Genomic DNA, 1,153,433 nt, shown 5'->3' with positions numbered 1-1,153,433 from the left:
AGATCCCTCTCAGCCTCCTCTATTACTCTCTTTAAATTCCCTCCACCCTGTCCAGTGCTCCATTCCCCCCTTGTTACTCTGCTCCCTCCAATGCTCTCTCATTCTCCTTTGCACTATAAAGACTCAGCAATCCTGAGGGCTTAAATGGGACTTAGCAGATCACAAGCCTTGGGATTCCCTGCACGGGATGAATTTCACCCTTCTTGCATGAAATATGTTTACATGCAGCTGTATATTATTCAGCCATTTGATGTCTGTGCTTTATATCATTCCAAATGATATGGTGCTCCCTAGTAAACAAGGCAGTCGAAACTAGAACTCAAGATGTGGGTGTGACAGTTCTCAGGGTACAAAGGACTGTGAGTCACCCTGTTATCCTCTGCCTCGGCATGAGGGACTTGCTTGTGCTGCACTAGGTGTCAACTCTCTGACACCATCAGCCTGTGAACCACCCAAGCATTCTCATTTTGGGCTCAGCCAGCCCTTACTTTGCCCTGCAGTTTAATATTAGTTGCAGCCCAATCCTTGAATCCCCTTGAAGTGTTCCCTTGTAGTGTCCAGCCCCTTGTCCACTGAACATTTACAGATATACCAGGTCAGTTGTCCCCAAGGGAACAGTGCACACACCAGCTTGTATGATTCAATTCAGGTTCAGCACCTTGCTTATTACCACAGCTCTGAGATACAGTTATAGTGAAAAAAACAGTAAGTTCTATTATCAAAGATTCAAGAGATAGCTAGTAAGGATAATGAAAACCTCCCGTCTAAAAAATTCCCCAAAGTCCCCAAAGCTCATTGTGATCCCTTTTTCATGAATATAAATGCACTTCCTGCTTACTTCCTAGGTGCAATATAACAGGGTGTCTTCATTGCCCTCTCTTTATATCCCAAGCATTCATTGTCTGTACTCATAGACAGTACAGCCCCATCGCTTGTTTTTCCTGAGTGCTATTCCCTGTTGACCTCATAAATCTCTGTTGACTTTGTATGTAAATATGCATCCATTGTGTTAGCTTACAATGCTTAATTTACATGCTGACAGAGGGACAAGTGAATAAACATCTTTTGTTTGCCAAAAAACCTATTTCTCCACCTCTGCTATGACACAGAAGCTAAGAACATATTTGTGTCACTATCTCAGTGGGTCACACAGCTGAGGATGCCAAATTCAGGACAAACTGCCAAGAAATAGGATAGACACCCCACCAAACTGGTGGCTAGTCTATCGTAAAATATACCGAGCTAATAACAGCTAAAGTGTTACTCAGTCTTAGTTTGTGAAAAATTACAGGTACATGAGCCAGGGTCACATGAGCCAGTCACATGCCCTTGCATGCTTTGATGACTCAGAGGAGTAGCCATTACCAATATTCTGGCTAAATCATGCACAGGAAGGCTCACCAGGCAGGGATAAGCTTCTTCTATAGCCCATTGTGTTCATTAATGGGCTATCAACTTGAATGGTCCATTCACAATGTGCTTGCTAGACTGGATATAAACTACTTTGTGGATTTTACCCCAGGAGCAAACACATTTGAAATAGTGATACATAGTCAATATTCCTAACATTAGATTGTGATGGAGTAGGGGCTGTCTGCATGGGGGATGGGAGAGCAGGGGAGGATTTTAGGGGATGGACTAGCCCTGAGCCTGTAACCTGAGCTAGGCAAGGGGGGTGGGAGGTCAACACTTTTGCCCGGGAAGCTAGACAAAGGAAGGGGCTGGCTGGAGGGAATTTGTTTCAGTTTCATTTTGGGGCTGTGTGGGTGGAATTTCAGGGTATCCTAAGCTGGGATCCAAGCACCCTGAAACCACAGAAGGACTCGATTGAGGGGTCCTGACTGTGCCTGCAAGCTCTGCTGTAACCTGCGTTCCTGTTGTCCAATAAACCTTCTGTTTTACTGGCTGGCTGAGAGTCTCTGAGAGTCCCAGGAAGAGGGGTGTCGGACCGGACTCTCCCACACTCCGTGACAACTAGATACAAAGATGATGCATGCATACAAACAGGATAATCATATTTTATCTATTGTAACTTTTCCATTGATACCTTACATGACATACTTTCTACAAGATTTGTTGCAATTGTCTAACAGTGGCAATATTAATGGTCATATTTCAATCATACAGCATCACAAGATGCACAACTCTTTAAATATGTACACACATTTCAAAACAATAACAACGATAGTGTGACCATGATGTTCATTTAAGACCTCATGTGACAATCCTTGGTGAGCCACAGTTATATACCAGAATTAGGATATTCTTGTAACGTCTTTGCCAGTTGGGATTGACAGGTTCTCAGGTCATAGTTGAGAAGCTGGTTTGTTTGTGTCTGTTGATGCAGCTGTTTTCTTTAACAATTGCCTCCTGTTTAAGATGGTCTGTGATCCCATATATGATGACAAAATTCTATCAGCTCTTTTAGCCTGTCCTAGTTGGCCTCCAATAGTTTCTGTTGACTGGGGTGGAAAGAACCATCAAAGAGGAGTGTGATGGTAATTTTATGTGCCTAAAATAATGTACCAAGTCACTCCACCTTTCTGCTTCTGTCCACCCTCCCACCCTTTGTTTAGATGGCCACAGCTCTCCAGGGAAGGCATCTTCTGTTACCACGCATGTGTTCAGTGCTTTTGTTAATGACTTCAGAGGATACAAATAATAAATAATACCAATAAATGATCACCAATCACTTGGAGATCGAGTCCTCTGTTTCTAAATCAGTTTGAAATTGGTTTTCTCTTGGTGTGAATAATTTGGTGGCAATTTTTACATGCAGTCTTGATTGTTTAATTCCTTTCCCCCTCCCAGTAATGAAAATACACTTTATCAGCATTCCAAAATATGATTAACGCGTGACCTTTAAAAAGTTCCATGCTATGCAGCTGATGGCACTTCTGTGTTCTGAGGAATCAAACTGAAAGGTATTTCTAGGCACAATAAATCAGGGGCTGTTTAATCAATTGGAGTTGGTAGAAAACATCAATGTGTTTATGAATTTCCTTGCTTTCTTTTCTAAAGTTGGAATAAAAACTCTATTAGTTCATTACAGTGGGTCAGAGATCATTTTTAGCTCCCTTTAGCCAACACCTGTGCTATCAAGAACATTAATAACTGAGATCAATCAAAATTAAATTTGATGTCTGACTTCAGCTGTATCTGAAAAGGCACTCAGAAGCATGAAAGGAATACGTGCTGCAAAAACATGACGAGAATACATGCTGCACAGACCAGAAAAGATAATACAGAGGGTCCTGTTTCCAACTCGAGTGCTGAGATACAAATCTGGGTGCTTTACTCTGGCCTGTGGGCCTCACCTTGTACCCATTCAAATCAATGGCAAAACTTCCATTGACTTTAGTGGAGTAGCATCCTGTCCTTAGGCACCTGTCTTTATGCCAGCCTGAGCACTCAAATACAGAATCGCTCACCTTAACATTGACGCATGAGTTTGAAAACAGGGCCCATTTGGTGAAATTCACCTTTGCAGATGCCTAGCACAAGGCCTGTGCTCCACCAGGTACCCAGATCTCATACTGTTCCCTTCGCAAAGGCTGAATATCACCCACTTTGATTAACATAAATGATTGATACTAAAACATGATTAACAATGAGACATTAAATTGAGGCCTTGGCCACTTGGGCTCATCAAAGTTCCCAGGCATTTCCAGTGCAAACAGCTTTGATTCCAGCGGCCTAAAGAAGTTACAGTTGGGGTAACTGGCCCACTGGTGGAAAGACTCAGATTGACCCCACTGGCCCTGGACTTGGCCCTGGGCCCTTGCATTCCCTTTGCACTCCCATTCTGGAGCCACCTGCAGTTTGGCCCTAACATTAGAATCAGGTGTTTGATTGTAAAGTCAGTTAGAGAGAGAGCCTCATCGCTTAGTGAAAGGGGCGGGAAAGCATAGGTATAGATAGTCAGAGGACAATCCATTCAACTCACTTTTCTCCCCCTTTCTGCTCTGCTCTTCCTCATCCTCCTCTCCCTCCTTCCTCCCTGCTACCTGTGCTGGTGCAATAAGAAAAAACGAAAAGTCATTCTCCATAAATATTTTTATTCCCATGAGAATGTGTTGTGAGCTTTAAAACTCATATATAAAGTGAGGAAGGTATTTGGCTATAACAGCTCAGTGTAAAATCCTATCCCATAAAGAGTTGTTTAAATAAAGTGAGCATCTCCCTTTATGGCGACAAGGCTGTTTTTCCTATTAGGCCAAAAATATGGTGATTGCATGTAAGGGAAGAGTTATGTCTTCATAGATAGGGCCCTACCAAATTCACAGCCATTAAAAATGCATCACGGACCATGAAATCTGGCCTTTTGTGCGCTTTTACCCAGGACCATACAGATTTCATGGAGGAGACCAGCTTTTCTGAAATTGGGGGTCCTGAGCCAAAAAGGGAGTTGCAGGGGAGGTCACGAGGTTATTTTAGGCAGGTCATGGTATTACCACCCTTACTTCTGCACTGCCTTCAGAGCTGGATCGACCAGCAGATCGAAGGATATGATCATTCCCCTCTATTCGACTTTGGTGTACTGTGTCCAGTTTTGGGCCCCACACTACAAGAAGGATGTGGAAAAATTGGAAAGAGTCCAGCGGAGGGCAACAAAAATCATTAGGGGGCTGGAGCACATGACTTATGAGGAGAAGCTGAGGGAACTGGGATTGTTTAGTCAGCAGAAGAAAAGAATGAGGGGGTATTTGATAACTGCTTTCAACTACCTGAAGGGGGGTTCCAAAGAGGATGGATCTAGACTGTTCTCAGTGGTAGCAGATGACAGAACAAGGAGTAATGGTCTCGAGTTGCAGAGGGGGAGGTTTAGGTTGGATATTAGGAAAAACTTTTTCACTAGGAGGGTGGTGAAGCACTGGAAGGGTGACTTAGGGAGGTGGTGGAATCTCCTTCCTTAGAGGTTTTTAAGGTCAGGCTTGACAAAGTCCTGGCTGGGATGTTTTAGTTGGGGATTGGTCCTGCTTTGAGCAGAGGGTTGGTCTCACTAGATGACCTCCTGAGGTCCCTTCCAACCCTGATAGTCTATGATTCTATGAGAGGGGCATATGTTAGCCGGGTGCCCAGCTCCGAAGGCTGCACCCAGCCAGCAGCAGTACAGAAGTAAGTATGGCAATACTATACCATGCCATCCTTTCTTCTGTGCTGCTGCTTTCAAAGCTGGGCAGCTGGAGAGCAGTGTCTGTTGGCTGGGTGCCAAGCTCTGAAGGCTGCACCCTGCCAGCAGCAGCGCAGAAGTAGAGGTGGCAATACCATACCAGGCCACCCTTACTTCTGCACTGCTGCCTTCAGAGCTGGGCAGCCAGAGATGGACGGATGCTGACTGAGGGCCCAGCTCTGCAGGCAGCAGCACAGAAGGATGGCAATATCATACCATGCCATCCTTACTTGTGTGCTGCTGCTAGTGGTCACTCTGCCTTCAAACCTGGGCTCCCGGCCAGCAGCAGCTGCACTCCAGCTGCCCAGTTCTGAAGGCAGCGCCACCAATAGGAGCAGTACAGAAGTAAGGGTAGCAGTACTGCAGCCTCTCAAACAATAACCTTGTGACCCTCCCACAACTTCTTTTTGGGTCAGGATCCCTACAATTACAACACCGTGAAATTTCAGATTGAAATAGCTGAAATTATGAAATGTATGATTCTTAAAATCCTATAACCATGAAATTGACCAAAATGGACGAAGAATTTGGTAAGGCCCTATTTATAGAACAATAACGCTTTCCCTTTCTATAGTATCTTGCATCCAAGAACCTTAAAACTTAAACAGTAATGGCCAATCCAGGTTCCACTGAAGTCAAAGTGAGTTTTGCCATTGATTTAAATAAAAAAAGGATTGAGCCTCACCTCCTTAGGCCTCACAACATTTGTGAGGTAGATAAGGGATATGCTGCCTAAATGAACTTAGAGCAAGCGTTATACAGCCCTCACCTCTGGGGTGGAGCACATCAGCTGTTTAATAGTACCCAGCAGGGTAAAGGGAGTGTGGAAGATTACCGTATCCATTTGAGACTGCAGGTGGAATCGAGGGTGGTAGAATGTAATTACTTAAGTTGGAAATTGGCCAGGACAGCAGAGTTAATACCTCTGCTCCTGCAAAGTATGCTAAGGGATCTATTGCCACAAGAGATAGGAATCCGGTATATTTTGATCTCATCTGTGAGATGGCATCTCTTGTACCATAGCACCCAGAACACCATGCAGGCGAGTGCCACCGACTGAAGCGTCGGCACCACCTTCTGCAGTACGCTGGATAGCTTTTGGCAGGCTGTGATCTATGTACTGACTCATCCTGTCGCTATGCAGTTAGCAAGAACTGAAAGGATCACAGCAGAGGGTGATATGACTGCAGGCTCACAAAGCATTTTTAAGAGTGACTCCTATTCTGTTTATCTATTTCTTCAGTGCAAGGAGCCATAGGCAAAATTCTTCTCTGGAACCCGTGCAGCTGAGTGCAGAATAAAAACTCTGTATTATATCTCAACCCCAACAATCCCCCCTATTTTGCTGAAAGCGAGACATTGTCGCTGAGACAGCTCCTTGGCGGCCCATGTGAAATGAGTTGGTGGAACTTACTCCAGCAATTAAAAGCAGCAAAGAATCCTGTGGCACCTTATAGACTAACAGACGTTTTGGAGCACAAACTTTCGTGGGTGAATACCCACTTCGTCAGATGCATGTCCAGCAACTAGTGCTCCCTACTTTTTGACAATTTCAGCAGAAAAGCCAAGGACTGAATGAATTGTCAGCAGTTCTTAAACCACGGTCCCTGAGGCATGTGGGCAGGCAGTTGGTTGCAAGCAGCATAGTCCCAACCACTGACGAGCTTTAAAAGATGGTACAAATACATTGAATTCTTTTATCACTCTTCTATGTAGGTATTTGCTTTTGTCACCTAAAGAATGTTACAGGATTGCAAAGGGCACTGCACAATTGGGAATGGGAGATGAGGTTTCAAAGTAAAAAACTAAAATTAAGAGGGTTAACACCTAGAATTGATGCATTAACACATGGAGCTGCCCAAAAACAGTTAACTGCAGCAAAAAAGGGCACTCCTACTATCCATTTGGCATGCACACAAAAGCAACAGACACTGGGGGAACAAATTCAGGTTTTACAACAGCAGGTAACTGCCCCCAATCTCCTCTCAGAGCCAGGATAAAAACCAGGGGCGCAATCCCCAACTGTGCAGGTTCCCAATTGCTTTGACCCATGGAACCACACTCCGCGCTCATATCTGAAAATAGAACCTTCTTTCTCATATATTTTTACATACCAGTTAAGTTTTGTCCTTTATATGTTTTCTCAGTTTGCTAAACTTGCTGCTGCTGCTGCCTGTACTTTCAAATGCCTTAATATAGTTAATCTCTCTTGGCTCAGGTCTCGCTACCTATCTAGGTTGCTCTTCACCCCCCCCCCTTTTCCCCCCAAGAAACAAAAAGAAAACAAGGTAAAAACTTTAAATCCAGTAAATTAATTATTTTAACCCTTCAGGAATGCAACAGCTGAAATTATTCCTAACTTTCTTGAAGATATGGTTGCCAAGCAACAAAAATGCACTCTCTGCTTCTAATCCTAACCACTAACTAATATTTAAAACATGGGCTTTTCTTATTCCATACAGCAGAGTTTTAAAATAATGTTAAATATAAAGTAATGCAAAATTCCTTGTTACCAAATTAATACAATACATTTGGCAAATATTAATATATTTTTTATCAAATTCATGCTACAAGTTTTAAATAAGGTAATAACTTGTTTATTCAAATGTTTAACCCTTTTTAATTTTTATTTTTGGTGGTGTTATTTTGTATAGTTATGAATACAATTCTGGCGCCATTTGTTTTTAATTGTAAGTTTGTCCTGTATGTCCTGTGTGTGTGTCTTGTGTCTATGTTGTGTGTGTCACGTGACTACTTTTTTAAAAAAAATTAAATTTATTTTTGTTTTTTTTGTTGCAACAAAAGTCAACTTTATACCCTTTTAAAAAATATATGAGATGTGGTACCACACTATTTTAAAATCACGGTTGGGGTATAATCATAGTATTATTAACACCAATTTTTTGTGCAAAGTTCAAAAAGGTTTCAGTTACAAATATATGTACATATATTTCTGTCTCAACAAATAATGCAATTGCAAACAAAAACAATTCTCTTTTATCAATCACAGTTTTGTTTTTTAAGTTATTTTTTAATTGTTATTCAAATAAAAAATGTAAGGGGAAACCTCAATATTATGGTAAAGATAATATTAATAAAATGTCAATTTCTTGTTTGGGCTTTTTATAAATTTGTTTGCACTGTTAAATATAGTTATAAGACTGTCATAACCAATATGTTTTAAAATAACAATTTATGCATAGAGCTAACCAAACATCTTTAACAGGTTTCCACCTTTGGCTCCCAAACATGGCAAAGCATTTTAAAAGTATACCCTCAAATACCCTCAAAGTATTTGCATGTATCTGTATTTAACATTTATTTTGGTTTAATGTTATAGTTGATTTAATTTTATATGCTTTTCTTTTGTTTTGTTATGTTAATGGGAAGCAATGGTTGTTAAAGTTTGTGCTTCTAAACAGAGTAAAATTGGTATCACAAGCAAATTAACTCTAACTCTAAAAAGCTTGTTGAAGTTATGTTACTAAACCAAAGTGTTCAGCAAGGGAAAGCAATAACCCTTCTCATAAAAGATTGTGAGCATTTATTTTAGCCATTAAGCATTACATTGAGTATAAAATATTTGTAATGCACCCCAAATTAAAATAAATGTCTATACAACAATTGCAAAAGTATAGCTTATGTTATAAAAGGCTCAGTCCCTATTACATTGTTCTTATTACACTGTAAACAAAGTTAAAACTGTGTATTAAGTTTGGGTTACTAAAAACAAACAAACAAACAAACAAACAAAAAAACTTTACTATGTTAACTAACAAAAGTTGTTTAAGTTGTATCCCACAGACCAAAGATGCCAAAAAATATCACACCCTGAAGACACCATATAATAACTATATACAGTGAAAAAACCTCCAAGCATCAAGAAAAGAAAAATGCTTTATAAATAAGACACTGTTCAAATACACTTCTACCTACCATATATGGACAATTTAACTTAACAATCAGACAAAAACCACTAGCTGAACCACAAAAACTGTTATTTAATTTCAGCTTGGTTACTGTGTAAAAATAACTGTATTCTTGCTGTACTATGGTATTACCATTGTACTGCTGTATTATTGCTGTATTGTATTATTGCTGTACAATATGTACAATGTGTATAACCTTGCTAAACTGTTTAACCAACCCACAGGTAAAAATCAACAAACGAATGGCAGCAAACACCATGAAGGCAAGGAAAAAACAAATTGATAAAAAAATTAAGTTACATAGTAACTACAAATTGGGTAAACAAATTGCCTGTTAGTACCAGTTATAATTTGGGTCAGTGACACTGCATCCTAACTGAGGCACATGTTAGTCAAAACAATCTTGTTTAGTATCTGGGTACCAATATTAAATTCTGACACAGCAATATTTGATAAATTGGTTACTGTCCATTCAGTAGGTTATCTGAAAGACAGCATCCATAAGAAACAACTGGATCTACACCAACTACTGGTGTATCACAGAGCAGTTCAACCAATGGAACAAAGAAGCTACCCACTTCTGTTTCCTGCCCAGTAAAGCTGACCAGATGGTGACAACCAGCCTTAAGGATAACCTATAATATGAATGGACAGTACTGTGTAGTAACTAATTACAATATATTTATATATATAAAGGCCTCACTGGTAGTGTCACTACTCCAAATTTCTGTTTTACTTCTCATATACATAGCACTGTGGAACACACTATCACAATCCTATCCCAGTATTTTAAAACACTTAGCCTACTACTAATGATTAGACACATAATAACTGGAATTGCCCTAATGGAAGTGTGTTTCTATCTGTGTCACCAAAGTAAAAGGGCCAGAGTACACCAGCAGCCTGGAAAAACATGGTTACACTTGGATATAAGTTGGTGTCATATGTACACACACATACTATACATATATGCCCATACACACTACAAATATATGCCATATCCAAATAATTCATATATATTAATTATTTGGAAGTGCCTCTAAGGATCAATCATAATATTACATTCCTCAGTCATGGTCCCGGGCCTAACATTCCCAGGCCCATCATAAGGGACTAAAAAATAATTGGATAATAAAATCTGTCTCTCAGTCGTACGAGGGAATGTGCAGACTAAACAGACAGATGGGGCATGAGTGTATGGATGGTAAAATAAGGTAACCACATAACAGTGTTTAGCCCACTGGGTAATCTTTAGTCCGTGCATTATGCTTTTCCGGGACGATGGGTAAACATCCTCCCCATAAAAAGACAAAAAGTGGGGGAATGTAGTAAGTGAAGGCCCTGATAAAGGCCCAGTATGAGGCCTGAGGCCTGAACTAAAATAATGGCCAAGACTTTGCTAACATAAAGCAAAGTGAAGCTCTGAGCCAGAGACAGGCCCTGCTCACAGAAGCTGGCACGGAAAGGGCTGATGCTGCAAGAAGATACGTACCTAAAAGGTACTGAACACTAAAGCTCAGAACATTCACATACTTGCACATTCCACACAGATAACAAGGAACAGACTGACCCATCCCAATGACAGGGGCAAAAGGGTAATATGATGGATAGAGTTGTTTTGATCGAACCAACATGTACAAGGTGAGAGGCGGCACCTTACTACGTAGAGGGGTTGTACTTTACTACGTAGAGGGGTTGTACCTTACTGCGTAGAGGGCTGCACCTCAATACGTCAGGAGTGATGTGTAACTTGTTTGTACCTGTGTATAAAAATGTATCCCTGGGGCGATGTCTTTGTCCAGCCGAGGGGGCAGTGGAAAGTCCCGCCACTGACTGAGCTGAGTCCATTGCCAAGAGGCACTTTCTCGTAGTATGCTCTGAATTAGGCTCAGAAACCTACAGGGAACTGCAATTGTGTCTGAGCGCAATAAACCTGGCCGACGTGCCTTCGTACCTTACTAGACTCTGTGGTCATTGGGGGTTCTCGTCGTGTCTGCTGTGTCAGCTATCTGCGCAGAGCTGGGGCAGCACACAGAGGGAACACACGCACGCAGCCGAGTGATACCAACAAGGAGAGAGCAGAGCAGAGCACCACATCAGTAGCACCTCTGACAACACCTCTGACAACACACCTCTGACAACACTCCCCTTTTGCCTTGATGGTTCTAATGACCTTTTAAGTAAAATGCATTCCCATTGTTCCTTAATGTACCTTGGAAATACCTTCAAGGTGGCAGAACCCCACATTCCTTTGTTTAGCTCTGGGTAACCTCAATCTTGAGTGGCAGACACACTTTTAGAACATAATTCCCAATATGTTTGTGATTTTGAATTTTTCAGTAATATTAATGATCAGTACGTTATTAGCTTTCTATTGACATCTTACATCGACACCTTTTTCATACAGGCTATAACATTAGTGAGTTGGGGTATGCTCAACTGGTCAGGCCAGCTGAAACTCACTACCAGATGCCAGTGAGTTTCTTGCCACTTTGCATAGGGATGCTATTAGGTCCACAATCTGAGACTCTCAAAGCAACAGACAAAGGTAGGGAAATATTATTAATCCCATTAATAGACCGTTAGTGTACGTACAAAGCCCCCCACCTCTCAGGTCTGTGTGAAAGGCTCTAGACCAGGCCTGCACAACTTGTAAAGCAGCGAGGGCCATATTACTCCAAAGAAAACAGCTGAGGGCCGAAACCCCCCGGACCCCCCAACCCCCTTCCCAGCACCACCCAGCCCTGTGGAAACAAACCCTCCTTCCCCAGCACCGCCCTGCCAAAACAGCTATGGGCCGATAAGGAAGGTGTGGGGGGGAGGGTGATTCTTTATTAAGAATTTTTCAATTAAAGCAAACAATATATTTTTTAATTATTTTATATTTTTTTATGAATCATTCTCCCATGAAATAAGGGGAGGGGAAAAGGGGTCAGTTTGAAGGCATTTTCTGGGGCTATGAACTAAGGGGAGGGGAAAGGGGGGCTGTGTGAAGGGATTGGATGTGACTGTCCAACACACAAACACAGGGCCACAGGGAGCCTGAGGGACGGGGGTGGGGGGGGCAGTGTGATAGAGGCAGGGGAGGGGGAAGGTCCCTGGACCCGGGAAGGGGCAGCAGTCGGGGCAGGGCAGGTGCAACACACACACACACACACGTCTCCCCCTGGGATTTCCTGGCTGCCCACAGACTGTTCAACCCCCATCTCCCATCACTACAGAGGCCACCCTGGGACCAAGCAGCACAGTAGTGGCCCCACCCCCAACTGAAGGGGAGGGTTGGGGGGGTCTCGGCCCAGTCCCTCTCCCCCTCCGAGCTGCGTCTCGAACCCAGGTCAGGTACCTCTCCCCTCGCTCGGCACTTACTGGCTTTGCCTCGTGCCCAGTGCTTCCCGCCTCAGTGGTCCCCAGAAGTGACACACCTGCTGTACGCCAGGCGAGGGGAGTGGGAGATGGAGACAAGTGCGATTCTGGCCATTAGGGTGTTTGGAGTGCAGCACGTGGGGCTGTGAGGCGGGCCCCACCCTTGGGCAGAGGGCGAACCCAGCAACCCCACCCCGCTGCTTGCCTGTGGACTGCACAGTGAGCCCACGTGGGCCGCATGCGGCCCGGGGGGCACATGTTTTGCAGGACTGCTCTAGACACACACCCTGTGGAAGGTGAGGATTAAACCCTGAAGCTCTGACTCCTTGACCCACTCCTCTAATCACTGGACCGTGCTGCCATCCTGCCTGATTCACTCCTTGATGTGGTAATCTAGCATTAAGTTACCTGCATCACACAAGGATTCATCAGTTAATGTTTGTAAAGCTCTTTAAGATCCAGGGATCAGAGGCACTATAGAACCGCAAGTATTATTATATTTTATTTATATTATTACTTGCAAACAATTCAGGTCACTTATCTCCACTCATATCCTTGGACCCACTCACATTATTTGCAGTAGGGATGTCTCAGGCCATTAGTGACTAATGCGCTGAATAATTAGGCTGTGAAAATCTAACTGCAGGGATTTTTTTATTAGCAATTTTCTGTTCTGTTGTATTAATTCCATTTGGTATCGGTCTGTTTTCTTAGTGAACAATAATCACTAATACAAAATCATTTCCATGCAAAATGCTTTTCATCATCTGATTTAACAGACCATAAAATGTCTTAAGTTTATTTTATTTTACATTTTCAACCTAGTGTTGATGTTTCAATGACTTTAATTCCTTGCTTTCACCTCTCACGGAGCATTTATTTTAAACTCTCACTCACCCTTCTGTTCTCTCTGTTTTCTTTCATTTTTCTATTTTTTCCTCTCTCTCTCTGCATAACAAATTATTTCTTTTTTGCCCAGTGTTGGAAACTTGACCCTTGTTCTCATTATCTCCGAGACAGCCACACACCTGCATGCTCCAGTGCATGGGACACTTCTGCTATTATGGAATGCAGGGGGAGGAGGGCCCACCTGGGACGTTGCGTTTTCTGCACAGATAACACTATTCCCTCCAACAACTCTGCTTTGCGGCTCTATATGCCACTTAGTACTGGGGAGCATATGCACGCTCTCTGTCTCAATCTTTCTTTCCTGCTCTGGCCATGGTGCTGAATGCTAATTAACCAGGACCCATTACAGCCTCTGCAGTTATTTTCATCCCAACGGAGTGCACTTTTGAACAATAGCATTCATTCTACAAAGCCAACTAGAATTCCTGTAAGCAAAGAGGCTGGGTATACACAATCTTCCTACTGGCTCTGGTCCAGCAAAGCACTTAAGCACGCACTTAATTTTAAGCATGTGAGCAGTCCAGTTGATTTCCATGATCAGGTCTACAGACTGTATCTGAAGTGACCAGCGAGAGGGAAGTTCAGTCTTCATGAGTTTATTCAGCCCTTGGTCCCTCTGCTGAGACTCTAAAAAGGGCTATTAGCTGGACTCAAGGAGCCTTTCGTGCTGTGTCTCAGTTTATGACAGAGGACCTCCAACTCATTTCACATGGGAATAGGTTTTCCTAATCAAAGAGTAAGTTTTTGTTTTGCAGGGTGCTCTGGCATGTTTAACCTATTGCATGACACTGAAGAGGAGTACAATCGAATGAATACAATTGTTTCCGGTATTTGGCTTTATTATAATGCCTGAAGGAAGAGCACCATCTATTGAATTACCATCACCACTTCCTGTGAGGTCCTGCCTATTTGTCAGCAACTCCTATACAATAACTGACTAGGCCTTACTCTGTTTAAGTTGGGAGACCACCTGGGAGGCCAGCCGTGGCCTCCTCAAATCACTCAGTGATTAAAACACTAGGCATTTTTCAATCTTTTGGCAGTGATGATATATAACTCTTCTCTTCCTCTGCCCTTCATCCATCCTCTTTCCTCCATCTTATTATTCTTAATTATTTGTATTACAGCATCATTGCACTAGGCCCTGTACATATACAACAGGACAGTCCCTGAGAGAGTACAGTCTAAATATTCATTATTATCATTTAATTATTACAATGTATATTGTGGTAGCACCTTTCATGAACTCAGAATCCATTGTGCTAGGCACTGAATAAACACAGAACAAAATGTCCTCAAAAGTCCCTACCCTAAAGAGTTTATAATCTAGGTATAAGACAAGAGGTGAATACAGAAGAACAGATGGAGGAGAACAAGGAAACAATATTGGTCAACATGATGGGCAGGGGTCTTGGCACACCCACTGGCTAACCATTGCTAGCATGGAAGAAAGCGCAAAGGAAAATAGTCCAGACGAAAGTAGAAACAGAGTCAGTGCCTAAGGTCACTGACAGAGCTGGAATTAGAACCCAAGTCTCTGGACTACTTCTTTTGTATTTCATTCACTAAACCAGGCTGCTATCTGCTTTTGTGCTGTTCCTTACATCTCACTCTTTTTTCCTCCACTCTGTGTGTATCTCTCTCCATCTCCCAATTCCAAACCAAAGCTTTTTTGACTAATGTCAAAGCATGTGAAAAACAAATTTGCTTTAAGCCTCTCTAACGTAACTTTAAAAATGGTCTTCTGCGTGTGCCATTCCCCTCACAAATCAGTGACTCTTCAATGCCTTCTGCATTCCCTGCACTCCAGTAAACTCTACTCATTTATCTGAAACTGTCTAAAAAATCATTTTTCCCCACAACAAAATGCTGTTGTCAAAAACTTCAAATCATCCCATCCATCAAGTGCATTTGTGTGTGTGTGTGTGTGTGTGTGCGCGCGCGCGGGTGGGAGGGTGCATGTGAAATACATACAGCTGACACATTCGTTCTGTCACTGAACTGACACCACATCTTGTTGGAATCTGTGGGTTTAACAGGCACAACAGCATTATATATATACACATATATATACACATCTATATATATACACACACACACACACATATACACACACACACACACATATATATATATTGACAGATCCAGGCCAGTGAGGTACAGGAGTCTGGCAGAGGGCAAATATACTGGTCACTGGATGAGTAGTTTTCTGTTCCCTGAGTGACCAGAGCAAGGGCTGCACTAGAGTAATCAGGAACTTGCTAGAACCAATTAAGGCAGACAGGCTAATTAGAACACCTGCAGCCAATCAAGGCAGGCTAATCAGGGCACCTGAGTTTAGAAAGGAGCTCACTCCAGTCAGGCTGGGAGGAGCCAGAGGAGAGGAAGTGCGGTGTGAGGAGCTGGGAGCAAGAGGCACAAGGAGCTGAGAGTGAGAGGCTGTGCTGCTGGAGGACTAAGGAGTACAAGCGTTATCAGACACCAAGAGGAAGGTCCTGTGGTGAGGATAAAGAAGGTGTTTGGAGGAGTCCATGGGGAACCTCCCAACTCCTGATCAGACACAGGAGGAGTCAATCCAGACTGTGGGTAAGATCACTGAGGTGAGAAAATCTGCCAATAAGCAGGACCCACCAAGGTAGAGGTGGAACTTTGTGACAATATATTCACACACACACACATACACACACACGCACACCCTGAATTATTGGTCAAACACTCCTTGTGGGCTAAATTAAATACACCAGAGAAATGCTCTTTGTGGAAGGTGCTGTAATGTTTGCAGGGAAAATAAACATCCCATTAAAACCATTGCCTGCAGCAAGCTTGTAATTCTCTATAGGATTTGTAAAGAAAATGGCTTATTGCTAACAAACCTATAGCTATGTCACTGCTGACTCCTCAGCCCATTCGTTATACCAATTTGCTCCTTCTAGAAAGGGGGTCGGAAACGTAATTTCTTCTTTTCTCCTGTGGTGCGCTTTGTGCTTTTCTCGTATAGTTGGTGACTGAAATCATTGCCTATTGGAGGCTCAAGTCCAAAGAAGTGCCAGTAGGTAGCACTGCAGTGAATGATCAGAGATGAGTTTAAGTGCTGTGCTAGGAGCATGGGTTTATACTGGCGCTGAAATTAGGGAATGGAAGAGTCTGTATTTTTACAAATACCATCTTGGGTTAAAACCTTGGGGAGTGAATTCTACCTGGGGCACAAGGGGCCTTGCTTATGCTGGAAGTTATCAGTCACCTTGGTTTGTTCCTTGGTGGCTGCCATGCAAGTGAGAGTTAAAACTCCCACAGTACCTTATGATATACCCTGTTTCTTGGCTGAGGCTCCCTTTGTCATCAGTTAAGCAGAGTCTAACATCCCACAAAATTGGGGGATACTGCAGAGCACTCAGACCTTGATCCATTTGGCTGAATGGTCCCAACTGTGCTGCCAGCTAACTCACGGCTCTGTCAATCTCTCCAGGGTGTCTTGAGTATCCAAAACACCCCATATACAGCCAAATGCTAATCTGAGCTTTCAGCTGCCTCTCTGGGTTTGCCTCCTGTCCTACTGGCGAATGGCTCTGTGCAGAGTTTCACTTAGAGAGGCTGGAGAAGGACAGAGTTGATTCAGCTGCTGTTTGCCCTGGTGAGTCATGCTCATGCTTGGCAAGGAAGACTAGTTCTGTGGATTAAGGCTGAAAGGACTGGGAGCCGGCAGAGCCCAAGTCACGTGCTCACACACAAGCCGTGTAGGCAGATTCTGTGTCCTTGGTTGTTTTTCCCCATCTGCGCCTTCAGCTGTGGCCTGAAGGAGTTGGAAGGAACCTAACCTCAGAGCTGCTTCTCTCCTCCGGAAGAACAGAGCTTGCCTCCCAAGTCCTGACAGCTTGAAATATTAACCCTACAAAAGCATTTCTAAGTGGAAGCATACAAAGGTTTCCCTGTTTGCAGAAATCTGAGTTCTTGATAGAGCATTTGGTGATTATATATGTATATTAATAACGGTCCGTGTTAATGAACATTAAGGTGGCCTGGTTAAACACTCAAAAGTTAGGACATGCCAGAATTGTATTTGCTCTTGTACCTCCTGGTGCAGATGCACTCGGATTCAGCCTTTAATTCTATGGTCAGATATTTCACATTTCCTAGGTTATTAACACAATATAAAATCAAAGGTAACCTAATTTAACTTCAAATTTAGATGAACTAAATATGCCAGACAGTTTTCACTCTAATTTTGTGTTATACATAATGGGTAGCATGCTTTTTAAGGATACTTTGCTCTTTTCATAGGATGGGATTCTGTAATTAAAACGATCATAATGAATATATAATAGGGCAGGCTGGAAAACAAGAATTGAATTTCTCAAAAACATTCTGAGATTTTGAAATTTGTTTTTTATTCTGACGTGGAAAGAGAACAAGACCTTTCGAGATTTTTCATGATAAAACATAAGAAAGAAAATGCCAGCCCAGCATGGTCAATAACTAAGGTGCTCATCTCATATGTGGGAGATATAGTTTCAAGACCATATCCTGAAGCTCTACTCCACAGCCCAGGTGAGTGCCCTAACTACTGGGCTATAGAATCAGTCAACCTGGCATAGTGAGTGTTTAATCACTTATTTAAAGTGGAACACTGTCAACAGGAGAGATTGATTCTATAACCGATGGTTAGTGCACTCAGCTAGATGTGAGTGACTTGCGTGCAAGAGCCTGTTTTGAATCAAGCAGAGAAGGACTTGAGTCTCTCACATCCCATCAGAGCTCTGAGATGACACCCTCCAGGCTAACTGCGGGTGAATTTCAGAGCAGCCAAATGATGTCCTCCCTCCCCAATGCTGATTTGGCACCCCTGGAAATTGAAGCTCTTAAGGTCGGCCCTGCTCTCTCTTTCTGACCAGGAAGTCCATCCTCGACCTGAGAAACCTTCCTGATGAAATTTTTGTTGAAATTGATATGCTTCTAGGAAAAAAATTGGTTTTAATGAATTGGCGTTTTCCAGCTAAAACCATTTCATTGAAAAATCCCCAACCAGCTCTAGTATGTAACCATCTTTGGTTGGGCCATCAGCAGGGCTTGAACTTAGGCTATATAGAGCTAGATGCTTTATTGCTTGAGCATCAAGGACTGAATGCATTAGCTACAAGCAGGATCAGACTGAGAAGTGGACCAACCACTAAAGCAAAGTCCTGAATTTGCTTAGGGCATGTCCACATGGCAGCTGGGAGTGTGCTTCCCAACTTGGGTACACATACACACACTAGTTCTGCTAGAGTTAGCATGCCAAAAATAGCAGTATAGCTAAGGGTGGCTCAGACTACTGGTGTGAATATAAGCCCACCTGGACCCCCTGTGTACATACTTAGGTGGAGCTGCTACCCCTGGCCACGCTTCTGTTTTTACTGTGATCCCAGCTGCAGTGTAGACATACCCTTAGCATGGGCTAGGCACATACAAGGTGACAGAGTTCAGGTGGTGCAGGCAATCTTAACACTTCCATTTCCTGACTTCTGAGTACTTGTCTGTGCAGCTTTCATGTCAGAAGATATTTGGCCAATGTCTTATCTTTTCATTCCCTGGGGACAGGCACAGTTGGTGCCTCTGTATAATAAATAATTTTCAGTGGCTCATATCTTGGCCAAATCAAAGCCAAATATATATATAATTTTTCTCAAAAATGGCTAATTGGATTTGCTCTAATTTCCCCAAAATATTAACTTTTAGGTTGGCTAAGCCTGGAAAATTTTAGCCCACTAGTTGAAAGTTACAGAAGGTAATATATAACTGAAAGCAGGAGTTTAGGATTGAAATGCTTAAATAACCTTAACTACAGCGCTCATGAGCACTACAGTGCTAAACTTATTTGTAGGCCTGAACAGGAGTGTTAGCTTTGAGAACCTGCCCAAATTCTCATTTGGGTAACTGCCAGGGCTATGAGACTTTGCGAACAAAAGAAAGTCACAGAATGTTTTACCAATGTGTCCACAATTTTGTTTTGGGCAGTTTAGTGCCTATGATGTTCATACAATATTGTGAAATGGGGCTTTTTTGCATGGGAAAATGTGCAAAACATATCACATTTTCACCTGTTTCTGTTGCAAATTCACATCTGCCTGGAAATGGGCTGAGTCTTGCTCAAATTTTTGCTCTTTTTTGTGCAAAATTTTTTGCCATTTTCAGCTCAAAATTTCCACCCAAAATGGCCTCATTTCCTTGTGCACATTTGCAAAAATAAGGCAGTTTTCAGTTTCACAACAAAATGTGAAACCTTCCTCACATTTCAAGGGTTATTAGTTTTACTGTAGAAATTTCACAGCTCTAGTAACACCATTGCCTACATTTCCTCTATAGCTCCTGCTCCATGGGGCCGCTGTCAAACACAGCTTTCCTTCTGTTGCCTGGGCCCCTTAATTTCCCTCTTCCTTGGCTATTAATTATTGTCAACGGGCTCAGTGAAGTCAATGCAAAGATTCCAATTGATTTCAATGGGCTTTGGAGCAAGACTTCACTCTGTAAAATGTTTTGGGAGACAGCTTGCATGAATGACACTATTAAATAAAGGTCCAGTCCTAAAATCATTACTCAGATGAGTGCTGCTCACACAAATAATGGCTTCTTCTGTGAGAAAAGGCTTGCAGGATCAGACCCAGGAGTTGTTTTGTTTTGTATTAAATGGCTGATAGGGAAGGGAGAAGTGGGTGCCCTACAGAACCATGTGGTTCATTAGAAATGTTGGCAGCTAGCAGTCTCTGCTTTGGTTGATTCCCCTCCCAGCTGTTTAAGATCTGAATTGCTACAGTCCCTGATGATTGTATTTGCAAAGCTGTACTTGCTGTGTTGCTGCAAGTCTCTCCAACTGGGGAATTTTACATCATCAAGATAACAGATTAATCACTGCAAAGTTGCTGTGATTTATTGCAGTGTCTTCTCTCCTTGATAAGTTGGAATCTTTGCAAAACAGCTATTTGGTACACAGGAGCTGTCCCTGTGTTTGAGCTTCTCCAGAGATCCCAGCAGCCAGCACTGCTGTGAGCTGCAGCATTCCTGGTGAGTCATGAGGGTATTGGCATTTTGGGGTGGTTCTCCATCACAATACTATCCAAAGTAGCATGCTACCAACACTGGCAAAGTGCTACATCTCTGTGCAAAGAAGAGTCTTGTGTCCTTGGGGGGAATGGCTGTGTACATCTTATTAAAGATTTCGTCCCCACAGCCACGTGCCTCATCACCACATGTGTGTCTAGAAACAGAGCCAGCTGTGGATTTTGAATCATGGCTTGCACTGCAGGGAGCATAGAGGAGTGGTGCTGCAGCAGGAGCTCCTGTGAACAATCCTGGCTGAGCCAACCGGAATTCCCCTGAGGAATGCATTCAGCTGCAGTAGTGCCATCACCCTTTAACCGGGTGTAGCATCCTCTGCCCTCCAGCATCATGGCTTCACCCCTACCCTATTCCTCCCATTCCAGATAAGCATCCTCCCCCAAGAGCTCTTTGCCCAGCTCCCACTGTTCTCCAGTCCAAGCTGGTTAATCCCAGATTTCTGCAATCTCTTGGCATATGTAATTCCCACGCAGACCTCTAACTATCTTCACTGTCCTTCTATGGACCTGTTCAATTTCCACTATATCCTTCTCAATGTGAGGTCACCGAAGTGGGACATAGCACTTCAGACGAGGCCATGCCATCGTTTTATATTATGCCGGTGCTGTATTTAGATAGGGAGCTGATATGCCTTTATTTTCTGTATACTGTCCCTTTAAGGACTCTGCTGTCTGCAAGGACAGACACGTGTTCAGTTCAATGCAGAGGAGGCAGTCATGCCGTGAACTCTCTGTCATGGAAGCTTAATTGATCAGTTAATCTAAAATCTTTGTGTTTGTGCACCAGGTTGGTCTATTGTGTGAGTTTCTGTCTCGCCCTGGTGGTTAGTCCCAATACCTGTAACAGCATGCTACTTTCCCCAGACTAACGAAGCTCTCCCTTAACAATGGAGAGTGAGTTCTGCTTTTTTTGGTGTTGAAGGTGAAGGGTTTGAAACCTACCAACCACCAGGGCCACCCGGAGGATTCAGGGGGGCTGGGCAAAGCGAGGGAGCTGTGGCGCTTGTACTCACATCTTTGGCAGCACTGAAGGGCCCCCCGCCGCCGAAATGCTGCGAAGACCCAGACCACTGCCAGGCCAGGAATCTCGGGGCCCCTGTGGGGTCCAGGGCCTGGGGCAAATTATCCCACTCCTCACCTCACCCCAGGCAGCCCTGCCAACAACTGTGGTATCTTTTCATGTGCAGCCACAATTTGTTACATTTGGAAGAACATACGGAGAATTCTGGCCACAAAGATGAGACACTGAAACAACAAATTGTTCAGAGGAAGTTAGGAGGCTTCCTGCTTAAAAAGAAAGTGAGAAAAGGTACAGTGGTCACTGATGGGAATATGGGGGGTGTCCAGTTTTGTGAAAAAGAGGAACAATTTCAAATATATGTACAAAGGCATAAGAGGGACGTAGCCACTGTAAATACACCACCATTCCTTCATCATATTCTCTGTATTATTCCCTATCTCATTTTTAGAGCTGATCCAACTCCCATTAAAGTTAATGGAAAACCTCCCATTGACTTCCATGCGATTGGGCTTGGATCCTTAACACATGAAAGCATCTGATTTGTTTATTTTTCACTCCTGCTCCATACAGGGCAGACACCTTTCTTAAACTGACTTCTTCATGATCATTCAGATGCCAGAGCCTTTTTCCTATAGATTCACCACCCAGCAATCTGCATAAAATGTTTAGACTATTTTTGCCAGTGTGCGTTTGCTTTATACATGTGCATGCTGTACTGCGTCGGCCATCCTGCTGCTCACCCACTCTGCATTTAAAATCTTTCTGAAGCTTCCTCCAGTCCCCCATAACTTTGCTAACCAAAACAGCCTGGTATCATCCACAACTGCTCTAACTCACTGTCTGCCTCCTCCATATAACTGTGAAATACATTAAATAGCAGGGTGCCAAGTTAGGGATGATTGAATTATTCATTGCGAAGGGACAAATGTGGCCCTTTTTTTTCTGTCTGTGAACTGATCCTGATCTTAGTGAATGCATTTGTTATTCATAAGCATTCTCCAGATAATTTGGATGAACGTAATTCAAGCCTCCCAGCTGTTTCTAAATTGTTCACTACTACTATCCACTTTTGTTTTTCTGTGGTGGGTGTTTGTCTGCATAAGTCACATGATATTGTGTCTGAACGGGCGACTGAAACTTCAGAAAGAGGAGAATAATGAAAGATGAACAGCAAATGAGAAATAGTGAATGCAGTGTTTGGGCATGGATTTCCTTATTCCTATGCACGTGAATATCCTGATGAGGATCAGGCACCCCCCAAACACTAATGTGAGCAAAAATCCCTTTGTGTGAAAGTTAATTAGTAGCACACAGCAAGTGGCATGGGCACTGTCAAACAGAATAGCTGTTTAGAATTCAGACAAATGTCCATAAATGCTGCTTGTCCCAGCACAAACTCTTAAGGTTCCGTGCTATCAATCTCCAGCTATTAATCTTGTTCCACTCTAAAGAGTAGCCATGCCATTCACTATGGTCTGGTCCACACTCAACATTAAGCTTGATGGAGCTACAGCGCTCAGGGGTAGCTACGCTCCCTGATATAGATCAATGGAAGAATGCTTCCTTCAACCTAGCTGTGGCTGGAGGAGGTGGTGTTCCTACAGCAATGATGTCCTTTCCATTGTTTAGGATCAGTCTACACTATGGGGTTATGCTGACATAGCTACAAAGCCATAGCAATGCCACTATAGTCCCTGTAGCGTAGACATGATTTTTTGTTTCCTGTTTATGCATATTTTGGCTAGAGGTGGACCTGAGTAACCAAGTTCAGACTTGGATCTAGGTCTGAACTTTTTCAGGCTGGAGGTGTCTGGATCCAGGGTATTTTTTCAGCCCATGTGGAGATAGGACTAAGTTCATTTAGAGAAAAGGGCCAATGATTGGGATTTATGTCATATAACATATCTAGAATTTTGTTTCTGACCCAGATCTAATTTTAACTACAAGACTTACCCTACTCCTTACCCTGATTTCCTGAATAGGAGCCTTGACAAAGGCCTATGGAAAATCCAGGTAAATTATGTTGCTTGAGCTGCCCTTATCGGCTAGTTTATTAATGTTTCCAGAGATTTCTAGCAGATTACAGGAACGTGACTTGTTTTTGCAGAAGCCATCTTGGTTTAATCCCCTCAAATGTTGTACAAATGTGGCACAGGGACCTCAGGGTTTCCCACAAAGTTTTCACAGTGAAATGCAAGGACAACAAACAGTTGCCCTGTATATGTTTGTCACTCTCCACACTAAAGGGTTTGTATACATGGAGCAAATCAGACTTGGGGAGACGGGAAGGTGTGTCTGCCCCTGTTTCCTTGAATCCCACCTTCACTTGTTTGATGCTTCCAGAAAACTATACTACTCAGTCTTGTGGAAACCCCGTTTACAAATGATTAGTAAGGCTCCAAGGAGTATGGAAATAGGATTGACTAATTATTTTAAAGTAATCAGTGAAGTACATTTATCAGAGCTGGCAATGGAACGCAGGACAAAACCTGGAGTCAGGACTGGATTTAGAGGCAGGCGACCCAGGCAACTGCCTGTGGTGCCGGGCTTAGGGAGCTACTGGCTCGGGGTTCTGTGTATGAATAAATACAGATTTACAGATCCTAGCGTGCAAATGTATCATCTTATATGATAGGTATAAATCATGCATGCAAATCGTGCATCATAGTTGTGAAATGGGCTATAAAGGCAATAAAAACAAGGTATTCAAAAGTATAACAAGTGGAGGGGGGAGGGTGCCGAAGACTCTCCTTGCCTGGAGTGCTATAAAGGAGCCTCACTCGAACACTGAAAGCAAAACAGCATCGCAGAACTCAACCAAAGCCACTGATCACCATGGAAGATTTTTAAGAATTTCTACACCAGGGAACGGATGAGCCAGAGGCTCAGGCACAGATCTGTCTGTCAATAGATCTGGGATCTATTCTTCTTTCGCCAGCAAATGATCTTCTTGACTCTGCTCCTGGTAGGCTGCAAAATCTGTACAGCTGTGCAGGAGCGAGCTGGATTCTACATGATCTCCTCATGCGTCACCTTCCAAATTGCCAGTATCTTGATCACTGATGGATGATTCTCAATGCAGTCAGAGCACAGCTGGATTTTTCAGATGCCAGGTGTTACTTGCAGCACAGATGAGAAAAGATAAAAACCCGTCTTTTGCCTTGCAAATTGAGCAGATCTGATTTGGAAGTCGTAGAGAGAGAATAAATGTGGCGCTCTACAGTGTCATTTCCACAGACTCACTTTTTTTAGATTATAGCCATTAACTTAGAAACAGTTCTCATTCTTCCATCTGCATAACTGATAACGGACTCAGAGCCAGAAAAGACTACCTGTGGTGTTTTGTGTTACATTTTCTGTAGCACAAAGAAGGCTAAATGCTGGTAAACACAACTGTACTTGTTAAGATGTAGTATTACCACAGGAATAATAGTCCAATTTCTGGTTCAGGAGTCCCTGCTAGTTCATCCCTCTTAGAGGATGCATGTCCAAAAACTCTTAACCATTGACTGAATGTTCCCATATATGATATAGACCAATGTGCTTGCAGGAATACCAACCAAGCTGGCAGATTGTACAGTGATGAGAGAGGGCTGACATGCTCTGGATCTCAACTCACAGGGTTTATCTGCGCTGCAGCTGGGAGTTGTAATTCCCAGCTTGGGTAGATGTACATACGCTAGCTTTGATTGAGCAAGTGCAAGAAAAATAGTGCCTGGGCAATGGCTCGGCTAGCCATCCGAATATATATCAAGGTGTCATAACATTTCTTCCCAGATCTGGACCTTAGCGTCCAAAATATGGGTGTTAGCATGAAAACCTCCAAGCTTAGTTACCAGCTTGGACCTGGTATCGCTGCCACCAGCTAGGGATTATACAGTGCCTAGCTCACTGTGGTCTCCCCAAAACCTTCCCTGGGGGACCCCAAGACTCAGATTCCTTGAGTCTCACAACAAAGGGGAATAAACCATTTCCCTTCCCCCTCCTCCCCCCAGGTGTTCCCTCCCTGGGTTCCTGGAGAGATATACAGAAGCAAGCTCCGTGAATCTAAACAGAGGGACTCCACCCTCCCCATTTCAAGTCCTGGAAACACAAGTACCGAGAGAGCTAATCTCTCTTCCCCCTCACCCAGAGGGTATGCAAAGTCAGGCTTAGTAAATCTAACACAAAGAGATTTTCCCCCTGACTTCTTCCTCCCACCAATTCCCTGGTGACCTGCAGACTCAATTCCCTGGAGTCCCCACTAAAGAAAAACTCCAACAGGTCTTAAAAAGAAAGCTCTATATAAAAAGAATGAAAAAGGACATAAAATATAGTCTCTGTATTAAGGTGACAATATACAGGGTCAATTGCTTAAAGGAAAAAAAATGAATAAACAGCCTTATCCAAAAAGAATACAATTTAACACATTCCAGCAGCTACACACATGTAAATACAAAAAAAAAAAATATAAACCTATTGTCTTACTATCCTTGTACTTACAACTTGGAAACAGAAGATTAGAAAACCTGGAGATAGAAAAATCACTCTCAGAGCCGAGAGGGCACAGACCCAAGACAAAGAACAAAGAACTCACACCCAAAACTTCCCTCCACCCAGATTTGAAAAAGTCTTGTTTCCTGATTGGTCCTCTGGTCAGGTGTTTGGTTCCCTGTGTTAACCCTTTACAGGTAAAAGAACATTAACCCTTAGCTATCTGTTTATGACACAAGGATCTTGGATGGAATTGTACTCAGGTGGCTAGCCCATACTGCTGCCTGTGCCCCCATGACTACGTTCTTATTTCAAAGCTCCATCTACCTGCACTAGGATTTACACCTTCCAGCACCTGTGCAGATGTACCCACAGCTACGTTAAATCTGCAAGGCCCTGAAGGAATGTAATAGTGACAGGGTGGTATGGCATTTATGTCAGTGAGACACTTATGACCTGGTACCATGTCATTGTGATGCACTGACCAAACACTACACTTTGATGACCACAATGGCGCACACTGAGGAGTCCCTACTCTACACATCAGCAGCAGCGTGGGAGAGCTGGCCGTGCCCTTGGAGCTCTGAATGGGCAGAAAGGAGAAGCAGGTCTCTTCACCACCCCAGATCCTCAGATGGCTACCGACTAGAGCTGGTAGGAAACACCCCCCCTACTTCCTACTGCCAGCTCTCCTTCTGATTGGAGCAATGCCATTTGAGAAAGGATTGCACGGACTGAGAGTGGGGCTGGGGAACAGGCCCAGGGAGGCGCCTGAGTGCAGAATCCCTGTGTACCTGCACTACACGTAAGAACTGGCCACTGCCCAATGGGAAGGAGGTGCCTTATCCAGATCTAGGGGCTGAGACTGGAGGGGCCATCAAGACTGTCTGTGACTGATGGAGGTAGAGTTCCTTTTAGGCACCCGGGATTTACGTTATACGCCCACTGACTGACTGCTCTTCTCAGTAACTCTGGGGTTCAGTCCATCCTGCTACAGGCACTGGGACAGATCTGGTGCAATTCCTGGGTGAATTCCTGCCTGCTCAAAGATTGCAGGAGTTTTGAACAACATAGCAGGGAAGGGAGACGCCACTGCAGTGGAAGCCCGATCCACACTCTGTCTGTAACCATCACTCCCCACAGCGGTGGCCAGTTAGATGAGCACCTCTCTGCAGAAGAGCTCTCCCACTTCATGGTGCCACCCCAGCTGAGAGATCACATGACAGAAGCACGGTTCTGTAAGGACAGAAATGTTATAGCCTCAGAACGCAGCTGGTGTGAAATCCTAGTGGCAGCTGCTCTAAGCTTTTCTAATGCCACCTTCAGAGCCAAGTGCAAATCCTCAGCTGGGTCACAAAACTGAAAATTGGTTTTGTTTCACCTTAGGCCCTCAGGTGCCTTAAATACCTCACAGTTTGGCATGCTGGACACTTTGTTTAACAGAGACCTGCGGATCAGAACTGAGGTGTACTGGCTGAGCTGAGAGAGCCCAGCACTGGAAGACGAGGGGTGACATCGGACAGGACTAAGGTGCATTAGCAGACTTGGGGGGACTGCAGGGGTAATATAGGCCAGGACTGGAGTACATAGATTTGTGTGACCCCAGAACTGGAACAGTCAGGGGTAATGCTAGCCCTGGTTGAGGTGCTTGGGCAAAACAGGTAGTGGGGGGAGCATGTACAATCCCTGCTCTCTCTTTGCCCGAGTCCAGTAAATGCTCTCAGCCCCTCATGCTCAGAGGCAGATCTAAATTCACTCACAGTGAGAGACAGGGGAAAGAAAAGGACAAAGTCAGCTACTTTATAGAAAGAAAAACTACTGCCCAGCATGAACATCCCGGGGATTCTGCTTCCAACATGAGTCCCAAACTGAGCCCTTGCTAGGAACACGGTCTGCTCAGTCAGGCTTCACACAAAGGGTCTCTCTCTCTCCTCATATCTCTTTATTCCTAGCTCCACTTCTTTTCTCTCCTCGTTTATTTCCTCTTATTTAACTTTAACATCCGGATGTGTTTTGTGACTCTGTTTTTTTCCCCTTTTTGGTGTACTTGGGCACAAAGATTTGGAACTAGAAAGACCAGCAGCCTTCAACCTTTGTATCATCCGTACAGTCAAAATAATAGGAAAACAATCACAGTTCAGAAACAGCTTGCCTCTCTCCCCAACTCCCCAGATCTGCCCTTGCACTCAAATCCTAACCTGAAGCACCCACTGCTGTTCCAGGATTAGACCTCCTCCCACCCCTGCCAATGCACCACAGTCCTCCTATTCCACATGCATCTCAATCTTGATGTCAGTCAGAATCAGCTTGCCTGAGGTTCTGCCACACAACCCTCTTTATTGTCATCTGTGGGGTCAGGACCTTTTGTCCGCCTTCCCACCCACCCTTAAGGATTTGTATAAATAATGTAAATCACTGGTTTAGTGTTACATGCATGTACTTGATTGCCTGGACCCTCAGCAAGTGCAAATCATCTGAGCTCCATTCACTTCAACAAAGCTTGGCCGATTTACAATGGTCAACAATCCATCCCACACCTTACTCAAATCAACACTGGAGATCAGACTCACACAGACAGAGTTTGCACTGCAGCCCTTGGCAGATGCTGTTATCTTATAAACCCCATTGAAATCGATGGGCCACTAAATGTAGGCACTCAAGCTCTTGGATCAAATTCATGCTTAGCCCAAGCCTGTGAAACTGCATTGCCAGATCTGAATTTGGCCCAATGTTTAAGAGAAAGGGTTGTTAATACTTGAATTCAGGTGGGCTTCTTTTTTGTTTTGCATATTAGCCAATTCATTTTTTTCTTTGATAATTGGAGATATACTCATCTCTGAGAAATGGAAGGGACCTTGAAAGGTCATCAAGTCCAGCACCTTGCCTTTACTAGCAGCACTGATTTTTGCCCCAGATCCCTAAGTGGCCCCCTCAAGGACTGAACTCACAACCCTAGGTTTAGCAGGCTACTGCTCAAACCACTGAGCTATCCCACCCTCTGACTCTTCCCCACTGCCTTAAACTCCTCCTTTGCAGCTCATTTAAGAACCAGTATTAACCCTTTTCACTGGTTTCCAGAGGCAAGGCAGAGCAAAACATTCACATCTGCAGCTTAAAAGTGACACAACAAAACCAAATGGGCTGTAGCAACAAAAAGCCGCAGGGGATCTTCCTGCTGCTTTCTTAGGGGATCTTTATTCACATTTTATTACTGAGGTTTAAAACCTGGAAGCAATGGGCTTCATTCTCAGATCCTTGGCTCCTGCCCTTGTGGCAGAGATGGATAGAGATGGTGCAAAAATGGCTTTCAGCAACCATTGCACCCCTGCTCTTGTGGGGCCATGAAGATGCCTTCCCAGCTATCAGTGTAAATCAGCAGTGCAGGGCAGCGCCAAAATGCAGGAAGCAAAGAGTATGTGTAGTATATGGTGCTCTGGCTGCATCCCTAATCCACCCCTTACATCCTACCAGGAGCTGGGATCAGGATCGGTGCAGAGCACTTACACCATCTTTACTCCAGCCAGGGAATCCTTCTGCACAGAAGAGATTCTCAGGGCACCTTTTATGCCCATTTTAAATGCCCCTTTACACTGTCAGAGCAGCATAAAAGGGCACAGGGCCGTCCTTACCCATACGCAAAGTACACAGCTGCGTGCTGCTCCAGCCCCTGCTCTGGCTTTTCCTCAGGGCCCACACCCCTGCTCCGCCCTGCCTCACCTCTTCCCTGGTCTACCCCACCCCCATGAATGCCTGGGGTGGGGCCCCAAATAGCCCCCCAGCAGGGGGGTTGCTTAGGGCACCAAAATAGCTAGGGACGGCCCTGAAAGGGCCTTAACCTATTTGAGAATCAGCCCTCTCTCTCTCTCTCTCCCTCTCTCTGACACACACACACACACACACACACATACACTTAAGTCCTATTTCTTGAACAAATGAGCAGGAAGATATCATTAATAAAACAAAAAAGAGAGAAATTTTTCAAGCTCGTCCACTTTGTACCATAAGGCGGTGATAAGATGCAGCTAAAGTGGCAGCCTGTACTTTGTTCGCAATGAAGTATTATTCTGATAAGATGGAGGCAAGAGATCTTCATTGGGGTAAGGGAAAAAATAACGGTTTAAGGTTATTAAGCAGGAAGCGCTCTGCTGCACGAAATCTATAGGAAATTGCATAGTCTGTCACATTTACTTATTGAATCCCAATTTCATCGTAGCAAAAGAAAAAAATACATCAACCTCCCTTGCAGCTCTTATTAGATTTCACAACCTTTCAATATTAAAATGTCAGTGGCTGGTAGCAGAGTTTCTCTCTCCTTTTTTCTCCCTACATCACTGCAGTATTGTAGGTGTGGTAAGGAAACCCTAGCACAGAAATACTTCCTCTTTGAACCTAAATGCCATATACAGAGATAGAAATACCAGCCCCATTCATTTGGACCTTTCCTATTGTCCTGGGAGGATTTATTTTTACAGGGTAGGGGACAATCATCATAGCTTTCTAAACTTATCAGTTCCCTGGATCAGTAACTTCCCAGCCCAGCAATGGATCCCAATCGCCCCCTGCTCCCTTCAGCTTATAGGTCAAATTTGCCCTCCCTCACAGCAGTGTAAATCTGTTGGACCACCAATGAGCCCAGTTTATGCTGATTTAGCTGAGAGCAGAATTTGGCTCTGTGGTTTGCATGAATATATTATGATACTCCATTTAACTTCACCCACACTGCTATGATCCTTCCCCCCACCCCAAGATTTTCCCAAATAAATTCACCTGGTTCTTCTCCCTCTATCTCTAGAGAAACGAATAACAAGGTAACCTTCCACCCCAGCTAAAATCAAAGGCACTTCTCTGATGGCCCCAGCCTTATAAATCTTCTCTTGTTATGTGGAAGCTGCCGGGGAGACTGGCTCTGGAGCGAGCAGGCGTTTAGTATTTCAGAGATGGACTAGGAGGGCCATGCCATTAAGCTGTCAATCCTCTTCAAATGTGCAGTGCATCGTAGCTGCTTCAGGGCAAAGCATACCGTTCCCTATGTTCTTAAAAATTCTCATCACCATGTAAACAGATCAGTGAAAACAAATGGTTTCCCTCAGTTAAATCTGAAGGCTAGGTTTTCAAAGGAGAGTTCAGGGTTTGGATTTCATATGAGTTGCCGGGAAAAGAAAAAGTACATGAGTTCGGAAGAAATGAATTCTCAGCGTCTGCAGAGTGGGCCTTGTGAATCCAATCTTAATAGCCTCCAGGAATGGCTTTTAATTCTGGCCCAGTTAGGGTAGATATCCTTGTGTGATCTGAATTTATAATAGGCCTCAGGAAACATAAATTCTGTACCTAGGTAATAGGGACAGTGATGGGGGAACTTCCAAAGGGCCAAAGGTTTAGTCTGGATAAACACTGTAGCTAATTAGCTGAATCTCACACATACTGCCCAGACCTCCTGAGTCTGCAAAACTGGGCTAGAAACCTCAAGAGACCAGCCTCTCATATAATGTTTCAGCATCTCTACTTCTAGCCCTGCTCCCAATCAGAAAGTGCAGAGCTTATTTCTTATCCCTTTCACTGAGAATAGCTTTGAGGTTCAGTTCTACGGTGAACATAGCTGCAAAACTCAGCTCCTTTAGCTTTCTGTGTATGGTACCTTTATATTTCTAAGAGTTCTGCCTGTCTGCTAAGCCTAGAGGCAAAGAAGCCATCATTCTATCCCTCCTTATCCACTTAACCCCTACTCCTACCTCCTTCCTTTTCACAGATCAACACCAGACTCAAATGCTCGGGTGCAGCAAGCTGGGGTTGAAACGTAACTGTTCGTCCGGACCCTGCAGTCACACATGGAAGGTTCCCTGTGTGTATTTGTCCATTCTGCTTTGAAATGGGAGGAGATAAGGAATGTTTAGTATGCAGTTGCAGTGTCCAGACGGCCAGTTCACGCACAGCACGCTAGCGTGCTGTAACTTTACACCCTAGTACCTGTTGGTCTAGCCATGTCACTAACTGTTGGTCTAGACAAGGTCTCAGTTACAACAAAGCCTGTTGCCAACTCTGTCCACATATCTATTCAAGGGACACAATCATAGGACCTAATCACACCAGTCACGCCATCAGAGGCTCGTTCACCTGCACATCTACCAATGTGATATATGCCATCATGTGCCAGCAATGCCCCTCTGCCATGTAAATTGGCCAAACTGGACAGTCTCTATACAAAAGAATAAATGGACACAAATCAGACATCAAGAATTATAACATTCAAAAACCAGTCGGAGAACACTTCAACCACCCTGGTCACTCAATTACAGACCTGAAAGTGGCAATACTCCAACAAAAAAACTTAAAGAACAGACTCCAATGAGAAACTGCTGAGTTGGAATTAATTTGCAAACTTGACACCATTAAATTAGGCTTGAATAAAGACTGGGAGTGGATGGGTCATTACACAAAGTAAAACTATTTCCCCATGCTAATTTTTCCCCCTACTGTTACTCACACCTTCTTGTCAGCTGTTGGAAATGGGCCATCCTGATTATCACTACAAAAGTTCTTTTTCTCCCGCTGATAATAGTCCACCTTAATTGATTAGTCTCATTAGAGTTGGTATGGCAACACCCATTTTTTCATGTTCTCTGTGTATATATCTCTTCCTACTGTATTTTCCACTGCATGCATCCAATGAAGTGGGTTTTAGCCCACGAAAGCTTATGCCCAAATAAATTTGTTAGTCTCTAAGGTGCCACAAGTACTCCTCATTCTTTTTGCTGATAGAGACTAACACGGCTACCCACTCTGAAACCAGTTATATCTCTGTGACCTTCTTGGATTGAATTGATTTGCACTGTGGTAACTGACTAGAATTTAGTGAGCAACTTTGGAAGAAGCACTTAGGTACCATGATGGAGGGTGTAGTTTTAGAATAGATGGAATAGGACAGCATATCATGACCTTAGCTGTGTTGGCTCTGCAGAGTTAATGGGAGTTGTGATGCTGGTAAACCACCCTGCCAGCTCTGGCCAAGGCGGTGGGTGTTAGCTGAGAACTGTCAGCCTCATAGCTGGAAACCAAACCGGCTCACCTGTATGTTAGTTTTGTTCAAAAGAGGTATTAGTCTTATAAAAATGCATTTAGTGTTTAGGCTCTATGAAATGCTTGTAAATTGCAACATGCATTAATTTCACTCGTAATGTCTGTATTCCGTGCTACAAGGTAAAATAAAAGTTTGTTTTATGACTCTGAAAATGCCTGCTCTGAGCTTGTGAACTCAGACGGAAAGATTGGCACCCCCGACCCATCTAGGAGGACTATCAAAAATTAAGTGGGCCATCACAGGACAAAAGCTTTGTTAAGTGCCCCATCCACCCATGGAGAAGTACATACAGAAGGCCTCTATCCGTTTGAATGCTGGAAGAGGGAGATAAAAATAGCTAACATGAAGATTTCTCATCTCTTTGCTGTTTGGACTGTCACAAGGGCTGGAGCTAAGAAACAAAAAGCAGAGATCCCTAGGGTCGCTCTGGGTTAAGCCCTAAAAAGACATTCAGTGCAGACAGATTACTACATATCTGTCACATTTTGTGTCATGGACTGAAACTCATTTGTGTATATATGCTTGCTTGCTTTAACCTGTAAATAACTCTCCTACTTTTCCCCTAGTTAATAATATACCTTTAGTTAGTTTATTACAGGATTACAAGGGCTACTAGGATGATCTGAGGAATGGAAAACCTATCTTATGAAAGGTTTCAGAGTAGCAGCCGTGTTAGTCTGTATCTGCAAAAAGAAGAGGAGTACTTGTGGCACCTTAGAGACTAACAAATTTATTTCAGCATGAGCTTTCGTGAGCTACAGCTCACTTCCATTCTATGCACCCGAAGAAGTGAGCTGTAGCTCACGAAAGCTCATGCTGAAATAAATTTGTTAGTCTCTAAGGTGCCACAAGTACTCCTCTTCTTTTTGTCTTATGAAAGGAGACTGAAAGAACTTGGCTTGTTTAGCCTAACCAAAGGAAGGCTGAGGGGAGATATGATTGCTCTTTATAAATATATCAGAGGGCTAAATATCAGGGAGGTAGAGGAATTATTTAAGCTTAGTACCAATGTGGACACAAGAACAAATGGATATAAACAGGACACTAGGAAGTTTAGACTTGAAATTAGATGAAGGTTTCTAACCATTAGAGGAATGAAGTTCTGGAACAGCCTTCCAAGGGGAGTAGTGGGGGCAAAAGACATATGTGGCTTCAAGACTAAGCTTGATAAGTTTATGGAGGGGATGGTATGATGGGATAGTCCAATCATAGCAATTAATTCATCTTTGATTATTAGCAGGTAAATATTCCCAATGGTCTGTGATGGGATGTTCGATGGGGTGGGATCTGAGTAGCTACAGAGAATTCTTTCCTGGGTGCTGGCTGGGGAGTCTTGCCCACATGCTCAGGGTTTAGCTGATCGCCATATTTGGGGTCGGGAAGGAATTTTCCTCCAAGGCAGATTTGCAGAGGCCCTGGAGGTTTTTCGCCTTCCTCTGCAGCATGGGGCACGGATCACTTGCCGGAGGATTATCTGTACCTTGAGGTCTTCAAACCACGATTTGAGGACTTCAGTAACTCAAACATAGGTTAGGGGTTTGTTACAGGAGTGAATGGGTGAGATTCTGTGGCCTGCCTTGTGCAGGAGGTCAGACTAGATGACCATAATGGTCCTATCTGACCTTAAGTCTATGAATCTATGAATCTAGTCTATGATTGGCTACAGGTATTCTCTTTGGTGTGAGATCTAAGGTGCAAATTGATCTGCAGTAAGTGACTGGTCTCTTGGGACTGGAAGTAACTTGCATATTTTGTGATTTTAGGTGCACGTGTCCATTTATCATTAAGTCTAGCTTGCCTGGGTGGCAAGATAGAAGAGCCTAAGGGGACTGTCTGTGATTCCATGGTCAGACTGTTACAGTGATCTAAGAGTTCACATTTGTTACTGGGTTGGTGAGTTCTAATTATAGAACACAGCACCATTTTGGGGTGTCTGCCCTCCTTTGACAGTCTGCCTTAGGTTGGCAATCTTGGTCATGAGCCACTTCAGATAGTGTGACAGGAGTAAAAAGGGCTAAAAGCTTATTTTAGGAGCACTAGCTCTGAATAACAATAATAATTATTAATATTTGGCTATGGCACTTTCCATCCACAGATCTCAAAGTACTTTACAAAATAAGGTGCGTATTATTATGCCTATTTTATGGATGGGGAGACAAAGATACACATGGGGAGCAAATATGTTGGCCAAGATGGTGCCAGTTTTCACATTGCATAGCACAGCTTCTCTTTACAAATAAAAACATCAGGCCAGATCCTCCACTGGTGTAAATGGGCCCAATGATTTCAAAGGAACATCCCCCATTTACACCAGTTGAGGATCATGCTGATTGTCTGAATATAAGGACGTCTTATTCGTTTGAAAAGAGATGCGCAAAATTACATTATTCCCAGGGGCCAGAGTCAAATCTTGAGTGTCTTTCCTAATTTTTTACTCAGTCCTTAGTCAAGAAAACGCCCTCTGAAATCAATAGGAACTTTAAAAGCAGCAAAGAGTCCTGTGGCACCTTATAGACTAACAGACGTTTTGGAGCATGAGCTTTCGTGGGTGAATACCCACTTCATCGGATGCATAGGAACTTTGTCGCGGTAAGGACTGAGTAAAATCTAAGACCTTGGGCTTTGGCCCTCTAACAGTGCTTCTTTACTATTGTTTATAGCTAGGCCATCTCTGTTATTAGTTGTCTGTATTCCTAAGGGATATTCATAGTCAGCAGGGCCAGAAAAGCTCAGTTACCTCCTGCCATCCTTATATATGCCTGGACTGTGCCATTCTCACTAATATCTCAGCCATTCCTGTCCACCTCATATGTCTCACATGCTTCTCCTGAAAGTCTATTTCATCACCCAGTTTTGCAAAAACTTTTGTGTACCCTGGACTTTTCCTTCCTTAGCTACAGGCCATTTCTCCTTGCCTGCTGCCTTCTCAGACTAATTCCCTTCCATGACTTATATTATTACGTTGAAGGTTTTTATAGGTTGGGACCACATCCGTCCTGAGCCTTCCCTTTTCTAGTCTGTAAACACTGCTCTCCCTCGCCCTCAGTCTCATCCCACAGAGTGTATCTTTCCCTCCATTTCATATTGCATTCCAAAAATATTTTCCTCTGCGTTAGCCAGACCTTTCCTCCATTGTGGGGATTAGCAGTACTATGGGCTCATAGTGATGGGGGCAGCAGGGAGATGAATAGCTCTGGGATAAGAAAGGCGTCGGCAGCACAAGCCAGCAGTTCATTGTAGCTCTCCTCACCATCTGCTCAGATGGAGGTTCTTTGTTAAGATAGTGCTGGGATGACAGCGCTGATGAGTGAGGGTCAGAGCCACAGCCGGTGTAAACGGGTGTAACGCTGTTGACTGCAGTGAAGGTTTCTAATATGGAGGGTGTCTGAGTGACTTCATTGGCAGTAAGCCAGCTTACTTCAGTTATGGTGCTGGACATGAGCTCTTCTCTTTACCCACAGGACAGAAGCATCAACCCAGAGCTGCTGGGGCCTCCTGCAGGGTGAAAGAGCCATTTAGGGTCCATTGCCCACTCAGTCAGTGGCTTCTATGCTCACACTACCAGCAGTGAGTGTTCGGACACTTATATGCTAGAAAAATTGATTGAGATGCACAAAGTTGAAGGTTGGGGACCAATGTTCCCTCTAATTTTTTCCATCCATGTGAGGGATGAATTTTGTTATGTGCACCAATATTGAGGTGATGTGCGCCACCAGTGGAAACAAAATCCTAGGTATAATATATATATTTTTAAAAGTTGCTGTAGGGATAATTGTTCCAGCCAGGACAGGTTAGGCATTTTAGAACTTACTACTGAAAGAATTAAATTTAAGCATAAGAGAGAAATAAAGATTATGAAATGCATAGCCCAGTCAAAAAAGTAAAATAACAGCACTTTGAAAGAATAAAATTACAGAGAATATATGCAAAAATAACAGGAGTACTTGTGGCACCTTAGGGACTAACAAATGTATTCGAGCATAAGCTTTTGTGGGCTACAGCCCACTTCATCGGATAGCCCACAAAAGCTTATGCTCAAATAAATATGTTAGTCTCTAAGATGCCACAAGTACTGTTCTTTTTGTGGATACAGACTAACACGGCTGCTACTCTGAAACCAGAGAATATATGTGCATTGAAGGAAGTATCAAGAAGTAACAACTACAATAATACAAGTATGTGTTGGGAGGTGAGTGTGAAAGACAGTGTGTAGAGGGTATGTGTGTGAGAGACAGAGACAGAGACAGAGACCGTGTGTGTGAGAGAGACAGACAGTGTGTGTGTGTGAGAGAGACATGCTATGTGTGTGTGAGAGACTCTGTGTGTGTGTGTGTGTGTGTGTGTGTGTGTGTGTGTGTGTGTGTGTGAGAGAGAGAGAGAGAGAGAGAGACATGCTGTCCCTTTAAGTAGATCAGCACTCACCAGTCTGAAGTCTGTTTGTTCAGACACAGAAGCAGACACCAGCAAGCTCCGTCCCACATCCCACTCCTGAGCCCTGTCATGTCCCCCGCCCCAGCTCTGCGGAGATGGGGTACAGGGGCAGGAGGGTAGGGGGACAGGAGCGACCCCCTTCCCCGCCACTCTGCACAGCAAGCAAGAGGCTCCTGGGAGCCGCTGGCCAGGGGCTCCAAAGCAGGAGGAGGGAGAGGCACCTGAAGCGCGCGGCACTTGACAGAGTGCTGGGCGACTGCGCAGCTTAGAAGGAACTTAGTTGGGGACAGAGGTTCACTTCTCTGCTCCACCATAGACTTCCTGGGTAAGACTTCTTGGGCAAGTCACTTCGCCTCTCTGTGCCTCAGTTCCTGTCAGTAAAAGGGTGATAACAGCACTGCCTTACCTCACAGGCCGTGTGTGTGGCTAAATCTATTAAAGATTCTGAAGTGCTCAGATACTACAGTGCCATTTAAGTACCCTATCTAGCACTCATTTCATACAGGTCATGGAACAGTCACTGGACGGTAACAGCGTTCGATTCCTGCCAAGCTGGGCTGGAGCTGAACCTGTGAATTGGAGGTGAAAAATCTGTATTTAAAACACACGCCCCTGAATTACCCAACACATCCAGCTAACGGAGAGTCTAGCAGCTGTTTCATGCTTGCTGTAATAACAGGCCAAGGCCATCTATACAATTGATGGAGAACCCACAAATCCACCTCCAATTGCTTTGTCCTGTAAATTTGCAAGATCTATCCTGGAGGGCCCGATTCTGGTCACACTCACGCTGGTTTACACAGGCATCCCTTCACTGAATTCATTAGAGTTACTCCTGATTTATACCAGTGTAAGTGGGATCAGAATGAGGCCCTCCTGAATGCCTCCCCTTCACCTCAGATTCTGTTAATGGTTGTAAGTGGTGACCTGTAACCCTTCTGCCTGGTAATTTTGCCAGGGAATCAACAATTTTTCTAAGCAGAAAGGTGGCCGATAACAACATTGCAAGCATTACTAGGTCCATTTTGCTGAAATATGAGGCCAGTCACACTGAGTAAAGGGTTTTATTTAGCTTTTGTGTTTGGCATTAATGTTCCTCCAGGATGTCTGAATGATGAAACTGTGTATATGTGCAAAATGATGATTTCCTGTTGTGTTAATTCCTTCTGAAGCAGCTGGCATTGGCCACTGTTGGAAGACAGGAAATTGGAATAGATGGATCTTTGGTCTGACCTAGTGTGGCTGTTTTTATATTCTTATGTTCAATGTTAACCTGTCAGATGACCCCTCTTGAAATACTTCATCAGGTTGATATTGGGGAAGATTTGGATACACTGTGAATACTCTGTGTATTGATGTCATCAAAATCAGTGGCTGCTTTTGTCAAGGCAGTCCTTAATAAATGACATACTGAGAAATCCAGGTTTAAATCCCTAGCTTGTAGACCACATGCAAATAGGGTTGCCAGCCCCCCAGGATTGTCCTGGAGTCTCCAGGAATTAAAGATTAAACTTTAATTAAAGAAATGTCATGTGATGAAACCTCCAGGAATTCAGCCAACCAAAACTGGCAACCCTTCATGCAAAAGACCTGATCCTCATTTCTTATGCGCTGAGAAGACCTATTATGTAGCACTTTCCCTACTCCTTTCGGAGGCAATCAGCCTGAGGCCATGTCTACATCTAAAATTTTGCAGCGCTGGTTGTTACAGCTGTATTAGTACAGCTGTATAGGGCCAGCGCTGCAGAGTGGCCACACTTACAGCAACCAGCGCTGCAAGTGGTGTTAGATGTGGCCACACTGCAGCGCTGTTGGGCGGCTTCAAGGGAGGTTCGGGGAACGCGAGAGCAAACCGCGGCGAAGCTGGTCTCCTTTCCCGGTTTGCTCTCTCGTTCCCCGAACCCCCAAACAAGCAGGTCTCCTTCCCTGCGGTTTGCTGGGTGGTTCGGGGAACGCGAGAGCAAACCCGGGAAAGGAGACCAGCTTCGCCGCGGTTTGCTCTCGCGTTCCCCGAACAAGCAGGTCTCCTTCCCTGCGGTTTGCAGGGTGGTTCCGGGAAACGCGAGAGCAAACCGCGGCGAAGCTGGTCTCCTTTCCCGGTTTGCTCTCTCGTTCCCCGAACCCCCGAACAAGCAGGTCTCCTTCCCTGCGGTTTGCTGGGTGGTTCGGGGAACGCGAGAGCAAACCGCGGCGAAGCTGGTCTCCTTTCCCGGTTTGCTCTCGCGTTCCCGGAACCACCCAGCAAACCTCAGGGAAGGAGACCTGCTTGCTCGGGGTTCGGGGAACGCGAGAGCAAACCACGGCGAAGCTGGTCTCCTTTCCTGGTTTGCTCTCGCGTTCCCGGAACCACCCAGCAAACCTCAGGGAAGGAGACCTGCTTGCTCGGGGTTCGGGGAACGCGAGAGCAAACCGGGGAAGGAGACCAGCTTGATTACCAGAGGCTTCCTCAGGTATGCTGGGATACCTGCTTATTCCACGGAGGTCAAGAAAAGCGCTGGTAAGTGTCTATATTTGATTACCAGCGCTGGATCACCAGCGCTGGATCCTCTACACCCGAGACAAAACGGGAGTACGGCCAGCGCTGCAAACAGGGAGTTGCAGCGCTGGTGGTGCCCTGCAGATGTGTACACCTCCTAAGTTGCAGCGCTGTAACTCCCTCACCAGCGCTGCAACTTTCTGATGTAGACAAGCCCTGAGTTGAAGTGAATTGATAGGCAAGTTATTCCTTAACTGCCTTCCTAGGGCTTCTTGCAACTTCCCCTGACGTAGCTGGTACTAGCCACTGTCATGGAGAGGGTACTGAACTACAGGGATCAGTGGTCTGACCCCTAGGGCTATTCCTATATTCCTATCATCAGATTGCCAGAACAGAAGCTTCCCTTTGATTCTTAAGTTTTGGTCATTTTTAATATGCATAAGACACTTGTATCATTTTATTTTAATGATTTAGACCCTGAGCTTGCAGATTCGTACCCGTGCTTAATCTGAAACAAGAGTTGTTTCACCTGACATCAGTGGGACTACCAGTCTGCTTGAAGCTAAGATAACTTTTAGCCTAGTGGTTAGAGCACTCACCTGGGGTGTGGACGATCTGGGTACAATTCCTTCCTCTGCCTGATGAGGAGGAGGGGTTTGAACGAGGGTCTACCCCCATTTCCGATGGTGGGGCTCCCTCAATCTCTCCTGGTGAAGCAGTTCCACTTTGGATAAATACCTACAGAGGCACTGGGCCAGAGAGTGAGCCCCAGACAGAGAAAATAACTCTGTAGCCTAGGGGTTAGGGTACCCAGCTGTGAGGTGGGGGACCCAAGATACAGTCCCCATGCTCCAATGACTCTTTAATTAGTTATACACAGTGGGACAACTTCAACAGGAGACACTGAAGGAGCTCTGCATCAGATTATTCCGTAAGCTCAGCGGTTAGCATAGGCTCATTAAAGCTGTGAGTAACCCCTGTTCAAATCCTTTCTCCCACTCAGGCATAGGGAGGAATTGAACCTTTATCTCCTACCACCCAGGAAATTCTCTAATCACTAGCCTAAAAGTTATAAAGTATATTCCTCTTCTAGCCAGATTTTGAATGGAGCCTGATTGGGTAGGCAGCCTCTGAGCACTCCAGCTGGATCAGGTCCCATGAGTGAGATGGGGTTTCTCTGCCTATTTCCCCCACAGTTTGTGGATTGTTTTTGGGCTTTGGCAGGTGATAGGCATCCAGACACCTAGGAGGCAGCAGTTCATAGCCTCAGAGACAGAAACAGAGGCATCTGAGGCCTGGTCTACATTACGCGTTTAAACCGAATTTAGCAGCGTTAAACCGAATTAATCCTGCACCAGTCCACACAACGAAGCCCTTTATATCGATATAAAGGGCTCTTAAAATCGATTTCTGTACTCCTCCCCGACGACGGGAGTAGCGCTGAAATCGGTATTGCCACGTCGGATTATGGTTAGTGTGGCCGCAAATCGACAGTATTGTCGTCCAGGCGGTATCCTACAGTGCACCATTGTGACCGCTCTGGAAAGCAATCTGAACTCGGATGCACTGGCCAGGTAGACAACAAAAGCCCTGCGAACTTTTGAATTTCATTTCCTGTTTGCCCAGCGTGGAGGTTTGATCAGCACGGGTGGCCAAATCCCAAATCCCAAAAGAGTTCCAGCATGGACCGTACGGGAGATACTGGATCTGATCGCTGTATGGGGAGACAAAATCTGTTCTATCAGAGCTCCGTTACGGAAGATGAAATGCCAAAGCATTTGAAAAAATCTCCAGGCTATGATAGACAGAGGCCACAGTAAGGACTCAGCACAGCGCTGCGTGACAAGTGTAATGGAAAGCCAAAGAATCAAATGGACGCTCATGGAGGGAGCGAGGGGGGACTGAGGACTCCAGCTATCCCACAGTCCCCGCAATCTTCGAAAAGCATTTGCATTCTTGGCTGAACTCCCAATGCCTGAAGGGTGAAAAACATTTTCCCGGGTGTTTCAGGGTATATGTCATCAGTTTATCCCCTCCCCCCCTCCCCCGAAAGAAACGGGAAAAAAATTGTTTCTCGCCTTTTTTCAATGTCACCCTATGTCTACTGCATGCTGCTGGTAGATGGGGTGCTGCAGCGCCGAACAGCAGCATCCCCTCCCCTCCCCAGTGGCAGGCGATGCAAAATGACTGATATCCGTCCTCAGCATCATCCCATGAGTGCTCCTGGCTGGCCTTGGTGAGGTCAGCCAGGGGCGCCTGGGCGAAAATGGGAATGACTCCCTGTTATTCCCGGCAGATGGTACAGAAGGATTGAAAACCATCCTCATCATAGCAACTGGAGGCTGAGCACCTCCCCCCGCCTTTCATGTCTAATGAAGATTCTGCACTGCCTGGACTATCATAGCAGCGGGAGTCTGCCTCCCCCTCATTTTATCTCACTAAAAAGTCAGTGTTTCTTATTCCTGCATTCTTTATAACTTCATCACACAAATGGGGGGATAACTGCCACGGTAGCTCAAGAGGGGTGTGGGAGGAAGGAAGCATTGGGTGGGGTTGTTGCAGGTGCACCCCCTAGAATGGCATGCAGCTCATCATTACTGCGGGATATCTGGGGCTCTGACCCGGAGCGGCTGTGTTCTCTGGTTCTTTAGTAGACTTGCCCCATATTCTAGGCAGGACTGACTCTATTTTTAGACAAAACATAAAGAAGGGAATGACCTGCGGAGTCATTCCCAGTTTTGTCCATGCGCCCCCAGCTGACCTCAGCGAGGCCAGCCAGGAGCACCCATGACAGCAGCAGACGGTACAAAAGGATTGATAACCGTCATCACCAATTTTCAATTGCAGATGATGATATAGAGCTGGTAACTGTCTCTGCTACCTTGCAAAGGTGAATGAATGCTGCTGTGTAGCACTGCAGTACTGCCTCTGTCAGCAGCATCCAGTATACATATGGTGACAGTGACAAAAGGGTAAATGGGCTCCATGGTTGCCATGCTATGGCATCTGCCAGGGCAATCCAGGGAAAAAGGATGCGAAATAATTGTCTGCCGTTGCTTTCACGGAGGAAGGATTGAGTGACAACATTTACCCAGAATCACCCATGACACTGTTTTTGCCCCATCATGCATTGGAATCTCAAACCAGAATTCCAATGGGCGGAGAAGACTGCGGGAACTATGGGATAGCTATGGGATAGCTACCCACAGTCCAAAGCTCCGGAAATCGACGCTAGCCTCGGTACATGGACACACACCACCAAATTAATGTGCTTAGTGTGGCCATGTGCACTAGACTTTATACAATCTGTTTTAAAAAAACAGTTTCTGTAACATCGGAATAATCTCGTAGTGTAGACATACCCTGAGGAACTTGTACCAAGTGAGCTTAGGCACGTACAGGGTTAGGTAGCAGGTGAGTGGGTATTTTGTCGATCACAGTAGAGCTTAAACTGAGATTTAGGTGTCTATGTGCCTTTGTGGCTCTGGGCCTATGTCCACAGCTTGGATAACAGGGGTTCAAAAGTGCTGAGTCAGACCCCTTCAAAAATCATGACTGGCTTAAAAATCATGAGATTAAAAATACAAACCCATAAACTGGATTGGTTTATGGTCTGCCATCTGAGTTTTGAGCCTTAAGTGGATTTCCCCTGTCACCAAAACATGTGTGATTTCTTAAGTTTGTAGTGAATTCCTCTGTCCTCCATCTCTGCTGTCAGCCTTCCTCTCTGCCCTCCTACAGTCATACGGAGTGTGCAGGGGCAGCCATGTTCACTGAGGTCAACCTGGCTTCAGTCCCATTGAAAACAGTGGGAGTGGGTGGTCATTTTGAATTAGGGCAACAGTTCACAAGATTATTGCAAGAGAGCATAAGAATCTTTAAAAAAACCAAACATCTTATATTGTGAACCAGCCAATATCTATATTGATATTTCTCTTGGGCAGAAGCCACGAAGTTAAGATCCAAATTTCCCCTGAATTTGGGTAGTGGTTGCATCTGGGATTTTGGTTTGACTCATGATAGGTGGACAAGCTAGATGGAAAGTTTGGATCCAGCTTCTTCAAAGTTTGAACCAACGGTCTGGCTAGGTCCCATCTCTAATGGTTTTATACAGTGTTAGCCTTGGCTGACTAGGAGAGTTACACACTTGAGCTATGCTTGTTTACCCAGGTGAATTGGTATTCAATGCCCTGAAGAATTAACTTTGAAGACTGGAAGTCATGCCCTGTGTATTCTGTGAAGAAAGCAACTGCAGTAGCCATCAGTTGTGGCATTGATCCTGAGGAGAAATGAACTAGCTGAACTCAGGCGTGCTGTGGAATCAGTGATGCTCAGCAGTTGCTAACTTCATTTGCAATTCACCAGTGTTAATACATTTAAAGCATCGATCCTTCCTAATGTGTTTGCAGCTCAGGCTCCTTTCTGGCATAGCTAACACAACGTTCAGCTCTTTCCAAAGCTGGGATGAGCAAGCAGAACCTTTCACCCCCTAAGACAAACTCATTATTCAAAATGCTTATAGGCTCACTGCTGCAATTGAATTTGGCAAAAAAGGACCGTGGCAGATAAAATCAGATTATTTCAGAGCATGGAAAAAGAACAGGCAGAGGAAACATCCTACTTGTGGTCTGGGGAAAAAGCTCCGGTGCTTGCCTTATTACTATTCAAGTTTTTATATGTACATATCATGAGAGATTGCAAAGAAATGCAGAATTATCTGGATATAATGGGAACAGCAGGTAGCAAGTGTATCCATTGCCTTGCAGTCATTGGAAACAGGTGGTTTGCCAGTCAAGCCTGTTAGGACATGTATAGATACAGGGCACACATTTGGAATTACACTTCCCATTTTATTTAATTTAGAGGGTTCCTGGAGGAAAAGCCTGACACCCCATTCATCGTTCCTATAAAATAGTTTGATGTTCTTTCATGACACGAACTGTGTCTAAATTTTTTCAGGATAAATCAAAACTGAAACCTGGGAGTGCAGTTTCCAGTTTCGTCCTCCTCCTGTCTATCAGCATCTCACACAGTTATCTATATGCTTTCTTCTATGTGGCCCCCTACGTATGTATGACCTCTCTGAGCTCATCCACAGGGCTCCTACCCTCTCCATATTCAAGTGCCTCTTAAAGACACCCCCCGCATCATGCTGCTTAAATATATCATATTATTGTCTACATTCCCTGTTGTTGGTCCCCTTTCCCTCACCTCCGCCTACTTGTCTGTCTTTAGACTGCAAGCTCCTCAGAGCAGGGACCACCACCCTTCAGAAGTGTTTGGAAAGCACCCGGCACATAGCGGGTGCTACTGCTAATGATAATTAATACGTACACTAGACAGGCAGGCAGCACCAAGTCCATTATTGCTGGTGACTTCCATTTTTACTGATTAGGAGCAGACTTGTGGGCAGTGGATCAACTGAATGGGATGGACCCTTGGCCACAAACTCAGACCAGGTACTTCAGTCAGCCGGATCTAATAACGATGCACGTAGAATCGAGAACAGGACTCACAAAGACATTATTATTTGGGGCTCAGAAGTGATTCTTCCCTGGTTCTCAATGAGCTGTAACTTTGCACACCAAAGCTAACAGGAAAGTGACATTTTCAAGCATGATGAATGGGCCTATGATGTCATCTTCCTTTACATTCTTATGTCTGTACAAAAGTCTGATCCTCTTTCTTTAACTTCTGTTATTTTCCTTGTACCACCTGGTATTCTCTGATCCTGTCTGTACCATCTGGTACTTTTTGAGAGTCTCTGTATGGTCTGGTGCTTTCTAATACTAACTCTGGTAGTCCCCCTTTACTATCTTGCCCTGATACTCTCTCTATACTACCTGGTACTTTCAAGTTGCTTCTCTCACAGCACTATCCTTATCTTCTATTCTATTCTGGTTCTTATACAGCCTCCTCACCATAATATCACACCTCTCTCTGACAGATCCTCCCTCTACTTTCTGGTATTCCTACCTACGCTCCTTAGGCCTGGTCTACACTAGGGCGGGGGGGGGAAGGGGAATAGATCTAAGATACGCAACTTCAGCTACGAGAATAGCATAGTTGAAGTCAATGTATCTTAGATCGACTTAGAATCACTTACTTCGCATCCTCACGGTGCAGGATCGACGGCCACCACTCCCCTGTCGACTTTGCTTCCACCTCTCGCTGAGCTGGAGTTCAACAGTCGATGGGAGAGCGATCGGGGATTGATTTATCGCATCTACACTACATGTGATAAATTGATCCCCAATAGACTGATCACTACCCGCTGATCCGGCGGGTAGTGTAGATGTACTCCTAGTATTCACTCTCCCTGAGATGTGTGTGACCTTTCGGGGACATAGCAGCTATTTCAGCTCCAGCAAATGTGCAATACATTTCCAAACAGGAGTAAAATAACCTTAACAAAATGCACGCTCTGTGTGTGCGTGCGTGCGCGCGTGTGCTTTAGGTAGCAAGAGAGCTGGTGTTTACTATGAACCAGAAGTTAGCTTTACGATTTCATAATTAGGGAGGATGCTAATATTGCATGATTAGAAAATGTCACCCTGCACAACTAATTTGCCAGCAAGGCCTAATTGAAGTTCAGCATCATCTCCAGCTCTTCTAACAATAACTTTTTCAGTAGGTGCTGCAGCAGCAGCAACACAGAGAAGTAATTTAGGAGAGAGCAATTTATTACCCTGTTTCATGGCAAATAGGAAGAGTCTGGCATGAGCTGGATGGGAAGTGGAAATGTTCCATACCAGAGCTTAGCATAGAAGGGCTGGTGAAACAAAGGGTTTTATATATAACTGCAAATGACAGGGTTAATTATCCTGTGGCTGTTGGAGGGAGCAGAGAACATCTTTAGGCATTCTCTCCTGCAGAGCACAAGAAGACAAGTGGATTGGGCACGTCATCGTATCACAATGCAATGTCACCATGATACAGATGGGTCTGTTCTTATCTAAAGTACATTCGGAATTGCTTTGTATCCTGCGTACAAGGGAGGCAGTGCTATCTCATGATTAGAGCACAGGGCTCCTGGTTTCTAATTTCAGCTCTGCCACTTTGTGTGGTCTTGGGTAAAGCCCAGATCCTGCTCTCATTTAGACTATGTAAATCCATAGGAGCTCCCTTGATGTCTGTGGCATTATTCCACATTTACACTAACGTGAATTAGATCAGAATCTAGTCCTTACAGTGCTGTGTGCTACAAAAAAACCTAGACAGATAGAAACTAGATAGAGATGCACCATGCCTAGGTTTCCCCATCTGTAACATGGGGATGACATTTATTATTTATAACTTGGGAGGGGCCTGAACTACAATGTTAGGGATCAGGAGACAGCCTCCCCAAAAGCTCTGATGTGGTGGTTATGGGAGCTGGGTTTGGCCTGTTAGGGAGAAGTAGAAGGTGTGATATGGAGATGGGACATTTGGATCCAGATCCTATCCCAATGTTTGTAGATGTCTGAACCTGAGGTTTTAAGTTGGGCCCATCTTCATCTAATTGAGTGACTCAGAGCAACAGCAAAATGAGGAGCTTTCCTCCTGCGAAAAAGAAATGGCAAGGAGCTGCTTCTCAGTCTGCCTGCATCTGCAGGATGCAGCACTGGCTCCCATCCACAGTGCAAGAGATAAAGGATGCAGCATCTCTTGCGGGAGTAGGGGTTAGGTGAGGAGGACTTCGGTATTCACTGATGGGGAAAAGACCCAAAGCACCTTTTTCAAGTGGGAGGAGGGATGGGGGCAGCTATAATATTATGGTTCAGATCTGAGATAGGCAGTGCAGGAGGGAGGTGGGAAAGCAGGAGAGTAAGGGCACGTCAGAGCTGGGAAGAAAAGCACCTTTCTGTGTAGACAAGAATGCAGAGGCACTCTTGTAGTGCAGTGGAGAAAGAGGCTGTAGTGAGCAGGGCCGGCTCCAGCTTTTTTGCCGCCCCAAGCAGCGGAAAAAAAAAAGATAAAGGTGTGACCAGCGGCACTTCGGCGGCAGCTCTACCGCGCCACTTCAATCTTCGGCGGCCGGTCCTTCCCTCTGGACGTGCCACCCCTTCCTGTTGGCCGTCTCAAGCACCTGCTTCCTGCGCTGATGCCTAGAGCCAGCCCTGGTAGAGAGCCACTCAAACCGCACTGGCAGAGATGGGGGACAGGTGTAGCGGCTGGCAGATTTTTTGCCATTTCTGATTTCTATTAATATTTCATCAGTGGCTGGCATCTCCGGTTCAGCATCTAGTTCATGTTCCTGGCCAATCTATCAGTGTCATTTTATGCTGGCAGCCTAGCTGGATCTGCAAGTTCCCACACAATTTAGTGGTTTATTCCAGCCTATAATTTTGGCACAATTTGCTGTTACACTTGACAGTGCCTTCTCTCCATCCTCTGCTCCCTCTCCACCTGCCAAAATTGAGACTGGCCTAGCTGTGTTACTGACTTTGCATGACACCCAGGTCACATTGAAGCCTGTAGGAGTTTTCTGTTGACTTAAATGGGCTCAGGATTTGATCCTTTAGATATGGGCTCACGGAGAGAGGTCTAGTGCTAGTGGTAATTGATGAAAGGCCTCAGGCATTGCCATTGGCTGACAGAAGCCACCAATCAATGCCTGCCATGTCAAAGAAGGCCTACCTGAGACCCATTTGGAGCATTTTTGCTGGTTATGTAGCTTCTTTCCGCCCTCTCTGGCTACAAGGTAGCTTGGACTGGGATGCATATAAAGCATAGAAATTTGGCAGGATGGAGGGAATGGGGTGCAATCTCCTGGAGCTCTCTTGACTTGGGCTTCATGCTGTTCTTGTCACATTCTGGAATGACTTGGAGAACCATGCCAAAGAGTTTGACGTGGTTGACTTCACAACTCATGGGAAAGGCTGAAGCAGAAAGACTTTGGCTACAATCCAGCATCCTTTCCACTGAGCCAAGCCTTGGGGGTTGAGAGTGATTGTTGGCTGGGTCTCCCACCCCTCCCCCATTTAATTAATTAATAGGAGAGAGAGAGAGACAAAAGACGTCTGAATCTGGCAGATGGAAACCCTCAATCCCCATGCTCAACAGCTTGTTCAGCTCTGGCAACTAGAAGAGCTGATGTGCTGGGTGGAAAAAAGCACCTTCCCCTGAATCACTCGTGAGCCCTCACTGCAGTCTGATCCTCTGGTTCACAAGGACTGTAGGTGCCAGGTAGATTTTAAAGCTGAAATCTAACAAGCTGGATTTGGCAGTTTGATGAGTGTTATAGCCAATGTTAGAATGGAATCTAATAGGATAACCCCATTTCACTGAGTCCAGGGAGCATCAGCTTTCTAATTTAACGCTAGGCATTTTTCATGTCAACTTTTAACGTGTACAGTATTTCTCAAATCAGGACACTTGGTTATTCTTAACCAATGAGCAATTTATTAATTCACTCAGACCCACATCAGTATCCACAGCTACCACTCAAGTGTAGAGACTACTAATGGTCTAGGTATGTACTACACATACCAATGCAGTTTTGCAAGCAATTGGACTAAGGCTCAGCAGTTATACCAAGTAATAACGCACATGATCAGGTTGTCTTATTTACTAACCACTAGTAGTTTGTTAGTAGCTAACACATCTATCGCATTTCCAGTTTTCTCCGAGGAGTAAGTATGCATGTATCTTTAAGGCACTTTGAGAGCGTGATCCCTGCTATTTGAATGGATTAATCCAAAAGAGACAAATGTAGAATATCAAAAGCAATTGCTTGATGTTATGGTTCAAATCTCTCTTAGATAAATTTGCTTGGACTTATAAAGGAAAGCATGCAGTTAGCACTAGTTAAAATCTAAAATATGGTTACTTGAGGTCTCATTAGAGAGTGTTGAGTAATTTATATTAAACAATAGAAGGAGAAATACTGTCTTTGAAATGAAATCTCACCACTTCTTATGATCCTGTTAACCATGGTATATGGGGAGAATCCTTTCCACAAGGCTAGTCCATGCGTTCATCACAAGGGGGAGAATTCTGCAGCCTCTTTGTGTGTTCAGTCAACTCTAGGGTCCCTCCACATGGTGGTGACCTCAGTTTTATATATCTTGATTGCAGGGCCTGTTGGAGGAGGCCACCCTCCGATTTCTGTTGGGCATTTGATTACCGAATGCGCAGATGTCTTCTTCTGTTTCACTGCTGTTTCCATTGGTATCCAGCAGAGGGCGATGGTGTGTAACATAGTTCTTCAATCCTTTTCTCATCGGAGGCATTTTATGTTTGATTCATATCAAGGATTGAATTATTTACTGGATTTTCTCAACTTTTTAGCAATTTTTTAAAATAGTTCAGAGTTATACTATGGTTAGGTGATCATATGTTTCAACTTTCGTTTTTGTGCTATACAATGCCTATTGCTTCTGGAGTGCAACAATCATTTACTCAGAAAACAAACATCCATTATAGTATTCTAAATTTGGTGGATATGCCCCATGCATTCTTTTATTGCATATAAGCATTTCACATTATTTAGGGTTTATGACAGAACAAGAAATATTTCCTACATATATAAGAGAGAGTTTATCCCATGCACAGAGGAGACAAATGTGCAGCTTCCAATTTGAGGTGAAAGACGTATTAACAGGACAAAGCAGACTATCCTTGGTATATTTAATTTATAAGGCAAGCAAATATATAGTTTATAATTTGGGGGTGAAAACATGTGGTTTGGATTTCTTGGAGTAACAGCCTGTTTGCCCTATTTGATCTTCAGTCACAGGGCTAGTTATTTCTAGTTTGGTTAACTCACACTTCGCCGCCGATTTTTTGATCCACTCAGGCCTTGTCTACACTATAGAGTTTTATTGACAAAAGGCAGCTTTTGTCAACAAAACAGTGAATGCTTACACACTGCAATATGACTTTTGGTGGCAAAAATGCCCTGTTTGGCGGACAAAATAAAACCACCCCAACGAGAGACATAAGAGTTTTTGCACAAAATTTTTGTCCAAAAAGTGCCCATGTAGACACCACACTTGATTTTATCACTTTAATTGGCCTCCAGGAGGTGTCCCACAATGCTCATCCTGACTGTTCTGGTCAGAAGTTTGAACTCCACTGCCTTGCAGCCAGGTAAACAATCATTGGCCCATCCCCCTTAGAAGCCCTGGGAATTTTTGAAATTCCATTTCCTGTTGGATCCGTGTAGAGAGGTCTCATTACATTTTCTCAGGTGACCATGGCAGCTTATCCCAGCAAACGCTCTCCTGCTTGGACCACTGCTGAGCTGCTGGATCTGCTCAGTATATGGGGAGAGGAAGCTGCGCAGTCCCAGCTGCTCTTCAGCTGTAAGAATTTTGTTACCTATGGGCAGATTTCGCGAGGCTTGTGTGAAAAGGGCTATGATCAGGACATGCTGCAGTGCAGAGCGAAGATAAAGGAGCTGAGGCAGGTGTACCATAAGGCAAGGGAGGCAAACTGGCGCTTTGGTGCTGCACCTAACACCGGTTGGTTCTATGAGGAGCTGGACGCTATCCTTGGTGGTGACCCCACCTCCACCACCAAGAGCCCCATGGATACTTTGGCAGGCCTGGAGGCAGCAGAAAGAGGACCTAACCCGGAGGACAAAGTCATTGATGAAGAGTTGGAGTTAGATGAGGATGTGGAGCTCCCAGCGGGGTCGCCTGGTGAGGCAGGCAGCCAGGAACAGTTTTCCACTCTGGAGGTGTCTAGCCAGTCTCAGCAGTTGCTCTCTGGTGAGCAAGAAGTAGGAAAGGAGATGCCTAGTAAGTGGCTGTGGCTTGTGTAGTGTGGAGGTGGGTTCAGGGTATAAAAATGTACAAGGCTGGCTGTGTTTATGTGAGCTGGACATTTCCCTGTGAAGCTAATCAGTACAGCGGAACAGGGGTTGATGCATGCCACGATCTCACGGGAATCCTCCAGAGAGATCTCTAGGAAAGTTTCCTATAGGTACTTGGTAATCCTCTGCCACAGGTTCCTTGGCAGAGCAACTTTGTTCCTTCCCCCATTGTAGGAAACTTTCCCGCGCCATTCAGCAGTCACTTGTGCAGGGACTAAAGCAGCAAGTGAGCAGCATAGGGACCAGGGCAGAGCGACAAGTGTGCAGTAGATGTACCCTTGCTTCCCTGTTTACCCTCAGCAGCGAGATATCTGCTACAATGAGCCCCACCCGTGGAAAAGGATGGGAGCATTTTAGAATTTTTTCCATAGTCGGCTTCCCCATGTAGAGCACCCTCCCCCATCCAACACTCACCATGCTTTGAGTGTTCTCCGAGATGTATGCTTGCCAAGGGTCAGTGAGAAAATGATTATTATGTTACCAGAGGTGTATTTCACTGAAATGTTTCAATACTGTGGGTGAACTTAACAATCATGCTTGTGTGCATTGTTCCTTCTGCTTCGGCACATATGGCCATAAGGAACACCACACACACACACCAGCCAAGTGTCTCCGCCAGATAAGAAAGCACTGAAGATGGAGCAAAGTGTCTACACTGGAGTGCTACAGCCCTGCAGCTGTGCTGCTGTAGCATTTCAAGTGTAGACAAGCCTGTAACATCTGTTACACATGTACTCAGAGACATATTGTTACACACACAGACACATAGAGCTTTAATATCTTACACACACATACACACAAGTAGAGATTTAATGTCCCATGAGCACCCAAAGGGGAATTACACCAGTTCTATAGACTCCCCTACACTACATTACACAAGAGCTAATTCACTAGGGGAAGCTGTAATCTGATTTCAGCTTTACAAGTCAGCATTATTATTCTGTTCCTTTCTATTCTTTCATGTTTAAACTGATCTGCTTTCATTCTTTGTCTCTCTCCACCTCCCTCCCATATCACTTTTAGCGCAGCCTGTCTCCATGTTATTTTCCACCTCCTAATATTTAATTTCATTTTAAAGACATCCCATTCCCAGCTGTGCAAATCCTCCCATGACACAGCTTTCCTCTCTGTGATTTCTACCCCCTCTCTTTATTATCAGCATGTCAGATTAGGATCTGACAAGAAAGTAGAATCGACTGTTCGACCGGAGCTTTAAAGCCTAAGAAGGATTATTTATCCTGATATAAAAGACATTTTCATTTTCTTTAACCGGAAAATATCTAAAGATTCACAGCATCTAAGTGAACCTTTGGGCCTATGGGCTTCTTGCAATAGGGAATGGACAATCCATCAGACATCACTCCCCCCACCCTTGTGCTCTCTGGTCTACTTTAAGCAGGCTAAAGGTAAGCCGCGTCTTGGATGGGAGACCTCCAAGGAAAACTGAGATGACCGAGTTCAAAGGTGGGGTACTTGAAGATGCAAGTTATAAAGATTGAATTGATTTTAAGGCCAGAAGGGATCTATTATGACTACTTAGTCTCATCTCCTGCAACAATTATGTGCTGTCTGAAAAGACATTTCCTTTCTACCCTTTGCCACCTTTCAGTTTCATTGAGTGCCCGCTTACTCTTGTGTTACGAGAAGTTCCCAATCCAGCTTCGTTATTTTGTATACATCATCATGCCCTCTCTGACTCATCTCCTTTCTAATGTAGATACTCTCTATTTCTTAACCTCTCTTTCTAGGACAGCTTTTCCATGCAGCTAGTCATTCTCATTGCTGTTCTCTGAACCCTTTCTAATTCTGCAATGTCCTTTAGAGGTAGAGTAAACAGTAATGTACACACTGTTCCAGATGATGTAATGCCATTGATTTGTATAAAGCACTAAAATATTCTCTATATTATTCAGCATCTCATTCCTTATGCAACCTAACGTCTTGTTTGTTTTGACATCTGCATATTGAGCAGAGGTCTTCGTTTAGCTGTCTACAATGATGCTCAGTTCCTTTCTCAAGTTGATACAGTTCATTTAGAACCATGCAAAGTGTGTAAATGGTCTAATTTTTTCTCTCCACTTTGCATTTCTTTTAATTTATCAGCACTGAGTTTTAGCTACCATCATGTTGCTCATTAATGTAGCTTATGTAGGTCTCTCTGAAGCTCTCACAGTTTTCTCTGGACTTGACTAACCTAAATAACTTTGGGTCATTTGACAATTTTGTTATGTTACCATTCACTCCCCTTTCCAGATCATTAATAAATAACATCAGAGGACCTAGTACTGGTGATTGCTACATCCCTACTCTTCCACACACAACTTGCACGTACATAGAACTGGACTGAGACTGCAAAAAAAAAATCTGTGGACATTGATCTGAATCAAAACCAAGAATTTACTTTAACAATCCTCTCAATGTGTTCTCTCAGAGTGTTCATGTAGCCTGCATTAACTCAATGAGGATCTTTGACGCACTTCCAGAGGTCTGACCACATTAGGGGGTTTATGAGCCTATCACTGCATTTATGCGCCAGTCCATTGGCTCAAGTGGGAAGGCTGTGGCTTTAGCTCATGGGGTGTCTGGTTCAATCTCTGTGGGTAACTCGGCCAAGGTTGTCATTATGCTCAGCTAAGAGATTTTTACATCTCATGAATACAAATGTGAAAGTCTGCGTGGTCATCTTGAAATCTCTTTGATCATTCCTCCCTACTATTTATAAAAGTTTTATCATACAAGGAGACAGAAGACAAAGATGATGGAAATTGGCCATTGAATCCTACTCTTTGTTTTCTGTCTCCTAGCTAATTTTTAATCCATGACACACTTTTCTTCTTGCTTCCTGACTACTGAGTTTCATGGTATAACTGACCCCAGAATTTAGTCCATCCATCTTGGCAAGGTACAAACCCCCAAATCCTGCCTATTTGTAGCCATTCTAAGTCTGCATGGCACTTAATGTTTTGCAAGAATTAGGAATGTTAAACCACTGTGCCATGGGCGAATTCTAATTTGGATAACTGTCCTCTACCTCCCAAAAATGCACACCCCATCCTGCTGTTTCTATCTAATTGTGGGATTCTTTTTCATCTCCAGTCCTAAACTGTTGTGAAGCATTCCTCTGTGTTGGTAAACAGCTGTTGCTTCCCCACCTCCCCACCAGAAGTGGCTGCACTTAAATGATGAGTGAAGTGATTCCTCTTATAAAATGCTGCGAGATGAAAGATGCAATCTCTGGGTAAGCTTTCATTATAACCAGTGGTTCCCAAACTTTAACAGCCTGTGAACCCCTTTCAATAAAATGTCAAGTCTCGCAAACCCCCTCCTAAAAATGAATATTTCCAGGGATGTGCTCCTTTACCTGCATATAAATTATAAAAGCAGTGATCTTGGAAATATAACATTGGTTTTTATGACATAATTATTACACACTATTCATTATTAATTATTATTTATCATTACAGTATTTTTTTTCATTATGAAAACGGCAACACTTTCCCAAGATCTCACTTTCGTAACTTGCATCACTTTGACTAAGCCGGTTATAAAACAAGGCTCCTATGTTTCATCAAGGAGTATCAGATGTGAAACAGCATGAAGGTATATAAGAAGCCAACTCAGAGAGTTCCTCCTACACAAGCATTCAGGTCTTGAGCAGTCCAAGCAAACAACATACATTACAACAAAGCTTAAAGTTGTTCTTCATAATAATTTAAAAAACAATATTAGCTGCCTATTTCATTTTAAAAACAGCAAAAAGTATCCACCTCCCTTTCTATTTCTTATCCGGAGTCTTGAAGTTTAAATCTCCTCAGTGTGATAGATATGTTTGCTTTGATCTGCTTAGCTCTTGGAAGTCCAGGGGCTCTGGGCTGCTGGTCCTGTGCTGCCCGGGGTCCCTAGGGAAAGCTCTGTCCGCCATTAGGGAATTTTTTCCTGAGAACCCCCGTAACATTTCACGAACCCCCAGGAGTTTGTGAACCCCAGTTTGGGAACCACTGCATTATAACAATGACTAATGCCTACTGGCACAGGATGAGACATACCCTAAACTTCTTTGGTTAAGTGTATGTGTGTGTGGTGGGGGGAGGGAACATATGAGGAGGTAAAATTGAGTAGAAATTAACTTCTAAGTGAGACTAGCTCAGTGTGGCTTCTACTAGCTCAACACTAGAGGGGAAGCTCATCCAAGACAGCTTCTGTCTACTTAGGGGCCCTCATTCCAGTCAGTTTCACACACACACTCATAGCAAATCCAGTTTCGTAATGTGTGCTCTTGTGTCTGACTGCCTGTTAGCAAACCCCCCAGCAGACTGCAGGCTCTGGGGAAGATACAAGAGAACCTCTCCCAGGCAAAATCATAATAGAAAATCCATAAAGAGTTCCCAGTTTACTCATTGCAGAGGGGCACAGGAATTAGCTGTGGACTAGGGACACTGGGAATCTGTGTGCTTCTCTTCTACCTACAGTGTTTACATGCCATTGCAAACCATCGGCATTAGATTGGTCCTTGTCCTGATGGTTGCTGTTTGCTTCTTCCACTCGCTTGACAGGGAAGAAGAAAAATGCCTTCTGCAGTCATGACCATATGAGTGAATAAACATAAAGTAGTGCACTTCTCCATGGCCACTGGAAACCTGCCCCAAGCACTGGGCTGTGAAAGTGGGAAAGCGAGAGCAGGAAGTAAAAAGGAGAGACAGGGAAGAGAAATGAAAGGACAGAGAGAGGCAGAAAAGAGATGTCTGTGCGAGAGAGAACAATGAGGAGAGAGAAAAGAAACAGAGGGAGGGATAACATGAACCATATAACATGCCCAAAGGCATTATCAAAATCTGTACATAAAAGGATACAAAGAAGTGACGAACACCTCAATCAGGCATCACGCATGGGTGACTAATGTTATCTCCAATGCCAATTCGCCTAAAACATTATTAATGCACCATATCAACTGAAATGTGTTCAAATGATCCAGTAGCTTGTAGAAGGGATAATCATTTGGCAGCCTGGCCACAATCAGCATGTGGGAGACACCCCCCCACACCCACTTTTCTTTATGGAATTTTTCAGAGGAATTGATTTGGCTGAGCTGGTAAAACAAGAAACAGGCCATGACGGGATACTGTACTGAGAGAATGGGGCAGAGACAGAAAGAGAGAGAGAGAGGTCCTCAGAGGGTAGCTGTTCCCTCTGAAGGGTCAGGGGCCCAGGTTACCTCTGACAGGTTCCACCAGGGGGAATACATCAGCTGAGGTCCATGTAGAAGGAGTTAATTTCTTTGTAAAGAGGAAGCAGATATTATGCAGGGATGCACCTGAGCATGATGAAAGGTTAAGAACCTCACTTAGAGGGGGAAGCTGTAGAGGAGACAGATGATAGCCGGAGAGACAGAGGCCTTGTAGAGACAGGATCCCTCTAACAGACTGGTGAGACGTGGTTAGACAATATCAGTGCTCGAATGTGGGAAAAACAGGGCAGGAGGCTGGGGGAGACTACAGAGATGGGAAGTAGCTCAGGGAATAGTGAAGGACTGGTTCTGGCTGCCTTAATCTAAACAAGGGCCCTGAGCTGGAATTCAGTAGAGTGGGTGGGTCTAGGTTTCCCTATGTACCCCAAGCAGGGACTTTTAGAGAAGGAGATCCTAACCTCAGGAGATGTAAGGCTGATTAGCCCCCTGTAGAGTCACACTCAGCCTCAAGGGGACACTCCGGAGGTGATGATGCCCCTTCTGCCCAGGGAAAGAAAGAAAGAGGGAAGTGAGAATGAAAGGAAAAGAAGGGGGTACAGAGAGGAGAAGAATAAAAAAATGAGAACAGAAAAGACAGCGAGAAAGAAAACTGAGAGTGCAAGGCTAACATGGGAAGATGAATCCTGTGGGAGTGGGTGTTATTTTTCACGTTACTCTCTCCTAATCTGTCTGAAGAAACGATAAGTGGAGGAATATTTTCCTTCCGTTGCATAAAACTCCCACTTTGAAAACTCATTTTCTGTCTGAAGCCATTCATTTTAATATTAATACCCCCACCTCTTGCCACTGCACCTGGGGACTCACTCTCCTCTCGGCAAGACCTGGCTGTTCTCACCATAAGCTCCCTACTTCTTTAAGGATCATCCTCTGTGATAGGCTTTAGCGTGACACAGGAGCCAGCCTCCAGTTCAGTCTATGCACCTCAGCTGCTGCTACGAACCCCAGTCTGGCCTGTTCTGAGCTTAGGAACACCAGCCCAAGTTATATGCTAGGTAGGGTAGATACATACAGCTGAATGGGGGGTGAGCAGCAGGATCCAGTGCTGGGTCTAAGATTAGGAAAGGGCTGAACTAGTTCTACACATTTGGTGTTTTGGGTGAGAGATTTGCCCCAGCTTAAATCCCTGATAGTTCTCTCTTTCTTGCTCCTCCTCTCTTTGGCCATTTGGCACTGACTTCTCTGATCCTTCACAAAATCCAGCCACTGGTGGGATGACAGCCTACTTCTCTGCAGCTCCTGCTCTCTGGAACAGCCTCCCCATCTCAATCCATCTCATTGACTCTCCATTGTACCCTTTTAAGATGTGGGTCATTTCTGAACCAGATAAGTATGGCATAGATTGGTTAGCTAGAGAGCCATCATCCCACGTCTCCATGAATTAGGTGTGTTAGTCCTTGGTTGCTGGCCAGTTTGGGTAACTGCATTCTACTTTCCTGCAGTATCTACTGAATACAGAATTCTTGTCATGGACTCTTTTAAATTATTATCTTTTGTGTTACAGAAGCACTTGGTGGCCCAACTGAGATTAGGGCCCAATTGTGTTAGGCGCTGTACACATGCATAATAAAAGCCAGTCACTGCCTCCAAGTACTCACAGTGTCAAGAAACAAGACTGACAACAGGTGTGTGGGAGGGAAAGTGAATTGCCCTAAACCACACCAGAGCTCAGTGGCAGAGTGAGAAACAGAACCCACATCTCCAGATTCCGAGACCTGTGCCTGAGACACTAGCCATCATCACCAGCACTAACTTCAGGCCTTTTAAACTGCTGTGAAGTGTTCCTGCTTAATTATAAAATGGTCTTGATGATTCCTCCCCAGATCTGGAAACAAATCTAAAATCACTGCTAATAAAATTTGTGAATGACATCAAGATTGGCGGAAGGGTAAATAATGAGGAGGACAGGCCAGTGACACTGAGCAATATGTCTCACTCAGTAAGCTGGGCCCATTCAAGCAAAATGTGTTTTACTGTAGCCAAATGTGACATTTCACATCTAGGAACAGAGAACATAGGCCATCTCTACAAATTGGGGGACTATAACTTGGAAAGAGTGACAGAGACCCAGAGAACAAGCAACTTATCACGATCTCCCAGTGCAATGCTACGGCAAAAAGAGCTAATGAGATTCTTGGATGTAGCAATGGGAGAATAGAGGTGGGGAGGTGATTTTACCTTTGTATACGGTACTGGCAAGACCGTTACTGAAGTACTATGTACAGTTCTGGTGTCCACATTTTAAAAAGGATGTTGAAAAATTGGAGAGGATGCAGAAAAGAACTACAAAAAAATTGCTGGCTGGAGAAAATGCCTTACAGTGAGAGACTTAAAGACCTCAATCTGACGGAGAGGTGACTTGAATACAGTGTGTAAAATACCTTCACAGCAAGAAAATACTAGATACTAAAGGACTCTTTAATTTAGCAGAGAAAGATATAACAAGATCCAATGGCTGGAAGCTAAAGCCAAACAAATTCAACTGAGAAATAAGGCACACATGATTAACAATTGGAACAAACTACCAAAGGAAGTGATGGATTCTTTATCTCTTGATGCTTTCAGATCAAGACTGGATGCCTTTCTGGAAGAGACACTTTAGCCAAAACACAAGTTATGCTTTAATCATAAGTGATTGGGCTCAACACAGGGGTAACTGGGTGAAATTAATGTTATACACTAATATTATACAGGAGGTCAAACTAAATAATTTAATGTTCCCTTCTGGCCTCAAACTCTACAAATCTATAAATGTGCCCATATTTAAATGATGGGTGAAGAGAATCCTGGTAGTCTGTAATGTGCTTTGGGAGTCGGTGTTTCAGGATGGGTTCCTAATCTCTCTGATCCTCAGTTCCCCATCTATAAAATAGGAAGGAACATCTCTCCTGATTTTCTCAATTTCAAAATTTTGCTGACATTTCCAATGATAGTATAGCTGGTCAAAATAGGTAGCGGGGAATTAATACAAACTTAGTTGTTTTTTTTAACATATTTCTTTTTAATATTGACATTTTACCAAATTCTACCAGCTCCTGTGGTGCTGCTAAATTCATATGTTCATAAAGAGGTTCTTTATTGAAAGTAATTATTATTGAGTCTCCAGATACAATGGAGGACCACAGACGTGTGTAAGGAAGTAAAGTAATTATGACATATAATTTTGGGATTCAGAATCTACAGGCAGCTGGACTTGACTTCTGACTCTTCAGAAGATGAAAGTCAGATCATATAATACTGGAAAGGAAGCTTTCCTAAAGCCTTACAATAAGGTTTTGGAAGCTACCTGTGTACTCGCTGTCATGAGAATTCAAGCGTTCTTAATGACTGTACACACTTCTTCAGGCAGGTGCCATGCATAGTGAAATATTCATTTAGTATTTCCACATGGAGGATGGATGGCCCTGTGGATATGTAACAATTGCTATGTAGTTCATATGACTTGGATTCTGTTCCTGCTTCTATTTCAGTTCTCCTGTGTGTCCCAAAGCCTTGTTTACAAGTCTCTTACTCCTGCCAATGACCAGATATTGGAGAGAGAGAGAGAAGCTTTTGGGCCACACAGAGCTAAACAATCTGTTCCTCCTTGCATGTTGTTGTGACACTGGGAGTAGCTTTCCCAGACCCAAAGAAGAGCTCTGTGTAGCTTGAAAGCTTCTCTCTCTCACCAACAGAAGTTGGTCTCTCTAACACCCTGGGAGGGACTGACACAGCTACAACTCCACTGCACACAATGATCAGATACTCAGATAAGTGTCAGAGGTGTAGCCAGCCGTGTTAGTCTGGATCTGTAAAAGCAGTAAAGAGCCCTGTGGCACCTTATAGACTAACAGATGTATTGGAGCATGAGCTTTCATGGATGAATACCCACTTCGTCAGATAAGTAGACCTTTTAAAGACATACACTTAATATTGCCATTGATGTAAATGGGATTTCTAGCTGTATCTCCTCACCACTGAGGGTAAGGGAGTCACAATCTGGCCCTTCATCTCTCTAGGTTAAATTCTGTCCCACTGAGGTAAGGGGAGTTTTGCCATTGACTTCAACAGGAAGAGGATTTCACCCCATACATCCCAGTACCCAGCAGAAGACTTGCATGTTCTCATCCTTTTTTCCATATTTTGTCTCTTTCGTCTTTTTAGAATATAAGCTCTTTGGACAGGGACTGTTTTATACAATATATTTGTACTGTACCTGATGTAATCCTGATGTTGGTGGGGGTGACTTTAATACAAATAAATGAAATCTCCTACCCACCTTGGGGCTGTGACGTGGCCTTCCACTAAGAACAGAATTCCCCTTTGAAAATTCACCTCAGCCTTTGTTTCTGTGGTATCCAAGCACCTCACAATCTTTAATGGATTTATCTTCACAACATCCCTGTGGGGCAGGGTGGGGCTGTTCTCCACATGGTACACAGATGGAATAGAGGCGCACAGAGGCTAAGCGATTTGCCTAAAGTCCCATAGGAAGTGTGGGGCAGAGCAGGAAGTTGAAGTCAGGTTTCTCAAGATCTTAACCACCGGATAAACTCTCTCACTTACTATAAAAAGGGAAAAATGCTCTGCACCATTTCAGTAAGTTTGCTCCATGGGCTCTGGAAGCTCAGTTTCATTACAAACTGCTTACCACAGCTGTGCAAGGATAGGAGCAATTTGGATAATGCTTGATTGGCCTGACACATGCACTTAAGGGCAAGACACTCCAGGAGTGTCTGAAGTGGTGATGAGATGGAGCCAGGCCTATTTAAAGCAGTGCTTTAAATTTAATTTCCTAGTTCGCGGGTAGTGGGGGAAGGCAACAGCTGTCTTATTATCCCTCTGAAGGTTCCCTTAAGTGAAAATGGAATAGATTAGTCATGGAGAAAATTAAGACAAGGTCTTTAAGTCATCAGTAGTCCCCTATATGAATGCGGGGAGGGGGAGGGAAGGGAGTCAGATGGTGAGGTGGTGGAATTTTTTCAGTCCAGCATGATGGGGCTTTTATTTTATTTTTAGGTATGTTTTGGAGCTGGAAGTGGATGATCACTTTTAAAATCTGGCCAAAATCTTCTTCCCAGTGATGAGTGAACCCCATAGGTCTGACCCGTCCTCCCCATATCAACCATGGCTCAATGCTGCTCAGGGAAATGGAGTTACTCTGTTGGCATAATGGAGAGCTTACATGAGTGGGAGACAAACTGAAATGTGGACACATACACAACCAGATTGACTCAAGACAGCTTATGGCGACTTAACTTTGTTGTGTAGACCAGGCTTTCATCTCTCTGTGCATCGGTTTAAAGTGCAGATGACAGCACTTCTTTACTCACCCAGACTTTCCAGTACTGCTGGGAACAGTGTGAGCCTGTCCCTGGGGTTGTGACCTCGCAGGCACAATGTGCACGAGGTCATGCCGCACAAGAGGTGCCATTTTGAAGAGCAGGCCACATCCCCCGGCCAGTGTCACCTTGTACACACAACGTGTGTGGAGTCATGCCGGCAGGGGCAGAGCAGTGTGCACTCCATTATGGCATCCCCCATCTGATACCAGAAAAAATGGGGGGGCAAACATTGCCAAAGCAGGATTGTCCGGTTTAAAACAGGATAAGTGGCCTGCCTACTCACAGGAAGGGGTGTCGGGAGGATAAATACATTAAAGACTGGGAGGTGCTCTGATACTGGGGTAATGGGAGCCAGACCTGAAATAGATGGGGTTCTGCAGATATGATGCCCCCTGCTGGGAAGGGGCTACTGTCCCCCCCATCCCTCCCACAGTTCAGCTGCTATTCTCTGACAGCAAGGGAGCTTGTAGGGCTCCAAACTAGCTATCTTGATTTAAAATCCTAGTGCAGACAGGGCATAGCTACATGAGGGAAACCCCAGGTGTGGGGATAAAGTTGACATTGGCTGCATACATTAAGTTAAAAACTATCTGTGCCTTGTCTCCTATAATGAAAGAGCTATCTTAATGTAAAACACATATCTTTTTTGCAATGAAGACAAAGACTCACTTTTTCTGCTTGACTGTAAAGTTTCTGTCCAGACCTTCCCCAGCCCCTCTGCCTGTCTGCTAGTTGCTACAGATCTAAAGAAACAGTGCACATCCTTATGCCTCTGCTCTTTATCCTAAACTGGACACTTCTGTCAATTCGTGCATAATGGATAACAAGTGAAACTTCTGATGGAAAGGAATCGTATCTTATATATTTCGCAAAACCTAGAATCTGCACTGCATGAAAAATTTCTACACATGCACGAAATCCCCAGAATTAAAAAATCACTATTACCAAACCAATGATGCACATTTCTCCAGAGTTGGCTTGATTTTTAAGTCTCTCCAAAATCTGAAAACAAGCTAAATTTGATATTTCCATCCTATTTGATGAAGTTTCTCCACAATAACCAAAGTGACATTTTTAACATCTCTTCATTTCATCTTCCTTTCCAAATGTTCTCTTCTTCTTTTTTCCTTCTGTACATGCTTTTTCTGCCACCCAGCACTTTTCTGCTTCTCCTTATTGCCATAGGCACTGTACAAACACATAGAAAGAGACAGTTCCCGCCCCAAAGAATTTACTATTAAATAAACAGACAGACAGAGTGGGAAGGGAAACAGAAGCACAGAGACATGAATTGACTTTGCAATGCTTCCCGGCAACTGTTTGGCAGGGCCAGGAATGGCACACAGGTCTCCCAAGTTTCAAGCCAATGCCCTAAAACTGACTAGACTACACTGATTCACATTAGTCAGTACCTGGAAAAGCATATTGTAACATATGCATGGCCACCTAGGACTTCACAGATGTTACTAGGGAGCACACTACAGCCGCCTAGACATTCTTTCTTAGTAGCAAAGGAAATAGAACATTGACCCACCAGCTCTGAAAGTCCAGATCCCTGTCTACAGAGCTAAAGGACAATCTCTGTCACTTGTTGGACGCATAGGGTCTATGACATGCAGCCGAACAGTTGTGATTCTATCCAGGAGAGAGTAATGATGTGAATGCACCTGCTAACCAGCTCAGCGGAATATTTTTGGACCAGGTATCTGTTTCTGAGCACTATACTGCATCACCGACAAGGGCTTGTCTCTTGAAAATGAACCCAGAGCTATATCGCGGACAGTGAACATGCCACATTTGTGGCATGTCCAGGGTACAGTTTAATGCAGAACCATGTATTTGTTTCTATCCAATTGAGTGGGCAATGTACACTTAGAGCATTTATCCTTGCTCACCGAATCCTTGGGTGAGCATATTCCAAATGTCAATACAGCTAAAGATCCATGCTTTGTTGAAGCAAAGGCTGCATCTCTGATGCAAACCAGCCACAGGGTTTCTGATAGGTCTTTGCAACTAAGCTACAGAATTGATTAGTGAATTGCATCCCCATTGTACAAGCTGGTTCAAGAAACCTATATCGAGGATCTTATCCTCTCAAATTCTGTAGGGATTTAGAGTAATTTCCATAGAACCTTGTCATATATCTATTGAATCCTATGGGCTTATCTTTAAAAAAATATATAGAACTTTTCTATATACTATCATAGAAATGTAGCTCTGGAAGGGACCTCAGGAGGTCATCTCTGAGGCAGGATTAAGTATACCTAGACCATCCCTGACAGGTGTTTGTCTAATCTGTTCTTAAAAACCTTCAAGGACAGGGGCTGCTACAACCTGTTCCAGTGCTTAAGTAGTATGTAGCTAGAAAGCTGTTTTTGGAGGGAAGGAATAGTTCAGTGGTTTGCACCTTTGGCCTATTAAACGCAGGGTTGTGACTTCAATCCTGGAGGGGGCCATCTAGAGAACTGGGGTTAAAGAAAACTAACAAAACTAGAGATTTGTCCTGCTTTGAGCAGGGGGTTGGACTAGATGATCTCTTGTGGTCTCTTCCAAACCTGGTATTCTAATATCTAACTTGAATGCCACTTGTTTCAAATTAAGCCAATTACTTCTTGTTCTACCTTTGGAGAACACTTGAACAAATGTGTGTTTGCGTATAGATATGCATATCGGGGGTGGGAGGCCCTCAATATTTCCTGGTCTTCAGAGGCAACTACATTGGCTAGCACTGAATTCCTGTAAAACAATGTCACTCCTTTCCTGCAGGGCAGGTGGCACCAGGATGGTGGTGAAAGCACTTGCTATGAACATCCCACACAAAACCCACCCCTGGTAAAGGAGACTCAAGTCCAATAAATGACAGAAAACAATATTGCCCTACCCAGTTGTTCCCACTATTCCTTGCCCAGTAAAGCTACTGAATGGATTCTTGTTGCTGCAGCAAATCTGCTGACCACTTTTTGTGGCATTTGTCTTAATGCTGGAATAAATCCTCCAGAATTTATTTCAAATTTGCTTTAAAACTGCATCTGCCTGATTGTAGTAATAAAATGACATCATATGCAGATGTCGTGCTACTTTTTAAAAACCCAATTTCTGTTAAATGAACATTTGATTCAGTCTTTGTATTGGGATTGTGTATGAGTGTGTGGAGGGGCTGACCAAATAATTAAGCCTCATATCATCTGTGTGAGGAAGATGAATAATACCATCCTCATTTTACAGATGGGGAAACTGAGGCACAGAGCCACTAAGTGATCTACCAAGAACACAGAGTAGAGCAATGGCAGAGCAAGCAACCAAACATTAGAGTGATGCAATGGGTTCTTAGTGTGACTGAGAATCATGCCCATTGGTTCTGATTCTATTATCTCACACCAGTGTAAATCCAGAGACACTCTGCTGAAATCCTTACAGTTATACTGATGTGAAGTCTGTATGAGTCAGATCAGGATCAGACCCATTGTATTCAGACAAGACCCTAGAGAACCCTTGACAGTCTGTGGTGAAGGCAAATTATTAGCAACCTTAATGAGAGAGCTTGTGGCTAAACCTTGGTGCTGCTGCTCTGACATGTGGCTGACATTTCCAGGCTCAATTTCCTACTCAAGCCTTTGGCAACTTTTAGCTGAGTTGAATCATAAGTAAATGAGTTGTGGCGTGTATCATAACCTTAGTCCCAGATTTGGACCTTAGCGTCCAAAATATGGGGGTTAGTATGAAAACCTCCAAGCTTAGTTACCAGCTTGGACCTGGTACTTGCTGCCACCACCCAAAAAATTAGAGTGTTTTGGGGCACTCTGGTCCCCCTGAAAAACCTTCCCTGGGGACCCCAAGACCCAAATCCCTTGAGTCTCACAACAAAGGGAAATAATCCTTTTTCCCTTCCCCCCTCCAGGTGCTCCTGGAGAGATACACAGACACAAGCTCTGTGAAACTACACAGAGTGACTCCCCCTCTCTGTTCCCCGTCCTGGAAACAAAAAGTACTTTCCTATTCCCCCAGAGGGAATGCAAAATCAGGCTAGCAATCCAACACACAGATCTCCCCTTGATTTCTTCCTCCCACCAATTCCCTGGTGAGTACAGACTCAATTTCCCTGAAGTAAAGAAAAACTCCAACAGGTCTTAGAAGAAAGCTTTATATAAAAAAAAGAAAGAAAAATACATACCAATGGTCTCTCTGTATTAAGATGATACAATACAGGGTCAATTGCTTAAAAGAATATTGAATAAACAGCCTTATTCAAAAAGAATACAAATCAAAGCACTCCAGCACTTATATTCATGCAAATACCAAAGAAAAGAAACCATAGAACTTACTATCTGATCTCTTTGTCCTTACACTTAGAAACAGAAGACTAGAAAGTAGAAACTACTTCTCCAAAGCTCAGAGAAAGCAGGAAGACAGACAAAAGACTCAGACACACAATTCCCTCCACCCAGAGTTGAAAAAATCCGGTTTCCTGATTGGTCCTCTGGTCAGGTGCTTCAGGTGAAAGAGACATTAACCCTTAGCTATCTGTTTATGACAGCGTGCATCTGGAATTTTAGAAGAATGCTGCAAATAATGCCCACAACTTGCTCAGGATTGCAAGTTGCCTAAATGAAATTGTTTTGTTAAGTCATTTAGTGCCAGCGAAAGGTATCACACTGACAACTCTGGAGAAGGAAGTCCTCCCTTTATTCCCAGAGCAATCACTACACAGGCAAGCTTCCCACAACACTGCCCTGACTAATATGCCTCAACAAGGCTCCCTAGAGCCCATTTAATCCTTGGTCTCTTCTGAGACTGCCAAGAAAGGTGTTAGTTCATACCAGCTGCAGTGCAGGTGTGGTGTGGACATCAGGGTAACAGGAATTGGTCTGAGAACAAATACTCATTTCATAGGACATCAAATAACCACTGTCTCTTTTTTAACTCATACCCATTCTACTATGCCCCATCCCCTGACTTCACATACACACACGCACGCACACAGGCACCCAACCGCCAGAGGGCATAAATTAACCCATGCTAAACAGTGTAGCTCTTTGTCCCCCTCCAATGACTGCTGTATATAAGAGGATAAGAGCCTGCTATTGCTGTAAACTAGGGGAGTTGCTTCTTTAGGCATTCTGCTTTTAGTGCTGCAGGTCCTAAGCTCAAGTTCAGTCCCTACTGATGACTCCTGCTGGGGAAGTCTTGGCTGTTGCTTGGATAAACCTGTGTGAATGACTTCTGCAGTCACTGCTTGAATTCATGTAATTTCTAGATGTGCAGCCTGCCCCACCCATTCAATGCCAAGTTCCCGGTATAAAGCAGCAGGACTATAAGGGTTACCATGCACGTCGATAATGAATCACTGAGTTATTTCGCACAAAGGAAGAATCACTGGATGAAATTTTGCAGTCTGTTATGTGACAGTTCAGAATAAAAGAACACAATAGTTCGCATTAGCCTTAAAATCTGTGACAGTTTTTAATATGGGGAGATACAGTGAATAGGGATTCATCTACAAAAGCACAGCAGCCCATTTGAGCTAAAACTGTCTGTTTGCAGTACTGGGTTTATGACACATGGCACAGCAGAGATCAGCAATATACATACACACTAGCCAGTTCATCACACTGCAGTTCAGACTAGAAGATGGTTTTGCAGGATTTATATTTTTAACATAGGCGTTAGGCCTCTCCTGAGTTTGGCATATTAAAATTCAGAGGCTCTCTCATGCTCTTGCCCAGTTCTGTAGTGTTTGGATTGCAAATACCAAAGGGAAATTTTAAATCCAATTCCCCATCTCCTCCTTTAAAATCCCTATGGAAAAAACAAATACCAAGAGAAGATTTTAAATATTTAAAGCAAGAGAGCTGTGGGTTGCAATAGTAATATCTTGTTCAGCTGAAATATTTTGAACTACCATAAGCCTCCATGTATTCATATCCATTAACTATTATTGAGGGAGAAAATATTTTTTTTCTGAAAGAACTAAACCACTGCTAATAGATTGTTAAGAAATCCTTTAGGTGTTTTCCAAGCCTAGTGTGACAGCTGAACCACTAAGTGGATAATACTTAGGAGTTTAGGACGTGGAGTAGGTTATTTTTTATGCAAAGGAAACAAAATTATTGGGGACTGGAAATATGGAAAACATGGGCATCTCATTCTGCAGAGCTGTAGGCCAGGATTTTCAAAAGCAGCTAGTGATTTGGAGTGCCCATTTTGAGTTGCCTTAACAGGGCCTGACTTTCAGAAAGCACTGTGCACCCATACTCTGTAGATCAGGTCCCTTTAAGGTGTCTTATGCTGAGCACCCCCCAAAAAGGAGGCATTGTAAATCACTAGTTACTTTTGATACTTCTAGACAGAAGTCTCAATTATTGCATCAACTTAATTGCAAAGAAACACTTCGTGTTAGCGTGACAGGTATCTTGATGCTCGCAGCAGGAGCTGAAGACAGAACTTTCAGTGCCAAAAGCATGAACTGCTACACCCAGAGCTAAAGATGCTCTCTCCTGTATGTCTATCAGTCTCATATCCTTTGTGGGCACAGAATGAGCCCTCTGCTCACCCCTGGGTTATATTAGCAGTCTCCAGCTTGAGCATTTGTGGGGATGGTGATACACCATGCACTATAGCTGCCAAAAGCAAAAGAGACAGCAATTTGGAACAGCTGCATAGCTCAGGTTAAACATCCAATTTTGGGGAGTTCCCTTCCAGATCCCTGAACTGTGTGATATAGAAGTGCCTTGTCTTTTGTATGGTTCATATACATTAATAAAAGATAGTGATCAGACGCTTGGTTCCCCAAGGTTGCCCAGTCATGCATGGAGTCATTTAGGTGGTACACTGGTCTCATCACCATTGAGAAATGGGTGAACTGAAACTGAAGACTAAATAATCAGCAAACACTTCCTCACGGGGGGATACTCTGGGCTGTGGAATAGCCATAGGGACATGATAAAAGCCGCAATCCTGCACCAGCCAGGGAGGGTCATGGGACTGAAAACCTCATAGAATATACCCATCTCTAGTTTCTATGATAAGCTGGTTGTAATGGGATTACCCAGAGGAAGGCAGGGCCTAATACAGACCTGCTCCTGGTGCCTTCTTCCACCATCCAGTGAATGGGGCGGTGCAGCTGTTATCCATTTACAGAGTATTTGTGAGAGATTGAACAGGATCTTCCACTGGAGACAGCAGCTGGTGTCCATGCTGCCCTAAGAACGAGATACCATTTATCCTGCTAATTGTCCAGATCTAGTTGTTGCAAGGAACAGAGAGAGATTCTGAATTTAAAGAAATTTCCCACCCTGCCTTCAGAGGAGGTCTGGGTCCTTTCCACACCACTACCTGATAGAGATAAGGGGACTGCTGCCCCAGCCCTGCCTCCAGTCCTATCACATTAGTCCTGCTGTATCCAGTCCTGCATGCCCCAGGAAGAAGGGAGGGCAGGTCATTAAACCCAGATAGATCTAGCTCAGTTTCCTGCACAAAACAACTTGCTTTTAGCACCTTTTCTGTAGTACAAGGTCATCTTGTCTTCTAGTGATTCCTTGGCCAAGGTCAGTTGATTATTATTTCTTTGGATTATAGTTACAACTGTCAAAAATGCCAATTATTTTTTGTGGGAAATGAATATATTTATGTATATTTTAAAAATCGCATGAACAGCTTTTGAGTTTCTGATGAAAAACTCAAACCAGAAGAATGTTCAGTTTCCAGTAACCAAAAAATGTGTATCGAAAATGGGACATTTTACTAAAAAATGTTTGGCTTCTGGTTTTTGGTGACAATTTGTGTTTTGGGTTGAAAATCCACTTTTTGTAGGGGGGAAATGAGCAGTTTCTACCAGCTCTAATTACAGTAGCGCGCAGAGACCCCAAATGAGATCAAGGCCTCATTATGCTAGGCATAGTACATATACATAGTATGACACAGTTCCTGCCTAGAGAGTTTATCATCTAAACAGAAAAAAAGGGCAGATAGGAAGTAATCTCTCCATTTTACAGACAGGGAACTGAGGCACAAGGGATGTAGTAATTTGCCTGTGGGTTATCAGCCAGTGCCATAGCTAGTCGACCCCCTTTCTTTAGCTAAATTGCATACTGCCAGCCTCAGCTCACCTCTGATTTTATTTTACTTCTTTTTAAGCACTGGACTGGCATTTCCTTTTCAAAGCTAACAGTGGTGACACTCTGCCTATCCAAACTCATGGTACTAACTCTGAAAGCAGAGGTGCTGGGATCCCTGTGTTTTGAATTTGTCTTCCACCATTAAAATTATGCACCACATTTCATTCATTGTCTTTATCTTCCTCTTTCCTTTGTGTTTTAGTTCCAGGCATCCTTTGTTCCACTTGATTTCTAATATGATTCCTTTCCTCCTCTCTCTGTGAATGTTGACACCAAACCTCCTTGCTGGAGGAATGCATTTACAAACCAATATATATTGTAATTACAACCTAGAGTTTATTATACAGGTTTCCTAGATGATATCTTTACCCAGGGTTTGTGGTGGTGGAAAATAATGAACAAAGGAGGTGAGCTAGAATATCTCTCACCAGAAGTTGTGTGTCTTGGTAAAAGCAAAGTAGTCTTCAGCTGGCGGTCTTGGAAGCAACCATTTTAAAGAAGTATCAGTAGGGGAAAGTGATGGAAAGATTCATATTCTATGTGGGAGAGAGTCCCCATGATGTCTTGCATTCCTCTGCCTCTCTAGAGGGATATCTAACCTCTCTTTCAAAGGAGAGGAGATTACTGAAGAGAAGAGGGACACTGCATAAAGTTTGCAATCTACATTTCATAGAGAATTTTTAACAGTTGGAACAGGATGCTTATATTTGCAAGTTTTACCTAGTGGCTAGAGCACACAATTGTGAGTCAAGAGTTGTGAGTTTAAATCTTGGGTCTGCCATCAACTTGCTGTGTGAACCTGGGCAACTCACATAGTCTCTCTGTGCTTTAGTTTCCGCAAGGACAAACCCAGTTTTCATAGTTCTGTTCCTTTTTGTCCTGCAATCTGGCAACATAGTTAGAATTGCCCCCAAATGTATTTTGTATATTGAGACATCAAAACTTCACAGCACAGCATGGAATGGCATTGTTTCGTGATGATGCCTTATGACCCGTTGTTGCAAATGTGGCAACTTCATGGAGAGACATGCAAGGCAGCTTCTGTGCAAGACTAATGTATATAGATGGAATGGTTGATGCCTCATTGCCTAGTTAGAGTCTCTGGATAATTCTGTCACGTGGCTGGATCTGGGGAATTGACATGCAATAGTCTTCTCTGTTGGATTCTGGAGGTCCACAATCCAGTACGTGATTTCTACATCTCACTTTAGCTAGATGACTGCAACTGCATCTGTGAGGTGGACCATGCCACAGCTGTCCAGGTCTTTGTGGCTTCCTGACTGGATGACCATGATATGCCTTGAAGACCACTCAGATACTTCAGTCAGTGCACCTGTTTATTCAGCAGCAACCACCATATAGTGCATGTAACAGCTATTTTCCAGAGTCTACACTAGCTCTATATTTGCTCCCAGGTGCAATGCAAGGAGCTTGTTAATATCAATCTTTAATGCTATAATTCACATGCTAGGTAGAGCCAGGTGGATAACTTGTGACTTATGATAATTAATTGGACAAAGGTGACCTCTTTACACAATATCTGTAAGAAGATTTCAACTACCTTGAATTTGAAATTATCCCACTTGGTTATTTTAGCTCTGTGTATATTGATTGTGAATGGATCACTGAAATTGTCTCATATTCAATATTCAAGCTGCGCTGCTTAGTTGGATATTCTTGTTCCCTGATTGGCTGAATGCACAAAACTTCTGGTATTAATATTCATAGACTCACAGAGTTTAACACTAGAAGGGACCATTAGTCTGACCTCCTATGTATCACAGGCCCTTACATTTCACCCAGTTACTTCTGTGGGCACCGGTAAGTTGTGTTATGGCTAAAGGACATCTTTCAGAAAAGCATCCAGTCTCAATCTGAAGACATCAAGAGATGGACAATCCGCTTTTACTTTGATAGTGTGTTGCAAGGGTTAATCACCCTCTGTTAAAAGTTTGTGCTTTACTTCTAATTTAAATTTGTGAAGCTTTAGTTTCCAACCATTGGTTCTTGTTCTGACTTTCTCCGCTAAATCGAAGATCCCATTAGTCCCTAGTGTTTTTTCCCCATGACAGTATTTATATATGATAATTGAGTCACCTTGAAATCTTCCTTTTGATAAGTTAAACAAATCGAGCTCTTAAAAATACCTTATGGTGAGAGATGTAGAATCATTTTTGTGGTTCTTTTCTACACCCTCTGGATACCAGAAATATATACAGTATTCCAGGATCTGTCTCACCAATGCCATATACAGTTAAAATTGTCTCTCTGCTCCTAGTCACTATTCCCCTGTTTCTACATCCAAGGATCGCATTAGCCCTTTTCTGACACAGCATTGCACTGTGAGTTTATGTAGAGTTGCTTGTCCGTTGTGATCCCTAAATCCTTTTCAGAGTCACTTCTTTGCACGATACAGACACCCATTCTGTAGATATGGCCTGCATCCCTTGTTCCTCGAGGTAGAACTTAGCGTTTGCCTCTGTTTGTTTGAATGGGCCCAGCTTGCCAAGTGTTCTAGTGAGCTCTGTATGACTGCCCTGCCCTCCTCATTATTTATCAGTCTGCCCAGCTTTGTGTCATCTGCAAATTTTATTAGCAGTGATTTTATATTTACTTCCAGGTCAGTGATGAAAATGTTGAATAGAAAACCCACCCCTATTCAATGCTGATTCTCCTTTGACAACTATTTTCTGAGATCTGTCACGTAAGAGATGATAGTCCATTTAACAGATGTTGATCCAATACAAGATATAACCTCTCTTCCTCTGTCTCTCTGGAATTTCCCTGGCATTCCAAGATTTAATTTGTGTGTGTGTGTGTTTTTCTGTGCATCTATGCACCCTGGATCCCCTTCATATAATCTATTAGTAACAGCAATAGTGTTGGCTACAGATTTGTATTATTTCTCCAAAATATCAGAAGAGGGTTGTTTTGGAGGGGGACCCTTTTTAATCTTTGCTTTGACCTTAAAGGACCTGCCAGTGTTATTCCATGAAATCAGCTTAACCATTCCTCATCCCTTCACTTCTGGTTTACAAAAATAATTTCCCCATTGGTTTCAATTTCTCCTTCACATCTGCAATTTCCTTTTTTAAAAATCCCCCATCCCTATCCCCAGCAGTTTTGTTTGTGTCTCTGGTCCCTGCAGAGAAATTACTGATTGCGCTAATAATTAGTTGGTAGTGTTATCTGCTTCTGTCCTTCTAATAGTGATCAGAATAAAGCTGTCACCCAGAGCTGACTGACTCGTATGATCAGAATAATGTAAAAATAACCTTCCCAAGAGGCGGCGATAGTTTTCTTGTTTTATTTCCTTAATTGTGCTTGTTAATCAGAAAACACGATTAATTTTCACATTGCCTCTTGTGCCTTCATTTTTTCCCAGAGATAAGTTTAAGACTATCTATTCTGTGCCTATCTGTCTATTTATTTTCCATTGCTTTCCTTCCTCCCCGTTCAGGGGTTGACAGACCCAGGGTCCTGGGCTGGGACTCGGTGGAGAGGGAGGGCCAAGGTCCCCCATACCCCACCCCTAGCCTGAAAGACTGAGGCTCCTGAATCAAACAGGGGGCTGATAGCCCCACACGTTCTAACCAGTAGGCTGCCTGGTGCTCCAAGCCACCTGTTACAATGCCTTATATGATATACTCAAGGAGCTTGATCTATTTAGCTTAAAAAAAATGACGGTTAAGGGGAGACTTAATTACAGTCTATAAGTACCTACATGGGGAACAAAAATAAACAGACAAAAGTGTAACAAGAGCCACTGGCTGGAAGCTGTAGCTAGATAAATTCAGACTTGAAATAAGATGCACAACAGTGTGGGCAATTAACCACAGGAGACAACTTACCAAGGTTTCTATCACAGGAAATTTTCAAATCAAGATTGGATATTTTTCTCAAATATATACTTCAATTCAGCCACAGCTATTGGATTTAAAGCAGGAATCACTTGAGGGAATTTCTGTGGCCTGTGTTATGTAGAAGGTCAGACTACATGATCGCAGTGGTCTCCTCTGGCCTTAAAATCTATTAATCCTCAATGTGGACTGGCATGAGAGGGGGATGCTTTGCCAGCGTATTTCACAGATATTTGCTAAAATCTGAGGAATGGAGAGACTTGGGAATTTTGAGTTCAATTCCAGACTCTGGAGGGGAGAGTTCTCTAGCAGGCACAGATCCTTCTGCCAGTTTCCCCAAAGCTAGTCCCATTCGGCCCTATCCTCCTCCACACTGCCCAGGCACCAAAGAGGTATCATTGAGAGCACAGATGAGACAGTCTCATCACCTGGCCCCAATCTAGCCCAAGACAGGACTCTATGGGAAGCAAGCTGCCCAGCAGACTGGACTACAGGGGCAACGCCCTGAACAGACTGGTAGGACGTAGCCCAGGGCAGTGGATTTTGACTCCCCGCAGGCAGCTCTTTCTCCTCCCTAGTGTAATTTCTTAGTTTCACTTAATCTTCATTTTTGCTTTTGCAGGTTACTGGCTTTGTTGTTGACAAAGATTTCCAGCAATTTAGGTGGGAGGACAATGTTTTTAAAATGGACCTAGTGGTTGGGGCGGTGGCCTGAGAATCAGGACTCCTGGATTCCATTCCCAACGCTATCACTGATTATCAATGTGACCTTTCGCAAGTCACTTACTCATTCCATGCTGAGAGTTCCTTATTTGATGAGAGCTTTTTGATTGGTCATGTGGTATCATTTCTAGTCCCTGATTGGAGGAGCATTAACTCTTCAAATCAAGGGATTGAATCCTTCTGATTGTGGGTGGGATTTTCAGAAGCACATTGATTTCAGTGGGAACACATAGAATCATAGAATATCAGGGTTGGTCATCTCAGGAGGTCATCTAGTCCAACCCCCCGCTCAAAGCAGGACCAATCCGTGTCATAACATTTCTTCCCAGATCTGGACGTTAGCGTCCAAAATGTGGGTGTTGAAAACCATGAAAACCTCCAAGCTTAGTTACCAGCTTGGACCCGGTACCGCTGCCACCAGCTAAGAATTATACAGTGCCTAGCTCACTGTGGTCTCCCCAAAACCTTCCCTGGGGGACCCCCAGACTCAGATGCCTTGAGTCTTACAACAAAGGGAAATAACTCCCTCCTCTTGTTTCCTTGTTACTTCCTCCCAGGCTCCCCTCCCTGGACGACCCTAGGAGATTCCCTGCTTCCAGTCCTGGAAACACAAGTACCGAGAGATCTAATCTCTCCCCCTCACCCAGAGGGGATGCAAAGTCAGGCTTAGTAAATCTAACACAAAGAGATTTCCCTCCTGACTTCTTCCTCCCACCAATTCCCTGGTGAGCTGCAGACTCAATTCCATGGAGTCTCCACTAAAGAAAAACTCCAACAGGTCTTAAAAAGAAAGCTTTATATAAAAAGAAAGAAAAAAAGACATTAAAAATAGGCTCTGTATCAAGTTGACAATATACAGGGTCAATTGCTTAAAAGAAAAATGAATAAACAGCCTTATCCAAAAAGCATACAATCTAAAACATTCCAGCAACTACACACATGTAAATACAAAAGAAAACAATATAAACCTATTGTCTTACTATCCTTGTACTTACAACTTGGAAACAGCAGATTAGAAAGCCTGGAGATAGAAAAATCACTCTCAGAGCCGAGAAGGCACAGACACAAGACAAAGAACAAAGAACTCACACCCAAACTTCCCTCCACCCAGATTTGAAAAAGTCTTGTTTCCTGATTGGTCCTCTGGTCAGGTGTTTCAGGTTACTGGTGTTACCCCTTTACAGCTAAAAGAACATTAACCCTTAGCTATCTGTTTATGACAATCCCCAATTAAATCATCCCAGCCACGGCTTTGTCAAGTCTGACCTTAAAAACCTCTAAGGAGCCTGACCTTAAAAACCATCTCCCTAGGTAACCCATTCCAGTGCTTCATCACCCTCCTAGTGAAAAAGTTTTTCCTGATATCCAACCTAAACCTCCCCCACTGCAACTTGAAACCATTACTCCTTGTTCTGTCATCTGGTACCACTGAGAACAGTCTAGATCCATCCTCTCTGGAACTCCCTTCAGATAGCTGAAAGCAGCTATCAAATCCCCCCTCATTCTTCTCTTCTGCAGACTAAAAAATCCCAGTTCCCTCAGTCTCTCCTCATAAGTCATGTGTCCCAGCCACCTAATCATTTTCGTTGCCCTCTGCTGGACTCTTTCCAGTTTTTCCACATCCTTCTTGTAGTGTGAGGCCCAAAACTGGACACAGCACTCCACATGAGGCCTCACCAATTTCGAATAGAGGGGGAATGATCATGTCCCTTGATCTGCTGGCAATGCCCCTACTTATACAGCCCAAAATGCCATCAGCCTTCTTGGCCACAAGGGCACCCTGTCGACTCATATCCAGTTTCTCGTCCACTGTAACCCTCAGGTCTTTTCTGCAGAACTGCTACCTAGCCATTCGGTCCCTAGTCTGTAGCAGTGCATGGGATTCTCCCATCCTAAGTGCAGGACTCTGCAACTCGTCCTTGTTGAACCTCATCAGACTGGCTAGTTATAAGCACTTTGGAAAATCCCATCCCATGAGTTCAAAATGTGCTTCCTGGGACTATTTGTGTAATGCACGCTGTTCCCATGAATGTTCCTGCCAGGAAACTCATTCGCTGGAGTATTCGCAGAAAGCAATCACAGAAGGGCCCAAGTGTACCTGATTTTTCTATGTGAACAAATGTTGACTTGAGGTATTCATTTAGTGCTAGTCTTTAACTGGATCCCACTCCCCTTCATTCAAGGAAAGGTCTACTTGACTACAGGACCAGTTTGGCTCCCATGGAAGTCATTGGGAGTTTCATGTGAGTGAAAGTGACTGGATTTGGCTTACGTGAAGATGTATTTCCTTTGTAATTTGTTGGCTATTAACTTCATGAACTGAGCCCTAGCCTATTATGGGGAAGGAGAGACTTTTTACTTTATAAACAGCAATACCTCAGACCACATACCTGCACAGCAGGCAAATATTATTTCATCATCCTTGTTTTTGAAATGAGGAAAACAACACACAGGAGGACACTTACCCCAGGCTACACCACAGATCTATCACATAGCTGGGCAGAGAACCCACTTGTTTTGAGTCTAAGGCCCGTGTTTTAACCCCTAGACCACCCTTCCCTTCATAAACAGTAAACCAACAATAACAGGTCCTATAATCAGCACCTAATAGACTGGTAGATAAGGTCCCATGGGCAGAAAATCTAAGGGAAAAAGGAGTTCAGGAGATCTAGACAACAGCAAACTATCCTAACACAAAGGAAAGATAGGAAGAATAGTAAAGGGACTGTAGCTGAAGGGAGAATCAGGCCCTATGTTCATTTTATTGATCCTGAATAATAAAACAAGACTGGGATGAAGTCCCAGCATGGTTAACTATCTCTGCCAGCTAGCTGGGGACACAGGTAAAGGGTATTTAGCCTCATGCCAGGTTGGCGTCCCCAATGCCTCACCCAGCCCAATACACCTTATTTTCTTCTTTTTTTTTTCAATTTGCATTTTTCATTCAATTACATGTGATGCTTATCTTCCCTTAATCTCCAGTTCCTCCGTATGCATGTGGGGTGGAGGGTGGAGGAGGAATGAATTCCATTTGTTTTTGTTCCACTCTGTCAGACACAGCAGTTATAAGATTAAATGATAACAGTGGACCTAATAATAAAAAGACAATATAATGTAATGAAAGTAATGTAGATCTAATCCTCTATTTTATTGCATCCTGAGTGCCTTTGGTCCTATTATTTTTTCCTGTGCCTTCTGCCTTTGACTTTGTCGCATCTTTTCAAGGAAGCAAAGGGATTTGTAAAGATTATAGTATTATTCTGCACAGCACAGACTTGCTGTGGGGCATCTTTAATTACAAAACCCTATCACTGGCTATGGGGGGGATATGTTTGTGCATGTGTCCTGGAATACCCCAAAGCGCTAAAACCAGCTCATCTTGTAAAGATTTAAATGTGTTGATTGCTCTTACTATGGCATCTGCTACTTGGTATCTCAGTTCACGTTGGGTAAGACTTGTTGAGAAGACTTCTTTTCTTTTTCTCTTTTTTTAATCATCATCCACATTTTGGAACATACACATTGAGCCGGAAGGCTCACAGGAAAGGGCTGCAGCTGTCTCTGAATTCAGCAGCAACCCTCTCACTGATTTCAATGGGAGTGGATGCTGATATCAGGCTATATTAGTGGGAATTATCTACGCTAGGGAGATCTAGAGTGGGTGAGAATAGATGCTCCAATTGTTGTTTTCTGGACTTACGATTGACACTTCTCTGAGCATGCAGGGAATAATGCATTGAACTCCAGGACTATCTTTTATCTCAAAGTGCTTTAAAAACACGAGATTAGCCTGAAAGAGTAAAATCATTTTATGGATGCTCAGCTGTGGTCCAGAGAGGGGAAGTAGTGTGCCCAAGGTCACAAATGAGGCCTGTGGCAGTTGGGAACAGAACCCAAGCTCTCAGTCCTAGAGTGTAACTGCTAGCACACAAGGCCTTCACAGCAGGCTACTGGCAGGAAATTTGACCAGTTTCTTGTAGGCAAAATACAGTCATTGACATAATCATAGAAATCATAGACTCATAGGACTGGAAGGGACCTCGAGAGGTCATCTAGTCCAGTACCCTGCACTCATGGCAGGACTAAGTATTATCTAGAACAATCCCTGACAAGTGTTTGTCCAACCTGCTCTTAAAAATCTCCAATGACAGAGATTCCACAACCTCCCTAGACAATTTATTCCAGGGCTTAACCACTCTGACAGTTAGGAAGTTTTTCCTAATGTCCAACCTAAACCGCCCTTGCTGCAATTTAAGCCCATTGCTTCTTGTCCTATCCTCAGAGGTTAAGAACAATTTTTCTCCTTGTAACAACTTTTTATGTACTTTAAAACAGTTATCAGGTGTCCCTCCCCACACAAGTTTTCTCTTTTCCAGACTAAACAAACCCAACTTTTTCAAACTTCCCTCATAGGTTATGTTTTCTTTAATGCTGACCTTTAATACTTTTTGTTGCTCTTCTCTGGACTTTCTCCAATTTGTCCACATCTTTCCTGAAATGTGGCACCCAGAACTGGACACAACACTCCAGCTGAGGCCTAATCAGTGCTGAGTAGAGTGGAAGAATTACTTCTCATGTCTTGCTTACAACACTCCTGCTAATACATCCCAGAATGATGTTTGCTTTTTTTGCAACAGCGTTACAATGTTGACTAATATTTAGCTCATATGTAGCTCATATAATGCTTGCTTGTGCTGATGGCCCGCACAGGGAAGTGTGGAGCTCCATGCCTGTGTTACTTTACTGATATTTGGGTAGCACCCCAGCCGAAATATAAACAGGACTGAGAGACCCAAAATGAAATTGGTGCTTGAATGGATCCATAGGGGATAAGAGAAAACTCATCACTTCGAATTTGTGGGTTGAGCAGCCACAGCTTCCTAGCCCCATAGGGTGTATGACTGCCACTCGTCCCCTTTGGAAGCCAGCATTTCCTCTACTAATTAGCATTTCAGGGCAGCAGGGCCTAGGAGCCCACATTTTGGCACAAATTTTCCTCACAAGAAGAATTTGTCCTGTAAGGTGCAAAAATTGGAGCTGGAAAAGACTATTAAGCCAGGAAGGGCCTGATTCAATGATCTCTGAAGTCAACTGAAAGACTCCAACATGCTGAGTCCATTTTGCAAACCTGGCCCTTCTCTGTGCCTCATCTCAATTCCCCATCTGGGAAAGTGGGAAGATAATCCTTCTGTTGTCCGTCTTGTCTAGTCAGACTGTCCTCTGTCTCGGGGAAGGGTCTGTCTCTTACTATGTGTTTGTACAGCGCCTAGCACCACGGGGAACCTCATTTTGTTGATATGATTCAACCCGATCAGATGACCATGCTCTTGCATATTCCAGGAGTCAGTGCTGCTTTTCTTTCTTTTTTGCCATAGTGAAAACAAAAAATAAAATGTGTATTCCTTTTTTCCTCTTCTGAGTTTGCTTGAGCTTGGAAGGGCTCCGAACGTCCCTGGGGAGGCTAGCTCTGCCATCTGAGAAGCTTTCATTACAAAGCACATGGTATCTTTGTTATTTTTTCCCAAAATGTTATAAAACCTGTCATTGGTTGTATGAGACATTCTACCAATTGTGACATGAAAGCGCAACCCTCACTCTGAACTACAATTACCAGCATATGTTCCAAATTTCTAGCCTCGTGTCTGCCAGCCAGCACTCAGGTGCTATTTATTCACTGATTAGACAACTTTCTGAGGTGCTTATGACTGCGGTATGTGGGTAGAGTAGAGCAGAGGTAAACAAATAGCAGTGCAACAGCAGGTAGCACGGCTCCCAGTGCGTATGACAAATCCTGGCTACATATTCACTTGTATTGTGGTCCTCAATGGGAACCGAACCTTCTGCATCCACACTGCCATTTGAACAGAAGTGCTCTGCTAGATGTAAGTAGCAGACCATTATAGTTGCTGGGGCCAGCCACTAGAAGGATACACGATCCCACGGATTTAACCAGAGTATTCCATTCCTTCTAGTCCTGGATATTACTGCAGTGAAGAGTCGCACCAGAACTCATGTGGTGTGTAGGCAGCAGCTCTACAAAGTGACCCCAAAGGGAGCATCATCTGGCTGAGCTGTGCTGAGTTTGTCTAGCTGGAAGTGGCTCTTCGCATATACTGTCCTCCTCCTGCTCTCCCCATCAGCCTTTCTCTGTCTGCTGCATCTGCAGACTGGTGGCCAAAGGTTAAAGGGGCACTTAATCAAACAGTGGAGTCTCCATCAAAAGAGGCTGAATGTGCCTGTACCAAAAAGTCCGTTGCTTCTTCACTGGTTACAAGGTGACCCCCAAAAGCAGCCTCTCCAGTCAGTGAGAGTGGCGGTGCTGTGTCAGCAAGAAGCCATTCTTTGCATGCTGTGCCCTACAACTGTTGAAATGGGAATGGAATGAGAAACGATAATACCTGAGAATGCAACCTTTCACCTAGCAGCTGTACAATCACTCGCAAGACCCCCGACATCAGAAGCAGGAAGCCTGCCAAACAATCCACGGGCCACTGGGTGATCGAGGTGCTAAAGGGGCATTCAAGGAAGACAAGGCTGTTGTGGAGAAGCTAAATGAATTCTTTGCATCAATCTTTACTGCAGAGGACCTGAGGGAGATTCCCACACCTTAGCCATTCTTTGAAGGTGATCAGTCTGAGGAACTGTCCCAGACTAAGGTGTCAGCTGAGGAGATTTTGGAACAGATCAATAAAGTAAACAGTAATAAGTCACCAGGACCAAACATGAAATTGCAGAATTACTAGCTGTGGTATGTAACTTATCGCTTAAATCAGCCTCTGTACCAGATGACTGGAGGATAGCTAATGTAATGTTGAGTCTTAAAAAAAGGATCCACAGGCAATCCTGGCAATTACAGGCCAGTAAACCTAACTTCTATACCAGATAAATTGGTTGGAACTATTAGTAAAGACTAGAATTATAGACACACAGAGGAACATGGTATGTTGGGAGAAAGCCAGCATGGCTTTTGTAAAGAGAAATGTCTCACTAATCTATTAGAATTCTTTGAGGGGGACAGTAAACTTGCACAAGGGGGATTCAGTGCATATAGTGTACTTGGACTTTCAGAAAGCCTTTGACAAAGTCCCTCACCAAAGGCTTTTAATCAAAATAGGCTCACCTAGGATAAGAGAGAGGTCCTCTCATGGATCAGTCACTGGTTAAAAGATAGGAAACAAAGTATAGGAATAAATGGTCAGTTTTCACATTGGAGAAAGGTAAATAGCGGCATCTCCCAAAGATCTGTACTGGGACCAGTGCTGTTCAACGTATTCATAAATGATCGGAGAAAAGGGGTAAATAGTGAGGTGGCAAAGTTTGCAGATGATACAAAATTACTCAAAATAATTAAGTCCAAAGCTGACTGTGAAGAGTTACAAAGGGATTGCACAAAACTGGGTGACTGGGCAACAAAATGGCAGATGAAATTCAGTATCGGTAAATGCAAAGTAATGCACATTGGAAAATAGAACCTCAACTATATGTACAAAATGGTTGGGTCTAAATTAGCTGTTACCACTCAAGAAAGAGACCCTGGAGTCATCATGAGTAGTTCTCTGCTCAACATGCAGTAGCAGTCCAAAAACCAAACAGAATGTTGGGAACCATTAGGAAAGGGATAGACAATAAGACAGAAAATATAATGCCACATCTTGAATGCTGTGTGCAGTTCTGGCCATTCCATTTAAAAATATATATATTAGAATTGGAAAAAGTACAGAGAAGGGCAACAAAAATGATTGGGGGTATGGGAGAGCTCCTATATGAGGAGAGATTAAAAAGACTGGGAGTGGGACTTAGAAAAGAGATGACTAAGGGGGGATATGATAGAGGTCTGTAAAAACATGGCTGGTGTGGAGAAAGTGAATAGGGAAGTGTTATTTACCCCTATACATAACACAAAAACCAGAGAAACCAATGAAATTAATAGGCAGTAGGTTTAAAAAACACTAAGGAAGTACTTCTTTATACAATGCAAAGTCAGCCTGTGGAATTTGTTGCCAGGGGATGTTGTGAAGGCCACAAGTCTAGCTGGGTTCAAAGAAGAAATAGCTACGTTCATGGAGGATAGGTCCAAGATGGTCAGGGAGGCAACCTCATTCTCTGTGTGTGTCTACACCTCTGACTGCCAGAAACTGGGAGTGGATGACGGGATGGACCACTCAATAATTGCCCTGTTCTGTTCATTTCCTCTGAAGCATCTGGCACTTGCCACTATTGGAAGGCAGGATACTGGGCTAGATGGACCGTTGGTCAGATCCACCATGGCTGTTCTTATGAGATAAGCGGTATTATCCCTATTTCACAGATGGGGAGACTGAGGCATGGGCAGGTTGACATTTGCTTAAGGTATTACAGAAATGCAATGCCAAAGCTGGGATGAGAAATGCCGGTTCCTGCTCCTGCACTCTACCCACTAGACCATGACAAAACCCACTACACACTCCAACAGCCATTGTAGTTCCTGATCTTGACAGCATTTCCTATTCTTTTCAGCCAGCTTGGGCACAATGTTCAATTGCTTCCTGCAGGTGTGTTGTGTTCGGGCATTGAAGCCACCTGAGCCTGAAAGGCTAGAAGCTGCTGAGCTGATCATTTCAGTTATGCAATTTCCTTACAACCCCCCACTCCCCAAACCTCAAAACCAAATCACCTGATAAACCGGTCGTGTGGCTCTTAAACACACAGATGATTTTCTGGCTGCGACATCCCAAGTGATTTACTTATCACTCACACACTTCAAGCCCAGTGACACTTGTACTGATCTGTGTCGTTCTGTCCCACAGTCTGCAATCAAAGTGTAAGAAGCCACTGAGGCAGAAGGCGTGTGATTCCGGATCTCTGTAATTGTTACCTGCACAAAGTTAGATGTCAGCTTTCATAACCCTTCATCGCGGCTGAAGCCTTACTGTGCAGTTATCTCCTTACACTGGGAAATATTACATGTTGTAGAGACGAGTTTTCAATCTGCCTGTTGCAGTAAGGGTGCTGTCTCGAGGTTTTCTGAGAATGTCTCCTTTCTCTGTGAAGTCTAAGAAACACACAGAGCTGTTGCTGACTTGTGCCTCATCCTAAATTAATCATATTTTACATAAATGCGGCATCTTTCCTTTCAAAGAACTTTACAAACAATGTCCATCCTGTACCTTTGAAATACATCCACCTCTGGGGAGGAAAGTCTTGGTCATCCCACTGTGTAAGAGCAGAGAGAGAGTAAAGTGTAACAATTTCATTAAAAAAAATCACAAAATTGCTCCGGTTTCCGGGAAGTTTTCAAGACCTCACAAATGGGCAAATTTTGTTGATAAATCTTCAGTGGCAAGCATTTCTACCAGCTCTGACTCATGCCTTCCTCATGACAGTGCAGTGATGCTGAATTTGTCATTGACAGACACTTTAAGATTCTTGGACATGAGGCGCTAAAGAAATCAGGAGAACTGCATGTAGAGCTGCTTCCAAATGAGAACGAGTAAATAAGCTTAATGAAAGGCCATTTAAATGTGAAGGCAGCATGGTCTAGTGGCTGGAACACACAAGTTGGCATTAGGAGCCATGAGTTCTATTCCCAAATCTGCCATTGATGTGCTGCAATTTCTCCTTCCTATGAGGTATGATCTCCTTCCCTCACAAACTGAGTATGGAGGGAGTCTGTAAGCACAGATCTGTGATTCTTTCTTTGGCAAAGACTGGTAGCAAAGCTTGTGCTATCAAGGACTTCCAGGAGAGGGGCAGACATAGCAGCTAGTGGTAAATCCACACAGAAGGTAATAAATCCTCAGGCCGCGATACCTTTTGGGAAAACTTCTCTTCCTCCCTATCATGGAGCTGTTTCACTGGCAGTGGCTGGTGGGGAGTCCCTGCTCCAACTTAGATATCCTAAGTGCCATGTGTCCAGGAGTTTGAATCTCCTTCTCATTCCACTAGGCTTTCCCACAAGAGAGACTGAATCCTATCTGAGGTTCATTGACGAGATTTTCCAAACTAAATTTCACCCTGCTCTTCGAGTCTTGGTAGCTGTCATTACAGATGCAGAAAGTCATGTCTTCTCAGGGCTGCCAGGCATAAGTGCTTAAAGCCCCAAGGGTTGTACCTGCAAGGCATACAGATGGACTGGAAGCTCAACTCCACACATCCCTCTCTAGTCTGCAGACCTCATTAGAGATTCTCCCTGATCTTGCCAGGTCAGCACTGAAGCCTTTCTCTCTCTGCTGTTATTAATGTAGATGCTCTCACCTCCAGTGTGCAATGTTGGAAACCTGCATTTTCTCTGCCATTCAGACTCGACAAAGGTCAAAGGAACAGAGAAACCTTTAGCCCTAAAGCTTCACCAGCTGATCTCCTTGGCAACATGAACTGGCAAAAGATGGAGCTGTAAACAATTTTCTGTCCAACAGGAACATTTTCTGTTGGAATAAGAGGCAGACATAAAACCTAAGCAAATACCATCGGCAACAAATGATGTCAAGCCTGCAAAGTTCAGAGCCCAGCATGGAAAGAAATCAAGAGTTGAGATTTGTGTCCATCAGCAAACCTGTCTCATTTCTGCCAGCCTGCAGCATGTTTCTAGAGAGCTTGCTTCCTAGCAAGTGAATTGGGCCTTTCCTTGTACCCTGCAGTAACACCTGGGGTGGGGATAAGCCACATGGTCCTGCTTTCAAGATGGGAGCACATTTTCTCTCTGATGAATTATACAGAACTTTGCCAAGCAAGGACCTCAGAGTGCTGTACAAATGCCATTCGTGCCACATATCCATCTCCAGAGGCAGCAAAGCATCCACGGGGCTCCACGCAGAATGCACTGAATGTGGCCTCTGTCTCATTCCGGCACATGTCATTAATATGATTACAGGAGGGTCAAGAGGCTCAAGTCAGGGGTCAGGCCTTCCTTGCACTATGCACTCTACATAGATGTGAAAAAACACTCAAGGCACGATCCACAAAGAACCTGTTAGGCATCTAAAATATCACAGGAACAAGCCTGTGATTGACAAAGCCTGGGCTGGGTGCCCAGGGTCCCTATACAATGAATGGGGAGAGACAGGAACCTTGGGTATGTCTACACAGCAGTTAGACACCCGTGGCTGGCCTATGTGAGCTGACTCATGCTTGTGGGGCTTGGGCTAAGGGGCTGTTTAATTGCAGGGTAGACATTTGGGCTTCAGCTGGAGCCTGGACTTTAGGACACTGCGAGGTGGGAGGGTCCCAGAGCTTGGGCTGCAGCCTGAGCCTGGAAGTCTACACTGCAATGAACCAGCCCTGCAGTTTGAGCTCCAGGAGCCTGAGTCAGCTGGCCCAGGCCAGCTATGGTTTTTTCTTTGCAGTGTAGACATACAATCCACAAAAGCCAGCGCACTAGGCATGGAGCCAGCTACAATAGCCAATGGCAGGTGCTGACGAGGAATGTCTGGGCCAAGCCTCACCCCTCTCACAGAGGGAAGTACCTAAGTCTGGGCTGCAGGGAGGTGCCTAGCTTTGCTCAGTCTCAGCTGCCAGGAGCCACGTGGCTTAGGCACCTAAGGGACTTCTTGCAGGAATGAGCTAGGCACTTGCCTCGCACCACACAAAACAGGAGGAGGAGATGGTGCCTAGTGGTTAGAGCATTTGCCTGGGAGGTGGGAGACCCAGGTTAGTTCCCCCTTTTCTGCCAGAGGGGGAGAAAGGATTTGAAGAGGGGTCTTCTACCTCTCAGGAAAGTTCTCTGACCACTGGGCTACAAATTATAAGGTGAGCATACCCCTCCTCCAGCCCTTCCACCTCCTCCTTTGGCTGGACTTTGAATGGGACCTGCTCTGGGAGGTGACCCTGCATGCGAGTGAGGTGGCCAAATGCCTATCTTCCCCTGGTCTGTGAATTGCTCTGGGGCTTAGGCAGGAGACAGGCATTCAGATGCCTAAATTTTACCCTGAAAACTTAGCCGAGTCTAGGTGCCAACAGGATCTTCTGAGAGTTTTGTGGATTGCAGTGGATCCTAACACTTGGACTTAGGTGCCTAAACCCCAAACGTAGGTTCCCAAGTCCGGTATTTAGGTGCCTACGTAACTGTGGATCCCACTTCAGTGCCCCAAAGAGCTTCCCGTCCTGGTGAGTGGCAATGCACAACAGACATATGGCGCAAACTGATGGAACAGGTGACAGTGACAGGAGCAGCTGCCCCGCCTTGTCGTGCCTCACAAGATGTTCAGCCCGTGAAGCCAGGAACCCTGCAGAACCCTCACCTCACTCTGAGCACACATTCACCCACAGGCACACGTGTTGCCTGGACTTCCTTAGGTACATTCTTTCAGCTTGATCCAACGCCCACTGTAGTCAGTGGGAGTCTTCCCATTGACTTTGGTGGGCTTTGGACCAAGCCCTTTATGGACATAGTGAGAAAACCCTTTGCAAAATATAATATGCATGGGGAGAGTGAGAGATCATAACTTTTAAACTCAAAGGCAGTCCCCCACCAGAACACTTAAAGGCACTTGTTCTTTAATGGGGATTATACCAAATTTCAACAGCCCATCCTGCTGTGTGAGAGCTGCTCAAAAAATATTGATTTGTTTTAAATCATGGGGTGTTTCCGTGTTTCCCCGCCCCCCCCCCAACTCTGTTCTCCAAAATGGCAATGCTGAGTTTTGCTGAAGCTTTCTAAAAGAATTGCTCAGTCACCTTCCGGCCAAGTCCAGACTTGTAACACTTCAGCCCCAAAGTTTTAAGGTTTGCAAAGTTATATGTGATTGTAAAGAGGGGGCAAGAAAGGAAATATTTAGCAAACCTTAACTGCCATGCTTTCTGTGGCTCCTACGATGCCTTCCATGCAGCCGCCTGTGGGGTGAAACGCAGCAGCTGCTAAACAGGGCACAGCAGCCACTTGGAAGAGAATGTGAAGAAAATCATGTCCAAATGAAACGACAGATTGTGAATTTCATAGGCGGAATGTACTGGTGACATTAAAGAAAGAGCAGCTTCATGCATGCCGGATATCTGCGATTGTGACGGGTTGTGGAGGGGGAAGTGGGAAGAAATGAAGTACTTGTAAGAAATCTATAAACTGCAAAGACCAGTCCCAGTTACTAAAGGAATCAGCCCCACGCCTGCAGACCTGCTTCTTTGCTCCCAGATCCTAAGCTCCAGTACAGTGCTGATGGAGAGCTCCCTTAGCAGTTATTAGTCCTCTGTCCTTTATCCTTGGGCCAGCAGGAAGCACAGGCCACATAGGTGGCTGCCTGGAATGCTGATTCTCTACTGGTGGAGACCCTTCACCCCCAGCTAGGAGACATACCAGCACAGTTACAGCCCTCATTTCTGCTGGGAGCTCCTCACCAGCAGGGCTTCAGCCCAGCTCTCCCTCCAGCATTGTTTTTGGAGTATGTGGGGGGAGGCTGCCCTTTCTAGCAGCCCTTCCCCATCTTCCTGGGACTCACTGGGCTCAAGATCTGAGGCATCTGGCCATCTCCAACAGAACTAGGGCATTGTGGAATGCTTAGAATGCTAGCTCCTGTTTATCATCTTCTCCCTGAGTTGTTTTCGTATTGTCTGTATAAGACACAATTATGCCTCCTATTATACCCAGCTGTGGTGTCTTTATGCTGTGTTGTGTCTCTGTGCCTTGACCTTTACATTTTTTTATTTTAAAATCTCCCTAAACTCCATGCACCCTAAGACAGAGAAACCCCTTCAATAAAGGCTTTACTGAAGATATTTCTATATTACAAGCAAAGCAACATGGACATTGTGGCGTAATGCAATTAGTGACATTAAATTTGGCTGGGAGCCGGTGGTAACCCCTCCCATGCAACCCCTGCTCTGATGCAAAGTGCTATGGGATCTTTAATGACCTCAAAGTAGTCAGGGCCTCCCTCTTACATCTCATTTGAAAGGCCATCTTACCCAATTAGCAACCTATTACTGGGGGCTAATAGACATCTAAAGGAGCCCAGGATTACAGTTAGAACTAAAAGTCAATTACCAGGCTCCTAGCTTTGCTCCCGTCCAGTGTTAATGGGAGGGAGCAGTGATCTCCCTAATGAGAGACTGATTTATTCCAGTTCCCAAAGCCATTACTGACTGATAACCCCCAAACAATATCAATCATCGTGACTGACACTCACTGGTCATTTAGTGCCTGATCCTGGATTCCTGATTCTGAGTGAACTCCCATTGACTTCCAAGGGAGTTTTTCCTCATTAAAGAGTCAGGAATGGGGATTTTTACTGCAGTTTCAACAAGGACAAAGGATTGAACAGGCCATCAAGACTGATGGGTTTTTCCAAGGGACTTAAGGCAGTTAGGCACTCCAACAGTGTTGACTTGCAGTGGAGAAATCCCAGCATTCAGTCCTTCACCCCCAGAGGTATGCAGGGTGGGACTGAGGCCTGTTGGCAGGGCTGCCTGGGGGCAGCTGGCAGTCCAAGTGCAGTGCAACCTCTGGGTAAACAGAGGAATTTGGCACCTTTCACCAGCACTAAATTATAGACATTCAGATTAGCCAACAGAGATGGGGAACCGCTGTTGCCTTATCTGGCATCTTAATTCAGAGAGAGACACACCTCCAGAAAGAGCAACACAGCAACCTGAGGCTGGGGATGTGCCCTGTAACCCCCTAGGGCTCAGCAAGCCTGCAGCACACCTTTGCGCTGCCATTTCATTTGACTTGTGCTTATACAACAAGAAAACGCTGATAATAATTAACAGACCAGTCCAGAGCGAGGAAGAAGTTTCACTTGCAGAAGGAACAATCCAATAACCTAACACTGATTAAGAAAACTCCAAGAAGTTCTAGTGGACCTTAGGAACTGGATCCTGTGTCCCTTAAACAGGCGAGTCATCCTTGCTCAGGCCATAATGAATCCATGTGCATGTGCTGCAGACAATAGATACAAGTACTAGATGTATCTTGTACACAGTTATGGAGCCAGGACCCTGTTCCTTGAACTCCTCAGACCACCATATAAAGATGACCTGTGTAGCAGTGGGTGTCTGCAAATTCAGCCACTTAAGGACAACAAGAGGCACCCCCTCCGAATCAGTACCTTACTGTGAAGTTGGCCTAGTGACTTATGGATCCACAGTAGCTACTCACAGGAGTAAGAATGACAGATATAAACCACGGTTGCAGACTCAGCTCCTCAGATTGCCACTTGCGCCTAACATTATAGAATGAGTTGGATTTCACGGGGGCAAGTTTAAGTTCTGGCAGGTCCACTGAAATGTGGTTTGCAATACCTGAATCTACAGGAGGGATCATTAGACCACCTCATCTGACCTGCATAACACACACCATCGAATTTCCCTCAGTTACCACTGTACTGAGCCCAATAACTAAAGCATACCTTCCAAAAAGGAAATCAGGCTTCATTTGATCTTCTTTTTCATAAGCTAAACAGATTGAGCTCCTTAAGTCTCTCACTCTAAGGCATTTTCTCCAGTCCTTGAATTATTTTTGTCTCTTTTCTCTGCACCTTCTCCAGTTTTTCACCATCCTTTTTAAAATGTGGTCACCAGAACTGAACATAGTATTTCAGTCTCAGTCTCACCAACGCCATATGAAGAGGTAAAATCACTTCCCTATTCCTACTCACTACTCCCCTGTTTATGCGTCACAGAATGCCACAGCTTTGTGCCACAGGTTTTCACTGGGAGCTCATCTTGAGTTGCTTGTCTGTTATGATCTCTAGTCTAGAGCCTTTTCAGAGTCACTTCTTTCTAGGAGACTGTCTCCTATTCTGTGGGACTGACCTGTCACACAAGAATACATTGCATCAGAACATCAGTTCCTTTTCCTATGACAAGATACCCCCTTTTTTTTTTTGAGATCAACACAATGCAACATGTGGTGAAGAGGTTTGGTTGTAACATCAAGATGTGAAGAATGTGTTCGCTCAAGGCAGATTGGAAAAGGTGTCGCTTTAGGTTCTCCAAGATCCCTCTGCCCAGAGTTATACAGTATTTCATGCATGTAGAATCCTTCCTGCTTAGTCTCCTTGTCACAAAGAGGAAGCAGATTGGACTCATAGGGTTTTCTGCAAAGGTAAATGGAGGTGAACAAATCAATAAACAATGGCAGCTGGTGAGCTGCCTTCACACAGGAGATGCTGTTGTTATGTCTGTCTGCCTACTGCCTTAAAAAAACCAAACCAAGCCAGAGTCTCTGGGCTGTATCTTTTCCACTGGGGAAACCACCATTCAAATTGATGCAGTTTTAAATTTTACTTATTGCGGATGAGGAAAAATTTTAAATGGAATCAATTTGTCCCCTTGCTCTGAAAGACAGTCTCAGTTCAGTAAACAACCTCCCTGGCTGAGGATAAAGATAAAAGTCAAGGAAGATGGGTCTAGCTTTGAATGAGAGCCAAGAAAGAGCCATGACTTCTGACCACAGTTTTTGGACAATCGAGATACTGGGATTCTATTCCCAGCTATACCCGGCCAGGCCAGGATTAGATGCTGAGATGAACATGCTATAAAACCTTTGTGTAGACAGATGGATAACACACACATCTCAAGGGTCAGGCATGGAATACGCCAGTGTCCTTAACGAGGCATGACTTTAGCATGTCCTTTGCTCTTGTCTTATACTTAGATTGTGAGTTTGTTGTGGCAGGGGCTTTCTTTGGTTTTGTGTTTGTACAGCACAGTGAGGTCCTGGGCCATGAATGGGACTTCTAGGTGCTATAGTAATGCACATAAATACATGAATAATAAACCTTTATTAGTTGATCATCTCCTTTGTCTAACATCAAGGTTTGGTAGGACCAAGGCTATGAGCAGATTCCATCCACTGTCTGTTTTGAGGCACCATTTGAGCATGTTGGGGGTGTTGGCTGCATTGTTTTACATACTGTGTTATACCACTATCTCCTTGGATGTGCATGGCCTCTCTCTCTGTCACTCTTCCGTAGCTGCAAGTTTTAGGCAATTGGTACATTCCAGCAATAATGGCCAAACCATTGTCATTGATGCCTTTTGATGATTGTAGTCAGACACCTCATTTTCTAGCTTCTGTGGATATTTTTATATCTTAGTCTATCTAGATTTGTCATGGCTAGGACACAGAGCAGACATTTCATTTCAAATGTGTGCAGCATTTGTTCCAGATGCTTTGTCAGTACTCATGTTGCACAACCAGAAAGTAATGTGGGTAAACAGAGCACTGTATACAATCTGGTTTTAGCTGTCATGGCCACTGTTTTAAAGTTCCAAAAATTTTTATTCAGGCACATGAATGTTCTGCTGGCAGCAGTTATCTGCTTGTCCCTGTCATCTTCATAGTGGTTGTCATACCTTATGATGGAACCCAAGCAGCAGAAACTGTCTACTTGTTCAAAGTTTACACCATGAATGACAAGTTTAACCTGTTTGTTGATTTTTGATATTACTATTAGTTCAGTCTTTTGTTCATTAAGTTTTAATCCCCATTCTCTGGCTGTTCGATACCGGTTAGTTGTAGCTTCTTGGCTGTATTCTTCCACAGAGGGGATAGAGATAAAAAGTGGATAGAGAATAAGACTGAGAATATATTATTGCCCTTATATAAATCGATGTTATGCCCACATCTCGAATACTGCATACAGACGTGGTCTCCTCATCTCAGAAAAGATATACTGGCACTAAAAAAGGTTCAGAAAAGGGCAACTAAAATGATTAGGATTTTGGAATGGGTCCCATAAGAGGAGACATTAAAGAGGCTAGGACTCTTCAGCTTGGAAAAGAGGAGACTAAGGGGGGATATGATAAAGGTATATAAAATCATGAGTGGTATGGAGAAAGTGGTTAAGGAAAAGTTGTTTACTTATTCCCATCATACAAGAACTAGGAGTCACCAAATGAAATTAATGGGCAGCAGGTTTAAAACAAATACAAGGAAGTTCATCTTCACGCAGCCACAGTCAACTTGTGGAACTCCTTGCCTGAGGAGGTTGTGAAGGTTAGGACTGTAACAGCGTTTACAAGAGAACTGGATAAATTCATGGCTGGGTAAGAAATGGTGTCGCTAGCCTCTGTTTGTCAGAGGATGGAGATGGATGGCAGGAGAGAGATCACTTGATCATTGCCTGTTAGGTTCACTCCCTCTGGGACACCTGGCATTGGCCACTGTTGGTAGACAGGATACTGGGCTAGATGGACTTTTGGTCTGACCCGGTATGGCCGTTCTTATGTTCTTATAGGCATTATCATTACATTATTGCCAGCAAAGTCAAGGTGATGGATAATGTGCCTCAATGTCCTACAGCCTTCACCAGTGTTACCAGGGGAGCTAGACAAGAAGCTTTTAGGTATAGAGCAAAAAGTATTAGATGCATCCCTCTTTGACTCCAGTTTTCACTTCAAAGCACTCTGTCAGCTCACTGCTGACTCATACTGCAAGCTCTGCAATATTTGAATCAACTTGCTACTAAAACTGTACCATGTGAGAGCCCTCCATAGAGCCTCTCAGTTACCAGAGTCGAATGTTCTATTAAAATCAAAGAATGTACAACGCAGGTGTTTGCTGAACTCTGTGTGTCTCCCTAAGATTGGACGAAAAAGTAAATATCTGATCGAGGTCGAAGTGTCCAGGTCTAAAACCAGCTTGTGACTCAGAAAGGATTTCCTCTGCTCTTTGCTTCATTTGACCAAGAATCACTCTACAGAATTCCTTGCTAGGAATACTTGTAAGATTTATTCCTCAGCAGTTATCGCAATCTTTCAGCTCACATTTCTTAAAGAATGGTACAACGTCTGAGCAGTGACAGTCTTCAAGGATTAACCCTTCATCCAAATGAGATTAACTAGTTTGCAAAGGAGCATGGCCATGCTTCTGCCGCTATGTCTTGAGCACTTCAGGCTTTATAGTAGCTTGACCAGCTGCACTATTGTTTTCCAGGGACCTGGTGGCATCTTCAATTGCTGCTTCCAATAGAAGTTCTTAATCTTTACATGTTTACTGGGATGTGTATCTCTGAAGGGCCTGCATAGATGTGAGAGCAGAATCTGATGCAGGATCCAAAATATCTTATAGTGGCTCTTTATATGTCACTTCATTTTTCTGTTAGAAGAAATTAGAATGCAATAAGCATCATTAATAATTGGTAGTAGTCGTAATTGAATTATTAATATTACCTTTCATTCAGAAGACTCGCAAAACATTTTAAAAGCATGTGGGCCAAATTCTGCTCTGGCTTTCACTGGCATAACCTCACTGCATCCAGCATAACCTCACTGACTTTGTGGTGAGTTACACAGTGTAAAGGAGAGCAGAATTTGGCTCTGCATTGGGGAAGCATTAGCAGTGACACTATGGTGAAGGCTACTTTCAGGATTTCAGTTGAAAGGGGGTTTACGTCTCTTTCTTTTTTTAATTCAGTGGTTTAGGAGTCCAAAAGTAGTTCAACATGACTCCTTTTCAAGCCACTGAACTCAATAGAGCAACTCTGGATTTACACCATTGTAAGTGTAAGCAGAATTTGGCCCATGGTAGACCAAATAGAGCAAATTCTGCTAGCAATTACAGCTGCGTAAGTCAGGAGTAACTCAACTGAAGCCGTGAAGACAGCTGATGGCAGGAGAGGAAGGATGGTCCAATGGGTAGGATGCTAGCTGGCAACTTGGGTCAACTCACTGGCTGTGCCACAGACTCTTTCTGTGACTTTGGGCAAGTTGCTTAGGCCCAGTTCTTCAAAGGTATTTAGGAGCCTAACTACTATTGAGTTAGGCACCTAAACACCTTTGAGGGCCTGAGCCTTAGCCTCTCTGTAGCTCAGTTCCCCATCTATAACATGGGAATAATAGCAATTCCCTACCTCACCTGTTCTCTACCTTCACCTGTACCTCACCTGCAGTAGCACCAACAGGGGTGTGGTGAGGATAAATACATTAAACACTGTGGTGTGTTCAGATACTATGCTTATGGGAGGTTGCTGAATTACCTAAGGCCACGTCCAGACTACGGTTTTAAAATCGATTTTAGATACGCAACTTCAGCTACGTGAATAACGTAGCTGAAGTCGAATTTCTAAAATCGAGGTACTCACCTGTCTGGACGGCGCGGCATCGATGTCCGCGGCTCTCCCTGTCGATTCCGGAACTCCGTTCGGGTTGATGGAGTTCCGGAATCGATGTAAGCGCGCTCGGGGATCGATACATCGCGTCCAGACTAGACGCGATATATCGATCCCCGAGCAATCGATTTTAACCCGCCGATGCCGCGGGTTAGTCTGGACGTGGGCTAAGAGACAGAGATGGTGGTTCTGGGTTTGCACTAGTGTAACAAATCACAATCTGTCCTGTGTTTATAAAGCACATCGGGATCCTTCAGGATTAAAGGAGCCATTTAAATAAGAAATATTCTTAAACCTCACCATCCCTCCCACCTTTGGCCTGCCCAATAACCCTTTGCAGTGACAGTCATGGGCACAGAATGCAAGATCCGAGATCCAACTGTGGCCTTCCCATTCTCTGCTCTGTCCTGCCCTCATTGCTCAAGATGGTCACTTAATCCTGACATGGGTTCTCAGTGAATTATCTCATCATTACTAATAATCCTATTTGCTGGATGGGGCTGCCTCTTGAATAGCCCCCCAGGGTATGGTTTCCTTTGATCCATCCCCTAAACGTATCCTGTCCTAATGACAAGCACTCCATTTGTTGCTCGCTCTCATCAGGCTGATTGATGTGGGGCATGAATTGATTGCCAGCTGGGGTCAAGACCGTCCTTCCTTCTCTCTTCCCCACATCTCATTGCAGAGTATTGCACAATTAACCAGATGCGCTATGGGGTGCTTGGCTTTCCTCTGAAACACCATGTACAGGCCATCACCCAAGGAAGGTTATTGGACTGAGATGGATGGTTGGTGTAGTTTGACATGGCAGCCTCTGCATGTCCCTTGGCTGCATTCCATAAGTTCTTATGCTGCTGTCTGAGATCAGCATGGGTCTCCTAGCTACGGCAGTCATTTGCCTTGCTTACCATCTTGGGCCAGATCCACAGCTGGTGTAAATCAAGTAAGTGGAGCTATTCTGATTTACTCCAGCTGGGAATTTGGCCACTTGGCTTCAGACTCTGAAAAAACAGCAGCTGCAATAGGCATGTAGACCATGCAGATAATAGCTTCCAGCTGAGACAAGCTCTTACCAGATTAGGAAAAGCAGGCTAGTTCTTCTGGTTCACCTGGTAAAAACTTCTTTGTGTGTCCTAAAGTGATCTTGTCTAAACAGCAAGTTTACAAAGAAGGGATTTTGCCAGTCGATTGTTCAGTCTAATGTCTTCATGATTCAAAGTAGGAGACTCATCCTGTAATAATATAATATAATATAATATAATATAATATAAAGTCATCCTAAATATATGCTGAATATCCTGGCTGCAACCTTTATTATGATTATGACTGAGCCATGTTTATGACTTTGTTACACAGGTGTTACTTCATCCATCTGTGAAATTCAGCCACCTCAGTGTGGAACGTGGCAATTCTTAACAGCTCACAGAAATGCTACATTACTCTGCATAGAGAAGAGGTTGTCAAACTTGGTTCGCGGCTCATTCAGGGTAAGCCCCTGGTGGGCTGTGAGACGCTTTGTTTACCCGAGCATCCGCAGGTTTGGCCACTCACAGCTCCCAGTGGCCATGGTTCGCCGTTCTCAGCCAATGGGAGCTGCAAGTGGCCGTAGCTGCAGACACTCAAGTAAACAAAGCATCTTGTGGCCCGCCAGGGGCTTATTCTGAACAAGCCACAAACCAAGTTTGGGGGCATAGAGAATCCCCATATACAGTATTTCTAATTGGTGCTGTAGTTAACAAGCCATCTGCATTTCAGCTCTACCACATGCTTTTCCAGTATTAATAATTTGCCCATTTTAAGTTACAGCCAGGTAGAACTTGCTGTTTGTTAAACTCTGCAAGCCATTTGCAGTACGAGGGCAATAACCATTGAACCTATACATTTATGAACAATGCACTATATAATCTTATAAACCAGCAGATGGTGCTCTTTGGATTTGCTATCTACAGGTATACAGGTCTAGCTGTCTTCCACGTATAAACTCTCCAACATTATCCACATCTAGAATGGTGAGAAACTTTTGTAATATGCGAGATTTACAGTCTGAGAAACCAGCGTTGAATGTTGAGGGAAGCAGGGGCGATTTATGCAGTTGCATCAAACCATGACTGCTTTGCTTGAATTTTATTTTAAGTTTTTGGGGTCACGGGAACCTAATGCTCGGAATGAAATCCAAGAGACACAGACACACACAGGTCAAAGCAGAAGCCAAAGGTTCCCATGCAGCCCCTGAGACCTTGAACAGTCAAGTTGTGCTTAGTCTGGATATAGAGTTGGAGGGTTGTGTCTTATTTAGATTGACCTTGGTTTCATTTTTAAATAGAGAAGAAACAGACAAACATAAATCAGGCGTGCCCATGTTTAAGTTACAGTCCCAGGCTGCAGTGGCGCGGAGGGGGATGGGGGTGGAATTCATTGCATCCTTGCTGACTGGGCTGTTTAATCTGACAAAGTGTATTGGCACCCTTCCATCTCAACCCCCACCCCCCTTCATCTCGAAAGCATCTTCCTCAATGTTGTATCTTTGATGCTTTTATAATGTAAAGCACTTGCACACCTGTAGGTGGGTTAAACTTGGAGTTCACTCTTTCCTCCCTGGAAAACAAAGAAGGCCTCTGAACTGTTACAAGGCCACCCTGGCTGACCATTCAGCCCTGTGCTGGTTTCCTATCCTCTTGTTTATTTCTTTTATATTACAGTAGCATCTAGAGACCCCACCTGTTAGTGACACTGGGGATTGTGCTAGGCACTGTACAAACATAGTGAGAGAATCCTGGTTTGGAAAATTTTGTAATCTAAACAAAGAAGCCAGACAATAAGGGGGAGGAGATACATAGTAACAGGCAGGTGAAATGACTTGCCCAAAGTCACACGGAAGGTCATTAATAGAATCCAGAATAGAATGTAGGTTTCCCGAGTCATAGTGACTACCTTAGGCCTTGTCTACACGGGACGGGTGTCAATGTAAGATAAGCAACTTCAGCTATGGGAATAGCATAGCTGAAGTTGACATATCTTATTTTGACGTACCTCCTGTCCTCATGGCATGGGATCAATGTCCTGGCTCCCCCATCGACTCCGCTTCCGCCTCTCGCCCTGGTGGAGTTCCGGAATTGATGGGAGTGCGTTCAGGGATCGATTTATCGTGTCTAGACGAGACACGATATATCAATCCCCGATAGATCAATTGCTACCTGCCAATCCGGTGGGTAGTGTGGACGTACCCTTACTCGCGAAACCATGCTGTCTCCCCGATTGGGTCTTTATCTGACCTGCTCTTGGAAATGTTCAGTGACAATGTCGCTCACCTCATTACAAGGACCATAGGTCACTTAGATCCAAATGTGTGTCTATCAAGAATGGACCTGATACTATTTCTGTGAATCACTAACACCTCAATTAAAAATGCAGCAGTATCTTGAAATTACTAGGTCCAGTGTTTCGGATATTTATGTTATTTTCTTTAGAAATGCCTTATCCACATCCTTTTCCTGATTTAGTGGTTTATGGTAGCCCTTTTATCTTTACCCAGAGACATTCAACTGGGCTGCCTCTCACTTCCTTCTGGATCTTGGAACAAGTATATAATGCAGCCCCTCCTCCCTTTTTTCCAATGTCTTTCCTTTCTGAACAAGCTATACCCCTGTAGACCAGTGGTTTTCAAACTGGGCTACTCGAGCTTTTGTCAGGAGGTATCTGAGAAAAAGTCTGTAATGGCGGACAATGCACTTTGCCAAGTCTCACTAAATAATCTAATCATAGATATATTAAGACCCTATCTCAGACAGGGGTATTATTTGGAAACAGGTACACAGCCTAAAAAGTTTGAAAGCTATTGCTCTATACCAATATTCTAGTCATTAGACTTATCCCCCAGGACTTTGTGATGCCAATTAAATCATAATTTATCTTATATACTAATATTTCCAGTTCTTCCTGTTTATTCCCCATACTCCTTGGATTTGTATACAGACATTGAAGATGTTCATCTGATTTCCCCAGTGATTTCCATCTTGTTGCTCCTATGACCCTATTGTAAATTTCCATGTCCCCTTCCCAAACATCTAACCCTTAGTTACCATCAGTTTATTTATATTTGCCTGTGGGCTTTTGTCACCTGCCCCCGTTGAACCTAGTTTAAAGCTCTCCTCGCTAGGCTGGTGAGTCAGTTAATAAAGATGCTGTTCCCCTTCTTGGTCAGGTGGACCCCATCTCTTCACAGTAGACCTTCGTCTCGGAACAGCATCCCATGGTCGAAGAAGCCAAACCCCTCCCATCAACACCATCTGCGTAGCCATGTATTCATCTTCAGGATGCACATGTCCCTGCCTGGGCCCTTACCCTGATCTAACATCCCAACTTTAAATCCTAGTCTAGACCAGGCTTTGAAGAGTAATACAAGAGTTACTACTCCACTGCCTAATTGCTCTTTACCATGAAGACATTTTTGTCACAATTACTACTCTGATGCCTTTTGGTGGACTACACCTTTAACCTGCTAAGAAATCTGCCCAGATTGGGAAAACAGCTGCCATTTTGTTCTCAGAGTAGGTGCAGCCTGTTACAGCGCAGACATGCACACATAGTGCTCTCTCCCCAAGGAGACTTTGCTCTTGTTCTTTCTTTCTGATGGTTTCCTTAATGTACTATTGAGGGCATTTTAGATTGAAAGTCTGTCTCGCTATCTGTTTGCAAATCTCACAGTAAGGACTGCAGCATCTGCGTATCCTGCCTTGGTTTTCACTCCTGATGCAACACACGAAAGCTGCTCTGCTAATGTGGGTTTTGAAATGCATAGCATCACCTCTATTATTTGATAAGGGTGCAGGGAATCTAATTTACCATTCATTTTTATCCAGGGCTCTTATTTCCCCATTTTTTCTGCCCTTGACCCCCTTCCTTTGACAGCCTCTCTCTCTCCTCAGTTGCTAGCTTTGCTCTGTTGCTGTCCAAAGAGGGCATGCTGCCAGGACTCCTCTCGCTCCCTCTCCATGACTGAATAATAAATATGAGCTAAGTGGTGGACTGATGCCAGAGCATGCTTCTCACAAATATTCCCCCTAGATCCAAGATCAATAACACTTAGCTGTTCTTCTACACTTGAAGACAGGTGAAAAACCACATCATCTTCCCATGAGCACCGGAGGAGCCCACAAAGAAATCCATTTGCTTCCACCAGGCACCAACATGTGCTTTGAGGAACAGACCCCCGGCGTGTGCTTATGCTGTTAAATGCTCAGCGTTAGCATCATCATATTCTGTCCAGAGAACTGGGTGGGAGAAGGAAAATAACTGTGAACAGCACTGGGGATTTTCTCTTTCCATGGGGGAGGAGATGTGTTCCAAATGTATTGTGGCACATACTATGCAGGTACAGATGCAGTCAGGATACCTGGCAGTGAATTTGGCAAGTGAGTATTTTGGATGTGCCTAACACTTTAAGCCTAGATTTGGAGCTCATTTACACTGCTATAAATCCAGAGTAACCTCATCAATTTCAGCGGAGTTAAGACTGGATGTAAACTGTTGTCACGGAGATCAGAATTTGGTCCTTAGTACTTTGGCAATGCTCTATATTCATGCTCCACTACTGATGTGGGTTCTTAAACAGTATCTCTATCTCTAGATACATCTCATTTAGTTAGTTACAAACGCTTTTCAATTCAGCTTCCGGGAAGGTTGCCTTTTCTATCCTCCCTGGGCACCTTCACTCTGCCATAAGTTAGAGTCCTCTCTGGTGCCCCCTGGATTTCCCAGACTCGGATCTATTGATTCTCCTCATTGTTCTACATTAAAAGGCAAAGCTCACATCACTCACCCACTTGACATTGAGTTACAATTTAGCATGCTGAACATACCACTGAGCCCATCTGATTTTTGAATGACTTAAGCGCTGGAAAATAATTCATTGTTCTTGACGGGTTAATTGGAAATATCCGTGTTTCTGAGTTTGCACGGGTGTTAGATACTGTCAAAGAGAGAGTGAAAGGAAGACCAAATTACAGAGCTTTAGAACTCTGTGTCAAAAATAACACATTTTTGTCTCAAGAGTGGGAGTATTCTCCCTCCATTCCTGTCTTGGATACTTGAGAAACCTACTCCTCCATCAAAGCGCCAATGGGCCCCTGCTATGCAAGCCACAGAGGAGAGGAGTTGTGAGAGCTGCCAATTGCAGAGAGTTGGCTCTTCAGCTCAAGCTATAGTAGCTTGTACTTTTAGCTCTTGAGGTCCCCTGGTTCAGTCCCTGGTGAGCTGGCCAGAAGGGTGGCTATCATGCTGGTACTTAGCTTTATTGCATTTTTGTGTTGTCTAAAATTGCATCATGGCAACATGCTTGAAGTCACTCTCAGCAGATGTAAGTGGGAGCTGAGGATGCTTAGCAGCAAATCTCAGCAAGAGTCTGATGGAATTTTAGTAGGGATGAGGTTTACGGGCTTCCATAGAAACGTAACAGGGTTCTACAGAAATCAACATGCTAACCTAATGTAAACCCCCTATTATTTATATTGCAGTAGAAGCCCCAGTTATAGACCACGCCCACATTGTGCTAGGTGCTGCACAAAGACAACAAAAAGTGCTAACGATCTGAAGTGTAGAATCTAATAGCATAGGTGAACCTTTATATGTTTAAAAAAAACTCTAACAACAATCCTATAGAGCAGTGGTTCTCAAACTAGGGCCACCACTTGTTCAGGGGAAGCCCCTGGTGGGCCGGACCAGTTTGTTTACCTGCCATGTCCACAGGTTCATCTGATCGCGGCTCCCACTGGCTGCCAATCCAGGCCAATGGGGGCTGCAGGAAGGGTGGCCAGCACGTCCCCCGGCCCATGCCACTTCCTGCAGCTCCCACTGGCCTGGAGCGGTGAACTGCAGCCAGTGGGAGCCATGATCAGCCAAACCTGTGGATGCGGCAGGTAAACAAACTGGCCCCGCCCGCCAGGGGCTTTCTCTGAACAAGTGGAGGCCTAGTTTGAAAACCACTGCTAAAGAGTTCCATCACCAGGGAAACAACTTTATATTACACAATATAGGATTTTTCTATCAGGGCCGGGTATTCTGATATATTCTGCTATTGCTCTCAAATCATGCCACTTTCTACTCCAATGATGTAATGAACTGGCCAGGGTATATTTGCACCACTGCCCTTTACTGGATGAAAAGAAAACTGCTCAACTGTGCGTCAGAAGCAGAGCTGTGCGAATGATGGATTTTTCAGTTCTTTTGACCTACAGCAACCTGTTTTGTTTAGTTTTCTGGGGTTTGTAGGGTTTTATAAAAGATTTTAAAATAAAACGGAGGGAAATTGCAAAATGAATAATCTTTCCAAAACAAAACGTCAAAACACTGTTTCAGTATTTCTGAAACAAACCTTTTTGACATTTCCAATTTTTTTCATTTTTTCCCAATTTGCCAAAATTAACCAGAATTCACAAATTGTTTTTGTTAACCCAAATCTGTATTTTTTGATGAAAAAGTAGTTACATAAAAAATTTCCTCCAGCTTGAATCAGAAATTTGAAATGAAAAGCGATACTCTTTAGCTCCAGTGGCATAAGCCTATGCTTTAGGACAGTGGTTCTCAAACTGGGGCTGCCGCTTGTTCAGTGAAAGCCACTGGCAGGCCAGGCCAGGCCAGTTTGTTTACCTGCAACATCCGCAGGTGCGATCCATTGCAGCTCCCACTGGCTGTGGTTCACCACTCCAGGCCAATGGCGGCTGCAGGAAGGGCGGCCAGCACGTCTGTCAGCCCACGCTGCTTCCTGCAGCCCCCATTGGCCTGGAGCGGTGAACTGCTGCCAGTGGGAGCTGCGATCAGCTGAATCTGCGGATGCAGCAGGTAAACAAACCAGCCCGGCCCGCCAGTTTGAGAACCACTGCTTTAGGGAAGTGTGACTTCAACACAAGTTGCTACTGGGAAATTCTGAGCATGCATGCTGTGTGTAGCATTGTAACCTCTGCAAAATTTGAGGTGGCAGTGGTTTTGCTGAAATACGTTTCCTTTGGTTTCTACTAACGGTTTTTGTTAATGAGGCACCTCTCTGTTCCCAAGGAATTTTCCGATCCCTATATCTACTGTTCAGCTCCACTGAAATAATTGCAGCCCTGGCTGGGGTGGTGGCCAACTTCCAACTTGCACATGGCACAACAGTAAAGGAAACTCCAGTTGTGGCAAGAGCAAACGCCCAATCTTATGACAAGTGCCTTGGAGTCTTGTGGGATCACCGCATGGAGCAGTTGCAGAAAGTCGCATCCGAAAACACTCCAAAACACCAAAAGTCGCACTCCAAAACAGTGACCTTAATGGACCTTAATTTGTCTCCTATGGAAAGATGAAGGATTAATTTGGCCCCATGGCTGCAGGAAATCTAGTTGTTTCCAATCTGATGCATTTCCTACTAGCCCATGCCTTCCAGGTGTTTTATAGGAATATTTCAACTATTCTTCTCTTTCTTATGAGGGAAGTATGATTCATATAGGTAAGGGAGTGCTAATATACAGACACCAGATTCTCCAAAGACCAGGTGAGTGTGTATCTCAGGGTACTTAGAACCAATAATTAATTACACGAAAACTCCCAGTAAAGGAAAAGAGCTAACAACTATCCTGAATATGTCCAGTTTGGCCTGATGTTTGCATAATACAGACCTAAATTTTCTGTCCTGACATGCACTGCTTCTTGTGAAAAATACAGCTTGGAGTGTTTGTTTGGAACCTATCTGTCCTTTGGTTGACCCAAAGTCCTGGGCAAGGGCACGAAGGGGAATTTTTCCCAGACATTACATTGTGGTGGCGTGTTAATCTGTAACATAGATAAATTCATGGAGGATAGATCCATCAATGGCTATTAGACAGGACGGGCAGGGATGGTGTTCCTAACCTCTGTTTGCCAGAAGCTGGGAATGTGCTCCAGGGAATGGATGACTTGATGATTACCTGTTCTGTTCATCCCTCTGGGGCACCTGGCATTGGCCACTGTCTGAAGACAGGATACTGGGCTAGATGGACCTTTGGCCTGATGCAGTATGGCCGTTCTTATGTTTGTCATAAACAGATAGCTAAGGGTTAATGTTCTTTTACCTGTAAAGGGTTAACACAGGGAATCAAACACCTGACCAGAGGACCAATCAGGAAACAAGACTTTTTCAAATCTGGGTGGAGGGAAGTTGTGGGTGTGGGTTCGTTGTTCTTTGTCTTGTGTCTGTGCCCTCTCGGCTCTGAGAGTGATTTTTCTATCTCCAGGCTTCCTAATCTTCTGTTTCCAAGTTGTAAGTACAAGGATAGTAAGACAATAGGTTTATATTGTTTTTTTGTATTTACATGTGTGTAGTGCTGGAATGTGTTAAATTGTATTCTTTTTGGATAAGGCTGTTTATTCATTTTTTTTTCCTTTAAGCAATTGACCCTGTATATTGTCACCTTAATACAGAGCCTATTTTTAATGTCTTTTTCTTTCTTTTTATATAAAGCTTTCTTTTTAAGACCTGTTGGAGTTTTTCTTTAGTGGGGACTCCAGGGAATTGAGTCTGCAGCTCACCAGGGAATTGGTGGGAGGAAGAAGTCAGGGGGAAAATCTCTTTGTGTTAGATTTACTAAGCCTGACTTTGCATACCCTCTGGGTGAGGGGGAAGAGAGATTAGATCTCTCGGTACTTGTGTTTCCAGGACTGGAAGCAGGGAATCTCCTAGGGTCGTCCAGGGAGGGGAGCCTGGGAGGAAGTAACAAGCAAACAAGGGGAGGGGGTTATTTCCCTTTGTTGTAAGACTCAAGGCATCTGAGTCTGGGGGTCCCCCAGGGAAGGTTTTGGGGAGACCACAGTGAGCTAGGCACTGTATAATTCCTAGCTGGTGGCAGTGATACCAGGTCCAAGCTGGTAACTAAGCTTGGAGGTTTTCATGCTAACACCCATATTTTGGACGCTAAGGTCCAAATCTGGGAAGAAATGTTATGACAATGTTGGAGCATGGGAACTCCTGAACATTTTCTCTTCAGCTACAGCAACCTAGGAAGGGAATTTGGGGGCTAGTGATGGAGACAGGAGAGATTTAAGGAGAAAGATCTAGAGAAGTATCTAGCAAGTGACGACTAAGTGCTCGTATATACTAATGGCCTACAGAGGTCTGAAGCACACAAACCCCATCTGGGAGAGAGGAATTGTTTAGGATGGAACATGGGGGCAAAATATAAAAGTTCAGACCAGTTCTTATTTCATCTGAAATGGATCAGTGGTACCTATTTCTGACCCAACAAGATGTATTTGTGTCAATATATTCTGCTCAGTTGGGGATTGTTCCTGCTTCCATTGACATCAATGGCAAAACCCTCACTTCAGTAGCACTTAAACCAGGCCTTCAGGGATGCTTTTAAAATATTTTCCCTGAAACAAGCAGCTGCTGCTGTTTCCCTGTCTGCAGGGTCCTCCACACCACACTCTTGCAGCATGGGGGCGGGGGGGATGAGGGTGCAGCCTCCTGTCATGTTGCTTACAAGGGATTTTTCATCTTGTCCCGAGGCCATGGAGACCACGTTGAAATGCTGAAGCTAGATCCACTAAGCCCCCCAAAACCCTCTTATTAATTATTTCCATCTGTGTGTCCTGCCTGTGAGCTGTCACATCCGTGCCTGAGTCTCCCCAGACAACGCCGCTGATGTGGCACAAGGAGGCATTGGGGAGACTAGACAACATGAGCTGTATTTAACATGCAGAGGGAAGGACAGGGATTACAAGGGTTTAAGATGCAACAAAAGGTGAGCGCTAAATTGACATTTTGATTGACTTACAATAGGAGTTGTTAGAGATGGATTAGCACAATTAATTCCTTAGTCGTGGAACTTCAGGCTGGAGGCTGGCATTTTCCTGGCACTGAATGGAGGGTGTGTATCTGACAGAGTGTCAGAGAGTCTGTGCCTGTATATAGCATCATAGAATATCAGGGTTGGAAGAGACTTCTGGAGGTCATCTAGTCCAACCTCCTGCCCAAAGCAGGACCAACCCCAACTAAATCATCCCAGCCAGAGCTTTGTCAAGCTGGGCCATAAAAACCTCTAAGGATGGCGATTCCACCACCTCTCTAGGGAACCCATTCCAGTGCTTCACCACCCTCCTAGTGAAATAGTGTTTCCTAATATCCAACCTAGACCTCTCCCATTGCAACTTGAGACATTGCTCCTTGTTCTGTCATCTGCCACCATTGAGAACAGCTGAGCTCCATCCTCTTTGGAACTCCCCTTCAGGTAGCTGAAATTTGCAATCAAATCCCCCCTCATTCTTCTCTTCTGCAGACTAAATAAGCCTAGTTTCCTCAGCTTCTCCTCATAAGTTATGTGCTCCAGCCCCCTAATCATTTTTGTTGCCCTCTGCTGGACTCTTTCCATTTGTCCACATCCTTTCTGTAGTGGGGGGCCCAAAACTGGATGCAATACTCCAGTTGTGGCCTCCCCAGTGCAGAATAGAGGGGAATAATCACTTCCCTCAATCTGCTGGCAATGCTCCTACTAATGCAGCCCAATATGCCATTAGCTTTCTTGGCAACAAGGGCACACTGCTGACTCATATCCAGCTTCTCATCCACTGTAATCCCCAGGTCTTTTTCTGCAGAACTGCTGCTCAGCCAATCAGTCCCCAGCCTGTAGCAGTGCATGGGATTCTTCCTTCCTTTCTGTCCTTGTTGAACCTCATCAGATTTCTTTTGGCCCAATCCTCCAATTGGTCTAGGTCACTCTGGACCCTATCCCTACACCCCCCTCATATCTACCTCTCACTCAGCTTAGTGTCATCCATGAATTTGCTGAGGGTACAGCCTATCCCATCCTCCAGACCATTAATGAAGATATTGAACAAAACTGTCCATAGGATTGACTCCTGGGGCACTCCATGTGATACCAGCTGCCAACTAGATGTCGAGCCTCTGATCACTACCTGATGAGCCCGACAATCTAGCCAGCTTTCTATCCACCTTATAGTCCATTCATCCAATCCATGCTGTTTTAACTTGCTGGCAAGAATACTGTGGGAGACCATATCAGAAGCTTTGCTAAAGTCAAGATATATCAAGTCCACCACTTTCCCCATATCCACAGAGCAAGTTATCTCATCATAGAAGGCAATCAGGTTGGTCAGGCATGACTTGCCCTTGGTGAATCCATGTTGACTCTTTCTGATCACCTTCCTCTCCTCCAAGTGCTTCAAAATGGATTCCTTGAGGACCTGTTCCATGATTTTTCCGGGAACTGAGGTGAGCTGAGGTGAGTACAGGCAGGACTTGGCCATAGTGACTGTACAGGATGCTTTTATTGAGACTACTGGACACAGACACTTTGTGTAGCTCTACATAGCTAATAAACAGACTGACTACCAGCCTGGCCTCTCAAACATCATGGTAACAACTAAGCACCGTGGAGTTGAACCTGGGGCCTTCCGTACAAAAACACAGGCCTTTACTTGAGCTAAAGAAGTAGCTCTGCTACCAGTAGTAGGCTATTACCCTTTAGTATGGCATGGAAAAGAATCTCTTAAATTCTGGCCTGATCTAAGCAGTCATGGAGGAGGCTGCTGAATACACTACACCCACATAGTCAAACTGCCTTACTTGCATTAGGGATTTTAATATACAAATATAGTCCCATGCATCAAAACCTAGTGATTTATTACTATCTAGTGTTCCATCTATCGATCGGTCAATAATATTTATCTGGGGCATCTCTCTGTTGTCAGCCTGTCAAGATAAGCTGTACACCGTCTGCAACATAACACTGAAAAAAACAATTGGTTTATTTCCCTCTGTCCACAGCCTGGGCTCCGTTTGACTAAACATTAACAACACACAGTAATCAGCAAAGTTAATTCCACCTTCCCTCCCCTCTGCCTTCCCACTGCCACAGCCAAACTGAAGTTTGACTCACTCCCTCTGAGTTGCTTTCCTTTTTTCTAGTGTGGCTCAGCATGCACAAAACCAGCCTCCAGTTACAGCACGATTTGAAGGTTAACTCAGCGACCTTCATCTGGCTCCTAGGAGGGATAATGATCTTGTGCTCTAATCAACAATGCAGGCTCCTTTTGATACCAAAATAGCAACTGTTAAGTAAAGCCACTTTTTGTCATTTCTTTCTTTTCTCCTTTCCCCTTTTCCTTAGTCCGCGAGCAGAAGCTTGGAAAGCAATGGGAAATCATGCAAACTTGAAATGGACAGGAGAGAGTCTTCAATTAGCCTGCTGATCAAACTCCAGTTCAATTAGTTAGGTGCCAGTGTTATGTTAGTTATGGAGAGGGTCCTGGGGAGGAAAGGTGGCAACCCTGTTAAAAGGATGCAGCTCCTCGCGGCAGCTGGACGTGTAGGACTGAGATAATGGCATTGCAGAGCATGCTCTTGTTTTAGTTTCCATTTATGGCAGGGCCATGGAAGTTTTGCCCTCCCATTCCTCTCCAGCACTGAGATCCAGAGGTAATTACATCCAGCTGCTCTTCAGAAATCTTATATACAGTTCCCGTTGCATAATCCGGAGAGCAGGCTGCTTGTTGTTTTTTTCAAAGGCAGTTAAGTCATTGCTGTTTCAGTCTCCAACACAATGAGAGTTATTATCATTAGAGCTGGACTCTAACTGGAATCAATGAAGGACTAACAGAATTTTTTGGTTCAAGCCCATATCCAGCCTGAAGCTCAAATCATCTTTAATACTTCACATCCTGGAGGAGCTTCCTGTGCACTGCAGACGTTAATGCACCCCTGTGAGAGAGTCATTATTATTATCCCTGTTTTACAGATTGGGAAACTGAGGCACAAAGGGCTAGGGGAAGACATTTTCCAATGCTTGTAGCTCACTGCATGCTTCAGCTAGGACACAGAACGTGGTTGGGTGCCCAAGGAATTTCCACCATGAGTTTGCAGTCGTTCTCTCCACCCCAGAGAGCACCGGGCAAGTGGGCCACAAGGATGGTGTCAGAATATGTATTAGGAACTGAGCAATCCGTCTTCAGTGGACCCCACCTGCTCAGTCAAGTGCTGCTGACTATGGGCCTGTCTGGACTAGGATATGAGATGAATCTTTAAAATGTGTTAGCAAAGACTTTCGAAGTAACCTGTTTCAAGATGCTATTGCAGACAGGGCAAGTTGTATCTGAACATGCATTAGCTGCTGGAGAGAAGCTCTCCGGCTCACTTTACTGAGTAAATGCTACACACTCACTTGCACCATAGAGCCCTGCTGAAACTAGCAAATTTCTGGTGAATCCAAGTGGCCAGTAGATCTCTCGGCACAGCCAGAGAGCTCTTCTTTGCCTGCCCTGCTGAAGCTAGCACTCAGCTGAGTCTGCTGGCACCTCTCTTTGAAAAGCTCAAGAGCAAGGTTGGCAGGTGATTCATCGCGCAGGGTGTATGGTTGACCTCTTGTGGGCAAAGAAATGCTAATGAGCGTTCTCTCCAGGTGGAATCTCTGGTTTCCATGGCCTGGTCTCCATGTCTCTGCACCCCAGCCCTTTATACACTGAGAACATCCACCTCCGTCCCATATCTCAGCTGCAGATCCCACAGCTGAGCTCTCCTTGCTGTGACAGTGGAGTTCGCTCCTCTGCTGTGCTGTAGGCTGAGGATATTTGTGGATGTGGTTTTCCATCATCACATAAATATATCTTTTTGGAGTGCAGAAGCCCCTTCCCTTTCATGCAACAGCTTTTCCAGGCCTCAGGTGAGCAGCTTGACAACCACCATCTTGACCTACAACAGAGATTGGTGCTAAAGAGCCATTTTTTCAAGGTAACAAACTCACACTCTCTGTGGATTGGTTATAGAGGGGGGTGCATAGCACACACTGACCCCCACTACATGGCCCTCACTCATACTTACTCTCCCTACCCTTCAGTGGGAGTTTTGCCTGAGTAATGGCTGACTAAATACAGAGTATAGACCTCAGAATCTGACCTATTCTTTTGTATTACTGTACAGCACTTCTACTGTCTGTACAACAGCATGCACTCTAAGCGTGCAGTGAAATAATAATTAGAAATAAATAATATATTCCCGGTTAACAGATGGCTAAATGGAGACACAGAGAACCACTGGCAAAAGGAGGCAGAACTGTAGCTGTTAGAATGGGCATATGCTTTGTATACGAGAACTGAATGTACAGGGAGAGGCATGTGAAATGTCTGTTAGATCCTGTTTTCTCATTGTTAGCAGTGTAAATAACATCTCACTGTTCATCGGTAGATTGCAAAGTGCTTTAAAAAGGAGAGTAATGTCCTGATCTCCATATTATGAGTACGGAAACTGAGATCCAGAGGGAGGAAGTGGCTTGCTCAATGTCTCCAGCAAGCTAGTGGGAGAGCCAGGAACAGAATCTATGTTTTCTGCTTCCCAGCTTAGTGCACTATCAATTAGGCTAAACTGCTTCCTCGAATAACTTCCTTGACATCAATGGAGTCACTTCAGATTTACAGCATACTAACTGAGATCAGTTGGCCAGAACCTCAGCTCATGTAGCTCCATTTAAGTCCGTTACATCAGCTGAAGATCTGGCTCTGGGTGTGCGTCTTTGTGTATACGTGGTATAGCGGTGCCTCTGTGTAGATGTGAGGGGTGGTTGGATGCTGGCGCTTACAAGCATGGGGAGGGAGTGTGAGGCTACGCAGCTGCGTGTGTGTGAGTATTTCTTGGTCATCATCAGATAAGGGCTGAATGATAGATGGAGGTTTTATTGATTTAATAGTCCCTCTTTGTGCCAAGCCTTCTACATTTGGATAAAAGGAGCTATAAATCACTCCAGATGGAACGCTACTCTGCTCTATCTTTCTCTCCTTTCTTACCCCCTTTTAGTGCGATCTTACTCAAAAATACAGCAGAGGAAATGAGGATGAATCATAACATCTGTGGCGCAGTCCAGATATGCCACAATTTGCATTTTCATGTGATAATTTGCCACTCTCAATGTTTTCAGAATACCTTTAGTACCACATTAATTCTGTTCCCATAAACTCCAGCATGGCGAGACAGTAACCAGGAGAATGGCAATTCAAGTGACAGATTTAATTTTCTTCACCAGGTCCTGAATGGCACCGAATGTATAGCAGGCTGGTACCTGAGTATGAATTTCACCTTTTGGAGACCATCTCACACAGCCTTTATTAATGTTGTTGTAAATTCTGTGGTCCCAAACAATATGCCACCCAAGATTTGTTCAGCCTGCTGTGGGACAGACCCCCAGGGCCTATAATATTCTCCTGCCCTGTGATTTATATACTACTTAAGGACACTAGAACAGAGCTGGCATCAGTGGAGGAATTGTATAATTAAGGTCAATAAACATGAGAGACAAAAGGATTGGTTTTGGGAAAACCTACTGCAGTGTCTCTTGCTATGGTTATTGGAATAATTACCTGTTATGGTTTATTTTTTAGCTCTAGTTCTACAGAAGGGAGGTGGCTTGACAGCCCTAGAAAATGATGCCCTCTCTCTGCAAAACTAGTTCCCCATTCTTTCTGCTATCCCAGCAATACACTGTAACCCTCCCTGGGAGCCACTTCATGGGGAAAACCCCTTCTAACTTTAGCCGAGTCTCCATGCAGCATTCTACAGCTGTGATAGAAAGACTCATGTTGGACAACCCTCAGCTGGACAGGTTCTGTTGGGATAAGCACCAGCGGTGGGGGAGCCTGATGCTCTTTGAGTTTGGGTTCTGATCGCTAAATTCACCCCATCTGACCTATCACTGAATTCTGTTGCAACAACAGGATGTCTGTCTAAAGTTGTGCAGAAGTCCTCCTACATCAACTTCTTTTTAATGAGTACAATCTAGGCAGGATTTTAAGGTCAGATGGGACTGTTCTAATAATCAGTCTGACCTCCTGCATAACATGAGCCAAATGTTTCCACTCATGATTCCCGCATCAAGCCCAGTAACTTGTGGTTGAACATTATAGGCAGGCTGCTTCAGGAAATAAATAGCTCCAAAAAAATATTCACCAAACATTTTCCTACTTCAAAAATCCCATCCCAGCCAGGGTCATCTTTCCCCCAGAACAATACATTAACAACATGGGTCCACTAATTATACAAACTGGTCACTCTTGTCTATTTTAAGTGGCTATAACTCATATGACTGTTGATTAAGGGTCTGATCTGAGGCCATTGAAGTCCAGTGCAAATATCCCCATTGATTGCAATAGCCCAGGATCAGGCCCTAAAGTAACATCTTTCTAAAACATGTTCTCTGTGGATGGCAATCCTGTGTGATAGTGAACACTTCTGGAGAGGTGCTGAGTGCTCTCGGCGCCCACTGACCCTCATAACATATATATGAAATCAGACATGAGACAATCTTCATTACAAGCCAGATTTTGACACTTACCCCCTCTACCTTTCAAAGAAAAAACTCACTTTGGCACAAAATTTCGCCTCTAGGGGATCTGTGCTGGGCATTTTTTTGTTTTTGTTTTTAGGATAATTAGTATGGAGTAGTGCAATCTTGTGCACATTTGTGCACAAGAGGAAGTAGGCTAGCGAGACATTGAGACAGACAGAGTTTCCCTGAGTGAGAAATGAAATCCACTTTCTTCATCCGTTATGTTCTTGATGTAATAATTTAATACAATTTCCCTCAAAGACTTGAGATGCCCAGCCTCCTTCAGAGCACTGCAACTGGAAAGGCTGTTCACGGGACTCTGATAAGTGATGGCTTTTCATTTCCATGACAATTGTGCTGAAATGTATTTATCCACTCCCCTTGCCCCAAGCCCAGCAACTTCCCATCAGTATAAAGCACCATCCTTCGTATATACCCCAGTCCTTAATGAGGGCTAGTGCATAGGGCTGTGTTTAGTCAGTTGGAAAGCATTTTTTTTAGTTATTGGAGATGCTCACAATACATGAGATGCAGGGTGGTTGAGTGGACCACCCTGGACTGGAAGTCAGAAAGGCTATTCTTCCCTTTGCCACTGTCCAGCTGCTTGACTTTTGGGGTAAATCTGTGGGCCTCAGCTCTGCTGTCTCTCAAATGGAGATAACAATACTTACCCACTCTTGTCAAGCTCTTTGAGATCTACAGTTAGGAGAAAAGTAAAGGGTGGTTATGTGCTGCAACTTCTTGTGAGAGGGCAGGTGACAGTTACAGACTTGTGACCATCCAGCTGCCTCTATAAGTAATGGTTTGGGTTTGGTTTCTCCCTTTGAGGTTCAGTTTTTTTTCCTATTTGGGGCTTTGCTATTTTGTGTGGTGAGAGGGGATGTGAGATGAAGGCTGTGTGGAAGGCAGCATGTTTTTCTTTTGTTTTCTTTTCTCTCTCTCTCTCTCTGCTTCTAACCTTCCCTGCAAAAGTCAGAAAAGGGCAAATATAGATGCCTCTCCAGATTACGCAAATCCGATTTACGCAAATCTGCACTTACAGAAAAAGTTCTGTAAACTAGAAATAGGAGCTGGGTTTTTTTTTGTTTGTTTGGGGTTTTTTTTGCGTAATTGTCAGGTATACATTTCCGACTTATGCAAAATTCGAGTTACTCAAGGCTTTCCGGAACAGAACGCTTGCGTAAGTCAGGGAGTGTCTGTATGCAAATACCTTTGTGTGACAGCTACCAGTGGGGCTTGCTGAGCTACTGATGACTGGACAAGCCAGATTAGCCAAACTCTGCTGGAGGCACAGTGCAGCAGCCTAACAAATAGGAATCAGATGCACAAGCACCTGGATCCACAAAGGGGACTTAGATGTTGCAATGCTGAGCATCACAACGCCTAGACTTTAGGCATCTCAAAGATCACAGGAACACACTGTGACCCACAAAACCTGGGTTAGGTGCTCAGGCTCCCTAATTAATAATGGGGAAAGACCGGGGCCTTAGAATGGGATCCACAAAGCCAGCAAAGGCAGGCGTGAGCCATCTAAGCTGGGTGTGCTTAGAGCTGTCATCTTCACGCAAAACAGCTTGGGGGACAGAGACAGAATTAGAATGGCTTTATAGCCCAGTGGTTAGGGCACTCACCTGAGAGGTGACCGTGTCATGTTCAAATCCCTTCTTCTCAGCAGGCAAAGGGGGGACTTGAACCTGTCTACATTCAGTGTGACTACCCTAATCGCTGGGCTAAAGGTTATAAGGAAAACAGACTCATCTCACGCCCAGCTGTCCTGCGATTTCAGAAAGCCTCTGAGCACACCTACTGGCTCAGGACCTGCACTCAACATAGGCATCTTTCCTCTGGTTTGTGGCTCGCTTGGGGCTTAGGTGGGAGGTAGGTGTCCGGACACCTAGGGGGAGCAGCAATGTGCATACTCAGAGGCAGAGACTTAGGCACCTAGGGAACTTTGACTGCACAAACATAGGTGCTGAGTGAGTTCAAACACCTAACAGGGGAGGCAGCCGCTGAGCTGGACTTTTATGGATCACAGTGGTGCCTACAAACGGGACCCAGGTGCTTAAGTATCTTTGTGGATCCCATCTAGGATGTTTGAGGGAAGTTCTCTGGCCTGTATTATACAGGAGGTTGGGCTAGATGATCAGTGGGGCCCCTTTGGCCTTTCATCCTATAAGAAACAGGAGGAAGATGGCAGGCTGGGAAGCTGTGGGTGAGAGCTGGTGAATGAGCCTCTTGCTATTATAAGCCATGACCCTGTTATTGGTGATGCTGTGATTTATTATAGTCTTTCTTGAGTACATTTTGGTTCTGGGCCTTCCCTTCCCCCAAAGGCCAGTGAATTCAGCGATTTTTATCGTTTGCCCCATCTGGACTGGAGACCCTGCTTTCATAGAATCATAGAATCATAGACTTTAAGGTCAGAGGGGACCATTCTGATCATCTAGTCTGACTTTCTGCACAATGCAGGCCACAGAATCTCACCCACCCACTCCTGTATCAAACCTGTGTCTGAGCCATTGAAGTCTTCAAATCATAGTTTAAAGACTTCAAGGTGCAGACAATCATCCAGCAAGTGACCCGTGCCCCACGCTGCAGAGGAAGACGAAAACCCCCCAGGGCTTCTGCTAATGTGCCCTGGAGGAAAATTCCTTCCTGACTCCAAATATGGCAATCAGTTAAACCCTGAGCATGTGGGTGAGACTCACCAGCCAGACACCCAGGAAAGAATTATACAGCTGACTTGGGCTTCAAGGCCAAGTCACTGCTGCATCTAATCCAAGATAAGATGAGTCTTCTAGTCCTTCTCAGTGTGAAGACAGCCTTCTTAGCATGGAAGGGAGTCTCAGTAGACACTGTTTCCATTGCACTGTACCATGTAACCATTACCCTGTCACGGAAGCAAAAATGCCATTGTGTTATTACCCTGTCACCACCTAACACAATGGAGGTGAAAACTGACCGCCACTGTTCAGCCATTTCATCTTGGGAAGGGGTTGATTCAAACAAGCTGGTATTCCCTGTAAAGCCGTTCTGTTGGGTCCGGACAACTGCAAGGCCTAGGATGCATTGTGTGACCTCCACCATCCCTGATGTGGCATGAGGAGGGAGGGGTCTCAAAAAAGTGAGAGCAGAAGTAGGAGCTATTTGTGTGCCTCTGTAGCCTCAGTCAGTGTAGTATCTAGACAGGAAGGATTGTCTAGTGGTTAGGGCACTTGCCTTGGGTTCAGGAGACCTATTCAATTCCCTGCTTTGTGATAGACTCCCTATGTGACCATGGGCAAGTCACTAAGCCTGGGTCAGTGTTTCCAAGCCTGTACCTGAACATCCACGCTGCATGGTAAATCTGGGTTTACAGTTGCTGGAGCTGGGTCTCATAGCCACGTGATCACATCCCTACTGCACTATGCTGACTTTCTGACTCAGGTCTGCCGCTTGACCTGTGTCCACACTGCAAAATGACAGGGCTTGGGCCCCAGTCACTGTGGGACTCAAGCTCTGGCCCAGCCTCCTAGCAGGCTCTCATGACTCAGGTCCTGAGTGCTTGCTTGACTCAGACTGATTTGTCTGTGGATGGAAGGGGCTCTTGGGCTCAATCCTGAGTCAGAACCCAGGGTTAGTGTACAGTGTAGATGTAGCTTTAGTCTCTTTGTGCCTCAGCTCCCCATCTGTAACATGAGGATTCTAGTCATGCTCTACTTCACCAGGTTTGAATACCCAGGTGGTGGGAGCCTTAAAAGTACCTGAGAGATCTAGATAGAGTACAGAGACCAGTACTCAAAATGACTAGAGGTATGGAAAGAGTGGGCCTATTTAGAGACTCAAAGAAGACATGATAGAGGCATGTAAAGTAAAGGATGATAAAAGGGTAAATGTGGGTGCTTCTCTTTATCTTTTTCTTATGACATAAGGACAAGACCCTATGAAAATAAAGCCAACCAAATTAACACTGTCCTTATACACTGCCCTGCCAACCTGTGGAGCTCCCTGCCACAAGATATCAATGAGGCCAAGAGTTTGGGGTTTGAAGAAGGATTAGACATTTATCTGATTGTGGAGCTGGAGAACATCCACAATTGCTTTAGAGAGGATAAAAGCATTCTACGATATACAAACCTTCATGCTTCAGGGCATAAGTCTACCTCTAACTGGGGAGCAGGGGGTAGGAAGAAATATCCTCTATTTGCAGGTTATTATAGTATGGCATTTCTTGCACCTTCTTCTGAAGTATCTGGAACTAGCTGCTGTTGCAGACAGGATGCTGCACTACATGGGCCTAATCCAGTCTGGCCTTTCCTGCGTTCCTGAAATATTCCTAAGAGCGGTTGCTTTCAAGGGTGAGTGAGAGAATGAAGCACATTCACAAATGGATTTCAAATCCTGCAGAACTAGCAGAAGGGTAAAGGGAAGTTACTATAGCAACCACCACCTCCACTGCCACGGACTGCAGCATGTGAAAAACAGAAAAAGGAAATAGCTTGAAAAAAATAATAGTGGGGGGCTTGTCTACAGGGGGGAATTGTCCCAAGTAACTATTGCTGAATAAACTGTTCTGCAATTGCTATTCTGGAATAACTGCTTGTGTGTCCCCATGTGGACACGCCATTCTGAAATAAAAGTTGTTTTACTGCAGAATGATTAGCATGCTCACAAGTGCACGAATTCATTTGGACTAGAATGCCCACAGGAGGAGCTATTCTGCAATAGATATTCTTGTCAATCTGCCCTCGTAGACAATCCCAAAGTGTCTAAAGCACCACACTGGCAGTCAGGACTCCTGGATTCTATCCCTGACTCTGCCACTTATTTCCTCTATGACTTTGAGCAATTCACGTCCCTTCTTTGTGCCTCAGTTTCCCCCTCTATATTTGGAGATAATGATACTGCCCAACCCCACAGCAGTGGTGGGTGGCTATTTGAAAACTATGTTTACAAAATGACTTGAGATCCTTGGAAGAGTGCAAAGTGTTATTTGTATATCGTGCATATGAACTCTCTCTCTCTCTCTCTCTCTCTCTCTCTAACAGGATACCACATGGTTAAAGGTTTTATCAGTATGAATTTGGGATGCAGGAGAGGAAAACTATAATTGGTACAATTTAGAAACCACTAAAATGCTCTAAAATAACTATTTAATCCATAATAATATGAGACGTTGCTACTCTGGGTTTGTACAGGACCCAGCACAATGGGGTCCCCTTCTCAATCGGTCCCTAGGCACAACTATAATAAACATGAATAATAATACTACATAATAAAGGTATGATATCTTGGGACTCTCACAGCTAGAACTGCTGTGTACTCACTTGGAAATCTGGGAATTCCACCCCTCCCACATAATGGTGTATGTCTCTGTTTGTAGTGATGGATAGTAAGATATTAGATCTTAACTCTGTCACTGCTGCAAGCCTGATCATTGCCAGTTCTGAGCTTCAGACTGGCATCATTTGGAGAGGTGAGGAAGGTAGTTGAGAAAAATCCCGCATTTGCAGGCAGGAGGAGGAATGGTGACGATGGTGTTGATTTTGTTCTAATGGGCTGCTCTGTGATGCCACTCGGGGGATTGAATATTAGAAGTAGGCCGTGCAGAAATGGATGAGTGGGCAGAGTGAAGATGATGTGAACAAAGTGTCATGATACGGTAAATTCTGACTTTGGTGGCACTGTGTGTGAAGTAAGGTACCACTCAGTGGGAGCCAAGGTATCAGAATCTGGCTCTGTGTGCAGCACTGGTATGAAAACGGCTGCAAACCCAACCCATCTGCTTGGACTTTGTGATTCAGGTCTAGTGGGGACGTACTCCAGCACAACCCTTCGTTTGCATTTAAAAATGTGATGGGGTATTTGGCAAAATCTAATCCACTCCTATTTTCCTCCCTCACTTATACACTTCTGTCTAATCTGTTTGAGCCATCAATCCATCCACCTATTGTCCTTCCACTACCAATCCTGGAGGGTGAAGTCCATTGAATAGCACTGCATTGCTGTCAATAAAATCAAGCCCAAACTCTCCCGTCCTACAGGACAGGTGGATTTTTAACTCCCCAAGACTGTAGCTTGCTGTCTTTCTGCCTGCCGATTACAAACCTTTACCAGGCCGGAGGGTAATAGAAGTAAAATATTGTCTGAGGGGGAAAAAAACCCAGCTCCTTAGATCCTGGTATTCTCTATGGCAGTGGTCCCCAAACTTTTTCTGTCACAACCCCCCGAACTGTAATGGAATCTGCCCACGCCCTGCTAGGGAACCAGAGGCTGGGGCTGGAGCTGGAGCCGGAGCTAGGACTGGGGGCAGAGCAGGGCTGGTTGGCGCTCCCTTCCTGCCCCCTGTGGGGGCTGGCCCAGGCCCTGCTGCACCCCAGGAACATTCCTTGGCACCCCTAGGGGGCGCACCCCACACTATGGCCTTCATTCCATCCCCTTTCTCATCCCAGCGGGAGCAGGCTTTGAAGACAGGGTTGACTGTGGGACACTCTGAATGCAATTAGTCCTCCAAAAAATGATGGTCTCGTGGTCACAGTCTAGGGCTCAGCAGGTGTGGGTTCAAATCCCTACTCCTCTACGGACTCCATGTGAACTGAGGCAAGTCACTTAGGGCAAGATTTTCAAAAGTGGTGAGAGATGTTTGGTGCTCAACTTGAGATACCTGGAAGAGTCTTGATTTTGGGAAAGCACTGAGCCATCTGCCCTCTGAAAACCTGGCCTCTTTCAGATGTCTCAGCCGAGCAACTAAAATTCAAGACACCCCAGATCACTAGCTACTTTTGAAAATCTTAGGCTCAATCTTTTAGTGCCATTGTTCCCCATCTGTAAAGTGGGGATAATAATACTTGCTCTCGCCCACCCTTTGCCTGTGTTGTATATATAAAATATAACCTCTTTGTAGCAGAGACTGTCCCTTACTCTGTGTCTGTACAGCACACAGCAGATTGGGGCCCCAATCTCATTTGGAGCTGGTAGCAATGCTGATTCCTGCTACCAGCATCAGCTCCTTGGAACAGATATATTGCCCTTCAATGCCCGTACCAGACATCAGTGAAAAGATCTGGCGTTAAACTTGGGAAGCTACTGCCAAATATATAATTTTGGTCCCTCAACTAAGCATTAAGCAAGGAGATTTTAATCAAAATAAATCCCTAGGGTTAATAAATGCATAGGAGTATCTGCAGGGACAAACTAAATCATTTTCTTTATATTGTTTGACTGTCATTGTTTTATTGCCATATAAACACATATATTAAAGAAAAAAATTTAGCAGCTGTAAGTAATACATAAAGGTTTGTTGTATAAAAATGAATTATGCAAATATGATCTCTCTTCTTGTGAATGTAATAATAAAAATGTAAAATAAATCTTAATAACATGTCTCTAACTTAAAATGCTAGGGGGCAAAGAAGGGGGTAGGGGGATCAATTCAGATGTTTATTATTGAATTCAGCGCTGACTCCAACATGCCTAATGTTCTTGGAGAAATTGAAACATCTAATGTCAAATAAGATCTCCATGGTCTAATTCTTCATTCAGAGCCCTGGGGGATAATGTATCCAACGTGACAATCCAATAAGCTTTCACATCTTCATCCATTTGTTACCAGGGAAGCCCCCACACCTCTGCTTAGAAATAAAAAAAATACCTTTAAAACATCATTATTTCTTCCACTGTAATACATTTCACTGAAGCAACGGGTGTAATTTAAAAAAGGGATGGGGAAAGGAGGAACAGCTTATGAATTGTCTAGAATAGTATCTATCTATCTCCAATGGGTGTTGTAAAATTTCATCTTTACTTATCAACATTTTCCTTATGGCTCATTGGCTTCCATAAAGCTTTGGACAGTTCTAGTGGGGGACTAATAGTGACTGAAAAGGTCAGATGAGATAAGACAGCATCCTATGATAAGAATAATTGAATCTCAGGCTCCCATGCACAATCAGGAACAGATTCCACTCCTAGGTGTATAGCAATGCCTGACTGGCCAGATGCATTGTGGGTGCATCCTCTGCCTTTGAAGCTTCAGGTAGTGGCCAATACCTGAGGCAGGATGCCATGCTAGATGGACCATTGATCTGATCCAGTCAATGGAGACAGACACTGCATTAGATGAACAAGTCACCTGATCCATTATGGCAGGATGACAGCTATCAGAATAGATCATCCACTGATCTGATCTGCTATGGGAGGGAATGAGGTACTAAAACAGATGGACCAAGAGTTGGGTGCAATATGATGGAAAGCAGGATATCAATATAGATGGGCCAGTGCTTTAAACTGGTATTGCAGGAATCAGAAAACTGACCTAGATCAGTGGCCCTGAACCTTTCCAGACTACTGTATCCCTTTCAGGAGTCTGATTTGTCCTGCCTACCCGCAAGTTACACCTCACTCAAAAGCTACTTGCTTACGAACTCAGACATAAAAATACGAAAGTGTCACAGCACACTCTCTTACTGAAAAAATGGCTCACTGTCTCATTTTTACCATATAATTATAAAATAAATCAATTGGAATATAAATATTGTACTTTCATTTCAGTGTATACAGAAGTATAAACAAGTCACTGTCTGTATGAAGTTTTAGTTTGTGCTGACTTTACTAGTGCTTTTTATGTAGCCTGTTGTAAAACTAGGCAAATAGCTAGATCAGAGTTGAAGTATTCCCTGGAAGATCTCTGTGTACCCCCAGGGGTACACGTTCCTCCAACTGAGAACCACTGACCTAGATGAATGGGTGGTATGACCAGGGCTGGTGCAAGGATATTTTGCGCCCTAAGCGAAACTTCCATCTTGCGCACCCCCCGCAAAAAAAAATCACATACATTATAGACAATACACGGTCACAGAGTAACATGTTATAATTTAGAATTTATGTTTCCGCGCTTTAAGTTTAGCAAATTTAGAAACAAGTTCCTCCAAGTCAATGCTGTGAGCAATGTCATGTTCTAGTGACAAGGTAAATAGCCCAACAAGTCTTTGTTGCAACATTGATGTTCGGATGTATGTTTTTATCAACTTGAGCTTTGAGAAGCTTCGCTCACCACTGGCCACAGAAACTGGGAGAGTCAAGAGGATGCGAAGAGCAATAACTGTGTTAGGGACACTATCTGTCAGCTGGGGGTCAGGGCTCTGGGGAGGATGGGGTCAGGGGGTTTCCAGCTCAGAGAGACTGGGCTTGAAGCTTGGGGTCAGGGCTGTGGGGGGGATGGGGTGAAGGGGTTTCCAGCTCAGAAGGACTAGGCTCGGAGCTGGGGGTCAGGGCTGTGGGGAGGATGGGGTCAGGGGGTTTCCAGCTCAGAGGGGCTGGGCTCGGAGCTGGGGGTCAGGGCTGTGGGGAGGATGGGGTCAGGGGGTTTCCAGCTCAGAGGGACTAGGCTCAGAGCTGGGGGTCAGGGCTGTGGGGGGGATGAGGTCAGGTGGATGCCTGGGGGCACTGGGGCAGCTCAGCTCTGCAGGCTGCTGTTCTCTCCAGCCATCCAGGCACAAGGGGAGCAGCAGCAGGGACCAGCCAAGGACCAAGGGGGCAGGAGCACAGGCACCTGAGGCCAAGCTGTGGGGAAGCACTTGCTTACCTTGCCCAACGCATGAGCATCGCGGTCCTCTTTCTTCCTCCACTCCACCAGACCACTGCTGAGGCTCTTTTCTTCTCCGTGCCCCTCGCTGGGGCTGACGTGGAGGCTGAGCCAGGGGGCAGCCCCTGCTTTCCTCCAGATGCCCTGGTGTCGCGCTGCCCTCGCAGGGCTCCTGCCACGTGCCCTAAGCAGAGCTGCGCAGCTCTGCCCAGCCGCCGGCGCCCCTGCCGGCAACGAGAAAAATGGCATAGGCTGGAGCCCCTGCTCTGGGAGGGAGAGGGATTCTGAGCCTCTCCCTGCGGCCCAGGGATTCCCCTGGGTCAGCTCAGCTGCCGGCAGCCCGAACCTCTGGGCTGCCACGGCGGCGCCCTGACCCAGAGGGGGTCCTGGGCTGCCAGCTGTTGCGGTGGCTCCCTGACCCAGAGGGGCCCTGAGCTGCCGGCTGCTGCGGCGGCGCCCTGACCCAGGGGACACCCTGGGCTGCCGGCAGCCACTGCCGCTGGCAGCTCAGACTCCCTCTCTGTCTCAACAGCAGTGGCTGCTCAACCATTTAAAAAAAAATTGGGGGACGCCGCTTTTTGGCGCCCCCAAATCTTGGTGCCCTAGGCAACCACCTAGTCTGCCTAAATGGTTGCACCGGCCCTGGGTATGACCTTATATGTGTCAGTGGGCTGGATCATAGGCAGTCAGGCCTAGTGGTCAGAGTGGGAGTCAGGCCGAGGGGTCAGAGGCCAAATGCCAGAGCCAAGGGTTGAGGCAGAGTCGGGGTCAGGAGTCAGAGCTGAGGGTTGGAACTGGATTACTAGGAGTCAGGGAAGGTAGGAACAAGGCTGGAACTGGATGGGAACAAGGCTGGGTGCAGGGAAGGATCTGAGCTGGAGCGGTGGAGGGGCAAAGCAGGAGCAGGGCTTGGAGAGACGAGTATCGGAAAGCAGAGAGTCTATGGAGGTGTGCGTTGAGCAGTCAGCAAGTTGCTGCTGCTGCTAGATTTAAGAACTGGCCTGCTGGCTTCCTCAGGCAGGGCCGTCCATCAGGCAGCTTAGCTGGCTTAGGACATCAGAAATACGGAGCAGCACAGCTGAGGGCCTTACCCCTGAGACTACAGCATGAATTAGGATACCAGGATATGTGGACCACTATTCTGATCCAGTCTAATTAATGCAGCATTTCTCAGACTGGGGGTCCTGAGCTAAAAGAAGGTCACAAGACTATTGTAGCGATTTGTGTGAGCGGTGGCTGCTGGCTGGTCACCCAGCTCTGAAGGCAATGCAGATGTCAGAGTGGCATGGTATGGGGCAGGACGTGTGTGTGTCACAGCCTGAAATATTTTCAACGGGGTTCCCAGCAAAAAAAGTTTGAGAACCCTTTATGTCTTTGGAGATGAATGGAAGCTTGATTAGCTTCCCAGAAAGGACAGTGTTAGATGTTTGGTCGTGTGGAACTACTGGTGATAGGTGGGACTCCGTGGGAGCTGCCTGCTGTGTTTTGGAACCCAAGTGAGCACGTGCATGAAAGATGGGCAAACGCTGCCGAGTTCTGAATTGGGTCTGAACTTCCCAAAGCTGGGATACTTTTGTTTCAGCCCATGAGAGAGAGGCCAGTGGTGGTGGTCCAACTTGGACTTTATAGTTTTTGTCACTGATGCTTGCAGTATCTGCTAGGTGGGAATCAGAACTTGGGATTCTAACACTGGCATGTGCTGCTGCTCGTGCTCCTGGGAGAGGTATGAAATCAGAAAAGGAAAGACACGCTAGTGCTCCTGCTGAGATATAAAGCTAACAATACACTGTGCTATCACAGTTGCCCACACATTAGCACATCCACATCAAGGTAAACAGCAGTCATTAGTTGCCTTTGGCCAACATGCAGATCAATCTGTCCCCTGGCACATTAAGGAAGTGTTAATCAGTTCTTTTCAGATGAGTTTTCCTGACAGGTGGAGGAGTAATCCTGACACCAGCTTGAATCCTAGGCTTGCGGCCTTCAATCAGAATGTAAAGAGGCTGTGAAATACTAAAGCAGTGTGATGCTTTCGTTTTGAAACCCCAAAGCCATGCAAAGCTTTCCGGGTGCGGGAACTTTTAGCAAACAGCAAAACTTGGACTCGGCTTACTGGCAAGTATGCTAACAGCTGAGAACTTTTGAATGAACTCGGGGCCTGGTTTTGAGCAAGTCTGGCCCAGAGTTTCAAAAAGAGGCTTTGGTCAAGTTCTAAGTGAACCTTGGGCCTAGTCTTGAGCCAGTCTGGGGCAAAGTTATATGGAAAGACCAGGGCCAATTTCTGAATCAATCTAAGGCCTAGTCATCAATGAGTCTCAGGTGAAGTTACTGTGAGAGACAAAGAGCAAGTACTGGGAGATCCTGAGGCCTAGCCTGTGGCTAGGGTTCAAATGAGTCTGAGTTTTGGGGTGAACCTTGGGATGGAGTTTCACAGAGACTAAGGCCAAGTTCTGAGAGAGTCAGGGGCAGAATTTCAAAGGGGTCCAGGGCCTAGTTTCCACTGAGGTCCATGTAACATACTGGCTTTGTGTGTGAGAGAGTATGGAGGTGGTTTCTAGTGGTTGCCTGGAGAGAAGATAAGGAATCTACTACTCTGGGACATGAATGTATCCCCATGAACTGTGTGTGGATTCCCCTGCCCAGGTTAGCTGCTTCCATGATAATGCTCCTGCTTTCCTCAGTAGCCCACAGGACACTTTCAGCAGTTCCAGGTGGATTCACTGATGAGGAAGGGGGTTGGAGATTGATGGGACTAGGGTAAGAGTGGGTGGGCTGAGGCTGATGCTAGGAGAGAATGTGCATGGTCTCCCTACTCCATGTGGAGACTTATCCAGGGAGATAAGACCATCCCAGACTGCCTCATCTTCCTGAAGCCAACCATCCCCTCCAAGAGGTATGTCTGGGACAGCTGTCAGCTGCAGAAGCCCTGCTAGTGAAGCCCCTTAAAAACAGTGGGAGGAGAAGGTAACCAAGGACAGTGATCCAGTATGGAGGGAGAGGATTCTGGCCTCCACTGATCTCCCAGGATTCAGGGCATTTGTGGCCTATTTCACAGTAGCGGTGGGGCACAGGGAAATTCCTGGATCCCCCAGTGGAACAAATGGGCTGAAAGTCTATGAAGAATTGAGATTTCCTCCACAATAGTCCCCAAATTATTCGTTATAGAATTTATTACTTGTGAGCAATCCAGAATGTAAGCAAGTAAAGACATGGCCACCTGCCACAAAGAGCTTACAGTCTAAATGCAGTTCTCATTCAGTTCAAATGCTATGCACCTGCGTTCCTGGAGCTTGACAGGACAGGTTCATAGCTCCTGCTTTGCAGTGTCCATGCAGTTTATATCCTGAGTATGTTGTCTGCAGTGAATGGATCATAGAATCATAGAATATCAGGGTTGGAAGGACCCTCAGGAGGTCATCTAGTCCACCCCCTGCTCAGAACAGGACCAATTCCCAACTAAATCATCCCAGCCAGGGCTTTGTCAAGCCAGGCCTTAAAAACCTCTAAGGAAGGAGATTCCACCACCTCCCTAGGGAACCCATTCCAGTGCTTTGCCACCCTCCTAGTGAAAAAGTTTTTCCTAATATCCAACCTAAACCTCCCCCACAGCAACTTGAGACCATTAATCCTTGTTCTGTCATCTGCTACCACTGAGAACAGCCTAGATCCATTGTCTTTGGAACCCCCTTTCAGGTAGTTGAAAGCAGCTATCAAATCCCTCCTCGTTCTTCTCTTCTGCAGACTAAACAATCCCAGTTCCCTCAGCCTCTCCTCATAAGTCATGTGCTCCAGCCCCCTAATCATTTTGGTTGCCCTCCGCTGGACTCTTTCCAATTTTTCCACATCCTTCTTCTAATGTGGGGCCCAAAACTGGACACAGTACCCCCTTGCACCAAGAGTGATTTTCAAGCTAGGCCAGACCAGTTTATGGTTTGGCACTGATAATTGTGTTGAAACGTGGCCAGTTGAAATGAGTGTTGTTGTGGGGTTGATTCTGAACCTGAAACTCAAGGCGAGAGATGATGAAGTGGGCAGGGAGCACCCATGTTGGCTGACAAAAAATGACTCACACAGACTAGAATGATTGAGCTTCACACATCTAACCCACTGAATGGGGCAGTGGCTCTTTAATTATTTCTGCTGCTAACTTGTCCTCTTTCTCCTGTCCCACCCAGGTTATTATATTATTATTATTATTATTATTATTATTTATATTACCATAGTGCGTAGGAACCCTAGTCCAGGACCAGGACTCCATGGTGCTGGGTCTTGTTGGTGGCTAGTGAGATACAGGAAGTCAGACTATATTATCTGGTGGTCACCTCCAGCTTGAAATTCTATGGATGGTTCTAAACCCAGAACAAAAGATTTTTGGCCTCTCTCCCAAACCGCTTACAAAGTCAGTTAAAGACAAGTGCCAATGGATGGATACAGATGGAGGAGGACAAGGAAACAATGAGACAATATTGCTCAGCATGTCAGGCAGCAGTCTTGGCCCACCAGTGGCCGAACTGATGTCTATTCATTCATCTGTTGCGTATAGTCTAAATCCTAAACTGTGAGCTCTTCTGGGCATGTGCTTATTTGCTTGTACAGTACCTAGTATAATGGAGCCCCTTGGCTCTATACCAGTAATACTAATAAATAATTATAGTGCCATGGAGCCTGTTTAGAGTCCTTTTGTGCTATTGCAATAGAAATAATAAACGCCTGTGAATTGTAGTGCCTTGGTAAATTCCCAGTGCCCCACTGAATAAGGAGGATAGGACTTTTCAGCTTGGAAAAGAGGAGACTAAAGGGGGATATGATAGAGATATATAAAATCATAAGTGATATGGAGAAAGTAGATAAGGAAAAGTTATTTACTTGTTCCCATAATACAAGAACTAGGGGCCACCAAATGAAATTAATAGGCAGCAGGTTTAAAACAAATAAAAGGAAGTTCTTCTTCACGCAGCCCACAGTCAACTTGTGGAACTCCTTGCCTGAGGAGGTTGTGAAGGTAGGACTATAACAGCGTTTAAAGGAGAACTAGATAAATTCATGGAGGTTAAGTCCATTAATGGCTATTAGCCAGGATGGGTAAGGAATGATGTCATTAGCCTCAGTTTGTCAAAGGGTGGAGATGGATGGCAAGAGAGAGACACTTGATCATTCCCTGTTAGGTTCACTCCCTCTGGGGCACCGGGCATTGGTCACTGTAGGTAGACAGGATACTGGGCTAGATGGACTTTTGGTCTAACCGAGTATAGCCGTTCTTATGTTCTTATGTTCTTAAATTGTTCTCTGATCCAAGCAGCTTGAGGTGGGTGGTGGAAGAAGGGAACCTTCCCCTTACAATGCAATCCTCAGAATGGAAAAAAAAAGCAGAAAATCACTGACACAGCAATAATTGGCAGGCTGTGCAATCATTTCACATCAGGCTCATATTCATGCCGCACCTTAATATATATGTACAGACTTCCATCATTTGCACCTAATTTAGTAAAACCAGGACCGAAATCCATGGAAAGGCTTGATCAAGCAGCAGAGCCATAATTTGCCTCTGAACTGCAGGTGAATAGTTATTTGCTCAAGAAAATATTTTTTTAAACATCTCATTAATGCTAATGTAAGCACGGCTCTATAAATATGGGAAGATAGGGCAGTAGCGGGCTAGTGAATTTATTTTGTGAGAGTAATATCTTTGGTCTGCGTAAATGATGTTCATTCTGAGAGGGCAGCTGCATAAAATGAACAACTCTGGGCTCCATGAACCAAAAAAGAAAAGAGAGAGGCAGGGATGGTTGTGGGGCTTGGACGGGCTTCTGGCTTTGCGGAGGGGAAGCAGGCAGATCTCAGGGTAACAAAATTGGCAGTGGGGTGAAATAGTGAATTGAAGAGTGGTGGAGACTGCTGAGCAGCATGAGGGGTGGGAAAGGTGGTGGTGGTGGGCACTCCAGGCAAAGAATACAGCTCTGTTCCTTTTTGTTTTCTTATTACCCCATCCTCCTACCCACCCATGAGCTTGTTGCATCTGTCACTGTTCTGGGCTAGCTGCACCTCTGACCCCTTCTCCAGTCTCTCTGAGTGCACATCCACAGGAACCCCCCCCCCCAGGTGTCAAGCCTCGTGTCTTTTCCTCCCCTGGGTGGAACCCTGTGATTCTCCCACTCTTAGCCTTGGTCCCTGGCTACCGTATTCTGTGACTCAGATGGTCTGACTGGGTTTAGTATCTGTGGTTCTTCCCTTTGGGAGCGTGTGACCAGTGGATGACAGTGACTCAAAACAACCTTCTTAGAAATATTGTTTAATTCACCCTAAGAACCATAGGCGCCAACTTTTATTTTTCCCAGGGGTGCTCCATCCTCTGCCCCGAGGCCCCGTACAGGCTTTGGAGCTTTGGAGGCCAGGGTGGTGGAACTGGAGGAGCTGCGAGGCAGAGAGGTATGTTGATGAGGCTTTCTGGGACACTGTAGAATTGTCCCACCTCTGGTCAGACAGTCCCTGCGCTGTTGAGGAGGATGAAAGGCCCAGGGAAGCAGAGCACTCAAAGGGAGCGGAGGGAAATCTTCCCATAGTTGGGACCCTCCTTCCAGATGATGTTGGGGTATCCTCTCACACTGAGGTTACCTCTCCAGGGAAGGGAACTCCAGTTATTAGGAAAAGGCAGGTGTTGGTAATGGGAGATTCTATCACTAGAGACATAGATAGCTGGGTTTGTGATGACTGGGAGAACTATATGGTGACTTGCCTGCCTGGTGCGAAGGTTGTGGATCTCTCAAAGCATCTAGATAGACTTATATGTAGTGCTGGAGAGGAGCTGATGATCGTGGTACATATAAGTACCAATGACATAGGGAAGGGTAGGTGAGACATCCTGGAGGCCAAATTTAGGCTGCTAGGGAGGACACTGAAATCCAGGACCTTTATGGTGGCATTCTCAGAAATGCTTCCAGCTCCACGCGCAGGGCCAGGTAGGCAGGCAGAGCTTCAGAGTCTCAATGCGTGGATGAGACGATGGTGTAGAGAGAAGGGGTTTAGATTTATTAGGAACTGGGGAAACTTTTGGAATGAGGGAGCCTATTCAGGAAGGATGGGCTCCACTGAAACCAAAGTGGATCCAGACTGCTGGCACTTAACATGAAAAAGGTTGCAGAGCAGTTTTTAAGCTAAGAGATGGGGGAAAGCACATTGCTGCAGAGGAGCATGTGCATCGGATAGAGATTTTTCTTAGAGGAAACTCTATTGATAGAGATTCTCTAGGTTGTAGTCAGGAGGAGAAGATGGAAGAGGATAAAGTATGGGCCAGACCAGACAAGAAACATTCACATAAAAAGGAATCTGACACATTAGAAAAGGGCAGACATATATACAGTGACAAGTTTTAAAAGTGTTTGTACACAAACGCTAGAAGTCTAAATAATAAGATGGGTGAATAGAGTTAGGGTGACCAAATAGCAAATGTGAAAAATCAGGACGGGGTGGGGGGAAATAGATGCCTATGTAAGAAAAAGCTTCAAAAATCGGGACTGTCACTATAAAATCAGGACATCTGGTCACCCTAACTAGAGTGCCTCATGTTAAAGGAGAATATTGATATAATAGGCATCACAGAAACCTGGTGGAGTGGGGACAATTAATGGGACACAATCATTCCAGGGTACAAAATATATCGGAAGGACAGAACAGATCGGGGACGGGGAAGAGTGGCACTGTATGTGAAAGAAAATGTAGAATCAAATGAAGTAAAAATCTTAAATGAATCCACATGTTCCATAGAATCTCTATGGATAGTAATTTCATGCTCTAATAAGAATATAACAGTAGGGATCTATTACAGACCACCTGACCAGGACAGTGATAGTGACGATGAAATGCTAAGGGAGATTAGAGAGGCTATCAAAATAAAGAACTCAATAATAGTGGGGGATTTCAATTATCCCTATATTGACTGGGTACATATCACCTCGGGACGAAATGCAGAGACAAAACTTCTCAATACTTTAAATAACTGCTTCTTAGGGCAGCTGGTACGGGAACCCACAAGGGGAGAGGCAACTCTCAATTTAGTCCTGAGTGGAGCACAGGATCTGGTCCAAGAGGTAACTATAACAGGACCACTTGGAAATAGTGACCATAATATAATAACATTTAACATTCCTGTGGTGGGAAGAACATCTCAACAGTCCAACACTGTGGCATTGAACTTCAGAAAGGGTAGCTATGCAAAAATGAGGGGGTTAGTTAAACAGAAATTAAAAGGTACAGTGACTAAAGTGAAATCCTTGCAAGCTGCACGGATGCTTTTTAAAGACACCATAATAGAGGCTCAACTTAAGTGTATACCCCAAATTAAAAAAACACAGTAAAAGAACTAAAAAAGAGCCACTATGGCTTAACAACCATGTAAAAGAAGCAGTGAGAGATAAAAAGGCATCTTTTAAAAAGTGGAAGTCAAATCCTGGTGAGGTAAATAGAAAGGAGCATAAACACTGCCAAATTAAGTGTAAAAATGTAATAAGAAAAGCCAAAGAGGAGTTTGAAGAACAGCTAGCCAAAAACTCCAAAGCTAATAACAAAATGTGTTTTTAAGTACATCAGAAGCAGGAAGCCTGCTAAACAACCAGTGGGGCCCATGGATGTTCAAGGTACAAAAGGAGTGCTTAAAGATGATAAAGTCATTGGGGAGAATCTAAATGAATTCTTTGCTTTAGTCTTCATGGCTGAGGATGCAGGGAGATTCTCAAACCTGAGCTGTCCTTTGTAGGTGACAAATCTGAGGAACTGTCACAGATTTAAGTGTCACTAGAGGAGGTTTTGGAATTAATTGATAAACTTAACAGTAACAAGTCACTGGGACCAGATGGCATTCACCCAAGAGTTCCGAAATAACTCAAATATAAAATTGCGGAACTATTAACTATGGTTTGTAACCTGTCCCTTAAATCAGCTTCTGCACCAAATGACTGGAAGATAGCTAATGTAACACCAATCTTTTAAAAGGGCTCTAGAGGTGATTCCAACAATTACAGACCGGTAAATCTAACATCAGTACCAGGCAAGTTAGTTGAAACAATAGTAAAGAATAAAATTGTCAGACACATAGAAGAACATAAATTATTGGGTAAAAGGCAACATGGTTTCTGTAAAGGAAAATGGTGTCTTACTAATCTATTAGAGTTCTTTGAAGAGGTCAACAAACATGTGGACAAGGGGGATCCAGTGGACATAGTATACTTAGATTTCCAGAAAGCCTTTGACAAAGTCCTGCACGAAAGGCTCTTATGTAAATTAAGTTGTCATGGGATTAAAAAGGAAGGTCCTTTCCTGGATTGAGAACTGGTTGAAAGATAGAGAACAAAGGGTAGGAATAAATGGTAAATTTTCAGAACAGAGAGGGGTAACTAGTGGTGTTCCCCAAGGGTCAGTCCTAGGACCAAACCTATTCAACTTATTCATAAATGATCTGGAGAAAGGGGTAAACCATGAGGTGGAAAAGTTTGCAGATGATACTAAACTGCTCAAGATAGTTAAGACCAAAGCAGACTGTGAAGAACTTCAAAAAGATCTCACAAAACTAAGTGATTGGGTAACAAAATGGCAAATGAAATTTAATGTGGATAAATGTAAAGTAATGCACATTGGAAAAAATAACCCAAACTATACATACAATATGATGGGGGCTAATTTAGCTACAACTAATCAGGAAAGAGATTTTGGAGTCATCGTGGATAGTTCTTGAAGACGTCCACATTGTGTGCAGCAGCAGTCAAAAAAGCAAACAGGATGTTAGGAATCATTATAAAAGGTATAGAGAATAAGATGGAGAATATCTTATTGCCCTTATATAAATCCATGGTACACCCACATCTTGAATACTGTGTATAGATGTGGTCTCCTCACCTCAAAAAAGATATATTGGCATTAGAAAAGGTTCAGAGAAAGCAACTAAAATTATTAGGGGTTTGGAACAGGTCCCATTTGAGGAGAGATTAAAGAGGCTAGGACTTTTCAGCTTGGCAAAGAGGGATATGATATAGGTATATAAAATCATGAGTGATGTGGAGAAAGTGAATAAGGACAAATTATTTACTTGTTCCCACAATATAAGAACTAGGGATCACGAAATGAAATTAATGGGCAGCATTATAAAAGGAAGTTCTTCTTTACACAGTGCACAGTCAACCTGTGGAACTGCTTGCCTGAGGAGGTTGTGAAGGGTAGGACTATAACAGCGTTTAAAAGAGAACTAGATAAATTAATGGAGGTTAAGTCCATTAATGGCTATTAGCCAGGATGGGTAAGGAATGGTGTCCCTAGCCTCTGTTTGTCAGAGGGTGGAGATGGATGCCAGGAGAGAGATCACTTGATCATTGCCTGTTAGGTTCACTCCCTCTGGGACACCTGGCATTGGCCACTGTCAGTAGACAGGATACTGGGCTGGGTAAACCTTTGGTCTGACCCAGTATGGCCATTCTTATGTTATGCCCTTACCCAGCCTCTTTCTCTCTCCACTCCTCCCCCTCCTTGAGGCCCCCATCCACTGCTTGCTGCTTTCCGCCCTCCCTGAAAGCCCTTCCCCAGCTGTCAAACAGCTGATCCGCAGCACCCTGCTGAAGAGCTGTGGCTGGTGGGTGCTGAGCACCCATAATTTTTTTCTGTGGGTGCTCTAGCCCTGGAGCACTGGAGCCATGGAGCACTCACAGAGTCAGTGCCTATCCTAGGAACAAAGCATAGCGTAAGAGAAAAAGGATTTTAAAGCAATGAAAGATCTCTATGCATGTCTATTTTAACTAGCTACCTAAGCAGGCCTGTCTTACCCCCCATTCAGCCCTAGCCTCTGGGGGCTAGGTCTGCTCCCCTTAGCTCTCTTCTCCCCGTCCTTGAGGGACTGTGTCGAAATCCAGCCAAAGTTCTTTGCTGTCTCTGCTCACAAGCTTGGATCATCTGCCCATGGTGAGCTGCCCGGGGGGTCAAGTCAGAGCATCAAGGAAAATGGCTCTTGCATTGTCTCCCAAGGAGCTGCTGTGAAGTATATGTTAGGAAACTTCCTTCATACTGGGTACATTTCTTGACTTTCCTATTACTAAATTAACTTTATACGAGAGCTGGGCAAATAATGGATTTCTCAGGTGCTTTGCAGTTCTGAAAAATTGAAAAAAAAATTGGTCCAACCTGCACCAGATATGCTTCTTTTGAGCTGAAATGAACCATTTCATGTCTGGGCTCTATTTCACATTACAGCAAAGGAAATAAAGTGCTGGGAGAGGAAGGGCCAAAGACCACCCTGCACCTTTTAGTCCAGTGGTTAGAGCAATCACTTGGGATATAGCTAGGGTGACTGGAAAGCAACTGTGAAAAAAATGGGGTGGGGGTGGGGAGTAAGAGGTGCCTATATAAGTAAAAGTCCTAAAAAAACAGACCCTATCCCTATAAAAATGGGACATCTGGTCACCCTAGATATAGCAAACCCAGGTTCGGTTCCCCCTCTACCTGAAATGGAGCAAGGGTTTGAACTTGGGTTTTCCATACTGCATGTGAGGGACCGAACCACTCGGCTAAAAGTTATGAGGTGGGCTCCTCCCCCACCCATCTCCACATTGTGCAAGTGGCATCTAAGTCCCTCAACTTGTTTTTGGCCGAGTCTATTTGGTGAATAAGTGTCAAATTCACAACTAGTTTTGGGTCGACTGAAACTGTATTTTTCAGCAAATTAAACTATTTGTCTGAAAAAATTCAGCAGCTCCACCCTGGGGTCATAGGGCTAGAAGGGATCACCAGGGTCTAACCCTATGCCAGGGTGTGGGATTGACCCTCCGAAGACTGTCTAGTTTATTCCCCGTGCTGGGGCAGGATAGAGAATACCTAGGCCATCCTGACAGGTGTACATTAATTCAAGGCACTAGGCTACAAGTAAATTATCTCTTCATTTTCCTAATGGGTATTTAAGTGTCCCACTTGGTAACTTATACCAACTGATCCCCATTCAGTAACCTAGTCACTTCTCATCCCCAGAAGCTGCCATCCTTGCTGTGTCCTTACAATACAGAATTGCCACATCAGGGCTCCTCTCCCACTCTTCCTCTCCTTTCCCTTCATCATCATCCTCAGATACAGCGGCACTGGCCTCTTCCTCTGCTTGCAACAAATCCCACCCTTCGTTTCCTTTTCCCAGGGAAACCAGTTCCCATTCTCTGTAACAGAAGGAGAAGAAATGAAAGGTAACAATTATCTCTTCCAATCTGTGTGCACATAAATGGTCTCTAATAATAATAGTATTTAGCACTCTTCATCTTCAAAGTGCTGTACAGGCATTAACTAATTAAGCCGCACAGCACCCCGGCATGTAGCGAGGTAAGGATTGGAACGATTCCATGCCCACCTAGGACTCCACAGCTGTCAGCAAGCTGAAAATTTGAGCCCTAGAGACAATAAGAGGAGCAGAACCCAGGTCTTCCTGCTCTGCGTGCACAGTCCCATCTTGCTTGTGCTCTTCATTTGTGCTCTTTTAATATGGTTTTTACATATGCATTCCCAGAGCTTTCCCCCTTTTTAAAAAAAGAAAAACAACCCCCCTCCAACAATATTCCATTATGTGCAACCATGCCCGGGACAGCAATAGAGCAGTAGAGCTGACTGGCGCAGTATGTGGGATCAATGCATTCTGTATTCATCTATCTATCCCAGGGTCTTAAACTGCCACCCAACACTGTGCTATCTGAGCACCTTACACTCACAAGCAATAGCAATAGCAACATAGGCGGCCGGTGAACCGGCCACTGGGGGAGGCTAGCCCCTGGCCTCTCCCCTTCTGCTTGAGGCCCTGCCTTTCCCCTTCCCCTTCTTCCCCCCCCACCACAAGAGGAGCCAAGAGCACTCCCACTGTGGTCCCCAGCCCTAGGCCACCTGAGCACCCTCAGCCCTGGGGAGCCAGGTGGCACGGTCCCAGCATCCCCAGCCCCGGAGCACCGGGCGGCACGGACCCAGCGTCCCCAGCCCCGGAGCACCGGGCGGCATGGTCCCAGTGTCCCCAGCCCCGGAGAGCTGGTAAAAAAATGTTTGTTTTTTAATATCAGTTTGAGAAAATTTTCAAGATATTTATTTATTTATTTATTTATTTTTGGTCCCAATTTGTGACAGGAAAAAATGCTGACAACTCAAAAACTCCCAAGGGAAGGGAAAGCTGTTTCCCATACAGCTCTAAGTTCAGTGTCATATATAGGTGGAGCTTGAGTTGTGGGTGGGCCTTAGGAGAATACCAACACTTATTTTGTCCAGTCTGACCCCCAGTTAATAAACCCCATCCAGACTGACTGGTAGCCATGCTGCTTACCAGTCATAAGCCGGAATTATTTTTGGAAAGTTCTATGGCCTGTGTTATATAAGAGTCAAACTACATGATCACAGTGGACCCTTCTGGCCACAGAATCTATGAATGTATGAATAAACCCAATTGCTGAAAATACTTTCAGACCATGATCGATTTCCCAAAGCACACCTAGACTTAAAGGGACAAAGACCAGGAGATAAGACTAGTGCCTTAACAATTTTTGTTGCAACTTTGAGAGAGAGAAAGAAAGAATGTCCTTAATTACTAAAGAATAATTCTTGAACTGAAGGATGCTGCGAAAGAGTTAGAACAGTTAAAGGTATAAGATCTACTGCTTGAAGCAAAAATATTTTTGAAAAGAAGGAAAGAGGCAAGATGCAAATTCTCCAAAGTGATGCTATTGTTCATCAATTCAATGCTGTAGTCTCTTCGCTCCCAGTGCAAAGTGTGGCTGCTAATTAAACCAAAGCAGGTGCTGACAGGGTCCTCTCTACTTCTTGGAGGAGTCAGGGAGGATTTGGGCATGCAGCCAATGTTTGTGTCTTTGTAACAGTCACTTTACTGAGTGAAAGGCAAGGGGAAAAGGAACCAAATACCTAAAAGCAAAGGAAAAGAGGAAAATACAGCTTCTCGGCTGAAGATGATGAAGCCGGGAAGTGATAAAGCCTTTAAAACGGCCTTTCGTTCACAGTGTAATTGGATTGCATGTGTTGGCGGCAAGCAATGATTATTCTCCCTCAAATAAAACACTTTCACATAAGTGATGACGGCATAGAATTACCGAGGCTAAGGATTTTAATGATGAAGATGCTTTGCACAACTCTAGCATCTTTCATCCAAGGATCCAAAAGTGCTTTACGCACAGTAATTAGCCGTGTTTCCTGACACCCTTCTGAGGACACCCCTCTGCCTGTTTTGCACAAAGGGAGACTGGCCCCTTTCCACTGGATTCTGTCACTGTAATGCACCCTGAGTGAAATCCTGGCCCCAGTGAAGTCAATGGAGAAACTCCTAGCCAGGATTCACCCCTTGTGTCCCCAAAGAAAAGTGCTTCTAACAATATATCGGTGGTGGTTGGGTTTAGACGTGTTTCAGGCAAGACTAACCATGATGTCCTTCACCATTCTAGTTTCCATCTGAGCCATGCCTCTGTGAATGAGGACTGCTGATCTGATAGCCCCAGTGGTGCAAATACTTCTCCCACTGCCGTCCCAAAGTTCTCTGGTCACTGCTTAAGTGGTCTGCCAGGTCTGCTCTCTGCTCTCCATTCCCCCGCGGTCATGCTGAGTGGAAGCCGCTTGCCTGTGCAACCAGCGCTGTGCACACCATGGAGCAGAACGGCTTGGTCTTTTCACAGTGCTCGACTCTTCCTCCTTCAGCTTTCACATCATCTGATTCTATTGCAAGCCTGTCGCAGAAGAATTCATCCCATGAACATGCTGCCCGCTGGCCTGAAGCCACTGTACAGGAACTGCTGGATCTTTGGGGCAACAAGGAGATCCAGGGCTAGTGGACGCATACTTTAGTATAGGATCAGTGACTGGCCAAGGTGGTCATTGCTCAGAACTGTGAGATAAAGGGACTGACAGCTGCATCTGCTGTCTCAGGATCCAGGACAATAACGGCAGGTCTGTCTTGTGGCTGAAAACATGCCCTTTTTACAATGAATTGGGTGGAATCCTTGGAACTCCAACCATGAAGCCAGAACTGCTTCTGGACATCCCTGAAACACCACATGGTGCCTTGGTGAGGAGGCTGAGGAGGGGAACACCAGTTCTCTGGACCTGGCGGGTGCCAGTCTGGGAGGTGCCAGGCATATTGCTGGGATCTCAGCATGTTTGTTGAGACCCAGGGTTCAGGGACAACAGCAGAGTCAGTAGGAAGGGGCCTATTTTACAGGCTGGAGAGCTGAGGGAAGAGTTTTCTGCATTCTTATGTGAAAGTAGATATAGCCCACATGACGGTGGAAATGCCCACCTTTCCCTCACCATCACTGCCTACCTGATTTGGTTCTCCGTTAAGCTCAGCCTCCCTCTTGGTAAGCTCCCCTTTGGGCCTGCATGGGCCACAGAGCCTAATCAGGGCAGAAGTGCCTGGTGCAGTATCCATACCAACAGGCTAAACCATGTCACATGGTGACAAAGATATCAAATCAGGACAATTTGATGTCTAAAACTGGAGGATTTAGTTGCACGGAATGACACATTGGAGGCCATGGTCAATGCACCGCCATCACTATGTATCTATTGGCCTGTGCTCCTCTGCAGCGCCCATCTCTGTGGTACAGCATGGCAACAGCTTAACAGTGCCCGTCAGTGCCCCATAATAGCTCAGAAGGGGAAATCAATCAATAGATTGATATATATACACATTACGGAGGGAGGGATAGCTCAGTGGTTTGCATATTGGCCTGCTAAATGCAGGGTTATGAGTTCAATCCAGAAGGGAACAATTTGGGGATTGGTCCTGCTTTAAGCAGAGGGTTGGATTAGAAGACCTTCTGAGGTCCCTTCCAACCCTAATAATCTATGATAATATAGAGGATTCAAATACAACAGCAATGGGCGTCAGTATCAGACAAATAACCTGAATACTGCTTTTCATGTTCAAAGTGCTCTGTAAATGCCTCTTTGTTAAAGAAGAGCCTAATAATTGAAACTGCAGGGACAAATGAAGGAAGCCGAATGCAAGTTACCCTGGATGAACACACTTCCAAATTACCTTTGTGAAAATGTACCAGAAGATCTTTACATTCAGCTAAATCTGCAGAGAGAGAGAGAGAGAGAGAGATTAGGGCTTGGGAGACCTGGGTTGTCTCTGCTCTTAAGGGGCTGCCATGCTCCGCCCCAGAGGAGGGTGAAGTGATTTCTCTGTTTGTAAAGCTGTTTTGGAATTAAGGTGACCAGATGTCCCGATTTTATAGGGACAGTCCCAATATTTGTGTGTGGGGGGGTGGGGGGGGGTATATGGGCTCCTATTACCTCCCCCACCCCATCCCAATTTTTCACACTTGCTGTCTGGTCACCATATTTGGAGTTGAGGTGCTCAGCACCCTTCTGGAGGAGGCCTTTATCTGTAACATCTGAAACGACTGCCCTCCCGCCCCCGATCATTGTAAGTGTCAACACTGACTGGAGAGGAAATTTGCCCAGTTCTTAAAGTCCCTTGGAGGGAGAGAGATTTTCATTCAGTGTGAGGGCTGTGAATGTGGAGGATGGGGGAGGAGCTGTGACAGAGGCAGAAAGCTGCAGAGTGCTGCTGCAGGAGACTCTGTCAGAATGAATTCTCCCATGGGTCCTTCAGTGAATCAAGACAGAAACTACCAGAGAGAGCATGAAACTTTGGGGAAGGGTTCTCTGAGCCTAGATCCTCCTCTCAGGGCTGCAGCTTTCACTGACCTGCTCTCTGTCAGCACCAGCGGACACTGAGCGGGAGAAGACCTCCTTGTCCTGGCGTGATACTGTCAGTCCTAAGATCTTGAACAGAATGGAACCTTTTAATAGGCTTTTTGGAGCTCCCGAAAATGAACCTTTGAAAGCTGAAAAAGTTGGGTCAGCTGCTTTTCCATTATCCATTTGTACTAGAGGAGCAGCTAGAGACCTCAACTAAGCTGATGCTGCCGTTCTAGCCAATGTACAGACACGCAGTAAGAAGCAGTCCATGCACAAGGAGCTTGGAATCTCAGTAGACAAGACAGAGAAAGAAAGTGTCTGTGTCTCCATTTTACAGATTAGGAAGTGAGGCAGAGAGAGAGAGAGAGAGAGACATGATATGTAAGTGTCTTACCCAGGGTCAAACAAAGATTCTGTGGCAGAGGTTGCATTGAATCTGAGTTTCCCGAGTCCCAGTTTAGTGCCTCCACCCCCAGTCCACCCTTCCTCTCCTTTCCCCCTTGCTCCCCATTGTTTGTCTTTGAGGAGGTTGCCTCTGCACTGTCACATCAGCACTCTGTAGATGGCTGTGCTCATTGGCCACACAGCCCAGGTGTGCAGAGCTGAATGTGGAGTCGGGTGTGAGCCAAAATCCTTGATACAAATGTCGCTGGCTGTCTACTCCCTGCCCCACCTCTCCAGACTCTGGAAACTTTCAGATCTGGAATCAAACCCCATAGTTTGCCTCTCTTCCTGAAACAGGCTGTATCAAAGCCCCAGCTCTGAACTCCCTCGCACTTTGGGGTGTTTTGAAATCTGAATCAGAATTTTACAGTTGGGGACCATCTCTACTCATAAGCCTCACCTAATTCAGAAAAGCAGACAAAGTCTAGGGTGCCTCACTGACCCAAACAAAAAAATTAAAGGTAGCTTATATACAAGTGATCATGACTCAATCACATTTATAATATGCAAACAGAATAAAATCCAAACCAGTTAAATAAATATATATATATATATATATATATACACTTCATGCTTCAAAAGGGCAAGTTTACAAAGCTGAAAGCAGTTATGATCCATTTCAGATGGAAGGAAGAATTTAATCAGAAAAATGTGAATGATAATTGGGAATTGTGTAAGAACACTTTACTAAATATTCCAAAAGTCACAATCCCATAAACAAGAAAGAAGGCTGCACTGCTTTAAAAACTGACCTGGTTTAGAGGGGGAAGAGAAAGCAGCTAGAAAAAATCATACATATAAAACAACTGGAAGAAAGAGGAAGCTGATAATAAAGACTATAAATAGGAAGTTAGGAATTGTAGAAAACTGATAAGGGAGGCAAAGGGGCACAAGGCAAAATCTATGTACAGCAGAGTTAAGGACATCAAGAAGGCTTTTTAAAATTATATTATGAACAAAAAGAATCCTAACAATAGTATTGGCCCGTTACTAGCTAGAAACGGTAGAACTATCAATAATAATGCAGAAAAGTTCAATAAAGCTATTCTGTATTTGGGGGGAAAACCGATGATGTGGTCATATCATATTATAATGAAGACATTCTTTCTATGCCACTAGTATCTCAGGAGGATGTTAAACAGTTGGTATTAAAGTTGGACATTTTGAAATTAGCACATCTAGAAAATTTTCATCTAAGAGTTTTAAAAGAGTTGGCTGATGAGATAATTGGACTGTTAATGTTGATTTTTCAGTAAGTCTTGGAATACTGGGAAGTTCCAGAAGACAGAAAAAAGGATAATGTTGTGCCAATATTTAAAAAGAGCAAAGAGGATGACCCAGGTAATTTTAGGCCTGCCAGTTTGACATCAGCCCCAGACAAGATAATGAAGCAACTGATTTGGGACTAGATAAATAAAGAACTAAAGGACAGTAATATAATTAATGCCAGTCAACATTAGTTTATGGAAAATAGATCCCATCAAACTAATGTGCAATTTTTTTCATGAGATTACAAGTTTGGTTGAAAAAGGTAATAGTCTTGATGTAATAGACTTCTATAAGCCATGTGATTTGGTACCACATAACATTCTGATTAAAAGACTAGTATGATAGAAAATTAATATGGATTTAAACAGATCAAATCCATGGATTTAAATCAATTAAAAACTGACTAACTGATAGGTCTCAAAATGTAATTGTAAGTGAGGAATCATTATGGAGCATGTCTTTCTAGTAGGGTCATGCAAGGACTGGTTCTTGGCTTTATGCTATTTAACATTTTCATCAATGACCTGGAAGAAAACACAGAATTGTTACTGATAAAATTTGCAGACAACACAAATTGGCGGAGTGGTAAATAATGAAGAGGTCAAGTCACTGATACATAGTAACCTGGATCGCTTGGTAAGCTGTGTACGGGCAAACAATGTAGTCTCAGCTAAATATAGATGTATACATCTAAGAACAAAAAATATAGGCCATACGTACATGATGGGGGATGCTATCATAGGAAACAGTGACTCTGAAAAAGATTTGGGGGTTGTGGTGGCTAATCAGCTGAACATGAGCTCCCAGTGTCACGCTGTGGCCAAAAAGGCTAATGTGATCCAGAGACATGGGAATTTTGAGTAGAAGTAGAGAGGTTATTTTATCTTTGTATTTGGCACTGGTGTGTCTGCTGTTGGAATCCTGTGTCCAGTTCAGGTGTCCGCAATTCAAGAAGGATGTTGATAAGTTGGAGAGGGTTCAGAGAAGAGCCATGAGAGTGATTAAAGGGTTAGAAAACCTGCCTTACAGTGATAGACTCAATGAGCTCACTCTGTTTAGCTTAACAAAGAGAAAGTTTAAAGATCACATGATTACAGTCTATAAGTACCTACATTGGGAGCAGATATTTGATAATGGGCTCTTCAGTCTAGCAGGGAAAGGGATAACAAAATCCAATGGCTAGAAGTTGTAGTTCGTGACATCCCAGGTCTTGAGCCCAGACAGATGCTGCATCCCAGCCTCCACCCAATGTCTGCTGGTGGGCCGAGAAGCTAGCAGGACTAAAACATTAGCCATGGCACCACCCACCATCTATGGGAGCCCTGATTGGAGGATAGCCCATCACACTATTTAAACCAGAAGGAGACACAGGACGTCTGTCTGAGCAACAAGGTGATTCCCTGTGGGGGCTGCATTGGAGACCTTGCTTGTGCCTGCCTCCTGCACCCAACCCTGTTCCTGATTCCTGCCCTGCTCCTGTCTCACCCTTGCCTTCATGCCTGTTCTCAATGCTTGATCCTTGCCTCTCCTCCAGTTCCTGCCTTTACACCTCGTCTCCAACCATCAGTTCTCAGTCCTGGCTCTGATGTTGACTGCGGCTTGACCCTTGACTCTGGCATCTGGTATCTGACCTCTGCTCTGACCTTCAGCTTTGATTCATGGTTCTGACTCTGTCTTGCCCCCTGGCTCTGGACAGTTAACTCTGGTGCTGACCCTTGGCTGTGTTCCTCAACATGGACAGCTGCTCTGCCCATTAGACCTGACTCCTGCTCTGACTAGTAGGCCAGGCTGCCTACATCCCAGTCCATAACAAGTTCAAAGTGGAAATTTTAACAGTAAGAGTAATTAACCATTGGAACAATTTACCAAGGGTCATGGTGGATTCTCCATCACTGGCAACTTTTAAAGCAAGTCTGGATGTTTTTTAAAAGAGCTGCTCTAGGAATGATTTGGGGGAAGTTCTCTGGCCCATGGTACACAGGAGGGCAGACTAGATGATCACAGTGATCTCTTCTGGCTTTGGAATCTCTGGGCCTTCAAAGGCCTGGTCTTGTCCCTGATCTCAGGAACAACACCCTTTCCCAATAAGGATCCAGCCCCACTGCCAGCCTGGTTCTCTCTCCTGTGGTGCTGATTGTCAAAAGGTGCCCACCCAACAGGAAAGTATCCAAGGCCAGGCCATGAGTGACTCATTGCCGGGGTCACTGGAGCCCTGCCACCTTGGTGTTGTTCACGTGTGTCTGCTTCCTCCCCCCTTAGGAAAGTGCAATGTCCTTCAACTCCTGCTCACCAGCTCCACCACAGTCCTGCCCCTGCCCCATTCCTTCCCGAGCCTGTCATAAACAGATAACTAAGGGTTAACGTCTCTTTCACCTGGAAAGAAGTAATCTGAAACACCTGACCAGAGGACCAATCAGGAAACAAGACTTTTTCAAATCGGGGTGGAGGGAAGTTTGTGTGTGAGTCCTTTGTTCTTTGTCTTCTGCCTGTCTCTCTCTCTCGGCTATGGGAGAATTTCTGTTTCCTGCTTTCTAATCTTCTGTTTCCAAGTTGTGAGTACAGAGATCATAATACAATAGGAGTTATTGTTTTTTTCTTTTGTATTTACATGGTATAGTTGCTGGAATGTTTTGAATTGTATTCTTTTTGAATAAGGCTGTTTATTCATATTTCTTTTAAGCAATTGACCCTGTATTTGTCACCTTAATACAGAGAGACCATTTTTATGTACTTTTTCTTTCTTTTTATATAAAGCTTTCTTTTTAAGACCTGTTGGAGTTTTCTTTAGTGGGGAACTCCAGGGAATTGAGTCTGTGCTCACCAGGGAATTGGTGGGAGGAAGAAGTCAGGGGAAAATCTGTGTGTGTTAGATTTACTAGCCTGACTTTGCATTCCCTCTGGGTGAGGGGGGAAGAGAGATTAGCTCTCGGTACTTCTGTTTTCCAAGGCTGGAAACGGGGAGGGTGGAATCCCTCTGTTTAGATTCACGGAGCTTGCTTTTGTGTATCTCTCCAGGAACACCTGGAGGTGGGAAGGGAAAAGGTTTATTGCCCTTTGTTGTGAGACTCAAGGGATTTGGGTCTTGGGGTCCCCAGGGAAGGTTTGGGGGGACCAGAGTGCCCCAAAACACTCTAATTTTTTGGGTGGTGGCAGCTTTACCAGGTCCAAGCTGGTAACTAAGCTTGGAGGTTTTCATGCTAACCCCCATATTTTGGACGCTAAGTTCCAAATCTGGGACTAGGTTATGATATGAGTGGCAGCGGTTGTGGGAAAGAGAGGTTTTCATGCTAACCCCCATATTTTGGACGCTAAGGTCCAAATCTGGGACTAGGTTATGATATGGTGGTAGCGGTGGGAAAATTTGAGAGTGGGCGGAAAGAAGGTTACTGCGTGGAGAGACACAGGGGCACAAGTGTCAGCTATCCACCAGTCCTTCGTAGACCCCAAATTCATCAACCCAAAGGCCCAAGTGACAATTTACCCCTTCATGTCACAAGCTGTAGACTTGCCTACAGCTGAACTGCCTGTCCAGTACAAAGGCTGGTCAGGAATGTGGACTTTTGCAGTCTATGACAACTATCCTATCCCCATGCTACTGGGGGAAGACTTGGCCAACCAGGTGAAGTGGGCCAAGCAAGTGGGAATGGTTACACGTAGCCAAACCAGGCAAGCTTCCAGACCCATTCCTGTTCCTGAGCCGTCCACAGACGCCCCGTCTGTGTTACCAGAGACCCAGACAGAGGTAGTGGACCCAGATACCATGCCAACCACTGAAACAGCCACAGCACCTCCAGTCCCAGACCCGGAACTGGAACAGCAACCAGCACCAGCAATTGCAACCACATCACAGAGCCATATGAGGGAGCTAACGCCCCAGAGGTTGGTAACAGGCAGCCCTCCTATGCTCATGAGAGCTCAGAGATCGTAGTTGTCTCTGGCCAAGAGCCCCTACCACCTCTTACTCCTCTCTGCATTTGTGCACGCGCTGGCCAACATTCTCTTTGTGTCAGCAAGGTCCTGACTCTCTAACCTCATTCGCAGCTATTACAGTCTGTACCCAGACAGGGACGATTTACATGGGAAAGCTATTTCTCTGCAATGTGGATTACAATGCAGAGGTTTAGAATAGCCCTGGCTCCTGGTCCCTATGACTTTATCCTCTCCAAAGCCCAAATCAATTAACCTGAGATACCAGGCAAAGAGCCCTGCGGGAGAAGCCCACACTATTAAACAGTTGCAAGTCTCCTGGAGTTTAGACCAGGAGGACTTAGAAGAAGATGACAGCCTGAGCAAATCATGTAAGTAGAGTAGCTATCAGACAAGTGAACCAGCCATGCATAGAGCTGATAAATCTGGGTATGGGGACAATGTGTTTGCAGTAGGATTCAGAGCCCAAGTCTCCTGGCTCTTTTGGGTGGGTGCTCAGCCTATGAGTTACAGAAGTGGCAGTGTTGGTTTAACCACTTCAGTGCTGGTTATCCAACCCAGCATCTGTGCAGCAGCATGCTGCTGTTGTTCCATTGCAGGCTCGATGGCTTGGGACTGGGCTCCACAGGCTTTTAATATGATTCATATCATAGTCATTCACAGAGGCGCCAGATGAGATTGGGGCCTCAGTGTGCTGGGTGCTGTACGTTTACAATAAGAGCTAGGCCATGCCCCCAAAGAGCTTATGATCAAAACAGACAAGACAGAAAGGGAATATTATTATCCTCACTTTACAGATGGGGAACTGAGGCACAGGCAGGCAGATGGTATGTCTGCGCTGCCCGTGCCTGCTGGTATGGTGCTTTGTCTCCGTCTAGTGGCACCTACACCAGCTGGAGATTGATGAATCTGCTACAGTCTTGGCTATGAGCCAACTGACTTTTATCTCATGTAGTAGAGGCTCATGTATTTAGCTCCAGAGGTCCCAGGTTCAAGCCTGTCCACCGCCGACCGGGGTCTGTTGGCGTTGTCTTTGCAGCATGTATACACACCTGAGCCAGTTTGATCTAGCTGGCACTAGCACCTCTAGCAGTGAAGCCGCAGCAGTAAGTGCTAGCCTCTCAAGTAAGTGCCTAGGGCCCCAGGCAGGCTGAGCAGCTACAGCTTCACTGCTATTGGTACTTGCACTAGTTAGATCAAAGCTAGCTTGGGAATGTCTAAATGTGCTGTAATCACACGTCTGATTGCAGTGCAGACATACCCTCAATGACCTGCCCCACTCACACCCAGATCTCCTGCGTCCTGGAGCAGTGGGTGAAGCGCACCCTTCTCAGTGGTTTCCCCAGGAATTGAAATTAGGGGGGTGTTCGAATTTATGGGGGGGGTGTCAGGTCCAATGAGATATATAAAAGAGATATGAATAAAGTAAATGTTTTGTTAGGATTATGCAAATTTAACATAAGGAAAAAGCAAGTTACACCAAACACATACCAGACCTAGATTTCTAAAAAAAAAAAAAAAAATTAAAAAAAGTGTAATTTAATTTAAATTAACTCTTGAAAAGTAAGCCATCATGGGATAAGAAGGCAGTCCTCTCATGGATCAGTAACTGGTTAAAAGATGGGAAACAAAGGGTAGGAATAAATTATCAGTTTTCAGAATGGAGAGAGATAAATAGTGGTATCCTTGAGGGGTCAGTACTGGGACCAGTACTGTTCAACATATTCATCTGGAAAAATGGGTAAACAGTGAGGTGGCAAAATTTGCAGATGGTACAAAACTATTCAAGATAGTTAAGTCCCAGGCAGACTGCGAAGAGCTACAAAGGGATCTCACAAAACTGGATGACTGGGCAACAAAATAGCAAATGAAATTCAATGTTGATAAATGCAAAGTAATGCACATGGGAAAGCAATCTCAACTATACATACAAAATGATGGCATCTGAATTAGCTGTTAACACTCATGAAAGAGATCTTGGAGTCATTGTGGATAGTTCTCTGAAAACATCCACTCAGTGTGCAGCAGCAGTCACGAAAGCAAACAATGTTGGGAATCATTAAGAAAGGGATAGATAATAAGACAGAAAATATCACATTGCCTCTATATAAATCCATGGTATGACCACACCATGAATAGTGTGCGCAGATCTGGTCACCCATCCTAAAAAATATATATTGGAATTGGAAAAGGTACAGAGATGGGCAACTGAAATGATTAAGGGTATGAAACAGGAGGAGAGATTAAAATGACTGGGTATTTTCAGCTTAGAAAAGAGATGACTAATGGGGATATGATAGAGGTCTACAAAATCTTGACTGGTGCGAAGAAAGTGAATAAGGAAATTTTATTTAATCCTTCACATAACGGAAGAACTAGCAGTCACCCAATGAAATTAATAGGCAGCCGGTTTTAAAAAAAACAAAAGGAAGTACTTCTTCACACAATATAAAGTCAACCCAGGGAACTCTTTGCCAGGGGATGCTGTGAAGACCAAAACTATAACAGGATTATAAAAAGAATTAGATACATTCCTGGAGAACAGGTCCATCTGTGGCTATTAGCCAGAATGGGGAGGGATGCAATACCATGCTCTGAGTGTCCCTAGCCTGTTTGCCAGAAGCTGGGAATGGGCAACAGGGGATGGTCACTTGATGATTACCTGTTCTATTCATTCCCTCTGAAGCACCTGGCCTTGACCACTGTTGTAAGACAGAGTAGTGAGCTATATGGACCATTGGTCTGACCTAGTATGACCATTCTTATGTAAAAATTAATTATAATAATAAAAATGTTTAGTACAGAAACTCCCCAATATAGTGACTTCCCAAGATAGCAACAATGTGAGATAACAACCTTGGCAAATAATGCATTTTAAAAATCTTGGCCTACTAGGAAACATATTTATATAAGTTTCCGTTCCCAGTCACAAACCTAGCATTCTAGAGCAAACTGACTAAGATATAGTCCAACAAACAAATGTTTATTTAACATGCCCCTCACTTTTCCCTCCACTGCACTCCACTCACCGGTGTTGTCCTTGGTCAGTGGAGACTCAGAGTTCAGAGATGCTTTCACGTGAGTACACCTGCCAGGTGGAGGACAAGAAGGCACTTTGCTTGTTTCTCCAGCTGCTCACTGTTCGCTCTGGCCACGTCTGTTCGTTGTGCCACTGTTCACTCCACCGCTCTGTTGCCAATGGCCCTGCGCAGTCGCCTTCGGCTGCCACCTGCCACTGTGACCTCTGCGAGTTGGTCTCTTGAGATTCCACCAGCTCTCAGTGATTTCAGCTGAGCTCTCAGTGGGGGAACCTCATTGCTAGTGCAGTCTGGGCTGTCTCTTACACAAAAACACTGTCCCACAGGAGCACTGTCCCCACAACAGGACTAAGCACTTAGACCTGATTGTCAGTGATTTCAGCTGCAGTGGTCCCTTAAGAGAACAAAAGACTCTCTGTGGAGCCTAATCAGCTCTGTCTTTAAACAGTGGAGAGGGACAGGTCCCCCCCCCCCTCTCTTGATGTCTTCAAATCATCACAGGCTACAGTTCTACTGCCCTTTACTCATACAATAAAAACAACATTTCATCCCCTGCCCCCCCCCCCACATTCAAGTGGTTTGTAACCCAACCCCAGGCAAAATCTATCACTTGGACAGCACAGCTCTGTTTGCTGGATACCTAGGTAGATTAGGTGTGAATGTAAATATAATCTGGCCCTGAAGCCTTTTCCTGCAGCCGCAGCTCATCACTAGCTGTCAGGGAGAGCTCATTTAGACTTTGCTTACAAATCATCATTTGAAATTATTAGGTTGGCCAACATCACCGAAATGAATGCACTAGCATCAGAAAAAACAGCTGTCTAAGGAAGCAAGGAAGCTAGTCTATGTTCATACTTTTCAAATTTATTATACTTTTCAGATACACATATTTTATCATACACTGTATAAGCTTTTAAAGTGTGCATTAATGTTTCAGTTTAAATTCAGATTTCCAAACAGTCACTGAATTGATATGTAACTAGCTCACAAAACTGGGAAGGGGGGAAGTTGGGGAAATTCAGGGGGGGTGTAGGGAAATCACTGACCCTTCTTTCTTTAGGACAGCTGGTCTTTGCTAGCTGTGTGGTCTCCGCTTACACCAAAAACTCCGCCCCAAACCTGCTTTGTGATTTGCAGGAGTGGAAATAGCTGCTGTCTCATAAGCTGATGGGAAATGTAGGCCAGGTCTACACTACCAACTTATATCAGTATTATAGCTACGTCGCTCAAAGGTCTGAAAAGTTCACACCTCTGAGCAATGTCATTATACTATCCCTTCAGCCCCGTGTGGACAGCACTATGTTGACAGGAGATCATCTCCCGCTGCTATAGCTACTGCCTCTCAGGGCGGTGGATTAACTACGCCGACCAATGAAGCTCTCCCATCAGCGTAGGAAGCAGGGCTGGCTCTAGCCATTTCGCCACCTCAAGCATGGTGGCAAGCCGCTGGGGGCGCTCTGCCGCTCGCTGGTCCCGCGGCTCCGGTGGACCTCCCGCAGACGTGCCTGCGGATGCTCCACCGGAGCTGCGGGACCAGTGGACCCTCCACAGGCACGCCTGCGGGAGGTCCACCGGAGCCACCTGCCGCCCTCCCGGCGACCGGCAGAGCGCCCCCCGCGGCATGCCGCCCCAAGCACGCGCTTGGCGTGCTGGGGCCTGGAGCTGGCCCTGGTAGGAAGATCTTCCTTAAAGTGTTACACCAGGACAGCTGCGCCCCTGTATGTGAAAACAAGCCCTTAGACACCCAGGATTGCATTATGTCACTGGATGCATTTTTAAAAATCATGCCAAGCTGTCTGGCTTTGTAAAATTCTATGTTTCTTTAATAAGAACAATACTTTGCATGTCTGTAGTACTTGTTTGAATGTTAATGTTGCAGATCACTTTGCAAACAGCCAATTAGGTGTCAACACCCCTCTGAGGAAGGTGAATGACTTATATGAATCAATTCCCGAACTAGCAAAAAGCGGCCACCTCTGGGGTGAGATTCATCAGCTGCTAACAGCTGCCAGTAACGCCACACAAAAGTGTAAGCCAGGAAATGAAGAATGCAGCTTGGGCACCAGGAATGGGCCATGGCCATATCCCTGGGCACCAATCCATTTAAGAACAGTTGAATGAACACTTTAACAGAGGAGAAAGATGGTCCTGTGACTCAGGAGGAATGTGTTCAATCCCTGACTCTACCTCAGGCTTCTCCTGTGATCCTAAACAAGTCGCTCTGTGCCTTAGTTAGTTCCCACTTCCTTTCTGCTAGTTACTTAGACTGTAAGTTCTTTGGGGCAGAGAATGTTTCCCCCGACACATTTGCACAGACAGAGAGACAACACCTGACAGGGCCGGCTCCAGGCGCCAGCTTATCAAGCAGGTGCCTGGGGCGGCAACTCCAGAGCCAGGCGGCACTTTCAGGTATGCAGCGGCAATTCAGCAGAGGGTCCCTCACTCCTGCTTGGAGCGAAGGACCTCCCGCTGAATTGCCACAGATCACGATCACGGCTTTTTTGGGGGGGAGGGGGAGGGGGCTGCTTGGGGCGGCAAAACCCCTGGAGTCGGCCCTGACACCTGAGACAGAAATGTGGCCTTTAGTGCCACACTTAGGCTTTGATTACTCACTACTGATTCAAAGGGAAGAGCACCACCTCTTGGCTGGTGGCCATCCAAATACTGTGCCAGGTCTACCCTCATTAGACTGAGACCTCCCAGGATCACAATCCAAGGTGGCCTGGTGACGTACAGTTTACCACGTATTTTCCATATATGTGCAGCACATTTTGTCTAACAAGCACATGGGGAAAATACACCATCTATAAGACATTACACAAGGTTCACTGGGTCATGGAGCTCTGCTTCTGGATCTTGTCTATTCCCACAACACAGTGGAAGAAAGTCAGACCTCTGTACATTAACCCTGTGTGTTGGAACAATGGGGAGAGAAAATGCCTTCCTCCAGGTCTGTCTGATTGTTAAACAGGCAGATACTGGCATTAGTTTTAAGTACAACATGTAATAGACCTTTGGAACTCATTGCCGCAGGACATTATATTATACACTAAAATAATGATACTTTATTTCCTTTGCAAAGTGCTTTGAGGGCTGTGGAGGAAAAACAGTGTAGAAGAGCTTCTTGTTGTTGCAATAGCTAAGTGAGTTTTCACAGATTCATAGTTTTTAAGACCAGAAAGGACCAGTAGCTCATCAGTCTGACCTCCTGCATATCACAGGCTATTGAAATTCACTCAGTTACCTCTGTATTAGGCCAGTAACTCGCCTAGGCTAGCATGTTAAGAACGAATGAGACAATTACAAGGTAAGAACAGATTCAGCAGTTACACCAGCTATAACTTTCAATCCTCGTGCTCCATGGTGCTCACCATCATCTGGAGTCTGGAAGGAGTTTCTCCACATGGAAGCGTATTGCACTGTGAGGTACATTATGGGAAGTTGTATACCTGCTCCTCAAGCATCTAGCCTTGGCCACTGCCAGAGGCATGACACTGGGCTCCCCTCCATCGAGCTCCTGCAAATTGCATCTTCTGCCTGCCAGTGTCAATGTCTCTCGCACAGACACCCCTCACTGAGTCCCTGGCGCGTTCTACGATCTGCCTCTTCCTCACCTTCCTGGGTCAGGTGGAGTCCTGCAAATGGAAGGTAACTGCTGCATAAAGGTCTCCCCCACCCTCCAGTTGCTAAGCAATGGCTGTGCTCTCCAAAGTCACTGACACAGACCCTTGGCTGCGGCATTTCATTATTTCATTTGCAATTTAAATTCTCTGATAGGCAGAAGCAACCAAGCTGTTCACTTAAGATTGCACAAAGTTGGATTGAAATACAGGGACTATCCAGTGCCTCGGGCCCTTCAGACATTTCTCTTTGATAGTAATGGAGAGTTGGGAAGAGAGAGGGAAGAGGTGGGAGGAAAGAAAGAGACAGAAAGAAAGAGAGATATATGTGTCAAAGGGATGGGAGGAGGCCTGAAGGGAGAGTAAGAGAGAGGGGGAAAGGAAGGAAAGGAGCCAAGAGAGAAAAGATGAGTGAGAATTATTACAACTGGGAAGTTTCCAGTCTGTTTTTGTTTGGTCATTGCATTCTCTGTCTACCAGGGCCTCTCTGCCTGGTACTGAATCAACTGCACAGTCCAGCTGCCCTATGTAAATGGCCTGATTTCAACATACCTGTCCTGCTAGCGGACGTCTGCGTAGGGCTGTTCTCTTGTTCCCCAGTAAAGGTGTGTGGCATCCCTGTATGTGCTGCCCCATTATGGTTTCCTGTTGTCCCTGTGCGCTTACCCCAGCAGGATGGCTTCCCCAACTCATCCCCGGAGTGCAGCCATGTCTGGTTAATTACTTACTGTGGTCATGTCTCCCTCCAGTGGTCAGACTCAGCATCTGTAATAGCCCACTACTCATAGCTAAGAGAGCTCTTTACATCAGCTGGCAGTGGCCTGCGACTGATGCCAAATGTCCTGGGTTTGATCCTGGCACAGATACAGCCATAGTTTGTTCTGTCTCCATTGACTTCTCTTGTGCCTGCCAGTGCAGCTGCACCACTATAGCACTTGTGGTGGTGACTCTCTAAGCCGACAGGAGAGAGCTCTCCTGTCGGCTTACTGATTCCTGCCTCTGTGAGGGGCAGTAGCGATGTGAGTGGTAGAAGCTGTCCCGCTGACATAGCACTGTCCACACCAGCACTTAGGTAGGTGTAACTGATGTCGCTCAGGGGGGTGGATTATTCATACCCCCTGAGTGACGTTATACCAAAGTAACCTGTAGTGTAGACAAGGTCAAGCTTTTGAGATACACAGAGCTTTTCTTCAAGTCTGGGAAACATATTCAGAATGTCACCAGCTTTTTTAACGTAAGTAGTTAATGCATATCTCAAGGGACCGTTGGAGATGAAGTGGCCAGTTAACTCCAGTCACATGGAGGAAAGGAGAGGAGGGAGAAGGCAGCTGCGGTGTGTGTGTGTTTGTGGGTTATCAGTTGTTGTAATAAGCCATAAACCCATGTCTCTGTTCAGTCCATGATTTTTAGAGTCCAGCAAAGTTATAAATTTAAGCTCCCAGGCTCGGATTTTGAAAGTGTTGTGCAGGTTTCCTTGGAGGATGAGGACTAAGAGGTCAGACACAGAGTCATCGCTTTGTGAGAAGTGTTCACCCACAGGTGATAGGGTGGTTTTGTCTTTTACCATTTTCCTGTGGGAGTTTATTCAAGAGCATAGTTATTGTCTGGTTTCACCAACATAGTTGTTATTGGGGCATTGTGTGCACCGGATGAGGTACACCACAGGTTGTGAAAGGCATGTGTAGGATCAATGAATCTTGAAAGGTATGTTGCGATGGGTGTTTGATCATTGTGGCACTGGTGGTATGTCTGTAGGTTTTGCACCTGTTGTTCTGGCAGGGTCTGGTGCCACTTTGATTTGGTGTGTCCTGATCTGCAGGGAGTTTGCTTCTGATGATGAATTTGGAGAGGTTGGGGGCTGTTTGAAGCCCAGAAGAGGAGGTTCAGGAAAGATTTTTCAGGAGGGGGTCCCCATTGAGTATGAGTTGTAGTTGTTTGATGATACTCTGTATAAGTTGCAGTGTGGGGTGGTAGGTGACAACTAGGGATGTGTAGTCGGAGGGAGTTTTATTTCTACTGGAGCAGGCTCTCTTGGGGTATTTGGGTGGCTCGTTCCATGATGTGATCTGCTTCTCTGGTGGAATGTCCTTGTTTGGTAAAGATGGTTGTGAGTATGTTTAGGTGTATATCTTGGACATTTTCCCCGGGCATATTCTGTGGTATCTGAGTGCCTGTCTGTAAATAACAGATTTCTGGGTGTGTTTGGGGTGGTTACTGGATCTCTGAAGGTAAGTGTGGTGATCTGTGGGATTTTTGTATATGATTGTCTGTAGGGTTCCTTTGTTGAAGCTGATCATGGTGTCCAGGAAGTGGATGCTAGTGTGGAAGTGTTTCTGAGAGAGTTTAATGGCTGGATGGTGGTTATCAAAGTTGTGGTGGAAATCTGTGAGGGAGTTTAAGTTGTCTGTCCAGAGGATGAAAATATAAACACTGTATCTCAGGTATATCATTGATTTTGTGGTGCATTTGTCCAGAAATTCTTCTTCTAGGTGGCCCATGATGAGGTTGGCATATTGGACAGCCATCTTAGTATCTGTGGTTGGACAAAGTGTTTGTTGTTGAATGTGAAATTTTGATGGGCTAGGATGAAATGGATGAGTTTGGAGCTGCGTTTGGGGTGGGTATCTCAGGATCATCCATTTCTTTCCCCTTGCCAAGGCAAGCAGGAGCTCTGCTAAGCTAGGCTCAGGTGGGCAGGAGCTGTCTGTGACTCACAGGTCCCTGTCATCTCAGCTCATTTATCCATGCAGTTACCCAGAGAACAAGGCTAAGGCTCACACTCTCCATAGAGGCAGAGAAGGAGCCGTTCCCACAAACCCTCCCATTTTGGTTCTTTCCTCTGATTCTGGAGTCAACCAACCAACCAATCCAGAGCTGCTTTTCTGCAACGAAACTAGGCACTAAATAACAGAGCCAAGGCACCGAAGCCATCACATTTCTGGCCAGTAGAGGGAACCCTCCACCACAGTTAGATTGCATTGCAAGAAAAACAAGGCAGGCAGTTGCAAGCAGCACCTCGCTGAACGAAATCTGGGGGTTTCATTCAGAGCAAGGCCTCCGGCTGCTTTCCATGCAGGCTGGTGCGAAACATTAACTCCTACAGAAAAAACTCATTAACCATTAGGAGACTGCAGTGCCTCGTATGCACTAGGGTTGCACAGCGCCTCATCCTGCTCTCACTTTGCTGGGTGCAAATCAGGAGTGACTCCGGTGACACCAGTGGAACTGCACTGGGGTGAGTGAGAGCAGAATGGCTTATTGGCTCTGAACAATACTTCCCGCATCTGGTGTCACTAGCGGTGCTTAATTTGTGCCAGGGCTAAGCCTGGCACCTCTATGCTTGGCAGTTCGTAGCCCCAGCACATCTGGACTTGGCAGTTCATAGCCCCAGCACATCTGGACTTGGCAGTTCATAGCCCTGGCACATCTGGGCTTGCTGCATCACTTATGAATGGAAACAAATTGCTTGAGCCCCAGCCCCTAATTGTTTGAGCCTTGGCGCCTCCTTCATTGCAAATCACCAGCCGCGATTGCTTTGGTGTCGGCGGCAGTTCTGTGGCACAGGCTGCATGCCGCAAGTGGGGAAAGTCCTCATGAGGCTGTAGTTCCCAGAAACACCCACACAGACTCACACACCAGACACACACACACACTCTGAAAATCCCACATGTCCTGCACCTGTCAGGGCACCTAGTTCAAGTGAAAATTACTCAGAAGAACATGCCTGCGCTGTGTTTTCTCCCAGCAGCCAGAGATACACCTCTCCAAACCACAATGCATTCTGGGATATGTTCTGAAATCAATGTAGCGGGAGAGTGACTATAACATCCCGATTCCCTTCCTCTCCTGCTGTGGCCAGTTCATTAGGGGAGACCTGTTGTTCTTTGTACAAGTGCAGTCAATATGAAACAATTACACTGGAGTGATAGACAATGGTCTAGGGGCATATGGAAGATGGTCATCTTTCCTCTCTTCCCTAAGTTCTCCGCATTGCAAAGAGAGGATCTTCCCTCCCCTCCCCACCCACACTGCATTGCACCTGGCATCACTTTCTACCAGGCAAGTTCTGACCAGCAGAGCCATAGGTCTAGTGGGTCAGGCACTGGGCTGGGACTCTGGAGACCTGTATTCAGTTCATGACTTAGACACCCTCTGTGACTTTGGGCAAATCACTTAATCTGCATCAGTTTCCTGGCTATAAAGTGGACATTCTACCTCCCAGGGCTGCTGGGGGGCTAAAATCCATCCATGATCACGTGGGGCTCAGATACTGCGGTGATGGGGGCTGTATAAGTGCAAAGATGGTGAGGGAAGGAAGCAGGCTGGTCCCAGATTTTGTGTTGTGCTTGCTCCAATAGAGGAGAGACTGACACCATACCTGCTTGTCAGGCTCCAATAAGAGTAATTGCATGGCCAAGTGGGACCCAGCGCTGCAGAAGGAGGTTTGTACTGGGGCAATCTGTCAGACTTCTAGATGTGCCCACTCGATCTTACCAGGGTGTTTCCTGTGTGCTATGCTCTCTGCTTTCTTCGGGACACAATTTTTGTGTGAACGGATTCCAGCCCTGTCAGCCCCGGGAATTCACCTGATTCCAACTGTCAGTGCAGCTGCTACAGTGCATGCCTCTAGTGCAGACAGGCAAAGCTGCTATAGCATGGCACATGCACTCCTGCTTGAAACCAGCGTGAACCGCACCTGTTCACATTGAGCTTTCAGTGGCTTTGCCTGTCTATGCAAGGGGGTTGGCCCTGATGCATCTGAAATCTACAGTGGAGGCCAGGCCTTAACATGGGCAAAAGCTGCCCGATTTACAGCCCTGGAGCTTGAATCCCTCAGTTCACCTACATCACAGCCTTATTCCCCCCACCCTCAACTGCCCCAATTCTAACCTGCAAGGGCCCTCTCGGGGGATGGCCCGGACGGGTGACTTCTAGTGACATCACAATCTCATTCAGTCATTGTCCTGTCTCCGCGGACAACCTACAAAGGAGCCAGTGAGCGCTAGTCGATTTTGCAACCAGCTGGCCAGAGATCCACTCCCAAACTCTTTCCACACAGGTCAGCTGCTTGTAGCAGCTTTCAGACACTGGGTTGGATCTGTGCCAGAAGCCTAGAGTTGCGAGGCTTCTATATCTTATTACCCAGCCCTGGCTGTGTGTTGTAGCTGACAGCAGGACCTGACCTCTTCTCTGTATTCTCAGCTTTCCTATGAAAATAAACCGGCATCTGAGGTGCAGCGAATTGATTCTCAGCGCTGTAACTGAGTTACAAACCTGAAATGTTACCTCTCCCTCTTTCATCTTCCCTCTCTTCCCTAAGTTCTCCGCATTGCAAAGAGAGGATCTTCCCTCCCCTCCCCACCCGCACTGCATTGCACCTGGCATCACTTTCTACCAGGCAAGTTCTGACCAGCAGAGCCATAGGCCGCACTGCATGTTGTTAAGTGAGCTGCAATTATACATCTGCCTTGGCAACTTAACAGCAGTGCCCATTGAATGAGCAGTAAGGATGGCGTCCCATTCCAGTGCTTTACGCTTCCTCCCCTGGCAGTTCAATCTAAAGGTAATTAAAGTAACTTTTATTGGGCAGGGAGCATGAGAGGAATCAGGGCAGGGTGGTGGCTTGGATATTTTGGAGGAGGAACATGCTAGGTGGCCTGCTACAGCTGACTCAAGAGGAACATGCCAGCATCTGAGCGACTGCCTTTCTTCCCGTGACTCACTGCAATGGCTGCAGAGATGTGCGAAGCCCAAGGTGAAAGGCAGGAGCAGCGGGTTGAGTGGATGCGGGATGAGACCAAGGCTCCCATCTTGTAGGGGATGATGCAAATGTGGATTGAGTCACACAGGCCTCCCAGCCACAAAGATTGCTCCACTCTTAGGGGAGCAGAGACAACCGATATGGTGTTCTTCCTTGGACAAGGAAAAGGCAAGATCAGGGGAGGGATGAAGGCAAGGTCCTCTGGAAAGAATGCTGCTCTCTGAATTGTGCATATGGCATCGACACTCCAAGTGGGGTTAGGTAGATATGGGCATGTACCAGAGACCACTTGGGTGGGGCAGGACAGGGGGTGCACCGGACCTGCCTAACAAGGGATGCTGCAGGATTGGACTGAGCTGCACCGGCAGCTGCCTGCAAACAGCCACAAGTGGTCAGGGCCTGCACTCAGTGAGTGCCAGCACCAGGACCTCTGTAATGAGGGGGTTCCCTGCTGAGCCCTCAGTGCCGGTCCCCACTGCACCGTGCTCCTGTCCAAGTACTTGCCAGGCTCTGATTAATTTGTGAGGTCTGTTGGCACCACAGCCCCAGGCTGGCCTACCGTGGTTTACAGCAGAAGGTAGCTCTCTGATCTAAGTGTTTGACATTCAGCAGCAGACAATGAGAGCCAGAGGTTGAATATCTGGAGGACCAGCAGGGTACGGGGCATCAGTATTTGGGTTCCGCTGTGAAGGAGTGAGCTGCACCATCAACAGTCACAGTGGTGAACTTCAGGCTTAGCTGGAGTCCTAGATCATTAACCTGGTGTAGAGCATTTTAGGCGGAACACTGGGGGCAGGCCCTGGGATCTCCAGAGGAGAGGCAGGTCGGCTATTCCAGTCTCCAGCGCTAGAACCGAGTAATGTTCCCGATGAGTCTGAGCCAGAGCCCAGTGACTTCAGCTTGCTTTGGATTGGGTCTTATAATCACAGCGGTGTGGTGGGCACTTTTCACTCCAGCTCAGCTCCTCAAAGGTGTGTAGGCACCTAATTACCTTTGAACATCTTGGCCTCAGTGCTTAAGGAGCTCACAAGACCTGCTTTCTTCTGTATAGAGTCCAAATGATTACATGAGTCGCTCACCCCTTAAACGCACAGTCCCAAATACCAGAGGTTCAGCCATGGTGGAATTCCACTGAAGGTAAAGAGGTTACACAAGAGATGAATGTGACCCTTCCCACCTTGTGTCCCTTTGACTCTGTGGAACGTACCTGTTCCTGCATAACTACGGACTTTGCTGTCACCAGCAGAGATGGGACCTGGGACCTTCAGCATCAAAAGCACAAATCTGCTGCTGAAGAAACTAACTGCATGCCTGCCAGCCCACACAATAGTCTCTGCTCTGCCGTCTCAGTGCCTCCATGCAGCATCTCACACAGCTCTGCCTTTCTCCTCAGCCCTGATCTGCAGAATGCACCCCCAGTCTGCACCTGCACCCAGTCACACCAGGTCTGTATCTGGCCCTGGCTGGGAGAGAGCAGCAAACTCAGTTTCACTTGACCCTGTCGGAGTGTTTACACCAGCTCTGCATTTGGCCCTGCTGTAGGGCACTGATCCTGTTGGCTGGGCTCACGGGGAGGATAAGGGACCTATTTGTAGCATCCCCTAGTCGTCATTCCCTTTACCTCATGGCAGAGACGCTGCTTGTTGGAGCTGCAAGGGCTAATCACAGGGCCGCAGGTGTTTTTGCGACTCATATACCGGGTATGCCGGTGCATGCAGCTCCCAGCCTCAGACACTAATACATATACATGCACCTCACACCAAAGTCTCCAGCCCCCCTGCAACGTTCCCTCCATGCAGCAACTATGTCTCTTAAGGTGTCTCAAGTAAATTAGGGGCCAAATTGACCTGATCCCCTTGTCTAATGGGATACAGCCATTTAAGGCTCAGCTCCTGTAAGTGAATGATAAATGGGCTCTGCTTAAAATAAATAAATAAATCAAGAGGCACCGTAGGGGATCAAGCTACCTAGGTTCTTCCTGCATTACTCAGTCATCTCAAGGAGAGAGCCGCTATCTGCCGCCAGCTGGCTGAATCATCAGCTTCCTAACGCTGCTTGGAATGAATACAGATGCTTTGGAATTGCCTCGTGCCCGCCACAATAAAGGCAGTGAAAGCGGCTTTGCTATCTCCAGAATGGTGACTGACAAATTCAATCTAAAAAGCAACCCCAAAAGCAAAGTATGGCAAAGTGTGAAAGGGGAATTGGGGTGGCAAGAACCACTGGGCCACCACTATCACTCTCTCTGGGAAAGGGATGGCTGTGCCCAGACTGGCTCGCAGGCTTTGTTCCTTTAACAAGCGTTAATTCATCTCAGCCGGTTGTTTGGTGATTTGTTGATCTGGTTTCTCTCGGAGCCAGTGTAGCCTGGGGAAAGGAGACGCATATGGCGTGGGCCATGGAGTAATGGTGCTCTCCATCTGGGGATGGGCCTAGCGCAAGGGGCTCACAGGTTTTTAAACCATCCCAGGTTGAGAGTGTGGGGTGTGATGGATTTGTCAGCCAGTCTTGCTCCTCTTTGGGACACAGTGGGGGCAGTAGATCCAGCGTTGGGGGGTCCCATAATGTGTGTTCGCGTGTGTGGGAGACGGATCACACAGCCGTTTAGAGCCACGTGTTTGAGGGGGCCAGAATTTCAAATGAGCACATCTGCCATGTAGGCACACAAAAGAAATGGCCAAATTTTCCCCATCAGTTGCTGAGCAGTTCTGAAGCTCCAGCCATGAGTATCACAGAAGGAGATGAGTGCTTTCGAAAATGTGGTGCCTCCTGGCTGAGCTGCAGAGAGGTGACAAAATCTTTTGCAAGCGCTGATACAACCCCTGGTCAGTGTGTGTTACAGCTCCCCCTCTGTGCTCACTACGATGAGGACAGAAGTCTGTTCCCACCCACAACTCAGGGGGCTTGGCAGCCTTGTAGCAACTCATCCATCTTAGCTCTGGTGGCCATCACAAAGGTCTTCGTTGGTTCAAGTCTCTGAGAACTGTGGTTTTGGAGCTTGACAGTCTAGGGTTCTAGTCTTACCTCCCCAAGCATCTTTGTGTGTGATTGAATTCATAATTGGGCCTGTAGTCTGCAGCATGTGGATTTTGTTACCCAACTAGGATAATTCTTATTCTTAGTTTCTTCCTACCCACCCAACCCAACCCGCCCACTCAGTCTCTCCTCTCCTCTCCCTCCATCCCCTTCCCTACACCTGCTCTCTTTCCCCCTCACAGAAGAGGTAGGGCAGATCATATCTCAGACTCCCTTCTATCCCTGCTCCTTGTGGTGATAAGGAGGTGGTGACTGACCCCAGCGGTGGCCAGCATGGTGTCCACACTGATCTTTGCTCTTCCAGCTCTGCCTTAAATCACAGCAGTAGTGGCAGACCAAACAGTTCTGTGTTAGTTTTAGGAACGTCTCGCAGACGGGTGGCTGATTTGATGGTTCCCAGAAGCCTCCTATAGGCAGAAGACATTAAGTATAGGCAGAAGCTTATTGGATGCGTAGTGACAGCGTGGTGGTTCCGTGGATCAGTGACACACAGATTTCACATTATTCAGCCCTGCAGCTCTGGCTTCAGTGGAATGGCTAATGCATTCCTGGGCCGCTGTCCTCTGCTGTATGGAATCAGAACTGTGCAATGGTCCCTAGATTGCTAACGGCTCATGGAGATCCTCCTCTCTCCTGAGGAGGTAAGGACTGAGCTTTTAGAGCAAGAGGATCTAGGTTTCATCCTCACGGCGGCTGGGAAGTTCTGATGGCAGCAGCATGAGGCGTCGTGACAACAGCGATGTCCTAGCTGGCCGGGGATTTGTTACAATATGGTGGAAAGTCATGTTTGTCCCCAGCACCAGAACAAACAGGACCTCCGTTCTGCGGTAGCAGATGCTTTGGGTGGGAGGGAGCCCAAGAGTTTGGCAGTTAGGAGAGTTCTGAGCACTTGCCGTAGGCTGAGAGGGGGGTGTGAAGGGGAAGGTTTGGCAGCAAACAGGAGCGTGAGCAGCCTCTGTTCACTGGATGGGAAAGAGGAGCTAGCATCTCATTGCTAGGCGATGGGTTTCTAGGCGGCAGAAATCACTCTGATCTGCACAAATAAACAGCACTTGCTAAGAGCTAAGGCCCTGCCCTGGCCCTTTAAGGATGGGCAGGAGCTGTTGCCTAGCAACGAGATGCTACTTCTCCTCCCTCATCTCTGCACCAAGAGGCTCTCCTGGTGGTTCAGCATCTGGCCTGACTGTGCCAGGTTCAGCTGAATATCCGAGTCCACCCTGGGACTAGGGAAACTGGAGGCCGGTGCCAGCATGCCCCTGCTGCCCAGGCCCTGCAGGGTATGCTCTTCTGCCATCCCTGTCAGGGTAAGGGGGGGCTCCCTCTCCCACTCACACACTCAGAGGTCAGGGGAAGGGGTCAGGGATTTAATGGCCAAGCAATGTTACTCTTCAGTGTTGTTCCCTGTTATCAGTGTCGTGCATGGAGCTCCCAGAGCCCTCGAGTGACTCAGCCATTCCAGATCCATGGGAAGAGAGGAGCGCGGAGTTGGGAGAAGGGGCAGAGCAGGCAGGGCCGTCTGTAGGCACCAGTAATACCCAGATATTGGGGTGGCTCTTTTCAAGGGGCGGCATTCCGACCCTTTGGAGGCGGCACTTTTCAAGGGGTAGCACTCCTTTTTTTTTTTGGCTTTGGCGGCAGCACTCCAGCTTTTTTTTGCTTGGGGAGGCAAAAAACCTGGAGCCAGCCCTGGGGGCAGGGGAGGAAATCTCACCCAGAAATTCCTCAATATTTGGGTATTACTTTAGGGCTGGCGAAGATCCCAAGAAAACCCCAGGTCCAAATATCACCAGATTCTGAGAGCATTCGGATTCTGATCGAAATCTCCTGGCCTGGAGGTGGGACAGAAGGCTGGAGCCGATCACCTCTGAGTTTTGGGGCAGTCAGGATCCAGATCTGAATGTTGTTATTAACTATGTATATGTTGTGGTAGCGCCCAGGCTTGCTTGTCTGTCTATCTTCCCACCAAATCTAAACCCTTTTTCTACCCAGCGTCCTGATTTGACACCATTGAAATCACCGGGAGTTTTGCCATTAGCTTCTATGGCCACGAGTTCACCAGAGCCAGCCTGCCCCAGTGACGGCGTTTGCACCCTACCCCAAACAGACAGGGCTTGAATTCCACCCATCTCACTGACTCTGACTGTCAGAAAAATCTCTCCCCTCCGAGCTCAATCACGCTGTACAAGTTTTGCATTAATATAGAGCTAATTGTCAGGTAATGAATCCGATTTGGCTTACCATATTGAAATCCCTTATGTTTCCAGCTGAACACTAGTAAATCATTTGCATCACAAATCTCCTGCACTCTGGATCCTCCACTCGCAGAGCTGTTGCTCATATCAGCGCTGGTGCCTCCATTCTCTAGAGTGCCAAATACATGACGAGAAAATCTCCTTCCCGTTAAAGGGAGATCGTCGAGATAAACCCTCCTGTATGAACATGGGCACAGAGAGACAGACGGAGAGTTGAATATCCCACCTGTGCTACCTGCAAACCCTTAGGGTAGATTATTGAGACAGACAGGATTTCTATAATCTAGGCCAGGGGTGGCCAACCTGAGCCTGAGAAGGAGCCAGAATTTACCAATGTACATTGCCAAAGAGCCACAGTAATACGTCAACAGCCCCCCAGCAGCTCCCCAGCCCGCTCCCAGCATCTCCCACCCACCGGCAAGTCAGTGCCTCTCCCTCCCTCCCCTCAGCTGTTTCATCATGGGAGGAGGAGGAGCGAGGGCATGGCAGGGGAAGGGGCGAGAAGGGGTGGAGTGGGGGCAGGGCCTGTGGCAGAGCCAGGGGTTGGGCAGTGAGCACCCCCCGGCACAGTGGAAAGTTGGCGCCTGTAGCTCCAGCCCTGAAGTTGGTGCCTATACAAGGAGCCGCATATTAACTTCTGAGGAGCCGCATGTGGCTCCGGAGCCCCAGGTTGGCCACCCCTGTCCTAGGCCAATGTTAACAGAAAGGGCAGCTGGTGCAAAGGTGAAGGCACCTTTAACCCAAGGACTTGGGTTAAATTCCCTCCTCTGCCCCAGACATCCTATGCGATCTAGGGCAAATCACGTAGGTCTAGCTTCACAAAGGCATTTAGGCTCCTAACCTGCATTGATTTCAATAAGCTAGGAACCTAACTACCTTTGTGAATCTGGGCCCTAGTCTGTCTGTGCCTCAGTGCTCCATCTGAAAAATGGGGATAACAGCACTTCCCTATGTTGCTGGGGTACTGCGAGGATAAATGTATTAAAGACTGTGAGGCTTTCAGATACTAAGGGGTTGCGGGCCATTGCCTTAGGTAGATAAAGGCTAGTGCTCTTTGGTTAATTCATGTTAAAGGGGCTTGATCTTTAGAGGGCAGATGTTCAGCACTTTCTGAGAACCAGCACCTTAAGTTGGCCCCCCAAAATCACTGGTTGCTTTTGAAGGTCTTTGCCCCAGTTCTTACACCACAACACTGATGCTGTTTGTTGACTGTGTGTATGAGACACGTGGCGCACCATGGACAGTGACACCAGACTGGTATGTTTCACTTTCTTCTCATAGCATTTTCTAGGCACTCTTCCCAGGTGTTTGTGGTTGGAATCCCAATACTGCTGCTAGCTGTCTAAACTAGAAACAAGCCAACAGAAATCAAAACGTCATTTTTTTTTAAATGATGAAAATATTTATTTTAGAAATGGATGAAATTTTCTGAACAAAACTTTTTTTCACTAAAAAATAAAAATTCTGGTCACCAAAACATTTAGCAAATTTATGTCAATTTTCCCAAATTGTTTTGGTCACGAAAAAAAAAAATCTGAAAAAGTTGAAACTTTTTTTTTCAATATTTTCTAAATGAAACGTTTTGATGTTTTTCATTTGAAGTGACTTTTTGTTTCAAATTTTACAGCAATTTTATTTTAATTTTGTTAAATGTTTTTTAAAAGCTCAAAAGCAACTGGATTTTTTTTTCAACTTTTTGGTCTCCGCAAAATGTTTGCTGCACATCAACCTGAAACAATTTTTTTCCTGATTTTTCAGAACTTTCAGTGAACTTTAAAGTCAGTTATTTGCCTAGCTTCAATTTATATTTCTAAGAGTTTTCATAAAACTTTCCATTTCTTCAAAAAGCCCCTAAATGTAAGGACTAGAATTGCATATCAGTGTCACTTTAAATAGGTCCCATTTTTGTAAGCTACCTCAGCACAGACTGGGATGTGTAATGTGGAGTAGTGGAAGCCAACAGGCAGAGTTAGGCACATCATTCATTTCAAACAGAACTAACGGTAGCTCACAGGACAGCTTGTTTGTGTTCAGGTAGTGTGAGTTAACTCGTCGGTGTGTGTAGCAGTGACTGCTTATACAGGGGATGCAAAGTGTGGAGGCTGTGATGGGTTTGGCAAGGGGAGGTGGAGTTGATTTGAGGGATGTTGGGCTGGCTTTTTTCTTTCCTCATTTGGATGTACAGCGACAACTAGTTTTACAGGGCTCTATGTGAGCAGGAATAGCTGGGCATTGCTTTCTGTTGCTCTTCTTGCTTCAGCATCCAGGGGCTTTAATTGCAGAAAATAAAAAGAGATGAACATGAAACAAAATAAGCAGCTGTGCCCAGGTGAGAGCTTCCTGTGCAGATCCTTCTACTTGGGACATATGCACCCTTCTTCTAAAGTTGAGGCCACCCACCCAGCTTTGTGCCTTGTTCTAAATACTCGGCTCCATCAGAGCTGTGCTGTAATGAATGTGAATTCTGCAAACAAGCAATTGTAGCCTGGTTTTCGTAGGTACTGAGTACCCATAAATCCCACTGAAGTGAACTGGCACCTTTGGAAATCAGACCATTTCCATATACATCAAACACATCCTATTTGTGGGGAACCAGGATTAGAATGCTGGTCCTTCAGCTTCAAAGTGACTGGATGCTCCCTCATGAACTAATGGAGAAATTCCCATAGTAGATTTCTTAGACTCTTTGGGGGCCAACCCAGGCACTTTTTCAAACCAGGGTACTACAGTGCAGACAGCTGCATTGGTGACGGCTTTCTGGAGGGTTCTGAGTGGGCACACACATCTCAAGAGCATGGATATGCCCAGACAATATACTAGGAGAACTCCAGCTACAGGTGAGTGGCCTTCTTTGCAAGTTACTGGACATGGGCTCTGACATGCTGCCAAGGGGTGTGAATTCCAAAGGCACGCACTGTCGGCTGAGAAATTGCCACTAGGGATATGTCAACCCTACAATTAAAAATGCACCACTCTTCCAGCTGAGTCAGGCACCCGGGGTGCAGACTAAGTGGCTGTTTAATTGTGGTGTAGATGTTTGGGCTTGAGCTGCAGCCTGGGCCCTAAGACCTTGTGAGGTGGGAGGGTTCCAGAACTCAGGCTGCAGCCTGAGCGCTAATGTCTACACTGCCATTAAACAGCCCCTTATCCCAAGCCCCGTGAACCCAAGTCAGCTGGCACCGGCCAGTTGCAATGTAGAGCAAACCAATGGCACAAACTGCCATCAGAGGGGACTGGGTGCATGGAAGGATCTCCAATTGCCAAGTCCAAGCCCAAGGGTGTCTCACTCATTCTGAGGGGAAGAGACCAAGTGACCTCACCACCTATGGGTTGTAGGACCACAGGGATGGTGGGACTCCTCATCTGCTTGGGATTTCTGCAAATATTTGACTGCCACAGGACTGTCCAACATGGCAGCATCCAGGGTCAGAGCCCGAAAGGAAGATGGAAAGAGAGGGCTAGAGGGTGACAAGGGAAGGGGAACAGAAGAGAGAGAGAGAGGGAGCAGAAAAATGTTTCTCTGACAATGACCTATTAGAAGAGCCATTCTTGGTTGACTGTGGGTAAGAAGCGGAGGTAAAGATGAGGGGAGTGGGCCAGCTGAGCTAGGGTATCTTCGCCCTGACATTTTGCCCCTTCACTAACCCCTCTCTCCAGTGCAGCATGGCCAATATCCTGCTGCTTAATGCAGGAGAGCAGATGTTTGTTTTACAACTGCAAACAAGCTTATGCAGCCATTGGCTCCCTTTCCCCTTCAGCAGTTTAGCCGGAAACAATCAATTAGGCTTCACTGAATGGATCCGATGTTTCTCAGGTGCAGATTTGTGCCCCAGGCCTGTATGCCATAAACGCCAACATCCATTCACCCTGTCATTTGTGTACCGTTCCCAGCTAGCGAGATGCCAGCCAGTGACAAGGGGTTGCTTTAAAAGGAAAAGCCAGTCACTGGGGCCAGTTCTGCTCTTTCCAAAGACGTTTGGCTCAGCGCGGTGAGCATCAGTGATGCCTGAGCAGAGAGACAGCGCTGTATCTGGCATGAAACATGCACAGTTAGCGGATGGGCCTGAGGATTAATTCAGCGTCAAGTGTAACTCTGCTCGCCACTGTAGTGCCATGTGGGATGCACCTATGCATGGAGTTATCCCTGATTCGCTGCCCTCGATTAGCTCCATGTGTGGACACTCTTATTCCAGAATAAGAATGCCTTGTCCCTTTAGTTTACCCCACTTTCTTCCTCTCACTCTTTGCTGAATCAATACACCCGTGCACTGGGGCATTATGCTGCTGTTTTTCAAGTGTAATGTAAGACCCAGATCCTGCCTAGCAGCGGTCACTGCAGATCTCTGGTGTGAGGGCAAAATTCCCATTGACGTTCCAACCTCCCAGCCTCCCACAGTGGTTTCAGTTTGGATGTAGCACCCTTCTTCTAGCCTCACCTTGCAGCCGCTAAAGGCCAGGGGAGTCTTTCCTTTGATGTCAACAGGAGCAGGAGCAGTGCCGTATGCTGCTGTGTGTTGTTAAACAGCTGTCTCCTTCCCCCTGCAAAAGTGACTGCATTGCAACCATGAGGACCTCTACTTACAATGGGCCAAACCCACTGCCATTATACAGGGCTCGTAGGAGGGATGTTGAGAACCCCCTGAGAGGTGTTGAGTGTCTTCAGCGCTCATTGTTTTCAGCATTTCAATGGTCGTGTTGCCTGAGCAAGTCCCTAACGGCCAAATCATCTCTGGTCTGACTCTTCCATTGACTTCAATGGTGTTACACTGGGGCTGAATTTTGTACTCGGTGTATCCTTCAAACAGAGAGGAGATTTAGATGTTATTGGTAATAATAAATAATCTGTTCCAACAGCTCTTTTCCTGATCAGTCCCATATTCCATCCCGCGGCCAGAGGGGAAGTCGGCTCACCCTTTTGATGAGAACACATGGAAATGATCACAACACCAGGCCTTTGGCATCCAGGGGGCTTTATGATCTATGAAAGGATAGAGCTGAGCATGTGGTCGGGGGAGACAATGGCTTCTTCCAGATGGGCTGTCCTGAGAAAGACAGACTTTTGTTTTCTCTCTCCTGATGTGTCGCTTCAATCTGCATGACCTGGGTGTCTTCAGAAATGGAGCAGATTCTGCTTCCAGTTACTCTGGTGTGAATCTGCAGCTGCTCTATTGAGATCATGGCCTAAGACTGCTTGGCTTGGCTTAGCTTGAATTTGACCTGGTAAGAAGTGGCCTCGCTGCTGCTAATTAGTGTTTCTCTAGCGCTGCTTTATCTGACAGCATTAGGTAACTGATTTGCACCACGCCTCTTGTGAGCTAGGGGAGTAGGGCAAACTGAGGCCCACCTACGTGCTCAAGGCTATAGAGGGCATCAGCGCCAAAGCTGGGATTAGCATTTGAGAATTCCTGGCTCCCACTGCTGGGCTCAGACTATATCACTCCTGCTACTAATAAATGAATGAGCCCCACTCAGGCACTGTCTACCTTTAGCTTACCCTAAGATCTCAAACTATTATCCTGTAGGCCTAAGAGTCTCCAGACAGACGCGCAACATTCTTGCTACTGATGCAGCTGCATTTCATGAAGAAAAACATTATAGCTGGGATCATTTTAATGGACTAGCTAAGTGTTTGAGTGCTAGTAACATTTGCAGCTATGCAGGCTCAGATTCTGTTATGGAGGTGTTACAACATCACACTTCGGGGCATTAGAGGTGCCAAGAAGGAACCCCATCTCCCTTCTTACTTGTACAGGGTTACCCCAGGTGCAGCATGGTGCCCAGCCTAAAACTCAGGCAGTGTTGCATGTCTGTGCGGGGCTATTCTGAAGACATGCAAAGCCTTTTTAGGCGTTTGCTCCCTGATTATTAAAGAACACATCCTGAAATTCCCAATGCTGCTGCCATAAACCAGCAGGACTTCATTTCTGGATAGGCACAGTGAGATTTAAGGAATTGCTATGGAAGGTGGGGGCTTCACCTCCTCCAAAGCATCAAGTACAGGTTGCTGCTGGTGATAACGTATGGGCCTGGGTGGGCCAATGATCTGCTCTGAATTAACTTGGGAACCCTGAGACAATCTTCAATGTAGAGAGTTAGCCAGGATATCTGGATGGTTGAAAGACCTCCTCCATCAGCTTACTCAGATGGCAAAAAGAGGAAGTGCCTAGAGGAACATCTCCTCTAGATTTCTGTCCCTACCTAGATTGGGTGGACCAGGTCCCTTATAAACTACACATAGGAGGAAGCGTTTCTGATGGTCTGAACAAAGGATTCAAAGTCAGAGCTCTTGTATTCTTGCTTTCAGCCCTGGCATGGCCTTGGACAAAATTCTTAACCTATCTGTGCCTCAGTTTACCCATATGTAAAATGATTAAACAAGCTGAGCTGCCTCAGCCAGGATGGTGGTGAGAAGTAATCAATGCTTCCAGTGCCTGGCTGAAGGTTTCCATTGTAATGAAAGTGAAGAGTATTCTGAGTATTTCAGATGGATGTCAAATCATGAAAAAGTCACCAGGACACAAATAGCGTTTTTGGCTGGATCTTTAATTTAAAATCAAAAGACAAGATTCTACAGCTATGGTGAGCTGAATGGGGCTGGACCAGACCTAGAGGATAAGGGATATTTGTGTGAGATATTAGAATGATCACAATATTAGAAATATGTGATTTGATTTGACAGAGGTGGCCGGATTCAACAACAAAGATGGAACGCCTCAGAATGTGGAGCAAGAACATAAGAGCAGCCATACTGGGTCATATCAAAGGTCCGTCTAGCCCAGTATCCTGTTTTCTGACAGTGGCCAATGTCAGATGCTTCAGCGACAATGAACAGAACAAGGCAATTTTGAGAGATCCATCCTCTGTCATCCAGTCCCAGCTTCTGGCAGTTGGAGATTTAGGGACACCAAAACATGGGGTTGATGGACCTCCTCCATGAAATTATCTAATTCTTTTTTGAACCCAGTTATACTTGTGGCCTTCACAACATCCCCAGGCAACAAGTTCCATATATTGACTTTGCATTGTGTGAAGAAATACTTCCTTATGTTTGTTTTAAACCTGCTGCCTATTCATTTCATTGGATGACCCATGGTTTTTATGTTCTGTGAAGGGATAAATAACATTTCCCTATTCACTTTCTCCACACCATTCATGATTTTATAGACCTCTATCATATCTCCCCTTAGTCATCTCTTTTCTAAGATAAGTAGCCCCAGTATTTTTAATCTCTCTTTGTATGGGAGCTGTTCCATACCCGTAATTATTTTTGTTGCCCTTCTCTATAATTTTTCCAATTCCAGTCTATCTTTTTTGAGATGGGGTGACCAGACCTGCATGCTACATTCAAGGTGTGAGTGTACCATGGATTTATAGAGTGACATTATTATATTTTCTGTCTGATTAACTGTCCCTTTCCTAATGGTTCCTAGCATTCGGTTAGCTTTGTAACTGCTGCTGCAGATTGAGCGGATGTTTTCAGAGAACTAGCCACGATGATTTCAAGACCCCATCGTTCTGTAGGTAAAGTTGGGAGTATGTTTTCCAATGTGCATTACTTTGCACATATCAACATCAAATTTCATCTGCCATTTTGTCACCCCGCCACCCCGTTTGGTGAGCTCCCTTTGTAGCTCTTCGCAGGCAGCTTGAGACTTACCTATCCTGAGTTGTTTTGTATAGTCTGCCAATTTTACCACCTCACTGTTCACCTCCTTTTCCAGATCATTTATGAATATGTTGAACAGCTCTGGTCCCAGTACAGATCCATGGGGAACCCTGCTATTTACCACTCTCCATTGTGAAAACTGACCATTTATTCCTCTCCTTCATTTCCTCCCTTTTAACCTGTACCCTTATTCCCGTGTCCCGTGGCTTTTCCTCATTCCACCAGGGAGTCGTGAGTTATTCCAGCGAATGTAGCTTCATGCCATTTTTGTGCCCTACATATTCTGGGCTGCTCTAGTTTATGGCAGTCTGGCCAAGGTTGCTTATGGGCAGCTGAGCAGCCCAGAAACCCTGTAGCACCATGTGCCAGGGGCCTGACCCTCTGCCCCGTCTGCCAAGGCTTACAAACAGGACAGTGCAGGCGTCCTGACAGAGCCACTTTGCAGAACTCTCCCTCAACCTCTCAAAGCAGTTTAATAGCCCCTATGCACTGCTGGAGTGGTGTATAGGGGGCAGGAGCAGGGCACATGCCCTGTCCCTGGGTATTACAGGAGAAGGAGGGACTTGGGCTAACTCCTGGTTTGAGTTCTCCAGTGCTGGGTGTAGGTCTTTTCCCAATACAAACATCTCCAGCCCCAACATAACAAAATAAAGCCTCTGAGTCCAGCGGCAGTGTGAAACAACTCCTCATCTGCTTCTGAATCTGCAGTTGTCTTTAGAGAGAGAGAACCTCACTCTTCTCCTTCTGCTGAAAGCGTATGCAGTCCTAGATGTCAGCGGTGGATACTACCAGGGTTATCTTGCACCCCCACCCCTGCAATGTCCTCTCTCTGTGTGCTACCCATCAATCTTGGTGGCTCTGCCATCTGCTGATGGGTGCACAGGCCTCTTAGCACAAGCCCTGCAGATAAACGTCCATCTAATGGATACACTAGCAATGAGCACTGGGCGCACATGCCCATGCTATCAGAGAGACAGGTTGCAGCTTGCATTTGTGTGGGGATGGTTTTCTGGACTCATTCTTCTCCTTTGCTGGGACTGTGGAATGGGGCGGAGGGGCTCCAGTGCTCATGATGACAGGGGAAATTAAGGAGACAGCACAATGCAGTGGATGGCAGAGTTGCCTAGTGGATAACACAGTGGACTAGGACCCAGTAGACTTGTGTTTTAGTCCCAGTTCTGCTGCTGGGTAACTGTGGGTGAGTCCCTGCGCCTCAGTTTTCTCTTCTGCAAAGTGGGGATACCTTCCTTTGTAAAGCGCTTTGTTGTGCACTGATGAAAAAGTTAGGCACTATTACTAGTGGGGAGCGGGCCGGGCTGGGTTAACATGCAGACCTGGTACTCAAGAGAGCTGAGCTCTTTTCCTTCTGCCAGAACTCACGGTGTGATCTTAGGCTAGGGTGACCAGACAGCAAAGTGAAAAATCAGGACGAAGGTGGGGGGTAATAGGAATCTATATAAGAGAAAGACCCAAAAATCGGGACTGTCCCTATAAAATCGGGACATCTGGTCACCCTATCTTAGGCGAGAAGGCAAAGGACAAAGCACCTCGGTGCCGAGGTGGTACCTGCTATACCCCATGTACATAGCCAGTATTTTCATGTGACTCACGCCCAGGAGCTCCTGAGTTCTCCGCTTCCCATTTGCTCTGCTGGTTCTGTTTGGGGAAGAGGAGTTTGAACTCTGGTCGGAGCATACTACTGAAATGCTGCGGGAGTGGGCCGTACCCGATGTAGAAAAGCGACGATGTCTAATAGAGAGCCTTAGTGGCCCAGCATTAGATGTAATTCGCACCCTGAAGCTCATTGACCCTGAGGTCAGTGTGAAGGACTGCCTAGAGGCCCTTGATAATACCTCTGGGAGCGTAGAGGGCCCTGAGGACAGCTACTGTAAATTCATTAATTCCCGACAGCAAAGGGGTGAGAAAATTTCAGCCTATATACAGAGGCTGGAGAGACTACTTCAGAGAGCTGTTATGAGGGGAGCAGTGACTGCTGAGCAGATGGATCAGACCAGACTGGCTCAAGTTGTAAGAGGGACTCAGTATCGGAACCCAATCCTACTTCATCTCCGACTAAGAGAACGGCAGGAACATCCCCCAAGTTACTCCCAGCTGATAAAGGAGGTCAGGGAAGAAGAAGAAAGGCAGGCAGCCAGTGAGTGTTGGGAAGCCCAAACATTGGAACCAGCCAGCACGACGCCATCGCCAATGGCCAGTGTACTGATGGTGAGCACCGCAGAGGAACTTGCCTAACAAATGCAGGTCCTGACAGAACGGACAGCTGAGCTGCAAAGCATCATTGACCGAGCTAAGATTTCCAGGAATAAGGAGCTCAGACTGTGATGATAGAGAAGTCAGTATCTAGAGTCACCGTCCCACCTCGCCGAATGGGGAAAGGACAATTCTTTTGCTACCGGTGTGGTCAGGATGGGCACAGTGCTGCTAACTGCCATAAGGAAGAGAACCCCTCCTTAGTGTATGAAAAGCTGAGGATTAGTTGGAAGAGATCCAGTAGCTGCCAGAAGGTCCGGGGACAGAGACCACCTAGGCCTAGAGGATTTGAAGATTCCCCCAGAAGAGACCATCCAGCTGGGATCCCTGCAGGACTGATAGGGCCTCGAGCAGAGGTCATGGTGAGGATTGAAGGGGCAGAGTGTAAAGCCGTGCTTGACACTGGATCTCAAGTGACTATTATATTTCAGTCATTCTACCAACAGATGCTTAGACACCTGCCCATACAGCCACTGACTGGCATTGGTCTGTGTGGCCTCAGCATGGATGAATACCCCTATCAAGGATATGTTATAGTGCACCTGGAATTCCCAGAGGAGGTTGCTGGGGTAAAGCAAGAGGTAGACACCGCTGCCTTAATATGCCCTGACCCGAAAGGGACCTCTGATGTGTCTGTGCTGATAGGGACCAACTCCAGCCTCTTCAAGGTGCTCGCAGATTACTGCAGACAACGGGCTGGGGACCAGTACCTGAGTACCCTGATGATCCATATGCTTTGTGCTGAAGCCTATAGGAAAATTGAGAGCGCTAAAAAGGAGACATCTGAGCTACCGATTGGGGCACTGAAGTACATGGGTACAACCCCCTTAGTAGTGCCTGCAAGGACGGAGCAAGAAGTACTAGTCATGAGTACCAGGCTGAAAGGCAGTAAAGGGGCATTAGCAATGATAGAGCAGCCGGCTGAAGGAGAGCTCCCAGAAGGAGTGCTGGTCCCCAGTGGAGTCATAGCCCTACCTGCTGAAGCCCAAGAAAAGGTGACTATACTGATTACTAATGAAACAAGTAGAGATGTTGTTGTGAGGCAAGGACAAAAGATAGCAGACCTCTTTGAGCCTGAATCAATTGTAAAACCCCAGTGTGAGACTCAAGTGCCAACAATAGACCCAGCAAAGTTTGACTTTGGAGATTCACCATTGTCCGAGGAGTGGAAAGATCGCCTAAGAAGGAAAGTTTGTGAAAGATCCAAGGTGTTCTCATTGCATGAGTGGGATGTGGGATGTGCAAAAGGAGTAGAGCACAACATCAGACTACATGACTCTCGACCTTTCAGAGAGAGATCTAGGAGGCTTGCTCTCTCCGAGATGGAAGATGTGCGACAACATCTTCAAGAGCTGGCTGCAAATGGCATCATTACAGAGTCCCGCAGCTCATACGCCTCATCCATTGTGGTGGTCCGTAAAAAGAATGGGAAAATCCGGATGTGTATTGACTACCGCACCTTAAACCGCCGTACTGTGGTTGACCAATACACAATGCCTCGAGTTCAAGATGCCTTAGACTGTTTGCTGGGAAGCCAGTGGTTCTCTGTGTTGGATCTTCGGAGTGGATACTACCAGATCCCTCTGGGTGAAGAAGATAAGGAGAAGACAGCCTTCATCTGCCCATTAGGGTTTTATCAGTTCAAACGCATGCTCCAAGGGATTTCTGGAGCACCTGCCACATTTCAACGTCTTATGGAGAAAGTTGTGGGAGACATGAATTTACTGCAAGTGTTAGTTTATTTGGATGACCTGATTGTGTTTGGAAGAACTTTGGAAGAGCATGAAGAAAGACTTCTTAAAGTGCTTGATAGGCTGGAGGATTATGGTTTGAAGCTTTCAATTGACAAATGCCAGTTCTGCAGGACCTCGGTGAAGTATGTGGGGCACATCGTGTCCCAAGAGGGTGTGAGTACTGATCCTGATAAAATAGAAGCACTCACTACATGGCCACGTCCAAGCAACTACAGAGAACTCAAGACCTTCCTTGGGTTTAGTGGTTATTACCGCAGATTTGTGAAAAACTATGCTACAATTGTAAAACCCCTCAATGATCTTACCAGGGGATATCAGCCCAGCAAGGACAAATCTAAGACCAAGAATAAAGGGCCTTCCGTGCAGAGACACTATGGCCCCTTCGAACCCTTTGGGCCACGGTGGGATGAGAGATGTGAAAGGGCTTTTTGAGAAATCATTACTTGCCTAACTCATGCCCCAGTCCTAGTATTTGCTGACCCAAGCAAGCCATTTATCCTGCATACTGATGCCAGTTTGGAGGGTCTGGGGGCAGTACTGTACCAGGAGGTGGAACGCAAGCGTAAACCTGTAGCCTTTGCCAGCCGAGAACTGTCTGATAGTGAAACCCGCTATCCCACCCACAAGCTGGAGTTCTTGGCCTTGAAATGGGCCATCACTGAGAAATTTCGAGACTACTTGTATGGGGCTCAGTTCCAGGTGTGGACAGACAACAACCCACTGACTTATGTGTTAACAAGTGCTAAACTGGATGCTACAGGGCAAAGATGGGTGGCCGCTTTGGCTAGCTATGACTTCAGCATTCAATACCGATCAGGGAGAAGCAATGTAGATGCAGATGCATTGTCCAGGCGTCCGCAGGCACCGCGACTTGCTGTGATACCCACGGATGTAGTGAGAGCTATTTGCAGTGTGAGTCGCCGAGAGCCGGAGGACCATGAGAGCCTTCAGGGATGTGTTGCTGAAACTTTGGGCCTACCCCCTGAATGCGTGCCTTCTGCCTCAGTAAACTATATTGCTTTGGACCAATCTCCCTTGCCCATGCTCAATACGGCTGACTGGCAGGAGGCCCAGCTGCAAGATATTGACATTCGTGATACACTACTTCCCAAAAGAGAGGGGCGAGGCCCAGCTGAGGTTGTCCCACCTACCCCAGAGGGCAAACTACTATTGAGAGAATGGACCAAACTAAAACTGATTCAGGGAGTGCTACACTGCACGACCACAGACCCTCTACAAAAGCAACGGAATCAACTAGTGCTGCCAAAAGATTACAGAGCCCTGGCCATGAGGGCCCTGCATGATGACTTTGGACATTTAGGGATGGAGAGGACCCTGGAACTTATCCGCAGCAGATTCTATTGGCCACGGATGGCTGAAGATGTTCGCAGGAAATGTGAGACCTGCGCGCGATGTGTTCAAAGGAAAACTCTGCCCACGAGGGCTGCATATCTGAAGAACATCACCAGCAACAAACCTCTGGAGCTGGTTTGCATTGATTTCTTGTCTTTAGAAGTGGACAAGAGGAATATTGGGAACATCCTAGTAGTGACCAACCATTACATGCGATATGCGCAGGCATATCCCACATGTGATCAGAGGGCCACCACCGTCGCTCGAGTACTGTGGGAAAAATATTTCTCAGTTTATGGATTCCCAGCCCGGATACACTCGGATCAGGGACTAGACTTTGAGAGTCACCTTCTGAAGGAGGTGCTGAGGATAGCAGGAATTAAAAAGTCAAGGACAACGCCTTATCACGCACAGGGTGATCCTCAGCCAGAGAGGTTCAACCGAACCCTGTTAGATATGTTAGGGACTTTGCAGCCAGAGCAGAAGGCAACCTGGAGCCAACATGTCGCATTTCTAGTGCACGCCTACAACGCCACAAAGAACGACGCTACGGGAGTCACCCCATATCTCTTAATGTTTGGGAGAGAACCAAGATTACCCATAGACCTGTGCTTTGGTGTATCCGAGGATGGAGATAGCTATGAAACTCACCAGCAATATCTATCCTGATTACGAGAAAAGCTGCGGAATACTTATCACTTAGCTACATCTGCAGCTCAGAAGAATGCAGGCCGCAACAAACATCGATATGATGCTAGGGTACGTCTGCAAGAGCTCCAGCCAGGGGACAAAGTCCTGCTGCGAAATTTGGGTATTGCTGGCAAACACAAGATAGCTGACAGGTGGAAGGCAATACCTTACCTAGTGATGGAAAAGCTAGGAGACCTGCCGGTTTATAAGATCAAACCTGAAGAGGGTACAGGGCAGACAAAGACCATGCACAGAAACCTTTTGCTCCCTGTGGGGGAATTGGTAGGCAGCCCTTATGAGATTGGCCACAACCGGGCAACTGGGCAGAACTAAGGTGCTGTGCCAAAGCCGCCTTCCAACGTGGACAGCCGGCTCCCTGCAGCTAACCTACCCCTACTCAGCACATCTGAGAGTGAGTCTGAGGAGGAAGACACAACCATGGTGTATCCTGGGACGAAGACAAGATTTCAGTCTCGATCTGCTGAATCAGAAGAGAGCACATCCTCTTCCGCCCTAAACCCAATGGCAGAAGTATTTAGGCCCATTCCTGACATCCCTGAGCCACTGGTGGGACCCCCGTGTAATGACTTACACAGGCTGTTGGACAGTGGTGACATACAGATGGAGGATGTCCAGAGCACCTGCGACCCTCCACTGTTAGAACTAGAAATGCAGGGGCCTATGCCAGTATCTGAGGGAAACTCACAGGAAACCTCCCCATCTGTCACTCAAGAGGATGTCCCCCTACCATAGCAACAGAGATTCTCAATAGGCGAGACAGGGTAATAAGACCAGTGAAACGGTTAACTTACGATGCACCAGGGGTGATTAGTGAGGAGCCTATACATTTAGCACACAGGTTTGTGAAAGCTAAAGAGGGCTATCTAATGCCTTTTGGAGGGGACCAATAAGTTGGAATAGTAGGGAATGTGATTTGTCGGGACGACAAATTCTTGGCTGGGGGGAGGATGTAAGCAGAGTCAGGATAAGCTCTACCCTGACATCTGGTGGAAAGAATTTCAGAGAGTGTATTTGCATAGGCACGCCTACCCTATCCCAGACTGCCGAGCTGTGGGACTGCTTGGTGACAAATGACTCACCCTCAGTTGGGTGGTACTTGCTAGACAAGGGACATGGGTTCCAAAACCCAGTGAATTGAGAGAGGGTGGGGACAGGTATCTGTGCCTGGTGGTGCAGGCTCCTTGTGGAGCCAGAAGCACCAGTTCTATTCTCTCCACTGTAGAATGTCAGAGTTGATTTTTTTTTATTCCCTCAAGAATCTAAATACAGGTTACTGAGCTGAACTCACTTTGGGCTAATGGTGCACTAGCACTGGGGCTCCCCCACTAAGAGTTGAAATCACTAAAGAGCTGAAATTACTGAGCTGAGAGCACTGAGTACTGTGCTAACTAGTGGGGGAGCCTGAAGCTATACTGTGGAACAGAGCAGCTGGCGAAGTGGAGCAGTTGTGGGGACGGCTGGAGCAGATCACGGGACAGCTGGTGGCAGCGGAGTGGCTGGCAGAGCGGAGTAGCTGTGGGACGGGTGAAGCGGCCCACAGAGCGAGCGGAGCCGAGCAGTTTGCAGAGAGAACTGGAGCAGCTCATGGAGCAGAGCAGCTGGTGGAGCAGAGCAGTTTCTGAGGACGGCTGGAGGAACAGCGTGGAGCGGCTGGTAAAGCGGAGCAGTTCGTGGAGAAGGCGGAAGCAGAACCCATGGAGAGGCAGGGCAGTTGGCCCCAGACCACGTAAGGTGCCCCTTTCTACCCAGGCTGTGGGGAGGGACCTCTACAAATAAACTCTCGAACTCTGGGGTGGCATTAACCAGAGACTTTTGGGTTGTTGGACTTTGGGGTGATTGGACTTAAAACCCCAAGGGGAAAAAGGACAGTGCCAAATGTACTTGGAGGTGGGTTTTTGTTTATGGTTTGTGTTATAACCCTGTTTGTGGTGTTTCTCCAATGGGATGCCGCATTGATTCCTTCCTTTATTAAAAAGATTTTGCTACACTCAGACTCCGTGCTTGCGAGAGGGGAAGTATTGCCTCCTAGAGGCTCCCAGGGGGGAGTGGTATGTGAGTGTCCCATGTCACTGGGTGGGGGCTCGAGCCGGTTATGCATTGTGTTACTGAAACGGAACCCCTGGATACTGAACCCGGTCCTTGTTGCTGCCAACTCAGAGGGGCAGAACGGTTACAGTTGGATTACAGCAGCAGCTAGGGCCCCCGCTGAGATCAGTGGCCCATTGTGCTTGGTGCTGTAGACACACAGTCCCTGCCTGAAGAGTTTGCAACCCGAACCGGGTCACTATCCCCATTTACAGCCGGGAAACTGAGGCACAGAGAGAGTGGGTGATGCTGAAAGCCTGGGGCAATCACACACGGCTCTCCTGAGTCCCACTCTAACCCATTCACCTCCTTCCCGGAAACCTGGATTATCAGCACTGCAGATAACGAGGCCCGAAGTGGGACGAGCTGGGACTGCGAAAGCATCAGCCACTTCTCCAAATGCTGGCTTTAACCTTCCTTGGCCTCTTGTTCCCCAGCTGTAGATGTGGAACAATCAGCCAGCCCTGTCTCAGCGCAGCCGTGCGAGGAGAAATGAGCGACAGTTTGGTATGGTACTTTGAAGGTGTAAAGTCTTATTAAACCCGCACTAACGGCCTGACCCACTCAGCCCTGGCTCCAGGGCCCAAACAAAGTGCCCAGCAGGATGATCACCTGTTCCCTGTTTGCCTGCAGGGCAAAATAACCATGCTGTAGTGGTGCTTAGTGACATGAGGGTCTCTGTGCCAGGGTGCTGTGTAACCTACTGGCCAGTGTGCCATCTGCGTCCTGATCTGTGCCTGATTCCCAGAGGAGATGAGTCTGCTACAGTGCTCAACTAGAGTGGCTGGCTTGATAGCTTGAGTAACGGCGACTTCTGTTCTCTTACCGCTGGTGGTCCCTGTTCAGTCCCCAGTGTCAGCCCATTGGGAGGCTGACAGAATCACGACTCTGTGTGATGATGTTGGGCTGCGACCCCATGTCAACAGGCCCTGTCGTGACATGGTTGCATAAAGATGCAAAAGGGAGAGAGTGTGGTGTCGGGAATGAAGCCACTACTGCTTAATTACCCTGGGCTTACGGGGCTGGGGAGCGAGCTGCAGAAATCGGGACTCTCTCATTGATTTGCAGATGAGGGGATTACTCAGCCAAGCTGCTCGCGACTGGGATAGAAGCAAGGAGCGAAGAGTGAATTCCCTAGGTGTCATCTAGGATGAACACGTCAGGCTGCCGTTCCTGTTAGGCTCAGGGGAGCCGATGACTTTGAAGCTCAAAGCATACAAGGCGTGAAGTCTGGGATGAAAAGATGAGGAAGCTGAGCACATTTCTCGCTCACATTTGAAATGAAGCCTGATGTCAGTGGCCTACTGCCCAGCAACAGGGGATTTAAATGCAGGGCAACTTGTGCAATGGTTAGAGCGGGGACTAGAGACTCAGAATGCCCAGGTTCTATTTCCAACTCTGCCCATGAATTGCTGCGTCACCTTGGGCAAATCACTTATCTTCTCCTTATGTCACGTAGGCTACCTGTGGCCTGTCTCCAAAGGGTGTCATAAGGCTAAATCCGTGAAGGTTTGTTACCCCCGTGGCTATCTTCCAAGGTACTAGAGATGTGTACGTATCAGTTTATTCTTCATACTCATCCCACATGGCAGTTCTATGAACATGTTATATAATAATACACTGCAACCAGGGCCTGAGCCAATCCCTATTGAAGTCTTCTTACTGATTTCAGTGGGCTTTAGGATCAGCCCCTTATTGTAAAAAGAACAGGAGTACTTGTGGCACCTTAGAGACTAACAAATTTATTTGAGCATAAGCTTTCGTGGGCTAAAACCCACTTCATCGGATGCATGCAGTGGAAAATACAGTAGGAAGAGATATATACACAGAGAACATGAAAAAATGGGTGTCGGCTTACCGACGCTAACAAGACTAATCAATTAAGTTGAACCATTATCAGCAGGAGAAAAAAACCTTTTGTAGTGATAATCAGGATGGCCCATTTCCAACAGTTGACAAGAAGGTGTGAATAACAGTTGGGGGAAAAATTAGCATGAGGAAATAGTTTTTACTTTGTGTAATGACCCAAAAGCTTATGCCCAAATGAATTTGTTAGTCTCCAAGGTGCCACAAGGACTCCTCATTCTTTTTGCTGATACAAACTAACAGGGCTATCATGCTGACCCCTACTGTATGGGTTAAACATATATTAATGAATTAGGCTTTGTCTCACCTCTGTGTGCAGGTACGAGGAGCCCCATTTCACAGATGGAATAAACGAGACATAGATGCATCCCTGATGTAATACTGTGGTATCTGTGGCATCACACCAGGGAGGACTCTGGCCCAGAGAGAGGCTATTAGCTTAAAGGACCAGGTGGTCTAGTGGGTAAATAACAGCATTAAGCATGACTAGCTCTGTGTTCTAATCCTGCCATGTACACTGCCTGGCTCTGTAATCAGGAGCAAGTCTCACCACCTCTATGAGCCAGTGTAGTTATACTTCTAGGGCCTGATCCAGAATCCACCCAAGTCAATGGGTTTTTTCCCCTGACTGCTGTAGGCTTTGGGGCTGTCCTTATTTACAGCTTGTTAGATACTCGGAGTCATAAGCATCTTGGCTGAGATTTTCAAAGCCATCTGGGGGATTTAGACACATCTTCCATTAACTTTAAAGAAATATGTCTCTAAACCCCCTAGACCTCTTTAAAAATCGCAACCCTCATTAACAACAATTGTTGCTAGCAGTCCTGTGGAGGCTGTGAACATCAGAGGCTGGGGCATGCATTCCGAGGTATTAACCTCTTTAAAGCTCAGCATGTCTCCCTCCAGGGGATCCTGTCTTTTGCAGCTCCCAATTAGACACCGTGTTTTCTTTTGTTAGGGATTTTGTTTGTTTATATGGGAGAAAATTGTTACCCAGAAATAAATTTCTTTCCCCCACCCATAATGGTAAACAGAAGTGCTTTTTACACAGCCAGCCTAGAACTGTATTTGTGCAATGACTCACTCACAGGTTGACAGAACATTTAAAGAAAGGCCCCAGGCTTGGATTCTACCTTTGCTTATTTCTGTGCTCTTCGACATAGCCGTAAATAGACATAATCTGCTGTTGTCACTCAGGAGCAGGGAGTGGTGTGAGAAACTGGGTGAAAATTACAGAGAATTTTCTCATTTTACATGCTGTGTAATTGATTTTCCATTAGGATGTAATATATGCCCTTCCAACCCCTTTAAATGTATTGGCATATTGTAAGACATGCAGCAGGGGGGGATTGGATGGTTGGCATGTGGGGGTTAATGGGATACAGAGCCATTTGCCACCACACCATCATGATGATGACAGTGCAGGCTGGGAGCACCTGGAGAGATGTCATGCGAGGCACAGAGTTCTAATCCAGACTGGGATTTCAGTACTTCTAACAGTCAGTGGAGACCGGTCCATTATAAAGATATTTCAGACCTGGAACTGGGTTCTGAATGCTCCAAGGTTCAGGGAGTTTGGGGATGGGCCTGAACCAAACACTGGATCCTGAGATTAGATCCAGAGCCACATTTGGACCAGGACTCAGCTTTGCACTTGGCCCTCCTCTCAAGCCCCAGCACACTCAGACTGAGGGAAATTTGGGTTAAAATCCCATCCTGGATCCAAACCCCATGATTTGTTCTATTTTGGGTCAAAAGCCTCATGAAAATGGGATCTCTGCAGAATGTGATGCAAACTTGTAACAAGCTGAGGTTTGGCTGGCAGCTTGGTTCAGGTTGCATCCAAATGGAAATGAACTTTAGCAAGCTTTTAGAGGAGGGTGATTTGAGTCTGCAGTGAAAACCCGCAAACAAGGAGTGACTGGCATGGTTTGGAATTAATCCCTGTGTACCAGGCCTTCATGGCTGTTGCTATGCTGCACACAATGGGCATTTGGAAATTCAGTGATAGGATGCGGTACCTCCTGCTCCAAAAACACTGTCCTCTGCCACTTCAGCTGAAGGAGAATTGCCTCTGATTCTTTCAAATAGAGGGTCCATCTGGCCACAGCTGGGCAGTTCTGATTCCATCCAATAGGGGGCAGTGATGCAAACACATTCCAATAGATTAACCAGTTCATTACAGTGCATTTTAGCAAGAGAAAAAGAATGATGTGTCTTTTAAGGCTTTTGGTTTTTCCCTTTCAGATCGATCATGTCTGTGGTTGCTGTGCTTGGCAATAGAAGAGGCTGTCTTGCATGGCAGTGCACAGTAGCTCATGTCTGTGAAGGTGTTCTAAGCAATCCACTACACACACTGAATGGCAGGGACCTTCCCTTGATTTGGGCTTCCTTCATTCGTGAGTCCTGATCTGAATTTTGGCTGTATGTGTAGGTGTGCAGGGGAAGGAGGTTGCCTGAGCAGATGATGCATTCCCTTCCTCCTCTATAGCATCTCAGGCCATGTGAAGCAGGAGGTGATTATTAAGGAAAACAGCGAGAACTATGGACACAAACAGGCTTCCACACAACTTGAGTTCTAGCTTTGTCTCCTTTGTTTACCAGGGATCCCACTCTCTCTGGAACTGTATTACACAGAGATATATATAGTGGCTAACTAACATAAATGCAAGCACATACCAGAGAACTCCCCAAGGGCTGATCATGTTGTGCTCCCATCTCCCATGAGCCCGAGGGAACCAATTCTCTGCACCCACATGGAGGTCACTTTAACCGGTAATTTAACCACACATTTCTCACAGAGGCTGCTGCAGCTTCTTTCACTATCCTGATTCTTGAGATGGGCCTAAGCCACAAAACTTGGGTCCAGGTCTGAATTCTGAATCTCTTCAAAAGCTGAGGTTGTCAAAGGTTTTAGCTTGGGCTGGAATAAAGACAGGGGCCATTTACACAGTTTGCATATGGATTTCAGCCACTCCTGAGGACTGAAGCCCTGTGTATCTGGTGTCTCCATTCAGGAGGCCTATGTGACGTTTTGGGGACTGCCCAGACCGGTAAGGGGTTCTCGCCACCACCAGCCCCGTAGGCTTGGGTACCTTTATGCTGTGGGGCTTTTGTTCGGACTCCTGACACCAGTGGCCAGCCCACCAGCACATCATCACACCCTGGCTCCCAGCTGCCTAGTTACACCATGCAGGGTGACACCACCAGCCCTTCCAGTCCCGAATCTCCCCAAATCCGGCCTCCCTGAGCTCTTAACTACCAGACATGGGATCGTTTCCCCTCCAGTTGGTCACATCGAAGGCACAAAACCAACCCCCCAGGAAGCAGCTTCCTTTGGTGTGCACACTCCACACGGCCTCACGGCCTGCACACCAGAGACCTGCTTGAGGTAAAAACACACAAGTGTATTTAACAGAAAAATCACCGATTCAAAGCAGCAGCGGTAAGGAAAAGCAAACACAGACCGGTTACACAGAAAATAAAATAAACATCACCCTGGAACCTCAGGCTTTACATTTTCAAATGAGATAAAATCCCTGATCTAGTACAAGTTACCGATTTCTAAGCCCCTTTGTTTTCAGTTTAAACTGATTTCTACTGAAAAATTCCCGGGTTTTACAAAAAGTATTTTTCACTTTTTTCCCGACTTTCACCCTACTTTTGTATCATTCAAATATATAAAAACTAACCTGTTTTATTAGGAAAATACAATACATTGCATGAGATCTATGTATTACGATAATACGTTAGTCTGTGTGTATATGCAAAGCTGCCTGCTGAAGTCAGGCTATGTATTAGTCTAGAAGATACATACAATAAACAAACAGGCCCGCCCGCAAGCTCTGAAGTGTGTGCGCATCTGAACATGATGGTGAATCTCAGTCCCTTCACGTACACACTTCAAGCTGTTAGTAGGTAACGGTTTAAAGATCTGACACTAAAATGGGAAGAAAATGAAAAGCTGTATCAGACTATGTTTCAGAACACAATGAAGTATATAAAAGTTTAAAAAAAAACGGGAAAAGGATGAAGTTGAGTGTACGTGCTGCAAATCGTGTGGCCCAATTATTAAATGTAAATATTTATAGGCTAATAGTTCTAAGTCTACAACAGTAAACTATTTATTTAACTGACCATTTTATTTGGGGATTAGAGATGTACTGTTTTCTTAAACTCAGAAGTGGTGTTGTGTTTTGAGTTCTGTTTTAGTCTGCAGCAAACCCCACTGATGACCGGAGTTCAGAGCATTAATCTACTAAATACATTTTCCTCCGTCTTTACGTCCACCAAAATAAACCCCGATATTTACCCAGAAAAATGATTAATTGTTTTTTTGCACTGATTTTCACCTGTTTTAGTTGTTGTGGTAACAAACACCGACAAATTCCCAGGAAAATTTAAATAAATTAAAAACTGAAAATGAATGGCCCTACCTATTGCTTCTGAATGGTTTCCCAGCACACCCTGGGTTTCACAGAGAGCACGCACCAAGTGACTGCCCCTCAGTTTCTGGATAAAAACTTCAGTTTTAAGCCTCCTTTTTAAAGGCATTTGTTCCCCTTTCCCCCACCTGATCCTGGCATGGTAACTCATGGTTATTCAGAGCAGGGGGAAAATCCCAGTTGTTCTTTCCATTGACTTTAACAGTCCTTTCTAGGGATGGACAAGGGATGAGCACTTGAAGCTGGTTTTATGAAAACAACTAGCTTTGTCAGGTGCCGCTCCTCGCCTGACTGCTTCCTTCCCTGCTGTGAAGTGGAGCAGACATTTATGAGCGTGGTCATCTATATACAAAAATACATCAATTCATAACCATGGACTGTATACATATCCCATAATGCCTTGCAACTTCAGAACATTACAGGCTGTCATAAAAGACCTTATATGACACAGGGCCACCCGGGGAGGGGGCAAGAGAGGCAATTTGCCCCAGGCCCCGGGCCCTGCAGAGGCCCCCATGAGAGTTTTTCGGTGCCCCTGGAGTGGGGTCCTTCACTCACTCCAGGGGTCCTGGAAAACTCTTGCGGGGCCCAGGCCCCCGGAGCTTCTTCCACTCTCGGTCTTTGCCGGTGGGGGGTCCTTCCGCTCCGTGGCGGAAAGACCCCCAGCCGGTGAATTACCGCCAAAGTGGGACCCGCCGCTGAAATGCAGCCGGGTCTTCAGTGGTAATTCAGCAGCAGAGGGTCCTTCCATTCCAGGACCCGCCGCTGAAGTGCCCCGAAGACCCGAGGTGGGGGCTCCCTGCCACCAAATTACCGCCGAAGAGCTGGCTGCACTTTGGCGGCGGGCTCTGCTTCGGAGGCAATTCGGCGGCAGGGGGTCCCCGCCGCAGGTCTTTGGGGCACTTTGGCGGCGGGTCCTGAAATGGAAGGACCCCTTACTGCCGAATTACTACCGAAGCAGGGCCCCCCACCGCAGAAGACCCCAGACTCCCGGAATCCTCTGGGTAGCCCTGATTTGACATATTTGTACAACACAATGACATAATATTCACTCACTCAGTTTAACTGTTTCTTTTGGGGGTTCCGCTCTCCCCTTGGGGTGTCTGGAGCCTGATTGTCACATGCCTCTGATAGAATCAGCTCGTTCAGAATGAATGGCTGGACAGAACCTCCTCCGGGATCAACCGCCCCATCCACGGAAAGGGCCTTCCCCGAGAGTTACCACCAAACCTTCAATTTGATCTGTGGCCTCTCAGCGTTTACCTATGACCTTGAACATACAGACCCAGCCTCCTGATGGACTGGTAGGAGTATTAGGTTGCATAATATGCCACTGAAAAGGCAGTTCCCCTTCACCTACAATAAAGCCTGGGTTCATCTGTGAATTCAATGCTGAATGCAACTGCACATTCTTAACCTACATACAATGCACCGGTTTCTCAGGAGCGGTGGTTGATGCCTTCTGAACTGCCATTTGTTTTCCTATCAGAAAATGGACTTTTTTGAAAACAGAGAAGTGTCTTGTCATTTTTGTTGGGAAGGAGGGACGGACCCACCACCCAAAACCATTCAATTCCAAACCATGCCAAACAGAAACAACTTCAACATTTTGAACAGAACTTAACAATTTTTTTCAACCTTCTCTCTCCATCTGGTCATTCTGATCCCATCAACGTCCAGTAGAGGGCAGACGAGCAGAGCTACCATTCAACCATAATACACACATGCCAGTTCCTTACTGTATTTACATGTAAAGGGATACATCTTATCTCGGAAAGGAAATCTTGGGCCTTGTCCACTCGCCTGCTTCCCAGCGTAATCGTGACTTTGTGTGACAACAGGCCTGGAACAGGTTGATGGCAGTTTCTCCAAGTGGCCTTTGGTGCACTGTGAAATAGCCCCTCTGTGCAAATGCCCTAATGCCTCTGCTGAAACTTGGCTTCTGAATAGTCTCCTCTTTCCTGGCGCATGTTCATTGTTCTCTTCTTTTTGCGTCTGTGGTTTATTTATTTGCTTCACATTACAGCAGGTTTGGGACTGTCGTGGGCTGCAGCCGTCAATGTCTTGTGTTTAATCAGAAGTGGAGGGTGGTCCCAGGAGGAATTTGCGCACGAGGGCTCAGCCACAAGTGGAGAACACAAAAGAATAAGGGGAACTTGGCTGTGACCCCTGCATGGGGCTGGAAGATATTTATTCTGGCACAGGACGTACGCAAACATTATAAAGAACCAGCCCATTAAACTGTCAAACAGCATTTCTGTGAGCCTGGATAATATAAAACATTTCAGAGTGGCCTGGGATTTGAACAGCAGTTTACAGAAAGAAACGTTTGACTTGCTGGACTGGCTTTGTGAGTTGGACCCTGGCTTGCTCTGCAAAGTGTGTGTGTGTGTACTGAGAACCCCCACAAAGGAAGATCTCAATGGAACTTGCGTCTCAGTCACAGCGTTGCCTCCTCAAGGCCTGCTCCCTGCTCCCATGGCAGCCAGTGGGAGTTCCGCTAATGATTTCAATGGAGAGGGGCCAGGCCCCAAGATAACCAGCCACTCGGTGCCCAGCAATGGACGAACAGTTCCAGACTGGGGGAAGAGGGACTCTAGCAAGAGACTCCTACAGTGACAGCAGCAGATCCCCCAAGCTAATGATAAGTGTCCTGTGGGACAGTGATCAGCTTTGCACTATAACAACAATGTAGGAAGCATGGACGAGTGGCTCCTTTGTGGCAATGATATAGTCTCATGATGAAGGCACTGGCAGGGACTAAGGTGATCTAGGGTCAATTTGCAGCTTTGCCACAGACTCCCTGTGTAGCCTTAGGCAAGTCACTAAATCGTTGTGCGCCTCAGTTTCTCCATCTGTAAAATGGGGATAAATCTTCCCTTGTCTGTCTTGCCTGTTTAGACTGTAAGGTCCAGCCTTTCAAAGGTATTTAGGTGCTATTAATTTCAATGGGAGTTAGGCACCTAAATACCTTTGAACCTAGGCTCTTGGGGGCTGGGACTCTGTGTCTGTACAGCACCTGGCACAATGGGATCCCAATCTGAGCTAGGGTGCTACTGTAGTCTAGATAATTAATAACAATAGTGGATTAAAAAACACGCAACCTGAATGATATCTGGAATACCAGCTACAGAGCAAAGAAAGAAGATTAACGAGGGAGGGGGATCTGGCAGCAAATTACTCAGTTTAGTACATTTCAAACCCAATAATTATTTCTTTAAAAATAGAATTTGCTAAAACAACTTCCAGCTTTTCATTTTTTTTTTTTTGCTGCATAATAAAGTAATTAGTAATTTGTGTCACTCCTGTAATTTTTCTGCTCGGTATAATCACAAGTGGTGACACAGTTCCACAGCACACATGCCGAAAAAAAATAAAGAGAGGGAAGATTCAGAGCTGGCATTTGAACCCCTTCAAAATAAGTAATAAGCATTTTGGTTGTTCCAAGTGATGATTGTGTCAATCACAGTAATGGATTAATTACAGAAACCCTGGATGATGGAGCAGCAGCGGGGGGAAATTACTGGGGGACTGGGACAGGTTCTGAGCTTGTCTCTGCCCACGTAAATCCCACAGTCATTGCAGAGAAGCTGACTCTACATTGTCACCACTATAGGGGCTGCAAGGGTCTATGGACGGAGTTACAGTACCATACTTAGGCAAGCTCTCCCAGAGATCAGAGCCCCATTGTGATAGGGGCTAATCCAGCCGCTGCCCAGAAGGACTTACACTCCAAACAGACACAGGAAGGATTGACAAGGAACTGAGAAGACCTTCCTCACCTACATTCCTACAGGGAGTTGGTGGCAGCGGTAGGAACTGAACCTAGGTCAACTGGCTCCCACTCTAATGCCTTAAACTCAAGGCGAGACCTGTAGCTGAAAAAGGTTTAACTAACACTGCTGATGTCTTGCCTTTATAAAACAGAGCTAGCCCAAGCCACAGAATCACAACCTTCTCTCTGCCCAATATACCTCAGCTCTGGAGGCCCACTTCTAGGGAGGAAGGGATGGCTCACTGCCTGCATTAGCTGAGGTAGGATCTGTTACACTCCTCCATTCACCAAGAGAAAATATGTGTCCAGAGTTTCTGTTTACATGGAGAGACCAACTAAATGAGAAAGAATAAAAATCAAGTCTCCGTGAAAGAGCACAGTGGGCATGTCTCCTCTGTAACTGTCAGATCTGAACACAAAATGGCCAGCAGACGCTGCAGGGAGCAGGGTCTGCCAGGTTGACAGGTATGTTGTGCAGAAACTGGAAGGCTGATTACACCACTGTCTTGGAATTTAGGAGATCTGGGTTCAAGGCATATGGGAACTTTTGCAAGTCACTTCCCCTGTCTCCCTCTTTCTCTGTGTGCCTTAGTTTCCCTAACTAGACAATGGGTATAATGATTCTTACCTGCCTTTGGGAAGTGCCTAAAGAGCTGCACCTGAAAATCTGCTAATAAGATGGTTTGGGGGCACATGTACACTTCCCTGTGTGCCCTGAGCACTTTAAACCTGGCAAAGGATACATGATTAAGAGCCAGCCTATGACCAGCAGGAAGCCATATAAGGCTTCCTGCCTCTCAGACAGAGCCAGGAGACTCAAGGTCAGAAGAGTCCTGCTCTGGCCCTTCCTGAGTAGCCATGAAAGGCTACTAAAAGGGAAGGGTAAGTCCTCTCTGCTCCCAGCTGGAAAGCCTAAGGTGGCTATTACACAGGGGTTTGATTTGTTTGGGTTTTGGAAATAAAGCAAATCCTGCAGAAAGAGATTTGAAGAGACCTGTAGCTGGGCCAGTATTTTTCCATTGCCCTCCAGTTAATCTTCCCTGCTCTATTGTCCTAAGTATTACTAGAGGAGGGGATACCAGGCTAAATTCCTTAACAGCTGGACAGTACCATGAGGTAGGCCATAGAATACAAGCATAGAACTGCAAGTGCCTCCTGCATCACTGGGAGGGAGGGATAGCTCGGTGGTTTGAGTATTGGCTTGCTAGACCTAGAGTTGTGAGTTCAATCCTCAAGGGGGCACTTAGGGACTTAGATCAAAATCAGTGCTTGGTCCTGCTAGTGAAGGCAGGAGGCTGGACTCAAGGACTCCTCAGGGTCCTTTCCAGTTCTAAGAGATGGGTATACCTCCATTATCATTACTGAGTCCAGTCCCCTGCTAACACAGCCAGCCCCATCCCATTTGTAAACTTATCAAGAACCATCTTAAAACAAGTTACATAGTTTGCCTGCACTCTTTCCTACTGAGATGCTGGTCCAGAACCTGGCTCCTCTAATGATGAGAAACCCTCTTCTAATTTTTAATTTATTCCTGGCCAGTTTATACCCAAATAACCTAGAGAGAAACAGACATGACAGTTAAATAGCAATATGCAGCCCTGGCAAGAAGGGTGTCATCTGTGGGAGTGACCATCTGGAGATGGGGACAATCTCTCATACCTAATGAGAACCAGGCTGAGATCACCACCCACTCATCTCACGCAGGACACTGAACAGAAATCACATTGAAATGGGAGTCACTTTCAGTGGCTGCCTGGAGGGCTCAAACTAGGGAAATGAGCTGCTGGTATGTCAGAGAGTAACATTGAGGGCTTGTCTTCACTGCAGAGTTAGTCTGGGCTCTGAGTGGGGTGTTGCTCTTAACCCTCCTCCTGCTCACTCGTGAAACCCCCTCACCAAGCTAGCTCTGCATGAGCTCTTGTCCCCATACTGTGCTGTGAGCATGCAGGCTAAACCACTCAAGTGCTGATAGTCCTTCCATCCCTTCCCACAATCCCCTTTGTGGGCCCAGAAGGACAGACACGTTCTCCCACAACTCACTGGGAAGGAATCATAAAGCAGCTCAGGTTACTGCAGCACAAAAGACCATGGGACATGCCCCATCAGTCCTAGTGCATAAATGGGGGAACACAGCACCAGTGAGGGCATGGTAGCTCAGGCTGGACTATGCAATGTGGCTGCCTGCACCTGGGCTAGGCTAACCCAGGCACTGATCACTCAAGTTAACGCTGCATTAAGGACGTACCCTGAGTGGTGTGAGAATATTACAGAGAGGGAAGGAGGGCTAGGCACAGGGCTGGGAGTTAGGGGATTTGGGCTGTATTTCTAACTCTGCCACAAGAGGCACAGACAGCCTCCACACCCCCCTCTAAATAACAGAGCAGGACCAGTCCAGAATAGAGTAGGAAAGGAGCTGGATTACTACCCTGGCCCATAAGACGAAGCCCTCAGCCAGCTAATGCCTGTGCTGCTGTTTGTGATTGTCACGGAGTGTGGGGGAGTTTAGCCCTGCACCCCTCTTTCTGGGACCCACAGTGACTTTTAGCCAGCCAGTAAAACAGAAGGTTTATTGGACAACAGGAACACAGGTTACAGCAGAGCTTGCAGGCACAGTCAGGACCCCTCCACCGAGTCCATCTGGGCTTTCAGGGTGCTTGGATCCTAGCTAGGATACCCTGAATTCCGCCCACACAGCCCCAAGCCCAAACTCAAACTGCTTTCCTTTTGCCTCTCCCTTCCTTTGTCCCCTTCCCGGGCAAAGGTGTTGACCTTTCCCCTCCCTTACCTAGCTCAGGTTACAGGCCCTGGCATAGTCCATTCCCTAAAGTCCTCCCCTGCTCTCCCACTCCCCACACAGACAGTCCCTACTGCATCACATCTCTCCCCCCTTCGAGACTGAACTGAGCAGGGTCACTCTGTCCAGTGACCTGGGGAAGTTCAGGGTCCCCTCTCCGGGACAAGGCATCCGCTGTTAGGTTGGCACTTTCCTTCACATGGACCACGTCCGTGTCATAGTTCTGCAGGAGCAGGCTTCACCTCAGGAGCTTGGCGTTGGCTCCTTTTATCTGGTGCAGCCAGGGTAGGGGAGAGTGGTCGGTGTACACGGTGAAGTGTTGCCCAAAGAGATATGGCTTTAGCTTTTTAAGGGCCCATACCATGGCCAGGCATTTTTTTTTGATGGCCGCGTAGCTTTGTTTCTGGGGTAGCAGCTTTTTACTTAGGTACACGATGCGGTGTTTTTTCCCCTTTTTATTCTCCTGCATTAAGACCGCCCCCAGTTCCATGTCTGAGGCATCGGTGAACACCATAAAGGGTTCGTCAAAATCTGGGTTTGCCAGAACTGGGCTGCTAACCAGAGCCTTTTTTAGCGCCCGGAAAGCCTTTTGGCACTGCTTAGTTCAGATTACCTTGTTTGGCTTTCCCTTTTTGCACAGTTTAGTGATGGGGCCGGCTATGGCACTAAAGTGGGGCACGAACCTTTGATAGTACCCCGCCATTCCAATAAAGACCTGGACCTGCTTTTTGGTTTGGGGAGCAGGCCAGTTTTTGATTACCTTCACCTTGGCTGATTTCGGCTTCAGGCAGCCACTCCCCACCCGATGGCCCAGGTAAGATACTTTAGCCATCCCCACCTTGCACTTTTTAGCCTTTACTGTTAACCCAGCCTTTCGGAGTTGGTTCAGGACTTGTTTAACCTGGGACATGTGGTCCTCCCAGGTCTGGCTGAAGACATAGATGTCGTCAATATACGCCACGGCAAAACTCTCCATCCCCCTCAGTAGCTGATCCACCAGGCGCTGGAAGGTGGCCGGTGCTCCCTTGAGGCCGAAGGGCAGGGTCAGAAACTCATAGAGCCCCAGAGGGGTGATAAAGGCCGATTTCAGCCTGGCATCTGCGTCCAGCGGCACTTGCCAGTAGCCTTTGGTAAGATTCATAGTGGTGAGGTACCGAGCACCTCCCAGCTTGTCTAGGAGCTCCTTAGGCCTGGACATAGGGTAGGCATTAGATACGGTGATGGCACTGAGCTTTCGATAGTCCACACAGAACTGAATTGACCCATCCTTCTTGGGGACCAGCACCACTGGCGAGGCCCAAGGGCTGGACTGGATTACCCCCAAAGCCAGCATGTTCCTGACCTCTTTTTTAAGATTCTGGGCAGTTTTACCAGTGACCCGAAAATGGGAGCATCTTATAGGGGGATGTGACCCGGTCTTCACCCGGTGGACAGTCAAATTAGTGCGTCCAGGCTGGTTGGAAAACAGCTGTCGGTATAGATGCAGCACCCCCCTGATCTTAGCGTGCTGGCCCGGGGTCAGTTGATCAGAGAGGGGAATTGCCTCCAGGGGGGAACCAGCTTTTGTCCCAGGGAATAGATTTACTAAGGGGTCATCTCCCTGCCCCTCCCAATGTCCACACATGGCCAACACCACATTTTCCCTGTCATAGTATGGTTTTATCATGTTTACATGGTACACCCGACGGTGATGTGCCCGGTTTGACAGCTCCACCACATAGTTTACCTCATTCAGTTGCTTGATAACCTTGAAGGGCCCTTCCCAGGTGGCCTGGAGTTTGTTTTTCCTCACGGAGATGAGAACCATTACCTGATCCCCGGTGGCGAAGGCACGGGCCCGTGCCGTGCGGTCATACCAGACCTTCTGCCTCCTCTGGGCTCGGGCCAGATTTTTCCTGGCCAGGCCCATGAGCTCGGCCAGTCTTTCCCAGAATGTTAGGACATACTCCACCACTGACTCTCCCTCGGGAGCGGCCTTCCCCTCCCATTTGTCCCTCTTCAGGTCTAGGGGCCCCCTTACCCGCCTTTCATACAACAGTTCGAAAGGTGAAATCCCGGTAGATTCCTGGGGTACCTCCCTGTACGTGAACAGCAGGTGAGGTAAGTACTTGTTCCAATTCTGTGGGTGCTGGTTCATAAATGTTTTTAGCATCATCTTCAGCATCCCATTGAACCTTTCTACCAGCCCGTTGGACTGAGGGTGATACGCTGAGGCCCAGTTGTACTGGACCCCACATTTCTGCCATAAGGACCAGAGCAGGGCCGACATGAAGTTGGACCCCTGGTCCGTTAAGACCTCCTTGGGGAACCCCACCCGGCTGAAAATTGTCAGCAGCACATCTGCCACTGTGTCTGCTTCGATAGAGGACAAGGCCACCGCCTCGGGATAGCGAGTGGCAAAATTCACCACCACCAGGATGTATTTTTTTTCTGACCGGGTCGTCTTGCTGAGGGGTCCCACTATGTCCATGGCCACCTTCTGGAAAGGTTCTTCTATGATGGGTAAAGGCCTTAAAGCCACTTTCCCCTTGTCCCGGGCCTTCCCCACCCTCTGGCAGGGGTCACAGGATTGGCAGTACTGTCGGACCTGGGTAAAGACCCCAGGCCAGTAAAAGTTTTGTAGCAGCCTCTGCCTGGTGCGCCGGATTCCCTGGTGCCCTGCGAGAGGGATGTCATGGGCCAGGTACAGCAGCTTGTGACGAAACTTTTGGGGAACCACCAGCTGCTTCCTGATCCCCCATGACTCTACTTCCTTTGGGGGAGCCCATTTTTGGTACAGGAACCCCTTCTCCCACAGGAACCTCTTCTTGCAACCTCTCCTTATGGTCTGTACCGCACTAAGGTCAGCACGGTCCCTGTGCTTCCGCAAGGAGGGATCTTTCTGCAACTCAGCCTGGAACTTAGCAGCTGGGACAGGGATGGGGACCGGCTCTTTCTTGCTGGCTGGGTTTGAGGCCGCAGCCTCTCTGAACCGTGCCCCTGGGCGTTTCCCGCTTCCTGGGTTAGGGTCCTGCACCTCGAGTCGAGTACCTTTCCCGTTGTCGGGGTGCAGTGCCCTTTGCCGACTCTGACTACGAGTCACGACCAGGGCACTCTGGGTGTTACTAGGCCAGTCCTTGAGGTCCCCTCCCATTAACACGTCAGTGGGCAAATATCGGTGTATCCCCACATCCTCGGGGCCCTCCTTGGCCCCCCATTTCAGGTGTACCCTTGCCACGGGCACCTTGAATGGGGTCCCGCCCACGCCCATTAGGGTCAGGTAGGTGTTGGGCACCATCCGATCTGAGGCCACCACCTTGGGCCGGGCCAGCATCACCTCTGCGCCCGTGTCCCAGTACCCAGTGACCTTCCTCCCATCTACCTCCAGGGAAACAATGCACTCTTTCCGGAGGGGCAGCCCCGCGCCCACCCGGTAAACCAAAAACCCGGAGCCTGGAGCATCCACAGGTGGTATGTTGCCAGCCCCCCTTTCCTGGGAATGTAGCCCCTCCTCCGATTGGGTTTTTACCCAGTCCACCCTCTGCGGGTTGGGTCTGTTTGGTCTGTCCCTGAGCTTGGGGCACTGGGCCCGTATGTGACCTCGTTGGCCACAGCAATAGCAGCCCATGTCTCGTGGGTCCTCTTGAGTGGTTCGGAGGGACCTGCCGCTGGATGTTCCCCTTTTGGGGGGGTTCTTCATAGGCCCCCTTTGGGAGGTCCCATGATGACTCTCTCTCTGCGTTGAGGCAGGCTTGCTCCTTTGAGACTTTTTCCTGCCATCCCCTGCCCGACTGTCCACAAACTGGTCAGCCAGCTGGCCTGCGTGCTGTGGGTTCTCCGGCTTTTGGTTCATCAACCACAGCCTCAAGTTGGACGGGCACTGCTTGTACAAGTGCTCCAGTATGAATAGGTCAAGGAGGTCCTCTTTAGTTCGGGCCCCAGCTGTCCACTTGCAGGCATACCCCTGCGCCCGGTTGACCAGTTGTAGGTATGTGACCTCACGGGTTTTACGCTGGCTTCGGAACTTTTTTCGGTACATCTCAGGAGTCAGCCCAAACTCGCGGAGCAGGGCCTGTTTGAACAGTTCGTAGTCCCCTGCCTCCGCCCCTTTCAGTCGGCTGTACACCTCCACGGCTGTGGAGTCCAGTAAGGGGGTGAGAACTGCGATCCTGTCTGCAGGGTCAACCCTGTGCAGCTCGCAGGCATTCTCAAAGGCCGTCAGGAAGGTATCTATGTCCTCCCCCTCCTTACGCCGGGGCAGCAAGTGCTTATCAAAGCTCTTTGTAGGCTTGGGTCCCCCCTCACTCACCGCAGCCGGGGCCTCAGTGCTCCTCAGCCGGGCCAGGTCCAGCTCATGTTTACGCTGTTTCTCCTTCTCCTCCCACTCTCGCTGGCGCTGGTTCTCCTCATGTTTACGCTGTTTCGCCTTCTCCTCCAGCTCTTGCCTCTTTAACTCGAGCTCCTCCCGTCTCAGCTCCCTTTCATATTCCAGCCGCATCCGCTCCACGGATGCCGAGCGTTGCCGGGAGGATCCCCTGCTGGGGGGTGAGCTTCGCTGGGAGGATCCCCTGCTGGCCGGGGGTGTCACGGTGCCCTCGGTATACACTGGGCTCCTCCCCGCCCTTCCCCTAGGCCTAGGAAGGGGGTGTCTTGGGAAGCCCTCGTCCGCCTGCTGACCACTCCCAGCGGGGACAGACACTGGTGCCTGCGCTGCATCTGCCCGGCTGCTTCCCTCAGAGACAGGGCTCCGTTCATTCATGCGGTCTCCCTGCTCCAGCTGGGCAATCAGCTGGTCCTTGCTGAGCCTCCCTGGGTGCAGCCCCCTCTGCTTGCACAGCTCCAGCAGATCACACTTGCGCCGCTTGGCATACATCTTCCTGCTGGGCACTCACAGGCCGGGGTGCTCGCCGCTCCCCACGGTTTCCAGGGGGACCCCTAGTGCACCAGCCCTTCGTGAGGTCACCACCTCTCTGCCAGGGTTGAGCTGCAGACTCCTCCGCCCCTGGGACCGCTCTCTGCAATCCCCCAGGGGACCCTGTTACTGCAAAGTCCTTCTCACTGGGCACACACTCCCAGGGGTTAATTACCCCTTCATTTTACTGCTCCCCAGTCACTTACTGCAGGAAGCGCCGTCCACGGGGTGCAGTATATCCCAGCGCTGCCACCAGTTGGCACGGAGTGTGGGGGAGTTTAGCCCTGCACCCCTCTTTCTGGGACCCACAGTGACTTTTAGCCAGCCAGTAAAACAGAAGGTTTATTGGACAACAGGAACATAGGTTACAGCAGGGCTTGCAGGCACAGTCAGGACCCCTCCACCGAGTCCATCTGGGCTTTCAGGGTGCTTGGATCCTAGCTAGGATACCCTGAATTCCGCCCACACAGCCCCAAGCCCAAACTCAAACTGCTTTCCTTTTGCCACTCCCTTCCTTTGTCCCCTTCCCGGGCAAAGGTGTTGACCTTTCCCCTCCCTTACCTAGCTCAGGTTACAGGCCCTGGCATCGTCCATACCCTAAAGTCCTCCCCTGCTCTCCCACTCCCCACACAGACAGTCCCTACTGCATTACAGTGACACACTGATCCTTTTTGGAGCAGCAGTAAAGTGGATCTCACAGCACACGGCCCTGGATGACACAACCTTTGCAGCTGAGGAGAAACCATGCAGCATCCCTGCTCTCCTTCCATTGCTGAGGACAGTCAGAGCTTTGCCTAAGATCACACAGTGATTGAGTAGCAAGAATGGAACCCAGGAGTCCTGAGTCTTGGTTCCTTATGCTGACCACTCGATTGAGCTCTGAAGCTAGACTGAACTTTGCACTAAAATTATACGTGTAACATGAAGTGAAATGATATAGCCTTGATTGACTGGCAACATTTGTTAGGTTTCGCAGGGGGACTGGAAACACAGAAGGGAAGATGAGAGCAGCACACACAGAACTGTGCAAGTAAAGGAATGCACATAGGGGGCCTGATCCTGCCTCCACTGAAATCAATAAACATTTTGCAACTGATTCCAGCAGCAGTGGGATCGGGCTGGAACACTGCCTATACCCAGACATGGCAACCTTTTGCAAGGTACTGTATCTGCTCCCTGGAGACAAGAGCCATCAGTCCTGCAGCATGTTCCACTGCTGTTCTCTAGGCACAGCAAAAGTATGGTATGTACCTACAGGCACATCAGGGGCCAGTTTTTTAGCTGCCATGGATAAGTCATCTGTGATGTGGAGTCACGGATCCTTCAAGAAAGCAGGTCCAAGAGCAAACCTGGTCTGCTGATGGAAGGCTTTGTACTGGATGTATTACAATTAGTGAGATCAGGGTCCTAGTGTGCTAGACAATGCACATACACAGAGTGAGACACAATCTCTGCCCTAAGGAGTCTACAGTTTAAGTAGACAAAGGATGGGAGAGAAAATAGTAGCCGAGGGAGGTGAAATGATTTGTTCACGGTCACGGAGCAGGTCAGTGGCAGGTCTTTTGAATCTCAGGCTGCTGGACCATGCTATCTCATTAATGTCATTTTTCAAAGCCCTGAACTGGTTCATTTGGAAAGTTGTTTTTTATTGAGGGCTCAATGGCATATATTGAAATTTGCATATAAGATATATTTAAAAAGAAATGCATGTAAGAAATATTCCCATCTATTTGTATGAGTCAGGCTAATGCTTAGCTGGAAGATGTTGTCTCTCTCTTTATGGCACTTAATCTGCCACTAGGCCAAAAAAATCCCCAAAGCTCAGAATTTTCTGGGGATAGAAACTCCATTTTGCAACCAGATCCAATGCTGAGCACTTACAGATCTGACCATCCACGCATGCCTCAGGTCCATTTGAGATGGACATTGGCCCAGGTCATGCCTACCTGGGAAACTTGCACTGGTTTAACTCAAGGTATGTTTTTTAAACCAGTGCAGAAGCCTGCACGTATGATCTTATTTGGGTTTCAGCCATACTGATTTCATCTTAGCTGAAGCCTATTCAGAATCGGTTTACACTAAACCACTCTTAAAATGAAATCAGATTGTTACACAGGGGGTTGCACTGGTTTAACTAAAGAAGGTTAGAAACAGAACTGGTGCAACTTTTTCATGTAGACAAAACTTTGGCATGAAATCCAGGCCCAGTTTGCATCGGTGATCAATTTTGCCATCGGGTTCAATGGAGGGAGGAGTCAATCTTTAGTACCAGCCTGTCATGCCTTTCCCACCTCCCACAATAGTTTCAGAGAACTGGAAAGAGGTACCGAGATGACACCAACAGCTCTCCTGAGAGGCAGCATTTTCTCCCAGGCTAACATCGCTCTAACAGCTTTGCCCAAACATCAGTCAATCATGGTAGAGCAGAGCCCTCTGTTTACAGAGCTCCAACCACATCCATATTAATGCCATCTCTAATCCTTCTAAGTTGCTTTGGAGGCCCTAATAAGGAACTCCGATATCTTCAAGCTGAAGGATTGCCCCTTTCCCCTTGTTTATGGCTAAAAAGCAGCCCAGCTCAAAGGCTGCTCCAGGCTCCCTCAGAGGACGGCATCTGGGAGCAGCTGATAAACAAAACCGGGCTGATACTTGGGGGACTGGAAACCGCACCAAGTTTAAATGTCTTAGAAACTTGGCATGAAGCACACATCTAGAAAGGGAAAGACAAGAGAGAGGCCCATGTACAATGTAACACTGATAAATTGGATTGGAGACAACTGGAAGCAGTCAGGAGCCATTTGAAGCTGAGTGAAACTTATGCACGCCAGCAGGTGACCTGTGAATCATTCCCTTCAGTTGTTTTCAGTTCCATTCCCATGGCGAGGCTGGTGCTTTTCCCCTCTCTTTTTAAAGTGCTTTTCTATTTCCAAACAACATTACAGATGTCAAAATATCTCCACTAAATGGGATTTTTAATCTAACTCAGCGGCTGGCCAGGGGAGAGGAGTTTTTTTAATCCATCTGGGCTGTGATGTCACTGCTGGCCCCTGTGAATTCTGGACTTCATGTTCATTTGACTGTTACTTTGTCCTCCACCTTTGCCCCCTACCCTGTTTGTTTCACCCACCTATTGTAACCTAGACCCCATATCCTGCAACTGACCCTGCGTGGGAGGATTCCTGTATTGAAGTCAATGGCACTCACTCACATGGAGCTAATAGCAGGCTTGTGGTGTTAGATTGTAAGCTCTTTGAGGTAGTGGCTGGCTTTTTAAATGATTCTTTGTACAGCACCTAGCCCAGTAGGGTCCTGATCTCCATTGGAGCCCCTTAGGCTCAACCGAAAATACTGGTAAATTTAAAGGGACACAACTCAAATTCTAGCCAATGGAAAAGGAATGAGTTAAAAGTGACAGCTGCCAAAGTTCCCCTGCAAAGTTGTGTAGCTTTACTACCATGTTGTCTGGTTAGACCGATTTTAAGAACTTTTTTCCCTCCCCTGTTGCTGTATGAAAGACCCAAACACACTGCAGAGAAATGACTGCTTAGGGGAGCAGCGACCTGGGCACCACACCAAGCACTGACAAAGGCACTAATACGCTGGAAAAATAGAAAACATCCCCCCACCCCGCAAACCAGAAGACACACACAGCTGCCTTGGAGAGATCTAAATTAGATTAGAAAGAAGTTCCAGAGGAAAACATACACAAACAGGGACCAAAAAACATGTGTTGGGAAAAATAATTTGCTTTCCAGCAAAAACTTTGATTGTTTTGTTGAAAAGCTGAAAGCCCCCAAACCAAGTGAAGAGTGATGGATTTGGATTCTAAAATGCTGCCTCATGGGAGTTGTAATTCAAGTGCCTCTCCTTTATGGGCTCACCCTGTAACACACTGCTGGGGATACCCAGAGCTGTGACCTACTGTACTGTGTTACCTCTTTGCCTCAGCAAGCATGAGTTTTGCTGGCGATCAGATCTCCCTGCCACACCCGGCTGTCTTCCTCACCAGCAAACTGTCCCGGCCCAAACCTCACCTAGCAGGTAACAGTCAGTGACTTCCAGCCCCTGAGCTCCTCAGAGATGTTTCTCCGCAATGCACAGCCGTTACCACTGTGCATTGACAGACAATATTAAATTTGCTGCACTGTTAAAGAATCAGTACCTTGCAGCTTGTTAATGTACCAGGGATAAATACACCCTGCCCTTCAAACACAATACTGAGTTGGTTTATAGTAAAACGTTCTGAGGCAACAAAAGAGCATGGATCCAGTGATACCAAGTAAAAGAGATAAAGGCAGAGATGGTTATATGGAAATAAGAGTGGAAACCCATCGAAAAATCTAAAACTTAATTTGGCAAGACAGTCTTTGTTCAAGATGGTTTCTCTCACCTCCATTCCTCTGTCTCCTTCCCAGCTTTTTACTGACTAGCCTGCCCAGGACCCATCACAGAGCTCAAATGGCTTGGTTTCTTTGTCTCCTATAAGGAGAAGGATAACTAAAAATGGAGCCTCTCACAGTTCCTTATAGCCCCAAAGAGATGTCTTTGTCATACAAGTCAGTAAAGCCTTCTAGGGATTCAGTCTTCTATGTCTCTGGGGTGCAGAAGCCATGATAGTTCTCTGTGTCTAAGTTCAGGCTCAGGATAACCCCTGCTGGTTTAGCTAGATAGCTTTGCTTATGGCTAATAGGTACATTGAGGTAATTCCATTTTCTTTTGTCTAGGACAGACAGTTTGTCACCTGTACCTGGGCTAGGCTGTTCTAGTAACATCATACAGAGGGAATTCGTAACTTCATATCTAACATTAACACATGCATTTTACAATGATATTAATAACCAACATGTAATTAGCTTTCATACGATACCTCACAAGGCATATTTTGTACAGATACCATTGCAATAGCGTATAGGGTATGAATACAGGGGTGCCTAGTAATCACAGGCTCTCAAGCTGGATTTTATCTCCCATAATGCACCACAGTCATGCTACCACCACCTCCTTTCACCGAGAGGAAGACCCTGGTGCCTCATGGGAGACACAGTCTGACTAGGAAGCCTGCCCTATAAAGGAGAAGAAAGCATGAGCTACCAGAATGACAATTCCCATGAGGCACTGGGAATTGAAATATGTCGGCTTTTGGCTGAAACATTTCAGACGTTGATTTTTTGCCGAAATCTCAACCTTTTCTGGGTGGGAAAAAAAATGTACTTTCCAACCAGCTCCGTACAGAATCTGCAAAAGCAACCGTAGAAACTTCTCGCTGAGCCCTGTGACTGGCCATAGTTTCCTGTGACTCTAGCTACAGCTTCCTGGCAGAGATCAACAAGCTGGCAATGTGGCTGCCTCCTGCACCATCATTTCCCTTTTTCACAGATAGGCCATTAACACATCCGTGTTCGCGATCTGCAGTGCAATGGGGCAAACCTTCACTCGTGTTTAGTACGGCAAGCAATCCCAGAGACGTCAGTGAGAGCAAATGGTTGTAGAGCTGGCCTGGACTCTCGATTTGCACTGGATCGAGGGATTAGAATGTATTATTCATTATTATTAGGGACTGTCCGTAAAATACGTAAGGCATTAAGGGGTGGGTGGGTCCTTAATTTTTGCACATTTGTTTCAGTGTTATGAAGTTGCAGGAGGGATGGATGGGTCTTAAAAATCACCAAAAAATGTGTTAGGTAATTAACAGATGGCCCCTTATTTCTCCATTTCAACCTGGCTGCCTTCAGCTCCCAGATACCACAGTGTATGAGCTGTGCTCTTAGACCCCTGCTGCCACCCTGCACCCCATATACAGTCTCCTTTGCATGCCAACCCACAGAGAAAGAACAAAGGGAAATTAAAATAATCATATGGCTTGTATCCAGTAATATCAGAGCCCCGTGGTGCTAGGTGCTGTACAGACAGTGTGAGAGCTGGTCTCTACCCAAAACATTTAAAGAGGTAAGACAGACAGAGGAAATCAATTCAAAGTGACTTGTTTGAATTCAAGCAGATAAGGAACAGAATCCAGGTCTCCTGCCTCCTACTTTAATGCCCAGGCTGCATCAGCTTACCCCAAAGAGAACATGGCAGAATTGAGGTGAGTGCAGTGTTGCCTCTCTGAGGCTGATGGCCAATCTATACTCCTTCCAGGTCCCTGCTCATCCCCTTCCCATCTGTACTGCCTAGCCCTGTGGTTTCCCTCCCACCCATGGATGGACAAAGCTCTGCAGGCAGCACTCCTGGGAAAACGAGTTTCTCCTTCCCCCTCTGCTCTTGTTCTGTTAATACCAATATACCAGTATTGGGGTTTCTCCAGTCGCCTGTGGGACTCCCGCCTCCGTCCAATCACCCCTCCCACACACGCACTGCAAAGGCAAGTGAGCGATTCCCCGTCATCAGCTCCACACATGGGATGGGGACAGGAAGGATGAGAAATTAAGCTGCAGAGTCAAATCCAATACAATGTTATGGGGAAATAGAAAAGCTGACGCCCTTCTGTGAGTGCATCTTTTATCCGCAGCTGCTTTAATTAATATTCATTGGATTAGATGCGTGTCCCCCTCATCCACATTAGTCAATGCGCAATTCCTCCTCTCATGTGTGTGCCACCAGAGGCAGAACGTAAAGTCCTTAGCTTGCACTTTCTAATACATCAAGATGCTATTCAACTGCCTTTTGCAGCTGAGCTTATAAATGAGACAAAGATCTAATCTTATTGCCTCCGGTGGACTGTGGGTGGAGGGGGAGGGAACAAGGAATTGGTACCCTGGGAACATGCTAGTGGCACGGGCTGGTTTGTCAGCATGAGACTTGTTTCTGGTTATTGGTAGCAGCCTGCTCAGTGCTGGGGTTTATTGGAAGGAAGCCTGATTACCAGCAGGGTCCCCCAGGAAAGTGGAGCTGTTCCTCTGCGGGGATGGAAGATGTGGTTTTCCTGTTGGGAGGCTGTACTGCTAAACCTACCCCACCCCCTTGTTCCCTGCAGAGCAGGGAGCTTCACAGACGCCAGGGAAGGGGGCACGACTGATTCTTCTCAGCCAAAATTACAGAATATCTCTAGCAAAGACAAGGAGCAGAGCCTAGTGGGTAAGACAGCGAGCTAGGTCTGAGAGGATCTGGATTCATTTCTTGACTCTGCCACAGACTTCTGGTGTGATCTTGGGAAGTCACTCACTCTCTGTTCCCCACCTCTGAACCATGGCTAATTCCCCTTTCTCCCCTCCCTCAAAACAGCACACAGAGCAGGGCCTGTAACAGCCTTGGAGTAACCTATTTTCTCTCTTTCCCTCTTCTAGCTGTAAGGCCCACCCAGAGCTATATATAGGGGCCTTAGCCCCACCCCCAGGGAGGGTTTATTCCATAAATTGCCTGTCCTCCATTTTGAATGTCTTTGTTCTCCAAACACACTCAACTCTTGGTGCACAGAGCAGTGAGGCGCTGAAGAGCTTTACAAACCTGTGAAAGACAGAGGGCAGGGATAAGGGGAAATGCTGGGATAGAGCCTGTGCTGTCTGGTCATGCTGCTTCCTCTGAGATTGCAGAGTGAAGGGGAGGACTGGAGTCAGCCCTACACATGGTGACTGTGGGCATGTGGGTCCTACTTGTCTCAGTGAGAGGAATTCTTTACCACCCCTTTCAGTGTGCACTCTGAAGCATTAGACATGGGAGCGTGCTGCGTTCATGGCGCTTTACTCATGGCTCTGTAGCGGGGCAGAATGCTCTCTCCAAGACAGCCTGCCATATTGTCTATTGGTAGTGTCAGACTCTGTCCACCGTCATGGGGGTATTTCTTTTGCTCTTTAGTGCTTTGAGCTCAGCCACAACCAGGCAATGGTGCTGCCAATGGGCAGAGCGTCAGATTGAAATGTTTCACAGTGAGAGTTATTAACCACTGGACCAATTTACCAAGGGTCATGGTAGATTTTCCATCATTGGCAAATTTTAAATCAAGCTTGGAAGGCTTTTTTTAAAAGACATCCTCTTTGAACCAGAGGAGATATTTCAGGGACATTCTGTGGCCTGTATTATATGTGAGGTCAAACCCCATGATCACAATGGTCACTTCTGGCCTTATAATCTAGGTAACTATGACCTCTCTGTGCATATTCCCATATCTTCAGGAGAAACTCCTGGTACCTTCTAATTGCCATGGTCCATTTTAGAATGAGTCACTGGGAAAATGATGCTGTGTTTCCTGAGCTGTATGCAGGTTTCCCCCTCACCGCTAATGCCGAACCCTGGAGAAGACAGGTCTGGGACAGAGCCATGTTACATATCCTCCATTGTTATGTCTTCAGCGATGGCTGATGCTAGACACACCTGAGGAGTATTTAAACCACACCATAGTAAACCACAAGAGACTTTTCCCTGATCCCAGTTGGTGAGCAGCTTGTGGTTTGAATTGTATTGCTCTAGCTCATTACATGTGGGCATGTCCTCTTTTAGCAGCTAGCACTGATGACTTCTCACTCATAGGCAGAGGTGTTCTATTTTAGCTCGTGGGGGACAGGTATGTGCTGTTGATCCCAAAGTCCATGGGCCAAGTCTTGTCTGTGTGCAGCCTCTGCTTCAGGACAAAAATATACAGCAACGTGACACGAGCAAACCTATCCTGTGTATTTAAGGTAGGCAGCAGAGAGGAAGGATGGTCCAGTGGTTAGGGGGTAGGAGTGACTTGGGAGGCCAGGGTTCATTCCCCTGCTCTGCCACACACTCCTGGGCATGCCTCTTAGCTTCTGTGTGCCTCAGTTCTCCCTCTGTAAACGAGGGATAACCACACTCATGGGGGTTTTGTGAGGGTAAATACATCTGAGATTTTGAGGTGCTCAGATACTATAATAATGATGGCCGTAGAAGTGCCTAGGAGATAGAACAGAATCCTCCCAGTTATAACCTGGTGGTAGATGGGCTCTGACACCTCTTATAATAAGTGCCAGGGGATCTTTAATACCTAGGCCCTCAGTGTTATGTCTGCTCTGGAAGGCAGATTTATATGGGATCCAAAAGGCAGCCACTTTCTCCTGACCCTCTGCGATCCCGGCAGCAGGGGAATTGCTGAGGCTGCCTGCCACCGGCTGCATGGGCATTAGCATTTCATTTCAGAGGCTGCTCTTCGCGCGCTGGGCACTGCCATTCATATGCAGATCGGATAATAATCCAATGCCTGTAGGCTCGTTCTGAGTAGCAAGGATTATTCCAAAACCAGCCTAGTGGAAAATGGTATCACAGAGGGGTGAGGGAGGGAGTGCAGGGGACAGTACTGCAGGATAATGGGTTGGGTGTTTTTAAGAGTGGGAAACAGCTGTAGGCAATTGGCTTTGTCCTTCCCCTAGAGCTGTCACTGCCAGCCCCCCTGGGGCAAGAGAGGATCTTAGATCAGGGAGGCAGCAAAAGGTTTGTCACCATCTCCAATGGCTTTGGTCAGCTCTCCCCTTTGAAAGAAGGAGAAAGGGAGAGGTTTTAGTGGCTCATTGTCAATTCTTCAAGTGTCAGCAGGGAGGGCCTGGACTGGCAGCCCTGCCTGCAACCACAGTGAAGCCTCAAGGAGCTAGCAGACTGCTCCTGTCTGCGGAATAAGAATCTGGGTATGACTACACTGCATGATAAGCCTAGGATCTGAGTCAGGGTTGAGCCCACAACCCTACTTCCGTCCACACACAAATCAGTCTGCCTTGGGTCAGCAAGAACTCAGGACCTGGCTCTTAGGATCCTGCTAGAGAGGTGGGTCAGAGCCTGACTCCCTCTGTGACTTGGGTCCAATCCCTGTCATTGTGCTGTGTAGACGCAGCTCAAGCTGCAGACTTGAGTCAGAAGGCCTGCATAGTGCAGCACGGATGTGTTAATGTGGCTGTGAGGCCTGGGTCCAGCAATTGTAAACCCAGCTTTGCAATCACAGGGGAGACGTGGGGCGGGAGGGGCACAAAAGGTCACATGCCCCTCCCCAAACGCTTGTGTGGGGCAAGGAGCCAGAGCCGGAAGGGAAGAGGCGTGGCCAGAGGCTCTCCTCTTCTGGCCACACTGCCTGGAACGCTGCCCGTTGCGGCGTAGTGACTGCATGCTCCCAGGTAGCTGCTGGGTGGCACCGGGCAGCATCTGGGAGTGGCTCCTCATGCCATGGGGAGCTGGTGCAGCGGGAAGGCAAAGCCTGCACCCCAGGTAACATGGAATGGTGAGGGGACAGGGACCATGTGGAGGCCCCCAGCCTGGGGGCAGGGAGGACTAAAACGGGGGGGGTCATGTGCTACCCCTTAGCTGATGTCCCCCTTTGCGTCCCTCCAACATGTGGCCTCAAGCATGGGCTTGGACCCACCGAGTCCACAAGCCAAGATCCGACAAACCAGGGCTGCGTGTGCTGTGTAAATGTACGTGAGAGAGCTCTGCTGGCTTTGCCATAAGGGTGCGACTGGCACTGCTCAGTCACTGGTGTGTGGCACGTGCCACAGAGCTGCCTGAAGGCTCAGGCTCTGTTTCTGCTCTCACTTATACCCATTGTACACCATTGACTTCAGTGGGGAGTCTCCTGATTCAAACCATCAAAACTGACAGCAGAATCAAGCTTTCAGATCCCAGCCAGCTCTAGGTGTTTGGCCACTGCCCTGTGCACAGTGACAGCTCTCTGCCCCGACCAGCTTGCAATCACTCACAGTGAGACCATTTCAGCTCCTCTGAAATCCAGAGCTCGATGAATTTGTCCCAGGATACTTACTGAGAGCTCGAGCAATCCTGGCTTGTGAGAATTTTTGAGCTTTAGAGAAGATTTCCCCCAAATTCTGCAAACCGACAAACCAAATTTCTTTTTCCAAATGGTTTCTATTTTTATTTCTTCTAACTTTTTATTAGTATAAATTAAATTCAGAATGGAAGTTCGTTTCAAACCAAACAACTAAAACTTTTTTGTTTCCAAAATGTTAGAAAAAGGGACATTTTGGCAATTTAGAAACTTATTTTTCCACATTTTTTTCCCGAATCCAGTAATTTGTCAAAGGTGACCCTGTCCCACAGTTTCCTTTTGGACAACTGGCATTTTTCTGGTGAAAAAACATTTTGCCTAAAAATTCCCAACCAGCTGTAATGTAAATGAAGGCACACAGCAGCAACCAATCAGGCCCTTTTGTGCAACACTCTTTGGGACACCCTTCCATTGAGTAAGACTGTACCCCTGGTGCAATCTCCTGGGTGTCCCTGGAACTACTCACCCAGGAAGGTACTACTTGTGGTGAGTAAGCATGGGTGAATCTGGCTCTTCGAGATCACAGAGGATGAACAGAGCTAGATGGAAGGTCCCACTATTAGCACCTATATTATCTAACGCGCCAACCAATCAGCATTCGGTAAAAGGAACCCACTTGCAACCCCTCCTACATTAACTCATTGTCTCAAAAGTGAAGTGAGGAGTCAGACTTTTTTGGCCCTGTGTCTTCTAGCCAATGCAGGAATTCGCAACATATTTCCAATTCAATTCAGGGCAGCATAAGAAGCCATTTCAAACAGAATACTTTCTCCCTGCAAGCCTCATTGCCAACAGGTTACCATGGGAACCCAGCCCACTCTCCAACCAATTCTATGAATGAACTGTTACTGTTTTTTAAAACATTGACACCCCCCCCCGCTCTCTATGATTAAATTGAATTGTACTGCAATGACCTTGCCCATGCACCTGCATGCCACTGCCCTCTAGTGAATGGCATCAGAACTGCTCAGTTGAGTATCAAAGGTCCTTTACTGCTATTAGAGATTCCCATTCATTCAAGTTAGCCGGAAGATTCAACGTCTGTCCCTGCTGTTGCTGTTAGGTCCTGAATACCCAGGCCATGCAGCAGGGTAAGGACCATGAAGTCGTCGTGTTGTAGCGTGATATAGGATTTGACACCTGAGTCAGAGCGGGTTACAACCCAAAGAGGAAGAGAAAAACAACAGCATCAAGCCACTCTTCTGGTGTACGTGAGTGCGCATGGGCCTGCGAACATTAACACACTGCCAATGAGCCTGCATTGACGTACAGTAGCTCGTGCTCTGTACAGAGTTGTTCCTCAAGAGGTAATAAATTGAACACACCATAAATAATCGCCTGAGAAGCAGAGCACTTTGGAATTGGCCATCAGGACGTCTGCCCTACCTGTCATTAGCAGATGAGTCTTGAGTGGAGCCAGACGGCTCCATTATATCTGTGGGTCCAGCATGAACTAAACCCAGACAGACGCAGGTGCGTACGCCTGGGGGAAAGTCATCCAAACTGGGCCAAAGGGTGAGAAGCTAGCGGGCCGCTTGCAGTGTGATATAACAGCAAAATAAAAGCTATGGCCCTGGGGGTCTGCATGCTGTACGTATGCTGAGGCACCACATTAGGGAACAGGGGGAGGTGGAGTCTCTGGACCCCTGGCTGTCTCTGTAGTTATGCTGGTGCTCCTGCTTCTCTATGTATGGGGCTGGAGTAGCAGGAGATCCATCTAATCCAGTCTGAGGTTAAAGTAGAGGAATAATGGCACTTGTTAAGGGAGAGCTATCATGCCCCTGCTCAGCAGTTAAGGAGGAAGGCTGGGGTCCCCCAAGCTGAAGGGGTGACCTACTCCATCCTGCATCCTCTAGAAGGGCAGTTAGGGCTGCCACTGCTGCCCTCCCTTGGAGGTAACTGCTAGGTAGGGGCAGCTTTAAATCACATCTGTGACGGGTGGGAATGCCCATGCTGGAGATTGCCACGGGAAGGCTTTGAATGAACCTATTCCTCTTGTGCTCTAACCAGGCCACTTTTTGGACCTCCAGTGAAGGGGAGGTTGTGGCCAAGTTCCCGTGCTGCAGCCCACGTCTCAACTGACCATGTGCTCTCAGCGGGAGAGACTTGGGTAAAATCTGGTATAGACCCAGGAATGAATCTGGGCCAGTCTTCCCTAAGACACTCAAACCCCACCCACAACAGGATATTAAGTGACAATGCACTCAACCCATGAAGCATGAGAAAGAGGCGTTAGGCCTGCAGGACAATTCTCATTGGCAGATAAGTTATGCTGAGGGAGGAACACTGTCGCTATGCCCCACACACTGAATGTGCATTGATTGGCAGAACAGTGACCAGGGGAGGTAGCAGGTGATGTAACTGACTTTGTCTAGGAGGGAGAGCAAGTGATGCCGCTCTCGAGTGGCCGAGCCCTAGGACAACACAAGGGAGCTGCTTCTACTACTTGTATCAGCTAAGAGTTTTCTTTTATCTCAAGCATTAGAGGCCTGGTGTTTGGAGCTGGATTTTCAGGGTTCTAGTCTCAGCTCCCTGGGTATGCGTGAGCTGTGTCTGTTGTCTATGTCTCATGGATGCCTTACAAGGGGGGAATAATAATAGTTGGCAAATAGAAACACCAAGCAAGGAGCAGAGTTGCTTGAGGTGGGACAACTTGGAATCAAGCTCTTCAAATTTACATTGATTTGTTTCCAAGTAGGTGCCTTTTCCATCCTGATGATAGATTAGCAGAGTGGAAGGGCTATATTTATGGCCTTGAGGTGCAGAGCAAAAGGAGAAACATTATGCTAACTGTCCTTACTAGCGCCAGGTAGAGAGAAGGTGGTTCTTTTAGTTATTACAGCTATAGAGCCCTCCGCTATTGTATGGGTTAAGGGTGCAAGAGCTGCTTTCTTGTGCTATGCCATGAAGGATGGGGACTGTTTTCAGCGTGCAGCAGAGAAATGATGAGGCGCTTGTCTGGCATTAGTTGATACCACTGCTTGCAACCCGTCCTAAATGTCATTGTCACTATGGCAATTGAAATAACACCACCCGGGGAAGGCATCCTGCTGCTTTGCTGGAGCCTTTTCGAGCAAAGTCCTGGATTCTCTGAAAGTACACGCTAGGGGGTAAGTCGACTGACAGTTAGACCCATTGAGGAGGTCACCTTTCGGATTATTGTGAGCATTGCATAGCCTCAAAAATCAGCTTTTGGTTCCGATGCTTGGTAAATTTCATAGGAACCTCAGGTGTGACGTATTGGATTGTACCAGTGGGGCATCAGATCTGGCATCCTGACCAGAGGTACCGCATGTCCAGACATGCAAGGAACACATTAGGGCCTAATTCTCCCTCTGCGGTGATCCCAGGAGACCATCCACAATCAACAGGTGAGACTGCCAGGAGATGCGGGCAAGAGCTTCTGAGCAAAGCAAACCCAACTATAGAGCTCCCAGGAGGAATCCATCTCTTGTTTCTTTCCAAGCTCACCTTCTCTAAAAGTGACAGCAACATACCAGACAATGAGTGCTTTATCTCCACTAGATTTCTTACTTCCAAAGAAGACAAGTGGGGCATGGTCTAAGGTCCCCTGAAGTCAGTGGGAGCCTTTTGGGTCAGGGCCATGGAGTGTAGCTTCTCTGATTGATGAAGCAGAGGATTTGGTCAGGCTGGTACAATGCTGAATCGTTTAACTCTTGTATTTGGAGCCTAGCTACCATGGTGTTTGGGCATACCTAGACACAGTAGGTAGGTAGGTAGAAGGTGGGTTAGATCCATCTAGCTAATTGAAGAATGCTATACCTGGCTGGGAATGAAGGGGGACTCCTTCCTAACCACCATGCTTTTCACCCTGAAGCATGAGATTTAATTCCCAGATTTTCTTTATGCAGTGCACATAAAAGTTCTGGGAAGTTTAGTTTATCTTTCTGCCAATGTTAATCTTGAATATCTTGATCCTTTTAATGCAGTTTAGCAGGTGGAAACAGAATAGACAGCACTGTTTTCACCCAGCTTTCTGCAGCCCTCCAGCCAATGCTCAGTTGACCTCTGGTGACCCAGAGGCCATTGTACAGGAGTCACTGATTTAAAGAAATACACTGTGAATGTTATCAAGCTTGTCCATTTGGTCCCGTAATCGCCAAATAATCTCTTCATTAGATGCCATCTGAACTGAAGACACAATTCATTTGTTCTCCACATGTGTAGAGTTGTCCTTCCAGTGATGTAAAATGATTCCTGAGATCATCTGTGATTAAAATAACTCTCATTCAAATGCCTTTCCCCAAAAAGGTAATTTTTTTAACACCAGAAATGTCATCTTTCTAGAGAAACTGCCAGGCGTTGTTAGAATATGCAAACCCTGAATATATTCTAACCGCCAGGTCTCCACCTTTCTAAATCCAGCCACAGTCTCTTCCTCTGTGCACCTATGGGAATGTGAAATTCAGCACTGATCCTCAGGAGAGGCAGAGGAGTACTCTAGAATGTGAATTGAGAAACTTGACTTATGTTGAATACATGCATAGATTTACTGTGATGAACTAGCCTGACCTCCTGCATAACCCAGGGCAGGGAACTGCCCCCAAATAATTCCTAGAGCAAATCTATTAGAAAAAAACATCCAATCTTGATTTGAATATTGTCAGCGATGGAGAATCCACCACAACCCTTGGTAAAATATGCAGGGCCAGCTTTAAGGCGATTCCTCCAATTCCCGGGAATCGGACCCCGCACCTAAAAGGGCCCCGCACCCTCTGCTGAAGTGCCAGTGGAAACAGCGGCAACAGATTGAGCTGCCGCCGAGTTGTCGTCATCTTCAGCAGCATTTTGGTGGCAGCTCTTTCAAATGGGGCCCCGCATGTCCTAAAGCCAGCTCTGTAAATATGTTCCAGTGACTAATTACTTTCCCCATTAAAGTGACCTGTGATCTGCTGTGTAGGGCAAGCCACTTCACCTCTTTGTGCCTCATTTTCTCTGTGTGCAGAATCCTTCCTGGGGAAAAAAATGCTTCTCCCCCTCACAAGCACCAAAGCTCTTTTAATGACAAGGCAGCTATTATCGATGAATACCTAATGCGTAGCTTTTCATCACGATGTTGAGATACACAAATATTTGGCCAGCTCTACTGACTCCCCTGTTGTGACCTCAGGACTAGATAAGTGTGTGTTGTACCTAGGGCTGCAGCTTACAAGCATTCAGAAAGCTACAATTGGTGCAGAATATTGACTGCTTGCAAAGCAGTGCCTGGTGCAGGGGAGAACATTACACTGCTGCTCCAGAGACTCCTCTGACCTGTGGGTGGAACTGGAGTTGGGGGTGTTGAACTATAATGCACTAAAAGGGTTGGGCTCAGAGCCTCACAGGTGTTTAGGTGCCTAATTCCCATTGATTTCAATGGGAGTTAGGCACCTAAATACCTTTGAGGATCTGGACCTTGGCCCCTAAGTACTTTTGAGATGTCTTTGTCCCTGTTTGATACATTGGTTGTCATCAGAGATCTTCCATCTAGTACTCTCTTATTAGAAGCAGAAGGAGCTGCTGATAGGGCATTTTCCCTGTGCAAGTCTGGAACTCACTACTCTCCCCTTTGCTCCCCAGAACCCCCATACATTGACTTGCAGAGCACACTGAGAGGCTGGACTCTTTTTCTCAAGGGGGCTATGTGGAGGGACCTGAGGCACTCGGAGGTGGGGCATTAGTTTCAATATCTGTGACCAGGTTGTGGCACTCTGTACCTCGGGGAAACACCCAGCACCCCCATGTTCATCTTTATAAAATGATTGTCTGGTATCCAAGGCAAAGTTTGTCATGTTAGGTGTCTTCGGAAGGCTCGTGATACACTGAGTATGGTTGTTATAGGGATGTTATAGTAATTTTTACAGTGATGTTATAGGTTATAATTTCACATATATAATTATGAGGCTGAAAATGTATCCTCATGGCTTAAAGCAAGCCCAGGAAAAACTCTTCAGAAGCAGAGGGGCAGTTCATACCTTATCAGGGCAGGTATGGGACAAACCCATCCCATCCTCACAGGAACAAAGGGCTGTGGCCTAGGCAGCAACAAAAGAATCTGTTGGATTTCAAGTGAGTCACCCACCGTGCTTTGGCCAGTTTGGGACTGCGATGAGGTAATGCTCACCTGACTCTGAAGCGGGAAGGGGAGGGACAAAGCCAGGAGGGAAGAAAGATCACTATAAAAGGGAGAGACATTTGCCGTGCTCTTCCTCTCTCTTCCACCTCCATCTACAGACACCACCACACCAAGCAACTGAAGCGCTGATCAAAGGGGAGAGCCTGGCTGAAGAGCACCCAGCCAGCCTGTAGTGAGAAGCATCTAAGTTTGTAAGGGATTGAAAGTGTTACGATCAGCTTAGAATGCATTTTGCTTTTATTTCATTTGAGTAAATCTGACTCATCATGTTTTGACTTAAAATCACTTAAAATTTATCATTGTGGTTAATAAATCTGTTTGTTTATTCTACCTGAAACAGTGCGTCTAGTTTGAAGCATGACAGAAAGCCCCCTTGGGATAACAAGCCTGGCATATATCAATTTCTTTGTTAAATTGAAGAACTTATATAAGCTGCCAGCATCCAGCGGGCATAATTGGACACTGCAAGATGAAGGTTCCTAGGGTTGTGTCTGAGGCCAGAGTTATTGGCTAGTGTCATTCAGTTGCAATAGTTGAGAGCAGCTTACATGCCAGAAGCTATGTGTGAACAGGCCAGGAGTGGGGGTTCTCACAGCAGAGCAGTGTAAGGCTGGCTCCCAAAGCCAAGGATTGGAGTGACCTAGCAGATCACAGTCCAGACAACACCAGAGGGGAATGTCACACAGGTCCTCATGTGTTATCCAAGCCTTGGGAAGCATCCCTGGACATCAGAATCAGTTCATATGAAGTTAAATTCGTTTTTAATATCAGGGTTGAAGGGACCTCAGGAGGTCATCTAGTCCAACCCCCTCCTTAAAGCAGGGCCAGTCCCCAGACAGATTTTTGTTCTACATTCCTAAGTGGCCCCCTCAAGGATTGAACTCACAACCGTGGGTTTAGCAGGCCAACACTTAAACCACTAAGCTATCCCTCCCTTGATCATAATTTCTAATATTTGTACATGGGCTTAGGTCCTTTTCTAAGCCAGCAGAACAGCCTGCCACAATATATCACTGAAGACTTAGCAGGATTCAGAAGAGGATTTGGTATTCATAAAGATTACAAGTACACCCAGAGTTACATTAGTAAAGGTTAATACCAAAGTTTGGAAGAACTAGAAACCCTCATGCTGTGGGGCATAAATCAGCCTCTAGCTAATGGGGGTCAGCAGGAAACTTCCTGTGTGAAGAGGTTATTCCATAACTGCTTGCACCTTCCCCTGAAGCATTCATAGATTCTAAGCCCAGAAGGGACCAATAGACAATCTCCTGACTTGCTGTATGATACAGGCCATAGAACTGCAGCCAGTTTCTCCTGCATCGACCCCAATAACTTGTGTGTGACTAATCTGTATCTTCCATAAAGGCATCAAATCTCTGGGGCAGAGACCACCTTTTGGTACAATGAGTTTCTGATCCATGACGATTTGCTATGCAGGACAGTCGAACAATCAATTCGTACTTCAATAAAGCATCTTGTACTAACCACTGTCAGGAGACAGGACACCAGGCTAGGTAGACTTCTGGGGCAATCCAGACAACTGTTGTGGTCCCAGATATAATCAGGGTTTTCCACCAGTCAACATGCTGGCAGAAACAGGTTGCAGGATAGAAGTGTAACAATCTTTATAAAAGAAATAAAGAAATTAGTAAAACAAAGAAAGAAATTAGCTAAACAAATGAAAGACTTTTCTGGCTTTTTTAGCTCTTATCCATACCCTCCCTGCCAATAACCATTACGGAGGCATAAACAGCCATTTGGTTTCTTTAACTCATGAGACCGAGAACAGTGTCAGCCCTTACCCACGGCGATGGCCATAAAGAAGCCATGTGTGTCAGAGAGGCTGGAACTGAGCTATGAACTCCCAGTGCAGGTAGCTGGAACCCCGGTGCCTTAGTTAATTAATCAAGTAGTCTGTTTCAAAATTAAACCAAGGAGGAGAAAGTCAATTAGCAGTATAGCAGCTAGTTAGGGGACATGTCTTTTAATGAGTTTTTTTCTCTTTTCTTTTTGAGTTAAGATGTTCCAGACACAAAGCTTTCTGGCTAATTACAACTCACAAAGCCCTGGATGGTCTTTCTTTGTAAATGGTTGAAAACTCTCTCTCCACACATGCACACGCTCTGCTAGACACACCCCAGTGCGCAGCACTAAAACAAAGTGCTCTCTGTGTAAAACGCTGGAGCATTAAAAAGCCATTAATCATGGCTCTGTATTCCTTTTGGCTGGATGTTAATTTCAATGTACAGTCACCCATTCAGTTCCCCTTAGCAGGGTGGCTGGCAGAGCTCCTAAGAGCCGGGACAATGAAGAGAATGGGGGAGAAAGTCAGATCAGGCAGAGGGGGGGGCAGGTGGGGGAAGCCAAGGTGGGGGTGCTCTCTTGGGACGCCCGTGTTCTTTCTCTCCTCTCTGTATTTACAGCTAGAATTTCGGGACGACAAGGATTTTAAAGTGACTGAGGGAGGCAATGACATTTCCCAACCTCTAAAAAAAAAAAAAAAGAGGCAATGATTAATTATGTCCTGGCCCATGCGGTAACAATTATCATCATCTTAATGGTGCAGACTTCACTACCACTGAAGAAAGGAGACATTTGCCTGGGCTCCTGCCAGTGTCGTTCCAGTCTCGCTAGATAGCTATAGACAGCGGTGTAGACGGGTTAGTGGGGCAGTAGTGTAGGCTGAGGGATGCCTAGAGAAACGCTGCGTGTCGGGAGTCTGGGGGAAGGACCGTGGGTGTAGGAGTCAGGAATTCCACTGTCACGGTGATAGGGGCCTTGTGAATATCTAGAGTGAATCCCAGCCTCTCGCTGGAGTAGCCAGTGGCAAATCACTTAGGGCCTGATCCAGACTCTGTTGGGAGCAGAGGTGATGCAGGGAAGGGCATGTAGGGTCAAGTGCACCCCCAGATTGGCCTGCTGGGGGGGAGGAAGAGGGGCTCTGTCTTCCCTCTGTGCCTACCCCCTAGCATGCTCGGCCCCTCTCTCTGGCAGCCGGGCTGGGCAGGCAGCGGAGAGAGGGACACTGCCTCCCCAGCCACGCTCTCTCAGGCAGCCACCACACTTCTCTGAGCAGGGACCCAGAGCGGCTTATTCCTGCTCTCCGCCCAGGCCCAGCTGCCAGGGAAAGCAGCCAACCGTGCCTCTGCAGGGGGAGGGGTAGCGCAGTGGGAGAAGGACAGAGCCCCCTCCCCGCCCCTGTTGCTTACATCCACCATTGCTGGTTTTCATGAGCCTTCCCACATTGCCGCACTCTGAGAGTTGAATTGGGGCAAGGGCTCCTGGTGAGGACACACACCACCAACAGAAGGAGCAAGGTGTAGACTCGCACAAGTGATGTAATTACTGCGATGCCTGTATGCTAACCCTAAGAGGGATATGATAGAGGTCTATAAAATCATCATGAGTGCAGAGAAAGTAAATAAGGAAGTGGTCTCATTACACAAGAAGTAGGAGTCACCAAATGAAATTAATAGGCAGCAGTTTTATGACAAACAAAAGGAAGTATTTCTTCACACAACACACTGGCAACCTGTGGAACTCCTTGATGGAGGATGTTGTGAAGGCCATGACTAATAATCCTTATAATAGGATCCAAAAAAGAACTAGATACATTCATGGAGGATAGGTCCATCAATGGCTATTAGCCAGGATGGGCAGGGATGGTGTCCTTCGCCTCTGTTTGCCAGAAGCTGGGAATGGGTGACAGGGAATGGATTACTTGATGATTATCTGTTCTGTTCATTCCCTCTGAAGCACACGGCATTGGCCACTGTTGGAAGACAGAATACTGGGCTGTACAGTCCTTTGGTTTGATCCAGTATGGCCGGTCTTATGTTCTTAAGTTAGGTCAACTTAATTTTGTAATGTAGACACAACCTAAGTCACTGCAGGTTTAACTGCAGCAGAGAAGCTTGGCCCCATCTCTTTGCGGAAAGATCGTAAGATGAAAGAGACATCTGAAGAATCCAGCCCTGTCTGAGTCTGCCTAGTGGGCGACCCCAGCAGAGGCAGCAGAAACAACACCCTGTGATTTTTATTTAGCAAGAGGCGGCAGATTCCATCCCAGAGGCTACCGTGGTGTTTTCTGGCAAATCCTCCCACCTGTCATTTCCCTGTGCTTACACAAAGTCTAATTTAAGCAATCAGTGGCGGAGATGACATTATTTCTGTGCTTGGCTCGGGCTCTGAATTGGCAGTAGGGTTTCTGAAATCAGCAGGCTGGCAAGGGTGTGCAGTATGTGTGAGGGATAACAAGGGTCCCCTATTAGAGCTGACCTTTGCAGAAATGAAAGAGAAGAGAGCAACAACAACAAACAAATCAAGCCTTGCCTGTGGAATGGATCTCTTCGGCTTAGCCTACTCTCTGCTGCCCGCTTACTTATTTTGTCTTTATTTATTTACTTAGGAGGCAAAGTGACTTTCAAAGCTGCTGCTTCTCATTTGCAGCCTACTCCCTCCCAATTGCAGGTTGCATGCTAATTTTGGATTAGGCTCTGAAAGTGAGTGTCTTGCGGATGTCACTATGGCCAGGACACAGAAAACACAGCTCGGATGTGGCGGCTGCAGCCTTGAAGACTGAACAGGGAGCTGGACCCTCCCAGCCCAGATCGACAGACTAGTGCTCTCAAAATAGCTGTATAGACAGCACTTTGATCTTGTGTCTCCAGCTGGAGCTCAGGTTCTGAAGTCCCACCCTCTGCAGGGAGGGACTCTGTGTGCCCCTGCCTCTGGGCTCTTTAAACTCATGTATATCTGGTGAACAGTGCTTGACTTGCAATCCTGAAGAGTGAAATCCTCAGGGCAGATGCAGCATTGGCAGTGCAAGCTTTCCTCGCTAGGAATCCTTTGTCCTGCAGTCTTGCCTTCAGGCTCAGCCCCGTTACGCTAGGCACTGTACGGCCATGTAACAAAGAGACAGGCCATGCTGTGAGAGCATAACCCAGCAGATAGAGCACTGGGCTGGGACTCAGAAGATCTGGTTTCTTTTCATGGCTATGCTGCTGGCCTGTGGTGGGAGCCCTGGCCAATGACTTTCCTTTCTGTGCCTCTGTTTCTGCATCAGTAAAATGGGGATAATGAGTTTTACCTCCTTTGTGAAGCGTGGTGCGGACTCTGGAAGAGGCGCAGCATAGAAGAGGTGGATACAGCAGACAGATGTAGGATGCTCCCACTCTCCTGCTTTGCCCATGTGCCCCAGGGCCCTGGATCAGAGGGGAGTTCAGCATCCCTGGGCCACTGAGGCCTTGGTCTCTTTGCTGAGGGTGCCAACTTTTGGCACTGGCTTTTGGTGTGGACTCAGAAAAGGCTTCTCATAAACAAACTAGGGAAATACAACCTAGATGGAACTACTATAAGGTGGGTGCATAACTGATTGGAAAACAGTTCCCAGAGAATAGTTATCAGTGGTTCACAGTCGTGCTGGAAGGACATAATGAGTGGGGTCCCACAGGGATTGGGTCTGGGTCTGGTTCTGTTCAATATCTTCATCAATGATTTAGTTAATGGCATAGAGAGTACACTTATCAAGTTTGCAGATGATACTAAGCTGCGAGTGCTTTGAAGAATAGGAGTAAAACTCAAAATGATCTGAACAAACTGGAGAAATGGTCTGAAGTAAATAGGATTAAATTCAATAAGGACAAATGCAAAGTGCTCCACTTAGGAAGGAACAATCAGTTGCACACATACAAAATGGGAAATGACTGCCCAGGAAGGAGTACTGCGGAAAGGGATCTGGGGGTCATAGTGGATCACAAGCTAAATATGAGTTAACAGTGAAACACTGTTGCAAAAAAAAGCAAACATCATTCTGGAATGTATTAGCAGGACTATTGTAAGCAAGACACGAGAAGTCATTCTTCCACTCTACTCTGCACTGATTAGGCCTCAGCTGGAGTATTGTGTCCAGTTCTGGGTGCCACATTTCAGGAAAAGATGTGGACAAATTGGAGAGAGTCCAGAGAAGAGCAACAAAAATTATTTAAAGTCTAGAAAACATGATCTATGAGGGAAGATTGAAAAAACTGGGTTTGTTTAGTCTGGAGAACAGAAGACAGAGGGGACATGATAAAAGTTTTCAAGTGCATATAAGGTTGTTACAAGGAGGAGGGAGAAAAATTGTTCTTCATAACCTCTGAGGCTAGGACAAGAAGCAATGGGCTTAAATTGCAGCGAGGGTGGTTTAGGTTGGATATTAGGAAAAATTTCCTAACTGTCAGGGTGGTTAAGCACTGGAATAAATTGCCTAGGGAGGTTGTGGAATCTCCATCATTGGGGCTTTTTAAGAGCAGGTTTGACAAACACCTTTCAGGGGTGGTCTAGATAATACTTAGTCCTGCCATGAGTGCAGGAGACTGGACTAGATGACCTCTCGAGGTCCCTTCCAGTTCTATTATTTTATGATTTTATGAAAGGCCTCCAGGTAACAATCAGAGAGAAATAGCTGCATGTAGTCACTCAGGAGAGGCCCAAGTCTCTGTGACCCATGATGCGCTTGACAGGAAATGCCTCAAATGTCTGTGAGGAGCAGCAGTTCCTCTCACAGTAAATGGGATGCAAAAAGGTTAGTTATAGTCCTTGCTATAGGCAGAGGGATACCCAGGTGCTTCATCCAGCTGCTTCCAGCTGTCATACGAAGAGTCTCTGCTGGTCCTCAATGTGAGTTCACAGTCTCCTGCAAGCTCCAGCCCAATAAGGCCACCACCCATGAATGCCTCTGATCAAGTCCATGGGGCATGTGCCAAGAGGCTGTGTTACTTAGGGGTCCATAATAAAACGGGGCTGGATTTCCTGGGCAGAAATCAAAGGAGAGGATCAGATATCAAAATCTTTATAACATTGCCAGAATCCCATCAAGGATTGGTATGTTGATCATTTGCCCAGTCCCACTTGCTGCTGGCTGCTGGATGTCTGAGGGAAGGACATTGTGAGCTGGGCTGCATGGGGCAAGGTCAGCACTCAAATGACCGCCATTAAGAAAACCCAGGTTGCTGCCAGCAGTGGTTAGTGAGTAGGTGGCACTTTCCCCAATGAGTCAGTGTCCCAGCATGGTGCCTGGGGGCACTGTGCTGCTGGAGATGCTGTCTTTCAGGTGGAATATAGCAGGGGTTGGCAACCTTTCAGAAGTGGTGCGCCAAGTCTTCATTTATTCGCAGTAATTTAAGGTTTTGCGAGCCAGTAATACATTTTACATTTACAGGGGCTGGCAGATGGAACCCCAGACTGGAAGTGGGCTACGTGGACCAGCGGCTGGGACCCCAGGCCGGCCCCTGCCAGACGGGGTCCCGGCCGCCAGCCCGGGTTTCCGTACCTCCAGGCCGGCAGCAGGTGAGTGGGGCCGGCAGCAGGGACATCAGGCTGGCAGCAGCGTGACACAATAAATCAGCTCGCATGCCGCCTGTGGCACGTGTGCCATAGGTTGCCGACCCCTGGAACATAGACTCGAGTTCCTGACTGCTTGTGACTAGCAAAGATTGCATGGCACTGTTCAGGAGAGCTAACCATGATGTCCTGGCCAGATTCCAATCTGGGCACCTCCCTAAATGCTCCATGTCGTTTCAGTTGGACGCAGTTCTTCACTTTTTGTCCTAAACTAAATTGCGCCTTATCAACCTTGGGGCAGTGATTGACTTGTTGGTGTTTTAACTAACTAATAGTGTTGCTTTGAGCTGTTAAATAGCTGCTGTGTTTCACCCTAGGGGTGGCTGCACCTCCATGAGAGAGAACTGATCCCTACTTACATAGGTTGTGTAATCAGCAAAGCTTGCTTCCATGAAAGTGAAAGGGAGCCACATTTCAAAATGAGAGGAGAAAACACTTTTGCACTGTTCCCAGCCAATGGGAGCTGGGGGCGGGGGCAGTGCCTGTGGACGAGAGCAGCATGTGGAGCCTCCCGCCTCCCCCCTACTACTCCCGCCTGGGACCCAGACCTGCTGGCCGCCTCTGGGGCGCAGTGCTGAGCCAGGAGAGGCAGGGAGCCTGCCTTAGCCCTGCTGCACCGCTGACCGCAAGCCCATACCGCAACCCTGAGCCCCAACCCCCTGCCCCAGTTCTGAGCCCCTGAAAACCCAAAGCTCCCTCCTGCACCCCAAACCCCTCACACCTGGCCCCACCTGAGAGCCTGCACCCCCAGCCCTCACCCCTCTGCACTCCAACCCCCTGCCCCAGCCCTGAACCCCCTCCCACACCCTGAACCCCTCATCCCTGGCCCCCCTCCAGAGCCCTCACCCCGTCCTGCACCCAACCCCCTGCCTTAACTTGCAGCCCCCCTCCCAAACTTCGAATCCCTCAGCCCTATCCCCCAGCCTGGAGCCCCCTCCCATACCCTAAACCTCTCATTTGTGGCCCCACCCCGGAACCTGCACGCCCAGTTAGAGCCCTCACCCACCTTCCACATCCCCACCTCCTGCTCCAGCCCAGTGAAAGTGAGTGAGGGTGGAGGAGAGCGAGCCACCGAGGTAGGGGAAATGTAGTGAGCAGAGAGGCAGGGCCTCAGGGAAGGGGAGGGGTTAGGGTGTTCAGTGGGGTGGGGGAGAAACTGAGGTACAGGAAGCTGCAGTGACCGAGCCATGAACAGGTGCTGCAGCAACAGAGCCATGAACAGTGTCCTGGCTCTTGTCCCATGCCCTGTCCACTGGACCATGATGATAAATCATCGTCATTAATGTGCTCAAAGGCCTGCCCAAACCCTCACCGTGTAATAATAAACAATAATTAAAACATAAAATGCTTCTCACTCAGGGGCTGATCAGGGTGCGGCTGGTTTGAACAGGGAGGAACTTGTTTGTGCTGGATAGGAAACTTGTGACTCCTAAACCAGTGGAGGTGGATAACTTCATTTGGGGGGACCGGGGAGTTGTTACATGTGTTGGAAAGTGAATGTTTAGATCTTGGGTTAGCTGCTTAATGAACTGAAATAAAAAAAGCAGCTGAAAAGCTGGTGGGTCATCATTCAAAAAGTGGATGGAAATGACATCTTGGTTTGAATGCTCTCCATCCAGGCCTCGAAGCTGATGGAGAAGGCGGGCATAGGTCATGGGGGCAGCTTCAATTCATTTCCCATAGTGGTGGCTCAATGCAACCTAAATAGAATAGAATTTAAAGGGCCCCGTGCCACCCTATGTTTGGTCAAAAATGTGTGTTTTGTGTAATGATATTTTCCATTGTTATGTCGTCCCCCAGAAGGTCTCAAAGAACTATTCAAGAATTAAGTTATACAACTCCCTTGGAAGCGAAGTAAATATAGTTATCCCCATATCACAGATAGCCCAGAGCAACTTAAATGGCATATCCATGATCACACAATCTGTCACTGATAGAGCCAAAAATAGAAAACAGATCTGTTGACCCCCAGGCCTATGCTTTATCCATGAGATCACCAGCATATTAAACAGCCTAGTGAGATGCTCCATGGGCTGTATTAACAATTATAATATATTATAAACAGTTGAAACATTACATGTTTATATCATCAAAAAAGCCTATCCAAAAAGCACGATTGGCATCACAGGGCAATGAAAACATTTTTAATATTTTCAATTTCAGTTAAATTAGTATTTCTGTGCATTTTAAGCATTCCTTGCAGTGTTGTGAATGAGAGTTGCATGAAACTGTCTGGTTATGATTATCAGGAGTCCATGAATGTTCCAGTTTTGTATCATATGGGCTCAGCACCCTCCTAATTTTTGTTTGGAGTTTTTATTTTGACAGAATCCCCAAAACTGAAAGCAAACCCCAAACAAAACATTAGTTCCACTTCAGCATTATGCAAAGCCGTGTATTTGACATAGTTTTGATACAACAGTTAAGTAACCCACGTTAGCTTGGAAGGTTCATAAACCTTTTGATGCCTTTGTGCTGAGTTTGTAACAAAGCCACAAATAATGCAATGTCGGGACCCTTTATTTATCGGTATTTGCACGGTGCCCATCACCATAGTATTAAAGGTTTCACACACTGTGTTGTTTGGAAACAAACGAAAACCCTTGAGAGAAAGGGAGGCCTGCAATGTGTTTTCTGGAAGGTGTCTGCGCACAGGTGGGCTGTGAAATAAGAGCTTTGTACAGTGCCTGAGGACCAAGAAGCATAACTGACTAGAACCAATACAGAAAGAAACACGTCAATCCCATTTCATTGGCTAAACTGAAAAGTCACTTAATAATGTGAATAGTGAGAAGGCCAGAGTTGTCCAATTGTTTTAATGATCTCTGGTGGTATTAAGAATCAGGGATTTATCTTATTTTTTTCCTGTCGATCTCGCTAAGCCTACTTGCGCGAAGGGGGTCTGGAAAGGAAATTACTGAGAACAGGGGGATAATAATTCAAGTTAATACCACAGGTATTGGCTTTGGTAGTTTATAGGGCAGGTGCTGCAGGCAGAACAGGTGACTTGCCTGGGGCCCCAAACATTCAATGACATTTATTGAGTTAGTCTCTGCAGGAGTTGGGCTGGGTATATATTTCCCAGTTTGTCCAGGACACCAAAAATCCTTGACAGCGAGGGTGAGAGAAGGAATTGTGAAGTAAAAATAGTTCTAGGCTCATTAGGAAGGTTTTCAGGCACTGAAATATTCACTTCCATTGTTTTACTACGATATCATTAGGGATTATTTGCTCTTGACAAAGAAAAACTCTGTAATAAATCTTAGAAACATGTAGAAATGTGATTTAAACCTCTAGAACTGGCTGCGTGATACGACATATTCTTGAAACCTCTGTTGACTGTGCCTGGAACCAAGATCCAGCTTGGACATTGGCATTGTCTGAGCTGTAATACGAGCCCCCCTTTTCTCCTCTCCACTCTTGCAGAGCACTTCCCCTCCCTCCCCCCCCGGCTTTTGGGGAAGGCTGGAGTGGGGCTGTTTTGGGAGGAACCTGCTGTTTTCCTCTTTGCTTATGTTAATTGTATTTAAATGTGTGTCAAAGGCATCGTCTTAATGTTTGGTAGAAATAAAAATGTGTTTTATGAAATCGGGAAGCGGCAGATTGTGGTACTAAGGGTCACCTGTACCATGAACAAGGACTAGGAAAATGGCTCCAAACACTTATTTAAAAAGTTGGATTATTCTATTCCTCTCCCATGCAACTTTTTGTGAAGCCCTCCCTTAGCTATGTACATTTGGCCTATTACTGTTGAACATCGATCTATTGTGATAACGTCTAGAGCAGGGGTGGAAAAACTACGGGCCGCGGGCCAGATCTGGTCCCTCAGGGCTTTGGATCCAGCTCAAGGGATTGCCACTCCCATGGTACCACGGGCCCTGCGCTGCTCCCGAAGTGGTCGGCACCATGTCCCTGTGGCCCCTGGGTGGGGGTGGGAGGACAGAGGGCTCCACACGCTGCCCTTGCCTGTGGGTACCACCCTCTAAGCTCCCATTGGCCGTGGTTCCCCTTTGGGCAGCACATAGCCCTCTGCCCCTCCCTCCCCACCCAGGGGATGCAGGGATGTGGTGCCGGCCACTTCCGGGAGCCATGTAGGGCCAGAGCAGGCAGGTAGGGAGCCTTTCTTAGCCCCGCTGCGCACCGCTGCAACCCTGGAGCTGCTCCAGGTAAGTGGTGTCAGGCCAGAACCCGCACCCCAACCCCCTGCCCTGAGCCCCCTGCTACACCTCGCACCCCTCCCTGCACCCCAACCCCCTGCCCTGAGCCCCCCATACACCCCAGACCCCTCCTCTGCCCCAACCCCCTTCCATGAGCTCCCTCTCTCACTCTGCACCCCATCCTGAACCCCAATCCCCTGCCCTGAGCCCCCTCGTACAGCCCACACCCTGCACTCCCTCCTGCACCCCAACCCCCTGCCCCAACCCTACATTCATGGCCCTGCATGCAATTTTCTCACCCAGATGTGACCTTCAGGCCAAAAAGTTTGCCCAGCCCTGGTCTAGAGACTGGCCAGATCAATGCCCATGGTGCTAGGGGCTGTACAAACAATATAGTAAATGGCAGTTGCTTAAGTCTTCTGATCTGACATTGGTCAGGTCTGATTGAAGCTCTGCTTGAATAATTTCTTGCCTCACCTACCTTTGGTTCGTAGTGATCTAGGCCCCAATCCTGCCATTTTACAATGCAGTGACAGTGGCCTGTGTCTGAACAGAGCCCTACTGAAGTCTTCCAAGGGGCTGCACAGGAATCTGTATGTTGTGAATTGCAGGATCAGAGCTCTAGTTTTATTGCCTAACTGTTCTTAATCATATAAATACGGAGGATAGTCATTTATTCATGAGATGAATCATAACTTAGGAATGGTGCATGGGTTACTTATGGAACAGGCTGGTAATGCTCAGTTCTATGTCTTCTTTGTCGTGTCTGTTTTATCTGGTGTGCCCTGCTGGACACCGCCCAATAAAGCAACGTCACTGGCGCTTATAGGGAACATTCGGAAAACTAAAATGTGTGTGATACATGACAAAATACGGTATTACCATAGCAAAGCTGGAATCGTTGCATTTTCTTGCTTCTTTTCCACTTTGTTTTTGTGCATTGCTGACAATTAGTAGATTGCAGTCACTGTGCTGTCCTTGTGTTGTGACTTATTAGGGGGATGTTAATAGTTTACCCACGTTTTTGTGATGCCATATTAGTATTCAGAAAAACTCACTCATTACAACTTTGCCAACTTGAGAGTGCCCTCCGATCCACTGTGGCAATCCCTGTGTTGTGGTACTTTGGGTGAGAGTTACTGTAGAAAGATGAGATGAACCAAGGACTCATAGACTCATAGACTCTAGGACTGGAAGGGACCTCGAGAGGTCATCGAGTCCAGTCCCCTGCCCTCATGACAGGACCAAATACTGTCTAGACCATCCCTAATAGACATTTATCTAACCTACCCTTAAATATCTCCAGAGATGGAGATTCCACAACTTCCCTAGGCAATCTATTCCAGTGTTTAACTACCCTGACAGTTAGGAACTTTTTCCTAATGTCCAACCTAAATCTCCCTTGCTGCAGTTTAAGCCCATTGCTTCTTGTTCTATCATTGGAGGCTAAGGTGAACAAGTTTTCTCCCTCCTCCTGATGACACCCTTTTAGATACCTGAAAACTGCTATCATGGCCCCTCTCAGTCTTCTCTTTTCCAAACTAAACGCACCCAATTCCTTCAGCCTTCCTTCATAGGTCATGTTCTCAAGACCTTTAATCATTCTTGTTGCTCTTCTCTGGACCCTCTCCAATTTCTCCACATCTTTCTTGAAATGCGGTGCCCAGAACTGGACACAATACTCCAGTTGAGGCCTAACCAGAGCAGAGTAAAGCGGAAGAATGACTTCTCGTGTCTTGTTTACAACACACCTGTTAATGCATCCCAGAATTACATTTGCTTTTTTTGCAACAGTATCACACTGTTGACTCATATTAAGCTTGTGGTCCACTATGTCCCCTAGATCTCTTTCTGCCATAATCCTTCCTAGACAGTCTCCTCCCATTCTGTATGTGTGAAACTGATTGTTCCTTCCTAAGTGGAGCACTTTGCATTTATCTTTTTTGAACTTCATCCTGTTTACCTCAGACCATTTCTCCAATTTGTCCAGATCATTTTGAATTTTGACCCTGTCCTCCAAAGCAGTTGCAATCCCTCCCAGTTTGGTATCGTCCGCAAACTTAATAAGCGTACTTTCTATGCCAACATCTAAATCGTTGATGAAGATATTGAACAGAACTGGTCCCAAAACAGACCCCTGTGGAACCCCACTTGTTATACCTTTCCAGCAGGATTGGGAGCCATTAATAACTACTCTCTGAGCCCCATCTAGTAGCCCCATCTAAATTGTACTTTCCATCCCAAACCTCACCACTTCTGCTCCAAGTGCAAGGCATACTTCTCTAGGGTCATCAGATGTCCCGATAAAATCAGGACTGTCTTGATTTTGAGGAGTTTGTCCCACGTCCCGACCAGAGTACGGTTGGGATGCCATTTGTCCGGATATTTTGTTTCCTGGTCTTCAGCGGCAGGTGCTTCTGTCTTTGGCGGCAAGGTTTATTACCCGCCGCCGAATTGCCGCCGAACTTCTGGACGGATGAATGTAAAAAAAAAAACCAAAATGCCCCCCCTGCAGCAGTCCCAATATTTTCCCCTTAGCATCTGGTTACCCTACACTTCTCTGACCTGCCTTCTCCGATATAAACACAGAGCAGTGTATGCTTTTTTTAAAAAAAAACCCAAACCCCACCACAACAACCCACTTCACTACACACACAGTTCTCCCCCTGGGGTGAGGATGAGAGAGAACGAATCGCATGTGATGGATGTTAGTCCAATTAGAGAGACAAGGTGGGTGAGGTAATATCTTTTATTAGTCCAACTTCTGATGGTGAAAGAGACAAGCTTTCAAGCTCTGTGTAGCTTGTGTCTTGAAAGTGTGTCTCTTTATAAAAGATACCATACAGATTTTATAAAAGATATTACCTCGCCCACCCTGTGTCTCCAACATCCTGGGGCCAACACGGCTCCAACAACACTACAAACAACAGATGTTAGTCAGATCACTTAATGCGTGACTGGAAGGCACTCAGAGACTTCGATGATAAAAAGTTCTGCAGAATAGAGTGGACAAGAACGATTCCCATTATCGGTACTGTGGATCAGATAGAGGTATGAAGAACACATTTGCTGCTGTGCATCGGTGATAAGATCTGCCTGGGTTGTGTAGGGGATTTTTCAGACATGTATGATTATGTATCAGTGTAATGTCTTCCTGGTTTAGACTAATAGATTCTCATTCAGTGGAGCTACATCAAGTATGCTTTTGAAACCTGTGTAGGGTGGCAATGGACTCTGTCCTGGAGAGCACTGGGGTGGGGGGTGGGGGAGGAGAGGAAGCCAAGTCTTAATGATCAGAACTAATTCTGATTCCAGACCGCAGCCAGCTGAGCATGAAGAGTGGAAGGGCCTCCCTTGCAATCTGAGAGCCTGTAGTAATTAGTGCAGCAGGAAGAGGTCAGACCTTGGCCATAAGGTTACACTCTCAGAGTTGTTACAGGAAATCTCCTGGCTGCAACCGGTCTAGTGAGAGATTGCTCCAGGCTGCTGGCTGCTCCCCAGGAGAATTGGCATTTATTCTTAAAGGAAGGTTGCTTGCTCTTTGTCATGTGGCGTGTGGTTGTAGGCCTGGTGTTGCTTGATGCTCAGGATTGCATGGTTCTGTCGAGTGCTCTCACACCAAAAGATGGGAGAAGTGGTTCAAACAAAATCAGAAGGTGCCTGAACCTCAGCGCAAAACTTGAATGATTTGAAAAAGTCGCATTGATTTTTGGTATAAGAATTTCATGTGCTCTAATCCAAACAAAACAAACCAGGACAGTGTCCATAATTCAGGAGGCTTCAATTCTTGCCAAGCCTGAAGCCCAAACTCAATAGGTTAGTGCTCCTTTTTCTAAGCTCAAAATTCACTCCCAGGTGAGGGTCAAGCAATAGTTCAAGACAGTTCTTAATTTGTTTTGAGATGAGCCCAAACTACGAAGTTTTGATCTGCATATGTCTAGTGAGCCCTTCAAAGCTGGAGGAGATTGTGTTCCAAGTTACTGGGGGCTCCTTGAATCAAAGCACTGAGACTCCATGCAAAGTGAGACAAGGAGGAAAAGATTAACACAGCTACCAAACTAACACGGCTACCCCTCTGATAAAGGAGGAAAAGCTTAGTTGATCATCCCTGCACTGTGGTGGTATCCACCCAACAGCGCCCACCGGACTCCCAAAGTCCTGTTACTGCATGGCAATGAGTTCAGCATAAAACCTGGAAAGGAATCACTCTCATCCGCCTCTTCTTTGGTTGTTTCAAAGTGCGTTCAGGAATCTGGATGGGTGGATATCCATAGGACACTACAAAGAATGTTTAGACAGTAATATAATTAATCCCACTCAACATGGTGTTTGGAAAATAGGTCTTGTCAACCCTGATGTAATTCTTTGAGGAGATTACAAATTTTATTGAGAAAGGTAACTGCATAGATGTAATATATTTAGACCTTTCTAAGGCATTTGACTTAGTGCAGCCTGACATTCAGATACAAAAATATGCACTATACAATAGCAATAAAGCACATGTTAAATGGTTCAGGCATTGGTGAACTGGCAGATATCAAAAAGTTGTCATCAATGGGGAGTCATCAAACGGGGCTATTTCTACTGGGGTTCTGCAGGGATCAGCACTAGATCTGATGTTATTCAATATTTTCATCAATGATCTGGAAGTAAATGGAAAATTACTGTGGATGACACAATGATGTACACAAGGAGACTTTGGCAAACCAGTAAAGTGCTTGAAACCACTATGGCTTATTGTTAAAGGCGGCCTAGTCAGCAAGCTGCAAATTGGCCATTCAGCAATCTCAGCTTGACCAAGGCAGGAGGGGAGGGAGTTGGCTGCCACAGAAAGGGCAGCTTGACCCCGTGTCCTTCCTGATAAGAATTGTGTTGAAGTTGCTGATACATTTTAGAAGAACAGGATGTGCACCAGGAATGTCTTTTGGGGTCTCAAGGCTGCAAACTCTGGAAAAACCCACACCTGGTTAATCAATCATCAGAAGGAACCACTTGCTTGATCATTGAAACTGCTTGCTTAACAAGGTTTCTTTAAGGGATATGTCATTCTATTACTAACGTATAAATAAGGGGGGAAAGTTTGAGGTAAGGGGGACTCTTTGGGACTCATCTCTCCCTCTGGATGCATCTTGTGTTCCCCACCAGCAGACAGGCTGCCACTGTGCCACTCAAGAGCCACACTCAGCTTCAGTAATTATCGAAGGTTGAGGGTGTTTTACTAGCTTGTTACGGACCTGTGTAAGTGCTTGAGACTAAGTGAAGTTTAGTTTTAAGTGAAAGCACTTTTGTGTTGTCCTGTTTGTGCCAGCCATCTATTGGTAGGATGGTCGTGTCTCCCCTGATTTATTTCCTGACACCTCCTTGCACAGAGTAAAAGTTACCAAGAGCTTTGGGTTGAAGGAACCCTGGGTAACAGATTGGCAGAGTGGTTAATAATGAAGAGGACAGGGCAGGCATACAGAGTGATCTGGCTTACTCATTAACTTGGGCCTATTTAAACTAAATGTGTTTAATGCAGCCAAATGCCAAGTTAGACATCTAGGGACCAGGGATTCAGACTGTCCCTATGCAACAGAGGACTGTACCCCGGAAAGAGGTGACTTGGAAAGGGATTAGGGGTCACAGTGGACAAGCAACTCGACGTGAGCTCCCCAAGTAATGCTCTGGCAAAAGGGGATAATGTGATCCTTGGATGTATAAACAGGGGAGCAGGGAGGTGATTTTCGCTGTATATACAGCACTGGTGAGACCGTTGCTGGAATAGTGTGTGCAGTTCTGGTGTCTACATTGTAAAAAGGATATTCACAAATTGGAGAGGAGGAGTAAATAACTATAAAATGCATCAAGGGTGGAGAAAATGCCTCATAGTGAGACACTTAAAGACCTCAGTCTGTTTAGCTTATCAAACAGAAGACTAAGAGATGATTTGAATTCAGTGTATAAGTACTTACCTGGCGAGAAAATACTGAGTACTAAAGGGCTCTTTAATCTAGCAAGAAAGGCATAACAAGAACCAGTGGTTGGAAGCTAATGTCAGACCAAGTCAAATTGGAAATAAGGAACAAATTCATACTGGTGAGGATGTTTAAGCACTGGAGCAAACTACCAAGAGAACTGGTGGAGTCTCCATCTTTTGATGCCTTCAGATCAAGACTGGACGCCCCTCTGGAAGATACGTGTTAACCAACCATGTGTTATGCGTCCATCAAACACAAGTTATTGGGCTCAATAAGGAGTAAGTGGGTGACATTTAATGGCCTGTGGCACATAGGAGGTCAGACTAGATGATCACATGGTCCCTTATGGCCTTTAACTCTATGAATCTGTGAATACAAAGTTTTGGTTCAGGCCAATATAAAGTTTGTCAGGCCATTTGCAACATTTGGAGCAGGGAATGAGCTGAGTTCCCAGTATCTGAGCTCAGATTTCAACCCTCACCTTCCCCAAATGTACATCTGGGATTTCAGTTTGGGCCCATTTCTAATTTTAAACAGTCCAGTTGGCCTGTCCCTAATCTGTCCAGATACATAAATACCTTGTACACCTTCAAGCGTTTTGGGATTGAGAGACTCAGCGTAACATCTCCATGGCCTTGCAATATTAATCAGAGGCCCTTTGATCTGCTGTCTAAAGTTATAAAGACGTTCCCAATTTCCAGGCAGAGCAGTCAGGCTCAAACTCGCAATCAGTTTTAATCACAAGTGTAACTGAGTGGATTGCGAATGATAAGTATAGTCTGCAGACAGCTGTGATATAATGAATATGACAGATCGAAATTGGGACTGAAGGTTATTTTCGGGGAATGCAGAGAACCACAAAATTAGAGTCAGTGCAGGGGAAAGAGACAGTGATTAAAAAAAGCCGGTGCTCTGAATTCGCACAGCTGGAGCTCCCCCTCCCCCACCAGGCAAGAGAAGTTTAAGTAATCAGAATTAATTTGGAGTTAAAGGCAGATACTTTGTAATCAAACGGGTGACCACAGCTGGCAGAAAATTTCACAGGGTGATAAGGCTAAAGAGCTGAAAACTGAAGCAACTCTCAGCCACCCTGCTTTCATGAGCCCAATGGAAAAATAATTCAGTAGCCATTCCCCAGTATGTGGATTCTGGTTTGTAAAAAGTTCTCAAGAGGGACCGGATAAAACCACCGTCAATGTAATGAAACACCCCTTGTTCTCTTAAAATCAAGCCTAGATGCCTTTCTGGAAGATGTGCTTTAGTCAAACACAAGTGGCTGGGCTCGATACAGGGGTAACAGTGAAATTCTGTAGCCTGTGTTACAAAGCAGGCCCATCTAGATGATCTAAGGTCCCTTCTGCCCTTTAACTCTGTGAAAAGAGCCAGAAACTTGTGAAAGCAGCAAAGAATCCTGTGGCACCTTATAGACTAACAGACGTTTTGGAGCATGAGCTTTCGTGGGTGAATACCCACTTCCTCAGATGCATGTAATGGAAATATCCAGGGGCAGGTATATATATGTGTGCTAGCAAGCAAGCTAGAGATAACGAGGTCAGTTCAATCAGGGAGGATGAGGCCCTGTTCCAGCAGTTGAGGTGTGAAAACCAAGAGAGGAGAAACTGGTTCTGTAATTGGCAAGCCATTCACAGTCTTTGTTCAATCCTGAGCTGATGGTGTCAAATTTGCAGATGAACTGAAGCTCAGCAGTTTCTCTTTGAAGTCTGGTCCTGAAGTTTTTTTGCTGCAGGATGGCCACCTTAAGGTCTGCTATAGTGTGGCCAGGAAGGTTGAAGTGCTCTCCTACAGGTTTCTGTATATTGCCATTTGACACCATCGGCTCAGGATTGAACAAAGACTGTGAATGGCTTGCCAATTACAGAACCAGTTTCTCCTCTCTTGGTTTTCACACCTCAACTGCTGGAACAGGGCCTCATCCTCCCTGATTGAACTGACCTCGTTATCTCTAGCTTGCTTGCTAGCACACATATATATACCTGCCCCTGGATATTTCCATTACATGCATCTGAGGAAGTGGGTATTCACCCACGAAAGCTCATGCTCCAAAACGTCTGTTAGTCTATAAGGTGCCACAGGATTCTTTGCTGCTTTTACAGATCCAGACTAACACGGCTACCCTCTGATACTAGAAACTTGTGAGATTCATTTCCTCAAGTGGTCAGATCTTGCTCATGGTTACGTGGTGTAAATCTGGAATAAAGGCATTGCCATCAGTAGGGTTACTCTGGGTTTGCCCCCAGTGTAACGGAGAACAGAATTTACCAAGGATTTGTAACACTGGACCGGACCAATCATCCAGCTAGTTTGAAATCCTGGGCATACAGCATATCAGACCATCCATCCACCTAGTCGCTATCCTGCCTCCTGTCATACTGAGCCTATCATTGAGCCATCCAGCCTTGCATCTACCTTTTGCTGTACTGCATCAGACTCTGTTATGGTGCTTTCTGCAGGCTACATCAGGTCATTGGTTCATCCTGCCCCCAGCAGTGGCTTATATGCAATGATTCATTGAAGAGTCCAAATCAGATCACTATGCACCTGGTCAATAGTAGCAGCAAAGAGTCCTGTGGCACCTTATAGACTAACAGACGTCTTGGAGTGTGAGCTTTTGTGAGTGCATGCATCCGACAAAGTGGGTATTCACCCACGAAAGCTCATACTCCAATATGTCTGTTAGTCTATAAGGTGCCACAGGACTCTTTGCTGCTTTTACAGATCCAGACTAACACAGCTACTCCTCTGATACTGGTCTATAGTGTGATGTTATACCTGGGAGAAAAATTCCCCTTTGTCTCCCCTGGCTATGCCTGGAAACATGAAGTCTGACAATCTGTAGTATCTTAATTTACATCACTATAAATCATGGTCATGAAATTATCCAACCCTTTAAAAAATGCAACATTGACCTCAGTGGCCTCCTGGGACAGTAAGTCCCATATGTACCCTGCAGCCTGTACCAAGCCAAACGAAACAAAACCTCTTATCCAAATATCCTCAGCTTTGGTGCCTTGGATAAAGCCGATCCAGATCCTCAGTAAAACCAACCCCCTGGCCTCCTTAGCCCATGTCAAGGCAAAGCACTGCAAAGGGCAGCCGCTAAGCAGCACATGACCCTCTCCTAACCAGCTTTCGGTTAGACTGTACCTGGTGCTCTCTCAACCAAGAAGACAGCATTCAGGATTGGAAACCTAGATCCTGGGCAGCTTATTGGGCCAGCAGTAGGTTGTCATCCAGTTAAGGGGCATGGTTTTAAGGTAAGATGGCTGGGCTTGAAGGAATGGCAGGGGCTCTTAGCTCACCAAAGCAGGGGTCAATTCTTACCTACCTATATGGCCTTGAGGAGTAATGTAATCATGCTGTGCCACAGGTCCCCATCTGCAGAGCGAGAATAATGATACTTTTTTTGTCAATGTATCTCAACACCTTCTCCTGTCCCAGTCCACCCGTGACCATCTCCCCACCTTCACTCCTAGATGTTAGAGATCTTATAGGCTATCTGGTCCATGCACAGTTGTTTCCTATTGGACTTTGACATGTCTTTTGTCCATGCCTCTCTGCTGCAGGCCTACAGGGGTGGTTATACTATTGTCACAGTAGTGCTAGAGAGTCTCATCGAGCCATACATACACAGAGTGAGAGGCGTTCTGTGCCCTAGTGAGGTCTGAATACAAGACAGCCGAAGGGCAGGAGAGAAGACGTATCATATCCCTATTGTACAGGGGGGACCTGAGGCACAGAGAGGGAAAGTGACTTGCCCCAGGCCACACACGATGTTGGTGGCAGAGCTAGCAACTGACGCCAGCTCTCCTGATTCCCAGTCCCATGCTCAATCACAAGACCACCTTGCTGCCACTGACTGGCTAGCAGCGGGCTCAACGCTCCTGCTCCCAGTTGTTTTCTTTGCTGCTTGGCGGGCTGTCATTCTGCCCACGTTTCCTTCTGTTGTGCTGTCTCGGTAATCTCCCTGTAATGAAGTGCCTCTCTCCTAGATTAAAAGGCAGAGAAAAAACCATCTCCCTTCAGACAGCAGCACTGCAGACAGAAGACGGGTAAATCCTTCTGTCGTCTCCTACCAAGGGTGCTGAAGCTTAGGAAGATCCAAGGTGTTTGAGTCTCAAGTTTTGGACTTGGCATCATTTAGCAAACCACAGCCTTTCTGTGGGGATGCTCCCTTGCTCTTCATTTGTGGCAGCAGCTACTGCTGCTGAGATAGATCTTTCAGTAGCCAGGAAGCCAAAGGATTAAGCTAAGTTTTCACTGCTCCACAGGGGTGAGGGGACAGGGAGTGGGGAAGGAAGGAAGAGCAGAAGAAGGGAAAAGGTCCCCTCACCATTAAGAGCAGTCACTCTGTGGGATGTAGGGCCCTTGCCAAAGGCAGGAAGACACAAGCCGTCATTGACTCCCGAAAGAAGTTTTGACGCTCACTGTTTCAGTGCTGATCCCCCATTTGGCCCCAGAGCCAGCCTCTCTGCTGCTAGCAGGCAAATCCCATCCCTTCAAAGGCACAGGAGAGGCTAGCCTGGCAAATGGCCTGTATTTTTGCTTGTTTGGGCAGAACACAGCCCTGTGTTTCAAACTGACCAGGCTGGTGTCACTCCCCAGGCTCTTGTTAGTGTGGGCTGGGTAACAGAGAGGGTTAGCAATCTTGATAGCCTTTCTCCAGTTTGGAGCAACTTGCATCTCTTCGGTGTCTGCTGTGCCCAAGTGAATGGGGCCGAGCGGTCTCAGTCCATTTCCCAGTGGATCTCATTGTAACTGGCTCCCCACCTCAGCAGAGAATCCAAGGCCTGAATGGATCCTGGAGGTTCAGCTCCTGTCTCACCCAGAGGTGTCCTGTCCAGCTTACGGCTATGGCTCAGTGGTGGGTTGGAGGAAGCTTGCTCCACTCCGTCTGTTACTGTTCCCGTTCTTCACACAAAGTTTGCTCTCCAGGGCTATTCATCTGGCACCTTTCACAAGCACTGAACTCATATGAAAAATTAATTAAAAGGAAGCTGAAATACCCCCTGGATGCATATTTGCAGGAGAGTTTCTTTATTTGGGAGCTGTTCATCTTAGAGCTCACCAAATGGGGGGCCCAGTGTGACTGGTTTAGCAAAGAAACCTCAACCTGGCTTCCCATTTATGCACAAAGAGTTTAAGTGACTTGACCGAGTTTATCCAGGGAGTCCGTGGCAGGCACTGAGCCTGGATCTCCTGAGTCCCACTCCAGGATTTTGAAGACAAGACCATCTTTCCTCCTACCACAATGCTATTGGCATCATTCTGCTACCAGGAAGGCAATTTTTAGTATGAACAAACCCCATGTACATGAATGTCCATGAATGGAGAACAAGAAGGAATGTCATGGGATTGGAAATCGGGACGTTTGTTCCCAAACACTGCTGTGCAGAATTCAGCCACCTCCGTTCTGATATGGAGCATCCTTAGTGAAGTGCTGGGAGGTGTCTGGGTGAAACGGGCTGTGAGCGTACCCAGCATGATGACGACAACGTTGCCTTGTTTGACAAACCATAATTATAGTTCAGTTAGTTTAAGGCCCCAGCAGCCCTTGGGTAAAGGAATCAGTGTGTCAGAAATTAGTCCTCACCGGTGAACCAGATCAGGAGGGGACATGCTATTCTATCCATCATACTCTTGAGTGACCAGAGAAGCAGGTAAAGGCAAAGTCCCAAACAGCAATGCTAGAACTCAGCTGCTAAGTCTCAACGTGGTTGATGAGATCATGGGCTGGGCTTGTGTTTCCCCATTCTGTGCTGTTTGTCCTGGAAATGAGACAGTCATTGGTGCTCCAGCCCATCTCAATTCACATTTTTGCCATTCCCCGAAAGGACAACTCTTACCATCTTGAATACCACCTCTGAGACTTACACAGGGCTGGGGATTTACTTCCTTCCACACACTGTCTATAGCTAAGGGGAAATAGAGGAAGCGATATTATTAAAATGGAAGCTTTACTTAATACTCTGCATATCAAATGTTTTCACTGGTTTTCCGTTTTCCCCCTGTATCTCCAATAGAAGACTTGAGAGATTTGAATGGTGGTTGTGTGCCCTGGTACTAAGCAGGATAAGGCCTCTGTATTCCAGAACCCTGAACCTTGTTTAAAATCATGTAATGTTGGTCAGTGACAGGATCACATTAACACCTTTGACTCTCTGGGCCCATTTATTCCATTGAAATTATTACACTGGTCCACAGGCATTAAATGAAATAATAATAGCCACAAGTACAATAGCTTCAGGCTGCTGGTTCAAATCCAGACCAGGTCAATAGTATGTAAGAGCCTGATCCTGCCAGGTGACGGGCACCTTCAGCTCAATGACTTCAATGGGAACTGAGGAGGCTCAGCATCTCACAGGATCAGCTCCTGAAAGCTGCTGGTATCTGAAATGAATTTTCTGGGTTTCGGTCTAATTCCCAGGGAAGTGGTGTTCACAACACCAGACATGCATCCTCACCACTGGAAATAGCTTGCAGCCCTGTCAGCAGGAAGGCCAAGGAGCAAAGAAGCTGTGGAGACCTCACTCCTCTCAAACCTCTAAAGATGCTTCCCCCCCTCCATTAAAATGGAGGCATATCAAATGGGCAGTGTGTGAAAGTTTGCACTGAAACTTGTACCTCTGCAGTGCCTAAGTAGAAGGCTGAAGGGCTATTAGTCCTTGGCTTTCATCAACATTCACACCATATGGAACCCCTGCCTATAGGAGTTAAGGTTTGGGTTTGGTTCAGTAAAGGATCCAGGAGTATGAATGGCCATCCAAACGCGTTGTGTGGAAATCTCATAAGAGAAGCTCTCTTCTAAGATATCTCCTACTTCTCCAGGTGCTGGAAATGCCATGTGATAAAAGCTCTCCCATGGTATTTTGACATCTCTGCTTCCAGTCTCCTCCAGAAATGCATCACGATCAGGAACAATAGTAGGTGGGGAGTCAAGCAATTTTTCCTAACCTGAAAAATAGCCTTGGTGTCTGGCTCCCATTTTGGGTGGATTCTTATTGTATCCACACTGCTGCACTCATCCCAAATAGTCATATCACAGGATCCAAAAACCCTGCATCATCTTGTCAGAAGCCACAGCTGGCTAGCAGCCACCAGCTGCAGGTAGCCACAGCTGGCTAGCTCATTGACTTTTCCAGCTAAATTTGCAGTCTCCTCATTTTTCAGCAGCTCAGGAAACAAAAATAATGTAAAAAAACAAAACAAAAAACACCCTTTAAAATACAAGAGCCAGGCTGTTAAACTAAACAATCTTCCTCTCTCTCCTGCTGTACTTAGATATGAAGGATTAAAATCTGACTCTCTCCATCTGAGGACACCCTAACTGGCACCTTGGATCTGTTCTTTTGGAGTCTGTATCCTTGGCAGAGTTTCAGACTCCCCCCACCCCCATGTCATGCCTTTGAAATCCCTCTTCCTTTGTGTGTGCAGCTGAGCTCCTTTGAGAAGACATGAATGGGGCCCTGACTGGGCTGAGACCAACAGCAGAAGTTGTCAATTACAGTAGGGTGGTTGTTTCATTGGGTTCTTCACAGATCCTTGCCTCCTGTTCTCTGCTTCAATTTAATTATTCCATCCTGCCTTCCCCCCTTGTTTACTTTACCTCCTTTCTGCTGTATACTCTTACAGCCCATTTCACCCAGTCACCTCCCAGCACTTCACTAAGGATGCTCCATATCAGAACAGAGGGGGAATTGACACATGGAGCAGCAAAGTGCTTCACCCAAGGTTCTACAGAAAGGGAAGAGCAGAGCTGAGTCTAGAACCCAGATCTTGAGCCTGCTGTACCTATGCCCATGCTACTAAGCCATGCTGCATCCTACAGCCTTACCCAGCCCAGAGCAGAATTCTGTTCCGCGGCAAGCGGTGGCTGCCAATAATTTTGGAGCTAATGCACCCTGGGCAGAGCTCTCCTCAGCTAAGTAGGGTCAGGCCTGGCCCATACATGGATGGAAGAGCACTGTCCATCACAGTGATCTCGCTGGAAGGGATGCAGCCATAAAGAGCTACAGGACTGTTCCATCGCTCTCCCTCACATCTTGGGGGTTGGAGGAGTTCAGCACAAAGAAACACCTGTGTTCTTCCTTGCAACCATTCCCCCTCCAGGCTCTGACCATGGTGCTAAAAGCAAATGTGTCAATGTTTGGCCGTTCATTGAATGATCTGTCACAGGAAGAGAACTCCTGGGTGCTGAACTCCTGGGTGACTTCTGCTAGTACTATCAGGTTGGACAAAGTTGGGGGTGGGATAGGATGGGAAAGAGGGGAGAGTACCAGGGATCTGACATGCATCTTCATCCCAGTTTGCTGTTCTACCTGGAGCTAGCTCTCAGCTAACAGCAAGTATTGCCAAATTGGAAAAATAAGTGTAATGTATTGGTTTGAAGCTGAGACCTTTAACACAGACCTCTACCACCTGAGCTAAAGGAATAATCCTATCAGCTGGTAGCAGTAGAAAGCTGTTATCCTTTAGTGGACCAGCCACCAGAGGGTGACACAATAATGCTTTCCCTGTACATTACATAACTAGTGAGCGATAAATGAATAGAAGCCCCTGGGACTCATCTGGAGTTTTGAAGCTTCCACTGCTGACACAAATAGATCTTGGTATCTTACATTTGTGTAATGTCTGAGGGATTCCCATGCACTTTAAAATGTATCTACAGACACACTGCTGCACTGCAGCCACCTCTTCTGTGGAATACAGGAGTTGTTTAAGGGTGCACAGCCACACCCTGCTTAGGACATGACGTGAAAGAGGATTTCAGGTTGAATTCAAGGGAAATGTGCATATGCAGAAATGTAGCCACCAGGGACCCAGAGAGGAATTAGCAGCGAGGCTGTGGTCAACAACCCTGCTTCTATGAACTACGCCCAGGAATCTTTACTAGTCATGGGTGCCCAGGGCCTCAGTTTCACATCTGATCTTAAAGCCAGTGCCCCTAATGCACTGGGTCAGCACTCGCTCTAAGGGAAGGTATCACCTACTGAAACCACTATGCTTTGTGCTAGTCCAGGACAGAATGCCAGCTCAGTCTGCAGCCACTGGGAAGCTGGAGAATGAATGGAATGGGCCACTGAACTCAATGGAGGTGGGTCTTGGCTACCCTGGGGACTTGCCCTCATTTCACCCCTTCATGGCCAGATACTGGTGTAAGCTGCACCAGTGCAAAGTCCTGGGACAGACCAGATAGATTGCAATAAACTGATATTTGACTGGTTCAGCTGAGGCTGGCCGCAAGCAGGGGTAACCTACACTGATGGGAATAATCGCTTTGCCTGTTTGCACCAGGGGTTTGCACAAGTGCTGTTACAACAGTGGCTGAATTCAGAGAAAATCGCCAGCATAGAGAAGGCCATTGATCAAGGCTGAATTTGACTGTGTGTGTGTGTACGTGTGTGTGTGAGATCTGCCTATCTTTGCTCCTGTGTGTATCTGATCTGCTTATCTTTGCGTGTGTGTGTGTGATCTGCCTATCTTTGCTCATGTGATTTTGTGTGGTGTGTGTAAATTTGCTCAAGTTCCCCTGAATTTCTTTTATGCTCAGTTTGATTCTAATAAAAATCTCCTTTACATTCCCCAGTGCCAAGAACTGAACTTTGAAATGCAAAGGTTAACAGAGATTTTCACAACAACTTTGAAAGCTGCTGAGTTGTAAGTGATCACCATGTCCTTTAATCAGATGGCCCCTTCTTGCAGCTCCAGCCATCTTCACGGATTAACTACCATGAACTTTCTGAACTGCTTTTATGGAAAGGCACATCAAACAGATAACTCCGCTATGAAGGAATTAATCAATGAAGCAGAAGTGGAGGAGGCTACCCTCTGCCTAGAGACTGGTCTATTTTTCCCCATTACTTGTTTTCTTTATAGTAGATTAAGGAGATTGAAACCTAGACATACATTGTATCTCTTGTCCTGTGGCTTCCCCTTCTCCCAGCTCTTCCCTTAAGATAAATACATTATCTAGTCTATATTCTCGCTTCTCTAGGGACCAGCTGTCGACAACAGCGGCAATCTCATTGACACCCAGGTTCCCTCTGAGCGGTGTGTGCGGGGGAGCTGTTAATGGGCTAAATGACCATGCCTTGATTTGAGTGATTAGTGTGTTTTTCACCTTGGTACAAGGTCAGCCCAGTAGGAGCCAAGATGTTTAGGTTTTGTATATTTCCAGAGACGTTTCGTACTCATAGCCCAGTTATGAAGCTCGGAAAACTCTTTGAGGCTCCTAATGAAAGCGCCGACCAGAACCATTAACTCCTCTGTGCTGAGCTGCGAGATGGGTTCGAGCACCGTGTGGTCTCCTAGCACATTAACAAGTGCTCCCGGAAGAGAGGAGAATTGGGCCTTGCTATTGCTGCTGCCAGAGACAGGCAGCACCCAGAGAGCAGGGACTTGGCGTCGTATAAAGGGTTTATATTCTAGTCTATAACAGCCTCTTGCACTCTTTCAGCACCTCCCCTCCCAGGATCGCTAGATACTTCCTACTGTCCATACGTTTAGCATCACAACACACTTTTGAGCTGGCCTCATTTCAGGAGCCAAATGTGGTCTTGGCCTCTCTGAAGAAACTGAGCAAAGTGAAGGGGGGTGGAGGCTTGTGGTTAAGATGCTAATCAGGGCCCTAAGAGATCTGTTGTTCAGTTCTCGGCTCTGCTACAGACTCCCTGTGTGAGCTAGTCAAGTCCCTGCCTCTGTCTGTGCTTCAGTTCCTGCTCCGTAAGGCTGAGGTAGTAACGCTGACTGTGCCTGTGTAGATTGTTAGCTCTCTGGGGCAGCGGCCACCTACAGCATCGAGCACAATGGGGCCATGATCTCAATTTGGGCCTGCAGTGGTGGATTAGCCACTGGGCTAACGGGGTCTGTGCCCTGGGGCCCCGGCCAACTGGGGGGGGGCGGAAAAATGGGAGCCCCCATACCCCGATCCCCTCTGCCTGCCCGGCACTCCAGCCAGGGAGCAGGGTTACCACACAGGGGCTTGTCCTGCTCTGCCTGCAGGACCACTAGGCAGGCAGGCAGGCAGAGCAAGGCAAGCCCTTGTGCCCTGACCTCACTCTCCTGCTCCTGGAAGGAGCGTCATACCGGCGGGGCAAGCCCCGGTGCCCCGACCCCATTTCCCCACCAGGAGTGCCATGGGCGGGAGGGACTGGAGGCAGAAGGGGTGGGGAGGAGCCCCCATTTGGTCTGGCCCAGGGGCCCCCTAAAACTCTAATCTGCCCCTGTGTAGGTGCTACCCTAATAGAATCATTTGACTATTCTGGAAGCATCACAGGACACGCCGGCATTGGTTCACCACTGTCACTGAAGGGAAGGCACCAGCTGTCAAATTCCCAGCCCCCAGCTGAGTCTCACCCCATTGAAGTGATGCTGTGACATGGTCCTGAAAAGCGGTGAGGAGGGGCAGTGCTGCCGGCCATGTCATGGTGTCGGAGTCACATCGGTCTTTGCAAACAAACCAGCGCTCACTACGGTGTCCTGGCCTGTCTGCACCACCATGCAATTTATTTGTGATTTGTGCCGGGCTTAAAGTCTCATTGTTAAGTTTCCCTCTGCTTTTGCCACTTGAAAGTATATCAGTTACCATGGAAACAATGTCAGAATGCAGCTAGCAATTCCCACACGCGCAGCGTTGCATAATAGTTTGGAACGTGCATCCAGGTCTTGGCCGGCCTACCTGGCGGGCCAGACCCCAGGACAGACTACAGTATCTGCAGCTCGCTGACTAGCGGAGGACGGCTGCTGTAAGAATGGAGGAGCTGACTGGGGACCAGCTGACTCAGCCTGGTCTAGCCCCGGTAGATGCAGAGTACCGTGAGCCCTGCTCTGAATGCTCATTCTGCCGGTCCACATGTGAGCCGCTTTCCAGACAAGCCATCCCTGCCCTTCTCCAGTCTATGGGAAGACAAAGAAGACCATGCACCCACCCCGACCCATCCATACACCCCTTGTGTCCCTGCTCCCCTTCTGATGAGGAGGAGAGGCAAAGGTGAAATCCTGGCTCCACTGAAGTTAATGGGAAAACTCCCATTGACTTCAAAAGGGCTAGAATTTCATATAGACAGAAAGTGTAAGGCCAGAAGAGTCTTTGCAGGAGGTCTGACCTGCTGTATATTACAGACCACCCCCACCACCCAGCCACCCCCATGCCAAGCCTGACAACCAGAATTAGACCAAAGTATTACGGCCCTCAGGAGATTAGGCTATTGCGTGCCACAGGCAGAGAATAGGAAGGACCGCCATAGGCACAGAATAAGAGGGACCAAAGTGCACCAGTGCCTGAAGCCCTGCAAAGGCAGAGAATTGATTTAGTGAGATACACCCAGATGATCCTAGCAAAGATCACCGACGGTCTTAGCTCCCCTTTGTATTTTACCAGAGCGAGACCAGGGGCTTAGTCCTTTTGGTTCATGGACATTTTGTCTGCTGCAAAAGAATAACCATATGAACTCTAGCATTGGGAAGCTTTGGCTTGGTCTGTGAACTGTGTTAAGAAAAGAAATCAGCTTTTTGAACTGTGGCTGTTACAGGCTGAAAGGACGAGGTACCTCCTCAGATCTCCTACCCTCTTCATCTCGGATGCTTCCTCTTGGCTTTGAAAGGGCCATTCTTTAACGAGGAAGAGAATGACAGTGAAGAGGATGGGGGAGGGGAGATGGATGTTTTAGGGGTTCAGCAATACCATGGGGCCTCATGATCCCAGGGTACTCGTTCAGGAGAATTCTGAATGAAGGTTCTTCCTACTTGATTGCTATTCTCTGGCCTGTGTGAAATGCATGAATATATAGATTTGAAAGTAGAATGGACCTTTATGATCACTGTCCGAGCTCCTGCATAACCCGAGCCAGAGAACATCACCCAGGGATTTCTGCATCGGTCCCATCACTTTTGCTTGAGCTATAGCAGATCTTTTAGAAAGATGTCAAGTGTTGACTTAAAGACTTCAGGTGATAGAAAACGGTTAGGTAAGTTGTTCCAATGGTTAATTACCTTCACTGTCAATAAAAATACATCCCCGAGGAATCCATTTTGAAGCACTTGGAGGAGAGGAAGGTAATCCGGAACAGTCAACATGGATTCACCAAGGGTGAGTCATGCCTGACCAATCTGATTGCCTTCTGTGATGTAACAAATGGCTCTGTGGATATGGGGAAAGCAGTGGATGTGTATATCTTGATTTTAGCAAAGCTTTTATACGGTCTCCCACAGTATTCTTGCCAGAAAGTTAAAAAAGTATGGATTGGATGAATGGACTATAAGGTGGATAGAAAGCTGGCTAGATTGTCAGGTTCAACGGGTAGTCATCAACGGATCAATGTCTAGTTGGCATCTGGTATCAACCGGAGTGCCTCAGGGCTCAGTTCTGGGACCAGTTTTGTTCAACATCTTTATCAATGATCTGGATGATGGGATTAATTGCACCCTCAGAAAGTTTGCAGATGACACTAATCTGGGGGGAGAGGTAAATACTCTGGAGGGCAGAGATAGGATCCAGAGTGACCTAGACAAATTGGAGGATTGGGCCAAAAGAAATCTGATGAGGTTCAACAAGGACAAGTTCAAAGCCCTGCACTTAGGAAGGAAGTATCTCATGCACTGCTATAGGCTGAGGACTGACTGGCTGAGCGGCAGTTCTGCAGAAAAGTACCTGGGAATTACAGTGGACGAGAAGCTGGATATGAGTCAGCAGTGTGCCCTCGTTGGCAAGAAGGCCAATGGCATATTGGGCTGTATTAGTAGGAGCATTGCCAGCAAATCGAAGGAAGTGATTATTCCCGTCTACTCGGCACTCGTGAGGCCATACCTGTAGTATTGGGTCCAGTTTTGGTCCCCCCCACTACAGAAGGGATGTGGAAAAATTGGAGACAGTCCAGCAGAGATCAATGAAAATGATTAGGAGGCTGGGGTACATGACCTACAAGGCAAGGCTGAGGGAACTGGGGTTATTTAGTCTGCAGAAGAGAAGAATGAAGAGGGAGATTTGATATCAGCCTTCCTGAAGGGGTTTCCAAAAAGGATAGATCTAGGCTGTTCTCAGTGGGTGTCAGATGACAGAACAAGGAGCAATGGTCTCAAGTTGCAGTGGGGGCGATCTAGATTGGATATTAGGAAACACTATTTCACTAGGAGGGTGGTGAAGCACTGGAATGAGTTACCTAGGGAGATGGTGGAATCTCCTTCCTTAGAGGTTTTTAAGGCTCAGCTTGACAAAGCCCTGGCTGGGATGATTTAGTTGGTGTTGGTCCTGCATTGAGCAGGGGATTGGACTAGATGACCTCCTGAGGTCTCTTCCAACCCTAATCTATGATTCTATGATCATGCACCTTATTTCTAGTTTGAATTTCTCTAGCTTCAGCTGCCAACCATTGGACCTTGTTTTGTCTTTTTCTGCTAGATTAAAGAGCTGTCTACTGTCAGAAATGTCTTCCCCATGTAGGCACCTGTAGGTCAAGTCACCTCTTAAACTCTGGAATAAATGAAATAAATAGAGCTTCGTCAGCCACTCACTATAAGGCCTTGACTCATTCTTGGAGCTCTTTTCTGACCCCTTTCTAATTTGTCAGCATCCTTTTGGAAGATGAAATAATTTGTTAGTTTTAAATTTGTTTCCTAATAGGCAGATGTTCAAATCTTGCATGATGACCGGATGCTGGTGGTAAGAGGGAAATGTACCAAAGGGCCTAGCCAACACCATATCCACTCTCAAAGGAAAACCTCTGCCACTTTCCATCATTCAAGTGGTATTCAGCCTAGGGCTCTTCTTGGACTCCTCACTGACACTGGCTACTCCAGTAGCAACAACTGTACAATAACATTCTTCTGGCCATGAAACTGTGCCCCTTTGCAATGGGCATGTGCTGGTGACCAATGAACTGGCAACTTTCAGGCTTGATTTTTACAACACGTGATACTGGGAATGAAATTTGAGTCCCTGAAACAGAGTTTCACCTGGTGGAACAAACCCACCTGCTAAGCAGACATGGCCTATCAAAAGCATATCACGCCAATGCTTTTATCTTTGGTCTTGCTCCTCCAAGACCTGATCTTGATCTTCAAAGCCTCAATGAGCTTTCTAATAGACCGATTCTCTCTTTGTGTCTCAAGACCTGCTATACCACAGTGGCAGTACTCCTCCAGAATAACGGAGCTGTCGACCACAGGATTGAGGCTAGTGGCAGTGAGACACAGCTTTTTCAGCAGCTGGCCCACGGCTGTGAAAACTCCATCCCACAAAGCTCAGAACGGTCACAAAACTGACTGACATCAGACGAAGACCCATCTCTTAGACTAGGAAAAGTGGCCAAGGTTAAGTTGGCGTAAGCTAAGGCAGTGTTGCTACTTTTGACTTCCTCCCTAGTGTAGAAGTAGGTAAACCCCTTTTACCTCAATCCATCTGACTGTGGTCAACCTTAGAGCTGAATGGAAGTAAAAGGTGTTAATCTGCCTCTATACTAGTGTAGAGTAAAATCAGAGTTAACTACTCTTAACCTAACCATGGCCTCTTTTTTCTAATGAAGGATTAGTGCCCTGGCTAGGTTGTCAGCAGTGGGAATTGAACCTGGGAACTTTTACATCATAGTACAGGAGCCTCTATTGGTAGTTCTCACAGCCACAGCTGTAGTGAGTTCATCAGTTGCTATATAGCCTAGCCATATAGCTGGGGACAGAGCACTACACTGAGTGGGCACGACTTACATTAATCTAGATATACCCTTAGACACAACTTTCCCTCAATCCTAACTGATAGGACAAAGAATCAATAGCAAGAATAAAAATAGGCATAAAAATGTACTGATAACTGAATCTGGAAGGGGTGAGGAAGTTCAGAAGAAAGACACTAGACTAGGCAATCTGTTGGTCTCTGAAATTTGGAAGGGCATTCAGATGCCAGTGACTGGGGTACCGACATTAAGGGTGAGACTTTCAAAGCTGTCATGAGAATTGGCAGCCCAGTTCCGGGTACTTTGATATCCAAATCCCTTAGGTGGCTTTGAAAATCTCATCCTTGGTGTTTATATTTTCGGCTATGTGCCTCTTCTTATTCAACCCCTCATTAATTTTCCCTGTCAGAAACCTGGTTCCACATTGGTTTAGACACAGTCTATCCCTTTTCCAATAAATTCCCTAGTGCCTAATCTGTTCCCCTCCTTTTTACACCATCGACATACTGAGACCCTGAAGTTCCCCCTGTTTAGCTGGCCCTGTAAGTGAAACTGGAAGCATTTCAGAGAAAGCTACCCCAGAAGCTCTTAACTCTTTCCCTGAATAGTCTGAAGTTAGCTTCCAGGACATCTGTCTGATACCTACCAACATCCACATGGGCATATTGAGACTGATTCAGACCTCGCTCAAACTCCCATTGGAGTCTTTCCATAGATGCTCCATCATAAGCACTTATGGTATAGCACATCATCAGCACTTATGGTGATAGAAAGCGGAATTAAGCCCATCTTCCCTGCACTGCTGAGCAGAGCACTCACCAGTGATGATAATAATCAAAACCACCCCATGGGCTAAACCAATACCACCTCAGTGCCCTTTATACTGTGATAAAAGAGCTAGTTTAGCTATGTGCTGCTGCCCCCATCTGGATGGAATCCAAACTGTTCCACTCTGTTTCAGATGATCTATAGTGCTAAGAGCTAATGGAGAGTCCTGTCTTAAACTCACACAGCAGGGCTGGTGAAAAGCAGACTCGCTCCACTGAAGTTATGATTATCACCAGCAGAGGGGCTGGTTTTAGATCTTGTCCTTAATATTCTATTGCCCCTACACGTGCAGGACTGCCATTGCTGTTAGCGTGAGAGCCACACTGATTGATTGAGTAGATTATCCATGCTGGGATCCACAACATGGCTGTGAGAGGAGGCTGGTGTCCTAGATTTTGTACCATGTCATTCAATGATAGGACTGCGCTCGCCCAGAATTCCCTCCCAATGCCCATAAGAAGCACTGCGGGGGTTTTGGGTGGGTTCCTGGGAAACTGAACCCCAAGCATGAATGATTTTTATTTCTACTTTCCATTCCACTGTGAACATGGCAGGAGCTCCACCAACAGGACTGTGTGTTGCCGTCTCGGGGTCTTTGGGAATCCAGAGGTGTCATGTTAATTGGATTTTTCTGGTTAACGATGTAAAATAAATAAATTGAGGATGACAGTGTGACAGGAAAGACCCATTATCTACACAGGTAACTGCAAGCTCAGAGGCTACACGTTCTACGTAAAGAGTAATCAATCCATGGCCATGTAGGACTCAGTGGTTATGTCTATGTGGCACACCAGGGCCACTCAGAGCTTCACACTGACAGTGGGAAAGAACTCAGATCCTTTTCCTTTAAACTGCACAGAGCCATGCCATTTAAGCTGAAGGTGCGCCTCCATTAGCTGTATGGGGACTATGTCACACAGTGGATCTGTTCTGATTGCAGGTCAGTGGCAGACATACACCCTGGCTAGAACACTACTGATGGAATTAGGATAATCACAAATTGCGTTTAGGGCTAACAATACACTGTTTCCAGTTCAACAAACACTACTGCAATGATTTATGAGAAAATAGAAGGGAGACAGAAAGGCAGATTTCATTCTTAAGTACCCTGGTGCAAAGGTCTTTAGCCAATGGGCAGGTTTCATTTTTAGTTACACTGGTGCAAAGGTCTTTAGCCAGTGGGGTTGACGAGAGGCCAAATCTTCCTTTTGCTGTATCTACTTGTGATTACATTTTCCTCCACTCACAGTGGGTCTTTTCTCTTTTCTTTTTTTAACACAATGATAATTTGGTCCCACGTCTGCTCTCATGTGCCCCAATGCAGCCTCAGTGTTTCAGTGGGGTTCTGGCAGTGTCACTGAGAACAGACCCAGGCTCAGAGTTGGCAGTTTCCTGTCCTTTAAACAAATTAAAAGGGAAATGGGGATTAATAAAGGTGGGTGGCTCTACAGAAGTGATGCTCACCCTGGCCAGCTGCAGCGTCCAGGAGAAAGTGGGATTAGAACTTGGATCTCGCAACTCAAAAACAAACTCCAGCCACTTGAGTTTAAAGAGAATTGCCCTTAGTGGGTGCCAGGATGAGGCCTGTCATACTCAGTTCTGATGCCACCCAGCAGAGGGCAGCTGTAGGGCTGCATACTTGCCAGTATATTATTCTAGTGCTCTTACTATGGCTAATTCTTCTGTTAACAGGAGTGCTACAGGCCTATCTCAGGGACTCTAACGTTTCCTTTCCACGACCCTTTTTGTAGTCTGTCTTGATCACAAGCTCTGCAGAGCAAAGACTCTCTCTTTGTATGTATATGTACAGCACCTAGCATGTGGGGGTATACAAACCCCGTCCCAGGCAAGAAGGGGTGGGTTAAAAAGCTGCTTTGGGCTCAGGCAGTCCCATCCCTCCACTCCTGTCAAGCATGAGAGTCTTGGGAGAAGCTCAGTTCAGAAAGCCCCAGCCCTGGGGGGTGGACAGAGCTCTCATGCTCAGCTCACAGAAACAAGCACGGCAGGCCTTCAGTGGAGCATGAGCACACAGGGTGGTAGGGTCTGGGGAGGACAGAGATGCTGCAGGAGCTCCTTATTTCTATTTCCTTTCCTTTGTCACCTGAGGGACTGAGACTAGGTGTCCAGGAAGAAGCAAGAGCGAGGGCCTGGATTCTGGTCAGACAGACCTTAACCACTTGCCACAAGGGTCCGTGGGCTGGAATCCATGGTAGATGGAGGGATTGGGTTTCCCTAGAGCCTTGCCAGGAGGACTAGCCAGGCACAAGTGCCCAGAATGCTGCTCCTGGCCACAAGGCCTCACACTGAGTGGCCAGTCCCCTGTACCATATTGCCAATAATAAATAGGCCTCTGAAGCAAGTCCCCGTGGCTTATTGGAGTCAGAGTCTGCTCGCAGATGCACTGCATGGCTGGCACTGACCTGCAGCCGGTGGGAGGTGGAGGTGGGCAAAGGAGGGCTGGATCGGATCCTGAGCAGTGTCTGCCTTTGAGGATATCAATTGTGCCTTTGCAGTAATCAGCAATGCATTGATTGACAGGAAAGATCCATCTCATTGCTATTATTACCCCCAGCCTCCAACGCCAACGGAAGAAGACACGTGAGCCCCAAGATGTGTTCTCCAGGATGGAACTTCAAAAGCTGGCAAGTGGCAGGGAATAAAAAGATTACAGCCCAGAATTTTTTTTCAGCTCTCTCTTGCAGTTTTTGGCTTGCATATTAAGCAAGGAACCATTAAGGATTGACAAAGGGTCTTTTGTTAGACAATAGCACTCCGATTGAGAGTCAAGTACCCAGCACAATACACATGCAAATAAAGTGGTTTTTCTGGTTTACTTTACATTTAAAAGATCAGCTAGAGAAAAAAAAAAGCACTGTTGCTAGGCACACCGCAGGAGGCAACAGAGAACCTGTATTTCAGGCAGTAAACACCAGAGGGCGCCTCAGCACAAGAAAGCAGGAACCATGAGTTCCAAGGAAAGCCTGAGACAGGAGCGAGCATGGCAACAAGCCATGGACAAAGAAAATGAACATAGGAGACAGATCAAAAGGCCTTTACCCAACCAACTTAAGGCAACGCTCATGTCTGACCCTGTGCTAATGACCCCGGACTTTGACAAGCCATTCCTAGTAACCACAGATGCATCTGAGCGTGGTATAGGAGCAGTTCTCGTGCAGGAAGCAACGGATCACAACTTCCATCCTGTCGTGTTTCTCAGCAAGAAACTGTCTGAGAGGGAAAGTCACTGGTTAGTCAGTGAAAAGGAATGCTATGTCATTGTGTACGCCCTGGAAAAGCTACGCCCATATGTTTGGGGACGGCGGTTCCAGCTACAAACTGACCATGCTGTGCTAAAGTGGCTTCATACTGCCAAGGGAAACAACAAAAAACTTCTTCGTTGGGGTTTAGCTCTCCGAGATTTTGATTTTGAAATTCAGCACATCTCAGAAGCTTCTAACAAAGTAGATGATGCACTCTCTCGTGAAAGTTTCCCAGAATCCAGTAGTTAAAAAGTGTTCTTAAAATGTAAAAGCCTGTTCGTTATATACTTAGTGGTATATGTAAAGGTGCGTGTGTTGTATTAATCTGTTTATTTTAAAGTTCTAGGAAGAAATCGCCGCCAGTGAGGTTCCCCACTGTCTGCAATTTGGGGGGCGTGTCATAAACAGATAGCTAAGGGTTAATGTCTATTTCACCTATAAAAGGGTTAACAAACAGTAACCTGAAACACCTGACCAGAGGACCAATCAGGAAACAAGACTTTTTCAAATCTGGGTGGAGGGAAGTTTTGGGTGTGAGTCCTTTGTTCTTGTTCCATTATCTTTCTGGGCTCTGAGAGTGACCACAGGAATCTCCAGGCTTTCTAATCTTCTGTTTCCAAGTTGTAAGTACAAGGATAGTAAGAAAATAGGTTTATATTGTTTTTTTGTATTTACATGTGTGTAGTTGCTGGAGTGTATTCTTTTTGGATAAGGCTGTTTATTCATTTTTCTTTTAAGCAATTGACCCTGTATATTGTCACCTTAATACAGAGACCATTTTATGTTCTTTTTCTTTCTTTTTATATAAAACTTTCTTTTTAAGACCTGTTGGAGTTTTTTTTTAGTGGGGACTCCAGGGAATTGAGTCTGCAGCTCACCAGGGAATTGGTGGGAGGAAGAAGTCAGGGGGAAACTCTCTTTGTGTTAGATTTACTAAGCCTGACTTTGCATACCCTGTGGGTGAGGGGAAAGGGAGATTTGATCTCTCAGTATTTGTGTTTCAAGGACTTGAAGCAGGGAATCTCCTAGGGTCGTCCAGGGAGGGGAGCCTGGGAGGAAGTAACAAGGAAACAAGGGGAGGGGGTTATTTCCCTTTGTTGTAAGACTCAAGGCATCTGAGTCTGGGGGTCCCCCAGGGAAGGTTTTGGGAAGACCACAGTGAGCTAGGCACTGTATAATTCCTGGCTGGTGGCAGCGATATCAGATCTAAGCTGGTAATTAAGCTTGGAGGTTTTCATGCTAACACCCATATTTTGGACGCTAAGGTCCAGATCTGGGAAGAAATGTTATGACAATTACAATTCTCTAAGGAACTCAGAAAACATATGGACAAGGGTGATCCAGTTGCTATAGAGTACCTGGACTTTCAGAAAGCCTTTGACAAGTTCCCACTCCAAAGGGCCTTAAGCAAAGTAAGCTGTCATGGGAAAGAGGCAAATCCTCTCATGGATCAGTAACTGGTTAAAAGATAGGAAACAAAGGGTAGGAAGAAATGGTCAGATTTTAGAATGGAGGGAGATAAACAGTGTGGTTGCCCAGGGATTTGTCCAGAGACCAATACTGCTCAACGTATTCATAAATGATTTGAAAAAAGTGGGTGAATGGTGAAATAGCAAAATTTGCAGATGATACGAAATTACTCAGGGTAGTTAATTCCAAACTGACTGCAAAGTGTTCTAAAGGGATCTCTCTAAGCTGGATGACTGGGAAGCAAAATGGCAGATTACATTCAATGTTGATGAGTACAAAGTAATGCACATTGGAAAACATAAACTTCACTATACATATACAATGATGGGGTCTTAAGGTATGTCTACACTACGGGATTATTGCGATTTTACATAAACCGGTTTTGTAAAACAGACTGTATAAAGTAGAGTGCACGTGGCCACACTAAGCACATTAATTCAGCGGTGTGCGTCCATGTACCGAGGCTAGTGTCGATTTCCAGAGCGTTGCACTGTGGGTAGCTATACCATAGCTATCCCACAGTTCCCACAGTCTCCCCTGCCCCTTGGAATTCTGGATTGAGATCCCAGTGCCTGATGGGACAAAAAACATTGTAGCGGGTGGTTCTGGGTACAGCCTCACCCCTCCATCCGTGAAAGCCTCAGACAACCGTTTTGCGCCTTTTTTCCTGGGTGAACTGTGCAAACGCCATAGCACAGCAAGCATGGACCCTGCTCAGCTCAAGACAGCAATCATGGAAGTTGTAAACACCTCGTGCATTATCGTGCAGTCTATGCTGAACCAGGACCTGCAAAACCAGCAAGAAGGAGGTGGCTATGGCAGTGCGGCGACGAGAGTGATGAGGACATGGACACAGAATTCTCTCAAACCGCAGGCCCCTGCACCTTGGAGATCCTGATGGTAATGGGGCAGGGTGTAGCCACTGAATGCCGATTTTGGGCCCGGGAAACAAGCACAGACTGGTGGGACCGCAGAGCGTTGCAGGTATGGGACGATTTCCAGTGGCTGCGAAACTTTCGCATGCGTAAGGGCACTTTCATGGAACTTTGTGACTTGCTTTCCCCTGCCCTGAAATGCCAGAATACCAAGATGAGAGCAGCCCTCACAGTTGAGAAGCGAGTGGCAATAGCCCTCTGGAAGCTTGCAATGCCAGACAACTACCGGTCAGTCGGGAATCAATTTGGAGTGGGAAAATCTACTATGGGGGCGCTGTGATGCAAGTAGCCAAATCAATCATTAAGCTGCTGCTACGAAAGGTAGTGACTCTGGGAAATATGCAGGTCATAGTGGATGGCTTTTCTGCAATGGGATTCCCTAACTGTGGTGAGGCGATAGATGGAACCCATATCCCTGTCTTGGCACTGGAGCACCAGGGCACCCAGTACGTAAACTGCAAGGGGTACTTTTCAATGGTGCTGCAAGCACTGGTGGATCACAAGAGACGTTTCACCAACATCCACGTGGGATGGCAGGAAAGGGTTCTTGACGCTCGCGTCTTCAGGAACACTACTCTGTTTAAACAGCTCCAGCAAGGGAATTACTTCCCAGACCAGAAAATAACAGTTGGGGATGTTGAAATGCCTGTAGTTACCCTGGGGGACCCAGCCTACCCCCTGATGCCATGGCTCATGAAGCCTTACACAGGCAGCCTGGACAGTAGTCAGGAATTGTTCAACTACAGGCTGAGCAAGTGCAGAATGGTGGTAGAATGTGCATTTGGCCATTTAAAGGCGCGCTGGCACACATTACTGACTCACTCAGACCTCAGCCAAATCAATGTCCCCTTTGTTATTGCTGCTTGCTGTGTGCTCCACAATCTCTGTGAGAGTAAGGGGGAGACCTTTATGGTGGGGTGGGAGGCTGAGGCAAATCACCTGGCCGCTGATTACGCTCAGCCAGACACCAGGGCAATTAGAAGAGCACACCAGGAAGCGGTGCACATCAGAGAAGCTTTGAAAACGAGTTTCATCACAGGCCAGGGTATGGGCTGACTGCTGTGTTTGTTTCCCCTTGATGAACCCCCCTTGATTGACTCATTCCCTGTAAGCAACTCACCCTCCCCCTTCGATTACAGCTTACTTAAGAAAATAAAGTCACTATTATTTAAAAATCATGTATTCTTTATTAATTCATTATAAAAAGAGGGAGAGAACTGACAAGGTAGCCCTGGTGTGGTTTGGGAGGAGGATAGGAGGGAAGGAAAAGGCCACTAAAAAAATTTCAAAGTAATGACAACCTTTTGGTTGGGCTGTCCACGGGGGGGGGGGGGGGGGGGAGTGGGCGGGTGCACAGAGCCTTCCCCCACACGTTCTTACACGTCTGAGTGAGGAGGATATGGAACATGGTGAGGGTGGTTACACAGGGGCTGTAGCGGCACTCTGTGATCCTGCTGCTGTTCCTGAAGCTCCACCAGACGCCGGAGCATGTCAGTTTGATCACGCAGCAGCCCCAGCGTTGCATCCCAGCACTGCTGATCTTCCTGCCTACACCTCTGATCTTCCTGCTGCCACCTCTCATCTAGAGTGTCCCTCCTCTCCTCACGTTGGTCCCTCCTGTCCTCACGTTCATTGGCATCTTTCCTGTAATTTGATACCACGTCCTTCCACTCATTCAGATGAGCTCTTTCTTTGAGGGTCACTTCCATGATTTCCGAGAACATTTCTTCTCGCGTCTTTTTTTTTTCCGCTGCCTTATCTGAGATAGTCTTCGGGATGGAGTAGGAAGGCTTGAAAAATTTGCAGCTCCATGAGGGAGAGAAAAAGGGAGAGAAGTATTTAAAAAGATACATTTTACTGAACAATGCTTATACCCTTTCACGGTGAACAACACTAGTCATCTTACATAGCACATGTGATTTCACGACAAGGTCGCATTTTGCATCTTAATATTGAGTGCTTGCAGCTCTGGTGTTAGAGATCTCGCAGACACAGGTCCGGGCAGCAGAATTCAGCTTGCATGTGTCCATTGTAAGCCATTGTCTTTCGGCTTCTGCAGCCTTCATATACGCAGTGCCCTCCTTTCCCTAATGCCAAGCAAAGCCTGTTCAGTGCTGCTTCTTTCCTTTTAACATGTAACAGCAGAAACCACCTCCCCATTCAATTCTCTGGGATGATTGCTTTACCCCTCCCTCCACCTCGTGGCTGGTATCATGGAAGATCACTGCTAAACACCCCCCTCCCCACCCCTATCACGTGGATGGTAGCAGGGAAGATCCCTGCTACCCAAATGCGAAAAAGCTCAGAGCCAATCACGCCCCCTCCCTGCTTAGCTACCTGCAAGGAAGGATTTCTTTTAAGCAACAGGCAAACAGCCCAGTAGGAATGGCCATGTCTGTCCCCTTAATTAAATTCCTGAATTTCAACTAAGTTACCATGAACGATATCACTCTCCTGAGGATAACACAGCGAGATAAAGAACGGATGTTGCTTGAATGCCAACAAACACTGGAACCATACGCAGCTAGGCTTTGTCATGCAATGATACCAGATTACTTGCTACATGCATGGCGTGATCAAGTGTCCTACCATGGAGGACGGAATAAGGCTGCCCTGCCCAGAAACCTTCTGCAAAAGCTTTTGGAGTACCTCCAGGAGAACTTCATGGAGATGTCCCTGGAGGATTTCCGCTCCATCCCCAGACATGTTAACAGACTTTTCTAATAACTGTACTGGCCGCGAATGCATCCCAAGTCCTCAGGGCAACTTAATCATTAAAAAATGCTTGTTTTTAAACCATGTTTTATATTTACAAAGGTACACTCACCAGAGTTCCCTTCCATGGCTTCATTGTCTGGGATAGTGGCTTGGGAGGGCTGGGAGGGTAATTCCGTCAGGGTGAGAAAAAGCTCCTGACTGTTGGGAAGAACAGAGTGATGTGTGCTCTCTGCAAGCTCGTCCTCCTCCTCCTCCTCCTCATCGTCCCCGTCCGCAGAATCCTCAGCCATGGCTGAGATTACCATCCCCACCTCGGAATCCATGGACAGGAGTGGGGAACTGGTGGTGGACCCCCCTAGAATTGCATGCAGTTCAGCATAGAAGCAGCATGTTTTCGGCCCTGCCCCGGACCTTCAGTTTGCTACTTTGGTTTTCTGGTAGGCTTGTCTGAGCTCCTTAACTTTCACACGGCACTGTACTGAGTCCCTGGTGTGGCCTGTCTGCATCATGGCCTTGGAAATTTTTTCAAATGTTTTTTCATTTAGTCTTTTGGAATGGAGTTCTGTTAGCACGGAATCCTCTCCCCATACAGCGATCAGATCCAGTACCTCCCATGCGGTCCATGCTGGAGCTCTTTTTCGATTCTCAGGAGACTGCATTGTTACCTGTGCTGATGAGCTCTGCGTGGTCACCTGTGCTGGTGAGCTCTCCACGCTGGCCAAACAGGAAATGAAATTCAAAAGTTCGTGGGGCTTTTCCTGTCTACCTGGCCAGTGCATCCGAGTTCAGATTGCTTTCCAGAGCGGTCACAATGGTGCACTGTGGGATACCGCTCGGAGGCCAATACTGTCGATTTGCGGCCACACTAACCCTAATCCGACATGGCAATACCGATTTCAGCGCTACTCCTCTCATCAGGGAGGAGTACAGAAACCAGTTTAAAGAGCCCTTTATATCGATATAAAGGGCCTCGTTGTGTGGATGGGTGAAGGGTTAAATCGGTTTAACACTGCTAAATTTGGTTTAAACGCATAGTGTAGACCAGGCCTAAATTAGCTGTTACTGCTCAAGGAAGAGATCTTGGAGTTATTGTGGATAGTTCTCTGAAAACATTCACTCAATGTGCAGACGCAGTCAAAAAAGCAAACAGAATGTTAGAAATCCTTAGGAAAGGGCTAGATAATAAGACAGAAAATATCACAATGCCACTATATAAATCCATGGTACGCCCACACCTTGACTACTGTCGGCAGTTCTGGTCTCCCCGTCTCAAAAAAGATATTTTGGAATTGGAAAAAGGTACAGAGAAGGGCAACAAAAATGATTAAGGGTATGGAGCAGCTTCCATGTGAGGAAAGATTAAAAAGACTGAGACAGTTCAGCTTAGAAAAGAGACAACTAAGGGGGGATATGCTAGAAGTGTATAAAATCATTAATGGTATGAAGAAAGTGAATAGGGAAGTGTTATTTACCTTTTCACAGAACAAAAGAACTAGGGGTCACCAAATGAAACTAATAGGCAATAGGTTTTAAAGAAACATAAGGAAGTAATTCTTCACACAATGCACAATCAATCTGTGGAACTCATTGCCAAGGGATGTTGCGAAGGCCAGGTGTATAACTGGGTTCAAAAAATAATTAGATCAGTTCCTAGAGGATAGGTCCATCAATTAGCCAAGATGGCCAGAAAGAGAAACCCATGCTCTGGGTGTCCCTAAACCTCTGACTGCCAGAAGCCGGGACTAGATAACAGGGGATGGATAATTTCCCTGTTCTGTTCATTCCCTCTGAAGCATCTAGCATCGGCCACTGTCAAAAGACAGGATACTGGGCTAGATGGACCATTCGTCTGACTGAGTGTGGCCATTCTTATATTCCAATGATAGCATAAGTAAGTGTGGCCAGAGCGTACAACCCCCTGGTACCAGTAAGCGGTAGTATGATCTTCACAGGGGTGGGTTATACACTGTGTTTGGGGTTTGATCCCTTATGTTCCTACCTAATCTGGGGGCAGGTGCTATGCAACCCCATCTCCTCCATCACTCTCCTGTCTCACAGGGTCCAGCATAATTTTCCCTCCTTGCTTTTAGATGAGCTGGCTTGTCCAAGTCCTGGTTTTTGGAGGAAGCCGTTCTCCAGCTCACCTTTACTTCAGACACAGGACCTGATTGTGTCGATGTCTCCTCTGATAAGAGCCTCAGCATCTTTCTATATCGAGGTGAAAGTCACCAGCACAGAGGCTATGAACCTTGTAAGCTTTTGAGTACTCAGCACTTCACAGCACTATTATTGCAATACTGGGACCTTCCTTGGTGCCTTCCGCCCCAGAGCTCATCTCCTGCCTGCAGAGTGGATTATGGGTATGGCAGCAGATGAAACCAGATTCGATCCTCTTTCAACATTACCTCCACTAGGAACGATGCTGTCAACAGCGTTATTCTAGAATCAGTTAACGGCATCTGGGGCCACGGATGGACCTTCCCTAATACCGGAACACATGCAATCTACAGTGAGTGCCTGAGTTAAGGCTCTTTGCATTTATAGATAGGAATTACTTGTCCCAGCTGTTCTTCTTCCCAACTAATAGGCAAGGAGCTGTGATGCTGCAGATGCAAGCAGCAACTGTCCTCCGCTCTCTGCAGAGGTAGTATAATAAGCTTTGCGAGCTTTTCCTCTCCTACGATTACACCACACACCATTGTGTCCGGGATAAGCAGCTCAGATCCTTCCCATGTACAGGCATTTCTTTCGCTCCTAGCCTGGTGTAAATATGCTTGGGCTAATGTGCCACAGACTTTTTCTCACACAGTGCAGTGCAATATAACTGGGCCAGACAAACAACAGGCCCTTGCTACGAAGAGTTAAAGGCACAGGCTGATACTGACTAGAACCATTCTACCTCATGGGCCTGATTTTCATTTACACTAAGAGTCCTTTATAAGCGCTGAAGTGTCATCACGCTAAGGCCAATTGGGTTGTGAAGCTCAATCAATCAATATTTGTAACAGTCTTGTTAAGACCCTCACATGGAAGGTGCGATGATGGAACTATTCAAAAGAGTCCCTTGATTTTGGGTTCCTGGCTTGAGACACCTGGTGCAGGGTTTTCAGAGGGGCCAAGCACCCATGCCTCCAGGAGCTGCAGACACCACTCATCACCCCTGAAAACCAAGTCTTAGGTGTCTCAACTTAGGCATGAAAAAATGGAGATGCCCAAACCAAGGGGCTCATTGAAAACATTGATCTTAATTAAAAAGCTTGTGCACTAAAGCCTTAAAACTTTAGCCTGGTTCTGTTCAGCTTCGGGCCAGTCACTACACATTGCAGCCATGCTTACCACAGGGTTCGGGAAAAGCCTTTGCTGTCCAGGGGTGAGACGGCTGCATGCGTAGGGTAGACAGAGTGCTGGGGTTTGTTAACATTGTCACTGAACTGGCGGGACCCAGGTTTTAAAGCCTTTATGTAGTAAACTGTACAGAGCTTAATGGGCCTGACTCTGCTCTGCAATACACCAGTTCAGTGTAGTCTACGTAACATAAAGCTGATGTGATGGAAAATCAGGCCCCACGTATCAACCCTGGAAGAGTGAATGATTGAGTCGACTGGGTTTCGGGGTTATCATGCCAAGGGATGTTGGCGTCTGACACCTGATGCTTAGATCCCTGAGCCCTGCGCTCTAAGGTTTGGAAGCGTTTATACCTCTGTAGCTAGCACAAATGAATGTAAACTGGTGCATAACACCACTCCTAGATAACTGTCCTTTCTCCTGCACTGCTTGGCTCAAACCACTAGGCCAGATGATTTGCTGATGGTAGCCAGGGTACCTGCTTCCCAGCTGAAATCTAGCACCAGCTGGGTCACAGACCAGCAAAACTCCTGTGCCTTTTGGCGCCCAGGACATGGGCTCCCCACTCACTAGCAGGTTTCCAGTTAGCCCTGGCTGGGTGAAGCGAAGAGACGCCAAGGCTAAGTTATGCCTCTTCCCAAGTCTCGCTCCCCATGACAGCAATCAGGATGACACCACCCATCTGGCCCACATTTTCCAAAGCGGAATTGAACATCCCTTGCAGAGAACATCAAGCAGCACTGTGCTCCAAGCGTGCCAGGCCTGAAGTGGCTGCTGTCGGTTCCTATGTCAACACACTCCGAGAGCAAGCAACAACTCATGGCAGGGGCTGGTGCAGATGCCCGGCGAGCTCAAAGCCTTGGGGAAAGCAGAGCCTTCCTTATCGATCGTTTGGGTCTCCCAGATGTCCCAGCCGCTCCTCTAATCCCTTCATTCAGTCGCTGGCAGATTGACGGGCTGCCCGTGGTCGGCCGGAGGATGCAGCGGGGAGGTGGGGAGAATTTTCCTTGTCAAACCATTCACACCTCAGCTCGGCTACAACAGATGGAAGTTCGGAGGAGGAAGGCAGAGGAGAAAACAGCCCATAGCATGATTAGCCCAGCAGTATTTATCTGCTCGGGGCCTGCCATCCATCCAGAGCTTTCGGGGCTGCACTGCAGCATCTTGTGGGCTTCTTTCATTGCAGACACAATGTGTTAATGAGCCTTGGCAACCGCACCCGAAAGGGGAGGAGGGTCTGCAATGTGCGGGTCCTTGGTGTTAAGTGCCCTTTCTGCCTCTCCTTGGTACTCCGGGGGGAGGCTGGTGCAGTGACAGGCGCTTTGCACACTGACGTGGGCTGTGGATAGATTACATTGCGAAAGCAGCTCAAGGGAGGCAGAGTGAGCGCAGACGGGCGCAGCGGCTCCTCACCAGCCCTGGTCACATGGGATTCCTATTGGGCTTTACAGTTCGGGCAGTGACAGAGGGGTTGCCGGGGCCATCTGATTATCTCTTGACTTTAATGACTAACAACGATGGTTAATGATATTAGGGGTAGCTGCGGGGCCAGGAAGCTAGAAATCACCAGGTGGTGGTGTTAACTCTGCGTTTCCCAGCACCTTTCACCAGGGGCGGCTCCAGGCACCAGCACGCCAAGCGCGTGCCTGGGGCGGCAAGCCACGAGGGGCGCTCTGCCCGTCGCCACGAGGGCGGCAGGCAGGTTGCCTTTGGCAGCATGCCTGCGGAGGGTCTGCTAGTCCTGCACCTTCGGCGGGCCTCCCACAGGCATGCAGCCGAATCCACAGGACCGGGGACCTCCCGCAGGCAAGGTGCTGAAGGCAGCCTGCCTGCCGTGCTTGGGGCGGCAAAGTACCTAGAGCCGCCCCTGCCTTTCACCCTATCTCAGTGAGCTTTGCAGACAGTTAAGGAAGCCTCTCCACTAGGCCTCTTTCTGACATCTGCAGCCCGCCTGGACAGCCACTTCTTCCCCACACTCAAAGTCTGGAGAAGTCCGGATTCAGTGCTGAACCTCCCAGCTCAGACCCATCTCTGTGAAACCGCCCAGATCGGTGGCAACACTGGCTTGTTCAGATCCAGGGATTTGCGTTGGCCAGTGGTAGAAATGGGACCAGTTGCAAAGCTTAGATCTGGATGGAGGCAGGGATATGGCGCCTGGGCTTTGGTCTGCAAAAACCAACCACCACCCTGTCCAAAAGAGACTGCAATACCCAGACAGAACTTCCGAGAAAGCTGGCCTGGCTGTGATTTTCATTCCATCGGCAGCCATCCTTCACATAGAAGAGAAGGTGAAGTCAGAAGGGCTGTTTGATTTCCTGGCTGGCTGTCGTTTCCAAGCGAAGTGCCTCTGGAAGGTCACTGGGAATGGCGGATTGTGATGATGCTGGCACATTTTTAATTCTGTCTCATTACAGCCCCTGTTAAAGCCGCATTACAATAATTGCTTTAGTTCTGCTATGGTACTTTCAGGCTCTTTCACGGAACTGTCAGCTAAGTGTGTATAGAACTAACCCAAGCCAAGGAAGCAGAAGGAAGCCCTGTCTGGCCAGAGTAACTAGAGTTGTTTGGGACAGAGAAGCTAAGGGCAGATCAGAAGTTTGGGTTTGTAGCAGCTGAGGCAGAATAAAGTCAATTCAGGGCTGATGGGGCTGTCTCTTGGGGGCTTGTGGTGGGTGATGACTCACCCGTGCGGCACCTCCTGCTGGTCATCTCAGGAATTAGCTCTTTCCAGCCCAAAGCACCCTCTGCAGGCTCGCCTGCCGCTGGCCCCGTGTCCCTCCCAGACCCTGATGCCCTTTACCTTAGATCCCTCTGCCTTTCCCAAGCACTGCTCCACCCTAGGTACTCTTCTCAACTCTCAGGAAGCCAGGTTCTTCTACCTCAAGAAGCTAGAGACTCTCTCCCAGTCTCTGGCCCTCAGCTCTCTTATAGGGCCAGCCGTGGCCTGATCGAAGCATGGCCCCACCTGTGGCTGCTTCCCCCAATCAGCCCAGACTTTTCCCCCAGCCACAAGCCTATCCCAGGGCTGTTTTAAGCCCTTCAGGGCAGGAGCGGGGTGACCACCGCGCTACGACTCAAGACCATCAGATCCATATTTAATATCATAGTGCCCCGGTGCTCCTGGCTCTGAGGCTGCTCCTGAGCGAACGCCTCAGGGAGCTTTTCATGGCAGCCAGGCTCTGTGCGCAGGGACCAGCTCCAGCGGGCGTCACCAGCTAGCACCAGTCTCCTTTGGAGGAGAGGCAAGAGCGCGTCAGGGGCACAGGTCTGAGCTGTGCCGCCTGCCCTGCCTGGGAAGCGCCTGGCTGTGCAGAGAAGCAGGACAGGGAGGGATGGCAGGCAACTAGCCAGTGCCCCAGCTCTCATAGCGTGGAGAGCCAGGGGCATGAGCGAGCTGGGCAGCTCCCACCAGCTTCCAATCCGCTGGCTCCTGGCAGGAGCAACAGTTTGTAAAACCTCTGTGCTAAATGGAAAGCAGACATTTGGGGGAGAACACGAGATCCCGTATCCTGTCCCCCTCCACAGCTTTGTGCCCTGGGCAGCTGCCCCACTCGCCCTGCCCTGGTTAGGGCCTTACCCCATCAGATGTTGAGTGTTGCTATAGCAACTCTGTTCATGGATCGTCAACAGAGTTTGAACCTCGGGACTTTCAGCCCCTCTACAGCTCAAGCTGGAAGCTGTAGTTCAGGGGTTGGCAACTTTTCAGACGTGCTGTGCCGAGTCTTCATTTATGCATGCTAATTTGAGATTTCTCATGCAAGTAATACATTTTAACGTTTTTAGAAGGTCTCTTTCTATAAGTCTATAATATATAACTAAACTATTGTTGAATGTAAAGTAAATAAGGTTTTTAAAATGTTTACGAAACTTCACTTAAAATTAAATTAAAATGCAGAGCTCCCCGGACTGGTGGCCAGGACCTGGACAGTGTGAGTGCCACTGAAAATCAGCTTGCGTGCCGCCTTCGGCACGAGTGCCATAGATTGCCTACCCAGGGCTGGCACTTCCATTAGGCTACCATACACGATTGCCTAGGGCACCGAGATTCGGGGGCGGCATTCTGTGCGCTCCCCAAGGCGGGCATGGGAGCTTCCGGTTCTGCTCCCGTTGCGCCACCGAAGAAGGGTCTTCTGCCGATGTGCTGTGGAAAACAGCGGCAGGCAATTGAGCAGCTCAATGACTGCCACTGTCACCTGTGGCATTTCGGTAAAGGGTCCTTCTTAGGCGGTGCAATGGGAGTGGAACCGGAAGCTCCCGCACGCCCCGTGGGGAGAGCACAAAATGCCGCCCCCAGAATTCTACGTCGGGTGCCAGAAACCCTGGCGCCGCTCCTATGCCTACCTCCGCTGTAGTAGGTTGTTATGCTCAATGCATACTTTCCACTAGAGGGGGACTGTCATAAACAGATAGTTAAGGGTTAATGTCTCTTTTACCTGTAAAGGGTTGACAAACAGGGAACCAAACACATGACCAGGGGACCAGTCAGGAGACAAGATACTTTCAAATCTCGGTGGAGGGAATCCTTTGTTTGAGTTTTTTGGGTTTTGCTTTGTTCTCTCTGGGCTCTGAGAGTGACCACACGTACCTACAGGCTCTCTAATCTTCTATTCCAATTTAGTAAGTACAAAAGGTAGAAAGGCGGTTTAGTCTTTTTGATTGTTTTGCTTTATTTGCAAATGTGTATCTGACTGGTAGGGGTCTAATGTGTATTTGGCTAAACGTATTTGAAATTGTATTTTGCTGGGGGAAGGCTTCTTTCTAGTGTCTATAAGCTGACAGACCCTGTAATATTCCATCTTGAATTTACAGTGATTTTCTTTATTCTTTTTTTCTTTTATTAAAAGTTTTGCTTTTAAGACCTGTCTGATTTTTTTCCCTTGTTGAGGCTCAAGGGAATTGAGTCTGTACTTAACAGGGAAGGAGAAGGGAGGGGCAGAGAAAGGGGGGGGAACCCACCTGATTTCTCTGTGTTGTGATTCAAGGAGTTTGAATCACGGTGATCTCCTAGTGTACCCAGGGCAGGAAAGATCTGGGAGGAAGAAAGGAGAAGGGGAATCCCTTTGTTTAGATTCATGGAGCTTGAATCTGTATATCTCTCCAGGAGCCCAGGGAGGGAACACCTGGAAGGGAGGAGGGGGAAGGGAAATGGTTTATTCCCCTTTGTTGTGAGACTCAAGGAATTTGGGTCTTGGGAGTCCCCAGGGAAGGTTTTGGGGGAGACCAGAGGTTATCAGGCACTCTACTCTAAGTCCTGATTGGTGGCAGCACTACAGGATCTAAGCTGGTAATTAAGCTTAGGGGAATTCATGCTAGTACCCATATTTTGAACGCTAAGGTTCAGAATTGGGAATTATACTATGACAGGGACACAGCACACACTTTGGCAGTGTATTACATTATGTTGTGAGGTTTTGGAGCCTTTGTCTTCTGGTGATTGCAGAGCCTCCATGCTGTGTGAGTGTGTCCCTAAATGTTGTCTTTGTGTGAAGTTTGCAGCTACAGCTACGATGGAAGTCCCTGCCAAACTGAGAGCTGGGAAGGCAGGGGCCACTGCATGTACTAGCTCTTACCTTTGGGCTTTTCATGCCCCAGTTGGTTAAAACACTCTTTTAAGGAATCAGAGTGGGGCATTTTCATAGAGGGATTCTTACTCACAAAACAGAAACATCAGATCTGAACACTTGGATCTTCAGATGGATCCAGGTCTGACCTCTGAAATGCCCATCCATCTCAATGGGCTGTTGACTCTGAGCCCTAATGGTGACCATGTCAATATCATGTTAACTCTTTCACTGCTGATCATTTTGGCACAAATCTCTGGGTAATTTGCTTCTCTCGCTGTCTCCAAATGAATAACACAGGGGACTATATTATCCCTTGATACATTCATGCAGCGCAAACTTCCTGTGTCTGAGGTCTGAGAAGCTGGCACAAAATTCCCAGGATTTTCAACAGAGCACCATAGAACCCAGGGACCTCACTACAGAGTATACGGGTCCTTGATCTTATGTGAGTCTCAAGTCACTGGGATCTTTGTGTCGTTCAGCAGGACATTCAACGTGTTTCACTACAGCTATTTCCCCAGAGACCCTTAATCACCAACACACCCATGCATCTCTGTCTCTGTCACTCTCAGATGCATAACAAACCACCTAGCTTCTCTCTCACCCAGACACACAGTATCCATCCCTTCTGCATACCCCTACCCACCAGTATGTCGCAGCCACCCCCATCACATGCACACCTAGCACACTGTCCTTCAATCCCCAGCGTGCACACACATCCATCTGCCAGGTTTACTCTTAACCATCAACACATCCCAGCCATCCTCAACCCACACAATCCCACTCCCCATCACACACACAGCAAAATGCCTGACCTTTCAACTGGCCATACACACCCAGCCCCCATATACCGTTCACCACCAACACCCCTGTCAATCCCTGACACATGCACCTCTCTTCACCCACCTTGCACACACCTAGCCACTCTGCACCTCTGCCAGGCACACACGCTCCCTCTTCGTCTGACTCCGCGGCTATACCCTCTGTAGGCGTTTGCTGCTATTTGAAGAACCATCCTTAATTAGTTGAAGCGAACGCACGCCTGGTGAACTGTCGAGCTCCCCCAGAAAACCAGCCACACATATGAGCACCATTTGGTCTCATTAGTCCTGATATTTCACACAACATATTTCTGAGTTTTCTTTTGTGATGGGGATAAAGAAGCCTCCAAGGAGAACAGACGGAGTATTTTAAGGGAGGGATTCTTAGCTATCCAGCCAATGGGAATTCTTTCTATATTAAATAGGTGTTTCTGGTCCTTCACCGGCTGCTTGATTCAGCTCTCGTTGACGAGGGGCTAGGTGTGTATGTTACAGGCCCAGATCCCCAGCTGCAGTGAATTAGTACAGCTCCATTGTCTTCCTTTCCGGTCCTGAAACATGGTATCGTGTTGCGGGTCAGCTGATGCATTCCCATCCCAGCGATGGCTGCGCTCCATAAAGCTCGTCCTGCCAAGCGAGCTAACTCGTTCACACCAGCTGAGCATCTGGGCCTGTAACATGCCTCTGCATGGTTCTGTTGGCCTAAATGGCGCCATGCACATTTGACTCCAGCTAATAATTTGGCCCATGGGTGTAGTCACACAACTGCTTGCAGAGAGTGAAATTGACCTCCTCTACATTCATTTCCCAGTCCAGAGGTCTGCATCCCGGTGGTTCTAACCCAATGCAACTGATCATTAGTTGAACATCAGATTCTGTGGGTGACCAGTTCTTGCTGTCAGCTGGATGATCTAGGACAGTGCTAGACAGAGAGACCTCAGCCTAGGCGATGAACTGGGGCCCAGAGCAACAGCTGTCATGGATGACTTGCCACCACAGAGCAGCTGTCTGCGTCCAACCTTCAACCCAGATCCCAAGAGCAGCAATAAAAGCTGTATTCTGCCCCGCTCCCTTACTCTCCTGCCTCTTCTCCCCTTGTGTCTGCCTGCTTGTCAAAAACAGAAATATAGTGACCATCCTCCACCTGTCAGAGCTGAGCAAAAAACCTACCCCTAGCCTTTCCACCAAGAAAGGGTGTCCCGGAAAAGAAGAGGCTCTAGCTGATACCGTCTCTGTTGAAGGGGACTTTAATGGGGTTTGGGTCTGTTTCTTTTATATAATCGTTTCATTTCATTTTCCAAGTCCTTTATTGTTTATTTAGTGCCTTTTCACTTGTGTCTCCTAACCCAGACATTTCCAAACCTTAGCATGGATTTCCTGGGATGTTTGCCACCCAGCTAAGCAGGCTCAGGTCTCTGAATGCCAAACCTTATCCACAACTGTTTAATGTCAACACCTTCGACTCACTAGGCCCATGTATTCCACCTAAATTAATACAACAGACCTGCTGGTTGCAAGTCAAATGCACTTGCCACTGGCCCCATGCTGCAGACAGGTGATAAAGCAGGAAATTACGTCTCTTGCATCTGAGGCTAGGTCTACACCTGGGGGGGAAAGGGGAGTCGACCTAAGATGCGCAACTTCAGCTACGCAAATAGCATAGCTGAAGCCGGCGTATGTTAGGTCGATTTACCTGACCGTGAGGACGGCGGCGAGTCGACAGCTGCTGCTCCCGTTGCAAGCGGTGGAGTTCTGGAGTTGACAGCAGAGCAATCGGGGATCGATTTTATTGCATCTACCTTAGATACGATAAATCAGTTCCCAATAGATCGATCACTACCCGCCAATCCGGCAGGTAGTGTAGACATACCCGGAGAGAAAGAATTGTCCAATGACTAAGGCCCCAGCGGAGGCCTTAGAAGAGTGGAGTTCAAGTCCTGCCTCTGGCAGAGACTTACTTTGGTTGAGTCTCTGGGACCCATGCACTTAGGCATCGCTCTACTCAGTGTTTCAGTGCCTAACTGATATAGGAGCATAAATCATTTTCAAAAGGGATTTAGGCACTTTGGAGTCTAAAACACATTGACTGGGTCTGGAAGGAGCCGGGCTGTGTTGGAAAGCAGCAGCTGCAGGGAAGCTAGACATGGATTCCCCAGGAGCCATATGCAGAGCTGTATGTTGGGACAGGCTGTGAGTGCCTGACTGGTGCAGATCTAGTGGAGCTTACTGGGGAGCAGCAGTGGCTGGGCAGGGAGCCAATTAGGGTTTCCACCTCGGAGGTACAAAACCCCAGCACCTCTGGGACGAGCCTGAGATCATAAAACCGGCCAGCTGGCAGTGTGTACGGAGCATCCCAACAGATTTCCCAGGCCAGCTCCTTCAAAAAAGGGACGATCCTGGGAAAACCTGGACAGGTGGCACTCCCAGGCCAGTGCAGAGGGCACCAACTGAGCCTGGTCTTGTAATCTGCAAGCTCTAGGCACCAGCAAACCAAGTATGGGCTTGGGAAGACACAATTTCAGGGGCGGCATTCCTGACACCTTTTTGTTTTGTTTTGTTTTGTTTCGGCAGTTGCGTTCCCAGAGGTTTTATTTATTCATTCATTTATTTATTTATTTATTGCTTGGGGCGGCAAAAAACCTACAGCCAGCCCTGTCGGCAAGCCCCTATTTGCTTGGAATAGAGACTCGGCTAGGGCAGGCACTAGGCCTGGAGAGCCCTGGCTCTTGGTTGGGACTCCCCAGAGGCCCAAACAAGAACCACTACAGCTCATGTTGAGCTGAAACCATTTAAGCTTCTGCCCTAGGAGACCTGCAACCTACCCCTTTCCTGCCTGCCCTAATAAAACACCCTCTCCCTTAGCCATGTGTCTGAGTGGTTTTGGGGACCTACCAGGGCTACAGCTGGTGAAGCACCTGCAGCGTTTGCCTCCGAGTCACCGTACACCTAGCACGTTATGGCACCCTAGGGGTTCACAAGCACTGAGCAGCCCCAGTACTGCAGAGAAATGTCCATGTTCTCTTTCCTATGGCCCCTCCTCGGAAACCATCATAGGCTCACATCTCCCCCTGCCTCCCTGTCTGGCACACAAGCTGCTTACACACCCAGCTGTGCTGGGAGACCACGTCGATCAATGACAAACAGATCAGAGAGCTTCCGAAGGTCCGTGCTGTTGTTCACGTCTGTTTAATTTTCCATGGCTGGCTCAGAAATCCTCTTGTGATTCTGGCGCAGCAATCCTATCGAGACTCTTTGATACGTTGTATAACGTCGGATTCTTTTCACCAGTCTTTGCTTCTGAAGAACTGTGCAAAGGGGAAGGTTTTCTTCTAGTCTTCGCTTTTAACCCATCCTCTTGTCTTGCACCTGCACATCAGAGATTACGACTGTTTCCTCTCCCTGGAGCCTTTAGAAGTGGTTCAATGTCAGGACCAAATCGGCTCTGATTAGAGCACTGTACTTTAATACAAGCTCTTTAGGCGTTTATCCTACAAGGGAAGAGAAATTGCTTTTTCTTCTGCTTTCCTCTCCTTCCCTTAGCCACTTTCTTGCTCATCTGGTCAGATCTCATAAGCTAAGCAGAGTCAGAGCCAGTCAGCCTCGAATGGCAGAGCTGAAGGAAAATCGGAGGTGTTGGTGAGTCAATAGGTGGCCCTCTTCCCTTTGCGTCAGTACCAATCTATTGATAAAAAGTACAGCCAGTTGCTTGACTACACTCGCTGTTTGTTCTGAAAAATGTTCAAGAGACCAAATAATTGAACGTAGCCAAATTTATTATCTAAAGACAAAGCAGTACAATACAAAAAGGAGTCATGAAATTAACAGGCAGCAGGTTTAAAACAAACAAAAGGATGTATTTCTTCATACAACACATAATCAGTCTGTGGAACTCTTTGCCAGAGGATGTCGTGAAGGCCAAGGCTATAACAGGGTTAAAAAAAGAACTAGATAAGTTCATGGAGGATAGGTCCATCAATGGCTATTAACCAGGATGGGCAGAGATGGTGTCCTAGCCTCTGTTTGCCAGAAGCTGGGAATGGGCAACAGGATCACTTGATTACCTGTTCTGTTCTTTCCCTCTAAAGCACCTGGAATAGGCCACTGTCGGAAGACAAGATACTGGGCTAGATGGACATTTGGTCTGACCCAGTATGGCCAGTCTTATGTTCTTTGATGTACCCTCCTGCAGAGAAGCAATTCTTCTCTCTCAGCGTGTAGCCCTTACACAGAAGGTGTGCTTCAAAGATATGCCTGCAAGACTACTTGTATTTATAGGACGGTTACTCACAAGTTAGAAAGAATTTTGTACACTACCTAAGAGCCAGTTCCTTAACTTGTTCTGTACCTTCTCTTTCTTTTGGATACTAGCATTCCAGGTACGAGTCCAGGGAGGAACCTCCCCTCTTGTACCAGGGCAGAATATTAGTGTATTTTGCCTTTGACAGTTTTCCTATCCACTTATGCCAAATGCTGAGTTGTCCTGTTCCGAGGTATTGTGGGATATACCAGTGAATATCACACAAGCATATCACACAAGAAGATTTGGACGACCTTGAAAACTGGAGTAATAGCAATGGGATGAAATTTAATAGTGCAAAGTGCAAGGTCATGCACTTAGGGACTACCGAGAAGAATTTTTGCTCTAAGCTGAGGACAATATCAGTTGGAAGCAAGAGAGGAGGAGAAAGACCCAGGTGTATGCATTGATTACAGCATGACTATGAGCTGCCAGTGTGATACGGCCGTGAAAAGGTCATTGCTGTTTGTGCAGAGGCCGTATTGCGTGCTTTGTGAAAGTGAACCGGCCTTTCAGGAGAGGATTTCCTCTAAGGGTACATCTACACTACGGGATTATTCCGATTTTACATAAACCGGTTTTATAAAACAGATTGTATAAAGTTGAGTGCATGCGACCACACTAAGCACATTAATTCGGCGGTGCGCGTCCATGGTTTGAGGCTAGCGTCGATTTCCGGAGCGTTGCACTGTGGGTAGCTATTCCGTAGCTATCCCATAGTTCCTGCAGTCTCCCCCACCCCTTAGAATTCTGGGTTGAGAGCCCAGTGCCTGATGGGGCAAAAATCATTGTAGCGGGTGGTTCTGGGTAAATGTCGTCAGTCATTCCTTCCTCCGGGAAAACAATAGCAGACAATCATTTCGCTCCCTTTTTCCCTGGATTGCCCTGGCAGACACCATAGCACGGCAACCATGGAGCCCGTTCAGCTTTTTTTCTTACAGTCACCGTATGTGTACTGGATGCCACTAACAGAGGCGATACTCCAGCGCTACGCAGCAACATTCATTTGCTTTTGCATGATAGCAGAGAGGGTTGCCAGTCATTCTGTACTGTCTCCTGCCAGTGTAATTTGGCAATGAGATGATGGTTATCTGTCCTTCTGTGCTGTCTGCTGCTATCATGGGTGCCCCTGGCTGAGATTGGCTGGGGGCGCAAAGGCAAAACTGGGAATGACTCCCCAAGTCAATCCCTCCTTTATGGTTTCCAAAAATAGAGTCAGTCCTGCCTAGAATATGTGGCAAGTGTACTAGAGAAGCAGTGCATCAGAGAGCACAGCTGCTCTGTGTCAGATCTCTCAGAAATGATGAGCTACATGCCATTCACGGGCAGTGCCCCTGCAACAACCCCACCCATTGCTTCCCTCCTCCCCCAACCTTCCTGGGCTACCGTGGCAGTGTCCCCCCCTTTTGTGTCATGAAGTTATAAAGAATGCAGGAATAAGAAACAGTGACTTGTTAGTGAGATAAAATGAGGGGGAGGCAGCCTCCCGGTGCTATGACAGTCCAGACAGGACAGAATCATTTCTCTACACAGGAAAGGGAGGGGGCTGATGGAGCTCAGCCCCCAGTTGCTATGATGAAGACGGTTACCAGTCATTCTGTACCATCTACTGGGAATAACTGAGAATCATTCCTATTTTCACCCAGGCGCCCCCGGCCGACCTCACCTGAGGCCAGCCAGGAGCACTCATGGGTTGATAAGAAGGACAGTTACCAGTCCTACTGCACCGTCTACCACCAGGGAGGGGAGAGGAGCGGATAGTGCTCTTCACTGCTGCAGCATCACGTCTACCAGCAGCATTCAGTAGACATAGGGTGACATTGAAAGAAGTCAAGAAACGATTTCTTTCCCTTTTCTTTCACATGGGGGGGGGAGTAAATTGAAGAGCTATTCCCTGAACCACGCCAGACAATGTGTTTGAACCTACAGGCATTGGGAGCTCAGCCAAGAATGCAAATACTTTTCGGAGACTGCTGGGGACTGTGGGATAGCTGGATTCCTCAGTACCCCCTCCCTCCCTCCCTCCATGAGCTTCCCTTTGAGTCTCTGGCTTCCCGTTACGCTTGTCGTGCAGCCTGTAGATTTTTTTTTCAAACGCTTTGGCATTTCGTCTTCTGTAACAGAGCTTTGATAGAACAGATTTGTTTTCCCATACAGCGATCAGATTCAGTATCTCCCATACGGTCCATGCTGGAGCTCTTTTTGGATTTGGGACTGCATTGCCACCTGTGCTGATCAGAGCTCCACGCTGGGCAAACAGGAAATGAAAATCAAAATTTCACGGGGCTTTTCCTGTCTACCTGGCCACTGCATCCGAGTAGAGATTGCTGTCCAGAGCGGTCACAGTGGTGCACTGTGGGATACCGCTTGGAGGCCAATACCGTCGATTTGCGGCCACACTGACCCTAATCCGATATGGTAATACCAATTTTAGTGCTACTCCTCTCGTCGGGGAGGAGTACAGAAACCGATTTAAAAAGCCCTTTATATCAATATAAACGGCCTCGTAGTGTGGACCGGTATAGCATTAAATCGGTTTAACGCTGCTAAAATCGGTTTAAACGCGTAGTGTAGACCAAGCCTAAGAGTCAGGGCTGGGGCTAGGCAGAGGGCATATCAGCAGATGCCAAGAATGATGGTTTTTAAGGAGGTGCCCTCAGCCTGTCTTTCATGTCTTCCATCCTCACGCTATCAGATGGCAGCTGCTGTGCAGTGACCATGTGACTCTGGCCTGTCCATCAGTAGCTGGGAGCCACCTCAGAGGATTTGGCCTGGCTGCCCTCCCCCCAATACAGCTTTTGGGATGCAGGGGACACTGCACCAGTGTGAGGTGCCTAGGGCAGCAAAAGGCCCATCACTGGTGCTGTTAATAGCTAGTCTCCATTTGTTTGTGAGTAGGGGTCTGGAACTGTGCCCTATCGCAAGCATCTCTCTGTGTACCACAGAGGAGAGCCATGCTCTGCAATAGCCATTCCCGCTGCTTTCCCAGATAGCCCCTTGGATGTATTTCAAGTTGTACACGTCAAACTAGGGTCACTTTCTCAGACTTCCTCTGTCTTTAATTTAGCTTCCCTCATTATCAACTTCTGCTGTGCGTCTCTGAAGTCAGAATACTGTTACCCTGATACTGCCTGAAATTGAATTAGCCAAGATTAGCTCAGTCGCCCTGGTGTAGATTCGCATCGCCTTGGAGTTCCTCCTTCACTGGCCGATGCTTGCATCTTCCTCAGCAAACAGCCAGAAAGGTCTGCAGATGATTTGTACCATGTTGGTGATATTGTCAGTGAGGGGCTTTTATCTACATCCAGTTATCTGCAATATACAGAGGAGTATCTGATCACATCGCTTAATGCAATCACTCCAAACCAAAGGGCCGCAAGAGGGTTTGAACTCAGGCCCTACAGCAAAGACCTCTCCCATGTGAGCTAAAGGAGTAAGCCATTTGCTAGTAGCAGCAGTAGGCTATTATCCTCTATATAGACCAGTCACTGGGGGAGAATGTAACACACACTTCATTGTCTTGGCCCCCTGAGAGGCTGGCTGGGCTTAGGTCGATGTGGTGCTGAGCACTGGCTGGCAAAGCTCAGTAATGTTGAGCCTGAAAGCTCCTAGATCTATGGACCAGATATTTACTTCCAGCCCCAAATGCATGTGGTCTTCTCCCCTTCCCCATTCTCCGCACCTGGCTCAGTCCTACGTGGAGCAGCACAGCCCCATTGCTAGTAGAACTGTGGCCAGAAAAGAATGGACAGTGTAAAAAAAAGTCCTCTGTGCCCAAGTCTGGTGGATGAAATGTATCGTGCAAGCTGGATGGAGAGCACTGCTTCACCCAAAACCCCAGCTCTCTTCCCCAGCTCTCTGTTTCCCCCGCCCTAGCTATTCTGCTGAGCAGCTCCACCTAGTTCAAGCCTTGTCTCCATCCAGGGTCTCAGTGTTAGGGGTCAAAGGCCAGTGAGCCAAACATCTCCTCCGCCAGTGCCCCTCCGAACCGAGTGGGTTTACCCGCAGTGCTGGCTGGCACTCAAATGCCAACTGTCATGTAGGGAGAAGAGTCTGGGAGCTCTCCCATAACAGGGGAAGGAAACAGATGGGGCTTTCTGCCCCTTTCTTACACAGACCATGAAACACTAAGACCAGCCCTGATTTGCATTTACGTACCCTCCTATGTTCCTTCCTTGTTGTAGCCCCCTTGCTAGGCTTTCTCTGTTGCTACGGCCTTACCCCCTTCCCCCACATCCCCCCCCACACCCTTGCCACAAGATTTCATTGCACCAGTTTCTTTTCTAGCTGGTGGCTGAATATCACAAGTATGTTTTCAATCAGGGCTCGGATAGACAGGGCCTAAATCTAATTAAAGCTTTGAGGGAGATCAGAATGCAACAAAAATAAGTCCTAAAAATACCTCCCAACCCTGTTCCTGGCTCCTCCATCTGCTACTGTTTTCCAAGTTCTTCATCTCACACCAAGATTTACAAAACCCCACTGGAACATCTAAAGCCAGGATGGTTCTGGATACCCCAGGCCCAACAGGAGGATCCAGTGTCGTAATTTGGGATGGAAACAGGTTTGCTTACTAAATGGACACAAATCTGCAGTATCACTGTTTTCCACTAGGAGATGCTGTAAGGTTAATTCAGACATCTTTCTAAAGGGGAGCTAGAGCCGTCAGGATTGGTTATGAGGAGAGTCCTAGGAGAACCCCAGGTGAATCCTGGGGGTGTATTCAGGGGCTGTAAGTTACATGTTAGTGTGTCAGCTCCCATTACAGAACTAGAAGCAAGCTGCAAAATTTGCACCTGGCTCGAAACCTGGATTCTGAAATGCTGTCTCTCGTCATCTGCAAGATTAGGGGGTCTGTTTGCCTCAGGCCTATCTCTAGGCATAACCCATGGTGTACAAAGAAGGAGATTTGTGTGGCTGATGTAGGACATTTATAAGGAGTGATCGGGTGCTCTGCCTTGCAAGGTGGGGTGGGAGGGATAGCTCTGTGGTTTGAGCATTGGCCTGCTAAACCCAGGGTGGTGAGCTTAATCCTTGAGGGAACTATTTAGGCATCTGGGGCAAAAATCTGTCTGGGAATTGGTCCTGTGCTGAGTAGGGGGTTGGACTAGATGACCTCCTGAGGTCCCTTTTAACGCTAATGTTCTATGATTCTATGTGTGTGGCCCTGACTTGCATGGGAATTGAGCTGGGGGCATTCTTGCTAGAGTGCAGTAGCAAGGTCTGCAATGGCTGCTTGCTAACAAACAAGTAATAGGGTCACTGCTGTTCTCAGATTAGATTTGCCTTGTCCTCTCTTCCAGGCACTCAAAACCAGGCCCAGGCAGCCTCACAGGTGAGAGTATGTAGTGGGCATGTCCAGTGCTGCGCTGGCAAGCCAGGTATCTGCATGCGCAGGAGGCCAGAGACCTAACTGTGTCAGAGGAGTAAACAGTACAAGAGCAAGGGGGGAAATCTGCCACTGCCAGCATTGCTGCTGGGCAGCTGGAATTCAGCTCCCCACCTGTGGCAGGTTATCAGTATTCACTCTGCTGCATTTAAACACGTTTATTGCAGCGATGTCAGCAGCTCATCATCATCTGATTAAAAGTATTCTGGGCCCCTTATGCTTCATCACAGCTGTGCCTTCCTCAGTGACCTCTGCAAACCCTGGTAGGGCTCCCTGTGGTCTACAAAAACCTGGGCTGTGGAGATTGGCCCTGAAAGGAATTTCATGTGGTGCCTCCCTGCATCTCGAAGGTCCTCATTGTCAGGGTCCCTTGCACAAAGGCTGACAGCTGTTCCATTTCAGCATGCACGGACAGCAAGCACTGAAGGACTTTTTTTCCAGCTAGGAGGAAAAGGAAGAACAAAACTCAGTGTGTGTGTACAAGTGAGAGAGATCGGTAACAATCTGCCCTGGACTGAAGACAAAATGGCTGCTACTCTCGATCAGCTGCACGAGCCTTAGACTTAAAGGTGCAACACACAGAAATGGAATCCCATGCAGTGGTGCTGTAGTGCCATATACCACAGTGGGTCATGAGTAAGCCTAAATGATCAGCAGGTTTTTTTGTGTCTTCCACAACGGGTGCGTAGGGCATAGAAAATCAAGCTGGGTGGGGCCTCTCCGGCAATGTTTGTGTAGGATATGTGATAGAGGCCAGGCAGAAATGTACATCATACTCTGTGAGAGAGATGCATGGTCTAGGGTGTAGCTGATGGAGTGAATTCAAGTTACTGGTTCAAATGCAGCCCAAGTGGACTGAGAGCGGCCAGAAGTCAGTGCCATCTCAATGTTCTTTGATGGCTCACGAGACGTCAGCTGGGGAGTCAGTCCTACATAGGTCCCACATGCTGCCCTCAGTTGCCATTGTGACTCTTGCTGGCAAAATGGCCAAGGAGTGATTAGGCCATAGAGACTGCACTGTCAGGAGAGGTATATTGCTGGGGGTGTCCAGAGGAGGCCCCCACCTGTGCAATACCTGCTCTGCAGACAAACGAAGGGCTCCATTGTCCAGCACTGTCAACCTAGCACCTGTCAGCAGCCCTACATTAAAAATATGTATAGAGCTTTACAATTGAAATTGATTTCCAAAGCAATTTACAGACTAGGTACAGGTATGGCATCATCATTTACCACTGAAATGCGGCCACCTCTAGCATAACACTTGGCCACTGTCTAACAGCACATAGAAACACTACAGTACTACAAGAGACTCCTAGATTTTAAGGCTAGAAGGGACTTTGATGATAATCTAGTCTGATCCCCTGCACATCAGAGTTGCTTATTATTTATTGTGTATATTACAGGAGTGTGTACAGACTCTAACGGATACCCACCAACTCCTGTTGTGCTGCTAGTGCCGGGCAAGCACACAGCAAAAGTCAGACCCGCTCCTTGCAATATAAATAGACAAAAGAAGGAGTATTAACCCCTCTTCCCCCCGCAATACCTGAGGCACAGTGAAACTAAGTGACCTGGCTAAGGTCACGTGGAGAACTGAGCATCAGAGTCCCAGTCCAGTGTCTTAACCACAAGACCATCCTCTTTTCAGAAGCCCCGGAAATGCCTGTTTTTAAAGGCCAGGCCAGTCTGGATTCGCAGGAGCTCCTCAGCAGCGAATCGACTCTACTGAGCTGATGGACTTCCCAGATCATGTCAGTTTCACAGCCTTGAGCTCAGAGCGCTTCCATTGACTCTAAACCAGTGGTTTTCAGTCTGTGGTCTGCGTTTGCAGACCCTTGGGTGCTTCCAAGGGGATCCTCACCTCCAGTCGAAATTTTTTAGGTGTCTGCAAATGAAAAGAGGTTGAAAACCACTACCTCTAAACAATGAAACAGCCCGCTGCCCTTCCCTTTGGCAGGGAGACAAGCATTCCATCCCCTTCTGAAATCAGGAGCTTTCCTTGCGGGAGCGAGTCCAGGAGGCACGCTAGCCCCTCGCGCCCCCAGGAGGAGGGGTGGGATCCTGCAGCATTCTTGTGCAATCCGCTCCAGCTCCCACCTGCTGATAGTAGCTGGTGCGCAGCACCAGTCTGAAGCTGTATCTCTCCCCTTCCAACACGTCTATCTCTTGGCAGGGGATAAATTGGCATGTAAGAGAAGGCGTTTGGGGAACGGGCTCTGTGATCGCTCAGCCTATCTGCCTTCCGCTCCCTTTACTTTCTTGTTTGAGAACATTAGCACCTTGTAGTAGCTGTAGGGAGAGGTGTGCAGCTGTGTACTAATTAAAGAGAGAGCGAGAGAAGGAGGCAAGGGGAAGGGGAAAAAAAAATAATACAGGCTGCGCCAGGGAGTGTGTTTGTTTAATCTGCACTCTGTAAGTCAGCCTGACTTTGATTCCCAGGCAGTTTGCAAAGGGAACGCTCGTCCTGTCTAGGAAATACAGAGTCTCTGGAATGAAGATCCTAGGTCTCCTGGAGTGAGGGTGGGGGAAAAAGGGGTAGCCCAGCCAGCGCCAGCCTTACCTGAGTTGCAGGATCTCACCTGCATGCTGTGCCCCCTTTTGAAAGGCCTGTTGTGGAGGAATAAGTCAGGAAGGATGGGTGTGAAATGGCCTGGCCCCACTCCTCTGCTGCGACTCCTTGAGATGACTCCAGCTGCCCCCTTCCCTCTTTGTATCAACTGTCGGTAACAACAATAATGACCTTGGATTTATAGAACACCTGGAGGCTGCGTAAAGGGTTTCATCAACCTGGGGGGACTGGGTCCCAGAGTCTGGTTGAGCTCGGCAGGACTTGGGCTGCGTGAGGGGAACAAGGAAGCAGGATCTAAGACACTTTCTGCTTTCTGATCCTCAGGACAGCTGGGGACCAGACCTGCTTCTGGAGTCACCTAGAGCAGCCTAAGGCCTGCTCTAATGAATGCAGTCCCCTTCAAATTTCCGGACATGATCCTGGCCTGCCCAGGAACACCCTGCCCCTGACATTGGGGTAGAATTCCCCCTCCACTGGGGGAGCAGGCTAGCTCCCTATTTCAGGAGAATCCTTGGGAGCCCTGTTCAAGAAACTCCCCACCCCATCCCCTTTGTGCCACTGGAGCAGCACAAAGAAATCAGAGTGGGGGACCCAGAGCTGGCCTTATATAAAAGAATCTCACCCAGCTTTGAAATGCAGCTGTCTCTGGGATGGGATGTGGGCACTGTTTAACAGCTGTGCTGCACAGCGGTTACTAAATGGCTATATTAGTTTATGTAACAATTTCACATAGTGCTGTAGATATGCAAAGTCCCTGGACCAAGGAGTTTAACCCACCAAGTTTTATCAGAGCGTCCGACTGGATGGAGCTGGAAAGAATATACACAGGAAGGTCATGGGCTTGCTTGGATGGAGGAGAAGAAAAAAAGATTAAATTCTTTAACTGCGCCATCAGCCTGGGATCCGAAGGAGCCCAGCTGAGCTGGGTTCTTTTCTGGCTTACACTCTGTTGCCAGACACAGAGATTTGGACACTGGGACTTGGCTAACAATTTGGGTGGCAATGCGCCAGTCAGCATGGGATCCAACTCACCCTCCCAGGGCTGTGTCAGTGTTTCACTCCCAGATTGGATGATCTCCCCGCACTGCCCGCCGACTGCCACATATGACCCAGCTGCTGCAAGAACGGCAGTGTGGGGGTAGCACAGCGCTCTTAGCATAATGGGTTCTTTTGGCACATGCCTGGACAGCTTGCTTCAGTAGGTTAATTTGGGCTTTCCCACCATGGCTCTCATCATCCCTGGTGTTTAGTTCTCTTATCTCGATGAAGAGGTGAGTGGGATTTTTTATACAGTTGTAACCTGCCATTTTTTTCCACTAGTCTCTGGGGCTTGTTTGTTTCTTGTTTCCCATGCCCAGCGCAATGATGTCATGACTCAAACCCCGCCCAGTGTCATGATGCACAGGTGCTAACCCCACTCCCTGCTAGTTTGGGGTGGTTTGGGGAGGTTTTTTTGGACCAATCGGGCTTGTTTTGCTCATTTTTTAAAGCCACAACGCAGAATTACGTGCTACAGCCCCAGCACATGGTCCATTCCACAGCATCTACGGCTTCGCTCCCTCATCACTTATAGCAGCGCACAGCTCTCAGACGAGGTCGCATCTGCAACCTGATTATCTCTTAAATAAGGGCACGTCACAGTCCCAGGACTGTCATTCTGCAGCCCTGTGAGGACTGAATGGAGGGACGTGTTTTGTACAAGGACAGGGGCATGTCAGATGTTGGAGTCAGCTTCTTGGGAGGCAGACAGTACTTCCTGTCTCAAACCAAGTGGCCGGAGCAGTAAATCCTGCGGGGGTCTCTTCTGGCTCTTGTACTGCTCTTGAGAACTAGCTTTCCGTTGCCTTCACGCTTTCCTGAAACTTCAGTTCAAGCCATTTGAATTTTTCAGAGTATTGCTTCCAAACGGTCTCTACTTCTGTTATTTCAGTTGGCTCCTTTTTTCGCTGTGGCAATGAAGTGTTGTTGCCAGATAGACAATCCCCGCTTTTCCAGCTCTTCCTGCTCCCTTAAGCAGCTTCTTTTATAGTTAATTGATGCAAAACAGCTTTTTCTGCAGTTTCACTGTGACGTTTCCCAGGAATGCCCAGAAAGTCACCGTCGTGTTTAAATACTCGTTCCTTACCTAGTACAAAAGGTCCCTTGCCTCCACGTTAAGGGCTGTTATAAAGAGGAGGATGATCAATTCTCTGGGTCCACTGAGGATAGAGCAAGAAGTAATGGGCTTAACCTGCAGCGAGGGAGCTTCTGGTTAGCTATCAGGGAAAACTTTCCAACTCTAAGGGTAGTTAAGCATTGGAACGGGCTTCCAAAGGAGGTAGTGGAATCCCCATCATCACAGTTTTTTAAGAACAGGTTTTTAAGGGTCTTCTTGGCCCTTTCTCAGTGCAGGGAGCTGGACTAGATGACTTCCCGAGGGTCCTTCCAGCCCTGCATTTCAATGTTTCTGCGGGAAGGTTCTCTGCTTCTTTCCCAGCCATTAACTTTTCCCTGGCAACTGTTCCTGGCATAGTCTCCAGCACCCTCGGGTAGGTTCATCTCTCAAAGAGGCCAGATCATTGCAATTCAGCTTCTTCTGCCTGTGCTTGCCCACTGCTACATGCCCAGACCGGGGACAGTTTTAAAAGTGGAGTTTATTAAACTAAGTATAAAGGAACAAATAAATACAGCTTGCACAAGCCCCTCTTAGAGTACGCACCACTCTGCTGGCCCAGCCAGGTCTAGCCCCATTGGCTCCACTCAGCCAAGGGACAATGTAAAGCTAACCCAGACATTCTCTTATGAGTGCTGCACTGGCAGGGGAATGCGCTAGTGACAATGGCTTTCCCTCACTAGATTCAGCAGCTGTGACTCTAATTGTGAACAAGGAGGGGCTCTAGGGTGAATGTGTCATTTTATAAGGTCCCACAACCGTGCTTTCAAAAAAGAGGTGTCTTTGCTCTTCTACTGGAATCCACAGTTATTTCTGTCCCCGTCCACCTCAGTAAAACTGTCTCACACGGACCCTAAATGACTTGAGTGCCCCTAAATCCATTGCCCCATGGAACTAATGGAGCTTTTACATATCTGCTGGGTGCAGCAGCCAAAGAGTTATCCAGGCATCTACGCACTTGTCTCTCAGAGGAACTGGAGACAGCCGCATGCCCACTGCTCTTCGCCTCCAACACAGCCATGCAGTGTCGCCAGACCCACTGTGGATGGGAAGAAGAGATGACTAGTTTATGTGCCTGTGACGAACTGGGAAAGTTCTTAATGTTTTCTCTGAATACTGTGTTGGTGCCTCAGTGTCCCCATGGCAGTTCTTAAGTATCTGGCAGAGCAAAGGGCCAGTGCACCTAAATGCCTGACACTCTGTCTCCTAGCAACTGATGGCCTGGGCCCCTCCTCTGCAAAGGTGCCAGCTGAAGGTGTTGGAGACAAAGGGATCAGGTGACCTCCTGGCCCGGGAAAGGGGCTGAGGAGAGAGGAGTGGCTGGGAGGGGTTGTTAGTCTGGAGCTGGCTGGGGTCAAGGGTGGAGGGCAGACCTGGGGGTCTGGCTCACTGCCCCCCAGAATGGACCCAGCCGAGGGGTCCGGTTCGCAGTATCTACAAGCTCTGTTTTAGACCCTGTTCCTGTCATCGAATAAACCTCTGTTTTACTGGCTGGCTGAGAGTCACGTCTGACTGCAAAGTGGGGGTGCAGAACCCGGTGGCTTCCTCAGGACCCCGCTGGGGTGGACTCGCTGTGGGAAGCGCACGGAGGGGCAGAGGATGCTGAATGCTCCAAGGAGAGACCCAGGAGGTGAAGCCGTGTGAGCTTCTTGCCCTGAACAAGTCTGCTCCAAGGGAGAGGAGGCTCCCCAAAGTCCTGACTGGCTTGGTGGGGAGCAGTTCCAGAGCATCGCCCGGTGACTCCGTGACAACTGGTGGCAGCGGCGGGACGTACTGCACCCCGTGAATGGCGCTGCTTGCAGTAAGTGACTGGGGAGCAGTAAAACAAAGGAGGGATAATGAGGACCAGACGTGCTGAAGGCTCAGAGAGGGACGGTTTCAGGGGGCAGTTAACCTCTGGGAGTGTGTGACCAGCGAGAAGGACTGTTGGAGTAACGGGGTCCCCCTGAGGACTGCAGCGAGCAGTCTCAGGGGCGGAGGAGCTTGCCGCTCGACCCTGGGAGAGAGAAGGATTTTTGCAGTAGCAGGGTTCCCCGGGGGATTGCAGGAGCAGTCCCAGGGGCGGAGGAGTCTGCAGCTCGACCCTGGCAAACAGGTGGTGATCACGAGAAGGGCTGGCACACCAGGGGTTCTTCCTGGAAACCATGGGGGAGCCAAGAGCACACAGGCCTGTGAGTCCAGAGCCACTTGGGAACGGTGAAGTGATGGCCTATCACCATCTCCTTGAGAAGGACATTGTGATCCTGTGCACAAAGAGAGGGTTACGCATGGGGAAATTCACCAAGGCACAGTTAATCGTGCAGTTGAAGGAGAAGCACCGCTCTGAGGAGCAGATTCCTGGCCCAGATGGGGCTACAAGAGGATCTGAGAGCAGCTGGAGCATCAGCCAGGCATCCCCGGGAGTCTGGTCCCCAATCAGACGAGGGTCTTCACGATTGGGTTCCCCATCAGGAGATTGGAGACGGATGGGATGGGAGCAGAGCCCGAGAGAGCGAGAGGACCATGAGAGAAAGGAAGAGCCCGAGGAAAAGCTGCAGAAGCAGCAGCAGCAGCGTGGACTGGTGATGGTGGAGCAGAGAGACATAGGGGGCTGCCCAGGGGTCAGTGGGGAAACACGCCTGCAGGGGCGAGACCCTGGGACAGAGAGAACTGTGGTGGTGCAGCCCCAGATGCTGAGGGACTGTGGGACCTGGGTGAAGTTCCCTGGGGTGAGGCCCCTCGGCCTGCCTATGGCCCAGATCCCTGTGCAGACCCAGAAGGGGTCGGGCTGGCTGGTAGTTGGGGTTCTCCAGGATATCGGCTGGGAGGCCCTGTTGGGGGGTGACTGTCTTCCCATGGGACAGGATCCAGGCCCCGCTCCTGTAACGGCCGAGGGTTTGAATTCAAATCCAGGGAACCAATTGGCTAGGATTGAAATGGTCAGTGAAAATGCAAATAACCTGGCTGGCAGGGGGGAGGGGCTGCTGGGCTCAGGATACCTGCCTACCTGTAACCAGCCCCCTGGGGCTGAGAGGGAGGGAGAGATGCTCCCCGCCCCCCTGCACACCGGAGAGGGGGCTCATGCTGGCTCTGATGCTGTGACCAGAGCAGAGAGCTCGCTGCCTGCCCCCACTGGGACAGCAAGGGCAGCGCTGAGCACGGGGGGAGCTGAGACCCCAGCTGAGTGGGGGGACACCCGGGCAGGGCAGGTCGGCTGCCAAACAGGTTTGCCTGGTCCAGACGTGCTGCTGGGAAGTGATTACACAGCAGGAAGGGAGCTACCAGGGACAGGGCTCAGGGGGGCTGTGACCCCAGGCCCAGCCAGCGAGAGGGAGCAGGTCCCACTCCCTGCCCCAGCTGCTGGATCCCAGACCGAGCTGCAGAAGGATCCCTCCTTGGAGAAGCTGAGAGAACTTGCTGGCCACAGCGCTGCAAACCCCCTTGGGGAAGGCTGCAGGGACAGAGTCCTGCAAGAGAAGGGATTCCTGTACCGGGAATGGGCTCCCCAAGGGGAAGTAGAACTGGGGGGAATCGGGAGACAGCTGGTGGTGCCCCAGGAATCCACAGGGTTCTTCCCTTTCGAGCTGCTGGATGGGAGGAGAGTGAGGGGACCCCTGAACCTGGAGAGAGAGGTCAGGGATATGCTGGCTTTAGATGGGATCCAGCCATTTTACAGCCCATGGGCCTCACCCGTGGGGCTGATCCCCAAGCGAGACAGGATGATCTGGTTTTATGGGGGCTATCAGAAGCTTAAAGCCATCACAGTGTCCGATGCCGACCCCATGCCTAGGCCTGGGGAGATTCTAGACAAGCTGAGAGGGATGGAGAACTTGGCCCTGGCAGACACTGATAACATGTGCATCTTTAGCCAGACCTGGGAGGAACAGGTGTCCCAGGTGAAGAGGGGGCTGGGCTGCCTCAAGGAGGTGGGACTGACGGTAAAAGCTGGAAAGTGCAAGGGGGGGACGGCAGAGGTGTTGTGTCTGGGCCACAAAGTGGGAAGCGGCTGCCCAAGCCCAGAGCTGGCAAAGGCCAAGATGGGGGCTCTTAACCAAGGGAGCCCGAATCACAGACCAGAGTGCTGGGAAAAGACCCAATCCCAGCTTGAAGCCCAGGGGTACTGGGGTGGCAAAGGGTGTGGGCTGCATAAACGTTCCCACATGCGGCCTGCAAGTGCCATCAAGCACACCCGACCTAAGGGAGGGCGTAAGACTGGACTGTCCTGGTGTAACTCAGACCAAGGGATGGGAGAGATGCTGGGGCATCCATGGGAACCTTGGTGGGTTCGAACTTCCCCAGGTCACTGGCTGGAGTGACCTCGCTCAGTTCGGTCTCGAAGGGGGGAGAGATGTGACGAACTGGGAAAGTTCTTAATGTTTTCTCTGAATACTGTGTTGGTGCCTCAGTGTCCCCATGGCAGTTCTTAAGTATCTGGCAGAGCAAAGGGCCAGTGCACCTAAATGCCTGACACTCTGTCTCCTAGCAACTGATGGCCTGGGCCCCTCCTCTGCAAAGGTGCCAGCTGAAGGTGTTGGAGACAAAGGGATCAGGTGACCTCCTGGCCCGGGAAAGGGGCTGAGGAGAGAGGAGTGGCTGGGAGGGGTTGTTAGTCTGGAGCTGGCTGGGGTCAAGGGTGGAGGGCAGACCTGGGGGTCTGGCTCACTGCCCCCCAGAATGGACCCAGCCGAGGGGTCCGGTTCGCAGTATCTACAAGCTCTGTTTTAGACCCTGTTCCTGTCATCGAATAAACCTCTGTTTTACTGGCTGGCTGAGAGTCACGTCTGACTGCAAAGTGGGGGTGCAGAACCCGGTGGCTTCCTCAGGACCCCGCTGGGGTGGACTCGCTGTGGGAAGCGCACGGAGGGGCAGAGGATGCTGAATGCTCCAAGGAGAGACCCAGGAGGTGAAGCCGTGTGAGCTTCTTGCCCTGAACAAGTCTGCTCCAAGGGAGAGGAGGCTCCCCAAAGTCCTGACTGGCTTGGTGGGGAGCAGTTCCAGAGCATCGCCCGGTGACTCCGTGACAGTGCCCCAGGACCTTGCTACCTCTAGATTAATGAAGGTCACAGAACACTGAACTGTGGAAGGGTCACTCCATCACTAACACACGCTTCCGTTTCAGCAATGATTTCTATTTCAATCTCTCATCCTGAAAAAAAAAACAAAAAAACCACAGATGGCTATGACTGGCCATGGAATGACCTTTGAAAACAGCCCGTGTGTTAAACGAATGGCTAGCGCGGCTGCGTTTCCAGGAACAATTCTTCTTTCCCTGACTTCCCATGACATTGAACCTGTTCTCCAAAGGAAGGAAGGCGCAACGTTGGGCCATTCTGGCCGGATTTTCACCTGCACCACCCATTGCTTTTAGTGCTTCTGAAAATAAGGCCAAAGGCATAACGTGAGAGAGGCAAGGAGCGGTGTCAGAAAGCGTGACAGGGATGGTCGGGCTTAGGGGTCAGCACGCTGGCAGTTGGGCCTAGTGGATGAAGCCGGGGGGATCAGACCTGGAATGAGTCCATATCAGGGTTGGAACAAGGCTGGAACAAGAACAAGGCTGGAGCACGTAAAGGTCTGTGGAATCTGTTACCATTATCTGATACTGGAGAGTTCTAAGCCATGACGTGACACTGAGCAGCATCACTCATAGTTTTGAAACCAAGACTGGCTGTCTCTCTAAACGGGCTTCTCTAGGAATGATTTGGGGGCAGTTCTCTGGCCCGTGCTACACAGGAGGTCAGACTAGATGATCACAACGGTCCCTTCTGGCCTTGGAATCTATGAATCTAATGAATCTCTTGAGTCCCAGGCTATTAGTTATCCACTGGACCAAACTCTAACCAGGAGACCACTCTGGGTCCGAGATGTGACAAAGTGCATGACACACATCCATCCGCCCATTCACACTCACACACTCAGAGCAAGTCTGGCCACTATCTAGGGGACTGCTAGTGAGCAAAGAGTTCAAAGACACAGCTCCCAAAGTTTGTTATGGATGCAAAGATTTCCTGTGTTCTTGACCTGGGATCGAGTCGGCTGAAGCACAGAGCTGGGTTGAGCTGCATTATGCTGCTAAGAAGGAATCTTTGAAATTCTTCTAATGTTTCTCTATATTTCAGTGTCTCTGCTGTTCTCACTCCACTGGGATTACCAGGGAATTGGCAGGGTCCCTGGTACTCCAACAAGTTAGCTCACCAGGCCAGGCAAATTCTACCCCAGGCTGGAAACTCTTCAGCAGATTCATTTATGTTTTAAAAGAAAGTAGAGGGTTGTAATTAATTAAACATGCAGATGAAACCAGCCCTCAGCATTTCTATTTCTATGCAATGCCATTTATTTCATGCTGGCCTCATATTTTCCATTTTCGATGTGCCACCAATTTGTATGTTGACAAATCATTTCTGAATCATAGCTGTTGTGGGCAAAGCTGGAGGGGTTGGGCTTGGGGGGACAGTTGGGCTTTTTGGGGAGCCCCCAGTAGGTTAAGCTTTGGCAGCGGAGACACTCACAAAATCAGTTCTCAGCTCTCTCCTTTTCTGCAGGACCTATAAAGAACTTGACCATGGCTAGCTGCCGGTGTCATGAGACCACTGACAATTATGCTGACCAGTACTGTCCTGTTTCCTTGTACTTCCCCGTCTGTCAGTATCCATCTCTTGATTCTTTTCTTATACTTAGATTGTCAGCTCGTAGGCTCAGGGGCTGTCCTTTTGTTCTGAGTCCGCACAGCCCCCAGCACCCCGGGCGACGGATCCTAGGCACTACGGTGATACAAACAATAAAAAATAAAAACAAAAATAAACGTGTAATTTTGTGAATATTCCCAGAAAAGAAACTCCTAACTGTATAGCCCAAATCTGAAATTCCCGCTTTATTGAAATTCCCCGTGGTTGTTTACAGAAGGCTCCCAATCAGGGAACAGAAGAAATGTCACATGACTCATGCTCATAACCACTACAGGGTGAAGTTTGAAGATCAAGTAAATGCCAGGAATTCCTTGTGTGCGAGAGAACTATTTGGAAGGAGAAACTCACGAAGAAATTGCAGATTTTGCAGTCTGCTGACAGATAATGAAGAGGAGAAAAAGCGGCAAAAGTGGAAGAAAAAAATAATTTACTATGAATCCTTCACTCGCCTCTGTCAGTCAAAGCCATTGAAGTCAATGAAAAGATTCTAGTTGAGTTCAGTGAGCTTTGGATCCAGCCCTAAACACTCTGTCAAAGGGTCTGATTCAGCTAAGAAGGTGGCACTTTTAAAAACAATTTTCTGAGCAGATCATCAGAAACAAATATCTCTAGGATCCACCACCACACAGTCAGAACAGTCTTGAGAAATTACTTATCACCATTAAAATCCTTCAAAGGCAGGTGAGATCAGGGTGGATTAGCACAGCATTGCAAATACATTATTTGAACATTTTCCGGAAAGACGAGTGGATGCAAAACATCCTCAAATGCTTTTAATAGGAAAATACTATGTGCAATTAAGTAGCTATTAGGGACTTTCATGAACGTGATTTATGGACTGCATATCTATAAATATCCCTGCAGTCTTCATTAACAGTTCTCTGTAATGAAAACAGGACTAGCACCATTTCCTTTAAAAAATTCAGCTAGAAAAAAAAAGCTGCTGTTGGCTTAGCCTAACATTTTATTCCAGATGAGCTACATGGACTTATGTAACAATCAGCCTCCGGGGCTGATGGCTCTAGAGGGAAGTTATTAACTCACTTGAGAGGGCAAACAGCAGGGGTAAATGAACAAGGTCAGGGATCACTGCATTACCACTGAGAAAGCATGAGTGTTTACTGGTATAAATAATAGTAATAATAATAATAAAAAAATCCTGTAAACTGAGCATATAAGCCCTGATCCAAAGTTAATGGACAGAGATTTCAGTGCGACGGGAAAATCAGATTTGTGAACTATGTTGTGGTTTTGGAGCAGCAAAAATGCAAACTACAGCAGAGGGAACCCACTTAGCGAGGGTAGCTGTTAGTGAGGATCTCAAAGCACTGTACGGCTATAAAGGGCCATATCCTCAGCTGGCACAAGACGTCTTGAGAAACAAGTTGGCTGGATGTATGAAAAGCAGGGCAAAGAGGGTTTTAGGTTTCCTGTGGGAAGGGATTCTCTTCATTTCCTGCATCCCTTGCAGTGAAGAGGTAGTTCAACCAATGCAACACAAACCAGATAGGAGGGCTGGAGTGGGGCCAGTGGCACCAGAGGTGTGAGCAGGATTGGCTAAGCAGGAGTCTGAGTAGTGCACTAGGCACAAGATGGGGAGTAGGAGGAAACGAGAACCAGGGTGTCAGTATCGACAGGGTCAGCTTTAGGGCGATTCAGCCAATTCCCCAAAATCAGGCCCCATGCCCCTAAGAGGGCCCCACAACATCCAGAAGGAGGTGCCACCGAAGTCCCACCACTGTCTTCGGTGACAGCTCAATCGTTGCCGCTGTCTTCGAAGGAGCTGCATTTTGGCGGAAGGACCTTCCTCCGTGGCAGCGATTGAGCTGCCGCCGAAGACAGTGGTGGGACTTCGGTGGCAGCTCCTTCGAATTGGGCCCCATGGTGCCTAAAGCGATCCCTGAGTGTCGACAGGATTGGGTATGGCCTCCAAGGGGCAAAGTCTGCTTGTGTAGGCACAGCCTGGAGGCATCCGCTACACCTGAGAAGTAAGTCATTGAGAGAGAGACTAAAGGAGAACAATTTACTGGTGACATGCTCACGGTTCTGCATCGCAGCCAACAATACACTTTTCTCCAAGATCTAGCTCCACTGTAGTCAGATAAATACAACCACATTAATCATCCCTAAAGAGATTAACAGGGGATCCTAGGGAATGGGTTACCATGAAACAGTCTGAAATAAACGGGATGAAATTCAATTAGAACAAATCCAAAGTACTGCACTTAGGAAGGAACAATCAGTTGCACACATGCAAAATGGGAAATAACTGCCCAGGAAGGAGTGCTGCGGAAAGGGATCTGGGAGTCAAAGTGGACCACAAGCTAAATATGAGTTAACAGTGTAACACTGTTGCAAAAAAAGTGAACATCCTTCTGGGATGTATTAGCAGGAGTGTTGTAAGCAAGACACGAGAAGTCATTCTTCCACTCTACTCTGTGCTGATTAAGCCTCAGCTGAAGTGTATTGTCCAGTTCTGGTCACCACTCTCAGGAAGATGTGGACAAATTGGAGAAAGTCCAGAGAAAAGCAACAAACATGATTAAAGGTCAGCATTAAAGAAAACATGACTTGTGAGGAAGATTGAAAAATTTGGGTTTGTTTAGTCTGGAGAAGAGAAGACTGAGAGGGGATATGATAACAGTTTTCAAGTGCATAAAAGGTTGTTTCAAGGAGGAGGGAGAAAAAAATTGTTCTTCTTAACCTTGGAGGCTAGGACAAGAAGCAATGGGCTTAAATTGCAACAAGAAAGGTGTACGTTGGACATTAGGAAAAACTTCCTAACTGTCAGGGTAGTTAAGCGCTGGAATAAATTGCCCAAGAAGGTTGTGGAATCTCCATCATTGGAGATTTTTAAGAGCAGGTTGGACAAACACCTGTCAGGGATGGTCTAAATAATAGTTAGTCCTGCTATGAGTGCAGGGGACTGGGCAAGACGACCTCTCGAGGTCCCTTCCAGTTCTATGATTCTATGAATCTATGGCTGCAAACCATCAGTAATGAAGACAAGAAGAAGAAACAGCCCTTACAGCAATCTGTGAGGGTGCCCTCTGATGACTCCCACTAATGATGCAGAAGATGAAGGAGATGATTCAGCATTGGTGCAGAGGGAGAGAGGATGATGACGAAGAGCCATGAGGAGGGGATGGATGTGGTCAGAGTGCTGGGAGAGGAAGATGACTATAGTTTTGAGAAAGCTGTTGCAGAGAGAGATGAGACGCTGGGATGCTGGAGCAGGAGGAGAATCATAGAATTATAGAACTGGAAGGGACCTTGAGAGGTCATCAAGTCCAGTCCCCTGCACTCAAGGAAGGGCTAAGTAATAACTAGACCATTCCCAAAAGGTATTTGGCTAATCTCTTCTTAAAAACCTCCATTGATGGAGATTTCACAACCTCCCTAGGCAATTTATTCCAGTGATTAACCACCCTGACAATTAGGAAGCTTTTCCTAATGTCCAACCTAAACCGCCCTTGGTGCAATTTAAGCCCATTGCTTCTTGTCCATTCCTCAGAGATTAAAAAGAACAATTTTTCACCCACCTTTTTGTAATAACCTTTTATGTACTTGAAAACTGTTACCATGTCCCCTCTCAGTCTTCTCTACTCCAGATTAAACAAACCCAATTTTTTCAATCTTTCCTTATAGATCATATTTTCTAGACCTTTAATCATTTTTGTTACTCTCCTCTGGGTTTTCTCCATTTTGTCCACATCTTTCCTGAAATGTGGTGCTCAGAACTGGATAGATGAGGTCTTATCAGCGCGGAGTAGGGACGAAGAAAAGAATTACTTCTCGTGTCTTGCTTACAACATTCCTGCTAATCCATCCCAAAATGATGTCTGGTTTCTTTGCTACAGTGATACACTGTTGACTCATATTTAGATTGTGATCCACTATGACCCCCAGATCCCTTTCTGCTGTACTCCTTCCTAGGCAGTCATTTCCCATTTTGTATTTGTGCAACTGATTGTTCCTTCCAAAATGGAGAATACAGGAACTAAGGCAATAGACAGCCACGTAGGAGCCACCACCCTAAATGTACTTTATATGCCTTAGGGATTTAACCAAATAGGTTTGGAGCACGTCCCAATGATCTAGTGATACTACAGTATCCTGGATCTGCTGTAGAACAGCAGACTCTGCCCCTATGGGCGGGGCCGGTTCCAGAGTTTTTGCCAACCCAAGTGGCAAAAAAAAAAATTGCCGTGATCGACAGCACTGTAGCGGCAGCTCTACCGCTGCCGCTTCATTCTTCGGTGGCTATTCAGCGGCAGGTCCTTCCCTCCGAGAGGGACCCTCCACCAAATTGCTGCCAAAGACCCGCACGTGCCGCCCCTTCCCATTGGCTGCCTCAGGCACCTGCTTGCTGCGCTGGTGCCTGAAGCCGGCCCTGCCTATGGAGTTGGAGAGGAAAGAAAGGGGAGCCCTCTTGCACTGGCATTTACAGGCTGCGGAGAGAGCCATGCACAGCCCCTCTATGCTAGATTAAGAGTCAGTGTAATGCAGAGCCCATGAGAACATAAGAACGGCCACACTGGGTCAGACCAAAGGTCCATCAGGCCCAGTATCCTGTCTACCGACAGTGGCCAATGCCAGGTGCCCCGGAGGAAATGAACAGAACAGGTAACCATCAAGTGATCTGTCCCCTGTTGCCCATTCTCAGCTTCTGGCAAACAGAGGCTAGGGACACCATCCCTGTCCTAATAGCCATTGATGGACGTATCCTCCATGAACTTATCTAGTTCTTGAACCCTGTTATAGTCTTGCCTTTCACAACATCCTCTGGCAAAGATTTCCACAGGTTAACTGTGCGTTTGTGTGAAGAAATACTTCCTTTTGTTTGTTTTAAACCTGCTGCCTATTAATTTCATTTGGTGACTCCTAGTTCTTGCGTTATGAGGAGTAAATAACACTTCCTTATTTACTTTCCCCACATCACTCATGATTTTATAGACCTCTATCATATCCTCTCTTAGTCATCTATTTTCCAAGCTGAAAAGTCCCAGTCTTATTAATCTCTCCTCATACAGAAGCCATTCCATACCCCTCATCATTTTTGTTGCCCTTTTGTGAACCTTTTCCAATTCCAATGTATCTTTTTTTTAAACCAAGTGACCACATCTACATGCAGTATTTAACATGTGGGTGTGCCGTGGATTAATATAGAGGCAATATGATATTTTCTGTCTTATTATCTATCCCTTTCTTAATAATTCCCAACATTCTGTTCACTTTTTTGACTGCTGCTGCACATTGAGTGGATGTTTTCAGAGACTATCCACAATGATTCCAAGATCTCTTTCCTGAGTGGTAACAGCTAATTTAGACCCCATCATTTTATATGTATAGTTGGGTTTATGTTTTCCAATGTGCATTACTTGGCATTTATCAACATTGAATTTCATCTGCCATTTTGTTGCCCAGTCCCCCTGTTTTGAGAGATATTTTTATAGCTCTTCGCAGTCTGCCTGGGACTTAACTATCATGAGTAGTTTTCTATCATCTGCAAATTTTGCCACCTCACTGTTTACCCCTTTTTCCAGATCGTTTATGAATATGTTAAATAGGACTGGTCCCAGTACAGACCCCTAGGGGACACCGCTATTTACCTCTCTCCATTCTGAAAACTGACCATTTATTCCTACCTTTTGTTTCCTATCTTTTAACCAGTTACAAATCCATGAGAGGACCGTTCCTCTTATCCCATGACAGTTTATTTTGCTTAAGAGCCTATGGTGAGGGACCTTGTCAAAGGATTTCTGAAAATCTAAGTACACGATATCCATTGGCTCCCCCTTGCCCACATGCTTGTTGACCCCCTCAAAGAATTCTAGTAGATTAGAAAGGCATGATTTCCCGTTACAAAAAACATGTTGACTCTTTCCCAACAAAAAATATGTTCATCTATGTGTCTGACAATTTTGTTCTTTACTATAGTTTCAACTAGTTTGCCTGGTACTGAAGTCAGGCTTACCGGCCTGTAATTGCCAGGATCACCTCTGGAGCCTTTTTAAAAAATTAGCATTACATTAGATACCCTCCAGTCATCTCGTAGAGAGGCTGATTTAAACGATAGGTTACATACCACAGTTAGTAGTTCTTGCATTTTCACATTTGAGTTCCTTCAGAACTCTTGGGTGAATACCATCTGATCATGGTGTCTTATTAGTGTTTAGTTTATCCATTTGTTCCAAAACCTCCTCTAATGAAATCTCACTCTGGGACAGTTCCTTAGATTTGTCACCTAAAAAGAATGGCTCGGGTTTGGGACTCTCTCTCACATCCTCAGCCGTGAAGACTCGTGCAAAGAATTCATTTAGTTTCTCCTCAATGGCTTTATCATACTCGGGTGCTCCTTTAGCATCTCGATTGTCCAGTGGCCCCACTGATTGTTTAGAAGGCTTCCTGCTTCTGATGTACATAAAAAAAAATTTGCTATTACTTTTTGAGTCTTTGGCTAGCTGTTCTTCAAATTATTTTTGTTCATCCTAATTGTATTTTTACATTTCATTTGCCAGAGTTTGTGCTCCTTTCTATTTTCCTCACTAGGATTTAACTTCCACTTTTTAGAGGATGCCTTTTTGCTTCTCACTGCTTCCTTTACTTTCTTGTTTAGCCACGGTGGCTCTTTTTTGGTTCTCTATGTTTTTTTAATTTGGGGTATACATTTAAGTTGAGCCTCTATTAAGGTGTCTTTACAAAGTTTACATGCAGCTTGCAGGGATTTCACTTTTTGCGCTGTACCTTATAATTTCTGTTTAACTAACCTTCTCATTTTTGTGTAGTTCGTCTTTCTGAAATTAAATGCTACAGTGTTGGGCTGCTGCAGTGTTTTCCCCACCACAGGGATGTTAAATTTAATTATATTATGGTCACTATTACCAAGTGGTCCAGATCCTGTGCTCCACTTAGGACTAAATCAAGAATTGCCTCTCCCCTTGTTGGTTCCAGGACTAGCTGCTCCTAGAAGCAGCCATTTAAGGAGGCAAGAAACTTTATCTCTGCATCCCGTCCTGAGGTGATATGTACCCAGTAAATATGGGGATAGCTGAAAACTCACATTATTATTGAGTTTTTTATTTTAATAGCCTCTCTAACCTCCCTGAGCATTCCATAGCCACTATTACCATCCTGGTCAGGTGGTTGGTAATATATCCTTACTGCTGTATTCTTATTATCAGAGCATGGAAGTACTATCCATAGAGATTCTATGGTACAGTTCGGTTCATTTAAGACTTTTACTTCATTTGATTCTATGCTTTCTCTCACAGATAGTGCCACTCCCTCACTAGCACAACCTGTTCTGTTCTTCTGATATATTTTGTACCCTGATATTACCGTGTCCATTGATTATCCTCATTCCACCAAGTTTCTGTGCTGCCTATTATATCAATATCCTCATTTAATACGAGGCGCTCTAGTTCACCCATTTTATTATTCAGACTCCTGCCATTGGTATATAAGCCTTTAAAAACTTGTCACTTTTTAGCTGTCTGCCATTACATGATGTAATTGAATGGGACTTTTTTTTTCATTTGAGTGTTTCCTCATCAGATCCTACCTGTAGTTTATCATCTTCCATCCTCTCCTCCTTACTAGGACATAGAGAATCTCCAATAATAGATCCTTCCCTAAGAGAGGTCTCTGTCCGAACCACGTGCTCCTCCGCACCTGTCGGCTTTCCCCCAGCCCTTAGTTTGAAAACTGCTCTATGACCTTTTTAATTTTAAGCACCATCTATCTGGTTCCTTTTTGGTTTAGGTGGAGCCCATCCTTCTTGTATAGGCTCCTGCTTTCCCTAGAGGAGACCTCCCTCCTCCCCCAGGGGCTGTGCTCAGAGTTAGAAGGAGGGAAAGGCTGGGCTTGAGGTTGGCCTGCAGGTCTCTGGGGGTGCACCTGTGGGTTATGATACCAGCTCTGCTACAGACCCACTGACCGTGTTCCAAGTTGGCCTGTGGGTCTGTAGGTCCCCAGAGATAAAACTGACTTGCTCCAGTTGGGCTGGTTGGCAATTCGCACACAGAATGGTTTTCGGCCAGAGGATACAGATTCATCACAATGGAAACGATTTGCTTTTTGCCAAGGGCAGACAGAACAGAGACAGATTCTCTGCACCTTGAAGTCTTTAAACCATGATTTGAGGACTTCAATGGCTCAGACACAGGTTTGATACAGGTGTGGGTGGGTGAGATTCTGTGGCCTGCATTGTGCAGGAGGTTGGACTAGATGATCATAATGGTCCCTTTTGACCTTAAAGTCTATGCTCCGCTGCAAACCTGCCTGCTTCCCTGCCAGTTATATCACCCAGCTCTCCAGAAACCCAGTTCTTCAGCAACCTGCCTGGTGAGCTAACAGGAACTCGAGATCCCAGGATGCTGGCTCCCAAGCTTTGAACTCCTCGCTCAGCCAGCATTTCCTGGCTCCGAGATACCCTTCAGGCCCCCGGCGGGACTATGTTTTGAAATGATCACCATGAAATGTGTTGATTTTTCAAGACCCCAGTTTTCAGATTCTGCTGCACAGAGAATTTCAGAATCAGAACGAAATAGCCTTTCAAAATTCTGAGCTCTTCCCTGAAACTGAATTACTGTCTTCTGCACAGCTGGAGTGCTGAGATCCCCAAGCGGGAGGTGCCACACAAAGTGTTATGGACTGAGTGGAAATGCCTTGGGACAGGGACCATTGCTGGGGGGCAGTATACAGCATCTGGCACTATGGGGTCCTGATCCTGACTGAGGCCTCTAGGTGCTACTCCAGTGCTGTACTCATTATTACCATACAATCACTTTCCTTGACTGCAGCTCACACGCCATCCCCACAAACAATAGAGCCAAACATTTGGTTCTCATCAGTGTCCAAGTGCTGAGATGTTGACAGTGTTCTCTGTACCTGTCCGGGATAGAAAGCAGCTCCGCTGCTTACCTGCCCAGCCCCATTCAGAGTCCACACTTTCCCTGCAGCGGGTAGTGATATTACAGCCCTGAAACAGTGCAGGGAATGGCACCCAAACTGGGTGGCCAAGAGCGAAGGGCCAGGACCTCAGCTAGTGTAAACTGGTATCACTTCCACTGTCGTCAGCAGATTTACACCAGCTGAGAATCTTTTTCTCATGGTTTCCCTCTCCTCCGTGCAGAGATGATATGCCAGGGCTGTGCTGGTATAAATGACAGCCGCAGTTGGCCTGTTGCATTCTGGGCTCCAGAAAGGAACACAGGAGGCGCATTCTGGGCTCCAGAAAGGAACACGAGAGACAAAGCCGGGAGGTCTAGAAACAAAAGGGAAAAATGAAGTCAGTAATTTAAGAGACAAAAACTCAGGCGCAAAACCCAATCTAGTTAAGAAGCCTGCAGCAGGTTTTAGACACCTTGATTAATCATAACTTGCTACATATTATTTCCCTATAAACAAATGACAATGTTACTCATATAAACAGCTTTATCTTGACAGCTGCAAAATGTCAGGATTTAATGTAGAACGAGCAGAGACTCACCATATGTTACCACTCTGGGCCTGAAACGCTATAATCCCCAGCATATTGCCTTCCAGAAGCAGTGATTACAAAAGAGAAGCCAGCTCTCCCCTCCTTTTAATTACATTCCTTGTCTCCAGGTTCACATTGTCTCCTTTCTTTCCTAATGGCTTTGAATAAATCAGGGGAGCTCTAAAGTTGCTGGGTTATTCTGAGGGTTTTTTCTCCCCCTTGATTGCCATTACCAGACAGTGGAGGAGAGTTTATGCATTTAAAGATGACAGGAATAATGGCAGCTGGACAAGGTATTGGACAGTTCAAGCGATTCTCTGATAGGGTTCGTTCTTCTCTTCCTGGCTCAAAGCTGCTGTAGCCACTCTGCTTCCTCACCCCGAACAGAAAGGCTGGTGGATCTTGGGCCAAATGACCCCCTCCCACCACTGCTGCCACCCCCTACGGCCTACCCAGCCCTACCCCCTTGTCATATGTTTATCTGCAGTATGTTATTCAGCCACTAGATGTCGCCGTGTGATTTCCAGACAGAATGTGGTTCCCGGTAAAGAAGAGAGACAGAGTTGGAACCCAAGCCGTGTAGAAACCTGTTTGCTTGTGTTTCTAGTTTGAGGCTATTAGGAAGGATGATCTTATGGTTAAAGCTCTGATCTAGTGCTTAGGAGATCTGGATTCAGTCTCTGGCTCTGCCATAGATGCCTTTTATGACCTTGGGCAAGTTACTTAATCGTTCTGTGCTTCAGTTCCCCATCTGTAAAATGAAGATAAAAATACTTCCTTTCCACCTTTTAGGCCTGATTCCCATTTACACTAATGCCCCTTGACATCACTCTGGGAGTGTAAAGGGGCCTTAAAGTGTATGTAAATTACAGTCAAGGCCCCTTTATCTAAAATTCACACCATCTTTATGGCCCCTTTATGCTGATGGAGTGATGTGAAGGTGCCTGAGTGTAAATGAGCATCAGGCTTGTCCATTTAGACTGTAAGTGCCTTGGAGCAGAGACTGTCTCATACTCTGTAAATGTAGATGACCTCACCTGGCTCCAGGGTGTGGCCTCTTAGTATTAGCATAATACACATAATAATAACCCACTGGATTCTTTCCTCCACCACTGTGGCTCAGCCCTGATCCAGTTGGGTGGAGACCATAGGACTATGTACCAGATCTGTCTCTCTCCGGGTTTTATACTGCTGCCCATCACTTTGATATCTGAACATCTTCTCCCTCCTGGGGGCATTGAGTCAGCAGGTACTGAGGAACCATGGTGATAAACACTGTCTTCACCAGAAAGATGCACTGCTTCCTGGTGCACCTTGGAGGTCTCTCATGCATGCGCTGAACATATCCAAACCTGCTTGTCTCATATGAGCATGCAATGGAAGGCTAACCCAAGGTAGCATGGTCACACTCCAGTAACTAAAGCATATAAATGTGGAGCCACATTATTTCCAGTGATGGCTATTACAAATGGAGAGAGGAAAATGACTGCACCTGACCATCCCCGTAGCAGATGGAGGATGTTGGTGGGAGCCCAGCCCTCTAGCACAGCCTGATTGGATCCTGATTAGGCAGCATGAGTTCAGATCACACAGGTGATCAGCTGCAATATGTTGTCCCACAGACGACTGGCTGGCTCCTGGCTCCTCTTGGGCTGCTGCAGAGCTGAGGTGGAAGAAGGTCACAGGTCGGCATGTCAGTTACAGTGTCCCAAATTGAGTATAAATGGAATGGTCCGGTGATGCGGTTCAGAACATAGCTATAGCAGATAATACCCACCTACCCCTTCCAGCCAAGTAGACAGCAGGGAGTTTGTTCTGGGTGTCAGCAGAGTACAGGTCCCAGGGTCAGTGTGTATCTGCAAAGGTGCTGTGCAACTGAAATCGCTGGAGGTGCAGGTGCTCCGCACCTGGGGAAATCAGGCCCTTAATGAATGGGGACCCAGCTACCTCAGAGACTGCCATGTTCTCCACAATCTCCTCCCCAGACAAATGTGCTCCTCTGGGGTGATGCAGCTGGATAGATCTAGGTTCTAAATAAGCAAGCCCTGGAAACATCTGGGACTGCAGGTGTAGAACTCCCGGCCTGAGGAGTGCAGATATGAGCCCAAGCCTGACTGTGTCCAGATCAAGGTGTAAAATACACCTTGTGGATAAAGCCTTCCACGCTGATAACAGACACTGGGGAGGTCGTTGCAGATCCAAAATGAGAAGGGGGTTATTCTCCAAGCCTGGCTTGTCTGTGGCTGAAATCTTGGGAGAACCCAGCATCCTTACAAACTTTTAGCAGAAACTGGTGGAAATTTTGCAAGACTATTTTTGGGTTAAGTTCTAGTAAAGCCCCCTTGCAATCCTGTAGCACTGAGGAATCCAAACCCAAAAGAGGAGCTAAGAGCCTGAAATTCCAACCCTAGGATAAACCTAATCCGGATCCAGATTTGAACACAGCCTTTCTCAGCTACCACTGCAGTGTCCCCAGGAGAGTCTATGTCCCTGACCAGGGCTTTGCAACAGCTGCCAAAGACCTTCTCCATGAGAATCCACTCCAGGCTTTGCATTGGGCCCAGGACATGCTGGGACGGGATTTTGGCAGTGGAGAATGTCTACCCGTTCTGTGCAGAGGGGATCGATCTCACTCTTGAGTGTCAGGGGCTGACTTGCCCCTGCCCAGTGCTTTGTCTGCTCATCAGAGGCGGCTCTAGGCACCAGCACTCCAAGCGCGTGCCTGGGACGGCAAGCCGCAGGTGGTGCTCTGCCGGTCGCCGCTAGGCAGGCAGGCAGGGTGCCTTTGGTGGCTTGCCTGTGGAGGGTCTGCTGATCCCGTGGCTTCGGTGGACCTCGAGACCAGCGGCCCCTCAGTGCTTGGGGCGGCAAAATGTCTAGAGCCTCCCCTGCTGGTCATTTGCACCCATGTAAAGTGAATGCACCATGGGCGTAAAATCCTACTGTAATGAATCTACTGGCTCATGACTGTTACCCTGAGATACAACCAGTAGGGAGCCCTCTCCCATGCAGCAAAGGGACCTGTCACCTGAGGGCAGAGTCTACCTGGGAGCTGGAGCTGGAGCAGCAGGCTGGAGGAAGTAACCTGAAAGCTGGCAGAGCAGGCCAGGCCAGGCAACAGGTGACCCGAGAGCTAGGGCTAGAAGGTGGGCAGGGGATCAGCCCTTTGCCAGTTGCTGGCAGGGTGACAGCAGTATCAGCAGCAGGAGGATACAGGGCAGTGGCCTGAGGAGCCAGAGTGCAGTTACCCCTGTACTCTGGGGTGTACCTGGGGGCTGGGCTGGGGATTGCTGGTTTGATCTGGTAACTGATCAAGCAGTTGTGCTGTGGGCGGGTTTGCACTGGGTGACTGGGACAGCCGCAGTAAAGGAATCCTCCGCTACTCAAAGTGTCTGTGTTTATGGGACCCCACCAGGAGTTAGAGCTTGAAGAGCCTGGTGCTGGCAGCAGTGTACAGCGCGACACAGAGCTCGCTACCGGCCATCCGGAAGGGAAAGGAGTAGCCCAGCGACGCTCTACAATGGGGTCGGTGACGGTGCCATTACACACGGTGGAAAGCAGTGGTGAATGCCGCTGGGTGTACAGCAAACACTGGACATGTGCAATGTTCCAAAGGTTTGGGGGTTTAGTGGAGAAGTAACCAAAAGTTTGGGTGTGGCATCTGTGTTCATGGGACTCTTGTAAAAAGAGGCTAAGATCTGAGATCACCCGTATAGTATGTCCTGCCCAGGGCAGAACCCCGGGTGTGACAGACAGACAATATCCAGTAATGTCCTGAACAAACTTTTACTTAATTCAATGAAAATGTATTGAATTAGGGTTAATACCCTTGGGGTACATTATATGGGACATGCACATGTCTATGTATCCTTGGGAGGGGGTATGGAACGTCCTGAGCAGGAAGACAAGATTAATGCAATCTCTGGAAGGGATGAGGAAGTTCTGAAGTCTTTTTGGAACAACATGTGTGCAGTGGATTTCCTTAGGAAATACCTTGAGGTGAGAGGAATGCAAATTCTCCCCCTCCAAATCCAACCTTTTGAATATATGCTCTGGGGAGGGAGACCCTTTGTATACTAACTCCCTGTTTCTGGAAACTCCAGATCAAAGCCCCTTGATCTGTGTAAATGGGTGGACTAAGCTTATCCTGGGGTGCTTGCTCTGAGCTCAAGCTGTGATGAATTGTAACCCAAAGAACTCTCCGAGGGCGCGGGGTTGACGGACTGACCCTGTCAGAACCCATGTTTGAATTGGCATGAACTCTGCTAAGCTTATTAGTGAGTGTGTGTGTTCTTTCATTGTTTTTAGTAGGTTTTCTCTGTACTGCTTTAACCTTTAAGAATAAAGTAAGCCTGCCTAGAAGACTGCGTGGTAACTTATATCCATAGCAATCTCACTCTGGTACCAGTCTTGGAAGAGAAAGCAAGCAGATCTGTTTAGGCAGAGCATTTGCACTGGGAAATGCACAGTGAAGGCAGTGAGCTGTGCAGCCTGGAAATACCCCAGTCAGAAGGGAAGGAGATGTGGGTCTTCACCCAAGAGAGGCAACAGCTGGGGAGCTGGTAGCTGGATAGTTGGCACCCTGTCTGGGCCACTGAGGGGAAATATAGGTGCAGTTGCCCTGAGCTGTGACCCAGGGGACTTGGAAACCAAGAGGTAACCATGTTATTTCCCCTCCCTTCAAAAGGGACTGCTCTGTCTGTAGAGAGAAAGTCCAAGAGGAGGTGGCTCTTCTGGCTAACTATAGTGGTTTGCCTTTCCCTAGTCATTGCTGTAGCCCAGTGTCTGGGTAGGTTTGGGGAAGGGAGCTCTTCTAGTGAATTGGGCTCAAGCCACCCACCTTGGACCTGGATTACAAACACCTTGAGGAAGGAGGTGGTTCAGCTCCAACATTGGGTTTGGCCCATTAACAAGCCAAGAGCCACTTACAAAATTCGGATCCTCACCTTGATTACGATGTACTCCTCTTACCATAGCTCCTAGAGACCCCAGCTGAGATCAGGGTCCCGTTGCGGTAGGTACAGTGAAGACATAGTGAGAGGGAGTGCCTGGCCCAAAGAACTTGCAGTGCCAGGCAGGGCAGTCTTGTCACCCCCATTTTACAGCAGAACTGAGGTGGCATGTAGAAGTTAAGTGACTTGCTCAAGTTCACACAGGGTGTCTGTAGCAGAGCCAGAAATTAAGCCTGGCCTCATTCTGAGACGAGCCACTTTAGGACTGGTCTTGGATCATGAAACCCCTCAGGGTTTAGAGAAGGACAGCTCTTGCTCCAGCATCCTCCCTGCTTATCAGCCCTTCACTTAAAAGTCTTTAGCTTCTCCGCCTCGGGGCCCGCATCTCCCTTGGTTTAACGAAGGAGAGGAACTGATCTACTGTCGGCACACGGCAGGGAGATAGATGATCCTGCAAAGCCACTGCTGAGTACATATTGTATTTCTCGGCCTCGTTGGAATCCACCCAGCTACAGCTGTTTACCAACCAGAGGTTGAACTTCGGTTGTGCTAGGAGGAGAGGCTTTCACTCCTCATTTATGAGGCCCTCCTGGTAGAAAGGGAAGGAGCCGGAGGACAGGGAGTGGGTGGCACTGAGGAAGTAGAGTGCAATCCCAAAGGGATTAGAGCAATGGTGGGCAACCTGTGGGCCGCATGCGGCCCATCTGGGGAATCTGACTGCAGGCCGTGAGACATTTTGCTGACCTTGAGCATCCGCAGGCAGGCCATAGCTGACACCCTCACCACCTTGAGTCCTGCAATGCAGGCACTGGGCTGGGTTCAGCAGACCCGCGCCCGAGTCAATCCTGCCTCCCTGGTGTATGTGAATCCTGTCTCTCATGTTGCCAGGGATGAAAGTAGAAATAGGGACTTACCGGTACGGGCTGGCTTGGGGCCAGCTCTGGCACTTGGAAGGGGCAGGGCCTTGGGTGGAAGGGGCAGGGATGGGGAGTCAGAGCCAGCCCACCCTGTACCAGTAAGTGCCCTTCCCCGCCCCCGCTGGGGTAGCAGCGGCAGCCGGGGGCTCCGGCACCAGTTTAAAGGGCCCAGGGCTAGGCCACTGCTACCGCCATGGGCCCTTTAAACCGCTGCTGGAGCCTCGAGCTGCCGCTGCTACCCCAGGGCTCTGGCAGCAGGGCTTTAGGGGCTATTTAAAGGTCCCGGGGCTCCCCTGCTTCTACCACGCCAGGCCCTTTAAATAGCCACTGGAATCCTGGGGTAGCAGCAGCAGCCGGGGGCTCCAGCAGTGGTTTAAAGGGCCAGGGCCATAGAGGCAGAGGGAGCCCCTGGCCCTTTAAATTGCCCCCGGAGCCCCACTGCTACTCCAGGGTTCTGGGGGCTATTTAAAGGGCCCAGAACTCCCTGCTTCTACCGCCCCAGTCCATTAAATAGCTGCTGGAGACATGAGGTAGCAGCGGCGGGGCTCTGGCGGCTATTTAAAGGGCTCAAGGCAGTAGAGGCAGTGGGAGCCCTGGCCCTTTAAATAGTCCTCAGACTATTTAAAGGGCCTTGAGAAGCCGGGCCGCCCCGGTACAGTGCACCAGTTCTTGCTGGCATGCCGTACCAGGGCATACCAGCTTACTTTCACCACGATGGAGGAGTTCTCATATGAGGAGATTGCTGCGTGAATGGTTTCAAACCAGTTTTCATCCTAAATCCTCTTCATGCACATTTCCTTTCACCCAGACCGTTTGCAAAGCCTCACCTTTGGGGCTGAAACAAGGTTTCTTCTTTGGGGTGATAGGGTGGAGGGGAGGTTGAAAGGAGGAGCACGACTGGCTCCTCTAATGTTGAATGAGGAGCTAATGGTGGTAATGGGGGGGAGGGAGCAGCTTTCCCCTTGATTTAAAATCTGTATTTCTTTGTAGCATGTTAGAGAAGAGACAATGCACACTGCGCTCTCCCTCTCTAGTGTGGAGACATTACAGTTGTTCTTTCAATTTGTGTTCTCCCTTTATCTAAAACAAAGTATTTGAAACTGCAAGTGCCTTCTTTGCTCTCCATGTCTGCGGCTGAGGAAGGCCGTGACTCAGTGGTAAATACAGCCACATTCTTCATCAGAAACCCAGAGCAGATTAATTAATAGTGACAGGAGCAACTTCACGGTGCTGAGGGGAGGGCTACAGAGGCCCAGCTTCATCCCTGGAAGAACTCCATTTGGGTTACCTCTTGGCCAGGTGGCAGGAAATGTAGGAAACTTCTGTAGGAACCAGCAAAGGACACTAACATTCCAAAAATACCAGCGATATTTGGGAGGACCAGTAGATCAAATGTGGTATATGAAGCCAGTTCCTATAGGGAGGATTCTTCTCTTCTGTTCAGGGTCTTATCCTGTGGCCATCACTGTGTTATCTGAGTGCCTGGGTTTGGGCTAGAATTGGAGGATCAGGAAAATCAGTGGAGTCCTCTGAACTGAATTATCCTGTTAACCAGTGGCTAAGGACCAGACTAATTGGCGAGCGGTGGTTTGGAATGTGGCCCACTGGGTGGATTAGGAATGATGAGATCGATGTAATTCCACGCTATGGACTGTTGGTGATTTGAACTAACCCTGGATTGCCAGAGGTCGGCAGCGTCCAAGCTCTGACTGTGCCAGAATGTGTAACAATGAGGAAAATGTTGTTTATAGATACGGCAATAGACCCAAAGCACTCAGCCTGTCGGTGGATGGACCAGCCGATGAGCTGAGTTTGCCTGAGATCTATGGCTATTGGCAGCGCTCTGAGTCAGAACAGCTGGTTATTGTACTGCCATCACCAGATCAGAATGAGCAGTTCAGCTCAGCGGCAGCATCAAGAGATAACAGAGGCTTAGCCCGAAGCATCAATAACCACATGACAAGAGAGACCAGCATAAAATCTATGGTAGACATTTATTCAGCCACTGAAATAAGCCTCTGTTGCCTAACAAATAAAACAAATGGGGTACTAGAGTCCAAAGTACAGTAAGTAAATCATAGTTAGAAAAAGCTACCATGGCAGGTATCATGAGGGATGGCTGAATGGGCGTAGATACAGTAAGAGCCCTTACCAGCCGCTGGGCAGGATTTGAACCCTGAATATTTTCTGAGGTTCCGTCAATGTTTACTTCCACATTTTCCCCCACAGCAAATTTAAAAGCCGTCAGTTGTACAAGGGAAGGGGGTGAGCCAGGAAACAGCTGGCTCTGGATGTTGTCCCAAAAGCTTGGCCAGCTTTCAACTCAAACTTCTGACCCCACACTGGAAATGCACGCTTGGGGCTAGATCCTCAGTTGGGGTAAATCAATCTAGCATTGGCCACTGTCAGAAGGCAGGATACTGGGCTAGATGGACCTTTGGTCTGCCCTAGTATGACCGTTCTTATGTTCATTGATCTAATCCCTCCAAGGCAGATAGCCAGCCAGCATCTTTCTGAAAACCTCAGTGAGAGAAATTCCATAACGTCCCTAGGCCATCTGTTCCATTGCCCTACTGTTCTTACAGTTAGGAAGTTTTTCCTGAGATTTAATCTAAGTTTGCTCTGTTGGAGTTTGAACTGGTTGTCTCTTGTCCTGCCCTCTGCGGCAAGAGAGAGCTTTTCTCCCTCTTTTGTATAGCTGCCTTTCAAGTATTTGAAGACCACTATCATGTCCCCCCTTAATCTCCTCTTTTCCAAGCTAAATACACCCAGTTCCTCCAGCCTTTGCTCATATGACTTGCATTCCATCCCTTCGATCATCTTTGTCACTCGCCTCTGGGCCCTTTCCAGTTTCTCTACATCCTTTCTATACAGCGGTGACTAAATTTGGACACAGTACTCTAGCTGAGACCTCACCAGAGCCGAATAGAGCATTACTACCACCTCCCAAGACTTGCATGCTATGCCTCTGTTAATGCAACCCAAAATTGCATTTGTTTTTGGGTTTTTTGCCAGCAGCATCATCACATTGTTGACTCATGTTGAGGCTGTGATCCACCACGACTCCCAGATCCTTCTCAGCAGTGCTGCTACCAAGCCAGTTATCCCCCAGTCTGTATTTGTGCATTTGTTTTTTCTTTCCTAAGTGTAGCACCTTACATTTGTCTTTGTTGAATTTCATTTTGTTGTCTATAGCCCAGTTTTCCAATTTATCAAGATCCCTTTGAATTTTAGTTCTATCCTCTAAAGTGTTTGCAGCCCCACCTAGAATTGTTTCATCTGCAAATTTGATCAATATACTTTCTATTCGTATATCCAGGTCATTAATAAAGATGTTAAATAACACTGGACCCAGAACAGATCTGTGTGAAACCGCACTTGACACCTCCCTCCAATCTGACATCATTCCATTCATAGTTACTCTTTGTTTGTGGTTGCTTAACCAATTATATATCCACTTAATGGTAGTGGAACTACATTGATTTATGGCAGTTAAGAATCTAGCCCTTGAAACATAAAACAATTCTCAGCTCACCGTGGGGATGGATTACTTTGTTTGTGCCATGATATGGCAGTAGACTGTTGTCATGTGGACATGCAATATTGCAACATGGCAATGCAAAGTGACACTGTAATCTATATTGTGACATAGCGAGGCAAACATCGAACAGACGTTTACCAAGCTGCATTGGCAATGAAGTAGTTCTTTGCAGCAGACACAAATGGAACTGCTTTGAGATGCTTTGTAGAAGCCTTTGGCTGAGATAAGACTCCTTTAGCCGGGAGGTGAGCCTGCTAAGTTTAGTCTCTAGAAAGTGTGTTATGGTTTTGTTTTTTATGTAACTTTTTGTTTCCATTATCTTTACTCACTTGTCCTTTGATAATAAATGTATGGTTGTTTTCACTATAACTATATCTCAGTACTGTGATGTTAAACTGAGTACTAATCCTGAGCTAAATCACACAAGCTGGTGTGGGCGCCAGTTCCCTTGAGGACTTGGCGTCTGTGAGTGTTCAGGGGATAAGGGGCCAAACACTACAGGGGAATGATTAGAAGGGGCGTGGGGACAGGGGTGCACCTATCGTTAAACTGCAGGGCAAAGCAAGGGCTGGCAGAGCCCAGAGGAAAGCGCTTGTGTGGCTCACAGACTGGTGATGTCAGAGAACTGACACCCCATTAAGCACAAGCAAGTCTCCCTCCAGCTGGAGGCCTGGGAGGACATGGTGACTCACAGTCCTGGGTACCCGAGAACCGTCACGCTAGGGTCATGGCTTAAGGGCTTCTTCACAAGAGGCTGTGGCTACCACAGTTAAGGCACCAAACCACTGGCAGTTGTGGCTCTCAAGAGCCCTGCAGTGCTTCACCAGCAAGTCACTGCTCTCAGCTGCATACACCGAAGAGATCTCTGAAGGTTTCATCCAGCACAGGTAGTAAGGTCCATAGAAATTTGCAACTGAGCATCTGGCAAATTGCTGGGGGGACCAGAGAATAGCTCTTCCTAAATGAGCAATTTGAGTGGGTTCTCCACTTGGGAAGAGAATGAGCCATGCTTTTCACTAGGAAGGAAACACATATTTGGAGGTTAATTTCCCAGAAGTGTGGGGCACATTGGCTTGTTTGTTGTCTCTGTGCACAAGAGGAATATGATGGAGCTGCTCATATGTAATAGACCAGACTATTAGCAGAGCTAACAAGGTTGTTCCTTTGGGGTTCTAGGCAATGATTGGTATTCAAGTGCTGAATTCAAATGCTGTCCCCTCTGGTGTTCTGCTGGAGATTTATCAGTGCAAAATGAGATATTTTAAGGATCCCACCCCGGAACCGTTCAGACTTTCCCAGTAACTGCCCAGTTCCTTTGCAGGATGTGGTCTTGGGGTCATGTGCTTATGAGCCCATTGCCCTCTCGATTTACAAACTGGGGTTGAACCAGGGATCTCCAGAGCTGAAAGCACAAGCTGCTACAGCTTTCACTAGGAAGCCAGTCCTCAAGAGCTGGGGGTCTGCAATGGCTTTGCAGGTCAACAAGGGGGAAAGAGGCCTGTAAAGCACCCTCACCAGTGCTCTACGCCAGTGGTTCTCAAAGCCAGTCCGCTGCTTGTGCAGAGAAATCCCCTGGCAGGCCGGGTCGGTTTGTTTACCTGCCATGCCTGCAGGTTCGGCCAGTCATGGCTCCCATTGGCCGCAGTTCACCGCTCCAGGCCAATGGGGGCTACAGGAAGCGGCGCAGGCTGAGGGATGTGCTGGCCACCCTTCATGCAGCCCCATTAGCCTGGATCAGTGAACCGCGGCCAGTGGGAGCCACGATCGGCCGAACCTGTGGACACGGCAGGTAAACAAACCTGCCCGGCCCGGCAGGGGCTTTCCCTGAACAAGCAGTGGACCAGCTTTGAGAACCACTGCTGTACACTATGCTCTGATGGTGGTTTTCACTGCCAGTCTCTTAAACTAAGGGGGGTTAGGCCTGGGCAGTGCTTGGATCAGAGGCCTCAGAGGAAAATGTGGGATGATGCAAGGAATTGAGTTGTTGATTCTGGAGATATGACCCAGCAGAGTGCTAGGGGAGGCTGTGCAGCTGGAGGTGCTCCCTTAATTTTAAACTTGGGTGGGCATCAGTAGCTATTAAAGACCCCAACCCACTTCTCATAGGTGCAGGGGAGTCCCATTCAAAGTCCACCTCTGGATAATTTATGGTCCGCCTCCCAGAATCCTCCCTGCTGTTTTGAATGGGTGCTTCACTTCTTGTCCTAAGCTGTTGTGCAGTCATATTCCGCCCCAGAGCTTGCTGCATTTCAGAGCTGTGTGACCTAATTCCCGGCATAAGATTGGAGAGTGTCTTTAGGATGTAAGAGAGACCATCCCAGGTTTTCAAGCAGGGAAGGGCAGCCGAAGTAGAACTACAGGTGCTATTGGCCGACACGGTCCATGGCATTGCATGGAAGCCAGCTCATGAAGTTCATTTACAGGTGACTGATTTGTCAGTAACATTTTTCAGCCTGACCCCTAGGTACACGTAGGAGGATTCCTTCTCTCATGGAAATTAAATGATTCTGGGTTTAGTGAGCTAGGAATTACGACGTCCTCCCTTCGACTCCCTCTGGCTCTGAATATCAATCAGATAATGGGACACAGAACATCTCCTCCTGCACCCTCCAGCTGGCCCCCACTACTAAATCTTATCTCTGTACTGGCTTGACTTCATCTGGGCTGGGTTCATGCTGCTACGTATTTTGTGCCTGAATTACTCTGGACATTGGCCTGTGGGAGCGTAGGAGGAAAGAGAAGGGAGAGGAGTAGCTTTTCATCACCACAAAGGCTGAGCAAGAAAGCAAAGGACTGTGGAATTGTGTTGTACTGAAAGGAAATTCTGATTGCCCTGTATGCATTGTTGCTTAGCACTGGAGTACATACTAGGGAAGAGTCCAGGGTGGAAAATGCATAGGGAGGTAGGGGCATGATCCCAAGTGCCACTTCTAAATCAAGCTGTACCCTTTGGTGACGCCAAATGAGATGCCACCTGCAGTAGATTGTGCAGATCTTCATAATATGTATGTCCCTCTTTCTCTGCATGTTTGATCAGCAGTGAACTAGCTGATTGACTACCAATGCTAATATTAAACAGTCACAACTGGGCTTCAGCATTAAGGTGCCATTGAGGTGCGCGGGGGCCATTCACACCTATCAGAGATACAGGTTCAGGCTGCATCTTTTTACACCTAGTTCATTACGTGCAAGTTTTCTTTGCAGCCACGGTGGCTGCCTCTCTTCTACTGGCGTCTCTTCTCCCCACCTCTGGAAGGAATAGAGCTGCATGAGTCATGTCCCAAGCTAAAGGGTCATTCCCGCTTCACACGTGACCAATTCGATCCATGCAAATGTGGAGTGAGTGACTGGTTCATGGTAGCAGTTGGGGCTGCTGCTGGGGAATGGTCAAACTCCAAGTCCATAGAGCCCATAGAGGGAAGAGTAGCAGGGCTGCTGAGGGAAAATGTCTCATCACAGGGAGAAAGGGGTATTTGTGCAGCGCCTAGGTTACTCACAGTGGACATAGGCCCTTTATTCAGCGTTGGGTTGGATTCCCTGGTCAGAGCATTTCCTCCCCTTTGCAACGTAGCCCTAGGTTTTAAAAAAAAAATCATTTGCATAATAATATTTTTCCATGTTGTGGGAAGGGGAAACACCCCCGTAATCTCCTTGTGGGGACTGGAGCTCCACTAAGAGAAGAGAGCGACTGCCAGACCTATGACAAGAGCTGGGTGGTTGGGCAGTGTGTTTCATAGTGGCCAGGTCCTCACATCACCATGAATCCATGACTTCCAGAGACCTTCGGCATATTTTCTGCTTCAGCCTCTGGGGCTGCCGGACTCTGGAGCTGGCAGCCAGCAGGACCCTGACAGGGTTCCAGCAACAGGCGACAGGGGGCTCCCGGCAAGATTCCAGCCACAGGTGATAGTTTCCTGAGCAGGTCCTCCTCAGGGTTCCAGCGAGATGCGACAGCTTTGCACAGTGCGGATGGAGGGGGGGCCGCTTCGGTCGAACGGTTTCTCTTTGGGAAATATGGTCACCCTGCAGCTCCCAGCTGCCGTGGGCAGAGGGGGAACCCCACAGCTCCCAGGCACCACAGTGGCGGGGGAAACCATGGAGCTGCAGCAGCAAAAGTCACACACAGGCCACGGCTTTCGCGAATTTTTGTTTATTGCCAGTGATCTGTCTTTGCCTAGGGGGAGCTTCCTTCCAGCTCAGGGTTGAGCTTTGTTGGGCAGCCAGCACTGGGCACTGAGTGTCTGGGTTGCTGGAAGGACTGTGTCAAGGAGTTCATGTACTGCCACTACTCTAGTGGTGCTTTTCAACAGGACAAAATCCTTCCTTGGGGAGGAAGCTGAGCTGCAGAGAGGGCCCCTCGGCTTCAGATACATCTGAACATCAGGGGAAGATACATGTGTAACCCACTGCTGAGTGGTGTTATGGGTCTCCGTCTTTGTTCAGTTCATAGAGGATATGAGTCTGTTACTGAGCCACTAGGGAGACCTAGTTCTTTAGCTTAAGCTGTAGCAGCTTGTGCTTTTAGCTCTGGACTGTCCCCGGTTCAGTTCCCCACTGTCAGCCAAGATGACGGCTATCACACATGGAAAGGCAAGACTTACTGACTAGCAACATAAGGCAACTGCTGATGGGGAGTATGTGTATCCTCCAACCACTACACAAGAACGGCCATGCTGGGTCAGACCAATGGTCCATCGAGCCCAGTATCCTGTCTTCCGACAGTGACCGGTGCCAGATGCTTCAAAGGGAATGAACTGAACAGGGTAATTTTGAGTGATCCATCCTCTGTTATCCAGTCCTAGCTTCTGGCAGTTCGGGGTTTAGAGACACACAGAGCATGCAGTTGCATTCCTAACCATTTTGGCTGATATCCATTGATGAACCTGTCCTCCATGAACTTCTCTCATTCTTTTTTTGAACCCACTTATACTTTTGGCCTTCACAAAATCTGCTGGAAAGAAGTTCCACGGATTGACTGTACATTGTGGGAAGAAGTACTTCCTTTTGTTTGTTTTAAACCTGCTGTCTATTAATTTCATTGGGTGACCCCTGGTTCTTGTGTTATGTGAAGGGGTAAATAACACATCCTTATTCACTTTGTCCACTCCATTCTTGATTTTATAGCCCTCTATCCTATCCCCCTTAGTTGCCTCTTTCTCAGTAAAGTGGCTGCTTTCTTTGGAGAATCTCAGCTTTTTGACAAAAAATGCCTGGCCCAAAATTGAAATATTTCCATTCTGAAATGGTGCCTCATACCCAGCAATGCACCTGAGTTATCATCTGAGTGTTTCATGAGCCCATTTTTCAACACGGGCCGGGGTCTTCAGCCAGACTTCACCTCCTATGATGCAACATGGCCCTGAGACTGCCATGGTGCACGGCCTCCCGTCACTAGCAGATGGGAGATGTGGTCCATCCAGGGAGCCTGGACTATCAGTAAGACTGTGCTTGAGATGCTCAACCCATAACTCCCATGAGGCATCATGGTGGCATTTCAGACTTGAAATATTTCAGTTTTCAATGTTTTCACCGAAAACTCGAAAAGTTCCATGGAAACCCTGCCCCCTCCATTTTCTGACAGGTGCTAGATGAATGCACAGAGGAGGCTTATGAGGGGGTTATTGGTGCTGCCAAACTGCACCCTGTGGCCCACCCAGTGTGTCATGGTGCTGACGGCATGCTCTCTGCTCTGCTGTCATGGAAACCACGCTGTCCTCAGCTCCTTGCTGAACAACTCTGTGCAGTTTGCCAAATTGTCATAAGCTCGCACACCATCCTGGCTGAGACCATCTCCCCTCTGCCTCCCTTCCTTGCCAATGAGAGGGACGTGATCTTGGCATCTGCATCCACAGTCACTAAAATGGCTAAATGCAAGGGAACCTTCTCAGGTCATTACCCCTGACAATGGGCCATTAGACCCTTCCTCAAAGTGTCAGCAGCAGTGACTGATGGCAGCAGGTTTTGGCCCTGGGGCTGATCTCATTCCTAGCTGGCAGCGAATGGAGGGACAGGAGAAGGGGGATAGACAATAACTTATTCATGATGCACCGGGCAGGGGGAGACTCTTTTATGATTTGCATGGGGGGGGACCTATTTCTGTAGCCTGATGCATCCCATTAATCAAGGGTGGATGTGGGATAATGTGTGAGTTGCCTGGGGCCTAGACATCTCTTGTCAGAGAGCCACGGGGGAGGGAAGAGGGAGGGCGCAGTGTTGCTGACACACTCATTACGATCGTGATTTCAGAGCAATCTCATGAGCAAACTGGCAAATTTTGCCTCAGCCCCCGCCACTTGGTCACTTCAGCGGCCTGCAGTTCCAGGGCACCCTTGTGCAATCTGCAAGGCAGAGCCGGTGTGGCCGGCTGGCACTGCCTCTTTCCCAGCTCAGCAGCATCAGCCTCAGTTGAGGGGGAATGCCTGAATCTTCCAGGAAGGAACCAGGGGGGCTGTGGGTAGTGGGAAGGAGCAGAGGAGGGTTGTGGGGAGCTGACCCCTGCATTTTTTTGTGAGTACTTACAGTTGAATCAGCAATTGTTCTTGTCTCTCTCTCTCTCATACACACACACACACACACACACACACACACACACTCTCTCTCTCTCTCTCTCTCTCTCTCTCTCTCTCCCAGGGCAGAGCTCATAATTTTGTAGGGTGCTGACTCATGATATTTGAACTCCTGGGATTGGCCAGTCAAGCCTATTAGCTCAGGAGAAACTGCACAATTTGGGGTGGTGTGTGATGAGTTTTCCGTGGCCACACATTAAATTAATAACACTGCTCTAGGAATAGAACCCAGATGACTGAGAGTGAATGCACCCCTCTATTCATACCCTACACACACTTGTAATAAGCTCTGTACAGAATTCACCTTGTGAGGTGTCGTTTGACAACGAATAACTCACTGGTCAATAATTTCATGATGAAATGTGTGTAGCAATATTATATGCAAAGTTATGAACATAAGTCAAAATCATGACTGAAATGTGCTTATCAGGCAAGTCAGGGGAGGGGTTGAACCTGTTTCTCAAAGACCAAGAACAAGCTGATGCTTCTAGCCAGGTGTCATCAAAGTTGAAGGGTTGTCACCTATCAAGGGGCCATCCTTTGCAAAGGAAGGGGAGGCGTGGGGACAGGAACAAACAGGTCTGTAGCTTAGCAAACAACAGCATAGAACTTCTTTCACCAGGAGACTCCATGACTCCAACCTCACAGTGGGAATGAACTTTATCTAGGGGTAACTCTGAGGAAAACACATTTCAAACGGGGACTGGACTATACAGCGAGGAGCAAAAACACCCCAAGGACTCTCTCTCCCTATTTACCTCTTGCTTTTTCACCTAATCTGATAAAAGCAGCATCCATAGGACTTTGGAAGAGATCCTGACCTGAAATTTGGTCACCCTATTGCTGGGAACCAATGGTAAGAATTTCCTCTTGCATCAAGTCTAGTTTGTTACATTTTTGCTCTAGAAACCATCTCATCTTTCTCATGGCACCATTTCTGACTTTCGTGCCTTGTGCTCGTACTCACTTAAAACCGGGTTGCTGGGTAGTTAAATAAACATGTTTTATTCTTTCATCAAAATGAAGCCAGTGCTGTGAATTGTGTGGGTAGCTCCAGTTAGGGTAGCAGACTGTTGTATCTTTACCCACTTAGCAGGGCAATGGACCGAATATATCTGGACTGCCAGGAGAGGGCTGAACAACACAGAACCCACATTTTGGGGAAAAAATCTGGGACTGAGGGTGTGCTGGGGTCACTCTGCAAGTACTAACCCAGGCTGGTGGAATCCAGAGTGTGGCTGGTATTTGCTGGCAGGCGGCTGGGGTCAGAGTTGCTGGCCCAGGGCTGTGGTTAGACACAGATGCTCAGGGTGTGACCTGCATTCTGTCTGGCTGTTGTGAGGAGCCCAGGTTGGGAGCTACAGCAGCAAAGCATTGTGGGGCTCCCCAGGTTGCAGGTCAGGGGTGACACAGCCCCTCACTGGTCTGGATTGGCACAATGATGTGACTCCCAGCTCCCTGGTTTAACAGCTAGACCACATTTTTGCCTCTGTGTAAATCACTTCCCCTTCTGGTGTGCATGTGTGTGTGAGCCTGCTTGTGCTCACCCAATACTGCCATCTTGTGGGTGGAATATATCAGAGTTGTGCTTAATGCACTCTTTGCTGGCTGCCTTAATGGGGCGGTTCCCTTTGGTGGGGTGAAGGCAAATAGGGTGGCCTATTGTCATTGTTGTCTGTAACTGTGTGGGTGTGTGCAGCAAATAGTTTGGGGTAGCAGATATTACCAGCAGCTAACTGAAAGGCCCTTGAGTATAAGCAATAAAACACAGCCACACCCACTACCTTAAACCGCGACAAAGCCGAGGGCTATTAGGAAACACTATTTCACTAGGAGGGTGGTGAAGCACTGGAATGGGTTCCCTAGGGAGGTGGTGGAATCTCCTTCCTTAGAGTTTTTTAAGGTCAGGCGTGACAAAGCCCAGGCTGGGATGATTTAGTTGGGGATTGGGCCTGCTTTGAGCAGGGAGTTGGACTAGATGACCTCCTGAGGTCCCTTCTCACCCTGATAGTCTATGATTCTACGCCTCTTGACCATAGCTGCAGAGAGAGCAAGGCGAATTGAAGTGAAAGCCCCACAAGCAACTTGTTGAACAGCCACACGCTATGAAATATCAACCAAGGTGGCTGGACTTAGCAGCCGCAGGAAGTGGCTGAAATCTCAGAAGAGCGGTTGTCCTTGGGAGACTGCCCACCCCGACATTGCAGTCTAGAATTTTGCAGCTGGTCGAATTAATGTTTTTAATGTATTTCACAAATTTAGCCCTTCTCGGTTTTTTTGCCAGGCTGTGAATTAGCCAGCTCATTTGTACGACCTTATTTGTTAGTTGTGATTATTCAAATACTTTTGCGAATAAACATTAGCATCTCAATTGTTCGTAAATCAGGCTGTTGTGTTTGCTCTTTGTGCTGTGTGATTGGCTTCCTAAGTCACATGGTGTTATTTCTGTCCATTGATTGGATGGCCCTTTTCCTCTTTGCAAACATTCATTATTGCTTGGATCCACTATGTGAATACTGCAAAAGAGCTTTCCCCTATAGATTTCTCCATGTCCACAAGGGCATATCTGGGGCCACTGCTCCCGGAGATATTTACAACGCGTGATATTCACAACCCTTTCTACAAACATTCCTGTCAATAGGAACTTGTTTGCTTCAAGGCTCACAAATAAAAGGGGCCATGAGTACAAGTGGAAGCGAAGAGGGGGCTTTGTAGAGAGTTAAGGAGGCTCTTACAGTTAAGGCAGTGGATTGGGACTCAGAAGACCTGGGTTCATATCTATGGTTTGTCACATGTGTCCTGATGATCAGTTAACAAGAGTGGATAGCTTAGTGGTTTGAGCATTGGTCTGTTAAATCCAGGGTTGTGAGCTCAGTCTTTGAGGGGGCCATTTAGGGACTTACAGTTAAAAAAAAAAAAAGTCTGGGGATTTGTCCTGCTTTGAGCAGGGGGTTGGACTAGATGATTGCCTGTGGTCCCTGATATTCTAATTTTCCCTTTTTGCCAAGAAAAGTGGGGTGCAACCTGTATTGGGACGTGAAGGAACGTTCGGAGGGGTGGGGGAAAGAGGGCAAGTGTCAATGCCAACCGTGCTTAGGACAGTGGCTCGGGCTGGGCCAGCTCCCCGTGGGCAGGCGGCAAGGGATCTTGGGCCAGCCCCACATGCAGAGGGCAGAAGGGAATCCCGGGCTGGCCCCAAGCAGGCAGACAGCATGGGAGGCTTGGGCTGGCCTTGCACAGGGGCGGGCCTTGGGCTGGCACCATGAAGTGTCCCAGTTGCCCTTTGGGAAAATACGATCATTGTAGTCCAGCACTAATGTAACACATATTTTAATACTATATCATTTCCATGAATATTCCCCAGGCACCTTTTTGTTGTAGGAACCCAGATCTGGGTTCGTGTCAGCTCTCACTTTATTTGAACCAGTTCACCTATCCTGGAGCCACCTGATGCGTAGATACCATCAGCCACCAACGCCGTCGTATGTTCGAGGCCCACTAATTCTATTGATTTCAGTGGAATTAATTACTGCAGGGTGAATGCGTGATCTGGACCCAGTATCCATCTGATGGTGCCATGCTTTCCTCGGGAATCTTTGGCTGTTTCTGGTGGTCTCTGGATGATAAGTTTGATATTTTACAGCCTGAGCTAACCGGGATTTTAATTCTTTTTAATTTTTGAAACAGGAAGATTCATGGCTCCTTTAAGACTCCGGAATAGGTTAACAGGGGCCTTTCCATCCTGTTCCTCATGCCAGATCTGCAGGGGCTACCAGGCAATTAACCAGCGACTGCACTGCCGAGACCAGATTGTATTAAAGATAAACAGATGTGAGCAGATAAAGCGGCCAAAGGAATCCGAGCCTTGTGTGTCTTATCTCTTAAAGTGCTCAATAGATTCTCAGACCCAAAGTTCAAACAGCAGTCACAGCCCTGCAGTATCTCATGCCATGATGTTTATTAGGTTCTGCTGCTGGAGATCTCAGCCCATTAAACTAGCCAGGTGAATGAGAAGGTCAGTGGTTTGAAGGGGAAGGAGGAGTTATGTTCCTGTCTGGTATTTCTGATCAGCGCATCCCCTCCTTTAGGGAATTTAGACTGTACTGTGCTTATACGGTCTGATGTGTGGCCATGGTGGAGGTCACTGGCAGTCATCTTGGTATCTGGCAGCCATCTTGGTATCAGCTACTTGCTGAGTTGATTCTGGTATTGTCAGGCTATGAAGCTGCTAGGATGGTTTGAAGGGCTGGGAAAAGGAACTGGACATCACATTATTGTCCAGGGGAGAAGAACTCCAAGAGTCCATGACTGCATTTTGTTTCTTACTAAGCTTTCGATGGCCAGGGCACCCCTCTGGTGAATTCGCCCAGGCTTGGTGCTCAGAGCCACTGGATCAGACTCTCCCTGTTGTGGTCAATCGGAAGTAGCATGCTTTCTCTCCCTATCTGGAAGAGGTACTGTACTAGCTAAGACACTAGGTGTCCGCCCCAGCCTGCTCCTCACACTCATGCTGTAGGGGTTATCATGCAATTAACCAGCAAAATGGGAAGTAGCCTTTCCAGAGCTGAGGCCAGCCTTCCCATATGAGTAGCAGGGGGCAAACAACCTAACTGGTTTTAAAATGGAATCATAGAAGATTAGGGTTGGAAGGGACCTCAGGAGGTATCTAGTCCAACCCCCTGCTCAAAGCAGGATCAATCCCTAACTAAATCATCCCAGCCAGGGCTTTGTCAAGCCGGGCCTTAAAAATCTCTAAGGAAGGAGATTCCACCATCTCCCATGGAGCTTGCTAAGTTTCTGAATGGCCTTTTATGACATGGCTGCCAGTGATAGCACTGACCTGGACTTGGTGACCCAGGCAGTCCCTTCCAGTTCGATGTGGCTAATTTCTTTCCGGGCATCCAGGAAAGGTACCGTAAACAGGGCCCGCTTTAGGAAGCGTGGGGCCCGATTCGAATACCAGGCGGCAGTCCAGGTCTTCGGTGGCACTTCGGTGGCGGGTCCTTCACTCGCTCTGGGTCTTCTGCGGCATTGAAGGACCCGCTGCCGAAATGTCGCCGAAGACCCGGAGCAAGCGACGGACCCGCTGCCGAAGTGCCGCCAAAGACCCAGACTCCTGCTGGGTGAGTAAAAATTAAAAAGTAAGGCGCTCTTCTTTAGGGTGCAGGGCCCTCTTAGGCACAGGGCCCGATTTGGGGGAATTGGGGGAATCTGCCTAAAGCCGGCCCTGACCGTAAATTATAACATCAGGGATCCTCCAAACCCATGACTCAGCAGGAGGGCAAATCCTGGCATGAAATGTGCAGAGATGGACACGGCCTGTTATTAGCCTGTGTGTGTCAGGGCAATATTAACTCTTCAAAGCGGCTAGTCCTCAGCAGGGCTCAGTGCAGACCTGGAATCCAAATCCCCCATATTTAGGGGTGTTTGGAGCTACAGTTTTGGTTTGGGCTCACTGCAACCAATGACACTTAGGGTCTCCACTCCCCAGGGAACCCCACCCGGTATCCCCACCTCGCTTCAGTATAAGGTTACTGCCAGTCGTTGTCTAGCCCCCACGCCCTGGGGCAGACTGCAGTGTCAGCCTACTCATCACTGGCAAGGCTGGGTTTGGACCTGCTGCCTTGGCCTACCCCTGGGCTGCCCTCTGCAACCCCCAGTACCTGTTAGCCCAATGCGAGGCCACAGCCTGGGGCTTTCCAGGCTGGAGCTCCCCAGCTCCTCTGCCTTTCCCCAGCCCTGCTCCACTCAGGTACCCTGTGTCCAGATCCCTGCAGCCAGGCCCATCTCCCTCTACAGGCAGAGGGAGACTGCTGCTTCTGGCTCACAGCCTCTTATAGGGGCCAGCTGGGCCTGACTGGAGCATGGCCACAGCTGAGCCTGCTTTCCCCAATCAGCCCAGGCTTCTTGCCTCAGCCACAGCCCTCTCCTGAGCTGTTTCAAGCCCTTCAGGGTGGGAGCAAGGGACCACCCTGCTACAAGGAGGTTGAACTGGATGATCATAATCTGGCTTTAAAATCCATAGACCAGAGCGTCAGCTGGTGGAAACTGTCAGAGCTCCATGGAAGCCAGTGGAACTCTCACAAGTTAGACCAGGGGAGGAACTGCCTCAGGTCAGTTATCTAGGGCTCTGTATAGTGCACATATGGTTAGAGGTTCACCCTGCCTGGTGCAACACAAGGCAGCCCTGCTCCAGCAAAGCAATAAAGCACATTCATAACTTTATGCACTTGGGTCGTGCTAGTGAAGCCAGTGGCACTGCTCACCTGCTTAAAGTTAAGCACATGCTTAACGTTAAGCACATGCTTAACTTATGTGCTTTGCTGGACCAGATTGCATCACAAGTCCTACCTGAGCTCCTCCTCCGATTTGGATGAGTCCTCACAACAGTGTGTGGCCCGAGGATTATTCCACAGATGGCTCTGGAGGCAGGAGGAGGTTGTGTAACTTGGCCAGGGTCACACAAGCCTTGGTAGCAGGTGTGAGAAGGCAACTCAACAACCTTGCACTCCAGCCCAGAGCTTCTACCACCCTGCCCCAAGCCCTCCCTTGCTCCCCCAGACAGGGCTGAGAAATTCTTGTCACTAATCTTGGTTTGAGAGAGAACATGAGATTTTCAAAACTGCCAAGAGGAGTTGAATGCCTAGTGGCCATGCCATTGAATGGGAGTCGGGCAACTAAATTCTGTAGACTGCCGTGAAAAACCCGAATCTAGCTCAGTAGAATGACATTGGGCCAACCCCTCCATTGCAATTTGATTTTAATCCTTTGGAAAATGTACTGCCAGGGGCTGAAATATTCCATGTTGGGTCTTGGCAAAGTGATGACCCCACCCCTTTCAGATTAAGCACAATGAAGTCCTTGCTGCTTATTGGTCAGTAGACACCTCCTTGAGCCAAGGGTCCCACCCAGAGGGTTCAGGTTGGTTTGTGCTCAGGGAGCCAGTCTGGGCTGACACCCATGTGGCACACTGCTGTTCTAAGCACACTAGTTCAAGTCGAGTTAATACCGGGCCGGGTGGCTCGTTCCCAGACATACCCAGAGAGGGCAGAATTTCTCAGTGGTTGTAAGAACTTTTTAGTTCTAGTTTTCCCTATTAACTGTGGCTCAGAAATGGCTGACTGTGTTTGCTGAAAAAACTCACAGGCCCAGCCTGGAAAAATTTCAGCCTGCACGGCCAAAGTGCAGCACAGTTCTAAGCAACAAAAGCGACCTCCTTATAACGGGAAGTGCTGGGCACCCACCGCGCTGCAGCTGTCTGTTTCCAACGGAGATAAACAGCCAGCAAAAGCATCCGATTCAAGATCCCTGTGTTACAGATCGGCGTGGTTAAACGTGCAATGCTTGAGCCTGCAACCGCACATATGAGTCACTTTGCTCCAGCGAGCAGGTCACTGCATTTGCTGGCCCCAGAGTGGCCCTGATCGTTGATATTAGACCCTTGGGGTCAAATTCTTTCATCTGTTCTCAGACCAACCACCTTTTGCAGGGCCTGGGCCTATTGCTTAAGAGTTTGTCTACACAGGGACACTCAGGAAAGCCAAGCATGTGAATTTAAAGTGGAATCGTTAAACAACATTAAATCGCTATGTGGACTCTCTTGGTCAGAATTAAAGTGCCTCCCCCTTTGATTTAGCTTAATTCTCTTCCAGAATTGAGTCAAAGAGCAGAATGAGAATCTCGGGATTTGGGTCTTAAGAGAAATGCACGTGAGTCCTTCATGCACCTCGGGGTGTAGAAACATTCCAGGCCTGAGCCTGAGTCCACACAGGTGTGGCACCAGTGACTTTAGTGGGGTTGCGCCCAGGGCCGGCTCCAGGCAGCAGCACAGGAAGCAGGTGCTTGGGGCGGCCAATAGAAAGGGGCGGTACGTCTGGCTCTTCAGCGGCGGGTCCCTCGGTCCCTCTCAGCGGGAAGGACCTGCCGCCAAAGAATGAAGCGGGGTCTGTAGAGCTGCCGCCAAAGAATGAAGTGGTGGCGGTAGAGCTGCAGCTGAAGTACCACTGATAGCGGCTTTTTTTTTCCCCCCTGTCGCTTGGGGTGCCAAAAGTGCTGGAGCTGGCCCTGGTTGCACCTGATTTCTGCCAGTGCATGTCCGAGGAGAAGCAGCCCTTCAGGCTTGGCACCATGCCCCGCTGCATCTGAGCAGCAATTTCCAGCCATTTACAACCCCGGTAGTATCCAGCCAAGGCTTTTAAAAGGTGCTCGTGGGCATGCGCCTGGCATAGGGCCAGTGCCATGCCAGGGCTCAGTGGCCAGCTGGTTGTGAATGCTCTGGGGCAGTGGAGGGAGCAATGCGGGTACCGTGTCAGCAGGAGACCCAATGTCAAGTGCCAGCTCTGCCCTGGACCTGCTGGGTGACCTTGGGAAAGTCACTCGTCCTGGAGCCTTGACCACGCTTTGCCAAGGAGCCTGTACGTGCTTTGAAACAGGTGGCACAGAGGCACGAGGAGAGATGGTCGTGGGAGGGGAATAGGGGGCTAAAGGACAGGAATTTGGAGGAGCAGCACCTCCTCTGTAACCCCTGGGGCTGGAGCAGCAGGGGGGCAGGATGGCAGGAGCGAATGAGAGCAGACGATTGACAACCCCCCCTCCGCTTGGCTCCTGGTATCCGTTCTCTCAAACACAAAGCAGGCCCCTCTTGAGTTATGGGGCTATAATTCTATCTGGGGAGGAGGGGGGAGAGCCATGGTTTATGGCCTCGTCAGAAACCCTTGATGGCATTCCAGCCCCGTAACGCACAGCTGCCTCTTCTGGACCTAATTCACTGGAGGTCTTTGATAGCATAAGAGAGGCCCAGGCCGGCGACGCACCCTCCTCCTGCCGTCAGCCAGGCTCAGCATACTCCAGCGGGCGAGTTCCTGGTGCACTCGTGCTGCTGGCTTGGCTTGGGACGTGAAGGGAGCCAAGAGCTTCAGGGCGCCGCTCCCATCATCAGCTCGATATTCACAGCCCGGGGCTTCACACCCTAGTGGCAGGGACAGCGGAGGGCTCCAGAGCATTGGCTGGTAATGAGGCTAGTCTGGCTCTTCCTGCAGGCTTGATGGGCTGAGGGCAGGGGTGAAAGTGAGCCGGGCTGGGCCGGTACAGTATCCCGGTAAGAAGCCAATACCAGCCTGTATGCAGCCCACATTAAAATGCTGCCGCAGCAGCGGCTGAAGACCCAGGCCCTTTAAATAGCCACTGGAGCATGGGCAGCGCGGGCCAGGCAGCCTGGAAGGGCTGGCTGGGGATGCTGACCCCCAGCCATGCCCCTTCTGCCCGAAGCCAAGCCCCTTTGGGCACCAGAGCTGGCCCCAGCCCCCTGTACCGGTCAGTCTTTGGGGTTACTTTCACCCCTGGCGGAGGGTATCGAAGGACATAGGGCCAGGAATTCTCAGGTAGTCAGTGGACCTGCGCCAACTGCGGGGCTGGCCCAGGCCATTGGGTGAGACACTGGGCTAGGACATGGCTGTCCACCATGCCTTGCACCTGAGTAGCAGGCCATGGGTGTTAGCTGGGCTGAGTGCCGGCGCTCACACCACCTTCTGAATGTGGCCACAGCAGCGCCTCCCAGAGGCTGCACCAAGGCGTTACAGGCTGAAAAAAGAGGCTGAACAGCGGGGGGGGGGAATCCACTTCCTGACAGTGGGACCTGTTACTTGGCCGACCAGTTCCCCCTGGGCAGGCCTGGGAGATGCATTGCTCGGGGCTATTCAAACAACCTGGGAAAAGCCCCAGGAAACATACAAAGCCCAAGCCTGTGCTGGTTGAGGGTTGAGGCCTTGATGCCCTTATAGGTCATCTTCTCTAGCAGCTAAACGGCTCTCATGCACGTGCAGAAAGAGCAGGCCGTTGGGTTCACGTCCACCAACCTCCAGGGCTAGCCACAAACTCCAGACTTAGTAGAGCTCATCCTGTCACCCCTCGCCTCGGCCTAGACTGTGCAAGTATCAGTGACATTAAAACTCACTCAGGTGGCATGAGTGTGAGCCAGTGGTGTGTGGCACAACCCCTTGGTGACGTCCTGCTTCCTCCAAACACTTCCTGTTGCAGGGTTGCCCTCTCATAGGAATGTTCTCTCTGGCTCCCTTTCTTTGAGCTGGGCCATTCAGTTCGGCACCGAGAAGCGGCTACGCCCTGGAGTGGCCATTTTGCCACTGGCTACTGCAGTTCGCTGCCTCTCCCTCTCTTCCTGCTGTTAAGTACGAGCCTGATTTTAAACTGGGCTCAAAATCTCATGAGAACAAGTTCTTTTGAGCTGGTCTCAGCCAGTCCAGAAGGCGGCGGAACAGCCTGCCTCATGGGATTCCTAATCTGTCCACATCCCTGGGCCTTGCTCAGTGCCGCGGTACGGGATCGACGTGCTGGGGAGTCGGTGCTACGTGGGCCCATCCCACCATGCCAGGCTGATGACAGGTCATTCTGTAGCCTATTATTGAGGGAGAGCTCGTGTATGGTGAGGCTTTGTCTCTGGAGGCGATAACGTTCATGAGGAGCTTCCCTGCTAGAGTTGATGCAACTAGGAAATTCAAAGCAGAAGATAATTTGGAATGGGAAAATGTTAGGCCTCATTTTTTTTCTTTGAGCCTCTGCGTTTTGGGCAAAGGTCAAGGTTAGGTCTTACTTCAAGTCCTATGTCTATTACGGTAGCACTTGGCTGGCCCAACTGGGATCGGGCCCCGATGTGCCAGGCGCTGTACGTACATGCAGTGAGAGAGAGTTCTGAAGCCACTGCGCTCGGCGTAGTCAAGGCAGCCCGGGGCAGGGCGCAGAAGCATAGCGAGGGGAGTGAGTGGCTCAAGATCACCTGGCAGGTCCATGGCAGGCCTCCTGCGCCCCGGTGCTCTAGTCGCTAGGGTGCACTGCCTCCCGTCAGATCAGTCCCAAGAGGGTTTGCTTCTCCGCCCCAGTGCAAGGAGAGAAAGGGGTGCTTGGCTAGGGCACAGCAGGAAACTCAGAGGCCCAGCCGGGCTGTGACCTCTGGCCGGGCAGTGTGCAGCTCCGGGGGTTTGGCTCAGGATAAATAATTAGTTATCCTGACCCCCTGCTGTTTATCACTGGCTTCACCTCCCCAAGCAACAGCATGAGGTGTGCTTAGGAAAATCAATCTGCAGCCCAATACGCCATCCACCTGTTACCAGGAGGCAAGAGGGAGCCAATCAGAGCCAAGCCACGTGTGGCGGCCAGCTGCCCACAAAAGGCAGTCCACTAGCAAAGCCCCAGTGATCAAAGAAGCCCTCTGAACCACGTGTTCTGCCGAAAGCTGCTTGGTCTCCACCTGGGCCGTGATTCAGACCACGGCTGCTCATCCCCGTCCCCATCTCAGGGAGACTCACGCGACAAGGCATCCATTGAGGTGCTTCCTCATCAACCTGACGGCCAGCGAGTGTGGGAGGGCTGCGGGGAAGCTAAGTGAAACGTCCCTCAGCGCAGGGGGTTTGCTTTGATGCAGGCTGCCGAAGCTGTGCAGTGTCAGTGAGCAGAGGGGGCTGAGCTGGGAAAGGGAAAGGAGCTCCCGCCTGGGTCTTAAAAGGGCCCTTCTTGGCTGCCATCTGGGATTGCTTATGGGCTGCAGACAACCTTCCAACCCCTCCCCCACACTGCGTCCCCACCCTCCCCCTGTTTCACCCCAGCTGTGGGTGCTTTTCAGCCTCAGGTGACGTGATTCCCCTGCTGCTTGTGATTATCTGTGTAGCCTTTGGCATGAACAGTGCCGCATGAGGGGAAGGGGGTGAGTGCGGCCCTGTCGTGACTCTTTGCCTGACCGATACAAGGCACTGTGTGTCTGACAAGAAGCTGGAGGCTGGACAAGAGAAGGCCACTCAAGTGCGTCCTCGCTCATCAACCCCTTTTGTTACAGTAATGGCAGCATTGGTCACTGACTTGTATGACTGTGAGCAAGTCATGGCACGCTTCCGTGCCTCAGTTTCCCTTCCTAAGCCTTTCCCTTGTCTGTGTAGCGTGTAAGGGCTTAGGGGAAGTGACTGTGTCACACTATGTCTTGGTACAGTGTCTTGCACAATGGGGCCCCAGGCCAGGGCTACTGAGTAAGTAGTAACTGATACACTTGCTATGTAGCCCAGAGGAACCCTGCCTAGGTGCTGTGGGGGCCTCTCCTTTTCCCCGCTCACGCAGACTTTCTTGCTTGTTTTCATGTGCCCTTTTCAGCTGATCAGCAACAGGCTGGGATCAATAAGCAGCTACTTTCGTCCCAAAGGCCTGGACAAATTGCGTTTGTACTGTGGCCCGAAAAGCCCATCAATCTTGCCAGCTTTCTTCAGCCTCAGCAGCTTACAGGGACTTAACCCCTCGGTGCGCAGGGACAAGAAGGTGCGATTGGAGCAGGGCAGTGACAGCCACGGAGCCGTGAAGCAGCATTACCAGCCGCCATGTTTCGAAAGGCGGGCGAACGGGGGAGGTGCATGTGATACTGGGATTCACTTCACTGTTTTGAAGCAGACTCACTGTCCAGGCAGAGCTAACCAGACAGGCTGGCTGGACCCGTGGTTAGGGCACTAGCCAGAGCCTTAGGAGACCTGGGGGGGTCAATGCCCAGCTCTGCCACAGGCTCTCTGGGTGCCCTTGGGCAAGTCCCTTAGCAACTCTGTGCCTCAGGCCCTCAGCGGGCTTAATAGCACCGTCCTACCTCACTGGCGCGGTGGGAGGAAAAATACACCTACGTCTGTGAGGTGCTCAGATGCAGTGGTAATGGGCTGGCCAAAGAAGTGGCAGCGAGAGCCCTGCCACATGCATGCTGTCTCCCCCAGAGCTGCTTGCACTGCCCCCCCACATACTGTGGTCAGTCGGGACTGTGGGTGGTGACTTCCCCAGGGCTACTGACTAGCAGAGCTGGGCAACATTTTGCACCTGAATTGTTTATTTGCCAAAAAATGCAGCCTCTGTCAACCAGACTTTGACACACAGCATTTCAGCCATCCACAATATGGCCAGGGCGGAGGGTCGTGTTTAGGGCACACGGCTGGGGTGTGGGAGATCCAGATTTGAACCCCTGCTCTGGAACGGACTTAACAAGGGATTTTTTTTTGATCGACTGAAAATTGTGAAAAAAATCAGGTGGTTGTGGGGGTGGGGCTGAATTGCCTTTGAACCTGACCAATCACGTCTCCATCCAGCTTTGCTAATGAGCCCCAGTTGCTGCCTGACACAGGGCTCTTCTCCTGGTGCATACACACACCTGCCTTGTCACAGCCTATGGGTCTCGGGGCTCAGCCAGAGTGGGGCCAGTGCCCGGGAGGGGCAGCCATTCGCCACCCACTGAAGACTCAGTGGAATGATTTCCAGGGACACCATGGCTTTTCCTTTGCAGGCCCCCAGTCTGCTCACCAAACAAGCCTGGACCCACTTAGCTCTTTGTTTGCTGGGTAGGGGTGGGGGTGCGAAGGGTTATGAGACATGACCTAGCCACCTTGAGGTTTGATACTCACAGCGGAGCTTAGCTGGGCTGCATTGGTGGCTTGTACCTTGGGGGCTGGAAATTGTTTCCTCCTTTGGTCAGATGGCAACTGAGTTTGTTGACCTTAGAGGCAAGTTCCAAGACCATGGCTGACAAGACCCCAGCCCCAGCATGGGCAGCCTCACAGACCAAGCCACCTATTTCCACAGTGGAGACGATTTGGGTCACACTTATAGGACCTGCAAGGCTGGCTCAGCCCAGGAGGGTCCCTCCAGCCCGGGTTCCTGTCTCTGACAGTGGCCAGCACCAGCTGCTTCAGAGGAAGGTGCAGCAAGTCCCCTCTTGTCACTTTGACGTGTGCACAGTGGCTGGCAGTCAAACGTTCCCACTTGGGAATGGTGCCAGTTCTCATGAGCTCAGCACAGGATTGAATGACTAGGCAGGTGTCAAGCGGGGGCGAGGTAGGCCCAGGGGGTGCAGCATTGCAGGTCCAGGGCACCCCTCATGGGAGGTTGGATATTCACTAAAGAATATCCCTGTGGGATATGGCCAGGCCGAGGGAGCGGAGGAACTTTGCAAGCACAGCTGGGGGTTCAGAGTTGATGCACTTCCCTCTGGGTCCGTCCTGCCCTCAGTGCCCAAGCACGGTGCTAGAGGGCACTGTGCCATTGGTGGGGCTGCCCCTGCCTGGGCTGAGCTCCTGATTACTTGCAGTGAAGTTCCCTGGCACGTTTCACAGCTGGAAGAGTGTAACAGCCCCGCACCAGGGCCCAGGGAAAGCTGGGTACTGTGCTGCCTTGTGGGCTCAGTGTGGCTCTCTAGCTTCTCATTGTGCATGTGCTGGTGCCTTCGTTTGCCCTGCTGGGCTGTGTTTGGCTGGCTGTCTCTCTTAGCGGCTTTGTAGCATTGCTTGAAGGCCAATGCCACATTAGTCCCTGGGATGGGCACAGGGCCAGATCCTGGCTCACAGGGAGGGCCCGAGCCAACGGCCAATCAAGTCAGTGGAAAGACCCCATTGGCCCGAGGGGCAGCTGGCTCGGCTGCAGAGTCCCTGGTATGCCACTGCTTAACAGGCCGACCTGGGCCAGTCCTTGGCCGCCTTCCAGCTGGTCACGTGACTCCCAGCCCCAACACTTAAGCAGCTCCAGTGTCAAAGAGAAGGGGGACCCCAATTACTGTCTCGCCGCCCTTTTGTAAACTCAAGCTGTTGACTCAAGCTGGTGACGCTTTCCGCCATGCTCGAAACTGCGGGGAGAATGGGGGAGGGGAAACGTCAAGACCATGTTGTTAAAGGTTTTTTTAACACGTCAAGTGGTGTCAAATTTTTAATCTGAGTCACACTCCGCCCAGGGGTGGCTTTCAGCAGTAGCCCATCCTCCGCGTTTGGGGTGCAGGCTGAGGTTCTCCTCCCCCATCTCTGTGCCGCATCCAGCCCCCGGCTCCACACAGTCATAGACGTCAGGGAATCACAACGTTGTTCTTTTGTATTATTTTTTTAATAAACTTTATTCTATATTACAAATAGTATTTTTTTTTGTTCTGGACTGCAAAATAGGAATGCCTTATATTTACATACACAGGTATACAATTAATTATAACAAAGGTACAGAAGCTTTGCCTTTACCAAGGAACAACGGCTTTCCAATTTCAATAGTAGAGAGCTTTCTTCTTTGTAACTAGGATCATCTCCAAAGAAAACAAACCAACAACGACAACAAAAACGATCCCGACATCCTTTCTAATGCGGTCGTCTCTTTGAGGCGCATAGTAACACTGTCGTCCAAGGATATGTCTTGACATTGAGTTTGTGTTTAAGGTGGAAGCTTTATCAAAGCCAGCGGGGAGCGTGAGCCATCTGAGAAAATTTGTGTCCAGTTCAGAAAAGAGAAAGGGACTGACCTGTTGCTTTAAATGATTCAGCTGTCACTTATACTGGTTTGTTAGCCAATGCAGTGTTTGGGAGCCCTTTGAGTGCATATTGGGCAAGCACCTAGATCTCCCTTTAATTCCCCCCCACCCCCGCTGCCCCACCTCACTGTGTTGGAAAATGGTTTGCTCCCAGGATTTGCAAAGACCAGCACCGACATTTAAAACAACACAGAGTTTGTGCAGGATATTTCTGCGTTGGCTTGGACATGGCAGTTACTGTGCAGGATACAGTGTGGGCACTGTCGGATTGCTGGCTTAGCTCAGCAAGCTGAGACAACTAGAGAAAGGGTGTCTTTGCAGTGGGGTTTCAGATCAGGGGAGAGATGGCTGGTCAGCCACATGGATCTGTTCTCTCCTCATGTTCTCCTTGCTTGCCATTTACTGGAAGTTATTCCATCTTTAACAACAGCATCCCTCCCCTACGGCAAAATTCTGCAGGGGGAGCAGAATTTCAGAGTCTAGCTTTCTGGATACTTGAAGGTATTCAACCAGCAGAACGCTGGAGTCTAGAGGTAGAAGAGGATCTTATAGAGAGTGGCATAATCTAGATCTGTGAATCAGATGCATTGGGGCTGGACAGCTCATTGATTGCATTGGTGAGAGTAGCTCATTGAAGTTTGAGTGGCTCTATTGATGTCAATGGAACTACCCTGGTTTACAGCAGCTGAGAAGCTGGCCCAGTGGCTATCCTGATCTGCATGTATAATTTTAGTCCCTTTCTGCCTCCCCTCGGCAATCTTGCAGATGAAGCTGCAGTGCCGAGTATGGGACCCTAGGTCCATATCCCAGGCACACAGGAATGCAGCAGCTTGCAGCGTGCGGAGAGAAGAAACCCAGCAGAGACATTTGAGAGCAGAAGGACAAATCTGCTAACGAGCTGAATCCTGGTACAGCTGAGCAGCTGCAAACCCTGTTGGACTCAACGGCGTGATTTAGGAAGGAGCCTATCTCAGGATCTGACCACACGTGTATTTTCATCGAAAGGGAAATGCAGACACGTACTAAGCATAGAATGTTTCCCCATCCTTTTAATGTAAAGGTTCCCTGTCCCTGCCCTCCCTGAATGTTGCTCCCTGGTGAAAGTCTCCTGCAGGTGATTTGTTTCCAAGCAGAAACAAATTGTTGAGGTAAACGCTCCATTTTTAGAACAGAAAGCCAACCAACAAACAACGCCAACAACAAAATATCGCGCTCGTGACCATTGGATCAGCGTAAGCAGCTTTATATTTGCTCTTGCCTTTTTTTTTTTTTTGGTAAGATTTTCTGGGTTTAAATCTGTTCTCAACATCATTCTGCAAATTAATTCTCCTCCTGAAGCCTGGGCCCTGCCACGCACCTCTAAAATAGTGTGGAGAACTCGGAACTCAGTTGACCAAAATAATCCTTAATACTTAGCACTTCTCATTTTCAAAGAGCATTGCAAACAATCATTAACCCTCCCGGCCTCACTGCTAGTCTCCTGTTCCACAGACAGGGGAAGCGAGGTTACGGACTTGCTCAGGGCCACATGAGGAGGTAGGTGCAAAACTGAGCTTAGAATTCAGGGCTCACTCCATTAGACCAGGCTGCTTCCCTAAGAACAGGAACAGCCGCTGTGTCAAAACTAGAAAAGAAAGGGTGAGGGAATGAGTTGGAGGTGTCATTCGCCCCATGCGCAACGGGCATGGCAGCTCACCGAATCACAGTGGCAAGTGGTCCTTCTTTGCATCCCGATCCATGGCGAATGAGGGTGCTGCTCTGCCACAGCATCACCACGCCTGTTCTCCCAACTGTCCTGGAGGATGCTGCGGCATATGGGTATCTAATGCAAGTCAAAGGGGCTATGCTGAGCATGCTCAGGCTGCTGACGCACACCAGTTGGTGTTGGGGAGAGGACCTCGCAGTGTGACTCATAGGAGCTTGGATAATGGCAGGGAACTCCCCACTACACCCTCCAATGGTAGGATACTACTGAAAGCTCATCTGGAGGGTCGTTGGGCTGCTCAGTCCCTGCTGCATTAACCTCATTTGCAGATGCAGTGGGCCAGATCCACAAACACTGTAGCTCCGTTGACTTCAGTGGCACCACCATTTACTGATTTACACCAGTGGAGGAGCTGGACCACGGGGGTTTTTTCTTGGTGGCTATGCAGAGTCCCCTGCAGGGGGAGGAATACACATTTACGTATCACACCCTCTTCCCTGCGTCTTCAGACCCGCACAGTCAAGGAGAAAATGGGCCAAAATGGCTTCGGGGGGGGCGAAGAGAGCTGGCTGGATTTATGGCTGATAGCTTCTCTGCATGTGGCATTCTCAAAACAGGGTGGCCTATCCTAGCACAGAAAGCCACAGAGCTTTGGTGATGAACAAACTGCTGAAGGCTGAATGACGGGGTGTTCTCCAAAGTCTCCACAACAGGGGCATCTGGACCTGGGTTTGCCTGTACTGCAAGTTGGGGACAGCTTCCAAGCCCAGAAGACAGGGCTGCTTCCCTATTTCAATTTACCTGGTAATGTCAAGGGGACACTAATAAAGTTCTGTGGCCTATAAATAGCACCTTCCAAACGTCAGGAGGTTTGCTGCTGGGTGCCAGGGCTGTCCCTCGTGATGAGTTATTTTTAAAAAAAGGAAAAACTTGTCACCATCTTTTCCCCAAAAATTTTACACATTTTCCCCTCAACCTTTTCTTTTTAAATTCAAACCATTTTCACCAGCTCATAGATTCACAGCGCTTAAGGCCAGAAGGAACCATTAGATCATCTAGGCTGACCTCCTGTATCACAGAACCCCAGGGTTAGACGGGACCGCAAGGGACATCTAGTCTAACCCCCTGCCAAGATGCAGGATTTGCTGAGTCTAAGCAGGACCGGCGCTAGGGGTTTGAGCGCCCTAGGCGGACGGCAATTTCGGCACCCTGCGTGCTGGTCCCGCGGCTCCAGTAGAGCTGCTGCAGTGGTGCCTGCAGAGGGTTCGGTGCTCCGTGGCTCCGGTGGAGCTGCCGCAGTGGTGCCTGCGGGCGGTCCACCGGAGCCGCGCGAGCAGCTGACCGTCTGCAGGCACGACTGCGGCAGCTCCACCGGAGCCGCAGACCAGCGGACCCTCCACAGGCACCACTGCGGCAGCTCCACCGGAGCTGCCTGCCGCCCCCTCTGGCAAAATGGCACCCACCAATTATTCTGGCACCCTAGGCGATTGCCTAGGCTGCCTAAATGGTAGCGCCGGCCCTGAGTTTAAGACATCCCAGACAGATGGCCACCCAGACTCCTTTTGAAAGCCTCCAGTGAAGGAGCTTCCACAACCTCTCCAGATAATCTGTTCTATTGTTCCAACATTTAGAAAGTGTTTCCTGAAATTTAATCTAAATCTGCTCTGCTGGAGTTTGAAACTGTTGCCTCTTGTCCTGCCCTCTGTGGCAAGAGAGAACAATTTTTCTCCATCTTTTTTTGGCAACTTTCAAGTATTTGAAGACTGTGATCATATCCCCCTTTACTCTCCCCTTTTCCAAACTAAACATGCCCAGTTCCTCCAGCCTTTGCTCGTATGACTTACATTCCATCCCTTTGATTATCTTTGTCACTCACCTCTGGATCCTTTCCAGTTTCTCTACATGCTTTCTACACAGCGATGACCAAAACCAGACACAGAGTCTCACAGGCCACTGAATTTCACCCTGTTACATGTGTATTTAGCTCCATAACTTGTGTTTGGCTAAAGCATAACTTCCAGACAGGCATTCTGGATTTTAAGATATCAAGAGGTGGAGAATTCCTCACTTCCCTAGGTAGTTTATTCCTGTAGTCTCTAGAATTGGTCAAAAAAAATGTTTATTAAAAAAAGTGTGTGTATGTGTGCGTGTGTGTGTGTGGGGGGTGGTTAAATTCAGTTACAATGGTGCTAACATTTATTTTTCAGATCTCAAAATTCAATGAATTTCAGACAGGTTTAACTGACGGGACCTTGAACAAGGACGTTCCCACTGGAAGAAACACAGTTCATTCTCCTCACCCTGGCTTTTCTGTTTGTCTTGCCACAATTGCCAGTGACTGAATCACAGATAATTAGAGCTGGAAAAATCAATCACAGTCAGAAACGCCTGTCAATTTTCTGCTGCCATTAGGGCCTGATCCAATGCCCCCTGGAGTCAGCGGGAACATTTCTACTGACTTCCATAGGCTTTGCGTCAGGGCCTTACTTGCCACTCTCAGGTTTTTTAAGGCTGCCGCTCTTGATTGAAGTCTTTTCTCCAAATCCCAATGTTCAAAATGAGCAGCAGGCCACAGGAACGATACTCCGGCCATATTCTCCTAGCAGCAGCTGAGTGTAGGCCTGTCATACTAATAGGCATAGGTGTCAGAGGCAGGAAAGACAAGTGAAAGTTGATTTTTTTTGTCCATCCCTTTGTGAGTGCAGGATTGTACTTTAGGGCCCTCTGTATAATCACAACTCAGGGCTACTCCCAGTCCAGTTTAACTGGACTCCATCCATTTGGGTTTCTAGCACTTCCCTTAGAAGACAAAAGATCCACACTTTGTGGCTTTGGTTGTTCTCTACAGTAGAGCTTATTATTAGGCCATTTCCTCTTGATATCAGCCAACATTTTCTTATGCTGTCTCATCTCTTGACTACTAGTTACATCTACTTGTGGACTGCTGTGAGTGGCATGTAACCCTTGTGCTGGCTCCAGGGCCGGCTCCAGCTTTTTTGCTGCCCCAAGTGGCGAAGAAAAAAAAAAAAGATAAGCAGTGATCGGTGGCAATTCGGCGGCCGACCCTTCCCTCCGAGAAGGACCGAGGGACTTGCTGCCGAAGACCGGACGTGCCGCCCCTTTCCCCTGGCTGCCCCAAGCACCTGCTTCCTGCGCTGGTGCCTGGAGCCAGCCCTGGCTGGCTCTCTGCACCAATGGGGAAAAAGGCCATTAGACTTTAAAAAATCTATCACTATTAATGACCAAAATGTGAATTTGTTGCCCTGACCATCTCTTGTTAGGGTAAGAACTTTCACTTGGGGATGATGGTTAAGATGGTTCAATTAGCCAGCACGGCACTTTTGACAAGCAATCCAATTATCAATTAGCTATCAGCTGGCAAAGCCTCTTTAAATCTTAGCTTTCATGCCTGGGCACTGACATCTGAATGAGATGAAGAGGTAATCACAGGGGTCAGAGCCTCAGCTTGTCTAAATCAGTGTTGCAGCGCCTTTAAGCCAGTGGAACGATGCAGGTGTCCAACAGATGAGGATCTGCCCTATGAATTGAATCTGCTCAGGACCAGTGTGGGATCAGTCCCACCTGCAAGGAAGGAGGCTGTGGTTCCACGGTTTCTCCTGGGTTTGTATCATCCCTATGCTTCACAGTGTTTGTTAAAGGTTCCACCTTTACAGACCTCAAAGTATGGCTGCAATGCTGAGTTACTCAGCCATTTCCCCTAACCTACTGCCTGTCCACACACAAATCCCTCTCACTGGGCTAGCTGTGGATACAGGCTACACTACAGTCTGGGTTCCATTCTCACTCACGCTGCAATGAGGACTCACGTTAAATCACTCGAATGCTGATCGTCTTCCAGTCCCCTCCCACAATCCCCCCATGTGCCCAGAGGAACAGCCAAGTTCTCCCACAATTCACTAGGAAAGAATCATAGAGCAGCTCAGCTTACGCAGCACAAGGATCCACGGGAGGTGCTCCAGTAGTCCTAACAACACAGATGGAGGAACGCAGCATCAGTGAGGACATGGTCTCTTGGGCAGTGCTTTGTACTGTGGCTGCCACATGCTCAGACCCAGGTGCCAATACCCCAAGTTAACTCTTCCTTTCCCTTACCAAAACCCACAGGGCCAGTGCTAGGATTTGTCCGGAAGTCTGCCAGAATCCCCCAGGCCTGCCTCGTGACATCTGGTGACATTCGGAGCTCTTTAATTGTCTTGCCTGCAGCATGTGGGTCACACCCATGAAATTGCAACACGTGATCTAGGAACTCTGGGCCCTGAGGCGAAGCCAGGAGGGTGGAGCATTTCTCCACTGATTTCAGTGAGCTTTGGATCAAAACCTCAATGGGTAGCTTAAATCCCAGGCCTGAGCATGACATACCACTCAGGTTGGGTGGTCACAGGCAGCCGGAGAAAAGACATAGGCAAAGGAATCAGGAAAGTAACTCACCTAGATTATAGCAAGGCTCATTCTTCCTTCTGTTTGTGTGTCTTTTTTTTTTTAATTGTATTTCACATGCACATAAAAAAAATAAATTAAATTGGGGAGCGGGGGAGCCAAGACATTTCCTAGGACCATGGGGACAGGGAAGATGGGAGTACGGGAGCACAGGGGCATGGAGAGCAGAGCCCAAACATTCACATCACAATTTCGGCACATTTTTCAAGGCAAAACCAATCAACCAAAAGCTCAGATACAAAAATAAAAATGAAGCAAAATATAGATTTGTTTAAAATCCTCAGGGGTTGGAGGGAAAGAAGGGGGTCAGGGTTTGAAGCTCACAATGCTTCCCACTTCCAATGAGTTTTTCATTCTCGCCAGTTCTCTGAGGTGTTCAAGTTCTTCTTTGACAAATTAAAAAAAAAAAGTTAAAAAAATCTGTACCGGCAAAAAATTAAAATAATGAAAAGCCTGCAGCTCTAAACAGAATCAGGACACGTCTCTTCTTTCCCTTTTTTTTTTAACTTCTCTAGCTGTGCAAAATCACACGTTTCCTTCAATACCTCTTACATCGCCTTCCCTCCCTTCACATGTGCAAACAAAATCCAACTCTGGGCAGCACAGCTGGCTACCGGTCACTCATCTCTCTGAAACCAGCTTTTTATCTTTAGATCAGACCAGACTGCTGAATAAAAGTCATGGGAATAGGGTCTGTATTTATCATTTGTGGCACTTTTTCAAAACCTTTGGTTTCTTTCATTTTTAATGTATTTTTAAAAAAAGCAATTTTTGTGTGTTTCCTTATCACTGGCTCCCATGGCTCTTTCCACTCCACTGCCATAACCATCTGATCAGGGACACACTGCAACCTAACCAAATTATTAAAACCATGACGTTGCCAACCCAAACCAAAACGTCCCCAGCACTCAGTCCTCTAGCAAGTGTTGAAATGTCCATAAGGTGCATGGCAAGTCGATCAGCTGACCAACGTATAAGAAAGCAAGCACAACGAATAGAAATCGCACACACACATTCACACACACACAGTGCCTGGTATTTAAAAACCAAAATGTGTCTCTAAGCTTTGCTGTTTGAATATAGATCTTGCAACAGCCTCCTTACTACTGTGAATCATCGTTCATTGGCCATTGTAGAAAGCATTGTCTATGTATTTAAGTGTGTGGATGAATGAAATCAACTTGATAACTAATTCTTTTCCCCTACTCTGCCCACTCTTCAATCCACAGGCAATACCCTGTCACACAGTGCTTTTGCTTTGATAGCAAGTTATATGAACTAGACCACATCTGACCATCACCTCCCCATCACACTCAACAGATGTCCTCTTCCCTTCATCCTCCAAAGCTTATCCTCTGTGGATGGAAGCAGCTGACTGCAGTCCACTCCTGCGCATGTTCTTAGCAAGCATTCTTGTTTTCCTTGAGGGACAGGTGCAAACTCATCGCCTCCTTCCATCCTCGCTCAGTGATCTGCCAAAGTTGAGGTTTTCTGGTTTGTGCTCTGGGGTCGGTGTCTCTGCCACGCTGTTCTGAGATGGTATCAAAGTGAGCAGTTTGCGATCGTACAAAACGAGGAGACGACTGGGTCTCTCTTGTGTTTTGTTACAAGATGGCTTGGACCTTGGAGATGCAGCTGTTCTGGGAAAGTGGAGTGGACAAGCATCATCTCACATCCATGCCCATTCCGAGACAACCGTGACCTCGGGAGGGAGGGGAGGCAAATGAGTGCTGGCACCAGGGACTGGAGGAGCAGGGATATAGTTTGCAGGCACCAGCTGTGCTTTGAAAATGAGTCAATTGTTGGGGACGGAGATGGGAGTGGGACATGAGGAATGTCTGGGGACAGGAAAGGAGAGCAAGGGGGAGAAGGGTGGCTCAATGTTGCTGAAAAACAGTCACTTAGTTTGGAATATTAAAGAAGAAAATTTTGCACTATTTTTAAGAAAAAGGCCCAATAGGTGTGAGGTCACTTTCCCCACTGGCAGCGAGGTCACTTCCTCCTGAGAGCAGCCTGAGAGAAAGTTATTGATGATTGTCCCACGGACCTACCCTCATGTTTTGCAGCAAACATCCCACGTCGTTCAACAAAAAACATCTTGTTCCAGCTCAGAAAGAGAAACAAACAAAAATCCCATGGTAGAACTTATCCATTTCCTGGACCGCCATGATTTTCAAGGCCAGAATGAAACGTGGTTCCTTGTGATTTGTCTTCTCTCGGACGTGGTTGGAAACGGGGTGCTATACACCACCAGGATGACACAATTACCACCAATGGGGTACAACTAGGCAGAGAGCATTTTGTTGTAGTTACATGGTTGACAGGACACACTGGAAAGACTGGGAGGGGCACAGATCTGTTTTAAAAATAATAATAAACGTATGAAAAACTGGGCGGGGGGCAAGGTGAGGCCCCCACCTTCCCCCATCCCTGGAGAACGGCTCACATTGCTGTTCACCCAGAGAGTTAGTGTCCCCAGTTCCACGACGGTCCTGCTCCAATTTCAACCAGGTCCCTGGGGCTTCCCAGATTTGCCTTGAATTCCCACCTGTGGGACTGAGGTTGACCAAAGGGGCTGTAACGGCTCTGCTGGAGAAGGATCCAGGTTCACTCCTGCCCCCGTTGGGATCCCTGGAGGCAGGCTAAGCAAGGGGAGTAGCTTCCCCTTAGCAAGACTCTAATAATACTGAGTTTGTTTCCATGACCGCTCTGGGGCGATGGGCCCAGGAGGGCAGTTAAAGCAGCATGGCAGAGGCCACCTTCCAGCTTCCCATCTGGATACAGCTGATATGGTATTTCTAGGGTGAGGGAGGAAGGGGAAGCTGTGAACAAGAGAGCTCCACCTGAATGTCTCGATGTCCCCCAAAGCTGAGATTCCTCCACCACCACTTCCCGGGAATCCTGGGGCCTGGTCTATAGGTTTGGAGAGAGGAGAGAGAGGAAGAGAGAGAGAGAGCACTGATCAGGTGACTCTGCTTACACTTGCACTTGGTAAGATGGTGATCTTGACTGAGGCACGGCTTGGTTTTTCCCTCCCAGGGGTCCCCTGGCAGGCCAGTTCTCAGCTGTCTATGCTCATGAGGGTTATGACTTGTTCAAGTTTGTAGGCGAGTTTCTGTTTCCCGGCCTGGTCATCTTGATCGAGGGCTCCGAGAATCTGCAAAGGAGAGAGCGAAGAGATGGCGTCATTCATTATGAGCAGGTACACGTCCTGTCTCACAAACGAGGGTCAGGCGGCCTGTAAATGGGATAGGTGGAGCGGGTGGGCCGGGCGGTCTGTAAATGGGATGGGGGGAGCCGGGGGGGCCAGGCGGTCCGGAAATGGAATGAGGGGAGCGGGGGGGGCTGGGCGGTCTGTAAATGGGATGGGCAGAGCGGGTGGGCCGGGCGGTCTGTAAATGGAGTGGGGGGAGCGGGTGGGCCAGGCGGTCTGTAAATGGGGTGGGGGGAGTGGGTCAGCTTAGCCCATGGCCCCACAAGGCATTTTACCAAGCAGGGAGGGAGGTTCTGACAGGGCAGTGATTGTGCAGGCCGAAACAGCACCCCTTCCGCATTTAGCAGGGCGCTTTCACTGTCTGTGCTCTAGAAGCTGCTCCCTTGAGAGAGCATGTTGGCTGAGACATTACACCTCAGGCTGTTGTCGCAATCTACATAAAAAAGGTGTCACGTGAGAGATCAGATATGAACCGACGACACGCTGGTGCCGCCAATCATTGCAGGGGGGCGGTGTACACGGTGTGTACATAGGGTTAGCAACACGGGCTAGAATTATATTCTTAAAATGTGTTTGGCAAACCAGGTATAAACCCAGTCTGCCCTATACAAAGGGATGGGGATTTGCTTGGCTGAGCAGCCTGCTCATCAGCCAAGTGACAGTGAAGGTCCATTTGCAGAGAAGGTAACCAAAGCCATCAGCCTAGTGAGAGGCGGGCAGAGCCACAGAACTAACACCACCGGGAGGAACCAGCATGAAGTCTTCAGCAGCCCACATGGCCTCTACAATCAGCAGGAGAAAAGGAATTTTATCTGAGAACACATTTCAAAGGTTTCCTGGTCTGTAAAGAGAGCGGAGCCCACCCCTAAGTTATCCTCCACTTGATGACAAAGGAACTGGGCATTTTGAGATGTGTGAAGGATCCTGGCCAGACAGGCAGGAAAAGACACGAGGTGAGAAACCCTTCTGGGAAGAAGGGAGGCTAATTTCTAAATTCAGGTTTTAGTCTTAGAAGTGTATTTTTACTTTTGGTTGCTTGTAACCCTTCCTTATCTTTATTCCTTATGCTGCATCCTTTGTTAATACACTTGTTTTACCTTGCACTGATTGGAGAGGAGTGTCCAATTCACCCTCCCAGCCACAGAGGTGAGTGGTGCATAGGCTGTAGGCCGGCCCCTCTGCACAGGGGGAAGTCTTAGCCATGTTGCACTCACCCTATGTGGCAAGGAGCACCCAGTCAAGGAAAGGCAGCCAAGGGACTGTAGGAGACTACAAGGCCTTTAACAGTACAATGCTGGATTTTTGACACGGACGAAACACTGTCCTTCTCCTGGTGTTGCTGCAAAGGGTTATCTCATTAGCCCTTTGCATATGGATACTCAGGTTCTGAAACCAAAACCAATTAGGGGCTGGATCCTGCAGCCATTCGCCAATGAGTAGTTCCAGTAGACTCACTCCATTGAGTAAGGGCTAAAAGGTTGGGCTGTAGATCCCAAGTGAAAATGCTGTTAGCTATTTACATGCATCTGAGGAAGTGGGTATTCATCCACGAAAGCTCATGCTCCAAAACGTCTGTTAGTCTATAAGGTGCCACAGGATTCTTTGCTGCTTTTACAGATCCAGACTAACACGGCTACCCTCTGATAGTTAGCTATTTAGTAGTCCCAGTCCTCAGTGGCACACATCATGACAGCACTGCCCCACAAAGCATGCCTGGCCTCTCTCTGCTCAAGAGAAGCTGGAAGGACTTGGAGGTGCATGGGCAGAGCTGGGTGAGAGCCCTGAACTGGAACAGCAGGGGAGGGCTAAAAAGCACTAGCAGACCAAGGTGGTGCCAGCCTAGCAGGTATTACTGAATCATAGAATATCAGGGTTGGAAGGGACCTCAGAAGATCATCTAGTCCAACCCGCTGCTCAAAGCAGGACTGATCCTCAGATGGATTTTTTGCCCCAGATCCCTAAATGGCCCCTTCAAGGTTTGAGCTCACAGCCCTGGGTTGGGCAGGTCAATGCTCAAACCACTGAGCTATCCCTCCCCCCAGGCTCAGAAGGGAGATGCACTGGGGACTCAGGACTGAAGTCACAAGGGATGCTGCAGAGATGACCCTTGGACTGAGACTGCAGGGAATGCTGCTGAGTATGATGCATTGGCAGAGCTTTTTGAGGGCTTAGCACTGAAAGGGCATGAGGGGAAGATAGACCTGCACCGTCAGAAAACCTAATGACCGAAGAGCAGAGGATGTGGGCTGCAGGTTTGGCTAGAAGTGGCCGAGTGAAGCAATCTGAGGGCACTGCATTCCAAAGGCAGTGTTGTGATGCATGGGATGTGGGGAGTAATTTGCAGAGGGCCTGCTGGCTCTAGCCAGTGCAGTTAGCTTCTGTCAAACACCAGGTCCACTCACAAATAGAGCCCTGGGCAGATACAGATTTATATCTGCGGATGCGGATATACGCAGAAATAAATTTGTATCTGCACAGGGCTCTGCTCACAAACACTGAGAGAAGTGAGAGCCCTCTCCCCTGCTCATCTCTGTCTGGATCTGACCGGGGAATGGCTTCTGTTTCTCTAGCTGCTTGAGATAATTTGTTTTCCCTGCTAATCCCTCACCTTAGTGCTGGCAGATGTTGGCCATCCGCACCAGCGGTTAAATCAGCTCTTTTTAATTAGATTGCAGAATTTCCTGCTTGTCTGGTGTAGCTCATGAGACACAGCCGGCTGTAACTAACTCCCCTGCCCGGCCAAAACTCCTCTCATGCCCGCTTTGCACCGTGCTCAGTTGGGCAGCCTGAGTTTATCTGAGCTGAAATCAGCTTCCTTTTGTTTCTGCACCCAGGGCCTCCGGCATGGTGCCGATGGACATTCAGTTGCATGCAATGCAGAGACGAGACGGGGCTCCGGGTGCTCTGTGGGATACAGAACAGGAAGCAAACACTGGGAATTAGACCCTGAAGGGCCCAGTGCAGCCCTGGTGTCACTTCACAGCGAGGTCAGGTGAGAGTGACATTACAAAGGAGGAGAGCAGGGCAGGTGAGAAGCCTGCACAGCCTGAGTTTCTGCTCTCCGTCCCTCACCCGCACAAGCCCTCTGTTGAAAATAAACCAGATGGGCACCGGTGAGCGATGGGGTCTCTTGCCTAGCCGGCCTGTGCTCTCAGGCAGTCTGGCAGCATGCCCCACTTCCCCTCCCACTCACCTCCTCGCTGTACTTGCCCACGTAGGAATAGATCTCAGAGAGCGCGCTCATGGTGTTAAACTCGTTCATGTGCATGCGAGACTGCTCCGCCAGGTAGGCGTTCATGTCCTGGTCACTGATTGCCGGCATTTTGCCGATGTCCGAGTAGTACCTGAGGGGGGAATGGAGAGAGCGATGGGTTTGCTTGGGGAACAGGCGTGGGTCTGGGCTGGCCGAGGCCGCAAGTTAACAACAGGCAGGTGGTATGGAAAAGCTATGTGCGTATTTGCACCGTGGGAGCTGGGGCTCTTCCTGGGTGTGAAAACACAACAGCCCTCAGAGGGAGTCAGCATCATTTGCCTCATGCTAGAGATGGGCAATCTGAGGCACAGAGAGAAAAATGAATTTACCTAAGTGCACCTAGTGAGTCAAAGGCAGAGCCTGGAAAAGAACCCAGACCTTCTGCTTCCCACCCCTGTGCTGTAACTACTGAACCACTCTCCCCAAGGTAGCATCCCCTTCCCTAAGAATCCAAGGTAAATCTTCCCCCATAGCCACAAGGGAATAAGCAGCACCCTCTATCCCCCCCATGATGTTGTGTTCCAAGGGCAGATCTTCAGAGGCACATATCTGTGCATGCTTGACTGGCACCCACACATCGTGAGTTATTTATGGCAGTACCCACCGTGCACTCTCATCAGCCTCGGGACTTTGGAGATGGTAGGAGGACATCAGTTCACAGACTCATAGACTTTAAGGTCAGAAGGGACCATTATGATCATCTAGTCTGACCTCCTACACAATGCAGGCCACAGAATCTCACCCACCCACTCTTGTAACAAACCTCTAACCTATATCTGAGTTATTGAAGTCCTCAAATCGTGGTTTGAAGACATCAAGGTGCAGAGAATCCTCCAGATAATCAGTTGGGGCCTTAGACAATTATTAATGGTTCTGGGAATCGCCTGCTTCCTCCTAGTGAGCTGGAACATGCAGTCCTGTTTGGTGACAGCACATGTAGAGGGCTCGTCCTGAGAATGGACTCTGCCAACCGTGGCCGGGCAGCAGCTCAGCGGCAGCTTTCTTCTTTGGGGAACGCTGTGTCCTGCCCTCCCTGTAAGGTGCTCGGCATGAGGACTTGAACTGCACTGGCCAAAGCGCGTGAGCAATGGCACTGCCGGTTCAAGGAGAGCTGTGCAAAGCAGAAGAGCAGAGCTGGGTCCAACCCAAAACCCAGGCTCCAGACAGCCCCTGAGTTCAGCTCTGGAGCTCAACTCTGCAGCTCTGGGCCAGGGCAGCTGAATCAAAACCACTGTCCCACGCAATGTGGGATCAGGCCAGTGCTGCAGCATGGGGACTATGGAACCAGACTGCTGGCCAAGGGAATCAGAAGAACCCTATTGCTAGGAGCTGGGGATCTGGTGCTCTCATTATGAGCAGACAGCCCAAGCAACTGCATACGCACCACCTCACCTGCCAGGATAGAAGGTGCTGGATACTGATTTAGTACGGGACAGGCAATTTTCTATTTCAATAAGGGATGTTCCTTGTAAAACGGGACTGAACTTCAAAAACTCCAAAGCTAATAACAAAATGTTTTTTAAGTACATCAGAAGTAGGAACCTGCTAAACAACCAGTGGGGCCCATGGATGTTCAAGATACAAAAGGAGTGCTTAAAGATGATAAAGTCATTGCGGAGAAACTAAATGGATTCTTTGCTTCAGTCTTCACAGCTGAGGATGTTAGGGAGATTCCCAAACCTGGGCCGGTTTTTGTAGGTGATAAATCTGAGGAACTGTCACAGATTGAAGTGTCACTAGAGGAGGTTCTGGAATTAATTGATAAACTCAACATTAACAAGTCACCGGGACCAGGACTGGCGCTAGGGGTTTGAGCGCCCTAGGTGGACGGCAATTTCACTGCCCCGCACGCTGGTCTCGCGGCTCTGGTGGAGCTGCAGCAGTGGTGCCTGCGGAGGGTCCGGCGCTCCACGGCTCCGGTGGAGCTGCCGCAGTGGTGCCTGCAGGAGGTCCACCGGAGCCGCGCGAGCAGCTGATCGTCCGCAGGCACCACTGCGGCAGCTCCACTGGAGCTGCCTGCCGCCCCCTCTGGCAAAACGGCACCCACCAATTATTCTGGTGCCCTAGGTGATTGCCTAGGCTGCCGAAATGGTAGCGCCGGCCCTGACCGGGACCAGACGGCATTCACCCAAAAGTTCTGAAAGAACTCAAATGTGAAGTTGCGGAACTATTAACTAAGATTTGTAACCTGTCCTTTAAATCAGCTTTGGTACCCAGTGACTGGAAGTTAGCTAATGTAACAGACCGGCAATTACAGACAGGTAAGTCTAACATCTGTACTGGGCAAATTAGTTGAAACAATAGTTAAGAATAAAATTGTCAGACACATAGGAAAACATAAACTGTTGGGCAATAGTCCACATGGTTTCTGTAAAGGAAAATGGTGTCTTACTAATCTGTTAGAGTTCTTTGAAGGGGTGAACAAACATGTGGACAAGGGGGATCCAGTGGACATAGTGTACTTAGAGTTCCAGAAAGCCTTTGACAAGGTCCCTCACCAAAGGCTCTTACGTAAATTAAGCTGTCATGGGATAAAAGGGAAGGTCCTTTCATGGACTGAGAACTGGTTAAAAGACAGGGAACAAAGAGTAGGAATTAATGGTAAATTCTCAGAATGGAGAGGGGTAACTAGTGGTGTTCCCCAAGGGTCAGTCCTAGGACCAATCCTATTCAATGTATTCATAAATGATCTGGAGAAAGGGGTAAACAGTGAGGTGGCAAAGTTTGCAGATGATACTAAACTGCACAAGATAGTTAAGACCAAAGCAGACTGTGAAGAACTTCAAAAAGATCTCACAAAACTAAGTGATTGGGCAACAAAATGGCAAATGAAATTTAAAGTGGATAAATGTAAAGTAATGCACACTGGAAAAAATAACCCCAACTATGATGATACATACAATATGATGGGGGCTAATTTAGCTACAAAGAGTCAAGAAAAAGATCTTGGAGTCATCGTGGATAGTTCTCTGAAGATGTCCACGCAGTGTGCAGAGGCGGTCAAAAAAGCAAACAGGATGTTAGGAATCATAAAAAGGGGATAGAGAATAAGACTGAGAATATATTATTGCCCTTATATAAATCCACAGTACACCCACATCTCGAATAGTGTGTATAGATGTGGTCTCCTCACCTCAAAAAAGATATACTGGCACTAGTTAAGGTTCAGAAAAGGGCAACTAAAATGATTAGGGGTTTGGAGAGGGTCCCATATGAGGAAAGATTAAAGAGGCTAGGACTGTTCAGCTTGGAAAAGAGGAGACTAAGGGGGGATATGATAGAGGTATATAAAATCATGAGTGATATGAAGAAAGTGGATAAGGGAAAGTTATTTACTTATTCCCATAATATAAGAACTATGGGTCATCAAATGAAATTAATAGGCAGCAGGTTTAAAACAAATAAAAGGAAGTTCTTCTTCACACAGCGCACAGTCAACTTGTGGAACTCCTTACCTGAGGAGGTTGTGAAGGCTAGGACTATAACAGAGTTTAAAAGGGAACTGGATAAATTCATGGTGGTTAAATCCATAAATAGCTATTAGCCAGGATGGGTAGGGAATGGTGCCCCTAGCCTCTGTTTGTCAGAGGATGGAGATGGATGTTAGGAGAGAGATCACTTGATCATTGCCTGTTAGGTTCACTCCCTCTGGGGCACCGGGCATTGGCCACTGTCGGTAGACAGATACTGGGCTAGATGGACCTTTGGTCTGACCCGGTACGGCCGTTCTTATGTTGGCAATCCTATGCCACACCCATATCACTAACTGCACATATGCATGCCCCTAAATGTCCCCCACAGCCTGTACCCCCTCATGCACCCCTGCATGCATCTCCTCTCCTCCCAATACCTCAAAATAGACAACCCACAGTACACACAACCTATGCCAACTCCATTTACACACCCACATGCATCCACAACCACGTCCACACTTACATACACACTCCAACCTTCCCAGCTTGTCCCCCCCCCACAACCCCACTGTACCAAAAATCCACCAGTATCTCCCCTTATTTCCCCCCAGATCAGTCTTATAAACACATGTGCTGGCCCAGCATAGCAGTAAGCTCCCTGTGCACCCAACCGGCCCATAGGGTGAAATCTCAGCCCCAAAGGCAAAACTCCCACCGACGTCCATGGGGCCGGGATTTCACCACTGGGATTTGGAGCTGCGGGGCTATTGCTGCTGCTGCTGCACAGGGCTTTGCACACCATGCTGTGTCTCTTTAAGGAAGTTGCTCTTTTCAATGTCCTTCCTCCCCTGGGTACAGCAGGTCTTGGAGGACAAAGTTTGCAGAAGGCAATCAGTCACTGTCACTCGCAGCTGTGCTCTGCTGTCAACTGGTTAATTAGACACCTTCATTTACATTTTTAATTTCTGCAATTTGACATTTTGTTCACAAAAAAACCCTGTCGCCAACGGGATCCACAATTTTATAATTAGGAGGCAGAAAGGACAAGGAGCCAAAATAGCTGACAGGTGTCCTGTAAACAGCTCCAAGCCACCTGCTGAGCCACAGGTCGCCTTCCGTGGCAGGGAAATTGGACACCGACGTGCTGTATGGGAATTCCTCCATGAGCCAGGCAAGGGAAAACTCCTGACAGCGCAGGGTGGACAGCAGAGTTGTCGCCCACGAAACAGGGCCCTGTTGCTCTGCAGGCAGGGGATGGCCACAAGCTGCAGTGGGAAAGTCCGGCACGTTGTAGTAACCCCGGCTCCTCCAGGCGGCCACGGTGATTGAGTATTGATTCTGTATGCCTGCCCACATATACTGCTTACACCACTGCGTGGCTCTGGGTTACTATCCCCACTTCACAGAGAGGGGCTGGGACAACTCTGAGGGCACAACAGAGCAAGGACTAGAAGCCAGGTGTCCTGATGCTCAGCTCTGTGCATAGCCTATAGCTTCCAGATCAAGACTCTGGGAGGCCGGGGAGAGGAGAGCGCAGTCTCCAAGACCCTTGGTTTTTTTGCTGAGGCATCCAACAAGAGCACCAAATCAATGGCAACTGTGGTGCTGGTTTCTGTAACTAAGGCACCTGTCCACTGGGAACTGGACTGAGAGCCAGTCCGGAGCCTCCAGGTCTCCTGACTGACAACCTTGTGCCCCACCCACTGGACTGTACTCCTCAAGTGGAAAGTGATCTTGGTGTGGTACTTGCCTGATGAGCCTTTGGAACCTGCCCTGCCACTTTGATAACTGGCTCTGGAGCCTGATAACACAATTGGGAAGAGTCTGGGTTCAGGCAGAGAATCCCGTAATCTCCTCAGGAGCCAGCTCTGCAGAACCGACTCCAGAAGAAACAGAAGAGCTCAGGGACTCAAATGCCTGCTGCCCATGGCAATGGCTAGTGGGCTCACAGGGGAAATGCCTCCTGTAGAGCGCAAACCACACCTCAGCCCAAGCTCTCCCTACATTTACTGTTGCCCAGTCAGCTTAACTTCAGTACCAAGAAAGATAATGGAGCAAATAACTAGGCAATCAATTTGCAGACACCTAGAAGATAATCAAGTGATAAGTAACCATCAGCAGGGATAGAACAAATCGTGTCAAACCAACCTGAAAACGTTGACAGGGTAACAAGCTTTGTGGATTGGGGGAAGCGGTAGATGTGGTATATCTTGACTTTAGTAAAGCTTTTGATACTGTCTCGCATGACCTTCTCATAAAGAAACTAGGGAAATACAACCTAGATGGAGCTACTATAAGGTGGGTGCATAACTGGTTGGAAAACTGTTCCTAGAGAGCAGTTATCAGTAGTTCACAGTCATTCCGGAAGGGCATAATGAGTGATGTCCCGCAGAGATTGGTTCTGGGTCTGATTCTGTTCAATATCTTCATCAATGATTTAGATAATGGCATAGAGAATACACTTATAAAGTTTGTGGACAATAGCAAGCTAGGAGGGGTTGCAAGTGTTTTGGAGGATAGGATTAAAATTCAAAATGGTTTGCACAAACTGGAGAAATGGTCTGAAGTAAATAGGATGAAATTCAATAAGGACAAATGCAATGTACTCCACTTAGGAAGGAACAATCAGTTGCACACACACAAAATGGGAAATGACTTCCTAGGAAGGAGTACTGTAAAAGGAGATCTGGGGGTCCTAGTGGATCACAAGCTAAATATGAGTCAACAGTGCAAAACTATTGCAAAAAAAGCAAACATCATTCGGGGAGGTATGAGCAGTATTGTAAGCAAGACCCGAGAGGTACTTCTTCCGCTCTACTCCGCACTGATTAGGCCTCAACTGGAGGACTGTGTCCAGTTCTGGGCGCCACATTTCAGGAAAGATGTGGACAAATTGGAGGAAATCCAGAGAAGAGCAACAAAAATGATTAAAGGTCTAGAAAACATGACCTATGAGGGAAGATTGAAAACAATGGGTTTATTTATCCTGGAGAGGAGAAGACTGAGTGGGACATGATAATAGTTTTCCAGTACACAGGAGGCTGTTACAAAGAGAAGGGAGAAAATCTGTTCTCTTTAACCTCTGAGGATAGGACAAGAAGCAATGGGCTTACATTTTAGCAAGGGTGGTGTAGGTTGGACATGAGGAGAAACTTCCTGTCAGGGGGGTTAAGCACTGGAATAAATTGCCTAGGGAGGTTGTGGAATCTCCGTCATTGGAGATTTTTAAGAGCAGGTTAGACAAACATTTGTCAGAAATGGCCTAGATAACACTTAATACTGTCTTGAGAGCAGAAACTGGACTAGACGACCTCTCGATGTCTCTTCCAGTCCTATGATTCATTGCTACCGGGTCTCTGCTGCTCCTGCTCAGTGCTCCTGCGTTGCTCTCAAGCAGGGGGCTTTGGGGGCTGGGTAACTTCAGTAATGGTTCTGTTAGAACAAAATATCATGTTTCTCTGAGTTAAAGCTTTCAGTTAAAGTGCCCAGCTGGCTGAGAAATGAACATGTATTTTGGCACATGGAGGACTCCATGACTAAGTGCAGCCAGCGCAGCTTGTGGGGAAAAGAGGTGGGGGATCAGAGCCCATGGTGCAATGTGAGTGCATTGGTTTCTGGAACCGAAGAGTTGCCAGTGGAGAGAAGCCCTGCTCTTTATAAATATTCCATGGGCACCCTCCCACTGGGCGAAATGAGAGAGCACAGGGATTACATCTCATGATTTGGTGAGAAGCCGCAGCACACTATGTAAACAGGCCCGGCTTGAGAACCAGTCTGAAGCTTCCCTTGCCCTCCAGTTAATAGTGTCATCAGAATGGTCGGCTGGCTGGAGAAATGTGGCTGGCAAACCCAAACCGCACACTCAGCCCAGGCTCTCCCCCAGTGCTCTACCAGCAGCGTGGATCCCTTGCTTGTGGGAGCTGGGAAACACCCTCACTGGCTAGCGGCAGCTATTGCACAGTGGAACAAGTCCCAGACTTTCAGTGTGAAGCTTCATTTCAGAGTGGCAGGGCTCTGAGGCAGGTATTCCTGGGTTCTGATCCCAGCTCTCATGCTATCTAACTGTGGGCAAATCACCTGGCCTCAGTTTGCCCTTTAGTAAAATGGGGACAGCAATGCTGTATCCATCTCACTGGGGAGTTGTGAGAATTCGCTGGTTAATGTTCAGCAGGGCCTTGAAGATGGAAAGTGCTACACAAATATTAATGGTCAGATTGTGGTATTTCACCACTTGCCTCAATAGGAACTAGTGTGGAGCCACAGTGTCCACTGGGGAGGGGTGCCTCAGCGAGGTGCAGGCCAAGGGACAGGTGTACCCAACAGGCTGTGCTGCTCTGCAAGCCGGAGTGGCAGGAGAACTGGGTTGTGGCATGACTGGGATGAACTGACGGTGCACTTCCTGCATGTCCCCTCAGTGCAGGGATTGCATCTGTGGTCACAGATTGAGAACCCAGGACTCCCCTGGCCTTCAGCACCTCCATGTGAGGGGCTCTCCCAGCCTGGCCTCATGGTATTTTCACATGGCCCTAGGCAATACCTCCAGTACGCCACGAGCATCAACTGCTCCTCCTGCAGGCAGCGACCCCCAGCAAATGCCACTAAAAGGTTGTTGGCATAGATGGGCCCTTCTCTCTTCCCAGGCACGGGGCAGTAACAATGCTGCCCACAGGTGAGTCTCCCCAGGTGGAGGCGGTGTCTCCCACAGGCAGTCTTTGCTCCAGAGGGGCAGCCCCCCCAGACAATGTCTCCCCCCCACCAAGCAATCTTAGAAGAGTCCTTCCACACAAAGCTGCTTATCATTTGCCCCTCACATTGAGTGGATCCAAGATGGTGGGTGGCCATGAGCAGCCACTGCAGGACCTCACACATCCCTGCACTTTGTCCCCCTACCATTTTTCCAGTAAATTTTAACCCTCTCCCAGGTGCTGGGTTGAGAGCTCTAGAGACTGATGCCCTCTGTGCGCAGAACGGGCTCTGCTGAGGCGGCCTAGGTGCAAGCTAACCCTATCCTGCTCCCTGTGAATGTGCCTCAAATCTAACCTGGAGGGGGCTCCAGTTCAGGCTCTAAAGTCCATTCCTTGGCTTCCCCGCTGAGACTGCCAAGAAGGTAGCCTGTTGTTTAAATTGATGGTGGTGCATTTTGAGGGGTGGACACTGGACCAACTACAAACCGGACTGAGAACCAGCAACAGGCCACTGCGCACCCAGCCAAACGCAATTGGAGCTGGTTGGGAATTTGTTGTCGAAGCACTTGTCTGTCCACGCTTTAAATAAGGTGAAAGGTTCCTGTAAGAAATACCCACGAAGAGGAGAAATATATTGCTGAGAAGAAATACATCGCCGAGGAGCCTAGTGCTTTGGGTGAAAAACGTTGATTTGTCAAAACTGAAAAGTTTTGAATCCTGGTTGGTTTCAATGAATCGCCCAACTCAAAAAAAGGTTGAAAAAAAAAACATTTCAAAATTGTCAAAATGCGTCATGTTGACACTTTCTCAATGAAAAATTCCAGTTTTTGGATTCAAAGCTTTTTGTTTAGAAACGTCAGCTAAGTAGACTAAAAAAGAGTTAGAAAAGATTGAAATCAAAACAAACTTTTTTAATTCTCAAAATGAGACATTTCGATTGACCCAAATGAATGTTTTTTCTGGTGTTTCAGAGTGTGAACATTTTCAAGACTTTGAAGTTTGGTCCCAATTCAAGACAGGATAAAAATGTTAAACTCTCAAGAATATTTGAGGGACAAGAAAACAGTTTCCTGGCCAGCTCTAATCACACCAATTTTTAGCCCCTGCTTCCCTGCCTGGAGCTTGTAGTGATATCCTAGATCAGGGGTCTGCATCCTTTCAGAAGTGGTGTGGCGAGTCTTCATTCATTCACTCTAATCAGGGGTGGCTCCAGGCCCCAGCACACCAAGCGCGTGCTTGGGGCGGCAAGCCACGGGGGGCGCTCTGACAGTCGCCGCGAGGGCGGCAGGCAGGTTGCCTTCGGCAGCATGCCTGCAGAGGGTCCGCTGGTCCCGTGGCTTCGGCCCTGACTCTAATTTAAGGTTTCGTGTGCCAGTCATACATTTTAACATTTTTTGGTCTCTTTCTAGAAGTCTATAATATATAACTAAACTATTGTGGTATGTAAAGTAAATTAGGTTTTTAAAATGTTTAAGAAGCTTCATTTAAAATTAAATAAAAAGAAGAGCCCTCCGGACCAGTGGCCAGGACCCAGGCAGTGTGAGCGCCACTGAAAATCAGCTTGCGTGCTGCCTTCAGCACCTGTGCCATAGGTTGCCTACCCCCATCCTAGATTTTCAGTAGGGAGCTAGTGGAGAGGAGCTTCTAGCAGGGAGGATGCCAGGCTGCCTATCTCACCATGTGAATCCCCCTCAGCCAGACTTCGTCTTCCTGCACTGTACACAGAGTAGCCTCTCTGCAGTTCTCGTGAAGTGCTTGGAAGCCAACAACTGTTTAGTGTTACAAGGACGTGTACCTGCTCCAGTACTTGTGTTACACCCCTTTCTGTACTGCTGCCTTCTCCTTCAGTTCTGTCTCTCTTCCACATCATAACCCAGGTGCTCTGTACAGCTGGGTGACAGCTCAACCGAGGTGGCACTTGAGTGGCACTCCAGATACCAAGCTCAAGTGCCTGTGATGCCATGACAGTTCAATTTACAGCAAGCCAGCTCCAGCAGCCTGCTAGGAGTGGGAGCTCTGCAGCTCAAGTCTCCTCTGTTATTCCAGATCAATCATCCTTGCAGAAAGGCGGGGACAGCAGAGAGATTGGGAGGCGGAAGATGGCATCTCCTACAGCTCCAGTGCTGCCCATTTTGTGTGTCTTTCCTTCTTCTCTCTGGTGGTTAGCGACCCATGTAGGTGGGGGTGACTGTGCTGCACAACGGAACGAGTTCAGCTCATGGGGGGTTGCCTGGTCACTTCCCAAACTCTCCTTTAGTACCAGTCATTCTCTGGGATTAATCAGTGATAAATCACCTTGCCCACTTCTCCCGCATCCAGCAACACTCCTGTGCAGAAATCTCTGCTCAGTGCTACTGTCCCTGGGGAGGGAGTTGTCCACCTCCGAAGCTCAGACAGGACTCGGCTTGGCAGAACTGGATGGGCTGTTTGTTTGTAATTGGGACGATTGATACTGATTTCTACTTCTGTGGGTTTTTTTCTATTTGTAACTATGGTTGAGTTCAGGATCCTGACAAAAGGAAGAAAGGAAGGCAGTAGAATATGGACCCTGGACTTCAGAAAAGCAGACTTTGACTCCCTCAGGGAACTGATGGGCAGGATCCCCTGGGAGAATAACATGAGGGGGAAAGGAGTTCAGGAGAGCTGGCTGTATTTTAAAGAATCCTTATTGAGGGCGCAGGAACAAACTATCCCGATGTGCAGAAAGAATAGCAAATATGACAGGCGACCAGCTTGGCTTAACAGAGAAATCTTCAGTGAGCTTAAACACAAAAAGGAAGCTTACAAAAAGTGGAAACTTGGATAGATGACTAGGGAGGAGTATAAAAATATTGCTTGAGCATGCAGGAAGGCCAAAGCACAATTGGAATTGCAGCTAGCAAGGGATGTGAAGGGTAACAAGAAGGGTTTCTACAGATATGTTAGCAACAAGAAGGTCAGGGAAAGTGTGGGACCCTTACTGAATAGGGGAGGCAACCTAGTGACAGATCGTGTGCAAAAATCTGAAGTACTCAATGCTTTTTTTGCCTCGCTCTTCAAAGATAAGGTCAGCTCCTAGACTGCTGCACTGGGCAGCACTGTATGGGGAGGAGGTGACCAGCCCTCAGTGGTGAAAGAAATGGTTAAGGACTATTTAGAAAAGCTGGACATGCACAAGTCCATGGGTCCAGATCTAATGCATCCGAGGATGCTGAGGGAGTTGGCTGATGTGATTGCAGAGCCTTGGCCATTATCTTTGAAAATGTGTGGTGATCGGGGGAGGTCTCAGACAACTGGAAAAAGGGAAATATAGTGCCCAACTTTTAAAATGGGAAGAAGGAGAATCTGGGGAACTACAGACCAGTCAGCTTCACCTCAGTCCCCGGGAAAATTATGGAGCAGGTCCTCAAGGAATCCATTTTGAAGCACTTGGAGGGGAAGAGACTTGGAGACAGCCCAGTGGAGGGCAACAAAAATGATTAGGAGACTGGGGCACATGACTTAGGAGGAGAGGCTGATGGAACTTGGCTTATTCAGTCTGCAGAAGAGAAGAGTGAGGGGGGATTTGATAGCAGCCTTCAACTAGTTGAAGGGGGGTTCCAAAGAGGATGGAGCATGGCTGTTCTCAGTGGTGGCAGATGACAGAACAAGGCACAATGGTCTCAAGTTGCAGTGGGGGGAGGGTGCTAGGTTTATCCAACCTAGTTTTTTATTAGGAAAAACTATTTCACTAGGAGGGTAGTGAAGCACTGGAATGGGTTCCCTGGGGAGGTGGTGGAATCTCCATCCTTAGAGGTTTTTAAGGTTGGGCGTGACAAAGCCCTGGCTGGAATGATTTACTTGGTGTTGGTCCTGCTCTGACCAGGCAGTCGGACTAGATGGCCTCCTGAGGTCTCTTCCAACCCTAATAGTCTATGATTCTATTTTAATTTTCACAGTTGTAGGAAATTCAGGTTGGAGTTAGGGTAATGCTGACAGCAGGGCCCAAGACATCCACACACCGGGAGGTGGCGGGAAGGGAGGCTGTGGGCCTGGCACAGCAAAGCTGAGACCCCTGGCCAGGGCTGTGAGTAGGGGAATGAGCTCCTGGCTGAGGGGGAGGCCACCCCACTGCTGAATGGCTTCTGCCTGGCAATGACCCCTATGCTCCGGCTGGTGAGTGAGTGGGCAATGAGTGAGCCATGAGAGCAGGGCTGCTGCTGCAGGCTGGTGACACTGGATCCCTGCATGCATGAAGTATGGGCAGTGGCAGAGCAGAGACACCCCAGCTGAGGGGGAGGCCATCCCACTGCTCAACAGCTCCTGCCTGGGGATGGCCCCTGCACGCTCGGCCAGTAAATGAGTGGGGCCATGACAGTGGGGCTGCAGAGGGTGCCCTGCAGGGCCATGGTGCTGGTGGAGTGGGGGAGGCTGTGCGTGCCAATTGTTCTCAGTGGATATTCTTCTTCATCGCTTTCGATATGTCAGATGAAATTGACATTTACTAGTAATGAGTTTACTTTACTGCCTCCAACCTGTATGACCCACTGGGTCATTCCTTGGCCCATGCACCTCAGTTAACACTGCCCCTCCGCCCCCCCGAATGCTGTGCAGAACAATTAGCTTCCACAGGAACGTGTGACAGGCTGGAGGGGAGAGGATGCAGAACCCTTCCCTGCTTTAGGCATTTGGAGACGCAGTCCTTGATGGATAAAACTAGACATGGGTGTGTGAATCCAGTTGAACAAAGCATCCCCAGTGGACCAATCCAAGTGCTCCTGGCTGCCTGCCCTGCGAACTCCACCTCCTGTTCCCCATCCCTCATAGCTACCTCCAGCACTCTCTGGTCATGCCTTCCACCTTCATGGGTCCAACCTTGGTGGGTCCATGGACCCTCTCCCACCTTATGGCTCAGATTCTCCTCTGTCCACCCGTGCATACACTCTGGCTTATCTACCCATGCTCATCACCATGGTAGTGCAGCAACTGGGTCCTAACGGTTTTCTCAGTTATTGGAGAGGCTTTTAAACCATGTACCCTACAACCAAACTAGGTTGGCCGTTACAGAACCCACCAGTTTTACTTTCTCCCATCACAGTCCCACCATAGTTAGGTGAGTTCTTAGCACATATATGTTTCTTAGCCCTGGTCTACACTAGGGGGCGGGGAATTGATCTAAGTTACTCAACTTCAGCTACGTGAATAACGTCGCTGACGTCGACGTACTTAGATCGACCTATTGCGGTGAGTTGACTGCTGCCGCTCCCTCATCAACTCTGCTTGCGCCTCTCGCTGCGCGGGAGTACAGGAGTCGAGGACAGAGCACTCAGGGATCAATTTACTGAGTCTAGACTAGACACAATAAATCAATCTCTGCTGGATTCATTGCTGTCCACCAATCTGGCCGGTAGTGAAGACATACCCTTAGGAACCCATCGATGTAGTATCTAAGCCCATCAGAAATTCATGTAGTAGAGAATCCTGGTAGGAGAAATGGCCAAGCCCTTACTGAGTCTTTACTCAGTTTTCACTTAGCCCTTATGCAGCCAAGCAAGGGCCAGGTAAAACTGGAGGAAAAGCTGACTTTGTGGTACAGCTCAGAAATTTCCCACCGTTGTAGCTAGCCCCAGTACGGCTTGAACAAAAGCAGGGCTGGCTCGTATGACTGTGCACTTCTGATCCGTGCTGGGTGGAGTGTATCAGACCTGCCGGTGTGCATCTCATGCATTCTTAGCAAAGTGAAAGAAATTACTCTCCTCCCTTTTGAATGCTCCCTGTCCCCTTAGGAGAAAGAGCTTTACAATTAATTATCTCTTGAAAGAAAACGAGCAGAAATCAGTCAGGTGAATAAACCTGGCCCCTTTGCTTATGCCTGTGGCATTGCACTGTGCACGGGGCATCATAAACTCTGTTTTATGGGACTTGTTTTATGAGGCTGCAGAATTACAGCAGTGCCCTGGCCATGCTGTCACTGTTTGCACCCAGTCACTCATTAACTCATCAAGGGAGAAGAGACCAACTCTGGTGCGGCCCTTAGCACTGATCTCTTCGAGGGAGCCCTGGGCTTGGCTAGTGGAGCTAATCGCCTAGGTCAGGATTTTTTTATTGTCGTCGTTGCTGGTTTGGGATCGTGCTCATTAATAATCATTTTAGCATCTGAGCAGCCTGTAACGAATCCATGTGCTGCAGACAGCAAACGCAATTACAGAAATAACATAATTAGGGTTATGCAATTGCATTCCGAACCCTGCACACTGCGAAGCAAATGGGAGTTCAGTATCTGACAGACCTGGCACTAGTAGATCAGAGACGATCTGGAGAAAAGCTTGGTAATGAACTAGCAGCAAATTGGAGCAATTCAAGCCCATGAAGTTGTTTCATCTGTTGAATCATATGCAGATGGACAAAGGGGTAGTTTTGGTTGGCTGGTAGGCATCACAGCTGCTTAAGTTTATGTATTAGCTCTCTCAGCCGGGTAGCCCCACAAGCCTCTGTTACACCAAATTGGTCTGATTGCAGAGAGAGCCTAGGTTCAAGGCAGGAATCTCAGCATCTAATTGGGGTATGAAATATTTAGTCTTATAGTTGAACAGATGGCCCTGACTCCAAATGAAGCTCAACTCATCCATTCTTCAGATCAAGAGATCTGCTATTAATGGCTTGTAACTAGTGTTCTACCTTTGCAGGCAGCCTCTTGTGCCTTGATTTTATGGCTTTTTCTGCTCCTTACCCTCTCTGAGGGGAACTGGAGGGGCTGTTGTGCCAAAGGCTAGTAAGTCTTCAGCCAGCCTTGCTGTAAAGACAGCTAATCCTATAGTGAATGCCCCAATCTCTGCAAGGCAGGAGAAAGGAACTAACATCTGCTCATTAAAGACCCTTTGAGGGCCATATATTGTACACTTGCAAATACAGTCTGTCTCCCCTTTCACTGTCCCATCTCAGCTGCCTGACCATGCTCCCATCTCCACTGCTCCCCCAGCACCTCTGTCAGCTCCCTGCTCTGCCCAGTCCAGCCCAGCCCACACACACTTCCTGAAGGCATCCTACAGTCCAGAGCCAATGAGCATTTGAGGACATCTGCAAAAGGGAAGAAGTGGGGCTAGGAAGGACAGGACAGGCAGCACAGGGATGCACCCCCTTCCAGCCTGCCGCTGAATAGATGAATCGATGATTTAATTTTAAGTGGCTCCCACTCTCTGTTCTCATGTTGTGATCTGCGATGAAAAGATTACAAGTTTCTAACTGGTGAGCATCACTTCCTTAAAGTGGATCTCAGCTCATCTGAATAACTCCTGCCTTCTGCTGGAGACAGCATAGCCTAGTGGGTATAGCACTGGCCTGGAACTTAGGAGAAATAGGTTCTAGTACCTGTTCTGCCACTGGCCTGCTTGTTGATCTTTGGCAAGTCACTTCATGCCTCAGTTTTCCCATCTGTAACAATGGCACTAATAATACTGACCTCCTTTGAGCTCTACAGGTGACAAGAACTAGCTATTATTATTATTTCTATTGACAAGACCCCTCCCTAGCGATCAGTTACATTTTGAGCTCCCTCTGTGCCAGGGCAAGGGCTAGAAACTCACTGTTGTTTAAAGTGGAAGCTGAAATTTCCAGCAGTCCTTTGATCTCTCTTCTGAACTCCTCGGAGTTGGTGAACCACCCTGATGTTACTATTTAAAGTCTCAATATTTTTTTATAGTTAGAGTTTACTCCACGAATAAGTTTTTGTTGCACTAGGTCAGTCCATTTCATAACAAGCTCTCTTTTCTGGCTGTAAAATGGCCAGAAGAGGTTAGCCAACTTTTCAAACTCTGTTGAACACCTGGATTTTAGGGTATCATAATTCAGGAACCCCTTGTCCAGTTCACTTCAAACATCACAGAAAAATTGTCTCCTGGCCCCAGACTCAATCTGCCAAGATTGAGACTTAAATTTCTTTGATGGCAGAATTTGGAAGGGGTAAGAGTGTGTCTAAAATAAAGCTCATAATTTTCACTTCACCATGTACTCAGAGTAGTTACTGCTTCTGCACAGTAAGAGCCTGCGGAGGAGCATCAGGGTGAGAGGGAAGCACCTGATCTTTTCTTTGCGCCACTGCCTGTATCTTAAATGCTTAATGCGATGCCTGGGCATAAGCTGGAAATGTACAGTGGCTTTTGGTCTCTTGTCCCACTGCCCCCTTTTGGGTCCCTGCATTCGTGACTTCATGCCACAGGCTTCTGTACGGCAACGATTTATTGATTGTGACGAATGCAATTAAGCCGTGTTAATGAAGTTCAAACAAGTGTTATCATAAATTTGGCAGCGTGGAGAGAAACGAAAGGTCAGCCGCAGCCCTTTGTCATATTTCCAGCGCTAGTGAATGCTAATGAGCCGGTCCCAGCCAGAACACATTCCCCTTCTCTGAATGGGAGTAGAGGCACAGGGTCACAGGGGGATGGGGTGCAGGGCCACATGGGGATGGAGAAGGGGGTGCTGGGCCACAAGGGGAAGGGGGGTGGCTGAGTGGGAGCACAGAGATACATGGGGTTGGGGGGTGCATGGACACATGGGGATCAGGAGAGGGGACTGGCTGAGGGGATGCTGCGATACCTGGGGACAGGGGGAGGGGGTGTCTGAGTGGGGGTGGAGGGACACATGGGGACAGGAAGTGCAAGGACAGATGGGGACAGGAGTGAGGGGACTGGCTGAGGGGGTGCAGGGCCACATGGGGATGGGGGGAGTGGGTGTCTGAGTGGGGATGGAGGGACACAGGCAGATGTGCCTGACTGAATGGGAAAGGCTGGGTGTCAGCCAGGAGCTGCATGGAGGAAGCTCCCTAACAATCCCTCCCCGTCATCCCAAAAATCCTGTTCCATACTTTTCCCACCCATACCCAACAATCCTCCAAATTCACTCCCAGGCTCCTTTCCAGCAATTACTTCCCTCTTCCTCAGCTCCTCCGTTATCCCTGACTCCCATAAGCCATTGCACTGCTTCTGAGGGGTGTGGGAAATATGGTTCTGTATTGTAGTTTAAATGAATTATCACTCAGAGTTCTGTATTAATATGCCTAGTAAGGAATCTATTTGTCAAAAAACATTTCCTGAACCTTTTTTGCTGTCTGTATTGTTACAGACATACTTGCTGACGGGTATTTCAAAATAAATTACTACAATAATTGAAACTAGTGGATTATATTGCGTTGTTTTGACAAATAAAAATATGCAGAATGTTTAATTTTTTTGGCGTGGAGTTTGTAATTTTTGACGCACAATTCCCCCAGGAGTAACCATGGCAGCTGACCCTGCTGTGATGTCTTTTGAGCACCTGTACATACTCCAAGCAGAGAAACCAGCAGCTACAAGTAGCTGGCTTGGAGCACGGGAGTGTCTGGGATGGGCTAGCTAAGTTAGCATTAATTTTAGATAGATGCATACTAGGACAGATACCTTGCTTTTGCTCCAGAGTTCCTCCAGATAGATATTGTCACCAAGCACCCGTGCACAATCACTGTTAGCTCTAATGTTCCTACACAGGACAATCATCTGATTTCAGGTTCCTTCTTGCAAACTCCTTAGCAACTCAGAAACTCTCTGGCTGTGACTCCAGTTATCTTGGCATTGACTCCTATCCTGTCTTTAAAACCTAACTGTCTTGAGTGACGATCCTGTCAGCTGATGATAACTACTGCATTAACTGGAATAACTCACACCCTTCTTGGCTGTGATAAAGTAGCAAGGAATTCATTAGGAGTTGGGTGCAAATCAGTCCTATCTTCCATCTTTAACACACCTATCACCCTACGATCTAGGCACCGCTTGCTGGTTTCTCTGAAATGGAAGCAACAACCATCCTCATTCCAGGTGCACTGTGCATCTCAGAGCCATGCACTTGCATTTCAGAAAAGACAAGAGTGGCCAAACCGACGTTGATATTCACAGACTCACAACCTGCTTTGGGCTTCAGCTCATACAGCAGCAAGGAACCTTGCAAAGTTTTTGTACACCATTAAAAATCACTCCAGCAGCTCCCGGCTTCTCAGATAAAAGCTGGCAATATTAACTAGCAGTGGGAGCTTTGATGCACCTGATTTATGAATGCAAACTCATCCAGTTGTTCTGGGAAAGCTTCCAGAAAAGAGTAACACCTACTGCTGGGGATTATCCTTCCACATGATCCAGTTTTAATGAATACAGTGCTGGTAAAAGCCCTGGAGACTGAAGCTATCTATTTATCCAGAGAAGAGGCACAGCACTGGGACAAGCTCTCCATACTCCCTTCCCACCAAAGTGTCCTCACCCCACAACCTGAAGAACAGACACCTCTAGGGATGGGAAAGGACTTTGGTCACCATGACCCTTTCAGTCCTTGGACCTATCAGCTGACTGCTAATGAGAATGACCATACAAGTTGCAGTGGAGGGTGTGAGCTAGGTATCTGTCCATTGAAACCAACGTCCCGTTTCACACAAACCACCAAAGAGCTATCAGATCATAACATCTTTGGGTCGTGAATGACCTGAATGCACAATCCACAAATAAATATCTCTATAGCTCATTCCCAGTGTCCAGATACAGCCTGTTCCCAAGCTCTTTACATATGAGCAAACTTGGGCACAGTATAAGAAATAGGTCATAATTAAGCAAGGTAGTTCCTAAGTGCCCGATTGGTTGCTAAGAAACTACATTCGTAAAAAATGGAAGTGTCTAAACTGCTGCTAAAAATAATTGTCTGGACAAATCAGTAACCGACAGTAGCTGCATTAGAAAGGATTTCATTTAACTCTGACTACAGCATAGAAACCTTTAACCAGCTATGGTCTCCTTTCGCTGCCATATCAGAATGACTAACCCCTCCGTTAAAAGAAATATACTGTGATATACACAGGTATACCTACAATAACAAAGAATTCATATAAACCAGTGTGGTGTGTGATCAACTGTAGACAGTATCTATCTATCCAGCCAGCTGAATAATTGTTTAAAACGGTGCACAGTTTTATATGAACTCTCTGATGTTAACCTTGGCTCCATGTTAAGTGTACAGCAAGCATTTTCCAGCTATGCATTTCCAAAAACTGTCAGTGCTGCCTAGCAAACATGGGGATATTGGAAAACAAACTATGCATTAAATTCTACAAAGCTTCCTCAAGAAAACTCCTGCTGAAATCCATAGGAGCTCTGCCAGAGCTGGTCCCACAAGATCTACCTCTCTATTATTAAGATGAAAAGAAAGATCTTACATTAACTGGGCACAAAGCGCTGACTGAACTGTGCAGATAGGAACTGGGAGAGTGCACAGTCCACTGCACAGCAGTGAGTATGCAGCTGGGGGAGTTTATGGTTAGGGTATTTGGGCAAACCCCTGCTCTGTCAGAGAATGCCTGGAGATCTTTAATTCCAAAGAAGCCAGTCCCTTTGTTCTTCAGAGTTTCATCCAAAGGACCCAACACATGGTCACCTGCATGGAAGTCTATTAGCCTCAGAAGGGAAACAAGGCAGCTCAGCCAGGATTTGCACTGGTGGCTCTACGGTTTGTAGAGATTCCAAACCCAGTGCTTAGAACACGGAGCCATCCTTCCCAGACTGGGTGGCCGGCCTCAACCCCAGTCACTCACACTATCCATCTCCCTCAGTCTCCACACACCAGAATCTTTGCCAGAGAAATGACATCCGAAAACAACCTCAGCATATTTCTCTCACTGACCTGTCCATCTTTGGCGTGAGGCATATCGAACTAAATGGCCCAGATGGTTCTTTCCCTGAGGTCTTAAACCAAATTCAATAGCCAAGCGCTGCAGCCTTCTAGTGCAGCTCCGTTACCGGCGGCAGCACATGGGACGCCAGGCTGCAGCCCCTGCCACAGAGCAGGCCCACGTTGTCCAGCTCTGGCTCATGCCAACCCGTCTCCTCCGTGTAGGACTCACCTTTCCACCCAATTCTTGTAGCTGGGGATGTCCTTGGCATACAGAAGCTTGTTAGAAGGGGAGTCTTTGCCCAGACGGTGCTCCGAGGTTGAACAGGAGTCCATGAAGGTCTGAGCCACCACCGAGAGGCAGGCATCTGTGATGCTGTTCTTGTGGATGTCAAATACGAACTGGGGGTTTTTGATCATGTTGACCCAGAACCGTAGTGGCAAACTGCAGGGAGGAAGGAAGAGGTGGAAGAGGATGGGTCAGTCGGGGTGTTGTTTCACAGGCGATCTCGCTACACTACAGTAACAGGATTGGAGCATGTGACTGGGAGGCAGGATTTCTGGCTGCACACTGGTACGCAATGGCTCAAACTCATCCCTGATGGGACTCTACTCAAGTCAAGGGAGTTGACTCCAGAGTTGGCTTTGGTCCAGGGCATCTTTAGATCATTCACAGAGGGCCAGATTCAGACACTTTATTCACCTTGAGGAGCATCTTACTCTGCAAGGAGCCCCACTGACATCAATGGAACTAGTTGTGCTGGCAGAATTGGCCCCTTACCCTCTCTGTGGTTCCTATTAATCTCTGTAAAATGGGGATAATACTTACCGGCCTCGCAAGGGTGTTGGGATGAGACCTGACTGCTAATCACTCCACCCTCTGTGGCCAGAAGAGGTCATATATGTGCAAAGCCTTAGTATTATTAATGCTTGTAAGTGGGAAGCAGTCTAGCTTTTCGGTCTCAGCAATACCTGGGGTGGACATGGACATAGAATACTGGGGAGTTGGGATTTAGCTTCACAGCTATAACTCTGTGCACCAGTTGATACAGTAATGGCATGTAACTACCCTGTGACATCCTGTAGTTCCAGCAGGCTGGGCATTGCACAGCTCTGTGTTTATAACTAGGAGTTGGGAGATGAATCCTTACTATCAGAGCCCACCCACTGGATCTCCATCTCCAGGGTTTTAGTAAGTCCAATTTCAAATGTCTCCAGGGCTGCGGCTTCTATCACTTCCTAGAGGGAGATTATTCCACACTAACAGATCTTCACAACAGTGGGTTTTTCCTAAAAGCCAACCTACATTTTCCTTTCCTTAATTTCATCCCATTGCTTCTAGTTGTCCTGTGTCCACAATATCATCCTAAACAATTCACCTCTACCACTGGTGTCTACACCCTCCAGATACCAGCAGGCAGTGTAATACGTCCCTCTTGGCTACATCACCACCTGACCTTCCCCACGGACACCTCTGGAGCAAGGAAACTTGTGGGCTGAACATCAGAAAAAAGCATCTCAACAGACAATCACATTAGGCTCCAGTGAAACAGTCTCCCCAAGGGAAGCACCCGAAGCCCAGTTGCTGGAGATATTTGAAATTCGAACTGAGGAAGCACTAGGAGAATAGGGGCCTGTGCTAGCACCTGCAACAGCAGCAGGCAGGAGGAGGAGGAGCTGGGGAAGATGGCCTGGAACAGGTCTTTTGCATCTCTAATATCTCTGATGCTAAGCTCCAGCCAGCCACTGGTAGCAGGGAATGCTGGCTGGGAATGATGAGGCCTGTGAAGTGACTTGGAGTTAATTTAATCTGATTGAGAAGAGATCATTTCTTCCTCCACCCTACCCCCGTTAAATAAACCTCCTGCTCATTTAGTCTGAGTGGCTGCAATCAGCCGTAGATTGGCACCACAGATAATGTTAATAATATGCTAATATTTCATTAGCTGAAAGCCTCTTCGATGCATGGGGTTTCTTTTTTTATTTCATGGCACTGTGCCGACCTGCCAGTCAGCATGGCTGGTAAAAGGAGAAAACTCATCAGCTGGGAGTCCTGTGGTTCTCCTCTGCTGTGCCTTTTATAGTCCCTCGTATTTACACAGAAGAAAGGAGGGAAAGATTCCCCAGGGGACTCTTTCCAACAGTGAGATTCAAAGGATAAAAGCAGCAGGGAACATTCTCTCTCGAGATCTCAGTCCCCTGTCTCTATTCCAGTACATGCAACAAGTGTGGGGAGCGAAGCGTTGTCTAGTGGTTGGAGCAGAGTCAGGCTCTACCTAGCTCTGTCCTCACTTGGTGCTCGTATGGCTCTGTCACCATTTGTGCACCTCACAGCCCTTAATGGCTCTATCCCCACAGCATCCCTGGGACCTACCGTGACCCCTTTCACAGAGGGAGACACAGAGACTAAGGGTATGTCTATCCTGTCATCACAGGGTGTGATCTCAACTTGAGTAGATATATCTGCGCTAGCTTTCATCTAGCTCAGTCAGGTACCAGAGCAATGAAGCTGCGGCGACACGAGCTAGGTGCATGAGTAATTACCCAGGGTCCTGGGCGGCTGTACAGCCCACACCAGCTCAGGTATGTCTCCTGGGGCTACAATCACACCCCCAGCCCCGAATGCAGTAGAGATACACCGCAAGTAATTTTCCCCAGATGACACCGGGAGTCTGCGGCAGAGCCGGGAGATGAATCCAGGTGTCCTGCAGCCCATGCCAGTTCCTTACCCACAAGCCCATCCTCCCCAGGCATCAGAACCCCAAACCCTTTCCCCTCCACCTGGGACCCGGAGCAGGGCCACGTCGGAGGGATCACACTGACCAGTTGCTCTTCCAGGTGTGCCGCACGTGGGGGTCGTGGATGTTGTGCTTATCTGCCTGCTCGTCCAGGAAATCAAACATGTACTTGATGGCCAGGGGCAGGGCACTGCCGCGGTGCGCCGTGCTGAAGATCGTCTCAAAGAGGTCGTCGACAAACTTCTGCAAAGTGCCCTGCGGGGTCAGGGGAGGAGGAGGAAGAGAGTGAGACACTGCCCTGGGGCTCTGATGTCCTCCCTGGGGAATTTGGGTTGCCAGGTTGGCTCAGAGGAGTGCTACTAGACTGCTCCCTGGAGTTCCCAGATTCAGCCCTGGAAGTAGTGACTGAGAGCTGGTGCCATCTGACAGCTGTGCAGTGGGAAATAAGCTGAAGCTTTAAACCCTGTTGCCAGGTACACGTATCACTGGGATCCCCCTCAGCCTTGGACCTGGATAGCAGCCTCAGCAAGCAGCCATGGACTGAACAGGCAAGGTAAGCTGCCTACCTCCCTCTCCTTAGAGCTTGTCTCTCTGGGTGAGGGCTGAGGTGCAGTGGTGGGGAACACTCAGCAGAGAAAGGGAAGGGTTTGCTCTCCTGTGTTGTTAAATGGGGTCCTCTTGTTGGCCCCCCGGTCACAGAATGCCAAGGGATTTGTGAGCAGCATCAGGCACATTGCATATCGCAAAAGGGACTATGAGATTTCAGGTTTGGGGTCAGATCTGCCACAGGTGTACACTGATGATACTCCAGTGAAGTCAACGTGCTCCAGTGTGTTGTGGGGATGGGGATGGGGATGGGAGAGGTGGGCATTTTGCATGCGAGAGAAGCCTGACCTGTGCACTGAGCAACAAATGACTGATCCTGCTCCCAACGATATTTTGCCATCCTCTGCATTGGGAGTAGGGCCTGAAAGAGCATCCATCATGCAATGCATACGCGGAACCTGACTTTGATATATGCTAGTGTAGAGCTTGATGAGGTTTCCTCCCACTCCCATAGGAGAGATCCCAGATCACCATGCTTAGAAACCACCGTGATCACTGCCTGATCAGCAAGAACGGGACACTTAACGGGACAATCTGAACGTAAGGGGTCTGGAGGTTGAGTGGGTACATGTACTTAACACACCTAGCATCTTCAATGGCCCAGGGTCCTCCCCATGAGTGATGAACACCATAAAACCACACCCCACTCTTCCTATGAATTCAATCTTTGCTCGCAAGTGAAACAGCAAAGAATAATGCAGGTCAGGACTGGTGTGCAGGCTGAAGCCAGGAATGGTGCCCAGGTCTGGGATAGGAGGAGTGACAGAGATCACAATGGAGGTGCATTGAAAGCAGGTGCAGTGGGTGCTGGAGGTAAGGTGGGTAAGGATTGGGGGTGCAATGGGGGAAGTGGTGTTGGGGTCTGGGAGTGGAACAGAGGTTCAGGTAGGTCACAACTAAGGTGCAGTGACCAAGCTGGTGCACGCTGATGGGGCGCAGGCTTGGCAGTGGAAATCCAAGGGCAGGGCGGCTCAGGAGGACTGGGCTGCCACCGGACTGGAATGGCAAGGTGAGCTGCAGGCCAGGATTGAGATGCAACTGGCAAAGGTGGTTGTGTACGAGCTCCAGCCTGTGTTCCCAGCACTCCTCTTTCAGCAGAGCTAGGAAATCTCCACCTACAACATGTTAATAACTGTAACTGCTTAACCAACTCAACTCCTAAAGTGACAAATTCCCTGCAATGGAAAGGTTCCTGCTGTCTCGGCAGATGCACAACAAGATTCCCCTCGATGGAAGTGGAGTGCTGAGTTCTGCCAGGGTGGGTAGAGTTTACACAGCACTAACAAACATACCAAAGCTTAAATTAGCAGGCTGATGTCCCTTGCTGATGCCCCATTTGATTTATTCTTTGAGAAACAAACAGAGAGAGAGAGAGAGAGAGAGCTCCTGAAAAACAGAACAAAACCCTGCAGCACGTCTGAACATGGGGAGGGCCCAGAGGGGAAATCTGACACAGAGGAGCTGCCCTCCGGATCAGTTTCCAGGAGGAATTGCTTCTCTCACTTGCCCAGCTGAATGCAAAGAAACCCTCCAAGGCTTCTAGGCAAAAGATTCCAGTTCTCAGAGGTCAGGGACTTAGCAGGGTAAAAACCATTCTCAATTTAACGAAGTATTCCCCCAGACTGTGTTAGCAGCAATTGCTCTTCCCTCTCTCTCAGAGGCACAAGATGGGGAGAGGAAATTTCTCTTATACCAAGTGCCAGGATGGGGGGGAATAGGCTTTCTGGTTTTCCTTATCGCTGTGTCAAATTCCCAGCTGGCTCCCTGCCTGGCTCCCAAGAAAGGGCAGACAGGACAGGCAGAATCTGGAGTTCTGTTTGTGGTCCACCAGTATCTGAGCTGAACACCAAGGATGTTCAGTGGTGGCCAGATCCCCAGCAGGTGTAAATCAGCCTTGCTCCAATGACTGTTGATTTACATCAGCTAGGGATCTCACCCCATGGGGGTGCCCCCTTTTTTTTTTACGTTGCCGGACCCATTATGGCCCCTAGTTGCTATGAGGAAGGGCACATTCAAAGACAGACAGAGCAATTGCATGCTCTGTGTCCATCGACAGAAGAATAACCTGGTTAGGATTTCCTATTCAGTTGCCGGGGATTAGACACTAAAGGCTGTCCCATCAGGGGACTGAGCACACAGCTGAAACACCAGAGCAGGACTTATGTGTTGACAGAGTCCCCTGTCCAGTGGACAGACTCAGACTCTGTGTGTGTGTGTGTGTGTGTGTGTGTGTGTGTACACAACTATGGCTGTGCAGATGAATTCGCCACAACTACATCTCCACCGGTCGGAGCAACGGTGGCTGCTATAGCGCAGGAAGGCCTCAGGCTGTCTTGCCACTGTATTGTCCAACTCTGCTCAGAATCGGATTAGATAACTTGATGGTTATAAACTCCTGAGCCTTGTCTACACAGCAGCTTCCACCATCGCTACTGCTGATGGGGCTGCCCCAGAGGAGAGTGACGTGCCAGTGCCAGAGGTTCCCGCTGAAGGATGTGGAAGATGTGCCAGGTGAGCCGCACCCTCTGACAGGCCCTCATGTGAGCTGTGCTAAGACTGGCCCTCTTCATACCCCTTATCCCCAGGCTGGTGGTCAGACTCCTGGGCCAGAGAAGAGCGGGCCCGGCAACCTCTCTAATCAGGGGCAGTCGCACAAAGCCCCTGGGTTAGTGGGGAAGTGCCCCGGTCAGCACTGCTAGTTATTCACATCCATGTAATGCTAATAAAGCATGGACATGCTTTAGGCATCTGCCTGTCAACCAGCAGTGCTGAAAACTGCCCAGCCCTGACCCGGGGAAGGAGAGACTTTCAGTTTCCATGGATGGAATCCGAACCCCATCCTTGGCCTCTCTGATGAGACTGCCAACAAGGGGAGAATACAGAATGGGAGATAACTGGCTTGGCAGCAGCACTGCTGAGAAGGATCTGGGAGTTATAGCGGATCACAACTTCAACATGAGTCAACAATGTGATGCTGCTGCAAGAAAAGCATATTGGATCTCGGGTTGCATTAACAGAGGCATAGCATTCAAGTCACAGGAGGTGATAGTACCATTTCACTCAGCACTGGTGAGGCCTCAGCTGGAGTATTGTGTCCAATTTTGGTCACTGCTGTATAGAAAGCATGTAGAGAAACTGGAAAGGATCCAGAGGCAAGTGACGAAGATGATAGAAGGGATGGAACGCAAGTCATACGAGAGCAAAGGTTGGAGGACCTGGGTACGTTTAGTTTGGAAAAGAAGAGATTAAGGAGGGACATGATCACCGTCTTCAAATGCTTGAAAGGCTGCCAAAAAAAGATGAAGAAAAATTGTTCTCTCTTGCCACAGAGGGCAGGACAAGAGGTAACAGGTTTAAACTCCAGCAGAGCAGATTTAGATTAAATCTCAGGAAACGCTTCCTAAGTGTAAGAACAGCCGGCCAACGGAACAGACTGCCAGGGAAGTTGTGGAACCTTCACTCGAGGTTTCCAAAAGGAGGCTGGAGCCATCTGTCTGGGATGGCTTAGACCCAACAAATCCTGCATCTTGGCAAGAGGTGAGACTAGATGTTCCTTGCGGTTCCTTCTAACCCTGGGGTTCTGGGAGTCTATGATTCTGCTAGAGATCTTTGTACTAGTAACAAGACTTAAATGCAGCCAACTCCTTTTGCCCAGGCCCCTAAACAGCCACCAGACGTTAATGACTATTGGCCACTGTGGACCCGAGCCAGATTCCCACCAGCAATGAGGTGGCGAAAGGCTGTGTGGCCCTCTGCTGATCCCCTGAGCCAGCATGTCCTCCATGTTCTAGTCTACAGGTTCCTATTCCACTCTCATCACTGCAGTATCTGAGGACCTTTTGGTCATGCATTACGCAATGTGACGAACATTGGTCACGTGCTTTGTTCTCTCCTCCTCTCCACAGTATGCCTAGCAGAATGCTAGGGTTCGTTTTATACCCATACCTGGTCGTTGTATTGGGGTCAGAGGAGGCAGACCAAAGCAGCAGGCTCTGCATGGGGAGCAGAAGGTGGCGAGGTTTGGGATGATCCTTAGTTCTTGGGGAAGTTCACTGTGCAGTCTGGGACCAGCCTCAGAAACCTCTGTCTCCTGCACAGATGAATCTGACCCTGGTGGTGGAGAGTTCTGCTGGACCACAGGAGTGGAGTTGTCAACTATGGTTTTCATCCCAGGGCTTCAGGCTCTTTAGATACTCTGGGTCCAGGCTACGGTGCGCCTTAAAGATAAGGACTGAGAACTGACCTGGACTCGAGCACCCTGTAGTGGCTGTTTCCCCAAATGCAGCATCCCCTTGCAGCCCCTGCCTGCTGGCAGCAGCATTTGAGATGTCAGCAAATTCAATTCCGGGTCAATAACTAGGTGCCAGCACCGCGTGATATTGAGGTGGGGCCGTGCAGAAGTTTAGCATTGATGGGACAAAAGTTATAGATCTGTCAGGCAATCTGCCATGCAGGGCTGCGTGGGACGAGAGAGTGAGTGCTCGCTGCCAAGGACCAATGTGCTCCCCGCAGCCCGTCAGCCCAGGCAGATGCCTGCTGCTCCCCATCAAGCCAGCATATTCCACTGAGCGCTTCGCTCCCTCCTTTGTCCATGCATCAGGCAAGATGGCTCTCTGTGAGTGACATAACCTAACCTGCGGAGAGGTGAGCGTGTTTGTCTCAGCTCATACTGCTGAGCTGCCCCACCACGATGCATGATGAAGCATCTAACTGGCTGGTATGCCTTCCAGCGCAAGCACCACTGGTGAGACAGCCTGGTGTCCACGTGGGCCAGAGGGAGGGGTGGGACAGTGAGTAACGTTCCCTATCGGTTTGTGGCATAACTCACAGTCCCATTTTGCCAGGCTGTCTTTGTCCTTTGAACATGTCCAGGACGTGCTCCCTAGGCTCCCCTTGACCTCTTGAATCACATGTGGTCGACTCTACAAACAATTCAGGGTATATCCTCAAACCAATCTGCTCCTGCCCACATAATTCTGCACACACAGGGATCCCTGTGCAGGAAGCCACTGTTGGTAATGCCACCTTTCCTCCCTTGTCCAGGCTCACAGCCTTGCTGCTGCCCTTGACTGCTCCCTCTCCCTCCCCAGTCTCTCACTAAACCCTTCGTTCATATTACCAGAAGTCACCCTTTCCTCACTAGCCCGCTGTCCGCGCCTTCATCGCCTCCCACCTTGACTATTGTAACCTGCTTCTTCCTGGTCTCCCCCTTCTCACCTCTCCTCCAATCCAGCCGACTCAAACCATTGCTCCCAGAGCCAACTTCCTATCCTGTCGCTCTGCACATGTTGTCTCTCCGCCTTCTGGCCCTCTCCACTGACTGGCTTCTAAATTCAAGCTCTTCTCACTTTCTACTGCGCTCTCCCCACGTACTTCACAAGCTAATCCCTTTACCCTCCCTTGGCTTCACACCTTGTCTCATGCTTCCCCTTACACTGGGAACAGTCTCTCCTGTCTTGCTCGTGAAGAGTCCCATCTCCTCTTTCAACCCCTCTGAAGCCCCCGTCTTCAAAGTTCCACTGCCCTTCTCCAGCATTATACCTTGGTGGCCAGCAGCCGGGTCAGGTAGATCTCAGACACCATCTTGCTGCCCCGGTCACCTTCTTTTTGGTCTCCATGCTCATGATTCTTGACTAGATGCCACATCTTGACGCCGCTCTCCAGGTCAGGTGTGATCATGGGTGTGCGAGAGCGCAGGCTGTCCGGGCTGCCCGTGTAACGGATCATGTTTTCTGGAACAGAAAGCCACAGCTTGCTCAAGAATCAGCCCTCCACCTTCAGGAAGAGGTGGCCACATTCAGGGGGTCAAGGTGTTTTTCCAGGGAAATACTCTGCGGTCGTGTCTTCTTTAAAAATGGAAATCCACTACCAAATTCCCCACAATGGCTGCCTTAGCTGCACCTACAACATCCGCACACATCTAGACGTTCCTAGGCAACTGAGCAGATACACGGAAAAACTTTCCTACAATGAGTTCAGTCAGCCCGGGAAAGGATCTCCCAGGGAAAAGGATGGGAGCCTCATCCCGTCGCACAACGACGGCCAGGCTGGACAAGACACTAGTATGTTTAGAAAAGGGGATGGTCCAGCACTGGCGATGTGCTGCTGGACATGTTACTGCTGTGACTGAGGGCAGGCAGCCGCTCCTGGAAATGGGTTTCTTTGTGGGTAATCAGAGCAGGATCCTGAGAATCCACAACTCTCACTGGCTCCTGCAGAAGTTGCAGATGCTGAGCAGCCATCTGGGCGAGGCCCAAAGAGCTTCACAGTCCATGGGCTTGTCTTTGGGTGTGTGCTGGGCTTGGTACACCTCTCCCCCAGCCATTTGCTCCCTCTTTCCCTCAATGCACCCCATTCACTACTCACCACTGTGTCATTCCCTCCTCCAAACGGGGCTGCTCAGCTCATTGCACCCTGGGTCCCCAAACCTGCCCATGTGGATGGCGTGACTCCCCATTGAAAGCCACCTGAAGCATTACTACTTCCCTTTCCACAGGCCGGGGGTGACAGCCTGGGCAACCCCCCCGGCTCTCCAGCAGTGCCACAAGTTAACTGTATTTCAACTGTAGTTAACACACAGATGGTGCCCCTTCCAGTAGCAGGTTCTGAAGCAGCTTCATTAATGCATTACTGGCCTCCCTGTATTAATTACTGGATGGAGTACCCATGTTCACTCTGGCTGCTGCTCCCTTTACTGCAATTAACAATCACTTCTGACTCACCACATTTTCCCCACTCGTCCCTCAGCCCCTCTTCTAAAAATCCAGTAGCACAGAACTCAGGAAATATAACAATAATGAAACCACTCAAACCCTCTTTTTTGCAAAGGTCACGGTGTCCTTCCAGAATGGCAACAACGCTGCAAAGAACATGAATATTAATAAGTCCTGGTGTATTGCTCATGTCCTTAGAGTAAGGGGAAGCGAGTTCCTCTGGACATTGAGTAACTGTACTTTCTCCCAAGCTACAGAGGATGAGGAGGATCAGACTTACTTTCATATATTTAAAAAACTGGATGAGGCAGCTGGATCCAGGGCAGTGGATGGTTTGTATCATTCTCCTGTGCAGTCTGGAAACTCATTTCCCTTTAACCCTCACCTGCTGCTGCACTTTTTGGGCCAGAAGTCCAACCAACAGGCAGCTACGCAGGTGGGTGCATCAGCAGCCGGTTGGGAAGGAGAGAGGAGCTGGTCTTGGTGACTCAGGAAAGCTAAGTTCTATTCCGGGCTTTGCAGCAGAATTTCCGTGTGGCCCACTTTATCTCTCATGTCACGTAGCCTCAGTCTTCCCATGTGTTAAATGGTAATAATGGAAGCTGGGCTGCTCAGTAAAGTGCTTGGAGAGCTAACAAGCTAGAGAAGCACTAACGTTTACTGTTCCAGGTGTAATCTCACCCAGGCCAAAGTCACCTGAATAAAAGAGTGATTTTCCATAGATGCCATTAATTAGAATAACATAGCCCTTGGATTGTCCAGTGCTTTTCATCTTCACTTGCTGTACAAATGTCAGTTGGCTGTGGCATGCTGTTCCCTTTGCACGTGCTCAACATCTCCCCACTGTTGTGGCCACCAATATTTCCCCTAACATATATCAGCAAACAGGCCCTTACCATACTTGCTAGCTGAGGTCCTGGAGACAGTGGAGTTGTTGACAGCATTGTAGGCAGTGACCTGCTTGGAGACTAATGCTACCACCGATCCATCTGGCACCTGCGGAGGAAAGAGAATTTAGGAATAAGCCTCCTAGGGCTGGCCAAAAAGCACACCCAATAACATAAAGGAAACCCAGCCAGTGAAACCCAAGTGATCAATCACTGTCCCTGCTGGAAGGATCTCATCATTAGTTACTTATGACCCACCCCTGCAAACCCTTCCTCATGGGAGTGGGGCCAAACCCTGCTCACTCCTCTCCTGCCCCCCAGTGCAAATCTGGAATCACTCTGCTCAAGTCAATGGGCCTACTTGGTATGAAGGTAGAATCTGGCTCATATAGGGACTGACCCAGAGCCCACTGTAGTCAATGGGCTCTGGGAGGCCTTCCATGGACTGCAATGGACTTTGGAGCAGGCCCTTAATGGGCTACTCCCATGAGCAAGGGTTTGTAGGACAAGGACATGGAATTCGCACAAGGGCCTTGTCTTTGCCCATGTCTGTAAGGTGCCCAGCGTGAGATCCATACCCACATGATTGTTTTTATAATGGACAAGAGACTGCAACAGGCTTATCTTTTAAAAGTGGGGAAGTGCCAATTCTTCTAATTGTTCAATAGTCCATAGAACAGAAGTGTGACATTCAAAAGGTCCATGACACAAGCTCTTATAATGAGAGACGGTCTGAAGAGTCTGAAATAGGGTTTGACTAGAGTTTGGGGTTCAAGATCAAGACACACCAGGTTCTGAGGTTCAGATCGGATGGTCCCCAAATCTCACCAGCTGTTCTCACAAGATTTCAGCCACAACTAGTGGGAGTTTAATGAGACCAGTTGATCTTGCAAATTCTCCATCATTTTTGGCTGGAATCTGATTTCAGCCTCATCTATGTGAGGCCTGGAAAACAGGCCCACTCCAGTGATGGATCCAAACCAGAACCAGTGATGGGTTAGGATCTGGGAATTCAAATCCTTTCCAGTTTTCAGGAGGTTGGATCAGAGCTTCTGATTCAGGCCATCTCCAAGGGAAAAGAACTCAACACTCGAAGAGAAGCTGATGTTAACAGAGACAGTAAGTTCACTGGGGAGGCCAAATTCTGAGATCTAGGGGAACAGCCGGGACCCAGTTCCTTGAAGTGCCCCTCACAGACTGAAATTAAGTTGCTCCTCCAAGGTCTCACAGCAAATTAGTTTGGCATGACACGTGTCAGTGCTCTTCCCCCTAGACAACACGTCATGGGAATGGGCATTTCATAGACAAGGTGACAAATGACCTCCTGGCATCAGAGCAGACATGCACAGACTCCTGATACGGCACAGGACTTTGCCACACCAGCCGGCCCTTGCCACTACTGCAACAGAGGAGGAAAATGGTGTTTCTATTGTTCTGCCCCTGTAGGTGGCAGCTGGATATCTATTGTGCTACAGGAAGTCTCACATAACATCTCAAAGGGGGAGAGAGCCTCTTGAAACGAGACAAGCCTTCCAATCCATTAGCTAGGCATCTGTGGGCTTCCTTTCAAAAGCAAGTGAGACAATAAGCAATTCTGAGCCAGTGAGGAAGCGAAGCTGTATCAGGAGCATCTTGGAAAAATGAGAAGTTATAAAAAGAAGAAACCTCTCCCACCTGCCCCCTAAACCTGTGAAGAGCCACTAGCTCTTGTCTCTGTAATAATAATAATTAGCTCTTACACGGAATCTTTTCATCTTCAAAGCACTTTACAGATACTAATTAATCAGCTCTCTCAACCCTTGTGTAAGATCTCTGGGTATTAGCCGCATATTACAGGTGGAGCACTAAGAGGTTAAGGGTCAGGTTTGTAAATGTATTTATGCACTTAAAGACGTCGCTAGACCCCTAGTGGGATTTTCCAGAGCATGTCGGTACCAAACTCTCACTGACATCGGACGTTTAACAGGGAGGGTGATTAACCATCGGAATAACTGTCCTGAAGCTACGGTGGATTCTCCGTCACAGGCAATTTTTAAATCAAGACTGGATGCTTTTTTCTAAAAGATCTGCTCTGACTCAAACAAGGGAAGCTCTCTGGCTTGGGTTCTATGGGGGATTTCACTAGGTGATCACAACAGGCCCTTCTGATTTGGCAATCTAGGAACAGAAGTTAGGTGTGTTTCAAAATCCCATTTGGCACCTATCTACAGCTTCAGGCACCTAACTCTGTTTGGCAACCTGGTCCCATGTGACATGCTCAGGGAGCCAGTGCAAGTCTTAGAACCCAGGAGCTCCCAGCCCTGTACTCAGTGTCAGATCCTTAGCTGGTGTAAACTGGTGTGGCTCTACTGACTCCAGTGGAGCTATAGTGGTTTACACCAGCTGAGGATCTGGCCTATAGCATTTACCAGCCGTAGATCTCAAAGTACTTTCCAGCAGTAGGTAAGGACAGCTGTCCTTACTGGTTAGTATCATTATCCACTCAGGGAAATGACACCCCCTCTATGGGGACAAAGTGGCTGAGCTGGGACTAGAACCAGGATCTGGTCAGTGCCCTCACCGGTGGACAAAGCTGCTGTCTGTTCCACTGCTCTCCCTCCTGCTTCCAGACAACAGGCTAACTTCTACCGCTGCTAATGTCAAAGATCCTCCAGAGTGCAATGGCCTTGCCCTCCAAGGGCAAGTACGTCATTCTCCCTCCCGAGCGGAAGAAGAGAATTAACTTGTATCCTTCTTATCTCCGCTCTCTGTTTATTTCTAACCTGCTTCCTTCCCCCTGCCCCCTCCTCTGTGCTGATCATCAGCCGCAGCCTGACATCTCATCTACTGCCGGTGGGGGGCCTTCAGTAAAGCCTCCCCTTTAAGAGGGTGGCGGCTTATCTCTCCCTCTAGCCCCACCCCAAATAGTTTGCAGGAGGGTTTTTATTAGGCATCACTGGACTAATATCAGTATGGACAATGCCAGCACTAGTGGCCTGGGGAGAGATACAGGGCCCCTTCCTTCCCAGTGATTGGCAGCTGAGTACCTGTCAAACTTTGTCCCTTAAAGCCGAGTTGTTTTCCCTTCTCTTATTCCCCTTCCTACTGCTGATCTGCCCTCTTCCCCGCCTATCGCACAGGGCAGAGTAGGCAGGGGGAAATCCTCACTAGAAGAATCATGGGAGGTCGGTGTTAGAGCTGGCCATCAAATTCTTGCCTGAACAGTTTTTTGCTGACAAATGCTGATTCAACTAAGCTGATTTTTGGTGTGAAATTGCATCGATCCTGATGAAATTTTCCACAAAAACGAGTATGTTGGAAACAGAAGCAAAATTGTTTATGAAAATTTTGAAACTTCATTTCGGAAACAAAAATTGTGTTTCAAAATGTAGTTTACTTTAGTGTTAGTAGCATTATTTTTACATTATTTCAAGACCCATCAGTAATAGTGCAGAATATGATGTCATATCATGTCAAATCATGTTCTCATCTGACATAATATAATAGCAGAAACCGTTTTCATTGAATGTTTATAGTATTTATTTTTAAAAGCCATTCAGGGCAGCTGCTACTTAGTTCAGCTTGAAACATCTTATCCTACTTTCTAGCTCAAAGTGACTCCTGTTTGTGTCATAGTGAAACAGTCTGACACTTTGTGGGGGGAGAGGGGGAAACGACAGAACTTATTTACAGGGCGTCATTGCCTGGGATTGCTCTTTGCTTGTTCCAGCCCTGGATCTCAGACAGGGCTGGCAGGGGAGCAGCAGCTCAGATGATAAGAGCAGCAGTGTAACACTCCTGTGGAGAAAGAGAGAAAGTGCAAAGCGACTGTGTTAGGAGGTGCAAAGAGACTGTGTTAGAAGACCAGATGGTGCAACAGCGACAGTCTCCAGGGTGAGATCTGTCGGTGGCCTTTGAAGAAGGGGTAGATGGGTTGGGGCAGAGAGAGACAAGTGTTGGCAGTGCCAGTTCAGTTGTTTGATTGGCACTGAGCATTGCGAGCAGAGGTAGGTAACTTGGCCAGGCCTGTGTCCCTGGCAGAGGGCTCCTGTCTCATTACCTGGTAGTGCGCCAAGGTATTGAGTCTCTTCCAGTCATTCTCTATCTTGGTGGTGATGTCTTCGTCCTGCAGGATCATTCGGGCCCCACTCGTCTGCCGCCACTCTGCAGGGAGAAAGGGCACATTTCACTCTGCTCTGCCGAGTCCCAGGGAGAAGGAGGCAGCTCAGCATAAACCTTGCACATGTAACATGGAGACCATGTACCATCAAGCATGACAACACTGGCCCAAAAACATCTGTCAGGTGACCCAAGGATACACACTGTGCACAGACTTTGTCTATAAGGTGCCACAGGACTCTTTGCTGCTTTTACAGATCCAGACTAACACGGCTACCCCTCTGATACTGTGCACAGAGATGCACACAACACCTTCCCTAGGGTGACCAGATGTCCTGATTTATTAGGAACAGTCCTGATTTTGGGGCCTTTTTCTTATATAGGCTCCTATTACCCCCCACCCCCTGTCCTTATTTTTCACACTTGCTGTCTGGTCACCCTACCCTTCCCCTCCCACACGGGAAAAGGCACACTCCATATACATGTCCATGCCATGTATACCCCTGCAAACCAGGGACAGGTGAACTTTCAAAGATTCAGGGAGATGATTCAGGGAAGTACCCAAAAGCATAAACTACATGTCAAAGTTCTGAGTCAGTTCTTACATTACCTGAACGGGTTTTCTGACTCGGGATAAAACACGTATATCCCGCTACCATTCATCACACACACACATGCCCCCAAAGTCTAACTCCTGTCTGAGATGAGCACTGACCAGCTCCTGCAAACGCAGCCGTTGGGATTATGCAATGTAGCTGTTGCCCACAGACCCCAAGAGCCTCTGAGTCTGGTCGAAGGGCCATGGCCTTTTTGGGCTGCAAGGTGTAGCTGATTGACGTCAGTTGAAGAGCTGAGCCACAGAGTGACAGCAACTTGAGTCTGGACGGTGCTGTCCTTAGTGGTTTGCACAGCACCAAGTGGACCACTGGGCTCAAGCAATACTAGTGCTTGGTGCTTGTACGGCACTTTTCACCCGCAGATCTCCAAGAGCTGCCTGTAGGGAGGGGGAGGTCCATTGACACTCTTATAGACGAGGAGACTGCAGTGCACAGCCAGCCAGGGGCAAAGCTGGAGACAGAACCCAAGCCTCTTGCCTTCCAATCCCACGCCCTGCCCGTTATAAGACCCTGCCTCCCCCAGCACAACCCTACCCAGCCATATGCAAATGCATAGGGATCCTGTTTACCACCAGCTACAGTAGACATCTAATCGAATGCCTATCAGCATGGTATCTAAATGCCAAGTGCTTGAATGAGTATGTGGTGCTGGTAATTGTCTCTACATTCTGCTGACCGGGCAGTCCTATCTTGAGGCTGCCTTTGGGAGAATCTTGTATAGAAACTAGGGTTGATACATACCTCCATCTGAATGGGACAGCCTCAGTTTCCCTCAGATTGAAGACTTGATTTATTTGCCCCTTGGCTAACCACGTGTAGGAATAACCAATAGTACCATAAACGTGACCAAAGATGTCAAACAGTTGGGAGAAACTACAGCCAACCATGGGTTAGCCATAGATAACTTCGGTTTAACCAAAGGCAGAAAGAATCACCCATGGTTCAACCATCGTGGTCACTGCCAAATACAGCTGAACCATGAGCCCGGTCATCATAAACCATATCCATGTCCTTGAGTTAATTAAAATGAACCGCTGAATGTGGAAACATCACCTGCCAACTCTCTTTACTGTTTCTAATGTAGAAAGTCAAGAATTGTTGAAAATTTCTTTTGCTTTCAGCAGTTTTCTCAGCCCACAATTAAACTTTACTCATAAAACTGACCCTTGCTTTTACTATTCATTTTAATTAGCAGAAGATCAGGTGCTGAGTGTTTATTGCTGGATGCCACTGAGAACAGAGATCTCTCAGGGATGTAGCAGTTGGTTGGTCAGTAACAGTTACCATGGTTAGGGATGACCCCAGATTGGCCAGGATTTACCCCAACTCCTTAAATTACATCTGTGATATCACAGTATTGTCAAAGCACAACACTTTGTTCCTAGCCACACCTGCTAAGAATCCCAGAGCCCAGCTGTTCTAGACCCAGGTGGGAGGGGAGGAGCTCTTTCTATTCCAGAGTGTCCCATAGAGTGTAACAGCTGGCATTTCACTGCCGCTTTGTCAATGCCTCCTAGGCCTTTCCTCATTGGATCCCTTATCCTTGCCAGTATTGCTTGCTCCTGTGTCTAATTCTACCCCCACCCCAAAAAAGCAGCACCCCTAGTCAGTGACACTGCAATCGTTCAGTGCCATATACACTCTTGCATAGCTAGGTCAGTAGACAGACAGGCCCGATTCTCAGTTTTGTGGGTGGGTTGGGAATGGAGGGGAAACGTGGCTTTTGTCTATCTTTGCCTTCCCGGTATTCTAGGACTGTGCAGGGCTGATCTAACTCATGCTCTGCTTCCGACGGGCCGTGAGGGGAAGAAAATAGCCATAGTGCAGTGCACTCCAGTCACCCCCTCAGATTCCCACCCCCTCATCTCCTGGGGACTGGCAGCAGTGCTAATGTAGAGCCATGACACCAGCTCCACACTGGTCAGGGAGTGCCCTGTGCGGGATGTCTTCTCATTTCCACCCACTTTAAGGCCCCTTTAATCAGGCCCCTTGATTTTACATTTGTTTCTTGTCAGTTTCATTCTTTTCCTCCCAGGCTAGCTCAGGGCTGTGTTTGGGTTAGGAACTCCGCAGGGGAATGTCCATGGATGAAAATCCCCTGAAGGTTTGAATCCTGAAGCCTTTACTCAGGATTTCTTGAATTTTTTTCCTCTGGCCAAGTGCTATGGACTTCAGCAGGCATCTGCGGCAGGGCTGAGAAGGGACTCCAGAATTTGGCCGACTGACTTTAGTAGGAGTTTAGTCTGAGTAAAGATACTCTTTAGTAACTAACATCTCACAGTTTACTCAGCTGTTCCTTAAATCTCCTTTCCCTCTGTGCTAGCACTGACAGGGTAGGTCACTCCCAGCATTGAAAAGGAAGTGCTCGATGTGGGGAGGACAGAAAGGAGATAAAGGTGACCCCTGCATTCATATTCACAGCACTAAGTGAAGATTGTTAGCTTTCTCCTCAGTCGCGCCCCGTCCCCTCTCCCATCAGATCAGCGCACTCCTCACAGCACCGGCACAGAGGAGAGACACACTCCAATCCAATTTGTTACACTTCCACTTTCCAGAGAGCGGGAGGGAGGTAAAAATCCCATTATCTTTATCTTGACTTCCAATTGGGAGTGGCGGTAAACGCAAACTCAAGAGACAGTTGCTGTGAACTCCTAGTATCAGAGGGGTAGCCGTGTTAGTCTGGATCTGTAAAAGCAGCAAAGAATCCTGTGGCACCTTATAGACTAACAGACGTTTTGGAGCATGAGCTTTCGTGGGTGAATACCCACTTCTTCAGATGCATGTGGTGGAAATTTCCAGGGGCAGGTATATATATGCTAGCAAGCAAGCTAGAGATAACGAGGTCAGTTCAATCAGGGAGGAGGAGGCCCTGTTCTAGCAGTTGAGGTGTGAAGACCAAGAGAGGAGAAACTGGTTCTGTAGTTGGCAAGCCATTCATTCAGCAGACAGCGTATCCTTTTATTGCACACAGGAATGACTTATTTTTTAAAAATCCTCTTTTAGTTCAAGGGAAACGGGAAATTCCAGAGGCCTTTCACAAGAGGGGTTATTCGAGCTGCAGCTGATGTCGGGGTGGGGCTTGCGGACTCCCAGGGAGAAGTAGCCTGGAATCTTGGAGTCCTACTGTTTAATCCCACTAACCACTTCCCCTTCTCTGCGAGGTTCCCCGTGGTGCTGTGCAGTGGAATGAGTTAACCCTCCCCACAGCCCCTGTGAGACAAGTGAGCATTAACAGCCCCAGTCTACCAAGGAGGAAACTGAGGCAGAGAGAGATTCAGGGGGAGATTTTCAAAGGCACAAAGGGCAATTAGGTGCTTGGGTCCCATTTAAAGTCAGTGAATGTTGGTCACCTCACTCCCAGATGTGTCTTGGATGAGCTTGCCCAAGGACACGCCAAGAGTTCATGGCAGACCACAGATCCCCCAACTTCTAAGCCTTGGCTTTAGCGAGCTTTAGCCTTGCGCTTTAAAGGAAGGTAGAGACTGTAACACACTTAGCCAATACTACCAGGCCCCAAATGCCTAGACGTTTTGGGAGTATCCCACCGACTCCAAACCCTAATAGGACCTAGCCAAGATATTCTGATGTGATCAGTGAATTTGGATGTTTCAGTTTTTGGGCCCCCGAACTGCTAGTGCCCTAAAGGAGCCTGATTTTCAAAGGGTGCACACCAGGCACTTTTTGAAACCTGAGCCCCCTTAAAGCATTTCAAGCTGCACTCCCAAAAATTAAGGCACCCAAAATCACTGGTTACTTTGGCACCCAAGTGCTGGAGTAGGCAGGACACTTTTCACACCTAACAGTGAGTGCCAGACATGAGATGGGCCGGCTCAGGGGATTAGACTTGAGATGAGGAGCCTTTCCTCCCAATACCCCCAGATCGGCAGTGACTGAAAGGTGTTACCATAAGCTGACTGGTGGCCTGTGGGAAGTGAGTTGGGAGCCTCCAGCGTGTTCTCCACACTGCTGATACAAAGAACATTGCAAGTGGGCAGTGGTTGGCACTGCTGGTGGGCAGAGGGACCAAGAACTCCCATCGCATAGGGGAGAAAGGGAAGAGCCCCGCTAGGCCCCATCTCGTCCATCACCATGTCGGGGCAGGGCCATCCCGCTCCTGTATTAGTATTTAATTCAAATGGGTCATAGAGACTAAATGAATTCCCCACTCCAGAGCTGATCCTTCCAGGTCACAGCTCACCTGCCCTGCTATCGCCCAGGCTGTACCTATCCACTGCCCAGGGCTGTCAATCAATCACTTTCCACCAGCTACCCTCCCTGTTAAAAGCAACCAGAGCACAGCAAGGAGGGAATTTCTCTGTTTGGAGAGAGTCCGTTTTGGGATCCTCCCCTACCCCTTAATGCTCTTTTAAAGATGTGGCTACTGCGTTGGTTAGGGGTTTTGAAATGGGCGCTGTTAAAAGAAGCCTTCAGTAATTTGGCTCTTGGACTAAAATGTAACTTCAAGGTGCCCAGAATGACGGAGTTCAGCCAACAAGTGCCCCAGGGCATCCGTGTAACTGAACAACAGTAGGACACTTTCAGCAGCTACACACCTCTGCTCTCGCCGCAGCTCCCCTGCACTTAACAACACAAAAGAACTCATTAGCTAGCTTGCTGCTTCCTTCTCTGCACAGAGAGCCCTGCAAAGCAGCCCTGGAAATGTAAAACATAGACCCATGGAGATTAAGGCCAAGAAGGGACCACTGAGAGCCAGTCTGACCTCCTACATAACATTAGCCAGAGAATGTAATATATGCCATCATATGCCAGCAATGCCCCTCTGCTATGTACATCGGCCAAATGGGACAGTCTCTACGGAAAAGGATAAATGGACACAAATCAGATATTAGGAATGGCAATATACAAAAACCTGTAGGAGAACACTTCAACCTCCCTGGCCACACTATAGCAGACCTTAAGGTGGCCATCCTGCGGCAAAAAAACTTCAGGACCAGACTTCAAAGAGAAACTGCTGAGCTTCAGTTCATCTGCAAATTTGATACCATCAGCTCAGGATTAAACAAAGACTGTGAATGGCTTGCCAACTACAAAACCAGTTTCTCTTCCCTTGGTTTTCACACCTCAACTGCTAGAACAGGGCCTCATCTTCCCTGATTGAACTAACCTTGTTATCTCTAACCTGATTCTCGCTTGCATATATATACCTGCCCCCGGAAATTTCCACTACATGCATCCGACGAAGTGGGTATTCACCCACGAAAGCTCATGCTCCAAAACGTCTGTTAGTCTATAAGGTGCCACAGGATTCTTTGCTGCTTTTACAGATCCAGACTAACACGGCTACCCCTCTGATACTATTAGCCAGAGAAGTTCACCCAGTGAGTCCTGCTGTTCAAAGTGATCACACCAGGGTGGCACTGATCCCCAGAGCTTCATGCTCACTTAGGCTATGAAAATCTGAAGAGCAGACCCCCCTCTCATCCACGTTGTGTTCCTTTCACTGTCATTGAAGGACCCCCATGTTCCAAGAAGCTTCTGTCTCTCTGGGAGGAATAGCTGTGGCTCCCTCTGGACGTACCGGACTCTTCTCCACCAGACTCCTCCAAAAAGGGTGACCTCTCCATCCTCCCTGGCAGGTGAGCTAAGAGAGCCTGTTGCTTTACTCACTGCTGGGAACAGGCTTGTCCTGGATGAGGCATGCCTAGGTCTTTTCCATCTTCAGTGTGGATGCCTCATGTTAATAAACTCTTTATTAATCAGCCCCTTTACGGGCACGGAAAGTTAAGTCCTCCCCGGGGGCAGATGTGTATTATGCCTGTTAATCCCCACTGGACCCACTACCCTTTCCCCATTACTCAGCAGCTCCAACGCATTCATAAGGACCAGAGCAGAGATCATATGGCTCGTTAGGATCCTAATCCGAACTCTTCCAGGAAGTGGGAGGTGGTTCTGATACGGGATTCTGGTTCAGACCCAGCTGAGAGATAGGTCCACACTCGGAGGTTCAGAGTTGGATCTAAACCTGCTCACAGTTTGGAGAGGGCGTGGGATCTGGTGGTCTCGTTCAGGCCTAGTTGATTAAGGCCAAAGCACGTTAACATTAGAACATAGCCCATTTGTCCTCTAGATCACCATTGTCTGAGGTGGTTCCAATCCAGCCTCAGCCCCTCATAGTGCTTATGGAACTCCTGGCTCCCTGTCCTACCAACGCTCCTATGTACTCTGCGTCCCCTAGCAGATTCAGCACCCTCTGTCAATATATCCTTCCTGAATCCGCTGCCCCCCGGTCTCCAGTTCCTGGCTGGCCTCACTCTCACCCTCACCCAGTCCCTCGCTGACACTCGTCCGCTCCAAAAATATCTCGGGTTCATTCTTGCTAATTTATGTGATTTGGTTTTTATTGCTGCTGCTTTTGGCAGCTTGTTCCAATATTTTAACCACCCTTTGTGAGCAAGAATCCTGCTGCAATTGCTGACAGGCATCCCTCTCCTTCCCCCTCCCCTGCCCTTAACTTCAATCCCTGACCTCTCATTTCTGCCTTCATTATCGTCCTGAATGGTTTCTTGGCATCAGTCCATTCCTTTTCCTCTTGGTTTCTCGTCTGCTTTTGCAGGATTTTATAGACTCCATAATTTTCCACTCAAGTCTCTTTCATTTAAGGTCACAGAGGGCAAATTCTGGCTAGTCTGCTCCCAGGATGCAACCGCAAGTACCATACCAGGGACCATAAGGGTGGCTCTGAGCAGCACTTAGTACAGTGCTGTATCCGTCCATCTATCCTCCTGCCAGAACCCCCAGCAAAGAGGAGCTCTCTGGGACCTGCTGTTATAGCCAATTGCATATCTCTCAGCTTCCCAGTGCTTTCACTTCAGAGCTAGGCTAGAGAGGTTTCTGGACTCAGACCGTGCTTGTGCAACCCCAAGAGCTTAGAGAATGTGCATGAGAACTGGACTATGAACTCAACCAGACATATAACAAACTGACACGTCTCGTTCCATTGTCCAAGCCAAGCAAAGTGCTGAAGAGCAAACAACGTGTCGTCCGTGAAAAGTGCACGAGCTCTGTGAAGTCCTTTGGTTTATAACACTCTAAAGCGGTAACGTAATGTAGGGAGGAGCCTACAAGCACTCTGGAGCCCTGGGTGCGTATCTCCCGCTCCTGGCAGGAAGGAGACTCAGCTACTTTCCTGGCACTACCCCTTGTCCATGCTGCTCTCCACTGTGGGATCTAGGCAGGGTAGGCAGCCAGCAGGGGGTGGGTTGTGTTGGGGACCATGGGGCGTCACATCACCCATCCCTGTGACCAGTGGAGCTTGGGGCTGGAAATCAATACTACCTGGGCCAAGGGGCTGTCTCAGTGAGGGCGCAAACCCCATCTGAACCCTCCAGCCTGACAGAAGGACTAGCAAGAGATCTCAGCAAGAGGGACCTAACTGAGATCACCGTCACTCCTGGGGGTTTTTCAGCAGGATGGGGCAACTGGGCCCTAGGGTTCTCAGCACTGCAGCGACCCTTTCCAGTCCTTGGCCAGCTGGGCTCCTCTGCACAGGAGCAGGAACAAAGGCTTCTCTTCCCTTTGGGGTTGTCCTTGAGGCAGGAGGAGCAGAGGTATATGGTGTGGAGGACAGGGAGGGTCTAGTGTCTCCAGTTATTGATCCCACCAGCCCACCTCTCATTTCTGCTGCTCTAATTTGAACACGTTCCAGTGGGTCCCCTTCTGTCTGGTGAGGTGATGGCTCAGAATTGAACACAAGGTCCCAGCTGGGTTTGAATTACAGCCTTCCCTGCTCTCCCCCCTCCCCCCCCGTGATGGGGCACGTGCTCACGTACCCAGGTCCATGTCAGCAGCTTTGGGCCTGTGGGAGCACGGCACATTCTTGAAGATGGCGTCAAGAATCTTCTCCTTGACCTGCGTGATGGTGTCGCAGTTGAGGATCTTCACAGGGATCTCTGGGCTGTTCACGTTGTCGGGGTTCACGCAGCTCAGGACCTGAGGGAGGGAGACAGAAGGGCAGCGAGAAGAGCCACACCCTTGGGGAAGTCATGGGACCCCCTCATCGCTACTCCTTCACAGACAGCTCAGAGCTAGCCACTGCATCCTACAGCATGGAGGCTCCAGGGCAAACCTTCAGGTGACTCTAGCCAGCAATGGTACAAGAATCATGCTCAACACCTGTATGATTCATTAACCTGGTCATTCTCCTCCCTCACCAGAGACCCAAATAAGGCGTCTGTATCGGTCAATCCACGACAGGGCTGCCTACACTCCCTTACACCGGGGTCATTTAGCATCACACAGGGTCTGCTCTTGCTTCCACTGAAGGTAATGGCAAATGTCCCACTGTCTTTAATGGAAGCAGGGTTTGGCCTTACAGCTGGAGTCCCAGCTGGTGCTCAGGATCTTACAACAAGCAAGATGCAGAGGGATGTCTGCTCTCCCTGTCTGTCTCTCTTTAACCCCTTCCCCTCTACGTGGGGACCTCTCCCAATGGAGTCATAATACCCAGCGAGCTCATCAATTTCCTTGAGCCTCACCTTGGATTCTCTTCTGTGATTGCCATCCAGGAGCCCATTACTGTCAGCCCTGCATTTGCCATCAGGATACTTGTCCCATTAGGAACAGGACAGTGACCAACCAATCAACTCATTTCACACAAGCCACCGACAAAATGCTCACAGCTTTCGATCAGTGCTGACCCTGGGCTAGATCTGAACTGATGACCTAGTCCTCCGAGTCTTCCACAGCCCCCTCGAGAGCTTCACAGTTCAATAAACACCTCCTTGGTTTGATTGCAAAGATAGCCTGGTCTTGAATCCCTGAACTCCTGGTTTCTTTTCTGTCCAAACTCTTCTGCAGAATGAGGAGACAGGCACTGGAATGGGTTACCTAGGGAGGTGGTGGAATCTCCTTCCTTAGAGGTTTTTAAGGCCAGGCTTGACAAAGCCGTGGCTGGGATGATTTAGTTGAGGTTGGTCTTGCTTTGAGAAGGGAGTTGGACTAGATGACCTCCTGAGGTCTCTTCCAACCCTGATATTCTATATAGCCTCTGCATCAGGTGAATTCCATTACTTGGAAATACAAGGATTCTTGAATAATTACATCTTGCTCTGGCACTTGGCACAAGAAACGTTACCCAACTAAAGAGGCCTCTGGTTCCTCAGAGGACAACAGCATCTGCTCCCCAGCCTCTGTGCAACAGCTAAACGCAAAGCAGACGGGGGCCAGGCAGGGGAGGGGATGTCTTAAAGTCACACACAGAATATAATGGAAATTTGGCCACTAACTCACAGACATTTATAAGTTCAGCATTCTGTTTTTTTCTCAGCGAGGGAGGGTTAAGTGTATAAACTTTTTAAATGTAAGGCACCTTTATATTTTGGAGGGTAGTTAAATTGAGCTGTTGGTTGCATGTGATTGTTAAAGTTCCCATGGCTCTTTTACAAGAGCAGGGGTGTTAACCTTGGTGTCCTGGCCAAATTATTTTGACTGTAAATTCCCCTGTAGTGTTCCATAGCTCCAGGATTCACTAGATTCGGGATTCTTCTTCACTTCCTGTCCTAATCTACTGAGCAGTGCTGCACTGTTATTAAAGGAATGTCATGTTCCACCCCAGAGGTGGCTGCTTTTCAGTGGTGGGTGAAGCAGTCATTGTACATTGTTTGCAACATGCTTTGGGATCTTCTGAATGAAAGGTGCAATATACATGTAAGATATTAATACGATTATAATACTGTTATTTATGTGTCACTCCAAGAGTGGAGGAAAAGCATAAATTCAGTTAATAAACAAGCCAATAATACAATAACAAGTATAGCATCTATAGCATCTTTCGCCTCAAAGAATGTCACAGATGTTTACAAAGAGCATCACTAAAATGAAGCCATTGCTGGGGGTGATCAACTTGCCCCATCACTCACAACTCTAGAGATGGGACATTTTGATCAAGGACACCTGGGCAAAGCTCAGCTCTTGTGAAAAATCCACAGAGAGGCGTTCTTGCTAAGGTGTTTCCCTTAGAAAATGGCACATGGCTCCTTTGATCGATAGTTGACGCACGATGGATTGAGCTGACCCTGATGAGAATGGACCCTGTCAATTTCATCCCTAGCAAGGATGAAAGTGGTCCTAATGGTGCATGCTGATTATTTATCATCCTGCCGTCCATGGCAAGATCTCACAGGAGAGTGAGAGTGTACAGCTGTATGTCCGTGTCTCGGGTTTGCCAGCAGCAAGCTCCCATTAATTTTACAGCAGCCACACTGATGTCCAAACTCAGGGTGGCCACCTGGCTTCACATTCGACAATGGAAACAAAACAGCCTTTTGCTGACTCAATCAAAAGGTGCAATTAGATCTAGGCACCTGACCAGCTCGGGCTTTTCAGGATAAGACAGAGGGGCTCCTTCTTTCTCTACCACAGCATCATAGAATCATAGAATATCAGGGTTGGAAGGGACCTCAGGAGGTCATCTAGTCCAACCCCTGCTCAACACAGGACCAATTCCCAACTAAAACATCCCAGGCAGGGCTTCATTAAGCCTGACCTTAAAAACCTGTAAGGAAGGAGATTCCACCACCTCCCTAGGTAACCCATTCCAGTGCTTCACCACCCTCCTAGTGAAAAAGATTTTCCTAATATCCAACCTAAACCTCCCCCACTGCAACTTGAGAGCATTACTCCTTGTTCTGTCATCAGTCACCATTGAGAACAGCCGAGCTCCATCGGCTTTGGAACTTCCCTTCAGGTAGCTGAAAGCAGCTGTTAAATCCCCCCTCATTCATCACCTAGAACTGACCCTTGGAGGAAGCAGCCAGCCCTTTTTACCAGCTGGCTGAGTCCTTCTGGTAGCTCCCAGCCCTTCTAGCTGCTGGAGGACCAATTCTCACTGGATCCACCTGCGGTTGACCCAGAGTGGGCTTTTCTTAGGCCATTCTTGGAGGTCTAAATTCGTTTCTTTGAGGGGGGTGTGCCACAGCACAGGGCAACAAATGCCTCGTACAGCCCATCACAGTCCATTCCAGTGAAAAGGTCCTCAGGGTGGGGAGGGGAACGGATGTTCTCCCTTAAACTGGGAATGGAGTTGGGAGAGATTAGATACATAGGTACTCTCATAATGGAACAGAGCAGTGACTGTCCAGTCCCTGATGGTGACTAATGCCACCTGTTTTGGAGGAAGATGTCAGCTTCCAATAATGCCCATTATGTGATGCTGTATCAGCACTCGGATAGTACCTGTGATGTGCACCCTAGGGAGATGTCAAGCTGTTTTAACTTTATTGCCTTTGAATTTCATGGGTAGTCCTCTCTTTATGCGATTAGAAAAACTCCCTCTGGACCAGTCATTCTATGATATGCCTTGATCACATCACTTCTCACTTTTTTCTTTCCTAGACCAGTCATGCTGGAGGGACAAGGGGAGAACATGACTTAATTTGGGGGTAACTCTTCAAAGAGCCAGACTCTGCTTTGGAAATGTAACCCATCTCTGCAGGAAATCGAAACCAAACGCAAAGAGGGAACCATTACACCTGTCACCTCCCTGTACTTGCAAAGGCCAGAACCATAGTTTCCCTAGGCTGGGGGCTGTGTAGCCTCTGTTCCCGTCTCTTTCCCATTATACTGCACTGCAGATAGCTGGATTCTTGCAGCCCCCGCAGCTGCACAAATCTGAGCTCTCTCTGCCTCTCACTTGTTTCTCAGCCAGTGTCCAGTTTTCAGTGCAGTTCTACACTCCTCCTCCCATGCAGTGCAATTTAAACACTGTCGTCTGGTGTGCATATTAGTGGAGGTCAGACCTCTTCATTCAGGTTTTTTATGTAACACATTTATTACTTGCCCCAAACAATCCCTTTTCAAGGCCCTGAAACTCAGAGAGACAAGCCCTGGAGCTTGGAGCTAACTCTAGACAATGAACTTCCTTCAGGCATTGCAACTGTGGGGTGAACTGTCTGCTCCCTAGTGGGAAAGCTGGAGATGTCCCTAATGAGTCTCTGAACATCCCCCATAACCAAATGCATGGCTGGGAAAAACATGTCACAGACCGTAAAATCTGGTCTTCCTTCGTGAAAACTGGTTTTCTTGGTCCACTTTCAACCTATACTATACAGATTTCACAGGGGAGACCAGTGTTTCTCAAACTGGGGGTCTTGACCCAAAAGGCAGTCATGGGGGGGGGGTCATGGTATTGCTTACTTCTGCACTGCATTCAGAGCTGGGCGGCTGGAGAGCGGCAACCGCTGGCGAGGCACCCAGCTCTGAAGTCAACGCCCCACCACCAGTAGCAGAGAAGTAAGGGTGGCCGTACCATACCATGCCACTCTTACTTCTGTGCTGCTGCCTTCAGAGCTGGGTGGTTGGAGAGTGGCAGCTGCTGGTGTAGTGCCCAACTCCACAGGCCACACAGAATTAGTGGTGGCAATACCATGACCTCCCTACAATAACATTGCGATCCCCCAGAGCCTCTTTTGGTTTGGGACCCCCACAGTTACAAAGCTGTGACATTTCAGATTTAAATATCTGATATCATGACATTTATCACTTTTAAAATGTATGACCATGAAATTGACCAAAGTGGACCATGAATTGGTGGAGCCCTATCCATAACACCCTGGGCTGGTGGACATCCCTTTTGCCCCTTTCATGTAGGCTGCAGGATCCAATGGGGGTTTCTCCACGAACCCCCAGGATACAAATGGCCAGATTTACTCCCACTCAGCAAACTGAACCCCATGCATGCCTGGAGAGATTCTGTCTGGGGAGGGCAGCTTTAAACTCCCGCAGGGTTGCCTCAGGACCCCTCTGGTGGAAGCTGACCAGAAGATGAGCATCCCCTGCCTGGCCTGGTTCCACCCCTTCCAGGACTGGTTCCACCCATGTATTGGGTTGCATGGGACAACTTCAGCCCCCATGGAAGGGCAGAGCTTGCAGGCAGCTTGTGCCTGGGGACTTTCCACTGCAGCCTGGCTGCGCTCCTGGTTAGGGCAGCCGGTGGGTGACACGCACCCCAGGACCATAGTTCTCACAGTGGTCCAGTGAGAGGCACAGACACATTCTTTAGAGCCAGGAAGGGGAGGTTCCTGGTGGCTTGCATTGCTTTATTGTGCTTTCCAGCTGGGCTGTGCGCGTCACAGAGACTTTGATACCCACCCCAATGCATGAGCAGCCAGCACCCAGCCAGTCACAACCTGTCCCCGAGCCCTGCAGAGAACCACCAGACAGCTCCTGAGACGAGACATTTCTGCTCCCTCCTTGTCACCTGTCCTGCTTTACCCAGGCCTCTCCCAGGAGTTCACTGGAAGAGCTGAGGGAGGGCTTTGCAGGTGTGTAATGCCACACTGTGACAGGTGAAGACTCTGCTGAGTGGCAGCAAGGTAGGCACCAGTCACAGAGGCAGCATGGTCTAATGGACAGCACACAAGACCAGGCATCTGGAGACCTGGGTTCTAACCCCAGCTCTGCTCTTGAGCTGCTCGGTGACCTTGGGCATATCATTTCTTTGTGCCTCTGTTTCCCTTCCCGTCCCTTATCTTTGTACATCGTAAGCTCTTCAGGCACACGCTGATCCCATACAGAGTGTCATAAACAGATAGTTAAGGGTTAATGTCTCTTTTACCTGTAAAGGGTTAACAAACAGGGAACCAAACACATGACCAGGGGACCAGTCAGGAGACAAGACACTTTCAAATCTTGGTGGAGGGAAGCCTTTGTTTGTGTTTTTTGGGTTTTGCTTTGTTCTCTCTGGGTCCTGGAAGGGACTGGACGTGCAACCAGGTTTCTTGCCAATCTCCCTGCTACAGTCTCTTATATATTCAGAACAGTGAGTAATTTAGTAAGAAAGGCGGTTATAGTCTTTTGATTGTTTCCGTATTTGCAAATGTGTAGTTTGCTGGAAGTATTCTAAATTGTATCTTGCTGGGGAGGAGGCTTCTTTCTAGTTTCTATAAGCTGACAGACCCTGTAACTTTTTACCATCTAAATTGCAGAGATAAACTTTTACCTTTTTTTCTTTCTTTTTATTAAAAGTTTTGCTTTTAAGACCTGTCTGATTTTTCCCCCTTGTTGAGGCTCAAGGGAATTGAGTCTGTACTTAACAGGGAGGGAGGGGAGAAGGGGGAATCCCTTTGTTTTAGATTCATGGAGCTTGAATCTGTTTTGCCCCTGGGTGAGGGAAAAAGGGGAGGGAGGGGAAGGGACATTCCTCCCTGTTTTAAGATTCAAGGAGTTTGAATCACAGTAATCTTCCAGGGTAACCCAGGGAGGGAAATCCTAGGAAAGGCAACGGTGAGGAAAGGGGTTTACTTTCCTTGTGTTAAGATCCAGGGGGTCTGGGTCTTGGGGGTCCCCAGGGAAGGTTTTGGGGGGACCAGGGTGTATCAGCCACTGGAATTCCTGATTGGTGGCAGCTTATCAGATCTAAGCTGGTAATTAAGCTTAGGGTAATTCATGCTAGTACCCATATTTTGGACGCCAAGGTTCAGAATTGGGAATTATATTATGACACAGGGTATATATGCAGCACCCTACTCTCAGCTGGGGCTTCTAAGTAAATAATAATCATAGCTTGGGGATGTTTACACTTCAGTCACGCCTGGACACATCTGTGCTGTGACATAGAGACAACTGCACGCAGAGGCTTGAGGACAGCAGTGGGGGAGTGCCAACTCTTCCTCTCCTGCTCTTGGCCCTGGAAGGAGGCATTCAGTGGCAGTGCTTGGCACAAATCAATCCAGGAGGTAATCCCCAAAAAGGAGAGACACAGGAGAGCCCTTTCATGGCTCATTAGTGGTTTCTGTCCCTCCGATGGGCCTTACCCAAGAGCTGCTTGGAGAATTTTTCTCCCAACAGGGTACGGTGTCGACCGATGTTAACTGATTAGGGTATTCGTTCTACAGCTGTTGTAATGCACGGGGACCACACAATGTGTGCATGCTGCTCAGAGACAGACACACGCTCGACATTTATCGGACCCCCGCCACACATACGAATTATAAAATTCTCTCAACAGCTTCAAAGGGACTGTGGGGCCCTTGCTCCTCTGCCTTATTTGTGTCAATTTGTGTAATTTGTGGCTGGACAGGAGATGGGTCATCGTTCATTCCCAGCAGAGGAAGGCAGGGAGGTGGTGCAGGGTGAGGGGCTTCACATCTAGTGTCTTACTCTGCACAGAGCTGCTGAGTGCCCGCAACTCCCAGTGAAGGCAATGAGCACTCAGCACCTTGCAGACTGGGACCTTAATGGCTCTAAGTAGGGTAACCAGATGTCCCGATTTTATAGGGACAGTCCTGATTTTTGGGTCTTTTTCTTATATAGGCTCCTATTATCCCCCACCCCCGTCCTGATTTTTCACATTTGCTGTCTGGTCACCCTAGCTCTAAGATATGGAATAATCTAGGTGAGCTTTATAAAAGGCTTGTAGACCAGGCAGAGGTTCACTCCCATGTGATTAAGGCACATAACATCAGGTGGCACTATTAGAGACAGCACTCTCAGTTCTATTTATCTGAACGTATGTGAATCAGAGTTTGGAGAAATGCTCATTGTCGACTGTGACGGAACATTTTTTTTGAGCTGAGCATCTGACCAGTAAAAATCTTTTCTCCCGTCATCTCTCTCTGACTGATGAGTCCTTAGGTACCTGCTGCCTCCAGGGGGTACTCACATCAGTAGACAAACCATTACACAATGCCTAGACATTGTCTTCCTCTACAGCATGAGAGTGCAGGTCACTTGCTGGGATTATCTGGGTGTTTCTCACTTAATCACTTCTCTGTCATTGCAGGGACCTCAGGCACCTGGTGCACCTTGGTCCCTCTTATTCTCTGCCTGTGGCACATCATAGTTTAATCTCCTGTGGGCTGTAATACTTTGGTCTCATTTTGGTTGCTGGGGGTGGTGTTGATGGCCTGTCATACACAAGAGGTTAAACTACAGGATCTGGTAGGTCCTTCTGGCCTTGAACGCTAGGACTCTGTGACATCATTTTCTAGATAGACCGGCAGGACTTTGCTGCCAGGGATGGGCAACCTGGTTTGGAGCTGAACCAGCCCCAAGCAGTGTAACCTAGTCAGCAAAGTACATGGGTGAGGTTCAGAAATTCCCGACGGCAATACTGACTCCCTAAATTGCTTCACTTCTCCTGATTCTGTTTTCAGTAATCATTTAAAAAAGATATGAATAATAAAACATTGTATATAAAAAACCTCATCCTTCCCAAACCCTAGACTGGCACCTCATGGCCAATTGCTACAAACAGCCATTTCCAAGTGTCATGTACCAGGAACCCCGGGCATGTTAGGTGGATTAAGATTGTATAGCCACACCCTGGCACATGCCAAACCCCGTGATTGCTATCCAGACATAGTGCAAAACTCTTCAGAAGGGACCAGCTGACTTAGAGAGGGGAGGGATCAGGATTTGCTTCAATGGCATTTCTATCACGTTAACAGAAATCTAAAGCAGTTCTTCCTTTGTTTTATTTTTTAAAACAACATCTACTTATGGGGAAAAATCAACCCAGCTGAAACAAGAGAGAGACCAAAAGGAAGGAAAGCCTCATTCGTATTCTGCTGCTTTTTAATCTCCATCGCCTGAGCTGATCTCTGTAAATCGCTAAGATTCCTATCGGGATATATTTGCCATGAGATGTAAGAGGGAAAGCTGATTAACATCAAACAACACACAAGTGAATGGAAGAGAGCTTTGTTCAGGCTGATGCGTAATTACTACCCTGTTTTTATATCCACCAGCCTTAAAGGATTGGAGGGATTTCCTTGGTGGAAAGGATTCCTCTGTCAATCTGGGTCTATATTTTTCTCTCCCTTGCTGTGTTTCTCAAAGTGGGATCTGGGCCCCATGACACTAGGTGCGGACAAGCATGTAGTGAGACAGTCCCTGCCCTAACAGCTTACAATCTAAACAGGCAAGACAGACAAAGAGCAGGGAAACGGAAGAATTATTATTTTATACACATGCAGTGGAGGCACAGACAGATTAAGGGACTGGGCCATGGCCACGCATCGAGTTGGGTCCTGACCCTGCACTCTCCTGATTTCTGCACAAGTTCTGGACCACAAGAACATCCTTCCCCTTATCTCACACTCCTCACCTCATTAACAAAGCAATTAATCTCTCTCTCTTTCCTATTCGCTCGCCCTCTCTTTTCCCCAACCCCTTTTCTCTGAACATCCAAGGGTAGCTTGAGGAGTTGGGGTGGGTTTCCCCTTGCATTCCCGTTCACTTGGGGTGCACACACAGGGAAATATCAAGTGGAGTAGGGAGGTGGTATTAACTTTGTATACAGCACTAGAGACACAATTATTGGAGTCCTGGTTTTGATTCCCATACTTCAAAAAGGGTGAAGACCAATTGGAAAAGGTTCAGAAAAGAGACACGAGAACGATTTGCGGTCTGGAAAACTAGAAAACCTGATTTCTAGTGGAGAGACATAAGAAGTTGAGTCTACTTAATTTATCCAAGGGAAGGTCAAGGGAGGACTTGGTCCTGGTCTGCAAGTACCTACACAGGGAAGAGATTTCTGATACTTGACAGCTCTTTAGTCTAACAGAAAAAGGCAGAGCATGATCCAAGGGATGGAAGCTGAAGCTAGACAAATTCAGGCTACAGATAGGCACAATTTTTTTTAACAGAGAGTGCAATTAGCCATTGAAACAACTTACCTAGGGACATTCTCCATCACTTGAAGTCTTTACATCAAGACTGGAAAAAAGAGATGCTCTGACTCATGTCATGGGCTTGATGCGGGAACTGTGGCTCAGATTTTCCCTGGCCTGTGGTTTGTAGGCAGTCAGGTTGGATGAGGCCTTAGAGGCTATACATTTTAGACTCATGTGGGGGAGTTCTGTGGTTTGCTTGAGGGGGAAAGTTTGGCTTTCCTTTAGAGAAGCTATGATAGATCTTTACACTGAGTTTCTGTAATGCAAACCTTGGTGCAAAATGCCTCAGCAGAGTAAATGGAAAGTGACTTTTCATGTGGAATACCTTTAAGAGTAGATGTGAAGGATGCTTCTGGGAGGAAGGGGTCACAATATTGAGATGCTGCGTGAACCGGTTCTAGAACAGGATGGCTTTTGTAGAAGCTAGGGATGAAAAAGACCTACTAGCTCATCCAGTCTATCTCAACACTGGCCAAAGCAGGGTCATTCTCTCTGCTTTCTCCAATCTAAAGCAATGCGGCTTGTCCCACATTCCTTGGGAGACTGTTCCACAGGTGAATAGGTCCTCCAGTCAGTAAGTTATACTTGATATGCAGCCTCAGTATTCCCCACTCCATTTCATCCTGTTTATCCTAGTTAGGCACCGACATAGAATAGTCACTGTTAAAAGCCAACACCTGGCCACAGTTAACAGCACTGTGAAGCTACTGTAGTATTACACTCAGAATAGGAAATCAACTGCAGTAAGGGATATAAACCCTCAGGCTTCCGGGCATAACCCAATCATTCTTAGAGGTCAGGAAGAAACTCCCTTGGGAAAGGTAAATCCATAATTACCTTCTGTAGGGTTTTTGATACATTCCTCTGAAGCAGCTTGTACAGCCAATCTCAGAGACAGCATACTGGGCTAGATGGAATTTGGGTCTGATCCATTATGGCCATTCCAGTGGGTACGTCTGCGATCTGCGGCAATTCAGCGGGAGGTCCTTCACTCCAAGCGGGAGTGAGGGACCCTCCACCGAATTGCCGCCAAATCCTTGAAAGTGCCGCCCCACTCCCCAGTTGCTGCCCCAAGCACCTGCTTGATAAGCTGGTGCCTGGAGCCGGCCCTGGGTCAGAGTAGTAGAGAAGGAGGCCAGTGGAAGCTCAGAGGGAGGGGTGGAAGGCCCCCCAGAGGTTTGAGATGCCAGGTCAGTGCTGCAGTGGGTTCAGAGGCTCGTAGGAAGCTGTAAGCCTAGCTGTGGGGGATGGAGGGATATAGGCTGTTCCCCAGAGCGACAGAGTAATCCGCTTTCAGCCATTTGCTTCTCATGAACAATCTCTCCCCATCTCAACCCTACCCCAGCATACACAGCCATGGTGAGACACAAAAAGCATATCACAAGCTCCGTTTGCAAGCTCATTCCACGTGCTGTGAGCACAGGCCGCCCCGCAAGCACAGGCCGCCCCATAGCGCTCTCTTGGCAGGAACCCAAGCATAGCGGTTTGGGGATGGCTGTTAGGGTAACATCGGCCTTTGTGGAGTTAGTGCCCAAAGAACGAGCCCATTGGACTAGCAGCAGATGCAGAGTTCCACTGGGGCTCAGTCAGCGTACATCACACTGAATCAGCATCAGTGCAGCCACTCGCCCTGGTCTGGAGCTCAGATCTCATGCCCTCACTCGGCATCACAAATGGTCCCCTCATGGTCTGTCTCCTCCCGCCTTGTTCCCTTTATTCTCTTCACACACACACGGCCCTGTATGAATCTCAGCCAGGCCCACACACGACCTGCCAGCTCTCCCTGCACACCGTGCCTCCCAAACCCTGCCTGAGGAGACACTGGTCCAGCAAGGCTGTGTCCTTCCGGCAGCATAAAAGGCAATTGTCCAACATGGCAGCAGCCCGGCCGCTAACCCTTCCGGAAGACACTTTCCCCAGCAGATCCCGGGGCTCCTGTAGGCTCTGCTGCTCTAGCACTCACCAGTGTCTTGTAGTCAATCTGCTGCCGGATGAGCTTGTCCTCGCTCAGCGAATAGCGGGCTTCCCCGGTGATAGAGTCAATGGGGCCCTTTTCCATCTGCTGTTTGATGGCGCAGAAGAGGGAGAACAGCGGCTCACCAGCGCATTCCTGCATAGAGACATGAGGGAGGGAAACCAGGTGATGTCCGGTGCCACAGATCATTGGTTCCTACATGCCAACTTCCAAGCACAAGCCCAGCCCTAAAGGGGGAACCGTCTCCTGCCGGGCTTTGGTACTGCACTGCTGGCACTTGGCCCAGGGTCATTCGAGCTCCCACCCCCTCTGCTCCAGACAACTCTCTTCTTCTCTCCTTCCATTCCATTCCCCGTCCTCTCACCCCGTTCCCATTCATCCCCCCCACTCTCCTCCGACTGCTTCTCTCTCCCCGGCACATCCATCCATCCCCTTTGTCTTCAAATTTCATAATGTTCCTCCCTTCCCCTCCCTCCCCTCCACCTTCCCTGCACTGCTGCCCCTCTGCTCCAGCAGTCTGTCCCAAATCAATGAGCTGGATCATTGTCCTTTGGTGTAAATCCTGGAGAAAACAAGTTAATAATCCGAAGCAAAGTGGCCCCTTTCTCAGCTCCTACACTTGTCTGCCGCTTAATTAGCTTATCTGCCTGTCGCATATGGCTCCCATGTACCCGTCTAGTGCCCTTATTAGGCTGGTGTTTAGGCTAAGGCAGGAAGACAAGAAGCTGAGAGCGGGGAAATGTATCTTATAAAAGCAGAGCTTTAGTGAGTCACCTCATTTGAGCCCCTCTTTTCATCTGAAAATGGGAATCTGGTACTAGAAGCTACTGAAATTACTATCCAGGGACCTTCCAAATCTTCCTGCTAGGAGAGGTTGTGCCTTGGGGGCGGCTGGTTGGCTCAGGGGAATGGCACTGGGAGAGAGCCTTTTGCCTCCAGCTGGCCAGTTCCCATCCTGCTCAGGAGTGGCTGGAAGGACGAGGAATCTGACGTGTGCTGCTGGAAAGCTCAGGTCCATGTCTGAAGTTCAAGTGGGTTCTGTCTCTAGGGTGGTGGCCCAGGTGAGGCACAGTGGGCTCTCAGAAGGCAATATCATAATAAGCACCTCTGCTGGCAGTGTCAGCATGGGAACCAGGGCTACAATACCATCTCCTCCCTAAAAGCAGCAAAGAATCCTGTGGCACCTTATAGACTAACAGACGTTTTGGAGCATAAGCTTTCGTGGGTGAATACCCACTTCGTCAGATGCATGCATCTGCGAAGTGGGTATCCTCATGCATCTGACGAAGTGGGTATTCACCCACGAAAGCTCATGCTCCAAAACGTCTGTTAGTTTATAAGGTGCCACAGGATACTTTGCTGCTTTTACAGATCCAGACTAACACAGCTACCTCTCTGATACTCATCTCCTCGCTAGTGAATTCAGTGCTGGTGTCTTGCACACAGAATGCCTTTACCACCCACAGAGCACACAACCTTCCACTGCATCCTACTCGAGAGGAAACCCTATTAGGGGTGGGTCTGAAATTCATACTCCGTGGCCCTCTCATTCCTGCCAATTCTGCAGGCGAGGGTGCCAATGCCATGGAAAGAGAACCAGACTGAGAACCGCCAACTCCTCCCACCTAGACTAGCTGTCAGGAATGGCTTTCTGTCTGTGCTGGAAGGAGAGGTTCCAGGCTATCACGGATGCAGCACACTCCCCTCCTGACCTTTGGAAGGGTCTAAGCCCAGGGTGAAGAAGTTCTGGTGAGGAGCCTGGTATGAGAGTTACCAAACAAACCATGACGGCTGCTCTTTGGCCCAGATTAAGGCCAAGTGCAGAGACAGACATTCTTCTGCTGCTTTTGAAAACCAGGATAAGGTAAGGCCTTCTCGTCACCAGCCACTGGACCCAGAAGGTCCCACCAGTGAGGATAAGGGTCTGGTAGCGTCAGAGCTGCACTCTGAACATGCTGTGATAGAGCACAGCCTGAGCTCTCTGCTGCAATGTGCTCCTTCACCTGCTCACTGGGTCCCCGGCCTGGCAAAAACACCCCTCAGGAACCCATCTCTTGTATACTGCCGACAAAAACCTGCCAGCCAGCTGCTTTGGGCAGCATTCCCTGCTCCTGACCTCCTCTTGGTCTCACCCAGTTCTCACGCCTTCCTACTGCCCCTTTCTCGCAGCATTCAGGAATAATGGCCTTAGCCCACGACCCCTTTCCTTAAGCCTGGCCCTCCTTGCAGCAGGGCCTGTCCTTTCTCGTGTGTCTGGAAAGCGCCCAGCACAGTCTGGCCACCCCCGCCACCAAATCATCCATGAGTGATGTGGTCTAATGGCCAGGTGGTCCACCTCCTCTTACCTTGAGGAACTTGTACAGCAGGAAGGTGAACCAATTAGTGAGCATCTTCTCTGCCACAGACTCCGTCCTACAATCACCCCCGGAAGAAAAAGAAAATAGGAGATGGTTAGTCACGCTGATCAGACAGACCGAAGGAGCTTACTGCTAAGGGTAAGAGTTGTCTGAGCAGGTTAGGCACCACACACAGGACAGCCCAGGGGTGGCAGCAGCTTGCCGTCCCCTTACTGACGCAAACTACAGAGCATTGATTATTACTGGGATGAGCAAACCAGATCAGACTAAATCAAAAGCACCTGAAATATTTTCCCACCCACCATAATGACTGCAAATCTTTATTTGGAGGTTTGGAAAAGTCTGGATTAACTTCTCTCCCACCACACGCCATGCCCTGCACTTTCTGGCTTGGATTGAAACTGCCTGCGTACTGTGTGAGATATCTGATGAAGTGGGCTTTAGCCCATGAAAGCTTATGCTCAGATAAATTTGCTAGTCTCTAAGGTGTCACAAGTACTCCTGTTCTTTTTGTGGGTACAGGCTAACACAGCTGCCACTCTGAAACCACACACACAAGGATACACTGGAAATGTCCACCCGAGAGGGCTACAGGGGCCAAGTGCCCCCCATGTGTAGCTCCAGGAAAGTCACTGTCTGGGTTGGCCGTAAGATTCTGGTTACCCATCAGGAAGAAGGAGAGTCTGTGAGACTTTGGGCAAGTCGCTTAGCTGCTCTGTGCTTCACTTCCCCAGCTGCACAACGGGCTCACCACACCACCCCGCCTCCTGGGGCCATTAAAGATTGTGAGGCGCTCAGACACTGTGGTGATGGGGGCCAAATAAATCCCTAAGATGGATCCAAACCAGTGGAGGAAATTCACCTGTCACTGAGTATCAGGGCAGCTGGATCTGTTGACTGAGTTGGGGAAGTTAAAAGCCCTCCTCAAAATTGTGGGACTCTTGCTCTGTTATGAGTTGATCCGTACTCAAGCAGAACCCATGCTGACTCCTCAGTGGGAGCTCTGCCTGGGGAGGGACTGAGCCAAAACCGCCACGCCAGACACCAGTTACACCGGCATGAACCCAGCATAACCCCAGCACGGTCAGTGACGCTCCTCTGGGTCTCTGTGTGGTTCCTCTCTCTCTATCGTTAGGACACGCGAGTTTGCTGAACCACCAGAATGTCCTTGTCTCTCTCGATGCCGCCTCTCTGCTCTTGGTGTTCCTCACTGCTCTGACTTAAAGACTTGTCGGCTTCCTTTGGTTTCTAGCTAGTTTTGCTTCCTGCTTTTCATGCACAAGCCACACGCTGTGGGTCTGGATGGCAACCATTGCAGGGGCGTGGGTTTGTATGTTTATTCCTGCATCTTTGTATTCTGGGAGCAGCCTCCATTCAGTCCAGAGCCCCACAGTACTAAATGCTGCGCAAACACTCATTAAAGGTCCCGCTTCCCTGAAGAGCCTGTTTTCGATTGAACACTGTTCCCTTTAGAATGTCTCCATTCCCACGGATACCTCTCACCCGGCCGGGTGAAAGCAGACCCGAAATTCCAGGCCCTGTCTGACAGGACCATGCCCCTTTTAAAATTAAACGCTGCCTGTACTATGCAGCCCAGTGAGCTGATAACAAGCCCTTGCCAGCCTCAGAGTCTAGTTTGGGAACTCCCCAGTGCCTTTTCTGTATTTCCTTTCCCGCCGCCTCTGGCTGCCCAGGTGGTGTGTATGCAGATTTCCCCCTTTTGAATCAGCCTGATTCGTCCACCCACTTCATTCAGTGACTGCCACTAGCCTGTCGCTTGGTTGCTGTGTCCCACATGGCCCATGATCACGGAGTGTCACGCAGCCTGGTGCTCACATGACCTGTGTTCATGGCACAGCCTGATGCCCGCTGCTCCCTGAGGTTCACACGATCTGCTGCTGCAGCACAAAGATGGCCTGATGCTTGCAGTGCATCCTGTGGCCTGGTGTTTCGCGAGTGTCATGCAGCTCACAGCTCGTGGCATGGCACGGTGCCCACCCTGCACCACATGGCCCGATGGTGCAGCATGCTGTGCACCCTGGGGCAGTGCCCATTCTGAATTATATGGCCCAGCCCTGAAGCCTCATGCTCACAGCATGTCACAAATCCAGTTCCACATTGAGACAGAAAACCAAATGCTCTGTTGGCCCTGCCAGCTCTGGGGACCCTGATACCTCCTTATTCAGTTATGGATCTAGCATCCTCAGGACTGTCACAGAGATGCTGCAATGGGATTTTACCAGCTAGCACCAATGGGAAACCCTCTCCAACCGTCTCCTTCCTCCCGGCAGACATGCTGACCCAGACCATGGAGGGAGGGATTCGGGCTCCGCAAATGAGAGAGAGATTGCTGCTTGCATGCTCCATGCGGCAGAAGGAGTTAAGCATGAAGCAGCCTGGCCCCCATCATGGCCTAGCAACAACCTCATTCACATTCCAAAGTAGAAAGCCGCCTGGGGGCTTTCGTGTTCCCTTGTAAGATCAGAGGGTTCTGTTCCAGCGCTGCCCAGCGGGGGACCTCTATTTCAGGAGAACAAGCACCTCGCTGACCTCTGCCAGTGTGCTCCCGCCTTGCACTCAGGTGGCAGCTTCTGCGCAAGGTCCAGGGGACTCATGCAGTTTGTCAGGAGGAGGATGGGGCAGAGAGAACAGGTGGAGGGAGAAGACAAGGAAGGTTGGGCAGAAAGGGAACAGTGTACGGAGTGGAGGAGGAGAATGGGGGAAGAAAAAAGAAGCAGAGACAAAGGGAGGAGAGGGAAGGAGGAGTGGGGGAAAAGAGAGGGCGGCTGGAGGCGAAAGCAGGAGATGCAAAGATACCAGAGATGCCTCCGGGAGGCGAATGGCTGGTGGGAATTTTACCAGCAAGGCCATAAGCCTAGAATTATGATAGCGGGTAGTTACTTTACAAGAGTGAAACAAAATAAAAGCAAGAGCCGCTTTGTGCTCCTGGCTCCCTACTCAGCAGCCTCAAACGCTGAGAGACGGCTGCACTTGCTCTGTTCCACTGATACTGCTCAATGGGCTGCGAGCCACATAGCGCCCTTCCTCGCAGACGGCACCAAGCGTTCCTCCGCCAGAGCCGCTCGCTCTGTTGTTAACAGCACAGCCAAATTATACGGAGGGCCAATTTCTGCTCAGCTTATGCTGGTGTAATTCCACTGAGGCCAGTGGGGGATTGGGGATTTACACCAGTTTCACTGAGAGCAGAGAGAGACCTGGAACGTCTGGCTTGTACAGGGAAAATCAAGCAGGGTCAGGTGGGTGACCCATTCCATTGTGCAGAGGTACTGATGGGGACTAGCTGGGAGGGACATGCCCTGGCAAAAGGGGTGAGCATTAGCTGAAGACAGCACAGTAGATTTATTACTAGAGGACTTCCATGCACTGGTGTTTTAAATGAGACCCTTCAACTCCAGCAGGAGCCAGCCCAGCCTTCTGCCCCAGCTCAATCACTTTGATTTGGTCAGTCTACTCCGCTTCCTGATTTCAGATAGAGGCAGAAACACTGTGGGTGCAGTGGTTCCAGCTTGGATCATACCCAACATACCCTCCTTGAGAGCTCCTAACAGACCCACGCCCCCCTGGGACTTCACAGTCACCACTATACTGCTCATTGGTGCCACTCAGGAGTTGGTAGCCACAGCAGGGATAGAATTTGCATCTCGGTGCTCCTAAAGACAGTGCTTGAATGGAGATGCAGTCCCTATCACTGGAGCTGAAGGAGACTCTCCATTTGCTCATATTGGAACAGGGACTGTGACACACAGCTGAGCAGTTCCGGTGCATCCATTAGTGGGCAGTGGTGCACATACACTAACCTAGTGGTTGTCAAACATCTGGCTCACGGGTGGTGTATTTATATGGCCTGCATAACATACTTAGATTATCAGGCTTTCATTTAAAAAAAAAATAAAGTCAGTTTCTACCTATTGTGGCTTCAGAAACAACCTTCTAGATGTGACCTTCTAGATTTTTTTCCAGAGATTACAGATTGAAAACTTGTCTGTAAGCAAAAAACAAAGAAACAAGAACAACCTATCCCTCCTGACACTGAGTATAAGCGAAGCAGGAAGGACTGCCTGAGTCTGCAAGCGGCCTGAAACAAGGACTTGGGGAACTGGAATGCTCCTGCCCCGGATCATCTGCTTGAACGATCGACTTTAGACCCCAATGGTGACACCTCAGTGTCAACATTAACTATTTAATTGCTGATTATTTTAGTGGCTGGAGGGGACCAAGAGTGGGAGCTGCTGCTGGGAAGGAAATTCAGGGAAGAGGAGAGTACCGAAGAGAGGAGGATGCTGCCAGTAGAGGGCAGCTGCATGCACACACTAGCCAGCAGCCGAATGGTGACTCACCTCCTCAGCAGTAGTTTGGGGTGGTTTTTGCTCTCCAAGTTCTTGTCAATGAGGTCAGCCAGGAGCTGCTTGAGGACATCGGTGGCATACTCCAGCTTGCTCTGCAGCACGGTCATGATGAGCGAGGCCACATTGCCACGGTCCCGCATGGAGAAGCTGCGCTGGGACTCCAGAGTGCGGATGAAGGACAGCAGGAACACCTTGTTGTTGATGAGTTGGGCGAAGAGCTTCAAGCCCTTCTCTACCCGCTCCTGCCGATATCCAGGGACCTGTGAAAAAGAGAAAAATGGCTTCCTTCATATTCAAGCCACCATAGGCACTGACTCCATGGGTGCTCTGAGGCTCATGCATACACAGAAAAAAATAGGGGGTGCTGAGCACCCACCAGCCACAGTGGTAGGGTAACCAGATGTCCCGATTTTATAGGGACAGTCCCGATTTTGGGGTCTTCTTCTCATATAGGCTCCTATTAACCCCCAACCTGTGCTGATTTTTCATACTTGCTGTGTAGTCACCCTACACAGTGGTTCCAGCCCCCCGGGCTGCCCACTGATCAGCTGTTTGATGGGCCCAGACGTGGCCAGAGGAGCATCAAGCGGCTGGCAGGAGGTACTGGCGGGACCTCGGGGAGGGGGCAGAGTGAGGGCAGGGCCTCAGGGCAGAGCAGGGGGTGGAGCATCCCCAGGGAAACAAAAAGTCAATGTCTCTGAAAGCCACTAACTCTCCCCTGATTTCATGGTCTGATGAGGTCACGCTGCAACACTGCACACCATTGTAACGAGGGGCCAGGCCATGCCAGCTCCTACTAACCCACCCCACCCATGCACTCCACCCCATCGGCACTTGGCCCATGCCAACCATGACACCAAACACCCCTGTATTCACACCCTCCACACAAATCATCTTTGTACAAAATATAACTGCCGAGGTATCATTTGAAAACTAACAACTCACTGATCATTAATATTCTTGCATAAGGTACGTACATGATGGATATTAAGGGTTGTGAATCTATGCTGGCATTATAACTGACGTCTGTGCCCAGGTCCACGCTAGCGGGGGGGTCGACCTAAGATACGCAATTCAGCTACGTGAACAGCGTAGCTGAAGTCGGTGTATCTTAGGTCGACTTACCTGGCCGCGAGGATGGCGGCGAGTCGACTGCTGCTGCTCCCCCATCGACTCCACTTCCACCTCTCGTGAGTTGGAGTTCCGGAGTCGACGGGGAGCGCAATCGGGGATCGATTTTATTGCGTCTACACTAGTGAAGACTTGCCCTGTGTGAACCAGCTATGTCAGGGGGAGTTGTTATCCTAAATAAAGGAAGGTGTGTTTACCTCAGTTTACATCTAACCAGTGAACAGACCCATCAAGTTAACGTGAGGTGGAGGCAAACCGCACATATACAAGTAGGGGAGGAAACAGGATGGAGTGTACATCCAGTAAGAGAGAGGAGCTGGGGTTGGGTTTTACTTTTCAGAAGACTCAATTTCAAAGGTTTCCTCATCTATAAAGACAGGGGGGTTGAACTGTAAGTGATAAGCAACTGAATCAGCTGATTGTGTACAATATTACTGTATTGTACAAGTATCAGAGTGAGGCCTTTTCTGAAAGCTAATGACGCACAATGATTAATGCCACGTGAAATGTCTGTATTAACACTACGTAAGGAATTATGGACACTCATTGATATTAGGCTGTACAGTCTACTCATACAGGAGGGGATGTCACAGCTCTCTACCTGTCTCCTACATACATTAAGCATGGCAGAATTAGAAACAACGGAAGCCCCATTTACACAGGGGGGATGGGAAGCCCATGGGAAGGGAAGAACAGCATGAGATCATCTTGCCTCCTGAAACAAAGTCATTTAACTTTGGAAGATATAAGCAAGGGCAGACACCATCTTTGGCATCCATCACTAGGCAGACAGAAGATGGTAGGGCTCTTGCAAGCTGAGAAAGGAGGGTCCTTCAACCAAGGGGGGTTGAAGTCTCTGGAACGGAATATAGGTGAGAATCCTACTTAGGCAAAGATCTTTCACCTAAGACGACAAGGGAAGCCAATACCTTGTACTTCTGTGGAAGGTCCAGACTGAGGGAGTTAGCCATGGCTGGGAAGAAGAATGACTGATGAGAGAAACCACCTGGAACAAAGCCCATATCTTGCTAGATTAAATCTTAGACTTTTAAAAGCATATTTTCTTTTGTTGTACTTGTCACTCTTTCTCCTTTCATTCCTCACACATGAATTCACTTCATCCTATGTACATTTTGTTAACAAATTCATTTCATTTCTACCAACAACCCACTCTATGCTGTGTTTAAACCGGAGGGGGGATTTACCTGCGTTAAATTAATAAGTTGTGATGTCCTTTCCTGCAGCAGCCCCTTCTACTCTGGTTCACACCAACGGAGCTCCTCTAGCCTTCCCCTTTGCATGCACTGTTTGCAATCCAGCCCCCACTCCAGCTCACCAACCCACCTCAATCCTCACCTATTGCAGTGACTATTCCAATCCTGCCCCCGTCCAAGAGCTCCGCCAGTGCCCCTCCCAGTGCTGATTTGCAGCCCCTCCCCCCCATGTAATTCCATTCCTGGGTTCCTGAACGCAGCTCAACCGATAAACCTAAAATCTGATGACCTGCATAACCCCTGCTAGTCTAGTCCTGGTGCATGTTCCTGTATGGAGCCATGCCGAGCTGCATTTTCCATTCCACACCCCGTGCCACGGTCCAGGCCCGGGGACTAGACAAAGGCCCCAGGCTCATTTCCACACATCAACTGAATCCTGAATGGCAGCTTCCCAGGAGCTGCCTTCGCTCCTGGGACAGCTGTCCTGCCAGGCGCCTGGCTGCGGGATGGCGCATCAGTGCTGCTGTGCAGACTGATAGATGGACTGAGGGTTCAGCTTTGATGCTTCCACATTTTGTGTTTAACTGCCTCACTCCTTTAGAGGGGTCAATTTTTTCCCAGAAATTACAGATTGCAAACTTGTCTGTAAGCAAAAAATGGAACAAACAAGTACAACCCATCACCCCTGCCAGCGAGGACATAATTAGCCCTAACTCGCGTGCTTGCATGTTTAATACTGGCTAATCCCATGGAAATTTTGGAGCAGCATAAAGTTTATTTCAGCTGTGTCTGGAAGTAGTTAATTAGTTAAAAAGGTGGGAATGAGAACCTGCTCTGAATAGGCCCCGTGCTGGGGCTTTTTCCCAACTGGTACCTTCATCAAGCTGGCAAGGCATGGGGTGTGTTTGTTTCATACACTTTAACTCTTTATTGGCGCTAGAAAGAAGGTAGCAGACAGGGCTGGCTCCAGGCACCAGGGAAGCAAGCAGATGCTTGGGGCAGCCAACGGAGAGGGGCGGCACATCCGGCTCTTCAGAAGGAAGGACCTGCCACCGAATTGCCGTGGCAGCGGTAGAAGTACCAATCGCAGCTTTTTGTTTTTTTCCGCCACTTGGGGTGGCAAAAGCACTGGAGCCAGCCCTGGTAGCAGAAAAGACCCTGCACTGGCTTCTTTAGCAAAGCAGATTGGCAGTGGAAGTGCTGCTGTTGCCTACGAGGTGGAAAAAATGTGCCTGGATTTGAATGATGGGGAAACAGAGCAAGAGGTCAAAGGGGTCAGAAGAAATGGTTTGATTTCTGAGCACTGGAAGGTTTGGTTGTCTGCAAGGCACTTGGGAAAAGCTCTCGCTCTCTGTGTACGTGTGTATATGGGAGCATGCACTAAGTGCATTGGATAGGCCAATTTCTATTCTAGTCCATTGGTGTTTACTAGTGTAAATGAGGGCAGAATTTGGCCCTAGGTGTGCAAGCACCTTTGTGTGTGCACGTGTGTGCAAATGCATTGTTTGGGGGAAACTGTTTATTCAATAAAACCAAATGAGGAGAGCTTGGGGAGAGCAGGACAAGGCCCAGGGTACATCTGTGCTCCGGGTACGTGGCTGTCCCACACTCACCAATAAAAAGCCACTGGGCCACTGATTACCACAAAGTAGCATCTGAGCTGCTTCACTACTTCCCTTTCCTTACTGGGGTGCAAGAAACAACTGGCCTCCCTGATAGCCCTCCTGGGAAGACGCTGGCAAATAAGGAAGCTTGAACGGTCACTGCTCTATGCAAGCCTGTTCCTCTAGCGTTAGCTGAATTTCAGCCCCCATGAAGAGGAGTGAGAGCACCAGCTCCATCCAATGACTCCACAGTCCAAGGTAGAGCCTGTGCCAGCTTCCCCTAGGCAGCTCTGCCAATGCACCTCCATCCTGGCCTCAGGCGTTCCCTGTTAGCCCATTCCTGGGCTTCTCCAGCGCACAGAGCCTGCCAAGATTGACAGGGAGCTCTGCCAACGCCCCCCTCAGGCTTGGCTTGCAGCACGCCCAGCTATCCCAGCCCAGGTCTCCCTGAAGCAGAGCTTGGCTGCTGCGCCAGACTGACGTGGTCTCTGCAATGTGGACAGCTGCTCATTTGGGACTAGTATAAGGCTCACAACACTCACTCCCACCAGTGATGTGCTGCACCGCACCAACCCGCAGCCCCTGCTCAGCCGCACGATAGGGAGGTTACCTGGGTAGAAAAAGCCCAGGGAAACTGAGCTCCCTCCAAGCCCAGGGAGCGTTTGAAGCTGAGCACTAACGTGGTTAGTTGGTTATCTCATCCCGAAGAGCAATACCGTTACAGAGCACGTTTTACATGTTAACAAAAGATCTTCTCTGGGGCTGCCAAACCTTTCTGAAAGTACTGCAGTGTGCATGGGCAGCCCAGATATCCCAGGTGTGCCGCGCCCACGGGCCGCGCAGACATCTCGAGTGAGCCGCGCCCACGGGCCGCGCAGACATCTCGGGTGCGCCGCGCCCACGGGCCGCGCAGACATCTCGGGTGCGCCGCGCCCACGGGCCGCGCAGACATCTCAGGTGCACCGTGCCCACAGGCCACACAGACATCTTGGGTGCGCCGTGCTCACGGACCGCGCAGACATCTCGGGTGCGCCACGCCCACGGGCTACACAGACATCTTGGGTGCGCCGCGCCCATGGGCCGCACAGATGTCCTGGGTGTGCTGCGCCCATGGGCAGCGCAGAGGTCCAAAGGGCCACTGTGCCCATAGGCAGCACAGACGTCCCGGGTGGGCTGCACCCACGGGCCGCGCAGACATCCTGGGTGTGCCATGCCCACGGGCAGCGCAGACCTCCCGGGTGTGCCGCTCTCACGGGCCGCGCAGACATCCCGGGTATGCCACGGCCACGGGCTGCGCAGACATCCCGGGTATGCCACGGCCACGGGCTGCGCAGACATCCCGGGTGTGCCGTGCTAGTGGGCAGAGTAGACATCCCGGGTGTGCCGCGCCATGGGCTGCACAGACATCTCGGGTATGCTGAGCCCATAGGCAGTGCAGGGGTCCAAAGGGCCACTGTGCCCATAGGCAGCACAGACATCCCGGGTGTGCCGCACCCACAGGCTGCGCAGATATCCCAGGTGTGCCGCGCCCACGGGCCACGCAGACATCCCAGGTGTGCCGCGCCCACAGGCCGCGCAGACATCTCAGGTGTGCCGCGCCCACAGGCCACACAGACATCTTGGGTGCACCGCGCCCATGGGCCGCGCAGAGGTCCAAAGGGCCACTGTGCCCATAGGCAGCACAGACGTCCCGGGTGTGCCGCACCCACAGGCCATACAGACATCCCAGGTGTGCCACGCCCACGGGCCGCGCAGACCTCCCGGGTGTGCCACGCCCACAGGCCGCGCAGACCTCCCAGGTGTGCCGCGCCCACGGGCCGCGCAGGCCTCCCGGGTGTGCCGCGCTCACGGGCCGCGCAGGCATCCGGGTGTGCCGCGCTCACGGGCAGCGCAGGCATCCCGGGTGCGCCGCGCCCACAGGCCGCGCAGACATCTCGGGTGTGCCGTGCCCACGCGCCATGCAGACATCCCGGGTGTTCCGCGCCCACGGGCCGCGCAGACATCTCGGGTGTGCCGCGCCCATGCGCCATGCAGACATCCCGGTGTCCCGCGCCCATGGGCCGCGCAGACATCCCGGGTGTGCCGAGCCCACGGGCTGCGCAGACATCCCGGGTGTGCCGAGCCCACGGGCCGCGCAGACATCCCGGGTGTGCCGCGCCCATGGGCCGCGCAGACATCCCGGGTGTGCCGTGCCCATGGGCCGCGCAGACATCTCGGGTGTGCCGCGCCCACGCGCCATGCAGACATCCCGGGTGTGCCGCGCTCACGGGCCGCGCAGACATCTCGGGTGTGCCGCGCCCATGCGCCATGCAGACATCCCGGTGTGCCGCGCCCATGGGCCGCGCAGACATCCCGGGTGTGCCGTGCCCATGGGCCACGCAGACATCCTGGGTGTGCCGTGCCCATGGGCCACGCAGACATCCCGGGTGTGCCGCGCCCATGGGCCGCGCAGATATCCCGGGTGTGCCGTGCCCATGGGCCGCGCAGACATCTTGGGTGTGCCACGCCAACGCGCCATGCAGACATCCCGGGTGTGCCGTGCCCACGGGCAGTGCAGAGGTTCCAAGGGCCACTGTGCCCATAGGCAGCGCAGACATCCCGGGTGTGCCGCGTCCACAGGCAGCACAGACGTCCCAAGGGCTACTGTGCTCATAGGCAGTACAGATATCCCAGATGCACTGTGCCCATGGCAGCGCAGACATTCTGGAAGACACCAGAGCCCTGGTTAGTGCAGAGGTTCCTGAGAAGGTGCAGTGCCCATGAGCAGCGCAGATGTCCTGCCTGGAGGGCTGCACAGACGTCCAGGGGCCAGCGTGCACATGGGCAGTGCACTTGCCAGGGAATGCTGCAAAGCCATGGACGGGTATGTGGATCTGCCTGGGGCCCCATGTCTAGTGTCTGTTCAGCGAAAAACTCAAGAGCACACTCCAGCGGGAAGAGGACCCGATCTCATGAGGAAGTTAATGCAGTGGAGACAGAGAGACAGACAGACACACGCACACATATCCTGGCACTCTTCAATATGGACGCACCACTCATCCCACCACTGGTGGAACGCTCCCTTTTTTCCGGTCTCCCCCCTGTGAGCCTGGCATCCGGGCTCATCTGGGAGACCCATTATTTCAGCTGTTGCAGAGCAGCCTCCCAGTGAGCTGATGTGGTGTCTTTATGCTGCATTAATACAGATTAGGCATGTCACAAGGCAGTGACCTCGTGTGTGTCACTCAGTGTCACGGTGCCGTGACAGACAAAATGGGGAGGCAGGGGCTGAGTAGGCAGCCGGAGGGAGGAGATGGTCATTGTTCCTGCTTACCTCCAGATCCCGTAGGACAGGGTGGTCTTCAATGCCAGGGAAAAGCACTCTCATGGTGTAGGTGCGGTAATCAAGGAAGGGGATGCCAGCGCCATCCAAGTCGCTCGTCAGCTCATGAATGTCTGTCTGAAGCTCTGCAAAAGCTGAGACAAAGAAACCAATCCCCAGTGAAGCGATGGTCCAGATCCACCCTGACCCTACCCGCAAGGAGGTCAGGCTAACACCTGTATGGGTGTAACCAGCAGGGCCGTCCAGAGGATTCAGGGGGCCTGGGGCAAAGTAATTTCGGGGGCCCCTTCCATAAAAAAATGCAATACTACAGAATATTATATTCTCATGGGGGCCCCTGCGGGGTCCAGCGCAAATTGCCCCACTTGCCCCCCCCCCCCCCCCCCCCCCCCCCCCCCCCCCACAGGCAGCCCTGGGAAAAATAAACCTTCTGTATCTTGGCACAAGCCCAGTTTTGAGAAAACTTCTTTACAAGGTATCACTGGTTCTCAACATCGGCTAGTGCTAAAAGGCACTAAAGCTCATTAAAAGGTTTGGACAAATATTTTCTGTCAAAACTTTTTCTGGATCGAAAACTAGGGGGTTTTAAAGAGCAGAAAAAAATCATGGACAATGTCTGCTTTCCTTCAAAATTTGTTGTGGTTTTTTTAATTGTAAAGCTGAAATTAGTCTGCAAAACCTGAATATGGTTTGGGGTTGCAGAAGTGTGTGGCCAAATATTTGCTGCTTGCAGTGTTTGACTGTTTAAGTAAACAATAAAAAAATTCTGCTAAAAAAAAATCCAAAACTTTTGAACCACCTCAGCTTGTGATCAAATGCCTGAGCCCATCCAGTCTGAGCTTTTTCCAAGTTTCTGATACTCTGCTGGCTTCCTTGACTCATATCTGTCTCTATAACTTTGGGTTCATTTAGCTTAGAATATAATAACAGCCATACTAGGTCAAACCAAAAGTCCACCCAGCCCAGTATCCTGTCTACTGACAATGGCCAATATCAAGTTCCCCAGAGGGAGTAAACCTAACAGACAGGGCCGGCGCTTCCATTGAGGCGAACTAGGCAATTGCCTAGGGAGCCAGGATTTTCGGGGGGCGGCATTTTGCCAGGGGGGGCGGCAGGCGGCTCCGGTGGACCTGCCGCAGTCGTGCCTGTGGAGGGTCCGTTGGTCCGCGGCTCCGGTGGAGCTGCTGCAGGCATGGCAGCGGCAGCTCCAATGGAGCCTTGGACCAATGGACCCTCAGCAGAAATGGCTGCGGCAGCTCCACCGAAACCACGGGAGCGGTGCGCAGGGCGGCGAAATGGCCGTGCACCTAGGGTGCGAAAAATTCTAGTGCCAGTCCTGCTAATAGATAATGATCAAGTGATCTCTCTCCTGCCATCCATCTCCACCCTCTGACAAACAGAGGCTAGGGGCACCATTCCTTACCCATCCTGGCTAATAGCCATTAATGGACTTAACTTCCATGCATTTATCTGTTTCCCAGTGACTGGCTCCATGGGGTCCCTCACAAACTGGAGACTGTGGGTTTGTCTTTACTATAGCTTATGTCCATACTCCACGAACTGAGCATTTGAGCTTGGTCCAGAATCTGGGATAAGCCTATGTTGTGAAAACTGAAATGCTCAAAATAGCACATGCATGTGAATGGACACAGGGTGCTAAAATTAAATTAACCCAAGGGGTCTCAAACTGGGGATTGGGACCCCTCAGGGGGTCACGAGGTTATTACTGGGGGTTGCGAGCTGTCAGCCTTCACCTCAAACCCCGCTTTGCCTCCAGCATTTATAATAGTGTTAAATATATAAAAAAGTGTTTTTAATTTATAAGGGGGGGGGCGCACTCAGAGGTTTGCTATGTGAAAGGGGTAACCAGTATAAAAGTTTGAAAACCATTGAATTAACCCCTCTGAAGCCTCAGGGAATGCAGGAGAGAGGGGGGTCTCCCTTGGTAGGGTTGGGAAGGATATTGCTCTTCTCATGCGATCCCTCCCCCAGTGGCTAATTTTAAATGAAGCTACCCTCCCTGGACATGAATCTCCCTATGGCACTGAAATTAAATACAGACTATAATTTGGCATTTGAGAAGTGAAAGGGATGGTAGCCATAATGGAAAAGCTAACAGCTTGGCTCTTCTGCAAGCCTCAAACTGCTGAATGAGCTTTAGGGTAGGGAAGGCTGTGCCTCCCAAACAGCCTGGCCCTGCCCCCTATCTGACCCCCACCCACTTCCTGCCCCCCGACTGCCCGCCTCACCTTCGAATCCCTTACCCATCCTGCTCCTTGTCCCCTCACCATCCCTCAGAGACCCCACCACCCACCACCACCACCCAGGGACCCCACCCCTCTGTTCCCTGTCTCCTGACCGCCCCCCCAACCTCTGCCCTCTTCCTGTGCCCTGACTGTCCCTGGGATTTCCTGCCCCTTAGCCAACCCCCCGGCCCCAGCCCCTTACCCCCAGCTCCCCCACTCATCCGGAGCCTCAGCCCATCCAGGAGCGTCCTGGACAGCTGCAGCGTGGCTCCGGCGGAGCCTGAGCTTCTCCCTGCCCAGAGCCACGTGGTAAGGGGAGCGGCGTTGCGAGCTTTGGGCGGAGTGGAGGGAGCTGAGCTCAGCCTGGAGCTCACAGCCCTGCCCCCTTACCACGTGGCTCTGAGCGGGGCGGAGCTCAGGGGCCTCGCCGGAGCCACACTGGAGCTGTCCCGGGAAGCTCCTGGATGGGCTGAGGGTCCAGGTAAGGTGCGGAGATGGGGTCAGATCGGGCTGGGGCCGAGGAGGGAGCCTCAGCCATTCTCTTGGGGGCCCCTGCGGAGCCCAGGGCCTGGGGCAAATTGCTCCACTTGCCCCCCCCCCGCCCGTGCGACCCTGGTAACCACTGATGGGGGAGGAGGAGGATGTGCAGATGGAGAGATAGGTGGGGAAGGAGCAGGCTGCACTTGCTCACCTACCAGCCTCTGCCCATGACCTAATGCCAGACAAAGGGTCCATCTAGACAGAGCCCCACCCTCATTTAGGAAACACAGTTTTAACAGGGCTCCAGCAAAGCCCGTTCTTATCACCATTTGTCCAGCCCGGGTGGATGGGGCCAAACCGTGTCAGAACCAGAGATGGGCCTGACTGGGTCCGAATGCTCCTGAGCTCCAAGGATGACTGGCTCCTGTACTGGATCCAGATTCAGTGGCTGAACCGTATCTTTTGAATGGACCCAACTGGATCTTGGATCTAAATTGGCCAGAACTTTGGAGAAGGGTGATCCAAAGCCAGATCCGAACTTGGTAGATTGGGGTCCTCTAGCTAGAGCTGTGTTTTCACTGCAATCATTCAGGGACCAAATATCTTCCTTTCAGCATGCCCTCTGCCAGGCCTGGGGGCCCCGCCTCTCCGTCGTACCTTCCTTGCACTCCAGTGCCACCCTGGACTCCAGGTTGTCCATCTGCATCTGCAGTCGCTTGAGGGTCAGGTCGCTCTCGCGGGACTTGCGCTTGTACGCAATCAGCACGGCCACGATGAAGATGATGAGCAGGCCACCAGCCACGGCAATGCTGACGATGGCCGGCAGGCTGAGTGGGCTGTCGGGAGAGATGTAAACCATCCCTGGGGAGAACTCCAATCCTCCCACTCGAGCCTACAGGGGAATTAGCAAACAGACACGTTACAAACACCAGCAAACAGAACCTCCCAGAGCCTGGCTACTCCTCTGAGGAACTCTAACCACCTCAACCTGCAGCAATAGCACCTAAGCCAATGACCTTCCCTGCTCTCCCAAGCTAAACAGTGTCTGAAGCACTCAGTGCTCGGATGGGAGACCGCTAACCCCAGAAAAGTGGTGCCAGAGACACAGGGAGGTGGCACACTTCCTTCTGACTAGATACTGAGCCCAGCATGGTGCTAGAGGCTGGTGTTAGCAGTAAAGTTCACGTGGCGTGTGATGTATAAACACCTTGTGCGAGCAGAATTATTAGTTCCAGTGTCCTGGCTGAACTGCAGCTTGGGTATGTTCTGTCATCAGCTCCTGACCCTCTTGTGCTGTTCTGTTCTGCGCTGATCCCCACCCTGTCCCAGAATGTGCATCGGCCTCTCAGCTGCCTTCTGAGACAGCCCCGGTTACTGGGCAGGGTGCTAGGAGAAGCCAGCTGACATGTCAAATCCCAGGGACAGTTTGCAGAGCTGGCGGGAAGAACAGTCTTCTACTGATTTGTAAAACTGAACAAACTGGATCCAGAAGCCATAGGGGACGTATAAACACAGAGCCCAGCATGTCTCCTGAGGGTAAACATCCTCATCAGAGCCCCTGCTCCGTTACTCCAGGGTAACGCAGAGCAGGGCTAGGCCCTAAGGTGTTGCTTTGACCCCTTAGTGCCCTTGGCTATTGCTTGGAGCCACAGCTGGAGCCGGAGCCAGAGCCATCCCTTGGGTACCCAGAAGTGACGGGTCAGTCCTGGAAGTGATGGATTCATCACTTCCACCCTGGGCCCTGCATCCCCCTAGGGACGGCCCTGCTTGGAGCTCTAGGTGGCCTTCTAGGGGTCACTTCCTGGTTAGGAGATACCATGTAGTGGGCACCCCAACAGATCGTGCTGCTGACCCCCAGAGGTTTGCACCCCCAGATCACCTCTGAGACGGGGCTGGTGTGAGCCCGTGTGCTGTCAGAGCCTGCCCATAGCTCCAGACTGCAACCCTAGAGGGTTAGTTGTTAAATGCTGTTCCCAGTCATTTTTACAGAGTGGGACACACTTGGACCTGGGCAGCATTACCGCCTTGGGGTAGAGCCCCACGAGCAGTGGTGGCAGACAGGCAGCAGGGGAGGGGAAGGCAGTGGCTTTGCCTACAGAGCAGCGTATGTCACTATCATCCCCCGGAGCTTTGTGCAGGGCCTGTGCCCCAGTCAGCCTTGTCGCTGGGGTTAGCTGATCCTACCTGAGCTCTTTTTCCCTGCCAGGCACAGCAGGCCCTGCCTGAGATGCTGGCTGCTGCTGAGGAGCACCCAGTGTATTCCAGCAAAGCCTTGGCGCCAGGCTGGAGCCGCCCCGCGTCACATGGCCCAGCTGCCCGGCAGCACGCAGCACCGACAGCCGCACCACCCAAGTCGTCCCCTGAAACTGGGATTGGGCAAGTGCTCTCAGCATGCGGCCTGGTCCCTTTCTAGCACAGTTCCCTCCATCTTAATATGAGCCTCCCACCCCCATATTCCCAGCCCCCACAACCATCCCCCCGTCCCAGTCAGGTGGCCAGCCTCATTCGCCCTGCCTGTTCTCAGCTGGCAGCCTGCTCCCTGGCCTGCCACCTCACTCATCTCTGCCCCATTTCACTCTCCATGGTGGGGGCACACAAGCCACCTCCCTGTGCTGCAGTGGGCGCCGACTGGCACCGGGAAGCTTGGCGGAGGGAGAGGGTGGAGCCAGGGCAGCAGGTTATATGGGCTCGAGGTGCTCGAGCACCAGGAATATTCAAGGCTCGGGGCTGTGCTCCACCAGTATTTGGAGCTGGGTTTCTCCCCTGGCCCTGCCTGGAGCGGGCCCTGGCCCCCCTCCCCCAGCTCGGAGCATCCTCCCCCCAGCCTCAGAGCTTCCCTGCCTGGAAAAAAAAAAACAGCCAGTGCCTCTCTCCTTTGCTTGTGCTGCTGGCTACCTGCACTGCTTCTGCCTAAAGCTACAGAGATCAGCGGCCGGCAGTCTGTTGGAGCACTGGGGGAGCGGGAGAGGGAGAGGGGAGGGGGGAGGAGGCACGCATGTGCTTGGGAGCTCTCTCTCCCGCCCCCCTGGCACCCACCTGGAAGAGACGCCAAGGGGGGTTCCAGCCAGGAGACGGACATCTGGGGTGGACCTCACTCACCTGAGAGGCTGCTGGGGCTTCGGTGAGGTTTGACCCTGTGATCCACCCCCCCCGCCGCAGCCCCCACTCCTGCCCAATGCTGGGCAAGGGGCAGCCCCATCCCCAGTGAGACAAGGGTGAGGGGTAGCAGGCTGCAGCAGGGGAGGAAGGAAGCCACATGTGCTGGCAGTTCCCCCCGCCTCCCATCACCCACCCACCTACCACAGGGGAGATGGGGGAGGGGAGCTTCCTAGACCTGAGCAGCTGGGGCTTGGGTGAATTTTGTGACACCTGTTGTGACAAAGTGGGAATGTTCTTAATGTTTTCTCTGAATACTGTGTGGGTGCCTCAGTTTCCCCTGCAAGGTGCCAACTTGAAGGTGTTGGGGACAAAGAGATCAGGTGGCCTCCTTGCCCAGTGTCTGTTACAGCTGTCCCCCTGCTGCATTCCTTTTTCCCCTCTCCTTTCTGTTTGTCCTGTGTGGCCGCCCCTCCCGGCCATTGTGCTAACTAAAGTCACAGCCCTATTCATAGGAATGGCTTGTACAGACTAACTGGAGCCATTGCTCTGCCTAGGGAGGGGGCTTCTTGCTTCTTTGTTTGGCTCCTTTGTTCAGACCCGGGCTCGGTGTGGGGGGCGCTGCCCAGAAATGCAAGACCTGAAGTGGCCAACTAATTAAGCATATGAGTCATACCTGTGGCTCAGAACATGCCCAGGCATGCCTATGCTTACCTGCAGCCTTTCCCTGCCTTCTCTCCTCCCCTGTATCAAGAGGAGCCAATCAAAAGTACTGGTGGGAAACTGCCTGAGTTTGCCTTTAAAGCCGGACATTTTCTGATCAGACCTCGGAGAAGGTCCTTGCTTTGCCACCTGGTCTGATCAGCTAGGGGTCTTTGGGGGGCCCTCTCCCCGCTCTCGTTTGTTTTTGAGCGTACCCTTGTTTTTAAACTCCCCTCCCACGAACAACAAATTTGTGCCTGGAGAGCTCCTGATTATTGTAAGCGAATCAAGTCCTCTCTCCATCCTCCGATGCTATTGCCGTTCCTGCCTCTGTGCTTGCTGCTGTCCTGGGGATTGGTAAGAACTCCCTCTTGCAGACTCCCCCTGTCCTAGCTGCTGGCCTTGTTTTCCCAGCAGATAGACCCAAGCTAACTCCTTGGTCTGTTTCTGTAATCTGTTTCTTGCTCCGCAGCGCCTTTGCTGCTAAAAATAAGCCTGTGCCGCTGCTAAGCTGTGCCTTCCTGGACTGTATCCTGGGCCTCTGGCTTGCAGCCGCCCCACTGCTGCAGCCACACCCCGCCCAGGGGCTGTACCCTGGGCACACACCACTCTGCCCTCTGGAACTGCTCCCCCTCCCGATCAAAGAATCGGCATAGTATAAGGTGCACCTATTAGAATCAGGTTCTTAGGCTAGATAAGTTGTAATTTCATTTTGCATAGCTGTGGTTACGTTAGGTTTAAAGAATTGTTTGTATTGTGCTCTGTAAGTTAGGTTTAAAAAAGAATTGTTGCATTGTGTTCTGTTACTTGCCAATTTGTGTAGTCTTGGTTAAGTTAGATCATAAATAAGATTTTGCTGTGTTCTGTATAATTGTGGTTAAGTCTGTCTTCCCGCTGCCCTAACCCCCCCCAAGCTTGCCCGTGTCTCCCCCCGAGCTCCCTAGTCACTCGTTGCAGTCTCTCTGCTGTTTAAACTTGCAGCCTGCCTGCTCTCTGTGTCTCCCTGAGTTTAAATCTCCCTCCGCAGCGCCTCTGCCTTTGGTCTCTGCTCCACCATGTGCTCCTCTTCCCCCATCCCCCAACCTCATTCCTCCACCACTGCCTTTCTCTCTCTCTCTCTTTTAATCCCTTCCCCCATGTGTTCACCCCACTCCTACTGCTGCCAAACCTCAATTGTATTACTGAAGCCTAGCATAAAACCCCATTGGTTACCCTTTTTCTCTCTGACACACCTCACATTTTACATTTACACCACTGTGACACATTTTTACCTAGAGTTGTTGGTTATTTAGCACATTTTACCCATAACTGTTAGTTGGTTATATGCTGCTGTGACACACCCTTTACATAGAAATTGTTAGCTACCTGTTACATTTATACTTCAGTGTTAATTGGTTACCAACTGTATTGTACCCTATTGTATTGTACCCCACTATTGAAACCCTCTATACTATTTACTAAAAGAAACCCCTCTCCAACTGTCTACTGTAACAAACCCCATACCCCTCACTATTGAATTTTCCCTGTTTTTGCATTTTCTTAATAAAGTTTATTTTGCACCCCACCAGTGCAGTAGTTGTCCCCCAAGATCCCCTACCTGCTGGCAGGGTCACCCAGAAGAGACACTAAGGCTAGAGGAGGGAGTATCAATTTGGAGCTGGCTGGGGAAATGGGGAGAGGCCCAGAACTTGGGTCTACGCTCCCCACTCCCCAAGATGGACCTGACTGAGGGGTCCTGTTTTCTGTACCAACAAGCTCTGTTTTAGACTGTGATCCTGTCGTCTAATAAACCTTCTGTTTTACCGGCTGGCTGAGAGTCACGTCTGACTGCAGAGTTGGGGTGCAGGGACCTCTGGTTGCCCCAGGACCTGCCTGGGCAGACTCGCTGCAGAAAGCGCACAGTGTGGAAGAGCATGCTGAATGCTCTGAGGTCAGACCCGGGAAGGTATAAGCTTCTTGCCCTGGAGACAGTCTGCTCAGAGAGAGGAGGCTCCCCCAGAGTCCTGACAGGCTTTGTATGGAGTAGTTCCAAAGCATCACCTTCCACACCATGCACTTCCCGGAAGCCCGCACAGGCACTGACACTCCCTCCTCTGGCCTTGGTCTCTTTTCCAGGCATTAGGAGGCCACCTGATCTCTTTGTTCACCAACACCTTCAGTTGGCACCTTGCAGGGGAAACTGAGGCACCCACACAGTATTCAGAGAAAACATTAAGAACATTCCCACTTTGTCACAACAAGTGCAACAAAATATAATATGTATACTGAAGCAGGCAAGCGCTGCTTCTGACTTTCCACTTTTAGTTGCCTCTTGTAATCTTGTGGTGCCGACGCATTGTAGCTTCATTTTATATTGGCTTACAGGGTGGGAGCGGGGGAGGAGGGCACTATCATTTTGGGTACCACCAAAATTATACAAACCTGCCACCTATGGGTGGGGCCAGCAGTGGGCAGAACAGAGGGGAGTGGGGCAGGGGCTCACAGTCCCCGAGACCCTGCGGTGTCCCTGCTGAAAAGGCTGGCAGGAGGCACACCCAGGCTCCTGGGCAGGCAGTGATCCTGGAGAGCCCAGATGTGGCTCTGAGTTGTCTGAGAAGAGACCACTCCTCTCGTGCCAGCTCTTTCCTCCTCGCATGGAGGGACCTGTTTTTCAGGCAGTACTCTGCGAGAGCCGACAGAAGGAATTCTTCCCAGCGGAGCGCGACTCTCGTCCTACACGCGCATACTGCCGGTCATGCTGCAGGAATGCAACATGCCTCACACACTGTGGAGTTACACACAGTCCCAGTGGGGTAAGAACAGGGGTGATCCAGAAAACAAGTGCTGGGGGAAAGAGATTTTTTTTTCACAACAGGCTGTGGGGCAGCATGTGCCAGGGATTCTTTCATGGCCACACAGAGCAAGTGGGACCTTGGATTTCATGGTCTTGTCTGCAGGACTCACCCACAGTAAACAGCAGGGAACTAAAGGGGCCAGATCTTCAGGGGGTGTAAATCGACACCACCCCTCTGTGCCGTTACCCTGACTTGCACAAACTGAAGATCTGGCCCAGCGTGTCTACCATGGGAAGGTGAAGGGCTGAGTGGGCACTGCTGGGATTGGGACCTGCGGCTCCAGGGCCTCTGCATGTAGAACCTGCTTATCAAGAGCTTGCTAAAAATGAAACACCCGCTCTAAAGATATCGAAGGGAAGCCTGGATTTCCTGCAGAGCGTTCTTGCGAATGCATGTGCCATGCATAGTGAGAGGCAGCTTTAGAGGCAAGGTCACTGGATGAGGAGGAGAGCAAGGTGTCTGTCCTGGGGAGTGTACAGGAGCTGCCGAGAAGCAGGGATGAGATTAAGGAACGGGAAAGCTAAACTAAATGTGAGACAATGCTCCCTACCAGAGAGACGTATCAGCTCATTGGCTTGTCTCCCAAAATGAGGCTGCCCTGTTGCAGGGACTAGTTAACATGGACAGTGCTGCCCAGAGGATTCCGGGAGCCTGGGGTCTTCGGCGGCGGGAGGCCCCCGCTTCGGCGGAAGGCAGCGGGGGGTCCTTCTGCTCCGGGATTCGCCGCCGAGGTGCCCCAAAGACCCGCAGTGGGAACCCCCCGCTGCCAAATTACCGCCCAAGCGGGACCCACCGCCTAAGTGCAGCCAGGTATTCGGCAGTAATCTGGGGGCAGGGGGCCCCTGCCACGCGTCTTCGGCTTCACTTTGGCAGTGGGTCCCGCTTTGGTGGTAATTCAGCGGCAGGGAGTCCTTCTGCCCTGGAGCGGAAGGACCCCTGTCGGCAAAGACTGGGAGCAGAAGGAGCTCCCGGGGGCCTGGGCCCCGTGAGAGTTTTCCGGGGCCCCTGGAGTGAGTGAAGAACCCTGCTCCAGGGCCCCAAAAAACTCTCGTAGGGGCCCCTGTTGGGCCAGGGGCAAATTGCCCCACTTGCCCCCTCTCCCCTTCTGGGTGGCCCTGAACATAGATATGATAGAGCAATCTTGCCCTGCCTGGAGGACATACTAGATGTGACCAGACAGTAGGGTGACCAGACAGCAAGTATGAAAAATCAGATTGGGGTGGGGGGTAATAGGAGCCCATATAAAAAAAAAGCCCCAAATATCAGGACTGTCCCTATAAAATTGGGACGTCTGGTCACCCTACCAGACAGGTTGATCAGTAGCTCCTAGGATTCTGTGAGTTAACATCCTTGCTCTCAGCTCTGGCTTCACAGGAAGCAATCTGGTTTCCTTGTCAGTTTCTTCTTCTCTTGCCTTCTTTGACCTCTTGTTTGATTTCACTGCACTGAGGCTAACAATCTGAGCCTCTTGCAAACATATTGCTCAGATCCTTCCTGCAATTTCGAGGACTAGTGGGGAGGGGGGGGCAGAAACCAGCGGAAACCTGGAATCCTGCACTTTATATATGGTCCAAGCACAAAGCAGATGCCTCCATATTCTTTCAACACACAGAAAGCGTGGCCAAGGACTTTGACCTGGACATACTTTCTGGGAGTGAGACTCTGTGTGGTATCAGGTCTTTCCTACAGCCTCAGGTCAAACTGAAATTCAGCACCAGTGGCAGTAGATTTGTGCCAGATCCTCTACTCACAATTTAGCTTATGATAGGATGATCGTTGTGCTAATTCTATTGTTGCAACAGGACTCTATACATCCCAGCACATGCTCCCTCCCGCCCAGACCTAGCCCTGGAGACCTGACCTCCACACAGGAGTGACTAAGGATTTGGGAGACAGCCTCAGTTGAGGTTTCCATGCAAACTCTATTCTCGTCATCCATTTCCCCCCCAAACCTCCTCTCACATACTGTACACCCATCTCTCTCCTCTGCAGCTTCTCCCCTCTGGAAGAGCCCTCCTGTGCCTCTCACTTCAGTGACCCTTTGCCCCTTTTCATAGCTCATCTCAAAACCGTGCACTCGATCCAGGTCTTTTAGCTTTCCCTCTCCTCCTGTTATTTAACTCTGTCATTGTTTTGCTGATCCTTGCACTGAGAGCTGACCAAGGGAGGGAACATGCTGACATCAACAGGAAACACTGTCACCGTGGTTTCCTACTTCACTATCCCACTTTGCAATTGTTCATACGTTCTCACAAGCCCTTGTGGACCTAGGTAAGTGTTACCACCCCCCAGCTTCCCAGCAACGAGGATGTTTAGTGATTTGCTCAAGATCATGCAGCGTATCACTGGCAGAAGGACCCAGGAGATCTGACGGTTAATTTCCACACCCCCCGTCCTCACAGTGGAGTTCCAGTGAAACAGTCAGGCACTAACATGAGGAACAACAGTGTCATACTGGAGTAGGCATTCCCCAGAACAGCTGTTTCCTTGGTTAATTCCAGCTTCCGTGACATTCCTAAAACAGTGGCTTTCACTGCAGGTGACCGTCTGTCCTTGATTCGCAGCTCAGCCATTATCAGAGCAATGGCTCTGTGTTTGCAGATTTGTGGCATTAACTCACCCTTAGTGCACTGGTTTCAGAGGGGTAGCCGTGTTGTTCTTTTTGCTGATACAGACTGAGGAGTCCTTGTGGCATCTTAGAGACTAACAAATGTATTTGGGCATAAAGCTTATGCTAAAATAAATACATTTGTTAGTCTCTAAGGTGCCACAAGGACTCCTTGTTCTTTTTGTTGTGTTACTGATGCTCACAAACATGTTTAAACGCAACCATCTTCCCACGTTTCTAATGGGGCCTTTCCTGTACATGGGAAGCCTCACTCTATGACTCTCTACCTGCCCAGGGCTGCAGTGATCAGAGAATCCCTGTGTCATGGAAAGGCCCGATTCTGCTCTCAGTCCCACTGAACCCCTTGGGTTCATTTGCCATCTTCCTGCCTCTGGGCCTATCTCCCAAGGCCTTGGCTTTGCCAGCCCCTGACTGAGCACCCTTTTAACTACATCCATGAAAATGCTGGCAGACTCATTATGGGCTATTCAAAAGCCTTGGAATTAAAGCAGAGAATGGCATCCCTAGTGTTTCCCTTGGAGGATCATAATGTGCTCTACAACTGTGGATTAATTGAGCCCCGCATTATGGCTGGCACGGATTATCATCTCCATTTTACAGCAGGAGAAACTCTGGCATAGGGAGGTGAAGTGACCAAGGTCACACAGTGAGTTTGTGGCAGAGTCAAAAATGGACACCTGGGGCATCCTAACCACCAGCTCTCTGCTATAACTCAGAAAACACTCTCTCCTTACGTGCCCAAATATTATATCTCCAGCAACCTCTACAGATTTCTCATCATTGAAATTAGAACCAAAACAATCTACCCTACCAGCTTGCTGACTGTTGCTGCAGGCAGTGCTAAGTCAAGCAGAGCAATCCCCTCCCAGCTCCAGCCCCAGCCCCCACTCCCCCCACAGGAGCATTTGGTGGCATGGAGGCATCATGCCACATACATGCAGCCACACTGCACAAGTACTTTGGCACCACATAGCTGGTACCATGCAAAGCAGAGAAGTGAGCTTCTGCTGAAGGGACTCCCTATAATGGAGGTGCCAGCAGTGGAGGCTATTCGGGGCTGTATGCTTTTAAGAGATCCTGCATGAGCTACAAGGGTCTCCCAGTTTGTTTCTTTTAACACTCTCACCCAGGACTGGGGCGTTGCCTTCTGGAGAGGGTCACCAAGTTCCTAGTGACTATCATAATGGGATCCAAATGCCAAAGGATCCCAGAATTCTCAGTAGTTCCCATTCTCTCGGGGTTTCCCATTAATGCCCGGCTTACCATCACTTTGTGCCGTCCAATGAGGTTTGGGGACTCGCACAGCAGCTGCACATCTGACACGGTCACCAAACATGGCTTCTCACCTATCAGCACAGTGTAATTGAGCTTGGCGTTCCCTCCAGTCACCGGCGGGATTAGGTTCTTCCCCTGGACCGAGAGAAGCAAATCCACAAACGTCTCAGCAGGGTGTAACCTGCCACTGGATTGTCCCTGTGATGTGAGTGCCACCACTAGACATGCCCTCCTTGGCTCGTCATTTATGGCCTTTCCCAATGAGAGTAAATCCTGACCCACTCCTGGAAGATTGGGACAGATTGGTACAGGGCTCCCCTGCACCTTGTCTCTCTGGAATTACAGGCCTATATTTGCAAAAATAGGTGCCTAGTCTGTGCCTGCACAAGCCGCTAACTGGACCCACAAAACACACTTACACCTGCAAAATAGTTACCTGTTTTGAATGTGAAAGTGTCTTTTGTCTGTTTGCACATACAGCAGGCCCATATTGGAAAATGTAGGCCATAAAGTGCTCTTGCTTGCTGTCTGGCTCACAGAATGTCTCAAACCACAAAAGGGGCTGTTCTCAGATTTGCACAAATGGCGAGTGAGCAAGCTTTATAATTCCAAACGTGCTGCATCTGGCTGTCATAATACACATACTGTCACGTACGGCAGAGACATGGGGCCAGATTCTCAGCTGGTGTAAATCAGTGTCGCTCCAGGAAAGTCAACAGAGCTATGCTGCGTTACACCAGCTGAGAGTCTACTCCGTGTACTTCCATTAGGGTGAACTGTCAAGAAGTGAAAAGGTTAGTTGTTCGAAGCTCTGTCCCTTGCGGTTACAATGTTATGGAATATCATAAACGTTCTCGCTCCATGCTTCCCTTCTCAGTGCAGTTTCTGCCGCTGCTAAATCTAATCTGTACACCAGGGTCCTACAGCACAAGGTATATCTGCTGTGGTTTGGGGTAAAGTTAAGAACGCTGTGCTGCGATTGGTGGGAGGTTAGCAGGAGCAGTGCTGCGATTGGTGGGATGCTGGTGAAGGCTCTGTTGGGACTGGTGGAATGTTGGCATGAGCTGTGATTGGCCGGATGTGTTCCTGGAGGGTATCATCATTCTCTGATGCTGCTCCCTTACCCCCATCTCCTCACCTTTAGTATGATGGGCGTTCCTGGCTTCAGCTCCAGGATCCCCGAGGGGTTGAAAGCCTCAAAGACTGGGTTTGGGTAGTAGGTGAAGTTGGTTTTGTTGAGGATCAGCTGGGACTGAACATTATCCAGGATAAAACCAAACTCTTCTGGGCGCTCAGTTAGCTCGGACTGGTGATTTGGGTCCATGGCCAGTGCTGGGGCCTGGCAGGTCATCTCCGTGGCATTCTGTACCTCGCAGATCTAGAGGGCAGGAGCCAAGGGGGAGCGTTATCAGAGCAGCCCCTCCCCCAACAGACACTTTGCAAGAGATTGAATCCCTTCCAATAAAACAATACCCCACCCACGGCTGGGGAGAGGAAGGTACTGGGCTGCTGGGAGGGACCGGCTGGGGCACCACAGTCACTCCACCACTGCAGTCAGCACCTTGAGAGCACACTCAGCCGGGGCCACAGCTGGAAAGGGCATGGGGAGTCCGTCGCTCCTGCAAGTGAGTCCTCAGTGACTCAGGCTCAGGGCGGAGGCACATTGTGGAGGACAGTGTGAGGGCAGCTTGCCCCTGTTCCATGGGGGGCTTTGAACTCCAAGGATGCCAGCGTCAACACTTTCCCCCTGCAATGGAAAGCTCTGCCTTTTAATGCAGGCAGGCCCAACCCGAGCTCCAGATTCCCTTCTCCCTGGTAACTGTCCAAAAGCTGCACCTGCAGAAGGATCTCAGTTTTGTCAGTGGCCACAATCCCAATAATGGGCTGGTCGACTGAACCTGCCTTCCCTCGCCTCTCAAAGTTTGGGGTATCCAAACTTTGGCTCCGGAAGGTGGCCTGGCATTTAAGGCACTGCACTGGGACCCAGGAGATCTGGGCATTCAGAATAGGCACTCTTATTCCAGAAAAGAGTGTCCACACCTGGTGTTAATCAAGAAGAGTTATTCTGGAATAACTCCCCATGTAGACAAGGTGCTTCAGAGCCTCACCTGTAAAATGGGCGTAATATTACTTTGTCTGTCCTGCCTATTTGGACTGTTAGCTCTTCAGGGCAGGGACTGTCTCTCATTAAGCATATGTGCGGCCCCCAGCAAAGGGGACCGTATCTCAGCGGAGGTCTCTCAAAGTTACTTTAGTACAAACAATCATGATCCCAAGCCTGGCTTTATGATTTTCCTTTTCAAACATCCTTTTCACTGTTTGCTACAATCCTCAAAGAGCATTCAATATTACGTCTACTTTAATACAGGGGCTGGAGTCGATTTTGCCCAGATTAATTCAGATGAGAAAAGTGATTTGGACCAAATGAAATGCAGAGGATGCAGCCATGCAGATGAGCTGCACTGGGACAGCTCTGCTCTAGCACTGAAAGGCTGAAGATCAGTCTGTGCACAGGAGATCAAGCTATGACTGGGTACCAAGAGCTCTCACCCGCCCAGTCAACCAGAAGTTCGCAAGTTTAAATCCCTCTCCAGGAGTCATCTGCCCATGACAGCTGGGCAGTCTACATGGGGCCTGATTCTGATCTAAGCTTGGTGTAACTCCAGTGGCGATCTGCTGGTTTGACACCTGAGTAAGTGAAATTACAACATGGCCTGTTGGCCAGGACCGGCTCTAAGTTTTTTGTTGCCTCAAGCAAAAAAAAGTTCCCTTGCCAACTCCAGCCCCGCCCCTTCTCTGCTCCATTCCAACCCTTTCCCCAATTCCCCGGCCCCACTGCCTCCCCCAGGTGTGCCACGTTTCCCCTCCTACCGCTCCCTCCCAGCTTGCCTGGGAGGGAGAGGGGAAAAGTGGAGCGGCGGAGCGCTTGGGGGAGCAGGCAGCAGTGGAGCGGAAGTGAGCTGGCAGGGGGAGCGGTTACTTCCTGCGGCCCTCCCCGCACCCCCCACCGCTGCAGCTCACCTCCGCTCAGGCCTGGCTCCTGGCTTTTTGCACCTCAGCCGGAGTGCCACCCCTTGGAAAGTGCCGCTCCAAGCACATGCTTCGAGCGCTGGTGCCCAGCGCTGGCCGATGAGGGCACTTATAGCTTGAGCTAGTCACTAGGTGGCCCAGCCTCACGTTGCTCCCTCTCAGGGGGATGACGAGTGCTTGCTGAAAGGGATGAAGCATTGCAGGCAGCTAGCTCCGAATGCAGGAGAATCTATCGGCCAAGTGACACTTGGTTAAATACAACAGGATAGAAAAATACCTACCATGACCCAGGATTGCCCCCAGAGGTTATTGTAAGCGGGGGGAGGTCATGGGAGTTGGAATCAGGGTCCAAACCGACTCCATGTCTCGGGTTCAGCTGAGAACGTGCTTCCCACACCCTCTGTAGGGGCCGAATGCTGGGGGTCCACAGGCACCTGGAATACTTATTGAGCCAATGGGGCTGCAGGGGCTCAGCCTCTCTCTGGGTTTGGCCCTACCTCTCAGGCTAGGAGCCATTACATGGCACCGCTGGGATAAAGGGAGATGGCAGGACAAAAGGGGAGGAGTGTTGTCTAGTGGTTAAAGCAGAGGATGGGAAATCAGGACTCCTGAGTCGTATTCCTTGCTCTACCACGGATTCACTGGGCCAATTCAGGAGCAGCATAGCCAGCCCTCCGCAGCCAGGAGACCCACCAGGACTTAATGGCCTGGTTCTGCTGCCACTTACCCTGGTGTAAATTGGGAGCAGCTTTACCAGCCAGAGGTGTTACACTAGTAAGTGAGAGAAGAATTTGTTCAGTAGCATCTGGGGTTTCAGAAGCTATGAACACAGTACAGCTAAAGTCAGTGGGAGCTGTGAGCGCTCAACATCTCTGAAAATGAGGGTCATTTGGCCTAATTTTCAGAAGTGCCAGGTACCCCCAAACCTCAAGGATCCCATGGAAGCTGGAGGTGCCCAGCATCTTTGAAAATGAGGGCCAGGAGCGCCGCCAGCTTTTTTGGTGCCCTAGGTGGCGGAAGGTCCCGCCCCCGAAATACTGACGACAACCGGGGCGGCCGCCGCCCCCCAAATGTTAGCCCCCTAGGCGACAATTTAGGTTGCCTAATGGGTTGCACCAGCCCTGATGAGGGCACTAGTGCCTGTAAGGCTATTGACAATGTGTGTCCCTGCAAAGGTAAAAGTGAGCAAAGCACGGGGAGAGGGGCCCAGTAGTATGAAAGAATCGATGTCAAACTCCCTGAGAAAAGCCTGGGCCAGTGTCTGCTGGTGTCCCCTGCAGCAGAGACCTATCCTAAAAAGCCATCTCCGTGTATAGCAAGCAGGGCCGGCTCCAGGCACCAGCATCCCAAGCAGGTGCTTGGGGTGGCAATCTGCGAGGGGCGGCAGTCCCTGTGTTTCTGCCCCCAAGCAGCGCTCCGAATTGCCGCTGCGGACAGCGGGGGCAGTCCATGTGCCGTTAGGGCGGCAGGCACGTTTCTGCAGCAGCGGCAATTCGGCGGCAGCTTCTATGTTTACCTGTACGCTGCGGCGCAGCTTCTGTCTTCCAGCTGAAGAGAGAAGCTGCCGTCGAATTGCCGCCGACACGGAATTGTGTGTGCTGCCCTAACGGCACACAGACTGCCCCCGCCGTCCACAGCGGCAATTCGGCGCGCTGCTTGGGGCGGCGAAAACAGTAGAGCTGGCCCTGATAGCAAAGTAAAGCAGGAGGCACTATGAAGCTGATGCTAACCTCCTAGCCAGTCACAATGACCCTTTCTAGTTTGCATCCTTTTAATTTCGCTCCAGAATCACTCAGGGATGTCTTTGGGTTTTATTTGTTATGGGTTTGTTTTGTGTATTTTTTTTTTTGCTTGATATTCCAACATCCGGACGTGTGGTTTCCTTTGGATGAGACGTGGTTTTAAGAGAAGGAAGCTCATTTCTCCCTCCCTGCCCCCTGGCTCCTTCAATCTCTGCTCCTCACAGCAACAAGCCCTGATTAAAGCCTGCCCCTGTCAGTCTCCTCGCCCTGCCGTGGGGACTCCTGAGCACAGACAAATCTCTTCTCACTGCCATGGCTGGCCCGGGCGGTGTCACTCCAGATTTAGCTCAACATGAGCACTCTGGGAGCTGGCACAGAGCCTAATAGAGAGTGGCTTGGCCTATTATACCGGCGAGGCGGAAGGGATGGGGTGGGAGAGGACGGCACTGGCTCTTGGTTTATTGAAGGCATGAATTATTGGAAGGGATTTGGAGCTTTCAGGGTAATTTTTGCACCAGTCTGTTCTGCCAGGCACACAGACCTTCACAGGCTAAAGGGATTGGTGGCATTTTGCAGGGGCTTGTAGGTAAGGAGGCAGGAGGGATAGCTCAGTGGTTTGAGCATTGGCCTGCTAAACCCAGGACTGTGAGTTCAGTCCTTGAGGGGGACCAGTTAGGGATCTGGGGCAAATCAATACTTGGTCCTGCTGGTGAAGGCAGGGGCCTAGACTCAATGACCTTTCAGGGCCTCATTCCAGCTCTATGAAATAGATATATCTCCACATTTATATTGTTTTTAAGAGAAAAACAATCTGTGCCTTGATAGATGTAGTTTATTGCTGTGCTGTTGCAGAGGCAGAGAAGAGGTGCCACGGAAGCCAGGGTATGGGTTTAGCTCCTCGTCATCACCAACCATCAGGGGAGAGGATCCACATAGTAGCAGATGAGGAATTCCACCCTGGGACTCCCTGGGACTTTGGTTGGTGGGCTGAGGCAGGCCTCTGTACCTGCCTTTGCCTCCCTCACTCAGAGTCTGGGCCTGATCCCAGCAGAGGCAGAATGCCATCAGCTACTCAACCCTTCTCAGGCTGTGCTCAGCATCCAGCAGGATCAGGGCCTTGGCCAGCAGTGCTAGGGCCCCACGTCATGCCCAGGCTGGACTATTGTGTTCACAGTAAATGGAGTCCAGCCACTCCCCTGGGTCAGCAGCCTCTCTCTGTAACTCGCTGTGGAGAACACATCAGGGATGGCTCCAGAAGGCGGGGGACAGCTAACATTTTGAGGGCAGGTGTATGGGACATCTGGTTTCTCAAGCACTCTCATGACTGTCACTCTTCATGTCAGCAGAAGGGCAACACAGCTGCTGCCTGCTTCCTCTCTCCGTGAAAATGGGCCTGACAGAGCCTCAGCCACAGTGTGAACAGGCAGCTGGACTCTGAGGCCTCACTCAGTGCTAGCTGCCAGTGGGCAATAAGCATGCAAGGCCACAGGCCTGGCTGAGTGAGTGTGTGGGTGTTTCATAGGGTCTGGAGCTGGTAGTAAGAACAAATCCTCTGCTCTTCTCTGTGGCTTTTTTTCCAAGGGTTTTACAGACTCGTAGAACTGGAAGTACCTCAAGAGGTCATCTAGTCCAGTCCTCTGCATTTAAGGCAGGACTATGTAACACCTGCTAGACCATTCCTTGCAAGTGTTTGTCTTACCTGTTCTTAAACACCTCCAAAGATGGCGATTCCACAATCTCCCTAGGCAAGTTGTTCCAGTGGTTAACTACCCTGACAGGAAGTTTTTCCTAATACCCAACCTAAACCTCCCTTGCTGCAATTTACGCCCATTGCTTTTTGTCCTATTCTCAGAAGTTAACAAGAACAATTTTTCTCCGTCCTCCTTATAAAACCTTATATGTACTTGAAAAACTATTATCATGTCTCCCCTCAGCCTTCTCTTCCCCAGACTAAACAAACCCAGCTTTTTCAATCTTCCCTCATGGGTCACGTTTTCTAGACCTTTTATCATTTTTGTTGCTCTTCTCTGGATTTTCTCCATTTTGTCCACATCTTTCCTGAAATGTGGCACCCAAAACTGGACACAATACTCCAGCTGAGGCCTTATCAGCACAGAGCGGAGCGGAAGAATTACTTCTTGTGTCTTGCTTACAACACTCCTGCTAACACATGCCAGATGATGCTGATTTTTTCTGCATTAGTGTTACACTGTTGACTCATATTTAGCTTGTGGTCCACTATAGCCCTCAGATCCCTTTCCGCAGGACTCCTAGGCAGTCATCTCAAAGCACTTTGCCAACATTAATAGGGTGTTGCTAAAGTGACAGCAGGGTGTTTCCAGTCCCTGCTGCCCCAGTGTGCCCGACTTACCTTCCACCCAGCTAGGTGACCCACATCATTAATATCGGAATGCAATGTGGGGCCTTGTGTGCAATAGGTAATCGGTGACAATTCCTAGATGACAAGTGTCCACATAACAGAAACTATCTCTGCCACTAACTGTTGCAGCAGAGACTGGGAACCACCTGGATCTTGGAGAATCAACTCTCCTCTCCCCACTGCAGATTGATTTGAGGCACACTGGGCAGGAGGGCTTGCTTGGGCTGCTAACGCTCTGCCTGTTTTGTGGCTAAACAGGAGACTCCAATCTCCAGTGCTGTCCCATAGCCCCTTTCACCAGCCCGGCCACGTTCCTTAACACCGCTCCTGTTCCCAGCAGCAATACTCACATTGACATGTTCCTTCCCACCATGCTTGGCCCGGATCTGAGGGTTCTGGATAAGGTCCAGGTGAGTTCCCCACACGGCTATGGGGGTGTTTCCACTACAGAACAGAAAGAAGGAACAACAAGAATTGCCTGTTATCGAGGCCCAGAACTGAATGTTGCAGTGATGGGTGATCTGCGAATCCCTTGGACAGACAGGCAGAGAGGGGCTTCCACACCCCTGGTCTGGGAGGTGATGCCCCGTCTATCAGGTCCAAACGTTCACACAAGCATTTCTGCTGCCACGTTACATTGTAAACCTCAGTCTGATTTGCTGTGACTCCCAGGTACTCCCCTCCCAGCTGACCACCTGTGGCTTGGGTTCTTTCTCATTACGGGTATTAGCTGCATCTCTCCAGGGTGCATCTTGTTCTGTTGTTTCTGTGACAGGGGACTCAAACTGCTTTGAACACAGAGGCCCCCACCCTCTGGTGCTCTCCTTCTCAGACCTGTCACCTGCTTTACACTCACTTCCTAAACATTTATTGCAAAGTGTATGAATGAGTTGATTGTGTCCTTGTGGGCACAGTGACCTCTGGAGATGATGGCAGAATTGAAGGGTATCTCTATATAGCAGCTGGGAGGTGTCATTCCCAGTGCGGAGAGACATACCTGCACAAGATGTGCTCACACTAGTGCCTCGATATTGCAGTGACATGGGCAGTGATTCGGGCTAGTTGCCCTAGTATAAACCTGCTTGAACACCTCGCTGTGTAATCAGACCAGCCACCATGGCCACACTGCTGTTTTTAGGTGCTACCTTGAGCAGAGCTAGAGTGTGTCTGTCTACCCATCTCCTGGCTGCTGTGCAGACATGCCCTAAGAGAGAGGCTCCAACCACAGCATTCAGTTTGGCTCTGGTCCATCCCATTAGAGAGAGGAGGCAACTTGCAAAATGTCCATTTGGATCTAGGCTTGGCTCTCAAACCCATGTCCACACTGCAATCCAAGATGTGACTGCAGCCTGGGTAGACATACCCGTGGCTAACTTTACATGTGTGTAAGGTGGTGTTTACCCCACACCAGTCTGGAAAGCTGAGGAAAGGGCCTATTAGTGAGTTTACTCTGGAGAAGCAACCCCTGATTGGAAGAGGCAGCTCAGCTGATCAGAGCACTAACAGACCCCAGCCTCAGGCATGCACAGCAGCACATTTCTCCCTGGTCCCATCCAAGCCCGGTGCAAGGAAGTTTCGCGCCCTAGGCGAAACTTCCACCTTGCACCCCTCCCCAGCCCTGTGGCAGCTCCCCGCCCCCCCACCGAAGTGTGCCGCCCGCCCCCGTGGGAGCTCCCCAACCCATGGCCTGAGAACCCCTGCGGTACCTCCTCACCCCAGCTCACCTCTGCTCCGCATCCTCTCCAAGCAGGACTGCGCAGTGGAACCCCTGGGCTGGCGGCTTCCAGCAGCGGCGTGCTGACCCAGGGGACCTCCCTGGGTTGCCAGCGGCGCACCAGGGCAGCCCAGAGGATTCCGGGGGCCTGGGGTCTTCAGTGGCGGGGAGCCCCCGCTTTGGCAGTAATTCAGCGGCGGGGGGCCCTTCCGCTCCGGGACTGCCGCCCAAGTGCCCCGGAGACCCGCTCCGAGGCCCCCCCACCGCTGAATTACCGCCGAAACGGGACCCACTGCCGAAGCGCAGCTGGGTCTTCAGCGGTAATTCTGTGGCGGAGGGCTCCCGCCGCAGGTCTCCAGAGCACTTCAGCGACTGGTCCCAGAGTGGAGGGGCCCCCCCGCCACCGAATTACCGCCCAAGACCGGGCTGCATGTCGGCAGCGGGTCCCGCTTTGGCGGTAATTCACCGGTGTCCTGGAGCGGAAGGACCCTCCCCCGCCAGCGAGGACCGGGAGCAGAAGAAGCTCCAGGGGCCGGGCCCCACGAGAGTTTTCCGGGGCACCCGGAGCGAGTGAAGGACCCCACTCCAGGGGCCTCGAAAAACGCTCGTGGGGGCCCCTGCGGGGCCTGGGGCAAATTGCACCCCTTACCCCCCTCTCTGGGCGGCCCTGCTGGCGCACTGACCCAGAGGAAGCCCTGGGCTGCCGGCAATGGCGCCCTGACCCGGGGAACCCCCTGGGCTGCTGGCTGCCACGGCGGCGCCCTGACCCGGGGAACCCCCTGGGCTGCCGGCTGCCAGCTGCCGCGGCGCTGCCCTGACCCGGGGAACCCCCTGGGCTGCCAGCTGCCACGGCGCCGCCCTGACCCGGGGAACCCCCTGGGCTGCCGGCTGCTCCGGCGGTGCGCACTGACTCAGGGACCGGGTCAGTGCGCCTCCATGGCAGCCGGCAGCCCGGGGTTTCCCTGGGCCAGGGGATCCCCTGGGCTGCCGGCTGCCGCGGCGGCGCCCTGACCGGAGGGACACCCTGGGCTGCCCGCAGCTCATACTCCCTCTTTGTCCCAGCAGCAGCTGCCAGTCAACCATTTACAAAAAAATTTGGGGGCGCTTTTTGGCACCCCCAAATCTCAGTGCCCTAGGCAACCGCCTATTTCACCTAAATGGTTGCACCGGCCCTGGTCCCATCGCTTTCTGCCAAGGCTTTACTTCTGTGGCTGATATCAACCAGGTCCACCTCCTGCCTCTCAGACTAGCTTGGCCCTTCCTTCTGCCCCTTCCTCTCTGTCTTGCTGACATCTTCACTCAGCCCGCTCCATCTTCCCCCCAGGCTTTAGGTCAATCGGGATTTTCCCCAGCTGGAATCCCTGAGCATCTCACTTGGCAGTAGCTCAGAGCACAGTCACCCTGGGCCACGGGAGGATGAACAGTGTCTCTGTTTTTAGAAGTGAATGGAGACTGTTCTCAGTGGTAGCTGATAACAGAACAAGGAGTAATGGTCTCAAGTTGCAGTGGGGGAGGTTTAGGTTGGATAGTAGGAAAAACTTTTTCACTAGGAGAGTGGTGAAGTACTGGAATGGGTTACCTAGGGAGGTCGTGCAATCTCCTTCCTTAGAGGTCTTTAAGGTCAGGCTTGACTAAGCCCTGGATGGGATGATTTAGCTGGGGATTGGTCCTGCTTTGAGCAGGGGGTTGAACTAAATGACCTCCTGAGGTCCCTTCCAACCCTGAGATTCTATGATTCTGTGAGACACCAGTAGCTCTGTCAGGATTTCTCCAGCACTCCCTGACCTCCCTGCTGTGGTGAGAGCTTTCTACCTGACATTAAATGGCCATCTCAATCTCTCTCTTCCTTTATTCTGCATGCTGAGAAATGGAAGGGAAGAAACTATGGGATGTTGAGGACGTGACATTGCATTAGGTGGAGAGATGATGCCTGTCTGTACAACTCCTCACCTCCTACTCTCCCCACCCCACCTATGGCTCCGGGCTTGGCTGGGCACATCTCACCTATGGCAGATGGGGACGCTGCTGATAGCTTGTGTGTCAGATAATGCTGGGGTCCGGGATTTTTCTCAAGTGGATCCCTGACTGGACGGGAGGCTCTATGATGTCTTCTTTACTCTTCAGAGCCAGCTGATGCTAAATGTAACTCAAATCAACCCCAGACCATATGTTTTAATGGAGCCTGGTAAAATTCTACTCACCCAGCGTGAGTAATATTTTTTGGATGTATAAGTCAAATAAGATCCGTTTGTTTCTATTATTGCCATGGAAAATGGCAGGTGAGTGGAATTTGTGCCTGGCCTGATACAGACTTTGCAAGGCTGGTGTAATGACACTCATTCATCCTTCAGAGATCTTAACTCAGAAGTCAGAGGCAAGTCGAAGAGAGACCCATAAGTTGCTGTGATGAAGTGTATTGTACGATAAAACTCTCTCATCTGGCACTCTGCCCTCTAGCAGTGGACAATACCTGCTGCTTAGAAGATGATCTTTCCCCTGCCAAGAATGCAAAACTATAGTAGAGGCAAGAAGGAAAATTCTTCCCTGACTTTGGCAGTTGATCAACTTACAGCCTCAAGCATGAGGGTCAATTAAACCACTCTTGATTTAGTTCAAAGAGCTGCACATCACCACTGGCCATACAATGATCCAGCCCTTTCTGAAAGCCCTGCTTTGCTGTTTGCCTCAATGACTGTCTGTAGCGGAGCGTTCCAGAGATTAGCTCCACACTAGGAAAAGAGATACTGAGATACAGTGCTAATGTAGGATGCTCTGTCCTGTCTCCCTTCACCGTTCTCCAAGGCTTGGACCTCAAGAAGAGGCTCAGAAATGGAAATGAAGGCAGGACTGAGGTGCGCTGGATGCCTTGTAATAGATTGCCACACTTGCTGGCACTGTGCCTGATTCAATGTCAAACTGAGAAGTGGATAATGAGGCCAAGTGTTTGAAACAGCGGTGGTCAGGCCTAGTGGTCAGGCTGGGGACCAGAGCCAGGGGTCAGAGCAAGAATCAAGAACAGGGTTGGAACAAGGCCAGGGCAGCAGCAGGCACAGGCAGGAGCAGGAGCAGCGTGTAAGACCCTCCAAGCAGCAGGAGATACTCCGGGCGAGGTAGTGACATTGAGCACACTGGAGTGGCTGCTCTCAATGAAAGCACATATCCGTGGCCTTGGGGACTCCTGGTTAGACCTGAGCCTGTGGATTGGCTGAGCCCTGGCAGATAGACGAGCAAGCTGCAGCTGAGGGATAGCTCGTCAGCTCAGCGGCCCTAACCTGGCGGGGCTCAGCGAGCACTCGTCAGGTTCAGAGGTGACTCATTACACTCAAGCCATTGCTGTTCATCTCCACCAAATGAACACTGGTGATTCCCTCCTACTAGCCCCTTAGAACAGCAAGGGGCGGAGGGACTAACTGGACAGCGAGATGCATCCTCCCGTCTGTCCATGCTACCCAGCTGGCAGCTGAACAGACAATCAGTCTGAGGGCACCACAGGTTTTTATTTCTTTCTATAGCAATGGAGCACTGCATGGCTCAGGGGAACGGGCACTGGGAGGGGGAGTCTCTCCACCCTGCTATTCCAGTCCAGAGCCTCCACATAGCTCAGCCAACACACCTCAAGCTTCATCGGCAATACCTTCTGCTAGTCCAGTGGTTACCTAGCCGCAAGCTGCAGCCACCAATCAGTTTGGACTGTACAATGGTTCTGTGAGAACTAATGTCCTAAAGCAGAGGTGGCCAATCTGAGCCTGAGAAAGAGCCAGAATTTACCAATGTACATTGCCAAAGACCCACATTAATACATCAGCAGCCCCCCAGCAGCTTCCCGCATCTGCTCCCAGCGCCTCCCACCCACCGGCAGCCCCACTGATCAGTGTCTCCCCTTCGCTTCCCGCACATCCAGATCAGCTGTTTCATCACATGCAGGGTGTATGTGCGGGGGAGGAGAGGGGGTAAGGGCACAGCAGGGGAGGGGGGAGGAAGGGGTGGACTGGAGGCAGGGCCTGTGGCAGAGCCAGAGGTTGAGCAGTGAGCACCCCCCGGCACAGTGGAAAGTTGACGCCTGTAGCTCCAGGCCCAGAGTCGGTGCCCATACAAGGAGCGGCATAGTAACTTCTGAGGAGCCGCATGTGGCTCTGGAGCCACAGGTTGGCCACCCCTGTCCTAAAGGCACCAGGATCAGCCCCACCAAACTCGCTCTAGGTCAACTCTGCATCACCATTTCCAATCCAGCTCTGACTGGGAGCACCCAACAATAGGATGCGTGCTTGGGGGGTGCACGTGAGTGGAAGAAGAGGACCCAGTCCAGGCCTGATGCCACCATCTCAAAATTCCAGAGCTGACACCCTGGTTGGCACCTGCAGCAGGAAGTGCCAGGTCAGGATGGGCCAAGAGCAGACGCTGTTCCTGGCTCTCCATTAAGCACAGAGAGTCCCATTTCACATCACAACTCGACTCGTGCTAACTAGCTCTCTTGTTGGCAGCTTCAGCAGAGAAATCCAGGAGCAAACAGGCCCTGCAGAGTGAATTCCCTTTTCACTTGTGGCCAGGGCATCGGCAGGGTGGAGGAAGCTGCCTGCTCTGTCACTTTCCTGTGGATAATGGAGGGATTCAGTGCCCAGCGCTGTAAATCCAGCGCCTTTTGCCAGCACTAAACTCGCTTTCACCGAGGAACAGAGTAAAGGGCTTTCTCATTTCAGCGATAATCTGAACTCTGTGACTAACAACTCCCCCAAATGGAAAATCCAGACGCTGAAGCCGCAAGCCCAATGTGGAAAGATTCAATCTGGCAAAATTGGTAAATTCCCCATCGTAATTAAAGTCATTAATTGATTTGAGAAAACATCTTCGGGATGGGAGCTGAGCCGGGGTATTTACAAGACACGACCTAATCCCCAGATACTCCAATCACTCCAGGTTGACAGGGGAGCTGAGAGCTGTGATGGATGGATGAAAAGAGACTCATATTTCTTATTTGGTATCTTTTAAAAGAAATACTAGAGCATTTAATGACCAATTTCTCTCTTCACTGGGCCAGTCTCACAGGCTTGTGACAGTATTTGTCTAAAGCTTTGCTTCCTTCCACACTCAGGGCCAAAGTCTCCTCTCAGCTATGCTTCTCAGTGTGACCCCGCTGGAGTAAATGGGGTTGCATCAGTGGAACTAAGGGGAACAGCTGGGCCTGGTACAGGTCAGGGCCATTAGAATGTGGACCTTGGTGGGCAGGGGCCATGTCTTTCTTTGTATCTGTGCAGCACAATGGGGTCCTGGGGCCGCTGGGTGCTACAGCAAAACAAATATTAAAACAGTCACAACGAGGTATGGAGCAACTCAACACTGAGTGACCGGTGCGGTGTGGACCTCTCTGTCCTGAAGGAAACTCGCGAGGGTTCCAATGGCTGCGAGGTTTGGTTAGGATGATGGTTCAAATAGGGAGGCATCTCCACGCTATCTGAACCTTTTGGGCCTGCAGATGTGGGCTGGAGATCTAACGAGAGACCCCACCAGGCCACAAATAGCCTTCTCGTGGAACTTCGGCGCTCGCAATTTGGAAACCAACTGGAGCAAGTGCAGGAAAGAAGTGGAAAGTAAATGGCTTGTCTGTGACGGGGTAACACGCACTAGGAGCGTGTGATTTCTAAAGTGCACATTAATTGGCCAGTGTAGACACTGTTGGCGGGCACTGAAGATTCCCTAGTGTGATTTAACAGAGCACAGTTTCAAACAGCACAATGTTAAAGCACACAAGGGAACCTTTACTGCTGACCGGCAGGGTCTGAATGGACCAAGTAATGTGCAACGCGTTTGTGCAATTGAGAAATCATGCCCCTGGAGAGCACATTACCCTATGGTGTAGAAAAGCTCAAAAAGGAAGTAATGTGATGCAAACTTGCTCGAACCTCATTCAGAAAGGAGCAGTTCAAGTTCCAGAGGGTTTTTATTTTGTCTGCCAAACACAGAGGGGATCACGAAATTCTCTACTGAATCCTCTGGGAGATACATTAGCATAGGTCTAGCCAGCCACAGGGGAAAGTGGAAGAGTCTGCAACAGAAAAGAATCCAGTCCTTTTCCCCTACCACTTATAAGGAAAATCCTGGAGTTAGGAGGCAAGCATGGAACTTGGGGAGTGGGGGGATTGGCATAAAAGTGGAGGGTGAAACTCTCCAATCCTCAGTACTGGGGCAAAAATCTCTAACCTCAGACACGAGACCATCTTGTAATTAAAACCATTGCCACGGTATTTCCAAGACATACATTTGGCAAAGGCTCCTGTGTGGATTTTGCTTCATTAAGCAGGGAAGTAGTAGTGTCCTGCTGGAGGAGATGCAGAAGACTTCTTAGACACAAGCACTACACAAAGTCCCCTTGTGGCTTCTGGAAGGAACACAGCTACCATCCGAAGTCACCTCGAATTCTTCCTAGTCAATGGAAGATCTTCCATATGCATGGCGCATGCGCACACACAGACACAACACATAACGTGCTTTGGGAGTTGCCCCGCTGAAAAGCACTAGATACAGCGTAAGGCATCGTTACCGGGCGTAGCCCTGTGAGCACCCTCCGCTCCCATTAGGCTCTTTGACCCTCATTCGGCAAAGCACATGCTTAGGCACCATTGAAGTCAAGGCCACATCACCTAAGTCCCACTGGAAAGTGCATGGCTGAACTGGGGTCTTAATCAGCAGGAGAAGCCCACCCACCTGGATCCAGCTGTGCAACAGAGAACAAACGGGAGCCAGGGACAAAGGAAATGGGGTCTGTATTAGTACCTGATGATGCTCCACTCCGGCTCAATCCTCAGGACGGTGGGGTCCTCCATGTACTCAAACTGCAACTCCTGATGTATCTTGGCCTTGTCCACCCTCACGGACACCTTCACCTTATCAAAGCCATCATCCGAGGCTGTGGTGTTACAGACAATGTACTTGGTGGACCTCCTGTGAGCGGAACGAAGCAAGAGTCAACCAGGCATAACCAGTGTGAGCAAGACAATGTCACCATGAAAGGGCTCTGCCAGCAACCCTGCTGTCCAGTCCCCATTCAGTGCTTTGTAACCAACCCATCCCTAACCTGGGGAATTCCCTACTGTGGACTTTGTGGGAACAGAATAACACGTGTATCTGAATAAATATTAGCATCTACATTCACACTAGCTAGGATCAAACTGCAAGGGCTCTCAGTGCTCAGGCTTCAGGGCATAAACAGAACCCGACAAGAAACATTTCCGTCCAGGGACAGCCCCGCATGATTAAGAGCCTGATGAGTGTTTGGTTTCTTCCTTCAAAGCTTCAACAGTGACAACTGCCATAAGAAAGGCCATGTGTTGCTTCTGCATCAGCCTTCCCATCTGCAATATGGGATGACACCACCCACTTCACAGGGGGATTGGTGGGCTCAGCTAATTAATGTTCACAGTGCATTTTGGGATCTTTGGACAGAAGGTGCTAATGCACTGAGAGGTATTTTAATGTAATTAGAGTGGAGCTCGAACCAAAACCCCAGTTTGTGGCAAGGGTCAAACGACGATTTAGGTCTGAATTTTGCGGCTGGTCTCTCCCTCTGTAATGGGTGGAGCAAAGACCCAAGGTCCTACTGCCTTTGATTTTTAGGAGTCAGTGATCAGTGACTCTAATTACAATCACAGGAAGATCAAACTGAGCTCGTTGTTACCTGCATGCTTCACGTTTGCTCCCTTTCTGTCCTCCGGCCTCCCTTCAGCTGCCTTCACATACAGTATCTGTCTACAAGCTCCACTGCTCCTTGAACACTAACTGTTCACTCTTCTTTGATTTAGTTGGGGATTGGTTCTGCTTTAGCAGGGGGTTGGACTAGATGACCTCCTGAGGTCCGTTCCAACCCTGAGATTCTATGATTCTTTAAGCAGTGCCAATGCAGCTGAAGTGTACAAGTGAATTCCTAAATCCCAGGCTGTTATCACATGACCATAAATTACAGGCGTCAGGTCACCACACGCCCGTGCATGACTCATAGGGTTGAAAAATGCAATAGTGACAGCCGAGGAGACTGATGTCTTGTAGCCCCAGAACAGATGCAGCGTGGGCCATGATAGCTGTGCAATTTCCCCCTCCATCACCTTGCCAATGTGCCTCAACCCTGCAATGGGCAGCCTCTTTGGAGGCGGGAGAAGCATTCAGTCTCAAGCCCTGCTCAGTGTATGCCCTCTTTGGGAACCACTGGTTGCTAATTGCTACATTAGTGTTGATTGTGGGGATGGTAGGTTTTGTGTTGTAGATGCCACTAAGACCTGGACTTGGACTCCTTTTCACGTGGATTAAGGAACACCCAGTAGAGGACACTGACTCTTGGACACCACCGTCCTGGAGTGGAAGTGAACTGCTGATCTAGAGCTGAAAAGTTCTGTGTTCTTGTCTCCAGCTGAGCCATCCATTTCACCATCTTGCAAGATTATTTTTAGAGATGAGAGAATTGTTTTAATACTTCGAATCAATCAGTTTTTTCCCTGATAAGACAGGGATGTGGGATGGAATCTTTTGCACTGTACACCCACAATGACTAGCAGAGCATGGGTCCCGCGGAGAACGGTAATGAAATTTAACCAGGGACCATGGAAAATGTACATCAAATACTAATCAAAACAGTGAAATGAATTCTGTCTTCCCACCCAGGGACATGCACAATAAGGATCCTCTAATGGACTGCAGGAGGTAGGCCTCTATCTGCAGAACAGAACTGACACACAACAAGAGATGTGCTTGTGTGAATAGAAGAGAGAAACTATAATGGGCCAGGCTACTGTGATTTATATCTGCTTCACACCTATACTAATACGGTCCTCAGGGTGCTTAGGGAAGGTCCAGCCAGTCTTTGGTTTCATGTTTCCTCCCTCTTGAGTTACATCTTTCATAGTGATTTTTAATTTTAATATAAGCTGTGCCTGAATGATTTTGGTACTCATAGATGCAAGCGGGAGGAAGTGACAGTACTATCCTGACACGGTCATTCCACTTCCCCTAAAAGCGCTACCCATGCAGCTCAGATGTGACCAGTAACACTCCCAGCTATTCCAGTCCAAAGACTCCAAGCGTCTCAGCCACTGTACCTCAACCCTCATCCGCAATCCCCCCTGCTAGTCCAGTTGTCACCTCTCCATGAGCTGGGACCCCCTGTATGGCGATTAGGTGAGGAGAACTAATATCCTATAGGGACCAGGATGAGACCCAATGAGCTCTCTTTCATATGGGGAAGGTGCTGGAGCACTGTAACCATGTTCCACATGCTCAGCCCAGCACCAAGGATGCTGGACAGATAGAGGGGGGCTATTTCATAGCCTGGTGCCCCAACAGTTCCATCAGAAAATGGTGCCAGCTACATCCCTCTGTTCGCAGCTCCCTGCCCCCAGCACGAGCCGCAGGGAAGGATTATGTGCACACCTGTAAAAGAGACAGGGCTGCCGGCCAAATGTCACCACAACGTTGCTGCCAGCATTCAGGTTGGTGCCTGTAATGGTCACCTGTGTGCCCCCCGACACTGGACCCCGCTTTGGCTTCAGGTCAGAGAGAGTCAGAGTCTGTGGAGAGAAAGGGTCACATTGAGAATGTATCGGGGGTATGTTTGCCGGTCGGTACCACTAGGAATGGGGTGTCTTTAGTATTTGCCTTATTCTATTGGGCTGGTAAGCAACAGAGGCCATGAGCCTTGGTGACCATAATCCTATTGGTTTATCTTGTCTTGTCTCTTACCTTTTCCCTCCTGAAACTGGGACAGATGTCCCAGCTGCTCATAAACGTTCAATGATTTCAAAAGGGAGTTGCAGGCATAGAGCGACCACAGCCAAGGGACCCAGGTCTCCCTTGCCCTTCAGAGAAAGCTCAGAAGTAACTTTGCTCTGATACAGCAGCGCCCCAGGAAGCCAAGCCATTCAGATCCTGCACTGGCTAAATGGATTGGAAGCGGCACTGAACCTGTGTTATACCAACCTCATGAAGAAATCCGACAGGGCGTAACAGAGACAAAAACAATAGACACATTACTCAAAAACCCAGTTGATCTTAATAGCAAATGAGCTCCTTTCTATAGATTTCGAAGCCAAGGTATAGAATGTGACAGAGGATAATAACCCTGCTATGGAATTCTATAGGGGGGCTGAACATTCTGTAGGAAGCTGACCACTCCCTAGTCGATTACATAGGACTGTCCCATAAGGGAAAAAGGAAAGGAAGGGTGGCCTTGTGCACTGGGGCTCTGAAGATCTGGGTTCAACACGTGGCTCTGTCACAGACTTGCTGGATGACCCCTGAGTAAGTCACTAGGTCTTTCTGTGCCTCAGTTACTCATGTGTTAAATGGGGGTAATAATACTACCTGTCTTATCTAGTTAAATAGTGAGCTCTTTGGGGCAGGAACTGTCTGGGACTGGGTGTATGTACAATGCCCGGCACAACAAAGCATTTATCAGTATGTGCTACCCAAACACTACTAATAAGGGAAGGTATCATTTCCAAATAATCATTTCATTTAGTTCGTGCCCACTTTTTTTTTGAGCTGCTCTTCAAAATATGCCCAGATGCTGGACAAATGTATCTGAAAAGATTCCTTAACGGTCAAGAGAAAATGAACTCCCCCCACCCCTCCAATCAAGATACAATCATCATACTGCGAAGGCACAGATTACAATGATACCAAAACACAGAGGAGGAGGAGTCCATTTTCAGGGAGAAATTTGAAGTTACAGTTTATTCTTTCATTAGCATTTTAATAGAAAAACTTTCCACTCACTCCCAAGTGAAAAGCTACTATCTGCATTTAAATGAAGTTTTTTTTCTTTTTAAGAATGATAGCGCAAAAGCTTGAAGCTCTCCCAGCTCCTCTGAACAAGCAGGTACAATACATTATCGTATTCCTGAGCTTTGGAGACCATTGATAAAATTGTATAAAACCACCCAACACACGTACTGGTTCCCCCTTTCAGCCCCCACATCACCAGCTAATCATTTTGAAAACACACTGAAACACAACAGAAACCTTTCTGCTCTGCTTTCATTCCAAATGAAGTTAGCACTTAGAAAAGGGGCTGAACTGACAGCAGCCCAGGAGAGTGAAGTTTCTCTACACAGCAGGGTAAGCTCCCTGCATTGGCACTGTGCTCTCATGGGATCATCCTTTGGTGAGATGCAGGCGCAATCACCATGTCCCACTGATTGATTCCTTTCAGAGCATGTCTACATCTACAATTTTGCAGCGCTGGTTGTTACAGCTGTATTAGTACAGCTGTATAGGGCCAGCGCTGCAGAGTGGCCACACTTACAGCAACCAGCGCTGCAAGTGGTGTTAGATGTGGCCACACTGCAGCGTTGTTGGGTGGCTTCAAGGGGGGTTCGGGGAACGCGAGAGCAAACCGGGGAAGGAGACCAGCTTCGCCGCGGTTTGCTCTCGCGTTCCCCGAACCACCCTGCAAACCGCAGGGAAGGAGACCTGCTTGCTCGGGGGTTTGGGGAACGCGAGAGCAAACCGGGGAAGGAGACCAGCTTCTCAGCGGTTTGCTCTCGCGTTCCCCGAACCACCCTGCAAACCGCAGGGAAGGAGACCTGCTTGCACGGGGCTTCGGGGAACGCGAGAGCAAACCGGGGAAGGAGACCAGCTTCCCCACGGTTTGCTCTCGCGTTCCCCGAACCACCCTGCAAACCGCAGGGAAGGAGACCTGCTTGCTCAGGGCTTCGGGGAACGCGAGAGCAAACCGGGGAAGGAGACCAGCTTCGCCGCGGTTTGCTCTCGCGTTCCCCGAACCACCCTGCAAACCGCAGGGAAGGAGACCTGCTTGCTCGGGGGTTCGGGGAACGCGAGAGCAAACCGGGGAAGGAGACCAGCTTCGCCGCGGTTTGCTCTCGCGTTCTCCGAACCACCCTGCAAACCGCAGGGAAGGAGACCTGCTTGCTCGGGGTTCGGGGAACGCGAGAGCAAACCGGGGAAGGAGACCAGCTTGATTACCAGAGAGGCTTCCTCAGGTATGCTGGGATACCTGCTTATTCCACGGAGGTCAAGAAAAGCGCTGGTAAGTGTCTACACTTGATTACCAGCGCTGGATCACCAGCGCTAGATCCTCTACACCCGAGACAAAACGGGAGTACGGCCAGCGCTGCAAACAGGGAGTTGCAGCGCTGGTGATGCCCTGCAGATGTGTACACCTCCTAAGTTGCAGCGCTGTAACCCCCTCACCAGCGCTGCAACTTTGTGATGTAGACAAGCCCTTAGTCTCTCACTCAAGACTGCCAACCAGGGTGCAAATTAGTGCTGACTGTCAAAGTCCTGGCTTTGATGCAGTTTTCTTTCTAGCTAGCAGGACTTGGACTGAGAACTACCAGCTCATTCCACATAAGCCACTGAGCAGCTATTGGATGTTGGCTACTTTCAATCACTAAGAATCCCAGTGAAATTTGCCCCAGTGTCCTGAAGGTGACAGGCGATATCCCTCTGTCCCAATTTCCTGAGGCACCTTTCTCCTCCTCTGTTTAGTTTTACATGAAACCTATCCAAATGACTTCACCAGCCTGCATTCAATGGTCCTCAGCAAAAAGGAATCCCAACCAAGATGCCCAGTGGCAGAGGGTCACTGAGTTTTGGGAGGTATTATCAGAGGATTTGTGGTTCAGGGTATTTGCACTAAAAATCAGACTCCAGACTCTTTACCATTTCCTTGTTGGCAAAATGCAACCGAAAATGCACGGAGGATTAGTGGAGCTGTAAGAGGCTGAACGGATGGAGATGGAGATGTCCAATTCACTTTCCACAAACAGTGTGTGTCCTTCCTTGGTGCTTTCGTCCTCTCTTCCCTTTATTTCCTTCTTGTGAACCCACTTCCCCACCCTGTCACTGGCACAATCTGCACTTACTGATGTTGCCATCCAGGGTATCCTACTCCAGAGCCTCCCTTCTCTGCCTGCTACCACCATGCCTGACCTGGGGCCACTCTTCTCCCAATCCTTCCTGCTCCCGTGGCAGCTTCCCGCCCTTAATCACTGAGCATCGCTCTGTCCTTGCAGCTGCTGTCCCTGAGTCTAGTATGTCAAATCCCGCTGCAGCCTTGCAAGGCCTGTCGTGATGTGTAGGTAACGTAATCATCTCCCTGGGACTGGGGCTAAGCAGAGTCAGGAATATGACTTGCCGACAAGGGAGCAATGAACATGGGAGAAGGCATCAGATGGGTGGGCTAGAGAGCATCTGTTTTCCCTGTCTAGCACAACGGTATGGAGGTTTTCAGCAAAGAAAACCTCACTGACGTTAGACTCAGGCACGGGTGGAGTAACTGGCAGCCAAGAAGGCAACAGCCAGCGGAAGAAGCTGTTACAAACGGACAAAGGTAACAAGCTAAAGGGTAATGTCTTGGAAGAGCCCTTCTGTCTGCGTGATGGGAACTCTCTGTCTAGGCCAGGGGTCAGCAACCTACCGCACACGTTCCAAAGGTGGCACACGAGCCAAGTTTTGACGGCACGTGGGGCAGGCTGAGCCGCTCAGCCCACTGCCGCTCTGGGGTTCCCACTGCTGGTCCCTTGCCAGCCGAGGTCCTGCCACTGCACCCGCTGCTGGCCTGGGTGAAGGAACCCTAATCTGGCAGCGGGCTGAGACCCCAGCTGGCAGGAACAAGCGGCCAATACCCCATAGTTGGGCGGGCTGAACCCCTCAGCCTGCTGCCGCTCTGGGGTTCCCGCTGCTGGCCCCTTGCCAGCTGGGGTCCCACTGCCGGTCCCACTCAGCGCCCACTGCTGGCCTGGGTGAAGGAACCTCAGGCTGAGACCCCGGCTTGCAGGAGCCAGTGGCCAAAACCCCAGAGCTGGGCAGGCTGAGCCACTCAGCCCACCTCTGTTCTGGGGTTCCCGCTGCTGGCCCCTTGCCAGCCAGAGTCCCGCCACTGGTCCAACTCAGTGCCCGCTGATGGCCGGGGCGAAGGAACCCCAGGCTGGCAGTGGGCTGAGATCCCGACTGACAGGAGCCAGCAGCTGAAACCTCAGAGCAGGGACAGGCGGAGACACTCAGCCCACTGCCACTCTGGGGTTCCGGCCACTGGCCCCTTGCCAGCTGGGGTCCCCACCACAGCCCCACTCACCTGGCTTCCAGTTGGAATTCCAGCGCAGGGCCCCTGCCGGACAGGGTCCAGGCTTCCGGCCCTGCTCAGCCCTACCAGCCGCCAGCTCCACTAACCTCAGCTGCCGATCTGGGGTTCCAGCCAGTTAACACTCAGAAGCCTGTGTGCAGCTTAAAGTATCCAAGTATGTGCCACCAGACATTGCAAAACTCAGCAAGGAAAAGCAAGGGCAAGGATCATACTAAACTAATAAGATCTGCATTTTGATTTAATTTTAAATAAAGCTTCTGAAACATTTTGAAAACCTTGTTTACTTTACATATAACAGTAGTTTGGTTATATATTATAGACTTACAGAGAGACCTTCTAAAAACGTTAAAATGTATTACCAGCACGTGAAGCCCTAAATTAGAGCGTATGCACGAAGACTCGGCACATCACTGCTGAAAGGCTGCTGACTCCTGGTCTAGGCACTTCTCTGTCCCCATAACCGTAGCTTCTGAATAGCACTGGGACAGCTAGAGGTTAGCAAAACATCCCTTGCATAACGTGAAAACTGCAGCTATTGACATTTCATTACCAATGCCAGTTCTGGTGAAAAATGATGCTCAGGTGCATTCAAACCCCTTTGAGGCGAAGCCAGCTCTCTTTGAGAATGAAGACAGCATCTCACTGAAAACACATCGAGATCTGCTGGCTTCATGTATGCACGTTCACTGACACAAAAAGGGCCAAGTAAGCCCAGCACACCCTAGCAAGGGGCCTTAACAGGTCTCTTACACAAGTGGTCCATGATGGAAGTGAGGAGAGATGGAGTGAGGGGGAGTTGACTGCACACAGACAGACGATTCCCTTCTCACATCAGTTTTACATCAGTGTCACTCCACTGACATCACTGGCATTACTCTTAATTTACATTGACGTAACTGAGAGCAGAGTCAGGCCCAGAGCCTCCTTTTTGCCTCCCACACCTTATCGCGAACTGATGCCCTGGGCAGAAAGTACAAATCCACATGCTTGCTGCTACCACTTTAAAACAGTAGCATAGCTGCCGTGTCCAGGTGGACATTCGAATACGAAGTTGACTCCAGATAAAACCCAAAGCACAGCCTTTTGTTCTGGGGACAGCGGGAATCCTGCACATCCCCTTCTTCTGAGACCCTTCTTTGCAGAAATAAGGGATGGTAAAAGATGTGCCATGCTTGAACGTATGGGCCCAGGACAATGGATAGAGGCACTATCAGAGCTGAGCCCTGGGCTCTGACCACATCTCTCTTCAGCCCCACACATCAGGTTCAGGATGGTCCTCTTGGAACATATGGCCATCCCCAGGACTGCAGCCAGGGCGGGGTGACTGTCCATGGAGTGGCGGTACTAAGGATCAGTGTGTATCCCATACCAGCAGTGCCTCTCACCTGGGTGGCGGTATCAGTGAGCTCTATTGCCTTCCCCCACCCCCTTCAGCAACTCCCATTAGTTTCCCAGCTCCTTTTCCAGGGCTGGCTCCAGGCTGCTGCTGTGACTGAAATGCTCATTAGCACTTATGCTGCAGTGGGGCTCCTCTGGGAGCAGCAGGCATGACCCACCCCGGCATCTACCATGTAGTTAACGATGGCATCTGCAGGCATAAGTGACCCTGAGAGCCAGGGTGGCGACACAGTCCCTGATGGGGTTTGCAGGGTGCCCACTGGATAGGCCGAGAGTTTGCTCCCAGCTGTCACCCGAGCTGCTCTCTTCAGCTGCTCACTCTCTCACAACACTGTTAGCATGGCGAAGAGCCTTTCAGTCTTTGCACTGCTTTCTTGCAATTAAATTCTGGTGCTGTCTGGCTATTCCTTAGCCTTTGTAGTCCCAGGCTTGGGACACAGGACGGCCTCTCAGGCCCAGAAGAACCAAGTGTGCTCCACCCGCTTGGCCCAGGAGATCTGGGCCAGCTCTTCCCCCATCGCCCCTCAGGCCCAGCAGAGCTAGACCACGTCCCTACACACTGCCCCTCAGGCCCGGGAGAGATGGGCCAGCTCTTCCTCTCCCTCGACACCCCTCAGGCCCAGGGCTAATCACTAGTTCTCCTCAGGATTTGGTGGTAGGTGGGAGGAAGGTCTCACTGCATCAAAATAGTCTGAATACCAAGGTTCTTGTGTTTTAAGCCAGGCTCATTCATCTAGTCTCTCCCCATCCCCATCATCTCCAAGTGCTTGCTATGGTGCCTGGAACAGGAAAAAGAGGGCAGCCATGATGAGATGGAGAATATTTGAGATGGGCTAGAAAAGCTCCTGAGGATGGCAGTTGCCTGGATCACACACTAAGTTCCCTTCAGGCAACAATCCTAGCCCTTTCCCTATTGGTTCCCCAGTATAGTCTTCATGGCTGCAGCGATGGGGTTTCCTCATTTTCCTTTGGGAGACTGTTCTATAGTCCAGTGTATCCCACCATTCAGATTTCCGGTTAATCAGCCCAAACTATCCTCCAGATCACAGCACTTCTTTCCCCAGTGCACTCGGAAGGCACCAGCACCACTTGCTACAGCTGTTGCATCCTATAGGAACACCAGCCAATGGCATGTAGATTTCTAGCGGGAAGGAATGGTCATACATGCTGAATATGGGTCCTGCTGCTGGGGTGGAGGGGAAGGGGGAAGAAGGAGCGTAGAAGAAGGTGAGAGAAAATGACGGACAGACTTCATTCCTATTCAAGCTCAATGGAAAGACGTTAACGGATCTAAATGGCAGTTGGATGGGACCTTAGTTCCTTCTGAACCCAGGGGGATGCTCTGTTATGGGACTTACCATAAAGTAGTACAGCTGGGAGGACCTGGCCATGAACTCGGGCTTACACTCGGCCACGCAGATCTCCACGAATCCGGCGTGCTGGCTGGGTTTGGCCTCTCCCATCTCGCACACTATCCTGCATGGAAAACATAGAAGGGAGGGCAAGGGTTTCGGGTCAGTTCATGCTGGTACAACAGACCTGTCTCTGCAGAGCCCGCAGCCCTGGGGACAGACCTTGCTCACTCCTTGCAGGGCTGGACCCAAAGGAATCCCTGGGGAAAGCTGTTCTCTGATCAGGTATGTCTCTGGACCATTTGTCCAGCTCCTCAGCTTGTGTAAACCAGCAAAGCTCCACTGAAAGCCATAGAACTAGGATAATTTACACCCGCTGAGGATCTGGCCAGTTAGTTTCTCCCCTCTCCTCTTACCAATCCATTTGCTAGTCCAGCACAGCAGTAGGACTCACCTTTGGGTTGGGCTGTGGATTCCAAACCCACATCAGCTCTTGGGCTCCCACTCATTGCTGGCCACTGCAGTGCAAACTCAGTTCTCAGTGCTTCTGTCCTGAAGATGGGACCTAAACCAGCTCTCTTCTGCCCATCGTTGGTGGCTGTCAACCAAGGTGGGGTAGAGATCCCAGGAGTAGGGGACAATCCACATGCCATTACTCAACAAAACCGGGGGGCGTGGGGGGCATGGGAGCTCCTGCTGGGAGCATGAACAGGGAAGACCACAACAGACTCACTGCCACGCCATAGTCTAATGCAGTGCTTTGGGAATGACTCTGTGATAGCTGGAGTAGGAGAGGAGCTACGCATTACCCAACCCTCCTCTTCCTGGGCTGTTTGTGTGGGGTTTGTCTGCACAAAGAATACATTAAAATACTGGCTTCTCCTGGCTTCCTGGGGGCTCTGACTCCTCCCACGGAGCTAAGGGGGAGGGGGCAGCAGAGGCTATTACTGAGCACTTTGTTTCAAAATCCAGTACAAGTCCAACTTACTGTTCTGCTGGGATGTAACCTTCCACCAGTGGTTTGCACTCCACTCCAGCCACTTTGACATGAGATGCAATGTCCCGGAACTCTAGGCCCAGATTCTCCCCCCGGATCGTCACTTTGGTTCCTCCTTCCCGAGGACCCGTCACTGGGATGATCTGAAGAAAAGAGGCAAGAGCAAACAGATAAACACATTGGCATATCAAAGGCCACCAAGGCAGGAGGGTATCAGCATCTCATAGACTATCGCAGGCTCACGTGACCGTGAATGGCTCCCTCCCAAATACATCTAGAATCATAGTATATTAGAGTTGGAAGGGAACTCAGGAGGTCATCTAGTCCAACACCCTGCTCAAAGCAGGACCAGTCCCCAAACAGAATCTTACCCCAGTTCCCTAAATGGCCCCCTCAAGGATTGCATTGTTGTGTCTCGCATCTGGTCCCAAACACATGGTTTCCAAAATTCCACCCCATGGGATACATCCCGTTGCCTCTCCCACGTGAGCAACGCTGCACTAGGCCAGCTGTGCATGCGGCCTACCAAGGGACACCTGGGAACAAGTCTATGTACTTGTGCAGGGGTGGGACTTTTGCACTGAGGTTAAGCTCCAGGTTTTGTAAATGTCCTTCAGCCATAAAACTTCATCAGTAGAAAGCTGTGGGGGAGGAGAGGGAGCAGGGGGAGGAGAGGAAACCAAGACAGAAAGGTCCAACCAATCTCTCCTACATACTCAGGGCCTCATCCAAGGCCCATTGAAGTTAGGACATGGATTCCCATTCAAGGAGCTTTGGATCGGCCTAAATGGGACCTAAATGATTTGCCATATGAGATGATGAAGGAAAAGTGCTTCTCACGATAGTTCCAAAGGCCTTTGCTGCCCATTCAGATGATGCCCTGGGTGCCATCTGCCAGCACTGGCATGGATCACGCCACTGTGAAATGACAGGGCGTGGGAATTCCCTGTTAGATGTTCTCACCTGTTTGCTATTAGCACTGCCAGCTGAGAAGCCATGCTGGCAGCTAGATTCTTGCCTTGCAGTTTCCCTGGCAAAAATATCCTAGATGCTTGAAAGAGCTGGGAGAACCTGGCTGCTTTCTGCTGCTTTCCAGTGCTGAGTTTGAAACACCTCCCACAAACTGCACTGTCAAGGCCCCACCTGCCATTACTGTGGGCACCAGAGTGATGATGAATCCCATGGGAGAGGATCAAGGACTGCAAAGGGGTATGGTATTGGGGTCTGCAACCCATCTTCTACAGCTATAGGACTGCTCCGCTGACTCTCCAGTATCTGTGCCACCAACCCAGTTTGTACCAGCATGCAAAGGACAGAGACTGTATATAAGAGGAGAGATGGTGAGTTATATTCCCTAGATCATGTATGCATAGATAGCTGGCAACAGTGGGTGTGTAGCTGAATTATAGCCCCAAAGGGTGCCAATCAGTAACAACTCAGGACCCAGATGCTACAGCTGCTAGCTAAATGCATACAGGCAGCATATGGAATAGAACTGACACTCTTCTGCTGCAAAAGCAGACATCTCTACTCTGTGCAGCCCTTGGGCTTCAGAGCGTAAGTGGGTGAGACACTGGCAAATCCTGGAGCAGATCTGACTGTACTCTATCCAGCAAGGGGCAGCTGTTCTTGATCAGTTTAAGTTTGAGAAAGCTTGATTTTGCAGAAGCCCCTATAACAGGCCCAGCCTGGAGACGGCACAGTAAGCACTGGTGCATTGGACAACCTGCGGCAGCCTGCTCTTTGCAATGAAAAAAAGAGTTTTTCCAGTGGCGATGAAGGTCCTCGCCGTATCATCCCCACCAAACCTGGCAGCTCCAAATCACCAAAGTGAGAATGATCATTTGTTTTGTCCATTGGTGTTTCTTTGAGAGCTTCACACGGGAGCCAGTTTGAGCTAATCCCCTAAATCCAAGAAACCCCTGCTTCACAGCTGACCGCAATTTCTACACCAGGCCAAGCAAAAAAAGTCCATATTCCAATGCCCCTGAAGTTGGAATCTGAGATTCAAATCCCAGCTCTGTGTGTCACTCCCACCTCTGACACCTAGTAAGATACTTAATTCCTGTGGGATGGTGCCTTGAACACAATGTTTTCAGAAACAGCTGAGGAGATTTTCCTCACCCTTGCCAAAGATTTCACCTTTGGGTGGAGATGCTGTGGTGCTATAGCTACGGAAAAGCAATTAGAGAGAGAGATGAGAATTTTTCAGAAAGTGAGGAGTATGTTTAAAGAGTAGAGCTAGCAGAAATAAGAATTTTCTGTCCAGCAGGAAACTCCAAAATTTTGAAATTCTCCTGTATTGCAACAAAAAGTCAAAATCTTGAAATGTTTCCCAGAGTGGAAACCTTCCATTACTGTTGTTCTTCACGATATGTTGCATGTGTCCATTCCACTCTAGGTGCCTACGCGCCCCAAGCACAGTTGCTGGAATTTTTTTCCCTCAGCGGCACTCGTTGAGGCAGCTTGAGTGCCCTCTGCTGCCGCAGGCAGTTAGTGCCAGTATAAAGTGTCCAACCGACCCCACAGCCCCTTTAGTTCCTTCTTTCCGGAAAACTCTGATGTAGGGGGGCAGGAGGGTGGGTTGTGGAATGGACATGTGCAGCACATCTTGAAGAACAACAGTTACGGAAGGTTAGTAACCGTTTTTTCTTCTTCGCATGATTGCACATGTGCATAACACTCTAGATGACGCCCAAGCAGTTGACTAGGCGAAAGGATTGGAGTAAATGAACACACAGACTGCAACAGAGCTCAACAGTACAGCTCAACCAAAAATGGCAGCATCTCTGGAATGCTGAGGGATGGCGTAATGGGAGGAGAATATGTGCACTGATGACAAGGTTGCTGCTTTACAAATATCCTGAATCGTTCAGTACCAGGGTTGATACCAGAGTCTGGACTGGCTGCTGCCTGATGGGACAGTGGTGCCCATCTTTGCAAGGCCACCGAATAGGAGTACCTGGAATACACCCTGGAAACTGGGGGAAAACCCCCATGGGTTCCAAAATGACCACTGGACTGGGGTAGGTCCCCAGTGACCTCCTGACCAACCACTCAATGTTATTCCTATGCCTGGGTCCATGGAAGGGTGGAAGTGCCTGGAGGAATAATGAGAGCAGCTCTTAGGATGGAAGGACTAGGACCTGATCTCCCACTCGGAAGAGGACGAGTCTCTGTCCAGTGCCACGGGAGTGCCATTCCCACCAGTGCCGGAGATCGATGCCATAGTGGAGAGGTCCGCTCCGTGGCAAGCATAGCTGGTTTCCCTTTTGACAGTACCAAAAGGTGTGGTACTGAATGTTGAAAGGACCCAGTAGGTTCACTCCTCTGCACCAGTATTGATAACACCGACTCCTGTACTGTCGGTGATACCGGTACTGACAGCGAGAGAAGGTCCTTGGCAGTGGCAAACGCCTTGGTGTGGTAGGTACCGAGATAGCATTGGTGCTACATGCTTCTGCAAATATAGAAGGCTCTTCTGGGACCAAACTTAATGGTGTCAATTTCCGTGTTATCAAGGCAGAGGAGTGCTTTGGCTTAGATCACACTCTACTCTGATCCCCATGCCTGGCTGTCTTCAGTGCTGGGGATTGCCCCCTTTTGGCCGGCCCTTTCTCATACCTTTTTCTAGGCACTGGGAATAGTGATCGGTCCAGTATGAGGAGCACTCCTTCCCGACATCAAGGCACTCGGTGCTGAGTCTGACTGGCCTGGCTCAGATTGGGGTCTCAGTCGCACTCCCAGGGCTCATCCCTCACATCACTCCTGTGCTCATTAAAACTAGAGATGGGCAAGAAACAAAAGCTCAGATCCCAACATGTGAGCAGCTCGGGGAGCTTGGATCTGGGTGCAAACTTTGCTACACTGGGCCCCTCTGGGCTCAAACAGTAGGATTTTCAAAAGCACTCTGCGTTGATTTAACTCTGCTCCCAATGATGTCAGTGGGAGTTTTACCAGCTGACTTCAGTGAAAGCAAGTTGAGGCCAACACAGCGCTTTAGAAAAGCCCATTCACACTTGTGCAACTTTGGCCAGTGCCATCAGTAATTAAACATGGGGGAGGCCTCATTTCTTAGAAGACCGGATTAAGGAGGCTACCAGATCAGCAAGCTGAAAACGGAGTGTTTGTGCTAAACGTAAGCTAAAAGACAGAATGCCTGAGCAAGCTGAGAGAAGAGGGGAGACACCCCAGGAACCAATTACTAAGAGCAAGCTAACAACGGGCAAGAGAATCAGGGGTGTAAACATGAAGTAAAGAGTAAAGTCGAACATGGACAGCGCATGGACAGAGCACGCTGTGTATGGGTTAGTTCCTGCAAAGTAACCAAGCCAATCCCAAAACGCGGGATGCAACGGACAGTGAATGTAATGTGACGTGTAAAGGTATATGAAGGAAGGGGGCTGCTGTGTAGCTTTGGATGTGTGGTATGCCCTGTACCCAGCCCCTACGTTTCAGCCTGATCAACTCAAGTGTAGTTTGACTGTATGGCAATAAAGAAACCTCAGTGACGAGTTCCGAGTTGAGCTGAGCTCTTGGGAACTGAGTGGATAAGGTCTCCGAGACGACTGAGTGGAGAAGATCTGAGAAGCCACCCCAACAAACTCCTCAGAGGTCTCAGAGGCTACCCCGACAAAAGGCCTGATCCAAAACCCATTGAAATTGAAAGATTCCCCATGACTTCAATGGGCTTTGGATCAGGTTGCCCAGGTATTCACTCAGCTCCTGTGGGGCAGTGTTCTAACCTGCAGACTATACACTCACGCATAGAGGAGAGCATGTTATTGCTTGAGTCTAGATTCAGAGAAAAGAGAGAAGAACTGGCCACACGTTTCCATCCTGGTTCAAACAAATGGGTAAAGGACTGTCAGTTTCAGTCTGGGAAGCAGAGGGAGGGTGACTGAAAACTGCCAAGAGGCCTAGGCACCGCCATAAATACATCCAGCCAGGAGACCCCGTGTCACCATTTACACCTGCTGCTAACGACAGCCTAATGCTACAGCTCTCACTTGTCATTCTTAAAGAGCAATTTTATAGTCCTCTAATTTCATTGACTGGCAATATAAATGCAGGAGCCAGTAAATAACCGGGGAGCTTTTGTGTTGTTGTGTGTGTGCATTTTTAATTTTCATCCGCTCTACTCCTCGTGGATATTTTCTTGGCTCCCCGCCAGAACGAGAATGCTCTCACCAACTGCTCCAGACATACCATTAGCTGCAACATATATCCAGCCACTTGAGATTACTTCCATGCTAATGGCTCAGAAAAAGACTTTCCAAGAGCTACTTATGAGCATGCCAGACAATCAGAATATTTCATGAGTGAATAGCGAGATGATCTGGAGGAACCGTGGGGCCGTCGTGGCCTGGAGGAAATGCCATCACAGACAGCAATGCACCTCCCTGCTGCATCTGAAGGATGGAGCATGGATGCTTTACAGCCTGTTGCACAAGCACAACAGGCACAGGGAGGAAGCCTGGCGCAAAAACAGGGGGTGGATTCTCAGAATTGTCAACTGCAAGATATGGGCTTGATGGAGGGACTGTGGGTGGAGTTCTCTGGTCTCTGTTATGCAATAAGTCAGAGTAGAGAATCGTAATGGTCCCGTACAGCCTTAAAATCTCTGGGTCTATGAGAAAGTTCTGAACTCTTGGTGGGATTTGGAAAAAATAACTTTGGAAATAGTTTTCAACTTTCCCCCCACTTTAAATTTCAAGTGTCCTGGGTGAAAGTTTTCAGAAGTAGCCACTAATTCTGGGTGCCCAGCTTGAGATGCATTGGCCTGGTGTTCGGAGCTGGGTGAAGACAATAGGAGCTGTGAGTGCCAGGACCTTTGAAAAATCAGGTACCCAGAAATGCAAACACCCAGAATCACAGGAGTGCTTTGGAGTAGGCTGGGCAGTTTGTTTGGGATGGACAAGGATGTGCTGAACACAGAGAGAAGCTCTCCTAACAGAAGTTAGGACCCCAGTGGAACTACGTATAAAGGATCAGGATTCCCACCAGGCTTTGTTTTCAGGAAACTTCCAGCCCCAGACCACACATTCAGACAGACTTTGCTACAAAGTCTGTACCTCTGGATTCTGAACAGAGCTGGCAGAGCCCTTGGAGATTTGCTTATCACCAGCTGAGATCCCTGGACCCTGAGAAAGAAACCCGCTGGCAAACCCTACCATTTTTTATTTGCAAATAACGCATTAGCCATGGCGAGGACCGGCTCACTTCAGTCCTGTTTCATCCCAACAGGCCAGATTGCCTACTTTGTCCCACTTTGACCCAGACATAGGACCTTTGTCCTCTGGGGGCTGTCTTTTGCCCTCCCTTGACCCTGCAGAAACTGCTGCCCACACACCATCCCCGCACCGCGAACCCCAAGAACAATGCTCATGTAAGTGTCCTTTGGAAAATGGAGACAGTGACTAATCTGGGGGAGGGGCAGGGTCTTCTCCTTGATGGACAGGTCTCCATAGATCTCCCAATACCTGCAGATTTAGGGGGTCAGTTACCTAGGGAAGGAGAGTCAAGCCCTTCCATAGTGGACAGTTTGGTAGACATCTGGGAACTCCCCCTTCTTGTGTTTTGTGCCACCTAGAAGATGATATAGGCCTGTATATTCAAGGATCAGTTCACCTTCCACCGCCACCCAGCCACATCTGGGATGGAAGGCACAGCAACACCACACCAGGGTTCATTCTTAACACTGTATTGCTGCAAACAGCTGGGCGGGCACTGAGCACCAAACATACCACTCGGTCACAGGCACTTTTATTTTTCCTGGTGGGTGCTCCATCCGCGCTCTGCCCGAGGCCCCCTCCTTCTCTGCTCTTTTCCCTGAGGCCCTACCCTCGCTCTGTCCCTCCTGCCTCTGTTCTGCCCCTTCTGCCAATGCCCTGCCCTCGCTCTGCCCCTCCCGCCCCTGTTCTGCCCCCTTCCCTGAGGCCCCCTGCCTGTCCGTCGCTCTCCGCAAGCCACCAAACAGCTGATTACCGGGGCGCCAGGGAACAGCTGTGATGGGTGGATGCGGAGCATCCACTTTTTTTTCCATGGGTACTTGAGCCCACGTGGGGATTCTCAGTGGGGGCAGTCATGTTATTTCATCAGGTCCCGACTCTCAAAGTTGCTGTTTCTAATCTGTCTCTCTCCCACTCAGAGCTCTCCATCTCTCTAGTCATAACCCTCCCTATGCACTTCTGGACGAGTTACTCCAGATCTTACATCCCTAGCACCAGCAGGGAGGAGAGGAATCTCTCTGTCTACCTAGGGAATTATATAGTCCTCATCATTAGTGTTGAGATCTGTCTTAACTACCTGGTGACTATAATGGCACTCATCATCACAGTATCTGAGCACCTCCCAAGAGATAACAACCAAAACCACATGAGACCAGAGACCTCGTTTTCCTCTCTAGTTCCCCACTTTGTCTCCCCTTGCATTGCCCTCTCTAGTTGTCTTCTCTCTCCTCCCATCTCTCCTACTGCCCCTCTCACTTTCTTTCTCCCTTCACCTCTTTGTCCTTGAACAATGCAGATGATAGGAAACTCACAGGAAAGCACCCCATTGTGGGTTCCCCCTGTTTCACTGAGAAGGCATTCTTCCTGAGAGCAGCCTTGTTCTCCCTTTGCCAGTGACTGACACACCTCCAAGTTCTCTTGTTTTGGCCAGACTTGTGTACTCTGGGATAGCTTTTTTTCCATCTGCTTCCTCTGAAACATCAGGGATGGCGGCAGCTGGAGATGGGACATTGGGTGGGGTGGGCCAGGGCTCTGAGGTGGCACCGAGCATGCTCTCTTGCTTGGCTGGACTGGTTCTTGATCACATGCTCAGGATCACCACATGTGGGAGGGATCGGGAGGGAATTTTCCCCCAGAGCAGATTGGCAGTGAGTTTGGGGATGTTTCCCCTTCCCCTGCAGCATATGAGTGCGGGTCACTTCCTAGAATTATCTGGGTATATCTCACTTAAACATTTCCCTGCCATTGCAGGTCCTTCCATGCTCTGTTTATGGCAGAGAACAGTCTAGTCTCCTGTGGGCTGTGACACTTCAGTCTCATTTAGGTTGTTGGGTTTTGTGTGCGGGTGCTGGGTGGTGGCGGTGACCTGTGGTGTACAGGAGGTCAGGCTGGATATGCTAGTGGTCATAGAAGCATAGAATCGTAGGGCTGGGAGGGACCTCGAGAGGTTCCCCTGCACTCACGGCAGGACTAAGTATTATCTAGATTGTCTAACCTGCTCTTAAAAGTCTCCAGCAATGGAGTTTCCATCCATCTGGCCTTAAACTACACAATTCTGTAATTATCTCACTCATGTGAAGGCTTGAATGCTGGAAGGCCCATGTTCTCCAGGACCATGGTGCCTCTGAGGGGGCTTCCCACTCATAAACAATCAGGTGGTGTAAATGGATGTCAGTGGAGTCCTGCCAGTTTACACCAGGTAGGCCTCAGATCTCAGCATAATTTAGGCAGTGGTTGTCTGTCTGTGCTGCTGGTGTCAAGAAGCATTATTGGCAGCCTGCACTTTCATTTCACTTCACACTCACAAAGTGCACCGGAGACTGTGAAGTTGGCAGGATGCCTGGGATCAGGGCTGGGATTCAGCAGCCAGCTCCAGGTGGGGGCGGGGGGGCTGTGTCATCTCAGCTGGGCTGCTGTCATGGAAGGCACCAGGGGCTCCTCCATGAGACACGTTGAGTCTGACCTCCCATCGTGAGAGGCAGCAGGGGCTCTGCTTGAGCTGACAGAGCTTAGCCCTGGTGCAGTTCCAACGCTGAGCCAGAGACAAAGCAAAGAAATCAACCAGCTCAAGAGAGATGGGCTCTTTAAACTGGTTACCTGACACTAACGAGAGTGCGGAGAACAACTTACGTCAGTGATCCGGGGATTGGTGCATTTGCCTTTGGTCCCGGATAGTTCCAGCCACTGGTTCTCCGGGATGGGGCAGTGGTGCTTCAGCGTGCACTGGTTCTGTCCCTCACACCAGCCGCACTCGAAGTCTGGGTCGGCTTTCAGGCACAGGCCGCAGCTGTCCCGCATGGCCCCACATTTGTACAGGTGCACTGTGGGGACAGCAAAGGAGAGAGATCCTGAGGGGTATATGCATCATGGAGGGAGGAGGAGTTTGGATGGAGGGCTGAGAGGCGTAACTAGGAGCAATGGATGGGAAATGAACATAGGGAAACATAGGCCAAATAGAAGTTATTATATATTCTATATCCAATAACATATTAGATGGAGGGAGAGTCTCCCAAGGGGAATAAAGAACAGAAGCCCAGTTGCTACAATCTTAGGTTGGGCAAAGATCAGGAATCTCACAACATTTTACTTGCATCAGAGCCAGGAGGAAGAATGCGCTAGTGGTCAAGGTACTGGGTGGGGAATCAGGAGATAAGGGCTCAGTTCCCACCTCTACCACAGACTCCCTGTGGACCTTTGGCAAGTCACTTAGTCTGTCTCAGCCTCGATTCCCCATCTGTAAAATGGGGGATAATTATCCAGCTTCTATCCCACTTTTTAACTGTCTTGTCTATTTGGATTGTGCCCCTTTGTGGGCAGGGGCCATCTCTATGTGCATTCACCACGCCTCAGGCAATGGGGATCTTTGTTGGGACCTCTAGGTGCTATCACAGTACAAATAAATAATAAAGAATGATAATTAATACAACAGATGCAGAATTTCTGGGCATTGGTTTGAATCCAAAATTGAAAATGAGCATTTCACCTTCTTCTGCCACCTCAGGAAATGTAGGAGTTGAGGGACTAACTTTGGTCCTTCCCTAACACAAATGCCAAGGATTAAAACTCATCTTTGATTTTTGGTAGAATAATATGCTATTATGAGGATGTGAAAGCATTTTCCATATTGCAACTAACGTGCCGTGATAACTAAAGCTACACAAAGAACTGATTTTTTGGTTCCCTGGCAATTCGGGGGGGGGAAATTAAAAAATGGTTTCGGGTCAATCCCAAAAGGCATCTCCAACTCGATCTGCAAGAATCCCTCACTAACCCCAGACCTGGGTCCATTCTCAGCAGAGACTGCCTGTGGAATGGAGTAGTAGGGTGGTTTGGTGATGGGCCTCAGATCTCAGCATAATCTAGGCAGTGGCTTTGTCTGTGCCCATCTGGGACTTCGCTGGGCCAATCAAACCCCACGATCATTGGTGACTTTGACCAAAACCTGGACTCCCATCTCCAAAGAGGAAAGGCCAGTGTTTAACAATGACATTGCATTACCGAGTGCACTAGCCTAATGGAGTTTGTAGTGGGCCCTCTCTGGGGTGACATCTGCTCTCGTTCTCGGAGTCACAGTCAGTCTGTCTGTCTGTTGGACTTCACCCAGTGAGCCCATAGCCTATGCTAAATGTACTGAGTCGAGTCTCATGGAAATCAGATAATCCAGTGATGCTGAGCAGAGAGCATCCTCGCAGGGAGGTATTATTTGTACGGCACCTAGCACATGCTGAGCACGGCATAGGCAGTCATTGCCACTCAGAGCTTGTAGTCTCCATATGGAACAGTCTGTGGCAAGCCCTTCTGCTCTCTGCAGACTGCAGCATGGTCTCAGGCTCACAGCATGCTTTTAGAACAGCTGATTAGAAGGGCTGGGTTTTTCCCACTGTGAAAATTATACTGTTAACTTGGCCATTCATGTGCCACTGATGGAAAACCCCTTTGATTCCCTCCACACAGTCAATAGCCATTCACGCCCATTACACTCCATGCCACTGACTTTCAAAAGACAGCAATTCAAGATATGGCTTTGGGGATCAGTAACAGGCTTCGGGGCCTTTTGCCTCTAGACTGAGGATTCAAACCCAGTCTAGGTTGGTGGTGACCAACAATGGTGACTATGTGATAGTTGCTATAGGGCCACTAGGCTTGAAGTCACAGTCCAAGGGATAGTGGCCAGCTAGGGACACCACCGATGGCCTTCCCTCCTGCCAGCCTCATCAGAGAGGCCCAGGACGGAGTGGACAACGGACAACTGACTCCCACAGAGCAAGCCAGGCAGCTCTGCGGCTGTATAGGAAGAGGCTGCTCTGCCTGCTTAGAGCCTGGTCAGAGCAGCGCTGATGTGCTCGGCCACGAAGCTGCCAGCGGAGAGGAGGGCCCTGGCACATTGTCCGAACAAGCTGATCAGCAGCTTAGAAGAACTTGTCACCTGTTACTAACTGATTACCAGCCGCGTCCCTGACAATGTGCAGGCAGGAAAACAGCTGCACAGGGGATCCAGCAAAGGGGCAGAGATCTTGGAGGAGGGTGCAGGGAGAAGAAGAGGGAACAGGGGGGCATCCTATGTGGGAGAAGACATGTTGCCCTCCTGTTGCACTCCAGTCCTCACTCCCACAGTGCAGCATGGCAGGTTCTGGCGAGAACCACATCCCCAAATCCCCCAGCCAGAGGGAGGGCCTGTAGATGCCGTAGGGAAAGCAAAGTGGGAAGATGCAGAGCTGAGGAGTAGGAAGGAAGTAGGAGAGAGGAGAAGCGAGTGAGGGGAGAAGCAGGGGGACAGGAAAGGGGAAGGGAGGGGGAAAGGAAAACCTTTAAGGGAAGTGAGGGAAGGCGAGAGAGGATCTGAGAAGAGAGGGAGCCCAGGACCACTGGATAACTGAGGGCAAGGGGCAGGAGGGAAGGAGAGGTTGGCGAAGAAGTGGAAAATCCAGCTGCAGTGAAACTCTGGACTAATACGCTTGTCTCTGGGATGTGGCTGAATGGGTGATAGCTCCCCAGTGAGAGTCAGATGAGCCTCTGGCCATCTGCTGCAATTAACCGGAGCCAGGCTCTCTGGCCAGGAGTGGGCCTCAGTCCTTTTCCATTATCACTTCACTTCATTCAACCTTTCCTCACCGGCACGCTGCCCCCTCCCCTCCCTGTTCATTACCACATCACATCTGAACTGAGACCAGAGACGAGTTGCCGGTGCATTAACTTGAAGAGCCCTATTGAAAGGGAGGTGAAGGGGAGAGAAGGAGAGGGGGAGGGATAGGGAGGGACACAAGAGGAGACAGGGAGAGGAAACAGAGAAGGTGGAGAGCGTGGGAGGGAGCGGGGGGAGGGGAGTCCCACTTCTCAGGTGCTCGGAGAAAAAACAGAGCACAGAAATTAGTAATTTGCAGAGTGCACAGAACAACCATGAGGTAGATTGCGCAGATAAACGGTGGCTGCTTTGTTAAGTGTGTGGAGTGATGTGGTCTGTTGCTAAGGTTACCGCTTCCAAGGACAAGTTGAAATAATTCTTTACCTTTGTTCTGCGCTGGGTTGTCAATGTTGAAATTCCCATTCCACACGACTGTCAGCTCCACCGGCAGGCTGTTAATCTCCATCCCTTCATATGAATACTAAAAACAGGAGAGAAAAACAAAACATCAGGCCCAGCGTGTGGGGCAGCCCCCGCCATGAGCCCCAGATACGGGAAATGGCACCCGGGCCTCTCCACACGCCACTGACTGCAGAGACTCCCATTGCTGAGCTCTCAGAGGGATGGTGACCAGCCATTCTCAGTGCAGGGAACTTCTCTTTCTCTCAATGTCTAATGGCCCTGAGGTGCTAGCAGTTAAGGGAACACCCTAGGAGTTAGGTGGCTCTCTTAGGTGTGTCCTTCTGATTTTGCATGTATCTCTGAGGTGTACCTTGTAGCTGTTGGGTGTATTTGTTATTGAGTGCATCTCTGAGGTGTACCTTCAAGAGATTGGGTGTGCTTTCTTGTTGTTTCATATATCTTTGGGGTGTCCCGTCCAGTTATTGGATGCATCTCCGTGGCATTGGGTGTATCTCTGAGGCGTTGGGTATATCTTTGAGGTGCTAGGTATATCTCTGTGGTGTGGGGTGTATCTCTGAGGTGCATCTACATGGGGCTTGGTGATGAAATGGACATAATCCCACAAAAAGTAACCGTATATCAGCTAGAGAAGACTTATTCCCTTACAGCATCACAATCATTAGAATAGATTCCGTCAATTACAGCCAGACCAGAAAGACCAGCCCAACAACTAAGCACTCATTTTCCTGTATTTTACAGAACTGCCTGCTGTGCCACATCACTGGCATTTTACGTTTGCATGGCATCTTCCACCTCAGAGACAGAAAATGTTTTACAAGCTGGGTGCAAAATGCAGCTACCTCTGGGGTGGAAGGTGGCAGCTGTTTAACAGTGCAGAGCAACACTACACAGCAGAGCAGCAGGATGTGAAGAATGCTGTACTGAGTTGACACTGGAAGGGGGATTTTAATCTGAATACAGATACCAGGACTGGAATTCTGGTAGGCCACCAAGGCTAACATCCCTACTGTTGAGACAAGACTCATAGGATTTTTAATGGACACAAGTGGTGAGAATATGGGTTTCCTATCTCATTTAAAAGACCCCACCTCAATGCCCCAGGCCCACATGCCTGCATGACTGCTGCCCTGTTTATTCAGAAGGAAAACCACTAGTGACCAAGTCACCAAGGCCACAGTGCATGACACCCTCTGCTTCCCCACAGGGCTTCTCTCCCATCACCAGACTGAGGCAGCCCACCTGGAGCAAGGCAATTCGAGCAGAGAGCATGGTGTTCGTTCTTTACTTGCTAATTCAAGTTAAACTCAGACTCTAGCTGGGGGTGCCTTGAAACTTGTAAACAAACCCAAAGCAATGGCTTGGTCGCAGGGCTTAAACGAAGCCCTGATCCTACCCAGGGCTCTGGGATAGGAGTAAGAAGCTCCGTTCCCGACCCAGCTCTGCCCTGCACTCGCCTGGGAAAAAGCAGGCAAGTCTTCTTAACTGGCCTGCTGGCACCTGATTGGTTATTGTCCCTTCCTCACCCGCTAGGCCCTGGAGGGCTAAATGTTGTGGTACCCAGGCCTGGGTAGGTTTTTCTAGGCAGAGTGCTGAGGACTCTAAAGAGCCTGTCACATGAACCCACTTCCAATTAGCTGTTGAGAACTAAGATTACAGCCCAGGGCCCATAGCCCAGATCCTCACATATCTAGGTACCTAACTCCCATTGATTACTTGTGGCTGTTCTTGAACCTCTGTGGTGCTGGCCCCTGGGCACCCCCTGTCACGGAGTCACCGAGCGATGCTCTGGAACTGCTCCCCACAAAGCCAGTCAGGACTTTGGGGAGCCTCCTCTCCCTTGGAGCAGACTTGTTCAGGGCAAGAAGCTCACACGGCTTCACCTCCTGGGTCTCTCCTTGGAGCATTCAGCATCCTCTGCCCCTCCGTGCGCTTCCCACAGCGAGTCCACCCCAGCGGGGTCCTGGGGAATCCACCGGGTCCTGCACCCCCACTTTGCAGTCAGATGTGACTCTCAGCCAGCCAGTAACACAGAGGTTTATTCGATGACAGGAACAGGGTCTAAAACAGAGCTTGTAGATACAGCGAACCGGACCCCTCGGCTGGGTCCATTCTGGGGGGCAGTGAGCCAGACCCCCAGGTCTGCCCTCCACCCTTGGCTCCAGCCAGCTCCAGACTAACCACCACTCCCAGCCCCTCCTCTCTCCTCAGCCCCTTTCCCGGGCCAGGAGGTCACCTGATCCCTTTGTCTCCAACACCTTCAGCTGGCACCTTTGCAGGGGAGGGGCCCAGGCCATCCGTTGCTAGGAGACAGAGGGTCAGGCATTTAGGTGCACTGGCCCTTGGCTCTGCCAGATACTTAAGAACTGCCATGGGGACACTGAGGCACCAATACAGTATTCAGAGAAAACATTAAGAACTTTCCCAGTTCGTCACACCCCCCTTGGGTCCATACTGTACTACTTTGTTGCTCGCACTGTTAAGGACTAGCCTGATGCTTTTGAGGGAGGCCTGTGAAACAGAACCTGATGGTCAAACTGGGCTGAGCAGCAGCTTCCATGACAACGATGATTCCAGAGCCTACTCTTAAGAGGAGGGCAAGCTACTTTCAGGGATGAGAAAAGGGATTAAGAGCTGATCTGAACCTTCAAGCAAACTCAGCTGGGAACCTTTCTTGAGGTTTGAGTCACATGTGCTCCTTTCTCCCCTCAACCCATTATTTTATGCTGCGTCTTGCACTTCCTGCGAGACAGGAAGCAGAACTGCTGACAACCCACAAAGAACGGTGAGGGATCCTGGGGTGCTTACTCCAGTTTTGCTCAGTCAACACTCGGGCCAAACTCCCACTTGACGTCAATGGGAGTTTGTCTAGGTACAGACTGAACACAAAGTTAGTAAGGCCCCACGATTTGGCTTGGGATATTTCTGGCCCAGTGTAAAGCACGGGAAAGGTGTGGAGACCCCACAAGATCACCCCCTCACATGAGATTCCCAGCCTGATTTCCAGACCAAATGGCTGTGCGGAAGCCAGCGCTCTGAACCTTTTGCAGGTGGGTTCACCCAGGACTACAAACTGTCATGTAATTTCAGGGTAAAAGGTATGATGATTTCTGCCCATTACAGCAGAGTTAGTGCTAGTTACATAGTAATTTCTTTCTGAGCAAGCTAAATGCAATTAGCCTGTAATCTGCAGGAACCTGTGATTATGATTTAGTTGCAGGGTATTTATGGGTAAGAGCTGTGTGGTTACCATGGAGGTAAAGCGTGCTTCCAGGATAGCAGTGCCCTGTACTGTATAGCTGCACCCACCAACCTGCTCTGTATTCGCATTTTTATGACACTTCTCCATGTCACTGGGAATAAACGGTGGGAAATTCAAAACAGCCTCTCCCACAAACATTGATTTTCCTCAGAGCACCCTTTCACCACAGCAAGGCCAGAACAGCCTGAGACACAGGACTGCCGGACAGGAAAACTGAGGAATGGATTCTCTGCACTTCTGTAGCACCTGCAGATCTCAAAGCACTTTACAAACACCAGTTAATTAAAACTGGCAACACCTTGTTGGATAAGTAGCTGCTAACGTCCCCATTTTACAGGGGAAACTGAGGCACGGAGCGGTGACATGATTTGCCCAGGGTCAAACAGTGAGTAAGTATGAGCTGTAAAGAGAACTCAGGAGTCCCGGTGCCTAGGTCTGCGCTCTAACCACTAGACCACACTCACCAGGCAAAGAGAAGCTGCACAGCAGCACACACTATGCTTCTCTCCACCAGCCCACTTTGAGGGACCCAGGAGATTTTGAGAAGGGTCTGAACTCTGGAGCACTTTCCCAAACCTTTTAAAGTCCCCATCATCACTAATTGACTTCATTGATTAAACGGCAGAGGAAGCCCCTAAATGCTAAAACAACCTAGTGGTTAAAGTAAACAGGTGAGAGCCAAGAAACCTGGGTCCTTCACATCCTGGTTCTGCTGCTGACTTGCTGTGGGATCTTGGGCAAGTCACTTTGGTTCTCTGGGCCTCAAATTTCCCCACCTGTGAGATGGTGATAAAAATACTTCCCTGCCTCTTTGCACCATTGTGAGAATGAGTTAAAGCCAGGAAAGCCGTGGGAGATGGCACAATGGGATTCCTATCAGAAAAGATCACAGGGAAAGCCAATGAATGTATCATCTCCCCAGGTGAACTGGCTCTTTCCCACTGCATGTTTTTAGTCTGCAACCCCCCACCCTCTGCTTGAATCAATGCCTTCTGCCCACATTGCTGCATGGGGAGATGCCCAGCCAGCTTCCAAAAGGAGCCTTCATCTTTATGAGACAGTGAAACGTGTCAATTTGTTTTGAATACATCCTGAGCCTGCTGCTCTGTCTGAGGCTGCCTTTGCAGACAATTGCCTGATGACAGAAAAGGACTCGCACCAGATGAATGAAAGCCAGTCGGAGGGAGGGGAGGCTTATTCCTCGAGCCGCGATGGCTGAAAGTGTATTGTTCGTTGCACAGGATGGTTCTAGGGAGGCAGAACTGTCCTCTGCTGCTCCCTCATGCAAATGAGATGCCAGCGGGAGCTTCGTCACCTGCCGCAGCTCCAGTGTGAAACCCACGCCTCGCTCAGGGCCAGTCAGTATGAATGATCAGACGCGTTCCTGGGCCGCATAGCACCAGGGGCACTTTTAAACACAGGTATAGTCACATGAGTGACTAACAATATGCACCTTCTGCCTCAACAGATCATCTCCCTGAGCGTGCTGGGAGTTAGCACTGCAGAGCCAGCACAGTAGGGAACAACCAGCTGGATCCCATCCTGCCTCTTCTGGAGCCTTCCATCCACTGAGGATGTCCGTGCCAGCAGCAAGAACTCAGCTGGCTTTTTAGATCTTGGGCTGTTTGCATTACTGGAAGTTGTGGTGGGGATGACATTTTTAACTTAACTCAGCAGAACTGATCTGCAATCAGAATCAACTCAGAGGGAATAAACACTGGGAGTCACAGATCTCTCTTGGCAACACTCCTTCGACTCGGCCAGTCTGCATCTGTTGAGGAGCTGAGCCCAAGGTTGCTGATCTTACTGTCGCTGTCCTGGGTTTGAAGGCTGTTCTCAAAGGAGTAGAGACCTTTGAGGACAAAGCAATTCACAGGGCAAAACAAAACCACAACAACTCTTGGTCCTGCTTTCCTGGTTTGACTCGGAGTATTGAGGCCCCAGTCCAAAGCTCACTGGAGTCACTAGGAGTCCATCCATTGGCCCTAAGAACATGCATTGAGTATGTTGGCGGCTAGAGAGAAGGGCCTCTCAGTCTCTGGGATCTGTGGTGGAGAGGCAATTTTCCTGTGGTTTGGAAAACTCAGAGCATCAGGGTTTGTGTCTGTATACTGCTTAGCGCAGCTTTCCCCAGGGTATTACACAAGGTCTATCCTTCCCTGGCTATGCACAGGTGACTCCTGTTGACATTCATGCGTGCTGCTGCACACACGGAGCAGAACTGATCCCAAAGGGCTCATGGAGACTGTCCTCTGCCCCTTGTAGGCCCAGAAGTTTGTTGGAAACCATCTGATGGGCCAATACAAAGGGGTCATATTAGCTGCAGGTAAGTGCCTGACAGAATCAGAGTTAGCACGTTCAGGGTTCCCAGCCATTTCCCAGGCCTCTCTTGCCTCCAGACACTATCACAGCCATGACCGCTTCGTGGGCACTTGGAGAGTGCAGTAGGTGTACAGTGCTACTTCCTGCCCACGTGGCTCTGCTGCACTCAGGGAACATGTTACACCCACACACCAGAGGCTGCACTGCCCTCCAGTTAATTCCCAGGTGCATTCCAAGTGCTGCCTCTCTTTGACAATGGTTTGGCTCTGGCTAGCTCAGAGACCACCTCTTTCTTTGCACACAGAGGTTCAGCATTAGGCCCGGGAACCACTTATGTCCCACTTCAGTACTATTTTGCATGAGACTGATGGTGCCATTCCAGCTAGGACACCCCAGACACCAGATTGGTATATTCAGCACATTCTCAGTGGTAGGCTCTGGAGTTTGCTCACAGCCCACTGAGTCTGTTAACCTTCCATTTGCCAGGGACAATTTGCCCCTGTAAAATAGATATCGGTAACTGTGGGCTGGCAAAAATTAACCGTGAATGCAAATCTCAGCCCTTCCACCTCTAACAACCGGAGTCACAACCACAGGTCGAGTGTGTGTGCAGAATAAGCAGCACAAATTGCAGAGGCTCAAATTGCACCTGCAAAAGACAGGCTGCCCTTTCACAGACGTAGCTCAGTGCTCACGAGCTGATGAAGGGCTGCCTGAGGAAGCCATTTGCAGACCATAAGAAGTTTGATCGGTCCTACAAACTCCAGAAATGATATATATATATTCTGGAGTACCAGCTATTGTCTCTTTATATACTGTTTACATATTCACAGATAGAGAGCAGCCCTGTGATATATACCAAACAGCTTCTGGCCACAGTCCCTCTACATAGCTTAAATCCTTAAGCCACAAGGCACTCTACGCAGAATGGCTGTTTGATGCAGGGATGGTTAAACTCTCTGATTATTGCTGCGTCTAGAGAGAGGCTGGGAGTAGAACAGTAAAATCAAGTCTATCGCTACATAACAGAACTTTACAAATGTTAACTGTTTAATCCACAAAGCCCCTCTCGTTTTCTAGATGGGGAAACCAAAGTGAAGAGACTTGCCCAACGTTACACACACAAGCAGTGGCAGAGATGGGATGAGACATTAGTGTTTCTGCCTCCCACCCCCAGACACTATTCACTAGCCCCCACTGCCTCTGTCACTGAAATGCAATCGGAAAAAATGCTCCAGCATTTGCAGCTAGGAAAGAGTGTGCCACAAACCAAAGTTTTTACGTAGTTCACCAAATGCAGAAGATAAGAATTGCCATACTGGGTCAGACCTATGGCCCATCTAGCCCAGGATCCTGTCTTCCGACAGCGGCCAGTGCCAGGTGCATCAGAGATAATGAACAGAACAGAGCAATTTATCAAGAGATCGAGCCCCGCCATTCAGTCCCAGCTTCTGGCAGTCAGAGGTTTAGGGACACTCAGAGCATGAGGTTGCATCCCTGACCATCTGATCTAATAGCCATTGACGGACCTGTCCTCCATGAACTTCTCTCACTCTTTTTTGAACCCACTTCTACTTTTAGCCTTCACAACATCCCCAGCAATGCAGGTTGATTGTGTGTTGAGTGAAGAAATACTTCCTTTTGTTTGTTTTAAACCTGCTGCCTATTCATTTCATTGAGTGACTCCTGGTTCCAATGTTACGTGAAGGGGTAAATAACGCTTCCTTGTTCCCTTTCTCCACACCAGCTGTGATTTTAAGGACCTCTAGCCTATCCCGCCTTCATCCTCTCTTTTTTAAGCTGAACAGTCCCAGTCTTTTTAATCTCTCCTCAGAGGGAAGCTGTTCCACATCCTTAATTATTTTTGTTGCCCTTCTTTGTCTTTTCCAGTTCTAATATATCTTCCTTTGAGATGAGGCGAGCAGAACTCCATGCCGTATTCAAGGTGTGGGCATATCATGGATTTATATAGTGGCATTATGACATTTTCATGAGCTGCAGCGTGGGGAGGTGTGTATATGGGGGGGAACGAGGCACAAATGGATCTTTAACAGGGTCCATATGTCACCCGTCTTGATTTAACATCTGGTTTCCATGACTGCTTTACACATTTCTGTGTAAACCTAGACTGAGCCTGGAGCTATGAAACCTCGACAGATTCTGTGGGGATTTTATTACCACAAGTACCCTTAATTAAAAACCCAACATCAGTCTAGCAGGCCTATGAGACTGCATATTTCCATAGAGTTAGGCACGAGCAGTTAGAGAACCAAACACCCGGCTTGTGTGAAGAAAGGTCAAAGGTTAAGATCACAGGACAAATCCCATTTGTGGCCAGCCTCAGACCAGCACACCCAGGGCAGTGCCATGAGGCCAAAGTGTTTCATCGCCCCTCCACCCAAGGCTTGGCCTTCACAGGGAGCGGGAAACATCCCCAGGGAAGCTGCACTGTATTTTGATTTAGTACGTGCTCTTGTGTCCCCTTAGTATGGTAAGATAGAGGGAGGGTGTTCTTGTGTCGAAGACTCTGGGCTGAGATTCCAGAAACATGTGTCTGGCTTTGCCACAGACTCCCCGTGTGACCTTGAGCAAGTCATTTAACCTGTCTCTGCCTCAGTTCCCCACCCATCGATCAGGGATAGTAACCCTTCTGTTCTCCCACCTCGGTCTGTCTGCTCTAGGTAGATCCCAGCATCTAGCACGGGGGAGGAGGGGTCCTGATCTTCGCTGGGCCTTCTAGGTGCTATTTTAATATACACAAATAAGAATTATTAATTCTGAATTAAGATATGTGTGAGTGCCCAACCCTCTGCCCATCTTTGATTTACACATAAGAGAGCAGTTCTAATGTCTCCTACAAACAGGATCACGTCTCCCACTCTCTCTCTCTGTGCCACTCAAACACTCCTGAGCTCAATAAACTCAAGTGCAATAAGTTGCCATTAAGGCAGCTCATCCTCACTCGGTGTGGAGCTACACAGGGGTCTCAGGCACACAGCGCTGAGGCTCACGTGTGCAAGGGTATGACGAAGAATAAGATGCAGCACTGGCAAGGAATTAACGGCCAAGGATCAGTCCATGCAGCTTGCGAGTGCTGGGGCCAGCCAGGGGCAGAAGATCAAACCGAATGGGCGTGTGTACACAGATCACAGGAGTTAGTGATGGCAAAGACCTTCCTGGTCCCCTAATCCATCTCTCACCCACCAGCGAGCTGCCTGTGCATGATGCTTGCTGAGAGCTTTGGCCAGTCCAGCTTCAAATGACTGCAAGCAGCAGGGCTCCCACTGCTTCCCACAGAGCAGACTGTTCTGCGCGCTAACAGATCTCACCGTTACAGCCATTCTTCCTGAGAGGTTTTTTTTTTTTCCCAGCACTCCTCCTAAACGCTCTCTGCTTTCATCTCCTCACTCTTGGGCCAGCCTGGCTGCAGCACACAGAATAAGAAATGCAATATGTAATGGCAGGCAGGGTCTGTCTGGGTGATAATTGCATGCCTTGGGTGATGTGATGGAGCACGAGGCCCAGGCTGAGAGGCTCAAACCACCTGACAAGAGAAATAATTGCTCCGAAATGCACTGCCTGGTGTGACTTATTGCAGTTATTAAATGAAATATTGCCACGAAGGCCAGAAGACAAGGCAGAGCTGGACTCAGCCTTCCAGAGGCAGAGGTGCGTACAGCATCACTCACGGCCACTCAGAGAGGCTGATCCCCTTCCAGTGGCCTCAAGACATTTCTTAACTGAAGCTGTAACTATTTAAAACAAGAGGGCCTTATTCTGATCTCAGCTACCCCAGTGTAAATCCAGAGTAACTCCACAAGGCCAGTAGAGGAAGAGCCCAATTCTGCTCTCAGCTACTCCAGTGTAAATCCTAAGCAGCGCCCATGACTTCAGGAGAGTTTCTCCCAATTTACTAGTATAACTGAGATCAGAAATTAGGCCTAGCATTTCTTTTTTTGTGTTGAAGAGCTAGTGGGGCTGGTTAGGACAGGGCTTATTGGGGGAAATGAGGGGGTTGGCGAAAGCATGCCGCACCCTAGCAGTTTGGGACTGCTGCCATAGCCTGTAGAGGAACTGTTGTAGCAGAGTGCAGGTTAGCTCAATCCCTGGGGCTGCTCTAGCTTATGCCTGGGACCAACAGAATCTAGGAGGCACAAGGGTGGACTAAAACCATCTCCTTTGCTCCTGTGTTCAGACCAGCTCGGCTGGAATGGAGAATCTGGCAGCACCAGCACAGGCAAATCCACTCCCTGCCCTGAAGAGCTCAGTTCCCCGGGACTGATGGCTAAGTAACAAAACTCATCAGCACAAGAGGGACCCTCTTGGCAGTCCCAGCAAGGAAGCCAAGGCCTGAAAGAGCCATGCAGATGGAATGTCATTTTCACCTAGAGAGGGGTAGCTGTAGACACATTGAGAGGGGCATAAGGGGGAAGCGTGCCCTGTTGCTCCCTATGGCCATGTATCAGAGGGGTAGCCGTGTTAGTCTGGATCTGTAAAAGCAGCAAAGAGTCCTGTGGCACCTTATAGACTAACAGACGTTTTGGAGCATGAGCTTTCGTGGGTGAATACCCACTTCGTCAGATGCATGTAGTGGAAATTTCCAGGGGCAGGTATATATATGCAGGCAAGCTAGAGATAATGAGGTAGTTCAATCAGGGAGGATGAGGCCCTATTCTAGCAGTTGAGGTGTGAAAACCAAGGGAGGAGAAACTGGTTCTGTAATTGGCAAGCCATTCACAGTCTTTGTTTAATCCTGAGCTGATGGTGTCAAATTAGCAGATGGACCAGACTTCAAAGAGAAACTGCTGAGCTTCAGTTCATCTGCAAATTTGACACCATCAGCTCAGGATTAAACAAAGACTGTGAATGGCTTGCCAATTACAGAACCAGTTTCTTCTCTCTTGGTTTTCACACCTCAACTGCTAGAATAGGGCCTCATCCTCCCTGATTGAACTACCTCATTATCTCTAGCTTGCCTGCATATATATACCTGCCCCTGGAAATTTCCACTACATGCATCTGACGAAGTGGGTATTCACCCACGAAAGCTCATGCTCCAAAACATCTGTTAGTCTATAAGGTGCCACAGGACTCCCCATGGCCATGTAAGGTATCTCAAGCTGGGCCCCCCTAAAATGGAGACACTCTAAGTCACTGGGCACATTTGAAAATCCTGACCTTCATCTCTGGGGCTGCCAATCCAGCACCGGATTCACTGTGTCTATATCCAGACTGATACTGAACCATCTAATAGTGTCCCTGGGAATTCACTGCGTAGACTGGCTGGCTACTTTCTCTCCCCACTACAGCTTTATGGCCAGCTATAAAGACCTTAGTAGATCCCTCTACTATTCCTCTTAACTTCCGTCTTGCACTCACATGAAAGGAAATGGAAGGTGTTTAATGGGCTCTTCATTTTTCAAACCACAAATTTCTGCAAAATCCTGACCTCAAGTGCTCCCCAGTAATGGAAGCAGGGGGACAAACAGGGGCTTTGATGGGGAAATGCTCATTTGTAACTGATCATAAAATGCGGTTAACGGCCTATAACCTTCAACATGCTGTTTAATGCAACAGAATACTGCCTGAGTTTGAGCGCTGGAGCTGGGAGGAAGTGGCTGATGCCTGTAATTAGGCCTTTGAGTAATAAATCATCAAATAACAATAATAATAATACAGCAAAATCTATACATGAAATCACCCTGCCTGGGCAACTTGAAAGACCCTTCCACACTCTCACACACTGCTGGAAAACCAGCTTCAGTAAGAAACCACTTTTGCCTCTTGAGACGGGTTTTCTTCCCATGATCCTCATATCCAGCCTGTGAGGCCGGGCAGAGTTAGTAATCCTGGATCACACAGGGAGGAAATTTAGCACAAAGAGGCAAAGTGACGTGCCCAGAGTCACACAGTGAGTCACACACCACTTCTCGCTCTGGGCCCTTTAACACTTCCTGTTCTTTGTCTGCCCGTCTATCTGGGTTCTCCTTTGGCCCCATCACAGTGGCACTGACTGTGTTAACCTTGATTCTTCCCATTACTGTGTGAAATATGCTCCTTTTACACCTGCTGCTTTGGCTTCCAATTGATGGCCCTTCTGAACAAATGCTTCATCTGTTTGGCTTCTTCTGCAGGACAAACTGTGCATGTCAGGATGCTCATGACTAGTGAAGTAGGGGTCCAGGAGTTAGGACTGAGTTCACTCCTGCTGGGTGACCTTGGGCAAGGCCCGTCAACTGTCTGTCCCTCAGTTTCCCCATTTGTACACTAGAGACGATGATCCCTCCCTGATAAGGGATTGTGAGGCTCAATCAACTAATGTCTATAAAGCTCTTTGAGATCATTGGATAGAAGATACTGCAGAAGTGCTCTGGATTATAACACTAGGGTAATAACTTGATAGTGTGGTGAAATGGAAGGGTCTGGAAGATGTGGTAGGTTAGGACTGGAACCACAGGGGCGGCTGCATGAGAGTTGAAGAGACCTGACAGAGCAGTGGATGGCACTCCAACATTGCTACAGCGAGGGGCGCTGCAAATCAGGATTGAAGTGCATTGGCAGAGTCGCATGCAGCACCCAGCACTGTAATGCCAAGAGGAGCAGAATGGCGGGATTGAAGCGCTGGAATTAGCTGTGTGTGATGCCCCAGGATGCTAAAAGCAGCGGATCTAGTCATAAAACCTAGCTTTGATGTAGCACTTTTCATCGCTAGATCTCCAAACACCTCACAACCTTTAATGGATTCCGCCTCACGTCCGGCAGGGGAGCAGAGAGGTGCTGTTAGCCCTCTGTTACAGAGGGGGAACTGAAGTAGAGAGGGTGGGCTTCAGAAAGGGAGTCAGGGGCCATTGAAATCAATGGGAGATAGGAGCCTAACTAATATTGGGAATCTGGGCCTAAGTGACTTGCCCTGGGCCACACAGGAAGCCTCTGGCAGAACAGAGAACTGAACCCAGGTCTCTTAATGCTTAGGCTAAGATCCTAATGACTGGACTGAGGTGCACTGGCAGGGCTGGGCGTGAAGCTCAGAGCTGAACTGGCAGGGGGGGCTTCAGCCCTGGGTCGAAGTGCAATAGCAGTTGTGCGAGGACAGCCTGAGCAGCTTCCTCACAGGTGTTAGGCAGCACTTCCTTCACATCCCCACGATCTCAAGCCAGGCCAAGGGAGCTGTGAAACATGGCTCCCATTCCTGGGAATGAGGGTGAGGCGCACGCTGTGGTGTCGGTGAGGGGCCCATCCGCAGTGGTACGTGTGGGGCTGATCTCAGGGCAGCTTGTTCCCTGCAGTAAACAGGGATGGAAACTAGGAATTTGTCACCTTCCTTCAGGGTTCCCACCGGGCCAATACTGTGGGGCTCCTTCCCCTTGCCCATCCCCACCCCGCTGCAATGGGCCCGCCCGCGGGACTCCCTCACCGAGGTGTTCTGGCACTGCACGCTGGAGCTGTTAAACCTCAGGGCGGGGACCCGCTGCTCGTTGCCCTGGATATTCAGGATACACTCATAGCCCCGCTGCCCCGACTGCGGCTGTGGCAGGTTCTTGGCTTTCAGGGTGATTGGCTTGATCACTTCCACCGGCACCAGGATCTTGTCTGCCTGGAGCAACTGAGGACAGTCCTGGGGGGAGAGGAGAAAACATGCCAAGCCAGTTAGTAGGAGGTCCATGCCCCAGACTGAGTCCTCCTGTGCTCTACATATACCTCCCAATTCCCCCTCACTCCCCCACACACTGCAGGCTTGGCCTATGAGGAGTGGAGGAAGCTCCATATGGAACTCCTCAGTGCCTGTGCCTTAATCAGCTGGTGGGAAACTTCTATAAAGAGTCCCTCTCCGCTGGGACTCAGCACTGCTCCACTGCCAAGGCACTGAAAGAGAAAGGCTGGGTGTAGGCACAAAGCACCATCATCCTCACTAGCCAATGAACACTCAGTAGAAAAGCTGGTTCCAGCTAGACATGGGATCATGCCACAGAATGTAAGTGCCTTAAATTTGGAGGTGTTGAGATCGGGGGTTCAGGCTTCACCTACTACAAGGGGAGGGACAAATAATGGATGAATCAAAACCCTGGATCCAAATATCCTGAAATGTTGGGAAAGTTCAGCACTGAAAGGGAATCTGATGGCTCAGGCCCATCTAGGAGGCTCTGTCCTGAGCTAGTCAAGTAGAGCAGCCCCCAACAGATGGGTTGCCCCTGCCTTTCAGAGAGGAAGGAATATAACCCTCGTAGATTCTTTGGGGGCACTGGGAAGGCAGTTTGGATCAAACGGGCTCTGCGAGCATAAGACCTGCTCTACACACACACAAGGAATTAACGGCCAAATAAACTGATTTAGCTAATCCAGCGCAACTCTGCAGGTGGGCACTTTACCTGAGTTTAAGCCTTAGGCCATAGCTACACTCACACTTTACAGCGCTGCAACTTTCGCGCTCAGGGGTGTGAAAAAACACCCCCCTGAGTGCTGCAAGATACAGCGCTGTAAAGCGTCAGTGTAATCAGGGCGGCAGCGCTGGGAGCATGGCTCCCAGCACTGTACGCTACACCCGTAAAGGATGTGGTTTACATGCAGAGCTGGGAGAGCTGTCTCCCAGCGCTGCCGCTCCGACTACACTCACACTTCAAAGTGCTGCCGGGGCAGCGCTTTGAAATTCCAAATGTAGCCAAACCCTCAGCCTCGCCAGCTAAACCAAAGCAAGCCAGGTTTAACAGCCATGCAGAGTGTCCCCATACAAAGTTAGGCCAGTTATCTACAGCTGTTTAACATCACACTTTTAGTTACCAACTTCTATATGCAGACAAGGCCTGAGAGATTATCATCGGGACCTCTCACTGCTCTGCTCCCAATCCTTCACACCACCTGCCCTCCGCCAGGATCAGAGCACCATAGAGCAGAGTCTGCTACATCAAGCACACCGTGCAATCTGGTTCACTTTGTCTTTCTTGTTCACACAAAAAGCACCTGAGAATACAATCTTTATAATTTATACGGGCAAATGCAGGTGAACCACGTATGTCCCTAAGCTATTGTGTAGGTTGCATGTAGGGGTGTGGGAAGGGGAGGTTTAGAATGACTGATGTAGGAGTGGGGAGGAAACTGGAAGGCTTGAGAGTGGGATTTATGGCTTGAGAGAGTCTGGGAACCTGTTCCTGCAGGTGCTGGGAGTACCTTACGGAGGCAAATATCTAAGGAAGATGGAGAAATGGATTCGACATGTAACATCGGCACTTACACCAGCTAGGAATAGAACGATGACGGATATCAATGGTCACACTGCAGTGTGAGCTGATTCGCTACAGGGGTGTGACGTTATGGATATAATCTGGCACCAAATATTGTGCAAAGGGGGTCATATAAAGTGCATAAAACCAGATTATGGGTGGCTGGTTAAAATTATGGTGTCTATATGTAGGTATCACATTATAATTGAAGTTATGAGTAATGGTTCTATACTGTCTGTATTTTAAATTGTAATGGCTCTATACTGTCTGTATTTTAAATTTTAAACTCACCAGACAAGTTGGTGTTAGCTCTGACTAGCCTGCCTGATGGCCAATTAAGGACCATCAGCTACACAACTGACCCATTGAGAGAAGGCAGATCCACCTTGTAACTCAGCAAAGTATGCAGGGACTTGCCCATGTGACTTCAGACTCCATTTTGCTGTAACTTTCCACAGTAAGGACAAAGAGGTTGTTACACCTGGAAAAGTCTATAAAAGGCTGATGCCTCGTCTCCATCTGGTCTTCAATCCTGCTTCTTACCTCTGGAGGAACTTTGCTACAAACTGAAGCTCGGACAAAGGACTGATGACCCATCCAAGCTGTGGATGTACTCCAGAGACTTGATTTGAACCTGCAGTTTACTCCATCACTGCTACAAACCTGGACTAAGATCTTTGCCATTGCTGTATGTAATCGATTCCATTTATCCAATTCTAGCTCTCATCTCTACCTTTTCCCTTCTACGAATAAACCTTTAGATTTTAGATTCTAAAGGATTGGCAACAGTGTGATTTGTGGGTAAGATCTGATGTGTATATTGACCTGGGTCTGGGCTTGATTCTTTGCGATCAAGAGAACCGTTTTCTTTTATTGGGGTGTTGGTTTTCATAACCATTCATCCCCAGGACAAGTGGGACTGGTGGTGATACCGGGAGACTGGAGTGTCTAAGGAAATTGTGTGACTTGTGGTTAGCCAGTGGGGTGAAACCAGGGTCCTCTTTGTCTGGCTGGTTTGGTTTGCCTTAGAGGTGGAAAAACCCCAGCCTTGGGCTGTGACTGCCCTGTTTGAGCAATTGGTCCTGAATTGGCACTCTCGGTTGAGTCCCACCAGAACTGAATCGTCACCAGGGGTCAGGAAGATATCCCAGCCACACACACCACGTGGGATAAGTTAGATGCGTTAGGGTGTGGGAGGGTTCACCCCTGCCCCGAAGCTTCGGCAATGGGGACACTGGACCGATAGTCCATTGATCTGTCCTGACATTGCCACCTGTATGCACCTACATCTATGCTATGTTACTAAGAGCCTCAGAAAAGCTGCTGCCAAGAGATGAAGTGATGCGGGTCTGCCCGGGACTCCTCAGATGACCAGCACAGCTGAGAAGAGGCTGGACGTGACCACCAGGGGAGCGGCCTCCCTCAGAGGAGCTCCTGCTGAGCCACAGCCCGGTTCAGAAGTTGCCTGCCCCTGGCAGAACCTGCTCTCCCCCCAGACAAGCCCCCTCCCACCTTTGCAGAGTTGCCCCCCGGAGATACAGGGGTGAATCCATCCAACAGCATTGGCACTGTTAGGAGTAATGGATTCTCAGTAAGGGAACAGCCACTTTGCCTTCAATGAGGCTTTGCCAAGGCTGAGTTCTATATGGGCTTGAATGCACTTAGCACTGTGGCAGGGCTGGGCAACTTCCCCTAGGTATCCCCGACAGGAATGCATCCAGCCCAGCCTTGAACAAAAGGCCACTCTGGCAGCACTAAGGGGCTATACTGTTGCCTTTGATAACCAGAAAAAATTTTTCTCAGTATTACGGCTCCACACCACCCTCACCAGAGCCTCCGAAGCAGGTAGCACCTCACCTCAGGCCTGGCCCAAGGGTTAAACTGCTACTCAGTGGTAATGTTATAGAGATCAACAGAAAGGCAGATAGTTGTGGGGGCAAGTGGAATGGAAATGGGGAGGCTCCCAGAGTGAGTAGACCCTGGTCATGGCTCAGTTTTGCAGAGACTCGGGGATGAAGATATCTGTTCATTTGGATCTGCCTGGGGTTCACTAGAGTTACAAATCCAAAATCTCAAATGGAAATGCCACCAGAATCCATGAGGGCCACCATGTTTCTGGTGAGAATCATTCAACCCTGTGCAGTTCTCATGGTCTCAATGCAAATTCCCTCAGCAGGCCCCAGGTTTTCTTGAAAGCAGGTGCCCACTCAGCGATCGCATCAGTGAACATGGTGTCCGAATTTAAACTCTAAGGGAGCCAGGCACCGGGCGCGCTCTGCATCACTTCCAATTTGATCGCTAGCCATGCTGCTTGGCTTTCATTGCACAGGATTCCTGCTTCCAAAGGCGACTGAAAGCCCAGGTTTTCTCCCTGCCTCAGTAGGAGCTCGGCCCTCCAGCCAGGGTCAACAGTGGCAAAGCTTCCCATAGAACACATCCCAAAATCACCCCCTGCTCCCACACCACCCAGAAACCCACCCCAGTGATGGCTTCTGCCTCTAGCTACAGGATTGCAAGCGGGGACACATTTACACAGCAAATCCTTGGGGCAGAAAGGTGGGCAAACCCTATCTATCACTGGGGCGCGGGATTCTCTTGACATACATCAAATGTAAAGGCTTAAGAACCAGGTGGGAGGTTGAGGGGGGGGGGAAGATATTATCTGGGAGTCACTCCAAGCCCCAAAGACTGAATTTTCTTGTTTCCCTTTATCCCCGTCCCCCGCATCCTGCCACCACTTCCGCCGTCACCGTCAACCGCTCCCCACAAGCACCGTAACCTTTCTGGTAACACTTGTTTCGAGTTCATTAACAAGCGGTGGTTGTGGCAACCCCAATAAAGGACTCCTTTGCATATAAAAAGGTTTGCGGCTCTGTTAGAAAGTTCATTATAGATAATTGGAGAGGCGAGTGCCATAAAGAGGAAATTCTCACAATGTGGCTTTATCTGATTGACCTAATGTTCTTTCTAATTGAAATTTAAAAAGGCAATTTCTTTGGCTGATGTACAGTACAAAGCCAGGGCACTCAGTGCTGGCCCCGGGTTCGAATCTACATCCAACACTTACTTCGTACGAAGTGTCAGGAGGAACTAGCTAATAACCCTGATCCCGAAGATACTCTGCGGTAATTAGTTATGAGTGTTCGCTCAGAACTGTACCTTTAAAGGTAAGAAGACTGCCTGCTAGCAGCAGGGGGATTCAAGAGAGTGAAACGTACACTGCCATGGACACTACATTTGTTCTTCCTTTGTTGTTTTCCTTAATCTGAAATACATGTCACCTAGGCTGGAAAAGCACCTCTTGCCCTGTGTGTATGGAAACCATAACAGACCCATCCTGAATGACTGAAGCATGTAAGGGCCTGATCCCACTACCGCTGATTAGTAATTAATGGGAGTCTTTCTGCTGTCTCCAATGGGAGTTGGATCAGATTCCAAGAGAACAAAAACACACTAATCTCATTTACACAAGGCATGAATTGCAGAGTGGATCCTTGTTAATTTATTTAACTTGTGTAGTTTAATTCTATCATTTCGTGTAACTCTTTATATTAAGCTAATAAGCACACACTCAAAGCTTGTAATTCGCCCTGTTGGCACAGACACCCACTGCAAATGGCTGAATTTTGCCAGTTAGCAGGTCAGTGAACAGAGAATAAAACCACCAAGGATGCTATAACATGAAATAGACTCCTCATTTTGTCAATGGTAGTTTAGTTTTCACTATTTATAAATCCTTGTAGTATGCTCTAAAGCTTCAAAAATAACAAAGTCTTATATAAGAACAGCCATATTGGGTCAGACCAATAGTCCCTCCAGCCCAGTATTCTGTCTTCCGACAGTGGCCAGTGCCAGATGCTTCAGAGAGAATGAACAGAACAGCAATTTCAAGTGATCCATTCCCTAACTTCCAGTCCCAGCTTCTGGCAGTCAGGGGTTTAGGGACACCCACAACATGGGGTTGCATTTCTGACCATCTTGGCTAATAGCCATTTCATGGACTTATCCTCCAGGAAGGTCTCTAATTCTTTTTTGATCCCTGTTATACTTTTGGCCTTCACATCTCCTGACAAGTTCCAAGGTTGACTGTGCATTGTGTGAAGAAGTACTTCCTTAAGTTTGTTTTAAACCTGCTGCCTGTTAATTTCATCAGATGATTCGCAGTTTTTGTTCTGTGAAGGGATAAATAACACGTCCCTATTCACTTTCTCCACACCATTCATGATTTTATAGACCTCTATCATATCCCCCCACAGTCATCTCTTTTGTAAACTGAACAGTCCCAGTCTTTTTAATCTCTCCTCATATGGAACTGCTCCATTTCAGGCTCCTAATCATTTCTGTTGCTCTTATCTGCACCTTTTCCAATTCTAATATATCTTTTTTGAGATGGGACGACCAGAACTGCACTCACTATTCAAGATGTGGGCATGCCATGGATTTATACTGCGGCATATTTTCTGTTTTTAAGTTTACCCTTTCCCTAATGGTTCCTAACACTGTTAGTATTTTTGACTGTCACTGCACATTGAGCAGATGTTTTCAGAGAACTATCCACAAGGACGCCAAGATCTCTTTCTTGAGTGGAAACAGCTAATTTGCCTCTAATTTTATATATATAGTTGGGATTATGTTTTCCAATGTGCATTACTTTGCATTTATCACCACTGAATTTCATCTGCCATTTTGTCACCCAGCCACCCAGTTGAGTGAGATCCCTTTGTAGATCTTCAAAGTCAGCTTGGACTTAACTATCTTGAGTAATTTTGTATCGTCCACAAACTTTGCAAACCTCACTGTTTACCTCCGTTTCCAGATCATTTATGAGTATGTCAGACAGCACAGGTCCCACTATTTACCTCTCTCCATTCTGAAAACTGATTGTTTATTCCTTCCCTTTGTTTCCTATCTTTTAATCAGTTACTGATCCATGAGAAGACCTTCCGTCTTGTCCCATGACTGCTTAGTTTGCTTAAGAACCTTTGGTGAAGGACATTGTCAAAGTCTTTCTGAAAGTCCAAGTACATTATATCCACTGGATCCCACTGGTCCATAAGTCTTGGCAATATGAGACTTCTGTCTATCTTCTAATATGGGCTTCACCACTACAGTATGTGAATGACCCCTCTACAGGAGCTTCTGTTAAAACTTTGCTGACAGGTGGAAAAAGATCTCCAATTTTGTGCGGACTATGATAGATGTGGCTTAACAGAGAGCAGATTAGTGACTTTCTTCTGCATGGTTGCACCTATACACATTAATGAAGTTTTGACACCTCACCAGAACACTGTTCCACCAGAGCTAGCATCTGGCCAGGATTTGGGTTGACACTCTTCCTCTTATGGGAAAAGCATTTGGGGATCTTTGATGGCCACATATGATCAGGACCTTCATTTTAAGTGTCATGGCCAAATTGTTCCATTTTCTGGACACTAAAGGGGAGAAATTTGTTTAACTATTTTAAATTTCAGGTATTTTAAATGGGAAAAGGTACCGCATCCATGAGGTTGGCCACATACATGCATCTCTCAATGTCCTCTCTGTGTCCTTGGGTTCCCGATTTGGGAGAGGTAAAACCACATACCTTCACCTCTACCATCTGGTCTCACACAAAGCATTCAGGTGATGAAAGCCCCACATCTCCCCTCCATTAACTCTCTGCTCTTCTCCCCGCATTGCACAGCTCTTTTGCAGTGAGATTCAGGCAGAAATGCCACTTAAAGCCCAGCACCAAAGGGTGAGAAACAGGCTAATACAAACATCACGTGGACTATGAGGATCAGCATCAGTGTTGGAACTAATTGGCTTGACACCCTCACTGAGAGTCTCAGCAGGCACTGGTACCCATGTACCAGTGATATGTGCATTGGAGAGAGACCAGCAAATGACAAGACAGACAGAGCTAGATCTTCATCCCCCATTTGGATTACCAAAACCTCTTCCTTTCTGGCTTCCACTCCATACAAGACACAGCCACTAAAAGCATCTGCCTTGGCTATCCAACTGAGCACAACACCCTGCGTTTTGGCTCTATCCACCAGCTGCTTCTTCTCCAGTAGGTCACATTCAGATTTCTTTTCTTCACCATCAAGGCCCTGCACACCCTTGCCCCTCCTGACTGAGTTGACCTGATCCCTCATCATTCCTATCCATCCACTCTGCCAGGGCCGCCATCCTCAATGCCTGGTTTGTCCACTCCTCCCACCGCCATCTTTATGCTTTGTTCACTCAATTTCCTGTAACTGGAATCCCCCTGCTAGACTGATACCCCTGGCCACCATCACCAGACCCTCCTCATTCAAACCCCACAAGACCCAATGCCCAGGAGAAATGGGACAAAGACATTTACCTAGCGCATATACTTTGAAAAAATAAATCTCTGCTCCAACAGGCTGTGTATTAGCCTTGGCTGGATGACTGCATCTATTCATGATGATGCCTATCCCTGCCCTTCCACCTCATGTCACCGCTGAAATGAGACAGTAAGTGTCATACAGCCACCCTGTGACTGTAAGCACTTAGGGGCAGGGACTCTGTCTTCAAAACTGTACTGTGCAGAACATGGCTAATGACTGCTGTGCCAGTGAAAAGGGCTGGATTTACAGTCCTGAAAACAGATGTCTTTTACTCACAGAACAACTACAGCATGGAGATGCTATGCTGATGGGCACAGAATAGCTTGATAGAGAGGAATTTTTGCCACTGATCTCAGTGGTGCTAGGACTTCATCCAGAGAGAGAGAGAGGGAGATGCCAATGGCTGGATGGGCCATTCACTGATCTCCCCTATCCAGTACTGGGGTTACAACAGCACCAGTGGTGCTGTGGTGCTGGGTCCATACGCAGAAGGGGCCCTGCCACCCATCCCCCACGCCACCCCAAGGCCCTACCCCTGCTCAGCCTCTTCCCCCAAGGCCTTCCTCACTCGCCCCTTTCTGCTCCTTCCCCCCATTGCCCCCTGTTTGCTCCTCTCTGCCCCCTCATGCAAATGGTGGTGGGATCATCGGGAGGAAGACACTGAACGGGGACAGGGCCTCAGGCAGAGCAAGGGCGGATCCTTGGGGAGAAGAGCCCAAGCAGGGACATGGCCTCAGTATGGGCGAAGCAGGGAGTGGGGCCATGATCTGGGCACTGGGACTCACAAAAGATTAATCCTGCCCTGCCCCTCTCACCCTTAAAGCTCATCCCTCCAGGTCAGGACTGAGATAGTGGGAAGGCAGAGCAGGGGAAGTTTTCCCTTGTATTGACCCACAATACGGGTACAGCATGGGAAAACACAAGGCTTCAGTCTGTAAGGCTGGCAATCTGGCACCTTTAGACTCCTTTAAAAAAAAACAGCCACTCTGCCAAAAAAATCCCAGTGGAATAAACCAGTGCAATTAGGTGAAGCGATAAGCAAGCCATCTCTGTACATGGAGCAAGTGGACATTGTTGATTTACAGCGCACACTATGTTTACATTATTACACCACTAATTCTTATTGCTGTAAAATTAAATTTAAAATTTACAGGAAGGGTATCAGGGAATGTTATTAGGTTATACAGTGGAATCAGGTCAATGCTTTGCCAGCAGGATTCCAGGCTTCATAAATTTCTGGATATACATCCTCCAAATTTACATCGGCACTGGCAGCAATCAAACTGGCTCCGAAAAGCTCAAGTGGCCAAAGCATTGTTTAATGCACCGTATATTTTATCTGTATTTCCGAGGTTTTTATAATGCCATTAGAGTGACTGAGGGAGATCAAAAGTAATAATATATATAAAAAAATGCCCATAACCTTAAAGGCAGCTGATGAGGAGAAGGCAGTGGGATTTATGGAAAGTGTAAACATCTGCAGAGATAACAACAGAATAATTGAGGACTGGCATAACTGTGGCGACCAGCAACTCTGTCTTAGTTAAGGGTCTGTCAGGGATTCCATTACAAAGACCAGCTCTGTGTCCTTTGACACTGAAAGTGAATTCAGTTTTGGGTTAAAAGCTGATTCAGCCTCCGAAGCTATACAGGGTGCACTCCTCGCGTTTCAGGGCGTACACCACGCCCGTGGCCGTCACCGTCTTTCGCTTGGTGTAGGTCACCGCATCACGGATCACGTTCTCCAGGAAAACCTTCAGCACCCCACGGGTCCCTTCATAGATCAGCCCCGAGATGTGCTTCACGCTGCCACAGCGAGCCAACCAGCGGATCGCAGGCTTCGTAATGCCCTGGAAGTTGTCGCGTAAGACCTCGTGGTGCCTCTTAGCACCTTCCTTACCCAGCCCCTTTCCACCTTTGCCACAACCGGATATGTTTAGTGCTCGGGAAAGGTGCCTGCCTGACAGCCCCGGAGGCTAGCCCTCTATCCACAGAACAAATACTTGTCCAGTGCCAGATTTGTCTACTGTGTTCTAGCACTATGTGTCAATTGTCACCTGAAGGGACTACCATACTAGGCACTGCAATACTGGGGTGGAAAGACAGAAAATAAATTCAGGCTTCATAGTCCATTGTTTGGTGTTGTGACAGCCATAGAGGTGGGATGATATATGATGGTGGTTGCAGTGATGTCGGCCCCCCTGCACCAGGAACTACATTAAGCCCACCTCATTTTGCACAGGTCACTAACAGCCTTTAGATGGTACCTTGAGGTCTCTGCTGACTTGGGATGGATTCATCCCTCCGGGTAATTCAAAGAGAGGGTCTTCAGTCTGGCAGCACCAACTCTAACATACAGCTGGCCAATATGTGGAGGCAGAGTATGCAGCCAGACTGGGGACCAAGGTACAATCCTGAGCTTGCTTCTTTGTTGTGCAGGATGGGAGGGGCTGGAAACATGGTGCTGTGAGCACCACCTGTCCTCCAGGGAGGAGCAGGGGGAAGAGCCAGTGTGCCAGGCCCTAGAGTGAGGATGAAGGGTGCACTCTATCTTACACAATCAGGAAGGAGAGGAGACTGCCACAGTGCGAGACCATTGCCATTGGAGATATACTGGGGGAAATCTGACAGGACACCCCCATGTGCTCACATACACTTTGACAAAGTGCCAGCTGGCTGCAGTGTTGAGAGAAACCTAGGGCTAAGGAGGGGGATGAAGAGAGTGGCTAACATGCTCCTCTGGTCAAGGGAATCCATCTCCCCACCATTTCTGATTCCACGAAGCCCCTTCATGCCAACTCTACATTCTTTCGACAACATGGCTTTCAGGGACTGAGCTGGGGATGAGCAACTCTCCACGGCAACATTCACCCCCTGTAACACTCTGAGGGTCTCTTGTCGCAAGATCACAAGATCACGCTGATGCTCTTCACATTACATTATGCAGGTGTTCTCTCTATGCTGTCCAACTCTAGAGAGATAGGCTATTGGCCAGCTGGGGATTGCATGTCAATATGATTCCTGACAAAACCATGGGGGACAGGAGACCTGGGGGGAAGTACAGAGGCTCTGGGCCTTGAGGAGAAAGCATTCATCTCCTGTGAATAACCTGACATCCACTACATGAGCTGATAGACCCAGCCCCCACTAGGAGAAATTTAGTGGCCTCCATTTCTACTCTGAAAAGGGATTGAAAAACAGTGGCTTGGCCAGTTCTCACAATTCTAACACATTTTACACTTTGCTTAAAGCCCCAGCTTCTGGAGTCATGTGATCACCTGAGAATCTCAGCTTTCATTTTTTAAAAAGAATAAGTTTCTGGCACTCATGCAGAGAAAAGCTTGGAAATGAGACCAAATATACCTCAAAGGCTCAAAAACCAAATAAAATTATTTTTTAAAACAATTTATGATTTGTGGGGGGGCTGACATGATTTTTGAATGTTTGGCCATGGCAATCCTGAAACTAGCCTCCTGGGCAGCATATTTATTGTCCCTCGGTGATAGAGTGACCAGATAGCAAGTGTGAAAAATTGGGACACAGGGTAGGGAGTAATAGGCACGAATATAAGACAAAAGCACTGAATATCAGGACATCTGGTTACCCTACACAGTGACTTTGGTTACAAGCACCCAGACCTGCAAACTCCTCCAAGGATCTGAGAGTCAGCCTGCATCTCTCCCAACCCAGCTGAAGTGCACTAGATGTGTACAGAGGTCACGGGGCAATGGAGAGGCACATCTCTCCATCCATTGCTAGGTGCAGCTCCTGTAGCTGGAACACTTGGCCGTTCTCTTGATGATGCATGTGGCCGTGCTAACAGACATAGCAGTAGTGCCACTTTATTTCTCTCTCTAAACCAGGCTGCTACAACTCTGAAAGCATCCACAGAGCTGAGCTGTCAAAGGGACTTATGATTTAGCCCCTTTGCTACAGATACAAACCTGAGGCTGCTTCCTGATATACCAGCATCCTGGGCTACAAACAAGACGCAAGGTGTTTAGTAGCTGAGGATACAGTAATTATCCACGAAAGGGGAAGCGCACTCAGCTCGGCCTCATGCTGAACTGACTAATGATCAATGGAAGACAATTGGGAGCAGTGTAAGCTTAGAGGGCTCTTCCAAACTCTGGTGATCCTCAGCCACTTTCTCTGGCTACTGCAAAACTCTCAGCCCCAGATGACTCTTCTCCCTGCTCCCCACTCCTAACGAGACTTCTGAAGGTCTCAGTTGATGGGTGGGTGACACAGCACCAGGTGGCATGAGGCTCTCTTCCACCCTCTCAAGAAGCAACTACAGGGCTTTATCCACTCCCATTTTCTGCATGTTTCCGAATACTGGCTGAACTGATTCGACCACTGAAGGCCTGATCAATCCATTTCATTATACTGGGTATTTATTCATGGTCCACAGCAACAGGAATATGGAGGCCAGAACCATACCCTTCACTATTGAAGACAATGGCAGCTTTGTCATTGATTTCAACAGGAACAGGAGCAGCCCTGCTGAGGCCACAAGGAGACCACCCCTCACCTCCAGTGCAGGAAGATTGGATCTGGCATTCCTGTTTGGGCTGTTTATAGAGCCAAGCCCAAGGCTTGAAGCTCAGACCTGGATTCAAACATTCCCCAAGTTCAGGGGGTTTGGATGCACACTTCCTGCTGGAGATGCTCTCTGATTCCTTGTAATGAGGGAACGATCCCTCCTACTCTAAAGGAGGGAGCTGCACTTGAAAACAGGGACATCTCCAGGGTGCTGGTTGGCAGTGGTTAAAGAGCATCATTTCAGGAACCAGCTTGAAACGCTGTTTCACTGCATGGTGCTACTTATTCCTTTTACTTGGGCACATCCCACAGCGACCAATGGGCCCAGCTCACACCACTGATCATTGGGATTTTGCATGGGAAGAGTAAAAGGCTGCAGGACAGAGTGTAGGAAGTGGTTGCACACATCGAATTCCAGGGCTGCTGCCAGCATCCCTGCAGGGTTCATGGCATTGATCTAAAGCAAGAAACAATAAGACACAAGTGCCTCACTCAGATGTTAAAATTTGGGGCGACAACTCCAAAGGTGGGTGCATAACATAGGCAGCTAGCTGCCCTGCCCTGGAGCCACCTCCCTGAGCTCTGTCATTGCTGCTGATCTGGCATGGAAGAGTCACATCACTGTGTTGCTCCTGAAGGTGGCTGATGGGGATGGATAGAGGCTAAATGTGTTAAGCACAATGAGGCTCTGATTTTGATTGAGATTTTAAGATTTTACTGAAATACTAATAATAGGGTCTGTTGTTGATCAAAAACACATGAGCCCCTGAATGGGCTGGTGTCTGTCACAATCACAACTGAAGATGGGATGAAACACTTTCTAAAGGCTGGGGTCTGGTCTGAACTCCCCATTCAACTGGGCTTTCACTGGCACGCTGGCAGCAGGCAATGTAAACTACCGTGGGTTGACACAAAGAGGAAGTTTTGGGAAGAGATGGCAGGGGTAAATCTGAATTAGAGAGGTTGGGGAAACCTTTTTTCCCCAGCCCGCAAATATTTGAGAGTTCAACATCTTCCCACCTCCCTACTCTTACTCAATATTACCCTGTTTATATATCCAAGGACCCCATTAGCCCTATTGCACTGGGAGCTCATGTGCAGCTGACTAGCCAACATAATCCCCCAGTCTTTCAGACTCACCCCTTCCCAGGATAGCCCCCTGGAAGTAGAGTTTACGTTCTTTGTTCCTGGATGTATGGCTTTACATTTAGCCCTACTGAAAAACATACTATTTGTTGGAGACCAGCTCATTGAGTGATCCCGATCGCTCGGTATCAGGAATCTGCCCTCTTCATTATTTACCATGCCCCCAATTTTTGTGTCCTGTGCAAACTTTCACACTAATGATGTCACGTTTTCTTCCAGATCATTTATAAAAATATTAAATAGCATAGGGCCAAGAACCAAGCCCAGCGGAATCCCACTAGAAACACATCCACTCTATGATGATTCCCCATTTCCAGCTACATTTTGAGACATTTCAGTGGGACAGTTTTTAATCCATTTAATATGAGCTGTATTGATTTCATATCATTCTGAATCAAAATGTCATGCAGTACCAAGTCAAATGCCTTACACAAGTCTAAGTCTCTATTACAGCAACTCTATTACCATTATCAATCAAACTTGTATTCTCATTAGAAAATGAAATCCAGCTACTTTAGGTCCTTATATGGCCCTATAGCATTGAAGCCCCTCACAGTCTTTAATGGGTATTGTAACAGGGGCAAGACTCACCCCTGCAGTGTCTCCTGTCAGTCCTCCTGGGAATTAGCTCCTTTGACCTAGAGCATTCTCTGCAGGTTGGTGCCTCACTGCTGCTGGCCCCTGTGCCCCTCCCAGACCTGGTGCCCCTCATCCTCAGGCACTGCCCCCTGGCAGTACACCCACTTTCTGGGTCTCCCCACCCAGGGGAACCACCACCTCACCTCAGTGGCTACTGCCAGTCATCATCTAGCTCCCTTTCCCTGGGGCTGACTGCAGTTCGTATAAGCCAATCACCACAGGCTGCCTCTGCCTACCCTGGGCTGCACTCTAGTATCTTTCTGGCCTTTAACAAGGCCACAGCCTGGGGCTTTTCCAGGTGAGAGCTCCCTTGCCCTACTCCCCAGCCCTGTTCCCCTCAAGTGCCCTGTTCAGATTCCCAGCAACCAGGCCCTTCTCCCTCTAGAAACAGAGAGAGCCTGACTCTGCTCCTGGCCCACTGCCCTCTTATAAGGGCCAGCTGAGCCCTGATTGGGGCGTGGCCACAGCTGAGCATGCTTCCCCAATCAGCCTGGGAACTGCTTGCTCTCCCGGCTGCTTTAAGCCCTTTAAGGCCAGAGCGGGTGACCACCCCCTACAGGTATTCTTACAACACCGCTGTTAGGCAGGGCAGTGCTATTACCCCCAGTTTACAGGTTGAGAACAGAGGCACAGAGAGCCTCAAGGGTATGGCTACAGTGCACACCAGGCATGGGCTCTGACTCAGGTTTCAGCCCAAGCCCTGCCCCCATCCACACAAAAATCAGTCTGACTCAGGTCAGCAAGCACTCAGAACCCAGGCCTCCGCTAGCGGGATGGGCCAGAGCGCAAGTCCCACTATGATGTGGGTCCAAGCCCTGACATTTTGGGTATGGATGCAGCTCAAGCCACAGATCCATGCCAGAAAGTCTGCGTATTTCAATACGGACATGTTGGCACGGCTGTGAGACCTGAGTCTAGAAATTGTAAGCCTGGGTTTACAATGCAGAGTGGACGCTCAAGTCCAGTCTTGGAAACACTAAGTCCACAGACCTGGGTCCCACAGACTAGGGCTGCCCAGAGGATTCAGGGGGCTGGGGTCTTTGGCGGCAGGGGGCCCCTGCCACAGAATTGCCGCTGAAGACCCGGCACTATGGTGGTGGGTCCCGGGGCGGAAGAACCCCCCGCCGCGGGTCTTCAGGGCACTTCGGTGGCAGGTCCCCAAGCAGAAGGACTCCCTGCCACTGAATTGCCACTGAAGATGCTCCGGGGGCCCGGGCCCCGCAAGAGTTTTCCGGGGCCCCTGGAGCGAGTGAAGGACCCCGCTCCAGGGACCCCGAAAAACTCTCGTGGGGGCCTCTGCGGGGTCCGGGGCAAATTGCCCCACTTGCCCACCCCCCCGGGCGGCCCTGCCACAGACCCAAATTGACAATGCAGTGTAGACATACCCTGGGGAATTTGCCCAAAGTCACAAATGAAGTTTGCAACAGAACAGAAAATTACACCCAGGTCTCCCAAGTCCAAGCCCTCTATTCTAATTACTGGATCATGCTGTCCCTGAAGTTAGTTTGATAAGATCTCTTTTCCATAAACCCATGTTAACCAGCATTAATTATACCACTCTCCTTTAATTCTTTATTAATCAAGTCCCAAATTAGCCATTCCATTATTTTGCCCAGGACTGATATTTAACACTCCTATTATGGTAGCACCTAAAGGTCCCCTTGCACTACGTGTCGTGTGGACATGGGCTCACACTGATTAAACTGTGAAATAGCTCTCCAGGGAAGAGGCGAAAGCCCCCTTGCTTGGGAATTTTAAAAATGGATTGGACAAAGTCGTAGAAACTGTGGCGCAGAGAACAGTTCTGCACAAACTGGATGACCTAATAACGTACATCTTTCCACCTCTAGTTTTGATGAATGTGCGTCCTTCTTTCTAGTATGGACTCCTTTCAGTGAACATGGATACTCATCTTCAGTACTTCTGCAAAGACTTTTATCAGAGGATCTGAAAACCCTTTATACACATTAAATCATTAACCCTCAGAACAGTCCCATAACATTGTAAGTATCATTGTATAGATGGGGAAACTGAGGCACAGAGTGGTTAAAACCCATAGCCACACAGTGAGTCCTTAGAGGTGCTAGCAACAAAAGCCAGATCTTCTCATTTCCAGTCCCCACTACAGGAGCTGTTACAGTGGGGCAGAGATGAAAGGAGCTGTCGTGCCAGTTGGGCACAAGTGCCCTTGCTGCAGTGTTTTCAGCCCTTTCGCAGTCTCCGCTTCTTTCTGCCTCATGGTTGCAGTGAAGTTGCAGCAGAGAAGGGCAGAGAGCATTCGGGAGGATCTTGCGCATGGTCTGCTGCCCATCCAGTGTGATAGCCCTGGATAAAAGGAGAGTGTGAGTGCTCAATGAAGGGCCAAACCACATGGAGACAGGGTTACTTAATGTACCTGAGCCTTTTTTTCGGGGCACCCCATACACAAGCCTCAAAAATGAGACTATATGTGACCAGGAGTTTGTAACAGGGTCTCCACCTCTAGAGCGTCCCTGCATGGCCTGGGACAGCCCTGCAGACGGCCTGCCTCCATTTCCCTCTGAGGTTTGCAGAAATCATTTTCCCAGCACAAATCTTGAAAACAACATTCCCACTCTCTGGGGAGGGGGGTCTAGTTTGTTTAACCTAGTCCAGCAAAATGAGCCCCTTTTTCACCCAGGGTTTCCACAGCCCTCCTCCTGGGATTACTAAATCCTGGCCAGCCTGGCCCACAAACTCACCCCTTTAGATTAGGGTTTCAAGCCTTCCTTCGAGGCACTGTGGGTTGGCAGCGTTGTTCTTCCTTCCAGCAGTTCCTCTTGCTCAAGTTCCGCTTGACTCAAAGCCTCTCCCTTAGCCACCCCTGAGCTCTGATTCAGTCCCATGGCCACATAGGCTTCATTTTACCCTCCTGGGGAGGAGAGCTGGCCCCGTCCAGGTGGGGCTGAGACCCGTCTCCCTTAAAGGGCCAGCCACCCTGTGTCAGAATTCTTGGGACACTTCCATTTTGCACCCAAAGTGTTTTAGCTGCATGACTCCATCCTCCCCCCAGGCTACCCCTGTCCTGCTCAGTTACTCACCTGGTCCAACAGAGCTCAATGACAAATTTCCTGTTGACTTCAGTGGGATCAGGCTTTACAGCTTTTATTTTGAAAAAAATATGGAGTTGAAACCCTTTGGCCTCTGCAGTTGGAAGGTCAGGAGAGTGACAGTGGGATTGTTCCCACCCTCCTTCTCCCACAGATTGGTGACTGCAAGAGATAAAGCCCAAGCCAAAGCAAATAGATGTGTGGCCAATGGGAGGGTCTGGCCACAGACTCCTGGGACTATGGGAAAGGAGTAGCCCAGGCTGAGTGAAAGACGTATTCCAGTATCACCTTTTATCTGTTGGCTTAACATCACCCCTTCCTGAGAGCTTTTCCCCTTGGCTGAGGCCCAGAGGCTCAAAGCTCCCAATGGAGCAAATGCAGCTGAAGTTAAAATGCTGGAAAGACAAAGCCACATACTTCAGAGGCAGGTGAACACCTAAAGCAGGCTCTGAATGGTGGGGTTTTTCCTTCTTCTTTGTACTAGTGGCAACTGCCGGCTCCCAAATAATACTACACTCCTGACGTTCTGTGTTGTAGACTGCAAGCTAGATAGTCAGAAAGTCCCACAATTGCTCTGGGCATCACAGTATTGTGACACTGTATCAGTGCATGAGGTGAAACAGCATCATCTCACATCAATGCAACGTAGCGGTGGGAAGAGTGAAACGTTGCCACGCTGCATTCTGTGATTATTTTGTCCTACGGGATAAATAAGCTCAAACCGCTACAGCAACTAGTCCAACTGATAAGAGTTAGGGGTATGGTTAGTATCTGGTGCCAGAGGCTTCTTTCACCTCCACCATACCACCTCTCAAGCACATCACAGCAGTACGTCCTTGGTTAGCCACTACTCATGGAGGCCAGGCAAATTCCCCAACAAGGAGCAGACCTGCAGAGGCCACATTAGGTGGCTGGGAAGGGGAGTGGAATGGCAAGATGTGGGGTGGGCACTGGGAGACCAAACCTATTTGAAACAAATCTCAATTCCTGTTGCAATTTGGCAAGAGACCTCGGCAGAGAGAGCAGCTGCAGAGCAGCCCTGAGCCAGCAGCGATTTCCGGCAGATACAACTCTACAGGAATAAGGAATCCTGATAAGACACAGATGAGAAGCAGATGCAGTTTTCGGTGCGTAGGCTGAAAGATGGTAAGGACAGCAGGCATGAAGGCAATACAAAACCAGACTTGAGTCACACAGCGCCGGGTCACATCTAGTCTCTCTTCTACCCCATCCCATCCCCGGCCAGTATAAGACTGTTCCCTAAAATCAATTCTCTAGCCCAGTTCTAAATGTCCCAAATGACAGGCTTATTAATACTATTGGAACTGCAATTGTACCTGGAAGCCACATCTGAAATCAGAGCCTCATTGTGCCGGGTGCTGTACAAACACACCGTAAGAGACAGTCCTGGCACCAAAGACCTTACAATCTAAATAGATAAGGGAGTGAGGGAACCAGAGCAAAGAGAGAGGAACTCACTTTCCCAGAGCAAAGAAAGGGGAGCTGGTCATTGGCACAGCTAGAAATAGAAACCGCATCTCCTGAGATGCCATCCAGTACCTTATCTACTAAACCACACTGCTTTTCAGTCATTTCCACTACACCCTTGTCTACTTCTCAGTCTAACAGATCTAAGATCTAATGGATAGGGAATGTCTTTTGACAGTCCACATTTTCCTTATTTAATCTCATCTCATTACTCTGTTACATCTCCCTTTTGAAGATCCAAGTCCTCTCCTTTCTTGGTGTTTGCAGTAGAGATGCGCTGAGACCAAGCCCGCATTTTGGAAATTCCCTCAGACTCTAGGGAGTCCAGAGCCACATCTAGATTGAAATCGGTGACTCTGGACCTTCTCCAGCTTCCATATTTCAAATACTTGGAAAGGACGGTCCTCTGTAAGACTGTGCCTTTAACTATCCTGCACTCTAGGGGGTTTCCAAAGACTTCAGCCAATTAGAATGAAAGTATCGATCCTTTCTCCACTTGCATTCTCCAGCTGGGGACACTGTGGAGGCCAAGCTCCAAGATGTCTGCTTGACTGTGTCTTAATTGAGCTGCTGTTGGCAGTTGGCTCCCAAATTCCGCTCTCATCCCTTCACCTTCACTCCTCTGACAATCCTCTCTTCATGCTCATGCAAACGCAGCAGGTTGCCTGCAAGTTGCTATAGTAACAAAACCTCACTCTTTTTTCTTAATGACAGACAGGTGCCAGGGTAAATGAGTGGATAATCAACAAGAGGGGAAGAATTAGAGGCAGCGATATTGGCATCTCCATAGCTGTCACTGGATTCCCCGTGGAATGACGGCCCCATTAATCAGCAGAAATGGAATTTTTCAGCAGTGACACCTTAAGCAGCTGCGTCTCAGGACAGGGACAGTAGCTGGTAAACTAGGCACGGGTTGGAAGTTGAGTTGTTGTCACAGTAACGACTGGACATGTATCACTTCAAGGCCCTGTCCACAATACAAGTGCAACCAGTCCCTGACACTAATCAGAAAACAGACAACCACAGATGTCTCTGCACAGGAGTCTTTTCCCAGAACACAACCATGATGGGTTATTTGTGTCTGTAGCAATGCATTCTGGGGAAACATGGGTTCCTTTGCCGTAGTGCCTTAGGAGGGGATAGAGAGCCCAGAGGGCATTCACACAAACCAGTGAGGCATAGGGCAATGCACTATGGGAAGTAGGATGACCGGTGCAAATTGAGTTACATGGGCCTGGGTAGAAAGTCCCAACTACACTACAAAATAACGTGCCCAAGAGGTTACAGGAAGTCCACCTCGTGCCACCTTAGCATTGGGGATATTCAGGACAGGACAGAGGTGCATTGGCAGAGCTGGGAGGAGGGGGAGAGGGAAGACTTCACCGGCACCTGCCTGCACATCTTTGACCAGCACCTGGTTCCTAATGTCACTCTCCGTCCCCCTTTTTCACAAGCACAGTCACCCGCCCCCCCATGTTTACTCAGTCAGAACAAGCAGGGAACAAAGATAAATCAGTGCATTTCACCGCAAAGGCCTCTGGCGCAGCTCCTCATTGAGTGCGAGGCAGGCACAAGCACTTGGAGACTGGGTGCACGGCTCCTCGGCAGCTCTTCCCCAGTGTGCGGTTCCCAGGGCTTTCTCTTGCTTTTGACAAATTAACATTTGAAGCAGTTGCTCTTTTATGTGGGTTTTACTGTCATTAGCACGTACAACTCAACATAAAACACTTTGGTGCACGGGTTTTTTCTTCTTTTCCCTTTTAGATGACAGATGAAAATCCTTTTAATGAAAAGCTTGTTTGGGGGAGGAAGAAAAACACATACACACTCACAAGCTGGATGAGCATGGAAAGATGAAAACCTCCTTCAAGGTAATTAAGTGATTATGTATCTTTTAAACCCAGCAGATAAAGATTTGTTATCTGGGTTAGCTTTTTGCGTTTCTTTTTTCCATACAAAGCTAAAATTCTTGCAAGGACCAGAACACGATAGTGTTCATCTTACAGAGCAATACAGCACAAAAGGAACCTTAATTCTTTATCCCATCAACTCAAGTAGGTTACTCCTGGCTTACCATCAAGCCTCAACATGAGAATGCCATTCTGGATCAGAGCAGATTTTCACTATAGGAGGCAGCATTGCTCTAGTGGGTAGGGGCTCTGCTTACTAACCAGCTGTGTGCCCAAGGACAAATCACGTTGCCTCAGTTTCCCTTCTTACTCCTTGACTGTCTTGTCCATTTAGATCAGGGGTAGGCAACCTATGGCATGTGTGCCAAAGGTGGCACGTGAGCTGATTTTCAGTGGCACTCACACTGCCCGGGTCCTGGCCACCGGTCCGGGGAGGGTCTGCATTTTATTTAATTTTAAATGAAGCTTCTTAAACATTTTAAAAACCTTATTTACTTTACATACAATAATAGTTTAGTTATATATTAAAGACTTATAGAAAGAAACCTTCTAAAAATATTAAAATGTATTACTGGCACGCAAAACCTTAAATTAGCATAAATAAATGCAGACTCGGCACACGACTTCTGAAAGGTTGCCGACCCCTGATTTAGATTGTAAGATCTTTACGCCTATACTGTGCCTAGCACAGGGGCCACGATCTCAGTTGGGGCATCTAGGTGCTACTGTAATGCAAACAATAGTCTCATATGCTGTCTCTGACACTGGCTGGTACTAGATGCTTTAGAGGAAGATGCAGGACACCTACCTCTGGAATAAACTACCTCTCACCTTTTTCCTAAGGGATTCTTAAACCTCTTTGGCTTTTGTAAATGACTCCTTGGACAAAACAGTTTAGTATTTAAATCTCTGATCTGCTTCCTCATTTTCCGTCTCCTCTCCACCCAACAGAATAATATCAACTCCTTTTATAAAGCCGGATCTCGCTTGGTATATTTCAAGCCGGCAGACTTAGCCTTCAAAAACCTGCTGTAAAAGGAAATTATATGTCAGGGTGAAGTATTCCTGCCACAAATCACCCTGAGACATCGTCAACTCCATTTGATTGAGTTCAACGCCATAATCATAAATACTCTTGTTTTATGGGCCCTGCTGAAGTTCTTAACCAAAAGCAAACATGCCTTTTCCAATCAGCTTCAAAACAACTTTATTCATGCCCACCCTTCCAGCGCTGATTCACCAAATTCTTGCCTGGTTTAGGCATGAGATGTAGAGAAAAAGTCCTGACAGCGAACATCTGTCTGTCTGTGTAATTTACAAAGCACACGCCACCAGAGTATCTAGGCACTTTCTGCGAGCAGAGTCAGGGCAGTATCCTGGCTGAATTCCAAGAGCCAATTCTGCACTCTTAAACTAAGCAAAACTACTATTTAATTAAAGGGCCACAGGCAGGGCCAGATTACCCATAGGCTAATAAGGCTATAGACTTAGGCCCTCCTACTTTTAGGCCCTAACTTTTAAGCCCTTTAAGCCCTCCATTCCATATTGAAGTAACCGCTGAGCGACGGTAGCGGGGGCCATTGGAAATTTTTTGTCTCATTAGATATTGCTTTGTACAAATTGATCCATCAAAATTGCAGATTCAGCTGATGATGGTTGTGATTTTGTCTGTGTGGGCTAAGTAAGTGTTTGTGGACCCAAGCAATATTGAACTTCGTACAGAGTAGGCTTACGCTGCACGACAGAAACTATGTCGAAGAAAGGAAGATGGCAGAAATTGAAGGAGGCCGAAGAAAGATGGGAAAGATAAGATGCAGTGCTGAAAGATATTCTCTCTCTCTTCTAACGTTTTTGCCTCCTACTAAGTCAGGTGGTGAGGAAGTCCAGGCGAATACCAGCCCAAGTGAACCCACTGTGCCTGATGAAAAAGACCGGCTTCCCGTGACTTCTCTAGCTGCAGTCTCACCCCACTCCTCTTAAGACTTTCCCAGTGATTAAATACAAAAATATTCTTCTCCAGTGATCCAGACGAGTGGGACATGACTTCTCAAGATCTCATGGCATATTGGACTGAGAAGGGCTGACAGAAATGCCAGAATCTAGATGCTGCCTTTTCATTGACAAAGCAAGAATACGCTAATCAGAATCATTATCTGACCAAATCGGTGTTTGAATATGTGAAGCCTAACAGATTGGCAAGCGAGAATGGCCCATCAATTCACCTTCTAAGAAGAAAGTGAACTGTTTTTATTGCTGCTTGGTTTCTGATACCAAAAAGTGGGGAATGTTCTGTGAAGGTGATTGGAGGAATACTGCATACAGTACCAATCATGCAATGAGTGAGCAGCATGCATTGTCAGTTAGCAGCTACCATGTCCGAAAGAAAGTTAGTGGCAGAATTGATACCCAAATGGAAAACCAATTTTTGGAAACTCGTGCTTATTGGAAGAACATTCTCAGATGAGTAGTTGAAACCACAGTTTTTCTTGCTGAGCGTGGTCTGCCATTCTGTGGCTCAGATGAGACTGTTGGATCAAAACACAATGGCAATTAGCTTGGCATTTTAGAGCTAATCCCTAAATTTGACTCTTAGCTCTGCATCAATGAACACGCAAATCATGGAAAAGGCCATACACCACATCTCTCAAAGACTGTTTGTGATGAATTCATTGCACTGCTGGCAAAGAAGATGCTATCAGCCATTGTAGATGAGATCAAAGATGTGGGATATTTTTCAGCGTCCATCGACTTAACACCGGATGTGTCACATGTAGATCAGCTGACTGTCATCTTGCGTTATGTCTACCCAGAGGAACAGTTGAGTATTTCATGACTTTCATAAACATCACCAACACAGGGGAGAAATTTGCCTTGTACCTACTCCATCGAAAATGGGATTTGATGTCAGCCTTTCTTGGGGCCAAAGCTATGACAATGCAAGTAATATGAGTGGCAAATATTCAGGGATGCAGGCCAAGACAAAATGGTTGACTACATACCATGTGCTACACACTCACTCAACCTTGTTGGCCAGTCTGCTGTTTATTGTTGTGTTGAAGTAGTCTCTTTTCTTTTGGATTTGTCCAAGAATTGTACATTTTTTTTCTCTGCATCAACCAGTCATTGGTTGATTCTTAGAGATTCACCACCCAAGGGATGCCTACTGCCCAAATCACTCTCAGGGACATGGTGGGGTGCCAATGCTGAATAAATAATATGTAAATATGTGTGTACAGAAATGGGAAGAGACTGTCTAGGAAGGAGTATGGCAGAAAGAGATCTAGGGGTCATAGTAGACCACAAGCTTAATATGAGTCAACAGTGTGATACTGCTGCAAAAAAAGCAAACATGATTCTGAGATGCATTAACAGGTGTGTTGTAAACAAGACACGAGAAGTCATTCTTCCGCTTTACTCTGCGCTGGTTAGGCCTCAACTGGAGTATTGTGTCCAGTTCTGGGCACCACATTTCAAGAAAGATGTGGAGAAATTGGAGAGGGTCCAGAGAAGAGCAACAAGAATGATTAAAGGTCTTGAGAACATGACCTATGAAGGAAGGCTGAAGGAACTGGGTTTGTTTAGTTTGGAAAAGAGAAGACTGAGAGGGGACATGATAGCAGTTTTCAGGTATCTAAAAGGGTGTCATCAGGAGGAGGGAGAAAACTTGTTCACCTTAGCCTCCAATGATAGAACAAGAAGCAATGGGCTTAAACTGCAGCAAGGGAGATTTAGGTTGGACATTAGGAAAAAGTTCCTAACTGTCAGGGTAGTTAAACACTGGAATAAATTGCCTAGGGAGGTTGTGGAATCTCCGTCTCTGGAGATATTTAAGAGTAGGTTAGATAAATGTCTATTAGGGATGGTCTAGACAGTATTTGGTCCTGCCATGAGGGCAGGGGATTGGACTCGATGACCTCCCGAGGTCCCTTCCAGTCCTAGAGTCTATGAGTCTATGAGTTTGATGACTTCATAATTTTTTTTTGCAATATGTAATTCATACTTAGGCCCTTCCCTCCCATGAGCCTTAGGCCCCTCATAACCTTAATTCGGCCTTGGCCACAGGAAACTGGTCCCAAATTAGGAACCAAATCTTGAGGTCTTTATTCCAACTTGTATTGACTTCAGTGGGTGAGAACTGAGCATGGAGCTCAAGATCTGACCCTTGGTAATTATATTCTGCCTGTTTAAAATTCGCCCTGCATGTTCAACAGGGTATTCTTCTCTCCTTCTGTGGATCTCGTTCAGTGCTGCTGGTGCTGTTATAATGGCTGCCATGTTCCACCCCCAGGGTTGTCACATGCCATGTCCTAGGCGGTGAAGAGGAGCCTATACTGCAAGGAAAATCTTGGCCCTGCTAGAGGTGAAGTAGATGACCTCACAGCCCATAGGATTTAGGGTTTAAAAGAGAACTAGATAAATTCATGGTGGTGAGGTCCATAAATGGCTATTAACCAGGATGGGTAAGGAATGGTGTCCCTAGCCTCTGTTTGTCAGAGAATGGAGATGGATGGCAGGAGAGAGATCACTGGATCATTACCTGTTAGGTTCATTCCCTCTAGGGGGACACCTGGCACTGGCCACTGTCGGTAGACAGGATACTGGGCTGCATGGACCTTTGGTCTGACCCAGTATGGCCGTTCTTATGTAGGATAATTCTTCAAAGCAAGCTGGTACCCTATCAAATCAGTAAATAACAATAAAAGATACAACAGTTCTCATCAGAACATACTGTACGAGACTATGAGAGAGACCAGCAAGGGAGTCAGACCTATATATACCAGGAGACGTGAGGAACATCCGAGGAAAGTGGGACATAGACACTAGCTTTGACTACACAAGCCCCTGAGAGATCTTTATCAGCACTCCAGCACATAAGAGGGGTCATGAATATAAGCACAGTCAGAACATGTGCTACCAGAGTGGGAAGACTGAGTTCACACTAGGCCTGGGGTTTGGTTTCAACATGCTGCAATAGGAGATGGAAAGACAGTCAAATTAAGGTGAGTGGGGCAGCAAATGGGCCAGATTGTGGGGGAGGGAACAAGTCTGATATGCTGAAATGCTGATTAAATAGGAGGAGTTGCTGGCAATTGCACATGTGATGAAGTTCCGTCAATGCTTGTTTGCTTGGCAAGAAGTCACTAAACTGCTTAGTTGTGTGTCTGCAAGACTGCAAATGGGATGCTCCGTCCACCACACTAGGACTTTAAGGTGGTATGAATGCCTGCTCAACTGATACTCAGATATATCCTTCTCCCAAGTGGTATGCAACATCCCCCTTCCCTGGGGAAGTGAAGAACTTCCTAAAACAGGGAAAGTGCACATCATGGTAGCAAGAAGGACATTAGGGATGGAGAGGAAAGACCAACAGAAAAAGGTTCACTTAATGACATGGTGTTTTGGATGCTCTGGAAGATGACAGAAAGAAGGCAGGCTGTAGAGGAGACGGAAACTGGGTCCCAGCTGATGCCCACACTGGGCAGTGAAACATCTCATTCACATTCATGAAAGGCTCCTGATGGTAGATGAAGGGATAGCCATATCTGAAGAAGCTTGAAGGCCATATGGCTTGAGGAACCAGTGCTCCAGCACAAGCAGTTACTGGGCTTGGCAGGAATGGTTAAAGGACTAGAATCAAAAAGGACACAACTTGGAGACATGGAATGGAATTAAAAGAGGAAAATATTGGGCTGAATAACAGGAAATACTCACTGGAAAATCTCTCAGGCATCGAATAATGTCTCCAGGAGGTGGTGGAAGACCTGCCACTTGTGAATTTTAAAGGAGACTGGACAAAATAATTCAGAATATGCTCTGGGCCAATCCACCGTTGGCCTTTGTGGAATGGACTAGATGCTCTAGAAGGTCTTTCCTAGCTCCAGTTTCTTTGATTCTATGGTGTAGTTAACTGAAGAATGCCAAACATGTGGAGACCAGGCCAGCAACCGCACAGAACCTGCCCTGCAGCCACGTGGCACTCCTCATGCTTCCAGGCAGCAAACGACCATAGTTGATTTTGATTTTGGAGGTTGTTCGTCCCTATTGATGCTGAGTCATCTTTCCAAATACTCAGCGGTGCTTCATCTACATGAGGCATCAGGACAAAGAATGTCATATCCTGATTTGACTGCTTTTTGCCAGATGCTGGGTCCAAAGTGAAAGATGATTGTGCCTGTGCCTCATTTGTAAACCAAGAGACTAAGATTTTTCTCAAGCCACTTAGGAGAATACTGTAACTTTATGGGAATATCGTCTACCAAACGGGGTGACTGAGAGTGCAATTCACACAGCCAAACATATGCTTTATCTCAGAAACAAATCAGCTGAAGGTATGAAGCAGCCACCTAAACTGCTGCTTACTTGTTCATGTTTTGAGAGAATAAGGCTACCAGCATCCACTCCAGTTCTCAAAAGCAGGAGGGTGGCACTCCATCTAGATGGCACCAGTTGCAGAGGAAAGGACCATTTTTGATCTAACAGCACTGCCACCTACCAGTTTTCTTGACCGGATAACTAGGAAACTGCATGTGCATTGCAGCTTGAACAAAGGGATGGCCAAGGATCCAAACCACAGTGGCATCGCACTGCAGCACCATCAGAAAGCAGAAACATGTGCAACAGAAAATATTACCTATGAGACGAGTTGAGGCCCCACCTGATCCAGAGGTGAAAGGTGGAAAGAAGCTGTGACAGGCAGGGGTATTTGACAGTGGCCAATTCCTGATGATGCTTGATCCTGGGGAATAATAGCCATCTGGTTGGGAAAGAACTACCAGAAACACCAAACACTGGACTGACGGACGGAACAGCTTGTCTTCCTGCCAAGTCCCCAGCAAGTTTCAAAGCAGACTAACAGTGAAGGCTGAGTCCCAACAGGCCAAGTACCGGCAATCTCCTGTCCATGAATATTAATGTCCTGCACAGTTGTCACTGTAGTTCAAGATGGCTGCCTCCAGGATTGAACCGTCAACCCACAGGCATGCTAAAGAAAGGGGTGGCTTCAGAAGTGAGAGGAAAGAGGATGGAGTAAATGTGTGGAGGCCCAGCAAAAGGACTGGGGACAGATTGGCTGGGTCACAGACCAGGGTACTATCCTATAGCCCCCAGAGATGCAAGGGTGTCATCTCAACATTGTCAATTTAAGGTTTTATACCTTACGAACCTTCACGGCCAGGAAGAACGGGATTCTCAGCTTTTTGCTGTAATTCAGCAACAGTCTCTGTGCCCGGTGAGTCATGAGATATCAGACCTTGTAATAGATACTGGTCCCTCTGGAGAGGCGAAAAACAGGCCAGCTCGGGTCCTTTACCCGCCAGGCCAGAACGCTTTCATGCTTCTCCTCACCACAAAGTCATGAAGTGGCTTTCCATCTGTATTCTCCTGAGCTCCACTCGCTGTGACTACTCACTGGGTTCCGGCCAGGCTGGGCGCAGCAGCTAGTTCTGGTGCTAATCCGTAGGGCCCAATACAGCCCTGTCTTAGGCAAGCGGCACTGAGGCCTCCCCTCGCCTTCCAGGGCAGCTGCTTACAGTGGTGATGGACTGGGAAATCAAGGCTCCCAGTAACCAGGAGCACAAGCCTAAAAGCCTCTTCCTTCCCCCAGCAGCCCCCCCTCACCCGTACGAGTGTGTCCTATCTTTGCAGCCCCCTTGGCTTCGGGAGCCAGGAAGCCTGCTTGTCAGTGAGCAGTGGCAGCTGTAATGGCTTCCATCACTAACGCTCCCTACGTTCCTGTCTTACATTCGGATGCAGGCCTCCAAGTCAAGCCTGGGAAAGGCTGACAACATATTATGTATCCGCGGCGCCTGGTCCGCCATGCGTGGCAGGGACAACAACCCAGCTGGGGAGAGCTCTTGGCTCAGCTCAGAAATGCGGGCACTCAGACGCTGACAGCGAGCCATACCGCACCGGCTGGCGGCAAGCACCTCTGCGCTTGATGCCCTGACAGTTTGAGAACGGACTCAAACACACAGCAAGCCCCGGCGATGACAGCGCTTGAAAACCGAAGCAGAGCACTCCCCTGATCGAACAGCCTGTTCTTTTATCCCGCCAGCTCTCTCTCCAGTGGTAGCACTTTGATCACCCTCACCTCTATTTCTGGCAGCTGGCTTCATCTGTCAGACATTACAGACAATACCCATGAGCGACCTGTTACCGTGCTAAGAAATTGGGGTAGCCAGCCACCCGGCTGGGGTTAAGTTATTTGGCTTTCAGCCTGATCTCAGAGATGCTGACCCACATCAGCAGGTATCCAGCGCACAGAGCAGCAAGGGCCGGGCTCAACAGAGTGAGGGGAGAGTAGGAAGAGGCAACAAAGTGAGGAAGGGAAGGGGAAGGTGAGTTGAGGGGAGCATGAGACTGAGGGGTGGGAATGAGGGAGGGGGAGTGACAGGGAGAAAGTTGCAATGAGGGGGTGGAAGGGACAGAAATGGGGGATGGGGAGGGGCAGGGAGAGTGTTGCAGTGAGGAGGTGGAAGGAACAGGAAGGGGGAGGGGGAAGGATAGAGAAGGTGTTGCAGTGATGGGGAGTAAGGGGCAGGAATGGGCGAGGGGGAAGAGGAGGGCAGGGACGGTGTTGCAGTGACAGGGAGTAAGGGGCAGGAATGGGCGAGGGGGAAGGAGAGGGGCAGGAAGGGTGTTGCAGTGAGCGGGTATAAGGAGCAGGAATGGGTGAGGGGGAAGAGGAGGGGCAGGGAGGGTGTTGCAGTGAGGGGGTGGAAGGGACAGGAATGGGGGAGGTGGAGCAGCAGGGCAGTGTTGCAGTGATGGGGAGTAAGGAGCAGGAATGGGGAAGGCAGAGAGGCAGGGCAGGTGTTGCAGTGACAGTGTAGAAGGGACAGGAATGGGGGAGGGGCAGGGAGGGTGTTGCAGTGAGGGGGTGGAAGGGACAGGAATGGGGGAAGGGAAGAGGCAGGGAGGATGTTGCAGTGAGGGAGTGGAAAGGGCAGGAATGGGGGAGGAGGAGGGCTGTTGCAGTGAGGGTGTGGAAGGAACAGGAATGGGTGGTTGGGAAAGGAGGCAGTTTGTTGGTTTCAGTCAGACATAAGCATTGCCCTGCCCCCGAACCTGGGTGTCCCCCCAATGTCCCTTCCTACCTCTGGCAGCTTGACTCGCCCTTCCTGGAAGGAGCAGGAACGGGGGTCGTGGGTGCAGATGTGGCGATATTTGCACCAGTGACACCGATAGGGGCTCTCCACACAGGACAGACACCTGGGGACAGAGAGAGAAGAACTCACTAAACCCAGCCAGCCCTCAAGAACCCAGGGAGCGCACACACTCCCTTGTCAAGGGCCCCCCCACCGCAGCCCTACGACTCAGAGGGGAGCACAGTCTCCACTGCCCATTCAGTCCTTGGTCTCTCTGTTGAGGCTGCCAATAAGGAAACTGGTTCATGCACGTGCCAGTTATGATGGTGGTTTTGGTCCGTGGCGGTGAGCAGAATGGGCACGGCCAATGCTGTTGTGAATCAGAGACCTTAGGCCTCATTCCAAAGACACCTCGGTAAACCCAAAGTAACTCCAGAGAGGTCAACAGAGGTACCCAGGTATTACACCCTGTGTCAGAGAACAGAATTAGGCCCGTTATGACCCTTATCTGCCTGTATAAAATGGCTCTGAATGCACCTTTCCATCTCAGCTTTACTGACCCACTTTCCAAGTGGAACAGGGTACAACTCTCTGGTGAGCACAGGGTTAATTTGGCTCCACTCCCCTCTGCCCTGGCACAGGGTGGACAGGGGGAGGGCTATCAGAGCAGCTACTGGGGAGACAAGCTCATCACCCAGGGTCAAAGGACAGGTCGACTTTTTTGTTTATTTTCCCTATATGTTACCATCTCTTGCTTTCTTGGGGGAAAGCCAGGCTGACTGCAACTGCATGTCCTTGCTCATTACTTCTTTGTGTCTTGTGTGGACTCACTAGGAACTGAACTGAGATCAGCGCCATCAGACGGTGGGACTCTCAGTTGCTCCCTGCTCACATGTTCATCTGGCCAGGATGGCCAATGCAGCTCCCACCCCTGTAAGGGAGGGTTTAAATAGTGCTACAGGGGGAATTTCACTAGCACTGACGTGCCATTTGATCCTTTAAACATGCATGTGTGAAAAAAACCACCCAGCCACATCAGGCAGACACCATTTCTCCGTCCTCTCTGAAATCTTGCTCTACGTCAATCCACCCTAAGCTCTGATGCAAAGAGCTGTTTTTTAAATCGGTAACAAGTGCTTACTCTGATAAATCAAATTAAAAATGGATAGCGTATTATAGTTTGTCAAGTCAGAAACCAAAACATGCCATAAATATTTAACATCCCATCACTTTCTTTCCTTTCCCCCCCCGGCTGCTGCGGGGACAGGGAAATAGGATTTGCCTTTGCTTGTGAATCACTGCGCTGCAGTAATTATCGCCTCTTGGCACTTCCGGAGCCCTGTCTGGGAAAGATGATGGCCTGGGCACGGGGGCACAGCCCATCTGCCTTGCTCAGGAACAGAGCAATCCACTGAAGAGGGGTCCGTCTTCTGCCTTGGCATATGAATCCTACATACTCATCTCCTGTGCAGTGACGACTCTAGTCCCACATCAGATGTTCTAAAGGAGAAGTTCTCGGTGGATTGGTCCAGACCACCCTGCTCTTCCCATAATGCTTAACAGGATGGGAGCTCCAGCCAGATCCCAGATACACAGCAGGAGGATCCAGGATGGAAAAGGGGTTCCTGGTAGGAAAAGATTATTCTATGGCCAATCAGCCTGTGGTATCAATCCAGTTCCTAGAGAACAGTGTCCACATCACACACAAAAAGAAATTTACCATTAATTGGCCCTCTGTCCATTCAGGGTCCAATCCTGCCAATACTTAGTACCGAGCCAGGGGCTAACTAACTGAAGTGGTCCCAGTGACTGGTGGCATGAGCAAGGATTGATAGAGCACAAGAGTGTGCAGGATCAGGTTTCACATGAGTAACCACTAAAGTCCATGTGGCCATTTGCCGAAGTTGTGACTCAATTTCCACTCAGTCAGTCTTCAGACAAATCCCTGCTGATGTGGTGTTTTGCCTGAGTACAAACCAAGTCAGCTCAAAGTCCATTACTAGGAAGTTTAATAAGTTGTTTCCATGTTGTCCCACATGTTTCCAATAGCAGGGTACCTGTCACCAAGCATAGGCTAATCTGTGGGACAGATGTTCTACCAAGCCCCAAGAGACATGACTGCAGGTCTCCTCGACACCTAAGTGGCCATCTCTGTGCTACCTGGAACAGCTAGGGTGGGCAGCTGGGATGGATTCAAAGCAGCATGATAAGGTTGTGAGGGGAAGATGCACGTCAGGGGAATACAAACTTACGAGTTGTGGACGCTGCAGTTGTAGAAGACAAAGCTGGTGCTGGCAAAGGTCATGCCTGTCTCCTTGGACTTGAGCTGGAGCTGGACAATGTGATGGTCTCCTGGGGAAAAAGCATAAAGATCATGAGAGGTGACTGGATGATGGTATTAATAACCAAATGAATCATTAATGGCCAGGTCAAAAATCTGCACCATCGCACAGCCCACAGCAATATGGCCAAATGGGATCAAGAGCTTTATGGCACAATTTTTAGGCCCCCAGCTTGGGATGTCTAGGACTTGATTTTCAGAAGTACAGAGCACCTCCTGCTTCCTTGGGTTTCAATGGAGGGCTGGGTATTCCACTGTTAGGCCAAAAGTGTCTCAAGCCAGATGCCCAAAGATTGAGGCACCAAGAATCAGTGGTCACTTAAGAAAATGCTCTTAATATTCTGAAATCGTATCCCAGTTGCACCCAGAGGCCCTAATTCAGATCAGAGGCCTGCACAGAGGTAGAGACAGTCTCTACCCCCAAAGAACCTGCCATCTAAACACGCAAGACAGAGGTGAGATAGGGAAGAGACACAGGCACAAAGAGGGGAAGTGACTTGTGCAAGGTCACACAGCAGGTCAGTGGCAGAGCTGAAAATAGAGCCCAGGCCTCCTGGCACCCAGTTCAGTGCTGTGTGTGTTTGATCTGAGCTGTCTGCCCCTAATTCAGATAGTGAGGTCCTGGAAACAGGGTCTGCCTTTGTGTTTTGTACAGCATTACTCACACTGATCGTGCGCGACAAATAATGACCAACAATACTACTTCATAACACTGCTCTGTTGCCACATCCCCTGCCTGCAGACTCTAGACTTCTCCACGCAGGAGGCTGGACTCGATCTAATACTGCAGGGTCTTTGCCAGCCACGGCTTTTATAGGCTTGTCTACATTTTAAATGCTGCAGCAGCGCCACAGTAGTGCTTCAGTGTAGACACTACCTACACCGACAGGAGGGGTTCTCCTGTTGAAATGGGTAATCCACCTTTCCAAGAGGCAGCAGCTAGGGTGACGGTAGAATTCTTCGATAGACCTAGCACTGTCTACATCAGGGGTTAGGTCGGCTTAACTAAGCCACTCAGGGGAATGAATTTTTCACACTGTAAGCGAAGTTATAGTGATCTAATTTCCTAGTGTAGACCAGGCATAAGACTGTACCTCAAATTGCTTATAAATGTTAACTAAACTAAAGCTTTCAATACCTCTGTGAGGGAGGAAAGAGAGAAATAGAGATAATTCTACCTGTCACTGAAATGCAGCTGCTTCTGGAGTGGAATGTAGCTGCTCTTAACAATACTATGCACCACTGCATGAATAATAAACTTCAGTAGACAGAAGCCTGCAATGCCACATGGTGGTAGGAAATAAAGCCAATGGGTAACATTTTCCAAAGCACCTAAGTAACTTACAAGCCTAAATCCCATTTCCAAAGGCACATATGCATTTGTGACTTAGGCTCCTTGGTCATTTATAGAGCCCTGTAAATCCATAGATATTCACTTTGTATCCACAGACCATTTTTGCAGATGGCAGATTGGATGCTGATACAAATACAGGCCTCTAAATATACGCTCTCAAAGGCAGAGAAGCAGCTTTCTGCAGCTCATAGCCTATGAGGCTGCTTCTCTGCCTTCCAGAGCCTATATTACTCCCAACCCCCTAGGGAGAAAGAGGAAGTGATAGATCAAGACAGGAAGCAGAATCCCCCATGCTCCTATCATGGCAGTTTAAGCAGCCAAGCAATTTTGGAAACCCCTTCTGACTTCATTGCCATTCCAGGTCAGTCAGAGAGAGAAGCCAGACTGACTGTACTCTGCAGAAACAGCTGCTCCCTCGCCAGCTGACTTGGTATGGCACAAATTAATCAATGGCTGGGCAACCAGAGAGCACCCTTGCCCTCCTCCTGTACACCTAACTCTTGCACCCCCCTTCTGAGCCCACGTGGGGAAACTGACCTAGAATCACAGAGCACCTGTCGTTGCTCCTCACTCCCTGCCACAGCCGAGAGGTGCCGGGGCTCAGCCCTGGCAAACCCTGACAAAAAAGCACTGTAGCCAGTGACTGTATTCCCCTGGCATGTTTCCACAGGGAGAACAGTGGCTGATGCAAAGAAACTTGGATTGGTGAACTCTTTAAACCACAAGTTGAGGACTTCAATAGCTCAAACATAGGTCAGGGGGTTGTTACAGGAGTGTGTGGGTGAGATTCTGAGGGCTGCGTTGTGCAGGTCAGACTAGAAGATCATAATGGTCCCTTCTGACCTTAAAATCTATGAGTCTATGAGACTTAATAAATCACAAACTAAACAGGCCACAGACTATTTTTATTTCATAGCTCAGTTTGTGATTTTGAAGCATTATTGAGGTGAGAGATTTGTTTCATTATTTTTAATGTAAAAAGCTATTTGTTCTGATGCCGGTTGTATAATCAGATTGATGTTTAAAATAACAATAACGATAATAGTAATATTAATGTGCACGTTTATTAAGCTATATAGCTTTCTTATACAGTACACAACACATGCACACAGATACTCCAGGTAGTGTGCTGCTGTGGGTGTGGTGCATATGTGGATACAGATAAAAGACGAATTGTGAATCGCGGGGTGAATACAAGTTGATTCCTGTGGACATGGATCGGATGAAGATCCACATTTCTGTATCCGCACAGGGCTTTAGTCATTTAGGTGTTTTGGAAAACATTATCCAATGTAATTTTTAGCTGTATGTGTTATCACATCATCAGGCTGTCAGCTTCCACAATGATGGGTGTGTTGGGGTAAGTACGGGATTATTCCAATTTTACAGAAACTTGTTTTATAAAACAGATTGTATAAGGTTGAGTGCACAAGGCCACACTAAGTACATTAATTTGGTGGTGTGCATCCATGTACTGAGGCTAGCGTTGATTTCTGGAGCGTTGCCCTGTGGGCAGCTATCCCATAGCTATCCCATAGTTCCCGCAGTCTCCCCTGCCCATTGGAATTCTGGGTTGAGATCCCAATGCATGATGGTGCAAAAACAGTGTCGCGGGTGATTCTGGGTAAATGTCGTCACTAAATCCTTCCTCCGTGAAAGCAACGGCAGACAATCATTTCACGCCCTTTTTCCCTGGATTGCCCTGGCTGACGCGATAGCACGGCAACCATGGAGCCTGTTTTGCCTTTTGTCACTGTCACCGTACGTGTACTGGATGCTGCTGGCAGAGGCCGTACTGCAGTGCTACACAGCAGCATTCATTTGCCTTTGCAAGGTAGCAGAGATGGTTACCATCCCTATTGCACCGTCTGCCATTGTAAATTGGCGATGAGATGACGGTTATCAATCATTTTGTACCGTTTGCAATTGGAAAGTGGCGATGACGGTTATCAATCATTTTGTACCGTCTGCTGCTGTCATGGGTGCTCCTGGCTGGCCTCGCTGAGGTCGGCAGGGGGCGCATGGGCAAAAATGGGAATGACTCCCCGGGTCATTCACTTCTTTATGTTTTGTCTAAAAATAGAGTCAGTCCTGCCTAGAATATGGGGCAAGTGTACTAGAGAGCCAGAGAGCACAGCCGCTCCAGGTCAGAGCCCCAGAGATCCCGCAGAAATGATGAGCTGCATGCCATTCTAGGGGGTGCCCCTGCAACAACCCACCCGTTGCTTCCCTCTTCCCACACCCCTCCTGGGCTACCGTGGCAGTGTCCCTCCATTTGTGTGATGAACTAATAAAGAATGCAGGAATAAGAAACACTGACTTTTTAGCGAGATAAAATGAGGGGAACGCAGCCTCCAACTGCTATGATAGTCCAGGGAGTACAGAATCTTTTCTTTAGACATGAAATGGGGGGGCTGATGGAGCTCAGGCTCCAGCTGCTATGATGAGGACGGTTACCCAGCATTTTGTACTGTCTGCCAGGAATGACAGGGAGTCATTCCCATTTTTACCCAGGCGCCCCCGGCCGACCTCACCGAGGCCAGCCAGGAGCACTCACGGGATGATGACGGTTTTCCACCATTTTGTACTGTCTGCCATCAGGAAAGGAAGGGGAGGGGATGCTGCTGTTCAGTGCCGCAGCACCGCATCTACCAGCAGCATGCAGTAGACATATGGTGACATTGAAAAATGGCAAGAAAAGATTTTTTTTCCCTTTCCTTTCACGGGGGGGGGAGAGGGGTGGTAAATTGACGAGATATACCCTGAACCACCCCGGACAATGTGTTTGACCATACAGGCATTGGGAGCTCAGCCAAGAATGCAAATGCTTTTCAGAGACTGCGGGGACTGTGGGATAGCTGGAGTCCCCAGTCCCCACTCCCTCCCTCCATGACCGTCCATTTGATTCTTTGGCTTTCCGTTACGCTTGTCACGCAGCGCTGTGCTGAGTCCCTGCTGTGGCCTCTGTCTATCATAGCCTGGAGATTTTTTCAAATGCTCTGGCATTTCGTCTTCTGTAACGGAGCTCTGACAGAACAGATTTGTCTCCCCATACAGCGATCAGATCCAATATCTCCCGTACGGTCCACGCTGGAGCTCTTTTTGGATTTGAGACTTCATGGCCACCCATGCTGATCAGAGCTCCTGTTATAACCTTAGTCCCAGATTTGGACCTTAGCGTCCAAAATGTGGGGGTTAGCATAAAAACCTCCAAGCTTAGTTACCAGCTTGGACCTGGTACCTGCTGCCACCACCCAAAAAATTAGAGTGTTTTGGGGCACTTTGGTCCCTCTGAAAAACCTTCCCTGGGGACCCCAAGACCCAAATCCCTTGAGTCTCACAACAAAGGGAAATAATCCTTTTTCCCTTCCCCCCCTCCAGGTGCTCCTGGAGAGATACACAGACACAAGCTCTGTGAATCCAAACAGAGGGACTCCCCCTCTCCGTTCCCAATCCTGGAAACCAAAGTACTTTCCTATTCCCCCAGAGGGAATGCAAAATCAGGCTAGCAATCCAACACACAGATCTCCCCTTGATTTCTTCCTCCCACCAATTCCCTGGTGAGTACAGACTCAATTTCCCTGAAGTAAAGAAAAACTCCAACAGGTCTTAAAAGAAAGCTTTATATAAAAAGAAAGAAAAATACATACAAATGTTCTCTCTGTATTAAGATGATACAACACAGGGTTAATTGCTTAAAAGAATATTGAATAAACAGCCTTATTCAAAAAGAATACAAATCAAAGCACTCCAGCACTTATATTCATGCAAATACCAAAGAAAAGAAACCATATAACTTACTATCTGATCTCTTTGTCCTTACACTTAGAAACAGAAGACTAGAAGGTAGAAACTGCTTCTCCAAAGCTCAGAGAAAGCAGGCAGGCAGACAAAAGACTTAGACACTCAATTCCCTCCACCCAAAGTTGAAAAAATCCGGTTTCCTGATTGGTCCTCTGGTCAGGTGCTTCAGGTGAAAGAGACATTAACCCTTAGCTATCTGTTTATGACAGCTCCACACTGGACAAACAGGAAATGAAATTCAAAAGTTCGCGGGGCTTTTCCTGTCTACCTGGTAGTGCATCCGAGTTCAGATTGCTTTTCAGAGCGGTCACAATGGTGCACTGTGGGATACCGCCCGGAGGCCAATATCGTCGATTTGCGGCCACACTAACCCTAATCTGACATGGCAACACCGATTTCAGCGCTACTCCTCTCGTCGGGCAGGAGTACAGAAACCAGTTTAAAGAGCCCTTTATATCGATATAAAGGGCCTCATTGTGTGGATGGGTGCAGGGTTAAATCTGTTTAATGCTGCTAAATTCTGTATAAACGCGTAGTGTAGACCAGGCCAGAGAGAGATCGCATTCGGAATAGCGCATCCAATTCTAGGCACCTCAGACCCAGAATGGATCCTTCAAATTGAAAGAATCAGAGAATCATAGAATATTAGGGTTGGAAGAGATCTCAGGAGGTCATCTAGTCCAACCCCCTGCTCAAAGGAGGACCAAGCCCCAACCACTGAAGAGCAATGAAAGGGCAATGAAAACTCACATGGAAAGATTCAAGAGGATTAAATATGTATGGCTTGGCCAAGCAATGACTAAGGACTGTCCCTCTAGATTTTTAAACTACATGCATCACTGTGCTATCAGAGCATGGTGTTTCCTAAGCCTCGTACGTTTTTTGAAATTTAGACATGTTGTGGTTGAACCGGTTATGGTACTCCAAGGAGACAGCTACGAATAATGGGCCAGATCTGGAGGACCTCACACAGGCAAACCTCCCAATGATGTCAGCAGGAGCTATGCCTGAGTACAGGCCCCAGGACTAGGCCTGATAAGTAGAAATTGCGCACAGGAAAATGTAGGTAGACTGGGCCTGACACCTGAAGTCCTTACTTCAAGAAGCTCAGTCAGTGGGAGTAAAATCTAAGATAAGAGCACCAATACGAGGAAAGATTTCCAGGTCTCTTTTAGATGGTGGACTCTTCTCAGTGGTGAGAGTCCCATCTCTTGGGTCATTTAAAATCAGCCTGGGGAAAGTTTACCATTGGAAATACTCTTTCATACGCCAATGGGGGAGCTGGACTGGCCGGGGCTGGCCAGGTCTTTTCTATCTCTTACTAATCAGAGTCTATGATAATTCAGGCCAACAAGTGAGAGCGGAGAGAAGGAGAGAGCGATATTAGTGTGGAGCTACTTGGACTAAGGAGGACATGAACACTAAAAGCTACAGCAATGGTGCTTCATTCTGCAGGCTGAGGGGGTCACAACATGCCCCCAGGAGGGGAGGCCGGGTGGATTGCAGGATGAGTGGCTGGCCTGCTGAGCCTTGTGGTGTCACAGGAATGGAAGGGCATGCCTGTTCTCCTTCGCTGGGGACTCATTTTCTGAGTGAACGTTCTGCCCCCATTTATTTCTGCTGATTGCTGCTAAAGGCTGGGAGCCTGGGTGGGGTGAGTGTGACCCAATGGGGGTGCAGTGCTACATTCACAAGTGATGAGTGAGAGGTGTAAGTTAAACTCCCTTACAGACAGGCCCTCCTTACACCTCCTCTCCTGAGTTGGGGTGAACCCAGGGACCAGCCTGCTGGGGGGACGTGCAGTACCTCAGGTGGAGGTTCTCCTGTGAACATCATACTGTGCTGAGTCCCGAAGCGGGTGCCCTCTGCGAACTCCACCAAGGCCGATCCCTGTGTGAATAGCAGCCCCGGGGGCTGGGAGGAGCTGCTGAGTTCCCCAGGGGATTGCCATGCTCAGGTGTATGTTGAGTCTTTAGGGGGTTCCCCGGGGAATACCACACTGGGGGCTCAATACCATGCTGAGGTCTCTTTTCCCCACCTAATCACATCTCTTTGCTTCCTTCCATGCTGCTCCCCTCTGAGCATGCTCTCCCAGAGCAACCTCCATGCACCACTCTCATCCCATAGGGAACACCCACTGCTCACAGGCTGCCAGCCCCCCATCCACAGCAGACACTGAGCCTCCCTTGGAGCTGACCCCTCCCCCCATAATCCAGCTCCCAAATCCACCCACTCCTTTTCTCACTCCTCATCTACCTGCATCCTCCGACCACTCCACTATCATTAATCCTTTCTGCCTCTCCACCAACTCCAAACCCCGCACACCTCCCAGTCGGCTCCCTTGGGCCCACCAGCAGCGGATGTTATATGCGTGAAGTAACTGCAGTAATTTTATGATGAAGGAGCCCATGTTTAATTCAAGGCTTTGACCTGGCTGGTCCTTCCACCTCTATTATTTTCCTCCTCACCGGAAAGATTCATTAATCAATCAGACCAAAGCAAGTTTGACAATTCATCTCCACATGCACTTGTACACACACACGCACACACACTCCTGAATACATTGTGCCACCAGCACTCGACTCTGCTGCCCACCTGCGGCCGATGGCTTTGACAGCTCTGTTAACTGCTTCATATTTAACAACTTTGCCAGTGCTCTGGGGACTGGCTGGCTCCGGGGGTTGGGAACAAGCTATGGAACCTCCCACCCCTCTCTTCAATCCACCCTCTGGCAGTCTGCACCAAGGGCTGTATTTTCAGAGGTGCAGAACACCAGCCATCGACGGTGATGGGAGCCGTGGGAACTCAACTGCTCTGGAAATCAGACTCTAGAAGTGCCCCTTTTTCTTCGTCACTCTAGTGTCACTCCTTTCGTTTGTTCGTGGCTCTGAGCCGGGTCCCTAATGGACAATGGTCCACACCAGAGAAGTCCCTATCACAAGTGCTGCTAGCTAGCATCCTTCTTGGCAGGCTAGTCAACAGCAGGCAAGGATTGAGTGGGAAGTGGAGACAGGAACTGCCTTCTGACTCCTTAGCTTACTCCAGAATTGAAGCGCATGTGGGGAGAGCTTGTGGGCCTCCAGGCATCTTTTACTGGGACTAAATTCACCGCTAGAGCTCACAAATAACACAGAGAATAAGAATGGCAGCTTCTCCCTGCACCTGCCCACCTGCCTGTGACCCAATTTAAGGCCTTGGGGGAAGCCTAGCAACATAGGCACATCTTACAGTGTCTTGCTGTGCAACTAGGGGGAGCTAGAGCCCTACATGCACCTGAAATATTGCGTTCATTTCTGAGTGCCCCATTGCAGAGGGCTGTGGACAAACTGGAGACAACAGAGGGAAGAGAAACCAAACGGATCAGGGGCTGGCATGGAAGGATAAGCACATCTGGCTTGGGTAAGGGATTATTATGGGAAAGGGATAGGATAACAGACTGCAAATACCTAAAGGGTGTAAAAGCCAGAGAAGAAGAGACTGATTTAGGGAGCTGCATGCAGAGATGTAACTAGGAGGAGTGTGATGAAATTAAGGAGGGAATCATTCAGGCAGAATAGCTGGATAAAGTACCTGACACGGAGATGTACTGGTCTGGGATGCAAGCCCCATCATTTGACATGGATAAGACTGGACTGGACAAAATGCTCGTAAATGTGCTGTTGCTACGCCAGCACCGTTAGGGCCTGTACGGACACATGCCCAACCAATAATGTGCTGTTCTCCCAGCTGCTGTGCTCTCACCAGCAGGTCAGAGGGAAGCAGCGCACCCACCCCAGTGTTCACGTAGGGAAGGCCTGAGACACTCACCGTTCTCCATGATGATCTGGGGCACCTCCTTGGCAGCTGGGGAGATGCACTGGATCTGGTTCCCCACCACCAAGCCGTCCATCTCGGAAAGGTCCTCGAAGGTGCAGTTGACCCCTGCTGACAACTCAGGGACGTTGTAGGTCTCCAAGACCAGCTGCAAGCAAAGGGGAGAGCGAAAGAGAGTGCTGAGCTCAATGACAGACAGATGAGGCCAGCAGAAGAGAATTACACTGGAGAGGTTGGACAAAGAGCCTCTTGCTAGATAAAGGATCCTCCTTCAACAGAAAGCAGCGACTCTGGGGAGTGGGGGATGGAATGCAGATGTAAACACAAGTGGCGTGTGGCTATGCAGGGGCGGTGGCTGCTGCTTCACCGTGCAGGGTGAGTTCAAGTCGGGTCAGTGGCGTGGCGTGGTGTGCTCGACATCAGTCATGCAGGTGTAATATTGGCAAGGGAGTCTTTGGAATAGGCTGTGAAGACTGGGGCTTGCTGGCCCCTTGGCACAAGGTTTCTGAGGAAGGTGACTATTACTCACAAGAGGCACTCTGCGGACTACAGAGAAACTGTAGTGCTCCAGTCTAACTCTCTACGCCTCCTCTCCTAGCATCACCAGCAGAGGGAGCTCTCTGTCACCAACAAGTTCCTGTGTATAGAGAGTCCAGTTACAGCCTTCAGTAAGCCACCAGTATCCGCTCCCGCTAGTGGGCCAGCTGAATTACTTCATTTTTACAGGCAGCTCAGAAATGCCTGCCCCGTTCGATCACTCGGTTACAGGAGCAGCAGGCCCCGAGGTCACGATGGGTTAGGGCACTAGCATCATAATTAAAAGGACACTCTGGAATCCCTGACATCCACTGGCTTTGCCACTAATAAAGTGTAATGAAATAAACAAATCAAACAGCTGGTTTCCAGGACATTCACGTTCTCACAAAGCCTCACTGGGTTTCTTACCATTTGGAATGGAAGATCCATTTTATATGAGGTCCTGCTTATGATTCTAATTATAACTCTGCTCTCAGTCAGCTGCATCCACCCCACCACCCCCACATGCCATGGTAATAAACCATGGCCACAAATATACAGATACCAATAGTGGCAGCAGGGTACTTCCACACTAGTAGCACAAGCCCCCTGCCAGCGATCTAAAGGCATTACTTCGCTCATGGTTAGTAAATACCAGAGCCTTACCCTTGCTTGGGCCAACCACTAGAGGGTGACATGATCACATATGCTCAACCAGAGTATTACATGCTCCCCCATTACATAAGCTAGTTCTGAGCATGAGGTCCGTGAGAGTCTGAGTCTCGTCTAATACCCAATCACATGCAGCAGGAGTGCAGCTACCGGGATAATGGACTTGTCCCTCTGCCCATCCATGAAGCAGTAGAAGGAGGGAACAAAAATCCCGCTCATTGCCTTCCCATGGTATGTTCTCATCACCCAGTGAGGTTCATTATGGGAGTTGTGTCCCTTCCCCTAAGGCATCCAGCATTATGCAAGATTAGTTATTCTTTTTTCTTCTCTGAGTGATTGCTCATTGCATTCCACTGGAGGTGACTCATAAAGTAGGAGGAGGGAGAGGCGCTTATGTGCACACAGACTGGAGTAAAACTCATCAAAATGTAGCATCATATCTGGAGTACCAAATAATGCCGTAATAGGATGTGAAGGTGTGAAGGCCGCTCTACAGATCTCCTGGATAGGGACTTGTGCGAGGAATGCCTCCAAGGCTGCTTGTGATCTTGTGGGATGTGCCACCACTTTGCTTGGCAGGGAAATACCTGCTGAATCCCCCACAAATGCAGGAAGTTATCCAAGATGAAATTCTGTGTGAAGAGACCAGGAAATCCTTCCTTCTGTCTGCTATGGCCTTGAACAATTGAGTTGACAAACAAAACTGTTTAGTCATGTCTATGCAAAATGCCAGCACCCTTCTAACATCTCACGTGCGCTGATGTTGCTCCTCTCTATTGGCATGTGGCTTTGGTAAGTAAATTGACTGGTTAATATGAAAATTCGATACCACTTTGGAGAGAAATCTTGGATGAGGGTGCAAGTACACTTTATCCTTAAAAAAGATTGTGCAGGGCGGTGTGAATGTCAGAGCACACAGTTGAGAGATAGGTGCAGTAAGGAACATGTTGTTAGAGGCTAAAATGGTGACCTCATGATCTTCAATAAAATTAGGTTCAAGTCCCAGGGCAGGATAGGTTCCTTTATTTGAGGGTACAACCTTTCCGGGCCCTTCACATATCTGATTATCATATCATTAGAGCATACAGAATAGTTATCTACATGAGTATGAAAAGCTGATATTGCTGCCAGGTGGACCTAGATAGAAGATATTACTAACGCTTGCTATTTTAGGTGCAGTAGATAATCCAGGATATGCTGGAGAGGACTGCATTGGCTAGGCTGCAGACTGACAAGACCAAACAAAAAAATGCCTCCATATTGACACGTAAGCAGCTCTGCTAGAAGGCTTTGTACTATTTAACAAGTCATAGTGAACTTGCTCCGAGCAAGACTCCTCTCTAGAAGTTAGTCATGGAGCCTGCAGGCCATTAAATGAAGGGTCCACAGGTTAGAGTGGTGCAGTCAACCATGATCTTGGGAGATCAAGTCCAGGTACAACAGGAACGAAATTGGAGCCTCCACTGACAGATCCAGTAGAGTGGAAAACTAGTACTGTCAAGGCCATGCTGGGGCTATTAATATAATCCAGGTCTGGTCCACTTGATCATTCTCAGCACTCTATGTATGAGTGGGATTCGGGGAAAAGTGTAGTAGAACTTTTTCATCCACAGTAGCAGGAAAGTGTCTGTGATGAACCAGGACTGTGGCCTTGTAGGGAGAAAAATTATTGGCATTTCCTGTTGTCCTTGGTTACAAAAGTCTATCTGGGGAGTCCCCCACTGCTGGAAAATGCATCTGGCAACATCCAGCTGGAAAGACTATACATGGTGACTCGTAAATGATCTGCTTAGGCGGTCCGCCAGCTCATTCTGCACCCTGGAAGGCCTCAAGGTTGATTGAATGGGCAATGCAAAAGTTTCATAGATGAACTGCTTCCTGACAAAGCAGGGAAGAGCGAGAGCTTCCTGGCCTGTTGAGGTAAAACATGGCTGCCATGTTGTCTGGGAGAACAAACAGGCCTTTTCCCTTGATGCGCAGTAGGAAGGTCTGACAGGCTAGGCAGACAGCCCTTAGCTTCCTGACTTTGATATGGAGAGAGAGATTCCTTGAGGACCCCAAACCTTGAGTTCAGAGAGGGCCCAGATAAACCCCCAACGCCAGGGCAGATGTGTCCATCACCAGTGTCTGTGAAGGCTGATGGTGGATAAAGGGAATGCCCACACAAACGTTGAGTGAATCAGTCCACCAATCTAGTGAAGTCAGAACGTGCAAGGGAACAGTGAGTACAGTGTTCAGATGGTGCCAACTTGGTGATTAAATGGAGGCCAGTGAGACCTGAAGAGTCCTGAGGTGCAATCTGGCATGTTGGACTACCTATGTGCATAAGACCATATGCCCCAAGTGCCTCACACCATTTCGAGATGCTGTGATTGGGTGAACCTTGAAAACGGTCACAAGACAGCAAATCGTTTCGAATCTTAATGTTCTGGCTTGGGTAGAGTCCAGCACTGCTCCTATAAACTCTATCCTCTGAACTGGACAAAGAGTAGACTTGTCTATGTTGATCAGTAGACCCACAGCTCTGAAGATTGACTGGATGAGTTGAACACTAGAGAGAAAGTGACCCCTGGACCAGACCTTGACTAGCCAGTCATCCAGGTAAGGGCAGACTATGTACTCTTAGTCTCCTCAGGAAAGCAGCTGCCACTGCCACATGTTTTGTGAATATCCAAGGAGCTGCTGACAGGCCGAAAGGCAGCACAGTCAACTGGTAATGAAAGTGCTTTAGTAAGAACCCGAGAAACTTTCTGTAACCTTGATAAACTGCCACATGAAAGTAGGTATCTCTTAAATCAAGGGCAGTGTATCAGTCTCCAGAATCCAGGGAGGGGATTATGGAAGCCAGGGTGACCGTGCGAAACTTTATCCCACACCTCTCTAAGGACACAGAATAGGAATGTCTCATGTATGACCTGTAAACAGTGGGGAAACCCCACAGATTCCAAAAAAGCCACTGGACAGGTGGCGGCAGTGACCCCTGGCCACTCACTCAATGGCACTCCCACCGAAGGCTCCCTATCAGGGTAGTAGTCCCTTGGCGGAGAGTAGCAAGAGTGGCTCTGAGAGTGGGAAACGGGAGCCAATCTCTGATTCAAAGGACCAAGGAGAGGCCACTCCCAACAGTGTCAGAGACCAATGCCTCATCAGAGACGGATGCAGTGCAGCCAACATTTCAGTCTCCCCCTTCAGCGGTACCGACGGACGTGCAGTTTGAGACAACTGAGGCTGACACAGCATTGAGTGCTGCACCAGTGTTGCTGGTGCTCCTCGGTCTGCAGATGCTGAGCAGAGCGGTCTCCTGCACCGCCAGACATACCAGCACCGAAAGGCTCAGAATGTCTCTCTCCAGTGGGGCTAGTACTGAGATGGTCTCGGGATGGTGCAGTTCCGCAGATGTAGAAGGTGCTCCCTCAAGCCCCGGACTCGATGATACCTGCCTTGGTGCAAGAGCCAACAGTGCCACAGAAGAGGAGTGCTTAGGTTTCTGCTGCACTCTACTCTTTTTCCCACACTCCTCTGTCTTTCCTTGTCTGAGGCGTGAGGCCTTTGCAGATTTGGCAATGATCCTGAATACTAGCTTCCCCGAAACACTTCAAGGTACTTGAGTGTGGGTCACTCACGGGCATTGGCCTCGTGCAAGAGATGCAGGTCTTGAAGCCCAGTGAGTGAGGCACCCCTTGGTACTGACTAATGGAAAAAGCCCCAAGTGGGGACCAAAACAGAAAACGTACACTCTCTACAGTATTAACTAAGATGCTATGATTCTAGAAACTGATCTGCAATTAATTTGCAATGAACACCCTGAGAGCACCTGCTAAGGTAAGCCAAGCAATGTCAACGACTGCCACAGGTAGTTAGAAGGAGCTGAGAGGTTTTGGGAGTGGCTGGGCCCTTTATACTGGCACACAGTGGCACGCAGCAGCAGAGGGTGCTCAAGCTGCCCTGTTGGGTACCACTGAGAGAAACATTTCTGACGACTGTGTGCGGGGCATGCACACACCATGAGTGGAATGCACATGTGCAAACACTTGAATAAGAAAGATCCCCTCCATGTTCCTAATTGGGAACAATCAAAGTGGAGACTCTCCTCCCTGGGTGAGACCCCAGTGTATGTCAGGGAGCACCCAGGGAGACAGTGAGTTCTGTGTAGACATCCAGCAGAGCAACAAAGCTGCTAGTCCTTCCCACTGAGCCTGAGTGCATCAATGAATGGTTACGAGTAACTAGGGACATAGTACTGACAATGAGGATGAGACCTCTTTAGGCGTCCCTGGAAGGAGAAGACACTGTGGAGATGAGGGTCAATCCTGCTTACCAGCACGTTGTACTGGGAGACGGAGATGTTGTTGGGATGCACGGTAAGCCGGACACACTGCTTCATCTCCGAGGCGAATCTCCGAGGCTCGCTGGAGCGCTCACACCGTTCCTTCCTGGTGCACCTAAGAGAAAGGGAACACACAGAGCCAGAGATTAACGACAAAGCCGCATGGCACGGAAAGTGATTGCCATGGGACAGAAGAAGAGAATCTCTGCCATGGGGGCTGCCACCAGCTAAAGAGAAGGGGGTCAGTGCCATCACCCCTTCACCACAACCTCACAGGATCATCTGACTGTGTCTCACCAGATTCTGCATGGCTGGCATTTAGCAATGCACAGCAGCCATTTCAGCTAGGAAGTGCAGCCCATATCCAATCAAAACTACAGGGGGAGTTTTAAGTGGGTAGAATCAGTGCACGTGCAGTGCACTTCACTGGGGGGTTATCTGAGCCTTGGGCTAAAAGCATCTGGTGCCGTCAGAATGCAGCACCTGTTCTGAGGGATGACGTAGCTACAAAGTGAAGCTACACAATGCTGTGTTGCAGGAGGTGCGTAGAGAAGATCCAAGCCCAGCCCCAGGAAAAGATGGACAGCTCTGGAGACTGGTCCTCTACTTACGGACAGAGCAGGGCAAGCTTCCCTCACTATGGAACCCTACATACCTCAACCCTGACCTCTGGCAGAGAGAGCTGCCCAGTCTGCATGGCACATTTAATTCTTGGCCTCTCTGCCCGTTAGTACCTCTTCTGTTGGTGACTTTTGGGATGTGGATACTTGTCGATTGGAAATGGCCTGAATCCTCCAACTCAGTTCCCACTGGCCCCTGGTAGCCTTCGGAGGGTAACAGCTTTGGATCAAAAACAGCCTAGGGACCAAGCAGTTAAAGATCACATGCCTCTTTACCAGCTAGGCTGTGGGATACCAGATCAGGATTGGACACAATATGGGGTACCAGTGGCTGCAGCAGTCATATTGCCAGGTACATTCCCTTTGCTCAGGTCACTGCACCTAGGTAGCCTTGGGAACAAGAGGTTGCTGCAGGCAGGAGAAATCATCTGGCAGTTGGAAATCCTAGGGTACTTCCCTCACCATGGAATAAAGAATCCTCCAACAGGAACATAAGAACGGCCATACTGGGTTAGACCAATGGTTCATCTAGCCCAATATCCTGTCTTCCAACAGTGGCCAGTGCCAGATGATTCAGATGGAATTAACAAAACGGAAATTTATCAAGTGATCCATCCCCCGTTGTCCAGTCCCAGCTTCTGGCAGTCAGAGGTTTAGGGACACTCAGAGCATGGGGTTGCATCCCTGACCGTCTTGGCTAATAGCCACTGATGGACCTGTCCTCCATGAATGTCTCTAAATCCCTTTTTGAACCCAGTTATACTTTTGGCTTTCATAACATACCCTGGCAACGAGTTCCACAGCTTGACTGTGCGTTGCATGACGAAATACTTCCTTTTGTTTGTTTTAAACCTGCTGCCTATTAAGTTCATTGGGTGACTCCCTGTTGTTGTGTGAAGGGGTAAATAACACTTCCCTTTTCACTGTCTCCACACCATTCGTCATTTTACAGACCGCTATCAGACCCGCCCCCAATCATCTTCTATCGAAACTAAACACTCCCAGTCTTTTTAACCTCTCCTCATATGGAAGCTGTTCCATACCCCTAATCATTTTTGGGGCCCTTCTCCGTACTTTTTCCAAATCTATTGTGTCTTTTTTGAGATGGGGTGACCAGAACTGCATGCAGTAATCAAGGTGAGGGCGTACCATGGATTTATATAGAGGTATTATGATATTTTCTGTCTTATTATCTATATCTTTCCTAATGGTTCCTTACATTCTATTTGCTTTTTGGACTGCCGCTGCACATTGAGCAGATGCTTTCAGAGAACTCTCCACAATAACTCCAAGATCTCTTTTCTGAGTGGCAATAGCTAATTTAGACCCCATCATTTTGTGTGGATGGTTGGGACTGTGCATTACTTTTCACTTATCAACAATGAATTTCATCTGCCATTTTGCTGCCCAGTCACCCAGTTTTGTGAGATCCCTTTGTAACTCTTCGCAGTCAGCTTTGGATGTAACTCTCTTGAGTCATTTTGTATAGTCTGAAAACTTTATCACCTCACTTATTACCCCTTTTTCCAGACAATTTATGAATATGTTGAACAACATTGGTCCCAATACAGATCCTTGGGGGACTCTGCTATTTATGTCTCTCCACTGTGATACCTGACCCTTTACTCCTACTCTTTGTTTCCCATCTTTTAACCTGGTACATCCCTTCCCAGAAAAGGACATAAGGGATTCCCAACTTTCCCTGGCTCATTAGGTGTCCGGAGGCAATTCGCTGAGGACACAGTTTTCAAAAGTGGCCACTGATTTTGAGGCTCCAATGCCCAGAGATTCTCCGAGATGCTAAACAGACACGATACCAGTCAAACTCAATGGCAGCTGCGAATGCACTGGGGAAAACCAGCCCTAAGTGTCCCAATTACGCACCCCAAATCACCAGTCACTTTGGAAAATGTTTGCTCTAACACATTTGGGTCTCAGTTTCCCCATCCATAAAATGGGGCTAATAATATTCACCTCTCTCCCTCCCAGACGCTGTGAGGATGGAGTAACGGTTGGACACTAGTTTGAAAGTGTAAAGTGTTCCAGGGGTGCTAATATTATCTGTGCTGTTTTAGATTGTCTCGGATCATCTCAGGAGGGCCCCGTAAACATGGGATTAGAATATGAATTGCTAGGCTTGAGACAATTTCCATCCAAATCTTTTTTCAACCAGCATGAAAAATACAGGCTCGATGCCTGTTGCCCGTCACATTCAGCGGGAGGAAGATGTCTGCCTAGAAACCCACAGGGCTAATATAACAGGACAGCTTCAATTGCATGACAATTACCTTTTGCCATTAAGCTAATGGTATGAATTTGCAAAGGTTGTTTCAATGGATTGTATTATTAGCAGCAATATTGCTTCAATTCAAATCTGCTCAGAAGTTTAAGTGTGGGTGTTAAATTGTTCACCTACTTCCAAACTTGCGTGCAAGGGGAGGGACTGAGAAGTATCTGTACTAAGACACCTCACTCTTTGGAGCAGGGATGATTTCTTATTATGAGTATGTACAGCACCTAGTGTAATGGGGCTCTGGTCTTTGAATGAGCTCTCTTGGTGCTACTGCACGACAAATTATGTCAATTAAATAATCAGAATATTATACAGCAAAGTGCAGCTGCAAGGTATGAGATAGAGATGGGTCCAACCCCCCTGAGCATGTCTGAGATTTGGGAGAGCCTAGATCTGCATCCAAACTCTGGCCCCTAGGCTTCTTTCTTGTGGCTGAGCCTGGATGAGACAAGAATCATCGTCCAAAGCCTAAATCACTGATTGGGGGAAAGTTTCTCACTTCCTGGGTTGGGCTGGAAGCGTAGGAACTGGAGATCTCAGCTATTCTCATGAGATTTGCAGCCTGAGTTAGCAAATCTGGAACGTGACTGCCCATTATCTTTGCACTCGTATAATATACCTCCTTCTTGCTAGGAGCCAATGTTTCATTAGTCTTCTTTACTTCTGCTGCAAGCTGGATGGGGAATTTTAAATGCTGGGTCTCCAGAGGGCTGAAAGGATAGAATGCTAACTGCTCTGAATACAAGTCAGCCCTCTCCGCTGGAATGCCAGTGGGAAATGCTGCTGAGAGATTTCTGCACACCACTCTTACAGCAGAAAATGGACAAAAAACACTGGAGGAAAAGCTGTGACATGAGGAGTCTTCTCCTGGGAATAGCCCAGCAGGGCCGGCCTTACGGGTGGGTAATGTGGGCAGCCACCCAGGCTGCTGCGGTTAGTGGTGGCACCATGATCAAGAGGCAAGGAGCGTGGCGGGCCTAGGGTGCAGGGCCGCAGAAGGGAGCTCGAGGCAATTGGGCAGGGGGAGGCCAGCAGGGCCTAGGGGAATGGGGGAGGGGAGCCTGGGAAGGCAGAAGGGAACAGGGACCATGGGGAGCCCAGGGATGCAGCGGAGGCTGGGGCAATGGGGAGATGGATGGGGAGCCCAGGGAGGCAGTAGGGGCTGGGAGGATGGGTGAGGGGCCAGGAGAAGCAGTGGACGCTGGGGGAGGGAGGATAGGGGAATGAGTGGGGAGCCGAGGGAGGCAGCAGGGGCCAGGGGCAATGGCGGTCTGGGTGGGGAGCCCAGGGAGGCAATGGGGGCCAGGGCAATGGGGGGATGGGTGGGGTGGGGAGCCCAGGGAGCCAGTGGGGGCAAGGGGCGATGCGGGGCCGGGGAAGGCAGCAAGTCCAGAATGAAAGGCTACTGGCCTGATGTCAAAAAGCTGATGGAAGAGTTATTTGAGGGATATACACATCTCATGGGCAATTCCTCTCATTACAGCACTAATGAAATGCCCTGCTTTGCTGAAGTCAGTCAGGCAGACACGTAGGCTCAGATCCTCAAAGGTATTTAGATACCGAGCTCCTGTTGATTTCAGTAGGAGCAAGGCACCTAAATACCTTTGGGGATCTGGGCCCTGATCAGAATTCTGGTGATTGTAGCCAAAAATGTGTTCCAGCTCTCAGTCAGACTGCACCTTTCCTCCCACTGAGCAGCATGAAGGGACTTCCAAGGGGAACTGGTGAGACAGCATGGTCCAGGGCAGTGGTGCCCAAACTTTTCCCCTCGCACTCTCCCTTTTCAGTAATGGAATCTCTCTGTCCCCCCCCCCCGCCCCCCATTACTGCACAGTTGGCTCAGCAGCGGAGTTTGGAATGAAGGCGGAGCTGGGGATGAGAAGCTGGGACTAGAGCCGGGGCTGGTCTGGGAGCAGAGAGGGAATGAGGGCAGAGCTGTGCTGGGGGTGGAGTGGAGCTGTGGCTGGGGGCGGAGTGGAGCTGGGCTGGGGGCAGAGCAGGGGGAGTAGTGGAGCTGTGGCTGGGGATGGAGCTGGGTTGGGGGCAGAGCAAGGGGCCAAATGGATCTGTGGCTGGGAGCAGATCTGGCTGGGGACAGAGCAGGGCTGGGTGGGGCTGGGTGCTCCCTCCCCACCTCCTGTGGGCGCTGGCCCAGGCACCACTCTGCACCTCACCCCCGACTGTTCCTCTGCACCCCCTAGAGTGTATGCCCCACCAGTTGGGGACCACTGGTCTAGGCCATTGGACTGGGACTCAGGAAACCCAGGATTTATTCCCAGCTCTGCCACTCACCTGCTGTGTGACCCTCCCCTTTGTCTCCTGTTCCACCCTATGCCAGTCATGTCTATTTAGACTGTAAGTGCTTCAGGGCAACGACTGGCTCTCAGTAAATGTTTGTACAACAAGCTGGGACTTCAAGTGCTGCTGTAATATAAATAATTATTCTATCCAACGAACTATGTTAATATAATGTCAAGGTTGCAAAGTCAAGCACTCAAGAGTTAGGATATGCCACAATTGGGTTCCCTCTGCACCCTTAATTTGCCCTCCGCCCCCGTGCACATGCATTATGACACAGCCTTTCACTGTGTGGTCACACACTACTTTTCCCCACACAGTCTGAATTCTACCACTTGAGTGCTAGATTCTGCAGCCTTAACATTTTATTTATTTGCTTTTTAAATGTAATTTCCTACTTTAAGAAATGCAACAATGTGACCAAACAGAAATTATACGCAATGGCGCCATAGTGATCCCCAGCTTGGGTCACCAGCAGGGTTCTGCCCATTAGATCCACAGCACAGACCTCTACCACGTGAACTAACAAAGCAAGTGGCAGCAGTTGCAGGTTACCCTTATGTGGACCAGCCACTAGAGGAAGATGAGACACAACCTATGCCAGAAAATTTCACAGCTGTTCACTGACAGCAGAGGAATGGTGAGACTCGGACTCCTGGGTTCAATTCCAGGTTCTGGAGGGGAATGTGCTTTAGTAGTTATAGACAATTCTGCCCTGTTCCCTGCAGCTCCTATCTGCCCCACCTTGGCTCCTGTCCCTGTATCCTTGCTCCTGTCCCCATCCACTCCTTGGTTCCTGCTTTACTCTTCCCATTCTCCCATTCTGCTGCATTCCAGTCAGGCAGCTTTCTCCTGCTCCTCCTCCCTTCCTGAGTGCCAGCAGAGGGAGCATTTGAGAGAACAGGAGAGACTGCTAGAAGAGGCCATCACCCTCCCTGATTGAACTAACCTTGTTATCTCCAGACTGATTCTGGCCTGCATATTTATACCTGCCTCTGGAAATTTCCATTACATGCGTCTGACGAAGTGGGTATTCACCCAGGAAAGCTTACGCTGCAATACATCTGTTAGTCTTTAAGGTGCCACAGGACTCTTTGTTGCTCCTTGCTCTCAGTATCTGTGCCCAACACCATAGACAAATCTGGCTAGTGGTGGGAACAATTGCAGGGAAAGTCCTGCTCAGACCCTCAATCCCTGGGCTGGAGCATGCCCATTGCAGACAGAATCTTCAGCAAATTTAGGGGCCAAACAAGTCACTACTGAGAATGTGCAAACAGGTTGTTGTATTTTTTAGGCTTGTAATGTGTCCAAATTTGGGTGGATTTTCATGGGGCAGCAAAAGGCTCAGCCCTTACAAAAGGCAAACCCTACATCAAGTTTCAAGTGCCTGGGTCAAAGCAGAGAGGTGCTAAAGCATTTTCCCCAATCTCATTCTCAGAAATGGCTGAACCATTCTACCTGAAATGTAAAAGTATTGAAATAAAAGAATCAGCCTGAGGCAAATACCCGGCATGGAAAATTTCAGCCGAAATGATTTAAGTTAGGCAAAGTTATAAGCAACTGAAAACAGGGTCTTATAATGGGATCTGTCATCCAACCTTAACTATAGGCATCACTACCAGCTACATGTATGTTAAGTAAGGGTTGTTGAAATATATGTCCACTATCAAAATGTGAGTCATGAGAAAGAATTACAGCCTGTCTAAACAGCTGAGCTATTTGAGGGAATTTGAGACAAGTGGACTGAATAGATTAAAAACTAACCACTGATATGACTTCTCTGATAAGACCTTGCATAGCCCCAAACCTCATAAGGTTGCCTTGACTGTTGTATTCCCTTACCCAGTGCATCTGATGCCGTCTTTATTACTGCGTATCTAGGAAAATAACCTGTGCTGCCAACAATTCTGTTTCCCTGTAATAAAACATCAGTAACTCTAAAATATCAGGTCTGCCCAATACACGGGGATCCTTTTTCACTGCTGTTTAATCTAATTCAGTGCTGTTCACACTGAAATTAGCTTAGGCATTGTTTCTACCCAATGGCATCACATTACATTTAAGACATATAACATGTCATATTCCTCCCTGGAGCCCATTCTCATAAGATTATGGTGTAAAAGAGCCGCTTCCCCCTGTGCTTTAACCACTCCTGTTACGTCCGTATCGGCTGCACATTTAACAAACAAACATGTCCTGGCTCTGTCTGTCTAATCAATACAAAGATTAAGGAATCTGATCCCAGCCCAGAGCTGGATGGAATCCCAGCTCTGGGCTGGGATCAGATTTCTTTATACGGAATCCCATTTCCTCACCCGCTTCCATGAAGAACAAATGGTGTTAACTCCAACTCTCTAGGCTCTACCCATTGATCGATTATTTTAATAATATGAAATTTATACTTTGCACTTGTACAGCATCTGGTCCACGGATCTCAAAGGGCTTTGTTCAGAGCTCATTAATCATCACACAACACCCCTGCGAGGCTGATATTATTCCCATTGTACAGATGGGAAATGGAGGCACAGAGAGAGGAAATGACTTGTACAAGGTCACACAGCAAGTCTGTGGCAGAGGCAGGAACAGAACTCAGTGCTCCTGAAACCAAGGTTGAGGTGAAGGCATTGCACCGGGACTCAGGAGATCAGGGTTCACCTCCCAGCTCTGCCCGAGACGCCATTTGGAACTTTGGGCAAGTCACATGATCTCTCTGGCCCAGGTTGTGAGACCCTTACTCTGAGTGAGTAGTGAATTCAATGGGATTACTTGTGGAGTAAGGGTCTATTCAACGTTAACAAAAGGTTCACAACTTGACTCTATGTCTGTGCTGCAGAAAAAACTCATCGCAGCAAGTCTCAGAGCACAGGTTAACTGACTTGGGCTTGTGGGGCTCACGCATTAGGGTTGCCAACCCTCCCGGACTGGTCAGGAGTCTCCCAGAATTGATCTCCCGGTGGCTACTGAAACCAATCTGGGAGATTTTAATAGGCTGCTCAAAAACTGGTCGGTGGCGCAGTGTGGCTAAGGCAGGCTCCCTATCTGCCCTGGCTCCGCGTGGCTCCCCCAGCCCAGAGCTCGGACCCTCTCCCGCACCCCAACCACCTGCCCCAGCCCGGCAAAAGTGAGTGAGGGGAGAGTGAGCGATGGAGGGGGGGGATGGAATGAGTGGGGGTGGGGCCTCAGAGAAAGGGCAGGGGAGGGGCCTCGGGGCAGGGGCAGGGCAAGCGTGTTTGAGTTTCTGCGATTAGACAGTTGGCAACACTCCTCATGCTATATGAGTGTAGACATTCCTCCTTGGTCAAGGGCCTGGGGCTTTGAAACCTGCCAACGGGGGGTGGGTCTAGACCCCCGTCTCTCGCCCCAGTGGTATCGTCTACACTGGTATTTTTCACTAGGCGGGTGGTGACACACTGGAATGGGTTACCTAGGGAGGTGGTGGAATCTCCTTCTTTAGAGGTTTTTAAGGCCTGGCTTGACTAAGCCTTGGCTGGGATGATTTAGTTGGTGTTGGTCCTGTTTGAGCAGGGGGTTGGTCTCACTAGATGATCTCCGGAGGTCCCTTCCAATCTTGATATTCTATGATACTGTGATTCTATGAAACAGGATCATCTCCAGCCCCAAGAGCGAGAGAGAAACAGGATCCAGGGGGTCTCCATCCTTTCGCCCCAGGAGGAAAGCAGTGATTTCACAGCACTGGCCAGAGTGAGGGGAGCAGGATGGTGTATTTGCAGGTGGGTGGCAAAGGGTCCAACTGACAGGATTCTCCCCCTCCTTATTCAGGACTGGATGGGCAGCCCTGGAGTCCAGGGATCAGTATACTCAGGTCTGGCTCCCCCATCAGTCTCAAGAGGAGAATAGGAGAGTTCTTCCCAAATTGAACAGTGCAGGAAGCTCTGTGTCTCCAAGACCTTGCACTTGTACAGCACTGGCATCTGCTGCTTTCCCCGAGTTCCCAGATAACCCATGGGTCTGATCACGCACTGCGAAAGGGCTAGGGGGAGCGGGAAGGGTTATGGTGTCACTAGAAATGCTGATGCAGGGTCTCCAGGATGACACTTACAGAAATATGCAGCGATACGACAGCCTGCCGCTGACCCTAATGTGTTTGGGCACAGTATGGGAACTTGCAGAGAGATCCCCCAAGACCCAGAATGACACCAAATTGCAGATGGAGACCAGTTCCTTATACAGATCCTGGTCCCAGTTTCTTCATGAGCCCTGATTCTAATCCTTTTCTTTAGTGTTTTCATCCAAAGAACCTGACAAAGGCACATCAGTATCATCATCCCCACTCCTCACAGGGGCAAACTGAGACACCGAGGAGCTAAGTGACTGGCCTGCGGTCATACAGCAAGTCAGTGGCAGAGCAGAGACTAGACTCCACCCCCAGGTGTCTTGAGTCCTGGGCCCATGTCCTAGCCACTGACAGGATGTCACTGTGGGATGGAGCCTCATGCTGAGTGAAATGAGTGGAGGGTACTGTGGACAGAGTCAGGGACAGTACAATTCTTACCCACGGCTGGGCACTGGCTTATCTGAGCAGATTGATGCAGGGCCGCCCAGAGGAGGGGGCAAGTGGGGCAATTTGCCCCAGGCCCCAAGTCCCAAAGGGGCCCCATGAGAGTTTTTCGAGGCCCCTGGAGTGGGGTCCTTCACTTGCTCCGGGGGCCCCGGAAAACTCTTGCGGGGCCCAGGCCCCTGGAGCTTTTTCCATTCCGGGTCTTCGGCGGTGGGGGGTTCTTCCGCCTCGGGACGGAAGGACCCCCCACTGCCGAATTACTGCCGAAGCGGGACCAGCCGCTGAAGTGCCGGGTCTTCGGCAGTAATTCGGCGGCGGGGGGCCCCTGCCGCGGGTCTTCAGGGAACTTCGGCGGTGGGTCCCAGAGTGGAAGGACCCCCTCCACCGAATTACCATTGAAGCGGGGACCCCCCACTGCCGAAGACCCCAGGCCCCCTGAATCCTCTGGGCGGCCCTGGACTGATGTGCCAGGTTTGCCTACACACTCTCTAGAGCTCTGAAACCCGACAGGACCCAACTACAAATGTCGACTTCAGGTCAGGTCAGAAAACAACACAGCCCGCTTGGGCTTGCGTCAGGTCACCTCTGATGGCCCCCTTCTGCCCGTGGGGTTGGCGCGGCAGCTGCATGCCCTGCTCCTGCCGGCCATCACCACCTCAGCTGTTACCGGCCTTTGCTGAGTAAGTTCCTGAGTCATTTCCCGCAGATCAAGCCTTACACAGCGACATCTCCCCAGACCCCTCTCTCCTAGCTCTGTAAACAGCCCTCGTCCTGCTTGATTCCACCTCGGCCCTCTGAAATAAGGAATCCCAGTCAACTCAGAGATGCCATTCATGAACTGACCAGCAGAGGGAGCTCTATGGAAGCCAAGTGCCATCATGATCATGGCATACTCAGCCAGCAAAAGGAAGGCTCGCCTGAGCCTAGAGATGGGGCTGCATGACATTGGGATCAGAAATTCTTTGGTGTTCAGAGTGGTTTGCATGGGGAGTTGGGCTCAGCACCATCTTTCCTGTTAGTCTGTCTGTAGTGCGAGATGGAGCGTGACAAGATGAACTGCTTTAGGGGATGGATTTTGCTTCAAGATGTCAAGTGCCAGATATGGAACAAATAAGCTGGTACCAGGCCCACAAACTGGTCTCATATAGGCACTATAGAAAACCAGCCTCATCTCTCCTGAGATCACCCTCCTCTCCTAGCCTGGAAAGATGGTGAGGCTGGGGCAGGAGGGAGGAAGCTGAAATTTGCTTTTCCTTCTACAGGATCCTGGCAATTTTCTGGCTGGAGTCGAGAAAAGGGATAAGGAGACAAAACTGCTCTAGCACGTAAAGTTTAAGGTCAGCTCTTGCAATGTTTTGACATTTCCAGTCTCCCCCAGGGTCCTAAGGATAGGAACACTAGAAATGTCGAGACGAAGATATAATTGACCTTAAACTTTCTGTGCTAATGTGGTGAATCTTGATTCTTTCCACCCCCTTTGCCATCCCCTTGCATCAGAGTGGGTGGGGGCGGGCGGCTGGTTTGCTTCCTGCTAGAGAACCTGCAAGGCCTACCCACTTCAGGCTGAAAGAGGTTAAATTGCCCCAAAATATCTACCCCGGGTGCTGTCATTGCAGGGTGGAAAGGCTGTAAACACCCCAGAGAGAGAGAAGGACACAACTGGGGGAGGAAGGATGAAACTCAGCAAAGGATGCATCCGAACTCTGACATCCATTAGAGCAGGGAATGTTATCACGGATGCCACAGCAACACCCGCTCAGATCAAGGCACCATGTGCTACAGAGACACTACCCCAAAGGGCTTACTAGCTAAATTGACAAGGAGGAGTTATTGCCTCCATGTTAGAGATGGGGAACCCCGGCACAGAGTGGCTAAGTGACTTGGCCAAGGTCACACAAAGAGTCTGTGGCAAAGCTTGGAACTGACCTCATGACTCGTCCACTGCTTTACCCACAAAGCCTCCTTCCTCTCTAGTAGCCCATCACTTGGGATATTTAAAAGTAGCCTGGAGAAAATATCAAGGGGGGCTGGTCTACATGGCATGGTTAACTGATCGACAGCTGGGGTAGTCAATAGGCAAACCGCCACCCAAATCCAGACCACCAGACTCTTTTGAACGGATCTCAAAATCTTTTTATTTACTTATTATCGTTATTGTCTGGACCTTGACTAGACCTTGACCAAGAAATTTGGATCTTGACAAAAATTAATTGACTACCCCTGACCTACAGTAATAGACCTTTTCCATCTCTGACTCCTAGGATCCTTGCACTCGCAGCCCGTGGCATTACCGGGAGAGCCCTGTGAGCAGGGGGTAAGAGGCCAGTAATCTTGCAGCCCCAGGAAGCGGTCCAGGAGGGCAGAAGCTGGCTCCTTCACCTGCACATCTCGGGCCTGCCCCCGACCCTGTCACTTAGCCAAGCAGAGTGAAGAAGATAATTGCTCTGGCTGCTAATCTATTCTAATACATGGTAATAGAAGCCGAATTGCTGCCCTGATAACTCGCCCGGCTCATGCTGCAGAACCTCAGCGCAGTCTCTGTCCTGTTATCTCTGTCCCCAGGTGGGCCCCTCCCTGAATCGGAGTGATTTAATAAACGTTCCCCCAAGGCCTCGGGGGCATGTGTGCAAGGGATTTGCTCTCCCGCCTCCCGCCCTACAAATTCAAACATTTCATAAATAATACCCCTGCTCCCGGGGGGCCTATCCCCTCCCTCTTTCTGGATCTGCGGATTGTCATTGCTCAGCTTACCCATGGGATGTGGGTAAAGGGAGTGGCAGCCCAGTGACTCTCACCCCCCAGCCACTGAAGGATCCAAGCTCCATTAGGGGCCCTGGGAAGCCCAGAACAAGCACTCTTGGTTCTGAGATGGCCCAGCAATGGCACTGACCCACACTAGACAGGCTCCCGATGAGGAAGGGCCAGGGGTGGGTTGCAAGGGGGAGTGGGGTCGTCTATGGTTCATTAATGCCAGAAATGAATGGAAACACTTCACATGCAAATCCCTGGAAATTCGGAGCCTTTGTCTCATGAAAAATTAGAAACATTTTGCGGGCCTGGGAAATGAGTGGGGAGGAGGGAGGCTGGGGACAAGGAAATGCATCTCTCAGCTGGCCCTCTTCAGCGTGACAGAAAGACCCCATTTCCCCCTTTCCCACTGTGTGACAGTCGCCGCGTTTTGAGAGGGCTCGAGAACACAAACCAAGCCGAACCGGGCAGTGTCAGAGCTTCAGTCAAGTGTCAGGGTCGGCTGAACACATCAAGCCAGGCTCCATTAATCCTTATGCTCACATTGGCACTCGAACCACTTTGTTCAAGTGATGACCACTTCGGGCATGCACCTACGCTACCATGCCTGCAGCTTTCTGAGATACAGCCTGGCATCCTGAACCACATAGGTACACATTACCATGTGATCTAGGAGGCGGCTGAGTGCTGTGATGAGAGGATATGTTTTCAGTCACGGCACCAAACCCCATAGTGCTTCAAACCTGGCTTGTGGTAGCAAGGCCTTGGCCTTTGTGAAGTCTAAGACCACTCCAGTAAGTTCTATTCTCTGTACAGGTTTCAGAATTGATTTGTCCCGATCTCCTAGGAACCCCAATCCGTCAAATGTGGACAGGATGACAGATACACTGGATAACACCTAAGCTTCGGTCTGACGCCTGATCAACCAGTCATCCAGATACACACCACCTGGATTCCTGATTTTCGTAGATGTGCCGCCACCATACCAGACATTTCATGAACACCGAAGGAGCAGCTGAGAGACTGAATGGGAGCACCGTGAACTAATATTGGGACCCATTTGCCCAGAATTCGTTTACATCTCTTAGATCTAAAGTAGGCCTGAGACCTCTTTTTGATTGGGGAATCAGGAGGTAGTAGGAGTAGAAGCCGTTCTCCTGGAGGATCAACAGGACTTCCTCTATGGTCACTGCCTGAGGAAGTAACTGGACTTCCTGCTGAAGGATTATCTCTTCACAGTGGTCCCTGAAGAGGGATGGGGCAGTGGGAAGGAGAGGTAGAAATGAACTGGAGGGCATAGCTCAGTTCCATGATGCTTAAGACCCAAGCATGCAAAATTACATGGGCCCAAGCACGTAGGAAGAGGGATAAGCAATGTGTAAACAAAAGGTGGGAAACAGATGGATCCACAGTCACTGGCACACAGCCCTCGACCAACACATCAAAATGTCTGTGTAGATGAGGCGGCTGGATGGGATGAGCCCGCCAATGCTGAAGAGGAAGGTGGCAAATGTCATCTCCTATAATCCCTGTCCTTTCTCCTTGGTGGATCTTGAGGCCCTGGAGGAAAACCCTGGTGTTTGTATGGCTGTTGAGGATGGAATGGTTTCATCTTTGTCACTGGAGCATAGATTCCAAGAAATTTGTCGCCCAAGTGCAGGGAAGTGACGTAAGAACTCTCTTCGTCCAGGGACAGATGAAATGCTGAAAAGCTGCCCTGGTTTCAGAGTCCAGATTAGGTTCAAGTTCGACTCTGACTCATGAGCTGCCCACCTCCTGAAAACAGATTCCAGTCACATCCAGACTGAGAAATCGGCCCCTGCTGGACTTGGCTCTGGCCCAGAACCATCCCACAGGGTTGGGTTCAGATCCGTGGATTCAGCTTTGAATCCGCTCACAGCAGACATTCAAAGGTCTCAAGACTCAAGGCTCTGATTGTGACCTAAAGACAAAGAAACACTCTAGCCAGTCCAGACACCTCGATGCTGGGGGAGGTGCTCTCACAGGGTGTCATAACTTTCCTACTCAGATCTGAACCTTAGAGTTCAGAACATGAGAAGCTAGCATGAAAGCTCCAAACTTAATTACCACCTTGGATCTGATATCGCTGCCACCAGCCAGAAAATTCCAGTGTCTGGCTCACTCTGGTCTCCCCAAAACCTTCCCTGGGGGACCTCAAGACTCAGATGCCCTGAGTCTCACCACAAAGGGAAATAACCCACTTCCCTTCCCCCTCTTTACCTCCTCTCAGATTTCCCCGCCCTGGGTTCTCTAGGATATCCCCTGCTTCAAGTCCTTGAAACGCAAGTACCGAGAGATCAAATCTCTCTCTCTCCTTTCACCCAGAGAGTATGTAAAGTCAGGCTTAGTAAATCTAACACACAGAGATTTTCCCCCTCCCTTTGTTCCTTAGCCTTAACCAGTGAAAAAACTCCAACAGGTCTTAAAAAGAAAGCTTTATATAAAAAGAAAGAAAAAGACATAAAAATGGTCTCTGTATCAAGGTGACAATACAGGGTCAATTGCTTAAAAGAAAAAATGAATAAACAGCCTTATCCAAAAAGAATACAATTTAAAACATTCCAGCAACTACACACATGTAAATACAAAAAAACAATATAAACCTATTGTCTTACTATCCTTGTACTTACAACTTGGAAACAGAAGATTAGAAAGCCAGGAGATAGAGAGAGCACTCTCAGAGCCGAGAGGGCCACCGAACCAAGACAAAGAACACCCACCCAAAAAAACTTCCCTCCCTTGACATTTGAAAAATCCTGTTTCCTGATTGGTCCTCTGGTCACGTGTTTGATTCCCTGTGTTAACCCTTTACAGGTAAAAGAACATTAACACTTAGCTATCTGTTTATGACACAGGGGCACAGAGCAGGAGTAACTCCACTGAAATCAAGATGCAAACCCAGCATAAGGGAGATTCAAATTAGGCCTATTCACTGTCTGTAGAGACAGGGGAATAGTAACATCTATAAAACTAGAGCTAGGCAGGCAGAACAGAGGACACTGGCACTGCCCAAAACAGAAGCCTCTTGGTGCAGACACCAGCACCACCTCACCCCCTTTCACTCTGCCGTAGCCATCCCCGCACTCCGAGGTGCTAAGCACCATTTGAATATGGCACAAGGTAAAGGTGTTATTATTCAAGTCAGTGGTTCCAGTGAGATTATCCAGTCTAATGGAGCAGCTTGCATGGACCTCCTCTAAGCCTGAACTTTCGCTGTTGGAGAATTCCCAGCCAAGTGGAAAATTAGAACGAAAAGGAAAGAGAGGATTGTAGGGAGGAGAGGATGATTACGTTCTGCAGAACTTAATTGGTAACTACAGCGATGGAAAGAATAACTCCCAGCACCAGTGGACAATCCCTGGCAAACATATTTCAATTTAGAAGCCGGCTTTGCTGCTGCCGCTACAGCGTTATTTGGTGCCTGGCTTATGCTGCTCTTGTTGATTTAATTTTCCACCCAAGATATCGGCTTTGTCCCCAGCCTGTGGATTCTGCCTCCTCCCTGCCAAGGCTAGAAGAGTCCGTAGCCCTCTCCCCACCCACTGCTGCCCTGCCTGCTGACAGCTCGGCCACTGTACTCGGTGCCGGACAGGTCCAGCAGACTGGACTCAGGGGGTGGACAAACCTTGTAGTATTACAGCAAGCGAGAGAGAGGCCTGTGATTGACACACAGAGAGACAGCTCACCTAGCTACTATGGTCAAAGCACATTAGAACACCTGGGGTATGTCTTCACTACCCACTGGATCGGCGGGGAGCGATCAAGCAAGCAGGGATCGATTTATTACGCCTAGTCTAGATGCAATAAATCAACCCTCAAGCGTTCTCCCGTTGACTCCTGTACTCCAGCGCCGCGAGAGGTGCAGGCGGAGTCGAAGGGGGGGCGGCAGCAGTTGACTCAGTGCGGTAAGACACCACGGTAAGTCGATCTAAGTACGTTGACTTCAGCTACGTTATTCATGTAGCTGAAGTTGCGTAACTTAGATTGATCCTCCCCCTAGTGTAGACCAGGGCTATAAAATGTGAAGGGGAGAGAGAGAAATGGGAATGGGAAAGTCCAAGTAGGGCTTAGAGGACGCACCCATGGCCACTTTAGAAAACAGTGCAGAGCTAAGGACAGGGATAACATTGAAGGGGAGGGGCTACATATGCATTAGGGTTGCCAACACTCCAGGATTGTCCTGGAGTCTCCAGGCATTAGAAATTAATCTTTAATTATAGATTATGTGGTGTGATGAACCCTCCAGGAATATGGCCAAACAAAATGGGCAACTGTCATATGCATGCATGCCACAGAGGCAAGCTCATCCTCTCCTGCTCTGGTGAAGGTGGTCAGCCCATGCTGGGGTTTCTGAGACCATCCTGACTTTCATGGCTCTGTTCTCCTTGGACAGTCTGAGAGCCAATCAAGTTCAGGAGCTTGGTTTGTGACCTCAGGCAAAAGATGATTCGTGCAGCGGCCCAGAACTTCTTCCTGATGTCCTGCTGTGACCAGGACAGAGAGAAAAGCGCCCCCTACTGCATCATCATCACCACTGCCTGCAGTAGCAGTGGTTCTCAAATTATGGGGTGGGCCTCCCAAGGGAGGCACAGGAACGTGTCAAGGGAGGCACGAGCTGTGCAGAAGGGCTGTGCACATGCAGAAGAAAGGGATGAGGGACAGCCGGAGCCCCCTCCCCAACCTGGGGCTGACAGCTGGAACCCCGCCACCTGGGCTCAGGCTCTCCTTCCCCCCTCGCCACATTTCCCAATCCCTCACCCAGAGGCAATGGCGGGGTGACAGAGCTGACAGAACGGGCTATTGGGTCTCCAGCTGTCAGTCCACGGGCGGTAAGGCTCCAGCTGTCAGCCTTGGGGTGGCAGCAACAGCACAGAAGTAACGGTGTCAATGGGGCACTAAATCTGCTGTGAGAAGTGACATTGACAAATATCACTTTCCACATTGCTGCCCTTCTGCGCTGCTGCAGGTGCAGCGCTGTCTTCAGAGCTGGGCACCCGGCCATCAGCCGCTGCTCTCCCCTCCGTCTTCAGAGTCGGGCACCCGGCCAGCGGCCGCTGCTCTCCCCTCCGCCTTCAGAGCCGGGCACCCGGCCATCAGCCGCTGCTCTCCCCTCTTCCTTCAGAGCTGGGCACCCGGCCATCAGCTGCTGCTCTCCCATCTGCCTTCAGAGCCGGGCACCTGGCCACCAGCCGCTGCTCTCCCCTCTGCCTTCAGAGCCGGGCACCCGGCCATCAGCCGCTGCTCTCCCCTCCGCCTTCAGAGCCAGGCACCCGGCCGTCAGCCGCTGCTCTCCCCTCCGCCTTCAGAGCCGGGCACCCGGCCAGCGGCCGCTGCTCTCCCCTCCGCCTTCAGAGCCGGGCACCCGGCCGTCAGCCGCTGCTCTCCCCTCTGCCCTCAGAGCCGGGCGCCCGGCCAGCGGCCACTGCTCTCCCCTCTGCCCTCAGAGCCGGGCGCCCGCCATCAGCCGCTGCTCTCCCCTTCGCCTTCAGAGCCGGGCGCCCGGCCAGCGGCCACTGCTCTCCCCTCCGTCTTCAGAGCCGGGCGTCCGGCCAGCGGCCACTGCTCTCCCCTCTGCCTTCAGAGCCGGGCACTCGGCCATCAGCCGCTGCTCTCCCCTCTGCCTTCAGACCTGGGCGCCCGGCCATCAGCCGCTGCTCTCCCCTCTGCCTTCAGAGCTGGGCATCCGGCCAGCGGCCACTGCTCTCCCCTCCGCCTTCAGAGTCGGGCACTCGGCCAGCAGTCGCTGCTCTCCCCTCTGCCTTCAGACCTGGGCGCCCGGCCATCAGCCGCTGCTCTCCCCTCCGCCTTCAGAGCCGGGCACCCGCCATCAGCCACTGCTCTCCCCTCCACCTTCAGAGCCGGGCGCCCGGCCAGCGGCCGCTGCTCTCCCCTCCGCCTTCAGAGCCAGGCGCCCGGCCAGCGGCCGCTGCTCTCCCTCTGCCTTCAGAGCCGGGCGCCCAGCCAGCGGCCGCTGCTCTCCCTCTGCCTTCAGAGCCGGGCGGCCGGCCAGCGGCCGCTGCTCTCCCTCTGCCTTCAGAGCCGGGCGGCCGGCCAGCGGCCGCTGCTCTCCCCTCCGCCTTCAGAGCTGGGCACTCGGCCAGCAGCCGCTGCACTCCCCTCTGCCTTCAGAGCTGGGTGGTGGTATATGTACTTGTGTGGTGACGGGGGTGGTGGTGATGGGCTACACACACAACAAAGAGGGGCCAGATCAAATACATTTGAGAATCACTGCCTTAGAGGGCTCCATCCCAAGTCCTGGGCTGACCCCAGCTACTGTGTGTGATCTGCCAGACTCACAGCACAAGGGACGGGCATGGACCTAGCAAGCCATAGACTAGAAAGATCTCTCTCTAAGACCCTACCCAAGGTGCACACATGTGACTCCGCAGAGGACCTGACAGACTAATGGAGCATTTCACAAGCTGAAATAGTTTTTTAAAGGAGTTAGATAAGAACACAGGTACTAATGCGACAGGAGGGCTTGGGCCTGTGTCCAGATGTTGGGGAGCAGCACCAGAATCAGCTCTGATATCAGCTGACTTAGCCTGTGGTATGCAAGAGTTCAGACTAGATGATCACAATGGTCCCTTCTGACCTTGTGGGCCAGCTCCTAGTTCCATGGGAAGCTACATCGGTTTACACAGCTGAGGATCTGGTCTTATGAACTACAGCTAACGTGTAGAACTATAGCTATCAAGGCATCAGGGCCATTAGTTCACCTTGATTTCCCACATGACCCCATGTGCTGATGTGAAGCATAGCCTGGCTGAACTCTGACCCTAAACCATTTCCCAGGGATTCCATATATTCCTCAACACAATGCTCTGATCACCTGGTCTGCAGGGGAATGTGCCTGCACACAAACATAGATGGTGCCTGGAAGGCCAGCAGAGAGCTAATTTTGTTTACCTCATTCCCAGAGGCATGAAATATAATTTTGCCTTGAAGGTTAATTCTCCCCAACGAGGAAAGGAGGATTGAATGAAAAGCTCTTTCACAACGTCTCGCTCTTCCCCTTGGAAACAGGCAGGAGACTCTGCTTCTCCTAGCCCCTGACTGCAGCCTGCACCAAGTACCCTCCTGTCTGTGAAGCTCATGCTAACAGGCAAGCCACACAGGAAGGTTGCTCTTGTGGCTTAGACACTGGACTAGAACTCAGATCTGGATCCAATTTCCAGCCCTGCCACAGACATCCTGTGTCACCTTGGTCAAGTCATGGATCTCCCTGGGCCTGTGTTCCCCGCCTGTAAAGTGGATTCTAATTCTCTACCTCACAGGAGTGCTGGGATGAGATGACGGGCCAGATATACACCTAGGCAGAAGGAGAAGGGTGACCCACTGGTGAGCCACGCAGTCCCTGAAGCCAGGGCCAAGAGGAGAAAGGTAAGTGTTCTCAGCAGTCCCGCTTCTAGCTAAGGAGCATTAGTTTGCTCCTTAATCAGGGACAAGAAAACCTCTGTTCATTCTTGGTCTGGAGCTGATGACCCTCAAATCCCACCCTAGCAACTCTACCAGTTACACTACAAGATAATCCCCATTAGCTAGTAGCAGTAGCAGTCCAGATAGTTTTTTTTGTCAGATCTAGAATCCGCACAGGGTGACAGCACTTCCATGTGGACTATTTCCTTCCTCCTGTCTCCAAGCCAGGGGATGAGCACCCTGCCTAAATGCACTCCTGTTCCTACTAGGCTGCAGTGGAGAGAGCTGTGACTTGTAACTTGATGGCCTGTCCCAGGTGTGTTTTTAAGCCTCTAGGTTCCAGTCTCTGGTGCCTAGGGTCACCAAACAAGGTCTCCTGAAGTCCTGGCCTGGACTTGTCAGTTATGGAACAGGCTGATGATTGCACTTCCCAGAGTGGCAATCAAGGCAGAATTACTGGTGGAAGAAATGTAAAATATTAGACTCCCCTTCAAGCCCTGAGTGTCCTAGTCAGCCATGGAGTACAAGACCAGTCTCTACACTCCATTCTGGTCTGTCATGAGCAATCCACTAAATCCATCAATTTCCCGCATCGCTCAGGAGAGGATATGAAACACAAAAGGTGGCAGAACACTAATCCATTCTCTCTATAAAACAACCAATAATAAGCGGAACATTTCCTATTACCTGCCACACATTCAGACAATTACGCTGATTGATTCCAGTCAGGTTTTACACCCCACTTTATCCATCAGCAAAAGGCTTCGTTGCCATTTAATATAACAGAACAGAACACGCTTAATGCAGCTTGGCAAACTGCAAAGTATCAGCATTACCGGTCACAATAATTGATGAAGTAACACAGCGTTAGTATGGCCAGGTTTTGTGCAATCTCTGTATGGAAAGTGAAATAAAAAAATCTATTAGAACGTCCACACAACGAGTCCTCCAATAATTCTTCTCTTATTTTTAATGAACGTAGTGCTGGTGGAAAGGGCTGGTCTGACAGTCTTGGAGACAGATGTCTTCTACTCTCAGAACAACTACAGCCCTGAGATACCATAGTGATGGGACAGGATAGATACAGTAGAACCTCTGAGTTACAGACACCTCTGGAATGGAGCTTCTTCGTACCTCTGCATGTTCGTAACTTTGAACAAAACATTCTGGTGGTTCTTTCAAAAGTTTACAATGGAACAAGGACTTAATACAGCTTTGAAACTTTACTATGCAGAAGAAAAATGCTGCTTTTCCTTTAGCTTTAGCAGTTTATGTTTAACACGGTACTGCGCTGTATTTGCTGTTGCTTTTTTGGGTCTCTGTTGCTGCCTGATTGCAGACTTCCGGTTCCAAATGAGGTGTGTGGTTGACTGCTTAGCTCGTAATTCTGGTGTTCATACCTCTGTGGTTCTACAGACAGAGAGAGATTCCCAGTGTTGTTGTAGCCAGATTTGTCCCTGAGATTAGAGACACAAAATGGGGGAGGTGATATCTTTTATTGAACCATCTTCTGCGGGTGAAAGAGACAAGCTTGTCCTGCCTAAAGATAGGACTCTTCTTCAGGATCTGAAAGGCCTAGTATGGTTCAAATTAGAATCAAGCATTTAGATGGCTAACGAGAACATCCACAGATACCTTAGTGCAGGTGTTCTCAAACTTCACTGCACCGTGATCCCCTTTTGACAACAAACATTACTTCACGACCCCAGGAGGAGGGGGGGGGACTGAAGCCTGAGCCCACCTGAGCCCTGCCCCCCGGGTGGGGCAGGGGGCAAAGCCTGAGCCTCACCACTCTGGATGGGGGGGTGGGGAGCAAAGCTAAAGCTCAAAGGCTTTAGCCCCAGGCAGGGGGCCTGCAACCTGAGCTCCCCCCCGCCCCCACCCCAGGACTGAAGCCTTTGAGCTTTGGCTTCAGCCCTCAGCAGTGGGGCTCAGGCTTCAGCAAGTCTAAGCCAGCCCTGGTGACCCCATTCAAAGGGGGTCGGGACCCACTTTGGGGTCCTGACCCCCAGTTTGAGAGTCACTGCCTTAGAGAACTATATATGTATATAGTTCTTGCATCCTCTCTGAAACAGCTGGTACTGGCTACTGTTGGAGACAAAATAATGGACTAAACGGACCAGTGGTCTAATCTGGTACAGCACTCCTATGTTCCTTCTCCTCTAATACAGCTAAGGTAAGCAAGGAAGTTCAGGTCTTACTGGAGAGCGGGGATGGCTGGGTGGGTATCGAGGGGGCTCTGCAGGAGTTGGGGTTAATCCAAGTCAATGCTGAAACTACAAGAGCTGGTTCACATCCTGCCCCTGCAAATTAAACCACAGGGCACCTATCATGAAATCTGCACATTAGTAGAGCTATCACTCTAGCCAATCACTAGCCTTCCTCCAACCCCCAGCTCCATCTATGGTAAACACCCTGTGTGTCTCTCAATCCAGTGATGGAAAAACGCCTATTAGCTAATGCAGTCTATTTTCTGCCAACAGAGGGTAGGTCCCTAAAGCACATTCACTAGCGTTTTGTCCAGTCTCTTGTTAAGATTTCCACCACTTGAACTGGAAAGACAACTCCGCAAGCTGACGGATCTCACTGGCAGGAACTTTCCTCTGACATTCAGCCTCCACTGTCCCGTTACTCTTAGTAAACACTCCATGTATTACATTATCTAATCCCCTTCCCTCCTTGCTATTCACACCCTTCCAGTACTTGTGAACTGCTATCACATCTCCTCTTATTCACTCAGTCAAGCTAAATGTATTCGAGCTCTAACTCTCTCGTTAGCAGCCAGCCCCTCCTGCCCCCTAATCATTTTTAGTTGCTCTTCTCTGCCCGCCCTCCCCTTTGTCAATCCCTGCCTGGCGCCTGGAACTGAACGTGCTATTCCAGGTGCACTGGCAGCAGCATCACCCAGACCACCCTCCTCTGTGATGTGATGCCCCTGAGCACGCACTGGACTTTCTTTAATGAGGTATCGAACTGCAGACTCATGGACAGATCACTAGCTGCCGGTGAGTTGTGCTTCCTTCCATCAGGGCTCAATGTAGCCAGTATGGCCTGGGTTTCCAGAAGCACTGAGCACTTGTGACTCCGCACAAAGTCAATGGGAGACGTGGATCATCGGCACCTCTGAAAATTAGACCTTGAATCGCAGTTACTGTCCACAGGCAGCTTTGACTCACCATCGATGTCCCTGCTCTCCCAGGCTTCTCTGCCCTTCTGAGTAGATTATCTTTCTGCAGATGTATTAGCTTGTATTTTTCCAAGTGGAAACACCCCTCTTCTCCTACAAAATCAAGCAATCAATCAATCTAACAAAGCCCTGCAGGCAAAGCATCTTTGACCAAGGCCCTGTGTCATTTTATCAGATGCTGAAGCAATAGAGGGAGATGCATAACAGCCAAGTCCATTGAACAGCGAGTTCTAGTCTTGTTTATTAATCTGTGCACCTAGCACTGGCTGCATTGTGCAGAAGGGTCTATAATATGGATTCCAAATAATTAGAGGAAGGTCACTGTCAGGTATAGACCTGGGCAATCCACAGAAATAGCCAGCTCAGGCTGAGCAGACAAGGGGATGCTGACCTCAGCTGTTCTTGGAAGCCTGGCTTCCAGGGGGGGCAATTCAATAGGCAATTAAAATGTGCACAGTTCTAGCTGGGTGGTTTGTTGTTGGTTTGTTTTTTTGTTTTAAAGGCTCATCTGCTAGACTGGCAGCTTGTGTGAAAACTGGCACACTAGTAGAAAAGGCTCCCTGCCCCTGACTTGGGAATCCACTTCTCCACTGTTTGGGAATAACCAGTGGAACACAATATGGTCCCCTTTTACTGCACCTTTCATCTAAGGACCTTGTAGTAGGAAGAGGGCCAGCAACATAAGCCCTCGTATCAGAGGCCTGGGCTAAAGTAGCCGTCAAAACTTTGCTGATATAAAGGCTGTGAGTTAGAGGCAGACCCTGCTCACAGAATCTGGCAAGAACAGGGCTGACATTGCAAAAATACTCATTCCTAAGAAACAGACCTAAGGGTGCTCTGCAGACATTTAGCTTCACGACAGCCTTGTACAATTATCTCCTTGCCTTATGGAGGTAAACTGAGGCCAAGAGTAATTAACTAGTAATTTGATCTAAGGGCACACATCCAGTCAGTGGCAGAGCTAGGAATGAAACCCAGGAACACTGGATCTGCCACCCGTAAACCACATATCCTGCAGAACTCAGGGCACAGACGGAGAAGCTAGAATACAGAGGGAACAATTTATGGTGGCTCTGCCACAGACTCCCTTTGTGTCCTTGGGCAAGTCACTGAATCTCTCTGTGCCTCAGTTCCTGCATTGTAAAATGGGAATCATAATACTCTCCCTCCCTCTCTATCTTGTAAACTCCTCAGAGCAGAGACTCTCTCAATGTGTGTATGTACAGCATCTAGCACAACAGGGTCCTGATCTCTGCTGGATCTTCGAGGTCTTATCATAATACTAATAACATAAATAAAGAATAAGGTTGGTTGAATATTTACCATCAAAACAATATTTTAACAGAAATTTGGGTTTTTGTGTAAACATTTTTTTTTCATGGAAAGGGTCTGTTTTCCATGGAAATTTTGGCTTTTCATTAAAAACAAAAAACAAAATATATATATATTCAGAAATGCTACCACAGTACCTCCAGGGGAGACATAGTCCAGGTGCCTCATGCCCCCATTCTCCTCTGCAAACCAGGTTCCCCAGATAACCTCCATGATGCACCGCAGCCAGGGACTCCCATGATGCACCACAGCAGCTCAGCAAAGAGGGGAGACTGTGATGCATTATGGGAGATGTAGTCTGGCTAAGGACACTGGCTCATAAAGGGTAATGGGAGCATGAAGTGTCCAAACTACAATTCCCAGGGAGTACCATGGTGGTATTCCTGAATCAGAAAAATTTGAGTTTTGGGCAAAATATTCAACCTTTTGCTGAAATCTCAAAATTTTCTGTGTCAAATGCTGATGAAAATGTCCCCCCCTCCACCCCATTTTTAATTAAATTTTCAGGGGGAAATTTTTTTTCTAACTAGCCCTAATAATAATAATAATAAAAAAATCCTGCTGGTCATGATAAGAATCAGTGCCCCTAAGAAACAGATTGCACGGTGCTGATACCCACAATGTATGCCTATCTACATACTGCCTCCCAGCCTTCACTGCTCCCAACCAATCCTCCAGCCACTCAGACACAACCAGACAGTCATGGCTCAGTCTCAGCCAGTGTTTGCCCTAATGATTTTCTCTCTCCTTCCCCAACGTCCCCCAAAAATAGTGACTAGTTCCAAAGGAGATGGGGGGAAAGGGACCATCAATAACACAAGATAATGCTCTGGGTGCAGCTGGGAAGGAGGAGGCCAGAATGCAGAGCCTGGAAAAGTTGGCTCACTCTTTGGCTCTAATGAGGGGCTGCTCTCATTAAAATATGAGCTGGATCCAACCATCTGTTCCTGCCCTGGCCTGTGATGAATTTGCACCAATCTCCAAACTTACATGGCCTCTAACTGGTACCTTAAGAAAAACTAACAACTCCGTTAGCAGGTCAATGTCAAGGTGAGATGCAGCAGGGGTGTCCAGATATTTCCCAGTAATGGGAGGAGACAAGATTTAGATCCAGGGGGATACTTTGGCTAGCTCCTGGCTGGTTGCATTTCTCAGGTGATTCTCGACCCTCAGATCCCTTGTGTCCCACTAGAGTGACCAGCAGGCTGCATTTGAGACCAGTTTGTGACAGTGACTTTGAACCATCGTATGTTAGGAGTGATGGCATGAGGGGATATCCATGCATAACGCATCCATCACCCATCTAGAGGCTTATCTAAGATAAGCTTAGCATGTATCTTACTGGTTAGATGAGGGAGAATATGGCCCTTTGGCTAATCACATTACAGATGGAGAACTTGGGGCACGGAGAAGTGACCTAACAAGGCCAAAGTCACAAAGTAAGTCAGTGGCAGAGGTAGAGACAGAACTCAGGAGTCCTGATCCTTTGGAATGACACTGCTTTATATTACACTCACAAAGACACCGCTGGTACAAACCTCTTTCTCAACCGAAATCAAAGAAGGAAAAAAGAAAGGATGAGAGAGCGAGCAAAAACGACTTTAACTCGAGCCAAGCTGAACACACATTTTAATGGGCATCTTTACTCCCCGCTGTTGCTGCTGAAAGGCTTGTAAAAAGATCCTGGCTTCCCCTTCATGCAGTCAGTGAGCTAATCAAACACAATTCAGAGAAGGCGCCTGACAGCAGTTCAAAGGCTGCAACTAATAAAAGGAAGTTGAGGTTTCTTAGCAGGACCACTGAGTAGCTGAATGGAAAAGCAGCTCCCTGCTCCGGGGCAGCATGGGGGAGCTGCCAAACCCCATCCTACTCCAATGTCATTTCAGAGCCAGCCCTGCCTGTTGCATCCTGGGAGAAGTAAGGAGCAGTTTAGCAATTACCTCTGTGGGAAAAGGTCCCAAGCAAGCCCCTTCTGGAACAGCAGGGGCTGAGGTTCTCCTCTGAATTCCCCAGCGTAACTCCATGATTATGTGTATTACAATAGCACCTATAGGCTTCAACTGAGCTCAGGGCTCCTTTCTGCTGGGTGCTGCATATACCCAGAGTGAGAGACAGTCACTGCTCTGAAGGGCTTATAATCTAAACAAAGGGAGCAGAGTTATTTCCCTTTTCCAGGTGGAGGACTGAGAGACAGAAAGATTAAGTGACTTGCCCAAGGTCGCACGAGGAGCCTGTGGCAGAGAACTCAGATCTCCTGGGTCCCAGTGCAGTGCCCTAACCACAAACCCTCCTTCCTCTTGGTGGAGACATCAGTGAAGTTATGCACATGAGAGGAAAACGAGGCCAGCAGCGTGTACAGGTAACAGGCCGGATCCTGACCTCAGTTACACTGGGGTAAAACTAGCATGACTATGGACTGCAGTGGCACACTGCCGCCGATGGAGTCACGCCAAATTTACCCGAATTTCTGCCCTCTTGGTGTTCAAACTGTTCTGAAAAGTGAGCCAACCCCCACTGCGTTCATCCCAAGGAGGAAGCTGCAACATCCATTTTTTGCAATCCATTTTCCGGTAGACGTTTGGTCTATAAATGTCTCTGACCCCAAAAGAGACAAGCTGCTATTTCAGATATTTGAAGATACAGTATTGCACTGCTTGGCCTTAATTTTGGGCTTCAGCAGGCTATTGATTGCTAGGATTCTTATATTATGTTAATAACGTGATAATCATGTCAGGGCTACGGGCCAGTCCCATAACGCTCTGCAGTGCAATATGTTTAATAGCTACTATTGTTATTAATTGATTTTGCTGTCCTTTGCTCTATGCATGTTTTTTTCTTTTAAAGTTTTTTTTAGATTCCCCAAACATCCAGGCAGAGTGAAAAGTCAACCCGTTTGCAGCTACTTTTACTTTTAATTCAGGGGAGGTCTTCTCCCACTTTCCACCAGGCTCAATAGGGTATTAACTGTAACACTCAATAGCTGAACCGATCAGTTCCTGAGCTGCCAGAGCTGCAACTGAATGACGAACTATCAATGGGACAGGAAGACTCACACTCGGAACCTTTCCTCCGCCTCGCTCAGGCCTTGTAGATGGTGGGAGGGACTTGTTGATTTCAGTATTATGCTTTTAATTCTCTAGGGCAGAGAGGAGCATGGGGTAAGAAACTCTTGTTTACATGTTGGCAGGGCCCAGTTCAGCTTGGGGCTCCATTGTTGAGAGGCACCGTACAAACACATAGGGGGAGATAGTCCCAGCACACCTCTTTTTGAACTCCATGGGACTATGCACAGGGTTAAAGTTACTCCCATGCCTGTTTTCAGGATCAAGGTCTAAGACAAGAAGTGACACATAATGGGAAGGGAGAGAGGGATGCAATCAATTCATGTATTTTTGTATACATTTGTAATCTACCTTTGCCCCCAGTAACTATATACGTATCAAATCAGTGACAACTGTCCCAATGTACCCCTCATGCCGTTGTTAACTGGTTGATTCCTTATAGACACCATTGCAGAGGGAGGGCCACCAATCTTGCCTTTAGATGACCAACAATGAATTAAAAAAAAATAACATTTCTAGCCAGCAACCTGTGTCAGTGTGTCCGACAGAGATGCACCGTTCACACAGAGCCATAATCCAGGCGGGGTGACATTCAGAGAGCAGAACAGACACAACAAGAAAGCTTTATCTCAATTAAAATCCTGACCCTTGCGCTTCATGGAATACACAAGCCTAGTTGGCAGGGTTGGCCAATTGACCCTGACCTGCCTTCAAAGAGGTTGGAGGAACAGAAGCAGTTTTGACTGCTGGTTCCTGACTCAAAGAGGTTCCAAGGGAGGACAGAAGTGGTGGGAGCTCTCTCTCACAGCCTCCTCCAGAGCCAGGTCCTTCCACCTCCCCAAAGCCCCCTGAGTCAGGCCCTTCTCCCAGACCTACTTTTTCCACTTGCTGCCTTCACACCAAACCTAAGCAAGACAAAGCAGCCTGCCGTCTCTCAATGAATCCAACATTCCAGGGCCAGGCAATGGGAGGGAAATGGGTATTTAAAATACTGCCAGCCAGTGCTAAGCTGCAGCGAGCTGCATGGCGCACTGACAAGGAATGACACTCCCAGGCATGCGGTAGCTAGATTGTGATTATTTTCTGAATATATCTCAATTCCAATGTAGATCTACTCTCCCGCCTGGGGCCAGAAAGAAGCACAGAGGGGAGAGACTATGCTGCAAGTCATAAGAGCAGACAGCTCTCCTCCCCTCAAAACCGGCTGCTGAGATAGAAATGGGTCCTTCCTCTTTAAACCCTTCTGACACTGCCACTTTTCTGTCAGACAAGCAAATGCTCAGGGTGATGTAGGCACAGGCTGTATCTCCAACAAGTTACGCAGCCATCCATTGATACTGATGCCCCGCATTCTAATTCTCTGGTCCCCACTATCCTAAACCTGCTTGTTAGATTGCAAGATGCAAAAGACCTGCATGCCCTATAGCCAGCACTGGGTAGGTCCCTACTGGACAGTGTATTCTTCTCTGGGCCAATTCTACCCGTCCATCATACTTCTATGACTCCCACCACTACAGTATCTGAGCACTTCACAATCTTTAGGGGATAGCCATGTTAGTCTGTATCAGCAAAAACAACGAGGAGTCCTCGTGGCACCTTAGAGAGTAAAATGTATTTGGGCGTAAGCTTTTGTGGGCTATGACTCACTTCATCAGACGCATGTAATATATGGCTTTAATGTAGGGTGTCAATTAATCGCAGTGAACTCACTCCATTAACTCAAAACAAATTAACTCGATTAGAAAATTAATCTCGATTAAGCGCAGTTTTAATTGAACTGATAAACAATAATAGACTATCAGTTAAATTTATTATAAATAATTTCAGGTGTTTTTCTACATTTTCAAATATACTGATTTCAGTTGCAACACAGAATACAAAGTGTACAGGGATCACTTTATATTTATTTTTATTACAAATAGTTACACTGTAAAAAAGCAACAAAAGAAATGGTATTTTTCAGTTCACCTCATACAAGTACTGTGGTGTAATCTCTTTATCATAAAAGTGCAACTCACCAATGTAGATTTTTTTTGTTACATGGCTGCATTCAAAAACAAAACAATGTAAAACTTTAGAACCTATAAATCCACTCAGTCCTACTTCTTGTTCAGCCAATCCCTCAGACAAATACGTTTGTTTACATTTACGGGAGATAATGCTGCCCACCTCTTTTTTACAATTTCACCTGAAAGTGAGAACAGCATTTGCATGGCACTTGTGTAGCCAGTGTTGCCAGGTATTTATGTGCCGGAGGTGCTAAACATTTGTTTGTACAGTACTTGTGTGAAGTGAACTGAAAAATACTATTTCTTTTATCTTTTTTACTGTGCAAATATTTGTAATAAAAAATAATAAAGTGAGCACTATACACTTTGTATTCTGTGTTGTAACTGACATCAATATATTTGAAAATGTAGAAAAACATCCAAAATATTTAAATAAATGTTATTCTATTGTTTAACAGCGCAATTAATCATGCACTTAAACATGATTATTATTATTTTAATCTTGCAATTAATTGTGATTATTTTTTCAATCATTTAGCAGTCCTAATTGAATGTTTTTATCCTCCCTCTGAGGGAGGGCCGTGCTATTATCCCCACTGCACAGATGGGGAACTGAGGCACAGAGAAGCTAAGTGACTTGACTGCAGTGATGGAGCAGGGACCTGAATGCAGCTCTCTCAGGTCCTAGGTTGGTACCCTAACCACAGGATCTTACTTCCTCTCAGCTCTAAATGTTCCCCACAAAAAGGCTCCCACTGCTTCCCTTGGAACACTGTTCCACAGCTGAAAGGATCTCACCGTTAGGAAATTTCCTTAGCATTCAGCACAAACTTTCCTTAAATCCCCCAGTGCTCCTTGCTATAACCTCTTGGCCCCCTTGCTGCTTACAATCCTTAGAGGCAGCTGCCTACCACAACCCACCCTGGGTCATTGTGTAACCAAGCTTCACAGCTATCGTTCCTTTAACTTCTCCTGATCACTCACTCCAGACCCTTCAGCACTTTTGAGACTCACTCTTGTCTTTGCAACAAGATCGCCAGCAGAAGAGTGCATCTGTTCCTGGCATGTAGCTTCCTAGCAGCGCCTTGTGCTGGTTGTGGCTCAATTTGCCAGGGGCTCCTAGGCTGTGATGGGGGAAGGGAAGGAGGAGGAAATAGATTTGCAATGAAACATTCTTGTTCTTTGCAATTGCACATCTTATAGGCCTAGATCTAGCCATCGCTATCGCAACACGGCTCCCGTGAAAATTCAACACTCGGGCCTCCAACCACTACCGGGTACTAGTCCAGGCCGGTGGATGAGGCATTTCCCTGGAAGTTGTGAGTCCTTTGTTCCATACCCAGCTGTGACATTGGCCAAATCTCTTCATTTTTCTTTGCCTCAGTTTCTTCCTCTGTAAACAGCTGATGATGTCCCAGCTCACCAGTCTAAGGGCATGTTGTTTTGTTACTGGGGATCACCCTATTCTCACAGGATGAGCCAGTGGTACCAGATTGGAATATATTCCATTTAAATATTCTAAGCTGCACTATGAACAGACTGAGTAAAGAGGGAGGGGGAAGGGAAGGACTCCCGTATCTCCCCGCAATGCCAGGGTTCAGGTTGTCATCTGGCTGCCCTAATTCATGGCAGAGGACTAAGGAACTAAAGCAACGGCTTCTGCCTTGGGAGACATTTCATGCTCTCAGTTCAATGCTATTCCAAAGCAGCTAAGAAGGAGGCCTGGTGTGAGAGCTGATGGGAGAAGGAATGCTGCAGAAAGGAGAAAGAGGCTCATTGCTCAAAGCCCAGAAGGAAATAAGGGGTCTGTGTGTTGTTGAGGGTGGTGGGGTGTGGGGGGTGTGGGAGGAGAGTGGCAGAGGATGAAACCAAAGCATATAGAGAGAACTGGAAGAAAATAATCTAGGCAAATGTGCAGCCTCAGCTCCTCTCAATGTCTGCTCCCCAGAGAACGTCCTCACATTAGGACACACTGAGCAGCTCGATCCTTTGCTGCCATATGCAAGCTGCTCACACCTAGTGGGACTCCGCACAGCCAGCCCAGGTTGCCACCCAACTCAGCTCTTGGGAGCACTTTTCATTTCTCGCCGAGACTCCTCCTCTCGTGCAGAGTCGCTGTGCGCGGAGGCAACAGTGACAAAGGCGCCCTCGCTTGAGAGCAGGGATGACATGAGGCAATTCAAGGGTTAGCATGCGTGAGAGGGCGGAGGTGCGAATGTGTGTGTGTGTGCATGACAGGGAAAGCTAAGGAGTGGTGTGAGAGAGAGAGAGAGTGCGCGCGGGTGGCCTTGCTAAGGGGAGTTTGTTGGTGTGTTTGTGCATGCAGAGAACGCGGTGTGTGTTTTTGCATATGTGTGTGCAAAAACCCCCAAGAGGACTCTCTCTGTATGTGTGTGTGAGTGTGTGCAATAAGAACAGAGAGGTCTGTGTGTGCATGAACATCCATACCAGGAGGCAGCTGAGTGTCCTAAAAAGTTCCTAGCGATGATTTCAGGAGGGAAAGCCTCCTGCTTTTCCCCCTTCTGAGAATTCTGCCAGGAATTTGACACTGTCAAGGATGATGAAATGTCAGGGAGAAAACACATTCGGAGACAGACGTGACCCCGCCCTGGGAGAATTCATTCGCTGTGCCATTTTCTCTCATTGGCAGGTTATTGACTGCAGAGATACTGGGGAATGTCTGACAATAAGACAGAAATCAATTCCCTGGAAGCAGCCCTATGATGGAAACCAAATTTTCCAAATCATCCATCCATCATAACTCTCTGTGATTTTGCTCCAGAGGCTGCAAGGCATTGCAAGGAACCCTACAGGGCATTCATTATTCTGATATGTAGCAAGTTAGAAACGCAGTGGAACTGCTTACCAGAAACCCAGCGTGAAATTCTGTATATAGCAAAGATCGGCCCAAGCTGAAAAACTCAGATCAGGAGTTTGGCCTCCCCTAGGGTGTTCAGATTTGGGGTTTCAATACACCCACTTATACAAACAGGCCCTGATCATGAACATTCAAGTCAGCATCTGGACACCACTCACTAAATTCAAACACAGCATAACTTTTCCCTGCACATCTGTTCTGCTTTCCCATGCCTGCATCCACCATGAAGCTCTATCAATGTGCACTTCAATCCTCATCTACCAAAGCACCAGGTAACCTAGGCCTCCTAGTGCACATCAATCCAGACCTGAAGCAACCCTGGCTATTTCAGTCCCAGGCTCGCCTCTGATCGCAGACATAAATGCTGAACAGCACCATCCACTGTCTGCTACACTAGTCTTGGGCCCCCAACATGCTGCTGATGCATCTCAGTCCTGACCTGCAGCCTTGCCTGAGATTCCAGTCCTGGGCCCTGTGGAATGCAGCCGAGGCACCTTGACTCTGATCTACGGTACGCTCAGCAACTGTAGCCCAGAGATCCCCACACAGCTGTGCTGAGGCGACCTGTGACAGACTGACAATATCCTGTAATATCCTGAACAAACCTGATGGACTTAAGATCAACTTTACTGAATTAAGTTAAAACTTTATTGAATCAGGGTTAATGCCTTTAGGGTCCATTGCATTAAAAATTCAGTTGTGTACGTGTTATTGTCAGGGCTGCCCTTACCCATATGCAAAGTACGCAGCTGTGCAGGGCACCAGGAAATTTGGGGCACCAAATTTCCTGGTGCCCTATGCAGCTGTGTGCTGCTCCAGCCCCTGGGCCCTTGCCCCTGCTCCGCCCCGGCCCCACTTCTTCTTGCCTCTGCTCCACCCCTACTCCCCTGAACTCTGCAGCATGGCTGGGTTTGAACTCACCGGCAGCGGAAAGTGCAGACCCCGCCCCAGCTATGCCGCCGGTGAGTAGTTCCCCCCTGCCCCCAAGCCAGCCCTGCTCCCCCCCACCCCAGGGAGGCTTGGGGCCTGCCTCCCTGCTTCTCCCTCCCCACCGCCGTGGAGGCCTGGGGACAGCTTCCCTGTTCCCCGGCCCCACCCTGCAGAGGCCAGGGGCCCCACTCACCCACCCCGCGGGGGAGGCTGCGTAGGGCCTCAGAATAGCTAGAGACGGCCCTGGTTATTGTGGCATTGAATGTACCTTCTCTAGTAGGGAGGGGAGGATGCTAATGAACATCCTCTATTATCAACCTTTTGAAGCCACCCCCCTACAAACTGGATCCTCCAGGGACCAACAGACAGAGAGAGGGACTGGGGAGAAGTAGCCTGGTTTTAAACTGGGTCAGGGTGTTCTTCCTGATCCAGCAGACAGACAGGATCACTGGTCCATGGAGGGCCCCAATCCTTTGGGAAGGGTTCGAAGGACTGGCCTACTGAAGCCTCATACAATTGGGTGCAGAAGCTGTGATGAACTGGTAACCCCAAGGAATCCCCCTTGGGCGGGGGGTTGAAAGACTCCATGTTCGAGTTGGGGTCATGCCTGGTAAGCTTATTAGTGTGTAGGCTCATCTATTGTTTTTAATGTTTTCTCTGTACTGCTTTTTCCCGTAAGACTAGAGCAGGCTTGCATCGGAAGTGCTGTGTGGTACCTGGAATCTGTAGCAATTACACCTGTTAACTGTCTCTGAAGAGAAAGCAAGGAGATGTGCTTTGCTTGGCTAACCTGTCTGTGCTGGGAAATACACAGCGATAGCAGCGAGCTGTGCAGGCTGGAGATACCTCAGTCAGAAGGGAGAAAGATGTGGGTCTCCACCCAGAAGGGCAACGGCTGGGGAGACAGCAGCCTGACAGTGGGCGCCCTGGATGGACCACTGAAGGGAAATATAGGGGCAGTTGCTCTGAGCTTTGGCAGATCCTAGTTCTGATGTACAACATGCCATGCTCTGGCAGCCATGCCTCGTGTCCCTACTCACACACAGAGCTTTGCCAATGCTCCTTATTCTGGACCTGTACCAACAGCCCCCCACCTTCCCACCTCCCCTGAGCAGAGACTGCAAAGCAGCTGCTTTGTCATGCAGACAAATCACAAGTACGACACCAAGCTCACCAGGTCTGCTGTAGTGAAAGGCTCATTTGGAAACCCGCTGCACAAACTAATTAACCTCCCACCCTGCCCCACTGCCCTCTGGCTAGGAAGAACTAATCAAGGGAAAAGCCTGTTATCAAAATACATTTACCAGACACCAGCGTATTCCAGTCTGCGGGGCCTGGTAAAATCCGTGTGTCGCCTCAGGCAGCCACAACCGTGCCGATGAATCAACCTGCGAAGGGCACAGGCCTGTCCTGCACCACTATTTCTGGGAAAGCAAATGGAGCACTCTTGAAAGGGATCTGAGTGGCATCTTGGTAGGCTGAGATCAGAAAAGGGGCAGGGGCAGTGCCAACTGGCTCCAGGCTGACCCTGCTACCTCTACCTGTATGGATAGCGGGGTCTCCAGGCCTTGTCACTGGCCTTTCTCCTGAAGCCACCGAGTGCAATTCAGGGTGGTTTGTTCAACATCCACACCGGTACACCACAGACGGATGTGATTTATCAAGAGCCAACCACTGCCTCAGAGCCTTTCGGACGTTAACAGGGGATTTGCTCTGTCTGGACCTAAAACTCATTTCACAAAGCCATGAAAGAGCCTTTAAGATGATGACACGTTTTGGGCACTTCTGCTCTGCTCCAGGTGAGATCTGATGTTGAGGTGCTAAACAGAAAGGTACATTAGATATGCCTCAACCGATGGATTATGATTAAAGTTTACATAGATGTGAGGCAAGATGCTGAATAGCCCAGTATAAATCCACCGAGCCATCTGGTCCCCCTGCTGCGAGCACCTTTATGCAAAGCAGAAAACATCCTCTCCTCTTTCAATAACCACCTGAGAAAGAGACGGATTCACTCTGTGTCAAGGCCCATTGTGGGCAGATTACTCCACTCTGCCTAGCTCTCTGACCAAGCTTCCGCTACAGACTCAGTCTGAGTGCCGGCTGAGACAGTGCATGATCCGAACCAGCCACAGCTTGGGGATGCAGCTCAATGACTACGACCTCCTCTCCCCCAACTGCCACTTCCGAGCAGCACCTCAGAGAGTTCCAAACCAAATTCCATGTTTCAGGATTTTCTTCCAACGTTTTTATCCTATGTGACTCCAACCAGTCCAACAACCTTAACTCTGCCCAACAGCCATTCCGACTGCACTAGGAAATGGGGCTTAAGCTCAGCTACGCATGTAGGTGGAAGAACAAACAGGGCGAAAAAAGAGCAAAGTGCAGATCTGAACTTCCCCAGCATTTGGGGGTTCGGCTCAGCCCTTCTGTGCCAGCCACAAGCTTCAGAGTCAGAGCTGGGTTTGAATCTGAAATCCTCCACCATTCAGCGGACGTCAGGCTCACCTCTAACAAACGACGTACCTTTGTTCTGACTCCTACTGGAAGCTCTCAACGCTCTTTGCAGATAGCAAGGCCCCTGTGGGATTAATGCCCGGAGTAGGAAGAGCATAAGAAGCCCTCCAGACCCTACAGGGTTCCAGTCGCAACTGCAGTTCCTGGGTCTAATTCAGGAGTAGAAAACAAGCTGATTTCTAGTGGCATTCACACTGCCTGGGTCCTGGCCACCGATCCAGGGGGCTCTGCATTTTAATTTAATTTTAAATGAAGCTTCTTAAACATTTTTAAAACCTTATTTACTTTACATACAATAATAGTTTAGTTCTATATTATAGACTTATAGAAAAAGATCTTCTAAAAACGTTTAAATGTATTACCGGCACGCAAAACCTTAAATGAGAGTGAATAAATGAAGACTCGGCACACCACTTCTGAAAGGTTGCCGACACCTGGTCTAATTCATCATTGCCCTGCTCTTGTGCAGTTGTTTACACCAGTGCAAAACATTACCATTCTGATATGACAGTAGTTTATATCCTGGTGTAACACAGACAATAATGAATTGGGCCCCTGGAGGTTTTTTTCTTCAGTGAACCTGTGGGCGCAGGATACCTTCCAGGATCAGGCTCAAGCCAACAGCAGGAATCTACGTGCTCCACCATCCCATTCACTCGCCAGTGCTCCGAGCTGACGTTCTGAACAGCGTGGGGCTCGGGGTGCTCTTCCTGTCCCCCCTCTGAATCCTTCCTGGCCTTCCTATGCAAACATCACTTCCCAGAGTGGGCCCCGACATTTCCTGTCTCCCATGGCAGCATTTGTTAAAGGAGTTCAGAGAGGGAGAACCTCAGCCCACGGGGGAGCGACATCCTTTCAGCCGACTAAAAGTCAAGCGAGAGAAAGACTCCTAAAGAGCTCGCGCCTGATCTTATCGCTGCCTCTGCAGGCGGCTTGGGTTACCGGAGACTCTCTTTTGCGACTCAGAAGACTTTGACCAAGAAAGGTAAAGTCAGGGTCGATCGATGAGACTGTGCCTACCCTGTAGCATCACGTTACCTGCCGAGACGAGACAGCGTTATTTTCTGGTCTGGGCATGAGTCTGTGGGAGGAAGAAAAATAAGAAAAAAGCCCCTAGACTAGGCCAGTTGTTTAAGTGCAGTTTTCCTTTGTACCAGGACAGACTGTTAGAAATGAGCCTCATGACTTCTGGATGGAGAAGCTTCCCCAGATCCCAGGGTGAAAGGAGGCTGACACCAAAGACCAGAGCTAACTGACAGGATAGACGCCCTCTCAGACACGACTTTCTGCCCCAGAAACTCTTGTTTCCCCATGGTGGTAGCTAATCGCTAGCCAGGCCCAGCCTGCTCAGCTGGAGGACAGCTGAGAGAGCAGCCTGAGGCAGTCTGGGTGACAGGGCCAATTCATTGCAGCACCTGCACGGAGCCCCGCACTGGGACTCAGAGAGGCACCTTGTGCTTCCCCTATCCCAGGGCTGTTTGGGGTCATAAGATAGGGCAGCACTGTGGGGGTGTGGCACTGGGGACTGGGCCGAGCTTCCCAGAGACAATCTGGGCAGGGTGCTGTGAAGCTCTTGTTCCAAACAGCCGGCTGTAGCCATATGCAGAATAAAGCTGTGCTCTTCACACACACCCTCTCTCTCTCTCTCTCTCTCTCTCTTTTTTCCCTGTGGCTTGATTTCAGCAAGAGCGAGGTCAGGTCCCAAGGCTGGGAACTAGCAGATAAATCTCCTGGCAATTCCTTCTTATCCCATACCCTGGCTGCAGACTGTGCCTGCAGCTGCGCGATGTGCTGTAGCCAGCAGCTCCTGCTGTGACTGCTTAGCCTTGGCCAGGATTTAGACTGTGTCTGGCCTGGAGCTGGAGCTGTCATTTCCAGCTCAGGCAGACAGACCCACGCTAGCTTGATCGGCGCTAGCCTGCTAAAAATAACAGCATAGCCACGGCTGGTGGGACGGCTCAGGTACAATCCCACCTGAAACTCTAGCTATGGACTTGGGCAACTGGGCAAGCCATGGCTAGGCTGCTATTTTTAGTACGTTAGTTCAACGGGTATGGAATGAAACCTTCCAGCTACAGGCCAGACATACCCTTACGGCGTCCCTGCATAGCAGTGACGCTAGGCAGCCCAGCCTGCATTAAACCCCAGACTCCTGCCTCAGGCCAGCAGCCTCAAGAAAGAATCCCCTTCCGGTAGTCATTGCAACCACGTCCTAGCTCCACGCTGCTGCTGCTCAGGGCCGGAGGAACAGTAGGTTGTGGCCTAACTTGGTTACTATAAGTTGCTAAGGTCCTAACTAATCACCATGTGTGTTTGCAGGAGCAGGGTACGTCTGTGAAGAGGAGGGTGTTTTCATACTCTTTCATCTCCATAAGTGGCACGGGCCCTCTGCTGCAGCTGGCGAGACTGACATGGAGTGGTGGGGGTCCAGGTTTGGAAGCAAAGCAACAACGTAACTCAGTGTGTGTGCGTGAGGGAGTGAGAGGTGTTGGCCAGTGCGCATTTACGTGGCATACATTTGCATGCGTGTCTCTGTGTGCATGTCTGTTTTGGCACATGTGGGTTGCATGACAGGCAAGCGCGTCATTGCGGGAAGACGGGGGGTGCTTGTGCATGCTGGAGGTGATTGGAGTGCTGGTGCCTCGGGCTGTGGATGTGTGTGCTTTGGGCAGGTATTTGCTGGTGGGTGTGTTTTTGCATGCTGGGACTGGCATGTATCCCTGTGCGCCTGGCCACAGCCACGTGCGTGAAGGATGCTGCACAGGCATTCATATGGCCACAAGCCACTGACTCCTTCCCCCACATCCAAATAGGGAGGGGGAACTATGGACACAGCAGATTTATCCCCCATCCTAAAATATACATTCCTTGCCTGAGACTGAGCCACTCTGCAACGGTCTTGGAGTCATGATCAAACATCTGGGGAGGATCCTTCCATTTGCCTCCTTGCTCCTCTCAGTCCCTCAATCCTCAGCTGTTCCATGGCTGGGAAGCACTGAGACACCGTTTGGAGAAAGCCCAGAGACAGAGGAGGCAGGGCAAGCGGAAGGAAGTGGCGGGGTGAGGGGTCGGTCCCCAGATTTGGAAGGCATTGCTCAGGAGGCTGGTTGGCACGATGATGCCTAGTGCCGCAGCAAGTGAAAAAGCAGCGATTTGTTTCCCACTGAGAGAAAACTTTCACCCTCCTGTCCTCGTGCTCTGGTTCAGTGACACTATCGTGACCTTGCAGTTGGCCTTGGCTCACGAGCTGCCTTCTGTCCTAGGCACTTGGTCTATCTGTGCCAGCTATTAACTTTTCAGCCTGGTTACCGCCCCTCCCTCAGCCTCCCTGGAGACCTGTGCAGAAGCCGAGCCCCATGTTTTCAATTTACACCATCTAAATGATTCATCACAGCCTAAAGAGGCCTAAACGCAGCCCGGGAGGGGAGCTGAGCCACTGAAAGGAGAGGAATGAGATGAGAGCTAGAGATACAGCAATGCAAAGCTCCAGTGACCGGCTCTCTTCCTTGCCATGTAGAAGCCAATCAATGTCCCTCCCTACCGCCTCCCCACTCTTCCCCCCATCCCCGTCCCTCTCTCTCAACAGAGTCAAATTTCCCCCTGTAAGATTAGGATGGGAGAGTCACAGAAATCAATTCCTGGGCGCTGGCACATTGCCTCTTGCACAGAGAATTCAGGATCACAATGCAAAGTTGGATCACAAAGCAGTCACCAGACACCGTCCCAGCTCCCAGCCCTCCGGGCTAAAGCATTCACTGGAGTTCACCGGCTGGAGACTCAGAGCTTCCAGTGAACTGATGGATGGGGCTGTGGGGTAACCTTAGAAGCAGCGTACACTGACACCCACATTGAGCACCTCAGTTACTGATGCTCAGATCCAACAGTGAGAAGCACTCTAGAAATAAACAGACAGCTACGCACACCCGACAGGCCACCGTTCTCCATTAGGTGAGCAATTTACGGCATGCCCATGGCATAACCCTGCACTGCCATTAATTAAAGATGACTGATACTGGAGAGGAAGGATGCTCTTGTAGTTAAGGTACACGCCTGGCAGTCTGAAGCTGTGAGTTCCATTCCTATTCTTTCAGCGAGGGCTTGGACAAGTCACGTCCCTGCTCCATGCCTCAGTTTCCACATCTGTAAAACAGGGATCACTCTACCTCAAAGGAGGCTGGACTTCTTCCTGTTTACGAAGTGTTTGAGACCCTTGGCTGAAAGGTGACACAGGGTGATGTATTAACACTAGTGACAAGCAACAGTTCTGACAAGTTTTCCTGGAGATCTCGTGTGGGCGGAGGGGTTGGGGTTTGATTGGACAGCAAGTCTAAGAAAGGCTGATTAATGAACTTCACAACGTTCTAAGGTTCAGTGCCAATAAGGACCCAAACACCCAGGTGCTGCTACCCTGAGGCAGCTGGACAGCTTAACTCTGCAGAACAGGAGCTGGAAGTTATGTGAGACCAGGGATATCTGGCACTGCCTGCTGCTTGCCTGGCTGGAAATGCCCTGGACAGCCTGGCTCGTATGATTTGGCCCTTCTGCTTCCAAGCCCAGTTTGAGGGGCAGAGGCAGGCAAATAAAAAAAATAAACACAGAGATCACAGAGAAGACAAAGAACTGCTGGCACCTTCTCAGCCCCCCGAGTGCCTAGTTCACTCCAGGTTTGGTTTAAGGGCGAAGCGTCCTTTGCCAGGCCGAGTGGTTCTAACTGGAGCCAAACTTGCTCACCCAGCCCCATCAGATCAGGAGCTTTGGAGAGTGGACCCGGGACGCAATGGGGCAGGAACAGGACAACAAGGCAAGGGCAGAGAATGGTGAAGTCGCCACAGCACTGTCGTCTTTTCTTAGGGAGTTGTGGTCACTGACTTATACGGTTTTCTAGTAAAACCCACAGAGCCTGATTCTCCTCCCCCCAGCACTAACTTCCTGAGGTCAGTGGCGTGGCACTGGGGGAAGTGAGGGAGGACTCCGGTTCTAGGCACACAGTGGCTTCCCCCAAGGACAGGCGAGGCCGTGGGCAGCACTGGCGCGGAGCTCACGCCTGGGAAGCAGGACGAAGGAAAGGAATTTAGAGGGAGGATTTACATGTTTTCCTTTTGGAGCACCTCAAAAGCCAAGGTGAATTAGCCCTCATGGCCCTACCGTAAGGCATGTAAATAAAGGGCAGCCCCATTTACAGAGGAGGAAGCAGAGGTTAAGCAACAAGCCCCCAGGTCTGTCCTAAAGTTGGGAATAGAACCCAGGAATCATGCTGTGCTGGCCGGTCTATTAACTACAAGGCCATCCTTCCTCATTAAGGGAAGGGAAGGGGGGTGTTGGGGGGAAGGTTTGCACATGGGATTCCTAGTCTATTGAATCCAGTTCTCCTTTCCCTACTATACGCTGGCTAGCATTTTCTTTAGCTCCCTTGCACCAAGTTGCTGTGCAATCTAGAGTTGTCTCTGCCCCTTTTCCCTCTCTGGGGATTTATTGCTAGGTGCACTGATTGCTTGATCCCTGCCACTGACCCTGGGTAGCTGCAGCAACAGCCTGAGATGAAATATCTGGTACTGCCATGGTTCAATCAGCAGCTAATGTGGCGTGATGATCTCTTCCATGCATCTGGAATCCCTATCACTGAGCCAGTCGGGTAGCAATGACACCTACTTCTCCAGGCCAGACCTGGAGACCCAGATTTACATGCTTCCTCCAACGGAAGAAATGAGCTGGGTGACGTCAAGCCGGTATTCAAGGCACACCTGGGTCTGTGCTCTAACTTCACCCACCTTTCAGGGACTCCACTTTCACCTTGCAGGTAAATGAATGGGATTTAGCTAGACAATGGAAATACCCTCTCTGCCTTATCTGCATCTCCATCCCCCAGCCCGACGTCCAATAATTGTCTGAAAAATGTCTGAGCTGCTTTTTAATACTAGACCCTGGACAGGGCCTCCCATTCCCGCTCGGTATGGAGGAAGCCGTGTTTGGTTCTTGGTTTGGAGAGGAGGGGATACGTGACGTATTCATGATGTTTGTGCCACAGCTCAGGCACCTTGGTGATGCAGCCATGTGTTTCATACATCACTATCACAATCACCATCAAACTAATGCACTGCACTGGACAAGCATACCTGTGCCCCCGCTCCCCGGGGCTGATCCACACAGGATAACAGCCTGCTAGTGCTCTCCACTGAAGGAATGAGTCCTTCAGCTCCAGTAGCAGAGGCTCATGCTTTAGACCAAGAGGTGCTGGGTTCACTCCTCCGCCTGGGGGGTTCTCAGCAGTGACAGGGCCTGAGTCACACCGAAGTGTTCTTTAGGTTCCTATAGACTTGGGTAAGAGGGAGGATCTGTCGTTCCCTGCACCCTCAGAATACGCTGCACGTGATCAGCAGCCACACAGCGCCAGATCCCACAGGTGGGGGGTTCAGCATGCTTTGACAGCCCCGACACCCTCTATGTGCCTACACAAAGGGTGCAGACTGCCAGAGGCACCATACGCTTCCCCTATGCTGATGCCTCCAATATGCCTCAACCTGAACCCAGAGGAACCATCTCTAGAGCTGGGCACGGAGTTCATGGCTGCTCTGCACAGACCCCCATTGAAGAGACCAATCAGTGCACAAAAGGTGGCTGTTTGTTGGGATGTGGACACCTGCCTGCTAGGAAATGAACCAAGAGCCGCCGATTCATTGCATGCAAGCCATCAAGCACCGATCAGACACTAACGGCATTCAGTCACTACGGGGATGGATGGAGCTGATGACTTAGAGATGAGAGGCCTCCTAGCCTATTACCAAGCCCACACGCCAGCCAATCCCTCTGTCCCATGAGGGTCATTTGATATAAAGCTGATTGATTCCAGTGAAAGATGCTACATAAACAACTCAATAATGGCAATCCACGCAGGTCCTTGATACAGAAGAGGTGGGCCCCTTCTTTGGCTAGGTCACGGATAGGAAAAAGCACTCTGCTCGGGTATCATGGTGATGGGCCTGGGAGAACAAGAGGAGAGGGAGAATACACCAAACCTGGCTGTTGAATACAAGTCTTGGCCTCATGTTCTCAGACCAAGAGGGACTAGCAGGGCCCTGGATGCAGCTTGCTCGGTATAGCTGGGGTAATGTTTACAAACCTCAGCTCAGGTCAGGTGTGCCCAGGATCTCCTGAGTGAGCCCAGGGCCTAAGCAAAGGCGGGACCTGACTCCTCGTTTTGGGCATATTCATCCCCGCTGCCCCCAGCTGCACTCTGCTGGTCTATATATGGCCATGAAGATCAGACATGCTGCCAGGCCACGGGCTCCACCATTCACAGCTTGCCCCAGCCTTGAGCTCGACAAGCCTGAGACCCAGCTCTCTCTGGCACTGGAAGAGGGTTCTCTGCAAAGCAGAAGGGGAGGTAGGTGTTGAGGTTAGTGAGAGGAAGCCTTGGGGTCAAAGGAAAACAAGACAAGGTGCTGCAATGTCAGCAGGGCATGGGGCCACCTCAACTGAAGTTCTGCATTCATTCTAGAGGCACCTGGCAAGTCTGTATTTCAGAGCATGGCTATCTTCCCTGCAGTGCCATTTTAGTGAGCAGACTCCCTCCTGGACACTGATCCTGGGACCCACGTGGGGTGGAAATTATCTGCTCAGACTTTGCCCACTGTCCCAGAAGAGCCAGATGGATCTGCATTGAAACAGTTGGGCTGACATTTAAATTGTTGTCACTAAGTTTCAGAGCTAACATTTGACTGAGATGAAACGGGGCAGTTCCCCCTTACACGTTACCTTTGAATGTGGCCCCCTGTGCCTATGGAATCCTGAGGTCCTGATTCTCCTCTCAAGATAGTGTAAAGCCAGGAGTAACTCCCTTGAAATCAACAGCAGTCAAAACAATGTAAGCAGTGGAGAGTCAGTGGAGAGCGAATGGGCCTGATTCAAAACACAGAGGAGCAAATAGGAGTCTTTCCATTGATTTCAATGGACTTTGGACCAAGGTCCTGCTGAGTCCCTCCTTATCCACTCACATGTGCACTCAGAAGGGAGAAACCCAGACTGCCTTGTTTCTGTCATTATTCTCTTTACCATTCTAAGTGAAAGGAAGACGACTGCTTCAGCAAGGACACTCTCTCTCAGTCTCCGAGGCCTCAACTGAGCTGCTCGGATCGCATTTTCAAGTGATGTCTTGTGCCCCACCAGGGACAGCCCTGTCCATTTGCAGCTTTGCTGCATGCCCCGGTAGAGAGTGAGAAAAGTGCACTGGGGCAAGGGAGGTAGGGCCAGATGGAGGGAAATGCCATCGGGCCATACTTACGTGTTGTGAAGCACACACCAGCCACAGTGCGGGTCCCCGGAGCCCAGGCACGCGCTGCAGGTCTTGTACTGCCCACACGACTCCACAGGCACTCTGGTCAGCTGCGGGAGGAAGGGAGAGAACATTTCAGTCTTGCTACACTGCTCCCAGTTCCTTTCTGGAGCGCAGGGTGTGAAGCCATTCACGCTCCTTGCTGCAGCAATCTCCTGGAGCCAGGCCTCTCAGAAGGGAACCTGTGCAGAGCTCCCCAGGCCAGCCACGCACAGAATGCCACAGTGCGGCCTCTGAATAAAGCTGTTTGTAACACACATTGGTCCAAATTCCAACCCGGCACAACCCTATTACAATCAATGGCGTTACACCAGGGGATTCAGCCCCATACCCTCTCCCTTGCCCACACTGCCCAGGCACTGAAACAAACACCCACACACAGGCTCACGTCCACCCCGCCCCACACATACTGCCCTATTGCTTCAGTTCTCTTTGGACAGACCCGGGCTCAGCACAGCAGACAGCCTGTTTGCAAAGCCCAGCTCTAGAATGCATTGCTAAATTGCTAATTCATCTGATCAACATCCCTTTGGCTTATGCCCTGGAGACCAACTGCGGGGCTTGAACTGGTACCACAGGCTCTGAAAGTAGCTCTCTAGATACCTCTCTCTGGGACTTATATGGCTCCCCTTTATCACAGCATCTGATCCTCACAACACCCTAGAGAGCTAGTGCAGGCCTATTATCCCCATTTTACTGATGGGAACTAAAGCACAGGAAGACAAATTGCCTTGACCAAGGGCACACAGGAAGTCTGGGGTGGAGCAGTGACATGAACCCAGTCGTAGAACAACAGCCTACAACCACTTGGCCATTCTTCCATTCTAAGAGCTCTCTCCTGGTCTCTTGTCTCCAGACCTCTCTGCCTCCCCTACTCCATGGTGAATATTTCCTTGGTCAATAAATCACACACCAAGCATCGCCCACAGGCCCATCTTTTCTTCTGGAAACTCCAGCTACTTTATTTTCCACGTGCAGCTATCATTCCTCTAGCCCTCGGCCCCCTGGACTTCAGCTCCAACACCACCTTAGCTTAGGGCAGCTGAAGGAATTTCAAAACCTCCCAGCGGTTGTTTACACACCGCACTTCGCTCCGCTTGGGCTTTCTGTTTACACACAGTTTCTCTTCCTGGTTTTCCTATCCTAGCCCAATGCTGTTGCCAACTGACACACTGGCACCGTGTCTCTTTGTCCTCTCTAGTGGCAGGACAACATAAAGAGGTTTATGACTTTCTCCATGCCTCCAAGCTGCCGCTCCAAGCTCCTGTAGCTCAGCGTGTAGAGGTGCTAATCTCCAGAGAAGGCTACAGGACACAAGCTGTCAGAGAGCTGGAACTAGTGGCACTGTGATCTGAAAGAGACTGCTGCGAGCCTAGCTGCAGAGAAGAGTGTTTTAACCCATCCCAGCACACGAAAGCATCTTTGCATATTTCTTGCTCTTTCTTTCTTTCTTTCTTTTTAATTAAAACATTTCACAGAGCCATAGAGTTTAAGGCTAGAAAGGACCTCTCTGATCATTTAGTCTGACCTCCTGTATAACAGGCCAAAGATTTCCATTTTTTAAAACCAAAATCTACGTTTTGTGTCCAATGACCTGAGAGTTTCTTTCCCACTGACTCAGCGCCAGAGTGGATCCGTAATATACAATCAATCGCCCATACCTTCATACCAGCCCATGATGGCAGGGCAAGTTTATTCCTTCAGATGACACAGTATGGTATTACCCTGATGAAACACCACTGAGAACTGCCCACAATAAACTGCTGAACAGCTCCTAGTGACAGATAAAAAGAGAGGACATCTGGTTCTTGTGGACAATTTTTGAAAAGGATTCAGGTGGGTTTGAACTGTGAAATGTCAGACTAAGATTCATTCTGATGGTTTTTTGCATGAAATGAGAACAGGTTTGTTTGTTTGTTTGTTTGTTTTAACATCACAAGCAAAATCCTAGAGTTACACAACATCTGTGAAAATCCTTTGTTTTGTTTGGAACCTGTTTTTTTTTTTTAACCTGTAAACCATCACAGTCCGTGGGAAAAGGTTTCAAATCCATATTTCATAGGTCTGACAGAACTTTTCCCAGAAATCCTCAGATGGACCCATGGCATATTTTATTCATCCATTTTACCACTGCCTGTGGTAAATCTCCCAAAGAAACCAGCTGCTGCAGCTGGGCACTCTTACATAACTATGGGCAAATGTCAAAAGCTCAAAGAAACCTCTAGAAGATTGGGCCCCCAGCCCCTCCCCTGCTGTCATCCCCCCTTTCCTCCGCAGCCTCAGCTTGCTGCGCCGCCAGCTCTCTGGCCGGTGGGCCTGAGAGCTCCTGCTGGGCAGTGTGGAAGGCTCCGGCCGGGCGGCGTGGCTGCCAGTTCTGCTGCTCTGAGTGACAAGGTAAAGGGGCGGGGAGCAGGGGGGTTGGATTAAGGGGTAGGGAGTCCCAGGGGGAAATCGGGGAAAGGGAGCAGGCGGCAATTGGATGGGGCGGCGGTTCTGGGGGGTGGCGGTCAGGGAACAGGGAATGGGGGGGTTGGATTAAGGGGCAGGGGGTCCCAGCAGTTGGATGGGGTGGAGGTTCTGGGGGTTGGTGGTCAGGGGACAGGGAATGGGGGGGTTGGATAGGCATGGGAGCCCAGGGGACCTGTCAGGGGGCGGCAGTGTGGATAGGGGTTGGGGGTCAGTCAAGGGATGGGGAGGTTGGATAGGGGGTGGGGTCCTGGGGGGCAGTGAGGGGGCGGTCCCGGGAGAGGGCGGTCAGGGGACAAGGAGCAGGGGGGTTGGATGGGTCGGGAGTTCTGAGGTGGCCAGTCAGGGGGCAGGAAGTGAGAGGGGACGGATAAGGGGTAGGGGCCAGGCTGTTTGGGGAGGCACAGCCTTCCCTACCCAGCCCTCTACACAGTTTTGCAACCCCAATGTGGCCCTCGGGCCAAAAAGGCTTTGCCAATACAGCTCTACCAGCAGAGCCCCCTAGTGGGATGCAGCTTATGCCGTAAAAGGTGTTCTTTTGCCAGTCTAGTTAAATCACCTTCCTGAACGACATAACCTGTACTGGTAAAAGATCTCTTCTGCCGATATAGCCACACCTACATGGACTGTTTCACCTGTATCGCTATGTCAGTCGGGGGCGTGTGTGTGTTTTTTTCACACCCCTGACTGTGCCAATCAAACTTGGCATGGAAACCTGGCCTTACACCTATCTCTCAGAAAGACATCCAGTTTTGATTTGAAGACATCAAGAGATGAAGACTCTATGACTTCCCCTGGTAGTGTGTTCCACTGGTTAAAAACTGGGCTGGGTTGGTTCTTCCTTTCTCAGGTCTGGTTAGACCATCCCTAGATTTTAAGCCAGTAAAATACTTGCAAAAGTAGCTCATAATTCAGTGGTTAAAGACTGTAAATCTGTCCTTCCCTAATCCAAAAGCAATTTATTATTTATTTGACCTTCATCTACCTTGAAGGACAGAAACTTGTAAATACAGGTGGGTCTAAGCTATTAAGTTCAGATCCAGATCCAAACTATCCTGATATTAAACAGGGTTCTGATCTGATCTTCCACTTTAATTGGAGACCTCAATTTCCCCAAAGTCTGACAGGGCTCTAGTCCTGTTTGCATCCGTCTGACATGAAGGGGTCTGAGCTGTGAAGTTTAGATCGGAATGTGCACTTCTCCATCACCGGATGGGGTTCCAGTCTGGTGTCCTGGTCCACGCTCACCTCTAGTTGTGACTACAGTATTAGAATGAAAATGGAGCTCTGGGGAAAAGACAACACTCTATCAAGCCAGAAGCAAAAGCCTGACTGTGCTAGTAGTTGGTGTTAACTACCCAGGTGGGCTGGCCTCATTGGCAAATTGTTGCAAAGATGTAACAGAAATTAGCTACCTATGTAGGATTTTGTATAATTGCCCATCACTGTGGTATCTGATCACCATTCAGCCATCCAATGAGAGCAGCAGCAGGACCTAGGGAGTTATTTCACATACCTGGCCTTGCATGCATCCCATTTGGTGAACCTGAGACATGTGGGTATGTGCTACAGCAACACATCTTGTTTTGTGTTAATGCCTCCAAGACACACAACTACCCAGTATGAACTCACATCAAACCATGCGCCACGTTCCGTGGTTTACGCCCTAGTGAGAGGGGTCCAGTATAACCACTCCTATCATTGTGTGCTACTGCTGGTACAGTGGGCCCTGTATGAATTCATCTCAAGCAGCTTTATCGTGAGATTAATTACAATTGTGCCATGCTGATAAATGTCTTGAGCTGCAATGTCAGCCCTTCTAATTAATAAAGGGAGAGACCACAGAAAACAAAGGAGCTGTGACTGAAAGGAAAGCCACCGAGGGGTCATCAGCTTAAGAGAAGGGAACATCGAGCAAATAAGACAACGTCAGAGCTCATATTTCACCCTGGAATTAATCTGCAACTAATTCAGCTCATCTCCGTGAGTCTGAAGTCTCAAGAACTGTCTGTGCCCTATAGGAGCAATCAGCCTTTGACGCTGCCCCAAAGATCTATGAAAAAGAAAAGTCCACACAACCCTGCAATCATGTCTTCTCCTCATCATTACTGATAGAGGCATTAGAATCAAGTCATTTTCTGCAGTGAAGGCTGAAACAATCTCTGAAACCAGATTTTGATTCCCACCAGGAGCAGGAGAAGTGTCTTAAAAGTGGGGGGGCCACCAGTGCCCAAACTGTGGCCCTGCCCCCCCGTGCCACTCTTTCCCCCCAAGCCCCTGCCCTCACATCACCCATTCATGCTGAGGCCCTGCCCTCGCGCTACCCCTTCTCCCCGAGCTCCCCACCGTCCTATTCCCCACACTTCCTGTACCACCTATCCCCTTTTTAAAGTGCTGAGGCCATGGCCCCTGGTCCCCATGTTCCAGCACACCTAATTCCCACCTCACCCCTCTGACACACTCAAACCATTCCCAATGACACTTCTTAAGAGTGATCTTCTACCGAGGTGGAATTTTGATGAGTGTTTGGGACACACCTAACCAAGGGTTGGGAGATCGGAGATCCCAAACATTGAGGTGCCGCTGGTGCGGACCAGCATGAGCTGGGATATTATTTATATTACTATTGTGCCTAGAGGCCTAACCAATATCGGGCCCCAATGTGCTTGTCGGCAGATACACTTAGTAAGAGGCTGTCCTGGCCTCAAAAAGCTCATAATCTGCATAGACAAGACAGATAAAGGACGTGTTGCTATCCTCATCTTACAGATGGGAAACAGACTATGATTGAGTGATTTGCCCAGGGTCACACAAGGAGCCGGTGGCAGAGCCAGGAGCTAAACCTAAATCTCCCATGTCCTAACTGAGTGCATAGGCGCCAACTTGCTCTCTACTCGGAGTGGGTGCTTGACCACCACCGCCACAGGCTCGCCTCAACTCCACTCCTTCCTCCAAGCCTCCTCCCTCCCCTCCCATCTTCCCACCCTTGCTCTGCCCCTGGCCCTGCCCCCACTTCACCCCTTCCCCAAAGCCCCACCTCCACCCTGCCTCTTCCTGCCACCGCTCTGCCTCTAGTCCCACCCCACCCCTACTCCACCCTTACCTCCAAGGTCCCAACCCACCCTCACTCCACCCCTGCCCCGCCTCTTCCCACCCCCTCCCCTGAGCACGCCCCATTCCCATTCCTCCCCCTCCCTCCCAGTGGCTCCTGCACACCACTGAACAGCTGTTCTGTGGCACACAGGAGGCGCTGGGAGGGACAAGGAGAAGTTGACCGGCAGGGTGCTAGGGGCGGGGAGCTTGGCTGCCAGTGGATGCTCCGCACTCACTCATTTTTTTCCGTGGGTGTTCAGTGCCTATGACTGAGTGTCCTAACCACTAAGCCACCCTTCCTCACAAATCAACTGGAAACCTGAATTCCAATCTTTACGTTAACCATAAGTAGGACCAGCTCCCCCCCAAAACCACCTCTTTCATCTCTTTCTAGTATAACTGAGTTCCATGGAGTCATTTAAAACAAAATGATGGAGGTTTTGGATTTGGTTGACACTAATCAGCTAATCCTGCTAGAAATTTGGCTCCCCTTTCTGCCAATATACAAGGCTCCTGGTATTTGCTCAGCCCTTGTTTTCTGGTTTCCATATTTGACTCTTTTATCATTTCAGTATACACACGTTCCTTTTTTCTAAGCTGCCGCCATTCTGCTCAAAATGTGAATTATTGCTCCATCTCTGCTCTTATAATTGGCTGTTAATACAGCAGCTGGATTTATTCAGTCTGATGGACTAAGTCAATTTACATGTATAAAAAGGCATCTTAAGTAGCCAATTTCCTTCCCAATAGTCAAAAGATACATTTCCAAAACACTGAACGTGACTCTGTCAAGCTGTGTGGGTTCAGTGAATGCTGCTCCTATCTTACAAGGCTCAGCTGGCCCCCAAAAAGCTGCAGCAAGATTAAGAGAGGCTGATTTCATTTCAAAGCCCTGAATAGAGCATTCACGCTAATGCTGTTTGTTGAATAGGTTGAGACAAAAACCACCCAAGAACCAGGTTCAGTGCTCCCTTAGCAAAGCTCCTGAGGATGTGGTTAGTGCAAAGGACTCTGGGAGAGCTGGGATGCCAATCCAGCTTGGGCCACTGACTGTGTGATCTCAGGCAACTCTCTGCAACTCCTGTGCGTAATCCCAGCAGGAAGGTGTGTGAAAAGCAGGAACCCAACTGAAAACCAAACCCTGGACCTGATCCACCCACCTCTACCGTATACTGGTGTGAATCAGGAGTAATTTTTTATTTACATGATTGTAAAACCAGTTTAAGTGGAGATCCTCCAGCTGCACTAGAAATGGATCCTGGGTTCCATTTCAGTCCACATCATTGAGACACCTAATGCAAGTGACATCTCACCTCCAATGGGGTGTGGGAATGACACTGCAAACTGCACACAGCTGTCCTTTCCCAGCACAGCCAATGCCCACTCTCCCTTCCCAGCACAGCCAATGCAAAAGCCACTCTCCCTTCCCAGCACAGCCAATGCGAACGCCACCCTCCCTTCCCAGCACAGCCAATGCGAACGCCACCCTCCCTTCCCAGCACAGCCAATGCGAACGCACCCTCCTGTCCCAGCACAGCCAATGCACATGCCACTCCAAACTATTCCTTTCCAGTGTAAAGCTCCCTCCCAGCAAATCTATTCTCCTATGCTCAGAATGTTGAAAACCAGGGGCTTTAATTAAGACGAGTTAATTGGAAGCAGCAGTAGCTGCTGAGAACATATGACACAATAATTAAGCTTGGGGACAATGTGGCTGCTGCGTGGCACTGGTAGGGTAAATTACCTGTTCAAGTCACACACTCATTTCTGCCTATCACCGTGTCCAGGATCTGTCCCTCCCTCCTTTGTTATCCCCAACTCTCCTCTCTAGCTGTGTGAGTGGGTTCTCTGTGCAGCCAGTGACATTCCCAGCAATAGACAGAGGGAGATCATATGGGGCAAACATAAAGGTGAAGGAAAAAGACTTCTGAGTTCTCTACACTAAGCCAGAGAATTCACAATGAACAAACAAAACCCACTCCATTAGCTCAGGCCTCTGGAGGGTTCAGAGCATCTTCATCCAGGACCAGCAACAATCCTGGCCTCTTCCCACTAACTTTCCTGCAAGCACCCAACTTTGGTCAACTTCCAATTCATGCTGTCCCTGAGCTCCACTCCTGATCCACGCACCTCAGCTCCCTCTGAATCCCCAGCCTGGTTACTGATGAATCTGGCCTCACGTGGTCCCACAAGTTAAGTGTTTCAAATAATTGCAGGCTGCAAATCGTAAAACAAATGAGGTTTGGCAAGACGTTTGCACTCAAAAGCCTTCAAAATGGAGAGCTTAGTGTCACAATTAAAGGAGAGAAAGCCCAGTCTTAATGAGCACCGGATCTTGTGCGGTTACTGAGGCGTGCATGCCGAGTGAGGGATAGATCGTTAGCTAGGCTCTATAAAGACTATATATAGATTTAATTGGGCCCAGCAATGGAATTTATGTCAAAGTGCTGGGTTTTTCGAAGTCCGGAGCCACTTGAGGGCTAATGTCAAAGGCGTGAAAAGCTAAATCATGCAGGGAAAGTCTGATTGTTACTGCTAAAGATGATGGCTACCATGTTCCACCCTCTCCCCAGGTCACCTTGTTCCACCATCTCCTCAAGAGGAGTTCCATCCCCTCTCTCAGTTATCTGGTCCCATCTTCTTGCCAATGCATCCACACCTTCTCTCTCCTCACATTAGCACACCTCACCCACCCCCTGGCACAGTCTCTCCCGTCCCCACCTTCTCCCCAGCTTGTTTGTAAATGTTTGGGGTTTACAGGAAACAGTTGATGTGGGAGCAGATGTTGTATGTAGATGTTAGTCTGGTACAGGGAGCAACCACCTGAGAAACAGGAAGGAAGCTTCATTCAAAGGTGAGCTGATTTGGGGGTGGGGGGACAATCAGAATAATTTCAGCAACGTAACATTTTTCATTCCCATGAGCCTCAGCACTTCCTGGTTTGGGGTGGAAGCAGAGCTGTTCAGATGCCCCTAGAAAAGCTGTCCGTACAGCATTCCCTTATGACATAGCAGGAACAAGGACTCTCAAGAGCCAGCTTGTTCCCCTCCAGTGGGTGGGAAACCTTTGGATTTCCCTATGAAACAAATAGCTGAAACTCCTGAGCTCACCCACCACTAGCCCAAACATGTCCAGGCCTCATTCACAGAGTGGCTGTAATCCACTCGATTGAACAACTTCTTCCTCGGCCTTGGAATTCAAAGCACTTTACAAATGTGGGCAAGCAGCATTAGCCCCATTTTACAGGTGGGGAAACTGAGGCTCAGAGACACAAAGAGACTCAACCAAGGCCACACAGCAAGCCAGTGGCACAGTCTGAATTAGAACATAGGTCTCCTGTCTGGTAAGCTCCTGCCTAAACTGGGACATCACTAAAAACAGGGTGCTGTTTCCTATCCCAGTTTCTTGGAGGAAATACATGTCCATGCATTGACAGGGACAGTAAATATTTCCCCTGCTGTGACACTGGCACACCAGGTCCCCATGTCTCAATTGACTACTAACATATAGCTGGGATCAGCCTGGCTCACCTGTGTGTCTGTATTATTAAAACAGGTATTAGAATGATAAGAATGTGTTTAGTGTTTGGACTTTATTGAATGCTTGAAAATTGCTCCATGCCTTAATCTCACATGAAACCTCTATATCACATATTGTAAGGCACTACTTGAGCATTTGTACTGAGGGTCTTGTCTGCGCCACTGTAGTGCTTTACCAAAGACATTACGCCACCAACCAGAGAGTTTCTCCTGTCAGTACAGTTAATCCATCTCCCCAAGGGGCTGTAGCTATGTCGATGGGAGAAGGTCTCCTGTCACCATAGCACTGTCTACATGGGGGCTTAGGTGTGGATTTTTCACCCCCCTGAGTGACGTAGTTATACTGATATAGGTTTGTAGTTTAGACCTGGTCTAAGTTCCTGTGACTGTGTAAATCACGAGAACAAAGAGTTAACTAGTGTGATGTGCTGGTCTCCAACAGAAGATGGTATGTCCAGACCAAAAGGGAAGGTCCTTCGATACCAGGCGGGCTATTGTGGGATATTAAAGAGGACAAAATACTGTTGTTCTGCTGTCCCTCCCATGAAGACGAGTCATGCAAGTGGATTCTTCCTATCAGTTGAGACCACAGCTCAGAGCACACGGGAGGAGGAGTAAAAACCCTTAACAAGAAGAAACTGTATCTCTGTGCTGCTTGGACTCTGGGGTGCAAGATTTCTAGGCATAAGCTGATCAGCCAAGGTTAATCCTAAAGGACATATAGACTTTGTTTATTATAGACGCTCCCATTACCTTTCAAAACTTAAGATAATAACTCACGTGTGTAACTACGTTTACCTGCTTTAACCTTATAAATGACTCGTTTCCTTTTCTTATTAATAAATCTGCATCTAGTTTATCAAAGGATTGGCTAATAGACTTGCCTTTGGTGTGAAATCTAATGTGCAATTGACCTGGGATAAGTGACTAGTCCTTTAGAACTGGGAGTAACTAGAATATTGTTGTGATTCTTGATGTAAGGGATCATCTATCAAAACGCTAGGCTCAGCTGGGTGGCAAGACAGATTGGAGAACCCAAGGGGACTGTCTGTGACAATGTATGAGGAGTTTACAGTGATCATTGGTTGGTGAAATCTAAGTATAGAACTCACAGCCAATTTGGCGTCTGTGCCTTGGTTCTTAAGCGTCTGCCCTGAGGTTGGAACTCACTGCAAGGCAGCTTGACACCCCTCCGCCCACTCAGTCTCTCTCCCTTCACCTGTCCACTCTTGTTCTCCACCACGAGTAGTTTTCCATGCAGTGCCCTCAGCTCTCTGCTGACACTGTCTGAGCAGCGTTCATCGGTCTGTCTCAAACACAACTACAATAGCATCAACAGAGATACTGTAAGGTCAGGCCAGCTGATCTACAAACTAGAAGCCTAAGATCGAAGACCAGGGAAGTTGAAGAGCAATAAGCTGCATTCACAATTCATCTGGGCTTTGGCGAACAAACTCTTGCCAATAAAAGAGCAAGAGATACTTTATTCACGACTATTTGAATACCTGTTCATCCATGGAGCTGTACCCACTGCCACAGTGTTAACAAGGGTCTGAGTCTAGAGCGAACAAGCAGCCCTGGGAGGAAAGAGAGTAGCCTGGGCTCTCAAATACATGTTGCAATTTGTTAAAAGAGAGAAAACCAGCAAGTGCCATTACTGCTGGAGGAAGCTCATGAAGACTCAGCTGTATACCCAGAAGCTTGGGCAATCATTAGTGCTACCCAGCTGTGGTCGTTTTCAGGCATCTGTGCAATTGTTTCTTTGGCTGATGTTCAGCTGGGTTCTGACATCCCAGAGTTTCAGGTTGGAATGAACCAAAATGCTCCAAGAAAAACTCAGTAGGAAACTGCAGCGTTTTCCACGGTTTCAAGTTTCACACATCTGTGATCGTAGCTGGACCTAAGATGAAAAATTCAGATCCAGACACTGAAACCTCCCTCCCAGCCCCTCCAAGTGTATTTCCGTCGATGGATCAGAAGGCCAGGTCAGGGCTGTAGGTTCTGTATATTCTCTAAAGGATGTTCTAGAGTGTTCAAGGTCAGGGATTTCATAGATTCACAGAGTGTAAGGCGAGAAGGGACCATTAGATCATCTAGTTTGACATCCTGTATGTCACAGGCTATTACATTTCACTCCACCACCCCTGTATTGAGCCCAATAGCTTGTCTTTGACTAAAACATAACTTGTGATTGTCTAAAGCATATCTTCTGGGAAGGCATTCAGTCTGGATCTGAAGACATCAAGAGATGGAGAATCTCTCACTTCTGTTGGCAGCCTGTTCCAATGGTTAATCATCCAAACTCTTAACATTTGTGTTTTTTTCTCATTTGAATTTGTCTGGCTTCAGCTTTCGGCCACTGGTTCTTGTTATGCCTTTCTCTGCTAGATTAGATAAGCCTCCTGATGATGGTATTTTCTCCTCAAAAAGGTGCTCATACACTCTAATCAAGTCACGCCTCAGTCTTCTTTCTGATAAATGGGTTGAGTTATTTAAGTCTCTCACTATGAGGAATCTTCTCCAGTCCTCAAATCATTTCTGAAGCTCTTCTCTGCACACTCGCCAATTTTTCAACATCCTTTTGAAAATATGGACATCAGAACTGTACACAGTATCAGTCTAACCCAAGCTATGAACAGAGGGAAAGTCATCTCGCTACTCCTACTGCCCTGTTTGTATTCCAAAGGATTGCATTAACCCTACTCGCCACGGCATTGCATTGGAAGCCCATGTGATGCCTAAATCCTTTTCAGAGGCACTGTCTTCTACGTTACAATCACTTATTCTGTAGGTATGGCCTGCATTCCTTGCTCCAGATGTATAACATCCCATTTGACTGTATTAAAATGCATTTTGTTTGAAAGGGCTCAGCTGACCAAGGACTCCAGATCACTCTGTATGACTGCCCTGTCCTCATCATTATTTGCCACTCTGCCATTTTTGTATCATCTGCAAATGTTATCAGCAGTGATTTTGTATTTACTTCCAGATCACCGATGAAAAAGTTGAATACTGTTGGGCCTACTACTAATCCCCGTGGAAACCCGACAGTAGCAGTCCCATTCAGTGATGATTACCCATTAACGATTACTTTTTTATATGTCAGTTAGCCCATTCTTAATCCATTTAACGTGTGCTTGATACTGTATGATTTTTTTAATCAGCATGTCATGTAGTACTAAGTCAATGCAACTATGCAGTTACCTTTATCAATCAAACTTGTAACCAACTCTAAGAACTAAATCAGGCTTGTTTGAAAAGACCTACTGTCCATAAAACCATGCTGGCTGATTGATTCAGTTTGACACAATTTAGAGATGGGCACCAGAAGCAAGATCTGGGTTTGGCTCCCTCATCAGAGTTCAGGTTTGATCCATTCCTTGGGGTTTTGTTCAGGACCATCTCTCTCCCCACCATTAAAGCTGATCTCTAGTGGGAGTTTCTCTTTCCTTTGTGTTTCTATCTTCTTGGACTGAGGTGATTTCTGGCCACTACCTGGACCAAAGAGTTGAGACTCCAGCTCCTTAAGCCTTAAGCCGCATGCACACATGGAACCCAGAGCCCTTGTGGGAATGGATGGCTTAGGAACCGGTAATGAGGCACTAGATAGCTGATTCAATCTAAGGACTTGATTACCCTCTGATGGCTCTTTGGAAGACTATGTGAAATGGGGGTCTTGATTCAATTCTGCATTGTCAGGCACCCACATCACAAAATCCACCACTAGGCAGGATCCTTGCCCAACAGAAAAGACTGAACAGGCAGAGAGACTGATGGTGTCTGATGGCTGTAGGGAAAACACCATCAACTGTACCACACCTGAGGCACAGTTCCCCAGAGACAGAGATGCCTAACTACACAAAGACCCTACAGAGCTTTTGCTGATACTATCCAGGTGGTCTCCAGGATGGTATCTTGAAAGCGAGTGGGACCAGCACACTGAGATATGTCAAAGGAGCTCTCCACACAGAAGATCAAAGCAATTCTAACACTGTGGCTCTTATTACACCCAGCTCTTTAAAGGAATCACTTACAAAAGCCCGCAGTGCAATCTGAGATAGACTCAGGGATTTGCTAAGATGCATTTCATATGCTTTTCAAGTGAACACCAAGCCTTGTTAACACAAACCTTTGTATTCCAGGCCACAAAGAAAGAGGGGGTCTATTTGGCATCAAGCTACACATAGAAAGAAATACTGCAAGACTAAAAGGGCTTGTCCTGATACACCCTCTGAAATGTGAGCACTGCCCTATCTGTCTGTAAGGATCCAAGAATGAGGTCTTTGGTTTCAGTGAGTCTAGAACCCGAGGCCGTGGGGAGCCTAGGTTTCTGACACTCCCTTGTTGTCCAAGGTAGAATATATGGAGATATACCTATCTCATAGAACTGGAAGGGACCTCGAAAGGTCATCGAGTCCAGCCCCCTGCCTTCACTAGCAGGACAGATGAAGCAGCAAATTCGGGAAGGTCAGTCCCCACAGGAAATCCTATCGGCACATCCAAGGCGTGCTGTCGCCTGATTGGCTCGCACCCACTATTCAAGCCAGGAAGTGACTGAAGTGGACTGTCCAAGCAACCGGGCAGATTCTCAGCTGCTGCTGCATTGGACCCAGCTCTTGCCTGTGTCCTGCAGTCTGTATCCAGCCCCTGTTCACAGTTCCTGCTCTAGTTCTAGCCTGTTCCTGGTTCCTGCCTCGGTCCTGCCTTTGTCGTCTGTTCCTGCCCTGCACCTGATCTGTGCCTGATCCTGGCCTCATCTCTGGCTCCTACCCCTACATTCCACTCCTGACCTTTGGCTACCAGTCCTGGCTCTGACTCTGGCTCCTCTTCTGGCTACCAGCGTCGGCTTGACTCCTGACCATGACCCTCAGCTCCATCCCCAACTCTAACTCTGGCCCTCGACTCCTGACTCTGACCACTAAGCCTGACCGCCTATGCCCCAGTTCCTAATACCGTCAGGTAGCAGGGCAGGACTCTGAGTTCAAAGGGCTTGTCTCTCATTCTGCTCTCCTAACTCCCATCACTACCAAATTCCACAGGTACCAATTGTTTGGCTGTAATTTCAGGATGCCAGAGCCTCCCCACTCATTGACTCAGAGCACTGAGATGGCAGGGAAGCCCTGCCCCTCGGATCAGCCAGAGTGACTAGGTACACGTTTCCCTGGGGACCAGTGGCCGAAAGCTGAAGCCAGACAAATTCAAATGAGAAAAAAACACAAATGTTAAGAGTTTGGATGATTAACCATTGGAACAGGCTGCCAACAGAAGTGAGGGATTCTCCATCTCTTGATGTCTTCAGATCCAGACTGGATGCCTTCCCAGAAGATATGCTTTAGACAATCACAAGTTATGTTTTAGTCAAAGACAAGCTATTGGGCTCAATACAGGGGTGGTGGAGTGAAATGTAATAGCCTGTGACACTTAACAGTCAATGGGAGTCACAGTTGCCTGATGTGCTGTCTGACACCAATAGGATCAACATGAGATTGCTTTTGGCATTCATAGAGCAGATGATGAAGTGGGTATTCACCCACGAAAGCTTATGCTCTAATACATCTGTTAAAGCAGTAAAGAGTCCTGTGGCACCTTATAGGCTAACAGATGTTTTGGAGCATGAGCTTTCATGGGTGAATACCCACTTCGTCAGATGCATGTAGTGGAAATTTCCAGGGGCAGGTATATATAAGCAAGCAAGCTAGAGATAACGAGGTTAGTTCAATTAGGGAGGATGAGGCCCAGTTCCAAACTAGAAAGGCTACCATAATTGCCTTGTTTGCAGGAAGAATAAGAATCTCTGGTTTTAGACAAGCAGAAGAGAAAGTGGAGGTGATAAAATTTACCATAAGTCTGAATTTATTTTTATTTTGCTGATGCCAGGATGTTTGACTGACCGGCTTTGTCGTGCTTTCTCTCATCAGTTATTTTTATAGGGGTATTATATTGAGTCTTCTGTAAACTGCTGACATAATGTGTTTTTAAGACATTCGACCCAGAAAAGACCATACTAACTTCTCCAAAATGGTCTTGCACATCTGGACTTTTGCTGTTTCCGGTGAGTCCAATGGGCTCTGTGATATGGAAAATACCAAAAAACTTTGAAATTACTGATTTAAATGGGACTTTTCTGAGTTGATGCTCACTAAAAACAATCTAATTCAAACTCAATTGGACTGAGTTGTAGGTTCCAAGGTAGACCTCACACCTGATTTGCCCCAGGACTTTGGTGGGAGGCACTGCACAGCGGAGTGAAATTCGTAAACTATAAGAATCAGGGATAAGGCTGAGAAGCCTTTAGGTCAACACACTATCTGAGGGAAGACAGATGTTCCAGAATCTCCAGCGCTGATCACCCTGGGGAGAGGGAGTCACAGCATCCACAAATAGGTCACACCAGCCTTCAGCCAATCTCTCCCTAGACCAAGGGAAGGTCCACTTGGGAGTAGCACTGTGTCAGCAGAACATTACCAGCCGGATCCTTATCTGCATGTCCTGCAGCTGCTCTAGGTAAGTTCAGAAGACACCGAGAACAGAAGAGTTCACGAGCCGCTTGTCATTTTCAGTATCACACTTTTTCTATGTTTCTGTTTTTGTATTATGTCTGTCTCTGGTGAGGTCCCAGCTTTCTGTTTACTTTATTTGTAGGATGTGAAAATGAAAGTAAGTGGGGGCGTGTGATCATCCTTAAAACCCCAATGGGGAAGGTGTAAAAAGTTTCCCAGGTTTAAAGAGGTGTAAATATTGTCTCACAAAGATGCACATTGTGTACTTGGTTTAAAAGATCTGGAGAGACCCTGAGATTGTCCTCTCTCATTTCTGGTGAGTAAGAGTTGTTCAGCTTCTGCTTATTAAGTGTGTTCTGTTAAAGAGTGTGTGAGGGCTGGTCAAAACTTCTCCATAATGACTGTTTTTGGAGGGAGATTGGGGTTTCTGTTAAATGAATATTTTTGTGGAAAGCATCCCCCTTCCACAGAAAATGTCAACTTTTCATAAAAAAACAAGGATTGAAATCTAATCCAATATTGATGCAAACTTGCTTGACTTTTTTTATCTGATCTTAATTTGATTCTGCTTTGATAGATGTGGTGTTTTAGTCTTAGTTTAGCTTTCTTAGGAATAGCTTTGCTTTGGTGATATGTCCTCTTGATTTTATTTCAGTTGTCTAAGAGCTTTCATAAATGTATAATACAGAGACTGACGGAGTCACGTTTCTTTCCATAGGCAACATGGGTCCAGAATCTCCAAGGGCCAGGGGTGGATACCAGTCAGTCAATCTAACAGCCTGACTAGATCCTGCTAATAAGTCTGTGGTTCTCACCCTGTTAGCTTTTGGAAGAAAAGTCGACATATATATCGATTCACCTTACTGCCACACTGTTTCTGAACTGCTATTTACACGAGATCTGTTCTCTGAATCACCAGGCTGTTACAGCAAGCAGTGCTGTGACATGCAGAACTAGTGCTAGCAGCGAAGTGTCCAGCATACAGCAGGAAAGACCCATCTGTGGCTTTGCTAGTGAGCAAAGACAGACTCAATCGCCTTTGGATTTCTTCTAAATTGCTGTATTGATTACCGAAGTTATGAATTTTATTTTTGATTCAAGTCCCCTTCAGTTGGATTGGCAAAGTAATGGGGATTTAAATACTAGTGGCTTGCAACTTTGTTGGTGTAAGGTGCTTCCTGAATTTCACACTGCATCAGATCCAGGGTCCATCTAATCCAGTATCCTGTCTCTTGACTCTCACAGTAGATGCTTCAGCAGAAGGTGCAAGAACCCCACAATAGACAGATGTGGGATAAACTGCCCTCTCCCTATGAGTCTCATCTTGATCTCTAGTAATCAGCGTTTGGCTTAAATCCTGACTCATAAGCTTTAATATCCCTACCAACATTGTTGTTGTTATTAATTATAACAACTCTGGATAGTGTTTGCTAGCCATGCAAATATCCAATTCCTTTTAAAATTGATACAGACAAGCACGTTCTGGGGTTTAAAGGCATTTCACACTTTTTATATTCCTGCCTTTGCCAGCAAGTGTATTTTTAAAAAGCTGATGCCACGGCAAAAGACCCTGACACTCCTCAAGACAGAAGCCAACTGCCTTATACATCATCAATGAGAATCTGTCACCCAAAATGCAGAGGAACTGCTAGAGTCCACTCCAGGAAGCAGTGAATTGTATTCGTTTTCTGGATGCCTCTCTATACTGAGTGGTAACATACCCCCAACATATTCATCCAACATCACAGCACAGCACATTTACATAGTTTGATGTTGTGCCTGTTTTATTTTAACCATGAGTCGGCCAATCCATTTTTTACCATACAGAATAAGGAGGTTACACCCTATATTCCTATATACTGGAGCGGGGGTGGGGGGGGTTGATCCAGCAGACTAGGACAGCTGGTACTCTGACAAATTGCAGAAATTCCTACTGGGATTGTGAAGGACAGGAGAAGAGGTACCCTAATGCCAACAGGGATGTTGCATATGATTCAGCCTTTCTGGTGATTGTGTCAGAGGCGGTTTGAAGAGAAATCCCATGTTCAGGGTTCTGCAGAGCTACAATGATAAACTAAGCTGGTCATTAAATGCAGCATGTGAAAGATTGACTAAGAGGGAGAAAGAATACAAGGAGTTAGAAGAACAGACTCATTAATTAGGCAGAGAGGGATACTTTGAAGTGGAAATTAGAGAAAACTCAGGAGACACAGGAACTCAGGATGTAGACTTGACTTTATATTCTAGGTGACAGACTAAGGTGTGGATCCCAGACAAGAGAGGGTTGTCTGAGAACGCTAAGCAAATTCATATGTAGGACTCTCATAAGGAGGAAGCACAAATCTGTGAGCATATCACCATAGATAGGACTTCCCCAAGGCCTTTGGAAATATCCCAGAAGCTTATAACATGAGTTTCTGAGGTGGACACTGACTACTACTAACTCTGGAGTTTGGCTGGATAAATTGTGGGGAGACTTTAGTCAGTCATGCCAGGAGTTGATGATACATCATACAGAAGTGATAAGCCCAACAGCTCTTACTTATAAAGTTATATGTTATACGTAATGGATGACATACTCGGGATGCAGTCTGATTAGATGGTTCTGTATTACTGCTGAAAGCAGTGGTGACACTCACGATCACCATCGCTGAAGTAGTTGTGTCTGGAGAAAGTTACCCGTTTTTGTAAGGGACTGCAAAGAGCTGATGGTCGACCCAGATAAGAGCCCTATGAAAGAAATTGTTGCCTTAGCTCAGAAAGGATGGCTGGCAAGAGGTTCTCCCTGGAAGGCCTCTAGTAACTTGCTAGGTGTGCTCTTGAATCTGGAAATGCTCAGCTAGCATTGGAAGGTGGAGAACGATCTTCCCCATAAAGTGGGGCAAAGGATCAGGCAATAAGGAATCAAGCGCTCAAGGTGGCAATTCAAAGAAGAAAGTTCAGGTTATACGACTTGGAAAAAGACTCAGAAGAACGGGTTAAGGATGGAAGGTCTGAGACCAGACCAAGCAGTGAATGATAAATTGGAAATGTCCTTGATAACTCATGAAGCCTCAAAAAGTGGCTGCTGGGGCAGAAGCCCAGGTGAAATGGTACAAACCAACCCATGTGCCATAATTATTCTGGTGCCTATCTGGGAAAAGCCCACCTGCATTACAATACACAGTGAAGAAAGCAAAGACGGCTTAGTACTTTCAGTGCCAGTAACGGAGCATGAGGAAACTCACTCCTCCAGGCCCTGAGTGAGTCAGAATGCTGTGAAAGAAGTTCAGTCCCTTCCTGAATTCAAGAGGCAGCTAGACAAAAAGGTTCGGTTGACCAGGAGTGCCGGAAAACGGTGGGCAGGGGGCCATGGCCCTCTCACATTTACTAGCCATAACTGTAAGTGTCGGGGGGAGGGGCAGTGAAGAGCGAGCTGGGGACGGAGTCTTGGGGGGAAGAGGTGGTGTGGGAGTGGGACCTCAGGGGAAGAAGCAGTGAGGGGATGGGGGCTCAGGGAGAAGGGGCAGAGTGAGGGCAGGGCCTCGGGGGAAATGGGCAGCATGAGGGTGGGGGAGATGGGGCCGTGCATGGGTGGGGCCTTGGGGGCAGCATGATGCAGGAGGCAGACCCACAGTTCAGGCCCCCCTACTTTTAATGAGCTTCTGCTGCTCCTGCAGTTGACTGATGTTCTCTAGACACTGGCCAGCAAAGGGAGAAGCTAAAGCAACTAGATGTATTTTCAAAAGTCTTGTGGGTGTGGAGAATCCCCACAGTGCCAGGGGCTCAACCTATTTTTGTTAGGCAGTGCTGATTACTGAGGGCTATTTATGAGCCCATACAAAAAACAATGAATGCTCTGCTGGAGAGGAAAATTATATGCAAACGCTGTTCTTTTAACACACCTTTTCTTTTACCTTTTCAGTTTCACATTCCCATGTCCTTTGCCCTCTCTCTATTTACTGTATTCCTGGATTAAGATCCCACATCTCTGAGTCGTGAAATGCAGGTGGGATTCTTAACCAGGACTACAGAGAGACAGTCAGAGACTGACAAGGTTTATGGACAGTGAACCTGGAAGGGGAAGTGCACGCACTGGGATCGAGAGCAACCTGCTCATTTTGGGGGGAAAGGCGTTTAAAACGTGATTCTTGAGGGAAATGGACATATTTGATAGCTCAGTAGAGAGCTGGCCCACCTTCATCAAGAGACTGGAACCGTATGTAATAGCTAATGACGTAAAGGATGAGAAAAAGGTGATGGTTTTACTCAGCGTAATGGAGGCTAAAACGTATAACTCGCTGTGCCGCGTAACAGCTCCAGTTAAATCCAGACAAAGTGCTTGCTGAGATTGTGGAAACTCTACAGACCACTTATCCCTAAAGCCACCGGGGACTGCAAAGCATTTCTGCTCGTATAAATGGGATCAAAACGAAAATGAAGCAATTGCTGAACATGTGGCTAAATTGAGGAAATCAGCAGCGCCTCCCTTGCATGCATGTAGCCAGGCTGTACACAGTGAGTAAATGCTGTGATTTGAACAGCACTGTACCTGTGTGATTCCTTTGTCTTACCTTTGTTGAGTGAAGGGCAAAAGACAACAGTGTGGCTGGTGGTGGAGCAGGTTGCCCCCATCCCAGGCCAATGCGCCTCTACCTGGACCTGGAGGGAGCGCCTATATGGGATAACAGGGGACCTCGGTCTCCATGATGCAATCCTTGGCCTCTCCGCTAAGACAGCAAACAAAGGAGCCAGCTAACGCCAACTCTGGTGGCTTATGTGATGTTGACTCCTGCCCTCTAGGAACCGAATTGAGACCACTGACAAATTAAATATAATCATCAAACGGTAACGGACAAGTGCACCTAGTAGTTAAGGCTCCATATACTACTAACAATCCCCTGAAGCCATCCAGCCCTCCTGCTTTTTAAGTGTTCACATGCATATCCTATACCTATCCTCTGTCCATATAACTGCAGCTGGACATCCTGGAGAAAAGACGACTGAGGAAAGGTATAATGGAGGATGAATGAAGGGAAAATGGTGGCAGAATAAGATCGGGACCAAGGAAAGTTCCAGTAGAATATTAGGGGGGAAACAGTTTGGATTATGGAACTGGCCACCAAGGAAGGCCTTGACATCACCCTCACTGGGAATATTCAAGGCGGGACTGAACCCCCATCTATCAGAGATAGTTCTTCATAGATGGACTATCTCAGTGATGCTGCAATGGAGAAGTACACACCAAGATTTATACGTGGGGAACATGTGCATGGGGGAGCAAAAGTCTTTCTATCACCTACACTTGCCTTCTTGTTTGTTACACAACAGATCTGCCTTTTCCGTGTGGTAGCAAAGGATCCATCGATTCCCATTATAAACATCATTTCCAGGGGGTTACAATTCATCCATTTTACTTTACATCTAGCTGGGGGACCTGATGCACAAATTAGTGGCTCAAAATACCAAGGATGTTGATTCCTAAAACAAAAACCCAGTTAAGGGAATGTGATGTTTAATCGCAGGGGGGTTGGTTTGGGACAATGTTCTGTTCTAACTTAGAACGAAGGCTGAAGGTTGAAATGTGATATTTGAGAGGAAGGGAATCAAACTGAAGAATCAACTCCCTTTTACCAAATTTAAGGATCCAGTTTCCCAGCTCGGCTTTCTTCCCTCTTGTTGGCTGAATTTAGACTAGGGGTTGCCACGTGATCGAAATCGTCATGTTGCAAGGTTGTGACATTACTGATGATGGCTACGTAATGATGCAGCATCATGACACAATGTCCTACCCCTACTGTGTTAGGATTTCTTGAATGGTCCTATTGATTTGTCCTAAAGGGCCTGGGACAGAGCCATCAGAATTGCTACTGCCATTGGTTTTCAAGACATGTTTGAGATTAGGGGCCTTGATGCAGCTGCATTGCTAGAGCGCTTAAGAGAAGACACTCCTAAGGCGACAGGAGAGAGCTCTCCCATTGGCGCCGTTACTTCACCTTCCCAAGACGTGATGGTTTTGTTAACAGGAGAAGCTCTCCCATCACCATAGCACTGTCTACATGGGAGGTTAAGGTCACACCCCTGAGCAATGTAGTTATACTGACATAGGTTGTAGTGTATATCTCACCTAGGTAGGAGTCACACCCACCAGCCAAATTATGAGACCAGGACAAAGGGACAAACACATACAAAGTCAACCTATTGTACCTCCGTCCCTAAACCACCTCTTACCCATTAACTTCTCATTAAGCCGCATGCAGGTTTTGGTTTTAACCTCCCTAGTGCAGCTACATTACAGCATGTGCTTTTCTAACTTGACAAATTCCCAGAATTCAGCAGTAAAACCCTGATGGCAAGGAGCCTGACATATTCATCCTCTTATGGGTTTCCCGCCCTGCTTTTTCAATGGCAAGCCCATGTCCGGGGAGCAACGCCCTACCTCTTTTGTGTAAGGCCCCTCTTATTTGAGTAATGTCCCCTCGATTCTGTATAAAAACCCCGCCACCCTTTGAGCACAGCCCAGCCCTTGTGAAAGAGGCTCATTTTGATTCTTGGCATAGTCGGGAAGGATTTAGATGGTGTAAAGACAGCCGTGAAAATAAAGGGCCTCTCCCTTAATGCCAAGTAAAGACAAGGTGCAGATAATGTAAATCCATGTTTTAGAAGCAATAAGGAAAGAAATGAGTGAAGTCTTAAGTGATATTTTAGCAGTGCTCAGGTGACACAGAAGCACTGAAAAAACAAGCAGCCTAACACTGTTATTCAGAAATGGGAGCACACGATTAGACAAGCAATTATATACCGGGAAGCTTAACATAAATTGTGGGTAAAAATATCAGAAACAATTTTGTAGGATTTAGCAAGAGAGCACCGTGTAAAGCATAATTGGATTAGAGGAGACAGCCAGCGTGGATTTACAAGCATAAGGCCCTTTGCCTAACTAACCTGTTGGAGTTCTTTGAAGCTACTGCAATACCGTCAGGGTAGGCAAGGGAAATGTAATAGGTGTTATGCACTTACATTTCCCAAAAGCAATCGGTGAGATTGTACAGCAAGATTATCGGCTAAGGGAAGGAGTCATGGTATAAAAGCAGGCTGGCTAGAAAAGGGACTCAGAAGCAGGAATAGCCAGAGTGAAGGCTGTATTGCCTATGCTGGGAAGAGGTTTGTCAGTAAAGTTAATACAGTGGTTTGCCTGAAGGTTTAAGGGTTTTGAGATCTCTTGTGTTTTGATTCTAGCATGAACTACTGATCACTCCCAACCTGCCAGCAATAATGCACAGCACTTATGTTCCTGGAGCCTTAGCAATCCTGCAGGAGGGAGAGTTTCCCCTGGACAGGAGCTCAGGGCTAGTCACCCTGCAGAACAGGTAGAATTTTGAGCCTGGAAGACGACATAGCACTCTCCATGTATTCTTCTCTACCACGTTTAAAAAGACAGGTGAGAATCATCACTGCTGTTTTACCTGTGTTGATCTGAGCCACAGAGTGGTGAAGGCACTTGCCAAGCAAGTAACAGAACACAGGTCCCTTGATGCCTAGGCTCTGGCCACCAGATCGTGCTGCTGCTGGGGTCTGTTCCCAGTACTGAATGGAACACTTTTTATGTATTAGCATTAGCTAACAGTGGCAACCCCTATACTGCAGAAACTGGGTTTTTTAAGCACCCTGTGTATGGTCATTATTTAACCTGCAGCAAGTGGCCACCCTTCCAATGTAAGCTCAGCCCTGTTCACTGGGTCTGGTGCCCTTGGGATGGGATGGATCAGGGATCATTAGTGGGCTGCGTAGCCTTTTACCTCCAGCTAGCTGATTCTGACCCAGCCCATGTCAGCTGTGAGCGAAAGCTCTTGCCATCTGAAGACCATCCAGTGATTGGGGTGAAAGAAGCTGGTATCCACACTCCCAAAATAACATCGGACCTGGTATGCTTGGCTGCCTCGTGACCAGCTCCCGGAGACTGAGCTCTCTTCTCTCCACTCCAGGTCAGGCCCAAGGCACTGCAGAGGAAGCCTGCACTTGTAGAACTGATACATGAAATTGTTTTTAATTTATTAATGTAACTTCTGTTCACCATCCACACTACACTTGCCTACACTGTAACTTCTGTTCCATATTGTAATTCAAACCCCATTTTAAAACACTCACTCCATTTTGTAAAAGCTCCCTCCAACCTTCATTTTTGCAAACCCTGCTGTAATCTTAGTAGTTTAGTTTAGATGTGTGAATGAGGTATGTATGGATGACAGAATCAACCTCCAGCCCCAGCCTGTCCTGATGAGATAAAGTTCAAATACCAACGGCTGAAGACCTAGACAACAGCCCTAAACAAAGTAAGAAGCATCCACCCTAAAAAGAAAAGGACAACAGAACAACAGAAGGAAGATCAAAGCCAGGTTCAAGGCTGAAAGTCACGCCTGCAATTGAAGGGTGATCAATCCAAACCCAGAGGCAGCGTGACACAGCAAGACCTATAGACTTTGAATCCAAACTAAAAGCCTATAAAAAAGAAGGGTGAGATGAGAGACTCTGGGTGACATTCTGCTGCCAACATGGAAGGACATCAGTGCCTGCCCAACAGAGATCCAGCTTGTCCTTGTGCCCGGCTTTCCTGGCCAGTTAGCTGCCACAAGCTACAAACCCAAGCTACAAAATCAAGCTATGAACTTAAGCTATCTTCAGGACTGGTAACTATGCAGCAGCTGCAGAACATCTGATGGGTGTGTGTGTGTGTGTGTGTGTGTGTGTGTGTGTGTGTGTGTGTGTGTATAGGTATTAGGTATAATGTGTGTGTATAAGATTTAAGATATTAGTTATTAGTCATAAATCAAATTGTTATCATAATAAATGTGGTATCTTTGTCTTGCCCCCTGAAAAGATCCTGTGTAGTTTTGTCTGTACAACACACTGCCCCTGCTCTGTGGATGCCAGGCAGATTCTGCCCTATCACTCTGGTATAAATATGGAGTAACTCCTGTGGATTTATTCTGGGCTTACACCGAGACGAGAATATGGCCCAAAGAGAGGAGGCCAGTGGCTGGGGGCTGATAACGTGACACCTCACACCAACACACACCGCTCTCCAGGACCACCTGGGGGGAGGACAAGTGGGGCAATTTCCCCCAGGCATCGGGCCCCACAGGGGCCCCACGAGCCGCTCCAGGTTTCCGGCAGCACTTTCGCGATGGGCCCTTCACTCGCTCTGGGTCTTCGGTGGCAGATCCTTCAGTGCAGCTGAAGACTTGGAGTGAGTGAAGGATCCGCTGCTGAAGTGCTGCCGAAGCCTTGGAGTGCCACCGGCTGAGTACATGCACCGCAAGTTGCGGAAAAAAAAAAAAGCCAAGATCGGTGACACTTAACTACCGCCACCGCTTCATTCTTTGGCTGCAATTTGTCAGCGGGTCCTTCAATCCAAGAGGGACCTGTCACTGAATTGCTGCCGAAGACCCGGCCCCGCCCCAGGCCCCCTGAATCGTCTGGGCGACCCTGCCGCTCTCCAAGCTAATGCCATTCCAAGAACCCACTTCTTAGGTCGCTTTTTGCACAACATTCCATAACAATGGGCAACACTTTGCTCCCCACTCCAGCTGCTTTTCTTGGCTGCTCTTGGAGCCGTTAAAACTGATAATGATGGAATTTGGGCTTAAGAAAACTCCCTCCAGTCCAACAACAATGAGTTCTTGCTCTGCAAAAAGGGCCCATGCTTCCAGTGTCCCTCTCTGCTGTGCTCCCACATCTCAGCTGGTCCAAAGGATACTGGGAAGAGGCAGTCTATGGGCTTGAAAGCAGGAAAGATGCTTCCAAGAATCTCCACCTGTCAGCAATATGAGCCCAAAGGCTCTTTATAAGCAGCCGGAGGACCCAGTTCCAGCTCTTTCCATGTCAGTGTTTCATTGGACAGAGAGCTCAATGCAACCCACACATTCTTCAGAAAACCCACTTCGTGTCTTGGTAGTTTCCATGCTTATCCCCACTCAGCTCTCTCTTTTTTCCCGTGTTCATTTCCTTCCCACTCTACCATTCCCCCCTCCATCCCTCTCCCCTACACTTCTCTCCTCTTTCCCTTCCGATCTCTCCTCCACACCATTCTTCTGTTCTATACCCACTCTGCTTCCTTCCCTGTCTCCCTGTGAGCCCCCTCCTGTTTCTCACCTCCCTCCCTCCCTCCCTCTCCCGTACAACTTGACCCGTGTTTTTATGGATCAGTCTATTTACAAAACTTGAGCTAAAAATCAATTTCAATTACAAAAATCCGTTTGCCGTATCAATAAATCATAAAAAGCCTCTGCGAATTATAGAAGGAAGGTTACACCTGAAAGTGGGGGGTGGGGCTAATAACTCATTTTCCCTCTGGAACAGCCCCCTGCATTCATTGGACAATATTAATCACCGTCATTATTCTTTGCATTATTAATGGCGTAACAGTGAGATGAATGGGACCTGAGTCATTTTTAAACAAATAACACTGGCTGTAACTTGATTTGCAAGCCACCTCTTGACAAGAGCCCTCATTTTTTATATGGGGGGGGGGCGGAAATCATTCATTGTGTCTCCTTTTTGGGGGTAAACGATTGATCAAACTGCACTGCAGGAAGCTAATTAATCCTTCCCAACTGGACTGCTGTATCATGTCTCTTCGTGTAACAGGGCTATTTACATTTTTTATTAATTATTATTGTTCTGGGTGCCTTTAACGGGACTCGTGCTGCTCTGGAGACAGACATTCTGATGATTGTGAAAGGCTCTCGAAGATAGAACGGCATCTTGTGATTCTGTTCTCTGCCGCTGGGGGGGCGCAATTACAGTGCTGCTGCTAATTAATGGTAAAGGAACCTCCCACTGACTTCCCTGGGCTTTGAGTCAGGGCCCTGGTTAGTAAGGGGAAGGTGTTCCACTTCAAGACAGGTGCGAGTATATAACAGTGTGTGTGTGAAAGACACATTCACAGACATGGTGACTGGAGGAGTCAACGGGAGTGAAGCAGAAGGGAAAGAGACCAGTTACCTGCAACCATGAACAAAGAAGTGGCAGCATGGTCTAGTGGTCTGAGCTCAGGCTGGGGGCCAGAATTTTCCTATATCCAATCCTGGCTCTGCTAATAACTTGGGAGAGTCCCTTAAACTCCCTGGCTTTTCCCATCTTGACAAAACTGTGGCTGGGATGATTTAGTTGGGATTGGTCCTGCTTTGAGCAGGGGGTTGAACTAGAAGACCTCCTGAGGTCCCTTCCCACTCTGATATCCTATGATTCTATCTCAAACACCACACTTCCCTCATGTCCAAGAGATACAAGATTTAGTTAAAAGAGCTTTGGGAATGCAAAGCAGTAAGTGGATTTCCAGAAGTGCTCAACATCCAGCAGCTCCCACTGAAAAAAATCTTGCCACTTCAGTGCCTACATTTGTCTAGCTGCATGCCTCACAACTGTTTACCCCTAAAGCCCCCTGGGAGGCAGAGCAGTGCTATTACTCCCATTGTACAGATGGGGAACTGAGGCACAGAGAGGCCAAGGCCCAGATCTTTAAAGGTATATTGCTTTTCAATGAGACTGAGGCTCCTAAGTGCAACTCTGAGTGGAGCAGCGACTAAAACCTTTAAAAAGGTAGGCCTAAGTGACTTGTCCTAGGTCACCCAGGAAGTCTGTGGCAGATCAGGGGCTTGAACCTGGGCGTCTCCATTCACCACCTGGCACCCCAAACTTTTTCCCTAATAGGTTGCAGAGCCCTTTTGAAAGCCTACTCCAGTGTTATTAAGTGGCCCAGTCCTGATGTAGTCACTAAGTTTCACCCACACTGGTGCAAGTTTTGGCCTGAATAAGACTCCTCCCCAGATACTGCGAATGGCTTTGCTTTCCAGTCACATTACCCTGGGCCCAGAACTGATCAGTGCGACAGACTTTCTGACTCTTCCAGGAGGAACCAAGTCATGCAGCCTCTCAAGGTCAGGGGAGAGACACAGATAAGAACGTCTATTTAATGAGCACACCCCAGAGAACCTAGAAACCTGCTCAAAACAGACCTGTAAATCAAGGCTATTCTCCTCCTGCCTGCTTTCATTCCTCTCCAGTTAATCTTGGCCCAGACTGGTTACAAACAAACAACTGCCAGGTTAACGAGCCAGGCAGACATAACAGCATCCCCTTTATCTGTGACATGAGAAAGGAGTCTGCTAAAAGGGAATGCAGAGACTCCAAAGAGACAGGTGAGAACCAGAGACTCCGATCCCGTTCCCGCCCATCTGAGAGAGAAACAGAGTAGAGACGGTACCATTTTGGCATGAAGACCTGGGAGTCTTGGGCTCTGGAGCAGGGCTTTTCCTAATGAGGGCTGCAGCAGTGCCATGAGAGGGGTGTTTATCACGAATCTCGAGCATGCAAGGGAAAGCTGCCCCTTTTCAGGCACTGCATGGCAGGCAGGGATTTTGCTTGGTGACCCCTTAAGAGCCAGGAACCCCATTTCCCTGACTTAGTGCCTGCACTACACACCGGAGGGATAAGCTGAGACAAACATGGAGAAAGTGAGCTGCTGTCCTTCACAGAGCAGCCACAAAACCAGGGTCTATCACCACCAACCTGCTAAGGTATCCCCTTGACACTAATCACAACAGCAGCTGCCAGACTAACGCCTGCGGGAAACTCTGTCACTGGAACCTGACCCAAGCACACCCAGGAACAAGTCTCAGGCTTGGAGTTTAAACTCACAGCTGAAGGCAAGAAACGGCTCCTTAATGCCAGAGCACCTGCAGATAGTTAGTGCTAAATCCTCAGGAGTTATTAGAGGTGATAACTTACACATCTGCATCCGTATACTCACTTCTCCACTGCTATGTCTCTCCCCGTTTATCTGCAGCCGCACACAGTCCAGCTCTCTGCAGATGCAGTGCCTGTATCTGAAGTCTATATCACACATGCAGTTACCCTAGAAGGCTGTGTAACCCCTTTGGAGTTTAGAGAGCATGGCCCCTTTAAATCTTTTTCCTAAGGGGGGAGAGGGAGCAGTGAGAGAAAGGAGGGAAACTCCAGGGGGTGGCTCTGGAGCTCCAGGGAGAGAAGGGCTGCAGCAAGCAGACCCTTGCAAACTGAAGCAGCAGAGAACCTGCCTGAAGCCTGGGAAGGGCAGGGCAGCTGATCAGGGACACCCAGGACAGAAGCCAGGAGTAGCATTGTGCAAGGGAGGAATCGCCCGAGAAGGACAGGCCAGAGCTGGACCCAGTATCACAGCTGCCCAGAGCTGCATGGGGCTGTGACTACTAGGGCCTGTGACTCTGCATTGGGAACAAGCAGCGAGGTTGCTAGCTAGTTAAGTGGGGAGGTGGTGGCTCTGTGTGGCTTTGCAGAGAGTGGCAGAAGAGGGCACTGGAGGGGTTTGTTGGGGGAAAGTTAACAGGCGCAGAAGACAACCAGGTGCACCCAAGGCTCACCACTGGACTGGAACTTTGCTCAGGACTCCCGAGCTCTGTGTGTAGACACATTGCTCGGTGTCTGCCCTTCCAGACTGTGCTATCACTGGGCCTCTGGGGCCTTGGTTTGGATGCAACCCTGTTTTACCGCTCCCCCTATATTTCCCCTTGTTGTATTTCTCCTCTCATCCCTCTATAAATAAATATTTCCCTTTCTTATAGCCCTTGTACTTTTCTGGTGGGTGGGTCTGTTCACTCTGGGGGGTTTGGGACAGGTGCCCCTGGGGTGGAAGGGATTTCTCCTGCTGCATTCCTGCACGTGCCTTTTCTTGGCCAGAGCTGCCTGCAGAGCAGACTCCATCTTGGCCATGAGGGCACTAAAGTTACAGCTGGATTTACTGCTTGGGCCTACAATAAAGGACATAACATATGACTGTTTCTTCTATGAGGGCTGGCTCCTGCATAGCACTTGGGTGGCACATTGCCTGTGTCAGGACAGCGCACTCAGCAGGCTCAGGAGTTCAAGGGAAGCCCGCTCTGTGTTAAGACGACACTGCCCAATTATCTGCTCAGTAGCAGGGAGGAAGCTAAGGGGGAGCCTCATCATTGGCATGAGGAGGACCATGCTGGAGCCCGGATCTCTTCAAACACATCCATTTCCTGCCCCTTTTCTTAACTCGAGTAGGAGTGGGACTGCAAGGGTACCTGAGTGCAGGTCAGTTCAAAGGGCTGTGACAACGCACAGCCCCCACTGACACTTAGCCTGGAGGGCAACAAACACTATTCAGGTGCTTGCAGGATTAAGGTTACCACCATTAATAACTAGGAGACGTGACCTTTTCTTTCCGATGAGACCTTGCTACCATGAGTGAAGCCTCACTCAGCTCAGGAATAGTCCTGGGATTTTCAAAAGAGCCTGAGAGAGTTAGACACCTAACTTCTATAGGGATTTCACAACCTCAGTCCCCTAACCTCTATTTAAAACCCCAGCTTCATTGTCTGCAGGGAGCAGCTAACAGAATAACTAGTTTATTGGAACAGCTTTTTGACCTGAAATCTGAACACACTCTCTCTCTCAGGGTAGCATTTTTTTCATTATCTCAGTAAAAACCCTAATACTCTTGACAGCCACTGGAAATGGGGCAGCTTCAGATACAGCCGCAGAACAATGATCACCTTGTTCTCTATCCTGGGAGATGTAGACCAGCTTCCAGTCTGTTGTCAGAAGGGAATATCTAACCTTTCCTTTGCACTGACTGCACATGATCCACCACTAACGGGGACGAGACAGTGAATTAAATGAATTTGTTCAGTGAGTTGGCTCAGAAGTAGCTTCAACTAAATTTAACACCTGATTTTCCAATACCTGCACCAAAATTACACCCACAAAAATGCATGCACCCATGTAAATATGATACATGGGCAGAATGTCTGTTGTGGCTGCATCCAATAGAGTACAACAGCCTACTACTGCTGCCAGCTAATGGAGTTACTCCTTTTGCCCAAGCAATAGATCTTTCTGTTGATCCCAGGTACAGCTAGTCAACATTTTTTCATCAAAATGTTCTTTGATGAAAAATGGCTTTCTGACCAAAAGAAAAAATGTTGCAGAAAAGTTTCATTTTGGTTTAATTGTTTTGTTGAAAAAAAAATTTTGTTTGGTGAGAAAAATACCATTTTCTTCCACTTTTTTTTACTGCTTCCTACTGGGGGAAAAACATGGAGCAGGAGTAAAAAAACTGAGAGAAAGTAGAGGGGTGGGTTCCTCACAAAAATGAAAATTTCAAAGTAAAATTGTTTTGAAATTTTATCATTGAAAGATGGAAAATGTCATGAAAAATTTTGAACAATAGGATTCTGTTTAGATGTTGTTCAAAATTGTTCAGGAAATATTCTTCCTTTTTTGACCCATAGGACAAATCCCACTGCAAGGTCCAATTAATGATGTTTCTTAGTTTGTTCTCTGGTGCTTTCGCTAAAGTTGCAATAATTGAGTTATGATTTTGATTTCCCTCTCTAAATGGAGTATACATCCTAATTATTTGCTAATAAGACTTTTATAAGAGACAGTATTTTGTTTTTCAGACATGTTTCTAATTATCAGTATATAAGCAATTACCATCAAAATACTGAGGGCCAAATGCAGGGGTGACGTGTAACGCAGTGTGAGTTAAACTTTAGGCTTTGCCTACACTAGCCTGTTTTCATTGCAACTACCCCTCTAAGCAGGATGGAGCAGGACAAGTCTAAAGGCAGTAGTCACTAGTGCATTGTATATACTAATGCTTGCTTTGGTGGAGTTGCATCACCAGTAGCAATGATGGGAAATTTTCATGGGGAAAAACAGTTTGTGCACATAACGTTCTAGGCTTCTTTATACTCACATAGACTCAGTGGGCCAAATTCAGGGGAGTCTAGCTACACCATGGGAAGTGGACGCTGGTCTAAAAAACATCTCTAAGGAAGCCTAAGGCTGAGGGTACTAAAAACAGCCTAAACTGATGTCAAATTGTACATCAAGGAACCTAGAAGAAGGTGAACGTAGATTCACTCTAGGCTTATGCAAACACACTTGAATCAGCTTTGAAGCTAGCCCTGTGAGTGAAATTCTCTCCAGTGTAGGGGAACCTCACAAGGCCCCATACACAGGATAAGTCTCACCTAAGACCTAAAGCTGTATGGTGCTGAGCACTGTCACCTCTATAGCAGAAAGTGTTCAGGACCTTGCTGGACTGGGACCATAAGAAGGACTTGTCCAGTCCCTCTGCACAGAGGTGAATCTCACTCTAGTTAAACATGAACAATGATCTCCCTCCTCCATGAGAATCCACTATGGAATTAATTACCATTTCTCTTTAGTAGTATCCGAGTCCTTTAGTCCTCAGCTCTAGTTCAAACAGGAATTAATTCAGGGCAGTCCTATGGCCTGTATTATGCAGGAGGTCAGACTAGATGATCACAATGGTCCCTTCTGGCCTTATAATTAAGAATTTTTTAATTTACTTTAATTCGCTTTGACAAGCATATATCCGTGATGTTCAACACCATTTGGAACAACCTCAGCCTGCTCCCAGAAGGTTAGGGCTTAGTAAGCACCTGATCTGAAACACCTAAATTCTCTGGAGCTGCAGTTTAGATCTTGCCAGGAGAAATCTGATAATTCATCCTCTTGCAGTAGAAAAATATAATTCCATGGACCTCCTGGTGTTTCAGATGAGAACTTGAAAACAAACACAAGGTCCTATTATGATGCTCTGTACCTCGGGGGAACACCCAGCACCCCCATATTCATCCTTGTAAAATGATCGTTGTGTGGTATCCAGTACAAAGTTTGTTAAGTCGGGTGTCTTCGGAATGCTCATGATATACTGAGCATTGTTGTTATACACCTCTACCCCAAAATAACGCAACCCGATATAACACAAATTCGGATATAACGTGGTAAAGCAGCGCTCTGGGGGGGGGGGGCAAGGCTGTGCACTCCAGCGGATCAAAGCAAGTTCGATATAACGCGGTTTCACCTATAACGCAGTAAGATTTTTTGGCTCCCAAGGACAATGTTATATTGGGGTAGAGCTGTAATAACTGTTACAGTGATGTTATAGGTTATAATTTCATGTATGTAGTTATGAGGCTGAAAATGTGTCCAAATGGCTTAAAGCAAGCCCAAGCAAAAACTCTCCAAGAACAGAGAGGCAGTTCACACCTCATCAGGGCATGTATGGGACAAACCCAGCCCAGCCTCACAGGAACAAAGGACACTGGCCTAGGCAGCAACAAAAGAATCTGTTGGATTTCGAGTCAGCCCCCCCTTCCTTTAGCCAGTTTGAGACTGCGATGAGGTAAAGCTCACCTGACTCTGAAGAAGGGGGAAGAGCCAAGAGGGAAGAAAGAACACAATAAAAGGGAGAGACGTTTGCCATGCTCTCTCTCTCTCCCACCTACATCTACAGACACCACCACACCAAGCGACTGAAGCACTGATCAAAGGGGAGAGCCTGGCTGAAGTGCTCCCAGCCAGCCTGTAGTGAGAAGCATCTAAGTTTGTAAGGGATTGAAAGTGTTAAGATCAGCTTAGAATGCATTTTGCTTTTATTTCGTTTGACCAGATCTGACTTGTTATGCTTTGACTTATAATCACTTACAATCAATCTTTATAGTTAATAAATCTGTTTGTTTATTCTACCTGAAGCAGTGTGTTTGGTTTGAAGTGTGTCAGAGACTCCCCTTGGGATAACAAGCCTGGTACATATCAATTTCTTTGTAAAATTGAGAAACTCATAAGCTTCCAGCATCCAGCGAGCACAACTGGACACTGCAAGATGGAGGTTCTAGGGTTGTGTCTGGGACTGGAGATATTGTCTAGTGTTATTCGGTTGCACAATCCAAGGAGCAGCTTACATGCCAAAGGCTGTGCTGAACAGGCCAGGAGTGGGGGTTCTCACAGCAGAACAGGGTAAGGCTAGCCCCCAGAATCAAGGATTGGCGTGATCTAGCAGATCACCAGTCCAGATAACACCAGAGGGGAACATCACTGCTCTCAAAGAATACTGAAGATCATAAAGGTTTGACCTGGTGGTTCCAGTAAAAAATCTGCCTCCCCACCCCACTCTTCTCTATTGTGCAGTGCACTGCTGCTCTCTGGTTCTAAGCTTGGCTGCATTTCAGTGAGGGGCATAGGGATTCCTATTTCTGGCCACTGTCAGCAGCAGGATACAGGATTAGATAGACTGTTGGTCTGATCCGCTATGGCAGTTCCTAAGTAAATCATTTCCTAAACATTTTTGGATCCTAGTCAATAACTGATACTAAGTAAATATAAACTGAGGCTACTCTGTGTGTTGAACTTTTCTTTCATTGGAAGTTTTTTAACACTTTATAAACAAACGTTAAGCAAGCTTCTTTTATCTGCATAAGGAGAGGCCAGGCAGCAGATGAAGAATGGAGACTATACTCATCCAACATAATGTATGAGTTTGCGTGTATTTCACAGATGATGACCATCATCCTGACCATTCTTCGGGTTATCTGTGAAGGCAAAACAACCAGGATTCCCGCTGACACTGTCGTGTGTGTGTTGGGGGGTGGGAGCTGAAGTCAGGAGTGGTGCCAAGTGCCGCAGCTGGATTTGTATTGATTGACATATCCGTGGCTCCACAATGTGTTTAATGAGTCTGAATCCAACACATAACCTCAGGAAATACCTGGGAGGACTCTTGGAAGAGTTAGTCAGTGATGGGCAACTATGGTTTCGCAACTGGGCAACAGGTGCCAAGTCAATGGAACAACGATACATGTTTAAGCTGGAAGATGTTTTGATACAAATTCAGCTAGATAGCGAAGACTTGCAGATGACAGAAAACCTTGCATCCTCCTTTGGCTCATTAGTCAATGATGCCTTCATCTTGATGTCTAGAGCATTCCCTACTTTCGACCTTATTCCTGCCCTCAAGTCAAATATTGAAGCTTTGAAGACAAACATGGAAGCATCCAGAAGCAGCTCTTTAAGCAGCAGAGAGGCCTGGTGAACCTGGGATCAGCTCCTGATGAGGCAATAGTGCTAATTAATCTCTACCACAACCTGGCAAGTAGCCCTTCCCATCATGTCCCTGAAATTGCCACAGTCAGTAAAGACATCTCCATTCAACAGCCAGGTTCACAGTTAATAACCAAGGTGCTAAATCAGACTGACAGATGCCTTCGGGATTTATGCAAAATCCAGATATCAGCCCATCTAGTTCCCCAGGAGGTTCTCAAAGAAATCTTAAAGCATGTGTCACCAGAAGGGGTGGACTTTTACCCTCTTCATAATGAAGTCGCATACAGCGTAGAGAGTGCTTTCCAAATCCATGCTGATGTTGAGAAGATAGAAGTGGCATTTTTGCTAATTTTGCCTCATGCTGAATTGCATGACGTGTATCAGCTGAAATTAGTTCTCAGTGTCGGTTACTGGCTGAAAGATACCTACATGCAATTTGAAACTCCACCCATGTTTGCCTACCAAGAATCCAACATCAGTAGACGGTACCCAGAACAAATATGAATTGACAAATCAAAGAGGACCACTGCTTATGTTTTATCAAGCTGTGCCTACCAGATGCTGATGAAGTGATGTGTGGTTTGAAGTCAGGAAGTGACTGAGAAATGTAAACTGTCCATCACAAATTCCAAAGGAGTTGTCAAGATCAGAAAGACACTTGCTGATGCCCAGTGGTTGGTTAGCACCCAGGAGTCAAGTGTAACTCTTGTCTATCCTATGCAAGATATGCATGTTGCGATTCACCTAACATCCAGTGTTAACCTGATAGCTGTGCTACCAGATGCCTTGATCTTTGTAGGAAACTTAAATCTACAGCCAAAATATCACCAGGATGAAGTAGAGACTGTTGATACATTTAGAGGCCACAGACTCCTAGCTGACCAGAACATTGATCACATGCTGTAAAACAAAGATTTTAGAATTGTCTACCTGGCAGTGGATGACCAGCAGATGCAAGTCTTTTACAGTGGTTGGCCACTCAAGACACAGCAGCCTCCTTGTCCCCTCCTGTGCCTACTGTTGTTATTAGTGTTAGTATGAGTGGCTGCTGTATGGCTTTCTGGGATAATCCCACTCATGTTTGCATTGGAAGGCGAGCTGGAGCAGCTGGAGAAGACATCTGAACAACTCTGGGAGATTGGGAACGCACTCCTAGTTATGCGAGACAATACTGTAAAACAATCAAATTATAACCTAATTTTGTGTGTTACTAGCTAATTACTACTGGAGTTCCAGCTCCTGAAGGCCTTGTTCTCTTCTTCCTCCGCCCTTACATGGCAGGGCTTCCACTGATTTTGCTGATTGTTTTGTGTGAATAAGGACCCTGTAAAACTAAGTAAGGGTTCCAACATCTGCCTCCTAAGTATCAGTCGATTTACTAGAGTACGCACTTATTGCCTGTTAATTATGTATCAATTACTCAAAGAGTTATGCATCAGTTAATTTTATAGTTTGATAATATTACAGTGAAAGCTGCCTATGTGAGAATGGCAACTATTCCAATGGCAAATGGCAAGTCTTGGTAGGTGGAAAGTAAATGGTTGGACAGCAAACCCGTCTTCTGTTCAAAAAGAGGGTACAAGAAGGAAAAGTTTCCCCAGATGCATAAGAAAACGCTTAAACATCTTTAGTATTATACGATATAAAATTTCTTGAGAACACAAGTGACAGGAGCTGTTCAAGGTCAGCTGAAAACACCTATAGGAAGTTTAACTCGAATGAGTCCTTTCAAAATGTTACTTTCAAAAGCCAACTCCATGGTCAAGGCCATTCACCTCCTTGTTTTCATTCTTCTTCAATTAATCCCATTCCAGAGAAGTACCAAATAACTCTAGTAGGACCAGGCTTATGGGAATGCCACTGTTGTGATTAGTCTGTTCAAAGAGGAATGTGTAAATAGGGTCCGCAGAGACTCTGCGGACAACAGAGCATGCAGGAAGGGGAGAGAGAGACAGACGACAGACAAGAGAGGAAGAGAAAAGATCTGTATCAGAAGTAAAAAAACTAAGGACAGTAACAGCTAGGCCTGAAGACCAGGAGGTCAGTGTGGGAAGTTCAAAACCAGGGAACTCTGTAGACATAAGTAACTGCTGACCTGATTTCCAGACGTGGTTGGCACCAAGCCTCTGTTGGCAATAGCAGAAGTTGAGGATGCTCAACAAGGCCATGTGTCTTTAATTGATAGTAGGTTTTCTACTGTGCTAAATAAAGCTGCCAACTTAACTCTCTCTGTCAGGGGAAGAAAGCATTAACTCTCTCAGCCCTACTGCCAATTCCTGGCCTTTAAAAAGGATTGTAAGGCACCTCCGGAGAAAAGAAGTTTTTTTCTCAATGATCCCTGAGAAGTCAGAGACCTGTCATTGCTGGCATGAGATAGCCAACAAGCAAGCCTGACCAGACCTGAAGAAAGCACCTGAAGATAAGTGAGTGAAGATCAGACACAAGATATATGAGACCACACTGAGTACCTTCTGTTACCCAACAGCCAGGATCATCCAGATGATTAACTAAAACAGATTTCCAAAACAATGCCCAAGAGAAACGAAACAGAACTTTTAGCCCCACACTGTTGCAACACAAAATGAGGAGCCACCGCTGAGTGAAAATAAAGAGTTAAAATGTTCAGTTCTAGATGATATTTGAAAACCTGCCAGAATACCTAGCCTGCAGATCTCTGTAGCGAACTTTGCAGGAATCACCCTGGATTAGAGGCAATTGCTGACATGTTAGGGTTCATATATTCCTTTATCTAGAATAGATATGTATTTGGTTGCATCCAAGTATACACATATGTAATCCCAAAAGCAGATGTTACAGTTCATGCAGAAATGCTGATCTACTGTATATTCTGGTGATAACTTAAGACCCACTATATAATGCCTGAGTGATTGTTTTGCAAACAGAGTTTACAGAACTATTCATTCCCCTCCTACCTATATTGAACTTTTGTTGTGATTCTTTCTTTTAATTTCCTTTCATTCACTTTTGTTTAATAAAAGTACAGTAGTTTACTAGACTCAGAGATCAAATTTCTAATCCTGGAAAAGAAAACAAAAAACTAGGCTCTTAGATCGCAAAACCAAGCCTTCATTCAACCTCTAGTCAAAGGATGGGTCCACTTGGAATGAGATGACTGAAACCAACCTTTCCTGACAACTGTTCAGACAAAATGGGCCAGATCCTCAGCTGGTGTAAATCAGATTCACTCAATTGACTTCAATGACACACCAGTTTATACCCAGTCTGGCCCAATGGGTCCCTGCTGCACAGGACAAGTTGAGACATTTCCAGCTTGTCTATACACAGAAATTGCACTAAATTTAACTTAAAATTGGTTTAGTTAAACCAGAGCAAGGTTTGTATGTGAGTTCTCTTATACCTGTTTAAAATGAGTTCTATTGTTTTCGCTTGCACCTGTACATTAACCAACACCAGCTAAACGGATGTAAGAATAGAGGCCACACACAAAGCTGCTTTGTTTTAAATAAATCAGTATTTAAAAAAATCACACTGTCAATTAAAATGGGACCGCTCTTTGTGAGAGGTCAGAAGCATTGGAAAAAACAGGATTAAGAGTCCACTGAAGTGGAAGCAGAGAGATAGCGAAGGAAAGATGGTTTGAGGCTTCAAATAAAAGTCTGGCGGCCAAGAGAGACAGAGACTAGACAGACAACACAATTCTTCGGAGCTGGTCAGCCATCGCTGGCTACAGATGGAAATGTTGCACAGTGCATGGTGTCTCAGACTAGTATAATGAAAACCCAAGCCCCAGCATACTTTAATTTATGCTTCACTGTTTTTCGTAAGATTTACTTTTTGTAAGCACTCCTTCAGTGCCCATGTTCCAGTTCTGCATAAAAATATCTCAGAGATAAATGGGGGGGGTAGGTTATTTAAAAAAATATATGTGATGCAGCACAAATTGACCTCTGTAATAGACAGCCTTTCCGAGCAAGCTAATAAAAGTGATGCAGCCTGCCTCCGAGGAGGGATTCTTTGCTGCGGATGGAGGAAGAAATGCAGAGCCTAATACCCACAGTAATGTGATAAGTGTACACATTGTACATACATGTAGTCCTTGTGTATGCATTCATTTGTGTTATGTCTGTTTATGTGACTGCTGTGAATGTATTCATGTAGTTGTGGGTTTACACACTGTATGCATGTGTGCATTATGTGCACCATGGAGGGAGAGATAGCTCAGTGATTTGAGCATTGGCCTGCTAAACCCAAGGTTGTGAGTTCAATTCTGGAGGGGGGCACTTAGGGATCCGGGGCAAGAATCAGTACTTGGTCCTGCTAGTGAAGGCAGGGGGCTGGACTCAATGACCTTTCAGGGTCCCTTCCTGTTCTAGGAGTTATCAGTATCTCTCTCTATGTATGTACACTTAAATTGTATGTTATGTGTATATATAAATATACATGTCTGGGGTGTGTGTTATATGTTAGATATCACATATTGTATGTATAAGTAGCATGCTATGTGTATTATTTATTAAAAGTACTGTGTGTATATGTTTAAATCATCTTTGCATGTGTGTGTGTTATATATAGTGTATTATGTTGTGAGTATTTTATGTTTATGGGTACATATTCATATGCTCTATATAGTGTGTGTTGTGTGGTATTTGTATTTTATGTATTGTGTAAGGCATGTCATATGCATAGCATATGTATTGTGTAATAATAACCAGGCAATGCATGGTACACATTTGATGAGTTGTGTGTGCCGTTTCATCTGTATAATGTAACAGGTTTGTGTGTGCCATGCGTGTTCTATATAGTACTGCATGTCCTGTGTATCATATGTATTGTGTAATGTGGCTGTGTGATATGCATGTAATTTATAGGTTGTTTTGGGTGGGCTGTGTTTTTTTAGACATCATGTAATGCACGTGTGCACACAAGTGGGTGTAGAGAGATAGGGCCCTGTGAATGCTGTCTGGTAGAGATGTACTCTGGGTAAACACGGCTGTGTCACTGGCATAGACACAGGCCAACATTTCCACTGCCTCGAGGGAGAATAATTTATGTGGCTGCACATTAAGTTTGTCAAACAGCTCAGACAAAAGAAGATCCATCTCACATCTAATCTCCAGGATATGGACAGCAAAAGCAGCAAGCTGGAAAACTCTGCATGCATGAAATTCACTCAGCCTTCACGCATCCCCTTCCTCCTTCTCAAAAGTTATTATGGGAAAGGGGAAACAAATGGGGAAAGGAGAAAGCTATTAATGTAAACAAGGGAAAAACATGCACACAAATAAGTGTACAGTGCAGCTGTGAATATGATCAGGGCGGCTGGAGGTTCCTACATGGGGAGAGACACTATTCCTCTTCCTCACATCCTCCATCAGCAGGGATGGCTGGAGAGAGATTAAGGGACAGATCCTCATCTGGTGTAAACTGACATAGCTCCATTGAACTCAATGTTCTTGTTGCTTCCCTAGTGTGAGGGAGTGTTTCCCAATGATCACAGCAGGTGTCATGGCGCTTGGGATTCTATCCCCAGCTCTCTTACTCACTCGTAATGTGGCCTCACCCAAATCACTTGTCTTCCTTGTGCCTCAGATTCCTCCTGTGTGAAATGGGGGTGATGATATTCACCTACCTCCCAGGGCTGAGGTGTGCACTAAAGAACCAATGTTCATCAAGTGCTTTGAGACCCTCAGATAAAAGGGACTTTAGACTCACGTAACTGAGTGTGGGGGCATATTTATTTATTTAACAAATTTGTCTCTGATTAGATCAGACACTTGTTACAGGCACAGTACGATTCCCATTCATTTCCCCGTGTTGCGCCGTTTTCTAACGCTAAGTGTACACTGCATTCCAACAGCAGGTGCCTCTGTGAGATGATCACCCAGAGCTAACAAGTATGGATGGGAAAGTGGAAGTAACATGGCACTGTATGTGCAGCACTATTAGACAGCGTATCTGTGCATATTTGCATCCGTGTCAGCTGAGAAATTCTTCCCATGCACCACAATTGTTATGCGTGTCCATCTGGGGCATGGGACTATACACCTCTACCCCGATATAACGTGACCTGATATAACACAAATTCGGATATAACGCGGTAAAGCAGTGCTCCGGGGGGGCGGGGGGCTGCGCACTCCAGTAGATCAAAGCAAGTTTGATATAACGCGGTTTCACCTATAACATGGTAAGATTGGCTCCCGAGGACTGCGTTATATTGACGTAGAGGTGTATTTCTATTACCCAATCATCTCCCACATGCGTACTGCGCCTCTACTTGCTTCTGCTGATGCCATCAGCTGCCAGCTGCTACTGCTTCTGTGCTGTGCAGAACAGAAATCTTGCCCAGCCATCCATCCCACACTCATGACTGTGCTATCGGAGCCGGTGTCTACAGTTACTGGCAATCTACCATGTGCTAGATGGCCAGGAACAGTAAATGAAGGTGCTTTTACAACATTTGGACAAACACTGCCTCTTCCTTACAGGGAAAGCCCATCTCCACTGAAACACTGCACGCTTTCCCACTGCCACAAGGATGACTGGGCCACAGAGAGTTTCTCATACAGTTAATGAAAGAGAAAAGCTAACGGAGGGGACTGGGAGAAGGAGACACAGAATGAATACAGAGCTTGGAGGAGCACGAATTAACGGGATAGAGTGACCACGCCATCAGGGGCACCGACTGAGTCAAACTCTGGGTGGTGTTTCATTTGGAGGAGCAAAGAATGTCCCCCGCCATCTGAGTGATCGGGGCATTCAGAAACAGGAGCAATTCCTGTGTGGGCTGTTTAGGAGTCCCATCTGCCAACCTGGCCAGCACCACGTATCTGTCCGGCTCTCCTCCAGGTGGGCGTCCCACAGTGACACAGGAAAGGAGGTGACGGCTACAGTGAGTTCAGGCTGCTCAGTGGGTTGTGAAATCCCTGGTGTTATATAACACACACACACACACATAAACCACGCTTCTGAAACAGATGGAAACAATTCCAGGCCAGCGCCTGCTTTGCAAATACGAAAAGAAGCAGCCGTCCCGATCTGCGGCGCTGCTGCTAGAAGCTGACTCATCGCGCAATCCAATTACTGCTTCCACAAGCCAGTCACCATGTGGGCTGCCCCGTGAATGCCCTCAGCCCTAGCCCCTATGGGCTGCTGGCTGCTTTCCCCTAGCTGGTCAGAGAGCTCAGTCAGGCACAGCACATGAGCTTAACGCAGCACTTCTGAACAGAAGCTGCCTGATGCTGAGCTCAGGATGGCCTGCTTGGAGCTGGCTGTGAGAGTGGTGAGAAAGGTGCTCTCCGCTTCATTTTAAAGCCCTAAATAGGTAAGTTCTGGCTATGTTTGAGTCCAGACCTCCTCTTTGAGCCTGTGTGTCCTCTGAGATGGTTGCGTCCTTCCTGTAGAGAAGAGACGGGGCTTGGCAGTCATGACAAGCCAGGCAGTCCTTACTTTTTAACACGGACAGCATCCCTCTGGCCCAGCAGTTCTCAGACTGTGTTGCCTGCTGTCACTAGGACACAGGGTCTCCCCAAATCCTGATCCGGACCAAAGAGTCAGGAGAGGTAATGCTGACGACACTGCAGACACTACCTGCAGTTCAGGGATCCCACCATCATGCCTTACCGTAGCAGGCCCTGAGGTGTGGAACTCACTCACACCCGGGGAGCACAGCTCAGGGGCTTTGGGGCTTTTCTTTATTTCAGAGGTGCTTCTTGCAACGGCCACTGCTAGCCAAATACTGATACCAACCTCCCTCCCAATCGCCCTCTTCCCTTCTGGGTGTGGTAGAGCTCCTTGTTCACTTGAATTTTCAAGAGACTATGCTTTCAGTTGGATGCTAATGATGGTATTTTTACTGCACAGGGCCCTGAAAACTTTAGCTAAAGAATGAGGAGTCATTTAACAACATAGCTGGTCCTCCAGTGCTGACTATATACATTACCACCTGGTATGGGGCTCACTGAACTGAAGGCTCCGTCTTCTGGGCTGCTGTGGAAACCAGATGAAAGAATTGGGATGAAATGGGAGAGGTATGCACAAAGGCCAAAACCTGGCCCAGAACTGGGTCATACTGTCTCCAGACGAAGAAGTGCCGATATACACTGGATGCCTGGCTCCTCATCCCCAACTAAACTGACGACAATGAGAAAGTCCTAGCCCCATGCCCTGGTGCAGCAACAGCCTCTCACTCAGACCATCTTTCCAGACCCACCGGGAAATCATCCATTTGGAGGTTCTGCAGTGACAGACATCCAAATCCACATGCATACATACACACAGTCCCTGCTCCCATGCCACTGGGCAGCTTCGCAGAATGTCCTGTGGCCACCCAGGGTATGTCTACACTGACATTAAAAACCCCTGGCTGGCCCATGCCAGCTGGCTCAGGCTAAGGGGTTGTTTAATTGCAGTGTAGACTTTTAGGCTGAACTAGCACAGTCACCAGCGCAGGTGGAGGGGGCAAGCCAGGAATAGTGGGGGGCACTGTAGGTCAGCATTAAGGTGACTCAGGCAGTGCCTGCCCTTTGCAATGCCTGATTGTAGCACTAAACCGACCCACTAAATATACAAAGAGTAGTGTGGAAAGTAGCATCAGAGGATGGAGCAAAAAACCAGGCTTTCAATTCCAGCCAGAAAACCTGCCCTCTCCCTTTGTCAGAAACCAGTAGAATGTACAGATGATCCATCCATCCATAGATGTATATTTGGAAACTACTTAATAGAGTATTCGCCCCCAAATCAGTCTCTTTACTGTGCAAATAACCACCTGAGGATAACTAACAGCCTGCAATAGTCTTACAAATATTAGGCATATTCGCTTCCTTATCATCATGCAGCTCCTGGTGTCATGAAAGTATTTAATAAAAAAAATCTTATTCAGGGCTTTATTTGGGGGAATGTAGGAAATTTAAGAATCGGATCCATCAGCCTGAGGGAAGAGGAGTGAGAGCTGCTGTATCAGAAATGTGCAGATGGTTTGCAGGCACTTGGAGAAGAAGATAAAGAAGGGTGATGGGGAGGCCGAGATACTAGCGGGAAAAGAGGCCAGGAGATCGGGGCTAGGGACAGAGGCTGGAACGTTAAATGTTGTGCGTTCCAACTGTATAGGAGTTCCAGCTACATTACCATACTGGGGGGATGTTCTTTTTCCTCTACTCTCTCTTGTGTCACCAGAACTCCCTACCTGGAAATGAAGGAAATCCTGGCAGGATGTCTTGTGGTTAAGGCTCTGGGATCCCAGAGACCTGCGTTTACTTCCTGTCCCTTGGTAAAGTTACTTCTCTGTGGGCACCTCAGTTCCATTCTCTGGATAATGCTTTCCTATCTCACAGGGATGTTTGTGAGAATAAATTCAACAGGGCTTGATTCTTATTTATACTAAGACCCTTACAACCAGGCTCTTAAAGTGGGCAAACGAATCGATTGAGGTTCTTCTACCACGTCAATCAGTGTGGTAGCAGTGCACATACAGCACTAGGTAAGAGTCAGGTCTTATTTAAGATCATTCCAAAGAGTGGAGTGTTTGCACTCCTTCGCTGCCCACATCAACTCCCCTCCCACGGTCATGATTGTGGACAAGAATCCTATAGGACACTCCTGGCTCCCTGCGGCAGCAGAGCCCACACCTGGGCCCATCCCAGCCTGGATGGTATTTGAATCGGACTGCACCGCGTCATGCTATGAAAACAGGCTTTCAGAGCCACTTGTGCACCACAGGAGGCAGCTCCTGCTTTCTCCCCTCAGCGCTGTAAAAGGCTGGGAAAGTGGCTAGATACATTGCGTAATGGAGTAGTAAATTACGGCTGCCCAGGTTTTCCCTTGTCATAAGAGTTTAGCCAAATCAGAGGGGAATGAAAGCCTCAAAACTTCCGTCGTCACCTCCCTCAGAATGTGCTGGAGTCCAAAGCTCTAAGAGGAAAGGAATGATAATGCGGGTGGCTACAGCACCAGATGGAATCCAGATGCAGTGGAGTCTCACTGCCTGCCCAGGCTGTACCCTCCACTCCGTCCCTTTCAGATGTTTACAAGGAGGTGTGTTTAATTAGCCAGGGAGCATCCTTGTGCTGGCTGAGCAAATCAGCTCCAACCACTGCAGCACCAGAGCAGCCGGGATTTGGTTGTAGCCGGTTGGGATTTCATGCACCCTTGAACAATCAAAAAATAATCAACTATGCAGCGATGCAGGTTTTGGCAGAAAAATGTTGTCATGCACACCGTGACCTTAAGAGACTGCACTCTGCATACAGGCCCCGTGGATTGCTTCTGCCAAGACCCAGTGCTCTAACCCAGTGGTTTTCAACCTGGGGGTCCACAGACTATGTCTAAGATTTCCAAAGGGGCCCACACCTCCATTCGAAATTTCTTAGGGGTTCATAAATGAAAAAAGGTTGAAAACCACCGCTCTAGACTGCACATGCAGTGACTTGGGTTTGTTACACAGTGGACACTGGGTACTCCATGGAAATTTCTTTCAGACCCCTCTCCTCCCTCTTGTTACAAACACACACACACACACAGTTAGTGTCCTAAGTTCCTAGGAGGTGCTTCAATGAAATCACTGAGATGCAGAGAGAGGGATACCGAACCATGAGTTTTAGTATTATATCTGCACTGCTGCTGTGCAGGGTGACCAGACAGAAAGTGTGAAAAATGGACATGACGTGGGGGTAATTGATGTCTACATAAGACAAAACCCTAGATATCAGGACTGTCCCTATAAAACTGGGACATCTGGTCACCCTACTGCTGTGTGAGCACTGGCGAAACTCCCAAAGTCCTATCTCAGCACTAGACAGAGTGAACAACTTGGATTGGGTTTTCTGAGGGTCAGCCACTTGTGTGGATGTTGTGAAATCCTGGGCAGGAATCTGAAGGAGATACCTGAAAACACAAACTCTCACACAGACAAGGTCACCAACCAAGGAACAATGACTTCCAGACAAAGCACTCCTGCGCACAGAGCAACAAACCCCCACACATCCACAATGCCTAACACAAACACACCCATGCACACAATGAGTTTGTCGCCTCGAATTTTTCAGATCACACTGGGCTGGGGAAAGAGAGGAGCAAATCCAGGGAGGATTAGCTCATACTGTTTGCAGTCCCGTCCAATCCCTGATAATTGCATTGCAGGAGCACTTACAAACCTCAGTCAAAGATCAGGGCTTTGCTGTGTTAGTGCTGCACAAAGACATAATTAAACCTAGCACAAGAGACAACCAATGGAGAGAACCAAAGTTAGGGAGGACACGGTAACCATAAAAGAATCACTTTTAGTGTAGCCAGTAGCACTTGTGCAGATCACTAGGACACTGATTTTCAGAGGTTCTGAAGATCCCATTGACGGTCTCATTCCCTTCCACTGGAATTTTGATTGGTCAGCACTTCTGAATGTCCATAGTTCAGGAAGGCACTTAATTTTCCAGAGGTGCTTAGTTAAATGCTTTCCTGAACTGGATCCCAATTGCCATGAGATGTGTAGGCATAAGGCCCCAGGTGAGCACTATGCGTGGTTTTGAAGGACCATATCTGTTTTCCCTTTATTTCCATGTTACCTAAAGAGCAAGGGGAGACAATAACCAACACAAAGCCACTAAAATTACAGGCTTTTTAACTCAGTTCTGAGCAATTATTCAAGACATATGGGCTAGTTGTGAAAGCCTGCCTGCATCAGAACTAATATTAATTTTAAATCTCCAGCCTCTTCAAATTAACGTGAAATGTAAGTTTCCACATTCTTTGATTAAACATTCTGCTGTGTAATGACTACTTTATTATCCCCCCTACCTCCAAATTACTGATTGTTGTCTTACATTATGACCTCATTGGCACTTATTAAATTAACAAGACTGTGAAACACTTAATGAATCGAAACTCATCAAGTGTTTCCAAAGTTAATAACTAATCTAAAGATTTTTTTAATATATCTGCTTGTGAAATTTATACGTTCCCTACACAATTGCCGGATGGCCCTAATCTCATGAAAGATTTATTACTGCACAGCTCTGTGATTTATTCGTTTGCTGGAGCAACATGTAGCAAGCTTCTTTTTTTTTTTCCTTTTCCCAAGGCTTATTTCAAACTGTTAGAGCTACTCAGAGTGTGTGTGTGTGTGTGTGTGTGTGTGTGTGTGTGTGTGTGTGTGTGTGTGAGTCAGAGACGGTAATTTAGAAGTGGAAACTGGAAGATGTAAAGCACAACCCAGAGAAAAGCGACTGTGCAACCGCCGTGACAGATGCTGGATCAAGAACTTTCTATTCCGCCATCCAAAATACAAACGAGTGTGAGGAAGAGATTTCCTCAAGCTCTCTGGGACCAGACAAGCCTTCTCAACAGGAAAATCAGCAGAGATAACAGTGCGATGTGCAGCGGCCGTACCCCACATCAGGAATCAAATCCCAAACACAGCGTGAAGACTTATCTTGGTCAGATTGTCATCTGCCTCTGAGAGAGACCTGACAGGTCTGTCTCTGTTACATTTTGACACTTGCCATGCTGATGAGGTATTATGGACTGGGTGATCCTGTGTGACTCTGAGCCTGTAACACTGTATGTCTGAGGGCACCTGACAGTGTGCGGCTGTTGGCCTGTCTGTGTAAATGCTGTGTGAATTGTGATGTGCCTACAGGGGCATGTGACTGTGGTTGGATTAGCCTGGCTGTGTGACTCTGGGGCTGCCACTATGATGAGCGGATGGGTGGGCGTGCGTGGGCTGACGTGACCCTTTTGGTGATAAAGGAAGCAGTGTGGGAGTTTGTGTAGACTGCCATTCTGTGAGTGAGAGTGGGTGTGTCTGGGACAGTCGGGGCAGTTGTCTCTGTAGGGAGGGAGAATGTGAGCGTGTCTAGGAGACAAGTGGGTGTGAGTCACCAGCTGTGTGTGCACAATAGCTGCTAGAGCTTACGAGTGACTGCGCTGGAGTGCGACTGCCTCTGTGTCTCCAGGAGGGAGGAGCAGGAACCGAATTAGCTCATTCGCCATCTCTCGTAGAGCCTCAGTAGGGGAAGCACAGAATGTAAGAGACTGAACTGTGGCATCGCCAAGACTGCATAGCAACCACTGGGTCTTCTGACAGATACTCCTGCCCCAGGCTCCCTCAAGGACGGCAGGCCGAAAAACAGGGCAGACAGGAGTGGGGACAAGAAACCCAACTGATTTAACATGGTGTTTGATACGTTTCTGAAAGGGATTATACAGAGCTGCCCTGTGATAGGAGGGCCTGGACTCTGAGCCAAGAGGTCCTGTCAAATCCTCTGCTCTTACATTTTAGTATTAAAAGTAGAGCTGGGCAGAAGTTTTCAACTAAAGGTTGGGGTGAGGGTTGGGGGGGGGAATGCAGATTCCTGTTAACCCAACATTTTGTTTTGATTAAAAACCAAAACTTGATAATATTTTCACAAATGTACATTTGTCAATTCGAAAGGACTTTGTTTTGAAATGTCCTTTAATTTTATTTAAACATTAGAATGTGTTAAAGAACTGCTAATAATCAAAGCTAAATGTTCAGTTTGACCCAACATGATTTTTTCCCCCTTTTTGACCTTTTGATTCACTGAGAATTTTGGAAAAAAATTATTTTTGGGTTGACAAAAAGCAAATCGTTTTCTTCGATTTTTTGGAATTGTCAGTGAATTTTTTAAAAAAAGTCAAATATCAGAGGGGTAGCCATGTTAGTCTGGATCTGCAAAAGCAGCAAAGAGTCCTGTGGCACCTTATAGACTAACAGACGTTTTGGAGCATGAGCTTTCGTGGGTGAATACCCACTTCGTCAGATGCATGTATTCACCCACGAAAGCTCATGCTCCAAAACGTCTGTTAGTCTATAAGGTGCCACAGGACTCTTTGCTGCTTTTTTTAAAAAATGGTTATTCACACAGCACTAATTCAGAGTGAATAACCCTGCCTCTGTGAACAAGATGGAGTTGGAAGATCTTTAGTGAGTTCAATGTCTCAGATTAGGAAGTCACCCGGTGTAATAGAATTATTGGAAACGTCTTGGCAGCCTGGATCCAACACTATCTCAGATGGTGCTGAAGAGCAGATTTTGGGAGGTGGGAGACCAGTCTCAGACTCCTGTAGGAGGGAGAGGAGGGAACTCGCTGATGGGCATCAATGGAAAGGAGGGAACCCTAGAGAGGGGGCAGAAGGCCGGCTGGACTACTGTACCAGGTGCTTTGTAAAAGGTCTCGACTCAAACCATCACAGCAGCACCAGGTGCTCTAGCTGCCCAGAGGAAGCCTCATACAACTTGGACAGGATTTACATCTCACCCCTTGTTTATATAAATTACACCTCTCTGCTAGAAGCATGACACATGTCCCCTAGGAAGCTACCCCGCCCCCACAATCCCCCATCTTTGTTCCCGACTAGCTTGGGGCTGTTGGATTTGCGATCATCCACCCCGACACCCATCAATCTTGGCACGCCTTTTATAAATGCAGTAAGAGATATCCCTTCACTAGGACATCGTCATAAAACACAGGCCTGCTGTACAGCCTCCACAAGAGAGAGCTCACATATGTAACTATGAGGACTCCTGATGAGAGAGCGAGGATCAGGGGGATGGAAGGAGCATGAAATATGACCCAGCCTTGCAGAGCTGGATGGCAAAACCCATCAGGCGTACGCAAGCGAAAAATTCTCGCACAATTTATGTTCCTACAGCTGAGACCCAGAAGTGGCCTTTTAACTGAATTTTCAACCAGTTCTACACAATGCATCGAGGAGAGAGAGGCACAGAAGGGCCTTGGCTCAGGCCTGGGGCGATCAAGGAGGAAAATTCAATTACATCTGGCTGCTGAACTCCTCCTCGCTGCCTTCCCCCGACTGGGTTTGCACTCTTGTCTGGGAGAAGTCAAGTCATGTGCAAGAGAAAGAGATCAGAACAAATGGCACTGCTGTTTTCTTTACACAGTCCCCTCCCGAGCAAATAAACACAGGATACTAGGAACAGATTAGACACGGTGAGCGGATGGCAAAAAGGGCTCCAGTGCAGACACCGGGAGCCATGCTGCGGGTTGGCTCCTGCTGAGTATCGTCCAGTCTGATTGCAAACAATGCTGGTCCCTTGGGAGTGTTCCTCACTAAGAAAGGGTTTTCCTAATGTCTAAGGCAGGGGTATGCAACCTATGGCACGCAAGCTGATTTTCAGTGGCACTCACACTGCCTGGGTCCTGGCCATTGGTCCAGGGGGCTCTGCATTTCAATTTAATTTTAAACATTTTAAAAACCTTATTTACTTTACATACAACAATAGTTTAGTTATATATTATAGACTTACAGAAAGAGACCTTCTAAAACCATTAAAATGTATTATTGACACACGAAACCTTAAATTAGAGTGAATAAATGAAGACTCGGCACAGCACTTCTGAAAGGTTGCCAACTCCTGGTCTAATGTTTCATATCCTGGCTTCTCATTTCCCCCATACACCTAGGCTGATATTTAGATTCTGAGCAAGAGTCACTGTGTCCCCAGACTCATTCATGGCCAGGTGTCATATGGGCTAAGCTTAAGAGCTTTTCCCGGTACTTAGCTGGAACCACTAACTGTTTTTGCGGATGCCAGTCTTCCTGGTGTCCACCAGAAAGAGTCTCCTTGTATAAAAGTCCTTGTTCTACAACAAACTGGGATCGATTAGAAGAGCCGAGAGGTGGTGGGGTGCTCCGTGCTGCCGCCCAAGCTTTCTGAAGGCTGTCATCTGCTTCCTGCTCAGTCTGGAACTGTTCCCTTGAAGCTAGAGACACCAGTTCTCCCTTAGACTGTGGACTTGGGCTTGGTCCCTCTGGAAGCAATGTAGGTGATGAGGTTGTTTCCGTTGCTGGTGAACCGCTCTCCGCTGGTGCACCGGGGGTTATTTCAGGCTCTGGCTGAGCCTCTTGGGTGTGGTTGTCTGCTGCTTCTGCCAGTTCAGGCTCGCTGGCGCGCTCTGGCGTTGGGGTTGAAGATGGATTTGCAAGCACTGTCGTCAGTGCTGGCAACGGTTCTGGTGCTGGCTGCTTTCCCAGTTCCTGGTCTGGGACTGGAAGCACTGTGGCTGTTTCCGTTGTTGGCATGGGATCCGGGTCCACTACCTCTGTCTGGGTCTCTTGTAACACAGACAGGGCCTCTGTGGACGGCTCAGGAACAGGAATCGGTCTGGAAGCTTGCCTGGTTTGGCTGCAGGTAACCATTCCCACTCTCTTGGCCCGCTTTACCTGGTTGGCCAAATTTTCCCCCAGTAGCATGGGGATGGAATAATTGTCATAGACTGCAACAGTCCACATTCCTGACCAGCCTTTGAACTGGACAGGCAGTTCAGCTGTAGGCAAGTCTACAGCTTGTGACATGAAGGGGTAAATTGTCACTTGGGCCTTTGGGTTGATGAATTTGGGGTCGACGAAGGATTGGTGGATAGCTGACACTTGTGCCCCCGTGTCTCTCCACGCAGTAACCTTCTTTCCACCCACTCTCAAAATTTCCCTTCGCTCCAAGGGTATTTGAGAGGCATCTGGGCCAGGGGATCTTTGGTGTGATGGTGGTGTAATGAACTGCACTCGGCTGGGGTTCTTTGGGCAGTTGGCCTTTATATGTCCCAGTTCATTACACTTAAAGCATCTTCCAGCTGACTGGTCACTGGGTTGAGGTGGGTTACTGGAGACTGGTGAGGTGGAAGAATAGGGCATCTGTGGCTTTCCTTGGGTTGTAGGTGGGGTCTTTGGCTGCCCTCGGTTGTAGGGTTTATGGTCGGTGTGCCCTCTGGGGTATTCGTTCCCCTTGACAGTAGCTTTTTTCTTTTCTGCCACTTCCATCCATTTGGCTCCAATCTCTCCGCCTTGATTACCGTTTTGGGTTTCCCATCTAGGATGTACCTCTCTATTTCTTCAGGAATACCATCTAAGAACTGCTCCATTTGTATCAGGAGATGCAGCTCGTCCAGATTGTTAACCTTTGTTCCTAATATCCAGGCTTCATAATTCTTTGCAATGTGGTAGGCGTGTCGGGGGAATGGCACATCTGGTTTCCATTTTTGGTTTCTGAACCGCCGACGGGCATGTTCAGGTGTTATCCCCATTCTGTATCTGGCCTTGGTTTGAAAAAGTTTATAATCGTTCACTTTCTCCTTAGGCATTTCAGCCGCCACCTCTGCTAAGGGTCCACTGAGCAGTGGCCTCAGTTCTACCATGTACTGGTCTTCAGAGATGCTGTACCCAAGGCAGGCTCTTTCAAAATTTTCTAAGAAGGCCTCAGTGTCATCACCTGCCTTGTAGGTGGGAAATTTCTTGTGCTGTGGAACAATTATTGGCGCAGGGTTGTTAGGATTGGCTGTGTTTTGTTGCCTAGCCTGTTCTAATTCCAGGGCCTGTAGGTGGGCCTCCCTCTGGAGTTCTATCTGTCTTCTGTGGGCTGCATCTTCTTCTTCTTGTTTCCTTCTGTGGGCCACCTCTTCTTCTTCTTGTTTCCTTCTGTGGGCCACTTCTTCTTCTTCTTGTTTTCTTTTGTGGGCTGCCTCTTCCTTGGCTAGTTCTGCATTAATTAGTTCCATCCATCTCCTATGTTCATTTTCTTTGTCCATGGCTTGTTGCCGTGCTCGTTCCTGTCTCAGGCTTTCCTTGGAACTCATGGTTCCTGCTTCCTTGTGCTGAGGCGCCCTCTGGTGTTTACTGCCTGAAATGCTGGTTCTCTGTTGGCTTCCTGGGGTTGCTTAACAACAGAGTCCTTTTTAACTTACTAGCCTCTCCAGAAAGAGTTAAAAAGCAAAAGAAAACTCTCTTTCATTTACAAATGTGTCCTGGCTGGAGTGTGTTGCTGACCACTTAAGGCTGCTTTGTTTAACAAACGACAGTCGTTAAACCTTAATAGCCCTCCCTATGCACAGCTAGAACGGAGCAAGGAAAAAAAAATTTCTCTGGCTGAAGTTTAAAAAAAAATAAACCCCTTCCCTCTGCTTATAACCAGCTAGCAGAGAAGCAAATTAATAATCTGACTGGCTTTTGGATTCTTATCTATCCCACTCAGCTGCCAACCATGTCATAGCATTCCCTCTCAGATCTGAACCTTAGAGTTCAGAAAATGAGATACTAGCACCTGAATCCTCTAAGCTTAATTACCAGCTTAGATCTGATAGCACTGCCACCACCCAAAAATATAGTGTTTTGGGGCACTCTGACCTCCCCAACCTTCCCTGGGGACCCCATGAACCCAGATCCCTTGGGTTCTTAAAACAAGGAGAAATAAACCATTCCCCCACCTTTCCCCCTCCCAGAATTTCCCTCCCTGGGCTCTCCTGAGAGATACTGATCCAACCTCTTAAATCACCATACAGAGAAGCATCTCCCTTCCCTTCCACAAAGAGGCAAACAGATTCAAGGAAAACAGAGAGAGATTCTATCTCTCCCCCCTCCCGTCTCCCCCACCCATCCTGGTGAGTTATCCCAATCCCCTGCAATAAAACAAGGGAAACAAGAAAAAAAAATCAATCAGGTTCTCTAAAAAGAAATCTTTTAATAAAAGAAAGGAAAAAGTAAAGAATTATCTCTGTAACTTCAAGATGTAAATATTACAGGGTCCTATAGCTTACAGACACCAGAAAGAGACTTTCCCCCCCAGTACCAATACAAATCAAAATATTCCCAGCAACTGCACATATAAACGTTAACCAGCCAGATCCACAATTGCAAATAGAGTAAAACAATCAAAAAGCCTAAACCGCCTGTTTTTACTTACTATTTGAAAAGAAACTTAGAGAGCCTGTAGTAATGTCTGGTCTCTCTCAGACCCTCCGAGAGAAGAACACACAACGGACAAAGCACACACACAAATGCTTCCCTCCACCCAAATTTAAAAGTATCTTGTCTTCTGATTAGTCTTCTGGTCAGGTGTCCAGTTCCCTGCTTGTAACCCTTTACAGGCAGAAGAGACATTAACCCTTAACAATCTGTTTATGACACCAGGGGAAATGCTTCCACGGCTGCTCTTCCTTAGAGCTTCCACCACAGGGAGCAGCTTTAGCATGAGGCCAGGACTTCATCAGAGCCCCAGTGACACGTGTGTGTGCGTGCACGTGCATGTCTATAAGCCCCTCCAGCAGGAGAAATTTGCACCCAAAATTCTGCCACAAAAGACTCAGGAATGAATAAGGCCCCAAGCCTGGGATCCCCACTTCTAGCACATGAGAGCAGGTCACTGCGCTCTCAAGTCCTCTGGGAGTGGCTGACATGGCAGAGGGAATTCACCTGGTCAGACTGGAAATAGGCCCCATAGGTAATTACCTTCCCTCCTCAAAACACAAGATCTGCCTAATCTAGTCATTGGGAGGACATACAGGGGTGGGAGCCAGGGACTCCTGAGTGCTAATCACAGCTGTGGCACTTGCTCTCCTCTTGGACAAGTCCCTGCAACCTCCTTTCCTCAGTCCCCCCCCAAATACAAAGGGGACAATGAGATTCCCCCACCTCATAGCGGGGCTGTGAGGGTCTGTCCTAGCATTCCTTCCCAGTTCTGGACCTTAGCGTCCAAAATATGGGTACTAGCATGAGTTTCCCTAAGCTTAATTACCAGCTTAGATCCTGTAGTGCTGCCACCAATCAGGAATTTTCCAGGGCCTGATACCCTCTGGTCCCCCCAAAACCTTCCCTGGGGACCCCAAGAACCCAGATCCCTTGGGTTCTTAAAACAAGGAGAAATAAACCATTCCCCCACCTTCCCCCTCTCAGAACTTCCCTCCCTGGGCTATCCTGAGATACTGATCTAACCCCTTAAATCACCGTACAGAGAAGCATCTCCCTTCCCTTCCACAAAGAAGCAAACAGATTCAAGGAAAACAGAGAGAGATTCTATCACTCCCTCCTCCCGTCTCCCCCACCCGTCCTGGTGAGTTATCCCAATCCCCTGGAAAAGCACAAGGGAAACACAAAAAAATCAATCAGGTTCTCTAAAAAGAAATCTTTTAATAAAAGAAAGAAAAAGTAAAGAATTATCTCTGTAACTTCAAGATGTCAATATACAGGGTCCTATAGCTTACAGATACCAGAAAGGGACTTTCCCCCCAGTACCAATACAAATCAAAATATTCCCAGCAACTACACATATAAAAGTTAACCAGCCAGATCCACAAATGCAAATAGTGTAAAACAATTAAAAAGCCTAAACCCCCTGTTTCACTTACTATATGAAAAGAAATTTAGAGAGCCTGTAGTAATGTCTGGTCTCTCTCAGACCCTCCGAGAGAAGAACAAAGAACTCACACCCAAACTTCCCTCCACCCGAATTTAAAAGTATCTTGTCTTCTGATTGGTCTTCTGGTCAGGTGGCCAGTTTCCTGCTTGTAACCCTTTACAGGTATAAGAGACATTAACCCTTAACACTGTTTATGACAGGGTCAATCAATTTTTGTTTGCAAAGAGTTACATATTATCATTTTATCTGGCACAGATGCAAATATCATCCGGGGGCATTACATTGTTGTCTATAATCACTAAGCAAAGACAGGAACGCACAAGAATTAAGCCTGATTATTATTAATTATTTGTACTACAGTCGCTGCTAAAGGCTGTAACCAAGACAGGGGCCCCATTGTGCTAGGTGCTGTACATACAGATTGTGAAAGACCATCCTATCCAGAAGAATTTACAATCTCAAAAGACAAGATAGACACTGGGGGGAGAAAGGCAGTAATATCTTTTCTAATTTTACAGATGAGGAATTGAGGCACAGAAAGATTAACTTACTTGCCTGGAGTGCCATTGGAAGTCTATTTAAGAGTTGGGAATGAACCTAGATCTCCTGAGTCCTGCTCCAGTGCCTGACTCATAACGCCAATCTCCATCGAGCCTGGCGTTGCTCTACTGTAATTAGAATGGCAAGGAAGAGGTCTACATGATTATGCTCCTTCAATCTGTACTCACAGGAGTCCTTTCTACTCCACTGAGGATGCCTTCTCATATAAGTACTACCCACATGAGTCCGCACAGCAGGGTTGGGGCCTGGCCAAGCATCCAGAGAAAGAAGAAGAAAAGTTTGTGTTTAGAGGATAGATTTTCCCCGTCGAATGACGGAATCAGCCCTCCTGGGAAAGAGGTGCACCAACTTCAAACTGCAGACGGAGCAGAGCCCTTCAAAAGCAGCCTGCCATACTGGCAGTGGCGGCTAGTTCATAAATTATCCCTGAAGCCTAGTGCATTTTTAATCAGCCCCTTCCCTGATTACTCCCAGAACAGGGCTCCAGGACCCAGTGCTGAGTATTTATCTTGCTTTAATTAGATTAGAAAAGCCGGGGTATTCAATAAACTGACTAATCAAGGGAGGGGATCAATACGGCACGTGGCAGGGCCCTACAAGCAGTGAATTAGCCCTGGAAGGAGCCAAGATTAACCTTGTGAGAGCCAAGGCTGGAGACAAATGTGCCTTCATCTGCTCCCACCACCAAAGGAGAGAGGGACGGGATAAGCATGTTCATGCAGCTCATGCAAGTCGCAGGGTGAGGCTGGGAAGTTAAACCAAGGCCCCAGTCATTTGCAGCCTGTAAAGATCCCATTACACTTTTCATAAAGTTGGGGGATTTACCTGTGGGTAGTTACATCCTGCCTCCCTATGCTCCCCATGAAGTTTCAACTGAACATGGTGTCCTTCAATTGGAGGAGTTCCTATTCTAAACAGTTGAGCAGCATTGCCATGTACTGTTAACAGCTGCTGAGTTCCACCCCAGAGGCGACTGCATTTCAGTGACAAGTGATTCAATCCCTGTGTATCTGGCATGCAATGAGTTTGCAAACTTTGCTGCACACTTGAGGATCATTCAGGGTAAACAGTTATGTTTGGTTCGGTCCCATTCATCTCTAAACCCTGAACCATCACTTCTATCTTTCATTCACTTAGTGGGGCAAATTTCAGGGAAAAGCTGGGGTGTCTGCTGCTTTACTGCTTTGCTAAAGGCCCATCACACTAGTATTTCATGCTGGATGAAGTACCAGCTACACAAAGATGACCAGGACAAACAGCCAAACACTGGAAGATGATGGCCCAAATTCTGCTATACACAACTCAGCTCAAACCAATGCCAACTTATTCCAGGGCTGAATTTGGCCCAATGATCTGTGTTGGCCATTGCTTAATATGATTACAGAGGACAGCTTTAGCCTGGGGGACAGAGGCACAAGGAGAAACGGGACTGTGAATTAAGCACTTCACATAGACTCATAGACTCTAGGACTGGAAGGGACCTCGAGAGGTCATCGAGTCCAGTCCCCTGCCCTCATGGCAGGACCAAATACCGTCTAGACCATCCCTAATAGACATTTATCTAACCTACTCTTAAATATCTCCAGAGATGGAGATTCCACAACTTCCCTAGGCAATCTATTCCAGTGTTTAACTACCCTGACAGTTAGGGTAGTTAAACACTATAGTATACATAGTAGGTTTAGAACCCAGGACGAGGGTTACCCATAGGTGGAGGGTATAATAGAACAGGAGAGGCTAAGCCTCCCATGGCGCAGCCCCTGCTGATCCACCGCCGAAAGAATGGGACATGGTGGTGCCACCTGTGCTCTGCCTCTTCCCCTTCCTGCTCTGCCCCTTCCCCGAGGCCCCACCGCCTGCCACAGCTGCTGCCTGGGGAGTCTCTCCTTCTCCCTCCTCTACTCCACCCCCACTCTCTGGAGGTCTCCCTGCCTGCCGGGTCCGTCCTCTCCTCCGCCCCCTCCCAATGACACCCCCTCCCCACTACATCCTGCCTCACCCCTCTCTCCCCGGCAGCCAGAGGGGGCTTAGCTCCAGCTGGTGGCCTGGATCTCAGGGCTTGGGACAGCCAGTGAGGCCAGCAGCTCGGGGGTCCGGGGAGGCTTGGGTCAGGGTCTAGACTGGTGCTCAGGCCAGCTGGCAGCCCGAGGGTTGGGGCAGTTCAGCTGCGGCTTCTCCAGCCATTGGGGAGAGAGGGGCAGGCTTGGGGCTCCGGTGGGCATGTGGGGATGGAAGGGGAGGAGCCTCGGGACCGGGGGTGCTAGCCTTCCCGAAGGGGAGTTTCACCCGCAGCCCATGGTGTTACATCTCTGATGATACCCAGCAGCCAGCTCAGACACAGACTGTGGAATGCTAGGAGCATTGCCAGCAGATCGAGGTACGTGATCATTCCCCTCTATTTGGCACTGGTAAGGCCTCATCCGGAGTACTGTGTCCAATTTTGGGCCCCACACTAAAAGGAGGCTGTGGAAAAATTGGAAAGAGTCCAGCAGAGGGCAGCAAAAATGATTAGGGGGCTGGAGCACATGACTTGTGAGGAGAGGCTGAGGGAACTGGGATTGTTTAGTCTGCAGAAGAAAAGAATGAGGGAGGATTTGATAACAGCCTTCAACTCCCTGAAGGGGGGGTTCCAAAGAGGATGGATCTAGGCTGTTCTCGGTGGGTGTCACATGACAGAACAAGGAGTAATGGTCTCAAGTTGCAGTGGGGGAGATTTAGGTTGGATATTAGGAAATACTATTTCACTAGGAGGGTGGTGAAGCACTGGAATGGGTTACCTAGGGTGGTGGTGGAATCTCCTTCCTTAGAGGTTTTTAAGGTCAGGCTTGACAAAGCCCTGGCTGGGATGATTTAGTTGAAGATTGGTCCTGCTTTGAGCAAGGGGTTGGACTAGATGACCTCCTGAGGTCCCTTCCAACCCTGATATTCTATGATTCTATGCTGTCTAGCTGTACTCATTGTCTGAGCAGGGTACTCAAGGTGTCTGCTCCTAATTCACATGCAGGGATGAGCCCCTGAGTCATGCATACAACTTACTGTGAAGTGCTCCTCTGGGAGTCTTTCCTCCTCCCTTGTAGGCTTAATGAACCAGTTCACTGTTAGGAAGCACAGAGCAGTCCCCACTTTGATTCTAAACACATAACTCCCCTTTCCCCATAGTGCAGCTGGACAATCAAACAATAATAGGCTGGACCATGGGGCAGAGGAAAATTTCTTCCTGACCCCTACTGGTGATCAGCCAATGCTCTGAAATATGAGGATTGAGAGCCCTGCTCATTTCTCCCCTAGATAAAGTCCATGGACTGCTGGTGGGCCTCCCTCTGGAGCTTTTTCTTTTATCTTCAGCTTCTTTTGTTTTATTTGTATCTCTTTTTTTTATTTTTATTTTTTTTAGTTTTCTTTTCATGTTTTTCTTGTGGGCAGCTTCTTTGGCGTGTGTTCTTCTGCATCCAGTTTTGCCCGTTCCTTGGAACTCATTGTTCCTGCTTCCTTGTGCTGACTATGCCCTCTGCTGCTTACTGCCTGAAATGCTGCAGCTCTGGCTGCTTCCTCAGGTTGCTTGGCAACAGAGACTTCTAACTATTACTTTGCCCGAAGAGTTAGAAAGAAAACAAACAACACCTATGCCTTCAGGCGGTCTTCCTCAGTCAGAGAGGAGAGAAGAAAAAAAATTCCCTGGCTGTAGTTTTTAAAAAAAAACCCTCTCTGCCTGCTTTCAAACAGCTAGCAGAGAGAGAAAAGAAAATCCTACTGGCTTTTGAGACTGTTTTCCAAGCAGTTAGAAAGGAGAGAGAAAAAAACTCACTGGCTTTTGGGTCCTACTTTCCACCGCTGTGCCACCATGTCAGGGTCTCTTTCCCACTTGAACTTTAGCGCCCAGAAAGTGGGGACCTGCATGTACTCCTCTAAACTTAATTCCTAGCTTAGATCTGATAGCGCTGCCACCAACCAGAGATTTCAGTGTCTGGTGCACTCCTTGTCCCCCAAAACCTTCCCTGGGGAGACCAAGTCCCAAACCCCTTGGGTCTTAAAACAAGGGGAAATAAGCCATTCCCCTACCTTTCCCCTCCCAGACTTTCCCCTCCCTGGGTTACCCTGAGAGATACTGTGATTCAAACTCCTTGAATCTTAAAGCAGAGAGAAATTCACCTTCCCCTCTTCTCCTTTCCCCCCACCAATCCCTGGTGAGTTCAGACCCAGTCCCCTTGGGTCTTACACAAGGACAAAATCAATCAGGTTCTTAAAAATAAAAGCTTTTAATTAAAGAAAGAAAAAGTAAAAATTATTTCTGTAAAATCAAGATGGACAATGTTTACAGGGTCTCAGCTACATAGACCAGAGGGACTCCCTCCCCCCTAGCATAAGATACAAGTTACAGCAAACAGAGGTAAAATCCTTCCAGCAAAATACACATTTGCAAATAAATAAAACAAACATAAATCTGATCCGCTTTCTATTTATTACTTACTATCTTGAACCTGAGAGACTGTTTCCATAAGATTGGAGAAATCTGGTTGCATGTCTGGCTTCTCTTAATCCCAAGAGAGAACAAAGAACAGAACAAACAGCACAAAACAAAGACTTCCCTCCACCAAGATTTGAAAGTATCTTGTCCCCCAATTGGTCCTTTGGTCAGGTGTCAGCCAGGTTCACTGAACTTGTTAACCCTTTACAGGTAAAAGAAACATTAACCCTTAACTATCTGTTTATGACAAGGCCCCACTTTGATTCTAAACACATAACTCCCCTTCCCCCATAGTGCAGCTGGACAATCAAACAATAATAGGCTGGACCATGGGGCAGAGGAAAATTTCTTCCTGACCTCTACTGGTGATCAGCCAATGCTCTGAAATATGAGGATTGAGAGCCCTGCTCATTTCTCCCCTAGATAACATCACTGCATGTTACTGATTTAATAGATTTAAGGACCATTGTGATCAATCTAGTCTGACCTGCTACCCAACACAGGCCAGAGAATTTTGCCCAGTGAGTCCTGCATCAAGCCCATATCTTGTGGTTGAGCTAGAACATATCTTTTAGAAAGACATCCAATTTAAAGACTGCAAGTGATGGGGAATCCACCAATTCCCTGGGTAAGCTGGTGCAATGGCTAGTTACCCTCACCAACATCTCAATAAAAATATGGTGTAACTTGGTTAAAGTTCCAGCTGTTGAGATTATTTGTAAACGGATTCACTTTCCCCCTTTGGGGCATTTTTCTCTCATATGGATGTGCTCTGGCTCCCTCCACTGATGCCAACACTCATGCTCGTGGCCAAACCCCTGGGAGTGAACCCATCCAAACCCGTCACGGAAGGGGAGGAGGGAAGAGGAATGCTAGTGCTTCCAGCCACAAGCACTCGGGCCAGGCACTAGTTACAAGGAACCACCCGTCTTCTCCCAACCACCTATATCATCCTTTCTCAAGTATGGGGCTAATCCAGGGAGCTGTGGTATACCTCCCATGGGATGCTGGGTACCTCTGCTCAGACAGCTCTCAATCACAATTGCAGGGGCTCAGCTAGATCAGGCCCTAAGCTAGTTTATTTTGTCTTCCTCTATTCACCCTGAAGCAGCTGGCGCCTGCTCTGAGTTGTACTGATCTCCTCCCTACTCCATTTTGTTCTGATGGTGCAAATGAGCCTCTCGCAGTGTGAACAGCTGTTGCTGGCAAAACGAGGGACACTACCAGACAAGGTTCCTGCTTGGGAACTAAATCTTCCCAGTTAAAAGTTCTTGAGGATCTCCATTAAGTTTATTGAGCTTGCAGGAGGTCTCAACCTCAGCTCAGCGTTTTGTGCTCAGCTGTTTAGATCGATGCGGCAAAACATTTAACAATTTAACAACCTGGTGAGGGGGGGGAGGCTTGCAGTTAGGAGGCTGTTTATTCCAGGCGTTACCATTAAATAGCAAATGTGCCGAGTTACTGCGTGTCGGTGAAGCGCAGCGAGAGTCAGAAAAGCAACTGTAACCATGGGGCTCCATAGCTATTTTGTCCGTAGAGATGAGAAGAAGATGTTATACCCCCAGGTTGTTCAGCTCCAGGGGTTGGGGCTGGCCCATCAGAGCGATCTGAGTCTGCCGTGAAGTTTAGATCTAGATCCAACCCCGCCAAAGTCTGAGTGTGTTCGGATCTCAAGTGGCCCCTACCGAGTGTCTCGTTTTACAAAAGGGTATTTTTTTCATACCTCCAGCACTGCAAGCTGCCCCGGGGATCTGAAAACCCAGCTGGGCTCTTGCATGGCAGGAAAGATTCTGCCATCAGAACTTAGTTGATGAGACCTGTCAATTAGCAGATTCACTCTCCCACAGCTCTCCGGGCTTTGCATGGCTAAGGAGGCTCAGGATGATACATGCACACACTTCCATTGGCTTCAGTAGGAATTTCTCACCTGTACTGAGGCAAAGGGTGGCTCTCTGTTGGTAAAATTAGCAGACGTGACTTGAAGACTCCTAGGGATCTGATAGGATGTGGAGAAAGAAGATGCTCTTGTTAGAGTCACTGTCTACTCCAGCACAACATGTTCCAGCTCTTACAGTGAGATTTAGGATTAGTGGGGTTATATTAGTGCCTAGAAGCGGAGACTGAGATCCGGACCTCAACTGCACTTTACAATACCCATAGTGAGAGTAGGTCCCCTCAAAACAGACAATGTGTGGGAGGGAAACAGAGGTGAAGGGGCTTGCCAAGATCAGTAACAGAGCTGGGAATGGCACCCAGGTCTGCCATGTCCCAGTCCAGGGCCCTGTCAATGGGAATGCACCACTGCTTTGCTCAAGTTAGCCAATGGGACTTGAAGACACCCAGATAGCGGCTGCCAACGGGCCGCTGAATAAGAAGATGCATCTTCTAGAGCAGAGGTGGGCAAACTATGGCCTGTGGGCCACATCTGGCCCATGGGACCCTCTGCCCGGCCCCTGAGTTCCTGGCCTGGGAGGTTAGACCCTGGCCCCTCCCCTGCTGTTCCCCCTCCCCTGCAGCCTCAGCTCACTGCGCCACCAGTGGGCTGCGAGTTCCTGGGGCAGTGCAGCTGCAGAGCCGCGGCCTGACCCGGTGCTCTGTGCTGCACAGTGGCGTGGCTGGCTCCAGCCGGGTGACACGGCTGCCTGTCCTGGTGCTCTGGGCAGCTGTAGTGCCACCAGTGCTCCAGGCAGCGCAGTAAGGGGGCAGGGAACAGGGGTGTTTGATAGAGGGCAGAGGATTTGGGGGGGGTGGTCAGGGGGCAGGGGTGTGGATAGGGGTCAGGGCAGTCAGAGGGCGAGGAACATGGGGGCAGAGGTCCCGGGGGGCAGTCAGGAATGAGAGGAGAGATTGGATGGGGTGGTGGGGGGCAGTCAGGGGGAGGAGGTCCGGGGGCGGTCAGGGGACATGGAGCAGGGGTGGTGGAGGATGGGGCAGGAGTCCGGGGGGGCTGTCGGGGGCTAGAAGCAGGCGAGGTTGGATAGGGGGCAGAGGGCCAGGCCACGCCTGGCTATCTGGGGAGGCACAGACTCCACTAACTGGCCCTCCATACAATTTTGGAAACCCGATATGGCCCTCAGGCCAAAAGTTTGCCAGCCCCTGTTCTAGAGTCACTTCGCCAACTAGCACCGTGCTTTCCAACTCACTCCATTGCTACTTCATCTTTCCTCTGCCTAAGCGGCGAGCACCCGATTTATCTTTATTAGACTCTTCTGTTGCCACCGTTGCTACATTTTGTTGAGTCAAGAGCCACCGTTGTGTGTTTTAATAACGCGATCGGGAGCGAGGAGAAGCAGAGCTGAGGTAATAGGCAGTCGGGCAGAGGTCAGAGAAAGCAGCCAAGCCGCATTAAGGGAAATATGGACCAAGACCCACTTCTAACTAGGAATCGCATGGAACGTGCCTAAGCAACTGGCAAAAATAACAGAGAGCAACAGTTTTTGTTTTTCCTAAGAGGAGTCTTGTCTTCCTAGGGCCTGATCCTGCAAGGTGCCCTATCCTGAGCTCCTCACTCGGGATTTACTCAGTCCTTACCCAGGCAAACTCCCACTGAAATCAGTGAGTCAAAAACACAGAGCTTGGCTCCGTCTGCATGCTCATTTGTGTGTATGAACTTGGGGATTGGTTTTCTTCAAATACAGACAATGGAACAAGCATACTAGCAAAGTAAACATTTATATTCCTCATAATATTGGTATTATGATAGCATGCGGAGTTCCCATTTGAGATCAGGGCCCCATTGTGCTGGGAGCTACACAGACATAGTGTGAGAGACAGCCCCTGCCCCCAAAGAATTGCAATCTAAACAGGCAAAGAGCATTAAAGGGGAAACCGAGGCACAGACCCATGAAGTGACTTTCCCCAAGTCATACAGCACAATGGAAGAGCCAGCTATAGACCCCAGCTTTCTCAAGTTCCAGTCCAGTGCCCAAACCCTAGGCCCTGATAAAGCAGCTCCCACACACCTGAGTAATCCTTGCTTATGTGAGTAGTCCCAATGAAGTCAATGGGAGCACTCATGTGAGGAAGTCCCCAGCATCAGGCCAAGCGTAGTACAGTAATAGAAATCTTGTTCCCAATCCTGCAACTGGTTCAAAACACTGACATGAATGGGGCTCTGTGCAGAGCAGCCGGTCACCCATTCATATGAGCTTGCAGGATCGGAGTCTTCCATGTACGCTGTTTAACATAATCCAGGTGGCCCAATCAGATAATCAGGCTGCAAAAGGGGGGCTCCAGGCTGGAGACAGGGCCATCCCTATCCATACGCAAAGTACGCAGCTGCGCAGGGCACCAGAAAATTTGGGGCACCAGATTTCCTGGTGCCCTGCACAGCTGCGTGCTGCTCCAACCCCTGCCTCACCTCTTCCCCAAAGCCCCCGGCTCTGCTCTGCCCCCACCCCATCTCTTCCCACCCCAGGCCCAACCCAGCACGGGTTGGGCCTGCACTCACCAGGCAGCGGGAAGTGGAACGACACAGCCCCAATCTGCTCTGCTCTGCCAGCTCGTGCCCCTGCCCCCCAAGCCTGCTTCCCTCCCTGCCCCTCCCACAGAGGCCTGGGAACACACACACATACCCCGTGTTAGGGCACCAAAATGGCTAGGGATAGCCCTGGCTGGAGGCGATTAATTAAAGAGAAGCTCACCTGCGAGAGACAGGAAGGGCTTCTATAAACGACAGGAAAATGGAAGCAGCAAGGAGAAATCTGCAGTCACTCCCTGCGAGAATGGTTTGTGGGGCTGCAGAGACAAGTTACCTAAAGTTCCTTCCCCGGAGGGGGGAATGAAGAGACAGGCAAACCCAGGAGAGTAGGGAAAACCAAAAGGGGAGGTATGGAAGCGGCTCAGGGAGCAGCAAGGTGCAGGGGACGGACCTTGGCTGCTGTGTAGAGAGTCCCTGAGATGGAACCTGGAGGGAGGGTGGGCGCGGGTTCCCCTGCCAGCCACGGTAGGAGTGGCAGCATGGGGCTGTGAAGCAGAAGACTGCCTGAGACTGCTGGAGAGCAGGAATCTGAATACGTTCCCCCTCGCTCACCAGGGAACTATGATAGAGACCTAGCTGAAGAGCTGAGTCATGAAGAGGACAGCTGTGGCTCCTGAGAGCAACAGAGGGGCTGCAGAGGAGAAACTGCGGGGGTGTAACCACTGAAAGGGGCGTCAGTCTTGATCAAGATAATCCCCAGAACTGCCAGGAGGTGGCACCATCCAGTGGTGAGTAGAGCAACCCATCCCAGGAGGTCATTTCCCGTCTTCCACTTCCAGGATGTTATGTTCTTTAAAAATTAAACCATTAAAACCCACTTGGATGGGGAGGTAATGAAGATAAAACTGAGAATTATACACTGAGCTACAACTGTCTACATATGCATAGCTTAAAATTCAGATCAACTCATCAGCCAGTCAAGCAAAATGGGACTCTGACGCTGGCCATGTTCAAAAGTTTAATATATATGTACACTTAAACACACACACATTATGGATAGATGGTTCTCTATAGCGTGTGCGTGGCTCAGAAAAATCTTTGGTCCAGAACTATCTCAAACCAAGATCTATTGACACAGTGCAGCCAAGAGGATATGAGCACCCTCATTGCCAGGAGGCGTTGGGGATGGATCGGCCATGTGCTTCGAATGGAAACTGATTCCATCACCAGAGTAGCAATAAGATGGACACCTGAAGGCAAGTGAAAACAAGGCCACCGGAAATGAACCTGGCGAAGAGCTGTGGAAGCTGAGCTAAAAAACCTGGGTCACAGCTGGGGAACCATTGAAAGACTTGCCAGAAACAGACAGGAGTGGAGCAGCTTCGTCGCTGCCCTAAACACCAGAGGCGTAATGGGAACATGATGATGATGATGATATATACAATAAACAAAACTATCGATAGACAACTATCTATAATTGTGTGATTACTCTGTGTGTGTGAATGTGCATAGATACACACACAGAGCAAAGAGGAACCACACATGCACTGAAACCTAGGAATTTACTACTAATCTCCAAAGTGAACACATTCACGCCCCTGGCCCCCTGGATACGTACCCAGGTGGCTAGCCCAAGTTGCCACAGCCACACTGTTATTTTCAGTAAACTGGCTCAAGCAGAGCTAGTGCATGTCTGTCTACCAGTGCTGCGAAGCACCCTCCGAGCTGTTGTGTAGACATAGCCCTAGGAGCACAAGTAATGACGAGGAGCTGTCCAGGACCCAGGGCTGAAGGTGACTACCTGGACAACCTCACCCTGTGCTGTGCTGCTGGTACAATAAGTAATAACATGATCATGATCAAATATTTATGATGGAATGTTTTCCTCTGCAGCACAAAAAACAAAAACTCTGAACTAATGACCAGTTCAGTGCACGTACAACGAGAGAGGCGGGAGATATATATATAGATATATATGTAAGAGGCAAACTGGAGGTTTTATTTTTACAGAGCAGGCTCAAAGTTTACTTGCACCACTGAAATGTGCTAAGTGCTGTAAATATCAAAGCAGCATTAAATAAATCTGTCGTTTTCACACTGATGCTAAAAGGACAGATTTCAGTTTTCAAGCTGTAGGTGGATGAGCACTAGGCTACAGCCATGTGCGGCGTGAAAGATGCTGCTCATATTTCTGATGAAGAGCTCTGCTAATGGACTTCCCCCAGAGCTGGGGCACTATTCCTCCTAGTCCAGGGGTGGGCAAACTTTTTGGCCTGAGGGCCACATCTGGATTGTAAATTGTATGGCAGGCCATGAATGCTCACAGAATTGAGGGTCAGGGTGTGAGCTTCGGCTGGGGGCCCTGGAGTGGGGCTGGGGCTGAGGGGCTGGGGGTGCAGGAGGATGCTCCAGGCTGGGACTGAGGGGTTCAGAGGACGGGAGGGGAATCAGGGCTAGGGCAGGGGGTTGGGACATGGGAGGGAGTCGAGGTGCAGGCTCTGGGCAGCGCTTACTTCAAGCTGTGGTTCCTGGCCAATAGAGCTGCGGGGGCGGCGCGTGGGGTGGGGCAGTGCACGGAGCCCCCTGGCTGCCCTACATGTAGGAGCTGGAAGGGGGACATGCCGCTGCTTCCAGGAGCCGTGTGGAGCATGGCAAGCCCCGGACCCCATTCCCTGGCAGGAGCTTGAGGGCCAGATTAAAATGTTTGGAGGGCTGGATGCGCCCCCCGGGCCGTAGTTTGCCCATCCCTGTCCTAGTCTCATCTTGGGTTTCTGGCCTGGCCTGCTATGGGAGACGTGGTGCCTCGGATGTTGTGCAGGATGTGTGGCTACGTCTACACGTGGAGCTGGGATGCAAATCCCAACACAAGCAGACTTACTCGCACTAGCTCTCATCTAGGTAGCACACTAAAAATAATTGTGTAGCCACACTTGCCACCCCTAGTGCTTAGTCGTGGCATTCGAGTGGGTTTGTACTCAGGATAAGTAGCCTGTGCTGCTACTCACCGCTGCCTGTGCTACCGTGGTGACACGAGCAGTTTTAGTGAGCTCGCTGAATGACAGCCAAGCATGAGCATGTCCCCTTGAGCTGGGAATCACACCCCAGTGCAACGCGTAGATGTTGTCTTAGATCCACTTAATTTCTTTCGGGAGCAACTGCATCCTTCGTTATTCCAGTTCTAGACCATACACAGAACTCTACCAATGGGCCTCAAGCCTGACTCTGCTCCCCTGAGCTATATCAGTGTTAGGCTGCTCAGAGCTCTGTCAGTACCGATCTCCTGCAGCTCTTTGCTATTCTGCTTTTAGGCCACACCTAACTGTGCCATTGCACCGTTAGCTTGACCCGCTGTACCCTCTGATGTTCCAGTCCTGGCCATTACTACTGATGGGGTATGAGGCAGGACAGACTGCCACTTGGTCTTCTGTAACCACTAGTTACTGTGAGTCATGAAGGTTGGGTCCAGAATCTCATGTTCTCAAAGTGTTTGGCTTTGGGGTTTTGGTTCAAGCCTGTCATTAAATTATATAGCACCTGCCACCTGAAGAATTCCAAAGCACTTTAAGACTATCTTGCCGTTTAGTTCATGTGCCTCACTGCCCTTTAATGGATGGAAGAATGGCTTAACTGTGTGTCATAGGCTCCATTCTGCTAACTGTAAATGGAGATTCTCCTTTACGTCAAATAGCAAAGACTTGTGCTTTTGCAATCCTATCCCTGTTATCATGGCAACGTTTTCAGCAGCCATGGTGTGCAGCACTGTGAAAACCAGGAAGTCTTTGGATAGGTTACAATATTACACCAGGAGCACTCTACTATAACTGCAATGCAGACATGTCTGGGGCGGAACCCTGCAATTGCCCCCACAATGTTGTCCGGAAGTTTATAGGAGGAAGTGAAGAATCCTGAACACAATGGAAACTTCAGGAGGAATGTCATGATCTGAACTGGAATCTGCCCATTCTGCCGGGTCACAAATATAAAAAGGATGGGGTTTAGCTTAGCAAGCTCCGCCTGTCTAGCTAGGCAATTCCCATGTACCATAGGAGGAAACCCATTCTCAAGAGTGGCCTATCAGTTCTCCATGAAGGATTCTACTGTGCTTTTGCAGAGAGCTGGGCCATACAGTGCTCTCTGCACCCCAGCAGCATGGATCTCTATCTCATTTCTTCAGCTCTGGAGTTTCCTTGGCCAACAGCCCTCTCCCTGCCCTTTGCTCCGACCAGTTCTCTCTTGGGCTCCATCACAGCAGTGATCCTGCTGAGTCATGCACGGTCTGGGCCCTGCCACGCTGTCCAGTTTGCACCCTTCAGCCTATGACTACACCTTCACATAGAGAGCCACTTATTCTTTCAGTTACTCCAGAGTACTTCCTCGCCTCTTGCTCCAGCAGAGCCAATGGCCATTCACCTGCCAGGAATTAAGGTGCCTCATTTGGAGACACCGAGCTAAAGGCTGAGATACTGAGGACTAATCTCTCTGCTGTTAATGCGCTTGGCCAAGTTTCAGCAGCTCAGTATCCCATGGATTAGCAATAGCCACCCTGCCAATGCTCTGAGTCTCAGCCCTGGCAACCACTGTTTGAAAGCCGGCACAGACCGACTCACAAAAAAATATAAATCCCGGCCTGTGATGCTTCCGCGCTCCCGACGCAAGGAGGAGGCGGGAACTTTTCTGGGCTGCCTGCAGTGGGATCGGCTCATTGAAGATGTGGTGCTCTCAAACGCCAGCCAGCCAATCAGCAGCATGAGTGAGCTCCGAAGGGAGCTGAGGCCACCCCCTTCAACCAGAGGGGTGGTGTCATAAACAGATAGCTAAGGGTTAATGTCTCTTTCACCTGTAAAGGGTTAACAAACAGTGACCTGCAACACCTAACCAGAGGACCAATCAGGAGACAAGATACTTTCAAATCTGGGTGGAGGGAAGTTTGGGTGTGAGTCCTTTGTTCTTGGTCTGTTCTCTTTCCGGGCTCTGAGAGTGACCACACGAATTTCCAGGCTCTTTAATCTTCTGTTTCTAATTGTAAGTACAGAGGTAGAAAGACAATATAGGCTTTTACATTGTTTTTCTGTATTTGCAAATGTGTAGTCTGCTGGAAATAGTTTAATTTGTATTTTTTCTGGATAAGGCTGTTTATCCATTTTCTATAAGCTAAACGACCCTGTAACTGTTTACCATCTAAATTGCAGAGATAAACCTTTTACTTTTTTCTTTCTTTTTTATTAAAAGTTTTGCTTTAAGACCTGTTTGATTTTTTTCTCCTAGTTAAGGCTCACAGGAACTGCGTCTGTGTACACCAGGGAATTGGTGGGGAGAAGGGAAAGAGAGCAGAGGGGAGGGAAGGATAAGTTTCCTCTTTGTGTCACATTCAAGGAGCTTGAATCTGTATTGCCCTGAGGGAGGGAAAGGTAAATTTCCTCTTTGTATTAGATTCACGGAGTTGAATCACGGTGATCTCCTGGAGTACTCAGGGCGGGAAAGATCTGGGAGGAGGTAAAGAGGGGGGAGGGAATGGTTTATTTCCCTTTGTTGTGAGACTCAAGGAATCTGGGTCTTGGGGGTCCCCAGGGAAGGGTTTGGGGAGACCAGAGTCTGTCAGGCGCTCTACCTAAGTCCTGATTGGTGGCAGCCTATCAGATCTGAGCTGGTAATTAAGCTTAGGGGAATTCATGCTAGTACCCATATTTTGGACGCTAAGGTCCAGATTTGGGAATTATACTTTGACAGGTGGGCTGCCCATGTGCAGGATCTTTGGGACTGCAGGGGGAAAAGGAAGAGGATCCCGGAGGAGGTGCCACCTAAAGCCTTGTCTGTGTCCTTTGTTAACCACATGATCTTTAACAAAACCCAGGGTTAGCTAATCAGACTTCAGTTATGACCCCCCCAGGCTTGAACTTTCAACTCTTCCAGGAGGGGGACCCTGTACAGAGCTTCAAACCCAAGGCCTGGTACAGCCTTGCCATCCAAGCCAGCCAGCCTGGGGATCAAGGGATCTTCAGTTCTGCTCCTGGCCTAGAGGCCCAGGCTGGCCTGAAGCCACGGATTTATGGAACCACACTTAACTCATCATCCTCCAGCACCATCACTGCCTGGTATTTCCCCTCCTAAAGTTTGGGCCCATCCCCTTGTCTTTATAAACCAGACCTGGACCTCACTCAGAGACCCAGTTCCTTCCCATAATAGCAAGAGAGTCTTTCTTTTGGAAAGTGAATTATGCACCCACCCAGCAGGTAAGCAAATGAGAAAACTCAGCAACACAGGCCTGGTCTAGCGCACCAACAACTGCATAACACAAAGCAGCGAGAAGACTCCAGTATGAGGATCACACGTGGTCTTTCCCTCCTAAGCCAATAAAGATGCAGAGGGCTGAGGAAGCACATTCACTGGTGACCTCCGACTGGCCTTTCTGGGAACAGTCCCAGGTGAGGAATCTGGATCCAGATCACTTCAGCTTTAGAGACAAGTTATCTGACCCAGGATCCCTGAGGAAGAAGGCAGTGCATGGTAAAAACGATTGGGTGGGGAGGCTGTTGGGACTTCACAAAAGGGATAAGAAGAGCTTTCCAGTCTGGAAGAAAATCTCAAATCCCAGCTCAGGCGGGAGCCCTGGATAAGCAGCCTGAGATATAACTCAGTGCCCTTGCACAATGAAAAGGTGCCCATAACTTAGTTCAGCTTCCCTGTAAAGATCACTGATGCAACAATAGCAAACAAGAGCGAGGAGGTGGGATTCAGCCCTGAGATCCCTGACTTTCGGTGCAGAGCACTTCCACTTCCTGAAGAGTTGAAGGAGCCTGATGGGTGCTCTCAACCAGCAGAGGGGCTTAGAACATGTCCCATCACATTTCTGAAGCGAGAACTCAAGTGTGCGTGCACACACCGTTGAGCAGATGTAGAGCTTGGCCGGCTGGCGTGTCCCTGCAGGATGCATCCCAGCACTGATGGCTGCATTGCTTCAGGCCCAGGCCCAGCAGGTGATGAGCAGGCCAAGCGAAGGGAATTAAATAAGCCTCTGATGCACTAGTCAAAACTTGACATCTGCCTGTGAAATAAGAGATGGTACATACTAGGGCCTGATCGAAAGCATCCCACTGACGATGGGCTCTGGATCAGACTCTTAGACCGCACCGTCTATCTGAGGGGCTCGAGCACTCTACATACATGAAGGTTGGCTAAATCTCAAGTTCAAAACACCTACATGACTTGGAAAAACAGGTCCAGCCTCCGCGACATGGACTCAGCACTTCATTTCCCCCAAATAAATCAGCGGAGAAGCAGGAATTTAGTGAGCGGGGAACTTTCAGGAGAGACCTCCTAACCCTAGGGGCCACATGAATGTGCCATGGTGAAGGGAGCTCTACAAATATGTACAGAGATTGACGCTGGGGCCATGATTCAGGCAATGCATTTAAACCACACACTTAACTGCTTTGCTGAATTGGGGCCTAAATCTCCATGGCATTGTTTGTTTGTAAAAGATCTTTATCCCAGTGCACTTGGTCAAAATTGGTCCTCCTTCCACTGGTGAGCAATGTCCTGCCTACTTTCTATGACCCTCCACCCCAGAAGTGGCTGCATTCCAGTGTTATAGATCCCAGTGTAAAAGCCTATTAATACTGGCAAGAATGGTGTTATAATACACACAATAAATAGCATTTTACGCCTCACAACACCCATGTGAGATACACTGATATTATGCTGATTTTACAAATGAGGGAAACTGAGATAGACGAAGGCCTTGGCGTCTTATCTCAGAAAAGGAGTGGCTCATCAGGGAATAGAATCGCAGAGTCCTAACTCCCAGGACTGTTCTCCCTATAGCAGTGGAGATGGTGATAGGAAATTTTGGTCTGACATCCACATGGGCTCCCTCATGCTGGTGGCTACAGCTGCCCGTACTGTTGTGCTCTCATCTCCTTGATAAAAAGCCTCCTTTCCCAGTGCTAAGTGCTTGAGGGATGCCCCTCATGTGTTTGCAGCTCTGCCCCAGTGATTTTATGGTTATTGGCTATTGTTCCAGCTTTCTCAAAGGAATCCAACATTAAAATAGCTTTCCATATTCTTAGGGTAAGTTCCATCATCTCCAGGCAGCAGCCGTTCATTCATGTCATCTGAGCGATGCTGCCGCCGCCACTGAGCACCTCAGTCCTGTCTTCCTGACGCGGTTAATTAAAGCAGAATTGCTCAATAATTCCACTGTGCATTCTCGGGCACCTGGTCGCTCACCTCTCGCGTGCACAGACAACTAATTTTTAGGTTGTTAGTACAGGGGGGACTGGAACGAGAATATTAATTCCAGCTACCGGGGACAACGCTTTGCTGGTTTACAAGTCTGCAGGCAAGGCCAGGTCATAAGAGGTGCTGAACCCCCACAATTCTTATGAAAATCATTGGGTGCTGAAGGTGTTCAAGGACTTGCAGGGTTGGACCCAGTTTTGGGGGTAGGGATCTAGAGTTAAAGTGACTTCTCTCCACTCCATATTCAGTGCTTGTGTAGTTATTATTATGTATCTATTGCGGTAGGACCTGGAAACCTCAACTAAGCTCAGAGCTCCATTGTGCTAGGCACTGTATACACACACAAACACATACACACACAAACAGTAAGAGATAGCCCCTACTCAGACCAGCTGACAGTAACAATACAAGGCAGACAAAGAGAGAGTACACAAATATTATCCTCTTATTTCAAAGGGGAAATTGAGGCACAGGCTAAGTGATTTGCCAAGGTCACACGGGGAGCCTGTGGCAAACAGGGAGTTGCACCCAGATCTCCTTGACTCCTAAAACAGTGACTTAACCACAAGACCATCCCCTTCCTCTTAGCCTGTCTAGAAAAGGACAAGAACAAATTATTATTTTCCCCTGGCATTGACTGAAATGTCAATTGAATGAGACCAAACAATGTTTTATACTCTTTGGGACTACTGATATGGACAAGAGTCCATAAGGACACATGGATCACAACTCTGATCTAGTTAATGGATATTAGAGACACAAAGTGCTTTCGAATGTGCACAATTAGTTTCATCTGATAATTAGGTAAAGGGGTGAAAGCGCCTTTCTAGGAAATATGGTAATAGGTATTGATTGGGAAATGGTACTGCTTTACCAGAGCCGGGATGCAATATAAGGTTAAAGGATTTTAATTAATGAAAAAGCTTTTTTATGAAATGACGATGTCATTCATGGAGAGAGCAGTCCATGACCTCCAGTTAAGTGGAGACACTTTTTAATAGGGCACTGCATGTAAGATCATTACTTGCTCTTCTTCTCTGCTGAATAAATAATTAGCACTTATAGTTAACACTCTGCCAGGGTTTTCCTATTCCATTTTCCTGGGGCAACAGACTTCCTCATGTAAAATTGGTGCTACTGAAACTGGACAGGGCAGGAGACTGAGGTCCTCTGGATATCCATAGAACAGGTACTGGACTCTCTACCACTGTAAGCTTCTCCACTAACATGACTCAGCTCTGCTCTGGTGGAACCATATCAACATATGTGAGCGAAGATCCATGAGGGAGCCAGCTGGTGCTGGCAGAGAAGGTGATTTTTGTAAGACAGCCTGCATGTCCATTGTCCACTAGGAGGTGGATTACAGGCCTGGTCCTATGCCCACTGAAATCAATGGCACACCTTCGATTGACTTCAATGGCACAGGATTGGGTTCTAAGGCTTCTAGATTGTTTCACAAAGGCCATCAAACTGTCATCAGACAGTATGAACTGCGAAACGGGGCAGCATCTGAACTGGTGGTCTAGAAGTGAAAGGCCCTGTGCCTATCACCTGAGCCATCTGTTTCCGCAAGGAAATGACTTTCTGTTTGTATATAAAGGTTACTCTGTTTTTAACTCATACAAGTGTAAGCAGAAATAAACATTAGCTCCTTTATGACTCTTTCTGGCATTTGCACTGCTTCCATTTGAAAACTGAAACGTAATGAATTCTAAATGCAGTCCAGAGCAGGAACTGTCACTCCTTTAATTGGTCAGTATGCGTTACTGCTGACATGTTCGATGGAGTTATTTCTTTTTAAGGAGACTCTATCAACTTAAGTTGGGCCCCAAATGGATGGTGAGTTTACAACACTTGGTAATGGTTCTGCTACCAAGGCAGCTGTGCACTCCAAAAATGATTAAATCAGAGTGAACTAAATTTACCTTCATCCCAGGCTGATGTTCCTTTCACTGTTAAATGATTTAGCAGAATAGCTCTTCTAAACCATAGACTACAGACCACAGCACATCCTTCAGCCCATGCCACTTCCCGCAGCGCCCACTGTCCTGGAACGGTGAACCGAGGCCAGTGGGAGCTGCGATTGGCCAAACCTGCGGACGCTTCAGGTAAACAAACCGGCCCGGGCCGGCAGTGGATTTCCCTGATGGGCTGAGTGCCAAAGGTTGCCGATCCCTGCTGTAGGCCATCTAGGGCAGATGATTCAGTGCCCCACTCACTGGGGCTCCAAGGCATTCCACTCACGGGCTCCAAAGCAGCAGGACTTGATTAGCCTGACAGCCACAGCAGAGCACAGACAGGACCTTGCAAATGTGCGTTTTATTAAGGAGCAAATATGTAGCTCTGGCCCCACCTAAAATGTTCTACAGAGAACTCCTTGTTAATGGGACAGATCCTGAGCCACTGAGTGTTCTGATACCCACTTCAGCGGAAACAGGAGCAGGGCTTTTCAGCTAAGGCAAGTCTTATTTTCTATTTTGTTCCTCACCATGGCATCTTTCTGCATGCCTACATTCCAGCTGTAAACTTTCTCCTGGGAACCCCAACAGAGCAGCACTGTGCAATACTCAGAAAAAGTGAAACTGACCAGACAGGCTAACCAGGCCAGGCCAGCCTTGCTGCCAGAGTTGAATGAAGTGCACAAAGTATACAAACCTCATCTAGGATGGCAAAGTGGATAAAATTCCTTCAGTTTACGGTGGTGTTAGCAACACACCAAAGGGCATTTCTTCTTTTAACTCTGTGATTATAGATCCATTCACACCCCTTTTAGTGAATTTGGTAAAAGCTAGCCAAATCCAATGAAAAAAATCAGAGAAATGCAACATTATCCACTGAAACGTCAGACAAATATCGATTTCCTCATGAAGAGCTTACTCGGATGCCCTCAGAGTGTCAATACGCAACATTAAAATTTCACAGGTTCTTGACCAAGGTGACTTTCCCTAAGTAAGAATGATCTACACATCAAGCCAGCCCACTGATCCTGTCACATGTGGCAGATGTGTGGGCTTTCAGGAACCCATCCCTCTGCTGGATCAACAGAAAAGCACCCTTCATCCATATTATACTGTTACACATGAACGGAAACTGAGGTGCACAGAGCTTAAGTGACTAGCCCAAGGTCTCAGTAAATCAGCGGCAGAAACAGGGAAAGAACCCAGGAGCCTATATATCATGGTGATGGGCACTTTGTGAATACAATAGGCAGATCACTGACACTTGTGCACTGTGTTAACCTACAGCCACATTCTCTCTTAGGGCTCAATCTAACAACAACTGAAGCCAATGGTATTTTTTTCTATTGACTTCAATGGGAGTTGGATCAGGCCCTTAATCCCTCATGGCTTTGTGACTGCAGAGAATTTCCTCTGCATCACATCTCAGTACTCGGATGGGTTAAAGTGAACATCAGTCGCATCAAGCCTGATTGTGAAGAGCCCTTGGCTGTAGAAAACAAAGCACTGAGCGTCCAGTGGCTGCACACCTGTCTCCTTTCCCCCACTCTCTGCATTTTGCTTCAGCTCATCTATATGCACTAAAGTCCTGAACTCTCAGAACCAAGGCCAGCAGCACTCCTGGGTTAAATTAAACCAGGACTAGTCTCTGCCGGGGTCCCAAGTGCTAGTCATGCTCCAGATTCTGTCTTTTTCAGTGTGGTTTAGTGGTTAGAGCACAGGACGGGGTCAGGACCCATGGGTTCTCTGTTCCCAGCTTAATCCCTTAATGCCTCAGTTTCCCCATCTGTTAGACAATATAATAGCAATAAAGGCATTGTGGTATCTAAGTGCAGAGTGTCATCGTTATTCCCTTTCCTCTCCAATCCTCCTCCTTTTCTCTCAGGAATGTCATGGGGGAATAAAAAATCAGGAGATGCTCTGAAAAACTGAAAGGGACCTCTCCCCTCCACCCAACTGAGGCTAGGAATACAATTCTAATTTCATTGTCTCAGCCACTCCATTATCCAAATAGTCCCCTCACTCTCCTGGTGCATTTGCAGACACATTAGTATAATGGTGCTCTTAAACAGCTGCTGCCTTCCACCCCAGATGCACGTCAGCCGTGGAAAACGCAGTGATGAATCCTGTCTATCTCATAGGGCTCTCATTAATTTTAGGGGAGCTTGAGCACACCAGGGTTGCAGAATCAAGTCTACATGATGTAAAACCCTTTGGGATCCTATGTAAGTGTGCACAGACATATGTTGCAGGCATGTATTTTGGCACATATTTGTCCACCATATTATAAACAAAGACACCTTATACCGTCTAGTTTATCATTTATAAACCATAAGGTTTCTGCTTGAAATACCGGGACCAATTTTCGATCATAGCTCCCTTTCTCTCAATTTCTGGCATACATCTGGCAGACTCAGAGAAGCTGGGAATTTCCTTAGAGTAGGGAAACACGAAGGATCGTACAACATGCAGATTTGCTCCCTGTTTCCCTCCACCATTCATTCAGCCCCCCACATATGGGATAGGGCTGGAACATTGCTACATCTCAGCTATTTCCAGGAGCTGGAAGGAGCTCTCGCAGTCATAGATTTCAAGGCCAGAAAGAACCATTGTGATCACATCTGACCTCCTGCATAGAACAGGCCAGAGAACGTCTCTGAAAAAATTCCTTTTGAACTACATACATCTTTCTTTAAAAATTGCCAATGGTGGAGAATGCACCACAACCCTTGGAAAATTGTTCCAACGGTTAATGACCCTCATTGTTAAACATTTATGCAATACTGCCAGTCTGAATTTGTCTAGCTTCAACTTCCAGGCACTGGATCTCGTTATACTTTTGTCTCTAGTCTAAAGAGCCCAAGATTAAATATATAATCCTCATGTAGGTATTTATAGACCATGGTCAAGTCACTTCTTAACCTTCTCTTTGTTAAGCTAAATAGATTGACCTTCTGGAGTTTATCACCACATGGCAGGTTTTCTAATAATTCATTCTCATGGTTCTTCTCTGAACCCTCTCCAATTTACCAACAGCTTTCCTCAGACAGCTGGGTAAAAGTTAGAGCAGCCCTAAGGGAGCTCTGACTTACACCAGGTAGAAGAAGCAGAGAAGTGTAAAGGTGCCATAAAGCTTTTGCTCCCTGAACCAAGCAGACCTCAGCCAGAGCTGTGGATTGAGCAGATTATAATTCCTCATATTTAATATTAAGCCTGGGGTAAATTTGCACATTTGTTCTTTTCTAGGGTAGGATGGTGGCTAGATATAAATGGCAAACAAAAAATTCATCTCACTGAGATACATGACATGTTTCCGGGTATCTGATCCAGGCCCAAAACAAATACCAATTGTTCAAGAGAATCTCAGCTGCCCAATAAAAAATTGCCCATTGCTTCTGTAGGACTCAGGGGGGGAATTAGGGATGAGCCACCTTCCCACCAAATAATCTCCCCCCATTTTTGCTTTTGAGAAAAACAGACCAAAACCTGCAATTTTTCACCTTGTGTGCAATTTCCCTCCCCCGCTCTCGATACCTGCATCTACGAACTGTCATTGTTAGGGGCGGGAGGAGTCAGAATTAAAAGCCTCAAACATCTTACTGCATCTACCTTTAGGTAGAAAGAATAACCCCCCTAAATCCTTCAGAACAGGTTCCCGTGGGGGCAGGTGGAAGAATCGGTGAATCCAGATGGTTATCTGCTCATGTGATTTTTATGCCACAATTAGCAGTAAATGGATTGATTGTCTGTTTAAAAAAGAAATACAGTCTGATGGAGAAAAGGGAAGGTCGTCTGGCCTGTGTGGGAGTGGGGAGAACCTGTAATAACCTGTCCATGCAACTGGGCTTCTCCTGTGCTACATGCTCCTATTGCCTGACTCTGGCCTCCTGGTAACCTGACCCTGCCTGCCGCCTGACACCTCTCAGTCTGCCCCCTGCATATCTCAGATTCTAACCTCCTGGCATCTGACCCCGCCTGGATTCCAGCTACTGCTCTGATCACTATGTCAAACCGCCCACGTCCTGGCTGGGACAGCCTCCTGAGTCCCTCCCAACCTAGACCCCTAACCCCATCAGAATGCCCACATTGGCAGTGTTCATGAGGCCATCTTAAAGTTGCAGGAACAATATCATGTGACTTAGGTGACAAATCACATTCTGTGTTTAGTCAAAGCAAGCACAGTAGTTCACAAACATTCCATGGGCTGAAGTTTCCCATCAGGGGGTCAAACAACTATGAATAACCACAGAGGCTTGTGCAAATCAAAGCCTGAGGATAAGATGTTAACAGAAAACAAAAGCTAAGTCAATTAGGTAGATGGGAAAAAAATAATTAGCTGGGAATAACGGGTAGGAGTGCAAAGCGCCATTTAACTATTCAAAATAGGGCTGATGTGTCTTGGGCTGTCCCTCTGCGCTACAGTGAATTTCACTGTATAGCAGCACTTCTCGAAGTGGAGGGGTTTGCCGACTGCAAGGACCTAGCCAGAGGCAGGGACAGATTCATAGATTCATAGACTCTAGGACTGGAAGGGACCTCGAGAGGTCATCAAGTCCAGTCCCTTGCCCTCATGGCAGGACCAAATACTGTCTAGACCATCCCTGATAGACATTTATCTAACCTACTCTTAAATATCTCCAGAGATGGAGATTCCACAACCTCCCTAGGCAATTTATTCTAGTGTTTAACTACCCTGACAGTTAGGAACTTTTTCCTAATGTCCAACCTAAATCTCCCTTGCTGCAGTTTAAGCCCATTGCTTCTTGTTCTATCATTGGAGGCTAAGGTGAACAAGTTTTCTCCCTCCTCCTGATGACACCCTTTTAGATACCTGAAAATTGCTATCATGTCCCCTCTCAGTCTTCTCTTTTCCAAACTAAATAAACCCAATTCTTTCAGCCTTCCTTCATAGGTCATGTTCTCAAGATCTTTAATCATTCTTGTTGCTCTTCTCTGGACCCTCTCCAATTTCTCCACATCTTTCTTGAAATGCGGTGCCCAGAACTGGACACAATACTCCAGTTGAGGTCTAACCAGCGCAGAGTAAAGCGGAAGAATGACTTCTCGTGTCTTGTTTACAACACACCTGTTAATGCATCCCAGAATCACGTTTGCTTTTTTTGCAACAGTATCACACTGTTGACTCATATTTAGCCTGTGGTCCACTTTGACCCCTAGATCTCTTTCTGCCATACTCCTTCCTAGACAGTCTCAATTGTTCACCAGTCTCAGCTTTCATGTAAAAAAAGAATTCTCTCACTGTTAGGACTGCGAAGAGAACCTTCAAAATGTGATGGACATCTGCTTGAATTTGCAGTGAGCCTGAAACAATAGCTTTGAGGTGCAAAGTGCCTCAATCATTTCACTGAAATGCTACCAATGATACTTGAAATGCCCACACTGTTAACTGTTTGTCCCAGGGCTCAGAGACGCATGTACGAAAGGGCAGGAGGGATCGTATTACGAAGATTTACACCTGTGTGGAGCATGTCCCGTCCCCCCCAAGGGTGAAGCAAAGGGTGAAATGTTTGGAAAAGGGTAGGTCTTTCTTAACACATGGCAGAGCTACATGGGGGAGAGACTGGATTTATTTTCCAGAAGGCAAGAGCTCAGCTTTCCAGCTGATGAATTGCAGGAAAGGCAGACAGGCCCTCAGCTCCCATATAATTCTCTTCCTGAGTATTTCTGTGCAAGAGTCGTGCCCCCAACTGCTACTCTGCCCAAGATGCCCAGCCCGCTGTCAAAGAAGGGGATTAACGTCAGATGGGTCCCAGCGCAAGGAAATTCTAGAAGTGTCTCTGTTTACCGCCGGCCTGTCTTGGGGACTGGTGTTTCCAATCAATTAGTCATGTCATTGGAGGATTTCTCTGCTAATTATTTGAGTTTATTATTTCTGAAGCCAGTTTACAGTCAGAATTCCAGAGGTCAAATGGGGTCACGAAGCCAATCAGTTCCACATTTTCCTAAGCAAAAAGGCCCAGCGTAATCAGTCACTGCCAAGTGGTTCATAATGACCAACCCACTAGTTAATGGCCTGAGGCGAAAGCCTTAGGGGCAGTTAATGCTCTTAGAGAGCAGGAGAGAGACAGGCTGAAACTAAAGGCAAATGGCCACTTTGGAAGATATTACAGGAGCGACACTGGAAAGGAGGCAGCAGACCCTGCTCAGCCACTTACAGTATCTGTAGATGGGTTTGCTTCTTACGCCAGTTGGCAGGTCAGGGACCCAACCTAGGTTGTTGCTTTGCTTCACCCAACAGCTTCAAGCCATGAGTCTGTCTGGGGATTGGTCCTGCTTTGAACAGGAGGTTGGACTAGATGACCTTCTGAGGTCCCTTCCAATCCTGATATTCTATGATTCTATGATTCCTGGGCTCATTTCCTTGGGGAAGAGGGAAACAAGCAAACTTCTTTGGAAGGGCTTTTCCACTGGAGCCTGATGCAACTGGAACATGCCTGTGGAGTTTGATGGTTTGGGATCCAAGCAGTATAGGGTGTTGCATTTCCAAAGTGCTACACCACGAATGCCCCATTCACACTCCTGTGAAGTGAATCAGTAGCATCCCCATTTTAAAGATGGGGCAAATGCAAGCCAGAGAGGAGAAGTGATTTCCCAAGGTCATACAGCACAAGGACAGGAACTCAGCAACCCACTGGGCCATACACAAATCTCCCATGTAGCCATGAGCTGTGAGCTTTGCCCTCCACTTCTCCCCCCGCATGTGGATTTAATGTTGGCAAAAGGGGTCAGCTTGAGGGCATTTCTACAGGCCAGGGGCAGCACACTGCATGCTTCCCCATGCTGTGGCCCAGCAATGGGTCACACCTCTGCCCTGAAGAAACTACTGTGGAAGGGAGAACAGGAGTACTTGTGGCACCTTAGAGACTAACAAATGTATTTGCATAGAAGGGAGAGTAATTCAGCCTCAAAGGCACCCTGTAGAGGCTGCCAAGCAGGGGGCAAGCAACCCCAAACTCATTTTGCATTGCCCACCAAACGGCCAGCTGCTTCAGTGTGATGATGTTGAGTTTGGAGTTTACCAAACTTTGCAGCTATGATCCAGATGTCAAATCTCTTTTGACCCTACCATCCCCTACTGTGCTGCACGTATTTCAGGAGTGTCCACACAAATACTATAGACAATGAAGCCTTTCAGAGCCTGCTAAAATAAAATTGCTATCCTGCCACAATCACTTTCTCTTCACACACACTCATGCTCCGGTCTCTTTCCTCTGGCTAGATGGCATGACTCCCAGACATCATTCCAACACCAGCTTTACACCTTGGTTTCCTGGCCAAACTGCCTCTTCTCTTTGGACTAGCAACTTCTCTGCCAAGGGATGTGCCTGTTCCACCCGCTTGGATAACAGGTAACACAAGTGATATCTACAGCTCTGTTCCTTCCTGGCCATCACAGGATGTGATTCATGATCAGGTGATACTAAAGGGAAAAATAAGAGGCAGATTTATTGTCCACTTCTGGTCAGGGGGCTTATGGGAAAGGTTTGGAGGACCATCATGACTCGACTGTTGGGAGTTCCCTTGGCTACATGCCTTCACTGCAGTTACCTCAGGGTAGCAACACGCATTAACAGCTACTTTGGGGTCTGCCCTATAGCTAAGGGGGTGCCACCTACCTCGCCTGAGCCTGGGTTAAGTTTGCCATGAAGATGAACGGTAGCCTAGTGAGAGGGCCAGGCACAAAAGCCTGAGGTACGTGTATTGTCGTTGAGAATCACTCCATTCACGTTCCTGTTATACCAGGCATGGGTTAAAGGCTACAGTCTGGGGCAGTGGCTAGTGATCAGAAGGTTCATATCAGAAAGAGCTTCCCAAGGTGTGAATGCTCATCCAAAACTATTACAATGACCTTACATTAATATAGTGTCTTTCACCACCAGACTTTATAAGCTAATACACACATTATGCACAGGGAGTCATTTATCCATCACGGAAATGCAGCCTCCGGGCGGGGGGCGAGACAGCAGCAGTTTAACGCTGCACAGTTAAAGACAGTAGGTAGATAACAATCCCTATATCCAGTTAAAACCACGGCAGGGATTTTAAGGAGGCAGAATGATAATGACTCAAGCTGGCACTGAGCTAGGACAATAGGACTGGTGAGTTTACTCTTTGGAAGAGGGTCATGAAAGCCTTAATGATCAAAATGGTCAAAACCTCTGAAATTTTACACTTGATCCAAAAAATGGTACATGGGGCATTTGATGGACAAATAGCACTGGCATCTGGGACCCTGACTCAGAGAAAAGCAAGCCACATTCTCACCTACCAGATTTCAGAGCAGCAACCGTGTTAGTCTGTATCTGCAAAAAGAACAGGAGTCCTTGCGGCACCTTAGAGACTAACACATTTATTTGGGCATAAGCTTTCCCACGAACGCTTATGCTCAAATAAATCACCTCCCAGAACCACTTTCTGCATCATCTTGTCCCACCCAGTTCTCATCTGTCTCCAGTCAGGGCCGTAACCAGGGTGGGGCACAAAGCTACGGGGTTGGAAAAATGATGAAAAAATTGGTAATGGGCACAAATACGCTTGCTTTTCCCAAGCACTAAAATGCCTAGTTACAGCTCTGTCTCCAGTTACAATCAGAAACTCCATAGAGACATTAAAGTTTAACGCACTTTTTCAAACATTCAAAAAAAAAAAAGAAGAAGATTCAGTTTGAGTTTTGAGTGAAGGTTTTTGCTGGATCTGATTTTATCTGATCCAATATATTAATCTCCAACCATAATTACTATAAGATCAATGAAAGGAGAGCTACAGTGCAGTATTATTAAACTGGGAAGTTGTGTTTACTTTACATTCAAGAGTGGCCAGACACTTTCGCTCACAGAATTACCTTTCCTTTATACGATAACAAAAAAAACAAGAAAGAACAAAAGTAAAGTGTGCATGAGGGAGAGAGCGGTGCGTCTCTCTCCTCAGACCGTCTGCACTGAACTCTGACAACAAAATGGCTACTGAACATAGCACGTGTGAAGGAAGCTTAGAAATTTAAAGGTGCAGTGTATAGATAGTAAAAGGCACCTTACTTTTTTAACTCCATGCACCATAGTAGAACTGGTGTAATGAAATTCTCAGAGGCAATTCTTTTCTTCTAACAAAGGGCACAGGTAGCAAGGTTCAATAACCACCAACGGAAGCAGCTTCCAAGCCCCATTGAAAATGGGAAGAATGTGGGAAACAAGCAGCGCACTCTCTTCCATCCAACTCCCTAAATGATCTGGGTCTCTGATTCAGGAAAGCACTTAAGGACAGGCTTCACTTTAACCATGTACTCAACTACAATTGTGTTGAAATACCTAAAGCCCCTTCCTTGTGGGCACTGGTGCCCTATCCTCCAGGACTGAGTGCAATATCAAAGGGGCGGGGGTGGGGGTTGATTAAGAAATGGTGGTTTGACGTGACCTGAAAACATAAGGCACCTGGGAGGAGGAGACCTGACTGTCAGAGCAATTGGCGGAGACAGATGTTTAATGGAGTCCAGCATTACAGAGCTGCCAGGCTCCTCATGTAATCACCGGCTTCTTAGATTCCCTCTTTTCTCCTCTCTCGGGTCTATTACAGGGTTGGGGGCAGGGGGAGGATGGAGATTTTTAGATTTGCCACTAAATTCCTCAAGATTAGAAGGAGATGGCTTTCGGAGCTGCGCTTAATATGCTGACCTCTTCTCAACTGCAGCCACAAACAGCCAATCTGCCTCCATTTAGAGCCACTGGAAATCCATGAGCGGGAAGAGAGGAGGAGGAGGAGAAGAATTAAAACCAGGCACTTTGGTTCTAACTCCAATGCTCCTTTCAGGGTTCCAAGGTGGTTCAGTCATTTCACAAAACATGCTGAGTGTTTCCACATAGGCCATCCCACAGCAGAGCAAACCCATGGCCCATCTAGCCAAGCAGACTGTCTCTGTCAATACCAGAGAATTTGTAATGCACCTGATCAGGCAACACTACACCACAGAGGAAATGTCTGCTTAACTTTCCAACTGGGGATCAGTTCATGCCCTGAAACAAGAGACTCTACAGCCCTCATGTCCATCCCAGCGAATGGCAGCATTGATTCTATTCTTCTTCATGTGCAATCTAGTTCTTTTCTTGAATCTCAGTAACATCTTGCAGCAGGGAGTTCCTCTGATCCATTAGACATTGTTCTTAGAAAATATTGCCTTCTCCCAGATTAAATCTGTCACCTTTTAATTGCATTGTGTGCCTTCTCTTCCTTGCATTATGGAAAAAAGTTGCCTCTGAACAGCATAAGGAGCAACTATCTTGGAGATGCAAGAATTCTTTTGCAGACCAAGCGCTGAAGGCTTAAATTCAGCATTGGCAGGGGGTTAAGGAAACTAACAGCCATATGAGACTCAAATAGTGCCACAGCTGTTAGTCTTAAAGCATTGGTTATAGACCTAATGCAGCACACTTAGGACAGGAAACAATTACAGTATTGTCATGTGACCACTGTGAGTGAACAAGAATCTTTTAAAGGTAACGACTGTACCAAATGGTATATCACCCTTGAAACAGTCACATCCGAATGGCACAGCAGCGCCCCAAAGACTGCTGCTTTCTACTGCAGCACACAGAGAGGAAGGATGGTGTTAGGTCACAAGTCTGAGACTCCCCTAATTTAATTCCCTGCTTTGCCACAGACTTCTTGTGTGTGCCATGGGCTAGTCACTTAGTCTCCTTGTGCCTCAGTTCCCCCTCTGTACAATGGGGCTCTGTAGATAAAAACGTTAAAGATTGTGAGGAGCCCCATGCAAGTACCTTAGATAGACAGAATCCAATGGCAAAGTTCTAAACATTTTATCATTTTTTTTGTTCTCCCCCGGACTCTCTCCAATTGGTCCACATCTTTCTTAAAGGGTACACTCAGAACTGGACACAGTACTCCAGCTGAGGCCTCACCAGTGCCGAGTGGAGTGGGACACTTACCTCCCATGTCTTACAGGCAACAGTCCTGTTAATGCACCCCAGAATATTAGCCTCTTTTGCAACTGCATCACACTGTTGACTCATATTCAATTTTGCCATCTGCTATAACCCCCAGATCCTTTTCAGCAGTACGACCACCTACCCAGCTGTTCCCCATTGTGTAGTTGTGCATTTGATTTTTAATTACTAAGTGTATTAGTTTCCACTTATCTTTACTGAATTTCATCTTGTTGATTTCAGACCAGTTCTCCAGTTTGTCAAGGTCATTTTGAATTCTAATTTTGTCCTTTAAAGTGCCTGCAACCCCTCCCAGCCTGGCGTCATCGGCAAATTTTATAAGCATACTCTCCACTTCATTATTCAAATAATTAGTGACAATTCTGAATAGCACCAGACCCAGGACTGAACCCTACAGGACCTCACTGGATACACCCTCCCAGTTTGACAGAGAACCATTGATAACTACTCTGAGTACAGACTTTAAAACAGTTATGCACCCACCTTACATTAATTTCATCCAGACCACATTTCTCTAATGTGCTTAGGAGAATGTCATGTGGGATCATGTCGAAAGCCTTACTAAAATGAAGATGTACCCTGTCTACAGCTTGCCCCCATCCACTAGGCCAGTAACCCTAACAAAGAAGGCAGAACCAGATTATGGTCTCTTCGGTCCTGAGCCAGAGCAAATAGGGGGGCCCCGGCTCCAGAGCTTCCACCTATGGTCCCACCCCCGTTCCATTCCTTCTGCCTGCAGCCCTGCCTATGGCCCCACTCCATTCTGCCCCTGCCCCGGTGGACCCGCCCCTGTTCCACCCACGTCCCCACCCCATTTCACCCCTTCCACCGCGGCCCTGCTCCTGTTTCGCCTACAGTCCCACTCCATTCCCCCCCTGCAGCCCCACCCCCATTGACTCCTTTCTGGCCCTCCCTCCCACTGCGGCCCCAAGACCAAAGAAGCACTGTTTCCCTGCCATAGTCCCGGGGCCACAGGGGGAGCGAGAGCTCCTCCAGTCCCAAGGGTTGCAGTGCGGGGTCTGGGCACTAGGACTTCCCTCATCCCGCCTACCCAGTGCTTCTGCTGAGGACCAGTGTCAGGACACTGGGGCTTCCTCTGCCCACCCCATGGCTTTTGCCAAGGCTCCAGGTTTCTGTTGCCCCGCGGTGGATTTCTGCTGCAGCATCCTTTTTCTGGGGTCCCTCAATTGGCTGGGGGCCCTGAGCATGGGCCCCAGAGGCCCATTGGCTAATCTGCCACTGAAAGAAAGAAATTAGGAAGGTTTGTCATGATTTTGACAAATCTTTAACAAATCCTGATGTTTTTGACAAATCCTTGCTGGCTGTTCCTTACAACCCTATTACCCTGTAGGTGCTTACAGACTGATTAATAATTTGTTCCAGTATCTTTCTAGGTATCGAAGTTAGGCTGATGGTCTATAATACCCTGGATACTCTTTTTTCCCCTTTTTAAAGACAGGTGCTATGTTTACCCTTTCCCAGCTCTATGGAACTCAAATATGTTCCATGAGTTCTCAAAGATAATCACTTAGGGCTTGTCTACATTACCCACTGGATCGAAGGGCAGCGATCGATCCAGTGGGGTCGATTTATCATGTCAAAACTAGACGCGATAAATCGACCGCCGGGCACTCTCCCATCGACTCTGGTACTCCACCAGGGCGAGAGGTGCAGGTGGAGTCAACGGGGGTGTGTCAGCAGTCGACTCACCGCAGTGAGTAGATCTAAGTACGTCAACTTCACGTAGCTGAAGTTGCATAACTTAAATCGATTGCCCCAGTGGAGACCAGATCTAAGAGTTCAGATATTGCTTTACCTATTTCCTTATGTACCGTAGGATGAATGTCATTAAACCCTGCAGAACTGAATACATCTAACTTATCTAAATATCCTTTAACCTGTTCTTCCCCTATTTTGGCTTCTGTTCCTTCCCCTTGTTGTTAATATTGTGTTAATTATCTGGTCACAATTTAACTTTCTGATGAATCCTGTTTCAAAATAGTCATTAAACACCTCAGCTTTCTTGATGTCATCAGTTATTAGCTCTTCTTCCCTGCTAAACAGAGGACCTAAAATTTTCCTTGTCTTTCTCTTGCTCCTAATGTATTTATAAAAGCTTTTCTGATTGACTTTTATGTCTCTTGCCAGGAATAACTCATTTTGTGTTTTAGCAGATGGCAGAAGGGGGCAAGAAGTGGAGATGGATCACCTACATCCCTTCATGTAACAGGAGTTCCTTGATGGTCCATTGCTTTTCTGTTAGACCTCAGTTCCATTAAGACCATCATGATTTTTAACCCCCCCTTGCACATTATCTATGTAGATATCTAGCCCCCGGCCCTGTACAACCTGGGAACCCCCTAATCATTAATGGAGTTCATTTCCCCATTGGTGAGCTAAGAAAGTGCCCTTTTGCCCACTTTACACACAGGTAACTGACACACACAAAGACTTGTCCAAGGTCACACAAGAAGTTTGTGACACCACCAGCAATGAAACCCAGCTCTCCTAAGGCCCTGTCTGGTCCTCTAACCACAAGACCAGCCTTCCTTCCAATACACCATGTCTAAAAATACCAGATCCATGAATAAATAGAAAACTTCAATTCATCCCCTTTCCTCAGCACCAAATTTGCTTGAAAAAGCATTCCTTTGGCAACAAAGAGCTACATCCAAGCGCAAAAAGGCTACAGATGAGGCCACCAAACACAGCGATGAAATTTCAAACACAAATGCTACCCTGCAGGACTGAGCAAAGAAACATGACCCAACAGCCACTGGAATCTCTTCTCCTCCTTTGAATGGGACAGTCTGTGCATCTCAACTCGCTCCGCTCACTGCCCATGGGACCTGTACTCAGCCCCATTCAGGCTCCGAAACAGAGCAGGCAGCACAGCCCAGGGAACCCCAAAGCACTGGCTGCTCCTTCAATGTCTGCATGCTGGCAGCAGAAGAGTTAAAACCAGGCTAAATTATGACTGTTTGCCATAATATGCATTGTGCTGATAAAGAAATTATTTCAAGAGAGTCAGCAGCTCAATATGCTGCTGTTTTGCCTTTGGGCCAGAGAGCTTTTATCGTTCTTGGCCAAGAAATACAGGCAGACTTGATCTACGCACGCACCTGATGCCTTTCGCCTTTTCAGCTTAGTGCTAGGCCAGTGTGATGCTGACTCTGTCATTTCTTTGAAGGGATCCACCTGATCTTATTGAACAGATACCTAATGAGGCAAAGGGGAGGGCAGGGGAAGGCTGAGAGTTGGCACTTAACGTATCGCTAAGCGTTATGGCTGGGGCTGGTAGAGACAGAAGAAAAGAGTGAGAGATAATACAAATCACACCAAACCTTTGCTGAAAACTGGGACCAAACTCAAACCATCTTCAGGGAACTTTCACCTCCTACCCCCTTGTCCATTGTTTCTGGCCTGGGCTGGGAGCAGATCTGCCCAATTACAGAAAGAACATCTCTCCTTCCTTCGGATTTTATCACAAGCTTTGTGATATTTGATTTTTTTTCTTAAAACATCAACTGCCAGAGTCATGGGATAACAGGAGAATCTCAGCTTTCATTTTTAAGATAAGTACATTTCTAGGTCTCATGCCTGTGGAGAACTGGGAAATGTGACCCGAGTGTAATCTAAGGGCTCAGAAACCGGAATCCAAATAAAAAGAAATCCAATTAAAAAAAAATCTTATGATTTTTAAGCTAATCTTGTTATTTCTGGAAACTGACTAGTGATTTTGGAACACCTGGGATTATAGCAATACTATTGAGGAGACCTATATGGAATAACTCACAGATTTCAAATTTTCCATTTGTTGGTATTGTTTCATCTGCGAGAGACAGTGGGGATTGCAGCGTATGATGTAGATGGTTTGCAATGTCCCATGTGACTGAATAGGCCAATCCGAGATTTGCATGATCTTTGGCAGTTATTGCAAATGTCTGTTTCTTGGCTGGGAGCTGCTTGCTTCCTACAGACTTTTTCTCTTCAAGCTGTAGGAGCCAGCTCCTGCCATGGACTTTGATACCCTGATGGAGACGATGGAGCCACTTGTTATGATCACTTGCCAAGACTTCCCATTGGTCAGGATCAATTCCAAATTCCTTTATATCTCACTTGCATGTGTCTTTCTAGCGAAGCATGGGATGTGCTGTTCTTGTACTCTCTGATAGCTTCCTGTATAGCATGTCCTTGGGTATGCAGCCATCTTCCAACTTACTCAGATGGCCCAGCCCACAAACTTGTCTTTGCTTGATCAGATCTGTCACACTTGGTAAATTTGCCCTTTGAAGAACCTCTGTGTTGGTAACTTTATCCTGCCATTTGGGGTTGAGTATGCGGCGTAAACAGCGTAGGTGGAAACTGTGCAACCTTTTCTCCTAGGAGCATAAGTTGTCCATGTTTCCCTACCATACATGAGAGTGGTGAGGATGCAGGCTTGTTACACTAGCATTTTGGTCTTAATGGTCAGCTTTGGGTTGTTCCATGCTCTGTTAGTTAGTCTGCTGAAGGTGGTGGCAGCCTTTCCAATGAGAACATTTAGTTCTTCATCCAGTGAACAGTTGATGGTCACTGTAGAATCTAAACAGCTGAACATCTGGACTACTTCTAGCTGGTTTGCATTTAAGATAATTGAAGGATCTTGTGGAACCCACTGTCCTAGTACAACCATTTTCTTGATGCTGATGGTGAGAGTAAATGCCTGACAGGCACTTGAAAGGCAATCCATGAGTTCTTGTAGTAGATCTTCACTGTGGGCTATGAGGACAGCATCATCAGCGAATAGAAGTTCCCTGATTAGCACCTTTCTGACTTTAGTCTTTGACTTAAGTCAGGACAGGTTAAAGAGTTTCCCATCTGATCTTGTGTGGAGACACACTGCATCTTTCATGTCCTTAAACGCACAGTTCAAGTGTACCGAGAAGAAGATTCCAAAGAGTGTAGGGGCAAGAACACATCCTTGCTTCACTCTGCTTTTCATCTCAAAGCTGTCTGAAGTGGACCTGTCAAACTGGACAGTTGCTCTCATGTTGTTGTGGAATGAACATATAAGATTTAACAGAGTTGGTGAGCATCCTATCTTTTCTAGTATTGCAAACAGACATGCTCTGCTGATTGTGTCGAATGCTTTGGTTAGGTCCACAAGGCAATGTACAATGGTCAGTTTTGCTCTCTGCACTTTTCTTGCAGTTGACACAGAGAAAATATCATGTCTCTAGTTGATCTTCCAGCCCTGAATCTGTACTATGATGAAGCAAGTGAATCTGTACTATGATTCAGGGTAGACAAGATTTGCCAGCTGTTGTAGGCCAAGAAACTAGAAACATTCCATATAGTTTAAAATAATTGAAATCTTATGCATAGGCTATATTTGAAGAAACTAATTAATGAAGAAACTAATAGGCTCTAGACTGGTCCAGATCAACACCTCAGTTAACTCAAGTGGGCGGACATTGTGACATCAGAAGTTACTCAATCAATCACCACCTTATTCTCTACAGCTAATTTGCATGCAGCTATTCTATTGGCTGTAATGACTCAGTGGTATTACTACATCTCATGAGGCACGTAAGCATCAACCTTCCCTATTTTGCTGATTGGGAAGCAGACACCAAGAGGCTCATGATACAGAAGCTGGTCCAATAGAAGATATTACCTCACCCACCTTGTCTCTCTAATATCCTGGGACCAACATGGCTACAACACCGCATACTTTTAATAAATCTGTTTTCAGACAGAGCATACCTTCAGCAGTCCCACCTCAGTGATTTTGTTAAATTCCTTTTAAAACATATTTTATATGAGTATCTCATACTGCTGTGCCAATATTTAGAAGATCCTAGGCCATGCATCAGCCCTGGTGCAGCCCAGACACCTACTTCTCATCCACACGTTCCTGTCTGCAACCATTTTAACTTCAGCTTTGCTGCTGCTGCTGGTGGTGGTCATAAAGAGGTTACTCACTAGTAATCAGAGTTCTTCGGGCTGACCTCTGCAGAGTCCCACTCTTGACATGTGCCATCCTAAGAGTGGGGATGCGCAAAGGTTGTTTCAAAGAACAACAGCCAATTGCAACTGAGCTGCTCCCAGAGAAATGCATTAGAGTAATGTCATCCCAATAGTCCATGAGACAGGAAGTGAAATGTCAAGAGTGCAATTGACTCAAATGCACCAAGTAAACAAATTTTAAAAAATAAGAGGGGGAGGGAGAAACACCCTCTCCATTTTCTTGTCATATAGAGGTTACTTGGCAACAGTAAGTACAGTATTTGCCAACCATTACTGGTTCTGAGAATGCAGTATTTGCCAACCATTACTGTTCAAAAATCATGAATCAGCTCCCTTCCCCAAATCATGAGACTGATTAAAAAATCATGAGCTTTGAACATTAATAAGCGTAGGGTTCTTGTTACCGGTCTTCTGATTTTTTAACCCTTCAGTTTCATGTTTCCCAGCCCTTCTCTGTGAACTTGATGTCTAGAAATGTAATTTCTGTTTAAAAAGAAAGTTGAGATAATCATGTAATCACATGACTCCAGGAGCTTGGGGCTTTATGAAACAATACCAAATATCATGAGACGCACAAGAGTTGGCAACACTGATATGGCAATATGATTTTTGGCTTCACTGTCTCCTTTCGAATAACATGCCTGAGCACACAGTGTGACAACCCAGATTAGAATCCAAGAGTTCCTGGCTCCCAGTCCTGGGCTCAGACTGCTAGACCACACCGTCACCTGAACACTTCTGCTTGAAGGAGGTGTGGAGACATCCTCAGCAAGCAGATCAGAACGGAGATGGCTCACAGAAGAGGGCAGAATGGAGGTGTGTGGGGGATGAGAGGCTGCCTCAAGTAAACCCTACAGTACCAAGATCAGAAGTGGGCAGTGAAACGGAGAGGAAATGAGAGATTGGATATAGACAGGGATAGAGGTAAAGGGACGACGAAGCATTTGGACTAGGGTCCCAATCTTGCAAGCTACTCCATACAGACAGCCCCCTATGAACACCCTGTAAGTCAATAGGACTCTTAGCAGGGGTCCACCCATGGGGAGCAGCTCATAGGATCAGGGCCTTAATGCGGAAGGAGAAAGGACGGCAGTGAAGGGGCTTGAGGAAGGGAGGTGAGCTGGCTGGAAACGGGAGAAGAAGCAGGAGAGGGGTAAGAGGTTCTGTGAGCCTGATTCCCCACTGCCTTGCATGGCTCCCATTCTGCTCTGAAAGCACTTTACGCCCACTTTGCACAAGCATAAATGACTGCACAAGGCACTGCAGAATCAGGCCATGTGGGTGTATGTCTCTGTGTGTGTATGTGAGAGAAAGACTGATGACTCTCATGTACCGAAATTCCAATCACCGCGGTGGAATGTCTCCATACACTGAAATTGCTGATAAAAACCTGCCAAACTGATGGGGGAGTTGGAAGGGGGAGGAGGTGTCATCAAGACAGATAAGTGAGGAAATGACACCTCTGAGCAGCAGCTTTCCTGTCAGCACCTCACAACGCCTCCCATTCACGGAGAAGCAGCCACCCCGCTCATAAGTCACTCGGTGCCCTTTGTGAATCCTTAGACTAAATGGCAGATTTCATGATAAATCATGACAGATCCGCCATACACACCAATCCTACCCACTCCAGGGACAGGCACTTGAAACATATGTTTTCACTGCTTTATTATACAGCTGCAACTTGGTGAAATAATGGAGCCTTTGCGGCTCTCCTTGATCTTTTGGTTACAAATCAATCTCTCTCTCTCTCTCTCTATCACTCTCTCCCTATTTATATTTATATAGAGTGGAGCCCTTCTGCTGCATCCCGTTCCTAAGCCCACGGGTGCCTCCGACCGTGCCGACAAGTCCTGGTTGTCACGTCTGAGCATACAGAGTTGCTGCTTGAAAGGAACATGCTGGTATCGGTCACAGAAGGCAAGCTTAGAGCCAGGCCTGCTCTTTACTTTGAATCTAGGCAGCACATGGCACTGTTGTCATTGAGCCACCTACCTTCCTGCCCCCACAAAAAGCCCTAACCGCACGCTGAAAACAAAGACAATTAGGTGCTGTGATAGCACATGAGCATACTGGGGGGGCCTTCTCAGAGCACCGTCTAATAGAGCAAGGGGCTAGGAAACAGGACTCTCAGGGCTGGTTTATACTGAGTATTTATACAAGTGCAGCTGCACTGCTCTGAGCCCGGAGAATGGGGCCGCACGTCTCCACGCGGGGCTGGAGCAGAGAGGCTACCGTGGTACAAGTATCTCCCTTAGTTCCCGTGCCCAGCTCAGCCCCTGGCACCGGCAGAAGGTGGCAAGAGAACATGAGTAACTTCTCTTTTGTTTTCTAAAGCTTTGCGGTTCGCTTTTAACCCCAGAATCATGTGTCAGCCAGAAAAGCTAGAATCTCCCACAAGCTGCAGGACTTTAAGTCCGAGCCATAAGACACAGGCTCTTCTGAACGACTGGCTCTCGTTTACCATCTCTCGGTAGACTCCGAGCTGTTTTCAGCTCCAGAATAATAAGATCCTGTTTTTAAAGAGTTTTTCATCCTAAAGGATCTCAACGTGTTTTATATGGAGAGGAATCACTTCACCCACCCATGATCTGCAGCTGCCCCTGGAATGTCAGGGTTGAGCATCATGGCCCCAACACTGCAAAGCACTTAAGCGGTGTTTAACTTGACGCATAGAAGTAGTCCCAGTGGCTATTCGTGTGCTTAACATTAAGCACGTGCCTACGTGAGGGACTGAATCAGGGCCTTACAGCATAAAGCAACACTGCGGAACAGTTCAGGACAGGCCGTGAAGAGGAATACTATCCCCAACTACAGCCGCAAGGAGGTTTGGGGAGGCAGGAAGTAATGACCTGAGTGGGAATCTAGCCCTGGCACTGGAGCTCATGCGCATGCTGTCATGTGATACCAGGGAAAGTTTAGGGACGGAGCTGAGCTAATAAAGCTAACCATTAGCTGAGCCAACTCAGCTCCTGGCCAACTCTCGACCAGGCTTGGAAATGTCAGCTTACGTTGTTGGGCCCATTTTCCCCCTTACTCTCGGGGAGAAATCTCACCTCCGGTTCTGCACAGGCCTGAAGACGCCAGGAGCACTTTGTGGGCACAACCCAGGCAGTTTATATGCAGCACAATTAACAGTATCTTGAGAATCTCTATGAAAAACAAATACCCACCACAGCCACAGGAATTGCTCTCAACCCCCACCCCACCCCAGCCCATCCTTCTCTCTGCCCAGCCCTTGCAAATGCTAATTCATTTCAGCACCTGAAGTGCAAGATATCATGAGCATATAGGGAACGTCCTTACTAGGGTAGTTATGCTGTCACCGGCACGGCTGGCTGCCCTACAGAAAGCATCAGGGACAGGCACTGGCTTATGTTGCTTTGAATGTTTCACCAAATCAGATCATATATAAAATAAAAACACCCTGTGCTCTGTTGGCTACCCCTAATAGCTTGGCCACCCTCAGCGCTGTAAGACAGGGACAGTGGTTTGATATAGTTTAGGGCCAGGACTCCTAGGTTCTATTCTCAGCCCTATCACCACCCTGTATCCCTAAACAGGCCACTTCACCTTGTTTAGCTCCAGTTTAGCCATGTGTCATATGGATCTGGCAATGCTGCCATGAGCTAGGTGGCACAGCTGGACAACACTCCAGCAACATTATCTTTGATATTTCAAAGTCTGACAAAAAATGAGAAAAAATATTGATGAGACATGCAACCCCTGTGATGCATCGTTAAATGACTATAACCCTTAGTCGATGGGGACCACATCCTGAAAGAAATCTTTCCCAAACTCTCTCTTCTGGCCTTCAGACAACCCTGCAGCCTCCCCAAGCTCATCATCAGAAGCAAGCTCCTAGAGATCATGACCCACCAACTCACTCTGACAGAACAACAGATGCAAAACCCATACACATATCTCCACTGCTACCAAGATCAATAACCCTCCACAACACACCTTTCAACATCCATGGGTCCTATACAGGCCTATTGTTGTACAGACAAAACTACACAGGGTCTTTTCAGGGGGCAAGACAAAGATACCACATTTATTATGATAACAATTTGATTTATGACTAATAACTAATATCTTAATTCTTATACACACACATTATACCTAATACCTATACACACACACACACACACATCCATCAGATGTTCTGCAGCTGCTGCATAGTTACCAGTCCTGAAGATAGCTTAAGTTCATAGCTTGATTTTGTAGCTTGGGTTCGTAGCTTGTAGCGGCTAACTGGCCAGGAAAACCGGGCACAAAGACAAGCTGGATGTCCGTTGGGCAGGCACTGATGTCCTTCCATGTTGGCAGCAGAATGTTACCCAGAGTCTCTCATCTTACCCTTCTTTTTTATAGGCTTTTAGTTTGGATTCAAAGTCTATAGGTCTTGCTGTGTCACGCTGCCTCTGGGTTTGGATTGAACACTCTTCAGTTGCAGGCATGACTTTCAGCCTTGAACCTGGCTTTGATCTTCCTTCTGTTGTTCTGTTGTCCTTTTCTTTTTAGAGTGGATGCTTCTTACTTTGTTTAGGGCTGTTGTCTAGGTCTTCAGCCGTTGGTATTTGAACTTTATCTCATCAGGACAGGCTGGGGCTGGAGGTTGATTCTGTCATCCATACATACCTCATTCACACATCTAAACTGAACTAATAAGATTACAGTAGGGTTTGCAAAAATGAAGGTTGGAGCTTTTACAAAATGGAGTGAGTGTTTTAAAATGGGGTTTGAATTACAATATGGAACAGAAGTTACAGTGTAGGCAAGTGTAGTGTGGATGGTGAACAGAAGTTACATTAATAAATTAAAAACAATTTCATGTATCAGTTCTACACTATTACCACATGGGATATACCTCATTCAGTGCAGTACACGCCGCAATAACAACTATGTGAGTGAAACCAGGCAATCAATGTGCTCTCAGATAAACTCACACAGAAAAATCATAAAAGACGCGAACACTATATCACCTGTGGGCAAACACATCTCATAAAGAGATCACTCTGTACCTGACCTCTCAGTCCTCGTCCTCCAAGGAACCCTGAACAACACCTTCAAAACATGAGGAGGTTAAATTCATAACCTTGCTGGACACTAAAAATCATGGACTTAATAACGATACTGGATTTATGGCATATTGAAACAATCTGTTACCCACTAACCTTCCCTTTTTGTCCTACGACTGCAGAGGTGTTAAAAGGCCACTGTAGCTACTTATGCTAAACAATCTGCTCGAGGTTGTATTTACCTGTGACCCTCCGAGTACCTTTCCCAGACCTGAAGAAGAGCTCTGTGTAGCTTGAAAGCTTGTCTCTCACCTTGTTTTCTAATATCCTGGGACCAACATGGCTACAACAACACTGCAAATATTGACAACATTTAAGTACAATATTTATATTGTATAATTATTTTATAATTATATAGTAAAAATGAGCAAGTCGGCAATTTGTCGGTAACCGTGTGCTGTGACATTTTTGTATTTTTATGTCTGATTTTGTAAGCAAGTAGTGTTTAAGTGAGGTGTAATTGGGGGTACAAAAGACAAATCGGACTCCTGAAAGGGGTCCAGTAGTCTGGAAAGGTTGAGAGCCACTGTCTTACAGCGCCAGTTATGGTGGCTTGGCTGGTTAGCTCAAGCAGTAGCAGCTCTGAAGGTCTCTGGTTCAGTCCCTAGTTTGCAGGCCAGGATAGGGGTACCCACATAAAGAGGGCTTGCTTGGGAGGAAAGTGGATGTCAGGCTGCTAGAGAGGGGAAAGAGAGAGCTGGAAAGTACCAGAGGAAGGAAGGTCTGCTCCCTCCAGGAGGCTGTTGGCTATTGGTGCGTGCAGAGTGACCCCGGGACAGGGAGAGGGCTAAGGGAGGCTTTCAAAGCACACACTGTGTCTGACTCCTGAGTGGCTGGGAGTAGGGAACTGGGCAGGAGGGGAGACTGAAAAGGAATTCTGCTGAATGGAAAGAATTAGCAAAGCACGTCCTACCCAAAGGGACTTGCACCCCCCAGGTGACTGGCAGTGGACTAGGAACCCCTACAGGCAGCTGATTTGCCAGCTGGTTGTCACTGTCACCATCTGAGGGCTGCTAGGTGGCCTCCATGAAATGAGTCAGTGGCTCCCAGAATGCAGAAAACCCTATCCCCATTGGCACCAATTGGCACCCTTGCTGGCAGTCTCCAGTCCCACTAAGAGCCATCTAGTGGCAAGCAGAGCATGAGCGTTCCTTTATCACACAAAGGACCAATGATACATTTTCCCTTTCTCATGCTTTCCAGATGGTGATCTCAAAGAGCTTTACAAGCCTGCCCAGCTCCACTGATTGTGATTGGTTAAGCCCCTGTCCTAAGCTATGGGCGCATTAGAAAACTTCATACAACCTCCCCACCCCCAAAACCTCATAACGCACAATGGACTTCAAGAGCTCTGGGAGATTAGCGTTGTGCCCAGGCACCCAATATAAACCCCTAGAACTCTCAACAACAATACACCGCAGCAGCCCTGCAATCTCCCACACCCAGCAAGGCAAGCCCCCTCCATAGGCCTGGAAGGGAAGGTGGCTGGAAGCAGGTGGAGTTCTCACCCTGGATGACAAATTGTTCCCTTCCTGATGTCTGGTTTTATTGGTACTTTAAATAACAACACAACATAAACTTCTGCCTAAACTTTCACCTCTAGTATGGCTGGTTCTGAGATTTCCCCCACAGAACATCTTTGCCCCAAACTCTAGTTCCCTCTGCCCAATAGAGGTCCCAGCCCCTCGTATATTCTACTTGAAGCAAAAAGAACGTACCTGCTAGTATAATTCAGTGCTGCTACTGCACTCTTCAGTGCCGGCCCACTATAAATATCAGTTCAATCGTTTCTAAACCCAACATATCACAAGATGCTCCCTGAAGCCTCAGCATCTCTTTAGTGGCTGCACTTGCTGCTTCAGACACTCGGGTGCCAGTCGGCCAGCCACAGAATCAAGGCTTTCAAAGCATCGCAAACAACCTGGGAGGCTTACCTGCTTCTCAGACATGATGTACAGGTGCTCGTGATCCACTGAAAAGGCCATGTCCCGTAATATGGGGCCGGTGTCCACTACCTGCACGATCTCATACTCCAGGGCACCATTGGTGGGGCCATCTACGCGGATCTGCAAAGCAAAGGCAAATGGGGAGAGAGAACATGAGTGTCTTCCCTTCCTGGTACAGGGTTTGTAAGCCAATCAGTGGGCTATGAATTAGTAGCTCACTCCACCATGGAAATATAGATCACTCCAGGGGAAGCTGCCATCACAGCCCAAACATTGCTAGTCTTGTTCCTTGCATTCCCAGCCAAAGGCTAATACTAGGAGCCAACCCTTGTCCAGGACATCCCGGAGGGATGGGTAATTTATGTAACAATCTACGAGGATGGTCCTAGGTACGTTTCACCTCACAGAAGGTTCCCAGCTGTGGGGCTTGCATGGAGGAGCAGAGGTAAAGGTAAAATAATGCTTTAGTAAGTTTCCTATTGGGTTAGAGGTGGAACATCTCCATGTGAATGGATATTTCTCCTTTAGCCAGCAGGTGGCACTACAAGAAATTGCAGACATTGGGTTTCGTGGGATAATCTATCCACACACACGATGTGCCTCCATCCTTAAACACCATCCAGGCCCCAGAGTGAGAGTACTGCACAGGAAAGGCAAGGACAGGGTTGCCCACGGACTCCTTCCCGTGACGTAGTCCCCACTGGCAAAAGATGCACTGAGATAAGGCCCTGTAGCACCATAGGGCTGTCATTTCAACTGCACATTGTGATTCAGATCTAGCTGCAAGCCCACAGCTGCTTAGAAACTCCTCCAGCAAACACACACACAGCTCACAGCCCTCTCCCGATATGCACACACCTACACCCACTACCTACACACACACACACCCCGTTCCCCATACACACACTCCTGCAACATAGGATCACCCTCAGAACCATGCTCACGGCAGTACGCCCACCCAGTAAGCCCAGTAAGTGCTTATCCAAACTGAAGAGGTGCTGGGACCGCACAGACCATGGGCTCCGAGGCACAAGGTTTAGCTCCAGGGCACTCTCTATTTGGATGGGCTTTTCTTGCATGCCTAGGTGCCCATGTTGAGCCCATAATCATAGCATCAGTGATGGACACTGAAGTGCCAGTGTCTTAAAAGGCCGAACGGAGACATAGCGAGTTACTACAGAGAATTCTTTCCTGGGTGCTGACTGGTGAGTCTTGCTCACATGCTCAGAGTTTAACTGATCGCCATATTTGGGGTTGGGAAGGAATTTTTCTTCAGGGCAGATTGGCAGAGGCCCTGGAGGTTTTTCGCCTTCCTCTGCAGCGTGGGGCATGGGTCACTTGCTGGAGGATTCTCTGCAGCTTGAGGTCTTCAAACCACGATTTGAGGACTTCAATAGCTCAGACATAGGTTAGGGGTTTGTTATAGGAGTGGGTGGATGAGATTCTGTGGCCTGCATTGTGCAGGAGGTCAGACTAGATGATAATAATGGTCCCTTCTGACCTTAAAGTCTATGAGTCTATGAGTCTATGAGACACGAGTCTTAACACAGAGACAGCATCCCAACCCAAACGTTATGATCTGACAATTTTATCCGGAGAGGGCAGGAGATTTTAAAAGTGGCCACCTGAGGATGCAGATGGGTGAGGCTGGACGTGTGGGGCTGGATATTTGAGACCAAACCTCTCAAGTATCAAAACCACAGCGACCCTGTAATAGCAGCAGCTTATTACTCAACCAATCTGCTCTGTGTGTGTTCAGTGTATGTTTGCTCTGCAGGCCCAAAAGAACTATGAGAGGGAGACCTGCATGCCTTTCCTCCTGCTGCATCAGCAGCGTATGGTTGCCAGGGGGTTGCCAGGTCTCATCTAGGGCATGTCCTGCAAACCTTTTGTTACTGGTGATGATGCCAGGGAGTGCCAGCAATGCCTCTCTGCCATGTACATTGGCCAAACTGGACAGTCTCTACGCAAAAGAATAAATGGACACAAATCTGACATCAGGAATCATAACATTCAAAAACCGGTAGGAGAAAACTTTAATATCTCTGGTCACTCAATAACAGACCTAAAAGTGGCAATTTCAACAAAAAAAACTTCAAAAACAGACTCCAACGTTAAGCTGCAGAACTGGAATTAATTTGCAAACTGGATACCATCAGATTAGGCCTGAATAAAGACTGGGAGTGGTTGGGTCATTACAAAAACCTAAATTTAATTTCCCCAATACTAATTTCTCCCTACTGTATTCACATCTTCTTGTCAACTGTCTGTAATGGGCCACTCTCTTCCCACTTCAAAAGTTATTTTTCCTCCCTTGGTATCCTGCTGTTAATTGATTTATCTCGTTAGACTGACCTCACACTTGGTAAAGCAACTCCCATCCTTTCATGTATTTATACCTGCTCCTGTATTTTTCACTCCATGCATCTGATGAAGTGGGTTCTAGCCCACGAAAGCTTATGCCCAAAATTAATTTGTTAGTCTCTAAGGTGCCACAAGGACTTCTCGTTGTTTCTGCTGATACAGACTAACATGGCTACCACTCTGAAACCTGGAAAGGAAAGAACGCCAATGGAGTTTGCAGGGCTGTCAGGTTAGAAAAGGTGTTCAGATACCATTATTATATGGCCATAGGACCTAGAGGCCAACTAGGTGATGGCCCATTGTCCTGTACAAACATATTGAAAGTGACAGCCCTGCCCCAAAGAGCTTGTAGTCTGCAAGGGGGTGAGACACTCAAGTGGGTGAGACAAACAAGTGGGTCAGGAGGGGAGCAAAGGGGTCAACAAAAACAAGAGGAGGCATGCAATTCACTCCAGCAATGGGTCCCACGCAGATGCTTAGAACGGCAGGGAGCTTTTTCCTTGCCACCGAGCGCATTTCACATAGAAATTACCCGCCACAAACATGGCATCCTATGAGGCTAGTCTCCTCTCAGAGTAGAATATCACTTATGATCTAGGGAGGTGACTGATTTTAGGAACACCGGAATTGCCATAATGGATCAAACCAACAGTCCATCTACTTCAGTCTTCTGTCTCTGACATGGGCTAAGCAGATGCTTCCAAGGAAGGTGCAAGAAACCCCACAGTAGGCAGATGTGGGGCAGTCTGCCCGCCAACCCCAAGAAGATCTTAAACCCTGAAGCAGGAGGTTTTAGATCCCTCCCAACATAACATTAACTAGATAACCCTGCATACTCTTGCTTTCCAGATAAATGTCCGATCCTTCTGTGACAGTCAGCAGCGACCCCCTAACAGCTAGCAGCCTTATAATAGCTGGCAACCATTAGGAGAAATTGGACACCTCACGGACACAGTAGCCTGAACTTTTGAACTGTCTTCCCTTATCGGTCTTGAGGCAGTTGAAGCTCGTCCTAAGCCGGTTTTTGCTGAGCAGATTGCAGAAGTGCAGGGTTTGCTAACAACCAACCAAATGCTAACATGACCAAAGCCTGTGTGTGAGTGTGTATAAAAGATTCTTGGTTTTTGTATAGAGTACAGTTTTTTGTATCAAGGTACAGAACTCTCCTTTCTTCTGCAGAATAAAGCAACCTTTCCTTATCCCTGTCTGGCTGTCATTGGCTCTCAGCTAAGCGAACCCGACATTTCGGTAACACTTCTTTGAATATTATTAGTTTATTCTTGGCCTCAATGGCATCCTGTGGCAGTGAGTTCCACAGTCTAATTTCTCATTGTGTGAAAAAAGCATTTGCTTTTATGTTTTGAATTTGTTGCCATTTGATTTCACAGAATCTTTCCATTCTTCAGTAGCCAAAAGCTATGAGACCTGGCAAGCCTGAAAACCCCAGCCATTGCTTCTCCCCTGCACGGTGACTCAGGAGGAGTAATTGGCTCTTCCTGGAAGGAGGGAAGGGAAAGCCCAATGTGAATATGGTAGTGGATGAATGAACAACGGCTTGGTGCTCTGCACTCGTGTTCTCAATTTGCTGCTGACTAAAGCAGGCCAAGGGCTACCAGGACTTAAATGATCCAGGTCAGTCACTTTCCAGTTCCCATGCTCTCTCTCAACTGAGTACAGAACAGGCCTTCTTCCCCTCTTCCTGCTTTCTCCTCTCACCCCAGAGGAAACAACAGGACACTGGCTCTTGACAAAACTGAGAAACCAACCAGTTTCCTTCCCTTACACACAGTCTGTGAGCTTGTTTCTTTTAACTCAATCTTTCAGCCAGGAAAATCAATTACTGAGTCATTCTGTATAATAGGTGGGAATGGAGCAGAGCCCTGCTGTACCTGAGAGAGAGGCACAAGGAGAGACAGACACAGAGAGGAGTCAGGAACGAGAGGACATGAACAGAGAGTAGAGATGGTCAGGCCATACAAACTGAACTCAGTCCTCAGAAATCCCAGGTGAGGCAGCAAAGAATTCTCCCCCCCCGCTCCATTTGACAGATGGAGAAACTGAGGCAAGGAGCAGTTAAAGGGCTTTCCCAAGATGACATAGCAAGTCAGTAGGGCATCAGAGTCAGAAGTGCCTAGATCTCAGCCCTGTGCTCCACCCACCAGATCTGCCTTCAGGAAGAGAAAGAAAGTAGCACTAACCCTTGAGCAGACTGGAAGAGGCTCAAGAATTTGCAGCCACTTGGTCACCTTGATGGATCTGGTGACAGAGTCACTCTCAATAACTCCTACAGGAGGTGGTCAGATCACAGACTCCTGCACTGAACACTGTCTACTCCTGTTATTTATTATTGTCTAGGGCCGGGGTTCTCACGACACATTTTTTGCTGGCCGCAGACTGCAGTAACCAACTCTTGCTGGTGGCCGCTCTGAAAATCCTTCCAAGCTGAAGCCTGAGCCCTGCCACCCCCGGGACAGTAGGTCGGGAACTCACCAACCACCTGAAGAGTCCCAGGGTCCTCCAGTGCCATGCACACTGGCCTCCCATGTCTCCAGAGGCGCTGCCCAAAGCCCCCAAGGAGGCTGTGCGGTGCAGGGTGCCGATCCCTGCTGGCAGCACCAGCAAACACCAAGGTGATGCATCCAGGAGCAACAGCTGGGTGCTGCAGGGAGGGGCCGCTGCTTTCCTCCCCTGCCCCCCATCTCCGCCCAGGAGGCTGTCATGGCTGCAAAAAAATCCACTAGTGGCCACATTTTAGAAACTCTGGTCTGGGAGAATGACTTCATTGGCATACAGAAGTGCATCACAGACAACTGGCTCCCTTACCTTCCCCTTGCACACCATTCCCTTGTGGGAGCCCCTCTGAAACAGGGAGGTCACATGGACTGACTTTTTTGCTGGTGCACAGTGGGGCCTCCCTGTGGACAAATGCAGGCACAGCATCCACAGGATTCTAGGTGAAACCTTTCTCAGACGGTGGTATGGGCAATGTGTTAGGTGGTTTTGGGTGTGATGGGGGACACCAGAAGGATGGAGTGCAGAAAAGTGTGGGGATCTAGGCTGCCTGCCCCCAAGGGGAAAAACTTCCTAAAACCTTGGGCACCGTGCGTTGGCTCAGAAATGACCACAGCCCAAAACATGGCAAGAGCTTCCCAGCAGGCCGAGTCACCAGAAAGGACCTGTTCTGCCAGTTAGTCTACCCTGCATCCAGGGCAGGATTGTTCCCTCCTGTGCATTCCCGAGGCCCAGGGCTCTTTCCAGACCACTTTCAAATGGCCCAACTGATAGAGCCTTCCACCTCTTCCCTTAGGAGACTATTCCTCAGCTTGGTTGATATCAGTCAGGAAGCACTCCCCGGTGCCGTTCCTGTCACTCAGCTTCATCCTCTAACTCCAAGTTCTACTTGTTTGCGTGATCCTAAATAAGCTGTTCCCCCTCCATGGGGTTTCCGTCCTTCTGGTACTCGCAGCTCCCCGTCTCGATCTCTGGCCAGGCTAAACGAATTAGGAAACCCTATCAAGCAGCTACTTTGGTCACTGGTTTCCATCACTCTTCGCTGCTGCCGGGGTCAGGTGTGTGCACTGAGAGGTAAGCCAGCAATGACCTCCTCCGGGCTCAGCCAGAGCCCTCATCCTGCGCTGGGCCCGTTAGAGAAGAAGCGCACCCAGATGGAAGAGGCAGGCAGAGGAAACAGCAGACTGGAGTTACCGATCCATGCAGACACAGTGTGTGGTCCCCAGGGCGCTCCCCCTGTATGTATGATGCAGGTAAACAATTGCAGCAGCCTTGCACCGGGAAAGCAGCGATACTAGGGGAGAAGCAAGAATGTGATTTCACAGCCACTGCTAACCTAATTAGCTGCAAAGTCATTCTGCAGCTATAGGGGGAGGAGGGAGGGATCAACCTTGTTCTACACACTCATTCGCACACACACAAGCTAAGGTACAGAAACCAAACTATCCCTACCGTTCAGTACAAAAGAAGATTATAGCATGGGGTTAGTACATTGGATCCACTTTTCCCTGGCTATGCGAGTTGGTCATTTCATACATGTAACCCATACATGCGAGTCTGTTACGGCTCTGCCAGGGAGCCTGACTCTTTGCCTCTAGTTGCAGAGAGAGGCTCGTGCTTTAAGCTCCAGAGTGCCCTGGTCTAATCCATTCCACACTGGCCAACGCGGCAGCTGTTGAGTCCTTGTTCTGTCCCCAATGTTAAGAATAGGGGGTAACCATGATGGCGCAGCTAGATCCCAAATAACCATGTGTATGAACTATGTACAAATATGCAGGATCTATCTACCTACGTCCACTGCTGCTCTGGCAGGCCTCTGGTAGCAGGCTCCCAAACTGCTCAAAGGGATGTTACACAACAACATACTACAGCAGCCATTGCATGTACCCTTCCCTCTCAGTTCTGAGCATAACATTCACCTGGCTGGTTTCACCCTCTGTTTAGAGGCAGAGCCATTTCCTGATTCCCAGGTCCCAGCTCAACGCCACCATGGTGGGGTTTCCAGCAAAGGGAATATTTAAAGAGAAAATAAAGAAGGAGCTCATCAAAACAGAAAACAATCATCGCTCAGCGTGGGGCCTACAGCAACCTCCCTCTGCTGTTCTGGGAGAGAAACCTCCTTTGGGATTAGCTACCTGAGCCTGACAGCGGGCGGGCGGCTTTGGCCTCCTGCCCAGGGAAGCATCAGATGTAAGGTCCGAAGCCACTGTGCCGGAGTGATACCAAGAGTGTTTGAAGGAGACTGGCCTGCGTCCAACTCTGCCACAGGCCTCCCGGTGCCAGTACCATCACTCTGTGAGCTCTCTGGGAACTAATGAAGACCTGCTAGGCCCCTTCAGATCTGTGCAGGCAACTGAATCCAATGCCCAAGATTTATGTTACAGATCAACCTCCCTGCACCCCCACAGCTGTAGTGGGTGTGAGGATGAGGGAGGCATGGAGCATTGATCCACTTCAACCTCCCTCACCCATACACTGACTGATCCAAGGGGTCTCTGCTCACCCCTATGCTTAGGCTTAAAAAGGAAAGAGGATTTGCCATGAGGATTCCCCGTGGCTTTGGCCCAGCAGAGTGGCTACTGGGGGAACCAGCAGCTGATGAGGATTAAAGAGAGACTGAACTGTGAGTTGTCCATTGTATAACACACAGGTGGTGTGGAGGGAGCCCTACGGGTGGAGGCTGTACAACCCAATTGCCCTCTCGATTTAATACAAGTGCTGGGGATGTGCCAACACAATGACAGGCACAATCTCCAGAGAGTTCTAATGAACACTAAACCCAAATGGAACTCCCCTGCATATAGACCCCCACACGCCACCCAGTACCCCCAAACCCCGTACATATCCAGTCATGCTCACCCCTACACTCAGCAAATACCCCCACACCTAACATGTGCACTCCTCGACCCAGTGGATACCCACATTCCCTCTACCAACACACACAGACCTGCAATCAGTGCGCACCCACGCACACTCACACCTGCAATCAACATCGGTGCACCCTTGCCTGTGATCAGTGTGCACACCCAGCACACACTCACCTCTACACATGGTTTACAAACACACCTGGTACACACACACCGCCCCATTACAAACGCATCCAACTCCAATGGCCATAAAGGCACACGTTCACCTGCTCAACATGTACACAAACTCATCTACCTCCAGTACCACTGCAGTAATCCCTACTTCCAGTGCATGCCACACCTGATGTACACACACACATTGCATCCATGCACACAGCCATCTACCCGGGCCATTCCACCCACCCCACACTAAGTCAATCTGGCAGTTGGAAAGGGCCCTGCCATAATGACGTTAATTCCGCTCCTCGGAAGACTCTAGTCCTTGGGTTTTATTCCGCAAGGCGGGTTGCTATTAAAACATCAGCATGATGCTTCACAAAGGTCAGCTATTGGGGGACCTGGCCTGGCAGCTGGCTGTTTGTTTATTTGAACGTTATCTAGGTCTGGCTATTTATTTGCAGCCATTGAAGTAGCAGACAATAAATATCCTCTCCCAGTAGCAAACAGATGCTTGCACTCAAGCGTTCTGGCTAGCATGGGCCTCAAAATGATCTCCTTAATGAGCAAACAATGCTATTAATCTTTAAAGATGCAGGCTCCCTCCTCTCCATCACTCACAGCCTCGGCCATGGCCAGCTCTGAAGAAGCTCTTTTGAGACATCCATGAGATCAGGAGGCTGAAAGAAGGAAGGAGCTTCCTTCATTACACTGGCACTCAGGATATTTATCTGAGCTGCTCCAGCTAGCATGGGGTCCATGGCTGGGAGAGGCTTCTCTGGGATCTGCTGGGATGAATGGCTGGCTGGCTGGCTGGTGCCTGGGAGCAGGTCTCCCCTGGGACAGTAGGGGCTGATATAGGCGTTCAAAATTATTTGGCTGAGGTAGCAGGGTATGTGATGTGTGTCGACAAGGAAGAAATGGGTGTAACCCCAAAGGAGTGGTAGGTACTAGGAGGGAGGAGATAGGAAGAGAATGCTGATGAAACAGAACTTACGCTAGTGGTAAAAAGCACACATTTTTAAGCGCACTAGTAAAGCACAAACACCTGCATTTTGCACTGTGATAAGCAGCATTCTGCTGGTGAATCAGATATAACACCATCAGGCTCTTACATAGCACTTTCCAGCTATAGATCTCAACGTGCTTTACAATGAAGAGCAGTATCGTTACCACCATTGCACAGATGGGGAAACAGCATCCCAGAGAGGTGAACTGATTTGCTCAAAGTCACCCAGCAGGCCAGTGCTGAGAACAGAACCCAGGACTACAGAAGCCCAGTCTAGTGCTCTGTGCATTAGGACACACTATTTTTTCAGGATGGAGGGGAAGGGAGAAGTTTGTAGAAAAAATAGCATCCTTGTCACTTGGTCCATCAATTCTGCCTGCGTTTTCTTCTCCAAAAGCCATCTCCCTTTGCTTGGGACATCACAGCCAGTTTCCCTGCGTCACTTGATCCATTCATTCTTTAAATCATGTTTGTAATACACTTTGAACTCCACTCTGCTTCACTGAAGCCCAGGGGAGTTTACTTACAGTGCTGCAGGCTGGGAACATGCTGCTTTGTTCCACTATAACGCAAACAGCATTGGGAGAAACACTAACTGAACAGGAAGTAAAGGGGGAGTGGATCATGGCTGCAACCCATAATACACTGAGTAACCCAGTTAATGAGCACTTTACTACAGGACATTTGGTGGGACTACTATGATATTGTTGTTACTCCAGTGGCTGAACAGGCAGCAGACTAAGAACCTGGCTGAATGAGAGTCATTTTTTAAAAAACAATCAGGGGCAGAGGAATGCAGAGTCGTGGCTGGATCAGCAAAGTTGCCCCCAAACAGCACGTTGCCCAACACAATCCGGGCGGCGTCAGCAGGCCTTTCGCTGATGAAGTTAACGGAAATTCATCCGCTGCCCAGACGCTTCCAGGCCAGCACTCCAGCAGCTTCCAGTCAGGTAGCACTAATACTTGATTTTGGCCATGAAATTGCCCAATTTCCCGGGGGGGATGCCTAAGTGACTGGAATGAGGATTATGGGGCTATATTTCAAAGCCGGCGGCCCGCAGGTCACCGGGATCAGCACAAGCAGCCTCCACCTGGCTGCACATGGAAAAACAGAAACCCAACAGCAACAGCCACGTTTGAAAAGAAAAAAAATTAAAAGGACCGTGGGAAAGAACAACCCTTATCTGACTGCCAGCCCCCCTTGTTATCTCCAATTATTCATGGTAGCCCCCTGCCCTTTCACTGCACCCTTGACACGCCGGTCTCAGCGCTCTTTATAGGCACGACTGGGTTACGTTCACAGCACCCCTGCAAGGCTGCCAACTAGGGTGACCAGACAGCAAATGTGAAAAATCGGGACAAGAGGTCAGGGGTAATAGGAACCTATATAAGAAAAAGACCCAAAAATCAGGACTGTCCCTATAAAATCGGGACATCTGGTCACCCTATTGCCAACGGCGGCAAATGAGGCAGACAGAGGTCAGACGACTCACCCAAAGCTACTCAGCATTAGTGGATAGAGGCCAAGATTTAGTGATCGGGGGCACCTCACATTTTGGGGCACCCAGGGTGAGACACCTTAAAGGAGCCTGATTTTCCAACAGGACCAGGCCGCCTGCCCTCTGAAAATCAGGCCACTTTCGGGTGTCTCAAGTTGGGCCTACCATAAACTGAGCCATCCGTGGCTCTTTCAAAAGCCTTGGCCAGAGCCCAGTACAGCTAACCACCAGCTCTTGCGCTAAGCTCTAGGCCATACTGCCCTTCGTCCCCTATTTCTTATTGAAAACATCCTCATTTCCCACGATTGGATTAAGGGTTTGAAAGCTCTGTTTCCAAAAGGTCCACGTAGTCTTGGAGCTGAGCACATTAATTCTGATCGCACTGAGTGGCGCCCGGCTGCAGTGTTACGGCTGCACCGGGGCCTCTCTAATACCTTATTGCTTTTCCAATATCAGTTCCTCCCTGTTTTATGAACCTAATGTCTCCCAGCAGACTCCAGCACCGCTGGCTACTATTCCTGGTGTGGGGAGGGGGCAGAGAGACAGCAGACGGCGTATGATCTAATGGCAGGATGTTATTATGATGATCTATTTCTGCTGTTCCATTGATTTTGGTTACATGATGTAGCTCTATCGATCTTTGCAAGGGGGAGCAGGCTGGTGACACCATCTTTTCCCCATTTTTCCTCCATCTCAGCGCACGCTCACTGGCAAACGAGCTGCTCTAATTTGTCTAATGTCCATTAACAGCTGATCAATTTATAATAAAACTGTGCACTTTTATAGGCCTTTTTACTGACGGGTCTGAATGTCCTCTCCAAGTGCTACTGAGTGAAGGGACAAATCTCCCTCTCCAAGTCAGGTGAGCGTCATTAGCCTCTTTTTCCAGATGGGGAAACTGAAGCATGGAGCAGTTCAGTGACTTGCCAAAAATCAGTGAAAAAGTGAAGAATGGCACCCAGATCTCCTGGTTCGCAACTTTATCTCTGAACCATGAAGCCAACCTGCCTTTTCCAGTTCTGTCTGGATAAGGTTTTGAGACTGCTGATCTGACTGATGCCCATAGACCCATGGGTGAGAGCTCAGGGTTGACCTGACAATCCACCCCTCCACTTGGTCTTGTCAGAATGTTGCATGGCAAGCTGGGCCTTCTTTCCTTTCCACACCCAGGGGTTTTAAAGCCACTCCAGACTCTTCTGTTTCAGTGATAGTTACCACTCACACCAGCGGTGAGGCAAACCTGTCCAGGCAGAGTCAAAACCAACCCCAAACCATGGCCAAACTGACCCCAAAGCTTCGCTTCAAACTTGCTGGCAGCCTAAGCCCTCACCTGAGACTGGGATTGATCCTGACCCTTCACCCCAACTGGAACTGACCCCAAAACTTTCTCCCCCACTCACAAATGCCCACACCTCTGCAAAGGCTTGCACAGCCACAACAATCTGCAAATGCATCTGCAAACACAAACACGCATCCTACAGACTCCACAGTGCCCGCACACCCAAAGACCAACTCTACCACACCTCCTTGAGAGAGACGGACCCAACTGGCCCAGAGGGATCCTGATGTTGCCTGCTATGGAGGCGAGGCTCCGGGCTTAAGCATTTTGCCTGAAAGGACTAAACTTTACGGTCAATGTGATCAAATAATTTTAAAAAATAATTCACAGCAGTGTTACCAGAGTCAGGGGTGGTCAATTCCTCCTGGAGCATTTTCCGTGCAGCAAAACATCGGTTTTCAAGGAAAAGGATTCCCTAAAACACCTCCGGCTAATCTGTCTAACCAACATGCATTCCACTTTAATCCCACCGCAAGCAATCAGCAAGGCTCCAATAGCATGCACAGAGAGCTCCACAACTGGCAGGACTCGGGAGTCTAATCCTTGCACAGAGTCACCCCCTGACCTCTTGGGTAAATCAGCCAGCTGGGCTGAAAAATTAGGTCAAAGTGAGAGCTGCCTGAAGGCTGGGTCTGAGCGATGACACATGTGCCACAGGAGCCGACAGCTCCTCCCTACTTAGGAGAACCAGGTGGAACCAGGAACTACAAACCATCCATTTGTATTTTCTGTGTCCTGGAGGGCTCCACGTGGCAGCCTCATGCTTGTGTTTCATGGGGCAGTGTTGCATGAGAAAAAGTCTAGTGCATAACATCCATTAGAAAGGCTCTCTGCAGAGAGACAGAACTTTGCATCAATAGATAGACAGACATAAAGATACAGAAAAACACTCTCTGTCCCAAAGAGTAGATCTAAATTAGACAAAGATAAGACTTTGGGGGCAAGAACCATCCTTCTGTTCTGTGTTTGTACAGCCCCTAGAACAAGGGAGTCCTGGTTCATGACTGGGACTTCTACTGCAACATGGATAGCAATGACACCAAGGAGCTATTAGCACTGGGAAGAGAACCCAGGTTTCAGACCTCCCAGGCCACTATGCAAGCCACTGGACCATGCTGCCTGCCAGACAGAGATGAGCAGGACATCTTTCTTCCTGTCTCCCTATCTGAGTGAGACTTCATGTCAGGTGTGCATGAGATTAACATTCACCAGCCAGTTGACAGATGACATAATTTTTGAAAGCATGGTGTACACACACTCCCATGACGCCGACTGATTGATAAATTAGACACTCACAAGCCATGTGCTAATCAATGCAAATCATTAGTTTGTAACAACACAAGGCAAGCTCGGCAGGGCTCATTTTTCAAGGTAATGGCCTGCCAAGCAATCAATGTTCAGCAATAAGCCATGCCAGGGTGTCATTAGCCGGCTACTAGTATATACCTAAGCTGTGAAGTGGAGGCCCAGTGGTCTCCAAGCCCTATCCTGAGAAGTGGACTGTGCCACTGGTTTTTTACAAAGGGAGTGAGAGGTACATAGCCCTGAAAGTGCATTTCCTGTGGTTTCCTGTATACTACACCTTTGCATTTCTTTGCTCCTCCTGGTGTGCAGAGACAGCAGCCAGTTTGCATTCAGATTCTGGACACGTTGCGAAGGAGTCACATACACCACCTGTTCTCCCTGGAGGCTTTACTTTTGTTCTTTCTTTGGTTTTCCCCCCTTACTAGAAAACAACTTTTGGCTAAAAGGTCCCGTTTTGCCCTTTGTCTATGGAGGTGTAACAGGGAGAACGCAAGGATCAAGCCTGTGTGGCCACCCTGAAAAGTTACCAGCAATCTCAAAGTGAATGGCAGGTCCAGCCCACATTTTGCCAAATGTAGAGACCTTTCAAACATCATGGGCTCTAGATCTAGATCCAGACTCTGGCTCTGCCCCGCAGTGCTAGCCAATGTAACTGATCTGGCACCATGCGGGAATCAGGCTGTTCCAGGAAAGGGGCCAGAGCATTTGACTTCCCTGCCAGAGCGAGAGGAGGAATCAGGAGCTACACTCGGCCCCTTATGCAGACTGGACTGCTAGGCGCCTCTCCAGCCCTCTGTGTCTATCTAGCACTATGCTACTTCTGTATGAAACATGACATTTCAGCACCAGGACAGCATCTACGTGCCTTATCTTTTCCCTGTGTCACTGTGCCAGACAAAATAGTTCCACTAGGAAGAAAAGCAATACAGACTCTGAGGAGGAACAAATCCATTCTGAAATACAGAGGTGACAACAAACACTACGGGAGGCATTGAGCTAATAACTTGTCTCCGTTACCCTGACCATGTCGAAAGAGGTTCTGGATGCAGGATGATGGCCTGCTGGATGAGGATGTGCCATATGAGTTTGGCCCAAACTGAAGTCCAACATCTAACCCCTCTAATGACTGCCCATTCCTGGTCTAACACACTGGACAAGTGTGTTTTTGTTCCTCTCTAGTGGCAGATCCACATAAGAGGTTTTATAAGTTCACGGTTGCCTCCAAGCTAAGTGATTTGATCCTTAGCTCATGCAATAAGGACTCAGGCTAAGAGGTGCCAAGTTCAATCCCCACTGGTAACTGCATGATCCACTGGCAGAGCCTGGTGGTTAGAAAAGAGCTGTCCCCTTGTGCAATGGAACATCCAAAAGGAGTATTGCACTCATAGTGTCAGGGGAGTTTAATTTTAGTATTATGCAGCTCTGTTAGCACTTAGGAACTTCCCCACTGTCAGGATGCTGCACGCTTCAGGCAACTCCAAACTCAGCCTCTCCTTCTCCAAAAGGCACAGGGTCCTGTCACTTGAGCGAAAGAATCCCTAGTAGCCTATGACACACAGTTGGGCCCTTCTGATTCCATCCAATAGAGGGCAGCAGTTCATACGCAAACTAGCAGGTTCCCTGCTGTATTAATGGCTGCTCCAGACCTGATCTCTTTCCAGGTCCTTTGGTCTGACTCAAGCTGGCAAAATGTCATTAGTATGCCACAAACATTCGTGGGAGGGGACAGCTTGTTTAAAGCCATTCATCAGACTGTTGACTCCCGCTCTGGTTCTCTGTACAGAGCGAGCAAACAGATGTTTTCAGTCAGAATGATTTTTAGTTCGGATTAAGGGAACAGAACAACTGAAAAGCCCAAAAGTGAAGCCTGCACGAGAGAGTGCAGTGTGTGTGTGTGTGTACACGTCTCCTGTGTAAAAGTCTGCACAGCGCTCGACAGAAAAAATGGCTGCCTGTTGCTGCAGAGCACTTAGGGACAGACAGACCGCTGAGTTGTTACAGTGACATTCTGCTGGGGTGGGGAGGAGTTTTTAATACAAGACAGAGCAGCAGAGGGAAAGCAGACTGGCCAGCTGCAGAGGTACATAAGGACATAACAACGGCCACACTGGGTCAGATCATAGGTCCATCCAGGCCGGTATCCTGTCTACCAACAGTGGCCAATGCCAGATGCCCCAGAGGGAATGAACCTAACAGGTAATGATCAAGTGATCTCTCTCTTGCCATCCATCTCCACCCTCTGACAAACAGAGGCTAGAGGCACCATTCTTTACTCATCCTGGCTAATAGCCATTTATGGATTTCACCACCATGAATTTATCCAGTTCTCTTTTAAAGCCTGTTATAGTCCCAGCCTTCACAACCTCCTCAGGCAAGGAGTTCCACAGGTTGACTGTGAGCTGCGTGAAGAAGAGTTTCCTTTTATTTGTTTTAAACCTGCTGCCCATTAATTTCATTTGGTGGCCCCTAGTTCTTATAGTATGGGAACAATTGAATAACTTTTCCTTATTCACTTTCTCCACATCACTCATGATTTTATACCTCTATCATATCCCCCCTTAGTCTCCTCTTTTCCAAGCTGAAAAGTCCAAGCCTCTTTAATCTCTCCTCAAATGGGACCTGTTCCAAACCCTTAATAATTTTTGTTGCCCTTTTCTGAACTTTTTGTAATGCCAGTATATCTTTTTTGAGATGAGGAGACCACATCTGTACTCAGTAGGTGTGTCTAGAGGGTGATGGACCAAGATTACCAACACCAAGAGCTCAACAATCAGAAGTCAAAGCACAAGAAGGCCCACCCAAAATTTGTTTGTAGCTGGAAAATTCACACAAAATTCATTCCCTGAGCTGGTGTCACTGCAAGCACCAAAAAACAGGAAACAGACAAAAATCGCGGCTAGGGTAGTGGGGAGGGATGGTCCCAAGCTATTGCTGGCCAATCAGAACATGACAAGCAAGCTTGCTGAGGTGCTTTGGCTTTGTGTACTTGCTGTGGGGAGGGCTATCTGCTGTCCTGCTCCATGGGCCACCTCCCAGACAGGACTGGGGCCTTCGGGGTCACAACCTAGCTCCTTCTTTATAAACTCTTGTTCATGGAGCTAGAAGCCAGAGATTCCTCCTGGAGATGAGATCATCCATCCCACCAGGCCTGGAATGCAGTGACCCCAAGAGCCGGGAAGCCCCGCAGGGGTGCGCCGAGCAGCATCACAAAGGGCCCTTTGACTGATCCACAAATCAACGGAAATCAAACTGCATGGGCTCTGAGCTGCCCACCATTCTGCACTGAAAGGAAGTCAGCTGACCTCTGGCAATCGCAGATATTGCACACATGTACTGCACATACTGGGGTGCAGGTGCCACCCCACACACACACACAAGCCCAGATGCACCCCCCCACACACACACTGAGGCCCTGACAAAGACATACATACATCCGTTGGGGTACAGCCAGATATGCACAATTATACTAGGCACAGCCACCCCAACACACACTGACACGGGGGCACAGGAACTAGTGGGATGCACACAGACATATCCACACAATCAGTATGACCCAAGCACATGCACATACACCCCCACACCAGAGCAAAGGAACATCACACATACAATGAGGTGCAAGAAGGAAACATACTCCTGCTGTGTGCACCCAAACTAAGCTAAGTGAACACACACTTGGATTGGAGTTTGCACACACACACACACACACACACACACACACACACACACACACACACACACACACACACACACACACACACACACACACACACACACACACACAGACCCAGGCAGCAGCAGCAGGTGGCAGGCAACATTAAGTATTGCAGAAGAAACACTGCCCCACAGATTCAGGTCCTGGCAGGTAAAAAGCACACACTCGGTACTCTTTACAAAGCGACAGCTCTAGGTTAAGCCGTCTGTTGCACTAAGCATTTGGGATCTTAAACTGTGTTTCAAAGTAGGATGTTTTCCAAGCAGACTTTGGCTTCTTTCAGAACTCCTGTGGCAGGCACGGGGGGCTGATTCGCCGTCAGCCTGAAGCCATTCACGCAGGGTGTAAAACACCACCATCAATGCCTGATGACCCCTCAGGGTGCAGGTCACGATGCATCGGAGGGACATGGGACAGCGTGCTTGGCTCTCCTGTGTGCTCTGGGAACTTACGCTTAAGGGATACAGAGCAGTGGCTTGGGAACTGGAGCCTGTATGGGGAAAAGCAGCCTGAATTTCCCCCCTCACACACCTTTAATGAACTAAGAAAGGGGGGACTCAAAAACAGGTGCTCCTAAGTAATCACACAGTCCTTACACCTCAGCCGGCCATCTCCCCTGTGGCTGAGGCTAGGAGGGTCAATGCAATGAGATGCCCTATCTCTCTAGGGCCCAGCCACCAGCCCCATTGCCAGCGTTGTGCTCTGCAAAGGTTAGTGTAATTCAATTTCAGAGTCTCTTCGCTCCTGGGCTCCTCAATACTAAGGTGACCTATGAAGAAGTTAATATCACATAAAAACCATCCCTGGAAGCCTTTATAACCTTCATCATCTATGTTTATCTACAGCCCCAAAAAAAAAAGAGCTTATCTTCCAATATTGCCACAGATAAAAGGGAAGTGCTGTCTGGGGACAAAGCTCCACATTTGCCCTTTCTCCCTTTTATGTGAGCCGCCCAGGAAGTTGATCCAGAGCTGGAATGGTAAAGCAGGTCTGTTCCCCTCCCTTCAGCTCTCATCCACTGATCCCCCCCAGGTGTCTCTCCTTTCTCCCCCTTCCAAAAACCAGCTCCATCGATCGTCAGCCAATCCCCAGTGAGGGCCGCCTCTCCCATCAGCCAGCCCACTGGGAGACTTCCTCTCCAGTTGATCAATCCTTTCCATTGGCCGATCCCTCACTTCTCCCTTTTGCCAGCCAAGCCCAGCTGGACAGGTTGGGGCTCCTACTGAGAACGGGGCGCTGTGGTGTTGGAGAGTGAGTATAAGTGTTATTTTGGGGTGGGGGGGAAACAGAGCTGTAAATTGTCCCTCTCTCCAGTCACTCTGCCAAGGGGAGGGATTAAGTGACCACGTAGCAGCATCTGCAGCTCTGCCACCCGCTCAGAAAAGATCTCACCCACCCCTCCTTTGCAGTTCCTTCCATTGACACCTCCCGTCTCTGGTGTACAGAGCACCCATTGTCCTGGTATCCCACACCAGCGCTAGGCTGCGTCACAGGGGCCCTGCACGGCACTCTGTGCATTACAAAAGCCCTTCTCATCCAAGGATCCCAAAGCCCTTGACAGCCCTTCACAGGACAGAAACACCGGTGCCTGAGAGATTTCATTTTGAACCTGAGAGAGTTTCCTCAACATTTTTTTGACGGGCTCTTGTTTGAGGTGCCCACCCATGCAAATGTGCAGCTCCTGGCCTGGGCTAATCTCCCTCTCAAGCAGGAAGCAGCTCTCACTCTGATCTCCCTTGCTTGCAGAGGGAGCCAAAGGGGTGTTAACATACATATCAGTTCCTTCCCCTGCCTGGCCCTGAACCAGCACTGCTGACAGTTCACAGCCACCAGCAGAGAGGCAAGAGCAACGCCCAGCCCTTAAAGCGACTCCAAAGGCGGCCACACTCACTCCAAGTTCTTAGACTAAACAAATCTATTTGGTGCAATTGCTATTTTGAATTCTCTGTACTGGATCCCCCTTCCCCCTGTACATACACAGCCCCTGTTTCCAGTCAAGTCAGTGCTTCACCATCAAGGGTTGCCTCCTGGTTGGAGTAAGATACTGGGAGGAGACAGGTTCTAATCTTGGTCCTGCTGCTGACTTACTCATGGTGCCTCAGTTTCCCCATTTAGAAAATGTGAAGAAGACGAATACTCTCACAAATCTGGGCAGTACCATCTATGGACTGCGTCGATTCCTGCACACTAGGGACCCTTGAAACGTCATGGAGACAATGGGGCTAGAACTCAGACTCTCTTGATCCAAAACCACAGGTCCCTGCCCCTTGAGCTAAAGTAGAAGCTCTATTAGCTGTCAGCATGATAGAGCCTATGACACAACAACAAACAGTTTTGATACCATGCAATGGAAATTAATGGGATACACCCATAAACTCACACATCAGTTCATTGGTCACCTACCATACAGGGCTGTTGAGAGGTCTAAACCATGTGTATTTGGGATCCTCAGATAAAAGGAACTATATAGATCAAATAATTATGGCCAGTAATAGTATCAGCATAGTGTGCAGTAATTTCTTGCCATCTTAACACAGAGGTTTCTGCTAGATTCTTCAGAATTTTGGTCCCTTCTTGTTAATTGCATATTCTGAGCCAGTGATTGAATTATCCAGTAACATCAGTCTAACTGTGATCAAAATTAATCAAAACAAAGGCTGGAATGTGCATTATTTGTTAAAATAAAGGATTTGACTCGAGAGGTTTTGATCCAATTAAACGAAAGATTAAATTAATCAACCACTAGAGTAAGTGAAAAACTCTCATATGTGTAAAAAAACACTTTGTAATAATGCAACAAAAGCTTCTGGCTACAGGGTTCGGGGCAAGCGTCTCATAAACAGACATGATCCCAACTTCATGCAGAAGACCTATTAGAGTTTATGGGAGTGAAGGCCCTTGCCCTGTAGAGGGAGCAGGCCCCATGTATGCACTTAAAGGATTAAGAGGTATTCTGTGAAAGGTCCTGAAAGATACATCCAGCATGAAGGGCAAGGTGCACGACACCATTAAGGGAGAAGTAAGAGAGTGAGAGGAATTAAAGTGGAGAGTGGTGACAATCCATTGCACCAGGATGAAGGCAGGGAGACTCCTGGGAAAGGAGAATGGCTAACCGACCAGGGACAGCTTTAGATAGGGCCAGGGCTGGGAAGCTGATCAGTGAATCAGATGCTTGACTGAGCCAGTAATTGAGTCATCAGTGAGGCTGGGTTGACCCCATCAAAGATGGAGCTGGAGGGGGGGTTGGGAATTCCAATATGTTTCCAGACCACTTTGCTGGTTTAATACTGAAGTAGTGCAGGCGTGTTATTCCATGGAAGCAGCGGGCCTGTCTAAGGAAAGGCTGTGTTCTCTCGAGTCCTCTAGGGGCTGTCTCTAGGCAAGCTGTGTTGGGATCTGCGTGGTGCATAGCCATCACACAGCACAGAGGAGATGTAACAAGAATCGTCTCCTCTCAGCCAAGTAACTCAGTCCAAGCACTGCATTTCACCATCTCCGGTGGGGCCCTCACAAGCCCTCCATCAGGCTGCAAGCCACCTCAATGCAGCACACTCCAGCATTCGATACGAGCAAGAGCGGGCCACGCAGCTGATCAGACCGAAGAATCTGGCCTGGTAACTGGAGTGAAACTCCAGGAGCCAGAACATCCAAGCTATTTCCCCCATCCCTTTGTGCACTTCTAAATACCTATACAAAGTCAAATTGTTTCTGGAGTTAGCCTTGCAACGTTGCCTCTGCATGCAAGGGAAACTCACCCCTAGGGGGCGCCAGTTTGCAGTCAAGAACAAAGAGCACGAGAGGGCAGAATCGAGGCAGATGGGCAGCAGCCTCTGGAGCTTTGCAGCACCTCCCACAGTGACCATCAAGAGTTCCAAGGGTCTGAATGGTTCAGGGGGTTAGTGCTTGGCTTTTAACTCCCTTTGGCTGGTTCAAATCTGCCTCCACCTTGAGGGTGACCAAAAATAGTTACAGCCTTATAGCTGTGTGTCATGAGCAGGATCCGGTTCTCAGCCTGCTTCTTAATTGGTCTGGTGTCTATGGCACAGAAACCACAAACACAGCTGGAAGCCCTATTGGCAGTACCCCGCCGTGACCCAGGGAGGCGCTCCTTCCCAATCAGGGAGCATGGTGCATTGGCACGCTAGTCTGGGGAAGCTTGCTTTGCCACAATCCTGCTCTCTGGGCCCCAGGTCCCCAGGGATGTCCAACCAGCACCTTTCCCCATGATGGAAGCAGTAGTTCTCAACCTTCCCAGATGACTGTAACCCCTTCAGGAGTCTGCTTTGTCTTGCATACCCCCAAGTTTTACCTCACTTTAAAACTACTTGCTTACAAAATCAGACATAAAAATACAAAAATGTCCCAGCACACTATTCCTGACAAATTGCCGACTTTCTCATCTTTACCATAACATTATTAATCAATTGGAATATAAATACTGTACTTACATTTCAGTGTATAGTATACAGAGCAGTACAAACAAGTCACTGTCTGTATGAAATTTTGGTTTGCACTGACTTCGCTAGTGTTTTTTAAGTAGCCTGTTGTAAAACGAGGCAACTATCTAGATGAGTTGATGTACCCCCTGGAAGACCTCTGTGTACTCCCAGGGGAATGCATACCCCTGCTTGAGAACCACTGATCTAAAGCGATGGTTTTCAAACTTTTTAGGCTGCGTACCTCTTTCCAAATAATGTCGACTACCGTGTACCCCTATCTGAGATAGGGTCAGAATATACCGATGATTAGATTGAGAAGTCTTACTAAATAAAATACATTGTCCACCATTACAGGATTTTTCTCACGTACCCCGATGAGAGCTCGCATACCCCTAGAGGTATGTGTACCCCAGTTTGAAAACCACTGATCTAAAGCATTTAAGGACAAACGGAGCATGTAACATGCTCAGCATTAACTGTGGAGCAGGAGAGGCAGCCACTTCTCTGGGCTGCCGCCCACATCCCTCACCTTTTCCAGCCCGGGGCCTCAGGGGAGGGTGGGAGAGAGAAAGAGCATGTCATTCACAGGAGAAGAGCGATCGCTTTCCTTTGGGAACCTGAGGTAACCCAGTCAATGAAACCCTATCCGAAGTGGTTTTGACATAAGGTCACAGAGCGAGACAAGGCAAGGTCGGTAGTTCAACATCAATACAACAAGTGCCAGTCACTACACAAAAGGCCGGGGGATCAGATATACCTATCAAGTGCTGCCTGGGAGGGAGAATGTTGAGACACGTAATTGCAGCCACTTTCATCCCCGTGGATTTTCGTATCGACTCCTTCGGTTCACACGGCTCTCCCTGGCTGGGCTGCTCCCCTTGGTGTCCCCAATGGGCCCTGCTGTCACGACAAGAGGTGACACCTCCCTTCCAGAGTGGGAGGGGACAGTCTCCTGGCTGAGCCCCGACTCTGACGGGGGGTGGGGAAGTCCAACACCATCCAAGAGGTTCCTTCACCTTTAACCAGCTCTCCTGTCAGCTGCCAGTGACTTATTGGATCCTCCACTCCTCCAGCCTCCGACACCAGTTCAGGTGCCACTAGCTAATGCAGTCTGCAAACCTCCTCAGGCTCCTTCCTCCCCCGTCCCACCTTTCCCAGGGGCTCCAGCAAAGCCCATTCATGCTCTGACCCAATGGAGGACAGAGTAACTGGGAGACAGGGGATGTGAGGGGTCGGATTCTTCTCTCACTTACATGGGGCCAATGGCCAGTGGCAGCTCATCAGCCTGGGTAAGTGAGGCCCAGCCTAATCAAAGAATTCAGAAGCGAATTCCCCCAAACTACCCTTTGGGTACATGTACAGATTTTTAAGGCCCGTTAATCATGTCTACATTAAATAAGTAATGTGACTCCACAAAACGCGCCTGTGATCTGATTTAAATCTGTCCCATTACTCGCACATTCTCCATAGTGGAACGCGATGCTGGAAACGGTAGTGCTGCGGGTGAGGCACAAATGGCAGGGTAGGTAATAGTGCCTCAGGAAGCTGCCTTGTTACCACATCAACTTACTACCCTCAGGAGTCACTTTATGAGGGAGTTGCTGTGGTAACCGGGGCATGGTGAGGCTGGGGCAGAACTGCAGCAGTTAAGGCTGGTTCTCACAGAGGGGCTGCGAGGGACATGCCTCCCAACACTGACACTGCACTGGGCTTCCTGCACAGCTGAGGGACCCAAGACACCAGGCGCAAGGTTTGTGGGAGGCTGCAATCATCCTAGATAGTGGAGCAGAAATCCCCAGCCAAGACTGCAAGGAGGAGGACAAGTCCCCAGCCGCAAGGGAGGCCACTCTTCTGCTGAATAGTTCCTGCTCAAGGATGGCTCCCACAGTCCTGGCTGGTGGTTGAGAGAGGGAGCGGGGCCATGACAGTGGAGCTGCAGAGGGCTCCCTACAGGGCCATGGTCCATTGACACCTGACCCCTGTAAAGGCAAGATGCATTGGGGAGGCAAAGACCCTGGCAGGGCAGAGCAGAGACTCCTGGCCAGGACTGCAAGAAGGAGGACATATATTGGAATTTGTGAGACGGTGATATGTGCCTCATCTGTCCAAAAAGCCACCAGCTGCCACTGCTAACAGCACTAGCTTCAGCGGAGTTACTCCTGACACCATCATATGACGTGGCTTCCACAGAGTTACACCCAGTTTACATGAGAATAACAGAGCTGGCCTCAGTGGAGTTATTTCAGATTTGCACCAAGGTAGCAGTGCTGACTGTAGTGGAGTTATTCCAGATTGACACCATTGCAAGAGGACAGTCAGGCCCTAAAACCTCCACACAAAGAACAAATATCTTCTCACTAAACCTTACTACCCAATATTTGAGTTCTTTCCCCATCCCCAAAGGTTTGCTCTTTTGGGTGACATTTCCGTTTCCAAATATAAATGTGCAAAATCCAGCACACTTCAAGGCACAAACTGATCTTCATCCAAACAGCTGTTAGAACCTCTAAAATGCTGAGGATTTTGCTTGAAAACGGGCCCATTCCTGGAGTTCACATTTGCCCAATTTCACTCAAAAGTTGCCCCCTTCCCTTGCAGTGAAAACTCTCGACATTTCTGGGGAGTTGACTTTGTTCTTGCAAAATTGGGTCAACTTGAAGAAATGGAAACCAAAGGCAGTAACCTCACGTATGAGATCTTTAAATTACCCGAGAGGATATTTCATACAGTGCTAGGGAAGATATATATGCAATTGACCAGAGCTTACATTTCCCGTCTCCGGGTCTCCCTAGCAAAAGGGAAGAGAAAGGCACCCTTTTAGTTTAATAACCAGTTCTCATCAAGCTTAGCCCAGGTTTCCTTGATGGGTGGAGAAGAGTAGTATGAGGGGAAGGGTAGAAAGGTGACCACAGGTACTCAGATACCGTGGTGATGGGCACAGCACAGGAACCTGACAAGAACGGAATATCGGGAGTTTGCGTTCTGCAGTCTATTATATTTGGCCACTTGTATTTTGAGTGATCCTTGGAAAGGGACAGCAGGCCTGGGCATTATTATTAGCTGACGCTTCTCTGTGCAGCAGATGGCGCAGTTGCAACTGGTGACTAGCTGCAGCCCACTTCCCTTCCCCCCCCCCCAACCTCCAAATGGTGTCTTTCTGGGGTCCTGAATGAAATGTATAGTCCCTTATTAAATGCAGGCAAGCACTAAGGCTGTCAGCACTGTGTCAGCCTGGCACTCCTTTGGGCAAGCCTTGTGAAGCTCTGTATTGGGGGAATGTGCAAGGGGCCCAGAGAAGATGAGGGATCGGATCTTGAGCTCAGATACACAGGGCCAGCTTACTCCACATTGACACCAGTGTCAATGAAAACAGAATCTAGCTGTCCGAAAGAGTGAGGAAAATTCAGGCCCAATGGTGAGGATAACCATCAGCTTCATAGTCACCTCCGGGAACTGACAGAACCCCCATCCTTTGAGACCAGAGGTGCATGTGAAGCAAAACCCTAGATCAAAATCTCCTGGGACATTGAGAGCATCAAGATCCTTATCAGTGGCTGAGCCCTGCAGCTCTCCCAGGGATATTTAAAGAGGAACTAGATGGAGGACTGGAGGATAATGGTCCCTGGGGAGCAATCCAGCCTTGGTGGCAAGATGTGGGGAATTCTTCACCATCCCTAATTCTCATAATGTTCTCCCAGGCTGACTTAGCCTGGCATCAGTGACAATCAAGGCAGAGGGGGACCAGATCCCAACCATCTGCTCCAGGGCAGAAGCATCTCTTTGCAGCAACTTCATCCCGCCTTGTCTTGCAATAAGGCGTCTCTGCACCCTTCTGGGCCCAGAGATCTGCTGTGCAACAAGCTACCTCATTAGCTGTAACAGATTGGCTCCTCTCATCAATGCCTCAATAATTCCCCCTGGACTAATATTTCTGTCCAGGAGTGACAGCGGAGGCACAACTAAGCCTTTATTTTCTGGACTCCAGACTATCTTTGAAGTCTTGGCTTTGCAGTTTAAAGGGACACGTTCCTCCCTTTAGGGCAATTGGCTGCTTTTGCTCTCATCCTCAAAGCCTAAAACGAAAACTTATTTCTCTGCCAATTTTGTCCTTGGCCGATTCCCTCCCACCCCCTTGTGTTTCTGAATGGAGCCGAAATTAACATGGCTCTTTTTTTGTCTCGGTTTTGTTTTACTCCCTTGGAAGAGGAAGAGACAGATGATTAGAAAAAGGAGAAACTTGTGTTTGCACACAGATCTCTTGGCAGCCGGGGAAAAGGAAATACAGTGCAGGAAATATTAGTCTGTGCGCATGTATCTTGGCACGGATGGGAAATGAAATACAAGAGGGGGGTTGATTAGGATCATGAGAGTTTTAATGAGACCTTCTTTTAATATATAACATTTTCCCAGGTTGGGAGCTGCACCTCTTTGATTGGCCCATTGCCAGATGGTGCCAACAAGTGATGGCAGCTAACAGACTGCCATCCACCCTGCTGGCATATTTATTCATTCACTAGCATTAAAATCCCAAAATGGAAGATGTTTTGGGGACCGTTTTGCCTTACAAAAGGCATAGTTTTATGGAAACAAATTTTTGACCCCAATTTGCCAAATAGCTTTGCTAAGAATGTTACCTGCACAAGAGGGTGCAGTTACTTATAGCAGCCACAGGGTGGCAGTATAAATATGAAAGCAATCCACTGTGGGACTATTAACACACTGAAATTTACTGTTATGCTGCAAGGCATGCTTGCTGTGAAGTTCTTGGGCTATGCCCACTTTCTGTCCCTGACCAAAGAACCACCTGCTCCCAGAGAATCCTCCCCCAGGTTTTACACTGAGCCTGTGGCAACCTGGGACAGGACTTTGGGAGTTTACTGAAAGCTGTGTGAATGCTCATGCATTGTACAAGATGATCGATACAGCTCCTAGCTATGCTTCTCCTTAATGAGCCCCAGCACCTTGATCTAATGAGCTCCAGGGCGGCTGAGGCACCACACCTGCCTTTGAAGTGGTTCCATTATTGCCGAGGCAGGATGTACAACGATGAGCAACAGAAGAACTTTGGACACCAGGCCTCTCTTGGTGTTTGTAAAAAGCCATGACTAGAGACACAATAAATGATTGCCTACTCCTCTCGCATGGTTTAGTGACCTGAGTGCACGGCAAAGTCAAATCCCAATCCTGCACCCTCCATGCCTTGGGCAGGTCATTTCCCATTCTCCGCCTTGGTTTCCCCCTCTGTAAAATGGAGATAGTGATGTCTCCCTACACCTCTCCCAAGAGTCTTGTGAGGCTCAGTTAGTGAATGTCTGCATCATGGTCTGAAAATGAAGTCTATGTAGGAAGTGTTCACTGGAGGAGTCTGGAATGGCCTGAGGGAACAGGCACCCACATACAATTTCCCACATGGCCTGGTGACAGTTGAGCAGTGAACACTGGAAGAACAGCCCCTTCCCTTGGACTCCAGATTTCACTGTACTTACACCCATCTTACAGCAGTTCATGTCAGTTGACCTCAGAGTCACCACTGCTGACACCAGCGTTAGATCAGCATCAGGTCCTTCTTATCTAAGTGCTTCCACCTCTACCCCACCTAAAAGCAGGGCAGACGGGGACGCACGGAATTGAAGGATGGGTGGGAAAGATGAACTGAACCTTTCCAAAGGGGGTGGGTGACTGAGATTGATCAGGGTGCAGTTCCGTTCTAGTCTCCCACCCTCAGCATCGAAGTATCTGAGAACCTTCCAGTCATCCTGCAATAAGTGATGTGACTATCGTCTGTCACAGGTGGGTCACTCTTCCTAAGCCCCACTCCAGGGGGAGAATTGCGTGTGCAGCAGAGCAGTTTGTCTTAGTAGGCTTTTGGGTATGGTTACAATAGCTGCACTATTGTGTGTTTCTATTACAGAAGACAAATCAGAGAAATGCGCCTGGCAGCTGGAGCAGAAGGTGGGGAGGTTTGTGATGGTCCTTAGTTCCTGAGGGAGTTTGCTCCACAGTCTTGGACTAACCCCTGAGAAAGTTCTGTCTCCTGCACAGACAAGCTTTGCCCTGATGGTAGAGTTACACTGGGTTAGAGGAGTGAAGTTGTTGACCATGATGTTCACCCTGGAGCCTTTGGTTCTTTTACATACTTGGGCCCAAGCCATTGAACATCTTGAAGAGAAGGACTGAATCCTTGAACTGGACTCAATATTCTATGGGAAGCCAGTACAGGGAGCGGGCAACAAGGGTGTTGTGTTTGTGGTAGCCTGTGATGCTGAGGAAACGCATTGCAGCATTGGGGTTTTCCAAGGGCTGATGGCTTCATACCCAGGCATATTGCATTGCGGAAGTCCAACTGGGAGGTTACGGAGAAGTGAATAACTGAGGCCAGGTCACTGTCCAGCAGGATGGGCTGGAGTCTTCTAGCCAACCAGAGATGGTAGGAAGCAGTACTCATGGATGCCGTTATGTGAGAATTTAGCATCCGTGAGGAATCTAGGAATGTCAAACTTCAGATTGAACTGACCGATTGTGGGTGTGAAACATCAACCAAAAGAGAATGCACCATAGCTGCAAACTCTTCAAAATGCTTCCCACTGCCCACCAGCATCACCTCTGTTTTGCTTGGGTTCAGCTTCCGCCAGCTGTTCTTCATCCATGAGCCGAAACTGTCCAACCCAACTTGGCCAACTTGGGTGCTTGGCAGGTGTGGTTGTACGTGGTGAAGAACAGGTAGAGTGATGTGTCATCTGCATTTTATTGGCACTTGAGTCCATGGCATCTTACTAGTTCATCTTGTGGCTGTTTGAGTTTTGAACAGAGATGGGGGTCTGTTTTTAATTTGTCTAAACCATTTCACTTATCCATATGGCCTCATGACCCATGCTTCTTGCCCATAGCATGCTCCTTGTCCATAGCATGGACACTTTCTGTGCTGGAGCCCTAGAGAAGCTAATGGGAGTTGGACAGAATGGAAATCCTGGGGAGATGGGCTCTTGGGAAGAACAACAGGTGCACTAACGCCTGTAAATCATCACTGAAGGAGCCCTGAATGATCTCAGATTCTAACCATGCCTGAGGGCTTCACGCCATGACTTTCTGCTGCCCCAATCAATACAGAGTAGAAAGCAGGAGGTTACATGCTGTGTGGCCTATAAGGATTGTCCTTCTGTATCTCATGCAGAGTTGTCACCGACAATCTCCAGTGCTCTGTCTAGTACACTTCTAAATTAGCTCAGCTCTCATCTTTTCCCATCAGAGGCCTCAGTATATCGCCCCACTAGACAATTTTTTCCTGATTTTCAGTCTCCCTTTCAACATCCCCACCCCATTGCTTCTAGCTTTATGCCCATGGACCACCCTCCACAATTCCCCTCGTTCCTTGTTGTTCACACTTTCTGAATGCTTGTAGTTAACTCGTCTCCAGTCCACTGAGTCGCCAACCCCAACACAAGAGACGCATTCTTTTCATCTCTCCTCAGAAGGCAATTGCTCCAGCTTGTTCGTCATTCTTGTGGCTCACCTCCTATCCTGCTCTCGTGTGAATGGAGGTTTGTGGGATTCATACGTGTCATCGTTTGCAAAATAAGTCAATTTTTCCTCTGGAGATCCACCTAGGGTGAGGATCTTTACATGCAGGGTTTAAGTATATTCAACCCAAATGACCATGGAAATCCAGAGAGGGGTTTATACAGATTCCATGATGAGGAGTGTCAAATGGAGGGGGAGGGGGTGAACAGAAAGATAGACAAGCTAAGCCCTCAGTCAGTTACACATTGTGTAATTTAGCTCCTGTAGCTTACATGAGCTCATAACTTACAGTAACTCAGGTTCCCATGCACACATTTACTGATGTGTAACTTACACCCCTCTGCAGCTGGCCCCAGATTTCCAAAGCTCCGTGTAGCAGGGATTTGCATCCTAATTCCTCTGGCTCAGCGTCCACTACCCCCACACATTCCAAGTGAGCAGATCCTGATGGGACACTTCAGCGTTGCTGGCAAAGGCAAAGCGTGCCAGGCAGCAGGTCGCCTCTCGACATCTGCTCAGCACATTTCCCATCTCCTACCCGAGGAATCCTCAGCTGGGATGTTTGTACAAACATGTGTATTTGCTGTGTCAACACATATCAGAGAGCAAATGCATTAAAAGGAAAAGGAAACAGACTGGGAGCAACAGCCTCTCCAAACCTCACTCTGCAGTGACTCTTTCTGCATCATTGGGGGGTTCTCCAATGTCCCCACTTTGCTACATCCAGGAAAGCTCTGCAGGTACCTTACCCCAGAGCCAACCTGCCCAGCAGACCACTCGGGTTGGGTCTTTGTGGCCAGAAGACTGAGGGGAGGAGACTTAAAGTAAGACATCTGGATATGGAGAGTATATATAAGTAACCTTGAAATAGGAGTTTCCATGGTGCATTCGGTTAAGACACTGGCTTTTCATATTCGCGGGTCTGAGTTTAAACTGGGAATTGTAACTCTGCTCAAGAGAAGCTTGAGAGCAGAACAAGGGATGCTGCAGTTCAGGGCATCGGTGCTGGAGTGGAGGCAGCAAGTGGTGCTGGTCAGTACAGAGGTGCACTGGCAGAGCTATATGAATTAGCAGAGGGGAATGCCAGTCAGGACGGGGTGGGGGTGGAGGGGCAATGGCAGAGCTGGGAAAGAGGATTGAAATGAAATGTATTTTCCCTATTTCAAATCCTTCTAGTCCTGACCATCTAAAACACTAGTCTACGTGGCTTGACATACAGGATAATTTTAACAGCGTCCTAACTACATCAAACCTCTATCCAAACTTGGCCCCCAGATGAGAGACATATTTGTGCAGTTGGATCCAATATTTACCAAATATCCAGTGATCCAAATAGTTTGGTGCATTTCTGGGGCCATTCAGAGCAGCATTTTTAGGCTGTAGAAGGAAACAACAGCGCCGAGACATACAGAAGACCTTTAAAGCAAACAATTCCTCCAAGTTCTTCACAAACTGGGTCCAGCTGTTTGCAATATTTGCTCACTTCCCCTTTAGTCTGGTACGAAGGGAGAGAGAGAGAGTGTGTCTGTGTGTGTGTGTCTGTACAAAATAGACAGAGTTATAAATCTGAAGCCAACTACCAAGGCCCAGATGTCACTATGTTTCCTAGAGTAGAACTCAGATGTTCCTGCTTCAAAAGCAGAGGCACTTACCACTCATCATGCTCAAGAATCTCCATTAGCTGGGCCTTGACACACAGGAAAGAGCTGTTTACTTATATCCAGTAGAGGGCAGCAATACAAATGCACATTAGAAAGTGCAGTATTGAACATGCAATTATGGACATAAAGAAACTGTGTTCAAAGTATTACGGTTGCAAAGTAAAGCACTCGGAAGTTAGGAAATGCCAGAATTAAGGCTGCCTATGATACCTTAAGTCAGCTGCCTTGAGCATATGCATCCAGGGACAGTCTTCATTACAGGGTCATATACTATTTTTGCTCTCCAGGAATCGCCCTTACCCCTCATCCCCACTGCATGTCTGACCAGCACCGATGACATAAACTGGCACCTGAGCCTCCACCCATCCAAGTCCAGCCAAGCGGCCAGCACAGCAACCGCAGCGGCCAGTGTGATCTGCTGCACACCCGCCGCCAACAGGCGGAACCAGGCTTGCGTGGGGAGACGAGAGCTCCCTGCGTGCAGTGACCTGAAAGAGAAGCCTGTTTGTAAGGCAGTTAACACTGAGCGGCCCAGAAATTCCCACCTCGCTCAGGCTGGAGTGAGCGCTTGTCAGAGAAAAGCCTGGCATTCCCAGAGAGAAACGGCCTCTCGGAGAAAAAAGTCCAGCCGCAGCAGAGGAGCTTAAAAAAAAAATCAATGTAAAATTATTTGATTGACACTTCAAAGGGAGCAAGTAGCAAGGGCTGCCTGGCGTGCTGCATACAGACTCTCCCACTGCTATGCTCCATGTGCAGAGGGAATTGCACGCTGGGGAGCGTCCCACCACGGCACCGAAATCCCTTTTCCCTTTCCTGCCCGCACCTCCACAGCCCTGCCGTGCTTGCTAATTAGTCAATGGCACACTTACCAGGGCCTTCCGTCCCGAAGGCACTCGGGAGACTCAGCACGGGCATAGGCGCTGACTCTGGGGGTGCTCTGGAGCTGGCCCCCCGATCCGCGTCTCTCCCTTCCCCCAGCACTTCCTGCCCACCTCTCCTCTCTACTGGCAGCTGTTCCATGGCATGCAGGAGGCACTGGGGTGGAGGACGAGGAGCGGGTAAGAAAGAGGTGGGGATGCAGTAGTGGGGGAAGGAGGGGAGAGGGGGTGGAGCCGAGGGCGGAGCAGGGGTTGAGCACCCCCTGGGAACCAAAAAGTCCATGCCTAGGGGGTGGGGATCTGGACAGTTCAGGTTGCCAGGAATGGGAGAAGGATCCTTTACCTAAGGGGAGCAGGTAGGTGGAACCCAGCCCAGGGAGTCACTGCCCATCTGTTGGCTCTTTGGGAATTCCAAGTCCAATCTCTAGGCTACTAGGAACAGATTCATACCTTCCCCAGTGCAGGGATGCAACTTCTGTCTCTCCTGTCCTAGGGTTGCTGAGGGCCTATTCAGTCCTGAGGGCTACCCTAGCTTTGCCGTGGCTCCGTAGGCCTCGTGCTAGCTGCAGAATAGCACAGAAATCCCCCAGAACCCCCATTGCATGGAGGAGAAAGCAGGAGCCAGAGCCAGCTCTGCATCTGCTTCATCTGGGGTATTCCTCTGGGCCACAAGAGCAGTGCTTCACACAGAGCAGTGAAGAATTCCCATCCCTCTGGGGAAGGGCTAACTCCAAGTTAGCGACACTCCAGTTACTCCTCTCGAGTTCGCCTAGCTTGAGTTAGAGCAGGCCAGGCACACTGCGATATCACATCTGAGACGCTGCATCCACCCAGGTGCTGCTCTCACTTGCGGTGCCATGAGCACTCCCCGTCTCCCGTGACGGGCCAGCAGCTAGAGTTAAAAGCACCAATGTACTCAAGGTCAGGGGAGTTGTGAGTGGATGGGACCAGAGTTATAATCCAAGTTGGCTTGGCAGTGAAGACCAGCCTCTAGAGTTTACATCATGCAAAACACCACCACACAGGCACTGATTGGCCTCCTTGTCTTAGCGTGGACTAGATTCAAAGGAGCCATAGAAACTGAATCCTGTCCCCCAAGCACACATCCTACTGGGGGCGGGGGGACCCCTGCCAGCCGGTGTGGGAAACACACTGGGGGAGGGGGCAGATGGGGAAAGCCTGCACTGCTGTTCTGTGGGTAATGTGCTTAGAGCTCAGATCCTCCTGCCCCCTCCCCAAAAACAGACCCACCATTTGAAGCTAGAGGAGACTCGCCATTAGCAGTAACAAACAGAGAGCCTATGACACACAGCTGAGCCCTTCTGATCACATCCAGTAGCAATGTATATAATTCACCATTCATTGCACTATAAAGGGTTTCTCTCTCACATAGGGAGGAAGAGAGAGAAAACTAAAAAGGGGGCGAGAGTATGGAGCAAACAGCGAGTGGTGTTTGGATTCTTTGCTTTCCATGGTGATGCAGGCTAATAATTGTATTTGCCCAGTTCCTCGTTCCACAACTCTCCGCATCATGGACTGGCAGCTCAAGCCCATTCCTCCCCCGTGATGGATTGTGATAAGTCAAGTTGTTTGTTAATAACTGTACAATTTACCTAACAAATTTGGAGCTTGTAGTACAGCTTCCTTAATGTGTTTAATTTATTGTTACATTTCCTTCAGGTTAATGGTTTGAGAGTCCGTCAGACTTTAATCTCTACAGTTATTATAAAGTGCTTGTTTCTCGTTAAAATGGAAAATGGAGTCAACTGAGGAGATTTACTTGTGATAAACCGGCCAGAATAAATCTCTCACCTTTGTGTTCCGGGGGTGGGGTGGGGGGGGTGAATGCCAGCCATTTAAAATGCTAAAGAGACACTTCAGCAAAGCTCCAGGGCCTGTTATAGATTAATGAGGCCTCTCCACTTTTCCTGTTGGTCAGTCAGGAAGCTCTCTAGGGACCAGCACCAATTCCCCTTGAGACCAATGAAAAGACTCCCACTGATGTCCATGGGAGCAGACCCTGGCCCCGAGAGTAGGATGAGGCGCACGGCACCCAGGTGGAAGAGCCAGGCCTGTGTGCCTGGGACAGCTGACAGGGAGGTAACTTGCTAAGCAGGCAATCACACTTCAGAGCATGTAATCTACAAAGTCATATGAGGTGCTTTACTCAGTGCCAGAGCTTGCAGAAGGGATCCAGAGGCAGGGGTGGAGTCCAGGGACTTGGAGGATAGTGAGATGACTCCACACAGCACAATCACTGCTCCGGGGATTAATCACCTGAGATGTGCTAGTGGGAAAATTGGGTTGATTTTGCTGGTTGGAGAGTGGACAGCTGCTACAGATTTGAAGGTTTAAAGGATCCCAGCATTGAGTATTGAGATCACACTCAGTAAAGCGGGGGAGATCCAGCAGAGTTGTTACAGTTGCAGGGTGTGTAGGCATCACAGCCTGGGGGCGAAGGTTAACCAGACAAGTTATCCAGCAGCTAGTGAACAAAACTCAGACCTCCCAGGGGGTTTCTCAAAAAATATATGAAGCTGATAATTGAATAGCTGCTAGCCCCGTGGCTAGGGCATTCCCCTGAGAGCCCCACTTTCAATAGCTGCTAGCCTCATGGCTAGGGCAGTCCCCTGAGAGCCCCACATTCAATAGCTGCTAGCCCCGTGGCTAGGGCACTCACCTGGGAGCCCCACATTCAATAGCTGCTAGCCCCGTGGCTAGGGCAGTCCCCTGAGAGCCCCACATTCATAGCTGCTAGCCCCGTGGCTAGGGCAGTCCCCTGAGAGCCCCACATTCAATAGCTGCTAGCCCCGTGGCTAGGGCACTCCCCTGAGAACCCCACATTCATAGCTTCTAGCCCCATGGCTAGGGCACTCCCCTGGGAGCCCCAGATTCAAGTCCCTGCTCTGTCTGATTTGGAGCAGGGATTTGAACATGAGTCTCCCCCATGCCCTAACCACTCAGCGATAGGGCCAGTCTTGGGTGCAGGATTTCTACCCCCATATCCTGGACCTGAGAAATCTCCCCGATGAAAGATGTGTCAAAATCAAAACATTTAGTCAAAAAATTCCTAACTAGTTCTCCTAGCAACGATGTCACCAGAACGATAGCTCTCTGCTGTTCCTCCACAATCCTGAATTAGGAACCAGAGAGACTGGTCTTAGATAGTGATTGGGAACGTATCACATAGGATCCATACAGATGGCAGGTATTTAAAACTGCAGGGCCGGCTTCAGAATGTTCTAGTAGCCTGGCCCTGCACAGAAATCCTTAACTCCCAAGGAATCACTCACTCACACAAGCTGGTTTTCGGTAACTAGCTAGCACCATTTGCCTCTGCAGCACGAGCAGCGCTGTGCATTTCCCTATGCAGCCAGCGGTCAGGAAAGCAGCCCCATTAATCTCTCTGACAGGAAGCTGGAGGGAACACACCTCGCATGGGTGTGGCGCAGCTCAGCCCCAGGGCCTGTCAGAAAGAAGAAACTGCCCTGGCAAGTATCATGCAGTGCTGAGCATTTATCTGCAGATGCAGCATCAGTTGCATATAAACTGCAGCCCAGGGGCATGAGGCAGTGCCTTCCACTGAAAAACAAGTGGAGGGATGGGGGTTACTTAAAGCATGAGAAAGTGGCAAGAGACGGCAGCTACCCAGCTGTAGCCAGCAGGCGTTGGCAGTAATACCTACCCTACCCTTCTCAAAGCAGAGCTCAGCACGCCCACTCCATGGAGAGCTCTTTCCAACTACTTCTTGGGGACTTGGGACTTGCCATATGTGGATTCAACCAACATCTAGGCAGAGCAGCCACTAAGGAGACGTGGACAGGGCCACGGGGAGGCTGAGGGGATGGTACTACAGGGGAGCAAACCCCTGAGATTCAAATCCCGGGCTGGGTCACACCGGGGTGAATGAGTTGGATGGTCTCACTCCAGTGCCTTCGTCCACAGCAGAAAGCTGACCACGCAACATAGCATAAACTCAGGATTGAGGAGCATTAACAGATCTGTCTGGAATCCCTAGACTAAGGCCCCAAAACACTTTAGCACATGCTTAACTTTAAGCATGTACATATGTCCAAAAGAAGTCACATGCATCAGTGCTTTGCTGAAAAGAGGCATTGAGTAGCAGGGCTGGTGCTGTTAGCAAAGCTAGGACGGCCCTCGAATAGCTGGGGGACAAGAGCGAAGTGCAATGGCAGAGCTAGCGTTCATTCGGGATTGGCATAGTGGAGTGTGGTGAAGGTGAAGATTAAGCAGGGAGAAGGGGAATGGATCCCAGAGCTGAAAGAGTGGATCAGGATGTATGTGAGCGAGAAGCTTGCCCAGAGCCTGCCCTCACTAAGCCACTAGACAGCAATGCAAACAACCTCAAACTTGATCTGTCAGAGTTGCCCTGGATAAAATGTAAGGTTTTAAGGGCAGGAGCATGTAGTACTGGAGGTTGAATCCCGCTGGGAGACAGGTCAGGAAAATCTATGTAATGCTCTGTGCATAGCACAGTCAAGATCCTTGCTGTGAGGGGCCTCAACCCAAAGGCTCCTGTGGCAGAGAAGCTGAATATTTATGAGTGTAAGACAAGGAGCAGGACACCTACAAGACACAGGTTTCAACTTGGCAAAAAAAAAAAAAAAATGGAGAAGATCACTACTGGAGCCATCTGATTGTGAAGAGAAAATAGCATCTCAGCCAGGAAAGTGTAAGGCCCTTTACCTAGCTCTCTGCTCCCAAGAAGGCGTGCTGACAGCTGACAAGTGAATGGTACCCCACACACAAACACAGAACCGTCCTTTCCCAGCAAGGCAGCTGCTGGTTTCAATCATGTGCTACCATCCCGTAGACATCTCCTCACTCCACATACGCTCAAGGAGAGACCTCCCCACACACACTATCTTAGTCGCCACACTCAGACATTTCCATTTGCAGGAGGCACTCGATTAGATTTGAGATCCTAGGGTTCAGAGTCCTTAGAGAAATAACTCAGGTGGGATCCCATAGTCTGGAAACTCCTCCACAAATGGTGGGGAGGTGCCACACCATGCTAGTGAAATACCCACCATCAACTCTAACCCACGGGAGACCATACGATGCCACTACTCTTCAGTCTCCGATTAACTGCAGCCCCCTGTGCGGCGCAAGACATCCAGGATGCCGAGTGGTGTGGTGGCCCACCGCTGAGCCACAACAAAGTCTGACATAGACGTGCCAGGAGGCGTGAGATGAACTGGCTTCCAGTTCCGTGGCTGCTGTTGAGCACTGGACCCAGGGGTAGGATGCTAGCCAGTCACTCACTCTGGGCAGATGAGTGCTGCCAGCACCATTCTCCATGTCTACACCCAGTAAAAAGCGTAATAGAGGTGACGCACCAGACCCCACTTGCAGGGCCAGCTCCAGCGTTTTTGACGCCCGGCGGGGGAGGCGGGGGAAGCCATGATCAGCTTTTTCATTCTCTGGCAGCAACTCGGCGGCAGGTCCTTCCCTCTGAGAGGGACTGAGGGACTCGCCGCTGAATTGCCGCCGAAGAGCCGGACGTGCCACCCCTTTCTGTTGGCCGCCCCAAGCACTTGCTTGCTGCGCTGGTGCCTGGAGCCGGCCCTACCCACTTGTTCCAGGTGCTAATAAGAAAAGCTCATCTCTAGATTGGTCTATGCTGCCTCTAACCAGCTTCTGCCACATGGGCATGTTACATCTTCCAAGCTCACAGCCCCGTGGAGTTCCCCATCTAGGGGCGACATTCCCAGCATGCCCAGCTATCTTGCATGTCATCTCAGCTGAGACTTAAACCTCATGATGCATAGCAGCCAGAAGGGTGCCCCCTTCTTTGTCAGAGACAGACAGAGGCCTGCTAAGCTACTCCCTGTGCTAGTGGACTTCTCCATTCTGGACAACACTGAGCTCCATCAGCAGAGGTGCTGCTGCTTCTTCAAACCATGCTGGTATTTCTTCTGAAGGATTTTGGTTTGCTCTTATTTCTCTCTTCCAGCCAGGAAGGTTAGCAGGGTCAACCGGGCACTGGATCCCCTTTCCCTTGTAGGGTTTCAATGAGGAAGGAGACACAATAGTCAAAGAGGAGAGTTAAGCCCTGGGGGGAAAGTTGTCAATGTGTCAGGCAGAAGCCTGCCAGCCCCCCTCGCTTTGCCTTGCATGGAGAGCTATTTTAAGTTACATTTGCGGCTGCCTTTTTGATTTCCCTGGCAGGGCTGCTCCATGACATCAGTGCAAACTGCGAGCCAGCAGAAACCCTGGGACTGTGAAAGTGAGTGCTGCCGCACACAGCACTCCTGGAGGGAGGGAAGAGATTGGATCGCAAGGATCCCTACCCATGAGGGTACACCCACCTGATCCCAGTGGATGATCCCTGCTCATGAAGGTGTGAATCCACTCCAAAAGGCCCCTAAAATATGCCCTAGAGGCAAGTGGGGATGGAAAGGGTAGGTTGCTGCACTATAAGTATCAGAGACAGTCAGTGTGCTTCCTCCCCACTAGTAAATGGACATAGATCATCTGGCTGGTAAATGACCAGTTTCTGCTTGACTGGGCACAATGACCAAGACAGATGGGGATGCTTGTAGCATCCCAAGCACCCTAGGCCAATCTGCATCCACCTTAGTGAAAGGTTCTCCTGGAGCCCAGACCAGAGGATCACATGTGTATGCAGAGCACATAAGACTTTTGTGGCTAGCTAGGTGTACGGAGTGCAACTGAGTGGAAATCCCAGGCTTTGAATGTCTGACAGTACTGAGCAGTCTTCTCCATGGGTGAAACAAGTACAGAGTCTGAGGTTTAAATTCCAGCATCAAGGAAAACCACTCCTCTCATATTGCAAGTGGCAGACGGTGCTTCCAGCGAAATCTAGCTTATGCACATCTCCTACTAATTCTGCTGACGAACAGGGAAGGGGAAGAGAGACCCACCTAACAGAGCTGTGCCAATGGACCAGAGTCTCAAGAATCAAGCAGACACTATGTCTAGATACTTTAGGGACGTGTCAGAGCTGCTACAAATACCACTGACGGCATCAATTGTTCTCAGCCCACAAGAGGGCCTGCCAGCAATTGACTGCAGAGGATGACGGTTGTTAGCTGTCTCACATTCCTGGTCTCCAGTCTTCCGGAGAAGTGGGCATCTCACTTCCATGGAACCAGGCACTCTCTGATGCCAAGAACAACCCTTGAACAGCTGTGCCGATGTGCTGTGATGCTCCTGTTTCGAGGTGCATTAGAGGACAATGGGATCATTTGATGTAACATGTTTGAGAATCCCTGGAGTAAACAGAAGAGGCCAGCCAGACCAACCAGTGGCTGATGTATTGGTGGGAGCATTAGATGCCACTCTGGCATGCAGCTACAATTTAGCAGACACAATAAATTCAGCACCGGGAAAGTTCTCCTACCAAAATAGGGCTTTTGCTGGCTTCAAGAGAGAAAAGCACCTGCGAGAGTTCAAATAAAGACCTAAAGGGAGGTGAGAATGGGAGAGACAGATGATGGGGAGCAGAGTGCTAGGAGCTACATTATAGGGAAGGAGGGCCTGGTAAATCTAAGGCATTGTGATGTTAAGGGGAGAATATTGGTTACTGTGTTACTGAGGCTGTGTCACTTTCTATCAGGAACACTCCATATTTCAATTTGACTGTCTGACATGTGGTATAAATAAGCCCATTGTTTCCTAACTACAGCCTGCACTACCTAATGTCAGCTTGCACCCATGTTCCTTATAATTAATAAAAACTAAAAGACGGCTGTACTTAGAGCCCACCGCATAACAGGAAAGGGCTGTGCTTTTACCAAGCTCCAGAAAGTCCCCAGTGATATTTCCAGGATTATTAGTGTTTCGAAATGTCAGCACCACACTCCTATTTACCCATCAGCAGGCATCTCGTGGACAGATATGCTGGTGTCAGGACCCTGCCGCAGCTAAAGGAATTAAACTCCAAAGAGGCATCCAGGAGGCAGTGTGGGTAATTGGGCTGAGTCAAAGCCCTGGGACGCCCAGAGAAAACGGTTGGTTGTGCTCCTAAATATCACTCGACCATGGAACGGCTCCTGTGTAAATATCCACCCGCGTGCGGCCCCACGCTCAGAAAGGTCAGATGTACAAATACAAAGAGAAGCGGAGAAGGGAAAGTAAGGAACTAAAGAACAGATTGTAACAAATACTTGGCCACTCAGGGGCTCCATGGCTGTCGCTTTGCTTCACACCACAGACACTCGGAACTTCATAGTGACAGTGGAGAGGGAACTGATACTATCCATGGAGGACAGGTCCATCAATGGCTATTAGCCAGGATGGGCAGGGATGCAACCCCATGCACTGAGTGGCCTTAGCCTCTGTTTGCCAGAACTGGGAATGGATGACAGAGGATGAATCATTCTATCATTGCCTGTTCTGTTCATTCCCTGTGAAGCACCTGGCATTGGCCACTGTCAGAAGACAGGATACGGGGCTAGATGGACTATTGGTCTGATTCATTATGGCCGTTATTATGTTCTTATGCTACTCCTGCTCCACAAGTATGGGCCCCTACCACTTGAGCTAAAGGTGAATATCCATAAACGGTCTGGGGACTATGACACACAGGTGAGCCATTCTGATTCCACCCTGTGGAGGGCAGTGGTGGGCTCACAGATGAACTGGCTAGCGTGTAATCATGGTGGCTGTGACAGATTTCAAAACAAGAGATCCTCTGATTGAAATAAGGTGGGGCTGAGTCCTTGAAGGTCTGTCCGCACATTGCAATGTAGCATCACAATGCAATATCAACACATTCTGCCATGACACAGTGACACTGCAAAACCACTTGGGAAAAACTTTAAAATTCTGCACAAACTAGGATGCCACCATTTGCATCAAGGTAGGTGGCAACTCGGATGGTGGGGGGCTTCAGCCATAATTCCAACCCTGTCAACATCCTTGTTAGGAAGCCATTGAAATCTCTCCAAAAGACAGTCACCTGGTGGTGTGATAGCAGAGCAGAACTTAATCAAGCTGTGGAATCTCCCACAGATTCTGCAACCTGTTTGGTAGGGCTGCTGAGACCCTAGTCTGGTCACTCCTGTTCTGCTTTAACGGGTGAGTCAGAAGAGGGTGTTCCCCTTGGGCAGAACCATAGGGATAAGTCATGCTGAGTTTATGTGGAAACATTCTTCCCTCTTTTACAGCAGCAAAACAATTGGACTAATAGTCACCCACCAAATCTGCAAGGAAAATGAGAGCGGCAGGTCAGAGCACATCACTAGGATCTCTTACCTGCACTCCTGGCTCTCATCCGAGTCAGCTGTAAAGCGAGGAAAGAAGTTACTAATCTATTCCCCTCTCCAGCAGTTGATGCCGTGGGGGAGCTGGGGACTTCACAACTTTGTTGCCAGAGTCCTTCATGCTAGAGACTAGACGGGTGTGGTATGACACTCACAGGAACTTGGTGTCACTTGTGGTTCTGGTGGAGAGGGGGGCCAGGGTTAGGATCATCTTGGTGCCTCTGCCTCCCTCCCTCCCCAGCTGCAATTCTGGAGGAGCTGCGGGCTTAGGAGTGGAACACAAGAGCTGTTTGACAGCGCATGACTTTAGGAAGTGGGAAGGACCATCACCACCATGTCCAATTACAAGCAACTGGGGGAAGGAAGAGGAAAGAAGGGATTTTAAGAATGCATTTGCTCATGATGGATTGTAATGAAACCCCGACTGCTCCCAAAGTGCCAGAGGATCTAGCGACCTAGTGAGGTCAGGACATCCATTTCCTGTCTCTTCCAAAAGACAACTGCTTTCACTTTTGAAGCTGGTTTCTGCCCCTATCATCTTTGAGGTGCAGGCAGTAGCTTGATTCCCCCAGAATGACTGTGCTTCTTTGTAGCTAGCTGCATGACTCAGCAGTTCAGGAACAGGCATTGTGAGTGGCCCTGAGGGGAGAGCCTCTCTTTTCCTCTCCATGCTGCTTTCCCGTAACACTGCGGCCATTCCCAGCAAGGTCTGCAATAGAAGGAGACAGAAACCACAGGCCCTCTAGGCAGATGCTGGAACAGAGTGATCCGCGTGATCTCTAGATACACTTAGAAGAAAGTAGAATAAGCATTGTGCTCACATCTCTGAGACAGAGGTCCATCGGTGGAGAATTGAATGACCGCTTGTGGGCTGAGTGCAAAGGCTCTCACTCTTGGGTCACACAGGCAGAGGTATCCCATGTCATAGTGAACGAAGGCCATTGCCATGTGATAGCTGTTCTGGGGCCTAGTAACTGGACTGAGTCAGTGGCTCCAGTCCAGGTCCCAGTTGCTCACCTCACAGAAACCACCAGCACTAATGGGCCTCCTTGCTGGCAGTCATAAGAAGTACCCAGGAGCAAATGGGCCATGTTTAGGCATGCTAGAGGGAACACCTGCCACTGCCGCTGTGCTTGTGCGGTGGATTAATAGGACTGCTGGCTCCCATCCATCTAGCTCCCTTCAGCTTCACTGGGAGCTGTGGATATTCAATACCTCTGAAATGTGGCCACTTTGCTAATCAGTTTTAAGTGCCTGGCACTGCGGCTTCTGCCTACCTGCACCAAGGAATCTTGTTTAACAAGCAAGATGAAGGGAAGAGGGGCTTGCAGTAAAGTTCAGTGGAGCTGAGGTCTCCATCCGTAGATTTGCCAGAACTCTCCACCTGCTGAGGACCAGTTTTGTGATAAAACCCCAAACTGAAGGGCAGGAAGAAAACAATGGGTGGATTTCAATAAACCCGGTGTGCACATACCTGCGGAACTCCATGCCCCAGGACAGATCTGGTCATGTGCCATGGCTGGACATTTAAAAATGGCTGGATAATTGTATGATTGATAGCACCATCTGTAGTAGTGTGTGCTAAGGTAATGGAACTCAAAGTCTCATTCTTTACAATCTGAGCTGATCATTGCAGGAGTCAGTAAATAACTACACACTTGCTCACTCCTCATACAACACTGTACAATTGCCCAGGTCCTCTCCTAAGTTATTTGTTTCAGAGTAGCAGCCGTGTTAGTCTGTATCCACAAAAAGAACAGGAGTCCTTGTGGCACCTTAGAGACTAACAAATTTATTTGAGCATAAGCTTTCGTGGGCTACAGCCCACTTCTTCAGATGCATAGAATGGAACATATATATCTATGTTCCATGCTATGTATATATATGTTCCATTCTATGCATCCGAAGAAGTGGGCTGTAGCCCACGAAAGCTTATGCTCAAATAAATTTGTTAGTCTCTAAGGTGCCACAAGGACTCCTGTTCTTTTTAAGTTATTTGTATTTATTTCTTCTCTAACATCAGAGTTTTCACTAGTGCTGGAGCAGGGGTGGGCAAACTACGGCCTATGGGCCGCATCCAGCCCACCAACCATTTTAATCCAGCCCTCAAGTTCCTGCTGGGGAGTGGGGTCTGGGGCTTGCCCCTCTCTGGTGCTCCAGTTGAGGAACAGGGTCGGGAGCCACTCCACGCAGCTCCCAGAAGCAGTAGCATGTCCCTCCTCTGGCTCCTACACATAGGGGCAGCCAGGCTCTGCACGCCGTCCCCACTCCAAGCGCTGCCCCTGCAGCTCCCATTGGCTGGGAACTGTGGCCAATGGGAGCTACGGGACGGTGCCTATGGATGAGGCAGCACACAGCAGAGCCACCTGGCTGTGCCTTTGCGTGAGAGCTGGAGAGGGGGACATGCCGCTGCTTCCAAGAGCCACTTGAAGTAAGCGCCACCTGTAGCCTGCACCCTTGAGCCACCTCCTGTGCCCCAAACCCCAAAGCCCTGATCCCCCTCCCACCTTCCAAACTTCTCGGTCCCAGCCTGGAGCACCCTCCTGCACCCCAGATCCCTCATCCTCAGCCCCAGCCCCACCCCAGAGCTGCAACCCCAGCCAGAGTCCTCACCCCCCACCACCACCCTCCTCCCTGCCCAAGCCCAGAATCCCCTCCCACACCCTGAACTCCTCATTTATGGCCCCACCCCAGATCCCGCACCCCCAGCCAGAGCCCTCACCCCAACCCCAATTTCGAGAGCATTCATGGCCCACCATACAATTTCTATACCCAGATGTGGCCCTCGGGCCAAAAAGTTTGCCCACCCCTGTGCTGGAGGAAGGAAATCGGAGCTGATGGAGCAATGGACTGTGCTGCTATATCAGAAAGAGGGGTACAGGTCTTGATGGACCAATGGGGTGATCCCATACAGCAGGGAGCAGTATAGCCAACCTCATGGACCAGTGGTTTCTTCAAATATATCAGGAAACAGAATACTCAATCGAACGGATCAAGGGGCTTATCTACTATGGTGACTTCTATGGTCTAGGTTCCTTATCAGCAGGGTGCATACAGAGACAACTGAACACCAGTATTCATTGCACCCCTCTAATCCACAGTACCGGGGGAAGGAAAAGGGGTCCTCTGTGCGCACAGCACCACTGCAATCACCAAGATTGCCCTGTAGCAAGCTCGCCCTGGGGAAAGCCAGCTCTGCTTATTCCCCTAATACCTACTGGGGATGGAGCTGCACACAGAATGCCGCTTGCTGCTCCTACGCTCTGTGCATGCTTTGCTTTAATGAACTCAAGAGCCTGTCCCCACTCCTGAATGCCCCAGAGGGGGAGGGACATGCTGTCTGTCAGAATGATACGAGCGGCCGTGAAATGTAAGTGCCTGCCATTGCACCTTTGGCACTAGGGCATTAAGATATAAAAGGGCTGACACTGAAATGAACCATGCCCACCCATGTCTGAGGCAGCAGATGGTGGTGGCTCTGCAGGAGTCCCAGGCATCTGGGAATGGCCGGGCCTTACTGTAACACCTCCTGCCCCGCAACCCACGGGCTCAGCATGGGAGAATAAGAGCTACAGCTTTCTGTCCCATTCATCTCCCAGCAGCTGAGAGAAGCGAGGAGGCAGCTACATGATGTTCGCAGACACGCAGAGGCAATGGACTCCAGTGCCCGGAGCCGTGGTGTGGGGAAGTGGGAGGGAACGCACCGCACACACATGTGTCTCGCCTGTAGGTGCCCCGAGATGTCAGCATTAATAAGCCTCCCTGGAAAGCCAATGCCAGCTAGAGAGAGCAGATCGGGGGGTAGGTGGGGAAAGTGGGCCTGGCTGGGATACTGGCAGGCAGGTGGATGGGACTGCAGTCTATTTACTAAGCAAGGCGAGAAATAAAGGAATAATAAGCAAGCAAGCCAGCAATACCATTTGCTGTTTGGGTGTCTCCATGATCTCTCTCTTTTTCCTAGTGTGTGTCTCTCTCTCCACCACACTTATATACCCTAGCTCCCTCTGAATCCTCCTTCAAGGAATGTCTGAAAACCCATCTTTCCCTGGAAGCTTTCCAGCTCCTGGCCTTATGCCCCACTCTGGACATGTGTCTCATTGCACCGCGTCTTCCTTCCAGGTCCTAATACACCATCAGCAATTGTAAGTCCTTTGGGGTAGATGCCTTTGTTTGGCACACAGCTCACACCATACAGTGCTGTGCACATTTACTGTGCTGTAACAGCAGATGTGGGCCCAAGTGGGTATGCTGGATCCAAACCCCAAGGCTTTAGGGATCGTCTCTCTATAATAGATTGAACCAGGCAACCAAATCTCAACCCTCCAGAATGCAGGTGCTTGGATCCAACCCCAGATTCAGACTTCCCAATGAAACCAATCTCTCGTTATAATAGTTTGTCTCTAGGTCTCCTCCCTTCAATTTCAGTAGCCTTCTAGCAATGAGCAGGCAGGAAAGTGCTGTGAAAGTTAAAATATCAAGTAACTGGATCCTTCACTCTCAGGGCCTGGATTCTCCTCTTGTGAACCAGAAGTGGAACAGGTATATGCGAGATCAGACCAGACTTCCATGACTCACTTTCTCCCCCTATTCTCCTCCTTCCCAATGACATAGCATAGCAGTGCCCCTGGACCTGGCATTCTGTCACAATAACATCGGCATTAGAGGAACGTGCACATACGGCGAGGATCTTGTTACCTTTTTCACGTGGATATCAGATCCATTTCCCAGCAGCCCTTCCTTAGCAACTCCTTGGATTCAGTGTTGCTTTGCTGTAGCTCACTGGGAGATCCCCCCATCACACCCTTCAGTCAGCCTGGTTTGGAGACACACATTGCTGGACAGGAAGCTGGATGTCTCCCTGCACCAGGTGGGGAAAAACAAGCAAACTGACCTAAGGACTGAGAGACTGCACCTGCTGAGCCATGTGAGCATCTCCTGAGTGTGCAGGACCGCACAGCAAATCCCTGCTGGGAACACACCGCTCAGGTCGTGTTAGCCTTCAGAATAGCAGGGGAGTTTAGACAATCTAAAAATGAGGCACTAAACACTGGCCAGACCAGTCACAAACAACAAACGCAGGCCCTGTGCTTGGTCCTCACATAGCCCTGCTAACATGCCTCAGCTCTGCCCAGAAACACCCCTGTTCCCGCAGTGCTGGGCTCCCCACACGGGCCTGTTAACATACCTCAGTCTGACCAGAAACACCCCTGTTCCTGCAGTGCTGGGCTCCCCACACAGGCCTGCTAACGTACCTCAGCTCTGCCCAGCAACGCCCCCATTACCACAGTGCTGGGATCCCCACACGGCCCTGCCGACATGTCTCAGCTCTGCCCAGAAACACCCCTGTTTCCGCAGTGCCAGACTCCCCACACGGGCCTGCTAACATACCTCAGCTTTGTCCAGAAACACCCCTCTTCCCACAGTGCCGGGCTCCCCACACGGCTCTGCCAAGGCACCTCAGTTCTGCCCAGCAACGCCCCCATTACCGCAGTGCCGAGCTCCCCACACAGCCCTGCTGACATGCCTCAGCTCTGCCCAAAAACACCCTTGATCCTGCAGTGCCGGGCTCCCCACATGGCCCTGCCAAGGTACCTGGCCAGCAACGCCCCCATTACCGCAGTGCCGAGCTCCCCACACGGCCCTGCTGACATGCCTCAGCTCTGCCCAAAAACACCCTTGATCCCGCAGTGCCAGGCTCCCCACACAGCCCTGCCGACATGCCTAAGCTCTCCCCAAAAACACCCGTTCCCACAGTGCCGAGCTCCCCACACGGCCCTGCCAAGGCACCTCAGCTCTGCTCAGAAACACCCCCATTACCGCAGTGCCGGGCTCCCCACACGGCCCTGCCGACGTGCCTCAGCTCTGCCCAAAAACTGGTTCCCACAGTGCCGAGCTCCCCACACGGGCCTGCTAACGTACCTCAGCTTTGCCCAGAAACACCTCTGTTCCTGCAGTGCCGGGCTCCCCACACAGCCCTGCCAAGGTACCTCAGCTCTGGCCAGCAACACCCTCATTACCACAGTGCCGGGCTCCCCACACGGCCCTGCCGACATGCCTCAGCTCTGCCCAGAAACACCCCTGTTCCTGCGGTGCCAGGCTCCCCACACGGCCCTGCCAAGGCACCTCAGCTCTGCCCAGCAACGCCCCCATTACCACAGTGCCGGGCTCCCCACACGTCCCTGCCGACATGTCTCAGCTCTGCCCCAAAACACCCTTGATCCCACAGTGCCAGGCTCCCCACACGGCCCTGCTGACATGCCTCAGCTCTGCCCAGAAATACCCCTGTTCCCGCAGTGCCAGGCTCCCCATATGGCCCTGCCAAGGCACCTCAGCTCTGCCCAGCAACTCCCCCATTACCGCAGTGCTGGGCTCCAGGGGTGAAAGTAACTTAAAGGACTTACCGGCAGGGCTGGTGCTTCCATTTAGGTGGCCTAGGCAATCGCCTAGGGCGCCAGGATTATTGGGGGGCGGCATTTTGCTGGTGGGGGGCGGCAGGCGGCTCTGGTGGACCTGCCGCAGTCGTGCCTGCGGAGGGTCCCCTGGTCCCGCGGCTCTGGTGGAGCTGCCGCAGACATTCCTGCAGACAGTTCGCTGCTCCCGCGGCTCCGGTGGACCTCCTGCACGGCACTGCTGCGGCAGGTCCACTGGAGCTGCAGGACCAGCGCGCGGGGTGACGAAATGGCCGTGCGCCTAGGGCGCTAAAAACACTAGTGCCGGTCCTGCTTACTGGTACTCCAGAGTCCTGCGGAGGGGGAGGGGCATCAACCGGAAGAGGCGTGGCCTCTACCAGACGAGGTGGGGCCTTTAAATCCCGGGGCTTTTAAATCAGGATTTAAAGGGCTCGGGGATTCGGCTGAAGCTAGGAGCCAGGCCTTTAAATCACCCCTGGAGCTGCCAGCTGCAGAGGTGGCTGGGAGCCCTGGCGTTTGGGCAGGGGTGAAAGTAATTTACATTTCTTACCCATATGGTCCAATCGCAAGCAACCCACCTCTCCTACGTACTTCATGGATCCCTCCCATTGCATGACAAAGATAGAGAAAAGAAAGCTACTATTACTACTACCAGTACTGTCTGTAATCAAACTTTACTACTGGAATAAGCCTGAAAAAGTGAAAACTCACTGTCACATTTTTCTCTGTGTCTTCCCTCCTCCTCCAGCCAGGCTGCCGACACTAGGGTCTATGCTTTCTCCTTGCCTGGCACTGAGCAGCTGCAGGAGCTTCCCTCTAGCTCGCAGCAGGCAGACTGACTGAGGGAGGGAGAAGCCTGCCTCCTGCATAAGAACAGTTTAAGCTGTTCCCTGCACAGTTCAGTAACATTTCAAAGAGGATCTGCAAGCAGTTTGGACATCACAACCATGATCCTCTGCTGGGGAGGGAACGGGATAGATTGAAACTTGGAAATGGTTCCTGACTTTGATTGTGTTTTTTGCGTATAGGAGATCCCCTCATCCGGGGGACAGAAAAGAACTGCCTCTGCCGTGGTCACACACACCTTCCTCCTCCAGCAACAACTGGAAGTGAAATTAACAAGGATGCCAGAAACGGCTCCTAACCCTGGGGATTGAACTGCGCAGGGAACAGCTGAGTTTAAATTGTTCTTATGCAGGCAGCAGCAGCAGGCATCTCAGCCAGTGTCCCTACTGCAAGCTAGAGCCTAGAGGAGAACCCCTGCTGGCGGGGGGGGGGGGGGGAAATGCAGAGCCTTGTCTGCAGCCTGGCTGGAGGAGGGGGAGGGAGGACAGTGAGTTTTCCCCATCCACCTGCTTTTATTAGCTCTGGATTTAAGCTGTGCAACCAAATGCTTGTATTTGTTGTGTATATTACTATTGGAGAGATCCCCTCATCCTGAGGGCAGAAAAGGATTGCCCCTGCCATGGTCAAACACATCCTACCCCCAGCTACTGTGAGTGGAATTAGCAAGGATGCCAGAAACCGCTCCTAACCCTGGGGGCTGAACCGCTCAGAGAACAGCTGAGTTTAAACTATTCTTATGCAGGGGGCAGGCTTCTCCCTCCCTCAGGCAAGTCTCCTTTTCTTATCGGTCCTCTGTACCAGCCCGTACCGGCTTACTTTCATCTCTGCTCAGCTCTGCCCAGAAACACCTCTGTTCCCGCAGTGCCGGGCTCCCCACACAGCCCTGCCGACGTACCTCAGCTCTGCCCAGAAACACCCCTGTTCCCGCAGTGCCGGGCTCCCCACACAGCCCTGCTGATGTACCTCAGCTCTGCCCAGAAACACCCCTGTTCCCGCAGTGCCGGGCTCCTCACATGGCCCTGCCACCGTGCCTCAGCTCTGCCCAACCACACCCCCGTTACCGTAGTGCCGGGCTCCTCACAAGGCCCTGCCACCGTGCCTCAGCTCTGCCCAGCAATGCCCCCATTACCACAGTACTGCTCCAGTCCAGGGGTCCCCACATGGCCCTGCCAATGTGCCCCACTCTTGACCTACAGGATATCCTGCTAGTCCCATCCTGAGCTCCCCATATCCAGCTCTGCTAGTGCACCTCAATCCTGACCAGCAATCGCCTCCTGCTATTTCAGTTGTGGTACTCGTACAAGCACCAACCCCCTATGAACTTCCCATGCCATCCTACCAATAGAGCCCAGTCTGGACCTGCAGCACCCCATGCTGTTCCAGTCCTGCTCGTGCTCTACCACTCCCCAAACACACACACCCTCACAGCTCTGCCAGTGCACCCTAGGACTGCTCAGTAGCACCTGCTTAGGATTTGCCAATCCTCCAGGAGTATCCTGAAGTCTCCAGGAATTAAAGATTAATCTTTAACTAAAGATTATGTCATGTGATGAAACCTCCAGGCATATGTCCAACCAAAATTGGCAACCCAGCCTTCTATTCCAGTCCTGGGCATCTGCCTCACAGAGACTGCCAGCCTTTTGCCAGGTTGTGTGATGGACTTACAACAGAGATGAGGCCACTACGCTGACTTTCGCCGGTGACCTAACAAACAGCATTTGAGCCCCACGTGTGCTTGGGGCTTCCTTCCTTACTGAGTGCCCTAGCCTTCTAATGGCCATCAGGGCTGCTACTGAGCTGAACCCGGCTGGCAAGGGGAGTAGTGGAGTCTGTTTCCATAGGCAGCAGGAGGAGGGAGAAGCTGCACCAGGAGCAGCAATTGCTCCTCCACATGTTAATGAGCAGCTTTGTTCTGTATCACCTAACTGTATAATAGCAGCCGGAATTAATATGACCACAAATTAATAGCGTAGAAGAGCAATCAGAGCAGAGCGAGATACATCCTAATGTGTTCGCTTGGAAAGGGTCAGGAAGAGGAATGCTGGAGACACTCTGCTGGTCAAGGCCTCTGAACCCTGCCAATTGGGCCGAGCTGCCACCACTAACATGCCTCACCTTTTGCCAAGGAGAAGTGACCTCTCTTTGCCAAGGATAAAAGAGGCCTGCATGCTCTCTTGGCATCCCACACCCTTGTAAGATGTACAGGGACACATTTCTTGGGTGTGTTGGAAGTCAGTTCAAGAAAGAGACGTTTGCATTTGTTGTTTCTCAAGCTGGGACCACTCTCCCAGTTGTTTCTACTGAAATCCAGTTCTTACGTAATCAAGTGGCACCTCTATCTGCCTGTCTTTAATGCTCCCATCTCTGTAGTACTCAGTTAGGGCTAAGCAATCCATCTATTCAACTGTAAATACCTAGTAATCCCAAAGAAACCACAATACTTAATGTATAAATAAAGATGTATAGAGAAAAGGAGAGTTTTGTTAGAAGAATCACTTTACCAACCTGTGAAATGCAGCTGTCTCTGGGGTGGAACACACAACCACTGTTCAACAGCTCTCAACAACTTTGCAGAGCAGGTTAGGGCCAGGGATACTGTATCCAACCAAAATTTCAGGCGGAGTTTAGGAAGGTAACACATATTCAATCCAGCTGAAATTTGGTCAGGACACCAGAGTTCATATCACTGCTTTTGCACACATGGAATAGTTATGTGCCAGCACTTCTAGGATCACAGTGCCCCCTTACACTATGCTGGGGTATGGGAGCTGGTACTGACTCAGGGGAAAGCCTTCTGAATCACTAACACCACTTCCTGAAGCACCTTGCAGGCCTCCTCTCCAAATAATGACCAGGCTAAACCTTGCTTAGTTGTTAAGAGCAGATAACATCATAGCCCAAGAGGTATTCCCTACAGATCAGAGCAACCCCCTGCATGCTGCTTAGACAATACTGCGACCTGCGCAAGGAGAGCAAGATGGGCTTTACAGGGGAAGAAGGCAAAGAGACGAGCGCATTTAACTCCAACACCCTCAGCTTGGAACAGGGGGATACTGTAAGAAACACAAACTGCCAACTCTTATTTACTCGTATTTCGCAGTGTGATGCTAATTTGACAATTAATGTTCAAGCTGATAATGGCTTGCCCCACCTCTCCAAACTGCTGCACCTGCTCCCGGTCGGAATCCAGCACTTCCCTGGAATTCACAATGAAGTGAAGGCAGCAGCAGTGAGATCACAACGGCACCTTGCAGCCAGGAGGAAAGCAGATGAAGAGAGCACCTTGAAAATGTGGTATCCCGCCCAGGATTATCATGGATAGGAATATTGCCACACTGGGGAGCTGCAGGTGAAGAGGCTGCACCCTGGATGGCCATTTGCAGTGCACAAAAACAACTTTATTGAACCTATTAACTTATAGACAATGCTCATAGTCTTAGGTTCCAGTAGATAGTGCTCTACTAACTAATTAGCGTGCACACATACACACACTGACATAGCTTGCTTAGCACTCTTGTAACAGCCACCTCTTCCTCCCACTAATTCCTCAGGAGCTCTCGAGGATCACATGTGAGATGCTAGGCAGCTCACTCATGGAATCCCAGAACATCCTTTGATTGCACATGGAGAGAGCTATTTTAGGCCCCCATCAGGGTTGGGGGTATTGTTTTTTTGCAGTGGGCCAAATAAGTAAAATCCCCACATTTCCCTTATTTCTATGCAGTCACGATCGTCACAGGGAACCAAAAACATTCCTTAAAGAGGAACTTTCACTGCAGGGCAAACAACTGAGAACACAATGAGTGATTCAGTAGGTGGCATTCTTCCCTCTGAGCCAGTACTGAGCCAATGCCCCAGCATGGTGCTAGGGGGCGCTGTGCTACAGGTACCACCTTTTAGAGGCACAAGCCAACACGTGCTGATTGTCGGTGAGATTGGATTGTGCTCCCACCCCAATGCACACCAGCAGCAATTCCTTATGAGTCATGCTAGTGTCAGCAAAGGATGAGGCCTATGACCTCTAAAGACCTCCTGGCAGTTTTCCCCAAGGGCAGTGGGTCCCAGCTAAACCCCTCCCGTGATAGCACTGTTTGTGTCTTGGCAGTCTTCGGGCTCTTCAGTTTCAGTCTGCAGAGGGTTCTCACTCCTTCATTTCACTAGAAATCTCCAGGCTCCAGTCTAAAACCTCAGAGCAAAGCTCAGCCAAAACCACCTGGTTTAGATACAGAATCCTAAATAGGCCCTGATTTCACTTGAAAGAGGAGAAAAATCTAGGTGGCAGGGATCAGACCCAGATCCATATGGCCCCACAGCTCAGGAGGTTCTGATCCAGGATTCATCCTGGACCCATCTCTGCTGGAAAAGTTGATAACTAGGGCCCTACCAAACTCACAGCCACGAGAAACACATCACGGACTGTGAAATCTGGTCTGTTCCCCCCCCCCCCGTTAAATTTGGTCCTTTGTTTGCTTTTACCCTATATTATACAGATTTCATAGACGAGACCAGTGTTTCTCAAGTTCGGGGTCCTGATCCAAAAGGGAGTTCGGGGGGGGGGGTCACAAGGTTATTTTAGGGGTTTGCGGTATTGCCACCCTTACTTCTGCACTGCATTCAGAGCTGGGTGGCTGGAAAGTGATGGCTGTTGGTGAAGCACCCAGCTCTGAAGGTGGCACCCTGCCAGCAGCAGCTCAGAAGTAAGTGTAGCAATACCATACCATGCGACTCTTTACTTCTGCGTTGCTGCCTTCAGAGCTGGACAGCTGGAGAGTAGCAAGGGTGACAATACCCTACCATGCCATCCTTACTCTGCACTGGTGCTGGCAGTGGCTCTGCCTTCAAAGCTGGGCTCCTGGTTAGCAGCCACTGTTCTCCTGCTACCCAGCTCGGAAGGCAGCGCTGCCGCCAGTAACATTACAGAAATAAGGGTAGCAGTACTGCAACGCCCCCTACAATAACTTTGTGATCTCCCCCCCAACTCCTTTTTGGGTCAGGACTCCTACAATTACAACACTGTGAAATTTCAAATTTCAATAGCTGAAATCATGAAATTCACAATTTTTAAATCTGATGTCCGTGAAATTGACCAAAATGGACGGTGGATTTGGTAAAGCACTGTTCATGACTCTTCAGCAAAAACTAGGCTAAGTTTCAAGTTTGCATCAGGAAACAAAGGAGATGCCAGCTGCATTGGTAAAGCACCCCTGGGTATCTCCAACACGGCCACAGGCCTGCTAGTGGAAGGCCCTGGGTGAGAACTTTAAGAGTGGATGGTAGCAGCTAGGACTGAGCTAGGGGAAAGGAGATACTTCACAACATCTCCCTAGTCTCTCTCTTGAGCAGTAGCAACTGTTGTCATAAATCGCATGTTGGTAACCTGGTGTGAGAGTGGGTGTGAACGGCAGGCCAGGAGGGTGTGGAAGGGCAGGGGAGGCAGAGGAGAAGCGAGTACAAGGCAAAGCTGGCCAATACCACTCACTTGCAACCAAACTTCTCGACAGGAAGAGGAAACAAGAGTCAACTGAAAAGCATCCTGAGCACCCCCACCTGTTGGGGCTTGAACGCTTCCATGGAGCTAACCCTGTGCAGCACTGAATGATCTTTACAAGGAGAAGAGGAAGGGAGATTGCTCATCTACACCCCCTCCTGGAAATCTGTTTAGGGATCAAAAGACCTGGCTCACAAAGGAAACCAGGAAAAACACTTTCTGGTGAAATTGCCTTCTGCTCCCCAGGTGTTTAATACCAGCTCAACCTCTGTTTCTTTGAATGCAGTTTCATTAGCAGCACAAAAAAGGATGCTAATGGGTTTGTTTTGTTCTGAAGGATGGATATTTCCCTCTCTGGGTGCTTACAGGTGGGCGGGGGGGGGGGGGTACCCACAGGCTGCTACTGCACCTAGCTGGGTCTGCTGAGAGCAAGAAGCCAACTATGCCCCAAGGCACTGCAACGAATCCCCCACTCAGCAGCTCCCTGGGAGGAGTGAAAGTGCCCAGTTTTCCCGTTCAAGGAGAGCCAGGAAGCCAGCTACCTAATCGAAAGCTGTGCACATCTGCTCTCATGTGTTGGGACCTATTTCTTCCAGCTCTGCTCACCCCACTCCTGGGAAATAAACATAGAACCTAAGCCAACAAAAGCTGCCTCTCACCCTCCGCTTGTATCCTGTAATAACACACCATAAAATTAACTAAATTCCACTGCTGTGTAATATGCAGCATAAAAGCTGCAGCAGTATGCCTGCAGGGCACAGTGGCATTAATATTTCCATCAGCTCCCCTTCACTCAGTGCCAGGGTTTTCACTTAAAACCTCCTCAGTCAAACAAAACAACACACACAAGCAAAAGGGAATGGAAATATTCAAACCGTTCTCTCCACCAGGTCCCCACTCACAGACACCCCGGCAGGCCCACACATAAATGTACTTCAGCAGGCTCGCCTGTAAACCCCCGTGTGCGGAATTATACTTGATATGTGGACACAGTTACAAATGTGCGTGCACAGATCCAGACCAGTCTCCCGATCGGGCACCCAGAGACACTCCAGGGTGCAGAGCTACACAAACATACATAGGTAGGCACCCACATACGCATTTTGCACTTAAACTCAACACGCATGCATGTGCGTGCGCACACACAAATGTGCATGGACAGACCCACACCTCTAATGGTCCAGGCACCCGCATATGCCCCAGCATGAAGTCACAGCCATCCCCACACAAACCCAAACCCAATGTGTAAGCACATCCCAATATCCTGATGCATGCGGGCGTGCCTACCTTAATGTGTGTACACTTATGCCCCCAATGCACACTTGTGCCCAATGCGCATGTGCATTCCCATGTTCTGATGCCATCCTGCGTTATGCACACATTCACAGACAAGCACCAGCAGACCCAAACGTGTGCAATCTGGTGCAATGACTGACTCCAATTAGCTGCACAGTAGCAGGCAGATTTGCTGGGGTTCCCTGAAGTTTGCTCCATCACTGCAAGCAACTGAGCACTTACAGTCGTCTCCCATTACAACGACAACACATCTTAATTGCACTCACTCAAGGGTGGGTGTGAATTACTGTGAAAGAAGCTAAACGCCTGGCTCTTTTTAGAACAAACATCAGAGATAAGTCTTCTTGCTCAGTTCTCTGGCAGCCTCCGATGGATCCTGGATAGCTCAGTACGTTGTAAACAAACAAAACAAGTCAATGGGGATTCTTTGGCATCCACCACAAGGATCCTGCATGAAGTATACACATTCCCATTCCCCTTTGCTTGTGTGTGTTGTTTTATTTGACAGGGGAGGTTTTAAGTAAAGAGTACAGATTATAAAATATAAATATATGGAGGTATACCTATCTCATAGAACTGGAAGAGACCCTGAAAGGTCATTGAGTCCAGCCCCCTGCCTTCACTAGCAGAACCAAGTACTGATTTTGCCCCAGGTCCTTAGGTGGCCCCCTCAAGGATTGGGCTCACAACCCTGAGCTTAGCAACCCAATGCTCAAACCACTGAGCTTTCCTCCCCATGGAGGTGAGTGCTAGGTTCTAGGATCAGAGGGTTGGGGTCAGTGGTGAGGATCCCAGCTACTCGAAGGCTTTGTCTAGTCAAGAAAAATCAGCCCTATTGGTAAATTGGTTTAAATGGTAAATTGGTTTAAATGCACTGGTAAATTACCAATTTAAACTGCACCGATTTAACTGGGGATTATTTTAGTGCATCTACACTGGGGGTTTATAATCAATATAGCTTTAAATTGATAGAGTTGTATAATCAGTATCATTTAAACCAGTGCAACTATTCTCATATATACAAAGCCTAAAAGCACCATTGGATTTACCCAAGAAGCTGGCTCAGCCATGCAGAGAGCAACAGATGACACAAACCTTAGCTAGACTAGGGAAACAAGTAGTTTTTAAAAATCAACATAGCTAACAGAATACCAAGACAGAGACTTGGAACTGGACTTGGCATTGCACAGAGAGCTAGTGCAGAGAGCAAGACATTGGGGTATTGTGGTCCCACACAGTGGCAGCTCCAAGCACCAGCACTCCAAGCGTGTGCCTGGGGCGGCAAGCCACGGAGGGGCACCCTGCTGGGTCCTTGCGAGGGCAGCAGTCAGGCTGCTTTCAGCAGCGCGCCTGCAGGAGGTCTGCCGGTCCCATGGATTCAGCGGCAATTCGGCGGCAGGTACACCGAAGCTGCGGGACTGCCGGTCCTCCCACAGGTAAGCAGCCAAATCCGCGGGACCAGGGACCTCCCGCAGGCATGCCACTGAAGACTGCCTGACTGCCATGCTTGGGGCGACAAAAAAGCTAACGCCAACCCTGGTCCCAAATATGCCTTGCAGCATGAAGTCCAACTTGTAGGTTAAAGCTCTGGACCTTGAAACCACATCAGAAAAAGCACACGGTGTCCAAACTCCAGCAGGAGGAAAGGGGGAGACAAGACAGCCCAAGGCAGTGCCAAAAAGTATGCTCCAGCCTTCCAGCTAACTTGCTGGGAATAGCCAAAAGCCCAGAAGATGCTTCAAGACCATTCTTGGAAGGCAGCCTGAAGAATCAATACAACAAAGAGGAAACCTTGACAGCCTGCCACCCTCCCTAATCATGGGAAAGATGTTTCTACACAAGGCTGAAAGGCCTAGTGCAGAGCGGCATGCAATGCAAGCTTTGCCTTCACTAAACATCTCAGCTCCAGCTCCTCCCTGTGTTGGTGATCTGCTCTTGGGTATCTTGGAGCGCCTGCTAGGGAGCTGCTGCAGGTGGGCCTCTGGAAAGGCTAAACTGGACGCTTGACAAGCAGCAGGATGGGCTAGAAGTGCCAATATACACCTGGTAACTACTGGACATAATTATACACAGATACACATCTGAGCATGCTGGCATGTGGATCAAATCCTGCGCTTAGTAACAACGGTGTAAATCCAGAGCAATTCTATTGATCTCGGTGCCATTTACCAGGCCTGATTCTAATCTCATTATTATTATTTATATTGCAGTAACACTGAGAAGTGCCAGTCATGAACCATTTTGCTAGGCTCTCTCCAAACAGAGGGGGGAAAAGACAGTCCCTGCCCCTGAAGTGCTGACAATTCAACCCAATTATACTCCTGTGTAATACCATTGACTCCAGTGATGTATAGGGATGTGACATCAGAATTAGAGCTGTGTGCAGATATTTTTATCTTATTCTGTAGCTGAACTGAAAAGAAAAAAACAAATTGTTACGAATTGATCTGAAATCAAAATTTTTCAGCAAACCAAAAAAACTGATTTTTTAAAAATTTTGGATCAAACTAAATGTATGATTTGTTTCATTTTCACCATTTAAATACATTTCTAAAAACAATGAAATTTTTAAATGAAAACTTTTTTGGAATCAAAAAGTCAAAACCTTTTAACTTTTTCAAAAACTTTGTTTTTGTCAAAAAAAATGGTGAATTTGACACAAATTCCTGAAATGTTTTTCTCAACCCAAATCTGCATTTTGCTTTGAAAAACAGTTTTGTCTACAAAATTTCACCCAGCTCTACCCAGAATCAAGACCAATGAATGCATTATTTCAGTGAAATGACTCTCGATTTCTAGAATGTAAAATCTGGCTCATTGATTTCAGAGGAGTTACTCCTGATTGACACTGGTGTCAGGGAAGAATTAGGCTTAATACACAGCAATGAAGTCAGCAGAGTTACTGTAGATTTATACTGGCATAACTGCAGCATTAGGCCCACCGATTTATGGGAATTCTAGATAGAGAAATCAGACTGGATCTAACCCAGCTCCCTGCCAGCGCAGGACCATTCCGTACTATACATTCTCCAGTTTAGTTGTGAACGACCCACTGAAATCAGCTGCACTGAGTCTGTTCCATAGCAGCGGCCTGGGTTCAGCAAGCTTGCTGTTTTCCAGCGGTCTGATTACAGTGATGCTTCTGTATTTTGGTGCTCATACTTCTCCCATTCTCTCTTCAAAACCCTTTTCGCACCTACATGGTAAGGTGCTTTGGAGGATGAATGGCACTTTTAAACCACCATCCTGATGCCATTATGGGGGCAGCGAGGAGACAGGGCTGTTTGTTTCCACAGGCAGCCAACCTAGAAGAGCCCCTACTCCCACACCCTTGTTGCAGGCAAACCCACCACCTCTGACTTTCCGACAGCTGGTCTCAGTATGTCTGACTCCCACACAGCACCAGCTGCCGGGCATTGTCTTGTGTGCTCAGCCTGCCAGCTCTCCCCAGTATCGGCATGTTATCAGCTCCAGTTTGCCATGTGGCCATTTTGCAAACAGGAGAGCCCCTGGGGCCTGGTCTAGTCTCTAGCAAAGTTCAGGGCTGTAATTCTCTACCGATGATTGCAAGAGTGGAAGCACATTGTAAAGCTGGAATATGAAAGAAGAGGGTTTGATTCCCCACTGATTTTGAAGGGCCTGCCCATCCCCAGAACCCAAAGGAGTCAGGGTGGGTAGAGGACCTCATGCCCTCCAAAGCATCACTGTGTCCCCAACCCTGCCTGCAACCAGGGCATGATCCTGCAAAGTGCTGAGCACTCTGATCTCCCAGGGAAGTCAAGGCAGGCTTCCAGATTCGTAGAGAAGAGGGGTCCCAGATGGGGAAATTATTGGACAGATGCTTGCAAAGGATTAGGAGTTTCCAGTCACTCAAAGTGGTGCCTACACAGATAGAGACACAGCCAGAGGAGAGCCTGTATTCAAAGTAAACTGAAAAAGTATCTCCAGTAAGTGGATTATGTGAACAGCAGCATCCAACATGAAGCTTCCCTTGCCATCCACTCCTGGCTTGGATAGCAGGCAATATTACAGTCCTTTTCTGTACCTGCTGCAGCAGCAGCTCTGCAATGAGATTAACGTGCCTGCTGACAGAGAAGGGAAACTTTGGGAAACAATCTGCTTTTTTCAATTCCCCTGCCCCTGTAGGAAGGGCTATCTTGTGCTCCATCGTAGGGCTTTCTATAGCGCCCACCTCTGTGGTAGCAAAGTGCTCGTCAGGTATAGCCAGTCCCCAGCGGAATTCTGCACATCCTCCTTCCCCTGGCTAAGGACATTACATTTCGGTTTGTTTTGGGATGAGATATAAAATGGATATCCTGTCTAGCTATGGTAACTAAAGATACCATGGCACTTTGGCAAGCGCAGAGGTGTTAGTTCCAATGCACTGGACAAATTCAAGCACAGGCAATTACATTCGGCCACCCTATTATTCTTATTCTTAATAATAAATAGATAAATAAATAAATATCTGTATTGTAGTTGCACCAGGATCCTCAAGTCATGGACCAGGACTCCATTGTGCTAGGTGCTGTACAGACACAGAACAAAAAGACAGTCCCTGCCCAAACCTGCTTACAGATCCAACAGTCTTTTTCATTCCTGTCCTAAACTGATGCATAATGTTACTGTGCACTGTTAGCCGTCTGCCACATTCCACCGCAGACATGGCTGCACTTCAGTGGTGAAAGAAGTCATCCCTTTGTATCGTTTGCACACTAATTGGTCACACTGAGAAAGCATTTTGAGATCCTTTGGGATAGATGGGGTTATATGAAAACTAGACATTACTAAGGTATCATATCCCCCCCGGCTGGGACATTACTTTTGGTTGCTGTAAAGATGACTGTGATGTCACAAGCAGATGGTTATGGTGCATCAGGTGAGGGAAGGAAAAACCACAGAAGCAGATGGACACAAGATACGAAGATCTTTTTCATGCAGAATGTCCCTGGTAATATATTTTTTTAATGACTGAGAAAGAACTAAAGAAAACATCTGATGTGTGAGCAAAATGGTCTCTAAGTAGAATATTTTCCAATTTTGCTGTGAAGCAACAGGAGCTTTTTAAGCAATTAAGTTTTCATTTAGCCTCTTTAGAACCTAATCTTGCATTCCTTTTGCACTCTTGTCCCCTAACATACAAACACACTTGAAATCTCTCTCTCTCCCTCTCTCTCTCTGACTTTATTTGTAGAAAGTCAGTGGAATTTATATCCAGTATCTTACAGGATGACCATATGTCCATTTTGGATGGGACAGTCCCTATTTTAAGCCCTGTCCCAGCCATCCTGACTTTTTTGGCAAAAGTGGTCATTTGTCCCATTTGCTCCCGCCAACAGATCAAGTTGGCAAGAGCAAACGGGACAGATGCCCGTTTTTGTTAAAAAGGCGGGGTGCAGTGCGGAGGAACGTGCGGGGGCGAGCAGAAAAGCCAGCCCCTTGCAGGGGGAGGTTGGACTGGGGGCAGGAGAGGTTTCAAGTGCACGGGGGGCCAGCAAGGTTCCAGTGACAGCCTCAAATGGGGGGGAACCTGGCAGGGTTCCAGCAACCAGCCATAGCCTCAAGTGGAGGGCCGGCAGGGTTTGAGTGATCAGTGACAGTCTGGAGGAGGTGCCTCAGGTGAGCAGCTGGGGTCAGCCCTGCGGGGGTGGGAGAGCCAGGGCAAGCCCCGTGTGGTGTCCCATTTTCCCTTTGGGAAATATGGTCACCCTACTTTTATAGTGACTTTCATCCCCAAAGATCCCAAAGTGTTTTATAGTCTACAGCTATAAACATTAGAAAGAGAGAGACAGAGACAGAGAGTCTGATTATGCTCTCAGACCAGTTTTAGGGCGTTACTCCTGATTTACACTAGTGTAAGTGAAAGGAAAATCAAGCCTATATAGATGTACTTCATCTGATGAAATGCAGCTATCTCTGGGATGAAATCCAACAGTTTGTAAAGCATCCAAAACTGCCACTGACATTCACTGGACATTTAAGTGAACGACAAACACAAGATGGAGTCCTTGGAGCAGTAGGGATGCAGTCGGGGCAGCTCAGTGCACATTGCACCATGCACCCCCAGGTCACAGTATTACCATTAAGGCCATGTCTACACTAGGAAAGAAGGTGCGTTTTTAACATATGTTAGCTAATACATGGTAACTAACACCTGTTAAAAGTAAATTTTGTTTCCTAGTGAAGACAAGGCCTAAATAATGGACACAATATCATCATCTACACCAGAGCAGGTCCTAAACACCGAGTGCCTCACTGGCCTGAGGCGCCAAGCAGATAAGTTGCAGAAGCGGGTGCTCTAAAGAAGCACAAGGACACGCACATCCCTGCTAAAATTAGGGAGCGTCTATTCAATAAACCCAGCAGTATCCCATTCCCCGAGGGGCTCCGGCAGCTTCACTTCCTCAAGGCAGCAGTAATTGAAAAACAGGGATGGAACTGCCTGTCCCTCTTGAAGGTGCCTGGCTGGAGACTAAATCGCCCCGACAATGATAAATACAGGCATTTACTTTGGGCGAGCAAGCTCAACACACACCAGCATATTTACTGTGAAAACTGCAGCACTATGCTTTCCCATCCCCGACAACTCAACCCCCCTCGTGCCAAGATCAATGCTCTAGGCTGTCTCCTCTCTTACACTAACACACTCTCCTTTTTTCCTTCTCCTTTTTTCCCCTTCTCTCTCTTTCTTTGCTGTATGTAATGCACAGTGCATAGTCACGGATGCTGCCGTTTACCTCTTGCCCAGGGTATCATGTCACCAGTTGTGTCAAATTAGATTCCGGAGGAACCTGGGAAGTTACCCTTTATCTGGGGGCCAGGAGATGCTAAATGTTAGGCAAAGAGGAACACCTCTACCCAAATGCTCAGCTGCATTCAGGTCTCTCGCTCGATGACAAGGCCAACAGTGTTTTTCAGCTCTATTAGCTGCAGGTACCGTGTTATCAGGCTCAATGGTGGGGAACAGAGATTGTTAAAACCAGGAAATATCTTTCATTTAAAGAGCACTTTTAATCCCAATGAATCTCAAAGCACTTTCTAAACCATGGCCTCCATGCTCCATTTCTGCCAGCAAAGGTCAGGAAGAAAGGGAAGACGAATGCTCTGCCCGTGTGAAAGTGCAGGGGAATTTACAGAGGCAGAATATGATGAGCTACTTGTTATATTCTTGGGGACAGCTGGTTTAGGAAGAAATAACTTGAGGCCAGAGAGCAGACAGCTAACAAAACTACCATTTATTTACAGACACAGAGCTCGCGTAACCGGCCAAAGCTGGCTGGGCTATCCCCTAATAATCTAACTCAGTTGCCATAGGAACAAAAACCATGACAACCAAATACACAACATTTTTCTCCCCCCCAGTTAGAACATCCTCTAAATAAAACACACACTAGACTAGAGAAGGAGGGTAGACTGCCTCCATTCCTGGCTAAACCCTGGGGATTATTTTGCCCCATAACCGTGGGTTCGCCCTAGCTAAAGATCCAGCCGATGAGGAGGCCTTCTGTCTCTAGATGGATTATGGCGAACTTCAGGTGTTGTTGCACCTGAAAGTACCATGGGCTCAGGGTCCGCAGCATGAACAGGTGAGGAGGTGGTATCAGCTCGTGCTGGGCAAAGGAGTATCTCAGCCGCCGGCAGTAATGGAGGAGAAAAGTCAGGAACAGGTGATTCGTGCTTCGGTGTCTCACCAGAAGAGGTGAAGTCAGACCACTCAACTGCAGATGTGTCCTGAGGACTGGCATGACCTGGCAACAGCTGATCTACATGTCGCCGCCAGGTAAGATTCTCTGCAATCTGGACTGTGTAGGAAACAGGTCCTATTTGAGTGATGATTGTGGCAGGGACCCATTTATCTCTGGAAGTATAATTCTGAGCCAAAACTGGCTGTCCCGGGCTAAAGGTTCGGTCTTTTGCTCTGGGTGCCCGTCTGATGACTTGATATTGCTGCTGATGTTGCACAATTTGTCGGGGTTCAGAAGGTTTCAGCAGATCAAAGCAAGTGCGCAGCTGTCGTCCCATCATTAGAAAGGCCGGGGATTCCTGGGTCGTAGCATGAGGTGTGTTTCTGTAGGAAAATAAGAAGGTATCCAGACGTTTTTGAATGGAGTGTTGTCCCCTTGCTGATTTCAAAGCGTGTTTCATTATCTGCTCAAATCTTTCAGCTAATCTGTTGGTGGGTGGATGATATGGTGCTGACGTGATGTGGTGTATCCCATTTGCCTTCATAAAATTTTGAAACTCCTGAGAGACGAACTGCGGTCCGTTGTCGCTAACAAGTTGTTCCGGCAGACTGAAACAACTAAAGAGTCCCCGTAGTTTTTGGATAGTACTCTCTGCAGTAGTGGATTGCATTATAGAGACTTCTGACCATTTAGAATGGGCATCTACAGCCACCAAGAACATGCTTCCTTCAAGGGGGCCAGCAAAGTCAATGTGAACTCATTGCCATGGGTTTTCAGGCCAGTCCCATGGGTGTAGGGTGCCCACTGGGGTGCATTCCTCACATCCTGACATGACATACAAGCTTTTGCCTTCTCTTCAATAGCACTGTCCAATCCAGGCCACCAAAAATAGCTTCGTGCAATTTCCTTCATGCGCACTATTCCACAGTGACTGGAATGTAGCTGTTCTTACATCTGTGATCTCAGTGGTGGTGGAATAATGACACGTCTCCCCTACAACAAACAACCAGATTGGACCGATAACTCCGTCCTCCTGGACATGTAGGTAACAAGGTCGGGTGAGACCGGAGAGGTTTGTCGAGATTTTCCATGCATCACCAGGTCTAAAAATTGGGACAATACTGGGTCAACGCGAGTTGCCTTCTTTATCTGAGTAGCAGTGATGGGTGTATTCTCTACCTGTTTAAGTAGAAGATTTCCTTTTGGGCACTATCTTGATGTTTGACTGGCAAAAGCAACCTTGAGAGGCCATCTGCATTGCCATGCAGAGTGGATTTCCGATATTTGATTTCATATGTGTGCGCTGAAAGTAACAATGCCCAGCGTTGTATACGACTAGCAGCTAATGGGGGGGGAATGCCTGTGTAGGGTCCAAAAATTGACATCAGAGGTCGATGGTCTGTGAGAAGAGTAAACTTTCACCCAAACAGGTACTGATGAAACTTCTGAATTCCAAAAACAATTCCTAATGCCTCATGTTCGATTTGGGCATAGTTAGTTTCTGCTTTGCTTAGAGTGCGTGAAGCAAATGCAATATGTCTCTCTTCTCCTGAAGGCATAATGTGTGACACAACTGCTCCCACTCCATAGGGGGAGGCATCGCAGGCCAATTGTAGGGATAAGGATGGATCAAAGTGCGTTAGAACTTCAGAATTTAGCAATGCATCCTTAGCTTTGTTAAATGCAACATCACAGGCTTCAGTCCACTTCCAGGCCTTGTTCTGTCCCAGGAGCTCATGAAGTGGTTTTAGCAGTGTGGCTAACTGTGAGATGAACTTTCCATAATAGTTCAGTAGTCCTAGAAATGAGCGCAGCTGGCTTACATTTCGAGGTGGGGGAGCCTCCACAATAGCTTTAACTTTTGCAGGAGCCTTATGAAGACCTGCAGAATCAATGATGTGTCCCAAATATTCAATAGAGGGCTTGAAGAATTCACACTTGTTTTTGCGAACTCGTAGGCCATACTCTTCCAGTCTTTGTAGGGTAGCCTCTAAATTCTTTAAGTGATCCTCTTCATTCCTTCCAGTGAACAGGATATAATCCAGATAGCACTGAACTCCTGACAAGCCACACAAGATCTGGTCCATAACCCTCTGGAACAGGGTGGGAGCAGACGTTATTCCGAAGGGTAGGCGACAGTATTGATAAAGCCCCTTATGAGTCACAATAGTCAACAGCTCTTGGGATTTTTCATCGATGTGCATCTGTAAATATGCTTGACTCAGATCAATCTTACTGAACTTTTGTCCCCCAGCCAGGCCTGCGAAGAGGTCATTGATGCGGGGAAGCGGGTATTGCTTTGCACACAACACTGGGTTGATGGTGGCTTTAAAATCACCGCAAATCCGGAGGGAGCCATCTTTCTTCACTATTGGAACGATAGGAGTGGCCCATGAGCTATGGGTAACTGGTATTAGGACTCCATTGGTGACCAGGCACTCCAGGTCTGCTTCAACTTTTGGCCTGATGGCATATGGCACAGTTCGGGTTTTCAGATATTTTGGTGGACTGTCAGGTTTAATGTTCAATGTCACAATGATTCCCTTCATACTTCCCAAATCATCTCCAAAAACAGCAGCATGTTTCCTTAGTATAGGGGTTAGACTGGTTTCTTCTTTAGTCATCCGGTGCACTTCTGCCCAGTTCAGCTGAATCTTCCCAAGCCAAGACCTACCCATTAAGGCTGGGTAGTTACCTCTCACCACAAACAATGGCAATTTAGCAGCCTGTCCATTGAGCTCCACCTTAACATCAACAGTGCCCAACATGGGCACAGCTTCTCCCGTATACGTCTTCAGAACAGTTTTTGTTGCCTTAAGTGGAAGATGCTGTAGCTTTTCTTTATACACAGTCTCGGAGACCAGCGAGACGGCTGCACCGGTGTCCAGTTCCATGCGTATAAGTTTGCCATCCAACAACGGGGTTACCCACTATTCATGTGAGCCCACTGCCAAAGACAAAACATGCAGTGGCACTTCCTCTTGCGATGAGGTGTCACCTTGATCATCCTGGGTCTGCTCTAGGGTATGCAGGGTTCCTCTTTTTGTCAGCCAGACCACAGGCCTCTTTCTTTTGTTTACAGGCACACTCAATGTGTCCCTTTTTGCCACAGTGTCGACACACCAGGTCCTTACACCAGCACTCTGCTGCCTGGTGACCTGGCTTACCACAGCGGTAACATTCCTGACTCTGCACAGTTTTGTGGGTAGGTTCTTGTGACACTTTTTGCACCCTAGGGGATGCACCGATGTATTGCGCCTCCCTTGTAGTCAGTTCCATGGAGACAGCAATATCAACAGCCTTCTGTAATGTAAGCTGAGCCTCTGTCAGTAGGCACTTCCGTATAGCTTCACTGTACAGGCCACACACTAACCTGTCATGCAGGGCATCATTTAACATCTCCTTACATTCACAGTGTTCTGCTAGCTTTTTTAAAATTGCTACAAATTGTACAACTGTTTCATCTTCTTTTTGGTCTCTTTTGTGGAACCGATATCTTTCAACAATTACCAGCGGTTTTTGGGAAAAATGGGACCCCGGGATTTCCACAATATCACTGTAAGATTTAGTCTCAGGCTTAACAGGGTGTAGTAAGCTGCATAGCAGGGAGTAGGTTTTAGCCCCTACAACACTTAAGAATATCGGCACCTTCTTCTCTTCTGTAATGTCATTTGCAATAACAAAAAGCTCAAGACGCTCAGTATACACATGCCACTGCTCTATATTCTCATGAAAAGGTTCCAGTGGCCTGGTCAGAGTAGCCATGATTTTTAGTTTCACTTTCACAGTCAGTGCAAACAAGCGGGTTTTTTTGTTTGTTTGTTCTTTACCTTGACTTCTACTTCCTTCTGTTACTGGAGCAGCACCGGAATCCCATCCTCGTTGACACTTGTTATATTCTTCGGGTCAGCTGGTTTAGGAAGAAATCACTTGAGGCCAGAGAGCAGATAGCTAACAAAACTACCATTTATTTACAGACACAGAGCTCGCCTAACCGGCTGAAGCTGGCTGGGCTATCCCCTAATAAGCTAACTCAGTTGCCATAGGAACAAAAACCATGACAACCAAATACACAACATTACCCAGACAGAAATTTGGTCAGGAGACCTGGGTGAACTTGGGCCCAGGATTTTGGAAACATTGGACCACATGTATTGACCTGACAAAAAGAGAAACTGGGGGTGTGACCAGTATTGCATAAATCCCAATTTGAAATGGAGCCTGCCTTTTGAGGGGAATGGCGCAAATACAACAGCACAATTAACTTGTTAATGTAGGACTGACTCTAATATCTTTCCCTGCTGGTTCTTCCTTTAACACGTCCAGCATCACCAACACTCCACTGCCATTTGTGAAATCAGCATAGTATTTGGACGTCTAGCAGCACAGCTGGTACATTCTACCCCGATGTTATCTATGACAGGGCTAATTTAAGTTCAATGAAGCCGGTCACCCTACAAACTACAATTGATTTAAATTGTCACCTAAACTTGCACTAGCAACTATTCTCAGCAAAGGGGTAAATTCCCTCCCAAGCTCCCTGAACTGCACTGGAGACTTGCATTCAGCTGCCTGCCATCCACGCTTTGCTCATGACAGCTGCACTGTTGCCTCATGACAGTGACTGAACTGCTTGTTGCTGAGGAACATGTAGGGTTTAACATGTACTTTATGCACCTGCATTGTGGGGGACCTTCAGCTGGAACAGCTCCCAGGAGTATAAGCGTTCAACATAGCAATCGAGCCTTGCCCTGCACTGTGAACTGTGCACAAGCTTCACCTCAAGACCAGAGATTCAGGACTCCATGACCAGAACGGTTATCTTTCCCCTTCACTGACATGTCAACTTGGTCTCTCACTTAAACAGGAGATTGGCTTGAGCCTCAAAGTCCAGATCCAGGTTGGAGATACTGGAATGCTTGGCTGCTGAATTTTGGTTCAGCCCATTACCTCTACAAGGGCATGCCACGGAGTTCAGATCAGATTTTAGACCTCCACAGAGCTTAAGCTTTGAGATCTGGGGGGTTGGTTTGGATCCATCTCTAGTTAAATGTCAGAACCAACATGGATCTTTAGTTCAAACTCAAACTGATCCTTGTGAGATGCATAAAAGCCAGATAAACTTATTTTTAAATTACTTTTTCATACCAGTGCTGTCTCCATATTTCTGGGCTTCAGCGGGGGGCAGAAGCAGGAGCACTGAGACACACTGTGAGAAGTTATTATTTGACACCTATGAAAGTCAGAAGTACTGGATAGATCCATGACACGTATAGTTCTTATGAGCTTCCCGGCCCAAGGCTATAGATCCAAGAAGTGTGGATAGGAGCTGAAATTCTGGGGTTCCTCTCAAAACTTCTCAGGGGCTCAATGTCATTACAAAAAATCCAAACATTACAAAATAAAATTGCATATCATGTTAAGGGAAAAAAGCAGTTGCCGTTGTGGCCACAGAGCAGTGGTTGAATGGGCTCAGTAAGCTATTTGGGGGATTTACCCCATAATCCTGCTACAGTAGCCAGGTGAATACTGTAGGTAGGAGCAGGGCCGGCTTCCCCAGATTCCCCAGAATCGGGCCCCACACCTAAGAAGGCCCCACGCCTTAGGTGCCTTTTTAATTTTTAAATTTTTTTTACTCACCCAGTGGCGGTCCAGGCCTTTGGTGGCATTTTGGCGGCAGGGGGGTCCTTCACTCGCTCTGGGTCTTTTGCGGCATTTCAACAGCGGGGGGTCCGCGGAAGACCCAGAGCGAGGAAAGGACCCCGCTACCGAAGTGCCGCCGAAGACCCGGACCGCTGCCGGGTATTCGAATCGGGCCCCGCAGTTCCTAAAGCCGGCCCTGGGTAGGAGCTTGCCTTTTTGGAATCCAATCTTCCAATCTCTCACTCTCTCTAAACTGAGAAGCAAACCTGTTGATGGTTAGCTATTTTCAGTGCTGCTGTGGTACGGGCCAGGTATTAAAGAGAGGTGATAAAGGATTTATTGAGGTAGCCTCTCCATTATTTCAATATCACTTAATTAAATACAGTAGAAGCAGTCTTAAACTAGCCATGTTTGAAAGTGCTGTTGGTACATATAGAGGATATTAACAGCAACTTCTGCATTTTTTACTGAAAACATGTCGCAGTATGGACATTTTGTATCATTTTCCCTCCACCCCAACACACAACTTCACCTCCCTAACATTAACCTTAGAGGTTTGGGGCTAAAATTCAAAAAAAAAAAGTAAATACTCCTGCAAAAAATGTCTAGAAATATTTATTCCAATTTGGCTACGCCTGTATTCATATCCCTCTTGCATTTGATGTTTATCAAATGAGTTTATTAGCAGGAATTTTCACTGATTTTAAATATGGCTGAAGATTCATCGGTAGTGACTTTAGCATTCATAACTACAAATGGTCACCCCAGAAATCTGATTCCAAGAATTACTATCATTCAGTCAGGAAATGAAAACGTACCATGTAACAATCAGACCAGCCAGACTTTTGGACAGCAAGTACTTGAGATGAACTGCTCACAAACGAGCTACTCACAAAAATTATTCTGCAAATAACTCGAAAGAACAAATGATTTTGAGAAAATCATGATCTGGTGGAGATCTGGGTCCAATGTTACACAGCTGCCAGGTTGAGGAGTAGGATCTCCAGTATGCCTCGCTGGACCAAGCAAGCTCCATTAGAATGTATACCCTTCAAATACACACACACCGTCATGTGCCAGCAATGCCTCTCTGCCATGTACATTGACCAAACCGGACAGTCTCTATGCAAAATAATAAATGGACACAAATCAGACATCAAGAACTGTAACATTCAAAAACCACTAGGAGAGCACTTCAGTTTCCCTGGACACTCAATAACAGACTTAAAAGTGGCCATTCATCAACAAAAAAATCTTCAAAAACAGAAATGAGAAACTGCAGAATTGGAATTAATTTGCAAATTTGACACCATCAAATTAGGCTTGAATAAAGACTGGGAGTGGCTGGTTCACTACAAAAAGTAATCTTCCCTCTGTTGATACTCACACCTTCTTGTCAACTGTTGGGAATGGGCCGTGATTGAATTGGCCTCATTAGCGGGGCCGGCTCTAGGTTTTTTGCCGTCCCAAGGAAAAAATTTTGGCTGCCCCCCCCCTAGTCCTGGGCTCTCACCCCCACCCCCATCAGTGCCCTCCCCCACTCACATCCCTTGCCGTCCCAGCCCTGGGTTCTCCCTCCCCCCCACCTGCACCCCCTGCCACCCCAGCCCTGGGGTCCCCCTCACCAGTGCTGACTCCACCCACTCCCCCCTCACCTCCAGCCGGTCTGGCGCTGGCAGGGTCAGGGTAAGCAGCGGGGCTCTCAGGTCACGCCTCAGCCCAGTGTCCCTCCAGCCGGGGCTCCCGCCTCCAGGACCGGCTGGGACCTGGGAAGGAGGGCAGAGCCGGGGGACCGCCCTAGCAGGGGGCTGAGGAACAGGGTAGCCCCAGAGGGAGCAGAGCCCCGGAGAGCAGGACGCAGGACCAGTACGGCAGTGCCCCACCCTCTATGGCGCCGCTGCTGCTGCTGCATCTGGCTGCCCTGCCGCAGTCCCTGGGCGCCTCGGGCTGCTTTGCCCAGCCCTGGCTGCGGCACTGGGGGGCAGTCACCCTGCGGCACCTGCAGGCAGCTCCGTGTGCCCCGCGGGGTGGCCCCCAGCCTCAGTGTCCCCCACTCAGACCCTGCCTGGCTCAGCCACAAGGAGAGCTGCTCCTCATAGCGCAAACCGCAGCGGCCCAAGGGCGGCCCCCGCACATGACAAACTGCTGCTGCCAGGGCCGGCTTTAGGCTTTTGCCACTGGAAGCAAAAAAAAAGGTGTCTGGAATGCCACCTTTGAAAATGTGCCGCCCCAAGCACGCGCTTGGTTTGCTGGTGCCTAGAGCAGGCCCTGCTCGTTAGCACTGACTCTCTACTTGGTCAGGCAACTCCCATCTTTTCATGTGCTGTATATTTATACCTGCCTACTATATTTTTCACCCCATGCATCTGATGAAGTGGGCTGTAGCCCACGAAAGCTTATGCCCAAATACATTTGTTAGTCTCTAAGGTGCCACAAGGACTCCTCATTGTTTTTGCTGATTCAGACTAACACGGCTACCCCTCTGAAACTCATTACAGGGTTATTCTATCTTTCTCCCATTAACTCTCATTTGGCAAATATATATACATTTTGGATTAATGGGGGTATGATTGATTTATGAGGCAAGATTATTGGAGTTTATATATAATTCCATTACTTTTGCCACATAAATCAAACGTAGCTCTAGCCAGCCAAATGCAAGATTTGGCCACCCTGTCTCATACTGAGTTGTACTTTACTGCAGGAGTAGCCCCACTGACAACTTTATGGTGTTGAGATGCCTGGAACTGAATGCAATATTGTATTCTCTCATATTCTCACCTTTGCTTTATAGAGGCTCACTAATGCCTCTTTGGTCCATGACGTTATGCCCCAAAATTCCCAACTATTTGTGGTTTTTTTCACTGCAATATTGCCCTTCAAACTTGTCTTCTAATTTGATGTCCACCATCACTCATGGGTCTCTTGCAAAGTCTCCATCTTCTGTTAACAAATACCATTTTTCTATTGAAAAGTCACTGTTGTAACAATTGAAAAAGCTCACAGAATCAGTGAAAAATACACGGGACAAGAAAGTATGTAGTAGGGGCTTTCATCAGAATCAGTACTATCTATTTTGTTCCTGGGCATTAAAGATCAGAGAAAATAAACCCAGAGTAATTTCAATATCATAGGGGTTAATATGATGCAGCCAGGGCAGGGGTGGAGGGAGGGGTGGGAGTGGGGAGACCCCACTCCAACCCCCCGCAGGGCTTCTCCCCATGTTCCCTTCATCTCGTTCAGAAAGCCCTCCCGTTTTACAGCAGAAGAAAAAGATTTTGCAGTGATGCTGCAACGGAGCAAAGGGACTATATCAAGAGGAGGGTGAAAAAGCAGCATCAAAGAGGGGATGGAAGAATAAAAGAGCTCCTTTGCTGATCCACAGCTGAGCTGGGCAAAGCTTATAAAAGATAAATAATGCTGACATTACAAAGCTATGGCTAATTCATTTTCTACTTGTCACCACTTGGGATAATTGGCCTACACAACAAGCATGGGAAAAGCAGGTCGGCTTTTTGGCCTTATTTTTTTCTTAGCGGTACGACTCGGATTAGACTGTGTGTTATACCACTGATAAAAATAAAGAGAGCGATCCAAAACCTCCAATCTTTAATCCAGAGAGGTTGCAAATGAATAGCTTAAGTGCCTGTGGATCAAGTGAGGCCTACTTGTCTCTATGGTAACTAAGCCTGTGTTAGAGTAAGGCTTTTCCTGGAAGCTTTGCAGATAGGGGCCAGCTTGGCTCCGTTTGAAGTGTGTGTGTGTGTGTGGCTTGTAGTTTTGTAGTATTGCCAACTCTTGCGATTTTATCAAGGTTCTTGCAGTATTTGGTGTTTTTCATAAAGTTCCAGCTCCTGGATTCAGCTGATTACTTTTGAACCTCTACTTTCACATATTTATTTTTTAAATGCAAGACTTTAGCTGTCATGATTGCTGCAAAACATTTGAAAATGTGATCCAAGTATACTCTAAAGACTCAAAGACAAATAAAGTTATTATTATTGCAACAGTGCCTAAGAACCCTAGTCAAGGACCAGGGTCCCATTGTGCTAGAAACTGTACAAACAGAACAAAAAGATGATCTCTGCTTTAAATATCTTACAATTTAAGTACAAAACATGAAAGAAGAGGTGGATACAGACAGAGAGAGGGAAGAGCACAAGGAAACAATGAACCAATACTAGTATCGTAACTGATTACTTTTTAAAATCTATCACTTTTTATAAGTCTCCTGATTTTTAAGCTAATCTCCTGATCTGATTTTTTGCAGGCTGACTTGTGATTTTTCTGATGCTTGGAGTTAGCTGCTCTGTTGTACAGCACCTGAATTTAGATAACCAGGGCATTCAGAGCGCTCTATGTGGAAGGGGTTTCCATTTTATCTTTCAATGAAAGGTTTACAGAGGAGACCACACAGCTTTCTTACCATCAGCCAGAAAAATGTGTCTCAGTCATCAGAGAAAACTGCTGTTCATTTCACTCTGTTCATAACAAAAACATCCTTCTTTTAAGGGAAATCATCTTGTGATCATGAGACACTGGTTAGAAACAGAGATGGCTTCACCTGGAATCTGAATCCCCTCTGATTTTACATCTTGTGGTAGTTTTGTCAAACTCAAGGCCCTAAGGGCAAACCTGCCTTTTTCAGGTGAGGGTCCAGGATGGATCCAAAGCTGCCACTGGGGCTGGGTATGTTTTCCTTGCTTAGACTGGGATGAAATATTTTCAGCTCCGACATGACAGAAATATACAAGAAGAGCTGATCTTGGGACAGTTCAGTGCTGTTTAACATGATCAGATCCAAACTGAGCCCCTGCTCTTAATCCTAACCTGCCTCCTCAACCCATCTCCATTTAAAAATGCTGTGGCCAGAGAAACATATGAAGCGATGCCTGGATATACTGCTAAAGTGTAGGATACTGCCTAGCGGGTGCTGGAACAATTTGTTCCAGGGGAACTGCTGAGAGCCATTGAATCAAACTGTAAACCCTGTATATGATGGAAACCACTTCAAGCCAGGGCACTCCCAGCACCTGTGCTGCCTAATCCACCAGCTGCCCATTGGGAGAGAGGGGTTCAGGTGAGGCTCTTGGAGGAGGAAGGGTCAACCTGCCCTTCCTTGGGTAACGAAAAAGGAGAGGAATTTGCTGACCTCCAGACCCTCAATAGAGAGCACAGTGGAGGAGCCTACCACATGCTTTGCTTGAGATTGGTAGCAAGAGGAGCTGGAGACAGCAAGACTCTGTGTGAGTGACAGAAAAGGGTCACCTCACCCCTTCCCATACAGAACAGCGTTCCCTCTTTCCCCCACCCCCAAAAGGGCACCCCTCTCTCAGATGCCATGCTTTTCTCCTTTCAATTTTGGCTGACAATTCACAACATTCTCTTTTTGCTGCTTTCAAATATACAATACAGTGACCTCCAGCTGAGACAAGCTGAGGGTATGGCTACACTCGAAACTTCAAAGCGCTGCCATGGGAGCGCTGCCGCAGCAGCGCTTTGAAGTGTGAGTGTCGTCGCAGCGCCAGCGCTGGAAGAGAGCTCTCCCAGGGCTGCAGGTACTCCACATCCTCATGGGGTTTAGCTTGCAGCGCTGTGAGCCACGCTCCCAGCGCTGCAGCACTGTTTACACTGGCGCTTTACAGAGCTGTATCTTGCAGCACTCAGGGGGGTGTTTTTTTCACACCCCTGAGCGAGAAATTTGTAGCGCCAGTGTAGCCATGGCCTCGGTGTGAGGAGACAGCTCCCTTTTGCAATACCTACAAGAGAAGCTGCCTACAAGCCTGAGGCAGCTGGTTGGTTTGACTATCCAGTGTAGTAGTAACATGAGAAAGGCAAATGATGAGAATCGAGAAAGAAAGGAGAAACTATACTTATGGATTCAGTGCTTCTCCAGGGTTTTGCTACTCACTGGTAGACAACAGTAACACTCAGTAGTTTCCTTTCAAGTTAAGTCCACTTAAAGCACCTGGGCCCGATCTTCCGCTGGTGTAAAGCAGTGAAGTTCCATTGACTTCAATGGAGGATCTGGCCTCTGAGGTTTGCAATGATTTTGCAGTTGTGCATATTCTCCTGGGCTCCTGCCACAGCTCAAAAACATGTTCTACAGGGGATGAGTTGGCCAAGGCTCAACCACTATCTGCTCAAGTCATTCCACGCTACTCTGGCAGCCTGTCCTTTTGCCTCATGGGAGGAGAGTGCCTACCAGAGAATGCTCCTGATTCTATTTAACATGCAAGTGCTGTCCTTATGTGCACATCTCTTGCTCTGGCCCTGTGTGTCAGGCACACCTGGAGCTGCTGTTGATGCATTGGCAGAAGGAGAGGAGAAGACCAGCTCTTTGCAGATGGGTGGCACTCACATGCCACCAGTGAGAGTGGAAGGAGGTGAGGAAGAGAGGAAATAGACAGGGTCAGAACTGGGAGAGCCAACTAAAGAGGGAGGAAAAAAATCCAAGTCTCTCTGCCATAGGAAGCAAACTCAAACTTCTTGCTGGAACCCAGTAGCTGTTTAAAAGGAAACATACACACAATACTATAGAATATATACGGAATAAGAGCTGAACTGAAAAATCAATTAATTCCTCAGTGATCAAACTGGAAAAAAATATTTTTATTTCAAACCAAAACTAACCTGGTGGTGAGAAAAACCTTATTAGATAGGAAAGTAACTTGTTAATAAATCTTTTTTTTACCTGTAACCTTATGTTTCCAAATCCTTATATTGGAATCTTTACCTCGAGCTCTGTTAAATAAACTTCAATTTAAAAAAAAATGTCAGCAAAGCTGTCCAAAGGTGTTGTGCTAAGGAGAGTACTGAATTAAGATGAAACTAGTGAACTGGGGTTCACTGCTTCCATGGAGGCGGAGGACTGGTTGGCCAGAAAATAGGGAAGTGGACAATCCAGTTTAACAAAGCCAGGTGTGTAAACTTCTTAGCTGCAGAGGAAAAGAGCAGGGATCACAGGTCCTGGAGCAGAGCACCCTGTGTTGCCAGCAGCCAGTGGCTGGAAGACTTTCCCCTCATAGGGGACAGACAGGTCTCCCTCCTGCTGTAAGCCGAGATACCTAGAAAGTGCCCCCGTACTACTCTGGCAGGTTAATTTCTTAAAAAAAACAAAAAAAACAACAACAAAAACGAACACACACACACACACCAAAAAACCCACCTGGCAGCTGTTTGAAGTTGCTCAGGAGTTTGGAATGTTAGTGTGGATTCATGGAAGATAGGCATTCAAAGTGTATGATAAATTCATTGCTCACATGGCTATATGTATATTATACAGTATATATATTCTTTCTCACACACATGCCCCTAGCTAGATATTCTAATCAAAGGGACAAAGCACTAGGGTTCTGGGTGAAGAACATGCCAATTTTGTAGTTCTTTGTCAGCATGCAATTACTCATGCATTACACTGAGCTTTTGTTTTGCTCCAGCAAGCCACCTTCCCCCACACCCCACTCTCAAATGCACAATTTCAGGGTTACACTCCCCTCACCTCCTCGCCGTCTGCTCCCTTCCCCATTGGACAGATGAATTTGCCAGAACAATCTAGCCCTTGCCAAAGAAGCCGCTCAAAGCAGGCAGCTGGAGACCTCAGGGTAATTGATTGGACATGCAACATTATTGGTCCGCAAACATGGCTGCACAGAGAAAGTGGCCACTTTGACAGTCTGAGCACATATGAGGATGATTTTGTTAATAAACCGCCCTTAACTGATCAGTCTGCGGCAAGAAAGATCTGGGGGAGGGTGTGCCAGCAAGCAAGTCATTGTGTCACCCCCTACAAAGAACATACACAAACAAAAAGCCCCAATGACACAGACCAAGTTTGGGATCATATTTCCACAGTATGAGTTTTCAGGCATTGGGCCAAATTCTTCTCTGGCATAAACCCATCTGAAGGCAAGGGAGTAACCCCAGGGATTAGCTGGCCCACTGAGGAAGACATATTCACTTCAGTTCAGACTACAGGGCAGTATCATGCCAGCTGGGGCCCCAGCCTTCATGACTCGATGGGGATTAGGCTCAAAAACTGGCTAGATGCTTTCAAATATTTTACCTGAAGTAACTTACTGTTTTTACTCAAGAAATAACAGTAACAACTTACATTTCAGATGGTCTTTTACATTTCTATGGAGACTTTTATCTCAAAGTTGTTTAGCAAGTGCGGTAATCAAAATGACTTCTCCTCCACTGCTGAAATGCAGCCATCTCTGGCCTGGAATGCAGCAGCTGTTGAACAGCGCACAGCAATACTACACAATAGTTTAGGACAGAAAAAGAAGACTATTTTATCCAGTTCAAAGTGGGAATCTCTGCCCCTCCCTTGCCCCAGCAACATGGTGCTGGCCTACAAGAACCCTGCTCCAGGATACAAATTATATTGCATCCTTATATATATATTTATATTCCTAACTCGGTCCCATTACATCTGCCAAACTCAATTAATGGAAAAGTGTTAGTTTCATGAGATCTTGAAGGAGGAGCCAGCAGAAGGATGCAAAGAGGGCGTCAAAGTGATGGACTAGGAGAATGATCTTTACAGCAGAATTCTCAATGGATATGAGCAAAGTAAGGTTGCATTTCTCAAGGCCAGAAAAAAGGCTTTTGCAGTAATCGAGACACAGGAAGATGAGAGTCAGGAGGAGAGTTTTAGCTCCAAGATTTGGTTGTGATGGGGGACTTCAACTATCCAGATATATGTTGGGAAAATAACACCGCGGGGCACAGACTATCCAATAAGTTCCTGGACTGCATTGCAGACAACTTTTTATTGCAGAAAGTTGAAAAAGCTACTAGGGGGGAAGCTGTTCTAGACTTGATTTTAACAAATAGGAAGGAACTTAGTGAGAATTTGAAAGTAGAAGGAAGCTTGGGTGAAAGTGATCATGAAATCATAGAATTTGCAATTCTAACGAAGGGTAGAAGGGAGTACAGCAGAATAGAGACAATGGATTTCAGGAAGGCGGATTTTGGTAAGCTCAGAGAGCTGATAGGCAAGGCCCCATGGGAATTAAGACTGAGAGGAAAAACAACTGAGGAAAGTTGGCAGTTTTTCAAAGGAACGCTATTAAGAGCCCAAAAGCAAGTTATTCCGATGGTTAGGAAAGATAGAAAATGTGGCAAAAGACCACCTTGGCTTACCCTTGAGATCTTGCGTAACCTACAAAATAAAAAGGCGTCATATAAAAAATGGAAACTAGGTCAGATCACGAAGGATGAATATAGGCAAATAACACAGGAATGCAGAGGCAAGATTAGAAAAGCAAAGGCACAAAATGAACTCAAACTAGCTATGGGAATAAAGGGAAACAAGAAGACTTTTTATCAATACATTAGAAGCAAGAGGAAGACTAAGGACAGGGTAGGCCCACTGCTCAATGAGGAGGGGGAAACAGTAACGGGAGACTTGGAAATGGCAGAGATGCTTAATGACTTCTTTGTTTCGGTCTTCACTGAGAAGTCTGAAGGAATGTCTAGTATAGTGAATGCTTACGGGAAGAGGGTAGGTTTAGAAGAGAAAATAAGGAAAGAGCAAGTAAAAAATCACTAAGAAAAGTTAGATGCCTGCAAGTCACCAGGGCCTGATGAAATGCATCCTAGAATACTCAAGGAGTTAATGGAAGAGGTATCTGAGCCTCTAGCTATTATCTTTGGGAAATCATGGGAGACGGGGGAGATTCCAGAAGACTGGAAGGGGGCAAATATAGTGCCCATCTATAAAAAGGGAAATAAAAACAACCCAGGAAACTACAGACCAGTTAGTTTAACTTCTGTGCCAGGGAAGATAATGGAGCAGGTAATCAAAGAAATCATCTGCAAACACTTGGAAGGTGGTAAGGTGATAGGGAATAGCCAGCATGGATTTGTAAAGAACAAATCATGTCAAACTAATCTGATAGTGTTCTTTGATAGGATAACGAGCCTTGTGGATAAGGGAGAAGCGGTGGATGTGATATACCTAGACTTTAGTAAGGCATTTGATACAGTCTCTCATGATATTCTTATAGATAAGCTAGGAAAGTACAATTTAGATGGGGCTACTATAAGGTGGGTGCATAACTGGCTGGATAACCGTACTCAGAGAGTAGTTGTTAATGGCTCCCAATCCTGCTGGAAAGGTATAACAAGTGGGGTTCCACAGGATTCTGTTTTGGGACCGGTTCTGTTCAATATCTTCATCAACGATTTAGATGTTGGCATAGGAAGTACACTTATTAAGTTTGCGGACGATACCAAACTGGGAGGGATTGCAACTGCTTTGGAGGACAGGGTCAAAATTCAAAATGATCTGGACAAGTTGGAGAAATGGTCTGAGGTAAACAGGATGAAGTTCAATAAAGATAAATGCAAAGTGCTCCACTTAGGAAGGAACAATCAGTTTCACACATACAGAATGGGAAGAGACTGTCTAGGAAGGAGTATGGCAGAAAGATATCTAGGGGTCATAGTGGACCACAGGCTAAATATGAGTCAACAGTGTGATACTGTTGCAAAAAAAGCAAACATGATTCTGGGATACATTAACAGGTGTGTTGTAAACAAGACACGAGAAGTCATTCTTCTGCTTTACTCTGCGCTGGTTAGGCCTCAACTGGAGTATTGTGTCCAGTTCTGGGCACCACATTTCAAGAAAGATGTGAAGAAACTGGAGAGGGTCCAGAGAAGAGCAACAAGAATGATTAAAGGTCTTGAGAACATGACCTATGAAGGAAGGCTGAAGGAATTGGGTTTGTTTAGTTTGGAAAAGAGAAGACTGAGAGGGGACATGATAGCAGTTTTCAGGTATCTAAAAGGGTGTCATCAGGAGGAGGGAGAAAACTTGTTCACCTTAGCCTCCAATGATAGAACAAGAAGCAATGGGCTTAAACTGCAGCAAGGGAGATTTAGGTTGGACATTAGGAAAAAGTTCCTAACTGTCAGGGTAGTTAAACACTGGAATAAATTGCCTAGGGAAGTTGTGGAATCTCCATCTCTGGAGATATTTAAGAGTAGGTTAGATAAATGTCTATCAGGGATGGTCTAGACAGTATTTGGTCCTGCCATGAGGGCAGGGGACTGGACTCGATGACCTCTCGAGGTCCCTTCCAGTCCTAGAGTCTATGAGTCTATGAGTCTATGATAGAAAAGGCTGTATTTTAGTGATGTAATGCGGAAAGAATCAGCAAGATGCAGACGCAGCCTGGAGGTGATGCAGAGCAGCCTAGAGAGGTGTCCAGATCAAGAATGATGCCCAGGTTATGGGCCTGAATGGAGGCAGCATGGTGGTAATGTCCATAGATATCAAGAAAGGAGGTGATGGAGAGAGCTGGAGGTGTGGGGATGGGAAGGGGGAAGGGCAGTTAAGAAGAGCTCTCTTTTATCCATGTTGAGCTTGCACTGACGGCTAGGCATCCACAAGGACATGGCAGAGAGAGACTTAGACAGTCTGTCGGTCTGCAGCATCACGGTGGGGAACCCCAAGCTGGAAAGCCTTTACCACTATCATCAAAACAAGCAACAGCAGAGAAGGGACAACCTGCTGACGTATTTATTTTTCCCTCCATGCTTTAAAAAATCTTCACTGGCTAAAACGGAAAGAAAGCATACACAGACCAGTCAGAAAATAAAAGGGGGCCAATTCCCTCATATTAAGCCTGTTATTAGTCTCAGAATCAAATTAAACTACAGGGCTTTTCACTAGCAGAGTGCTATTTTAAGGCTTATTAGACTATATTAGGATTGGCATAAATTTCCACTGACATAATATAGGCCTTTAATTGGATTTAAGGGTGAGGAGGCTGCATTAAACTAAAATCAGCCCTCGCAGGGGGAAATTGAGTATTCTCCTCACAGCTCCTCTGCTTTCCCTTGGCACGAATCCCAAGCAGTCAACCAGGCTGGGTAACCCATTCAGAACCAGATGTAATTGCTTATACTCCTCTAAATCAGGCAGATAAGCAATCTAGCTGCCAAAACTATAACACACACACCATTGCTTATTAGCAAAAGATGTACTGCTCTGGCCGGTGCTCCAGTTCACATGTGAATCTGGAGAAATGGCATTTTCTTGGAAGCAAACTGAGTACTGGAGGAGAATTCGTGTTAAGTATTCATCTGTGGAAGGTTACACAATCACAGAGTCTCCAAGCCAACACCTCAACCTTCATAGGTCTGGTAGTACAAGAGCTATGGCTACTAATAAAAATATAATTCCTCATCTGCTTGTAATGTGGTTTGAGGGGCTTCTATATTACCTGACTCCTTCAACCATCTTCTGACTAGAAATGTACAAATCTCAGGAGGCTCAGAGGTCAGGAGTTCTGCTCAGAGAAGCACCCTATCGACTGGAACAATAGCCAAATCATCTCTTCACCCCAAAGACTTCAGCAATACAGATCGAACTCTAGATAGCTGTATTGGCATAGCATGCATGATGTGTCGTCTAGACAAACACAGTCACATTTAGGCTGGGAAGTCATAAGACATAGCCTAAGGTGGACTTCAGTGCTTCCTGCTTCCCAGAGAACAAAAAATATTCTTTCACACTGTTTTGGCATTTTTCCAGTCTCAACAAAATTAGCACAAGCAATATTTAGACTGAGAAAATAGCTTAACACAAAGACGCCTGCAGACTGAAGAACAACACTAAAAAATAAGTGAACCAAACATTGTGTGTCTCAATAAAGGTTCAGTTCAATAAAGGCTAGGACTGGTGATCACTCATCCTGTATTTTACGGGATTTCTTTTATCTGGCACCTAAGGTCCCACCACTGGCTTCCAATAATGAGGAGCTATTAAGAGGTGTCTGATCTCTGTTCAAGCAACAGTCATGAAGATGATCATACCCTGTGATACAAAGATATGTTTTTGTGCCAGGCATAAAAGACCATGGGCTGGTGTCCCCCTAGAATAAGGTTTGTCTCATATTTGTCATAAACTTGCAATATGGACTCTTATAGATTCATAGACTCTAGGACTGGAAGGGACCTCGAGAGGTCATCGAGTCCAGTTCCCTGCCCTTCTTGGCCATTCCAGGTTAGAACCCTTCACAGGGTGCTGGATAGAGCCTGAAGAACCTGGCCTCTCACTTGATACACAATGGTGTTTCAGACAGAGTAGTCCCAATAAGTGACTGCACATGGCATACCTCTGCTCCCAAATCACTCTGAATAACTGCAGTGTTTCCACTTATAGCTCCATACCTCAGGGCACAGAACCCCAATATGAGATGATCTAACTCTCCTCCTCTTCAGCCCAGCTCCTCTTGAACTCTGTTGACCACAGTGCATCTCTTCACCTCTAAACTTCTCCCATCCTCCCCATATCCCCCAGCCACACATGGTCATCATTAATGGAACACTGAGACAGCAATGAATTTGCAGCAGCCTGCACTACCCCCAGCAGCAAGTTCAAAGGATGCTGCTGTATGGCATTTAATGGTTCCAGGAAAGTGGCTCATAGCAGAATTATTGCTGCAGTATTTCAAGAGTGTGTGTGTGTGTGCATGTGTGTGAGATCCGATGTGTCACTGCTCTGCAGCTGCTTCTTATTAGCTCAAGCACTGAGCTGCTGGGGATGGTGATTTTTCTTTCAATGAGACAAACTTTGTTCCTTTTGTATCGATTGCTTCAAGATGTAGCTGAGAAGCACAGACATACTGAACAGGGCTGATGGATCCAAGGTTTCCTGTGCTATATTCCAACAGACACATCCCAAGTGGGTGAAATGGGGATGGTATGGCTAGAAGCTGGGGAAAAGCTACTGGATTCAACCCTATCAAAGTATTTTGGGAGCTTTCGTCACTGTAGGGTTGGCACAAATGTCAATGCAACAGTCAAAAGGTGTTAACACAGGCTAGGCAAATTAGTATGACTACAACGAGAAGTGATGTGACTCTTCACCCAGAACTTAACTGAATACAAACCAGACTGGATAACATTAATGCACAGCTAAATGGGGGCACCAGCAGGGAGAGAAGACCAACAAGGCAGCTAGGCAGGGGCAAGAAGCATTTGTGAGTCTCAGGAGATCTACTGGTTTTATGGACTGCAAGTCAAATCTATGGATACAAACACACAAATACAGACCTATACGTGTGCACAGACTCAGGTCCAGATCCTCAGCTGGCATAAATCAGTGCCACTCCATTGACATCAATGGAATAATATTGCTTTACACCAGCCAAGGCCCACAATGTACAGAATATTGTACCAGTGACATTATGGCTGCAAATCTTGTTGAATGGTCCAAGTTCATCTGTTTTCACTAGTTCTAGGAATCTCTCTTTTCTCCGGTGCCAACTGAGACAGATGAGCTTGTGCTGAACGTAGAGGATGCTGCGGAAGTTTCCCTGACAACTGCAGCCACACAGATGAGAGATCTTAGAACATCCAGCTGATGGGCCTGTGTCACGGAGTGTGGGGGAGTCCGGCCCTGCACCCCTCTTCCTGGGACCCACAGTGACTCTCAGCCAGCCAGTAAAACAGAAGGTTTATTGGACAACAGGAACACAGGTTACAGCAGAGCTTGCAGGCACAGTCAGGACCCCTCCACCGAGTCCTTCTGGGCTTTCAGGGTGCTTGGATCCTAGCTAGGATCCCCTGAATTCCGCCCACACAGCCCCAAGCCCAAACTCAAACTGCTTCCCTCCTGCCACTCCCTTTCTTTGTCCCCTTCCCGGGCAAAGGTGTTGACCTTTCCCCTCCCTTACCTAGCTCAGGTTACAGGCCCTGGCATCGTCCATCCCCTAAAGTCCTCCCCTGCTCTCCCACTCCCCACACAGACAGTCCCTACTGCATCACATCTCTCCCCCCTTCGAGACTGAACTGAGCGGGGTCACTCTGCCCAGTGACCTGGGGAAGTTCAGGGCCCTCTCTCCGGGACAACGCATCCGCTGTCAGGTTGGCACTTCCTTTCACATGGACCACGTCCATGTCATAGTCCTGCAGGAGCAGGCTCCACCTCAGGAGCTTGGCGTTGGCTCCTTTCATCTGGTGCAGCCAGGTCAGGGGAGAGTGGTCGGTGTACACGGTGAAGTGTCGCCCAAAGAGATATGGCTCTAGTTTCTTAAGGGCCCACACCATGGCCAGGCATTCCTTCTCGATGGCCGCGTAGCTTTGTTCCCGGGGTAGCAGCTTCTTACTCAGGTACACAATGGGGTGTCTCTCCCCCTTTTCATCCTCCTGCATTAACACCGCCCCCAGTCCCGTGTCTGAGGCATCAGTGAACACCATAAAGGGTTTGTCAAAATCTGGGTTTGCCAGAACTGGGCCACTAACCAGAGCCTCCTTCAGCGCCCGGAAAGCCTCCTGGCACTGCTCAGTCCAGATCACCTTGTCTGGCTTCCCCTTTTTGCACAGTTCAGTGATGGGGCCGGCTATGGCACTAAAGTGGGGCACGAACCTTCGATAGTACCCCGCCATCCCAATAAAGGCCTGGACCTGCTTTTTGGTTTGGGGAGCAGGCCAGTCTCTGATCACCTCCACCTTGGCTGGTTCCGGCTTCAGGCAGCCGCTCCCCACCCGATGGCCCAGGTAAGATACTTCAGCCATCCCCACCTTGCACTTCTCAGCCTTTACTGTTAACCCAGCCTTTCGGAGTCGGTCTAGGACTTGTTTAACCTGGGACAGGTGGTCCTCCCAGGTCTGGCTGAAGACGCAGATGTCGTCAATATACGCCACGGCAAAACTCTCCATCCCCCTCAGTAGCTGATCCACCAGGCGCTGGAAGGTGGCCGGCGCTCCCTTGAGGCCGAAGGGCAGGGTCAGAAACTCATAGAGCCCCAGAGGGGTGATAAAGGCCGATTTCAGCCTGGCATCTGCGTCCAGCGGCACTTGCCAGTAGCCTTTGGTAAGATCCATAGTGGTGAGGTACCGAGCACCTCCTAGCTTGTCTAGGAGCTCGTCAGGCCTGGGCATAGGGTAGGCATCAGATACGGTGATGGCATTGAGCTTTCGATAGTCCACACAGAACCGGATTGACCCATCCTTCTTGGGAACCAGCACTACTGGCGAGGCCCAAGGGCTGGAAGACGGCTGGATCACCCCCAAAGCCAGCATGTCCCTGACCTCTCTTTCAAGATCCTGGGCAGTTTTACCAGTGACCCGAAAAGGGGAGCATCTTATAGGGGCATGTGACCCGGTCTCCACCCAGTGGACAGTCAAATTAGTGCGTCCAGGCTGGTTGGAAAACAGCTGTCGGTACAGATGCAGCACCCCTCTGATCTCAGCGTGCTGGCCCGGGGTCAGTTGATCCGAGAGGGGAATCGCCTCCAGGGGGGAACCAGCTTTTGTCCCAGGGAATAGATCCACTAAGGGGTCATCTCCCTGCCCCTCCCAATGTCCACAAACGGCCAACACCACATTCCCCCTGTCATAGTATGGTTTCATCATGTTCACATGGTACACCCGACGGTGATGTGCCCGGTTTGACAGCTCCACCACATAGTTTACCTCATTCAGTTGCTTGATAACCTTGAAGGGCCCTTCCCAGGCGGCCTGGAGTTTGTTTCTCCTCACGGGGATAAGAACCATCACCTGATCCCCGGTGGCGAAGGCACGGGCTCGTGCTGTGCGGTCATACCAGACCTTCTGCCTCCTCTGGGCTCGGGCCAGATTCTCCCTGGCCAGGCCCATGAGCTCGGCCAGTCTTTCCCGGAAGGTGAGGACATACTCCACCACTGACTCTCCCTCGGGAGCGGCCTTCCCCTCCCATTCGTCCCTCATCAGGTCTAGGGGCCCCCTCACCCGCCTTCCGTACAACAGTTCGAAAGGTGAAAACCCGGTAGATTCCTGGGGTACCTCCCTGTACGCAAACAGCAGGTGAGGTAAGTACTTGTCCCAATCTTGCGGATGCTGGTTCATAAATGTTTTTAGCATCATCTTCAGCGTCCCGTTGAACCTTTCTACCAACCCGTTGGACTGGGGGTGATACGCTGAGGCCCAGTTGTGCTGGACCCCACATTTCTGCCATAAGGACCGGAGCAGGGCCGACATGAAGTTGGACCCCTGGTCCGTTAAGACCTCCTTGGGGAACCCCACCCGGCTGAAAATTGTCAGCAGCGCATCTGCCACTGTGTCTGCTTCGATAGAGGACAAGGCCACCGCCTCGGGGTAGCGAGTGGCAAAATCCACCACCACCAGGATGTATTTCTTCCCTGACCGGGTCGTCTTGCTGAGAGGTCCCACTATGTCCATGGCCACCTTCTGGAAAGGTTCTTCTATGATGGGTAAAGGCCTCAAAGCCGCTTTCCCCTTGTCCCGGGCCTTCCCCACCCTCTGGCAGGGGTCACAGGATTGGCAGTACTGTCGGACATGGGTAAAGACCCCAGGCCAGTAAAAGTTCTGTAGCAGCCTCTGCCTGGTGCGCCGGATTCCCTGGTGCCCTGCGAGAGGGATGTCATGGGCCAGGTACAACAGCTTGTGACGGAACTTCTGGGGAACCACCAGCTGCCTCCTGATCCCCCATGACTCTACTTCCCCTGGGGGAGCCCATTCTCGGTACAGGAACCCCTTCTCCCACAGGAACCTCTCCTTGCAACCTCTCCTCATGGTCTGTACCGCACTAAGGTCAGCCCGGTCCCTGTGCTTCCGCAAGGAGGGATCTTTCTGCAACTCGGCCTGGAACTCAGCAGCTGGGACAGGAATGGGGACCGGCTCTCTCTTGCTGGCTGGGTCTGAGGCTGCAGCCTCTCTGCACCGCGCCCCTGGGCGTTCCCCGCTCCCTGAGTTAGGGTCCTGCACCTCAGGTCGAGTACCTTCCCCGTTGTCGGGGAGCAGTGCCATTTGCCGACTCTGACTACGAGTCACGACCAGGGCACTCTGGGTGTTACTAGGCCAGTCCTCAAGGTCCCCTCCCATTAACACGTCAGTGGGCAAATATTGGTGCACCCCCACATCCTTGGGGCCCTCCTTGGCCCCCCATTTCAGGTGTACCCTTGCCACGGGTACCTTGAATGGGGTCCCGCCCACGCCCATCAGGGTCAGGTAGGTGTCGGGCACCATCCGATCTGAGGCCACCACCTCGGGCCGGGCCAGCGTCACCTCTGCGCCCGTGTCCCAGTACCCAGTGACCTTCCTCCCATCCACTTCCAGGGAAACAATGCACTCTTTCCGGAGGAGCAGCCCCGCGCCCACCCGGTAAACCAAAAACCCGGAACCGGGAGCATCCACAGGTGGTATGTTGCCAACCCCCCTTTCCTGGGAATGTAGCCCCTCCTCCGATTGGGTTTTTACCCAGTCCACCCTCTGCGGGTTGGGTCTGCTTGGTCTGTCCCTGAGCTTGGGGCACTGGGCCCGTATGTGACCTCGTTGGCCACAGCGATAGCAGCCCATATCTCGTGGGTCCCCTTGAGTGGGTCGAAGGGACCTGCCGCTGGATGTTCCCCTTTTGGGGGGGTTCTCCATAGGCCCCCTTTGGGAGGTCCCATGATGACTCTCTCTCTGCGTTGAGGCAGGCCTGCTCCTTCGAGACTCCTCCCTGCCATCCCCTGCCCGACTGTCCACAAATTGGTCGGCCAGCTGGCCTGCATGCTGCGGGTTCTCCGGCTTCTGGTCCATCAACCACAGCCTCAGGTCGGACGGGCACTGCTCGTACAGGTGCTCCAGTATGAATAGGTCAAGCAGGTCCTCTTTAGTTTGGGCCCCAGCTGTCCACTTGCGGGCATACCCCTGCGCCCGGTTGACCAGTTGTAGGTATGTGACCTCACGGGTTTTACGCTGGCTCCGGAACTTTTTCCGGTACATCTCAGGAGTCAGCCCAAACTCGCGGAGCAGGGCCTGTTTGAACAGTTCGTAGTCCCCTGCCTCCGCCCCTTTCAGTCGGCTGTACACCTCCACGGCTGTGGAGTCCAGTAAGGGGGTGAGAACTGCGATCCTGTCTGCAGGGTCAACCCTGTGCAGCTCGCAGGCATTCTCAAAGGCCGTCAGGAAGGTATCTATGTCCTCCCCCTCCTTACGCCGGGGCAGCAAGTGCTTATCAAAGCTCTTTGTAGGCTTGGGTCCCCCCTCACTCACTGCAGCCGGGGCCCCACTGCTCCTCAGCTGGGCCAGGTCCAGCTCATGTTTACGCTGTTTCTCCTTCTCCTCCCACTCACGCTGGCGCTGGTTCTCCTCATGTTTACGCTGGTTCTCCTCATGTTCACGCTGTTTTGCCTTCTCCTCCAGCTCTCGCCTCTTTAACTCAAGCTCCTCCTGTCTCAGCTCCCTTTCATATTCCAGCCGCATCCGCTCCACGGATGCCGAGCGTTGCCGGGAGGATCCCCTGCTGGGGGGTGAGCTTCGCCGTGATGCTCCCCTGCTGGCCGGGGGTGTCACGGTGCCCTCGGTATACACTGGGCTCCTCCACGCCCTTCCTCTACGCCTAGGAAGGGGGGGTCTCGGGAAGCCCTCGTCTGCCGGCTGACCACTCCCCGCAGGGACAGTCACTGGTGCCTGCGCTGCATCTGCTCGGCTGCTTCCCTCAGAGACAGGGCTCCGTTCATTCATGCGGTCTCCCTGCTCCAGCTGGGCAATCAGCTGGTCCTTGCTGAGCCTCCCTGGGTGCAGCCCCCTCTGCTTGCACAGCTCCAGCAGGTCACACTTGCGCCGCTTGGCATACATCTTCCTGCTGGCCACTCACAGGCCGGGGTGCTCACCGCTCCCCACGGTTTCCAGGGGGACCCCTAGTGCACCAGCCCTTCTTGAGGTCACCACCTCTCTGCCAGGGTCGAGCTGCAGACTCCTCCGCCCCTGGGACCGCTCGCTGTGATCCCCCGGGGGACCCTGTTACTGCAAAGTCCTTCTCACTGGGCACACACTCCCAGGGGTTAACCACCCCTTCGTTTTACTGCTCCCCTGTCACTTACTGCAGGAAGCGCCGTCCACGGGGTGCAGTATCTCCCGCCGCTGCCACCAGTTGTCACGGAGTGTGGGGGAGTCCGGCCCTGCACCCCTCTTCCTGGGACCCACAGTGACTCTCAGCCAGCCAGTAAAACAGAAGGTTTATTGGACAACAGGAACACAGGTTACAGCAGAGCTTGCAGGCACAGTCAGGACCCCTCCACCGAGTCCTTCTGGGCTTTCAGGGTGCTTGGATCCTAGCTAGGATCCCCTGAATTCCGCCCACACAGCCCCAAGCCCAAACTCAAACTGCTTCCCTCCTGCCACTCCCTTCCTTTGTCCCCTTCCCGGGCAAAGGTGTTGACCTTTCCCCTCCCTTACCTAGCTCAGGTTACAGGCCCTGGCATCGTCCATCCCCTAAAGTCCTCCCCTGCTCTCCCACTCCCCACACAGACAGTCCCTACTGCATCACAGCCTGGGTTTGCTTTTTTGAAGTCATCCATGTACCAAGAAGCAACTGTACTAGCAGACACATCTTTACTGAGAGAAATAATCACAAAGCTGCTGTTATGTCTCCTTCTGCCTCAGACTCAGATGTTTCACCAGCCATGTGAGGCAGCATGAGAAGGAAACATGCTTGATGATAAAAATAAAGATCCAGCCTGAATATTCACAAAGGAGTTGAACCAAGCCTCAGCAGAACGTATGGGAGGGGGGTCAGGGGATTTACTTTAAACTCCCCACATGGCCCTACACATTCTGGAATTCGAGTGCTAAAATACTGGGAAAATATTGCTCTCATAATATTTCTGAATCAGCCAAGGGCATGGGTCGCTTGCTGGTGGATTCTCTACAGCTTGAGGTCTTCAAACCAATTTTGAGGATTTCAATAACTCAGTCCTGGGTTAGGGGTTGTTATAAAAGTGGATGGGTAGGGTTCTGTGGCCTGCCTTGTGCAGGAGGTCAGACTAGATGATCATATTGGTCCCTTCTGACCTATGAGTCTATGAGTCATGGCATTGTTCTTCTATGAGTCAAATATTTATATAAAGAAATTTTCCACGCTCTAAAGTTGGGCCATACATTCAAACTTTTGGTTGCTCAGCCAAACCACATTTCCTAAATGTTCAGGCTTTGCCTATCACTAGGTAGTTCCAGCTGAGTTAGGATGGCTCCGATCCTGCTAGAAGCCTAAACCAATAAAGAACAAATCTTGTGACATGGAAAGACCAACAATTGTCTTTACAGATACCCTCAAAATTTACTGTTTCTCCTCTTTGGCCTTTGAATATGATTGCCCATCTATCATTAATATCCTTCCGGGCACCATTTTTGCACCAGCTGATTTTGTCCTAGGAGTTATTACAAGGAATAAGGGGTTGAATTCATCAAAAGAGAAATGTAGGCTGGGTGTAGGTTTCCTGATGGTGATATCTATTAGCAGGACCGGCGCCTGGGTTTCTCGTGCCCTAAGCGCACAGCCATTTCACCGCCTCCTGCGCTGATCCCGCGGCTCCGGTGGAGCTGCCGCAGGCATGACTGCGGGAGGTCCACTGGAGCCGCGGGAGCAGCCGACCGTCTGCAGGAATGCCTGCGGCAGCTCCACCAGAGCCACCTGCCGCCCCCCCAGCGATTGCCTAGGCTGCCTAAATGGTAGCACCGGCCCTGTCTATTAGTCTGTGAAATGGTCTCTCAACAGAAGCAGATCCATTGCTTGGGACATTTAAAGTTAGACAGGACAAAGCACTTGGGAATCTATTAGGGGGAAATATCCTGCCCCAGCCTCTGGAGAACGGACAAGATCTCATAAGACTTTTCTGTCTTAGATTTCTCTGCTCCTCTGATTACTCTGTGTTTATACTATTTGCATTTGAATTTGCTTTTATCCAGCCCCTGATGCTGAAATGTGTAAGCAGGCAATTCAGGATCTGCTGTGTTTATGTAACTGTAAACTACGTTTTTAGCAGTTTAATTAGTAATATTAATAATGTCACCTAAGTTTAATGATACCAATTATAACACAGTAAATATTGACAAAAAGTCCTGTGGCACCTTATAGACTAACAGACGTATTGGAGCATGAGCTTTCGTGGGTGAATACCCACTGCATCTGATGAGTGGGTATTCACCCAAGAAAGCTTATGCTCCAATACTTCTGTTAGTCTGTAAGGTGCCACAGGACTCTTTGCTGCTTTTACAGATCCAGACTAACATGGCTACCCCTCTGATACAGTAAATATTGTTTACTGGATTACAAGTAGCCATAATAAAACATGAACTTTCATGCTTGGTCAAACTTTCAAAACATATTATTTTAAAAAAGTGAAAAGGCAGTTTAACTTTCATACACCGGTGGCTCTTCTGATCTCAGAGAAGGATAATTATTACAAATAAATATTTGCAAGTGGGAGACTTTCTCAAATGACGCATCATCTCCTCTCCCAGGCTTTGCTTCTACAAGTTGAGATTGAGTTGCCCATTCCAGCCGAGTGGAAAATGTCTTTGTGATGTCACTGACAGGTGATGATGAGCTGTTCTCATTCACAGTAGAAGAGGAGGAAGAGACAGAGGTAGTTAAACTGACAGAGAGAAAGGCTAGGCTTATACCCTGCTGCTTACAAACTGTTTGGCTCCTCTGAGGAATGACAGCTTCATAGGAGTACAAGAAAGACCTATTTGGTCAGATAGGGCAGGACTTCCACAAGTGCTCTGCGTTGGCTTAACTGGTCCCACTGATAGATGGAAACAGATTTAGGCCAGTAAGTGCTACTGAAAATCCCACCACTAGTCCATCCCCTTCTGCTTGTGCAGCATCATTCTATGCCATGCCCTACATCTAGAGAAGTGACATGTTGGGTGAGGTTGTCTGGACCTGCCCACCATGGGCATGCACTATCTCTGATTTTCATCAGAACAATTTCCTTTTCGTTAGCGCTGGTAAAAAGGTCCCAAACTGACATCTATGAAGTCTGATGCCTTTTCTTATTCCACATAACAATACAGGTCAGATATGGGCAAGTTTCCTCTATATTGCTCAGCCAATGAAACCCTAACTTAGAAGATCCACTTCTAAGGGCAAAGGGGCATGTCAGACACCAGTGTCCACTCAGTAGCTGGACTCTCTGCTGAGACTATCCAGACTACCACCTCCTCCATGTCACTTCACTACTTCCCTTCACCTCAGCGCTTTAGAGCCTCTCACACCCTTGTATGCATCTGGTGACATTCTGACAGCTGCTCAGTGGCCAATATGAAACAAATTGGTGGATCTCAGCCCATTTCTTAGAGGGCCGGTGCCTAAATCAAAAAAGCCACCATCCCAATTGGCGCCCTGTTGACTGCGTCAATAGACTAGTCAAGAAACTATCCTTTCAACACCGCTTTTACACATCTTCCTTCTGTTTATTTTTCTCTGCGTTACTGGGTATTCTGATTTTGCCTGGGCAAAGATGAAGGTGGAGTGAGGAATGAGAGGGTAGGGAGGAATAGGGAGAGAATGTGTCTCTATCTACAGCTTCACAGCATAATTTACATGAAGGGGCAACTTATAATAAATAACCCAAAGCCCCTGGGAACAGTGACCTAATCAAGATGTATAATTGCATGTCTTATCTAAATGAAAGCATCATTTCAGAGACGGTAATGTGCATCACTGTGGATTCAATTGCTATAGAGTTCAGCACTGAAGGGTAATTACAATGTTTAACAAACATATTCCCTTCGGGGGCCTGCAGTTAAAGATACCATGTCGTTTCTTCCTGCTGCTACCTCCTACTAAATTACCAAACATTCCAAAATACCTCCCTGCTCGCAAGCTTCTCATGGACTTTCCGAGCTGGAACTCTGTTGCCCTTTACAGCCCAGAGCACTGCTCTCTGAACTGGTCTTCAGGAAGCCAAGAGGTGCCGATCACACGCAGTGCTTACAAACGTGAGAAATAAGTTAAGCAAGAGGATAGAAATTAGAGATGGAAAAGATCATTAGGTCAAGTCCAGCTCCCTGCTAGACTAGCATGGTTCCTTACAGTGTTTTGCCCAGTCTAGTTTTAAATAAATCCAAAGATAATGTTCCATATACTAATAGATTTCACTGTCTGGAAGTTTTGATATGATTCTTAAAATTCCCCTTTCTTAATTTCATTCCATCCCTCCCTCTTAGTTATACCTACCGGAATAATTCCCATCCCTCGGTGGTGTGTATGCCCTTCAGATATGTGTAGATTGTTACCATGAATAGTTGATAGATTACGGACATAGCGTTATGATGTATAATTGCATTGATCGTGACACTGGTATACTGCCCATGGCACAGATGCCCCCATCACAACTGGCCCCCTGGTGGACAGTCACAGCAGAGAGGACCAACAAGGGGGCCCCATAGTGCCTACTGTGGTGATGTTGTGAACATTTGTCCACTAGGAACTGGACTTAGAGCATAAAACTACAGAACATAAGAACACAGGACTGGAAGGGACCTTCTGGGTCACTGAGTCCAGTCCCTGCTATTGCAGGCAACCCTGTCATAAATTTATCAAGCTCCATCTTAAAACGAGTTAGCTGTCTTGCCTCAACCACTCCTATGGGGAGGCTATTCCACAACCTCGCTCCTCTGATGGTAAGAAACCTTCTAATTTCCAGTCTAAATTTATTCATGGACACTTTATATCCATTTGTTCTTGTCCCATCATTGTTCTTTAGCTTGAATAGCTCTTCTCCCTGCTCCCGTACGTATTTATAGAAAGCAATCATAACCCCTCCCAGCCTTCATTTTGCTAGGCTAAACAAGCCAGGCTTTCAGTCTCCTCTCATAAGATCAGCTCTCCATTCCCTTGATCATCCTAGTAGCTCTTCTTTGCACTGCTCCAGTCTGAAAGCACATGTGCCACCCGCCAGTAACAATTGCTGGTCACTACTGGGCAAGGTGAGATTGGAAAGGTGAAAGGCACTGTATCCTGGTGAAATCTAGACTCCAAACTCACTTCCTAGTTTTCCTAGTTCATCCTACTCAGCCTGGAAACCATGCCCTGTTCCTCCACTGGGAATCCCTAATAAGGGATCTTGCAAACATTCTGCCTCAGTCACCCTCAGCTCACCCCAGTACTCGCATGTCAAGAACTACAACAAATCACAGTAGTTCATGATACTGTGGCAGGGCCATGGTCTCACCATGATGGGAATAGAGATCAACTTAGGTCAGTACAGTAAGTATCTGATGTGCTTTCGGGGAGAATTTTTATTCAGATTTATTTATTTATTGCAAGGAATGATGGATGGATTCAACAGGGAAGACAATCTAGTTTAGAGCAGACCTGTCAGCTGCAAAATAGCTGATCCTGCTTTGGGTTATTTGCTAGGAAAACAAAACTGAGCTAGCCCTGTATTCCGAGAATCTTTTAAAATCAACTTTAATAAAAAGAAAAGAAGAGGGGGAGAGAGCAAGAGAGGGGGATTTGGTTAAATGAATCACTTCTGTGTTGTCTCCAACACCCTGATTAAAGCCATGGTAAAGAAGCCTGAACACAATTTTGTTTGATGCAGTCTTTCCTAATGTGTTCTATTATATCTAAAGTTTTATTTTGTCCTCTTTTGATCTGTGAAAGTAAAGCAGCAATGGAGGGGAGTAGGAACCCAGAAAAATTGACACAAATCTTGTTTTCTTCCTTTCTCTTCACCCACATCAATAATTCAATTGGATCAGAAGTGAAGCTCGAGCAGAAATGAACCTTATGTGATTGCCAAATGAAAAGCAGAAGGTGTATAGGAAAAGCAATATTGCCAATAAAGTTAAATAACTGGACAGACAGCCTTCCCCTCCCCAAATTAAAGGCAGAATGTTTAGAAGATTGGCATAAACTTTATCTGCTTGTAATAACTATACGATGTAACCTTCTGCCCCTTTCAGGAGCCCTGTAGCTTCACCAATTGGAGAGGAACCAAGAGCTGCTGTAGGACAGTAAAGGGAGTTAAGCAGAACAGGAGGCTGTGTGGTTTCTAGGAGACAGGGCATAGTACTGGCAACCAGGGCACCTGGGTTATATTCCCAGCTCTGCCACTGACTGACTATATGATGTTGGTCAAGTCACTTAGCCCTATGCCCCTGTTTCCCTATCTGCGAAGCAGGGATAATGATATTCACTCTTCTTTGTTAAGTCCTTTGCGATCAACATATAAGTGCTCAGTATTGTACAGCATTGGCGTAACTCCCACTGAAGTCAATGATCAAACATCCACTCTCTTCAATGGGAGCAGCATTGCGAGCTTTCAAAAATCCTGTCCGATGTTCTCACCAGACTCCAGAGATGGCTGGCAGGCGCCACAGACCTTTGCGTGGAGCTTGTTTTCTACAAACTTGGATGGCTGTTTGAACTCTAAAGGCTCTGTAGGGAAGGAGGCCTGTACGAACTTGGTTGGACCAGGTATCATGTGGACAGGTATAATGTAAGGGCAGGGAAGAAACTGATGAGCGGAGGCAGAGTGCAGGGGATCCTGATCTTGCCTTGCAGAGACACCGTTGCAATCTGTTTCTGCCTGAAAGCAGGAGTAAGGCCTCAGGAAGGAAGCACATAGCTAAATACCTTATGAGCATAAGGAGAAGCCCATATAGCATAAGATCCATTCATTCTCCACCTCTGCCCCATCCCTTTCTCACCAAGCGCACTTTGAGGAAGGGAGTAGGTGGACAGAAAACACTAGGCTCATTGCAGAGGACTGGGCCTTGCACTTAATGCTATTTGCCCACCCAGGTATCCTCCATGCGTACATTAGATCACACTGTGTTCTCTGGAGCATCAAGGTCTAAACAGCGAATTCACAAGCCAATTACACATTTGTCTTTGCATGATCCAAGGTCTCACACACTGGCCAGACACTTTGGAAGAGCTGGGCATCCTCTTCTTTTCCTTTGCTAGTGAGTGGTAGCATAGATTAGCTAGACCAAAGGCTGCCCCAGCAGCACTCATGCAGGCCTACAGTTTGCAAAGGGTGATATTATGCATGCTGTGTTGCTGGGGCCCGTGCACTGTTTGGGCTTGGAATCAAAAGCGACGGAGTGAAAGGGGAAAAAAGGCTTATTAAGCAGCGATCTATTACTCATGGAGGGTGTACCTGGGCAATGAGTCTGTGTGTGGGTTAAGGGTATGGGAGGAAGGCAGCAGGAGGAATTCATGAGCATTTTGGTTGTTACATATTTATGTTCAGAAACAAACACGTGGAGCAAACAGAGGACACATCGGGGAGCGCTGCTTTGCAAAAAACTCACCGACATTCACAGCTGTTCAGATTTGCTGGCAGCCTACCAAAGGACCCCAGTCCACCAAGGCACACCAGGCCAAGGAATCAGAATAAAGGAAAAATTATTCAGATTCCATAACCTTTCCTTGGGTCAGTTCCAGTCTGAAGCCACTAAATAGGTGTTTTTGACTGATGTCAGGGAAGGGGAGCAGTTTGCACTGACAGTGCTTCCTGTTGGACAGGTTCACAGTGAAAAACCTCTGAGGCAGGGCTCTATTCCTGAGAGAGATGCAGAAGCAGCCAGAGAGCTAAAGCTAAAAGCTATAGAGGTTTCTAAGAGAAGAAACTAATCTGCCTTGAAGACAGAAACAGCCTTCCAATAAAACACGGGGCCCACAATATAGCTAGTTTTAAGACAGAGCTTGATAAGTTCATGAACAGGATTACAAGACGTGGCTGTTTACGATAGCAGTGGACAGGACTTGATAACCCAGGAGTTCCTTCCAGTCCCATGTTCTATGCAAAACGGGACGTAAACACCAAATGTGTGAAAGAAGCAGCATCTCCAGTTAACACAGCATTTTGCAACATCAAAGTGCTTCATATAAACATAAAGGTCTTATTATATCTGTGAGGGCTCCTTAACTGGGCTGGTTCAGGCCTGACTGACAGAGGCGTGTGCTCCAAAAGGCACCAGGCTCCCCAAAGGGTCAGGGCCAGGCCCAGATGCCTCTCAAATACCCTTGGAGCGAAGGAAAAATTTGAGAGTGGGCGGAAAGAAGGTTACTGCGTGGAGAGACACAGGGGCACAAGTGTCAGCTATCCACCAATCCTTCGTAGACCCCAAATTCATCAACCCAAAGGCCAAAGTGACAATTTACCCCTTCATGTCACAAGCTGTAGACTTGCCTACAGCTGAACTGCCTGTCCAGTACAAAGGCTGGTCAGGAAGGTGGACTTTTGCAGTCTATGACAATTATCCTATCCCCATGCTACTGGGGGAAGACTTGGCCAACCAGGAGAAGCGGGCCAAGCGAGTGGGAATGGTTACACGTAGCCAAACCAGGCAAGCTTCCAGACCCATTCCTGTTCATGAGCCGTCCACAGACGCCCCATCTGTGTTAGCAGAGACCCAGACAGAGGTAATGGACCCGGATTCCATGCCAACCACTAAAACAGCCACAGCACCTCCAGTCCCAGGCCCGGAACTGGAACAGCAACTAGCACCAGCAAGTGCAACCACATCTTCAAACTCAACGCCAGAGGGCGCCAGCAAGCCAAAACTGGCAGAAGCAACAGACAGTCATACCTAAAAGGCTCAGCCAGAGCCTGGAATACCCTCAGGTGCGCCAGTGGACAGCGGTTCACCAGCAACGGAAACAACCCCATCACCTACATCGCTTCCAGAGGGACCAAGCCCAAGTCCACAGTCTGAGGAAGAACTGGTAACCCCAGCCTCAAGGGAACAGTTCCAGACTGAGCAGGAAGCAGATAACAGCCTTCAAAAAGCTTGGGCGGCGGCATGGAGCACCCCACCGCCTCTCAGCTCTTCTAATCGATCCCAGTTTGTTATAGACCAAGGACTTTTATACAAGGAGATTCTTTCTGGTGGACACCGGGAAGAATGGCAGCCGCAAAAACAGTTGGTGGTTCCAACTAAGTACCGGGGGAAGCTCTTAAGCTTAGCCCATGATCATCCCAGTGGCCATGCTGGGGTGAACAGAACCAAGGACCGGTTGGGGAAGTCCTTCCACTGGGAGGGGATGGGCAAGGACGTTGCCAAGTATGTCCGGTCTTGTGAGGTATGCCAAAGAGTGGGAAAACCCCAAGACCAGGTCAAGGCCCCTCTCCAGCCACTCCCCATAATTGAGGTCCCATTTCAGCGAGTAGCTGTGGATATTCTGGGTCCTTTCCCAAAAAAGACACCCAGAGGAAAGCAGTACGTACTGACTTTAGTGGACTTTGCTACCCGATGGCCGGAAGCAGTAGCTCTAGGCAACACCAGGGTTAACACTGTGTGCCTGGTCCTAACAGACATCTTTTCCAGGGTAGGTTGGCCCTCCAACATCCTTACAGATTCAGGATCTAATTTCCTGGCAGGGACCATGGAAAAACTGTGGGAAACTCATGGGGTGAATCACTTGGTTGCCACCCCGTACCACCATCAAACCAATGGCCTGGTGGAAAGGTTTAATGGAACTTTGGGGGCCATGATACGTGAATTCGTCAACGAATACTCCAATAATTGGGACCTAGTGTTGCAGCAGTTGCTGTTTGCCTACAGGGCTGTACCACATCCCAGTTTAGGGTTTTCACCGTTTGAACTTGTGTATGGTCATGAGGTTAAGGGGCCATTACAGTTGGTAAAGCAGCAATTGGAGGGGTTTACGCCTTCTCCAGGAACTAACATTCTGGACTTTGTAAGCAACCTACAAAGCACCCTCCGACACTCTTTAGCCCTTGCTAGAGAAAACCTAAAGGATGCTCAGGAAGAGCAAAAGGCCTGGTATGACAAACATACCAGAGAACGTTCCTTCAAGGTAGGAGACCAGGTTATGGTCTTGAAGGCGCAACAGGCCCATAAGATGGAAGCATCATGGGAAGGGCCATTCACGGTCCAAGAGCGCCTGGGAACTGTGAACTACCTCATAGCATTTCCCAATTCCTCACTAAAGCCTAGAGTGTACCATGTTAATTCTCTCAAGCCTTTCTATTCCAGAGACTTACAGGTGTGTCAGTTTACAGTCCAGGGAGATGATGCTGAGAGGCCTGACGGTGTCTACTACGAAGGGAAAAAAGACGGTGGCGTGAAAGAGGTGAACCTCTCAACCACCCTGGAACGTCTGCAGCGGCGACAAATCAAGGAGCTGTGCACTAGCTTCGCCCCATTGTTCTCAGCCACCCCAGGACGGACTGAACGGGCATACCACTCCATTGATACAGGTAATGCTCACCCAATCAGAACCCCACCCTACCGGGTGTCTCCTCATGCCCAAGCTGCTATAGAACGGGAGATCCAGAACATGCTACAGATGGGTATAATCCGCTCATCTACCAGTGCATGGGCATCTCCAGTGGTTCTGGTACCCAAACCAGATGGGAAAATACGCTTTTGCGTGGACTACCGTAAGCTAAATGCGGTAACTCGTCCAGACAACTATCCAATGCCACGCACCGATGAGCTATTGGAGAAGTTGGGACGTGCTCAGTTCATCTCTACAATAGACTTAACCAAGGGGTACTGGCAAGTACCGCTAGATGAACCTGCCAAGGAGAGGTCAGCATTCGTCACCCATGCGGGGGTGTATGAATTCAATGTCCTTCCTTTCGGCCTTCGAAATGCACCCGCCACCTTCCAGAGGCTGGTAGATGGTCTACTAGCTGGACTGGGAGAATTTGCAGTTGCCTACCTCGATGATGTGGCCATTTTTTCAGACTCCTGGCCCGAACACCTACTACACCTGGAAAAGGTCTTTGAGCGCATCAGGCAGGCCGGACTAACTGTTAAGGCCAAAAAGTGTCAAATAGGCCAAAACAGAGTGACTTACCTGGGGCACCAGGTGGGTCGAGGAACCATAAACCCCCTACAGGCCAAGGTGGATGCTATCCAAAAGTGGCCTGTCCCAAGGTCAAAGAAACAGGTCCAATCCTTCTTAGGCTTGGCCGGGTACTACAGGCGATTTGTACCACACTACAGCCAAATCGCTGCCCCACTGACCGACCTGACCAAAAAGACCCAGCCAAATGCAGTTAAATGGACTGATGAGTGTCAAAAGGCCTTTACCCAACTTAAGGCAACGCTCATGTCTGACTCTGTGCTCAGGGCCCCGGACTTTGACAAGCCATTCCTAGTAACCACAGATGCATCTGAGCGTGGTATAGGAGCAGTGCTCATGCAGGAAGCAACAGATCACAACTTCCATCCTGTCGTGTTTCTCAGCAAGAAACTGTCTGAAAGGGAAAGTCACTGGTCAGTCAGCGAAAAGGAATGCTATGCCATTGTGTACGCCCTGGAAAAGCTACGCTCATATGTTTGGGGACGGCGGTTCCAACTACAAACTGACCATGCTGCACTAAAGTGGCTTCATACTGCCAAGGGGAACAACAAGAAACTTCTTCGTTGGAGTTTAGCTCTCCAAGATTTTGATTTTGAAATTCAGCACATCTCAGGAGCTTCTAACAAAGTAGCTGATGCTCTCTCCCGTGAGAGTTTCCCAGAATCTAGTAGTTAAAAAGTGTTCTTAAAATGTATAAGTCTGTTAGTTATATACTTAGTGGTATATGTAAAGGTGCATGTGTTGTAGTAATCTGTTTATTTTCAAGTTCTAGAAGGAAATCGCCGCCAGTGAGCTTCCCCACTGTCTGCAATTTGGGGGGCGTGTCATAAACAGATAGCTAAGGGTTAATGTCTCTTTCACCTGAAAAAAAAGTAACCTGAAGCACCTGACCAGAGGACCAATCAGGAAACAGGATTTTTTCAACTCTGGGTGGAGAGAAGTTTGTGTCTGAGTTCTTTGTCTTCTGCCTGAATCTCTCTCAGCTAGAGAAGGATTTTTTCTATTTCCTGCTTTCTAATCTTCTGTTTCCAAGTTGTGAGTACAAAGTTGGTTTTTTGTTTTGTATTTACATGTCTATAGTTGCTGGAGTGCTTTAAATTGTATTCTTTCGAATAAGGCTGTTTATTCATATTTCTTTTAAGCAATTGACCTTGTATTTGTCACTTTAATACAGAGAGACCATTTGTATGTATTTTTCTTTCTTTTTTATATAAAGCTTTCTTTTAAGACCTGTTGGAGTTTTTCTTTAGTGAGGAACTCCAGGGAATTGGGTCTGCAGCTCACCAGGGAATTGGTGGGAGGAAGAAGTCAGGGGAAAACCTGTGTGTGTTAGATGTACTAGCCTGACTTTGCATTCACTCTGGGTGAGGGAGGAAGAGAGATTGACTCTCGGTAATTCTGTTCTCCAGGCTGGGAATGGGGAGGGTGGAATCCCTCTGTTTAGATTCACGGAGGTTGCTTCTGTGTATCTCTCCAGGAACACCTGGAGGGGGGAAGGGAAAAGGTTTATTTCCCTTTGTTGTGAGACTCAAGGGATTTGGGTCTTGGGGTCCCCAGGGAAGGTTTTTGGGGGGACCAGAGTGCCCCAAAACACTCTAATTTTTTGGGTGGTGGCAGCAGTACCAGGTCCAAGCTGGTAACTAAGCTTGGAGGTTTTCATGCTAACCCCCATATTTTGGACGCTAAGGTCCAAATCTGGGACTAGGTTACTGACAGGGCCCTATCTCCTTTCTGCACTGGCCACCTCCAGTCCAGTGATGGGCATGCACCTGACTCAGTATATTTCAATCCAGTGATCTAAGTGTTCTGCAAGGGTAGGTCAGTAACACAGTTCTCATTTGATACATGGCATGATAGTCCATGTAACTTTGTGACAGAGGCAGGAATAGAACCCAGGATTCATTACACCAGCTCTGTATCCTACATGTTGGCCTATGCTACATCCCCAATCAAAGCCTTTCTATTTGAGCCTTCCAGTCCAAAACTTTGCAGACGCTCTAAGGTAAGAGGGGAAACAGTCTCATTAGATGGAGTTGGGTTTTTCTTATTTGTTTGTTTGTTTGTTTTTTACTACCACTGCCCCTTTCAACTCTCATCTTCCCTTCAGGCAAAATCAGTAGCACAGGCTGTTCAATAAGGTGGGCAGTGATCGATCCAGTGGGGATCCATTTATCGCGTCTAGTCTAGACACGATAAATTGACCCTCAAGCACTCTCCCGTTGACTCCTGTACTCCAGCGCCGCAAGAGGTGCAGGCAGAGTCCACGGGAGAGTGGCAGCAGTCGACTCACCGCGATGAAGACACCAGGTAAGTCGATCTAAGTATGTCGACTTCAGCGATGTGATTCACGTAACTGAAGTTGCATAACTTAGATCAATTCCTCCCCATCCCCCCCAGTGTAGACCAGGGCTAAGATTATAACTGCCTCTAAATCACTAATGTGAAAGAAACATAATTAAATACGTTGCTTATTCAGCAAACAGACTTTTCTTGGTGAAAACAGCCCATGACTCCCCAACATGGATGAGAGAAAGTTTCCCCAACTTCAAGGAGGGTGAAAGGCAAGTGAAACCAGCATAGTCTGATATCTTCTATCCCTGAGTCATCATCTCAATAGGATGTCCCTAGGCATCTGGCTAATTGCTCATTGCCTCTGGCAATAGAGAAACCCAGAGGAGAAGAGAAAGGGATATAGGCACCAAATAAATGGCTGTATTGACATAAAACAATAGTTGCACAACCTGAAGAACCAATGCACCTTAACTGCCTTGAAGCCATTGCTTTGAGCCTAAAGCTCGTCAAGGAAATTGAACTTTTATATAATGTTCTCAGACTGAGGAATCTGATAGCTAATTCATCCAGTACAGCATGCTGGGACTGTCCTTAAAATAGGTACAGACATGCCAAAGTAAAGTGATAAAAAGCTAAGAGATTTTTCACTAGAGGAAATGGAGAACTGGATGCTTCTTAGCAAATCCTGGTGCTGGCTTCGCCTTCCAGAATATTATCTGGAAATGCACAGAGACTTCCCTGTTTCCATCTCAAGTGGGCTGCACACAGCTCCTTGATAATGTACTTTCCCAGAGGTATAATCAGAGAGAGAGGATGAGGGGTGGGGAAAGCGTAACATGGATTGGAAGGCCAATGAGAAGATCTGGAATGCTACTCTTTGAGGGATACAAGGAGGGTCAATAAAGAATGGGGCAACCAACTGCACAAGGAAATGAGTTTTTTGGCTACTTCTGGAGTTATGCATGATAAGAAAATAAAAGTAGTAGCAAAAAACCTCAATCATCAGGGCACCAGTTCACCACAGCAGAGATCGAGAGGGAATTCTTACTGCACAGCTGACAAGGCGCATTATGGAGATTTCCCACTTTCATCTGAAGCTTCAGACAAGGCTGATGCCAGACTAGATAGACTAGCGGGGTCTGATCCACTCTGATAAACTCTAGGTTCCTACTGAGTAAGGACCATCTGTTAGAGTCAGGTGGGCATATCCCACATGAGCAATTTTGTGAGAGGAGTGGACACTGATGGACTTTGGTCTCTCTTATAAGTTGCTCTAGAATACTCTGTCTCAGTGGGAGCACGTGCACATTTGCCCTATCCAGGTTGGAATGCTTAGCGGTAAGTCTAATGTTTGATGTCTGCAGCTAATGGAGATAAAACTTAATGCTTCTACAGTTAAGAGAGAGTAGCTCCTTCAACTCTGATAGCCAAAGGGGACCCAATCTCAGGTAGGGTCTCTAGCCACTGCTACAATATAAATAATAAAAATAAGGTGCATTTGGAGCAGAAAAGCCTAAGTTTCATTTCCCCCCAAAAGTGTGAACTCCATGTTGCCATAGAGTGCAGCACAACTGATGAGCTTAAGGTCTACACACCAACTGAATTCTTAGAAACCAGGTGGAGTTTACTTGGCAGAGCCCAGCAAGGAAGAAAATGCAGCATGAGTTCAAGCCCAAAACACTAGCGCCATCGATACCTCCGTAAGAACACTGTTGTTTCTCTTTCTTCCCTTTTTGCTTTTCTCTTGAAACACAGTTCATATTACCCTTCAGAAGCTCAGCACTGCATCAGCAACCCTGGATGTCATTCAGCTAACTTAAAAAATCTGCTGGGCCTTCTTTAAAAATAAAAGATTTTGGACAGTTTTGTTATTAATCGACTTGGCTTCTTAACAGTTGTATTAAATATCTCGGCATCCACATGGGATTGGGGGAGGGGACAAAGCACAGTAGCACAAAGGAAAGGAAACTGGGGAAATGTGAAACTTTCATGTGAGATAAGACACTCATAACACTGGTATAATATCCCCCTGCAGTCAGGGGGTCTCCTGGTTTTAATAAAATCTCATTTTTCTTAAATTTTCCCATGTGGTCAATGTATTATATGAGAAGTTTAATGTAGGCAGGATAGGATCTAAACTCAGGTGGTCTGGACCCTTCAGAACAGCTGGGGTGCATTGTTGAGCCAAAGATTGGGGAATATAAATAGTGCCAGAAAGTACTTTTTTTCCTTCCAGAATCAGAAAATAAACAACAGTGTCTGATAACTGATCCAGCCAGCCAGCCCAGTCAAAGAGAGACCTGGCTCCAGCACTGGCTCAGCTTTTGGGAGGGAGGGGGAAATCAACACTTGCTTTTCTTTAAAGTAACAAAAATAAAAGAAATGTTCCAAGATGATAAAACTTGCTATTTTTTCCCCAAGGGCATCTGCCTTTGAAAGCCACCATAGGGATTCTCAAACTGGGGGCCGTGACCCCCTCAGGGGGTCATGAGTTTACTACATGAGGGTTGTGAGCTTCCAGCCTCCACCCGAAAGCCCCATTTCGCCTTCAGCATTTATAATACTGTTAAATATATATTTAAAAAGTGTTTTTCATTTATAACGGGGGTCGCTCTCGGAGGCTTGCGTGAAAGGGGCCGCCAATACAAAAGTTTGAGAACCATCCATGCAGAACTCCTCGAGGTGCCCCTTAGGCCAGGGACATTGTATTCATTAGGCGCACTGATCCTGATGTTGTCAAATACAATCCCATAAGTGGACGTCACTTACAGTTCTGTGGGTGATCCACTGTCATTTAGCATCAGTCAACCACCTCTTCAGAAAGAAACATCAGTGGCATGGGCTGGATTTCAATACAGAAACATTCTCTACAATGGTTCCAGTCAAGAGTGGGCAGTTTCTTTTTTTAATTAAAAGTTAGGTACCAAACTGTAAGCTTCAGAAATGCATTAATCAAGTAGCATTTCCATGGCCGATGTAGCATGGAAGGAAATTCTTTGATCTGACTAGAACGACACAGACTAGCTAAGTCATTGCTTCAAATGCAACGTTGTTTTTGCCTACCTAATTCCTTCACCTATTTCAAGGGCTACCTGGCAGGAGGAGCCAGACTGCTGCTGCAGACAGGAAATTACAGGGGGTCAGTGGTCTAACGCAGGCAGATTAATGTCGGGTGATCATGGGACAGTCCCTTTTAAAGCCCTGTCCCAGCCATACCAGCTTTTTTGCCAAAAGTGGGCATTTGTCCCATTTGCTCTTACTCCGCACAGGGGGGAAGGAGGGGATTTGACAGGCAGGGCTCGGGCGAGCAGCAACACTAGCCCCACATGGGAAGAGGGGACAAGGCTTGGGCCAGCCCCGCGCAGTGTCCTGTTTTCCCTTTGGGAAATATGGTCACCCTGGTTAAATGGTACATAAGGGTATGTGAAGCCAGCTGGTTTAACAATGTCCTGCCATGGCTATTGGCCCCTACACATGAGCTCTCACATCAAGTTTTAACCAAGATTAGTTGACATAATGCTGAACTTGGCTTACACCAGTCTGCACTGACCAGTCAGGCATGGTCAGCCTTGTTTCAGCCAATCTGATTCCTTATAATCATGGTTCAAGACAATATGATTTCCTGGTTGAAGAGGAACTCATTTAAGGCCTAGTCCTGCTTTCTTGAGGTCAATGGGAGTCTGGAGTGTGTGAGGGCTGCGGGATCAGGGCCATAGTATTGATAAAAAATAATGTCCAAGTGGATTTATTTAGAAGACAAAGGAGGTTATTTCATGTGGCCAAAAAGAAGAATGCCAAAGATTCAGCACTTCTCTGAGGCTCCCAAAGCATTTGACAAACATGAGTGAATTTAGCCTCAGCCCGCAGTGCAAGTAAAGCATTATTAGCCTGATTCTGCAGATGGGTAAGATGAGGCACAGGGGCAGTAATGACATACCGAAGGTCACAGAGCTAGACACTGGCAAAGCCAGGGGTAGGACTTGGGAGTCCTGACTCCTAGTTTTGTGCTTGAGCTAATATTTGTATTGCAGTAGCATATAGAGGCTTCCTTTGTGCTGGGCTGAATACAAACATATAGGCTCTGGCTACCCTACAGAGCTTACAACTGCGCTTACAACTAAGCCAATGGGAGAAAGCTCTGCCATCAACTTAATTACTCCAACCCCCGCAAGCGGTGGTAGCTATGCTGGCCAGAGAAGCTCTCCCCCCGACATAGTGCTGTCCACACCAATGCTTAGATCAGTGTAATTTATGTTTTATTCACACTCTTGAATAAGCCCTTCATCACACCTCCGAGCAATATACTGACATAAGCTGCAGCGTGTACATAGCCATAGAGAGCAAGACTTCAAAATCAAACGAGACAAGACAGACAAAGGGTGGGATTATTAACCCCATTTTACAGACAGGGAACTGATACACAGAGAGATTAAAGGCCCCAATTGTAGAGGCTTTGCTCTTGTGCTACCATTCTGACCTGGAAATGGTTTACACCCCATTTTGCGCTGGTGTAGGCTCACAATGAACTTGCCCAACATCACAAAGTAGTTTATAGCAGAACTGGGAATTGAACCCAGCTCTCCTGAATCTCGGCCCAAGATGATTGCCTTTCCGTAAGAATTAGAAACACTCCTTCCCTAATCCAAACTGATTAAAGATCTGCTCCCTTTCCATTCCTCTGATTTTAAAAGGACCCACACAACCTTATCGGACAAAGAAAACAAAAAGCAACAACCCTTTTTCCATTTCTGAGATTGATCGAGACAATGGGTATCCGTATCCCACAGTATCACATCCACTAAGCTGCTGAATCAACTCATTCAGACTCTGCTCTGGTTTCAACATACCTTTGGGGAAAAGAAAGGCTTTCTGTAATGAACACCTTTCCAAACTGACGTGAAAACAGAGATTTTAACCAAAAGGCTTTAAGCAAAACGCAAACTCATAAAGAGCCAAAATTGCAGCTGTTAAGACTTAAACCAAGGAGGCAATTCCTTTTGAGATACAATGTTCCAAGGGTCTTGATCAATCTCAGATAACACTGAACCCCAGGAGGAAAAATTAGCAACAACTGATCAACTGATCTCCCAATCTAGTGGAGGAGTAAGGACTAATCTCCATTAATCTAATTCAATGGACTCCATTTAACATCTCCTGCCCTTTCAGACTTCTTCGGGGAATAGCCAGGGATGACATGAACTCCCTTCCTCTCTGATTCTGCAGTTGTTCAAGCAGAACTTGCAACTGCAAAAAGCTTAATGAGTTGCTATCTAGCTCCTTTTTCATTCATCCCCATCCAACATATCACTAAAACTAATGCAAACCCTTTGTAAATAGCATTCTGATCAGCAAAGGCTTGCTTTCCCCTGTCACACCACACCACAGCTCCGTGCCTTCTTTCCTGAGAGCTAATCACATCACTTGCTTTGAGAGGGAAGTGTGGAATACAGCCTGCAGCAGTGTTTGTTTAAAAAGTAACTCACCCTGCCTGCGTGCTTGCTCTTCATCAAACATGAATGTCAACAAAACCTCACTTCCCGCTTTCATGAATTTTGAAACAGATTTTCTATTTCCTCTTCTTTTTCCTCCCCCTTCCTCATGGATTCCTGGAGGGGGAACGGAAGGCTCCATTTCCTGCTGCACCCAGGTCGTCCCTGGGTAAAAGCTATGGGCTCAATTCCCTATTGCCTTGTACCTCGTGTCCTTGTTGACTTGTGTACACAGTGATTGTAAAATGGTACCAGATCACGATGGTAGTATAACAAGCCCCCACCGTGGGTTGTCAGTGGGGTCTGAACACATGATCCACCTATGTCTACTCTTCGAGTTGGGGGCATAATATCTAGTTTGAGGAGAAATATCCATGGTAGCTCTGATTGAGCGAGCATGCTAAAAATAGAGTGTAGTCGTGGTGATGTGAGTGGCAGGAGAGGCTAGCTACTTGGGGTGCCAACCCTCCAAGATTGGCCTGGAGTCTCCAGGAATTAAGGATTCATCTTTAATTAAATATGATGTCATGCAATGAAACCTCCAGGAACATGTCCAACTAAAATTGGGAACCCTATTAGTTACCCGAGGCCTTGGATGGGTACCTACTCTGGGTCCTCCTGCTGTGGCCACACTCTCTTTATAGCACGTTAGCTCAATCAGAGCTAGAGCAGGTATGTCTTCTCTAGCTGGAAATCACACCCTTAGCTCAAAGAGTAGAAATACCCTAAAAGCGGAGGCCTTTACCACTACAGCTAAAGGAGTAACTCCAGGAGCAGGCAGTGGGCACTTATCCTTTTATGTGGATCAGCCACTATTTTTTTTTTAAGGTGTGTGTGGGGGAGGGAAAGGCAGGAGACAGAAATCACACTGAACCAGTGGATTTCAGCAGCATTTTTACACTCACTTTGCAGAAGTGCAAATGGTGCAAAATAAAATAACCAGGCCCTGGGTCTGTGTAAAAAGAAAAAGAGGACTTTCCCTCATTCACACTGCTGGTCTACTTTCCCCACTTCATTCTGCTTGGGCAGTGAAATAAGACTAGTCAATTTCCACAGTTCCACTGCCTTGTCTCAGGGTGCCTGAACTATGCTGCTGGGACTGGTTTTCCAGCCCTGCAGAGGAAATGTTTAATTCAACTAGAAAAAGAAAAAAACAAGGAAAATATTTTTTTTCCATTTTATTTTTTTTTGTAAACCATGACAACACTTTTAAACTTACATTTTTTACCTTAAAAGTATTTGACAGCACCAAGATCACATTTCCATGATGCATCAAACCATCATTAGAAGAATTTTTATGCTTTTGAAATTGGGGAATTTTTTTTCTCTTTAAAATGATATATGTCATAAATTACTCTGTAATGCTCCCTCATCACAGGGAATTAGCCCCACCCCACCCCTTTGTTTCAATCTGATTCCCCTTCCCTGTTTATTGATTACAGCAAGATCCAAGTGGATATCTATTACTGAGCCTTGCAGCCATTTAGAACAGAGCTTTTGAAACTCACCTCAGTTCCACATGCCGAGTGGGCAACATGGATTTAATTTGAAGGCTTCTGGGATCAATAATAGCCTTTCACTTGACCGTACTTTATCCTTGTTGATAGTTGATATCTGTTGTCAGAACTACTAGAAGGCATCCCTTGTGATTTGCTATGCCATCCATGCAGTGTTTAAAGAAAGGGATCACCCATTATATTTCTGAGCACCTTTAAAATCCATCATATTATTTCACTACAAATACCTTGGAAATCTTCCAAATGGAGAAACGGACAAACAGCCGCAGGCATGTAGTTTTCTCTTCCATCATCAGCCATTTACTGTCCCAGATCTGCATCTTTACAACCCTTATATATTCCATTTTATACATGGCAGCTATCTTAACTAAACTAGGTACTTTCATGGATGTCAGCAGGATTTATGCACAGGTATCTAGGGCATTAACCGGCCCTAAGTACCCTTCTGTTCCCAAGAAAAGGTAGCTGTCCATAATTATCGTAATGCTTTGCACTTGCACAGCAGCTTTCACTGGCAAATCTCAAAAAGATTCACAAACGGGCAATTAAGTACAATCATCAGAGGAGACACCAAAGGAGTGAGTTGCCCAAGGTCACATGAAACAGCGGCAGTCATGGAACTCAGAAGTCCTGATTCCCAATGCCCTACTCTAACCATCAGATCACACTCCGTTTCATCAGCTAATTAAATAAGCCAGCTACTATCATTACAACATCTATTTGCATACAGTGCCCACTACCAGTGTTTGGGAGGTGTACGATCAAGTGGACACAATATTTCCTAACAACTGAGGGCATATACTCTGTGTTCCCACTGCAATGGCTGGGTCCAGAAATAGAACTGGAAGAGTCTTGTCTATCTATATTCAGTAGACAACCTGGACAGTAATTCATTCTTGCCTTGCGCTTCAACAGATTTCCAATAAGTGTGAATTCCAGCTTGTTTTCTCTATCATCCTGTGGTTTTGTTGAAATCAGAAAATACCACGTTTTATTTTTAATAAAGCTTTTCTGACCTCTATAGAAGGGCTGGGAATCTAATTTCAGTTTGGGCAAAAGCTCAGGCTGATATTTCTCAGCCTGTAGTGTGGCTCCAGTCAGAAAAAAAATGAGAAAATGAAGTGGAAAAACAAATTGCTTTCGCCCTGATTCTCCATGCCATTCCCTGCTGCTGACAGACTGGAGCAGCTCTCAAGTTGAAGGACCCTTGAGGAGCAACAGCTCCAGGTTGGGTCATACACAGAAGCAACAGGATGTCACTGAGTAGCCAGTCAGCCACAACATAGCACCTTGCAGCACTTTCAAAAGTCCATTAACTAATGAGCACATGTAGAGATAAGGGAATGTAGAGCCTCCTCCCTACAATTCTCACCTAGTGCCAGCCCTAGTACTTCTTTTTATCCATAAGGAATGGGTCCATCTCAATTAAACCATGTGACATGACTGGCTTTACACCATGAACTTTCAGGCCACTACTCTGAGCAACTGGAAGCCACTATTTTTTTTCCAGCTGGAATCGCCCAACTCTGACTAAGTCATAAAACCCTCAGATCAGCCCTCCCCCACAAGTGTGCCTGCTCCCCTGATCCTCGGGTGTTTCACGTAATTTACCTCCTGCTCAATCATTCTCATGCACACTTTAATTGTTCTCGTACATGATCAGTATGCTAATCAGAACCTAGATAACCTCTGCATGCTACTTTACATGCTAGTTCACGCTTTCCCTCATTTTAACTGGAGCCCTTTTTTAATTCCAGTTAGGAAATTGATTATTCACACTTCTATTTGCCTTCTTTAAAAGGAAGGCACGAGAGGCAAGAGAAGAATTGTAAATGCCTGGATTACAAACCGAAATGGAAACCTGATTATCCCTCCCCCCAACAACTCACATTCCTGATCAATACTCGGGCTGCAGAGAAGGTGCCATGGCCAGTCCGTTTGGGCACAAGGAACATGAATCTTACTCTAGCAGGAGGGCTGAAAAAAGATCAGGAGAATGAAAAATAAATCTAAATCCAGGGCCAATATCAAGACAAGCTAGAGCCCCCCTATGCTAAAACTTTGAAAATCTCAGCCCCCTGCTTGTTTTTGACCTGCAGAGCCCATATCTCATCCATCTCCCCTCTGCCCTGTTGTGGAAGACAAGGCCACTTAGCTCATCTCTGGGTAAATCTAGTGAGTTTTAATGCTTATATAAAAAAAGGGTCTGGTAGACTTAGTTTAAGCTTGGCGCATGCAGGTAGGGGCCAGGTCCTTTACCCTCCCAGTTGTGCTAATCACACACTTTAACTCTGACTCTAATCCAGGGCCACTACATACACCGTGAAGGCACCTCACGGCTAACCATACTTGCTCAATCTCAGGTTTTTGGTCAGGATTTCTCATGCCCTCAAAACTGCCTCTCAGAATGAGAAATTTCAGTGGTGCTACGGGGAGGGAGCCACCAGGGTCATGTAACCAGATGCTGCAACCATCAGGGTGATACTGGGTAGCGCAGAGGGGAAATAGCTCTTGGAAGGCGTGGACGGTACACAGAAGGAAAGTTCCAGAGCTCCTCTCTTCCCCCCCAACACCAGCTGTTCTTTAAGCAATGGATAAGCCCTGTATAGGCAGAACCACTTTGCCTCAAGGGCTGTGTCCTCAGGAGAAGGATCAGTCACAACAGCAGAAAACAGATCCCTCAGCAATAGGTGGCATGCAGCATTGGTGCTGCTACTGCAAGGTATAACAAGCCATAGAAACAGGGAGATTCTAGAACAGCTGGAATCCCATCCCATCCATTTTGACTTTGTGAAAGTGAAATATTGTGAAGAGCAGTCGCTAGAGAGAAAAATCCAGAACAAGCAGGACAAGATTCCTCCACACTCAGCTTTGGAAAAGCACCTCAATGCTGACCGGCCACATGGTATTCCATGCCCTAGAAAGACCACAGTGACATGTCATGTTTACACCACCCCTTTCATCTCAATGGATTTTACAAACATAAGCTAAGCCTCACAACACTATGATCGGGCAGGTACCATCATAAGGATGGGGAACCTGGAGGCCCAGAGAGGTGAAGTGACTTGTCCAAGGTCACGTCAGCAACTACGTGCTAGAGCTGGTCAAAAAACAGGCCATGGTGGGGGAGTTGACAATCATGTCAATTTTCAGCAGAAATTTAAAAACTGAAATATTCCAATTTGGAAACGCTGCCATGGTGGCTCATTGGAGTTGTAGTTCACATGCCTCGAGCTTCTAGTCTCCTCTACAAGCACGGTTCTCTGGTCAGACTACATCTCCCACAACTTAGCATGGTCTCCTCTTCTTGGTGAGAGGAAGTGGTGCTTCTTGGTAGTCTCTGGCCAAGGTGCATCACTCTGCAGCCCAGTCCATGAAAGAGAATGGGGACATGAAACAACTCACATGAGTCACCATTGCAGCATTTACAAATTGAAATATTTCCGTCTGCACTTACTTGTTTTTCAATGAAAAATCAATGTTCCCAGTAGCAGGCAGACAATCCTCATGAAGAATTCCATTCCCAATTTTCCATCAAAAAGCAGGTTTGACAGAAAAATTCCAAGCAGTTCTAAAAGGGACCTGAAAGAGAACCCAGAATTACAGTCCCATGCTCAAACCACTAGACAACACTAGCTCTTACCTACAGACTTGGCAAACAGGTTGATCAAACTGTAGGGGTCGTGAAGTGATCTGGTTAAATATCCATCAGGGCCTAGGGAGATACTACCAAATGCATTTTTTTTTTATTTTGACCCACCTAAGAACCAGAAGCAGAGCCAGCTTCTAGAAGTTAAAAGCCATAGCAGTGCATTAGCTCAATATCCAGCTATCTAATCTTTGACCGTGCATGCTCCAATGGAGAAAACAGCAGAGGCAGAGGCCAGAAGCAGAGATGTGCTGTGCATAATGCATCAGGCAAACATGCTGAGCCTGGCAGAGACAGGTAGAGAGTTTATTTAGATTTGGTCTCTTCTTTTCCAGTTGAATACATAGAGAGTCTCCATTAGCATTCGTTAAATGTCTGGCGTCGCTGAGCCGGAACCATGTTTCTAATCTGATCAGCCATTAGGAACCAGGCAGTGCTCACAGCTTCCCAAACACCTTCACCTCTCCATTAAACAAAAACAAAGCACCACTGGCAGAGCTTCTCTGAGGCTACTGGATATGGATTTTCCAAGGTGCAGCCAGAAGCACAGCCATGCATCATTAGCGCTGCAAACTCAAGCGAGGGCACAGGACAGTCCCAATTCTTTTAAACCTAATTCTTCAAACAAACAAGACAGGAATCAAACAATTTCCTCTAGACGCTCTCAAGGAACAGCAGAATGGGAGGCTTATTCTCCACTACTTTGTCCCTTTTGTCCTCACTTCCCCTGTGCCAAGTAGGGCCAAATCAGAACAGCAGTCTTTGACCTCCACTTAGTCCAGGTGTAATTGACTAGATATGGGGCAAAGTGGTGGAGAATCATCTCCATCCTCCTCTAGCAATGCTCTGCAAATGGAAACAATCTAGGAATACAAACACATCTTCTCACATCCTTGGCATAAATCAACTGACTTGAATGGAGCTACTCCTGATTTACAGCAGTGATAGCAGAATCAGACCAATTTGCTTTCCTGAACAAAGACATCTGCTCTAGAACCACTCTCTAAATAACATCTTTTAGAAACTCTATAAATAACATCTGCTGTAAAAAGCACTGACTACAACTACTCTGAGGATGCTCTATAAATAATGTTACAACGGGGGTTGGGTGAAACCTCATTGAAGCTGGTGGGTGTGACAGCTGCCCTTCATTCAGGATAGATGTAAGAAACAATTAAGCTCCTTAATTCAACAATATAGCTAAAACAATGGAAGCAACTGCCCAAAACACAGGCCACATGCAAGATCAGTCAAGAATCTGAGCTATGTGGGAGGAGGGATTTCACTGGGAGGATGAATGCAAGCTTAGGGGACTGGAGCTGTATGTGTCCTTGGAAGAGAACCAGCAACAATGACCCAAAAAAAAAATAAAACAACCACAGAAGAACACAGAAAAGGCAGCAAGGAAGCCTCAGAGACAGCCAGAGAAGCGCTTCTAGTGTGATCCTGAGAAAAAATTGAGCATGTGCGCTCTTGGCCAGAGTGTTGGCTGGAAAGAGGCTTAGAATTGCAAGCAAAGTTTTCTGTCCCCTGTTTGATTCCTGCTGAATTGAGAGAAACAAGACTTTGTACATTCTTTGTACAAAGAGGATTGCATCAAAGAAATACCTGATTCCCTCATCAATTTCTCTTTCTAATGGAAACAATCTGCAGGACCCTGAATATTGGGTAACAACTTGGGTCAAAAGGGGTAACAATAACATCTCTAGAATGAGCTCTATGACTGGAACTCCATAAATGACACTGTGTGCACCAGAAATGACCAGTCCACAATGGAATCTCTGCTAGACAAGTCCCACAAAGAATACCCGTCTTAGTTGCACCATATAAAATATTCCAGAACATGCACTTCATTATATTATAACATCTACACCAAATGAAACCTTAGGCTTTGCTCCCATACACTACGAAGGAATTCTCTCCCCCAATGTCTCTCCCTTGCATTTTTTAATTCTTTTGTTTTCCTGCTGAGATCAATGCTCTTAATATAAAAGAAATTTCTTTCTGGTTACACTGGAGCAGAGGACACTGCAGCCCTGAACAGGAAACTTCAATTCATTTTTCACCAGTACAAATTTCTTTTTAACTCCCGTTGTAAAACAAATGTAGAAATACCTATTACCCTCTCGCTCCAGAAACCTCAGAACTGCATGAGTCACGTGAAAGTTATTTAACTAAACCATCACAAAATGTAACAGGGTCTTGTTCAGAATGGGAAAACAAGAAGGGAATATATAGCCAGCCTTACAGTGGAAGGGGTCTATGACAGGGTAACCTGCAATGGCTCAGATGGGACAGATGGAGTTCATCCCACTCCACTGTTTAATAACAAGTGACTTTAGCACTGGTGAAAGGTACCAGATTGACAGCTCTGTCTGCAAAGGGAAAATGGAAGGTGGTGGCTCGCTCGCCCTCCATTCATTTCCCTGTTGCCATTTAATAAAAACAAACACATGTCGTCAAAGAAACATAATTGCTTTTTAACGAGGAAAATGATAAATCAATGGACTTTAAGTGAATCCAGACAACGATGGGGCACAATCTTCCCTGGAGCCTGAACAGTCTCTCCATTTCCCCTCTATTCTATCCAGCGTCAACTATGGCAACCATCTTCCTTACTCCACTCAGACACCAGATCTGAAAGAGGGCATAGCCCTCATTACTGTCTCCCCTCACCCCCCAGTTTGTAGCAACCACAGCAATTGGTGTTTTATCCTGTGCAGCAATTCTATTTACAGTGCCCTGCAATCGTTAGTGCTCTTTACCCTGGCCCTGCTGGCCTTTCTCCCTCTCGCTCTCCCCCTGCACTTCCTGCCTGAGTTCCTATTGTACTTTTGTAGTTAACGGGCTAATTAGTTCCTTAGCTCTCCCCAGCCCAGGATGATCTGGTACTTAGCCGCCCCTTCTCTCAATCTGGCCCTCGCCAGGGGAACAAATTAGATTTACAGTGACCCAAGAGCTGGTTCAGCTGCTGGTGCTCAGCACTCGGTCACAAGATCATTTAACTGGAAGGTGCCATCTTAGGAGCTCAGTTTGCTTGATGCCATTTTTATAACCCTGGTTTCAGTGGTCCGAAGGCAAATCTCACATCCACTGCAAGGTGTTCGGTGGGGAGCTAGGGAATGGACTGTGGATACCTTTGAATGAATTGGGGGAAACCAGAGACTTTGGCAGGACAGGGTTCACATGGCACAACCGAAAGACACCAGGAAGCACTATGGAGAGGGGCTATAGGAGAAGCCAGGCCGTCCCATGCCAATAGGGACCTTTCAATGAGCAGTACAGAGACCTTTGAATGCCCTATGAGAACAGCTTCCCTGAGCCTAATCTAAAACCCAGTGAAGTCGTTGGGAGCCTCTCCATTAGTTTTAAAAGGCTTTGGCTCAGCCCCATAATACAGGTCTCCTCTTCTCAACAATGGCAGGCAATTGCAATTTGCTGAAACAAACTCTCCCATCCAGGCAATAGCCACCATGCGCAGGGATTCCCCAGACTTTCAATTCTTTGAAAAGAGTCATTGATTCCAAGGCCAAAAGGGACCACTATGATCATGTAGTCTGACCTCATGCCCCAGAACTTCCCCAAAATAATTCTTAGAGCAGATCTTTTAGGAAAAACATCCAATTTTGATTTAAAGGATGTCAGTGATTGAGAATCCATCATGACCCTTCGTAAATTTTTCCAATGGTTATTTACTCTCACAGTCAAAAATGTATGCCTTATTTCCAGCCTGAATTTGGCTAGTTTAACTTCCAGCGATGAGCTCCTTGAGTCTATCACTATCAGGCAGGTTTTCTAATCCTTTAACCATTCTCGTAGCTCTTCTCTGAACCCACTCTAATTTATCAATGTCCTTGAAATGTGGACACCAGAATTGGACACAGTATTCCAGCAGTGGTCACACCACTGCCAAATACAGAGATAAAATGTCCTCTCTATTCCTACTTGAAATCCCCGTTTATACATCCAAGGATCACATTAGTCCTTTTGGCCATCGAGTTTGCAATGGGAACTAACCTGATTATTCACTAAGACCACCAAGTCCTTTTCAGAGTCACTGATTCCCAGGCTGAACTCCCCATCCCTCCAAAAAGTCACGTAAGTATGGCCTACATTCTTTGTTCCTAGATGTACACATTTTACATTTAGCCATGTTAAAACCCATACTATTCATGTGTGCCCAATCTACCAAGCTAGCGCTACTCAATGGTAATGTTCTTGAAATCTGTATGTATGATGTCACTAACCCTACCCCATGTATTCCTACTCCTAGTTCGTCAGCATGGCAAGAGTCACTCCACCATAGTTACTATGATAATTTTTAGTAGTAAGAGTGCTATAGGCCCATATTCCTCTTCTGATCCTTTCACCTGCCTTCTACATCACAGAAGCAGCAGCGTGGCTGGTTGAATGCCATCCGACCAAGGCCTATCAAGTTGGCTTAATGCTAGTGAAAGGTGCCAGGAAGACAGATTCAGAGGAGGAGGAGGAGGCCCTTATTAATTACAGAACAGGGACAACAAGGGCAGTAGCACCCTGGTCCATCAATGTGGACATTAGGAAAAAGGTTGGACATTAGGAAAAAGTTCCTAACTGTCAGGGTAGTTAAACACTGGAATAGATTGCCTAGGGAAGTTGTGGAATCTCCATCCCTGGAGATATTTAAGAGTAGGTTAGATAAATGTCTATTAGGGATGGTCTAGACGGTATTTGGTCCTGCCATGAGGGCAGGGGACTGGACTCGATGACCTCTCGAGGTCCCTTCCAGTCCTAGAGTCTATGAGTCTATGTGCCCTATTCCTGACCTCTACAGCGGAGAGTGGAGTTTTGACTATATCCTGTGAAGCAGCTCTGGGCCCAGAAAACCACGCCCAGCCACCCCTTCTGTGCATGCTCACAGTGGAGGATGGGTTCAAAAGGGAGCAACTCATCTCAGTCTAGGTGGACCAAGCAGGAGAGCAGTTGTGTGGTGCAAACTCCTGCCGAGAAGCTGCCAGGGCCCCAGATGGTCAGGACCAGGCCTCACCACCAAGGTCCTTCAACCACAGAGGACAGCAACAATGAGCACCGACTGAGAGGAAGACCCTCCAGACCGCAACCAGGGGGGACTCAGAAACAAATCAGTGGAATCTGTTGGGGGACCAAAGCTAGGGTAAGAAGTGGCCCCAGGAGCAGGCATGGGGGCACCCGTCCCCAGGCCTCATATTTTGAATTATTGTTTCACTGGACCCTGGTTTGGGACCTGGTGGAGCAGGGAGGGCCTGGGTTCTCCTACCCCTGGCTGTAGTCTCTTGCCACTGGGCGACGCAGCCATAGACTCTCGCTGCTGGACAATGTGGCCAAGCATAGACACTAAACTCCTCTCCATCCTGACAGCTCCATTCAGCACTTGGCATTAGGCAGGATCAACAATGCAGCGAAAAGATTTGCACAAGGGGAAATGCCGCCTGACACAACCAGCATCAAGATTTACAGGACCAAATTCAACTCTGGTTAAAGTGGATGCAGTTCTGTTGGCATCAATGGCGTTAAGACTGTAAGTGGCATAACTACTGGCCTTCCCTAATTTCCCCACAGAGCCTACCAAGTTCAAAGTGCTACCATTTGCTTGTAAGTCCAGAGCTGCTCTCCCATCACCGTCTGTGGGATGTTTGCTCTTTCCAACAAAGAAAGATGCTCTGTTTCCCAGCCAATGAGCTCCGTTAATGTCTGAGCTCTGATGAAAGGAACAGCACTTGAAACCAATCGGCATGGGCTCGTGCCCTGTTTTTAATTAGCACATCATCTGTTTGCTTCTAAAAACAGCCATGTGCATGTGTGCCTGGAAGGTGAGCAACTTGCAAAAGTGCTTCACTCTCCAAACAGCCGGGAATGGGACCTGAGGGGCCACATGACTAAGCACAGAGGACTTGGAGAGAGCAACCGGACATCCTGCACTTTTTACAGCTAACTGGGAGGCTTCTCCCAAGCAGCAGAATTCAGATAGAATCTTGTCACTGTAGAGAAGGAGTGAACTCAATAAAGCGGATCCAAATATATGCTCAGCCCAGGCACCAAACATGAAGCAATTGAGGGCCAAAAAGCAGATGACCTCTTTCACCTCAAGGTTACAGCTTTTCACTCATCTCCATCCCTTGAGATTCTCATGAACACCAGAAGGACCAACATACAGCCACCATGGTCACACTCTCAACCCAATTCTGAAGATGCAAGATTTTGAGACTGGTTTTGCAAAATCATCCCAACTTTCCCAACCTAACCTCTGAATCATTTAATTATTGAGCCTTTAATTTGCTCTCTTATCCTTGGCAGCTGATTAAAATGGGCTTCTCTGTTGAGACACTTCCTGTAACGTTGCAGCACAGTCTTCTCTTGCAAAGGGGCCATTTATGATCCCCCAAATCAGGATTTAGCCCTTAAAACTAAGCCGTCACTCCCCAAGCTGGTCTAATTTCAGGCATGCAGATTTGGAGACAATTTCTGACAATTTGTCCCAGGAAAGTGCTTGGGTAATGGCCAGTGTTGATTATAATTGTTGTACAGACAAAACTACACAGGATCTTTTCAGGGGACAAGACAAAGATGCCTCATTTATTATAATAACAATCTGATTTATGACCAATAACTAATATCTTAATCCTTATATACACATACATTATACCTAATACCTATACACACACACACTAGATGTTCTGCAGCTGCTGCATAGTTACCAGTCCTGGACATAGCTTGAGTTCGTGGCTTGATTTTGCAGCTTGAGTTTGTAGCTCGTGGTGGTTAACTGGCCAGGAAAGCCAGGCACAAGGTTGAGCTTGGTCTTTGTTGGGCACGCACCGATGCCCTTCCATGTTGGCAGCAGAATATTACCCTCCAAAGTCTTCCATCTCACCCATCCTTTTTGTAGGCTTGAGTTTGAATCCAAAGTCTATACGTCTTGCTGTGTCACGCTGCCTCTGGGTTTGGTGATTGATCACCTGTCAATTGCAGGCATGACTTTCAGCCTGGGACCTGGCTTTGATCTTCCTTCTATTGTACCTTTTCTTTTTAGGGCGGACTCTTCTTACTTTGTTAGGGCTCTTGTCTGCATCTTCAGCCGGTGGGGTTTGAACCTTATTTCATCAGGACAGGCTGGGGCTGGGGCTGGAGGTTGATTCCATCATTCATACATACCTCAGTCACACATCTAAACTAAACAAATAAGATTATAGCAGAGTTTGCAAAAATGAAGGTTGGAGGAAGCTTTTACAAAATGGAGTGAGTGTTTTCAAATGGGGTTTGAATTACACTATGGCAAACAGTGAACAGAAGTTACAATATAGACACGTGTAGTGAATGGTGAACAGAAGTTACATTAATAAAGTGAACCATTAAAAAAATGTTATTTATCAGTTCTACATAATCCAATGGGTTGGTTTGGGGTTTTGGCCAGCCACCATAGACACAAAGTCAGCAAAATGAGAGACCTGTGAAAAGACCTGGACATGAAAAGCACACACAGAAGAATGGAGGTACCCCAACAGATCTAAATGCAGTGGGACTTTGCTTTGGTATAAGGAATACTAAAGCTGAAAATTGTTGATATCAAGACACTCAATGGCTACCTCTCTCTGTCTGTGACTCTGACATGATGATCAACACTACTCTTTCTCCACAGGGGGTTATCAATCACTCTCCAGGCACCATGCTCATTGGCTTGTTCACATCTGGGACACAGTAATTCCATGTTTAAAAAAGTTTAGTTCTTCCAGCAAAGGATGAATTGAAACAAAACATCTCTGAAATCCTGCGGTGAGAAGGAAGAGTGTGTCTGCCAGGGTTCAGTCTGATAGAGGGCATTCAAGACAAAGCAATGGCCAGCGTTCCCCCTATATCTGCGCTATTTAGTCCCCTCAGTGCCCAGGTTCTCCTCTCCTTGGGTCCTGCAGCAAAAGCAAAATGCTACAGGTTTCTATGTCATGAAGAATCCACAATAATCAGTCTCATATGTGACTCCACGATGCAAGCCAACAGGATGAAGGCTCAGGGCTGAGAGAGAAGCAAAGGTCGTATATAAAAGGATAGAGAGGGCTGCGCTGTGAAATTCAGATTATGAACTCCTCAAAAGTCTGGATTCAGGAATTTGATCTGGGCCACATAACAGAGAGATGAAGCAGCAGTTTGAATTCACACTGGAACTTTCCCAAGGTTGGGACGGAATTTGGATCCAGGGTTCTAGTTCAGGCCAATTCTAGCAGAAAAGTCTGGCAGAGAAGTATAGATCTGAATCCAGGTTTGGATTCCAAAGATCAGGGCCATTTGGCATCAGAACCTGTTACATACAGAGAGACCAGGTATGAAATTTAGGTTTAGATCCATATTCTGGTTCTGAATCCCCCCACAGTTCCAAGGGGATGCAGGCCAGATTTTGATTCAGTCCATTGTGGGGGATCCGAGCCACCCACAGAATTCAGATCCATGCCTGGGCTCAGATTCCACTCCATTTAGTGCACAGAGTTTGGATTTGTTTGGCCTTGGGGCTTTCATTCAAGCTCATTTCTATTTAAAACCCAAACAAGAAATAGGGAAGGCAGGGCAAGGATTAAGATGGAAGACAAGGGAGGGGTAAATCCATTCCTGTCTTCACTGAGGTATGTTTGAAACATTCCCTTTTCTCTAGTGTACGTTCCTCATGTATAAGGAAGAGAAGTTGGGTGGGGAGAATCAAGCCATAACAGATGTTGCATCTAGCATCATTCCCTCTATCGCCCCAAGGTGGCCACACTAACGCACTATCACAATACATCAGGTTCTTGTGAGCTTTGGGATTTCAGTAGCAAATGCCTAACATATTTTAAATACATGATCCAACTCAAAGAGACAGTGGTGTTCCCTTATGTAAAGCCTTCTCTCTGAGCACAGCCTGTCTAGGAGAAATGGAAGATTTCTCTGAAGCTTTGCCCAACCAATCTCCAACTTGCTCTAAACCTCTAGAGATATATGGTTAAACTCGGTCCAGATGGCACTGGAAGACACAAGGCTCCAGCAAGTAGCATCCTGCTAAAACAAGGACATCTTTACCAGGGGCTGGCCAAAATCAGATTCTGACTGAAATTGGAACTGACCTGAAATACAAACTGAGCCCTCCTTTGGAAGGCTCAAGTTTGAAAATGATCCTTTGGCTTGCTTCCCCTTTCCACAGTATCTCTTCACCTCCCAGTTCTAGCCAGAGACATGACTGCTTGAGTACCCTGAGAAAGGCTGGCCACTGGGAAATACCTGAGATCTCACAGAAAAGCATATATTCAGCCATGGCTCATCCAACCTGCCTTCAAAAGACTCAAGCAGTTTGGGTAGTTCTGAGGAATGCGAGCTTTGGGGTTTCTCTGAACCTGCTGAGGTTTGTCCATCATGATTTATTAGCACGTTAAAAAGATTTCCCTTCCCCCAAACTAAAATTAAGAGCTTCTCCCTCTCATAGGCATAGCACATTCTCAGAGGTTGAAGACATCATCCTTCTCATACCTAAACAGCTTTAGAAATCTGACCCTAAGTGTCCTGTGCAGCCAGTTCGGAAGGGTTCAAGTGCCCAGCTATTGTCATATCTCACGCCCAGGTGTTGGCAGGAGCTAAGCTCACTTATACGTGCAGTAGGACTGAACAAGATCCAGATCCACCAAATCTTTACCTCTTCCCTAATTCTGGGTCCACACCAAGCTGTGGGGCTCCCTGAAAAAAGGAGAAGTTACATATCCTTGTGCACTAACTGGAGTTCTTTGAGATGTGTCCCTCTGTGGGTACTCCACTCCAGATGTGCTTGCGCCTTGTGTCTCTGATCAGAGATTTTTGGTAGCCGTGCCCAATTGGCCCCTGCATGCACCCCACACATCCTCGTACCCCACGCAGAGACTATATGGGGCTGCCAAGGTGAACCTCCCTCTGTTCCTTCTCCACTGCAAAGACCCACACAGGACACTTCAAAGCAAAGGGGAAAGAGAGCAGGTAGTGGAGCACCCAAAGGGCCACACATCTCCAAGGACTCCAGTTACTGCGCAAGGTGAGTCAACTCTCCTTCTTCGAGTAGTGTCCCTGTGGATGCTCCACTTCAGGTGACTCCTGAGCAGTACTCCCATTAAGAAAGTGGGAGGTTTGGAGCTGAGTCCAGTATAGAAGAGAGAAACAACATTGCCTACAGCAGCATCTGATGTTGCTGCTGGTACCAAAGCGTAATGATTAGAACAAATATACACAGATGACCAACCTGCCACTCTACAGATGTCTGCAACAGTTACATCCTTAAGTAAGGCTAAAGACATAGATTGTGCTTTTGTGGAACGTGCTATCACTCTCGAAGGGGGTTGAATATGATTTCTGTCATAACAAATCTTAATAAAACAGGAGATATGTTTTGATAACCTCTATTTCAAAATTACCAAACCCTTGTTTCTGGCTGCAATGGATACAAATAGTCTAGGAGCAGGGCCGGCTTTAGGCCGATTCGCCCGATTCCTGGGAATCGAGCCCCGCGCCTAAGAGGGCCCTGCGCTTTAGGCGCCTTTTAAATTTTTTTACTTACCCCGGCTGTGGTCTGCTCCGGGGTCTTCCATGGCCCCGCTCCCCTGACCAAAGCACCGGCGGGAGCGCGGCTGCCCCACAGCCCCGCTCTCTCGGCTGGAGCTCTGACCAGAGCGCGACAAGCCCCGCGGCCCCGGCTGGAGCTCTGACCGGAGCGCGACAATCCCCGTGGCCCCAGCTGGAGCGCCTCAAGCCCTGCTGCCCCGCTTTCCTGGCTGGACCTCTGGCCGGAGCACGACAAGCCCCGCGGCCCCGCTCTCCTGGCTGGAGCTCTGGCCGGAGCGCAACAAGCCCCGCGGTCCTGGCTGGAGCTCTGGCCGGAGCATGACAAGCCCCGCGGCCCCGTCTGGAGCTCTGGCCGGAGCGTGACAAGCCCCGCGGCCCTGGCTGGAGCTGTGGCCAGAGCGCGACAAGCCCTGCGGCCCTGTCTGGAGCTCTGGCCGGAGCGCGACAAGCCCTGCGGCCCCGTCTGGAGCTCTGGCTGGAGCGCGACAAGCCCCGCGGCCCCCGTCTGGAGCTCTGGCCGGAGCGTGACAAGCCCCGCGGCCCCGTCTGGAGCTCTGGCCGGAGCGTGACAAGCCCCGCGGCCCCGTCTGGAGCTCTGGCCGGAGCGTGACAAGCCCCGCGGCCCCGTCTGGAGCTCTGGCCAGAGCGTGACAAGCCCCGCGGCCCCGTCTGGAGCTCTGGCCGGAGCGTGACAAGCCCCGCGGCCCCGTCTGGAGCTCTGGCCAGAGCACGACAAGCCCCACGGCCCCGTCTGGAGCTCTGGCCGGAGCGTGACAAGCCCCGCGGCCCCGTCTGGAGCTCTGGCCAGAGCGCAACAAGCCCCGTGGCCCCATCTGGAGCTCTGGCCGGAGCGTGACAAGCCCCGTGGCCCCGGCTGGAGCTCCGGCCGGAGCGCCGCAAGCCCCGCGGCCCCGCTCTCCTGGCTGGAGCTCTGGCTGGAGCGCGGCAAGCCCCGTGCCCCCGGCTGGAGCTCCGGGCCCTTTAAATAGCCCCCAGAGCCCTGGGGTAGCAGGGGGCTCTAGGGGCTATTTAAAGGGCCAGGGCTCCAGCTGCCTCTGCCACCCCAGTCCTTTAAATAGCCGCCGGAGCCCCACCGCCCCCATGAATTCCCCAGGGCTCCCACGGCTATTTAAAAGGTCTGGGGTGGGGTAGAAGCAGGGGAGCCCCGGGCCCTTTAAATAGCCCCCAGAGCCCTGGGATAGCGGGGGGCTCTGGGGGCTTTTTAAAGGGCCGGGGCTCCAGCTGCCTCTGCTGAACCCCCTGCCCTGCCCGCACCAGCCCCACCCCCCGCTGCCTGCAGCCAGCTCTGCACCCCGTGCCCACAGCCAGCCCCTGCCAAATCCCCTGCCCTGTCTCCAGCCAACCCCTGCCATACACCCCTGCCCGCAGCAGCCCTGCACTGCCCGCCCTGCCCTGTCTCCAACCAACCCCTGCTGCACCCCCCTGCCTGAAGCCAGCCAGTCCCATACTCCTGTCTCCAGCCCTGCCAACCCCTGCTGCACCCCCCTGTGGCCCTGCCTGAAGCCAGCCCGCCCCACACTCCCCTGTCTCCAGCCAGCCCCACACCCCTTGCCCTGCCTGCAGCCAGACCCTACCTCCAGTCAGCCCCTGGCCTGCCTCGAACCAGTCCCATGTCCACTGCTGCCCTGCAGTTCCCAGGCCAGTAACCTGCACACCTGCTTCAATGAAGGGGGCAGGAAGCAGTGGGGACCCACACATGTGCACACCCCCAGGGAGTGGCGGGGACCCACACATGTGAAACGGCAGTCATTAATAACCAATCAACAGCATGTATGATGCAATGTACATAATATACAATTTTATTATTTATATAGTTATGGAAAGTAAATAATACATGGAAGAAATGGAAGGCTTTTTTTTTACACTTTTTTCTTTTTAAGTCATCCCTGCCAGGGCCCAGCCGAAAGTGTTCGAATTGGGCCCCGCACTTCCTAAAGCTGGCCCTGTCTAGGAGATCTTCTAAATGGTTTGGTCCTATCTATTTAGAAGGCTAATGCCTTCCTGACACCTAGGTATGACTTGAGTAGTCTGGAGTGGTTTTGGAACAAAAAACTGCGAGTTGAATGGTCTAATTAATATGAAATTCAGAGGACACCTTAGGTAAAAATCTTGGATATGCCCATAGTGACACTTGCTCTCTGGTGAATACCATACATGGGAGAGGCTGCCATTAAGGTCCCCAAATCTCCCACCCTTCAGGCAGAAGTGATTGCTACCAGGACGGATGTCTTTATTGATCAATTGAATAAAGAACATGTAGCTAGTGGGTCAAAGAGGTGTTTCATAAGGCAGTTAAGTCCTAAGTTCAAGTTCCAGCTTGGAGTAGAATCTCTGATTTGTGGGGAGTTATTCAATAAAACTTTTAGGAATCTTGTCCTAGTTGGGTGAGTGAAGAGTGAAAACCCTCCTATGGGTGTGTGAAAAGTCCTGATTGCTGCTAAGTGAACCCTTATGGAATTCATGAAATGGCCCAAGTAATCTAATACCCTGGGAAAAGGAGAGAGAGTCAGTATAATCTGACAACTGTTACACCACAAATAATACCGTTTTCATTTCTGGAGCTAAATATTTCTTGTAGATTGGATAGGTCCATCAATTGCTATTAGCTGGGGTGGGTAGAGATGGTGTCCCTAGTCGCTCTTGGCCAGAATCTGGGAATGGGCGACAGGGAGGGATCACTTGATGATTACCTGTTCTATTCATTCCCCCTGAAGCACCTGGCATTGGCCATGTCAGAAGACAGGAGACTGGGCTAGATGGACCTTTGGTCTGACCCACTATGGCCGTTCTTATGTTCTTTCTTACTATTTAATGAAAAGAGTTTTACTTCTGGCAAACAGGATATCTTTATTCCCAAAACCATCGAGGAACCATGCTTGAAGCCTCAGAATCGGCAGGTTTTGGATGAACTGTTTGACTGGCATGCTGGGTCAGTAGGCAAGGACAGATCAGAAACCTCCCTGAAGGCAAGAGGTGAGTCTGATCAAATAAGGATACCTGATCTCTTTGCCACATTGGTGCAATCAGTATGACTCTGGCTTAATCTTGTTTGATCTTGTTAAGAACCTTTAACAGTAACAGTGCCAGCAAATATGAGATAAGGAGTGTGTCTCCTATGGATTTGGGATCGAGTCCCCCACTGGAGGAATCCCTGATGCATTTTGCGTGGGCTGCCATGCCAAACTGATTGACCCCTGGGAACCCGCAGGCTAAGAATATCTTGTGGAGAACTCTGGAGTTCAGTTCTCATTCATAATTAAGAAAGAAATGTCTGCTGAGGACATTTACCACAGAGTCCTGAATATCTGGAGAGTAAGAAGCTGAGAAACATTTCAGAACAGAAAGATGAGGAACGTGCATCCTCCTGATGTTTGATATAATATGTCCATGTCATGTCTTTTCAACCTTGTCTCTGCTGTTCTGGGTACAGATATCCGAACTCAGTACTGCACCTATCTGGGATGACCGACTCCTTTTTGTACTGGTCTCACTCACTGCCTACCTGGTACCTTTAGTCCCCCTTGGGACCTGAGGTCTTCGTAGCCTCCTTGTCAGATGGTGACCAAAACTTCTTGGAGATTTACTCCTTACCTTCTTCTGCTAAGGAGACAGATATAGGTGACTTCGGTAGTTGGTGCCACAGTACCACCTACCCTTCTACTGAACTCTGGTGACCGAGAGGTCAATGTGGACAGGGCACTAGCTGTACTGGGAAGTCTCTATACAGGGTGGGGTGTCCTCCACTCCTGGATCCAGAGCTGGACATAATGCCTGTTCCATCATTAGGAGTTTAAACTTATTTTCTCTATTTTGGGGGGGGGGATCTACCCTTGAAGGAAGTGCAGAACTTGCTGGGGACATGAGAATCAGACAGCGGAGGCACTGGGAGTGTCTGTCACTTATTGGGATAGCCTCATGACAGGAGGCAAGCATTCTCAAGTAAAATGAAAATTTAACCCCCAGTAGGGGAAATCTCCTAACTATATAACTACCTCTATGAATAAAAAGTGATTTTATTTTCAGAAAGAAAAGAAAAAACTAATGGAACAATTGTTCCAACAATTGTAACACTAGGAGGCCTGAACCTATAAGGTAACCGTCTGAGAAAAGCTAAAATACTAGAGAGGAGACACACAATCGACTCTGTCTCGGGCCAAAGGCAGTTGAGATGGAACTGAGAGCGGGTTGCCCATGCAAACCTATATTTGTCTCGGCGCGGGGCATGAGGATGTGTGGGTCATTTGGGTGGGCTGAATGGGCACTGCTACCAAAAATTTCCTATCAAAGGTGCCCTGAAATGGGGCACCCACAAGGACACTATTCAAAGAAGAACTATTCTTCTCTAACCAGCTCACACCTCTGGGCTGACTCTGTCATTGTCTCTCCCACTCCATGACCACACTCTACCTTCCAACCCAATCCCTGGACTCCCTGAACTTCCTCCCAGATCCAGACCAAATTCTTCCTAACAGCTCCCTTCCTCTCCAAAGAAGTTGAATCTCCTCAGTCCATTTCTCCTTGGGGTGGGGGACCATAAGGATGACAGTGAGATTGTGATGGGAGCCAGAAATGCTCATAGGCCTAAGAGGGATGCAAAGGATTCTCTGAAAGGAAACCAACCTATTTCCCCAGGCGTTAATAAAAAATAATAATACTTTCCTCTCCCATCAAATGGATCCTTCCATTTGAGGTCCTCAAAGAACTCTGCAAATATTAATGAATGTGGCCTTGACACCTCTGTAAGATAGGATACAATATATTCCCATGTTGCAGATGGAGAAACTGAGGTACAGATAACTTGACCAAGACACACCAAGAGTCAATGGCAGAACCAGGAATAGAAGCCTTCACACTCAGTCCCTGAGCTACATACTAAATGGCACTGCCTTGGTGTGACAGTGCAGAAGTGGCTGATTGGAAACCTCAGGGTGTGGAGATGCCCCCACATTTCCTAGTGAGTATTTCTCACAGTCCCCAGTTTGCTTTATGCAGGAAAGCAGCTGCTGTGTGAGCTTGCAATTATTAGTCAATCAGAGATGTAGGAGTAACCTTCTAAATAGAGCCCCTGTAAAGATTCCTACCCCCTGCATTATGTGTAAGCTTACTCCCATCCACAGCCTGGGCCTAGTTTCCACAACTGTGTCAATGGGGATATTTATATCTCTGCTCCTAGCTGTATAAACAAAATAAATAACATCCACTTGCAGCACTGACTGCACCTGCATTTATTGATCAGAGAGCCTGAGTTTGAGTTCCCAGTGACAAAACCAGAAAGAATGTTACTGAGTATTAATATCTGTGCTTTGTGGAGTCCCGTGAGATCAGCAGCTTGGCTCTCCATTCTCTAATGAGGGTGATCACACCTTGTACAGGGATTGCAAGCCAAGGGATGTGGGCAGGGTTATACATGGAGGAGAGATTAAGCAAGACCTGAGCTGTCTGGCTCAATGAAGAGGAAACCTGAGAGTAGTATTCAAAACAATGAAAGATTGCATTACCCACACGCCAACAGCTGGGCGAATTCCTTACAGAGAACAACATATTCATTGGATTTGGCCCTTTTTTCTGCTCACTAATTGTTCATCATCAGATCAAGATTTCCATGGGGTGGGTTTCTCCTCAGAATCCTTCGCTGAATGGCTGATGTCCACCCTGGGGGTGAACTGTTCATCCAGAGGCTGTTCTCATAGGGTAGGTCTACCCTGTAATTAAAACCCCACAGCTCAGGGTAACGGGCTGTTTAATTACACTATAGATGTTCGAGCTTGGGCTGGACTCAAGCTCTAGGACCCTGTGGGGTGGGAGGGTCCCAGAACTCGGGCAACTTCCCAAGCCCGGACAACACAAATAACCCCTTCATCCATACCTTGTGAGCCTGAGTTAACAGGTATGGGCCAGCAGGGGGTGTCTAACTGCAGTGTAGACATACCCATAGCAGGACAAAGGAATGCCCTGTGGGTAAGGCACTGGGCTAGGAGTGAGGAGATGGGGGTTCTGTTCCCAGTTCTGTCCCCAATTCCCTCTGTGACCTTGAGCACATTACTTAGATGGAGACTTTTTCAGAGCTAACTAGGGGATTTAACAACCCTATTTCCCTGGCAATGAATGAAAACATGCCTAAATACCCTCACTGGCTTTGAATCTTTCATCCTTACTCTCCCAGTGCCTCACTTCCCCTTTTATAAACTGGGGACTATGCTCCTTCCTGTCTTCCTCCCACCCATTGTCTTGTCTAGTGGGCAGCTTTTCAAGGCGACTCACTAGCACTATGGACCTTGTCTCAGTTAGAGCCTCTAGGTGCTCCTGTAATATGCATAATTAACAGTAACATTTGCAATTCATGCTGTTTTGATTGGACACATACGTCGTGTGTTATAACTCTGCTCCTTGACTGGAAGAATGTCACTCTTCGAAGCAGGCCAACTGGATTATGAAACACACTTTCTGAGAAAATTCATTTTAAATGTGCTGTTATGATTAATTGTCCTACATACTAGAACATCTACACAGAGCTAAGACAACAGCAGCATGAACACAGGAGCAGCACGTTCATTCGAATGGATTTTTTTTTTGCATGATTCCCAGAACTCTACCCACGCCATAGATTATTAGGCCAGAGGGGATATTTTCCAGCCCTTTAGTCATTCTTGTGGCTCTTCGCTGAAAACTCTGCAATGTATCAACATCCTTCTTGAATTGTGGACACCAGAACAAAACTGGACACTCTATTTCAGTAGCAGTTGAAATGGAGAAGGCCTATCCGTTGATGTGGTCCTTCCCCCAAGGGCCAGTGCTAGGCTGGTTATTACAAAATAACTTGCAGGAATTCAGCATATAAACCAGGGGCCTCCAAGGCCTGAAAACAATAAGTGCCACAGAAATTGTTTACCAGATGGCCAAGACTCACACTTAATTCACATGATATTCATATACATTTATGTATCAACGCTAAACCAAGGAACTTGTTAATACTTGTGTCTTCCATGAGCTATGAATAGAAATCATATGCTGGAAGAGATCTACGATGATGAAACCTTGTCCTGAAGTGCAAGAGTGTCCTCTTCACCCTATAGCTACCAGGACAGGGTAGCCATACACTGAATTTCAGTGCTTCTGGAACATCATCTGGCTCTCCTGTATAATTTACTTATTTCTGGAATTAGTCAATCACAGCTAGCGTCAGGAAGGGCTGTTTTCACCTCTCTGAGATGAGTTTACATCGTTGGCTTGGATGCATTATGGGAGGTTCTTGCATTCCTCTGAAGCATCATGCGACAGCTATTGCCAGAAGAGAGGATACTACATCAGTAGAACCACTAGTGTGACACCATCTAAAAAGACTAAGTACCCAGGTTCACCTCCTGTCTGCACCCTCAGGCGGGGATCCATTGCTGTTAACCATGTAGGGTGGGTGGGGGACCATCAGTGTCAAAACTGATGAGGTTTCCTTGACCAGGTGGAATTCTGGTTTTACAAAGCCACCAAAAACTGAAGAGTAACAAGATGTAAACGCAGGTCAGTTCTGGGTTTTATTTGAAAAGGATTCATTTCTTTCTCGCTCACTGTCTCTCTTCTCTCCCCCTCCCCCAAACCCTACAAATTCAGTGGGGAAAACACTGGCACCAAGATAAGTAAAACGGATTTTAAGAGGCAGCGTTTAGCATAAAGATCCCTCTGATGGGAGTAATTTGGATTCTGATGTTCTTCTGGATTGTTTGCTGAATAATGCAGTAGTGGCTTCTGTCACTGTAAAAAGCACCACAGTCACAAGGCTCTAGCTAAACCTGCAGGAACAGAGATAGTTGGGATCACATTTTGGAAACTGAGATTTGTCTTTGATGTTGGTTAGTGAGAGAAAGAGGGAAAGGGGAAACATTTAGAGACCTACAAATTAAGGAGGGGAGAACTGGTTCAAGGAAATAGAAGAACCAGCCAGATTAGTGAACCAGTTCGCATGGAGGGTTTGGATAAGCTTGATGCTACCCAGATCAAGGTCCCTTCTGCTCCTTATAGGTCCTACCATCACCATCACCTTTTATGAAAATCCACAACGCCCATGGCAGAGTGCCAGAGAGCGTGGCAGCTCTCTGCTGGGCCAGCACAGTTACGTGCTGTGGCATTTCTCCAGTTAAGAGGTAACCTAGAAGGCACACAGATGCCTCTGATCAACTTAAGAAGCTAGTAGCCAGCCCCCAAGAAGACTGCCAGAACTGCCAAGACTCCACTATGGAGCTGAACTGATATCTGCCAGGGCAAGGATGCAGGGATGGCAAACATTGGGCTGAATCAAGAATAGGTGCGGGGAGGAGGAAAGAAAGGAACAAGCATGGGGGAGGAACAAGGATTCCTCTGTCCAGGACAGAGTGCTGATGGCACTCAGAGGTGCAGGAGCTGAGGGCAGGGGAGAGGGAAGGAGAGAGTGAAAAGGGTGGCTGCAGGAAGAGGAGGGAAAAGTAGGATGAAGAGAACATGAGGAAAGAAAGCGATGTGGCATGGCTTGCAGCAAGAGCGGGCAGGTTCCAGGGCCCGCGAGGGGGTTGCAGGAAGGAGAATGGGATCTGCAGAGGGTGGAGGCGAGTGCAGGGAGGTGAGCTTACAAAGTTTAGTTACGCTTCAGACAAACATCCAACCTTTTGGGGATGATCAGAACTTTCCTGCCAGACTGCCTGAGACTCATCTGCACAGAAACCTCAGAAACTTTCCTTACTCCCTCCCTGGCAGCACTTAATCGACGAGGCACACCCTTCCCACCTTGCTCATCTCAGCCTCCTAAGCGCAATCTGAAACCGCTCTTGTGCTGAGATTTCACCCTGCTGCCAACGACCACCAGGCTGGGCAGCAGCACAGGCACCGGGACCCCCCGCCCGCCCGTTGACTAGTGTAAAGGACAAGCTTTACAAATACCATTACCAGAAGGATCTTATTCAAAGGCAGGCTGGTTTGGAGGGCCAGAGGACTGAAATGCTGCCTGAGGGATAAAAGAGGGAGCCAAACTTGTAGGGCATTGAGCAAATACAAGTGCACCAAGAATGGCATTAAATAGTCTCAGCTGGCCCATAAAAGTGCTCGTGTTTACTGTGGCTGGGGCTGTTATTAGTTTGTGAGCATTTTTAAAAGTTACTGTAAATACACCCGAAGTGCACATGCTCAAGAGGCCAACATTTTCATCAAAGGCTCTGACAGCACGAGCTCCACTGTCACTGTCCTCTTCATAAAAGCACCACCTTTCTAGCATGCAGCTGGGTACGGTTCGTGTGGGAGCGTCCTTGGGAGAGCATATGTGACTGTGCAAGATACACACGCATCTGGGAAGAATGGAAGAGCAGTGGGGGTCTGCGGGAAAGGAGACATATGCATGTTTACGAGCACGTGTGTATGCATCACAGACAAATTCAGCATGTGCATTTGAGAATGTGTGTGTGCATGCCAGGGAGAGACAGGGAGTGTTTAGGAGCGCAGGTGAGTGCATCTGTGCAGAAGTGAGAGGGATGCAGGGTCAGCGTGTGTTTTGGGGGTACATACACCACTACCTCGATATACCGCGATCCGATATAACAAGAATTTGAATATAACACAGTAAAGCAGTGCTCCGGGGGGGCGGGGCTGCACACTCCAGTTGATCAAAGCAAGTTCGATATAATGCAGTTTCACCTATAACGCGGTAAGATTTTTTGGCTCCCAAGGATAGCGTTATATCGAGGTAGAGGTGTATATGTGTATGTATGCAAAAGCACTCACATGATATTTAGGTGTCCATGTATATGAATGCGTGTGCACGCTCATGTGTGAAACGGCCACGGAGTGTATCATAGACATGAAACAGCGTGAGCAGTCCACAGAGCCCCGTCAACCAGACACACTAGCCTGCGTTGGATGCTTAGCTGACACCTATTGGGAAGTCATGGCCAGAAAGCTCAGAACGTGTTCAGCTCTGGAGAAGCCACAGCTCTGCAGAAACACAAGCCTGTAAGTTTGCTCCTTTCATGAAAATGAAGCCATTAGCATGAGTAGCTCCTTCAAGACTGGAGACAGAAACTGCCCAGTGTTCCTAGGGGAGGGGAACAGTATAATTATAAATCAATTCAGCAAAACATTTAGTGCTCATAAACCTAAATTGCTCCAACTGCCCAGCATCTTCATCCTTGCCAGTCCATACATCTCAGCGTACACAATGGTAACTAAGAGCAGATGCTGTGAAACTATTGCAAACAGATGCAGACTTAATGAATGTGTAGAGGTTGGGGCAACTGGGCATAGAAAGATAAGCAGGTGTCAGCATTGCATCACCTATGTCACCATCCATCATGCTGTCAGGCGGAGGCAGACTTCCTCCAGATGGCATCTAATCCAGCAGTGCGAGATGCCAGCGCAACAAAAGGAACGTGCGTCAGTGAACATAAGCATGGTGCCAGCCTGTTGGTCTGAATTGGACAGATGTAGCGGGGAAAGCTGCTGCTTTACTGCTGTTGGTGAGAGTCTGCCCCCTCTCTCTGGAACTTAAAGGGTACGTCTACAGTACCCGCCGGATCGGCAGGCAGCGATCGATCCAGCGGGGGTCAATTAACCGTGTCTACAGCAGGGGTCAATTTATTGTGTCTAGTCTAGACATGATAAATTGACCCCTGAGCGCTCACCCATCAACTCCTGTACTCTACCTCCGTACAGAGGCGCAGGCAGAGTCGACGGGGGGATGGCAGCAGTCGACTCACCACGGTGAGGACACCATGGTAAGTCGATCTAAGTACATCGACTTCAGCTACATTATTCATATAGCTGAAGTTGCTTTCAATTCCCTCCTGCCCCGGTGTAGACCAGGCCTTAATATGGGAGCATCCTGGCTATTACTGAATGGAGAGAGATGCAGCCACTTGAGACAGGATAAACCGGTCACTTGTAGGATGATATGGAACTTCCATAGCCTGAAGTGACTCTGGTAACATAATTGTATAATGCCATTTGCAGTGCAGGAGGGTTTAAATTATGATCATTTGGAGGTGAAGCTAAAAAAAATGTGGGAGCAAATGTTTTATGTTTCCTGGAACTGCAGCCTGTGGCTTGCTGGAAAAAAAAAAAGAGAAACCTCCTGACCGGAGGGCTGCACTATACCCGAAGTGTGTTCAGATGTAGAAGAGAAGGATAACTGCAGGGAGCCAGATGCTGCCTCCTGATTCAAGGCTACCCTTCCCTAGCATACGGTAAACCAGGAAGGATCCTGCTCTAACTTTTGCTGTTAGCACTGCGGGAGTAACGCTTTATCTAGTTGCCATTATTATCACCAGTGGTGGAGTGGTGCGAACCATGGGAAAATTTTAAGACAACATTCCTACCATAAGCAAGGGCAAGGAGGGTTAGCCTTGTGTCCCCGCAGCCACAAGGGCTGAAGCCGGAGGAGTCACAAAGGTTCATTAAAGTCACTGAATCTGTGACCTCCATGACTAAATCGTATCCTTAGTTAAGAATAAGACACTGGGAAGAATATTACTGCAGAGAATGACTCCTGCTGGATGGAATCAGAAGCACTCTGCTGAGAGTCAGACAACCAATACTGCTCACAGCTAAAGAAGACTCTCACTTACTTCAGCTTTTGTTTTGGAGTAATGGATCTCAGTTCTACCCCCTTCCTGATGGACACAGCATGCAGCTTAAAGACAACTGGATAGTGTCTAAGTTGCCCCAATTTTGTTACATGAGCTTCTCCATTTCTGATCATTAGTTGGAAGGTGTGATGCAGTAGGGACTGTCTGTGTGGGGAGTGGGAGAGCAGGGGAGGACTTTAGGAGATGGACGATGCCAGGGCCTGTAACCTGAGCTAGGTAAGGGAGGGGAAAGGTCAACACCTTTACCTGGGAAGGGGACAAAGGAAGGGAGTGGCAGGAGGGAAGCAGTTTGAGTTTGGGCTTGGGGCTGGATGGGCGGAATTCAGGGTATCCTAGCTAGGATCCAAGCACCCTGAAAGCCCAGAAGGACTCGGTGGAGGGGTCCTGACTGTGCCTGCAAGCTGTGCTGTAACCTGTGTTCCTGTTGTCCAATAAACCTTCTGTTTTACTGGCTGGCTAAGAGTCGCTGTGGGTCCCAGGAAGAGGGGTGCAGGGCCGGACTCCCCCACACTCCGTGACAGAAGGTGCTCTCAAAGTGCAAAGAATGATGCTGCTGAGGGTGTGCTGGGTGTTTTTTGCTAATGCACTGAACGCAGGCTGTTCAAATTCACTAAAAAGTACATTAAAAACACCCAACGTGGAGCAGAAGGAAGACGGTAACATCTATTAATAAGTGTTTCCTTATTTGGAGGTCTCTGACCCAGATTCACCTTTGACACACACCACTGCCAATGCAGAGTAACTCTGTTGACTTCTGTGCAGTGCCTCTAGGTTTACCCTGGTGGCAGACTGATGAGAACCCATCCCTGTCTCTTTAACATAGGCTGACCTCAGAAGCTGCAAACCAAGGGAAAAGGGCGTGTGGGTGTGCACTGAGCGTGCAGGTAGAGCCCAGAGACCTAGAGGGGAGTTCAGGAAGAGCTGCCATAGCTTTCAACTTGCTAATTGAGCTAATTGAACTTCTGCAATTTGCCAGAGTTAACCCTGTGCTCACTCATTGTGGGATGCAGAAACCTTGCTGCTGCAGATTTATTTTCACAGCAACAGCAGGCTCTCGTGCCTGCACTCCCCCTAACAAAGGAGAGAGAAAATGTGGCTCTCCTGGATCTCTCAGGATCTCTCTTTGATTGCTCCATTTCCTCCCAGTGTCAGCACGTGTGTTTTTAATAACATAGTCGAAGGGTCATTAAAAGGCATTCACAGGGAACTACAATCACATAACAAAGGATTGTAGCCCTGCTACTTCCAGAGAGAAGTGGAGAGAAAGCCACCCTCTATTTCCCTACGGCAGGAAGGTTAGAACGCTTCTGAATAATTTCAGCACCCCCACAATAAAGAGGAGGAGATATCTGAGAAACAAGCCTGGCTTCTTCTTGCCTTTGGCCCTCTGGGAATCACATGCTAAATATTAACAAGGTTCATAGATATATTTAAGCCAAGGGGGAGTTGTGTCTAATGCAATGGGGACCTCCAATTTTGATGGCCTTTCATTTCCTTTTAATGTTAATTGGATTAGAATTTCAATTGGGTTTGATGTATATTTTGGCACGTGTGAGATAAAGATTTCATAAATATCAGCCGCAGTGATGGGAGAGTAAATGGAAAGAGAGGAGGAGGGAGAGGCAGAGGTGGTTGAAACAGGGCAGAGATTAGGCCTTCGATTGCTCCCTGAGACTTGGCAAGAGCTGTAGGATTCCCTTGCAGCCTCAAACTTAACTATTAGAGAGACCAGGTGAGTGAGGTAATACCTTTTATTGGACCAACTTAGGTTAGTGAGGGAGAGAAGCTTCCAAGCTACATGGAGCTCTTCTGTAAGCTCTGTGAGACTCAAAAGCATGTCACTCTCACCAAGAGGAGTTGGTCCAATAAAATACACATGGGACTGGGGATTCCAGAGTTAAATTCACGCAGCTCAGGCCCTAATTTGCTGGGTACCCTTGATCAAGTCACTTAACCACTCTGTGCCTCAATTTACGCTTCTGTGAAATGGGGAAATACCCCTACCTATCCTGAGACTCAATGGAAAAGACAAAACAACAAATGAAAGAGTAATGGAGCCAGACATGTTAGAAAATGTCATCAAAGAAAAAAGGATCGGGTGCTTGGAACATGGACACCATATGGAAGATGAGAGACATGCTAAGCAAGCATTTAAGTGGGTACCCGAGGGAGGAAAGACAGCCTGGAAGGTCAGTGAAGAAGTGGCAGAAGACAGTGACAGAGGATATTGGATGCGCTGGCATCACCTAGGATGAAGTACAACAGCTCGTGAATGACCGTAATCAGTGGGGGAACTGGACTGCTCAGCAAGTCAGCGGCACAGGATGAACTACAAGCCTCAGGAGGATACTGGTAGGCTTGCTTTGCAGTCCCTGAATGAACAGCACTATAAAAGAGCACAGCATTACTACTACTACATTAACTGGCTGCACTGAATTTAAGGAAGGAAAATAATTTGTGTAAAGAAGGCTTTTTAAATGCACATCTGTGTATTCATCCAGCGATGGATTTCTCGTCACTATGGTGTCTAGACTGAGCTACATCACCACCAAATGGATAGAAAGATTTTTTTTTAATCATTTCTGTTTATTATAAAACTTTAATTAGCTTTAAAGAGTGACTGTCGTGCAGTCTGACACTTTAAAGTGTTCTGTACCGTAGGAGACATAAAACATGAATCACTGCACTTGTTTTTCATCTTCCCTCTTGCCACGTTTGCTAATTACTTAATTTCCCTGTGTCGGAAGTGAGGCTTTTGCTCCTTCCCGCCCCCCCATGTACTTGTGCAGTGAAGTCAGGGCACAGACAGGCAGCCACAGACGGCTAGCCATTTAGTTGGCGATAAGGGGAAGCCTCGGTTCTGCTCCCTTTTCTTTTCTTCCGGTGAAGTTAGGCAAGTCATCCGTGGCTCTGATGTTACGGCCAGAAGCGAGCACCATGACCATGCAGTCTGACTGCCTGCATAATACAGGCCTTTGAGTTTCACCCAGTGATTCCTACATCAAGCCCAGCCACCTGTAACTGAACCTGAGCACATTTTTCAGATAGACATTCTGGTTTGCTGTGCCTTAGTTTTTCCCATCTTTAAAATGGGCGTGATAATACAGCAAGTCCCATGAAATGATCACCTGCCCTTATGGCTAGTCAAATTCCGGTCCCATGAGAGCTCAACAGCACACCACTCTCCAACTTCATGGTACCTAGGGCAGAAAAATAGCAGTCCCTTTGGTGGCTGTTATTAACAGGCCTTACTGTCCTCTGACTCCCAGGGTGCAGAGGGAGATAATGTATGACTGGCTGGACTGTGTTTTGATATCCTTGGATGTAAGCCACCAGTGGAATGACCCTTTGTAACATTAAACTGTGCTGTGTCACGGGTGGAAACTGGCTGCTTCCTTCCATCCCACCTGGACAGATGACATTGCACAAGCCTACAAAGAGGAACAGGAGTTAGGAGCAGATCATAGAGAGGTCCAGCTTTGCTGAATGGCTGATCTGTTTGAGGCTACCTTAAAGCTGCTTTCACTTTAGGAGAGGAAAAAAAGAAGGCGTCTCGGATGCTTCCAGAGACCAAATAATAATAATGTCTGCATAATTTTATAGCACTGACTTCCTAATCTTCAAAGGACATCCCAGAGTTCTTGGCAAGGTCCCTCTTCTGAACAGAAGCTCGTCGCTAGCTCCATGCCAGCTCAGCGTTTAGCATGAGGAGATTTAAAGGTGACTGTTGATATTATTTATAATAAAATTAGAAGACAACCCCCGCTGGCAATTATTGGTGAGGTGCGCGGTGACCCTGGAACACCACAGTCCGGCACTTGCCAGGGTAGGAGCACCTGCATTAGGAATGAGCGCTCTTCTAGATGGCTCATGGTGCTGTGTTCCCAGGGGCAGGGATGCTGAAGGTGGCAAAAGAGTGAGCTAAAATAAGCCTGGCACCTGGTGGCTACCGAACAGATTGCCCGGTACATTTCAACGAGCCAATTTTAGAAGCTGTTTCCATCTCAGGACGGCACTGGCAAAGCGCACAATCCATTCTCAGCTATCCTGCAGCAATCTCCCTCCACAATCTCCAGCCTCCCCTCCACCCTAGATCAGGGCAGCTGGCCCGCTGCAGTGCAGTCGACGGTCTCCTCCTGTACAATGTGCACCTTGTTGAAAGCACAGAGTGCATTGAGCTGAGTGCAGGTGGCCCAGCAACCTCTCTCGGAGTGCCCCATAGACTCACAGAGCCCAGGCCGCATGCCATCTTCCCAACACAGCTGAGTTCAAGAGGACACTTCAGACAGCAGATGTTGTACTAAAGGAAATGGCTTCCCTCAAAAGAGCAGAGAGATGTAACTTGATGGCTGGGGGAGAATCACCCCCTCCTGTATATCGCCTTCCTTCCTGCATGCTGATTTCCCTTTGCGATAGGGTCTTCCACTAACACTAATACCGACAAGGCAGCGAAGCTACTGGCAGCACACTTCCAACTCCCTGCACCACAGTGAAGAGGAGGATGCATCGGGCACATACTAGAGCCTCCAAGATGAATCATGAGCAGTGCAACTAAGACGAACAAGACACATGCACAAATCACCTGGGACTAGATCCTGAGCTCCTTGTAAATCCCAGATGGCTCCCCTAGAGTCAATGGGTTCCTGCAGGTTTATTCTGCTGTAGCTGAGATCAGAATCTGGCCTGAGATCTTTATTTGATGTAACCTCCTTCCCAGATTGTCTGGTGTCATCACTCTCTGCATTAGACCTTATTTGGACTGTGAGAGCCACAGGGCAGGGACTTGCCTCCATATATTTCATTACAGCAGATCTATGCTACTGTGGAAACATTCAGTGATAGCAGTTCCTTGCCACTTGCCTCTGTACCAGGCTGATCTTATCCGCCCCAGGTAACCTCCCGGCCCAACCAAAAAGCATCAGCTCGGACTCTCTGGGCCAGATTCTGCTCTCAGTTAAATGGCATCAGTGACTTCAAGGGGATTGGACCCAAGTTGTTGAAAACAGAATTCGGCCACGCTAGGTATGAAGAAGAGGTTTATTTGTAACTACAGCATCAGGGTGTGTTAAAGTAAAAACACCAGGATGTAACACGGCACAGAGAGAGAATGCACAGGTGTACACAGGCTTGTCTCCATCTCTGCTAGGAGAATGCACAGGCCAGAATTAAGACCTCATTGGAAAATATTCAAAGGAAAGACAGTTAAGCAAATCACAGACCTTCCAATGTAACGTCCCTCAGCATAACAGGGTTGAACCAGAGCCTTCCATGCAAAGTACAGGCTGCTGCCTCTTAAGCTGAAGGAGTAACTCAACGATGGCAGCATCAGTAGGCTCTCCCTGTCTATATGCAGCAGTCACTGGAGGGGGACGCAGCAGACCTGCCTGGTGCACACACCAGCAGTCCTAACTGCTCCTTCCTAGCTAAGCTAGTGACTACCCAGGTTTCTCCTCCACAATGTTCAGCTACAGAAAGGCCTCCTAGTGGGGTGTCCCCTGCGGCTCTCAAGGTACCATTGCTGGTTCTGCTATTACCTTTCAGGGCTAAGCTCAAAGAGACCAGCTCATATGCATCTGTATGGACAACTGAGCTAGAAGCTGAGGAATGTTTGGAAGGTGCTGTGCTATTTTGCCGGGAGTGCTCAGCCCAGCACACACGGCAGGGTGGCGTCAGTAACGCACAGAGACGCTGCTGCACCTTCATTACAGCCAGGACATGGGAGACACCATCCACCCTTCTAGGTCAGAGCCCGGTCTGTGGCCGCGGCAAACACCGCAAGCAGCAAATGGAAAATTCCTCGCAAAGCAGAAATGTATGAAAATCAAGACCAGCTGATCTGTCTCCCAGCACTCCTGCAGCAGCTGTCTTCCCTTCCCAGGGTGCACTCTCCTTCCTTCACGTCCAACCTGGTCTATTGCTGTCTTTTACCGAGTTAGTTGTGTCTTAGCTCAGGGCTGCTGTTAGGAGAGATTGAGCACCTCTGTGCAATGCCAGGTTCCCTACACACTCTCTGAAATCAGACTCATCTAGAAGGAAGGGTGCTCAGCACCACAGAGTCTCTTCTACCATTGTACCACTACAGGATAAGTGCTGTGGGACAGAATCAACGTCTTTGTGCGCAAAGCACCACTCACACCAATAGTACTAAGAAAATAATACCACGCCTGTTCAATGCTATAGGGTGGAACGGACTGTTAGGAATGATATCCTGACCCACATAGGCAATCAGCTTATGATACAAGGGCTGGGATCATGTCAGCTGAGCTGGCACAGACGCTAATGTTATTCTTGTTCATAGGAAAATCTAATCCTATTTTTTTAATAAAAAAAAATCCTGCTTAAAACTATTTGCCTCAATGACTATTTGCCTGAGGCTTTGGTTAGAGTAGCTAATGGGGCAGTCACATGAGTAGACTAATAGATCCCACCAGGCACGTCGGGTTGTGAAGAGTATAAAGCCAACAGAACCTGTACAGGGAGAGAGGGAGATCAGAAATCTACAGCAAAGCAAGAGGAGCATCTAAACAGAAGAGGCTGCTGCAAACACATGGGCATTCCCAGCTCCTTGGAGCTGTTGATTGAAACACACAGAAGAGATTGGATAAATAAGACAGACCAAACCATTACTGGTCTGTGAAGGGTGCGATAGATGAGAGGATTGGTTAGGATGGCCCGGGGTAAGAATAACCTGGGGGCCATGACCCTGGGGGATCACAATCACCTTGTCCTTCCCATATTGCTAAATGGGAGGGGGAGCCAGCTAGATTCCAGTTACATGGGAGGCATGAAAAGGCTGAGAACCACTGGGTATCTATGTTTTGGGGTGCCTCCCCCAACCTTCTGATGCTTCCACCACCATGCAGCGAACTGTCTGTTGGTCGTTTACAGCCATAGCCTCCCCTTCTGCAAGCCACGGGGTGTGATTCTCTGGTCCCCGGCACTAAGCCGGGCTGCTTGTCAGCTCAGAATCCCTGAAACAATACTGGGAAGTGGAGTTCAAGCAGCACAGAGGCGACGTGTGACTGATTCTTCCCCCAGATATGTAAACATGCCAGATCCTGGCACGCAAGTGAAAACTTCATTCAGGAGACATAAAGGAGACTGCGCAGCTTGGTGCGGATGCCAGAAGGCGAGGGCTGTAATCAGGCTCCGCCTGCGCTCCTTTCACATAATCTGGCTTTTGCAAAGGAAGAGCTTTCATGGCTGAACCTGGCCAGCATGGGCGATGGCTTTCCAGCCAGACACGATCACTTTCACTCCTGGGACCCGCTGCAGCCTGATATTCAGAGCGCTCTGCTACAAAGCTTGAAGGTTCAGCCAGACCCCAGGGACATCGGCATGGCTGCCTCTGCACCAGGATGGAGGAAAGAACCTGCTAATGAACTGTGTACAAATACCCATCCTAGCATGTGCTCTCTGCTTCACACTCTCAGGACACCCAGCCTTCCCCCGATGACCCCAGACTCCACTCAGTCAGTTGAAACATCCTGCATGAACCTGATTATTTAAAGAAGAGACAGTAAGACTAGTATGGCCTAGACGACCTAATCCAACCTCAGCATGGGGGTGGGGTGGATTAAACCACCTTTCGAGGTCCCTTCCGGCCCCACATTTCTTTGATTCTATGGAGAAGAGGTTACTGAGCCTTTCACTTCTAGGTCACCAGTGCAAATCCAGACCAGGTCAGTAATGGCCAGAAGTGATTGCCTTTTAATGGCTCTTCAGTGGCCTACATGAAGTAGGCTGGTCATTGTCAGTCTGGTTCCCAATGAGCAGCTATCCATGCCATCTAGTTGCTTAGGCGGGAGCAGTCATCTGAGTCAAGCTTCAAACGGTCCAGGAGGCAAGGTATAGGCGCTGGCACCATCTGTCAGTCCCATATAAGACCCACTGCTAAATAAGAGTATCCTAATGCTTAGCTTTCCATGGTACACAGGAGTCATAAAACCAAAAATAAATGCCATCAGATTAGATCCCCAGCTGTAACTAATTGTTCAATCGAGCATCCATCCAGCTCGTTTCTCTGCCTCTCATCTGGGTGGAGAAAAAAAATAAAATAGCAAGAGGGGAGGGAAATGTCAGGACACAGGACAATATTAGCACTCTGTTATAAGAGCAACATCCAGGCACTGAGACAGGGACGCGGGCACTGCCTGATTCTAATCCTGGCTGTTCCCTAACTTCCTATGAAGACACGAGCAAGTCATTTACATGATTATTGCTCCAGTTTCGTCGTTTGGAAAACAGGGATGATGCCACGTTACCTCACATGCATTAAGAGAGTTAAGCAATGTTCTCCCAGTGCTTTGGAGATATGGGACTTTATTCTCCTCCCACTGGTGTAAATCAGGAGTAATTTAAATGGAATGACACCAGTAAAAGTGGTATCAGAATCTGGCCCATAAAGTGCAACCCACTAGAATAATGCTTTGCACTTATTAATACAATATTCTTCTGGGGTCAGCAGTATCTTGTTCAGTGTAGATTAACTGACAGGAATAAAAAAAAAACCCCAATATGTTGATTTCTCAGGACACACTGCTTGCTTTTTATCCATGCTGGAAAGAAGCCCAGATCTAAAAGAAACCCACAGACACCCTCTCCCCTAGTGACTTCTTAGCTGATCTGTAATGAACTAGGGAAGAGTACAGTATCCACTGCAGCCAATGAGACAGCTCGCTCCCCGGCAGTCCCTGTACGATGCAGATTGATGCTCTTTGGTATGGTATGTGTGGCTGAAAAAATTAATCAACACGTGGGTCCCCAGTAGTCTCTCATAGAGCACCCCTGGAGGGATCATTCCCATCATTGTTATTTAGAGAGAGAGAGATGGATCTGGTTCCAAACCCCTGCCCCAATATTCCTGAATCTGGAGAGGGTTCGGGGATAGAGGAGATTAGAAATCCATGCCCACTTTTGTACCCTCTAATGGAAAGATCTGATCAAAACATCCCGAAAATCTGGAGCCCTTGAAATTTGGGCCCAGATCCAAATTTCACTGATCATGCACATCTCCATAAGCAGGCAGAGACCTGTATAACAGGTTTACTACACCTAATAGCTCACCACACTGAAGAGCTTGTAGCTCACGCAGCAAGAACACGTACAGAATGAAACTGAACAACAGAACAAGCACTGAAGCATTAACACAGGTGAAATCTAGTTGCATGGAATCTCCTTTGAGTTTCTTGGTGATGGGAAGGGCAGTTTGAAAACTCCAGCTACTCCCCATCTCTGGAGCTATACAGCGTGGTCCGAGTTCAACCATTTATAGTTAGGTTTCCTGGTTTTTATTCTGATTTAGGATGTTTATTTTTACTGCTTGTGAGTTTGCCATGTGATATGGCAACAACTAAACCCAATGTCAGGGACATAATAGTTGTCCATGAGAGAGCCGTAACGATAACCATTGCGCTTTACACAGCTCCGTGTGAGACTGACCCTGGATAACTTGCCCTGGGCACCACCATGTTACTAGAAAGCTTATTGAGCAGATGGATAAAGTTCTAGGAAGGGCAACAAAAAAGGACCAGGGGGCTGGAGGGACTGATTTCTGAGCAAAGAGCTAAACTTGAATAGCTTGGCTAAGTGATAGGATAAGGGCAGATAGGAGAACTACAGGATGGCAGGATGCATGTCAGAATGCTGCAGAAAGATGCTGAGTATTAATTTAGAAAGATGCTGAGTACTGAGGCACGTATGGCTCGTTAGCTCCACCAGGATATACGAGAGTTGGGCATAGCCCTGTAGATGGAGGGAAGTAGGGGCAGAGGCAGGGAGGGCCCTGCAGGAAATTCCAGAAGCAGCCCAGGTTTGAGGAGAAAGCTTAGGCTGAATTTAAGTTCCGTAATTACCTGAAAAAAAATCAGCTCTAACCCACAATGAGACGGTGGTGATCTGGTCAGGCTGCACTCCCAGACGCACTGTCTGTTGATCAGACTCCCAAGGGAAGTGGTGGAAGCCTCATGACTGCGGACATTTCACTCTAGTTAGTAAATGCGCAATAGGGAACAATCCCGCATTGCAGGGGAGATAAACTAGATGTGCCCATATGGGCCTATCCCAGCCCTATGATTAAATGAGGGTAGGTAACAAGGCAGCATTCAGAAGCCCTAGATCAACATTTTGAACTCTGGATCCCCCGAAACTCTAACCCCACTGCTCTCCACCCCTGAAACAGCAGAGCCAGGCAAAGAAAAGATTTTTGTCTCATTTTCTCAGTCAGTCATTTCTGAAAACAGCAAATGCAGAATTGTTTTGCTTACACTCAAAAATTTATACAGTGTCAGATCTACAGGGGATTTGAGATGCAACGATTTTTTTTTTAACTCAGATATGGTAATTTTTGTTGGACTTGGTATGAAGTCTGTGTGCCTCAAAGCAGCGAGGAATTCATCATTTGGAGTCTAGTTTTTGTCAAGATTTCTGGGAAGGTTTTACAGCAGGAGTTAAAAGCTGGGAATTAGGATGTCTGGGTTCTGTCCCCTACTCTGCTGTGCGTGACCTTGGACAAGTCACTTCATCTCTCCTGCCCATGTTCCCGCTCCATAAAAAGGAAATCAGAAAACTGCCCGACCTCCCAGGAACGATGAGGCTAAATTAATGAGCCTTCAGAAGCAAGGTGTTAGAAAAGTGCTAAGCATTATTGTGTATTGTTCCCAGGTATATATCTTCCTTGCTGCAATGAAAAGTCCTCACCTTTCCACTGCCCCAAAACTCCAGTGGTAGGAAAAGCCAAACCCCACTGTCTTCTCAAACCCTATGTTATGTCCCCAGGCCCTTCCACTAATCAGCAGGGAGCCTTATTGATGTGCTTGTTGCAGCAGCAAAATTAACTGCTGGGGTGATTTTACCAGGACAACACGTCAATCCCATTTTCTATTATTAGGCATGTATGTATTACGTTCATTGATCCCATGCACTAAATTTCCTCAGGGGTTACCAATACTTTAGACATGCAGGCAAAAATCCATGGAAGCTTAGAGAATACTCAAAGCAACCGATTCCTAGAGGCCTCCAGGGTCTGTGTTTTCTTTAGTTTACAAAGACACATCAATACAGCTCCTTAATTTCATTTAATTATTCCTCTTGCATACCATATATGTTCCTCTTGACTGACTTGAGGGAGCTTTCCAAGGCAGATTTGCAGATATTCAGCTCTACTCATTAGCTACACCTTACATTACATCAGCAAGATGTCAGGCTGTAAGTCCAGTGTGAAAACATGCCTAATTTCTTTGGTTTTCACAGGAATAAAACATTGGTATTGAGGCCTCTTGTGGCTATAACATGCAATGTGCCATTCCAAAGAGTTCCCCTTATAACTCTGCTTTAATTAATGTCCTAATACAAAAGAAAATCCAATAAACATACCCATTAGCTAAGCAAAAATGGACTGAGGTTTTAATACACAAAACAAACAACGAATAGGTAAATGGCCTCTAAATGAACTGAAAGTAGATGAGGAGAACAGATAGATACCAGGTAGAGGGATGGCAGATCATAGGCATATACAGGAAATGGATAGCTAATAGCTAGATACAATAGATAGATGATGGATAGGTACAGTGAAGGGATGATAAACAGGCACTCACAATAAATAGACAGATATAGCAAATGATAGATAATAGTCAGATACAGCAGATGGATGATGTAGATAGGGACACTGGTTGGAAAATGGACAGTCACAGCAACACCGCCACTTTTGGTGCATATCGTGCTATTTTATCTCTAAATCTAAAGGCACTTTGCTAAAAAGGGATGATTATGCCTATTCACTTTTGTAGAGGGGGAAATTGTGTGACAGATGAAGTGACTAGCCCAAGATCTCACAGACATCAGTGCCAGAGCCAGGACTAGAACCCAGATCTTCCAGTCCCATCTTTAAACGACTAGAACCAAAGCTGTGCAGTAGACAGGGGATAAAGCAGCAGCTAATTTTGATCTGCCTATGACCTATTGACTACATGCTGGGCCAAATTCTGCTTTCAGTCACACAAGTGTAAATCCAGAGCAACTCCAGTCACTTCACTGAAGTTACTCCAGATTTATACCACAATATATTAAATCAAAATCCAGCCCACCATATCTAGTACCTATCTCCTGCACTGAATCGGGCTTAGTTATAGCAGATATAAGTAACAAGCAGATACAATGGCTAGACAAAGTAGACAGACAATAGGCAGAAACAGTAGTTAAATGATGGCTAATGGGCAGCTGAGAGAGTAGATGGACAGATGCAGTGGAGAGATGAATAGAATAGATAAGCAGGCATCAGACCCCACTCTGAACAATTACAGGCTGCTTCGTACATTCTAATCTTCTGCAAGGTTTTTCTCCAATAATTCCAGTTAAATTAGTTATTATCCCATTTGTGTTTGTCCCTGGAATTATTTTAGTGGTGTGGATCAAAGAGGCACAGTCGGTTTTAATGTGGCGTGCAGTCTGAAAAAGCCAGTGTATTACAAAGCGCTCCCCACTCTAATGCATTCAAGTCTCATGCTGGAAACTGGATCTTTAACTTCTAATTAGCACATTGTGGGATCTGTCCAAACAACCCTGCCATGTCTATCCTTGCAAACACAAACAGATGAGCTCCCCCGGGGGCACTCAGCCGGCTCAATACTACAAGAGGATAGCCTGTGCCGGAGGTTGGAGCACAATCACACTCTATAAAGAATGTACAGGGAGCAGGAGAGACTAGATCTAGCTTTGAAATTGGAATCCAATCTTTACATCCCACATTTCCCCTTGCCACCCGACCACTAGCACTCCCACCCCACCAAATACGAGAGAGACCTCATTACACGTTTAATTTAAAGCACCATCCGCGATTAGAATATTTTATGAACTGATCGCTTGCCAAACGTTCTGTTTTAAATCAAAGCTGTTTGTAGTGAAGCATATGAAATAGAAAGGAGACAGCTCTCCTTGTGTTTCAGAAACATGCAAGTGCTCAGACATAATAGCGATGGGATCCATCAAAAGGAGTAAGTGAGATAGATAAAGACAGACAGACCCGGGGGGCTGGGTTCAGATCCTTCACACCCCATGGCAGAGGGAGCAGGGAAGGCTGTGGAGGAAGCATGCTCAGCCTTTACAATGAATGAATCCTCCCCCTGAAGAGGGCTCCTAAGCAACATTAATGAACTTCAGAGGGAGCTCCACTCAGCAATGTCTTGGATGGGCAGGGGGATAAGCCCAATCTAGGGCCTTTCCATGGGTAATAAAGTAAAAAATGGGGGAGTCTTAGAGGAAATCTATCCACCCCCAAAATATCAGTGAAGAGAATTCTCTACCAGGATGTTAGCCATTGAGCCTACAAACTTCACCATCCCCTCCTGTTCCTAACCTCTCTCCGGTATGCTCAAGGTCCCTAGCTTAGCTGTGATGTCCCTCCTCACTGTCAAACAAGAGTCCGTCTAGAGACCCACAGTTAGGATACAGCCATGCCTACAACCGGGTGAAAGGCCACAGGCAGAGGAATGCTCTCTACACAGCCAGTACAACATTACCGGGGCTGATGTACACTGATAGTTACCATCCTCTCAATTTGGCATAATATGTGGGTTTCAAAGATCCTACCCCCGGTAGCAAAGAGCATGTTGTGGGTAGGAGACAGACAGGCAAAGCAACTGGGATCAAAGGAAAAATGACTCAAGTTTGTGAGCATGATGTAGGCCAGACACAAAATATGGGTGAAATTCAAAAAGGTTTGGTTCATATCCCCACCTCGCTATCCCATCCAGTCAACAAACCGATGATGTCTACCACAGAGAATCCCATGAGGGCCCTCCCTGAGACCCAAGGAGCCCCCTTGGGGCTTTGTTAAGTGCTCGTAATACATTAACACTCATCTAGCATTTTTCATCGGAGGATCCAAAAGTGCATTAGAAACATTAACAAACTGATCCTCGTACCAGGTGAGATGAGTTTTATCCAATGTTTCCTCTTATTTTTTACGTCCATGTGCGGAATGAATTTTGTTACATGCACCATATAGATGTGATATGCGGCAGGGGTGGAGCCAAGGGATTTGGAGTGTGAGAGGGGACTCAGGGCTGGGGCAGAGGGTTGGGGTGCCGGGGAGTGAGGGCTCTGGCTGGGGGTAAGGACTGTGGGGTGGGGATGAAGAGTTTGGGGTGCAATCTGCTCTGGGTTGCAGCGGAGAGAGAGGACTCCCCCCAGCTCTCCTGGCTACAGGTGGGCCTTAGTGCGTCTCTCCCCACTGTGTGCCTGGGTGGCCCTTGTTGGCCTACTGCACGGCTGCACAGCTTGGAGGGAACTTAGGTCTCATCTACAGATTACAGATGGAGAAACTGAGGCTCAAGAGCAGTCACACCCCACCGGCAGACCTCGGAACAGAACACAGGCATCCTGTGCTACCCAGCCTTTGCCCTTGCTCACTGTGTTTGACAGCACATAGGCACGTATCTCAAGAGTTAAAGTTTATTTCTGTTACTGAGGTCTATCCAAGAAGTAGCCTATTAACCCTCCTTCCCCGTGCTAAACCTCCGGTTCACATGATACGCAGGGACCAAAGCAGACAAAACAATCAGCTGTACGTTCATGAGTATCAGCGCCGTAAAGGAAACCAAAGGAAGCAGCAGTGAGCAAATGGCAGTCAGTAGCATCAACTGCTGGTGACAGATGGGGTGATTCATCCACTGCATCAAACCCCCTGACAACCACAACGGGCAGAATATTAAGCACTTGGAGAGAGAGGGATTGTAGGTAGGGCTGCAGTTTAATGAAACTCTGGATGGAGCAGTGTGAATTGTGGTGTGCCCGTCTTGCCACTAATGCTACATGGCTACATCCCTGCTAAAAAAAGCAGTGTCAACATTCCCACTCAAGCTCCGAGACACACACCCCGCGACTGGGAGTTTGGTATTGAAATGAGCATAACAATTCTTAGCAGAACTGGGCAGCTTGGATGGAGATTTCCTGGGGTTTGGATCAAAGCCAACTGAAATCACTTAGTAGTGACTGCATGGTTACCACCGTGTTCTGTATATCAGCACAGGCTGTTGCAGAGCATTCATGATTCTCACCAGCCTAGCCGGAGTTTGTAGTTTGTGACTGTAGATTTAACTTAGAGACGGGCCCAAACTGGGACCCAGGTTCATATCAGAGCTGGACTCTCTCTCTCCAGTGAGCTGAAGCCATAGATGCTGAAGTTTGGATTCTGATCTGATTTCAAGCCTGCTCCTGCAGAGCTGGGGTTTTCTACCTGCTCCACCAGTCTAGGCTTTTATACCATCCTCACCATCCCTTGGTGTCTCTTGGTTCCTTCAGAAAGTCATACACAGCTCTGGTCAGGATTCCTGGATATATTCCCTGGTTTGCCGCATGAGCGTAGGCAAGTCATGGTGCCTCTGTGCCTCAGTTTCCCTCATTTGTAAAATGAGGGCTGGTTAAAAATTTCCACTGAAACTTTTTTCCAGTGGAAAACATTTTGGTGGGAAGTGTCTGATTTCCTGAAAAGCTCAATTGTATCAAAAAAGCCAAAACTTTTTGGGGAAGGAGGTGGGGATGAAAAGCCATAATTTTGCATAGGAAAAAGAAATCCTATGTATTCCAACCAGCTGTAATGATGACACTTCTCTGCCTCTAGTCATTGAGCTTCTGAGTCAGTCCCCACGTGTGAGATGAAATAGCAGAGCAAACTATTTTCTAACCTGCCATGACACAGGGCTTGTGTCAATGGGATTCTGGTGTAAGTCTCAGACCGAGGTGCAGTGGGGGGAAGTTTCACTCTCTAAAGTATTTTGGGAGTGGAGTACAGTTTGTGGGAAAGATACTCGACAAAATAATGGCTCAGATCTGCATTACTTCCACACTCAACCCCATGGATTCCCCAAGGGTGGAGGCTAGTGCATGAGAAAGCCGGGACTGGGTCCCAATATCCTATTCTGTTTACATGAGCATTGCATGTTCTCTGCATGTGTTTAGAAACCTCTCCTGCACATGCAGCTCACCTCCCTTGGCCTGTATAAGCCCCTGTTGTCACCATAAGGGGCCTCAGCCAAGTTCACAGCGGAGGCTCACTCTGGTCTGTCAGCAGCAACGAACCAGGCTGAGCAGAGCTTTAGCTGAAACCTCCATGGAGACACACAGGTTCCCATCAGCCAGCAGCAGTGAGGGGGCATCCGTCAAACAATGAGTGACCTCAGCTCCAGAGGTCAGCGCACTTAAGAGACAGGCTAAAGAGGCTCCCGACACTGCACCTGCCCCGACCTTTTACCTTGCCGGGGCTGACCTGGGTTACAGATTAATTGAGGTGGCGGCTGGGTCTCCAGCTTGGCTTCCATTAAACAGATTGTCCAACCCTGGAGAAACAGACAGCAACCTATGTAGGGGACAAAGAGGCTCACTTATGGGCATCACACACACACACACACACACACACACACACACACACACACACACACACACACACACACACAGAGTGATCTATGGTGATGCTAATTAAGAGTAAATAATGCCGAATAATTACTGGGATATGAATAGCAGCTATTTAGGGCCTGATCAAAACCCACTTACGGCAATGCAAAGACTCATATTGACTTCAATATGCTTTGGATTCGGCTCTTAGTCCCCAGAATTGGGACGGGGTGGGATATTTCTCAAAAGGGCCATTAGACCCAGCATTCAGGGTTTGTTACGGTGTAAGACAAATGGGGGAGGCTGGTAGCAATTTCATAAATAATTCTTGTCTGTCTTTTTTATTGTTATTTCTTTTCAAACTGGATGGGGGAAGGGTTGGATTTAAACAGACCCTTGCACACCAACTAGGGTTTCTTTAATGTTAGACACTGGTTTGAACGGCAAAGCCAGCTCTTAACCGGCTCCCATGTAATGTGAATCTTAATTTGAATGGTCTGACCCAAGTCCCCCTCTGCTCATTACTGATCTTGGATACAAATCATACCCTTGTTCAAGTTTAAAATATGATCAACACTAGATTTCCACTCATTCTTTTCCTCCAATAAATGGCCCAGAATATTGGTCCCAATCCTGCCCTCATTAAAGTCAATGGGATTTTACCTTTGCCTTCAATGAGAGCAGTATCAGGCCCAATACATCACTCTACAAACATCTGCTTCCCTTCAGAAGCATGGAGTTGATTCTCCTTTGACTTACATTTGACCCCTGAAGAGCTCCAGTAACTCCAGTAGAACTGCTCCTAATTTACAGCAGTATATGCAAGGAGACAATCACGCCCCAGTTTTCCAACATACACGTTCTAAGACGGAACAATAATGAAGATGACACGGCCTTCCTCTGTGTTTGAGAAAGCGTTTGTGAGATGAGACTGCCCTAATTTCCCATGGAGATCGGACAGAAATCTGAGCGTTGGTTTCTATGTGTTTATAAAGAACTTATAATGAGCGTATACGCAGATAATATTGTCCATGTTGCTGTAATTATGGCAAAGCGCAGCCCTGTCCTCCTTTAAAGAGCTGCACTTCCTCCTTCAACTTGTAAATGGCTCAGAGATACACAGGCCACTTGAAAAGCTGCACAGGAAGGAAAAGAGAAGCTGAAAGATCTTGATAGTATCTTGGAGCCCTTTATACTTTTTATGAAAAATAGAGCTCAGATCTCTGATCATTCTTCTGGAAACATTTTACGACACTGAGCCATTCTTCCCTGCAAGAAGGCACAAAGAGACATACATAATCTGGCAGCTGCACAGCAGTGGCATAGCTAGGACAGGAAAACTGGGTGGGCCCCAGCTTTTGGGTGGGCGGGCAATGATGGGGGGCAAGGGGAGCGCCAGTGCCAGAGGCAGATTATGGTTTTGTGGAGCCCTAGGCCACCCTTTCCACCTTCATTTCCTCCTACTGCCCCCCATCCTCCTGCCAGGGAGCGGGGTTGCGGTGCAGGGACCTGCCCTGCTCCACTGTCAGGTGGGTGGCGGAGCGTGGCAAGCCCCTGCACCCCAACCCCACTCCCTGGCAGGAGCACTGGGTGGGCATAGTGGGTCAGGGCACCCATTTTTCTGGGGTTCCCAAGTGGCCAGGGCTGCTGGGTATGGCCCCATTGGCCCAATGGTTAAACCACCACTGGCTGTGACCTGGCCTCACAATGCACACCCCCAACTGGGGCCAGAGACTGAGGCCTGAGACCAAGGAGAGGGACATGGCCGGACAGTGAGCCGGGGTCCAGGAGTCCTCACTGTGGATTTGGGTGGGCCTGGATGCTAGGAAGGTAGGCCATGGCCCACCCAGCCTACCCATGGCTACACCCCTGCTGAATAGATGGACAGTGAATTTGATCATTGTTGCTGTAAGCGCAAAAGAGGGGGAGAATTAGCACTGCGGATGCAGTTGGTCAACCCAAAGAGGAAAAGGAGGAGCCTCTTCTGTATGCAAATTGAAAGCAGAGCTGCATGGGAACCAGAATTTCTGTTTCACAAGAAATTCTGCGATTTCAATATTTGTTTTTGTTATGAAATGTCCAATTTCCAGATTTCCCATTTAATGAAATTTTCCAAAAAAAACCATTGTTTTGGGACAAAACATTTCCTTTTGATAAAATTAATTTTTTATTTAGATTTTGACCTAACATTTATCTCCATTATACAATAGAAAATAAATTTTGTAATGAAAATTATCTCAAGACAGAAAGTTGAACTGTTTTGTTCCAAAAATGTCAACATTACCTAAACACTTTTCAAATCCTTTTTCTAAACAAAATTTTGTCAAAATCAACAGTTGCATGGAAAGTTTCGATTTAGATGAAATTATATTTTCCAATGGAAAAATGGTTTATTGGAGAATTTTCAAGCAGCTCTATTTCAAAGTGTGATGCCTCTTTTCAGTGTATTGTATCTTTAAATTTTTAAGAACTCTGCTGGTCTACAGACACAGCAGGTGGGATTTTCAAGAGCCTAAGTGATTTAGGATTACACATCCCATTAACTTTCAACGTAATTAATTTTAATTATTTTAATTAAATTAACTTTGAAGTAACTTTTAATGGGATGTGTCCACCTAAGTCACATCGGTGCTTTTGAAAAATTCCAGCGAGCAGCCATTTTGTTCTCCGAACTGCTGCAGTCTATTAGATATAGAACACACACACTGTGCTCTCATTCATGGAGGCCTTCATTGTTCTCTCCACCACTACCATCTTTAAATCTAAAGTAAGTCATCTGGGACTGAAAGTGCATGCCTGGATATATAACCATGCCCCTTTTTGCACTGGGCAGCAGACAACAGGGAAGAGGCGCTCACACTACATCCCCCAAAACCGCTCCAGGTGCACACACACCAACACCTCAGTGCTTATCTGTAATAAACCTCCAAGGACTGATGCTGGGTGCAATGCCCCTCTACCCACCTCCCAATACACATTTATGCTGTGTAAAAGCCCAGTGATCCCAATGAATGAAGTCAGATATGGATCATCACTCGTACTGGGCATAGAAGGTTTATAACACAGTTGAATGACTCAAAGTTCGCTCCCATCGGTATGGGTCATCCTGGTAATTGAAGAGTTAAAGGATGAATTTGCCATTGCAAGGTAAATCATTCGTACTAAGCAAACTTGAAAGGGGAAAGGAGAAAAAAAAATATCACAACCTCTCTTCTCAAGAAGCATGGGAAACAGGGGAGGGGAAGGGTTAATTCAGCTATGGAAAAGGGATTAGCCTCCTTGCAGTGCACTGTGGAGCCGCACAAGGTGATTGAGAAGCATGCTTCCAAAAGCCTGATCTGCGGCATATTTACCCTCACAAATCAATTCAATGCTCTTGCTCTCCTGGCCTCGATGAGAGAATAACATGCTTTTCCCAGAGGATGCAACAGTCTATTTGCTAAACTGAATTACTACAAAATTCTCCCCCCTCCGTCCTTGCCAATTTACCCATCACAATCTCCTAAGACCTGACCACTCTGCAAGCGTACCCGTCAGAAGAGAGAGCAGGGGCAGATTTCCACTCTGTGCTGAGCTGAAAGCTCCGCTTTAGCACTTTGCAGTGCATTATCCATGGAGATCAACTCCTCAGGCTAAATTCAGAAAGGGGCTGAGCACCAGCTGGGCCTGCTGCTATCAGGGGCTTTGCTGCTGCTTGGCGGGCTCACAGCATCCCTCGGCATTAGGCCAAAGGGCTTTTCCAGCCACAAGAGAATGTGCATGGGGAAAAAAAGCCAAGTGGGGAGAGAGTAGGGGCAGGGCATCAGGGAGCTCTGTCGTTATTGTAGGGAGAGCGAGGGGAACTTTGAACTCTGAGTGCACCACTGCCTGACCCTTTCCGACACCCACCGCCTGGGAACACGGGGAATTCCTGCCTTTTACCACCTCCTCGCCCCCTGCTGACATCCCCACCCCAAGAAAAAGAGTCACTCTTGCCAGCCAGAGCACCTGGCTCATTTGCAAAATGCAAAGCCACAGCAAAGCAGCAGGTGATCTACTGTTTCAAAGTAATAGCATCTCTTCTGCTGTCTGCAGAGACCAAGAAATCAATGATCCAGAATGTTTAGCCCAAGTCTAGAGCTTTACCCTTCTTTTCAAAAGGGGCTGTAAATATGAATGAATCCCCCAGACAGCCCTGTGAGACACAGAGGTATGTAACAGCATCCTCATGTTACAGAAGGGGAAACTGAGGTACAGAGCGAGACAGCAATTTGCCCATTGCCATCTGTTAAGTACAGTTTTGTTTCCCATTGAAGAATGCGTTGGAATGGCAAGTTATTACTTTCAGAGCAGGGTTATTTCCTGGTCTTGCTTGCAGGATAAGAGGGTCTGGAGGGAAGCGTGCAATCAGAGTCAATTTGGTAAGAGCCAGCTTAAAGCAAAGGGAGGGGGGAGGGGGGAGTTAGGGAGCAGCCTGTCTCCTCTCTCTCTGCTTTTGTGCACTTGTGTGTTATAATTCTGAGTTCTAAGAAATAAAATAGCGTTATGTTGCAACTACCTTCCAACAAGAGTATTTACGTTTTTAATCTAACTTCTCTCTGTGTACGTCCTGAACAGAACACCCCACTCCATGCTCAATCTTCCAGACTACGTTTCACTCCTAACCCCAAGGTAAAAAAACTGCCATCCCTAGGCATGGCAAAGGAAGCTGCCAAGTTCCCAGCAAAGCACTAGAGTCACAAGAACCAGAATGGAACACACCATTTAGCTCATTGTCCCCTGCCAACCAGAGGGGATATCCTCCTCCTACTTCCCAGAGCAGCTGGAAAGGCTAATGAAAGTCCGTACCAAGCTCCAAAGACTGGAGCTTCATGGAAGTGCTAATGATTACTACTCACAGCGGAATACTGGGCTTTTATAGGAAAAAATATTGTTCAGCCAAAGTTTGTGTTTGTTTAGTTCCCCCCATCAGTCACTCTCTTTCCTTGGCATTAGGGCTGGGTGAGCCGCAACCAACACAAACCCCGACTGTACATAAACAGAGCCATTATTTGCATCAGTGGGAGCACCCCTGCTTGGTTTGCATAGCTCTTTACATCATTTACATCAGGGGTTTGCACTGGCTTGGCTGTACCAGGAGTTCACTGGGCAGAGAGGATGGTCTAGTGCATAGGGTACTAGATGGGTTTCTGGGCACTAGTGCGGCCGCACCAGGTGCTGGCCATCAATAAGTGAAATCCCCAATTTGTACAAGACTTAACAGGGCCTTGTGAGAGTATCCAACTCAATCCCCTTCACTTGCTGATTTCTCAGCCCAGACGCATCGAACCCTTGGAGCTGGGATTTTAAAGCCCTGCTGGGAACTCCACCATACTTTGGTGTTTTAAAAAAGGCTGATTGAAAACCTCTTTTCCAGGGGCTCTTCAAGTCCAGAGAAAGAAGTGGCTCAAATTCTTTGCTGTGGAGTCTCACAGGAGGGAGAAGAGAGAACCCGGTAGAAAGGATCACATGGCTGTATCCAGCCTACCCCAGCAATGGACCTTTCTTCCCGCGAGTGGAATTGCTCTGCACAGGAATCATTAAACAGAGCTGACTTGGAGAAATTCAAACCTTTTGCAATTACCATATTAGCACCACTTAGCTCAACCTGTGAGGATTTCCCTGCCTGCACTTGACCTGTCATTTTGCATTCCCTTTCAGGCGCTTCACCTCAATGTTCCTTCTCCCTTCTCCTGCCCAATGGAGATTATTCCTGGTGCCTTCCCAGTTAAGGAATAGCCAGTGGGCCATAAACCGTGATCAGCATAAGCACTGCTAGCAGAGATACAAGAGGCATGCCACGTTGAACCAAGTATCCTTCAAGAGTGGAATCTTGCCTCTGGTAGTGGCCTCAGGCTTAATCTTTTGGGAAACCCAAACAATAAATCCACCAGAACATAACATAGTTGGCCAAATGTGCGGTGCTGTGGGTATGAAGAGAAAAGAGTGTTGTGACTAAATTCATTCGTCATTTAAAGGGGACGGGGGTTCCTCGGCTGCAAAGAAAGGTGCTAGAGAAAGAAACACTCGTATTATTAACTACCAAGAGAAGGATGGGCTCGTGGTTAAGGCACCACATTATGGTTCAGAAGATATGGGTTTGGTTCCTGATTCTACCACAGACATCCCTGGTGATGCTGGGAAAGTTATTTACTCTCCTGCTAGGCCTCAGTTTTCCCCTCTGTAAAATGGGGATTATACTACTCCCTTTGTTTGCGTTCTCCATTTAGAGGGTAGGCTTTTCAGGGCAGGACTCTGTCACTCTGTGTTTGCCCAGTGCCTACCACAATGTGGACCTGATTACAGATGGAGCTGTTCAGTACAATAGCACAGCAGGCAGTGATATTTGCTGGTTCTTCATGGCCCAGTGGCTTGAATTAAGGAGGTGAAGGAATGTGGTTTAAATAAGAAAGGTCGGAAATAACGGAAGAATCGAACGAGCTTCCCCCTGTTGGGTTGGTGGGATAACTTACAGTGTCTGGAGGGGAATAACCAAAATGACAACTTCTTATTTAAGAGTGTCTTCATTCTGCTCAGCTTAATTCAAACTAAATGAGCAAGCTGGAAGAGGATAGATCAGGTTTTCCCAGAACTCCACCCACACATGATATAGAGTGACAGCACTTATGGCCAATCAAACAAGACAATAATTATCTTCATCCCTAATTCTTATCATCAGTAGATCTCAAAGCACTTTACAAAGGAGGTGGGTATCATTAGCCCCATTGTACAGGTAGGGAAACTGAGACAGAGAGCGAGGGAGTGACTTGACCAAGATCACTAGTAATAGAGGTGGGAAATAGAAAAGAGGTCTCCTGAGTACAAGTCCAATGCTTGATCCACTAGACTACACAACCTCTCTATTACAGCATCATAACCCTCACTGATTCATATTCTGAGGGAGGGACAATGACCTAGCAAATGACCTAGCAAATATTGAGAGCAGGCTGTCTCTCCAAATTAACCCTTTCATGGGTTTTAAATACTGGATACATGTTACTACTCTGAGAAAGAACTAAAATAAATTAGCTTCTTCTAAACTCAAAACTCCCTGCAGCTAATCTGTGATCTCTGAGAATTGCAGTAAGTAGAGCTGCCTGAATTTTAAAATAATCTTAAACTGCTCAAGACAGTAATATCTAAAAAAACCCGGACACACACTCATGAAAACCCAAACAAACCATATTTTAAAAAGAAAAACAATCTTCCCCATCCAAAAAAAAATCTGCTTTTGGCAGATCATTGGGTGTTTTAACTCAGAGATGTGAAACCTTGTAGGAACAACACATTGTTATTAGTTCAGCTATAGTGCAGGCCGAGTTATTTTTAATATAATAAAAGGAGGCGATTATACGGTGCTGATAACTATCTGATGACATGTTGAGGTTTAGCAGATGGATTAATTTCTTTTTACATTATGTTGTTAGCACCACTAAAGAGCTTGTCACATACTTTAAATACAGTGGCGACTGCTGAGGAAAACTAAGCCGCCACTGGTTTTCTGAGAGGATCTTCTCTGCAGTGTACAATGGATGTTACCGTGCAGTTCCAAGGAAACAGAATAGCTTTAGCTGGAATTGTTTGAATTTTTGAGCTTTGAATTTGAGAGGAAGAATGAGCTAGTGGTTAGGCTGCTAGCTTAGAACTCAAGAGACCTGTGTTTAATCATGAGTTCTGCCATACACTTCATATGATATGAGACCTCAGGCAAGTCACTTAGTCTCTCTCTGTGCCTCAGTTCCCCCTCTGTAAAATGAGGTTAATAATACAGAGGGATAGTGAGAAGAAATACTTTAAAGACCAGGGCCATCCAGAGGATTCAGGGGGCCTGGGGCAAAGCAATTTCAGGGGTCCCTTCCATAAAAAAAAGTTGCAATGCTATAGAATACTATATTCTAATGGGGGCCCCTGCGGGGCCGAGGCCCTGGGCAAATTGCCCCACTTGCCCCCCCACCCCCTCTGGGCAGCCCTGTTAAAGGCTAGGAAGTGCTCAGATGCTACCGTAGCAGGGACAAGTAAGTTCTATAGCTACATCTTGCTCCGAATTGTGCTGTTAAATAAAGCGTCACGTTCCACCCCACAGGTGGGCGAAGAGTGAGAAAAGTTATTGACATGCTGGCAACTTCTGCATTGAACTTTGCTTCACTTACATTTCATGCCCTTTACAATTTGCTGTCTATGACCATTCCTGCAAGCAGTGATTTGCTCGTCTGAATGTTTGCAGAAAGCAACCATCAAGCCTGTGAGTGAGATCTGACTAATAACTAAGCTAAATGGGTTGCATGAGAAAACAAAATTCGTTCTGGGCGAGAGCTAAGATAAGTGTCTTCCAATTAGGGACTAGAATACCATGTGACTGAGGTGGGTGAAGTCTAAAGCACTTTGGATGCAAAGCATGGAATGTTGATCTAAGGTATCATAACAGTCGTTACTCTTCAAAAATTCCTTCTGTCCTACAGGGTAAATTATGTTTGATAACATGAAGTTCCTGGTTTAAAAAAAAAAAAAGAAAAAAAAAATCCCTTCTATAGGAATGGAGGACTTTCACAGGAACAGGACTAAACAACAGTGGTGATTATAAAGCATTATGCCTCCCAGGCTCAGACAATCAGGTTTCAGGATACCTGATGTTTTGAAGAACTCCTATTATCACTGGCTGATGAGAAGGCATAGGGCCATGGAGAATAATGCATACCATTGGCGTGACCCCAGATAACTGTGTTTTTGTGAAAACTAAACAATTTGTGGCTTTGCTTCAAAAATATTTTCACATGTTCACTTCCCACAAAAGCACATGGGAACGTCTGCATCCTGACAAAGAACCATGATCAGTGTGTGAAAAGTATCAAAGACAAAGAGATGCACTGCTGTGACCCTTACAGTGGGGCATTCTGTTGTAGTGATGGTGGCGGTTCTGGGGTTTTAGCAGAAATCCAACCCCACGTCAGGATTGAAGAGGAATTGAGTGATCATAGATTTAAACCTATTGCCTAAGGTGGGATAGAATACTTATGAACTGCCACATTGAAACAGGGCAATTAGCCTTCTAGGCTGGTATCCTATCTCACAGCAACCAGTGCCAAATGTTTCACGGGAAGACAACCTCTCAGCATACCCATAATGTACATAATTGTGTTATAATACACGTCTCGTGGGAATGTCTTCCTGCCCCCAGCTAGTGATCAGTCTATGCCCAGGAACCAACAGACTAACTGTCGCAATGCATTGCTCCTCCTAGATGCCAGCTGGAATCAGTGGAACATTACGAAATCATATGTCCTTTAGAGCTTCTTCACATGTGTGCTGCTCTGACCAGAACAACTTTTCATCTCAGGGAACGTCCCCATACATACACTCACTCTCTCACTCTCTCTCTCACACACACACACCCTCCCTCTCTCAGCAGACACAGCGCCTCAAATACCTCAGCTCTCTTGATCTGTGAAAACAATGTTAAGTGGTCTCTGCTGTTTTGTACATATAGAAAATTAAATGAAATCTATCTAACACACTGTGCAAGCCTGTGTTAAAGCTACATACCCATCTGTCCCTGTTTTCCAATAGGGTTATTATGCCAGCGACATGTGTAGCTAAGGAACCCAGAGGACCCTACTCTCAGAATAATAAACAAATAAATTGGTTGCCCTCTAACATACCTCTCCTTTTCCCAAGCTGACTGAAAAGCTAACCCAGCATTCCACCGGCTGGAATAAGAGTGTGTCAAGGCTCAGATGAAATAAGTAGCAAAGCAGGAAAGCGGGAGAAAAAGTAGGGTGACCAGACAGCAAATGTGAAAAATCGGGACGGGAGTGGGGGTAATAGGAGCCTATATAACAAAAAGACCCCAAAATCCAGACTGTCCCTATAAAATCGGGACATTTGGTGACCTTAAGAAAAGGACTCCGGAAAGAATATCTGATGATTCCCACCTGAGATGTTTAGAAGAAGCCTTGCGCTATCTGTATGACCTAAGAATCTGTGGATAGTCTTACTCAGTGAAGTAACTTCCCAGCATGGAAGAGGTGGAAACCCTGTCATGTTAGCCACATAAAGCCAGACTAGACAGAACACAAATGTTCAGAACAATCTCGCACTGGCTGAGAGGAGAACTACTCTGGGTGCCTTAATAGGACATCTTGATCTCTGACTGCGTTCCCTAGTTTCCAGTGCTGAGATTCTGGGCTGCTTCTAGGGGGCTGAGCTCTGGGGAGAGGGCTAGGGGCAAAGGTGGCTTTGAGCCTGGGCTTTCTGGGCTGCTCCTGGGGCCAGTGCAGCCGCAAGAGTAAATGGGAACAGCCAGATACTTCTCTAATGTACATCAGCCTCTCAGGGGCTACAGAGTCCAGACTACAGAGAAGTTAGAGTCCCCTTCTGTGCTTTGACATCACCCACACTCAGGGCTGGCGCTTGCATTTAGGCGGCCTAGGCAATCGCCTAGGGCGCCAGGATTATTGGTGGGCAGTGTTTTGCCGGAGGGGGAGGCAGGCGGCTCCGGTGGAGCTGCCGCAGTCGTGGCTGTGGACGGTCGGCTGCTTGCGCGGCTCTGGTGGACCTCCTGCAGGCACGACTGCGGCAGCTCCACCAGAGCCGCGGAAGCAGCGCGCAGGGCGGCGAAATTGCCGTGCGCCTAGGGCGCTAAAACCCCTAGGGCTGGTCCTGCCCACACTCATCTTGGCTGCTCCCTCAGCCTGCAGTCTCTAGCAGGGCTTACAGGAGGGACAATACAAGCCTGTTTATTGTGGCCCCGAGCAGTACCTGCACTGGGAGAAATTCTCCTCCAGCTCCTTGTTGGCTCTTTATGGCTTCTATAGGCCACCACAGCAGCAGATAGGGACTGGGGGCAGAATCCCTGTCTAGATTTCAATCTGCTGATCTTGGGTATTCAGCCTCAGTTAATCTCGTAGAAGTGCAGTATCTGATGAAGAATTAAAGCCTGGGATACACCTTCAGCCCAAGTCTGGCTCGAAGAACAGGAGCCAACGGGGATGCATCAGATGCTAGATCAACAGAAATTGGCTGCCGCTGCTGCTCCCAATCAGAATGGCTCAAACAATGGCATTATTATGTAGTGAAGCATGTAGCTGGCATTCTGTATTCCCTGGGCCATTACTTGAGTACACGGGCTTCGCCTCTCGGGCAGCCCTAGTTGAAGATGTACATGCTTTTTATTTCTTTATCTCCAGCCGATAACCAAGTGTCAGCTGAGGCAAGGTGAAAATCTAGCGAGCTAGTCAGATAACATCACCAATCCTGGGAGCAGGGAGAGAGACACGAAGGCAGGGCCTGTTGAGGATAACAGGCCACGAAGCCTTGCGTAGACCACTGCAGCTCCCTTATTCGTCTGTCTCAATATGCCTGGTGCACTCAGTGGGGCCTGCCCTGGTCCCTTGACTTGCTCCTCTCCATTCATTGATTCCAGAAAGATAGTGGGAGGGAGACGCTAAGGGATCATCCCTGGAAAAAATGACAAGCACCAAACTCCCCGCTTCAGATGAGAAATGGTTCTCATTTTTGTAAAAGCAACGGGTTCAGTCAAGGTCAACTGGAGCAACACTAAGGAAAAGCCACTGGAATATATATAATTAACTTTCACAGCAGGTCCCTCTCTCCTTCCCAGCCTGGTATGGGGTTCTGGGAGAAAGCTGGGGAGGGACACATCAAGCTGGCTTTTTAAGTCAGCAGAAGAATGGTATGAGAGAGCACTCTTGCACCATTCTAGTCTCAGGTCGGACTGGAGGTCTCACAGGCCTTTTCTTTTTTTTTTTAAACAGACACACGCACTACACCCCCCCCACTTTGTAAATACAAGAACAGCAACACACATCCATATCAACATGTGTCACAACTCATATCCATACACATGCACCACCTAAACATACACATTCCTATACACATGCATCCCCATTTACACACAAACAATATGGAGTCACAACAACATTCATCTATATGCATATGCAAGCACCAACATCCCCATATACACACACCTCCTAAAGACAGACAAACAACACAGTTGGAGCAACACATTCAAATAGACTCAAAAATAGCCCTTATGATAAAAACACAAATACACAACACAAACTGTCAACACAACACAAAACATACTCACATATTCCAGGATGCAGACACCACACACACTTACACAACACACATGTGCCTTTCAAAACAGTCTTGGGTTCCCAAGCATTAGGAGAACAATTAAGTGAGAAATCCAAAGCATGCTCCGAATACAGTCATTGGTGGCTTGTCTGGCTATGCAATCACACAGGGTGACTGCCAGTGATGAATGCAGCCCAAACCTGGTCAGAACAGAAGTCATTTTGCTGCAGATATTTAGTATTTTCAGACAAGCCCACCAAGCACATATTGTCCTGTCATCTTGGGTTGTACATATAAGAATGGAGGTAGTTTTATTATAATAATGATTCTTGATCAGAGTTAATTGGACTAGCTGGAATTGTTTGTTTCTGCTGCAACTCTGCAGCACAGTCCCGTTAGAAACTGTTCGCTAAGTTGAGCCAGTGCTTGACATGCCACTGGGAAAAAGCAGAGGCCTTGGTGCTGCTGGACTTTTGCTGCTTCCTTCTGACAGGCTCTCAACATAAAGGCCGGATCAGTGTGGGGGTGGGAGGAGACAGCTGGTAAATCTACCCTCTTCAAACACTTACACCACCACATAGGTTGGTATAATTTTATGTCGCCCGGGGTGTGAAGAAGCCACACTCCGCCCCCCGGGCGACCGTAGTTACACTGACCTAAGCTCTGGAGTGGACAACGCTGTGTGGCCAGGAGAGTTCCACCCACTGACATAACTATCACCGCTCACTAAGGGTGGATTTATTAAGTCAACAGGAGAGCTCTCTCCCATCGGCTTAGGGCAGCGATACTAGAGAGCTCACAGCTGCGCAGCTGCATTGGTGCATGTACATTGGGACAGTAAAAGTTGTTTTTGTGTGGCAGTGTTTCCTCAAAAGTGGGAGGAGGGAGGAGCGAAAACAAGGACTGCTCTCAAAATGATCCATCGCAACAAGGTGCACGGTCCAATCCACCCCTAGGGCTCCAGTTCACGTGAGGGATTTAGTTAATCTCAATCGCTCACAGCGAGTGCGCATGGGGATTTTCGCAACCTTTCATTTGGAAGTTGGATTGATATCTATTACGCATCCCCCCGCCAGTTCCTACCTCAAGGGAATCAGGGGGGTAAAAAAACAGAGCCTCACCCCCTTCCAGGTTATACTCTCCATCCCTCTTCAACCTCCACTGGTCCAGTTTCTCCTCCACACACTTTGACACACACCTTCTCCCCCACCCCAACCATCTCACCCTCTGATCTTTACACTGTAAGCACCACTCTGCCAGCTGAGAACCAAGAGGCGTCACCCTCCCCATCACTGCTGCTCCTTGACCTCCCTGGAAAATCTGCCACTGAGTAACACGATGCATCACTTCCTCTCTCCCTGGGACCAAGTGCCCTACTTCCCCAGCACTCTCCCAGCCCCTGCTGACCCACTGAGTGAGTGATCCAGGTTCCTAACTTGCTTTGGCTACTTTTACCATTCAATTGTCAGTTAACGCTCACTGGAGACTAAAACCCACCGGAAACAGCAAGTGTAGTACAGCGGCTAATTTTTATAGGGACTGATCCAATGGAAAGATTCCCCTTGACTCCAGTAGGCTTTGGATCAGGCCCTAGATCATATCTCCTTGTAGCTGGCCCTGTATCAAGCATAACAGCTTGCTACTTTCTCCCTTAGCTCAGTGTGACGAACTGGGAAAGTTCTTAATGTTTGCTCTGAGTACTGTGTTGGTGCCTCAGTGTCCCCATGGCAGTTCTTAAGTATCTGGCAGAGCAAAGGGCCAGTGCACCTAAATGCCTGACACTCTGTCTCCTAGCAACTGATGGCCTGGGCCCCTCCTCTGCAAAGGTGCCAGCTGAAGGTGTTGGAGACAAAGGGATCAGGTGACCTCCTGGCCCGGGAAAGGGGCTGAGGAGAGAGGAGGGGCTGGGAGTGGTGGGTAGTCTGGAGCTGGCTGGGGTTGAGTGAAGTGCAGACCTGAGGGTCTGGCTCACTGACCCCCAGAATGGACCCAGCCGAGGGGTCCGGTTCGCTGTATCTGCAAGCTCTGCTGTAACCTGTGTTCCTGTTGTCCAATAAACCTTCTGTTTTACTGGCTGGCTAAGAGTCACGTCTGACTGCAAAGTGGGGGTGCAGGACCCGGTGGCTTCCCCAGGACCCCGCTGGGGTGGACTCGCTGTGGGAAGCGCACGGAGGGGCAGAGGAGTGGGACGGTTTCAGGGGGCAGTTAACCTCTGGCAGTGTGTGACCAGCGAGAAGGACTGTTGGAGTAACAGGGTCCCCCTGAGGACTGCAGCGAGCAGTCTCAGGGGCGGAGGAGCTTGCCGCTCGACCCTGGGAGAGAGAAGGATTTTTGCAGTAGCAGGGTTCCCCGGGGGATTGCAGGAGCAGTCCCAGGGGCGGAGGAGTCTGCAGCTCGACCCTGGCAAAGAGGTGGTGATCACGAGAAGGGCTGGCACACCAGGGGTTCTTCCTGGAAACCATGGGGGAGCCAAGAGCACACAGGCCTGTGAGTCCAGAGCCACTTGGGAACGGTGAAGTGATGGCCTATCACCATCTCCTTGAGAAGGACATTGTGATCCTGTGCACAAAGAGAGGGTTACGCATGGGGAAATTCACCAAGGCACAGTTAATCGTGCAGTTGGAGGAAAAGGACCGCTCTGAGGAGCAGATTCCTGGCCCAGATGGGGCTACAAGAGGATCTGAGAGCAGCTGGAGCATCAGCCAGGCATCCCCGGGAGTCTGGTCCCCAATCAGACGAGGGTCTTCACGATTGGGTTCCCTATCAGGAGATTGGAGACGGATGGGATGGGAGCAGAGCCCGAGAGAGCAAGAGGACCGTGAGAGAGAGCAAGAGCCCGAGGAAAAGCTGCAGGAGAAGCAGCAGCAGCGTGGACTGGTGATGGTGGATCAGAGAGACATAGGGGGCTGCCCAGGGGTTAGTGGGGAAACACGCCTGCGGGGGCGAGACCCTGGGACAGAGAGAACTGTGGTGGTGCAGCCCCAGATGCTGAGGGACTGTGGGACCTGGGTGAAGTTCCCTGGGGTGAAGCCCCTCGCCCTGCCTATGGCCCAGATCCCTGTGCAGACCCAGGAGGGGTTGGGCTGGCTGGTCGTTGGGGTTCTCCAGGATATCGGCTGGGAGGCCCTGTTGGGGGGTGACTGTCTCCCCATGGGACAGGATCCAGGCCCCGCTCCTGTAACGGCTGAGGGTTTGAATTCAAATCCAGGGAACCAATTGGCTAGGATGGAAATGGTCAGTGAAAATGCAAATGACCTGGCTGGCAGGGGGGAGGGGCTGCAGGGCTCAGGATACCTGCCTACCTATAACCAGCCCCCTGGGGCTGAATGGGAGGGAGAGATGCTCCCTGCCCCCCTGCACACCGGAGTGGGGGCTCACGCTGGCTCTGATGCTGTGACCAGAGCAAAGAGCTCGCTGCCTGGCCCCACTGGGACAGCAAGGGCAGTGCTGAGCACGGGGGCAGCTGAGATCCCAGCTGAGTGGGGGGACACCCGGGCAGGGCAGGTCAGCTGCCAAACAGGTTTGCCTGGTCCAGACGCGCTGCTGGGAAGTGATTACACAGCAGGGAGGGAGCTACCAGGGACAGGGCTCAGGGGGGCTGCGACCCCAGGCCCAGCCAGCGAAGGGGAGCAGGTCCCACTCCCTGCCCCAGCCGCTGAATCCCAGACCGAGCTGCAGAGGGATCCCTCCTTGAAGAAGCTGCAGGAACTTGCTGGCCACAGCGCTGCAAACCCCCTTGGGGAAGGCTGCAGGGACAGAGTCCTGCAGGAGAAGGGATTCCTGTACCGGGAATGGGCTCCCCAAGGGGAAGTAGAACTGGGGGGAATCGGGAGGCAGCTGGTGGTGCCCCAGGAATCCACAGGGTTCTTCCCGTTCGAGCTGCTGGATGGGAGGAGAGTGAGGGGACCCCTGAACCTGAAGAGGGAGGATTGGATGAAGAAGGGGGAAGACCCCCGGGGGGATCTCTTCCCTGAGGTGGGAGACAATCTCCCCATCAGGTGTTTCCCATTCAGAGTCACTGGGAAAGCAGCCCAGAACCTGGAGAGAGAGGTCAGGGACATGCTGCCTTTAGATGGGATCCAGCCATTTTACAGCCCATGGGCCTCACCCGTGGGGCTGATCCCCAAGGGAGACAGGATGATCTGGTTTTATGGGGGCTATCAGAAGCTTAAAGCCATCACAGTGTCCGATGCCGACCCCATGCCTAGGCCTGGGGAGATTCTAGACAAGCAGAGGGAGATGGAGAACTTGGCCCTGGCAGACACTGATAACATGTGCATCTTTAGCCAGACCTGGGAGGAACAGGTGTCCCAGGTGAAGAGGGGGCTGGGCTGCCTCAAGGAGGTGGGACTGACCTTAAAAGCTGGAATGTGTAAGGGGGGACGGCAAAGGTGTTGTGTCTGGGCCACAAAGTGGGAAGCAGCTGCCCAAGCCCAGAGCTGGCCAAGGCCAAGAGGGGGGCTCTTAAGTGCTGGGAGAAGACCCCGTCCCAGTTTGAACCCCAGAGGTATTGGGGTAGCAAAAGGGTTCAAGCCGCATAAACCTTCCTACATGCGGCCTGCAAGTGCCATCAAGCACACCCGACCTAAGGGAGGGCGTGAGACTGGACTGTCCTGGTGTAACTCACACCAAGGAATGGGAGAGATGCTGGGGCATCCATGGGAACGTTGGTGGGTTCGAACTTCCCCAGGTCACTGGCTGGAGTGACCTCGCTCAGTTCGGTCTCGAAGGGGGGAGAGATGTGATGAACTGGGAAAGTTCTTAATGTTTGCTCTGAGTACTGTGTTGGTGCCTCAGTGTCCCCATGGCAGTTCTTAAGTATCTGGCAGAGCAAAGGGCCAGTGCACCTAAATGCCTGACACTCTGTCTCCTAGCAACTGATGGCCTGGGCCCCTCCTCTGCAAAGGTGCCAGCTGAAGGTGTTGGAGACAAAGGGATCAGGTGACCTCCTGGCCCGGGAAAGGGGCTGAGGAGAGAGGAGGGGCTGGGAGTGGTGGGTAGTCTGGAGCTGGCTGGGGTTGAGTGAAGTGCAGACCTGAGGGTCTGGCTCACTGACCCCCAGAATGGACCCAGCCGAGGGGTCCGGTTCGCTGTATCTACAAGCTCTGTTTTAGACCCTGTTCCTGTCATCGAATAAACCTCTGTGTTACTGGCTGGCTAAGAGTCACGTCTGACTGCAAAGTGGGGGTGCAGGACCCGGTGGCTTCCCCAGGACCCCGCTGGGGTGGACTCGCTGTGGGAAGCGCACGGAGGGGCAGAGGATGCTGAATGCTCCAAGGAGAGACCCAGGAGGTGAAGACGTGTGAGCTTCTTGCCCTGAACAAGTCTGCTCCAAGGGAGAGGAGGCTCCCCAAAGTCCTGCCTGGCTTGGTGGGGAGCAGTTCCAGAGCATCGCCCGGTGACTCCGTGACACTCAGGCACTAGGAACATGTGCCTTCTGTTGGAACAGTGCCAAACTGTTATGAATTGTTGTGATTGATATGAATGAATGTGGGGAACCTGAGTTTGGTATGGCTTGGAACATCTGAATTTACTAGAGGATTATGGGAGCAGGATTCTCTTAGTATCAGATAGTTGATATGGAATTTACTGAGAGTGCTGAAATTGCACTTGAATGGCTTATTGAGCCTCTATCCATGCGTGTGTTTCAACTTGAAACTTTGGAAACATATCAGCCGATGACCAGCTCACACAGTAAAACATGCGATCAGTGGGCTTGGTACAGGCTGACCCGGGTCAAAATGACCCTTTTGGGATGGCACCACGCTAAGACTTCAAGTGAATGATTGATAAGAGGGTAAACGTCACCTGATCTTTGGTCTCTGCCTGCTCTGCAGTCTCTTCTAAAATATTAATTAAAAAAAACCAGTAACGGAATGCCCACCGGGCATATTTCTGGGACATGTCACTCCTTTGAGAACAAAAGGTATAAATGCAAAGCAGAGATAGTTAGTTAACATCTGAAGAGGTTTGTGATGCTGTAAGACAGAGTCTCAGAGTAGCCAAGGCCCTGGTATGAGGGACTTTTGAACCAGAAGGCCTCAGGGTAACCAAGACCCTGCTTTGGGAGACATTGACAGACCAAGTAGCTGAGAGGGGAAGAGAAGAGGCGAGACGAGACGAGAAGTCTCCATCTAGGACTGGTAGCTATATCTGCTTTGTTTGCCACTCAGGATACTGTGTAAGGCTAGCATAGTTACTGAGGGTTTATGCTTGGGGGAATTGAGGCTTATTAGGAAGACATATTATATAACCTTTTACTGCTTGTATAATTCTTTCTCCAACAAACTGCTGTGCATTGAGCAAACTGAATCCAAATTTTCACTGGTACTGGTAACAATCTGCCCAGCTGTGGGCCATTAAAGATCCATTTCAACACCTTATATGCTACAGGTCCCAGGTATGATCTTCTGCAGCCAGATTACTGCAGCCAGTCGCACACAGACAGTTCAAGCCACATATAGGCTAGTACTTCACCTACAGGAGCAACGTCTGTTAGATTTTCTATGGACTAATTTAAAAACAGGCCCAGCAGTCTCCTCAACTGCCACCTAAGCTCCTATCCCATATTCACATGGCACTATAAGACTTCTGAATTAAACATGATGGGCTTCAATACAAAACCTCAGCGCTATGAAGAGACAAACTGCCTACTCATCTCCCTGCCAGCCTACGTTGAGATGATGTCCATGACTTCCCCAGAGATCCTGCCCCTTTAGGCCGTTCTTTCTCTGATGCTAAACCTAGAGCAATCCCTGACCTCCATTTTTTGTCAGCCACTTTATGATGATATAATCTGGGAGGATCGGAGCTGGTTTCCAGCCAGGCTCAGTTGGCATCTGCTGCCTTTGCTGGCTGGGATTGAGGCTGTGATGGCTGCTGCTGCTGCTTTCCCAAACAGCAGATTCACAGCAAACCTAACAGGAATACAATCTAGGGTCTGCCAGATGAAACACCCTTCACAGCTGCAACTGTATGGAGTAGTTGGCACTTTTCACCTTGATGTATTGTGTAGTGTTGCTGTGGGCTGTTTAACATCTGCCATCTTCCACACCAGAAGGAGCTGCAGTTTAGCACTAGTACCTTGTTTATCAATTGTACCCCATTTTGCCTAGTTATAGCCCAAGTGTGAAATCCTGGTCCCAATGACATCAGTTGCAAAACTCCCAGTGGCTTCAATGGAGCCAGGATTTCACCTCAAGACATTAAGGCTCAAGGTGCATGAGGCATGAATAGAGTTCCACCACATTGCCCCCCTGATTATCTTATCTATTCAGGGGCTACTATAGCCTGCAGTCCCCACAACGTCTGACAGCCTACAGTAAAACCCCGTGTATAGCGAAGCTGAATGAAAATCCTGAATGGCCCCAAAGCACCACAATGTGCCAAGTGTATTCCCAATTACAGACAATGCCCTCTCAAGAGTGTTTGAACAAAAATGACTCTATTATAAATGGGATTCTACCACATCCTTTTAATAATGACAATCAAAGGGCGGGCGGCGTGTTGGAGACCCTTCTCCACTGAGTGTCTCTGGGCATGGATCTATGACCCCCAAATGAATAGTGGTTTGGTTTATTGGAAGTTCTCTTTTCATTTTACTTCAAATAAGTGACCAGAGAGATGAATCACGCACCTTCTGCAAACACTAAATCTTCCAGAGAGAAAATATTTATCGAGTCTCAAGCTGCCAGCCTTGGCCCCATCAGTGCCTCTGGCTTTCAGGAAATGTTTCTGGCTGATGAGAAAAAAAATTAAATGAAATGCCAGACAGACATCAGGGGATAAAGAAGGGATTTTGAATCCATCAGCAGAACATCCCTTATGAAAAATCCCATGGAATTGAATTGGGGTGAGACCAACAAGCAACAGATATTAGAGGAGTATAGAAATGACTAATTACTAGGCAGAGAATGAGCTCCTGTGCATCATTTTCTTGAACATTCCTGTAGCATTCTATAGCAGGGGACAGACTTCTCTTATTCAAATCTAGAAGATGGTTAAAGTAAAGCCTATAGAGACGTTGTTTGCTTGTAATTCTACAAGACTTTCCCATAAGGGATTGGCAGGAATCGGTCACCTAAAGGTAACATGGAGATGGAAAAGCTTTGGCAGACTTGGAGCAAACTGGGTTCGCCTCAGGCATCAGGTCACGGCGAAGTCTCATCTCATTATATCTCACTGAGCCTAACACAAGAGTGCAGTGTTCAAGGCAGGGACAAGTTATCTTCAGCATTATTCACACCAGTACTATAACTGCTGTATATTTCTATGCTGCCTTTCATCCTGAAGGAGCAGCCTTTTCAAACTACAGGGATCATTTCCCATGCAGCCCTCTCTGGGGTGGAATGCAGTCATTGTACCGCTACCCACAGGAACACTACACAACAATGGAGAGGGGCCGAGCTGAGGAATATGGAACTGGATCCTGATCCAAATCTGAACTTTGCAAAAGTTGGGAGGGGTTGGTAACTGGGTTTCCAGTTCAGGAACATGTCTCGTAGGACTTTAGTCTTTAATAAGGCTAATGAGGAGCTTAGGGATAATGGAAGGATGACAAATGGGAATGAGGATATGGAGGTAGCTATTACCACATCCGAAGTAGAAGCCAAACTCCAACAGCTTAATGGGACAAAATCAGAGGGCCCAGATAAGCTTCATCCAAGAATATTAAAGGAACTGGCACATGAAATTGCAAGCCCAATAGCAAGAATTTTTAATGAATCAGTAAACTCAGGGGTTGTACTGTACGACTGGAGAATTGCTAACATAGTTTCTTTTCTTAAGAAAGGGAAAAAACGTGATCTGAGTAACTGTTGGCCTGTTAGTTTGACATCTGTAGTATGTTAAGGTCTTGGAAAAAAATTTGAAGGAGAAAGTAGTTAAGGACATTGAGGTCAATGGTAATTGGGACAAAATACAACATGGTTTTACTAAAGGTAGATCGTACCAAACCAACCTGATCTCCTTCTTTGAGAAGGTAAATGATTTTTTAGGTAAAGGAAATGCAGTGGATCTAATTTACCTCGATTTCAGTAAGGCATTTGACATGGTTCCACATGGGGAATTATTAGTTAAATTGGAAAAGATGGGGATCAATATGAAAATTGAAAGGTGGATAAGGAACTGGTTAAAGGGGAGACTACAACGGGTCGTACTGAAAGGTGAACTGTCAGACTGGAGGGAGGTTACTAGTGGAGTTCCTCAGGGATCAGTTTTGGGACCAATCTTATTTAACCTTTTTATTACTGATCTTGGCACAAAAAGCAGGAATGTGCTAATAAAGTTTGCGGATGACACAAAGCTGGGAGGTATTGCTAACACAGAGAAGGACAGGGATATCATACAGGAAGATCTGGATGACCTTGTAAACTGGAGTAATAGTAATAGGATGAAATTTAATAGTGAAAAGTGCAAAGTCATGCATTTAGGGATTAATAACAAGAATTTTAGTTATAAATTGAGGACACATCAGTTGGAAGTAACAGAGGAGGAGAAGGACCTCAGAGTATTGGTTAATCACAGGATGACTATGAGCCGCCAATGTGATATGGCCGTTAAAAAAGCTAATGGAGTTTTAGGATGCATCAGGCGAGGTATTTCCAGCAACGATAAAGAGGTGTTAGTACCATTTTATAAGGCACTGATGAGACCTCATCTGGAATACTGTGTGCAGTACTGGTCTCCCATGTTTAAGAAGGATGAATTCAAACTGGAACAGGTACAGAGAAGGGCTACTAGTATGATCCGAGGAATGGAAAACCTGTCTTATGAAAGGAGACTGAAAGAGCTTGGCTTGTTTAGCCTAACCAAAAGAAGGTTGAGGGGGGATATGATTGTTCTTTATAAATATATCAGAGGGATTAATATCAGGGAGGGAGAGGAATTATTTAAGCTTAGTACCAATGTGGACACAAGAACAAACGGATATAAACTGGACACTAGGAAGTTTAGCATTGAAATTAGATGAAGGTTTCTAACCATTAGAGGAGTGAAGTTCTGGAACAGCCTTCCAAGGGGAGTAGTGGGGGCAAAAGACATACCTGGCTTTAAGACTAAGCTTGGTAAATTTATGGAGGCGATGGTATGATAGGATTGCCTAATTTTGGCAATTAATTTAGCAATTGATCTTTGATTATCAGCAGATAAGTATGCCCAGTGGTCTGTGATGGGATGTTAGATGGGGTGGGATCTGAGTTACTATAGAGAATTCTTTCCTGGGTGCTAGCTGGTGAGTCTTACCCACATGCTCAGGGTTTAACTGATCACCATATTTGGGGTCAGGAAGGAATTTTCTTCCAGGGCAGACTGGCAGAGGCCCTGGAGGTTTTTCGCCTTCCTCTGCAGCGTGGGGCAGGGGTCACTTGCTGGAGGATTCTCTGCAGCTTGAGGTCTTCAAACCACAATTTGAGGACTTCAATAACTCAGACATAGGTTAGCAGTTTGTTACAGGAGTGGGTGGGTAAGATTCTGTGGCCTGCATTGTGCAGGAGGTCAGACTAGATGATCATGATGGTCCCTTCTGACCTTAAAGTCTATGAGGAACCCTTCAAGGCAGGGACCATGTCTTCCTCTTGCTGTACAGTACCGAGCACACTTTCTGCACTCCGCAGATATGCTGAGACTGTCAGAGAAGCCTATAGGAGCTAGGCACCAAACTTCCAATGAATTTGAAAGGTGGGAATGGTGTGTCAAATGCACCCAAAGGTGGAGACCATGACCAGTCCCTTGCCTACTGCCACATCAATGGCATTACCCCACATGAAAGCAGACTAACTGTCCTGCAATCCAGATGCAGGACAGTTCTGTGCAGTGGGATCAGAACAGGGCCCTTTGAACTGTTAGTCAAAGCAATGGGTGAGTTTTAGACCATCATTGCTGTAACCCCAGGAAGCATCTGATTTATACTAATCTTCAAGCAAGTGTCATTGTGGGCCCTTTAAGGATATGTCTATGCAGCATTGTGGAGTTACGGGAGCAAGCCTTCCAGATAGAGTTGCTAATTTTGGTTGGACATATCCCTGGAGGTTTCATCACATGACATAATCTTTAATTCCTGGAGACTTCAAGACAATCCTGGAGGGTTGGCAACCCTACTCCCAGACCAGATTGACAGACTTAGGATAGTGGGGCTTGTGCGAGTGCTCTAAAAATAGCTGTATAGACAGCACAATGAAGTTGCAGCTCAGGTTGGAGCTCAGCTCCCTAAGCTTCAGAGCTGAAGCTGCAACTTCAAACCACTGTCTATACAGCTATTTTTAGAGCGGTAGCATGGGCCCCGCTAGCCAGAGTCTGTTGACCTGGGCTGAGCGGCTTGCTACAAAATGCTGTGCAGACATTCCCGAAGATAGAGCGACCATACTCATAGCTGGCTCCCCTAAGGAATGCATAGGGAAGAAGCAGAGCACAGCAGCAATCTGACTGCTTGGCACCACTCCAGTCAGAGGACTGACACCTGAGGCTCCCTCTGGGCTCTGTTGAAGTCTGTGGGAGTTTCATCATTGACTTCAACGGGGCCAGGATTTCATCCTGACCTCTGATGCCTGGGAACTCAGAGGTGAAGATGGCTGGTGACTGCAAGTGGAGAGGATCACATGAATGATAAGACTGAGCAATAGAAGTCCTTTCTTGTGATCCATGCTCAAGTGAGTCTGTTTGGGGAGGAAGGCAATTTGCTCAGGACAGTCCTTCCTAACTGATCTATTTGGCAGCCTTAAATTAAACTCAGCTAACGGAAAGGGTGGAGTAAACATGAATGCCAACACTCCACACACACACACACACACACACACACACACACGTCTCAGGGTTCCTGTTGCACAGATGCTGCAGACATGTGCATGGAAGAACAGCTTCCACCCAACATACAGGGCGATGGTCTCTCCTCTGAGAGCTCAGTTAATAGGGACCTGATGCAAAGCCCATCAAAGTCAGTGTTTTCAATTGATTTCAGCGGGCTTTGGACCAGTCTTTAATACAATAATGTTCCCATTCATGTTAGTGTGTGCGTGGAAGGGAGCAGTGGGGATACAAATGTCTCGAGATGCCGACTCAACTGTATAGTTTCTCTGATCACTTCCCTCCCGCCCAAAGGGCACCTAACCCTCTTGGGAGGGGGATGTATAGGCAAGGAGAGGAGAGGCCAGAAGGAAGGAGAAGAGCCATGAGGAAGGAGCAAAGACACGATCCAGCAGTCACCACCCAACGGAGCACACCAGCAGCAAAGCTGTTTGGACGTCATGGGACAGGGGCTGAATAAATCAATCCAAAAATGAAAGAAAGGATTACAGGAAGGGACATGAGTTTAAAAAGCTGCTCAGCAAATGAAAGATTTCAGACAGGCAAAAATCAGTGGGCTGGCATATGATGCCTTGGTGCATGAAGAGGCAGGCAGGCACCAGGACCTGAGCCTCCACCCAGCCCCCAGTCCAAATCACACAGCTGTCCTAAAGGGTTATGCGACACAAAGGCCTCATCCTTATCTCGCTGCATCTGCCTGACCCACACATAGGCCCCTCCTTCCCTGGTTGCCAACCCTATTCTCATTATCACCAAATTGGCCCCTTTTACACTCTTTGTTTCAAACTGGCCCCAATCTTTTATCTCCCAAACTCCAAACCAGCACCCCCTATTTTGTGACTCCTCCCTCCCAATTCCATCTCCTAGCAACCAACTTCCCCCTCACACAGATACTTCCTTTTCCAGCAGTCCTTTCTACAATCCCCTGCCCCCAAAAGAGATGCCTTTTCTCTGTGACAACTCCCCCTTCCAACATCCATCCTCTGATTTCCAGCAGCCCCCCCTTTTCTTCTCCACCACGGCTCCCTTCCCCCACCACCTGGTAAGCAGAGATGCCACTGCACCACAGTTTAAATTATTAACACGCAAACTTGGCCATTGGCATTAATATTTCATTCACAATTTAGATGCCTGATCACAGCCACTGGACTGAAAGACTTTCAGGAAATGAAAACTCACAAGCCGTCCGAACGATCCCGTCCTAGAGGAGTCCTGCAGTCACCTGGCAGCTCTCCTTGCAGGGATATTAAAGGGTCTCCGGGCCCCTGGGATGTGGGGGTTTCATAGAGAATCTGATGTAACTGCTAGAATTCCCCTATTGCTGCAGAACTGCAGCGCGTTAGGGGAAATTCCACCCTCTGGTACCAGGGGGAGGGCTCAGCTGGTAGAGATGCTAGTAATTGTTCTAATTGCCTCCACACTGATGAACAAGCCAGTTCACCAAGGAATGGGGATAGCGCACGTGGCAGGGGCCTCTTAACTCATGGTAATATATAATCATTTGAAAGTGAGGTGCTTCCATCGGCTCCATGGGGTGGATCCAAGAAAAACCGTAACACAGAAATTCAGATTCTTCAGGGCTGATGTGGTTCCGAAAGCAACTCGGAAGATGCTCACAATAACATCATTGCCAATTTCTCCAGCGCCTTTAACCCTGAAGAATCCCAAAGCACCTTAAAGGAGCTGCATCACTCATCACTGACATGCAGACACAACTGGGCTAAGGGCTGGCAGCTGTTTATGCCACTCATGGCAACCATGTTAGTAACCTCCCAGAATGGTCAGGAGAGGGGAATCAGCACTCTTAGAAAATGCATGAGCACTCAGCTGAGTTCAGGTCTGCTCAGGCTTCTGAAACCATCTAAGCTGAGATGTTTCAGAGCAGTCTATGGGACTCCACTGATGGAGGTGGAGTTTGAAGGGAGGAGTCACAAAGAAAAAGGGCCATTTGTGGAAGATGCATATCTAAAACGCCTTTGAAAAATCTCAGACCTAGCCCACATGATGGCATGCTCAGTCATCTTCCATAGGTATGACAATAGTCTGCATCACTTTGTCTCGTTTGCATGCACTTCACTCAATACCTCTTTCCTTGCACAACCGTTTAAGGCAGGAAGTAGAGGGAAATATTGTGTCAGCTGCTACCCAAGACATTTAAGGAACCGGAATGTGTTGGAATTTGGACAGGACTCTGAGATTAATACCCAAATACGCCAAGAAAACAAATGTTGATGATCATAAGGGGTGAGGATCTACCTTTTAAACAGCACTCATTCTGGGGCATGAATGCAATATAGAACTGACTCCAAGGGAAGAGTGCCTCCCTATCAGACAACCACAACTTCCTGCAGCACCTAGCATTTCCTTTGAGGTCTCCCATCCAAAGTCTGACCTGCTTATTTTGGGATTATGGAAAAGCTCCCCTCCACGCAACTAAATGCTGTGCTTCTAGCACAGCTGCTCAGCTGAGGCCCAAACAAATCCCTTGCCCAACTTCACCAAAGCATTTCCAATGGGCAGGGAGACCTCAGAGATGTCTCTGAAGAAGGGAGGCTTTTCATGCAAAACTCAGCAATTTCCTTGTGAATCTCATTTAAGGTGCAAGAGATGAACAATTCATTCTGATTCTTTATGGATCCTCAGCTGTCGCTTACTTCAGACCGGGATTCTGCCAGCCATGTCCAGTTATGTGTTTTTATCAATTGTTATTGACGTTTTTCAATTATCTTCGTGACACTTTTTAAAATACATTTGGATATGAAAGGCACCCAGTAAAGGTCTGTTCCACTTCATCTCATGCTGCGGTTCTCTCATGACTGATGGGCCAGTCCTTTCGAGCATAGCCTCAGAGAGGGGCAGAAGAGACAAGAGCCCCCCCTCCTTTCGTCCCTCCAATCTACAGGGCTACTCCCTATTGCCCTGACTCAGAAAAGCAATTCATTTTATTCTATATGGATTCTTATACTATGCTCACCACTGTAGCATTTGAGTGTATTCTAATAGTGCATGAAGCAATATGACTAACATCTGTTAAGATTGGAGAACTCAAGTTCATCCATATTTAGCAAAACACTAGTGTTTTACTTACCTCTGCTTGAATCTCTACACCCACAGCCCTTTTACCAGCACCTTTGGGACACTATTCCAACACCCATTTACTCTTACTCTTTTCCCCTACCATCCAGCCAAACGTTTCTTTCCTTAGCTCCCGTCCGTTGCTTCTTGTCCTTCCTGCCTCTGGCGACTGTGACTAAACCCCCTTTAGTCATTTACAGTTTTACACATGTATCTGAGAATGCCTATTATCCTTATATCTGGAATCTCTCCTGTATGTTTAGCCTTCTACAAGGAAAACCCCCCAGAGGGAAATGAACTCTCTTTCCCTCCACGTATTAACATTACACTGTCGATAATAACTGAACACGTAATAAGTGTTTGTAGTATTGCAGTTAGGATTTTATAGTACCTTCCATCCAAGGATCCCAAAGGGGCTTTTATTTATAGACCTCAGTGAATTAAGGATCCCTAGCAGCTATGGAAGAATTATGCCTGTTTTACTGATGGAGAAACTGAGGCAGAGAAGTCATTATCATCTGCCTGTCTGTCTTTAAGGTATTGCACTGATACCTATCATTGTAGTCTCTGAGCATGCTCTGTGTAACAGAGTCTGGCAATAGTAAAGCCCCTCGTGGACTCCATGGAGTCTATGGCTTTTCTCCCGTTGAGTTGTGGAAAGGGCAAGAGTCTCAGTTTTTGAGAAGGGTGAGGGAGGAAGGGAAGGAAGGAAGGAATCGTTGCTCGTTTGTATTGCAGTAGTGCCCAGAGACCCGCTTCCTGGATCAGATTCAGGACCCCAGTGTGCTATGGTATGTACAGCACTGCAAAAAGAATTGACAGTCCACGTATGAGGCAGCAGGTGGAGTACAAAGTAACAGCGAGATAATTATGATTGGTGGAATAAGCAGAGGTCACAGCACAGCAGCTGTCAAACTTTTGCCAAGTGCAAGGAGGGGATAGAAGCCAGATCACCTGACCTTCCAGGATTGGGCTCTAATCACTAGACGGTGTTTTCTCCACATGGATTTTAGAGATGATGATCATGTTCCCCTCAACACCTCATATTCCCAGCCTCCAGCGTAAATGTTGCTCCCTCATTCTGAGCGTTTTATCCGCCAGGCCTTGTATTATGTTGAACGCCACTTCTACGTATTCTCTCTAGCTTGCCTGCCTCGGTCGGAACCCGGTGCAGAATGGGGGCGAAAGCAGGCCTATAAAATCCAACAAGCTGAAGAGCCGCATAAGAAGAAAAATTACACTTCTGCCCTGGAGCCTAAGCCAGCCATACATCAGAATGGAGCCATCCAATCAGACTCCCATGCAATGGCTGGACTCAATGTGCGCATGTGTCAGATGTTCGCGCTGCTAAGATAGGAACAGGGCTCTGGCAGTCTCCCATCCCTGGCTAATCCTGCTAGGAGCCATGCTTAGCCAGAAACCACTCCTTTTGCCTCTCTAATAAAACAGCCACGGCCATCACTAAGCTGCCTTATGTTTTAATTGTTCATCAGGAAACCAGCGAGTAAGGAAAGAGCAGGTTAAAAGACTATGTCGATGTCAGTGATTCTGATACACTGCTACCTCGATATAACACCAACCGATATAACACGAATTTGGATATAATGCAGTAAAGCAATGCTCGGGGGGGGGAGGCTGCAAACTCCGGTGGATCAAAGCAAGTTCAATATAACATGGTTTCACCTATAACGCGGTAAGAAGGCACCATGGGGAATCCTAGACGACAAGGTGCTGTAAAACCCTGTCACAGCTATCTCCTGAAAGATTCTGTCTGCAGCCACAGTAACTCCTGGCTATAAGGTGTTAACTGCATTGTGTTACAAGCACCAAATAAAAGGGTGCTGGATTCATAGGTAGTCAGAGGACTCCCAACTCACGTCTGCAAGCCTGTTTTTCTCAAGGTAGCTCAAGGCACATTCCACAGAGTCAGGCCCCTAACCCAAGAGATGTAGCAGCAGGAGGCAGGGAGAGAAGTGAGTGACTCACATGGTGAGCGGTATGGCCAAAGTGCTGGTGGTTAGCACCTCTGCTGTACTGCAGAGGAATATCATTTTCCATGTAATACTTGGCTCTCAAATACACTGAGTGCCAGATGCTCAGAATTAGCTTGAAAAAATGTCTTTGAGACACATCCGGTCAGAAACGTCTGGCTGGATATTTTGTGGGTTTGATTTAGGAGCTGATTTTTCTATAATAGCTAATTAGGTAGATTTCTTGAGCTGTAATTTAAAATCTGCTAATTATCCCATCGTCTGAATAAGAAAAAGAAAACCTCTCCCTCCTTGTTACCCAGGCACTAGTGAAAAAGGTTGACAAGCTGCCAGTCACAAAATGAACCCTAGGAATTAACTCCGTGGTGGGATCTTAATTCAATTGTCTCCACTCTCCAGATGCTTCATGAGCGACCTGCAGGCAAGTGGTCTTTCCATACAGCTATGCTTGAAACTGATGTTCCAAAATGACACATTTACATTAAGAATAATAGTGACTGAAACAGTCGTTATTTGTCTCCCTGCTTTGGGGCTAAATATGATCACGAGCTGGGGTCCCAATGAGGGGCATGATGGGAGGTTTATATCTTCCCTTGCAGCACCGGCCATGGCTGGAGATAGAATACCAGACCGCTGGCATATTTAATCTGAGTTGGTATATGGGATTAGGATACCCAACCAGATGTCTCACTGGACAATTCCGGAAGAGCAGAATCCTGAAATGGGACTAGATGCATCATTGCTCTGCCTTGACAATTCATATATTCTTATATATACAGGGCGTCAACCTAGCCCTAAGAGATCTGTCATGTGATGTCAGTGATTGGCCTCTTGGAAACCCAGAAGCTGCTCTCCAACACTCTTCTGTGCAGCAGGTGATTTAGTATGCTGGCCAGCCATCTTGAAGTGCATGGGATAGACTGTCAAACACAGCCAACAAAATTTAGGCTGTCTTGTAACCCTGGCTCTGATCCGTATGGAAGGAAGTTCTGAGCCTTCTGTTTAAAGTAAATTAGTCATTCATTGTAGGATTTCCACCAGGAGTTGTCATAAACAGATAGCTAAGGGTTAATGTCTCTTCCACCTGAAGCACCTGACCAGAGGACCAATCAGGAAACCGGATTTTTTCAACTCTGGGTGGAGGGAGTTTGTGTCTGAGTCTTTTGTCTGTTTTCCTGCTTTCTCTGAGCTTTGGAGAAGTAGTTTCTACTTTCTAGTCTTCTGTTTCTAAGTGTAAGGACAAAGAGATCAGAGAGTAAGTTATATGGTTTCTTTTCTTTGGTATTTGCATGAATATAAGTGCTGGAGTGCTTTGATTTGTATTCTTTTTTGAATAAGGCTGTTTATTCAATATTCTTTTAAGCAATTGACCCTGTATTGTATCATCTTAATACAGAGAGAACATTTGTATGTATTTTTCTTTCTTTTTATATAAAGCTTTCTTTTAAGACCTGTTGGAGTTCTTTCTTTACTTCAGGGAAATTGAGTCTGTACTCACCAGGGAATTGGTGGGAGGAAGAAGCGGGGAGATCTGTGTGTTGGATTTGCTAGCCTGATTTTGCATTCCCTCTGGGGGAATAGGAAAGTACTTTTTTTGTTTCCAGGACTGGAAACAGAGAGGGGGAGTCACTCTGTGTAGTTTCACAGAGCTTGTGTCTGTGTATCTCTCCAGGAGCACCTGGAGGGGGGAAGGGAAAAAGGATTATTTCCCTTTGTTGTGAGACTCAAGGGATTTGGGTCTTGGGGTCCCCAGGGAAGGTTTTTTCAGAGGGACCAGAGTGCCCCAAAACACTCTAATTTTTTGGGTGGTGGCAGCAAGTACCAGGTCCAAGCTGGTAACTAAGCTTGGAGGTTTTCATGCTAACCCCCATATTTTGGACGCTAAGGTCCAAATCTGGGACTAAGGTTATGATATGGTGTGCAGCGGTTAAGGGATAGACAGAATCCAGAAGCCAGTAGGAATATTATATTTTTCTCTTCTCTGCTAAGGGCTTTTTAGCAGAGAGAAACAGTTGGTTTTAAAAGGGAACCAGAGAGAATTTTTTTTTCTGCTCTCTCTGGCAGTTTGTGGCTTGCATGTTAAGCAAGAAGCCATTACCAGACTGTTAAGGGTCTTTTGTCATGCAATAGCCCTCCCATTAGGAGGCAAGTTCCAGCACTATATGCATGCAAATAAAGTGGTTTTTCAGGTTTACTTAACATTGAAGATTAGCTAAAGGCACTGTTGCTAGGCAGACTTCAGGAGGCAAGAGAACCTGCAGTTCAGAAGATAAACACCGGAGGGCACCCCAACACAAGAAAACAGGAACCATGACTTCTAAGGCAAAAATTGAGGCCGAAGAACAAATCAAAGAAGCTGAACACCGGCGAGAGATGGAAAAACACAAACAGGAACTGGAAATAAAACAAAAAGAGATGGAGATGAAAGAAAGAGAAGAACAAATCAAACAGGCAGCACACAAAAGAAAACTAGAGGAAGAAGAGTTCGCCCACCGAAGGAAACAAGAAGAAGAAGAGTTGGCCCACCGCCGAGAAATGGAAAAGCACCAAAAAGAAATGGAAAAACAACAAAAAGAGAATGAAGAGAAGGAAAAACAGAGAAAACATGAACTGGAGTTGGCAAAAGCTGGGCTGCATGTGCCAGCCAACCCTAACAACCCGGCGCCCATTATTGCTCCACAGCACAGGAAATTTCCCACCTACAAGGCAGGTGATGACACCAAGGCCTTCCTGGAAAATTTTGAAAGAGCCTGTCTTGGGTACAGCATTCCCGAAGACCAGTACATGGTAGAATTGAGGTCACAGCTCAGTGGACCTTTAGCAGAGGTGGCAGCTGAAATGCCTAAGCAGCAAATGAATGACTATAAACTTTTTCAAACCAAGGCCAGATACAGAATGGGGATAACCCCAGATCATGCCCGTCGGCGTTTCAGAACCCAAAAGTGGAAACCAGAGGTGTCATTTCCCAAACACGCCTACTACATTGCAAAAAACTATGAGGCCTGGATAACAGGAAACAACATTCAAACCTTGGAAGAACTGCATCTCCTCATACAAATGGAGCAGTTCTTGGATGGTGTTCCTGAAGACATCACACGGTACATACAAGATGGAAATCCCAAAGATATCGCTGAGGCGGGGGAAATTGGAGCCAAATGGATGGAACTGGCAGAAAGCAAGAAAGCTACTGTCAAGGGGAACGATTACCCCAGGGGGCACACAGACCATAAACCCTACAACCGAGGACAGCCAAAGACCCCACATACCACCCAAGTAAAGCCACAGATACCCTACCCTTCAACCTCACCAGTCTCCAGTAACTCACCTCGGCCCAGTGACCCATCAGATGGAAGATGCTTTAAGTGTAATGAACTGGGACATATCAAGGCCAACTGTCCCAAGAACAACATGCGAGTGCAATTCATTACACCACCATCACCCCAAAGATCCCCAGGCCCGGATGCCTCTCAAATACCCTTGGAGCGAAGGGAAAATTTGAGAGTGGGCGGAAAGAAGGTTACTGCGTGGAGAGACACGGGGGCACAAGTGTCAGCTATCCACCAATCCTTCGTTGACCCCAAATTCATCAACCCAAAGGCCAAAGTTACAATTTACCCCTTCATGTCACAAGCTGTAGACTTGCCTACAGCTCAACTGCCTGTCCAGTACAAAGGCTGGTCAGGAATGTGGACTTTTGCAGTCTATGACAATTATCCTATCCCCATGCTACTGGGGGAAGACTTGGCCAACCAGGTGAGGCGGGCCAAGAGAGTGGGAATGGTTACACGTAGCCAAACCAGGCAAGCTTCCAGACCCATTCCTGTTCCTGAGCCGTCCACAGAGGCCCCGTCTGTGTTACCAGAGACCCAGACAGAGGTAGTGGACCCGGATTCCATGCCTACCACTGAAACAGCCACAGCATCTCCAGTCCCAGGCCCGGAACTGGAACAGCAACCAGCACCAGCAAGTGCAACTACATCTTCAAACTCAACGCCAGAGGGCGCCAGCGAGCCAAAACTGGCAGAAGCAACAGACAGCCATACCCAAAAGGCTCAGCCAGAGCCTGAAATACCCTCAGGTGCACCAGCGGAGAGCGGTTCACCAGCAACGGAAACAACCCCATCACCTACATCGCTTCCAGAGGGACCAAGCCCAAGTCCACAGTCTGAGGAAGAACTGGTGACCCCAGCCTCAAGGGAACAGTTCCAGGCTGAGCAGGAAGCGGATGACAGCCTTCAGAAAGCTTGGGCGGCGGCACGGAGCACCCCACCGCCTCTCAGCTCTTCTAATCGATCCCGGTTTGTTATAGACCAAGGACTTTTATACAAGGAAATTCTTTCTGGTGGACACCGGGAAGAATGGCAGCCGCAAAAACAGTTGGTGGTTCCAACTAAGTACCGGGGGAAGCTCTTAAGCTTAGCCCATGATCATCCCAGTGGCCATGCTGGGGTGAACAGAACCAAGGACCGGTTGGGGAAGTCCTTCCACTGGGAGGGGATGGGCAAGGACGTTGCCAAGTATGTCCGGTCTTGTGAGGTATGCCAAAGAGTGGGAAAGCCTCAAGACCAGGTCAAGGCCCCTCTCCAGCCACTCCCCATAATTGAGGTCCCATTTCAGCGAGTAGCTGTGGATATTCTGGGCCCTTTCCCAAAAAAGACGCCCAGAGGAAAGCAGTACGTACTGACTTTAGTGGACTTTGCTACCCGATGGCCGGAAGCAGTAGCTCTAGGCAACACCCGGGCTAACACTGTGTGCCTGGCCTTAACAGACATCTTTGCCAGGGTAGGTTGGCCCTCCGACATCCTTACAGATTCAGGGTCTAATTTCCTGGCAGGGACCATGGAAAAACTGTGGGAAACTCATGGGGTGAATCACTTGGTTGCCACCCCGTACCACCATCAAACCAATGGCCTGGTGGAAAGGTTCAATGGAACTTTGGGGGCCATGATACGAAAATTCATCAACGAATTCTCCAATAATTGGGACCTAGTGTTGCAGCAGTTGCTGTTTGCCTACAGGGCTGTACCACATCCCAGTTTAGGGTTTTCACCATTTGAACTTGTGTATGGTCACGAGGTTAAGGGGCCATTACAGTTGGTGAAGCAGCAATGGGAGGGGTTTACGCCTTCTCCAGGAACTAACATTCTGGACTTTGTAAGCAACCTACAAAGCACCCTCCGACACTCTTTAGCCCTTGCTAGAGAGAACCTAAAGGATGCTCAAGAAGAGCAAAAGGCCTGGTATGACAGACATGCCAGAGAACGTTCCTTCAAGGTAGGAGACCAAGGAGTGGGCAAACTTTTTGGCCCAAGGGCCACATCTGGGTGGGGAAATTGAATGCAGGGGCATGAATGTAGGGCTGGGGCAGGGGGTTGGGGTGGGGGGGGAGTGCAGGGTGTGGGAGGGGGTGCAGTGTGCAGGAGGGCATTCAGGGCAAGGGGTTGGGGCAGAGAAGGGATGCGGGGTGTAAGAGGGTTCTCAGGGCAGGGGATTGGAGAGCAGGAGGGGTGCAGGGTGTGGCAGGGGGCTCAGGGCAGGGGGTTGGGGGTGCAGGAGGGATGCGGCAGGGGGCTCAAGGCAGAGGGTTAGGGGACAGGAGGGGTGCAGGGTGTGGGCTCTGGCCCAGTGTCACTTACCTGGAGCAGCGCCAGGGTGGCAGCGGCGCGCACCAGGGCCAGTGCAGGCTCCCTGCCTGCCTGCCTTGGCCTCGCGCCACTCCGGGAAGTGGCCGGCAGCATGTCCCTGCAACTACTGTGGGAGGGAGGGCAGAGGGCTCCACGCACTGCCCTCGCCTGTGGGTACCTCCCCTGAAGCTCCCATTGGCTGCAGTTCCCCGTTCCCGGCCAATGGAAGATGCGGGGGGGCAGCATCTGCAGGGGAAGGCAGCAAGTGGAGCCCTCTGCCCTCCCTCCCCAAGGGGCCGCAGGGATGTGGTGCTAGCTGCTTCTAGGAGCGGCGTGGGGCTCGCGGCAACATGGGGGTGGTAATCCTGTGGGCCGAATCCAAAGCTCTGACGGGCCAGATCCAGCCCGCAGGCGGTAGTTTGTCCACCACTTATTTATACAGTGGCCAAACCGAGGATTAACCTTTTGGAGGCTGTGCTTCCACAGCTCTTTACTTATTAAAAGCACTGCAGAAACATTAACTACATCCTCAGAATACCACCATAAGTACCACTGTCCCTATTCTACAGACTGAGGTATTTAGGCAGACAAGATAAGAAAACATTTTCAAAAATGGCCACTCATTTTCAGTGCCCTGATTTTTGGCTGCCCAAGTCCAGAGGTCTAAAGCCGGATTTCCAGAAGTGCTGAGTACCCATAACTTCATGTGAAGTTAGTGGAAGTTACTGGCTACTCAGCACCTCTGAAAATCAGGCCATTTATTTAGGTGCCTAAATATGAACTTAGGAGCCCAACTTTAGGCCCTCATTTTAGGAAATGTTTGGCCTTTATCCACACAGTACAGCAGTACTAGAATGCAAATACTTCTGCTATAGAGGAAGGCAGACATCTTGCACTCAGCATGCTGTACAACAAGGGTGAGAAGGGAAATATTTGGTAAAGAAGACCAGGTTACACCTCATCTCTTAAATTCATAGATTTTAAGGCCAGAAGGAACAAGTAGATCATCTAATTTGGCCTCCATTGTATTCTCCCAGAGCAGACAGGACTCCAGTTTTTAAAGTCTCATCTGCGAGACTTACACACAGGAATGGTCATGGAAGGATAAGTTGAGCAATATCCCTCTGGCTAAGGGCTATTATGTCTTACCATATGATTTGAGCATTCTGAAGGCCTGAACACCTTTCCTACACAGTTAGGAGGTGAAGGTCAAGTCATGTATCACTGGAAAAGGAATTTCCTTTAGATCTGCAGTTAGTACCTTGATGTGACCTATGACCTCACATCACATCACACAGATACAAGAGAGGCAAAGCATCCCATTTTTGGCAGATTTATCAGAAACTTTCCCAAGGACAAATTCATTCACTGCTAAAAATCAGCATATTTGCCCAATTCCCCAAATATAATGCATTAAAACAAATATAAAATGCTTTTAAAAAGAAAAATCTCAACCCAGTATTTGTGTTGTTTAAAAAGCAAAGTGTAGATCCCCAGTTACAAATACCAGGGTGATTCAGGTAAGATAATGTGAAGCAATGTCCCATATTGGAATCTGATCAGAATAGTGGAGCTAATATCTATACTTTGTAGAACACTACTGTGATGCAGTAGGGGCTGTCTGTGTGGGGAGTGGGAGAGCAGGGGAGGACTTTAGGAGATGGACGATGCCAGAGCCTGTAACCTGAGCTAGGTAAGGGAGGGGAAAGGTCAACACCTTTGCCCGGGAAGGGGACAAAGGAAGGGAGTGGCAGGAGGGAAGCAGTTTGAGTTTGGGCTTGGGGTTGTGTGGGCGGAATTCAGGGTATCCTAGCTAGGATCCAAGCACCCTGAAAGCCCAGAAGGACTCGGTGGAGGGGTCCTGACTGTGCCTGCAAGCTCTGCTGTAACCTGTGTTCCTGTTGTCCAATAAACCTTCTGTTTTACTGGCTGGCTGAGAGTCACTGTGGGTCCCAGGAAGAGGGGTGCAGGGCCGGACTCCCCCACACTCCGTGACAACTGGTGGCAGCGGCGGGAGATACTGCACCCCGTGGACGGCGCTTCCTGCAGTAAGTGACTGGGGAGCAGTAAAACGAAGGGGTGGTTAACCCCTGGGAGGGTGTGCCCAGTGAGAAGGACTTTGCAGTAACAGGGTCCCCCGGGGGATTGCAGCGAGTGGTCCCAGGGGCGGAGGAGTCTGCAGCTCGACCCTGGCAGAGAGGTGGTGACCTCATGAAGGGCTGGTGCACTAGGGGTCCCCCTGGAAACCGTGGGGAGCGGCGAGCACCCCAGCCTGTGAGTGGCCAGCAGGAAGATGTATGCCAAGCGGCGCAAGTGTGACCTGGTGGAGCTGTGTAAGCAGAGGGGGCTGCACCCAGGGAGGCTCAGCAAGGACCAGCTGATTGCCCAGCTGGAGCAGGGAGACCGCATGAATGAACGGAGCCCTGTCTCTGAGGGAAGCAGCCGAGCAGATGCAGCGCAGGCACCAGTGTCTGTCCCCGCTGGGAGTGGTCAGCCGGCGGACGAGGGCTTCCCGAGACCCCCCCTTCCTAGGCGTAGAGGAAGGGCAGGGAGGAGCCCAGTGTATACCGAGGGCACCGTGACACCCCCGGCCAGCAGGGGATCCGCCCGGCGAAGCCCACCCCCCAGCAGGGGATCCTCCCGGCAACGCTCGGCATCCGTGGAGCGGATGCGGCTGGAATATGAAAGGGAGCTGAGACGGGAGGAGCTCGAGTTAAAGAGGCGAGAGCTGGAGGAGAAGGCGAAACAACGTGAACATGAGCGGGAGGAGAAGGAGAAACAGCGTAAACATGAGCTGGACCTGGCCCGGCTGAGGAGAAGTGAGGCCCCGGCTGCGGTGAGTGAGGGGGGACCCAAGCCTACAAAGAGCTTTGATAAGCACTTGCTGCCCCGGCGTAAGGAGGGGGAGGACATAGATACCTTCCTGACGGCCTTTGAGAATGCCTGCGAGCTGCACAGGGTTGACCCTGCAGACAGGATCGCAGTTCTCACCCCCTTACTGGACTCCACAGCCGTGGAGGTGTACAGCCGACTGAAAGGGGCGGAGGCAGGGGACTACGAACTGTTCAAACAGGCCCTGCTCCGCGAGTTTGGGCTGACTCCTGAGATGTACCGGAAAAAGTTCCGGAGCCAGCGTAAAACCCGTGAGGTTACATACCTACAACTGGTCAACCGGGCGCAGGGATATGCCCGCAAGTGGACAGCTGGGGCCCAAACTAAAGAGGACCTGCTTGACCTATTCATACTGGAGCACCTGTACGAGCAGTGCCCGTCCGACCTGAGGCTGTGGTTGATGGACCAGAAGCCGGAGAACCCGCAGCATGCAGGCCAGCTGGCCGACCAATTTGTGGACAGTCGGGCAGGGGATGGCAGGGAGGAGTCTCGAAGGAGCAAGCCTGCCTCAACGCAGAGAGAGAGTCATCATGGGACCTCCCAAAGGGGGCCTATGGAGAACCCCCCCAAAAGGGGAACATCCAGCGGCAGGTCCCTTCGACCCACTCAAGGGGACCCACGAGATATGGGCTGCTATCGCTGTGGCCAACAAGGTCACATACGGGCCCAGTGCCCCAAGCTCAGGGACAGACCAAGCAGACCCAACCCGCAGAGGGTGGACTGGGTAAACACCCAATCGGAGGAGGGGCTACATTCCCAGGAAAGGGGGGTTGGCAACATACCACCTGTGGATGCTCCCGGTTCCGGGTTTTTGGTTTACCGGGTGGGCGCGGGGCTGCCCCTCCGGAAAGAGTGCATTGTTTCCCTGGAAGTGGATGGGAGGAAGGTCACTGGGTACTGGGACACGGGCGCAGAGGTGACGCTGGCCCGGCCCGAGGTGGTGGCCTCAGATCGGATGGTGCCCGACACCTACCTGACCCTGATGGGCGTGGGCGGGACCCCATTCAAGGTACCCGTGGCAAGGGTACACCTGAAATGGGGGGCCAAGGAGGGCCCCAAGGATGTGGGGGTACACCAATATTTGCCCACTGACGTGTTAATGGGAGGGGACCTTGAGGACTGGCCTAGTAACACCCAGAGTGCCCTGGTCGTGACTCGTAGTCAGAGTCGGCAAATGGCACTGCACCCCGAAAACGGGGAAGGTACTCGACCTGAGGTGCAGGACCCTAACTCAGGGAGCGGGGAACGCCCAGGGGCACGGTGCAGAGAGGCTGCGGCCTCAGACCCAGCCAGCAAGAGAGAGCCGGTCCTCATTCCTGTCCCAGCTGCTGAGTTCCAGGCCGAGTTGCAGAAAGATCCCTCCTTGCGGAAGCACAGGGACCGGGCTGACCTTAGTGCGGTACAGACCATGAGGAGAGGTTGCAAGGAGAGGTTCCTGTGGGAGAAGGGGTTCCTGTACCGAGAATGGGCTCCCCCAGGGGAAGTAGAGTCATGGGGGATCAGGAGGCAGCTGGTGGTTCCCCAAAAGTTCCGTCACAAGCTGTTGTACCTGGCCCATGACATCCCTCTCGCAGGGCACCAGGGAATCCGGCGCACCAGGCAGAGGCTGCTACAGAACTTTTACTGGCCTGGGGTCTTTACCCATGTCCGACAGTACTGCCAATCCTGTGACCCCTGCCAGAGGGTGGGGAAGGCCCGGGACAAGGGGAAAGCGGCTTTGAGGCCTTTACCCATCATAGAAGAACCTTTCCAGAAGGTAGCCATGGACATAGTGGGACCTCTCAGCAAGACGACCCGGTCAGGGAAGAAATACATCCTGGTGGTCGTGGATTTTGCCACTCGCTACCCCGAGGCGGTGGCCTTGTCCTCTATCGAAGCAGACACAGTGGCAGATGCGCTGCTGACAATTTTCAGCCGGGTGGGGTTCCCCAAGGAGGTCTTAACGGACCAGGGGTCCAACTTCATGTCGGCCCTGCTCCGGTCCTTATGGCAGAAATGTGGGGTCCAGCACAACTGGGCCTCAGCGTATCACCCCCAGTCCAACGGGCTGGTAGAAAGGTTCAACGGGACGCTGAAGATGATGCTAAAAACATTTATGAACCAGCATCCGCAAGATTGGGACAAGTACTTACCTCACCTGCTGTTTGCGTACAGGGAGGTACCCCAGGAATCTACTGGGTTTTCACCTTTCGAACTGTTGTATGGAAGGCGGGTGAGGGGGCCCCTAGACCTGATGAGGGACGAATGGGAGGGGAAGGCCGCTCCCGAGGGAGAGTCAGTGGTGGAGTATGTCCTGACCTTCCGGGAAAGACTGGCCGAGCTCATGGGCCTGGCCAGGGAGAATCTGGCCCGAGCCCAGAGGAGGCAGAAGGTCTGGTATGACCGCACAGCACGAGCCCGTACCTTCGCCACCGGGGATCAGGTGATGGTTCTTATCCCCGTGAGGAGAAACAAACTCCAGGCCGCTTGGGAAGGGCCCTTCAAGGTTATCAAGCAACTGAATGAGGTAAACTATGTGGTGGAGCTGTCAAACCGGGCACATCACCGTCGGGTGTACCACGTGAACATGATGAAACCATACTATGACAGGGGGAATGTGGTGTTGGCCGTGTGTGGACATTGGGAGGGGCAGGGAGATGACCCCTTAGTGGATCTATTCCCTGGGACAAAAGCTGGTTCCCCCCTGGAGGCGATTCCCCTCTCTGAGCAACTGACCCCGGGCCAGCACGCTGAGATCAGGGGGGTGCTGCATCTGTACCGACAGCTGTTTTCCAACCAGCCTGGACGCACTAATTTGACTGTCCACCGGGTGGAGACCGGGTCACATCCCCCTATAAGATGCTCCCCTTTTCGGGTCACTGGTAAAACTGCCCAGGATCTTGAAAGAGAGGTCAGGGACATGCTGGCTTTGGGGGTGATCCAGCCGTCTTCCAGCCCTTGGGCCTCGCCAGTAGTGCTGGTTCCCAAGAAGGATGGGTCAATCCGGTTCTGTGTGGACTATCGAAAGCTCAATGCCATTACCATATCTGATGCCTACCCTATGCCCAGGCCTGACGAGCTCTTAGACAAGCTGGGAGGTGCACGGTACCTCACCACTATGGATCTTACCAAAGGCTACTGGCAAGTGCCGCTGGACGCAGATGCCAGGCTGAAATCGGCCTTTATCACCCCTCTGGGGCTCTATGAGTTTTTGACCCTGCCCTTCGGCCTCAAGGGAGCGCCAGCCACCTTCCAGCGCCTGGTGGATCAGCTACTGAGGGGGATGGAGAGTTTTGCCGTGGCGTATATTGACGACATCTGCGTCTTCAGCCAGACCTGGGAGGACCATGTGTCCCAGGTTAAACAAGTCCTGGACCGACTCCGAAAGGCTGGGTTAACAGTAAAGGCTGAGAAGTGCAAGGTGGGGATGGCTGAAGTATCTTACCTGGGCCATCGGGTGGGGAGCGGCTGCCTGAAGCCGGAACCAGCCAAGGTGGAGGTGATCAGAGACTGGCCTGCTCCCCAAACCAAAAAGCAGGTCCAGGCCTTTATTGGGATGGCGGGGTACTATCGAAGGTTCGTGCCCCACTTCAGTGCCATAGCCGGCCCCATCACTGAACTGTGCAAAAAGGGGAAGCCAGACAAGGTGATCTGGACTGAGCAGTGCCAGGAGGCTTTCCGGGCGCTGAAGGAGGCTCTGGTTAGCGACCCAGTTCTGGCAAACCCAGATTTTGACAAACCCTTTATGGTGTTCACCGATGCCTCAGACACGGGACTGGGGGCGGTGTTAATGCAGGAGGATGAAAAGGGGGAGAGACACCCCATCGTGTACCTGAGTAAGAAGCTGCTACCCCGGGAACAAAGCTACGCGGCCATCGAGAAGGAATGCCTGGCCATGGTGTGGGCCCTTAAGAAGCTAGAGCCATATCTCTTTGGGCGACACTTCACCGTATACACCGACCACTCTCCCCTGACCTGGCTGCACCAGATGAAAGGAGCCAACGCCAAGCTCCTGAGGTGGAGCCTGCTCCTGCAGGACTATGACATGGACGTGGTCCATGTGAAGGGAAGTGCCAACCTGACAGCGGATGCGTTGTCCCGGAGAGGGGGCCCTGAACTTCCCCAGGTCACTGGGCAGAGTGACCCCGCTCAGTTCAGTCTCGAAGGGGGGAGAGATGTGATGCAGTAGGGACTGTCTGTGTGGGGAGTGGGAGAGCAGGGGAGGACTTTAGGAGATGGACGATGCCAGAGCCTGTAACCTGAGCTAGGTAAGGGAGGGGAAAGGTCAACACCTTTGCCCGGGAAGGGGACAAAGGAAGGGAGTGGCAGGAGGGAAGCAGTTTGAGTTTGGGCTTGGGGCTGTGTGGGCGGAATTCAGGGTATCCTAGCTAGGATCCAAGCACCCTGAAAGCCCAGAAGGACTCGGTGGAGGGGTCCTGACTGTGCCTGCAAGCTCTGCTGTAACCTGTGTTCCTGTTGTCCAATAAACCTTCTGTTTTACTGGCTGGCTGAGAGTCACTGTGGGTCCCAGGAAGAGGGGTGCAGGGCCGGACTCCCCCACACTCCGTGACAACTACTCTGGAATCTTTAATTACCAGAAGTAGAGTCTTGGTCTTGGTCGTAGATCTCTCTGGAAAGATGGCACCCCAGACCTCTGAACACCACACTGCTGCTGTACTGACTCAGAGGAAAAATCCACTGACTCATCAACACCTCTGTTTCTACAACACCTGTGTGTTCCTTGGGATTTCCCTTTCGCGCAGCTCATCTCTGCATAAGCTTATGAAATACGAGAAGATCACAATGCAAGGTGATATGGCTGCAGGCCAGCAATGGCTTTATCACCTAAGCAACTGAACAGGAATAGTTTTGTCTGTACCCGTGAAGAATCTAAAATAAAAAATAAGTCAGGTGTCACAGTCCAAAAGTAAAAACAGAAAAGAAAAGGGTTCTATTTACTTCTTTCCATGCTAAAGAAACACCCCCTCCACACTCCCTGTGGAGACTTGAGAGGGCCCAGAAGGCCTATAGCAGCAGCTACTCCCAGACAGCCTGGGGCATGAAAACCTGCTTTGCTAGCAGAGGGAATTCGACACAGGGCATTAGGGCTAGCCTGGAAAGCAACCTTTCCCCTCAACCAGCAGATATGGACAGAGGTGGATCTATCTCACATTTCCCCCAAGGGATGAATCTCTCAAGCTGTCCTGGTGAACTCAGAGTTGAGAGGACATCTTCTAGCTGCTCCCAAGTTCTATGACAAATGAGCCAACCTTCAATTCCTAACAGTAGAAGCCAATATATTCAGAGTGTGGCCTTTGGTGGCCTATCTCGTTTAAAATCAACATAGGATACTCATTAGAGCAGATCAGAAGACAAAACCAGCTTTGGTTGCTATGCCATCAGCAGACCTAAATGAGGCTGCGTCTGTGTATCTACAGAATGTAAAGCGTTAAGATTCCAAAGGCCCCACTGTGTCTTTCCACTGTTAACAGTAAAAGAAATCAAGAAACTGAACAAAAAGGGGTGGGGGGGACAACAGAACTGATTCAAGGAAGCCTGTTTCTGTTTTAAGCTGTCCATTAAAAAGCTGGTCCTGGAGTGTAATTCAGCCTCCTTCATTAGAGCCTATAACCCATTCAGCACATTTTCAAACTGAGTAGACAGCACTAATAAAATGTGCATGGCCCAGAAGCCTTCCTGCAAAGCCTGTGGTCAGCTGGAGCTGGGACTTTATGAAGCAGCCTGGCAAGGTGAGAGTGGGAGGAGGCTGGTTGGGGATGTAGAGTCTTAGGGTTTGTTTGTTTTTTTAAATACTCTATTAACCCACAGGCTGGAAAAAAACAATAAAAAGTAAATATAGACCCATTAAGCTACTTAGAAGGAAAAAGGCACCTCTGGATCACTGACAGCTGCCAATTTTCTGCCTGTTGCACTAGCCTGGGAAAGAAAGGAAGAAGGGGGGAAAAAAACCCTAGTAACAGAAGAAAAACAACTGTGTAAAACAGTCTGAAATAACAAGAGCTGCTCTGATTGTATTTCCCGGCAACTAGTCATTGATGTGTGTTTCGAGGGAGGGGGTGAGTGTAATGCAAACGTGTAATAAAAGTAAGGCAAATATATACCTGAAAAAAGGTTGGGGTAATTGCAGGAAAATGTGTATGGAAGGATTCTTCTTCAGCGTGAGAGATATTTGCTGGAAGCCAATGTTTGTACACACTAAGTAAATAAGAATTCATTTTAGGCCATCTCCACCCACTCGCCCCCTCCCTGCAGGTTGGCTTTTCCAAAGCTTGCCAATGTTTTGATGTTGAAATTGATAGCTACTTCCTGATATCAGTTGGCGATGAAAGGCCCTTGATGTCGCTCTGCATAATGGTGTGTTTCCATTCAGCACCCATGACACTGTCATAACATTTCTTCCCAGATCTAGACCTTAGCGTCCAAAATATGGGTGTTAGCATGAAAACCTCCAAGCTCAGTTACCAGCTTGGACCTGGTATCGCTGCCACCAGCTAGGAATTATACAGTGCCTAGCTCACTGTGGTCTCCCCAAAACATTCCCTGGGGGACCCCCAGACTCAGATGCCTTGAGTCTTACAACAAAGGGAAATAACCCCCACCCCTTGTTTCCTTGTTACTTCCTCCCAGGCTCCCCTCCCTGGACGACCCTAGGAGATTTTCTGCTTCCAGTCCTGGAAACATAAGTACCGAGAGATCTAATCTCTCTTCCCCCTCACCCAGAGGGTATGCAAAGTCAGGCTTAGTAAATCTAACACAAAGAGATTTCCCCCCTGACTTCTTCCTCCCACCAATTCCCTGGTGAACTGCAGACTCAATTCCCTGGAGTCCCCACTAAAGAAAAACTCCAACAGGTCTTAAAAAGAAAGCTTTATATAAAAAAGAAAGAAAAAGACATTAAAAATAGTCTCTGTATTAAGGTGACAATATACAGGGTCAATTGCTTAAGAAAAAAAGTGAATAAACAGCCTTATTCCATAAGAATACAATTTAACACATTCCAGCAACTACACACATGTAAATACAAAAGAAAAACAATATAAACCTATTGTCTTACTATCCTTGTACTTACAACTTGGAAACAGAAGATTAGAAAGCCAGGAGATAGAAAGATCACTCTCAGAGACGAGAAAAGGAACAGACCAAGAACAAAGGACTCACACCCAAAACTTCCCTCCACCCAGATTTGAAAAAGTCTTGTTTCCTGATTTGTCCTCTGGTCAGGTGTTTCAGGTTACTGTTTGTTAACCCTTTTATAGGTGAAAGAGACATTAACCCTTAGCTATCTGTTTATGACAGACACAGTGTTAGATTTTTCACAAATTATCCCTCCGAGATGGGGCCTTCTGAGAGAACACCATTGACACAACAGAACATGGGCCAATGAAACATCCAGGGTGTATTCTTATGGGATGGGATCTTCTGACTGAACATCCCAGGCAAATGTACAATGTAGTTCTGTGTGCAGAATTAGTTCAGAGACTAAGAGAGATTGAAAAGATGGGGATTGTTTACTGTAGAAAGGAAGCAAACCAGAGGCAACATCATAAAAGAATATAATGAATGAATGGTATCAAGAAAGTAGGTCGGGAGCTTCTGTTCTCCCTGTCTGATAATGACACAAGAACAAGGGGACAGTAAACGAACTTAAAAGTTAGGAAATAGCAAACTGATAAAAGGAAATATTTTTTCACACCATGTTTAATTAGGCTGTGGAACTCACTGCCACAGGAAATCATTGAGGCCAAGAACTTGGTAAGATTCAAAAAGGGATTGGACATTTCTATGGATAAGAATATTCAGAGTTGGAATAGTTAATACTAAAAAATTTTGGAAGAGAAATTAGATCTCATGCTTCAGGGTTTAAACTAATGTCTGTTTTGGATTAGGGCAGGGGTTCTCAAACTGGGGGTTGGGACTCCTCAGGGGAGTCAAGAGGTTATTACATGGGGGGATTGCGAGCTGTCAGCCTCCACCCAAACCCCACTTTGCATCCAGCATTTATAATGGTGTTAATATATATAAAAATGTGTTTTTATTTATAAGGGGGGGGGATTGCACTCAGAGGTTAGCTATGTGAAAGGGGTCACCAGTACAAAAATTTGACAACTACTGGATTAGGGGGAAACCAGCTGTGGAGGAGAAGCAGATTATCTCACGTCTGCCAAATGCAGGGTTTCTTGCATCTTCCTTTAAAACACCTGGTGCCTGGCACAGACAGAAACAGGTACTGGGCTAAATGGACCTGATCCACGATGCCAGTTCCTATGTTCCTGTGTTATGTGTGCCTATGAAACATCCATGATGTAGCTCTATAGGACAAGGTCTGCTGATAGCACATCCATGACACAGTATACCATGTCCCAATGGAACCTTCGTGACACAACACTATGTGACGATACATGCCAACAGGACACGTCCACGGTAGCACTAAGCCAACCTGCATGCCAACAGAATGTAGTCATTATGTAGCACTACCTGACAACATACCCCTGGGACATCTGTATCATAGGGCTACATGATGCCCCACAGAGCATTCATGCCATGGCTCTACATGCCATTACACGATGATCTCAGCACCCCCAGACAAGCATTAATACATCAACCTCAAGACGCCTGCTTCCCATGAAACAAAATTACTGCTGTCAGATTTCATGGGCTGGTTCATTTCACAGAAACAGAGGACTTGCCAAACCAGAAGAGAACAATGGTCCATCTCTGTCTCTGGAGACAGTGACCCACATAGGAGAAAACAAAAAACCTGTCCTAGCTGTACAGTACTGCACTGAGGGAGAAGTGATGGTGTGGGGGTAGATTTTCTTCCTGACTCCAGTTTGGGATCAGTGAATGCCTTGGAGCATGAGGGTCAAAATCCTTTGTAATTCCCACTTTAGCTAGGGCAGTAGCAAATGTTTTTTCTTATTCATATTGGATGTGGCCTCCTTTGCTAGGTAAGTATGGTAGGAGGCAGGAGGAAGGAGAGAGCTGTGCCAACAGGTTGGCAGTGTCCATTGCCAGTGAAGCTTGCTCCAGGAAGAGCCTTTCCATTTCTGGTACTTCCGACTGGCATGGAAGCAGTTCACAGCTGTGATTAACCTCTCCCCTAGCCTGTCACCTAGGAGTCTCATGCTCTGCCTATCCCTTCCTTTGCTTCAGGGTCTGGGCTGCCTTACTTCTTATATGGGATGGGAGGAGTTTTGGGTGGAAACGTGTTGCCATGCTATCACATGGCATTTCGTTACCCCCTAGATTTGCTGGCTACAAATTCTTGTACACTTCCAAGCTGCTCCATCTAACCATTGCACATTAGATCCTGCAGCGGGATAGTTACCTGAAGGGGAACATGGCCGAAGCACATGAAACCTCAGGCCCCTATGGAAGACAGACTCAAAGCACACAGTCTGCAGCTTCTAGCTCTTGGATTCTCCCCAGCCCTGTGGCTGCTGCTTGCATTGCTAAGGCAGCCTGGCCCATGCTATACCTCTGTACACAAACTCTCATGCACAAGCTGACAAAAATCCCCCCTGTGGAATCCCTCTATGAACCTATCGCACGCGAACACAAGAAAGCAACAGGATACAACCAGGTATGGGAAGAGAATCCAAACCCTCCACATTTCCCCCTGCATCATCTGTTTACTAACATCCTTCTCTCCCTCCATCAGCTGTCACAGTTCTTTCCTCCTCTCATTTCATCCTCCCGCACTCCATTCTGGTCGATCCCCCCCATCTCTCTCTTTCTCGCTAACGCTTCACCCCCTGCCTTCCATCTCGCTTCACTCCTCCCCTGTTCTGTTTTAATTGGCTTCTCCAGATCATCCTCGTTTCCTGGCCTCTGAACCTTCAGCCAGAGCCGAATGGCCTGTGATTTCCGCTCGTCTCTGGATCTAAACCCTGTCACTGCTAACCTGCTACAGAAATCAGCTGAATGAGAAGTGTGGGGGAGGAGAGAGAGGAACGGACTAGCCACAACTCATCAGCCAGCATTGGTCTGCAGCATTCAATTCCCAGCCTAGCCGCTGACCTACTGGGTGACCGTGGACAAATCACTTCATCTCTCTCTGCCTCGTTTCTCCATGGCGGGTAATATTGTCTTTCCCGTCTATTTACATTATAATCTTTTCAGGCAGGGACCGTCTGTCACTGCTTGTCTGGCTCCTATCACAATGCTGGATGATTTCGGTCAGCTGCTACCTTCAGACAAATCAGAAGAGACTTTTCTCCCATAGAACCCCACTTCCAGACTGTGTGGTGGCGGTGAAGGGGCCGTCAAGCTCAGAGAGTCCGAGTCGGTGAGAAACACCTTAGCATGAACTCTCTGGTTCTTCATCTGGGGTCCTATAGTGTCAGTGCTTCCTCTCCAGCCTCTGCGTTGACTTAATTGACAGCTGTTTGCCAAGGGAAAGCAAGCTGCCCTGACTGGCTCAGACTCCTTGTGCAAGTTGCCTGGTCTTATGCTGCTGTTTTACATTGAGAATCCATCTGGAGATCAGCATTTACAATTAAAGAGGGGGAGGGATAGCTCAGTGGTTTGAGCTTTGGCCTGCTGAAACCCAGGGTTATAAATTCAATCCTTGAGGGGGCCATTTAGGGATTAGTCCTGCTTTGAGCAGGGGGTTGGACTAGATGATCTCCTGAGGTCCCTTCCAACCCTAATTATCTATCAGCCTACAATTAAAGGGGGTGGAGCCTTAAAGGGAGCTGTGTGCAGGGGGCATCTCTGTACACACAGGATTATCTTCTGGTTGAGCACCTCATTCAGTGTAGGCAGGAGGCTGGGGAGAGCAGGCAGGCTAAGCAAAAAGGGGCACTAGTTTTGGGTCTCTCTTTATGGACAGTCTCAGCAGAGAGGGCAGGCACTGAATGGGTCCTAGAGAGGTTGGACCCTCCTTTCCCTAGAGGTGGTGGCTCTGGGTCAGATTTGAGGCATTTAGCAGTGTGGGGAAAGCTTCCGCTACTGTTGTCTGTGCTGTACATGGGCTGTGGATACACAGGTGTCAGTCCCTGGAGCCATCCCTCCTGCACCTTTCCCCAGCACTAACTTCGCTTGAATGAGAAAAGGGGATAGCCCCAGGCTGGGAGTGTTTCTATTGGCTTCATCTCATGTTAAATTATATTCTTTGCCATTAACCTCTTGCTTGTATAGAGCTGCCCCTTTGCATAGCCAATATTTGGGGTCTTGCTGGCTTGTTTCCGCTAGGAAGAGAAACTGATGATGCACGTCAGGTATTTCTTTGGTGCTGTCCTATTTGTCTGCAAAGGATGAACACACAGTCCAATTTCCCTGGAAACAGGAGAACAAAAAAGTGGCAGTTCCCTTGCTCAGAAATCCAAGCCTGCCTTTCCTGCAAGTTTTGTGCCCCCCCAAAACTCTCTTTCAACTTCCTCCCATGGCCACATTCCCCACTGCTTCTCTTGCTCTCTCCTGGCTTTCTGCTTGTGTTTTGCCTCTTTCTGCATGCTTTCTGTCTCTCTGACACCCAGACACACGTTAATGTAGAGTCTGAGGTCTTGGCTACACTGGCGCTTTACAGCACTGCAACTTTCTCGCTCAGGGGTGTGAAAAAACTCACCCCTGAGCACAGCAAGTTACAGCGCTGCAAAGTGCCAGTGTAAACACTGCTCCAGCGCTGGGAGTGTGGCTCCCAGTGCTGTAAGCTAATCCCCACAGGGAGGTGGAGTACCTGCAGTGCTGGGAGAGCTCTCTCCCAGCGCTGGCGCTGCGACCACACTTGCACTTCAAAGCACTGCTGCGGAAGTGCTCCCGCAGCAGCGCTGTACGGCTGCAAGTGTAGCCATACCCTACGGCATTAATCTGTTGCAATCAGTCCACAGGGAAACCCCTTAGCTACATGGCTTAGCTTCTGCTCAGACCTTGCCATGCCGGTCAGTACTTTGGGTGATGGCTTCTATAGTTTCAGCTCTCACTACACAAAGAGACACTTAATTTCTCCTTCTGTCTAGCCTGAATGCAGGGTGCTTAATACACCCATCAGCTTTAACCAGGTCTGTGACCTGAGGGGCAGCTGTTAACAGCTTCCAGCATAACTATATATATACATAAATCCTTTGTAGTATGTGACCTGCCTATCTCGGAGACCTCCTCTCTCCTATTCTTTTACCCTGGCAGTTAAAATCAGGAAGGGGTGCTAAGCAGGGCCGGCTTTAGGAACTGCGGCACCCGAAGCAAATACCCGGCGGCAGTCTGGGTCTTCAGTGGCGGGGGAAGGAGCAAGTGAAGGATCCCTCACCGTCAAAGTGCCGCTGAAGACCCGGAGCGCCGCCAGGTATGTAACAAAATTTAAAAAATTAAAAAGGTGCCTAAGGCACGGGACCCGATTCCAGGGAATCGGGGGAATTGGCCTAAAGCCAGCCCTGTCGCTAAGGCAGTCCCTAGATACGTTCATCTAGAGTCAGGGCCTTTGTAGCAGAGAGCTCTGGATCACAACCCTCCATCAGCTGGTTCATGAGTTTGTGGCTTTTCAGGAAGCGCAGCCAAGCCTGTTTGTCCAGGCTTTTTCTAAGGGGGTGAGCTGAGTGGGGAGGGTCTCAGTTTGGGTGATTGGGCAAATGTTGACACTAGCTCAGCTGGATTTGTGTATGCCTCGAGGCACTGATTCTCCTCTCATCTGAACTGGTTTTGTAGTGGGGTCACTCCAGTGACTTCAGTGGGGTTACTGCTGACCACTGGAGTCCCTAGAGATCAGGGATAAAGATAAGTAAATGACATTTCAGAGGCAGAAACAGGAGTATCAAATTGCTGCACAGGCCTGAGATAAACAGAGCACTGTTTTTTTGGGACAGTTCTATTTCAACCTCCTACTTGCCTCCCTTCCCCTCTCGATTGCGATAGGTTAATGCAAATGCCTCAGCCCTTTGCAACTCCTAGCTCCTCTTCCTTCTCAGGCAACTGGATCCATGGTGCGAATCGTCTAGCTGGCCTGGCCCAGATTGGCAGCTGTCAGACGTTCCACGTTTTCTAGAGCAGACTTGTCAGGCAGCTGTTTCCGGAGTCTATCCCTCTCCCCTCCTTATATCTGGGCAGAAACATATTTTGACAGGCCAGTGATGCAGAAAATAACTTGCTGCTACCGAACTGTTGCGTCCCTTGACCCCAATTAGAATGCGGTGTATGTAAAAGTGTCAGCTTCCAGCTTTCTCTCTCCCTCTGATCTTCTTAACCAAAATACTCATTGTCCAAGCCATGCCTGAGCAGTTCAGTGTGCAAAATAATTGCAGAGGTATCTAAACATAGGTATGGCCAGACTGGATCAGGGCAGCGGTCCATCTGATTCGGTCTCTAACAGTGGCCAGCAGAAGCTGCCTCAGAGCAAGATAATACAGGACACCTTGCAGCAAGTACTTATGGGATGACCTGCCCCAAGGAAAGCTTTTCCTCCTGACCCCTTCAGTTAGAGGTTGGCCTGGGGCCTGAAGCATGAGGGTTTACATCCATTCCAAAAAATTTTGGGGCAGGTTTCTGTATATTTACTGGTCTACCTGCTAATCAATCTGCCTCCTGATGCCTGAAGCCATGGAAAATGGGCCAAGGCACCAGTCACTGAGGCCAAATTCACCATGGAATGTACCAGTGCAACTCCAGCTATTTGCAGGACTGACTTAGTTTTCCCTTTGTCCTCAGTGTTCATGTCCCTGCCTCTCTCCTTGCTGTTATCAGGTCCATTGCTAGCTGCCTTCATGCAGACTAGCATGATCATGCTATCTTCCTGTCCCCTTGCATGTTAGAGCCAATGTGAGCTGGTGGGCAGTGCCAGTGGTGTAACAGGCCGGATGGCATGAACAAGGATGGGGAGGGTGTCGCCAGGTGTTTTGGAGCTGTGGAGTGCTCTTTTACTTGGTGAAGGCATGGTGATGATATGTACAGTGTAAATAACTAGTTAAATCTGTAAGAGATCAGACGGATGTAAGGCTCAGGGATGGTTCTGAGCTGGACCACTGGATCTCAATATGCCCTATATCCACTCGAACTTGTGGACCTCAGCATTATGATTCGGACCCATCTCAACTAACTATAAGCAGAGTCAGGATGAGCTCTACCCTGACATCTGGTGGTGAATTATGGGGAGTGTGGAAAGGAATTTTAGGTATTTGCATTGGCACACCCACCCCACCTAGCATAGCCCACGGCAGCCTGGGATGGTTATTTTGACAGCTCTGGGATCCCCAATTTCTTTGTTATTGGGGCAGGATAAATAAAGTGTTGTCACCCTGATTATGTGAATGAGGAACTATGAGACTGCTTTATGACAGATATGTCTCAATATCAATTAAGTAGCACTTGCTAGACAAGGGATATGGGTGCCAAAACCCATTGAAATGAGAGAGGTTGGGGACTGGTGTGTGTACCTGATGATATGGGCCCCTTTTGAGGGCCTGGAACACCAATTGCACATTCTCCTCTCTCCACTGTTGAAGAGTAGAGCTAATTTTGATTCCATTAGGAGTCCATCTAGAGGCTGCTGAGCTGAATTCACGTTGGGCCAATGGTGCACCAGCACCAGGGCTCTCCTACTAAGAGCTGAAATCACTAAAAGAGCTAAGCTTACTAAGCTGAGATCACTGACTGCTGTGTTAACTAGTGGGGGAGCCTGAAGATCTATTGCTAAGCAGCTGGCAGAGCGGAGCAGTTTGCATGTTGCAGCAGCCCATGGAACAGTGAGCGGAGTGGCTCACGGGTCGGCTGGAGGAGCGGCACAGCGGGTGTAGTGGAGCTGGTCGTGGTGAAGGCTGCAGCAGAACTCCACGGAGAGGCAGAGCAGTTGGCCCTGGTCCACGTAAGGTGCCCCTTAACACCCGGTGTGTGCCCTCCTCACCCATTTCCACCCAGGCTGGGGGGCGTAAAACTCTGCAGATAAACTTTTGAACTCGGGGGTGGCACTGACTAGAGACTTTCGGGTTGTTGGACTTTGGGGTGATTGGACTTAAGACCCTAAGGGGGAAAGGACATTGCCAAACGTACTTGGAGGTGGGTTTTTGCTTATGGTTTGTGTTATAATCCTGTTTGTGTTGTTTCTCCACCGTGATGCCGTATTGTTTCCCTCCTTTATTAAAAGGATTTTGCTATACTCAGACTCTGTGCTTGCGAGTGGGGAACTATTGCCTCCTAGAGGCGCCCGGGGGGGTGTGGTATGTAAGTGTCCCAGGTCACTGGGTGGGGGCTCGAGCCGGTTTTGCACTGTGTTATTGAAACGGAACCCCTGGATATTGAACCCGGCCCTTGTTGCTGCCAACTCAGAGGAGCAGAAGGGTTACATAACAATAATCCTGCACTGGTTATTTGTGTCTGCCCAAACGTGTGTGCAGGACTCTAAAACATGTCTCACTTGAACTCCTCAGTACCGTGGCCACTGCTGTCAATCCGGTGGAGACATCAGAGGATGCAAGGCACATTATGATCTTCATACATGTTAAACGTCCCACGCCCTGCCTACTTTTCCTAGGCCCGAGAGATCCCATGGCATGTTGTGTAAGAGTGTTGGCTTGTCTTGGCACCCCTGCCAAAAGCCTCTCTGTGTTCTGCTGCCGTCATCTCTTAGGAGGTGGCTGCATATTGGTGGTGCTGTTTATTTGTCATTCCAAAGCACTTGAGATGAAAGCCGCTATTATAGTGTCTTGCAGGAGCAAAGGTTCCTCCTAATGATAGCTCTGCATCCTGAAATTAAACAGCAGGCATGGAAGTACTGCAATAATTCTGTACGACCTTCTGAAACCATGCCAGGAGACCGTATCCCCTGAATTATTTCATTGGGAGTAAATTCAGCACAAGCACAAGGAACGCAAAGAGAATACAGCAGGGGATAAGGGGTCTAATAGACAGCCCCTAACACATGCATCCCATTTAAGACAATTCTGTCTTCCCAGCTCCTGGTTCCCCAGGACCACATCTAATAGTTGAGGATGACCCCGGCCGTGGCTTTTTTTCTTCCCAGGAGGCCATTGCCTGTGTTTTTAGGATTCTTCAGCGTGCGTTGTGCTCTTTGGATACTGATGCTGAATTCCTCCTTCATTATTTTTCCCTCTGACATCCCCTCTGGCCCTATTAGGCAGACATTGGGTTGAAGTTCTGCTATCAGGTGGAATGACTCTTTGGAAAGGGTCGTTTCTCTGCTGCCCTGAGGTGACCTTCCTCAGTACCACAGAGAGTGGACTGTAATAAGGCTTGACTTCCTCCGTAACGTAATTGTACAAGGACGGTCCTTCCCAGAGGCCTTTGTGCCTTTTTCTTCCTCGCGAGCTGATTTACCAATAAATACTATTCTGCAAATTGACCCAAATTCCGGAATGGTCCCCCGCACGCCGAGGTTGTGTCCCGCATTGATGGAGGATACATGTGTAGAGATGATCATAACAAATCCAGCCTCCCAGTCAGCAAAGGATCGCCCCTTCAGCACATGCCCCAGTCCCAAGCAATGAGGTGTATTCCCCGCTTCTTTTGGGAGACTAGGCTGCGGGCTGATGGTGCTGGCTCACTGCTCAGATATGTATTATGGGATTTAGCCTTTGTTACCCTCTGCTCAACTTTATCCCATATGTCCTAATGCCACTCTAAGCAATGTCTCTCCCTCCCTGGGCCTCATTACTGACAAAGGAAAAACTTCCAGTGGGGAGTTTTGTCTGCCTGACTGATTTCTGTGTATCTGTGGTACTTATCTGGCCCCCTTTACCATGATTCCTGAGCATCCCAGGATCATTAATGTATTTGTCCTCTCAACACCTTTGTGATGGAGGTATTATGCATATTTTACAGAGGGGAAACTGAGGCACAGAGCCCCAGTGTCACCCAGGAGGTCTGTGGTGGAGCAGCAAATTGACCTAGGTCTTCTAAATAGGGCTGGCTGGGAAACAACAATTCCATTTTGCAAAAAAATTCAAGGTTTGGAAATCCATTTTCCTTCTGCATCAAAATGACAATGAGACCTTTTCAATTTGTTTGGGGCGTAGAAAATGAGAGACTTGCCCATTCCAGACTGCCACTAGCCTGGCGGTTATGGCACTCAGGTGGGATGTAGGAGATATAGGCTTAAGTCACTGATTTGGACATCCCCAGTGAATACACTAGTCACTGGGTAATAGAGTCAGTCTATCTTACACGCCCAATAAATAGTTAATTATAAATACAGAGTGGAACAGCTCCATTAGGAGAGATGGCAAGAAAGCCTGGGGGCTAGGGTACTTGCTTGGGAAGTGGGAGACCACTGCTCCAGATCAGGGTTATGTTTCTGTGAAACATTTTGGTTTTGATGAAATAGTATTTTTTAATGGAAAAAAAAGGATATTCCACCTTCAAAAAAGTTGCTTCGAAAGTATTTCCACCAGCCCTACCTACCTCCAAGTCCTGGGCTAGCACCCAAACCACTGGATTATCCAGGCTCTTGCTGATCTCTTGCTGTTTAGATCTTTCAAATAATCTTTTATTTCCTTTTCTCTTTCTCTCGCCACCTCCATCCCCCTTTCATTTGTTCTGCTGGCAACAAACCCCGCAGGTCTGCCTGTCTGGAATTCCAGAGGCACAGGTGAAGAATGGAGGCCTCTTAACTAAACGTTTGAGGTGTCAGAAGCTGACTTCTTGCAGCTCAGCAGGGCCAGGTTGGGGAGCAGTGGTGTGGGATTGGAAGGACGGTGAAGACAGGGAGCGGGGGAAAGGACCCTGCATGATCTTAGCAGAAAGATGTTACATTCAGAAGGGAGAGTAAAAACCAGTGTATTGCTAAGGGGAATTCTCCTGACACATTGCCTGGGCACATGAGGTCTGACAGAGAGAAGAACCACAGTAGCCCTCTGAACCAGATCAGATATATCCTTTATTTCCCCTGCTCCCTGTGGAGAGGGACTGGTGAGTTCTCCTCTCTTCCTGCGGGAACTGCCTGGCATCCCTGTGAGAGGTGCACAAGTGCTGTGGGATGGGCCAGCAAAAGGGAAGCCCCTTAGTCACAAAAATTCCTACAGTGATTGCTTGCACTGCAGCATTACCGGGGATTAGAAAGTTACTCTGGAAGACAAAGATGTCCACACAATTCCACACCCACAGCGCTCCAGAAGGAACGGCTGGAGCCCAGTTGAAACTTATAGAAAAAGGAAATTCTTGCCAAAAAAAAAAAGTCAGTTTTTAATGAAAATTTTATTTAAAGCTTATAAACTCCAAAATGCCAGCTTTAAACTGAAAAATTTCAGTTGCCAAAAACTGATTTTTTTAAATTTTTTAATAAAAACTTGAAATTTCTAAAGAAAATGTTTGACTAAAATGAAAAAAAAGTCATTTTAGTTAAAAATAATAATAATTTCATTGGGGGGGAATAATTTGCCACCTAGTTCTACAAATGACAAAACAACCAATTAAGAGCAGTTTATCATCAAAACATGAAGCCGCTGCAGTAAAACACTGCAGGATTGTCTAATATGCCTGAATTTAAACTCCCAATGCAAATGTTACACAAAGTTTGTTAAGAGTTACTCAAACATACTCAAACACTGGGAAAATTTTGTAATTCATTTCCAAAATTGTAAATGTGCCCCTCTTGGGTATATTTTCTAATCGGGGTTTTGAAATGGGCGTTGCCCAGGTCCCCAGGCTGGGCCTGGCATCTTAGAAAGCTGTTTCGTCCCTTAAAACACTGGCTGTAATAATTCTTTAATACTTAGAGGATCTCAAAGTGTTTTACAAAGGTGGTTCAATGTTGTTCTCCCCATTATACAGATGGAGATACTGAGGACAGCAAAATTAAGTGATTTGCTCAAGGTCAAACAGTGCCAGAGGCAGAGCTGCTGAAAGAAGCCAGGTGTCCTAACTTATGGGAGGCTGCTTCTGCAACTAGTCCCTGCTAAAAGAATGAGGAGTACTTGTGGCACCTTAGAGATTAACAAATTTATTTGGGCATAAGCTTTCATGGTCTAAAACCCTCTTCATCAGATGCATACAGTGGAAAATACAGCAGAAAGATACAGATATACAGAGAACATGAATGGTGATTGCCATACCAACTCTAATGAGACTAATCAATTAAGGTGGGCTATTACCAGCATTTTCCCTTCAATGACGTAAAGTTTAGAGGCCTTGTAGCGGGGTGGTTACCCACTCCAGCCCTGACCAGGTAGAAGCCAACCTTGGGAGAGAGCTAGGGGCTAGGCGGAAAAGCCCAAGCTGATTGGGGAAGGAGCTACGCCTGGGCCAGGCCCCAATCCAGGCAGCTGGGCCTTATAAGAAGGCCAGGGCAGCCAGGAGCTGAGCAGAGTCTCTCCTCTAGCTGTGGAGGGAGACTGGCCTAGTTGCATGGGAGTAAGCGGGTACCTGGGAGTGAAGCAGGGCTGGGGAAGAGCCAGGGGAGCTCCAGGCTGGTGACTCCCCACGTTGCAGGGCCTGGTCCCAGGCTCATAGAGGTACTGGCTGGTAGAGGAAGGCAGCAGGTCAAACCCCCTTGCCTGTGATGAGTAGCTTTTACACTGCAGTCTGCCCCAGTGAGTGGGCTAGGTGAGGACCATAGGCAGCGAATTATATGGGCTCGAGGTGCCCAGGCTCCAGGAATATTCAGGGCCGGGTGCCCTGCTCCAGCAATATTTGGAGCTGGGTCTCTTCCCCTGGCCCTGTCTGGATCGGGTCCTGGCCCCAGCCCCTGCAGGTCTCCCCATCCCACAACGTCCCTGCCTGGAGCCGGCCCCGGCCCCCATGAGTCTCCTCCCACCAATCCGCTCCGCCGTGTCCCTGCTCAGAATGGGTCCTGGCCTCCGCCTTCCACCCCTCCCCTTGCGTCCCCCCTCCGCCGCGTCCTTGCCTGCTCACAGATCGGCTCCTGGCAGAACTGCTGTCTGCTGCCCTAGGGTCCTAGCGCCTGCCATCCGCTAATGGCAAGGCAGGCTGCCCTTACCCTGCTCTTCTGCCCTAACCCTGAGCCTCTCCAACGCCCCAAACCCTCATCCCCAGCCAGAGCCCTCATCCCCCTGAGCCTCTGCCCCAGCCAGAGCCCTCATCCCCCTGCACCCTGAGCCTCTGCCCCAGCTCTGAGCCCCCCCGCATCATGAACTCCTCATCCTCATCCTCAGCCCCAACCCTCATTCCCCTGCAGCCTGATCCTCTGCCACAGCGTGCACCATCTCCCCCTTCCTACACCCTCCAGCTGAGCCTGCACCCAAACTCCATCCCAAAGCCTGCACCCCTCACCCCTTCCTACACCCCCACCACCAGCCCAGAGCTTGCACCCTGCACCCCTTCCTACACCCCCACCACCAGCCCAGAGCCTGTACTCAAACTCCATCCCAAAGCCTGCACCCCTCACCCCCTCCTGCACACCCACCCCCTGCCCTAGCCCAGAGCCTGCACCCAGCACCCAAGCTCCCTCCCAGAGCCTGCACCCCTCACCCCTTCTTACACCCCCACCACCAGCCCAGAGCCTGCACCCCTCACCCCTTCTTACACCCCCACCACCAGCCCAGAGCCTGAACCCAAACTCCATCCCAAAGCCTGCAGCTCTCACCCCCTCCTGCACACCCACTCCGTGCCCCAGCCCGGAGCCTGCACCCAGCACCCAAACTCCTTCCCAAAGCCTGCACCCCTCCTGCACCCTAATCCCCAGCCCAGGACCTGCACCCCAGACCTCCCCCCTGAAACTTCCCCCAGAGCCTTAGGCAGGTGGAGGCGGAGTTTGAGAGAGGTGGAGGCGGAGTTTGAGGGGGCAGAGTTGGGGGGGGCAGAGCTGGGGGGGCAGGTTCTGGGCACCACCAAAATTTCTACAAACTTGCCTCCCATGGTGAGGACTGGCAGTAGCCCAGACTGAGGCAAGGTGGGGCTAGTGGGTGGGGGTTCCCTAGCGAAGGGAGACCCACAGAAAGTGTTGGAGTATTGCCAGGGGGCAGCACCTCAGAGAAAATGGGCACCAGTGTCTGGGGGTGGGGGGGCAGTTGTGGCAGATCACCAGCCTGCAGAGGGTGCTCCAGGCTGGAAACAGAGCTAATTCCCCAAGACGTGCTGCAGGGGTGAGTCCATGTGCTTACAGGCCTCTAAATCAGGAGTAGGAAACCTATGACACGTGTGCCGAAGGCGGCATGAGAGCTGATTTTCAGTGGCACTCATGCTGCCTGGGTCCTGGCCACCTGTCTGGGAGGCTCTGTATTTTAATTTAATTTTAAATGAAGCTCCTTAAACATTTTAAAAACCCTTTTTACTTTACATACAACAATAGTTTAGTTATATATTACAGACTTACAGTAAGAGACCTTCTAAAAACGTTAAAATGTATTACTGGCACGCAAAACCTTAAATTAGGGTGAATAAATGAAGACTCGGCACACTACGTCTGGAAGGCTGCCGACCCCTGCTCAAATCTTTATGGTTCTAGAGCCATATCCTCTTCTAATCTGGCCCTGGGTTACCCCCCAGGTTTATGGACACACACAAAAGGCTTAGTAAAAAGCAGAAGCTGACAAGTGTCCTGCCCTCATGGTGGGAACAGCTAATGGGAATTGAGTGCTGAGGTTGAATGGCTTCTAACTGGCTATGAGGCCGCTTGATATCCTGGTGCAAAGTTGTGGGGAGGGAGTTAGGCTGATATTTTCCATAATAATTGTCTACTGACCAGTGGCCATTATGACAGTAAATAAATAATGGGTGATGAAAATACACATTAGTTGGTGTTTTCGTCTTGTTGAGGTCATCCTGCAGCTTCAAACAACGCAGCATTTCCACCTCCCTGGATCCTTAAAGATTGAAAAGACTTACTGCTGTAGGCCACATCCAGCCCAGCCTCCTTCACTCCCTGCTCACTGAAGATTTGCTTCCTAGTATTGTCCAGTTCTTCGTGACTCCAGTGCTGGGCCGCCTAATGCTTCCTTTGGGAGACCCTCCCACTGCCTAATAGATCTAGCTCATGAAGTTATTCCTCAGACTCATCCTAGTTCTTATCAGTCTATCATTTTATCAACTCATTGGGCCAATAGTTTTTTCATTACAAAAGTTGTCTATGTTCTTTCACTCTAGTCTCCTCAAGGGAACTTCCTTTCTCCTGCACGTGGAGAAGGTTGGACAACAAGACTTTACAAGTCTTTTTTTCCCTTTCTAACTTGTTGAATTTCAAGAGGAACTGACTTGCTCTGAACTCCAATGCTATTTGAAAAAGAACTGGATTTAATGTAGCGAGCAACCAGGACATCACTGTTCCCAAACCTCACTGATTCTGAGGCCCTCATTGTAAAGCTCAGGATGGTTCCTGGCTAGAGGGAGAATGGCTCCTCATGTGTTACAGATATGGGTACCTTTTGAGTGGCATGGAATGCTGAAAGGATGTGGACAGCTCCAATCCCTGTGAGATCTGGGGTTTCTCAGATATCCAGCAGGGTTTACCGCGGTGCGGGAGATACGGGATAGGGGTGCGGAGGAAAGAAACATGGAACACAAAGAAAGAACAAGAGGGATCATCCCCTCTTGGCTTTAAGCACATGGAAAAGGGCACAGATTCCTCTGCCTGTTGGTGTCCCTATCTGGCCCGGATGGGATGAAATTCACCCCTTGTGCAGAGAGCCAGCAGAACGTTTAGTAAGCTCCACCAGTTTAAGACCTGAAAAGTCACCTAGCCCATCTCCTGTGGGCTAAGGTATTGCATAAACCATGCACTGGCTTTGTGCATAGTGGGGTGAATATCATCCTTTTGCATCATTATTTTATGTTGTGTTTTCTGACCAGCATTCCCAGTCTCCTCTCCGTAGGAGCCCTAACCAGACAAGCAGCAGCGTGCCAGAGGGGACGTTAGCGCTCCTTGCTGATCAAGCAATAATGAAATTAATAGCCTCTTAAAGCTCTTACATTAACAATGGAGTCAGCATGTCAGTGGGTATTTACAATGTAAGTTGCACAAATGTCATTTTGGTACATTGAGCAGTTCATATTCGCAATGCTCTGCCGCGGCAGTAAAAGCCATCAGCCATTCGGAAGAGAAACACACACACAGGAGATATTAGCATTAAAGGCGCAGAACTGGGTTCTCCAAAGGTTGTCTGGGGGGCACATTAGCATTAAAAGGGGCTTGTGTTCACGCATATGGGGGTGCACCTGAATCCCCTGGGAAAACTAAGCTCTTGGATCTCAAGTCAGCAAAGGAAAAATGTGCTGGAGGGTTTGCAATCTACTAGAACATTCCATTCCATCCCCCAGCTATGGCCAGTACCACTGACTTTGGATGAGTCCCTTGATCTCCCTGTAACTTGGTTTATCCCCTTTGCAAAACGGGGGCGCTAATCTACATCTTGCAGGCTGGTTGCAAGAACTGAACAATGCATATTTGTATAGATCTGTGAAATCCTTGAATTTGAGGTTCTATCCAAGTACAGAATATTGTGGCATCTTGACATATATTGGTTTGTTTTGATGCCAGACAGATAACTCCTCCCAAGCATTCCTTTGTCCAGGGTGGGAGGTAGGACCCAAAATCCAGTACTGGGAGGATTCATTGCCTACATTTTTCAAGGGCCATTTTAAGTTTTGGTATGTGTTAGGCATGCATATGCCCCCCAGACTCCTATGGGGTAGGAAGACCTCAAGTCAGTGAAGTTAACATTAGTGATATATTTGAAATTCACCCCCGGCTCTCTCCCAACCCTCCCCAGCACTATAAGATTTCAAGACAAACCATATAAGCAGTAGGGAGGCATGAGGCCTACATAAACTAATACAGGTGTTTGTGCTTCTGCAAAGTCTCAAAGCCTAGCAGAAGAATTGATGAGCCATAGCATTTTGAAGAGGAATCTTAAAGGGTTGAAATCAACGAGAAGTGTCAGTCAAGTGGCCCAACAATGCTGGGAAATCAATGCTGAATTCTAAATGAAGAGCGTGCAGGGAAAATGATACCATTTGTTTGCAATTCTAATACAATGAATCAACAGATCGCTTGCAAAATGCTCCTAATGAAAATGCGCATAATAGATGTGCAGAACCAAGAGGGAGAGAGAACAAGGTGTACGTGTTGGTGGGAAGCGAGTGAATCCAAAAAAAGGATTTCACTGCAGAATTTTGAAAGCATCCCGATCCCTGCAGCATGGGTCTGTCATCCAGGAAGGCCAAAGAGCTTGGCATGACAGGACATAAAACTCAGCCAAGAGAGGTGTCAAGAAGGAACCACATATTGTGGATGGTCAACTGGTTTGGAAACATAACAACCCATGAGCCTAGAACCTAACCCATATAGGAACAGCTGTATGTCCTGAACATCTCAGCTAAAGGGAAGGGTGGCCGGTCCTCAAAGAGCCCCAGCACCCTCCCTCTATTCCCCCACAATTCTTACTTGCTGGCAAAGCGTCTTGGTGAGAAGCCTGTGTTAGCTTCTTACAGCACTGGGGTTACCTCTTTAAGGGGCCTTCCAGGGCAACCTGCTCCTTTCTATATAAAAGATGGGTGATTGGCCAGTTTGCTCCTTCCACTCAGGCAGTGGGATCCGCAAAGCGTTTGAGCTGTCCTGTTAAACTCTAATATACACCTCTCAGTGCTTTGCAGGAGCATGGCGAAGGGGGATCCTGCATTCCTGCAAGATTAGTGGGCCCTTGCCATGCACTCAAGGTCTGGTCCGAGGCCGGCTGAAGTCAGTGGGCCTCTGAGTGGCACCATCAAGCACTGGAGGAAGAGCTGCACATACGGGTATGTCTCGTCTATTAATGAGAAGTGTATCTAAACACCTGCGATTGGCCTGTGCCAGCTGACCTCGGCTCACAGAGCTCTGGCTACAGGGCTGTAAAATTATGATATTCGGGCTTGGGAGGGAGCCTGTGTCCTGGGACCCCATGAGAGGAGGAGAGTTCCAGAGCTCAGGCTCCAGCTCAAACCCAGACATCTACACCACAGTTTTACAGCCCTGCAGCCCAGGCCTCACAAGCCCAATTCAGCTGACACGGGCCAGTCACGTGTGTTTAAGTGCAGTGTAGACATACCCTAAATTTCTTCACCAGAAAGAGGGCTCAGGCTGAATCAGGCCCGCGGGCTGGGGAGTAAGGGAGAAAAGGAAAGAAACCCTGACATCCTCCCCACCAATGAGGGGTGGTATCATTCCCATATTGCTGAATCATTTATTTCTGGTTCGGGCTGGGGCAAACACAGCTTATGCCCCATTCCCAACAGAGCAGAGCAATGAAGGGTGTTATATAGCAGCAGGTGATGTGGTAGGACCAGGGGGATTTGAATGGAGTTTAATGAGCGAGATGGTCTAAGGGGCTGTCTATGATTAACATTCTTTCTGAGAAGAGTTTTATAGACACAGAGCTACAGTCATTGGCATGAGCTGCCTTCGAGCTCCTGGGTGCTTCCTGAGCTGGCTTATCCCTCTGGCTTCTTACCCACAAGGCTCTGGCAGCAGAGGCTCACCCAAAATTGCAGGAGTTTAAAAATTCAAGGGTGAAACAAGGAGCTTTTAGGCCCACATCATATGTCCATAGTTTGATGCATGCTGGAGCTGTTGGGTGCGTGAATCCCAGACTCCTAATGGAATCGGTATGGAACACATGGTGTTCACCCATTCTTTCCCCCGCTAGTCTATGTGTTTTAAATCGGTGTCAGTAGGGTGCTCCCAGGGAAGCAGAGAGGCTGAGTAGCTTTGGAGATAGCATTTCCCTAATTCTACGAAAGTTCCTTGATCAGTATTAGAAGAAAGAGACTCTCTTGGATTCTTTACCTTTATCACGTGACAGCCAGCTGTGTTTTCTCTCTGTGAAACTCCCGGTGATGTCTGGATTCCATCCCACACTTTTACAATTGGTTCAGACAAAAAAAAAACAAACCCAAACAGTGATAGATGTGCCAGGCAACTCGTTCCCATAGTTGTCACTAGCTTTCCCAGCCAATCACCAGCAGGCAGGGCAGAATCCAGACTTCATGGGACATGCTGGCATTAAAATCCCCAGGCCTGAATTTACATGCTGCACCTCTTGGCACTAGCCAGCTCCCTGCAGCGGTGTCAGGAAATGGAGAGTACACAGCAATTAAACACCCGCGACTGGCCCGTGGCCGTGGGCTTACGGAACTTGGGCAGCGGAGCTGTGAAATTGCTGTGTAGATGCTCAGGCTGGACTCCGAGCTCTGGGACCCCAAGTGGGGAGGGTCCGAGCCTGGATTCCAGGAAGAGCCTGACTGTCTGCCCTTCAAGCCTGAGTCTGCTGACCAAGGCCAGCTGCAACCATACCATGGGTCTTTTATTCCAGTATAGGTGTACCCGGACTACCCCGACCCCTCTCCTCTCACCTTACCTAACTGCCTGTCAGAGCAGAGCTGGCGTGTGCTGGGTTAGAATTCCTTCCGGGGTCTTGCTTGCATTTACAGTGGCAGTTTCTCATTTTTCTCCCTTTTTCTCTATCCCTCTTCCCCACCCCACTTCTTTCAACCTGTCTGTCCCATTTTCTTGTCTCTCCCTGTTGTGTTTCTCTTATTCACAAAGAGCAAAACCTGTATTTCCAGCCTAGATGACTTAGTTCAGATTGAGTCCAACAGAGACTCCACGAAATAGAGTCTGAGCGCAGTGATTGGCTCAGTAACCTTCGGCTTCTTGATCTAAAATACCCGAAGCAGCTCCTTCGCCTGTAGTGGAAAGGGAGAAACTCCTGGATTTAAAGAAAAGAGAATGATATCCCCTTTCAGTCAGGCACGTGAACCACACCCTTTGGCCTGAGGATTTGCTCTGATCCAAGACACTGGAGGCCAGATAGCCGTGCACCCGCCCTGTATGAGCCCCTCCTAGAGACCGGCAAAGATGCTATTGCCCTGACAGCAGAGGTAAGCCCCACTGGTGCAAATAGCAACTTTTCCTGTCCATATTGGGAATTGCAGTATTGCAGCTACACAGTGATACTGGGACAAATCCCCAGTGGCCTAGCCAGAGTTAGAATTAATGACAATTTTTGAAAGGGATATTAAAGCTTTTTGCGCTTCAGGGATTAAGCCAACCTCTAACTATTAGAGATCAGGGTGAGACCTATATGGGGGTAGATTATCCTGCATCTGCTACTATGTGTTTCTTATTCCTTCCTTTGAAACATCTGCTACTGGCCACTGTCAGATATAGGACTTTGGGCTAGAGGGACCTTGGATCCGATTCACTCTGGCAATTCTTATGTTCCTATGATCTGTCTTCTTCACACTTTTTGAGAATATGCAACATCCTCTCATGATCCCTAGCCAATGAGAGAGTGTTGGCTTTGGGGGGTGGGTGGGATTGTGAACCAACTATCATTGGGCTCATTACGGTGTAACTGGGTGGGGGGGTTTAGTAACCTGTGATGTGCAGGAGACTAGATGATCTGGTGGTCCCTTACGGCTTTGAACTCTGATTCCATAATAACAGACTGCATTGAATCAGCAGCCAGAGGTTTCCTGAAATGTATCCCCATGCCAGGACTGGGAGCTGGAAGACCGTGAGAGCCTGGATTGGAGCTTTTGCTGTCTGGACAGAGGGGAAAGGTTGGATCGCAGAGATGTGATGGAGGAAGAAGTGAGAGGATTTGGAAATACCCAGGATGTGAGGCAGCTAGAGAGAGAGGGAGGAGCTGAAGAAGACTCCCAAGTTACAGGCCTGAGTGATGGAGAGAAAGATGATGACAGGGAATGGGGGACCTCACACAACACCCCCATTTGAATCTAGGCTGCCAGAGGTAAAAGGCTCGCATATCACCAACCTGCTGAGTCTGCTCCCTGTTAGCTCATGCAGCAAGTCCATAACATCCTTTCAGAGTCCCTCTCACTGATAGTCACAAGGTTTCCTTGGGAGACGTCGTATCTGATTACTAAATTGTGGCTGATGTTCAAGGTTAAAATCAGATGCTCTACAAACCATGGCTGGTGAATGGCTCGGAGAGGGGAAGAATTGGCCCAAAAGTTTTTTGAGGTTGGTGAAAGTTTGGATAAAGCTGTCTCTGCTTCCCAGTCATGTTTTTATTTCTCTCTGAACTTGGTGGCTTTAGCTCGGACTACAAGGAGAAATAAGCAATTCTTTGCAGACAGGTCCTCTAAGGGATTTTAATGAATTGGGCCTCGATCCTCCACCACCACCATCTATTAATCTGAAGAAACAACAGCTTTCCCGTTGACTTGGATGGATGCACGACCAAGTGCTCACTCTTCCTCACAATCTTGTGAGGTTGGGGAATATCATTTCTCTCCATTTTCCAACTGGGATACACCAAAGTTAAGTGATTTGCCCAAGGTCACACAGAGTCCAGGGCAGAGCTGGTAAACTCCTTGGGGCCAGGACCATCATTTTGTTCGGTGCTTGTACAGCACCTAGCACAACAAGGTCCTGTTCCACAACTGGGGCACCTAGACACTACAGCGATGCAAATAATACGTAACACCAAAAATGGAACCCAGGAGTCTTGCCTATCCCAGCCCCCTCTTCTAAACAAAGACCATTCTTCCCTCTGGAATATGCCAACATGCCACCAGAAAAGGCTGGTCTTGTGGCATTCCCAGCCCAGTTCTTCAAACCCAGGAGGTTCAGGGGCCAGTACCTCAGCTGGTATAAATCCATGTGGTTCCATGGAGCTCAACAGAGCCATGCTGATTTACACCAACTGAGGATCTGGCCCAAGGTTGGGCAGAGCACCTGAGCTGAGCCTCTTGAACTTTACATTCTGAAGGGATGATCACCTCCCACTTCTCCTCTGCCCAGACTTAGAAGAGAATATCTCAGCAGGGAGTGAAGATGACCTTCAGCTGCCCGTGTCCCTTGGACTACAGTGTGGATGGAGGCCCTGCCACCTCTTCTGGAGTGGAATGCAAGGGATGTTTTGGCAGAGAGACATTCTTTTGTTTACAGTAAAATACTGCAGATGGGGGCTGGTCTTTCCCTAGATTTGAGTGCAAAGATCTGCAGTCCCCTGGATGTGTTGTGGTTCTATGGTGCACAGGAGGGGGTGTGCTAAGAGCAGTAATGTATCCCCTGTCATGGCTCACAGCTTAATGGGAGCTCCCTGCCTGCTGCCACAAAGGGGTGGGGTAGTTGTGGGCACAGGCATGGCTCATGAGTCTGCTCCCAGCTGAGCCTTAAGGCCACGAAGAGATTCTGCAGCTTGCAGAGATGAATGCAGAGGATCTTGTGTCCCCCAGTTCCCCAGGGATCTGGATTACAGACCAGGGGTGTTCTCTGGGAAGAATTTGCCCCAGAGCGATGATTGTTTTGGGTGGGGGGAATCCCTTCTATACAAGAGCCTTTGTGCTGTGCATTGTCCATTTGGCTGAATGTTTCTATCTGCAATACAGTCTGAGACTTTTCCATGTGGGGTTTGTATCTGGATCCCACTGAGACAGGCGTCTAATGCCATAAATCCTCCTTTGCCAGCCCTCCATGTGCCACCTGTTCTCTTCCCATCCCGCCCTCTGGATTGTGTCTAGAAAAGGGTATTTCACCTCCAGAGATAAACATGATGATTTTTTCATGAGTGTGGAAAAGCCAATAACTCATAAGCCTGTCTGGGGCCTAGCAATCGCTTGAAGGTCCTTTGCACAAACAAGAGATGGATAATCACCCTTCATGGGTGAGATACCTGATTTATTCCACGGAGATTCTTTGGAGGTGTTTCTTAAAGCAAAACTCTGTAAACATTCGTCAACCACTGAGGAGGAAAGGGAATGGTGGGGGAAGGACGAGAGAATTACTCACTGTGCTCTCCTGGAATTGTTATTATATTAAACTTGTGTTCTACGGGTGTAAGTATTTTCCGATGCAGTTGAAGATCTTGCCTCTGGACAGCAAAATTACTATCCTCTGCCATGGTAAAAATTACCTGTCAGACTCCTTTAGGCAATTTCAGGCTGGTTAGCTCAGAGACAGCGTTGCAAGCTGAAAACAGCGGGATGGCGAGGGGGGCTGAGCAGGAGCGGGTACTTTCTTTCTTTATTTTCCGAGTTGGTGGTCGCATGTCATAATGTTATTTCCCGTGTCTGGTTGAGCTTGCGTGGTGCGACAGGCCCATGTAAATATGACGGGGCTGGAGACAGCTATTGCACTGCATAGTTCATTTATTTTATTTTTTTTTGTTAAGGATGGTTCTCATTCAGTAATAATGGCTGTCAATGGTAGCTGATTTTATTGGCGTGGATGGCCAGAATAAGTGATGAGTCATATGGGTTATGATTCAGAAGAAGAATGCTAGTTGTTAATAATGTCCAGCTAACAGATATTTTAGGATATAATATGTTTGAAAATCCGACCCACCTTTACAGTTTTCAGTCATTCTTGCTTTGAGTTGAATTGCCAACGGATGGTGGAAGGGGTGGTGGAAGATGCTTTCAGATGGGAGAAGAGAAGCAATTCTACCTGCCGTTCTTGTGATGGAGACTCAGTGTCACGGTAGGGGAAACGGACTCTTGCTGAAATCATTAATTAGTAACAGTGTAACCATGACAGATGTTTGTGCAGAGCCTTTCTTCCAAAGACCCCTTAGTGCTTGACAAACTATTGCAAACAAGGGAACTGCTGCAAACCCTTTCTCACGTGAGTCATTCTTACACAGGCAAGGCGCCCCATTAAGTTCAGTGGGACTCCTGGCCAGAGTAAAGGTCTGCGGGATTACATCCTTTGTACACTCGAATCATTCATCTACCACTGAAATGCAGCCTGGGCTGATATGCCGCAGTTGCTATAAGAGCATGGCAGCATCACCACACAACAAGTAAGGACAGGAAGTGAAGAGGGGAACTTGGGAGTGAGGGGTGGGATTTGACCCACCCGGAACCTAGTCAAGCAAAAGGCAAGAAATGCTGTATTTTCCTCTCTTTCTAGGGCCTTTGATGTTTGAGCCCTCTCTTCCTGCCCCCTGCTGCCATTCCCCTAGCCACACCTGTGATATCGGGACTGCTTCTCAACTTAGTATGTATAGTGGCACAGCCCCTGGGCACAGACCTGAACAAAGACTCCAAAGTCAGAAGCTTGGAGATGGGAGGAGTTTGGAATCAGCTGGAAAGTTTTGTCTATAAAACTCTAATTTATATGTATATATATTTTGCTCTTGGCACTCTCATCCCTTTGGGCTTGTTTTTCCTCAGTCTGGACAGCAGCATCTTACGGAGGAGGGGTAGTAGCAGGAGTCCATGCCAAGACAATTGCCTTGTTCTGTAAACCCATAATATATTGGCCAAGCTGTTGTCCCACAAAACTTATAGAGAAATAAATCAGGGCAGCTGCAGAGGGGCACAGATAATGCCTGCTATGCTCTAACCTAACACACTTTGTCTCGCTTTCTCAGCAGCTGCCAAAGTTCAAACAAGACCTCCATTCACCCCCCTGGCAGGCCAGCTTACCTACAGTAGGACTCAAGGCCCAGGGTCAGGATCTCCCTATTCTCTGCCTCCTCAGTGTAGCCTGGGTGTTGCCCCGTAGGCAGTAACTGCAGGCAGATTTGCAGTTGTGTCTACAAGACCTGCTGTTTCTTAACTTCTCCTGCTTTTGATTTCACTGGCTCAGCTGCCCTCTGGCGATGATGGCACTGCTAGTGAGACAAGGTGCAGGCAATTGCTGGTCTCTGAACCACTACAAAGCCCACGCATGCTTGGAACAGGTCTAAGAGGGCACAGTGATTAAAACCACGGGTCCATTCATGCTTGTGCTAAAACTCCCACGGTTGACGTTGCAGTGTTGGGGCAATTTTAAGCAGCAGTTAGCGCAGAGAAGGCTGCAGAGATATGCACAATGGGCCCCCCACGCCTGGAGTTCTGCACCACAAGCCTTCCTCAACAGAAGGGCCTGTATCTCCTCTCTAGCTACTGTCACCTCAAGAACCTCACTGCAAAAATCCTCCTTGCCTCTTGGGCATGCAGCCCTGCCTGTCCTGGGGTTGATCTGTGGGAAGGAGCACAGAGCAGGGTAGACTTTATTGGCAAATGCTGCCACTGATTAAAACGGGCTTGAGCTAGAGCGACTGTATGGAGGAAGGGTTGCCATGGAAACAGGCTCTTGATGTTCTCCAGGTTTTGAAACTCTTTTTTTTCCTCTTCACTCTTCTTTGCCTCTTTTTTGTCGCCGCCGTTTTTTGTTTAATATTTGCTCGTGCTAGGTGGTGTTTTGCCGACAGCTCCTTGAGTGCAGGAAGGCATTCAAGGATCTTCGAAGCACAATTCAGATGGTTCAAACAGACTCACGCCCGCCCCATCCCCCCCTCCAATGGCTCTAGAAAGCCCTATGACATCAGTAGGTGTTTGGACCACTAATAGGATTGAGTCTGAAGAGGGAAGACACCTGCAAGGAATTAAGATCATAGGGTGCTGGTGGACAAATTGCTATGGTTAGTGGCAAGATGGGAGGGGTTGTCTTTCCCTAGAAGCCTGGACAGGTTCTTTTCGGCCTTCTGCTATAGAAGGAAAGGGATGGAGTAACAGTGAACAGGCTTAGCTTCTATGGGAGACAGTGAGCCTGTGGGCAGCAGGGGTCCCTTTCAGTTTCGCACATCGAATCAAATTGCTGCGTTCATTGTGCCGTCCCAACTGGGAATGGCCCTGATGGTGGGCAGCCGTTTTCGGAATCATGGGAAATCAAACCGGTGCCATAAGGAATGTCTCTGAAGAGAGGCAAAAATGGAACATCCCCGACCCCATCCCATTGTGGAACAGGGGCTTTCGTTCTGCTCAAGTGCATAAAAAAATCAGCGTGATGGTTTGTTACCATTGATAGTTTAAAGAGCCATTGTCGCCTGGTTGAAAGCTTTGAAGAGCCTTTTACCTAGAGACCATTTGCCCACATTTCAGACATTTGCTGTTGAGTTTTTACCTGCCTCTTATTTCATTAATCACAAAGACACTTCCATGAACACAGGCTCCCTTCCTTAAGTATTTCATCTGCTCTTGCTTCCCATCTCTCCCTTTGAAGTCCTGGCTTCCCCCTGTTCCCAACCCAAATGTTCCTAGTTTTCTATATAATGACCATGGGATGACTTTGCAAGTGCAAATTATTAATTACATTATGGTAACATCTAGAGGGCCCACCTGGAATGAAGGACCTCAAAGTACTGCACATGTACTTATTCCCTGCTCCAAAGATTTTACAGTCTAAACACACAAGTGTAGGGGAAAGAGTGGATTATTATCCCCATTTTACAGATATAGAATTGAGGCACAAAGAGATTAAGTGACTTGCCCAACATCACAAAGAGTCTGTGGCAGAGGTGGCAAATGAGTTTCTATTTTCTCAGTTCTAACTTTGGCCCTTAACCACAATACCATCCTTTCTCCTGATGAATCGGGATGTGTAGTCTCTCTCCTTCTCTTCTCTCTGTATTTCTGGCGTGCCCATCACTGTGGTAATTAAGAACCAAATGTACTGGTTAAATAGGAAATGTCCACTCCTGCCACGTGTGCATCTCATCTATTCTAGAGTTATCCTGTCTAATCTCTAAAATAATGATGCATTTTTTTAATGTGTTTTTGGATCCAAATATCCAAGCAGTTTACAAAGTTGAGTACTATTATCCAGTAGCAGAGCTGGAATGAGACCTTGAAGCCTATCTGTACATACACATAGTATGTATGGTTTCAGATAGGACTTTAAATTTGAAAATTAGGCTACTGCAATGCTTATGTAGTGTCTGGTTTTAATAGGGAGCTGGTAACTGGTCACTGAGGGTAAGAGAAGGCCCAGACGTCTTTCTGCGGGAGCGTCCCAATCTGTGTTGTCAGGAAAGGGGAGCAGCAGTGGTTTCTTTTCAGAAGGTGTGAAATACACCTAGATCGTGAAGAACATGGTAATGGTAAAATTGCTGAGGTCAAGAAGTTAAGGAAGAAAGGGGGAATTCACACTAAGCAGCTGCAATAGATTGAATCAGGATAAAAGAGTGTTCAGAGCCAGAGCAGATATCAAAGATCACTGGTAATGTTAGTACTCATGGGTGATGTTTAATTATTCTGTCTGTCAGGAGATGCATACAGCCAAACAAGTAAGTTCTTGAGCTTCAAGATGGAAGGAAGTCAGAGCATGTCTATAGTCAAGTAGAAGACTGGTTTTGTGGCTTATTGAGGAGGCACGTGGTCAGCATAAGACCACAGGCTTAGTTAGGGCTTCTGGGCTCTGTATTTCCAGTATAACACCCTAATAATTGGTATGTCATGTGCTCCTCAAGTGGTTGGTCTAGTGGAAGATAGCAGCCTGCTGCAGTTGCTACTTTTAAAGAAGTTATTCCAATAACTCAAATGGTAGTGGGCTGTAGCATGGTATTGAATGTCTCTGGTTTAAATCCTGCTGATGACTTGTATAGGGGTCATTATATCAGCTCTTCTGCTGACTTGTGTGGTCTTAAGATAAGTCATTGCAGCTCTTCTGTCCTCACTTTACTGATTCATATTAAATTGTAGATCCATAAATTTTAAGTCCAGAAAGGACCATCAGGTCATCCAATCTGACCACCTGTATAACACAGGCCATAGAGTTTCACCCAGTTACCTCTGTACTGACCCATATCTGTGAGTGATATCTACCTCACAAGGAAGATCTGCATGTGGTCCTCCTGTGCTTTGAGATCCTCCAGTGAAAAGTGCAGTAGAAGTACACAGGATTGTTCTCTCTCTTAAGCCATACAAACAACTCACCAGGCTTGTGCTGTGTATGCACAGGGCTGGTATTTTTAGTGCAAGAGGCCACAGTGGCATACCTACACCAGGGGTTTGAAGAGGTGAAATTAACCAGATGAGCATTTGTCTCGGAGGGTTAACAAACCCATTCATAGCAGGGTTTACTCACGTCATTTTCCAACAGGATGGATAGACCAGAAGCCAAGTGGTCTCTGACTTTATTGTGCAGACAGGAGCTAACTTTCATTTACATAGCACCTTCCATCACAAACAATCTCAGAACACTTTGTAGCCATCACTGCATCATCATTGTAAAGCAGCTACTGCAGGGGTGGAACATGGCAGCTGTTTAACAGCAGTCAGGAACACTTCACAAGAATCAAAGATATGGGCGGGGTGGAGAATCATCTGATATCAGAGTTCATCTTTAAACCAGTTCCCATTGTGCTGTAACAGTGACCGAGTAGTGACACCTTACATTTCTATATAGTAGGTTTCATTCCCACAGGTCCCAAAGCACTACATTAAAAAGAACTGCCTGCCCCATCATTTGAAATGCAGCCACTTCTGGGGAGGAATGCAGCACCAAGCAGTGAATATGGGTGGAGTGTTTTTCCCTTTCCCTTTCACTCTTGTGCAGCGTTCCTGAGTGCTGTTAAACAGCTGCTGTGTTCCACTCCTGCAGTGGCTGCTTTACAACAATGGATGCATTGATGGCTACAATGATTGTGGGATTGTTTGTGACGGAAGGTGCTATCTAAATGTAAGTGGTTATCAAAGAAGCTTTAACTGCTTTTCAGTAAGGAATTTGGGGTTGCTAAAAATGGCTGATACAGAGACGCATTGAAATCTGAACAGAGTGAAGGCTGGACATTAGGAAAAAGTTCCTAACTGTCAGGGTAGTTAAACATTGGAATAAATTGCCTAGGGAGGTTGTGGAATCTCCATCTCTGGAGATATTTAAGAGTAGGTTAGAAAAATGCCTATCAGGGATGGTCTAGACAATATTTGGTCCTGCCATGAGGGCAGGGGACTGGACTCGATGACCTCTCGAGGTCCCTTCCACTCATAGAGTCTATGAATCTATAAGTGTGATGGGTCCTTCACTAAAAGTCACTTTGGCCAACCTCATTAGAAGGGACCCTCCTTGAGTGAAGGGCTTTATGGCAGATGTTTTGAGAGAGGGAGGCAGGAATGAAAAAAGAAACCTGGTCTATATTTGCAATTGCAGCCTGTACATTAACAGAATTTGTAATGAAATGGGGGGAGGGAGAGAGAGAGAGAGAGTGTAATGCTGCCCCTAAAGAACAGAATAAAAACAGCATACCTATGTGCTATAGGCCCTATACTGCTTAAAGTAGGAAGATTCCCCTTTAGTTTAAATGGAGGGGCCCTCAGCTTCTGGCTCTGGAGAATCTGAGTTTGATCTTTGCTGTCACTATCAAGTGCCAACTGGCAACTGTTTTCAGGAGAGTGACAACCGTGAAGTCCTAGGTGGGCACAGATTTGTTGCAGGATGAAGGGCTGCTATCAAATCCTTGACAGCCACTTGCCCGCTGCCTGCCTGGTATCCTGCTGCTGGCACACGGAAGCCATCAGTTGGCCAGGGGGACTATTGCATAAGCCTCACTGGGGACCTCGATAGCGGATTAGCTCCTTGAACATCTTCCTTATTGCCACCAGCTAGGGCTGATGTCTAACGATGACCCACTGTGTACTGCTGAATCTGAAACCTCTACCAGCCTTGAGATGGGATGGAAGAAATGACTGATTCCCCCTTCCTCTAGCCCTGTAAAGCACTGGTCTTCTGGGGAAAGCCCTTCTCATGCCAGCCAAGGACCTTGCAAAGCTCAGCCACAGCCAGGACACCCTTCAGGTAGGCAAGTTAAGGCAAAGAAGAGTGTGATTATGTCCCCTTCTCCCCACTTTCACTGCTCTTGGGCAGAACTCAGCCTGTGAAATGCTTTGGATTCAATGGCCTGTAATTATGTAATTCCTCCTCGTTATCTTTTCTAATTGTTTTCAGTGTTGTTTCCTAAACTGATTGGAAACAATAGCAGACTGGGATGGAGTGGGAGGCAGATGGGAGCATGGCAGGCTGCCAGCATGGTGCCAGGCTCCCAGCAGGGTCTGTGTGGGAGGAATACGCTGCTGCTGCAGAGAGATGGATGCTGAAACCTGAACAGAGGATGTAGCCGAGCTCCGCTGGGGAGGGAGAGGCTGGGAGGGGACAGCTCATTCAGCTCTATGTATGTGATCTGTATTTACAGCGCTTCATCATTCAAGAAATTTCACCCCCACTTTCCATCCCCGAGGGGCTCGCTGTTTTCCTCCTCTCCAACACTCTGATGACGTAGGTTAAACCCTCGTGGGGGGGTTCGCCCCAGCACCAGGAGAGTGCGTGGTCCTGTCCCCCTGGTATTGGGTTGTTTGTTTGCTTGACAGGAAGAGGTTGGCTCATTAGCTTTTGGGGGATGTCTATGAGCAGTTAGAGGGGGCATTTAGCATTGGTGGGACACCTTGTGGGGTTTCTTTGAATTTAACTGAGGGGGGGTAGAAGGGAAGGGTACTGCTGCAGAGATGGCAGTTGTGGCTCTGTGCTTTCTGCAGGTCACTCTGTTTTTTGTGTGGGTGTGAGAGTTTGATGCTATGCTGCCAGCTTGGAGACCATTTAGTCAAGCAGGTGCCTCCCTCCCCCGGCCCGATCCCATTTAAGTGGCTCAAGAAGGAGCCTATGCCAGGTGGAAAGGAAAGAGTTTGAAGTGAAAGACTGCCGGTAGCACTAGTTAGAAAGTCTGAGGAGGGCCAGAAAAGCCCAGCTGGTAGGTAGGTGTGTGTGTGTGTGTGTGTGTGTGTGTGTGTGTGTGTGTGTGTGTGTGTGTGTGTGTGTGTGTGTGTGTGTGTGTGTGTGTGTGTGTGTGTGTGTGTGTGTGTGTGCTTTCATCCATTTCTCAAAATCTGTGGGACCAAGTAATTGTGGCTTTATGATATGTCACGTGACTGTGACTTTTGCATTAACAGGGTGGTTGTGTTGTATTGTGATGTCATGTACCCTGCAAGAAGTTCACAGGAGAATCTTCATTTCCACCTCAGGCCTAGTTACAGGAGGCGAGACAAACCTGTGGACATTAGGACTGATTTGCCAATATGGGGAAAGGCTGCAGCCTTCTGTGAGACAGCAGCCAATTCCTGTATAGTAAAATTGTTTGACTTGGAGGCGGCTTTTGGCTGATCTCTGGGTCCCAGCGTTCGTTCACTCTCATTATGCTGTTAGATTAGGGTTGCCAGCTTTCTACTTGCACAAAACTGAACACTCTTGCCCAGCCCCGTCCCGTCCCCGCCTCTCCTCTAGGCCTCACCCCTTCTCCGAGGCCCCAGTCCCCGCTCACTCCATCCCCCCCTCCCTCTGTCACTCGCTCTCCCCATTCTCACTCCCTCATTTTCACTGAGCTGGCTCAGGGCGCTGGGGGCTGGGAGGGGGTGAGGGCTCCGGCTGGCAGTGAGGGCTCTGGGGTGGGGCCAGAAATGAGGAGGTTCAGGAGGGGGGTCCGGGCAGGGGGGTGGAGCCAAGGGCTTCAGAGTGTGAGAGGGGGCTCCAGGCTGAGGCAGGGGGTTGGAGTGTGGTAAGAGTTACGGACTCTGGGCTGGGGGTGCGGGTTCTGGGGTGGGGCCAGAAATGAGGGGTTCGGGGGGGGGTTTGAGGAATGCAGGGGGATGAGGACTCTGGCTGTGGATGCAGACTCTGGGGTGGGCTGGGGATAAGGGGTTTAGGATATAGTAGGGTGCTATGGGCTGGGACTGAGGGGTTCAGAGGGCAGGAGGAAGATCAGGGCTGGGGCAGAGGATTGGGGTGCAGGATGGGGTCAGAGGTGCAGGCTTCTGGGCAGCACTTACCTCAAGCAGCTCCCAGAACCAGCCAGCAGGTCCTCCCTCCAACTCCGATCCAAAGGCATGGCCAGGCAGCTCTGTACGCTGCCCCGTCTGCAGGTGCCACTCCCGCAGCTCCCATTGGCCATGGTTCTCGGCCAATGGGAGCTGCAGGGGCGGTCCCTGGGGCAGGGGCAGTGTGCAGAGACCCCTGGCTGCTCCTACGTGTAGGAGCTGGATGAGGGACATGCCGGCTGCTTCCTGGGAGCCGCACAGCGCAGAAGCTAGCAGGGAACCTGCCAGCCCCGCTGCGCAGTGCTGACCGGAGCCACCAGGATCCCTTTTCAACTGGGTGTTCTGTCAAAAATCAGTGCCTTGTCATCCTATGTTAGATTTGTGTCTAGTCTCGGCCTTGAATGTCTGCAGTCACTGCAGTTCCACAACCTGTCAGCCCAGTCATCGACTGATGGAGGTTGGAGGTGGGGAGAAAGGGGCAATTTCTGATAACGGCCCCTTGCCTTTCCCATTCTTCCAAGTCCAGTTTTGTTTTGCTTTGCTTTTTCATTACCATTTAATTAGGTGCGTACAGTCGGTCTCTCACAGCACTTCTCAGCAGGCTGAGAATCTCTGGGTCCTGTTGGCATCTCTCTGGACCATACCGGGTTATGAAAAGTGATTCCTTAGTCCTGGATCTGAGGTGACCACTCCTGCTGCAGACCAAGGCTGGCTGATGAGTTGTGGCTAGTCTGTTCCTCTCTATCCTCCCCCACACTTCTCATTCTGCTGATTTCTGTAGCAGGTTAGCAATGACAGGGTTCAGATCTGGAGGCGAGCGGAAATCACAGGCCATTCGGCTCTGGCTGAAGGTTCAGAGGCCAGGAAACGAGGATGATCTGGAGAAGCCAATTAAAACAGAATGGGGGAGGAGTGAAGCGAGATGGAAGGCAGGGGGTGAAGCGTTAGCGAGGAAGAGGGAGACAGGAGGCGATTGACCAAAATGGGGTGTGGGAGGATGAAATGAGAGGAGGGAAGAACTGTGACAGCTGATGGAGGGAGAGAAGGATGTCAGCAAACAGATGGTGCAGGGGGAAAGGTGGAGGGTTTGGATTCTCTTCCCATCCCTGGTTGTATCCTGTTGCTCTCTCGTGCAAGCGTGCGATAGGTGCTCTCCTGAGCCTCAGTCCAGTGCCTACAGCAACATCTACACTCCAATCAAAGTCCCACGGCATGGCACAGCCACGGCTGGCCTGGGTCAGCTGACTCAGGCTTGTGAGGCTCCAACTGTGGGGCTAAAAATTGAAGTGTGGGCTGTGAAACTCCGCAGGGGGGTTGGGTGTCAATTGACCTGGGCTCTGAGACTCAGTGCCACGGGTACTGCCGTATAGACATTCCCTTAATCACAAAATCACCTGGGTGCCTGGTGGAGACAGGTATTGGAGCCTGAAGAACAACTCACTGTCTGCAGCTCAGATGGTGCTGTGGGGAAACCTCTCTTAGGAAGAGAGCCTACTATACCTGCAACCCTGGAGAGCGAGAGAGAGGAGCAACTCCCTCCCTCCCACCCCACACACACTTTATATACAGAAACAAAATGCTAAATCATCAAGCAAAGCTGTTCTAGTCCATGCCTCTCCTGGCAGGTGCATGGGAAGAACGTGAGGCCCTGACATGCAGGAGGAGAGCCTCAGACAGAAAAAATTATATTATACACACACACACATGCACCAAGCGGTATCTTATCTTCTCAAAAGGTAGGTTAGGTTGCCGGGGGCGTCCCACATGTGGGACTGCAGGAGAGAACACGCAGAGATCAGAGCAGCAGAAGGAAGCAGGTAGAAAAGAGACAGATTTCATGCCCATACTTCCCAAGCAAACACACAGAGCAGATACGTACCATCCCTCCACACACACACCTTCCCTGACACCAAAAAACTGATCCCCTGAAACATGCACCTAGCCCCACTTACCCAGACAGTAGGGGTGAAATCCTGGCCCCACTGAAATAAATGACAAAAATCCCATTGATTGCAGTGGGTCCAGGATTTCCTCCCAGATACACAGTCATATACACCAGACCCAATCACCATGTGCACACAGCACAGACATCCATCCAAAAGAAACTGCAAGGATTTTCAAACTAGAGTTTTCCAGGCCCCAGGATATATTACTTAACAGGGGGATTCATTCCTGTGACCTGCTCACGCACAAAAACTAGAGCTGGTCCAAATAAAATTCATTATTCATTGAGCCCAAAAATCAGAAAATCCTTCATGGCCTAATCCCAATTTCAAGCACTGATTCATTCTGACAAAGAATTTCCTAAAGAGTTACAGTGCAAGTTTCCAGACAAGTTGTTTGCAAAACGTCTCACTTTTAACTGTTGTTCTGCAATTGGTCAACCTAGAGCTGATGGCAGTGTTGTGCTCCCCTATTGGTTGTTTGGTCTCTTGTTTTAAAAAAAGTTTGTCAAACAACAAATGAGGTATTTTAGCCATGAATGTTCAGAAGTCAACTTAGGAGATTCCCTGAAATTTCCCCCAATACACAGCAGCAGTTGGGATCTGGATAAACATGAATCACAGATAAATGCACTTGGCACTTTTGATCATAGTAATATTAGTGACTAAAGAGTGGGTCAGACTCCGAAAAGGGCTCTGTATTTATAGTGTCCTTACACTGCACTCAGTGTAATTGTTACACTTCATCAAAGTCACTTTGATACAAGTACAATGATTTGGCTTTTCATTATGTAACTACCATTAATTCATATAATCAGAACCTCAAAGACATGACTGCTTTACTTAGCACCCCTCCTGGTGCATTTAATACAAGCACCATTAGAATCCAGGTTTATTAACTAACTACATCCTGTTTACAATGTATTTATTCTCAAATCACTTGGTGACCCTTCTGGTTATAGGAATTAGTGGTAATTACAGGTAGCAAAAAATGCACAACTACAGTGTAACTACGCTGTAATTATCAGAGTGCGTGACCTAAAAGGGGTTGTGTGTGTGTAAGACATTCTCTTTCTCTCCTACATATAAATATGGATAGATCTCTCTCTGTGGGTGTAATTATAGATCTATATAATTTACACACAGACACACTGTACAAGAATTTTACAATGCAGATACAGTAGTAGGTGGTGCAGGGAAGCAAGGAAAACTATAAACTATATTTAAAAAATGATGGTTAGGCAGAGTATTTGACACCTCCAGTATCAAGAGATACGTTTGCACTGAAATAATATCCTATTTGCTAATAATCCAAATGTGCATTTCCCAGAGCCTGAGCAGATGCAGCAAGCCTTCTAAAACAGCCGAGAAAGCATCCCTGCCTGTCAATTAATAGCGGAGAGGATCAGGCTGTGCTCAACATAGTAAACAAACAGTCCAAATTCTTCCAAGAGATGGCTGGGTATTAAACTGCTGACTCAGACTCCTCATAATACCACCCGAGATGTAAAGCAGCCGTCAGAATAGCACTTTAAAAATCTCTTTATTACAAGAATCAGAGAAGCTGGCAGCAGGAGCACGCATTCTAAGTATCTCTGCTAACAAATGCCTTCATCAAATATGTCTGGTGCACGCGGATGTGTGAGGTGAGCATGTGTCTCTATCAAATGTTTCTGGCAGAGGCATTTGGAGGCAAGACATTCTAAATACCTGGTTGCTGCTGCTCTTTGTGGGGCCGTAACAAAAGGAGAGATTTGAAGGTGCCATTAGCGGCACGCTGAAGGGAGCGCGGCTTGCAAGGCCTGGCTGTCTTACATCACTCCAATCCCAGGGCTGGCGGGGCCTCAGAGTTCATTCCTTTAATCAAACACGGGATAAAAGAGACATCTTGGCTGGCTTCCAACAGCCATCTGGCCTCCAGGCTGCTAGGCTGGGGTTTCCAAAGCCACCTCTGGGATTTGGGATGCTGGGAAGCAGGCATCTGAATCTCCTAGGCAGCTTTGAAAATTTCAGCATTTGGTGCTTACAGTTAACCAGGCATCTCACAGACAGGCCCAACACAATGGGGTAGTACACCCCCTGTGCTTTCTCCATTCAGAGTGGACAAGACCAATTGCGTATCCAGGGGGTGTGCAGGGAGAAGCAGGGATCTGCCATGAAGCAGGACATTGTTCACTGTCTCCCACCCTCCGTAGTTCTCTAGGCCAGTGCTTCTCAAGCTATCTGATGTGGGGGACCGGCAATTTTTTTTCCAATGTGCCTGGGACTGGTGCCATATTATCCTATTCGATGCTCTTATGAGGAAACTCGCCACGGACTGGCAGCCGATGGCTAGCGGACCGGCACTGGTCCACGGACCACCACTTTGAGAAGTACTGCTCTAGGCTGCAGTCAGCACTGTAGGACCAGGTGGAAGAACAGGCTGTGGGGTGTCATTGCAAGCTGCAGCGGATATTCACATCAAACAGTCTTCCTCACCCGGATTCTCTTGTGAGAACATCACACTATGGCAGCCGTAATAGTACCCAAGATTTGCCCCTCGTGCAGCTCCCCTGGCAGCAGCAATGGTTGGAGCATCAGGAGGGGTTTGGGATTAGATGACAGGATGGTAAAACCCCAGCACCTGTCTAGATTATAGCTTCCCATAATGCTGCCACCAAAGAGCTGCAGTGGACAGCTACCAACCTGGACAGGGCAGCGATGCGCAAGCATGCATTGTGGCTGTGTCACACACTCCCACAATAAGGGCATGGTTTTCTTTCTAGGCACACATACTGCTCCATGGACATACTGTGCAGGGTCACCAGGAGAGTCAACATGGTCTTTTCCATGGCATTTTCCGTTACTGACAACTTCCTCTCTTCCCAGTTCATCCTCAGTCCAAGCCCTAGCTTCATCCACAAAGGAGGGTCTAAACCAACCTGTGAAACTCACTGCTGCTTGATATGACTCTGGCAAAACTAGTTTAGCACATTAAGAAAAAATTACATGGATAAGAGTAGCATAAGCAGTTACTCTGATTGGAATAAAAATTACAATAGTTATTCAATCCTATTGCTTCAGGGCTTGTGCTGATTAGCACATGGGGCAAAGGAGGTATGTCCTAACTATGGAATAGATTTGCAAAGTTAGGTTCCTTGTGTGGGAAGCAGGGGGAAGGGGTGGTAGTGGGGTAAGGGGTTGCGTCTTCCTCTGAAGCCTTTGGAACTGTCTGCCATCAAAGCTAGGCTAGAGGGCACTTGTCTGTTAGGATACGACAATTCCTAGGTATGAAATGAAGAGGCAGTTTCCAGATCATTGTCTGGCCTACTCCTAGCTGGTACTAATGTAACACACCGGCACAGAATATTATATCCCCTTTTAGAGGTTAGTCCTGTCATAAACAGATAGCTAAGGGTTAATGTGTCTTTCACCTGGAAAAAAAGTAACCTGAAGCACCTGACCAGAGGACCAATCAGGAAACAAGACTTTTTCAAATCTGGGTGGAGGGTTTTTTGTGTGTGAGTCCTTTGTTCTTGGTCTTCTGCCTGCACTCTCTTGGCTATGAGGGGGTTTCTATTTCCTGCTTTCTAATCTTCTGTTTTCAAGTTGTGAGTACAGAGATCATAAAAACAATAGGGGTTATTGGTTTTTTCTTTTATATTTACATGTCTATAGTTGCTGGAGTGCTTTGAATTGTATTCTTTTTGAATAAGGCTGTTTATTCAATATTCTTTTAGGCAAATGACCCTGTATTTGTCACCTTAATACAGAGAGACCATTTTTATGTACTTTTTCTTTCTTTTTATATAAAGCTTTCTTTTTAAGACCTGTTGGAGTTTTTTCTTTAGTGGGGGACTTCAGGGAATTGAGTCTGTGCTCACCAGGGAATTGGTGGGAGGAAGAAGTCAGGGGGAAATCTGTGTGTGTTAGATTTACTAGCCTGACTTTGCATTCCCTCTGGGTGAAGAGGGAAGTGCTTGTGTTTCCAGGACTGGAAATAGAGAGGGTGGACTCCCTCTGTTTAGATTCACGGAGTTTGCTTCTGTGTATCTCTCCAGGGACACCTGGAGGGGGGAAGGGAAAAGGTTTATTTCCCTTTGTTGTGAGACTCAAGGGATTTGGGTCTTGGGGTCCCCAGGGAAGGTTTTTGGGGGGACCAGAGTGCCCCAAAACACTAATTTTTTGGGTGGTGGCAGCTTTACCAGGTCCAAGCTGGTAACTAAGCTTGGAGGTTTATATGCTAACCCCCATATTTTGGATGCTAAGGTCCAAATCTGGGACTAGGTTTATGACAAGTCCACTTCAGGATAACAACGTACTACTGCTACCAGAGTTACTCCTTCACCTCAAGTGACAGAGGTCTATGATGCAGCTCTGAAGGTTGATGGTTCACACCTTGCTGATGACCCATGAAGGAGGCACCACTGAAGTATTAGTAGAAAGCATATATATTGCTATTGCAGCCTCAGCAAGTCATACCTTCAAGCCTGCTTTCCTCCGGGCTCTCAAGAGAGCCTGCATGCTCCCAGCATTGCAAGCACTAGAAACCTTGCATTTATTCATGCAGGTACAAGGTCTTGCCAAGTTCATCCCAACTCAACTCATGCAAAGCCTGGAATGTTCCAAACACCATTTAACTAGCAACAGGTGGCAGGGGTTCTGCTACTGCAGGCTGTGATACAACTCCAGGAGGAAAAGGGAAAGAGATACCAGAGTATGAACCCTGTCCAAAGCAGGCTGGCCTGCAGCTGTCTTTCTGTGGCTTCAGGGCCTCCCACTGGGCTATGGAGAGTCAGCCAGCAGCAGAAAGGGGTTGAAACACATCCGCTATGGGGAGCTGTTTGCAATTGACATTCAGTATGCACAGAGATGGATAATTAGGCTTGGAAGCAGGGCCGGCTCCAGGCACCAGCACGCCAAGCGCGTGCTTGGAGCAGCATGCCGCGGGGGGCGCTCTGCCGGTTGCCGGGAGGGCGGCAGGCGGCTCCAGTGGACTTCCTGCAGGCGTGCCTGTGGAGGGTCCGCTGGTCCCGTGGCTCCGGTGGAGCATCCGCGGGACCAGCGGACCCTCCGCAGCCACGACTGTGGGAGATCCACCGGAGCTGCGGGACCAGCGGACCCTCCGCAGGAACGCCTGTGGGAGGTCCACCGGAGCCGCGGGACTGGTGAGCAGCAGAGCACCACCTGCGGCGTGCCGCCATGCTTAGGGTGGCGAAATGGGTAGAGCCGGCCCTGCTTGGAAGGATTTGATTTTTATCATTAAATGTCAACTAACGTTGCTTTCACTGTACACACTTAAACTGACAAAAATATAGTTCCATCCATGATGATGGAAATGTACGGACAGGCAAAGAAGGAAAAATGCTACCTGAGAACTTTTAGTGTTTGATTTAAGGATATTTACTTGATATATTTTGGCACATGATGTTGACAATCTGTGTTTTAACAATTATAAAACTCTAACTTTTTTAATCTCAATGTTTACTGGCATCAAATAATTATCATCAGATCTCCTCATTGTCTGACCTGCCCCCATAATTTCCAGCCACTCTCAAAATTTAAATAGAAAAAAAAATTAAATGGTTAAAATAAATGCAAATATTGTCTGGCGAAATTATAAAAATGTAAGAATCGAACGTTGCTAAACCTTTGGCTAATGTAACATGGACACATCAGATCCAAGATGATGAGCCAGTTCTCTCTCACCCCCGTGCACAGGTTGTGTTGAGATGAAGACAACGCATGCAGCCTTCCAGAGAAAGTATTCACCCATTTGTCCAGCATTTTCTGGGCCCCGGTTACCACTCACACTGGTAAAATGCAGTACCACATTTTGCATCCTCCAGACCGAGAAAATTTTCATCTAGCAGAGCAGTTCTTTTTCATCAAAGAATCAGAGGATAGTTTAGGGCAGGGGTAGACTGGGAGGAGGAGGAGGAGGAGCTGGCTTGGGGATTTTCTCCCACCTTTCCCCAGAGTCTCAGTGGGCAGCATTAGGACTTTGTCAATATCCCATTTTTAGCCCAGGTGAAAGAGGAAAGGCACAGAGCCAGGGAAACAAGAGATAAAGCAGTAGCATCCAGGCCAAGCTTTAGCACAAGGCTTCTCAAACTCTTCCCTACCAGGGCGCCCCCCTAAGGACCGCACTCACACCTAGCCAGGATCTTTCTCCCATTTGGCAGTATGGGAAGGGAAGGGTGGTCTTGACATTTGTTTGCAAACCTTCCCTCCTTCCCCACTGCCCTAGAGGCCTATGACCCACTGTCATTTCCACTTGATTCACAGACATGCTGGATCTGAGTGTGCATGGCCACCCCATAGTACAACGAGGAACCTGATCCAAGCCTCTAGGTACTACCGTAATACCAATGATAATAGGCGGTCTGGTGCCTCTGGCTTAGGGCAGATCTGAAAGGGGGTTATAGGGCACTCCTCAGACACAAGCACCTCCAATTCATTGCAGAGAGAACCTTGCAGAGAGTAAATAGGGGCTTTGCTATGCTTGATCTCTGTCAGACTCTGCCACTCAAAGGGGAAGGATCTGGGGACAGAGGGATGGACCCATAGACCCATTCCCAGAGATGGCCTGTGGGCTTCACAAGAGATCACTATGTGTTGGGGTCACCTCACGTGCAGCCCATGTCTGAATCTACCCACTCCGAGTTCCGGCACCTCTGAACATTGTCCTGTGAGAAAGGCTGGGGGAACTGGGAAGAAAGCAAGTAACTAACCCGACACTCCCTCCATCTTATAGTCCGCAGACAGGCAATAGGCCCTGTGCAGGCTGTTACAAAGAGCAACAATGGCTCTTGAATAAATTCAGTGGAACAAAATAAAGGTGAAAAAAACATCCAGAGGGTACATTTGTGTGCATGGAACTGGCTGAGTTAAATTGTTGGCAAAGTCTCTGACAAAGCATGGTCTAGTCCTGGTCAGAGCAGGGTACTGGGTATTAAACTCACCAGGCCTATTCTCAGCTCCACAATCATCTCACTATGGGACCTTCTGCAAGCCATTTAACAGAGGTCTGTGTCTCAGTTTCCTCAACTATAAAATGGATATAATAATTCATACCTGTTTTTGTAAAGCGCTTAGAGATTCACTAATGAAAGGTCTTACAGAAGTGCAGTGTTTGTGTACGTGCATATGCGCACCTGCGTACACATGTGACCATGATTGATAAATAGTGAATAAACTGAAAAACATGGGATAAGTGGTATTAATTTTCCAGCTTCAAACTTTTCATCTGCACTCTGCCTGCTAATCTAACTCCGTCGGGACAACTTCTAACATTCCAGCAGGTTCAACACAGCTGCCATTTAAAAGAAATCTACTTACAGTCTAAAAATATCCCAAACTCATGCCAAATATAACTTTATACCACAACATTATATATTCCATAGCTCTTTTGTAGCTATAATCTTTCCCCCCCTCACACCCACACATACACCCTCTATAACAGATAGAGAAATATTCTGATCTTGATAGAAATCTCTCTTTATGTATATTATTATATTTTCAAGATGGAATGAAATTCACTCCTGTGCAAAGGGCCAACACAAAAATGGGCTTAAGTGGTGCATTTTATACAGGGGTGAATTTTACCCATTTAGAGTACAGACCACCTGTCATAAACAGATAGCTAAGGGTTAATGTCTCTTTCACCTGAAAAAAAAAAAAGTAACCTGAAGCACCTGACCAGAGGACCAATCAGGAAACCAGACTTTTTTCAGATCTGGGTGGAGGGAAGTTTTGGGTGTGGGTCCTTTGTCTTGAATCTATCTCTCTCGGCTATGGGAGGATTTCTGTTTCCTGCTTTCCAATCTTTTGTTTCCAAGTTGTGAGTACAAATATAGCAAGACAGTAAGGTTTCTATTGTGTTCTTTGTATTTACATGTCTATAGTTGCTGGAGTGCTTTAAATTGTATTCTTTTTGAATAAGGCTGTTTATTCATATTTCTTTTAAGTAATTGACCCTGTATTTGTCACCTTAATACAGAGAGACCATTTGTATGTATTTTCTTTCTTTTTTATATAAAGCTTTCTTTTAAGACCTGTTGGAGTTTTTCTTTGGTGAGGAACTCCAGGGAATTGAGTCTGCAGCTCACCAGGGAATTGGTGGGAGGAAGAAGTCAGGGGGAGATCTGTGTGTGTTAGATTTACTAGCCTGACTTTGCATTCCCTCTGGGTGAAGAGGGAAGTGCTTTTGTTTCCAGGACTGGAATTAGAGAGGGTGGACTCCCTCTGCTTAGATTCACGGAGGTTGCTTCTGTGTATCTCTCCAGGAGCACCTGCAGGGGGGAAGGGAAAGATTTATTTCCCTTTGTTGTGAGACTCAAGGGATTTGGGTCTTGGGGTCCCCAGGGAAGGTTTTTGTGGGGACCAGAGTGCCCCAAAACACTCTAATTTTTTGGGTGGTGGCAGCAGTATCAGGTCCAAGCTGGTAACTAAGCTTGGAGGTTTTCATGCTAACCCCCATATTTTGGACGCTAAGGTCCAAATCTGGGACTAGGTTATTGACATGGTGGCAGCGGTGGGATAGATAGAATCCAGAAGTCAGTAGGAATATTATATTTTTCTTTTCTCTGCTAGGGGCTTTTTAGCAGAGAGAAACAGTTTGGTTTTAAAAGGGAACCAGAGAGAATTTTTTTTTCTGCTCTCTCTGGCAGTTGTGGCTTGCATATTAAGCAAGAAACCATTAAGGAGCTATTAAGGGTCTTTTGTGACAATAGCACTCCCATTAGGAGTCATATACCAGCACTATATACATGCAAATAAAGTGGTTTTTCTGGTTTACTTTACATTAAAAACATTAGCTAGAGAAAGAAAGGGAAAAAGGCACGGTTGCTAGGCAGACCCCAGGAGGCAACAAAGCCTGCAGTTCAGACAATAAACACCGGAGGGCACCCCAACACAAGAAAACAGGAACCATGCCTTCCAGTACAAAAATGGAGGCCGAAGAACAAATCAAAGAAGCTAAACACAGGCGACAACTGAAAAAAAGACAAAAAGAGGTGGAGCTGAAAGAAAAGGAAGAAAGCATCAAACTGGCAGCCTACAAAAGAGAACAAGCAGCCAAAGAGGCAGCCCACAAAAAAACAACTAGAAGAAGAAGAGGTGGCACACCGAAGGAAACAAGAAGAAGAAGACATGGCCCACCGCCAAAAAATGGAAAAACAACAAAAAGAAAGTGAAAAGAAGGAAAAACAGAGAAAACATGAACTGGACTTAGCGCAAGCTGGGCTGCATGCGCCAGGCAATCCTAACAACCCTTCGCCAATTATGGTTCCACAGCACAGGAAATTTCCCACCTACAAGGCAGGTGATGACACCGAGGCCTTCTTGGAAAATTTTAAAAGAGCCTGTCTTGGGTACCGCATCCCTGAAGACCAGTACCTGGTAGAATTGAGGCCACATCTCAGTGGACCTTTAGCAGAGGTGGCAGCTGAAATGCCTAAGAAGAACATGAACAACTATAAACTTTTTCAAACCAAGGCCAGATACAGAATGGGGATAACCCCGGATCATGCCCGTCGGCGTTTCAAAACCCAAAAGTGGAAACCAGATGTGTCATTTCCCAAACACGCCTACTACGTTGGGAAAAATTATGAGGCCTGAATATCAGGACACAATGTTAAAACCTTGGAAGAACTGCACATCCTCATACAAATGGAGCAGTTCTTGAATGGTGTTCCTAAGAACATAACACGGTACATACAAGATGGAAAACCCAAAAATCTCGCTGAGGCGGGAAAGATTGGAGCCAGATAAATGGAAGTGGCAGAAAGCAAAAAAGCTACGGTCAAGGGGAACGAATACCCCAGGGGGCACACAGACCATAAACCCTACAACTGAGGGCAGCCAAAGACCCCACATACAACCCAAGTAAAGCCACAGACGCCCTATTCTTCCACCTCACCAGTCTCCAGTAACCCACCTCAACCCAGTGACCAGTCAGCTGGAAGATGCTTTAAGTGTAATGAACTGGGACATATAAAGGCCAACTGCCCAAAGAACCCCAGCCGAGTGCAGTTCATTACACCACCATCACACCAAAGATCCCCAGGCCCAGATGCCTCTCAAATACCTTTGGAGCGGAGGGAAAATTTGAGAGTGGGCGGAAAGAAGGTTACTGCGTGGAGAGACACGGGGGCACAAGTGTCAGCTATCCACCAATCCTTAGTAGTTAAAAAGCGTTCTTAAAATGTAGAAGTCTGTTAGTTATATCCTTAGTGGTATATGTAAAGGTGCATGTGTTGTAGTAATCTGTTTATTTTAAAGTTCTAGAAGGAAATCGCCACCAGTGAGCTTCCCCACTATCTGCAATTTGGGGGGTGTGTCATAAACAGATAGCTAAGGGTTAATATCTCTTTCACCTGAAAAAAAAAAAGTAACCTGAAGCACCTGACCAGAGGACCAATCAGGAAACCAGACTTTTTCCAGATCTGGGTGGAGGGAAGTTTTGGGTGTGGGTCCTTTGTCTTGAATCTATCTCTCTCGGCTATGGGAGGATTTCTGTTTCCTGCTTTCTAAGCTTCTGTTTCCAAGTTGTGAGTACAAATATAGTAAGACAGTAAGGTTTCTATTGTGTTCTTTGTATTTACATGTCTGTAGTTGCTGGAGTGCTTTAAATTGTATTATTTTTGAATAAGGCTGTTTACTCATATTTCTTTTAAGTAATTGACCCTGTATTTGTCACCTTAATACAGAGAGACCATTTGTATGTATTTTCTTTCTTTTTTATATAAAGCTTTCTTTTAAGACCTGTTGGAGTTTTTCTTTGGTGAGGAACTCCAGGGAATTGAGTCTGCAGCTCACCAGGGAATTGGTGGGAGGAAGAAGTCAGGGGGAGATCTGTGTGTGTTAGATTTACTAGCCTGACTTTGCATTCCCTCTGGGTGAAGTGGGAAGTGCTTTTGTTTCCAGGACTGGAATTAGAGAGGGTGGACTCCCTCTGCTTAGATTCACGGAGGTTGCTTCTGTGTATCTCTCCAGGAGCACCTGCAGGGGGGAAGGGAAAGATTTATTTCCCTTTGTTGTGAGACTCAAGGGATTTGGGTCTTGGGGTCCCCAGGGAAGGTTTTTGTGGGGACCAGAGTGCCCCAAAACACTCTAATTTTTTGGGTGGTGGCAGCAGTACCAGGTCCAAGCTGGTAACTAAGCTTGGAGGTTTTCATGCTAACCCCCATATTTTGGACGCTAAGGTCCAAATCTGGGACTAGGTTATTGACACCACCAGAGAACCTGCAGTACATATACCTATCTGTGCTGGTGATACAGGGCACCTATCCCCAGCCAGAAATGACAGGATAGCTCTCCTGAGAGGCTTTGCATGTAGTTACAATTGTATCCATTGGAGTTGCAATTGAAAATTCAGCAGCATTAATAGATGGAATGGGCCTATCTTTAAAGTCCAAGTCTAGGGATCAGGGTCTAGGGTGTCTCTTCCTCAGTCTGCCATTCAGTCTGTAGGTGACTTTGGGACAAGCACGTAGCTGCTCTGTGCCTCAGTTTCCCCATCCGTAAATCGAGAATACTACCACCTGCCAGTATTCAGGCTTAATTCATTAGAGTTTCCTAACTGCTCAGAGGTGTTCCACTGAAACTGCTATAGAAGAGCACAGTATTATCAAAGGTACTATATATTTGGGTTAGAGGCGATGTGCTGGCTATTAAGACATGATCGATGAGGCTGAAGAAAGGCAGCAGAAGAAAAAACTCTGTGCTGGCAGTTCTTCTTTAACCTGTCTAATACACATAATGGCACAGAGAACCCTTGAATTCTGGCACCGGTTAGAGGCCCCAGCTGAGATCTGGGCCCCATGGTGCACAGCATAATGCGTAAACATGACTATGCCCCAAACAGCTTACAGGCTAAATAGACAGTGGAGGGTGGGAGAAAGCGAGTGTTGTTCTCCCTGCTGTACAGATGGGGATCTGAGGCACAGGGGAGATTAGGTAATTTGCCCAAGGTCACACAGAGAGTCAGTGGCAGAGGTGGGAACCAATTTCAGATCTTCTGAGTCCGCAGGCCGGTACTTTAAACACAAGAGCATCTTGCATCTCAATTGGCCCTTCCACTGATTGCACTAGATACTTGGAACCCACTTCCCCAGTGAAAACAGAGAGCAGGGAGGGACATGCCTGTCCAAGAGGAAGTGTCGGTCACGCTATGTCTGGAAGGTTGCACCCCACACCCTGCCTTGAAGCCCTCATCTCCAAGCCTCTGCAGCTATAGCAGTTCGCATGGAATTCTGCGTCCTTTTGTCTGCCAGACTGTGGCGCTAAATCCCTTTGCTCTCTCTTTGCCTGTCTTCTCGCTCCCATTCCCCGGGGGCGAGGCACAGGGTAAAGGTGGTCAGCTGTTCATTCCCCGCTCTGCTATGGAAATAATGGCCTTTTTACACTGGGCAACCGACACTTTGCCCCCTCTTCAACCCCAGGAATAGTGGATTATAGGAGGAGGTGAGTCAGGCCAGTGCCACCTGCTAACGCTCAGCCTCCCTTTGCCCTCCTGGAAGGTTTAATCCCTTCACCGCTGGGAGAAAGGCCTCTGTTTTACTGATATATGCATACATAAAATGCAGGCAGTTCTGGCAAGGGAAAGATTAATTCCATTAAAGAAGGAAGAGGGATGCACTAGAGAAAGACTTCAGGAGGGGAGAGAGGCTGAGGGGCTGATCGTTGAGGGGTGAGTAGACAAGGCTCATGATATGATTTACTTACTGAGACAGACTGGCATGACCTGTGAAGCTTAGATCCTGATCCAGAGTCCAGTGGGGTTCAGATCCAGGCTTTCCATTTGGCCCATTATAGAGATAAGGAACCAGCCATGCATCTGGACTTTCCCAAAGATCAGGCGTGTTCAGAGGTGGGAGTTTGCCCGAGTCCCATCTCTGGGTTGTCATCCCCTTACAGAGTAGCTGGTTGGCAGCTCTGAGGTCCAGCCAGCAGTGCTGTGTGGGACACTTAGCTCCAGAAAAAATGGGCGTGCCTCTTCCAGAACCCCTCAATGGAGACTGAACACACAGGACCTAACCAGATACAGTAGCGGAAAGTAGAGGACAAGGCAGGGCTTGGGGCAGGAGGAAAAGGCAGTTCTAAGCACGTAGGCTATGGTCGCTTAGGCACGGGTAGCGTCTCTAAACTCTCTATTCCCGGTGATCCAGCGCATCTCTGAACCCTGCTCAGAGCCATTTCTTCACGGTTACAGAGAACACCACTTCAGAGAGCTCCGCAACCTGCCACTGTGGGATGTGGACTTGGAGTAGGTCCCTCTAACCTCACTTCTGCTTGCTGGTGATGCCTTAAAGGGCAGTGAGAGCAGCTCAGGAGGTGACCTCTCTGGTCCCCTTCAGATATGCCACCAAATGGTTGGAAATCCAGCTGGAGCTGGTTTGAATTATTTGGAGCTCTGGGGGTGGCAAAGCGCATGCGAGCACTGCATTTCAGCACCTTCCACCCTCAGCAACTGGAGCCCAGACAGGCGGAAGCGAAGCAGAACTGAACCTCATGAAGAAAAGTTCCGTTCAGGTAACCGGAAGGGAACCTTCACTGAACTGTGCAAACAGCTGGCAAGGCCTTTCGTTTTCACATGACATCACTCCTCCCACCTTCATTTTGGACCATTGACCAGAACAAGACAAACCCCCACAAAAAAGGCTGTTCTTGAGTTAAATCCTGGCCTATCCAAACTCACACCCATTTTTGCACCCCTCTTCATCCTGTCTAGGGTTGCCAACTTTGTAATATCTAAAAAACGGACACTCCAGCAGGAGTGCCGGAACCTTTCCTGTCCTGTCTCTGCCCAGCGTCTTCCCCCCAAGGCCCCGTCCCCCTTTCCTCCTCTTCCCCCACACCCCCGTCGCTCGCCGCTTTTCCCCTTTCCCCCGCCACTCCCTTCTGCCTGGGTCGGAAGGGACTCACCTGCAGAGCCAAGGCTGAGAGCTGCACCCACCTGACGCAGGTAGGAGGCAACCCTGGCTGAACAGGGACTGGTGTGTATCATGACCCGGTGCCTTCCTACCTCCTCTGCTCGCAGTAACCGGACTTTGGGTATCCGGTTAGTAGAACTGACCGGACACTGTCAGGTCCCCTTTTTGACCAGGCTTTCTGGTCAAAAACCATACACCTGGCCACTCTTCCTGCCCCACGTACCTGGGAAAGCTTCTCAACCAATACATGCTAATCTCCCCCACAACCACACCTATTCGAGGAAGCATTCCACTACTAATGCCCACAGCCCATCGTATATTGCATTGTGTGTTTTCACTTATGCCTTTAGAATGCTGGGATTTGCCATTTGTTTGCAACACCCACAGCGCTGCACCATAGGCACAGGGAGGAACTATGGAAATGAGCAATAGTTATAACGACTCAGGCTGGATGTCCCTTTACACCATATGCCCGCTCTGGTGCAACCACAAGTTATTGGGCTCAAGGCAGGAATCACTGAGTGAAATTCTGTGGCCTGTATTACACAGATCAGACTAAACCAGTGGTTTTTCAACCTTTTTTCATTTGCAGAACCCTAAAAAATTTCAAATGGAGGTGTGAACCTCTTGGGAAATCTTAGACATAGTCTGCGGACGTCCAAGGGTCCGCGAACCACAGGTTGAAAACTACTGAACTAGAAGATTACAGTGGTCTCTAGAATCTATGGCCTGGTTTGCACACAATTTTTGCATTGATATAATTATATTGGTTCTGGGTGTCAAATGATTTAGAGCAATACATCCCCTAGTGTAGATGCAGTTGTACTAGAATAAAGGTGTCTCGTATCAGTATAAATTATTTGCATTCCCATGTTGGAATAGCCATACCAGTATAGACACTTTTATACCAGTATAACTGCATCTGCACTAGGGGAGTTGTTTCACTTTAATTACAGTAGTATAAATAAGGCAGTACAACTTTTGCATGGAGGCAAACAAGGCCTTACATTCAAGCTACAATGTTTGGCTCGTTCACATCTGGGGTTTCAATCCACTCTGCTATACAGACCTGAACCAACTGCACAGTTCAGCTCTGGATCCAAGCTTCCCCAAACACTGGAACAGTGTGGATGTGGAAAGGGATTTGGACCCATTGTTACCAAGTCCCAGCAATCTCTGGAGAAAACTCCCACTTTATCCAAACCTATCCAGGGCACATATTGAAAGGTGTCATAAAATCAATGAAATGTGATGTCACAAATGTAATTGAATGATACATATGTTCACCAGGCCCCCCTCACACTTGATATCTCCATTGGCCAATGTTGAATTATAATGGAACATACACAAATATATGAAGCATGCATAAATAACCCAAGCATGCATTTTTAACTATGGAATCCTGATAACTTTCCCACTCCTAATAAAATCAAAATGAATTAAACTCAAGTAGCTGTCAGTGGCATAAAAAACATCTCATCATTTAAATGGCAACATGAAATGTACGCCTGAATTGCAGTATGACTGGGACAGTTTGTTGTAATGATGCCTATTAACATATCTATCTATTTAATAGTTTCCAATGCAGAAGGAGATAACAGCTCTGGTGATATCCAAATGGAAAGAAAGAAAGAAAGAAAGAAAGAAAGAAAGAAAGAAAGAAAGAAAGAAAGAAAGAAAGAAAGAAAGAAAATGCATCACCAGGGAAGTAGCAGGACCAAATCAAGAGGAAAAATTCAGAGAAATGATCAGCAAATACCTTCTGCCAGTGAGCTCTATTAGACAGGAAGACGTCCCCAAGGTACGGCATAGAAGCTCCATTGCTTGGGACGTTCAGAACAGACAAGACAGAGGACTAAATAATATATGGTTGGGAACACCTGGACAGTAGCAGAGACAGTTGACTAGATGCAGACACCTCTTTCCCCAGGAGACACTAAGGAGGCTGAGTTCAGCTGGGATGGTCCCCAGACTTAGCTGTCCAAGGGCAGACGGAAGGGAATTCTCAGCGTAGGGGCCCCTGGCTCTGGAATTTGGATGGTTGACCTATAGGACATGGTGCAAAAGCCATCTTGGATACCATGGGGATGAGCCCAGTGTGCCCTGGATTAGGTGTACCCATTTTTCAGCGTTCTCTGGAGACCTCTTGCAGCCCAGCCTAGTCCTCGGTCCTTTTAACCCAGGCACTCCAGGATGTATGCTCATTAATACTTTGTCCAGTCTAGTTCTAACACTGCAGGCAATTAGGCGCCCACCCTGTCTATCCATCCATGTTAGATATTTCCCAGGGATCCTATCACCATGTTACCTAGGAGCCACTTTCCTTGAGCCACTTCCTATTCTACAGCTTACGTGAGCGCGCCAGTGAGAAATCTGTCCCTGGCTACTGCCACCAGCAATCACGCCTTTGCTGGGTGAAAAGCAGCAGCATTTTACATATTTGTTAATATTTGTAAATCAGTGGTAAAATGGACAATATTCCATTTGGAAAAAAAAAAAAGAAAGAGCTTCTGGAGATATCATGAAGAATTCAAGTCAAAGGAAAAACAATTGCTCTTGCCTTGGAGAACGTGACCTTCCACCAGTTTCACTGATTGAGAAATTTGTTTCCTCCAAGCAGCTGTAACACACAATACTAAAATAAAGAAGAAAGTCTGAAGTTGTCACAGACTCTATTCTCAGTTGCACTCAGACTGGATACAGCAGCCTAGGATGGAGTCACTAGGGATACCAATACATTTCCCATGGCAAGCTCATTATCTCCACCACCAGCTCCCTCCTCAGAAACTGTCCCAGGGCCCGTAACTAACCTGGATCCACACAAAGCATTTTCAAGGTGAAACTCTAGTCTATGCTGGAGACACTGTAGCTTTAATAGAGTAAGGAAGAGAAGGAGGAAGGGAATATGCTGCATAATATGAGAGCAATGAAATCAATGGCAAATAAGTTTAGAATCAATGAAAGGAGATATTTAATTTCAAAGCACTTGTGTTAACGTGTGGAACTTGCTGTTGCAGGAATTCAGAGTCAAATGTTGTTGGTGGGTTTTAACGAGGGTTGGATCATTGAACAACAACATTCACATAAAAACATACTTCAAGGTGCAAACTGATCCCTGCAAGAGGGTCAGGAAGGAATTCTGCATAGATTTGTATATTCCAAGGCCAGAAGGGACCGTTGTGATCATCCAGTCTGACCTCTTTTCTTTGACAGGCCAGAGAACATTCCCAGAATGATTCCTTTTGAATTAGGGCATAGCTTTTACCAAAAAAAAAAATCCAGTCTTGATTTAAAAATTGCCTGTGATGGTGAATCAATCACCACCCTTGATAAATTGTTCCAATGGTTAATTACCCAAACTGTTAAATATGTACTCCTTATTTCCAGTATGAATTTGTCTCACTTCAACTTCCAGCCACTGGATCTTCCTGTACCTTTCTCTGCTAGACTGAAGAGCCCATCATCAAATATTTGTTCCCATGCAGGTACTTACAGACTGTCATCAAGTCAGCCGTTAACCTTCTCTTTGTTAAGTTAAATAAATTGAACTCTTTGAGTCTATCACTATGAGGCATGTCATAAACAGATGGTTAAGGGTTAATGTCTCTTACCTGTAAAGGGTTAAGAAGCTCAGTAAACCTGGCTGACACCTGACCAGAGGACCAAATAGGGTGACAAGATACTTTCAAATCTTGGTGGAGGGAAGTCTTTGTTTGTGCCGTTTCTTTAGTTCGTTGTTCGCTCTTGGGACTGAGAGAGACAAGACGTACACCCAGGCTTCCCAATCTTTCTGAATCAGTCTTTCATGTTTCAAAATAGTAAGTAATAGCCAGGCAAGGTGGATTAGTCTTATGTTTGTGTTCTTAACTTGTAAATGTGTCTTTTTGCTGGAAGGATTTTTACCTCTGTTTGCTGTAACTTTGTATCTCAGGCTAGGGGGAGGAGGGTCCTTCTAGTCTATATGAATCTGAGTACCCTGTAAAGCATTTTCCATCCTGATTTTACAGAGATAATTTTTACCTTTTCTTTCTTTAATTAAAAGCTTTCTTTTTAAGAACCTGATTGATTTTTCCTTGTTTTAGAATCCAAGGGATTGAGTCTAAACTCACCAGGGATTGGTGGAGGGAAGGGAGGGGAGAGTCTGGGGGGGAAGGTGGGGGATGGTTAATTTCTCCTTGTTTTAAGACCCAAGGGGTTTGGGTCTTGGGTTCCCCAGGGAAGGTTTTGGGGGAACAGGAAGTGTGCCAGACACAGACTTCTGGCTGGTGGCAGCGTACCAGATTTAAGCTAGTAATTAAGCTTAAAAGTGTTCAGGCAGGTCCCCACTTTTTGTACCCTAAAGTTCAAAGTGGGGAAAAAACCTTGACAAGGCATATTTTCTAATCCTTTAATCATTTTCATGGCTATTCTCTGAATCTTCTCCAACTTACCAATGTCTTTCTTCAATTGTGGGCATCGGTACGGGACACACTATTCCAGGAGCAGTTACACCATTGCCAGATACACAGCTTCTTCTTTTACCATGTCCAGCATGACAATTAACTAAGTGTATAATCTTGTGGTTAAGGCATTGGACAGGGTCTCAGGAGACCTAGTTCAATTCCATGATCTGCCACAACTTTCTGTCGGACCTCGGGCAAGTCATTGAGTCTCTCTGTGCCTCTGTTCCCCATCTGTACAATGAGGATAATAGCACTGCCCTACCTCACAGGGGCATTGTCAGGATAAAGCCATTAAAGACTCAGTATAGTAATAGAACTATGTATGTACCATTGATCGGCAGCATGTAGAGAACCTAGCTCAATGGGGCGCTGGTCTTGGGTGTGGCCTCTAGACATTACTGTAACAAACCACGGCCAAGATTTTCAAGAGATCAGCACTGGGCACCACCTAAAAATCAGACCCCTTTGAAGTGTTCCAAGTTGATCACCCAAAACCCTCAGTCACCCACGAAAAGCTTGGCTAACCATAATAACAGGGAGTGGGGCTACATGAGAAGGGGATCACTTTCCCTTGAAGAAACCAGAGCAGTATGCTAGACTTGACAGACCAGTCATTGCCGGTTCCTAAGAGGAGCATAACAGATTTTCACCAAAAGATTTCAAACAGAAGTGCTTCCCTTCCCCCTCCCACTTTGCATTAGTTTCCCTGTCATATGCAAATATTAAATCATGGCATATATTAGAGAGCGGTTTATTTATTTAAGTAGCGTGAATTCATCTCTCCTTTTAAAAAGAAATACATTTGCGAGGTTGGGGGAGAAAGAAACGCTTCAGCTTTGTTAAATAATACCAAAAAAAAAAAAAAGCCACTTGAAAAAAAGCTGTGGAGAAACACCACATTATCGGGAGGTGTTTAAAATGCAGAGAGTAGGTTTTAACTGTTCCCGAGAAGCATGACTGTCAGATAGAATGGGGGCCAGGAGGTTAAAACACAGCCATCATAACCTTTATTACTTCATTTTTGCGAAGCCATTAACCCACAGGAGGGACCACAGATGTGCCAAAGCAACAGCAACTGGAGTGAAATTCAATACTCGCATCAGAACCTAATTTATGATCAACCTGCCAGGAGGAGATGGGGGGCAGGGGGGAGTTGGAGAGTGGCATTTCCGCAAGGCAATATTGCGAGGAGACAGAAAGCAGCACATTTGGGGTGAGAAGAGTGTGTGCATTAAAATCTGTTTCCAACCCCCTACTTACCCCCCCACAACTGGAGCAGATGTGGATGGAGGCAGCACTGCTATTGGTAAAGGGCCTTCCTGAGTGATGTCAACTCCTAGGGGCAGGTGAACATCAGAGATCCCTGCCTAGTGCTACTGAAATATGAATAAAAATGATCTGGAGAACTCAGCTGGGATCAGGGCCCCAGCATTCCAGGTACTGTGCAGACATATAGTGAGAGACAGTCCTGAAGGGCTTGCAAGCTAAACAGACAAGACAGGGTGAGTGGGGAAACAGAGGCATAGAGAGGGGAAGAGATTTTCCCACTGTCACATAGCAAGACAGTGATAGAGCAGAAACAGAACTCAGGTCTCTTGAAACCCAGTCTAGTGTCCCATCCATTACGTCAGGTTGGCTTTATTCCATCTACTCTCTCTGCCTGTGTCTCTTCTTCCACATTATCTCCCGTATGCAGCATCCAACCAGTCCGGTTTGTCAGGCCACTCTGGGTGCCCCCCCCTCCCACGCCATAAGCATCATGTGACCATGTGGCATCTTCACAGCTGGATGCATCATTACCACCACCCAGGGATGCTGTGTTACAATCAACCATCAAAATAAATCCACAGCCTTAATTGGTCTACAGGCTAGAAGCCTGAACTCAACAAGGTGCTGAACACCTCCTGGGAGATGCTGAGCATTCTGCACTCCTCCTGACTTCACGGGGAGTGAAGGGTGGCTCGTCACCATAGGCTTGTAGGATATAGGAGAGACCAATGGATATTGTGACTGTCCCAGCTTTTTAACTGGCTGCATTGTTACTGGAACCCTGGGTTGCTGCTGACATTGTGACTTCCACAGAATCTCTCTCTCTTTTAAATGCACCCCTAAGTATTTTCCTGATCTTTTAGCAGATTAAAGTATATTTGTGCTGACAAAGGGAATCAATCATTTACAGGTGTATGCATGCTATGCTGTTGACAGGATTTCTTGCTTTCAGAGCCATGTAAGTTTCATGCTGCTCAACGTTTTCCTAGGCAGGTTTCACATGCCCGTAGGCCGAGGCTGGTGGATTATTTTCACTGGGTGATCTCACGGCAGTCACACTAAACTCCTTCATACTCAACTCAGTAACGGCACGTGCATAATGTCAGGGATGCTTTAATCGACTCCAGTCAACTGGCTCCCAGGCCTGTCACACATCCAGCCTCCACAGATTACAAGAGCTACCCAGACATCTTGCTTTCTCAGCCACGTCAATGCAAACACGAGGATCCCATTGCACTGCAGAACCCGCCAAAGACAAGATTAAAATCCCCAAACCCTCTATGGAACCACATCAGGACTCTTACACTCAACTTCTATGCTGAGGTTCAATGGAAAGCCACATGGAGCGTTGGGACACTCAAAACAAACAGCTCGTCGTTGACCCTGTCAAGGAACCACCTGGTGCAGACTGAATCGCATCAGGACATCTCCTGGGCGATGTGGAAAACTCTCTGTAAATGGAAAATGAGGCAAATCCCTGCATGCAACTGTGGTCACCAGGTAAAAACGATGGAGCACACCATAGCTGATTGTCCCCTTTGTTCTTTGGCTGGGGCCCTAAAGGACATTCACCACCTCACTACGGCAGCAACGTACTAGCTATCAAATCTAGATATACATTTGTAATTGTTGCTACCTACCCAAGCCATACAAAAGAAGAAGAACTGGGGTGAACAGGGAGTCTGTAGCAGATCAGGGAATTGAATCCAGGCCTCCTAAATCCTGGGCTGATGCCTTAACTACTGGACCATCCAGCAAGCACACTGAGGAGTCTGATAACCATGGGATTGAAAGTTTGTCTACACAATACAACTTTAATGCACACTAAGGAACTTTTCAGTGCATGCCAGTACATGAGCCAGTTAGCAACACATTGGTGCACTTTAGAATTCACATCCCTCTAGAATCATAGTTTAGGGATGGAAGAGACCTCAGGAGGTCATCTAGTTCAATCCCCTGTTCAAACCTGGACCAACACCAACTAAAATCTAGTGGGCATGGCTACAGTGTGTAGACAAGTCCAGAGAGTCAAGATGAGAGGAAGACAAAGGAATATCCAGAAGTAGCGAATGGGTGAGACTCCAAAGGAGGAGCCAGTGGACAACCTAACAGTGAGGAGGGAGACCTGAAATGACAGAACATCCTGAGGAAACAAGGGCAAAGGAAGTTCAGGTAAGGAGGCAATGGACTCTCTGTAAAGAGATAAAAGGGATGCGGGCAGCCTAGGCATAGCCACAGGAAAGGAGAACAAGGACATTTGAGGTGATGAGGTGGCACACTGTCCACAGGAGACAAGAGGCACGAGACTACTGCACATGGAAGACAAGAGAAAGTCAAGGCGTAAGTTACCTTCAAGGAGATGGTAGGCCATACCCTAACCCCAAAGTGAACATTTGGAGAAGTTCAATTCCTTTCCTAAACCCCCTTTACTCTTCCCTTCCATAATGCCCTCCCATTCTCCCCACTTGCCATTTTTCTTCCACCACTCCATGTCCTGGATGGGTTTGAAGGTTGAAGAGTGGAGGCAAATGCAGGGAAAGGCTGTCCTCCCAGCAGTCAGTGCTGTGAAGCAGACAGACCGCAAGGTTTCCAGCCCACTCCCACTGGCCACAATGGAGTTGCACCTGCTTAAATCAAGGCTGAATTGAGTCCACAGCATTTGGATGGTTTGAAGAAGCACTCAACTAAATCAATCTGCCAGCTACTGTTGGACCATCACTAGTTTCAGCTTCTGCAATACATTCATACATAATACTTAGCATTTTGTAACCTTTTGGGCTCTAGGCATTTCTATATAGTTGGTTAGAATTTTTAACCATCCACCTTTGCCTCCCCGCCCCCCTTTAACTAATGGGGAAACTGAATAACAGAAAAGTCTAACGACTTGCCCAGGGTCACACACAGAGTCAGTGGCAGAACCCAGAGCCTCTTACTCCCACTCCAGTGCTTCCCCAGTGCTTCATTCCCCTTGTAAAATCAGAGATGGTCCAGAGCCAAAACCCTGGATCTGAACTTCACGGGAGTTCGAATAAGGATCCAAAGTTAGCAGCTTGAGCTGGTCTCTGTTTAAAATTCAGCACTGGGTTTGGAAACAGGATAATGACAACGATCAGTCTTCCTGGAGGAGGGAAGTGGGAGGAAGCATATAGAGTGGATTCTGTCAGGAAACACAAACAAACAAATAGCTGGGCTCCCTACAGACAATTAAGCAGCAGTTAATGAAATCACCTGCTACCAACAGGACTAACATAACAGAAAATAGAAAATAAGTCACGTCAGTGCCTGCCAGTACATCCCTGGCACTGGGAAAGGGGTCTGATGGCTGATACAAATTTAGTGCCAGTGATATCATCTTGCTTAGTGAGACCCACATGCCGCAGAGCACAAAAGGGCAAAGCTGCCATCACAACGTTTGAGAGGACGGTGCCTGGGATTTCCTTATGAGGGAAGAGAGCAGCATAGCAGCTTAAATGAGCTGGATCACAGGATGGGAGATAGAGACAGGTGCGGGAGGCTGCAAAGTTGGGTCATGATGAAAATCATGGACTTGGGGAAACAAGTCGCTTTTTTTCTGTTATTAATTAACAGTGCCATATGGCGGTGTAATGAGTTTGTGGTCGTTTATGGACTTCACAATTGTCACTGCTGCTGCATACCACTCCGATCACTACAGCAACAGCAAGAATAGAACTCAGATCCTCCTATTCCACCGGCCCGCCCTCCTGGCTTGAGCTGAAGGGGAATGTCTGTTAGCAGTATAAGGCAAATGATACACACAAGAACCGTGGTGATTCCGTCTAGCCGAGGGAGGTGGTGCACATGCAGATTAGCCACTGTGCTGCAAAGTTAAAAACAGAAAGAACACTTTATAAAATGTAGCCTTTCACTGTTTGCCCTTTGCAGTACTTTTTGCACATCATTCACAGTATTGTCAAACCCAAATATTCAAGAATCATGAATTTGGCCTGAAAAAATTGTGAGTTTGGCTTAAAAATCAGATTTTTTTAAACAATTTTTGACTTCCCTTCTGGTTTTTTAACCATTAGGTTTCATGTTTTCAAGCTTTTTTCCATAACCAGGAAGCCTAGAAACTTTGTTCCCCCCTTTCAAATGAAATCTGAGATTCTGACATAACCTTATGACTCTAGGAGCTGGGGCTTTAAGAAAAACACCAAATATCATGAGACTTTCAATAAAATCTGCATGATTCACCTTAGACAGAGAAACCAGTATGGTAAATTTTAACCCTCCAGTCTTTTCACACACTGGCTCAGTGCTGCTTCTATTCCACGTGTCCATTCAACCCTGGGGAAAGTAATTTATTTTTGAAGGACAAGAAAACTTCCATTGGTTTGTCTACATTAGCATTACTCAGCATAACAAAGGCCAAGTGAACAGATTTTGCTGCTTAAGCCACTGTATTTTTATGACAATTTTACAAGGCTACCTTAAACACTATCATGAACTTACGTCAGACTGTAAACACTTTCAGACAAGGATCGACTCGTACTTGGTATCTGTACAGCATGTAACACAATAGGCCCTGCATGCTGATCTGGGCACTACAGTAACAGAACTGAGTCCTGATCTATAAACAGTGTTTGTTCCTTTATAACTGTGTCAGTTACAGGATGAGATTTTTTTTTTTTTTTTTACTAAGACAGTTAAGAGCAATATAATGTTTCTAGTCTGGACACAATTAAACCAGTAAAAAGGTACCTTATACCAGTATAGCCTATTTCCCTTCACAGGAAAAAACTGCTCATTCCCAAAACTTTCATATTAAAGAAAGGGTTACATGATTTTTTTAAACTGTATTATGGTCATTTATTTCACAAAAGATGCTCCCAGGTGAGACCTCGTCTGATGCATCCACGCTATCTAAAATGCTAAAAGATGTTGAACCAGGAGCATTACTGCAGCAAGCCTGCAAGATTCTGCAGAGCTTCATATATCACATGCTTAGACAGAGAGATGTGTCCACACAATACCAAAAAGCACCACACACAATAACCTCAAACATCACTCTGATGTCTAGAATCCAGGGCCGCCCAGAGGATTCAGGGGGCCTAGGGCAAAGCAATTTCAGGGGCCCCTTCCATACAAAAAAATTGCTATACTATAGAATACTATATTCTCGTGGGGGCCCCTGCGGGGCCCAGGGCCTGGGGCAAATTGTCCCACTTCTCCCCCCCGGGGGCAGCCCTGCTAGAATCTCTGTGGAGTCAGTGTGAAGTGATAGAAACAGCTACACGAATGACTAGGAGCGCTTTTTATTTAGAATATGACCAGGTTCAGTCATCACTGGGAATTGTGGTTTGATACCATCCGCTTTTTACGTTCCCAGCCATTTACTTCTGCAAGTTTCCTGCAATGACAGATTCATACACTGACAGCACAGTTATGCAGTCTAAGAGGCAGAGAGGAATTGCATTAGCATGCATAACCTGTACTTATTGTTCAAGTTAGTTCTATCATCAATACATTCCCCCCACACCCTGAGGAGATAAATCGATCACACATGAAATCCATGACAGAAACATGGGGAGTGGGGAAATGATCAAAGTATCTGCAGCGTGTAAAACCCCAGCCAGCTCATCTGATACCACTGGTAATAACTAACCCCCTGATAACCCTGTTTTAATCATGTGTATCACAAATGAGGCAAACACAGGGAGATTTGTGCACTGCCAGGTCACTGTATTTAATTACATTTCATCAGAAAGATTCTGAAAAATTAATATGGTGAGATTTGTGCCAGCATCAGTGATAATAAATTATAGAGCTGTGGGGAAAAGGTTATCAGCCATCAGTTCAGAGAAAGTTACTGAAAGTCCTGAGGCAGATTAATTCCAAAACATGTACACAGACCACAGCAACAGGAGGCTGTGAAGCTTGCAGGGTTATCACAATAATATCTTGCATTTATAGAATCCCTTAGGCACCAAAGATCCTTTGCAAATATAACAAAAGGGATCTACAGTACAAACTATGGGTAAAATTTTCAAAAGTGCCTAAGTCTCTTAGGAGCTTAAACCCCATTTTCAAAAGTGAAAGGCACTTAGGCTCAGGTTCTCAAAAGGTATTTAGATGCTTGAGCACAATGGGAATTAGGCGCCTAAGTACCTTTGAGGATCCAGGCCTTAGGAACCATGGAACTCGAACTGCTTTTGAAAATTTTACCCAGTGTCTATACAATAGGCAGAGCTGGCAGCAATGTCATTAATTAAGGTTGCCTAACACTTGCCATTAATCACCCATCACTAAAATGCAACCGTCACCTCTGGAGAGAAACACAGCTGCTATTTAACAGCGCAGAGCATCACTATTTAATATACTGTTTAAATGCATGCAATTAAGAACCAGCCATAGCTATCATAACAACCTGCTACTTTTAGGTTTAGGTCAAATGATAGACGTTTGATGTTTTGGAGCAGAAGGTCCCAGGGCTGATCCTGGATATAGACAACAGTTTCTGTATTAGAGCTGATTGAAGAAACTTTGATGGAGCCACGTTCTGTTAGAATACGCAGTTCTGTCAGAATCGAAGCGCTTCATGATATTGTGTTGGTTGTTTTTCTTCTGAAACAAAATTCTGGTACAAAATTTCAATATTTACATTCTTAGCCATTTTTGGCTTTTTTTTTAATGGCTGTTGATTAATCGCAGTTAACTCACATGATTAACTCAAAAAATTAATCACACACAAAAATTAATCACAATTAATCCAATTTTAATCATACTGTTAAACAATAGAATCCCAATTGAAATTTATTAAATATTTTTGGATATCTTTCTACATTTTCAAATATATTGATTTCAGCTACAACACAGAATACAAAGTGTACTGTGCTCACTCTATATTATTTTTGAGTACAAATATTTGCACTGTAAAAACAGACAAAGGAAATAGTATTTTTCAATTTACCTCATACAAGTTCTGTAGTGCAATCTCTTTGTTGTGAGAGTGCAATTTACAAATGTAGGGTTTTTTTGTTACATAACTGCACTCAATAACAAAACAATGTAAAACTTTAGACCCTACAAGTCCACTCAGTCCTACTTCTTGTTCTGCCAATCGCTAAGAGAAACAAGTTTATTTACATTTACAGGAGATAACGCTGCCCACTTCTTGTTTACAATGTCACCTGAAAGTGAGAACAGGCATTCGCATGGCACTTTTGTAGCCAGCATTGCAAGGTATTTATGTACCAGATGTGCTAAACGTTCATATGCCCCTTCATGATTCGACCACCATTCCAGGGGACATGCTTCCATGAGGATGATGCTTGTTTAAAAAAATGTGTTTATTCAATTTGTGACTGAACTCTTTGGGGGAGAATTGTATGTCTCCTGCTCTGTGTTTTATCCACATTCTGCCATATATTTTGTATTATGGTTGTCTAGGACAATGACCCAGCACATGTTGTTTGGTTTAAGAACTTTTTCACTGCAGATTTGACAAAACATAAAGAAGGTTCCAATGTGAGATTTCTAAAGATAGCTACAGAACTTGACCCTAAGGTTTAAGAATCTGAAATGCCTTCCAAAATCTGAGAGGGATGAGGTGGGGAACATGGTTTCAGAAGTCTTAAAAGAGCAACACTCTGATGTGGAAACTATAGAACCTGAATCACCAAAAAAGAAAATCAACCTTCTATTGGTGGCATCTGACTCAGATGATGAAAATGAACATGCATTGGTCCGCACTGCTTTGGATCGTTATCAAGCAGAATCCATCATCAGCATGGACGCCTGTCCTCTGGAATGGTGGTTGAAGCATGAAGGGAAATAAGAATCTTTAGCACATCTGGCACGGGGATACCTTACGACGCTGGCTACAACAATGCCATGCAAACACCTGTTCTCACTTTCAGGTAACATTGTAAACAAGAAGCAGGCAGCATTAACTTCTGCAAATGTAAACAAATTATCTGAATGATTGGCTGAACAAGAAGTAGGAATGAGTGGACTTGTAGGCTCTAAAGTTTTACATTGTTTTGTTCCTGAAAGCAATTATTTTTTGTACATCATTCTATATTTGTAAGTTCAACTTTCATGATAAAGAAACTGCACTACAGCATTTGTATTAGGTGAACTGAAAAATATTTCTTTTTTTTTTTTTACAGGGCAAATATTTGTAATAAAAATAAATATAAAGTCAGTGATGTGCACTTTGTATTCTGTGTTATAACTGAAATATATTTCAATATATTTGAAAATATAGAAAACGTCCAAAAATATTTAAATAAATGGCATTCTGTTGTTGTCTAACAGCATGATTAATTTTTTTAAATCATTTGACAGCCCTACCTCTTTTTAAATACACATAACTTTATGAATTACACCCATGCAGTGAATCAGTGTGAAGCAATGCAAACAGCTACAAGAATGACAAGAGTTCTTTTTGTTTTGAATACCACCAGGTTCAAGCATCACTGGGAATCATGGTTTGTTACCATCCAATTTTTAAGTTCTCAGCCATTTTCAGCTTTTTTTTTTAAATACACATGACTTTACAAATTACACCCGTGCAGCAGCATGAACTTTCAGCTACTAGTATATTATAATACAAAAAGTCAAAATCAAAATGTTTCAAGTGACCTAAATATATATATAATTTTCCTTCACTGAGGAATTTGAAATTGTCAGGTTTCACTCCTATTCAGGATGAAGCCAGATTTCAAAAATTCAAAATCCATCGTGAAACACAAGTCCCGTCCTCCCTACAGCTCTGTTCTGTATGCATGAGGCCACAGCTCATTACAGCTATGCAGCAATTTCAGAGCTGGTCTATACATGAAAGGATGAATATAAGCAGAATAGCTTATATTCCAAAAACCTCCATGTGTGGACAAAACCTAAAATAGGAATGGAGTAACACAAACAACAAGATTTTAGTAGCCTGGATTGTAAACTCTTTGGGGCAGTACCTTTTAAAAAATCAGATGTGGTTACAGCACCTAGCGCAATGAGGCTCTAGTAACTGACAGAGGCCTTAAGATATTACTGTGATGTTTTGAGGATCACCCATACCAGTGAGGGGTTCTGTCACCGCCTGCTCTGTAATCTTGGGTGCCTAAGTGCTATGTTCCCACCCCAGCTGCCCCCAGTCTAGTTCCTCCTTGCAGGGCGAACTCCACAACCCTCCTAGCTCCGAGTCTCCCCAAATCCATCTACCTCGAGTTCTTAACTACTAGACATTCGGACCTTTCCCCTCTGCTCCACCCCCCCCCAAAGGAGTGAAACCTGTCCCCAGTTATCAGTTCACTTTGACACACACCCGCCACATAGTTTGCACAACAGACCTGCTCGGGCTAAAAATAAACCAAAAGGTTTTTTAACAGACAAATCAGACTGAATGTTGAAACCATAAGGAAAAGCAAACACGAACAAGAGACACAGAAAATAAACATAAGGATGCAACCTCAGGCTTCACACGTCGCTATTAGCTAAATCCCCCTTTCTAATACAAGTTACTTACTGCCTCTGAACTGTTTCCTAGCTTGCCCTCTGTCATGGGGGAAGACCTAGTGTTTCATGGAAAACACCACGCTTAGATGCTGCTCTAAGCCAACGCGTGAGAGCTCTCTTGTCAATTGAATTACTCCGCTGCCTGGTAGCGGCGATAACTGTGTCGGTTGCAGAAACTCTACCCCCGCCATAGCGCTGTTCACACCTGCGCTTAGGCCGATGTAACTTACAGTTGCTCGAGGGGTGGCCTAGTCACATCCCCAAGAGACATAAAACTTATACCCACCTAGGCTGTGGTGTGTACATAGCTTTAGCTTTCCAAACCTGGGGTTTTCTTTCAGTTTCAATGTTTTCCCATTAACTCTACTGGTCCAGCATTGCCTTTTCCTGGTTGGACAATGGATGGGTACTTAAATTTAGTTTCATATAAAACAACTGACTTGGGTGGAGTCCCTCCTGGTTGTGAGGTGTATTTGAAATGGTAGTACTGGTCATGAGCATACTATTCTATACACATAAATACATAGCTTCGTAACCACAGTCTGTGTCTATATCTTATAAAGACCATCAAGTTCAGAATGTTACAAGCTTTCCCAAAAGACCTTACTCAACATATTTTAACACACAGGAACACTGTATACAACCAGCTGGTTCAATTTGTTACTCTTTGGGGTTCAGTTCCCCTGTTCATCCCTGGGAGGGATCTCAAACCTGATTGTCACAATTACCATAACACATAAGATCAACATGGACCCTCAGTTTTGTCTCTGAGCGATAGCATCTGCAGTCACATGGTGTCCCTTAACACCACAACAGGGCACAGGTTCAGCACCATTTCAGAGGGCAGAACACCAGCTGCCGAACCAGCATCACTTCCTGCAGCACCTCCATTTCTCTTCAAGGTCTCCCATCCAAATACAAAGCTTGCCTAACCTTGCTTCACTGAGGAAATCAGATCACTCCACAACTCAAGGTGGCATGGCTAGCACAGTGTGGCGTCGAGGTACACATAGAGACATGTGCTTTATTGATAATCATCCAGAAGTGATATAGTCTGGGTGTGGTGAAACCTACAGGAATACTTAGATAGTAAACTCTTTGGGAGCAGACCATCTTCTCCTTCCGTGTTTGCACAGTGCCTGGCACAATGGGGTCCTATTCATGACTTGGGCTCCTAACACACATAATGATGATGACTGATGTTTAAAAATCCTTAAAGTGCCATTTAGTGCAACAATCTCCTGCCACAACAGGGCACAATACCCAAGCAGGACCACAATGGGGGCACTGCATTGATTACTAATCCTATCCCATCCTTGAATCCTTTACACCAGCACCCTCAGCAGGCAATCATAGGGTTGGGAATTTCAGCAAGCAGCAGAGAGCTGCTGTGCTTGCTTATGATTTAACTTAAAGGGGGTTTCCAGGCCTGGGCCAAGTTCTTAAACCCAAATTTATCCTGGCTTAAAAAAAAAAATTGCTAAACCTTTGAGGCAGATCCTCTGGATCCTGAACGACACACATCCCCACCCAAAGTTATCACTACTAAAAGATTTCATAGAAGCCCATTTTTGTGGGGTTCATTAAAAAAAAAACTAATGTTTTGTGCTCCCCCTAGTGGGTCTGAACAACAATGCCAATTCCTGCAGAGCTCAGGGTGCACCAAACACAAAGCCAATGCAAAAAAAAGGCGCAGCATTACAAGCCGGAGTTGTTGTTAAAACAAAACAAAACAAACCTACTGCATCCATTCTAATTAGACTCAAAACCCACCAGGGGGCAGAGGCTGGGCCGGGGGAGGAGAATGCCAGAGGAAAGAGATCAAATTGGCAAGGAACAAAAAGATGTTTTATCTCTGCCTGCTGCGTGGGTTTCGCAACCAATGCCAAGCTGGAAACAATATTGTTGGGTTTTTTCCCCCCTAAACGTATGTGACAGCATCCCTTTCAATAGAGGACATTAATGGTCTGTATGAGGACTTGCACAAATCAAGTGAGAGCAAAACCTGTGCTCCGTAGCAGAGTTTGCAAGCTGCAGGGCAGGCTGTCCTAAGGATAGAAATGCAGTCAGTTACAGAAACAGCCCTAAAAAGGGTAAGTAATCATAGGATTGCGCTGACTCCAAATCACAAGCAGCATCAGGGAATTGGGTGTGGGGCGGTGGGAGAGGGAGAGGAGGGGAGAAGATTCTTCAAATTAGTTCATGCTGAAAATCACTCTAACAAGGTGAGATGTTTCTTTTCGCCTTTTCATTAAAAAAGTTATCTTATAAATCAAACCCCTTGTTCCTGTGCTTCAGGTGTCGGCTGAGAGAAACTCCTTTTCAATGGCCTAGGGTCCACTTATACAACCTGCTGTCTCCACAGGTAACACGTCCAATTACATGAGCTTTGTTTTCTGTGGTTTTTACAAACAGATCTTGACTCTCTTTTAAAAAAAAACATCCTCCGTACAGGCGTTAGTAGCTCTGCTCTTACAGACATATGCATTTACCGAATGCTCTCTGACTAATCCACCAGCACACTTCTGAATGTGTCTCCCACCATTGGAACAACACACTCACACTCCTCTGGGTACCTTCATGCCCTCCGTGTGACTCAAAAGGAGCACATGCTCCCTTTGTAATGTGCATTAGAGAGGTTTCCAGCTGAGAAAGCTCCTCCTACTATCTTCTGCATGAGCCAAGCAGGGAACGTGTAGGGACAATTCCTCTTAAATCCAGAAGGCTGGGTTTGAGTCTCGCACTGGCACAGCAAATCCAGCTTAGGGTTGCCACCTCTCCTCATGTTTCCAGGATCCTCCCACTAATGACAGGTGGTCCCACTCCTGGCACACATGGGTTGTGGGATGACAAATGGCCCTGAAAGAATTTTGATGGCCTACAAAACGTGACAACGTTTAACCAATTGCCATTTCTCAGAGTATCACAAATGTTATGCTGACAGGTGCTAATGGCTGGCAGCAAGTGAGTCTGAGGGCTTGTCTACACTGGCACTTTACAGCGATGCAACTTTCTCACTCAGGGGGGTGAAAAAACACCCCCGAGCGCAGCACCATAAAGCGCCAGCGTAGACAGTGCCCCAGCGCTGGGAGCTGCGCCCCTCGTGGAGGTGGGTTTTTCAGAGAGCTCTCTCCCAGGGTTGCGCTGCGACCACACAAGGCACGTTAAAGCACTTTGGCGTAGCCCGTGTAGCTTAGCCCTTAGGGTGGTCTACACTTGCAGAGTCATTGCGCTGTAAGTTTCACTGGTGATAGAGAACCAGTGAAAGAAAAGTGCTGGTTTGAATACTCAATTCCTCCGGTGTCAGAGAGTGTTTACATTAGCAGCACTTCCATCGGGGATGAGAGCAGCGCTCTAGGGCAGCTCTTCCACAGCGCAGCTCTCTCCAGTTTGATGATGGGTCTTGTGGGAAGTAGCGCGTGATCTCGGGGCATCCTGGGTCCTTCCACAGCCTCCGCTCCCCAAACACTGATAAGCTCCAGTAGCTCAGCAGTGCTCCAAGCAGGGGATCGTTTGCTCCGTGGAGCAGGCATTGTCACCTGGCCAGATAAGTGAGCACTTGCCAAGAATTAATTTGCAAACTGGACACCATCAGATTAGGCCTGAATAAAGACTGGGAGTGGTTGGGCCATTACAGAACCTAAACCTAATTTCCCCACTACTAATTTCTCCCTACTGTTACTCACATCTTCTTGTCAATTGTTTATAATGGGCCACTCATTACCACTTCAAAAGTTATTTTTCCTCCCTTGGTATCCTGCTGTTAATTGATTTATCTTGTTAGACTGACCTCACACTTGGTAAGGCACCCCCCACCCCCCTCTTCATGTATGTATACCTGCTCCTGTATTTTCCACTCCATGCATTTGAAGAAGTGGGAGTTTTACCCACAAAAGCTTATGCCCAAATACATTTGTTAGTCTCTAAGGTGCCACAAGGACTCCTTGTTGGGTGTTTTTGCTGATACAGACTAACACAGCTACCACTCTGAAACCTGTCACTTGCCAAGAAAACAGGAAGGGGAGTTTCAAAGTTCCTGGGGCTTTACATGCAGGACCGGCTCCAGGCACCAGCGAACCAAGCAGGTGCTTGGGGTGGCCAATGGGAAGGGGAGGCATGTCTGGCTCTTCAGCCGCAACTGCCGAGGAAAGAAGCAGCACAGTTGAGCTTCCGCCGAATCACGGCTTTTTTTCCCCCTTTTTTTTTCCCCCCCTTCGCAGCTTGGGGCGGCCAAAAAGCCTGAGCCGGCCCTGTTTACAGAGTGAGGGGTGGATGTCTGTTTACCTGGCAACAGAGCAGCAGAGCTGCTGGCTAGAGTGGTCACTTAGGCACTGTGGGATATCCTCAGGAGCGTAAAAACTGTGTATACAGGAGGAACGTGTCTTCACTTGCACCTCACCGGTAACAGTTGTATGCCTCTCATGGAGGTGGTTTTCTTTTTGTGGTGAAACTTCCGAGTTTCACTGCAAAAAGTCATTGGCAAGTGTAGCTGCTCCCATGGTCTTTGTGCAAAAAAGGGACTTTTCCCGCCTTAAATGGCAAGTGTAGACATGCCCTTAGATCCTAAGGCAAGCGTAGGCCTCATTAAAGCCAACAAGTGTGTCCTGTACCCTCCTTTAGGTTCAGCAGAAGGAGCAGTCAAGCCCCTTTATCTAGTAAGAACAGCTGCAGGCAAGGGGAGGAGGAAGGGAAGTGTTTCAGGTACTAGGCTGCATGGCAGGTCAAAGTGATGCTGTGTGAACTGAGGGGTTTTCCAGGTTGCAAATGCAGGGGAGAGGCTGTGTGTGCTGGAGGCAGAAGGCCCGGAGAAAGAGTTATGAGTATCATCACCCTGAGAGAACGCAGAAACAGAGCTTTTTGGGCACACACCTCACTGGAGAGGCAGACGGGGATTTTGGAGTAAGAAAATAGTTGGCTGCTCTTATTTGTTCCTTCTGTGTGTTCCTACCTACTTCAACAACAACAAAAAAATCCATCAAGAATATACGTGACTCAGATCACTGATTTCTCATTGGAGCTGAAACAACCCTGCAAGGCCTCAGACTTTGGCTAATCGCTTGGGCCAAAGGAAGAGCAATAATGTGCGTTCCTATGGGGCCCACCATCCAAGGATCTCAGATATCCATGGCTTAAGCCTCACCCCAGCCCTGGGAGTAGGGAAATATTACCCTCCACGTTGTGTCAAGGAGGAAATTGAGGCACAGTGAAGGGAAGTATCTTGCCCAAGATCACAAATCTGTGTCACAGCCAGCAAACCTCCAGCAGGGGAAGTGGAGATTGACTCCACATCCTATGAGAGAAGCAGCGACCTGCTGGGTTTTGCCAAGCAAGAACTCACCACTTATTCACTGCTTGTTGCTAATGATGCTCAAAAAGCAATGATCCAAGGCTAACATATTCAAACACAGGACACCCAAAACAGAACACATTGCCTATGGTTAACAGCCTCACAGTGTCCATTTCAGCAATGTAGACATGCACCACCACCCTCTGCTGAATGGAATCAGAACTATTCAGCTCTGTGTCTTAGGCCCTATATGGTTAAAAGCTATTGGAGAGTCTCCTGTAGTTCAAGAGGCAGGGGCTGGGGCATTTGGAGAGGAACTGATTCTACATAGAACATTTCCCCAAAAGGTTTTCATGAGGCATCAACAGCTCATTTAAAGGAAGAATATCATAGGGTGAAGGGGAATTGTTCATGGTTCAAACACAGAGCAGCTGGTGAACAGAGCAGATCACAGTATTTTGAATGACGTTGCAAATTTTGTGGGAAAAAACATGAAAAAAAAATCTTTCCCTCCATGAATTACATCTCCCCCCACCAGCTCTCCTGTTCTGCGGCCAGGTATTTAGATCACAAAACCACCACCATGAATGACACTGAATGGGATATGAGAGTCTCAGCAAAGAAGTCAGAGAGGGATGAATGAGTTATGGAAACAAGCTACTTTCTGGCAACACACAAATACCCCAGAGGTGATTCCTCCAATGGAGGCATGAGCAGACAGGGCTTGGGGGGGGGGGGGCTTTTATTGCTTCTCCCCTCCCCCCACGGAAGAGAAGTTATGCAGCCAGATCCTGCTCTCAGACAAGTTTTGTTCACTTGGATGGAGGGAGTGACTCCAGTGTCATTTCAGTTCTTGAATCAGGCCCTTGGTCTCCAAGGCTGTCAGTCTGAACACCAGCAATCAGCTCACTCCCACCCCTAAGAATGGGCAGCCATGCTTTGACAACCACACCCAACTACAGCCTGAACCAGAGATCAGCAGCCAGATCAAGAGAGGAAAACAAAGCAGGAGTGGCTGTGACATAGGAAACAGCTACCCCAGGCAAATGGGGGGTGAGAATAATGTGGCTCATGGTGAAAGAGAGATGGATGTGCCGTGCCTTATCGGCGACTGGCTGTTATTCCAACTAGCTTCCTGATAACATAAGAAGCTTAATCAACTATGCAAATGACGGCCTATCTGGAGACGGGAGGAAATAGAAAAATAAACCCAGAGACTGTGCATTAAACTAGCCCATGAAATAAAGAGGGGAGAAAAGAGGTTCCTTCTTTTGATAAAATTCTTTCAAAAGATTAAATTAAAGCAGAATTAATTAGGAGAATCACACTTAACCCAACTCTCCATAAGAGGGCTCAGCAGGCAAGAGGCAATCAAGTGAAAGACAGACGCAAGAGCCACTAAAAGAGAAAGCCAGCCAAGGAGAAAAAAAATCAAACAAAAAAGTTCACCATTTTTGGCTGGGCCATCTACCTGGGCGCTAGATGGAGCGTTGGACAGCTAAAGAGCCCCGCTTTGTCATCCTTGGGAAGCTGGAGGGGCAGATGAAGAAATAAGCTGATTACTTATTATCCCATCAAATGGGAGGATAGTTGGGTGGGAGAAGCCGGCAATGCAGAGACCATTGGTGCCTCGGTTCTTCTTTGATCCCACTGCCCCACGGTATCCTGTGGTGTATCAGTAGGAAGGCAGTGCATGGTTATCCACAGCAGGAGACTTGCATACCACAAGGAGCAGACTGTCCAGCCCAGCAGCCTGCATACCCCATGGTGCCTGCAGCGTAGCACGTGCTGCAGCACATAGAACCCCACCTGCCCAAAGGAACCTGAAGCATTGCTGCAAACCATGGCATTCCTCAGCGCATGGCCCACAGAGGCCTGTAGGGTGCAGCACCCCCCGTGGCCAGCAAAAGAGCCCACCGCAGGGCATGGCCAACTGTCCTCTCCAACCTGAGAAAAGCCCTCACGGCATAGCGCTCCGGCTGCCTCCAAAGAAGTACCCTACATGGCATGGCATCCTGTCCCGCCTTATCAGGAAGAGCCTGCCCCATGGGTTAGCCTTGTGACAACTTTGGCTGCTTTGGCGTTAAGTCAGTTGAGTTCAGTCAGCAGTTTACCATGGGAAAGCCCTTGGTGCACTATCACCTGGCCCCTGCTTCTCTCACAGCCAGTGGTCCCTTTGATTCTAATGATTCTGTTGGGCTGGCGTTTTTAAGTAAAAAGGCATGATGCAGCACTGCCAACACAAAACACTTGGTAGCAGCAACAGCCAATTGCCTCTAGACTTTGAAGTACAGATTGGATCTAGGGGAGTTATATTGTCATCCGGAAGTCTCATTGCATGGCTCCGAGACGCCATCTCCCATGACACGCCAAGGCGCTTCTGAATCAGAGCCTCGGGGGAGGGCGGGGCGGGGAACAGGAGCACGCAACGCACACAAGACAGAGAAAACAAGTCAAGGAAGTGCTCAGCACACACAACCTCTCAGCACCTTGATGGCTGGATGGTTTAATAGCTAGGGGTGCTTCAAGGGACCCAGGCGATGCTCTGTGCCAGAACCAGCAAATAGCTTCTTTCAAATCCGGTTCTTGCTGGGAACTGTAAATCCTTCACAGTGGATGGAAAGGAGTTTTGCTGCAGTACTAGGCACCATGAGGAACCTTGAGGCTTTGCAGTATGTTGCACATACAGGCTGTAGCTGGAAGGGTCAGAGTTCTAAGCAGTGCAGTGATGTAAATGATGGTGTTGTGTTACATGCTGGGTGGGAGTGGTAACTTGCACTGACTGGGCACTCAGCAGATGTCCAAAACAAGTGTCACGAGTGTTAGTTTGGTGCCAAGGATCAGCCCTGTGGTTTGTAGATTAGATTTCGAAATGGCAAGGAATTGATTCCACAACAAATTTCTGCAACCATGGAATTGCAGCATACATCAGGCACTGACCATGGGGGAAAACCCTCTTCTCATGCAATCCCATCTCCACCTCAGAGGAGATTAGGGATAGTAAAGAAATGGGCCTGTCCTGAGATGCTGAAACAGAAAGAGGAAGTGGAACTGGATGCCACAGGGGTCTGGTAATGGGACACACAAGCCTATATCTATCTAGGTCCTTATATTGCACCCATCACCCTGGTATCCAAGTGCCTCTCACCTTTAGATCATGCTGGAGTACAACCAAATGCCATTACCATCCGTGGCTTTTAAGAGGCTTTCATGGACCAAATTAGTGGGTCTCACTCCAGTTCCCAGTAAGCAGTCACCCACGTAAACCCCATCACTGCACTAATTGGGCTCTTCTGTTGGCAGATTCAGCACAGGTGTCAAGGACTGGATGGGCCACAGAGACTGAACCACTCTTCTGAAGCATATGGGCCATGGAGATGGAACTACATTAATTCAGAGAACCATAAACTCTTACAGGGTCACACATCTTTCATAATATGGCTCTACATGTTTGGAGGATGAAGAGAACTTTCAGAGGTATCAATAAATATAACAGAGAGAGATGCATCGTCTAGCTCCATCACCAGCAGGTAGAATAATTCTCAGACTCCAGCTGAGGTCAGAAGCTCAGAGGAGATGACCTCTCAGCAGATGTGGGCGACTTCACACTGTTATTTTGCATTGCAGTCAAGGCCAAGTCACCAAATATTTAAAAAAAGAACTTTCACAAATCATACTCCCTCAAAGCAGAAGGAAGGAGAAAAGTTGTTTCTCTGCTGACACCTTGCATGGAGCCATCTGCAACCAAGTGGCCTCCAGGGAACATCAAAACCAGCTCATCATCAGCTGCATATTCAGAAACCCAATCGCATGGATAAATAGTAAAGGATCATTGTGTTTACCTGCAATTAATGGGAACTCACCAACTCCACATGACAAACCTGGGAGTCTTTTATTTGCTCAGTTTCTTTGGACACAGATGGAATAAGGGGTGAAAAGAAAAAAAAATTCTCCCTCCTTATACAAGTGCTTTAGTATTCTGCAGCCGTGCTGCCCAATTACACAAACCCCCACACAGCCACCATTACCACACTCGTTCCTCTGCTGTTTTCCCGTCTCCAAGAGCTATTTATCCTGGTAAAATGTTGTTGAATAAATAAATCTATTCCTCCCCCTACACAGCTACAGCACCTGGTTACAGTACAGCCCTGTTGAGAGAGTTGGGTGGAAATCACTCCCTGCAGGGTTGAACTGATGCAGTCCTCACTCCAGGCCAAGCCTCAACCCCACAGGCACATAGAACCTCCATTCTGCTTTGCATGGTCATCTGCCCTCCCTAACACTAGGGCTGGTTGATTTGCAGCTTGGACATAGCTTCCTTGCAGTCTATAGATTGATATATGCACAATTCTAGGGCCCCCACAGAGTTTCAGCGACCACAGGTGATCAGCTCTTTGGTTTTATATCTCTTCCAAAGACATATAATCTATGCAGGGAATTTATAAGGCCACAGTACCACATATCTAAGCACCTCACAATCTTTAATGTATTAATCCTTACAGCACTCCTCTGTGCAAGTTAAGTATTATCCCCATTTTACAGATGGGAAACTGAAGCCCAGAGAGGCAAAGTGATTTCTCCAAGGTCACACAAAGTCTGTGGCAGAGCAGGGAACCGATCTGAGTCTCTCATGTCTCTAACCACTGAACCAACCCTCCACTCAGCTCAGTGGTTCATGCATTGGCTTGCTAAACCCAGGGTTATAAGCTCAATTCTTGAGTGAGCCACTTAGGGATCTGGGGCAAAATCAGTCCTTGGTCTTGCTAGTGAAGGCAGGGGGCTGGACTCAATCACCCTTCAGGGTCCCTTCCAGTTCTATGAGATAGGTATATCTCCATAAATGACACCAGCTTTCAATTAACATCTCCAGTTTCTAACATGTGCTTTTGCCAGGGGGGATTTTCCCTCTAGACCACTTTGCTTTTTGTCCTTTTTATCTCTTCATTCTGTTTCATTCACTCTTTTTCCACTCCATCTCTAGCTTGGTTTTCTCTTTTCTTTCTTCTTTGTTGTCTTGGTTACATGGCCAGATTCTTGATACATGGCTCGTTTTCATTCTAATGATGTGTTCTTGTAAAGCACAATATTTTACTTCAATTGTCTGTCACTGGAAAATTCCTTTGACGGATATAACATTTCTATATCAACTAACTGATATTGCTTTATGACTGGATAGTTTGCAGGGCTTCCACAAATGGTGCATCTTGAGAACCTGAGATATGATCTGTATCATTTATATAAAACACACACACAAAAACCAGTACATTCTTAACTGCAGAGAAACAGGGTTTCTCCAAAATGGTCTGCTAATTACTTGCAGCAAACCTTTCAGTATCAAGAAGGAAATAGATTCTGCACCTTTAAGGTAAACAAGTGTATTATAACTCCATCCTTTATGCAATATTGCTCACCCAATCTGGCTGACCCAGAAACGGATCACCAGGTATGGTCCTGCAGGTTACATTACACCAGCTGTCTGGAGGGTTGGAAGAGCAGTAAAATACCATCGTTGCTAGGATCTATTGGGAGACAGGCACTGGGAGACCCTAGGCCTTGCTCCATAGGTTCATCTGAACCTATACAGGTTATTTCAGAGACTGATTTGCCCCAAGGAGGTATTTCTCTAACCCCAAATCAAACACTATGCTAATTGGATGGGTTAGCAGTGGCAGCATCGATGGGGAGAGCTGGAACCAGGTCTCTCGGCCACTCCTCTTCCTCTGCTATTGAACAGGACCTCCAAGGTGACAAGACCAAACCAACTGTGAAGCCCCAAAAAGCAGGCGCCAGTTAGCCCCAGGTGAAAATCCAAGGCTCTTGAGCAGACCTAGTGGCAAGGTCACAGGCCTGCAATGCGAGGGAGCAATGTCTGAGCGTTGGACCGGCCTTATAAATTTCCCATGATGTGTGGGATCTGGAAGGGGAGGGAACCTCGTTTCTAAGCTCAGAGCCGTTGCTCACTGGCCACCCTTCTAGGCTGAACAAGAGTCACAGAAGCAGCACTGCTGGGACTCGCATCCTGTTCTCTTAGCAAGAGGGATGATGGAATGAGAGAGATTTCTGCAGGGAATGGGTACCACAGATTTGCTGGGCCAAAACAAATAAAAAGCATTTCCTGGGCTAATGCAGCTTTCTGCACACTGCATGGGGAAAGCTGCCTCTCAAAAAGACACTTCGTTGGCTGACTGCTGATCCCAGCCCCTGTGCTCCTGCACTGCTCTCACATCCATTCCCTGTTAGCTACAGTCTGCAGAACCTTATTCATGTTTAGTCAACATGGAACAAAAGGCAGCTCTCCAAGGTTCTCGTCAGCAGCTCAGCTTCCCTCCTCTGATTCTTTACCCTAAAAGGATGCTCCTGGTCTCCACCACACACTGTAAAAATAAAAGCCTTCCCTGCCTGTATGCCCGGGTTTTCTATGCTCCCAACAGAAAGAGCTCAGTTCCTAGAGTCTGTAAAATGACCTGCAAAGGAGGAGGGAAAGGAGAGAGCTTGTTCCTTATTTTGCATCTTATGATACATAAAGAAGGTACGAAAGTGTTGGGGGTGGAACCTAATTTTGTTTTTTTAAACATTTGTAATTCAGATCTCATCTCCCCTATTTTTTCCTAGCAGACACTATAGGCTGTTGGAGAATTAGCCAGGTTATGATGACATCACGGATAACAGGGAAGTGAAAAGTAATTAAATGGTGGAGGGGAAAATTATTTTTACTCAAATGGTTTTACAGACGACTTAGCTTGTTTGGTTGAGACCATTTCACTCATGTCTGAACACACCGCAGTAAGAGAAAAGTACTCTTATTGATCATTCAACAGCCCTACCCCCCTTTAATTAAGGACTGAAACAGTTCCCAACGAATATATCTTGGTGCTCCAGGGCAGACCTCCATGGGAACAGGGAAGGCTGGACCAGACTTGACATGCCTGATATTTCTAAGATAAAAAGCAAGCAGAAGATACCTGTGACCAAGTTACTTCCCTCACCCTGCTCCATACACCGTCCACAGAAGTTGTAATAGGTCACCAGTTAACGCCCTCCCCCTCCACCCCTCCCACACACATACACACACAACCCACTTCCCCCCCTACACACACACTCTCCCTTGGGGTTCACTTTTATTCACAAAGGGAATTCAAAATGAAACAAACACAAAATGCAGCCCAAGTCTTCTTCCCAAGGTTGGCAGCTTCCAAGGCTCCTCCATGAGGACGGCTCAGTACACATCCTAGTTCTCCACTCTAGAGAGCCGCTCCCACACCTTTATATTCTGATGTGGCAACAATGCACAGTATTTCGCAGCAGGAACATCCTCCGGCTCTGTTATTCAGGCAAACACTACCAGCCTGTTCCTGCATCATATAGGGCTCTGAAAGGGGGCACAGAGCCCATTTTTAGCATTGGAAGGTTACCTTTAATGCCTCTTAGTAGCTGAAGAATAAAACACCTGCCAAAACCACTCATAAAAGTTTTTCAGTCTTGGCTTTAGCTTCAAAAGATAAACACTAGTGCCTCATATAATAAATGACAGCAGCTGTTACAATACAAAGCTATAGCTAAGCCATGGACATGTACAGTTCATTTGGAGGGTACCTAGTAACTCTGAGAGGGACTTAAGCCCAGATACCGTAAAGAGAGTATTTATTTATATGGCGTCGACCATGGTTACCCAGTAAACACAATGCTTATTACCTTTCAAACACAGCTCTTCTTTTACAGAAATCCTTCTCCCTTTGCATAAACCACACATTCAGCCTTACCCAGATAAAGCAACCACTAACTTCCCTGCTAGGTTTATGGTAAAAGCATGTCTGGTCACATCGCTCTGAAGGAACATCTCCAAAGCGTGAGTCATATTTCTTAATAACCCACAACGCCAGTAAGTTCTTCCTCCACAGCGCACACAGACACCCTGTGATCAGCCTTTTAATTAGACAGTCTGAGCTGAAAAAGTTTGTACTTGGATCTACGCTACACCAAAGTCTGAAGGTGGCTAGACCCACAGCCATGCATCTTCTGGAAGGTGCAACATTAGAAGACTTGTCCCCTCAGTCATGGCAGCCTAATCCCTCAGACCTGAAGTGCAATCTTGCACCAACCAATACAATTCAACTCACAAAATAGGTAACCATGCACCAGGCCTATAAAATGCTCCCCATTCAACTCGATGCAGCCAGTCTCCATAGCAACTAGCAGCACTGACAGGAAAGCCACACTGGACCAGGCCTACCTTTTTCATCTTGCCACTTTTGGTGCCCACAAACGCCAGTGAGTGGTTCTTGTAGACGTAGGCGATCACGGATGTCATCCTGTCCCCGTCTTCGGTGAAGATGGGGAGTCCTCGCACCATCTCCGATACTCCCAGAGGGGCATTCATATCCAGGCCGCAGAAATTGTCATCAATTGTTAACAGCTGTGAACAGAAGGGGGAGGCAGAGAGAGAGCATGAGGCCATGTACATGGATTACTAATACAGGAGTACCTAGGGGGCCCCAGCCAAGATCAGAGCCCCATGCCAGATGCTCTACAAACACTCAGTTAGAGATATTCCCTGGCCCAAAGATTTTACAATCTAAAAGAGACAAGACAGACAAACAGCCAGGGATGCTGGAATGGGGGCAGCTGGAGCCCAGTAGTTTTGGGGAGCCATGGACCATCCACCTGACCCTGAGAGCAGCCCTGGCCCATGTCCTTGCCCCGACAGGCTCCCCACCCAGGGAAAGTGGAGGGACCCAGGCTCTCCACAGCTGCCCGTGCAGTTCTTACCATGGCTGGGCTGCAGCTCCAAGGTCCCACCCCTAACCGGAGCCAGGTCAGGATAAGAACCACACAGACAGCTGTGGGGAACCTCGGATCATCCACCTGCCCTGGGCGGGGGCCCTAGGGCTGGGGACAAAGGCTGCTCTTGCGTCCCCCACCCCCATTCTGAGCAGGTGCAGGGTTGTGGCTTCCCGGCCCAGCTTCAGCTTCCGGCTTGGCCAGGGGTCGGGGGCTCTTTCCCTTTCCCCACTTTTGGGAAGGCAACTAGCCCACTGTCACAGCAAGTCAGTAGTACAGTCATGCATAAAACCCAGGGCCTCCTGAATCCTAGTGCAGTGCCCTACCCACTGGACCACATCACCTCATCCTTTTGCCTATTAGTTTATCATTCATGACCTAACAACCAAGCCCATGGTCTGTTAAGAATCTCAGCTTAGATATTCCCAGTTTGTGTCTGAAATGCACATAAAACACAAGGGACTCATTTCCCAGAGCTGAAGAAGGGCTCTGTGTGGCTCGGACGCTTGTCTCTCTCACCAACAGAAGCTACTCCACTAAAAGATAGTACCTCACCCACCTTGCCTCTCTAAGGGAATCAGAGTCAGAACTCCTGGGTTCTATTCTCGCTCCCCCAATCACACAACGTGAGCTTGGTCAAGCCAGCTAACCTCTCTGGGTCTCAGTTTCCCCTCTGTAAAATGGAGGTCACTAACACCTACCCACCTCAAAGGGGGATTTTGAGGAGGATTAACTCATTAAATGTCTGTAAAGCACTTTGGGCCCATGGAGGACAGGTTCTGTAACTGGAGCTCTGTAGTGGCTCTCTCTTTATTTCCAATTGCTGAAGACATCTGTAAAGCCCTAACAACCTGAAAAACTGCCCTGCCCACTTATACACCAGCCACTACAATCTGCTGGGCTACTACTGTCTCTTTCTGGACTTGAACGCCTCAGGACTGGCAGCAGAGGACCTTCATATTTGGAACTTGGTCCACGAAAGCCCAAAGTGGACAGCCATCAGAATACGGTGGAAGTTGTGAATACATTTGGTTTAGCATATGGTTGGGCTTCTTTGATGGTGCTTCCTAGAAGATCAATAGGCAATGCATTCGCTGCAGCAGATAGCACTGGCAGAGGCATCTCTTCTACCCTAGCTTTAGGCAACACAGTTTGTTGAGGAGGGCATTGGACTGGATGTTAGGAGACCCTATCCTGTTAACAGAGGTTCTCTTCTTTAGCTCTAGTAGCAGCAATACGCAGCAAGGGAGGTTTAGGTTGGACATTAGGAAAAAGTTCCTAACTGTCAGGGTAGTTAAACACTGGAACAAACTGCCTAGGGAGGTTGTGGAATCTCCATCTCTGGAGATATTTAAGAGTAGGTTAGATAAATGTCTATCAGGGATGGCCTAGACAGTATTTGGTCCTGCCAATAGGGCAGGGACTGGACTCGATGACCTCTCGAGGTCCCTTCCAGCTCTACAATCTATGAATCTATGAATTTTGCAGTTCTATCAGTGCTGGTGTTGCGACATTCCAGTTGGTCATGGCACGCTAGGTGGTGACATGGAAACAGCCCTAGATGGCCAGAGTGTGGTGTATAATAGCACATTTGCCAAGGCAATAGGTTCTATGAACATGATTCATCAAAGCACTTAAGCACATGCTTAAATGTTTTGCTGGATTGAGGTCTACAAGTGTTAATTAAATAAGTGCGCAGAATGTCTATCTAATTTTCTTAGATCAATAATAAATGATCATGAGCATTACTGTTATATTTGCTTTATATTTGCTCATATCTTCCTTGACACATAGACAGAAATTACTGCTCTTGCTTGAGTTCCCTAGCAATAAAAGCCTGCAGTTGATCAGCTTTGTCCTCACCTGGCAATTACAGGGAATAATTGCAGATGGTTTTATTGAACAGGAGAGTAATGTGTCCTAAAAATAGTTATAAACATACAAAGCCCCCCGCCCAAAGCATTTAAAGAGCTATTAGAAAAGAACAACAAGACCTGAGCTCTAGCCTGTTACAATCAGTAATCTCTGGGGACTGTACCTTCAGAGTTAAAACATCAACTCAGAGAGCAACCATGGATCAAATCTTAGGGCTCCATGAGTCACAATTTGGGTGCCATGAGTTTACATGCTAGTAGACAATTTAGCATAAAAGGTATGTGGCCAAACTCCAAAGGCCAAATTCATCCTTTGTGTAACAGAATTGTACACGGTGATTACCCTGTAGAACTCAATGGAGCTAGATACCATTGGGACGAAGACCCTAGTAGTATTTGAACAAAGTTTGAATATTTATATGGATGGGAACATCAACAGTTGCATTGAATAGGATAAAAAATATAAATAGGATATAAATAATCATGCTTCAGGGACTCAGTCAACCACTAACTGCATGGGGTCAGGAAGAAAAACTATGAGTTGATTATTCAATAGCTGTCTGCTACTGGGTTTGTTTCTGAAGCATCTGGTTCTGGCCATTGTCGGAGACAGGACAGCAAGCTACATGGACTGTTGGTTTGAGGTAGAATGGCAGCTCTTATGTTTTAGGACGAGTAAATTGCACCAAAATTCACTTGCAATCAGGCACAGTTGGACCAGAACCCTTAGCGAACCTTGCAGTTAATGTAATTGATGTTTCACATGTGTAACAAAACCAGGCCCACATTTAGCCTGGTCCACTTGTCAGACAGGCAGAGAGGGAAATGAAGAAGTCCCATCCTATTGGTGTGAAAAGAAAATCCCCCTATTTCTTCTCATGGCTTTGAAGAAAGAAGGGGGAACCTATTTTGCCACTAAAATGATGCATTTCATTAATGGGAACCAAGACACTTCACCCTGGATCCAGGTTATGAAACCCCACCCAAAACATCAGGGTTGGCAGCAGGCAAGCACTGAGAGGTGAAGGCTGGTTGGCACGTGATCCTTAGACATGAGGTCAAGACATCACTGGTATATCTACCTGCATACTCCACTCACCTCACTGCAGCAAACACTGACCTGGCTGGCTGAAAGAGCTTAAGGGAAGAAGGGACCATTGTGGTCATCTTGTCTGCCCTCTTGCATGATGCAGGCTGTAAAATCTCACCCAGTGATTCCTGCACTGGGCACTAGCTAGGGCCAGCTCCAGGTTTTCTGCTGCCCCAAGCAGCAAAAAAACAAAAAACAAAAAAACGCGGCAGTGCGATTGCGCCGCTCCACTCTTTGGCGGCAATTCAGAGGCTGGTCCTTTGCTCTGAGAGGGACTGAGGGACCCACCACCAAATTGCCGCCGAAGACCCAGACATGCAGCCCCAATAGTGGCCGGAGGCCCACCCCTTGGTATTGACCGCTCCAATAGACGGCCCTGGCATTAGCTCAACCAGCAGTTCTTGAGTACATCTCCAGATAAGCGGAGACTGAACCCTGAACACTGTGACTTATTTCCTTCTGGTTGAGACTGGACCTAGCTCCAAATGAACTTGCATTTTGCATTGAAATCAGATCAATGTCACACTTTTGTCCAATTTAGATGCAAAACAAAAGGTGAAAATCTGTTGATTTCATCCAAGCTTTTACAAGCAACACAGTCTGGTGCTCGAGGGTACTTTACAAGAATGAAATGCCTGCTATCATCCTCAGAAGAGACAGCTGCAGGACCAGGGTTCCCCACAACATTCTCTAACCCTGCCGGACCATGTCTAGTTCCGTCTCCATGGATCAATCACTTTCTCTGACGCAAATGCCAATAAGGCAATAATAGGGATACTCTTTGCTGTGCAGGCAACTGTCCTCTAGGTCCGAAAGTGAACTGAGGCTAGCAAGTGAGACACACCACATGGTCATGATTTTCAGCCAATATGATTCTTTCTCCAAGATCGACTGCAGAGATACAAAAAAGTCCCCTATCTATATCACTACCCAGCCCCTTACAGTTGTGGCTCTCAGCTATAGGGTTTATATCTTATACACAGCTAAGACAACAATATACCCGTCTCTTTTAGTCAGGAGAAACATAAAAGTAAGTTCAGATTTAGGCTGGGGCGGTCAGGAGCTGCGAGTACAGGTTTATTTTCAATTCCAGACACTCCTAAAGGCAATATAGAATAGCCGGGCTAAATTCTCCAGAGCCTTCTCAGCGAGACAATTTTGTATTAACTACTTTTAAGAACAAAAACTGCAGCTAGTGCATTAAAGCACCAGGAATGCCAGATGTTCCAGCATGGCTGTTGGTCGAATTAGGACATCTGAAAGATGCAAAAGGACATACCCAGGGAATGGGAATAGGATCAGTGTCTTGCCCTCTCTCACTCACTGTGTCAGTTCGAATCCAGCCTAGAAAATCATATTATGAGCTGAAGCCAGTTGTGTGACTGAGACATAGGACTGGACTCTAGGAAATTGGGGTTCAGTTCCTGGCTCTGACACAAACAGTGTGACCTGTGGCAAGTCACTTCATCTCTTACTGCCTCAGTTTCCCACGTTTAAAATGGGGATAATAAGAGAACCCTCCCTCCCCGGTGTATTCTGAGGACAGATTAATTTGTACGGTGCTATTAGAGCAGTGGTCCCCAAACTTTGAGAGTCACACACCCCACTTCCGCCATCCATGCCTCCCAGCCCTCCCTGGAGCCAGGGCCAGGAGTGGGGCCATGGCTCGGGTTGGGTGAACTGTGACACAAACAGGGATAAGGGGCTGGGGCCACAGCTGAGGGTGGGTCTGGGGCCGGAGCTGCAGCCAGGGACCGAGGCTGAGGGCAGGGCAGGAGTAGAGCCACAGCCAGGCCATGGTGGGGACTGGCAGTTAGGCCCGTGGCTGGGTGCGGCTCCATCCCTGATCCCACCCACAGCTTAGACGCCAGGCTGAGAATGCAGCCCCTGCCAGGGGCTGAGGCTGGGAACAAGGCTGGGAACAGACACATGGTCAGGGCTGAGGGCAGAGGCAGGAGCAGAGCCAGGCCACTCTGGGGACTGGCAGCCGGACCCCCAGCCAGGTGTGGAGCCACGCCGCAGCTGGGGATGGGGCCAGGCACAGGGTCAGGAGCTGGGGCTGCAGCTGTATGTGGGGCCAGAGCAGAGCTAGGAGTGGGGCAGGGCTGGGTGGCGCTACCCCCCGCCTCCATGGGGACTGGTCCGACCTGCCGCCCCCGCCTGGGGACCACTTATACCCACGGTGTTCTATAGATCTGAAACACTGTCACATGAAATAGTTGGCAATTGCCCATTAAATTAACAAGGAGGCAGGACTGTTCTCTAAGCCCTAGCAGCTCCTGCTCCAGTTCAGGGCCGATGCACATTGGCAGGACACTTGGGGATACTCTCACTGCCTATTTTCATCGTCCCCATTCTGTGGAGGGATAAACAGGACTGCAGTGTGCAGAGCTGCCAATGGGACATGCTGGCTTAGGAAAATCAGGAGGATGTGCGAAGAATGGTTTGATTTAGTGAGGGATTCTGGCAGGATCGTGATGGTCCCTAGATTAAGTCCATTAAAAAGAGTTCGAAGTCCTCCTGGAAAGAATGACTTTGCTGGGCCAGCTGTGGCTTGTGCCCATCTCTGCTCTTGCTAGGGATTGTCAGGGCCTCCAAGAACTTGAATGCAGCAGAGGGATTACAGTTCTGACTCACCTCTTTCCACCACCTCATCTGATCCCACAGGCAGAAGAGAGCAACTTGGCCAAGCTTGCGGATTTAAGTGCCAGATATCAGGGAGCCCGGCCTGAACGGTAGCTGCAATAAATCTCAATTGTCTTTTAAACATCTGCTTTAGCTATGTGTCTCTAAACAGCCCCAGATAAAGAACACTGCCTAATCCATATTTTGGGGAAATCCTACAGATGGGATTAGCTATCCCCAGTTCCGCCTCGTTTTCATTTTGGCAGCATCTCTCTCACTAATCAAAGCACAGAGCAGCAGAAGGGCCTTTTTCCAGGGATCTCAACAGTCTGCAAAGTTATCCCAGAGATTCACTGGGGATCAGGCTGTCCTCAGTGGCCAGGCCTTGCTTTTGATTTACAGCTAAGAGCTGGAAGTTCTCTCTTTATACAGTGGCTGGTACTTGGCTACTCACACAGTTATCACGGGCTTGGCTACTGCAGTATGCATGCACACACTTAAGCTGGTCATACTTCCAGCACAGCCGACCCCAACAGCCGATAGGAATACAGATTCAGCATCAGAAGGCATTTGGGTCTTTGCAAGGAGATAACAAGCATCTCTTCCATCGGCTGATTTCAAGATCTTTCCAACAGAAAGTATCAAAAAAAGGCTAATTTGGGGAGATAGTTAAACGACAGGCAGGACAGACGCTCTAGGGAAATCTTTATCCCGTGTTTGCAGGGATATGGACTGGAGGGTCTAGTAAGTCTGTTCCATCTTGTGGGCTAGAAAGATGGAACACATAAGCCACTCGCCGAAGAAAGCATAGACCACCAACCATTCTCTTTAGCAGTTAACATGCAGCCAAATGACACCCAAATCCATCAGCGCCCTTCGGCAAAGGAACTCTGTGATTCAATGGGAGTGGGACTGGAAGCCAGCATTTGGCATTACATTATAATTACAAATTGCACTTAGCTCGTGCAACCACAGCAATGCTTACTGTGCAATTACATGTCACTGCATACAAATGACAGTGCAGTTACAGTTACTTTACCAATTACAGAGCAATTGCACCCACTATGCTAAGAGGTTTTCACCTGTAATTCAGGAAGCAAAGAAGGGGATGGGGAGGGAAAGTTACTCTAATTGACTAGGGTTTGAACAAACGTTGGGTTTTTTGGCCTGTAGTTTAAGCGTAAATTCAAGGATTGGTGGCAAGCTTGCAGAGCACTGTACAATCTTAAGGTAGCACATACTTGCATTTATGTTACCGTTCTGCTCCCAGCACATGGCTTGTGCAAGTCTATCCCATGTACCTCACATTGTAAAAACTGCAATTTCCTGAAGAGGCAGCTGCATTTCTTATGGAGGCTAGCAGGTTTCGGTCAATCTTCAGGCCTTCTGCTAATAGAGCTGGGCTGATTACTTGTTGCAAATAATCATCTGAGAGTCACTCACAAACCCATCCTGATTTCCTGACTAATCAATGTTTGTGGAGGCATTTGGATGAACAATTTTCAGCTATGGAGCGTTTGCAAACTCGTCCCTCTTTCTCGTGCATGGTGTGGGATTGGTCACGAGTCACAGGGTAGTGGTTCCACATCAGAAATGAACTGGGAGCCAGCGCTGCAAAGCTAACAGTGAAGCAAGAAGCTGTGTTCTGCACCAGCTGAAGCTTCTGAATGACTTTCTAGGGCAGCTCATTGCAGTCATCCAGTCTGGAGGCCACAGAAGCCAGGATAACTGGTGCTTTCTGCAGCAAGAGAGGGTCATGGTCACCTTCCAGCTAAACAGAGAGAACAGGATACTTCCAGCCACCATTAAAAATCAAGAAGTTGAAGAGCATGACAGATGTAACCCCATCATGTTAAGTACGTACCACCCATAGATGGCACACCTGTGCCCTACCCTCCAGATGCATCCCCTACCAATCAGCATCACCAGCATGCCTCAGTCAACTCATTTTCAGCCATGCCTGTAGCTTAGCCAGACACTGGGAAAGCAGACTGGCTGCATTGTCTGAGCCTGATGAGAGATGCGGAGCTGAGTTGGAGGCTCCAGGATGTTTTCTTAGTGGACAAGGCCTCCACGTTCCAAAACCCAAACACCATGATTGCATCACCAGAGAGGCTGAGGATCTGAGACCAACTTTTCAGCAGCCAGGCCTTCCTTTGGCAGGTACAATTTGCACCCACAAAAGCATAGGTGCTGGAACTAGGGGTGCTGCTGCACCCCCTTGCTTGAAGTGATTTCCATCATATACAGGATTTACAGTTTGGTTTAGTGGCTCTCAGCACCCCCACTACACACATTGTTCCAGCACACCTGCACAAAAGAAGCTGGCCTTGCAAGCCCAAGTCTTGGATGGTAACCCATCAAGCTACACAATCACAGGTGCAAATCAGGTCATCAGAATGCAACTACTAGGACTTGTGCCTGCAGTTCATTTGCAGGCATGAATTCTGTCCACAAACCACAAGGCCAAGTGACATCTGCAGACTAGCTAAAAACATACCCTGAATGTGCGAGGAACCTGAACTCCCCATTTGTGCCCCCAAAGTAACCCCTGCCACTCAGGGTTTGAGAAGCATATGGCTAAGGTGTGGTGGGGAACAGTGGTTCCAGGGCTCTCAGCCTAGTACTTCCCATGAGCTCTGAAGTTCACTGATTTTTTTTCATACTGAAAGAGATTATTGACTGGAGAGAGACTCCCTTTGAAGCTACTAAGGTCTATTGAGTAAATATGCATTTAGGAATCTTTTAAAAAGTGAAGTATTGATCAGGTAAGCTGCAACAGGTCTCTTGTAAGAACATATCCCAGCAGCAAAGCTGTGTATTATATATATGATAGACGGTGGCACTTCACTTTCTTTAGTGCTGCTGCAGTCAAGAGTGTGGTGCTGTTGCTCCATCATGGAGAAGAAAAGTCTCTTGCCAAAAGGAACTGCTCTGCATAAGCATGAAACTGCTTTCCAAAGAGGGAAAAGCCCTGTTATAGACAGCTGCTGCATTCCACCCCAGGCTGCATTTCAATGATAGACTAAAGGATTCCTCTATAATTCACTCTTGTGAGGCACTCAGCTGCTACAGTGATGCAGGCAGTAGAAGAACCAGAATGGAATAGAATAGATTGTGTGGGATCCTACTATTATTTTATATTATGGTAGCAGCACCTAGGGGCCCATGTCATGGATCAGAGCTCCATTGTGCTAGGTGCTGCACAAACACAGAACAAAAAAACCCAGCCCTGCCCGAAAGGCCTTAGACTGTAAACTCCTGTCTACATTCGAGACCTTACAGCAACACAGCTCTACTGACAGAACAAGGAGCAATGGTTTCAAGTTGCAGTGGGGGAGGTTTAGGTTGAATATTAGGAAAAAAACTTCACTAGGAGAGTGGTGAAGCACTGGAATGGGTTCCCTAGGGAGGTGGGGGAATCTCCTTCCTTAGAGGTTTTTAAGGTCAGGCTTGACAAAGCCCTGGCTGGGATGATTTAGTTGGGGTTGGTCCTGCTTTGAGCAGGGGGTTGGACTAGATACCTCCTGAGGGCCCTTCCAACCCTAATATTCGATGATTCTATGATTCAGTTGTGCTGCTGTAAGATTTCTTGTGTAGCTGCTCTATGCCGACAGGAGAGAGCTCTCCCATCGACATAATTAAACCACCCCCAATGAGCGGCTGTAGCTATGTCAGCGGGAGAAGCTCTCTCACCGACACAGTCCTGTGCACATTACCACTTATGCTGGTGAAATTTATGTCGCTCAGGGGTGTGTTTATTTTCACATCCCTGAACCACATAGGTTTTGCTGACATAAGTGGCAGTGTAGACATGGCCTCAGTTCCTCTCTCTCTCCCCTCCCCTTCTAGTGTCTCCCTGGCAAGGCTTACATATAGCACTTTGGGATTGTTCAGGACATAAGCAGCTACATATGTATAAGATGTTTTCTTTTACCAAATATGAACAGTGACGTGATCATTATTTGGATGAGCTTTTCAGTTATGCATGGTGGGGTGGGGAAAGACCCCTACAATGGCCTATTTCTGATTGATTATTCTCAAACACGGACCAGCAGTCTAGGCGTTAAACCTGGCAAGATGCTGCTCACCCTCAACTCCCCTTCCAGGAAATGGCAAACACAAGCACTCAGCACCTGTCAGGATTGAGTCTAGATGCCTCCCCCAAAGCCAGAACTGGGAGAGATTCTCCACTGAATAACAATTACTATAATTATTATTTTGTTATACAGACAAAATGATAATTTGGGCTGCAAAGTGCTATGCGTGACAACGGGACTATACAAATTAAACAACAATGCTGCTTTGCATTCATATAAACACCTTCACCCAATGATCTCAGAGCTGTTAAAAAACATTAATTAAGCCTCACAACAGTGCTGGGAAGTTAGCTTAAGGACTGCTGTGAGCAATGTGTATGTGCTCTTGCCTTTTATCTGATACAAGCAAAACAGCTCATCTGTGTGTCAAAGGCCCTATATTTCTAACAGGTAACAGAGAATTCCTTTTAGTTCAAGTACTGTGCTTTTGGGACAGGAAGAACTGAGTTCTCTCTGGCCTTAGCATCAACTGAAAGTGAATTTAAAGAACCCTAGTTATCCCTCTAAAAAAAACAACCACCCCTAAACTGTGGACAGAAAAACTCCCATTTACTACCTCTGTCTCTCCAGAGATCAGTACTTGAGACACTCAGAGCGCACCAGTCAGTGCAGTATAAATTCACTCAAGCCATTAAGCCCAAACTCCTACCACATCTGTACTGTGGAAAGCCACGGCAGCTCATTTTAAGCAGTAATGCCATAACGATTACATGCTTGTGTTTCCTGGCTCAGGCTCTTGACCAACAGCCCTGATCCACTGGCAAGATGGGTCATTCGCTCATTAGTGGGAATATATTTCATTAGTCCCTTCTGCTCTCTCTCGGACTCCCCCGCTTTCTCTCCATACCCGAGTGTGCGTCTGGATAATGTCACTTGTGTGCAGGATAAATCAGCTGAACAAATCCTATTATATTTTGGAACACTGACAGCGACATAGTAATGACATTGAAACAGGGAAAATACTGTGTTGCTCCTACTGATCTCATGTCACCCACATGATCTAGCTGCCATGCCAACTTCACTATTGTACCAAGATGACAGAGGTCTTGGTTTCTCTCACCAGAGCCACCATTTTGGGGATGTACCCGGACACGTCCATATTATAGATGGTCTGTCTAGCCTCTCCCATCTTTAAACCGTTACTAACACACCTACCTCCACAGTATCTGTACCGCTGTGGGAGACAGGCCACTGACTCACTAACAGCACCTGGATTTAAACAGCAGGGGGCTGGTGAAATGAGAAAGAAACTGGGTGATGCAGATGGCACTGTTATATCAATTGTACACACACAGCGGGAGCTGGGCCTAGAACCCTGATTTTTCACCTCCAGACAGCACAGCTGTAACACTGGAACCAAAGGAAAACTTCTGGTGATGGTGGGATTAGATCCCTTTATGCTTGCTGGGTGGCTAGCCAGGGACTCTGATGTCACTCACTCACAAGCCGGCATGTTATACAGCACATGCCTGGTGAAGGGTCATTCAGACTTGCTACATCTCATAGGCTGACAGATTAAGAGTCTGGTTCTTTAGCAAAACCTGCAAGGCCACACTCTTTATTCTTGGCATGTGTCTAAGCAAGGGAGAGGTAGCCAGTGGGAAGGGAGACTGGCCATGTGGCTCATGCACTAGACTAAGACACTCTATAGCTCTGGGTTCAACTCCCAACTGTATCACAAGCTTCCTCTGTGACACTGGACAAGTTACTTAGCCTCTGTGTACCTCAGTTCCCCATCTGTAAAATAGGACCTAATGATTGGAGGGGAGGGATAGCTCAGTAGTTTGTGCATTGGCCTGCTAAACCTAGGGTTGTGACCCCAATCCTTGATGGGGCCATTTAGGGATTCAGGGCAAAAAAAATCTTGCTTTGAGCAGGGGGTTGGACTAGATGACCTCCTGAGGTCCCTTCCAACCCTGATATTCTATGATTCTGATTTGTCTATTTACAGTGTAAACTCTTCAGGAGAGATACAGTCTCTCACCAAGTACAGTGGGGCCTCCAGGTTCTCCTTCACTGGGAATAACAATGAGCAAGTTGCTGTGCTGCTTTGGGGAGATTTGCTTTCTACAAAGTCATGTGCTGGGCGCAATCTCATAGGACACCCCAGGAGCCTGAAACATCATGTAAACGTTTTTTTTAAGGACATTGCCAGTTTAGTGCACTAGCTGGTTCTTTAAATATTGAGTCCAAATCCAGCCCTGACTTACACCCTACGTAACTCCGCTAGAGTCAGGGAAGTGAGAGGGGGTAGAAGTCAGTGCACGACAAGGCCCAGAGGGTAAAGCTAAATTCAAACGTACCCTTGACCCCCTTCCTCAACAGAAGGGATATTGTGAGGCTCCGGGCCCGCGGCCAGTGGTGCTTTAAATAGCATCAGGCTTGTAGGGAGAACCCGAGTGTTTTTGCTTCTGGCTCTTGTAGGACTCTTGGATTCTGCTGCTTTTTTTAAAAAGCGGTTACGTAACTATCCCCTTGGGCTGCCAAACTTGCAAGGCAACGCGATGTCAGGCCTGGTAAGTAGCTGTTCACCTGGCATGTAAACAAATGCAAGGCAATCATATGGAGCCCACAGAAAACCTTAGGCTAAGCCACGTGCAATGGAGCTGCTGGATCCCTGGCAGCCGAAGCGGCTAAAATCAGCTCCAGAACAACAAATCTAATCGGTTGCGAGACATATGGCAACGAGCAACCTTCAGCGGCTGAGACAAACTCAGCAAAGCTCTTTTCCACTCAGGCAGCCGGGGCGAGGCTGCTGCTTAGCACACCTGCAAGAGACCCCGCCCCTGGGGCGGCAAGCACATCACACCAAATGCAGCGCGAACGCGGCCTGCAGAGGAGGGGGCGACATGGGAGAGGGAGCTAAGAAACGCTGCCTGAAACATCCCAGACACAACAGCACTACTCAGCAGCCTTGGGCCCCATTCCACCGTCAATGGACGTTGTGTGTGAGCAGGGTCAACAAGCAAGCAAGAAGCCAAGAGAACAGCACAGAGCACAGGGTTATGGCAGCCAGTCATTTAAAGGGACAGAAATCTTACATATTTTTAAAGTAAATATATTTTAAAAGGGGGTTGATCTGCAGCTTTATTTTTTTCTTTAAAAGAAATTTTGGAGGGGAGTGGAGGGGAGCGGGGAGGAGAGGAAAGGACCAGAAGGAATTTACTTCCAAGGGATATTTGTTTTGCAATGTTACAGCCTGACAAACCGAACTAGTGGAGAATTATTATTGGTGTTACCATAGCATGTACTCTCTGTAACAAGGACTACTTTCTGCTGTGGATAATACTTGATGCCTCTAAAAAATAATATGTCTAGGTCATTAGGCCCTGATTCAGCAATGCACTTGAGCACGTTTTGACTTGAGTAGGTGCATCCGTGCTTTGCTGCAGCGTGGCCTTATAAAGGCACTTTTCAACCATGAATCTCAAAGCACTTTACAGGGCAGCTATCAAGTAAAAACTATGCAAATGAGATGTCACGTTAGTATGGGCGTGTCCATTCAAATACCAAACTTCAGCCTTTGAGCATGCCGAGTGTGAACGGGATGAATAATGTGTGAATAATGCACAAGGCACTACCTTGTTACCGTTCAACCAGCTGTCCTGGCTGAGCAGGAGTCAGGCTAACCTGTGCGTCTTATACGTGCAAAGTGTTGTGTCCGCTCAGCTGAGAGACCAGACTGCTGAGTGCTTCTTAAACATTACAAAGGCTTTGCCCGAGGATGCAGAGGTCATCAGCAGGAGAGCTGGGACAAACCCAGTTCTCATATACTCAGCTCCACTGGGCCCCAGCTGTTCAGTCTAGAATACTCCATGTGTTCAGTACACTGTACCTACATCAGCTAATTAACCTACATGGCTGCTTCAGTGGAGGAGTTAAGAATTGCTGGGCACATTTTACAGAGGAGAAGCTAAGGCACAAAGAGGTAAACTTCCTTGCCCGAGGTCACACAGCAAGTCAGTGGCAGAGCTGGACGCTGAACTCAGCAGCTCTAGTCATCCAGCCCTGTCCTCGTTCTACCAGAGTGCAGGGATAATAAATGTAGCCCTTCCATAGCATGTTTCACCTAAAGACGATTCTGCTTTACAAGGCAAGTAAAGGTCAGATGGGGGAGCCATAGCACAGAGATGGGAAAGAACTTGTCCCAGGTCCCATTGTGATCATCTAGTCCGACCTCCTGTATAACACAAGCCATAGCACCAGCCCGAAACAATTCCTAGAGAACTCTTGAAGAAAAACCTCCAATCTTGATTTTAAAATGGTACGTGATGGAGAATCCACCACAACCTTTGGTAAATTGTGCCAATGGTTAACTAAACTCACAGTTAAAAATTCATGCTGTATTTCCAGTCTGAATTTGTCTACTTTCAACATCCAGCCATTGGATCATGTTATACCTCTCTATGCTATATTGAAGAGCCCATTATTAAATATTTGTTTCCCAGGTCAATATAGACTAATAATGTCACCCTTTAGCTGTCTCTTTGTGAAGCTAAATACAGTGAGTCTATCACTATAAGGCAGGTTTTCTAACCCTTTAATCATTCTCAGGGCTCTTCTTTGAGCCCGCTCCAATTTCTCAACATCCTTCTTGAATTGTGGACACTCGAACTGGACACAGTGTTCCAGCCATGGTCACACTAGTGCCAAATATAAAGGTAAAATAACCTCTCTATTCCTGCTCAAGAGTCCCCTGTTGGTAATCTATGTGGATTTAGGAAATCTGAAAAAGGTAAGAACTGTGAGTAATGGAATGAAGTGGAAGGAAAATGTAAAGGTGGATAGGAGGAATACTTCCCAATGGGGGGATCATGGAAGAGTCCCTAAGGCTATAGCTTTGAAACTATCTCCTTGGTCACAGCCTTAGCAGACACTGAACCTGATACTCTGGATCTAAAACACATAATAAGCCTTTACAGGTTGAGCTAAAAGAGCAGTTTTATTAGTTCAGAAGCACCAATGGACTCTAGAGAGAGACACAGAGCGCCAACATGCTAGTGTAGTTTACATCTGCACTGCGGGATTTACCGAAAATATTCCCACTGATGAGCACAGTTACATGAAATAGTCCCTCAGAAGTTGATAGGCTACTGCTATCAGGAACTACTCAGAATGAGAAAGTGATCAACTCATACCAACACGAGTGCAAGGATCATACGTGCAAAAATGCAGAGGCCAGAACCCCTTACTGAACTTGCCCTAAACTGATCCAGTCATCATCCTTGCATACATTGAAAGTATGGGAATGCCACACAACCCCATGCATTGGAGGTCCCACCTCCTTAATTCGAACGCAACTGTCCATCCATTTTTCAAAGAGAAGATGATATTTTCCTATGCACTGAATAAAAGTTTTAGCTGTACAATAATTCACCACCACTTCCCTGCTGTTCCTGGAGACTGAAAAGGGGAAAGCTAAGGTGAGAGGCCACATAAGGCTTTGCTTTTGGTACTACTTTTCTCCTAGCCTCTGGAAACGCTGGCACTTCTTACCACACCTCCACCCATCTCTATGGAGGATTCTATTTTGCAGACAGAATGCTCTGGGTGGGGATTCCTGGGAACAATTGACTAGCAAGTGGCAGTGTTGTCCAGTAGCCAGTGCATGGGACAGATTCAGAAGACCAGAGTTCTATTGTGAGCTGCGCATTGACCTACCCCATGATCTTGGGCGAATCGTGTTTCTTTTTGTTTCAATTTCTCCATCTGTAAAATGGGGATAATGATACTTTCCTTCCCCGGTAAAGCACATTGGAATCTTTGGATGAAAAATGTGGTGTAATAACTTGGTATTATTATTGCTAGGACAGGTGTTTGCTCTCCCAACAAAAGCAGAAATTGAAATTAATAACCCATTGTAGGGGAGGGGAAAGATGAATAGTAACACGCTAACATTCACAGCCACTTGCTCATCACAGTCGCATGGCATGTGGATCTTCAGGACAGCAGCAAACATAGAACTCAATTGCTCCTATATTAAGAACAGAAGAGCGGCCATACTAGATCAGACCAAAGGTCCATCTACCCAGTGTCCCATCTTCCAACAATGGCCAATGCCAGGTGCCCCAGAGGGAATGAACAGAACAGGTGATCATCAAATGATCCATCCCCTGTCGCCCATTCCCAGCTTCTGGCAAACAGAGGCTAGGGACACCATCCCTGCCCATCCTGGCTAATAGCCATTGAGGGACCTATTCTCCATGAACTTATGTAGTTCTTTTTTGAACCCTGTTATAGTGTTGCCCTTCACAACATCCTCTAGCAAACAGTTCCATAGGTTGGCTGTGCATTGTGTGAGGAAGTACTTCCTTTTGTTTGTTTAAAACCTACTGCCTACTGATTTCATTTGGTGACCCATAGTTCTTGTGTTATGAGTACAAGTACAGACCCCCTACTGCTTGAGCTATAAGACCCTCTGCCTGTAGCTGCTAGTCACAGAGGGTCTATGGCACACCATTAAGCAGTCTTGGTTCTCGCCCACAGGACAGTGGTGCACCCATCAGTCATCACGTTATAACATTTTGCACTTGCAAAGCATGTTCCGGCCTTGTCATCATCAATGCAGCGAGGGTGAGTGACTTGCTCAAGCTCACATAAAAAGGTTAGTGCGAGGGTTGGGAATATACCCAGGAGTCCTGACTACCATTCCTCTGCAGAAACTACCTGGCAACTCTGCCTCCCTGTGACTCACACTTTGATCCCTCAGACTAAGAGGCTATCCGAACACTTCTTTAGCTCACCAGGCCAAGCCGCTCACCAGAGAATAACTTCGAAGCCCCCCTAGATATGCCCCCCAAAGCCCCACTATCCTACGGTGGTGGGAAATTATTGTACAACCCTTTGAGAGCTCCTGAGCTCAGAAAGGTTTTTGTCCAGGGCTGCCACAAGAAACAAGAAGAGATTGAATACAGTAATTTAGACAGTCAAACTCCATTTCCTGCCAAAAGACAAACGAAAATACACACAAAAGGCAGCAGTCAGGTGGTGGCTGAGGGCCAGTGCTTGATTGCCTTGGACAGATATTTCACTAGAGTATCCTGGCGGCAGTGGCTAAGGTGACACCTTTTCATTTAAGGCACTCGGCTTTGTTATGCTGCAGTTCATCAAGCGGGAGCTTGTGAAAAATAAGAATCCAATCAGACAGATGAAAAGACCTGGCTGCCAGGGTGAGCGGCTGAGCTTACTCCTTCACTCTACAGAATAGCAAGGATCAATGGAGGAAACCTTCCACACCACCACCCCAGACACCATGGTTGGGTTTCAATCCCCATCCAGCACCCAGTCAGGTCATCTCCTCCCTTCCCCTGGGGTCTCCAAAGCAAGTGCTATGACACCAGTGCTATCTTCTGCTACAATCCCATCCAGCTCTGGTGTTTCAGGGCAGCAGACCACCTGGCTGTTCCCAGCAGCAATGGGCCATAGACGGCTCCACTGGGCCCTGAAGATGTACCACAGAATGGGGAATGGACTCCAACTAGCACCCTGCTCTGGGAAGTATCCTCCCTTTGGGGAGGCTGCCCCAGGAGATGTTGGAGGAGGCTCATTAGAGGAGGCTCCCCCCAAAACATTGATCCTTAGGAGCAATAATGTTGATGGGCTTCAGCCAGTGGGAGAGAAGGAAAGACAAACGGGAAGATGAGTGGGATCCTGAAGGGCATCCCCTAAAATAAGTTAAGGATTTTTAATATGGATAAAAGCAACAGCACACGGTAGCTCAAGGTGCCAGCATTTCCCAGGTGGGTGAAGGCACCCAGCTTTTAAATCTTGTGAAGAATAGTCCAGTGGTTAGGGAGTAAGCCTAGGACTCTGGATTCCTGTTTTGGATTCTCTCCTCTACCACAGGCTTCCTATGTGACCACGGGCAAGTCACTTAGTCTCTCTGTGTCTCAGTGTCCATCTGTGCAATGAGGATAAATAGCACTGGGGACTTGGCAGGATAAATGTTTTTAAAAGATTGGAGGTGCTCAAATACGACAGCGATGGGGGTCCTATAAGTACCTGAGATAGAGAGAGAAACAATGCACCTGAAACCTGTGGAAATCCGTTATGCCCAAACCATAGGCACGGGAACGGGGGGGCTGGAGGCCATCCCCCCCACGCACACACACTTTTAAAAGTGGAATGGCTATGACTGCCTTCCCCTTTTTACCAGCTGTAAGGGCAAGCAACGGGAGGATGGGGCAGAGAGGAGCGAGTGGGGGAGGGGGTCTTGGGGGAGGAAGAGGCAGTGTGGGAGGGGACCTCAGGGGGAAGAGGCCATGCGAGGGCCAGGGGAAGCAGTGTGAAGGTGGGAGAAGGGGCTCTGCAGGGAGTGGGGGCATGGTTCAGGTTCCTGTGAGCCCCCCCCCACATTTTTAGGGTGTTTTCTCCACTCCTGGCCCAAACACTCATTCTGTGTCAGTTGTTATGCTGGGTTATCCGAACATGAGCAATTACAGTCACAGACGTGCATGCCTCCTATAGTTTCTATCAGAGAAGAAGAGATTCTTCTTCACTTCCTGTCCTAAACTCCTTAGCAGTAGAGCTGGTCTCTCTCTCTCTCCCCGCAGCCCCCATAGGTATATAATTACATTTCATGAAACTTTTTGAAAGTTCAAAGTTGTTTCCCTGTCACACGGTTTAAAAAGCAAACCTACTTGTGGTGGTTGTTTTTAACATGCATTTTTTCCACCAAAAAATTGTTATTAAACCAGCCACTGAAATGATAGGAGCGCCTACCAAACTTCGCTATACATGGAAAATGTCAATAATCATTTTGATAAACATTTGGATTTAAAAAGTGACAAATAATTGTGACGAATGAAACATTTAAAAAAAAAGAGATGAGGTCGGGGAAGGTAATAGCTTTTATTGGACCAATTTATGTTGGTGAAAGGGCCAAGCTTTGCGGCTACACAGAGCTCTTCTTCAGCTCCGGGAAAGGGACTTACAATGTCATCGCTCAGTACAAGGGTGTAACAGATCAGGAGTTGGCAGATTTCCCAAGAGACCCTCTGCCTGTAGCTGCTAGCCACAGAGGGTCTATGACACACCATTAAGCAGATTTCCCAAGAGACTGTTCAAGGTGAGGTGGGCAGTTAACGCGCCTACAGTCCTTGGGCAAAGGAGGGTTAGCAGAGTGGGTTACAGATAGTGATCAGTGATGTGATCGCTGAGTATTGTGGGATCAAATGTATTATTATAACGTTAAGTTATTCTTATCTCATATGTACACAGTGCTGACGGAACAGGGGGATGCTGCAGCGTTACCTGGAACCATTCATCACCAAGTGAATAATGCCTGTCTGTTTGAAAAGCCACTGAGCAGTCATAAAAAATGACCAATTTTCCCTGATTTATGCTGCAGATGAGTAACTACTGCCTTCTGCCCTTAAAAGGGAAGGAACGTGCACTATCTTTCATTCATCCATTTATTTACTGTTCTTCATTCTTCCCTTTCTGAAAACTTTACTTGATGAGTAAGTTTGTGCTGCCAAAACCCCCCTGCTCTTGGTTAGTTTACTCCCCTTCTCTCTCTCTCTCTCTCTCTCACACACACACACACACACACACACACACAGAGAGAGAGAGAGAGATATTTTGTAAGCAATGGCACCTGGTACTTTGCCTCCAATTCACTCTGCAAGCCAGGCCAGCCCAAGCCTTAGGGCCATTAGCTGGAGAGACTCAGACCCAGCTTCTTCTGCCCAAGCGATGAGCATGAGGCTTGGTGCACACAGGTCAGGTGAGTCACCAACTCAACAGCTCATTTCGCTTGATGCCAGCGGTCACAGCTGCCACTCTGGCTCAGCAGCAAGGCGCTCTGACTGGCTGGAGCAGTCAAGTGCAGCACGCCCCTCCCTGTCTGCTCTGTAATTATTCGTGTGCATGCTGAAGTCCCGTTACTGCCGCGTGTCGGGATGGCTCATTGATAAGACTCCACGAACTTGGTCGTGGCTGTGAACAACCATTGCACGGGGAAGAAGAAGGAAGCAGCCAAAAGGCAGGGGGAGGGGACTCGGATTTTCTGTTAACTGCTTGCTGCCCTATTCGAAAAACATGGGACCGGAGGAGCAGTACCCTGCGCTCCAGCTCACGGCAATGTGTCTACAGTGTGGGGGGCTATTGCTGTAGGGTTTAGGAATGAACTCTTTGTTTACTACAGGAGAGCAAAAAAATCAAGACCTTTGTTTGACCACATCTCTTAAAAGCCCACCCAGCTCTGCCTAATCTCTGTCAGTCTCACTGTAGCATTCCCAGAGCTTCTCACCACCCACCCCATGGGTCAGTCGAGGCCTTTGGCCAGGCTGGGGACTTCAGTTTCTGATGGCGAGGCAGCAGTGTAGCCCGCCACTTTTCAATTCCCATTGTGCTGACAGGCAAAGCTGCTTTGTGGACACATTTTACACCTGCAACCATGCAGCCTTGCTGGTGGATGGCTGACAAGGGCTGTAACTGGGGCAAATCACCAAGGAGAGAAGGCCCTAGAGAGACGTCTATCCCAGACATCTCTGCAGCCACCTCCACGTACTGAAAGACTATATGTTCCAGGCTTAGGGGATGGGTTCTGCCAGCTGTATTTAAGTTGAGGAGTTAGTACCTTTCCCTGGGGCAGCCCACTGAAATCAAGAGGGCTGCTTCCAGAGCAAAGTGCTTCTGGACATAAGGGTTCACAGTCGAACAATACTCCGAATCATGCCTTTCATTCGGGGCTGTCTACGCACTTTCTCCACTGTACAGATGTAGACTGAGGCCCAATAATGCTTTGGCAGCTTTCTCTGCCTGCGTCACAGAGCAAAGCTGGGAAAGGAACAGAGTCCCAGTCCCCTGCTCCAACCACTAGGCCATGCTCTCCCTCCAACTCTTTGCTCACATTCTCCTATACAATTTAATAGTTGTTTTCGGCAAGGACTCATTACAGGGACCACAGGGATCTAACTGTCCCTTTTATGGCTTAGCAACGCCATTGAAATGATGAGGTTAGTGAGGTTCAGTGTTTTGTTTCAGCGTCCCAAACTCCCAGCACGACTCGCTGCAGGAGTCCCCTGTGTGGGGAGGTTTAGCGGTCCAACCAAGTAACCCCAGCGGAAAGTACTCAGCTTCAACCTAAAGGCAGCTCTTTGAAACAGCCACGCGCCAGAAAATCAAACCCAGATGTACCTCTGGGCTTGGTCCTTCTCCCACTGGAGTCAACAGAAGGGTTGCTTTGGGCTCCAATGGGCAGAAGGAATCCAATTCAGAGAGAAAGCCTGAGTCTCATTTACACCAAGGCCTCTTTCTACCAGGAGCAGAGATGGGATTTTTGCCCGCTTTCAGGCGCCTTTACGCTGCCAGTGGCCTAAGCATCCTGTGAAACCACCCACAGAAACTAAATCAGACTAAATTTCTCTGCCATTGAACCAAATGGGGACTCCCCAGAAGAAAGTGGGGTGGGTACCGTGCGAATCAAAGAGGAGGCATTCCAAGTCTGCCACCTGACTGGGGGGCATTCCACAGGGCTTAGTTTGCAATGAAAGAGGCGCCGGAGCTCTGGCACTTATTTTACATTCATAACTGATACAGCAAGCCCAGAGGTGCCGGGGCTATGAACTGCCTGCCAAGTCTTGAGGTACCAGGCTCAGCAATGCAAGCCCAGGCACAAATTAAGTGCTCACGTTCCAACTCTGCCATTCGACTGGGGGGCAGTGGAAGCACACTGTGTTTTCCATTCTCCCTTTGCTCAGACTTGAACTTGCCTCTCACTTGATGGAGCTAATTAAGATGGAAAAACCAAAGCACGACACTCTAACTATTATACGCAGCCCTGATGCAGTGCACGCTGTACTGCTGATTTCAGTACAGTGTATCAAAGGCTGCAATACACCGCCTGGGTTGAGGCAGATCCCAACAAGTGCAGCCTACACGATCAGTCAACACAAGCATGCTTGGGCTTATTTGCAGAATAAACCCAAGCACCTCCCCGCTCCCTCCCGAATCTTCCCCTTGAATTTTGTAGTATTTAGCTCTGATCTTCAAGCTATTCCCTTATCATTTTTTTGGTGCACAGACATTGCAGAAGTGGCTCTGCATTGGGAATTGGGGACTTCAGTGGGTTAATGGTCTATGTTCCAGACTCCTAAAAAAATATCAAGCCATTTCTTAGCCAATCTCACTTAGCAAATTAGTTTAGACTCTGCCTCAAATTAAGATTTTTGGGGTAAAATTCCAGCCAGAGGTGCCACCATAAGTGGTCAGGGTTTCAGTTGTGTAGAGGATTTGTGCTGGTCTTCTGGATGGAGGTGGAATTTCATCCCTAATTAATTATTTTGTGGAATAATAACTAAGTAAATAGGCAGATTCCCTCAGAACATCTCAAAGCACCTTACACTAATTCTTTAACAATCACATCCCTGCTGTGAGGTAAGAAAGCATTATACTCCCCAATATACAAATGGGGAAACTGAGGCACAAAGCAGTCACATGGTGAATTGGTAGCAGAGCCTAGAATGGAACCCAGCAGCTATAACTGCTAGTTCTCTGGTCTACTCAGCAGGCCACACTGTCCTGGTACAAAACAGCCACGTGAAGTAGCTCAGGTGGTGGAGCTCAGCATGGCTGGTTAAACACATGACTTACCGCGCTGCCACAGGGAATGTCCTTAACTTTGAGCCAGGCCAGATCTAAGGTCCCCTCTCCCCTGTAGCAGGACTGAAGCCTTTCTTTGATGCGGTCATTGATCTTTTTCAGGATGAAGATGCACAGAGCAGACTCATCCAAGGACTTCATTTTCCTCTTCTGCCCCTTGGAGAAGATTGTGAAAAGGATATCGTCGTCGGGGCTGGCACCCAAGGATCTGGCCAAGATGGCACCTGCCTTAGATAAATAGGCTGCTTGGAGGAGCCGATACTCCACCCCATTCTTCTCGCAGCCAATGGGCACCTCTACGTAGGAGTTGAAGGCTGTGTCCTCCTTGCAGAGCCGGACCAGCTTGGAGGTGTAGACCTGCTCCTTGGTGGTGGAGCCAGGCGGGGAGATCATCTCAGGCTGCAAGGTCAGAAAGTAGACGAAGTTGCCGCTGCTGAAGCCGTAGATGTAGTAGATGTCGAAGTCTGGGATGATGGTGAACGTGTCTGAGGGGATCTTGATCATGGAGGCCACGAACTCGTCGTGAAAGACATAAGCAAACATCCCATCTGCCTCGGAGTTCTTGGTGAGTTTCCTGCTGGAGATGGTAGGGAAGTACTCCGGCTTGCCGTCCACGGCTGTGGCGATGAACAGCTTGTCATCCATGTGGCTGTAAGAAACAATGACTCCAAAAACAGAGCCACTCTCGTTTACCCCAGAGAGGTAATGCTCCTTCTTATGGAAGGGCTCTCCCAGCTTGAAGAGGTCCTCCAGCCTCAAGAGCTTGCAGATCCCCTGGTAAAGGCTCCCACAGGCGATCAACCTGTTCTCCTTGTAGTCTATCAGGAGCATCTTGTTGATGTTGTTAGTGAGAGTCAAGGGTTCATTGCAAGTCTGGACTATCCTGGGAGGATAGCACTTTGGGTTATCCTCATCTGGACCAGTCTGGTGGGTCACCAGAACTTTTAGGTCATTGGAGAGTTTGTAGATCCTGTTGACGGCCCCCAAGTAAATGTGCCCAGTTTTTTCATCAACCACCAAGTGGTTAAAAGTCCCCTCTGCCTGCTCTCCAGGGAAAGTGGCAAAGGGCCTCTTTGGATGAGGCGGCTGTTGCCTAGCGAGGGATGACATCATGGGAGATAGGAGCAGGTGGGAAATCAGGCAAGTCCATTTCCACATGGCCGCCGACATGGTTAGAAAGTTTTGTATTCCCAAGCGAGTGAGGATGCAGAGCGGAAAGTGTTTTCAAAGTCCCTTCGTGGATTTTGTCCTACAAGAAAAGGGAGAGGAAAACAAAAGTATATTTACTATGGAGTATTTCCCACTCCTCCAGCCTTCAAAACCATGTCATCCTCAGAGCATATTTAATTGCTAATGCCACCTTTCTCATCTCTGCTCTCGCTCTATAAAACCAGCACAAAGGAACCCTCCTGGAAGGAAAAGACTGGCAGAAATCTCATGCCAGATTAATAACCAGCCACACACACACACACACACACCATAACACAATAGAGAAATGCATTGGAAGTAAGCATAATGTAAAGGATTAATGGCCACAGATATGGATGAGTATTTGCATTACGAAGCCCTGGCTTTGACAGGGGTCCCATTATGCTAGGCAATATATATAGGCACATAGTTCCTGTCCCTGCATTTACAATCCAGACAGACAAGACAGGATGAATTATGGTTCTCTTTTTACAGACGGGAAACTTGAGTAGAAGAGCGATTCAGTGACTTACCCAAGAAATGGGAGGCAGAGATAGGAATTAAACCCAGATCTTCTGTAGCCAAGGTCAGTGCCTTAACCACCCTTTCTCTCTGATAGAGAGTCACCTGTTACCTAGAAGTAACTAATAGAGCCAATGTCCCTCCCTCCCTCTTCTCCTGGTGCTGTTCCACTTTGTATAAATTAAATATTCATAGAACCAGAGAGGAGAGAGCTAGAAAGAGACACTGACTCTATAGCCTGTTTTTTGGCCCTGACCTAGGACATGGGACACTAGGTTTAGGTCCATGCTCCAAATCAGATAGGGCAGGAACTTTTTTTCTGCATCAGAATGAAATCAAAATTTTGAAACCTTGAAATCTTTCATGAAACAAAACTGTTTTCTGTTCAGCCCCAGTAGGAACCCAAACCTTTCCATTTCACCCCTTGGAGCTGCAGTTTTTAGTGCTGCCAAAGATGATACATATACTGGCACTCTGTGTCCTTCTAGCTTGTCTACACTATGCATGTAAAGGAGTTTCCCAACACAATTGTTCTGCATCACTGCAAACTCTGAAGGGTGCTTTGACTGTGTCGGTTTAAAGAGACAGCTGTGAGCTGGCAGAGGTTTTAAACACACAGCTAAGTTCTCCTCTTTACCTGGAGACAGAACCCTGTTTTACCCATGTTTGAAGACAGCTCCATTGTTACTGGGTTCCCTGACATAGTTGCATTTGTATGGTGTCGCAGTCCTAAGGCCTCTATTCTAACATGGTGTCTGTATGGCCAATTGTCGGTCATCTAGAGGTCACACTGGTACCGTGTGCAACACCGTGGTGCTGTGTGCAATCTTAAGGTGCGGTGTGCAACATTAGAGTGCCGTGTGTGGTTTCCCGCTCTTTTTGCCTGGTCACCCAGGGGTCAGGTTAGTGCTGTGTGCATAACACCAGCGTGCCGTGAGCAGAGGGGCCCAATCTGACCAATCGTAGTTCAGTTCAAACGGTCAGATTAGGGTTGTGCGCAAAACCATGCTAGTGTGCTGGGTGCAGCTTCTAGTGTGCCGTGTGCAGATTCTATCTACGTAGAGGGCGCCAGCTCGGACCTGAAAGGTGACGGAGCTAGGGACCAATCAGATTTTGACAAGTGTAAAAGGGCCTTTGAATAAAACCATGCCTCGTGCCAGGATCTGCAGGAGTATCCACGTACTGACTGACGGACCTGCTCAACCCTTCAGCCAGGGGTCTCCTCCGGATATAGCCGGCTCGGGACGTGACCTTTATTTTTTCAAAGTTTTCTTCTACGGATTACGGATTCGGTACGCGTCTGGTGTCTGTACTGCGGTTCAGCTGCGCCTGGAATACGGTACTCGCTTTCTAATTTTCTGTGAATACTCTGGGCTTTGCTTTGTCTCTTCTTTTTTCCCTCCCTTCTTTGGTGCAGAACTGTATATTGTTGTTATTCGGTATAAAGTGTGTATAGATGGCATATGAAAAGTTGAATTGTTGTATTAATAGCTATTGTTGGTGTATTTTATGATATTTGGTTAATGTGCGCACAGTTCGTTTAATTTGGTGGATTTACCTTGATTGTTAAAGAGCAGATAATTTTGAATTATTTGGTTCCTTGTTAATGGATGTAAATAGATTGCTTCAAGTTGTGTGAAAGTTCTTGTTCTAATCATACTGCTAGTTGGTAGAAGTGCTCCTCCCCAGCCCAAGTTGTGATTTTCTCCCTGTTAGTAAACGGCCATGTGGTGTTTTGAAGTTTCAGTCTGTCTGGTCTTAATTTTCCTCTCTCAATTAAAAAATTCACCGAACCCGCATTAGGGACAGACATATGGTAGCCAGGACCCGTGAAACTGCACCTCCTCCTCTTCATAGCTGCTTATTTAACAAAAGCTAGTTCAGGTCCTTTGAGTCGTGCAGAGCTAATACAGCTACCGGAGACTGAGCTGGATTTCATTCTGGCTCACACATCACATGCAGAACTTTCAGCTAAGTGCTGAGCGCAAAAGTCTTATTAAAGGCAACTATTAGAGCAGGCTTCAAATCAAAGACAGTCACAAAGCACACACCCCTGAACATTAGGCTGTTCAAAGCCTGGGTCAGACTTTCACAAAGTGGCCCTTTTCTCTTTGTCAGGAGCAGAAGCAAAACTCCTTTGGAACCCATCTCAAAGGGCAAAGCTCTGCCACCCCTACTCATGCTGAGTTGTTCCACTGATATAAATGGTGTTAATTATGAAACAAGGGTGGTGAGATCTGGTGCCAAGGATTGCAAGTGGCAAGGTGAACACAGCAGGATTTTTGGATCCCAGAGAGTTGAAGGTGCGGCTAAGGCCTTAGAACGACTGGGCTAGAGCCACACCTAGTGTGAATCCACTAACATCAATGAAGCTATAAATAGGGGGGATGGATATCTCAGTGGTTTGAGCATTGGCCTGATAAACCCAGGGTTGTGAGCTCAATCCTTGAGGGATCTGGGGATTGGTCCTGCTTTGAGCAGTGGGCTGGATTAGAGGATCTCCTGAAGTCCCTTCCAACCCTGATATCCTATGATTTACATCAGCTGAGGGTCTGGCCTATCTTCTTGTGACTTGGAAGCTGATCAGATCTCACCAGAAAGCCACACAGAAGGAATAAATCTGGCATCCCACAGTCACTTTTCCGAGTATTTACGCAATTCAGGTTTACACAAAAATCTCACAAAGGACAGTTGCATTTCTCTCCCCACTCACCCCCACCTTTAATTTTCCAGCTGCTGCATTTGACACACGCTGGGCAGAGGTCATGCTGAGTTTACTTGAGGCATGTTTACTTTGGCCTTCTGGTCCAACAAATATTTTGAAAATCAAGTTTACACAACAAAGTTCAAGAGACTCCCTCTCTCTCGCTCTCATCAGTGAGAAACAGTTCTCTCTGCAGCCAGCCAGTCACACAGGGCTGTAAGCAGGACTTTCAATAATCTTTATTATGATGAATAGAGTTGTCATAAACAGATAACTAAGGGTTAATGTTCTTTTACCTGTAAAGGGTTAACCCAGGGAACCAAACTCCTGAACAGAGGACCAATCAGGAAACAAGACTTTTTCAAATCTGGGTGGAGGGAAGTTTTGGGTGTGAGTCCTTTGTTCTTGGTCTGTTCCTTTTCTCAGCTCTGAGAGTGATTTTTCTATCTCCAGGTTTTCTAATCTTCTGTTTCCAAGTTGTAAGTACAAGGATAGTAAGACAATAGGTTTATATTGTTTTTTTTGTATTTACATGTGTGTAGTTGCTGGACTGTGTTAAATTGTATTCTTTTGGAATAAGGCTGTTTATTCACTTTTTTTCTTAAGCAATTGACCCTGTATATTGTCACCTTTATACAGAGACTATTTTTAATGTCCTTTTTTCTTTCTTTTTATATAAAGCTTTCTTTTTAAGACCTGTTGGAGTTTTTCTTTAGTGGGGACTCCTGGGAATTGAGTCTGCAGCTCACCAGGGAATTGGTGGGAGGAAGAAGTCAGGGGGAAAATCTCTTTGTGTTAGATTTACTAAGCCTGACTTTGCATCCCCTCTGGGTGAGGGGGAAGAGAGATTAGCTCTCTTGGTACTTGTGTTTCCAGGACTGGAAGCAGGGAATCTCCTAGGGTCGTCCAGGGAGGGGAGCCTGAGAGGAAGTAACAAGGAAACAAAGGGAGGGGGTTATTTCCCTTTGTTGTAAGACTCAAGGCATCTGAGTCTGGGGGTCCCCCAGGGAAGGTTTTGGGGAGACCACAGTGAGCTAGGCACTGTATAATTCCTAGCTGGTGGCAGCGATACCAGGTCCAAGCTGGTAACTAAGCTTGGAGGTTTTCATGCTAACACCCATATTTTGGATGCTAAGGTCCAGATCTGGGAAGAAATGTTATGACAAGAGTGGCGAAGGGATGAGTTGTCCCTGTGCAGCGATTCCTCTTCAGCTCCTGTCTCAAAGGAGAAAGCTGGACCCAGTGTTCTGAAATGTCACACGGTGTCCCCAAAAACTAGTTCTTGTCACTTGTGAATTACAATCTGTGTTTCTAATGGTTGCCTAGACACCGGGGTGATTGGAGCACTAGAAATACATAAGGGGAAAGGCATCTTTTAAGAGAAGTTTTCATTACTTTTTCCCCTGTCTCAGCCCTGCAAAGTCAGCACAGCTACAGGATAAGGAAACAGGTTCTATGGTGGCTCATGGGCCAAGCATCACACTGTTAACCAAGGCCCCAATCCTGCAGTGAGGTCTGCCTATACAGAGCTCATGGTTGGGTCAGGAAGCTACGGTCCAAATGCAAAGGAAAATTCATCCCATGGTAGCAGCTAGGCAAGCTGACTGAAAACAACTTGGCTACATGGGGTTATGGAGAACACATGGCAGCCTGTAGAAGCTTGGGGGCATAAGCCAGAAAGAACCCAGCTTGACTTTCAGATGCCACAACTACTTTTACAGAGTACAAAGTGCACTTCATAGGGAAAGTCTTCACATACAGGAAGTAGTCTGATAAGTGTCTGCCCTGCCAGTCACTGAACAAGACAGCTCCTGGCCCGAGATGTTCATCATCTAAACAGATCAGGGGTTGGGGGGAGGGGGAAATACACTGGCAGACTGGCCTGGGGGAGGTTCTGCCTTAGAGGTTTGGTTGGTTTCTTTATTGCAGTGTGAGGGGCAGGCAACACTTAGTGATTTGAGAGATTCATAAAAGAAAGGAGGGTTGACAAAGGTGAACACCCGATGTCTTAAAAGAGGGAGTGCTAGGCACAGGGACATCAGAGCTGAAAGCACTCAGGAGATATAGGGTCTATTCCTGACTCTGCCACTGAGCTGCTGTGTGACCTTGGGAACATCCCTTCACCTCTCTGTTTCTCCTCCCACCTTTTGTCTTGTTAGTCTGTTAGTTCTTCAGGACACAGACTGTCTGTTACTATGTAAATATACAGCATCAAGCATAATGGGGACCCAAAGTCTGATGGAGCCTCTGGGTGCTACAGTCATTGTTTGGGTTTATTAAAAAAAAACAACAAAGTGTTTATCACAGCATAGGGCAGAGACATGGATGCCTGTAATTAGTTATTTACAGAGCAGAGAGTGGGCAGCATTCCTTAGATGAGGCACCAGAGAGAAAGAGAGTGTTGTGCATCTCAAAATTCTTATCACCCACATCGGGGATGGTGAAATTACAGCCACTGAGAAGACAGAAACAATACAGTGCAGTAAGAATACCCAGCTTGTCACTCCGCAGGGCCTGAAAGAGACTGATTAGAAAACAAATAAACATGGAAACAAAAGATAGGAAGGGAGCAGAAAATGAGATCTGGCATTCAGGCTTTGATCTATTCCAGTGGTTCTCAAAGTGTGGGTCAGGACTCCAAAGTGGGTCACAACTCCATTTTAATGGGGTCGCCAGGGCTGGCTTAGACTTGCTAGGGCCCAGGCCTGAAGCCCAAGCCCCACCGCCTGGGGCTGAATCCGAAGCCCAAGGGCAGCAGCGCTCAGGTTACAGGCCCCCTGCCTGGGGTTGAAGTCCTTGGGCTCCAGCTTTGCCCCTCCACACCACCCAGGGCAATGGGGTTTGGGCACGCTCAAGCTTCAGTCCTACCTTCTGGGGTCATATAGTAATTTTTGTTGTCAGAAGGGGGTCGCAGTGCAATGAAGTTTGAGACCCCCCTGATCTGTTTGCTTACCAGGGAAAACAAAAAAAACAAAAAACCCAGAGCCCAAGTCAGCCTCATGCAGAGAACTACAGTGCAACCCACACTTAAGGATTTGACTAAGCGTGAAGGTGTGGCCTGTGCAGACTTCATGTCCCAGCATGCAATGCTCTATCTTGATCCAAGTTGACTGTCAAGCTAGATTAGTGCATGCTGGGACCTGTAGTCCACATTGAAATAATATGCAAATTACAGGCACTGTATCTCAAGTTACTGGGTGCTCCTCAGCTAAGACACTGAGATGCAGTATTGAGTGATCACATCTGCGCTGCCTGGGTATCCACACAGCACTGAGCAATACCCCCAAAGCTCCCCAGCATGCACTGGGCTCAATGGAAAATCTGAGATGAGTTCTCTATGCTTCTTCACCCCCACCGGATTTTGGAGCAAGTGGGCTGGGGCAGATTGCCCTCTTCCATGGAAAACTCTCCATGGTGCCCCTTGCAGAGTCTCTTGGGCGGCATCCCCTCGGAGGCTGCAGCCATTCCAGTGCAGGGACAGCTGCCTGTACATGCTGCTCTGCTGGCCTGATCTACCTCTGCGTACCCCTCCCACACCAGAGCAAAGAGGACACTGCAAGACCTAACGAAGCATCCAGCAGCACTAGCAGCTCACACTATTTCTTGGGTGCCACCACTAGACAGAGCAGCCAGTCCCTCTGCCACACCCCTTAGGCCCATATGGCCCTGATCCTGCATAACCTCCATGGGGTGCCAGAGAAGGAAGGAGAGGAAGATATCGCTCACCCTTTCTGCACCCCAAAGGGGAGCTGCGCCAGAGCAGAGGCTACATTGTGCATCAAAATGGCACCTGGGAACCCAGGAATTGTCAGACTGGACCAGACCCAAGGTCCAACTAGTGCAGTGTCTTATCACCATCAAAGACCAGTACCCGCTGCTTTGGAGGAAGGTGAATGAACCCTACAGTAGCAGAAGCAGGACAATCTGTCCCCCACATTCAGTCTCTCCCTGGTTAGAGGATACCATTAGGCTCTTCCTCAGGAACCTCCAGTGGGGGATTCCAAAGACAGGACAGCGTGCAGCCCTCTGGGAAGAGGTCAGCGAATCCCATGGTGAGGGCGAAGTTTAGGTGCAATGGGGCTACATGCAACTCATGTGATATCAAACTACAACACAAGGATTGCTTGGCATAGTAAGCTCATCCTCAAAACGCAGCAAGTTTCAATGGGAAAAATGAAACAAGCTCCAAGGAAGGAGAGGGTGAATTCGAAAGCAGTTTGTACACAGGGGGGGGCAAGGGGTTGGCATGTGAATCTGGAGCACTGCACAGGGTGTGGTGAGTGCCAAGCCAAAGCAGGGGGAAAATTTGGGTTTGGATTTGGATTCAGCAGCACCAAAGTCACACAAAAGACTGAACTCACTTCACAAGCTGTGGCAGGGGCTCAGATTTAAAGCAGTCTGTGCTGGAGCCCAACCCTGATTTCCCCTGACGGCTATTGTAAACTTTGCCATGAATCTCTGCCCCACCACAGCTGGATCATCCCCCTGGCGTAAACATGGGAGATTCAACGTTCCTCCTTTTGTGACACACACCCGCTTCTGGTATGAAGAGGTGGGAAACAGATGAGATCAACAGATCTTGATTATAGTCCCATCCAACTGCAGAGATTGTGAAAGATCAGCTGTGAGATTTGGGCCCCTTGGGGGCTGATCCTCTGCCAGAACAATCACTGATGATATTCCAGCTGCACTGGGCCAAGACAGACCCCTTTGGGTTCGAGATTAGCTAGGTGCTAAAAATCAAAGGACAGGTTTGAATCTAGGATACGAACGAGACACCATCCCACAACCATAGGAGTTAGGGGGGTTCTCATCCAACAACTCCAGCCTCCCAACTGGTCTGTGATTAGAGAGAGAGTCAGGTCTCCGTTGTGATACAGAGCCTGACCAGAGTGATCCGGCGAGTTCTCTTCAAGCCTGTGCCCAGTTCTGCTAGGAGACGCCTGTCGAATGGGTTTAGCAGTTAATGAAGCCCAGCACTAATCTGGCAGTGCATTCCACTGTTTACTTTTGCTCCACTCATGCACAGCTATTCATTTCCAGGGACACGGGAGGCCGGACACGTATGCTGACTAGGCAGGCTCCCAGCAACAGAGTCGCTGTGAAGCAATCCAGCACCAAGTGCAGCTACACAATCCCTTTAATCTCAGCTAAACATTTTCCTGGCTTCTTTTAATATACCCTGATTACCATGGACAGAGGCTTTTCTTTGGAAAGTTGCATAGAGTAAAAACTCATACAAGGACATTGTCAACAACTCCTCAACAAAGACCGGCTTCTAACTTCAGCTAAATCCTTCCTCCCTGAACTTGCAGTCTGTTTGTTGCCTGATGGAAATTGAAGGCAGTTCTCTCTTTGAGGGGATCCTACTTTACAGCAGCTTTTCTCTCTTGAGCCTGTGGCAAAAAACACATCCCAGCAAAACCTGCAGCTTGTCCTAAATGGAGAGCTTAACTTCTGCAGTATGTTACTCCTAAGGCATTTAAAGCACCAGCTATGCACCATGATGTTCATGGATTTCAAAGGCTATTCTGTTTGGGTTCTTGGATGATGCCCATCACCTCAGTATCTGAGCCCTCTCCAGAGGTCGTCACTGAGCGATGCAATTATTGTCGGTCATGTGTGCTTCTTTCCTTCTCCAAAGGGGGAAAATTGTATGCAGACTTTATTTGTATTTTTCCATTTATGAATGATGCGCTCTGGGTTTCTATCAGCGAAGGCAGGTCAAAGCAGCGCACTTCATGCTTGGAAGGGAAAGCTGTCACAGTTGGAGTGGTCCTGTGACCCTCAGGGAATGTGCTCCCCAAAGACTACAGCAAAAAAACTACAATACCTATGGTGTCCTAGCAGTAACTATGGTGAGCACAGCAGGATGCTCTAGTGCAGCAGTTCTCAATGCGTAGGCCATGTTAGCACACAGCTGTGTGCTAAAGGCCACAGGGCCCATGTGGCTGGGGTCCGGGGCCGCAGGGCTGCCCTTCCCTTCTCTGCCTTACGTGGAGGGTCCAGGGCACTGGGGCTGCACCACCTTGCCACACAGCGGGGTCCAGAGCTGCCCTGCCATCCAACCCTGCAGTGATGTCCACTCCTGGCCCCACTCTGTGGAGGGGTCTCCGGGCAAGGGCTGGTGCTGGGCATAGGGCTCTGAGAGGGGACATTGGGGGCCACAGGGGTTCTCAACCTGCGGCCCAAGTAACACATTGTGGGCTGCATATGTGGCCCACAATGATAAACAGGTTGAAAACAACTGGTCTAGTGGTTCAGGCACTAACCCACAACTAGAAGACCTAGGTTCAATTCCTTGCTCTGCAACATTCTTCCTCTATGACCTTGGGCAAGTCACTCTGACTGTGCCTCACTCCTCTAGCTCGCAGGGGTGTTGTGAGAATAAATGCACTGAAGACTGTCAGAAGCTCAGATATCACACTAATGTGGGTCACAGAGGTACCAAAGATAGATAGAATAGCCTTGCACCACCAAAGTAGGTTGTTAGTTCAAATCCTGCCTGGGTTGGTGGTGACTAAAATGTTGACTATCTTGGTGGCTTGTTCTCAGTACCTTTTGAAAGGCATCTTTTTGGAAACAAGATCAGTTGCAGAGATGAGTGGCAGCATGGTGGTTAAAGGACAGAACGGCAAGCTGGATTCTACTCCAAGCTCTGCCACGACTCGCTATGAGTCATTGGACAATTCACTTCCCATCTCTTGATCTCCCTTTCATGAAATGGTGAGATAGTTGTCTGCAGTGAGGATCTCTAAGAACCGTGTAGTCACTAACCAGTGAAGCCTCACAACAGCCTTATGAGGTACTGCACATAATAACGGCCGTACTGGATCAGATGAAAGGTCCTTCCAGCCCAGTATCCTGTCTGCCGACAGTAGTCAATGCCAGGTGCCCCAGAGGGAATGAATCTAACAGGCAATGATCAAGTGATTTCTCTCCTGCCATCCATCTCCACCCTCTGGCAAACAGAGGCTAGGGACACCATTCCTTACCCATCCTGGCTAACAGCCATTAATGGACTTAGCCTCCATGAATTTATCTAGTTCTCTTTTAAACCCTATGATAGTCCTAGCCTTCACAACCTCCTCAGGCAAGGAGTCAACCTGTGAAACTTTTAGAGAGCCACACTGGGAAGGCAGGAAGGAGAGAGATTAATAGGTGTATTATGGTCATGCCTAAGGTCCCAGATCAAGATGCGGGCCTTGTACAAACAAATCATCACAATCCCTGCCCCAAAGAAATGACAGTCTAAGGGCCTGTCTATATGAACAGCTAGTCTGCAGCAAGCTGGTGTGCAAATCTCTCTTGCACTATCCCTGCCGTGCACTAACTGTCCTTGTTGACCCTGCTGCCACATATTAAAAATTCTCTAGAGGACTTTGATCTACGCCACTTTGAAACAGGAGTAGATCAAAGCTTGCTAGGGAACTTTTAGTGCGCGGCAGCAGGGCCCATACGGACAGTTAGTACCCAGCAGGCTTCCACAGGATTTCCATCCCAGCCAAAGCAGTTCAGATCAGCAGCCAAACCGAGCACGTTAGCCTTTTGGAGCACTGAACAGCACTTCCTAGACACCACTGCTCTCCCAGCAATGGCAAGGAAGCCAAACATGAGGATCTGACTCAGAAAACCTACAGCCTCTCCATGACTCAGCAAGCAGCTCTTTTCATGCTGGCTCGGGCTGGTAGACAAGGTTGCCGTTGCAGTCTAGTGCCGGTGGGCGGATGTTTTCCCCCTTTGTAATTTTAGTAAGATCAGGAAGTCACGAGTCTCTAGCAGAAGTCTATACTCACGTAAATCAGCGAGTGAGCCAAACCCCATAACAACAAACCATATTTCAGCTGCCTGCCTGAAATCCTGGCAGAGGGAAACCAAGTAAGTAAGTAAGTCCATAACCACAGAGACTTTGTGGTCATCAGCTATTCCACTCCATGCAGCCACAAGGGGAACTCAAATCATATACTCAATGAAACAAGTCCCTACTGCCTGAGCTACCGGAGAAACCCCACGAGCTGTGGTAGCCTTGGGCCTTACATCTAGAGTGGGGAAGACTGCGTGCAAAAAAATCAGGGGAGCCTTCCTTGTCTTCCAGGTCTGGGATTCAGAAAGCAAAGAAGACAATGCCAGAGAATTCTGGACCAGCTCAGAACTGAATAGGCATTTGGGGATTTCCCAATCTAATCCCATTTTGTTCAGGAAATTGCCTCCCCAGTCAGTGCCACTGACTGCCTCTGCTCAGGGGATGCCTGCTCCCCAAGTACCCCAGACATGTAATGGAGCTAGTAACGGAGACACATTGGCAGAGGCAAAAGATTGCAGGGTAGGAGCAGCACTGGGGTGCACTGATAGAGCTGAGTTTAGGGCCAAGGACTGGTATAAGCAGGGGCACTAGCAGAACAAGGAAGATGGGATTAACTCAGCACTGGAATAGCAGGCAGAGTGGAAGGTCACCCACAGCACAACTAGCCAATCCACTTTTACCACTGTAGAGTATAGAGTCTCCAGCTGAGATCAGGATCCCATTAGGGCACAGACTGTTTCTCACTATATATCCAACCATACAGTTCCTAACACCAAGAACTTACTGTGTTAAATAGACAAAAACAGACAACAGGTGGGAGAAAGGATGCATTATTATCCCCATTTTACAGATGGGAACTGAGGCAGAAAGACTAAGTGACCTGACCAAGGTAACATAGGGAAGTCTGTGGAAGGAGTGAGAAACTGAACCCACATCTCCTGAATCCTAGTCCAGTGCACTAACTACCAGACCAAAGCCCAACTTCATCTAGACAGGGTTTCCAATTATCTCTGAAGCATCAGTTATGGGGCACTGGTGATCCAACAGGACCAATGGCCTGATCTGATACCACAGATTCACTGGCCCCATATTCCTATATAAGTCAAATGAGCCGTGGAGGAAAGAGTGCTATGTCATAAAGAAGGGGTAGTTGAACCATCCCAAGTCTTCACCCAGAACTGGAACTCAGCATACAAAGATTGCCATTAAAAAGTCAAAATTCTCCTCTTCTAAATGTAAGTAGTGTGACCAGATATCCTGTTTTTGGGGACTTTTTCCTTATATAGACACCTATTATCCCCCACCCTCTCTCCTATTTTTTCACAGTTGCTATCTAGTCACCCTAAATGTAGGGGAATGCCAAGGATAACATTGGGTGGTAGCCATAGGTGCTGGAATGAGGGGTGCTGCTGCACCCCCTGGCTTGAAGTGGTTCCCATCATATACAGGGTGTACAGTTCGGTTCAATGGCTCTCAGCACCCCTACTACAAAAATTGGTCCAGCACCCCTGATGGTAGCTACAGGTAAATGCTGACTTTTTAAATGGTAGCCACTATGTCTGAGATTAGAAGATGTTTATCATCTCCTTGTGCTTGCTTTATTTCACAGCATTGCCTAGTTCTGACTAGAATTGGGACCCAGAATGCAAAAATGTTGCCAGATACGCTGTTGTGTGATATTTCCATCATCACTGGAAGCACCATACATTTCATGGTAAGTCGTATACTACTATTTTTGTCACCTTGCTTTCTCTGCCCCAGTCCACTTGTTCATCTCATCCACCTGCCACAGCTTGTCATTTAGACTGTAAGGTCTTTGGAGAAGAGACTGTCATTTTCTGTGTTTGTACAGCCCCTAGCGCAGCGGAGCTCTGACTCGACTGGGGTCAGGGCACTATCACAGATTAAAAGTTAAATGAAAGGCTGTTCCAAACTCCAGCTCAATTTTGCAGCTCTAATAGAACTGCGCAGGAAGGGGCTCTCCTACTGAATTAAATTATGGCTCAGGAAAGATATACTAAAAAAAAAAATAGCATAATGGCATTGAACAAAATAGTTCTTACCAAATTATAGCAAAGTTGGCCCTCATCTGAAGCCTTGGGATAAAGTCCCAGAGAGCAGGACATCAGAGGCCAAAGAAAACAAGAGATGGCACGTTTCGAGAACTTTTCCTCAGGGCGTGTTTGATAAAAAAAATCCCTCTCCTCAGATTTTCCCTTCAGTTGGGTTTTGTCACAGTTAACCTCAAAGGCAGTGCAGCTGTCACCCAAGACGCAAGAGAAATGAGGTGAGTAAAGTGTAATGGAGAGCGCTGTACTTGTGCTGGAAGAGGCTTCCTGCTGGGAAGCAATTCTGAGCCAGGCAGTGGCAAGGGTGATTGACTCTAAGTGGTCTTCTGATAGTCATAATAAAGTCTATTTGGGCAGCTCAGATAAGTAGGGACTCAACTTGTTTTACTCTGTTCACGGGTATTTAGGGGGAGAAGGCGGATGTGGCTTGATACGTTTAATGCCTAACACGACACTATTGTTACCTCATTTCAGAGAAGGGAGGACAGAAGGCGAAGGTTATGGTAACCAGCCCCAGGACACGGCCAGTGGAGCAGCTGGGTCCCCTCAAACAGGTGGCAACAATCTCATTTAAAGTTCTCTTCTCTGACAAACCATTATGTCATCAAACCAAAGGTAAAGAACAAACCCAGCTGCAGCACAGGGTCTGAATGCCAAAGGGGAGTTATTCTTACTGGCCTGGACAGCGCTTGCGCCAAGGTTACAGACACCGGGTCCTATGTTCTAGGATACTAATGGAATAGACATCAGAGATGTAGGTAGGATTAAATATGGACAAGAGACAAATACTGGCTATACTGATACAGACAAGCTTATGAGAGAGATTATAGATTGATACTGTGTATGATCAATTTACATATTATGTGCACACATACTGAATATTTACAGTATAATAGAGAGCCTGTCTATATATATTTCTGCACAAATCAATACAATTCATGCGAACACAGTGTGATGCAGGAAGTTTCTGGCGTGTCACAAGTGGCAAAAGTACCAATGCCTATACAGTATTTAAGGCTGCCTAACATTTTCCATTATTAGACCCTGTTTTCAGTTGTGCACAACCATTCAGGCTGAAATTTTCCATGTTGGGCATCTACCTCTAGAGCTGAATTTCTGGAGGGAGAGCTTTACTAAAAACAGTTCAGCCATTTCAGAGGACAAAATTAGAGGAAAATGCATCAGCTGTAAGATTTTTTTTTAATGTTTCTATAAGAAGCTCTAGCACCTCCATGCTTTGGATCAAAGACCAACGTTTGGCAGGGGGTCACCCTGGTATCAGACATGCGCCTTTTGCCCTCCCTGTGAAAATCTGTCCAATTTGGCCAAGTTACTGTTTGCATACACTCAGTAGAAGCTTGTTAGAGTTTGGCAGATAAAGTCTTTGAAGAATACATCTGCACTGAGCATGCTCTGTCCCCTCACAGCCTCTATATGCTGACTGGGCTGTATGTGCACCATCTCCAACAGAGCAAGTGAGTATGCTCGAGTGCAGGGTTTCAGGGACGGAGCAGGACCTTCCCTACAATTGCTCTTCCCAACAGCCAGGGACCATTGTGGCACTCACAGTCTCTCGCCGTGCCCCCTTCTGGTGCCCAGACCACAGCATGGAGAAGGTTAATTAGCCAGACTGGAATACCAAGGGATGAGAGGGTGGAGGAGTTTCCAGTTAGCTTTACTAAGGACTTAGGAAACTACGTATAAAGCAATACAGTAAGAGAAACTTAAGTGGGGGGTGGGGAATGTGATCATGGAGTTTAAAACTATACCATAATGCATGCACACATACAACACAGCTGAATTAAAGTTGCACAGACAGTTTTAACCCTGGTATATCCTAACCTTTCTTTGAGTGTTTGATGTTGGAAAGTGAATGTACAGACACACACATACAGTTATATATATCCTGTATGCATAGGACACCCCTCCCCAACCTTGTTTTTAAGGGCAATACCCTGTCTTCCTTCAAACCTCTATTCAAGACCAACTTTTCCTGTGACGCCTACAAGAAATTGCCCACTGAGAATAGCCAAAAACAGGACAAGATGGGATGGCTGATATTTGGGGGGGGGGGGGTGTTTAGATTTTGAAACCACATACATGATTTGGAAGCCTCAGGTTGTGCAGTGCCAGTCTACATGTGTGTGTGTTACTGTTAGCCTGGCTCCCCACTGTTGGTTATACCTACTTGTTGCATCTTGTGTTGAACTAGACTATAGGCTCTTGTCTCTTCCTAGGTGTTTGTGCAGCACCCAGCACAATGGGGCTCTGAGCCTGATGGCATATTTGGACTCTACCCCAGTTAAAATAATACATTTGTGTGTGTTACAGTAACCCCTGGAGGCCCCAGCTGAGAAGGCCTCCTTGCTAAGCACCGTACAAACAGAGAGTGAGAGATGGCCCCTGCCTCCCAGATCTTACAATCTAAAAAGGACAAAAGAGGGAAAGTGACTTGTCCAAAGTTCTGTGGCAGGGTGTGGCCCAGTGGGGGGCAGCATACTGATTGCCAGGCAAGTGCCCAATCCACGACACTACTTTCCCACTTGTGCATTATATACGCACACTCTCTCAACACAGATCTCCCACCGATGCAGTTCCACATACTATAATCTCCTTCCTGCATGTTTTATAAATATGCTCATTCTGATGGCTCCCGGGGTTATAAATTCACACACACACAAAAAAACACCTTACCCCGCCCAGCCCATAACTATTTTGCCAACGCCAGCAGAATAGGCACATTGCACACTCGAACTCCATTGCTGAGAACTCTTTAAATAGTTCAGTGGTCATTGCATTCAATTTAGAGCCTGAATAGATGCTTCCAAGGCTTCCTGAAGTGATAAGGTGCCGAGAGGCCTGGGGCTCTTGCTGCAGCTCCACCGGGGGTCACCTCGTCCAGCTGTTCTGCCACTAAAGCTTTCTTGGATTTCAATGTGCCCTTCCACACACAAGCAAACATTTAAATGAGCCGCTGTCGAGACTGCCTTGCAATGCCATGCTCCAGGCAGCTTGTTGCGTTGCAAAGCACATCTGTAGAGAGTGGATTCTCCCTCCTTTCATAAATATCCTCTCCGGTTAGATCCTCAGACATCAATAGGAGCTGCAGGTGCTCAGAGCCTCTCAGAATCTGGCCCTTTGTTTGCACATACAGACACTTGGTGCTATCAACAATCATTCTAGAGCAACCACAACGAGGGCGAGGTAATTGCTTAGCTGCTCGCAGGATTTGCTTTGCTAAGGAGACGGGTATAACACAGATCAACCAAAACCAGGACCACTAATCCAAGTCCCTTCAGATTTCCACTGAAAGGGAGGGTTATGGGCTTGAATCTCCGGATCCAGGAGAATTAATTATTTCAGATCTGCGTCAGCTCCACCAGAACAAAGTTGCTTATTTTCTGGTTCTGGTTCAGGTGCAACCAAAATGTCACCACCGAACACAAACCTGATCCAGATCCAAACACCATCTGCTTTGTTCGTCTCTGGTTTACCCACAGCCTGAAGGGCAGTTGTGCATGAAGTGAGAGGTATTTGAAGTGGAGGATGTTAGAATTGGGTCTGCTCATCCGCAGAATCAAGGGTGCAGGAACAATTTGTATAGTGGAGGTGCTGAGAGCCATTGAACCAAACTGCAAATCCTGTATATGATGGAAACCACTTCAAGTCAGGGGGTGCAGGAGCAGCCCTAGTTCCAGCACCTATGCATAGAATCCTAGAAATTAGAGGTGGGGTGCTAGATACCACGGTGATGGGCACATTAGAAAGGTCATCAGAGTGATGTACAGAGAGAAAACTACGAAGTCATCTATTCCATGTGCCCTATTGTTTCTCATAGTACATTTAGTAGAGAATTACTCTTTGCAGCATCTCATCACTTCTGACTCTCACCTTACCCCTTTTTTGCAAAGTGGGGATAGTAGACACTTCATCTACCTCACGGGAGTGTGGGATTCTGTAGCTACTGCTTAGAAAGTGCTTTGAAGATGCAGAGCTTTATAGAATTGCCAAATGCGGTAACAAGCCAGCTATATCGATCAATATCTATTGATAGATAGATAGATAGAGAGAGTGTGTGTGCGCACACACGCACACACATGTACCACTGCCCTCTATGGGTTGCAATCAGAAATGATTAACCTTTAATCATAAGCTCCCTACAGCTGACAGAGATCCTCTTTTAGCTCAAGCCATAGAGTGCCTTTGTTTAGGGGCAGGAGAATTCAAGTTCAATTCCTAGCATTACTGTGAAGTTCCAAGGAGCCAGGATATGCAGTTTAGTGACAGCTGTGGAGTCTCAGGTGGCCACGGATGGATTAGAGTATTATCTGGCAAATGCCAGGACTAGGAGGACATCTGAAAGCAGCTCTGCAGTTTGCTCTCATTTCAGAAGTTAACCCCTGTAAGACTCGTGCTTTGGCTGCAAGGTGTTGGGGCTGAAAATCCAGTACCTGTTCCTGAAGGCAGGACTGCTTAACTGACTACAACACTGGCTGGAATGGTGCTGTGACACCGGGCAGCAGGTGCAGTTTCGCAGAGAACATCTCCCCACAAGTGCTGCCTCCTTACTAGTTTTAAAAAATAAATTTTATCAGCAAAACAAATGTAAAGCTAATAATAGAACCATGTAGTCCTCTGCAGAGCAACCCGGGGTCCTGCTGCCTTGCTCCTCACTGTCAAAAAGATATAGACCAGTGTTACAAAGTTAGACTGAACGGCAGCTGCCATACAGACCGTATCGTTGGCTCATCCAATCCCACATCCCAGGCTCCTACCATGCTGTATGCTTTTGGCCCAAACTCAGATCTCCCCCTTGCTCCAAAAGCACATGCCCCTACCACTCACACAAAGGAAGACTCCCCATTAGCTGTCTGCATATAGGGGCTATGGTGCACACAGTTAAGCCTTTAATTGCAAACAGTGATGATATGGGATCAAAACTGTCAAATACACAGGTGCAAGAGTTTCTCTGCAGTACAGTGAATGAACAGTAAGAAGACAATTGTCCACTGGTGCCTAATGTTGATCATACTACCCCAGCCCTTGCCCCACCAAATTAGCTCCTTTCAACTAAAAAAGTTCTCTTATTCACAGGGACGGCTCCAGGCATCAGCACACCAAGTGCGTGCCTGGAGCGGCAAGCTGCAGGGGGCAGCCTGCTGTTCGCTGTGAGGGTGGCAGTCAGGCTGCCTTCAGCAGTGCACCTGCGGGAGGTCCGCCGGTCCCATGGTTTCAGTGGCAATTCGGCAGCAGGTACGCCAAAGGCGCGGGACCGGCGGACCTCTGCCAGGCATGCCGCCAAATCCACGTTACCAGTGAACCTCCCGCAGGCAAGCCGCTGAATCCACATTACCAGCGGACCTCCTGCAGGCGTGCCACCGAAAGCCGCCTGACTGCCACGCTTGGGGCGGCAAAATACATAGAGCTGCCCCTGGTTATTCAGTAGAGAAAGTTCTCTCTCTTACCGGCTACAGGAAACAAGGTAACATTCCATTGGTGGTTTGTTTGGTCTGACCTGTGCAGAGAAGCAAATGCTGCAGCAGCTGAAAACTAGGACATCAGAATGGAGAGTCTCTACACGGCACCAAGAAGTCAAAAACAAACCCTTCCTCTGTGACATACTCTGCATCCACATCTCCAGCACACCTCACCCCCAAAGTAAAGCAGAGGAGGCCTACATGATCTGGATTGGTTATGGAAATTCATCTCTTCTGATAAATCTGCACTCACTTGATCATCTTGCCTTCCACGCCCCCCATGTTGCACAGCTGGATCCTGAACTGAGAAAAGAAACACAAGGCAGCAATGGCCAAGGTGCGCCCGCCCGCCCTCTGAAAATCAGGCCTTAAAGGGGTCTCCTGTTAGGCCTCCCAAAATGATTAGTTGCTTTTGAAAATCTTGGGCGCTAGCTCTTGCAGGGCAGGATTTGCCAATGGAAGCCATGTTGGTGAACAGTGGTGACTGGAACAGTTCAAAGAGTAGCAGAGGGGAGAGAGAGAGCGTGCGAGTTTAGTTGGTGCACCAACTCCTTTTAGTCCCCATATTCGCCGGGTGTGTGCGTTTTAACACAAGAGGTTTGTGTCTGTACAGCACCTCGCGCCATCCTGACTGGCACCTTTGAGCAATGCCACCAAACAACTAATGAACGGGCAGAGGCCATGGCACTGGGTTTGTTCTACACAACAGCTGAGAGGGGCAATTCCCAGCATGGGTAGATAGACACACACTAGCTCTGCTTCAGCTAGAGCCTAAAAATAGCAGTGTGGCATGAACTAACCACCCCACTACAATTCTGCCTGACCCTCTGTACATACTCGGGCAGCTAGCCTATGCTGCTACCACAGCCATGCTGCTGGTTTTCGGCGCTAGATCGAGCGGAGATAGTGCCTATCTGTCTACCTGTGCTGGGAATTACACCTCCCAGTGGCTGCATGGCTGTGCCAGAGCACCAGTGCAAGGGGGGAGAGTAGCTTGACTGATGTTAACCCTTTGTTCCCTGGAGAGCAGATTCAGGGTAAAGGTTATAAACTGGCTGCTTGGGGCTTTTGGAAAGATCGGAGACAGAACCATAAAGCTGGGTTGAACTCCAGGTTAGAGATGCTTGTTACAGGCCTTCTCCTCAGAGATAAACCCCCTGCTGACTGCCTCCATCCTGGCTTTCTGCTCACTTATCCCCCAGCCATCTTACAAGCAGGGGTGGCTTCAGGCCCCAGCACGCCAAGCGCGTGCTTGGGGGGGCACGCCGCGGGGGGCGCTCTGCCGGTTGCCAGGAGGGCGGCAGGCAGGCAGCCTTCGGCGGCTTGCCTGCGGAGGGTCCGCTGGTCTCGCGGCTTCGGTGGACCAGCGGACCCTCCGCAGGCATGCCACCAAAGGCAGCCTGCCTGCCGCCCTCCCGGCGGCTGGCAGAGCGCCCCCGTGACATGCCGCCGTGCTTGGGGTGGCGAAATGTCTAGAGCCGCCCCTGCTTACAAGAGCTGGCACGCAACCTGAATCCAGGGGAATGTCTTTACATAAAAATAAAAACCGTTTCTCTGTAATCCTAGCAGTCCAAATGCGGCAAAGTGGATGGCACAGGGTTTGGGAGAATGTGAGGGACCCTTAGTCAATCCCCTCCAGAAGTATCTATGCTGCAAAAGGCAGATTAGGAACCCAAGAATGGGTCAAACGGCATAAGGAATTGACCTCTAAAGAGACGACAAGCTCTGAGCACAGAGCAACATGTCCTACAGTTTCAAATACGCTCTCTGAACCCCGAGCTCCTGAGTGGGTGGATTTTTTCATGCTTAAGAATATGCAGTTGTTGCAATAACCTTCTGCGTTAGCCACAGCAATGACCAGACCGTGGGAAACGGCTAATTATGGGTGGCATAGTAAGACATCCAATAAGACTGCTCAGGAGAGAACAAGACAACCGCACACAGAGCAGGGTCTGGAGACTTTTTGTCTATTGTAGTACAGAACCTTTTGAGCAATTTAGATTACAAAAGAAATTGTGGGGGGGGGAGCAGTTTGGAAAAAGCTTTTTATTCTTCTTCGAGTGATTGCTCACATCCATTCCAGTTAGGTGCGCGCGCCGCGCGTGCACGTTCGTCGGAAACTTTTTTACCCTAGCAACTCCAGTGGGCCGGCAGGTCGCCCCCTGGAGTGGCGCCGCCATGGCGCCCAATATATATCCCTGCCGGCCCGCCCGCTCCTCAGTTCCTTCTTACCGCCGTGTCGGTCGTTGGAACTGTGGAGCGCGGCATAGCTGTCCTCCACGTCCCTAGCTCTCCTCGTTATCTATCGTTTATCTCTAGTACTATTGTAGTTGTTAATTAGATTGTTAAGTGTAGATAGTAGTAGTTAAGTATAAGTAAGTTGTAAATAGTTCTTCGCCGGGGGCTTAGCCCTTCCCGGCACCCGGCACCGGGCTCATGCCTGGTTCGCCGGGCTTCAAGCAGTGTGCGGCCTGCAAGAAGCCCATGCCTACCAGCGATCCCCACGACGCGTGCCTGAAGTGCCTGGGGGAATCGCACAGATCAGACAAGTGCCGCATCTGCAAGGCTTTTAAGCCAAGGACAAAGAAGGAGAGGGATCAAAGACTCCGAACTCTCCTTATGGAGGCGGCACTTGACCCGGCGGCTTCGCAGGCCGTGATCTCAGCGCCGGCACCAGATCGCACCGGCACCGAGAAGACTCCCCGGCACCGACCTTCTCCGGCACCGGGGACAGAGCCAAGGCCGTCGAAGTCTGCTACTCCGGCCAGGCAGACCCGACTGGAGCGCCCGGCCTCAACATCGGCCGCGGTGCCGCCGGCACCGTCGACTCCGGGCCCGGCGGGTCCGTCGAGTCCGGTGCCGCCAAGCTCCCTCATGAGATCTAGGGTTGAGATAGTGGTCCCATCTACACCGGAGACCTTCGCCTCGGCTCGGGACCTCATAGCCCTGACTGAGCCCGCTCAGCTGCCACCCCCGGTACCTCCGGTGCGGGTCGTGTCCAGAGGCAAGCCCATGATGTCGGCACCGTCTCGGGACTCACGTTCACGATCCAGGTCCCGACGCCACGGTCGCTCCAGATCCCGCCGCCGCTCGCAGTCCCGGCACCGCTCCCCTCAGCGGTACCGGTCGCACTCGCGGCGCCGGTCGACATCAAGACGATCGCGGTCGGACTCCAGCCGCCGATACCGGCACCGCGATTCCAGGAGCTGGTCCCGACGTTACTCGCCGCACCGGTCGACCTCCCGGCACCGAGCTGGTGGCAGGTCCCGGTCCCGGTCGACCTCCCGGCACCGAGCTGGTGGCAGGTCCCGATCCCGGCACCAAAGCGGCGCCCGGTACCGGTCCAGATCCCGGCACCGTGACAGAACCCGGTCCCGGTCCCGATCCCGGCACCGATATGACTCCCGGCACCGGTCCCCGGCACCGAGACGTTCGTCCGTGCCGACCCGCGCAGACCCTTACCAACCAGGGTCAGCCCCGCCATGGCCCTCTAGACAGCCGTCCGTATCTTCCCAAACGGACAGCGGGTATGCGCTGGGCACCGACCGGCAGGCGGCGCTGTTCAGCGATCCGCCACAGCAAGACCAAGGCCCGCAGCAATGGGGATTCTGGACACCCTGGGCATACCATCAGGCCCAGGGCCCCCAACAGCTCCCTGCTAGGCCGGCGACTGCAGAGCACAGGGCGCCTGAAGCCTCGTTGTCTCGCCCCCCTCCCTCCCCGGATGGGGAGGAAGGGTCCAAGCAACAAGACTCCGCTTTGGCTCCTGAGGCAGAGGCGAGGGCCGAAGGAGACCCGCCGTTAGACACTCTCTTGCCGGGGGTCTCCTCATCCTCCTCCCCGGATGAAGCGGTGGCTGGTACCTCCTCCAACAGCCCCCCCCCGCTGGATCTCAGGGCGCACCAAGACCTCCTCAGGCGAGTAGCTCAAAATCTGAGTCTGCAAGCCGAGGAGGTCTCGGAGATAGAGGATCCAATTGTCACCATCCTCTCAGCAGATGCTCCCACCAGGGTCGCCCTACCCTTCATACGAACCATCCAGGCCAACGGCAACACCATCTGGCAGTCTCCGGCCTCCATCCCTCCTACTGCGAAGGGCGTCGAGAGGAAGTACATGGCTCCTTCTAAGGGCTACGAGTACCTCCATGTGCACCCGACTCCGTGTTCCCTGGTGGTTCAATCCGTGAACGATAAGGAGCGTCATGGCTAGGAGGCTCCAGCCCCCAAATCCAGAGAGGCCAGGCGGATGGACCTCCTCGGCCGTAAGGTGTACTCGGCTGGGGCGCTGCAGCTCAGGGTCTCCAACCAGCAAGCCCTGCTGAGCAGATACGCCTTCAACTCCTGGGTGGCAGCAGACAAATTCAAGGAGCTGCTGCCACAAGACGCTCGCCAAGAGTTTACGGCCATCTTGGATGAAGGCAAGAAGGTCGCACGCACGTCCTTGCAAGCCTCTTTGGATGCTGCAGACTCAGCTGCCCGTACCCTCGCGTCGGGAGTAACGATGCGTCGCATCTCCTGGCTGCAGGTTTCTGGCCTTCCGCCGGAGCTCCAGCATACCATACAGGACCTTCCTTTCGAAGGCCAGGGCTTGTTCTCTGAAAAGACAGACCCCAGACTCAAGAGTCTGAAAGATAACCGAGTCATTATGCGGTCCCTCGGGATGCACACACCCGTGACGCAACGCAGACCCTTCCGGCCACAGCAACAACAACAGCGCAGGCCGTATTCCCAGTTCCGCCAGCGGCAGGACCTTAACAGGCGCCGCGGCAGGAATGGAAGGCGCAGGCATTCGGGGAACCAAGGGGGGCAGAACCAAGGCTCCTCTAAGCCCCCGCCTGGACCTAAGCCTTCATTTTGAAGGTGCGCCCGAGGGCGCAGTAACAGTTTCCCCAATGGATCCTTCCCCCCCGTTTTCCAACCGCCTTTCGTTTTTCCTCCCGGCGTGGTCCCAAATAACATCGGACCGCTGGGTCTTAAGCACGGTGCAGACGGGATACCGCCTGCAGTTTGTTTCATTTCCTCCTTCCCGCCCCCCTTCCTCGTCCCTCTTCAGGGACCCCTCTCACGAGCAATTCCTTCGACAGGAGGTGCAGACGCTCCTCAGCAAAGGAGCTATAGAGGCGGTGCCAGAGAACGAGAAAGGCAAGGGGTTTTATTCCCGCTACTTTCTGATCCCCAAGGCCAAGGGGGGCCTCAGGCCTATCCTCGACCTGCGAGAGCTCAACAAGTACCTGGTGAAGTTGAAGTTCCGCATGGTTTCCCTGGGGACCATTATCCCATCCCTGGATCCGGGAGACTGGTACGCCGCCCTCGACATGCAGGACGCGTATTTTCACATTGCCATTTGGCCACGCCACAGATGTTTCCTTCGCTTCGTGGTGGGCCCTCTTCATTATCAATTTGCAGTCCTCCCATTTGGCCTGTCCACGGCCCCGAGGGTGTTTACAAAATGCATGGCAGTTGTTGTGGCGCATCTTCGGCGCAATCGTATCCACGTGTTTCCTTATCTGGACGATTGGTTGATTCGGGGCACGTCGGAACAACAAGTCTGCAGCCATGTCCGTGTGATCACCGGCATGTTCGCCACTCTGGGCCTCTTGGTAAACACGGACAAGTCCACCCTGATTCCCACACAGAGGGTGGAATTCATCGGGGCCGTCCTGGACGCCACTGTGGGCAGGGCCTTGCTGCCATTGCAGCGGTTCCAGGCCTTGTCGGCGATCGTTCAACGACTGCGGACAGCCCCCTTGACGTCAGTGCGGACATGTCTAACCCTGTTAGGCCACATGGCGGCTTGCACCTTTGTGACCGGTTACGCTCGGCTCCGCATGAGGCCCCTCCAGTTGTGGCTCATCAATCATTACAGGCCGACAAGACAGCCGCTAGATATGTTAATCACAATCCCCTAGAGGGTATTAGATTCTCTCGGCTGGTGGCTAGACCAGTCCGTGTTATGTGCGGGTCTCCCTTTCCACCCACCTCAGCCCTCGGTGTCCCTAACAACGGATGCCTCAGATCTGGGTTGGGGGGCCCACCTAGGGACCCTGAGGACGCAGGGCCTGTGGTCCCAGGAGGAGGTGGGGCTACACATCAACATGCGGGAGTTGAGAGCGGTCCGCCTTGCTTGTCAAACGTTCTGTCATCAGCTTCAGGGTCGCTGTGTCGCGGTGTTCACCGACAACACGACGACCATGTATTATATCAACAAGCAGGGCGGCACCAGATCCTCCTCCCTGTGCCACGAGGCGATACGACTCTGGGACTTTTGTGTAGCCCACTCCATTCACCTCATGGCTTCCTTCCTCCCCGGAGTACGGAACACGCTGGCGGATCGATTGAGCAGATCCTTCCTGTCGCACGAGTGGTCCCTTCGCCTGGACGTCGCCCTCTCCATCTTCCGGAGGTGGGGTTATTCCCGGGTGGACCTATTCGCGTCCAAGGGGAACAGGAAGTGCCAAGCGTTCTGCTCCTTTCAGGGCAGGGAGCCCGGGTCGATAGCGGATGCCTTCCTCATTCAGTGGTCGACCCACCTGTACTATGCGTTTCCCCCATTCCCTCTGGTCCACAGGGTCCTTCTGAAGGTGCGCAGGGACAGGGCTCACGTGATCATGGTAGCCCCGGCATGGCCCAGACAGCACTGGTACCCCATGCTGCTGGACCTGACCATAGCCGACCCAGTTCCCCTGCCCCTTCATCCGGACCTGATTACCCAGGAGCACGGGACCCTCTGTCACCCGGACCTGCAGTCGCTGCACCTAGCGGCGTGGCTCCTGCGTGGCTGACTGGCTCTGAGCTGCGCTGCTCCACGCCAGTGAGGGAGGTGCTCTTGGGCAGCAGGAAGCCGTCCACGAGAGCGACATATTCGGCCAAATGGAAGCGCTTCTCCTGTTGGTGCGTGGAGAGAAATCTCCGCCCTATGGAAGTTTCAGTAGCCGACATCTTAGACTACGTTTGGTCCCTCAAAGGGCAAGGTCTGGCCATATCGTCGTTGCGAGTCCACCTAGCAGCTATCTCCACCTTTCACCCGGGTGCGGATGCTCGCTCTGTTTTTTCTCACCCAACGGTGTCTAGATTCCTTAAGGGGCTGGAACGTTTATACCCTAACGTCCGCCCCCCTGCTCCAACCTGGGATCTTAACCTGGTGTTGTCCTGGCTCATGGGACCCCCCTTTGAGCCGTTAGCTACTTGCTCCCTGCTATACCTCTCTTGGAAGACTGCCTTTCTAGTAGCTATCACCTCAGCTAGACGGGTGTCAGAACTCCGGGCTCTTGTGGTAGACCCCCCATATACGGTCTTCCACAAAGACAAGGTGCAGCTGAGACCACACCCTGCCTTTCTCCCCAAGGTGGTCTCAGCCTTCCACGTCAACCAAGAGATATTCCTCCCGGTTTTTTTCCCGAAACCTCACTCCTCAGGCAGGGAGCAGCAGCTCCACTCGCTGGATGTCCGTAGGGCTCTCGCGTTCTACGTGGAGAGGACCAAGCCCTTCCGCAAATCCCCCCAGCTTTTCGTAGCAGTAGCGGACCGCATGAAAGGGCTTCCTATCTCCTCCCAGAGGTTATCCTCTTGGGTAACGTCCTGCATCAGGACCTGTTATGACTTGGCCCGTGTCCCTACGGGCCGTGTGACTGCGCATTCTACCAGGGCGCAGGCGTCGTCGCTGGCTTTCCTCGCCCGTGTGCCCATCCAGGAAGTCTGTCGGGCAGCGACCTGGTCATCGGTCCACACCTTTGCTTCCCACTACGCCCTGGTCCAGCAGTCAAGAGAGGATGCGGCCTTTGGAACTGCAGTGCTCCATGCCGCGACTTCTCACTCCGACCCCACCGCCTAGGTATGGCTTGGGATTCACCTAACTGGAATGGATGTGAGCAATCACTCGAAGAAGAAAAGACGGTTACTCACCTTTGTAACTGTTGTTCTTCGAGATGTGTTGCTCATATCCATTCCACACCCGCCCTCCTTCCCCACTGTCGGAGTAGCCGGCAAGAAGGAACTGAGGAGCGGGTGGGCCGGCAGGGATATATATTGGGCGCCATGGCGGCGCCACTCCAGGGGGCGACCTGCCGGCCCACTGGAGTTGCTAGGGTAAAAAAGTTTCCGACGAACGTGCACGTGCAGCGCGCGCACCTAACTGGAATGGATGTGAGCAACACATCTCGAAGAACAACAGTTACAAAGGTGAGTAACCGTCTTTTCCAGCTTTAAATTGCATTCGTTCGTAAGGAACTTCTTCCTTGTGGGCCAGGTTGCTTGCTGGACCCCCGTGCAAGTGAAAAAGTGGGTGTGACATGCCCTCTTGCACACCAGCTCACGGGACTCACCCATGTAGCAGCATGGAGTCGGGGAGAGAGCAACCTCTGGCCTCATCTACACTTGAAACGTAGGTCAATATAGTGTCTGCACTCAGGAAAGTGAAAAACCCACCCCACGAGTGGCTATGCCCCCTAACCCCTGGCACAGACTCAGATAGGTTGAGGGAAGAATTCGTCCATCGGCCTAGCTATGGTCACTTGGAGAGGTGGGATTACTGCAGAAAAACCCCTTCCATTGCTGTAGTCTGTGTTGACACCACGGGGTTACAGCTGTAGCTGGTGCACCACGGGGCAGCTACTAACACTCAGGTGAGAGGGGATTGCGTGGAATCTTGGTTAAACCCATCCAAAGCACAAGCCAGCTAGGGCAGGGGAAATAACCTGCCTCAGGTCTAGGGCTGGCATGGAATACTTCCCCCACCCAAGGCACCTTGGAAGAAATGGGGAGGAGGGGAGATGAATGCGTCACAACCTGGATCAACACAACTAACCGCTGCCGCTAGTTGAGGGGCTTCTGGCAAAGTTGAGACCTAAAGATTTTCCTCAGACACAAGAGGGTGGGAAGGAGAGGAACAGGTAACTCCTGGTAGCATGACTGTCCTATCAGTTCCCCCCACACCTCAGATCCCCTGCGAGACACCCCGGAGATGGGTGTCCTTTGAATGACAGTGTCACCCTCTAAATGACATATCTGCAAAAGAACTACAGAGTCACGGCAGATACAGGGAAGGGTGTGAAATAAAGACCTCGGATCCCTTCCACCAAAGCCTGGGTCAGGACAGGACAGGTTCTTTATCAGAATTAAAAAAAAATAAAAGGGGACCCAAACAGATACAGATATACGCCAACTGCAAACACACACGCACACTCTTGAATTCATCTCGCAAGATGAATCAAAGGCTGAGGGCTGCCGGGTGTCAGCCGTGGAGATGTGCCAATGACAGCAATTCTTGACAGCCCTTAATAACACCACTTACAGAAGCGGGCGCAGGAGGGGCTGGGTGGGGGGAGAGGGTGGATTCTATTAGAGGCTGGTTCTTAATCAATCTCAGCATCCATGCCAAAATGGGTTACAATCAAGCGCTGATGGCTACATAATTGCAGTCCACGCTTTGGACCTGTTATTCTAACAGCCAACAGAGGGCACAACAGGGAAAGCAAACTAGGCTCTCTAAATTGGGGAGGGTCCCATTGCTTAAAGGGTTTTTGGGATACCGGGAAACACTGTTTTCTGGATGTTGTAGACTTCAGAGAACACCCTTAAATGTACTCTGACGTGTGCATGATGTTTTCACATCCCCCTATGCTGAGCTCTAACACACCTTGTACTCTCTTGCAACATTTCTATTTTTAACTCTTCCTTTGTATTGAGACTGGTTCAGAAGGCAAAGTCACCTACCACTCAGTAGCAGATGGGGATAGGGAGGAAACATGCCTAGTGCCAGAGCAGGGGAGTGGGAGTCCGTGTTCCTAGATTCAATTCCTGGCTCTGCAGTTGACTCAAGATGTGACCCTGAGCAAGCCACTTAACTCTGTGCCTCCATTTCCCCATCTATAACTATACTCCCTACCCACGTCTGGAAATGCTGTGAGGCTCACTTACTAGGTGCAGAGTGTTGCGAGTGCCTCCCATGAAAGGTGCTACAGGAGTGCTGTGTGTTATGATTATTTACTTCAGGCTCAGAAAGTACCTATTTCAAATACCACCACCTGGAGTGGCTGAAAAATCAGGCATGGAAAGTACAGAGACTGTGCACTGGAGCGGAAATGGAAATTGACTTGATAGATGCTTCCCCCTTCTAATGGATAATACTTACCTAATTGTGCCTGCTTGCTATTTCCTTTTCCTGATCTCTTTGGGAAATTATGTATATAAAACCTAGTCTTAAAGTTGCTATTTTCCTTCAGATTCGTCCCTTGGAGCCATTTGTCCAGTGAAATAGAGCTAAGGAGACAATTCCCTTGGTCAGGGTGGGGGAGGAATAGATTTGGTTTTTGACGTGCATTCTCTTCGCTTTTCTTTCTGGTGCATGAAATTTGTTTCCCTCCTCCACTTTCCAATCAAGGCTGCTCTGAGTCTCTCTTCTTGTCTCCATGTTGACTAGAGGTTATTAAAATGTTATGACACTGCCCCGCTGTAATAAAGCTCCACTCAAAGATGTTGCTATGCAGGTGGCTGAAAAGCCACCCTGGCTAAGGTGAGATGCTGCTGGAATTGGTAAATGAATGCAGAATCAGGACAAGCAGTCGGTAGCTGTAAAAATATAAGATTACGGCAGGAGACAACACAGTGCTCAGCTGTGATTTGGAGAGCCACTTTAAAGGCCACACGGTCTTGGTAGGTAGGACCCAACCTATGGCCTATATCTTTATTACACCAGGTTGCAAAATTCATGGCATTCTTTAGATGATTTTTCTTCAAGCAAACATGTTCACACCAGCAGCCCAGGGATCAAAAGCAACCCTTCAGCCGCAAACCACCGCGATGTTGTCCAGCACTCGTGAGCAAACCCATAACAAACAAACTACTCCGCCTGCAGCCTCACATTTCTGGGAAACAGTAAAACAAAACAAGTCCACACACGAGCGGCCCTATTCAAAACCAAGACAGTGTCAGTGAATCTGAGCCCTAGTAAGCAGCTCTAAAATAACAAGCCAGAGGAAAAACGCATTTAGGTTTTCATTTTGTTGAAAGGAAGAGGAAAGAGCTCAGGATCTAGTCTGCAAAAAACAAATGGAACTGCCTGGGGCCAGAGCGAACTTAGTGTAAATGAACATTGGCACAGGATGCAGGGGGCCGGACTACAGAATTTGGGACCTTCTGAACATGGTGCTGGAAGGGACTTTGAGTCCAGTACCCTGCTATTGCGGAAAGCACCATCAGTTAATCTCATTCGTGGACTTCTGGAGCTCCATTTTAGAACGAGTTCAGTTGTTTGCTCCCACTCTTCCTATCAAGAGGCTGTTCCAGGATGGTTAGTAACTTTCTCTAATTGCCAGGCTAAATGTTTTCATGGACAATTTATACCCATTTGTTGTTGTGCCAACACTGTCCTTTAGCCAATGTTGCTTATGGCCCTTATGTGTTGATAGAGAGCAATAGGATCCCCTGTCAGCCTTCACTTGGCTAGGCTAAATAAACCGAGCTCTTAGGCTCTCCATTACCCTCATCATCCTGATAGCCCTCGTTCCACACCTGTTCCCTGGTGAATTCAGTCCACCAAGATGTGGCGCTGGGGAAGGATGACAACCACACGCAGCCTGGCACTCGAGCACAGCTCTGCAATAACAAAAAACCATGGTGCATCCTTCGATCCTCTTGAGCAGTCTGACAACACCAAGCCAGCAGGCATGCAGGCCAGGAGTTATAAGTGACCCCAGGGTAATAAGCAAACATGAGCACTGTCATAAACAGATAGCTAAGGGTTAATGTCTCTTTCACCTGAAGCACCTGACCAGAGGACCAATCAGGAAACCGGATTTTTTCAACTTTGGGTGGAGGGAATTTTGTGTCTGGGTCTTTGTTTTCTGTCTGCCTGCTTTCTCTGAGCTTTGGAAAAGTAGTTCTGCTTTCTAATCTTCTGTTTCTAAGTGTAAGGACAAAGAGATCAGATAGTAAGTTATATGGTTTCTTTTCTTTGGTATTTGCATGAATATAAGTGCTGGAGTGCTTTGATTTGTATTCTTTTTGAATAAGGCTGTTTATTCAATATTCTTTTAAGCAATTGACCCTGTATTTCGTCACCTTAATACAGAGAGACCATTTGTATGTATTTTTCTTTCTTTTTATATAAAGCTTTCTTTTAAGACCTGTTGGAGTTTTTCTTTACTTCAGGGAAATTGAGTCTGTACTCACCAGGGAATTGGTGGGAGGAAGAAATCAGGGGAGATCTGTGTGTGTGTTGGATTTGTTAGCCTGATTTTGCATTCCCTCTGGGTGAAGAGGAAAGTGCTTTTTGTTTCCAGGACTGGGAACGGAGAGGGGGAGTCACTCTGTTTGGATTCACAGAGCTTGTGTCTGTGTATCTCTCCAGGAGCACCTGGAGGGGGGAAGGGAAAAAGGATTATTTCCCTTTGTTGTGAGACTCAAGGGATTTGGGTCTTGGGGTCCCCAGGGAAGGTTTTTCAGGGGGACCAGAGTGCCCCAAAACACTCTAATTTTTTGGGTGGTGGCAGCAAGTACCAGGTCCAAGCTGGTAACTAAGCTTGGAGGTTTTCATGCTAACCCCCATATTTTGGACGCTAAGGTCCAAATCTGGGACTAAGGTTATGATAAGCACAGCCTCTGAAGAGCAACCCTACAATAACAAACCAATGTGTCCCCAAGGAAACCCATTCTACTCCCCATCATGCAAGACTATATAAACCCCATATGAAGTCATCAAAAATACCTCTCCAGTCTCCTTTTTACATGTGATATCACCCCTGGGTATAGTCAGCTCTCTCCAATAACCCACACTAGACTCTGTCCTTCCCCTTTTACACGGGGTACAATTCTGCGTTTGGATGCACTCAGACTGCCACCGAGGCAGGAGATCACACCCAAAGGCCCATTCTGCAAGACACTCTGTGCCTTTTGATGCGGGCTGAGCATCATCGGCTCCCTTTAACTTTAGTGGGACATGAGGGGTCTCAGCACCTCTCAGGATCAGGCCCTAGCCCAGAGAGAATCCTCAGCAAGATTTTGCCTCTAATGAGGCTCTGGAACCCTCCTGAATTCTGGGAGAGGGGGCGCCGTATTCAAACCCACCCCTTGATGTTTTGACTCCCAAATCCATTTTCTCACCCCAAGCTCAGATGCTGCTAATACCTCCTCGGGAACCTGATCTTGCCAGATTTCCACCAGTTGAATGGAGAGCTCATGAAAACAGTCCAAACTCTGGCCTCCAACCTATACTCTCCCTTCTCAGATCAGAACCAGAAGCCTGCTCCAGACCCAGACCCTGCTTCCTTGGCCCATCTCTTAGCAGAAAGAGAAATATAAAATCAAAAGGTACGAAATTCACCTGATGAAACAGCAGCAGCGTTGATGCCTGGAAAACTAAGTGCCTTTTCCCTGCTGCATGTTACTTATTGACTGATATGGGGGAAGGGGGGAAAAAGAGTTAAAGAACATTCAGAGACACCCCCCAGCCCCAGTCCTTTAAAGAGATGCCTCCACACTCTGTACGGCTGGAAAGAACAAGTCTAACTCAGAGCTGTAACAGGCAGGTGAAATGAGTGTTACAGTGTCACCAGGAGGCATGACCACAGGCAGCACCGCAGAGCCACGCAGGCAGGAAGCCTTGGCCCTGCTATCGGCTGATGCTTTTCATGTAGTGCCAATCCCACACCCGGCTCAGTAACAACTCAGTCACTGCCGTAAAACAATCCAACCCACCCACAAACACGGCGAACAATCAAATGCACCCGGGTGCAGGGAAAGCCCCTCCTCAAGTCTCTCCATTAGCTTCGGGGAAACCAGGGTCAGTCTGATCAACGTCCATTACAAATGGCAGTCAGTTCAGGTCACCCGGAACCAGCTCTTTCAGCTGTATCTCAATGAAGGGATTTTCATCCTGGATCATATCATTGGTCCATCTAAATCCAGTCTGCCACTCTTTGCTGCACTAAACCATTGGTCCATCCCATCTTGTATCCCACCTCCTGCCATACCAGCCTCCATCACTGGTCCATCAGTGCTGGCATCCTGCCTCCACACGGTAGCTATTAACAGATGCTTCAGAGACGCAAAAATAAATCCTATGCTGCCCCTGACCAATTGTGCAATGCTGCAAAGGATGGGGTAGAAAAACCCTCTATCGACAGGGCACGCCTTGAAACTTAAGATCCGAGTGTTCTTTTCTTAACCTGAATAACTGCACAAGGCACCAACGGCCATATCACGTTCGGCACCCCTAAGAGCCCCTTCAAGACACAGAAGGTGTTGCTCTCGCACCAAGGAAGCCTCATGCTGGAACTTTTCCATCAGGCTCCTTCAGGACAAGAGCAGGATGAGGAGCAGAATAAATCCTCACTCCTGACCTCAGTTCCTGGCAAAGCCAGTTCCTCCGCACACGGGCACAGCTACAGCGGTGAAACAAAAGGGAGCAATCGCTTTTGAGAAGAGTAGACAGGCCTGTAACTAGACCTGATCGGGAGAACAGAAGAGTGTGCTGTCTGCCGGGGGCTAAGATACAGGATGTGGACTTGAGCCTGAATACGATCTTAGCGGGAGCGGGAAAAAATCCGTTGATTATCCTTCATGTGGGAACGAACGACACAGCTAGTTACTCAATGGACTGTATCAAGGAGGACTATGTCAGACTGGGGAAGAGGCTTAAAGACATCGAGGCTCAGGTGATCTTCAGTGGGATTCTGCCGGTTCCTAGAGCGGGGCGACGAAGGAGTGACAAGATTATGGCGATCAACAGATGGCTCAGGGAGTGGTGTTATAAGGAGGGCTTTGGGATGTACGGTCACTGGGAAGCATTTACGGATAGACAACTGTTTGCTCAGGATGGACTTCATCTCAGCAAGGAGGGAAATAGAATTCTAGGATGGAGGCTCGCCGACCTCATCAAAAGGGCTTTAAACTAGAAAGTTGGGGGAGATGGTTGGGAAATGTTCGGGAGATCTCCACGCCAGAATATAACCTGGAGAGGGAAGTAAACAAAGTGAGCGGGGATACCCTTGCAGCCCCAAGATTTGATCCAAGGAGGAATAGTGGAGTAGAAACCAGAGTAACGGGTGATGCTGGTGGTAGAAAGTTTGTGCACGACGGGGGAAAGAATGTCACTGACGCCAAACGCCGAAAATTAAAAGGTTTGTACACTAATGCAAGGAGCCTAGGTAACAAGATGGAGGAACTGGAGTTACTCGTGCAGGAAGTGAAGCCGGATATTATAGGGATTACCGAAACCTGGTGGAATAGTACTCATGACTGGAGCACGGGTATTGAAGGCTATGTGCTGTTCAGAAAAGACAGGAAGAAAGGCAAAGGTGGGGGAGTAGCCTTGTACATCAATGATGAAATTAAATGTAGCGAAATAAGATGCGATGGAATGGATAAGACAGAGTCCGTCTGGGCAAAAATCACGCTGGGTAAAAAAGCAACTAGAGCTTCCCCTGAGATAGTGCTTGGGGTGTGCTACAGACCGCCGGGATCGGATTGGGATATGGATAGAGACCTCTTTAATGTCTTTAATGAAGTAAACACAAAGGGGAAATGTGTGATTATGGGGGACTTCAACTTCCCGGATATAGCCTGGAGGACGAGTACTTGCATGAATAATAGGGGTCAAATTTTTCTGGATGTGATAGCGGATGGATTTCTTCATCAAGTAGTTGAAGCACCTACAAGAGGGGATGCCATTTTAGACTTGGTGTTGGTGAGCAGTGAGGACCTTGTAGAAGAAATGGTGGTAGGGGACAACCTTGGTTCGAGTGATCATGAGCTGATTCAGTTCAAACTAGATGGAAGGATAAACAAATGTAGATCTGCGATTAGGGTTTTTGACTTCTCGAGGGCTAATTTTAAAGAGTTAAAGAAATTAGTTAGGGAAGTGGATTGGACGGAGGAATTAGTGGATTTAAATGTGGAGGAGGCCTGGAATTACTTTAAGTCACAGCTGCGGAGACTGTCGGAAGCCTGCATCCCGAGAAAGGGGAAAAGAACCATGGGCAGGAGTTGTAGGCCAAACTGGATGAGCAAGCAACTCAGAGAGGGGATTAGACAAAAGCAGAAAGCTTACAGGGAGTGGAAGGAAGGCAGGATCAGTAAAGAAAGCTACCTTGCTGAGGTCAGAACATGTAGGAATAAAGTGAGGAAGGCTAAAAGCCACATTGAACTGGAACTTGCAAAGGGAATCAAAACCAATAGTAAAAGGTTCTACAGCCACATAAATAAGAAGAAAACAAAGAAAGAAGAAGTGGGGCCGCTATACACTGAGGATGGAATGGAGGTTAAGGATAACCTAGGCATGGCCCAACATCTAAACAAGTACTTTGCCTCAGTTTTTAATAAGACTAGTGAGGAACCTTGCGATGATGGAGGGATGATAAACGGGAATGTGGATATGGAAGTGGATATTACTGCGACTGAGGTAGAGGCCGTACTTGAACAGCTCGATGGGACGAAGTCGGAGGGCCCGGACAATCTCCACCCGAGGATATTAAAGGAACTGGCGTGTGAAATTGCGAGCCCGTTAGCGAGAATTTTTAAGCAATCGATAAACTCGGGGGTTGTGCCGTATGACTGGAGGATTGCTAATGTAGTTCCTATTTTTAAGAAAGGGAATAAGAGTGATCCGGGTAATTATAGGCCTGTTAGCTTGACGTCTGTAGTATGTAAGGTCTTGGAAAAAATTTTAAGGGAGAAAGTAGTTAAGGACATAGAGGTCAATGGTAATTGTGACGAATTGCAACACGGATTTACTAAAGGTAGATCGTGCCAAACCAATCTGATCTCCTTCTTTGAGAAGGTGACGGATTACTTAGATAAAGGAAATGCGGTAGATATAATTTACCTAGATTTCAGTAAGGCGTTCGACACGGTTCCACACACGGAGCTGTTAGTTAAATTGGAAAAGCTGGGAGTGAATATGAAAGTTGTAAGGTGGATAAGGAACTGGTTAAAGGGGAGACTCCAGAGGGTCGTATTGAAAGGTGAACTGTCGGACTGGAAGGAGGTCACCAGTGGAGTCCCTCAAGGATCGGTTTTGGGACCGATCTTATTTAACCTTTTTATTACTGACCTTGGCACAAAGAGCGGGAATGTGCTAATAAAGTTTGCGGATGACACGAAGCTGGGGGGTATTGCTAACACGGAGAAGGACAGGGATACTATTCAGGAAGATCTGAACCACCTTGTAAACTGGAGTAATAGAAATAGGATGAAATACAATAGTGAAAAGTGCAAGGTCATGCATTTAGGAATTAATAATAAGAATTTTGGATATACGTTGGGGGCGCATCAGTTGGAAGCGACGGAGGAAGAGAAGGACCTTGGGGTACTGGTTGATAGCAGGATGACTATGAGTCGCCAATGTGATACGGCTGTTAAAAAAGCAAATGCGATTTTGGGATGCATCAGGCGGGGTATTTCCTGCAAGGATAAGGATGTGTTAGTACCGTTGTATACGGCGTTGGTGAGACCCCATCTGGAATACTGTGTGCAGTTCTGGTGTCCCATGTTCAAGAAGGATGAATTCAAACTGGAACAGGTTCAGAGACGGGCTACGAGGATGATCCGAGGAATGGAAGAACTGCCTTATGAAAGGAGACTCAAAGAGCTTGGCTTGTTTAGCCTGGGCAAAAGAAGGCTGAGGGGGGATATGCTCGCCCTATATAAATATATCAAGGGGGTTAACGTTAGGGAGGGAGAGGAATTATCTAAGTTTAGTACTAATGTAGCCACGAGGACGAATGGGTATAAACTGGATATTAGGAAGTTTAGACTTGAAATTAGACGAAGGTTTCTGACCATTAGGGGAGTGAAGTTCTGGAATAGCCTTCCGAGGGAAGTAGTGGGGGCAAAAGACTTTCCTGGCTTTAAGACAAAGCTTGATAAGTATATGGAGGGGATGTTATGATAGGATCATTAATTTGGGCAATTGATCTTGAATTACCACCAGACAGGTCTGCTCAATGGTCTGCGGGGAGATGTTGCATGCGATGGGTACTGAGTTGCTGCGGAGAATTCCTTCTTGGGTGCTAGCTGGTGACTCTTGCCCACATGCTCAGGGTTTAGCTGATCGCCATATTTGGGGTCGGGAAGGAATTTTCCTCCAGGGCGGATTGGCAGGTGCCCTGGAGGTTTTTCGCCTTCCCCTGCAGCGTGGGGCACGGGTCGCTTGCTGGTGGTGTCTCTGCAGCTTGAGGTCTTCAAACCATTTTTGAGGATTTCAATAACTCGGTCCTGGGATAGGGGTTGTTATAAAATTGGATGGGTGGGGTTCTGTGGCCTGCCTTGTGCAGGAGGTCAGACTAGATGATCAGATTGGTCCCTTCTGACCTATGAGTCTATGAGTCTATGAGTCCTGTAGCCACTGTCCTAGCACAGGAGCTATTATCTCTTTCTGCAGAGAGGATCATGAGTCAGCCTCCTCCCCCAACCCAAGTCTGGTTCCTTGACAGCACATGGAATCTCAGGAGGCCATCGGTGGAGACTATGGTAGATTTCCCAAGAGGAACAAAGGGCAGTTGGCTCCCCAGTTCCACTGAAAATCAATAGACCCCTTTGTGCCTTTAAAAATCTGCCTTGCATTTTCTGGCCCCACTGACTTACTCATCTCAGGTGCCTTGGGGTACTTCTGTGCTAGCATCGCCCCTCTCGAGCTGCCAGCTAACAGGGCATGAAAGGCAATTAGAGAGGATTTGCCTGATTGATCTCCTAGTTTATTTTTCCTCGTAAGGCCACTAATGCAGCTTTGCCCAGAAGTCAGTAGCAATGATTGATGAGATTTCCTCATTTCCTGGGCTTTAATAAACCCATCAAAGGTGCTTAAAAGCAGCGAGGACTCCTGCTGCAAGAGTGAAGTTTTGTTAAGTGCTCTGCGTAAGCCCTAGCGAATGTAGATACGAAGGAAAGATAGAACGGCAGTGCTGACGCACCCACGGCACCTCTACAAGAGAGTTGCAGTGGGGTATAACCCAGTCGTAAAGCGCCACCAAGGTCTTTGTGACACAGAAACTCCTGTGGTCTAACACATCTGTAGCTAGATGTAAGAAACACGATAGGCCCCAGCCAACTCACAAACCCATGGAAGCGTATGGGATAGAACCCAGGAGTTCTGCTTCAAAACGCACTGCCACTGAACTGTAATGTTCAGCTGTGCCTTGCTGTTTTCTCACTCGCATCAGCACTAGAGGCAACTGTGACAGCCTCCATTCATGTGCAATGGATTTGAATGAGGTCAAGTATTAGCTCCAGCCATCATGACGCCGAGATCACAGGGACTTTACTGACATCAGACTTCCCCCGTCACATGACCATGCCAAAAGCAGAGGTAGAATCCAGGACTTTCCTGCTGCCAATGCTCCGCCCTGTAGCAGGCCTGGTTCCATCCAGCAGAGGTCACTAACATGTGCACACATTCTAGGAACTGTCCCTGAAGCCAGCAATTCCCCCCATGACTTCCATAAGAGCTATCAGTGCTTGGCCCCTCTCAAGATCAGTATCTTAGACAATCCACCACACAGCATCAATCTGTGGATGGTAGTGGTTCCAGGAGTGACACTGCTGCGCCTCCTACTGAGTGCCAATTCCCAAGGCTGCCACATGATGTCTGGCAGTATCACTGGTGGGCAGAGGAAGGAGTGACTCAAGAACACCTATGAACATATGACAGAGTTGAAATTGGTCCCATTCATAGACAGTAGACAGGCGGTAATGACACCCTGTTTCATATATAAGCATTCACACACATCACATGGCATCAGATCCATTGCACTGAGCTGCGTCCTGCCCCATTAAACCATCTCACGCAGTAAGTGGGTGTTCTAATGCATATGAAGTCACCTGTTGTAACGTCGCCTCAATTAGCAGACACGGAGCCCCCAATTGACATGGGTAAATAACAAGTAGGATCAGTGCAGCAGTTACCCAGAGAGAGCCTCACACAGCAGGAACTTCCATCCCTGCCTATTGCAGTGGGGACAGAAGTCAAGCTTTCCTTCTACCGTCCTGCATCTGAGCCCAAACCCCTGGGCTCGTACAGGGGACAGAGAAATAACCAGGAGTAGAATGAGCAAGACAGGAGACTGCATTTACCAGACACTCATCACAGATCCTGTGAATATGGTATTTGTGATGGATGAACAGACATATTATTACAGGACTTAATGCAAGTGCTTCGCCCCAAATGGTGACACATGATTACTAGATTGGAAATGATGAGGCTAATTATAATGAAACGCTTCGCTCAAATCCCTCTCTAAAGGGCATATCTGATGCAGGAACAAACTTGTGACGGAAACTTGCTGCAGGATTTGATGAACTGGATCAGACCCCTGGGCCATCCAAGTGCAGTTTCCTGTGTCCTGCAGTGGATGATGCCCAGCACTGCAGAGGAAGGTGGTGTACACACACACACACACACACGCATGCACGCGCGCAATATCTGGGCAACTGAGCAATGATGCCTGGAGAAGATGTGGGTGGGGAGGAATCAAGCCACATCATCGGGCTCTTTATATCCCGGTTCTGTGTTTAAAGATGAACTGAAACACCTTTCAGTAACAATGCTAACTTATGTGTTTCTATAGCAACTCATCACCATAGCATCTAAGCACTGCACAAAATAAGGCTCCATCTTGACTTCCTTGGGGCTTGGCAAGGATCCACTCATGTTGATTTGATTGCAGGGTCAGGGGTCACGTGGCAATTGTCCATGCTGGAATCTGTTCTTCAACTCCCAGGAAACTCAGCTGGTGGTTGTTTGTTGGTTTCCTTGACCATGGTTGTGCCTTTAGCAAATAGGTAGGTGCAAGAAGCTGCTGCCAACTTGATCAGGGCTTTGGCTAAGTCTAATCTTCTGCTGTTGCTTGTCCTGCAGGCAGCTGACCTGTCTAGATCCTTGCACAGCCCATCAGTGTCCAGCTAGGGAACTGAGGCACAGAGAGGTCCCGTGCCTTGCCCTAGATCACACATTGTAACAGAGCTGGCACTCAAACCCAGATCAAGACCCAGTCCAGTGCCTTAAATCACAAGGCCATGCTCCCTCCACCACCGAATCCCACTGACTGCAGATGCACATGCTTCATTGCAGGCTCTTCGCAGCATCGTTCCCGAAGAATGCAACCATCTCAGTAGGTCTCTAGGGAGGACTAAATGCAAGATTGGGTCCTCGCTGAAAGTCTCCGCAAAGGTCTGTGTGAAGGAGGGATATGAAAGGGTGGACAAGGAGAGGGAGGAGTTCCAGCCACTAAGGATGGATTGGAAGATGGTGCAAAGAGACGAGTGGGAAGATGGAACTGCTGGGTGCCTTAAGACTTTGGCAGGGGGAGGTGGACAAGTGTGAATTTATGATCCCTTTGTGCAGCACCTCAAAAGTGCAAACATGCAGCAGACAATAATAGCGGCACCAGTGTAAAGTGAAGAAAGGAGACATTTAAAATTGATAACAAGCCGCAGATACATATCAACGAGCACTTACAGGAATGCACTAGGCTAAGAGAGACAGGACAGGACACAGAGGCCTGAACACGCAAGGGTACAAACCCAGCTCCAACCCTGCATCCTCCAGCTGACAATGCAGCCTGCAGTCCACCCACATAGGGATAATCAGAACAGGGCAGCGCTCCGAGTGGAAGAACTCATGCAGCGCAGAAATCAGGGCTGGCTCCAGGCCCCAGCACGCCAAGCGCATGCTTGGGGCGGCATGCCGGGGGGGCGCTCTGCCGGTTGCTGGGAGGGCGGCAGGCGGCTCCGGTGGACCTCCCGCAGGCATGCCTGCAGAGGGTCCGCTGGTCCCGTGGCTCCGGTGAAGCATCCGCAGGCACACTTGTGGGAGGTTCACCGGAGCCGCAGGACCAGCAGACCCTCTGCAGGGACACCTGCGGGACATTCACCGGAGCCGCGGGACCGGCGAGCGCAGAGCGCCCCCCCGCGGCGTGCCGCCGTGCTTGGGGCGGCGAAATGGCTAGAGCCTGCTCTGGCAGAAGGCCAGGTCTGAGAAGCAACACTCACAGGAAACATGGCAAGATGGTACTATGAGCAATAGTCACGAATCAGTCCTTCAACCAAGATGTTCTCATCCCTTCTTCTATTTTCTTTCCACTTTAATTTCACTTCTCTCCATCTTGGTCACTTTCATTCTTGCATTCAAAGGAAAAACACAAAAACCCTTTTGTGGTTTCACATCAACAGGGAGTTGCGGGACCTAAGTCTTGACTCTCCTACCAACTCACTCAAAGGATTCGGGCCACTTGTTTCACCCCCCTCCCCTGTGCCTCAGTTTCCCACCTGTGAAACAGGGGTGACAAGGCTTACCATCTCAAAGGAGAGCTCTCAGCCTGAATTCATTACGGCTGATAAAGCTTTTTGGGATACATGTGCCTATTTAAAGCTTTATGGTTTTATTAACTCATACAGATCTTCAGCTATACACTGGGAAAGAACATAAGTCCTTCTGTTCTAAGAAAACAGATCTCGACCACTTCACCTAAAGGTGATGCTTGAGCCTTCTGTCTCTGGGTACCCAAACACTAGAGCAGGGGTAGGCAACCTATGGCACGGGTGCCAAAGGCAGCACGCGAGCCGATTTTCAGTGGCACTCACACTGCCTGGGTCCTGGCCACCGGTCCGGGGGGCTCTGCATTTTAATTTAATTTTAAATGATGCTTCTTAAACATTTTAAAAACCTTATTTACTTTACATACAACAATAGTTTAGTTATATATTATAGACCTTATAGAATAAAGAACAGGAGTACTTGTGGCACCTTAGAGACTAACAAATTTATTTGAGCATAAGCTTTCATGGGCTACAGCTCACTTCATTGGATGCTGTAGCCCACGAAAGTTACGCTCAAATAAATTTGTTAGTCTCTAAGGTGCCACAAGTACTCCTGTTCTTTTTGTGGATACAGAGTAACACGGCTGCAACTCTGACACTTATAGAAAGAGACCTTCTAAAAACGTTAAAATGTATTACTGGCACGCGAAACCTTAAATTAGAGTGAATAAATGACTCGGCACAGCACTTCTGAAAGGTTGCCGACCCCTGCACTAGAGGCCAAAATCAACATACACTCGGAGCAGATCTATTATTCTACCCAGCAGAGGGCAGTACTGCAGACACAGACACGACAATGCAATGAATATGCAACCCCACTGTTCAGTAAGCGTTTGTGCCCCCTTACCACAGCTACCAGAATCAACCTTCAGCTCAAATGGTAGAAGCTCATGGTCTTCATACTCTAAATCCTGTGTTCAGCTCCTAGTGAGAACTGATGGCATCCCCCCACTGCTCCATACATCCAGGAAGAAACATGGGATCAAATGGGGAATGGAGAACTAATTGCAAAGGAACAGATGTTCAGTGACATGAAAGGAAAATCCAAGCATAATGGAAGGGGGAAGGCAGTTTCCCTCAGAGTCCCAGGTAAAAGGGGGGAGATTATTATTAATTCAAAGAAAGATAAGGCCATGTTAAAAAAAAAAAAAGAAAATGACCCCGCCCCATCCCCAAAGTAATAACAATTAGAGTCGGTCTTTGGGGCTTCTATCCATTGGCGGAGGGAGGGAGAGCAGCCAAAAAACCTGAAAGCGAAACATTTTTCAGCCAAGTCCCCCCTCCCCCCAAAATTCATTAAAAACAAAAATTTCCTGGGGAAATTTCCATTTCAATAGAAAAGTCATTTTCCATCGAAGAAAATGTGAAGGGAAATTTTAGACCAGCTTGAACAGCTATACATCTATTCCTTTTGAAAAGTGCCAGGTTTACAGCCTCTGTTCTGTCTCTTTGCACAGAACAGATGAGAGAGCTTTCTCCTCTGCACCTCCTTTCATCTAGAGCAACCTTCCTGTCCCTCTCCATATACTCCCATTAAAAACCTCTTTCCCCCCACCTCGACACACATCTAATAAACAGAGGAAAGAGAAATGAATTAGCAATGGGCAAACAGGGACCATTCACCTAAGCCTTTAGAGATGTTCAGATAAAATTAGTTCCAGATCTGAATCGCCCTCCCTACTTTTATCCATCTCACTTAGGAAGTATAATTATGACTTAATTAGTAATGTTTACATAGCACTGCAGCACCACAGAACTCAAAAGTAGTACCATCATCCACAATTTACAGATGGGGAAACTGAGGCACAGAAAGGCTAAATGACTTGTCCAGCAAGTGACTTGTGACTGAAGCAGAGTCTCCTTCCAATACATTTTGTACAAAGATGCTATAAAAGTAAAACAAAGCTGCATTGTGCATCAAGTGCTCACTATTCCATCGATAGCCTCTTGCAACAGGATACCCCACTTTCGTCTCCTAACTGAGTTTTCTTTCTAATGTAACATTATGGACAAATCCCTAGTCAAAAACAAAAAACAAAAAAAACACAACACCACACACTGTTGATGATCAAATATGCTCTAACCAAGTAAAACAGAAACACGAGCACAGAATTTTCAAACCCGTTCTCACCATCCCAGTGTAATCATCTTCCTTTTCAAAAGTAAAAATCAAGCAAACAGTTTATAGAAGAAATGAAGTGGCAATTTCCCAGTTCGGCTGGGGATCAATACATGGGCTTGTCATGGTTTTTATTCCAAAGGGGCAGTGCTCCTTTCTCAGAAGCCCAGACTGACAGAATTCCAGTGCTTGACTTATGATTACTTCATCTCGGCAAGATATTTTGAATTTAAAACTCACTGCAGTTGGATACAGAATCAGCCAGGATTTGATTTACTGTTAATTCATTGCTCTGATTCCTATAATTCTAAATTCAGTCACCAAACAGTTTAATGCTGATAGAATCACCAGCGCAGTTCTTTATGAATGGGCGTCAGGGGAATTTTGTTAGTAAGTGCATGTTAGCAACTGTTATTCACTTCAGGAGGAGTGAAAAAAAAAATCTATACACACAATTCTTGGTTCAGGTACCAGCGCTTCCAGAGATTGAGAAACATACTGTGCCACTTAATGATTTAAGAGCAAAACAGCTTTCAGATTATAAACTATGTTTCCCCCCATCTTTCCTCTCCAATATGGTATTTCACATTCAAAAGGAATCAAAAGCCAGTTCAGAGAGTGGTTCATTTTGCAAAACATTGACATGCATTCAATGCTGCGTTGGCTTGGAGAGTTCATCTAGCATCAAGATTTATTTCCCCGGTCCTTGTACATCACAGGCAATGAGGACAGGGGGGGAAAAGTGTGTGAGAATAGATCATGCAGATGCGTTTAATGGAAATTGATTCCATATTATCTGCATTAGAGCCACACATTCACCCTGTCAAAAGGACAAGGTAAAGTTCTAATGCCAGTCACCTCGCATTAACTGATGGCTCAGAGTCTTGGTGTGGAAACCCAGACAGGCCACTTGCACATACACAGATATGGCTGGAAGGGAAGTCAGAAAACAGACATTGCAGCCGGGCGAGATGTGGGTTGGTTACAGACGCACTTGCTACCAGGTCACCAGTTCAAATCCAGCCTAGGTTAGTAGCAGCTGCAATTTAGTACCTCTGCAAACAATTCAGTGAGTCTTGGTCCATTTCCTAGTGGGACAAGGGTCCCGAAAACAAAATCCACTACTGAGATCAACACTAGGTGGCAGCCTCAGCAGTGAGGTCAAGGATAAAATGACCTGTCAATTCCCAGAGCAGGTTTGCCTGCAGGGTAGGGATGCACTCTAGTGGAGGGAGGCAAAGGAGCATGGAGGGAAGGCAAAGGAGCATGCACGGTTCTTGTTCTCTGGATTTCAGTCTGCCCTCCAAGAACATCAATCAAGTGCCTTTTGCCATCAAATTCACCCAGGCACTTAAGGTGGACAGAACTAGCAGGGTTCTGCTTAGGGCCTCCATCCAAGAACAGCCCTACTTAAGGTTTCTACAGTGCTTCTCATTGCCAATAATGCCCCGGCCTGTGGGAGCATTGGGAGACACTCCCTGGATGCCTTGGCTAACATGGGATCACTAGCAAGCTGCAGGAAGAAGATCTTTAAACCTAGAGTGCCCTTTCAAAAGTTTTCGGCCCATGGGGGGCTTTATACGAATTCTGTGAACAAGCATGTCTGCATTATGGCACCATAGTCATGCTCGTGGCTATAGTAAATGCTCAGCTGGAACATTTTCAGTGTTTAGGTCCTCTTAGCTGGGCAGGTTTTGTTTATGTTACGAAGGATGCCAAAGAGCAAAGAATGCACCAAGTTAGAACAGCAGAAACACTAATTAAGGGGAAAAAAGACAGCTACATAGCTCCAGTAGTACCAGGCAAAAAAATAAAGAGAAAAGGCCGCTTTTATCTGAAGAGAGCTACTACAATAGGCTTTCATCATCACAGTAATACTTAGCATTTCTGTAGTGCCCGCAATCCACATGCTTTACAATCCACACTTCCCAGGCTGTTGTAAAGACTAGCACCCCAAATTTAAAGAGGAGAAACTGAGGCACGGGGGGAGCTGACTCAGCAAAGTGGCCCAGCATGTGAGTGGCAGGTCTAGAACAATTACACATACTTCCTGACAACCCAGCCCCGTGCTTTAACTACCAGGCCAGGCCTTCCTCGTTTTAAGGCATTCCGGTGCCACTTGAATTTCAACACGTTTGAGTTGTCTTTGGGATTTTGCAAGTATTTCATCCTGAATAGTCCCACTCTCATGGTGATTAAAGCACAGGGACTGGGAGTAAGAGCTGGATCTTGATACAGACTCACTGCTTAAGACCTTGGGCTAGCTATTAGGTTCCAAATTAACTTCTATTACAGTTGGTGGAAAGACGCCTTTGAGTTCACGAGAGTTGGGCCGAACCAATCGTGCCTCAGTTTCCCCATCTGTAGAATGGGGATAATTATGCTTTTTCAAGGGCTCCAAGATCTCTGAAAGACAAGCACCACAAGTTTTCTTCGCTTGAGCAGCTTGTGGGAAAAGCAGAGAGAACCCCAAATTCTCATGAGCGAATGTGCTTGAAACACAGCTACCCTCCTCATCCAATGCCCAGCACTTCAACAGCCAGCACTTTGCGCACACAGACTAATTCATTGGTCAGACCTCCTGGCTGAGGGTGGGAAGCCTCCGTGACTGTCGTTGGGAGGAGTTACAATCTATTTGGAAAACAATACAAGAAAGAAAAAGCCCTTCAAAAACACAGAAAGGCAGGCGCTGGGATTGGGCCTTTACCCAGTTCTTGCTACAGAGAGTGTCACCATTAGCAAGCTGCTCAGTCAGTAACATACCCTTTGAGGCGTTCAGGATGACAACCCCACCCAAGACTACACTTGCAAGCAAAAAGATGGTCTAATGCAGGGATGGCCAAACTGCAGTTCGCGAGCCACATGTGGCTGTTTTACAGTTAAAGTGCAGCTTACCGAGCACCCCTCCCGTCCCTCTCACAACCAGACTGTGGAGGCAAGGGGAAGAAGGTCAGGGCTTCTGCCCTGCAGCAGGGTGGTGGGGCTTAGGGCTTCAGCCCTGCAGGGAGGTGGGGTCTGGGGACTTCTGCCTCACAAGAGGTGCCTGCCAGGGCTGAAGCATCCAATCCCAGCCAACACAGCCTGGCTCTCCACTCAGAGGGTCAGTAAATTTGGCCACTGCTATAGTGGATAAGATCCTAGAATGGCACTTGAGAGACCTGGGTTCAAATCCCAGCACAACTACAGACCCTTTATGACTTTGGGAGAGTCACCTAATCTACCCTGGACCTCTATTCCTCCATATATAAGACATGGATAATAAATCCCTACTTCCCAGAGTGCAGAGACAATGAGCTCCATTAATGATTGTCAGCTGCTCAGATGCAACAACGTTGCAGGCCATGTAAATACCTAGACTAGATGATAAAATAAAGCACTGTCTCTTTACAATGTTAAGACTAGGATGGTGTTGAAATGCTAATCCACAAAGCATGGCACTGTTGACCCCAGAACTGAAAAGGCTCCCCTGTTAATACTGTCACAACACACAGTAGTGGCATGCTAGCTCACAAACACGAGGAGTCTCAGATTTTGCTTTTCAATTTTCCTTCCAAACAGGAAATGAATTCCAAATCAGCATTAACCCCAACTAAGCCTGAACTGCAATAATACTTCCGACTCACATGCCTTTCCTCTGAGGATCTCAGAGTGCTTGAAAAAATTAATTAACCCTCGCAACACCCGCTGGGAAGTAGGTAGTCATTATTGTACCCATATACAGATGGGGAAACTGAGGTACAGAGAGGCAAAGTGGCTCATTAAGGCCAAAGGGGGAGGCAGTGGTAGAGGTGACAACAGAACTCCAGACTCCTGGCTCTCAGTTCAGCCAGTGGATGTGAAATTAGAGGACTAATGACCCAGCCCAACAAAGCCAGAGACTTCGAAATCCAGGTCCTTAACTCAATTGTGAGTCATTTAAAAAAAAAAAGACCTACTATAAGTCAGTGGCAAAGGTTCACTTGGGAGCCTCGTCCTCAGTGCTGGTGCGCCTGGATCACTTTGGTTTGCCTCAAAGTTTGCTAAGCCCCTCAGAGCAAACCAAACCCAGCGCCAAACACTCCATGTACACAGAGGGGACTGGAGGTAGTTGGATGGGGAAGGTGTGAGTATTTTCTTTCTCAAGGGAGAAACTCTGTCTAGGGAAGGATTTTCTACAGCCCTCATCACCATAGTAGCCAAGAGCTGGATTGCAAGCTGAATGGACTCAACTGTCTTTTGTGCCTGGAAGGCAGCTACAATTATCCAGCAAAGACTCCCAAACAGCACCGGGATTTATCATAAGGAAGTATTTTTAAATGCCCATCTTTGATGTAAGCCACACCTAAATCACGCCGCTGCATGAAGTTTGCATCCCATTGATTTTTCCGACTGCCACAAATTTAAGACAGGACTCAATGGTAGATTCTTGTGAAAGGCTGGGGGCTGTTTTTTTAAAATGAGATCTAACTAAAAGGAAACACTTATTTTAAAGGTGTCCCCACATTGAATATATTCAGGTTGGGAAGAAAAATCTTATCCTTTAGGATTTTTTTTTGTATGTTTCAATCTGAACATGTAAGAAAAACAGACATAGCTACATAAAGCACATCTGTTGCACTGTTTGAAGCCCATCTCTTATAAAGAGCATGCTTAATACGAGCTCCCTCCCCCCCCAAAAAAAAAACTAGACAAATTGATAGCCTACATGTTTCTCTGAGCCCTGAAGCCTTCAGACTGTGGCTGAAGGGGGGGGGGGGGAGAGAGAGAGAGAGAGAGAGAGAAAGCACCTAATCTCGCACTGAGAGGCACACACTGTAATTAAAAATCACAAAAAAGGCAAAAGCAAGCAACCCCATGCTCCACTGGTTCTCTGCATTCACAGATTTAAGTAGCTTTTATAAACACCCGGGTGAAACTGAGGACAGATTGAGAATAAGTTAACATGCTTTATGCCTTCTAAAATATTTGTGGAGTGCTGGTGCATGCTCAAGATAAGTCCTTCAGAGGGTGGGGGAGTAGAAGGTATTGAGTTGGCTGTAAAATGCCCTGGAACCTTTTTCATGGTTTCCCTGGAAGGATAGCAACCTCTAGCAGTCACAGCTGTGCACCTGCCACACACAGATCCAACCTCTTTTTCAAAACACAAACACACACACACACACACACACACACGCCCCTACCTGTGCAGCAGTTCACTCCCATCCACCACCTAGCTAACTTGAGTAACAAATCACATGTTCCTTGGGGCAGAGGGAAGCCATGGAACTCCAGTGCATTACACCAAGCTTTTTGCATAGATGCTAATTAATGCCTGAATGTTGTACTAGAAACCAGTTTAGTGCAGATTCCAGGTTGCCCTTTATATTTAAAAACAAAAAATACAGCCCCATATTTTGCATGACCACCTCTTCATATGAATAAAGATGACATTTATAGGAGAGAGTGTTTCCTCCCCCCTAAAGCAATAACTTCATAAAATCCTAGAAGGGAAGTGGGTGATGGTATATGGGGAGGTTTCTCACTCTTTATATATACACACATACCATAAAGCTAAACAATATTCAAACTGATGAGGCTTTGCAAGCCTGGGTTTAGCTGGGAAGACCTCATCTGCTGCTGGAGTATTATATTTCTATCAAAACCATGTGCCGCTCAGCGTTTAGATCACTTTTCCCTGTCTACATAATTTAGGGGCATGTGTCTGATAAATGAGGAGCATCAATATTCAGGTTTCAGTTGCAGTACACAGAGGCACAAAGAGATTTACCAGAACTAACTGCGCAGGCTAGATTTAGATATATTAAAAAAACCTCACCAACAGCTTGTGGAAAAGAAACTGTTTTCTCTTTCCCTAGATATTGCCAATCGGAGGTGAGTGTTTTTCCCCCCTTCAATCAAGCAAAAGGGCTGTTTCTCTCTCTCTCTCTCTCACATACACACACACTCCCCCAGGAAACTATTATTCTCCCAGGGAAACAGGGTCTGCAACCAACCTTGTCAAGTAAAGAAGAAGTTTGAAAATACAGTATATGGGAACTAAGGGAGAGAGAGATCACAGTGGTTTGCCCAGGCAAAGCATCTTCTGTCAAATTGGATGGCTTTTGCTTTACAATGGATCCACAAACACACACTCCAGGCTTTACTCTGAGTTCAACAGCCCCAATAATAAAGCCTGTCACGTCTGACTGATTTCAGGTTACACATTTTCCTATGTACACATACAGAGGAATACATCTATCTATCTATAAAGACACACACCCCAATTTTGAGGCCCTCAAAAACCCCAATATAAAGTCTCTCACCCAGACCATGTTCTCTAATCTCTTTAGCATTTTCCACACAGGTGTTTTTTGTTGGTTTTTTTTTAAAGAGAAAGCATCATTTGCCTCTACTTCTGGCAGGCAAACCAGAATAACTTCAGTCTCTGGCTCTCACAGGGGAATCTGCTGGGGAAACTTTATCACCCCAGCGCTGATTTTGCAGTGGAGGCTGGAGGGGAAGGGGAAAGGAAGAGGAAAAACTACTGCAGAAGCAGCAGCTGGAGTGTGTCTGTTTCTTCCAGAAAAGTTCAACAAACGGGGAGCTTATGAAATTTGGGGCGGGGGGGGGACGTCGAGACTGGGTGGTGGGCTAGGATCTGGCAACCCCCATCCCTTTCCAAGGGCCGATCAGGGAGGAACGCTCCCAAAGCCCATCCTGGCAGCCTCTTGCCCCACTAGAAGCTGCCGGATGTGGGGGGCGGGATCCCCCATTCCCTCGGCTGAGAATCGGAGCAAGGGACCTCCCGGGAAAGCTGCAGGCAGGCAGAAGGGGCAAATCAAGTGGCGACGGCAAATACACACACTCACCCCCCACCCCAGACACCTCACTGAAACTTGCCTGCTAACAAGTCGCTGGCTCTGGCTTTTCGAACGGCGCAGGCAGGCAGATGCTGACGAGACTAGATCGACATCTGGATCTAAGGACCAGCATCCGCTCCTCGCACACAAATCGCCCATGCAGCAACCTCCCTCCCTCCCGCTCTCTCTCTCTCCGGAGTCGTGGCTCGTTTTAAGAAGCCGATCTGGACTGAATCTCGGCATCCATGCGGATTTCATTTTAACACACCCACCCACCCTTTTTGGAGGGGGAGGGTGCCGGCTCTGGGGGTGGCGGTTAAGGAATCCCTCCCCCTTGGTTTATAGCATCAGGGATTCCCCCCACCCGGCCAAGCGCCCAGGTGTGGCAGGGAAGGTAGGGTCTCTACCTGCCCCTACGCCCCCGCCCCCCGGGCTGGCGCAGATCGGGGACGCTGGCTGGCTGGCTCCTTACCTGGGAAAGCTGCTTTTTTTTTCCTTCTCCCCCCCTCCCCCGGTCTTCAGTGCAGGCGCCGCATTGACACTGCAGATGGTGTCTCTGGAAATGTGTCTCCGATCCCCCAATACTCCACGGCTGCAGCGCCCAGAGCCCGTCCCCGCGCCGGGCAGCTCCTTCCTCCAACGTCCAAGACGAAATGCCCCGCCAGCCAGCCCCTCTTCCCCCCCAAAATTCCCCCCTCCCTCCCTTCGCCCCCAAATCAGCACAGGGGGGCTGGCGCTGAGCGCGCGGGGTGGGCTGCAGTCCGGAGCGGCACCTCTCCGCCCCTTCCCCCGGGGCTGGAGGAGGCGACCCGGGGCTTCTTCACTCAGCCATGCCCGGCTCCCCTCTCGGCTCCGCGGCTGCCCCCGCTGCTCTGTGCCCGCCTGGGAGGGCGCACACTGCGGCTGTCTCGCCAGCCTTGCTCCCGCTGGCGCTGGCTCGCTCTCCAATGGTGGCTGGGGAGAGGGGGTGGCTCAGTCTTTAGACACACACAAGCGCCCCCCCTCCAGCCCAAACAGCCAAGGCCGATCCTGTAGCAACGTGGTAGGGGGGTGTTGGCACCAAAAACCACCCTCCCCAATCCCGCTTTGCAGCGCTCCTGGCGCCTTGCTCCTGCGTCCGGCCCCCCCAAGGCGCGGCGGGTGCTGGAGGGGCCCCGGGCTCGCTTCCCTCCACCCCTCCCGCGGCAGCTTCGCTCAAAGTTTGCTGGAGCTCGGCTGCCACCAAACTCTCCGCGGCTCGCTGCTGCCTCTGGCTCGCGACGGCGCGTGCACTGAAGCGCTGCCAAGCTGCAACTCCGGCTGCCTTGATTTTACTGTGCCCCCGCCCCCCCCTTCTATTCTATACTCACTAGTGACACCTAGGATCTCCAACCTGATTGGGCTAATTGTGAAATTTCATTGCCGGGGGGTGGGAAGGGGAGACAAGGGCTCAAGGCAGCGAACACACATGCTGCCCCCCCCGCTCAAAAAAACCCCTCACACGCTGCCCCCCCTCCCTGCCTTGTGCGCCCTTCTGCACACCGGGCAGGATCCGACCAGGGTAGCGAGGGGCTGGGGAAAGCACAGGCGGTCGCTCCCGCCGCCTGGCTGAAGGCTGGACATCCTAGAACGGCTGTTCTACCGCCTGCTTCTTCCTTTCACCGCAGGCAGCCAAGGGGAAGGGGCAAAGCTCAGCCTTATTTTATCCGCGCCTATTAATCAATCTTTGCTCGGCTTAGCCTCCTCCACAACTTCCAGATCAGGCACGTGAGACTTAAAAATCTCCCTCCCCCCCAATCGCACCTCCTCTTGCCAGGTAAAGGGCGAGCCCTGTGCAACTCAAGAGGGCACAGACTCTGTCTGCAGCAGCGCGGGGGGAGCGTTGCATTTAAGGAATTAGTGGCAGCCAGAGCAACAGGTCTGTCTCTCAATTCAGTATAAGATCAACAGAACAGATGCTACGGTGATGTACACTTGACAAATGTCCAAGTCAGAAAGAGAAGAGAAGTGCACAGCACTGCATGTGCAGCGCTATACACACGTGCCATGTACAGCCTCCAGCAGGGGGCAATCTAGGTACCAATCCCGCATCTGCAGGACTGTCCGTGTTTGTGCAGAACTCAGCCCAATGCCCTCCCTTCCCCCCAAATTCCTACTTGGCAGCTCTAAACTCTACCATAATACAAAACTAATAGATTTCAGAGTAGCAGGCATGTTAGTTATTTACAAAAATAACAGGTATTTTTGTGACCTCTTAGGGACCAGGACTGTGTCTCACTAGGTGTGTGTACAGCACCTCGCACAAGGTGGGCCTGATCAAGGCCTTGAGGTGATGCCACAATACAAACAACTATCAAGTTTTTAATAGTCTGTATTTCACCTTTAAATGCTCACAGTACAACACTGGGCAGAAATCTATTTCCTTTCCCTTTTGCACCAGTACATTTTTTTAAAAACAATATTATGTTTTCCTTGAAACAAATTTTATCTCCCTAGGGTGTGTATATTCATGTGGGTTGCCTGAGCCCTGGTTTACATTTCCTGATGGATGGGGATTCAAAACCTTTATTTTTTTAAGGTGGTGCAGAAAATGTATTTATTATTCTTTATCTCTTGCGTCTTGCAAGGAATCATTTGTTTTCATTCAGAGAAATGAATGCCATGTGAAGCCTGAAGAGTAATAACACAGCCAAATGACATGGGAAGAGCAAGACAAATCTGCAAGATACAATGGCAGGTGAATAACCTCTGCAGATCACTGCTATTGTGAATAGTACAGTATTATTTAATGCCCATTCTTACCTGCACTTCCGTTTAATAATACATATGAAAATCACTGGGAAAGTCAGTTCTGCCTTTAAAACTCAGCTATCCCTAAAACAGATGATGTAGATTAACCGATTTTTTGTTTTAATCTGAGGAGGTAGACGAATCAATGTGATTCTTTCTATGTCTTAAAACAATGGCTCAAGTCAATATATTGCTCATATCTCTGGATTCCATAAGGATGAGTGACAAATGAGACTTTATTTATAGGCTCTTTCATGCACAAAGCTGTGGGGGTAGAAAGGGGTCAAGACTGGATAACCCATATGGCCTCTTCTGACCCTATGAATAGCTGCAGTAAAAGAGCCCCAGGACATATTACCCAGATCTGGAGAACTGTAATCCAGATTTATTTATTTTTGCTATTGACTTTAATGACAGCAGGAGCCAACCGGTGCTGTGCAGATGCAAAGACCCTCATCCTGAGAGTTGCTGAGCACCCACAACTTTCAGAGGAGTGGAAAATACTTAGAACATAAGAGTGGCCGTACTGGGTCAGACCAAAGGTCCATCTAGCCTAGTATCCTGTCTACCAACAGTGGCCAATGCCAGGTACTCCAGAGGGAGTGAACCTAACAGGTAATGATCAAGTGATCTCTCTCCTGCCATCCATCTCCACCCTCTGACAAACAGAGTCTAGAGACACAATTCCTTACCCATCCTGGCTAATAGCCATTAATGGACTTAACCTCCATGAATTTATACAGTTCTCTTTTAAATGCTGTTATAGTCCTACCCTTCACAACTTCCTCAGGCAAGGAGTTCCACAAGTTGACTGTGGGCTGTGTGAAGAACTTCCTTTTATTTGTTTTAAACCTGCTGCCTATTAATTTCATTTAGTGACCCCTAGTTCTTGTATTATGGGAATAAGTAAATAAGGAAAAGTTATCTACTTTCTCCACATCACTCATGATTTTATAGACCTCTATCATATCCCCCCTTAGTGTTCTCTTTTCCAAGCTGAAGAGTCCTAGCCTCTTTAATCTCTCCTCACATGGGATCCATTCCAAACCCCTAATCAATTTAGTTGCCCTTCTCTAAACCTTTTCTAATACCAGAATATCTTTTTGGAGGTGAGGAGACCACATCTGTACGCAGTATTCAAGATGTGGACGTACCATCGATTTATATAAGGGCAATAATATATTCTCTGTCTCATTCTCTATCCCCCTTTTAATGATTCCTAACATCCTGTTTGCTTTTTTGACTGCCTCTGCACACTGCATGGACTTCGTCAGAGAACTATCCATGATGACTCCAAGATCTTTTTCCGATTTGTTGTAGCTAAATTAGCCCCCCCCCCCATCATATTGTATCTATAGTTGAGGTTATTTTTTCCCCCAATGTGCACCGATCAGAATTGAAGCCTCATTGTGCATTAGGGTGGAGAGAGCTTAGCAGATCAGAGCTGTTTCCATGCAATCAACCTGCAATGCCTAATTTCCCCCTTGCTCCCCATTCAAAAACATCCTGTTTAGCATCCCTTTGCTAATAATGTCCTAGATTTTGATGCAGTTGACACACTGCCCATTTAAACGGTTGGAAATTTCTTCCCTGATGGTGACTGGGTGTATAGCTCACAGCATACACATCCTTTCATTTTGTCCCTTGTTATCCAACCACATACAGGGAGCATTTATGACAACATCCAAGGCTTCTAAGCAGAAAAACATTTTTTCTAGGGTATTTTTTTCCTGTAAGTCTCAATTGTCCCTAACTACAGTGCATAGAAGCCAATTAAAAAAAGCATAAAAGGGGGGGGGGAACCCTCACAAGTTGTTCTCCTCCTACCATTTTACAGGTCTGTAAACCAACCTTGTATTTAAGTTGATAAAAGCCAGATATTCTTGCTCAATAAATCAGCTGTTGCTGCTTGAGGATTTTTTAGCTTGGGCTGAATCAGAGTTAAAAACCTAAATTATAGCGCCACCTGCAGGGGGCTCGAAATTTCAGCAGCTCTGGAAACCACAGACCACACCAAGGAGTGTATTTAAAAAAAAAAAAACAACCACAAGACAGGCAAGACAGCCTGGGTGGGGGTTTTCCTGACAGTGTGTAATTGCACCCAGACGCACTCTAGGGCATGCATGTGGCTGGGATAATGCCACTTCTCAGCTCCCTTATGGCCCTCATTTCGCTTAGTGTCTCACAAAGCTGCCCCAGGCCTGGGTTATCCTAGCATGACACCTCCTATTGCTCCAGCATCCTGAAGGAGCACCCTCAATCAAAAACTATTAATTTAATTTTCTGTACACTAAATGCCACAGTGAAACGATGAGAACTCAGGATGGTGATGCAGCTCGGCTCGGCTCGCAGAAGACCACCCGCTTCAGAATCCTGATTCTCCCCCTCACCCGCTTCAGATGTTTGAAGCTTAAACAACTTCACCAGCTCAGCCAACACCCAAAACAAAATTGGCCTCCTCTATTGAACTGTCACCATTTTTGTCTCTGACAAAGGAAGTCTTCATCGTGCTGTTGGAGTATAAAAATTTCATTACAATTGGTTTTAAAGCTGGTCCAGTGCTTAGCATGGTCATTCCTTACACTCCTGGGACAAATGGAACCCAACTATCGCTCTCTGGATTGGCTGAGACTAGAAGAGACCAAACCAGCCGACTGCACAGAATAGATGCCCTCGGTTGTTGCCAGGAAAAAGGAGGTGAGAAGTATATGTGAAAAGCAAGAAGTCTTGTCCCTTCATCTTCGCTTGAGAGACTTAAAATTAGAATAACCCAATAGGCCTTTTCCAGATCTACCTTCTAGGGATGTACAATCTTGTCCCTAACGCCAGATGGGGGTTGGGGTGTTTTTTCCCCCCAGCTCCACAAGATTCAGAAAGCTGCTCATTTGTTCTGCAGTTTTATCAGCCTCCAGTATGGGCACACAAGGAAAAAAAAGAAAAGACAGAATGGCTGGAAAGGAACACAAACAGCTGGCAATGAAGAGGAGGATGGAGAAAGGGAGGGGGGAAACGTGGGAAGAACAGGATTCTGTCAGCAACATAGTCGAGTGCCTGCTTCTGGAGGAGAATCTAGGTACAAACACTCAAGTGACAGGGAAGGAAAGAGCCCCAAAGAGTATCTGGAAAGCACCCGTGTCTCTCTTTTTACCACACTTGTATGGGGTCCAAAAAGCACCCCCCACCACACACACACAGTGTCATATGCTCTTGCTGCTAGGCTATAACTAGGCATGCAGTGGAACATGATAGGACTGGATCATCTAGAGCAAAGATGAGCTTGGCCTAGCAATCCAGCAGAAGGAAGGATGCCTGGGTTCCATTCATTTCTCTGCCACTGACTGGCTACCTGACCTCAGGCAAGTCACTTAACTCCACTGTGCCACAGTTTCTCCCCTTCTGCAAATTTTTTCCTCTGTGAGGCAGCAGATAAGTAGTGCACAGCTTAACATTTGCAGATGCGTATATGAAACACCAGGCTGGAAATCCATTTACACAATGAGACACACTGGTCAATCAGTGCCCACCCATTAAAATGTTTCCCTTCTGGACACTGCCAAGCAGCTGGACTATTCATGTACTAAATGTGTTGCCTACCAGGCTTGTCTTCTTCAGTTTTTGCAGGTGCCTAGGAGTCATTTCTCATTGTCCCTGTGAGAAAATTGGGCAACAGGCAGGAAGGAGATGGTCAGAAATCAGATCATTAGAGGTCAGAGAGACCTAATAGTTTAGAGAGTCCTCCCTCTTTCTACCCTCAGCAGTCCAGGACTCTTTCCTACAGTATGTACGCTGCTGTGTTATCCAGTCTAGTTTTCAACTCAAGCAATGGGGCTTTCATCACTTCCCCTGGGAGACTGTTCCCCAGTCAAACAGCTCTCACTGGCAGGAAGCTGTTCCTGATTATTCGGCCTTATTCTCCCCCCTCTCCCATCTCCTAGTTGCTAACCCCTTAGGTCTAAAAACACTTTTAGGCTGTTCAGTCTCTCAATCTTCCACGCCCCCTGCCCCCCACTCCCCATCCCACCCCCCCAACACTCCAATCTCTCTCTTCTCTAGAGAGATAATAGCAAGATAATCTCTTTTATTGGACCCACTGATATTGGTGAAACACAACAGAAAGACACCAAGCTAGTGCAATAAAATGTGTTACCTTACCCACCTTGACTCTCTAATAGCCTGGGACCAACACCGAGAAGGTGGTGATGTGGCGCTCAACCACAAGGTGAACGGCTCTGGATCTTTTTTTCTCCCCTCTTGTCCCATATGGTGGGTTGAGAAGAAGGATCTGGTCTTGCTTCTTCCCAGAGGGGATCAGCAGATAAGACATTCGTTCCCATTTTGCTAGCGCCGCCTAGCCCTAGGGTATGCTACCAAGGTAGTGCTCGACAGACAGTTACCAACCCCTTCACCTTATCTTGCAAACACTTTCCAACCATCGAGGCTCTCCTTCCTCTCCCTTTGGGTCCCTGAAAAGCTGCCTGTCTTCAGAACCCCACTGAACTATTCCTCTTCCCCCCCACTTCAAATGTTTGTGGGCCATTCTAGTCAGACCCTGGCTCTCATGCGTCCAAACAGCAAAGTGGCAGCTGGAGGAAGGATGGGTGAAATGAGATCCAGGGGACCAGCGAGGACAATGATAAGGAGTGTATAAAGCATAGCCCGGCACTGTGGAATTAAGAGGACATGAGAGAGAAGATGTTTCAAACTGCAGGAAACAGGCCAAGGGGACATGATACGGAAGCAGGCAGGTGGAATGACAGAATACAAGGAGGACAAATTCATTGCCTTTTCATTATGGAGGACAATACAAATAGGAAGAACAATCAATATCGAGCAAGGGAGGTGGGAGAATAATGCAGGGAGATAAGGACCTGGGATGTTCAGCATGGAGGGGTGAGGCAGAGTAACTGGTACAGAGCTAGAAGAACAGGAGTCCTTGTGGAACCTTAGAGACTAACACATTTATTTGAGCATAAGCTTTCATGGGCTACAGCCCACTTCATCAGAAGCATGCCGTGGAAAATACATTAGGAAGATGTATGTATATTTTATATATATATACACATACATACACACACACTAACGAGAGTGATCAGTTAAGGTGAGCTATTACCTTAATAGCTCGTTAGAGTGTGTATGGTAACACCCATTGTTTCATGTTCTCTGTGTATATATATATCTATCTTCCTATTGTATTTTCCACTGCATGCATCCGATGAAGTGGGCTGTAGCCCACAAAAGCTTATGCTCAAATAAATTTGTTAGTCTCTAAGGTGCCACAAGGACTCCTGTTCTTTTTGCGGATACAGACTAACACGGCTGCTACTCTGAAACCTGGTGCAGAGCTAGAGAGCCACAGAAGGCACTGCAGTAAAGAGCAATACAGGCTGGAAAGCAGAGGGGCCTGAAAGCACGAGTGAGTGATGAGGACACAGGGAAAAGGCAAAAATGGGAAACTCCAGAGAGGAAAGCTAAAGAGGTTGGTAAATAGGATGATGGGCTCAGGCAGAATCTGTCCTGGAATTGGATGGGATTAGGACTCGGAGGGATGTAGGAAAATATTTATCTGGAAGGAGACCAGGCACTGTGAAGAAAGGATAGTGCAGTGGTTAGGGCACTACTCTGGGCTAGTCACTGCTATTAGAGCTCTGATAGCAACCAATGTAGACATATCCGCGCTAGCTTGGGTAGCGACAGGGCCAGCTCCAGCATTTTTAATGCCCCAAGGGTGGCAGAGGGGGTGGAGGGGAGCCGCAATTGGCTTTTTCATTCTTCGGCAGCAGGTCCTTCCCTCCGAGAGGGACTGAGGGAGCCACCAAAGAGCCAGACATGTCACCTCTCTCCGTTGGCCACCCCAAGCATCTGCTTGCTGCGCTGGTGCCTGGAGCCGGCCCTGGGTAGCGATTGCAGCAAAGCTGCGGCAGCCTGAACTAAATGCCCAAGTACATCCCCAGGCTCTCTGGTGGCTGATACTCAGACCGCTCTGTAGCAATCACTCCTGATCCTGGGGGTTCTAACTCATGATTTTTGGTAATAGTAGGTGGTACAACCAGGCATGGAAAGAGAGGGGTGTGATTTCATAGGGGGCGAGATACAAGCAGACAAAGAACGCCTATATTTGCATACCATCCTCATCACCATGGTATCAGACTAAAAAGGACAGAAGGAGAAAGAACAGAAAAGAAAGGGGTTAGTGAAGAAAGAAACAGGAAGGGGAAGTGAAATCCATTTCCCTGATGAACAATAGAACTTGTTAAAGAATCAATGGACAGACCCCACTGTAGCCTTTATTTACAGTTAGAAGAATGCGTTTAAATCCTTTTACGTAACCGTCCATTAAAGTTGCCCATTTTCAAAGGGAATATCCTCTTTATCTCAGTGTAGAGGGGCTTAGGCGATCGATCCTTCCCATTACTCAGTGCTTACAAATAAAAACAAATATGCATTTATACTAGGTCCTGCAGTTAAAGCAGTACAGATGCTGTGCACACTAGGACAGCCCTCTGCCCTGCTTTGTATATGTGTAACACCTACACTAAGGTGTTACTACTTTAGCTTCAGCACCAGGAGGGTTATTCTGCTATGAAAATGGACCATTTTTGGAGTGAATATGGAAGGTCTTTGACCCCTTTGCAGTACTGGGCCTTCCCTGTAAGAGTTGGTGTCACATCATCTAGAGCAGGAAGTTGAACTCCTTATGCATCTAGGTGCATAGAAATGGTTAGAGCAGAGCAGTGATCTGTCTAGTCCATGATCCTGTCTCAGGACTAGACACTTCAGAGGAAGGTGCAAGACACCCCATAGTTGACATCTATAGAAGTCTCATCAGCCCATGCAGTTAGTGGTTAGCATAGACCCTGGAACCTTATTTTATTCAAGTGGATATGGTTATCCATATAAAATGCCCACTCCTTTTTTGAACCCTGCTAAGATCTTTGCCTCAATAACACTTTCTGGAAGCAAGCTGCACAAGCTAATTAGGCCATGTTAAAAAAAGTATGTCCTTTAATCAGTTTTAAATTGGTCACCTTCCAGATTGATCGGAAGATTCCTTGATCTTGTATTTTGAGGACAAGAAAGTAGGAGTGCTCAGTTTACCTTCTCTAGGCCATTCATTATATTGTATACCTTCCTTGAATCCCTTCTGATTCATGCCCCCTCTAAACAAACAGTCAGATTTTTTCCTCAGGCTCACCTCATATGGAAGTCTCTCCACATCTCTGATCATTGTCACTACCCATCGCTGGACGACATTTCTATTTAAACTGTTTGGATTACAAGCTCTTTGGGGCAGGGACTGTCTCTAACTATGCGACTGGTTCCCGTTGTGCTGCCTGCTGTACAAATCTCATTTGCTGCCTCTCTAGACACTACCATAGACAAATAAAATAATGCTGTCCCTTTAAACTCAGTTAATGTCTCATCTCATGACTTGACAACAGCCCCACCCCCATCCCTTTAACTGCTTTTATACAAGTTCCCGATGAAGGAATAAACCTGCCAAAGGAATAAAAGCTGCAAAAGAAATAAGCTTGCTGTGCATGTTGTAGCCCTTTATATATAGGAAGCCCCACTGAAGCCCCTCTCAAATGAATAGAGAGATAATGTTAATGGAATTATGCACTGTGTCTGATCAGGGACTGCCACTGAAAGATAAATGCCAAGGCAAAGCTGAGGCATTTAATCAAAAATAAACCACCTCACCGTTTTCCTTCTTCCAAAGAAGCAAACCATGGTCCTGTCACTGCATATTATTTTGTTGGCATTATCTCTTATTTCCAAATAATTCAATATAACGGGGAAGGGGGGGGTGGAAATGTGAAATCAAATTAATTAGAGTGACCCAACAAACTTGTGTTTGCACTGGAAGATTTAACATGGCAGCAAATCTAGTAGGAGACAAATTGCCTTCGAATTAATTTAAGGGAGATAATTTGGGGCATATCAAATTTATTTAGGATCAATTTTAATAAGCGAAAATAAAGTCAAGCAGTGGGTGATACAATCGGCCAATCAAAAGCCAACTCTAGTAGCGGTTTGTACAGTAGACTGACAGTTACTTAGGAAGCCGTTATGTGGAAAGCTTCATTTTTGTATGGCTGAGACAATTAAAAGGACACTCTCATTTCAACCAGCTGAACCAGTTAGTCATGAATAAATTCTGATGAATTTGGCCCTTCTCCCCATTTGCAAGTAGCCAGAGCCCTTAGCACATTTTGAGGCTCTGAGGTAAAATTCACTTTGGTGTGGATAGCCAGCGGAAGGCCCCGTGCAGCACTTTAGCTGTCAAAATGGCACACAGCCATGTTGCATGGTCCAATACATTGGGCACCGGACTGGGTTCTGCCATGAACTCACTGGGACACCTTGGACAAGTCACTTCCCTTTTGTACTAACGTAATATAGCCCCATCTGTGTGCTAGGTATACTACAGAAAGGAATGGAAACAGGGAACTTGCCCCCCTGCAAAGAGATTACAATCTAAATACATTGGGTTTTAACACAATTTTGTACATGTTTATCTTTATAAGCTTTGGGAGTTGACAGTATATATTGGGCCAGATCCTCAGCTGCTGTAATACAGCCTTGCTCTACTGGAGATAGATTTATACCCACTTGATCTGGCCCATTGTATTTATTGAGTCAATAGCTGGTGGTGGAAGACAGTCACTGCCATTCACCAAGGACATTCACTCGTGACCTGAATGCATTTACATTCCCAGACCAGGAACCGTTTTAAAACTGGAGTTTCACTACTTAGTATCCAAAAATATCACACCCAGCTGGTGCAAGCTCCCCTGCTGCAGAGATTTTCCAGAGCATACCAAACTCTGCTGCTGCAGCCACTCCCTGCTCCCCTTTAATCCCCTTAGCAGACCTTCAATCTGTAAAGAGACAAGGTGCAGGTAAGTGTAATCCTGGTATTCCCATAGGAGGGCTACACATACAGTTACCATACTCCATGTGGGACAAGAAGGAATTAGACCCTATTTCAATGGGGGAGGGGAAGGAGACAAGAGGAGATGGAAGGATATTGTCTCCAGGGGATAAGTAGAAGTCACTAGTTTTTAGTGGTCCAAGCAAGACAAGACTTTTAGAGTATTTAGGTTTTGGCTTTAAACTCCACACCAAAAGGCTCCTCATTGTAAGTGAGGGCTCCCCTTGACGTACATTGAAATGTCAAAGTAAAATGCCAAAGTAAAAATTCACCCAAGCAGCACTAACACATCATTATTGTAATGATTGATTAATAATAATAAATCAGAGAGCCATTACGGTAGGCACTATGCACTATAAACAATGATCGCATCTCTTATCTGCTGGCATGTTTTCCCTGCAGGGGACGGTGGGGTGTGGGGGGCTATTAACCCATGAGTGGTAGGGCCAGTTTGGGAAGTCAGGGTTTCAAGCAATCACTTCTTTCACTGGTCCAATCTTCCAAATACGAGGATGTACGAGAAAGATTTCCTCAGATTATCTGGCACTGTAAGAGATATTACATCCAAAAGCAATGAGGAAAATCTGTGCCTGACCCTGGGAGAAAGGAGAGACATGGCACCACGCTACAGAGCAACCTGCCACCAGATCAGGAACAGACAGCGGTCAGCCTCCAAGCACAGTATGTAACTCTATTCTGGGTGGGTGATATTCCCACCCTGAGAGATACCTTTAGGATCTGCTTCTTCCTCACCATCAGAAGAGACCAGGGTGCATCATGGAACCCATGGTCCAACCAGGAGCCTGGCCTATGCAGGAGTATGGGAGTATGAGGCACCCAAACCATTGCTCCCGTGAAGCAAATGTGAGTAGAAATATTTTGGATTCCAATATTTCCCCCCAAACTCAACATTTTCTAGCCAGCTCTCATGGCTTACTCCCCTGCCCATACAGGAATGAGCTATACCAGCGTAGCCACCTTTATACTGGTATAACTGCATCCACTCTTGGTGGTTGGTACCACATGGAACAGTTTGTGTGAAGACAGACCTCACCCTTTAGCTTGTCCTGCCAATGAATTGAAATGAGAGCAGTCCCAACACCACTTACTCACCCCAACCTGTGTGTTACAGTAGTTACTAATGAATACTAGGCATTCCAGTACTTCCAGGAATGGCTTGGGCCCATTTCCACTGGCATGACTCTGCACACACAGTGCATACAAAGTCACACTGCAGGGAGGACACCATTTTGAAGAACAGACTGCCCTGCCCCCTGCACTAGCACAGTGTGAACTTCAAAATGGCCCCATCCTCCATGCCATGTGGGTTACCAGACAAAACCACATCTGGTTTATATCACTCTGGACAGGGAACAAGTCAGACAAAAGCAGGACTGTCCAACTTAAAACCAAATGAAATGCCTGCCTATGGCGTGTCATCACTGCTCATCCCGTTGGAGAACAGAAGAACTGTTCACAGTCCCTCTTAGGAAGCATGGTTGTTACTGCCCAGGGCTTGTTGTCCCCTGTCAACGAGGATGCAATTGGAAATGATACATGCCGGGCCATAAAAGATTATGAAGATTTAAAGGCCTCCCAGTGATTTATGCCTCTGTAATTAAGGGCTTTTAAATTTTAATTTAAAAGTTATGGGAGTTGTCTTTCCTTCTGAAAAATGCATTTATGGTTGGCTGCTTGGGTGAACGGAATAGCATTAAGCCCCACTGCATCTGCTAGCCCTGAGATCACAGCGCTTCCTCAAGCATAGGCAGTGAGGTGGGATAGAAGAGGGGAAATAAATGCCAACTTTTTACTGCAGCTTTAAGATCCTGCAATAATAAATCAGCCTATTCCGAGCCGTCTAGGTGAAATTAGCCCACTATGTCCTAGCTGCTTTCTTGTTAAACTCTCCAAGACTCTTCAAGGGGTACTGCCAAAAGAGGAGAACAAATTGTGTCTCAAATCTTTTTGTACTCTGAGAGAAAGTTATTCCGACAGCAGAAAGTCTAGGGTAGAGTGCAGAACAGAGTGGTGTGAAATCATTGCTGCAGAGCCCATAGATCTGGTTACTGGGGAATTCCCCCAACACGTGAGCCGTCCCCAGGTGATACAGAGCTGGGGTATCAGGTTCACAGATTCCCAGGCCAGAAGGAACCATTGTGATCTAGTCTGACCACCTGTAGAGCACAGGCTAGACAACTTACCCAAAACCATGCCTAGGCAGCCTACAGTACGTCTTTCAGAAAAACATCCACTCTTGATTTTAAAGTTGTCGATTATAGAGAATCCACCATGACTCTTGGTTAATAGTGCCAATGGCCAGTTAATCTCACTATTAAAATGTATGCCTTATGTCCAGTCTGAATCTGTTTTGCTTCAACTTCCAGCCATTGGATTGTATACATGTCTCTACTAGACTGAAAGACTCATTTTTTAAATGTGTCCCCCTCAGATACATACAGACTGTAATCACATCACCCCTTAATTTTTGTGGCTCCTCTCTGAACCTTCTCCAATTTATCGCATCCTTCCTGAGTTGCAGGTACCAGAACAGCTATGGTTGGACCATTGCCAAATAGGGAGACAAAATAATCTCTCTACTCCTACATGAGATTCCCCAGTTTATGCATCCCAGGATCGCATTAGCTCTTTTGGCTACAGCTTCACACTGGAAGCTCATCTTCAGCTGATTATCCACCAAGTCTTTTTCAGAGCCCCAAGTCTTTTTCAGAGTCACTGCTGCCCAGGATAGAGTCTCGCATCCTGTAATCATGGCCGATGTTCTTTGCTCCTCAATGTACACTTATGAGTTTGTACATTTATATACTCTAACCCCCCTTCTTCCCAGATGCAGCAATGTGTTGGAGGCACAGCTGCTCTCTGGCTATCCTTGACTGCTGAGAAAGTCCCTTTGGGGGCCTATGGCAGCTGAGAGCAAGGCCTCAGCCACACAACAAAGCTGTGCTGGTTTAGTTCGCTCAGTTCTTTTGCGTGTCCACCTTTGTTTCAGTTTAGCAGTGCCTATCAAGTGAGGTCAAGTCGATTGCTTACTAAAGTAAGTTCAATCAGTAATGGCACTCACATCAACATGCAAGATTCCACACAAATGTGATTGCACCAAATTAACTAATCCAATACCGCTTTCTCCTATAGACTAGACCAGAGTGACAGCAGCCTGGAGATCACTGGCTAGGCAGGCTCCCAAGCCAGCTCCAAAATCCCAGGAGCTATAAAACTGATCAAGTCACCCCGCTCTCCCTACTTCAGTTCCTACACAGAGTCCAGAGCAGAACCAAAACAAATCAGATCCATGGCCTGGTGACTATTAAAGCATTCTGGGATGGAGTCTCAGATAGCACAGTTTAAACAAATTTAGAACCCACTTGGCAATGAATATAAACTGGACAGGATTTAGGCTGGCTGAGTGACCTTGGGCATGTCATTTCATCGTTATGTTCCTCATTTCCGCCCCCCCCCCCCATCTGTAAAATAGGGATAGTGAGATTGACCTCCTTTGCAAAGCACTTTGAGATCTACAGATGAAAAACACTAGTGTTAATTATTATTGAGGCTGCTAGACAGCCAGACTCTGTGGTTAGCTCTAGCTCCCAGACTAACTAAACAGCTTGTGCTGCATTGTGTCACCTTTCAAGGTGTCTCAAAGACCTGAGCTGGATTCCAGAGTCACAGAAAGGACTGCTGATTGCAGTACCACTTATATGCTGAACTGAGAACTTTGGAGGCTGTAAAGGAGTCTCCTCACCATTAGGCATTACCACTCTCTGGCTGGGCTAGCACCCCCTGCCGATAGTCACTCTGACACTGCGATGATTTCTCCATCAGATAACTCAGACCTCCATGCAGCTCACAATCTTCAGTCCACCCCTTCCCAGGTCCCCCTGGGCCACTTCCTACCCTCAAGGCTCTTGCTTTCCTTCTGGGTCACCCAGTTTTTCCCCTGTTTAGTCACAGCCTCTCCCAGGCCTCCTTGCCTGGCAAACTCTCTTCAACGTCTCTGCTTGGTTAGGATCCCTCCCTGCTCTTAGCTTCTATCCAGCTCTTTCCCTAGCTGCCCCATATCACCCCATAAGCCTGGCTCTTTATGGGGAACTGCCAGATTCCCTTCAGGCGGAGCTCATTCTGTAATCAAGTTGGCTTAACCCCAGGTTCTCCAGCCTTTTTGGAAATCCTGGGGCAAGCCACCCTGTTACAAGGTTCTTCTTCTGTTTTGGCTTGGGCAAAAAGCCAGGTTTCAGGCTGCTGCCTGTTTCCTTATTTTAGTCCCCAGCTCACGGTTTTTAAATTAGATTTCCCTCATAAAGTAATGGAGCAAACTCAGAACCTCTTTGATTTCTATTTACAAACCAAAAGGGACCTGTTTTCCAGTTCCAGTTCGGATGCAGCTGAAATCTCATGAGAACAGCAAATCTCATGGTATTTTCAGGAGGGAGGAGGTCACAGGCAAAACAGCTTGAAAAGAGCTTGATGTCTTATGAAACCTCAAACTTCTCGGCTGTGTGGGGGGAGATAGATGATTAAAACCATAAGGAGAGAGCAATTAAGAGGCATAGGGCATGAGAGAAAGGGGACGTTCAAGGTAAAGTTAGAGATGAGATGGAACTGATGGGGCAGAGAGATCCAGGGAGGCTGTTCCAGACAACAGCAGTGGAGAAAAAGGCCCAAGCAATGACAGGATGAAGGAACAAAGAGGAGGCTTGAGCCAAGATGAGCAGAAAGGTAGGTGTGAAGAGTGAAAGTGATTTGCAAGGTAGGATGGAGTAAATATAACCCACCGGCTCAGCGTGTGTTGTGTGTCCCTCTCTAGTGGCTGGACTAACTAAAATAAGATGAGAACCTACTCTTACTATGAGCTTTTAGAGCCTAGGCCTAAGATTCCAGGTTGATGAGCTGCAATGGGGAAGAGATGTGATTGTATAAATCCATTGAGTGCTCAAACACTCCCTAAATCTCCTGACTCAGTCCAGCAGAATACCTCAAGCAACAGGGCATGATTCTGATCCCAACCCAACGTTATACTAGCCTCATTCCATTGGCTTCAGTGGAGTTACTCTTGATCTAGTGCTGGTAAGACCAGCGTTATACCCACTGCACCTGCGTACTGTAGGCGCTGATATTTAGAAACTGGGATGATGTGGCTGGCTGAACACAATACACAGGCTGCTAGGCCCCAGCCCTGCCATGAGTTTTGCACAGACAAACCACTGCACCTGCACAGATCAGCACACTGGCCAGTATTTGGTTATAGTTATGAAGTCCAAAGACAGGGCATTAGGCTGGGAGTCAGGACAACCCAGTTTCTGGTCTCAACTCTGCCACTGACCTGCTGTGTGACCCTGGGCAAGTCCCTCCATCTCTCTGTTGCCCCTCCCACTCATTATCTGTCTTGTCTACTTAGCCCGATAGCTCTTTGTATCAGGGGCTGTCTCTCACTGTGCACATAGACTGCCTCATGCTATGGGACCCTAATCTTGATTGTGACCCCTAGAGCTACTGTAATACAAATAATAATTTCCATCCCATCTATTTTTTATGTGCTACTGATCTATATTAAACAGTTGGTGATTAGTACATTTACGCCGCGTTAAATCTAGATGTTTGCTTTTTGTGATGTGTATATACATGCATGGCTTTTAACTTTATGTACGGTAGAGAGTTTTAATTATAAAATCAATATTTTTTTAAGACTTTCAAACTTATGAATGCTGCACTGTGCAATGTTCATGGCTGGGTGTAGCGAGCATTCTCTGACTCTTCATTTGTGCAGTATATAAACCATATCTATAACAGATCAGCAGACTTTTTTGTCACCGAAAAAGCTATTCATTCCTTATTATGTTGGCTGAGTCTCTCTTCCCTATTGAGGCCTCATTCCTGCCAGCTGATCCACATGGGTTGACCCCTGCACCTCTGAAGCCCCATAGGAAGAGACAGTCCCTGCCCCAAAGAGCTTGCAATCCAAACAGTTTAAGTAGAAACGTCATCCAGCAATGAGTAATGACAATGATCAGAGGCGTGGAGCAACATCCATATGAGGTGAGCCTGAGAAAAAAGCTGCCTATTGAAAGGCCATGAGAAGTATTATTTAGTGGGTAGAGCCCTGGTCTGGAAATCCAGAGACCCAGGTTCAATTCCTAGCTCTAACAGAAACCTCCATGCTCCATCTGTAATATGGAGAGAATACTTCATGGGGAAGGATAAAATCCATAAAGGACTATGATATGCTTAGATACTGTGGTAATGAGGGTTGTATAAGCAGCTGGAGTCATAGGATGAGTAATTACACTGGGCTTTCATATAGCTACATCAGTAGCTATCAAAGCACTTCTCAGCCTTTCTTATATTTATCCTCACAACACCCTGTATAAGGTAGGGAAAAGCTAATATCTCCATCGTACAGATGGGAAGCTGAAGCACAGAGAAACCAAGTGACTTGCCCAAGGTCACACGGGAAGTTTTGGCAGAGCATGCGATACAGAGGATCCTTTGAAAAGGGTCCAGTTCTTTGCAAACAACTTTGGTCTCGCACCTGACAAACTCACTACACCAAACACATGTCTTGCAGGATATTTATCCATAAAAAGTAGCAGGGGAGGTATCTCCAGAAAGCTCATAACTTGTAAAGAGTCATAATCCTTGCAAGATGTGTGTCTGGGCAATATTTAAGGAATAATAGAACTATACTGACAGTACACTTTATGGACTTGGAGTAAAAGTTAGGGCTTGTCTACACTTGAAATTCTACTGCGGCACAGCTGCTGCTGCAGCAACCCTTTAGTGTAGACACTCACTACAGAGACAGGAGGGATTTTCCCATCAGCGTAGTTAATCCACCTTCCCGAGAGGCAGTAGCTAAACTGACCGATGACTTCACGGGGGGTTAAGTCTGCTTAACTAGGGGTAGGTCTACACTACAGATTTGCAGTTGCACCCCTGTAGCACGCCTGGTGAAGACGCTCTAAGCCAATGGGAGAGAGCTCTCCTGTCGGCTTAATAACTCCACCTCCACGAGAGGCGGTAGCTATGTTGGCAGTTATGTGACTGCAGGCAAAGCTCTCCTGCCAACATAGTGCTGTCTACATGGGGAGAGGGTTACGGTCGGCATAACTACGTCCCTCACCTAGGGGTGTGGGTTTTTCATACCTCTAAGTGACTCCGCTGGATTGATGTAACTTTTGTGTGTAGACTTGGCCTTAGTCATCCTGGAATAATGTGTTGCAGTGGTGGCCCATTCAAGCAGGAGAGAGTTGTCACCCCGCCCTGTTTAGTCAGTCATGCAGACAAGGCTCAGTTGTCTAGTCTCGCCCCATCCCAAGACTTACAAAGGAAAAAACATCAGACACAACTGCAAACAGTCAAAACCTCTTGGAAGTAAAAAAAAGAACAGGAATAAAGGCAAAAGACTGTCTCAGGATAACAGAGAAAGAGGGAAGGCATGAGGTGGTCTTTCACTGAGGGGACACCTTGGGGAGCAGGGATGCTCCAATGAAAAAATGGATCCTGGTTTCTGTGAAACCAGCCAGCTCTGCAACAGACTGAATTGGCGGGGGGAGGGGTAGACGGGGGCCTACTTTATCAAATAGGAAAGGTGACTATGGATAAATGTGGACTCAGATTCATGTTCTATGATTTTGTTTTGCAGTGTAACCATTTGTTTCCACTACTCTCTCTCAGTTCTAGTTAACTCTCCATTCTTTCTTAAATAAACCCACTTCTGTTTGATTGTAATTGCTCACAGGTGCGGTGCAGTTTCCAGGAGCGGTGGTTTAAGGTAAAACTAGTAAACCAAGTCACACTGCTGCTTTGGAGCAGAGCAAATGGGATTTTTGTGGCTAGCCATTGTCAGGAGCTGGATATCACAGGGGAGCGATTAAAGTGCTCCTATTGTTAACCTGCAAGGCAAAGACAGGGCTGGTATAGGGCAGAGGAGAGTATTTGATGGGCTAACAGGCTCCCAGAATTAGGGAGCTGACACCCAGTTAAGCAAATGCAAATCTCTCTCAGGCTGGAGACAGGGGATAACAAGATGACCAACAATCCTGGTTGCCATGAGAACGGTCATAGACCAGGGAACTGAACCTGAGTCTCTCAAGTCCGCAGCTCATATACTAAAATTGGAACGATACAGAGAAGATTAGCATGGCCCCTGCGCAAGGATGACATGCAAATTTGTGAAGCGTTCCTAGCCTAGTGCCCTAACCACTGGGTAATCCTTCCTTGCTACAAGGTCTGCCTCATAGGATCAGGGCCTTGAAGGCCTGACAGTGGTATGAGCCATCAAAATGTTTGGCCCCCTACCCTAGAGTAAAGCTGTTTCTCAAAACCTTTGAGCTCAGTTTTCTCCAGGTATAAATCCAATGGGCCAGAGATCTGCAGTTGGCATGTCCATTGTAGTCAATGGAGCGATGATGGTTTACACCAGCTGAGGCGCTGTCCCATATTGACCTCACTAGAGTTAGAGCTGCATAAAGGAGAGGAGAATTGGTCCTCTCAGGCCTACAGAGTCAGGAGAAACGTATCAAGAGAACAGCCCCTCTCACCGTACTCTGGAATTTCTGTCATTGGCAAAGACGGAGGAAGTGATTTAAACAAACCTGGAACTTCCCAAAAGGTCTGGTTTGAATTCTGGAGCAAGGGAGGGGCTGTGGTGAATTAGGTATTTGCCCATGGCCATACTGGATTAAACCACTGGACCCACCATGAATGCTCCCATTTGCCCTATAAATACACATAATCTTACAGAGCTTTTGGCCTTGGTGGGAATGTGCCATCTCCGCAGGAATAAAAAGGGGAAAACGTAACAGGAGTTAAGAGCACTTATCAGCTAGAGGAGATGAAGATACAACAGTTACCAAATGGCTGCTTTAAAGCTGCAGCTGCCTTGCACAATTTAAAGTGCCAGCCCCCTGAAAAGCATGCTAGGAAAAAGGTCCTACAAGGCAGCAACCTTACCTTAAGAAGAATGAGTGGGGATTAGGCAGTTTTCAAGACAGGTGTTGTGTGTTCTGTCGTTACGTTGTCATGTCAGTTATATCCTGTGGCAGAGAGTTCCACGGGTTAATTCTGTAAAACAAAGAGGCAGGATAACTCACACTGAGGTATTTAGTAGTTTAACTGATTGGTAAAAGCTTATCTAGGGAGTTAAAGGGTATTGCTGAATTACCGCTTCCAATGAAAGTTAAGTCCTTGGCCATAAGTATTTTTATTAGGATTTATTGAGCAGCATTAGGGGCCTCAGTGAAAAGTAAGACATGGTCCTTATCCCAAGGATCTTATGTTCTAAATGATTAAGACAATGTCAATGTGGTTCATACACATAATGACCAAATGATAATCTGTTCTCAAGGCACTGTGTATGTGTCAGAACAAACTCTGTAGGGAGTTCAGAGAGGGACTGGCATGAGAGGGGTTAAATCCTCATTTTCCCATTTGTGAGGGGTTTTTCCTTCACAGTACTTTGTTCAAATTAAGGGCGGGGGCAGCATTGTCTAATGGTTAAAGCAGGGGATGGAGAGTCAGGAGAGCTGGCTGCTCCTTTAGACTCTGCCAATGATGCTGTTTGTGACTTGGCAAATCACTTCTTATTATTTAATGTTGGTAGCAGCAGCTAGAGGCCCAAACCAAGATTAGATCCCCATTGTGTGAAGTGCTGCAAATACATACAATATAAGAGACACTCCCTAGCTTACAAGACAGTGAGTGGGGAAACAGAAGTATTATTATCATCCCTGTTTTACAGATGGGATGCTTAGGTATGGTAACCTCAAATGGTGAGATTCAGTTTCCCATTCAAGGCCACACAGGGAGTTTATGCCAGAGCCAGGAATTGAACCTATGTCTTGTGAGTGCCAATCCAGTGCCTTAATCACCATATCAGCCTTCCTCCTTATTTAGGCCCTGTACCTATTTAAATCAATGGCACAATTCACATTACCTTCAGTAGGAGTGGGAATGGGCCCTTTAGCCTCAGTGTGCCTCAGTTTCTGCAGCTGCGAAATGGGCATGATTCTACCTCCCCACCTTCACATAGTCCATGGAGATCCTCCCATTGTGAGCAAAGAGGCACATCAGTACAAAGTGGGATTACTATCACGGCTGCTGCCTGCCACTGCTGAGGGACCCACAGTTACTCCAGGCAATTAAAGCCAATGAATCGATTCATTTCAGCCAGTCTGCTGACAGGAAGATAGAAACCTCCTATGGAGGCAGGAGCTGTGACCACTCATGTAAACACAAGTCAATCAACAACTTGCATTAAATAAGCATAGTCAGGTGATGACCCCAATTTCTTTTATTCCAGGGTATATTTCTTCAGCAGCAGCTCACATCAGCATTTATAGCTTATTTCTTTGCCACTTATATCTAATTAGGATCCACATTCAGAACAAGTACAGGCAGTGGTAATTACACCGGCCGGCCGTGCAGGAAGTGAGGAGCTCATTCATACTGCCTGGTGTGGCTTTTTAGGGTACCTCTGCACTGCAATCAAAGACCCACAGCCAGGGGTGCTGGGATGATTTGTATAGTGGGAGAGGGTCTTAGAGCCATTGAACCAAACTGTAAACCCTGTGTATGATGGAAACCACTTCCATCATACACCGCAGCACCCCCAGCACCCCTGGTTCTGATACCTATGCCCACAGCACAGCTGTGGCTGTCCCAGGTCAGCTGACTCAGGCTCGGACTGCAGGGCTAAAAATTGCAGCTTCGATGTTCAGGCTCAGGCTGGGCTCTGAAACCCCATGAGGGGCACGGACCTCAGAGCCGGGACTCCAGCCCGAGCCTAAACGTTTACACTGCAATGTGCAGCCCTGCCTCCCGTGCCCCAGGAGCCCAAGTCCATTGACCTGGGCTCTGAGACTCAATGCCGCGGGTTTTCTGTTGCAGTGTAGATGTAACCATAGGTGCTGCTGGAGTTCAGGATGGAGCAGGTCTGGCTCTTCCTGTGGACAAATTGTTTGTGGGACTTATACCGATGCTTTTTGAGTCAGGGGTGCGCCCCTTCATTCCCAAGAGTGGACCCTGACAGCCCAATGCATCCCGTAGAGTCCTGCCATAGCTAGAGTGGCAGAAATTAGTATTACACGTTTTACACACAGGCCCCAACCGTGATCAAAGCCCTGTTGTGCTAGGTCCTGTACATAAACGTTGTAAGAGACAGGCCCTGCCCCGAAGAACTTCCACTCTAAATAGACGAGAGACAAAGGGTAGGAGAAAGCTATTCTGGGGTCCTTCTATGCCCCCCCCCCATCACTGCAGTATCTGAACACCTCACAATCTATAATATATTTATCCTCACATAATAGGTGGGGAACTGAGGCACAGATAATCTAAGGCTCTGTCTACACTACAGAGTTGTACTGCTTTAAGGGTTCCTTTACAGAGATAGCAGCACAATGGTCCCTAGGGTGGGCTCTGTTATAGCAGTATAAAGGTGTGTTACACCGGTATAGTTTATTTCCACATGGGCAGAGGAATAAGTTATCCTGCTATAAGTTACCATTGTAACGTTCATGCTAGAGATTGTGCTAGTACAACTATTTCACAATAAACAAAATAGTTAGACCAGTACAAAACGTGTGGCTAGACCAGGCCAAATCTGTGTGCATAAGATCACACAGGAAGGCTACGGGAAAGCTGCAAAATGAACCTTGAGCTTCTGGAATGCAGTCCAGGGATTTACCCACAATACCTCCTCTTATCTGAAATCAACATGTAGCCCTCACAGCATCCAACACTGCCTGGAAGTTGTCCTTCTGGTGTAATGAAGTGCACATTATAATGCTAGGCCACAGAACTGGACAGGGAGCAGAGAAGAGTACACAATCCAATTGAAATTATAAGGAGAATTTAGAAATGCAGACTGTAATTGATTTTCAAAAAGCAGAATATGGACACAGGCACTGAAAGAACCCTAATCCATTGTGTAAAGTGCAATTGGACCTGTAGGGGCCAAGTATAGTGAGAAATTTAATATCACAAGTCACTATGAAACTCCCCAGTGGATTATGATTTCATGAGAGCATTCAAACTTGTCAGCTGCAGAAGCGTGCCAGGGATTGTGCAGTTCGAAAGAGCCAAACACTGGCTCCGGGAACGATTTTTTTTCTTCTCTTGAGTTGAGCTAATTTTTATAGTTGCAATTACTTCTAATCTAGTTGCTACCTTAATACAATTTAATACATCTGGGTAAAATAGCCTCCTTGTATAGATAATGCTTGTATGGCCACAATAGCACCAAATAGACTGCAGAGCACCACAGGGAATTAATTCCATCCTGAGAAGACCCGAGCCAATGAGCTCCACTCGCTCAGTTTATAAGGTCATTGGAATCCCTTGGTGGGAATTACTTCCTTGTAAATTACTGCAGCTCAGCTGTTATTGTGTGTCAAATCTCAGCTCTTACAGGTGGTAACCTTAGCAGGTGAATAGGCTGCCTGCAGATATTGTTCCTCTCGTCACAAGGAGGCTTGATTTGGTTATAGGGAGAAGACAAGCAGTGTAGGCTAGTGAATCGAGCACAGGCCTGGCAGCCAGGAACTTAGCTAGGATGTTGATTGGCGCCAATAGATATTAGCTAGAGCAGGGTTGGCCAACCTGTGGCTCCGGAGCCACATGCAGCTCTTCAGAAGTTAATATGCGGCTCCTTGTAGAGGCACCGACTCTGGGGCTGGAGCTACAGGCGCCAACTTTCCAGTGTGCCGGGGGGTGCTCACTGCTCAACCCTGGCTCTGCCACAGGCTCTGCCCCCACTCCACCCCTTCCTGCCCCCTCCCCTGAGCCTGCAGTGCCCTGGCATCTCCCCCTCCCCCCCAGACTCCTGCACCCCATGAAACAGCTGATCGGGAGGTGTGGGGAAGGAAGAGGAGGCACTGATCGGCAGGGCAGCCAGTGGGCAGGAGGCACCAGGAGCAGGAGTGGGGGGGAACTATAGGGGGGACTAATGACATTACTGTGGCTCTTTGGCAATGCACATCGGTAAATTCTGGCTTCTTCTCAGGCTCAGGTTGGCCACCCCTGAGCTAGAGCTTCTGATTTATACTACAGGCTTGCTGTGTGGTCTTGGGTAAGACATTGCTATTGCTGCTTGGGTAAGACATTGCTATGGCTAAGACATGTCGGCAGGTTCAGCCGACCAGGGCAGCCAGTGGGCAGGAGGCACCAGGAGCAGGAGTGGGGGGGAACTATAGGGGGGACTAATGACATTACTGTGGCTCCACTGGCTGCGGTTTGCTGTCCCAGGCTAATGGGGGCTGCGGGAAGTGGCATGGGCGAGGGATGTGCTGGCCGCAGCTTCCCGCCACCCCCATTGTCTTGGGACAGCGAACCGCAGCCAGTATGAGCCACGGTCAGCCGAATCTGCCGACGTGGCAGGTAAACAAACTGGCCTGGCCCACCAGGGTGCTTACCCTGGAGAGCCGCATGCCAGGGGCTGCCAACCCCTGTTATAGAGCAAAGCTCTGTTTTTGGAAACATAATTAACCTTTATTAGTTCACAATATATGCTGGGTGGTGCTGACATCATTCATAGACAGTATTAATAGGTGCATTGGCAATGTTGTATTACTACACACATAGCATTCACCAAAGAGTTTATACAGGGCTGCAGAAGACCAAGGACAGGTAAAGCAAACTACAGCAACACATACTACTTTGGCTCACTACTAAACTGATCTTTCGAAACCTCCTTGAGCCTGACTGCTCAAAGTCAGTAGACAGCCAATCTGCCTCCGCCCTCCCCCCCAGCAGAAACTTTTCCCCCTTTGCTTCACAGATATTATGCAGGACACAGCAGGCAGCTATAACCATTGGAATTTTTTTTTCACTGAGGTCTAATCTCATGAGTAGACAGTGCCAGCAACCCTTCAAACCACCAAAGGCACATTCAACTGCTTAGCCTGTAGCTGAAGCGCTCCTTGGTGCTATCAAGGGGGCCAGTGTATGGCTTCATGAGCCATGAGAGCAAGGAGTAATCCACTGGCTGGGAAAGAATGTCCGGGCTTGCAGCTTTCTGAACAGTTCTGTATTCTTAAAGATATACGCGTCATGCACCTTCCCCAACCAGCCCACACTGATGTTGGTAAAGCATCCCTGATGATCAACCAGTGCTTGCATTACCACAGAAATGTAGCCCATTCTGTTGATGTATTCTGTGGCAAGGAGATCTGGTGCCAGATGGGGATATGTGTGCCATCTATCACCCCACCACAGTTTGGGAACCCCATTGCTGCAAAACCATCCACTATGTCCTGCACGTAGCCCACAGTCACAGTCCTTTGAAGCAAGAGGCAATTAATGGCCCTGCACACTTGCAACACAGCAGCCCCCACGGTGGATTTCCCAATTCCAAACTGTTGCAAGTTTCCACAGTGCAATCACCACTTGCTTCTCCACTGAGAGTGCAGATTTCACTTTGGTGTCACTGTTCTGGAGGGCTGGTGTGAGCTCTGCATACAGCTCCAAGAATGTGGCCTGGCACATCTGAAAGTTCTGCAGCCACTGTTCTTCGTCCCAGCCTGCATGAAAATGCGATCCCACAAGCCAGTGCTTGTTTCTCAGGCTCAGAACTGGTATGCCACCAACAATCTTGAATTGTTTCTTTCTATGTCCCACAGCAATCTAGGCTCTCAGGAATCATCATGTTCCCCACAGCTCCTCTTGTGTCTCTACAGATACTGCAGGATCAGGTGACTGAGGCTCACAATGCTTATTACAATAGCACAGAGCTGTGAAAAGTCCATGCTTCTGTCACAGATGGCAGACAGAGAGGAAGGACACACGGGTTTGTGTGGGTGATTTTGAAAAGAGGTGCGAAACATTATGGGAGGCAGATGGAATTATGGGATGGAGAACATTGCATTATGGGAAGTTGAACCCATGCTCCCAGTCACCTCTGCATGACTCTTTTTGGTCCCATGAGGAATTGCAAAACCTTCCCAAAATACCTTGCACTTAGGGCCGGATTTACACCTTACCCTAGTCAGAACATCTTCAGCACCTCCCCCACCCCCACCTCCAGCTGAAAAGGAAAGAAATATAAACACAGCCTCCCCAGAAAGGCATCAGACCCTCTGCCATGCATGGCACTCCCAGCCGGAAGGGGACTGTGCCTGTCCCCATGGTAAGCAGTCCCCGGGTGTCTTTCATCCCTCCTGCAGCCCGGCATGGCAGCCATGCTCTGGCTCTGCCCAGGTAAGTGAATGAGGTGCCAGCCATGCCCCTTCCTGACACAGGGCTGAGGCAGTGGGTGGCCGAGATTGGGAAGGGGCTGGGACACTCCCAGTAGCCGCCCTGCCCAGCTGCAGCTCACAGCATCCTCAGGCAGGCTGACTCAGACACTCAACCTACTCCAGGCCCACATGCTGAGTGGCCACCAACCCATGCCAGGAGCCTGGCTGCCCATAGAGGAGGTGTATGTATTAACTTTTTAACTTTTAATCCACTTCTAACTTTTACGTGCAGCTAGAACGCCAGCGCCCCTAGGCACGTGTCTACTGTGCCTAATTAGAAATCCAGCCCCGCCTGCACTACATGGTGGCAAGTTGCACAGTAGGATAATTACCCATGATACACTGCTCTCTGCATTGCTACAAACACTCCCGGTGAGGACGCGCAGCACTGACACAAGGCTCGTAGTGTGGACACACACAAATGATATAATAACTGCAGCAGCTAAACGCCAACATAATTCTGTAGCATAGAATGGCCTTAGTCTCTCCAGCTATAAAGTAGGGATGATAATGCTTATGATTACTACCTCCCAGGACTGTTGTTAAGGCTAAGGAATGGCTGTAAAGCACTGGTATTTCAACCTCATCATGTCTCAGTTTTCCCCATCTGTAAAATGGGTTTACTACCTCACAGGTGTGATAAGCAATATAACACTATGTCCAAGGATAGGATTTACACAGTAGCAATGGATGGAATTTAAAGCAAAAAGAGTAAAACAAGGACAAAAAGTCAGCACTGTTAAGTGGCAGGAGTGATAGGAGGGGGGTGAGGAAAGTCTGTGCTAAAGATGGTATTGCCGTGAGTTTGGGAAGAGCTGTATTACTTGTGATTGCCAGAGGTGTTTAATTCAGGGTCTCCAGAGAAGGAGCAATAAAATCATTATTGCATCCCTCATATTCTGGTTGTGCAGAGCATGGGGACTAGGCACCCCTTAGCTATTCAGGGATTTGCAACAAATAGTTTTCTTCATCGGAAAATGCCAGCTCATCAGAACTGTTTGCAAAAAAAAAAAAGGTCATTTTTGACAAATCTCCTGTTTTGGAATATATAAGTTTAGTAAGTTGAAACTCCTCATTGTGACTTTTTTGAAACTAAAAGGTTCCATTTATTGGTTCAAAATGACATTTCATTTAGAAGTGCAAGTTATTTTTTGGTAAAAAAAAAAAGTTGAAAAATGACTAAAAGGTCAAAATCGCAATGATATATTCCAAATGACTCGACCTGATTCTTTTCCAGATTTGGGGTCATGTTGTTTAGATTTTGACATTTTGTCCTGATTCAGGGCAGGAACATTTTTCAAAAGCTCAAAAACTCTCCCGGGATGGGAAAGCCATTTCCCATTGTCATGGTCTCGGTGTTGTCTTTTGAGGGGCCCCAGCTTCTCCTGGCTAACCCCCCTTAGCTCGCCTTCAGTCAGGTCAATTCCTGGACCGTCTTCCCTAATTAAGACTAGCAGCCCTTCAATTTTATGGCTTGCAATCTGCTTAAGTCCCTTGGTTACTTTCTTGGAGGAAGCCTACTGCGGAGCTATCACCCTTTTCCTGTGCCAGACCCACATCTTTCTGCCTTCTTTTCCTTTGCTGTACTCTCCTTTATGGCAAGCCTTGTTTCCTCTGTTGGCTACAGCTGTGGGTGCCTGTCTCCATGATTGGCAGTTCTGGCAGCTGTGTAGGGGTGTGATCAAGCTGCTTGCTTGTAAACAGGTGAGGTTCTTCGCCCTTCTCAGTCTACGGTCAGAATGGGGTTCGTAGACCCCCTTACACCCACCCAGCCCTAGAACTGCAGGTGCTTTGCACCTCTTAGGAAATGGCCACTGTAATCATTAGCCAATAAGTGATCCAGGACAGGGGGGTGTTCACTATCTCTCCACTGCCTATAAGGCACCCTGAATATCCTCAGCACTACATAATTAATAGCAATTGCCTGGGCTTCCTGGGACGGCAGGTTCACTCCCCATGGTTGTTACAGAGTCCCCAGGTGATGCTCTGGAAGTGCTCTTCACAAAGCCAGTCAGGACTTTGGGGAGCCTCCTCTCCCTTGGAGCAGACTGTCTTCAGGGCAAGAAGCTCACACGGCTTCACCTTCCTGGGTCTCTCCTTGGAGCATTCAGCATATGCCCCTCCGTGTGCTTCCCACAGCGAGTCTGCCCAGGGGGGGTCCTGGGGAAGCCAGAGGGTCCTGCATGCACCCCCACTTCGCTTCGCAGTCAGACGTGACTCTTAGCCAGCCAGTAAAACAGAGGTTTATTAGATGACAGGAACATGGTCTAAAACAGAGTTTGTCGGTACAGAGAACCGGACTCCTCAGCCGGGTCCATTCTGGGGCCCAGCGAGCTAGACGCCCACGTCTGTCCTCACTTCCCGTCCCCAGCCAGTTCCAAACTGAAACCCTCTCCAGCCCCTCCTTCTCTGCTGAGTTCCTTTCCTGGGCCAGGAAGTCATCTGACCTCTTTGTTCTCCCACACCTTTAGCATCCCCTTGCAGGGGGGAAAGGCCCAGGCCATTAGTTGCCAGGAGACAGTGTGTCGGCCAGAAACTGAGGCACCCTCACAGTATTCAGAGGAAACATTAAGAACAGCGCCACTTTGTCACAATAGTAGAGTCAATTTATCCTTTGGTGACAGAGACATTAAATACAATGCAGTTCACAGCATGGGGAGTTGGGGGCGAGATGCTCAAATGTCGAGGTCCTGTCTGCTCTGCGGGGTTGTTAAAGACCCAACAGGATGTTTTCACAAGAGAAGGGATTCAACCCCAGTGTCTTTGACCAAAAATGTCCCCTTCTCTCTAGTGGTGTGTGTTGGCTGGTTGTACCCCACCACCCCAGAGCTATCTGCATTGCAGCTATGCTGGATAAATCTAGTTTAGGATGCTATTTGGGGTAAAAGGAACTGGACCAAGGTACAAATATTATTCCTTTAGTATTTTGTCTCCCCTTTCGACTTCCCTCCTCCACTCCTGTCTCGTTCCCTTCGGCAGAAGGGTCCCCTAGAAAAGGACTATTTGAGAACAGAACGGCAAGTTCAAGAGACACTACTGGGTCACAGCAGCTCCAGGAGACCGTCAAGTAGCTTTACATTTGAGGGAGAGATCAGTGGACAGGAAGCCTGCTATGTCTTCTATGTAATAACCATGCTAAGGGGGATTGGGATCTTATCAGCACACGGCCTAGGGCTTGTAACTCAACTCTGCCACTTGCCTGTGATGCAATCTCCCCCTTATCTCCTGCTGAGGAATTCCATATCTCCAGTGCAGTTAGGATGCCTTCTCCCTGGAGAGATGCTACTTGCAGATTTGCCAAATGAACAGATCCGTGTGATAAGGCTTCTGCCACACAGAGACCTGCTGAACACTGATAATTAGAATGGCTTATCTCTGCAGAAGAAAGGTGCTCCACCCTGACCTCTTCCCAGCACTTCTTCCCTTCTCATCAGCATACAGCACTAGATGCGCCACAGCCACAGTATGTGAGACATGCTCCTAGCAACACAGCTTAAAGTCCAAGAAGGTTTTAGCTCTGGTGCCCTTTTCCAACTGCTAGCTGAGCAGCTAACACTTCGAAATCCTGCCTTTCAGTCTTACCTAAAATATCCCCCTTGCAGTTTCAGCTGAATACAAAACCTCCACTCCTGCATGCTCTTAAAAAGCTGCCGTGTTCCACCCTAGAGCTGACTGCATTTTGGTAGTGGGTGAAGCGTTCCCTCTTGTATACTGTATATATTGCATTTTGGGCTCCCTGGGGATTAAAGTTGCTGTATAAATATAAGATTTGTATTAGAACAGAAATCCACAGTCATTGCAAACAACAGGCATGCTTTGAATTCTCCCATCTCTTAAGACTCCTAATCCCCTTTATAAGCAATATGAAAATGCATCTGTTCTTATCCAAGGAGAAGAAAAATCCTGACAGGAGCCATTCAGCAGAGATTCTCTGTGGTTATTCATTGTCCCTGAAGTACAGTGGCCCTGACCTTTTGAATAGATACATGGGGATAAAGCAGCCAAGCTAAATCAGATAGGATGCTCTGGATACTTTCATAGGGGGGCACAGAAAAAAAGGATGGTTTTGTGATTAAAGCATTGGACTGTGGTGCAAAACACTCTAGGTTGAATTCCTGCCTCTGCTACAGCATTTCTGCATGCCCATGGGCAAGTCACTTTATCTGGATGTCAACTCCCCATTTGTTATATGGGGATAAAAATATTCCTTTGTCTATGGACAATAAACTGTTCTGGGCAGGGACTATGTGTGCAGCACCCAGCACCCGGCTCTGATCTTGGTTGGGGTCGCTAGGGATCACTGTAACACAAATCATCCTCATAATATATTAGTGAGGAAAACAGGAAAGTGCCAGCAAAAGTAAATATATGCATCTCAGCAAACTAAGTAGATGATGCAAAAGAAAAACCTTTAAGACGGACATGCCTCTTCCCCACATTTATAGCCACACTTCTGCCTGTTTTAGGCTCAAGTGCCTGCTTCATGTACTCGAGAGAGAGTTTTTGTGGCGTTCAGGTCTCTTTTTCCATGGAGGAACCTCTCAGCTTGCCTTGGGCCTTTGGCCGACTAATCCATTTTCTATGGCGTCTAAGGTTCAATCCCCCTGCTTTCTTCTTCCACGGGCATGTTTTGCTTGGTTAGCTTCCCCTTGTTATTACTGCTGCCCTGTCTTGACCCTTCCACTATCAGTACCTGACTCCATAACAAACTGTGTGCAGTGTTGTTGTAGCCATGTAGGTCCCAGGGTATTAGAGAGACAAGGTGGGTGAGCTCATATCTTTTACTGGACCAACTTCTGTTGGTGAGAGAGTCAAGCTGTCAAGCTACACAGAGCTCTTCTACAGGTCTGGGAAGTGTACACAGTGTCACAGCTAAATACAAAGTAGAGTCCTAGAGCCAGGCTCCAGCCCAAGCCCAAATGTTTACACTGCAATTAAACACTAATTAAAGCATCCATGTAACGCAGTAATACAGTACATTTTGTATCCGCAGACAATCCGCAAACACAGTCTGCGGATATAAAGTAGATATTTTCAGGTTTGCAGGGCTCTAAAAATCGGTGGAGTGCTAGTAGGGTGACCAGACAGCAAATGTGAAAAATCGGGACAGGGAGTGGGGGGTAATAGGAGCCTATATAAGAAAAAGACCCAAAAATCAAGACTGTCCCTATAAAATCGAGATCTCTGGTCACCCTAAGTGGTAGTAGGACAGGTTCTTTCTGGATAGCCTAGGTCAAGCCACTTCACTCCTCTCTGTCTCAGTTTCCACCTTGGTATAATCGGCTGCCATCATAATCCAAACACCTGCCCTGGAAGAGTCTCGCGAACAGTATTCTTACCTTAATACCCTTCACTGAACAGCTGCTTAGATTAAACCACGGTCTCCACTGACCAGTGAGCTCCACAGCGTAGCCTCTGCTGAAATGAACTTTGTTTTCCATACTCTGGTCAGTAAATATTTTCCATTTGGGATGTTTCCAGGTCTGGTGTTTGGCTCTCACACAAGAGTTCAGCGAACAAAGGGCAGTTCCCAGAATGTTGTAGCAGCTCAGATCTAGATCAGAACTTAGTGGATTAGGCCTATCATATTTTAGCCATCATTAAATGGGCTGAGATGGCTGCTCTAGGTCCAGCACAGTGTCACGTGCATGCATTGTGTACACATCACCTCTCTCCCTGTCCCTGTTCGAAAATAAGAAACATCAGCCGTAGCAACCTGCATGGAGTCTGACGGGAAGAGCACATGCCGCAGGAGGGAAGAGTTTGGAGGAGACAGCAGGAAATCAGGCTGTTTGCACATGCCAGGAATGCTAGCTGCAATTGCAGAGTCCCTGTAAATAGTTATCTTAATAAAGGTCCAGTTTAGCTTTAAAAACATGGAGTCCTCGTGTGTTATTACCCAGCATGCATTCATAAAAGAGAAATGGCTGGGAATAGACATGAATCACCCACAGTGACTCAGATTAAGAGAAAAGAAGATTATGCACCATGATTTCCAATTTCCTCCTACTGCCCTTCCATTTAGCTATAGTCTATCTGTGCAAGCATCAGAGATGACGTAAGCGACAGCTTCCCTGCTGTGAAATCAAGGTCACCCCCAAGCCCCACAAACAGCACCTTCTCAACAGCTGCACCATGGCATAGTCTAACAATGGTGCCTGGCTGATAACCTTGACTCCCCAGGGGAAATTTTTTGATTTTGCCAAACTTTTTTGACTTTCTGTCTGGAGAATTTTGGTTTGTTAAAATGAGCTAAAACAATTTATTTAGAGTCAGTTCAACATTAAACTGCATTGGCCTATGCTGTGGTGGTGCCTCATGGGAATTGTAGTTCAGGTGTTTCAGTGTCCCATTCTCGCCCATGGGCTGGGCGCCTTGGCTAGACTGCCTCTTCCATGATGCATGGTAGTCTTCCCTTTGACTAAGCCACATGGTGCATCATGGGAGTCTTATGACAGTAGTGCCTCACTATCAAATGCAGGTGCTGTGTGAGGTGAGGGCCAAAGCCGGGTCTCTCAGATAGCTAGACGACTTACAGCTTTGAAGACAAGAAGCCGGGATCTGCTCTGACTGGGATTTGCCGACACTACACGAATACAAATAATAATAATGCTGTTATTCCACTGTGACGTGCCCTTTTGTGTCTGGTTATTGCTTACAGCCCGGGGAAGCGGCGTGTGTGGCTATGCGCCCATCTCCGGCATCTGATAGCGTACGAGCCACTTGAGCTTCTCTCTCCTGGTTACCATGATACTGTGATTGTTACCTGTTGTCTCTCTCTGTCTCCCCAGTGCCTGTCGGTAGATTGGATAAGCGAGCTGATGGATGGATAGATTAGACCCTGCATACGTTCTTCGGGTTTATAAAGCAATATTTTCTGTCTGATTTGGCGCATCGGATTCATTGTTAGCACTGATAAGCACAAAGCATAGAATAACAGGGTGCTATTGTAGCAGAGATACTACTGTCGTTCACATACACCTGCAGTGAGCCTCCATTCACAACATTTAAAAAAAAAGTAAGCTGACAAATGTAATCAATTTACAGCAAACCAGCTGCAAGGTGAAACGGAATAACCATGTGCTTTGCCACTCAAGGTTCAGCAGAGGTCCACGCAGCAATTGCAAAGTGGCGAGGTTGCTGTCAGCCTTTCAGAGGAGTTACCTCCTCGCTGTACAAAGGCTGAGGCTCAGATAATCCAATTTCACGTCCAGCCTTTAGAATGTTATTGGATCTTCCTGGAACTGATGAATGCTGGCGCTCCGGAAGGGGGGACAGAATGAAATAGCCAGCAGCGGAGGTTTTTTGTCTTTTGTTACAGGGCAGGTGAGCCTTTAGCAGTGGTTGCAACTAAAACTCTCCTCCTTGAAGGTACCACCCTGCATCTGTGACCATTGTGTGTTTTAAACAGAGCTATTGAATTCAATCAGAAGTGCTCCAGGAAACTGGGTAGTGCTACAGCAGGGGTAGGCAAACTTTTTGGGCCGAGGGCCCCATCTGGGTGGGGAAATTGTATGCAGGGCCGTGGCAGGGGGTTGGGATGCGGGAGGGAGTCTGGGGTGTGGGAAGGGGTGTGGTGTGCAGGAAGAGGCTCAGGACAAGGGATTGGGGCAGAGGAGAGGTGCAGAGTGTATGAGGGGGCACAGGGAAGGGGGTTGAGGTGCAGGAGGGGTGCAAGGTGCAGGCAGGGGGCTTAAGGCAGGGAGTTGGGGGGCGAGGTGCAGGAGAGGTTTGGGCTCCGGCCCAGCGGCGCTTACCTAAAGTGCCGCCGGGGTAGCAGTGGCGCGCACTGGGACCAGGGCAGGCTCCCTGCATGATTTCACCACTAAAATTAAGGAAAAAAATGCTCCATGGCTGCTAAGGTGCCCCCAGCTCAGGAATGCCCCAACAAGAGTTATAACAACAAGGGTTGTAAAGTAGAGACACCCAAGTGCTGGGAAGTTTAGGGATGAAACAAAAAGACCCCAAGAATAGAGAAAATAGATAAGATAAGCTCTGAGCAGTGCACAAACTTCTGCTGACCGTCTGCACAAACAAAGAAGGTCATAAATAAGTTGCAATTTGGGCATGAGAGATAAAATGTAAAAAGAGTTGAGCAGGAAGGAGAAAACATGGGTGCCAGTGCGTGATTGGTTAAATTTTGTTACTTGGGGTACTGAATAATGTCATAGGTTTAGTGAAGATAAAGATGGTAGTTAGTTTTACCTATATAATGTAACAAAAACCGGGTGCTCCTTGGGAACCATCCCCAGACTGAAATTTAACATCAAGCTGCTAGAACTCTGACCTCTCTGCACAACCGTGACGTGCAATGACATCGCTGGAACCCCCAGACAAGAGAATCCTGACCAGCCATCGGGTGAATATTGTCTCTTTACTGGAAGTGATGAGCATAAGAAATTTGCTTAGTATATGTATTTTGTGCATGTTGCTAATAAATAAATGTTTAGAGTGCAGCTGTGTAAGGCTCTTTTACTGAAACAGGGTTCTGCAGACCCATAAAGCCCCAAGGAAAAGGGCAGTACTTAAATTGACCAGGTTTCTTCCTGAGCCCAGTGGATACGAATAGCTGCCTTATATCCTGAGCCCTCAGAAGGAAAAGGGTGTGGGGTGCCTAAATTGATTGGGTCACGCCTTGAGCCCTCAGTCAGGTATAGGCGGGCTGCCCTAGATTTTTTGCGGGTAGCATAACTTACCACACTGGAGCTGGTTTCTGTATGTGTCATAGTAGGACTGGTTTTAGTGTCACCCAGTGTGACATCACAACCCCTTATAGCCCAGCGACCAGTTCCTATCATCATGTTGGGGCTGGCTTCAGTACTGCATGGAACCAGTTTCAGAGGGGCCAGTTTTAGCTAGTCGGAGCGAAACCAAAACCTGGAATCCAAATACTACTACATTTGAGGAAAGTTTGGGTACTGCTCCATACTTGCTTCTGGCTCCTTTCTCTATAACTAATCAAATCAATCTCCTAGAGCTGGATGCTTCTAATCTTTGAGAACAGCGTGTTGCAGACCCAGCTCACAGCTATGCCTCTCGGGCCCTGGTCTAGCTTGAGCATCATGTTGGGGCTATTTTGGGCCTGCGATGGGGCCAACATCAGTGCTGGGGATTTATTAACTCCTGTTCCAGCCTGACTTGGAAGCACAAGGTTGAAGGCCAAATGCCTCCATTTTCTGAGCTGTGCCAACTATACACCACAGCCATACACGCCAGAGGAAATTTTTGCAGGTACTTAGAAATGGTTTGTTTTATTATTCTGGCTAATTGAACTCTGTACCCTCCAGGTAGAGTCTTGTAATGATGCAGGTCAGAATCTCCATCAGACACCCAGACCGTTCTATGCACTCGCTCTGAATGCCTCTATAAAACGGACATCTGCCCAAGTGATCCCTGGAGCAGCAGTTGAAAAACAATCCCGGTGTACTCCAGTGGGTGGTGGGTTCTGCTGTCCAGTCCAAAGGACAGAGGGAGGTAATTTTTCTCACACTAGCTTTGAGTGTAGAGGGTGACATTTGTGTGGTGACAGTAAATAGAAAAGTTGAGTGTGAGCTGGGGTGGAGCGTGCGTGTGTGTGCGCGCGCGCGCAGAGAAACTGTTCCATCTCAAGATGTTGTTGTAGAGCAGGAGTCGGCAACCTTTCAGAAGTGGTGTGCCAAGTCTTAATTTATTCACTCTAACGTAAGGTTTCGCACGCTAGTAATACATTTTAACCTTTTTTAGGTCTCTTTCTAGAAGTCTATAATATATAACTAAACTATTGTTGTATGTAAAGTAAATAAGGTTTCAAAATGTTGAAGCTTTATTTAAAATTAAATTTAAAATGCAGAGCTCCCTGGACCGGTGGCCAGGACCCAGGCAGTGTGAGTGCCACTGAAAATCAGCTTGCGTGCCACCTTCAGCACCTGTGCCATAGCTTGTCTACCCCTTTTATAGAGGTTGCACACGAGCAAGCCCACCTCCCCTTCCTCTCTCTGATCCCCTTTGCTGATGCACTGGAACTGAGCTCATTGAAACCACCGTCCCCAGAGGCAGGCCTCTCTTCCGGGCTATCTGTTCTCAGAGCCTGCAGCAGCCTGACGAACCAGGCAGACGGAACAAAGCATGCTGGGTGCCTGGGGGGTGCGGTCTGGTTCCCTGAGGCTAATTCTGTCATGTGAAAGGGCCCCAGACCAGCTAAAATCCCAGCCTTCAAAAATGCTGAGGCCGGCTGCCACCATCAGGTCACAACCAGGAAACCACTGAGAATGTCGCCATGTAGTGCCAAGCTACTAGGGTGAGGTTGCCTTGCCCAGTGGTTCTGAACCGATGGCTCATGGACTGACAGGCATCAGGGAATCACAACCACCCTGCCCTTCCGACATGGCTAAATGGGATCCTGGCTGGGTGGGAGTGGGGTCCTTATATGGAAAAGGGTGTCCCATACGGCTATAACCCCTGCTTGCCAGGAGGGGCACTCTAGCCCCTCTCGTGGTGGCTAGAGATTGAAGAGCCTGCTACAGCTTTGGCTAAGAGAGAGGCATCTTGCAGATCAAGCATTTAGCTCCAGAGATCCCAGGTTTGAGCTCCACTGCCAATGCCTGTGTGTGGGTCAGGGTTACAAGTGGTGGCCCATAGTGGGATTTCAGGCAATTCAGCTGGGATGCACTTCCCTGCCCAGGGGGAGTATGTAACCCCCTGCTTGCTTGGAGTGGCACTCTGTGCCCCTCTAATGGTGGGTAGACCCCCTAGAAATTGATGAACCTGCTCAGAGAGGTGTGTCTTTTAGATCATGCATTGAGCTTCGGAGATCCCAAGTTTGAACTCTGCTGTCTGTGTGGGTCGGCATTACATGGCAAACATGGTGAACCACCACTCCAGTCTTTAATGGAGGACTCAGGACTCCTGCGTTCTATTGCTTGCTCCTTCACTGACGTGCTTTATTATGGTCAATTTAACCTCTCCGCTCCTCAATTCCACTTTTGAAAATCAGTGGTTGTCACAACAGGGGGTGCTGAATGCTTTTGAACACCTGGGGCCAGATCCTCAAAGGTATTTAAGCACATAATTCCCATTGAAGTCAAATCCCTAAATACCTTTGAAGCTCTGGGCCCTGGCCCTTAGGTGGGGTCCTAAGCAGGAGCTGAGTTCTTTGGAGAATCCAGCCCCAACTGGAGGTGCTGAGTACTTGGAAATCTGATCCGGGGCTCTTCTGAAAATCTTTGCCCAGGTTCTGCAGGGCAAGGAACATAAGTTGTTATTTGGAGAGGCCTGGCACATACTAAATAGAATAATAATGCTAATGTTTGTAAAGCACTGTAAGATCCATGGATGAATAGGAGAGCTATATAGATGCCAACCATTGCTTTCCCTTCTTCGCTGCAGGAGGCAAGTCTGAAGCCAGCTGCATTGCTTGTAAAGCCGAAGGGAGCAGCACAAGATGTATATACACACACACACGCTTTTTTTCAATGTGAGTGTCAAGATCAGAGTGTCAGGTATAAAATGCTGCCAGAGCCTGGTAGGCAAAAATTGACAAGGGAATCCAGTGTTATCTGGAACTGTTCTCTCCAGAGAGGCTGAAAATCTTTGATAGGTTCACTCCAAGGGGAAATAACTTTGGTGGATAAGAGGCGTTGATGTGTGGAAACCCACATGCATTCCACAGCAGCAGCAGGGTTTGAAACTGACATATATTCTTCTCCCTCTCCCACCCCACTCCCTGTTTATTTTATTTTCCCTTCTTTCAAAGCAGCCCTGGGTCTCCCTGCTACTGGGAGTGTTAAAAAGAACCAAGTTACACCAGTGCCCCACAGCATGTGTGAGTGGGAGCAGCAAAAACGGGGAAGGAGGGAGAATGTCAATAGGTAGATCTGAAAAGCAAATCTAGGAAATGACAGTGAGCTTGTCTATACTTGAAACACTCCAGCTGCAGAGCGGCAGCTGCGCTGCTGGAGCACTTCCATGTAGACACTATCTACACTGATGGGAGGGGTTCTCTCACTGGCACTGTTAATCCATCCCCACCCGACCTCGAGAGGTGGCAGCTAGGTCGAGGGAGGAGTTCTTCTGTTGACCTAATGCCGTCTTCATGGGATCTTAGGTAGGCTTTACTGCACAGCTCAGGGTGTGGATTTTTCACACAGCTGAGCAACGTAGTTTTCTAGTGTAGACCAGGTGTGGGTGGGTGTGTGTGTGTGTGTGTGAAAAGTCTCCTGTGATGCAAAGAAACCAGCTTCCATGAATTCTCCCAGTTTGGAGAGGAGGGATGGAAAAATGTGAAAGTTAAACTGAATCCTGATTTTCTTCTTCTGATCAAACTCCCAAGCAATGGCCCAGTCAATGAGATGCTTGCATAACTCAAGGATCTCCCTCTCTCTCCATTCCTGCATACCTAGGGGCAGATTCTTTGCTGCATCTCCCCTGGAAAGCCAGAGCACACCCCAGCTTCTGTGCTACTGTGGGAGCCGAAACAGCCCCCAACACAAGTCAGAACAGCACCAAGGACTGGTCTTCCTAATGGCAGCCTCCTACAGAATCCCTGAAATGCCTAGCACCGTGGGCAAGCACTTTTCCACTCCTGGTCAGTCAGGGGCACACACTATGCAGGGCCTGCAAGGGTTGGTGATAGTGCAGGGCTGCTTATATAACCCACTGGTGAGTGTGTTATGGGTCCCCCTGCTGTGCCAACCCACAGAGGCTTTGAGTTGTTACAGCCCCCAGCTACAGGAGGGTGTCTCTTTAGCTCTAGCTGTAGCAGTTCATGTATTTAGCTTTGGAGGTCCTTGCTTCAGTCCCTGGAGAATCACCCAAGGAGGTGGCCTTCATGCCTATAGTGGTCCTCCACTGTATTGGGGGAATTCTTATTCGACCAGTTACAGCTGCTTCAAGTCACCTCTGTACGCTGCAGGGAAAGGGTCAGGATTGTGAAGAGCCCCATTCTTACACCAGGATTAACTCCACTGCAATCAGCAGCGCTCCACCAGTGTTATATAGGGCTGAAGCTGGAGCGAATCAATCAGGCACCTGCCATTCCAGTCAGCACCCGGTTAAGCCTAGCCCAGGACCTGCATCACAGCTTGCAAACAGGTGGGTGTAAATCAGAGCTTCTGAAGTTGTCAGCATGCCTGCCTCTCTGTCCCAGAGCTGTTGCCTCTCTGCAAGGACATAGCTGTTGATATGCCATTGTTCATCTGAAATTGGCAGAGACCCGGCAGCACTAGGCCCGAATGCATGACCAGCCACCACAAAGGGATGTCACGAAGACAGTCATGGCGAGTCTGCAGAGACTGCAGGAGTATGTGTTTCCTTCTGAAGGAAGACTGATGGGATGTGTGCATTGCTTATTTGTACCTGTTGGACCATTATCAGCCTTGTATGTGGGTGGTTATTTTCATCCGTCATAGCCCTGCATGTAGCTTTAAGGGTGAAAGCATCTGGTTAAAGTTTTGGGGAAACAATAAGCCAGCGCATATAAATTAGCTGCTAATATGTGGCTAAGGCAACTGCAAATGATACAAGAGGCTGTGTTCAACTCTACATCAACGACACGCGTACGCCATCTTCTGTCCCAAACTGCTGCATAATATTCTGCTGGAGCAAATACCAGTGCCAGCCCTGAGGTCTGTACAACATTTCCCCCTGCTCTCCAGGAGGTTCCTACTAGCTTCTGGATCAAGGCATTGGTGGAAGTGATTTTTTTTTCAGGTGTTCTAGATGGGGATGATGTGCTAGACTATGGTCCAGTTTGACTCTTAAGTAAGTGACGACTGGCTGCAAAGGAAGTGGGCGATCCTTAGCACGGACTGTCGGGGTTGATTGGCCTGGCAATTGTTCACATGGAAGGTTGTGGCCACCGTCTTAGACTCACTTAGTGTAAGTCTCCACTCATTAAAGGAAATAGCCAGAGCTCCAGGCTGAGTGACCCTTCACTATCATGTAGATCATTACCCACATCAGCAAGAGAGATCTTATCCACATACTTGGCTTTGATTGTTGGTAGGTCCTAAGAATATATGTTGAAAAAGAGAGGAGTCAGAATAGATCTTTATAGGAGTCTGGTATGGAGATGCTTATGCTGGCTGACTTTGTCTGCAGCTTGCAAGATGAAGCACCGATTCATTATCATTTCCACGATAACCCGCCCCAGGGGCTTACAGGGAATAGTCTGCAGCAATTTGGTGGCCAGCTCCCCCATGCCAGCCAACATGTCCACCAGAATGACGCCAACTTCCCTGCCCTTTTCAAAGGCATTTTCAATGTTTTGTGTTGGGCAACTAAGTCGCCCTTGGGTACACCATCCACATCTGAAGCCAGCCCAGACAAAGGGAGAAGTGGTTCAATAATCTCACTGATGTGCACCAGAATCAATCTCTCCCTGAGCTTGTATGTAACATAGGCAAGAGCGATGGGTTGACAGCTCTTGAATCTTTCAGTGATTTTCCTGGCTTCAGAACGGCTTCAACTTTTGCCCCACACCAGATTTTTGGGATGCAGTTGTCCTGGCAATGTTGATGAGGAACCAAAGCAGCTAGCTTTTGGGCCTAGGTGAAAAGGAAACTCTACATGGATACAATCCACACCTGGAGTGTTTCCCGTTCCCATAGGCTGTCTAGCCTGGTCCAGTCCTTTGTCTAAAAAGAAATGCCGAGGAAGTGGTGAAAAATCAAATTAAATCTGCAGTGGGACACAATGTATTTATCTGAGAGGGCTGGTCTACACTGGGGAGGTGTCGATCTAAGATACGCAACTTCAGCTATGTGAATAGCGTAGCCGAAGTTGAAGTATCTTAGATTGATTTACCTCAGGTCCTCACGGTGCAGGATCGATGTCCGTGGCTCCCCCGTCGGCTCTGCTACCGCCGCTCGCTCCGGTGGAGTTCCGGAGTCGATGGGGAGCACATTCAGGGATCAATATGTAAGCAGAGTCAGGATAAGCTCTACACTGACATCTGGTGGAAAGAATTTCAGAGAGTGTATTTGCATAGGCACGCCCACCCTATCCCAGACTGCCAAGCTGTGGGACTGCTTGGTGACAAATTGCTCACCCTCAGTTGGGTGGTACTGGCTAGACATGGGACATGGGTTCCCAGAGAATTGAGAGAGGCTGGGGATAGGTATCTGTGCCTTGTGGAGCCAGAAGCACCAGTTGCACCCCCTCCTCTCTCCACTGTGGAATGTTAGAGTTGATTTTTTTATTTCCTTAAGAATTTAAATACAGGTTACTGAGCTGAAATCACTTTGGGCTAATGGTGCACTAGCACTGGGGCTCCCCTACTATGAGCTGGAACCACTAAGAGCTGAAAATCACTAAAAAGCTAAAATCACTGAGCTGAGAGCACTGAGTACTGTGCTAACTAGTGGGGAGCCCAAAGCTATACTGTGGAACAGAGCTGCTGGCGGAGTGGAGCAGTTTGTGGGGACGGCTGGAGCGGATCACGGGACAGCTGGTGGCAGCGGAGCGGCTGGCAGAGCAGAGTAGCTGTGAGACGGGTGGAGCGGCCCACAGAGTGAGCAGAGCTGAGCAGTTTGCAGGGACAACTGGAGCAGCTCACAGGGCAGCTGGTGGAGCAGAGCAGCTGGCGGAGCGGAGCAGTTTCTGAGAACGGCTGGAGGAGCAGAGTGGAGCGGCTGGTAAAGCAGAGCAGTTCGTGGAGAAGGCGGGAGCAGAACCCATGGAGAGGCAGGGCAGTTGGCCCTGGACCACGTAAGGTGCCCCTTTCTATCCAGGCTGTGGGGGGGAGACCTCTGCAGATAGACTCTCGAACTTTGGGGCTGCACTGACCCAGGACAGAGACTTTTGGGACTGTGGGTGATTTGGGGGTTGCTGGACTCAAGAGCCCAGGAAAGAGGACACAGCCCAATTTCCTGGGGTGGGTCTTTGCTCACGGTTTGGTCTATGAACTCTAGTAGAGGTGTTTTTCCCAATTTAGTGTTTGTTGTTTATCTCATGTATTAAATCTTTTCTGCTACACCGAGACTCTGTGCTTGCAAGAGGGGAAGCATTGCCTCTTTGAGGCGCCTAGGGGTGTGTGTAAGATTTTCCCAGGTCACTGGGTGGGGGCTCGAGCTGGTTTGGCATTGGGTTATTGAAACGGAACCCCTGGATACTGAACCCGGCCCTTGTTGCTGCCAACTCAGAGGGGCAGAAGGGTTACAAATATATCGCGGGTAGTCTGGACGTACCCAGAGATGCGCACCTTAGAAATACCTCTAATAAAATAACAGCAGCCAGCCTACACAAGACTTTGGGACAAGCAGTGAAGTCAGCTGCCAGATCCACCATTAGAAAGGCACAGTAGACATTCTGATTTTAGGGGGGCAGAATGCAATTGCCTCCAGTCACGTCACTTAGTGTTATAGCATGTTTGCTAATGGAAAGACCACCACCGAAAGGGATCCCCTCACATGCCCTGCCACTGCCTCACTGATGAGCGCTCCTCAGGGTAATTTTTAAGAGATTCTTAATCTGCTGCTGGATGGCAGAGGTGGCAGCCTCAGCAGCTGAATCCGTCTGTTAGCTGCTGTCACCATTTAACAGCGGGTCTCCTTGCTGCAGCCAATGTGTTTAACTCTAAGGTCCTGGCTGTACTGCACAGCCTCTGACTCCATGGCCCTGGGATAGGATGGAGCTGAAATGCTCTCTCTGTGGTTTGCTATCCAGCTATGCCGCGTCTATTAAAACTGTTTAATAATAAGGTAGATCAATGCTGATGAAAGCTGCCAGTTCACTGAAGGCACCACAGTCCCTCTATTTAGCTGCAAAACAGGTGCACCATTGAAATCGGCCCTTATACCTCAACTCACCAATGAGCTTTACCCCGGCTCTGGTAGGATCACACTGAGGAGAGATCAGTGTCCATGGGTCATTCTTCTCCCCTACCCCCCACCTCCGCTGAGCTGCCAACAAGAGGAACAACCATCTACACAGGGTGGGGTTCTCTGGCTCATGCAGAAGGTCAGACTAGATCAGCAGTTCTCTAACTGTGGGTCAGGACCCCAAAGTGGGTCACACAACCCCATTTTAATGGGGTCTCCAGGGCTAGTGTTAGACTTTTTGGGGCCCAAGGGCTTCTGCCCAGGGCGGGGAGCCCAGGTGGGCTCAGGCTTTAGTCCCGCCCCCCACTTCTAGGGTCATGTAGTAATTTTTGTTGTCAGAAGGGAGTCGCAGTGCAGTGAAGTTTGAGAACCCCTGGAAGACGATCAGACCTGACCCTTCTGATCCTAACATCTATGAATACATGACTGTGTTTTCTGTGACATGGCCACTGATCTCCTAGAAACTCCTCCTCCCATCCCCTTCTCAAAACTCATTCTGATGTTCAGGTCTCCAGCCCTTATCTCCTTTCTGGGTTATCGGCTCCTAGCCTCTTACTTTATTATTCATTATTATTAATTACTATTATCTATATTATGGACCTAACAGAGATCAGAGCTCCATTGTGCTAGGCACCGTACAAGCACGTGGTAAGAGAAAGCATACACCCTGAACAGCTTAATTAAAGCTCAGCCTTCTTGGGGAAAATGCTGTTCTCTCACAAGGTGTTGATCTTTGGCTTCCCTCACAGTATGTTGTCATCCTTTATTGTGCTATCTGTCCGATTCAGACTCTAAAATCCTTGGAGACCTTTTCTTCTTGCATGTCTCTAACAAAGCATGTCAGAAAGAGAGGTAGTCCCTGCTCTGACTCAGCTACAGACAAACAGCTGAACCTCCAGCACCTTTAGAACTAGGACAATTGACACCAGCCAAGGATCTGCTTCCAGATCGATGTTCTTCCTCATTTTTGTGGCTCTCCTTCCTATAGCCCATCAATACTCCCCTAATCTCTACTCCTATACTGGAAGTGCACACGGTGAAAAATGGGTGTGGTGGAAGAGGACTACAGGGTGGAATGGGGGAGTCAATTGGTGAAAAAAGTCCTTCTCTGACCTTGAGTCAGATATTCCAGTTTGATTTGGTTCATAGCCTGGATGAAGATTAGAGCCAGCTCTTCTGCTTTGTGAATGTGTTCAGAATCATTGGTTTAAATGGCAATACAAATGCCATGTCACTGCTTGGGGTGAGCTCACTGCAGCCTGTGGTCCTAGCAGTAAAGCACCCCCCCAGAGACATGTGCTACTGGAAATCAGGGATGCCTCAGGTCTAGTCCTGTGACTTGGTGTGTGACTTGGGGTTAGTCACTTAGACTGTCTGCCTCCATTTCCCCATGTGTAATAACTTCCCTGCTTCAGAGGGTTATTTAAAGGCTTGATTAGTTAATGGTCATAAAGTGCTTTGAAGATGAATATGGGAAAAGTAGCTTGAGTCCTAAGGATGATCCACAAAGGAAAAGAAGGGACTAGACGGATTATAACATCACAAGTGATGACAGCTGAATAACAGAGAAGGGTACCGAATTTTAGTTAGGCTTTTAAAAACTTTTATTTTATTTTTGTTAGCTTCCACTCAACTCAAACCCCTGAGAAACACATGGGAGAAAAGGAGGTTTTGTTAAAGATGCACCATAAAGAAGCATAAAAGAGCAAACCTCTCAGTTTGTTTTCCTTTGCAGGTCACCTTTAATGATGAAGAAGCAAACGTCTCTCTCTGTCTGCTCTGCAGTATGCTCATTCACACATGACTGCCAGCTCTGCTTCCTTCAATCTATTCCCTAGCACGTGGGAGCGGCATCACTGAATGTCTTGAATATTCTCAGCACTTAAGGTTTCACTGAGATTTGTGCATTGTTGCTCTAAAGGCGCATAGTCACCGTCACCTCTGTTGTTTGCAGAGCTAAATGCCTGTATTACCTGCGTCAGGGCTGAGCGCAGTGCCAACTCCCTCAGCCACCAGCAAATCCAATTTTATGGACATGGCTAAACGTATGTGATGTGCAGTGGATTAATTCTGGGAGCTTTCACGATGTTGTAATTCAAGCTGGTTTCATAAGCCAGAGAGAGTGGCACTTAGACATTTTCACATCACAGAGCCAGTCAACAGGTGGCTGCGCTGGGATGGATAGGCCAGGACTTTGCTTGGCCAAAGGTCAACACCACTCTTAGCGCTGCATCAGATTGGTCAAAGGTTCTAAATAGGCAGCCCAGATGGGTTCATTTGATTTCACAAATGCAAATAGGTCAAAAGGCGACTAGTGATGCCAAGCATTGCGTGTGTATTGCCAATTTGCCATGCTGTCCGTGACTTATTTGCTGGGTGTATGTATAGATGGGTTTGTAATTAACAGTCACATCTCCTGCTGAGCCAAGATGCAGCAGAAAAGACTAAACCTTAAACCTACTTGTGGCAATCTCTCCCCACACTAATCCAGCCCCTCCTGTGTCCCTCTCTGTTCACTGTTTATGTGCATCTCCTTCCCTATTCTCTCCTTAAGTCACATGCCTGCTGTGACTTTGCTTCATTCCCACTGCACTGCAGCCGCTCGCTCCTCTACATTCCCGCATGCAGCATGGATCCAAAACGCTTCTTGGTCTGCTAGGGCTGGGATTCCTTGGAAAGATGGGGAGGAGAATTCTAACCAGCAGGTAATGGGTGACAATTCTCCTGTAAAAGGGTTTGTGGGTGGGTGTGGGAATCCTCTCCATTAAAATGAAAGCCAGAAAACCCTTCACCTGGGGAACTAACTACTGTAATAGTATGTTTAATAACAATAACTAATACAGGGCATGATTATGGAGGTGCTTCTGGTATTGGAGGATCATTTATCGAGTAGCTTCTCCCGTTGGCGTAGTTAATCCACCTCCGTGAGAAGCGGTGGTGACATCGATGGGTTTGCCGTCTACACCAGGGTTAGGTTGGTAGAACCACGTTGCTCAAGGGGGTGGATTTTTCACATCCCTGAGCAACGTGGTTATACCGATGTAGGTACAGTGTAGACCTGACCTTAATTACTCTCCACAGTCGGGAATAGAGTCAAAGGGTGAAATCTTGGCCCCTTTGAAGTCAACAGCAAAACTCCTATTGATTTCTATGGGGCCAGCATTTCAGCCTAGGTTCCCTAACTCTCAGCACTCTGCTCCGTTCACAGGTGCACCTAATGCACTGAGCAATCCTTATATTTATCTTTGGGCTGCCAACTGTAACTTGCCTAACTTCCCCCACTGTTACACCCATTAACAACCTCGCCCTGTGTCTGCTGGAGTTTTACAAGCCAGGCCAGAACACTGGGAAACAAAAAAAGCTGGGAGCTTAAAGGGGGTCTGATGTGGTTCTCAGTGCAGTCCCCAATGCAAGGCTCAATTCAGAGGCAGCAAGCGGGGGATAGAAAGAGAGTGAAGAGGACAGTAAGAAGGAGCGAGAGATAACACCAGAGACCAGGCAGCAAGCACACATCTGCTGAGCTCCTCTTGCCCCTCCCAGCACCCACCCCATACATGTTCCCTTGTTTTTCCATAGCACCGCTGGTGCAGACAGGCTTCCTCCAGTGCACTCATCCTCGCCTGCCTGCCTAGCATTATGTTTGTACCATAGTGCTTGTGATGATGGCTCTGGCTCTCAGATAAATGGAGGAACCTACTATGAACCACTGTCTGTGGCACTGTGGCCTGAATTAGACCACTAACAAAACTGCCTGGGGTCACACGGCATATTATTTGCTGCATCAAATAGCTTCAAACAATTAGAGACCTGGATAATTGTTATAGTGCTTACATTACGCAGAAGTGCGAGACAAGGGCATGATCAGGTTGTTATCCAAGGCCACAGAAATCAAGCCGCGGAGAGTTAAAACTCCCCGGGCAACCGTAACTCTGACCTGGTCTGTGGAGTCATTATGGTAGGACATAGGGGCTTTCATTACATGATCATATAACACTGGCCTGTGGGAGCCTTAACTCTGCTTTTCCCAGCACCTGGGGGCTTAAATCACAACCGCAGTGTTCCATTGAAATGCTTCTTTCCTCCCCCCCTTCCCAATGACATTACGTTGGAGGGGTTTTCAGGTGTGAAAAGAGAAATAAGAAATCAGGGGAAACTTGGTTATTTCTAGGCTCAGTTCGTACATTAAGGCCCCTCTTACACCAATCTGGCTGTTTAACGGGATCTTAAAATGGAGGTAATATAATGTAAAACTGCTTTCCGCTGCTAGAGTGGTGTAGGAGACCTTCGTTAGATAAGAATCAGGGCCAATGCATTTCAAAAGGGGCAAAAATAAACCCATCAAAGGATCTCTCTTAGTTCTGTGTTTGTACAGCACCTGGCACAATGGGATCCTGGTCCAGGACTGGGGCTCCTAGGTGCTATGGTGAGACACATATGAAATAATTATACTAATTGTTGCTCCAGACGCAAAGACACATTTCAAAATGCGCAAAAACAGTAACTTTGCCCCTTCACTCAAGCTCCCTCCTCCACCAAGCACCCTTTCTCTCCTCCTTCAACCCCCAGGAATGCTTCTCAGTGTGGTCACCTGCCCCCACTCACCCTCCCCTCTACTCCTGCTTTATATCTGGTGTTCACCTTGTCTAGCCTAGACTGTGTTCCTTCTCTTATTGAAAACAGTAAGGGTCTGTCTGCACTGCTTTGTAAACCCGGGTCTGTGGAACTTGTGCTTGTGGACTCGGTGTGTCCAAGGCCATGTTTGAGCATCCACACTCTGTCGTAAACCTGGGTTTACAGTTGTTGGACTCGGGTCTCCAAACCACACTGACGCATCCATACTGCACTACACAGGCCTTCTGACTCAGGTCTGAGGCAGGCTTGAGCTGCATCCACACTGCAAAATGACAGGGCTTGGGATCAGACACACACACCCTGTCTCCCAAGCGGGTTCTAGGAGCCAGGTCCTACGGGCTTGCTGACCTGAGTGAGATTGATTGTGCATGGCCAGTAGCAGGGTTTAGACTTAAAACTGAGCCTGATCCCAGATTTACAATGCAGTGTAGACATATCCCCAGAGCTCTGTCATAATCTGAATGAGAGCAAAATCAAGACCTTAGAAAAAACTTTTGGTGCAGGGAATGTGCAAAGTGCTGTGCAACGATACACTTATTACTATTCTTTATGCCGTGTATTGTGGTAGTGGCTAGAGACCCCAATCCATTTGGAGTCCCTTTGCACTAGGCACTGTACACACACATAGTAAAAGGACAGTCCCTGCCCAGAAGAGCTAACAGACATAACAGGTGAGTGAAATGGACATGCAGGCTGTGGGAAGTTAGGAGAAGGAAATAAAAATGAGGGGTGTTATAGCATGGACTAGCTGATGGCACAATTCATAGATGCTAGCCAGGAGCAGTAATTGCAACCTGCCAGTTGATGGATATTATTAGTAGTAATTAAAGATTTCTGTTTGGGCAGAAATTCCTTCTCTACTTTGACCTGCACAGCTTGGCCCTGATCCAAAGCTGACTGAAGTCACTGGAAAAGTTCTCATTGATCTGAATGGACTTTGGATCACGCCCTTTGATCAGCTAGAAATACTGTTGCATGTGGACAACTGGTGCATTAGCACTGGGAAGAAATGCAAAGATAGAGTTAATATTTTGGTCAGACATGCAAGGGCTGAAAAACAAGTAAAGCAGCGAAATAAATGGGGACAAATGTACAATCCGTACCAGGTGTTTGCAAAAGTGGCACCCATTGGCCAATGTTCTTTTTCTCATTATAACTCATTTGCAGATCAAAATCAGGAATTATCTCCAGGGACGTTTTCAGATGTAAATAGATGACTAGGCATGTTCGTATCATTTTTGCCATCCCTAGTATTTATGCTTTATATTGTTTCCTGGGCACACTTCAATCAGATCGTCTCAAAACTCCCAGCCAGATCAGGAGTGTTTTGACTGAAATGAAGATTAAACATTATTTGGGGATGATTCATAGCCACTGGCAACAAGATCAGCAAGAACTTTTAGGGCCTCTAGGGTGAAAAGTGCCATATAAATGTATGGCATTTTTTATTTCTCGTCTTATCACAGCACAGTTGTTCACATCCTCTTTGTAGCATCCTTCTGTCTATTTAAACACCAGAGTATTACGCCTGGTCTACACTGGGTGGGGGGGAAATCGATCTAAGTTATGCAACTTCAGCTACTTGAACATCATAGCTGAAGTCGACATACTTAGATCAACTTACCGTGGTGTCTTCACCACGGCGAGTAAATTGCTGCCACCCCCCTCCCCCCATTGGCTCTGCCTGCGCCTCTCACCAAGCTGAAGTATAGGAGTAGGCGGGAGAGCGTTCAGGGATCGATTTATCGTGTCTAGACTAGACACGATAAATCGATCCCCACTGGATCGATCACTGTCCGCTAATCCGGCTGGTAGTGAAGACATACCCTTAGATCCACACCCACACAGCTAGATTCCACTCTGAATTATATCTGTGTAAACAGTGGAGTCCCTGACACCCTCCCACTCTCTCCAGGCTCTTATCATCCAAGCTGTTCTCCCCAAATCTGAACTGAAATCCCTGGACCAAATATACCCAGACTTTGAAAAACTTTAGATCTGGATTCATACGTCACCATGCAGCCCTTTATGTCTAGGATATTTATCTCTTTTCTATGGGTTACATCCTATCACTGATTTATAGGCATTGACTTCAATGGTGTCTTCTGCTTAAAAGGAATGAGATGACAGGGGCCTCCCATATGGAGCCCAAAACTGTATGTGCTGCCCAGGATTTTCCAAAAGTGACCTGTGATCTTGGATGCCCAATTCAAGATATCTTAAAGGGGGCTCAATTCCTGTGAACTGGTGCTCAGCAGTTTCAGAAAATCAGGCCCTACCTGTTTTTGAAACTTCCATCATCAAAATATCTGAACACCGCATGATCTTTAATGTATTTATCCTCACAGCACCCCTGGGAGGTAGGGCAGTGCTGTTCTCCTCATTGTATAAATGCAGAAGTGAGGCAAAGAGAGAGATCGTGACTTGCCCAAGATCCCATAGGAAGTCTATGGCATAGCAGGAAATTGAAACCAGGTCTCTCAAGCCCTAGTCTAGTGCCCTAACCACTGGACCATCCTGCCACTGTAAAGATGCCCAACATGTTTCTAGTTGGGCTACTGAAGTAATTGGTCTCTAGACAATCCTGCAGTACAGCGAACCCCAAACATTCAAAAATCACGAGTGTGGCCCTCAAAAATCATCAGATTGGCTTAAAAAAAATCCATGAGATTTTAGAACTAAAACCTGCTGAGTTTGGAGCCTTGAGGTTTTACATTTTCAAACCCTTCTCCACAACCGTGATGCTTAGTAACTTACATACTATTTTAAATGAAAGACAAGACTATCAAGTAATAACCTGATTCCAGAAGCTGGGGATTTAAGAAAAACACATGAGAGTCAAAAACACTGATCTTGTGCTGCTATTCCAAGCAAAGTCTAACCAGTGCTGTGTAAAGTAAGAACACCACTTCTGGCTCTCATATTTACATAACCCCTGTACTTCCCTTCCCTGCAACTATTGGACATTTTACCGGGCCAACAGTGATCATATGGGCTGTGCTGAGTGTATTATACTTGGCCTTCTTAGCCGTATGTATTCAAGCAGGTGCCTTTGCCTCTTTGGGCTTGTGAATTCTTCCTTCCCCAGTCGCTATGTGCAGGTTGGTAGAAGATGAGGAAAAAGGGAAGTTAATTTCCAGGGCTATTTAGGCATTAATTTGATTTCTCAGTCCTGGCACATAGCACAGCTGTGGACACTGTTTTGTTTGCTGCTAAGCGTGGGTGGAGCATATAAGAGGCTTGGGGAGCCTAAGCCTCCCCCGAAAATGCTGGCCATGCCGGAGGGCAAATGCCATGGATGTGTGGGTTGCCTCCTTTCGGATGCACGACAGCCTGCCGCCTTTGGAGCTCCAGCAGGGAAGCCCCGAGAAGTGGGGGGCCACAGGTGCCCAGACTGTGGTTCTACACGCACTCTGCCCCAAGGACCTGCCCACACTAGGCCTCTTCCCCCGAGGCTCCTCCCTCACTCCGTCTCTTCCCCGTAGCTCCCCCACCAAGGAGAGGAGCGAGCAGCCGGCAAGCGACAGACGGGCGGCGACTCAGGGGAAGAGGCAGAAAGAGGCAGATTTAGGGAAGAGCCTTGAGGGGCGGAGCCTCAGTCTGGGCACCAGTGGCTCCCCCACTTCTCAGAAGCTTCCGGCAGTCATGTGTAAGCCTCCCCAAAAGGAAGACAAATGCGCTGCCTATGTGGCGGAGATTGATGGTCACTTGGTGGATAGGCCAGAGGGGAGCTGGACCTGCTAAAGGGAAGGGACTGTTTGGGAAGCCATGCTGCCAAAGGAAAGATGTCTTCCTCATTTGATGTAACTGCATCTCCTGCATCCAGCCAAGACATTCAGGGATGAAGAAGCAACTTTGCAGCACCTCCGGGTGATGGGTTGGAATTTTCTCCATTCTACAGCTGAGAAACAGAGAAAGGAATTGACTTTTCCAAAGCCATCTTGCTGGCTTGCTTAAATTAGGTATTTGAAAAGTATTGATATTGTGGTCTCACAATAGTTTGCTATTCCTGACTTCCTGCCCTGAGCAGTTGCATAGAGTTGCTGGGTGTCATTTAAGAACTGGAGTATTTCACCCTAGTGTTGGATGAAATGAGCCCTGGTATATTGTATACATAGAGGATTGATTCTGATCTCATGTTGGTGTAAATCAAGGGAAATTCCACTGAAATCAACAGTTACCCAAGGGTAAAGCCAGTGAAAATGGGAGGAGAATCAGACTTGTGGTTTGTAACGAGCCGATGAAAGCCACCTGTGCGGTGTGGCCAACTCTTGCGATTTTATTGCCAGTCTTACAATATTTAGCAGTTTTTTTCTTAAAACACCAGTACCCGGAGTCAGGGGATTACATAAGTATCCCACCACTCATTTAAAAACAAAAACAAAAAGTACATTTCTAGGCCTGGTGCTTGTGGAGAAAAGCTGGACAACGTGAACCCTAAAGGCTGGGAAACCAGGAGGCAAATAGAAAGAACCCAGATTTTATTACTTTTTAGAAAATGCCATGATCTTTGAACACTTGGGGATGGGTCACCACGGAGATAGTAACAGCTCAATCTCCTTGCTCTGCTAGCCTACGTTCCCAAAGGCTTCTTCCAAGCATCCAAGCATTCACAACCACCGGCAACAAGATCAGCAAGAACTTTTGGGGCCTCTAGAGTGGAAAGTGCTATATAAACTTAAGGCATTTTTTATTTCTCATCTTATCTCTGCTAACATCCCAGTCTCGTCTTCACATTTCCTCCACTCAGATCTCAGCTGAATGCTCTAGAAACAACAAAGAGTCTTGTGGCACCTTAAAGACTAACAAATTTATTAGAGCACAAGCTACAGACAGCTGATGTGGTTAGGTCCTGTGATGGTGTCACTTGAGGAGATATGTGGATAGAGTTGGCAACAGGTTTTGTTGCAGGGGATGGTTCCTGAGTTGGTGTTTCTAATGTGTGGTGTTTGGTTGCTGGTGCCACAAGACTCCTTGTTGTTTATGTTGTAGAAGGAAACCCATTTCTAGAGCATTCAGCTTTGCTGAAGAAATGGTTCTGAGAAGGTCTGTTTAAAGCTGGATTGAAAAGCAGTCGGTGTCAAGCTGAGATCTGAGTGGAGGAAATGTGAAGATGAGGCTGGGATGTTAGCAGTGATAAGACAAGAAATAAAAAATGCCACATGTTTATATAGCACTTTCCACCCTGGACACTCAATTTCAGACTTAAAAGTGGCCATTTTTCAACAATCCTCCGCCCCCCTAAAAAACAGACTTCAGTGAGATACTGCAGAGCTGGAATTCATTTGCAAACGTGACACCATGAAATTAGGCCTGAATAAAGATTGGAAATAGCTGGGGAATGGGACACATCCACCCTGACTGAATCATTGACCCGCAACTTCGTAAGGCAACTCCCATCTTTTCTTGTGCTGTATATTTATGCCCGCCTACTGTAACTTTCACTCCATACATCTGATGAAATGGGTCATAGCCCACGAAAGCTTTATGCTCTAATAAATTTGTTAGTCTTTAAGATGCCACAAGACTCCTCATTGTTTTTGCTGAAACAGAGTAACACGGCTACCCCTCTGAAACTTCTACAACCAGAGACGTCCTTAGGATTTGTGGTGCCCTAGGCAGGATTATTAAACTGGTGCCCCTGTGCCTGACTTGCTCTGAGCAACACAAACATAAGCTTACAGTATTGGAAAACTTGCCACATGCATGTTATTAAAACCAGTTTAACTTAATGAAGCACACTGTAATGCTGATGGACTAGCACTAAAGAAGTAGCGCTATAGAAAAAATTCTGATTTGACAGAATGATGCAAATAATATAATTTTTTAAATTTGTCAACATTTTATTGGAAATTTATATGAAGAGGTATTGAAACAAGGATTAGCTTTTAATTAAAAGCAATCGTTCTGGCTTTTTTGGCTGCAAAATCAGGAATAATGTCATCGTATGACAAAGACAAAGTGATGTCTTGTTCGATTGCAAGAATAGCAAGACCAGTCAAGTGTTCCTGACTCCGTGTAGAGCGGAGATAGTTTTTAATGAGCTTTAGTTTTGAGAAACTCTGTTCTCCTGATGCTACTGTTACAGAAATTGTCAGTAGAATACGAGTGGCAATGTATACATTAGGATATATGAATATATATCAACAAGTTTGCTCATATGAGTAAACTGTACAATGTCCATCATTGATTTTGCATGTGGCAACATTGATGACAGTGTACTCAATTCCTCATACAGTTCAAGTCCATTTAAATCAAAACTATCGCCATGTTTCAGGATGCTCTCTAGGTTCGTGCACTTTGTCACTGGTTGCTCTTGTTTTCCTATTTTGTTGAATTTAGTCCCGCTCAGCCTGCTGCCAGCTGAGTGAATGGAACCCCGGGCCGACCGTGGGTTGAGTGGCTCAGCCGGGAACTCAGCCACCGGCCTGCTTAGCCCGCTGCCAGCCTGGGGTTCCTTGGGGGTCCACAGGCCAGCAGCGGGTGCTGAGTGGGGCCGGTGGCTGGGACCCTGGCTGGCAATGGGGTAGCAGCCAGAACCCCAGAGAATCAAAAATCAGCTGGCATGCCACCTTTGGCACTTGTGCCATAGGTTGCCGACCCCTGCTCTATATCAGTCATTCCCAAACTGGGGTTCGTGAACCCCTGGGGGTTTGCAGAACATTACTGGGGGGTCACCAGAAAAATTTCACTAATGGCAGCCAGAGGACCCCAGGCACTGCAAACAGCAGGTGGGACCCGGTTGCAGGGCAGACACCCTGAGCCCCAGGGAGAGGGGGGCCGGGCAGTTGGGGCTGGCAGCCCGAGTTCCGGCCGTCAGCGAGGGAGCCGGCAGCCCAAACCCCAGCGCTCCACGCGGGGCTGGTTGCCCAAAACCCAGGGAGAGTGGTGCCAGCAGCCCGAGTCCCAGCGGTCAGCAAGGGAGCCGGCCGCCTGAACCCCAGTGCTCTGTGCGGGGCTGGCAGCCTGAGTAACAGGAAGAGTGGGGCTGGGCAGTTGAGGCTGGCAGTGGGGAAGCCGGCAGCCCGAACCCCAGCCTGAGCTCCAGGAAGAGCGGGGTGGGCAGTTGGGGCATCCATCACACTGAGGAAATTTAAATTTAAATCCCTGAAAATATTCATTTTTAGGAGGGGGTTCATGACATTTCACAATTCAGTGAAAGGGGTTTGAGGGCTGTTAAAGTTTGGGAACCACTGCTCTATACACTAGTAAGGAGATGAGCATATTACAGTTGTTGGAGGGCTCTATTTAGCACAGGGGTAGGCAACCTATGGCACCCGTGCCGAAGGCAGCACGCAAGCTGATTTTCAGTGGCACTCACACTGCCCAGGTCCTGGCCACCGGTCCGGGGGGCTCTGCATTTTAATGTAATTTTAAATGAAGCTTCTTAAACATTTTTAAAAACCTTATTTACTTTACATACAACAATAGTTTAGTTATATATTATAGACTTATAGAAAGAGACCTTCTAAAAACGTTGCAATGTATTACTGGCACATGAACCTTACATTAGAGTGACTAAATGAAGACTTGGCACACCACTTCTGAAAGGTTGCCGACCCCTGATTTAGCAGTAGCAGGGCTATAGGAAAGTCAGTCAACATTTTTTGTTTCTCTGATGAAAACTGGCCCACTCCCTTCCCCATACCAAACTTGTCACAAATAATTGTCAACAACTTAATTTTCTGTTTTTGGCTCAGATATTGATTTTTTTTTTTAAATGAAATTGAATTCAGGATTGTTAGCAAGCATTTTTGGCTCACAAATTTTTTAAATGACAATCTAAATGGCAACACAGTACTGCTTTCATGCTTGGCTCACCCCCCAGCCTGCTGATCCAACAGCTGCGGTAGAGGAGGAGATAGGTGGAAAACTGTAGGACCCCAAAATCCACCTCTTGGGGTGCAAAGTGGCAACAGCAGCAGCAGCAAACCCTCAGGTCCGATCACACACCAACGGGCACCAACACCAGCCCAACAGACCATGGTGAAGTTAGCACAGCATCTGATCTCAGGGACGGGGCACCCATGGAGCAACAGCAGCTCATCCTGCCCTGTTCAGCTCCGCCCGGACGTGCTCCCCAGCTAGGGTGACCAGATCCAGATGTCCTGATTTTATAGTGCCAGTCCCCATATTTGGGGCTGTGTCTTATATAGGCACCAGGAGCCTATATAAGAAAAAGACTCCCAAATTGGGACTGTCCTTATAAAAGTGGAACATCTGCTCACCCTACCCCAACTCCCTGTCCTGATTTTTTGCACATGCTATCTGGCTATTCCCAGCCCAGTCCTGTGCAACCATTCCAATCCTGCCTGCCTGCCATGGAAGTGAGTTACTTTCACTTTCATTCCTCAGTAGGCAGCCAGGGAAGGGGGAGAAGGGGTGCTCCATTGGGGGAGGGAGAAAGGTAGGGTGCTCCGTGGGGCAGAGGGGAGAAGAATGGATGTTATGGGGGACAACAAAGGATACTTCCAGAGCCACCGAGCCTGCCTCACCTCACGCCAGGGGAAAGAGTCACACTCACAGGTGAGTTCCTTCCCCCACCCCTTCCCAGAGACCCCAGCAGCCAATCCCCTCCCTCAGACTGTGCTGCATTCGGCTCTCTCTAGGACCCAGCAGCCCTGCTCTTACATGCTCCACTGCTTTCAGTCTGTCCGGGCTCCGGGCAGAGCGGTGCTCCCAGACCTAGCGGTGCCCTGGGCGGCTGCCTATTCTGCCTATGGCTAAGGACGGCCCTGTCTATAACATGAGGCTCTGCTCTGCTTTAGACCTCTCAGCTGTTGTGCAGGCTGGTACAGACCCTCAGGATAGGCTTTATTTTCTTCTTTCCAATGAAAAGTGTTTTAGACAATGCTTCCTGGGCTGCAGAGACTCAGCAGCTTCCTCTCACTTTTGCCAGGCAGTCTGCATCCAACATTTCCTGCCTCTCTAACATCAGGGCATTGAACAACCTGGAAAGTACATCTCAAGTAAGTGGAGTGCATTAGTTTCCACTAATGGAACATTTGTTATCCTGCTCTTTTCAGCACTGGTGCCAGTGAAATTAACGGTCTCCAACCACTATAATTCCTTCATGGGGGGATTTAAAATAAAAAAAAAAAAACAACAGCAGCTTTTGCAGCCACATTGTTGACTTGTGGTTTGAGGGAATGAACAATAGGTGCATCTTCAACTGATATTAAAGATCACCGATTAAATCTGAACAACCAGAGCTGTGCACTGCAGATGAAAAATTAGCCTCCCACTTCTAGCAGACTTGCAACATGGTCCAAGCCACGAGGGAGTGGGATGAAGTCTAAGCCCAACTGACCAGTGTGGGTACACTTCACACACCTTGTAATTAGAGCTGGGTGGGAAATGCTCTTCTGGTCTGTCACGGGGTGGCTGGCCCCTGGAACTGAAGTCCGTCCAGCACCCCTGTGCCAGAACAGGGCACAAATGTCCCAGTTAAGGAAGTGGCCTGCCTGCACCTGGGGCAATAGGGGGTCAGAGAGACCCAGTGAAAGGGAACTGTCTGAGAGTATCAGAGGGGTAGCCGTGTTAGTCTGGATCTGTAAAAGCAGCAAAGAATCCTGTGGCACCTTATAGACTAACAGACGTTTTGGAGCATGAGCTTTCGTGGGTGAATACCCACTTCCTCAGATGCATGTAATGGAAATTTCCAGGGGCAGGTATATATGTACTAGCAAGCAAGCTAGAGATAACAAGGTCAGTTCAATCAGGGAGGATGAGGCCCTGTTCTAGCAGTTGAGGTGTGAAAACCAAGAGAGGAGAAACTGGTTCTGTAATTGGCAAGCCATTCACAGTCTTTGTTCAATCCTGAGCTGATGGTGTCAAATTTGCAGATGAACTGAAGCTCAGCAGTTTCTCTTTGAAGTCTGGTCCTGAAGTTCTTTTGCTGCAGGATGGCCACCTTAAGGTCTGCTATAGTGTGGCCAGGGAGGTTGAAGTGCTCTCCTACAGGTTTTTGTATATTGCCATTCCTAATGTCTGATTTGTGTCCATTTATCCTTTTCCGTAGAGACTGTCCAGTTTAGCCAACGTACATAGCAGAGGGGCCTTGCTGGCATATGATGGCGTATATTACATTGGTGGATGTGCAGGTGAATGAACCAGTGATGGTGTGGCTGATCTGGTTAGGTCCTGTGATGGTGTCGCTGGTGTAGATATGTGGGCAGAGTTGGCATCGAGGTTTGTTGCATGGATTGGTTCCTGAGCTAGAGTTATTATGGTGCGGTGTGCAGTTACTGGTGAGAATATGTTTCAGGTTGGCAGGTTGTCTGTGGGCAAGGACTGGCCTGCCACCTAAGGCCTGTGAAAGCGTGGGATCATTGTCCAGGATGGGTTGTAGATCCTTGATGATGCGTTGGAGGGGTTTTAGCTGGGGGCTGTATGTGATGGCCAGTGGAGTCCTGTTGGTTTCTTTCTTGGGTTTGTCTTGCAGTAGGAGGCTTCTGGGTACACGTCTGGCTCTGTTGATCTGTTTCCTTATTTCCTCGTGCTGGTATTGTAGTTTTGAGAATGCTTGGTGGAGATTTTGTAGGTGTTGGTCTCTGTCTGAGGGGTTAGAGCAGATGCGGTTGTCTGAGAGTGGATTAGAAAACTGTTGGAAGCAGGAGCAGCAGGATTGCCAGAGTTCCCTGGGAAGGGAGGCAGTGTGGCCTCAAATGCAAAGGGTGAGCTGAGGAACTGGCTTGTTTGTTTGAAAACTGTACAATAAACCCGCTTAAAAGAACCTGTGGGTTGGCAGAGAGGCCTCAGCAAGCTGGGGGGAAGCCCAGCCTTGTTACACCATCTCACAAATATTTTCCTCCCCATCTTGAATTGGGGCAAATTTGACACCATCAGCTCAGGATTAAAGAGACTGTGAATGGCTAGCTAACTACAAAAGCAGTTTCTCCTCCCTTGGTTTTCACACTTCAACTGCTAGAAGAGGGCCTCATCCTCCCCAATTGAACTAACCTCGTTATCTCCAGCCTGATTCTGGCTTGCATATATATACCTGCCTCTGGAAATTTCCACTACATGCATCTGACGAAGTGGGTATTCACCCACGAAAGCTCATGCTCCAAAACATCTGTTAGTCTGTAAGGTGCCACAGGACTCTTTGCTGCTTTTACAGATTCAGACTAACACGGCTACCCCTCTGATACTTGACAAAAAGTTAGAATCTTGAAACTATTCACTAACTGAAACCCCCCCTCTTTCTAGCGGGAGGGACGACCCTCAAAGTGTTTTGTTTTGACTTTGACCGTTTTAATGTAAATGATTTTTCAGTCTAAATTTCTGAACAAAACATCGTTTTGAATGAAAACTCAGATTTTATTGCTGTTGTTTAGAATATATCAACATTAAAAATGGGGACAATTCCTCAACTATTTTTCTGGATACTTTTTCAGATCAGGAAATTTGTCCAATCTGATCCTGTGTTGCAAGCGATTTCACTTGCAATGGACCCTAAGCGGCTCTGGCTATAATGTCCATCCTGACATCTGCAAAGTGCTTTCCATTTCCATATGGAGATTAGTGAATTGGAGCCGCAGTGGCTGATTGCTCCATTACATAGCCTTGTCTCCTTTAATGGTTTGATAAAAGGAGGGTGACAGGAAGATAAATAGAGATAATACTTTAGGCTTCTTACACTAGAACCATTATCATTAACGGCATTAATTAGCTTATAATACACTGTATAGAAACATCAAACACAACCATTCTAAGGGGAAGGAACCCGATAATTGTCAGTAACATGATAGCATAGCTTTAGCACATAGCAAGCCTTCAAGATGGCTGGCCCTGCAACACAGCATTTCAGGGTAGAATTCCCCTGGCCGCATCGCAAACAACATTACAAGCGTTAACAAAAAACATCATTACGGGATGGGCCTCAATAGACCGGGGCGTCATAATGGATTGTATAGCTGTTAACATTCAAGTCACTGGCTCCAACCCTGGCCAAGTTGGGAGAGACTAAAGCTTGTTAGTATTTGGAGGATGAAATGAATTATGTTGGTAGGTTGCAGTCCAGATTCTGCTTATCTCAGGTACTTACATGGCTCCCATTACTGTAATGTCTGAGCATCCCACTCTATTTAATGTATTTATCCTCACTACTCTTCTAGGAGATAGAGCAGCACTAGATCCCCCTTTTACACGGCTGAGGGACACAGATGCTATGTGACTTGCCTAAGGCCACACAGAAAGTTTGTGGCAGAGCAAATAAACCCCACACTCCCAAGCCCACGCTCATGCCAAACTGCTGGATCACCCTTCCGTTGGGGGCAACAGTCAGTAACACAGAAGCCACAGCTACAATGAGTACTCTCAATGCCAGCAACTACACAACGACCAAGGAGTGACTACTCCATGAAATTGTGCTGCAATGGGCCACCGGGGCTTATTTTCGGAGGGTGTGGTGAAGGTGAAAGAGATGCATGCACTGTTGATCCCAGGGCTATCGCTTCTCTGCATAGCTGTGGAGGAATTCAGGCTCCTGGGCTGGGAATCCAGCTTTACATTAACAGAATTTTCTTAAAAGAACCAAACCCCCCAAATTCCAATCACTAAATGGATGTTTAGAGGGAAGTTGGTCTCAAAAAAAAACAAAACCTGGAGATTTTGAGGAAAATTCATAATGTCTAATAAAGTAATCAGTTACAAAGTTTGGAATTTTTTTGACCTGTACCAAAGGCGATCTAAACCAATAGGCTATTTTTGCAAAACGTGTGAAATTTTGAGTTTGCTTTATTGTTGCTGTTGACATTTTTCAACACCCCCCCAAAACAAATTCCTCAATATTTCAAGTTTGGAATGAGCCCCACCAGCTGTCATCCAGAGACATGCATGGTAGATCAGACATTCTGCTCACCCAACCTACTTCTAAACCACACGAATCTGTGGCCACAAACAGATCATCCGTGGTCGTCAGCTAAACTGCACCCATGTCACTTGAGGATTATAGAGAGACAAGATGGGAGAAGTAATATATTTTATTGCACCAACTTCTGTTGGCGAGAGAGAGACAAGCTTTTGAGCTTACATAGAGCTCTTCTTCAGGTCTGCTTGACGACTAAAGAAGTTTGGCTGATACCTCCTGAGCAGCAAAAGAATTCCCATGAGATCTCCATTAACATTCCCTCTTTTTGCAGAAGATCAGAAGTTAGAAATTGAGACAGTCCACTCCTGAGCAGGTGAGATTCCATCCAGCAGTGAGCAGCGGTGCACACCAGTCAGTCTATTACAGCCCCCACTTCCCAGCTCCTGCATTTTCATACTGCTCCCAGAAGAGGAAACCATGCCGGGCAATGACAGATAGAAGCTACTGTCACTGAAAATGCAGTGTTCTTCCTGGGAGTCCATGTCACAAAGCAGTGATGCTCCTGGCATGATGGTTTAGGCCCAGATCCATAAAGGTATTTAGGCATCTAACTCCCATTGACTGGGAGAGGTGATTAAATACCTTTGAAAGTCTGGGCCTTAGTCTTTACCCATGGGTAAGTTAGACATTTGCAAGACATCTTCATTCCAGGAAGAGCTGGTGCCTTCCACTGCTGTAAGCCGCCTGGCCAGGAGGGAAGCCCCTACTCATGAGAGACCCGGCTTCCATCCCTCACCCTGTGAGCTAGGAGGTTTGGAGGCTGGTGGGCACATCACATTCACCCCCCAGGACACACTATGCAGCCCCCGAAGCAGCTCAGCTAGCAGGTGCTTTGAATGGGCTCCAAGAAGGCATGTCCTCCAGTCCTTCAGATCCAAGGAAGGTCACGCAATCAGAATTTGGAGGCTGGTTTCATAACAAGGCAGGTAGGGAGAGAGTCATCTTTTGAGGATGAAAAATAAAACAAAGCGGACAGCAGAGAGACTGACAGCTGGAGCCTGCTAGATCTATTGCTATTGACCATGAGCTTGTTTAAGGGGGAAGTTATTGGCTATGGTATTATCTCAGCTAAGAGGGAAAAAGGAAACATCAATACTAGAATTGTAAAAGAATAATAATAAAAAACCTCACAGCTCTGCTGTGAAATAATGGGACTGCAATGACTAGCGAGACAGACGTATAGATGAGGCGAGGTTATTGCTATGGCTCTCAGAGGTATTGGGAGTGAGCATCGACATTCCAGGGTGAAAAATTATAATGAGCCAAATTTGTCAGCTTGCTGATTGCTTAGATTGGTTGTCTGGATAGCTAGGCTGAACTGGGTTCCCATGTGCCTTACAGCAAATATCCAGAGGAAGGAGATCAGGGGATTTTATTATTCTTTGCTTACATGTAGTATATGAGCTTCTTGGAAATGTCTCACATTTTGGATCAAAGGGGCTGCAGATGGATTTGCTGATCTCACTCTATGTTACCCTGTCTACACGGTCCCAGGACAACGGTTAAATAATAATAAGAATGATGTTTATGGCTTACATGCCGCTTCACAATCTTTAATGTATTTACCCTTACAACACCCTTGAGAGGTAGGGAAGCATTAGTACCACTAGTTTTGAGATGGGAAACTGAGGCACAGAGCAGCTGAGTGACATGCCCAGGGTCACACAGGAAGTCCATAGCAGAGCAGGGAATCGAATCCGGGTGTCCCATGTTCCAGGCCAGTGCTCTAACCTTTCTGCTCTGGTTGCACAAAAAGAAAAGGAAGCTAGGGGTGTTTGGGCCTTGCTGTATTGAACTGGATGTACGTTTCCTCCCGGCTTACACGAAATGACTTACGTGTGTCTGTTATTATGTATGGTTCAGAGAACAGGGGTCGGCTGGGCATGCAGGATGGTTATAAATGCAAAGAAAGCAGCTGTCTCTCTGCATCATTGGGAACCTGGGTTTATTTCCCCCGAGGAATACTTGTTCCATTTTATTTATGATCGTTAATGGCAATACCCCAAATGGAGACTGCTCCACAGCTGGGGCTATGGCGGGACTAGCTCCTAGAAGAGGGACTGTCCCAGGAGTGATCTTCAGCAGCATCAGCTTCTCCATCCCCGCACCCACCAGCCAGCCAAGACTGAAGCCATAGTGTCCATAGCCGCCCAACAAATAGTGCAGGCACTATCTTTGTTAAACATCCTGAAGGAATTCCTGGGTGTGTAATCAGTTTGGCTCTGTCCTAGGAGATGTCCTAGGCTGCTGGCCTGTCTCCCCAGCCCAGGAAGGAGCAATGCCACGCTCAAACCACTGTTTGGGCCCTTCTTTCAAACACAGAACTCACAGAGTAACACAAGCACCACTATGCCCCTGACTGAGGCAGGCTGCAGGGGGCCCGCCCCAGGGACTTTTCCCCTTCATCCCTCTGCCTGCTCTGGAGCCAGCCACAAAAGCCCACCTCCGTCCTGCAGTTTTCCTCTTCATCTGAGCCCTTTCAGCCCTCCGTAGGAATCACCTGGCCCCTTCCCAGCTGGGCCTGAAAATGGACTAGGGCCACCTGGCCGGTTAAGGGGCAGGCCACCGTGTGACAAGTCCTGGGGCTGCTTTTGAAGCAGGGGTGGAGTGAGATGACTCTGGATGCTGTTCCACCAAAACTCAGCTACACGGCTCCCAGTGGCAGCTGGACCACAGGACTGGCATCCGGGATCATCTCCCCGTCTCCACACCTGAGCCCTGTGCTGGTAGCAGCTGATACCAATATGCTGCTTGTGCTGCCTGCTACTCAGTGAAGCCTTGATCCAGACACCCATTAAAGTCAACAGATGCCCACTGACCCTCCAGCTAAAAGGATAGTCTTGATTTTAAACAGGGACTCAGAAGCCCTGGGCTGAACTCTCAGCTCTGCCCCAGGCTGTCTGGGTAAGTCACTTCCTCTGTGTCTGTTTCCCATCTGCAAAACAGGGCTAGTGGTTTCCTTCCTTATGGAGAGGCTGCGAGGATAAATGCATTGCTCAGATACTGCAGCAAGGAGGCTGCAGACCTACCAAGCTAGGCCTGTTTCTGGGTCCCCTCCGTGTCTGGAGCCCTACTGAACACAGTCCTGGATTCCCAAGGGACTTGCTTGGATGCTCAGCTGCTTTGCAGACTGCATGGCCCATCATCCACCACGGTTTGTGCTGCAATGTTGGGCCTCTGTCGCGCTGCGTGGTAGAGAGAAGGGACTGCACCCTTCTTGAATACAATAGCCATCCCTGCACGGCTCCAAGCAGAGAGACTGCTCCCTCCTAGTACTGCCACCGGGGGTGGGAAGGTTGCACGCCACTTCCAAAGGACCATGCAGGAGAGCCTGTGGGTGGCTGGGAGCGGAGAGGGGTACGGGAGTGCTTTCTCCCTGTGTGTCTAGAAGCATAGCCCCCACCCCATCCCCAACAGCTCTTCTGGGCTAGTTCCACTCTCCCCCAAACCTAATGCAGCAGAGTGCATCTGCCATGACCAAGCCCGGTTATAGGGGCCTTTATAAATTTTTCTTCTATTTCCTGAAATGGAGGCTGCTGCCTTTCTTCTGCCCTCCTCCCACCCGACCCAGGGAGGCTCATAAAAATTAAGCAACAGAAAGAAAAAGAACTCACTGCCACCTATGAACTATCCCTCTCTAAAGCCTCCTGGAGGTCTCCTAGGGTGCAGCCTGATGAGGCTGAGCATAGATCACTGGAGAGAAAGGCAGCTCCTTCCCCTCGCAGAGAGAGCGAGCTCTCTTCAGAGACGCACAGAGAGGGCCTAATTTGGATCTTGATTGCAGCTGCAATGTTCTCCTGCAGGCCTGGCTGCAATTTTTCCTCTCTGGTCTTCCAGAGCTTGTCAGTTTCAGAAGCAGGATTCCCCTGCTGCCCCCCCATATACATACTTTGTCTTCCTAAAATAGGGAGAGAAAACAAGGGCCCGCTCCCACTTCCTTTAGAGAACATGATGGGAGTAGATCGGTGCACTGTAATTATGTGCAGACTTCTCCAGGTGCGAAGCCCTCAGACAAGATGAGTCACAATCTGTCGGATGGAAACATCAGCTAAGTGCCACCTGGCTTCTCAAAGGGACAGCACCTATTTAATATTGAGCCAGCTTCCCACCCTGTGTAAACCAGCATAGCTTCATTGTTCATTCACAGATGACACTAAGCTGTGGGGAAGAGGTAGATAGGCTGGTGGGTAGGGATAAGGTCCAGAGTGATCTAGACAAATTGGAGGACTGGGCCAAAAGAAATCTGATGAGGTTCAACAAGGACAAGTGCAGAGTCCTGCACTTAGGAAGGAAGAATCCCATGCACTGCAACAGGCTGGGGACTGAGTGGATAGGGAGCAATTCTGCAGAACAGGACCTGGGGTTTACGGTGGATGAGAAGCTGGATATGAGTCAGCAGTGTGCCCTTGTTGCCAAGACGGCCAATGGCATATTGGGCTGCATTAGTAGGAGCACTGGTGAGGCCACATCTGGAGTATTGTATTCAGTTTTGGGCCCCCCCACTATAGAAAGGATGTGGACAAATTGGAGGGAGTCCAGCAGAGGGCAACAAAAATGATTAGGGGGCTGGGACACATGACTTATGAGGAGAGGCTGAGGGAACTGGGTTTGTTTAGTCTGCAGAAGAGAAGAATGAGAGGGGATTTGATAGCTGCTTTCAACTACCTGAAGGGGGGTTCCAAAGAGGATGGAGCTTGGCTGTTCTCAGTGGTGTCAGATGACAGAACAAGGAGCAATGGTCTCAAGTTGCAGTGGGGGAGGTTTAGGTTGGATATTAGGAAACACTATTTCACTAGGAGGGTAGTGAAGCACTGGAATGAGTTCCCTAGGGAGGTGGTGGAATCTCCTTCCTTAGAGGTTTTTAAGGTCAGGCTTGACAAAGGCCTGGCTGGGATGATTTAGTTGGGGTTGGTCCTGCTTTGAGCAGCGGGTTGGACTAGAATCTAGATGACATCCTGAGGTCTCTTTCAACTCTAATCTTCTATGATTCTATGATTCATTGACTTCACCTATTTTTTTTAAGGCCAACAAGGGCCATTATGATCACCAATCTGAGCGCCTGTAAAGAGCCACAGGATCAGAGCAGGAGAGGTGGGATTCCTGCATTCACATTTGCTTGTAAATTCTTCGCCAAACAACAGCTATTTGTCTATCTAGGCATTTATACGCCCCCATCGTCCTAGTATCTAGGTACCCCACACTCATTAAGGGGCTTATTCCCACCATATCCTTGTAGCATTATCCCATCCATTTTACAGATGGGGAATGGAGGGACAGACTGATAAAGCAACTTACCCAAGGTCACCTAAGAAGTCTACGGCATGGCGAAAAATTGACCCCAGGTGTTCTGGGTCACAGTCCAGTGATTTAACCACAAGCCCACATGGCCTCTGAGGGCAACAGCATTCCATGAAATACCATGGAACGTGGGAGAGTCTATAGTTCTCTATTAAAGTGGTGGTGGGAAAGCACGGGGGGTGGGGGGGAATGTTTGTAATAAAGGAACAACCAAGTACTGGGTCTATTCACTGAACGTATTTGAGTAGGAGTCAGTTAAAGGCTGCTTCACAGTAATTGTATCACACATTCACGTTTATCTTGCCATAAAACATTTGAGTTTTCTTTATGCTCCGCAGAGGCAATTAATTCCTGCTGGAAAACAGGGCAAACTCACAGAACGGTTGTATGGCAGAAACGAACAGAGAAAAAAAATGAAGCTTTTGGAAATAGAAGTCCAAATTCCACCCTCGGATGGGAACCCAGGGACCCCCTTGTCCTCCCCTATCAGCCCCCCTAAAGGCAAAGATGCTATAAATATTCTGGTCTCATCGACAAATGAATACTAAGGGAACCAGTTTTGCACCTCCGCAGAGCTGTCCATTCTGAAATGGCTTAGGTAGCCAAGAATAATATTTCATTAATAAACCAAAGATCTCCAATCTGGAGGCGATAAAGCCTGGCCCTTGAGGGTGACCATGTTAAGAAGAACATGTATCTGATGAGGGAGTGGAAACGTGCTCCCTGAACCTGCAAGTCTTTAAACCAGCTTGTTTGATTCAGCCCCATGGCTACAGAAAGGCAGACTTGGGTACCTCCAGCCCAACCCTCTCCCCTGCAGCTCCGCACTGAGCCGAGAGTGCTCGGAGCTGCTGTCTCTCCCCTGCTACAGCTGCTCAGCAGTATCAGGCAGGCTGTTGTGTCACAGAAGAAGGAAGAGAGTAGCTCTGGCCGCTCTGTTGCCTGCTTCCCTGGTGAGTCGTGGGAGCCCCATGGACAGAACAGGAGCTGAGGGTAATAGTAACAGTGTTGACTGTGGCACCCCGACCTTTCTGAAAGAGTTTGTGCAATCACCCCTCTGGAGTGGTTGCGCAAAGCTGGTGCAGATGGTGGCTTGCAGGCACGGTCCCAGCCCCAAGGAGTTTGCAACTCAATCAGGGGTAGAAAAATAAAATCATAGAAATTCAAACGGGCTATAGCAGAGGGAAGCAGACACCATGGGGAAGCTATTGCTCCTTGGCACTTGTCTTCCAAATGTAACTGGCCCCATTAGGGCTGACAAAAGGCTGAGAAGATTTGAAGGTTCAAAACTTCAACACTAAAAGCATCAGCCTCTGTCATGTGATCTAAAAGACTAGGCTCTGTGTAGTAGCAGGCTCACAAACCACTTATGTGGCACAACCATTAGCAGGGGGACAAAGAGCCACTTTCCTATTGTGTGTTACACACCACCTTGACCTGGGGAAGCTCATCTCCTCTCTGAGGCCTACCAAAGTTCAAACCCCCTGCAGGGTGTCATGTATGTAACCAACCCAACCCTTGTGCTGAGTGGGGGGTTTGAACCCTGGTCCTTGCAACTGCTCTATTTATTCATATATGAAGCTTGTGCCGCTTTGGATTGAGACCACTGGGAACTGGAAATAGTTACCCACAGGGCAATGTAACACCTCCCACCTGCTGAGATACCTCAACTCTGCCCAGTGGCGACAGAATGGAGGTCAGGCCAAGATTTTCACCAGTGACTCAAGTCTGGTTGCCTCATTTTACAGGTGCCCAACTTGAGTCACCTTAAAGGGGCTAAGTTTCAGAACATACACAGTACCCACGCTCTCAAGGTCAAGCCCTTTAAGGCTGTCCCAAACACGGAGGCACCCAAAATCATCAGTCCTCTTAGCCTCCATGGTCCATTTAGTACTTGGGGTCCCTGAAGAGACTGCCAGCTAAAGGAGCTAATCATTCTTTGTCCTTATACAGAGACCTCATCTGAGGATCTCAGAGCACATTACAGAAGAAGGATTAAATCAAGACTCACATGCCCCGGCAGTGAGGTGAGTCAGTGTTCTCCCAGTTTTCAAATGGGGAGGACAATGCATAGCACAGAGAGGAGACGTGACTTATTCTGTTTCTCAGAGAGAGTCTGCCATAGAGCTGTGAATAGAGCACAGATCTCCGGGCTCCCAATCCTCGGCTGCAACCACAAAGACCATCCTTCCTCTCCCATACTAGGTGGGAAGTAGACAGGGCTCCACTAGGGCCTGAATTTTGAGCCACAAAGTCAAGGGGGCTGGTCCTGCTTTGAGCAGGGAGTTGGACTAGATGACCTCCTGAGGTCCCTTCCAAGCCTGATATTCTATGATTCCATGAAGGCCAAGGAGCAGCCCTCAGATGTCAATGACTGAGTTACTCTCAGATGGGCTGCAGTGGCTGATAGTTATACTAACCACCGTGGTTGCACTATTCCCTTGTCATCGTCCTCCTCTAGCTCGCAATATTCATCTGTTGTCTATCAGCCTACGCTGACAGTAAGTTCCCTGGACAGGGAGTGTCATTTGAATCTGGATAGTGTCTAGCACCATGGGGCCCTAATCCCCAGCTGACCCAGATGGGATCAGTCTCACAGCGCTGGGCTGGATCCATCCCTAGGCCCTTGGGAAGTCCACCCCCAAATCTGTTCTAAATGTTTTTTTGCTTTCACCATTTTCTGCTGGAGCTCTGATTTTTCTTGCTTTGGAACACACACACACACACACACACACACACACACTTTCAGCCCCCCACTCCTCCGGTTTTTAGACATATAATGGCAACTAAAGAAAAAGAAAGAAAAAAATAAAGAAAATCACTTAATTTCCCATTAATAAGACATACACATTTTGCTTTCTTCCTCCCCCTGCCATCCCTCTCAGTTCTTTCCCTGATTCCAGGCTCAGTTGCCGTGTGCTCTGCAGGAACATCTCCTCTATGTTTGCCATCTCTGCAGGAGATGTTATTGCCTCTTGTCGCTTGGATTCACTTTTCCTCTCCATCCTCCTTTCCTGCCACCATTTCCCACTCAGAGCACGACTGAGTCTGAAAACTAATTTCAAGCTACACACCTTCGAGCTCACTCTCGCCCTGCTGGGATATTTAGCAAACATTCACCCTCACAGGTGTACCAGAGCCTGGGCTCCAGCCCCGGCCTGAATGTCTACACAGTGATTTTTCAGCCCCGCAAGCCTGAGTCAGCTGGCCTGGGGTCAGCTGCAGGTTTTTTATCCCTGTGTTGACACACACGCTCTCTGTCTGCGCTGCAGTCCCCCGCCTGTACACTGAAGAGGATACGTCTTTGAGGATGATGGGGTTCGTGAACTGTAGGTGTAAGGGGGGTGGTTTTTATCAAGCCACTCTCCACAGCACCGGGGCACCCAGCTGCAGCTTCTTTCTCCCATTGCTGGGTCTGCGGAACTCTAAAAGGGGTCCCAGGAGAGTAAAGCCCCGGGACTGTTTGATGAGCCTAGGAAGTCAGATGGGTGGGACTGGAGTCCAGTGGCCAATATGAGAGAGAGAGACCCCACTCTCTCAATGGCTGCTTGGATTGCTCATTGGATCAGTGCCCACTCTTTTGGGGCTAGATATTTGTAAGCCCCAGCTGGGCAGATCTGTCCTTGCAAAGGTAGGGGTGAGTGTGTGAGAGCAAGAGAAAGTGCAGATGATGGAGAGAGGCAGCTCCAGCTCAGGGAAGACAGCGAGGCCGAGGAAGAGCAGAGCAAGGCCCAGCGGAGCAGCAGCCGCCACCAGGAAATAGAAGCTCATCTCCTCTTCGGAGCCCTGCGTCCACTGAGCGCATATGAAGGTTCTTGTTTACACTGCTGCCTGCGGAGGCCAGCCGTGCCTGAGCTGTGACAGGAGTCTTCAACTTGGCCTGCCGTGAAAACGCTGCGGAATAAACAATCTCGCCCGTTGAGCCATATGTCTCTCATTGTGCCGCTTGTGCCTCCCTCCGTCACACTGTGCGGTGGATTGCCAGGAGCAGGGTGCCTGTCAGACGGTGGGGTTTCCCTCTCCCTCTCCCTGTCTCTTTGGTGCAATGCAGTATTTTCTGCTCTAGCTGCTTAACTCAATGGAACCTTGCAAGTGTTAAAGACAACAAGGGGTTTGATCTTGCAGATCTCTCCCTGCGTGGATGCTCAGCTCGGAGAGGTTTCGGAGGGGCGGGCCTGGGAAGAGGGTAGCGAAGAGGAGCCGTTTATAGGACAGGTTTCCAGGCTGTGCTGTTAATAAGCACAGTAGTGGCTAGAGATCAGAGGAGCAGCAAAAAGTTTCAAGATTCAGATCCAAAAACTTTCCCGAAGTTTACAGCCAAGGTTCTGCCCCACGCCTGTTCCTAGCAGCGACAAGTTCTCACACCCACGCCCTTTGCCCCAATGACCACGTGAACTGAGTGGGGTTTTCCCTGACTGTGCCCCCTCTGACCCTTGGCATAATGATAATGGGAACACACACCACTCCTGCACGTCACACCCGGAATGTCTAGGGCTGAGCTAAAGGTTCTAGATAAAAATCACTCACCTCCCCTACATCTCATTCCTGCCCCCTCACCCACAGCTCCAATCCAAAGCTTTTCTGAAGTCAAGCAAAGTTCAGTGAACTCCTCTTACTACCCTTTCTTTATTCCATGGTTGATCATTTCCTTATTGTCTCTGCTCATTGCTGTGCCAGCACCAGGACCGGGAGAGCCCAGATCCCATAGGAAGCACCGTTCCAGTCTGATCTGCAGCAGGAAGAACTGGAATTCTCATGGTCCAGGCTGTTCGCTTGGGATTGCCAGCCAGTCTCTGCAGGCCCAAGATACTCAGCTATGTACAGGAAATGTCAAGGGGCGACTCGCAGACTGTGAACCACTTGGCGCTCATCTATTTCTATGATTATGGTTTGTATTCTAGTAGCAGCTAGGGCCTGACTGAGATCCAGGGTCCCACTGCATTAGGTACTGGGCCTAAACTTAGATGCTGATGCAGCCATAAGCCATCTCTCTGCGGGATATACAATCGCTTTATGTGTGCGTATGTTAAGGGGATGTGTTTGGGGAATATCCTTGAAGTCCCATGGTCCAGTTCCCTGCCCCTTCCCACTGAAAACAACAAGGACTTTGCAACATCCCATTAAATAACAGTATCGTGTCCTCCTTTGCCACCTATCCTGAAGAAGCAGAAGCTGGTTTACATCTCCTTCCCCTAGTCAACATGGCTCGGTGATGAATTTAAGGGAGGGTGAGCTCAACGTAGCAGCAAACTGTGGTTTATCCCCAGATTGACGCTTTCTGGAAGTGCCCTCACTCACCCTTGCTCTGCAGAGCTAACAAAAAATATATCTACAGCCCAGACTGCACAAGGCTCCCGCTTCTCGCCCCTCTCGCTGTCCATTCTAATGAGAACACGGCAGCGCTGCGCCTTCCCCGGCAGCCGAGGCGCTTGTTTGTAGCAATTTGGAGTCAATTGAATGAAAAGGAATAAATGAGTGGATATTGCAGTTTATGGATGGCTGAGTCAACCCCACAGGCAGTGATTAGAGGCCTACAGTCCCTTTTATGCCCACAGCAAGAAAACAACTTAAATTTGTTCCACTTTTGCTCCAAACAGGAACTGAATTTGTAGTGGGCTGGGCTGTCAATTATGCCATCTTTTAATATTCATCTGGAGGAAAACACATTGGTGCAGATTTCTTTTTCTTTTCTTTTGTAAAAGGGGACTGCCTTTTAAGACAGGCTTGTTTGGCTCCAGCCCCCTCCTTTAAGCAGAGGAGCACAGGAAAGGCATTCGGGGAAGTCAAGAAAATACACAAGAGCAAATTCCTTACCCTCCCTGCCCCTTGGCACTTAAATCAGTGGTGCACCCAGACACGCATCGTTTGTGCAAGAAAGCATTTTAACGCAAGACTATCAGCTCACGCTGGGGGATAATTTTTCTTGCTGACACCACCGATGGGCTAAAGAGAATCTTTGCCACCCCTCTATCTGTTTACAACCTCAGATACGCCCCAGCACGAGAGCTTCAACTCCAGAATGTGGTTCAGACTTGGACTGGGACCTGGGAGTCCATCTCTGGCTTTGCTAGCGATTTCCTGTGTGACCCTGGATAAGTCACTTATGGGCAGATTTTTAGAAGTGCTGATTGCCTGCTACGCCCACAAACTTTGCTGGAATTTGTAGGCGCTCTGATCCTTTGAAAATCAGGCCATTAAGTTTTCCAGCTGTAAGATGGGACAGTAATACTTCCTTTCTCCCTTCCTTTGTCTGATTGAACTCCACAGCCTTTCCTAGTTGTAGTTCCTCCTGGGCATTAATGCACAGAAGGCAAGAAATAGCCTTTTGCCCTGAAGAGCCAACAAGCTAGACAGACAAAGGGTAGGAAGGGAAAGGGGCACAGAGACAGAAAGTGACTTGCACAAGGTCAGACTGCCGGTTGGTAGCGGAGGCAGGACTAGAACCCAGCTCCTAATCCAAGGTCCTACCCACTAGACCACACTGCCTTGCCATTTTTCTACACATTAAGGGAGACCTTATATCTTCAGTCTCAGTCACTCTTGTTTCATCAGTGCTACATTCAGGCTTTGAGGTTTTATTTATTTATTTTTTAAATGGAGAAAAGATGCAGTAAAGTTTAAAATGCATTTGTCAACCTATACTCCTTACAAACATCTTTTCCAATCTCCTGGGAGAACGGCTACCATGGCATCAGAAGATGAATTCATCACATCTAGTTGTCTCCTTTTTAAACTGATAGAAGCCCGTCATTTCAGAGTATTTCACAGAAATTACAAAAACGTTCAGAGCATCAGCCGTTGAATCCAGATCAGGGCTTAAAAGGACACAAAAAATAAACCCCCCTCTGAGGATCTATGTGAATAGAAAAAGCCTTTTGGACGTGATAACTTTCCTTTGGGTTCCTACCTGTTCAGTTTGTTCAGTGTTTGTGCCATTTTACGACTTGAACAGTGATGGAGTCAGATTTCCAAGGCACAAATACAATAACACGTTAGCTAGACTGGGACCTTCCATATTAACAAGAACATAAGAATGGCCATACTGGGTCAGATCCAAGGTCCATCTAGCTCCGTATCCTGTCTCCTGGCAGTGGCCAGTGCCAGGTACTTCAGAGGGAAAAGAGCTGTATCTTATGTATGTTTCAGAGTTAAATGCAATGCAACATATTTAAGCTGCAGGGTGGTCTAATGAAGAGGGCACCAAACTAGGCTGCAAGAAACCTGCGTTCTAGTCCCACCTCTGCTCTATCATCTTGGGGAAATCATTGCACCTCTGCTTCCCCTCCCAGTCTTTGTCTATTTGGACTGTTAGCTCCAAGGACCCTATCTCACTGTGTGAATGTACAGCACCTAGCACAAGGGGCCTTTGGTCTTAGTTGGACCCTCTGGAACACATTCCAGTGCAGCTAATAACATGAATGAGATACATAAAGCAGTGGTGCCACAACAGTGACATTCAGTCATAAGTCCAGCGACGGCAGCATAAACAATGGAAAGAAGATAATGTACTTTTTATAGTCAAAGAGAGGTGGAGACTGAAGAAACAATGTTCGAGAGATGCTGAGAGACTGTTCCAGACAGCAGGAGCTGCAGAGGAGAAGGCTCTCACGCCACATGTGCGTGGGAGAGAGAGAAGACACTGGTGCCTAGAGGAATGGAGGGGACAGAGTTGGGAGAAGAGAAAGACAAGATCCATTAGGAAGGACAGAAGAAGCCCAAGAAGAGGCCAGAGTCTAATTACAGAGTATTTCTATTGACGTTAGTGGAATTACTCAGAATTACCCTGGTGTAGCTGAGATCAGAACACAATATGAGCTGGTTAGAGCACTGGGCTGGGGTTCAGAAGATATAGGGTCAGCTTCTGACCCTGCTATGCTCTTCTAGCATGAACTTGACCAGTCACTTATGGACAGATTTTCAAAAGAACCTCATCTTTACAGCTGGCTGGGAAATGATTGATTGTGATGCCCATGAGATTTTGTCAAAAGCCCCCAGACTCAAAATGAAAACCCTATTTTTTTTTTGTCAAAACAAATTTTTTCCATGACAAATTTCACTTTCAGTCAACCCCCATTTTTCCATACAAAAAATTCCAGCCAGCTGTACACTGCTCCCCTTTAATCATCCAAGCAGAGGCTAGATTTGCAAAAGTTCTCAGCATGCAGCAGCTCCCACTGTTCCCAAGCTTCAGAAAGTTTTACCTTGTTTGTACCATAGTTGCACTGGAGGATGCTGGAAGTGCTGGCCCTTGATCCTTTCCCTGAGCAGCAAAGAGCCAGGGACCCACCTTAACTGGCCCCTAGCCATATCACTGATGGAGGGGGCTTCCATGGCCGAAGAGGAGCTAACAGAATAGCCCAACATTGCATCTTCTGCCATAGGCACATAAACCAGGGAAGTGGGGGTGGCCTGCAAGCTGCTGTGTTCCAAATACTCTCAGCTTGTAAAGGGTGGCTGCTGGTTGCTCTAGCTTACCAGACCCAGCCAGCTCCAGAGTCTGGGGTGCAACCTTTCCCTCTGATCTTAGCTCAGCCATTGGCCTGGATCAGGATGCAGATATTGATGCTCTCAGACCATGGCTGATGGATGCCTACATTTGCTTTCGGGAACTGGTTTCCCGCTGCTGGTTTTAAAAAAGCTTTCTGTTTTCTCTTTTGTGCCCTTGAACTGACTTTTCAGTTTTAGATAATGGCTAGAACAAGTCAACATTTTGCTGGGCAAGAAACCTTGCAGAGCAAGTCTCCTATCTGCTCGGTCTAGTTCTGTGCTAACTGCTGCATTACACAGCTGGACATGGGGAAATGAGAGAGAGAGAGAGAGAGAGAGAGAGACCACCCACAGTCAAGCCCAGATTTTCAAAGATCAGCAAGTTGAGTGCTGAGCACCTTTGAAAATCTGGGCCCATGTGACTTGCCCAACATTACACAGGGAGTCTGTTGCAGAGCTAGAGGCTACACCTTGATTTCCTGAACCCCAGTCCAATGCTTTAGCCACAAGAACCACCCTTCTTCTGATCAGTGGAGCTGGAATTATGTGTATATATTTTAACGATCTTCCTGGTTCAGCACTGCAGTGAGGGCTGGTCAGAATATTTTTGTCAATCATTTCTCAACTGAAAATTAGTTTTTCAGGTAAATGAAGTGTTTTCACAACAACTACCACTTTCCATGGAAAATTTCAAAAATTGAGTCAAAACACTCAATACACCAAAACTCCCAAATATTTCAGTTCGGATATGCTGCTGTAGTGCCTGACATGAGCTGTAGTTCAATTACCTTATGTCCCCATTCTCCACTATGGGCTGGGCTCCTAGGCCAGAATATATCTCCCATGATGCACTATGGTCAGGGACTCCTATGATGCACCAGCTCCCTTCTTCAAGAGAGGAGACTGTGGTTCATAATGGGAAATGTAGTCCAATCAGCAACCCTGACCTGTAGATGAGAACAGGATCATGAGGCATCTGAGCTTCAGCTCTCCTGAGACAGTATGGTAGCATTTCCAAATCAATTTTTTTCAGTTTTCAGACGAATTTTTGTTTTGAGGCCAAAGTGTTTTCGTTCCCAGGCAAAATTTTTCAGTATTCAAATTTTCAAATGGAAAAAATAAAATCACTTTTCCCCTATGGAATCCCCCCTCTCCATTTTCAGCCTGCTCTATCAGTTGGCTGAAAAAAACAAAACTCAATGTTAAAAAAAACAAAACTCCCAATTCTGTCTCTCATATGGTCATTTAATTTCAGTACTTGAGAAGGACATTGACTTGAGAGCAGTACACAGAAAGAATTGCGTGCATCTGAAGAAGTGAGGTTTTTTACCCATGAAAGCTTATACCTAAATGAATCTGTTAGTCTTTAAGGTGCCACCAGATTCCTTGTTGTTTTTACACAGAAAGAAAGAAAATCAGTCATGTCTCCTGTGCACAGATCAGGGCACTGAGTGGGCCGCAGTGGTAAAATTTACCCCATTACCACCTTAACAGTCCTTCCACTCTCTGTTGAGACAGATAAGATAAGAGAACCAGCTCTGACTTGGACACCTGTCTAATCGTAGCCCATTTCACACAGGCCACCCAACAGCTGTCAAATGGCAACAACCTTCAGTTGGCCTGATCTGGATTTATTTCAAAGCCAGTGACCTGAAGGCAAAAGCTTTCTGTATCCTGTTACTAACTGCCATGAGATCAAAAGAACCTGTATAACTCAGTGAAATAACAATATGAGAGGATGCAGAACTATGTCCACAGTATTTGAAGGTGTGAGACCCGAAGAGCTTTGTGAAGCTCGAAAGCTTGTCTCTCTCACCAATAGAAGTTGGGCCAATAACACATATTACCTCCCCCGCCTTGTCTCTCTAATAGCCTGGGACCAACATGGCTGCAACAACTGCAAACAAGGATGAATAGGGGTAATGAAGGAAGGCCAAGGGTGTGTTACTGAATGGAACCGAGCAAAGGAAAACTTAAGCTCTTGCTCTGACATTTCCTGGCAGTGAGACCGTAGAATATTCTCCCAAGGGAAGGAGGTGGAAACCCCATTCATTTTAATCATTTAAAGTCAGGTTGGCCAAAGCACTCAGGAGTGCACTGTGGGGAACAATCCTGCACTGGCCAGAGTGGGATGAGATGATCTAATAGGTCTTTTCCATCTCTAGTTGCTATCATTCAGTCCCCTGAGTCATCCATTTTCTTCAGTGCAATTGCTCACTTCCTGCTCTGCTGCTGATTCGCCTTGCTAATCAGTGGAACAATGGCTCTCTCATTAGTTTTCATACTTACCACTCAGATATGTCTTTCATTACAGAGCAGAATCTTACTGCAATTACTGACAAAGGAGAGAGCAATTAGGAGCTTTGTCTGAAGTCCCGCCGTATGTGCTGCAGGGTGCCCCATATTATACTCACTATGACATGCAGATTGTTAGCTTATCAAAGTGGGCTGAGCAAAAATCAATAGAAGGAAACAGGAACATAGACCAGTCCCCCAAACGGAATAACTCGGACTCCCATTCGGTGACATTCAGGATCAAAGCACGATCCTACGCTAACAAGGAAAGGGACAAAAAGGCCCTATCAGTTCTTCTCCATCCATGCCCACCCACAGACCCTATAACAGTGGGTGTTAATATCACTCTCAGCCGCAAAAGGGCAGCCAGTCTTCATGACATGCCTCCCTGACTCAGAGTCTCTCTTCCTAAGCCATAACTTCTGGTTCCTATCGTGGTTCATGTTACCTTCCTATAGCCCTGTCTGTAATGGGTCGCAGCATGCTTAAGTATCTGACTCTGGTCACAGCTGAGTCACATCACTCTAAAACACCTGGGAGACAGCTACACTCATATGCTACAGTCATAACAGCAGCCATACTGGATCAGACCAATGGTCCATCTAGCCCAGTCTCTTGTCTTCCCATAGCACCTGGTGCCAGATGCTGCAGAGAGAATGAACAGAACAGGGCAATTATTGAGTGATCCATCCCCTCTTGTCCAGTCCCATCACTGGCAGTCAAAGGCTTTTCTGGATGTCAGAGGCCTGGTCTTAATGGGATCATGTGTCCCTATGGGGGTAATTGAAGTTATTAGGGATGAGAGAATGTGCTGGGACAGATTTAGAACACACTGGAAATCAACCACTCAGAAGACGATCTCCATACTTTTGGAGTTTGCCCCCCATTTGGCTCTGGCAAAATGCAAGTTCTACTTGGCTCTTTGTATTACACCCTGGCCATCTGAGATGCAACACAAGGACTTCCCTGCCAGAATCTTTGCTTACACAGCCCAGGTTTCCAGCCAGTTAGAAACACCAAGTTGAAAATTATCCTCCTCTCTCTGGATGAAAAAATGCAGTGCAAGTGCTACGTGAAACATGCGTGTTAAGTAACTAGCAGCCAGACTCCTGTTTCAAGGGAGAGATATAGTACTCTAGAGCAGAGTTTGCATCTTATTCAAATGATCAAGCCCTCTGCACTCTTGCACAAGGCCCCAATACAGGGGCCCAGGGCTGGAGATGCGGGGAAAGGATGGTAAGTATCTGTGCAGGGGGTCTGTTGTGTAGCCCACCGCCCAGCATGGCCACATGCAGTGACTCCTGCAGAGTAGAAAGAGATGGAGCAGCCTTCTACATGCACCCGTGGGTGTCAACAAGACTAGTAGCAGCTGCTCTGTGGACAAGGGTTCCCCAGCCGAGTTACTCGAGATGGCGACGGAATGCGTGCTTAAGCAATTTAAGGGCTGAAGAGAACGCTGACATCAGGGTAAGCTTGTCACCTCCTGTCCTCAAAGCAAGTAGCAGTAGGTTCAGGGTTATGATCTGGAGAAGAATGTGAATGTTCAGAGGTGCCTCTCAAACACTGGGGTCTGCAAATCTGGGGGCTTCTGGATCATATGAGAAGTCTGCTCCTCCCTGCCTCTGCTCAGGCAGGAAATCCCATGAGAACAGATGTATTTTCACATTTCTGGTCCCAGTAACACGGAGTTCAGAGGCTACATGAATTTCAGGGGGCAAAACTAACAAGGACAAAAACATTAATCACTTTTTTACACCCTTGAACAGCTTAGTTTTGGAGCAGATCTTGTTCTGTCCAAAACCCTTGCCCACCCCTAGTAAAGAGAGGAATTTTGAGCCAGCTTTGGTAATGGAGTCTAGCTTCCATCCGATACATAGAATCACAAAGGTAGAAATGGGAGAGAGTAAAGGCAGGCCTTGTTCCAGACCCTCTCTTTCCCAATACCTTGGGAAGTTTCTGATCTGAATCAGACCGGCACTCTTTCCTTAGAATAGGAGAAGCCAAAATGCCATATTCAAACTCACCCCCTCAGTATTGGAATGCACCTTTCTGCATTTTGTATCTCCTAGGTCACCCATTTCACACACACACACCCCTTGTTTCTCCCAGTGGCTGATGCAGGATTGTCCTGCTCCCTGCACTATATTCCCCAGCGTACGTTTCAGCAGACTGGAAACAAACTTCCTCCCCCTTACCCTGTATTTCAGTACAAAGAAAAGTGGCCGCCTTAAGATGCAAACCAGCAATGTCCTCCCAAGCCAGATAACTATCGAACTGCCGCGCCAGCATTTTTTTACAGCAGTTTAAAACACCATCAAGGCGACATCAAACTGCCTTTTACATCTAAACCAAAATGGTTATGGAATGGAGCCTAGAGTGAAATGTTAAATTGGATCCTATCAAATCAGCATCAGCCAGCACCGCCTAAGTGGTAATGAATGGCTCTTAACAACGGAGTTCATCGTTATAAAGTAACGACAAAAGATACATAACCATCGAGGTCTCCAGCAGCACGTGCAGCAGCCACCCAGCGCCTGCCCCTCTACACATAGTCTGTTGCCTGCTGATGGGCTCATATTAGGGTAAAGCTTTTGGTACGGGGCAGCTCCAGATAGCGTCTCCTCTCTTGAACTGACAAAGTGGTTCAGGGCTCATTCCGGATAAATTATTCAGTCTAAACAGAGATGTAATAAATCTTCAATAGGAATAGATGTCTCTTCCCGTGGACACACAGAGGCTACAAAACTAGTCTTCTGTTAAGCAATAGTTATGTCCCACCACAGCTGCTGATGGGTAAATTTACAAAGGTATCATTTGTTTCGTTACATGTAAGGGGACCTCGTATTGCTCCAGAAAGGGCTGCCGTTTGGCAACTTATCATTGCACGTGGGGTCCAGTAGCCACGACAGATATATAGACACAGAGATACCTCACACTTCCCTGTTTCGTAAGTCAATGGATGCTAGTGTCTATATGATGTACCCGGAGCCTCGGCAATGGCACAGAAAAAGTTATTTTAAAACATATGGGAAAGACCTATGAGGTTGAGGGCTACCCCGAGACAGCAGAGGATTATTCCCTACAATATACTGCAGAGCGTTTTGTCCAGAGTTAACACATCCTAGGGTGACCAGATAGCAGGTGTGAAAAATCGAGACGGGAAGGGGGTGGTAAAATAGGCACTTATGTAAGAAAAAGCCCCAAATATCTGGACTGTCCCTATAAAATCAGGACATCTGGTCACTCTAACACATCCCATGTACCTGGTCTTTCACCACTCCTCTTTGGAGACTCTGGCCTTGTCTTTCCTGGATGGGCCCAATTGCGGGGAGAAGGGCAGCACTGCTGAGAATGCTATTCGGCGCTTATGAAGCATTGCACCAGTCTGGAACCATCAGCCGTATCTATGAGGCTCTGGACTATATCCCCATACGCAGTAATGGATGTGAGCTGGTTCATCCAATTTCTCTGCTCAGTGTGTGCCAGGCATGTAACATGGCTCCAGGAAACTGTAGCAGAGGACACAGCTTCCTAAGGGGAGCAGCTTGCCAGTGTTAGAAAGCTCGTGAAAAAAAAATAGCCCCATGCACACTGGACAGAAGAATTGTGCTACATCCCAGCATCACTAGACAGCACGGTTCCAACCACATAGTGGAGGTGGCTGGCCCAGATCCTCACCTGCTGGGGACCAGTGCAGCTCTAGGCACTGTGCAGATTTACACTGGCTAGGGACCTGGCCCACCCATGTTTAAATCCTCCATTACATAGCACGCCCACTCCCTCCTCTCCTGCCATCTGCCAGGCACTCTGTGCCCTGGGCCAAGATTCATTGCTGACTGTTCTCGCTTCACAAGCCTTTCCCATCCAAAATATGCCCAAGTGCTTCTGCAGATTCCAGCTGTTCCTCTCAGCCAGAGAGGTGGCCAAGTTCTCAGCCGTGCTGTCGTTTCCCTGCTCCCATGCCAGCCAACAGCAGCTTTGGCCTCTCCTACCTGTCAGGATCATCTGGAAAACCTCTGACCTACTTGTCCCAGTCCTCCTCCTCCACGCAGCACCTGCAGTGCTGTCACCCAAGAAGCAATTTACAGCACAGGAGTTGGAGGGTCATGTGCACTCAAGACATAGTCAGGGGCTTCCTCTCTCTCCTTTGTGGCAGCACGGTCCTCTGGGAATCCATGGTGCTCACGCCTAATGGATGCTGCATTAGCTAATCCAGTGATTCAATTAGTTCAAAATGCTCTCTGATGGCACAGGCTGACCTTCCTCCTCCTCCGTTTACTGGGCTCCTGGAAATAATGAAGCTGCTTTTTAAGGGAGGATCCAGCAGAAGAGGCATCCCATCTTTTGCCTTGTTACTGCTACACAGTGGCTACGTTTGCTCAGGGTTTCTCTGGACAGATCATTAGTACTGATTCTGAGATGGAAACTCTTCCATCGTTGCCTCTCATCATTTCTGCTGTCCGTCAGTGGGTGATAGTTACTCCCCGAGTCAATCCGAGACTGCCAGCACAGTGTTAGGGGGCACTCCAGTACATTGCTGGAAGGGCCATCTTTTAGCTGAAGCACAAAACAGTGGCCTTGCTCACCTGCTGTCATTCAATATCCCCCAGTATGTATAAAGTAGAGTGTTAGTTCTGGCCAAATTCCAATCTGAGCAATTACAGTATATTCTGCCTATATGAAAAATTCACCTCACAGTTGGAATTAGATAGGATGTATCTCTTCACTTCCTGTCCTGAGCTCTGGGGTAGCTGCATTTCAGTTGTGAAGTGACGACACATGCATCGCATTTGTGTGTGCATTTATGCATAGTGCCACAAATCCTCAGCCTTTTAGGAACGTCGCCATTGTCACTGTGCTGCATACCTTGGCATGACATGGGGAAAGGAACAGAAATACTCCTGCTTGACCAGCACAGCGGAGCTAAAAGAGACTTTCTGTTAGCTATTAGTGGTAAGGAGTTTATGACACCCAGTTGAGCAGTTCTGATCCCATTCAGTAGAGGGCAGTGGTGCACATACACAGCAACCAGCTCATTACAAAACATGCATACATACAAAACCAGCAGTGCTTCTTTCAGAGTGAAAGGCAATACGATCAAAGTAAGATTGCGGTTGTTCAGTCTGGATACCCTATTTAATAAGACTATGCAAACTAGGATGCTTTCTTACAAACATCAGAATGTGAGGAAAGACATGGACAAAACGGCCTGGGGATAAACTTGATGCATTCTGGTTGGGAGAATGCAAAGCCCATTTTATTTTAATATTTTAGGAGTGAGCATCCACAATCTGCTCGTGGCTTTGTTCCTGGATTTAGGAGTTATATCATATCCTCAGCCCATGGAAATAATGAAGAGTATCTTAGGCACATATTCTGTGCATGTATAAAATGATGCTACACAGAATATGCAAGAATGACATGTGTAATAGCTAATGTGGTCAAAACTCATTGGGGATTTTTTTTAACGTCAATGAGAGTTGTGTGGCCAAATCCCTAGGTCTGTTTTGAAAACCTCAACCAATGTGCATTGTTATTTACTTACTGGCCTGGTTTTCAGAAGTGCTGAGCACCCACAACTCCCACTGAAGCCTACAGAAGCTGGGGACACCACTGAAAATCAGTCTACATATCTCTCTCTCTCTCTCTCTCTCTCTCTCTCTATATATATATATATATATATACACACACATACACATACACACACAGCTGAGGTCTCCAAACCGTGGGGCACGTGGGAGGCAGAGGAAAATTTGAAGGGGTTCAGTGGGACATGGGCTAGCCCCCAGTGGGGGCAGGGCGGAAGCAGCCCCAGCTCTGCTCTGCTCCCACCTGCAGGCCCAGCCTTGCTCCCAGCCCTGGCCCCAGACCACAGCTCGGCTGCAGCTTCCGCTCCTGGCACCAGCTCCCGGCCTGCCCCTAGCCTTGGCTCCCGGCTGCAGCTCCATTCCAGCCCCACTCCAACCCCTTTACCCTTGTCCGTTCCCTCCCCACACCATCAGCAGCTGTGACCCCACTCCCAGCCCTAGCTCAGTGTCATAAACAGATAGCTAAGGGTTAATGTCTCTTTCACCTGAAGCACCTGACCAGAGGACCAATCAGGAAACCGGATTTTTTCAACTTTGGGTGGAGGGAATTGAGTGTCTTTGTCTTTGTTTTCTGGCTGCCTGCTTTCTCTGAGCTTTGGAGAAGTAGTTTCTATTTTCTAGTCTTCTGTTTCCAAGTGTAAGGACAAAGAGATCAAATAGTAAGTTATATGGTTTCTTTTCTTTGGTATTTGCATGAATATAAGTGCTGGAGTGCTTTGATTTGTATTCTTTTTGAATAAGGCTGTTTATTCAATATTCTTTTAAGCAATTGACCCTGTGTTGTATCATCTAATACAGAGAGAACATTTGTATGTATTTTTCTTTCTTTTTATATAAAGCTTTCTTTTAAGACCTGTTGGAGTTTTTCTTTACTTCAGGGAAATTGAGTCTGTACTCACCAGGGAATTGGTGGGAGGAAGGAATCGGGGAGATCTGTGTGTTGGATTGCTAGCCTGACTTTGCATTCCCTCTGGGGGAATAGGAAAGTACTTTTTGTTTCCAGGATTGGGAACAGAGAGGGGGAGTCACTCTGTGTAGTTTCACAGAGCTTATGTCTGTGTATCTCTCCAGGAGCATCTGGAGGGGGGAAGGGAAAAAGGATTATTTCCCTTTGTTGTGAGACTCAAGGGATTTGGGTCTTGGGGTCCCCAGGGAAGGTTTTTCAGAGGGACCAGAGTGCCCCAAAACACTCTAATTTTTTGGGTGGTGGCAGCAGGTACCAGGTCCAAGCTGGTAACTAAGCTTGGAGGTTTTCATGCTAACCCCCATATTTTGGACGCTAAGGTCCAAATCTGGGACTAAGGTTATTACACTCAGGTGTAGGGGGGAGGCATGACCATAAAAAGTTGGGGGACCACTGCTATATGGCTTGTTTAGATGTAAATATGGAAGGGGAGGCATGCAGCAGGGTAAATACGCACACATGGAAGTGCGAGGCCAGAGAAAGGATAGTGTAAATGTAAGCAGGAAGATTCAAACAGACAACAGCCTGCAATTCAAATGCAACGCCAAACAAATTGGCTTAGCGTTAACAAGAGCGCTAGCTGGGTCAAGGATGACGAAAGGAAATTAGGAACGAGAAGGGAGGTGGAAATGGAGTCACACTGGAAGACGAAAAAAGCAAAGTCAGACAACACAGCTTAGCTGTGTGTTATGGCAATGGCACAACCACAGGGGAGGATGGATTTGCACCCTATGTGTCCTAAACCGGGAGAGTCATGAGTGCGAGACAGCAGTGGTGGAGGTTTGAACCCAAGGAAACACTGCAGAGCTCTCGCCGTTCAGCGCGAATGCCCTGAGCCTGTTTGTGCTCGGCGCTCTCCTATCATGGCTGATGGCAACTGTGGGGTTAAGGCAGCTCCCATCAAGAACTGCAGCAAGGTGTTTGCCAGACTTCAAGCCTCTGGCTAACAAGCAGGCCTTTCTTGGCTCCCTGGAAACCGATTGCTGACTCTGTTCAACTCAGGGTGAGAAGCACCTCTAAGCTGCTGGCACGTGTGGAGCAGATTCAGAGGTTTTATTTGAACTGTTAGCATGTCAGGGGCAAATCCCGAAGTCCTTACTCAGGCAAAACCTCCCACTGTTCTGCCTCTTATATCCCTCCCCTAGCAGCTGGTCCACTGAGATGTGGATCTGCTTCAGCTACTAGCTAAAGAAGCTAGCTCAAGCTTTTAGAGCTGGAAGCATGGGTGGTGGGAACATGCCTTTTAAGAGAGGCTAGCCCCCAGCCCTACCCCTTCTGCCTCCCCTCCCCCGCCAGAGTCCAGTGCACACCCCCCCCACAGCTGCTAGCCCCCCAGCATGCTGGGGTGGGTGGTGCAGCCGGAGCACCCCTAGCCCAGGGGAGCGGGACAAGCAGGGTGCCTGGAGCACCCCCCCAGCCCAGAGCACTGGGCGGGCAGTGTGGTCCCAGCACTGGGAGGACAGGCAATGCAGCACAATGTGGCCCCTGCCCGGGGGCTCTAGTGTGCACTGCAGTCCCCAGCTGCCTGTTCCAGCCTCTTAGCCACAGAAGGGAATAGCAGGCAGGAGGAGACCTGGCGGTGGTAGAGCACGTGCAGAGCCATGCTAGGCTGCTTGGGGAGACACAGTCTTCCCCTGCCTATGTTACCCGCCGCCCCTGACTGGAAGAGGCTGGTTCCATCCACAATGACAGTCGTTACAGAAGGGCTGCCAGGTTCCTCCTCACCCCCGTCATTATTAGTGGAGATTGTTCTACAGCACAAGCAGTGAAGCTGCTTCTGTCAGACCTGAGGGTCTCATGAGCCCCTGCCAGGACCGGAGGAAGAGACTCAGTGAGACAGCCTCCATCTCGGCCAGTGGACCAGGGACTGAACTGGGAACTCTCTAGAGCAGGGATCGGCGGCCTTTGGCACACGGCCTGTCAGAGAAATCCACTGAGGGGCTGGGACAGTTTGTTTACCTACAGCATCCACAGGTCCATCCGATTGCAGCTCCTACTGGCAAGGTTCACCGTTCCAGGCCAGTGGGGGCTGCGGGAAATGGCACGGGCTGAGGGATGTGCTGGACACCGCTTCCTGCAGCTACAGATGGCACTAAAGAGTCAAGCAGCCCTAAACAGGGCTGTAACAGACTCATATGCTCTGTGGATCGGGCCCCGGGGACGAGCCAAAATACCCACAGCAGTGAGTTACACTAACACATTTACAGCTGGCAAATTATCTCCCCCTTGAGGATTTTTCATTGATGGGATATGGAGCCTCACGCCTCCAGGCATCTGGTTCAGAGCCAGGCAAAATATAACTACAGCCTCCAAATCACCAGATAACAGCTGCTCCATGAAGTGGATGGTCTCAGTCCAGGAAGGTGCCCACATCACAAGAGAAACCACCAGCCCACAGTTGGTACTAACCTGGCAGACTCAGCAGAAAGGCCAAGAGTGAACAGGACATGGAGAAGAGCAGCTCTGTCACAAAGGGAATGCCTGCAAGGGGAAATTAGAGGAGGCAATGACCATGCTCTATCTATTCTGGGACTAAATAGTGGGCTGGGTTTCAGACTCCAGAGTGCCTCTACCAGCACACTATCCTTGCAGAAGAAGGGGAAAAAATATTGGAATATTTATCCAGGTAGGGAAACAGTTATACTGCAACAAATCCATGGCTCACAAATGCAACCATTCTGCACTCTGTGGCTACTCAGAACTTCATGGGGGCATCAGAGATGGAACTCAGACACAAAAACCATAGCCCCCTATTACTCAAACTAAGGGAGAATCACCATCAAAAGTGTACAGTATAGGCCATATGCTACACAGTTGAGCAGTTCTGAATCTGTCCAGCAGATGGCAGCGTGGTATCCATATGCACTAGCGACTTGATTACAATGCCTTACATATCATTTATTGTGTTTCTTCACTGCAATTATTTGGATCTGGATTAGAATTTTTCCTTCATCTTCAGCTTGCCCTCCTGCATGCAGTGAATTCAAAGCTGCATTTATAAAGTATGGAACTGGTTACAATGTCACAAAGTCAGCATTGTCGGGAGAGTTTGCAGAACCCCAGCCAGACAAGCAAGCTCTTTTTTTTCCATTTGATAAAAGCACTCACAAGTCTGGAGAGCATTTATATAAAAACTGTTAAGGAAACCCCCAGAATCAGGCAGCAGGAGGGAGAGGTGGGTTGTTACGGAGGAAATGGGATGTGCTGGCCGCCGCTTCCTGCAGCCCCCACTGGCCTGGAGCTGCGAACTGCAGCCAGTGGGAGCCGCAACTGATCTGGCTCTTAAATCATGCAGCTATCCTGGAGAGAGGTTCAGAAGAGCTCATAAAAAGGAAACAATATTACTATGATGAACTGGTTAGTGAGAACATGCACCAACTTCATTTAGTGGATGGAATCAGAACTGCTCAACTGAGTTTCATAGACCCTGTACTACAAATGGCTAATGGAGATTCTCCTTTAGCTCAAGGGGCAGAGCTTTTAGAGCCTGAGGTTTGCAGTTCTATCCCTGCTGTCACAATGCAGTTCTAATTAGCCACAGTGTGCTGCATAGAGACAAGCGTGACCTAAACTCTTTGGGGCAGAGTCTGTCTTGTACAGCGTTGGGTACACTGTTGGTGCTGAAATGTTCACAGATCCTAGGTGGCCATATATTTGGCCCAATACTTAACATCTTCAGTCTCCTTTCCAAGTATTAATGAAATCAGTTCTCACATCAACCTTGTCTGTAGAGGAGGGAGAAATTATTTATAAATAACAATTTTACTGAGACCCAAAGGGGTGAAGTGACTTGCTAAAGACTGCACATGGAGTCAGTGCCAAAGCTAGGATTAGAACTCAGCAAGCCTGTGATCAGGTCACACCAGTCAGTTGGTCAAGCAGGCTTAGTCACCTCCCCCACCTCATTGCTACAGTCCCTCTCTCTCAATTCAAATTGAGTGAAGCCCTGAAGAGAGAAATCCTTAAAGGAAGAAAGTCAGTTCTCATCCTTGCTGCAAAGCATGATTCCCACACTTGGTAGGTCTGTGCAAAACAGGACCATGCAAAGAAAACCAGCCCTTCCTAGGGGTGCAGGAACCATAAGGATACATGGTATAATTTTCCATTGCTGAAAGGGAGCAGAGGGACCCTTTGTTTCTGAGATTCCTTTAGCTGCTGATCAATGTCATGACTTTCCCTCAAGTCAAACCAAACCTCAGGCCTAGATTTCCTCCTGCTAATAGCAGCTTTTCTTCCACCCTCCTGATACAATATAGGATCCCAGGGTGGTGCCAACAGAATGACTCCTTTAGTGAAGGGCCCAAAGTCAACACCTAGGATCCAAGCTCGGTCTCCCACTGACAAACGAATTCTGCCAAGCTGATCAACAGGAAGGGGAGGCTGCTAGAGGAGCAATGACAGATCAGACTTCCCCCCAGATGGGGAAGAAGAGAGGACCTCACACCGGTCCTCCATCTCAGCCTCAGCAAAGTTGGCCCATTTAGAATGAGGCTGTGCAACTCATTGAATTCACCTGTTTTTTAGTCCAGGGGAACGAAACACTGTTGATCATTAGCAACTGCAACAGACAGAAGGAGCCAAAGGACAAAGTTTGCAATTAGGGTGACCAGAATGCAACTGTAAAAAAAACGGGATGGGGTGGGGGGTAATAGACACCTATATAAGAAAAAGTCCCCAAAATGGGACTGTCCTTTTAAAAAAAGGGACATCTGGTCACCCTATTTGCAATATATCCATTGAAGCACCTAGTAGATCGGCCAAGCTGTCTCCCCTTGGCCAATGCAGGATTGATCTCTATGGTACATTTTAAAATATATTATTCTTTTTATCACAGTAGCACCAAGATCAGGGCCCCTTGGTGCTAGACAATGTACAGAGACTGGCAAGGGATAGCCCCTGGCCTGAGGAGCTGACAAGACAAAGGGTGGGAGGGGAAACAGAAGCAGAAAGAGGTGGAGGGACACACAGCAATTCACTTGCAAGTCTAGAACTTGGGTTTCCTGTATCCCCGGCCAGTGCCTGAGCCACTAGAGTATGCTGGGACAGGCTAGCTAGTCTAGGTTTAAATGTCCCAGGTGCTGGAGTGCCCAGCACTTCCTTTGAGAGACTATTCCACATCTGCAGAATCTCTAATAGGAAGTTTTCCCTGATGTTCAGCTTTAAACGTTATCCCTCTCGGTTCCCTCCTATTTACACTCCTGTGTATCGTACTGAACAATTCCTCTCCCTCCTTGCTGTCTACAACCTTCAAATCTCCCCTAACTGCGATCATGTGTCCTCTGCCCTTAGTCACTGTTTAGCCACGCTCGACAGATTTAGCTTTCTTAATTTTTCCCTGTAAGTCAAATCCCTCCAGCTCCTTGATTGTTTTTCCTGCTCTTCTCTGAGTTCCCTCCAGTTTGTCAATATCTTGCTGGCAGTGTGGTGCCCAGAATGAAATGCAATATTCCAGAGGTGGTTGCACAGCAGCCACAGAAAGTGCAACGGATACCTCCCTGCTTCCTAAATTAATTGTAGCTAGCAGCCGCTTCCAGCCTAGAGGATCCCCCAGTTACAGCCACCCCTTGCAGATCACAAATACCAACTGGCACAATGCCTCAAAGGTTGGGAGGAGGTGTGAATTAAAGGCAAACACTATGGGATCTTTGCATATCTCACCTCACAAGCCACGGGCTGCCTAGAGCAAAGAAAATGGAGGCCAGAGCATGGGGAGAGGTTTATCGCTCTTTTATTAGCAGAGCAGTAGCAGGTCCCCGCTTGTGAACTCTCATAGCTGAAGCAGCAAGCTCCACCACTGAAGGCCTCGTGTTACACCAGTACACTTGTGTTACACCCAGTGACCATAAAGGGACGCGCCATTCTGTTCCTCCTTCCAATGCTTTATAAAGCCCTCAAGAGCTGAAAAACAGATCCATGTGTTCCACACTCCTGGCATTAGTCAGTCTCAAGAGAAACACCATCACCATTGTGTCCCCTGCACAAAGTCCACAGCACAGCAATTTTTGGGGCCTGATCCAACCTTAGAGCCCCCTAAACTCCTCCTGACCTCAGCAAGTGTCTTGAGCGTGCGACAGATGCAGGATCAGGTCCTTACACTCACATGGGAAGGATCGAGGGCTGAACTGACCCTGAGGTGTAGGTCTATGGAGCTGATGCATTTCACACAGCTGGATGCTTTCATGTCACAAGGGTGTTAAATGTTGTAACCTAGGCCCAGGCGATAGAGATCAGTCTCTTATCAGCACTTCCATATATCACCATCCATTACAACAGCCCCTCTGTGCTTGGCATGAGAGGAAGGCCATGAATGGCTGGGAGCTGGTTTGCCTGTCATAAAAGAGAAATAATCAGAGTGAGCTGCCATTTAATCCTTATTTGTGAATCACGCAGTGTCTGTGCAGGAATGTAAATCCCTCCCCCTCCAGAGAAGACAGACATGGCATGAGAAAGTCCCCCACACCAGCCCCAGGGCTTCCCATGCGCCCCGACACCACAGCATCAGCTCCTCCTAAACTGTCTCTTGGCACTGAGGTGCAGAGAACTTTGTGCTGCACAGCAGCTCCTATGGGAACTGGAGGCAGCGATTTTGGTATGGGGTTAGGGTGACCAGATGTCCCAATTTTATAAGGACAGTCCCAAATTTTGGGTCCTTTTCTTATATAGGCTCCTATTACCCCCCACCCCCATCCCAATTTTTCACAGTTTGCTGTCGGGTCACCCTATATGGGGTCCTGACATCCTGCCCCTACCCCTAGGGCAGCAAAACTGCAGCAGTTCCCCAGAAGCTACAGAATTACCCACATGCCCCAGTGAGGAGCTCAGCACAGAAGGGTTAAATTGTCTAGACAGACTCCGAGTCCACCAGAGCTGCCGTGAATGGAGCAGAGTATGCCCCATATTACTGCAGGGGAAGACACTCACTGGTAGGAGAGACAGCATGATCTAGGAGCCAGGAAATCTGAGCTCTGCCACTGGGTCTACCATGTGAGTTTGGGCAAGTTTCTTCCCCCCTTTGCCCATCTCATCTATTTAGACTGTAAGTGCTTCAGGATAGAGACAGTCTCCCCCTATGTGTAACCAAGGCCCTTTGGTTTCAGTTTTTATTGAACAATGCCTGGGTCTTACAAAAACTGTTGTGTGATTTTTATTGATATTTCACCTGAATTTTGGACCACTCAGTCACATGAAAATACCGTGTTGAGAAAACCCAATACATGACATTAGGTCTATGTGTTCATGTTAATAAATTAGTCTAAGTGTACATGTGATGCTGTCTGTTAAAGTCAGTCATGTAGTGAGAGATGCACATGTGAATGTACTATTCATGTATAGTTCATGAAATAAACCATAGCATTAAACTGCTTTCATTTTTAATTATCTAATTTTTCTCTTTGTTACTTCCCCCACCCGCAATGTTTACACAGAAAACTGTGATGTTGATTTTTTGCACCAATTTTCACCCATTTTTTAAACTTATGTAATAAACATTGTTTAAAATTTCCTGGGAATTTATCAAACTAAAAACCAAAAATGAAGGGCCTTGTGTGTGACCCACTGCTGAGTGTGTTACAGGGCCCCCTCTCTAATGAGTTGTTACATCCACCACTTGTAGAGGCATGGCTCTTTAGGTCAATCAGTAGCAACTCATGTTGTCAGCAGTGGCACTCCAGAGACATCTAGAGCTGAAATGTCACCCAAGAAGGCAGGCATCATATATGTACAGCACCTTGCACGATGAGGTCCAGATCTCAGTTGGGGCTTCTAGGCACAAACCATAATACCACTACCAATAATAATCTGAACACATGTGATCAGAGTTCTGCCTGCTTGATGACAAACCTCCTTCAGGTGGAAAGGCCTTGTTGCAAAGCAACAGTGGCAGCAATCTGTAAATAAGATGACTCTTTCTTAGGGCAGGGGCATTGTCTGCCCATTCACAGTGGAAGCTCACTGGGGCACAGACTGTATTTCCCTATCGGGCTAAGCACTCCAACACTGGCAAGAACACTTAATCTTTGCAGAGCGGGCGAGCAGAGGAATCTCACAAAGATCTATATTGGGAGTGGGACCCTCTAATGTTTTTATTAATGATTCAGACATGGTAGATCATTAAATTTGCAGACGATAATAAAATAACGGCAGTGGTTAAGCCTCAGAAGGATGTAACCGTTTCACAAGATAATCTTGACAGATCAGGTGAACAGGCTCAGAGGTGGAATATGAAATTTAATGTGTCTAAGTCTAAAACGATGCAATTGGGTAGGAATAATCTCCAAGCTAAGTGCACGTTAAATGGCCCTGAAATAGCCATAGAGAGGAATATGATCTGGGCACACTGACAGAACCAACATTTACATTCTCTGTCCATTGTGAAGCAGCAGTAAATATAGAACATTTCAGGGTCAGCCCTGCACATTGAAGCCAATAGAAGAAGCACTGTAGCAAAGTTGCTTCTCCAGCATACCATCTTGGGGCTGGATGGTCAGATGCAGCAACTCTGCCTCAGTTTCCCCCACTGTTCTTTGGCCTACTTGGGTCACAGACATGACCTTGTCTTCTGGCCAGACCATTTTATAGACTCCAACCCCTCCCAGGGCCTCAAAATCCAATCAAAATATGAAAACAACCAAAATTTCAACCCAACCACCTGCCTCTTCCTCCCAGCCCCCGTCAACCTCCCCCCAAGCTTCTGTGCCTCCAATAACCCCACTAGCTGATAGTTGGTAGGCTCCTCTCCTCACTCAGGGGTTCAGACAGGCTGCTACTCACCAGGACTCTGCTTCCAGTCAAGCTCCAGCTCACACTGGGCGTAGCTTGTCTTCTCTCTCTGCTTCCTCGGGAAGGGACCAAGGCTGGGCCTTGCCTCTCCATCTCGCACTGCATTCACTCAGCTCTCCCCCAGCTGGGTCTGGTCACTGAGTTGTGCCACCTCATCTCCAGCTGATAAGGATCAGCTGGGGCAAAGCAGGGGGTAGATGATCTGTCACAGTTAAAGGGCCACCCAGCCTGTGTCAGTCACCCATACAAATGAGGACATAGCCAGGCTTCATTAAGGACAACACAATTGTTAATTGGACACTCCTGGGCCTCTGCTCTTTCTGATTCTGCACATGTTCACAGGCAGAGCTGGCAGTCCCACCTTCACTTAAGGTTGCTCAACACTTCCCATGATAATGATCCTGCTCTCTATTATAACTTTGCCAAACTTTAACCTTTTGAGCTGAAATTTCCCACCCTGGGCATCTGCCTCAGGCTGAATTTTTAGGAAAGTTTCAGCAAAAACCATGCAGCTGTTTTCAAGAACAAGATTAGGGGGAAATATATTGTTTTGCCATGTTAAACCCCCCCACAAGCTTACAAGTGTTGTGTAAGATGCTCTAGTGCTTTGGAACAGGGATTTGACATTTGGCTGGAGGGTTGCTAAGTGTCACGGACGTGGCTTTTGCTGTTCCTGTACAAATCTGGCCATGTTCTAAGCCTCCAAAATACCACATTTCACAGGATCAATTTGCTAGAGATTAGCAGCTAAATTCTCCAAAGATTCTGTCTGCACTGAGTATGCTCCATCCCATTACAGCTCCTACATGCCAGCTGCACTGAACATGTGCCATCCACACAAAGCAAGTGAGCTTGCTGCAGGTGCTGAGCAGGACTTTTCTTGCAATTGCTTCTCCTGACTGCAGGGAGCTAATGTGGCACTAGCACAAGATCTGTGAAGAGAGAGACTCTCTGTTCTGTGTTCTCAGCCCTGGTGCGCAGGCAGCAAAGAAGAGGAGGAAACAATCTGACTCCAATACCTAGAGATGAAAATAGGACAGTGATGGGAGAGAGATGTAAGTGGCAGATAGAAGCAGAATGCAGCCAGGGGTGGATGGATAGGAGCAGAATTGTTGTGAGTGTATAGCAGGAGGTGCCAGGATGAGGGAGAAGTGTACAGGAGCAGAAAAGGGCATTGACGTGGTGGGGACATGGGGAGAACAGTCTATAACATGGGCAGGCAAACTTTTTGGCCTGAGGGCGGCATCGGGTTTCATAAACTGTATGGAGGGTCGGTTAGGGGAAGGGGTTGTGGCCCAGGCCCCACCTCCTATCTGCCACCCCCAGGACTCCTGCCCCATCCAACCCCCCTGTTCCCTGATGGCCCGTCTGGCACCCATGACCCTCCCACTCCCTGTTCCTGACCACCCCTAGACCCATGCCACTCCATCCAGCCCCTCCTCTCATTCCTGATGGACCCCTGGGACCCCTGCCCCGTCCAACCATCCCTTCTCCCTGTCCCCTGACTGCCCCCCACTCCCCCTGCCTCTGACTGCCCCCCACCCCCCCTTTCCTGACTCTCCCCCCAGATCCCTGGCCCCATTCAATCCCCTGTTCCCCTCCCCGACTGCTCCTCCCCCTATCCACACCCCTGCCCCCTGACCACCACCCCAAACTCCCCTGCCCTCTATCTAACCTCCTCGTCCCTTGCTCCTTGCCCCTTACCATGCTGCCTGGAGCAACAGTGGCTGGCGGCACTATAGCCACACTGCCCAGCTGGAGCCAGGCCATGCCCCGACCACCATGCAGCACAGAGACTGGGTTAGGCCGGGCTCTGCAGCTGCACTGCCCCAGGAGCTCACAGCTCTGCTGCCCAGAGCACTGCGCCGGTGGCAGAGTGAGCTGAGGCTGCAGGGGAGGGAGAACAGCAGGGGAGGGGCCAGGGGCTAGCTGCTGGGGGCTCGGGGGCCAGGCCAGATGGTCCTGCGGGCCGTAGTTTGCCCACCTCTGGTCTCTAAGCACCAGAGCACACTCCTCTCCAGAACCTGTAATTGATCCCAGGATTCCCGAGTCTCATCATTCCTCTGCTGTCAGCAAAGAGCTGGGAGACCCCTTGGCAAAAGGTGTCGCTCCTCCCACTCCAGTGCTGGTCCATCCAGAGGATGACAACCTACTATTGCTATCAGTTACTTCATTACCTCAAGTGGCAGAGGCCTGTGTGGTAGAACTAAAGAGCTGGTTTGTTTTTAGCATGGGAGTGGTTTTGCCCTCCTGAGAACATGACATCTCCTCCAGAATAAGAAAGGAAAAACTAGAGGAGTTAAGAGCACAGCTGGAAGAGAGGCAGCAAGATGGGAGATACAGCCAGCAGCCGCCAGTTGGAAAATGGCCACTTGAGAACAGGAATTGTCTAGCTGTGCCAAATGTAAAGTTCTAGCCCCCTCAAAAGGCCCATTACATATCGACCCTGCAGGATGGAGAGTCAGCCCAGACCTGGCAGCCAGTTACAGAGGAAGGTGTGGTGGAGGGGGAAGGTAGAGGCTGCTTCTGTATCTTCCTTTGACACAGTGGCCAAGATTCTCAAAAGTGACTAGTAATTTTGGAGGCATCAATGCCGGGGGTCCTGATAAAAGGTGCTTTGGAGGGGCCTGGTTTTCAGGAAGTGTTGATCACCTACCTTCTAAAAATCAGGCTTTTTTAAAGCATCTCAAGTTGCTCCCCCTACAAATTGCTAGTCACTTTCAAAAACCTTGGCTAATCAGTTTACCGAAAAAGCCCATTTTAAAACAGGAAGATTTCAAACATGTTCGGCCAAGTGCTGATTCCAGCTACATCAGTGGAAACCCCGAGATATTCCACCAACTTCAGTGGAGTTACTTGGATTTTTGCCAATGTCACTGAAATTAGAGTTTGATCCATGTAATATAGACATGGCTGAGTTATTCTCAAACTGACCCTGGCTCATGTCTGGTTCTAACTTCTGCTGTCGTAGCGCTGATTCCAGAAAAAACACAATCAGCAGGGGACTGAGCTGGAGACATGTCGGGTCAGAAAGACTTTCAAGAAGGGAGATGGCCTTTGAAACTGGGGGGTGAGAGAGACAGTGCAGCAGTTAAACATTTAAGACTGACTTATGTCTTCTTTTACAAATGGAATGATGTGGAGAGTTATAAACGGAAGAAGCTTTTAATCTGCAACGCGCTACAAATCAAAGGTGAACCACATTAAGTTGGAGACTTTGCGTGTTAAAAATGAGAATCATTTTATCCAATGAGGAGCTCTTAATAGGTGATGTTTGTGAAAGCGATGAAAGTGAAGAAAATAATGTCATACCCAGCAGACTCTGCAGAGGAGTTTTTAAATTAAATATGGAGATATGCTTATATGTCATAGAACTGGAAGGGACCCCAAAAAGATCATTGAGTGTAGCCCTCTGCCTTCATTAGCAGAACAAAGTACTGATTTTTGCCCCAGATCCCTAAGCGACCCCCTTAAGGATTTAACTCACAACCCTGAGTTTAGCAGGCCAATGCTCAAACCACTGACCTATCCCTCCAGACAGGCTAATTACTTGCATAGGAATTAGGCCAGGATCCCCTAATTTAACAGAAAGTGCTATGGGACAAGTGGTCAGGGCCTCAACTCTACTTGTCAATTGAAAGATGGCTGCTCCTGCAGCCCATTGCACACAGCAGCATGCTGGGTATTGGCTCTGGGCTAAGTCAGAGAAAAAAGAGTGCCATTGACACTAGTTTTGTAGAATGGCTTGGATGCTTAGACTCAGGGAAGGTCCACTGGGTCCAATTACCAACCTCCCCAAACAGCCTCTAGCCCATGGCCACTATGTTCATCATCACAACACCAAGGAGGTAGCCCTGAAAAGCCTACCATTGGCTGCACACGACCAGCTATAGGCTGGCTGGTACCAACTGTATTTGCAGTAGTCCCAGTCTAATGCCAAATCTTCCTGGTGCCTGTCACATTCGTTCCCTGTCTAACCTATCTACATTTTTTACCCTGCATTCATCACCGTGGTATCCAAGCACCTGTTGTGACAATTCTTTCTGTCTGCTAATACAGCCTTTGCCCAAGGACATGCAATAAGTATGTGGCCAAGCCAGGAATGAACCAAGGGCTCCTGAGTCCCAGCCCTACCCACTAGGCTACTCTTCCTGCCCTGAGTCAGACTCTTCTACTTGGGACAAACTTCACCTGTTTCAGATCCAGCTGCTACCTTATTCCAATCAAATACTGGGGTAGAGAGAAGTGCGTTTCTGATGTAGGTTTCTGGTTATGGCCCAGTTCTGCCCAGTACCGTACTTTCTGTCCTGCATAATAATGCTGTTGGCAGTGATTTTTGAGATATTCCGGCTCTCTTTTGATTATGGTCCTTGAGCCACTGAATTAATTTCAGTCTGTTCTTAAAGTTCTATTAGTTCATCAATATACCTTTTAAATTGATCTTCCCCTTTACGTGTCCAGGGGACGCTGGGAGGGGAAGGATTTTGCCATAGAAGAAAAGTGGCTGGGGCCAGCTAAGCAAAGTTTAAGCCACCTTCTGCACTCACTGTCAGAAATTCACTGACACCTGCAGGCTGCGTTCACTCAGAATGACACAGCTGCAGCTTTCTTCTCAGCATCCAACTGCTCCGGTGCCTCACCGCTCAGTCCAGGGGCTCCATTCCAGATGGCCCAGGTCAAGGAAAGTTTTGTGCTGATAACAAAGTTAGGCCGCAAGCAAGGAACAAAGATATTAAAAGAAGCAGAGACTCCAAGAGGGAAAGAACAAAATAAGCGCAAAACCTGCAGGACTGGACGTCTCTGGGGCCTGGGAATAGGATAGAGAGTCCTTCACTAACCTGTTGCCACTATACTACTCTTCATGAGTGCTTACAACTTCATAATGCAGCCAGGGAGTGGCAACAGAACTCTGATCTTCCCTCTCCTAAGCCAAAGTACCTGTTATTTGGGTTAAAGAGAATCATTCCTCACTCTTAACAATATAGGGCTAATGATGTACCTGCAGTTCGGTAGTTCTTGGTCCAGCCAGTAGAGGGCAGCGGTAAGCATACACACAAGCCAGTCTATTACCATACCCTGCTTGGGTCTGAACTACTGAGCAGAAGTCATCAGCATTGGAGATGCAGTTTGAAATCAGTGGGTGGTTTGCTTGCTGACATTCACTCCTATGCAGAGGGCCAGCACCCGGATTGTGCAGTGCCTAGATTGGGATTGCCTAAGGAACCAAAGGGAATTGCTCCCAGCTCCCATTTGGTGCCTAACTCCCTTAGACTCCTTCGCCAATGCCAGCCTGAAGTCCTGCTTGAAATAGTGTTGCATAGCCCTTTGCACAAGGATGAATTCCAGCTGCAGGGCAGGGTCTGTATGGGAAGGCACATTTGTGCTGGAATGGGAAGGAGGGCTTGCCCTGCTGCTGTTCATGCTGCAGCAGTTCTGAGGAATGAATGGCATTGCTCATTCTCCCAGGTTGTCAATCCAGCTCCTTCCACCAGAATGAAGATGTTTAAAGAAAATGTAAAAGAAAAGTGGATAAAATAAAAACATTGCAAGGACCCTGGCTTGCATGCTGTTTCCAAATCTCTATATCCAAGAGCACTAGGCAGATGGCTGTGATATACGCTGGCATGAAATATGTATGGACAGGATCATAAGGAATCTTTTGACATAACACCTCAAAACAAATTTCCATTCCTTCCCGCCGTGACTTCACCTCTTCTCACCCTAACTTTCATTCTTGGCAGTTGGCCCAATTTCTTCTGCAGCTGCTGTCAGCCTTCAAAGAGGGAGGTGAAGCAACTTCATGTGAAGTGTTTGGGGAGGGAGCTTCAGAATCTCCTCTGCAGAGGGCAGAGACAAAAACTCAGTGCTGGCAAAAACTAAAAAGCTTTAATGTTTTATGTGCTTCGGTCTAAACAGAAAAACACCTGAAAACTATGAAGGAGACCCATGTGCAGAGAGATGCACCTTCTGGGATAATCATAGAACTGAAAGAGACCTCGAGAAGTCATCTGGTCCAGTCCCTTGCACTCAAGGCAGAACTAAGTATTATCTAGGCCAGTGGCTCTTAACCTTTACTGCAGCCTGCACCCCTTTGATTCTCAAAATCTGTTCTTGCACCCCTTATCAAAAATCAAAATATGTTCTCGCAACCCTTAAACCTAAAAAATACATTCTCGCACCCCTTAAATCTAGATATATTTTTGTTTGTATATTACAGTAATTGTTAAAATATGTACAATGTTAATAAATACATAGGTTTGATGAAATAAAGTAGTTGTACTTACGTGTCTGTGTTTAATTTGTGTTTTCGATGATTTATCTTCTAAAAAAAATCTGGCCTGTCTCACACCCCCAGAGGGTGCGTGCACCCCAGGTTAAGAACCACTGATCTAGACCATTCCTGACAGGTGTTTGTCCAACCTGCTCTTAAAAATTCCCAATGATGGAGATTCCACAACCTCCCTGGGCAATTTATGCCAGTGCTTAACCACTCTGACAGTTAGGAAGTTTTTCCTAATGTCCAACCTAAACCACCCTTGCTGCAATTTAGGCCCATTGCTTCTTGGCCTATCCTCAGAGGTTAAGAAGAACAATTTTTCTCTCTCTGCCTTGTAACAACCTTTTATGTACTTGAAAACTGTTATCATGTCCCCTCTCAGTCTTCTCTTCTCCAGACTAAACAAATCCAGTTTTTTCAATCTTCCCTCCTAGATCATGTTTTCTGGACCTTTAATCATTTTTGTTGCTCTTCTCTGGACTTTCTCCAATTTGTCCACATCTTTCCTGAAATGTGGCACCCAGAACTGGACACAGTACTCCAGCTGAGGCCTAATCAGTGTGGAGTAGAGCGGAAGAATTACTTCTCATGTGTTGCTTACAATACTCCAGCTAATACATCCCAGAATGATGCTTGCTTTTTTTTGCAACAGTGTTACACTGTTTACTCATAGTTAGCTTGTGATCCACTCTGACCCCCAGATCCCTTTCCGCAGTACTCTTTCCTTGGCAGTCATTTCCCATTTTGTATGTGTGCAACTGATTACTCCACTTAGGAAGGAACACTTTGCATTTGTCCTTATTGAATTTCATCCTCTTTACTTCACACCATTTCTCCAGTTTGTCCAGACCCTTTTTAATTTTAATCCTGTCCTCCAAAGCACTTGCAACTCCTCCCAGCTTGGTATCATCTGCAAACTTTAGAAGTGTACTCTCTATGCCATTATCTAAATCATTGATGAAGATATTAAACAGAACCAGACCCAGAACCGATCCTAGCAGGACCCCACTCGTTATGCCCTTCCAGCATGACTGTGAACCACTGATAACTACTCTCTGGGAATGATTTTCTAACCAGTTATAGTAGCTCCATCCAGGTTGTATTTCCCTAGTTTGTTTATGAGAAGGTCATGCGACACAGTTATCAAAAGCCTTACTAAAGTCAAGATATACCACATCTACCACTTCCCCCCTATCCACAAGACTTGTTACTCTGTCCAAGAAAGCTCTCAGGGTGGCTTGACATGATTTGTTCTTGACAAATTCATGCTGACTGTTACTTATCACCTCATTATCTTCTAGGTATTTGCAAATTGATTTCTTAATTATTTGCTCCATTAACTTTCCAGGTACAAAAGTTAAGCTGACTGGTCTGTAATTTTCCAGGTTGTCCTTAATTCCCTATTTATAGATTTGCCCTTTTCCAGTCTTCTGGAATGTCTCCCATCTTCCATGACTTTTCAAAGATAATTGCTAATGGCTCAGATATCTCCTCAGTCAGCTCCTTGAGTATTCTAGGAGGCATCTCATCAGGCCCTGGTGATTTGAAGACATTTAACTTGTCTAAATAATTTTTGAGTTGTTCTTTCCCTATTTTAGACTCTGATCCTATCTCATGCTGAGCCATAGCAAGGAGCAGGACAGTAATGGGAAAAACACATTCCAGAGCATAGACATGGACACCATGGAAGGGGTGTTCTCTTCCAAGCTCCACTCTCTGCCCAAGATCCACCTCCAGCCCTGTCCCTGCCCCTTTCCCTCCCTGAATGGTCATATCCTATGCTGACCATCCTCTGTCTCCTCCCCATCTCCCTTTACAGGGGGAGAAGTTAGGGGGAGTGAAGTGAGGAGACAGAGAGGCAATGGAGGGAAGGGAGGAGAGAGGGAGTGGCTAGTGTCACCACACCGGGTGAAGAGGGGAAAATGGCAACCAGCTCAGAGAAGTGGGTATCAGACATACACTCACGAGTAGCATCAATTTGAGCTCCTTTTTTTGCATACAGGGATGCGGGAACTGGTTAGGAGAAAATAAGAACCAACATGAACCTTTGCCCAGAACTCAACCCCAATTTTGAAAAAAATCCATTAACTCCCTGCTCTCCTCCCAATTCATTTTAACTTTTTGCTGCACCTCTGTGCTCTTGGATTATGGCCAGTCAGTGGAAGCGCCAATAAACCCCACTCTGGCAGATACAGCTTTAACCCCATACTGCAAGTGTCTTTGGGGAAGGGGACAGCAAGCAGCCCATTTCTGTGTGATCTTCAGTAAGAAGCTTCAAAAATCCAGAGAGCTTTCCCTCTTTGCCTAGCAAAAACTGACTGCTCCAAGATTTGTGGGAAAGGAAATCAGTTTGGAATTTAATCGTGCTTTGTATGTACGTGCGCACATGTAAATCCTTTGTAAATAATAAATAAAGGAGGGGGAGGGATGATCTCAGTTCTTGCCTCCACAAAGCATTGGAAATTTGCAGCGTCCTTCCTAATCACCACTCCGTTTCCAATGCATTTGGCCACAGAAGCTGCTGACTTGAACTGTGCAACGTCTCTTTCTCATTCTCTCTTTCCCTCTTGCTGAGCCGCTTTCTTGGATCACAAAGCTCAGAAGCACGATTTGAAGTTTCAAAAGAAACACTGTGGTGAATAAGATAATCAACACCGACTAATTGGCCGCTGCTACTCTCAGGGGAATTCCCACCCCTCGTGCCAGCCAAACGAAACAGAGTCCAGCTAATGCCTTTGGGTCAAGCTTTGAAATACGTAACGTGGGATCTATGGCAGAAGAGAGAGTAGGGAGCGTTATGCTGTCAAGTGCAATCTCACCTAAGTGTTTTTACACAAAGGGAAGACTTGTTATGAGTAATGTTGGGTACAAAGTGCCAAAAGCAATAATCTCCAACATTGCGGTGATTTGGCCCACTCGAGACACCGTATTTGTATGTCACTTTGTGTAGGGGGGGTTAGAGCAGGGTGACTCAGGAGACCTGGGTTCTGTTCCCAGCCCTACTACTATGAACCCCCAGCTCAGGCAGGCTAAGGCAGGGGTGGGCCACATCTGGGTATGGAAATTGTATGGCAGGCCACGAATTCTCATGAAATTGGGGGGTGGGGTGCAGAAGGGGGTTCTGGGCAGGGGGTTGGGGTGTGGGAGGGGGTATGAGCTCTGGACTGGGGGTGTGGGTTCCAGGGTGGGGCCAGAAATGAAGGATTCAGGGTGTGGGCTGGGGATCCAGGCTGGGGCAGGGAGTTGTGGTGTCGGAGAGGGGGCTCTGGGTGGGGCTGAGGTGTTTGGAGTGTGGGAGGGGACTACAGGCAGAGCAGAGGGGTTTGGAGAATGGGAGGGGGCTCTGGGCTGAGGCAGGGAGTTGAGGTGTGGGAGAGGGGTTTGGAGTGTGGGAAGGGGCTCTGGGCAGGGGGTTGGTGTGTGTGTGTGGGGGGGGTGAGTAGTCTGGGGTGGGGCCAGGGATGAAGAGTTTGGGGTGCAGGAGGGTGTTCTGGACTTGGACCAAGGGGTTCGGAGGGCAGGAGGGGGATCAGAGCTGGGGTGGGGGTTGGGTGCAGGTTCTGGGCAGCGCTTACCTCAAGCAGCTCCTGGAAGCAGCAGCATGTCCCCCTCTCCGACTCCTAAATGGAGGCATGGCCAGGCGGCTCTGCATGCTGCCCGTCCGCAGGCGCCGCCCCTGCAGCTCCCATTGGCCATGGTTCCCGGCCAATGGGAGCTGCAGAGCTGGCGTTCAGGGCGGAGTCAGTGTGTGGAGTCCCCTGGCAAGCCCCAGGCCCTGCTCCCTGGCTGGAGCTTGAGGGCCAGATTAAAAGGTCTGATGGACCGGATGCAGCCCACAGGCCATAGTTTCCGCCCCCCCCCCCCACCCCGTACTAAATAATTCCTGCCCTGAAGATCTTTTAGTCTAGACAAGAAAAACCAAGGATTGGAGGGGAAACAGAGGGACAAAGACCTGGCCCAGTATCCTGCTGTGATTGCTGGAGCTGACACAATAACATTGACTGTCTACAATCTGTCAATGGTACATACACAGCCATCATCACCATAGTATCCGAGCACCTTGCAATTAAAAATGTATTTATCACAATGCTCCTGCTATTATCCCTGTGTTACTGAGAGGAATGAGTGATAATAGTACTACCCTGTTGGGGAACTGAGGCACAGAGAGGCAAGTGACTGACCCAGTGTCCCACAGGGAGTCTGTGTCAGAGCAGAGAATTGAACCTGTCTCTCCAAGTCCCACATTAACCCCCTAACCACTGGACCATCCTTCTGTTCTGAAATGCTGAACTCTGCAAGGATTGAGGATTTTTTTGCTTGGAAAAAGTTTTCATCACCCAATTCCATTGATCTCTAAAGGATACAGTATTAAAAAATAGATACCCAGTGTCAGAGATGAACAGAGGGCAGCCCATGGAGTATTGACAAAGTATCCGGTATTGATATTTGAAATTTAGGCTTCCAAACTGGTCACTATGTTTTCTCATAGACTCAATAACACCTTGGCGAAGGCCCTGATTCAGTAAAGCACTTAAGCATGTGTTTAGTTTTAAGCACATGCGGAAATCATGCTGACATCTATGGGATTTAAGCATGTGTTTAAGTGACTTGCTAAATAGGGACAGATTTTTTTAGTCTATTTTATATAGATTCTTATATAGGTTCTCACCACCATAGTATGTGACAAATGTCTGCGATGCAATACATGGGAGGGTGGAGGGGGTGACCCTCAGCCCTGGGCGATCCAATATCCATATTGGACCAAATGGCTCAGTCCACCTCAACAGCCTGGTCAATTCACAGATATGGACTCAAACATGGTCCAATGAAAACAAGCCCCTAGTTTTTGAGAAATATTTATCCTTTCCCCTTCCAGTATCTAAACAGGTCTGATTGTAACAAGTGTCACCCTAATTATACATAAACACTCCAACATTTTTAACATGTAAAACAGGTGCAGTCACCTGTCACACTGTGTAAACAAATCAATCCATCCAGTGGCAACACGTGGGAGGGCACAAAGGGTCAAGTGCCCCTAGCAGCCGGCTGGGGAGGAGAGAGGAAGGGACGGGGCCAGAGCTGGAAGAGCAGAGGCAGGGCCAGAGCCTTTCCTCTTCCAGCCATGCTGCCTGGAACGCTGCCCGCTGCAGCGCAGCTGCTGACTGGGAGAGCGCCTGGCTGTCAAAGCAGCAGGCTGCCTCCCACCCAGGCTCAGCTTCTGGGGACAGCGGCCAAGCAAGCCGGAGCTCCCGCCGCCCCTCCAGCATGCTCAGAGTCGGTTCCTGTCCCCAGAAACTGAGTCTGAGCAGGCTGCCGCTGCCACTGCTCTCTTTCCAGGCTCAGCTTCTGCGGACAGGAGCCGACTCTGAGCATGCCAGAGGGGCTCCAACTTGCTCAGCCGCTGCCCCAGAAGCCAAACACAGGTGGGAGGCAGCCCACTGCCACTGCAGACAGGCACTCTCCTCGGCAGCTATCCATCCATCAATCAAATATCTTTGGTTGGAACTCCCCATTCTCTTCAACATAAAGCATCTTTTTCACCATTTCTCACACACTCACTCTCATACACACTCCTTCTCTGTGGCTCTCCGAAGGGAACAATCACTCTCTCTTTATAATGCTCTCCCACTGTGAGCCGTGATAGGCAATGTAATAATACCTTTTATTGGGTCAATATATCAGTTAGAAAACAGAAGCTATTCCCGTCTTCAGGTGATGGCCAAGAAGTGACCTATGTGAGTCTGGATGCCTGTATATTATAGCTGTTATGCTGGCCCAAGAGGAGATATAGTATGCTTACCTCACTTAGTTTGTTCTCTATTCTTTATTGCATTTCCTGTATTGTAAACAGCCCTAATAAAACATCTTTCTGAAGGGGTCTCCACTGAATAGTAAATATCGTCCCTGTTCCACCAGCTTAGATAAACATCAATCAGCTGCAGGCAGCCTCCTGGGATTGTCATGTATATCATTCAAGGATAGGCTTTGGACAGCCAGGTGACAGCAGCAAGATTGCAGAGTTTCTGCTAGGAACTAACCCTCCTAAAGATTACTGCAGGAGTGTGGGGTGAACCACGGTGACTTAGTAAATAGGAAGGTTTCATCTGAGATTCTCAGTAGGGTTTCTTTAAACTATCCATGAAAAAAAAGGTGTCTGAAATCAGCCATCTGGCTGGCCTGGTGTAATAGCTACAATACTTTACGGTGTTGTGGGCTCTCACACCAGCGGACATAACTGTGTACCTCAAGCCAAAGACCACCAAAGTCAGCAAGATCTTCTCCATTGACTTCACAGGACATAGGACTGGAAGGGACTTCCTGTGTCATAAAGTCCAGTCTCCTACTATCACAGGCAACCACATCATACAAGCATGTTCATAAATCTATCTAGATCCATCTTAAAACTAGATAGGTTGCTTGTCTCACTCCTCCGATGATTAGAAATCTTCTAATTTCCAGCCTCAACTAGTTATGACTAGTTTACACCTGGTTGTTCTTGTGCCAGTGTAACGATGACAGACCCTGGTCATTAGCAGGTGGGATTGAACCTGGGACCTCTGGAGTTAAATGCAGGAGCCTGTAGTGCACAAGCTAAAAGCCATATGGCTGTTAGCTAGGGCTGTAGAGCAGACTCATTAATCTCTCTCTAAGTGGTCTCGGTGCCACTAGCTGGGACAGAACACCGGAGGTGTCTGGGTTACACCAGCTTTGTCCTTCCGTTTAAATAGCTTTTAACCCTTCCTTGTGTTTCCCCCCTGGATGTAATTATAGAGATCAATCATATCCCTGCTCAACCTTCATTTTCCTAGGCTAAAACAAGCCATGATCTTTTAATCTCTTCTCGTAAAACAAGCCCTCCATTCTCCTGAGCATTCTAGTCACCACCTATTCCAGTTTGAATTCATCTTTCTTGAACGTGGGTGACCAGAATTGCATCCAGTATTGCAGATGAGGTCTTCACAGTGCCTAGTATAACAGCATTTGTATTTCCTGATCTCCACTAGAAATCCTCACCGGATACCTCCTAGGATTGCATTTCCGTTTTTCACAGCTGTAGCACATTAGTGGCTCATAGTCATCTTGTGATTGAGTAAGATGTGGCTCAGGCCCCTGGTAAAGTTGACACCAAGGGGAGTGGCTGGGATTTTTCATTCCAATTCCTTCTGCCACATAATCATAGGAAATCTCCTCCACAGCTCTGCTCCAACAGCTGGTGCCTTCTAGGCAGATGAATGAGCTCTCTGGTGTGAATCCTCAGCACCTTTTCTGAGCCGATTTTGGTCAGAAGTAGAAGTGGCAGAAGGATACTTCACAGCAATTTTTCCTTCCCAAGAGTAGTACTTCCTCAGTGTAGTTTTGCAGTCGACTTTACTGAATTTCATCCTGTTGATTCTCTAATTTGTCAAGGTCATTTTGAATTCTAATCCTGTCCTCCAAAGGACTAGCAATCCCTCCCATCTTGGTGTCATCCATAAATTTAATAGGCATACTCTCCACTGTATTATTCAAGTCATTAATGAAAGTACTGAACAGTACCAAACCCAGGACAGACTCCCTACAAGGCTCTAATAGATATGTTGTCCCCTACAAAATGAACCATACTCAAATGAACTCTTTGAGTATGATCTTTCAACCAGTTATGCACCCACCTTTTAGTAATTTCATCTAGACCATATTTCTCTATGCTTATGAAAATATCATGTGAGATTGTGTCAAAAGCCTTACTAAAATCAAGATATATCATGTCTACAGCTTCCCCCCGTACTCATAGACTCATACTCATAGACTCATAGACTCTAGGACTGGAAGGGACCTCGAGAAGTCATCGAGTCCAGTCCCCTGCCCTCATGGCAGGACCAAATACTGTCTAGACCATCCCTAATAGACATTTATCTAACCTACTCTTAAATATCTCCAGAGATGGAGATTCCACAACTTCACTAAGGCAGTAACCCCGTCAAAGAAGAAAATTATGTTGGTTTGGCATGATTTGTTCTTGACAAATCCATGCTGTCACTATGTGTCCTAGCCTTTCTGATTTTGTCCCTACATCCTTTTGCCTTCCTCCTTCACCCAAATTGCCTTCAACCTTCAGATTTGCAGCTAATTCCTCCCTGTTGGTCAGGATCAAGTCTGAAATGGCTCCCACCACCAACAGCTACTTCCACCATCTTCTGAAACAAGAAGTTGTCCCCAAGATATTTCACGAACTTTCTGGGCATTTTGTGTTCTGCTGTATTATTTTTTCCATGATATGTCTGAGTAGTTCAAGTCCCCCATTACTATCAGGTCTTATGTTCTGGATATTACTGTTATTTGTTCTCGGAATGCCCCATCCACCTCCTCCTCCTGATTTGGTAGGCTGTAGTAGACCCCTACCAAGACATCACCCCTGTTTTTTCCCCTTTTATCCTTACCCAGAGACTTTCAGCTGGTCTGCCTCTCACCTCCTTCTGGACCTCTGACCAAATGAATACATTCTTGATGCACAATGCAACACGTCCTCCCTCTTCTCCCTGTCTGTCCTTCCTGAACAAGTTACACTTCTCTGCACCAATATTCCCATCATGAGATTTATCCCACCACGTCTCTGTGATGCCAATTAAGTCACAATTTAACATATGGACCAATACTTCATGTTTATTCCCCAGACTCCTTGCGCTTGTGAACAGACATTTAAAATGTCGAGCAGATTCTCCCACTGTTTTCCTTCTTGTTGCTCCTATGACCCTGTTGTAATGTTCCATGTTCTCCCTTCCCCTCCCGCCAGCACTTAGCCCTCTCTTAAGGTCTCCTTTTTTAATACCTACCTGTGGCTTTTTGTCACCTGCCACCATTGAAGCTAGTTTAATGCCCTCCTTACTAGATTGGTGAGTCGATGTGAAAAGATGCTGCTCCTCTCCTTCTTGAGGTGGACCCAATCTCTCCGCAGAGTAACTGCATGTGAGGATAACCGTTTAATTGTGACCATTATGGGATCAACTTCTGGCTGCTCACCTTTGGCAGAGTCCTGATCAATGCAGCCATTTAGTAGGACCAGCATACAGTAAAGAGGATGGGAGGGCTTTGGTTGTTGTTTAACCTGCATATGAGGGACATCGAAGGTTTTTCAATGAAAGCTGCATTTTAACTGCATTAGCTCCTAACTCCATCAGTTAAGCCCTGTGGACTATGATTGATTGATGCATAGCTATTCCCTTCACCTTACAGTTACCTATCTATAATAAGGGATGGTTATCAGAGGCACCCAAAGATAACCTATAACAGCAGCAGACATGCTGGCGATAGCAATGCATCCAGGCTCCACAGTGAATTAAATCTGAGAACTCAGAAGCTAAATCCTCTCCAGTTGGACAGGAAACAACAGAATTCATGCTGGATAATGTATTCACAGGCTGTCTTTCGCAATTTGGCTTCCAGCCTGTTGACCGATAATAGGTGCCATCTCAGAAGCAAATGCAACACATGCTTCCCCCGGTAGCTCTCATTGATGGTGCTGCTGGCTTGTTGGCCAACTGAACTGTACTCTGGTTGCAAAGTGTCCCAAAGCAAGCTCAGCTGTTTACACTTGATTCCAAGCCCAGTGAAATCCAGGCAAAAGATTTTCCCTAGGGATTACCACTTGGTCATGGCTGCCCTGGGACAGGCAATCAATGCCAAATTCAGATTTGTTTAAAATAGAGTTCAAAGCCTCTTACTGGGTAGGGCTAAATGACAGGTGTGAATGAGCACGGAGAAGGGTGTCAAAAGTTTCTGCAAGAGTGATTAGGTAATATTTGCAGCCAAAGAATGGCCTGGTGGATAAAACACAGGTCCTGCTACTTGGGGATCTGGGCTTTGTGACCTGCAGTGAGTCCTTCATCCTTTTTATCTGTATAATGGGGATAATATGCACCTCCCTCAGAGGCTTAATTCATTAGCATTTTTACAGTGCTTTGAGGTCCTCTAATGGAAGCAGGCTATGCAAGCGTGAGGTATAATACTTACAGCATAAGTAAGTCAACGTATGAACCAATATGCTGTTGTTATACGTTATCTTCAGTGCCTCTGATAGCTCTAAGTCTGGGGCTGAAATTCTCACCTCCTTTCCAGCCAGGTAAAAGAGCCAGAGCAGAGTAACGAGGCCCCAAAAAGCCCCATTTCTGGCAGGAAGAGTATCCCCTGGCACAGTCACTGCAGAAAAAAGTCATAAGCCTTAATATAGGGCCAAGGCTGGGGGTGGTGCCAGTGGAAAGAAGGTACAAGGCCATAACATGCAGTTTCACAAAGGTCCTGGGCAGTGCTGCACCCGACAGGGCAAACCAGGGAAACTGCCATCACTTCAGCTTCGCAATGTTATTGTAGCTGGGTTGAGCCCAGGATATTAGAGAGACAGGGTGGGGGAGGCCATGTCTTTTATCAGACCAACTTCTGTTGGTGAGAGATTAGCATCCTGTTAGGGAAGAGAGGTGCTCAGAGGGTCACAGCTAAATACAAGGTGGAACAGATTGTTGAGCATAAATAGCTAACACAAACTCCAAGGAGCCATTCAGGTGGCCTGTTAACACCTCTGCAGTTATAGGACAAAAAAGGGAGGGTTAGTGGGTAACAGATTGTTGTAATAAGACATAAATCCAGTGTCATTATTAAGATCAGGACTTTTAGTATCTAGCAAAGTTATGAATTTAAGCCCTCAGGCTCATCTTTTGAAGGTGCTGTGCAGATTTCCATTGAGGACAAAGACTGAGGTCAGAAATAGAGTGATCGCTTTGTGAAAAGTGTTCACCCACAAGCAATGAGTGGTTTTGGTTTTTATCATTTTCCTGTGTGAGTTCATTCAAGCACATATTGATTGTCTGATTTCACCCACATAGTTGATATTGGGGCATTTTGTGCACTGGATGAAGTACACCACACATTGGGACAGGTGTGGGTAGAACTCATGGATCATGAAAGGTGTATTGTGAGGAGAGGTCCGGATTCTGGCGTGACGTTACAACATGGGCACTTGGACACTTTTATCATTATTACTATTTGTATTCCCTAGAGGCGCCAGCTAAGGTCATGGTTCCATTGTGCTAGGTGCTGCACAAACTAATAAGAGACTATCCCTGCCTCAAGGAGCTCACAGTCTACGTGGAAAAGACAGCCACAGGGTGGGAGAGACAGAGTATTCATTATCCCTGTTTTACAGATGGGGAAGTGAGTCTGTAACAGGGCACAGACTCACAACAGCAGCGCCTCTTGCTGGTTGGTTTGGGAATTAGCTCTTTCAGCGATGCACCTTCGCTAGTGATGTCTCACCCACCATTACTCTCTCGGTCTCCACCGTCCTCACCGTAGGACCCACGTCACTCCCGGACCACAGCATCTGCTTCTGGATACTGCCCTCTGGCTGTGCCCGCTCCTCTGGCTCTCCCCACCTTTCAGGGGACTGGCAGCTTCTGATTCTATCACTCGCTCCTGCGGCTCACTGCAGTCCTCATCTAGCCCCTTCCTCTAAGGGCAAACTGCAGTCTGGCTTAGACACTATCATCACTGGCAAGTGCGGGGGAAAGACCCAGGGACACTCTAGTAGCAGCCACTTACTGCCCTCCTTCAACTCTCCTCCACTGCCTACTTTCCTGGGCCTCTTCCCCGTAACCCCAGCACCTTCTCTACCCCTGTGTGTCAGGGCCCCTGTCTGGCAGTCGTCAGCCAAGAGCTCTCTCAGCCTCTGCTGACCCTGACCCTGACCCTGACCCTGACCCATCCTGTGTGCTTCTCCAAGAGACAGTTCCTCTTCCTTTGCCCTCCAGGGAGAGACTCTGCTCCTCTCTGCCCTGCAGCCTTCTTATAGGGCCCAGCATGGCCCTGATTGGCTGCTTTCAAGCCTCCACTTGATGGGCTTCCAATAAACCCTTCCAAGATTGTCTGGGGCTCTTCACAGCCTCTCTGGCTTGCTCTAACCCCTTCATACCAGAATGGGGCCGTGCCCCAGTACAGAGACAGAGAGACTAAGCAGCTTGCCCAAGGTCACGCACAGAATCTACGGCAGAGCTGAGACTAGAATCCGTAACTCCCAGTCTAAGAAGAGCTGCCTTCCTCTCATCTGCCCTGATTTCCTTGTCTTCTGAGCAAATGAAGCAGTGTAAACACTGCGCATGCGAACAACAACAAAAATAACCAAGGGCCACTCGCCTTGTATTAATAGCCGTGTTCATCTTAGTTTATGAACTCCGGTGCATTAGAACTCTCCAGCCAAAGGGCATCAGCCCTGCCTAGCAGTGAGAACTTCACCGGCCCTTTTTTTGCCTAGGCTTGTGTTTCGTTACAGTCAGCAGGAAAGCGCCTGCTGGTTTTATTCCACTGATCCTGTTGCACTTTACTGAGCTGCAAACATTGCTGGGTTTTTTTGGTAACCTAGTTTCCACTCTAAAATTACAGAGCTTGTTCCTCTGGGGACGAGGAGAGCGATGCCCTGGTGAGCTGGCGCATTCCATCAGCACACTCGCCTCCCCAGGCCGTTACCATGTGCCCATGTCACAGGCGCAAGTGGGAGGGATGTAAAGGAGAACACATTAGGTATTTGCTGCACCTCTCTATTCTCTTGCTGCTCCTGTGTTTTTCTCTGGAGGGCCTGGTTCACAGCAGTGCCTGGTGGTTCCACTGAAGTGAAAGACAGTGGTGAACTCTGCTTTCTGAGACAGTTGTACTCAGCTAATCTCTACCAGTTTTACACTCCTGGCTCTGTGTGTTTCTTTTTCCCTAAAGCAACTCGTCATTGCCCTGCTGTGACCCGCCTGACCCCATCTGTACAGTGAAGCTGGCTTTCCTGCTCAGCAGCAGCCTGGATTAGTGGTCTGTAAATACAAACATCTGGGTGCCCATGTGTTGACCTTTGACTCAGTACCTGTTCCCAGCAGACGTGATGGGTTTGTCTATTTGCCTTGCTGCCTGTAGTGACGGGATCCAACGCTGAGGTAAAGTATGTGGCATTGTTGCACTCTGAACTCCTTAGTTCAGAGCTGATCTTTCCCGGAGTTCAGAGCCAGGAGTTTGGTCCAGCTTATTACAGGAATAAAAGACCAGCTATGAAGTTCAGACCTGGATACAGAACCCCAGCTCATGGATCTTCTAGTCCGGGTTCAATCACTAGGGAGACGGTCCTGACCTGCTGTCTCCCTTGGCCAGAGCCTCCCAGAGGTGTAGCTTGGCCACCTTCTTCCTCCGCCAGAAGGCATTTTATCAGGGAGCTGCTCCTGTGCCAGTTCTCTCCACCCCCAGCATTTTCCACACTCTTTTTGCTTTGTGTACTCTTGTGCCTCAGCCACCCCCATGGCTTTCACTGCACCCCCTTGTGCATCATGGCATCTACCCTCCTCCTCCTCCCTCCCTTTCTCCCATGGGCAGCATTTCCCCATCCTTGTTCCCATCACCTCTCTTCAGTTCCCACCATCACTGCCTGCTCCTCTTCCCCTTCTTCTCACCAGCACAGATCCTGATCCCACATGCACACCCGACTCTGCCTCAATGTTTACCCCAGTCCTGGCCCTCTCTCCATCCTTCTCTCTGGCCGCGGTAAATGCAATCTTGCCCCACTCATATCTATTCACAATGCTGCTGTACACATCATTATCCTACCCCAGTGGTCCCCAACATTTTTATTCATTCCCCCTCTTACCCGTAATGTAATCTGTTTGCCACCCCAGGAGCTGGGACCGGGAGTGGGACCGGGGGCCAGGAGCTGGGAGACGAGGCTGCGGCTGGGAGCAGGGCCTGGGCAGAAAGCCAGGCGTGGGAACCACAGTTGGGAGCGGAGCCAGAGCCTGGGGCTGGGCCACGGTTGGGGGCCAAAGCTGGGGCCTCGGCTGGGGCCGGAGTTGGAATGGAGCTGGGACAGAGAGGGGCTGTGTGGCGTTCCCTCCCTGCCACCCCCGGTTGCTGGCCCAGGCCCCGCTGCACCCTGAATGTTCCTCTGTGCCCCCTAAGGGGGCACGCCCCACAGTTTGGAGACCACTGTCCCAGCCTGTTGCTTTGCCCACGTCACATCCTCTCTTTGCATCCCTCCACTGCCTCCCTCCTTTTCTGTTACATCAAACGTAAGCTTGTCTTCACTTTCCAGGCATTTCCTGGCCTATCACCCCACACACACCTATGAAGACGCTGGCTCTCTCCTCCAATCAGCTCAAGATGCCAACCTCCCTTCACCCACTTTCAGACAAGCCCCGTGGTGGTTTCTCCCATCTTGTCCCTCCCAATACACAACCACAAAGCTACCTCATCATCCTCCTTCAAAACCCTCCTCAAAACCTTCCTTTTCCATGATGGCTACCAAACACTCGACGACGGTTAGACTGCTGGGGGGGCTGAGACCACTGCCTGCCAGGCTGATCAATATTGTCTCGGTGTTTCCTTTTGCTTCCCCTTTGGTCTGTCTGTATCCCTCTGTTGTCTCATGTTTTATACTTAGGGGCAGGGATTCGCTGTTTGATCTGTGTCTGTACAGCACCTAGCACACTGGGGTCCTGGTCCAGGCCTAGGGCTGCCAGGCGCTACAGTAATACAGAAAGTAAATAATAATAACAACAATGTACTGTCCAGTATAATACTGAAAAGTCCAGCTGGGATGTTACCATTTACTGTGATCATGGCAGAGCAGCAATAGTGGGGTTAGGGGTCCTCAAACTAAGCCAAGAACCCCAGGGATGGGCAGGAGTCTGTCATTTCCAGCCAAGCCTTTGCAGATTCTCCTTGAGGCCAGGCCTGGTTTGGGTGCCAATATTCTCCACCTGGAAGTGAAAAAGAGAGACAGCCACTATTTTAAAATCAAGCAAATGTTTCACAGTTATGGAGCTCTCCTTGATCCTCATGACATGACAGCTGACTAAACAGGGCTGGAAATGGGTCCGAGCTGAGGTCCTGAATTCAGGGCTGAGCTTTCCAGCCAGCCGCTGTCTCCACCAGAGGCCAAACCAAACCTGACCCCTAAATGCTAATCTGCCCTCCCCACTGTGTTCTACTTTCTGAGCAGAGGAAAACTTTGCTGCTCTGCTCCAGCTTTAATCTCCTCTGGGGGCAGCTGCTCCAAAGGAAGAGTCGTCTGTTTCACTCCAACAGTCAGAGCTGAAGAACGACTCCAGTGCATGACACAGAACCCAGAGCATCTGGGTTGCAGCCCTGGTTAAGCCTGGAAACTAGCCTTCAAAGCTTTAGTAAAAGTGCATTTCCAATAAAAAAACAACAACAAACCTCTGCCCCTAAAGAGTATTGTTGTTCAGTTGCAGTCAACAAGCCCAGTACTATTAACATAAGAACATAAGACCGGCCATACTGGCTCAGACCAAAGATCCATCTAGCCCAGTATCCTGTCTTCCAACAGTGGCCAAAGCCAAGTGCTTCAGAAGGAATGAACAGAACAGGTAATCCTCAAGTGATCCATCCCCTGTCGCCCATTCCCAGCTTCTGGCAAACAGAGGCAAGGGGCACCATCCCTGCTCATCCTGGCTAATAGCCATTGATGGACCTACCCTCCATGAATTTATCTAGTTCTTTTAGCCTTGGCCTTCACAACACACAGGTTTCCTGTGTGAAGAAATACTTCCTCTTGTTTGTTTTAATTGTGTCTCCTGGAAAATTACCAAGCTAAATCACCCTCTTAAAAGAAAATATATGTATATATTCACAACTTCCAAGCAAAGACCCTTCTAACTGAACGAGAGGCCCAAAAACTGGAGCAGGACTGGGAGCAGCTAATTCTGGTTAGAGCTGAGCAGGAAACGGTTTTTCCCATCCCATGAAACTTCGAGAGATTTCAGAAATGTTCCTATTCCACATTTGGTCAATAGAAGAATCCTTCCACTGGTCTAGCTATATCTACACTGGGCATTAACTTTGCTGCTCAGAGTTGTGGATTTTTCACACATCTGTGCACTGGCCTAACTCTTAGTGTGAAGTAAGTGTCCTGACCGCAGGACTATAGCCCCATTTCCCTGTGGCCCAATGAATATTTAACGATGTATACAACATAGGACCACTCCATGGAAGAGACTGAAAGAGATGCATAGCCTGGTGGTTAACGCACTCACCTCGCATCTGCGAGACCCAGTCCAAGCCCCTGCTCAGAATTTGGCAATGCAGACACTTGAATCGGAGTCTTCTCCATCAAAGGGGAGTGCTCAGAGGTGGTGGTGGTGGTGTTTTTTTGTTCTCTCCCTCTCTCTATCTCCCTCTCCCACCTGAGGAACCTTTCTCCACAAAGCTTTGAAGTGGAGCAATAGCTCAGTGGTTCGAGCATTTGCCTCCTAAACCCAGGGTTGTAACTTTAATCCTTGAGGAGGCCACTTAGGAATCTGGGGCAAAAATCAGTACTTGGTCCTGCTAGTGAAGGTGGGGTTGGACTCAATGACCTTTCAAGGTCCCTTCCAGTTCTAGGAGATGGGTATATCTCCAATTATTATTTCATCAAACCTGGTATGGGCCTGGGAAAAGTTTCAGTTTTGACCAATTGGCATTTTCCAGTGAAAAAATCATGTAATCAAAAAATTCCTGACCAGCTCTATTTCTAGTCCTTACAACTCTGGCACTAAAGGAGTTATGTGACAGATACACAAAAGATTGATTCCCCAGGTCATTGAGCAAAAACCAGCTCCCTCCCCCTCCTCCCAGAAGATTTGTGATGGCAAATGTCGCACTAAATGATTGTAACCTTTGCTAGTCCGTATTGGCCAAACAAAGAGGAACCTGGGTACTTCCATAACTCCTTGGCAGGACTAATGAAAATCAGCAGACCCTTGCGGGGTTCTTCAACAAAAGTCTTGACCCTATATTAGACAAATCTTCTCCATACTGCACAGACCTTCAAGCAACAGGCTAGCAATATTATCACAGCTATTAGATCTGTGTCTGGTAAATATATGGACACTTAGACGTCCTATGGCCCAAGACTATAGCTTTTTTTTAACCTCTCACTCTACCTATCGGAGGATAAATTACGTTATAATAGCCCAGTCTAGCTCAATTTGTCAACGAGGCCACAGTGGGGATGATCTCGGTATCAGACCATGCGAATGCCAATCTAAAGCTTTCTCTGCTGGCGGCTGAGACTTCTAGATAGGATGGAGACTTTGTACCTCACGGATGTCGCCTTTGTGGCTTTCATCAATGATGAGCTGGAGACCTTTCACAGCCTCATCAACTGCAATATTACGGGAAGCAGCACAAGTTTACATCAGGGCAGGATTAGAGTGCCTTTGTCAGCCAAAAAAAAAAAAAAGACCCTGTAACAAAAAAACAGAAACCTTTACCGAAAAACTTTAAAATGTAGATCAAGACTATGCCAAAGAAGCCACCCCTGACAAACAATAATTCCTGGTACAAATGAGATAAGAATTAAACAGGCTCAGAATTTACTATGTTTCACCTTAAACAAGATTACCAGGAGCCAGGGGAGAGGGCAGGCAAACTCCTAGCTCAGAAACTGAAATCAAAATCCAATCGAGGTGAAATACCCTTAGTATGCAATTCCCAAAGGAAGACGTACATGACACAGAGAGACATTAATAACATTATTCGGAATTATCCAAAGCAGATCCCCGAGCCACTATGGCAGCCTTGAACCAATCCCTGGATGGAGCTTTGCTGCCATACATCTCAAAAGCCCAGAAGGAGCTCTGCAAGACACTCTGCTCAGTCTCCAGGAAACAGACCTAGCTGTGAAAAAAACGGAATGTGGTAAATCCTAGGGATTTTTATAAAAAAAGAAAAATGGGATCAAATATTCCACTGCTCTGTTTAATGAGGCCCAAAAGAGTGGTTGCCTACTTTCGCAGTGCAAAAGGCAATTCAACCCATTATACCCAACCCAGGGAAAGATTCCGCTACCTGCACAGGTTACAGGCCCATTTCACTGATAAACTGTGAGGTGAAGGTTCCTGCCAAAGCCCTTGCTTGTACACTGGCAAAAGTTATTAATCTAATTGTATATGACCCCTTAGTTTCCCCTCGCCTGGTATGGACAAGTCTGAAGCCAACTATCTGTGAGCTAAAGAGCAGCCCCTTCAGAGGGTCCCATTTATTAACAACAAAGATTAACATGATCATAAGCAAGACCTTGTTCAGGTACCTCCTTGGAAATCCACTGGCAGGATCAGTCCAACTAACCTCTAAGTCCTTTAGCCATGGGCACTGCAGACCAAGAGCTTCATCTGGAGCCAGGGCTTCTAGGCTGCTCCTGCTCCCTGCCCTTGGAGAGTGACCTCCAGTTGTCTCCTCAGGATATTCCTGTTCCTTTCACTTGAGGGACAGTCTCTCTCTCTCTCTCTCTCCCCCCCTCTGGAGCCCTTCCAGTTCCTTCCCCTGAGCTACTCCTATAGCCTACCTGGGAACACTCTCCCCTGAGGGTTACCATTTCCCCTGCAAGCCCCTTCTCACCAGAGGCACATTTTTCCTGAGAATACTTCCCCAGATGGAGCTCAGGCAGCTTTGTTACAGAGCATGGTGTTCTTCTACTTATTGGCCATTGAACAGCGGTCTTGGGCAACCAATTCCTCGCAGTTGGGTCTTCAGAGGACTGTCATGGGCAGGCGAGGCCCTGACCCCCTTAGAGGGCCAGTTGCCTCATGAGAACCTCAGGTAACTCATTGATAAAACCGCAATATCACAGCATTCAGCGTAACCTTTGGTAGCATTATAGCTTAATGCTGAAAAAGCCTTCGACAGGTATGCTTGGCATGATCTCTTTGAGGGCCTTGAGAGAATGCGATTCGGTGATCACTGTATCAAGTGGATTAAACTGCTCTATAGAATCATAGAATCACAGAACTGGAAGGGACCTCGAGAGATCATCTAGTCCAGTCCCCTGCACTCAAGGCAGGATTAAGTATTATCTAGACCAGGAGTAGGCAACCTATGGCACGTGTGCCAAAGGCAGCACGCGAGCTGATTTTCAGTGGCACTCACACTGCCCGGGTCCTGGCCACCGGTCCAGGGGGCTCTGCATTTTAATTTAATTTTAAATGCAGCTTCTTAAACATTTTAAAAACCTTATTTACTTTACATACAACAATAGTTTAGTTATATATTATAGACTCACAGAAAGAGACCTTCTAAAAATGTTAAAATGTATGACTGGCACGCGAAACCTTAAATTAGAGTAAATAACTGAAGACTCGGGCACAGCACTTCTGAAAGGTTGCCGACCCCTGATCTAGACCATCCCTGACAGGTGTTTATCTAACCTGCTCTTAAAAAGCTTCAATGATGGAGATTCCACAATCTCCCAAGATAATTTATTCCAGTGCTTAACCACCCTGACAGTTAGGAAGTTTTTCCTAATGTCCAACTTAAACCTCCCTTGCTGCAATTTAAGCCCAATGCTTCTTGTCCTAGCCTCAGAGGTTAAGAAGGACAATTCTTCTCCCTCCTCCTTGTAACAACCTTTTATGTGTTTGAAAACTATTATCATATCCCCTCTCAGTCAGGGCCTATTCCACCAATTCTCCTGAATTGGGCCCCGTGCCTAAGAGGGCCCCGCGCCCAGTGAGAATCCCTTGTCTGGCTAGAGGCGCCTTTTCAATTTTTACTCAACTGGCAGCGCTTCGGGTCTTCAGTGGCACTTTGGCGGCAGGTCCTTCGCTTGCTCTGGGTCTTCAGCGGCACTTCGGCAGCGAGTCCTTCAGTGCCGCTGTGAAGGACCCACCTCCGAAGTGCCACCAAAGACTCGGAGCACCACCCGGTAAGCACAAGCCCCATGTATTTTTTACATGTGTTTTTGGTTTTTGTTTTTGTTTTTAAAGTCATCCCTGCTGGGGCCCCAACAAAACTGTTCGAATTGGGCCCCGCACTTCCTAAAGCTGGCCCTGCTCTCAGTCTTCTCTTTTCCAGACTAAAACCCAATTTTTTCAATCTTCCCTCATAGATCATGTTTTCTAGCCCTTTAATCATTTTTGTTGCTCTTCTCTGGACTTCCTCCAATTTGTCCACATCTTTCCTGAAATATGGCACCCAGAACTGCGCACAATACTCCAGTTGAGGCCTAATCAGCACGGAGTAGAGTGGAAGAATGACTTCTCGTGTCTTGCTTACAACACTCCTGCTAATACATCCCAGAATGATGTCCAGAATGATATGCTAACTCCTCCTTTCATCTTATCACCTGTAACTATATTTCAGATCCTTTCTCATTACAGAGATGCCTGTGTGTTGGCCATGCCAGAGTTGGCCATGCTCCCCACTGCTCTTCAGCATATGGCGAGAACTGTTGTGTGTACAGTCTGGGACTGTCCAGATAGAGCAGCTACTCAGAAAGAGCCGATGGAACAAAAAATGATATTGTGTGGGGATGGTGTGCTGGTTCTACCCTCTAACAGACAAAAGTCGATACCCAAATTATTAGAACTCACTAGCAGTTTCAAGCACATGGCCAGCTATAAGATTAATCAGAACAAGTCAGAGACATTAACGAAATACGCACACTAGACCTTGCTTAGTCAGTGGGATTTCCAATAGCATTAACATATCTAAGAATTCTAGTCTCGAGCAATTTAAAACAAATGGCTAAAATCAACTTTGCCCTCAGATCACTAATCACCTAGATAACTGGGATTCATCCCTTCAGCTCCATGATGATTATTTGCCACAGACAGGGGTACTGGACCACAGAGTGGTGATGTGATTTGCCCAAGGTCACAAAGCAAATCAGTGTCAGAGATGTCATTAGAAGTCCTGGCTCTCTGGCCTGTGCTCAGACTGCATCTTTCTCTCTACGGGCTGACCCAATGGACAGTAAATAGATCCAACACATAATGTATTGGTTTCATTTATGGCTGAACATATGGCCTTAAACATCTGGAGGACCAGTTCAGGTGACTAGAAATGGGATCTAGAGCCTGCATCTCTGTTGCTAGTTCGAATCCCACCCAACTCAGGCGTTTCTGAAAGAGATCTAGAGCCTGCACCTATAGGTCATGAGTTCAGCTCCCACCCAGACTGGAAGTGACCAGACATTGATATCAGCTGATGGATGGCTAGTCACCCAATGTGAACAAGACTCTCCATAAACGCCACCTTCACAGCTTGCTCTAGCAAGAGGCAGTCGCCGTCAAGAGACTTTTGTGTAACTTGGCCAGCGAGACTGAGTCAACCTCTCCCCCCAGAAGCTCTTTCCATGACAGGAAAGAGGCACACAGGCAGGGCAGTGTGAGGGATGTCCAGTGTGATAGGGCCCAGTTCATCTGCTCCCCAAGCCTGTCTGTTAACTACACAGTCGCCCTCCCACTCCCTACAAGTGAACCAGAGCTGACAAAGCAATGTAAGAGGAAGGGCATCATATGGCCCCATAGCCTGCTCTCCATTAGGCCTGCATGCCTGCACTGGTTTCAATATGAATGTACCAGGGAGCAGAGCTGGGTCCAGGCACAGTTATTCCCTCTCAGCAGGCGAGTTTGTTTTCTTGCAGTGAACCGTTGATAGGAGTCAGCTCTTGAGCTTATGAGCTGACAATGTAATGACAAATGAAATATTGCTTTCCTGCGTGCCTGCCCTCTGTCAATGGCACGTCCACACGGCAGCATGGTGCCCAGCCATCCCAGCACAGGACTGTCCCATCCCAGCCATCACAGCTGCCTCCTCCACTTCCCTTAGGAATCTGGAGGCTGATTCGTTTTGCACTATGCAAGCAAACAGGCAGGGTGCATCAAAAAGAGCTTGGCTAGAAACAGAGGAGCTCAAGGGTGGAGGGGTGGTGGGAGGGAATTAGAGAGCTGCCTGGAGGCTTGCAATGAGTCAGGCATCTGCAGACCAAAGCTAGCTTCGCAAATACAAAACAGCCCCGGCCTATGCAATCAGAGCCTCAGCCGGGCAGTCAGAGATCATAGCAGCAGCCGTCACGGTGGTACGAATGCAATTTATAACACTGGTCTATTGACATGATAATGGGAAATACTGCATCAGTAGAACTCTCCCATCCATCACTGATCAGCACCACAGCCTGCTTGCTCAGGGACCAGGCTGGGGGAGGAAAGGGAGTCACCTGTGACGGCTTGAAATGTCCTCCTGGCTCAGCAGAGAAAAGTCTGCTAACTCAGGACTCGAGAGTGCCTAATTCCAGATTTACAGAGAGCGGGACTGCATCCAGGTGGAGAGGGCACTGGAATTATTTTGCTTGCAAAGTAAGAACTAAGGGCTGAATCCACACCTCTTACTCACATGAGTAGGCCTTAGCCATACAAATAGACCTCTCAGAATCAACGACACTACTGACATGAATAAGGGCCATAGGACTGAGCCCTGACAGAAGACTTATTGCAGTGTTTTAGTTTATGAAGGGAGTAAAGTGTGAAAACACAGGATGAAATTTAGAACAAATCAAAGGAACTACCAGCTTAGAACACAGCCCAATCAAAAGCAGTATCCTCCTGCCAGCTGGAGCAGTTTCTGATAGTTCCATGAATGATGAAAGGAACAACAACCAACCAACTCCATTTTGCATCCCCCTAAGTGTGCAATGCTGGGCATACATGGAAAATTCCTTCCTGACCCCTGCAATTGGTTGATGCCCTGAAGCATGAGTACTGATTCCATTGCTCTTATCATGAATTAACTACAAATGCTTTTCATGGCCACTCAGTGTCCCTTACTGTAGTATTTGATAAAATTATCTAGTCCCTTTTAAAACACATCTGTGGCCATTAACTTAATGACCAATGCACCATGAACTCTCTGCCCATTGAAGCCACTTAAAGGCAGTTGTTGAGTTAAATACTGTAGGCATAATATAGACCTGGTCCATGCAGGTGCAATACCCCAAAGTTTGGCTCAGTATCTGAATTTAAAAGGTTGGCTTGCTTTATAACCAGTAGTTAGCTACTCATGATAAGATAACGTCAGTCAAACTTCATGCTTCAGGGTGTAAAGCCATAGGAGGCAAGAAGCAATGTCCTTCCCTCTCCCACATGTACCATTGCACAATTGGCCTAAGTGCTATGGGTAAACTGGCTTTTCCCTCAAGCATTGGATACTCTTCTGCTCTAGCCAGTGTGCCGGATCAGAAGTATTTTGGCTCCCTTGTTCCCTCAATATTCAGCACAAGGAACTTTTCAGTCCTCAGACTGACAAAACACTATTGCATTTCAGGGTGCTGGGTTTGGAGATTAAATCTGAAAATTCCTGATTTCGGCTATCCTAAACCAATATTACACCCCCCCACATACACACACACACATACACAAGTGCATAGACGTATGTACAAAGGTGATTTTTTTCAAAAATGCCCATAAGTGGATGGCTGCTGACTTATCTGACCTGCTTGCCCATGGAGTTGCACCAGTGGGTATTTGACAGGCAAGTGGCTGGAATTGGCATTACTGTCTGTGAGCTGGCTTGCAAATAAAAGAATTTCAAGGGGGCCACTGAACAGCTGCTGGAACCAGGAAGGTACTTGAGCTTCACCAGTGCCAAAGAGGCACAACTGTGTCCCTGTCTCCGCTGTAGTGTATAAATATTGACCAACTAGGACTTGACAGCTGTTACTAAGGGCTTGTCTTCACTACCACGCTACATCGGCACAGCGTAGCGCATCTGATAAAGCCATGCTATGCCGATGGGACAGGAGAGCATTCTCCTACTCCATCTCAAAGAGAGACAGAAGCTATGTCAACGGGAGAGCATCTCCCACCGACGTAGCGCTGTGCAGACTCTGCTTTAAGTGGATGCAACTTACGTTGCTCAGAGGGGTGTTTTTTCACACCCCTGTGCAACAAGTTACATCAACTTTAGCTGCAGTATGGACAAGCCCTATGACATAGCCAATCCGAATGTCTTGATGAAAGCAGAAAGAGCCTCAAAAGCTCAGGCCCCTCTGCCTTGAGCTAAAGGGGAGGCTGTGTGAGCTTCTTAGCAGTATAGGGCCTATGACCCACAGCTGGCCAGTTCTGAGTTCATCCAGCAGAGAGCAGAGGGGCAAAGAAGCACTACCCATTTTATTGTAATAGTCTGTTTTAAAAATTAAGGTTGCCATTGAAATAAGCAACATGAGAGGTTGGGCAGAGAAGACTCATGTCAACTCATCCCTGGGAGAGATGTGTTTTAGTACTGTTAGCTCCATGGAGAGAGTGGTATTCTTAAAACTGAACAGAAAGATTGTAGCCTAAAAAGAAAAACACTGCTGCTGAATTATTTTATCTTTTTTTAATGCGAGAATCTCAAATAAACAAAGCACCAAATAGATAATTCCTTATTATTACTATTTGTATTGTGGCAGCAGGTCAGAGCCACAGTCAGACACCATGACCCTATTTTGCTAGGCACTGTGCACACAGAAAACAAAAAGATGGGCTTGTCCCTAACGGTAAGTGCAGTGTATGAAGCTATGGAAGCTGGAGCCCTTTATGGACCCTGCCTAGTGAGGCACCGATGCTTTGGGCTCTGAAGGTGAAGTGTTTGAACCCCCCTGACAGCCTGAGCAGGGTTGGTTATATTTGCACGTTGACCGTAAGTTCTTTGGAGCAGGGGTCACTGTTCTTAATTTTGCCTTTCTCACCATTGGCAGTTAACCTAAAATATGATCAATATTAATAGTCAAGCTTCCCAGGTGGCAGGAAGGATTGAGGGGAGGGACATTTCAAAATGATCATTATAACAAGAGGATTCCCCCTGGTAACTCAGCTCTGAGAAGGTTGAACTCAGACCAGAGATTTGAGCTTTCTTAGCTCTGTCTGTGTTTATTCCCTGTTAAACACAAACACCAATTCCCCCCTCCCACCCCGCAAGTTATCATCTAAACACTCTGGCTTAACATCCCCTATTTCAACGGACACTGCCATGGCTTAAGTGACACATGTACAATTGTTGACTCTTAGCCCTAAGATGTTGCTGATTCCAGACTCAGCCAAGACCACTATCATTTCAGTGCATCATATAATTCAATTTCCTGGAAAGTGCTGTTGTCATGTAACATAATGCAGTGCTGTCTCTTGGCAGGTGCTTCTGAGAAACGATGGTGACTGAGCTCTGCCTTGCTGCAATCAGGAAGAGATGGCATGTTGGCCTGTCATAGAGGAGGCACATCTTAGTTCCTCTAAACAAGGAGGGCTGAGGGGGTGGAGTATTCCCCTTTACAGATTCTTTTTTCCTACCCATGTAAATTTAGTGCCAAAGTTCTCTCCCCACAGACCAGCCCCGATATCTTCCCTACATCGCACCCCTGACTTGGAGGAAACACCTCTTGGTGGCTAATGTAGTCCTTGGTGTCTCTCTAAGGATGCCAATGAGAGGGACAATTAGGGCTTGTCTACACTACCGGGTGGGGTCGATCTAAGATATATGCAACTTCAGCTATGAATAGCGTAGCTGAAGTCAACGTACTTAAATCTACTTACCACGGTGTCTTCAGTGCAGTAAGCCAACAGCTGACGCTCTCCCGTCGACTCCTCTTGTGCTCCTCGTTCTGGTGGAGTACCGGAGTCGAAGGGAGAGCGCTCAGGGAGCCATTTATCGCGTCTATACTAGACGTGATACATTGATCCTCTCTGGGGTAGTGTAGACAAGCCCTTAGTGCCAGCTGACATGGACCATTGTCCACCAGAAACAAGAGTACCACTGACATATTGCATTTCAGCCATGGTATGATCACCCGAGGATGCTGTTTGGTCAGAACTGACGTGGGTAGAATTGAGCCTGTGACTGAGAGGTGTAAAGTTGCCCTGAGCCATTGCACTCTGACTGCACACACGTGTGCACACACACACGGTTCAGAAAGGCCATGCGCTCCATTGCTACTCAGCCTCAGGAAAGGCATACAGCTACTGTACATGCACCAAGGGGTGGAGGAGCCAAGCCGGTTGAGTTCGGGAAGATAGTTAGGAAACTAGTTCATTTACTGTGTGGAGGGAACACAATGATGTTGATTTGATGCTGTGTTGTCAACTCCACTGACTGCCCCTGCATCTGCTTTAAAATTGGCTCTCCATCTTGGTATCTTGGTATGAGTAGAAGAAGCAGGTGCATCAATAAACTGCATCGGTCAAACTGGACAGTCTCTACGGAAAAGGATAAATGGACACAAATCAGATATTAGGAATGGCAATATATAAAAACCTGTAGGAGAGCACTTCAACCTCCCTGGCCATACTATAGCAGACCTTAAGGTGGCCATCCTGCAGCAAAAAAAACTTCAGGACCAGACTTCAAAGAGAAACTGCTGAGCTTCAATTCATCTACAAATTTGACACCATCAGCTCAGGATTAAACAAAGACTATGAATGGCTTGCCAATTACAGAACCAGTTTCTCCTCCCTTGGTTTTCACACCTCAACTGCTAGAACAGGGCCTCATCTTCCCTGATTGAACTACCTCATTATCTCTAGCTTGTCTGCATATATATACTTGCCCCTGGAAATTTCCACTACATGCATCTGACGAAGTGGGTATTCACCCACGAAAGCTCATGCTCCAAAACGTCTGTTAGTCTATAAGGTGCCACAGGATTCTTTGCTGCTTAAGCAAAGTAAGCTGTCATGAGATGAGGGAAGGTGCTCTCATGGATCAGTAATTGGCTAAAAGACAGGAAACAAAGGATAGGAATAATTGGTCAGTTTTCAGAATGGAGAGAGGTAAATAGTGGTGTCCCCCAGGGATCTATACTGAGACGAATGCTGTTGAACATATTCATAAATGATCTGGAATAAGGGGTGAACAGTGAGGTAGCAAAATTTGCAGATGATACAAAATTTCTCAAGATAGTTAAGTCCCATGCAGGCTGTGAAGAGCCACAAAGGGATCTCACTAAACTGGGTGACTGGGCAACATGAAATGCAAATGAAATTTAATGTTAATAAATGCAAAGTAAATCACATTGGAAAACATAATCCCAACTCTACATACAAAATGATGGGGTCTGTTACCATTCAGGAAAGAGATCGTGGAATCATTGTGGAGAGTTCTCTGAAAACATCAGCTCAATGTGCAGCAGCAGTCAAAAAAGCTGTTAGCTTAAGAACCATTGTCAGGAAAAGGATAGTATAAGACAGAACTATCAAGAAAGGGCTAGATAATAAGACAGAAAATATCACAATGCCACTATATAAATCCAAGATACGTGCACACCTTGAATATTGCATGCAGTTTTGGTCACTCCACCTCAAAAAAAGATATATTAGAATTGGGAAAGGTACAGAGAAAAGCAATAATAAATTATTAGGGATATGGAGCAACTTCCATATGAGGAGAGATTAAAAAGACTGAAACTTCTCAGGTTGGAAAAGAGACAACTAAGAGAGGATATGAGAGAGGTCTGTAAAATCATGACTGGTGTGGAGAAAGTGAATAGGGAAGTGTTATTTACTTCTTCTCATAACACATGAACTAGGGGTCATCTGATGAAATTAATAGGAAGCAGGTTTAAAACAAACAAAAGTACTTCTTCACACAACACACAATCAACCTGTGGAGCTCATTGTCGGGGACGGTGCAAAGGACAAAACTATTACGGGGTTCAAAAAAGAATTAGGTAAATTCATAGAGGATGGGTCTATCAATGACTATTAGCCAAGATTGCCTGGGATGCAACCCCAGGCTCTGGGTGGCCCCAGGTTCTAACTGTCAGAAGCTGAGAATGATGGATCACTTTCTGATTGCCTGTTCTGTTCATTCCTTCTGAAGTACCTGGCATTGGCCACTGTCTGAAGACAGGACACTTGGCTAGCTGGACCACTGGTCTGACCCAGTGCGGCCGTTCTTATGTTCTAACATCACAAGCATCCAACATCTGCTTAGTGCTCTAGACTTTCACCGTCCATTTTTCTAAGGGACAAGCATTTGTATCCCAAAAAGCACTACCAGAGTCAGCAAAATCTGGCCTCCAACCTCAACAGGGAACCCAAGAAATCAGTGGGCCTATAGGCTCAACTAAGGGATCCTTCCAGCCTGGACAGCAGAGGAACACATTGGGCAGGGCAATCAGGGAAGCTTACTCTGATTGGCCTGCTCCCATTTAGGGGAGGAGGGTGTGAAGAGGGACCCAGAGGGGATGTGGTGCCCAGCAACTGTCACCAACACTAACATGACAAATATAACAGTGGCGAGACGGAGCTCTCCCTGCACCTGTGCAGTGAAGAACGCTCATACAGCAGGTCAAATTCACCCAAGGCAGGGAGTTAAGTGAGAGGCACAGATGGGTGGCCCAGGGGTGAATTTTACCCAGCTTACCTGGCGTGTGATGTTGTTTCAATGGCACGTGTCATCCAGTCAGCAGAACTTTCTGTCCCCGTTCTTGAAGCCTCCGGTGAAGCATTTCCAATAACTGTTTTGGACCCACGGCTGCTTGGCAGGATCCCTGCCACAAGCCTGAAAAGCAGCAGCCAAGTCAAAATGAAGACAAAGCACCTGGAGCCGTTGATGGACGACCGGCAGAGCTGCCATCAGATTGGCCTCTCATACAATACGCAAACAGAGACACAAATCAATGCAAAGTGTTTAAACCCCAGAAAAAAAAATCAACGCATCTATCACACTTAGTTATAGGTCCCTTTTAGACCAGATACTTGCATCAGTTTGATATCAGGGACAGGGATGTATTAAACCTATCCAGACATTAGGGCCACCAATATCATGAGGCCCCAGCCCCTACTTGGAGTGGCAGGGTGTTTACACTTGTGACATAGAGACCAGCTGGCAAAGAGTTCATGGAGCTTTACAGGCAACTCCTGTCTCAGACCTGACAAACTCACTACAGCTAATACCCTGCTTTCATGGTACTGAGCCATAAAGGATAGCATGTGAGGTCTCTACTGAAAGCTGGGAACGTACTGAGACTGCTAAGCATTGCAAGATGTGTGTATAGGTGATATTTAAGGAATAATGTAACTATATTGAAAATTATTCCCTTATGGGTCTTAAAGTGAAATTCAGTCACCAGGGAGTCATGTGTCTCAGTGATGGCCCATTCAAGCAGGCAGGACATGTCACCCCTCCCTTTCTAGCTGATGATGTATGTATGGCTCAAATGTCTCCTGTTGCAACGTCCCAGAAAAACCAATGGGAAATCACCAGAGTTACACTGTAATAATCAAACTCACTTGGACGTGCAGAGGAACAATATGACAGTAAAGGCATCTCCCTGGCTGTGAAGCAAAACAAAACACTGATTCACTGTAGCTCTGGGCAGAGAAAGATTATCTGCATCCATTCACTGAGGTGGGACCTTGAGGAGCAGAGGCGTTTCGTGAAAGATTGGGTTCTGGCTCCTCAGGGCCAGCAAACACTGCACAAGTCTGAAATCTTGGGTGAGACACTAGTTTATTAGCTAGGAAAGGCCACTATTAATAGCGTTAGGCCTTAGTTTGCATTTTATGGTTTTATTTTGTACGTCACCATTTGTTTGCATCACGCACAATTGTCTCTGTTTGAATCTGGATTCTCTCTTTTTTGCGACACTTTTGAACGGATGCAGGGGCTGCGCGGGTGCATCTCTTGTCAACTGGCCGAGCTGGCATAGCCCGGAGGAGAGTGCATGAGTGGCTGACAGGCTGGTTGTGCTAGGGAGCTGGTACAGGCAAGTCTCCATTACGGTGGGGGAAGGAGGCGCCAAGGTAACACACAGCCCTGACTGTCCTGAGAAGCATCACACCAAGGGCCCCACACTCTTTAATGTATGTCTGCTCGCTACACCTCTGAGAGGTGCCTATTTTACAGAACAGACTATGTCATGTGCTAAAATCATACAGGCAGTCTGCAGCAAACTGGAAAGGGAACCTAGGTCTCCCAGGCCAGCACATCAACCTCTGGACCACCCTTCCTCTCAGGGCATACAGCCCCCTTCTTTCCTGCTGGGGCACCTCTCCTCTCTGGAGCAGCAGCCGGGGCAATGGGATCCTCTCCGTCCCCCTGGAGAGGAAGGCCTGGCTGCAGAGGGCTCCCTACTACTTACCCATCTGCTGGAGTGAATCTGTTTGGGTGGGCGGGGGCTGCACACTCCTTCTGCCATACACAGAGTCCTCTGCTGGCGGTGAGGTTGGTGGAAGCCCCCAGAGCAATGGCTTTGGGAGTTGACTCGCCATTGAGTTGCAAGAGGCATTTCATCCCTTTCACAGCTATTGCTTCAGGCTATCTACAGACTCAGGCAGTCACCATTGCGTCAATCACACCTCGGTCCCGGCTTCAACCTTTTCTTCACAACCCAAGATTGCCAGAAATATTCATTAAAAAAAAAAGGTGCACTTTGACGCCAATGTGATCACATGACTCGAGGCCCTGATTTGGAAGGTGGGTGCTGAAGCCACTGAATAGCCCAGGGGACTGGTATCTCCCACCTTTAGGTTTGAATCTGGCCCACCATGGTGCCTGGAAGTCACTCCGATATGACTGAGATGAACGTCCCTGGTGCTCAGCTGCCTTCCTAGGGGACAGGTCTCAGCATAACAGTCCCCCTCCCCCCCAATCACAGGAAAACATTGTTCATAGACATCTCAGCCTTGAGGCTATGGACTTAACTGGCCACCGAGACCTAGCTACTCTTTCCCCACATAAACTGGTCCCAAGAAGCCCAGGGTCGGGGCACATTTGTAGGCCAGGGAAATCAGCAATCCCATCCATGATTTAGGGAGACCCTGTGTGATAATGAGGCAACATGGGTTGGGATGGGAGTTGGGAAGCCACAGAGAGCCACAGCAGTGTCCTGTCCATGTCCAGAAACCTTAGAGAAGAATTTCCTTTATATTCAGTACAACCCATCCTGTCCCTTCTGCGCCATGAGACAATTGTGACAGACAGTCCTCTATTTTCAGAGGGATTCCCTCAGGCTCGGCCCACCTCCTAGATGATTGTTTCTGGTTTGCTGTGGGACCCCTGCCAGCCTGGGACTGCAGAGACACAACTCCTACAGAGAGCAGCAAGCTCTGAGCCTGCCTGCTGGCCTGTGCTGGAGAAGGATGCACCCAGAACCTTGACTGACATGTCAGATAGATCCTGTGAGGCTGCATCCAGGGACCCTGTTACTGGAGAGACAGAGCCTGGGGCAGCAAAGGGGGCTATTCTCCTCTTCACCCGCATGAGGAGGAAGTAGGGTTGCCGGGTGTCTGGTTTTTGACCGGATCACCTGATCGAAAAGAGACCCTAGCGAGTCTGGTCAGTACTGCTGACTAGGCCATTAAAAGTCCAGCTGGCGCGGGGCTGGCAGGCTCCCTGTTCAGCTCCATGCAGCTCCCAAGAAGTGACAACATGTCCCTCCAGCTCCTAGGCATGGGGTGGCCACGGGGGCTCCATGTGCCGCCCCCGCCCCGAGCGTCAGCTCCGCAGTTTCCATTGGCCAGGAACTGTGGCCAATGCGAGCTACAGGGGCGGTGCCTGCAGACAGGGGCAGCACACAGAACCACCTGGCCATTCCTATGTCTAGGAGCCAGAGAGATATGTTGCTGCTTCCCTGGAGCCACTTGAGTTAAACACCGCCCGGAGCCTTCACCCCCTCCCATGCCCCAAACCCCTGCCCCAGCCCTGAGCCCCCTCCCGCACCCAAACTCCCTCCCAGAGCCTGCACCCCACACCCCAACCCCCTGTCCCAGCCCAGAGCCCCCTTCTGCATCCCAAACCCTTCATCCCTGCCCCACCCCAGAGCCCGCACCCCCAGCCAGAGCCCTCAACCCCTCCTACACCCCAACTCCCAGCCCAGTGAAAATGAGTGAGGGTGGGGGAGTGTGAGTGACGGAGGGAGGAGGGATGGAGTGAGCAGGGTTCTCAAAGAAGGGGTAGGACAGGGGTGGGGTCTTGGGAAAGGAGTGGGGGGGGCAAGAGTGTTTGGTTTTCTGCAATTAGAAAGTTGGCAACCCTAGACTGTTTTGTCACCTGTACAAGTGTAACCCACACAGCTCCTGGGTGTGGTGTTCTGTCCCATCTAGTGACACCGAGACCAGTTAGGGAGAGAGTTAAGAGAGTCTGCATTACAGCCTTAGCTAACAGGCAGCTGGCTTTTAGCACATGCAGAAGAGGCTCCTGCACTGAGCTCCAGAGGTTCCCTGGTTCAATCCCACCCGCTGACACCCGGGGTCTGTTGGTGTTACACAAGCACATAGTAAGAGCCAGCCGAAGCTTTTACAATCTAAACAGCCCAGATGGACAAACAGTGAGAGAAAGGAGGTGCAGATGTGGAGCTGATACACAGAGCTACTAAGTGACTCACCCAAGGTCACACAGTGAGTGTAGGACAGAGCTGGGAACTGAACTCACCTGTCCCATCCCAGCACCTTAACCACCAGCCCACCCTTCCTCACAACTGTGATGAAACTCTTGCTGCTCACTCCTCTCAAATGAGCCCCTCAAATGAACAGGCACCATCTGCGAGTGGCAACGAGGGGAGAATATGGGAGCTTCTCCCATTCAAGTCATTGTATGTTCCACTCATGCAGCAAGGATAAGAGAGGATGCTACAAAAGCCACTGGCTGCCCGTTGCCTGAGGTCTGCCGCTTATTCTGTTCAAGGGGATTCTGAGACGTAAATCAGTCTGTTGCTGTGGCAGCTGACAAGTGCGTATCTCAGCCAGGAATGGATTGTTTTCCCCTCCCCCCAGTCTCTCCTCTGTTACACAGTGAAGAACACATCATCGATTCACCTTCAACTGGAAATGAGTCCAAGGTCCTGGACCCATAGCAATCAACTGATATCAAAGGCAGCAGCATCCTCTTCCTTTTTCCGGGATGGCGTGTGTCAGAGAGAGTGGCAGAGAATAGAAATGAGAGGATGGGCTGCCTCTCACTCATCTATCTATCCAGGGGATTTGGAGACCTATCGATTTATCCATAGCACTTATACAACACTTTGCAGCTTCAAAGCACTGTGCAGTAACCAATTAACCCTCCCCATACTCTGGGAGGTATGAGGAACTGAGGCCTAGAGAGGCTAAGGGATTTGCTCACTGGCAGAGAAGGAGATGGCATGGAAGGATGGTCTTGTGCTCCAAGCACCAGACTGCCCAGGCAGGAGTTGTGGGGTCTCTTCCTGACTGCGCTACACACTTAGGCCTGATCTACACCTAAAACATAGGCCGACTTGATACATCACTCAGGGGTGTGAAAAATTCATCCCCCAAAAGGTGTGATTAAGCCACCCTAATCTGTGCTGTAGACACTGGATGGACAGATTCTTCTGTTAACCTAGCTACCGCCTCTCAAGGGGGTGGATTTACTACAGCGAGGGAAGAATCCTTTCTGTTGCTGTAACTAGTGTCTACATTGCCACCGCCTAGCTGCTGTAGCACTGGCAGTGTAGCCACATGCTTGCTGTGTGAGCGTAGGCAAGTCGCTCTAGTTCTCCCACTCCCAACTGCAGAGGAGGATAATAATTCTGCCCTAGGCCCTAGGGAAGCTGGGAGGGTGAAGTGATGTTTACAAAGATTGTTCTCATGGCCAGGATTAGAACTCAGCAGCTCTTGCTCTGTGCTTATTTCTTAAGACCATGCGACCCCCAGAGTTGACTTTTTAGTTCTTTGCTGCTGATAAGGCTGAAGGTGTGGGAAACAGACTTATCAAGGGCAAAAGTGGGATTGGAAACTCTCTAGGGTACAGGCCACAGAGATGACCCGTACCTGTTAATAGGGGAGGGGCAGAGTGAGGGCAGCAGCTTCAACACATGGTACTGAGCTGTGAGCATGCTCAGTACAAACCAAGCAGCCTCTGGCAGGGCAGCTTTTTGTTCTGCCTTTACACAGCACCTAAGCACAATGGGATCCTGGCTCATAACCAGAGCGCTTAGGTGCTACCGCAATACAAATGAATTATACTACTGTTACTAACAGGATGACAAGTGACTGGACCCAGTGGCTCAAATGAGATCCATTTCTAGTTGGGATCAATGGACCTGTTCTGTTAGGCCCTAAACATTTATTATTTCCATTTTCTCCCACTGCAGCAAAATCTCTTCAAACATATGCAGATTTACTATTCTACCTGAAGAACAGAGAGACATTTTCAGTCTATTGAAGAAATAAAAACACATCAAGGAACGCAGTAAGGGCGAAGTTGTCAGATAAAATACTTTCTATATTTATACACTAAGATTTGAAGGAGGTTTTGGTTTTTATATATATATCAATATATACACACTATAACAATTAGATGATATGATTAAATTAAGAAGTTCAGGCCAAGCTTTCCATATTATAAAGCTGTATTTTCATCTGAGCTTCTAGTGATGACTGCAAGCCAATCAACTTTTCATATTGGCATCAGTTTAAAATATGGCCTTAAATCACATAGCTAATAATGGAGGAGCATTTTTGCACAGCATCTTCATCCAAAAAGGGATCCCAAAGTGTTTTTTCTAACTGACCAACAAAGCTATGGGCTAAACCCGATTTGCCTTACTCCCTTCAAGCTAAGTGGGACTGCTTATTTTACATAAGTAAACTAGATTTGTCTGGAACCACTTCAGAAAAAAATCCAGCCACCTCTGGGGTGGACCTCAGCAGCTGTTTAACAGCGCACAGCGATGCTGCACAACAGTTTTAGCTGCAAAGTGAAAGAACACTTTATCCAGTTGAACTTTCAGGGGGAATTTAAATATGCAGAATGTCACTTAAATTCTACACCGTTTAGATGTAAACACAAACACACACACACTCGCACAGCAATCTATTTGAGTTCATCTGGTAAAACCCAGGGTCTGTTTTGCATAGAAATGTTTGGGTCTGATGAGGAAAGAAATGAAATGTGCAGCCCAGCTACCCTGAAGTTTATACATGCAAATCTCACTTTGATTAACAGATGTGTTACCTAAATAGGCCTAGAGATGTTTAGCTTTTTCCTTTGACAGTTTGGTGACAAAAACCGTTGCTGTATCAACAGAATTCTGCCTGGAATAAACATGAGGGTAAATGACAGGTAATCTAGGATGGAGTGCGAGGAGGCTGAGGCAAACCACTGGATCACTCTGCACAATGCTGGTTTATCGAACTGCACAAACTGAGACCTAGAATGAGGTTAACACACTATAGTTCTGTCTGGTCCACTTACCTTTATGGATTAAGGGCTTGATTCAAAGCCCACTGAAGTAAACGGAAAGACCTCTATTGACTTCAATGGCTTTTGAGTCAAGCACCTGTAAAGTGAAGGGGTGGACAACGTTGACTAGATATAACACAGGCAGGCACAACCACCATCTCTGTGTCCTGCCAGCCCTGAGTCTCCTTACAGTCACACACAAAACAGTTCCTGGCAGTACAGTGCTGACTCCTCCAATGCCCCTAAGGCCTGACCCGCTGCACCGCCTGCCATTATAGTCCTGGGCCACCCCGACAACACTGAGAATCACAACGAAACAGCTCATTCAAGCCCAACTGGGTGGTTTTTTTAGACTTTTCAATTCACAGCAAAAAAAAATTGTTTCAGTTCCACACAAAACCTTTTTTTTCAGAATTGCCGGGGGGCAGTGGGCAGTGTGGGAAGTGTATGCCCTGGTGGGGTGGTGCGTATACCTTGGGGTTTATGTGTCTGTAGCGTATACCTTGATGGGATGCAGCATTTATCGTAAGGGAGGGTGTATGTGTAGCATATACAGGGGCGAGGGCAAGGGGGGCGGGAGGCAAGACTGTACTATGGTGTGCATGTGAGGAGGAGGCAGGTTTGTTCCAGGGTGCATGTGCTTGTGAGCAGAGCAAGTGTGTACTGTGTGGGGGAATAACGTGTCCAAAGCATGAAGGGACTGTTGGCCCCTTATTGAAATGTAGTGGGTTTTTGGTTGCCCAGACCCAGAGGGGGAAACATCACTGGGTGAAAGGGCATTACTCACCAGACCCCAGGGGGGGGTATGTGGCTGAGTGAAGGGGTGTTACGCACTAGACCCAGAGGGCAGGGATGTGGCTGGGAGAGAGGGCGTTACACACCAGACCCTGGAGAGGCAATGTCACTGGGCGAGGAGGTGTTACACACCAGACTCAGAGGGGGGGACATGGCTGGGCGAGGGGTTGTTATGCACCAAACCCAGAAGGCGGAAGTGGCTGGGCGAGAGGGTGTTATGCCCCAGACTCAGGCGGGGTGACGTCACTAGGTGAGGGGCTGTTACGCATCAGACCCAGAGGTGGAGACGTGGCTGGGCAAGAGGGCATTATGCACCAGATCTACAGGGGAGAATGTGGCTGGGTGAGGGGGCGTTACGTACCAGGCCCAGAAGGCGGGGACGTGGCTGGGCGAGAGAGCGTTACGCACCAGACCCAGAGGGTGGGGGTGTGGCTGGGTGAGAGGGCATTACGCATCAGATCTACAAGGGGGAATGTGGCTGGGCGAGGGGGCGTTACACACCAGACACAGAGGGCTGGGACATGGCTGGGCGAGGGGGAGTTACACATCATACCCAGGGGGGGAAACGTGGCTGGGCGAGAAGGCGTTACACACCAGACCCAGAGGGTGGGGACGAGGCTGGGTGAGAGGGTGTTACATACCAGACCCAGAGGGAGGAACGTGGCTGGGCAAGAGGGCATTACGCACCAGACCTCCCACCCACCCCCCCGCAGTGTCAGAGCAGCACGTCCAGGTCTTGGCAGAAGACACTGGGCTAGTAAATTGGTTGTAGTTTATAAGGTTTGTTGGAGGCTGCTGCACTGAACCTTTCCCAGTCCATATCCTCACTGGGCTTACACCGTGAAGGGCTCTTTACTCCCCAAGGAGAGGGCTTTGGTGTAAATAACTTGTGTATGTGTTTAAGTGAAGCGCCACAATCACTGGTTACAACGTTAGGAGGATCTTGGAGTAGGGGCACTCTCAGCCCTGCCCAGCGTTCCCTAGAAGAGACTGAGGTTAAACACCCAGGAACCCCTGGGATCAGTTCTCCCTGTGATGTGAGTCCTATTCACATGGGGTCAGGAGGGACAATCAAGGTGGGCAGGCACCTGGGTGAAGTGAATCGCCGTGGGGACTTCGATTCTCTCTTCACACTACTCAGTCAGGGTACTGCGCATATAAAGAAACTCCTCTACTACAATGGGACAAATGCCCAGTTTATAAATAGTCTGTGCATGCAAGGAGTGAGCACGTACCAGGGTGTCTGTTCATGATGGGGGAGGCAAGTGTCTACTAGGGGAGGGTGTTGCTGGGGGAGCCAAGCCTCTATTGGAATGTTTGCTAGTGCCAGGGGGCCAAGCATGTATCTTGCACACTGGGGGCAGGGAGGAAGAGGGTGTGCACATGCTCAGGGGGCAGGATGGTGCTGGGGGGGGAAAACATGTACGGGGGTGTGTGCACTGGGGGAAGGAGCTGAGCAGGTACTAGGGTGTGTGTAGTGGGGGAAGGGGACTGAACACGTACTGGTGCATGTGCGCGTTAGGGGAGGCAAGTGTGTACGAGGGTTTGTGTGCACATGAGGGAGGGAGCAAACATGCACAAGGGAGTGTGTGTGCGTGTAAAAGTGCAAACTAGTACGGGGGGGTGCGTACCCATGAGGTGGCCAAGCATATACTGGGGCATTGTGCGCACATTGGGGGAACCAAGTGCATACCACGATGTGCACTCACAAACGGGAACGGGGGTGTACCAGGATGTGCACACACAAGGGGGAGCGAGGGTGTACCAGGATGTGCACACACAAGGGGGAACGAGGGTGTACCAGGATGTGCACACACAAGGGGGAGCGAGTGTGTAGTGGGATGTGTGCACACGCAGGTCCCAAGCGTGTACCGGGATGTGCGCACAAGAGGGGGAGCGATCATGTACTGGGATTATGTGGGAAACTGTCTGGCTCTCCTATCCCCCCTCACCATTCAGTCTGGCCAGTCACGAGTGGAGGAGAGGAAGCTCTGAGAGCTTTCGGATGTGCTGCTCGTTACCATGGAAACGCCTTCCTCAGTAGCCAGGCTGGCCGGGTGTCTGTCCGTCTAGCTCTGGCTGCATGGGGCTCCGGGAGGGAAAGGGGCGGTGAGGCCGGGAAGGAGGGGGTACTGATGTGCAGAATGGCTTCTGTTCGCTGGACTCCCAGTGCTGCAAGTCAGAGACACTCAGCAGGCCAGGGCAGTGTGCTGATGCCTCCCTGCAGGAGCGCTCTAGGGGAGGCAGCGAGCGGCAATCTGACCACCCCAGTCGCCCCCGGCTCAGCTCCTCCTGAGGCAGCCCAGGCTGCTGCTGAATGCTCTGGAGATGCTAACACAGGAACCGTGTGAGCATAGGCGCCAACTCCGACTCTGGGGCTGGAGCACCCACAGGGAAAAACTAGTGGGTGCTCTGCATCCACTGGCAGCCAAGCTCCCACCCCGCCCCTGCCCCACCTCACCTCTGCCTCCTCCCCTGAATGCGCCGCGTCCCCGCTCCTCCGCCTACCTCCCAGCGCTTGCCACTGCCAAAGAGCTGTAGCAGGCTCCTGGAGGGATAGGGGAGGAGTGGGAACATGGCACACTCAGGGAGGAGGCAGGGAAGAGGCAGGGCCAGGGCAGAAATTTGGGGAAGGAGTCGAATAGGGGCAGGAAGGGGGTGGAGACTTTGGGGAAGAGGTTGGAATGGGGGTGGGAGGGAGCAGGGCAGGGGTGGCGGGGGGCAGGGCCAGGGGTAGAGGAGGGTGAATGCAATGGCCAATGCCAAGATGTCTAATGAGAACATCCAGTAGTGTCAGAGAGAAGATAGTTTACAAGGCCCTCAGGCTTCATGGCATCAGCCACCCACCCACTAAGGGATGGGGTGAGGAAGGACCATCCGCTCTGGTCAGGTTACTCCATAGCTGTCTGTTCTGTGGCTGGAGACGAGATTCTGTCTGGTAAGTTCCATGGCTTAGCTCAGCCAGAGAACGTGGGGTAAGGCAGAGAGCTCCGTGGGAGCAGTGTTTAATACTGCTGCCAAGCCAAAGAACGAGTGTCTATCTGGATCCCAGCTCCAGGTCTGATGCCACTCCCCCTATTCCTGCTTGGGGCCCCTTGAATGGTGGCCACCTCATTAGATCACCCGCCCTGTCGAGCCTTTCAACTCTCCGATCTGCAGCTGAACCAGACCCCTTCCAAGCCCACACCCAAAACAAAGGGGACAGGTTCAGACCTGGGGATTTAGATCCAACCTTCCCTCCAAATGCAAAGGTGGGGAGGGAGCCCCCAACCTGGGGTTCCAGTTCAGACCCACCCTGTGTTATTACTGTGTCGCCCCCTCACGATCCAAGCTGCACGATCAGGCCCGAGTGCTGGCCCCATTAACGGCAATGGGTGCTTCGCCACCAACTTCCCCGGGACAAGGATTTAGACTGAAGGCCTTCAATGGCAAAGAGGACAATGAACAGCTCCTCTACAAGGAGTCAAATCACAGCCAAAGAGCCCAATCCTTCTCTCAGTGGAGTCTCAGTGAGCTCGCTTCCCAAGTAGGGTGACCAGCAAGTGTGAGCAATCAGGACAGGGGATGGGCGCTTATATAAGACAAAGCCCCGACTATCGGGGCCGTCCCTATAAAAGCAGGACATCTGGTCATCCTATTCCTGAGTGAGATCATTCTCCCTTGGAAGCACTTGACAAAATGCCTGCAGCTGACTAATGAAATACGCTCGGCCTTTCTTGGCCTAGATGGAGGCCAAAATTCTCGTTGCTAAAGGACTGATCTTTCCCACCCCAAAACACTGCTGCACCACAGTGCTAGTGCAGGGGGTTGTGCATCTGACTGGGGTAGGGAACAGGACTCAGCCCCTTTATATACAACATACTCCAGTAAAGCCCTTCAGTGCTAGATAAATGACATATATTCTCCTGTAGGGAGAAATTCATTCATAGGCAGCAAATACTTAAGTCTCACCTACTAGGGTTAGGACCAACGCACAGGCTTTGTGGTGGCGCTCTGCACACGGGGTGGATTTCACCCATTATGATCACATCCACTACTGCTCTTTTCCATGCATTTAATTTATTCTGTGTAGTATTTATTTATTGTGGATGGCTTCTGTATTTTACTAAACTGCAAAAAATATGTAAACAGCAAATGATCAAAACAATCTCTCTTTGTATCTAAGTGCACGCCAGCCAGATGGAGATTCTTAGCAAGACTAGCCATTGTTTAGCTTTTCTGAATGCAGGTGGTTTCTAGACACATCAGTAATGAATCCAATAAACAATTCCTGGAGGTGTAAGAAGTTCTAGTGCTCACTCCCGCCCCTTTTAGAAAGAACTGAATGAAACTTTTTTTTGGAATGTGGTGGTAGTATTTGCTGCCACACTCACAGCACTAGAAATGGAAGTCGCCCGCTAAGGGCGCAGGTGTATTCACCAGTGTGCCTGAAGCCTGAACTATAAGAGATTGCTTCCTGAAGTGAGAGCATAGTTAACTCAGTACTCAGAGTTAATTAACAGTGTTTGGCCTCTTAAGGTTGCCAGCAAAGAAGCTAATTGGGACCAATTGTGGTGGTACAGTTACCAGATCAGACTATAAACAGGGACACCAGATCAGACTATAATCCTGTTCTATATCAGGCTCCATTCCTAATCTATATGGGACTATAAATCAGGATAGCATAATAATAAACCTTAGCTGAATTTAATATGTCCTGTGGCATGTGTGAGATAGAATTTTACTTGAAATATATACAGAGCTCTTGTTGATTCTTCTATCAGAGGGGTAGCTGTGTTAGTCTGGATCTGTAAAAAGCAACAAAGAATCCTGTGGCACCTTATAGACTAACAGACGTATCAGAGCATAAGCTTTCGTGGGTGAATACCCACTTCATCGGATGCATGTAATGGAAATTTCCAGAGAAAGGTATAAATATGCAGGCCTGAATCAGTCTGGATTCTTTGTTATTGGCTTCCCCAAATTTAATGCATCCCTTTTCCCTCTCCCCAGTAGAGTTTTCTTTGTTTCATGCAATGAACTCCGTGTTTGCACAGGAGGAGTACTGCCTGTCAAGGGAACCCGGGGGTGCGGGTTAGTTTTGTCAGGTTTCTAGCACTCAAGCCAGTGCTATTGAAGGAGGCCGTAGAGAAATAAGCATGACTGTCTTTGCTGCCAACCACACCTAGCAGAAGGATTACACACGACCTGCTTTTCTGAGGGAGATTTCCACTCCTAGGGTGGCACGGTTCCTGGGTGTGTTTCTCCATCCACAGCATAGTCTGTTTGCCTATGACAAAGCCACTAGTTTGGGATTCTTTGTATGATGGTTATTATGGGAGGATTCATTTCTTTTATCACTATGGAGCAAATGCCTGTTGCCTTCATGGCCTTGCAATTTGTTAGGGGCATATCAGAGTAGTTAGAGACGGATACAAATCAAAGGTACAACAGAAATAGCCAGTGGAATTATATGTTTAAAATCTGATTTTTCTCGCCAGTGCTGGGAGCTGCTGAATCATTTGGTCTCTCTCTCTCTTTCTTTCATACACACACACACAAACACGGCAGGCACCCATTCTCAGTATTTGATCCAATTATCTCCTGAATAAATCTAGGCTCTGATTCAGCAAAGCACTGAAGGATGTGCTGATGCATCTTGCTACCTTTCCCTACACCAAAACAAAACACACACACGCTTTCGCCCCAGAGTGGCTTATTTTGAAGATGAAGGAAAACAGCAAAAAAAAATAAAAAATAAAAATAAATAAAAAATAAAAAAAAATAAAAAATAAAAGGAACAAAAGTAAAGTTTCCAGGAGACAGCACAGTATGCGTGTGCCTCTTTTCTAACACGTTGCAGCAACACTGAGAACAAACTCGCTGAACTCAGTTTTTAGAAATTTTCACATACATTACACAGACAGCAAAAGACATACCATACATATCCTCCTCTGTTATTCTCTCACCTGCAATGGCTGGAAAGGGTCAAAATTAGGGCTGTCGATTAATCAGTTAACTCACACAATTAACTAAAAAAATTAATCACAATTAAAATGTTTTATCATGATTAATTGCAGTTTTAATCACACTGTTAAACAATAGAATACCAACTGAAATGTATTAAATATTTTTGGATGTTTTTCTACATTTTCAAATATATCGATTTCAATTACAGCACAGAATACAAAGTGTACAGGGCTCACTTTATATTATTTTTTATTACAACTGTTTGCACTGTAAAAATGATAAACAAAAGAAATAATATTTTTCAATTCACCTCATACATTCACCTCATGAAAGTGCAACTTACAAATGTAGTTTTTTTTGTTAGATAACTGCACTCAAAAATAAAATAATGTAAAACTTTAGAGCCTACAAGTCCACTCAGTCCTACTTCTAGTTCAACCAATCACTAAGAGAAATAAGTTTGTTTACATTTATGGGAGCTAATCCTGCCCACTTCTTGATCATAACATCACCTGAAAATGAGAACAGGTGTTCACATAGCACTGTTGTTGCCGGCGTAGCAAGATATTTACATGCCAGATGCACTAAAGATTCATATGTCTCTTCATGTTTTGGTCACCATTCCAGAGGACATGCTTCCAGGCTGCTGATGCATTTTAAAAACATAATTTGTTCATTAAATTTGTGACTGAACTCCTTGGGGGAGAACTCTATGTCTCCTACTCTGTTTTACCCACATTCTGCCATATATTTCATGTTATAGCAGTCTCAGATGATGACCCAGCACATGTTGTTCATTTTAAGAATACTTTCACTGCAGATTTGACAAAATGCAAAGACGATGGCTACAGTACTCAACCCAAGGTTTAAGAATCTGAAGTGCCTTCCAAAATCTGAGCAGGACGAGGTGTAGATAGTGCTTTCAGAAGTCTTACAAGAGCAACACTCTGATGCGGAAACTACAGAACCCAAACCACCTTCTGCTGGTGGTATCTGACTCAGATGATGAAAATGAACATGCTTCGGTCCGCACTGCTTTGGATTGTTATCGGGAAGAACCAGTCATCAGCAGGGACACATCTTCTGGAATGGTGGTTGAAGCATGAAGGGACATATGAATCTTTAGCGCATCTGGCACGTAAATATCTTGTGACGCCGGCTACAACAGTGTCATGCAAATGCCTATTCTCTCTCTCAGGTGCCATTGTAAACAAAAAGTGGGCAACATTATCTTCTGCAAATGTAAACAAATTTGTTTCTCTGGCTGAACAAGAAGTAGGACTGATTGGACTTGTAGGCTCGAAAGTTTTACATTATTTTATTTCTGAACGCAGGTTTCTTGAGTACATAGTTCTACATTTGTAAGTTCAACTTTCACGATAAAGAGATTGCACTACAGTACTTGTCTTAGGTGAACTGAAAAATACTATTTCTTTTCTTATTTACAGTGCAAATATTTATAGTCAAAAATAAAATGAGCACTGTACGTTTTGTATTCTTTGTTGCAATTGAAATCAATATAACTGAAAATGCAGAAAATATCCAAAAATATTTAAATGGCGTTCTATTATTGTTTAACAGTGCGATTAATCACACAATTAATCGCAATTAATTTTTGTAATGGCCTGACAGCCCTTGTCAAAATTACTTTGGAAGACACTAGCATCCTGCATGTACCACCAAGCAGGCATTTCCCCAGTCTCCATCAGCTGCAACAAGCTTTCAAACCTAACTGATCAATAGGAGCTTTTTAAAATGATCATACAGATCCAAAGGCTTGGCATTCAGCATCCACTTCCACAGCTGTAGTGACAACACGTTCACATGTAACTGAAATCTACAGCAGATCCAGGCACATATCTGAGACAGTGGAGTCAAAAATGGACTTTACAATGTAAATTTATACTAAGTACTAGATTTCTTTCTTTCTTTTATTTTTCCAGTGGTTCATTTTATTTGGCTTGTTTGTTTGGCAAGACGTTTCCTAGCTGGAGAGACAATGCTGCAGTCGTTCACGTTTTTATTGCTACAACTGGTGGGGCCATTGACCTATGGCAGTTTACTACAACTGAGGATCTGTCCCATTTTACTTAAAGTGGCCTTGGTTTGGAAAGATCTTCCAGGTGGTCTGTGACAGGGTGCTGGGCTGGGACTCCTTAGCCAGCCCTCTGTCATGCCAACTCCAATTAAGAGAGGTAAATTGGAGCTGGCTAGAAAAACCTGCACCTGATTGGCAAAGGGAAACAGCTGATTAGCATGGGGCTGCATAAAAGCCTCAGGGGAAGGAAGCTGGGGGGGCACACAGAAAGGGGGAAGCCAGAGAGTAGAAAGAGAGTGGGAGCTCTTTTCTCCTGGCTGCAAAGACTGAGACACCCTTAAAGCTGAACCCCCCAAACTGTATATGGTGAGAAGGTGGTGGGATTGCATGCTGTAAATAAACTGCACCAGTGATTGCTGAACCTGAGGGTCTCTGAGTGGTCTTTGGAGCAAAGCAGAGACAGGACCAAGGGGGGCCCTGCTATGCCCTGTTACATGGTCACTGGGTCACATTTTTTAATGTTTCTTTTTCTTTTTAAACCTGGCACAGTGGATCTGGCACTGGGCTGGGATTCAGGAGATATGGGTTCTAGTGATGACGCCATTGACCCACAAGATGACCTTGCTTCCTCTTCCCATGTCTCCGTTTTGCCATCTGTAGAATGGGCCTAGTGATACTGACCTCCATTGTAAAGTTTATGAGATCTATGGATGAGAAGCGCTAGAGAAGGGTTGGGTATTATCACTAAGGTACTACTTTATATTAAGGTTCCATCTATAAACAGTTTTAAAGGGGTTAATAAATGATTAGTAGATGTTTTAATACATAGTCAGTCAATTGTTGGAGACCAGCAGGCTACATATAATCCTCTATTTGGACCTAGAGGTCTGAAGAAGCACATTTTATCAGCTGAAATAAACAGACTAGTGGGCACGATGGCCTAAGTGTTAAAACATGGGGAAGGACTGAAAAGACCTACATTCAAAGCCTGGTTTTGTCTGTGACTTGTTATGACCTTGGGTGACCCTCTTCACTGCTTCTGTGTTTCGGTTTCCCTATCTATAGGATGGGGCCATTCCTACTTATCTACATCCTGGCAGGGGTGGGAGGGAGTATCACTTCAGTGGGGTGGAGCCACAGACACACACAGACTCTCTCTAGTGTATTCGTTTGCTAGCGGATGGGTTGACTTGGCCTGCTCTCAAGCTCTTTTGCACTAGCTGGCCTGAGGCACCCTGTCAAAGATCCTTGGTCTCAGTACCAAGGAGTGGCCCTGTGTTTTTACAGGATTAGGATGTGTGGAATCAGAGTCTGCTTGCACTGCTGCTGTAACTCTGCTGACTTCAATAGTTACACCCAGGAAAAACGCATCCCCAGACGTTCAGCAACACTACGCTTCAAGATTCTTGTGCAATCACAAGACGATCCCAAAGTGGTGGCATCATATTCTCCACCCAACAAGGGAAGGAGAAAGGGGGAGAGAAGTAGGGGTGGAGGGAGCAGAGAGCCAAGGCGCAGGGAGGTGTTGCATTCGCTCCTGTTCTCCAGATTTAGGACTCAACACTCGACTCATTTTCCTGCTTGCAGATGAGGTGTCCACATATCATGTCCCCATCGGGCCCTGCCCAGTCCCACTTTGATTTCAGATGCAGCAGGCAGTCAGCATTATTAATGCAGCTGGCCCCAGCTATGTAGCCAAGCAAGATTAATTACTATTTACCCAGTTGCTCCTCTCGTCTCTCTGCCCTTTGCCATGTCCTCCTTCCCCCCAGCTCTCGGTTGCCACTTTGCACAAATGTTCCCACCTCAGAGCAAGACAGACAAAGCAGCAGCAGAATTCCACCCCCGCCCCGTGACTCACTTAATGTGACTCCCCCAGGTTATTAGCAAAGGCCAAATACCCCACCTCCTCTTTGAATGATCAAGAAAAACATTTAAGAGGATAAGTGCCACAGTCCCATTAAAAACTATCCATACAGCTGAGTAACAAGGTTCATGTTCATCTTCTAAAGCTGGTATTTAGGTCAAAGCATGGGGCTGGAAATCAGGACTCCTATGCTCTCTTCTCCCTGACTCGCCGTGGGACCTCGGGCAACTCACACAGGGCCCAGTCCCGCTGCCACTGCAGTACATCGCACAATGCCCAGCACCTGTAGCGGAAGCGGGTCTTCCCGCAATCTGCCTCGGTTTCCCCACTCTCTGAGGCTCAGTGCGCTGCTGTGTGTCAAGTGTTTGAGAACCTGGGAGGGCAGGTGCTTTAGATGTGTTAAGGATTACTATGGCCTAGGGCAGGGTCAGCCAAAGGACAAGTCAGAGAGTCACATCCTAAATCTGGCACTTCCAGTTCATGTCTGAGTTGGCCCTGTGCTCGACTCATTCTGTGGCTTAGCCAGGACTTTGGTCTGCAGTAAACTCGGGTCCTTCCACCTGCCGGATCCTTACCTCTATTCAAAGCAGGATGGAACCAAATGAAAATAGCATCTCTGACATCTCTGCAGTCCCATTCTGCTCCCAGCAGAGTGAATGGCCAAATCTGCACTGACCTCAGTGGCTGCTGGCGTGGGTCCCCTAGATGCACACAGGGGAGGGGCAGGGGTAGCACTGCCACCCACCTTCAGCAAACGGTCCATTAGCTGATGGCAGTGCACTCACTCCTGCTTTTCTTGCACGTGCCTGTAATCAGGGGCTTTCTGCACCTCAATATTCATGGCAACATTTCAGGGCACTGCACTGCAAACACCACTGGAAACACACATGTACAACATGAAACACACATGTATAAACACGCAGGTCCCATCTGCTGAGCCACCGGAGTGAGGGGCCTAAATGGTCCAAAAAATTATTTTTGGGTGTCTGTGTCTGATTTTGCCCCTAAGCAAAACCAGGGAAATCTGACCGAAAAGATACTTTGCATCCCTGCGCCTGGTGCAGATCACTGATGGCCTCTCATTCTGCCTACAGGGCAGAATCCCGCTTCCAGGAAAGCCTGCTCTGGGGCTCAGACTGGGAAAGCCAGGAGCACACTGCAGTCACACTCCAGGGTTTGTATGTCTCTTTGGGTACAGCTACCATGCAAAAACCACCTGGGGCAGCCAGTCTCAGATCCTGGGTCATCAGACTCAGGCTCATGCTATGGGGATAAACATAGGCAGCGTCAACATTCCCGCTCAGGCTAGAGCCGGTCTCTGAAACCTGCTGAGCAGGGTGGGTCTCACAGCCCAAGCTCCAGCTCGACTGGGACTGTCTACATTTCTATTTTTAGCCCATAGCACGAGTCCCCTGAACCTGAGTCAGTTGACCCAGGCTTGGAGATTCGCTGCTGCAGGGTGCTTTTGTTTTTGCAGTGGAAGGGAAGGATCTCCTTCCTTTATGAAAATACACCTTCCCATCCCTTACTCTATCCCTCAAACCCCACCGCCCAAAACATGTCTGGCAAAGATCAGCATGCAGCTAAAAGGCAAAAGTGCCATACACAAGGCTGATACTAGCACAAACTGCCTGAGACACACATGCTGCCTTGACCAACGTCCACTTGCAAGGCAAACACCTTCGTGGAACAGAGAACAACTGAAGGAACAGAATTTCCCAGCACTGTCGGCCCTCACTGGCAAATTTCTTGGTACCATCTTCCCAGCACCAGAGACCAAGAGTTGAATGGGCCATAGACAGTTCACCCCCACCCCTCACCCCCAGCCTAAAGGTGGGTCCCTCCCGGTCAGGGCTGGGGAAACTTGCACTGCTATTTTCCAGGCTCTACAAATAAACCAACCATTTGAATCTTCAGACCTGCCCATTTAAGCACCTTTAACCATCACTAAATTCATTTAATAATAAAGAGGGGAAAGAGGCATTGGTTTGGTTATTTTACACATTCACACAACATGTCATTACCTTGAGGGACTCATTGC

At 48.0% G+C, this 1,153,433-nt stretch overlaps 1 protein-coding gene and 1 non-coding gene across 6 annotated transcripts; one reads left to right on the top strand and one right to left on the bottom strand.

Annotated features, from left to right (window-relative positions):
• Window positions 1-303,736: 303,736 nt before the first annotated feature.
• Window positions 303,737-1,007,508, bottom strand: PLXNA4 (plexin A4). Of its 5 annotated transcripts, XR_007772140.1 has the most exons (33): window positions 1,007,334-1,007,508; window positions 955,845-957,102; window positions 933,011-933,193; window positions 662,560-662,691; window positions 564,214-564,314; window positions 520,094-520,217; window positions 514,582-514,735; window positions 505,528-505,627; window positions 503,285-503,399; window positions 473,237-473,437; window positions 460,203-460,299; window positions 456,827-457,017; window positions 447,957-448,108; window positions 446,975-447,092; window positions 439,544-439,680; window positions 436,901-437,068; window positions 428,769-428,862; window positions 422,405-422,644; window positions 421,255-421,401; window positions 411,388-411,622; window positions 407,996-408,138; window positions 400,725-400,993; window positions 396,355-396,421; window positions 393,998-394,144; window positions 382,192-382,351; window positions 373,726-373,829; window positions 369,696-369,795; window positions 367,628-367,818; window positions 361,566-361,735; window positions 358,975-359,187; window positions 338,951-339,101; window positions 329,962-335,700; window positions 303,737-303,802 (listed from the first exon to the last, which is right to left on the bottom strand). XR_007772140.1 is itself a non-coding variant. In XM_050936769.1 (32 exons), the coding sequence occupies exons 2-32, from the start codon at window positions 957,021-957,023 to the stop codon at window positions 335,605-335,607; spliced, it is 5,679 nt and encodes a 1,892-aa protein (XP_050792726.1). In that variant the 5' UTR covers window positions 957,024-957,102; window positions 1,007,334-1,007,508; the 3' UTR covers window positions 325,998-335,604. The 5 variants fall into 5 exon arrangements, 4 of the variants coding, with proteins under 4 accessions (XP_050792726.1, XP_050792727.1, XP_050792728.1 ...); XM_050936769.1 differs by lacking the exon at window positions 303,737-303,802 and having other exon boundaries at window positions 325,998-335,700; XM_050936770.1 differs by lacking the exons at window positions 303,737-303,802; window positions 1,007,334-1,007,508 and adding an exon at window positions 1,006,325-1,006,359 and having other exon boundaries at window positions 325,998-335,700.
• A 19,156-nt stretch (window positions 1,007,509-1,026,664) lies between these two features.
• Window positions 1,026,665-1,026,774, top strand: LOC127043419 (U6 spliceosomal RNA). The gene has a single exon (XR_007772264.1). It is a non-coding gene; the product is annotated as a U6 spliceosomal RNA (small nuclear RNA).
• The last annotated feature ends 126,659 nt before the right edge of the window (window positions 1,026,775-1,153,433 follow it).

The sequence above is a fragment of the Gopherus flavomarginatus genome, chromosome 1, assembly GCF_025201925.1.
Source record: "Gopherus flavomarginatus isolate rGopFla2 chromosome 1, rGopFla2.mat.asm, whole genome shotgun sequence".
Lineage (NCBI taxonomy): Eukaryota > Metazoa > Chordata > Testudines > Testudinidae > Gopherus > Gopherus flavomarginatus.
The sequence above is the reverse complement of the archived record's forward strand: the minus strand, read 5'-3'. Positions and strand labels throughout refer to the sequence as shown.

Coding starts and splice junctions, on each gene's coding strand:
- PLXNA4 (XM_050936769.1), bottom strand. CDS start 957,023: ATGTCGGCGGCCATGTGGAAATGGACTTGCCTGATTTCCCACCTGCTC. Junction 564,315..662,559: donor ACATCATGTCTGAGAAGCAG/GTAAGCCTCCCA, acceptor TTCCTCCCGCAG/CTGACCAGAGTGCCTGTGGA. Junction 394,145..396,354: donor TGCTGTACAAGTTCCTCAAG/GTAAGAGGAGGT, acceptor GTCTCTATGCAG/GAATGCGCTGGTGAGCCGCT.